We start from the raw sequence: 1,153,433 nt of genomic DNA on the forward strand, positions 1-1,153,433 counted from the left end.
CTGCTTAATGCTGCTTCTGAATCATGTTCTAATGTTAGACTGATAGGTCCCCAATTGTCATTTTTTCTTCTGCAGAGCTCTTTTCCACATTTTAATTAAATGCATGCTGTAGAAAAATAATCTTTTAAATGAAAATTTCAGATTCTGTTTGAGAAGCTTCTGTAGATATTTCAGTCTATATGAAATAATCCATCTTTACTAAGTTTATACAAGAGGAAGGAAAGTTAAGAATTTTTGAGCATTACTAAAAATACAGTATTTTATTTCACTTCAAGTGAATGTGAATTAATAAAGATGAAATCTCATAGTGCTCTTGTTTCCTAAGAATTACCAATGATCGTCAGCCTTATAATCGTCAGTGTCCAGTTTTACAATAATTCAGAGCCCTGTGGCTTTTCCAAACTATGAATTAATATTCTGAGTATAAGTGTACATGAAAAGTGAAAAAAAAAAAACCAAAACAAATCCTCTTGTGATTAAGCTTATGAAGGAAATAAACAACAAAGCCTCCACTGGGTTCAACATTTTGATGCCTTCTGTAAAATTCCCCCTCACAATCTTTCAAGGAGCCATTTCGTTTATGGAACATAAGCGTAAAAAATATAAGAAGAGTTTGTAGTTAATGAAGTCTGTGTTTATAAATGCCAAGGAAAAATACAGAAACTTTACATGCCAAATGCATTGCCTTTGTGTATTTTATAATACAGATACTACATGTAACCATTCCCATTGTTTTATGACTTAGACTAGCTGTACATGCCAGTCAGTCCCAAAAGCAGCCTCCTAGTGTTTTAATATATTAATAATTGTTCTGTTTAATATGATCATAGTGAATTAAAACCTTCACATGATCACCTGTTTGAATAAGCACTCATATCCAATGAAATTCTGTATTTCTGAGTATTTTTATAGGCATTTTGTTCTTGTGTGAATTTTAATGCTATCCCTATGTTAATCTTAATATTTTGAAATCATATAAAATATAAGAAAAATGTAGTGTTATATATTTCCTCCTAATTTCAGATTCCTGGTCAAAATTACTGAATATCTTGAATGTAATTTATTGCAAAGTTTAAGTAATGTGTAAATGTGACTAGGATATTGTGTTTTTCACAACTAAGAAATGTTATGTGGAAATAAATATTTATCCTAACTAATTTCCTTGCAAATTTTAAATTGTGATGCAAAGTGTTTTGTCTTTTTTTCCTTATCAATGTAGAACGTTTTGATTGAACGTAATATTTAAATTTAGACACACCCCGATGTTAAGCAAACTTGGTGATGTAGACATTTCAAGAGTATTCAAACAATTTGAACTTTATGAACAAACTATGATGAGAGCTATATTAGGACGTACCTCTTCAGTTTCCCGGAGAGCAGTGACTTAGATACAGATGACATTGTACCCATGACTAGTAAAAGCTTCTAAGATCGTTAGTAGGATTTCCCATTATTAGAACTCCTTAGGCTTCGGTTTTTACCCCTCATGGGAAAAGCATTTTCTAAAATTTGTCTCCTCCCTGTTTGTTACAGTAGATCAGACGGGACCAGTATTCTTTTGTAGCCATCTAGCAATATGTTATGGAGGTAACTGCATTCAGAACTGTAATGTACTGGTTAGTATTCTCCTCTTGACTCATGAGTTTACTTTGTAATTGCTATCACTTAACAGCCTTCAATATTGGGAAGTTTCTCCTAAATACAATTTGAGTATCTCCTTGGTGTAGTTTAGCCTTATAGAAACTCTCCACTGATGATTCACTAGCAACTTGTATTTCAATACAACCCCTAAATCTTTTAGGATTTTTCTTGGCTTTTAAAAGCGTGGCTCATTATTTTTGTAACCTACACTGATCTACCTCTGTTTCTACTGAAATTTAGCCTCTTTGCTTCTAGGTGTGGGACTATTTTACTATAATTGCAATTATTGCTCTCCAAATTTTCCAATATATCTCTCTTGTATATTCATACAATGAAATGAGATTACAACCAGTTGAACATTTTATGAGAGTAATTTGGGTAATATGATGATTCTCTAACTATCTACTTTGAAAGTCTGCTTGTAATCAGTCCCTTTGGAGAAGCCCAATATTCAAGGCTTACTCGTAATACTTTTAGAGAGCTCTTTCGGTGTTTTCCTTAGAAAACTGTAGCTCACGGACACAGCTGTCACTTCATTACAGTTTCTATTGGTGTAATGGCCACTACTTTTTGTGCTGGAACTTTGAAAATAGGACTGTGAGCCTCGCTTCTAAGGGCAGGGTAGACACATACCTGTAACATAATGTGATGTGTACTGAGTTGGTTGTATGATGAAAGTGAGTAACTCAAGGATGGAATTTTGAGCAGGGCTAAGTTTGAAGAAAATGTTATATAAGAGGTAGCGTATGAATTAGGATGGATATGGGGAAGGAAACCTACTCCAAGAACTGCAAATATCTCAAACATGTCAGTATTGAAAAAATAAAATAGAAAGTAAATATATGTGGTATAACAGGAGCCTGACGTATGTGATGTATGACATATTTGAAATCCAGCAGACAGCCCAATATGGTGGAGTGTTAGGAGTGTGGTCGGGACCTGTATGAAAAGGTAGGAATACAAGTTGGAGACATTATAAATGATGTTAAATTTTATGTTAGCGTATTTCAACTTTATCCATTAAGAGTTTTGAGTAATGGAGAGGCATGCATTTTGGGAAACATTAGTCTGGCAGCATGGTAGAAAACATAGTGGGGGAAAAGTGAAATTATTTCCTTAGGGATCCTGTACTCGGGATGACTCTCAGAGGCTCAAACCAAGCTCTCATTGAGTGGTCTATAAACTTTTATTATGATTGAAACAAAACAGGCTCAAGCATATTCTGTAGGTACTTAATAAGTAACTACAGGCACAAGAACTTTATGATAAATCCTTTCACATAGAGCATTCCTTTATATAATGTTTTGGGTTGTATTTTTCAAAAATGTTCAGAAAAACATGGTATCAGCAGTAATCCTGAGATGATTAAAGAAATCTAAGTGTAATACAAAATTCAGCCAATGGCTGGCTCATATGAGTCCAGAAACCACCCTCCCCTTGCTCACCTTTTCATCCCACTTATCTCATCCGTCCAATAGACTTAGCTTTAGAGCTAGGTACTTTTACCTTCAAGCATGTGTAGAGTCATAGATTTCTTCCATTTGTTTATAAGCTCCTTAAAGGTAAGGATAGTGTTTTATCCCTTCTTTGTAACTCTCCGGAGCCTAGTTCTTCCTGTGCTTTGCTGTTTATTCAGCCAGCAAAGGCTGTAGACAGAATCGTAAGAAAAATATATCGAAGATGTGGCCTCTCAGTTTATTAAGAATCATTAAGGATCCAGAAAGGATTCTCACTGACATGGCAACATCGGAACAAAAGCAAAAGCTTACTGAGCACCTTCATATGCCCAAAACCCGTGGACGCAAGACGCCTAAGGGGAGAACTGGTGTAACCCATGGAATCAGCAAACCAGGCATGGTGTATAAACCTCCACAGCAATGCAACAGGTATGGGAGGTAGGTATTTTGGTATCTCTTTCAAATTAAGTAACTGGGGTTCAAAGAGGCTAAGCAATGTTCTTTAAAATGTTCCTCACTGTGAGTGTCAATGCTGAGATTCTAACCCATGTCCGCCTAGCCTCGGCTGGAGTGCACTGACTGTCCAGCAGGAGGCAAGATGTGGCCGCCTTCCTCCTTGACCAGGCAGTCATTCTGGCTCATGCAACCAGAATTGGGTTGAGTAATATTTCTTCTCAGTATGTTACATTTTCTTTGTCACTCATCCTTCTGTGATTAACACTAGAAACCAAACCTACTCAATGAAATAGTATTTTTGTTCACAAGTCACAAATATCATGACTTTGGATAGGAGAAACTAATTGGAACAATGAGAGTTTTCGTTGTTTGATGGGTCACACTTTTCACCATACATGTGTTTTAAATACACTGACAAACTTGGGATGACTGCTCAGATGAAAGATTATTTAGAATAAGAATTTTGACTGAGTTTGCTGGAGTTCAATTCCAGAAAAGACACCCTTCTCAATTTGGCAGTAAGAAAATTATCTTTCTTTTTATTAATTCAAAGCCTTGAGTTTAAATGTTAATATTGTCACAGAAAGGTGACATTCAGAGAGATGATACATTTCTACTGAGCATGACATTGGTCTTATTAATCCCATGCTCTGAGCTTTTCTTAACGGTAGTGACATTATGCTTTATTACCCACATTCATCTCTCATTCTCAACCATCCGTGTCCCTCAGACATCCTGAATACACACTCCAGATCTTTCCGGATGTATGTAATACTGTTCTCGGACACTGCTGTCACAAAGTTGGAAGAGCAAAATTCTCTTACTTTACTCTGAAAAAACCTTCTTCTGTTTTGGTGTTGTTTTTCATTTAGAGCTTATTGAATCTTAAATATTGTACAAATCTAATACTTTTATAAATTGGAATTCTCACATCAACTTAGAGCAAAAGCAACAAATGCCAAGTGGTGAAACTACTAGCCTCAGTGACCACCTGTGAATAGAAAACACTCAGAATGACATACAGCCTGATGTGATCATTGATCTTCATGGTGGTGGCCTTGAGTCATCACGATGCATTGAATTATGGTCTATGCCGGTTATTTAAGAAAGCATGGAGATATGTAATCATTTCTGGCAAGATTTCCAATTTTAAAGAGTTCAAAAATAATTTATAAAGTGATTTTCTAAAAATCTTGATCAAAACTTTAAAAAGAAACACTGTATCCATAGAAGGGATGTGACAATTTCTCCTTTCCTTTGGCGCCTGTGTTCCTGGGCACCGGTGCACTCTAACAGGTTGTTTACGAAAGGATCTTAGCATCCAGGTGCCTGGTGAAGCTGAGACAGTCAAAGGCAGGCAAGTCTGCACATCTTACTGGTATGACTAGTTCCTGTGTGTTTCAAACCTACCCTCAGACTAAGTCTATCTCGAATTTGTCAATTTAACTTCCTTCCTCAATAAACTAATTTAAAACTCTTACTGGAGAGTAAAACTTGTCCTATGAGGGTCAGATGAAATTTACTTTAACTTCAGTCACATCATCACCATTTGCAACCCTCATTATGTGAAAAATACGTGCTGGGATTTTTTAATTACCTCTGGGCTCCAGAGACAACATTTTGAAACTAAAGAAACAATAAATTCATACAGTTTTGACATTGTACAATAGTTGTACAGTATCAGATATTATATAATCCTCTTAATATCTGTATAGTATCTGATATTGTACATCTCCTGTTGTAAAATTGTCTTATTAATATCTGAACAATACCTGATATTGCACAGTGTCTGGTTTCAATTAAGATAAAAGGAGAATTTTTACTTAATTTGCTTTATGATTACTAATTCAATCCAGGATGTGAACATATGACCTATGATTACTCTTTCTGGATATAGAACTCCGCAAAGATTGGTCCAGGTACTCACAATGATTGCACTCTATTATTAGAATTATGACAAGAGCCCTATAGGGTTTGAAGGTTGGCTTATGGTTCCAATGAATGAATGCTATTTGAGACTTAATTAAGACTTATGGTTCCAATGAATGAATGATATTTTGAGACTCAATTACTCAATGCCATGCGCTGAAAATACAGTTGAAACAATTTCACAATCTTCTGTTCATTCCTGTGCATGACTCACCAGTCTCATGTTGAATTGATAGATTTTTTTCCAATTCTTCCATTTTTAGATTTTTATGCTGTAACGCATTGTGTCTGGGACAACTTTTTCCAGCTATGTTTGAAACTATGTTTGAGTTCCTAAAATCAATTTTTAAAAATAAGGCCATTTTGCAAATAATTGAACAAAAATATTATGTGTCCTCAGTTATCTCAGCATCTTAAATGCATGGTTTCATTAATATAGTTATGTCAACCAAAAATAATTAAACACTTAAGTTGTTGACTTTTTTTTTTTAACTTCTACTGAGCCATCTGGGCTACCAAGATGATACTGTCGAGATTATCTGATATTATGAGCCTCATCGTAGTTCCCCGGAATAAAATGATATAGTATGTATTATATAAATAACCCAAACTATTTTGAGTTGATTTTTCAAAAGCTTATATATATGTATGATAACAGTAATTGTATATGTATTAGATAAAATCGCTATGAATTGCTTAATTTAACACATTTCTATGTATCTATTTCTTACAAAAACTGAACCCTCTCCATGTTTACGAGGCAGTTTGGGATAACAAGCAAAATAAACAAGAGCCTTTCTGAGTAAGCGTGTCCATATGCCAATGCAGTTTAGGTCTGATTCAAGACACAGAACTCATTACCTCTGAAAAAATGAAGGCACATTTATTACTGACCAGGAGAAATTCCACCGTATGTAGAATGGGAATCATATCACACACATTTGTAGCTAATTTTCAATTTTTAAAAACAAGTCCAAGGAAGTTAAAATATTCTTTTAATTAGATGCTCAAAGAAATGAAATAAGAAAAACTGATGCAAAGACTCCTTCAAGTTAGGATTTGCAATACAAATATTTTCATCTCTTAACAGGGCAAGCTGATGTGTTCACATCTCCGTTCCAAGCTGCCTCTCTCACTAGGAAACATCAGTATTTTTAAAGCACATTTACAATGCTTTCCCATCACCCTTGCTGTGTTTTTGTAGCACCTATAGCCATAACTGGCACCTGGGGGCCCTGCATTGTTGGCAGTTTCTCTCTCATTTCTTTGGAGTCTATTCAACTGCTGTGGTTTTATTCAGAAGTCAGTGCTTTTGCATATATGATTTCCTGAGACTGTTTGAATAGTCTTTCTCAGAAAACTGTGCCAGTCTGGCTGTGAACAGCTCTTCGAGGAGCTGATAGCAGCCTGGTTGGGTCAGCAGGCTTGGACTGGGGTTCACAGCCTCGCCCTGCCAGCTTCTCTCCCTACCCCTTCTTTTCTTACCCCTGCCTCAGTGATATCACGGCCCACATCCTGCCATTCCTTCCAAGAAGAGAACAAGTCTAGTCCAGTTAGAAAAAAAGGCTGCCCAGGGAACCTCTGCAAAGCTCCCATAAAAACAATTCTTATTTGTTGTTTCACTAACTGAGATGGAAGTGATTTTAAATAATAAACAAAACCAGACTGAATAATTCAAACTTCCGTAAGGTTGCAAAGACAGAAGTCCCTACCTCGGGTTATAGATATGAAATTTGGGAACAAAGGTAACCTTACATTTCTTGATTTGAGGGTACTTTTTTAACATCGTCATCTTGATGGTGCAGTTTTGAGATAATGAGAGCAAAAGTGGCTTTTCAGAAGCTTTAGATGGCATGCTGTTCCAAGGTGCTAAGGTAGCGAGAAGCATTGCTTTAGGAAGTGGCTCATGTGGGTGTAGATGTGTTGGTGTGCCGTGCTGCTGGCGATCCCATGGTCTTCATCTGTATACCACTGGAGACAGAAGAAGAAAGGTCAGAATTAGGAAGTCAGTTGTCTTTTTTTTTTTTTTTAAACCCAAGTGAGTTCTCATTAGCATACATGGAACAACAGGATGTTTTAATTCTTCAATCAGTTTATAAACTGAAATGTGATCAAAGAGGGTTTCTCATTTCCTCCCAGAGCTTTTCCAGGGCATGTAGGTCTGTCCTGCAGGAGTCTCTGATCGTCCTTTGCAGGTGCTGAGACAACTCACTGTGAATTTGGCTTCACTGCACAGTGCTTTAAGGATATGTACAGTTAAAATATCCAAGTCCGTTTTCCAATTTGACTCAAAGGACACTTAGAAACACATCATGCATAGGAGGGAATGTTTATCCTGTAAAGCCCACTTTAATTAAGTGTTATCAACTGTTAAATTTCTCCTACACTGCAGTAAGATAAACTATTAAAATAAATGAGTTTTTAGAAAGCAATTTTTCCTAATATATATCAATAAGGCACTAGAAAAAATCTATTTCAGTATTCCATATATATTTTTAGCATAACATATGAAGTCAAAAGTCAAATGTATTATTTGCAAACACTTTTTCACTGGAATTTCACTGGAATCTCTTATCTGCATGTCTGACATTTATGTAGGATGAGTTGATGACCTGAGGCAAAAATTTATCAACTCATCCCACCACGTGAAACAAGTGGGAAGTCACTGCCAGGCAAACATATATTATGGAGACATAAATTAACTTTCAAAAAGGGCTTAATGTATCACGTCTTTTCTTTGAACAGTGGAAGGATACACCCCAACCTCATAAGAATCTAACCCCCAAAATATATGCCAGGTTTTGTGGTATCAAATGACTGTCCCAGTTTTACACAGTAGGCGCTGTTTGAACTGAGCACGGAGCAAAATGTGTACGTTAAAAGAGAGTGAGGGAGAGCAGGCTTTTTAAGCTAATACAGACAAGAAAGGACTTAACACAAAAATATCTAGTGCAACACACACACATATATAATCTTTGTTTCTTCTTACTCTGAAAAGGTCTAGTGCATAAAATGAATTTGACTTAATACCTAGAAACATCCTCTGAATAGGCAACAACAGCTCTAGCCATTCCCGACTTTATAAAACCAGCCTAATTGTTTATAACCTGTGGTGTTCAACAGAAGATAACACGGAAGTTGCAAAAACTGAAGCGCACTGATTACTGACACCCCACTGTTGTTAGAAGGGCTAGTAACACATACTATAGATGGATTTGCATATTTGACCTGAGCTATTATCGTGCTGGTTTCACTTTAGAATTACTCTGCCACACGTTCACTGGCTAAGTGATTACTTTTTAATCAAAATAGGGAGAGACGGGACAATCACAGGACTAGGGTTTTGCCCCTCTCAGGATATGCAATATTGTGCTTCTCAACCCCCAACTGTATGATATTGAACATGACTCTCTTTATGACTCAAGGATATCACTTCTTCAACTTCTCATTGGAAAAATGACTCCTTTTGCTTCCGTCCCCCGTCTCCTGGAACCTCTGTGAGGAGAAGTAGTTCCAAGAGGGGAACCAGACCCCACCAGGAAGTTCCCTCCCCTTGCAGGAAGTTTTGCTATACCATTGACTGGAAATCCACTCCAGCATCCACCAGGGCTTTGGAGATCTGAGCTGACTGCTGAAAGTGAACGTTATCTGCAGGGAGAGAAAGGAAACATAAAGTAACTAAAAGCCCGCTCCACTTTTCTGGTAGGAAGGGTGGGAAAGGCACAAGAAGAAAGGGACTGTTTGAAGTTCTAGGATTCAGCATCCCATTTAGGCCAAGACAAGTGAGTTGTGGAAAAGCAACACTGTTTTATTGAAGTAAATGTAACAGTCTTGCCCCTCATGCTTTTGTTTTGTCAGTAGTGAAATTGCAAACCTGTCTGTGATACTAAAAAGTCTAATTAACTGAAACTCACCATCTGCTGTTCCATGAATAAGGAGGTACTCAACTTGTTTAAAATTTTCAGCTCTGCTCATGACTGTTGAATTCTGGAATTGGGAAAAAGAATGTCATTATTCAAAAAAAGATCTGCCATAAACTGATTTTTCACTTCAGTTTACAAAATAAAATGTTTTCAGCTGGGGCCCCCTTTGATACAAAATATAGCAAACCGATATTCAAGCAAATGCTGTCTCCATGCATGGCAGAATGTACAGCATGCCCTGTCCCTGTGAGACAGGACCGGAAAGGGAGGATGCCACATCTTCCCTGTACATGCAGAAGAGGGCATCTGCGCCCCCCCACCAGGCTGCATGCGAAACCCCTTGAGTCCCAGATCCCAGATTGGCTGTGTCCTATGCATTAGCACAGGGCAGAGTCTCATATTAGCAATGTATGTTCCATGGGCTTATGCTGTAGTTCAGCCAAAAAGTGTATTGCCATGGCAACCATGTGTCACATGGTGCCGTACATGCTACATTTCAAAGAGCCTGTACATAGCATTTGCAACTAAACATACTCTGCAATATGTCATATGAACTTTGGTCTACATTGCTAGGCTCTGAATGAGAAGCAAGTATTACCTTGTTTGGAACAGATGTTTAAAACCTAGGCAAATGTAACATACGGGAGGGGAAAGGGGTGAAAAAGATCAAGTATGGCCTTAGAAAATCAGTGGGTGGTTGTCTGCCTCATTCTGCATTGGGGAAAGTGCTGCTTTTGGATTAAGCCAGGGAATTAGAAAAAACTGGGAGGTCAGCTTTTTGAAGGCTGTTTCATGACCTTGGACAGGTAGGACTTCTAGAATGAAGGTGGAGTCCTTGGTGGAAAAGCTTTGAAAGTATAGAACTAGTCATCTGGTCTTAATTTGGAGATGTTTGCAGAGTTGGGATGAAGGTAAGAATGTCATAGACATTGTAGCAACTTTGGGAAGGGGTGAGCGGGACTCTGCTTCTGTTGTTGGGCAGAGGAAGGGCCGGTAGCCTCCCTATGGGTTTAAAATCAGCCGGCTTATCCTGCAGCATCTTGGTGAATCAAAGTCAACTTTATGAGAGGCAAGGTTTGTGTTTTACAGATATCTTTGTAGCTAACATCAGCTTAATATTTTGATGGGAACCCTGAAGGTCTGGCTGGAAGGGGATGGGGCTAAGGTCTGAACGTTTGTACTCTAGCCCCAGCTTCAACATCAGAGAGCTGTGCACCTAGAGACATGCTGCTGAGTGTTGTTTTCTTGGAAATGGGAGGAAGATTAACTCTTGCTCTCACTGAAATAGAAATCAAGAGACATGGCTTTTTTTAAGGTTAAATTATGGTGATGTGAGGATGGTGTGACACAGTGTTTCTGGAAAAAAGACATTCTGTCTACAACTTTAGGACAAAGTCACCCAACATATTTGTGTTGACTGAGGCGATCAAGGTGATCTTCTCCTGGAAAGCTTAGAGCAAAGGCCCTCCCACCCTTGTGCAGGCTGGGTCCCACTTGTCCTGACCATATGGCATTTCTGACCCAAATTGAGAATTTACCCACGAACTTTCAGAATAAACGCCCAGGACTCATTAAAAGTCGCACTTCTGTTTTACTTTAAGAAACGTGTTATCCGGTGAGATGTCCCAGATGAATCCATCCCTCCATCCCAACATTATACTCCGTTCATTCTTCCATCCATTCATTCATTCTTTCAAGTCGATCAATATTTATTTGTCATATACCCAACTAAACAATAAGATCCATGAGAAGAGGAATTTATATTGTTCATTACTCTATCCTGAGCATTTAACAGAGAGCTAAATATCAATTAAAGGAATAAACCAAAGAAATGTAGGCAATTATATTGTACTCTTCACTACATTCGGTCCTAGTTTTGCAGAGGCAAGTGGGAACAGCTAGGGGAGGTGGAATAAAATATTCTCATTCTGAAATTTACCAAGATATGTTTTGCCCACTTTCAATCCACACACCATGCCATCAGTAATGAGAGCCGATACTTATTGTGTACTCCGTGCCGGTCACTCTGCTAAGCATCTTAAAGGACTTATAAAAGCACTGTTCTATTTAATCCTCATGACATTCCTGCAAGATAGGTCTATAGCAACCCCACTTCTACACAGAGACAATAAAGTACACCAGGTTACATCAGGAAGAAGTCGGAGCTCTGATGGCAGAAACTCTTTTACCTCCTATGCTGTACCGAGTCTCCACTAAACTTCCAAGCTGCTCACGATGTGATCTTCCAGGAAAGATACAGGGAGAAAGAAATTGTTACTGAACTGTTCTGGGATTTGCAGTACACAAACACACTGGGTGTTCTTTGCCCCCTGCGTTCTCATGCCTTCTTAGAGTGAATTCATTGGAAGAGAGCTGGCTCGCACAGACCTTCGAGACTTGTGAGGCGTTTTGGACTGTGTGGTTGATGTAGAGCCTAATGAAGCAACAGAACCCTGAGCGATGTCCTGCCCTGGAGAGAGGAAAGGGTCAAAATCAATCTCCCAAAAGGCCAGTGCAGGATTCAAAGCTGGCGACAGCAGAGGCTGGGGCTGAGCCACCAACGGTGAACGTTGCCAGTCTGAGCCCCAGACCCGGCGCCCTCATCCGGGTCCTCCTGCACCATCCTTTCTGCGGCTACACGGCTGTCTCCTCCACCTTGTTTCTCCCCACAAGAAACCCAGCTCTTCGCGTGCCAAAGATAGTCAACTTTAGCACCTAGACGTGGCCCAAATATCCAGCTGTGTCACCTCCCCTCCCCTCCAGAAGCCTCTCGGGCCTTCCTTGCGTGGCAGAGTGCACAGCCAAAGCTGCTCCACGACCTCCCTGAGCCATGAGACTGAGAAATGTCGCTGAAACATAGAGTAATAGTTAGGAGACATATAAATACGCAGGACAGTTAGCAAGGAATGTGATAACTACTGGAGTTTGGACCAAAACAGTTTCTGGCTGCCTTTTTTTTCTTAAATGGAGTGAATACAGGCTGAAAGAAGACAATTTTTATAAACAAGTAAAACCCTGAGCCTAAGATAAATGTTGTGATGTACACACTGTAGCTGTGATGAACTAGACATGGTGAGAAATGCAACATACTGAGAAAAAGACGAAAACTGTGATAAAAGTGTCATGATGCAAATTGTTTTACATTAACAATATTACACTACAAAGAAAGAAAGACAAATACTTTAATGCAGCAAGGGAAAAATAAAACAAAAGCTTCCCCTGCAACCACAAGATAAGTGTGTCATTTCCAATGCACACGTCCCCCTGCTCGCTGGGAGTTGCGTCAAGAGGGACCTCGCAGTGCACGGGAGCCAGGCAGCCTCAGGCACGCACCCATTTCAGGGCTCGCAGGCTCCTGAGAACATTCTGCCCTCCTAGAAAGATGCAGCTGTGTCACCTTGCCTCTGGAACCACCGATCATTCCCTACTAGACTGAACATCCTGGCTTCTCAATCGAGAGAGACTCTTGACAGTCCGGCACACTTTAACCCATGAAAGACAGCCAAAGTCAGTGAAAGAAACGCATGCACTACGTTAAGGGAGAATTAATGACCAGAAATAATTCAATTGTGCTATTTCAACCCACCAAAACAGGATAATCCCCATTTGCCTATCGATGGAAACAGAAATAAAAAAGGAAATGGATGACTAAGTTAGAAGCCGAATAGTCTGTCACCAGCTCCTAAAAAGGAAGTTTAGAGTGATAAATGGGCAAGGATGCAATGGTGGTGCAGTTGGCACTCTCCCGAGGCTAGAAACTTCCGGAGAGCCCCGCTGCCAGCAACAGCCTGGCAAAGTGAAGTGGGAAGGATGGGTCCAGTGGCAGCGCTGATCCACGGCATCTCTGCGAGGAGCTTTTCCTTCAAGCCCCAAGAAGAACCATCTGTAGCTGCTCATTGGATCGTGCTGGTTCCTCAGTTACCTTCCAGCAAATAAATCTTTGTATTTTTGAAATAAAAGAGAGAGCTGATAAGAGTGGGGAAGGGCTGTGAGAAACAGAAGGTCTGACAATTTCTAAGCTACCCCTTGCGCCATCCAGGAACCATACGGACAATTTGCTTCCTGAGAATAATGGTGGCAGCCTCCATGTTTTTGTAAGCTTATTTCATGGCAGGCATAGGTGTCTCGTTTAATCCTTTCAATAATCCCATGAGGTAGCTCTGATTCTCCCCATTACTCAGATGAGGAAACAGAGGTTCAGAGAGGTTTAGTAGCCTCTCCTAGCTAATAGGTGGTGGAAACAGAATTTTAGCACAGGTCAAACTCAAAAGTCCGTGCCTCTTAACGTCATATTCTAGTGTCCCTTCACCTCGCAGCCAAACAACGCATTGTCATTTCCAAGCTCTGGTAGAGAAAGCAAACAGCCACAGGTGTAATGGACACCCTATTACTTCAGTGAGACAGTGCCCCGAGTGTACGGACTCACTCTGTGCATTCTTCCACTTGTGACCGAAGCCTCGTAAGTAATATTAAGTGAGGCTGTTTGGGGAAGCACCATTAATGCCACAACAGAGGCCACAGAAAATGTTTAAGGAAAAATTAATTCAACCCACCACATCAGATGTTTTACTTGTCCGTATCCATCAAACAACTGTACAGGTGAGATGCCAAGGAAAGAGCTCCCATCCGCCTACAGGGGGCCCTACCTCAGGCCTCACCCAGCAACACTGGCTTCTTTAAAGATCACACAGCAGTCAACATTTTATCAGCACTCAACAAACAAGTTAAGGTTTGGCTTAAATCTGAAGGTCTCTCTCCCTTTGGCATATTCTAGGATAATAGAACAAATGTCAAATCAGTACAAGATGGCATATTTACAAAATTGCACCCTGTTTTGCATAACCTAACGATGCAGCAGTTCTTAAGGATTGAACATTTCAAATCTGCTAGCAGAAGACTGCCAAATCTATGACTGTTTCATACACTTGCCAAAAGCCTATCAAATTCTGAGCAAAATGCAAAATAAATCTCCTCTACAAGTTAAATCAGTCCCTTCTGTGTGTTCCAGGCTGCCCTCTTCTCCTGGCAACGAGGCTCAGGACTTGGGCCCTGTTTCTCTTGCCCTTGATCTGACGCTGCTCTCTGGAAGTCCATTCCCTCCCTGGTCTCCCATCCTGCCTTATTAGCCACCATGTGGCCTGCTCCTCCCACATCCCTGCTCTGTGTCATCGCTCGGTTCACCCAACCTGCTTCACAGACCCCCAGAAAACCAGCTCTGCTTGCTGCCACTCGTGTGTCTACTGTGCTCCCCTGCCTTGTCGGTCCCTCTGGCAGCCTGTGGAGAGCACCTACGCTATTCCGCTGCATCTCCCAGAAGTCTTCCTTAACTGGCTCCAGATAAGTGCCCTCTCCCTTTCCTACCCCTCAGTAGCTACATCTTATATAACTTTTTGTGCCTCCGTTGCTGGGTCAATAAAATGGAGATAATTAGAGCACTTATCTCAGAGAATCTGAGGGAGAACTGAACCTAATAACCCATGGAAAGAGCTTAGAACAGTGTCTGGCCCTAGAAGCAACCACTTACTAAGTGAATTAAAAAAATGAATGAAATAAATGAAACCAGATCCCCGCCCTGGTTGAGAGGAGTGGGGGGAGGTGAAACCCTAACTTCTCAGCCACTTCCCTTCCCTCCCTACATGCTCAGAAGGCACAGAATTCCTGGGGCTCCAGAGTCACAATTTGGAACTACTAGTCTTTTCCATACATACTGGGCACTTTGTCATGTTCAAGTTCATGTTTTATTACTACTCTTTTTTGTTTTTTTTAAAAATTTATTTATTATTATTAATGTTTTGGCTGTGTTCGGTCTTCGTTTCTGTGCGAGGGCTTTCTCTAGTTGCGGCAAGTGGGGGCCACTCTTCATCGCGGTGCGCGGGCCTCTCACTGTTGTGGCCTCTCTTGCGGAGCACAGGCTCCGGACGCGCAGGGTCAGTAGTTGTGGCTCACGGGCCCAGTTGCTCCGCGGCATGTGGGATCTTCCCAGAGCAGGGCTTGAACCCATGTCCCCTGCATTGGCAGGCAGATTCTCAACCACTGCGCCACCAGGGAAACCCTATTACTACTCTTTTATTTCTCTTCAAAAATTTTGCCTGTATGTTTTGTCTCACCAACAAGGTAATCAACTTCTGAACAACTAAAACACCAGGCACCTTGAATGGGTGAATGAAAGTCTACCAGGTGTTAATATTTTTTTTTACAGGTTTGACTAAAAGACCTGTGATTGACCATAGAGAGACCATTCATCAATGTTAGTCAGGAACCCACTCCTCAAGGTGGGACCACGGTTGCTATCTGCTTATCGCTATTGGGGGTGAGGGTTGTCTCATTGTCTATCTGATTCTTTTGCTCAAATCTGTCGCCATTTCTGTCGGCTGTGGACTGAGACTCGGACTGAGACTCATGGCAGTGAGTCTGCTTATACTGCTTATTAGCTACACTGTCATCCCTCCACTCTGCCTGCCTACTTAGAGCTTCTGGGACCAGCTTCTCGGAGTTTCAGGGTGATGAACAGCTTCCTTCCTCTTTGAGTCCCTGGTATCCTTTAAACGTGCTCCTGCCCTGCCACTCGGCAGTGGGTAGGTGACTATCTACAAAAAGGGTCGTATGGAGTCACTGTTTGTGTCATTGCATTGTGTCCAAGCCTTAGTCCCAGGGTCTCCTAACTTATATGGCAGCTTTGTGAGAATAAGAAAAGGCACTCCCTCCGGATGGATGCGGCCCCAGAGGTGCACGCCTTAGAGAACGAAGCATAGACTAGCTTCCAGCAGTGCACAAGCTGAACAACTATACAGGACATCCCTGCCTGTTCCATTTGCATATATAAATGGTTCCTTCAACTTCCTTTCCTAAATAGTAAGTAGGACCTTTATTTCACAAAATGTGCTTCTCTTGGTGTGCTTGTCTAAATTCTTTCAAATCTGGGTCATCAATGACTTAAAAATGAATCCTCTCCTCATTTGAATTTTATTAAAAATTACGTTCTCTTCCAAAGGCTGTAATTCTGGCTACTGATAATGATTCTATAGCCGAAAAGGTGTACAACGATCACAGGACCTTGCTTATTACACACTTCGATCATTCCTATTCTGGATGTGCTGAAGAAAGTCAATAGTCTAGACTACCTGGGACTCATTTTCAAACTATTTCCTCCTGACCTACGGAAATGCACAGAGCAGCGAAAGCCAGTAAGGAATTGTCTCCTTTGTCTTTTCCAAGAGGGCAGAAGGAGGGAGGGAGAGAAGGAGAGAGAAAGGGAGGAAATAAAAACAACCTGGGAAAGAGATGTAAAAGAAGACAGGGGTCCAGAGGGGCAGCTGGGGCCTTGGAGGAAAATAGAATCTTTGAATGTGTTCCTGCCAGAGACAAAAGCACAGGCTCATTTAAAAAACAAAGGAAGGCAGCTTTCTTCTAAAGCCTGCTGTGCACCAAATATAGGTACTTAGATTCAGTTCTCCACTTTCTGAGGATGCAACTTACAGGGCAGAAACGATACAGTGAACGCATTTGCCTTACTTTCTCCTACCCACCTTAACTGTCGCCCACCCAAATAATTCCTCTGAGTAACACATTGGGAACCTTTAGCTCTCTGGTACTGGCAGTTTTAATGTGTCCATTGCCAGCAATGAATTTTGTGCCAAGAAAAACCGACTTCTGGCGTGGAAGGATTAAACAGTCCTCGGGTGCCATCTGTGCAGTGAAGTGAGACAGTGACTTTGTGCTCCCAGCGTTCGTGTATTGCCATCGGTAGGAGGAAGAGACTTCTATTTACATGACTACCTCAGGCAGAGACCATCTAAGGGGAGAGATGAAAATGGCCACCGCAGTGGTGGGTAGAGCTGGAGAAGAGGGGGATGGGTGTGGGAAGGAAAAGCCTATGGGAAAATCTGGAGAGAGATACAGGTTGACATGGCAGAGTAAAACGAATTATCCTCTAGGGGGAGGGCTGGTTGCAGAGGAAACACCCTGTTGGCTGATGTCCTTGAAGTGCAGTAGGGTAGGTGCTACGGACTTCCTTGGATGTCAAGATTTAGACTTGACCCTGTACTTCTAGGTTCAAAGGCTTTCAAAATGGGATTTTTAAAATGAACTTTTGACTCCTCATCCACCAGGTTCTAGAGTCAGGATGAGGGTCCTGGGCAGTACACCTCTGATGTTTTGGGGAGTTTTTAGTACTTTAGGATATTTGAGAACACCCTTTAGCCATGCCCCAAATATGGCTCACCACAGGAGGGATCCTGGTCGGGTCACTAGCAAGAAAATTCCAGCCGTAAAATGAGAGAAATGATGGAGACATATAATTTTTATAACAATGTTTCCCTTCAAAAAGTTTTAAAATTAACTCAAAAAAGGTTTTAACGTTTCTATTTCATACTGGGTAATCCAAAGAATACAATGTTGAGCAAAGCCTTGAATGACTAATAATACTGCAGAGGAGAAAAAGGAGTACAAACTAACAATGGGTCCAAGATGGATAAATTGAGGATTAAAGATATACAAGGAGGGGCTTCCCTGGTGGCGCAGTTGTTGAGGGTCTGCCTGCCGATGCAGGGGACACGGGTTCGTGCCCCGGTCCAGGAAGATCCCACATGCCGCGGAGCGGCTGGGGCCGTGAGCCATGGCCACTGAGCCTGTGCGTCCGGAGCCTGTGCTCCGCAATGGGAGAGGCCACAACAGTGAGAGGCCCGCGTACCACAAAAAAAAAAAAAAAGATATACAAGGAAAATGTCATGGGAGTCAAGAGAAAATGCTAGTCCTCTGGGCGAGCAGGACAAATTTCCTAGTGGATGAAGACAGAGGGGGAATGACATTCCAGGTCGAGGAACAGAGGACAAAGGCACAAAAGGGAAGGCCCAGAAATATTCAGTGAACATTCCAGGTAGACTGGGCCATTCTAAGAAAGGTGTTAACACCTGGTTAAAGAATGAGGGCTGGACTAGTTGAGTGCACAGGAAAAGTCCATGAAAGTGTTACGGGTGAGGCTTAACCTCACACCTCTGTGTGGTACAGGCTGGAGCGTAGAAAGATAAGCTAAGGGGGGACCCATGGGGTTACTGTTGTAGAAGGAGGTAGTCATGTGACAGCAGCAATGTGGTTATGGAGCAGGGAAAGGATGTCTAAAGCAGCTTATTGGATGTGGAGGAGAAAGAATGGGAAAAACTGAGTCCAAAGTATCATGTGGGACACTCAGCAGAAATAAGGACAACCTGATTACGGGACTGCTTTGTAGTGGAAGATGATTGGTACGTCACACTTTACAGGTTGTTACTTTTCTATCTTGACTGAAAAACAGAGATGAAAACACACACACACCCAGGCACAAACACACGCATACACCTCCCCGCCCCTGCCCCACAAGCCTTGCTAAATAAAACTGAAAGGAAGAGGTAAAACTAAACTGTCTGTACATATCTTGCAAAATTAGACATTTTATTTGCATTTTCTTGTGCTTTGATCAAATGGCTTCAGAACCAATCATAATGATGACATCTTACAAAAATGTACAAATATGGCTCAGAGCAATGTATGAATAGGAGGCCAAGGCATTGAGAGCTGTGGCGCAGATGAGGAGAAATTGTGGTCTTAAATTGTATGGGTTATTGTTTTTTTTTATCCTGGGAGGAGTTTTGAATATCCTCCAGAGAATGTAAACATCAGATGATTGACCTTGTCATCTGTAAGTTTCAGGGTTTTCAATTTACATGACAGAATCAGGAAAGTTGTGTTTTTTTCTGGTTGGGGGGCAATGTGTTGGAAGGATCCCTAGTACTTTGGCTGACACTTCCAGCTGCAGCAGGCTGCCACCAAAGAGAGGACCCTGGCTTTGCGGTGGCACCCACACTAGCAAACGGGGGCCGCCAATGATGGCTACACACAGACCATATTTCAGATGCTGTAGCCCATCTGCACAGCAACCTGCCCACTGACTCTTCCATCAGGCAACCAGCCCGTGGATGCTATTCAGTAATTTGGGTTCAAGGGCTTTTCAGAGTATTACCCTCCTGTACCTACACCTCACCTGCTTTACTCAAATCTTGTGTGAAAAAAACTGTACATATTTGGCTATGAATAAGAAAATTATAGGCTTGTCCATACAACTTAATTATGATAATACCATGAGAAATTTTAATATGTAGTTAAAGGTTTAGAGAGTCTTCTGGGCTCTAAAGGAATACGTTGAATTTGACATGTTTTCTGAACTGAAATTTTTATAATTAAAGTAATTATCTGGTGTTGCTTTGTATTTCCAAATGAACGCATATTGTGACCTATATAGCGTACGATAAAGGCTGTAATTATGCAGAATATAGTACGGGAAGCTATTGGAGTATCTCTAAACCACCTGTGTTATTTCTTTTTAACAAGAATTTCATTGGAAATAAAAAATATATATTTTCTGGAATAGATCCACTTAAAAATGTTCTTATACCACTTATAAATAGGTTATAAAATGGATCTAGTTCACCATCTCTTACCCTGTAATGGTCAAGGTTGTCTTCTGGAATTGGAAGACCCATGTAACGTTCTGTGTACACTGAGTCTGTGATGGAGAAAAGAAAAAAACTTAATTCATACAATAAAAACTTTTTTCCCTTTTTGGGGGGTTACTTTATATGCTTTCATATTCTTTACTTGTGCAAAGGTCTATAGTGTTACCCTCAGAATATCTCCTCCAGATCATCTCTACTTGGCTTTTTAAAGCAGCCAGACTCCTGCCTTTCCATACTCAGCCTATAGTCCATTCCCTTTAGCCCTTCCTGTGAGGGCAGAGGGAGACCAAACCAGGTGATCTAAAACCCAATCAACAACCCGCCTGTAGAAAAGTCAAATGGGAAGTGCTAAGTGATGAGGACTCTACATTATCTTCTAACCCTCTCAAAGATCTTGATTAGCAAGTCAGGTAATGTCTCAATTGTCTTGAATTTCTTGGTCCTGACATCAGTCAGTATATGCTCTACTTTAGGATACTCTCTTTCCTACTGGAAACTCCTCATAATTTTCAATTACTAGTTGCTTACTTAAATCATATATTGTTTTTGGTGGGGGGGGGGACACAGATCAAAAGGAAAGAAATCAGTTATCATTTATTTGCTGGAAAACCCTATAACGTCTCAGCTACTCCATCATAATGCAAGTTAAACATCTGTTTTCTCTCATTTTGTGGAGAGGCCTCAATTCTGATGTTATAACTATTGAGTATTGAGAAACAGACTACATTAGTATCTGTGCTGAAGCGACATAAGCTGTTTTATCTATAGATATGGCAGAAAAACATATGCATTGTTGGTTTGGTTATTTAAACATATTTTTGACCTAATTTTAAAAAATTAAATCATGTATCAAATGTACGTGTGTGTGTGTGTATATGTGTGTGTGTGTGTGTGTGTGTGTGTGTGTATGTATTTCCTAAAATATCAGTGAGAAAATTTACTGTGGCTGAATTCCAATATAACTTTAAAAATCTGAAATAACTGTTTTTGAAACATGACCAGGTTACAGTAAATAAATAAGTATAATATGTTTCCATTGTGCTACATAGGTTAATGGCTTGAATTTCACTATAATTGTACCGGTATTTCAATATTGATTTAATTAATTATTTAGAAAAATATATCATCAAAATAACAAGCTTAAACAACATCCTAACCCTTTGTGAATGACTGGAATTGGAGATTAAAAACTACATTGATAACTAATGTTAGTTGTTCCATGTGTATTGCTCATGCTTTTCCTATGGAAATCAAAATATTTTCCTCCAAAATGAGTAACAGCAATATTTTATCATTTTGATTAAAGTGAATACAGACTACAAGCAACTTTACATATCTAAAGGACACTAATATATAAAATATAGTATCTTAAAGTACACTTTTAAAGTATAAGATTTTCCTAAAATGCTCATCTTTTAACATTTAAATATAAATAACTTAGGTTATACATTTAATGGAGGGGGGTGGGGGAATAGCTTTTCAGGGCAAAATAAAAATTTCCCCAAACAGCTACAGTTCTTCTTGTCCTAGAACATAATACCCCTTTCTTATTATGCTAACCAGGTTTACATGTGTAAGAAGGTCTCAAATTTTAAAAATACTATTTAAAAAATGCTTAGTGTTGTGGTTGTAAACTTTTAGAAGTACCTCTTGCAATACCACTTATGTACTCCTTCAATTTGATTTTTGAGTAATATTGTTCAAATTTGCACACATATAAGAATTCTAGAAAGTTCCCAAGTGTTAGGTTGGTCCATATATGTTTAATAACGTTCTCTTCTTACCATTATGTAGTTCCAGACTCACAAAGGTTGTTTCTATTTTATTGACCACCAGAGGTCTCCAAAAACAAGGCTTCCAATAGAACAATTAATATTAAGCAGGAAAGAATTACCTGAAAGCAAATCTATTGTGTGAGGATCAATCCTAACTATGTTCTCCAGTTTTTTTTGGAACTAAAAGACGGTGTTGTCTCTTTTATACACTGGCTTCTCTTGACTTGGAGAGGCTTTAAAGAAGAGTTTTCCACAGGACTGGTACTGCGATATATTAGGACATTAAATATTTAATGAGCATATTCATTATGAATGATTCTATCCTTATACTGAATAAAGGACTTGGGATGGGGTAGGAAAAGATACAGGAAAATAATTCACCTTCTCACCACCTCTGGCTCTTCCCCCCTACCTAGTGTTTCACTGCTTACCTGCTCTCACTTGGGAATTATACCTTACATGTGTATGATAGAACAATACTTTCTCAGCAGTGAACAGGATATTCTAGAGTGGCTTTCACCTACTCAGAGACAGTGCAAACAAAACCCCCAGGAATTCCCCTGCCCTAGTCTCTTCTTTCCACCCAAAGTCCTACTTATATTTGACTTTTACCTGAAGGGAAAGAGATACATACTTCTCTTATTGTTCTAATATGCGAAGCTTCAAACTCAAGTTAGAATAAAAAGAAGGAAGGGTTTATCTCAAGAACTGTAGCATTGGGGATGTTTTAAAATGTGGAAAACTGAATTTGTTGATAAGACATTTAGAAAACAAAACTGGTTGGTAACTAAACGTGTAGATAGCATTTACTACCGTCTAACATTTCACAATGGCAGAATAAGTGAGACTGTTTCATTACAGGTATCCATAAAGTACTTCTAAGATGAATCCGTTTATTTACTGTAGAAACACTGAAACTCAAAAAGGAATGGTTTTGTCATTGGAATGTGAAGGTTCACACTCAGTAACTCTGTACCTGTGAGTGATCACTTACCATAGTACTCCCACTTTGACACGGGCGCCACGGCTATTCCACACTTGAACACGCCACTTCCTGCTCCCAGGACCATTGAGGTTACATACCCTCCATATGACTAAGAAATGGAAACAGTTATTTTTATGGAGGTAAAGGAATTAAGGACATATGGTAAGCAAGTCGCAGTTTCCACATTTCTCACATCTTTATATACTGTGCCTCTTTTGAGATAGAAAGCATGGTAGAGAAGGTTTAAATTGGCCTTAGTTGGGTAGTAGCTAAAGACTACACTTGCAGAGCCCTGGTCCCTCTTCTTGGCAGGTGTAAGGGGGAAAGTATTGAAAATTTGCTGGGTAGTACTAATTGAAGACAAAAAACGAACCAAAACCAAAACCAAAATAAAACCTCCCAAAACCAAAAAAGCAATAAACACTAAATCTTTACTGACTTGGACCCATGAGAAAAAGTCTCCCTCCTTCTATCCTTCTTTTCCTTTATCCCTCTTTCTCTCCTTTATTCTTTTTCTCCCTTCCTCACCTCCCTATCCCATTGTAATAAACAAAAGTGTAAGCCTGGGGGGACTCATCACCCAGAAATCTAAGACATTGGACCTTCTTAGATTGAAATGATTGACATGATTTTCACCTCCAAATATGTACAAACAACAGTAAATGATCCTGCTCTGGGTTATATTCACTAAGGAAGGTGTACAGATTCATCAGCCAAACTACTCACCCAGCCCCAAATTGCAATCCGTTTGTCATCCACAAATCCCATTTTTGAAAATTGTCTAAAATACATGGAACAAGTCCACGAATTAGTATCACACTGTGTATAGAAAACTAAGATAACTGCACAAATGTGAGAAACCCTGCCATTTGTTCTCTATTTCATTCTATTAGAAACAAAGATTCATTGCTGCCAGCAATCAAATAAACACCTGAGATCGATGTCTATCATTTTTAACTTGAGCCAGATGAACAAGGTTTACTTGTGTTGGAGTCCATAAAAAATGTGTGTGTGTGTGTGTGTGTGTGTGTGTGTGTGTGTGTTTCACAGAAAACAAATCCTGGCTGTTTTTTTCACAGCTTTATATAAAAATTTGCAGCCCAGATGCACTTTTCTTTACATAATTGAATTTCAATCTCTCCAGATGTTTTACAGTTTGAGAGAGGCCATCCCTGCAATGGAGAAGTATAGAGGTGTGTGGGACATCTGGGTAGGGCTTAGAAATGTCTCTGGGCCCCCTACCTGAGAACTTAAACATCATTCTCTAAATACATCCCTTCTTATGATGGGTGTTGATTAGTTAGCTCAGCACTATTAAATAAGAAGCAATTTTTCCTTGATGGATGAAGAAGTCTTTTTGTCATTAAATTGTGTTCAGGATTGGAATCCAGGTAAAGAAAGGAGAAAAAGGTTCTTTGCGTCTATTTCTTAATCTTACCCTTATATCAAAAGGTAATTTGTTTACATTAAAAAACAATCTAGCAAATGGGGCCCTTAACTTTGCAGTGTCAAGGGAGGAAGGGCACCCTTGCATTGACTTACATGTGACTTTAAAAAGCTTTGTTTTCAATTGATGATATATGTTTAGACTGCCCTGAGTTAAGCAATATTAGAAAAAATTCAATGTAAATAGTTTTCAACTCATTATCCTCTCCACGCAAACCTTTTAAACTTAGAACACATATGTACAGAAACGTGCACCACATCATGCCTGTACAAGCTGGTAAACTTTACAGAGTGAGCACACCTTGAACCAAAATACAGGGCATTACTATCACCCAGAAGCCTCTGTGTCATTTCTCTCTTTGAAAAAAGAAAAAAAGAAATGTCTTCCTTTTATTGGATTCCATAAAAATTTCACCTGAATTTGTACCAATATAAACTGGGTCGTGCAGGATATACACTTTTGTTCCTGGCTTCTTTCACTCAACAGTCTGCGAGATGCATCTGTGTTGTTGTGTATAGTTCCTTTTAGTTGCTGAAAAGCAGCTACTCATTACTTTTTAAATGGAGTTGTAGATTGTGGATAACACAATTCTATCATTTTAGACTTGAGAAGACCTGGAAATCATGCCCTCTCTCACAGAGGACCAATCTGAATAAATAAAAATGTGTTTGTAAAATATCAAAGCCTCACTCCTGAACCAATTTGTCCTCTCTCTTATCTAACCTTTTTTTTTTTTTTTACTTTCAAGGATAATAGCTAATCATTAACTTTGATGTAACAAACTTAGGGATACTTAATACATTGTCATCTTCTCTCCTCTTTCGTTGTTCCTCTTTTTAAAGGCCTTTTCCTCCGTCCATTTAATCATTCACAATTTTTCTCCATTTCCTAGCTTATGCTTTCACAACATTATTTAAAATCACTAACTTACTTTGCTTTCCAGACATCTATGCAGTTGGTTATAGAAACTCAAAGACTACATTTCCCATTTACCAGTCGAATGCAATTGAATGTAAGTTGGAGGGAGACCTAGTTTCAAATCCTGACCAGTCTTGGCAAATTACCTAACCTAAGAGCCTCCATTTCTTTACCTGAAGTGTAAGGTATGAACAACCACCTCTCAGGGTTGCTGTGCAGCTTCAATGAGAATGCAGGTAAAACACTGCATGTTACATGTGCATTCCAGGGTAACCATCATTCATGACTAAAACCTTTCTTAAGCCATATCACATCTATTTATAGTCTCATAACTGATGTCATTCATCCTTAACAAAGCCCTTATAATTGTGAGTGACAATGGTCGTGTTCCACAATTTTCCCAAATTGAGGGAGTAACCCTCGCTCAGTAGAATGTAGGAGTCACTCCTAGGACTTCATAGCTGTCACCCTCCTCCAAGGTAAATGTACACCAAACTCCTCTACTTATCCTTGACTACAGGTTGGCTTGCTTGTTTAGTTAGATGTTTACTCAGGGGTACATTTATTCCTCGGTTTGTCCATGTGTTTGATGAATTCTGAGTCCCAATTCCTAAAAGGTGGTAGCACATAGGTCAACTCTCTTTCTAAGTCTAAACATAATATCTTCACTAAAAATCCAGCTCAAGAATGAAAGATTCATCCCAGGACACTTTAAATTCTTTACACTTCACAACTTTAAAATATAAATGGAGGGAGAAAGAAATCAAATGACGTTTGAATTCATCTCCTAGTCACTCACCTGGTTGCTTCAATTTGATCTTCAACTTCAAATGTTCCCAGTCTTCTGTTGACTGCGTGCATGATCTTATCTCCTTGGTAACCACTTCCTCTGCCATCAAAGCTAGCTACTATAATGTTTTCTGTGCTTGCAAGGTAAGTAGCCCAGTTGAGTCTGAAGACAGCATCTGCTTTTTGACTACAGGGGCCTGCATATCTGTGAAAAATCCCAAACTGTTAGCCTTTGTGGTTTTCCTGAATCAAATGAGGAGTGCTTGCATTTCTATCCCCTGTGGACAGGAAGTGTACGTCTTCCTGTTCATGAGCCTGAAATCGTGCCAGCCACCGGGGGTGTCCACAATGGGTCCTCTAAAACTTGGCAATATGACTATAATGGCTGTGTGTTTCCTCCAAAGAGGCCCATCAGTTTTATCTTTGAAAACTGTTATCAAACACAGACTTCACAGGCCAACGGTTTCTAAGTCATATATATCTTGGAGATCAAAGAAGTAAATATTCTAACAATTGGGATAGGGGAGTTGTGTTATGAGAAAACAATGAGGATGACAATAAATACAGCTTTGAATATATCTTTCTGACTGAGCTTACAAACATTCCTAGACTACAAGTTTCCTTGGTTGGAACTTCCTTAAGGACTTTGACTGCTGTGGGATATGCGCCGCATGTGCCTCAGTGCCCAGGACGGTGCTGCTCACTAAGGCTCCACAAGGCACTGCGAATGGGCCAAAGTATGAATGAACACCATTCCTTAAAACTTCAGAGGAGAAACAAAGAGACTATATTGGAAGATGGGTATACTGTTTGGCATTCTATTCATTAACAAGTTTAACGCCCTCGTAGCTGCATTCTTCATATAGGCTATAACTTATCCATACACAGCTGTGTGTACAATCTCCATCAAGCCGTCTCATTTTCATTTGTTAATCAAGAGACACTCCCTACAGCTCATTGGATCTCATGTAAATACGTCTTCTTTGCACCATCTACAGGACTCCTGGACCCAGATCTTCTCCAATAAGTCTTCCCTCCCCAGACTGTCTCTCCTATTCATCTGCTCGCTCTTCCCTCCACAGGACTGGACAAGTCCTGCTTGGACCACTTTGCTAACATTTTCCTCCCTTTCCTTAGGGATGGCAGTCAAAAGAACTTTAGTTTTAAACAAAATATTATATGACTTTAATTTTACACTAGATTTTGCAACATTCTATCTTTAAAAAGAAGAAGGCATTCATGAATTTCTTGGGCAAGTAAATATTTTTTAACATGTGAAATGCCTTGGTCCTTTCAATGGTCTTATATTCGGTAGAGTAATAGCTTCCCTTAATATTAACTATGTATCAAGTTACCTAACCCTGTAAGATTAAACGTCATTTTTAAAAATAGAAAACAAAGATTTAGACATATATGAAAATGAAGAGGAAAGTCACTGAAAAGAATGGGCACCAAAGTTACCATATTTTTTTAACTTTCCTAATGAAGGGGAGATCTAGTCATTACTTACTGGGGAGTCCAAGAATATAAAAATATCACTTTTTTGTTTTCTAACAAACGCTTGTGTCAAAATATCACTCTTTTTTTAAAGGTAAAGGATCCTTGTTGTTTAGTATTGGGGCTAAGGCCCAAAGCAAGTGAGTGCTACTATAGTCAATATTTGACTAAATTAGGTGTAATGAGAATCAAATAGCATATCTGGAAGTTTAAAATACCTCTTTCTCTTTCTTTGAGCTTCTATGGAACAAGGCCGTGTCTGATGCTAGTATCTGTATCCCTTCTTTTTTTTTTTTTTTTTTTTTTTGCTAGTAGCAACAGGAAGGTATCTCTGAGTTTTCAGTTTTCCTTTCTGTATAATGGGCCCAACAGAACTTACCACATCGGCTTGCTGTGTGGACAAAATAAGGCAAATTACCTGGCATGCAGCAGGCACCCAGAACTTTTATTGGTTTGTTTCATTTTGAATAAAGGAAATGAGGCAAGTTGGGACAGGAAGAGTGGCATTGTGGCATTCTGTGTGAGGTCAGGGCAATTTTGGAAATATTGAAGTAAAATATGTTCCTAGTAATTATCAAAAATATTTTACAAATATTTATCCTTTATTTATTTATTTTACAAAAATATTTACAAAAATATTTTACAAAAATATTTTACAAAGATGCCATATTTAGACCTCACATGAGCTCTTATTTACTGCTCAAAGACTTGTAATTTCAGAACTTTCTCTAGGACTTGGAGAAGTTTGAATTATAATGAATACTTTCCTGTATCACATCTTCTCTTCACCAAAAAAGGGAATGGAAAATACCAGGCATATTTCAGGGACTAAAGAAAGAGAAACCTGACATTGGAATGAATTAAAGGCTACCAATGGGAGATGTTTGGGCAAATTTGGAGATAAGGACACTGTGAAGACTGTTAATACCCATCTATTGTTTGTTAAAATGTCCATGAGGTAAGGACAAACAAGGGGACTTGAGAATCTCTTTGGAATTCCCTTGGAGTTCAGGGGGGAAAAAAAAATCAAAACAAACTCCATATGCCATTATGATAGAAGAAAAGTATCTACCTTCTCCATTAGAAAGATGGTAGAAAACACAGGTTTGGATTTGCAATTGCAGAATGGAAGAAGAAATATTAAAACTGCTCTACAATGATTCAGGAAGAGAGAAAGGATGCATTTGGCTCTATTTTTCAGTAAGCTGCACCGGGCAAAAGATGGACAATGGTTAACTTCTAAATTATTCCCTTATCTTGAATACTTACACATCTATTAGCAGAGGATATTTCTTGGATTTATCAAAATGAGGAGGCAAGATCATCTGATACCAGAATTCTAAACAAACAGAAAGGTTAATTAGTGAATTAAGAACACTTATTAGCACGTGATTTCGGTTCCTTATCTTTGTCAGTGATAAATAACATGTAGAGTTTAGCAGTTTGTTAAATTAGAATAGAAAAAGAAAATGAACCGATTTGATCCAGCATGTTTTTCAGATATAAACATATTCTCTTTCAGGTTAAAATACTAGTTTAAGGTTAAAACAATAAAGTTGTTTCCAATGGATCTATTAAATACATTGGTGCCTTGTAAAATAAAAGGGCATCTTAGAATTGCTGATGTTTCGTTTTTATGATTCTGTTCTTTGGCATCTGATCTACTCATCTAGTTTGTTTATGGCTTATGTTTTAAGTTTTCCTCCAAAATGTTTTCCTCTTCTTGAATTTCTTTGAAGATGTTTAGGATTTTTAGTTGGCCTTAACTCTATCTTAAAATTCTGATTTAATAACATTTTTGTAATTCTTATTGCCATCCCAGACCGTAAAGCTGAGTTCCCATTTTCAGCTCTGTGTTTCACAGAATGAAATCGGGTTTATGTGGGGCAAACTGTTCTGTACGATCTTGTGCAGGTCTGTTTAATTCTCTGTGCTTGATTTAACTTTAACATCAGTTTAATAAAATTTGTTCCTAAATAATAAATCGGTTACCTTTGCTCCCAAATTCAGGCTAATTAGTTAGACTAATCTTTTTTTTTTTAAAGAGAGAGAGGGAGAGAGAAAGAGAAAGAGTTGTTTCATATTTTAATAAGATTATTTCCACCTTCAGTAGATTTAATCTGTATGGAAAAAAATCCTTATCTCTAGAGCTGTTCTTCCTTATGTTTATCTTTCTTTTGTTTTTTGTTTATTATAATTATTTTAGTTGAGGAAAAATTAAAAGTTTAAGAGTAAAATCTTTATATAGATAGATTTTTCTTCAATTTGTATTTTGCTGTTATTTTATGCCTTCTGACTAAATGTGCTTATGAGAACAAAAGTTTTAATCTTTATTATATTTGAGTAGAATGTCAAACTATCAGTTGATAATGATGTTTTTAATAAATATGCCAAAGTCAACACTTGATCTCCCCTTTGTTTGAATCAGCACTGGTTGATTGGAAATGTTTTACTTCCTGTCTTTTGGAAGATGCACCGTCTCTCCTTTGGCGGGGGGTGTCACATCCTAATATTTAATAGGTCATATCTTAAGATTCAACACCTTCTGTACCAGGCGGTCCAGATAGCTCTCCAGGACTGTCTCCAGAACTCTAAGCCCTTGCCACCTAAGCCAGATTCAAGGTCCAGCAGCACTGGCATCACATAGGAGCTTATTACAAACTTAGAATCCTGGGCCTACCCTGACTTGCTGGCTCCAAATATGCATGTTAATAAGGTCCCAGGTGATCCACAAGCACCTGCAGTTTCAGTAGCACTGCTCTAAGCTCTTCTTCAAAAGTACCCTCTACTCTCCGTGCTTTTCCTGCCATTTAAAATTGGACGACCTGAGTTTCTTCCATTATGATCCTATATTTTAAAAAGAATCTAAAATAAATCAATCTTGATGGATTCCCCCTCCCCTATGAGTTGTGAGCCCTTAATAGAAAAGACAAGCAAACAAATAAAAACAACAACAACAAAATTACAAGATTTCCTACTCAAAGAAACCCCTTGTTCTTAGTCGTCCCTGAACATAATCCATGATCAGGCCACCAGGCCAGGGCCTATCACGGGGAGGAGGTTAGCGAAAATTCAAGACTTCTGTCCTGAGATTGAAGTTTCAACATTTTATAGCCAACCCTATTTTTTTTTATACAAGTTATTTTAAATCTGTTTGGGTTAAAGGTAAAATATATTAGGATATCATTAAGTTAAAAACACAATTAATACTTAATAGTAGAATAGAGTTACTAATGGGATGAGACTGAACTAGCAATAATGCATTTTCTCCAAATATTTTCCTCTTAGAATAATATGTTACATAGAATGGTACTGTATTTTTTAATTAAAAGAAAAGTAAGACTAGTGGTTCTTGTGACAGAGCATTTCATGGAAAAATAACCTTACATTAGATTTACGTATAAAATAAAATACATATTGTCAGATAAACTTATATTTAGTTATATTTTTACTGGTGTTTCCATGAACAGTTATGTTCCAACAGAAATTTAACTTACTTGTTTTGTGCAAATAAATGAAGTCCAGTTTTTTTGAGGGCATCTGGACATCCTGCAGCATTTTATCCAAAGCTGAATTGTCTTCCAGGACTCTCAGTTCTAAACAAATAATTGAGACAGCAGTCATTTGCTACAACATGAAGAATATGGATTGTGCAAAGCAATAACAAACAAGTGGGCGATTCACTGATGGGACTACACGTACTTCAGGTTATAAGCCTTGTTTTCAAGTCATTGTTAAGACCCTCTAAAGCCAAAGAAAATCCCATTGTGCTAAGTACATGTTGCTTCTATTCACACACGCTTTCCTGAAAAGCAAACGAGGGTGAAATAAGAGAAAGTACCTTTATCATTGCTGCTGCTATGCAGAGTATAGAGGGGCAGACCAGGGCCTGTTAACATAATCGGGGAAAAGTATATTTTAGAGTTTTGTTTTTTTTTAAAGAAGATAACATACTTTTCAAAAATAGCGTTTGTTACCATTTAACTTTGATATAATTTTGACACCATTTAGCTTTGATAGAATGAATATCACAGTGGATAAGAAGCTTACTAAGTGTTAGCTGATTTTCCTTTTCCTTAAAATGAACGCAATTTGAGTGTAAGAAGTATTACCGGAGAGGCACAGGGCTCTGGAGAATGAAACAGAAAATGCACCTCTGACCCTGCTGGGCGCGTTGCGCACATTACTATGCCTGAGTCCAATTTCCTCATCTGTGGACTAAGCCATCCAGACCCAACGACAGCCGCTATCCTTCCCAACTCTTAACACCGAGGTCCAGCGAGTACCACAACCTCTCTCAGGCCCAGCCCCCTTAGGGTGGAGCTCCAGAGCCAGGTTCCCCGGCCCCCAAAGGGCAGATTTCCCCCCTGCTGCTGCCCCCACTGCGGAGTCCTGGACCAGGCGGCACATCTGCACTGTGCCTGACTTGGATAAGCAATTCCTTCCTGGCATGAGAAAAGTGTTTTTTCGCACACACTCAGATCGTCACTATTTATCCCAACTGTGGTAGTTGCAGAGTGGAAGGTAATGTATAGAAAAAGCTATCTCGTGAGCTATTTAATTTTGATACATTTGGATCATGATATTAATTTTTACATTTGATCAGAACCACAGTGGAGGCATTATAGGGACCTGGGTTTGAATCCCTGGCTTTCCTGCTTTGTGACCTAAGACAGCATATTTATGCTTCAATCTCCTCACATGTAAAATGAGGATAATAATATTTGCATTATAGAGTTTTCTTTCTAAAGGATCAACAAGATCATGAGTACAAAACTTGAGCACAGTGCCTAGTATATATAAAACAGGTGCCCAAGAAATGGTGACTGGAAACAGCCATAGTAAAGAACTACAAAGAAAATATATTAAAGAAAATGTGCCAGTGAAAAAAAGGTTCAGATAAATGGGTTGAAGACCTCTTTTCGGCGATTCACAGTTCTTTTTCAGAATATCCAGACTTTTTCTCTCATTTTGAGAAGTAATCTATCTTAGTGTTAATAGCAGAGGCCTGTGTTTGAATCCCATTGGGCCTCTTATTAGCTGCATGACCTGTGAAATCACATTGTCTCTCCTTGTCCAGATTTCTTCACTTATATTAAAGAAAACAATAATAACAATAGCAACAGAAGATGAAGCTGTGAGCAGGTTGAGTCACAGGCACCACCTACATACATTTTTCTCATTTCAAGGGGCAAGTGCATAAAATTATAATTTGGGTTAAAAAATGCACAACATGTATGTGTATAAGGATGAAGTGCCTCTGTCATACATAAGCTCTGGGATGTGCTTTCAGTCTAAAGCAAGGCTCTTGGTTAGAAGAGGAAGGAGAGATGGTTAGCTCACCACTTATACGTGAGTGAAGGGAATAGGACTTATATGATATCAAGAACTCAGATTCAATAGGAGAGAACTGAGCAGGGCAGAAACTGGGCACTGAAGGGAAGCCTTCAGGGATGGAGACACTGAGCCAGGAGGGTGGTAAGAAGGTTGTCCAGAGAGGGTAGGGCATGCAGGGAGCTACTCAAGAGGAATTTTGGGGGTACCCCCTGCTCTCCCTCCCTGTCCTTCATTCATACTTACCAGAGCATCTCAGCTGATAGTACTTCGCCTCTTTACTAAATGATACAGAGTAGTACTGACACCTTTCTGGATTCAGCTCACAACTAAGGCATGTCACTTTCGTGGGATAATTAAGTTGGATTCTGTAAAACCAATGGTGGAAGTTAAGTACTTGATGAAAGGGAAAATGAAAGAAGGAATTGAATAATGCTGTATTCTAGTTTCAAAGATATCAGAATGCCAAAGCAATACTCAGAAACTTTTAAAATGTGAAAAAAATGCATGGATTAATTCATATTAACCTCAAACCTCCCGTTGTCTGGAAATATCACAAAGCATCTAATAAAGTCATGCTCTTTTGTTGACATGTGGGTTGGTTTATCGAGGAATAAAAGCATTCGATAGTAGTTCCAATTTAATATATTAGGACTAGGCAAAAAATAAAATAAAAAATAAAAACACAAGAGCCAGAAATTGTTCATTAGCTAAAAGGTCAAGTCAACAACTCGATAAAACTCTTACTTATAAAGATTTCTTCCACCTGGCATTCCTTTATGTTCATTACTAATGTAGTATCTGGGAAGAAAACAAATGAAATATATTAATTCTGTTTTTAAGCAAAAGTCAAGTACACTCCATTTAACTCAACACCAAGCACTAGCGTTCACACAAGTGCATGTGCCTTTGTGCTTGCCCTTCCTTTATCATTCTTCCCTGCCCCTCATCCTCAGAAACCATTTGTCCCCCATCATCTCTAAATAGGGGATTCTTTTTTTAACAGACTAAAATATCTGAATATGGGGATTATTCCCTTAATTAGAGTGACAAGGAAAAACTCAAAGAAAGTCTTCTTTCAGAATAATATGACTGGACAACTAGTCTAAAGTTGACACCCCATTTATTTACACTGTTTTCCATATTTTCTGTTTCACAACACAAACCACTCAGTGGCAGGAGCCCCATCCTCCTAAGAGTGGCAGAGCCACTTCGAAACAGGACCTTCAAAAACTGCTTTGAGCAGTGGCAAAACTCCTCCGTGGTGAAACCAATAAAGAATTATAAAAAGTGCCTAAGATTCTAATGAAAAACAACACTCCCTATCCCATCAATTCATGCGTGGTAGCTGACAGCCTCTGAAAAGCTTTCCATTCGCCAAAGAGTAAGGCCGAGACATGGACAAATACAATAGCCTCTCCAAGCCTTCCAAAAATCCAGTATCAGTTGAAATTTAACAAAATGCCCCTGAACGCTAGTTCCGTGTTCCAAGACGTTTAAGAAAAAGAGGCTCCAGCTCTTCTAATGCAAAGCAGGTAAGAGCAAGAGGTAGAGCTGCTTGGTGGCATGGTATCAAGTCTGCTGAGCATATGTGAAAATCATTAAGGCTTCCGTATGTTAAAAAGAAAAAAGTCCTGAACACATTCCAAATAGACTACTCTTTATTTGTAGAAGATTTTTCCTTATTTCTGGGCAACGAATGGCATGATTATGACAAATATATTGATATACTACTGATTATTAGAATACTTACAGGTAATCACTGGTAAGAGCTTCTATCCCAATGACCTCCCAGGCTCCTTTTGTAATAAATGTGCAATTCTGATGGGATTTTTAAAAAAAGAGGTTTATTAGACTCTCTCTCTGATCAAAGTTAAGGAGAGGATTAAATCATTTACATCAGGAATTGGGATAATCTCGGTTCTTTTCCCCATCCTACCTTACTGCAGAGACCACTGGGGTATGTGAATTAGTCTGATTATTGGTACAGTGATCGACTTTACCAAATGATTTCCACTTCAAGTTAGTTTCAAAAAAAGGAGATCAACCCGAAATAAATTATTTAAAAATACTCACTCTCTTATCTGTTTGGAAGTGACAAATGTGTTTGTAGCCCTCTTCGTTGCTGATGATTTTGTAGAAGCTATTCCCGTCAGAGGTAAAATGAGGTTCTGCAGGCCTAAACTAGAGAATAATAGGAAACACGAAACATGTTAAAGCACATTAGCCTCATCTCAGTACAACTTTAGCTTCAGAAAGTCCTCCCAACACCTATGCTCAAAACCCGTATTTCAGTTACTTGCCGATTGCAATCAGAGGGTCTCAATAGAAAATTCTCCTCCTAGAAAATGTAGACAAAAGATCTAACTCCTAGGGAATTTTTGATGGGGAGTAAATGGAAGAATAAACATGAAGAGGCTTACACAGGACACTCAACACATAGCAGTGGTTATTGTTACCCTTAGGCATCTTCTGTCTATGGAGGATAACGCTATGGTGTCTTGATATGTGTGAGAAAATTAGCATTAGCCTTTCAGTTCTAAGAAGTCAATTTCCTCGATGTCACAATGTGCTTTCTTGAAACAGACTAATATTATTTTTGACTGTTTCTAGTTGGAGGTGGTTTGTAATTTGAGGGATTTCCCCCTCCCCCCTGTTTCTTATACATAATTTTTTTGAAAGTCAGACTTAGAAACTCTTTAATCATTTCTGGACTAGATACCATAAGGAATGTCTGTCGTATATTTCATACGGAAACATTCATATAGTTATCATCTCTATTATAAGCCTTTCCATTTTGCTAAATAGGATCAACAATTTACCCAAAAAAAATAGTTGTATGGAAATATAGAACAAAATTTCCATTTTTTACAGTTCGATAAAAGATAGTTCTCAGAACATAATGTCGTTTAAGCAGAAGAGGATCTATCCCAGCCTGAAAGGAATATATCTCTTTACGACTTCGATTTCCTTACTACATTCGAGAGCAGGTAGGAGATGGTCTTTTAAAACTGTTGGTTCACTTCACTCTCGCTGTTTCCTCGCTCATCAGCTCCCATTTTGGGAAGAAAAATGCTTCCCTCTTCTATTTAGTGATTCAAAACGAATGCATTTATGGAGCAAGCCGAGGCGTGCAGTACACTTGGTGTTCTCATTACAGAGCTCGGAAACACATTCCCCTCTCTAGACCTGTGTTCACAGCCTTATCTTTTTAATACATTTCCCTGTTTCCCCTGGATGGAGTTGTGCCTAGTAGAAATGTGTGAAAAGTGGCATCTGTCTGGTTAAATACAGAGAGGAAAAAACATATTTTTTTCAAAGAGTCGTGAGGAAGTGTAGCATGTCTCTTGCCATGGAGGAAACCACTTTTCATGTTGGCAAACCTCTCCCCTCTGCCCAATCAATGCCTGAACAAAAAGGACGTGTGAATGCTAGGGGGCTCCGAGCCCAGCTGGAAGGGGTCGCATTTCTGGACCAGGGGGCTGCACCTCTGTGTTCTGGGAGACGAGAAATCCTTACGTTTTTTTATGTCACTTTGTTTCCCTCTTAAAGGGGCTTAATAGAAGTGGTCATACAAATTAGGGGCGATTCATTCTTCCTCTTTCACACGAGGTGCCATGATGGCTGCAGTGCCTTCGTCGGTTTGCTTCACTCCACGGGCTTGTAGCAACGTGGCTGGTATAAGTCTGCACAAGGTGTAGCGTGAGGCATGGGAAGTCACGGAGGGTCACGTGCTTCCTTGGAGAAAGTTCTGCATCCAGGGTATAGTAAAGTGTGAACCCACGTGTGTATGATTCCTCCAGAGAGAGGTGCATAGCGGGTGTGGTGTGAGTGCCACTGCGTCCCTGCCGGGGGAAGTCCTGTCCCCTGCGTTTGTGCAGAGGCTGAGGGCGGAAACCATGTTTTCTGCCGCCGAAGCGCCTAACATCGAACGTGAGGTCAACGAAGACAACTGGTATCTTGGCTGCCTTTCAGCAACGGTTGCTTTTCAACTTTCCAGGAGCTAGAATTTGCCTAGAATATGTCTTTTGTTTTATCTGCTCTTCTCTTGAATTTTCACTTGTCCTTTTACTTTTTCCAACCAAGCATGTTGTATATTCTCTATAAAAAGACATCTCTACCGGGGACATTAAAATATTACGTTATAAAAGGTCAACTGCTGTCTCTATTAATAGCAAATAACATAGAGGCCTCGTTTGGTATATCTGCATATTAAATAGCTCTGAGTGTCTGATCCATACGACAGAGAACCCCATAACTCTTACAACTTACTCTTCCAACCCAGCCAGTGGTACTTATTTCAGTGTGCTGCTGTTCCTAGGGAGGGAAAAATACAGAGAGAAATGAGATATGAATTCTACGCTTTAGCTGCAATTTGTGGCAATATAAGCAAGATTGTACTTGTAATAAAATAAAGGAAAGCTATCTCCATTCACATATTTGTATGTATGATAGTACCTTTTACATAGCTACATTAGAACATTTACCTCTCTTGCCTAGAGCTCTGTCCTGGATGTGTACCTCGTAAGCCGTCCTGCAGGCTCCTCCACATTTTCAATTCAGCAAGTACAGAAGTATCTTTCCCTTATCCCCACCAGCTTGTTCTTACTCCTTCGTTCTTCTCTGGGTTAGTGGCACCATTCACCCAAGCCAGAGACCTGGGAATCACTCCAGACCCCTGCTCTTCTCACACGAACCCCCTCAGCCCCTGTCTTCTAGTCCTTTGACTTCTCTTGTTCTTCTCTACCATTATTGCCTTAGTTTGTGTCCTGTCGGGTTTCCCAGGTCCATGGCCCTGACCTCCTGGTTGGAGATGCTGCTGCTCTGCTCTCCTTCCAGTCTGCCCTCCACCCTGCTCAACCCACAGCTGACCTCATCAGGCAACAGATAGTTCTATCTCATTGTATTTCTTTCCTACTTAAAACCTTGAAATAGCTCTGAGTGTCTTACAAGGTAAGGTCAAGCTCCACAGAATGGTGCCTGGGCCTTAGCATATACCTCAAACCTCAGCTCTCATCATCGTGCCTCCGCCTCAACCCCTAGTCCTGTGTACCCCCAGACCCTGCAGGCTCCAAGCTCTTCACCCCAGATGCCTTTGCACAGCCTCTGCTCATAGGGTCCACTTGCCTTCATGCTGCCCCGAATATGACAACTTACCCCAGGCTGCTCTAGTCTCCTCCATGTCATCTCCCATCCCCTTCTGCCTCCCCCCAGGCAGGTTGATTATCTTCTTTTGTCCTACATTTCCTTTGTACCTTGCTTATACACTTTTAGAGCACATTATGGTGCTATTGAGATGATCTAATTGGCAGGAAGCAAAGAGCCTGGTGTTTTACTTTGGATTCTGGCTGTCGCTGTGAGCTAAGCAAGCTCCTTGACCCTACTGAGCCTACCTCCACAGTGTCTGGCTATTGTGAGTGTTCAAGAAATGGTAACTATTATTATTGATTTTCATAACAGTCTTCCCTACTAGAAAATAAACATTTTAGGGACAGGCATGCTGCCTAATTTTTTTTTTTTCCCTCCAGAGCTATGCACAGAACTTGGAACAAAATAGGTATTCGATGATTGCTATATAAGTAATGAATGAGTGCATCAAGATACAGGGGCAGGCGGCGGAGGGAAGGATTTCTGAGGCAAGAATCTGCCGTGTGCCCAACCAGGGTGGAGCAGGGAGAAGAGGCGTGTGGCCACAGAGCTCATTACCAGAAAAGGGCTTGTAGAGCTGTCCTTGACATATGCCAGCAAGCCTCCCCCAGGCTCGACCCCTCCTGAGGCTGTTGGTCCCAATGGGGCTTTAATTTTGATCCACGACCTATACCTTGAGGTCTCTGGGCTGGAAACGCCCCCAGCACTTCAAGGTTGGATTAACACTTGCTTTTGCCTTAATGTTGCCACCCTCTCAGCCTGGAAGTTATCTATTTACTTTCTAAAGCTGTTTACTGCTGAAAGATAGTCACAGTGTGGTAATAGATTTGTGGCCTCTAGATATTTATTTTGCTACTCAGCGAGTCGCTCCCCATTTCCTGAAACACGCTTCCTTGACCTTGCAGCCCCTGGCTTTCTCGGACTTTGTGAATTTTGACATCAAATTCTATTTTCTGGCTTTCCAATCACCACCACCCTTTTCCCAAGTGATAGTCTCCATAACTAAAACAGTATGACTAGTGAGAGCAGATGAACTAGACGTACCACCAATATCAAGTTATCTAAAAGTCACTCAAGATTTACTCACTGCCTCAGGGTCAGACACAGAGAAAGAATAGAAATTCAAGCTGTATTTCCTGATAACACTCTCCCTGTTTTCCTACAGCCCTCAGATCACATGTAGCTTTGGAAACAGAACATCCTGATTCAACTTTACCGCTGAGGAAATCCATCTTCCGGTGGTCTCATTGTAGTCACAGATATCCATCACTGAATAGTTCTGAATCCTCCGGATCCACTGCAAAGAAATCCTTTCTTCGGTCACCCATGTCACATCACACAAGTAGTAATCCCTGAAAGAAGGGAGGGAAGGAAGGATGGAGGGATGGAGGGAGGGGAGGCAAGGAGGAAAGGGAGGGAGGGGAGAAGGAGAATAACTATTTCCAGACCTTGGTACAAATAGACATTCTGCTCAATGCAATCAATCTTAATAGGAATACAATTGTAAATAGTTGTTGAAGCCATTTAACACCATAGTATTTTACCCTTTCTTAAAGCTTAAAGTGTAATTTAATTTTGAATGGAAATGCAAATATATCTGACAGGAAGAACAACAGCTAACATCCCACAGAGGTGTAACATACATGCCTCACGCCTCACACCATGCCTCACCATGGCTTTGCAAGTCCACAACTGGCCTTTGGTGGTGCCAGGGTGTCAGGGGTGATATTTTCCCATCTCTTTTCTGCTGTCTAGAGGGACCATGACAGGGAATCCAGGGACACTGGTTGAGATTTTATTCTTTTCTGGTAATTTGATACGTTTCTCTAAAACATCCTTCCTACTAGGGAGAAACTACAGTTGACCCTTTTCTCAACTTCATTTTCAAAGGGGAAAAAATGGACTCACATCTCTGCAAAGTTTGAAAACCAAATAATTATATCCTACAAATCTTTTCTCAAGTGTCAAAATATAAATCGTGTGAAGAAATTAAGGAAACTTTTGGTATTTTAACATAAATTTATATAAATAGAGATATCTCGAGCAGTACAGCCTCCTCCAACAAAAACCTTTAACAGTGTTTGGAACTGCATTTTGAGAGATGAGTGAGATGCATGGAATTCCTAATTTACCTTTCTGCTAGCCTCCCTAAATATTTGCTCTGGATAATTTATTTTATTTTATTTGCTCCCCACACCCTAGTGCGATTTTTGTATGACTCTTCTTAAATCATTCCTGTCCAGTGTGTGATCAAAACCTTGCTCCCTTTGGTCAGAAGAATTCCAAAGGAAATTTTTCGTTCCACCCCTTCCCATCTGACCCTATCCGTTCACCCTAACATGCTCCTTCGCTCTTTCATTCACGGGCCGTGCCCACCCCTCCTCTTGTCAATGCTCTCCTTCTTGACTGCAAACTCTCTGAGGCTGGGCCACAGCTGTCTGGTTCACAGGGTATCTCCAGGGCCTAGCAGACTACCTGGCACAAAGCAGGTGCTCACGAAAATTCTGTGGAATGTAGCACTGAACAGAAGGGGAAGTCCTGTCCCATCCTCGGGACCTAAGTAGCTCTGTCCTTCCTCAGAATTCACAGATCCCTTCCTGTCCCCACTCCCTTCACAGACACTAAATGAAACAACAAATATTTCTTGAGCGCTTAGGATGGATCAGGTGCTGGATAAAGCACTTTAAGCCCCTCACCACTTCACTATCTCCCTTTGCGGGGCAGGACAGTTACTGTGTTAATACGCCCAGGGGTACCCGGGCCTCCAGGCTGTCTCCGCTACAGGCACTGAAAGAAGACCAAAACCCCTCACCGAGCAGCAAAGCACCACCTTCACACAAACAGGGACTCCTCTCCATTTCAGTCCTTTCTCTTGCTTATTAAGAACTGTACACTGTCCAGTCTGCACGACTGGTGTCCCCTGAACACCCTATGAGGTTTTCCACATGCCTCCCTTTGTCAACCTGCCCTTCCGTCTGAAATGACTGTCATGCTTTAACTTCTTCAGGATTTACTCAAATATCCCCCGCCCGTGAGGCTTTCTTGAAGACCCCCTCCTTCTACACCGCTATCACGGGTCCCATGGTGCTTTTCACGAACCGCCAGGCTGCGGAGTCTGAGAGGGTGAATGCTGCTTCACCGGCCCAGGAGCAAGGGCGCCTCATCTAGTCTAACTGCCCGATACTGAGCCCAAGGCAGAGGCGTTAAGTGAGAAAATGGAAAGGCAAACCAGTCATCCCGGGGGGTAGGGGATAAATACTTGCAAAGGGAATGGAAGAATGAAACGCAAGATAGAAAACAAAAGGTTTTGAAATGAACTCTCTAGACCTGGGGTCAGAACAATTTTTCAGAAGAGGGCCAGTCAGTAAATAGTTCCAGCTTTGCGGGCTACATGCTCTCTGTCGCAGCTACTCGACTGCCTTGGCAGCACCAAAGCAGCCAGAGACAGTGCGTAACGTATGAGTGTGACTGCGTGCCAACGAGATGCTGAGATTTGAAGTTCATGTAAATTTCACCTGTCATGCAGTATTATTCTTCTGATGATTCTTCTTCCCAACCATGCACAAAGGTCAAAACCGTTCTTACCTGGGGGACCATCTAAAAATAGGTGGGGGCAGGATTTGGCCGGCAGGCCCAGGGGTGCTAAGCCCTGTTCTATACCAGTAGTTCTTATTGTTTTATGTACCTGTCTCTAGGGGGAAAAAGGGTAGCATGGAGTCTGCGGCCAGCGTCGGCAGGATGCCCTCTTCCCTGGGTGGTTCATTGAATTAATCACTCCACCGTATGCAGTTGCTCTTAGTAGTGGTTTTCTTTCCAGGTAGTAATAGGTACCTTATTTTAAGTACCTTTAATATACCCAAAGAAACATTTACACAAATTAGGGGAATTAATATCACACAACAGGCCTTTATTACATGCCTACTCTTTGCAAGGCAGCAGCCAGTTTACAAAGGGATACCCTGTGTCATATGACTCTCAAGCACAAGTCTCTCCCAGCGCATTCAAATATGATTTGCTTTATAAAATTCAGTTATTCCGTCTATATGCACTCTCGAGGAATAAATAGATTTCACAGAGTGAGGAGCTTTATCCTGAAAAGAATTAAGAGGGTGAAGCTAACCAGGAATGTTTACCGGAGGGATGGGTGGAGGTTCTACAGAGGGAACGACTGGGAGGAGGAAATCTGAAGCCAACTGCTTATTTTGAATCCTGATTCCAACCCTGTCCAGTGTGTGACCTTGAACGAGTCACCTAACCTCTCTACACTTCTGTTTACTTGTCTGCAAAACACGAACTCTAACATTCTTCCCGCATAAGGTGATCATGAAATTTATGTCAGCACTTAGATGAGTTCCTGGCCCAGAGCAGACTCCACATGGTGTGAACTCTCCTTATGTAGAGAAATTACTTCATTGCTTTAGTATTAAAATCAATCGTATTCCTCTTGGACTAATCCTGTTCCAGAAGTTAGAAGAGCTTGTTGAATCACTGTGCCTAACCTGGGAAAGGCAGTCAGTGGCTCAAGGGAAGGCCAGGCTGCCTCGTATGGTCCCTGGTTCCTCTTCCACCCCTCCCCCAACCACTCTAACCAGTCTATTCAGTATGTGCCTCTCTGTTTTTACAGAATAAAATTGGCATGTTGTGGAAAGTATACTTGACGATCCTGCTTGTTGGATTTTTCTGGTCTTAAGTGGGGACTTAAAACTTCCAGTAAAAACTACAATTAAGCTCTTGGTTTCCTTATATCTTTTTCATGACTCACTGACATCCTGGCCTGGTGTGATCGCAGCTCCAGGCTGGGTTATGCCCTCTCATTCTGTCTCCCCTCAATTCCAAATCGTAAAGAGAAACTGATTGAAGAGGAGCGTGTTTATATAAGAATTCAAAATTTAGAGCCCGCTCCACTGGTGAACCGCCTTTATGGAGCCCTCACAGGGTGCAGAGTACACCTCGGGCTGTGGAGAGTGACAAAGGTAGTGGAGGATACAGGTTCATGAACCTTTGATCTAGAAATGGGCAGGGAAGATGCCAGATGCATGTGAGTTTCCTGGCAGGCTTCCCAAATTCCATCGCTCAATGTTTTCAAATGGGGAAAAGTTACTTTTATATGGCTGATTGCTGAACCTAAAGCATAATTCTTGGCTCTTAGTAGATAAAGTTATTTAGTACCAGGAGACCCACTAATCATGTTAAAGGGTTTTCTTCCCACCTCACCTGCCCCTTTCCACTAGGTCCCTTTGAAAAGAAGAAGGCTATTTGGAGTCCACTTTCCTAAAACAACCCTTGGAAAACGTGTGCATGTGTGGGGAGAGCCTCATCTTCCTGTAGGATTTCAGCTGCTGGATGCTCTGTGATGAAAGGATGAGGCCTAAGGAGAAAATTAGTGATGGGTGCGCGGGCAGAGGAGGGCCTGGCTCCAGGAGCGAGTGAATTACTACGGGACAGAGCAGAAGGTGCTGGGCAGCCGAAGAGGCATAACTTGCCCGCATTAACTTGGCCCTGCTGATCTCTGCATGAGGCTAGAAAACGAAGCACCGCCGTGTACGAGAACATTTTTCTCCAGAGGGGCCCTCAGGCCTGGTTTTAGCAAAGCTGCAGCTGTACTGGTGCTAACAGAGACCAGAGCTGGGTTTGCAGTTTCATACACAGCACATTCCTGTAGCATTTCCAGAAATGCTTCTTTGGTGAAATACGTTCCCCAGAAAATACCCACAGTGAGTAAGGCAACCCTCACCATGAGTGTGGCGTAAAGAACTGCAAAGAACAAAGACTTAAGGATTCATTCATATAGGGGGAAAAATAAGTCCTTAAACTGCTTAAGTTTCCTGAGCTCCGAAATTCACAACTGTGCCTTGGAAAGTGATTTCTAAGTGGGAAAGATGCCATCTCTTCATCTGTGAAATGGCCGTGAAAATGACACCATAGGCAGCATGTGGGTAATAAATGAGACAACGTGAGCAGAGCACCAGGCACAGTCCCCAACATAGGAAGCACCCAATACACTTTAATTCGACTATTCTATTACTCTGGCCCAGCAAGTGTGGGCCTCTGTCCTACTCCCAAGCTCCCATGCTAAGTTGCTGTGTGATCTTAAGCAAATGGGTCTACTTCTCTGAGCCTCAGATCTCTCATCTGTGTCTCACAGAGGTGTTCTCAGTGTGCTCCGGAACCCCGGTAGGTTCTGTCGATTGTGAGACGCCTGGGAGAAGGAGAAGGCACAGGGGCTGGGCCTAGAACCTGAGCAGCCATCTGCCATTGGCTTACTGGCACCCCACCTCTGTTGTATCTCACTTGCACAAAGGTTTCTTGCTCCTTAAAAACATTTGTAAGGTCCAAAGCCCCTTCCAGATCTAAAATCTTTCAGCGTGGGAGCTCACGGCTCATCCTCCCTTCGGACAGATGTTGGGCGTATACCAAGAGGGCACGCAGGGCTTGCTTCTCTTCCCTGGGCAGCCCCGAGCTTGTGCACACTCGGTGATCCTTCCACTGCAGTCCTCCCCCCACCCCCCGCCCCACCGTGCCCTGTCCAATTCACTCATCCTCTGGGATGCTTTCTTTGATCCCTGGGGTCACAGAAAACCCATCTCCCCCTCCTCAGAATGCCTCCAGCCTTTTGTTTATGCCTCTGTCATAGGCGCTTTGGGAGTCATTTATTGACACGTTTTATATCCCCCACCCCATCATAAGTGCCAGAAGGGAGACTCAGCCCTACAGGACATCTATGAGTGTAAATAGCGGGTGCTTAATCAATGTTGATGGAAGAGATGGCTGGACGGGACCAAAGAGCAGATTTTAGAACCAAAAGAAATACTTTTTAGTTGACTGATAATTAATTTTCCCTAAGAATAAACAGGTTAATATAGATACTTCTGAGAAAGTAAATGAATTAATAACCACAGAGCAAAGCCTCCAGCATGCCTGACGTAGTAAATGCAACCCTGAGAAGGAAAATGCTTCCATATGGCTCTGATGATAACTTCAGGCATCTGAGGGCACCAGCTGAATTCACACAGAGGGAGAGAGAGGCAGCTCGAAGAAGAGTGCTTACGAGCTCCTTCTTTCAAGTCAGAAAGATTTGAATACAGCCCCCTACCGGGTCATTTTCTTAACCTCTAGGCCTCATTTTCTTATCTGTAAAAGAGCCATATAATAATAGTTGCTGGAAAGAGTTACTTAAAGGCTAATAAGATAAAGCACGTGATGCCGTGTGTCTGGCACACAGAGAGTGCTCAATAGAGGCTAGTCATCATTTAGAAGCAATGATAAAACCAACACAAGTAATGGAAAAGAAGAGAGAGCAACCTGATGGCCAAAAGTTTCATGTAGTTTGGTGTTTACAGGAAGATAAAGGAGGGGCTGAGAGTTTCAAACCACCAAGGATCATGCAAGCAAAGGACGTCTGGAGGTACATCGGTGTCGCGGGGGTGCCTAAAATTAGTCCACGGTTTCCCTGAATTACTCTAGGTCTTACCAGGCCCCGCAAAGCCCCGTGTGATCTGACCTTCCTCCCATCACTCCCCTCTCCACTCAGACGCTCCAGACTCTGTGGCCTCCTCGCAGGGCCTCCACTGCACCAAGCACGCTCCCTCTGCAGGGGCTTTGCACCCGCTCTTCCTCTGCCCGGATACTGCTCCCCCAGCTCTCCATGTGGCTAGATCTTCCCCTCTTCCTTCACATCACTGCTCACAGGCCTCTTATTAGAGAGACCTTCCCTGGCCTCCCCCCAACCATCAGCATCACGGCTGCCCTCCTTTGATCGTCTTCACAACATCTCACGTAACTTTATTTGTTTACCTGGTGGCTGTCTGCCTCCCCTACTTGAGTGGAGGCTCCAGGACACCAGAGGCTCTGGCTGCTCTATTCATTCTGCAACCTCACCCCTGGAACCATGCCCGGCATGAAGGCATGAAGTTGGAACTCAGCAGAGTGTGTATGGTCAGGCCCCCCAAGATGGCTGTTCTCTTGCTCTCTGTACATCCCCTGCTCCCCTGAGTAACCTTCCTACATACTTGCCCCAGGCTCCAGCCAGTGACTATTCTTAACAAAGGGAGGTGAGGGGCGTGCCTCTCCGCTGGTTTCCTTGGTAAATAATGAGCCAACCTGATGTAATCCTCCCTGTAACTGGCAATCTCCTCTTCCCCCTGGGAGCGAAGCCTGCTGCCTTGTCCTGCCCACTGTCCACAGCAGCACACTGTGTGGTGTCACTCCAGGACCTTGCTTCAGATGTGTAAGCTCCCGCATCCATTAAACCACTGATGTCTTTGTTGCTGACTCTGGGTTCTTTCTTTGGTCTTAAAGCTGGGCAAGTGCAGCCCAACAGAGTGGTTGAATGGAAGAATGAATGACGGGCAGGGCCAGGTGACACCATGAGATACTGCCATTGATTCTGCCATTCATTTTGAAAGTGTTCTCCCTGGGAGCTGTGGAACTGTTTACAACACAAGCATTTGGGTCAAGAGTCTTACCCTATTAACACAGAAGCAGGAGGAATGATTTGTTGGGAAGTTGCATTGATGTCTGGGCTGAGAGTGTTGGTATTTACAACAAAGAAATTTACAGTTGGGTTCACAGCTCCTGCCTAGGAAAAAAACAATCACAGAATTGGTATTGACAAAAGATATATACATAACAACATCACACAAGTTTAGAGCTGTACAAAAATGTCTGCATTATGGCCATAAACTTATAAACAATCAGACACTTTCAAACAATTTAATACAGATAAAATGAACATAAGGGAGAGTCATGAAATGCAACCTTCTCATGTTCAGGCAGAAATATATATATGACTCCCGTTTAAGTAATGAATGCTCATAATTTATGCACTTTGAGCAAAAAAGGATAAACTTGTTAAAATCAATTCTTTTAATTTGTAAATATACCCTGACTCCCGAAGACAAGAAGACCGATGGCTGACCACTAGGAAGAATACCCTGGGTTCAGGCAAAGACACAATCCCCCAGGAAAATTAGTTTACCTGAGCCGAGAGCCAAAATGCTAATTAGGAAGCCTTCACTTCCACTCCAAATTCAGGTTCAGTACTTTGGAGTTTTACAATCAATATTATGACAGAAATCTATAAAATCGTTTTATATATACACATAGATTTTCAATTGACAAATTAGTTAGAAATAATATGATATTTTTAGTGAGAACACTCTATGGTATTTCTTTGCCAGTTGCACTCTTCAAAAAATAACATTCCACTGAAAATACATCTCCATATTTAGTCTCTGATTTTTTTTCTTTTAACTTCCTCTGTCTCCCTAAAATGGCAGCTCTTCATAAAGCAAATTGAGGGAGTCAGTAAAAATAAAAATCCCTTCTCCCAAATTGCTTACAGCAAAAACACTTTGCTATTAGATTTTCCTATAGATGATACTGTGGCCATTGTTATTATGACACTAGTGAAGTGAAGAATCCTGGTTCCCTCCTAAACCTCCCTCTTCCTTGGCTTATACTGCTTAATAAGGCTCTTCAGTGTTCATAAACATGCATCCCAGAGGGGGAAACAGTCTTGAAAACCAAGACATGACACTATTATTCCAAATGTAGGACGGGTGAAATTTACATTAGTGCCAAATCTATAATAGAACTACTAAAACTCGTCCTGTATCAGTTAGTAATACAACCTGGTATATAACCCCGCTCTTCAACTTTATCTAGGGCACGAGCCAACGTCTACAAATGAGATGAGCTTGTCATTCAGTCACAGCCTCTCTTTTCCTCCTTTCAAACATTTTCATTCCCCCTACTTCTTTCAAAAGCATTTTCCCCATCTTTTTCGGCTTGTCATTCTTCAAAGTTTTTGGAGAAATTACAAAACCTTAAATCACACTCTTTCCTGGGATAATAAAAATACTTTAAAATTGCCACATGCTGTTGACTTCAGCAAGAGTAATCACACAAGCTGTTGAAGAGAGACTGACAATATTTTCATTAGCAGGAAAGGATTAAATGAAACCATTCTCTTCCCATCAAATCACGGAACCACTATGTAAACGGAGCACAGACCTTTGGATAAGGAATCTGCATGGTCTTTGGGTACTGCAGTGACTCATCAGAGTAGAAGGAGTATTCAATCAGTGGGACTTCTGTATCGTTAAATTGGGCATATGCTAAAAAAGTACCGTTTGGAGACCACCACAGAGCGGAGTAAGCACTGAAGACTTCCTCTGAAAAAAGACAGAAATTGTTCTGTTACAAGAAGTAGCTGATAAATTGGCTTTGGCATTCAAAATATTGTTCTCATTAGCTTTAGTAATTACAGTAGAGTTCAACTAATGAACCACTTTGCATTTGCTGGGCTTCCAAAATCAGAGTAATACAAACGAATAAAAATAAAATCCTCAAGGATAGAGCTGGATTGTAAAAATAAGTAACCCGTTGGACCATTTTTGAATATCTTAGCACACAATATTTAATATAAACTCTACATTTTTTCCCTTATCTTACAATCCTCTAAATTTATGCCACAAAACATACTAAAAGTAAATTTCACACAAGGGGCTGATTCTCCTTTCTAATTTTTCAAACAGTCACCATGCCAGCATACGCTCCCCAAGTGGGCTCAGTTTGTACTGAGCCCGCAGGGTACTGGTGGGTGGTGGGTGGCTCCAGGCTATCGAACCAATATGGTGCCCCAGAGTTTACTACTCTTGGCACAAAAGCCTTGAGAATGATGGATTTTGAATGGAAGGGAGCTCCATGAGACCCCTACCAAGAAACATCTCCTTTGCCTAGTCTAGAAACTGAAGACTCCCTTGGATTAACACCCTCCTCTGGTCTATCAGCTGATGGGTGAGGGAAGACGGTAAGATGGAAGCAAAAGGAAAGGAAAGGGTTTTCTTTCTTGAACAATGTTGCACTTGTTCCCAATTTCTGGCAAAGGTAGCTCCTTCCTATGTTTATTATGGAGTCCATTCATGGGACTTCCCATCTCTGCCTCTTAAAATGCCAAAACCTCTTTCACCAACTGGGAATAGAGGATTCAAGTAGACTTGATGGAGCCTCCTAATCCTTTGAGTTAATCCACACATTTCATGTTGTGCTGCGAGAGGAAAGGTAAAAGCAAAAGCATAAAAACGTGAATATTAGAGTAAGGAAATCATTTATCCCAATCACTTTTCTGATTCTTATGCCTTCTTGACAAGTTTCTTCCAAATGCTTGCTTTCAGTTATGACAATGGTAATGGTAGTAGGAGTAACAGTAATAAAAATAACAACAATAATAAAATATAATAATTATAATGATGAGCAGCTGCGATTTAATGCCTGCTGACCACACACTGATAAGTAACTGACATCTATTATCTCGGTTAATGCTCACAGTAACTCCTTGTGCAGATGAGCAAAGGGGCAGGCAGGCTTAAAGAGAGTAAGCAATTTACTCAGGAGCACATGACCAATAGTTGCTAAAATCAAGAATGAATCCAGATTTGTCTGGCTGGAGTCCATCTTCTACTGTTCCTTCCTGCCTATTTCAGCACTTCTAGTAACAGAAAACCTTCTACTTGATCAGGCAGCCTGCTCCCCCTTTGACTGCTTTATACATATGTCACTGAGTTACATTTATGCAGCAATTTAGAATTTACAAAACACTTATCTAATTGAACCCTGGGTAAGTCTATTCACAGGCTATTTTACAGAGAGGACAACTAAGGTTTAGAGAGATAGAGTGAATTGACAGAGACAAGAAGGCAGGCCTTGTGATTCTAAGCCAAGGAGGTTTCTCACTAAGAACTTCTTCATATACTGAGTTCATGTCTCATTCCTTATAGCTCCTACCCATTGGTTCTAATCTAAGATCAAGATGCAATTACATAAAATGAATACAATGACAGCAAGGTAATGCTTTGTAAAATCACTTTTAAGTACAGGTGGCAGGTAGGAGTCTATGTTTTGGATTAGTAGTTATTTAGAATACTGAACACTTTATCTATCTATCTATTTACTTATTTATTTTTCTTTTCCATTATGGCTTATCACAGGAGATTGAATATAATTCCCTGTGCTATACAGTAAGACCTTGTTGTTTACCCATTCTATTTATAATAGTTTGTATCTGCTAACCCCAAACTCCCAATCCATCCCTCCCCCACCCCCCAACCTTGGTGACCACAAGTCTGTTCTCTATGTCTGTGAGTCTGTTTATGTTTCATAGCTAAGTTCATTTGTGTCATATTTTAGATTTCACATATAAGTGATAGCATATGGTATCTGTCTTTCTCTTTCTGCCTTACTAGAATACCGACCACATTTTTCCATATCAATGATGTGTCAAAACCATTATTATAAAACTACACTGGTCAAACTCGAAGTCCTAAGAATGAAGGGATCATGGGTGAGGAGAAAGAAGAACAAAGAAAGAAGGAAAAGATATCCAGCCCTTCCTGAAGTTGGCTATGAACACGATGGGGGTCTATGGCACTCCCACCACCATCCTGTGATAACTCCCATCCTGCCACTTACTCTGAATTTCCTTAGGTACCCCTGGGACCTAGTTTCCTCCCTCTAATAGGATACTTAATTCACTCCATGACAGTTTTTGTTGGCTTCTTTGTCTCTCTCTGGGCTGAATTCCCTGAGAGCAACAGTTGGGTAGCATTTGTCTCTGTGTCCCCAGCACCTGGCACAGCACCTTGTAGGTGGTTGGCACTCAATGTGAATTGCACTGAATTAATCACAACCCCCGCCCCCACCCCTGCCACTGTCAACACTACTGCCTCAGGGGGGTAAGGAATGCTCCATCTCCCTAAATTATTTCCTTCTCTATCCCCTCATCTCACCAAAATCCGCATTTTCAGCTCTGGGTTAGGTAAACTACATTCATACTCAAAAGTGACTGTAACGTAATTAACTTCATCCTAGGAGATAAAGTATTATCCTTTTTTTTTGGAAAAAGAAAACACTTATTAACTAAAGTAAAATAATAATCAATTAGAAAATCATCAAATAAAGTGAAAAGAGAAAACTTGAGAGAGAAAGCTATTTGGGGACCCAGGGTGGGGTGGCAGCCCAAGTCCCAGAATATAGGCTCCTCTGTGAGTGTCCCTCCTCAGTGTGGCATGTGGCCCTGTTTAGACCTTGCAGCTTTGTTTGTCCATTTACTTATGAACCTACAGATTCTCAAAATGGACTCTCTTTTGATCCCAACAGGTCTTCATGGCTACAGCAGAGAGGGTGGCTCCAATAGGAAGGTGACCCCATATATGGAGAAGCAGGTGTGCCCTTTTCTAAGTATGGAGCACTTGTAAATGTACAAAACCAATTGTAGGAATTTCCCTGTAGGGACTAAAGTCCCGTTTTTAGAGACAGGCCCACATTGGAACTGTGAAGCCATTCTTCTGCTTGTGAATGGCTTAGTCATGAACAGGCAAAATGAGATCCCTCCAGCTATTATCTACCTTAGAAAGAACCTTAGTGTCGGAGTGTTTTTATCTTAGAGCTGCCCAGCTGTTCCAAGGAAGGGTCAGTCACAGCTTTGGGAAGAGGCTTTATCTAGCTCACGTTGGGGATCCTGGAGGTTGTGCTGTGCTGTCCAACAAGCGTTAAAGATGTTTTTCAATATCTAAGTGACAAGTGATAGTAAATTTCATTGTAAGTTTTCATCAAACACTTGTTTCTGGGCCATGGGAATTTATCTTTCTTTTAAAGTGTTTCCTGTTCTTATAATGTTATCCACTTAACTGAACTCGATTTGAACTAGTAAGAACCGAAATTGTCATGAAGAAAAACCTTTTTTTAATAAGTATGAAGAAGAAATAACAGGATAAAATAAGGATGAGTCTTTAATAAGCATGAGACAATCTTATGAAGGGTTTGGAATAGCCTCAAAATGCTTTTTACCTTGGCAACTACAGACATGAATAATGTTTTCCTAATATTTTCTAAAACTCTTTATCCTTAAAGAGAGAATCATTCTTTTTAACTTTTTCAGTTCTGTTTTTTGAACCCAGTTTTTCCTAAGTCTTTCTAATTATTTTTTTCTTCTTTAGAAACAGGAAATGCTAATTTGTTCAAGTTCCAATGAACACAAATCCTCTATAAAAAAAAAAGGCATTTTCTTACCCTTGACTCCCCAATCTCCAGACAATAGTTTGTCATCTTTTGGAATGTTCTGGGAGTATTTCGTTTTCTTTAGTAACTTCTGGGTTAGGTAGGCCCGGTTCAAGAAACATCTGATATCAATCTGGAGGCTTTTATGCCCCAGTAAAGCAGAAAAGCTACCTACACAGAAAGGCCCTTTTGTAGCAGTAGAGCAAAGACAATAGGGGCATTGACGAGACAGTGAGGATGTAGCAGCAGTAGCCACTGTGAAGAGATTCTTGGTCTATGAGATACCTAGTGTTATGAGTGCTAAAGGAGATTTGATGACATTTTTAAAATGCAACTTATTTTGAATGCCATTGAATTTCCCCCCATTTTAACTGTTTTTGAAAACGTACAGATTTTCTGATTTGAAAAAGCTTTAACGTCTCTACCTTCATAAACCCAGTCAGTTATTCCATTATAGATTACATCTTCTTTCCCAGTCCATGTGACCCTCTGACTTGGCAAATTTGGTTCATTTTTGACATAAATATCATTTTTCCAAACGTACGCCTAGAAAGATTGGAAAAAAAATATTGATACATAATATATTTTATTCTGGATTTTAAAAAACTTACCAATTATTTTATCCTCAAAAAATATTGGTATGCAATTGTAATGATTACCTAAGCGTATTCCATTGATCAGGAGGAAGAGTCATTTACTCCCTCCTCTCACATTCTTAAACTGTAAGTATAGATACAGAAGCCCGAGAAGCAGCTCACAACCACGCTATTTGGATACCAAAGTGTATGCGAAGCCTGGGAAGACTGACCACTTCTATAGCATGATGTGTGCTATGCATTTCTCTCCAGGGAAGGTGAGTAGATGTTGGGCAGCTGCACGCCCAGAGGGTGAGGTCAACTACAGATAAACAGTCTGTCTTCCTGTTTAGATTCTTCTGGACTTCTGACATTCTCCTAAGACTATAGCACATGAAGGTATATCTATAGTGACAACATAGAGAAAGTCACAGAACTATCAGAAAGCAGGAATGCCTCAACAAAACAAAACAAAACCCAAAGTGCAACAGAATTAGAATTCAAGATTTTAATGAACATTTTCCCAGTAAATAAACAATTCCCTAACAGTAGTTCAGAAACTTTCAGGAATTGTATTTACTCTGTTAGACTAATAAAATATTATTTTAGGCAATAAAACTGTTTGATAGTGATGTACTGGCTTCCTAAGTATCTGCTCTGTATCATGGTTAGCAGCTTCTGCATATGAGAGATTTGAGCCATTATTTTTCTGACAAGGGGAGAGACTCACTAACCAATTTATGACCCACTGGTGACCATGTGACCCACTGTGTGTTGTTTGGGATTCTCTCTTCTGTAATTAGCTGCCTGGAAAAAGATAAAGAGAAACATTTCCAAGTGAATAAATCACAGTGGAATTTCTTTTCTTTTTAAATTATTATTATACTAGAAAAGCATAACAGATTTTGGGAGGAAGTCGCTGACCTTTTATTTAAGTCATAAATGTCATACGAAGCTGTGTAGGAATGCCTCCATTGCTGCAAAAGAAAACAAACATTTCAGGCTTCTGTGATTCTTGGTAGTTTGACCACTTGCTATAGGAGCCCAGCTGAGAGATAAAGCCGTATAACATTGTATAATTCTCAAATTTTATATCTTATAATTCCCTATCTAGATTCTTAAAATTTTGGAATTAGAAAATATCTCAGAAATCATCTAGTACAAACTCCTCTGGATTTTACCTATAACTTTTCTCTGGCCTCATCTCTGCAAAGGAGACTTCCCAGGACCACAGTGGGCTGAGGTGCCGTTTCCTGTGGCAAACATTATTCTCAGCACTTACCACAGTAATGTTAAGTTCAGCTGTTTAAGAAAATGCAAATTTTCCCTTTTCAACCACCTTATTGGCAAAATATCTTAAAGAACTCTAATTCTATTGCTGGTAGTGATGGGGAGAGATGTTTACTTTCCTACACTGATCATGAAAATATAAAGTGTTACAGATTTTTTGAAAGCCACCTGGCAATATGTTTTAAAATTGAAATACATATACCATCAATATTTTAAATAACCATCTCAAGAATCTAAAACATGAAAAGCAACCAAATCCAAAGAAATTAGAAGAAAAGAAGTAATAAAGGTCAAAGCAGTAATCAAATAGAAAAAAATACAATAGAGAAAAATCCAACAAAGCTAAAAACTGGTTCTTTGAAAAGACTAATAAAATTACTAACACAGAGTAAGAAAAAGAGTATGAATGAATAATATCAGAAATGAAAAATGGGATACCACAATGGGCTCTACAGACATTAAAAGATTATAAGACCTTATTTTAAATGTTTTTTACCTATAAATTTTAAAAGTTAGAAAAAAGGACAAATTCCTTTAAAAGCAAGTTATCAAAAGTGAGACGAAAGAGTGAATTCTGAATAGTTTTACATCTAATATAAAACTGAATCCATAAAAAACCTCTGTACAAAGAAAACTCCCAGCTCAAATAATTTTACCAGCAAACTCCTTGTCATTTATCCAAATGAGCTGAAAACTTATACCCACACGAAAAACCTACACACAAATGTTTACAGCAGCTTTATTCATGTTTGCCAAAACTTGGACATAACCAAGATGTCCTTCAACAGGTGAATGTATAAACAAACCATGGTCCAGGCAGACTATGGAATATTATTCAGTGATGAAAAGAAATGACCTACCAAGCCATGAAAAGAAATAGAGGAAACTTAAATGCATATTGCCAAGTGAGAGAAGCCAATCTGAAAAGGCAACATACTGTATGATTCCAACCACATGACATTCCAGAAAAGACGAAATTACAGACACAGTAAAGATCAGTGGTTGCTAGGGGTTCGGGTGAAAGGAGGGACGAACAGGTGGAGCACAGGGGATTTTTAGGAAAAGTGAAAATATTCTGCATGACACTATAATGACAGATAAAAGTCATTATACACTCTACATTTGTCAAAACCCATAAAATGTACAACACAGAGAGTGAACCCTAATGTAAACTATGAACTTTAGTTAATAATAATGCGTCAATGTTGGCTCATCAATTGTAACAAATGTACTACTACATTTAATGCAAAATGTTAATAATAGGGAAAATAACAGGGGTGGAGGTGAGGCAGGGGGTGGTGGTGAGGAAGTATATGGGAACCCCCTGTACTTTCCACTCATTTTCTGTAAACCTAAAGCTGCTCTAAAAAATAAAGTCTATTAATTCAAAAATAAATGAGCTAGAGCCATAGCAGATGACTTGGAAGAAGTTCCACATGGTACCACTGAGTGAGAAATGCAATTTACAGAAAAGTATGGAAAATAGGATTCTATTTTTATAAAATAAACAATAACTAAAAAGAATCTCTATCTTCCTAGAATTATATGAATAAAGAAACAACTATAAAATATGGAGGGGTATACAATAGATTCTCAACATGGGATACCTGGGGAAAAGGCAGAGGGGTGAGGAGTAGGGAGTCAAGAAAAAATGGTAAAAAAATAAGACTGAAGATTTTTTAAATATATGATCACAGATTTGCATTTATGAAATATTATGTTTATATGTGGATACATATATAAATTAAAGATTTTTTTTTTCAAAATTACTTGTCTGTATGTCTGTTTTCCCTACCATACTCCTAGAGATAAGAAATTGTGTCTTATTCATCTTTAAATACCCGGAGTGTCTGGTCTAGTACAAGCCACATAGTAGGTATTCAAGAAACAGACCAAACTAAAATAATCAAAGTTTACCTATGAGGCTGAAATAGATGAAATAGGTAGCCCGAGACCCCCAGCTGTATTAGCAGAGCTAAGACCTGTCAGGTCCCTCATCTTGAAAAATATTTCCCACTTATCATTCATCACCCTCCTGTCCTCTCATGTCAACAAATATTTATTGTCTCCTCTTCTTTGCAAGTCATACATTCTTTTTTGAATCCTGAATTATTCTGACACACTCCATGCTTGTTTCTGGAAAACCTCTGAGTATAATACTCGCTAGAGCCAAAAGTTGTGGTACAGGCTAAAAATATTAAGAGATTTAAGAAGTTTTGAGATCATTTCAGGGTGACAGATCTATCATGGGTTGTAAAGGGAAATCCAAGATGTTTGTATATTCACTTAATCTTCCGAAACAGACTCATCAGTCTATTTAGGCTATAAACATTGGCACCTATCCTCTTGATTAGGCATTACTGGATAAGACAGGCTCCCTCTTTTTGAGGAGCTCATAGTTGAATGGGGGATATGGAGACATAAACTGCAAGAAAAGAATCACAGAGCATGCAATGGAGGTGGCTGGGGAAAGGCAGGAATCATAAATTAGGAATTGGGGAGGGAGAGAAGCTTATGGAAAAGGTGACTCTTAGACTGAGTCTCAGTGGCAGAGGACTGCCACACAGAGAAGGAAAAAAAGCATCATAGCAGAAAGAGGTTCAAGCACGAACATAGGAAAGATCATGTTTAAGAGCACAAACTTTGGAGTCTTCTAACCTGGATTCAAGTCTTGCTCTAGACTGAATATTTGTATTCCCCCCTTACCCTCAATTCATATGTTGAAATCCTAGCCCCCAACGTGATGGTATTCTGGAGATGGGATCCCTGGGGAGTGACTAAGTCACGAGGGGGAAAGCTCTCATGAATGGGATTAGTTTCCTTATAAAAGAGACTCCAGAGAAATCCCTTGACCCTTCTACCATGTGAGGACACACGGAGAAGATGGTCAACTATGATCCAGGAAGTGAGACCTTGACAGATACTGAATCTGCTGCCACCTTGATCTTGGACTTCTCAGCCTCCAGAACTCTGAGAAATAAATTTCTGTTGTTAAGCCACCCAGTCTATGATGTTTATAGCAACCCAAATGGATGAAGGCAAGTCTCCAATATGTAATATCAGGCAAGTTTCTTTCTAGACTTCAATTTTCTCTTTAGGAAGATGAGGATAGTGACAGAAACAATCTCAGGGGCACGAGAATGAACGTGAAGTATTTAGCAGGACTCCTGGACATTGTCAACAAGTCACAGACGATGCAACTATTATCATCGGTACAGCATTAAGCGATGAGGCGAGATGCTGAGAACATCCATACTAGGCTGTATGGTCCTTACTTATTTATGTTTTCTTTTTTTTTAATTAATTAATTTTTAAAAAATTATTTGGTTTTGTTCACTGACTCACTTACCTTTTTTTGTAGCTACACCTTAAAATTAAGAATTGATCTTTCTGAATGGACTAGCTCAGTCATGGAGAAACCATGCAGTAGGATCTAAAGAGCACTGGCAGTAGACCTCCAGGGAAATTGAATAAAAGTAGACTTTTCTTTGTTCTTGATGTGTGTCTTGAGAGTTGATTAGTCAACACATTTACGCTGTATAGAAAATTCTGCTGGATACTCCGGGAAGTAAAATAGAATATAGAGTTCTCTATTTCAGTAATCTTTTGATTTAATGCTCGGCAATAAAACGTATGAAGAAAGTAAGCTAATGTGATAGAGAGTGAATGTTGGGGGGGACAGAGTAGCATCAACAAAGCCTGGACCTGAATTACTAAAAAGGGAGAGCATATGATGAGCAGGGGAAGAAGGTGCCAGGGTGAAGCAATAGCAAGTGCTTTGGCCCTTAGATGGGAATGAAAGTGATGCTTGAGAAATATGAAGAGCTTTGCACTTAAAGGTTCTTAACTTTGGATCACTGAATCACTTGGGAGTCCTTAAAACTACCCACGCCTGGACCCCATCCATAGCTATGCTGAGTTAGTTGGTGTGCAGTAGGCTGTAGGCATCTGTATTTTATTATTTATTTATATTTGTTTGCGGTACGCGGGCCTGTCACTGTTGCGGCCTCTCCCGTTGCGGAACACAGGCTCCGGACGCGCAGGCTCAGCGGCCATGGCTCACGGGCCCAGCCGCTCCGCGGCATGTAGAATCTTCCCGGACCGGGGCACGAACCCGTGTCCCCTGCATCGGCAGGAGGACTCTCAACGGCTGCGCCACCAGGGAAGCCCCTAGGCATCTGTATTTAAAAAAAAACTTCCCCAGGTGATTGATCCTAAGGAGCAGGCAGGGGTGGGAAGCACTGGCCAAGCTTGGTGAGTGCAGAGAGGGAGGTGCGAGGTGGGTTCAGAAAGGCAGAGTGGCAGGATGAAGGGGACAGAATGAAAACAGCAGAAGCAGTTAAACGCACATGAAAACTCCCGTGATACAACAGATACAAATTACCAATGATGATTGTCCGGCTAAGGTCTACCAGTGAAATACATCCGTTAGTACACACCATATGGCACTTGTTGAACTTGGCTAAATAGCAAATTGAGCTGGTATTTACCTTGCTGTTTCTACCTTAACCTCATAGTCTTTATATGTTTGTCTTTAACTTGGGAAATTGTTAATCTGTGGTTCTCAACCCTGGCTGCTCATTAAAATACTCTACGTATTAAAAAAAAAAAACAAAAAAAGAAAACTGATGACAGCTTCACCCCAGAGACTTCAATTTATTGATCTGGGGATTGGACCTGGACACTAGGAATTTTTAAAAGCTCCTTAAATGATTTTAATCCGTAGACAGCAATAAGAACCACTGAATTAAACAAACACTAATTCATTAACTGGGAACAGATGTGTTAAAGTTGGTTTAGGCTTCTGATTCCTTCCTGGTGGATTGGTTTAGCAGAATATAGTCAGCAAGGCTTCATGTCCAGGAAATGGAGCCCAGCACAATGAATCAGGGCAAATATTACGAGCGGGAGTTACCATCCCAAAATGGGAAACGGAGTACGGGCTGGTCGGCATGGCCTGAATACAGGAGCGCTGGTGTGTGGGATAAGGTCACTCAGTATTTACTATTTATTCTAGAGAAAAAAGGCAGAGGTAGGGATCCCCAGCTTTGTATTTTGTTTTCAAGCAGAATCTCTCTACAGGTTTTTAATCTTTCCGGTATGTCTCAAAACTGCCTATACACAACAACCGTTGTCAAATCCATGAATAATCAGAAAGCTGCAGTGAAAGTCACTGGCGATCGGCAGCCACCCTAAACATGAGAAGGATGTGTGATTAGGCTGTAACCTTTCCCCAATGTGTGAGAATTTGATGTTGGGCTGGGCAACTGGAGGAAGCTGAGCGCTCCCTGCAGGGCACTGGTGACCGGTTCTGAGGCTGCCCCTTTGGAACGGTTTGTATATGGTGGGACCTGGGGGCTGGGAGGTGGACCGTGCAGAGTCTCTTCTAGAGGATGAGAAGTTTAACTGTTTTTAAAGCAAATGCTTGAGAGTTTTAATATATGTCGAACTGAGACAAAGGAAATAAAGGGTTCTATTACTGGATGTACAAGTCAGACATGTACACATACTTTTAAATTATAAGTTCTATTTTATTAACTTATGTTTTTAGTATCTATGTATAATATTACTTTAGCTTTTTAGTATTTGAAAACCCTGAAAATGAATTTCTTTTAAAACATTCGTTAGACTTATCTTTTATGAATGAGAATGACCATTTCTCCTTCTGATACCGAATTAATGAGTTTTTAGCGCCTACTCTTTTACTTAGGTATCAAGCCTAAATAGTCACAGACTTGAAATCAGTTATAAAATAACATACTCATAGGATTCTTTAAATGTCACAGTAAAAAAGCATTTCTTTTACCTTCACATAGTTGTGTTCGAAGAGAACATATTGTCTATCAGGAGATACTGAATAATCATTCATAGAAAATCCAAATTCATCCTGTCAATCAAGTAGAAAAAAGAACAATTGAACGATTCCATTTAACTGCCGTTATTGAGTACTTACTGTGTAGAGGGTACGGTTCTAGACTTGTGGCTGGTAGCTTGAGAGGTTCCGGTCTAGAAGAGGGGCACACTCCCTCACACAAATGACCATGAGGCAAGGTGGGTGGTGATCAGGGTTAGAGAATCAGGGAGGGAAGGATTTATTTTAATGAAGGAGAGATGGCTATGTGGGTGGGGATCAGGAACAGAGAGAGAACTTCCTCAGGAGGGGAAACAGCAGGAGTAAAAACCCAGATGCAGAAAGGGCATGCATATTTAGAGACTGCCTAAAGGTTAGTTGTAACCTGAATACAGTATAGGGTGTGTCAGACAAAGAGAAGACATAAAATTAGAAAAATAGCCAAGGCCTAGATATAAGAAATAGACCTATGAACTACTTTTTTTTTTTTTTGGCGGTACGCGGGCCTCTCACTATTGTGGCGTCTCCCGTTGCAAAGCACAGGCTCCGGACGTGCAGGCTCAGCGGCCATGGCTCACGGGCCCAGCCGCTCCGCGGCATGTGGGATCCTCCCGGACCGGGGCACGAACCCGCGTCCCCTGCATCGGCAGGCAGACTCTCAACCACTGCGCCACCAGGGAAACCCTGAACTACTTTTTGCACATGGATGTGATGGAATCTTATCTGGCTTTTACAAAGATGCTCTGGTGACCCAGTGGCTGAGATGAGATGAGAGGGGAGGGGTTACAGTAGCCCTGGACTTGGGCAATGCCGTGGTCAGATTTACAGAATGGAGAGAGGGACACTCGTTAGAATACTGTCACAAGATTAATCAAGGCTTCGAACCAGGACTATACCGTGGAAATGGAAATCCGAGAGACACTTGACGTTGCAAGGGAGGACTAATAGGTTTTGTTGAGTAGCTAAATAAGGGGAATGCCCGAGGAATCAAGGATTCTGAGGTTTCTAGCTTAAGTGACTTTGAAGAGGGCGCTATTTACTAAGATTGGGAACTCAGGAAGTGGACTATTATGCCTTCCGTTTGCTAGGAGAGGGAAGGGGAAATAACTAGTTTAGCTTGGGACACTGAGTTTAAAATGACTGCAGGCCATCCATGTGCCAGAACCGGCAAGCTGTTGGAAACAGAGGTCTAGATCTTGGGAGGAGGTTAGTATTACAGGCATGTATTTGAGAAGCACCTGTGCTGTGGAAGTGCATGGAATTCGCTGAAGGAGAGCATGCAAAGTGAGGAGGGAGAGTAGCAGTGAAGACACGGCCCTGCGGAGCACTTACACGTAAGAGTATGAGCAGAGGAGGAGGAATCGTCAAAGGAGACTAAAAAGTAGCCAAGGCAGGGAGCATTCCAAGAAGAAGAGAAAGATCCACTGTGCCATATGCTGCAGAGAGAGTCCAACAGGATGAGAAACGATAGTACTCATGATTTGAAAGGTTATGAAAAAGAAAATCCCCAGAATTCCCTTAAAGCATGAATTAATTATGTGATTAAACATACAAGTGTACTGTTCTCCAAGAACATGGAGCTGTTTCCATATTCAGCATTGAATAGCAAGATATTATTTTCTTGTTTGTAGAGATATTCATGATCTAAAGAGAGAAAACGGCCAGATCAGTATTTCAAGTTGCTTTTAAACATCTTCATAAGCTAAAAAACCATGCAATAAAAATTTAAGACAAATTCACACAAGTACTAAAAAGGCATTTCTAAGTTGGAAAAACATGAACTGATGAATATTACACTAGTATGCCTTCATTTTTCCATCATTATTGTAAAGGGTTCAATTTACATTTAACTTTTTATAGTACATATCAAAGAAATACTCAAGTTTCTTTCTGTCTATCCCCCTTTCCACACTTAAGTAGAAAAAAAATACTTCCCATACGGTTAAAAAAAAATAAGAATATTTTCTCAGTGCCATAAAAGTGCCCCACAACCTAACCAGAATGAAAATAACCATAAAAATCAGCCCCCTCTCCGCCAAAAATCCTTACCTGAAATCCATCGCAAGGTGTAGAACTTCACTCTAAAAGTATTTTTTAAATAATCGGTTAGAGTGTAGGTTCTGCGACTATCAGCTGTAGCATCACCTGCTGGTTGGAAAAAACAGCCAAATGTTCAGTAAGAGGGGATAACCTGTTTCGCATATAAAAAAAAAAAAAGGATATCTACAATATACACTAGTCACAAAATACAGAAATACACTGACAAAATGCAAAACACATTTTGAAAGAGTTCGGACTGAGAAAAAGGGTAAAAATGCATTTAGCTGTTAAAGTGTTTGCGAGAGTGTGTTTTTCACGGTGCTACATTAGTGAGCTTCATTTCGAAGGTCTAGATCAACAATGTCCAAGGGAAATATAGTGTGAGTACACTTTCTAGTAGCCATATTTAAAAATTTTTAAGGTGAAATTAATTCTAATTGCATATTTTATTTAGCCAGTATATCAAATATTTTATCATTTCAGTGTGTAATTGGTCTTTATATGCTATTAATAGATCTTTCACATTATTTCTTTTCATACTGTCTTTAAAACCTGATATGTAATTGATGATTACAGTGTATCTCAATTTGAATGGGCACCTTCCCAGTCAATGCAATCATGCAGTGGATGGCACGAGGCTAGATTATCCTTTCGTGAGGGCCTGAGGTCCACTTCTAAGCCCTCTTGCTCTGCAAAGACCTTTAAGATATACTGATCACCCAGTTCAGAGATCTTCGTTTCTATCATCATTTTTCCTTGAATTTGATTAAAGTTTACGTGAAGCCTTTCCCTTGGATTCTGTGACAGCCTCAGTCCTTCTCCTAACTCTCTGACCATTATTTTTCCATCTCCTACTTTGACTCTATTTTTCTCCACTGGCCTGTAAGGCAGAAATGCTTTGATATTAGTCTTCAGCTTTCTCCTCCTCTCTCTCTACAGTTTTCCTTCCAGGGAACTCCAGAGAATGTGAGTTCCAGGGCTTCAGGTATACTTACCATTTAGATGAATGACAATATCTGCTCTCACCACCTTAGCCTACCGCACCCACGCTTACATTTCCAGTGCTTCTTAGTTGACTTGCCCCACTCTAACCCTATACACACCCTGTCTAAAATAATTGTCTTCCTTCCAAAACTAGATTTCCACAGGAAATTTGTGTGGTTTTATACTCTGTTACTGAAGACGGCAATTCAAAGGCTGAAGATCATTTTGATGTCTCCCTCTTTTTTACCATCCCCTACAACCAATCAACCCTATTGACTCTTCCTACGAAATCTCTTCTCCAGATATCCCTGCCATCAGGTTCTCCCAATCCAATTCCTGCCCTGCACCGTCACCGGAATGATCTTTCTAAAATGCCACTATCATTCTGGTGATCTCTTCCTCAAAAGCTTCCAATGAGTCCCCACTGTCTACAGGGAGATTCAGACTGCTTAGCCTGGCAGTTGCAGCCCCACAGTCTGATGTGAGACCTTTCCAGGCTTATTTTCACTCTATCCCTGCAAGAACCTTCTAACCTAGTCACACTGATCTGCCTACTGAACCCAGCAGATCTTCTTAGGCTTGTCTGACTCTACTCCTTGTCCTAAGCCACTTCCTGGCATGTCCTCAACGGCTTCCCCATCTGTCACAAGCCTCCCTCCTCCATTTCCCACCTCTGTCATGAAGACCTCAATTCGGCCTCTGACTTTTGCCCCCATGCTACTCATTGGGCTCCTGTCACTTACTAACTGTGTTGATAACTATTTTTCCATGCCTGCCTGTGTAATCTGCTCAGCTGGGCCATGTATTCTTTTGAAGACAGGGCTTTGGGTTTTTGTTCATTGGTTTGGGGTTTTTGTTTTTGTTTTTCATCAACCTTAGCATCCAGCACAGTTGTATGGCATAAAAGACACACACAAAAAAAGTTTTTGTTGATTGGAGTAGGGCATCATCCTATAAGCACAGTCAAGCCAGTGTGATTCCTCTTCCTCAATCCCAGAGCCTCCACTGATGACAAATACCTTAAAGTCTTTTTCCAAACTCTCTACATTTTCCACGTACGTGTAAACATACACTCACAAAATCAGCCACTACCATAACATTCCTATAACTGCAGCTCTTTTCAGGGATTTCAAAGCCAGCAGTATCTTCTCGTGTTAATTTTTTACAGCCTGTGGAGAAGTAGATCTCGTACAGGAAATGCTCTTTCAAAAAGTGTTCTTGGGTTTCCCTGGTGGCGCGGTGGTTGAGAGTCCGTCTGCTGATGCAGGGGACGTGGGTTCATGCCCTGGTCCGGGAGGATCCCATGTGCCGTGGAGCGGCTGGGCCCATGAGCCATGGCCGCTGAGCCTGCGCGTCCAGAGCCTGTGCTCCACAACGGGAGAGGCCGCAACAGTGAGAGGCCCGCGCACCGCAAAAAGAAAAAAAGTGTTCTTAAGGTTTTATTTCTTTGGATTTGATCTGATAACATAGTTTTGTTTCTGCCTATAAAACCTTCAGCTTCGATAGATAAAGTTGCTACCCTTTATTTTATTATTTTATTGATTTTGTATAAGCCTAGTTTGTTAAGTAAAATATTCTTTTAAAAACTTTTGTTTTTCAATTCAATCCTGCATTTCTCCCCTGAAAGTTAATAAGATATTTGTGTTTATTAGCAAAAATATAGCAAGTGAGTAAAGCCAGTCCTTGAGTTTAACCTTTAAATAAGAAGTAAAGCCTTGTGCTACAGAAAATAATATTTGAAACTCATGTTGGACTACAAAATTACAAATCTGGATTTGTTCATTAAACACCCTCAGTTGTTTGTATTCATCCAATCATCCTATTATATAAAAATAGTTATAAAGTGAGTATCATTGTTGAGGATAAATACCCTGCTATCAAGAGCTATTAGTCTAAAATGAACATAAAACACATCCCCAAATTAGTACAAATCAAGGTATCAGTGGTAAGAAACATTCACAATCCTAATATTATCTGCTGATGTAGATGTTTAGATAGATCTGTAAATAGAAATAGATCAATTTATACACACACGCATATATTACAACCAACTGAATGTCTGTGTCCCCTCAAAATTCACATGTTGAAATCGTAACCGCCATATGATGGTATTAGGAGGGGGAGCCCTTGGTAGGTAATTCGATCATGAGTACTAATCCTCATGAGTGGGTTTAGTTCCCTTTAGAAAGTGACTCCAGAAAGCTCTCTCCCCACTTCTGCTATGTGAGGACACAGGAAACGGGTCCTCACCAGACACTAAACACCGAATCTGCTGGCATCTTGATCTTGGACTTCTAGCTTCCAGAACCGTGAGAAATAAATGTTTGTTGTTTAAGTCACCCAATCTCTGCTATCTTTATAACAGCAGTCCACACATACTAAGACATACATATCTATAACAAGACAGACATATCAACATAAAGTGTCTATCACTGACTCTTGATTTTGTGAGAATGAACTGCATACCTCCAATATAGATCAGATACAGTGCTATCTCACATGAGGGTATTTGCCCAGGTTTTAAAAGACAACACACTTCAATCTGGAATAATAAAATAACGGAGACAAAAATCCCCTGTGAGGTCACCTGCTGCCCTGCATGCCGCTCTTCCTTGCTGGGCACTTACCTCTCCTGCCTCTTCACCTCAAATGTCACTGGGCTTATCCTCTCATCAGGCCTCAGCCTTTCTAAACCCATCATCTCTGCCAGATTCAGACTCCCTTCTGCTCATAATGGGCTCAGCGTGATTTCGATCCATCTGCTGATGTTCAGATATCCATACTGATGCCAGGCCGTGTTCTTGCTATGGCCCAGGACATGGGTGCAAGGCCCGGGCCACCCTTGGCTTGTGTTACCCTCTCTCAGCTCCTTTACAACGACCTTCAAGCCGGGTTCCCTATCCTGGCTCCCCAGACCCCAAACACCACTGCAAAACTGGAACAAGCAGAGCAATAAATGTTCCTTGTTTTTTGCCTTGTCATTTGAAAAGCAGCGCAAACTGGAAGATGCTTTCGAAACATCTAGATAAGCGAGTTCTGCGAGACGTGAGTGCCAAGTCCAGGTTTTGACCTTTAGCAAGTTCATAGTTTACTGCCAAGTTACAACCTATTCTGTCAAACACCAGAGGACACGCCCACATTTCCCTTTCCTTGTCTGATTGCTCCCTGACTGGGCACCCGTGCAACAACAGATGAAGGTCTTGGGCTGCTAGTGTGGTCTTCCTGGTGGGCCTGGGACATATCGTTTATTTGACTTACCAGTTTAAAGCATTATGCTAGCCAAGCAGAGCAGCTAATCATGTTACCCATCAGTTTCCACAGAAACTCCTAGATTCATGTCTCCTTGAATTTAAAAATCAAAAAACGGTTAACAGCTTTATACTTTACTGTTTTGCTGAGACCAACTATTAGGTTGAACCATATGAAAATGCCATTTTTATCAATCAAAAATGGCAGAATAACAGCTTTTAAAATGGTTCAACTTAACAATAATTTCTCATCAAAGTGTATGGTATCTTAATGAGCCCTGGTTGTAGGATCAAACGCTTTTCTGAATAAAAGGAATTCCAGAATTCTAAGTAAGAGAGTGGTGTCGTTCCACAGAATAGTCTTGCTTTAACCGATGGTTATTTTATGATTACAGGATATTTTGAATTTTTTTATATTCATTAATAATAACCTTTTTTGGTCTGTATGAAACTGTGATATAAAATATTTCTACCTCAGAGAGAGAAACTGTTTGGGGAAATAAATGGCTAATGAAATGCAACTAAAAGGAGAAGTGCTGTTTATAGCTCATAAACTCATAAAGTTGTTAAACATGGGGAATAGATATCTGGTTATAGAGTTCTTGTGTTCCATATGCTAATCAGTTAATATTTTATATTGATGCTAAGGAAATAAAATGAGTGTTACTTTACAATTTGCTCTAGCAAAATAGCAGCCTTGACATTGGGACAGAGGAAGAGAAATCAAGAAGGCAGAAGAAGAAATTGACTGGAAAGCTGCTCACATCCTTTATTCTCCAGCAGCACACGCGGGCTGCTACCCATCACCAATGATTCAACAAATACCAATAAGGGGTTGGGTCCCTGGTGGCTTTGAAATCAGAGAGCCTGAATTTGAACCCAGGCCTAATTCTTGCACGGGAGTCTTAGGAAAGTTACTGAATCTTTCAAAACCTCAACTTTGTAATCTATAAAATGATAATAATAGCACTATCTAGCCCCTAGGGATCTGCCATGATGAAATGAGATAATGTATGCAAAGTTCTTAGCTCAGGATTTAAAATTTAGGAAGCCCTCCAGATAGGTCAAACTATTTATTATTATTTTGTTCCAAGCACGTGGTAGGCAATCAGGATAGAAAGATGAAAGAGTCTCTCCCTTGGAGTACCTAGCAGTGCTGCTGAGATGAGGAATTTCACTGCAATAAAATAATAGCTAATTAACTTTCACTGTGTTCAAATCCCAAACGATCCTAACAGGAAAGCATAAGAGCATCACGTTGAGAAAGCATCTAGGATAAGTACAATTGAATCATTTGCTAAGTACTGACGAGCATCACTTCCTCCTTCGACAAGTTTAATACCATCCACAGCGTTCACATGGAGGGAACATGTTGGACTTGAGAGGAATTAGAGGAGTTGTGAAAAGTGATACTTCTCTGATTACTATACACAGGAGACATTAAAATATAATCACTATCACCAGATTTCCCTTCTCAATAAGAGAAACATCCCAGGGACATCAAGTGCATCTGATAAATGCATTGCCATTGAGCTGGAGCCCTTGAACCTGGGGCTGTGTGCTCTAAGCATTTACTCAAAGATCAGAGTGTCAGATGACCAAACTTTTGTTGGGGATGTAATCGCTATATTTTCAAAGGTCTACTCTGAAAGGCCAACCAACTGGTACCATGCACATTTTCCGGAATAGCAAACATTTGGAAAAAAGGAAACAACGAGGGGTTGTCCGTGTCGTGACTCCGCCCTCCTTCTCCTCTTTTCCCTCCACTCCATCTGCTCTGGCCTCCCCACTCTTCCTCAGACACACTGGGCCCACTTCTGCCTCAGAGACTTTGAATTTGCTACACCCTCTGCCTGGAATATTCTTCCCCTCCAATGTGCCCAAAGCTTGTTCCCTACCTCCTTTAGGTCTTTATTTAAATGTCACCTTCCTTTCCTGGACTAACATTTACAACCCCATGGTTAAGAAATTCTCTTTGTATCGCCCTTCCTGGCTTGACATTTTTTTTCCTCAGCAGTGATGCCATCTAACGTACTCTAGTTTTTACCTGTTTATCATCTGCCTCTCTTGACTGTCTGTGAGCTCCAGGAGGATTGTGTTTTGTTACACACAATTGTGTTTGTTTGCTAGTTATCTCAGCACGGCCTAGATGGTGCCTGGCTGTAGAAGGCATAAATATTTGTCAAATGAAAAGATAAAAGCCAGACAACATAAACAGGAGAGCACAAACATGGGAACACAGCTCTAGATGTGAGCGTCGTGAACTCCAAGAGACTGGTAAGTAGGAAAGCAGTGCACTGGGCCAGCTGGGTCTAAATAGAGTGAGGACAGGAGCCTCAGGCTCCAGACTTCCACTCGCTGTCACCAGGCATGCTCACTTCTCTACGCCTGTGACCGTAATTTACCTGTTGTCTATCAGCTCAAACACACACATCTATCCTTTGCTCAGTAGTGCTGGGAAGGGGGTCTACAGCTGTGTTTCCCAGACCCCTTCCTCTGTAGGCTTCCTGTTAGGTCCTGCCGATAGGGAAACACAGAGGAGTGTAGTCAGTAGGACAGGAGGAGGGACTCCCTTTATCTTGCTGGTCCTGTCAGCAGGTGCCCCGAGGGAGCACCTGTCCCAGCCTCCTGCTTTTCTTTTTATACCTGAACCTGTTGCATCCTGCCTCTCAGTTGCATGCCTCACACACCTTGGAGCTTAGAGCCCAGAACTTCTATGTCCCTCTTCTCCTTTTTCCCAAGCCCTAGAGATAGCTTATTCCTACAGCTCCTGTCTCTCACTTACCTCATAATTTTTTCTTTTGCTCTTTAATTTGTGTAACCAATTTTTATATCAAATTTCTCTGCTGAAACATCTAGTGTGATTTCAGTGTTCATCACGTCTCTGTGAGGATTTACACAACTTACCTGTAAAATAAGAAGGTCTCTTTCGGCCGTAAGATAACAATGTCTAGACCTGGGGTTGGCAAACTTTTTCTTATAGGGCCAGATGGTAAATATTTTAGCTTTGCAACTCCTAAAGTCGGCCATTGTAGCCTGAAAACAGCCACAGACAACATCTAAATGAATAGAAAAGGCTGTATTCCGAATAAAACTTAATTTACAAAATTAAGCAGCCAGCCCTGACTGTAGCTTGACAACCCCATCTAGACATTCCTCAGAATGGTCAGCAACACGAAAACAAAAAGCTCCCAAGACCAGTTTGAAAGACAGATGCTGAGACTGAAATTCTAACTGCCTTGAAACAGTATGAATATCAACATAAGATTCCAATATATACGGCAGAGAAGTGAAAGTGGGCAGAATATTCATGTCTCAAACTTCAGGTCAAGATGAAGATGTCTACGGCCACTGGTGAAGAAATGCAAGGCCAAAGGGACTGCCTGAACTAAATCCAGTTCACCCTGCCCTCACCCCAGTGAAGAGCCAGGAGGTTCAGCGCATATAGGAAGCCAGCACTAAACAGGGCATCAGGATGGCTTTATTCCTTTTTGAAATGGAAATTGCCCAATTTTTTTTTTTTTTTCCGGTACACGGGCCTCTCACTGTTGTGGCCTCTCCCGTTGCGGAGCACAGGCTCCGGACGCGCAGGCTCAGCGGCCATGGCTCACGGGCCCAGCCGCTCCACGGCATGTGGGATCTTCCCAGACCGGAGCACAAACCCGTGTCCCCTACATCGGCAGGCGGACTCTCAACCACTGCGCCACCAGGGAAGCCCTGCTCTGTTTTTTTATTCTGATTATAGTTACTCCCTCACCCCTTGTTAGGACTCTTCTGGGAATAATCAGGACTGGATAATAGTGGCCATAATTACTATTGACAAGGCTTTTACACCCCACTATGTCCACTGACATTAAGCCAGTGTAATCCAAGGGGATGAGAAACAGCTGAAAGGTGGAAACGTCTTAACTGTATAAATAAATGACCCACAGGCCCGTGAAACAAGCAACTATTTTAGCAAAGGGCTAGTTTTTAGCAGTAGTAGTTGTAGTGAGACATCACTGGGAGGTCACAGTGCAAGCTAGAAATGATTAGTTTGGAGAGAAAACTGATTAGAGAACATCAGCATTTGGGGAAGCTGAAAGCTCTAATACCAAGTCACTGAAGAACTTTCCAGAAAGATTTACAGGCATTATCAACAAGGCTACTCTCTGTGACAACTGTTTGTCTGCCAGGAGGTGAGGAAAATGATCACTGGAAAACAAAACTGCCATAGAAATTGCCCTTTCCAGCATTCACCCAGCAGAACTTTCAGGAGTGTGAAACAAGTATTATTATAATGCCTGTCTCTGGGACTGTTAACAAAATGTTTTTTAATTAAAAATATATAAAAAGTAGTCATGACAGATACTTATAGAGACCTTCCAATGTGCTGGGCTATTCTAGGCATTGTACACTTATTAACTTATTTTCATCCCAATTTTACAGGTAAGGAAACTGAGATGCAGATAGTAACCAGACTCAAGTCTCATGACTAGTAAGCCCTAGGCCATAGGGTTCTGAAGCCTGCGGTTATAACCACTGCTCTGAACAACCTAAGTATGCAGCAGAGTGAGGTACATGGTAAATGCTTGTTGGCAGTTTTTGTGAGTTAGCATAGATGGATTAGACTTTCTGGAAGTGTCTGGATTCAATCTTGGCAAATAATCTAAACAGGCAGCTTGGTAGTATCATTTGGACCTGGGACAGTTGGTAGGTTACATAATTTGTTCTAGTGTTCCGAAATCAGAGGGGCATCAATTCTTTCTGAAAACCCTAGAATTTTCTCTCTGGAGTGTTATTAAGGATGGCAACTCTGTGACACTTTCTGAGAAAGAAGGTTGTACTCCCCTCCTCCTCTCTTCCATGGTACAACTGGTAACTCTCATCATCTTTTCCCTACACTCATAAAAAGTAGCCATGCAAGCTTTATAATAGGTTTCTTTTCTCCCCCCACACCTTTTTTTTTTCATGTTTCCTAGATCTTAAACATAAAATCTTGAATAACTCAGGCCCTGCAGTACACATTTTCAAAAGAGTGGGAACTTGTCCGATGAAAAGATTCAGCGATTCCTCCTTTAGAGCCACCACAGGGGCTTGTTTGTTACTCTGCTTTCCACTCCTGTCTGTCCCTTCCTCCACTCTCTAACCCTTCCCTCAGCACTCGGTGGCAGAAGCGGACCTGCCCCGGGCCTCAGATCCTGGCCCTCTTGATTTCTTAGGGGCTCTGTTTCATCTCTTCTCCCTCCATCTCCATCTCTTCTCAGTATCTTCATTTCGTCCATAAGCATGCACAGGGTGTACCCATATCAAATAAATACTTACTGACCCTGTGGGCTCCGGCAGCCATCTTCCCATTTCTCTTCTTGTATTTATCAGCCTACTTCTCAAATAAACAATCCGCATCTGTGGCCTTCAGTTTTTCATGGTCCCTCCTCATGCCTCTGGAACTACCCCTCACTCTGTACACTACACTTTGCTACAACAACATCTTCTTCAATGCTTATTTTCTATACCATATAGTTTGCCAATTAATCAAGTAATCTTCTATCATTAGGTAAATATTTAATCTGAACAGTCATGTCTCCACTGGTCTGTAAGTAAGCTGAAAGGATGAATTTATTTTATCAAACAGCTGCTGGCACTATACTCTACAAATAGGTATGCGTGATCTAGTAGTGGATGACTTGACCCCATAGTTAGGAATATAAGAATTTTAATCAGAATTAAAGTAACATTAAAAAATGTTCATCAAAAATATGTTTTTACATGAGCTCTAAGATAATTTCTTTAATTCACCAAATGTTTGTCAAGCTGTACTGGGTTGAATAGTTTCCCCACCCCCCAAAATTCATGTCCACTGGGAACCTCAGAAAGTGACCTTATTTGGAAATAGGGGTTTTGTAGATGTAATTAGTTAAGATGAGGTCGTACGGGATTAGGGAGTGTCCTTATAAGAAGGTCATGCAAAGATATGCTTTTGCTGACTTGGAAAATGAAGAGGACCATGTGGAGACAGAAGGGGAAGAAGGCTATGTGACAATGAAAGGAGAAATTGGAGTCATAAAGCTACAAGTCAAGGTGGTTGCCAGTAACCACCAGAAGCTGGAGGAAGCAAAGAAGCATTCTTCCCTGGAGCCTTCAGAGGGAGCGTGGCCCTGACGACACCTTGATTTTGGACTTCTGGGCTTCATAACTGTGGAAGAATAAATTTTTGTTGTTTTAAGCCACTCAGTGTATGGTATTTGTTACGACAGCTCTAGGAAAGCACCCACTCTGTTCTTCAATGTTCTGAGCACTAGAGATATGAGTGAACAAAACAAAAAATTCTTGCCCTCATGAAGCTTACATTCTAATGGGGGGGAGACATAGGAGCAAACAGTAAATAAACAATGCCTTTGTTAGGATGTTAAGTGTCACGGTTAAGTGCTAGAGAAACTCTGCTTTTTAAGGGCTCATGTGATTAGATCAGGCTCAGCCAGGTCATCTTCCTTTCTTAAAGCTGATTATGCCATCATATAATGTCACCTAACCACCAGGATAAAATCCATTATATCCACAATCTCAGAGATTAGGTAGAGATTAGCACACGGGGCAGGGAGGAAATCTGGGGAATCAGTTTAGAATTCTGTCTATCACAGTTTATCTTGCCAGCTGTATTGAGAATACACTGCAGGGAGTAAGAAGAGAAATAGGGAGATTTTTGCAATAATGCAGGTGAAAGGTGATGGCGTCTTGGACTAGGGTGGTAGTAGTGGAGGTGCTGAGATACGGCCAAATTCTGAAAGAACATGAAGGTAGAAGTGATAGGATTTGCTGACCGATTGGATGTTGAGTGTGAACAAGGGAGAGGAGTTGAGAACTGCATGCATTTTGGCCTCAGTAACTGAAAAACAAATGAATTGCTATTTGCTGAGACCAGATGTATTAAGGGAGGAATAAGTTTGAGGGGATTAAAAAGTTTTGGGAGATGTTACTTTGAGATGCTAATAGCATCAAAATGGAGATGTCCACTTAATAGTTGCACGTATGCATATAGAGTTCAGGAAAGAGGTCTGGTCTGGAGATATAAATTTGGGTGTTGTTGTCAGGTTATAGATGGTGTTTAAGGCCATGGGAGTAGATGAGATCACCTGGGGGAAAGAAAGAAGAGGTTCTAGGATGAAGCCTTGGAGTCCAAGGTCAGAAGTCAGACATGACACGGGAAGGGGGAAGGGTAAGCTGGGACGAAGTAAGAGAGTGGCATGGACATATATACACTACCAAATGTAAAATAGATAGCTAGTGGGAAGCAACTGCATAGCACAGGGAGATCAGGTCAGTGCTTTGTGACCCCCTAGAGGGGTGGGAGGGAGATGCAAGAGGGAGGAGATATGGGGATATATGTATATGTATAGCTGATTCACTTTGTTATAAAGCAGAAACTAACACACCATTGTAAAGCAACTATACTCCAATAAAGATGTTAAAAATAGAAGTCAGACAGGAGGAGGAGCCCCTACAGAGAATGGGAGGGAGCATGTGGAGGTGCAGAAGGAAAAATCTAGGAGAGAGTGGAAACACAGAGGAGGGGAGAAGAAGCATGATCAACTGACAGGGAATGGGAGACTCAGAGGGAGAACTGAGCCCTGGACTCAGCAACACAGAGGTTAGGGACTTTGACGCGAGCAGAGCCAAACATTTTAGTGACGGGTGAGGATAAACCTCATGCCAGTGAGTTTAAGAGGGAGCGGGAGAGGAACAGCAGACAAAGAAAATAGAAAACTCTTCCAGGAGTTTTTTGGTAAAGGGAGCAGGGCAAGGGACTGGGAGGTGGGCAGGGATGTGGGGTACAGAAAGGATCTTCCTCTCTCCCTCCTTCCCTCCCTCCCTCCTTCCCTCCCTCCCTTTCTTTCAGGATGTGAGAGATTTACAGCTTATTTATATAGAGAGGGGGAAATGACAGTGCAGTGGGCAGAGGAAATAGCTGCAGCCACATCTCTTAGTAAGTGAAAGAGGATGAGGTCAGTGTACAAAGAAGGGTTTGGCCTTGGGCAGGTGCTGAGAGGGGGCTGGTGGGAATTGAGGACCTTCTCTCCTAATAGCCTTAGTTTTCTCCTTAAAATAGAAAGCAAGGTTGGCTGTAAGCTGAGAATGACCGTGGGGAGGTGCTGGAGGTCTGGGGAGAGGAGACACATGAGTACGCGAGGGAGCAGCGGGGGAGCACGGGGTAGGGGTCGGGGCGTGGGGATCACCAGCTAGTACGAAGGGGCTGCTTGATTTTTGTGGAGTTCAGGATTTTCTTTTCAGTCCAGTCAAACCATTTTAATCTTAATGAAATGATTACCATGTAGATTATTTCAAATGCTACTTTCCTGGGTCAATTTTTACAGGTCTAACTTTTACCATGTATTTTTAAACTTCTTTACGTTGACTGTTTTCTTTTATGTTAACTGTTTCTGCCACATTTTCCCATTATGAATTGGATAAAATACAACAGTTTATATGAGAAAATTGAGAGCAGTTTCCCTCAGATGTTTCTGACCCCCTCCATTTTCTCAGATTTGTATCTTAAATGTTGCAAACTCAATTCTTCCCTATTCTCAATCATTTTGGATAACAACAGAAAGCAAGTGCTGGGCTCAAAATGCCTTCAGGACCAAAAAGGCAGCGTCAAAACACCCTGCTTTACAATAAACTCGTTTGGGTAGGAAGGAAAGTGAGAAGAGAGAGAGAGAGTTATATGATTGGATTCTTTGGAGATCAGAGCTGGCTTGACATCTATTTTCTTTTGTTAGTAAATTAAATTTTTCCAATGTAATGAAAAATGAGCAATCATAAACTATCTGATACACTTGCATAGACCTCCCATCTCTTCCTTTTAGAATCTCCAGTTCAACTTAGGTAATTCCCTTTCCCCTTCCAAGGGCTGAGGAAGGAGCTCCCTCCTGGTCCCAGAAAGGTGAGTCTTGGTTAATCTAGTCCAAGCTTGGTAATCCTTTCCCCTTGCCAGAGATGGGTTTAGAATAGACAAATGACCCAGATCTGGCCAAGGAGACACGAGGGAAAGTCTGCCTTGGGCCAGGGAACTTGTGGAAGTAGTTTTCCTCCCTGATAGAACAGACTATGAATGAGGAACAGCATCCTCCCTGCCTTGTGAAATGGCTGTGTGACAAATGAGGCATTGCAGCAGCAGTCATGCTCGACCTGAGAGGACAAGCTTGAGAACGAAAGTAACAGTGTGAGACCAGCAGAGCTGAAAGACGCAGACTCTGGGCGCTGGAGGAAGCTGTGGGACCACTGCGTTAACAAACTCTAGAACTGCCCTACCTCTGCACTTCCAATTACGGATGTTAACAATAAGAGTCTATAGTTTAAACAACTTTGGGCCAGGTATTCTGTTACGTGCAGCCAAAAGTATTCTCTCTGACGTAAACTGCATACAGAATCGGGGGTCGGGGCTGTAAACTGTTGAGGGCTAAACATGTAGGTGAACTGCATGCCTGGGAGCCAGTCTGATGGCTCCGAGATCGGAAAGGTTGTATTCAGGCCCATTAATTATTAACCCTTTAAGCTTGGTTGGTTTCCATATATGAACTTCCCTGGGCAGCATTTATCATGTTCTCTTTAGAGCTTCCACAGCACTTTGATCATTTACTAGAAGGACACTTAGCTCTTTTTATTATAGTTCATGTTTATGTTTCCTTTAAGATTAAGAATTATTTGAGGGCAAGGGCCATGCGTATTATTTTTATATTTCCAGGGACCAACAAAGTGCCTAACGTAGAAAATGTTCAATAAATATTTGCTGAATTAGAGAATTACCTTCTGCTGACATGCTGGGTGCATGATGTAGAAGGCCCTCCCCGAGACCTGCCTTGGAAAGAGGAAGTGTATCCAGTAGGGTGAGGGAACTGGAGGGACCACTGCAGATTAGCTCTTCTGGGAAGGATAGAGCCATGAGGGCAAGAAAAAGGTCTCCACTTGGGCTAGCCAGCCAACTGTTCAAGGAGTCATCCTTATCTCTGCTCCTTCCCGTGCTAACACCCTGTCCAAGCTGGCATCATCTCTCACCTGGATAATCCACTTCCCACCCTCCACCATTATCTATACCAGAGTCAGAGGCATTTTAAAAGAGAAACAAGATCATGCCACACTCATGCTTGAAACAGAGAGACTCCTTCTTGTGTCCCTCCATCCTCTTGACCACACTTTATTTTTGTCCTAGCCTGTATCACTGTCTGAAAGTACTCAGACAGTACTCAGCTTGCCTACTATCTGCCCGCCCCAGGACTGTAAAGGCCCATGGGAGCAGGCTCTTTGCCTCTACTGTTCAGAGCCTCATCCCTTGTACCTGCAACAACAGCTGCCATGCAGTAAGCATTCAGTACACACAGGAAAGTTCACAAATATCGCCTCTGGCCTTAGCCCTTCAAAGGCTTTAAATCTCATACAACAAGAGTTTCCTGCCTGGAATAAAAGAATAAAGGAAAATAATAGGGAAATGGGAGCCATCCATGATATTCATGGACCTGAGCAGGTCTGGCTTTAAAACAACTGAGGAAAATAAGAAGATGGGGTCCCAGCCCCACAGAGACGGTGTTAAGGATGCAGGGGCCACCCAGCCAGTTTGGCGGGACCCACAGTTAAGTCAGGGAAGGGGTGGGTGGTGTTACCCACTTAATATTCACCCCCCTTGCCCTTCTTTCTCTGTTGCACATCCTAAGCCACCTTGGCCCTCAGGTTGCTGGGAACAAAGTCCCTGCTGGCTTTGGCTCTGCCTTAAATTACCTTGGCTTCCTGGGCCTTAGATGCTGAAACACGTGACCTAAGCTCATGGGTCTACTTGCTTCCCCAGTGGACCAAATAATGAAGAAATGTGCTCATTAATGTGGACAGTTAACGAAAGCAAATGGTTTATCATTAAGTTTGAAGAAATCTCCTAGGAAGTTATAATTTTGAAGTACCATACAAAACTGCAAAACTAAAACAGCTAACACAGAAGTGCTAATTTTGTGGTTTCAGTTTGCTCTCTGAGAGACACGCCCTTTTGGGGAAGTCATAATGGACCTGTGAAGACTAAAGGTGAAAATATTTACAAGATAATTGATTTACAATAATGCAAGGGTTAGCATCAAGCCATAAAGCAGTGATTAATCTTTTTTTTAATAGGTTCCTTTTTTTTTTTATAAGATGTTGGGGGTAGGAGTTTATTAATTAATTTATTTATTTTTGCTGTGTTGGGTCTTCGTTTCTGCGAGAGGGCTTTCTCTAGTTGTGGCAAGCGGGGGCCACTCTTCATCGCGGTGCGCGGGCCTCTCACTATCGCGGCCTCTCTTGTTGAGGAGCACAGGCTCCAGACACGCAGGCTCAGTAGTTGTGGCTCACAGGCCTAGTGGCTCCGCGGCATGTGGGATCCTTCCAGACCAGGGCTCAAACCCGTGTTCCCTGCATTAGCAGGCAGATTCTCAACCACTGCGCCACCAGGGAAGCCTGATTAATCTTTAAGTTACAAAAGTTTCCACCAAAACATTTCTCTAAAACAGTTATTCATGGAAACCAGCAGACTCAGGGAAGGCTAGAAGTTACAAGATTTGAATTCCCAAGTTCTAGTACTTCCTCACGAAGCACTAAACTTTTATACCTCAGTTTCTTAAGGGTAACAAGTCAGGAAATTAATACCTCCTCTGACGTGGATTGTTTTGTGAGGATCAGATGAAATAACACAGTATACACTGGAAACAAAACAAGTGGAATCCAGTGCAAGTACTCAATCTGCATCTGCTACTGCCAGTGAAAACACTTAATAAGACCAGTCAAAAGAGTGGGATGTCAGTCCTGGGCTGGAAGCTGTTGCTCCTCTACAGCTCTGTGTAGGAATAGAGGCAACAGCAGGCACTTTTTCCCAGAACACTGGCACCCAGGGATTAGCGGTCATGAAATTAAATATAGGCATATAAATAGGAAGTTGTAACATTTATGCTAATATGGCCACATTCACTTTATACCTGATCACAAAGTACCAGCTCTAGAGGCACGGTGCCTTAGCGTGAAACGCCAACTCTGTGAAACTTTGAGCAAGTTCCTTAACTTTGGTAGCCAGCCTCCAAGATGGCCCCAATGATCTCCACCCCGATATTCATGCCCTTGTGTAACGCCCTCTCACTTTGTATCAGGGTTGCTTTGTGTGACCAATAGAATACGGCAGAAGTGATAGCACATCACCTCTGAGGCTAGGTCAAAAAAGCTCTGAGGCTCCCTACTCAGTTGCTGTCTTATATCCTTCATTCTAAGGGAAGACAGCTGCCCTGGCACCCTTTGGAAAAACCCATCCTTTACGGGGGACTGAGGCCTCTGGCTAACAGCCACATGAGAGAGCTTGGAAGGAGATCCCCCAGCCCTAGTCAAGCCTTCAGATGATATCTTGACTGAAGCAGCATGAGGGACCTTCAGCCAGAAACAGCCAGCTAAGCCTCTGACAGATTCCTGACCCATAGAGACTGTGAGATAACACATATTTGTTGTTTTAAGTCTGAGAACAATTCATTATGCAGTAATAAATAACTAAAGCACCCTCTCAAGGTTTCTGTAAATCTTCTGTAAAAGTGGAGACAATAACCTCTCTCAAAGCGTTGCTATAAGGATCAAAGGAGAAGTGTATTGAAAGCCCTCAGCCCAACACCTGGCACAGAGTGAATCCGTGTTGGTTATTATTACATCTTTGTGCCTTCTCTTCCTCAAGGAAGGGGGTCCTGCAGGTACTTACAGTTACATTCCTTAGGCTCAGCACTTTGTTAAGTCTTAAAATTTCAAGTACACTGATCCAGCTCTAGCCAGTCTCTTGATGTCATTTTTCTCTAAGCATCAGTTGGGCAAAGAGTCTTCCCTTTTTCTCTCTGATCGCTTTTAAGATGAGAGGCAAGATGCCTAAGATAGAGAAATTAAGGATATGCTATAGCTGGGGCACCAAAAGCCAAAATAGCTGGCCTGAAAAAGACCAACCCACTGACCTCAGGAGCACTCGGCAAAGCTTGATAACTGAGCGAGCTGGAGTCAACTCGAGCTTTTACAGGGCTCTCTGTTTAGAACCTGGCCTCTGAAATATACAAAGCTTTCATTCAGGCTCATTTCTGTGCTTTTAAACCTGGAATAGATCCTGGACTTCCTCAGGCAAACTTCATAGATGTTATCTTTTCTTTCTCTGATTATTCCTGTCTCCTTCACATTTGGGTTTTCTTTTATTACTGGTGGATGGCTAAGCAGTCAAATTTCCTATGTGCTGAAAGAAGGTATTGAGGAAATTTACTGCTACAGCAGTGGAAAGAACACAAGAAGAACAGATATGTCTCTGTCCCATAACAAAACCCAATAAGAAAACTCTCTTGACAAATGACAAAACTCAATAATGAAACTATTTGACAGTTATTTTAAAAACTCAGCCTAGGGCTTCCCTGGTGGCGCAGTGGTTGAGAGTCTGCCTGCCGGTACAGGGGACACGGGTTCGTGCCCCGGCCTGGGAAGATCCCACATGCCGCGGAGCGGCTGGGCCCGTGAGCCATGGCCGCTGAGCCTGCGCGTCCGGAGCCTGTGCTCTGCAACGGGAGAGGCCACAGCGGTGAGAGGCCCGCGAACCACAAAAAACAAACAAACAAACAAAAAACTCAGCCTATAATATGATGTAAAGAGGGAATTAAAGGGATCACAAATGCTGACTGAGAAGATTTTATTGCCTCTAGGCCAAGAAGATTTCTACAATTCCAATGTGAGTAAATTATTTTTATACATTTTATTGCTGATTCTCTGAGAAACTGAATGTCCAAATACGCAATATCCTTCTCTACTAGGTTACTTGAGGGATTTAAAACAAAATACGATCCTTTATCATATATACAGAAGGAGATGAACTTTTAATTTTGCTTTGTGAAATGCATAATTCCTGACCTCGAGGAGTTTTTATTCTAAAACAATTCATTAACAGTATTAAGCTTACACCTCCATCTCTCTCTGTCTCGGTCTCTCTCTCTCTACTCTGGGTGTGTCCAGAGTCCTGCTAAAGTCAGCTTTTCATACGGAAACACTTAACCTTTAAACCAACCTCTCAGGGGATGAGCCTGGGTTTGCTCATTTCTTCCTCTTTTTTTCTTAGCTCTTTATGTCTTTGCTTTCCACACAATCTAAGACGTTGTTTTGTTGTTCTATCAAAATCTTTCTTCCTTTCCTCCTTCTTTCTTTCTCTTCTTCCCCCCCCCCCCTTTCCTTTCCTTTCCATTTATATTTCCTCTCTCCCACCTCCCTTCCTCTCTTCCTTTCTGGTTTTGTTTGACTTGAAAACCTAGGTCGACAATATGAAGGACACTTCTTGGGTGATGACTCTGGATCCTTTGTAAAAAGATTGTCCCTCATGGTGGCACAGCCCAGGAATGGTATTGCTGATTTAGCAAAAATACTGCATTCCTGAGCTTTTATCTTTGTTCCTTATGATAAGGCTGGAGTTGAAGCAAGATAATTTCCCTTTTCTCCTCAAATATACATACATTCCTATTAAGAAATGCGAGAAGAGAAATAACTTATTGTGTAAGTGTAAATAAAACACACAGTGAAACCACATCTCCACCCAGTATTCCAAGAGTGGTTCTTAGCCACCCTACCCCCTTACTCCCTATGTTTCCAATTACGGAAGTCTAATCATTCACATTTCTGAGTAGCTCTATAGCTTCCAAATGCTGCTCTGTGCCATCAGTCTCCTGGGATACTTCCCTTCCTTCCTCTCCAGCCTTGCCCCATGTCAGCCCACCTTCCCACTGTCATGCCCCACAGTTCAGGCATGCTAGAGTTATCCATCCTCCTGCTGCTCACACTTCTCTCTTGCTAGGAGTCTCTAATGTTCCCAGATAGAGGATGTGATCTTGTGTCTCTATGATGACTCACAATTCATTCACGTTTTCTGGAAAAACTTATCTCCAGGAACTGATACTAACTTTTCAGGCCTCCCCACACACACAAAAAATCTCTTGTGAGAAGTCTTCCCACACTTTCCCAGAAGTGATCCTTTTAACCCCTGAGAAAGTTTGCTTAAGCCTCCCTAAATTTTCTCACTGAATCATAATAATAGTTAGACCTAGACATGTGAACCTCTCTGGAAGTCCCTGTCAAGAGAATGTCCTTGGAATCTTTGTTCAAATTTCCTTTGGAGAAGAGGCTAAGTATGGTTTAAGGGAAATGGGAAGATAACCCCTCCCAAGTCTGTATGCCCCACCCAGCCAAACTAAATCCCTGTCGTTAACTTAACCAAACCCCATGGAAGGCAGATAGATGACCCAGGCCCCTAACCAATTACATTGCCATCTTCAGTGGCTTATTTATCCAAGTTTAGTGTTCCTTTCAACTTTCCAGAGGGAAGTTCTGATAATTACACTTTTACCCTTTCTTCCAAGGATGCCTCAGCAATATATTAGAGACGAATGGATTATCCAGGTTACTCTGATTTGTTTGCGTATCTGTTTCCCACTAGATTATAAACTTCCTGAGGTCGGGGCTCTCTTTATTTATAAAATTTAATCTTTGGATTTGCAGCAACTAGCTCAGTTCCTGGAACATAATGTAGGTCATGTGAATATTTACTGATTGTATGGGTGACCCGTCCTTTTTCCACAGGAAGGCTTTGTGTGTGTGGTTGTTTAAATATACAAAGTACCACTTTATGAAAGCAGTTATATTTTAACAATTCACAACAAAGAGTCAAAAGAGTGGACAGATGCCTGCCATTTAATAGTCTAAACTGGCGGTAACCATGGCTGTCTTAAGTAACTGAAAATCATTATCAATAGGTCAACACACTCAGTTATTTAACCTCTGGCACCTTTGCCCTGGCCCTGAAATTGCCGGCCAAACATGATTTTTGATGGTTCTACAAACTAATTCTGAATGGTCACCTGAAATCTAGATAAGACCCCTCAGTATATAAGCACTGTCTACACATTTCCTGGTTGACTAGACCATCAGAGAACACACCTCAGTTGGTTGACTAGAACGTGAATACTTACATGAAAGTTACTATTTAAAAGGAAAGTAGGGCCAGTGGAGACCCAAACTAGTTATTCTCACTTGTTTGCATCCACTGGTGTGTATTTCATTATATGAATGTTTTATATTAAGAGCTAGGACTAAACTGGAACAGTGAGGCAAGCTAAAAGGAACCAAGGTGGATTTAAATGAAAGAATCCACCAAACATCATTGATCCCACCTCCTCTGAATATTACCATGGATACCAGCTTTATGATTTAACTCTGAAATACTTACTTCTATAAGTGGTCAAATAGTTATTTTCCGGCATCCCAACTCTCCAACTGATGGATTTCCATCATCCCTGAAGGAAAACCCCCTGGGCTCCCCAAGCACTATCTTTTCTCAAAACTATTTGGGGACTTGCTTTCTTATTTTTTTCCCTCCCCTTATGACATCCTTACTGCTGTTTGGGATTTTTGAACACTGCCTTTTTTCCTTTGAAAATCACAACCACGAAAGTTGTTTTTGGTTTTTTTTTTAATTTACATTCAAAAGGTACTAAATTCAAATTTAACATAAAGAAATCTTAAAACTTCTCTTTATTTTCAGGAAGTATGTATTTGCCATACACAAGACGTGGCAGGTGCAAGGCTCTCGTAGCCTAAACACTGGAGACCAACGAAGCGAATCTAGCGGCGACCACGCCAGCAAAGCCTCAGCGACGACCTGGCACACCGATCCCACCCAGTCCCCAGCAAAATCCCTAGGTCTCCTTGGTGTGGTAAAATAGAACCTGATCCCGGTCTCCAACTGTCTTATCTTTTTCAAATGTTTTAAACTTACTGCCTTTGTTCAGCAGAACCACAGGCACGGTGATGACGGTGACGAGCGCAGCGATCCCCAGCAGTCCCAGGAGCACCTTCCACGGTGTCTGCAAGCCGGGCAGATCACGTCCAGTTAGAGCCAGCCGCTTGGCCCCGGTCTGGGTAAGAGGGTCGGGGCCTGGGCTGCACCCGAGGCAGCGGGGTTTGCCGACGGGCGCGCACTGGGAGAGAGGCACCGCGGGATGGGAGGGTTTGGAGCGCGCGAGTCGGAGCTTGCAAGAGCTGTCTCCCTTGAACTTTTGGCCTCTGGACACTTTAATTGTTTGCTTCTCTAGGCCTACAACTCAGAAGCCAAGTGAGGGTTCAGGCGTGCGATTTGCGGGTGGCCCTCCAGGTTCTCCAAGGCTCGGTGCCTGGGTTGTAGCAGAAAGCCCGCGGGCCCGAGAGCCAGGCGAGAGCCCTGGGGCGTCCCTTCACCTGTCAGAGCGTGGCCCTGAAGCTTCCGCCTAATGAGAGCCCCTGGTTTCGACCCGGAAGCTTTGGGGGCAATCTGGGGAGAGTTTGGTGAAAAGGCACCTACAACTCGCCCCTGGGGCTGTTGGGACGGGTGGGTGGGGGGAGGCCAGCTACTCACTCACCTTCATGGTCGGCGTCTCCTCAGAGCTAAGCTTTCGGAGCGGGAGCGCAGGCAGAAGTCAGGCGAGCCTCCCGGACGCGCGTGCGGCTCCGCAGCTCCGGGCGCGCAGTCACTCGGCGCTCCCAAGTTTGAACCCCGAGTTAAACATTAGTGAGCGCCGGTCCGGCTGGGTATAAAGGGCCGCGGGCAGGCTGCGAGCGAAGGCGCGCCGGGCCCCGGCAGTGGCGTCCCGGCCGGGGGACGCCCGAGAGGCACCTCCCTACGGGCGCGCCGGGCACGGGATGTCTGCTGGGCGCGCAGGAGGGGTGTGACCGCCCGAGCAGCGTCTAGCCAGCGCCTGGCATCCGATGCCGAGCCCTGAGGCTGCAGACCTGCTGCCGCCCGGCGGGAGACCATGGTCGGCCTTAACTGAAAGGGACCTCTGCTCTCAGTTCCCGCAACCTCGCGTGAGCAGGCAAGGGGACCTAGCCCAGAGAGGGCACGGGGTTCTGCAAACACACAGCTCACTGCTGGCAGCTGAAGCTAAAACCCAGGCCTCAGTCCTTTGCCAGTGAATGATATGCTGGGGAGTTCTGGGGTGTTTAAAGCTTCTGGAAGGCCAAGAGAGAGAAAAAGTGATTGATCACTTGTGGGTGGCACTTAGAGGCTGTGTCTGGATTCATTCTCCGCAGGGGATTTCTGGCTTGTCTTGCAGGCTTACCTTCCCATCAAGATGCCAAAAATAATAACACTAACACTTATGTGGAACTTAACTTTTTCCCAGGAGCTGCTCTAAGCATTTATGTGTTTATTTTACAGGGAGGAAGCCTAGGCACAGGAGGTTAAGTCACTTGGCCAAGTCCAGGCTGCTAGGAAGTCGTGGAGCCTGAATTCAGAGTCCATGTTCTTAACCACTACTCCACAGGGCCTTTCATCTTTCAGTCCTGCAAAGAGGATTTTTGGGAAAAGGGAAAAGGTCAGGTGTGGCTTCTTCCTCCCTTCCTCCAGGATGCCCTGTAGGTTCCTTCACTCCTTCCTTTTTTTCTTCATTCACTCATCCCCACACCCTCCTATTTATTTCAGCCATTCCACAAATATCTGAGTGGATACAAAGTGTCAGAGTCTCATCTAGATGCTGGTGATAGAGAAGGGGGACCAAGATAGATGATATTTGTGCACTTGGCACTTTCAGTCTGAAAACCACAGGTGAACCTTTGCAGTTAGGTTCTTCCTCTATGCTTACTTCCTCTCTTGTGGATTAAGTACTCCCTAAAAGGCCTCTTCTGCTTGCTCACTCAGCTGCAAAACCTCTCTGTCCAAAGTTAGAGGTAAAAGGTTAAAAGTGCAAAGTCCTATGGAACATTAACACATGATTATGAATAAATTCCAGTTTCCATCCTTTATATCCAACCCAGACATTGCTTCTGAGCTCAGGGATCTTTTCCCCTCTGGCTACTAGTTGCTTATGACACACACCCTCATTCACACCGAGCTCCAGAGGCTGGAACTGAGCTCTTTCTCCTTTCCATCAGCCTCACCCCTTCTCTGATCCTCTCTGTCTTCATTATATGGGGATATATGTATCTGTATAGCTGATTCACTTTGTTATAAAGCAGAAACTAGCACACCATTGTAAAGCAATTATACTCCAATAAAGATGTTAAAAAAATAATAGAATAAAAATAAAAACACAGCTCAAAAAAAAAAAAAAAGTGACCCCATTCACCAGTTACAAAAACTAAAGGCTTGAGTCATCTCAGTTTCTCTTCTCCACTCTCCTGCTACATTCACGTGACCATCAATTCCTCTCTTCTGCCTTCACAAGTATTTCTCAAATCCATTTCCTCCTCCCTCTTACAGTTGCTGGGGAGGTGAGTCAATAGTGTTATTGTAGCATGTGAGCTGGGAAGAGAGGCTGTCCGACAAGGACAACAGGGAATGGTGCCACTGGGGGCTCAGTGTTGGTCTCTGCTTTCACCAGTTTCTATACTCAGCAAAATGCAGGAGGCAAGTCAGTACAGTTGAGTGCATGCTTGACCTCCATACTTACACCGTTGACACTATACTTTCCGCAAGCCCCCAGGAAGCTGGGGGAAGATGGCTGGCATCCATGGGGGCAGATCATCTTGTTCTCTGGAAAGTATTCCACAAAACACAACTGCCAACTTCAAGAGATTCTTTCCTAAATCCAACCCCCACCGCCCCCGACCTCTTTGTCACTAGTCTTTCAATCTTGTTTTCTTCAAGTCCCTAAGGTACCAGCTGGCCAACACATTAGCCGCCACCTATGAGTCAGTGTAAATCCTATATTAGGCCATCTCTTGTTTCATGAAAAATGGAAAACAGATGTACTACTCCAAGTTCTGTCTGTCAGGATGATTTCTCTTTCTACTAGATTTCGGAGCATGCCTGAGAGGGGCCGTAAGGTAGCAGCCATCACTTTTGACAGGTGCCAGCTTACTTTGCATAAGGCTGCCTCTTCCCTCCTCTGTTGCCTGGCTGTGGCGAACTCTTATGTAGCTATATGTGTGTGTTGAGGTAGAGACACCGAACAATGGGAGAAGCACCATGGAGTCTAAGTTCACTACTCATGGGATTTTTTTTTTAACTTTTTATTTTATATTGAAGTGTAGTTGGCTAACAACATGTATCTATTCTTTTTCAAATTCCTTTCCCATTTAGGTTGTCACAGAATATTGAGCAGAGTTCCCTGCGCTATACAGTAAGGCCTTGTTGGTTATCCAATTTTTTTTTTTTTTTGGTATGCGGGCCTCTCACTGTTGTGGCCTCTCCCGTTGCAGAGCACAGGCTCCGGACGCGCAGGCTCAGCGGCCATGGCTCACGGGCCCAGCCGCTCCGCGGCATGTGGGATCTTCCCAGACCGGGGCACGAACCCGTGTCCCCTGTATCGGCAGGCGGACTCTCAACCACTGCGCCACCAGGGAAGCCCCCATTTATTCTTTTATCTTTCTCTTCCATCCTTCTCTCTCTAGTGCCTAGTAAAATGCCTGGAACACATCAGTAGTCAATAAGTGTTGGTGGAATAAATGCAAAAATTAAATCAAATGAAGAAAAAGTAACATAAGATCTTTTCCTTCTTGCCTGCTGGAACTGGAGGCGAGGGGAAAACGGGATCTTGCTGCGTGTGGAAAGAAGGGAGAGAGGGAGGATGGTAGGGCTGGGGGGTTGGGACGAAGCTGAACAGATCTTACTCTTTGCCCTCAGCTCTGCAGGATAAGTAAAGGAAGTACAAAGGTATTTATTCTTTTGCTCAGCGCCCTCCTTGCTCTCCACCTAATCAGGGAAATCTGCCCACCTGTGTGGAAATGACTTTTTTAGCACGTCCTTTGGAGTCCAGATCAAAAGTCACTTCTTTCAGATTACCTTCAAAAATAGCCCCGTCTGTTTCCATTCCATTTTCTGCTTTCCCTACCAACCAGTGTTTGCAAGATTATTCTGCTTGTGTTATTTACAACAAAATTAATTTCTACCACATGATACAGAGATGATAGACAGATAATTCTATGGATTTAGACGTATGGAAAGAAGAGATTTCAGACCCAAGAAATAGCTACACGAAGTCTGACAAAGCTGGAGATCTTTAGGGAAAATCTATTAGTTTAGTTTCACCAGGAAATAGGGTTGGTCTTGGACATATCCTTCAGTCTTAAATTCAGTATTCAGTATGTACTAGGGAGCCACTTAAAATTTTTTCCAGAGGAAGGAACACAATCAGACTGAACTTTAGATATGAGAAGCAGGCAATAGCATAGGCTGGATAGCTGAGAAATGAAAGAACTAGAAATAGGATGAGAATCATAAACTTTATGTTGCAAAATTAATTGGGCAGGTGCTTCTCTGTGTGGAGCTTGTCATAAAAGAATTTAAATCATGTTGATTTGTATGTGTTTACATACAGATCTCTAAAAACTGTTTTCCAGCTGTAGTTTGGGGTGTTTTCCTTGCCCCAGTGATCAGTAATACCAAGTAAGGGGTTCTTCTTACACTCAATACCCAATAAAGTTCTCTTGCTACCTGTTAGAACAGACATTAGCCAAAGAGAGAGGAGACTTTTGTGCTCTTCTTTGATTAGCGTCCTTTGGCTAGTCTGTGGGTTTTTAAAAATGTCAATGATTTACTTGATTTACATATATTAGCTCCTGACTTAAGAAATAATTGTACGACTCTATGAGAAAATGTGTTTAAGATCCTTGGAGCTAGATTCTCACAAAATGGCTGTGGCTATGATGACATCTCCTTTTAGTGTTTTCCAAGCTGTAAATGTGAGGTGATGTGATGGTGGTGGTGTATGTGTATGAGGTTGGAGTAGTGGAGTAGTGGAGAGGCTGTACAGTGGTTACTCTAATTTAAGGAAAGAAGGAGCAAGGACCAGTAGAACAAGGCTAGGGACCTCTAACTAAACTGAGAGATCTAATTTGCCATGGGGGGGGACAACCTATTCTCTTTTGAATGGTAGATCACAGAATCAGAAAGTTATATGTGGAAGGGCCTTCAGATTCGTTGGATGCTGTTTTATTAAGAACAATAATAAGGGGGAAAAAAGGTTCATGCTTGGCATTGGACTAGAGTGAAAAATAAGGCTGTCATTTTTTAAAATTGTGGTAAAATATACATACTATAAAATTTACCACCTTGGGACTGCCCTGGTGGCGCAGTGGTTAAGAATACGCCTGCCAATGCAGGGGACACGGGTTCGAGCCCTGGTCCGGGAAGATCTCACATGTCTCGGAGCAACTAAGCCCGTGCACAACAACTACTGAGCCTGCGCTCTGGAACCTGCAAACCACAACTGCTGAGCCCGTGTGCCACAACTACTGAAGCCCGCGCGCCTAGAGCCTGCACTCGGCAACAAGAGAGGCCACCAAAATGAGAAGCGCGTGCACCGCAATAGCCCCCGCTCGCCACAACTAGAGAAAGCCTGCATGCAGCAAAGAAGATCCAACGCAGCCAAAAGTAAATAAATAAATTTATTTTAAAAAATTAACATCTTAACCATTTTAAAGTATACAGTCATTTCTTTTTTATCTAGAATAGTCCAAAGTTTGTAATGTAATTTTAGCAGATTAAACATACAGCTTAAAATTATTTATGTAGGATTCTCCTTTTTCTTGACGAGATGGTGGAATAAAACTTGACTACTCTCATAGTATATTTTTTAGATTAGCATCTGTTTACTGGGGCTTGATTTTCTCTTCTTAAAGGCGATATAGGATGGAAAAGAAGGACTACATGGGAATTGGATCTTTTTAGTGATACTACATGGGAGTCTTTGCTATGGGTGTACACAGAGACCTTTATTCTGGTGATATTCCTCGTGCTTTAAGAGAAGGGACAGTAGTTGTAGTATTTCAAACAGAAACTAAAACAACTAGGGAGAACTTTGAAAAGCCAGAAATTACAAGCTAAATGCAGTCCAAGAGGGATGGTCCAATGCTATTTAACTCCCTGGCTGAAAAGCACAGTTTTAGGTAGAAGTAGTTCCCTAGGCTCTACAGCTTGTTTCTCAAATGCTTTATTTCCTTATTCTCTACGTTCCCCCACCCTCACTTCTATTTAGATATTTTTTTCCTAACCAACACCCACATTCAACTCGAATACCACAGATATACTGTACATCTGTTTATGTATTATATGTTCTATATAAATCTGTGCTTTATACATCAGAGAAATATTTTTTTTTGCCCCCAAGAACCACTCCCTAGGGGAAGATATTGCCCTCATTGAGAGTGCAGGCTCTATAGTTGCACTGGTTCCAACATGAAGGTGGCAATTACTCAGCAGAATATAACTACTCTTTTCTTTTACTTTATTTTTTTGAATTTTATTTTTTTTTATATAGAAGGTTCTTTTTAGTTATAGATTTTATACACCTCAGTGTATACATGTCAATCCCAATCTCCCAATTCATCCCACCACCACCACCACCACCACCACCACCACCCGCCACTTTCCCCCCTTGGTGTCCGTACGTTTGTTCTCTGCATCTGTGTCTCAATTTCTGCCCTGCAAACCAGTTCATCTGTACCATTTTTCTAGGTTCCACATATATGCATTAATATATGATATTTATTTTTCTCTTTCTGACTTACTTCACTCTGTATGACAGTCTCTAGATCCAATCACGTCTCTACAAATGACCCAATTTCATTCCTTTTTATGGCTGAGTAATATTCCACTGTATATATGTACCACATCTTCATTATCCATTCATCTCTCGATGGGCATTTAGGTTGCTTCCATGAACTGGCTATTGTGAATAGTGCTGCAATGAACATTGGCGTATGTGTCTTTTTGAATTATGGTTTTCTCTGGGTATATGACCAGTAGTGGGATTGCTGGGTCATATGGTAATTCTATTTTTAGTTTTTAAAGGAACCTCCATACTGTTCTCCAGAATGGCTGTAGCAATTTACATTCCCACCAACAGTGCAAGAGGGTTCCCTTTTCTCCACACCCTCTCCAGCATTTGTTGTTTGTAGATTTTCTGATGATGCCCATTCTAACTGGTGTGAGGTGATACCTCATTGTAGTTTTGATTTGCATTTCTCTAATAATTAGTGATGTTGAGCAGCTTTCATGTGCTTCTTGGCCATCTGTATATATTCTTTGGAGAAATGTTTATTTAGATCTTCTGCCCAGTTTTTGATTAGGTTGTTGTTTTCTTAACATTGAACTGCATGAGCTGTTTATATATTTTGGAGATTAATCCTTTGTCCATTGATTCATTTGTAAATATTTTCTCCATTCTGAGGGTTGTCTTTTGGTCTTGTTTATGGTTTCCTTTGCTGTGCAAAATCTTTTAAGTTTCATTAGGTCCCATTTGTTTATCTTTGGGTTTTTTCCCATTATTCTAGGAGGTGGATCAAAAAAGATCTTGCTGTGATTTATGTCAAAGAGTGTTCTTCCTATCTTTTCCTCTAAGTTTTATAGTATCTGGTCTTAAATTTAGGTCTCTAATCCATTTTCAGTTTATTTTTGTATATGGTGTTAAGGAGCATTCTACTTTCATTCATTTACATGTAGCTGTCCAGTTCTCTCAGCACCACTTATTGAAGAGACTGTCCTTTCTCCATTGTATACCTTTGCCTCCTTGGTCACAGATTAGTTGACCATAGTTGCGTGAGTTTATCTCTGGGCTTTCTATCCTGTTCCATTGATGTATATTTCTGTTTCTGTGTCAGTACCATATTGTCTTGATTACTGTTGCTTTGCAGTATAGTCTGAAGTCAGGGAGTCTGATTCCTCCAGCTCCATTTTTTTCCCTCAAGACTGCTTTGGCTATTTGGATCTTTTGTGTCTCCATACAAATTTTAATATTGTTTGTTCTAGTTCTGTAAAAAATGCCATTGGTAATTTGATACGGATTGCATTGTATCTGTAGATTGCTTTCAGTAGTATAGTCATTTTCACAATATTGATTCTTCCAATCCAAGAACATGGTATATCTCTCCATCTGTTTTATCTTTAATTTCTTTCATCAGTGTCTTATAGTTTTCTGCATACAGGTCTTTTGTCTCCCTAGGTAGGTTTATTCCTAGGTATTTTATTCTTTTTGTTGCAATGGTAAATGAGAGTTTCCTTAATTTCTCTTTCAGATTTTTCATCATTAGTGTATAGGAATGCAAGAGATTTCTGTGCATTAATTTTGTATCCTGCAACTTTGCTAAATTCATTGATTATCTCTAGTAGTTTTCTGGTGGCATCTTTAGGACTCTCTATGTATAGTATCATGTCATCTGCAAACAGTGCCAGTTTTACTGCTTCCTTTCCAATTTGTATTCCTTTTATTTCTTTTTCTTCTCTGGTTGCCTTGTCTAGGACATCCAAAGTTATGTTGAATAATAGTGGTGAGAGTGGACATCCTTGTCTTGTTCCTGATCTTAGAGGAAATGCTTTCCATTTTTCACCATTGAGAATGATGTTTGCTGTAGGTTTGTCGTATACGCCCTTTATGATGTTAAGTTAGGTTCCCTCTATACCCACTTTCTGGAGAGTTTTTATCATAAATGGGTGTTGAATTTTGTCAAAAACTTTTTCTGCATCTCCTGAGATGATCATATGGTTTTTCTTCTTCAATTTGTTAATATGGTGTATCGCATTGATTGATTTGCCTATATTGAAGAATGGTTGCTTCCCTGGGATAAATCCCACTGGATGATGGTGTATGATACTTTTAATGTGTTGTTGGATTCGGTTTCCTGTTGAGGATTTTTGCATCTATATTCATGAGTAATATTGGTCTGTAATTTTCTTTTTCTGTAGTATCTCTGTCTGGTTTTGGTATCAGGATGATGGTGGTCTCATAGCATGAGTTTGGGAGTGTTCCTTCCTCTACAATTTTTTGGAAGAGTTTGAGAAGGATGGGTGTTAGCTCATCTCTAAATGTTTGATAGAATTCACCTGTGAAGCCATCTGGTCCTGGACTTTTGCTTGTTGGAAGAAATTTAATCACAGTTTCAATTTCATTACTTGTGATTGGTCTGTGCATATTTTCTATTTCTTCCTGGTTCAGTCTTGGAAGGGTATAGCTTTCTAAGAATTTGTCCATTTCTTCCAGGTTGTCCATTTTGTTGGCATAGATTTGCTTGTAGTAGTCTCTTAGGATACTTTGTATTTCTGCGGTGTCTGTTGTAACTTCTCCTTTTTCATTTCTAATTTTATTGATTTGAGTCCTCTCCCTCTTTTTCTTGATGAGTCTGGCTAATGGTTTAGCAATTTGTTTATCTTCTCAAAGAAACAGCTTTTAGTTTTATTGATCTTTGCTATTGTTTTCTTTGTTTCTATGTCATTTATTTCTGCTCTGATCTTTATGATTTCTTTCCTTCTACTAACTTTGGGTTTTGTTTGTTCTTCTTTCTCTGGTTCTTTTAGGTATAAGGTTATATTGTTTATTTGAGATGTTTGTTGTTTCTTAAGGTAGGATTTTATTGCTATAAACTTCCCTCTTAGAACTGCTTTTGCTTCATCCCATAGGTTTTGGATCATCGTGTTCTCATTGTCATTTGTCTCTAGGTATTTTTTGATTTCCTCTATGATTTCTTCAGTGATCTCTTGGTTATTTAGTAACGTATTTTTTAGCTTCCATGTGTTTGTGTTTTTACATTTTTTTCTCTGCAATTGACTTCTAATCTCATAATGCTGTGGTCAGAAAAGATGCTTGATATGATTTCAATTTTCTTAAAGTTACTGAGGCTTGATTTGTGACCCAGGATGTGATCTATCCTGGAGAATGTTCTGTGCTAACTTGAGAATAAAGTGTAATCTGCTGTTTTGGATAGAATGTCCTATAAATATCAATTGAATCTCTCTGGTCTATTGTGTCATTGAAAGCTTGTGTTTCCTTATTAATGTTCTGTTTGGATGATCTGTCCATTGGTGTAAGTGAGGTGTTAAAGTCCCCCAGTATTACTGTGTTACTGTTGATACCTCTTTTATAGCTGTTAGCAGTTGGCTTATGTATTGAGGTGCTCCTGTGTTGGGTGCATACATATTTATAGTTGTTATACCCACTTCTTGGATTGATCCCTCGATCATTATGTAGTGTCCTTCCTTGTCTTTTGCAACATTTTTAATTTTAAAGTCTATTTTATCTGATATGAGTATTGCCACTCCAGCTTTCTTTTGATTTCCATTTGCATGGAATATCCTTTTCCAACCCCTCACTTTCAGTATATATGTGTCCCTAGATCTGAAGTGGGTCTGTTGTTGACAGCATATATGTGGGTCTTGTTTTTGTATCCATTCAGTGAGGCTGTGTCTTTCGGTTGGCGCATTTAATCCATTCACGTTTAAGGTAATTATCGATATGTATGTTCCCATTACCATTTTCTTAATTGTTTTGGGTTTGTTTTTGTAGGTCCTTTTCTTCTCTTGTGTTTCCCATTTAGAGAAGTTCCTTCAGCATGTGTTGTAGAGCTGGTTTGTTGGTGTTGAATTCTCTTAGCTTTTGCTTGTCTGTAAAGCTTTTGATTTCTCCATCAAATCTGAATGAGATCCTTGCTGGGTAGAGTAATCTTGGTTGTAGGTTCTTCCCTTTCATCACTTTAAGTATATCATTCCACTCCCTTCTGACTTGTAGAGTTTCTGCTGAGAAATCAAAATCAGCTGTTAACCTTATGGAATTTCCGTTATATGTTATTTGTCATTTTTCCCTTGCTGCTTTCAATAATTTTTCTTTGTCTTTAATTTTTGCCAATTTGATTACTGTGTGTCTTGGCATGTTTCTCCTTGTATTTATCCTGTATGGGACTCTCTGTGCTTCCTGGACTGCGGTGGCTATTTCCTTTCCCATGTTAGGGGAGTTTTCAACTATAATCTCTTCAAATATTTTCTGGGTTGTTTTCTCTCCCTCTTCTCCTTCTGGGACCCATAAAATGTGTATATTGTTGCATTTAATGTTGTCCCGTAAGTCTCTTAGGCTGTCTTCATTTCTTTTCATTCTTTTTTCTTTATTCTGTTCCACAGCAGCGAATTCCAGTCTGTCTTCCAGGCCACTTATCCATTCTTCTGCCTCAGTTATTCTGCTACTGATTCCTTCTAGTGTATTTTTCATTTCAGTTATTGTATTGTTCATCTCTGTTTGTTTGTTCTTTAATTCTTTTAAGTCTTTGTTAAATATTTCTTGCATGTTCTCGATCTTTGCCTCCTTCTTTTTCCAAGGTCCTGGATCATCTTCACTATCATTATTCTGAATTCTTTTTCTGGAAGGTTGCCTATCTCCACTCATTTAGTTGTTTTTCTGGGGTTTTATCTTGTTTCTTCATCTGGTACATAGCCCTTTGCCTTTTCATCTTGTCTATCTTTCTGTGAATGTGGTTTTTTTGCCACAGGCTGCAGGATTGTAGTTTTTCTTGCTTCTGAAAGAAGGTATTTTCAATTCAATGCATATGGAACTTGTGCTAGTGATGGAGGGTCACCTGCAGAGGCGGGGGACAGCTGTGGCTCACTGCAGGGACAAGGGCACTGGCAGCAGAAGTTCTGGGAAGTACTTCCTTGGTGTGAACCCTCCCAGAGTCTGCCATTAGCCCCACCAAAGGGCCTGTAGTCCATAACTACTCTTTTAGAGCACTGGTTCCAGCATAGGATAGAAATACTGAGTTCACTCTGGGAAAGCTAACCTCTGTAATCTTAATGCTGAGAGACTGAACATGCAAAGAGACAATGGCCAGACAGTTGGATTCTCACTCACAACCTCTACAACAATCTGCCCAAAGTGGTCAGGACTTGGTCAATGATTGCCAGCTTTGCTATTTTTGCCCTTTCTTCCAACACAGAACCACTCAGAAAAAGATGAATATGCTCCATAATTCAATCTTATAAGATGCTCCACTTCTAGTTAGCCTGCCTCCTGTTTTCCCATACCAATAATCTCCAATTTGAGCATACTGGAAGCCCCACTTCTTTTCACTGTAAAGCATTTCCACTCCCCTGCCAGCCTTTGTGTCCAAATGTCAAGCTATGGTGGCTGACTCCCTTGCTATATTAAGCTCTGAAAAAATAGCCTTTGCTTGTTCGCATTTGGATAATCTTTGTTTATTTCCATTATATGGAATGAAGATTGCAGCCATGGAAGACCTTACATGCTTAAAAAGACACCATAGATAATAACCACTTCTCCATTCCAGTGTTTGAGTAGCATGAATGGCTCATCCATTGGTCTCTGTTTTCTTCAACCACCCCAAAGGCTGTTATAACATTCTTTATCTTTTCCTTTATCAGCACACTATTTAAATAATTCAAGGTTTTTTTGGGGCCATTTGGCTACAGCAGTGATAACATTCAAAGATGTCTGGAACTGTAGGCAGGTGCCAAAAGAATTAGGTAAATCACTCAATAGGAGTCTTATACATACAAAGACTCTATTACTTAGTTTCTTGAATAGTTATGTGTTAACTTGGATTTTGAAAAAATCCAAGACTCAGTGTTCAAGTGACTATTTCCTGAAGATTTTATTACAAATGTTTTCTCTTTAGAGTTAAGACTTTCTGTCACATCCACCAGTATATTAGCATTAATATGTTGCCAGATAAACTAAAAAAGATTTCAGCAGTAACAGAAAGATGAATTGTGAATGTTTAGAAGATTGATTTGAAATCAGGTCATGTGGTTCTGAATAACAATGCAAAGACCACCCAAAGTCTTTTAGATAGAAACTAGGTGATGGCCATGAATATTGAGAAGAAAACTTTATCAAAGTCTCCTCAATGGGTAACTTATGAGTCTGGCTTCTACTAATGGAAGACCAAAAAATTTCAATAGGCCAATTCTATTATGTAAAATACAATATATATTTTAGATTTTTATTTCATTACTTATTTACTTAGTTTTTTCATATCATTGTTGACTTCTACTTTAATTTTGTTATGATCAGAAAACAGTTTTTAAGACTTATTCTATGGCCAAGCATGTGGTCTATTTTAGTGAATATATAATAGGAACTTCAAGGAAATTGGGTATTTTCTAGTTAGCCAATATATTGTTCTAAAAATGTCACCTAAATCAAAGATTTGCTAAACTTGTTCAGATCTTTTAGACTTATTTTTTGTAATTTTATTTCATTAATTGGATGCTAAACTATTCTATTACAGATTTTTAAAAAATTATTTTGAGTGTAACTAATTATTTACATTTAGCTTTAATTCAATCAAGGTTCATACTTCTTGAGATGCTACTTTGCCAGGCAGTGTACTGAGAACATCACAGTCAGGTCCAATGGGGGATCACAGTGTTTACAAACAAGTTGATCATTGCGAATCCATCCAAGCTTGCTACCAAAACTAAGACCAAATGTCAGAGATGATTAAGCTTTACTGGCCCTCAAAAAGCATTCTGGTGGGGAGGCGGGGGAGATTAGACCTCCCAGGGGCCACGTGAATGCGCTGGGCTATGGATCTGATGTTTGGAGTTTGGTAGTCAGTCCTCTTGGCTCCTTCCTGTAAGTACCCTTCTTTCTGTTTCCCTCCCAGGTCTTGCTGTCTCTTCTTTTCCACTGTCTGTCTCTTCTGTGTCACGGTATCCCCTTCAGGAATATCTCTTTCAAACCAGTCCCCAGAGGTGAAGTCCCCGCCTCCCCACCTCTTTCTCCTCTCTCAAATTCCACCTATTCTGTAAACAGCTTTGACCTGAGGTTGACAGGATAGCTATATGCATTTTATCAGGACTTCTGAGGTCAGAAGCCTTTACTTGATTCTTAAAAGTTTTGCCAGATACACCTGGTGCATACCTTTGTCATTCCTCTTACCGTGGATGAAATAAAAATTCACATTCTAAGGCAAGTTAAGGAAAATTTAAGCATAATAGTTTTCTCGGTCCTTTGGTCACTTCTCTCCCGTCTACTGTGCACTGTACACCTGCATATGCATCAACCACAGTTCCCCATCCCCAGAAAATACCTGCTCAACCATAAAGAGCAACAATTTTCTAACATCAGTAAGATAACTCCCTAGGAGATAACCTCTTAATCTTGTAAGGGACCATGATGACCCATGACCCACTACTCACTTTGTACTTGCATATCTGGATTGTGCAAACTATCGACATTTAATGTATAGCCCTCTATCTCAAAAAGCAATACAACTGTGCTTTGACCTCTAATGGGAGGAACAGTTCTCGGAGCTTTCTGAGAGGCTGTTCCTGGTTTATAACCCTCAATTTAGCTCGAGTAAAATTCTCTATTTCTTTCTTAGATCAACTAACTAATGTTTTTTCATCGACACCATATTACATTGAAATGATCTCTTGACTTTCTGTCTCTCTTACGCTGCTTTGACTGTGGCAGACATGTGTTATTAATATTTGTATTTCCAGAAACTACAACAGTGTTGGACTTGGGTGAACTCAGCAAAGTACCAAAGCTATAAACACAGAAACACCAGCTTCTTCCAGCCAATCAACATACGACCTGGAAGGCAGCGTGGAGAAGAGAAATGAGCAAATATTTTAAAGTCTGACAAGCCTGGGTCTGTCATCCAATTACTATATGCCCTGGGTCTTTTTTTCTTTAAAGCTACTTCAGAGAGTTGTGGAGATTTAATGAGATAATAACTGAGTAATCTTGGCTACTCCCCGAAGCTTTCAGATTTATCTACATGCTGGTGTATCTCTTCAGTTGGGATCTCTATGCTGGATTCTGAGTCACCTGGAAGTCATCGCCTGGATGACTCAGAGGCCTATCAAATGTAATTTAGCCAAGAGTAAGTTAATTATTAATTATTGCTGGCGCTACCCCAGCTCATCCCTGACCCCCTCCACAAAGTTCCATCCTTTCCCTCATGCCCCATTTCAGTGAGAGGTATCGACACCATATTGCCCAAGTCAGAAACCTAGGGGTCCTCCTTGATGTCTACTCACTCCTTACCCCACACAGTGACCTCTTTAGCATCTGTTTTATTTGTCCACATCCCTCTAAGCTCACTCCACCTTTTTTTAGGCTTTCCTCTCTTCTGGTTCAGACCACCCTACCAGCATCCTCTGAACGGCCTCTTGTAATTTCACTCCAGTGCAGCCTCTATTACTTTCTTGTTTCAAATTAGTGGCTTCTCCTGCTGCAGGATAAAGTACAAATTCCTTATTGTGAGCTGGTCTCTGCTTCACCTTCCTTCTTACCTCACCTTCCCAAACTCCCAGCTTCACCAAGAGACTTGCATTTCTAAGCATTGCCCTTCTCTCCTTTGCTTCCAGATCTTCAAACACAATACTCCCTCTGCCTAGTATTCCATTCCCCATGTTTTTCATCTGGCTAAATTCCAATCAACCTTCCAGTCTCCAGTGTCATTTCTTCTAAGAAGCCTTGTCTACCACCTGTCCAAGTGAGTTGCTTTGCCTCTGTGCTCCTAGAGAGGCTTGTGTCTCACTTCTTTTTAACAAAACACTTGTCACTCTATAATGTAATTATCTAATGTAATAATAGCTAAGATTTATGGACACTATGTTATGTGCTGGATGTTCTTTTAAGTACTTTACTTGTATTAGCTCATTTAATCTCATGATAATCCTATGCAGTACGTGCTGTTATCATCCTCACTTTGCAGATGAGGACATGGAAGCACAGAGAAGTAAATATTTCTCTCAGTATCACACAGCCAGCATTTGAACCCAAGAGGTCTGACTCCAGAGTCCCTATGATTATCCACTCTGGATCTTTGTATCCAATAATCTCTGAGGATTTTGTCTATGTTGTTTACTGAGGTAATTCCAGGGCTAAGAATAAAGTCTAGCATGTAATAGCTGCTCACAAAGTGTTTACAGGCTCACTGAATAAGTAAATACTAATTCATTTGTGTCTCTTCCTTCTGAAGGGCCGGGGACTAGGTTTCATTCTGTGTATTCCCAACAGCTAGCCTGGTACCTCGTACATAAGAAAATCAGTAAGCTTGTCTCTGTGCATAGGTTCACTGCCACTCAGAGTTCCAAGATTCCACTTCTTTGTGCTTTTTTGAGACCTTGCATCCACCCTGCCACGCCATAGCACACTTTGCTGCATGTCAATTTTCAGTGTGTAGAAAAAAATCTGGTCAGCTGCTGCTTGACAGCTGGAAAAACAGAGCTACACTGGAGCCAAACAAGTTTGTATCTAAGGGAAGCGGCGGGGAGAACCTCCTACCTTGTGTGGGTATGTGGGTGGAGGGCTGAATCACTGAGTTCTTTGAATTCCTTGGAAAAAGATAACTCAAAGGAATATTACACGACATGGAGAAATAGGAAAGAATAAGCAGAAACATAAAAAGGATTTAAATGTTGAAAAATATGATCTGCAAGCTAAAAATAGTTGCAATCAAATTTGGAGAGAAGAAAGCTGGCGTCAGCATTCCAGTGCCCTGAGGGGCCATGCATGACTGAGAGCTCCAATTTGAAAGCTGCTGAGCAGATGTTCCCAGACCTTGCGGAGGAGAGGACTGTGCAACAGGCCTAGACTGACCTTGAGAGGCTGAGACAGGGGGAAAGGAACAACTTTGCCAGGGGAACGACAGCCTGAGCTTCTGCAAAACATTATAAAAGAATATCCTCGAGTTCTTTGTGACCCTACCCAGAAGGAAGGGAGGTGACAAGTAATGATCGTATTTCCTGGGTAGTAGGTATATTTTGCACTTTTCCCCCTAAATGAGCACTTTAAGATTCCAATTGATTTTTTACATGCATTGCAGAATTTCTCTAGAAACTTTGAAAACTTTGGGTGGAATAGGGGTGGGGAGCAGGTCAGACTTTCATGGTCATGCCACCAAAAACCCCCAACAATTTTCATGTCTTATCTCCGGCTCATTTGGTAGTTATTATATGAAAGACAAGTTGGGATAGTGAGAGAATGGTCAAGGGCTTACTCAGGATATGCCTCTTTGTCTTTTTTTTTTTAATTTCTTTTGTTTTGGCCTTACCACGTGGCATGTGGGATCTTAGTTTCCGGACCAGGGATGGAACCCGCACCCCCTACATTGGGCGCGCAGAGTCTTAACCACAGGACCACCAGGGAAGCCCCTCTTTGTCTTCTTTTGAGCAGCACTTTGCAAGCTGTATTGCAAAGATGATTAAAGAGGTATCGAAAATGAGTAACACACTTACGAAAGGGCAAGTGGTAGGCTCCACAAATGGGAGTGTGTTTATCATTAGTATTGTTTTTGACTAGCATTATTTTCTTAATTTTTCCAGCTAAGGTTTCTGAGGTATTGCCTCACCATGAGGAAAATTGAGTAAGGTAGATCAGAGGAGCTTATGATTAGAATGAAGACACTGAATTGGTTTCCCAGGTGGGCTCACTGGCTAAAAGGGGATTGTGAGAAGTGTGTTTTTCAAGTTTGTTCCACAGCCAGTGTTCGGGCTCTTGAGAAGGGAGGTACCATAAGTGTATTGTAATAATTAATGCCCTAAGGGAGGAAGGGAATTGTATGAGAAGATGTATTCTCTAATTCTTTTGAGTACAGTTCATCTTTTCTGCCCAAGAAGAATGGACACACTTTATGGGCAGGGACAATGTCTTCTAATTTGTATTTATAACCTTTCTTTTTCTTTCTCAGAGATTTGAGGAACTAAGAAGGGACTTACTGATAAGCCAAATCCAGAAATTCAAGTTACTTGTGTTGCTAAACATGTGTAGAATTTCATATAAATGTAATTCATAAAATTATATTTGACAAGAATTTGATATAATTGTCAAGAGTTTCTTTCTGTCCAATAATTTTGTGCAACACCTGGTATACCACGCATGGTGGCAAAATATAACACCCCTCAGCCCTGCAGAGACCTCTACCCTGCAGATGGAATCTCCTTCCTGGATCTCAGAGTTTCAAGGATGCAGTGTGCCTGCCGCTCTACCCCTGAGGTCCTGCGATCCTCTTCAGGCCTTACAGCTGCTTTGAGAGAGGTGTGGCCAAGGCATTCTCACTTTTGAAGGGAGTGAAATAAATCAACCTGGAAAAAACAGGTTCTCTGATTAAAGTCCATGTTTTCCCAAGAAGAGCCTCTGTTTCTCCCTGCACTACTCTGTTGAAGGCATTGCTGGTGGACAACTTTCAGTACCTTTCTCCTCTCTTTTGTTTTGAAAGGCGCTGTAAGAGATCACTAGTAAGAGATCGTTTATGTTTAGCAATTGCCCTTTGAAGTTTCAGTCAAACACAGAATTTACTATAAAACAAATTAGTCTTTATTATTTTAGTGAAAATCATAAACTTAACTCAAACATACACAGAATCGGATTTCTGGATCTCTCATCCACCCAGTTTTCCCTGTGGGAACTCTTATGGATGAGTGAACTACTTTTAGCAAGTGGTTAATGAGCTACGTGCTGTATAGATATGACTTTCTTTGAGCATTCACTTAATGATTGGGTGACTATTGCTAATTCCTCCGATAATGAAAAGGGGTTAGAAAACAAGTATGGAAAGATTAGATTTGAACCATATGATATTGCTGATCCTTGACCATTTTTGACCCACGTTATTCTGATTTTACATAATATAACTTAATATGTCCAGGGCTTATTCACAAAACAATACATTCTATACTATGTCCAATGTAAAACTAACATTCTAATAGTAATAGAGTACACTTCAAAAAAATTCAAAAGTTCAAAAATTGTTCTAAATACAGCTGCAAAATAGGAACATGATACCATATTCCATATGATAATAAACCAGTAGCGGATGAAAGAAGATACAATTATGTCATTTTATACCCAGTAATTAAAAATGAGCCTTATAATTATGAAAAATATATTAGTTTACTATAAACCCTTAAGTCAATAACATTTCGTGAAAAAACTCTTTATTGTGTTCTTTGAGTCAGAGGTTAATTGCGTTGAGGACGTTTGGGAAATCTTCCTTTATCTCACTAAAGACTATGTGTTTTTTTCAAAATGCTTCAGTTTTTTTAACTACTCTGTACTGAATACAATGTGCTACCACGTAACATTAATCAAATATGATTGATAATTTTGATGAATTATAATAATGGGAATTTCAAGAAATAGATGAAACATTTTGGGGTTGAAAAGTTCTGACTAATGTTCAAAAGTAAATCCCCTCCTTTATATTTTGGTCCCAGTACAATGAGAATTCGCAACTCTGAATTATGCAAAAGAGCTAATGCTCTTCTTCTGTTTGTGTGCATCGAATAGACAGTCTTAACCAAGGAGATAATGAGTATCTGAGGGCATGGTGCAGTGTAAACAGAAGGAGGAAAAACTAACAGGCTCACTAATCGTGGAGTACATCTTTTTATATGGAAAGCAAGAAAATGTTTCAAAATCATAGAAAGACTGCATCTTGACTAGAGAGGGAAGAATTGCTCCTTTCCTAATATAAGAAGTTAGATTAAGGCCTCTAGGCCCTTCAAAGATAAACACCTTAAAATTCTTGAGTCTTTCATTATTAGAGATATTCCCTCTGGATGCTGCAGTTTAAGGTTTTTAAAGGAAGAGTTATACTTTAGAGCTCCTGAGAAGTCTCCACTTTCATCCATGGGGAGTGTTCTTTTATAATTGTGTCCTATGGAGTTCCATGTGAGGGGAGTTGACCAGATTAATTGTCTTAGTTCTTTCCTCTCAATATTCTTGAGAAATTTAACAAACCTTCATGGACAGCCCACGAGGTCCTCTCCCTACCTCCCCACGAGTCCTCAGACTCCAGCCTTCTCACTTTCCAGTACCCAGAACCACTTCAGAGTGCAGGCCACCACCACTTCTCCTGGCAGCCCCCCATCCCCCTCCTCTCCACCAGCTGGCTAAACTCAGCTCAGGGAGATTGTCCTCAAATGCAAGACTGGTCCTTTCGCTTCCAATCCTTTGAACATTGCCTATAAATTCCTTTGTAACACCACTTCCCTTCCCCTTCATTCCTGCCACCTTCTCAGTGTGACCCTGTTATTCATTCCAGGCCTTTGGTCTTTCAGTACCCATTTCCGGGCACTCTCTCCGCAGCAGCATCTTCCATTTCCTGCACCTGGGTAATCCCTTCTTGTTTGTGAAGTCTCTGCTTAGATGCTGCTTCCTCTAAGTTGCCTTCCCAGAGCCCCCAAATGTGAATCCCCCTCGCATGTCTGCTCCCCTCTCCCTGTAGCAGTGACCACACTATATCACCATTGCCTTTCTGCTTTTCTGAACCCTCTATAGTCTGCAAGCTCCTTAAGGGCAGGACCCCTTGTCTGTCTTGTTCACCATTGTATTCCCAGGGCCAAGCACAGTACCTGGCTTAGAGTAGACACTGAATGTATGCTTATTGAATAAATGAAGGAAGCAGACAGACTGACAGATCCACAGTGGTGCTTTGTGCAGAGCTCCTGTCTTTGAAGAGCTTGTAGTCTGTAGTATTTCTGTACATTGAAAGACTATGTGGAATAACAAAAAGAACACACTTTTAATGAGATCTGGATTTATATCCCAGCATTACAATTTACCAGCTCTGTGAATTTGGATAACTTACCCAACCTTCTTGAGACTTAACACATGAATCAGTATAGTGATAAAAGAGGTCTACTTCATGGGGTTCTTGTAAGTAATAAAATAAGAGACATTAAACATGTACCATAATTGGTACTGGATAATGTTGGCTTCCCTTTTCTCCCAACACACAGCTGTGCTTCCATTTAACATAAATCTCTGCTCACCTTTCCAGTGGACTCAAGATGCTCCTCCCTCATGTGTATGAGCACAAGCTCACACGATTAAAACAATCATATTGAGAAGAGGGTAAGAAAGTTTATATTTATTACAAAACATTCATAAGTATAACACATTAAGAGAATATGTATATATCGAGGATTTATAAACGTTTTAAAGCGCTGTGTGTCAGATATCCTATCCTACTGTATAGGATAAGTAAATTTAAAATTAGATTTTAATGGGCAGAGCTCAGTTTTGGTGTGAGGCTCAAATTTTAGCCTGCTATTCAATCTTACAGTGCATTATTTTAAATATTGTTTGTAACTGAATAAACTCCTAAAATTTAAAATTTTGAATGTAAATTTTAAAAGACAATAGAATTGTATTTTTATACTTGGTAATAGTGACATAAATTTTAGATCAAAATTCTTCTCTAAATAATAGTATTTATTCATTTTACTTGACTGTGTAATGATTTAAGAGCTATGCAGAGATTTTTGAACTCCTTCACTGTTATTATTTTTTCAGTGAAAGCATATAACCTAAACTAGTTCACAACAGAATATGCTGAGATAACCTTATTTCCACAAAATTTACAACCCAAGGGCTAGTTTTATATGTTTTCTTTGCCGGCTGGATTGTGGCTAATCGTGGCCAAGTGTTTTGATGCTGTTGGTTTGGCTCTTAAATGAAACTGGATCCTGACAGCAAAGTTCAAGAATTATTGTCAGCTTCTCTGCATAACTTAGAAGCATCTTCAAAGGCATATGTACTATTGCCCTGGCAGACATATATACACGAGTACGGTATAACACCTCCATCCTCCATGCTTGGCAAGTTAACGTGGATGTTCATTTTTATAGCCGCTAACTTATTAGCTGTGGATTACGTTGTCACTCTGTGTGTTACATTTCCAAGCATAAGAAGTGTGAGTGAGTTCTAAGACATGTGAAATGAAGGATCAACTCGCAAAAGCTGGTCTTGAAGGCATCAGAGAGTAGGGATAAAGACTTCATCATGCGGTTCATAGAGCTTGCCAATTCCTTGATTGACAGCTCTCTGTATGGCAAGTCTTGAGGGATTGGGTATTTAAATCTTAATTACAAAAAAGTGTTACAGAATACTAAAAACCAGTCAAGGGAACTGGAAGGCTTGTAATGTAGCATTCTTCTATTAATCTCTTATACAGAATAAATTTGATTGACAAGATCATACAAATAGTGTAAAGGAACTTAGGAAATCAGTACAAAACTGAAGGGAAATTTTTAAACCATGTGCCATAAATGCGTCCTGTTTTATAAATTAAAATTGCTCCACAATCATATACACAAAAATAAAGCAGATTAAAATGGGCTTTATTATAAGATACAATCCTAACTGGCTTAAAGCACTAAAATCTCACTAACAAGATTCAAACAAACAAAAATACAATACACATAGCTGCTTTACTTAGGAAAAAAAAAATCACAAGAGCTTATTTTAGGAAAAAAAAAATGGATTCCAAAAGATGGAAATAAAACAACAACTGTAGAGAAAAAAATTTTAAATAAAAATTGAGGTATATTCAAGAACACCAGTGATGCTCTTAGCGTTCTCATCTATGTCATTCCCTTATTAATTCATCAATTCAATAAATACTTATTAAGAGATTACTGCGGTCCAAATCGTTTGGCAAGCGAAAAGAATATGGAGATATTAATGGCAGGGTCAGAGTCCAGTGGGAAAGCGCTCATGAAAACAGGTCATAGCAATGGAATGTCATTCAAGTATAAATAAAAAACCTGGATATCTTCTGTTCCCTCACCCCCATATTCCTTCTCTGCTTTGCATTTTTCCCTGGAGAGGCTGATCTGAATGGACTATATCAATGGGTTTCTTTGCCCTTTGGCTTCTGGTTAAGCTCAGCCAGTGGGGACCCCAGCAGCAGATCAGAGGAAGGGATAAGCATGAGGTGAGGTTTTGAATCCCGCTGCTCCTTCCACATGGGGTTTCCTGCATCTGTGGGCCGGTCACAGCTCCTTTCAGGAAATGTCCTCAAATTATTCTTTTTACTGTGCCATCTGTTTCCCGCCAGGCCCTACTGATACACTGTGGGAACACAGAGGAGAGAATTCTTTGGGGAATCCAGATAGACTTCACAGAAGAAATGGCATTTAAGATGGGTGTTTGAGGAAGAGGAGGAGTTCCTGAAGAGATGGGGGAGAACTTCAAGGTGGCTAGAACATGGGGCAAATGGATAAAGGGAAGAAAGAAATCAAGATACTTTTGGGATGGATTGTGAAGGACCTCGCGTTTCCTATAGAGGCGTTTGGACTTAACCCAAAGGCAACAGGTGACAGGTTATCTTGGTGGGTTGCTAAGTAGAAGGCAGTGTTTCTCAAATCTGATTATTACAGGCATGCTTTTAATAGAAATAGTTTGTGAGGACTTTTTCAGGATTGACTTACCTATTTTTATTATGATATGTACCCTATTATCAGCTTTAACTATATATAAATTCCTTTTGCTTATAATTTTTATACAACTAAAGAACAAAAATTGATTTATATAAGAAATAAAAACAAAACCATATGAATTCTAAAATTCAAATTATCATTAATTTAATGTGAAGGATTATGGTTTGCTAAAATTAATTCAGGAAAAAATGAATTTCTTTCATCATAAGAGAGTTCAACATGCCTATAATAACTCACGTTTTAAGATAATTCGATTCTTCCACTTCTTTCTGTTGCTCAAACTATTGTGCATATTTCATCTGTACCAAATGCTGTGAAGTCATTTGACTTTCATTTGATATAAGTTTCCCTCAAAACTTAGCTGTGTAAACAGCCATTTTATTATGCTGATAGATTCTGTGAGTCAGGAATTCAGACTGGGCTGGGAATGGCTTCTCTTTTTTCCAGGATATCTGGAGCTCAGCTGAGAAGACCCAAGGGCTGGAGAAAACTCGACATCTTCACTTGGCTATGCTAACTCATAGCGGGACCTCAGCTGAGTGGTTGACTGGAGTTTCAACACATGACTTTCCAGGCAGCCTTGGCTTCCGCATAGCATGGAACCCTCAGGGCAGTCAGCTTTCTTACATGGCAGCTCAGAGCTCCCAAGTGTCCCACATCACAAAGTAGAGATTGTCTCACATTTTCTGACCTAGCTTCAGAAGTCATACAAGGTCATTTCCACTGTATTCTATTGTACAGTGAGGTCACAAGTCTACCCAGAATCAGGGGGAGGAAGCATAGACTTCGTGTCTTAATGGGAGGAATGTCAAAGAAGTTTCAGCCACATTTGAAAACTACCACAGGCTATGAGAATAACACAAAAACAAACATGGGACACTAAAAAAGTATCTTTTGTTATATATACGGTGATCATCTGGATAATCCAGGATATGCTTATTCCTAGAATAATAACCAAGTTTTTTTCCTTAGGCTCTAAAACTAGCAGTTAAGTTCCAAATCTGAGGACAAATGGGTGGTAAGTGTCTCTCATTTTGGAGGGCTTACTGTTAGGCATTAGATACACCACTTAAGACTAAGGAAATGGCCAAAAGCCGTTGTTTTCTCCTTTCTCATGGAAAACAGAGTGCCATGAGGTCCCCATGGAGAAACATATAGCACTTGTTACTCTGCCACCAAATTGCACACTGAGCACGGCCAAGGTGGCACTCTGTTGTCTGGACATCTACCTGTCTACTTCACCAGCCAGTTGCAAACTATCCGTCCTGGACAAAGTGCCAATATTGAGCGCCAGTCACATTTTCATAGCAAATATTAATATCAGATTTGTTAAGGGAAAAATTGCCTTTTAGATGATTTGTAATTTCAGCTGTTGGAAATATTTGATTAGTTGCAAATAAATGATTTTAAATTTCTTATATCCTTAGGAGAATTAAGCTTCTGTTGATGTCAAATCCCAAGAATGTGAAGAGATAATCATTTCAAAATCTTATTCAGGGCTGGGGAGGAATGAGGAAGAATAGGGCGTGACTGCTGATGAGTATGGGGTTTCTTTGCGGGCTGATGAATGTCTTAAAATTAGATTATGGTTGCACAATTCGTCAGTATTTTAAAAGCCATGGAGTTGCACAATTTAAGTGGTTAAATTATAAGGCATGTGAATTATATCTCAATAAAGATGTTATCCAGGCATGACTAATCTATGAGGTTAGACGTCAGGATGACAGGAGGCGGTACAGCGCAGGCTCCGATGTTGGATTTCTATCTGGCTGCTGGCAGCATGGATGTTACACTTTATGAAAATCTATCAGGCACTTACAATTTGTGTGCTCTTCCGTATGTATGTTATACTTCAATAAATTTTACTTTCAAAAAATCACACAAAAGAGCCAAAATGGTATTATGTGGCAAGAGGCTGTGGGGTAGACCATTGAGAAGAGGAGATGAAAGCTGTGGACATTCTAGTAAATACTAATAAATGTATAACAAATGGCTCTCCAAAAGAAAAGAAGAATAAAGAAAACAGAACTGGTTTGTAGTTTTTGCCAATTTCTATATCGTGAATTCTCCCACCATGGCTGATCTCAAGCTACCATTTGGTTCTGGGAATAAGACATCTGATCCAACTCAACTTATTCCAATCCCTTTATCCAGTTGTCTGCTGGAGACAGCTCATACTGGCCAATTGTTAAATTTTCAGAAATTTTGTGAGCTGGTTGTTAATCCATTGCTCGACCCATGGCCTGAAACCTGTAGGACACAAGAGGACCTTTGGTCCTCACCTTTCCCTGATTATCTCTTGTTCTCTGGGAAGCACAGGTGAGTGGAGGAATAGGAGTTATGGAAAGGGATGACTGGGTCCTATTTGAGGATGCTGTTGTGGTTCTCTCTTGACTACACTGGTTACTTATCCACTCCCTCAATATGGCAGGAATCCAGTTGATGCGTCTTTAGGGGGACAAAGTGAAGTTCACTTCAGGTCACATGGGTCAAGCAGTATGAGCTAGGAGTGTGAGGAAGGGAGCTCTATGAGAATAGGGTTTTAGCTGGATTAAAATGGACTGAACTGGAAATTATCTGAAAGTAACTGGAAAGGAGGGTTTATCCTAGTACAAATGAACGTGGCAATTGGAGAAATAAACTGTTTCTGGTATAAACTCCTATCAAGTGCAAACTATTTGATAAATCAATTATGCTCATTATGAAATAATTTGAAGTTTATCATTGAAATAAAAACCAAAAAATTAATCTTCTATAGATCTCACAGAAAGATACTCTATGAATAGACTGAAATGGGGAGATGAGTTAGGAAATTATTAAATGTCAGAATTCAAAGTTGAAGATCTGATCTAAGGTTGCAGTAGATTGATGGAAGATGGTAGATGGATGGATGGAACTTGGATGCCAGATTCAAGAGGCAAAGTTACATGATTGGGTGACCAGTTTTTTATGGTGGGTAAGAGACAAAAGGTGTCAAGATTGATTCTTATTTTCCATCTTGGAAGGCTAAATATAGTTTCATGGTTTTTTTGTTTTTGTTTTTGTGTTTTACGGTACGCGGGCCTCTCACTGTTGTGGCTTCTCCCGTTGCGGAGCACAGGTTCCGGACGCTCAGGCTCAGCGGCCATGACTCACGGGCCCAGCCACGCCGCGGCATGTGGGATCTTCCCAGACCGGGACACGAACCCGTTTCCCTTGCATCGGCAGGCGGACTCTCAACCACTGCGCCACCAGGGAGGCCCCAGTTTCATGGTTTTGAAACTAAGAGTTTTAAAAATTGGCATGAATTTAGAAGACATTATTTTACATGTATGCTGAAGTTGGAAGAGTCCTCTCTGAATAATAAACTAAGATAAAGATGATGAATATGTCTCATAGTGTTACCATTTATTAAGATTCATGCTAATAACCTTGTTTTGCTTGTTTTAGAGCTTTATATAAATGGTATCATATTCAGTTTGGTGCTCTGGGACTTAATTATTCTACTCATTATGTTTCTAAGATTTCTCCACGTTCAGTTGTGTGCTGCTGTAGTTCATTCAATCCCACAGACGAGTATTCTATGGAGTGAATATTTCATAATTCAGTTATCTACTCTTTGTTTGATGGGTATTTGTGTTATTTTCAGTTCTGTGTTGTAATTATGTGTGCCACGATACGCATTCTCCTGGCACACATATCAGGGATACAACGAGAAAGAGGACAGGATATTCAAAATGTTTCAATTCTTAAGTTGTGGTGAAATTTTATTAACATAATTTATCATTTACATATATATGTATATTGTTTTGCATCAAATATTACATTTTAAAAGAATAAAATAGGACTATGGAGAAAATAAGTGGAAAGAAGGAATAGGGAATATTGTTTTAGAGAGGAAAGGGCTGCAATTTTAAGTGGGGAGGCCAGAGAAGGCTCATTGGAAGGGGCCATCTGGACAAGACTGGAGGGAGGTGAGAAAGAGGCGATCTGGGGAAAGAGTGTTAAAATACAGACATTATGTCAAAAAGTGAAAAAGAAGACTAACAGCTAGTAAAAGGAATCTTTGGGGAGGAGTGAGGGGCATAGTATCAGTTATAATGGCTGTTTCCATCTTTCCTTTTGAGTTTCTCCCCAGTTGTCCAGTTGGAGCAGCTGCTGCCAACAGGATTTTACAGCATCTAGAAACAGATCTGTTCCCTCGCTTCACCACAGTGAGAAAAATCCCCTTTCCTCTTAGTGTTTGAGAAACACACACACACACACACACACACACACACACACACACACACACACACACGGCTTTACTGGACCCTTAAACATAAAAACGGATCCAGTTACAAAGCACAGTTAATTTGTCCTGGCCTCGGTATCACTTCTGTACTGCACGTCAAACCTGTTTGGCAAACTGTACAAGTTCCTCTTTTGAATCGTCTCCTGTTCTAATTTCTATTCCTCCTCCTTTTCCTTCAGGCTTCACCCTCTTCAGGGCTAGGGCAAATAACTAAATTGTGGGCCCACTGCTTAGATAAACAGGTGCTTAGTGAGTTTACAGAGACCTTTCTGAAGACGGTATCTTTGACCACAAAAACATCAGAAATGTATCTTGGCTTTTCCTCCACATCTCCCCACATCACCTGCCTTGGTAAAGATATTTTTTCCAACCAGTTAACTCTTAAAAGATTGATACTTTAGGGTTTTCAATAAGCCTTACAGGAGATGAGATTTTAAAATAAACTTTAAAGGGGTTACTAAAATCATAATGGCTCCAAGAAAAAAAAGAAAGAAAAGCCAAAGGGTAAGTAATTTTCCATAAAACTGTAAGTGATACAGTTTTGTTTCCTTATAGATGTTAAAAATATCCTCATTATTCTCTTATAGCAACAGTGCTTCTGTTGATAATAAGATAAGGTAAAACGCATGCAGCTCAAAGTCATAATAAGGAGCTCATGCATTTGTTGTTGGTGGAAAACTACTTTTGGCAAGAAACCACCTGCTATGGCAAATATAATCAGTGTATTAAGTGAATAAAATGTAAACTGTATGTAATGTTTCTCAGGCCACACCAGCCTTGGAGAGGATGACCAAGTTGTATCCCACCCAGTGGGATTTCTGAGACCCTCAAGCTCCTGTCTCCCAGCTCCCAAGCTGACTCTTATCTTTGCCGTGAAATCTGGGGAACTCAGGATTTCCTCAGCAGCCATGGCAGCCACAGTTGATGTCCTGGTACAGTTCATGACAACAAAGGACTTTGAATATTACTTAAACTCAGCTGATAAGGCAGCAGTAGAGTTTAAGAGGATTGACTCCTATTTTGAAAGAAGTTCTACTGCGGGTAAAATGCTATCAGACAGGATTGCATGCGACTGAGAAATCGTTCGTAAAAGGAAGAGCCAATCAATGTGGCAATTTTCATTGTTGTTTTACCTTTAGAAATGGCCACAGTCACCCCACCCCTCATCAACTACCAGCCTGATCAGTCAGCGGCCATCAACATCGAGGCAAGACCCTCCACCAGCAAAAAGATGACTACTTGCTGAAGGCTCAGATGATGGTTAGCATTTTTTAGCAATAATGTATTTTTTAAATTAAGGCATTACATTGTTTGTTTATACATAATGCTATTGCACACTTAATAGACTACAGTATAGGGTAAGCATAACTTATATGCGCTGGGAATCCAAAAAATGCACGTGTCTCACTTTATTGTGATATTCGCTTGACCGCAATGGTCTGGAACAAAACAAGCAGTATCTCCAAGGTCTGCCTGTAGACTGGGGAACTTCCAACTGTGGGAGAGGGAGGTTGAGATTGGGAGTGGAGACCTGCCTACAACTCCTTCGCTTTTGGGGGCCTGCTGGAATGCCCAGAGGTGCTAAACAAATGCTGCCTTAAATGGGATGGGTGATCTTTCAGCCCCGGGATTTTCACTCACTTACTTTGTGCATCAGTCACCTTAGTCTAAATTATGTGACAGCAAGAAATGGCCCACAAATAAACATGGTGTTATTTCTTGCTCAGGTTACATGTTCATTGTGCTTTGGCTGTGGCTCAACTCCACACATTTGATCAATGATTCAGCAGCTACCTGGGACATGCAGGTCTATGGCAGTGAAAAGAGGGTAGAAGAATTGCTTTAAAGTTTGCATTAAGAATTGGCACCTCGGGGGTTTCCCTGGTGGTGCAGTTGTTGAGAATCTGTCTGCTAATGCAGGGGACACGAATTCAAGCCCTGGTCTGGGAGGATCCCACATGCCGCGGAGCAACTAGGCCCGTGAACCACAACTACTGAGCCTGCGTGTCTGGAGCCTGTGCTCCGCAACAAGAGAGGCCGCGATAGTGAGAGGCCCGCGCACCGCGATGAAGAGTGGCCCCCGCTCGCCACAACTAGCGAAAGCCCTCGCACAGAAACGAAGACCCAACACAGCCAAAAATAAATTAATTAATAAACTCCTACCCCCAACATCTTAAAAAAAAAAAAAAGAATTGGCACCTGGCCCTCTACTCACATTTCATTGGCCCAAGCAGGTCACAGCATCAAGGCTGATGTCCAAGATGTGACAAGATCTAATTGTACCATGGTGTGGGGCAGCCAATACTGGAGAACAATGATACAGCTTGATATATTACATGAACTTGAGCAAGGCATTTTACCTCTCTGAGCCTCAGCTTTGTCTCATGTATAGGGGATGACAATAGCATTTACCCCTCAGGGATTTTTTAGAAGGTAAAATGAAGTAATGCATTCAAATGCCATGTAAGTGTGAGAGCAAAAAGAATTTAATTGCTACCCCAAGATTGCTCTTTCTCAGATAGTATCATCTCAAAAAACTGTGCAATTTTTCCCTCTTTAATTTTTTATTCACTACAGAAAATAATCGTAAAAATATACATTTTTCAAAAAAGTTATCTGCACATGTAAAAAGGTGTCTTGTCAATATTGACATTTTTCCTTGTTTTACTTTCAAAACAGTTGTGTGATTTAGCTATTAATGTATGAGTCTTCCTACATCTTTTTCCCCCATTCCCTTCCTCCTATAGAAGAGGTTCAGCTGGGATTGCTTGTTGTCTTCTCTTCCTGTTGCCCACCAGGCATGTGGAATGTGGGTTGCAGAATTTGAGACAATTTCTCAAATGAGGACAGGCAGGTAGAGCCTCAGGGTCAGGAGGAAAGGAGAGGGTGGAATGATGAGAACCTTCCCTGTCATCAGAAAGGTAAGATGTTTTTCTCTTGGGAAAGGAAAGAAAAGCCTCTGGGGGCTGGGATTCTGGAGTCTACATGTAGGGAGGAGTTTTTCCTGGGGATTTTAGGAAAGGAAAATACAGAGATGTGGAACGTAAGGGATCGGAATTACTTAAGATTATGTTTGGCTGCAAGCAAAGAAAAAACTCTGAATAACAGTAGCTTACATAAAATAGAAGATTGTTCCTCGATCACTTTAAAAAGTCCAAATGTAGGTAGTTCTTCGCCTTCATGGAAGTTCAAGGACTTGGGATCCTTTTCCTGTGCCATCAGCCTTAGTGTGCTCTTCCATGGTCTAAAATAGGTGTTTCATTTCCAGCCAAATCATCTGTATGATTGCCCGCATAAAGGAGGAGGGAACACAAAAGGCCTGCCGACATTGTTCAAGGAAATTTCCCAGGAGTTATACCCAACATTTGTACTTAGTCACATGGCCACACCTGGGAAACATTTGATTTTATTCTAGGTGTCCAGCCCAATCAGGAGTTCCACTTCTAATGAAGAAGAGGAAAATGCATAGTGGGAGGGAAGAGTAGCAGCCATCCCGTAGAGAAAGGAAAGAGAATTTTAAGGTGGTGTTGTGGATTGTGTATTTCAATATTTTTAACAGTCCTTGAGATATGAAGTGAAGAATATGAGTTATTTTGAAATAAAGTCTTAGTTTCTGTATTGTATGTCATTGTCTGCGACCTAGATTTGAGGTTGAACCACATGAGCTATGGCTCAGTGCTCACTTGGCCACGATAGTCACCACTAAGTTTGTGATTCCGGTTACCATGAATGGGCTCCTCCCACTGAAATGCCTTCTTGTTCCCATCTATATAACCATCTGAGACAGGAAAGGACTTTTACACCATCATTATTCCAATTTATTGGAATCCCCAATGGACGGTCTTGCTCTCTTGTTCTTACACACTGTGGAGTCATATGTGTATATCATATTTACTCTTTCACTTTCTTTTATTCTTACACTCCTTTTTGCAAACATGGGACAAACTCTCTTGGAACTAGTTCAAACGGTATCACACAAGTATCATGGTCAAAGCATTTCTCTCCTAAGGACTTCAGAGTTCCAGGACAAAGCCAGGGACCTTTGGACTCTTTCCTTTGTCAAGATGTGGTTTCAGCCTCTAAGAGAATTTGGGAAATATCCTGTGGCTTTACTGCTCTTACATAAGACTGTGAACACTGAAGTCCTGGGAACTACACCCCTGGCCACCTTGTAGTCTTCATTTTCATTTTTTGCCAAGTACTACATTAGGATTTTTATGCTAATTTGCCATCCTCTATGATGGTTTTGGAAAGCCCAAGTCCCAGAAATAAGTATACAGATTAACTGTTCACTTTCCTTTTCTCTCAGCATGTCAGTTATAAACGTATTATAATTTTTATTATTAAAACAACACAGGCTCATTGTAGAAAATTTGTAAAAGTATAAAGAAGGGAAAAAAAACCCACTCATAATCTAACCACCTTAACCATGTTCACTGGACTCTTCCTGTTTCTATGAGTTTATATGTGTACACGTGTGTGTGTGTTTTAAGCAAAATTGAAAATATTCTACAAACTTACGTTGCTTATGTGTTCTGTTTTCCAGTGAACTCGAGCACTTTCCATCCATAAATATTCTTTGAAGGTATGGTTTTTAATCGCTGCATAGAACTTAGTTGTATATACCATGAAAAATTCACTTCAGTAGGGATTTCAGTGAAGTTTTTTGTTGTTTACTTTTTAAAGGTGAAATGGCTTTGACACTAACATGGCAAAGCCAAAATTAGTAGTCAGAACTACAACTCTTATTTCAGAGTGTATTTATTTATTTTTAATATTTTTTGAAGTTTATTTATTTATTTATTTTTAATTTATTTTTGGCTGTGTTAGGTCTTCGTTGCTGTACGCAGGCTTTCTCTAGTTGCAGAGAGCAGGGGCTACTCTTCATTGTGGTGCACGGGCCTCTCATTGCAGTGGCTTCTCTTGTTGTGGAGCACAGGCTCTAGGCACATAGGCTTCAGTAGTTGTGGCTTGTGGGCTCTAGAGCACAGACTCAGTAGTTGTGGCGCACGGGCTTAGTTGTTCTGAGGCATGTGGGATCTTCCTGGACCAGGGCTCGAACTTGTGTCCCCTGCATTGGCAGGTGGATTCTTAACCACTGCGCCACCAGAGAAGTCCTCGGAGTGTATTTAATGACTATAAGCTTCTGGAGGTTAGGGACCATGCTTGTTTACCTTAGCTGGTCTCTAAAGAGCACCCCCAACAAACCATACCTTCCTGCCTTCAGCATCTTGGTAGTGAATCCAAGCTTGTCCTGTGTAGCCAATAAAATTCAGTGAAAGTGACTCTGTATAACTTCTGAGGCTAGGTCACAAGAAGCCTTGCAGTGTCTACCTTGGTCTTTTTGTGCTCTGGAGGAAATTTATGTCTGACTACATGGGGCTGCCTGGCTGTAAGGAAGCCCAACTTGGCTACATGCATAGGCCACATGGTGAGAAAGACAGAGATTTTGAGAGAGAAACAGACAGACAGACATACAGGTAGACAGACAGACTTGGCCAGTTCCAGCTGTTCCAGACATCCAAAGTGTGAGCGAACAAATACCTTGTACTGGTCTGGTATGTCCAGACCAGTAAAGCCTTCATGTGACTTCAGCTCCAACCACCATCTGATTGAAACTATGTGAAAGACCTGCCTGACAACTGCCCAGCTGAGCCCAGTCAACCCACTGAACTATGAGACATCGTAATGAATTATAGTATTAAGGTGTTAAGTTTGGGGGTGGTTTGTTATACAGTAATAGATAATCAAAACGCTGTTATGTTAGCTACTATATCTTCAGCCCCTAGCAGGAGCTGGCATACTTGGTATACTCTAGATAATTGGAAAATACTTGCTAAGTAAGTAAATAAACTTACAAGATTACTTGCACACAAATTCACACACACACGTTTGTGTGTGCATAATTGCGAGATTTCCTTATAATTAGAATGCTAAAAAAATGAGTCCCTTTTTATTTTATTTTTTCAGCCCCATTTCTCACTGGACTGGCTCAGTGAAGATTGATTTGCTATTTGTAAAACAGAGTAAAGGCAAATGTCATAAATGGCTGATTGAAAATTTCCTTTCAGAATCACTTGTTTATGTGGTTTGGGAAACTTGTTTTTTAATAAGTACAATTTGGTTTTGCTTTGAAACTCCAAAATTAAAAAGAATTGAACATCCACATGGTGTGGAGACGGTGTCGTGTCTTTGCTCGTGTTTCTGTCACAGCTCAGGGAGGACGGGTGAGGTGGGACAGCAGAGGTCTCATGAAGCCTGTGCAACTATGGCAGGTGCTTAGACAGGGACATTGAACACGGGAAAAGGTGTGGTTTTTGGTGGTTTCTGGAACTTGAAGGAAGAAGGACAGAACTAGAATTGTTTTTAAATATTCTTTGCCCAACCCTACTCTTTACCCTCCTGTGGCCAAAGATGGGTTTTAGAAAAAGAGCCAAGAAAAGAAGGGTGGAGGAGGAGAGATGTAGAGAGATGAGAACAGGACGCTCTCTTGCAGCTTGTAGTTGCTCCAAGGAAGAAACCATTGCAGGCATCACACGACAAGCCAAGCACTGGTTCCTCTTTTCTCGCACTCCTCCCCTCCCCCATCACCAAAGTACAGGATCCACTCCTCGTGAGGATTGGCAGAATAAGGCAGGACATTAGCCTTCCCACGAGTTGTAGGAAAGAACCAGGACTCTGGATGAGGGACAGGAGTGTGTTTCTGCTGTGTCCTGAGCCAGGTGTCATAGGGACAAATTTGCAGGTGTGGCAATCAGGGTTTTGGTATTTCTGAAATGTGAAGAGGCAAACACAGAGCAAATACTCAACAGATCTTTTTTCCCTCTTGTTAGCGTTCAGAGTGTGGCACCCAAGAGCCTTGGCATGCAAGTAGTCAAACCCCACAATGTCCAAGGAGGTGATCTGCAAGTATGAAGTATTGAAAATAAGGAGCATCCTGTGCTATCGGATATCAAAGGCCCTCTGGATGTTTGAATGGGCCCTGTCATGTTGTAGAGGGCATCCCTTCCACCTTGAACTTGTGCTATCTCGCTCCAAACACTTAAAAACGTGCCAAGAATAAACCAACCTTAGAACTCCTACAACGTATTCCCAGGACTGCAAATTTTATCTGAAGGAAAATCTTAGTGGAAATTACCAGCACCCCCTTGAGACTTCTGTATGTGTTTCGACATGAAACACACTGAAAAAGTGAACCTACTGAGGTTGCTGCCAAGTTTCTAATTCACAAAGGGACGTGCTTTTCTCAAGATTCTCGTGGAGGCCTGGCTGCTTGCTGTGTACAATTGGAGATACCTCGAGAGGTTTCTTCTCACTTTAAATGTTTTCTAACCAACCTCATTCTGACGTTTGCTTTGATCAGATTATCTACTCTGCTCAGATTATCTACTTTAAACAGACAACTCTCTTCTCTCTTCTCCAGGGAAATGTGGGTGCTGAGTGGCTTTCTGTGGTATGTGCTACTTGGTCTCACCTGGGAGCAGAGACGATTTTGCCTTCTGCACCTCCAAAAAGCTTCTTTGATAAGGTGATTTCAGTTTCTTACTTAAATAGTGAACCATCCAGCTTATTATCACTTCTAGTTTGTTTTTAAATAAATATATTTTTTTATCACACCCACTAAATTCATCCAAAGAATGTCCAATTTCTCCTTAAGCAAATTAGAAAAGCTACCCAGAGTATTAGCTCCAGGAAGGCTGAGAATTGTGGTCAGATGCAATGATACCACACCCGTTCAGGGGTCTTGTACCTTAGTCCCACAAGGTCAGAATAGTCAGCTATGAGGCAACCTGTGGAGTCTTATTGCATAAATGAGCCAGATCATGTCCGGCTAATTCTGAAAGATCAAACTCAGCAGGCTCATGGGTGAAACAGTGAACCAACTTAAACAAATTATTTACAATGAATGAAGTGCTAGGTCAAACCACAGGGCAGCTGCTACTAATTGGGATATTCCATCATCCACAGGATATTTATTGATATTAAGCCAAATATTAGTGTTCCTTCAAGCATAGCTTGAGAAGTGCTGAATTAGACAATGTGGATTGAAACGGTTTCACTGGATTATCTCTACTTCAGGATTCAGACATGTATCACCTCCTCCAGGGAGCCCTGCCTGACTCCACAACCGTTTGCCTCTATTGTACCACTCACTCTGGAATGCATTATTCAAGTTCCCTGTCTGCTCCCCGCGGGACTATGTGCTCTTCAAATGTATTAACCACAAGTCTGGCTTTGAGGAGTTAATGAATGAGTAAATGGATGGATGAGTGCAGTGTCCAATGGCTGTCATGTTAGAATAGTGTTGTACACAACGAGTAGCTGTAGAACACAGGACTTTCCTCCAGTAACAGTGATAGTATCATCCATCTCGCATGGTTGTAGAGGACACAAAAAATGAGATAAGCAATATGATTTTATTTAACAAGCTTATAACTGAGTTCCACTTGGAGCTAAACACTGGAAAAACATTCCAAGTCCTTAAGAAAATGATATTGTTTCCATTTATATCATAACAGAATTTGGTTGGCCACTGGCTCTAACTGTACATACACCACTAGGCAGGGCATGTTTTCACTGTTCTCAAAAATCCTGTTTTTGGATTTTCCAGCAAGGACTTCACATTTCCTCATAGTTTACTGCTACTTCTACTTTGTAGTGCTATAACGATATGGATGGTCCCTTAGGGAATCTGAACTGTAAGCGTTTTGATACACAACTTTATGATCCTGCTTGGTTTAATTTGGACATGGTCCAGGAAAAAGAAAACAGAAAAAAAAAAAAACTTCACAGATTTGTTTTTTAATAGTGAAATATAATCCCTTAAGGATACAATGCCATTTAATTTTAATTCTTATTTTTATTATGCTTGGTGTGTTCCAAATAATCAGAGTGTACTTTGGGTGTGGAAAACAAATTTGATAAAAATCTGAATTTATGTTTGCTTGGCAACTGGATACCAAAGAGAAATGTAAGAAATCTTTTCAAGATTGGAGACTATTTAGATTTTTTTAAAGTATGTGTTATGTAAGTTGATGTTTACATGGCTTTGAAATGGTACATGCACTAATATATGACTGACAGGAAAAGTCAGGGGATAAAAGGCATCTTCACTAAGGAATGGCTAAATTTGGGAATTATCAAGAGTAGAGCAGACGGATAATTCACTAAGTTGTTGCATGGAATAAACTTACTATAGTAAAAACCCCATCTACTTTGAGAACATTCTTATATTTTTCAAAATAAGTCATGACATCATTTTGTACAATGGATGAGTTTTTTTTCTGTGGTCATGGTTCCATAATTTGTAAAATCTAAAAAATATTTAACCTTCCAGTTGGAATCTTTGTTTTTGTAGTTCTTTTCTAGAGTGCAATAACATTAAATTGCTTTGGGTTGAGTGTTTTAAATTCCAAGAGATATGGCTCCCAAAGGCACTCAGATAAACAGGCAGAATGACAGAGACATAGTCCTCCGACAGCTATTTAAGTCAAATAATGGATTGTATGTGATTACAGACTGGATTGTGGTTTTTAACTAACGAAAAAGTTAGGTTTCAAAAACTTTGAGGTTGGGACTTCCCTGGTGGCACAGTGGTTAAGAATCTGCCTGCCAATGCAAGGGACACAGATTTGAACCCTGGTCCGGGAAGATCCCACATGCCGCAGAGCAACCAAGCCCATGCACAACAACTACTGAGCCTGAGTTCTAGAGCCCACATGCCACAACTACTGAGCCTCTGTGCTGCAACTACTGAAGCCTGCACGCCTAGAGCCCATGCTCCGCAACAAGAGAAGCCCCCGCTTCCCGCAACTAGAGAAAGCCCGCGAGCAGCAATGAAGACCCAACGCAGCCAAAAAATTAAAAACAAAAAACTTTGAGGTTTAGGTCTCAGACCCTCATTTTCATAGAAACTCTGATATAAATATAAATAAAAGCCCCTGGTATAAGTTCTGAAGCCACTCCATTGGGCCAGTTTAATATACATGGTTGTTGGAAGGGTAACCCCATATCTGCAGTTGGGGAGTTTGTCTCATTGGTGAGTGTACCTGAAGGGCTGCCTGTGGAATCAGTGCTGGGTGGTGTCAGTGGTCCCCCTGTCCTGAGGCTGAAGCCCTGCGAAGGGAGCTACAGACCTTAATGTGGAGGATAATTAAGCTTTGATGCTGGCAAAGGTCCCAAAGACAGGGACGGTTTCAGGAAAAAGGGGAGGCTTGGGGTGTATCGCCACACTGTGGTGGTGGTTGAAGCTTTTTCAGCAACACATGGGAGGACTCTGGTGTCTGAAGAGACAGCTCATGGGCAGATGCTTCAAGAGCATAGAGAGGGCAGGTGTGACTGGGCTGCGTGTCTTTTATAAATCGTGTCTATAAATCATGATGTTGTAGTTACCATGGCTGTGTAACAACCTCCAAGCATAGTGGTAGTGGCATTAAAAAGAACTTTAGTAATGTTAATGGATTCTTTGGACAAGGCACAGTGAGGGCAGCTTGTTTCTGTGAGGTCTGGGGTCTCATCCAGAAGACTGGAAGGCTGGGGGCCAGAATCATCCGAATGCTGCTTCACTCACATGTCTGGTGGTTGACTTGGTTATTGGCTGAGGCTCTTTCTAGGCTGTCAGCTGGAAGAGCTACAAGTGACTCCTCCGTGTAGCCTGGGCCACCAGGTGGAGAGAAAGCCCAGGCTATTATTTTGCTTAAAATAAGTTTTATTTTATTATTTTACTAAAATTACTATTATTTTTTTTGTTTTGAATTTTATTTATTTTTTCATACAGCAGGCTCTTATTAGTTATCTATTTTATACATATTAATGTATACATGTCAATCCCAATCTCCCAATTCATCACACCATCACCCCCCCCACCACTTTCCCCCCTTGGTGTCCATACATTTCTTGTCTGCATCTGTGTCTCAATTTCTACCCTGCAAACTGGTTCACCTCTACCATTTTTCTAGATTCCACATATATGTGTTAATATACGATATTTACTTTTCTCTTTCTGACTTACTTCACACTGTATGAAGGTCTCTAGATCCATCCACGTCTCTACAAATGACCCAATTTCGCTCCTTTTTATGGTTGAGTAATATTCCATTGTATATATGTACCACATCTTCATTATCCATTCATCTCTCGATGGGCATTTAGGTTGCTTCCATGAACTGGCTATTGTGAATAGTGCTTCAATGAACATAAGTGCATGTGTCTTTTTGAATTATGGTTTTCTCTGGATATATGCCCAGTAGTGGGATTACTGGGTCATATGGTAATTCTATTTTTAGTTTTTAAAGGAACCTCCATACTGTTCTCCAGAGTGGCTGTAGCAATTTACATTCCCACCAACAGTGCAAGAGGGTTCCCTTTTCTCCACACCCTCTCCAGCATTTGTTGTTTGTAGATTTTCTGATGATGCCCATTCTAACTGGTGTGAGGTGATACCTCATTGTAGTTTTGATTTGCATTTCTCTAATAATTAGTGATGTTGAGCAGCTTTCATGTGCTTCTTGGCCATCTGTATATAATCTTTGGAGAAATGTCTATTTAGATCTTCTGCCCAGATTTTGATTAGGTTGTTGTTTTCTTAATATTGAACTGCATGAGCTGTTCATATATTTTGGAGATTAATCCTTTGTCCATTGATTCATTTGTAAATATTTTCTCCCATTCTGAGGGTTGTCTTTTGGTCTTGTTTATGGTTTCCTTTGCTGTGCAAAATGTTTTAAGTTTCATTAGGTTCCATTTGTTTATTTTTGGTTTTATTTCCATTACTCTAGGAGGTGGATCAAAAAAGATCTTGCTGTGATTTTTGTCAAGGAGTGTTCTTCCTATGTTTTCCTCTAAGAATTTTATAGAGTCCGGTCTTACATTTAGGTCTCTAATCCATTTTGAGTTTATTCTTGTGTATGGTGTTAGGGAGTGCTCTAATTTCATTCTTTTACATGTAGCTGTCCAGTTTTCCCAGCACCACTTATTGAAGAGACTGTCTTCTCTCCATTATATATCCTTGCCTCCTTTGTCATAGATTAGTTGACCATAGGTGCATGGGTTTGTCTCTGGCCTTTCTATCCTGTTGCATTGATCTATATTTCTGTTTTTGTGCCAGTACCATATTGTCTTGATTACTGTTGCTTTGTAGTATAGTCTGAAGTCAGGGAGTCTGATTCCTCCAGCTCCGTTTTTTTTCCCTCAAGACTGCTTTGGCTATTTGGGTCTTTTGTGTCTCCATACAAATTTTAATATTTTTTGTTCTGCATACAGGTCTTTTGTCTCCCTAGCTAGGTTTATTCCTAGGTATTTTATTCTTTTTGTTGCAATGGTAGATGGGGTGTTTCCTTAATTTCTCTTTCAGATTTTTCATTATTAGTGTATAGAGATGCAAGAGATTTCTGTGCATTAATTTTGTATCCTGCAACTTTGCTAAATTCATTGATTATCTCTAGTAGTTTTCTAGTGGCATCTTTAGGATTCTCTATGTATAGTATCATGTCATCTGCAAATAGTGACAGTTTTACTGCTTCTTTTCCAATTTGTATTCCTTTAATTTCTTTTTCTTCTCTGATTGCCGTGGCTTGGACTTCCAAAACTATGTTGAATAATAGTGGTAAGAGTGGACATCCTTGTCTTTTTCCTGATCTTAGAGGAAATGCTTTCTGTTTTCCACCATTGAGAATGATGTTTTCTGTGGGTTTGTTGTATATGCCCTTTATGGTGTTGAGGCATGTTCCTTCAATGCCCACTTTCTGGAGAGTTTTTATCATAAATGGGTGTTGAATTTTGTCAAAAACTTTTTCTGCATCTCCTGAGATGATCATATGGTTTTTCTTCTTCAATTTGTTGATATGGTGTATCGCATTGATTGATTTGCATATATTGAAGAATGGATGCATCCTTGGGATAAATCCCACTTGGTCATGGTGTATGATACCTTTAATGTGTTGTTGGATTATGTTTCCTAGTATTTTTTTGAGGATTTTTGTATCTATATTCATGAGTGATATTGGTCTGTAATTTTCTTTTTTTGTAGTATCTCTGTCTGTTTTTGGTATCAGGGTGATGGTGGCCTCATAGCATGAGTTAGGGAGTGTTCCTTCCTCTACAATTTTTTGGAAGAGTTTGAGAAGGATGGGTGTTAGCTCATCTCTAAATGTTTGATAGAATTCACCTGTGAAACCATCTGGTCCTGGACTTTTGCTTGTTGGAAGATTTTTTTTTTTTTTTGCGGTACGCGGGCCTCTCACTGTTGTGGCCTCTCCCGTTGCAGAGCACAGGCTCTGGATGTGCAGACTCAGTGGCCATGGCTCACAGGCCCAGCCGCTTCGCAGCATGTGGGATCTCCCCAGACCGGGGCACGAACCCGTGTCCCTTGCATCAGCAGGCGGACTCTCAACCACTGCACCACCAGGGAAGCCCTGTTGGAAGATTTTTAATCACAGTTTCAATTTCATCAATTTCATTACTTATGATTGGTCTGTGCATATTTTCTATTTCTTCCTGTTTCAGTCTTAGATGGTTATACCTTTCTAAGAATTTGTCCATTTCTTCTAGGTTGTCCATTTTGTTGGCATAGAGTTGCTTGTAGTAGTCTCTTAGGATGCTTTGTATTTCTGCGGTGTCTGTTGTAACTTCTCTTTTTCATTCTAATTTTATTGACTTGATGAGTCTGGCTAAAGGTTTATCAATTTTCTTTATTTTCTCAAAGAACCAACTTTTAGTTTTATTGATCTTTGCTATTGTTTTCTTTGTTTCTATGTCATTTATTTCTGCTCTGATCTTTATGATTTCTTTCCTTCTACTAACTTTGGGTTTTGTTTGTCCTTCTTTCTCTGGTTCTTTTAGGTATAAGATTAGATTGTTTATTTGAGATGTTTGTTGTTTCTTGAGGTAGGATTTTATTGCTATAAACTTCCCTCTTAGAACTGCTTTTGCTGCATCCCATAGGTTTTGGATCATCATATTTTCATTGTTATTTGTCTTTAGGTTTTTTTGAGTTCCTCTTTGATTTCTTCAGTGGTGTCTAGATTAGTTAGTAACGTATTGTTTAGCCTCCATGTGTTTGTGTTTTTTATGTTTTTTTCTCTGTAATTGATTCTAATTTCATAATGTTGTGGTCAGAAAAGATGCTTGATATGGTTTCGATTTTCTTAAATTTACTGAGGCTTGATTTATGACCCAAGATGTGATTTATCCTGGAGAATGTTCCATGCACACTTGAGAAGAAAGTGTAATCTGATGTTTTTGGATGGAATGTCCTATAAATATTGTTTAAATCTATCTGGTCTATTGTGTCATGGAAAGCTTGTGTTTCCTTATTCATGTTCCGTTTGGATGATCTGTCCATTGGTGTAAGTGAGGTGTTAAAGTCCCCCACTATTATTGTGTTACTGTCGATTTCCTCTGTTATAGCTGTTAGCAGTTGCCTTATGTATTGAGGTGCTCCTATGTTGGGTGCATACATATTTATAATTTTTGTATCTTCTTCTTGGATTGATCCCTTGATCATTATGTAGTGTCCTTCCTTGTCTCTTGCAACATTCTTTATTTTAAAGTCTATTTTATCTGATATGAGTATTGCCATGCCAGTTTTCTTTTGATTTCCATTTGCATGGAATATCTTTTTCCATCCCCTCACTTTCAGTCTGTATGTGTCCCTCGATCTGAAGTGGGTCTCTTGTAGACAGCATATATATGGGTCTTGTTTTTGTATCCATTCAGCAAGCCTGTGTCTTTTGGTTGGAGTATTTAATCCATTGACATTTAAGGTAATTATCAATATGTATGTTCCTATGACCATTTTCTTAATTGTTCTGGGTTTGTTTTTGTAGGTCCTTTTCTTCTCTTGTGTTTCCCACTTAGAGAAGTTCCTTTAGCATGTGTTGTAGAGCTGGTTTGTTGGTGTTGAATTCTCTTAGCTTTTGCTTGTCTGTAAAGCTTTTGTTTTCTCCATCAAATCTGATTGAGATCCTTGCTGGGTAGAGTAATCTTGGTTGTAGGTTCTTCCCTTTCATCACTTTAAATATGTCATGCCACTCCCTTCTGGCTTGTAGAGTTTCTGCTGAGAAATCAGCTGTGAACCTTTTGGGACTTCCCTTGTATGTTATTTGTAGTTTTTCCCTTGCTGCTTTCAATACTTTTTCTTTGTCTTTAATTTTTGCCAATTTGATTATTATGTGTCTCGGCATGTTTCTCCCTGGGTTTATCCTGTATGAGACTCTCTGCACTTCCTGGACTTAGGTGGCTATTTCCTTTCCCATGTTAAGGGAGTTTTCGACTATAATCTCTTCAATATTTTCTGGGTTGTTTTCTCTCCCTCTTCTCCTTCTGGGACCCATATAATGCAAAATTGTTGTGTTTAATGTTGTCCCAGAGGTCTCTTAGGCTGTCTTCATTTCTTTTCATTCTTTTTTCTTTATTCTGTTCTGTAGCAGAGAATTCCACCATTCTGACTTCCAGGTCATTTATCCATTCTTCTGCCTCAGTTATTCTGCTACTGATTCTTTCTAGTGTATTTTTCATTTCAGTTATTGTATTGTTTACCTCTGTTTGTTCTTTAATTCTTCTTGGTCTTTGTCAAACATTTCTTGCATCTTCTCTATCAGGTTTTCTTTTTTTTTTATTCCACCACGGAGTAAACAAGTAGGTGTCCCTCAGGCAGGATTATTTATGGGCTCACCCTACACTTCATAAAGTTTACGTGCAGACTCAACCACATGTGTGAGGAACATGTATCTTCTCAAGAAGTGCAAACTGGACACCACTTGAAGCCCCTTGGCCATCACCAAACCCTCTCAGAGGCCTTGGGAAGGAATTTGTTCCAACGGGACCAGGACACACTTGATTCCTTCCAGGGAAAGGGAGGGGAGGTGAAGAGAGCTACTTTTGGAGATGACCACTGCAAATATTTGGATTCAGGCAGGATGGAGGGCTTATGTCTCAACATTTCAAAGGAGCCAAAGAATATTTTCTGTGGACCAGAGAAGTGAGTCACTTGGGTGGGTGAGTCAATGTGAGTTTATCACTGGCTCTGTCTAATAAGGTCCTAAAGGAGTGAAGGACCAGAAGCCAGGTGTTGGAGTTGATACCAGAATAATGAAGGGCTACAGAGCACCCATGACTAGGGTGATCCACCATCCTTGTTTTTTTCCAGAACTGAGGGGTTTCCCAGGACATGGGCTTTTCAGTGCTGAAACAAGGACACTACCTAACAAACTGGAATGGTTGGTCACCCTACCCTTGACAACCCATAATAAGATGTATCTGCTCAACTGAGACAAAGGAATCCCAGGGGAGGCATCCAAGGAGAGAACCTACAGGAGACCTATGAAGGTGTCCCTGAAAGAAAGACTCACATAAACATTTTAAATATTTAAACAAAGCCAGTTCATGAGGGACATTTCCTAGTCCTTTTTCATTTCTCTCTCTTCTGGCTGTTGCTGTAAACCAGAAACTGGCTGGCAAGCTGTGGGGAGAGCACCAGGAGGGAGGAAAGAAAGCACAAGGTGGAGACATGGAGAATAAGCCACCCACAGAGAAGCAGCCCAAGCAAGGGAGCAGGAAAAGGTTTAGTGCTAAATCAGTTCTAGTTTCTGATTATGTAAGATATTCACATTACTGAATTTAACTCTGTTTGTTACTGAAGTGACTGCAGGATGTTCTTGTCCTGATATAGATGCCTGAGAATGTCTAGGAAAGTCGTGGGGTGTGCCTGAGTATGACAGGCACTTCCCTTTCAGGGACAAGGGAAGGTCAACTCCACTGAACACATGTGTAGTGGGAGTGGATCATAAAAACAGAGGTGCTGTGATTTCATCATGGATCATATTTGTTCAATATCTGTTACACTTGAAATTACATGACAAATTGAATGTCAAAGAAATAATTTGTCAATTCTCTGTTTGACTGTTCTCCCTAACCCAATCTCCTAATGACTACAGATACCAATGCAATTCCATTTCAACCAAAACTCTTCTCCCTTCTGCACTTACAGCAGTTCTACAGAGGAAAAACCAGGAGAACAAAGTATTCTAGAAGCCAGGTGAAAAAAATCTGTAGGAAGGAAAGAGTGAACAATCCTATCAAATGCAGATAATCAAGGAAGATGAAGACTGAGAATGAATCATTGGATTTAGTAACATGTAAGTTACTGGTGAGCTTGATAAGAACAAATTTGGGGGAGTAATGTTTACAAAATCTCAATTAGAGTAGGTTCAACAGATAACAGAAGGAGCTCAATTGGAGGCAGCAAGTATAGACAGCTCTTTCAAGTTTTGTTGTTGTTGTTGTTAAGGGAAGGAGAAGAATGGGAAATAGCTAGAGAGAGAAATAGGATGAAGAGAGTTTTTAATCAGTGAATATAGAAATAAAAGTTTGTAGGATGATTCCAGTAGAGAGGAAGAAATGGATGAGACAGGAGAGAGAGGAAGAATTGCTGGAGCAATGGCTTGAGTAAGTAGGTTAGAGGGGATGGGTTCTAGCACATCATTGGAGGGGTTGGTCTTTAGGAACATGGAAGGCTCAACTGTACTGCAAGAAACAAAGTGAAGCACAAGCACCCATTCAGTTGTGTGGGTAGATGTGAAGGGGCTCTTCTGCTTGCTATAGTTTTCTTAGTTACATAGGAGGCAAAGTCACCATCTGAGAATGAGGGTGGAGGAGGTATTGGAGTTTGAGGAGAGAGAAGGTAAACATAGTCACTTAGGAGAGTAGAAGAGTAAGTGATCCAGGGAAATGCAATATAATTGCTGGATAGTTTAATCACCCACATAATATTGGTGATCATGAATCTAGATTGATGTCATCAGTGGATTTTTCTCTAGGCCTGTTCATCTGTGTGTGTGTGTGTAGGCACAGAGGAGTCAGAATGTTGAATTTAACCAGGACGGGGCTTTATCCTAGAGAGTGTGATGAAGCAAGAGCAAGGCAAAGATGTTGGGGACAGATTTACAGGGTGATTATAATAAATGACGATGGAAGGGAAAGTGAGTGAGGATACAAGGAGAACCAGTAAAAGTTGTAGGATCAATGGATTGGAGGCGTTTGTGGAGTTGAGAGATTGTTGGAATTGGGGTATAGGAAGTGAACTGGAGGAAAAAAGGGTAGTTATTGGCCAGAAAGTAAGCTGTTTAGAACTGAGATTGTGGAGGGTTTGTAGTTATTGATATAAATTCAAGGCTACATCCCTGGGAATGAGTGGCCAGGGTGAAGGGGAGGACAAGATCATTGAAAGAAGGGAGGGCAAGGAATTGAGAGGACAGACATGGAAAGGCATCACCTATTGGATATTGAACTCATTGAGAAGTATGAGAGGAGTAAAATTAGAAAGAGTGAATCTTAAACTATCTTCAAAGAATAACAAGGGGTAACCAAGTAATGGTGTGGGGCAGTGGTGGGGTAGGGCTTCGGTAGATGACTTCAAAGAACCCAGTCAACTCTAGAATGACACACAGGTCTAGCTTAAAATGTTCTCCTAGTTGTTCCATGTAGTCAAGTGGACAATGAGGGAACATGTTTTATGCTAGTATTCTTACTCTCATCATCATTTTTCTGTTTCAGCTGAGTACATGAGTATTATAACAGAGAGAGGAAAGAATTTGGAGTAATGATAATTCCGTTGCTTTAATACAGCTAATTAATGAATTTCAAAGTGTGGGCTGGAATTCCTCAAGAACTTTTTCAGGTCATAACTTTTCGCTTAATGATACTAAGATGTCACTTGCCGTTTTCCCTTTTTGTCTCATGAATGTACAGTGGGGTTTTCCAGAGACTATGTGATGTATGAGAGCACAATAGATTGAGTTCAGAAGCAGACATGAGAATCCAATTGTCTTCTATTAAACTAGAAATTAAAGAAATTTCAAAAAATGTAAGACAACACCATTTTGGGGACTATTTTTTTTTTGTTTTGGAAAATTTAGGATTTTTTCTCCATAAAAATTGTTATTTATGTTAACCTGTAACGGGCTTTTTTTTTTTTTTCATTTTATTTATTTAAAAATTCACCAATTTATTAAACAGATTTACTGATTATCTACTGTATAATACATGTTGAACATCCTGAGATAATTTGTACAGCTCATTGGCTGATAGAGAAAACAGACACAGAAACAAATAAAGCTCAAAGTTATAATACTATGATAACTCTATGTGTATAACTACATTTCCCACTTTCTGTTTCTGCTTGCCAGAATGCTCCTCACCTCCATCTTCTCATAGCTGATTCTTTATCATTTGAGGTCTCAGAGAAAATATCCCCTCCTCAGGAAGAATTTTCCCCATTTTATCAGATAAATTATTTGAAGTATCCTACAGCCAGCCCCCTCCATAAACATATCTGAAGACACTAACCAATAGAATATGCCAAACGTGTGGGATATAGATGATTGTGTGATTCTCTTACATAAGACTGCAGTGCTCATTTTTCTGGAGGTGCTTGCTGTCTCCTTTGCTGGCTTTGAGGAAGCAAGTGGCCATGCTGGAGAACCCCATGTGGTGAGAAACTACAGGTGCCTCAAGGAGCTGAGGGTGGCCCTCAACCCACAGCCAGCAAGAAACTGTGTTCTGCCAACAACCTGAGTGAGTTCGGAAGCATATCCTTCCCCAGCAGAACCTCAGATGAGGCTGAAGTCTCAGACAGAATCTTTTGTTTTTTTGTTTTTCAGCTTTCTTGAGGTATAATTGACAAATAAAATTGTAAGTCTACAATGTGAATATTTGATATATGTAAACATTGTAAAAGGATTCCCTCATCAAATTAATTAGCACATCCATAACCTCACATATTTATCTTTTTTTGCTGAGAATATTTAAGTTCTACTCTCTTAGCAAATTTCAATTATACAATTACAGTGTCAACAACTAGAGTCACCAAGTTATACATTAGATTCTCAGATCGTATTCATCTTATAACTGAAACTTTGTACCATTTTACCAACTTCTCCTTATTCTGCTCACACTCCAGCCCATGGCAACGATTTCTCTACTCTCTGTTTCTATGACTTTGTCCTTTTTTTTTTTAATTCCACATATAAGTGATAACATGCAGTATTTGTCTTTCTGTGTCTTCGTTTATTTCATATAACATCTTCCAAGTTCATACATGTCACAAATGACAGGAATTCCTTCTGTATTAAGGCTGAATAATATACATATACGTATACACACACACACACATATATATATATATATATTTTTTTTTTTTTTTTTTTTTGCAGTACACGGGCCTCTCACTGTTGTGGCCTCTCCCGTTGCGGAGCACAGGCTCCGGACGCGCAGGCTCAGCGGCCATGGCTCACGGGCCCAGCCGCTCTGCGGCATGTGGGATCTTCCCGGACCGGGGCACAAACCGTGTCCCCTGCATCGGCAGGCGGACTCTCAACCACTGCGCCACCAGGGAAGCCCTATATTTTTTTTTTATAAATTTATTTATTTATTTATTTATGGCTGCCTTGGGTCTTTGTTGCTGTGTGTGGGCTTTCTCTAGTTGCAGAGACCAGGGGCTACTCTCTGCTGCGGTGTGGGAGCTTCTCACCGCAGTGGCTTCTCCTGTTGCGGAGCTCAGGCTCTAAGCACATGGGCTCAGTAGCTGTGGCTCACGGGCTCTAGAGCGCAGGCTCGGTTGTTGTGGTGCATGGGCTAGTTGCCCCATGGCATGTGGGAACTTCCTGGACCAGGGCTTGAACCCATGTCCCCTGCATTGGCAGGCGGATTCTTAACCACTGTGCCACCAGGGAAGTCCTATTTTTTTTTTCTTTATTGATTCATCCCTTGACAGACACTTAGGTTGTGTCCATATCTTGGCTATTGTGACTAATGCTTCAGTGAACTTGGGAGTACACATATCTCTTTGAGATATGATTTTGTTTACTTTGGATGTATAACCAGAAGTTCAATTTTCATATCATATGGTAGTTCTATTTTTAATTTTTTGAGGAAACTTCATAGTGTTTTCCATAGTAGTTTGTATTCCCACCAACAGTGTAAAAGTGTTCTCTTTTCTTTGTATCCTTGACAACATTTGTGATTTCTTTTCTTTTTAATAAAAGCCATCCTAACATATTTAAGGTGATAGATCACTGTGATCTTCATTTGCATTTCCCTGATGATTAGGGATGTTGAGCATCTCTTCATGTACCCTGTTGGCCATTTGTGTGTCTTCTTTGGAAAACTGTCTGTCCAGGTCTATTGCCCCTTTTTAAATTGGGTTATTTGATTTGTTGCTATTAAGTTGTATGAGTTCCAATATATTTTGGATATTAACCTCTTATTGGATATGTAGTTTTAAAATATTTTTATTTTGCTGATGGTTCCCCTTGCTGAGCAGAAGCTTTTAAGTTTGATGTAGCTCCACTTGTTTATTTTGGTTTTTAGTGTCAAACCCCCCAAATCATGGTCAAGACCAAAGTCAAGAAGCTTACCATCTATATTTTTTTCCAAGTGTTTTACTGTTTCAGGTCTTACATTCAAGTCTTCAATCTATTTTGAGTTGATTTTTTTGTATGGTGCAAGACAGGGGTCCAGTTTCACTCTTTTGCATGTGACAATGCAGTTTCTTCAACACCATTTATTTCAGAGACTGCCCTTTCTCCATTGTATGTATTTGGTTCCTTTGTCAAAAATTAATTGACCATATATGCATGGGTTTATTTCTGTGCTCTCTAGTCTGTTCCATTGATCTATGTGTCTGTTTTTATGCCAATACCATACTGTTTTGATTACTATAGCTTTGTAATATAGTTTAAAATCAGGTCGTGTGATGCCTCCAGTTTTATTCCTCTTTCTCAAGATTGCATTAACTAATTGAGGTCTTTTGTGGCTCCAAACAAATTGTAGGATTGCTTTTTCTATTTCTGTGAAACATGCTATTGTCATTTTTATAGGGATTGCATTGCATCTGTAGATCACTTTGAGAAGCATAGAAATTTTAACAGTATTAATTCTTCTAATCTATGAGCACAGAATATCTTTCAGTTTATCTGTGTTTTCTTCAATTTCTTTCATCAATAACTTAAAGTTTCAGTGCATAGATCTTTAACCTCATTTGTTAAATTTATTCTTAAGTATTTTATTCTTTTTCATGCTATAGTAAATGGGATTGTTTTCTTAATTCCTTTTTCTATGGCTTGTTGTTAGTGTATAGAAATGCAATTGACTTTGTATATTTATTTTCATATACTGCAATTTTACTAAATTTGTTTATTAGTTCTAAGAGTTTTTTGGTTGAGTCTTTAGGATTTTCTAAATATAATATTATGTCTTCTGCAAATAGAGACAATTTTACTTCTTTCTTTCCAATTTGAATGACTTTTATTTCTTTTTCTTGCATAATTGCTCTGGCTAGGACTTCCAATATGATGTTGAATAAAAGTAGTGAGAGTGTGCATCCTCCAGGGATGATCACAAACATTTCTTAGATGTATATTAAATTAGAAGGCTGACTCTCAGGCAGCTGCTTTCAAAGTCTGCAGGTGGAGCCCTTTTACAGAAAGACTTGGAAATGGGCATTTTTCCTTGCTCCCTCTCTGCTGAGCCCTGGGGAGATAGCTGCAGTGAGTGCTGGCCTGTCCCTTAAGAACTGTTTCTTTGTTTGCTGTAGTCTTGAGGGTCTCAAGGATGCAAGCCTCATTGGCTTTCAGAGCTAGGTGTTTGGGGACCCATCTCTTGGGTGGGAGTCTTAAAAACTGGAGCACTAGATGTGGGGTTTAAATCATTCACTCCTTAGGGAGAATCTGGGAGTTGGGAGTGCCCTCAGGATTGTATACGCTGTACCTGGGGTGAGGTTTATGGCGAGAGTGTGCCTCAGCCTTTCCTACCCAATTCAATGTTGGTACATGTCATTCACTTGATGTGTAGGGTTTCTGGAGTTCTTTCAGAGGTAATTTCTCTGCGTGTAGCTATACTTTCTGCATGTCCATGGGAGGAGGGCAGTTCAGGAGCCTCCTATGTCATCATCTTGGTCGACCTCTTCCTTATTCTTTTATTTTAAACGAATTAAAATAAATATGTAGAAATTTCTGTTTTAATTTTGAATATGTTGAATATTAATAGATATAACCTAAATAAACAAAATCTCTTTGGCATAGTCAATCATTTTTAAAAGAGTAAAGGGGCCTTGACACTGGAAAGTTTGAGACCCACTAATTTTTAACACTTACTAGAAGATGAAGACCTGCTCCCAGGGAAAGGTTGAAAGGTTGGACCTGTGCAAAAGAAGTCGAGGTGGAGAAGCTTTCTGGAGACTGTGACCTACAACTTGAGACAATGTCTCCACAGGAATAGCAGGGAACATATGGAGAAAAAGTATCACAAAGTAACTTTTTGAGCTGTAGGAGGCTTCTTTGAATACTGCAAGAATATTTCTATGAAAAATTGGTTAATAAATAAATCTGTATGTATAGATATAAAGAAAATGATATATCTTTGCAATCTCCATGAAATCTATTTGTTTTAAAGATTTAGAAGTTTTTTTTTCTGATTATGAAAGCAATACACATTCACTGTAGAAAATACAGAAAATTCTGAAAAGTGTTAATAAAATAGGAATTAGTTGCAATTCTACCTCTTAGAATGAGTTAGCATATATTCTATTTACTTCTGTCTCTATTTTTAAATTGTTATATGTATAATTTCATATCTACTATATTTACTTAACCTTCTATTATGAGCATTTTCTCATTTGACAATCATTTGAAATCACTATATGTAGTGGAGCAAAATATTCCATTGAGATAATACAATAATTTATTTAGCCCATCTGCTACAGTTGTACATGAGGAGTTATTTTTCTCCTTTTATAAATTATATTTGAATGTGTCCCTCTCTATGTAATCATTTATTCTGTACACACACACACACACACACACACACTTGCATAGGCCAAGAACTCTGCATATGTTCTTATCTACATCACTGGTTCAAAAGCATTCGTTATACTTAATGGAATAAATATTGCAAAGATGTAATCTCCTCCAAAATTAACTTCTAAATTTACTGTCAAAATTATTGTTAACTCCAATAAAAGTGCCAGTAATTTTTTAAAGACAATGAAATGATTCCAAATTTCATGTGGATAAATTAATGGATTAAAAAGATTTGGAGGGCTTCCCTGGTGGCGCAGTGCTTGAGAGTCCACCTGCCGATGCAGGAGACATGGGTTTGTGCCCTGGTCTGGGAGGCTCCCACATGCCGCGGAGCAGCTGGGCCCGTGAGCCATGGCTGCTGAGCCTGTGCATCCGGAGCCTGTGTTCCGCAACGGGAGAAGCCACAACAGTGAGAGGCCTGCGTACCGCAAAAAAAAAAAAAAAAAAAAAAAAAAAAAGATTTTGAAATTGAAGACACAGTTGAGGAGTAATGATGGTGATAAAAGATATTAAAATGTATTGTAAAACTAAAGTAGTTAAAACAGCATGGTGTTGTAATAAGAATTGACAGGTAAAATAATAAAATTGCCTGGAAACGTGTAGCACATATAGAAATTTAGTATATGATTAAAAATAGTATTACAAATAAGTAATGACACAATGAACATTCAATAAATGGTACCAAAAAACTATTAACTCTTTGAAAAACAATAGACAAAAACAAAAAGGAAATCCCATTTCTAAAAAGCTACTTTGAGATCAAATTAGAAGGAAAGATGTAGAATGCCATCTAGTGGTGAAATAGGTAACTGCATACATATTGCTTAACATAGCATCTATTGGCAGAAATTTAAAACAAATGCAGACTTGAGGGAGGTAAATTATTCATTAATAAAAAGGCTTATACCTTATACTTCACAAATTTAAAGAAAGTTTTCCCAAAACTGATAAGATGATTTTACTGTTTGGGAGAATATTATAAATGATAACCTATATAGTGATCCTAAGTTAACATGTAAGAAATTACAGTGGCAGACATTCACATAAACAAGCATGCCAACCTGTCATACTTTTTTTTAGTAACACGATGAAACAAAAGAACAATTTGAGTAAAAGTGTGCTGTTCGGAAATTCACATATGAGAGTTGAACCTGCCAGTAATTATAGTTTTGAATAAGAACACATTCCCAGAACCTGTTCTCCGGATTGTGGTGCTTGATGGAGGTCCAGAGCTTGCTCTGAGCTTGTGCCTCATGTGGCTGCATAGTTCCTGGAATTAACGGAGGCTTCATTTCCTCTCATTGACCCCAGATACAAGCTCCACATATGTCACAATGTCCATACTGGCTCTGCCTCCAGGTTTGCAATCAGTACATCTAAGTTGTAGTAAGGAAACTCAGGGAAAATCTGCAAAGCAGCCCCTGCGGTTCTGGGAACAAGCCCTCCTTCCCCATCCAAGCGGCTGCAGCACAGCTGCCCTGTTGTGATGTACCTCTGCTCCCTGGCACGGCTCTTTGGTCAAGAGATGAGCTCCTAGATTAAAGATGAGCCTGGAAGTCCCCTCCATTGGCATTTAGGATTTAGACATGGAAGCACTGGACCAGTCTGAAAGCTTAAAATTCAGGAGCTTTTGGAGACCATTAATGAAACTGGAGGAACAGAAAAAGCAAGTGGAAGGGATGAAGCTCAAAGAAGCAACAACAGGAGATAAATGAAGCGCCACTTTGCTCCCACTCCTGGCTCCGTAGCTCCCAACAAACATCTCTGCCCTTCGCTCAGCTTGGACGTTCAGTTCCTACTTGGATTCCTTATATTCCTAATATCCTTCAGAGAAACACTTCCTTTTGCTAAAACAAATGTCAGTATGTTTTTCTGTCCCTTGGATTTAAAACTGTACCATATGGGACATCCCTGGTGGTTCCTGTGGGTAAGACCCCGTGCTCCCAATGCAGGGGGCCCGGGTTCGCTCCCTGCTCGGGGAACTAGATGCCACAGGTGTGCCGCAACTAAGACCCAGCACAACCAAAAAAAAAAAAAAAAACACAGCAAGAACAAAAACTGTACCATAATAATGCTTTCGAAAGGACACACCTGATCTATATCTTTCAAGGGTGGCTCATTACCATTGCATAAAAGTCCAAATCCTTTAGCATGGTTATGAGGCCTCTCATGATCCCTCAAGCCTCATCACTGACTTTCTCTTGTTCTCTCCTTCTTCCCATCCACCGTTCACCCTCCTCTGCTGCCCTCCAAGCTCCAGCCATACGCTAAGACTCTCGTCTCCCATACCACGGCATTCTATCCGCCTCTTGGCCAGGCTCTTCCCTCTCCATGAAATACTCTCCACCACCCTCTCCCCCAGCAGCTCCCATTTATCCTTCAGATCCCAGCTTAGGCTGGGATTCCCTCCTGAAACCCTCGTAGGTCCCTTCAAACTGGGTTGGTTACTCCTCTTAAGTTTGCATCATGTCCCTAACCCCATTATAGCTTTTATCCCTTTACAGCAAAATGTCCTATTTATTTGTCTCCCCCAGGTGACTCTAAGTTCCATGAGGGAAGGACAGAGTCGGCCTCACCGTTGCATCCTAATGCCTTGGACATAACCTGGAATACAGTCAGCACTCAAATATTTGTTCGATGAACAAATGAACATACATAGAGAACTGTATCTGTTACTTAAGTGCGAAACACTGAGGCCCAAGTGAGCCATGAATCTTTTCAGAGCACAGTGTCCAATTGGTCTAATTTCTGCTCTGATGAGGTTCTGTACATTTTTCATAACATTTTAAAGAGCTACCACTTCAGATTTCAAAACCAGACAAATACTTCTAACATATGCAACTTCTTCTTATGTTAAATGAAAGCTGAATGCACGTGAATCAATGTAAGGATTATCTGTAATTTTGTGGACATGGGTGGTCCAGACACCCACGAGGAGATAAATAAATGTTTGAGGTGGGTCCTTCAATGATTTTTACACACAATGCCAATTTGGCAAGCTTGACCGGGCCCTACCAGTATGAGGAACCATGATTTTGGTATGATGTTGGGGAATTTGTGGCTTCCATCTGCTGGTTATCTCACAAAATGTGGAGCTGAGAAAAATCACATACTGATTAAATCATAGAATCCCACACTTGGAAGGGACTTCATGAGATGATCTGGGCCCGCCTCCTGAAGGTCAATGCATAAATCATCTTGTGCAGATGGCTGTTTATACTATTTTTAAAGCTCTTTAAGGATGGAGATTACACAGCTTCCCTTGGTAGTCTGATCTTCATGGTCAAGAACTTCCTTTTTTAAAAGCCCAGCTTCTCACTGCGGTTTGGCCCATTTCCTCTTTTTCTCAGCTCTCTGTGAATATGGAGAGTACAAGATCAACCTTTCCTGCTAAGTATCTCGGGCTCACACTCCATACACCCACAATTAATTATTAAGATTTATGCTACCCCCCCAAGCCACACAGTTGCAATTCGTTTAGTTTTCAGAAGACTTACTTTTTTCCCTCTACAATGATTTTTGTGATTAAGATTTTTCTCCTTAGAGCCTAGTCTATACCTCACTATATAAAACTGGTAATGGCATTTCTTCTCAAATCCAAGTCAGCTGTAGATAAACAGCAAAGTTTTCTTCTTATCTTACCCCAGCATCGTATTTGCTGTTTAAATTACAGCATTTCCTTTTTGTTTCTGGCATAGATAAATCTCAAGCCTTTTACTGTCAAACTGCTGTTTTTTATATGTCATATCTGTATAATTTGTCTTGGGTTTTGTGGTAGGCTAACGAATGTCCCCGCGAAGATGTCCGAATACTGATCCCCAGAACCTGTGATTATGCTACCTTACATGGAAAAGGGGACTTTGCAGATGCTATTACATTAAAGATCTTGAAAGGCAGAAGTTATCCTGGATTATCCAGATGGACCCAATATAATCACAAGCGTGCTTATAAAAGGGAGATAGGAGGATAAGGCGACTAAAAAGATATGACGGGAGCACAGATTGGAGAGAGACACTTTGAAGACAGAGGAAGAGTCAGGAATGCAGAGGAATGCAGGCAGCCTTTAAGAAGTTGGAAGAAGCGAGGGAACAGAGTTTTCCCTAGAGCCCCTGGAAGGAGTGTGGCCTTGCCAATACCTTGATTTCAGCCTATTGAAACCCATTTTGGGCTTCTGAACTGCAGAAGGGTAAGATAATAAATTCATGTTGCAATGAGCAACTAAGCTTGAGGTAGTTTGTTACAGCAGCAATAAGAAACTAATACAGCTTTATTCATGAAAATATCTGTGCTTGTCTTGAACTTCATGGTTTTACTTAACAGACCACTTTTGGATTCAAAATGGTTATTTAGTATTATGTTCCCATCACCCAAAGCCACAACAAAACTAGTGGGTATTTACTAGACTATTGATAACCTTAACTTCTTATCAACTGTTTTAAAATAATTTATGTAATAGAAGATTCCATTTATTGAAAGGGTTCTATTTGCCAGGGACTACAGCGTGAGCTTGGAACGTGCTGTCTCACTTAATGAGGTAGGGATTATTATCCTCATTTCATTCACCGATAGAACTGACATTCAAGCCTCAGTATGCCTCATTTTAAAGCCCATCTTCTCTCAACTCCACCACGTTGACCTGCCACTGCCTTCTGCTCCATTTCTCTAGCTGGGGTATAAAATTGTTAAGAATGTGAAGCACCATGAAGTTTCAAGGAAGATGTGTTACTCTAAATGTAACTTTCTTGAAAAAAAAAAAGAGAGAAAGCTAGTTCCCTAGAAATGCCATGCGTTTGTTCCAGACGTCAGATAGAAACGATTTCAAACATCAAATGAAATGATAATTATTGGAAAAGTGGGAGGGATCCCTCAAAAACATTAGGGGGGAAGGCAAGAACTCTCTCTGTCTTGGCAGGGACATGTGATTTCCCTGGGGAAATAGCATTTGTAAAGAGAAAAACTTCAGAACTAGTTTCAAGCAAAGTTATTGTTTAAACTCATATTCTGCCCTATGAAAGTCTCTGAACTCGTGTTGTCCTTCAGTCGTTGTTTTTGGTTACCTACATAATTTGACATGTTAGGCTATGAAGGGTGGTATTTTATCTCTGTGCACTGTTCCTTCTCTTACTTCTCTCTGTTTGAAAGAGAAGAGAGTGCAATTTCATTTGAATAGCAACCTTCCCCAATTCTGCTTTCCATGTGGTCTGCCCAGGCTGGGAGGGAGGAGATACAAATTTCTTCTCAAGTCATCTCATCTTAACAAACCAACCAACAAATATTCAATCAACAAACAACCACTCCTTAGTTCTACTAACCATCCCTCTCTCTCCTCCTTTTTCCATCTGAACAACTGGTAAGTTTTCTCCATTCTATATAAAACATTATGCAAAGATAGCATCAAATCCCACCCGTCTTCCAACCATACTGTTCCTATGTCCTTCTTATGTATAAACATTACAGCTGTTCCTATCCTTTTCCTTTTGGACAAAACTCGAAAGACCACAGTGGTTTATACTTGGCTGCAGCCCTCGTTTTCTTGTCTCTTCTTAATCCACTATAATTCTGTTGCTCCATTACTCTTTGGTGGGACAAGTTTCAGTGGGTTCTCACGGGGTAGGAGTGGGTGTAGAATTCAGCTGGATATCTTTTATATGTTCCAACTAAACCCACTGTTTTCTCTCCAGTTTCTAAAACCTGCCCCTCAGCCAGTATGTACTCTTTAGTGAAGGACACTACCTAGATGCCAAACCAGAAATCTAGAATGCGACTCTATTCTGTCTTCTTATATTCATGCCACCTCCTTAAGATTTTGCCTACATCTTCCTTTCTATTCACTATCAGTTCTTCAATTCAAGTCTTCAGCATTTTTCAACTGAATTACTGAAATTCTCTTCAACCTGCTGCTTCCCTCTAATCTTTAAAGTTGTTTTATGAGATTCCAGTTCATTCCTGATAAAAGAAGAAAACAGAGGGCATTGCTAATGTGTAGGAAACATAGATATCTGTGTCAAAAGCCAAAGACATCCAGAGCAATAAGATGGCCAAAGGAAGAAAATAAGGAAAGAAACTGAAATTAGACAGAAGATGTGGGCTAAAATGTGAGGGTCACAGTGACTGCTCTAAAATACATGTGAGCTAGTGTGCTCTTAAACACGCCTGTGTCCCGGAATATTATGTCTAATTGGGCATGAGTAGATGAAATATAGTCTATGTATGCATATATTATGCAGTGAGAGTTGTTAAGGTGATGAGAGGAGCTCAGTTTATAGAAGTGTAATCAGAATCACCAGCCATGGCTACAAAATTATTGTTATTTATTTTTATCATTATTTTGTCTTTATGGGTATTTTATTGAGAAGTTAGAACACAATAGCCTTTCCTTCTCATTCTCTTTCCTTATCATCATTTCCTCTATAATTTATTGTGACACTTTTAAGACATTTAAGAAAATATGAAGGCTAATGAACACCAATATACTCACCACCAACCCTAAAATATAAACTTCCAAATTCCACAAAAATTGAAGTACTATGCTCAATCTCTGCTTCTTTCCCTTGACTCTTAACCAGAGGTAACCCACTCTTCTAAAATTAGTATTCTTTCATTCCCACATGTATTCACTTTTAATGCCCAAATTACAATGGCTCTCACTCACCTGATGTAGCATCTCGGCCACACCACCCAATCGCTGAAGATAAAAATTGAAGAGTAATCCTTCATTCATCACTTTTTCTCATCTTGTGGAATGATGCTCTGGGCTCGTACACTGGGGAGTAACAATAGTGCACATTTCTTCCCAAATCCATGTTCAGTGTGAGATTGGCCATAGTGGGGGTACTCACACCATGAACACTGGCAATAACTACAAATCAAGTGTTTCCTCCTCATTCTCCTCCCACCCCCTAAGAATGGGCCATTAAACATTTACCAACATGTTACTGTTCATCTCAGAGGTGGCAATTTTGGGTGTGAAGGAGATGCCAGTGAGGGTGGAAGGAATAACAGGGGAACAGGGTCTCTCATGGATGCATCAGGAGGGAAGAAAGGCTGTAATCTAGGACACTGAGCAGGGAACACAGCAGCCAGAAGTCCCTGACCTTGGGATCTAAGCAGGCCAAGCTAGGGGTGTTTTGAGGAAGCACCTTATTATGGCTAGTACGGTTTCGAATACATTGTTTGGCTTGACATTGAGGTGAATGATGTTTAGTGCTGCCAGGCAGTTGGCAGGAGACTTACGGTTTTGCAAGTGTTTTGACAGACACATGGTTCTCAGGGTAAACAGTTAGTTATTTCAGAAAAATAGTATTCTACAGGGTCCTCTAAGCTGACCAACTGGAATCCTAATGTCTAGTGAGGTTGAGGTGTGTTGACTGAGGTGCTCTCATCTCCAATGGTGACCTCGTGGGCTGGGGTGACATCCTCTGAAGCGCTGGTGTCTTGGGGGTGGTGAAGGCCAACTTGGGGGAAGGTGACTTTTCTGGGTGGGACACATGAAGGAGTGGCTGACTGCTGTCAAGTTCTAAGTATAAATGCTAGAGGCCTATCTCAGGATGAAATTACAAGTACAGGATCGACTGCTAGTTGAGCAGATCTCAGTGAGCTCTGTAGGATCCTCAGGGGCTCCTTGCAAAGGAGTGTGTGATGTCTATGATGGAGGTTTGTGCGGACTCCAGCTATGACGCACGTAGCTTCTGGGCATATTGATGGGCTAATTGTAGGAACGTTTTGTGGATGGCAGCTTTAAAATCCAGAGATCGCCCTGTTAAGACTATATAGTGGAACCATTAGGGCACAAACCTGCCAGCCAGATGGGTCTGATTTGATTACACTGGGAGGCTATTCTGCCTGGGATATAATTTGAAGCATGGTATAAGGTGGGAGCAGCTCATTTAAGTATGGCTTCCATTGGAGACATTTAATATAGAAGGAAGTGAGCTCTGAGTCAGAATCCACTCCTGGTGGCACGCTGGCCGAAGCCCTTCCAACAGGGCCTGTCACTCAGTCATCCTCCTGTGCAGTTGTTCACCTGGCTGGTATTCCCACACATCTCCTGGGACAGGATTAGGCCTGCGGGGTCCACTAGCAATTCTATCATCCAGGCTGTACACAATTAAGAGCAATAACCATAATAAAGGAGAGTATTTGCATTGGACTAGCTTGCTGGGGCCTCCTTCAGAGCAAGTAATCTGGATACTGATCAAAGGTAGAGTTGCTTTGGATCAGTAGGTTGTTTCCTCCTCCCCCAAGGTGCTGTGGTGACCTGGATTCCAGGGTTCCTTTATGGATTTCACTTCCTAATGTGACTGGCATCCATTAGGCAGAGGGCCTGTGTTCTTCTCTCTGAGACCCACACAGTTATTCACTAGTGGCTTCTGGAGCTATAATTTCCATCTCTTGTAAACTTTTTGATGAATTTGGTTTAATTAACCAACTTTTATTACCTGAATAGTGAGGCAGAACCAGTGGCCTGAACTTCATGTCTGGTACTGGGCCATCATCTGGGCCAATGATATCTGTATAATCATGATTTCTAAACAATTTTGTTCCCTTGGTTTCTCTGTTATAAGAGGGTCATATTGCACAATCCACCCTCAGTTGGGTTGCCAGTATGTGGAAGATGGCGAGATTATTGAAAAGTCAAAATGGCAAGGGAAGCATTTATCTGTAAGCAGTCTTGAATGACCTCCTCTCTGCTATGGAGGGAGTGAGAGTTCCCTGTAAGTACCAGCAGGGAAGTCTTTGGAGAAGACTGTCGGTGATGTGAGGGGTTTGGAGACTTGGAGTCCAGGAGTTAAGGAGTATGAGAGCTTGGGGTAAAAATTTTGTCTATTTGGGTGGTCATTTATTGTTTAAAAGCTTGAGGAACATGTCTTTGAGTAGGCCATTGTCCTTCTCTATAAGTCTGGTCACTTGGGGTCAGTAAGCTAGGTGGAAATTCCATAAGATTCCATGTTCTGGATGGATCTTAGCTAGATGTAGGGCATGATTGAACAGCTTGGGAAAGTGAAATGGTACCTTGATCTGACTCTACAATGTCTGGTGGGCCAAAGTGAATGAGTACCTGCTTAAGAAGGAGATTACACAATGTGAAGCAGCATTTCAGGAGGAAACAGCCATTAGGAGTCTGTCCCCTAATATGTCCCCTAATACTATGTTGCTTGTCCAACATATGGACCAGGGAGTTACAGCGACTTTCGAGAAATATTATTTATGTCACACTTTCCTCAGGCAGTAAAGGTGAGTGATGAATCAAGAACAACCTTGTGACAATTTTGGAAGGACTATAACATCTACAAGGCCATAAAAAACCTTGACTTTGCTTGGAGTGAGGTTATGGCAGTCACCATGGGGTGAATGGGGTTTGGAAGAACCTTTGCCCGCAGCTTGTTCATGATTTTCTTGGATATAGGAAGGTGGATGACGAGTCCAAAGAGGTCTTCAGCAACTTAGTGACCCTCAGCAAGAAGCTGGAGCTAGATCTGCAAGAGGACGACTTCACTGAAATCCTTACTGTGCAAGACGAGGAGCTTACTAATGAAGACCTGATGGAATTGGAGGCCCAGAGAAAGGACGAAGAGAGAAAAGAGGAAGAAGAAGTAATTGAAGAACTGAAGAGATTCATGATGCAGGAAATGGCGAAGGGATTTTGTTTATTTGATGAGGCACTGTTAGTTCTTGAGGCACAGGACCCAAATGTAGAACAGTACATGAAGGTTGCAGTAGTCGTTCAGAATGCAATCCAGTGCTACCGTGTCATCTATGATGAGAAAAAAAGAGCTACAACCCAGACATCACTGGATCATATTTTCAGGAAGGCAGATAGGATTGAATCCAGCAAGGAACCAGAACCTGTGCCATCAACGTTCAGGCCTGAGTGAAACTGCAGCTTGCCCTCCGTCTCCTATTGCTGACGATCCTTCAGCTCTACCATCTCCCACCTCCTCTCCCTCCTCCAGTCAGTAACTCTTCTTGCCTGTTCACTCGATGCCAGCCCCTCTATGCCAGCTGCTGTACTGTACTGTAAGATTTAATATGTTTTCTTTATTTTTTGTTTGTTTATTTTTTATGTATTATTTGGGTGAAAAGCATTATAAACCTATTACAGAACAGTACTATATAGCCGATTGTGTTAGTTGGGTACCTAGGCTAGTTTTGTTAGACTACGAACAAATTGGAGTTACGAACACACTCTCGGAACAGAACTCGTTCGTATGTAGGGGACTTACTGTATCCACAATGGTGGTTTCATACCTACTAGCTCCAGGAGAGGGCGGTGGCCGTCAAATAAAAATCATTTGCCGGGCTTCCCTGGTGGCGCAGTGGTTGAGAGTCCGCCTGCCGATGCAGGGGACACGGGTTCGTGCCCCGGTCCGGGAAGATCCCACATACCACGGAGTGGCTGGGCCCGTGAGCCATGGCCGCTGAGCCTGTGCGTCCGGAGCCTGTGCTCGGTAACGGGAGAGGCCACAACAGTGAGAGGCCCGCGTACCGCAAAAAAAAAAAAAAAAAAAATCATTTGCCATAGCAGTAGGGTCTATTGCCCCAGGGAACACACCCCCACCTGGGAGCCTCCCAGAGTTTTGTTTGGGAGCAAAGGGGGCAATTATCTGCCACCATTTTGTCTAGAGCCTGGGTGAAGAAGATGCTGTGCCTCTTTTCCCAGTCAGTCACTACCTGATGTCTTGATGTGATGTGGTCCCATTCTGCTAGTGGGTATGGCATCTCTGGAGGAATAGTTGTTTCCGGGGCTATGTCTGGTACTCTGGGGTGCGGCTCATGTGGGGCCTTGGAACAGGTGTGTAACTTGGATAAAGAGTCTGCAATGCTATTATAATGTGCTTTTGGTGTTTGTTTATGTGTGTGTGTGTGTGTGTGTGCGTGCGTGCGTGTGCAGAGATACATAAGTGACCACAATCGACATGTGTGAGCTGCCTATCTCCAGATGGAGGCATCCCCGAGAGGCTTTCCTTGAATCATAAAATTACCCTTTTGCCAGTGTCCAGGCCAGGCTGTGACAGGCCTCCCCAAGATGTGCTACTTTGGCATGTGGATTATTTTGAGCTAAAGGCAGTGGAGACCCTATAGGCTCAAGAAAAACTACTGTCCCTCCCTTAACTACCTAGAAGAATTTAGATTGGAGATTTTCCCCAGTAAAACAGTTATTACCAAGAATCTCTCATGTATGTGGGGTTCCTGCATGTATGAAATGAAATTTGATTTTCTCCTGTTAATCTAATGTTAACTTAATTTTAGACCAGCCAGAAGAAACTAGAAGAGCAAAGGAAAATTTTTTTCTTCCCCAACAATTACGCTAATACTACTGGAAACAAACCTATCTTTATGAACTGAAACTCATTCTTCTTCTTTTTTAATGGGTATACAGTTCCCTATTTCATGGATGTATCTTGATTCATTCAACTAGTATCATATGGGTATTCAGGTTATTTCTAATTTTTTACAATGAATAATCAATATCCACAAACAATAACTTTGTACGTAAGTAGATTTTTATTTTTTTAAATTTTATTTATTTATTTATTTATTTTTGGCTGTGTTGGGTCTTTGTTGCTGTGCATGGGCTTTCTCTAGCTGCCATGAGCGGGGGCTACTCTTCGTTGCGATGCGCGGGCTTCTCATTGTTGTGGATTCTCTTATTGCGGAGCACGAGCTCTAGCCACACAGGTTTCAGTAGTTGTGGCAAGTGGGCTAGGTAGTTGTGGCTTGTGGGCTCTAGAGTGCAGGCTCAGTAGTTGTGGTACATGGGCTTAGTTGCTCCATGGCATGTGGGATCTTCCCCAGCCAGGGCATGAACCTATGTCCCTTGCATTGGCAGGCAGATTCTTAACCACTGTGCCACCAGGGAAGCCCTAGATTTTTATTTTTTAGTGTGTAACTTTAGGGTAAATTTCTAGAACTGGGGCTGTTGAGGAAAAGGGCAAACGTCTAAGTAGTTCTGGTATATTGTCAAATACTCCTCCAGAAGGGGTAATGACATTTTGTATGCTCATCTGCAGCGTTTGAAAGGTTCTGTGTACCCACATCCTTGTCAACAGAGTGTATTGCCAAGCTTTTGAGTTAGAACTAATATCTTAATATAGTTTTATTCATATAGATTTTGCATATTTAAGTTTATTTATTAAGGCACAATTTATACACAGTGAACTGCATAGATCTCAAGCGCACATTTTGCCAAGGTCTGATAAATATGCATTTCCATGTAACCCACATCTTAATCAAGAAATAGAACATTTCCGTCATTTTCATTTTCTAGGAAGCTCTCTGGTGTCCATTCTACTCAGAACTCCACACCTCCCTCCCCAGAGGCAGCCATTAAGCTATTCTACCACCATTGCTTAGTCTGTGCTGCTCTTAAGCTTCTTATAATAGAATCAAGTAGTATGTTCTATTTTGTCTTTGGTTACTTTTGTGTAACATATTATTTGTGAGATTGTCTTGTTGCGTGTATCATCATAATAATTTGTCCTTTTTATTGCTGTGTAATATTTCATTGTATGAATATACCAGTTTTTCTGTCCATTCTTCTGTTGATGGACATTTGGGTTTCCAATATTTCGGCTATTAGGAAAGTTACTAGAACATCTTTGTTCAAATCATATACATACAAATACACATTTTTTTAATGGCTATGCAGTTTGTCCATTTTGTCGAAGTAACTTGATTCCTTCAACCAGTATCCTATGGGTAGATGTATGGGTATTTAAGTTGTTTATAATAATGTTTCTTTTGGTAATATATATAGGGTACATATGTGTTTAACTTTATAACAAATTGCCAAACAGCTTTCCTGTGTACTCATCTCATTTTATACTATCATCCAGAATATATGAGACTTCCAGTGCCATATCTTTGCCACCATTTTGGCTGTTGCCTTTTACAAATTTGATATAAATGTGTAATGCATTAATTCCATTTTATATGCAGCATGTGTGGAGATAATGATAATTTTTTTCTTTTTAGATCTCTTAATATGGTACATTATATTGACAGATTTTCTAATATGGAACCCCCTTGATAATTTTGGAATAAATTACATTTAATCATAGTGTATTAATATTTTTAATATGCTATTGAATTCTATTTGCTGGGATTTTTAGGATTTGTGTGTGTGTGTGTGTGTGTGGTATGCAGGCCTCTCACTGCCGTGGCCTCTCCCCGTTGCAGAGCACAGACTCCGGACGCGCAGGATCGGCGGCCCTGGCTCACGGGCCCAGCCGCTCCGTGACATGTGGGATCTTCCCAGACCAGGACACGAACCCGTGTCCCCTGCATCGGCAGGCGGACTCTCAATCACCAGGGAAGCCCGATTTTTAGGATTTTAAAATCAACTTCATAAATGAAATTAGCTCACAATTTTCTGGGTTTTTTTCTTCTATCTTTATCAAACTTAAGTATCAATGTTACACTCACTTTATAAAAAGAATTAGAACATTGGTCTTCTCCTTTTCTCCCCTTAGCCTCTGAAATAAGTTAGGAAGTATCGTAATTACCAACTTCTTTGAAAGTTTGATAGAAGATCCATGCAAAACCATCTGGACCCGGTGACTTTTTAAAAAAATAAATTTATTTATTTTATTTATTTATTATTTTTGGCTGTGTTGGGTCTGTTGCTGCGTGTGGGCCTTCTCTAGTTGCAGCAATTGGGGGCTACTTTTCATTGCAGCGTGCAGGCTTCTCACTGCGGTGGCTTCTCTTGTTGAGAAGCATGGGCTCTAGTAGTTGCAGCTTCAGTAGTTGCAGCACGTGGCTTCAGTAGTTGTAGCTCATGGGCTCTAGAGTGCAGGCTCAGTAGTTGTGGTGTGTGAGCTTAGTTGCTCCGTGTCACGTGGGATCTTCCCAGACCAGGGATTGAACCCGTGTCCCCTGAACTGGCAGGTGGGTTCTTAACCATTGCACCACCAGGGAAGCCCCTAGACCTGGTGACTTTTTATGAGATGATTCTTTGATATTTTTGTCCATTTCTTCTATGGAAATTGGTTTATTTAAGCTTTTTTAATCTCTACTAATGTCAACTTTTATAACTACATTTTCTTTCAAATTCATCTCTCTCTTCTAGGTTTTCAAATACATTTTATTCTAATAAATCATAGACATTTTCAATAGTCTCATATTTGTTTTAATTTCATTCGCTTCAGTGGTTGTTTTCAAATTCATTTTATTTTATATATTGTTGTTTCTTCTTATTCTTTGTTTGTTCTGTAATATTTCTTTTATATATTGCTAGATTTGATTCATCAATGTCTTATATAGGATTTTTTTACCTATGTTCAGTCAGATTGTGTTCCTTTTCTGTAAAATCTTTGTCAGATTTTTGTATCAAGGTTATCCTGGTCTCATAAAATGAGGTGGGAAATGTTTTATATTTGCTCCTTATTTTGAAGAATTTATGTAATATTGGTGGTTTTTTTTCCTTAGATGTTTAGAAGAATTCACCTGTTAAGCCATCTGGGCCTGGAGCTCTTTTCTGGAAAAGTTTTTAAAATAACAAATCCAATTTCCATAATAGACAGAGGACTATTAAGATTTTCCTATTATTTGTGTCTATTTAAGTAACATTTTAAAAAAGAATTTGTCCACTTTAACTAATTGTCAAATTTACCAGGCATAGAATTTTATGTACTATATACTTATTATCATGATATTGTCTGTAAGATCTTTAGAGATGTCCCCTTTTATTATAGGTATTGGTCATTTTTCCTCTTTTTGTCCTTGCCTAGTCTTGCTAGGGATTTATTAATTTTATTAATCTACCCAAAGCACTAACTTCTGTCTTTGTTAATTTTTAGTACCAATTTTTAACTATTTCATTATTTTCTTCTAGTTTTTTAAAATTTCCTTTCTTTTACTTTCTGAAATTTGCTGTCCTTTTCCCCCCAGCTTTTAGAGGTAAAAGCTTAGGCTATTGATTTCCAAACTTTCTTCTTTCCTAACAAATACATTTAAAGCTATGTTTTATTCTTAAATACAGCTTTAGTTGTATCTTTCATTGTATTTATCTTATTTTCATTATAGTACAGTTCAAAAGTATTTTTTGATTTCCTTTATGATGTCTTTGACTGATGGGTTATTTAGAAGTGATTGCCTAGTTTCAAGCAGTTGTGAATTTTTAAGCTATCTTTTGTTTTTGATTTTTAACTTGATTCCACTATGGTCTGAATGATTCCAGTCTTCAAAATTTGTACAATTATTTGTATAATTAAGGTTTTCTTTGTGGCCAACAATGTGGTCAATTTTTGTGACTTTTCCATTCCATTTTGAAGAACATGTATCCTCTTTCATCAGAATTCATAGTTCAGTTTAGATCTATAAGATCTACCTTATTGATTATGCTGTTTAGGTATCTGTATCCTAATATTTTTCTTCCCTGACTCTATCTTGAGTTAAGAGAGGAGAGTTTAGATTTCTTTTTACCAGTGTATTTCTGACTATTGCTTCTTGAATCTCATGTAGTTTCTGCTTTATGAAAGTGGTTGATGTGTTATTGGGTGCATAAATGTTAACAGCTGTTATAGATCTTCATTAAGATTCAGAACACTCAGCATTGTAAAGTGTCCTTCTTTTCCTTAATATTTTTTTGCTGGAGTTTTAACTTTTGGTGCCAATAGTTCAACCCCTGCTTTCTTTTATATTTATATCTGCCTGGTTCATTCAACATGACTGCTTTATAGTCTTATCCTCATTATTTAATCTTAGTTCTATAATTAAAGATATAAAATGCTTGTATGAGTCTTATCTAAATGTTCTACAGTAATCTTTGTTGGATGTTTTACTTTTATCACATTGAATTCAGAGGGAGTCCAGGGTTTGGCAAACCTGCTTGGACTTAGGCCAATGAAACTTCAAACTACAAAGGTGGCACTCAGTAAAATGTGGCTTGGGCATCTCAACCCCGACTGTGGCAAAGCACCACTTGATTCTAATTTCATACATATATTCATTCTCTTACCTTTCCTTACTAATATAATCCCGTTTTGTATGGGCTGCAACATATTCATCTGAAAGACAAAATTCCCTAGCCTCCCTTGTAGCCAGGATGAGGTCATGCGACACATTTCTGGCCAAAAAAAAAAAAAAAAATCAAAATTCTTCTGGAGATTCCTGGGAATGTTTTGCTTTTTCAAAATCTGTGCATTCCGGGCTTCCCTGGTGGCGCAGTGGCTGAGAGTCCGCCTGCCAATGCAGGGGACGCGGGTTCGTGCCCCAGTCTCTGGGAAGATCCCACATGCGCAGAGCGGCTGGGCCCGTGAGCCGTGGCCACTGAGCCTGCGCATCCGGAGCCTGTGCTCCGCGACGGGAGAGGCCACAGCAGTGAGAGGCCCGCGTACCGCCAAAAAAGAAAAAAATAATAATTTGTGCATTCCCTTCCTGATTGTCAGTTCTCCTTTTAGACTTATTCTCATTTTCCTCCTCTTCTTCTTCCTCTTTATCCTCCTACCCATCCTTTTTTCCTCTGTATCTTCCCTAAAAAATGGACAGGAAACTGGGAGATGGCTCAGTCCTTTTTCAAATTTGAGGTGCCTGTGAGAGGAAAGCCATTTGCTAATGATGGCAAAGCAGAAGAATAAAGAGCAGGTGTTATTGCTGATATGCTTACTTTTGGACTTCCTGCTTCTGGACTTCTTGTTTTGTAAAAAATATATATCCTCCTATTTAGTTCAGTCTCTGTGACTGGTTTGTATTACACACAGGTAAACATAATATGTAACTAATATATTCAACTTCATTTCTAGGCTTGCAGTCCCCATCCTTAGCTTTATTTCCCACTGTCGTCCCTTAGTTTGCTTTTTAAACCTAAGGGAAGATTAATCTCTGATTTTGACCTTTGGCATTATTTTGGACTTGACTCACATTTGCTGTTTTATGCTTCCCTTTTCCATTCACTCCAGCTAGGTGTCAGTTTCCTTAGCTGCCTACCTCCTCTCCTTTGTATCCCTGGTTCTGAAGGCTGCTGCTTAACTGGAGTGGGCATGGAGGTGCTCTCAAGCTTTTGACTTGGTGTCACAAGAACACATATCTGTTTAGTCTCTAAACCAAACGTCAGTTCCAAATGGAGCCTGTTATGTCACCTGTGATACATTGGTATCAGAATAAAGGCAACAATTTGCATAAAAGAAACCATGGTGGACATCGTAGAACAACCTTTTTTTTTTTTTTTAAATAAATTTATTTACTTATTTATTTTTGGCTGCATTGTGTATTTGTTGCAGCATGCAGGCTTTCTCTAGTTGTGGTAAGCGGGTGCTACTCTTCGTTGCGGTGAGTGGGCTTCTCATTGCGGTGGCTTCTCTTGTTGTGGAGCACGGGCTCTAGGCCTGCGAGCTTCAGTAGTTGCAGCATGTGGGCTCAGTAGTTGTGGCTCGTGGGCTCTAGAGCACAGGCTCAGTAGTTGTGGTGCACGGGTTTAGTTGCTCCGCGGCATGTGGGATCTTCCTGGATCAGGGATCCAATCCGTGTCCCCTGCACTGGCAGGCAGATTCTTAACCACTGCGTCAGCAGGGAAGTCCCATAGAATAGCCTTGAGCTTGTTAGCTCAGAACTGTGAAAAATACAGTACATTGAACTTATCAGTTGAATGCCTTAACAATCCATAAAGCCATCCCCTACCTAAAACATCAAGCAAATATACGAACAACAACCCTACTCGGAAAGAACTTGTGCAACCTCTGAGCCTTCCCCTTTCAGATGCTTTGGAGGAAAACATGTTAGTTTTGGTTCTGGAGAAGCTGAGTGACATAATCTTGATACATACAAAGGTAACTTCTGCCCTGAGTAGCTCCATAATAATGATCTTAAGATGTATACTTCAGGATCCTATTATTACTGAGAACTCATTGTAAGACAAATACAGAGTTATAAACAAAGACTTCTGAAAGATATGGTGGTGATTAGGCACTTTTAATCTAATTTTTTCTCACAAGGAATTTAGGCCCAGGCAGCTTAAATTACCTGCTCAGGCTCCCACAGCTGGCACTAAACCTACTTAGATAATGCTAATCTTAAATTTTCTATCCAGATCAGGAAAAGCTTGTCATTATGTAAATGGGTGAGAGGATTATTACAGATATTACTCCTTTTGGTCAAAGTATATAAGTAATTTATAAACTTTGGAAACTTATTGGTGGGTAATTGGGAAATTCTGGCTTACAGGCACTTTAGAGATAGAGAAAGAGGATCCAACTCAAATTGATGTCGGCATCATTTTGGCATAATACGTTCCTCCTTTCTGTCCCCTTTTTAACAACCAAAAACCAGCATCCATTTATGAACAAAAGCATGTCTATAGAGTTGTGGGATCAAGCACCATATGTCAAGGGACCTGGAAGGAGTCTCTCCCAACTGTGCGTCTGGCAAAAGGAAGACAGACCTTTGTGCAGTCTGCGAACCAGCAGGAGCTGGTGAACCTGCCCCAACACCCCTTGGCGGCAGTTGAGGAAAACCTGGAGAGTGCTGACTTGGGCAGCCATCCAAGATAAGAGAGACTTCGTAGAGGTCTAGCCTTCCTAAGGGGCTATTCCAACACTCCATCAGAGCAAAAACAAAAACAAAAAACAAAACCAAATTTGGATGCTTTGGAGAGGGTGAGAGGAACCACCCAGCTCTGTCCCTCCCCCAAGGTGACACAGCGCAGGGCTGAACTAACTGGTGGCAACCTCTCTTGGGGGAGAAAAGGTGAGTGGTGAACGAGTGCCAGGTTACCCCAGCTGTATGGGAAGCTACTGGAGAAACCCATTTCTCTCCAGCTATACCCACAATACTGAAGCGAGGACATCCATGACTGGATGATGAGAGGAGATGAGGAGAGAGGCAGATAAGAATATCAAAGGGCATTAGAGAGTCCTGCTGACTGCTTTCAGGACTCCACAGGAAGCCCACCTGAGAGAATCCCCCCCATCAGAACTGCAGGCATCCTCAATGCCCCAATTAGTAAATGCACACCTCACCCCACTCTTCTGCTGGCTCCTTGTGTGGGCTCCCAAGTGTGGCAAATGGAGTGTGCTCAGAAAATCAGACCGAAGTCTGTGGGCAAGGAAGAAATCACAAACTTGAGCTGTGGCACTACTTTTTGGAAAAAAGAGATAGGTTTCCAGCAGTTCGCCTGGTGAGTAGTAAGAACCAGAGAAGGCATAAAAGCTTAAGAATTCTGCCACAAAGGGGGGCAAGAAGTGTGGAGTTGGTGTATCCATAGAAGGTCAGAGAAACCCCAGATATAATAGGACAAAGGATCAATGTATCTAACCTGACGGGAACTAGTAAAGATTTGTGGGTGATTCTGCTGCTTCAAATGTGAAATCATCAATGCAGAACTCCAAAAACATGAAGAATCAAGGAAATTTGTCATCATCAAAATAAAACAATAATCTCCAATTACCAAACTCAAAGACATGGAATTTTGCAATTTACTCGATAAAGAATTCAAAATAGCTCAATGAGCTACAAGAAAACACAGTAAGACAATTTAACAAAATCAGGAAAACAATACATGAACAAAATGAGAAATTTAACAGAGATAGAAATCATAAAAAAGAACCAAACAGAAATTCTGGAGCTGAAGAATCTAATGAATGAAATGGAAAATGCAATAGAAAGCATCTATAGCAGAGTAGCTACCATAATTTGTTAACAAACACATAATATAAAAAGACATAGCTTGTGATATAAAAAATATAAAAGTCGGGGAGTAGAAGTGTAGAGTTTTCATATGTGATTGAAGTTAAGTGGCTATCATATTAAAATGAACTTTTTCCATAAGACGTTTTATGTAAGCTTCCTGGCAACCAGAAAACTAAAACCTAGAGTAGATTTACAAAAGATAAAGAAAAGGGAATCAGAGTGGGAAATCAAGAAAAGCAGTCAGAACAGAAAAAGAGACTGAGTCTTGCTTAATCCAGAATGACTACTCTGATCTTTGCTATTAAGGAAAATGGAGAACCAGGCAGCCGTGTGGCTTCTAAGGAGAGACTGAAGCTGGGGTCTAGGACTTCAGTCAAAGTCTTAGATGGGAGATCTTGGGTTTCAACATCACATGTTTGCAAAATGTTTGATTTTCCAACAGCCTTACCTAAAGCCACCAGAAAGTCTTTAGGAACTGTCAACAGAGCTACAAAAAAAGTCAGTAAAGACTAATAGATGCCTCAGAGACAAACTTCTCTGCCAAAAAGATGACCAAAAGCACTGTTAACGAAAAAGCTCTGTTCCTGCCTCAAATGATACCTATCCAGAAATAGAGACACATTTTCCCTTCAATCCTCTAGATTTTGAGGGTTTTGACCTGCCTTAAAAGCACCAAATTGGACACCTCCCCTTGGATGGAGTGTCTCTCATGATTCTTAGTGAGGAGAGGAAACTTGAAAAGTTGTTATACCTTGGCCCCTCTTCACCTTTGAAGATTCCCTCTTCATCAGGGGGAATTTAATCTGTTGCAGTTTCTTTCAAGCAATTTGTCAACTCTGGATGTTGAATTGCCACCTGTTTGCTCTGACTTAGATATTTAAATTTCTTATCGCTTTATACTTTGTGTGTGCTTTTGTATTAATAAGCAATTTTTTTGTTTAACAAGAAGAAAATGGAAAATCACTAATTTAAAATGGTAAGCAGATACAGAGGAAAAAAGAAACAACGGAACTACAAAACACCCAAAAAGCAACTAATAAATGACATTAATAAGGCCTAACATATCAATAATTACTCTAAATGTAAATGGAATAAATTCACCAACCAAAAGTCACAGAGTGTATAAAGGGATAAAAAAACAAGACCTAACCATATGCTGCCTATAGGAGGCTCACTTCAGCTTTAAGGATATACATAGGCTCAAAAAGAAAGGATGGAAAAAGATAATCCTTGCAATTGGAAACCAAAATAAAGTGGGGGTGGCTATACTTATAATAGACTTTAAGCCAATACAGTAACAAGAGAAAAAGAAGGTCATTATATAATAATTAAGGGGTCAATTTATCAAAAAGATATAACAATCATAAAAATATAGATACTTAACAATGGAGCAGCTGACTATATTAAGCAAATACTAACATATCTGAAGGGAGAAATAGACAACAATATCATGATAGCAGGGGACTTCAATATCCTACTTTCAGCAATGGATAGATCATCTAGACAGAAAATCTAGAAGGAAATGTTAGACTTGAACTATATATTAGACTAAAAGGATCTAACAGATATTTATAGAACATTCCATCCAACAGCAGCAAAATACACATTCTTCTCAAGTGCACATAGAACCTTCTCAAGGATAGGTCATATGACAGGTAACAGAATAAGTCTTAGTAGATTTAAGAAGATTGAAATCATACCAACTATCTTTTCTGATAACAATGATATGAAACTAGAAATCAACAACAAGAGGAAAGCTGGAATGTTTATGAGCATGTGGAAACTAAACAACACACTCTTGAAGAAACAATGGTTATCAGGACCTAGAGGGTGGGGAAGTTGTTATTAAAGGTTACACCTTTGCAACTAGAAGATGAGTGAGTTCTGGAGATCTAATGGGCAGTATAGTGATTATAGTCAATAATACAGTATTACATACTTCAAAATTGCTAGGAGACTAGATCTTAAATGTTCTCACTACAGAAAAGAAATAATTGTGTGACCTGACAGAGGAGTTAGCTAAAGCTCTGGTGGTAATCATATGGCAATATACAAATTGACATGTTCACCATAGACAAACACAAAGTTATGTCTTTATCATATCTCAATAATAAAAGAGAGAAAGAGAGTTGGCAATGCTGTCTGTATACAGCAAAGAAATGTCTCTGGCACGGCAATGAGCATCAGACTGGCCCAAGATACTGGACACTGCAGGACAGGGAGATGAGAGTACAGGGTATGATAGACAAATTTAAATGTCTGCAGGTGCCAGACAAGTAAGATGTATAAATAAAGTGGACTGGGGAAAGCGGCTACCTGTGTACATTATCTGGTTGTGAATGTATAACATGCACAGGTGTGTGTGTGTGTGTGTGTGTGTGTGTGTGTGTGTGTGTGTAGGGGGCACAATAGTGAGCTGAAAAGCATGTGACCATTCAGAAGAAGGCAGCTGGCTCTCAGCTTCAGAAAGATTTGTTTTGTGGGTCTAATATTTCCTGAGGACCTAATTTTTCAAGAAATCAACATTTTAATGTAAAATACCTTGATTTTTCAATGTTGGCCAAAAACGTTAAAGCACTGTGTGACAACTTAAAACGTGAAACCACGGCTGGGCATCGAATTGGCTTATGGGCTACCAGCTTAGGAAGCAGGGGTATTTGGAAGGAGTAGGAGCACAAAGAAGAGAGAAAACAGACCATGGTGAAGAAGCTTGAAATTTTTATTCAGTCTATCTTTTATATATTGAAAGCTGAGCATTTTTATGACAAAAGTTTTAAGAAGAAAGTTCACTTTCAGTTTCACAACTGTGGCTACCAGTCCTTCCCTTATCCTATTATTATAACGCAGATATGTTGTGATTGGAGTAATTTACATATACAAACTATATCATAGAACAACAATTTCATTGCTCAGTGTAAGCAGGTTAGGGTACTTCATCCAAAATAAGAAAAAAATAAGAGAATTCTGCAGTTTTTTAATTTTAAAGCTGACATTTTAGCACTATTTTGACAATGGTTCATTTACTCATGATCTTTTGGTTACACAATATTAAAAGGAAATTTATTTATTGGCATGCAAAGCAATATGGCTTTAGAATACACCTCTTAAATTTACAGAACTTAAAATTTCAAACATCCCACATGGCTGGCAGGTGATATTGTGAAGATGAACTTGAGTAATGACACACTTACTTCCTGGAGATTTAAAAAAAAGAGAAAATGACTTAACATAGTATAATACACAGATGATATAGTTAACTTATCCAGGAAATATTTCAATGATTTATTTTGATCAAAGTTATTTATGTCTTTTCATCTTATATATCCCTTTGTCTTCTGGAGTTTTCAAATATTTACATTTGAAGATGGCTTACCCTAAAGTGTCCCTATCAAGATATATAAAACGTATGAATAATTATAAAAAAGGCAATTACAACCTACCAAGATAAGTGGTTACTTTTGGCATTTAAATTTTTACTGCTATGCTTATTACATTAAGTATTTAATACCATATATACTGGCATTTTACTTTGTGCTAAAATTTCAACATACACAGCAATTTGCAATGTGTTCCGAATGCCTTGTCCCTTATTGACACTCAGGAAATGTGTTTGGAATAAATGAGTGAATGGATAAAATTGTAATGACAGAAAACAAACATAATAATGTACTCTTGAATGATTATAATTTTGATTATATATCAAGAGAGTAAAGACTCTCTCCCCACATAGAAACAACCTGTAGCAGTATGATAATATTTATGAAAGTGTTGATGGTTTTCAGAATAAACTAAAATAAATCACCTGTCAGTAATTTTTGTCTGAAGCAACCAGTTTATAAAGTCTCGAGTGGCAAGATTATCGAGAACTGTGTTCATCTCATCAGAGAAAGAGCCATCGGCGTGTCTGCGGCGGAGTTCTTCAACAATGGTGACTTCTTCTGGGAAACTGAGAAAAAGAGAGGTAAAATCAGTACTTGGTTAAACGTTTCAAATAAATGCTTATTGGTTGCCTATCACTGGTAACATGTGTAAGCATCGCTGAGAAAACCATATGTTTCTATTTACAGAGGGCCTATGACGAAAAGCCTCATAGAAACTTGCATATCAGAAAGGGATTAGGTAGAATAGCGCAGAGCTGGGACCTGAAACTAAGGCCTTTTCCATATTCCAGCTGCTTCAAAGATTTTAGTGTATTGCCAACACAGAAGTTATTATTGAGACTATTAATTTGTTTATAATTCATAAAAATATATTCTAGCCTATAAAACTAGTGATTATCAAAACAGCCTTGCCAAGTGCAGTATTAAGGGATTAAACCTTAGTCTATATCAGATTTTCTCTTCGATTGATTTATTTAGCAGAATTTTTGGTATGCCTTTAAAACACTATAAAATAGCGTCAAGTGTAAGTGACTATTTTCCCACTGATTTTGTAAATTTGATTGTTAATGTTTTAAAAATCAGCAACAATACTAGTTCCCTTTTGCCTCGAGAGCTCTTTAAAGTCTCACTAAAAATAAAAATAGAGTGGAACATGAATTTCCTGCTTCTCATAATTCAAATGTCAATCAAAATGGTCACAAGAAAACAGGATGGTTCAGGGGTCTGACTGGTTGTGGTAAGATCCAAGAAAGTACCTAAAGTTCTTGGGCGTATTTTCAGCTGTGATAATTTAATGGTTATCTTTATGACAGTCCCTAAAAAATGGGCACGTTGTTAAATATATGGGTGTTGCCACATATCTGTATTTTGAATGTCATTTCATTAAGCGTCTTAAGTTTAATTCCTTTCAGTCTTTATCACATTTTTACCTCAATACTTACTAACACATTACTTACTAACACATAAATTATGTAAATATTTAAAGTGAAACTAAGTTTTCTGCATTATTTCTTCTTTTCCTTTATCCCTAGTTTTCCTGGACAGTCCTAGTTTAAGCTTATTTTCCTGGTGTAGTTATCAAAAGCACTCTGTTTATTCTCAAAAGTGTCCTGGATTGGCAAATTAATACCCTAATTATAATACAACTATAATGGGGGATAAAAAGTCACCTGTTTGACTCTATTAATACTTGCTAACAGAGATAAAACAGATGAGACTTTTGTAAATTGTCTCCCACCAACAAGAGTTATTTCTTTCCTCTGTCAGACTATACTAATGGCTTCTGTAAGGCAGATCCATATATAGATAACCGTATTCTGAGTTTTTCACATCAAGCAAAAAAAAAAAAGAAAAGTTGAATAAGAATGTACAGACTTACTCTCGCCTTCCTCGGCCTTTCACCAGCCAAGCAATGAATTCCTTGGCGGCTTGGCCTTCCAGATAAGAACTTACATCACTGGTAAAGGTCCCTTCAGCATGTCTCTCAAATTCATCGTGACGTTTGGCAATGTTATTCCTGAAAGAAATGTGAAAGTTAAATTGAAGATCTGTCTCTTTAGAAATATGATTCTCACCTATAAGCAAGCAGTGGCAGCTTTGGGTTCGGGATTCTGTGTGGTTTTGAGAGATGAGGGTGGGTAGAGGACTTGTCTGGAAGCTACATTAATTATCTGAAGTGAAGGTTGATGGAGGGCTAATAAAAATTATGGGGAGCTAAGCTCCCTCACTCCACCTAGTGACCCATTTTCACCTGCTTATCTGTGCCATTGACTATTAAAGCAGCATTTTCTTCCATCTCAATGTATGGGGGCTACCCACTGTGCTATGCTACCTGCAAACAAAGCAGCAGCTTGTCATTAGTACATATGGGGTCAGAGTTAGTTAACTGAATCAAGGGAAAGCAAAGGTGCATCTCAAAATGTCATCAAAAGACCACATGATATTGGATTAAAGGAAATGTGTGATGGGCTAGCAGTGAGGAAAGCTAAGAAGATGACCCCGTATCACCCTCAAATGTGTACTGTGCTCTGTGGAGGTGGTTGACCAGATAGACGGTCAGTTGCTCCATCATATATTAGCCCTGGAAGGTTTCATCTTAAATACAACAGAAACTGCCTGGGAGCTAGGATTGTTTTACATTAGTTTACCAAGTCATGGCATTCTCTTTCTAGAAATGAACATAGTTGTTTGCATTTTTTCAAATATGTGATTTCTCCCATTTCACCAGTGGCTTCATTTGTAATCCTTAACGAGGACTTCTCGCAGTGTCTTCTCTGACCATGACTACCATCTTTCCTGTACTCTCCAGTTTAAGGATTTTTGGTCAACAGCTCTTTTTTATTCTTCTTGCTGGCTCGTCTCACTCTGTCCCCCTTCTGCATTCTATCTGGACAAATTTATTCCCTTTTCCTGATTTTTAGATTCCTTCAGCTACTTTGTGTGTATAACTCCCTTCCCCTTGTGGGTCACCCTCCAAAGTAATTGTGAAATTCCACCATCCCTGTGAAACTCTTGCAGCTGATTTCGTCCAGTACCCTGGATGCAGCAAAAAATAAACAAAAAAAACCCCCGAAACTGTCAAAGGAAATCCAGCATTAAAATGTATGCCTTGCGATAGGCTTGTGTTCTTATATACCTTCTTCTCTCTTTATGCTGTGCAGCTAGACTGTAATTTTAAATGTTTATCTTGGATTGTATTCTACAAGAAAAAGACTGCATCTGTTTCCATTCCTTACCATGACTAACTTGGCTAGAGGATACTTTGTGATCATAGTCATGAGTTTGAATCCTACAAGGGAATGTTGAATTTGCTCTTATCTTTTGGTCAGGATTAGATTTCTAATCTTGCAGGTCCACAAAAGTCAGCTTTCAATTTTAAAGGAAAATGGGCATGAAGTGAACATTGCTAAGACCACAGTTGGGAAAATTTAAATTCTATGTCCCATTGGAGGGCGGGTAAGAGTTTTGGAGGGATGAGGGGTGGGACATTCAGAGGCACATTATGAAGGATAGCATCACCAACCTTGAAAATCATCAAAATTGAAAGAGCTTATGGGCACTATTTGATAGGCACAATAACTTAAGAAAGTCAGGAGGAATTTTAGACATATTTAAGTAATACATTTGTGTGCAAATTTCTGATCAGGTTCAGACTCTTACTTATTCCTCTTGGTGTTCATCAACCACTGCACAAAATCCTGGGCGCGCCTGGAGTCCAGATACTTGCTGTAGTCACTGGTGAACGTGCCCTGCGAGTGGCGCTTGTCTTCACTCATCTGATCTGGGTCATTGAGCGGGTCGGTCTGGGGAGCTGGGAATGATCTGTGAAGAAGAGTGACTGGTGCGATTAAATCTCTCCTCAAGAGTAGCTTCACTTGAGAAGTAGCTTCTCTCCAAAATACAGAACCACATGAAGTTGGAAGGCAGGTTCCTTGAGTATTTCAGTTGGCAGTTCAGAAAAACCTTAATTTGCCATGGGAATCCCATGGTCTTACCAGAGTTGAATACACTCCGATTTGGAATTCTAGCAATTGATTTTACAACTGGCTTCTTTTTTCTGAAATAGGATTAAATAAATCTTTTTTTAACAATTTCATCTACTCGTAATTATGTTAATAATGCCAGAAGAGAGCAACGCCTTGAATATTTTAAAAGAGTGAAGAATACCAAACCGTTTTTCGGGGGGCAGCAGATTTATGTTCCGAATTCTGTTTCGCATATATTAATATAAAAAAGTAGCTCCATTACCTGGCTATGTGGTAGCTAATGGTGAAGGAAAGACAATTAAAAATTCGAAGAAAGGCAAGAAAAAGCCCACTTGCTAATTTGAAACTGTGTAGTGGATAATCCACATGCCAGTAATCAACAGTTGGTTGGCACGGCTATGTGGGGAAATATTCAATATGATTAAAACTCAAAAATAGAAATGAGATACTATTTTTACCTATCAAATTAGCAAGGATTAAATACCGAGGAGGATATTATGAGAGGAGTATTTCTATAATGCTGATGGGAGTGTGCATGTGTATGACTTTTCTGGAAAGCAAGTTGGCAAGATAAAACATTTAAACTCATTCAGATCCTTTGACATGATTATTTTACTAGAAATAAATACTAGAAATAAATCCTCAGAAAAACAGTAAGAAATGTAGGGAGAAATGTTATTTGCAGCATTCTTTGTGGGAAAATTTGAAGAACCCTTACGTATTCAATAGAGCAGGAGTAGCTAAATAAATATTGTATATTTATGAGGTGGAATAGTATGTAGCCATTAAATACCATACACTTAATAGATATTTGTAATGATATAATAAAAATAAGCTAACAATACAATGCTAAGAGACAGAACATAATACAAAGCTGTAACTGATCGGGATATATTTATATACAGTACATGCATATTTTTATAATGAGCACGTATGACTTTTACAATTAGTAAGAAACAGTGTTATTTTTTAGAAAAGAGTAAAAGAGGAAAAGTTGGTGTGAATAATTAAAATGACCTACTCTGCAGTGTGAGTAATGAATGAACGGGGAGTATTAGCTGAAGATTTCAAAGAGCTATAATTTCCCATGTAACATATTTTTCAACATTGCCCACCTCTTCGGTTATGTAACGACATACTCTGATCTGTACTCTAGAAAAGCCTTTATCACAATGATACTTTACACATTTGAAAATTGTGCAGAGTATTTACTCCAAATTACGGAGACCTATTTACTAATCACAGTTATCTCAGGCTGTATTCTAACCATAGTGCTATATTAGTTCAAGTCTAACGATTTAATACCTGGATTTCTCCTCTGTGTCCTGAAGGGAACGTTGCCAGCTGCCTTGGACCAGCATTACAAGCAATCCAGCCACAAAGTAAATGCTTTTCATTTTTGCTGCCTGTTGGAACACAGAGTCAAGGGAAAGATAGAGACCCTCAACCATATTTAAACCGGTCAGACTAAATTAGTTCAATTTTGACTAAGTAAATATTATAAATAGAACGAAAAGCTAGTCATCAATTTTATTCTGATTATATTTTGAGTAATTTCAAATATTAGATTATATTTTTCCTGCAGTTCTTTTTTATTTTTTTTGGGTGGCTAAAAAGAATACAAAAGATGTGTAGCACTCTGAAGCTTTTTCATTAGTGTAGGACACTTCTGTTAATGATTAGAAGGCTCATTTCCAGAATTGAAATTAAAAATGTCCACGATAAACATTGAAAATACCCACTGTAGATGATATGCTACATATGGTTAGCCTGAATGGCGCCTTATCCGTAATGCCACCCTCTTCACTATCAGTCTGGCTTTCAATTAATAGTCCTTCACTTCCAAGCATTTACATTATACTGCATTTCAACCATCTTAAAGCAGCCTCAGGCTACAACTTGGCATACCAGCTGTCGGTTCAGATGTATTATTCATTTATATTTTAAATAGTGTAACTTGGTCTAGACTTTGTAATTATAAAGCGGCCAACAGATTTGAGGTATTTTAGGGTGCTTTGACCTGTTCTAAATTAAAGGAAAAAAAAATCATTTTAAAGACAAGCAATTTGCAACAAGAACTAATGCTTCTGGCAACTTGAACAATCACAACTAAGAAACTAAGAGATCACTGTCAAAAGAAAATTAATGCTTGCTTCTGAAGTCTTGGAAGTCCCCTGGTTGTTTTATAATTGGACTGAGTCCAGGACGTGTCATTCACTGCTAGTGACACCCTAGACCAGGTTGTAGAATACCTCGCATCACAAGCAGATGCCTCATGAAGCCATGGGATGCCAAGGACATCATGATGCAGTGTGGATGGGCGGGGTGGGACCAACATGAATGTGGCCGGAATGTTCCCACAGGACAAGCACCCCTATTTTCTGAATGAAAACCTCAAGTCCAGTGTTTGTCATGAACTTCCCTCTGCTACTTTCAACTGATCGTGTTTACTTTGAGAAGTGGGGATTTCAATCCAAGTTTGATCATGCTTATCCATAAAATATTTGAATGAGTATTTTGAGCAAATGGCATTTGGTTTGAAATAAGTATTTTATAAATATTATCATTTTAAACTATCAGTCTTTTCTTTAACATCTTAGCCACACTTACTATCGGTCTTTGGCACTAAAACATGGAGACTGTAATACCTGCGTGATATTTTCTTTCCTTTGAAATATTAACTCTTTTTAGATTAAGAGGTCAGTTAGACAAAGCCACACAATAGGCATTACATATTCATCCTTCTTCATTCATCAACATTCAATTACTAATATGGCATTTTGCTGTGCTTCAGTTTATCTGGTTGGCAAACTTTGGAAACCTTGCCAAATATATAGGCAGGGTCTTCTGATTATAATTTTTAATGATAAATTTATGCTTTCAGAAACTTAAAAATTAAAGCAAGCATCTCTCTTTAGGATTACTAAAGAGTCATTGTTGGAAAGTCAATTGAGAACTGTAATTCCTTCCACACAATGTCCCTAACGGTTTTACAGTATCTTCTATGACGTCCTCTGGAGGCAGATACGGAGCAGGTGGTTTTCTGCCCCTGAGAGAGCTGGTAGAAGAAACAACCATACAGAAGAGAATGTTCGAAGTCCTCTCCAGGCAGCAGAATGAGCTCTACTGAAAGAAGTAACTGATTTTTAAAATTGTATTTATTCATTGTGTAAAAGTCAACAGAACTGTGAAAAATGTAAGAATAAGGTTGTTTGAATACCACGACTTGAGAAAGCAAATATTTGCGTTATTTTGGTATCAAAATCTTATTCAATAAGAGAAGACTTTCCAATTACTTCCCACCCCTGCTTTAGTCAGCCTACAGAAAGAATCTGCAGTTTTACAAGAACCTTACATTTCCACTCAAATTTAAAAGGAGATATGGTACCAATAGTATTTCCTGAATAGAAAGTCTTTTAGAAAGATTAATCTTTGACCTAGACAAGGTGACATACAGTATATCCCTAAATATATTGGTGCTTTAGGCCAAATGCTTTTAAAACTGGCTAGATCATTTCCTCTCACAGGTGTTAATTAGTATGTGTGGAAAAGAAACCATACCACGTAATCATTTACCCATTGAGGATCTTCATAAAAGTGTTCTTTATCCTTAAGAGCTTAAGTAGGTACTTTAGGACATCTGATTTTTTTTTCTAATGGTATTTACTATAATTTCATTTTGACATGTAAACATTTTAGATATTTTATTTATTACTATTGGTCCTCAATACATAGTAAGTAATTATTAATCTATGCGTTCACTCAGCTCCATCCACAGAATTCCCAGTAATCGATGATATTTGTTCTCTGCACAAAATATGCTATGTCTTATTTACAAAGAGCTGATTTCATGGACTTTGAGTTTTTGATAGCCTTATCAGCCTTATTTGAATATTTGAATGATGATGTTGATTCTGCGCTTTTGGAAAACCATACGTTTTCATTGGTAAGGAGCCATTGCTGTTATAACCTCTCTAATGGACACATTTCTGCTGAATTTAAAAGGCTCCTTCTGTTCACAATAGTATACACATTTATCAAATCCAAAGAAAAATATTTGTTTTTCAAAATGTTACCCCTCATTTTTAAAATGCAGTTCTCATAACAGTTAAATCTTGTAGTAAGTGCATTGATTTGAATCTTTGCTTTTCTTTCTATTTTGTATCTTTGCACTTTGTTTCTCTTTCATTTTGTATCTTTGCATTGAATTATTTCTTCAACTCACTTTGCGGCTACAGTATGTTGAAGTTTATGTAAATGCATTTTATATCATTTTTTCATCTCAACTCTGCCCTGTGTATTATAGTAATAAAGTATAAGATGAAAAAACAGCACTATAATTCATAATACTTTGCCCCCTTATGAAAACTGTACCCCAAACAGGATTTTCAGTCTTACAATCTGTCAGTATTAATCTTACCTTCTGACACCAGGAGGTGGAACAGAGCAGGTAGAGAGAAAGAGAGCCCTCTTTTTGGGACTCTGGTGTGCAGTGTCCTGAGCTCTGTAGTTCTGCACCAAAGCGCACTGCTTTTATATCCTCTCCAGTGTTGTTTAGCCTCACAGATATTACGCTGACAATATAAATTTTTCATCTGTGAATAATGGGTTTTTGTTACAAACAATTTCACTCGCTCACTCACTTTGCTCGCCTGCATTCTACGTTTATATTGGGTGGGAAGTCAGAGACCAGGAAACTTTTTATTTACTCTTGTCTTTTTTTTTTTTGCTGAGAATGATGGAAAGGGCAGCTTGGAGATTCACCTTTCACTCTTGGTCAGGCATGAAAATCACTTAAGTACTCTAAAGTGAATTTTTATGCTGCAGACAAAAGAACGTGAAATTACATAGTCCGTGGCCAACCCACTTTGAGCATAGCCTTATTCGAGGGTCTGATAAGCCCCTCTTTGCTATTTAGTTACGATTAATTTATCTTAGTATAATAATCTATTCATCCTTTCATCTACCCAAATAATAAATCACTCACTCAAAACATACTTATTAAGAATCTTCTCATCTGCACTATACAAAATTAATTTGTATTAATTACTGTATTTCTTACTGTATTATTTGGGTGGGGAAGTTTAAAGAATATCAATTAAGACCTAATGTGTCCTGTTGTTAAAAATGGGATTCAGGAAGAAAGGGTAGAGCAAAGTGAGGATTAAACACCCAAGATAGGTGATGCTAATAAGACAGGGTCTAGTATTTCTTTTTCCTTCTAATGGATATTTAAAGGCTAACTCTGCTGATAAGAGAGTTGGACACTAATTTACAAAAGAATGAGTTACTATGTATACTGTCATATTTACTGAGCTTTGTGACCTGCCACTTAGGACTTCAGTGACCTATGGGATTTAGCAGATATGAGTCTGGTCACCTTAGAGAAAGAGAAAAAAGGGAAATGATCTGGACAGACAGCATGAGGACAGTGTTGGTGTAATTAGATTTTATAGTTTGGCTGCTATAAACAAGCTGTGTGGCCTCCGTCAAGTCACATACTCTCTTTACGCCTCAGCTTCCTGTTTGGAAATGAGAGTGTTGGTTAAATGACTCTTCTAAAATAAAAATTTGTTTTCATTTGACCAAATCATTGCAACATGTGTTAACTAGATTCCAATATTCTAATATAATCGACTGCATGGTGAAACTGGTACAGAAGTAAATCATTGAGATAACTGTAGAAACAGTCCCAATGAATTTAAATTGTTCACTTTGTGGATTGGACCCACTGTTGGATGTAGAGCTATTTAAAGGCCATAGAGATCAGTTCTCTGTGAAGCTGGGGGACCTCAGGAAGAAGTGTTTGTGCTGGTGATTACTGACGGTATATCATTAATGTTAGCCTTGCTAATCAAAGTGTGGTCCAAGGACCAACACCACTTGGGAGTTTGCCAGAAATGCAGACTCTCAGGCCCAAGCCCAGACTTAGTAAGTAATTTGCATTTTACCAAGATTCCCAGGCAATTCATATGCATATTAAAGTTTGAGAAGCACAACTGTGTAAAATACATATCTCATTTTCCTCACCTTCTCCCGGTGCTTGCTCGTGTTTCGACCTGAGGATGGCTTTCACCAGCAGAGGGGGTGAAAGAGCAGAGAACTGTGGCACACCTCAGGGCTGTCTGGATTAACACTTAACACATGCTGTAATGATTTGAGAGTGTGGGTAAGTTTACTATATGATCAAATTGTTCTTCTCTCTGGCCTCAATCCTCATGAGTATATTGGATATATTTTTATTAAATTGTTCGGCATTCAGTTCTATTTTTTTCCCTCTGCCTATTTGAGTAGATGTTTCTTCCTCTCTTTCTCTGGCTCTGTCAGTCTCTCTTTCCTTTGCAGATGCTACTTGTTTGTGGGAGCAGCCTGAAGAAGAGGGCTCTGCAATGACGTATATAAGGGCATTAACATGGCACCTGGCATCTCAGTAAATGCCCTCTCCCAATATATCACGAAAAAACTTCTTTTTTTCCCTCCACTCCACTTGCTTTCTATTATTTCAGAAGTGACTATCTCGAGATTTTTCAGGAAATTTCCTCTAGCGTCATCTCCAGCCCAACAACACTGATTCTTGGGGTTCCCCAATACCATTAATGATAAGCGTTCTGAGAGTGCAGAAACACTAAGAGTGCCACTGAATAAGGCACTGCTCTCCTCCCTTGGAAGGGGAAATCAGGCTCCCTAACAGACATTGTATCATCAGAAATCAAGACAAACAACAAGTACAACTTGGACTAGTGGATCTTCTTGCAATGACTGTCCCAACGTCAACATCCACTTGGCCTTCAGTTCCCATCATCACAGTTATTCAGTTATTTAGACGTGAGGCAGCGAAAGTGGTGGCCCTGCATTTATATAACTAGGGAAGAGATATGGGAACATATGTATATGTATAACTGATTCACTTTGTTATAAAGCAGAAGATGACACACCATTGTAAAGCAATTATACTCCAATAAAGATGTAAAAAAAAAAAAAAAAAGCTTGTCTGGGAGCAGGGAAGTTCTGGGAGAAGTCATCTAGAGTTCTCCCATCAGGCTGTGTAGTGGCACCTGAGGTATGGCCACGTGATAGCTATGATATGCCTTCCTGAAAGGTCAGTTTGACTTGATAAGGGTAATTTAAAACATGACTATTATATGGAGTGGAGTGCAACAACGTACATCACATTTTAAGGTAAAATAAGTTCCTCCTCAAAGCTCTCTTACTTTCTTTACAGGGCCGCATGCTTGCCTTAATGTTCTACTCTCACCATCTTGAAATTCTTAATAAGTTTTGAACAGGGACTCCACATTTTTGTTTTTTACTTGGCCGCACAAATTAAGTAGCAGATTCTGCTAAGGACCTCACCACACAAAATCATAGGGTGCCGGGGTTTTGCACGTTTATTTTCCTCAGCTGTTCAGGAAACTTGAGTTGAAATGCTTGAGAATGGCAAAGATCCAGGTTCACAGTGCACTCTGGTAGCAAGACTATGGTTGAGGGGAACGCTCATGCATTGCTGACGGGATTACAGCATGTCACAGCACGTTTGGGGCACAATTTGGCAACATTAACAAAATTACAAATACCTATCACCCTTGGCCTAGTAAGGCTAAAGCACCATTCTGGACATTTATCCCATCTATATTCCTACATATATATGTAATGATGTAGGTAAAAGTTTCTTCATTGCAGCCTATGTATAGTAGTAACAGGTTGGAACCAATCCGAGGGGCCATGGATAGAGCAGTTTTTATAAAAAGAATGAGGAACCTATTTATTCACCAATATGGAAAGTCTCTAAAATATGTTGTTAGGTGAAAATAAGAAGGTGTATTATGGCTATATAGTAGGTTACCTTTTGTGTTAGAAGAGGGAAGGGGACAAATGTATGTTTATTTACTCATCACTGTGTTTAAAAAAATTGGAAGAATGCACAAGAGATTAATAAAAGTGCTTACGTAGGAGGCAGTGTGGAGCAGTGGGCTAGACAGGAACAGAGTACAAAGAATACTTCTTAATATATATTTGTTATGCCGTCTGGAATTTTTTACCATTTTATTTAATTATTTATTCAAAATGCTTAAAAATGCAATTTAAAAAGGGATGAAAGTTTAAGCTTTAAAGCTAACTGTACAGCTACACTTTGACCTAGTAATTCCACTTCTAGGTGTTTTACCCAAAAGAAATGAAAACGTATATCCATGAAAAGACATGTATAAAAATATTCACAACAGTTAAAAACTGGGAAGAATCAAGCTATCCATCAACAAAAGAAAAAATAGACAAATTGTGGTATGGAATTCATATAATGGAATCCTACTGAACAATAACAGATACTGGCAGCAATATGGATGAATTTCACAGATATGATGCTGAGTGAAAGAAGGTGGACACAAAAAACTGCATACAGGGGCTTCCCTGGTGGCGCAGTGGTTGAGAGTTCGCCTGCCGATGCAGGGGACACAGGTTCCTGCCCCAGTCCGGGAGGATCCCACATGCCGCGGAGCGGCTGGGCCCGTGAGCCATGGCCGCTGAGCCTGCGCGTCCGGAGCCTGTGCTCCGCAACGGGAGAGGCCACAGCGGTGAGAGGCCCGCGTACCGCAAAACAAACAAACAAAAAACTGCATACAGTATGAATCCATTCATAGAAGTTGCAGAAGCAAAACTAAGGTTAAATAAAACGCAGAACTGTGGCTGTCTCTTGGAATAGGAGTATAGTCTGGGGGTAACTTTCTGGGGAGATGGAAATATTCCATATCGTGAAAGGGGTGTGTTTTACCAAGGCGTGTCCAGTTGTCAAAATAGTGCAGCTAAGATTTGTGATTTCAATTTATGTAAATTTTAACTAAAAGAAAAAAATAGTAAAATTAAAAGTGGTATGGAGAAGCATGGCAGAATATTGATAATCGTTGAAATTGACTGATGAGTTATTACCATGAGGTTTTATTATGTGATTCTACTTACTTTAGACACGTTTGAAATTTTCCAAACTAAAAAGTTAAATTAAAGCTATAATAAAATTAATGTGTGGGTGGGCCATTAGCACCAATTAATCAGTTACTCTGGAAGCTAAAGAGTTTGACCCTTCAGTTACCAAGGATGAGCTAGATAAGGTAAATGAAGTTCAGAGACACATGGGGGCACAAAGCTTGGAGGTAAATTGGTAGCACAGGGTCAGGCCTGGGTAATGGAAAAACAACTTCAAGAAGGCAGGGTGTGAGAACCACCATTCAGAGGTATTGGAATAGTGATCACAGCTCCTTCTCCATCATTTTCAAGGCCTGTCCCTAGGGTACGCCTCCGCCCTCACGTAAGACTTAATAGTGACCACTAACACTTTCCCGATGAGTTTGAGGTCCATTTTGGTTTCTTGGAGGTAATCCTCTCAATATGTATGCTATTCCTCTTCTCCATAACAAGGGTCTTCTGAAAATAACCCACGAGCCTGCAAAAGATCACCCCTCCCCACCCCAAAAAAATTGTCTATAGCATGCGAGAGAAAAGTTTACATTAACTCAGGTTTGTTTTTTTTTTTTAACTTGGAAGAAAAAAAGTAGCAAGTGATTTATCGAAACCCTTTGAAACTGTAAAACTCAAGTACATAAAACGTAATGATCAGATGCCTTTCACATCTCCTGAGTGTCTTGATGAACGCAGGGGTCCAGAAGCAATAAAAGAAGAACTTCCAAGGCGAGTTCTGAGTTTGCCAGAGGATGTGAGATAGATTTTTACTGAGAGATATTTAAGAAACAGGTCATGACCCTTTCATCTGGAATGATTCCAAAGAAGCCTGCTGGGTGAGGGGAAATTCCGTAATAAGATCAGCGGACAGTTTTCCCACCCTGAGGCTCTGAGACCCTGTAGACAGCGCAGCTCACAAGTCTGAGGAGGGGACCGTGCGGCATCATGGCTTTGCATATGTTGATTTTATCTCTTGCTAGATCCCTGGTATAATGAGATGTTTAAAATTGTTCTAAGTTTCAGTTGTTATTTTTATTCATAAAGGGAACAAGAAAGAGAAAGAAAACAAAATCACATTGATACAAAATAATCGTATCTCATAATTTATAATCAGAATATATATTTATATGTATAAATACATATATATCATTGAATACGTGTGTTATGCTTCTATTTTTTGCATATTGTGACTATAAAAAACAAACCATATGTCATTACATTTATCCAACCTCTTGCTCATCTGGAAAGACTTTTTTTCCCTCAAGCTTCTAAGAGTCTTTAATGTGAACAATTAAAACATTGCAATTTCTCAAAGGCTTCTGTAAAAAGAAGTAACCTCAGCCATTAGAATATTTAAAATTTGAAATCTGTATCCTAAAAAATGTTGAAAATGCAAAATGGAGTTATGAACACTTTTTTTTATTCATGATGTCTTATAATCAGGCTTGCCCTCTGCCTGAAGCTTGCTCAGGGCTGGTGCTACCACATCATATTTTATCAGAGGTATTGCAAAGATATGCCCAGTTTTTTGGTGATATTGAAATGATATAATCATAGACCGAAGTCTAATTTATAAAGCCCTCTAGGCTATTATCGTATTTTTAAGTAGAATTTTATCTAATTTAAAACAATCCATTGGTTGACTATTTTATTCTTCAAACATAGAGAATTAATCTCTACAATTTCATTTTGTAATAAATTACCCAAATAATTTATTTCTGAACTCAGAAACAGTTCTATGGCCTCAGTAGTGAGTTCTAATCCTGACTCCTTCTGACCGAAAAGTAAATTGTTTCTTTGTTGGAACGCTGTCAGAGGAAGTAAAGACTGATTTTTCACTTCCATTTTAATAAAAATCTTTTTATCCTCATAGAGCACACCAGAGTATTAACTGTGAGCCCTGTCTAATGCTGAAGAAAGGTAGATTCTCCCTTTCTTTCTCATAAATCTAGTGCATGGTCAGCCCCATAATCCTCCATAAACACTGATCAGCGAACTCTAGAAGTCAAAGTCTGGATATTAGACCTTTTTCTCCACTGCTTCCTCTCAACACTAGGCATAATGCATAGCAAAAAAGGCAACTCACTGAATATCTTAAATTTGGCTTTGATTTATTAAGCAGCAATTTGCATCTAATGTTTTTCTGGACAGTTGTCCTACATAAATGTATCATTTAGGACAGTTGACATTAATGAAAACAATCGAGTATAAATTATAATTTCAGGGCAACGTTTGACTTAGCACATGGATGAAAGCGTAAAGCCATTCATTTCAGTGGGTAGCACGTTATACCAACCACCTGATTAGGTGATTGCTTTTTTACATTTTCATCTGTGATTCATATATTGGCTTAGTTATAGGCAACCAATGTAGAAAATATTTGAGGAGCAAGTGCTCTAAGATAATTGAGATAGTTACCATTTATCATTGCCTACTAAAAGCAAAACTCTCTGAATATATGATTGTTTCATCCTCATAATATACAGTGAGTTAAATATTTTTTCCTCCATTTTACAAATAACGAAGCAAGGGCTTAGAGCAGGTAACCAAGTTGCTTAAAGCCGCATCTGGATCTGAATCCAGATCCTACTGCCTTTCTAGAGGAAGGCTCTACAAAGCAGTGGTGGGAATCCCGGCAGAATCTCCTAACCTCCTCAGAATCTGCCTTGACTTCTGCCTGAATCCATGCACAGCCACCAGATGGCTAAGATAGCAAGAGGACTAAAAAATAAACAATTGGCAATTCCAGGTATTTTATAGTTTAGCTTTTAAAAGTGTATGATTTTTGGTTTATTAACAATGTTGTATAACCATCACCTGTCTACTTCCAGAACCTTTTCATTACTCTCAAAAGAAACCCTGTACCATTAGCAGTTATTCCCCACTGCCCCTTTCACAGCTCTTGACAACCACTGAAGTACTTTCTCTGTATATTTGCCTATTCTGCGCACATATCATATAAATGGAATTGCTCAATACATGTGTGTAACTTCTTTTACTTAGCATAATATTTTCAAAGTTCATCAATGTTGTAGCATGAATCAGTACATCACTGCGTTTTATGATTGCATAATATTCCATTATATGTATACATAACATTTTTGTTTAACTATTCATCAATTGATGAACACTTGGTTTGTTTCCACTTTTGAGCTACTGTGAATAATGCTGCTCTAAATAATTGTCTGGACTATGCTTTAAATTCCCTTAGGTAAAGTAGAATTCTAGAAGAATTCTAAAGAAGAATTCTAGAAGTAGAATTGATGGGTTATGTTTAACTTATCAAGAGACTACCAGAGTGCTTTCTAAAGTGACTGTGGAGATTCCATTTTTGAAGAATCAGATCCATGAGTTTGGGAGATGTCATCCAATTGACTTTTCACCCTTTCCAACAGCTACAGATTTCACTTTCTGATGAAGAAGCTGGAACATTGAAAGAACATAGGATTGAGAGCAGAGTAAGGGAATAAGACAGGTCTTGGCAGAGAGTTTGTTCTTATAGTTTTCTCTAGATTGATGTGAAAACAGAATGCAAGGAGCAAAAAAGGAGGCAGCCTGAGGTTGGGTATTGGAAAGAGTCATTTTGGAAGAACTGCTATACTGAGTGCGGTTGAGCAGGAAGTTGGAAGAACAGAATTTAAGAGGCAGACAAGCGAATATCTGGTATTTGAAAAGTCTGTTATGAATGCTCATGAGGTGTCAGGTATGACTCAGGGGGTGAATTCTATGGGTTTTTCTGTCCACATCCAGAGGTGTGATGGTGTGAATGACAACTGGTTAAATAAGTATAACAAATTTTAATTTTTTCTTTAATTGAGAATAAAAATATTCCTTTTATTGGCAATGAGGATGGATCAAAATAAATATTTATAAAGCACCCAAGAGCCTAATTTCCTCAAATATACCTTTCTTTTAGATTAAAAACTTGAGTCTACTGATTCTAGAAGGGTGCCGTAATTATCATAGATTACTTATGCTAAAAATATTTACAAATAGAGTTTTTAAAACTAGATTTTTAAAAAAATTATTACGATTAAATTCACATAACAAAACCAAACTGTTTAAAGTGAACAATTCAGTGGTATTTAGTACATTCACAATGTTGTGTAACCACCAACTCCATCTAGTACCAAAACATTTCAATCACTGCAAAAGAAAATATGCCTTCTCCATTAAGCAGTTTCTTCTCATCCTCAGGAAGCTACCAATCTGTATTCTGTTTTGTGGACTTATTCTGGATATTTCAAATAAATGGAATCATACAGTAGCCTTTTGTGTCTGGGCTTCTTTCACTTAGCTTGTTTTCGAGCATCTGTCACATTGTAGCATCTATCAGTACTTCTTTTTATGGCTGAATAATATTCTTTATGTGTATATACCACAATTTGTTCATCCATTCACCCACTGATGGACGTTTGTGCTGTTTCCACCCTTTTGACTATTGTGAATCAGTGCTGCTATGAACATACATGCCTATACATGTATTTGTTTGAGAACCTGTTTTCAGTTCTTTCAGGTTACAACTAGAAGTGAATTGCTGGGTTGTATAGTAATTCTATGTTTAACTTTTAGAAGAGCTACTAAACTGTTTTCCACAGCAGCTGAACCATTTTACATTCCTGCCAGCAGTATATGAGGCCTCCAATTTATCCATATCTTTGGCAATACTTTTCTTTTCTTTCCTTTTCTTTTCCTTTCTTTTCTTTTCTTTTCTTTTCTTTTCAATAACCATCTTTGTAGGTGTAAAGTGGTACTTCATTGTGGTTTTGATCTACACTTTTTCTGATGACTAAGGATGTTGAACATCTTTTCATGTGCTTGTTGGTCATTTGTATAACTTCTTTGGGAAAATGTTTATTCATGTTCTTTACCCATTTTTTAATTGTGTTGTTGAATTGTAAGATACACAAGGCCACACTCAGCTGTATCAGTTGGATCCTGGAAAGTTCAATTCACCCATTTTGAATGGTCACCTAGAAAAATATGATCTTAACTGTACAACTTTTGGAAGATATATTTCACTGGCTTATTTTTGATAACTCCAAGTTTACAATCTGAATTTAAAAAAACCAACCAATCAAACGTTCAGGGTTTGAACTTATGATCTATCTGATCAGGAGATAGAAATAGTGTAAAGCATGAGTATCCTTGTTTTACAATGTGAAAGAAACCTCTAGTACTTGAAATATATTAATTAAGTGAAATATATTTTTAAAAATACTTAAAAAAAATGAAAGATACTAAAATAATCAATAGCATTCCAGAGACTTATCTGACTTTTTTCAGTCTCAACATTTTGTGCTGAACTTACCCAGTCCGCGAAATCATCTAGGGGCAGTGAGAATCAGGGGTATGTCCGTGCAGTAGGCTGGTTTCTATTTCCTAACCCAAATTATTTTTTGTTCCAAAGACCAACTTCTTTTTTTTTTTTTTAAGGTACATTCTCAGAGATTACTTTTTTTTTTACTACTTTTTTTAAAAAATAAATTTATTTATTTATTTTTGGCTGCGTTGAGTCTTCATTGCTGTGCGTGAGCTTTCTCTAGTTGCAGGCAGCGGGGGCTACTCTTTGTTGTGGTGCGTGGGCTTCTCATTGCGGTGGCTTCTGTTGTTGCAGAGCACGGGCTCTAGGCACATGGGCTTCAGCAGTTGTGGTTCGCAGGCTCTAGAGTGCAGGCTCAGTAGTTGTGGCGCACAGGCTTAGTTGCTCCACGGCATGTGGGATCTTCTCAGACCAGGGCTTGAACCCGTATCCCCTACATTGGCAGGTGGATTCTTAACCACTGCGCCACCAGAGAAGTCCCAAAGACCAACTTCTTAGACCTCTGGCTAAGATTCATGTCCTCCCTAACCCCATTCTCTTGACTGTGGATCACCTGCTGCTCAGAGATTTCCTTCTTTCTCTTCGCTTTGAAGGGGAAAAGGCAAGTTTCTATTACATACTCATTTCCAGAAAGGGTGAGATCTGTTTCCACTGTGAAATCACACATAAGGATTCTAGTTTCATAGGCCTTCCTATTGGCAAAATGTGGGAATACATTCAGCAAATGTTTATCAGCTTCTTCTACCTTATTCCAAAGTCTATCAAGGCCCTGGGTGCAGAGAGGTGAAATGACAGATAGGGTCACTCCTTATAGAGAGCTTATATTTGAGTGGGAGAACTAAGTACCAAGCACATATCTAAATAAACATGCTTTATAGTGCTATCAAGTTATAAGTTGGTTATAAGTGCTGTTAAGCAAACAAAATTAGATATTGTGGTTGGAAGTCTCTGCCTGTGGAAGAAGCAACAGTAAATCCAGTGACCATTAAAGCTAGAGAAGTTCTCTCTAAAGTGCTGACACCTGGGCTGAGACCTCGATGGGCAAGGACACAGCCAAATGAAAACGTGAGAAATCCACATTTGAGGTCCTGAAGCAGAAATAAGCTTGGTCTGCACAAAACACCAGGAAGGAGACCAGTGGGGCTGGAGTTTGGAAGGCAGTGGGTGGAGACAGAGACAGAGCAGAAGGACCCGTGTGGTGCTTTGTAGGTTGTTTTGTGAAGCTGGGTGAGGGAACTGTCCGTATCCTTCAAGCACACATTTCCTTGGTGGTCTGTCTTCCCCCAGGGTGTTTCTACTACTACTGTCAAATATTGACAATATTACTATTGTCAAATGATTCATTCAGGGTCGATGAGTTTCCTCATCGTACTGGTTCTTCTTAAAAGGCCACATTGTTTCAGAAAAAGACAGAGATTCTTTTTTTTTTTTTTTGAAGATGTTGGGGATAGGAGTTTATTAATTAATTAATTAATTTTTGTTGTGTTGGGTCTTCGTTTCTGTGCGAGGGCTTTCTCTAGTTGTGGCAAGTGGGGGCCTCTCTTCATTGCTGTGTGTGGGCCTCTCGCTGTCACGGCCTCTCTTGTTGCGGAGCACAGGCTCCAGACACGCAGGCTCAGTAGTTGTGGCTCTCGAGCCTAGTTGCTCAGCGGCATGTGGGATCTTCCCAGACCAGGGCTCGAACCCGTGTCCCCCGCATTAGCAGGCAGATTCTCAACCACTGCGCCACCAGGGAAGCCCTCAGAGATTCAATTTTAAGTGATGGATGATTCTCATACTTCTACTAAACTCACTGATATGGGAAAGAAATGATTGGCTTCAGATTAAACTATTAATTTCTTGAGAATTAATTTACTGAAAATGCCAATTAAAAAGTTGGTTTAGTTTATGTATCTAGGCAGACCCCTGCAAAATACTTACTATATGCCAGACACTATGAACTCTATGAATAACAACTAATTTCAACCTCCAAATCATGCTATGGGATAGGAACTATTATTATTCCCCATTTCACATATAAGAAAACCGAAGCAGAAAGAATGTATGAACACTCACCAAAGTTACACAGCTAGTACGTTGCTGAGCTGGGGTTGAAACCACGTAGTCTAACTTTAGCATCTGTGCCCTTACCTGTTACAGTCCACTGCCTTTAAAATAAGTTATAATGAACATATTATATTTAAAAGAATTGGCACGTGAGCTATCTTGTATTTCATTTGAAAGGGAGGCATTTGCAATATTGCAAAGTATTGCTTTAATCTTCTAAAGAAAATGAGAGAGCAGCGTTGTCTCCTGTCGGTATATAAAAGTACTTGCATATAGTAAAGCATCATCTCTTACAGCTGGAAATTTAGCCAAGTGTCAGTGTGTTACAAACAAATTTTACCTAAAATTTTCTATTATGTCCATGAATATCTGAAAGGATGTTTCAATAACAAACGGAATCATGAGTGAATGAATAGTAGCTTTTTAGCAAATAAATAACATTTATATCCTTTTAAATGATTTGTTAAGACATTTATTTCAAAAATTCACTTTCTGTAACAATGAGAAAAATTCCTACCCCCAATAAACCATGGCTAGCAAAGATGCTCCTGCCTTTGCTTGTCAATGACCAGTAATTATGAAAGTAGGAACATGAGTTGTCAAACCATGGCAGCATGACCTCAGCTTGATTACCCCTCCCTCTTATGAATGTGATATGGACTCTGTATAACCACAGAGCAAAGGCTGTACCACTGCACCAACGAATATGTGTTAAATCATGTATTGTCAAAGCCACTTTTAAAGTGAGTACAGTAAGTAATGGGGTATTAACTAGAGGCCAATAGAATGAAATCGTACTGCTCTAGCTTGCCAACGACATACCTGTGTGTCAAAAAGAAGTGTCTGTGACCAGCACGCTAGTATTGCATGCCAATAATCTGAGCAGGTGGTCAGTAGAGACTTTTGCCAGGAGCCAGACCTTTTTCCCCATGAATAGCTCGGTAAGGTCCAGGCACTCATTTCTCCCTGAATTAGAAATTATTTCACTTCAGATTGCTAGGGTACCTGTTCATAAAGCCAAGGAAGTGTTTTTAGCAGTTCTTTCACAAGCAGAGAATGACTTACTGTGTTCAGAATTTTTAAATCTGTTTTATTAGATAAACGCAAAATATCTACTTTACTGGATACATCTAAAATATCTGTTAGGTGCCTTCTTTCTTCTTTACAAACAGGATAATTGAAAATGTTGTTTTGGTGGAATCTTCTCAGAAGACCACAAAATCACCGTTTAAATTAGCCCTACTTCATTTCACATTTGCTTATTTTACTGTTGTTTCCCAGAACTGTATTTTTTTTTACAATTAGAACATCTGAATTTTAATTACATTACCATCAAGAAGCTCATTAAAGTCACTTAATTGGCAACATTTCAAAAAAAAACCTTAGCTGGGTTTAATATATTTTAAAGAGTTACTGTCAAAGTATAATTTCACCATTACAAACAGCTTGGCAACAACATTTGCATAAAGATCTGTCAGTTTCTGAAAAATGCTTAAATGTTGGGAAAATCAGATTCGTTAAGTTGCCTTTACTGAAACAGTCTAGAAATGGAGAACCTGTCACATACATTCATCTTTGTAACCCCTGCAGTACCCAGAATACTTCCATGCACAGTATAGGTTCTCAAAAAATGTTTCTTGAAGGAAATAAATCATACATTTTATACTTTGGAGAAGATTTTTTAAAAATTTAAACCTCAATCAAAATTCCCTCATTTGTATTAAATTTAACAAGATACCCATTTTTTTGCTGCTTTTCTCTCATTCACTCTGACAAATATTTGATGATCATTTAGAATTTTGAAACCTTTAAAAATAGCTCTAAGGCCAGCATTGCAGGGTTGACATTTGAGGTTATTTTGAAATGGCATCATTTCTTATGGTTTTCCTCTTACACCTACTAGAATCTCACCCCCAGAGTACTGATGTCATTTGAACTTGCATTGTAGTTACTCACATTCATATCTCATCTTCACAAGCCTTAAGCTCTGCCCACAGATATGCATACTGTTTAACATACATGTCATCTGCGGGGGAGGGTCACCTATAGTACCTGAGTCAGTGACTTGCAATTGCATTTGTTGAATGAATGCGTGAAAATCCCTAGTTTGCGATATGTGAAGGATGATTCTACCCTGCAGCATGAATTAGGATGTTGGGACAACCTCCTCCCCAAATTACATATGAAAGAATAAAATGTGGTAAACAATAGTTATTATTATAATTCACTTCCTACAAATGGAAAAGGTAAGACGTTTAATCATCTCTTTTAATTTCGTATTTTCTACTAAAATCTTTGTACTTTATGTACCTCTTATTTTCCAAGCCAAAAGAAAAATCTAGTAAAGCTGTACAAAATGTGAATGTTAAAAAAAAAATTAAAAAACAACCTTGCCACTCTAGTTGCTGCCTTACTCTGCACTATGTCCTCAAAGCCTTGTCAGGTATACAGACAGTCTCAATAAATGGTTGTTGAATGGATGAATAAGTACATAAACACACACTGATAGTCCTGAGGCGCGCCTGAGGGGTCAGGGGAGGCTGCCTCAACGGTGATGTAGAAAACCCGAGTCTTCCATGTAGACAGAGTCGTTCAATCATTCACTGGTTGGCGAGCTTCTACCATATGCTATGTTCCAAGATATGGTCTGTGAAGATTCCTCTAGGATAGCACCATCGAATAGCACTTTCTGTGATGATGAAAATGTTCTACATAGAATATCTACAATGTTATTTTACAGACCATGGAGAATCCCTGGAGGTTTCTACTTGAGAAAATGACGCAGTTAGATCTGTCTTGTAGAAGTTGCCTCTGTGGCAGTGGGAGCCAAGGCCTGAGGCTGGAAACCACTTCTTGCACATTGATATTAAACACCAGGTTTGCATATTCCACAAAGGCGGAAGATAAGCTGGGGTAACAAGACTTCCTTATTATACAAATAATAATTACAAAATTGCCCTGCTGTCTCCCTTAACAGAGTGTTAGAAAAGGGCTGTTGGCTCGTCTCCCCTTCCTAGCTGGGGAGAGCGAATGGGAAGAAAACCATGCAGAAATCTCTTGGGCTTGCTTCACAGGCTGCTCCTTGTGGAACAGAAAAGGAGAGTAGTAGCTTCCCTCTGACCCTGAGGGCATCAGCAGTTGTATGGATGTGCAGAGGAGGGGCTGTGGCCAGTCCTGCATCTGTGAGGGTATTGCCCGGGCTCCCTGACCTCCACCAAGTACCCTTCCTGACAGGTGAGGTGGGTGGGACTCTGTGGCCCGAATGGGAGCATGATTTCAGAAAGTCATAGGAGAAAGAGTGCTGGACTGAGAAAGGTCTGAAAACTCTAGAAGAGTCTGTGGTGTATGACCTTTGAGGTCCCTGCCTGGACTGGCTCTTCTAGTTATACAGCATGACGGAAGGTGTGAGGGTCTTCTACCTGACACTGGGAAGAATCAAACCAAGGATGGGGAAAAATCATCCAGGGCAATTGAATGCTGGGAACTGCGTCAATGGAAAGTCCTCTCGGCAGCGGCTTCATAATACTTTCAGCATTCATTTAAGACATCTTCTGGTGATCTGTTGTGGATCTTTTTAATTCCGTGGCCATCACAGAGATGGCGTACTGCCTGTGTTTCTAATTGATGGGGACAGTTGTTGACAGAGCATTGCCTTTGGGATTGCTGGCATTATGGCTCTTTTTTTTTGTTTCTTTTCCAAAATAAACCCTGTAACATAGAACTAAAACCCCAGAATAAGCTCCAGATGTAACATTTTCCTTCTCCAGCTGTTGAAGTCCATTTTATCTGATTTTTTGTTTTATTTAGTTTGGTGTGGCTTAGCAATCAGAAAACAGTTAACCATTACTCATTCTAAAAAGGGATCCAAAATAGGAACATTTCCAAATTTGAAGCATTTCTTAAAAGGAGCCTGGATCCAAAATTCTGACTTTATCTTTATCAGATGCTTTTGGCAATGTTGAAGAAATCTTCTGGGAGAAATTTAATAAACATTTCTTGGAGGGACAGCACAGAGTGCAAACGTCAGGGTGCCTCTACAAAATGTATTGCCAACCTGATTTCTGAACAATGCTTTCGCACACTCTGAGCTGTGTGTTCCAGCATTTGGAGTTCTAATTACAAAAATCCAAAACTGCTTCTAGATTCTTCTCCTTCGTGACCACCCTAATATTATTCAAGCACTTGCCTAACATAAGCATTTCTTTCTATGATAGAAACGGGAACCTGAAATTAATGCACACTGAGAAAATCATAGCATTTTAACTTCTGACTTTATTCTTTTTCCCCTCAAACGAACAGGTGATAAAACACTGTCTGTGTCCAAAGCAAAAGGTATGGCCTCCTCTTCTCTTCTTTCACAGAGTGCCAGAAAATGTAAACAATATTTAGGTTGAACTTCTGAGTCCTCTGAATTTTCTGTCAGCCTTCAGAACAACATTCGTTTGTTTGTTTACACCAACATTTAACAGCATAAAGAGTAAAACAAGCAAACAGTCTGAGGCATTTATAGGAAGTGTTCAGATTGTGATACAGTCTTGTATCTGCATCGTTTTTACTCTGACAAAGAAAAACATTGCTTTAGGAAGTGGGTCATGTGGGTGTATAAGTGCTTCGTGGACAGGCCGGATATGCCATGGTTCTGGTCTGAGTACCACTGAAACACAAAGGGAAGAAACCTGTTTTATTCCTGCAGACACACAATGCATCCAGCTTTGGCTTTTTGTCCTCTCAGGACCTGATAATTTTTCTAATATTATGGCTGGAAGTCTACCTCAGAACACTTGCATAAATAAAATAGGTTACAGGTAAACATTTAGAACAGGAAGATTTAAAGCCTTTTTATTAACCTTCACTACTGTTTCATATTTTTCAAACTTCTATTTTGAGATCTCGGTGGCTGAACTTCCACGGCGGCCAGCATCCTGGGTTCCAGAGCTGGGGCGTTAGGTCCGTTACTTTGCTTCTCTGGAGCTTGGTTTCCTCATTTGAAAAATGAGGGGGTTGGATTTGATTTTCTCTAAGGCTCTTTCTAGCTCAAAAATTCCATGAATCTAATTCCTATCTGTTGCAGAAAATTCACAATACATGTAACTGTAAACACCCTCCATAGGAGATGGTATTACAAATTGAAACTTTATTGCTGGAGAGTTGCCGGTAAGATTATTGCTTTCACTGAATAAGGTGGCTAGTGGTTATTGATGTAATGCTATGTACTTATGAGTTGAATTTACTTTAGGAGTCACAACTTCAAAAACGGGTGAATGGGGTAAAAAAAAGATCAGAAAAATCCCACCTCACCCTCTTTAAATTATTTTAAGAAACCAAATTTCCAAAAGATGGGGGTTTCCTTTTGTAGGTGCTTGGGCAACATAAGCAAGTGAGGGAGAATTTATGTTCCCTGAAGAGGGGGAACAATAGCCACCAGGGATTGTGTCCCTTGCTTTGGCTTTTGCCTTATTTTCCTCTCTGTTTCCATTTCCCATTCTTCATGCAACCGGATTTCACAGCTAGCTCATTTATTCATTTACTCAGTAAAAGTATGACCTTCTGTGATGGGCCGACCACACGCCAGGCACTGAGAACACAGAGCTGGAAGGATTCTCTAACTCTGTGGAACCACCTGATTTCAGGGAGCCTCTGAGGTCTCATAACATTCTGCGATTGCTTCTTACTGAATAAACAGAATCTTCTAGCTTCTTTGAGGCTCTCAGATTTTACAGGGACTCTAAGCACATAGCTACACTTAATACGTAGGACCACAGAACTATTGGATGTTTGAGCTAGAAGATCCTCTAAGCTTGTGGATGCCTTTATTTTATATATGACTCAGCTGGGATCAACAGAGGTGACGTGGTTTGACTAGTGTCCTTCAGGGAGTTCATGAAAAATCCAAGAGTCATTTGCTAATGTTCTGTCTATTCTACCTTAACAGCCTCCTTGTCAGGTTTTAGTGTTTAAAAAAAAAAAAAAAGAAGCGTCCTCCTTTTAGCTTAGGGGTCTAAGGCCATGAACATGAGTGAAACAAAATTATGTACCATTGCCTGGAAATCCACTTGTGCATTAACCAGAGCTTTAGCAATCTGTGCTGAGTTTTGAAAGTGCACATTATCTGCAACAAAGAGAGAGAGTTAAAGTGCTGTTAAATACCAGAAAGCACAGAGTGACAATGTACCGCCTGGAAATGAACACCAACAATTATCTAGTCATGCAGTTGACATTGTCAGCAGTGAGTAATCACACTCGCTTATGGAAATGTCCCTGACTCTTAGGTATTGACCCTGAGCACAGGCATAGGAGGATGCTTAATGTTTCTTAAACAAAGTGATGCTGGCTCAGTATTTTTATGTGTAAGAGTCTTGCTTAAACCTCACCATCTGCTGTTCCGTGGATGAGAAGATAGTCTACATTTCTGAAATATTCTGCTCTTGCCATCACAGTTGAATTCTGGAAAAGGGGAAAAATTAACATTTTAGTTGCTGCAAGTTCTAATAGAAAACTAGCTAAATCATTGTGCAATGGACTTAGCACCAATACTGAAATTATGTATTGCTTTGGTTGATAAATATTTAAGAGTCAGAGCAACACATTTTCATCATCATTTGCATTACTTCCATCTGATTCTTAGTTTGAAAAACTGAAAGTTTATGTGTCATATGTTACATATGAGTGAGACCTTAGGCATAAATGATGCCCGCTCAAGCTGTGTAGGAGTAGGGGCTGGGGAGGGGGATGAAGAAAAGGGAAGTTAGGGAAGGAGGATGGGGAAAGAAAAAATAGAATCCAAAAGGAGTCAATTCCTTTTTAATGAGGTGTTTTGCAGCTGACAAAAGATCATCATACTTGCTTTGGGGACCCAGCAAAACTGTAAACTCTGAATGACTGCTTTCCAATTATTTAGCACATTTGAAATAAATTAATGACCTAAATCAAACAGAAAATGCTTACTTTATAATGCTCGAGATTATCATCCTTTGTTGGGAGGCCCATGAATCGCTCTGTGTAGATAGATGCTGTAAAACATATGAGTATATGAGTGTGTTGTTTGCATGTGATATGTGTCATTTCATTAACCAACCAGAACCCCCCACCCCCGAGTTTGATAACTGCTCATCAATCTCCCAGGTGGAGCTGCCGAGGAAGGTTCTTGCTGCCCTTTACTGTAACGCTCCACCCAAGTCATTGGCTCTGCAAGTTGCCTCAGTAGGGCTGGAGAAGCAATGCAGGAGAAGACTGTGGAAACAGGAGCAGCTAACGATAGAAAGGGCTGCTCTTAAACTTTTTCACTTCTACCCAAAGTTCTTCAGTGGGGGGAATGTTGAGCTAGGAATGACCTCATTATATTTTAAAAGAAATCACAAATGCAGCCACCTCTTGTACCTTTATTGGTGTCTTAATTAATTTGGGATAGAACTTTGTCCCCCAAGTCCTCCCCCAAAACACACACACACACACACACACACACACACACACACACACGTTTTTCTCTGAATGGAGATTTCCTACAAGTCACAATTGTCTCATTTCCACCACAACACAGGGAAGAGGATCTGATGAAAGCTAATTTTCGTGCATTTATTAGAGTTATTTCCAAATAATCATCCTGCATTGATGTTGATCATAAAAATAGGCACACACGGAAGGTGTACTTCTTGAACAAATTTTTGTTTCTTTGATTTCTAGAGCAATGTAACAGGCAGCTGCAAACGGTGGCATGGCGGTGATTTGCTTGGTCACGTCCTGACTTTCCCTAAGATGTGCTTAAAAACTAGTTCAGCTGCACCTGTGTGTGTCTGTGAAAACAGGGTTAAGTCTGATTTTAAAGATTTGGTTCATCAGGGGGCACATGGTTTCTGGAAGAGAATAACTTACGTTGGGTTTTGGAAGAGTCCTTCCTCGTCTTAAAATTGCTGCGATTATTGCAACATGATTATAATGAATCATATAAACAATCTCATTTATAGATTATATTTTTCCCAGTGATGCTGGGGTGAATTTTACTGCATAATTTGTTTTCCTAGCAACCTTAAATATAGAGTAATTATGTGTTAAATGTTTTCGTAGCAACATTTATGCAATGTTTCCATACCGTAATATTCCCAGCTGGAGACTGGAGCCACTGCGATTCCACATTTGAAAAGACCACTTCCTGAAGCAAGGGCCAGCGATGAAACATACCCTCCGTAGGACTATAGAGACATTGTTACAAGTCAGTCCCAGATTGACTCTTATAAACTCTCTAAGGTATTTGTATAGCAATTCTACTCACAATAAGTGCTGGTGGGAGCTGGGGAATACGGATAGGGTAGATAAATGTCTATCTTGAACTCTTGGTAGAAAACTCCACCAGACATGACAACAATTTCAGCTTAGTCAATTACAAATACTTGGTGTGCTGATCCAAACATGGTGTGGGCAGTTTAAGAGATACTATAATTGCAATTTTTCTGCAAAATTCTTTTTTTCCCCCCTTTATGTTTTTCCAACCAGGACCTTGCTATGGCAAAAACAGGATTTTTACTTTAAAAAAATACACAAAAAAGAAGATCATTCCCCAAAAGTAAAAGCAAGATACTTCCCACAACGTGCAAAAAACTCCTGTGAGGCAGCACTTATATCTGTATATTTACTCATTTATTTTCATAACAGAACAGCAAGGAGAGGACTCAAGAACCTTTTGAGTAGTCTAAGACACGGCCAGAGTCTGTGTATAAGGTAGTGTTACGTATTCTGTTTTGAGGATTTCTGGCATAGCAGCGCAAAGGAGGAAAAGCCACTGGTGTCTTAAAAAATCTTACATGCCCCCCTCCCCAACTTAATGGAAAAATGAAGTAATACAAAAGGGGATACAAATTGCAGAGTCTGGAGTAGGTTTAGCACTCATCAATTTTCTTCCCCAGGGAATTGGTAGGTGATTCAGAAATGTGACCCTCATAACAGAAGGAGATGCGTGCCTGTGTCACTTGAAAATTTGAACCTTTTCCTAAAAATGAAGAAATGAACAGAGTGTCACAGTAAAGCTCATCTCTCCCTGGAAGGCAAATTTTGTCTGTATTAACCTGCTGGGAGAGAGATGCTTCCTCTAGGAGCATGGTCTATGTTCTGGGACATAGACCCTCCTCCCCCCTCCCCTCTCCCCGCCACCCCAAATGTGTGCGCTAGATTAGGAAGTGACTCTCAGGGCTTATTCTTGCCCCAACACAGGAACATCCTTACAAATCAAAAGAGGACAGTGTGACTCTCTAACTAAGGGTGTGCCTTGCTTTGAGGACTTTATTGCCACAAACTTCTGGGAATCATTTGCCCTCCGGTCTGGAGAGATCCTATCATCCTTTGCTACAGAAAAGTCAGTCTTGAGAGAGGGTGAAAGAGAGAGTGGGAGTGAGAGCCCTACAGAGCAAGGGAGAGACAGGAGACAGATGTGGTGAAATCAGGCAGCAGGTCAGTGGCCTGGGTCTGGTCTTAATCCGTGAAATACATGGCCTGAGGGAATAAACTAAACCATCTTGCTGAATTCAATTGTTAGAGAAAGAATGCTAACTAACTAGTTTACAGTCTTATGTTTCCAACTCTGGGGAATCTTATTGAGGACCCTTGGCTACAAAACACAGACTAAAAGTGGCAGCTCCAATTATACCGTGGCCTCCTTTCATTATACTTGGAGGAGAACTAAAATGTGTTTTAATAGAGGAAAAATATATTTTAAAATAGAAGGAACATGTGGGTTTAAAAATCATTTTGATAAGTGAAAATTCTCTATCAGGATCAAACTTTCACTTAAAACATAAGAATAATCTGTTTTGATCAGCAGGTTAGTAACAACTATTACTGAAACAAAAGATTTCTTCTTCCTTCTTAATTTTTGGTTTAAATGAAAGTAGAGTAAGCCTGAGTCCTTTAGAAATATGATTACTGTTTATGGTTTTATTGGAAAAGTGTGATCACTGCAAATTATAATACTGGGTTCTGCTTCTCCCCTCCTATGCCCCAGAACAGAAAATAGCATGGAGTGACATTTGAAATTAAAGCATTTGCATATAGTAAAAACGGTTTTGAACATTTCTGTCCAAAATCTTAGGAATTATAAAAATATTAACTTGTATCTATTCAGTGATTAGATAATAGGGCAGTATGTAAATAAAATTGTCATGCTTTCAACATGAATACAAATTGCCTCTAGGAATTTGTAAAAGCAAACGAGTGTAGCAGCAGCACAATAAAAGAAGGTGTACTTGAAATTCTCAGGCAGCTTAGAAAAGCTGTTTCTATTGTAGAAAAAAAGAGGAAAAAAACCACCCGAGCTGACTTTTTTCTGCTCTCCCATGGGTGGGGCTCCAAGGCAGAGTGGGTGGCTGCAGAAAGAAAAGAACCCACGGAGCAGATTGGCCATGAGAATTCTAGAATTTTGTCCTTTGCACTTAGATGCCTTGCCATTTTGTTTAAATGAAGGATATCTTTAAAAACATTCTTAGAAGGGCACAGAATTTTGAGGGATTTATGGAATAGTACTCTGATGGGAGCTATAATGCAGATTGGAACATTTCACCTACAGACAATAATAATAACTAGCTAATGTTTGTATGGACAAGGTCATTGCAACAGTCTTTGTGGTCCCACAGGCTCTGTGTCCTTTCTCTCCCCCCTCCCACCTCCTCTGGCTCACTGGCTCTCTTGATGTTCTTTTTTTTTTTTTTTGCGGTACGCGGGCCTCTCACTGTTGTGGCCTCTCCCGTTGCGGAGCACAGGCTCCGGACGCGCAGGCTCAGCGGCCATGGCTCACGGGCCCAGCCGCTCCGCGGCACGTGGGATCTTCCCGGACTGGGGCACGAACCCGTGTCTCCTGCATCGGCAGGCGGACTCTCAACCACTGCGCCACCAGGGAAGCCCTCTTGTTCTTTGAACTCTCCAAGCGTGATCTAGCCCCAGGACTTCTGCAAGTGCTGCCACCCTCTGCCTGGAATCCTCTATCCCCAGAAATTGGCATGGTTCACTCCCTCCCATTTGAAGTCTTAACTCAAAAAAAAAAAAAAAAGTCTCACCTGTCCTTCTAATCTAAAATTGCACCAATCCTGTATGATGCTCCTTGCTCCTTTCTTGCTTGGTTTTGCTTTTCTCCATCGCACTGATCATTGTTTAACATCCTGTATATGTTACTTATTTATCTTGCTTATTGCCTTTCTCCCCAACCATTCCCAACTCGATAAAGGTAGAGATTTTTGTCTGTCTGGTTAATGAATGTCTCCCTAGCACTGACAATACAATCTGAAACACAGTGGGAATAGAATAAATATTTGTTTAATATATGACTTTCCTATTAACTCATCTAACTCTCACACTGACTTGATGAGGAAATTATTGTTGCATTTCGTGATGAGGAAACTGAGGCTCAGAATAAATTTAGAGTAAGCGGTGGAGTTGAGACTCAACTGCAGGATGCCTGACGACAAGCCACTTCCTCTATAGCCCTACATTAGGGCAACCTCTTTGGGAAGTTTTAAGTTCAGAGTCTAACATAGTTTCATTAGAGGTGCATTTGTCCTACTTTTACATCGTTGATCACACATAGCAATTCAAATTGCTTATAATTAGTCACTGGAAGAGAAGGGAGCTAAGATTAAATCACGAACTAATGCTTATTCAACACCACCTGGCTAGGTCTATATTAACAAAGCAAAGCCCATAAATGAGGTTTTTATTCTAATAATTTAGGCAAAACCCCTGCTGCTCTTCAATTGTCAGAATAATTGCTTCAATTTTTCTTCATATAAATTAGGGTTGTTCAACCTCAGCACTATTGACTTTTTGGGTTGGAGAATTCTTTTTTGTTGGGTGCTGTCCTTTGCATTGTGGGATATTTAACAGCATCTCTGACCTCTACCCACTAGACGCTAGTAGCACTCCCCTAGTTCTGACAACCAACGACGTCTCCAGACATTGCCAAATGTCCCCTAAGGGACAAAATTGCCCAGGTCAGAACGGCTGTCATAACAGACACTTCCTAGGCATAATGCTGTGTGCACAGTGGATGTCTAAGAGGAAGCTAAAAAACAGGCTACTGGACTTTAATTTGGTGCCAGAAAAATGAAAGTGTAAGATAAAAAGATAAAAATGCCTTCTCTCCCCTTCTTAATCTGGATAATGGAGGGAAATGTAAGATTTGCAGCTTATTGACCAATTGACCAAAGAAAAAAATTGCGTGGCTAGTTTTAGAGTATTTCTCAGACCACTAAGGTAGCTAATACTTCGTAGAAACAGGTACTTATGGAACACAGTGATAGCTAAACAAACCCACATGGTCATTCTCAACGTCCTTCTCTTTCCCTTCTCCAATTTCCCATAGGTCTCTGCTTATTATACTATAAAAGAGCACTCAGAGCTATGACCTATTCCTGTCCCCTTCTTGACTGCCTAAATTCAGGCCCTTGGTATTTGTTGCCCGTATTACTGCTCTCTTAGCCCTTTGGACCACTCTCTCCCCCAACATCAGGCTGCTCTTCATTCTGCAGCCAAGAGTATCTTTCTAAGACTCCAATTCCACTTCCTACTGACTTCAAGACCACTTTAAAAGAGGCACCCATGGAATCAAATACTTTTTGGTAATACTGTATTAAACAAAATTTAACAGGATTCTTTACTATAGGGGCTATATACACTATTATATAGACTTCATAGTTTACCAAACTATTAGACCAGAGAACATTTCCCCCAAATTTCCTGATACTAACATGACACCTTTGGGGGAACATTGACTTACAGGATTAAACTCATTTTAAACAGCATCATAGATATGTGAGATGGACAATATTGCGCTAAATATTTGAGAAACAAAGTTGAAGAAAGACAAAGTCCATTCCTTGATTCTTGTGAGAGCAAGCAATGCACAAACAAGATAAAGCATGGCAGTTCCTATAAAAGTAGTATAAAGAGCTACTGGAGCACAAAAATTCATATCTGAGTTGGGTCTTAAAGAACAAGTAGGAATTTTGTGTTTTGGAGAGAGGAAGACATGGGGAATGGGAGAAGAGGATGGGCATTGCCGGTGTAGGGAACAGGACTGATCAACACATGGGAAAAAGGAAGCACAGACATAAAACAAATTATTCATAAAGAGTGGGGAGGGCTTCCCTGGTGGCACAGTGGTTGAGAGTCCGCCTGCCGATGCAGGGGACATGGGTTCGTGCCCCAGTCCGGGAAGATCCCACGTGTCGTGGAGCGGCTGGGCCCGTGAGCCATGGCCGCTGAGCCTGTGAGTCCGGAGTCTGTGCTCCGCAACGGGAGAGGCCACAACAGTGAGGGGCCCACGTACCGCAAAAAAAAAAAAAAAAAAAAAAGAGTGGGGAGAAGTGGAGGGAGAGAGACTAGAAAAGTACGATGCAACCAGATTGCCAAGGGCCTTGCATGCAAGGAAATGTGTTTGGGCACTAGGCTGAGGTCAACATGTAGCCCTAGAAAATATGTAAGCAAAAAGGCAACATGGCAAGAATTGTGTTTTGGAACAATAACTTCATTAGCAACATTGGAGTTTGTGAGACCAAAGCAAGGAGGCTAGTTAAGAAGTACTGGAATAGTTAAACCTGTACCACCCAATCTATGGTCAATGTAAGTGGACCCTCAGACTCCACACTGGAGTACTGGTCAGGGGGGTTGCCTGGAAACTGTTTTAACACGTTCTCCAGGTGATGCTTATGCAAGCTAAATTTTGAGGAGCTCTGATTCAGATTACATATAAAGAAACTTGAACTAAAGCAATGTCAGTGGGGATGATGAGAATAGACTCAAATGTTTGAAGGCAGAATTGATCGAATTTACTAATCAACAGAGTATTGGAGTCAGGGAGCAGGGGAAGCTGAAAATAGCTCTGAACTTACTAATTTGGATGACTAGGTGTGTGGTGAGGTCCTTATTAAAGATGAAGACTTGTTTTAAAGTAGACTGTAATACGTGTAACTTGGGCAAGTTAAGCTTGAGGCCTCTGTAAGACATTTGGGAAATATGATCAGTAGCCATTTGAAATGTGGAGCTCAGAAGAGAGAGGAGGGGGCTGGTGGCAGGCATCTGGCAGTCATCATCATCTTTGAAACCACATGGGTTTCCCCAAGGAAGTGAAGAACAAGAATGAAGACCAGACCCAGAAAAACACTGACATTTAAGGAATGGAGTGTAATGATCACAGAAACATAGAAAAATAAGAAGAGAAACATGTTACAGAGCCATGGATAAAGCTCACTCTCCTTCATGTGATGAGTGGGTTTTTTAAATCATCCCACACACATGGTTCTCTACCAAACCACTTATACCTAGAATGTTCTAGAAGTGAAGTTAAAAGGTGGCTTTCAGTTATTTCAAAGACTGAAGTAAAAGCAAAGTGAAACTCTAAGAGAAATGTTAATATTATACGTAAGTGTTCAGCTTGAAATGTGAATCTTTCAAGGATTTACTTTAGGAAATTTCATAAAAATGGATGGTAAGAAAGGTCTTATCTGAAATATTTCACTATAAAAATATTTCATTTATTTCCACCCATTTGAATTCCATTCTGTTTAGATACTTAACATTTGATAGTTTTAAGAAGGACCAAATGGCTTGAAGTAACAACTTTCCACAAATTCATAACAGCTCTTCATCTGGTCACTGAGCTGAGAGATGAGTGGAATCCTGCAGATTCCCTTCAATATTGGGTTTCATTCCCTCCATCTTGTGCAGGCCGCGCTCCGAGAAAACAGCCAAGAAAAACAACCCAAGCACAAATGGCTGCAAATTGACTTGCAAATGTACAAACTCAGACCAAAAAGTGAAACAGGAAATCTTCTTTGAAGGGTAATTATCATAATTTATAATGGGCAAATCTAAACTCTTTCCCATATTTCTCTAAACTTTCCAGTGACTTCATTGCCCATGACTGATAAATGTTGCCACTTCCTTTTAATGTGTTTAAAAAAACCTGTGTAGCTCTTCAAACGTGGGAAATTATCTCCAAGATCTATAACTAGTAATAAATAATTATTTCTCTCCAGTTAGCACAGATTAACGTTAGGTCTGGTAAAAGAATTTGATTGCAAGAAAAAAAAAAAGAATCAAAACAGCCAAGATATATAATTTCAAACTTTATCTTAGCTTTTCATGAAAACGAAATGATGACATATAAAAGAAAAGGAATATATTAACCCTAAAATAACAAAGGAAATTAAAGTTCTGATGAATATGGTTCAGTTCAGTATACTCTAATACCAGAAATTAAGTGAAAATGTGTCAATTACGAGTTAATTTGCTATACAGGGAAGAAACTAAATGATTGAAAAAAAGGAACAAACACTTAAAGCCACCACTTTGAAGCCCAGATTATCCAAATCGACTGTTTCCATTGACAGATTAAATTATGTTGCAACATTAACATTTCATGAGAAACCTTATAAGCGAACACTTTAGAAAATGATGAACCAAATAACAGGCATAAAACATACAAAACAACTCACCCAGCCCCATATGGCTATTCTTTTTTCATCAATGAAACCCATTTCTATGAATTTTCTAAAGGAAAAGAAACAAATTTTTAGAATTTTAAGTGTGTACACATGACATTTACTTCATTACACAAGCATATTTAATCCAAAGATTTAATAGAAACGCTACATTTTCTTTGTTTAAACACTTGCATAATCAGACTGCATTTACAAATAGTTAAAAGAACATTATCATGCTTACTGCAAGGGGTAAAAGGATCCTTTAGACTCTATGGTACATCTATTGAGTAATATTTTCAGGGCTGTAAGGCCTTCTACCCTAACTGTGCTGGTGAGCTACTTGGGACTCAGGTTAAGAGACAGGCTCATACTCAGCAAATGAGAATAGACTGAAAGGGGAAAATGTTTTTTAATGCAGTGAACAAACAAATGGTTAACTCAGATTCTAACACTATAGCCACATGTTTTTGAATTTACTATTAAATGCACTTAAGATATTTTAAAGAAAAAAAAAGAGAGACTGGCTCATAGTAACACCAGAAGTAATAGAACCATGACTAGGACCAAATTTCCAAATCTCCAGCTTTTGGAAAAAAGGGTTTCATTACTGCTGTTTTAAAATTTATTAATTCTTATGATTTTGTTTGCTTAGATGTTAATGTAAAAGAATTTCAACCTAAAATGGGACTGAAGAATATAAATGAAAAATTGCACACATGTGCCCTCAGGAGTGAGAGACTGATTTCCATATATGCCTGATTTCCATAAAACTGGTCATATTGAAATTTTCTTAAATGATAGAGAGTTAGTCAAGGGTTGCCTCATATCAACCTTGGGAAGTTTTGCTTATGGTTTCCAGAGGTGTGAACAAGAAATGACCCAAGTTGGGTTGGTTTCTCAAAATATGCTGAATTGAGCTTTGTTTGTAGGATGGGATTGGTTTTGTCTGCCCAGGGAGTAGTCAAAGCTGGTCTCTGTTTGTTTCGATTTTAATAGACTCTCACTGAACTCTCCCCTCTTTCATTCCCTCCCTATAAATACAGCCTTCCCCAAACCCTCAATGGATGGGCCCATAGCTTGCTACAGTTTGTGAGTCCAGAATTTCAATTCCTCTGCTATTCCTGAATAAACTCATTTTTTTGACAATTTTGAGCTTGCCTTGTTTTAACCCTTTATTTAGGTTGACATGCATTATAATCACTGTCTCATTTTTGGTCACATCCATCCATGGAAACACATCCATCCCTCTCCCATTTCACACTTAGGTACCCTCAGTTCATCATGGTTTGGACAATTGTATGCATCTTTCAGGATATGAACATTATTCATTCAATTTCCCTCACAGAAATTGAGGGAAATCCATTTAAAAATGAGTTTGAAAATAAATCTATCCTTAGGAGCAAGGGACCATGCTGAAAGACAACCTTCAAAAAAGTCCTGGGAAGCCCTCAGAAATCTAACTACGTCATTGGTACAAAAAGAGAGTGTTTTAGGCTAATTTATTCCATGCTTCCTTGATGGCTGGTGTTCTAGAGCAATTGTGATTTATTTGGGGAGCGTTTTAATAAAAACTCAAGAAACTCTTAGAGAAGCAGAAGCAGTGGAAGAAAAAAGCAAAGTGGATGAGCCATTATAGAGGCCTGGATGGGACAGTGAAGGAAAAGAGGGGAAGAGCCAAAAGTGACACTCATGACCCCAGAAAAATACTACTTTTTTGGTTGCCTTAAGTGACGTTAATGCCCTTTCTCATTATTCTCTGGAACTAGGACCGAGCGATTTGCATTAGTTAAATAATGGAATTTCTTAAAGGAATTTCACAGCAACCATTTTGCTCGTTGCATGGATTGAAAATGCATGTTTCTGATGCATAGAGGAGTTGGGCAGATGCCCGGCACAAACAGATGGGAAGAAGCCCCGTCAGTCACAGCTTACTCGACACTGATTCTGAGGGACACTGAGGGGTCTACAGGGGAGAAACGCAGTAGCAAACGGAAAGTTGCTACCTGTGTTGACGCTTGGTCACGGTAAAGTAGAGACAACGGGCAGCAAATTGCGGCATTTCGGCAATTCTCCCACAAACTTCAAAAGCCAAGTGAAAGAAAAGAAGGTTCACTTTCTTTGTCAAAAAAATGATCTTGCTGCTAGTGCTTGAAGCCAGTTCTGAGCCATAAAATCAATCGTGATTTTATGATCTCCCAGAAGCTAGCAATCATATTGCCTTGCATTTGGGGTAAAAGCAAATAACAGGTGATACACGGGAACAGGAAATTCTTAACAACTCCCTTCCTAGGTTTATTCCGAAAGGATGACATTTACAGGAAATGATAGTGCAATAGTTAACATGGAAATGAAACATTAACACTTACTGTGGAAGGACTAGGTTAAAGGTTAGCTAGATAATCTGAGACCAACAAGCCTCTATAAAATTTACCTCCAAATTCTGAAGAGCTTCCAGGAGGGTTATCAGAGATACTGTTGACAATGTGGTTAAATCAACAAAATGTTAATAGCAAGTGAAAAAGCATTTTTTCTAATTTTGGAGGCTGGACTGGACTTTACAACTTTTTTTTCATAAAAATACCCTAAATCTAAGGTCAGTTCAAAACCTTAGTAATCAATTACTATTATTCTATTTTGGAAATGTTCTTATTGATACCATGTATAACAGTATGATATATATTTTTTCTCATATAATCCTTCTTTACTGCTAACCCTGAAGTTATATAAAATTTCAAAATTGTGGGAATGTCAAAAATGCCAAACCTACCCCAAATGAGCATATTTGATCCTATAACTACTGAAATTTTAAGGGTCTCACATATGAACCACTTGCAGAGGAGCCTGAAGAAAGCAGGTCTCAGTTTTCCTTAAGCTTTGACCTCACAAGCGTATCTTTTGGGGCTTTCTCTTATGTATAGTCAAAATTTGTGCGGTTGTAGGGCCTCTCTTTTTTTCCTGCTTTGCTTTGCTTGACTCTGTTTCTTGACCCTGACTAGTATTTACTGTTGTTTCCAAATATGTACTTATGATATTTTTTGGTATATAAAAAATTTAGCCAGATTGCATTTCATAAGAGATTCCAGGGAAAAATTTCACTCTTTGAGGGGAGGTAATTTGAGGACTACCATAGAGGAATTGCAATCCCAATTCCTCAAGTCAGACGTTCAGTGTCTGATTACTAAAACACTTCTCAGGAAGTTATGTGATTGAATTATTTCTAGAATTATCACTATAAGTCTATTCTTTTAGCTTTTGTTTTCTCAAAGCATAGGGTTTCAAGGCTTCCCTTTCCCTTTTGCAGGATAATGGTTTCAAGCAAAGCCAAGGCCAGTCCCAACTGGCATCTCCACTGCTGTATACGTGCTTTGCCATACAGCTGCCCCTGTTCACTAAGGTGAATACAAAAAGTTCCATCTAATAACCATGTTCCCTTGAGTGCATGTGGTTTATTCACTCTTCAAAAACTGTAAGTGCACTGAATGTTGAGATTGTAAATTGCACAATTTTATACAGAGTATTGTAATAGCATATACTAATATTTCATCTGTTCTTGAATGGCTGAGTCAATTAGCGAACATATGCCTGATCTATAGTAGGAAGACATTCTTCAGGTTCCATCCTAAAAATGGCTCAGAGAAGGTAAACGTAGCCAATTACCGCCTCTGGTCCATCTTCCTTTCAATTCTAAATGCCAAACACATTTATATTATTGTGAAAATCAATAGAATTTGCGGCTTCGTGTCCTATATGTTGGACACCAGAAATAACAATTTTTGTTACGGTCTATACATGGGTTTCATGTTTAAATTTTCATTTCATCCAAGGAAAAACATTAAGAAGCTATCAGTTCTATCTGTTCTGTTTCTTAAGGTATCCCTCTTAAATTTGAATGCTGCATTTTTGGTGGTAAATAAATGCACAAAAATATAATGATGTATGATGTTAATGATGATTGTTTTTTAACCAGTGCCAAAACAAACCATTTTTAGCTCTACCAACTTTGGAAAGTTGAATTACAAACCATAATTTACATCTCTGTCTTTTGATGTTGTCCCAGGATTACATGTCCTTGGTGTTTATTGCATGGTTTAAATACAAATAAATGTGACCCGACCCACAATGCCAAAAACAATACCGTAAAGGATTAAGTCTATAATGCTGACAATTGTGTTAATGTTCTTAAGGCGTACCACAGTCTTTACATGAACGATTGAATCTCAGAGTTTTTCTTTGAACTATCTTTTCTATGACTCTCTATCAGGCCGAAGACTCCCTCAAGAATGTTAAAATAGTGGAAAGGCCAAAAATCTGGATCAGTAAGAAAGACGGAGCCTCCTAGAAGTTAGGTGTGAATGATGCCTACAGATTGTATAGTGTTATTTAATAACTTATTTATCAATTTTTCAGATTTAACTCAAATCGACTTTGTTTTTCATTGAATGTTTTAGGTGTAAGTGTGTGTATATTACTGTTCACAGAATGAAAGAAAAATTTGAAAGCATATGGGTTATGATTACTTTTCTATTTAAAAAAAATAATTACTTGTGAGTCAAAATTCTTCTGCTTTGATTAGAGACAAAAAAATACAGAAAAGTGTTGTCTGGGCCTGGCTCCTAGTTGTTAAATATAATCTGTGTTGTGTGTGCTGCATTGAAATCAATAACTGCTGATGATATTAAGATGATAAAAGAAACATACTAATTAATTTTCTAAATTGCTCTTTGCTGTGAAACAGTGTTTGACCTTTAGACATCACTCATGCACATATATCCATGACTAAGAGTACAGTCAGCCTGTGTTAGCTTTTACATTTACAAACTAGTATTCCCCAACTTCACCTACTCACATCATAATAACAGAAACCCAACAACTATACAGAAATATCCAGAAGAATCCTGCACAGTGTTTCCAAATTAGGAACAATTTTGGTGACTCTATTCTTTTTGTTTCAGGAAGAGATGATTGAGCCATAAGTTGTGGTTGAGAATGTAGTTGGGAAGAAGAACTCAGATTATAAATCTGTCTTTCCCCTACATGTTTTGGTAGATTTCTGTTATGTAAAAGAAATTTTTTGTCGAATGAAAATAGGAAAACACATTCTTGCTAAAATAGCTAGTTTAATTACAAAAGAATGCTAATATCTATAAGTATATAGTGCTGATGAAATCTTGAGCCATTTCTAAATTTATGAGGTAGAATCCACAAGGCTTGAGCAAATTCAGATGTCTGGTTTCCTACAGACCATCCCTAGAGTTATACAAAGTTTTCTGCTAATTGTGAGCCATGGTAATGAAAGTCTGTTAGAATGACTGAAACGTGGAAAGAGAGTATTTATCATCTTTCACCATAAATCCTTTTTCTTCTCTCTTCTGTGAATAATTTTTTCTTATATTGGGTAAAAATATCACTTTAAGGTTAATGATAGCTTTAGATGAAGTTAGGAAAATGGACAAAAAATATTTAAGACATTAAGGATGGGGAAACCCGAGAATGACTGCATGACTTTTGCTGACATCAGTTTCTGTTTGAATGAGAAGGCGCTCACCTGACAGCTGTGATCTGGTCCTCAACTTCATAAACACCCAGCTTTCGATACACTGCATACAGAAGTTTGTCACCTTGGAAAGCTGTTCCTCGACCATCCACCAAGGCAATGACTATCCCTTCCTTACTTGCAAGATAAGATATCCAACTAATAGAGAATACAGACCTTACACTCTGACTGCAGGGACCACCATACCTACAGAAAAAAAGAAAAAGATAGAATCTCTGATTCCTTTGTGAAACTCAACTTCCCATCATGGCCAAGAATTGCCTTTAGTATTTCCCAGTACATTTGTATGATAAAATTTCAATAACAGTGGCATTAGAACTGGCTCAAAATCAAGAGAGGACCAGGCTTTTCCCAGAGGTTTGCTACAAGGAAGTTGTTTTGGGACACAGCCTCTCCTATTCCCCAAAACGGATACATCTAGGGTTGGCATTTCAAGGAATATGTGTGGGTTTTTCGTCATTTCTGCCACCTGCCACTTGCTAAAAGCAGGCATAAGATATACTAAAAAAAATGCATGGTGTTTTAAGCAAATTGTGTGTAGGTCAGCACTGATTTTGGGTGTGATTCCACAAAATGTATTCCATTCCCTTATTTCATTTCTAACTCAATTACATAAGATGTTAAGATGATTTACAATATTTTTTGGCTGCAATTTCTCTATCTCAAAGGTATTCTGACACATTAGGCAATTTGCCATACAAAGGAAATTCAAAACAGTAAATGCAAGCAAGTCCATCTAAAAATCTCAAAATTTTCTCAGGCTATTTTAAATAGCCATATTTTATTTACTCTGATTAGTTGGGGGAATATATAAAAACAGCATCAATAGGAACTGTTACAGAGGAGAATGGTTCATTCTATCTCACAAATGTGTATTTAATCCAACATATTTTCAGTAAATAGTTTTTAAACCAAAGAAAATATTACATACACTTGAATTAGCAAGGGATACTTCTTTGATCTGTCAAACCGAGGAGGAAGAATCATCTTGTACCATAAAGCTTGAAAAACAAAAATAGAGAAAAATCTTCATTCCACTATACTCATAGCATTATTTATTTTCTTTAATAACAACATATAACATAAAATCAATTTATAACTAGTAAATTGTTAAGAACAAAAACTATGTTTTACTTGATTTTTATTACATATTTTTGTCCAGTTTACAAATTGCTAGAAATGTTGAACTGTTATTTTTCTAGAAGCACACATTTTAAAATGAGATAAACTCTTTTTAAAAGTATCAGTGTTGAAATGGAGCTATAGAAAAGTATAAGATCAACCTATTCACAAACATATGAAAGATATTTCATAAAAATTTAATGTGACAGTAAGATTTTTAAAATTAAGATCCTGTAATATTGTAGAGGTTGGATTATAATATTTACCCTACAATTTTGTTTTAAAAAAGCAAAAGCTGATAAGTGTTCAGCTTCATATCTATTCATGAGAAATTTTTAAAAGGTCTTACTAATATCATCCACTTCAAGTTTCTTAATTTCCTCTTTAGGCAGCTGGATATTTTTCAAAGCATTTTCCAATTCCTTGTTTTCTTCCAGGATTTTAATTTCTTTAAAAAAAATAAAATGTTCATTTTTAATTAATAGAAATTCCATAGGAAAATTCTTTCTTAAAATGTCTTTGGCTTTACTATGGATGAAACTGAAACTGTATAAGGATTGCTTAAGGAGTTTCATATTGACAAGGATATTTTTAATCCAGCCTTTAAAGCAGGGATGAACTTATGAAGGACATCAGTCATTGTCTCTTAAACAGACCCTGATGGCATCAAAATACATTCTGAGCAGAATCACAGAAGTAACAATGTTTATTCAGCCACATTTTCCTGTTTCTAACTTTTCTTTTACAACATGAAGCCATGACCTGCGTAGGTGACATTTAAAAAAATATATTTTTACTGAAAAAGTGGTAGAAGCAAAATCTATATTGCTGAAACCTCAAATTTAAAATAATTAAGTATGTATTATAGTTACAAAGTTTGTTTTAAAATCTTCAATGTGTAAGGTCAAATATTAATTCTGTGATTTTTTTATATCTATTTCTTTCTTAAACTTTTCCTGCTGTACTTGCTTAATATAGGATCTTCTTCCTCTTTTTTTTTCTTTTTGTGATATTCTTCCTTTTTTTTCTTTTTGTAATTGAATTACTGTGCATCCTATTCCTTCAAATCCTTTCTTTCAAGGTAGTTATATATCTTAAAAGAACAACAGTATATACACACTATAATTTCTGTCTTTCACCTTAAAAGATCTCCTAAAAAAACTGTTGTTTATCTTTGAGTTTAGTTATGTTTCACACTTTAATTTTTGTAACTGAACAAATATATTGATCTCCTGATGCTGAAGATCAGTGATACATTCGAATGGGTTTCTAGCAGTAGAGGACTTTTTGTAAGCTTTGTTTTGACCTGGATAGATATTAGGTATCGTCTAGAGAGAAGTTAGATTTTTGTATAATAAGTGGAGTTTGTGGCTTTATTTTTTTATTTTTTGCGATACGCAGGTCTCTCACTGCTGTGGCCTCTCCCGTTGCGGAGCACAGGCTCCAGAAGCGCAGGCTCAGCAGCCATGGCTCACGGCCCCAGCCGCTCCGCGGCATGTGGGATCTTCCCGCACCGGGGCACGAACCCGTGTCCCCTGCATCGGCAGGCGGACTCTCAACCACTGCGCCACCAGGGAAGCCCATGTGGCTTTATATTTTAAAAGAGGGTCTGGATGACTTCTGAGATATGCCAGTTCCGTGGTCTCCTTGTTTTTGTGCCTTTTTAAAAAAGTGGTCCTTGAAGATGGGGAGCTGGGGGGAGTACTTGTAACTACACTAAGTTTGCCAAACCACTTCCCTTGTAACTCTCAGCTTTCATATACTCATGGCATTTTGCTCCAAAGTGTTATATTTAATCTTAGAACAAGTATAGATGTTTTAGTATGAGTTGTATAAGATACATAATACATTTCATTTTAACTTTGGACAATCTATCAGGAAAGAGATACTTGTGGCAACTTAAAAGTTACAACTAGAAAAAGGGATAGCAGGGGGCGGGGAGAAGGATAAATTAGGAGTTTGGGATTAACATATACACACAACTATACATAAAATAGATAAACAACAAGGACCCTACTGTATAGCCCAGAGAACTATATTCAATATATTATAATAACCTATGATGGAAAAGAATCTGAAAAAGAACATGTATATATGTATAACTGAGTCACTTTGCTGTACACCTGAAACTAACACAACATTGTAAATTAACTATAATTCAATTTAAAAAGTTAAAACTAAAAAAGAAAATAAAATGTATGCTCAATTATAACCACAATGCAGCCAGCTCTTCCTTCTTGTGTGGGTTCTCAGTGTGGAACTGTCAAGGATAAAGGGAATCTATGTGGAGTAAGCACAAAGAATGGCTGCAATATTTATTTATGTAGACCATGTTTATCATTCTGTAGACAGATACTGGAAGTCAGAGACAACACGCAGATGTTGCCTGGTTGGGTTGACCTTGATTCCTTTTCTATTCTGTTCCTAGCTACTGAAATTTTCTGATTCATGACTTACTGAAATGACGAGTTGAATGGAAAATCTTATTAAAGCTTCTACAGTCCGGGGTTGCATTTTTATAGATAGTAAATGTGCAATTTTCCCACCCCTTGGAGGCAACATGGAACTTCGTAGGTCTGTGAGCAGAGGGAGGGGTGGCAACTGGACTTCTCTATGTGGCTGTGCATTAGCAATGCATAATGTGGCGAGGAGTGCGACAGCCCAGACTGTACCTTTCACCTTCTTTCACTCATCATTGTATACTCAGCACTCAGCATGCTCAGTACCAAGTGCATGATATGTAGTATGTGCTCTCCAAATGTTTGAAGACTCTTCATTACAATGAAATCAAGTGGTAAGAATGATGAATCATATGTGAGATTTTTGTTTAAATCATATTAACTATGACATATTGTTCATTGATTAAATTATGTGAAGAATCTGCAGAAAATCTGATAAATAAAGTTATTCAATCAGTTAGGTAATTTTAATGAAGATCTGCTCTGCCCGAAGCAACTAAGCCTCAACTGGGCCCTCCATGTCAAGTGTCAACTCTTCTGGGTTTTTATAGCATCTGGTTCAAGTACTATCTGTTATTTTCCAATGACTTTACCCCACTTCGCAGAGAAAATGAAGCCACTGCACTGTTTTCTACAAACTTTCATATAATTACATCGGTAATTTCCTCATTCTCTCTCATCACAGTGCTGGAGATTAATGTCCCCACCTGTCTCTGGACTCCACTTTGCCCACCTTCTCGGCGACCTCCCTCCTTTATGCCTTCAACCCCTTTTGGTCTCCAAATTTCTTCCATCAGCATTCAACCATGTTCAAATGTTTATCAGCTTTCAAAAACTAACTTAAACCTCTATCAGTCTCTTCCAGTCATTATCCCACCTCTTTGCTCATCAGTCAGACCTACTGAAAATAGTCTCTTTTTATTTATTTACCTCCTATGCAGACCTAAATTTGCTTCAGTCTGGCCTCTACCTCCACTGCTCCAATGAAACTGCTCTGACCAAGCTAATGCTCATCCTTATTTCGCTAAGCTCATTGATTTAGAGCAGGTCTTGCTTCACTCTCTGAAGCACTTGACACAGATAAGCACTCTCTTTTTCTTGAGACCCTCTCTTCCCCTGCCTTTCATGACTCCATATACTCTCAAGGTTGTCCTCCTTCTTGTTCCCCCTTGGTCTCCTTTACAGGTTCATTTTTCGCTTTGCATTTCTTGTGTTGGTTTTCTGCACAGTTTTACTCTAGGCTCACTTTCCACTACCCCTGCCCACCCTCATTTTCCCCACTCTGCTGCATCATCCATTTCCATGGACTTAGTAACCATGTATTCCATAAATGAATGACTTCATGATCATTCTCTTCAGTTCAAACAATCCTCCAACATCCAGTTCCAAAACTATGTCACTCCAGGACAGCTCTTCTTAGTTATATGCCATCAGTACCTCAAACTCAACATTGAAAACAAAATTCATCCTCTCTCCAAAATGTTCTCTGCACTGTGAATCCCATCTTTCAGTAAAGAGTATCCATACCAATCCACTTGAGCAAGCTAGACATCCAAACAGCATCAATCCCTCCTTTATATTTATGAGTCTTAAAGTCGATGTAGCTATCATTAGGAAACATTTCCTAAGCCCCCTACCCCAGATGAGGTGCCCTGCTTATATGTTTTTATGCTATCTCTATTTCCCCTATCTTAATACCTTACCCCACTGTGTTGTAACTGCCCCCCCCCATTCACACGTTTGCATTCGCCACTGATCTATAATCTCCTTGAGGACAGGGACCATATCTAACCCAGTATCTGTTCATTTTAAGGATCTAGTATCTAGTACAGTGTCTGTTTTAATGTAATAGTGCTTAATAAATATCTATTGAATGAAAATTTGGGGCATCAAATGCAATGGAAAATGGCTGAGAAAACTAGAAATAAATAGAAGAAATATCATCGGCTCTAAAAAGCAACTCCAAAACTTATTTGGGGATTTATTAAAAATATAGATTCCCTAGGCCAATATAAGACCTACTGAACTGGAATTTCTGGGGACAGCCTGAGAATCTGTATTTATAATAAACCTCTCCAGAGAATTTCATCATGAGGCAAGTTTGCAGAACTGTGCTGTAAAAGACTTTGCATTATGTTTTGAGAGTTAGAAAACAGATAAATACATATGACATATATGAGACTGACATGAACACTGTCCCTGTTTTGTAAGTATTGGGTGAAGTAACAAGGCTTTGCAAGCAGTACAGAAATTTGTATCTGGCAAGAATATGAGAAGGATAGTAAGAAAGTAGAAACTCATTGAAAAAAGGAAGCTGACCTTTATTTTGCGGTCATGATAAAATGAGAATTATACATTACAAATTCCAAAGTATTCTTGCTTTAAAATTTCTCTCACTGCAGGTTGCAATGAGAAATACAATCTATTATTCTTAAAAGTATTTCATTATTAGACACAAGGTTAAAAAAAAATGCAAAACTTCAAACTGAAACTAAATTCACAGTGTCATTATTACAATGCCTGTCCTGTCCTGAGCTCCTGAATCTACTCTGTTTTTCCTCATTTTCTTATCTTCACCTATACTTAGGCCATTGGGCTGGCAGCCAAACCAATTCCAAAGCAGAGTACTGAAGTCCCTCACTGTCCCTAGACTCCATCAACTTCAACCCTATAATGTTTAATAGTAAATCAAAAGATAACAGAGAACCGCAGGAAGAGTCTCAGGGCAGTTATACACTTCGGTATCTCCGTTGAGAGCAAAAACGGTCATCTTTGAGCTGTGAACTATTTTGAACCAATATCTCAAATCGGGATGGAGGAGTTCTGTCTTGATAGAAATTGAAAATGGAAAGAGCCTCCAAATTTCAGGGCTCTCATACGTGGCAACAGTGTGATATAGCTGTTAAAACAAAAAAGCTAGCGTGATAGTCACCCTCTGCTTCGAACTGGAGTTATATCTGGAACTCTTCTCCAGTTTGGGATGTTACCAAAAAAACAGGTCTTCTTATTTGGGAGGGAGATTGTACTAAAAATCTTAAGTTTCCTTCCAATTCTAAGCCTCTGTGTTTTTGATAAGGGTGATTGGGGAAGACAGGATTAATCCCTCTTAGATATTTGCATTATGCCAGGTTCTTACTGCAAATAATTATTAAATTTCATATGATCAGGTTTGACTCAAAGAATAGGCTGATCTATATAATCATAAGCTATACAATAAGTGAATCCAGCACTGTTCCCCTTGTTGATGTGGGGAAACTGTCTTGCTTCCTCTAGTGTCATAAGAGTCCAGGATTTCTTAAGACAAGATAACAGCATGAGAGAGAGAGTACCTTGATCAGTGTGGCCGTCATGAAGGGTGGAAATTGGGAGGCCTGGGCCTGTGCATAGGATGAAAACAAAAACATGGGTTAGTTTTAAAATAACATTTAGTTTTCAACAAGAACTTCTGGTAGTATTTGTGATTACTGTCAAGCTCAATTACCTCTTTTAATTCTGCAACTATTTTTTTTCTCCCCATAGAGAAGTAAACATCACCTTTTAAGTTACATTGAAAGAACACATGAGACCAGAGCCCAATCAAAGGACAGACATAAGAGAAGAGTTGCCTGTGCACTTTTCCAAGAGTGATCCTAAATAGTTAAGATCTAATTACACAAATGGGTCCCAGAAGCTGCAGCGATAAACGGTCTTCTGGGAAGATATGCTGTATGGGCCAGTTTTAGCTGTGTTTTTATTATCAAATAACCTTCTCAGTACCTAGAATGTATTTTCAATCTGGCTTCTTGGTTTGATGTTCAGTTTATTTTGGTAGGTAGAACCCAGCATCTTTTTTTCTTTCATTTAATTACTATATGCAGAAATAAATTTATATAGAAAATATTTCCTGTTCAAATACGCTGTGATGGGTCACATTCTCCACGAAACAGACCCAGAAGGAATTTTGTGCACCAAAAGTTCATCTGGGGTGTGGTGTTGACCTCAGCCAACCCCATTGGGAGCTCTGGAGATGTATGACCTGCAGAGTTGTCTTGAATGGGGCCAACTGAGCTGGCTTTTATACCCCAGAATGAAGTGGTAATTAGCTGTGGCCTGGGATGAGAGCAATCTCTGGGGTGGGAGTGGGGGTCCCAGCTGGGAGGTGTCTGCCACCAGCCCTCTCAGCAGCTAGAGAAATGAGTGATTCAGACCTGAAGATGGGACGTCTGGGTGGCAAACCACTGTCCACCATATATTCCAACATGAAATTCAGGTTCTCTGTGCAGAAATTGGCCCTTTTAACAAAATCTACAAATATTAAACACTATCACTTACTGGAGCTATAGAATAAATAATACTTGGAAATACATTTTTAAAGGGTAAATTTGCTCAGGCAGCCAAGGAGTTAAAAGCAACAAACACGGAGGTTGGGAGATGTTCATTTGCACTCCTGATGCTTCCTCCTCTGTGGCAGGAGTGCCATTAGAGCATCCTTGGTCCCAAGCAAGGAGGGGAGAATGACCTATGTGGTAAGTTCTGAGAAAACCGGAGTATGAGAAGCTCCTTCTTCTACCTTGCTCCTGGCATCTTTCAGCCTGCAGAGACAGGACTGTTTTGATCTGTTCCGGTGCTGTAAGTGTGACAGTGGCCAGCCCCATGGGCGAAGCCAGTGGCTGTCTAGTTGTACCCATATTTGTGTGAGTAATTGTAATTCTGGGGTGCAGTATTAGGAAGCTTCACACCTTAGCCACATTTTCCAATTAACCTTTACAGGTAATAAAGCTAATATTGGTTTCCTTCCTGACTCTTCAGTCTAACCTGAGAGCAAGGAGAAGCAATATCGTTTATAAGACTCCCTCAAAAACCAGCAGTCCTTTACTGTGTGGAGTCTCATAATTTTACAGAATTTAATTTCAGAGATTTTCATTTTGGTTAGCTTTCCTTCAACGTTATTAAAAGGGACAAATACACATTATATTTTTTGTTAGAATGTAAGGCAGTGAGACATGAATCTGAATTTCTAGACTTTAGTCAATCCACATTGACCTTATGGAATTTTCATGGGTGTGCAGTTCCAATAGAGACAACTGGCATATATATCTCTTTTGCCCAAACTATGAGACAAACTAATGACTGACCGCCCTTGACACAAGTGGTCTGAGGGTGTGGTCCTAGTGGCATAAGCACCCTTTGCATTGCTTTTGTTCCATCAGCATCATCAGTATGACTTTACCTATTTCAAAATCCTATTATCTGGGATTTACTCACCATCCCTTTTGGAGAGTTTGAAGTTACATAATGAAGCTTTACTCTTAGTCCTAAAGGGAAAGATTTCAAGGTTTTTCCTATGATGGTGCAGTGACTCATTTTACTGGAGCTTCAAAAACACCAGACGATGTGATGCTTCCCACACAGTATATTTTTTGCTAAATGGGAAATTACCATACTGCCGAGGAAGAGTGAGTGTGGAAAAGTCAGGCGATTCAAGTTCTAGAAAGGAGTCTTTCACCAACTTTTGATGAGAGCTTAGTCCTTGATTCCTTACTCTTCAGGGGGCACTTAGGCTCAAGTAGATCTCAGGAAAACAAAGTGATATAAAAAGTGGTATAGCGCTTTCAAAAAGCATTAAAGCACTGTACAAATGCAGAATGCATATAAATATAAATGCATGTTTCTATGTGTAGGGTCACTGATGTCGTTATCAGTAAATATATCAGCATAAAAATGAGGTTTTGGGTACACTCTGCAAAAGGCAGCAATGTTTTGATCTTCCCTAGAACCTATGTTCATTCCGCAAACCTTCAATGTCTATTATGCACTCATCATTCTTTTTGGCCTTATGAATATAAAGATGAAAGGAAAGCAGATTCTGCCTTCAGAAGAGAAAATAGACCAGATGACTCAGGACAGTTAGTTCAATGATACTATGTGCCTGGCATGTAAGCTTTCAATATATGCTGCATAAACACATAGCTTGGGATGAAAAATGTTGCACAAAACTTGAGAGGGACATTTAATGTATACCTTGAAATGCCATAACCACAATCAGCACATATGGTCATGAAAAACAATCTTTTGACTTTTCAGAGATGCCACTGACCAAACCTTTTGTGAAAATGTTGTATTAAACTGACATCTTGTGCCATCTTGAAGGGAGCGTTTGGATTAAAATGCTTACTCATTTCCATGGCTGGGGCTGAGGTTCTGGGCCCAGGTGATTGGACTGAGGAAGTGGCATATCAGGGTGGTCTTCCATCTGGGAAGTAAAGAAGACCTCAGGGTCCTCTACAACTGAGCAGGGATCTCAATCAGTCAAAGATTCTATTTATTCTCTGAGCTGCCCACCTGAATATGGGGAGTTAATACCAGAAACAGGAGAGTGGCATATGTTTGGTAATAACCCCCTTTGTTTTCTGTCCCCCCTCAACTCCCATGGAAACTCAGGGATTAATGGGGGTAGGGAGGTGGTGTCAGGACAGAGAATGGAGGGGTAGATATTTTACAGGTCAGTTTTCCTAATCCCCATGATGACTACCAAGGTCCTAATGTATCTCATTGATCTACTGATGGCCTAACCCAACTTTACTACGTGTCCAAGATATAGATGAAAGGTTACACATAAAATGAACTTATCTGGATAGAAAGTATTTGCTAAATGGACATATAGCCTAAACATCCAGGAAATGTCTAGTATATTTTATTACTTGTTTATTTTATACTTGAATGAATTACTTATCATGTTTCCCAAATTTAGAAAGAACGTACTAGGTGACAAAAGCTCATTTTCCATCTGCATTGAAGCTATAGTTCAAAGAATTGCTGGCCTCCAAGGCAAAGAGCTCAGGTTTCTTTCCCTGGCTATAGGAGATTGACATTTCTGCAGGTAAATGGGGCTGAAGTCCAGCAACCATTTTATCAGAGGACACTTCTTTTTATGATATTGTTTTGGCAATACAACATCATGGTGCTGTGGCACTTGGTGGTAAGAGGTTGGGATTTACAGCCAAAGGACTCTTGCTCCCATCTGGCTCTCACGCTTACCAGCAGTGTGGACCTTTAACAGAAGGTCTGTTTCCTCAACTGCAAAAAATGGAGATAATAATCCCTTCCTATCCTCCTTATATTTTTCCCCATAAGCATTAGATAAGATAACCCAGATCAGTTCCTCACATATAACAGGTGCTCAGTAACCTGTAGCTAAGGATTGATCAGATAGTGATGACGAGGACAAAGAAAGTGGCAGAGGAGGGTAGAGAATGCGTTAGGTCCGTTACCTACCGTAGCAGACGAGTGCATAGTACTTGGCATAGTCGCTGAAACTTGCTGTGTAATATTGGCACCTTTTTCTCCTTAGATGGCAAGTAATGCACTTCTTGCTTGGAGGATAGCTTCCAATGCTAATTCTAGAGGAAAATGAAAATAAAACTAAGCTGAAATTTTGAGATTGTATTTATCAAAATGTACTACTCCATGTAAAATGACTAATTTACATATTGACATCAAACTCACTCTATTTTTCTGTTGCCAATATCGTTTAAAGTAAAGGGGGAATCACAGGATCTTGATTTGTCTGATTTTCAGTCCATCTTTGCCTGAATAGGCACAGACTTTGAGAGAGAAGCCCTCTGTGGTTTTCCTGCGGTGTGAGAAATATCTAACACCTCGAATGGGAGCCAAGTAGTCACTTCTCCTAACCATCACTTTCTTACACTTTACAAAGTGGTTGAGAATGCATAGTTCTTCCACGTCCCATCTTTCTTCCTGTGTTCCCACAGCAAATGATACAATGAAGATCTGACAGTATCACCAAAAACAGGGGTCCCTGTCCTTATCATATATCTAGAAGGGGAAATTAGTAATAAGCCAATTGCAAATAAGAAACACGGTTCTAAGTAGCTCCTGTGGCTTTCATTTTATTTGGCAGGAAATTTGGGCTCATGGAAGCTCTTCCTGGAAATGTTCCCTCCACACATTCCTACACAAGCCAACCTGTACCTACCAAGCTTGGGCCCACTCTCTGGGTGACTGGCTTTAACAAACAGCCTCCCAGACTTTACCCCAAACGCTCAGAGTCTCATTTGGGGATGACCAGGTGGAATTATGCCAGGATGGAAGCACAGTTGGAGTCCTGCTGTGGCTAGTAAGGTTACCTGTGGCCACTGCAGTGTTCCTTCTGCTGCTGCCCCTGACCTTGCCTTGGGCATGTTAGAAGGTGGCCAGAGCTATTGCTATCATCAGAGAGGGAGTCTTCTCAACAGATGAGAAGCCATGATCCAGGAGGGAACAGAGGAATGCAGCAGAGGGAAAAATTTCTTATTTTCTCAGCTACAGTTAGTAGTATTCATGTTCATATTTTGGTGTGACCTTGGAAAACATTAGGTAGGCAGTTAACGTAAGGAGTTAAGGTCAGCATGCCCAAGTATAAATTTTGGCTCCAACAATACCACCAACCTCATAGAGTTGTTGTGGGTATTAAATGAAATTACACATGTAAAGCAGATAAAAATGTGCCTATAGCAGACCACCAGCCCATGGTAGCTATTGTTTTTGTTTCCACATCCAGAAGGGGCTTTAAAGGGCACCATTCCAGCCACCATGGGGGCCAGTGGACTAACTTAAACACTAATTTAGGAACAGAGGTGAATTCTTTCCAATCATAATAGGTTTATGACAAAGCAAGTCACATTAAAAGAAAGCACACATTATAGGAATAAATACAATGCCTGGTACACAGTAGGAAAATGAATTTCCTCAATTACCTCTAAATTTAGTTGAAATGTTTAGACCATGTTTATATCAGCATTAAAATTTCTTGATTTTTCTTTTTGAAAACAAACATTTTGAGTCAGCTAATATGTTGGGGGGGTGTATATTTTTATACTGATGTGGTGTACAACAGTCTTAATATTTTATTTTAATTCACAAATTAATTTTATTACATTTCAGCCTTTTAAAAATATTCTATACATTCTGAGGACTCTGACAGATTTTTATTTAAATTTCAATATATAAAAATACTAGAATAAATTGATATAAATTACCTATAGATATTTCGTCTTCCAGGGTAGCCTTCAAATTCATTGCTAGAATAAAACCTGAAAATATATTCAGAAGTTAGTAAATAAGTATTGATGACTAAATGGTGATAGAATTGTTAATACTAGTACTAATACAGTAAACAATATAGTCCAATGTTCATTTATGAAACAATTAATTGGCACTTATGTACACAAATCCCTGCTGTTCATACCTCTGAATTTTGTGTTCTTACTCTGACTTTATAAATTATAATTCATATATAAATATATTTATAGCTACATAAAATATTCTTATAAATATGTTTATAAATTATAGGAGAAAAATTATGTTGAGTACTCTTTTTTCTTATATCTATATTATACTCTGAGGCATTAGTTATGAGTCACACAAAATAAACTAGGATGTTTGATCAATATCACCCCTTTCATTTCCATAATTAACAGCCTACTGATTTTTTATGCTACACTATTTAATTTTGTCTATGATTCCAAACATCTTTAGAACTTAGTTTACAGAAGCACTGACAGTAGATAACTTTTCTATAAATCAGGAAACTCGTCCACCCAGGGATACCACACAAAGGGCCAAGTGAATTTAGCCAGGAGCAGAACAAGTCACAAGAGAACACACTTGTTACTTAAGTATCTGGGTCCCGGTTTTAACCTGTTTTACTGTAGCCACGAAGTGGGAAATCCAATTTAGTGGCATAATTTTTCCTCCTCTGTGAGTTCATCTGAATATCACAAAGTAACTGACTTTTAATTTTTAATTTTTATTTTTAGAACGAGCTCTATTATTAGAGTGTTAAAAGTTTGGAATAACTTAGGTTTGGTTACTAATTTTTAATTCTCAGAACTTTTTATTAACCCAGGTACTTGTATATCCTCACTGAAATAAAAACCTTGTTATCCCCAGTAAAAGGAAAAAGCAACAGAATACACCCTACTCCTAGTATTAATTTTACCTTTTAAACCAGCATCCTTCTAAATGCCTTTACTGACTTCACAGGACTCCAAACATCACTTATACTTGCCTTTCCCACATCACCTCAAACTACCTGTGAATAAACTATTCAGTAGCTTTTCCAAACAGCCTCCTGCAGTTTTCTTGCCATGTCAAAGTTTTCACAGTTGTCTTTATCTCTAACACTTAGAACAGAGTCTACTTTCTCTTTTTCCTTTTACTTTTCCCTCACAGCCATTGACCCACCAGTGCTGTTCAGCCTCTCTCTTCACTATCTGTCTACTCTTCCTTTCATTCATTTGACAGTAGTGTGCCAGGCATTATATGCCAAGTTCCAAAGATGCAAAAAAGAGGAGGCATAGTTTTCTCTTGGAGTCCAGGTTTCATGGCTACTTTTCTAGTTCAGTCCTCTGTCACCTCAGGCCTAGATTATGACCATACCTGGGTCTTCCTGCGCTCAGTTTTCCCTTATCTCCTAAACATATTATTTCTGAACTGTCCCATTTGTTTCTATCTTGTCACTCCTCTTACACGCGCGGTTTTAATGGCTGCCCCATGTAATGTCCAAACTCCTTTGCCGACAGTTCAAAGAATTCCATGGATTAGCAATAAGTTTCTAAAGAGTTTTTATCCAGTGAGGTTGGACTAATGATCCTTCTCTTTTGCTCTTAGAACTCCAGCTAATGGCAGGCAGGTTACAAGAGAGTGCCCTGGATTTGGACTTTATTAAAAATAAGGGGAAGGAACTGCACATTCTTGATTAGAGATGTTTGCTCGTAAATGCTTATTTTAAGAAGATTTATTTACAGTACGCAGGATGGACTGAAAAGGAAAGACCTGGAAGGAAGAAGCCCCATGTTGAGGTTAATAATAAGAACCTTAGATTTAATGTGTTTTAGGTTTAAATCCTAGTTCTGCCACTATGTAGCCTTGGCCAAGTTAATTAAATTTCCAAGTATCAGTTTTCTCGTCTGTAAAACTGGGATCATCATTTCTACTTTACAGTACATTGTACACAACAATCGCTCAATAAATAATAGCTGTTATAGATAATAATCTTAAACTTATATAACAGTGAATCACTACAGTAACATTTCTATATCAAGGGGCTGTCATCATGGACTTCTGAATCTTGCTTATTGCTTCAAGTGCTAGGGGGGAAATCTATCTTTAGAACCAGTTACTATTTTAAAATTTTTATACTTTTAATGTAATTATATACCAAGTGCCAGAAGAGAAATAACCACCTACTAAATCTTCTTTCCAAAAGGAAATCATGTTGACTAGTTATTAAAGAATATGCAATCTTAAAGAAACCACAGCTGTCTGAACTAAACTATAGAATAAGTAACAAAAATGCTCTTAACTGAAAGAAGTGGTGCTGTATCCTTTGTATGTCCATCAGTGCCAATTAAAACCTGAATGGTGCATCAAGCTTCATGCAATACTTACAGTGAATCCTGTGTTACTCTGAATATATTTATGGCCTCCCACTTGCCACTTGTAATTTGAATAGCATTTTCCTATAAAAAGACAAACATTATGTTGTGTGAAGCTGAGCGTTATTTGAGCAACCTCAAGTGAATGATCTTTGAGGAGATAAATCTTGGAAGGAACATACCACAGTGTCTTTGATATAGTGAATATGTTTGTAGCCATTCTTGTCGCTAAATATTTTGTAGTATGAAATGGCATCATAGCTGAAAACTGGTGTTGAAACAAAGAACTGAAAGAAATGAACAGAGGTTATGTTCAGAAGACAAACCAAGCTATAGATTCTTTTAAAGCCATGTGTAGTTATAATTATCGGGACCAGAATGCCTTTCTTCCCCTCCTTCCGTCACTCACACCTGAAATTCCATTCTTTCAGATGGACAGATTTTCTGGTGCTTCTAACAAGCACTTACATATTCCAACTACTACTTAATTGCTACTACGTACCCGTGGGTTTATATTGTTTAGTTTGATTGAATTTCTATGTTCTGAGATTATGTGATTTGAAATTGAGTTAAACGAATCACAAATGAATGTTGATGTTTAACCAAGTCAATCCTCAAAATGTGGCTTTTGGCCAAAGTGACTCTTCTGAAGCTCTTTTAACTCTTGATTTGTCTGATGCCAAGCACTTAATGCTAATGCTACAATAAAGACATTTTAAAGATTAAAATATCATGACCTGCTAGCCACAGTTTTTAATGGCAAGAAGAGACTTCTGGACTTGAGAGAAAAATGTAACGCACGACAAGCCAACAGGAGGATTACTCCTTGAACTCAGGGAGCAGAGCAGACCTCATTGCTCATCTCTGACCTCTTCCCAGGGCCCATGCTCTCCACCTGCTGGGAATTTCGGATGACCTAAGGAGTCCCTGCCACAAGTCTAGTGTGACCTGAACAGAGCAAGCCACGCCTCAGCATCCTGAAAGGTACAGATAACCAAAGTCCTGCAAATGTCCTCACACCAAATTTTAGCTAGTAATTTCTCCCTTAAAAAAAGAGACTCATTTTACATCTGCTGGTTTCCTTTTTTTTCCCGGTCATTGGGTTGGGGAAGGATGGTAATGTGATGAAAGTGTCCCATGAGGAAAGAGCTATTCCACATCACGCAGAGCAGAGAAGAGTAGATATTCCTACAAGTTATCCCAAACCAGCTCTCTTAGCTGGAGTGCTTCCACATGACAGCAAACCAAGACTTTCAGATTCTTTAAAACTGCCCAAGCAACAACAGCCAAAAAAGACTACTGGTATCTTTTAGCTACAAATACCTATTTTGCTGATACCATCTTGCTGGGACCCACTTCTGAGCAAAAAGAAAGCAAAGGAAGTAGCTGTAGGCCTCTTTAATGATGGTCCTACCTGTGATTTGATACTTGATGCTTTTTGATAAAAGTCATAATTAGAATTTCATGATATTAAAATGCAACTTATTTGACGTGGTGTTGGTGGGGTCTAAATAGTGTTCCCCTAAATTCTTTTCAACCCAATCTCAGAAGATAACTGTTGTGGACTGAATGTGTGCCCCCAAAATTCATGTGTTGAAACCCAACCCCCCAAAAGGATGGTATTTGGTATTAGGAGGTGGGGCCCTTGGGAGGTAATTAGGATTAGATGAAGTCATAAGGTAGAGCTCTCACGAATGGGATTAGTACGCTTACAAGAGTCACCAGAGAGAGGGTTCTCTCCGCTCTGCTCTCCGCCATTGAGGATACAACAAGAAGTTGATGGTTTGCAACCCAGAAGAGAGCTCTCACCAGAACCTGACCATGCTGGCATACTCATCTCAGACTTCCAGGCTCCAGAAATGTGAGAAATAATTTTCTGTTGTTTATAAGCCACTCAGTCTATGGTATGTTGTTATAGCTGCTCAAATGGCCTAAGACAATGCCCCTATCTGAAAATAGGGTCTTTGCAGATGTAATCAAGGTAAGAACTGAGATGCAATCATAGTGGATTAGACTGGGCCCTATATCCAATGGCTGGTGACCTCATAAGAAGAGATGTGGACTCAAAGAGACCCAGGGAAGAAGGCCATATGAAGATGGAAGCAGGGATTGGAGCTGGTGGAGTTCTAGCCAAGGAAGTCCAAGGATTGCCAGGGGCCACCAGAAGCTGAAAGAGGTGAGGAAGGATTCTTCCCTGGAGACTTCAAAGTATGGCCCTGCTAACCCCTTGACTTTGGACTTCTAGCCTCCAGAATGATGAATTTTTGTTGTTTTAAGCCAAATTGGTGGTAATTTGTTACAGCAACTCTAGAGAACTAATATAGTGTCCTAAGTCTTATCTATTTGGCATAGAATTGATGTTTTTAACAAAATGTAAAATGGAATAATGAGAAACTGCTGTCTCCTTACGTGATTCCTTTATTAGTTTCATTAATAATAAGACCAGCCCTGGTAGGATTTTGTGAATTGAGACTCAGTGAGATTGAGAGCCAAGAGGCCCTGGAATAGGAAATTCTGATTTGCAGTTTTGCCGATGGAATTTCATTAGCATAGGTCTGACAAATCACTCTTTCATCTTAGAATGAGGCTTTACCCTCTTAGCCAAATGAGTACTTACTAGTAACCACTTTACAGTGTCTCCCTCTCCCCCCCCCACCCAAGATGAAAGACAAAAACTGGCTCCCCATTGTCTTAACCACTACAATGGAACTGGGGTCACAAAATATTATAAGGTGTCCTAGTAAGAAAAAATACTCTCTTTACATCTGCAGTTAGTTAGGGAACTCTAAAAAAAAGATTTAGTTCTAGATTAAAACTGAAAACTTAATTTTCATTGAAAATAAAAAATAAGAGGGCAGAGTGTTATGTTTTAAGATATTAGAATTGGGCAAACAGGAAGAATATTTTGCTAGGCAAAGACTGTTATCTTCTCCCCTTTTATTGCAGACATCCAAGACAGCTGCTTTAGATGAGCAGGTAACTTGGGTGAGGTAAAGAGAGTGTGAAATATTTCCGCCTTCACTTTGCCAGAGTGAGGTCCATAATGCATCCTGAGTTAAGTCCCTCTCGAGGCAGGTCACGCCTGAGCCCTAGATAAGCTCATGTCACTAGGTGGGCCTCAGTTTTAACAAGTCCTCTTCACAGGTCCCTTTATCATGCTTAGATGTGCTGGTAAATTCCTCACCTTTATGTGCAAAGCCACTTAAAATATTTTTCTTGGAAGGTAAGGTTATTTACCACCAGTTAATTTCTTGCCACAGTTGGTAAATAGCCTGAGGAACTACTTATCTAAGGCTTGTGCCTAAACTGAGTCCACATGCAGTTAAAAGCACAGACTTTCAAGCATCAAGTAGAACATCCGTTTTTCTGAGCCAAAGGATTTTGCCAACCGCCTAAAGGAAGTGTGGTGTGTTGCTTAATTACTTTAAAATAATTTAAATGTGGCTTTGCAATCTAAGCATTATGTTTTCAGTGTTTCTTCTTCACATTTTAGTAATTAAATATTAGATTCTTTGATTAAATCTTCCTTTTTGCCTGTTCTCCACAGGGTAAAAAATATATACGTATTCAAAGTGAATTTGTTGCTGTTATTTTTCTAATCAAATACCAAAGAAGAAGTTATGGTACTTCCCCCAAATTAAGACACAATATCTCATGCAGGAGGAAAGGAAAGTGACAAGTAAAGTTCTTAAGAAACTACTTGCTAGTTCTGTGCCTGAAACTAACATGTTAACTACTTTTAGCAAGTCATTTAATCTCACATTTCTAATTCATAGGTGATCTCCAAAGGTCTTTTTCAATTTAAATCTCTTTGATAAATACTAAAGGAACAACTCCTCTAAAATTGCTCTTTAAATTTATATTAATATGACTAGCCTGTACACTTTATCCAAAACCCTCATAAATATTATTTGAACAAATGTCTGAAAGACAAACATTTCTAGGTTATTTCTGGGCACTTTTATTAAGCCACTGGTTTGATTATAGGTCAAAGGAAGCTATGCAGCATATTACCACACATGAGTTATAACTAAATAAAGTCATGAATTCAAAAGATGTGTCAGAACTTATAAAATCTAATGACTGACCTCTTGAAAGCAGTTGCCTTGGGGAAGTGTGAACTTACTCTTGAAAGCTATCATTTCAAAAAAAATTTGACAATTCCTCTTCTGATATTCAGAAAGTTTACTGACTATTGGATACATTTGAAGAGATTGAGATTAGTACACAAGAAAAATAATTTTCCCAATAGAATTCTAAAGCTACAGATATTAAAATGATCTAGTGCAAAATCATATGTTGCAGATACACGTTTCACTTATTCACTAGATTTATGTTGGCATGGCTTTTGATTTAATGTAGAGACATCATCTTCCCTCAAAGGACACATATGTGCTTCCGCTGAGGGTATTTAAAACAATATTCTAAAGCTTTAGAAGGCAATTCATTCATTCATTCATCCATTCGTCCAGCTACTGTTTGCTGAGATTGCAAGGCTGGTGCTATACAAACTATAAAAATTGATAAGATACGATTGTTTTCCTCAAGATGCTTATACATAGGAGATTTCCAAAGATGCATTCTAAAATAGTTCAGTGTGTTTTGAATGGTGGCACTATTTTCAGAATAAATGTGTATGGATTCTTAGATCATGTCTTTGATAAGGTTGTTGGTATCGTTATCTATTTGTAAAATCACATCATTCATGTTACTTTATAGAAACTCTAGTTATACTATCTTCGTGGAGAACACAGCTAAAGGGCATATTCAAGTGTTCTTTCTTCCCTCATTCTTTACAGGAAATCTCTATAATGGCAGTAAACTCATAAATTAATTTTTTCCCTTTCCTCAAGTTTTCAAATGCTGATCTAGTAATTATCTTTCTGGAAGGTGAGCTTCTGATTGACCAAGAATCCAAAAAAATTATAAAATCCTGTTCTTTCACTGACTACTTCTCATTTTTCCTGTGTTATTTAGTACAGCGTTGAAGAGTGAATTAAAATAGGATTTTCAGGACTTCCATGGTGGTCCAGTGGTTAAGACTCTGTGCTCTCAATGCAGGGGGCCCAGGTTGCATGCTGCAACTAAGAGCCCACCTACTGCAGTGAAAAAGATCCCGTGTGCCACAGTTAAGTCCCAGTGCAGCCAAATAAATAAATAAATATTAAAAATAAAATAAAATAGGATTTTCCTTTTTTTCTGAATTACACACTTATCCTCGTTACCTTGTTATTTTAGAATGCAATGTACATTTACTTATACAATTAATAAAGTAATAACTATTCTCTAGTTAATGAATAAAACGGAAGTATCTTTAACTGAAGACAGAAAGTAAATATATGTAAGCTAAAATTGCTGAATCCAAGAAAGTATACAGAAAAGAATTTTGAATATCTGAAGATTTTTACTTCACTTCACATCCCATCTTAATTTAAAGTTTTACAAGACATCATCTTAGAATTGATTTCTGAATTCTTTATCGTCCCTTGTCTTGGGTTAATGTGTTAAACTAGTTCTTAAGAATTTCTTTTTTCTTTGCATGTGTCCAAATTTCAGAAGAAGCAGCCTTTTTTTCCCACCCAAATGCTAGCTGAAATCAACCACATGTGTGTGGTAAATGGACCATCCACACAGCATTCACGTATTATCTGTCCTATTTTGTATTCTCCATATAGGATATAAGATACAATTGATATTTTCCTAAAACATGATTTATTTTTACACAAAAAATCCTTATAAATCACTGAATAAAACTATTCCAAAAAGACCCAGATATATGTGATCACAAACCATAACAAAACACACACTTCCCTATTTGATACCACTTTACTTAAAAACTAGAATGAATATGCATATATATGAAATACATCTAATCATTTTAATTTATATAAAATTTAATAAGCAGTAGGTTGTCTCTAAACCAAGGATACCCAATGTAATTATTTTCCTTGGATTCAAATGGCTAATAATTATTCAGATTATTTTAAGCAATTCGGGGATTGTATTCTCTTTTGAAAACTGATCTTTATTGTATTTTTAAAGAGGTAATATTAATTATGGATATCAGAGAGTTGATTGAAAAAGTTAAGTTTGGAACATGAGGTATATGATTTATTCTTAATAGAATTCTAAATATATACACATTAAAAATTGTCTGGGGCTTCCCTGGTGGCGCAGTGGTTGAGAGTCCGCCTGCCGATGCAAGGGACACGGGTTCGTGCCCCGGTCCGGGAAGATCCCACATGCCGCGGAGCGGCTGGACCCGTGAGCCATGGCCGCTGAGCCTGCACGTCCAGAGCCTGTGCTCCGCAATGGGAGAGGCCATAGCAGTGAGAGGCCCGCGTACCGCAAAAAAAAAAAAAAAAAAAAAAAAAATTGTCTGGCACAAAATTACTGAAGGGATCACTACCTTTGTGTTTTTTACCTTGATATTTTTCTATAAAAGCAAGTAGTGCCAGTTTGGATACATTTCAAATAGTCCTTTGATAGCTGAGAATTTCATTAAAAGATAAGGAAAAGATAGCAATCATACTCCACCAGCCCATCCAGTTCTGCTTTCTTCTATATGTTCCTGGGTCTAAAAGAAAAAAAAGATCAAATAAAGCATAGTATTAGGAGGACAGTTTTCCCTAAATATAATCTGGACATTTGAACAAGTTAAGCTGCCTGGTCGGAGTATATTATTGCTAGTCAACTAACTTCACACTTGAGTTTAAGATGACTATATTCAAAATCTAATACAACACCACCACTGCGTACACAAGGATGATCTAAGGGCTGTATCTTATTGCAAACCATTCATAATTCTGGTTAAATTTTCCATAAGGCAGTGACTGGAATTATGACAATATCTATGGAGGCCTAGCACAAGCCAAACCCTTGGTGTCATGTAGGTAAAAAGGCATTTCACAGAGGAGTTTAGGTTAAATTTTTTCTTTTCTCAATCTTATGAAGCAGCTAGAAATCTTAAAATTTGCACTGAATCTTATTTTGGTATATATTTTAGCATAGTACAATCAATCATTTATTGAACAAATATTTAATAAGCCTAAAAAAATGAATAGACTTTTCTAGACAATTAGAGGATAAACATTCTAGATAGAATGAAAAGCATAGAGACAAGGCCAGCTTAGAAAACCACAGGTGGCTCAGTATGGCTGAATGGAGGGTGACTGTGGGAAAGAGAAGATGAGAAAATGTATAGGGATCAGCAAGATTGTAGAGAAAATTTTATTCCACCCTAGGAAATTTGGATTTCTCCTGTAGGTAAGTCCTTTGAAAGACTTCAGAATCACAATTTAAAAAATATAATTGGGAACATGATACAGAGAATGGATTAAGTGGGTAGGATAGAGGGAAGCACAAAGAGCCATTAGAAGGCTACTGCAATGTTGGAAAAAGGATGCTGAAGACCCAAATCTACGTGCGGTAGTGAGGGTGGAGCAGAGAAGATGTAGCCAGAGATACATAAAAGTTCAAATCCTCAGAATGAACTTGTAGGGCAAGTGGTAATTGAAAACCTCTAGTATTAGATAAAAATCACCTAGGAGAATAATAGAGTTGTGACAGAGACTGTAGGATAATTAGTAACCATTTCCTGTTTTTGCTAGGACTTCAGGTAGGCTACATTTTCCAGGCCCCCTTCCAGTTGGATGTGGTCATGTGATAAGTTCTAACCCGGGATATGTGAGCGGAAGTGACCCGTGCTGTTTCTGCACTTAATCTGTAAGACCCTCTCACATGATCCTCCATTCTTTTTCCACCCGCCCTCCCCCCCGCCCCGTGAATGTTGATGACCAGGTTTGAATAACCTTGACCATCCTTAGAAGCCACTAGATGAAGATAGCAGAAATGTTATCAACCTGTGTTCCTGAATGCCTCTGTTAAGCAGGGGACCCCATCCCATACCCTCACCATTCCCCACTTACCTGGACTCACTATTAGATGGTTACATGAATGTGCAAAAACTTCCTATTGTATTAACCCACTGAAATTTTGGAGGGGTTTTGTTGTTGTAATTGTTATAGCAGTTAGCCTATCTTGCAAATACATTAACTTGGAAAATAATAAGATTTCTAGAGAAGTCAGAAGAGGAAGAGCTGGAAAGGAAAAGAACAGTCAGTAAAGTAGAAAGAGAACCACGAGAGAGTACTGTCAAAAAAAGCAAGGGAATAATAAATTTTAAAAACACAGTTTGGATTTTCTCTTACAAGGATTAGGCCAGTGTCTCAGAGAGAACAAGTTAAGACAAGACTTAATAAAGCAAAACTTTTTTGATTCATTATTTCTAGTTATTAAGATAAAATTAATTTTAATTCCCTTTTCAGAGAAGAAAGAATACTATGATGTCTCTCCCCCAAACTACAAATTTCTTAATAAATCTTATTAATATAGTTATATTAAGCAATTATTGTCAGTTTCCTTTGCCTCTTTGTTTTGGGTATGACTCCCAACATGAATAAAGTGTAGCCGTCACTTAACCTTAAATGTTATTTGTTTTCAAAACAAAACACACACACACACACACACACACACACACACACACACACACCAGTCATGAGTATGGTTACTGGAAAATTCAACCCTGTTTTTCTTAAATCTGAAAATATGTTCCATGAACTTACCAGACTATTTTGAAACAGAGGTTGTTTTGAAATTCTAAGGTTATTCAAACCTGGTATTCTAAACTTAATCATTGATTTTGGCCATAAAACTGAAGCTTATATTCCAGGGAATTCCACATCTCATTGAATGAGCATCTTATATGTTCTGTCAGTTTGGATTAAGTTGTCTCAGATTTGATAAATTAGAATTTCAAATTCCAAAGCAATCACAGTTTTAAATGCCTAGTTTTAAGAGCTAAAAATTGTATCTAAATGACCAATCTTATAGTTTTAAACTAGTAAAATTAAAGCAATAATTCCTAGTATCTAGCTTCAATGAAAACATTAAAGTTATATTCACCCAAAGCTGACTAATCAGACTGATGGCTTTTAATTAACTAGAACAATCAAGTTTATTCTTTTTTTTTTTTGCCTATGATACTGCATTAAAGCCAAAAAAATCTTTCTGCTTTGTATATCAAACTATAAATAAGATAAAAATCAGCTCTAACATATTCCATCAAAATTAGTCAAGCTTCTTATAGACACAGTAGTGATTTAAAAATATTTTTAGCCTGAGTAATGTTGACTATTATAGTCCTGATATACTTCCAAACAGATTCATATGACTTTTTTCTTGCAAAACATAATGTCCTAATTTCTAGATGGAATTTAGTGTTTTACTTTGATTGCTTTGTGCTTTTTTTCTTACTTTATAAAATAGGTTTATTCTATATTTGGTTTAATGAAACATTTCTTCATAATTAGATGTCTCATGAAATGTACCCATAAAATTTCCTATTTAAAGAAAACATTTTGTGTTTCTTAGTCTCTAATATGAGTACTTATGAACAGGCTTATTTTGAAGATTTTTCTATTGGTGAAGTAGTTTTCTGACTCATTAATTCAACAGATTATGTTTGGATTTGAGCAATAAAAACAATTAAAACTCAACAATAAATCCGTGCCTAGTTTTTAAGTTTTTTCTCCCTAAAATTAGCACAGTATTGAGCACTCTTCTAAGATAACAGGATAGCAAGATAATTTGATCTGTTTCATGTCATTCTTAGTTATCTACGTTTGATTTTCAAATGGGAGTATTTGGCTTTCCTTTGATAATATTTGTTTACTCTGGAGTTTTTATTTTTCAGTTTTGACATTGAATAGAACATGTTACCATTTGCTAATTCTTTTGAATAGAACACATCTATTTCCTTAATGGACCCATCTTATCTTTTCATCTTCATTATTTTGCTTTTTTTGACTGCCAATCTTATAATCTTAAAAGGATGGATTTCCATCCTAATGGAAATTTCCATCCTACTGATTTTCCCAGTATTACATTGTTTCATTTAGCCTTTTTCTCTATTCAGTTTCAATGCTAAAGTCTTTCAAGAAAGCAAAAGGTATCTTATTTATTTAATAAAAATAATGAAACTTTGAATAGAGAGGTATTTTTGCAATTGGGAGTTGAGTGCAGTAATTCTGCTTTATAATATAAAATGTTAGCTATAAATAAGTCACCACTCTTGTACTTTCATCTTCAGAAACACACCTCTATGGTTTTAATACAACTTACCTTTGGACAGCTCCATGTCTTCCAGTCTTCCCTGAAATCACATATAGATAAGACTGAAACATTCTGGATTCTTTTCAGCCACTGCAAACATATTCGCTCATCAGTAACCCATGTAAGCCAACTGAAATAATAATCACTGCAAACAAATCAAAACAGACAGTCACAACCATAAACCAAGATCACATTCAAATAATTTCTTAATTTGTGCTTTCTAAAGGATGTATTTTATTATCTGAAATATTTATTCCATAGATAAGGAAGGCAAAACATTCCTTTCTCTGCAGAGAAAGTTTAAATATACCTGCTGACTTTTAAAGAATATCTATAAGAGAGTTCATTCATCTAATAGAATGAGTTTACACTTGAGTTTTCTCCCAGTTGGGATTTTTATATCTCAGGAAAAAATTTAAGACGGAAGGCCAAAGCTACTGGTCAATCTAGAGGAGAAAAAGCATTAAACTGGCTATTTTCCCATAGCTAAACTCAAATTTTCGCTTCTTAACTAGTTGAAAGAGAGCTAAGTGGGTAAAAGATAGGCAGGCTTGTGTTGGAAGCCGAGTTTTAGCTGTGACCATGGTCAGGGGCTGAAATTCAGGTTAATAAAATGGAGATGATGTATGCAAAGTAACTCAAACAATGCTTGGCACAAAGTGGATGTCAATGAAAGGCAGCAATGGTTACTTGGCTCTGAGGGTGAACTTGTAGTTAAGAGAACAGCAATATAAATGAACCACAGAATGTTGGACATTAATATAAAAGGAATCACAGAGCTAGAAGGGGTCTCTGGCTCAGATTCTGGCTTTATCTCCTACTAGTTATACTACCTTAGGCTAATTACTTAACATACCCAAGGCTCTGTTCCTATATAAAATGGGAATAATAATAGTACCAGTTTTAAAGCTTTCTGTAAAGATCTACTGAGAACGCTTAAAGTGCTTACAGACTATGCTCACTACATAGTGAGTGCTCAAAAAATGTTAGCTATTACTATTGTATTGTTAGTATTTTACAGATGCTTAAACAAGCCTCATGACTCCATACATGATGCTCTTCCTATCATTCTGCTTGCCTCCTAAGGAGAATGACACATAAAAAACCAGATGTATTCAGTCAAGTTTTCATCAACTAGATTAGGGTGGGGAATAATGGATAATTTTAAAAAGCCATTTTTGATTATCAGAGAGGGGATTCATCTTGGCAAAGCCCAGCAGAGGTCTCTGATGAGGTTTTTTTTCCTATTAGTGATCAATCAACTGGCCCCGGTGGGATAGGGTGTGGGAAGGGGTAAGGAGGGCCACCAGGCAGGGCTTGCGGACCCCTCCCCTTTACCCACTTCAACCTGAATGACCAGGACTAATCAGACAAGATGTACATAGGGCACCATGCTGGGGAAGTGAATGCTTCTGTCCCTGTCTGCCTGCAGTTAATTCCAAAACAGATAATTCTACAACCAGACCGTTTCAAATAGACTGCATCCTAGTGAAAAACGCTAATATTTGGAGAGAGTTGGCGTATCTTCTCCTGTTTGTCATACACATGTGATAAGCATGATCTACAAACCCTGGGGAAAAGTAGGTCAGACTTGGAAGAAGCCAGGATGAGGATATATATGAATTTTACTATCTCTCTGTTTGTCTCTAGCTTACACTCACACATCCAGAAGTAGCACTTAGACTGAGCACCATGGTCATCTTTATATGTGTGAAAAGGGCTAATATTTTCAAATCAATTTAAGAAAATTATTTGTGAATTTCGATTTTGCTATATATTTAGCTGGGCATGCTAATTTTATTTATTTATTTATTTTTGCTGTAGCATATACATCATAAACTCATTAGAAAAGAAATGTAAACCTTGATGAAGAAATTTCAGTGTTAAAATTCAGTTTGAAAAATGGGAAGCAACAGAGATGACTATACCTTGAGGCTATCATTGCTGGAACTGGCGCTTCTCTGGGACCTACATGCTCAGGGTAAGTGGCATCAACAATAAAGATCCGAACAATGGGATTCTTAGCTCCAGCCTGTGAAGAAAATGGAGATATATAAGCTCATAAAATTCTAATTATCACCAACTTTTTAAAGACAGTTTAGGAATTTAGGCATATTTTTATAAGCTAACTATGTTAGGTATATTATTGTTGAAAACATTCTAATTATAACATGACCACGAATTTCACAGCAGTGCAATTACAAATCTTGTGCAACCAGAGTGAAAACACATATTCTAAGTGATTAATGAGGGAGCCTTGATTCATAGGGAAAAATATTTGGGCTATAAAAATGCAGTTCCGTAAGTGATATTCTCTTTTCTGACTTTTAAGACAGATATTTCCCATTATAATTGTTATTAGGATAATTAATCATAATAATATTTCTTCACGTGCCAAGGGGAGTGCCGAGGGGGATTGATTTGGGGAAGAGAGGGTAAAGAATAGATAGTGAAAGATACCTTTTTCTTTTACCCTGTAATTTGGTCTAGGACAATTATCAGACAGTCTACTAGCTGGTTACATTATTACTGCTATCAATACTCCCAAATTAGGAAAATTCCACCTCAAAATAAAGTGTCATGGGATTTACGCTGTTCTTGCTTTGTGCTTTACGTGTTAGTATATGCCCTAGATTTACATGACAGTATAGTTCATGCCCAGACATCTTCTTAGAGTTCTGTTACTTTACCACAGAAAAGAGAATCTTATAATTGTCAAACAATTTAAATCCACAAAATTTAGATATATAGCCATAAATGGCTCCATGCTATTTGGCTTTATCTAAGAAATTGTCCAGGCTCTCCTCACACCTTCCTGTTTCACTCTGAGGTTTAGGTGGGACTTTCTGCTTCTTTCAAGTTGTCTCACTTCTCAGTTCAATGTCAGATGTTTCAGCAACTTCAGCCTTCAAAGAAACATGAGAATTTGGGTCCTGACTTCTCTGTCCATGTGAGTTTCTCCTCAGTTCTAGATTTCTTCATCTCTTTCTGCACCCTACCACCTTCTAAAGATCCAAGTCCTTTTACATCTTTTGGGTTCCAAGTATCATACCTCTCACTTCCAAACATCTTAGCTTTCAGACTTTATATACAACCCTGAGGGGTCTCTTACCTAAAAACTCATCTCCTACCCATTGCCTTTTCTCAAAAGACTTTTAACATAAATTTTAGACTATCTGGAATTTCTATTTCTCTCGCTATGGTCACTTTGAATTGCTTTGGAATCCACTTGTGTGTATGCATATCCATCCCGTCTTTGTCACATATAGGGACCCATTGGCTCCATCTATGACAGTGTTCCCCTTGGCAAGGGAAAACAATCACGACTTAAGAACAAAGAGCTAAATCCTAAAATCACTTCCACTCCTTGTGCAAGAGGAGAATTTATGATTTGATTCCCTTTCAGATTTCTTGTCTAAATTAAATTAGGATACGACGTTTCTCCACCGTGACCTGGCCATTCTTCTTTTGCATACAGGTTGACTGTCTTGAGACATGGGACTGCATGTGAAGTATGTAAGCTAAGGATTCTAGAATGTTTATACGAGAAACTGAGGGCTTACACCATGTCTAATTCCCTCAAAGAAGAGCCTAGGCTTATAAACTTAACCTACCATGTATGTCCAGAAAAGACCATAACTCAGGCTTACTTCGACCTGACAGGAGCACCACATTCAACATTTTAATTTCCCATTCTACTTTGAATTTACATGAGAATTCAAGAGGGAATTGCAAAACAGAACTTTACCCGAATTTGGAGCATGAAATATGAAAAAAATTAAAATTAAGTTAAGCTTGTTTTTCCTCCATGATCTAGACCATATGTTTTTCAAAGACTCTGCAATGGTTTTTGCAAAGACTACTTCATCCAGCCCAACCAGATGTCCAAAGCAACAGATGTCCACATAAATAATAGAGCACAGTACAATGTTTGCCTTACAATGCACCAGGATAAGAAGCTCTCCAAACTTGTTGATCCCACCTCTATTCATGGTATTGGTTGCTCATTTTGACACCAGGGAAATGGAAGCATCTGCTAAAAGTATTCCACATACCTTTGGGTATGGAATATTTATTGTTCTAGGATATTGTTCATCGCCATAATAGGAATAGGCAATAACTGGTATCTCTGTATCATTAAATTCTGCATATGCCAAAAATTTTCCATTAGGAGACCACCAGAGAGCATATTTTGTAGCAAGCATTTCCTCTGAAAAATAAATACTACCATATTAATTACTATGACAGTGTACTGTTAAAATCATCATAAATACTTCAAAGTACATTGTATATAGCCATTTATTAACTGAAATAATATATTTAATGTGGATATGACATATGCCATGCTTTGGTTATCAAAAGATAAATGATCTAGGTTTAGAGGAATAGTTTAACTTAATACCCCATATCAAACATCAATTAGTCTTCTGGGGAATTGACATTAATCAGAAATGTAATTTTTAAAATAAATAGTAAACATTTCAACAATAATTAATTTTCCCTTTGGGGGCCACTTCTGATTTTTACAGTCATCTAAATTAGCCAAAACAAGGAGAACTGTACTTATACTACAGAGTGACATTAACTTGAAAGTTGACTTTCTCTCCTGGGAATATTTTTTAAAAACCAGTTAATTCAGTTATATACATTTTTAATAAAGGCAAGGACTAGAAGACCTTTTAAAGTCCAGTTAATTCCTAGATACTACATGACCCAGAAAGAGGACAAAATTCATGAGAGCACCAAGAGCCGAGAATATTTTCCTGCAAAATAATACAGCCAGTTGTCTAGTTTTGGAAAAAAGGTTTATTTTGCAAGAAAAAAACAAACCCGAGAAAATGTACTAATACAGCATCTAAGGACCATATACTTCTTGGAATATAAACTATTGCTACCACTTTATAATGCTCATGAAAATAAATTCTGCAAGTCAGATAACAAGATTTTGTTCTTTCAGAATTTGCACGTCCTGTTCATAACCTGATAACAGCTTTCAGAAATGCCACCATTCATCTCAGTAACATACCACTCATCTAAACGTTACTAAACGTGTGCGATTATTTTCAATTAAAAGCCTAACGGCGGCAGTAAAAAAGGAATACACGTACCTTCATAAACCCAGTCTGGGATTCCATTAAATATTTTATTTTCTTTTCCATTATATGTTATTTGAAAAGGTGGGTCTTCTGGTCTTTGTTTCAGATAGATATTGTTTTGATAGACATATGCCTAGAAGTGGTGGTAAGTTAGTTAACAAGGAGAAATTTCATAAGAAATACAATAAAGCCTGCATGTTTGTGTTAATCGTTCACCTAATACTTTTAAAAAGAGCGATAATCCAGATGCAAAAAGGCTCACAACTAAGATATCATTTCAATAGGTCAAGAAACCCCAACCAACTTATACTAACATTATGATTTTTAACATAACATAAAAATTATGATTTTAAAGTCTATATATTAAATAGAGAATAAAGTCTGCTATTATATTCATTGCCTTTATTACCTAAATAAATAATTGTGTATATTGACAGAAAGTCAAATAAATCTCTGAATATTAATAGCTAGCCAGATCTAATCTTTATTTAGAGTCCTTAAATAAGAGCTTGGACAAAATTTCATGTTGTCTGAAGCTAGTCTGGGAAACTTGTGAAAACCATATTTTTCCTGAGCTTTCTGGCACAACGCATTCTGGCTGAGTATAAGGATAAAGTTTTTGACTGCGATATTTAAAGAAGTCTATCCATGAGCTTGAGATTTTACGGAATTCTCAGATGGGTTTCAATTTATCAAAACTCTTCCCGTTTTTAACCACTTAAAATAGTCATAAATGTATTTTTTTTTTCTTTCAGGCATGGAAATTTAACAAAGGCCAAAATCAAATGGCTCCTCTTTTATTTGAATGATTAAACACTTCTATAATTTAAACATTTACTAATTTACTCCCAACAGGCGACCAGCATAAATATTGAATTGGACGAGGAAGCTCATTTCTTCTTATAAACTCTCTAGAAGAAAAGAAAGAAAATAAATAAATAAACTTTGCTGTTCAATGCAAATAACAGGTATAAAAAGAAAAAAATAAACAAACAATAAACATAAAGCATCATCGTTTCTGCTTCTTCAAACCTAATGGAAAAAATGTGACAACATGGGACAGAGGACATGGGGTAGTAGTTGGAATTCTTCACTAGTTACTTACAGGTCGTTTAACTTCTGACCTTTTATATTGAGATGAGTGGATTAAAGGGTTATAGACTGAGAAAGTGGGAATACCTCCAGAAATTACCTAATGGAACCCCCCTCATCTTATAGAAAATAAACTTGAGGTTAGAGAAATGATATGACTTTTTAAACATCATATCACTAGCTCTTGGAAGACCCCTCATTAAACTCAAGCCTTTTAACCCTCAGGACTGTAAAATGTGTACACACCAGGCTGAGATGGTTGCTGAAGCCTTCCAGCTCTGAAATTCTATAATTGTGCTGAAGTTTAATATGTACTCTTCCACATTTTCATTCACAACCGCCATCTCTGTGAATGCATATGCATTTCAAATTTTTGAAAATAAGATGCCATTTGACAATCTCCCCAGGGATCTGACTTGAAATCAGAAAAGGAAAGGAACATCTGATCTCAAGCTAAACTGAAAAAACAGATCATATACTGGGCAGTATGCCTTAAGCTTGAAAGTCCTCCACTCCACCCATGGGAAAATTTCAAATATATTATTGACCAAAAATCTCACTTTGATGCTTAGAGTCGCCCTGCAAATATTCAATTGACTGACTTGCACTGTGGAGTTTCTACAGTTCTTCAGCAAGAATGTGTTCAGAGTTTTATAAGTGTTAAAGAGTTGTAGGATGCTTAAGTTTTGACTATTATCTTCTTGAAGACTGTATGAATAGTTTCATCAAGAATGCTTTTGTGGAGATGCAAAACAAGACCTGCCTCCAAAGTATAATGTGAAGAGCTTGAAGGAAGACTCCTTGTCTGCCCCCTCCAAAAAAAATCTCTCCAACCTGGACCTAAACATATGCTTGATATTTCTACTTTTCCCATTCTTTTAAATTTTGGACACCTGTGAAGATGTGCAGCACACGTCACCTTGATTTAACTTATTAGGTCATGAAGTACGAGGCCTAGCGACCAATGAGGGAACATGGCACTAGACAGATCAGCTTTGACTGGAGAAAGAGTGATGTCCCCGGAGGAAGGAGACTATTGGTGCTGCAGTGGGAATCCTGATTGCTGGAGGGCAGTTTATGAGCACCAGGCCCCTGGGAAGTCTGGAACAGATCAACATACGAGGGCACAGGCAAAAGAACGTCCCAGAAGAGAAGACATTCATCCCTCGTTTACAATTCTCTCTCAAACCAGTGTCCATGTTACCTTTGACATTGTAACACTGCCTTAGGTTTCCATATACCATGGAATCATCTATGCAAGCATGCAGACAGCACCAAGCTGAAAATCTCAGTGCATAGTTTCTTCATGGCAAGCGGGTCACCACAGCTGCCATTGTCTGTGTTTTACAGTATGAGAGAAAGTGGAGGAGCGTGCTTTACAAAGGCTGTCATCTCCTCCGTAATCCTTCCCTTGCTTGAAATCAGAACTATCTTCATTTTCTCTATGGTAGATTTTTTTATAAACCTTTTGGAGGCACATAGAAGACTTGGAATGAGTGATATTCCGTCTTGCCTTGAATCTCAACAAATTTGTCATTCTTCACTCCTTAAATTATGGTATATTTACCTGACAAAAAACCAATCTGGCAAATTAGATGGTTGTGCAAGAAAAAAACAAACAAAATAGTGGTTTGATTAAATTCACTGCACAAAAGCTAAATATTTAAAATGATTCTAGGCCATAAAGCTTATACAAACCATGATTGAAATATTAGTATTGTCATCTTCTTTTGGAGTGCTGTTTAATTTGGTGAACCTCAACATAGGTAGGACGTGGAGAATTTCAAAATGATTAAAAGAAAAACAAGGAAATTCTACTGAAAAAGTAAGGTTTCCACTTCACTAGTCTAAAGGTTTCTTGAGAATAGGGTTGGTGCCTCAAGCTCATTTGTGTCTCCCCACATATGCTTTTCACATAGTAAGTGCTCAATAAACACTTCTTGAATTTGGTAACAATGTGGTACAGAGAAAAAGACTCAGAGTGCATTAGATGGATTTAGAGTCTACGTTACATTGCAGTTCCTATTTCTTGATTTGACAGTTTAAGAAGATCAGAGTTATTCTTTTCTGGACATTTAAAAGAAGTAGAAACATAAAGTTCAAAAAAATTTTTGTGTTCTTACTAGACAAAAGGGGAAATAGACCATAAGATTTTTCAGTGCCTCTTCAAGCCATACAATTATTTTCACTTTTATATAACAGCAAATAGGATATCACATTAAGATGAGTAATTTAACCAATTCATTGTCCATACTTAGAAAGATTTTTCTAAAGTGCAAATCTGATCATGTCATTTCCCATCTAAAACTGTTCAGTGATTCCCTATTGTCATCAGAATGAGATCTAAACTATTCTTAATGGTTTCCTCATTATTATTTGGTCCATGATTTCTGGCCTCAACTCCTTCCTAAACTTACACCACCTCCTACTAGTAAGCATGCCCTCCTCCAATTTCAACTCAACTGACCTACTTTTGAGTTTCCCCAACACTCCGTGCTTTCATTTCCTTTTGGGCCTTTACATGTTGTTCTTTCTGCCAGGAATTCTCTCCCTCAGTCCTTTGCCTACCTACTCATTCATTTAATTTTTTTTCTTTTAAGCTGTAAATATTTCAAATAATTAAACATAAAGATAAAAAAATAATATAATAGATGACAATTTAACATCTAAATTTAAAAGATATTAACATTTTACATTTTAAAAAGCAATTCGTTTAAAATCAATTAAATTTAAATTTAATGCTGCATCTCCCTCCCTTCTGCTTCCTTCCAGTGAAGGAGCCCCCTCTCCCCAACATTTTGTATCATTCCCATGCATTTTTGGTACTTTTATAAATATGTGTACTTTTATAAATTATATATTTATAATTTGGTGTTCAAAAGTAGGAAAAGTAAAACTATAGAGTATATAAAAATGTAAGATATTAGTCAAATAAAAAGAGGTGAATATTCCAAAGGAGTATTTCTTTGAATTTCTTAAGTTGTATAGGTATACATATATTGTAAAGAAGTAAGAAATTAAGACCAGAAACAAGGGAACGCAGTCTTAATCTCAAATCAGAGTCTGGAGTGAAAAAGTCTCTATATGAGACTTAAGTAGTGTTAATAAAAAGACATGAAGTTTTACCCATTTGTAAGGTGGTAGATGTGATACGTTGCTGTGTAAGAGTATCTCCAAAGCTGTCAGGAAGAAGAGGCAAAGACAAATCATGATTCTTAAAAAGCTCAGGGCAATAACGTATAATCATAGGTCACTCAATTCAAGGTTCAGAATTATAAAAGGACTATCTTCACAAAGCACTAGGAAAGACATGTTTCAATTCTAAATGAGTCTCATTTAAAGAGTTTTACTGTGGACTTTTGTGCTGTTCATCCAAATTCCAGAACTAATCTCAGCAGTGATTCAACCCTCACTCCATAAAAAGCATATCCAAAGACATTTCTTAACATAAAAAGCATTTCTCTGACACACTCTACCCTACAAAATGTTCCCCTTATGCTTTACCTTGATTGAAGTAAAACCACTATAATTTCCAAGTCCCATAAAGATTACCCTGCACCTGGGTAATTATTATGATAATAACCCTTTAAAATTGGGTGAAGAGAAGTTATTCAACATATAGTTTTGTTGCAAAATGCTTGCTTTTCTTTGAGCATAGTTTTTTAAAATAGTAGAGACTGAAAAAATAAATAAGAGATATATAGCATATAATTCCTCCAGAAAAAAAAACTGCTCGGTTCTCATTAAGTTTATTTGTGCTGTGGTTAGTGAATAAAGCAAGTATTATTCTGGATTTTGTTTCCTAAAGGGCTTTCAAACTTTTGGCAAGGAAGCTCCAGTGGATTGAAACATATCTTTCTGAAGATTGCAGGTGACCAAGACCTGGTCCACTGGAAAATAATCAGCTGTCTGAACAATGCGGGAGGGGCAAGCTTGACTTTTCATTCTGTGTATTAAGGGAGTTTTGCATCTCAAGTAGAATATGAAAAATGGCAGTTAAAACAAAAGGTTCTTGATCTAAGAGTAACTATTAGAAGTTGAATTTGATAGTAAATTCTTCTTTCCTTTTACCAGCATAAGTAGAAAAAATAAGGTGATTATCTTCCATCCACAACTTCATTCAGGAGGGGGAACTTAAGTAAGGCCTAATAGTCCAGCTATGTGGGATTCTCCTACACTAGGCTTTCGAAGACACAGATTTAAACCCCTGGTCTACCAGGGTTAATTTATATATATATACTGACTGTGGAGAAAAGGGAACCATTTTGCACTGTTGGTGGGCATGTAAATTGAAACAGCCACTATGGAGAACAGTATGGGGGTTCCTTAAAAAGCAAGTGAATTAAATAAGGTATATCTTGATTTTTCCATTTTCAATAATAATAAATATCAACAAGGTTAAAATATGTGAGAATTGACTAATGATTCATGATACCAAATAACTTTTTTCTGATGAATATCAGTGCCCCCAAAATAAGTTTTTCCCTTAAGATGAAAGTAGTTTCTACTACTTGATGATAACCAGACAAGAATGCCAAATTCTGAATGATTTGTATATGTTTCTGTTATGCTTTGGGGTCTCAGCTAGAACTGCATCAATTTCTTGAATATTTAGAGATAAAGATAGACTCTTGCTTCCTCTTACTTTTATAAACCAATCTGTGAGCTAGTAGGAGATACAATCAGATAAACCCAAATTAAATAGTCAATACCTTTGAATAATCACTTTCTAGATATGCAAATTGCCGATCAGGTGATAAACCATAATTTGAAGCATTCACACTTTTCTGAAATTATGAAGAAGTTGATTAGAATACAGAAAAAGTAACAGAGCCATATAAATTTGTAGTTCTAAAAGAATATTATATCATCCATATACTCCAAAATATACATTCAAAGCAATTTTTTTAAAGTTTAAGTAGTACCTACTGTATACAAAGAAATTTACTACACATTAGGGGATGAGGATGTGATAAATAGGATATACTTTGTGATTTCAAGAAGCTTATAATAGTAAACTTCTAAATAAATAACATTACAATTTAGAAAATTTTATAAAAGAGATATAACATTGCAAAAGTGTTAAACAGGAAGTGATTGAATGCAAATGATAAGATGGTTTGTTGCACAGAGGAGAAATAGCTGAGCTTGACTCTAAAAGATTACTAGGCTCTTGAAGGTAGAGAAAGTAGGAAGTCTGAGAGTCCAGGAGGACAGAATAACATGTTCCTATGTATCATAGGACCAGTCACTGAGCCTTTATTAGGTACTATCCTAAGCACTTTCAAATGATACTTCATTTAATTCTTATACTAACCCAAAGAGGTATTATTATTCCTACTTTACAGAGGAAGAACCTGAGGCATGATGAGGATGGAATAATGTGGAATCTTACCCAAGGCTCCATAACTAGTAAATGACAGAGCCAGGATTTGAACCTCAGTTTGCCTGACTACAAGAAATGAGTTTGTACATTTTATCTCGTAGGATACCTGTTCCACAGAGGAAGGAAAATGCTAGGTGATTTGAGCGGGCAAGGGCAATAATCTAGTGTGACTAGAAGAGAGAATGGGAGGATAACTGTGGTGGGGGATGGAGCTGAGAAGGCAGGTTGGGTCCAGATCAGGTGCTCAGTTGTTTGGACTCTGTTCTTTGGTCAGTGAAGAGCTGACAGAGGTTTTTGAGGAGGAAGATAATGGAGGATACATACCATGGTGGTATTACTCAAAATAGTATATGATTCTCCTGTTTCAATATTATAAAATACTATATTATTATCTGTAGATTGATGAAGATATTCTTGTCCTTTAAACAAGAAGGAAAACAAAACTTGAAATGATCTCCCTTAACAGGAAATACATTTATAACAAAGAGAAACCTCTCTTATTTCACATACTGACTTTCTTTTTCCTCTCTGTCTGGTACATATTGCCTTGTCAAATTTAAAATATGATAGTAAGTTGATGGTGGAAGGGAGGAAAGGGTTGTTTTTCCACATTACACAAAAATGCCATATTTACTAGTAGGAGCCTTATTCTAACCAGTTCAGGGTGCTTAGGAGTAAATTTGGACTTTTTCTGTGTTACAAAGAGAATAAACCAGTTTAAAATTGTATGTTTCTTCTGCAATAAAAAAATATATATTCCATTTAGGCTGTGTTTGACTTAGTTAAAAACCTATTTTATATGGTTATTATTTTCTAAAGAGAAAATGAAAATATTCTATTGTGTTTAGTGGCACTTTAGATATAAATTATATATAATATAAACAATTCAGTTGCTCTTACCGCTTGTTTGATTAGACTCTTTTGACAACATACTATTTTGAAAAACTATATGTAAATATCAATTTTATGGACCTTAAAGGATTTGTCTTCAAGTTAGGATTTGTTCATTTCTCAGATTATCTAGGTTAACAATGGAATTTTTCTTTTGGTAAAATTCTCATGACCTCTTCTAAATAGGTGCTTATTTCCCATTCTGAAAAGCTCTATCATATGATCAGTTTTTTCTAACAGTGCACTCTCAGATTTTACTGTTCTGCTAAAGCTACTACTGTATTGGCCTCATTACTATTGGACAAACCCTGTCTAAATAGTTCTGTGAAAAAATGTTTTGTTGGCCACTTGACTTATCTAAATAATTGCTGTTTTTATCCATTTCAACTAAGATGGCTTATGTTACCATAGAGAATTGTTGGCAATAAAAATAAAAACCAAAAATCATACATTTAAAGAAAAACAAAAGGTAAAGAAATAATTCACTTACCTGAAATCCAGTTTGGAAAAAATGTTTTATAAGAAAATGTCCCATTTAAAATATCCTTCAGTGTGAGTGCTCTTGTTGTCCTTCCTTCAGAGTTATGAACTTTGGGGGAGGAGGAAACATATTATTACTTAAAAGAAGATGAATAACTCAAACGTCTTTCATCTGTTATTCCTCATATAATGAAAAGATCTGCCATTGCTAAATCCTTGTTTAACTCTTGTCTTAATAGCTCTGAGTAGTATTTCCTTTTTGATAGACAAGCTAATGAGGCTTAGAGAAGTAGTCTGACTGCCTGGAAAGGGACACTGGTGGGAAAATTTGAGGAGTGTGATGGGGACCACACTGAGAAGCAGGGACATTATTCTTCAGACAGTGAAGAATTTTCAGAGATTTTTAAGAAGAAAGATGAGATGAGGTTCCGATAACTCTAGGTCTTGCAAAGCTGGGATTGCAGACCATGCAGGTTTCACTAAAAACTTTGCCTTTTAAGCAGTTCATTGTAGTTCCTCACATATGCTTGGCTTGGATTTCTACTGATTTATCAGTGATATATTTTAGCATCCCAGTTGATCAGATGACATCATCCAGAATCCTTACCTTCAGACATCTCAAGAGAGGCATTAATGAAGGTAGATAATTTCTTATCCTGGCTAGGGGTTTTTATAAAGAGAAAATGGACCAGAAGAAAAGAAAACCACATCATCTATACAAATGATCTTGGAAATTCCAAGAGTAGAGGTTTTCCATATAAAAACTAACCTAAAGTAGCTCACAAACCACAAGCAAATTTCTCCTGTGTTTGAGCCCTCCAAAACAATTTTATGTTTCAAACGTTGATTTCCATTATCAGAACAAATTCATTATAGAGCCCTGAAACAGTCAGATATACCAGAAACTGCGGCAACCAACTTCCAAACCTTCTTCAATCCATATTCCTGTTCTCCATCCCTCCCACCTTACCCCTTCTCCAGGCCATCACTTACAGAATCAAAACTTAGAAAAGTGTCCTATACCTTGAATAGCATATATGAATCTGGTATTTGTTCATGTAAAAATAAAACTGTCAAAGATGAGCTATACATTTATATCTTCCTGCTAAACTCTTCCACAGCTTTCTATGACTCTTAAGATAAAGACCAAAAATGTTAGTCTGGACTATAGGCCCTAGCTGGTCTGGAATGGTCTACCTCTCCAGCCCCTTCTTGCCCCACTCTCACTACTTTGTAGACTCCAAACATGCTGGGCTTTCTGTTTCTCAAATACTGATTTCTTTCTCCAGGGCTACTGAACCTCTTCCCACCCTCTCCCTTCTCCTTATAACTTCTCTTCAGCCTTTAGTGCTTAATATAAGTGCCACTTTCTCTGGAAAGCCCTTCCTGATCCCCTGGTTTAGGTCTGGTTCCCTTCTTATATATTACCATAGACCAGGTTCCCTTTTTTAAGAACATTTGTCTTGGTTTGTAATCTTGTATGTATTTGAGTGATTATTTTATTCATATTTCTTCACCTCCCACTGTGTTCTCAAAACAGTCACCATAGGCCAGAGACCATGTCTAAGTTTTCCTCACCGCCACATCCCTAGTGTCTAGCACATAATAGGCATTTAATAAATACTTGTTGAATGAATGAATTCATGAAATGAAGGATTGATGGGTGGATGGATGAGATTTGTGCCCTCTTCTTTACAGAATGGTTCTACTACTAATTTCCTATATGACTTAAGTAAGTTAATCTCTGGCATCACAGCTTGCTCATCTATAATACAAAGGACTAGACTAGAAAATGCTGATAATACCTTCCAATTTTACCACATTAGGTTTTGAAATTTGAGACACAACATGCTCTATTAACCTTATAGTCACATAAATGCACTGCCATGTGATAAGGTCGAACTGACCAACTGGATAATAGCATCTTCTGCAGTTTTAACTGAGTCACACTGATGTATGTATGCTCCATACTTTTGATTAGGACCATGAGTTATTTTCTCAATTTACTAAAACTTATCCTGTAGCTATAAGAACATAAGTGACTGATGAACCCCTAAGCAACCAGGCACTAAATACTTAATAACATTAGATTATTCTAATAATCATCTTTGTACAGGTTCTTTGCATCCTAAGTAAGGTTGTACATGCCATACAATTATTCATAATGAAAGTGTTTCTATTTAGTTAAATGGTCTTGTGCAAAATTCATACCACTGATTTTATAATTCCCATTCTATGAATAAAATACTACCATTTTACTGCAACAGCATTAGTACAATTGCTAAGTATTTTAATTCAATTTTATTTAACTCTCTTAAGAGCAAATTGTAATCTGTTTCTAATATAGTCAAGGGGAAATTCTAACACTATTTACAATGGAAATTATTTTCCTTTTGAGATATATTTAATTTGTGTCCTCACAACCTTGAACATATAGATGAAAAAAATTTTAATTTAGAGAATTCCTGTATTGTGAATACCAAAAAACTAGGTAATTTTTTTTCTTTAAACTTTTTTCAATATTAATTCAATAAATGAATATAGTCTTGGTGATATCTTTTTTTGTCTAGCATAAATAATGGTTTGATTATGGATAATGACTTATATAATAGATTTTCCTATTTAAGTATCCTTGCATATAATTTTCCTTACTTGCAATTATGTTTAATTGAGAAATTCTTAGCTATAATTAATCTTCATTTTTATAGAAGGTTAAATTAAGTGAGCTAATTCAAATGAAACGTTTAGCTCTATGCTTGGCAGTCAATAAATGTTAGCTTTTGTTATTGTCATAGCTTATCAGTAGTCTTCAAATAAATATATATTTTTTTGAACAAATATTTTTGATCATTGTTTCTCAAACTAATTTGACCACTGGGATTTTTTTTTTTTTAATATCTACTAAAATCACAGTATGGGAAATGCAGTTTCAGATTAAGCTATTAGTATATGTAATTAAGATTAACTTTTATTCTAATATAATGGAATTCATCAGTTATACTTAGAACATCTTGGTCATCCTAGGGTTCCATAAGTGAAATAGTCCAATTATGATCATAAATAGGGTTAGTACTAATATCCCACATATGAATAAATAAAATTTATAAAAAAACAAGAGTTTCAAATTATTTAAAAAATTCCTACTCATTTTCCTTTTTCAACATTAATGATCATGCTGATCCTTATCAGATTTCCCAAAAAGATTTCAAGGGTTAGTTATTTGCTCTTTTTAACCTCTAATTTAGATTATCCTCAAAAGTTACATGAGATTATATTTCATATTACTTCCCAGTTAGTCATTTATTTCAAATGGGTGCATAGTAGCTATAAATACCAATGATCTATATAGAGAACTTAACATATGTCATATTATAACTCAATATCTATAAAGCAGTTTAAATATATATTAATTGTACTACTAATTACTGTCATGATAATAAGCCCCACCAGCGCCAATGAAGTGATAAGGGAATATACAGAACACATCCAGAGGAGCCAGCTGTGTTTATGCGGAAATAGGCTTGTGGCACAGATTTGGGGTAGGTGATTACTCCTAACCTCACATGGGCTCAGAAGGTGTGATTATCCTGGCACCAGGCTGGGCTCAGAGTGATACCAAATCAAATGGGGAGAATTTAAATTAGGCATTCTTTTCTTCCTGCTGAAAATGACCACATGTTCATAAATGCAATAGAGTAATGTATCTGCTCTAAGACAATGCTTTAGGTCACATATTAAGAGTTATAAGACATGTACTTAGAATTTCCAATCCAAGTTCTGGTTCTTTGTACCAGCTAGGACAGTGCTCGGCATACAGTGGAAGCATGATAAATATTTGTTGAATGAAAAAATAAATCAACTGGACAGAGTTTATTTTAGTTTGTTTTCAGTAATTCTCCCCCGAAGATACACCTGCCCTTACTCTTTATCCTCCTGTCCATGTTGTAAATTTCATGTATAATTCTACCTGGACATGCCATCCTTTAAATATGTATCAAAATTTTGTCCTTCGAGTTAGCTGGAGTGCTTGTTTGAAAAGCAAGTTTCCCAGTCCTTATCTCAAATCTACTGATTCAGAATCTCTGGGGATACGGCCCAGATTTTCAGTTTTTACCAAGCCCCACAGGTGATTCTTCTGCAAAGAATCCAAATTTAGTGATTTCACTGAATCTATTGTACTTGGTTCAATGTTCTCCTGTGCCTGTTGGTGGAATTGCTCCTTGCTTATAAACCCCTGGTAGGTGGATGGGTCTGGCCTGCGTAGCAATTCACACTTCATGGACAGGCCACAGCTAATGTTAATCATGGCTTTCAAGGAATGTTAACGGTCGCCTGTAATGTTTATGTCCCTATTCAGTCCTCTTGCTCATTGTCCAGATGGACTCTTCCTTAGGTACATTCCCTCCTCTGATCCTTGAGCAGTGGAGAAAGGACAAAGGGAGTGATTCTGCCCCAGATTAGATTTAAACAAGATAACAGGGAAAGCACTGGTAGGGGAATGGGTCATTGTTTTCTAGTGTTTTGAATGTGTGTATGTGTGTGTGTGTTTCTGTGTAAGTCAGTATAAAATGCATCTCTATGGCATCAATCACACTAAACAAGTTCTAGTCACCTGAAAAATATTCCACTAATAATTACTGAATGAATACGTGGATTTTCATGCCTTTTTCCAAATAATGTTTTAATGTTGAATTATGATCTTTTGATTATTTTGGAAGTTTAGTTTTGGCATCTATAATTTTTAAACTCTAAGTAGCTGAGCAGAAGTAGAAAAGAATTCTGAGAGCATATCTCTCTTCTATACGTAACTGACACCACTTAACACTTAATTCTTGATAGAGCCCCTAGAGTCAATTTAGCTCATCTTTAGCACAGTTATTTATACACTGCAAAACACTCCAATTTACTATAGTTTAATTATTTGCATTTTCAACTTTTTAAAGCACAGCTGGAAATTATTTCAATTATGAATCCAAGAAATGACAATTCACAGAAATGATTCCCAAGTAAATAATGATTCACTATTCTCCTAATTCTTTCTTAAAACTTTGTATTTATTCTTTATTAGGGTTCTATTTCTATTTCTGCCATTTAATTTTCTAGTCCTAAAAAATTACAAATAAGTATCAGAACAGAGACATCTGATGTCAGCTCTAATATTCAGCATAAATTAAATGAGAAAATATGGTTTATTAAGTTAGCACACGAATGGCTGGTAGGTCTTTTTGTTCTCACTTTCATACTTGTTTTGGAACTGATGCTTATGAGGCCACTCCAATGAAAGTGACGTGGGCTCCCAGGCACACTGCACCTGTCTCTCTGCTGGCTCTGCAAAGATGTTGTCCTCAGATAGGCAATGTCTCCAGCCATTGCATCAACTCATGTTTGTTTTTGGAGCGAGCACCACAGGGGCAAATGTTGGAGATATTTGGTTGGGAAATAAACTATTTAAAACTAATATTATATTTGGGCAAAGACTGACAACTTTGAAAAACATGGAAGTGAGGTAGCTTTAGACCAGTAATAAGTGTTATAATTTACTAAGTTCTAATAAGTACCAAGCACTCTGCATGCGTGGTCCTGTGAAACACTCACAGCAACTCTCTAAGTATTATTATTAACACCATTTTACAGATTAGGAAATGGATATTAGAGAGTTAAAGTAACTTGCCTAATACATAACAGAGCTGGGGTTTAAATCCAGCTCCATCTAATTTTAGAGACTGGACACTTTACCACTACCTTTTGATTTAAAGTGAAAGCATACGTGTGATATAACAAGACAAAACAAACACAAAAATAAGGTCAAGAACCAAGCAACACACAAGGGGGGTTGAATAATTATACCTCAAAATGAACGTTAAGAGAAAATGAGACCATTTGAGTTTTGTCAAAACAAAGAGTTCGCTATAAGCTTTCAATGTCTCACTGAAGAATGTAGTAGCTCTCAGTTCTGAAAGAATTTCCCATGGTTCTCTCTACAGGTAGCACTGATCAACATATGTTATTCAAAGTTATTGTCAGGTTTAAGTTCATTTTGTGTATTATGTTATTGTTGTGCTATGTTAATTAGGGCTATTTTTTTCGTGATCTCTGAAGCGGTAAAGGTCATAGGGTACGGTCAACATAATGCACAAGAACATGGTGGTAAATGCCAAATATTTTGGTGACCCTGAAGATGAAAATAAACCTCGTCTATATCTGAAGGCCCACTCAGTCTGCTTTGCCAGCTCATCTTCCTATAATCTCTGCTTTAAGTTGTGGTGTGGCTTATATTCGTTTTACTTGGGACCTCAGAAAGAGTCACCTTCCTCAACCATTTAATTCTCCCAGGGTTTCTATCACATCTTCTTAGCTGGCTCACACCCACCCCCACTGCCACCCCTCACCCCTCACTGGATTCCTTCTCTGAGATCCAGACGATATATTAAACTTCCTCTTTAACACCTCCACCTGCATATCTCACAGGCACTTCAAAATCAGTATGTCTAATAGGTAACTAATGAGAACCTACTGTATAGCACAGGGAATTCTACTCAGTGCTCTGTGGTGACCTAAATGGAAGGAAATCTGAAAAAGAGTGGATAGATGTATATGTATAACTGATTCACTTTGCTGAACAGCAAAACTAACACAACATTGTAAAGCAACTGTACTCCGATAAAAATTAATTTTAAAAAATCAGTATGTCTAAAGCTAAGAAAAAAGGAATTCCATGCTGTCCCTCCAGATTTCTGCAAGTCAATGCAACTGTCGTCCATGTAGTTCCTCAATTCAAATACTTGGGAGTTATTCTTAAGCTCACTCTTCTTTTACTGCTTTTGTCCAGCACCCAGGTTTGACAATTCTATCTCCAAAATCTCTCTCAACTCCCTGCACTTCTACTGAACCTCCAAGGCCAAGCCATTTCTCACTAGGCAGGCTGTAATGGATACCTATTTGCTACACCTGTAATTTCATTCCTAGTATTTCATTGTGGTTTTGATTTACATTTTCCTAATGACTAATAATGTTGAGTCTCTTTTCATGAGCTTATTGGTCACTTTTATATCTTTTGGGAGGTAAATGTCTATCCTTTGTCTATTTTTTGAATTTGGTTATTTGCCTTTTATTATTGATTTGTAAGAGTTTTTAAAAAATATATTCTGGATGCAAGTTGCATATCAGATGTATGTATGTGCAAACATTTCCCCCCCATTTTGTGGGTAGTCTTTTCACTTCCTTGATGATAGCTTTTGCAACCAAAGTGTTAAATTTCAAAGAAGTCCAATTTATGTACTTTTTCCTTTGTTGCTTGTGCATTGGGTCGTATCTAAGAAACCACTGCCTAATCCAAGGACAAGAAGATTTATCCCTAGGTTTTGTTTTTAAGTGTTTTATAGTTTTAGCTCTTACATATACGTCTTTGATCCATTTTGAGTTAACTTTTATGTATGGTGTGAGGAAGTGGGTCCAACATTTTTTACATGTTGATATCCAGTTGTCCAATTGTTGAAAAGACTTTCTCCATTAAATTGCTATGGCATCCTTATTGAAAATCAATTAACCATAAATGTAAGGCTTTTACACTTATTTCTGGGCTCTCAGTTCTATTTGATTGATTTATGTGTCTATCTTTTTTTTTTAATTTATTTATTTTTGGCTGCGTTGGGTTTTTGTTGCTATGCTCAGACTTTCTCTAGTTGCGGTGAGTGGGGGCTTCTCTTGTTGCAGAGCACAGGCTCTAGGCGCATGCGTTTCAGTAGTTGTGATACGCGAGCTCAGTAGTTGTGGCTCGCGGGCTCTGGAGCTCAGGCTCAGTAGTTGTGGCGCACGGGCTTAGCTGCTCCATGGCATGTGGGATCTTCCCAGACCAGGGCTCAAACCTGTGTTCCCTTCACTGGCAGGTGGATTCTTAACCACTGCGCCACCAGGGAAGTCCCTATATTTCTATCCTTATGCCAGTATCACATGGTCTTGATTATGTAAGCTTTGTAGTAAGTTTTGAAATAAGGAAGTGTGATTCCTCCAACTTTGTTCTTCATTTTCAATATAGCTATTATGGATCGCTTGCATTTCCATATGAATTTTGGAATCAGCTTGTCAATTTCTGCAAAAGAAAAAGTCATCTGGGATTTGGATAGGGATTGCATTTAATGTGCAGATAAATTTGGGGAGTATTGCCATCTTAAACATATTGTTTTCTGATCTATAAATATAGGATCTCTTTCCATTTATTTATATATTTTTTGTATTGTTTATTGGTAATGTATAGAAATCCAAATGATTTTTTATATATTGGTCTTGTGTTTTGCAAATTTTCTCAACTTGTTTGTTAGTCCCAATATTTTTTGGTGAATTCCTTAGGATTTTCTATAAACAATGTCATCTGCAAATAGAGATAGTTTTACTTTTTCCTTTCCAGTCTGGATACTTTTTATTTCTTTTCCTTATCTAATTGCCCTGGTTACAACCACCAATAAAATATTAAACACAAGTAAGAGCAGACATGCTGTCTTGCTCTTGATCTTAGGGGAAGAGCACTGAATCTTTCACCCGTGTGGTGTTAGCTGTGAGGTTTTTGTGGATGCCCTTTATCAGATAGAGGAAATTCCTCCTATTTCTAGTCTGCTGAGTGTTTTTACAATGAGAGGCTGCTGTGTTTTGTTAAATACTTTTGCTGTGTCTATTGAAATGACCATGTCATTTTTGTCCTTTTTTCTATTAATATAGCTTATTATAGTAATTGATTTTTGGATATTAAACCTTGCATTCTTGGGATAAATCTCACTTGGTCTTGGTGAATAGTCCTTTTTATACATTGCTGGATTTGACTTGCTAGTATTATGTTCAGTGTTTTTCCATTTATATTCATAATAAATACTGGTCTGTAACTACTATTGGTCTGTAACTTCTTTTCTTGTAATGTTTTTGACTATTTTTTGTATCACAGCAATACTGGCCTTACAGCGTGAGTTGAGACGTGTTCTCCTTTATTTTTTGGAAGAGTTTGTGAAGGATTGGTAATAATTCTTAAAAAGTTTGGTAGAGTTTACCAGTGAAGCCAGCTGGGCTTGGGGTTTTCTTTGCAGGAAGTTAAAAATCACTAAATCAACTTCTTCAGTTGTTATAGTTCTATTCAGGTTTTCTATTTATTCTTGAGTGAATTGTGGTAGTTTGTATCTTTCTAGAAATTTGTTCTTTTCTTCTAAGTTATCTGATTTTTTGACAGTCTTTCTATCCTGTTCCTTTAAGGAGTCCTATCATATCAGTTTTTCTACCGAGTATAAAAACCATAATCAGTTTGAAAAAATTTTAATTTAGATACTAAGCAACCCTATTTTTTTTATTGTTAACAGGAATAAAGGTTAATAAAGATTGTAAATGATTCTGTTTTTACTACATAATTTTGGTTAATTCACAAGGATAATAAAATGAAAAATAAATTCTTTGCTCTATATATAATAACCAATAAGTAAGTAAAAGACTGATTAGTATTGATTATCCCATTGAAATATTATTTTAATTTATGCCTAACATGTTGCTAGATTTTAAGGCTCAGTTTGACTGTCTCTGGTTCTTAAGAACCTTTAGCCTTGATTCCACCTCCCCTATTTGAACTTTAGAACATGTTTTTCTCAAGGACTATATGTGACTAGATATTCTTGTGTAAGTTGTAACAATTTGCTTTGGAAATCAGAGACAGGTAAACTCCTCTGCATAATAGGAGTCATCCAAAGACTTGGATTATTTTCTAAATTATTTAGAATTTGACAAAACTCAAAGAATTTTCCAAGATTCGCCTTCTGTGATTTTAAAATCCAAGTGCAAAGTAGAGAAATATAATCTGCAAGGTTGATGTGTTTACACTCAACTCAAAAGATCTGTTATGTCCATGAACTTTCTGAAACTTTTCCTCAGCACTTTAGACTTCCCCATATTTCCTCCAAAAGAACAGTGAATAAATAAGCTTAAAACTCTTAAGATATTTGAGGGAATCTGTTTCACAGTTCTGAATGTTGATACTGGGAAAATTTTAAGCCTTAAAAACATATTCACATCTCCTTTGATGCTAATTTGGTCTCACAAATATCTTATTTTATAAAAAGTGGTTGTTGAGGTTATAATAGTAGTAATAGTAACAATAATGATAATAGTAACAATGGTTTTCTGCCCAAAATATAGACATTCTAAATGATATTTATTCTTATAAAATATTGATTTATATTCTGTCTAAATCATCTGTGACTTCAGATATATTCTGAAATAAATTATATAAGGTATTACTTACCTAAGTAAGCAATCACTATAAATTTTACATATGTGTGTACAGTCATAAGTACATATGTATATATGTATTTTCCTGTGTTCATTTGTTTACATAATTTTGGCCTCACAGCTATCACTTTCCTTTTGATTCCTTGAACTTCCCAAATATACTTTCCTGCTTCAGAGCCTTTGTATCTGCTTTTCCCTCTGCATTGAGGGTCTAGACCCCAGCTTGCGTCCTTCCGTCCTTAAGGTCTTGGCTCAAATATAATCTCAGAGAAGCCTTCTTTGACCACTTCTGTTATGAACTGAATTGTGTCCCCCCAAAATACATAAATTGAAACTCTAACCCTCAATGGAACTGTATTTGTAGATAAATCCTTTAACAAGGTAATTAAGATTATGTAAGACCATAATGGTGGAGCCCTAATCTGATAGAACTGGTGGTGCCCTTATTGGAAGAGGAAGAGACACCAGGAGTGCACATGCACAGAGGAAAAGCCATATGAGGACAAAACAAGAAGGCAGCCATCTACAAGCCAAGGAGAGAAGCCTCCAGAAAAACTAAACCTGACTATACCTTGATCATGGACTTCCAGCCTCCAGAACTGTGAGAATATAAATTTCTGTTGTTTAAGCCACCCAGTCTGTGATATTTTGTCATGGCAGTCCTAGATGTCTAACACAGCCTCCACTCCAGTTGCTTTCTGTAGCACTTTTACGAATTTGAAATACTCTATTAATTCACTTATTTACTTGTTTATTATCAGATTGTCCTTTCCTAAGGCCAGAGACCTTGTCATTCATGCCTTATACCTGTGCTTAGTAGTTAGAAGGTGCTCAATAAATAATTCGTTGAACAAATAACCAAAGTATCCAGGAGCACAGTGGACTGGGTATTGTGGATAATGGATAACTATGGATGCTAATCTCTGTTTTTTCATATTCAGTAGATTGCTATTTTCAATCTCAGGAAGAATACTACAGCTTCTTCAGTCCAAAGGTTAAAAATCCAAGTGTTTATAGGAGTCAAGCAGATGTTGTAAGTGAATATGGTACCTTGTGTAAATAAAATAGAAAATATTTTCTATTTTCTATTGGGGTACGTAGCAAACTGGAGAATTCACTGTCAATCTAAAGACAACTGCTTCTCAGTCAACTATTACCTTGGGCCCAATGTTGCCAGATCTAATATTTAAAAAGAAGCCAAAAATGTACATTTCTATGTGAAATCTTCTGATTTTAAAAAGTTGGCAACTAATACAAACTTGTATAAAACACTGCAGGCCAAAACCACCACCACCAACAACAACAACAATAAAAGAAAAAGTGTGCAAAGGTAGACAGGAGGACTTCAGGGAGATCTGAGGCTAGGCTAATGATGGTTCTCCTTTCACAGCAGATACTAGAGGTCCTCCCTGCCCAGGAGAACCTGGATTTCTCCACACTACATAATCTCCCTCTTCTTTCTCTCTCACTCAGTCTTATTCTGCATCCTCACCCACCTCAGCTTCCTTTATCATATCTCTTCCTTTTTTCAATCTTGCTTTTGCCTCAGAGCTGCCAATGTCCTTTATGAGGGCCTTGCACACAAAATTTCTGAAAAAATATTTGTTTTTGATCCAAGGAGGTGGGGGATAGGAACAGGGATGCTGCCCAGGGATAAGTACTCCCTACTCTCAGACTTAAGAAGAGCATTATTGAAATCAAAATACATCACACAGAAGGTCTAGTTGCCATCTTTGTGTGCTATGATGGAGAGCACAATAAAATGGTAGCTACCATTTATTAAGCTGCTACAAAATGTTAGAAATCTTAGAAAAAATAGTTAGTGTTTATTGAGTGTTTGCTTATCACCATGTAGGGAACTCTATGCTTGACAGAAATCAAGAAAAGTGCAGATAGCTCCCACAATTCCTTTCGCAAAGGTCCAGGAATTCAGAAACTATTAATCATGAAGCAAGGCCATATAGAATTTACTTGCAAAATTCTGTAGCTTCTGTTACTTTCCAATTCTAGCTTTTTGTGTGTTTGGTTTTTGTCTTGTCCCCTCTGTATATCTCTTGAAACAAAAAGTTCTGTATTTATCCTTGGGGTTGGCGAAAACGAGGAAAAGGCGAGGAGCTTAGTTTCCACTCTTGGTTTGGTTGCATCTTTACACAGGAAGAGGAGTGATGCTTGGGAAGAAGAATCTCAAGAGAAAAAATAGAGACAGGAGAAAAGAAAGGGAATCGGTTGAAGGAGTAGGCTGAGGCCAAGGAGGACGGCCTGGGTCTAAGGGGTGGAAACTCATATGTGTTTCCCATTCAGTGAAAATAAAAAAAGGAAAACTTGGCAGTCCCAAAAAAAAGTTGTCTGTTATTTTTATGATTATGTGAGTGAGCTAAACGAATCTTTCTCATTTCACCATTCCGTTGCCCTATTTGTTCCTAAAATCCTGCCTGATTCCTCCAAAGCTCTTTTAATCCTGAGATTGGTGTTCCTGGGACTTGCTCCCTCCTTGGAAAAGCCCCTCTCTCTTCTTCTTTCACTTACACTCAGTGGTTTAAGTGAGCCAGTGGTCTAAGTGAACTCCTGATCTCATATTCGTGGTGACAACTGAGCATCCAGACTGGGTGCTTACCGTGCTTTCAGAGGAAAGTCTAAATCGCAGTATCTTTGTTTCCCCAACTAGCACAATGATGGGCAGGTGGAACTCAATTCACTGAGCGGGACTAACTAGTGGGACTTCATTTGTTATTATATAAATAAATGAATGAGTGTTTCATAATGGGGTCCTTAAGTTTCTCAAAGGAAGACTGTTCTTAATGCTGGTGCATAAATCCTGGGTTAGGAATACGAGGGCGCTTAAGGCAAATGGGAGGTAATCGGATTTCTGATGAAGTGTGAAAAGAAGGCTAAAGAGAAGCTTGTTTGGCTCTGAATTTTCCATTCTTCCTTCCCCTTTCTCCTTCCCTTCTCCTGCCTTGCCACCTCAGATCCTCCCTCACCAGCCGCTGGGCAGATGTGAGACTGAGAACTGGACCTGAAGTTCCACACTGGGGATGGCTGAGGAGCAGGGTGTGAGGAGAAAAGAGGGAAGTCATCAGGGCACACTTCACATCAGGGCTGCCTGGACCACTGACTCAAGGCAAGAAGAGTCTCAACCCCGGTCCTGCTCAGGAAAGTAGATAAATGAACTGTCCCCTGTACAATTTACTTAACATTCTGACAAGTTCTGACATTCTGATAAGTTCTTCAGCAAACTTAGAATAGAAAAAGAATGGTATTATGGAAAAAAATAGTTCTCAGCTTTTTTATGATTTTCTGTTGCTGAAAGAGTACTAAAATTTCATCTGGGACTTCCCTGGCGGTGCAGTGGTTAAGAATCCGCCTGCCAATTCAGGGGACACGGGTTCGAGCCGTGGTCCGGAAAGATCCCACATACCGTGGAGCAACTAAGCCCATGCACCACAACTACTGAGCCCGCATGCCACAACTACCGAGCCCACATGCCACAACTACTGAAGCCTGTGCGCCTAGAGCCCGTGCCCTGCAACAAGAGAAACCACCGCAATGAGAAGCCTGTGTACCGCAACGAAGAGTAGCCCCCACTCACCAAAACTAGAGAAAGCCCACGCGCAGTGAAGAAAATAAATAATGCAGCCCAAAATAAATAAATAAATAAAATATTAAATTACTTCCAAAAAACTTATAATAAATAAATAAATAAAATTTCATCTGAAGCTTAAACTGATTATTTCACTCTATCTGAAAATTACTTTGCTCTGAGAATCTCCTGTTGGTTGAAACAGAAAATTAGCTTATAAAGAACATAGGACTTTTATAATATATGTAGATTATAACATATATCTATGTTAAACTTGGGGAGAGGGTAAGGATTGGGATTATATATAATTAGACAAATATCTATGAATGTGTATAGTTATATACTATAACTGTAGTGTATTTCTTATTAGAAATTATGACTCTATAATTCCAAAGTGCAAATGCAACCCATCCTTGCCTGTAGACAAGGTGCAGGCTCACCATAAAATCCACACACTTTTGTTCTCAGAACATTTGTTTCTGATGGAGCAAAGTGTCCATTTCAAGGATTGGGGAGTTTTCTTTAAAATTCAGGAACTAATTTTGAATGTATTAACATCCAAAGGGCCAATAGGAACTAATTTACTACCTGACAATTGCTGGTGTGAGGAAAATATGGCCCCCAAACGAGGAAAGACACCAGTCTGAAAATAATTTTAACTTGAAAAAATATAAAAAATGTGAACTCAGGCTATCTCAACAGCCTCAGAATAATCTTGTGCTAGCAGAGAGGAATGAGGACTGAAAATCAACACTGAAAATACAGGAACATTGCCTTCGTTTTATTGGTTAACCTCTTCATTTTGTAATTCTGTGAAAATCCCATGAGCATTTTGAATTTTTCAAAATATTTTTCTATATTTCATTTTTTAAAGCAACAAATCATTCAGGACTCATACTTTCTTTAGCTAAAGGCTTGTCATTGATCTTCCTTTACTGTCAGTTAGCTTTTAACCAAAGATATTTTCCACTTTAGCTATCATAAGATTTTAATATTTGCTGATACAAACTTTTTTCCTTTCCCTGGACCCCAAGGCAGAAGACCTGTTATTATTGTACATTTTTCCTGTTTAGAACTTGAGCTTCTTTTCAGAGTTTCATAAAAATCTATTTCTCTAATATCACTGAAATATTTATAGACAGGGTCTTAATTTAAATCCAAACTAGCCCCCAACATCAGTCTCCCAAGTTTTAGCAAAGTGAGATCAATCTTAATCTAAGCTTTTCTAAAAAGGATAAATTTATAACTAAACATAACGCTTGCTTAATAATATTTAGTCTTCTAACTTGATTTTCTTGGCTACTGCATCTAGAACAACAATTTCACTTTTTCTATGCAGCTATTCTCGAGATCTCTATTCTTGACTGCCTCCCTAAATTTTTGGAAAGACTCATAATAAAAATTTCCATAGGTTCTGTTTTAACTTTTCCATTCTTACTCATCTTTACTTTCCATGAGGCAATCCAATAACGAAAGCAATGTTAGTTAAAAATATTGTCTCTAAAGGCCTGTCAAAGCTTGGAATTTAGCACATACTTTGCAGAGATGTAGGGGTGATATAGAAGAGCACTCAGGTTTTTCTATTGCTGAAATAATGCTGGAAACCTCTTCCTACCCATGCCTTAAATTCCTCAGTATTTCTGGTTGCTCAACAACATATCTGGGAGCTTATAAGTCTTCTTAGAAATAACAGATTTACTTTGGAAAATAAGCACTTAGGAAATGTTCGATCACTTGTGACCAAGCACTAGTGCATTTTCCGAAGTATTCTAGGCAGACAGAGCAAATTAGAGAAAATTCTTACCTCTTGAAGGACGTAAGACAATGCACATCACCAATAAGGCAAGCACAGCAGAAGTGGCAACTCCAAGTACAATTTTTAACCATGTCTGCATAAAATAAAGAAAATTAGACATATAAATGGTTTCTGCTAAATAGTAGAATTGGCAAGCTTTTGTTTACACCTAAATCCTCTTTCTCCCTCCCCATAAAGCTTTTGATTGTCTTCCACTGATCTGGCTATAATTGCTGGAATTCTTCCAGCTCTGCAAGGAGAAATGTTTCTACAGTATATTTAGAACAAATTTCCCAATCCCAACCCACTCCAGGAAGTACATACTTATGTACAAATCCTCACCTTCTAAACGATAGAAAACTCTGATTGCGCTCAATTCAGCCAGCCCCCATGCTTTAGCAAGTATCTGAGGCTGCATATACTAACCTTCATTTTTTCCAGATGTTTTTGAAAGTTAGCTAATTCTGACTTCAGAGCGTGGGTCACCGGATCTGTGAAAACCGTTGAAAGAAGTAAGTCTGTCTTCGTAGTTGGAAGCCGAAGCTAGGGCAAGGGTTTTTTTTTCTTTCCACAGACTTTTGAATACCGTGCCAAATTTCAAAAGATTTCTGTAAAATCAGAAACAGATTTTGGGGGCGTTCTTGGCCTTGAAATGAACTGTGAGTGGCTCAAGGGAGGTTTTATAGCATTCTCATCCTTGTAAATTCTACACCAACATCTGCTTACGTTGCCACACAGAAGTTTTTTTTTTAATTATTTTTTACAAGTTTAGGTTTCTGTTTCATTTTCTTCTAGAAATCACTTACAGATCACATTGGCAAGTCATTGGGTTTTGGATAACCTTTCTATCTGCAACCAAAAGAAGAATTTAAAATAATATAAATTCCAGGTGTGTACAGTACACATATATCTCATTTTTAGCAGAGGGAGAAAATTAAAGTCACATAAGATTTTGTGAGAAAGACACCACATTACTGCAATTTCTTTTCTTCCTCTGGGAGATTATGAGGTACTGCAGACAGAAATGTTTTTCTTTCAGCACAATTTCTTTGTCCATATAGCACCATATGCACTTTCAGTAAATACAGAAGTTTAAAAATTCAACTGTCTAAACCCACGACTGCTTTACTTTAAAGAAATAAAATGCCATCTGGTGAAATTTAGGATGGGTTAGGTGTGTATGCACAGGCCAGAAAGATGGAAAGATCAGTAAGAATAATTTACCAGCAGACCTTTGAAAGAATGAAAATGGCTTTGCAAAAGTGATATTTTTGCTTCCCTCTCAGAATAGCTTCTGAGAGAGGAGAACAGTTAGTAATTATAAAGCCTTTAAAATAAATAAAAAAGCATTTGAGAAGAGAAGTAAGTTGTATGTACAATTTCATTTTGGATAAATTTACATAAATCCAAGGCAATTGGTCAACTTGACATCAGTAAAATGGTAGTCTGAATTAAAACACACACATACACACGCACACACACACACACACACACACACACACACACATACACACCAGTTTCTTGGAGTATATCGGCTGGTTCAATGCAATTCATTTGGATAGATTCTGTTGTTCCACATAAATACGGTTGTTAACCTACTGTCTTTTAGTTCTTCCACTAATGGTTTTCTTCTTCGGACATTTGTACTGGTCTCAACCTGACTAAAACAAACTTCATGGTGAGCTTTCATGGATTTTTCATGAAAAGTAACGAGGAAATGTTCCTGAAATCTTTTGCTGTTTGCTTTATTCAACTGGTCTGATTACCATGGGAGGCTTTCTCCAGCAAAGAGCAGGACGGTGGCTTATGAACTTCCTCTTAGACATTCTCCAGACATCCCTCTCTGAATTCCAGCCTTATGAAAATTCTGTTGAGGAAAATGAGTCATTAAGCACTTACTGGCAGAGAGATGTAACCACCCTGAGTTAGAGAGGAGCCCCTCCTTCCTTTCCAGTTGATGGGGTCAGCTCTTTACAAACTGAAGCTAGCATTAAGATAAACATCCAAGTCATGCTATATGCTTGTGGGCATCTCCGTGTGATTGTGAGATCCTCAAATGCAAGATAAAAGCCACCAGCCAGGTCCCAAATGGACTGCTCCCATGTGGGTCCTCTGGGACTGATTGCCTTCTTTGGAAAATTCACACAACGTGTTCTCAGAAGTTCTGTCCCAGCCTGCCAAAGCCTCAAAGTCCGCAAGTACTTTTTAGTGAGTTATTCCCATGACTTTACATCCTGAAGAGAAACTGACTATAATAAATGATTAGGGCATGATTAAAATGGTTACTCTTGGCTTTAGCAATTAAAAATGCACTGATGTGTGTGACTGGTCTGAGTACCACTTAGGACTGCAGTCAAGTGTGGGTGTCTGCAAGAAAATCATTTTGACAGGATCTAAGGAGAAATCAGGGTGCTTTAAGAGGGAGAAATTTAAATTGAAACTGTTAGGGAGAAGGAAAATTATAGGCTAAAACACATTTCTTTTGTTTGCTTTTTCCTTGGATGGTTGGGTGATTCAAACTGCAACTTCTGGAAAATTCTGACTGGTTTGAATGGTTTCAAGAAAAATGAGACTGACTGCAGAAATAAAGATGTCAAGATTTTTTCCATCTGATTCCATGAGTTAGGGATACATTGCTTATAACAGAACTGTAAATGTCCATCTCTTTGAGATAATGTGTAAATGCTCTAATTTTCATCCAAACAAGTACTCCCACAAAAAAATTTAGATTCTTTTAATTTTATAACATCTTCACTGACTTTTTCTTCTTCTAGAGTCAAAATGAAAATGCTTATACTAACATTTTTTTAAACATTGAGGAAACTGACTAGTATTCTTATTTTAGACAGTTAGTTAATATCTAATCAACATTTTTGTTGGGAAAACAAATATGAATAAGCCACAGTGTGCATCTTCAGGAAGCTTGCATTCTTCTACAAGCTTGGCAAGTAAGTCCTTACATATTTGTTTCTTTTCCCTCTCTGGAGCTCTTGCTGAGAATGAGCCTGAATCTAAGTTTGTGCTTAGTAGAAAAGAACCTACTTTTCTGGGTTTGTTGACTGCTGCACGGACTCAGAAGGAGAGACAGAAAGTAAACATGGCTCATGTTTGTGATTCTTAATTCAAGTCCTATTTTTGCCAAGACTGGGACTTTTCTCAGAAAGCAACTCTGGATCTATTCATTGCTCCGGAAATAGAAAGTATGACTTTGGCCTGTAAACAATTAAGAGCAAGAATTAGGACAGTAGTGGGCTTTCCTGGTGGCACAGTGGTTGAGAGTCCGCCTGCCGATGCAGGGGACACGGGTTCGTGCCCTGGTCCGGAAGATCCCACGTGCCCTGGAGCGGCTGGGCCCGTAAGCCATGGCCGCTGAGCCTGCGCGTCTGGAGCCTGTGCTCCGCAACGAGAGAGGCCACAACAGTGAGAGGCTCGCGTACCGCAAAAAAAAAAAAAAAAAAGAATTAGGATAGTAGAGGCTCAAGTGAGCTTTTTCCAGAGATGGACCGTATAAGGCTTAATTTAGAATATGACTGCATTTTAGTAAGCCCACTGGATAAGTTAACTATAACATAAATCCTTAGCTTGCTAAGAGAGCTTTCTAGAACTATTTAGTAATAGCCACTGTGTGTCTGCCAAAAATGATTTTGATTTAGATGTTTTCCGAGAAAACACATTCAGCTATATATTCCTACAGTGTGAAGGTTAAGATGACGCTGAAAGCATAAATAAGGATGTTGTGTTTTTAGTTGGGGGTAGGGAGATAAAGAGACATGCATTCATTAACCAAAAGCTAAAATAGATTAATTAAGTTTGAGTGATACTCTAAAATAAAAATTTGCTCCAAAGAAGGCCATGCCTGCCCATTTGATTCCTCAGGTTTGGTAAAAATTTCCTGTCAACTGTTTTATACAAAGTGTTTTAATACATTTCATTTAACTCATACCAAAACTCATTTTAATGATTAGGAAACGGAGCCCTGAAAAATGAGGTAACTTGCCCAAGATTCCAACAGGAACCAATGTTACTATGTTATATTGCTTCTTTGTGATAATTCCTGAAGCTGATTCCAAAGTAATAAATATGTTTTTAAAAATAAATAAATAAAATTTTTAATTAACATCTCATTGATTTTCTTTTGAAACACATCTTAAGGGGGTGATGGTAAAATAATTACAGCTAAAATATGCGTAATCCTCACATCTTCAGAGGACATTGTTACACATGACTCAAAAGACCACAGTCTTACTGTGCAGGGACTGTGTCCAAAATGTTAACTTGGTTAGAGTTTTGTTAGAATTGAGGTCTGATAATCAGAGCAGTAGTTATATAGTACCTGGGGTGAGAAGGTCTTCCTCCAGGGACTTGTTTAAATTAAGGGATTCATCAGAATACCCAACATCAAGGATATTTGAGACCTAAGTCAAGAAAAGCTAAGATTGGGACTTCCCTGGTGGCACAGTGGTTAAGAATCTGCCTCCCAATGCAGGGGATGCTGGTTCAATCCCTGGTCAGGGAACTAGATCCCACATGCCTGCTGCAACTAAGAGTTCGCATGCCACAACTGAGGACCGCACAACCCACAACTAAGACCTGGCACAACCTAAATAAATAAATAACTAATAATAATAATAATAAAAAGAAGAGCTAAGATTGTCAAAGCTCATAGTAACTATCCCATAGTTATTGATCTGGAAGACGTGACATAACAGCATCAATGAAAAATGATACAGCTTAAACTACTTTCGAATCTGATTTATTTCCTAAAACCCCAGTTGTTACAAGAGGGAGAATATGAAGCAACATGCCTCCTAGTTTGTAATTGATACCTACTTTCTTAATAGATGTTATAATTAGATGCCAGTGGTTTATTATCCTCTAATAATTAGGGCAAGGTCTCCTTAGTGGCCCAGAGAGTTAACAGTCAAGTTGGATTAGAAAAGAAACAGTACGGAAACAACCTGTTTCTTTGGGTGTTTTGATGTAGTTTAAAAATGCAAATATTGGACTTCCCTGGTGGCTCACTTGTTAAGAATCTGCCTGCCAATGCAGGGGACATGGGTTCGAGACCAGGTCCAGGAAGATCCCACAAGCCGTGGAACAACTAAGCCCGTGTGCCACAACTACTGAGCCTGCGCTCTAGAGCCCACAAGCCGCAACTACTGAGTCCGTGTGCTGCAACTACTGAAGCCTGCGTGCCTAGAGCCTGTGCTCCACAACAAGAGAAGCAACCACAATAAGAAGCCAGTGCACCACAACGAAGAGTAGCCCCCCTTTGTCGCAACGAGAGAAAGCCTGCATGCAGCAATGAAGACCCAACACAGCCAAAAATAAATAAAATAAAATAAATAAATTTAAAAAAATAAAAATGCAAATATTACATTTCCTTAGAAGTAGTTAATCGATAGACTTGATCATATTAAATAGTTTAAATTGAATGTGTAAGCGTTTTATATACTTTGATAAAACTTATTAAAGACACTGCTACTTCACTAGTATTTTAGAGTAGAGAATATTACTACTAATAGCTAATGCTTACTGAACACTTTTATTAATCCTGACATTTTTCTAAGCACAGTACCTGTACTCTCTCATTTCATCTTCAGAACATTAGTACCATTATGATCTTCATAATGAAACATAAGGACATGGATGCACAGAAAATTTAAGTAACTCCCTCACAGTCATATAGCTTATGACTATGTGTTCATGAGCAATGTGGGCAGTAGCAATGGCACATGAACCCAAACAGTCTTATTCTATAACACGATTTGATTGGTCCATGTTTAAGTTACTGCCAAGAGGGTATATAGTGATGGGATGTGTAATCGAGACTGGATCTAGGAGGAGGTAAAGCAGAAGGAAGATATTAGATGGGCTAATAAGCTGGATATCTTGATGAGGCCAGTGATAAAATAGGAAGTAAAGAAGTTGTTACCAGAAAGGAGCAGGTTTCAGTTTAAGATTTCAGTTCAAAGTGCTGACAAGGTCTAGGTGTGGATCCAGAAGTAGTGACTGAGGAAGAGGAAAGAAGGGAAGGTACCTAGAGATATAAATAGTTGTCAAAACAGTGAGAGGCAAGGGATCATTTGAGATGTATATCTGGGAACTTAATTTACCTCAAATTATGGCAATACTTGTGGAGGGGGAAGAAATACACTGACTCACATTCTAAGCTCTTTATAAAAGATTTGGAGAGATTCCCAGATCAAACTGGTAGAATGAACATGTACATCAATTTCTTTGCCTTCTGAAACACCATTAAACTGATTGCAAAAGGAAGAAAAGGATAAGGCATGTAACAATGGAGAGATGGAGAGAGTATCACCAGTGGATAAAGCAGAGCAGAAATAGCAACTGCCTGGGACACATCTAGAAAGAAACTTGCATGGAACAGTTCCAGAATTGAAATGGCATTTACCACTGAGGGCAAGAGAGAGAAATGGTGCCGGAAAAAAGGAGGCTAGTTAGACATCCGTATACAGACTCTTCATCTCTGGATGCAAAACAGTCTGCAGCTGAGCATTTACCCCAGGCAAAAAACAAAAGATTAAATTTTAAGAGATATTAAACTACTGTTGTGGAGTACCAGAGGAGCCAGCTGGGAGTCAGTGCAACAAAGTAAATTCAGTCCTCCAGCTCAAGGGCTTCCTGACCTCTTATCCTTAAATAAAACCCACCAGCTTACAAGCCCCACCTGCATAACAGGGTCTCTCCATTCTTCACTCATTCTTATGTCTGCTACAAAAACCAAACATCAGTAGACAAGGATAATATTTTTTTAAAAAAAAGAAGAATCCAAACCTTAAAACATGAAAGAAAAGTAAAGACACTAAGAAGGACAAGTAGGAAAAAAAAAAAAGACACTCAAGAAAAATGGAAAAAAATGACCAGGAAGATAATTATGAGAACAGAAGACAACCTTTAAAAAAGCTTGAATTTAGCAATCCCACTTCTGGCTCATATCCAAAGGAAATGAAGACGGGATATCAAAGAGATATCTGCACTCCCATGTTCATTGCAGCATTATTCACAATAGCCAAAATATGGAAACAACCTAAGTGTCCATCAACAGGTGAGTGGATAAGGAATTCTGGTATACATATACAATGGAATATTATTCAACCATGAGAAAGAAGGGATCCTGTCATTTGTAACAAGATGGATGGATCTGGGAGGCATTATGCAAGGTGAAATAAACTAGACAAAGAAAGACAAATATGTCATGTTAACATTTACACATAAAATCTTTAAAAAAATGTCAAACTCATAAACACAGAGTAGAAAAGTGGCTGCTGGGGAAATAGGGAGAGCTTGGTAAAGGGTACAAACTTTCAGCTATAAGCTGAATAAGGTCTGCGGATCTAATGTAAAGCATGGTGATTACAGGTGATAACACTGTATTGTACAAACAAAAGCTGCTAAGAGAGAAGAACTTAAATATTCTTACAAAAAATGTGAGGTGATGCATGTATTAATTAACTCAAGGGGGGTTCCTTTCATAATGTATATGTATATCAAATCACCACGATTTACACCTTAAATATCTTGCAATTTTACTTGTCAGTTATACCCCAATAAAGCTAAAATTTAAAAAAAATTTAAAAGCTTGAATTAGCATCCTCACTGTGATTCAATAAGATATTGCCACAATTTAGACAACAGGTTATGAAAAAGTAATATTAAAAAAGCTCTTACATATTGAAAATAACGATTGCCAAATTTTTAAAAATCGATATAGGTTTTGGGAAATGAAATTGAAGAAATCTCTCAGAACAGAAAGATGAAGATGGATAATATGATGAAAAAGGTAAGACCCATAGAATATGAACTCAGAAAGTCCAACATCCAATTAGTTGGAGTTTGAGAAAGAAATGTCAAAGAAAGCAGAGGGAAAGTATTATTATAGAATGAAGGCAAGAGAATTTCCCAAAGATGAAGAAGAAAATACATCTTCTGGGCCTACAAAATGCCCAGGGCAAAATATGAGAAAAAACTCATACAAAGACATATAACTGTGAACTTCTAAAATATTAATTACAAAGAGGAAATTCTAAATTCTTCCAGAGAGAAAAAATTGCCTACAAAAGGAGCAAGAATTAGACTGACAACAAATTTACCATCTGCCAACTAGATGCTGCAGAACAAAGGTGGAATGTTTTTAAAGTTCTGAGAGAAAATGCTTGTCACGCTAGAATCTACTTAGTCAAGATAGGAGTCAAATATGAGGACAAAATGAAGATAGTTTCAGATGTATGAAAACTCAGAAAGCTTACACCCCAGATATCCTTTCTTAGGAAGGAACTTGAGGGTGTATTTCAGCAAAATGAGGCATGAAAGTACTGAAGTCATCATTCAGGGGAGAGAAAAGCTGAGCCAAGAAAGAAAGAATCTGGTCTTTGAAAACCCGATGCTAGCATTTTGGGAACCCCCGTCTCCAGTCTTTTCTAAAGACAGATCTATTCCTTTGCATAACTAATTTTTTCTAAGTTTGAATTGTTTTTCATGCCACTTGTAAAGAAGAGTCCCAGTAGTCACACAACTGATGGAAGTAATTGATGGTATTGATGTAAAGTAGGTAAGTAATTGATGGTATGTAAAAGTAGGATCTTACAAACATTCTCTACTAAGCAGCATGAGAAGTTCTGTTAGACCCACAGAGAAAGAAATGTAATCCTGCTAAACCATTTAGCTCAAAAGCAATACTTACCTAGTCACAATAGTTTGAGTGTTTATTGGTTTTACATTTTTACAATTCATGTAGACAAATCACAAAAGACTATTTTGTAGTCAGAAATTATTGATCAAAATGATTTATTTATTATTTATATGTTAATAAAATTAAATGTATAGCTAACAAAGTTGGAAAGTGGAAGGGGGGTGAAGAAACACAGATAGATGGACAAGAAAACACATGCCCTCATCTCCCAAAGCAGGCAGTCAAGAGATCTCATCCATGATGAACAGAGTAAGAATTGGAAGTACACATAACTGTCCCTGCCATGTCATCTCCAAATGGTGTTGAGGGCACAGTGTAGGAAGGGAATATTTACCTTAGTAGAAATATAGAACCATGTGATTTTTCATATTGTTTCAGAAAGTTTAAAAGATAAATCTGAAAATTCATATGATGAATTAGCAGGTCTTCTTCACTAAGTAGTCTCATACAGTAGGTGACATTTGTGGATTTGCCTGGGTAAACTGCCTGTTTCTACCATTTACCTATTTTTTTCTATTGTGCTATGGAGCAAATGTGTCTGGCAGACGGTGTAGGGAAAGATGATGATAGCAAAGTAAGATTTATGGATGAGAAAATAGGAAAGACATTACCAACATGGGCTCAAGTTTTTGCTTGTGTCACCTTCTCAATGGGGCTCAATCACTCCCTTAAAATTGACCCCCCTCCACCTCCAGTTTTTCTTAGCTTACTCTTCTTTTTTTCCATAGATTTTGCCACTTCCCAATATCCTGGAATATATATGTATGTATTATTTTTATTGCTTATTCCTCTTTACCTCACATACTATCTCCATTTTTGGCTTGTTTCACTCATATAGCCCAAGGACATAGGAACAATTCTTGGTGTAAAGTAAGTGCTTAATAAATATTGTTATCTGAATGAATGCACGAAGAAGAATATAGAGGATTTGGTGCTCGCTGGCTGCTCACTGTGGGCCCAAGCTAGATATGGCTCAAAGAGAGCACCTCCAGGTGTGACCAGTAAAGGGCCAAGCTCACGATTATTAAACAATCAGATATTAACAATTGTTGTCTTAACAATTATCACTTAATCCTTGTGTTACTGTTTCAGGGTGCCTTTCAACATGAATTGCAGTTTAGTTCATTATAACATGGAGAATTAGGAATAGGAGATTTTACTGCAGATATTCAGTTATTTTTTCCTGAGAACTGAGGAAAGATTACCAACTATGTATGAGAAGTATCTGTTTTATGGATTAGTCCAGTGAGAATTAGTTGAACTTCATGTCTCCTTCCCTTGACATTCTAATTAGTGAAATTTCAATTAATACATAATCTAATCAATTCTGTGCTCCACTCTGATAATTTTTCTAATGTTGACCTGAAATAAATAGACTGCCAGATATTTCTCCAGCAAAGAGGGGTTTATTCAGGATCAGCAGAGAATTGCTATTTGGGGTCCGTGACCATGATGAGCCAAGTGCAAGTTCCCCTGCACAGCAAGCAAAGGAGAATGCTTTATAGGGAGGAAAAGGAAGTTGAGAGGGCTGTAGTAAACAAAGAGCCCATAGCTTTTCATTGGCTGTGTCCTCGCCAGGAAAGAAGAGTACTTTTTCTTCTTCCTGTTGGGCGCTGCTATCCTTGAAGGGCGTGAGAGCTCCCTCTTCTGGTCTCCCAATTGTATTGATGCTTCTGTCTATTAATATTTTACATCTCCCCCTTTTGATCAAGATCTTTCTCTGAGGGACTCCCCTAGCAGTCCAGTGGTTAGGACTCCGAGCTTCCACTGCAGGGAGCACAGGTTCTATCCCTGGTCAGGGATATGTCACATGGCACAGCCAAAAAAAAAGTCTCTGAATGCATTGCTTATCAACATTAAGTTTTCTGGTTTCAGTGACCTTTTATCTTTTACTGTCAGGAAGGACCTTTCCTAGGTATAATATCTTATATATCATACCTAGTGTCCAGATTAGAAAACTATTAAGGTCACATTAGAGGAACAAGGAGGAGTAGGAAGGAGAACTCCCAGGCATTTTTTATCTCAAGTCCATATGCTATCAAGATCATAGACACTGGAGATCATCTGAAGCATAATGTCATCATCAAAGTTTTGGCAACAAACTTCCAACATGCCTAGTCTGGATATTTTAGGAAAGCTGTCTTATTGATGTCATCTACTTCAATTCTCTGAAATCTTTACTTTTAGGTCACCAGATGATGATCTAGTCAATGTTTGGTGCTTTCTTTAAGTGTGTCTTGTGAATCCAAGAGTCTATTCCTTGGAGTTTGACAGCACAGGGGTTGGTTAGTAGTACCTGATAGGGGCCTTTTGAGAAAGGTTGAAGAGAGGTATTCTGGAAGTGCCTTTTCCAGTAGATGAACCTCCAGGTTGCAAGGTATGATGCTTAAGGTCTTCATCTCCCAAGGGCACACTGTGAAATTATTGCTCTACCAAAGCATGATTATTTTTATTAGAAGCAATTAGGCCTTTGCAATATTGGAATATGTCTCCTTTTCACAGTCGTGTGTCAAAAGAAGCAGGAGCCAAGTTCACTGGGCATCCCATGACTGTCTCAAAGGGTGAGAATTTGTGAGTTCCAAAAGGGGTGGATCTGAGATTTAGAAGGACCAATGGCAATGCTTTTGGCCAAGGTATTTGGGGGGCCTTGACCAATTCTGCCAATTGAGATTTTTTAATAATGTCGTTAATGCATTCAGCTAAACCAGAGGATTGGGGCTAGTAAGCGCAGGGAAAGTTTTCCAGATCAGACTTCAGGATTTGTGAGGAATTAGGACTCTCAGTAAAAGCCCAAGGCATTACTGTGCAGGTGAATTATTTTTCTTCTCAAGTGAAGGCAAAAATGTATTGGTTAGCTTCACCAACTGCAATACTAGAGAATGCACTGCATAAATCAGTTACAGTAAAGAATTTACTTCTGGTGGGAATGGATGTTAGTAATGTATGAGAGTTAGAAAAACAGGGTGTCAAGGGATAGCACTGTTGTTTATTGCTTGGAGGTCCTGGACAAACCTCCACCTTTGGCCCTTAGTTTTTCTCACAGGTGAGAAAATGGGGCTAGTATGAGGGTTAATGGGGCCTTGAGCCTTGTAATCATTTGTTATGGGCTTTCTGCGTTATAGGGTTTCTTTACTTATAGGGTATTGATAATTTTGGGAAGAGGTCTTGAGGATTCTATTTGAAACTTGTTGGGAGGTGCACTGTGAATTTTGCCAACTTCATTTGGAGATTTTGCTCATAAGGAAAGTGGTAGCTTATTCAATAGGGACAAAAGATCAGTGTTTTCAGAAACAGCTCTAGTATCTTCAGGGACTGGACAAATAAATAATGTCAAAGGGTTATTTAATTCACCTGGTTGATTATTTTGAGGACTACTGTCAAATCTCAGAATTATTTTCCACTTTTGGGAGAAAGAAATACCAGCATGATACTTCTCTAAGAAGTCTCAGCCTAATAAATGAATAAGGGTGGAGGAACAAAGGAGGAAAGGGGGTGTATCTCTCAAAGGGTCTAAACACAAGGGAATAAGTTCAGAGACAGGAACTTCTTAAGGTTCATTAGAGATCCCCACTATTTTGACTGTTTTAGTACTCCAAGACAGGGGCTGCTTTGTTGTAGTGGGGCTGAGCACCAAGAGTGTGGTTCTGATGTTATTTAGGACTGGAAGAGAGTCATCCTCAGTCTAGAGAAATGTTTCTCCAAGCCAGTGAAGAAGACTGAGAAGAGCCCCTGTAGGTCCTTGGAGCCATGTCATTGAGAATCAGGAGGATATTGGAAAAGCTGGTTAGAAGACTGAAGGCGCCTAAAGTGCTTAAATTTGCAATAATCTCTTTTTCAATGTTCTGGCTCTTTGTAACAGTAAAAGAAACTAGGAAGGTTTTGTTTTGTTTAGGACACTTCATTTGCTGGAGTTGAAGAATTTTGGCCGTATTTTTTTGAGGTGACTCATCTGGAGTTTGAGAGAGCTGGTGTGCCAGATTAGCTAAATCTGGAATAAGCATAGTTTCCCATCCCATTCTGGTCCTTTTTACTAGAAGGGAAAGGTCACAGTTCAGCTCATTAATAAGCATAAAGTTAAAAGCTACTTAGGTAGAATCAGCATCTGAAAAAAAAAGCCAGAATTTTCTTTAAAAATAATCTGAAGTCGATTGTAAGAATCATAACAGATTCATCAGATTCTATGTGCAAACTTGAATTTTGTTCCAACTAACAGGCTTTGGAAAAGCCCTAAGAATGACTCCATGAAGGTGCCTGGTGATTGCTTGAGCCTGATCAAATGATAAGTTAGGGGGCTGGTCTCCCATTTGTAATTTTAGAGATCTTTCAGGATTTTCCCAGTTAGTGGTTTTCATCCAATGCTGGGCTTGACCTTCACTGACAAATATATGAACTAGATGATATAAGTCAGAGAAACCAGGTCAACAAGTTTGAATGACTATATTAAATTCCTCAGCAAATCTGTGAGGACCTTCAGTTACTTTGGAAAAATCTTTGGCTGTGGCTCGCAGTTCAGCTTTGCTTCAGGGGATATAAGAAATTAAAGGTTTAGCCTCTGAATCCACAGAAGGCTTAATTTAAAAAGGACAATTTCTGACAAGTTCAGAGGAAAAGGGAGTGGGTAGAGTTTCAGAAAAGGGGAAGTCTGGCAAGAGAATGAGTATAAGGGAACTGAGGGTATAGAGGAGACGTGGGTGGTGTAGAAGGAAAGGAGGAAGATGGTGCTGGTGACTGGTGCCTCAGTTAATCTTAAAAATCTTATTTTGCAGAGAAGCAATTTTAGACTCCTGATAATGTTGAGAAGCCTTAAAATACCAATTGAAATAAGCATTCCACTAAGCTCTGGAAATTTTTGAGCTATTGCAGTCCAATTCAGTTTTAAGGAAATTAAATTTAGAGATTCCGAAAGTTCTCCATAATGGCCATTGATATTCTAAATTGCCTTTGGTCAGGTGGGTCCATTTTTTTGGAAATGAACATGAGGAAAAAGCACAGCTTTTAAACATAAAATTGACCAGAGACCTTGTAGGGGGACACCCTCAAAATATTTAGATAACTGGGATCCTATTCTCAGAGGTTTTTCTCTCGAGTAGAGAACAATTTTCAAACAGCTTAAACAGCTTATAGCACAAACAGCTCAATTCAAACAGCTTGCAAGCAGTACCAGCCAATTCTAAGGAAACAGCTTGGTCCCAGAAGAGTGAGGCCAAAGGCTTTTTCAGCCAGTTTCCAGAGAATAGCCCCTTCCAAAGGAATAGGCCAAAGGCTGAAAACCAGCAGTTTCAGAGAAGCAGACCCTGTTCCCAAAGGAATTAGCCGAAGGCTTTTTTAGCCAGCTTCAGTTGAAACAGACTGATCTCAAAATCAAACCAAAATGCCAAAAAGGTACTCATATACAGAACAAGGCTTTAACCGGAAAGACAAAACCTTAAAATAGATTTCAAATAAATCCTGGAGAGCTTCAAATGCAAAGAGGATGTGAGTTCTGATCCAGGAGAAAGAAGTGCTTTCAAACTCCAGGGTTGGCAAGAAAGGAGTGAGTGACAATGGGCTCTATTGTGGATACTGCACCTGTTTGCTAACCAACCCCAGAGCTATTGGAGGTCTTCTCTGGTCCCAGTACAGGTCAACATTTTGGTAGCTGGAAATATTTATTTGGAAATAAATAGATTGCCAGATATTTCTATAGCAAAGATAGGTTCATTCAGGATCAGTAGACAACTGTAATTCAGGATCTGCAACAATGTGAGCCACATGCAAGTCCCCGCACAGCAAAAGAAGAACTCTTTTACAGAGGGGAAAAGGAAGTTGGGAGGGCTATAGTAAACAAAGAGTCCATGGCTTTTCATTGGCCGAATCCTTGCCAGGAAAGAAGAGGAGGCTTTCTTCTTCCAGTTGGGCTCTGCTATCCTCCAGGGCATGAGAGCTCCCCCTTGTGGCTCCCCAACTGTACTTAATTGAGGTTTCTGTTTATTAATTTTTTACACCAGCAACTTGTAGTTTAAAATATATACATATAATAGTATCAGAATATTATAATTAATTATAAGAGCAATCATTTGATCAAATTCTAGAGAGAGAGAAAAAAGTCTGTGGAGTTCATGTGCCACATTTGTGGGACTTTAAAAACTTTTTATTGAGGTATAGTTGATGTACAATATTATATAAGTTTCAGGTGTATGACATAGTGATTCACAATTTTTAAAGGTTATACTCCATTTATAGTTATCATAAAATATTGGCTACATTCCCTGTGCTGTTCCATGTTCATGGTGGATGACTTGGTGTAACAATCAGTTTGAATGGCAAGGCTTAGCTAATGTGGTCAAGGAGTCGTATGGGAGCCTGTGGGATCCAAAAAGACTGTGGGCTGTCTGGACCATCTGGTGGCTAAGGGATTGTGCTTTTCCTCTAATTAGCACCGACTCTGATGCAGCAAGTTCTCCCTTTCATGCTGCCTCCTCAGAGCTCATACTGATGAACTGTCACAGGGGAGGAAGTTGTGAAGAAGGATAAAGGAAACAGCAGGCAGGAGAGAGGAAAAGCAGATGGTGGACTCTGTGGAAACACGCAGTCTGGTCAGGCATGAATTTGTTGTCCTATAATGTGATGCCACAACTGGTTACACTGAGGCATGAGTGCAAACCCACAATTTCTCTCTTGGCGAACACTGAAGGTCAGAGAAATTACTTTTGTTGTGATACAGAGGCATGGCCTTTTATTCTGTTGTTACCCTGTTCCTACTGTAACAGGAAAAAGGAACAACAACATTGCCTTCTCCCATATAAACTCCCATTTCCTGATGGAAGGTAAAAGAAGAAAATCCCCTTTGTTGAAAACAGGAGGGACCATGCTTGACTGCATGAGGACTTGCTCTAGTTTTGCTTTTATTCAAATAAAATATCCAATGTGCATTACTCGATATTTTCAAACGTAATCTTACAGCCTGAAGTACTATTTATGCCAGGATCTCCTTATCTGTATGATGCACACAATTTGTCCTTCGCTAAATGTAGGGTCCCTCCTTTGAAAAATCCATAGTCACTGACCTCTGGGTGCCATTACAGTATCAGCCTAGTGGTAAGCCTAATATTTCATAGAAGCACAGAGACTTCTATGGTTTCAGTATTTCTAACATGGTCATATCTTAGTTATAGACGAGATAAAAATACCCAGAAAAAAATATTTTTTTCATAATACTTCAGGAAAACATCCACTTGCTCTAAAATTCTTTTCTACCACCCCTCTGAATGTTTCCAGGACCAAAGAGGCAGCAAGGTTTTTGAGGAAAAGACACACTGTCGACCTTGTGTAAGATTTTATCCAATCTTGAATTTGTGGGCTAGAAAAGATTTGCAGGACACAAAACACTTTTAATCATTATTTTGCTACACTCTATTTAACAATTAGGTAATAGAATACTCCAGACATTAAACCAGTCACAAAAGCTTTGGTAAGAGAAAAAAATCAGATGGAGAACCAAGAACTAAGTACCTCATCTTATTTAGAGGACTTGAGGTATAGGGGCGGGGAGGGGAAAATGATGGGAATGATGCCTTCCTTCTTCCACTTCCCTAGATCATAATGGTCTTCTCTGTAACAATAATCAATTGATTATGACTTGGTGAGATCTGGAAGAAAGCCATCCGAAGTGCTGTGCAGAACAAACTGTCATTAACCTGGACGAGTGTGTGTGTATGTGTGTGTAAGACAGAGATATGAAGTCATCCAAGAGGGCTAAAGGTGGAATAGTAACAGCCAACAATCTCCAGGAGAATAAAATCAGATGTTTGCGAGTCACAGATCTGTGTGGCAGACAAGCCCACGTTTTAAGACAAGGGAGATCTTGATTTCCCCCTTCAACAGGATTGATTTCCCCTTTCTCATGCTTTGACCCAGTGCTGATTCATCCCAGTTTTGACCATACCCTTTACTCAGTTGTCACTTTGGCCTTTGGGAGACAAAAGATACAGGAAAAAAGATAATAGGAGTGAACAGACATATAGAGAGGAAGGGTAAGAGAGGGCTCTAGCCTTGTTCACCTAAAGGTTAAGTCTAGTTTAGTACCCGGATATCAATCAAAGCGTGCCTCCTGCTTTTTCCTCACTTCACTTCAAACAGTGCCTATAATCTTGCTTTTGTAGAATAAAGATGACTTTATCTTCTCTCTTTACCTGGGTTCCCTGGAAACAGATTCTGAGATGGAGAGATGCAAGCAAGGTTTGTTTTGGGGGTGAGATCGAGAGCAGAAAGATCTCTCAGCAGATCCACCAGTAGGCAAGTGAAGAGGGCAGGATGGGGCAGTGAAAGATGCTGACCAGCAGTACGATTGCAAAGGAAGCCTCAGGAACTTGGATGGCCCTTCAGAGTGTTCCCAAATGAAGTAAGGGAGGAGAGGCTTGTGTTCCCTCATTCATCAGTCATTGGGTTCAGGCCACCCCAAAAGGGCATAACCTTAGGGGAGAATGTTCCCAGGGCCTAGGGTAGTACCAAGTGAGGGAGTCAGCTGTGGGCTCTTGGGAGCCATATTCCCAGGGCTGGGCCTGGGGGTATCCCCGTCCTGAAGATGGGATCTGAGCAGAGAACTATGGTGTCCATTATGTTCTCTCACAAGTAATTGTTTTACCAGATTAAAAAAATATGCAAAACCAGGAAGATAAGACTTTGGAGAAAATAAGAGAATTCAAAGTTGGATAGTAACTTGCAAGGAGCAGATTGGAACTTCACATTTAAGCTGAGTTTTATCTATGTCCTTCTTAAAAAATAAAATGTCTAAAATGACACTATCCACTATAATGACAACTAGCCACATGTGTCGATTGAGCCCTTGAAATACGGCCAGTCCAAATTGAGATGTATTAGACGTGTAAAATGCACGCATTTTGGAGACTTAGTGGGAAAAAAATAATGTGAAATATCTTATTAATAATTTTTACATTAACATCAATATAATATTTCTGTTGTAGTGAGTTAAATAAAATGTTATTAAAATTAATCTCACCTGTGTAACTTTTTCAATGCAGCTATTGGCAAATTTTAAATTAATTATGTGTATCATATGTGTATTGGACAGAGCTGGTCCAGAATAATCTTAAATCTTGACAAAGTGTCATGATCTCAAGCCACAGCCTAAGACAGAGCAGCACCAAAAGGGCCACAGAATGGGGAGTGCAGAAACCATCTCCCCCGCTTACCAGAAATTCACTTCCCGCAGCCGCATAGCACAGGGAGATGAGCTCGGTGCTTCCTGACCACGTAGAGGGGTGGGATAGGGAGGATGGGAGGGAGACGCAAGAGGGAGGGGATATGGGGATATATGTATATGTATAGCTGATTCACTATGTTATAAAGCAGAAACTAACACAACATTGTAAAGCAATTATACTCCAATAAATATGTTAAAATAATAGATAAATAAATAAAACAAATTCATTTCCCTGGCCTTACTAACACGGGAACTCCAAAGCGCCTTATTTAGCTCTTGAGAGACCAAGATAGCACCTGGGTCATACAACCAGTTGGGCCTCATTTGTAGAGTGGGAGTGGATGGAGGAAGTAAGCAAGATTCATTGTGCCATCCTCTTTGGGAACCAGAGCCTCTGGCAAGTAAAAGGTTTTGCTTTATTCACAAATCAACAGATTCTGACTCATTTCAAACCTTTTCCTCAGGACAAAGGAATTGTATCTGCCACAGCTCAGTGATCAGTTTGGGTGGACCAGGGAACAGCTGGAGCCCAGTGAGCAAGCTCTTGGACGTAGTGAAACAATTACTCCATATGCCAGGAACATGACCACATGCGGCACTAGATGACGACCAAACAGAACTGAGTCACACTGAGAGCAAAAATAAGGTAATGTAAAGAAGTGACTTGTATTTGTTTCTATCACCAACTGTGCAGCAGTCCTTTTGTACTGATTTTGTTGATTGCCATCAATTCTATGCCAGCCGTGTTTTCCCCAGCTCGTGATTTTATTTCAACATCATCCAGAACCACTCATTTCTCTCGCTCTCACTGCCAAAGACCGAGTCCAGATTTTCATCACCTCAGCCCGAATGACTGCAACCAGCTCCTTCCTTAATCTTTTTCCTTCCAAGTTTTCTCTCTTCAGTATGATTTAGCTTGTTAACTCCTTGTAGACCATCTTTTCTAAAACGCGTCACTCCACTGCGCAAAAAACTAGAATGACTTCATTTGTATTGGTCACCCAGTCAAACCCAAGCTCGGTCTGGCATTCCAATAGATGTGCAAAGCACATTCATTTCTCTTCTTCCTTCTTCCTCATTACCTCCGTTTGTAATGTATTTCCTACTCTTTCCCTTTTAAGATTATTTTAAAGAACTATGAACATCTATTATACACAAGGTATTATTCAAATTCCTTATTTACTCTAATTCAGAAGCTTTTCTCAATCCCTGGCTTTTCAGAACTCTACAATACCTATACCACAAAATTATTGTACACTCATATTTTTCCTGATAATTTTGTGCCTATAATCTTTGAACTCTCAACCTATTTAACTCCCCAAGGTCAGAGATTACTCCTTATCCTTCAATTCAGGAAAGGAAATTAATATTTATTGAATGCCTTCTTTGTGTCAGTCACTGTAAAATGTGTCCAACATTTGTTATCTGCAATTTCTCTGTATCCACTTTTCCTTGTATGTGTGCTTTCCCTTCATTGTTTCCGTATTTCCCTGCCAGACTGCCCCAGTGCCTGATGCCAAATAACACCGACTCAAGTAAGAAGCAGATTTACTTGTGTTTTGGGACAAACGATGGTAGAATTTCCACCGGTAATTTCTACTTGGGCTGCAGCCTCCTGCCTTGCTTCCGGGATTCCCTCTCTCTTCGACATTTTCTCCCTTCCTCTTTAGCCCCTTCTAAATAATTCTGTTTTATGCAAAACATTTAAGCTATTTCTTTGCCTCATTACCAATGCCGTAAAAAGGTCTCATCTTCAAAAATAAGCACACACATTAGTGGGGGCATTCTAAAACCAAGGTATTTCTCTCTCTCAGAGTTATTCTGCGAGTTTTAGTTATTTAAAAATATGTATATATCATACACACATTTTCTTGTTTCATCCTCTCAACAACTCATTTCATGGTCTTTCATGTAAGATAGGAATTTGGGGTTCAGTTACTGGTATTATAAACCTGATTTTTTGGATTCAGAAAATGAAATTATTTAGTGATAAAATACATTCTGTCCTTTTTCTAAATTTTTTGGTTAGAGAATTGGTCAGATGCATTTGAATCATTTCCTATGTGAAATTCAATGCTTATACACAAGAGAACATAGTTGGATATTTGAAAATTATAACTTCTTATGACTAATTCTCATATTCCTTTAGATATTACTGTATGAGTCTGAGTTCAATCTAGTTGGAGAAACCACAGAGTAATTTGAACAAGTAAATTTTAATATAAATAATTATTAACTACGATGGGATTGGAGTAACAGAGCATTAGCTAAGAAGAAGTAAAAAGAACCCTAAAGAATATCGAAATAGCAGACATAGGAAGCAGCCACTTCCCTTGTGGCTGAGATAGGGCACCCAAGGCCGATTCAGACCTTATTGGATAGGGCAACTGCAGGTTACTGGAAGCAAGGAAGTTGCCATGGTGCCACCAGAACTTGCCGGAAGTCTGTCTACCTTTTGGAGCATGCTAGAAATGTGTTCTCTAGGGACCAGGGAAAGCTGTTCCAGGGGAGGTGTCTTACTGGAGGTGCTCTACACAAAACTGCCTGGGAATATGCGGTTGCTGGTCACTGAGTGCTGTGGGCTGCCATTCAAGACCCTGGTGCTGGAGAAAGCCATGTGTACTGCAGGAGCTGGGTGCTAGAGAAGCCACTCAGGCTGCCGCTGCCGAAGCCTGAACCAGGAAACAAAACCGTTTCTTTCTGCACTGCCTCTCCAGCACCCTCTACAGGCAAACTTTAATGTCATGCCCACAGGCAAAGCAAAAATGTTTAAAGGGCCCAGATGCATCTTTAGGGAGCAGATAAAAAGGTTGAATTTGGAGATCAAAAGCAATAAATTGATAATTGTCACTGTTATTTTCTGATATTCCAGGGACTAAAAATGTTAGTATGGATATTCACAAAAATACCCCACCTCCCAGTGCACACTTCCAAGGTGGAAAAACCCTTTGTGGTTCAGGCATCCATCAAGCCTAGGATAATGAAGGGAGAAAAAGAAATGAACACAGTAAAACAATACTAATTTACATTAAAAGGAAGAGACTGGGAGAAGGAGTAGGGAAGATAAAAAGCAATACAGGATGATATAGGGAGGTAATTTTGAGGAGTTTTGAAAAGAGAAAAAGAGGTGGTGAAGTAGTTCTCATGCATAATGTTTTTGTTCTCATGTATAATGTATAATGTTCTCATGTATAATGTGTTTCTTTGGGAAACAGAGTTTAAAAGATTTGAAGATATTTTTATAATATGCAATTTCCATTTGGATTTTTTTTTGCATGCCAGAAAAAATATTTAAATTAATTTTTAATTAGTCTGGCTGTTGATGTTAGGTTTCTTGTAATACAACTTCATGCTGAGAGAAGCTATAAACAGAGCCAGCTATATTTGGGTTACACTGACCATAACATTTTAAAGCCTTGTGAGTCCATCAGATTTTTAAACATTCAGATTTTTTTCCTTTTACACACCAAGAATAAACATAACAGAACTTAGTCTAATATCCTGCACATAAATATTTATTAAAGTATTATTTCTACATTTATTATTTCCAGTTAGGTTAGTCCTGATACTGTGTGGCAATCTTTTTCTCTGTTTCTAATTAGTCAGTTTGCCTTCATCAAAGCATGTTTAAAAATCTTTACTACTTTCTTTATGTCCCCAATGTCCATCCTCAAATCCCAAACCCAACTCAGCAGATAGCCTAGTGATTGATGCCAGTAGAATAATTCCATCAGCCTCCTACTTCTGTACCTTTAAGCTGTATCTTTTATTCATATTTATGTTTCTCCTGCTTTAGAAGCAGCAGCAACTATCCTTCCACCAAACTTAGTCTTTCCTGTGCTCTTGGTTTCATCCTCTTTCTTCTCCCCCACATTTTGTTTCAACAATTATGTCCTCATCTCTCCCTCTTGAATCTTGACTCTCTCCTTGTTTCTTGACTCTAACTCCTTGGCCTGTACACAGGCTTGAAACTTTGGATTCCCTTTCAAAATTTTTCCCCCATCTCTTTCCTTCTTTTGATTTATTTTTTTACAATTCCCATTTAAAGATCATGTATGCTTATTACATCCATTTCTTCACCTCCCCAAATTCACTCTCTGTTGAAGAATATCTACCAAGCTCACTTGGTATAGGTCAGTTTTCCTTAGCCCAAACACATAGTGCAGTCAAATTGAGCACTCATTTCAAAGCTTTCTAAAGAACATTTTTTAAGTATCCTAATCATTGGATATTGTGATTAAAGATGTACATGGCATCAACTATCCATCCCTCCATCCACCACCTTGGTTCCAGAGCAAACTATGATTGTCTAGGCATTCTTTTCTTCACACTGTTTATGAGGTAATGACCTTACCTGGGCCAGAAGATGACTCTGCTGGGCCAGTTGCTAAGGCCTTTGTCTTGCAGAATGTTGGAAAAATAGGATTGTGTCTCAAGTTATCTTTTGAACAGGATGGATATGATCAGAGCACAGGCATCTTACAATTTTCCTGCTGTGTCTAGCTTCATTCAGAGAAGTCCTGACCTCTCCCCATGACTGTTACATCAAAAGTTGACATCTTCTTTCATCAGTCTAGTCCTTTTTCAAACCGTTACAGAGGAGTTGAATCTTTTTAATACTATTTTATAATTACTTAGGTAGATAAAATGATGTTTTTAAATTAAATGTTATGTTATCTACAAAACTCTCATCATTTGTTCTGGTCATTTTAGCGTGATAAAAATCCTTACATCTTAGTGAATTAAGATCATTTCCATGCCTGTTAAGAGATTCAGAATGAAAGAACTAACAATCCAACAATCCATTCATCCTATGTGTGTACAATAAAATACAAGCACTCATTAAAACAAGCAGATGGCAGAGTTTGAAGGAAATATTTAAGCTGAAAAAATGCTCATCTTTGGTTCATTATTATTTTATATATATATATATAACTGAATTAAACATTTAAATTTCTTTCATAAATGTCAAAATAATGTCCAGTTTTTAAATTAGTATGTAAAAATTAATATATTTCATCAAATATATTCAACTTAAATAGTGGTTCAAATGTATTCTAACAACTGCATGGTTAAATATTACTTCCTATAAACAGTCTGTTCCTCTTCTCACCTAGAATGTGGCCTTTAATTTGGATTTTAACTTATAAACTAATAGGGCTCAGCACTATCTAATGTCATCCTCAAATGAGATGCTTATGAGATGATTAATTTCCTGTAAAGAGGGACTTGGTAATACTCTGTGTAGAAAATATCTAAAAATTTTAAAGAATATCTGCAATGCTTTGCTTTCCATATATATTTCATATTTTATAACCTATGATCTGAAAAAAAAAGTTTAGAGATTTAGAAACAAATAAAAAACCACCACCATTTGTGCTGGACATAAATTACTGTTTATATGCTACAGTGGAATCTGTCTCTCTCTCTCTCTCTCTTATCATGCAATTGCTGGCCTGCTCAGTATAACATTACTATATTATTATTTTTTAAATTTGTATACAATTTTAAAGGTTACTTTCTATTTACAGTTATTACAAAATATTGGCTATATTCCCCGTGTTGTACAATATATCCTTAAGCCTCTCTTACACCCAATAGTTTGTACCTCCCACTCCCCCACCCCTATATTCCACCCCCATCTGCTGCTGGTAACCAGTAGTTTGTTCTCTATAGCTGTAAGTCTGCTTCTTTTTTGTTATATGCACTAGTTTGTTGTATTTTTTGTATTCCACATACAAGTGATATCATAGTGTATTTGTCATTCTCTGTCTGACTTATTTCATTTAGCATAATGCCCTCCAAGTCCATCCATATTGCTGCAAATGGCAAAATTTCATTCTTTTTTATAGCTGAGTAGTATTCCATAGTATATATATACACCACATCTTCTTTATCCATTCCTCTGTTGATGGACACTTAGGTTGCTTCCATTATTATATTCTTCTTGAAGATGAAGACAGACTCTAATTAAAATTGTATCTACATGACAGACCTACTTAAGTCCTACAGCCACTTAATAAAAAAGTGTTGATCTTTCTATTTATATTGATACCTATCTTTGTATTGCACCTATAGAAGATCTGAACATTAAATCCTTCCTCTAGCTACACCGCATAGCATATTCATAGCAATCATGTTTCACCACAGCTACTACTTACTTCTTGAGATAAGCCCTCTAGGCTAAACATTGAGTGTTTATAATACTCATAATCAAACATAGGTCTAAAATTTACTATTATTAAGCTATACCCACAGCTGTGCTTCTAATACTGCTTCTGCTTTTCTGGAAACTCTTACTAATATATTCTATACATATATTATATTGGGAAATTACGCAAGAAACCAAATGCATTTGACAACTACTGGGTGTGTTTCATGCAGTATCCAAAGTCTCATGACAGTTCCTCAAGGCTGTTATTAACTTCCTATAGTCTCAGAGAGATTAAATAACTCAAGTCACAAAGCTGGTGGGGATCCAAACCCAAGTTTGTCTCACTTCATGCTCTCCCCATAAAAACAAAGATATAAAATTGTATATCTAGTACGACTAATTAAGGAGAAATTCACAAACTGAAAAAAGACAAGCATTCACTTCAAATTAACTTCATAACTCTTAGAAGAAAATAAAATAATTTTCTTGTTTTTTCTTTATTGCTATGATTCATGTAGTTGTTTACCAGATTTTGGAAATGAGCACTTTGTTATGCTCAGGGTGCGTGAACATTACTTTCCAGGGATGTGCTCTCCGTTCTAGTTCTGAAAACATGAACTATGCTAGATGCTGGGAAGTGACACATGGATTTTGTCTTTGAAAAACAAAGGATGTCTGCTGAAGAGGTGGCAAAGAAGGACTTATACCTCTGTGGAAAAGCATCAGGGTGAGAAAGGATCAGGGTGACCAGAAAATTCTGTAGCAAGAATATTTGGTAGGAAATATCAGTAACACCCAATAAGCAATTTACTTTGGGGCTGAACATTGCTAATTTTCTCACTTCCTGTAGTTCTTTCCCATTAGCACCTAAAAGTGTTCAAGTCTCTCACAGCTTAAAAGCAACGACAACAAGAAACACCAAATCAATCCTCTTTGGCTTTGGGTTCAACCAATTGAAAACAATGCCAGAAGCCTTCCTTTCCCTAAGCCTTCCTTTTCTGCTCTGATATAGGGACTATTAAATTGCAGGGAGGAAAATATTCACCTCTCTTATAGCGTTTTTCACTTTCAACAATTGCTTGTGACTTGCACTGATCATCCTGTGGAAAACCATTTCTTACCCATTTTTGTGTTGCCTCAATGCCTTATATTCAAAATATCGGTATAAACTATAAGTTACTGTATCTTAATTTCATATGGTCTGAAATGATTTCAGATTTTTGGTAGTAAGCCTTTACATTTCTTATGCCCAAGGTTGGCCAATGATCTATTGGCTTGGAAATGCTTGTTGTTGTAAAATTTCCTGACCCCTTTGGGCCTTTCAAACCTGCCTTAAGGCGCATGACTCCAGCCAGTGTACCTGTTCTGTGAGACCCCTGCAATGCCCTTCAGCAAATAGGAGCTACCTTCAAATGTGTAATGTATTCAGTAGATATTTAGCCCACAGCTGATACTACCACAAATCACTAAACAGGGTCTCCATATGAAAGGAGCCAGGGAGCCAGAAGCATGAACTATGAGAATGCTAGCGTTGTAAGGAAACGTTGATACCATTTAATACAATCTCTGATTTTCCAGGAAAGCAAACACAAGCCCTGTGAAGTGAGGTTGCTCAGTCACCCAACTAATAGAAGGTTTTTGTGGGTACTGAAACTCAGGCATCTAACAGGGTGTCTACCTGTCATGAGCATATTCTGTTAAATGACCTTAAAATGTCATGAGTATTAAACTGTTCATTAACAATCGAAACGTTAGAATGATTACAATTGTTTTTGAATGCATCGTAGTTTGAGTTCTCAAGTACAATTGCATATTAAGTTTTATGCTACTTGAAACATGTATTTCAAACCTTTTCAGTAGAAATAATACCTCTTTATTGAAAAAAATTACTAGAAAACATAGATGAAAAAACCCTGATATTTGCTGACACCTTAAAAACAGTCTACATATGTTACGGTAGTATATTTAGCTATTTTATGCATTTGGTTTCTTGCATAATTTCCAAAATGTTCTAGAAGACAGCAATACTTTAAATGGAGTCAGCTGGAGTTTTAAAAAGTATTTTAAGAAAACCACAATCATCTGTCCTCTTGACAGAATGTTCTAGAAGACAGCAATACTTTAAATGGAGTCAGCTGGATTTTTAAAAAGTATTTTAAGGAAACCACAATCATCTTCTGTCCTGTTGCATTCTGAAGAGCTCTGACTGGTTAATATTCATCTTTGCTTAGGTCTTAATCAAAAGATTCAAATCTACTGTTAGATTGAATTTAATTAATCCAAAAACCACAGAAGAATTTACTTTTCACTCCCTCCAACATTTTGTTTCTCCTTAGTCATAGGAGGTAACTTTCTCTGGAGCAGACCATCTGTGAGACGGGGTAAGTGTGGGTTAAAATGGTCAGCTGTGGTTCTGTCTTTATCATGTGGTTCTTCCATGACAAAAGAGGCTGTTTATTTGCTGGGAGAATGTTCTGTTGTACTGGGCCCTGTGTCTATCTCCAAATGATCACACTTAGTTCAGGAATGCTGACAACGTCCCAGACACAGAGAGGTTACTCTTCTGCTTAGGACTAGGGAGTGGTAGAGGTAGGCATTTTCTATTTATTCTCCAATGATCCAGCATCTGCTGCCTGCTCAACCCTGTATGAACCCTGGACATCTCCACTGACACAGGAAATCTTCTGTGTATTCATAACTAGTCTAGGATTTAGCCTCCATTCTTGTTAGGTAATTTTTGAGCACAGTGTTATGTTCATGGAGGGAAAGCTGTGGAAGTAAGCCTTGACCTGCCTGATGGCTGCTTCTCAATAATACCTTGCCTTTCATGGTGCTTCATATTTTTCAAAGTGCTTTCATATATACACACATATGACTTAATCACAAAAACTGGGAAGCAGAATTCTAAGAAGGCCTCCAAGATCTCCGCCTGCAGTGTATATTCCCTGAAAATTCCCCCGACCTTGAGTGTGGGCGGGACCTGTGAGTATGATGGGATTACAGTTAAGACTGCCTTAGCGGAGTTGAGAGAGTCTCCTGCTGGCCGTGAAGAAGCAAAGAGCTGTGAGAGTCCCCGTGAGCAGGCCACGTGGTGAGGGTGCCCGTGGAGCTTAGAATGATCCCCAGTAGACAGCTAGCAAGAAAACAGGAATCCTAGTCTTCAGCTGCAAGGAGGTGACAGCCAGCAAACTGAAAGAGCTTGGAAGTGATTCTTCCCCCAGTGTATCTGGATGAGAACATCATCTGGCTGACGCCCTGATTTCGGCCTTCTGAGACACTGAGCAGAGGACCCCGCCTTGACCTCTGGCCTACAGAACATATGCAATAATAAATGGGTGTTGTTTTAAGCCACTAAATTTGTGGTAATTTGTTATGAAGCAATAGAAAGCTAATAAAAGCAAAGGCAGATAATACCATAACCATTTCACCAACAAGGAGACTAATTCAGAAAGATGAACGGATTTGCTTAATTTTATTCTTAAAATTAGTGACAGGACTGAGATTAGTACCTCAGATCCACATTTATACCCGAGCATTCTTTCCACTGTACTATAATGCTCCACACTAATGAGTTTTACTGGTAGCTTTTCTTTACCTCTGCCCACTAACAAGGTAGAAATTGAAAGTATAAGATATTGTCTTCTTGCATACAGCTCAACACAGAGTAAAGCAATGATTTTTATTAATTCTCACATCAGTTCTGTAGTATAATGAAAACAATCATCAAAATCATGTTAAATGTTAAGTTGATAATATTTTAAAAGAATCTTGAATCAAATGTCAATCTTCATCACTAAACAAACAATATTCTGAATAGTTAAGATCGGGAAATGTTATTGGTAATTCTACCCACTTTTTGTATTGTTTCCTAGGTAAATTATTTTTGAAAACGACTACAAAATTCTTTATTTTGAGACAAGGCAAATCTAGGCCTTTGTGCACCATCATCGTTCCCCAAGCCTGGAAAACAAAAGAGAGAACAAGAGGAAAAATTAAATGCACATTCATGGACTCCCCTGGTGGCACAGTGGTTAAGAATCCACCTACCAATGCAGGACACACAGGTTCGATCCCTGGTCTCAGAAGATCCCACATGCCCTGTGAGCCAACTACTGAGCCCGCGAGCCACAACTACTGAAGCCCGCGCACCTAGAGCCTGTGCTCCGCAACAAGAGAAGCCACCGCAATGAGAAGCCCGCACACTGCAACGAAGAGTAGCCCTCCCCCGTGCACAGCAACGAAGACCCAATGCAGCCAAAGATAAATATATAATTTTTTTTTAAGAAAAGCACATTCAGTTAAGAATTCCTTTCGGCCAAAGTAAAATTAAGCCCACAGCAATTTACTTACTTGGCCACATTCTTTGCAGATTATCTCTCCATTTGTTTGATAGTCAGCAAACTTTGTTTGCAGTGCTTTGTTTCCTCTCACAATGTACAGTTTCCTAAAATTATCAAGGAATCAGAATCACCCCTGAGAATTCACACAGGACCAGTATGCAGCACATGGTACGCATTGCTGGGCTTGCCACTTGTCCACATGCGTGCACCAGCCAGCACCTCATCCCTTCTTCCAGATCAGCAGGCACCTCTCAAGGGGTATGTGGCCTTTTGTAGCTTCTTTCAAGTCTGCTGATTACTTTAACTAGACTTAAGTTGTTCAAGAAGTTGAGAACAAATATGAGCATTCACAAACTGATGTGCCTTGGATGAAAGTGGCTTTCACTTCTCCTTTCCTGCCCCAGTGCATATATTTGAAAACTGTACACGAAATAGGGTTTATAATTTGGGGGCTGAGAAAGGAAAGTTCTGAAAAATAATGAATCTCATTTGTACTATTTTGGAAGAACATTTACAGTACAACCTGCTTCATCCCTTATAAAGAAATTTAAAATTAAGTCTTCCTGGACTTACTTGAACTCTGGTGTCATACTGACATGGTGCATCTTTTCAATTACGTGGATATCTTCTCCAGAGCAGGCTAGCACATTACAGTTTTTACAGAGAAAACTTATTAATGATGGGTTGTCCTTGAATTGCTTTGCAATACTTCTCTTGATTTTCATTTTCTTTTCCAATATACTTTGCATCTGTAATTCCAAAATCTGCATCAAGAAAAGAATATTCAATGTGGTCTTTTTCATCGTTTCACTGAAGTAAGTCTCCTGGAATTCAGAGATCTTAGACAGTTATGAAAATGTACACTTGACTCATGAAATTCTATACTTGGTCTAGAAATAGAAGTAATGAGGTGATGGCCCCCAAAGAACTTAGTATAGAATCTTCTCCTGTAATCACAGAAATATGGAATCCTCAGGTGTTCAGAACACAGCCCATTCCATTTTAGAAAAGTTCTGTTGTGAGAAAGTCTTTGGCAATATTAAAAAAAAAAAAAAAATCTCTCTAAGCCCCACCTCCGTTAGTTTTAATTCTGTCTCATAAAATAAGTCTAATTTTTCTTCCACATGGAGTCTCTTTAAAGAACTAAACACTGTTACTTCATCACCCTTAGTCGTTTCTTATCCATGATAAGCCCCCGGTTTCTTTCATTTTTCTTCATATGTTGTAATTTCCAGACTCTTAGCTATCTTTATCTCCTCCATACATTTGTGACAGAAAATACTAGTTTCCCACTCAGCAGCCATTCTTCATAGGAACAGAACTACAATTTTATTCTGAGTGGAAATATGCCAGCTAAATGAGGACATTTCCAAGCCAGTGGCCTTTGAGACATAAGAAGATGTTGAGTGAAATTTCCAGGAAAGTTCCTTAAGTATCAGATAGTTGGCATGGGCACTGTTGCCTTTTCCATCTTGCTCTTCCTTCCTTCTTAGAGTGAACATGCAGCAGCTGAAATTCTAAAAGCTTTGACCTTGAGAATGGAAGCCAAATAATAAAAGGGCAGAGAAGAGAGACAGAGGAGTTTTGGCTTCCTCATGACGTCATGGAGCGATTGTATGGGTCTAGATTGCCCACTGCCCACATTCTTTATATGAGAGAATAAGTCCTTAAATTTTTCTATCCCCCATTCTGTGGCTAGTAGAGAAACGTATCAATATTTCATAACAGAGAAAATATAGGTTGTGAGAGATATAAAACTTAGGTAGGGACTGGCCATTTCTCATACCTATACAATTTCACAATAGAAAACCTAGTTCTCAAATAATTTACCTCCAAACTAAACCTCTCAGAGATGACAAATTTATATTAAGTTGTGGAGGAAGCCATTGTTTTCCTTAAGATCGAAGGAAAGTTTTCAGTAAAAGTAAACTACCAGTGCTGAGGAGCAAAGCTGAATGGCCCATCTCTTTGGCTCTCGCCTCTGTGTTTTAGACCTTGATTTGAGGCAGCCATATTTAGCACAGAAAAGAGAACAAAACCTTGCAAGTGAGCCTGCAGGCTATGACATAGTTTAATCAGACAAGTATGAAGACTAATTTCCCATGTAAATTATAACAATGTAATGAATTGAAGTATTCTGTTCTTTAAAAGTTTAATTAGGTTGTTCTTGCAAGCTATTTACAGGTCAGGGAGCTGGTGCAAAGATGATTTGGCATACAGGAACAGATACATGTGGGCAATTAAGAAACAACTATGAGCTTGACAGAAAAAAAGGCAGCAAAACTGAGGTCAGTGTTTGGAAATGTAATCAGGACACCGGAAACCAAAAGAGTAGCTCTAAACTAGTAAAGAATATGAAACAATTAGAGGGGCAAAAAGAGAAAATAAATCATAACAAATATATGGGAGGCACAGCTATGATCAAAGCCCAAATAAAATGTAAAAATGTGGCAAATGTTGTTGGGTGAAGGCCAGGGAACATGTTTAACACCTTCAACTTGCTCCCAGAAGTCTGATTTGATTGAAGAAGCTTTTGGTTATGTATAAACTCAGTATAGGACATGGAAAATAAACCTCCCCTTATGTGTCAACTCTCACCATTGATTAGTGGTTGCCTGAAAGTTGTGTTGAGGAAGTTCTTAAATCAGAAGAAAGGAGTGCTTTGACCTGGTGGCAATGGGTGCTGGGGGCTTTGTACAGAGTAGTGGTGGCATATACCCCACGCCATTGTCATCCCTTCTCTGGGGTTGTCTACCTGGAGTAGTTTCAGGAGAGTAGGTCTCTTAGCCAAAGGAGACCTAAAAATATAGTCCATTCCAGGGCCCCCAAAGGGACTGGGTCTCTTTCTAGAGATTATCTGGAAAAATGTGACTCATAAACTCCAGAGATGGTTCTAGAGTTTATACAGAACAACAGGTCTTGAAATATCAACCTTTGAAAACATCCCACTTGACTGATCTATTTAGGACTTTAAATGTAAAACAATAACTTTCCAGGGGTATTATATGGCCACAAATGTTTGATCTGACGCCACAAAATGTTTGGTTTGCCTTATATTTAAAGGGGTTTTAAAATATAAATTCATGTAGAAACCTGGCCAGGAAACCTTGGAGTTGGTTATAGCAATGCACACCAATTTGAAAGCATCCCTTTTGTGAAACTCTATTTAGGGTAGAGCCAATTCCAATGTTAAGAAACTAACATTCACACCCATATGCAAGGGTGTGAATTTTCTTCTAAATGGATTGTTTGCTATTATAGTAGTTACAGTCTTTAATTCAGTGGTATGGGGGATTTCCTGAAATACTGTAGAACTACATTCTTCCTTCACTGCATTCCTCTCACAACTCAAATGACTCCATGTTAGTAAACTGAGATGCAGCTAGATGATATATGATGTATTTTCTTACCATTCAGGGTTAGCCTCAATGTCTCTCCCTCTAAGAAGCCTTTCCCAAACACCAAACCTAAAGTGCTCATCTAGAAGCTTGTTTCACATTGTCCTGTTCTAATTCTCCAGCTCTTCTTTCCATTCGATGTATAAGTTGCCTTATTTCTGTTTATTGTTTCCCCTCCTCAAATCTCACCATGTACGTACTCGAATATAAGTTTCATGCAGCAGGGGTCTATCTGCGTTGCTTGCCGCTATGTTCTGTTTCTACAATGTTGCCTGACACACAGTAGGCAGTTCACAGATATTTCTGGAATGAAAAAATTGTGCCTGTACCGATTAGACCCGACCAAAATGACCAGGTGTGGTTGAACGAGTGAGTTGCACTAGTCTTTCTGGATTAGGGACAACCTAAATTTATATTATCAAAGTTTATAGAACGGCTCCCTGACAATTTCTGCCCACCATGGATCTTGATTCTTTGTATGTGAATCTGGACTCAGCACAGCTCATCAAACTGGAATTTATAATTCAGCACAGTTTCTGTCTGGAGACTTAGCCACAGAGATAATCAATGGTAACCACAGGCAGCCATTTTCAAGGGAAAACCAAAATTCAGAGCTGGCCCAAAACAATACCTTACGAGCATACTCCTCTGGTTTCATATTTTGAACACGATCTATAGCTTTATACATCATTTTCTCTCGGAAATCATTAACTGTCTCACGTTCAATAACTCCTGAGCCTCTTTGGGCAACCAGGACGTAGGTGCTCTCGTCAGCTCTGGCTCGACCACGACTCTGAGAACAGAAAGAAATCAAGTCAATGAAGGACTATGCCTTGCTGTGAATGCTCCCATTTTTGTCCTGGAATGATATTCACTGCTCAGTCTCCCAGTCCTCCAATGATCCCTCTATTCTCTGTAAAGTTAATTATTTTTCATTCTTTATTAGTCTGCTATTTCAAACTCAAAATGCACCTTAATGCAGAAAAAATGTTCTAGAATGAGGGTGGTTAAGTCCCCACACCAGCCCTCAAAAGCCTCAATAACACAAGACTGTCCTGTCCCGCCTTTCTGTTCCCCGGGGCACCCCTCTCAAACCCTGTGAACCATCATCAGTGGTTTGGGCTGGGGAAGTCCCACTGCCCCCCACCTCGCAGGAGGGATGAATGGGGACAAGGGCATCTCTGACCTTGCCACCAGACCTGTGGAGAATGCTGCCCTATTCCTGGCATCCTACCTTCAACGTTGAGCACGTATTTCCATGAAAACATGCTCAACATGGTGATACATTTCTATAGTCTTCTGTATAAAGTGATAATATTTAGGTACATTTTCAGTAAAAGAAAATGTTATGGCCTTGCCCAGGAACCTCACTATCAACTCTAATATCATCCTCATGAAAAATGCATTCTGAGTAGTGAGGCACTGAATAACACATGGACCCCTGAAATCCAAGTATTTCTTAATTTGGTGGCTGTCTGGTTATCTGGTTGATTTCTATTTTCGTAGGAAAACATATATTTTTAAAACTATGTGTGCTGTTTTACTAAAAGAAAACAAAACAAGAACACAAAATCAAAAATTAACATAATTGAGGTATTTGAATGTACCTGGACCATGGCTATTTCGTTAGTGACGAGACCATAACGGATAACGATATTACATTCTTTAATATCCAGACCTTCTTCTGCCACTGTGGTAGCGATAAGCAGATTTATTTTTCCCGTGCGAAATTTACTAATGACTTCTTTTTGTTCATTCTGAAGAAACATTTTAGTAAATTAAATGTTGTAACACTAAACACATTAAAATCTTCTAATTAGGAAAAGAAATATTAAATTGCAACTGGTCAGTGTAAATTAAAGAATTAAATCATACACGGATTTGCTGCCATCTGTTTTTGGCATTGAACAAAGACGTGATGGTGAGACAACATTTGAATTCCAATCTGGGATTACTATACAATGACAAAAATATTTCCATCCTCCAGTCTGGAGGTGGGAAGGCCATCATTTATGCCAAGGAAATAAATTGATGGGTGACTTGGGAGGAAGAAAGGAGATGCTTTCAGTTGAGAAGAGGATACAGCAATGAGAAACTAAAATAGGCTTTGCTTTTTACTATTGATACATTAATTTCAGACTCTTTAACAGAGGATAAGATGCAGTGACAGTTTTAAAGATATAGCTGGATTTTGAGTCACAGAGAAAATACACACGGTATACTGCATTTGGTCATTTTAAGAGACATTCAAGCAAAAAAAAAAAAAAAAAAGAAACATTCCTGGAAGAAACTGAAAACATTGGCTGCCTCCATTGAGGGGAGCTGGGAGACTGGAGGACAGTGGTACATCCTGTACCTTATTAATTTTGAAAGAGGTAAATATATTATCTGTTCAAAAGGATATAAATAAAAATGAAAGATGTTATTAAAAACATAATTAAAACAGCTATATTTGTGGAAAAATCTGAATTTTGAAAGTTAATGTAGGTAAAGAAATCAAATATGCACTCTGGCCCTTGCATAGGAGGAATGATTGAGCATAATTCTAGCTCGACGTGGCCAGTAGAGTTTTATTTTCATAACCATTCTTATCAAAGCTGTTGGTCCAGTGGCCTTTGGTGCACATTCACCCTATCTTTTGCCCCCAAACATTAAACAAAAATACACCTGTCAGACAAACGTATGTTCTCCTATTCCCATCCCTTTCTTTTCAGAGGCAGCATGTCAGGTGTCTTTATTTGACTCCTAACTGCTGGAGAATCCTGCAGAAAGATCGCTCTCCAGTCTTCTCTGATAATTTCTCCGTCTTGCACTCATATCCACTGATAAAAACTTACATGTTTTTGGATTTTAGCAGATGTTTTTGCCTTCATTCACAGGAGTAACTTTAAAAAGGAAAATTTCAGACACAGTGTCAGACCCTCAAATCATATCACATAGATGCTTAACTCCTCTTCCAATGAGTCCAGCTCAGTTTACAGGTGAGGATGTGGGGAGTGAGGAAGGGGGCATGTTCTAAATTTTGGCATGCAGCCACCAAGTCTGAAATGGATAAGGAGCAAAAACTAGCTTTGAATGCATACCTTCCATTTGTACCCCATCTCTTTTCAAAGAGGAGCTGAGGCCACATAAAATCAAAGTCTTAACACTAAAGCTAATAGAATAAAAACTTAAAAACAGGACCAAAAATGAAAGCGTATAGGTATATTACTTGCAAGGATTAACACATAGGCTGAGAAAATGAACTTCAATTTTACCTGTGAGTTTCCTGGAAGCTAGGGCAAAAAGGGAAACATATTAAGTAAACCAGCTCTCATCATAAAAAAGGATGTAAACTCCTTACCCAACAAGGAGTTTGTTTTTTGAAAGAAAACAGTGCATTCTCTGGCATAAACTTTAGAGGCAACTTTAACATGAGTACATGTAGAGAGTATACTGAGAGTTATGGTAAACAATTTCAAGAATGACTATTTTTCAGCAAACATTAAAACAGATTTAATTTGCTCCAGTGGACCAAATGATGATGAGCATAACAGAACTGAAGTGTCCCCTTGTCCAGCAAGACTGAGGACCAATATGACTTCAGAACATTTTACTCTAACAAGCTATCCTGGTTTCACCCATGCTTATAATCTCTATGACTGTCTTTTTTTCTCTCCCAAGTGTTTTTTTAATACTGTGCACAAAAGTAGTATAATGAATTGAAAACAAAACAAAACAAATCTTAAAAAGGAAAAGAAAATCTCTCATAGTCCCAAATCTCTAACACATCAAATGTCTTAATTTTTCCAAATTCCCTTAAAGATCTCATTCTATGCAAACATATTTTACATAATTCTAATTATAATGCACACATTTTTGTGGGAATTTGATTTTTCCACTTGATATTATATTGCAATTGTTTTCCCATTTTGTTACTAAGTTTAAATGTCAATCATTTTTTGCAAAGGAAACTCAATCTAGAAAGTTCCTCCAAGACTGTGGAAAAAATGATTCCTAGAACAACGGTTAGCCTATCAAATACCACAGATTGATTGCTATTAAACAATCTTCTTTCAAGAACAAGTGTTTCATTCCATTAAAGTATTGGTGGGTTGGTGGGAAGATTGATGAACAAAAGACTACAACTAAACTGGGAAGGGAAATAACGGCATAAGGAAAAAAAATCCAAAAGGATGTTTTCACCTGTGTCATGGGCTTGAACTCACTGCTGTGTCCAGCTCCAATCAGATGGTGGGCTTTGACTCCTACTTCTGCAAATTTTTCATTTTCAGTAATCCACTGGGAAAGGGCGTATGCACTTTGTCGTGTTTTTGTGAAAATTATTCCTCGTGCTGATTCCTCGGCCCTTGTATATTGTTCCATTATGGTGTTTCTCAATTTGGTCAGCTTTTCATTTTCATGTTCTGGGTTTACAGCCAGCTTTTTCAACATTTTCTTATTTTCTTTAAGAAATAATTAGTTTATTTATTTTCTTTTTTATTGAAGTATATACTTGATTTACAATGTTGTGTTAGTTTCGGGTGTACGGTAAAGTGATTCAGTTATATATACATAAGTATTATATATATTCTTTTTCAGATTCTTTTCCATTATGGTTTATTACAAGATATTGAATATGATATTACAAGATATTGAATATAGTTCCCTGTGATACACTGTAGGACCTTGTCACTCATCTATTTTATAAATAGTGGTTTGTATATGCTCATCCCAAACTCCCAATTTATCCCTCTCCCACTACCTTTCCCCTTTGGTAACCATAAGTTTGTTTTCTATGTCTGTGAGTCTGTTTCTGTTTTATAAATAAGTTCCTTTGTAGCATATTTGAGATTCCACATATAAGTGGTATCATATAATTATTTGTCTTTCTGTCTGACTTACTTCACTTAGTATGATAATCTCTAGGTCCATCCATGTTGCTGCAAATGGCATTTTTTTCATTCTTTTTTATGGCTGAGTAGTATTCCATTATCTATATATATCTATATCTATCTATCTATCTATCTATACCACATCTTTTGTATCCATTCATCTATTGATGGACTTTTAGGTTTCTTCCATGTCTTGGCTATTATAAATAGTCCTGCTATGATTGCAGTGTTTGCATCTTTCAGAATTAGAGTTTTCTCTGGATATATGCCCAGGAGTGGGATTGCTGGATCATATAGTAACTCTATTTTTAGATTTTTGAGGAGCTTCCATATTGTTCTCCATAGTGGCTGCACCAATTTACATTTCCACCAGCAGTGTAGGAGGACTCTCTTTTCTCCACACCCTCTCCAGCATTTACTATTTGTAGACTTTTTAATGATGGCCATTCTGACTGCGTGAGGTGATACCTCATTACAGTTTTGATTTGCAAGAAATAATTAGTTTAAATTAGTAAAATATGTGAATAACTGGAAGATTTTATATAATGAAGTACTAAGATGTTCAACTACAGTTAGTCTTGTGCCATATCTAATAATTAGGCTAGTCTTTAATATAAATTTATTGCAGTCATCTTGACAATAAAACCAGATGACCAAATGATTAATTATGATCATACAGCTCATGGCTACTTAATCCCATCAATCAGAAATAGCCCCAATATGAAGGGGATTTCTTCTTTCACAATGAAAGATTATTTTAAGAGGGACTTTTGGAGAGCTCTTGAGAAGCAGTGGGTTCATGCTAAAGAGGTAAATGCATAAGACCATGCAAAAATGTTACACTGATTCTTACCCCAAAATAAAGTCATGAGAAATTCATCTGTCTCATCCAGCGTCAAAGGTTTCTTTTCATCACCTGCATCTCCATCATCATCACCATCATCATCACTCTCATCACTGTCATCTCCTAGGACTGCAAACTTCTTTTCTTTCTCATCATTGTAGAAAGTTTCAAGGTGATTATATGCATCAATCATTCGGATTGTATCATTAATTTGTAGGGCCTCATTGTACTTCCTCAGATGTTCTGCACAAACACGATCTTTGCGATTTCCTTCTCTTGCAGCTATGAAAAATACGTTATGTGGAGTGAAATAATGATAGAACACCCCCTCAACTGTGCTGTGGACTTGAATATGTTTATGATACTGACTCGAAAATAGGCTTCACCATGTTTTTGAAATGAGCAAATTAAGGCTCAAAACGTGCCATGAGCACTAAAAGGGGGCAAGTTTTTTGACTCCTAGACTTGCTACTTGTATTCTGCATCAGCAAGAAAACATACTTGACTCATGCTGACTCAGAGGAATGGCATGAAAAACATATTGTTTGCGTTTGCATTTGGAAACAGAGATACTAATATTTATCTTAATATTTTAAATATACAATAAGTGAAAGACTCTGGAGATAAAGAGAAAATGAATTGGTGCCTCTTTCCTTAGATAAGGAATTAGAACGTGTTTATCCCTGTCCTACTCAGAACACAGAAATTCCATTGCCTATTACACTTACTTTCGGTTTGCTTGGGAATATGTGATCTGGAATCATGGCATAAGCATGGGATAAATTGTGTTATGTCAAAACCCAAATTACCTTGTTTTTCCATTTGAATGAGCCATTGTTCATAGGGTTGAGTTCCAAAATCTGACATTGGACTAATTTGGCAAAAACTTTGAATCTTTGTCATTATTTCTAGAAGTTTATCTTTAAATGGATCCTAAAAACAAATTATACACTTATTCTTACATGTTTATATTGCTGAATGAATAACATTATCTTTGTTAAAATAATCTCCATGTTATAACAAATTTGATTCAGAATCTTTGTCTAGACAAAGTAACAAGTCACTCTGATCACCTCTTTGTACACTGATTTTTTTATCAGCTTCTCTTCTACTTCCAGCCTCGAGCCACACCACACCAATACCAGGTATCCCTGCTGGAATTTCCAATTTAAAAGTTTACAAAAATAAAATTAATGAATGATATACACTTTGAATGCTAATAGTAATTTTAAAAATATATATTAAAGTAATGCACCAATTATTTAGAAAGCTTGTAATTTAATTTAGAAAGCATTCCTTTTTGAAGAACTGGTTTCAGTATTATTTCTACCAAAATAAAAAGTTAAAAGGTAGAGTTTTGAAAAAAGCCAGACACAGAAGAGTACATACTATAGGATTTCATTTATATAAAGTGCAAAAGCAGTCAAAAGCCATCTTTGGTGTTAGAAGTCAGGATAGTAGTTATCCCACGGCGGGTGGGTGACTGGAGGGGAGAATGCGATGTTTTGAGGGTTGTGGCAGTGTTCTGTCTCTTGATCTGGATTTTTCTTTTTTTGGCCGCACTGCGCAGCATGTGGGATCTTAGTTCTCCAGGAATCGAACCGGAGCCCCCCTGTATTGGAAGGGCAGAGTCTTAACTACTGGACCACCAGGGAAGTCCCTTGATCTGGATTTTGGTTATACAGGTGTGTTCAGCTTATGAAAATACAGCAATCTGTACACTTACGAGTTTGAACTTTTCTGTACGTGTGTTATGCTTCAATAAAAAGTATAACCAAAGTTAATTAAGTTAAAAGGTAAGATGGCAAATTCTTTTAAAATATACCCTGAGGGGACTTCCCTGGTGGTTCAGTAGGTAAGACTCTGCACTCCCAATGCAGGGGCCCCGGGTCTGATCCCTGTTCGGGGAACTAGATCCCACATGCATCCCTCATGCATGCCGCAACTAAGAGTCCGCATGCTGCAACTAGGAAGTCCGCATGCCGCAAACAAGAAGTCTGCGTGCCGCCACTGGGAGCTGGCACAGCCAAAATAAATAAATTAATTAATTAATTAAAAAATAAATAAATAAAATAAAATATACTCGGAGGATGTTGTGGATTTTTTTTTTAGACTGAAGGTCAAATATATTCATTATCACATACATATAAATGAGATAAACATACCAATTAAAAGGTAAAATGCTGTGAGATTTAAAACTCAGGTATGTCCTACATACAAGAATCAAACATTTATAACATTCTCAAAATGAAAAAATAATATACAAGAGATAAATTATATAGGAGAACAGATTAATAACTATTACTTTGCTCTTTTATTGAGATATAATTGACATATGATGCTATATTAGTTTTTTTTTACATCACTTTTTTTTTTCACACACGCACACTGTATTTTATTTTTACAAGAGATAAATAAACTGACACCAAGCATTGTAAATGGATGACCACAGATGTTGTGGATTTTTTTTAATGATTACGATTAGAAACATGCATTTAAACTTATCACATAAAACTGAATAAGTAACAAAAAGTGAAGAAAAATAAAGTACATTCAAATGTGCTACTTCAGCTGGAATAGATAGTGCTGTTTTTCAGAATTTCCAAAAAAGAATGACCTATGGCAATTGGTTGCTAACGTTAGTTCAGTTCCTACATTTCAAACACAATGTTATCTGTTATGCATAATTCAACATCCTTATGAGGTAGATTTGCAAAGATTACACTTATTATCAAGTACACACAGCTAAAATTTATGATGCTTTTTATATTTTACAAAAGAAAGTACTGACATAATGTACTGGTTATAATGTTCAAACTGACTCTCAGTTGGTTTTTATAATCAGTGAAGGTGTTCATCACAAAAATACCATTAAATTAAATATTTCACTGCTTTACTGTAAGTATTTTCATAAGAAAGTAAATGTGTCAGGTAGGTAGGATTCCCATTATCATTGCCAACTGTAATCTGTTACCTCTCTTCAATGTCAGGAAATCAATTCTGGAATTCATCAAGAAAGTAAAAAGAATAAAAGAAACTATGGTGATCTCTCTAGTTTAGCCTTACAACCCTCCTCATCCCCTCCGCCACCCCTACCCCATCGTGGCTCATATGCAGTCAACCAACCACTGAGCTACTCTTCATATAAACTAGAAAGCTGAACGAAGAATTGAAGAGAGACTTCACAGCAGTGCTTTGTTGCCCAATATCAATAAAAAAGGAATAACACTGTAACTTTTTTGCTAAAAATTTAAAATAACATTCTTCACAGGGTCAGTATAAATAATCTTTGCATCGTTCAGTTGTGAACCATCAAATGAATATAAAAATTTAAGCACATACTTCTTTGGTGTCATCTGCGATTACGAACTTTTTACATGGCTCCTTTATTTGGTCTTTAAGTTGATCCGTATTTTCTTTCACGGTTTTAATGGTAAATGCATCAAGATTGGCACATATCTGAAAAAGAGACATTTTTCAATATTCAAATACTTTTCCCTTTCAATTGATTCAATGTAGAATTCTTTCTCATGTAAGAAGTAAGTAGCATGATTTGCTAAACATAGCATTTTAGTATTGCTTTACTGTGGATCTGACTAACCAAAAACATTTATTCTGATAGATTAAAAAAAGAACTTCTAAATCAAGTTGGTGAAAAATTCCAGAAAAAAAAAGTATTTATTTTCATTCCTTACATTCCATTTTCCAGCTGGAAAAATTGACAAGGAGAGAGTACAGAAAATTGCAGAGATGGGAAGAGAATGGTTATGAGCTAACCATATTACATGAGGCATTTTAAAGGTCATCTTGACATCCATGGATCATATTACCACTTTCTTCTACATATAAAAGCGGGCAGTGCAAAGACAGGAGCAGCCAGAGCCCATGTGCCTGGATGTGGATTGGAGTTAGTCCTTAATGCTAGTAATAAATTATATGTTGGAACCAATAATTGTGCTCTTGTCTACTCTACGATTTTTACTGACCTCAACTTAAAGGGACTTAACATACAAATGCAATGCCTTGGTGCCAACATACTTTGTGAGTTACTCTGAATTCATTCAATGCTTGAGATCAACAATAGTACTTTATGTGTTGTTACCATTTGGGGGCAGTTGACAAGAAATACACCTTTAATTAAAGGTTCTCATATCTCCATTTTCCTATTTAATTTGAACTGCCCAGAATCCGAGTATCACACAGAACAAAAAAAGGCACAGAAGAAAATATACAATTTAGAAACTCAGGGAATGTGTATAAAAATTAGAAACTTTCATAGTTTATGCATATTTCTATATCAAGTAGATCATTAAGTTTAACAATAGGGGTAGATATTTAAAAGAAGGTATTTCATTTGTCCCAATTTTTCACTAATTACGTTTGCTTTCCACAATTTTTTTGATATTGTTCTGTGTCATAGTTGTTTATTAAGGTACTTACTGTTTTGTAGAAGATTGAGTGTATTTACTTTGAAGTGTATAGATTTCACTTAAGTGATGATCATGGAATACCATCTTTCATGCGCGCCATGGCACTTGGACTTGATCTTACCCAAGAAGCACTGGCATTTCCTTTAACTTTGGTTTTCTTGGTTATGCATAAAGTTAATGATTTACTTACTTTTAAAATGTGTTCTTCAGCTTTGGCTTGCTTTCTGGCCCCTCCAACACCTGGTGATGCTGTCAGTCCCAGTATCTGAGGTAAGGGAATCACTGGTTTGTCTTCTTTCTCAAGTCTGTTGTTTTTCAACTTCTGGTTCAAATAACGCCTCATGATGTTATTATAGACTTCTTCTTTGTTGGTGTGATGGCATTCATCAATAATGATGAGAGAAAAGTCTTAAAAGAAAATTCAAATGGTTCATTTGTCCATCTTGGCAAGGTACAGTGTAAAAGTACCTTTAAGCTAGGAAACTGAGCAGCCAAGCACCTTTCACCTTTTAAGGGGAAATGTAACTATCCTAGCCACCTGTATATACAGATGTTTGTGTATATTAATCATGAAACTATCCCTGTTAGACACTATCCCCACTTAATAGATGAGTTTTAGAAAATTTATAGATCTAAAAAGTGTTACGGGATGGACTTCAAACCCTGGCTTATTCCTCAAAACTCTCAGGATTACATTTTTGTTCTTTAAAAAATATTTAATTTTAAGTTGGTGAATTTTATTTTCATTCTATCAAATGAAAAACATGATTTAAAAAGGAATAATTTTACCTTGTTTTAACATTGCATTTAATTATTATGATTATATATACTTCTTTCCTTACCTCTCTCCTACCTTTTCTTCCCATCCCCCACAAAATAGAAAGGATTGTATTTATTCTATGGAGAAGAAGGCATATCTTACAGGATCCACTAATATGTAAAAAGAACTTGTCGGTAATTAAAAATACGGAGTGAATGAAAAGTCCAGTAAGTGTTTGATTTAATAATTATATTCTTATGCAGAATAAAGTGATCTAATTAAAAACGTACCCAACTTTTTGTTTGCTTCCCTAAGGAAGAAGGGTTTGAATGAAAACTTAAGCAATGGAAGACAATCTAAATCAAAATTATCAAGTGGGAGGTTAGGGTTAGCAGATGTAAGCTTTTATACCTAGAATGGATAAACAACAAGATCCTACTGTACAGCACAGAGAACTATATTCAATAACCTACGATAAACGATAATGGAAAAGAATATAAAAATGAATGTATTATATGTAGAAATGAATCATTTTGCTGTACAGCAGAAATTAATACATTGTAAATCAAGTATACATCAATTAAAATTGACAAAAAATAATAAATCAAAATTAATCAACATTTTAAAAATTATGTAACTAATACAGCCTCTGTTACTACCTTTAGTATTACTAATTCTTTTTACAAAAATAAACATTTCAACCAACCTGACAACTGTACACCATCATCTTCGCCTTCTTCTGAGTTTAAAAGGGAGTTTTCAAGGATTTGAGCTGTACTGATAATAACATCATGAGACTTGACAACTTTTGGAAATGTTATTTTCAATTGGGTATCACCACTTAATCTAGTAACATGATACCATTTCTTCAAAAATGGTTCGAACTCTTTGCGGAAGAGCTGTTCAACTAATGGTACCTTTAAAAATGCCAAAGTTAAAAAGAGAGAAAGAGCATTGTCAAACAAAAGGAGTACTGCTCAAAGGCCTACTATGTGTCGAGCATTAACAGAGGTGTTTGCGTTATCAGTTAATTAGGTGTAACAACCTATCCATCATTCCATTCATTCACGTGTCAATAAGTATTTATTGAATGTCTATTAGGTGTAGACATTGTGTCTGGGACACAAAGATGTTTAAATTATGGTTCACAACTGTCAGGAACTCATTCTAGCTGAGCACATGGACCAAGAATCAACAAAACAAAACAAATTATCACAACACAATGTGATCATTCTTCCATGGAAACACACAGAAAGTGACAGCAAAATGGAAGAAGCAACTGACCCCTCAAAAGAGGGGTTTAGGAGGAATTTTAATCTTGTAAACCATGGGTCAGTGAAGAGATAAACTGAAACTAAGGCTGAATAAGAAATAAATTTTGAGATTGTAAAACAGGGTCAAGCTATAAAGGGCTATGAACACCAAGCAGAGTACTTTAAATTTTGTATAACAGTTCATAGGACCCTTATGAATTGTTCTGTAGAGTTATTTTTTGGGAATCAGGCCAGAGGCAACCTGCCTAAGGAATTGGAGGAAGCAGAAAACCAAAGGTGAAGAGGCAAGACATTGCCTAAGGGAAAGGATGGCGGTGAAAGGATGGACTGCTGGACTAGCTTTGGTGGCTGAGAAAGAACAAAATAGCAGGTTCCTTAAAAAATAAAAATTCAGTAACCATATGATTCAGCAATCCCACTCCTGGGTGTATATCTGGAAAAGATGAAAACCCTAATTTGAAAAGACACATGCACTCCAGTGTTCATAGCAGCATTATTTACAATAGCCAAGACATGGAAGCAACCTAAATGTCCATTGACAGATGAATGGATAAAGAAGATTCGGTATATATACACAATGGAATATTACTCAGCCATAAAAGAGAATTAAATAACGCCACTTGCAGCAACATGGATGGACCTGGAGATTATCCTACTAAGTGAAGTAAGTCAGACAGAGAAAGACAACTATTATATGGTATCACTTATATGAGGAATCTTTAAAAATGATACAAATGAACTTATTTACAAAATAGAAATAGACTCACAGACATAGAAAACAAACTTATGGGAGTTCCCTAGTGACCTAGTGGTTAGGATTCCGGCCTTTCACTGCCATGGCCGAGGTTCAATCCCTGGTCGGGGAACTGAGATCCCACAAGCTGCATGGTGCAGTCAAAAAGAAAAAAAAAAAGAAAAAGAAACAAACTTATGATTACCAAAGGGGAAAGGCGGGGGAGGCATAAATTGGGAATTTGGGATTAACAGATACACACTACTATATATAAAATAGATAAATAATAAGGACCTACTGTATAGAACAGGGAACTATGTTCAATATCTTGTAATAACCTATAGTGGAAAAGAATCTGAAAAAGAGTATATATAATATATATATATATATATATATAAAAATTGAAGCACTGTGTTGTACACCTGAAACACTGTAAATCAATTATACTTCAATTAAAAAACAAAACAAAAACAAAAACACCAAATCAGTGAAAACTCTTTCAGAGAGGCTGTCCAGTGAGTGCGTTGGCACTGAGGTGACTCCACCTGATTTTTGACTCACAGTATTTTCACGTTTGCTAACAGGTCAAAGTGCAAATCTCCATGAAGACCCTGACCTGCAGGACCATCACCCTGGAGGAGGAACCCAGTGATTTCATGGAGGATATAAGTGAAAGCTAAAATCCAGAATAAAGAAGGCATCCCCACTGGCCAGCAGAGCTCCTCTCTACAGGCAAGCAGATGGAAGATAGCCCCACTCTATCTGACTACAACTTCCAGAAAACATTGCCCTTGCACCTGCTCCTCTGTTGGAGGGGTGGCTGTCAATTCTTCAGTCTTTCATTCACAATGCCCAAATGATGGCATTACTCTTTGTTCTACCCCAATTTACACTTAGAAATTACCAGCTTCGGTAATAGCTGAACCTGTTCAAAGTGTTAATAAAGGTTTTGTTGCATGTAGGGAAAGAAAGAGCTGACTCTCTGTATGTTGTAGTGCCTGCTGAAGGTGGCTGAGTTGACACCTCAAGGCTACACATCACTAGTCATTCAGAATAGCTCCTATACTGGGGAAAGGAATAACCAGGCCATCTTGAAGGTAATATCCTAGGAGAATTTGTACAATGGAAGCCCAGGAGCGTACAGTGTGGCAAATAGAGTTGGCAGGAAGAGTTTCAAGGCCAAACATCAAAGAATGTGCATATACTCCTCATAATTTAATTACCTGATAATGTGATCAGTGGTTATCTTTCTGCAAGGTATGCATTATTCTTTTTTTTTTTTTTTTTTTTTTACCTGAGATGAACTCCACTTATGTGAAAAATAAGGGCTGGCTGATCCTCCTGGCTGGAGAGAACCGTGTAGGAAGAACACATCTTTGTATTATTATTTAGTAGAAATGTTGAGGGCTTCTAAGAGTGAATGTGGAGGGGAGGAAGGGTTAAATGGAATCCATGAATTCCAAGGAAACAAAGTGAATCAATAACCAAGTTTGGTAAGTGAAAGAGCATAACACAGGGTAGAAAGAGAAATTTTCAGTTAGTGGTTCCCGCCTACCCACCCACCTCCAACCCCAAAGTGAAGTCTCTTGTCTACTTGCCACAAAATCAATTCAGAGATTTGGAAAATACAGACTCCTGAGCCCCACCCAAGAACTACTTAATCTAGGGACCGACCATCTCTGGGGACTGAGTCTTAAAGCTTGTGCTTCTTTTTTTTTTTTTTAATTAATTTATTTATTTATTTATTTTTGGCTGCATTAGGTCTTTGTTGCTGCGCGTGGGCTTTCTCTAGTTGCCGCGAGCAGGGGCTGCTCTTCGTTGCGGTGCGCAGGCTTCTCATTGCGGTGGCTTCTCTTTTTGCAGAGCACGGTCTCTAGGCGCGCGGGCTTCAGCAGTTGTGGCTTGCGGGCTCTACAGCACAGGCTCAGTAGTTGTGGAGCATGGCTTAGTTGCTCCGTGGCATGTGGGCTTTTCCCGGACCAGGACTCGAACCCGTGTCCCCTGCATTGGCAGATGGATTCTTAACCACTGAGCCACCAGGGAAGCGGAAGTTTGCCCTTTTATGAAGCTTCCAATATGACATTTAGTTCTTTTTAAAATTTGAGAACCACAGCTCTTATCTTTCTTCCACAAAGTCATTTCCAATTCACTTTTCTAGAACTATTCTTTTCCTTCTACTTATACAAGAAAGAGGAAATAATCTAAGAAGGAAGTCAGCAAAAAAGATTCTGGGGAAGAGAAGGAAAATTAAATTTAGTGGAGATAGCATGCTCCAGAGGAGAGAAAGTGAGCTCTGAAAACAACTGCTCCAGCTACTTGCTTATTGTGTGACCTTGGACAAGGCTCTTAATCATCTCGATTTCCACATGAATAAAGTCAGGAAAATATTAACCTGTGGTGGAATTGTTATGAAAATTAAATTAAGTAGAGGCTGACATATTGCCAGTACTCAGAAAACTTCCCTGGTATTTCACCATCCTTTTATTCTAGCAGTGGAGAATGACAGAAGGGAGGACCAGTTCACTTCAGAAGAAAAGCATTCAAGTCTCAGCTCTGCTGCTAATTGGCTGGATGACCCCTGACAGGCCAATCAAAGCCTCAAAGCCTCTGTTTCCTGATTGGTAAAATGGAGATAATTATGGTTACTTCAAAGAATAGCTGTGTGGTTTTAATGAGATAATATAAAGTGTAATACAGTATTTATTATTATATTAATACATATCTCTCATTTCCTAGACTGTAGACTCCTTGAGGGCAGGATCTGCATTTGATTTGTCTTTAAATACTCTCATGTTGTTGAATGATTGAAGAATCTCTATACTATGGAGTGGCATAAAAACCTGAGGTTCTGCCCACGAAGGGTGGGCCGAGATCTTCCAAAGAAGCCGCATCTTCTGGTCTACAGAACAAAAAGACAGTGTCACAGGTGGTAGCAGGTGTTGGAAATCCTGAGACTCACTTTGGGTGGTGTTGACTCCCTACTGAAGGACACAGAGAGAGCCAGATGCAAGCCTGACATGGCTAACTGGGAGGCATGTGGGCCTCTGGGAGCCTTTTCCTGAGGTGTGACAGAGTGCCTGCCAAGACTAATCAAACCCAACTGCTACCCACTTCTGCTGAATCATATGGGGCTGCATTATAGCATCTGAAGGAACCTGGGACTTCTCTCTCATGATGTTGAAGCCCTAGATAGGAAATAGAAAGTCTGGGAACACAGGTGGTGTTTTCATCTTTCCCTGCCTGTAAAGGTGATAGCTTTGGAAAGGATGGAGGGTGATAAAAGTAAATGGTGTTAGGAACAGGATTTCTCCTTCCTAGATCAAGGGTTATAATACCTTGCCATTGGGCCAAATACAGAATGCAGGTTATATTGACTTATTGGGTCTGAGATTACCTGACTCAATCAAAAAGAATTAAAGCTGAAATTAGTTTAAAATTCAAAGAAATGGGATAATAGAGTAAACGATTATGACATAGATGGAAGATCTAGTGGAGGGATTTCTAATAATTCTTAGGGAAAAACAACAGGGAAACAGATCAGGAATTAGACCCATGTCCTTAAATGTCTACACAACAATGCAATGAATATGAGTAACTAATGAGGAGAATTTAACATTTAAACATGGCTGCAAATGTGCATTTGTAAGTATCACCTTGATCCAATGGGACGAAAGATTCGCAACCAGACTACAGCACTGAGAGGATAAGGAGTTATACAAAAAGGAAGGTGCGTGAGATGCATACAAAAACATGAGACCTGAAAAGATCAATCAAGATGAATAATATGAAAAAAATAAATGTAAGTATTTGCATTTAGGCTCAAAATTAACGGCAAAAAAATAACAAGAGAGGCCTAGTTTCACAGATTTTCAAATGAAAAGGAGCTGAGGATTCTTAGGTTATAGAAAACTCCAGATGAATCTGTGGTGCCAAAACTGGTGACAAAGACAAACCCAGTCACGGATCAAATGTCACATCTCATCTCTCCTATACTCTGCACTGAGACTATATCTATAGTATTTTGTCCAGCCCTAGACACTGTGTTTTAACAGGGTTTTAGATAATGTCTGGAAAAGTATGAGCTCTCAGGATGATGAAAAGTCTGGAAACCATGTTATATGAAGAACATATAAAGTAACTGGAAGTATTTATCCCAGGAAACTAAGAGAAAAATCACTTTAGGGTCACATGATGCAAGCCTTCCTTCTCTATGTGAAGGGCTGTCATAAGGCAGAAGAATTAAGGCTCAGCTTACTCTGTATAATCACAGAGGAACGAACGCTAACAAATCAGTGTGTATTCCAGAGAAACATATTTTGATGAATGCAGGTAGGGCTTTCCAGCAGTGACAGTTGTTCAAAGAATGGATTGAGCTGTCTTGTTAGAAGGAGGACCTCCTTGATATGAGAAGTTACTCAGCAGAGGTGAGAGAACCACTCAGCAATGGATAAAAACTGGATCTCGAAGGAGTCTTTCAACTCTAATAGTCTATGATGCGGTGACCCGATGAGGGAAGAAAAGGAAGGTGATGAATCAAAAATAATTCATAGGTTTTGAGGCTATGTGCTTCGGAGGAGGTAATATAACGAACAGAGAGACAGGCAAGTAGGGAACGAGAGCTCTTTGGGAGAGTAGATGAAGGGAATGAGTTTGAGGAAATGGCAGAATGTTCAAATCGTATCAAGAGCATCAGCTTAAGTGGTTTCAAATCCAATTAACTTTGTTCTCTTCTCTGGACCTGGCACTTAAGGCCCTGCTCACTGGTTAAGGAATTCCACTTTATTAGTTATAAAGGAAGAAGGGATGGAAGAAAGAACTAATATTTACTGAGTCACTCTTAGGCTTTAGATAGATTATCTAATTTAAACTTCCAACCCTGTATAGGGTAGTATTCTTTTATTCACTTTACAGATGAGGAAACTAAAGTAAGAGAAGTTAGTGATTTGCCCGAGATCAAATTACTGGTAGGTAGAAATTGTATTAACACCTGGATTTCTTTTATTCCAAAAGATAATATCCTTAATAAAGGAAATACATGAAAAGCTATGGAAAAAAATTCTAACGTATCACCATTACCACACACACACACACACACACACATACACAAAAACTGTTCTAATAGTGGGCATGTAAGAATAAAGGAGCAATCTTTAGGCTTAGCATGTACATACAAAGTACATTTGGAGCTACATGACATAAATCATTAAGATAGTGGATTCTGAGTATGTTTCTTTAGTACTGAAAAGCAGGTTGCAACTAAAAGTTTCAGCATAATAGAAATCCAAAAAATAGAGGAAAGTTACATACATAGTCTATTACTATAATTTCTATAAAGGAGTAAATGAGAATCTAGTTACCATAAGTAATGGGAAAAAAGACTGTTTCTGGTCATGGAAAAGTGTACTCAATTTTACTCCATAAAATGGCAAAGATTAATATCCCCAATTTGCAAATTTATAAATTAATAAACTCTGATGTATCTGAATAAAGCTCAGGTAACTAGATTTTGTTTAAAATGAAGGAGACCTATACCTGTTTATGAAGATAGGCTTCAAAAATCCTAAGATATAAACACTAAAGAAAATCTCAGTTGCATTGAATGATACATGTATATATTTACATATACAAAATATCTGAAAATTATTTATCGATTTAATTTGATATAAATCAGCCAAATATTCACTTAATTTTCTCTTCATCTTCAAACCAAATTGCATATATTCTGAATAAAGAGACTTGCCACTTTTGACTAAGGGTCAGTGGTTAAAGAGACTCTAGAACACAATGTTTAACCCTAGATTCCAGGGATATTTTGAGGTCATTTATGTTCATATGCAGTGATAAATTAGTCCCAGTTCACCTTAAAGAAAATCTGGGTAAAATACTCTTTATACCTCAGTTACAGCCATTTAACTTAATGTTCTGGCTTAAGAGAAAAAAAATCGACTTTAACAGCTAATAACTGAGATATTACATATAGCTGGAAAAGCAAAGATTTAAAATAAATTACTTATTTTGACATTTTTCCTAATTAAACTAAATGTGTGATCCATTGTTACAAATGTCACTATACAAAAGCTTCAGAAAAATAAAATGAAAATAAACCATGTTCTATTTTTGTGCTGTTTGAATACCTTATTGACAAGGACTATAACTTTTCCAAGTTCAGATGCTTTTTTCTTCTTGTCCAAGTGATCCTTGGCAATGTAAACGGCCACTCTGGTTTTCCCACTCCCTGTAGGGAGGCATATAATGATATTCTTCCCCTCCAGGGCTGGCTGGGCCACTTCCAGTTGGTAAGGCCTGAGATGCATTTCTGGCTCAGGGGACGCTCTTGGTACCGCATTCTCTTCATCTGAAGGAGGTGAAAAGGAAGAAAAATAAGGAAATAGGCAACAAAATAACTAAGGCTAGGAGGCCTGAAACTGAACACAAATATTGTGGCTTAAATTCCCTTTCACGTGTGGTCCAAACCAAATTTCTATTTCCTGTACCAAATGCGTGTCAGCTCTCTGCAACTGCAGGATACAACCCAAGCGCTATGGAAGTGGCCTGGGGAGATGGGGGAACAGAGGGAATGAATTAACAGGATGGAGGCCTAGGAAGGGGCAACACAGAAGAGTCTTTTCACAGAGTGGGCAAAGCCAAGTGGAAATGACTGTGGTGCAGACTTGGCAGTTTATGGTTCTTAATGCATCAGACTTGCCATTTCTCTGTGGAACCATTCTGCCCCACTTTTTTCTCTTATCCTTTCCACCAACAGATCAAGAGGAACTGGGAAAGTAGGACTCATTAGTCCTCCTTGTTCTGTATTTCCCTTCACTTTTTATTGCAGAGAAGTATTAGAGCTGATGCTACTTTCCTTCATTTGAAAAACTTTACCTGACAAACCAAATACCAAAGAGCACTTCTATCTATCTATCTATCTATCTATCATCTATCTCAAATATCTAAAAATGGTCTCCCCCAAATCCCATTTTTGCCATTTAAGACAAACAGATTAAACAGAAGCAATATTTAGGGAAAAGGAAAACCTCCCGTGCTAGCCTTTAATTTTTATGTTTTCACTGAAAGATGAAAAACGATTTTGTTGGTTTTAACTGAGTTGTAACTAATTTTGCCATTTGGTTTTGAATGTGATTTTTATCACTTCTTTATAAGTATGTCTCCACGTATTCATATTTTCCTGAAACTCAAAGCACAATATATTAAAAATATTTCCAATTAACATAGATTTCTAAATTTAAAATACTGACAAAATAAGTACTAACATACATTAATTTTATAAACATTAGAATCAAATCATTATAATATATCTTGGTTTAAATATATTTTGTTTAGAAGTGACCCTATTTATCTAATCAGTCAGGGGAAAAGATCTAAAAATGTATAACTTACCATGTGGAATGCAGTAAAATAAATATTACATCAATTTAAAAGCCCATCTTATGCTTTACGTAATTACAGAAAAAATGAAAGGACAGCACTTATCAGTATTTCATTACACGTGAAGTAAGCGTTCTTTCTCTTATCAATGATTGCAATAAAACTAAACTAACATAATCCCATTAACTTCAAAAAAGTTGCTGATTGTTCCGTTTCAGGAACTGGATGATTCTATTTAACTGGGTTTTAACTTGTTGTTATAGCACTATCTGAACAGGTAGGAAAATTCACACCAAACACCACTTAGTAAGGGTCATCTACTAACCTGGCAGGAAATTTGTCTTCTGTATGGATGAGTAAACACATGCAATACATTTACGTTATCATTGGCTCATCTGCTGATTCATTTCCTATGACTGTCAGGAAAAACTCATTCAAGATCACCAGCTTTTAAAAACATACATTGACAAGTTTTCTTTCCATGCTTGTTTTGAACTCTATAGCAATTATAATTCATCTTTATTATATTTATGTAAGATTCAAGTTGATTTAAGAATATCATTATTTCTCTAAGTGGCTTTTATAGATTATCAAAATTCTAATATTCCACCTATATTTTGAGCATTTGCCACCTAACTTTTACCAAAGAGCCAGTATGTTTGCAAAGGAAGATGTACTTTAAATTGTGTTTTAACACCAAGATCCAGGAATTTACTTTTGCTAAATTGCCATTTGAGGCAGGAAATTTATTAAAAGATATTAGCAAATTCTCCCTATTTAATTTCACTCTAGGTACATCTTTTCATAGATTTAAGAAAATAATAAAATTCAGCTACCCTCAAAATAGTTCCATGTACTTTTTTAATAATCATTTTCCCCTTTTCTTTTTCATGCTTACTACTATATCCTTGGGTAACAAAAATTAAAAAGAGAAACTGAGACCAATTTTCTAAGTCTCTTTTCCAGGAATCTAAAATGATGTCAAATGAGTAAGTCATCAATATCCCTCATGTATATTAGATATTTGTTGTACTAATACGCTTAAGAAGAGTTAAGAGCTATCGTGCTCAAAATTTAATTCTTGAACCAAATGCATGACGTTTACTGTTACTTATCTAGTCATGTACCACTAATTCATTCCGAAGTAAACATTTACTGGGTGCCTACTAAATGCCAGGCACTCCCAAGAACACAGTCCTTGTTTTCAAGGACTTCAGAGGCTAGGGCACTCCACTACTGCCATTGAAAATATCTGGCTAGTGGACAGCTCAATATCTTTCATATTTTTTTGAGTCAAGTCCAGGAAACTTGATGGGTGCCCCCAAGTTTAAAAGAGAGGCACAGAGTGAATATGGAAAAATTAGAGCTGGATTCATTGTGAGGATAGCATCCAAAGAAAAAGAGCTGGGTGAGTGCTAAATATTCAGCCTGATTCTTGCCTTATCACATCCTCTGACATAGGGATGGAAGAATGTATCCACATAAGCAACGAAAAGAGAATTTTCTCCTCTCTGCCACCAGAAGGAGAGAATTGGGCTGGTATCAAGAAGCCAGGAGCCAATTTCCTTTATAAAAAAAAAAAAAAATGTTTGGGTTTTGTTTGTTTGTTGTTTTTGGCTCTCTTTGAAAAGCAAAATCAATTAAATGCAACAACGAAAATGGTATTTAAAATATGCACAGTCTTTGAATAACATTGTGCCCATCCTCTACGACAAATATTAATCAAAGATCTTAAAGTTATACTATACCATACAAATGGTCAAAAAATGAAATCAAATAGGGCTTAAATAATAACATTCTATTGGAACTACACCATGTGGCAAATTTCATTCTCACATTGATTTTGACAGCTGAGTTATTCTTGGAGAGAAAAGGTCTGTCACTGCATGTGTTTGAAATCGACAAAGTATTCCTTTACCTATAGTATGTAACCCCAGAAAAATACACCATTCCAGCTGGAGAAATATTAACAGATATTACCTCGAAATAGTAAGGAAACACTTTTTATATATCAGGCCAATGTGCACTGCCAAAAATATTGCCACTTTGAGAGAAGCAGTACATCTCTCTGAGAATGAGAAACAGAAAAACAAAAAAGCCTCCCATAGTATAATTAGAATATTTAAACTTTAAAAGTGCCACTAATTATGCTTTACTAGGGCATAATAATATTTCTAAGAAGGAACTTAATGTCACGTCCATGATCCTTATGGCCCATCATGTAACCTCTGAAGGTGGACAAAGGGCATGTGGAATAGGGTCCGTTTGATGTCAACCTCAGAAGTTAAAACATAATCCCAAACACAGCAATGCTTTCAGTGATTCAATATGTGTTTAATAGTTCACAGTTTACATAAACCTGTTTTTGAATTGATTTCCACTTCAGCCTATATCATGCACCTGAGGGAAAGGAATTTCAGAATTTTATAATTTCAGAATTTTGCTACCCACTATGCAATTTTATACCCACTAGTCTTTGTTCCTAAACACTGACCATCCAGAGCTTCAATGAGTGCCCTTTAAAAATGTGTTTGTCTTCAAATGTATTTGCCTTTGAAAATGTATTTGCTTTTTAAAAGTAGGCTGCATTCAGATTTATCATGTCTTTCATGCCACATTGAAGACTGAAAATCAGTAAATAGTTACATTTGCTAACAGCTCTAAACTGACAAAATTCCCAGCACATAGAGAATATCCATTAAATATTTATTAAATGAATGAATATTGTTGAAAAGCCCTTACTTAGACAAACAAAAATTAGGATGAGGTTCAGAAGCTTAAAGCAACCATAAAGATGTTAAATATTAGCTAGAGTATATTTTGAGTTCTAGCATCAATAGCATTTAATAAAAATGTTAAATATTAAATTTAACAGTTGTATAACAAGCATAGAAAAAACAAATACAATCTACAGAAATATGCACATGGCAAGAACTTAATAAACACTGACTAAATTGAACAGAAAATTAATTAACCCTTTTTAATTAACATTAAACTTATGACTGACATTTGGTGAATTGTGTTTCCTCAAACCAACTTGTTCTAAGAGATTCAGTGGTGTTACTAAGAGAAAAGGGCATTTAAATAAAAGAGGTGATACATTCCAATTGGGAAAGCTTTTAGGGCAGATGGCCATCTTTATGTAAACTGTTTTGCCCCTTTAGGCCTATTGTAGATGTAAATTTCTAGAATCCTTCTGACAATGCAGGATAATCTAAAGTACACAATATTTTCTCCGTGTTTTCTACAACTCAATCACAGAACGAATGAAGAATGAAGTAATTTGTTCTTAATTTGCCATTTTGCTGCTGCCTCTTAGCTGGCCACATTGCAAAACATTGTTTTTTGTTTGTGCTAATTTGTTAAGTTTAATTATAAAATATTTCAAACATATAGCCAAATATTAGAAAGTTGTGTAACAGACATCCAAGGACCCATCATCCATTCTTAAAAGATGTTAACATTTTACCTCAGTAATAATAATGGAAGTGCACATTCAAAGAACAGAAAGAAGAGATTTGAAATCGATCAGACGGACAAAAGTTGGGGAGTCTGATAACAGGAAGTCTTGCTAAAGTGTGGGGATTGGGAAGAGGCACTCTTATTTATTGCTGGCGGGATATTCAACTGATATGAGGAACAATTTGGGAAATACCTAGTAAATTTCTCATTTAGTGATGAAAATATTTTGCAAACTCAATTAAAGAGGTGTTCATACAAATTGAAATTCTTTTAACTATATGTGTAAATTCTAGCTCTTATTTTAAGAAGGACTCATTATATGCCATTAACTACAGTCATACTCATCTTATTGATAGTATTTTTTATTTATAATGTATTTTAATTTTTAAAAATTAGGGGTTGGAAATAAATGTACAAAATTGAGTACATAATTTGAAAGCAGTCAGATTAATTGAAACAGATCACATAAATAACATAGATTACATGATTCTATGGAACGTGGCATATGCCAGACCAATAAGCTATGTGCTGGATCAAAATTAGAGAGCTTGATTCTAAGACTTTTGTAAGTTGTACTTTTAAAGAAAGTGAATGGCAAAGTTCCAAAACTACTTCAACTGTAGAAAAGAATTGCTTTAATTGCATAAATACATTAGGGAGGGTATGAACAGCCCCCATGCTTTCCACTATATGGTGTCTTATTTCACACTTTTTAAGGTTTACACAACAGTTAGGCAGTACCTGAATCATTTCCCATGGTGCCTGAATCACTGCCCATGTTGCTGTTATGTCCAAGACTTTCATCTAAGCAGCTGACACTTCCTTCTGCCAAACTTGTGTCTGATTCTGCAAAGGAAAACATTTTAAAATATTTTAAAAATATTTCTGAGAATAAACGTATTTTAACTGCACACCTCTACAGCACACACTACATACAGTTCAATGCAAGTGGAGAAGGCACACCCAGACGACTACGAATAAAAGGTAAGAGTTTCTGGCAAGCGACGTTTAAAAACTCCACCATGGATGAGCAGCTGTCGGGGACTGAATCAAATACATATATCTACCTACTTAAAGCACCATTCATCCAATATGAGAGGTCATGCAAATTTGTAAGGGTTTATGACTTTTGTCGTCCCCCTATGTGTACATTTTGTCCAAAAAAAGAAGATCTAGGCCTGATAATGTCATTTAAACAAAAGTACTATATAGAAACCATTGAGTCATTTTCATGTAAAATGGTAGAGAATTAATAAATTATAGAAAAAAATTAATGAATTAATGAAGTACATGGTTCTACTGATAGGTTATGAAAACAGCAGTTCAGTGATACACATAAAATCTCACAAAGAATTTACTCAGGAAGAATATCATGAAAGCCTGGCATTGCAGTGGCACTAGGAGCTTACGTGAAGTTGGAAATAATTTTTTTTCTTTACTGTACGTAAACTAAGCTTCCATCAAAGAATTACAATTAATATGAGGGTCAAGGGTACGTCTTTCACTTATTAATCCTGATTTTTTCTTTTCAGTACTCAGTATCAATTCCTTTTGAAAACCTTCCTTCCGTCAAGGGAAAACTTCCCTCCTTACAGTTTATTTCCAAGGATTTATGCAATCCCACCCGCAAGGATCAGAACTATTGCTAAACTGGTAAAAATAAATGAAGGATGGTTACAGATGTTGGTTTTGGAATTAGAAAGACTTGTGAAATTTTCTGTTGGCAATGCTGTGAGCCTAACTTCCTTCCCCTTATTTAAAATGGGGCCAGTAGAGGCACAGGCTATTATAAAATAGCTTATTACAAAATAAGCTACAGGATGTATTGTACAACACAGGGAATACAGCCAATAGTTTACAATAACTATAAACAGTATAACCTTTAAAAATTGTGTACTCCTGTAACTTATATAAATATTGTGCATCAACTATACTTCAATAAAATAACTATAAATGAATAAAAGAAAAAATAAAATGGAGCTGGCACAATTTATCTCACAGGATTTGACAGCCATGGAGTAATATTCGGTACAACAAGCTCTTTGCACTTTAATTACTGGTGATTGGAAAATGAAATTAAATTCAAGTAGTTGGTGGATTACTAGGGCAAGATGTCATTTAAAAATCTCTTGGGAATTCCCTGGCTGTCCAGTGGTTAGGACTCCGTGCTTTCACTGCTGGGGCCTGGGTTCAATCCCTGGTTGGGGAACTAAGATCCTGCAAGCCATGCGGTGCAGCTTAAATATATATATATAAAATATCTTTACAGTTAATAATATTTCATAATATTTATATGTGTTAGATAATTCTTATTTTATGCTAAAGCTTCAAAATGCACTAAATAAATTATATTAAAGAAGGCTTAAGCTCTGTAAAACTAGTCTGAGTGTCACATATTTAAACTGGAAATAGAAACGGGTGAAAAACAGACAGATAGTATGTTATCAATAAAATGTCTCTGGAAAGGGACAACATACAACTCCTTAAAACTACAAGTATCTTCTTTTTCTTTAACTGGTTATTTCATTTTTTAAGTCAGGTATGTTGAGGTATAATTTCCATACTGTAAAATAATCACTCTTTTTAGGTGGATAGTTTGATGAGTTGACAAATGTATAGTTTTGTAACCACCATCACCATCAATATTTTTCCGTCACCTCAAAATCCCCTCAAGCCCCTTTGTTGTCACTGCCCTCCTGCGGTCCCCTGGCAATCACTGACTTGGTTTCTGTTCCTAGAGTTTTGCCTTTTCCAGAATATCATATTAATGAATTCAGGCAATATGTAGCCTTTCTGTTTGGCTTTGTTAACTTAGCATAAGACATTCAAGATGCATCCACATTGCTGTTTATATCAGTAATTTGTTCCTTTTTATTGCCGACTACTATTCCATTGAGCATCTGTGACGTGTGTCTGTGACATCTCCCTTCCAACTTGGATAAGCCCATTTAGCTTGGGAAATATAATGGAATTACAGCCAATGCCAATTAAATATGTAAGATAGCTTTCTTAAAAGTTAAAAGAAAGCTTATAAGAAATTTGTAAAAAAAAAATTGTCAATGGACTTACATACTGTTTAAATATATTAGCACAACACAAATATACTCATGTGAAAATACTGTGCTTACCAGTTGTCGTAGATTAGCTTTGAAACTCAGATTTGAGGAATCCCTTATGATCACACGGGAAAGCCTGTATATCTCACTGAGAGATTTTAAATATGGCACGTTGCAATTCCCAGAGGTATGCCTTGTTAGGAACTCAGAGGCGAGTGTGGGATAGAACTGTCAAGTAGGAGAGCGTTTTGGGCAGATGTACTGATGAAAAGAGAATATGAGTTGTAAGGAAAAGGCAAGGTGTAAAATGAGATGGGGAAAATGTCACTGCAAGGATAATTCTAGATCTAGAAAGAGAGACCAAGATTTTTAAGGCAAAAAAAAGTGAATTTTGACATGCTTTTCACTTGTTTTAAATGTGGTATTGAGAACTGAAGACAATGCCAAAAACACTGAAAAACACTAACAAATATTACCTAAAACTGAACACTGTATCTTTAAGTTTTCCACTAAGTATAATCCACATGGAAATTGATTTTCATTTCATTTTCTAATCACTAGCAGTTAAACCACTATCTTAGAACTCCTCTGTGTATATGTAAAGTCAGGATTTTCCCCAAGCTTTGTTCCAACATACATAAGGTTTGGGAGAGCTGCTTAATGCAATGTGCGTGAATAATTTACGAATATTAAAGAAAGTTACTACCAAAATAGGGTATTATTAATTAAGTTTATTATCTGGATTATTCTGATTTAGCAGACAAATCTGCAATGTGTCAGAGGACACTGAGCTCAGTGCTTCCACAGATGTAATGCAAGTGATATTTTAAGCTCTCAACATCCTATGTGGTAGATACCTATTATCACCTCAGTTTCATAGGTGAGAAACCAAGTCTCAGAGAGGTTAAATGATTTATCCAGATCACACAGCTAGAATGGAGCAGAGCTGGGAGTCTCATTCTGAATCCAAGTCTACCATTCCACTGTTTTTTTTTTTTTCTAAGCAACTTAATAAAGTTTATTTTCAAAGTAACAAATGAAAACTTTTCATGGTTAAGATGAGCAACTCCAGTTTTTCTCTTCCTGTGACTTCTGAGGTTTGTTTTTTTAAATAGATGTTTATTGGAGTATAATTCCTTCACAATACTGTGTTAGTTTATGTTGCACAATAAAGCGAATCAGCCATATGCATACACGTGTCCCCATATCCCCTCCCTCTTGAGCCTCCCTCCCACCCTCCCCATTCCACCCCTCTAGGTCATCACAAAAGCACCAAACCAATCTCCCTGTGCTGTGCTGCTGCTTCCCACCAGCCAACTATTTTACATTCGGTACTGTATATATGTCGATGCTACTCTCACTTTGCCCCAGCTTCACCCTCCCACCCCACGTCATCAAGTCCATTCTCTATGCCTACCTCTTTATTCCTGCCCTGCGACTAGAGGCCAAGAGGCACATGAAACGATGCTCAACATCACTAATCATTAGAGAAATGCAAATCAAAACTACAATGAGGTATCACCTCATGCCAGTTAGAATGACCATTATCAAAAAATCTGGAAACAATAAATGCTGGAAAGGATGTGGTGAAAAGGGAACCCTCCTGCACTGTTGGTGGGAATGTAAGTTGATACAACCACTATGGAAAACAGTATGGAGTTTCCTTAAAAAACTAAAAATAGAACTACCATACGACCCAGCAATCCCACTACTGGGCGTATACCCTGAGAAAACCATAATTCAAAAAGAGTCACGTACCACAATGTTCATTGCAGCACTATTTACAATAGCCAGGACATGGAAGCAACCTAAGTGTCCATCAACAGATGAATGGATAAAGAAGATGTGGCACATATATATGATGGAATATTACTCGGCCATAAAAAGAAATGAAATTCCAGTGCTTTTTGCCCAATGCATAGCATGGCTGATGATCATTGTAAAGCTTTGTAAACAAGAAAACAGTACTGTATCCATAGTGTTAAGTGAAATGAAAGGGTTTTTTTTTAAGTTTTCACTGTAATGTCAAGTTTTCTATCAATCTTGAAGTAGCTTATCTTTCCAGGAAAAAAGTTAGAGATTATTTTATTTTGCTAACTAACATCTCTGATTTCACCCACAAACTTTCATTTACTTTACTTTTAAACATCCACACTGTTTTTTTATAATTTTTATTTTATATTGGAGTATAGTTGATTAAACATCTGCACTAAGTTTTAAACATTTTCTGCACACAAATAAAAGAAGAGCATTTCTATCCTTCTTAAAAATTAAAATTAATTGCAATAATTCGGCTAGAGATCATTATGAAAATGAAAGTGAACATATAGAGGTCTATTTCTTTGTCATTTTAAGGGTATATAAATCTCCAGTTTCTCAACACAAAAATAATTTTGTTTCCTTGGCAGCAAATTCTTATTCATTTGATATTTTTTTGATTTCATAGAAATAGAAGTACTAAAGGAAATAACTCTAATAATTAAAGAAAATATATTCTCTCCCATAACATTGAGAATACCTTTCCCAGAGATTTTCTTCCTGCATTCACCTAAAGAAATCATGTTACACACACACACACACACACACACACACACACGCACACACACCAAAAAGCCAGATCAAAAATGTGTTATGTGGGGCTTCCCTGGTGGCGCAGTGGTTGAGAGTCCGCCTGCCGATGCAGGGGACACGGGTTCGTGCCCCAGTCCGGGAAGATCCCACATGCCGCGGAGCGGCTGGGCCCGTGAGCCATGGCCGCTGAGCCTGCGCGTCCGGAGCCTGTGCTCCGCAGCGGGAGAGGCCGCAACAGTGAGAGGCCCGCGTACCGCAAAAAAAAAAAAAAAAAAAAATGTGTTATGTGATGACAAAATTAAACCAACCTATTGAGTTTATAAGCCAAGAATTCCTACAATTGATTATATAGGATTATCATGTTTCATTCTTTGTATCAATATTTTTCACAGTATCAATCTGGACTTATGTCCTAATGAATAGTCATGTGTCTATGATTTTAAAATAGATCAGATAAATAGTCAATTGGAGACTGGGTGTTCCCATGAAAAGAACATGTGCTGTGGAGTCAAACAGATCAGTCTCCAGATCTGAGCTCAGCCACTGCTGACACGTGACTTAATCTTTAAAATTTTTAAAAATATCGATAGCAGTTTCTACTTTCTCCTTTATCTTGAGAATGATTCTGTTAGATCAAGGAAATAAATCTTTAAGAGAAACAAATCTTAAATTCTCATGAAGTTGCTATTTAAATGAGCTTTGAATATTAGAGTTAGATTATATAATAAGTTTAGTTAACTTTTAGATAGGTGTCATTTCCTCTAGGAAAAATATCAAAGCTAGCTATGAAACAGATTAGAAAACACTGGTGATTCCTGTTAAAGAAAAGCTGTTATTCCTATCAAAATCTATTGGAATGAAGAAAAACAATTCTCATCCAGTTAAAAGATAGGATTTCTAGAATAATTTTGTAAACAACACAATACAGAACAGCTTTGCTTACAATAATAGTGTCTAAGACCAGTCCATAAGCCATGGAAAAAAACTGCCTCATTTTATAATCACATCTTGAATAGCTTACTAATATGGAAGAAATATTAACTTGAATCTGAGAAATTTTATATTTAACATCTTCTGGAACTTTAAATACTTTAAAATATTTTTAAACCATTTAGAAGCCAAAGAAAATTGAAATTAAAAAATTTCAATTGAAAAAAACCTCTTCCTTGAAAGCCTTTTTAGATCTATTCCAATGTAAAGTATGCCCTCTGCTGGAGAAATGCTATTATAACAATTAGTTGATAAGTATACTGTTTATTCAGCCCAAGAACTGAGTGAGTTTCACTAGATAAGACATAGATTGGTTCTTCTACCCCTACCAGGTAGTGTCCTTCCTATTTTCAGCCTAAGATGCATGTCTAACTCCACAAAAGATTTCTCCTCTTACCCCTCGCCTCAGGCTCTCAGTCTCTTTGCTGGAAAATCGTTTTGCATTACATTAGGAAGGGGGCCAAGCCTCTGTGCTACTGAGAAAGAGGAAGGGCACCAACAGATCCATTCTTCTGAGAGGTAGTGCTTACAGGGTCTGCAAATAGTCTACTTTCACTTGCTAGATAATGGTATATTTATTCTAGTTCTGACCTCGTGACGCACATCAGCTTCACTCCTTCAATTATCCCCACCTTCCCTCCAGTTGCATAATCTCCACAGTCTGGAACAGCAAAGACCACCTCTAAAGCTTCAAACACATGTGCACGTATGGGCACAGACTCATGAGCTTCTTAAGTGTGCTTACTGTCATACTAATAATACCTAATTCCTTTCCTTTTGAAATAATCTTTTTTGAGAGGAGATAGAGGACTTTTATTTTCAGCTCTATGTATGTGGATTTGTGTGTGTGCACGCACACACACACACACACACACACGCTAACATTTTGGTCTGTCAGACTCTGCTCTCTGTGCTGGGGAACATGTGTTCCCACAGAATGGAGAGAAGCCACCTCCACCCACCTTGCATATTCTCTCCTGGATCCAAGCTTCTAGGAAATGAGTTCCCCAAAGAGAGAAAAAAAAAAAAATCTCCTAGAGCCAGAGGCCCACGTCGCTATCCATGGAGCTCCTGTGCGCCTGTTTATAGAATTCACACTGCTGAAATGTTTCAGCCAGAATTAAATTGGAATTGTGTATATTGATGTTGGCTGAAATGTATCATCCATGCCCTTTAGCCTTTGGACTTGGGTCTCAAAGGGAAAGATGATGATTCAAGTACAGGGTTGTGGGGATAACCATACCCACTAGAGTGACCCATTCATTCATTGCTAGTCAGCAGCAGAGGCAAAAAGTCCAAGAGCAGAGTCAGTTAAGAGTGATAAGCCTGATGACCACATGGGAAGTAAGTCTTGGCAATCCAAGGTGGCAAGATAGAAGATCATGAACTGGAAACCTCTTTGGCTGGTAGGCACCCTTAAGGAAGAGCTATTCAAGTTAAGTAGACCTGAGGAAAGTATGGGGAGAGATTTGTTTAAAGGTATCCTGGTAAATATTCAATAGCAGCTCTTGGGGAGAAAAAAGCAACAATTTTAAAGTGTTTGCCAATATTGCTGGTATTCATATTCCCACCATGGCTGATTTCAAGCTACCAGCATGACGTCACCAAGTGGAACTGGGAAGACACTTGCACACTGGGCTCCTGCAAGCTGGAAGGAGCCCATTCCAGCACCCTGATGGATACATCCCTCTAACTAAGGACATTCCCACAAACGCCATCTGAAATAATCACACATGCTTTGGGCTAATATTCCATAATTGTCCAAACAACGAATGATAAACATTTAAGTATTGTTTTGCCTTAGGACAAGGCTTTGTAAAAATCATAGTAAGAGAAACCCACTAATTCTCATTGATCCTAGAAGCCTTCTCTCCAGCCACCCTCCTCCATAAATGTTCCCCTCTGATCCAACTGTTTCCCTACCCACACTTTTTATAAAACTTTGCTATGTTTATTACAGCTGGATTTTGATGTGTTTATTATAGCTGGATGAATTTTTTATAGATTTTCTTTCCTAGAATTTTAGTTTTGCAGCAAAATTGAGTGGAAGGTAGAGAGATTACCCATATCCCCCCACTCCCACATAGGGATAGCCTCCTCCATTATCAATATCCCCTCAACACACACACACACACACACACACACACACACACACAAAACACATTTTGAACTTCCCTATACCTGCACTTTTGCTCATGGTGTCCGTGTAACGGGAAGTGTTGGCTACCACTTCTGTTTACAGGTCCAACACAGGACCTTCAAGGTGCAGATGAACTGCCTCACATTCCTCCTCTCTGGTGAGCTTTCTCTAAGTCTTCCTTCTTTCACCAGGCTTCTCCCCTCATCCTTTAATACTTTCTCTTTTGCTAGAGATAGATTACTGTCTCTCTTTGAGGACATGAAACTTGTTTTCTTGAACGGGATTATAAACTCTCTGAGGGTGAGGACAATACCCCAGTGCTTGGTTTTCTCAATAATATGACCTGACCAACTCATTCTTAGCTTCTAGCTCTCAGTCATATGCCAAAATAGAGAAGGTAAGGTCTAATGATCAAATTAAAACCACTGCTTTTGTTAAAACTCTGCTAAAAAAGCTTTAGGCTTGTAGTCATAAAAAGATGTCATGAAAATAAATCCAACATGTATTAGCTGCGCAGTAAAGAGGTTTCTCTCCATCAAAATACTTACATTCTCACTCCTGAGATATGAACAGTCACCCTCCTAGAACTATTATGCAATTTGGAGGTCATATAACTACCCTAGACGGCTCTTGGTGGGTTTCATATAAAATACAAACCTATATTATCCTTTAACAAACACCAATAACAGCATCTGTAACAGCATCTCTTCCCCCCCCCCCTCTTTCTCAGCTCATAATAATATTTGCCTTTTGGATTGCCATAGTAGTATTTCTACTTCCCAATAATTAATGTAACTAAATTTAGAAAAAATATAGATGTAAAGGAGAGCTATCTTAATTCAGAGCAATCCTGTAACAGTATGGGCGATCTCCCACAGTATTATTGCAGACCGCTACATCAATTATCTTTCCCACTAAGCTCTCAAGGTCTATGTGGTATGTATTTCTAGAGATTCTAAAAATCTCTAAATTTCTAGAGGTTAGTATTATAGAACATTATTCTGGTCCTCAAGTGCAAGGATAAATTTTGTGGCATTTTTACAGAGATTACTATAGACCAAATCTAAGATTGGACTTCGGTCTATAAAAAGGGAAAACAAAACAACAACAAAAAAAGTGCACTAACAGATTGGGCCAGAAAGAAGGAGGCTGTTTTATAAAGGTCAATTTTTAAACCCCTCCTACAGAAGATGATCTATGCAAAATATATCCACAATATATTCCAAAGCATAATGTCACCGGATAAACCTAAGGAGTGGAACATATGGGGGAATATGAAAAAGAAGGTACTAAAGTCTGAAAACAAGCAGGTTGGTAAGCTCATTAGCTTGGGTGGAATTTTAAAATCTTCACGTGAACGAATATATAAATCAAAATATACACATGCACTCACAGTCATGCGCACTGTGTATTCACACATGGCACACTCACCCTGTACGTTATAATCGTCCACCCTGGAACAGTGACATTCCATTCTCTTTATAAATGTCAAAGCGCCCTCTTCTGGCCAACCTGCGGTACTTGCATTTTCTAGTTTCATAACAGGGAGATCAACAAAGGATGATAAAAGAAATTTGGGGGATTTTCTGTGGAACTCTGCATAAAAGTAAGTTCATTCCAAATACAGTAAATTTTATTATTTCGTTTTGCTTTATTTTTTATTTTATATATGTCATTAATTCCTAAAATAGTATATTAAAAAAGTCAATGTAAAATAACCACTCACTTATTTTAACAAAGCAACAGTAGCAGACAATTAAAAATGATTGCATAACCAATTTTACTGTAAGCCTATAGGATTAACATAAACCAGATAACTGTGTATTTTCTATAATTAAAATATTTTTAATAGAAGAAAATGAATGTGGGCATTGTGCCCCTCTGATGTTTTCTAGGGAAGTGTGGTCTAGAGAAACACCAAAGTTTTCCAATAATTTCTTGTTAGAAAATGACCAGTGACCTCAGAAAGCAGAATTATTACATCCAGCAGTAAAATTCTATGAATAGTCTGAGAACTATTCAAATATCCTTTATAAATGGTTGTATTCGTGTGGAAAAAACAAATTTAAAAAAATGGGGTATATCTTAATTATTAACCACTTTTTAATGGGAAGAAGTTGAAAGGAGAAAGGAAGAAGAAATGCCAGCCTCCGATGTGGAGGCATGACAAAATCCCTGTCCAGAACTGTCCACTAGGGAATTCTCATCTATCAACCCAGGCTGAAGGAGAGATTAAATTTGGTGATTAAATCAATGATTTAATCACTGAAGGAGTGATTAAAATTGGTTTCAGGGTGGGTCACTATTACTAATACTAGTGTGTCTTACCTGTCAGGCGTGTTAAGGAGTAAAAAAGGCTAAAAACAATATATAAAGAATCTTTGCATTAAAACTATAAATAATTAACATTTGTATCCACAAAGACTATTATGCACTGAAAAACAATATTTTAGAAACTGATGTGGAAATAAAAATTAGAGAAGTCTTAATTTAAAATCAGAAATAATTCAAGTCACATTTTTTTGCCTATGAAAATTCATATTTATAGAATGTGTGTAGCTTAAGTAATAAGTTTCTTTCAATGCTACCTTGGTAACTGTATTTGAAATCTAAACCCAATGTACTGAAATTCAAAATAAAGATTATATATTGTAAATATCATTAAGATACACACAAAAAATTATGCAAATAAATATTACAGATTATTGAATATTATCTTATTTATTTTGATGGTTAATCCTGTAAAAGAATGCCAACGTAGGCAAAATCCTTCTACAGTTAATTTTGCAACAAAAACTTCAGTCCAAAGAACTACAATAACTTCTTTGGGTTAATGATACTTTACAAGTCATTTACATCAGTAATTCTTAGTTCCGAAGAGCAGCAAGAAAAGAAATGAATACCTGGAATGATCCACAACATCTAGCAGAAGAAGAGGCAAAGGCCTAAAGCAGAAGCACTCCATTTTCATAAATCAGATACCCTTTCTTACTGCTCTGGAAAGGACTAGAATGCATTGGACGAACCTGTTCCCAAATCCACATGAGAAGTCCAGACACCACAAGAACCTTACAGACTAGAAGACTGTTAAAGTCTGTGAATCGGATGGAGTCCTCAGATTACTGTACAGTTTGTTGTACTCTCACATGTTCTCAGACTAGCACACATTTTAATAGTCTGTACTTTTCTTTCACAGCACTTACTGTGCAGCTATATAGTGACTACCGTTTGACATGCCCATCATTTGAAAGCTCCGTGGGAGCAGAAGCCACATCTGGTTTGCTCCACCACAATATTTACAGTGCTGAACACTGAACAGTGCATGCCTGGCACATGATAGGAGTTTAATAAGATTCGTTAAATGAAAGAAGTGAAAGGAAGGGAGGGAGGGGACCTGAAGAGGGAAAAACAAACCCCTTTCTGTCCCTTAAGGCCATTATTGAGATCCAGATTTTTTTCACTTGATGCAGCTTTAAGTTCTATATTAAATAGTAAGAAAACAGATTTTTTTTAAAAAAGGTTTTGTCTTTAATTTTGTCCTTGTTGAGACTCAGAATGCTCCACAGATAAATAAACTACAGGCTGACAAGATGCATTAGGTTGGCAACCTTGGATGAAAAACCTTCATTTGAGATGCAGGATCAATTCCCAGCCTCAGTTCTGGCTTCAATTCTTTCCAGTGCGAATTTAGAAAATAGCCAGGAACCCACAGAGATGTCAGGTAGCCTACCAAGGAAGTTTATTAAAACGTGAAAAACCCACATTCAGGTAGTGGTTTTGGCATTCCTACTCAATCATGATTTCTGAAAGAAAGCGCAGCTGCTCAAATGAAGAAAAAGAAAAAAAGGTCCTCTAGAATTCAGGGTTAAAAGCTTTGCTATTCTGCACAGTAAACCTTGCTACTTAAAGTGTAGTCCAAGACCAGCAGTAGCAGCATCACCTGGGAGCAAGTGAGAAAGGCAGAATCTCAGGCTCCATACAGAACCTACCGAATCAAAATCTGCGTATCAGTAAGACCTCCACTTCCAGGGGACACATAAGCACACTAACGCTTCAGAAGTATTCCACTAGAAGAACACCTTAAACAAGGCTAAATAGCAGGCAAACTATAAAAGATCTTGATACTATTTTATGACAAAAGATTGCTATCCTGTATATTTAGCTAATTCACATAAACCAGCAAGAAGAATATAAAATACCCTAATAGAAAAATAGGCAGTTAGCAACAACAAAAAGAATGAACATGTAAAAACATTTTTCGTTAGAAAATAATTCAAATTCAAGTAGTAAAATACCAAATTGGCAAAGTTTAAAAATAATATTACCCACTCTTATAGAATAGACTTCAGGGCAGTAAGTACTCTCCTGTACTGTTAGAGCACATGTAATTTGGTACAAGTTCCTGGAGTGAAATATAACATTAAGTATCAAATGTCTTAAAACTGTAGAAATCATTGATCCAGAAATTTCAATTATGTAATATGTTTTTAAGAATTAAACTGGGTGGGGTAGGAATGGATTGGGAGTTTGGGGTTAGCAGATGCAAACTGTTATATAGAGGATGGATAAACAACAAGGTCCTACTGTGTAGCACAGAGAACTATAGTCAATATCCTGTTATAAACCATAATGTGAAAAAGCATGTATATATATAACTGAATTACTTTGCTGTAGAGCAGAAATTAACACAACATTGTAAATCAACTATACTTCAATAAAATAAATTTTAAAAATTAAAAATAAATTTAAAAAGAATTAAACTGAGACATAAATATGAAGACAGTTATGCAGCATTATTCATGATGTAGAAATTTGGAAACATCCTACATGTTCAACAGTTGGTTAATTAATCACAAAGCATCCAATGGATAGAATTATTATTCAATTGTTAAAAACCATGCTGTAGAAGAACATCTAATGAATTCAGGAGAAATGCCATTATATATAAACATCCAGGTATGTAAACAAAACGGGATACCCAAATGTGAAGAGTAATATATCTTACTGTAAAAGTGTGCGCGACTTTTTCTTTGTAGGTTTCTATGTTTTCCAAATCTCCTGCAATGCAGCTATATTACTTTTCTGAGTCGAAAATAGTATACTTTGTAATAGTGTGATGGAGTCAGCTCATATAGCACAAGAACAATTGTTAAATTTTCTAGAATTTCATGAGCCAGTTGTTAATGTTAAGTGCAGGCAATTTTAAAAATTAAATTATATGGACTTACTAAAAAAATTATATTAAAACAAAGGTAAGGAATACTTAAAACTCATCAATTTCTAATCATTTTACTAGATTTTACAATCATCAATGATGTTGAGGCTATTTAAGCCTATTGTTTCCGTATAATGGAAATGGCAAATAGTGGTGCGCTACTGCACATCTCTTCCTGACTTAGTGTTCGGTGACATTATGTGGGCACTTGAAAGTAGCCTTAGTGGGAGTATTTACACCATGAAGATTGGCATATGCTACAAATCAGGGCTTTCTTCTTTTCCTCCGAGAGCCACTTGGTAAACATTTACCAGCACACCAGACTTCAACCTGACTATTTCTAGTGAAAAATGAATGTGGCCATTTGGGGGACAGAGGGAAGGAGAGAAGGATTCTCCTATTATGAGCAAATTAGGGAGGGGAAATAATTAAATTAGTTTGATTCTTCCAGGGCTGTTTCATATCTAAAAGGCGGACATGGTGGATCTAGTACCCACACCAATTAGTTACTGAAATTCAAACCAACTCCTGTTTAGCACTCATTCATCTTCTTTTCTAAAGCCTTGGTTTTGATCTCTATAACCCAGTTGAACCTCTCTGTGACACGCCAGTCTGTAAAAAGGGGAAAACGTAATGGCCTCATTTAATTCTCAGAAATTTGAATGAGTCAAACTAATTCATGGGGACTACCCTGGTGGTCCAGTGAGTAAGACTCCATGCTCTCAATGCAGGGGCCTGGGTTCGATCTCTGGTCGGGGAACTAGATCCCGCATGCTGCAACTAAGAGTTCACATGTTGCAACTAAGAAGCCCACATGCCACAACTAAGAAGTCGCATGCCACAACTAAAAGATCCCACGTGCTGTAACGAAGATCCCGCGTGCCACAGCTAAGACCCGGTACAGCCAAAATAGATAAATAAATAAATAAATCTTTTTTAAAAAAAACCCACTAATTCATGTATTTGAAAGTACTTTGAAAATCATGAAATGCAGGACTTGCTTATGATATTTACCACATGACAAGAACCGTGGATATCTTATAAAATAAAATTAGAACCCAGTGTGCTCATGTTCGTAACATATTAATATTGCATTAGTTTTAAAACATTTTTAGACACAAAGAGCAATTATTTTCATTTAATCTCCTCCAGAAATATTATTTTAACATAAATACTCACAAAACCCTAAAGCCCCAAATTTCTCCCTCTGTTTAATAAATCCTAATGTCATCAATGCAGCAACTGATTTTTCCAGAAGTAGTTAATTAGTGAATGTAAAAGTATGTGTGTGTCCCAAGTACCTGAAGCTACAGAAGAATCTGCAAAAGACAGTTCCAATGAATTATTCTCTATGTCCCAGGCCTCCAGACTGGGCTGATCTGTGGCTAAAAGGAGGGGCTCCTTGACCTCAGAACCATCTTCTGGTGATAGATTCTCAGACTCTGTGAATAAAAGTATTAGAATATAAACAATAGTGCCATGCAAGTTTTTATACAATATACATAACTGTCATTGTTATTTTGAAAACAGAATAGGGGTTCCTAATAGAGATTAACCTGAATATACTTAAATACTTTGAAATTCTAAACAGAATGTAAATTGTATTGCAATGCAAGTTTTTATACAATATAAAGAGCTGTTATTTTTATTTTGAAAACCAAGTGGGGTCCCTAGTAGAGATCTGCCTAAATATACTACAATACTTTGACATTTTGTAAGGCTTGGAACATGTTTTTATGTTGTGACAAAGTATTTTTATTTTTTTATATGAACACAGTGAGTAAGTCTTTTGTGATGACTAAATTTTATCTAAAAAGCCAATATAATAAGTATTATGCTAATCATAAGTGTGACGATTTCCTATCTGACCATCAACTTTAGGAAGTAAGCCCCTTGTTCAGTGATACAAAGTCACATGTAAGGCTGCATTAATGAAAATGCAAACTTGGTGGTAGTTTTTCTTCAGCTTGTGCTCTAGCCTTTTTGTTCTCTCACTGCGTGTTCTACACGAGATGTACATATGCTTTAATGTCAGCCTACATTCATGTATTCTGAATTTCTGGAGATTTTTTTTAGAAATTTAATGAAATATTCTGAATCCTTCCTTTCTCCTTCCCACCATTTCTTCCACCTAACATTTTTTTTTCTTCAGCCAACATGTATTGAGTGTTTTCTTAAGACTTTTGAAAGAAAGTTACAAAGAAAGGCAAGAGTTTCTGCCCTTCTGAAGTACAATGTGTCAGAGACTGATGCCATAAAGAAAATTTCTTAAAGTATCATTTTCGATTAACCCATCTTAAAGAATAAAGAGAAAATGTGTGCTGTGTATGGAGAATTTCCTGAAGAAAACTGTTCTGACTTTGGAGTTTGTCTTTAGACAAGATGATTTTATAATATTTGTAGGTACATATTAAGTATGTTTGGGGTTTATAATAATAATAGACAATTTATTTTGTGCTTTACAAATGTTAAATCTTTTAACCCTCAAAATAATCCTGGGTAATCAGTAATATTATTTCACAGAGGAGTAAACTGAGGCACAGAGAGGGCAAGTACCCAGTGAAAGTCACACATCCAGGGACATGAAGGAGCCAGGACTCATTAAGTGTCAGGATCCAGAGCCCAGGCCCCTGTGTTAGTCAGCATGGGCCAACATGATAAAGTACCATAGATTGAGTGACTTAAGTCACAGAAAAGTATTTTCTCACAGTTCTAGAAATAGGAAGTCCACGATCAATGTGCCAGCAGGTTGGTGTCTGGTGAGAGCATGTTCCTGAGGTTGCAGAATGTCACCTTCTCACTGTGAACTCACATGGTGGGGAGAGAGAAAGAGACAGAGATCTCTCTTCCTCTTCGTATAAGGCCTCAGTCCTATCAGATTGGGACCCAACCTCTGGATCTCATTTAACCTTAATTACCTCCTAAAGACCTAGCTCCAGATACAGTCACATTGGGGGTTAAGGCTTCAATATATGAATTTGGTGGCAGGGGGGCTCGATTCCATCCACAGCAGCTCCTACCACAGCTAACTTTGAATAATGACAGCTAACTTTGTTCTGGGCATCAAGACCTGCTAGAAAAATGGTTAGATTCCCTTAATAATATGTACAGGTTAGCAAACAATATTTAAATTCCTGACTCCCTTGATTGGATTTTCAGTGGAGGACATGAGAAGTAAGCCCTACTTATTTGGAATGAGTTGGTCAGAAGCACCCTGACTGCTGGTAGGGGTAGTGAGAGTGTAAGGATGCTGAGTTCCAGAAGGGGATTGCATCTTCCATCCAACCTTCAAAAGAAGCTTAGAAATCCCTTTCTACTGGGCTCCCTGTCTTTGTAAGAGCCCACATATCTGGGGTAACAGCCATCATCACCCACTTTGGTTGAAAGAAGGAAAAGCCCCAAATGTAAGAGGATCCTGTCAGGGGACCAGGGAGGGCGAAAAGGATGATGGATAATTGGTGCCACTTTTTTCTTTTCAGGAGGGCTTTATCCCTTTTATAAAGTGTTTGGCCTTGGCCAGCCGACATTATGTGCACAGGCTAGGAGAGTTTGGATAAACTAGTCCCCAAGCCATTCTGAAACAGACATGTAAAGACTTAATCATAATACGAAGTTATGGCATATTATAAGGAAAGTAAAGAGGAAGGCATGTGAACATTAGATGAGGTATATGATGAGGTGTGTTATTATACAGGTATTACGTGTATATATACTTTACCTAGGATTGCTATCGTTCAAAGCATTAGAATTTGAAAAATCGCATTAGCGTCCAACAAGGCACCTTGTAAAGTGGAACTTAAAAATATCTTAGAAAGAAATATGTTGTATGTAACTTGTTGCTCCGCTCCCCCCCAACAAAAAAAAGACAGAAATATGGCGAGACGTTGTCTATGTCAGGAGAAGCTAGAAGACACTTAGAGTTGATCTTTTAGACTTTTTCCTAAACTAGTACACAACTGTAAAATGGGTAAGTACCCTCTACTTTGGGGGATGGATATAACAAGGTCTTTTGTGATCTGCAAGGCTGCTCTTTCTAATATCCCTCAATACACTGAGGCCAAAATTTCCCAGGGAACAAAAAAATTGAGACTGCAGTCATTTCCCTTTGAAGTTCAAGTCCTAGGGTGTTTGTCATGGATGGAAATGGTCGCACAAGGTCTTGAAAGGGAACTCATCATGAGAAGGTGTGATCTGCACTGGGGTCCAGCTCATCCTTGAGGTATGTAGGAGAAATCTGGCCCCATTATTGTATGTAAGTTTGGCCTGAAGTCCCTTTAGAATTAGCAAACTGGCATTAGAGTTACATTGTGGAAATAATAGCTGGGCCATAATATATAAATGCAAAAGAACCCATAATCTTGATGTTGCAAGCAAGTGGCACCACTGAGCCCATTCCAGAGAACTGAAGCAAAATCAAGGTGCTTCTACTGAGAGGGATTTTTTTTTAAATACAGTTACACTTTGCTGTGGAAATAGAAACAATGACAGTAGAAACTGGGGGACCTGCTAGTGGACAGATCATGGAATTACTGCTTGGCTTTTGAAAGCTGGATTAACCACATTTGGCTGAATAAATCCCCCTCAAATCCCTAGATAATCTCAAAAGGGGGAGCCTCTTGAGCTTTTCACTTTGTGGCCATCCCAAACATATGACGCCATACAGCATTTGCTTTGGGCTGAAGCAAGAAGACCTTCCCTAAACATGGATTACACTTCACTCCCCATGATTATTTACACACAGGTCCATTAATACTATTTTGTAATTCTTCTGGGCTTTTCAATATTTCATAGTAAAAATATTTGTGTGTGTTTATGTTTGTCTCTCTCGCTATATATACATATACACACACATACGTACACACTGTTGTGTGTATGTGTATATATACACTAGATATATATACACACAGGTATATATGTGTATATATATCTGTGTGTATTTCTAACCACTGAGCAAAATTAAGCTATTTCATAAATAATACAGCATAAAATCACAATATGCTGTTTACTCTAATAATTTAGTAACTATCTGTTTTTCTTTTGCATAAGTAACTTAGAAAATTGTTCACTGTGTTTTTTATTCCATTAGGAAGTGTGGTTTATGGGAATGGGGACTTTGTATGTCTCATTTAAATCCATATCCCCAGCACCCAGAACAGTGTCTGGTACTCATTACATGTTGATTGAATGACTGACTGAATAAAAGAAGTGAAGTAAGCTTGAAATGATTATAATCATTTAAATTATATATAATTGTGAAAAAATTATACCAATTATAAGTTGGTAATCATTCATTACCAATTAAACTTCAATTTGTCTTACATATGATATTTTTAAAAGCACAGGAAACATACTCTGTAAAGAAAAATAAGATGGCAGATTATATTAGATTTACAAATGATATATGTGAAAGAGCTCTAGAATGTTATTTTTATTATTATAATTGAATACTTTTAAAAACTCACAGAAAGGAACACTGTGATATGTTAGCAATTACAGACCTTTTATCAAATGTTTAATAAATTCCTTAAAAATTTATATAAATGTCCAGAAGACTATGCAGCAGTTGTAATAATCACTAAAATATTTTCTTCCAATTTATTTGTCTAGGCAATGTTAAAATTATCTTGATAAAAATCTCAGACAATCACTTTGTTTCCAAAATAAGATGGGAAATGGAAAACATGTCGGACAAGGAGTCAGCTGCCAATATTCCAGCCCAGCTTGCTGAGTGCTGTGGTCTTTGGAAGGTTCATCTTTTCCCAAGCAGCAGTTTCCTCATTTGTAAAAGGAAGAAAACATACCTCTCAAAATCGCTTGAAATTTTGATTCTAAATACCCTAGTATTTGGCACTGTGTCTACAGGTTTCATTAAACTCTCAGTCACTAGGCGAAACGCAAAAACCCTTCCTTTGTGGAATTAGCAATACCTGCATTGCTTTCATAGCAATCGGTGCCTGTTAACTCCTGGGCAAGCGCATCGTTTCCTGTTTCCCTCAGCACAGTCACAAACGTAGAAAACCAGTTTTCTTTCTGCACGATCCTTTTCAGTAGCTCTCTTACCCCTGCTTCATTTCCATTATTTTCTGCAGCAGAAACCTGTTTTAAGAGAAAAGTAGAATTAAAGAAGTCCAACTATCTTATGAATAAACTTAAACAGGAACTAGCCTTTAGAAAAATTGCACAATTAAGCATATGTATAAAGGCTCATATTCAAATACTAAAGAAAACAGCAATACCGCTTATAGAAATTTTGGATTCTAGGGGGAAAAAAATCCCTGGGCCAATCCCCCTTTTAAATATACACTATTTTTTTAAGCTATTGAGATATTCAAAGCTGACACTTAGGAAACATGTTTTACCTCCGCCATTCTGAATAAGGGGTGCAAAAGAAGGCGTCTTTAATTTCTAGCCATGTTACGTCTATTTGCATCAATTTCTTTCTGTATATCTGGGGCTTGCTGTATCTTTTCAACCCATGGAGTCTATAAACAGGAAATCAAACATTTCTTATCCGACCTCTCTTTCTTCACTATTACCACTATGGAATAAGTAATTACTATCAGACATTTATATTCTTTAATATTTGTATTATTTATTACTGCTATAATATATTTTTTTAAAAATTTGTATTTACTTAACATTATAAGACATTTATTTCTATATTCCTTTTTTTAAGTATTGGGCAGAAGCATTTCTATATCCATTCATTACTATTTTTAACTTTCATTTAATTTCTCCTTTAGATTAATCTAGTAAATCTTTTTAAATGTGAATCATTTGTGTAATCCTTATTACAGTGCATCTCCCCAGTTCTTAATACAGCACCAAACATTTGGAGAAAAGATCACATTTAGACCAGAAAGAAATTAGGCAGGACACCATCAACTTGCTGGGCCATTAGTCAAGCCACTTCCTCTCCAGACCTCAGTTTCTACATGTGTAAAATGAAGCACCTGAAATAAAATTACAGCATTTGTCCATCCTAGCTGCATGTTAGAATCACCTGAGGAGCTTTAGAAAATACTGATGTCTGAAATCTACCCCCAGAGATTCTGATTTGTCCATGGGGGGAAACCAGAAACTTTTTTCAAAAGCACCTCTTGATTCTAATCAGCAGCTTAGGTAAGAAGTACTAACTTACATACTCTCAGAGGTCTTTCTCAACATTTGCCCATCTTCTACATGTATAATATGGACTATTCAGCTAGATTAATTGTTTCCTACAAATTTGTGTATTTTCTAGTCCTATAAATATATCCAATAACCATTTAATTTCAGGAATTCACATTTTTGGAACAATGTCTGGTACAAATTCAGTGTTTATTATTATGATGACTGGGAAAACATCTATCTTTACAAACATTTCACCAGCAGACACTACTTAGTACAAGATTATACCACATGATTTCTACCCAAAGAATATGTTCGTTTCATCAACTAATAGATAATTATGTTATTATACATGTTTTGCATATATCAACCCAACAACTCTGAAGAAGATACCGATATTAACCCATTTTACAGATCAGAAATCCAAGGCTCAGAGAAGTCCAGTTACCCCTCTAAGGCCACAAAGCTAGTAAATGGCAGAGGTAGAATTAGATCCCAGGCATTGGCTTCAGAGGCTGAATACTGCCTTACTGAGCTGTAATTATAGCTGGTAATTGTCTCCAATTTTAAGTTCATTTTCTGACAAGAAGTGGTTAAAATGACTACTTGACTTAATAAAATTTAGGCGATTTCAGTCCATCTCCCCCACAGCATTTCTAAGCAGATTCTTGCTCATTTCCTACTTTTCTTTAATTTTGTTAATTTTCTAGTGGAAATCCTTTGTCTTCTCTGATGTTTGTAACATCTCTATTACCTGCTAATTTAAGCAGTAGTCTCTAAAGATGCTAAATGAGACTGGTTTGAGCACCTTATTTTAACTCAACCATTTCCATTTTTAATTATCTCAGCCTTTTATCAGCTTTAAACTCATTCCACAGAAGTAGTAATCAGAAAGCATTTCTCTAAAATGAACAAGTGAAGCACTGTAATAAAGACTTATACTTAAAAACCTAAGCATATTATATCCACTAAATTTTCTTTGACAATTAACCAGTTAGTCGATCTTTACTGTAGAATTGTATTTGTCAAGCTTGCTTTGTCCTTACTGAGTTCAGGCATTTGAGAATCATTATGCCATTATTTCCTGCAAGTATTTTTATTGTTTGAATGTGGAACTACATATATAATACCCGTGCAATTTTAGCAGGGTCATCAAGATTCTGAATTTTTAAGAAATCTTCCTAGTTCCTTCCTGCTAGAAAGTACATCAATTCCCTTTAAAGCAATCACACAATGTTTTTTACTTAAATTTGTTCTCCTATATATAAGATCCCAATAGGGCTTCCCTGGTGGCGCAGTGGTTGAGAGTCTGCCTGCCCATGCAGGGGACGCGGGTTCGTGCCCCGGTCCGGGAAGATCCCACATGCCGCGGAGCGGCTGGGCCCGTGAGCCATGGCCGCTGAGCCTGCGCGTCCGGAGCCTGTGCTCCGCAACGGGAGAGGCCACAACAGTGAGAGGCCCGCGTACCTCAAAAAAAAAAAAAAAAATCCCAATATATACACTTGATTACTGAAATTCTTGGGAAATGAATATTTAGACTTGAGCCTGAAACAGGACATATAATGATTCCCACTCATGTTCCTTCCCCACTGAATGTATTCTCTGAATATGAAGTTAAAAATGTCTATGGATACATTGTTAACTAATTTATAGAGTGTAAAATAAATATGAGTTTGTGGGTAATACAGTTCAATACTTTCATATCCTGAATTCTTTTTTTTTTTTTTTTTTTTTGCGGTACGCGGGCCTCTCACTGCTGTGGCCTCTCCCGTTGCGGAGCACAGGTTCCGGACGCGCAGGCTCAGCGGCCATGGCTCACGGGCTCAGCCGCTTCGCGGCATGTAGGATCTTCATGGACTGGGGCACGAACCCATGTCCCCTGCATCGGCAGGCGGACTCTCAACCACTGCGCCACCAGGGAAGCTCCCTGAATTCTTTGATCTATGTTTTTTCTAACAGAAATCAGTAGAGAAACCAAAGATATTTCGTTTAAGCACTGGCTTGCCAACACAATTGTAAAGTTAGATAAAAATGCTTTCTTCCCCCTCAGAACAACCGTAGATAGCTATTTAAATATAATGGTGACCTTTTAATATAGCAGAGCTCAACCCTCAGTACCAGTAAATCAGGAAGCAAAACTCTTACGTTAAAAACAAAGAATTTTTAAAGAACAAGTTCCCTCCAAAAGTTAATGTCTTTCTGAATGACTATGTATTGTCACAATGACATAACTAATTTCTTATTTGTACTTTTTGTTGCTAATAAAATTCTTACCCATCCTAATTTACCTGACATTACAATGAGCTAGAAGAAGATTAACTCTAATACTCAACTTCATGTAGATGGAACTGGAGGGTTTCTAGTTGGACTGGTGATATTATCTGCTGTTCTACTGTGTAAATGAAAGGTACAGAGTGTCTTCTAGGACTATAGATGTTTGATGCTTTGAACTGGGCAGGGCTGAAACATGCAGCTTACTTAATCTGTTCAAATTGATATTAAGACAGTGTGGAGGGGCTTCCCTGGTGGTGCAGTGGTTAAGAATCCGCCTGCCAATGCAAGGGACACGGGTTCGAGCCCTGGTCCAGGAAGATCCCACGTGCCGCAGAGCAACTAACACCATGTGCCACAACTACTGAGCCTGGGCTCTAGAGCCCGTGAGCCACAACTACTGAGCTTGTGTGCCACAACTACTGAAGCCGGCGTACCTAGAGCCCTTGCTCTGCAACAAAAAGAGAAGCCACTGCAGTGAGATGCCCGCGCACCACAATGAAGAGTAGGTCCCGCCTGAGGCAACTAGAGAATGCCTGCACAGCAACGAAGACCCAACACAGCCAAAAATAAATAAATGAATAAACAAATTAATTAATTTTTTAAAAAAACACTATAGAAATGTTTACATGATCCACAGTTCATGGCTGTCTAAGTCATGGATGTGCTACGATGTCACTTAGCATCCTAAATAGAAGCAGGCCAGTACAGGGACACCCCCTTGCTGTTAGGGAGCATCTATTATAATGATCTATAAAGTGATTCTTGTATTTATTGCTGAGTCCTCAGTGTTTGCAATAGTGCCTCACATATACTAGACATTCTTTAATTATTTGTTAGAAGAATGAACACTGATCAACACCGCATAGTAAACTCCGTGAAAGCACAGACGGCATTTGTGTTATTCTCCAATCATTTCAGCACTAGCATGGTGTCTGATGCAAGGTGCCGCTCCATAAATTTAAACCGAATGAATGAATAATCAGAGGATTAAATAAATTTCTTTGGGTACCTGCTGGTCACAAAACTAAATCTAGGATCATGTTTTTAGAAGTGCTTACGTAAGAGGGGCAGGGATTGGGAGGTGGAGGTGAGAATCCAAGACCAAGTAGAAAGTGTCAACCGGAAAACAGGAAAAGCATTAAAATAAAATGTTTTTTAGAAGTTCTGATTTCTTAGTTAAATGCTATTTTAAGGTGTCAAAAAAGCAGATTTGGAGATCTTATATTCGTCATCCACCCATCCATTCCCCAATGCCTGGCAAGGCAATTCATTACTCCAAGTGTTTTCATTTCTTATTCCAGACAATTCCTTGGAAATAAATCCAATCAATCAACACTTATTAAGCACCAATATTATACTTAGTCCTAACTGGGTTCTGGTTTCATCCTTAGATGAAAAACATTGTTTCTCCCTCAAATCACAGTTTAATCCAGGGACTTTAGGAGGCAGATCTCAATTTCAACATGGGGTATTTACCTAAATCCCTGAAACTTTAAATTCACAAGGAAATGTGACCAAATAAATAATAGAAGTCACATCATAACCAAACAGCTCTTTCTTATTTATAAAGCCTTTTCATAAACACTATTTCTCACTCATGTTCAATAAAATACTGTGAATGAGACAGGAAATTATTATTATGTCCATTTTCATGGGTACACTTAGGATCAGGAAACAAATAATGTAGTCCAAAGTAACGCAGATGGTAAGAAACAGAGATAGATCTCAAATCCAGGTCTTGCCATTCCAAATTCCCATGCTTTCCCCACTACACTTTGCTGTTATACGATAAACATTCCTCAAGGACCCCATATCAACATGCTGGGGATTCTTCTAAACCTAGTGGTGCCTTTCCATCATCCGCCATTGATTCCTTTTGAGACTGATGGTACCTGTAAAATGACGTGTACAAAAACTATTCCAAAGTTTCACGCAGACACTATTGCTCCTTTGAAAGCCTCAGATACATAGCTCCTCTAGCTTTCAGGGCCTCCTTTGAAATACGACTCTGAGGGAGAATTTGGGTTGCTTTGGCCTTAACTGCTACCACTACACAAATGTCCCTTTACTCTATATCTTCTTTGTGTCAAATCCCTTGCATTCCTGCTAGCTGCCTCCAAGCTTGCCAGAATCAAGAACTTGGATAAAAACTAGCTGGCAGAAATTCAATCCAGGCAAGACAAAAGTGATGCTGATAGGCAGACATATTTAGAGTAAATAAGGAGAAGTGCTGTTTCGCTGGCAATCGGGACATCGTACCCACTAAACATAAACAGCTTTGTGGTGTTACTGGACTCTGTTGCTTCTGGACTTCCTAACAGCTACTGTGGCTGGAAATGCCATCTTCCATCTCCAGCTGGCTTGAAGGCTGCATACTGTCTTCCAAATTAAGTTTCTGCCACAGTGATGTACACATTTGTCATATCCAGCTGGACTACTATAATGCGTTCTAGCTGGTTCTCAATACACAAAACTACATAAACGTTACCGACAACAGTGTAATGTAATTTACTAGTTGGGAAAACCAGTCCTCAGAATTAGATGCATGCTTGGGTCTTTGGACAGGCCCTATGGCTGTCAAGAGGACGAAGGAGTATTAACTTTAGTCACTAAAGACCAAGTCACATCATAGGCTGATACGAGTCCCGTGCCCAGAACTTTGTAACAAGGATACAAACAGTTGATGAATTAAAAAGAAAGAGAGAAAGAAAGTGTCAAAAATCATAGCATGTTAGACTTTGACCCTCAAAATGGGTTTATTTGCCTACATGCCTTTCAAAATAAGACTTTTTACGCACACCCTGAGTAAGTCAGATTTAAATAGGTAAGCATTTCTATACTCCACAGGACATCCTCACTCATTGAAAAACAATGAACAATAAAACATTAAGTGTAAAGTCACCTGTAAAATCCATCCTGTCAAAATGCCACGTAAAAAGTCCACTATTCTTTTATTAATATGAAAAACTGCAACTAGCAACATATTTTTTCAGTTAATTATCTCCAATTTTTGATTCCCAGAGAGTTGAAACTTTGAGTAAAGAAAAAAAAAAGTGTGTGTGTACTATGTAGTTTCCCCATTTGGACCAAAATTAAATGGTATAGTGCATAATATAGGCCAGAGATTGGCAAATGTTTTGTTTAAAGCCCAGATAATAAATATTTTAGGCTTTGTGGGCTATACGTCTCCGTACAAATGCTCTTAAAGCGCAAGCGCAATCATAGCATGTAAATGAATGAGCGCTGGCTGTGTTCCAAGAAAACTTTCTTTATGAACTGAAAATTTAAACACCATTCTTAGCTTTCGGGCTGGATTTAGCCCATGGATCATGGTTTGCTGATCCCTGTTCTATGGAACTTTATAAAATAAGACATAAAATTTCACACCATCAGGAACTAAATCCCTAGCTCTGCTAATGTCTTCCTGGGAGAACTTCGGCAAGTTATTTAAACTGCCTCAGTCTTCTCACCTGTAAAACGGCACAGTTAATAACATAAAAAAACCTCAATAGATTATTGCGAGCATGAACTCTGATAATACATTTTGCAAATGATACTAATTGCACACAGTAAGTGTTTAATAAATGTTGTCTATTAGCATACATTATTATTCTAAAGTTAACTCCTCTTTAGTTTATTTCAGTGAAAGAATTAGAAAAGTAGCCGTTTTCAAAATTATGTTTTCAAAAGCCTAGATATTCTCTTCTCAAGGAGGGATCCAAATTTACCAAAAGATATCAAAGAACATTTGGAATGGGGCAAATGGAGGAACAACCCCGAGTTGCAATACCTGTACCTGCCTACAAGTCCAGCTCCATTTGAACTGACACCTACCCGATTTCTGTCTTCAACTGTCAACAGCTCTTCCATCACACATCTATCCAAGACATCTGTAACCAGAAGCTTGTCCACCAGTGTGGGCTGAAGGAGGTTCAGCAATTGGAGACACTCATCGTGAGCATTCTCAAAGGATGGAGAGGGCAAGTCTGTGAGCTCAGGGTTCACGTAGCGGGCGGCTAAGGGGTTGCCTGCTAGCCGGAGGGCGTCCACAAACATCCTAGTCCAGCCGAGGGGCCAGGCCCCCTTCTCCAAGGTGTTCAGAAGCAGATCAGCTGCCTGCATGTTCCCGGTGGTGGCGGCCGTCCTCTGAATCTGCTCTTTCACGTCTGCAGGTAGAAAGGTCAGGTAGTCCAGTACTGGCTCCACCTGGATGTACATTTTCACTCGGGCCCTGAAACACGAAATGAGATAGCAGAAATTCTTGTCTGCGGAATACCCATCCGACGACATCTTTCCTTCTCAGAGGTCGGAGAAGATTCTCCCCAATAGACGGACAAGTTGCTGTTCTCAGCTCAGCGGATGAGATGTGTGGCCCGCTGCTTTGGAGCGGCAGGGTCTGCAGCGATGCTCCTGGCAACGACGGGGTTGCCTGCACGACGCCCAGGTGGGCGCGCGAGGGCGCGGTCGCACCTGGGCAGGTAGGCAGGACGCGGCGGCGGCGGCGGCGGCGGCGGCGGGCGCTCGCAGGGGCTGGGGACCGGTGCGCCTCGTCTGCGCACTGGGGTGGAAGCTTCTGGGCCAGCTTTCCGCCAGGCAGTTTTATAGTTTGCCTGATTACGGTTTCTGTTTCGATTCTCTTCTTCAGGACTTTCCACACGTAATCCGCCGGGCGGGGAGTGTCTGGTCTGGGAGGAGCCACCCTTTGGTCGGTTCCGGTATGCACAGTCCTTCGGTCAAGGGCCCTGTGGGAAAAAGAAAAAGAAAGGGAATTCTCTCTTCCAGCGAGTAAGACCTCAGCGCTCCAGCAATGCCAGCGGGTATTCCGTCTACCTTGCAGGGTTCGGCCTTACAATTCAGACTTCTTTCCCAGGGCCGTCTCACATCACCCCTCGTCAGCTAAGATGTGGAGGGGGTGCAAGCGCGTGACTGGGGGCTTCCCAGCCCAGAGGGGAAGAGAAACTGCCACAGACCCTGATGTCAGCAGCAAGGTGTTAGCCTTGGCTGGTGAATGCAGGCAGCCCCTGGCCGCGCCTGAGTGGTAAGATTACAGGGGACAGGCAGAGAGATGAAGCTAAGAAGACATCTTTTCAGAGATGTGTTAAGCCCAGAACCCCAGGATGAAGTGACCGCTGTACCCTTTCCAGAACAAACCTGCCCTTCTGTGTGTCCCCAAGAAGTAACTCTTTGGGAATTTGTGGGTGGGTATGCAAAAGAGCAAGTAATGATAAGCAATTAACTGTATCGCCTCATGCATAGATAGTAGTATTTATTTGGCTTTGACCAAGGCCTGGTGACAGATGCTGAAGGACTTGAACCGACAGCTCAGCTTAGGAGGAAGCCAAGACTGAGGGTTTCCCATCACCCAGTATGTAAGTTCCCCATATTCTTTAATATACAACTTTCCTTTAATAAAACAAAACAAAATCCCCAACAACTTATTTTTGATGTAGCTGCCATTCTTTTCTTGGATTCAATACAGCAAGTTTTGGCTGAAGCAGCTAGGAACTTAATTAGCAACTAATGTACCAACTTGTAGTAAACATCAACATTTGTCTATGTCATGAGGGAAGAGACACCCACACTGAGAAGTGGCAGCTTTGGTTCGGTACAGAAGCCACATAAATGTGAGTCCTTCACGTGGCTACTCATTCAGGTGTTCTGCAACCCTGGATGACTGTGGGTGGTAGCTTATCTGCTTCATAATGAGAACCTCATGGTCCAGAATTATATGGAGGAGGAAGGGGTCATTTAGGCTGTCAAAAAGATATATTTAGGAAAAGGAATCTGCTAGCAATGCACATTCAATGAAGTTTGGATAGGCCAGGGAAGCTTGGTGGAGTTTTGGACTGGATAAGTGAAACACAGAATCTTTGTATTTACCGGAGGCATAGAAAATACCCAATTGAGTACTTTATAGCTGTCGTCTTATATTATTTGCTAATTATATTATGTAGCTAAGCCTTTTTTCTTCCCCAAGGATTGTAAGCTGCTTGAAGAAAGGACATATTTACACAGGACCAGTACAATACTCTACAAATAGTAGGCCCTTGCTGATTTTCCCCCTGAATGGGAATTTTATTTGCCTTGACCCGGCAGCTGGCTTAATGTCAAACACACAGTGAAAGTTGTTGAAGTGAAATAGAACCTTGGCCTTGCAGGTGAGCCTGATTTATGCTATTTTTTGCTGTTTCTTCATAAAATATTACCATATCTTTATTTACTTTGGAGACTTTATCTTGTAGGTAGAAGATAACCACATTAGACATTTCTACAGAAGTATTCAAATTATCAATTTTAGTTATGTGTCTACAAAGATATCTGTTAGGGCTATTAAAGTCCCCCTCACCCCCTCAGGTGCTGGCAGGTTTTATTCAGTATGTTAAAGCAAGAACAAACAAACAAACAAACCAAAAAACGTTCTGTCCCCTGTTACTCATCTGTCCGTCCTTTAGTTTCAAACATTGGGGAATAAAAAGGGGTTGCTTATTAAATATGGGGAAATAATGACATCTTCTTAACACCACAGAATTGCTGTCCTGGTGAAAGAGGGTCAAAAGTGGAAGTATAAATGTTTGGTATTTAGATTATATCATTCATTCAATCACTTAAAAAATTGTTATTAAGAACCTACTATGTGGGGCTTCCCTGGTGGCACTTAAGAATCTGCCTGCCAATGCAGGAGACATGGGTTCGAGCCCTGGTCCGGGAAGATCCCACATGCCGCGGAGCAACTAAGCCTAAGCCCATGTGCCACAACTACTGAAGCCTGCGCACCTAGAGCCCGTGCTCCACAGCAAGAGAAGCCACCGCAATGAGAAGCCCTTGCACTGCCAACGAAGAGTAGTCCCCACTCACTGCAACTAGAGAAAGCCCGCGCACAGCAATGAAGACCCAAAGCAGCCAAAAAATAAATTAACTAAGTAAATCTATTTTTTTTAAAAAGAACCTACTGTGTGACCAGTGTTGCTCTAGGAGCAGTTTATAAAACTAAACAAAGTTCCTACTTTTATGGGTCTGACATTCTAATGGGAGTGGGAAGACAGAAAATAAATAATAACTAGAAAATATACAGTGTGCCAGGTGAGGATAAGTGCTATGAGGACTCTGGTAAGATCTAGCTAATAATGCACATTGCAATTTCACTGGTTGATTTTTCATATAGATGCCCTCTCCTGACCCTCACCGTTAGCATCACATAATACCCATCAATAAAAATTATCAATACATATTTACTTTCAGGTAAGAGTCACTTTGCTGCATGAAGATTGAGTGATGAGGACTGATCCTGAGGGAAAATATAAACCTCTTTATTTTTAGGAATCTACCATAGTCTTTTTTTTTTTTTTTTTTTTTTTGCAGTACGCGGGCCTCTCACTGTTGTGGCCTCTCCTGTTGAGGAGCACAGGCACTGGACGCGTAGGCTCAGCGGCCATGGCTCACGGGCCCAGCCACTCCGCGGCATGTGGGATCCTCCCGGACCGGGGCACGAACCCGTGTCCCCTGCATCGGCAGGTGGACTCTCAACCACTGCGCCACCAGGGAAGCCCTACCATAGTCTTGATAGAGCCACTGCTGGAGGAAAGAAGTTGAGGAAAAAGAAAGCCAATCTCTCAAAATGTATCCTTTTTCTTCATCTATATTTTTGCACCATGGTTTAGTTTATTTTCTTTTTTGTTTTAATAGGGGTTTCCTCTGTCACATTTCTTCATATAACTTTTATTATCATCCTCCTTATTGTTTCTAAACATAAGTTTCTGTTTCCTTTCTCCTTTGAGGTAGGAAGTCATACTGAGCTATATTTTTCCTTTTTTCTAGAGCTGCCTTTTCTTTTTAAACCCAAAAGCAATATTTCAGTCTCCATCAGTTTTAAAAGTCACCTTTTAGCATTTTGTTTTTTAAATTGTAGTTCAGGAAGATGCTAGATAACAGATTCTTGCCGTTATGCGACTTACCGTTTGAGTTTTCTACAGCTAAGAAGTAGTAAAAATCATAACTGCCACTTCTTTGACAAACTAGAACTACAATTTAATGGCCACACATGGCAGTAATGCCTTTTCCAAAGAAAATGACAATAAATTTAATTTGATGAGGAAATGCTTCTAGAATTGATGCTCTGTTTTTTTCACTTGTTTACTAAATTGTATCAATAAAGAGCCTATTCTGTGTAATTTACAGTTAGATGCCCTTTGACTAGCAGAATAGAGCTGTGATTAAGCTTAGAGACTGTGAACTCAGGATACCAGGATTCACATCTCAGCACTGCCTCTTAATTGCTGTGTGATCTTAGGAAAATAACCTCAAATTTCTCAGTTGTAAAACGAGAATGATAATGATACCAGTACTATGTCATGAGGTTGTTGGAAGCACTTAGCACTAGTCCTGGCATGTTATACATGCCCTATACATGACTGCCAGCATTTTTATACAAACGATGAGTAAGAGATGTTGCTAGCCCTCAACGAATGTACGGTTGATAGAGGAAATAACTTAGTTATACACATAAACATTATATAATAATAGCCATCTAACTGATACTTACACAGGATCCCTTTTTGCAAGAAACAAAAGCTGATAGGCTGATTTAGCAGAAAAGTTTATTGAAAGGATACCGTTTATATGTCAATGCTACTCTCTCACTTCGTCCCAGCTTACCCTTCCCCCTCCCCGTGTCCTCAGGTCCATTCTCAAATAGGTAGCTAGTGGGAAGCAGCCGCGTAGTGCACGGAGGTCAGCTGGGTGCTTTGTGACCACCTAGAGGGATGGGATAGGGAGGGTGGCAGGGAGGCACAAGAGGGAGGGGATATGGGGATATATGTATATGTATAACTGATTCACTTTGCTGCACAGCAGAAACTAACACAACTCTGTAAAGCAAGTATATGCCAATAAAGATGTTAAAAAAAGGATATTGTTTATATTTCAAAAACATAAATAGGTCCAAAATAGAAAAAAATTCTAAGTTTACTAGATCATGATACCCATTTCTTAATTACTTCCAAAAATTCAGTTATAAACTTTTGGTTTTAAGTGTGCACGTGTGAAAGCTTTTCAACATAATGAAAAGTTTTGGCAAAAAAATCAGGTGTCAGTGAAACATTTTCCAAACATCCATTTTTCTAAATACTTCCTCCATAGCTTAATTCCTTTTAAAAGCAGTTACTTGCATATTTTCACACCTTTAAAACAACACCTTTGCCTCAAAGGCATAAATTGGCTGAGCTTTTCTTTTTCTTTTACTTTATTTTACAATAAATGCTCAAGAACAAACTACAGTCAACTGTAGGTAGAGTGCCATTGTCTTTTCCTTGAAATCCTGGTTGACATTTAGCTGGTGAGCACTGTGTGGTTAGATGTCTCGGTCTGTGTCCATTCTGAGTGAGGAGTGGCTGTTCTAGTTGCTTAATACCCACCCCATATACTTAGTTAAATATTTTCATTTCACCTCTGCTCCTATATAGCTGACAAAGTCTTGAAGTAGGATTAGGAGACAGAAGTTATTGCTGTAGAATGAGTTATTGAAATCAAATATTGAGATAAATTGAACCAAACTTTTGAGCTGCTAAATCACATGGTTACACTAAGATTTCAAAAAAAAAAAATAAAGCATTGTCAGTTACAAATTATTTTTATTATTAATACAGTAGATTATATCAGTTGCATTTTAAAATCTTATTTCACTTTTGTCTGATCACTTACTTTTTTTTTCTTTGAGGTACGCGGGCCTCTCAGGGAAGGAAGCCCTGATCCCTTACTTTTAAGTTTGTATTGTTGTTTGTATTTTAGGATATGTCATTATATTTGTACATGTAAAGATTTTCTATATATATATATATATATATATATATATATATATTTATTTATTGGGGTCCGTGTTCAAATATTTTAACTGATAGGGATCAAGAACAAAGTACTTGCGGCTTCCCTGGTGGTGCAGTGGTTGAGAATCTGCCTGCCAGTGCAGGGGATACGGGTTCGAGCCCTGGTCTGGGAAGATCCCACATGCCGCGGAGCAACTGGGCCCGTGAGCCACAACTACTGAGCCTGCACATCTGGAGCCTGTGCTCTGCAACAAGAGAAGCCACGATAGTGAGAGGCCTGCGCACCGCGATGAAGAGTGGCCCCCACTTGCCACAACTAGAGAAAGCCCTCGCACAGAAACAAAGACCCAACGCAGCAAAAAAAATAAATACATTTATAAAAAATAAAAGAACAAAGTACTTGGAGACTGCAGCTCTAGAGAGCTTCCCAAGGGCTAGAGATGGTGTTAAATTTGAAGAGCAGTATTAATAAGAATGAAGGGGGAAGGTGTGGAGGTGAAAGGAGAGAAAGCTCCGGGAGGAAAAGAAATTCAACGTTTAGATCGTAGAAGTAGAATATTCCAAGTTGCTAGCGTTATTATTGCTTTGTGACAAATGTTGGTATATTAAGTTAATACACGGAACTTGAATATATTTCATAGCCTATTGCCAGACATGCTGCCCAGCAGATTTGTTGCAGAATTGGACCCTTTTTAAAAAATTAATTTTTATTTAAAAAATAGTTTATATTCACTGTAGAAATTTCAGCGGGAAAATCACATCATATTGAAGAAGATTATATGAATTACTTATAATCCTATCACCCAGAGATAGGCATTATTAATATTTCAAATGCATTTCCTACCAATATTTAATTGCACAAATATATGTGTAAATGCATGTGTGTGCACATACCTATACACACTCAACATCTGTTCATCAGAGAGTGAGCTGAGGTGACCTCAACTGTGAGGAAGAGATCTCCATAGGTAGATTGTATTGACATTCCAAGGGGAGAAAGAATCTGTGAGAGATTCCCTGCGGCAGGGGTGGCCAGGATATAAGAAGTTCATTCCTGAGTTGCCTTTGCTGTACTGACTCTTCTTAGTCCCAGGTCTTCCATGAAAGGCTGCCACATGTAATGGGTTTGTGTTGTGGTGCTTTGGTTAATAAAGGAGAGGCAGTGGCCCCATGTGGTGGAGCAGAGCTACACAGAGAGAAAAGTGTATCTGTAGAAAGTGAGACAGGGAGCATAGATTGAGAATTCCATCCAAGAGAGACAATGAGAGCATAAGCCCTCTAGGGATTGTCAGACATCTTAGGAACTGTGCCAGACTTACCATGCTCTACAGGATACGAAGGGCCATCTCAGTAGGCATACTTTCAGCTGCCAGGTAAAGACGATGCCTGAGTAGGTGTGGCCCAGCAACAGGAATTGATTTTTCTCACATAACAAGAAGAGTCAATGACTCATTGAGGTCAGAACTCTGGGATGTGTCCTGTAATTTTCTTGGCTTTTCTCTCATGGTTGCAAAATGGCTACTACAGCTCTGAACATCATTTCTTCCTACAACTCCAGTTAAAAGTAGGTTATAGCAGCATGGAACATAGAGTTTCTCCCACTTGCCTTCTCCACAGTGAAGGAAAACAAAAGTGTCACAGCAGAATTTTTTTATATGTCTCATTGGCTAGAACTGGGCTGTGACACCGCCCCTAGAATAAAGTGATACCTGCTCAAAATACTAAAAAATTCTGATTTCTAATAGTAAGACACTGTTTGTCACAGGAGCTCAAGCCATTTTATTTGACCATTAAAATACAAAAATAACCCAGAGAAAGCTAGAAAAATTTGTTTTTTAGATGCTTTCCTTACCTGAGCACACACATTGCCCTTGAAGAGCATCCCCAATAGGAAGTACCAAAGCAGCCATTCAATTCTTTGTTGTGGTAGCAAAGTGAGCTAGAAAGTTGTTCTCAAGCCTAGTTGTATATTTGACTCACAGGGAGACATATATACAATTATTTATTGCATCAGAATCTCCACAATTGGAACTTTATTGTCAATTATTTCTCCTTTCAATTCCACCTGTGATTCCACTCTCCAGCCAGAGTCGAGAACTAGAGATGAGGGCCTCTGCTAGCCTAGGGTCAACAGAGAGTACAGTGGAGTCTCGTTACTCGCTATAAACTCACCCTGAATTAGCAAATATGGAACGACTTCTCCTGGGGAAGTATTAGGTTCCTGAGAGCCTAATTCACAACATTTTTAAAACCAATCAATGCATAACCTTGCTTTGTGTGTGTTTCTATTTAAAGACCCCTTATTTAATATATATTGTTAATTCACTGACATTGTACTCAGGGTCAACAACACTGTAACTCACACCTGAATAAGCTTATCTAACACATATTTCTCTTTGAGGCACATCACAGCCTTCCAGTGCTTGGATACACTAGATAACACTTCAGGACTATGCTTGGGGCCATTTAAAACAGTGAAATCACCAACAAAAAGCACAAAAATATAAAAAATTAGCACTAAACATATGATGAAAAGGACACTGGTTTGCAAGGTGAAAACTGAAACAAGTAGTAGAGCATCCCCTTGTTCAACCTCAGCTAGGAAAATTAAATTTTATAATATTTAAAAATATTTAAAATAAAATATTTCCTGATATACACCTAAGAGAATTTAATTTTTCTCCTCCGAATTCCTAATTAGAACGTGTGTATCCGTGTGTTGCATTTGTGTGTCTATATGCATATTTGTGTTGAGGGTATAAAGATTCAACAGCTCTAGGGGAGCTTGCATGGTCCTTCCCACCCCTCAGAAGTGGTACACAATTTTAGAACTTAATTAGCACAGAGGGTTTCATTTCATTGACTCTTTCTCCCTCAAATGCAATTAAAAACCTCAAGAGGGACGTATCGTACTATGTGGGAGATTTTTAAAATTTTAATGATAGCGTGGTCCAAATTATTTTGTTACTACAAATGATCTCTTTTAAAATACTTTAAGATGAAGGAGTTATGATTTTAACAGATGGATGACTGTAAATAAGACTGCAAGCTTGGACTGTAAGTGATGTTTTACATGTCAGAAATATTTTGTTTTTCAGGAATAGACTGCTTATGTGCACATAAATGTGCTGTGTGTTGTTAATTAGGGATTAAGAATAATAGTAACATACAGTATTAGTAGAACATCACAATGAACTGTAGAGAAAACCTGAACTTCCTCACAAAATGAATTCTAAAAGCTGGCCCAGAATCTCAGGTGAGGCCAAGCACTGCCTGTGGCTTAGTAAGTTCCCTGGACCCTAGATGACCCAGCAGACCCAGAGCAGCACAGGCCAAGTCCTAGACATTCAGGTGTATGCACGCCCTTCCCAGAAAGGCACTTGCCTTGATTCCTTCCTTCCTTAGGCTCCTCTGTAGAGCTGCTGGCTGCTGATGGTGTTGCCTCTGCCGCCACCTTGTGGGGTTTTAACTAACAAATCTTAATTGTGTCAGCACTGGTTTGGCTGGTCTCAAGTAAATGAAACAGTAACTAGGTACAATTATAGATTTTTTTTTTTTGCCAGATAACAGAAAAGGGATACAATCTACATTTCCCAATGGGAAGATAATTTAGTATACAGTATTATATCTTATAAAAACAGAGAACAGAAAGAGGACTAATTTATCTGCTAGTAGGGAATTTCCCCATTTTGCAAAGGTGCACTGAGATTCATAGAAGTTGTATTATTCTGCCCAACGTCACACAGCCAATAGATGAACTTGGAGTCAATTATCAATCTCTAAAATATTTATTGCACAGTTCCTTCAAGAGTTAAAATAGACAATAATGACTAGAACCAATTGTTTTAAAATGAAGGTTTTATTGTTATTCCAGTATGATGAGGACAACAGATCAGGAGGCGATTGCCATTGAAAAAACAGTTAGGGGCGTCCCTGGTGGCGCAGTGGTTGAGAGTCCGCCTGCCGATGCAGGGGACACGGGTTCGTGCCCCGGTCCGGGAAGATCCCACATGCCGCGGAGCGACTGGGCCCGTGAGCCATGACCGCTGAGCCTGCGCGTCCGGAGCCTGTGCTCCGCAACGCGAGAGGCCACAACAGTGAGAGGCCCGCATACCGAAAAAAAAAACAAAACAGTTTGTTACAGTTTCCAAGAGGAGGGGGCACACCAGACCATGCAGGACCACATAGGGAAGCACCAGTGTCAGGAGGTAGAAGGAGTAAGGGGAAAGCCTGGGGTGGGAGCCTTTATTTTGGTTTCCATGGGAATGACCAGGCAAGGCAGGGTAAGCAGGGTTAGAATTGGCTGGTTTGAATAATTTTAGCAGGCTCTGGGGCAGAGAAGCTGTTTCTTCTAGGTGCCTGGTATCTGGCCCCAGGAAGATTAGTGCAGAGGATACTGCCTCTTGACAAGTAAGAGCCAGAGAGAGGAGATAGTTCAGAGTTTGGGCTCTGGACTGGCTAGTTTGCGATGAAAGGCACACTCCCTGTTCAGTCTTTTGCTACCTCTAAGAAGTGGTTATTCCTGGGAGGGACAGTCAGTGAGGACCCAGATCCCAGAACATTAAAAATACAGAAAATAAGAAAATGTAGTTAGTGTACCAATTAACATATTCTCTTGAAGTCAGAGAGTGTGTCTGAATGAATGAAATCAGTAAATAAAGGGAAATTGTTCTGTTATAGGTATTATTATCTGCATGATATAGTTAGCTGATAGTTTTCTACATGAATGTTTCTCAGATATCAATCAGGAGGAAATATCAAAATTGATTTAAATATCAACTATTTTTTTCATTCTTGAATAACTATCATAGGGTCATAAGCTTGAAGATACATGTTTGCTTAGTTAATACTTTAAGGTGGAGACTATAACCATTTAATTTTTCCAATTTATACTGAAAAACCTCTATTTTAGGCATGTGCATTTTCCAATAGAAATCAGTTCTGTTTCCTTCCAAACAGTTTTTTACTTTATGTGTACATGTATTTAAAACACTATACAGAAAGACATTTTGCACAGGAATTTTAATTTTTAAAAATATTTGATCTTTCTTACTCATATACCTAGATATTTGCTATGTCCTCACTCACACCTTTTTGGTACTTTCTCTTGATTTAATTACGTTTTCTGATATCACTAACTTCCATTTTGAAAATTTATGAGCAAACTGTGGCCTAAAGATTCTGTTGCTAGGTTACATCCTCCTTTCTCCTCCCTGCACCACCCCACCTCCTCTTCTGGGCTGGTTGCCACAGTGCTTCTTGTAATGGGTGTCTCGAGTCTGTACTGGAATCATGGTGGCTGAATAAAAACCTGGATTCTCTTTCATTCTCCCTCTCTCATCTCCATAGCCTAGTTGCTCAATCAAGCATTTGGATTTAATTAAAGAGAGATTCACCATTTGATATAATTATTCTATAAATACTAACTTTAGGCAACTTATCTGGATTTTTGCCTTACAGAAAAATTATGTAAGTTGAGTCTCTAACTGAAGAGTCATTAAACTTTGGCAGGATTATAAATGTAAGTTACAGGATTTATTTTTGTTCACTGTGTTTGATCTTTTCCACTTGCCTCTAACGATCCATGCTCCACCCTCCTCTACATTGAACTGTCCCCTGGGAGGCTGACCTTTATGAATTGTGTCCTTGAATTCTCTTTTTTCTGATTGGGATCAGCCAGTGGAAGCATTGAAAGGAAATCGGAGGCAGGGAAGAGAGTGAGGCTGTGGTATTTGTTCCTCAGTTCCCTTCCATCCAGTTCATTGTGCATCCCTCTACTGAAGGTCATGTCAGGTGGCCCACTCCACACAGCTACTACCTCCAGGTTTCAGTGGCTGCTTCCTTGCCTTGCCCCCTCAGTCTAAGGATGGTAACAGATTCTCACTGTTGCTTGCACTGAGATGCTATATCATCCCTCTTTTTTTTTTTTTTTTTTTGCGGTACGCGGGCCTCTCACTGTTGTGGCGTCTCCCGTTGCGGAGCACAGGCTCTGGACGCGCAGGCTCAGCGGCCATGGCTCACGGGCCCAGCCGCTCTGCGGCATGTGGAATCCTCCCAGACCGGGGCACGAACCCGTGTCCCTGCATCGGCAGACGGACTCTCAACCACTGCACCACCAGGGAAGCCCTTTTCATGTGTTTTTGGCAATCTGTATATCTTCTTTGGAGAAACGTCTGTTTAGGTCTTCTGCCCATTTTTGCATTGGGATGTTTGTTTTTTTGATACTGAGCTGCAAAGAGCTGCTTGTATAGTTTGGAGATTAACCCTTTGTCAACTGCTTCATTTGCAAATATTTTCTCCCATTCTGAGGGTTGTCTTTTCATCTTGTTTATAGTTTCCTTTGTTGTGTAAAAGCTTTTAAGTTTCATTAGGTCCCATTTGTTTATTTTTATTTCCATTTCTCTAGGAGGTGGGTCAAAAAGGATCTTGCTGTGATTTATGTCATAGAGTGCTCTGCCTATGTTATCTTCTAAGAGTTTTATAGTGTATGGCCTTACATTTAGGTCTTTAATCCTTTTTTTTTTTTTTGCGGTACGCGGGCCTCTCACTGTTGTGGCCTCTCCCGTTGCAGAGCACAGGTTCTGGAGGCGCAGGCTCAGCAACCATGGCTCATGGGCCCAGCTGCTCCACGGCATGTGGGATCTTCCCGGACCGGGGCATGAACCCGTGTCCCCCGCATTGGCAGGCGGACTCTCAACCACTGCGCCACCAGGGAAGCCCTTTTAATCCATTTTGAGTTTATTTTTGTGTATGGTGTTAGGGATTGCTCTAATCTCATACTTTTACATGTACCTGTCCAGTTTTCCCAGCACCACTTATTGAAGAGGCTGTCTTTTCTCCATTGTATACTCTTGCCTCCTGTATCAAAGATAAGGTGACCACATGTGCGTGGGTTTATCTCTGGGCTTTCTATCCTGATCCATTGGTCTATACTTCTGATTTTGTGCCAGTACCATACTGTCTTGATTACTGTAGCTTTGTAGTATAGTCTGAAGTCCGGGAGCCTGATTCCTCCAGCTCCATTTTTCTTTCTCAAGGTTGTTTTGGCTATTCAGCATCTTTTGTGTTTCCATACACATTGTAAAATTTTTTGTTCTAATTCTGTGAAAAATGCCATTTGTGGTTTGATAAGTATTGCATTGAATCTGTAGGTGCTTTGGGGTAGTATAATCATTTTCACAATGTTGATTCTTCCAATCCAAGAACATAGTATATCTCTCCATCTGTTTGTATCATCTTTAATTTCTTTCAACAGTGTCTTAAAGTTTCCTGCATACAGGTCTTTTGTATCCTTAGGTAGCTTTATTCCTAGGTATTTTATTCTTTTTGTTGCAATGGTAAATAGGAGTGTTTCCTTAATTTCTCTTTCAGGTTTTCCATCATTAGTGTATAGGAATGCAAGAGATTTCTCTGCATTAATTTTGTATCCTGCTACTTTACCAAATTCATTGATTAGCTCTAGTAGTTTTCTGGTAGCATCTTTAGGATTCTCTATGTATAGTATCATGTCATCTGCAAACAGTGACAGTTTTACTTCTTTTCCAATTTGGATTCCTTTTATTTCTTTTTCATCTCTGATTGCTGTGGCTAAAACTTCCAAAACTATGTTGAATAATAGTGGTGAGAGTGGGCAACCTTGTCTATTTCCTGATCTTAGAGGAAATGCTTTCAGTTTTTCACCATTGAGAATGATGCTGGCTGTGGGTTTGTCATATATGGACTTTATTATGTTGGGGTAAGTTCCCTCTATGCCTACTTTCTGGAGAGTTTTTAATCATAAATGGGTGTTGAATTTTCTCAAAAGCTTTTTCTGCATCTATTGAGATTATCATATGGTTTTTATCCTTCAATTTGTTAATATGGTGTATCACATTGATTGATTTGCATATATTGAAGAATTCTTGCATTCCTGGGGTAAACCCCATTTGATCATGGTGTATAATCCTTTTAATGTGCTATTGGATTCTGTTTGCTAGTATTTTGTTGAGGATTTTTGCATCTATGTTCATCAGAGATATTGGCCTATAGTTTTCTTTTTTTGTGACATCTTTGTCTGGTTTTGGTATCAGGGTGATGGTGGCCTCGTAGAATGAGTTTGGGAGTGTTTCTCCCTCTGCTATACTTTGGAAGACTTTGAGAAGGATAGGTGTCAGCTCTTCTCAAAATGTTTGATAGAGTTCACCTGTGAAGCCATCTGGCACTGGGCTTTTGTTTGTTGGAAGATTTTTAATCACAGTTTCAATTTCAGCTCTTGTGATTGGTCTGTTCATATTTTCTATTTCTTCCTGGTTCAGTCTCAGAAGGTTGTGATTTTCTAAGAATTTGTCCATTTCTTCCAGGTTGTCCATTTTATTGGCATATAGTTGCTTGTAGTAATCTCTTATGATCCTTTGTATTTCTGCAGTGTCAGTTGTTACTTCTCCTTTTTCATTTCTAATTCTTTTGATTTGAGTCATCTCCCTTTTTTTCTTGATGAGTCTGGCTAATGGTTTATCAATTTTGTTTATCTTCTCAAAGAACCAGCTCTTAGGTTTATTGATCTTTGCTATTGTTTCCTCACTTCTTTTTCATTTATTTCTGATCTTATCTTTATGATTTCTTTCCTTCTGCTAACTTTGCAGGGTTTTTTTGTTCTTCTTTCTCTAATTGCTTTAGGTGTAAGGTTAGGTTGTTTATTTGAGATGTTTCTTGAGGCAGGATTGTATTGCTATAAACTTTCCTCTTAGAACAGCTTTTGCTGCATCCCATAGGTTTTGAGTCATCGTGTTTTCATTGTCATTTGTTTCTAGGTATTTTTTTATTTCCTCTTTGATTTCTTCAGTGATCTCTTTGTTATTTAGTAGCATATTGTTTAGCCTTCATATGTTTGTATTTTTTAGTTTTTTTTCCTGTAATTGATGTCTAGTCTCATAGCGTTGTGGTCAGAAAAGATACTTGATATGATTTCAATTTTCTTAAATTTACCAAAGCTTGATTTGTGACCCAAGATATAGCCTATCCTGAAGAATGTTCCATGAGCACTTGAGAAGAAAGTGTATTCTGTTGTTTTTGGGTGAAAATGTCCTATAAATATCAATTCAGTCCATCTTGTTTAATGTGTCATTTAAAGCTTGTGTTTCCTTATTTATTTTCATTTTGGATGATCTGTCCCTTGGTGAAAGTGGGGTGTTAAAGTCCCCTACTATGATTGAGTTACTGTTGATTTCTCCTTTTATGGCTGTTAGCATTTGCCTTATGTATTGAGGTGTTCCTATGTTGGGTGCATAAATATTTACAATTGTTATATCTTCTTCTTGGATTGATCCCTTGATCATTATGTAGTGTCCTTCTTTGTCTCTTATAACAGTCTTTATCTTAAAGTCTATTTTGTCTGATATGAGAATTGCTACTCCAGCTTTCTTCTGATTTCCATTTGCATGGAATATCCTTTTCCAACCCCTCATTTTCAGTCTGTATTTGTCCCTAGGTCTGACGTGGGTCTCTTGTAGACAGCATATGTACCAGTCTTGTTTTTGTATCCATTCAGCCAGTCCATATCTTTTGGTTGGAGCATTTAATCCATTTACATTTAAGGTAATTATCGATATGTATGTTCCTATTACCATGTTCTTAATTGGTTTGTGTTTGTGTTTGTAGGTGTTTTCCTTGTCTTGTGTTTCCTGCCTAGAGAAGATCCCTTAGCATTTGTTGTAAAGCTGGTTTGGTGGTGCTGAATTCTCTTAACTTTTGCTTATCTGTAAACGTTTTATTTTCTCCATTGAATCTGAATGAGATCCTTGCTAGGTAGAGTAATCTTGGGTGTAGGTTTTTCCATTTCATCACTTTAAATATGTCCTTCCATGTCCTTCTGGCTTGCAGAGTTTCTGCTGAAAAATCAGTTATTAACCTTATGGGGATTCCCTTGTATGTTATTTGTTGCTTTTTCCTTGCTGCTTTTAATATTTTTTCTTTGTATTCAATTTTTGATAGTTTGATTAATACGTGTCTAAGCGTGTTTGACTTTGGGTTTATTCTGTATGGTACTCTCCGTGCTTCGTGGACTTGTTCACTATTTCACTTCCCATAATAGGGAAGTTTTTGACTATAATGTCTTCAAATATTTTCTCAGACCCTTTCCTTTTTTCTTCTCCTTCTGGGACCCCTATAATTTGATTGTTGCTGCATTTAATGTTTTCCCAGAGGTCTCTGAGACTGTCCTCAGTGCTTTTCATTCTTTTTTCTTTATTCTGCTCTGCAGTAGTTATTTCCACTATTTTATCTTCCAGGTCACTTATCCGTTCTTCTACCTCAGTTATTCTGCTATTGATTCCTTCTCGAGTATTTTTAATTTCAGCAACTGTGTTGTTTATAACTGCTTGTGTGCTCTTTAGTTCTTCTAGATCCTTGTTAAATGTTTCTTGTATTTTCTCCATTCTGTTTCCAATATTTTGGATTTGATAGTAAAATGATTTACTATCATTTCTCTGAATTCTTTTTCAGGTAGGTTGCCTATCTCATCTACATTTATTTGATCTTGTAAGCTTTTACCTTGCTCCATCATTTGTAACTTTTTCTTTGTCTTTTTTTTTTTTTTTTATGGGTGGTGCTGTACTCCTGTCTTATTGGTTGTTTGACCTGAGATGTCCAGCACTGGAATTTGCAGGCAGTTGGATAGAGCTGGGTCTTGGTGCTGAGATGAGGACTTCTGGGAGGCCTCACTCTGATTGATATTCCCTGGGGTCTGAGGTTCTCTGTTAGTCCAGCGGTTTGGACTTGGAGCTCCCAGCACAGTAGCTTGGGCCTGACCTCCGGCCTGGGAACCAAAATCCCACAAGCTTCATGGCACAGTAAAAAAAAAAAAAAAAAAGGAAGAAAGAAAGAAAAAAAGGAGGAGTACAATATCAAAGAATAAAAAACAAAATAAAATTAGAAAGATAAAAAATATATTAGGGGGCTTCCCTGGTGGCGCAGTGGTTAAGAATCTGCCTGCCAATGCAGGAGACACAGGTTCGAGCCCTGGTCTGGGAAGATCCCACATGCCGTGGAGCAACTAAGCCCATGAGCCACAATTACTGAAGCCCATCCACCCTAGAGCCCGTGCTCCGCAACGGGAGAGGCCGCCGCGATGAGAGGCCTGCGCACCACAGCGAAGAGTAGCCCCCGCTTGCCGCAACTAGAGAGAGCCCACACGCAGCAACGAAGACCCAACGCAACCAAAAATAAATAAACAAAATAAATTAAAAAAAAAAAACTACAAAGAATTAACTTATAAAAATATATATATATTAGGAAAAATAAAAGTATAATTGAAACGACTGCCACAAGGAAAAAGGTTGGGGGTGGGGACGGGGCAACAAGCCAAAAGGAGAGATCACTAACAAAGTATAAAGAATAAAATAAAATTAGAAAAATAAAAGATTTATTAGGAAAAATAAAAATATAAAAGAATCAACAACGATGAATCAACAAGGTAAAACAGAGCCCCAATCTAAAAGAGGAAAAAGTAAAGGAAAAAAAAATAAAGAAAAAGCCTTGGCAATGGGTGCGGAGTTTAGCCGGGGGTGGGGGGGTGGGGGGGTGGGGGGGTGGGGTGGGGTGGGGTGGATCTCAGGCAGGGGTGGGGTTTAGGCTGGGGTGGGACCTTTGCGGGTGGTGAGTTGACGTTTGAGCGTGGGGCGGGGCCTCTGCTAGGACCTGCCGAAGAAGGTAGAGGCAGCACATTGAAATGAGGGCCTCCAGAGGGTGGAGTTCTGGAGTTTGGAGGTAGGGCCCTGAGTGAGGCTGTGTGGGTGGAGTGTAGGCCCAGCTCATTGGAGGGGGTCTCCGAGTGTAGAGGTGGGGCCCTGGGTGGGGGTGTAGGGGCGGGGCTTGGGTTCTGCACAGCAGGAGGGAGGCTCCGAGGGCAGAGGATTAGGCCCAGGAGCCCAACAGGCTTCCCCGTGCCTGAGTGGACAGGGAAAGCACTGGCTCCGTTCCCTTCTGTTCCTTTACGCCCTGCCGTACCGTCTCCCCCAGTGTCTCCCCCCGTCGCTGCTGGACCCCTAACCGTGGGTGGGTCCCGCTGGGTGTAGGAACTCCTCCCCTCTCCCAGCTGCCCCTCAGGGGTCCCGGAGGTCCGGCCTTTACTTTTGCTCCCCCTTCCCTGCCTCAGGACCTGCACAGCTGGAGGGAGCCTAGGTGGGCAGAGGATCAGGCCCCGGATCTCAACAGGTTCCTGGGGGTCCGAGTGGGCAGGGGAAACCTGGCCACGCTCCCTTTTGATCCTCTGCCCTCCCAGTTGTTCCCTAATTTCCCCCTTCGGGCGTGGGATCCCTTCCCCTCCCCCAGCTGCCCCTCAGGGGCGCCTGTCCCGTCCCGCCTCCACTTCTCCTCCCCCTTCACTCCCTCCATGCCCCACGTCCTATCCGGTCGCTGGGGGTTCCTCCCATCCCCTTAGGTGTCCGTGGTCCCCCACCGATGCCTGGTAGGTGCCCTAGTTGTGAGGAGACGTGAATTCCACATGCTCCTAATATGCCATCTTGATTCCGCCCCTAAAATTGTTTTTTATACATTACATTTTCATAAGATGATATTGTTCATACAATGCTCACTGAATCATGGAGCAAATTTTCATTACTATTACTGCTGGGCTGCACTAAGCAGCCCTGCAAGCCCTGTACTTAACCAGTTCCAAGACGGAAGAAAGAGCCCGGAGTCAGCAACAGAGACATCAGTGGTTTATTGGATGGGGGAGCTTAGACATCTGAAGCAAGGTCCTGGAGCGACACCCCTCCATGTGTGGGGGACAGTGGGAGGACAGGGGGCAGTCTTTTCTCCGGGGACAGTGGGTTACCAATTAGAGGGGGAATTGACATCAGGTTGGCTCATTGGTTACCAGGAAAACCAGCAGCGGAGCACGCCTCTCACTGCCCCTTTGATAAGCTATCGCTGTGGCTAAAGTAACAGCGATTAGCTAAGGCCTGGGGCAAGTATGTGGGGAGGTTAGTCAGGTGAGTAGGGTGTAGGTGAAGCAGGCCGGGTCAAGCAGGGGATGTACAGAGACCAAGAGAACAGCCATCTTGGGTGGCCTGAACATACAGTTACTTTAAAAAAATACTCTTTATTGACTTATTGTAAGTTCCTATACTAGAAAATTTATAATATGAAATACTAGGTTTAGAGACAGAGATAAAGCAGACTATAGTGTAGAAAATCCTTTCTGTATCTCACATGAGAGTGTATGGGAGGTAAAGTCAATTTCCCTTTACCCTTCTGAGTTCTTGGCTGAGATCTCTATGACAAAAAACAGATGAACAAGAGAAAAAAAAGCCCAGAGGTTTATTAACACGAATCCTCATGTATGCATAGGAGATACCCAGAGAAAAATGAATAATTCTCAGAGGTGTCTTAGAACTTCAGCTTAAATACCATCTTCAGCTAAAGAGAAAAGAAAGGTGTGGGGAAACTAGCTACGGGGAGGTTACCAGGAAAAGAAAGATAAACAAACATAAGATTTGTTATGCAGATTTAAGTCCCTGCCTTCTTTATTGATAAGGGACTAAACTTGTCTCAGAGTATTCATTTCTGTCCTTGGTAGAGAGGGGAAGAGGGACCCTTTGGTCCTGTTGTTAGGCAACTGGCGAGTAGAGAGCTTTTCTTGTATCTGTTTCTTCTCAGTTGCCTTCAGTTTAAAATAATCCTTATGCCAAAGTGGCATATTTTGGGGTGGCATATTCTGCTACCCTTCAGTAGGAACTTCCCTGCGTAGTTCTTTCTCTAAGGAAGAGACACATTGCCTAGAACTTCAAAGGATCAGATATATTATCCTACTTGCAAGCTAACAAGTAGCCTGCCACAATTTCATAGAAGTTGACAGAAGGCATGAGATTCCTCTGTCAGAGACAAAGAACTTTGTTACTTACAGCACAGGCAGCATGAACTTCAGGTTCTCATGCATTCCTTTTGCTCCCAAGTTCCACTGAGTGAAATGGAGCTCCTAGGTTGGTGATGCAGAAGCAGTGGGTTTGAATCAGCATGAAGGAACTCTAAGCTTAGGAAAGTCCTGCTAGCAAACCTAAGCAAACTTTGCCCTGGAAGGAGAAATTAGCTTTGCTATCTTGCAGCAAATCTTCTCTCTGCCCTTGAGGAAAATACAATCCCTATCTTGAAACCACATGTGTAGAAATGTAAGGAACCCATGGAGTTTTGAAAAAAATGTAATGCATTGGTAAGGCTAGTATGATGAAAAGAAGATGCACAAAAATTCTGACCAGAGATTTAGACTAAGCTTGTAAATGTAAAACACTTGATCCTCTCTGAGTATTTCTTTGAATACGCAGTTAATCAATTAGAATAAAACTTCGCAATGATTTGTTTTGCTTTGTAATGCTTTATCACTTGATGCTTTAATGAGTCAAATGTTCTTTCCTCTGATCAAATAGGTTTTACCATCCCCCTTTATTTATTTATGCCAATAATTTAACCTCACTGGCTAAAGTATTTCTTATTGTGTTAGGGGAACCAATGCACATTTTGTCAAGAGTGGCTTGTACCTTAGCAATCTTCCTTTCTATCTCTTCCTGAGAAAATTAGGTTTCACAAAGTTCAACAGGTTCCTCCTCTGTAATGTAACTGACCAACAGTTACTCAGCTTTGCAAGGTTGATTTCCTCTGCTAATAGATGACACTTTCTTCCACATCCTTAGTTTTAAGAAACATTTTAGTGGTTGTCTTATTCTTCAGAGATAACTCAAAATAATATCATTATGGTCTTTTTGTTTGTTTTTAAACTAAGTCTACAGCTGTCTGGTCACTGTGTGTGTCCTCTCCGTTTCAAGCTGGAGCTACAAAATTCATCAGAGCTCCAGAGAAAAGCAGAACTGTCAATGACTATTACTTAATAAATCAAAGTAACTGAGCATTTAACTTTGCACCGAGTGATTAAAAACCAAGCTGTTCCTCGGTGGATATTGTAAGGCCAACTGGCCCGAGGCAGTGGAACACCATCAGATTCACAGATTGCATCAGACCGAAATTCTCCGGACCACCCAGTTCCAGAAACTGCCCTGGAGACATTCCGGACCACCCACTTCCAGGAACTGACTTGGGGACTTTGAAACCAGCCCAGCCTTCCCGCCTTTCGAGGGGCGGGACTAACGGTCCCCCAGGATACCCGAAAAGACCACCAAATAAGGAATACCCTGCGCCCTCCCAGATTCACCACACCCCTTTCCCTTCTTCCCCTATAAAATCTTGCCCAAGCCTCGCCCGGGCGCGATTTCTCTGGCCCCTTTCTCTCGGGCCAGTGAACCTCGCCTGCGAGCGCTCCCTAATAAAGCTCACTTGAAGCTTTCCTCTGTTTCGTGGTGCCGTTTGTTAAGATCCGACCTTACAGATATAATTAGGAGGCACAACTTAAAGAGTTTGCCCAAATGTTGAGTCATTTGTCGGGTTGCCAGATAATATATAGGATGCCTTGTATATTATCAGCGTGTAAACAGCGAATAATTTTTTTGGTATAAGTATGATCCATGCAATGTTTGGGACATACTCATATTTTAAAAATTTCATTTTTTTTTTAGAATAAAATTTAACTAGGGCTTCCTGGTGGCGCAGTGGTTGAGAGTCCGCCTGCCGATGCAGGGGACACGAGTTCGTGACCTGATCCGGGAGGATCCCACATGCCGCGGAGTTTCTGGGTGCGTGAGCCATGGCCGCTGGGCCTGCGCATCCGGAGCCTGTGCTCCGTGGCGGGAGAGGCCACAGCAGTGAGAGGCCCGCGTACCGCAAAAAAAAAAAAAAATTTAACTGGACATCCTGTATTTTTATTTGCTAAATCTGGCAACTTCCGGTCACCATTTATCTAACAAACTATAATAACCTTTTGGTAAAACTTGGTGTCAAGAGAGTTTTAGCTCAGAAGCACTACCTTTGGAGTAGAGGTCAAGGTTTCATAGTTTTGATGATGTGACATCAACGCTACGGAAAAATAGATGTAAGTAACTCTTCAAGTTTTGAAATTCATAGATAAGTATTCGGTAGCCCAGCTTCAAAAGAGTGGAGGTTAAAAGAGGCCATGCACTTGCTGGTCTGGGTTTCTAAGGAGAAAAGAAACCGACCTACAGAGCCTTTCCAAAGAGGGTGGAAGTTACTGTTGCAAAGGATTCTCGGTTTAGCGAGGAGAGAGCGCAAGACCCGAGCGAGTCAATAAAAGAGGAGTAGGAAAAGGTTGGCCGCGTGAAGCCAATCAGAGACGAGATGGATGGGACTAGCCTCGGGGAAGGGGCGGGCTTAGGTACTATAGGCTCCGAAGGGCCGGTCTCAGCCAATCCGAGCTGAGTAGGGCAGAGCTGGACTCCGGGGGGGTTGGTCTCGAGGAAGTGAACGGCGCGGCCGGCGAGTCCGTCAATCTCACTTTCACCTGCAGCTGTACCTCCGCTTTTCTTCCAGCCTGGCGGACGCTGACTCGGAGGGTGACGGTTGACGTTCGCAAGATTGTCATGGCCTACCCGCGATACGGAGGAAGGGTGAGTCCTGGCCGCTTCGGCGCGGCCTCTGCCTCCGCGGGGTGTGGCGCTCCGGCGGGCGGCGCCTGCTAACTTCGCCCGCCTCTGGTACTCGGCGGCGCCGGGACTTCGCGCCGTGTAGGAAGCCGGGGCTGGGGCCGAGCGGGGAGCCGCAGGTGTTCTGGTCCCTGAGGAACCCTTAGACGAGTCCTTGTGGAGCCAAGGGTGTGGAGTGTTTTTAGAAATTTCTTCCCTGGAATGGAGGAACAAAGCATCCTTTTTCTTGTTCCAGTAATCTTTTGTGGTGCGCCCTCCGTCCAATCCTCCTAACCCCCTCCTCCCCGGTTTTGCTAGACATCCTTTTCCTGAATTTTTTGACCACTTCTTTTCTGTTCTCTATGTTGCTTATGAATAAATTAAGGTATGCTAAATGTCTCCTAATGTTTACTATTCTACCAAGGACAGTGTTCTTCTAGAATTTGGGGGCGGGGATGGGGGAGTGGGGAGGTGGAGAAGATTATACTTCCTTACGTAACCGTTTATCCTGCATCACTTTTGGGAGTTGGGAGTTGTGACTGTAGTATCCATTATGGTAACAGGAAATAAAACAAAATTTAAAATTTCAGTTTACATACATATTTTTATTTTAGGTAAGTGTTATAGTGTGATCAGTATTTTCAAGCATAATGATACATTTTAAGCATAGAAAGCTTATACAGATGAGGAAGAAATAGAATAAAAAATAAGTTCCAAGAATAAAAGGAAAAAGGTAAAATTTCTGAGTGTTCCAGAAGAGCCTTTTCATTTCTCTTAAAAAAAAAAAATGGATAGGAGCAAGTATCAGGTCATTATAGTATGTAGATAGCAACGGATACTTTCCAAAGAGTGATGTAAGACATCATTTGTGAATGTCAAGATTTACAGTGTATTAGGCATTGCTTAATGCCTAATACATTTGACTTAAGAACGTCAAATGTCAACATAAACTGTGGGGAAAAGTATATAACTTTTCAACATTGTTTTAGGGATAGGGAAGCAAATGTTTGAAGAACACTGACATAAGGTACAGCTGGTATCCTGAGGTATGAAGTGGAGTTCTATGCAGCCTGTTGTGACTTATTACACAGTTTATATGTGCAGAATTCTCCAGGGTTACAGATTATATGATCTAGTTTATCCAAAGTAACCCTCACAAAATGGACAAGTAGTTGAAAATTTCTGGGACGAAACTAGGGATCAAAGAGAATACTAAAGATTCAAAAGTGTGCAAAACTACATGAAAATGACATTGCTGACACAAGTCCAAGGTTTTCTTCAGTCGCATTACCAGGTCATGACAATGATGACCTAATGGTGAGTTTTGATTCATTTGAAACTATTGGGAAGACAACTTGAAATATGAATTTATTATAAACTACTCTTCAGGGTTTACTTTGTAGGCTAAGGGTCTGAGTTTCCCTCCATGTGGGCCCTTCCACATGGGTCTTGAGCTTCTTCATGCTGGCCATGTTCTAAGAGAGAAACTAAAGCTGTGTGTCCTCTTAAAGTCTTAAGCCTGGAATGCATGTGGTGCAGTTTCTACCAGATAAAGCTGAAACAGGCCCAGCCCAGATTCAAGGGAGTAGAGAAAGTCTTTGCCTTTGCAGGGGAAAGGTTGCAAAGAATTTGCAACCATCTTTAATCTGGCCTCCACCAGGCTCTGACATTTTTGGATTTTGGAGAAGTTAATATTGCGAGACAGGAAGGAAAGGTAGATAGAAGGTTATTCCTAAGGCCAGGTTCTTCATATAATACTGCTTGCCTGACTTTGATTAAAAAACAAGTATGCTGAACCCTCCAGGCACACATGGAGATGCCACAGTAGAGGGTCTATAGCCAGTCTCCTGGCACCACCTCAACATGAGCTTTTCGCTAATAGGCTTATATTTAGTTTGGCCTCTCTTCTTAGAAAAAAGTTTTTTCAGTTTTCCTTCTGTGAAGCTTAAGGTGTGAGGGTCTCCAGTAAGCCTTAATTTCTTGGATATGCCCCAGGCCTTGATTGCCCTCCACGTCCTTGGAGGCAGGCCTTGGAACCAAAGTCTAGGTGTTTGTTTTTTGCCTCAGAGCAAAAGCTGCTTTGGGAATTTCGCTAATCCTTTTACCTCTGGGTCTAGACTTGTCCCCCAGTATTGGCCTGGAAGTTTCCCCGTATGAGTGAGGAAATTTTACCTTTTTCCTTTAATATTAAAAAATAATATTTTATGAAAATTTTTTTTGTGTGTGTGAAGATTGATCTTATCCTAGTTACCCTTATTAGAAATAGGAAGTTTTTTTTCCTTGAATCAGTATTTGTAATTTATAGAATTTAGATACTTTTAGAAGGCCCATTTCATTTACATTTTTTTTTTAATTTTTAAACTTTATTTTATTTATTTATTTTATTTTTGGCTATGTTGGGTCTTCATTGCTGCGCGCGGGCTTTTTCTAGTTGGGGAGAGCTGGGGCTACTCTTCATTGCGTGCGTGGGCTTCTCACTGCGGTGGCTTCTCTTGTTGTGGAGCATGGGCTCTAGGCACGCGGGCTTCAGTAGTTGTGGCTCGTGGCTCGCAGACTCTAGAGTGCAGGCTCAGTAGTTGTGACACACGGGCTTAGTTGCTCTGCGGCATGTGGGATCTTCCCGGACCAGGGCTCGAACCCATGGCCCTTGCATTGGCAGGCGGATTCTTAACCACTGTGCCACGAGGGAAGCCCCTACATTTTCAAATGTATTGGTAAAGAGGTGTTCATAAGCATTTGTTAATATGTATTTTTTAATTTGAATTCTCTTTGTGGTTATATACACTTCTCTTTTTTATTCCAGAAATTGGCCTCTCCTTTGACAGTCTGTCGCTTTGCAAAGAATAACTTTTAAAGTTACTTTTTTTTCAAATTCATTATATTGTTTTAATGTTTATTGTTCCCTTTCTTATACTTCATTGCTTCATAATCTAGTTTTTGATCCTTGAACACATTTCCTGGAGCTCCCATACTTTCTGCATACCTTTTGCCTTTACCATATCCCATGCTGCAGCTTTTCAAACTGCCACTAAAGGCTCCTACCTTTTGCCTTTTTCCCCCTCTTAGAATTCTTTTCTCTTTTTGCCCATCAATTTCTGCTTATTCTTCAAAGATGCAGATCAAGATTTTTGTTCCAAATGGAATAATGAACAATCTTGATACTTATTCCTCCTCCAGACTCATTAAAAACAGTGAGCAAAATATCTCTCTAAGATATAAAAAAAAGTATACCAAGTTCCAAAGTGAAAAGAAGACAGTAACCAGAGCCATAGCAGGAAACAAACAGTATGTAGTCTCTGGGGTCAGCTTTATATTTGAATCATGATCTATTTCTTACTAGCCATTTGACCTTAACTAATTCAGGAAACCTCTTGAAGTTTCACGTTCTCAACTGAAAAAAGGATAGTACTTTCATATCTCACTGAGTTGTTGGGAAATCAAATCACATGGTAGATGGAAAGTCGTTAGAACAGTACCTGCAATATAAAAAGCTCTCAATAAACATTAGCTGAGTATTATTATTATTGGTATTCTCGTTGTTGTTATTCTTATCAGTTTTGAAGAGGACTATTGTTGGAATTATCACTTTATTGTTCTGTTCATTGATATCTTGCTTTTTAAAAAATAAGTATTTTCTAGTGGAGGGGATGTTAGCCCTATGCATCTTCCCATGATTCATTCACAGTTTTGTTGTATTGTATTTCCCATGTATTCTATGTATGTGTCTTTAGGTATACTACTTCTTAGTTTTACTCTAGGTGAAAGTTTCTTGTATTTTAGGTATACTACTTCTTAGTTTTACTCTAGGTGAAATTTTCTTGTATTTTTTACTTTTTGCTTCTTGTATTTTTTACTTTTTTAAAGTGTGCCTCATTCTTAGAGGCTAGAGACTTCTTTTTTCTTCAACACTTTAAAACATGTTGGATAACATTTGTTGATGAGCTGAATTAAGTAATGCAGGGCATCTCGCAGTTTGTAGCTAACAGCTTTTGTGATAATTTGGGAGCTTTCAGTAACTCGAGTTTTGCTTTTCAATGGACTTCTCATAAGTATTTTCTTTTAAACCAACTTCAGTGGATAATGGGTAATATTTGTATTAATAACCTTCTCCTTTTTCACTCTTAATAGCTTGGAAATTTTAGCAATCAGATGCAAATGGGACAGCCAATGCCAGGAACAGGGCCAGCTGTGCTCCCTGGTGGATACCCTGCATACCCAGCTTATCCGGACAGTTATTCTTCAGCGGGAGACCCCATGTGGACATACTTCACTGCTGTTGCTGACCAGGTAAAATCCTAAATATATAGCACAAATATCAGTTTTAAAAACTGATTGCAACTTAAAACAAATGTCAGCTCTTTTATTTAGTGTGTCATTTTAAATGTATATGAAACTTGCATTTTAAACTTATCTAGACTCATTTTCTTCTTGAGCTCAGAGATGAGGGTAGTCATAATTATCTCATTAAAAAGTCTGTTAGTTTGATGTCTGACACGTTAGGAGTAACCAGGGTGGTGCGTGGAGATTGAGCCAGATAGGATCTGCGAAAAAGAGATCTGTATGTAAATCTCCTTGAGGAAGCTGGGGCAGAGTATCACAAAGGAGACTTGTAAATTGTGGATGTTTCCGGGAGAGGCTTGAGGATGGTAAAGCAAATCAGGAAAAGATAAAGGAAACAAGGCAGAACGAAGGGACAAATACCAGACTAATGAGCAGAGACAGAGATTCATACTTGGGTCTCAGTCACAGTCCATGTCTCTTTTCTTTTATAGTGGTCAAGAATGATTTATTGAGTGCATAGAATTTCATAGAAGTTTGGTAACATTTTCCATTCATTATTCAATCACTTAAATGTTCACTAGGTCCCATGTGCCCTTCTATAAATAGAGGATATGCACAGAATTATTACGTATGGCAGACACTTTGTTTTGGCTACCCGAATTCCATTCAAAACCTCCTTTTCCCTTTTCACGTGTGGTAGTGGTTGGAAAGCCCTAATACCATCTCAGACACCTTTCTATAAAGGTAACCATGTGCCATAAGACTGGCCATTGAGATGTAGGTGTAATTTCTTTGGGATGCTTTCCTTTTCCAAATGAGGAAAGCTTTCCTGGAACTAGTGTTGGCCCTTTCTCTGCCTTCATCCTACTGCCTGGAAAGGGGACTTGCAGTATGGAGGTGCTGCAGCCACATTGTGATCTTGAGGCAACAAGCTTGAGATAAAGGCCTATGGATGGGGAATGTGGAAACATGGAAAGAGATTGATGGCCTCATTAAGTTGCCACAGAGTCTTGTTCTGCATAGCCCCAGACTTCTTGTATAAAAACAATAAATATTGATTTGTTTAAGCCCCTTTTATAACATTTTCTAATTGTTTTGTAGTTAAATGCAATCCTAACTGTTGCATTATGCCACTCTTATCTGCAAGGAACTCTTAAGTATAATACTGGGAATAAGTATGTTATCTATAGCTGACTATATAATAAATCCATTTTATAAAATTACAACTTAAAACGTAAGAACCAGACATATATATTTAGAGACTTTTTTTGACTTAAGAACTATTTCATTGTCACAGTTGTCAACAATAATTTGCTATGATTGTACTATTTGATACTTTCCTTAAATTTTTCAGTCTTGTGCTTTTGAATAATTAAATTCCATAAGGACGTGGCCCTTGTCATATTGTCTCTTACCCAGGAGGCACTAGGATTATATTAGTCATTGAATGGATGCATAAACTATCTCATTTTCAATTTTTCATCCAAATATTTAGACAGTTCTCTTATATGATGAATTTTGTCTGGCTTTAAGGGTTCAAGTGTAGTATCAGATTTATACATTATGATCCTAGAACCTAGTTACCAAACTCACCTCTGCAGCTATATTCTTTTTTGATAGGCCTCATAATTAAAGATACTCTGAGAAATGTCCAATTAAAAGTTTCTGCAGTGTCCCTTTTTATAGGAGGATGTTTTCCTAACAGTAATGATTCAATCATCAATTGATTCAGGGAAATTCTGGTTAGTACGTTCATAAATACACACAGGCACACACACGTATACACACAGAAGTATCTTGATAATACCAACAACTTCAACTTTAATGTGCACACTGCTTGCATTTTTCCACACAGCAGCTCTGTGAGGTAGGTCAGATGGATGTGCTCTTTTATTATAGATGAGTAAGTAGAGATTAAGATTGATTAGCCTAACAAATAGGACTTGAACTTGAATATCATTTCAAAATCTTGCTGCCTATCAGTTAACCTAACCAAGGGCAATTGATTTTTTGTTAATTATCTATCTAAAGCTCTTAATATTTAATTAGAAAATGCAGTTTTCTACCCCTAATGATAGGTAATTTAGTTGAGGGTTTAGATAGTTGATCACAATCCTCAGCTCAAACTGCCTGTAAAGAGATCCAAAACGATCACTTGGATTTTCTCCTTATAATTTAGGAAGACACTGCTTGTTAGTTAATTAAGATAACATGTTTTTATAAAATGTATGAAATACGAGTATGAAGTAGTGTACCAGGATAATGCTTTCTGATAGTGATAAATAACTTTCAGCAAAGCTATTCAGGTTATTAGAAAAACTCCAAAATTCTATAAAAACACATGCAAAATAGAATTTCATTCGTTAATTGGGTTTTAGACTTTTAAATTTAATCCATACTTGAATGAGAAATTGTAATAGTTTCAACCTTTTGAAATAGTAAATGAATATGGCTACAAACTGTCAGAAATGACTACAGTTTAGTGAAGAACCAAAGGAATTATCTACATTCTACCAAACAGCTAACTTGCTTTGTACTAGATACTGGGCTAGGGTCTGGGGATGAAAGGTAAATGAAACTCAGATACTGACCTAGACGATCTCTGTCTAGTCAGGGAGATAGACCTGTGGGAAATGATAACGGTACAGGGAGAGGCGTGCTCAAGGTGAGTGAGTGAAGAACATCCTCCGACCCTTACAAGAACATCCTCCGACCCTTACACTTGTTCTCTTTGCCTAGAACTGCACTGTCCAAATTAAATAGAGTGTGAGCGACAAACGCAAGCCACATGTGTAGTTCTCAAGCCTCCAAGTAGTGCATTTTAAGGAGTAAAAAGAAATAGGTGAAATTAATTTTAATACAATATTTTATCTAACCCAGTGTATCAAAAAAGATTAACATTTCAACATGTAATCATGTAAAACTTATTAATAAGATATTTTACTCTATGTCGTGGTTACTAAGTCTTGGAAATCTGGTGTGTATTTTACACTAACAGAACATCTCTGTTCAGACTAGGCACATTTAAGTGCTCGGTGGAATGTGGGGCTAGTGGCTTCTGTTTTGGACAACTCGGGCCTAGAGCACTCTCCCTCAGATGTCTGCATAGCTCGCTCCTTCACTTTCTTCAAATCTCTCAAAATTCGCCTGCTTTACCAAAAGGCTCTGCTTTACCATCTATGTAAAATACCATTGGCCTCCTCGCCGTACTCCACAACACTCCTTCTTAGCACCTTTACTCTGCTGTATTTTTTCCCTCAGCACTTACTACCATCAGATGTAATTTCTGCTTTACCGCCTGTCTCCCACCACTAAAATGTAACCTCTATGAAGGCGAGGAATTTGTTTTGGACACGGCTTGGTACTTAGTCCATTTAATGGTGCTTGAACGTGTTAGGTTGTTCAATAGATATATGTTAAATGGATGAATTTTTTATTCTTTCTAAATGGAACATATCTGTTCATTTATTTCTCTGCATTTTCTTAGCATACTTGTTTTAATGATTGCTCTATAAAATTCTTTCATCCTGTATGAATTTGTTCTGAAATGGTTCATTCTTGTGGACTGTCTTTCTGAACATTAGATTTTTCCACATACTTTGGAATATTGGTTCCTTAAACTTACAGTGAGTGAAGTTTTTGTTTATTCTCCTCACCCCTCCCCTAACCTTTTGTCCCCTTCCACGCTTCCCTTCCTCTCTCCGTGTCACCCTTCCGTACCTAGTGGTTTTGTGATTTTCCCCACCTAGATTGTGTCCAGAATCAGACTTCACTGAAATATAAAATCCTTTCCCTTGAGTTAAGTTGTTCTAATAAATACTTGGGTTTATTTTCCAGAAACAAGCAGACTAAAATACAATAAATAAACCAGTACATACTTTAATATCTTAAAAATGTAAAACCGTCAGGTAAATCTAACAGGCTTGATAGACCTAAACAGGGTCAAAATCAAGAGACAAATGAAGTGAATGATGCAAGCACAGGGTCAGATCCTTTGTTTAAAAACTGGATATTTATTCACAGAATTTTTGCGTTAATTTTTTTAATATCGCATTAAAACATAACTGTGACTACTGAGTTTTCTTAAACTTCCTTATATTTAAAGGTTAGTCTCTCACTTGCCTGATAATGTTTATAATACTCCTTAGAAGTGTCTATAATACTTCTTAGAAGTAGTTTGTAAAAGTTTTGTTTTTTTCTTGGGTTCTTACAAATTACGTGTTTTAAATTTGCCTCCTTAATCCTTTCTCAGAGCTGTTGTTTTGAATTTGTGACAGTGTATGTGATGCTTCCAAGTAAATTACTCTTTATTTTTGTAGAAAATAGGATGAGGTACTGAAACATAATGAGAGTATTCAACCTGTTTCACTTCCATTGTGGTTACTTGTGATAAAAAAAAATTTTTTCCCATAGGAAGGTCAAACAAGAATATTTGGACAAAAAATCAGAGGGGACTCTAAAACTTTGCTGAGGTTAATGCTGTGGAGGAAAAAGATATTTTCTCTTCCCAGTTAAAGATTCAGTATCCTTTAGAAATAATCTCCTCTCAAAATGGGCATGAAAGGAAAGTGTTTGAGACTTCTCTGAACGCATTTTAGCATTTTAGGCATTTTTCTAACTATTTTAAGTAGAGGTATAATGATTCTCACAAGGTATTACTTTGCACTATTATAGGACAGAGTGATTATGCTATTTTTCAGAAGTAGAGAATACAACTTATATTTGAAATACCTGAATAATTTAATAGAATAAAATTCGATTGTGAAAAAAGTATTCATGTTGTGTGATGTTCTCTAATGTGCCTTTGCCGTCAATAATTATCTCTATAATTTTGTAGTTGATAATAGAGTAGTATTTTGAAGATTGCATATTTATTGATCGGCCTAGAACAGTTAGTTAGCATTTTAGTATGCTTTTATACAGCTGATTTTATTAATCAGGTTATAATTATTTTGTAACAGGATGGTGAAGTGGATGCTGAAGAACTTCAGAAATGTTTAACACAGTCTGGAATTAGTGGAACTTTTTCTCGTGAGATCTTTTTTTTTCTCTGTTAAAATTGGACTAGGAAATTCATTTTCTAACTTTTTTGTTTCTATACTTAAAATATTAAAAAAAATTTTTATCACATATACATGCACATAGTTCAAAGAACCAAATAATTCTGCAAAGCTTGTTATGAAAATACTGTTCAGCATGCATTCCTCCCTCCCCAATGTTAACCACTCGCAGAGAAAAATCTCTTTAAAGTTCTTCAGCTAATTCTTTTGAAATTTGCCTCCATATCTCAAAATAGCATGCCTTTATCACTATGGATTTTCACTTTTAATGATCATCAATTATTATGTCCTGCCGTGGGTGATGAGGATGTAACCCTCTCACCTGTGTCCCTGTACTCTACACAGGAGCTCCCTCATCCATCTGCTGTTAAGTAATTTTCATTAGCTCACTAATCAATATTTGCCTTATTGTTACTATCTAAATGCTCTTCCTGAGTCTTGTAATAACATATGATTACTTTTTCTTTTAATGTAACTTTTTGCTTTTTCTGAAATTAATCTTCATCCAGGAGCTTTCTGTTGTGCTTCGTTTTCTGTGCATAGCTGTCATGCTTGCACTCCTGGAGCCCTTTCTTCTCTCTCTTGAGTTGGATCTCCCCTTCATTCCATCCCTTGTTGTCATTTTAAATTTGATAAAATATATTGAATTAGCTTCTTAATAAAAGTGCATAGGAGGTAAATTTTTTGAGACTTTCTCTGAAAATGCTTTCATTCTATCCTCAGAATTAAGTGATTGGCCAGGTATAGAACTCCAGATTACAAATCATTTTGACTTAGAATTTTAAAGGTATTGCTCCATTGTTTCCAGCTTCCATTGTTGCTTTATCTTTTGTTTCCTGCCTGTATGTCGTTTATTATTACTGTGTGGAGGCTTGTGAGATCTTCTTTGTCCCTAGTCTGAAATGTCACAGTGCTGTGCCTGGTTGTGTGGGGAATGCAGTGGGCACTCCTAATCTGAAGACTCATTTGGATTAGTTCAGCGCTGTTTTCTCCATTTTTTCTTTCTGGAATGTGTCTTTGGACTGGGTCGCTTTTCTTACCTTTTCTCTCCTACCTCTTATTTTCCTCTACTTTTGGGGAAATTTCCTCAACTTTATTTTCTTTTTCTTTTTTAACTATGGGACGCTTCACAGAACAAACTTGCGTGTCATCCTTGTGCAAGGGCCATGCTACTTTCTGTATTGTTCCAATTTTAGTATATGTGCTGCTGAAGCGAGCACTCAGCTTTATTTTCGAAACCTTCCATTGAGTCTTTCATTTCTCCTATCATGTTTTTAAAATCCAAGAGCCTTTGTTCTTTTTTCATGAATGCGATGTCTTCCCTTATCTCTGAGATTGTTAATGTATTTTTTTTTAAGCTTTTTTCTTCCTACATAACCTACTTCCTCCAGTTTTTTTCCCCACGTTGTTTGTTTGGCTGTCTTTTATGTTAGGTGCTTTTCTCAGGTGTCTGATGATCCTAGCTTGCTCATATTTAACTAAAATGCCAGTTAGAAGCCCTGAGAGCCAGGCTGGGTGTTGACTGTAGACTTCAGAGTCTGGTGGTTTGGCTGGGCAGTGTGTCCTCCAGCACTGGGTATCAGGATCTTTCGGGATTTCCTTTGGGGCTGGTTGTCCAGTTGATCTTCTGTCTGGAGCGGAGGAGGGAGGACTCATCAGGGTTCTCAGTCTTTTGTAAATTGTCATTGAATTTCCTTGTCTTAGTAGATAGTCCTGTCCTCATCTATGCCTGGTTTCCTGTAGTGCACAGCCCTCTCCAGAGAATAAAACCCCAGATGTCTACCGGCGTGGGAGTAGCCATCCATGTAGCTGAAGCAAGGAGGGGAATTTGGGGCTCTAAAGGCTCCTTAGATAGACATTCAGTCAGTCCTTTGGTTTTTGTCTCTACATTCACACCCATTTTCAGACGTACTGCCAGTCCTTAAACGTTTGGAGTCTCCTCCAGGATAACCAGGCTGCTTCTCAGGTTGTCTTATTGCAAGTTCAGGAAGCCACTTTCTCAGATCTAGGTTGTCAACTTAGGTCCACCTACTTTTCCAACTTGCAAAATTTTATTCCTTTGTTTTCTCTCTCATTCTCTTCTTCTCTAAAGGATTACAACTTTTAGAAATTCAGTTTAATTCTGCCCATTCTAATGGGGTGTGGGAAGAAAGGGAAAATCTGTCAACTTTCCTAAAAATTCTCTCCCTCCATTCTTCGTCAGAGATATTTAATCTTACATATACTTGGTCCTATTTTGAGATTGATTGAAGGTCTGCTTATTTGATGACTCAATTTTTGTCATTTATTATCATCAATTCAGATTCTCCCACTTAATGAATGTGTGCCATGTTAACTTTAAGGCAAAACAGATGTCATTTACTTGACAAAATGATGGAATGCCATTCCAGAGATTTCTCCCCCTCCTTGCCTGAGTAGTTTTTGTATGAAGGAGCACTGGGCTCCAATCCTGACTCTTCCACCTATTAGCTAGTGAACGTGGGAAACTTTATCTTTCTGGGCCACAGTTGCTTTATTTGTAAAATTGGGGCTAGGATAGGTTTGGCATGTTTATGTGAAATCACAAAACACACACTACCTGGCTCATAGTAAATGCTATTCACTGTCAGTTGAATTGTCAGTCTGAAAATACTGTAACCACCTATTCTAACATTGACACCATATGAAACATTCAAAGAAAGCTCTTTTAACTTTTGGATTGTTTTATAATTTTCTTCAATGGGTCTAAAATTTAGCTGAAATAGTTTTTTTCTTTATAAAAATTTCAAAATATTTTATCAAATAGCATAAAGTAAAATAATTTTAAGCATTTTTATTTATTCGTTCATTTATTTTAATGAGCTACTAGTAAGAACTTTGTAAACTTGACTGTACTGACATATCTCCTTTATCAGGACTATGTGTAATTAGTCTTGAGATAAATCAGCATGCTAGTTGAATGTAATTGTGATAAGGTTTAGAAAAATTAAATTCTGCCTAGTGAGTCCTCAGTTATAGTTCTTTAAATATGAAAGTGTTAATATTTCTAATAATCCCTGATTTTAAGATAGCAAACTATCTTGTTATCTTTATTTCTTCTTCCTTTCTTTTCCCCTCCCCCGAGAAAAAACAGTTGCTTTCAGTTCTGAAGCTCATCTTTTTCTTACTTGGTTGATGGCAGTAAACTACCAGATGGTTTACCTACATCCAGATCCATCTTACTTTACTCTCTAGTATGTTCTTCGTCAATTACTGTTTCTGAAATGGAAATTTTAGAATTGCCCCTCTGTTCCTTAAAATCCTTTAGTAACTTCCATTGGTCTAAAACTTTAGGGTGGCATTCAAGACTTTCGTGACCTGGTCCTCATCTGGCTTTCTGAAGTCATTATATGCATATGCCTCTCCTTCCCATATACCCCAAGCTTTAACCAAATCTCTAACACTTTCAAGTTATGTGATCTCAGTGTATGACAACTTCTACTTAAACCTGACTTGGCATTTGTGTTAGGAAGACTGAAGCCCTCCTTTTCACTTGTTTAATTTTCAGTATTTTATAATTGCTTATTTAATTACCCAAATCCCCTTACTAGATGTGAGTAGTATGAAGGTAGTAACTTTTATTTTAGTCTCTTTTTTTTTTTTTTTTTTTTTTACTATGCATGCCTAACATTCAAAGTTTGTTCATTGGGTGATTGTGTATGTTTGGCAATGTGGAAATGTTTTGTTTTGAAAACAGAAATTGTTGTAATTTTATATAAATAAAATCAGGCAGAATTTAATTCAAATAATAAATATGTTTTATAGCCTTCAGTTTGGAAACCTGCAGAATTATGATTGCCATGTTGGATGTATCCTTGACTAAAAATAGAAAATATTGGAATAGAGAATATTAAGGCAATTGTTAGATATAAATGATCATAGTAAACTAGAGAGTTTAACAATACTTTGTAACATCCTGTTTGAATTCCATTCTTTTCCATTTTTACACAGAAATCTATTTATATGCTAAATTTGGCTAACTCTTGCAGAAGTGAACTTAACAATATTTTAGTCAATTATTTGGAGTTTGGGGTCCGGGTAGATTCTTTGGTATCAAAATTTATTTTTGTTAATAAAACTATCAGAGAGATTACACAGGAAAAATGGGATTTAATGAATTCAAAGAACTTTGGGCAGCTCTTAATGCCTGGAAGCAAAATTTCATAACTGTTGATAAAGACGGAAGTGGCACAGTAGAGCGTCATGAATTGAATCAAGCCATTGCTGCTATGGGTAAGAATATTAAATTCTTTAGAGTCGATCCAGGTCATCTTTGTTCAGATGAATATTAATTGTTTAAATTTGCTAAGTAATAAAAGGGTATATTATTTCACCAGCTGTTGTCCAATTTGATTTCAAGGTTATAGATACATTCTGATTTAAGACCTTTAACAAAACCATTTTATTTCTGAGTTTTCCAAAGATGATCTTTCATACACTCTGGTTGATAAAACAATTTCTGAATTTCCTTTGTTGAGTATACTTAAATTTATTCTAATTGTTTGTACTCACTTACCATTTATATTGTATTCTTTTGTAACTTGGTAAGATCTCTAATTTGACAGCAAAGCCTTATCTCAATTACAGGTCTCCATACATAGTCTAGCTTTCTAGCAGTAAAACCTGTTTTTTTGGTTTTTCTTCTTTTTTTTATGTAGTGTAGAACACACAGCAGACACCGGAAGACCTCAAAATGGGAAGTCTACATTTTAGAATATCTTAAAAGACTGTAAATTTATTTTTAGCATATCTCTGATAAGCTGAGGTTCTCAGTCTATTTTCTTTCAAAAAGTGATAATATAAATGGTGTTTAACTTGTTTACAGTTAATGCAATTTTAAGTAGTTTTTCTTAATTGTATTTACTTTCGTGATTTTATTTACACTCATTTTTAAACAAATTCTTTTGTAACAGAACTCACGTTTTGAAAGATTTTATTTAACTTTCAGAAATCTGAACCAAGTGCAAATTACCTCAAATTCCAATTTAAAGTCAAAGCCATGATTAGTTTCGTTGTATCAATAGATGTTTTAATAGATGGTCATTTTAGGGACAGTCCTGGCCATATAAACATGTATAGTTCAACTATAGAGTCTTAATTCCTAATGAATTAAACTTGGTTCTTAATTCAGCACAGTGTTGGAAAATTAATATAACCAATTGCAAAAAAGAAAACCACCGAAGAGTTCACATAGGCAGTTGAGTGTAACAAAGAGGTATTCTGTATTTTTCAAATTTAAGGTCTTCAGAGATATTTTAAGATATTCAAATTATTTTTACTGAGAATGCTATGGAAAATCTTATGAATTTTATCAGTCCCACATCCAGATCATAATTCTCTAATAGAAAGCTCAGGGCTTATTTGCATATAATTACATTAGTTTGCATATATGACTTCTATTAATTTATACCTTTCATTTACTTTTAGCAAGTTTCCTGGATTGTATTTCATTATAGCTATGCATAGAATTATCTTCTGTTGCATTTGTTTTTATTATTTTTCCCTTTGACTGGATTAATGTCTTTTGTCTAAATCTACTAATCCATTAATATATAAAGACAATAATTCTAGGCAGCATTCTTCACAGTAAAGTGTACACATTCATTAAATACATAAGACAATCTCTAGGGGTGCAACAAGTGGAATATATTAATTTATATTTTTAATTACTTTTATTCCATTCTTTTTAAATTTTAGTTTTATATATACTTTAAAATGTAAATAATCAAATAGTAATTCATGTATAGAATTTAAAACTAAATGAATACACATATAATGGGAGTGAGTGATCCAAAACTTTTTACTCATAGAAGTACACATTCAAAAACTTTTGGAGTCCACTGGGCTAGACAATGAAGAACCAAGGAAATAGTAAGAAGACTGTGGTTAAGATGAAAATCTGTGAAGAAACAGAATAAGGGTTATAGGACAAAATGGAATAACATTTTCCTATTTCTCCCCCCTCTGAGTAACCATGTTGATTCTCAAATGTTCTTTGACTATAAAAGACACTTGTAAGCAATATAGTCAATGGGAAATATAGGTTTGAATGATAGCAAAGATCACTAATAACCTGTGCTTTGATTTTCTTTTTTTTATTTATTTATGGCTGTGTTGGGTCTTTGTTGCTGTGCACGGGCTTTCTCTAGTTGCAGCGAGCGGGGGTGCTCTTCATTGCAGTGTGCAAGCTTCTCATTGTGGTGGCTTCCCTTGTTGTGGAGCACGGGCTCTAGGCATGTGGGCTTCAGTAGTTGTGGCTCGCGGGCTCTAGAGCGCAGGCTCAGTAGTTGTGGCGCACAGGCTTAGTTGCTCTGTGACATGTGAGATCTTCCTGGACCAGGGCTCGAACCTGTGTCCCCTGCACTGGCAGGCAGATTCTTAACCACTGCACCATCAGGGAAGCCCTCAATTTCATTCCCTTTTATGGCTGAGTAATATTCCATTGTATATATATATATATATATACCACATTTTCTGTATCCATGCATCTGTTGATGGACAATTAGGCTGCTTACATGACATGGCTATCGTAAATAGTGCTGCAGTGAACACTGGGGTATCATTCCTTTTTCTGGCTGAGTAATATTCCATTGTATATATGTACCACATTTTCTGTATCCAGTCATCTATCGTTGGACGTGTAGGTTGTTTACACGTCCTGACTATTGTAAATAGTGCTGCAATGCATATTGGGGTACATGTGTCCTTTGAGTTATGGTTTTCTCAGGATATAGTAGTGGGACTGCTGGGTCATGTAGTAGTTCTATTTTTAGTTTTTTAGTGAATCTCCATACTGTTCTCCATAGTGGCTGTATCAATTTACATTACCACCAACAGTGCAAGAGGGTTCCCTTTTCACCACACCCTCTCCAGCATTTATTGTTTGTAGATTTTTTGATGATTGCCATTCCAAAGCAATCTACAGATTCAGTGCAGTCCCTATCAAATTACCAATGGCATTCTTCACAGAATTAGAACAAAAATTTTTACAATTTGTATGGAAACACAAAAGGCCCCGAATAGCCAAAGCAATCTTGACAAAGAAAAATGGAGCTGGAGGAATCAGGCTCCCTGACTTTATACTACAAAGCTACAGTAATCAAGACAGTATGGTACTGGCACAAAAACAGAAATATAGTTCAATGGTACAGGATAGAAAGCCCAGAGATAAACCCACACACATATGGTCACCTAATTTATGACAAAGGAGGCAAGAACATACAATGGAGAAAAGAGAGCCTCTTTAATAAGTGGTGCTGGGAAAACTGGACAGCTACCTCCAGTCCTCCCAGAAACACCCAGAGCTCTGATATTCTTTAAAGAACTATAAAATTACAGGGTTGAAATATTGATGCATTAAAAAAACCTGTGACATACACTAGACCTTATTTCAAAATCAAAATATATTTTAAAAACACAAAAAGATATTTTCTTTTTCCTAGCTATCACTTTTTTACAAAGCTAGAATTGTGAGAATTATGTACCACTTCACTATTAGTAATGAAACCTTTGATCAATTTCAATTGGAATGTGTTTTGTTTCTAATGTATATTTTTATGTAATGAATGTTAATTTGTTTTATGACTTTATTAACAAGAATGCATTGTTTGTTGTGTTCTTTTGATGTTTAGTTTTGGAAGTTTTAATCTAGCAATCCCTTTTTCTAGGTTATAGGTTGAGTCCTCAGACATTAACTACTATTGTTAAACGTTATAGCAAGAATGGCAGAATTTTCTTTGATGATTATGTTGCTTGCTGTGTGAAGCTTCGAGCATTGACAGGTATGGACCATTTATGGGTACAGTATCATGTAGCTTTTTTCTTGAATGGTGTCCCTCACTTTGTTCAGCAAGTTGATGGTATTATGTATTTTCCCCCTTTATTCACTATTAAATCTAATCAGAGCTTTAAGGCTTTAAAAATTGAGGATTATAAATAGTGAAAAATTGTTATAGCTCAGTTTTGGAAAGTTTTCTTCATATCTCAGTTGCCTGGGACATAAAATCACTTAAGATTTACTTGATTATAAAATTATTCATTTTTTAGTACCTGGGGACACCAAGTATTTAAAACTATAGATTTTAAATTATAACAGAAAAAGTAATTTTTTTGTTTAAAGATTTCTTTAGGAGAAGAGACCACTTGCGACAAGGGGTTGTGAGTTTCATATATGATGATGTAAGTATCCTGTATTACACTTTTGATATTTATACTGTGTTTTGTATATGTTTACAGTTGTCAAAAAATTTAAGTGATCTCTGGTTTCAGTACTGGAAATAATATATTTTAGAGACCATATTCTTTATGTTTTTCAGCTTAACGCAAATGTAAGATTCAATCGTGGTAGAAATACCAATTTGACTTTATAGTAAACATAAAAATACTTTTAAATTTTATGACAGACTTTTGGCAGTTTATGTTCCAAATCATTTTTAAGGGCAAAACTACCATTGCTTTTATAAAGAGTGATTTACTTGTGATGGTCTTTCTTCTAAGAGAGATAGGAAATTTTCATCTATGATAGGTAATGGAACTGTTCATTTCTCATTTCAGATGGTTGCTGTTAACCTGATTCCAAGTTTGTTTTGTTTTTAACTGAAGGAGAGGTTATATTTCACATGTTCTTTAGTGTTTCAAGGTTTTGTTTTATTTTCGTTATGTAGGAATTATAGGGTCAACTTTACCCTACTAGTATAATACTGGTTTGAGTTACAAGCCTTAGAAACTCAAAATTTCTCCTTTTGTGAAAATGCTTCTGTAGAATATAATTAATCAAAACCAAAACCATTTTGTTGTTACCAGCTGGTGATTTTGCTTATGTATTAGTTTTTGCAGGGCACTATGACAATTTGATAGTCTAGAATTTGAAGGCTGAAGAAATACTGTGAATTTCTCTGCTTGGAAGAAATGAACTGAACTACTTTGAATTAAAGCTTTTGGGGCTTTTCCATGTTCCTGTCTGTTAAATCTCTTCTCTTTCTATGTGTTTTTACTTTAGCTCACCATGCAAAGCAGTAAAAGAGATGTTTTTGTATTTGTAATATTTATATAAATTTATAACTTTAGGGATATCTGCATAATAAATATTGGTATATGATTAAGTGATATAAATACCTCTTAGTTTTAATTTTCTTTCTTACTTACAAGATAGATTATATAAGAAACCAAATGATGAAAGCCTAGATAAAACTAACTTATACTTACCTGAAGGTTATAAATTATACTTGGAAATTTTGTTTGTAGTTGTTGGTATTTGAGGGTGAGCCAGAAGGGGAAGCCTAGATTTTGCGCCATCTTTGTAATAGGGTTTGTTCTTTGATCACATAATCAGAGAACAGAAACTCATGAGTCTTTGCCTGTGAAGAAGAAAATTGTACTTCCTAAAATTTTATCTTAAATCACCTTAGGTGAACCATAAATTAAACTATGGTGAAATAAAACTACAGGAGGCATTGTTTTTCCTTTTTAAATTTTTTGCAGTATATATTTTTCTTCAATATGTTTTATTGTCTCCTGTGGAAAAAAATTCTTAATAAACATAACTTTTTTCTCTGCGCTTTATAGGTAACCTAAAATGGCATCTTTTTCTAAATCTAGATTTTCTGGAAATGACGTATTTTTAATGAAATGTCAATATTTAAATTTGTCCTTTTAAACTAAATTGTTTATACATAATGCTGTTAACTGTATAGAAAGTTTAAAAAACTCCAGTAATCTACCACTTTGTTTAAATGTTCAGAAATTATAAGTTTGACTTTCTTGACAACATTAGCCAGTGATTTTGGCATTAGTAAACCAGTAAGTCTTTACCACTAGGTGTAATGTGGGTCCTAAGCATGGTAGGCATCATGGAAGCATTTTTGAGTGGTGTTTTTAACAAAAATTGCAAAGTGGAGTCACCAGGTCCTTAGCATTTAAGATTCCTGGTATAAGCTGCTGCAGTTAATCCAGTCCCTTTCTGGGCAAACCCCAAAGTCTTTCTTAATGAAGTTTTAATAAACCACATATTTTTTCTTACACTTTAACTGACTATCTTCCAGCTTAACGGTGCAAATGGCATAATCTTAATATGGCTCGTGACCAAATTAATAGTTTTTCATTTAAAAATTTTTCATTAAAAATGGAGGATGAATGGTAGTATCTTGAACAAAAACCTTTTATAAACTTTCACTTTAAAAAAATCCTAGAAAGGAAGTAATGTATATTCATGTTGATATTGATAATTTTATATAATTACCTGTCGAATTCATTTGGTCAGCTTTATAAAAATGTGTGAATAAATAATCCATGTAATTTTGTCCTCTGGCTGTTAATTTTTTTTCATGAACATATATTTGATAATGTGAGAGCATGTTAACTGAGTCATAAAAGATATCGAATTCTAATTAGAAGTGTTGTAGGAAAAAGCTAATGTAAACACACTATATCATTCATGTTGAATAAGGGTGATACTATGACTCAGTAGCATGGAATTTTAACATCTGATTTATACAGGTGGTTGTTACTGTCCTATTCTGAGGTCATTTATAATTTTCCTTATTTGGATGCTCATAGTTGAGGTAAAACTTTTAAAATGGCTTGACATGACTCATATAAGTTTTGCCAAATGACACTTTGTGTTAGAACTTCTTCACACAATTCTCTAAGTCATCCTTTTCCAAAGGTGTTCCTATGACTTTTGGTCATAGGAGGTCTGTGAAGAAGGAGTTTCCATGACCAAACGTATTTGGGAAAGTCTCACCTTCCTCAGGGAGCTTAAAAAAGCCTAAGGTACAGAAAATCTCATTTAATTTTATTTGACCCAGTTTTTTCCAAACTTTTTTTTTTTTTAACCACAGAACCCTTCCTCTTAGCAAAACTAATGTTCCATGCCAATCCACCCCAGTTGTCAGACAGTTCTTTTGCACTTTACATTAGATAGATAATTACATAAACATTAGCCTTAAAGAATATATTACTAGGATTTTTTTGCTGAAATGCAATTCACATTTTTGATGCTTTAAAATAATTAATGTAAACAGACATCCTTTACTAAGGTAAAAATTAAATAGTTTTACAGGGAGTATGACTGGAATATGAATATAGTTTGGTAGTTTGTACTGGTTAACTCATGCCCCAGTTTTCTTATGATGATGTAAATTATTGAATAATGTACACTCTTAATGTCTAAGTGCTTTTATTTATCCAATAAACATGTTTCCATGTCATTTTGAGAATTTTTTTAATAAACATTCAAATAGCTTGCTGTAAAGTTTTGCATCATACAAAATCTGTTACATATATATTATGAGATGCTTCAGTTCAAATAACAGTGCAGTAATTCACCTATGCCTAAAAGACTGCCAAATGATTAAAGGTCAGGAATTACACTTCTATTTCGAGTGGCAGTTTACACATTTTAAATTACATCAAGGGGAGATTAACACTATTGGAATCTTAATTTGGTCCACTTTAAATGTTATTTCAAGGACTGCGCTCACTTGATCTATCAAGCATGAATTCAGAAACAAAAAGTAATAAAAAAAAGTCAAGTGATATGTTTATTTCCAGAAAAGGCATTTACCCTGGAAGAAAGTAAAATTTATCAATGTAGTTAAAATCTGTGTAATTAACATAAAAAAATTAATTTGTGATGATTTCTTTAAATATACAAATCACGTTCACCTGTTATGGCATTACTAAATGACAAACAAAAGAAATACTATTTGTCAGAAGTGTGTTTTTCTTTGTCCTTTTATGTTCGACAGACTCATAAATGATATGTTTTCTTTGTAGCAGTTTTCTGAGAAATTAATAGGAATAGATTTGTCAAAATCTGGTAAATTAAATCTAGTGAGTAAAATTCAATACATTTTTCAGGTTAGCATATTTTTCTTTTAAACTTTAAAATGCAACCATGGGTGTTTGATTACTTTGAAACTTGTATTAAAAGATCACATTTTTGTTGGTCTTAATCAAATCATTTTCATAGCAAATTAAGCATTTTGAAATAAATGTACAGTGCTAAGTTATCATCTAAGAGTATATCTTGACTTCATAATAATATTAGATGATACAAAGAAAAAATAAATATTTAGAACTTCTGTTATTATAGTGATGAATGCAGGCAGGATTTTAAATGACTACTGTTCAGATAATTTGTAGTCTAGAATAAGATCATAACATCACATATGTCCATATTGAATTCAAATTGTCCTGTAACTTAGGATTCTGAGCACAAAACTACTTGCCAGAAAACTGGGAAAGTTATGAAAAATTTCTCTGTCTCACTATCAGCTCAGTATTTGAATGCTGGGAAACCTGCGTTTTTGTTTCTTGCCATGTCTTTTTCTACTTATTTTAAAAAACATATAGTAAAGAAAAGAGCCTTATATTACTTAACATTCGTTTTACCCATGTAGCTTGGTAATATGCAGCTTTGTGTATTACATTTTGAGCATTCAAAGCTCAGATGTGCTTCTATATCTGAATATATAGTAAGTAGACCTTGGTGGCACTTCTGTGCTGCTATGATGTACCACAGAGGGAATGAGTAGGCTCCTTGCCTATGTGCTACTTACGTTTTTAGGTGTGCCCCTTCTGCAACATCAGAGATGGTGGCAATTTGGAAATCTTACAGGGAGTGAGAAGAATTGGTCTAGGTCATTTAATACCTATATTCAGAGACAAGCATGCCAGGAATTAGTACCCCTTCTGATACTGTGTGTGTGTGTGGGTGTGGGTGCAACCTTTTCCCATAAGCGTAAAAATATGAATATGTACTTTACAGATATACACATATAGTCATTTGCATTTTAGTTGACTGTATTTAATCACGTTTTATCTTGTTATGATTACTGAAATTGCAAAGGATAACCTGAACATTGCTAGTATGGATGTTCTAGAAACATACTAATTAAAGATCCATATTCTTTTGAAAATTATAGGCCATTTAAAAATGATTTTCTGATTAATTGAACTTGTGGATACATATTTAATTGCCCAAAGCTATCTAAATGCATTACCCCCAATTTATCTTAAGGCAAGAGACTAAGTTTTTAAATATTTTGCTTTTTCATACTTTGATACTTATTTTCTAATCAGCTTCACTTGTAGATATCAATGCAGTGCTTTCTGCTACTCTGATTTCATTTTTTATTTATCAAGTAGGGAATGTTCTCTTGGTTTTTTAAACGTTAAAAATGAATGGTAGGTATTCTCAACCTTAAACAGACTAAACAGCCCTTAGCTTAAAACATGCCATATTATGATTAACCAATTTTATTTAAAAGTTTTCTTTGAAGATAGTTTGATGTTTTAAAAAGTAATAGATAAATGATTCCAGGGGAAGAATTAAGAATGTATGAAACTTAGGCAAATGAAAATAATATCCCAGTGTTTTCATTCTAGATGAAAAATATGTATCAAGCATACATTATGAAAAACTTTGTCTCACATGTAAATTAAAGCCTGATTAGCCATCAAAAATTTTAAATAATCAAACAATAAATGTTTTAGTAAGTTACTGTTGTGTTCTCAAGAGGCAAAAAGTGCAGTGTTTTTATGTTTCTTTAATTTGAGATCTAATGCTTTTTACCACTCAGTCCAGCTTACTAGCGCCTCAGTGGAACTCAGTAAAACTGTAGCACTGTTACAATTATGTGATTTTGTGAAATACATCAGCACCACCATGCCTGTATCTATCACTGTACCTAGCAAAATGTTGGAAAGAGTTGGCTTCTCTAATAAAAGTATCCTAAGTAGCTAATGAGATTTACTTTCTTTTTCCCCAAAATAATTTCTTTTACAAATTCTTGAATTTTCATGTATAAATAGATCAGAAATTATATGCTTCATTCTTAAATTATGTATATATACTATATTTTCAATACAACTTGTACACTTTTAGCTACCAAAAATTTGCAACCATTTTTACATGAAATTTACAGTTTTCTTATTTACAGTTATTTGTGGAAGGTTATTGCAAAACTAGTTGTGCAAGTAGATTACACTGTCAATATCACATACCAATCTTTGAAGAAAATATTTGCTAAAAAATAAATATTTCTGCACAGAGTATTTCAAAAGCATCATGATTTCATGCTACGCTATGTGCATAAAGACTAGGAAATATACGTGTTTTGGTAGATTGTTTCATTATGTTTAAAGCATTCCAAAGTACTACTACTTAACCAATGTGAGCGAGCTTCTTTATATCAGATGACTGACGTTTTCAAGTAATTACACACATTACTGTTTGAAATGTATTATTTTTTAACTGGCAAACATTCTGGTATACATATTCCTAACAAAAGTATAGAACACAAATTTCAGCTAAAAATAGGTAATATGCCTTTAATTAAAATTGGCAGGTGCCTAGGAGATTAAAAACTAGGGATCCCCCAATATTTTTATCCTATTTCCTTAATATTTGGAAAAAGAGTACCATATTATTTCAGTGCTATTGTAATTACAGGGCCATTTTGATGAGGCTCTTTGGAGGAGTTAATTATAAGATTACTGATCTTTGAATTTTACACCTAAATAACATAAGAATGATGGAATTGTGTGGAATTTTCTCAAATACTCAAACAATATATTGTCAGTATTAAAAAATACAGTTTAAATGTTAACAGTTGTGATTATTGGATTATTTTCAACTTAAAAACACCATTAATATACAGACAGTGGAAGTACAAAGAACATAGGTAAGACATATAGTACTTTAAAACCACAGCTGTGCTAAATTATTTTGTGTCTCTCAAAATATAAATGAATTAATGTAAGTCACAGATGTCATGACTGCAATTCAGTAATTCATCTGGGTTTTGATACTAGCTTTTCAAGAATAACCATGTTAATATTGCCACTTCTCAAAATAAAAATATTTTATTGGGAGCATTTCTGTATTAATTCTTGGTATTCTCACTTAAAAGTTGGATTATGATTGGAAGAACAATGCAATTGGTCAGTTTTATGGTTCTGTGTTCTTAACATTGCATTCCTCGAGATGTGTTATTCTATTCATAGTAATAATGTGTCAGTTTTAAATAAATTTTAGACATCTCTCTCAACCCCCATTTAATAGTTTACATAAGCCTTGTAATAATTTCTTTTATGCTGTCAATTATTAATAGTTATTAATAATTCATGTCTTTTGTGTATTGCATATTCTTAAAGTGTATTTGTACCACAAGAGCATGTAATGAATTATTGTAAGCTTGGGCACTGATCACTCACAATACCTAATGCTTTATAAAGCATTTAAAAACACAATCCATTTAGTTTTTAAAAGGTTGACATCACTGCATAGTAAGTTAACGAGAACCACAAGAAAAACACCTTTAAATGAAAACAGGTGAGGGAGAAGGGGACGCTATTGCATACCTAGAAAACAATTGCAATGTAAATGTAATTTTATGGATCTTGGACAAATGTAATATTTGACAAATATTGGGGTGCTATGGCAGAGGAAGCTTCCCTAATGCTGGCGTTCTCCTCTGACCAGATGCATCTTTGAGAGTTGTGTGAGAAACACCTTATAGATTTTTGTCATAAAGGTTAAATGCAGGCAGTGTCAGGCAGGGGAAAGAGCACTGAAAGGTTTTTAGAAGACAAGTAGTGCTACTGCACTGGTACCACAAGACCACCACCTTTGTGATGATGCATAAGTCACACGATGATCTTATAGTTTTACGGTGCCTTGTGGTTTACAAAGCACTTCTGCAAATATATTTCAGAGACCCCTCAACACCCCTTCAAGATATTTAAGATGTTGTCTCATTTTTATAGTTTTGGATACTGGGGCTCACTGAGGGTCTGTCTTGACAGTGAGTAGAGGAGGTAGGATCTGAATTCAGGCTTACCACACTGAGTCTCTTGCCGTTGCTACCACTGCACGCTAGAGCTTAGGCAGGCTACGTCTGTGTAATGTAATGTCTGTGCCATGAGGGTGGGCCTAGATGCCTGAAAAGAGCCATTACAACTGTGAAATTCTATTTTCTGAAAAAACACTATTTTCTTCCAAAATTGTACTTTGAAAATTATTTTTAAATATCCATTTGGGAACTATCATGGATGTAAAGAGGCTTCCTTAGTGAGCCAGTCTTCACGGAATACATTCTAGTTATACTGAATTCAGCAGATCATCTTTGCCCACTTGGCATTTAACATCACTCAGAGTAGAGATGTTTGTAAAGATGAGATTCATAGTCTCACAATTATTATTGTGAATAGTATTACTTTAAAGCTATAAACCTAATAGTGCAAAATACAATTAGGAGAGAGACACCAATAGCTACACTTGAGTTTTTCTGAATCGAAAACTTTAGTCTCGGTAACAGCTATTTAGTTGGAGACATTGCACGTTGTGCAAAAGCTAAATTGTGGAAAATTGTTTGTTTTCCTGATTGAACATAATGTTATGTTCCTGGATGAGAGCCAAAGAATCTAGCATTTTTGAGCACCTACCATGTGCCAGGCACTTTCCTATATGTTATCTCATTTCCTCCTCAGGTGTCTTCAGGGCAGGTACCATTATCTCTGGAAAAAGACTCAGGGAGGTTAATTAACTTGCTCAGGGTCACACAGCTATTAATGGAAGAACTCATGCTGAGACCCAAGTTGGTCTGACCACAGAACCCTGCATGGGTGATTCTCAAAGTGTTCACGTGCATCAGAATCAGAATCGTATGGAGAAGGGCTTGTTATAATGTGATTACTGGCCCCACCCCCAAAGCTTCTGATTTAATAGGTATGGGTGATGCCCCAAAATATGTTTCTAACAAGTTCCCAGGTAGTTGGAGCTAGTGCAGCTAATTCGAGGGCCGCCCTTAAGGATATCATCATCCTGTCTTTCAGGTGCCTCTTTGAACTCACATGATAGACACATTTGTTTTACTGCAAAAAATGTGATTAGAAATCGAATAACATTTAAATTTTTTTTGTAATTTATAAACATTTTAATTTACAGTTAGAAATCCACTTAAATAATTGATCTACTTTTGGTTTTAACCATGGATAACCCATTTGAAAAACTCCAATTCACTTTTAGTAACTAGTTCTACCAGATTCCTTTTTTTAACCATGAAAGGCATTCAGAGGAAAGATACTATTGTTAATAATTCTTATTTTAGATAGGCAGATCAGGTGATCAATTTTTTCCTTAGATAATATATGATGGGATTTTAAAATAACATTTGTATTAGGACTTTGTTCTTTTAAGTATTTGAGAACCACTGCTAAAGATCAACCTCCAAAAGGACCTTGTGAGTAACATACATTAAACCCTCATACACACATTAAACCTGACACCAAATTCTACTATGGCCTGATTCGGTTTCCTTACGTTCTGACTAGAAGAGTCAGAAAGTTCAACTCTGATGACCAACCCATTATAATAGACTTAAGAAACTGTACTGTCCCAGATGTGCCCCTACCTTCCCACGTTTGCTGAATGAGTGATTATTTAAAAACCCTACAAGGACATTGCTTCAGCGTTTTTCATTCCTGGTTTTCTCAACTAATTAAGAGTATGGGACTCCTCTATAGGAGGATAAGATCTGATAATTCTTTCAGATCTCTGCCTAGCAAATAATACCATCAGAAAACATCTAACCCAAATAAACTTTAGATATTAGATGTCATTTTATTTAGGCCTGGAGACCTAAATATTAATATTATATATTATTTTAAATATCAATATTTATATTAATATAAATATTAATATTATTTTTAGGTGGAAGGCAAAAAGCATTATGTTAGTGCTTTTAATTACCTAGAAGGAGAGCGGTTGCTATACTGCTGTTAAACCTACAGCAGTGAGACCTGGCTCTCAGCAGGGTCCCAAGATGGAGGGCTCAGACTGTTTTTGCTACCGCCCATGGGGAAAGTGACAGTGACTTCAGGCATTAGATAGATATTCAGCTAGGACAAGAGGATGAATCTTGTAAATTAAGATAATTCCTTTGGTTTAAGTCATTGTAGCTACTAAGTCTTCTGACTTTTATGCCTGACTCACCACATCTTTATACTGCTTGGGCTCTTTTAAAGCTAATATCCTGTAGGAATGGGCCTTCCTAATCCTGTCCAACTCTCTGAGATTTTATCAAGCAATTCTTTTATGTTGAGGAATTAAGAACAAAAAAGGTTTAGGTTATACTAGAATTTAAACAATCTGGATGCTTGCACACCCGTCCCCATCTTCCTATTTCTTCGTGCTTAGTTTTTATAAAGAAGTATAGAGACTATGTGTGGAAGGCTGAATTTTATGCATGTCATACCAAATGTTGCAGCTGAAGCGTTCACTAATCAAACAATCAGATCTAAATTCCTCACCTGCCAAATCCTCTCCTTCTACAAATGAACATCCTCTGGTGAATTCATTCTGAATTTCTCTGGAGCGTGGACTGACAATCCTTACAAAACTTGTTGCAGCTGCAAAGATCTGCCTAAATATGGAAGTAAAATCCCTAAGTTGTCCTCTGAATCAGAGGCAGCCATTTCTCTCTTCCCTGCTAGGTACCCATAAAAGTTTGTTGAATGAGGAAAAGAAAGCATTGGTTAGTCCCTAAATTTCTATCTGCATAACACCAAATGGTTTGGAAAGCTGGTTAGAATTATTATACTTCTATTGAATTGACTGGTCATTCTGTCATGTGTACTTGATCGTTAATGTTTTTGTCTGCACAAATTTAGCAGGGATAAGAACATGCCTGTGCCTACAGATCGCATCCCCCTACAGATTAGCAATTTATGGAACCATTAAAAAACATATATGGAGTAATTTAAGGTCGCTTTAATCATATTTTAAGTAGTGCAAAGTTTTTTGTAAATTTAAATAAATTGCTTGTATCTGAAACTAATATTCTAGTGTCAAAGGTAAAAGTAAGTCAATAGATTATATTTCTATCCTGGAGGGATAGATATTAATCCATTTAATAATGTATACAGATATAATGTCTCTTTAAAAATATATGTGAGTATAAAAATTAGTAAAGGATAAAGAAACTTTGAAGGATTTTCACAATTTTGTTCAGAAGGAGAGGATACAATGGGCCAGTCTATAATAAGTTAAAAATTGTATTCAAATGAATTGAAAAATAAAATTTCTCAACTAGAATTTGACTAATCAGAATCTTAAATTAGCTTGCAATTTTTCTGTACCCTGATTTTATGAGAGGCATATACCACCACTCCCCCAAAATAATCTAACAGTCGAATATATTAAAATATATTCCATGGTATATTCTGATATTCTGGAGTCCAATCCATACAGGATAGATTTTCATTTAATCTTTGATTAGCAAATGTATTTGAGTAACCAAATAAAATTAAATTTTTCTGCTGGTTTGTGCATTTTCTTTATACGTAGGTAAATGCACGTTGTTCTTTTACAGCCAGGATTAGAAAGCCATAGCACGGCATATACTTCATGGAAGCTAGTTTCGCCACACAAATCCACTAAAATTGTACGTTTTGGGGGGAAGAAAACAATGTGCGTCAATAAACTCTTTTGATCAAATTCAGGATTGCCCTAAAATATAAGTCAGAAGAAAGCTGTGGATATCAGTTTGCGTCTGTAGCACTTTAGCAGTTCTGAAGAAGAATCCCTCCCACCCCACCCCCGCCACCAAAGAAAAAGAAAAATTAGAGAAACTTGTTTCTGAGCATTCAAGGAAACATGCCAGTGGAAAATATTTTAGGGAGTTTGTGAATTCAGTTAGAGACAGAATTTTAAATAGAAAGGCCTTTTTGTCCTCATTAAAGCTGGCCTATATTCATGTATTTGGAGACGGTTTCCTCTACTGTCAGAGATTTATAACTCTAAAACTATATATTTTTTAGCGTGCAGGAATGAATGTAATTTACTATGAACATCTCAATCCAGAAGGGTATCTGTCCTCAAAAGTGACAAGGTTCCCTATCTCCCCCTTGAACTTCCATGAGTTGAGGATCATCTGAGTTGCATCCATGAACAATTTTATCCTTTGCTTTCTTATTTGCTTGGAAGGCATTTTCGTAACAAAGTATGGGTTTAGTAAAAGCAGTAACTAGGAGTCTCCATGCAAGAGAAATTGGAGTTTCCTAACATGCACATGATTTAAAAAATAAAAATAAAAAATGAGGTGCCTTGAGATGCTGGCAGTTTTAACATTTGGAACAAAAGAGTTCATAGATATATTTACATCCTAACTGCTCAATTTTACCTTACAAGCTTCAATTTAGGAAAATATACAGTACTTTTGCATATAATGGTAACTTGTGAGCCCCTGAGTCAAGTAGAGAGGATTTAAATACAAAAAAGGAAATCAGCCATTAAAAGCACTTACATTGTATGTGGAATAAATAGTACAAAATGATTATTTCCCCGGAAGACCAGGATCAGAAACATGCCTATGAAGACCCAAGATTCCTACAGTGCTTAGGGATGAATCTGTCAAAGAAGGATGCCTAATTGGATGAAGGCAAGTTTTTCTTTGCCTCGGGGGGTGAAGCTCTAAAGAGAGATCACTGTCTTGTTTTAAAAGTGAAGTCAAGTTGTCTTCCGAAGCTGTGTTCAGATGCACCCCACTTGAGAGGGGTTCTTTGGATTTAAGTTTAGATTTTTCAAGGTCTAGAAATTCAGGACACTGATAGAAAGAAAAGAGAAGAAAACATGCTTTTATAATTCATTTGGATGTATTTCTAAAATGACACTCATGAAATCTAAACATGTTTTCTTTTTCCGTAAATCTGTATTTGATTAGTGGTATTAACCAATCTTTCCCTCTCAAAGGTGGGTCAAGATACTGAAGGTCAGGTATCAGTGTAGATAATCCTATATAACCATTCCAAGATCTTTAATTTTACTTCGAAGCCATATCAGATTATTATTATTATTTTAAACACAATATTTCACATTGAGTTTTCCAGATGAGTTTTAATTCAAAATTCCCAACAAAACTGGGATCAAAAAGGTGGGTCATTGGGTGAGTACATTTGGAGAACAAGGAGAAAGAAAAAAGAAAGGAAGGAAAATCACCCATCCCTTGGCAGAAAATATTATCTAAATCCACTGAAAGCAAAAAACAAAGTACATGGTTTTGCATGTTTCCCAGCCATTCAAAACGCGAGATAAATTATGCTTTCATATTTTAGAAAAATTGCATTATTTTCCTTCAGTCACATTACCTCGTGCTATTAATATAGTTTCATTCCCCAGAGCATTCTGCACTCAATTCCCAAACTTCTAAAAAAGTTTTTACAAGATAGTTCTGTAAATTCTTATTTAAATCATTGTTCTTAGGTCCAGTTTGGCCACAGTGTTTAAGTAATTAAGAATGATTCCCAAAATAGAATTCCAAAGGAGTTGGACTTTTCCTATTAACATAATTCAAAGGGTTCCTCACAGGACTTCAGAGGAAAGATAAGGACACTAACATTCCTCTTACCATCGCCAAGGTGAGAAAAGTTTAGAGCTCACTGGTGATGGGCGGGGCACAGATGTGGTTACTAGTCTGATTACACTTGGATCTCAGGTCTTGCTATTGCTTGTTATTGCTGCTATTTCTCTGCCCCTTCCTTCCTGAGACCCTGCTCAAGGGTGCCTCTTGTCACTAGAGCAAATTACAAACCTTTTTTTGAAGCATTTTTTGGACCCAGGGCTAATCCTTAGCTTTCAAAGCTCTACCATGTATAAACTTAAGTAGATTGATATTTGAAAAAAAGCTTTTTCTTTAAAAAAAAAAAAATACTAGTGTTTTAAGATCATTCTTCTAGGTCCATTGTTCCCAAAGTTTAAATGAGCAAAAGAATCGGGGGTGAAGGTCGGGGTTGGGGAGCTTGTTTAAGATGGAGATTACAGGGCTCATTCCCAGATGTTCTAGTTGAGGAAAAACAGAGATGGGGATGAGAATCTGTATTTTCCACTGCAGCCCAGGTGATTCTGATTCAGGTGGTCCCTGGAAACACACTTGGAGAGACACTCTTGGTTATATGCTATCTATACTCACTTGTGAGGAAGGACTGAAACTTCGATCCGTCTTGATGGATGCTACCGGATGACTGGTTCTCATCAGGTGGATGACGGGTCTCTGATACTCTGTTCCTGTAGTTACCATACTGTAGGCTGGGGGGACCACAGTGGTTTGTTTCTGCAGCAGCTGTAAGATGGTCTGGACGTCTGCAGTCATTTGGGATTCAAGTCTGCAGGACAGACAGAAATGGGGGAAGACAGTCCTAAAACTGTCCAGGATTGCAAAGCATTTGAGAAAATTGCAGCAACACCAAAGAACAGAATTACGGCCCTGCTTTAAACAAGAAGGACAGGAGAGGGAGCACGGAGATGCTCACTTTCTATATCCCACTAATGGCTCTGATAAAGATCGTTGCTTTCCTGTTCGTTGATCTTAACAAAGAAACAGCTGACTGAAGAGGCTACATTTTCACAGTGTACATTGTATTGCATTTTTACAATTAAGCTTTATAGATTTCAAAATGTAAAACGCATTCAGAATCCATTTTTAATCAGTCATTCTCTGTGCTTTTTATCAGGTTTTGGTCAGTTTCTTGTGAATATTTTATTTATTGTTTAAAAAGATTTCATAGCACATTTCTCTTATAGCTGCAACAAGTGGATAATTTCTTATGTGTTCCAAATTTATATTATCTATATTTTACTTTACCTCTCTCCTATAAACATCAAATATTGTATATCATTCATTGTATTCTTTCCTTAATGTTAAGTACTGTCAAATGCTAAATTCCTTTCCCATCTACAGTTTGGAACCTTTGGTAATTAAGAAACAGACCAAACATAAAAGTTCACTTGCTTCTGTAACCCATCTGGTTTGCAAAATACCAGTCTGATCATTTTTTATCCCTAAAGCTCACAAGTAGCCTACTGGCCTGTTAATTTCATTCTCACTTTAAATTAAAATTCAAGGGAAAGATAGCAAAATACAATGGATCTGATTCCCCTCCTTTGCATGTGTTAACAGTATTAAAAAAGGATTTTGTGGGTATAAGAACAGAAAATTTGGACCATATGCCTCTTTAGAAAACTTTTCTTTTAACTCTTTACTTATTTGTGCTTACTATTTTGTTTCAATGAAAAATACAAGGAAAAGGTAAATCTTACCAAAAATTTAAAATCATAGACTTATTTTGCTCAGTTACATACATGCTGCATTTGTGAAATTCAAAGTGGAGAGAACTTAGCCTTTGATTTGAGAGAGAAGAGAATAAACCTGGACAACATGAGAAAAAATCATTTTTTTCCTTTTAGTTTTTAACATTGACACTACAAACCTTCCTTCTGAGAATCATGATAACACATGATTTGTGCAGGTTTTCTATATTTGGTATATATAGCCATATAGCTTAGCGTCTTCTAAACAAATAGCTATAAATTATACATGATTGTGCCTTGCAAATGTCAAAACCACACACTGAAAAAGAAAATTTGAATTATCAACTAGTTTATGTATCTATTTGTTACCCATTGTTCTGATCTAATATTTTTATGGTGCCAGCTAAACAGAGGAGACTCGTTATTTTATTATGCATCAATTTTTTCTTTCACACTTCAAGGTACAGCACAAATTTTTATCTGCACCCCCAAATCTTCCCTTATTCAGAATTAATTTCTCTCTCCTCTGAGCCCCCAAGGAAAATTCTACATCCATTGTAAATATTTCTGTATGAATTTATCCCATCATTAACAGCATTGAATATTTAGGGAGTGGCTTACACATTACATGTAAAAGGCTTTGGGCGTGGGGAGTGGAATAATGAAAGCTTCATCAACAAATGGGATTCAAGACACAATAGAGAGTCAAAAATTATGATAACGATTTTGAGTCCTCACAAAACCTTTGTCAAACAGCAGGGGTCTCCAAGAAACAGGATCTCTGTCTCAGATTCTATCTATTTGAATAGTGTCGATGAGGGAAAAACCTATTGGAAGTGTGTAATAGCAACAGGCTACCATGAGTGGGATTCCCGAACACAAGACCATCACATGCTGGTGCAGGGTGAGAACAAGACTGTGTCAACATGACTTAGCTAAGACAGCAGACAACCTCTGTCAACATGACTTAGTTGTTCCAGGAAAACTCTGCCTGGGAAAAATAAGTCTAAGGGAATAAATAACTTTACTCCTTCAGGAAATTTCTATAGATTAACTCACTGGAGACTGCAATCCGCTCTTTTGAACAAATAAACTTGCTTAATCAAACAAATTTTATTTATCCATACTTGCTTCAAGGTCCTCATTTCACTGTGTCCATCAATTCTGAACCATTATATTATGAACTTTGCCCAGATCCACTCAGTTTCCCACCTTGAAAGGCCCAGGCTCCAAAATCCTATAAATATCCTACTTCTTACTTCCCCTTCTGAGATAACACTTCAGACTCTGTCCAGGTGGTGGTCTCTCTTCCTGCAGTGACTTTGAACCAAACCTTAGTTTGGTTTTATTAACCAGTAATCTGATATTTTGGGTAGTTCAATGCAATGGATTCAATGTTTATGTTGAAATGCTAATGGTGAAATCCTAACCCCCCATGTGATGGTATTAAGAGGTGTGGCCTGTGGGATTTAATTAGGTCATGAGGGTAGAGCCCTCATGAATGGCATTAGTGCCTCATAAACCAGAGCCCCAAAGAGCTCCCTTCCTTCTTCTACCATGTGAGGACAGAGTGAGAAGTCAGCCGTCTATGAACCAGGAAGCTGGCTCTCAGTAGATACTAAATCTCCCAGCAGTTTGATCTTGAATTTTCCAGTCTGCAGAACTGAGAAATAAATATCTGTTGTTTATAAACCACCCAGTCTATTGTATTTTTGTTATAGCAGCCCAAACAGACCAAAACATTCAACAAAGAAGAGCTTTCGTGAGGAATTTCTTTACCATGCATAGGTTGTATTTTCATGTTTCATGGCTAGGGTCTATCAGCTTAATTGGAATGGACTCGTCTAATGACACAAGTAATCTGCTCTACTCTGGAAGAATTACAGAGAATTTAGAAAAAGTCCAGCTTTGTCTTTAAAACAGAAAAGAATAACTCAATTTTATAACTTTTTTTTTTGTCAGTGAAGGCATATGCCACTCCAAAACAAGCCACTTTGGCATATTGATTCTTTTGAGCTGTAGCCACTTGGAGAACAGCAAGTGTGGGGAAAAGCTTTCTCTGAACTTCCCTTATCTGCCTAAAGGCAGATCTTCCAGAAGGAACTCAGTTGTCATAAATCCCCTCCCTGGGAGTTTCAACAACCAGGGAAGATCGACTTTTGTCACAGAAGAGGCATCACACTGAGACAAACTTTGTCACAAACTGTCATACCTCCCATCTATTCTTCTAAGGACCCATTCACCTTCCTAATGATCATTCATTCTCCTCTAAGAGACCTACATCCCCCAGCCCCTTTCCCTATTAAGATGGTATTTAATCTTCAGTTCTAAGACACCTCAGGGAGTTACTAATTTTCCCTTGAGTATCTCCCATGTGTACGTGAGGTACACAAGTTAATAAATTTATGTTTGTTTTTTTCTTATTAATCTGTCTTTTATTATAGGGGTTTCAGCCAAGAACGCAGAAAGGTAGAGGAAAATTTATTTTTCTTCCCCTACATCAGCATAGCTATACAGCTGCATAAAATGAATGTGTTCATTCACTTATGCAAAGACCCACAGGGTACCAGGCACAGAGTTCTGCAAGGGATGGAATCCTCACTGAAAGCTTTTACATCCTCTAGGGCCTCGCTATGCAAAGCATGGTCAAATCTGGGAGCTTGTTAGAATGTGGAATCTCTGCCGATTCCAGACCTAGACTTAGAATCTACCTTTTAACAAGATCCCCAGGTGATTCGAAAGCACATTAAAGTTTGAGAAGCACTGCTTTAGGATCAACAATTAGTGATTTCCCGATATAGGTATATCTGTAGGCATAATACATAAATACGTAAGAACATTTCTCAGGTAAACTTTTAACCCTGCATATAGTTTAATTGGCCATTAAAGCAGAAAAGCAGCAGCGGCCAGGACGATTCAAGATGGACCATTTATATTTGTTTTTATTGCACTGTGTACTTAATGTGTGTATTTGGGTGAAACAAATGGGATAGAATTCACAGTTCTACTACATTTGAACAGAATACTGAGGCTAAACAGAGCAGACCCAACTCTAGAAAGAGTCCCAGGATTCTTACCCTGCAAAGTTGAAGTCTAAATTGAGCTCCCCTTTTCAAACGTGTTTTCTATACTTTTGCCTTCTAGAGTAAACTGGAGGTAAGAGGTTCTTGGAGATGGCAGTGCAGTAAAAATGCAATGTTTTGGATTTTAAACCCAAAAGAGGCTAAGGTGAGTCAGGCAATAAAATGTTTGTGACAATTTCAGAGCTAAATAGGAAGAAGTTAGTCAAAGAAAATAATTATGTTAAAAAACATACAGATGCTAGGACATGTCAAAAAAGATTTAGTTGCGGTTTGGCTGTGAAAAAAAGTATCATAAAAAATTCATTCTAAAACTAATGTAATAAAGTAATAAGAATTATTAGTATTAAAGTATGGTTACTAGCCAAATGGGTCCTGGATGTATATGCCCTTAAAAGTTTACACTTTCAGCCCCAGGACACATTAAAGGCAAGTATTTTCAGTAATCTTTGATTTACACTAGCAGCAATGATTGGTATCCATGATGAGGCAACAAGGGAACCTTAAAAATCTCAATTTTCATCCAGAAGAAAGGTCCAAATCAGGAAACACAGAAACATATGAAAAGCAAGAGAACATACTCAGACAAACATCAATAATAGAAGTTAAGTTCATTGTTAATCATATTTTACTGGGGCTTCCCTGGTGGTCCAGTGGTAAAGAATCCGCCTTCCAATGCAGGGGACATGGGTTCGATCCCTGGTCGGGCGATTAAGATCCCACATGCTGCGGGGCAAGTAAGCCCATGCGCCACAACTACTGAGCCCACACGCCCTGGAGCCCTCATGCCACAACTAGAGAGAGAAAACCCGCATGCCACAACTAGAGAGAAGCCCGTGCACTGAATCGAAGACCAGATGCAGCCAGAAAAAATAATCATATTTTACCTAATCACAGCACTTTCTATTTTGTAGCATATACACTCTCCACATGTATTACCTTAGTCTTTACAACAGTAATGCAGGTCAGTATAGGTCAAAGAAAGAAACTGAGGCTGGAGAAATTTAAATGACCTGACCTAGTCATCCTATTAGTAGTTAAGTAGAAGAGTTACGACTTTATCTAGGCTAACCAATTGCAAGTGCTGTGCGAGTATCATGCTGAAGAAATCACTGCTGTCCCTGTCATTAATGCATTCATTCAGTAATTTTCCCATTTACTCCAGGAATTGAATGCATACCATATGTTTCACAATAAAGGAATGGGCAGGAATCAAGGAAGTTAAAGTTCAGAGATCACCCTTTTATCAATTCTTTTGTGTGTACAGTGTATATTTTGACATATGTTATGGCTAAAAGATCAATGTAGCTTGGTATAAATAGCAGGGAGAGATAGTAAATGTACTAATTAACTAAATATGCTTCTCTGAGCAATAAGTATGATCGTGTCAAGTTCTTAAACCTTAATTAGGAATTACTGACTCTAAGTAAATGATAGTTTGTTTTAATTTTCTCAGATAAGTTTCAATTTTACAAGACTTTCATTTGGCACTTGAGAATGGGATATAGACCTCAGTTTTTTAACTTTTAAACTTTGATTAAATTGCATGAAAACAAAAAATACAAAATTAAATCTTTAATTCATATAGTATTGTCATACTTCTGTTTGAATTAAGGCATACAAATTTATTTCAATTTACAAATTTGTAGGTTTTCTGATTCCTTTTGTCTGCTTTAATTGCTAATTCATCTTTCATGGTAATGTATGTGTGTGTGCATACATGTTTATGTTTACTGTATTGTCTGACACTGTTCAATTCGGGCATAAAGATTTAAAAAAGCGATAAAACTACAAGCAGCATTGATGAAACACAGAAGAAAAATTAAGCATAGATAGCTAGCTTATGTAGTATAAACAAAACTCATAGAATGTGGTAAGTATAGAGAACAAGAAAGCAAGTAGCTTGTTACACATTGGCAGAATTCATAAGATGCATTAAATACACACAGCATGGTAGCAACCTGCAAGACATCCCAAAGATAGAATCGAAATATGATGTAACAAACCAGAGCATGGCTTATACATGGAAGGAGATGGAAAGAACAAATTATTCTCCTGTCACCTCTGGGTAGATGACCGCCACCCCCAAGTTTGGTCACCCACTGGTGACACACACACAGTATAATCTCCTTCTGACGCCTCACGTTTTTTACCTATAAAGACCAATAAAACACATGGCTGTTCGGCAGGCTAACTGAAATGCCACAGCTGTGGCCAGGTGTACTTGGCCTTACATGTCTGTGATAGAGCAAGTGTGTCATTGGCACTGGGGAATTATTTTTATCTGTGGACCCCTTTTGTGCAAACCTAAACTCTGGTCCTCATAACCACACCTTCAGCCTGGAAGGCTGATGAGGTATATATATATATATATAATTGCATAAATCAGGATACAGGTTGTATGGTTCTTTTACCAGGATTGCACTTATTAGAAATGTGTTAATTACCCCATCTGGAGCCCCTCATCACTCACTGCGTGTTTTAAATGGATTTAGTAAATCCTGTGATTTGACCATTTTAGTTTAATCCATGCAGTTTTCGGTCTGTGACTACTGGAATACCTTGCCCAGTGATGTCCTGGAAACTACCTTGAATCGAGGTCACTTTCCACATGTAACACAACTAAAGCAATATCATGCTTATACATCTATTTTTTTTTCCCTGAATGTCATTGATCAGTTTAATTTTAAGGAATCCATGTAGATTTGGGTTAAGGGGTTCCATCCTTCCTAAAACCAAAATTTCTTCTTTATCTTAAAAGGTTAGAGATCAAAGATGGAGGGAAAATGGAGAGGATCTGGGTTCTTAACTCAATCACATTTTTGACAAGTTGGCTGAAAAACTAAATGTTTAAATCATTTTGTCAATATTCTTAAAAAAATACCATACCACATAACTAAGTTACCATGAACAGCCAAAAAGTGCAAAAGGAGGATTGAAAGAGGAAGGGTGTTAGTCAACAAACTAAATATGAATTATTTTGAGGGGATAAAAAAGGTTTCTTAGGCAGCCAATGCTGATGATATATACTAATTTTATGACAAGTAAAGAAAAAATAGGATTCATGCTGCCAAAAGTGTGAAGCGTTCTAAGTAAATGCTCTTTGAAAAACAGATTAATAATTCTGTCAACTTGTAGTCTTCTTTTAAATAAGTAAGTGTATAAAGAAGTGTACATGCCATCTATGGTAGGACGAATTTGCTATTTACAAAGAGTAAGGCTAGACCCAGCTAAGGGCTTGGATTATGTTTTCCCTTTGCCTAGCTATTGCTTATACCTGTTAAGCTGTTCTTGGAGCAGATCTAATCTTTGCTCCACTTCTCCGTAGGCGAGGTCACTTTCGGTTTCAGAGATGCCCCAGGCAGCTCGCGGAAGCGCTGAGGGACTAGACTCATCAGCCTGAGTTCCGGCAGTCTCTCTTTCCCAGCTTCTGGTGTCAGCGATATCTGTGGGAAACGGCAAGATGGATGTCAACTTCTTTGGGTGCCCATTGGTAGCTCCAGAGACATCCGCAATACAAGCAGGAAGGGATCTTGGAGTTTAACGGGAAGACAGAGAACCAGAGTGACTCAGGGACCTGTCCAGGGGCCACAACCAGTTGGTAGCTGAGTCTCATCCACCCCGATCCTGTCTGCCACTTCCCACACCCATTTCCATACAAATAAAAACATACAGCCAGTTATGAGTCTTGAATACAATTTTGTCTTCTTTCTATTTTGTGCTAAGAGGAAAACATGGATGGTCAACCCCGAGCTCCGGTTAGAGAGCAATGACGTTGTGCTTTTACATTTGGGAAGAAACAGCACCATTTGTATGTACTGCCGCACCTCAGGTTGAAGATGTTAGGGCTCTTTCACCCAGAATAATGTGCATACTTCATGATTCAGAGGGGGCTCAAGAAGAGACAGCCATGGGGAAGTGAGGATGTTCAGAGGGATTCCCTTAGGCCAACCCAACTCAAAGTAGAGCCAAGGAACCATGAGCCATTAAAGATGGGAAGAGTCCTAAAGTCTCTAGTCCTATGACATTATTTCATGTTTTTATGTTTCCTTGTATCTCCTTCTGCACTGTCCTTTAACGTATTCTGTTCATTAATTTCCAATATTTTTTCTGGGGACTCTTCTATTTAGAATATTTTTATGCTGCTATACTTTAAAACATATTGTTTATCTGTTCAAGTCCACTTTTCAGATGGTCCTCATGTCTGTTATGTTCCAGACACTCTGCTAAACGTGGGGGAGTTAGAGATGAAGAAAACATAGGCCCTGCCCTTGAAGAATTCAGTCTAGCAAGGTTTTAATCATTTTCCTCACGGAGATTCATTTTCTGAGCCTCATTTAATTTACCGTTTCTCCTACAATCTGTATTTGCAAGTTGTCAATATTTGAGGGCAAATATAATATCTTACTTTCCCTCTCAGTCCTGCCATAAACGTTTGATGGCTTTTGCTACGCTTTCTTCCCCTCTACATTTCACGCATATAGAGAAGTACTTAGAATGATTAAAAGGCTGGGAAATAAAACCCAGGAAAAAATACCAGTGGAGTTGGGAGTTTATTTCAGAGATAAAGAAGGAGCATCTTTTCCTCACTGGGAGGGCTGGTGGGAGGAAAATACTGTCTAGAACTGGTCTTCATTTTTACGTGGAAATAGACTTGAATAACAAAAAGTGATTTTGCTTTGATAGAAAGCCTTTTTTTTCCCCCTTTGGACAAGTAGTTATGATTCAACACTGACAAAAGTATGTAAAATTAAGGAATTTATATCCTTGGCTATTTTAAAAATTGGATAGAAAGTAACTGATTTGGGGAGGGTTAGCTATGATTCTAGAAACAAGGAACAGGATTTGTAGGACTTCCTTCCTACGGTTTCTCCAAAAGTACAGTCAGATAGCTCAAAAGCACCTCCTATCCTCCAGCAGCAGACACAATTTCTATATCTTTTCTTCATGGTTTTTCTGTCACTATACTTTTATCACTGAATACACAGACATATCCACTGAGGTGCCTACAATTTCGGCTTCAGATGGGTGAAGCTCTAACAAAGGGATTAGCATATCCAAAGACAGTATTAGAAAAATATAAGGTCAGGGTTCCCTGTACTATTGAAATGGCTAACAGACCTCAGAGAGCTTGCTATGAATTCCAGAACAGTTCTTTGTGATTAAGGCTTCCTTAGACTATGGAAGGCTGGTGTTTTGTTCTTTTTAAAGTGACAATATATAATTACCCTTGATACTTAATCAAACACAACAAATGAAAATGAACATCAAAAAATGATAATGCTGAACTTTTAAGTGCAGTAATACATCAGCAGATTTTCACTGAAAAGTATGATTTATTATTCACAGACATGTGACTATTTAAAAGGCAAAACAATAATATGATGTCTTAGTACACTAGGTTTTCAATTTTGGAGAATTAATGCCAAACAAATATTCAGAACACACATACTAATGGTCAGATGATGCCAGTGTTTCTCCCTGTCTAGCCTCTTGCTAGACAATAAAACAAGAACAGTTAAAAACTGATAGGATGGAAGTTACATATTATGCTCAGAAGTTTTGTGCTGAGAAAGCTTAGAGAATTTCCACTTATGCCTAATAGCTCTCATTCTCAAATCATATATAATAAACTGATTTTTAAATAACAGTGGTGAATCACATGCAATAAATTATGTAGGATTCTATTTTTTCTTCAGTGCTCAAGAACAAAACCTGATAATCTTCTCTTAACAAAAAAGAATAACTGTAAACTATTGGGTAAAGTCTTCCTTGATGATAATTTACTCTTTTATTAAAATCAGTAATGTGTGATTAGCTTATTTTAACAGCAATATGAAAGAAAAAAGGAGTTCAAAGGGGAAATCCTGCTTAGTAGTCTTAATCAAAATGAACATCCTTGTAGATACTTTCTAAATATAGCTCAGAAAAAATCTGCACTTGGTTGCCTTGGAAAATGTTGCTATAGTTGCAAGACACATTTCTAGAAATGGATGAACAGAAAGTAAACTTTCACTTTGCTCTGGGTACACAATTTTCCTACAGTCAACTTTTGACCTCAATCTAAGTAGGATCAGAGTCCATTTAGTTTAATTTTTTCTTTTCAGTTTTGTCTAAAGGTGCTCCTCTGTTGGATTCAGCATGACAAATGCTAGAAATGTAAGTGGCATTTCCATTGATGATAAAACTAAAATTTGTGGGGATTTAGGAGCTCAAGCTGCAGCAGTTCCAGCTACACCCTACATCTTATTCAAACCCTTTAACATTGCACAGTATCTCACCTTAGAAAATCACTAGGGAATGAAATTTGCAGTGAATAAAGTTTTAGAATTCTCCATCGGTTGATCGTATTGATTATCCAGGTTAACCATGTGTCACACTGATAGACTCTATAACAACATCAATCATGCTTATTCAATTGACATGACTATTTAACTATGAATTGTAAAGGTAATTATTTATTTGAATAGGGATCGCATTGTAAACTTTTGAAAATTAAAATTTTAGATAGGTAGATATTAAAATGATCTGTTAGAATACTATCTTTTATTGTGCATGTAGAATAGCTAATTAAAAATAATTGGAAGAAGTGGCAAAGCAAAATATAAGATGAAGGGCATGAGAATTCACCATCAGCGAGAGTCATTATAAAGTCAAATCAAATCCCCAAAATGTATCATTAACGACTTGTCACTTGAGACTTTAAAACGCAAGAGGAAAACAACAAAAAGTATTTTGAAAAATGTCAGGCCCACGTTATGCTGACTCTTGGAAATAGTAGGATGGTTCAGCAAGTTCTTCAGAACTTCTGCCTTCCATGATACAACCTGTTTCAATTTTTAGTACTTCCCAGAATCCGTTTTCATAAATAACTAAAACGGGACGTTTGGTAATCACATCTAATATTCCATTCTTCCACTGATAAATGAGGTACTATTTTCATCCACTTCATCAAGATTTTAGATTGTCCAGAGAAAATCTGCATATATTCTTAGCTTACTTCAACTTGGGGTCATGGCAAAAGCTGATTTGATAATATAGGGAAAGTAACTCAGGAAAAATGTAAAGCCTAAACATCCTAGATTCAATAAAACTTTTGTTGTCAGATATAGTCACTTCGAATAATGGTGACAATGACAGGTAATATTTACTTACTCTGTGTCATAATTTTGTATCATGCCAGGTCAAGAACATCCTATTTTTCCTTCATTTCTGTTATATTCTTTTGATTTTTTTGCTACACCTTCTTCATCTCTACATTTTTATATATCTAGGAATATGTTCAATGATTAAAGGGTTAGAAAAGAAAAGCTGTGAGAAAATACTAAGCAGAGTTGGGGATTTTATCTCAGAGAAAGTAATTTATGCATGTTCTCTTGTTTAGTAATCACAACAGACCAGTTGGTTAGAAGATATTATTCCTATTCTGAAGATGTGCAAACTGAGTCTTAGTGGGGTCTGTCAAATCACTTACTGAAAGACGTAAAGGGAGTAAGTCACAGAGTTGAACTTGGAACCCAAGCAGCCTGCCTGTACCTGTTCTTGCACCCACTTAGCAAGATTTAACAAGATCCGTATATCTAGCTCCTGATGAGAAGTTAATTGTTCTTTCATGTGACTGTCCTCAAGTTTTCCTGAGTTTTCCACCCTTTAGCATCTAATCTGGATATACTGATTAAGCACAATTACCCAGTTCATGCATATTTTCTACAACAAAACCCATATATTTGGGTATCCCTTTTAAACAAATGTGTTCAACTGAGTTGGATCTAAAAGCATACTTTATTTAGGAGCATTTCTCCCCATTTTCTCATAATTCTCAGTAAACTGAAATTCTTTTTGGTATTTGTTGCATTTTTATTGCATTGGTCTTTCATGCTATAAAAAAAAACAGGTTTGGGGGTGAGGAATGGATACAGAAGATACATACAAGATTCAATGGGCTTGCTCTCTTCAAATACTCATCGATCCCCTCTCCCCACGGAGTCACTACAACAGACATTCCTACAATGTTCTATGTGGCATTATGTTAAGTCTGCCTGGCCACACAGACCCTCCTATGCTATAATTGGGAATAATGACCACTATTCCAGAACCCTGAAAACACTTTGTAGATGATCTAAGGTTTGATCTTTGCAAATATATCACAAAATTGCAGATTAGATTAATGTGCGGTATGGTTCTTCATTTGTGCGAAGTCACCATTTTGTGATTAGTCCTGAGGAAAGACAAGGAGATTCTGGAGAAACTTGATTACCTTTGCAAGAGTGACTTCTTTTATCTATGGGAATTCTTCCTGAGGTGGGTACTGTTTCTTCAAGATCAAGTCCAGTTACTTTCCCTATTCCTGGAGGAGAATCTACAATTCCTGAGAAGAGAGGCTTTTGTTCATCGTCAATAGAGGAGATGAAAGATGAAGATCTGCTTTTTTTCTCTTCAAAGTGTTTCTTGGACCTCTGATAATGTCTTATGGTATCTACAGAGTCTTCGGGATCATTTGTAGTGCTTCCTTTGCCAAAATCTATCAAAGAAAAGTTATTTTATAGAAGAGAATCAAATGTGAGACTCTATGCCTACTGCACTATCTAGTGCTACATAAACTATCTTTGTCATAGTGATTTTTTTTGGAATAACTTTAACATAGATTTTTTTTAAACTGCCAGAAAAGTTGCTCTTTCTCTTTTTCCTACTGAGAATGGAACTACTTAAGAAGACTTTTTTTTTCATAATTCACAGGACATTAGATTATCTTAATGAGATACGCTATTCGTTCCAAAATTAAAAGAATATCTGTGGTAGTAATAGCATTTATATCTCTGAAAAAAAAACTTTAGGATAACTTAGACCTTATTTATACATGCTCAACAGTCATTTGTATTCTTAAAATATGGTGTACTATTTCTTGAAGGAAATGAAAAAGTGAAGAAAAATGTGTCCCAATTCTAAAATGTCACCGCTATGCAGCTTACTGTTTGTTTGTTTTTAACCTTCATGCCCTCTCATCTGTGGTGGTCATTCCACATTGTGAAGGTCAAAACCGGAAGCCTCCTTCTGGTACAGGCTGGCAGGCTGAACTTCAACCCTAGTTCAATGCATGTAATGGCCTTGACATTCCAGGCAGTTTGGTTGTGCAGGATATTGCAAAGAATATAAAGCTTAAACACAGTAATTAAGGTAGGTTTACCTAATTACATTAAAGCCAGTAGTGCATATTAGCTGCTTTATACTGAAATGTCAGGATAATTTCAGCCTTGCAGGTTGTGTTAGAACATATTTCAGCAGGAAAAACTCCAAGAGACAAAACCCAGAACTTGTTCCCATTAGTGTCCTGGGGAGACAGTATAATTCTCCACCTGGTTACTGCTAATAACTAACCCACATACTCCAGAAGGTATATCATTTTCTAGAGAAATGTTTAAGACGGTGTCTCCATCTATTCTCCGCCTGGTTGTGCTTACTTTGTTATTTATAGAAGGCCAAATGAACTGATTTAAGGCCACTCCAGAGAAACTTCCAACTGTTTTTTAAAATTCCCATATGGCACAGAAATTAAACAGAGATCTTTTTCTTTTATTTAAAAAAATCATAATTTAAAATATGAGAAGCTAGAAAGCAGCCCAAGGTAAAAATGGATAGAGTTTAAAAACCAGTTCATGGGGCTTCCCTGGTGGCGCAGTGGTTGAGAGTCTGCCTGCCGATGCAGGGGACACGGGTTCGTGCCCTGGTCTGGGAAGATCCCACATGCCGCGGAGCGGCTGGGCCCGTGAGCCATGGCCACTGAGCCTGCGCATCCGGAGCCTGTGCTCCGCAACGTGAGAGGCCACAACAGTGAGAGGCCCGCATACCACAAAAACAACAACAACAACAACAACAAAAAACAGTTCATGTGAAATGGTTATTAAGGAGTTAGTTTACACCTTGCCAATTAAAGTTCAATGTAGTGCAAGCAGATTGCTTAATTTATTTTCTTTAAGATTCCCCACTTGCTCAGTGATTTCATCATTACTGAGACCACAGACCTTTCCAGTCTCAAGCATTGTTGACATCATTGATTACTCAGTATCACTTATATTTCTCTGCTCAACCACTAGTCTAGTTGCCTGTAAATCTCCAGATCAACTCTTCTTACACAAGCCCTTTCTCTCCAGTGTCACGGACACAGCCTTCCTTCATTCTTGTCATCTCTTCCTCTGTTTCCTTTGATTTTAACTTCTCCCCTCCTGAAAATCTGATCAACATTTCCCCACTTTATAAACATATCATTTCATTCCTCAAAAACTAAGTTTCCAATTTTATGCTAGTAAATGTGAAAAAAATTAGACACTTCACTTCTCTAAATTATACTCATACCTGCTTTGTGAATTGCATCAGTTTTGTTGCTCCTAAGTAAATTTTTGTGCAGTTTGGGCACCAATGGAATTTGAACCAACAAAGGCTTCTCATCTTCCCCAAAATGCTTTTCTTTTAAACACTTTCGTGGAATCTTTTCCAGCAGAATCAAATGTAAACTGAATTAACATCGAATTCATATGTCTCTGATATAAGTAAGGATAATGCTAACATGGATATTTGTAATGAATGGACATCACACATCATTAAATCACTTCGCCTGTTTGGCTTGAAAGACCTTGGGAGTTCTCTGTGGATTTGTAAATCCTCATACACAGTAAAATGTTCTGTCCCGCCTACCACATGGGCCTTGGTCTTAGTTTACTAAATTATGGCTTGATTTTGGATGCTTAGGCACAAATTCATCAGTCAACATATATTGTTAAACTGAATTATAACCTGCTGATTTCAACTCGGGACATGTGTTCACAAAATGTGGTGAATGAGGGACTATTCTTTAGTTCTCTAGTGAACCGGAGCAAATTATTTCATACACATGGCATCTAAATCCTTTAGCAAGAATTTCAGGTAAAAGTAGGATCATGAAAGAAGAAGACGTTTGATATCCTTGAATTTTTTCTAATACATAAGGGAAATGACTCCACATTTACTTCTGTGTTCATTGCCACTGGATCGTCAGCCAGCTGCGTTTTGGAACTCAGGCCATGTGAACAGTTTCTCTGATGCAGCCCAACTGCAACAACATTTTTCTATTCCATACTAGGTAAATCAAAGCTTCAAATCTGATCATTTAACATGACAGTTGAAATGACAATCTATTTGTGGATTAAAAATGGAAACTGCTCAGGCTTAGGCTGGAGGTTGGTTAATGGAATACATGATATTGGGCTGAAATGCATTATAATTGGCCTCCAGGTACCTCTAGATTTTGATGGCTTGTTCCATTTCTGGTTAAACTGGATTATTTAATAGACATTAAGTAGCATTAGGTACTATTTTCCTTAATGTTATTCTTAATGCTATTTTATTTATTTATTTGCGGTATGCGGGCCTCTCACTGCTGTGGCCTCTCCCATTGCGGAGCACAGGCTCCGGACGCGCAGGCTCAGCGGCCATGGCTCACGGGCCCAGCCGCTCTGCGGCATGTGGGATCTTCCTGGACCGGGGCACGAACCCGTGTCCCCTGCATCGGCAGGCGGACTCTCAACCACTGCGCCACAAGGGAAGCCCTGCTATTTTATTGTTATTATTTCTTAATGTTGTTTTCTTAAATGCTATGTAGAAATAGTATTCCGAATAGTAATCTGAGTAGTTTTTACATTTTCCCTTTTGCTAGAAATGAGACTGTATAATCATTCCTGTTACCATCGTTTTACAAAGAAAAAAAACCCTGCCTATTTAATTAAGCCTCGAATTTTTCTGATTTAGATGACTGAAAACTTTTTAAAAAATCCCTTGTTTCTGTAGGCTGACAGTTCACCTCCTCCCCTTTCCTCACAGGATCCAATTCTAAAGCAGTTGTGAATTGTCTTGTAGGTGTCTCTCTGTGTTCAGGATGGATTGAAGATCACGGAACGAATGTCCTGACGGAGTGGTTGACCCATTCATCTTAAGAATGATTATATAAAATTCTTACATTTCAAACAATCTGGGAACAAATGCTTGTGCTCTCTCCATTATTTATGGAGTCTTTCTCTCAGGTGATTTATCATTTTTATTTGTCAGACCCAACAGGTGGACCCAACTTTTGGTAAAAGAGAGGCATTTAATGTACTCTCTCAGCATTCGCGTTTAAGATTTCCTACTGGTAACGATTTTGAGATGAGTTGAGCATTTTCCAGCCGAATGCATTAAAAAACATTTATTTCATTGGAAAATTGGAGTCCAAAATAAATTTCTTCATTTGATCTCAAGTACTTTAGTTCTTCTCTAGCATCAAAGAAAGTTGAAAGTGGATTAGAGTCATTTTTCTATATAAATAAAGTTAAAGAATTTATCTTAAAAATTAAAATAAAGATACATTTATGTATTACTGAAATGGATAACAAAAGCTAATCATTATTTATTATTGGAGAAGATATTCCAAAGAGATGCCAAAGTATAATAGCAATATATTTAAAAACTTAATAAAATTAGAATTTGACCCACCTATATTCTGTAAAAACAAGTTTAACAGTGTATATATTTACTCCTAACTTCAATAACTTTCACAGAAGTTATTTATTTTGGAGAAACACTTTCTTTTGTTTTTTATTTTTTTTTTGGAGAAACACTTTCAAAACTTTACTGACTTTTGGATGGCAATGTGAAATCACTAAACCAACATTACAAGGAGATAAGCTTTATTGCTATTCTTTGAAACACAGGTATGATGAGTTCAAGACCTCTTTCCACTCATTTTCTGGAACACTAGATTTTACCAGTTGATATATATAGAAGTGCCCATTTCAATAAAAATTACATGGGTAGGGAAATGAGAAAATTGCTCTTAGGATGTGTGTATCTCTTAAAATGGGTTCCTGTTTTTTAATGAAACGTGTGGCACTATCTAAATCCAAAGTAAAGAAGATGCTGAACATTTTTTCACCTTAATTTCCATCCCTTTGGTTGGTACAGTCATATCTTTAGCACATTTTAATTTTTTTTCTGTTTTCTGTGGAGGCCTGTTAATTGCTGTTCTCATTGCATTATTCTCTCTCAAAAGGTCACCGTCTCCCTAAGTCCGCCATTAGTAGCTACTTTGATATTGCATTTTCCATTCATAGAAAAAATTGAGCAGAATATTCCAAATATTTGGTCACAAAAGTGCTATCAGTAAAAAATATATATATGCTTGTGTGTGTATCTCATGTGCCATTTTACATGCTATTGTACTAAAATTTATGTATATTATAAAATATACACAACATAAAATTTTATTTTATTTTATTTTGGCTGTGCCGCACAGCTTGTGGGATCTTAGCTCCACATCACAAAATTTTAAAAGAAGTATTCCCATAACCCAATAAACCACACTGACACACTCTGAAGTAAGTACAATCCAACTCTGAAGACCAGTTAGAGACTATTTTTCAACATGTTCCAAACGGTTATACCACATTTATTTCTATTCTGTCCAGCTATTTTGCCAATGCTTGTGATCACTAAGGAAGTCATTGAAGATACATTTTTATTCTTCACTTTCTGTAAAAATAACATTTTACTTCCCTCTCAGGAACTATAACATCTCCCCCTACAATGACCATAGTCAGTTCGGGGAGGTCCTGGGTACCTCCATGCCAGAATTTTAGGAAGGAAAGAGAACTTCTTGAATATATCTGCAAAAAAATACAAGGTGTCCTCAAATTTGGACCTGAACTGACAACTCTTACTTGTCAGGAACTGAGTTTATATTCTTAAAAGAAATGTGCAGCCTATGAGGACAAACCACTTTCATCTACAAATGCATTTTAGGAGAGAAGTGATCCGATACGTTAAGCTTCTATTTAGTTCAAGTCAGCGTGCAGAGGTTCTATATATATCTTTTCATTTTTAATATCTCTTTTTGAATGTAAGCTCCTTAGCACCACGTGGTAGACATGATGGGGGGCGCTGTGCAGGTGAGAGTTGAAGCCTGAAGAGTTCCAGTGTTGTATTGAGTAGGTCGTGAGTGGTAATTGTAAGACTCAACCTCTGTCTGTCTCCAATGGCTAACCACGTGTTCTTCCCTCTGGTTCTTGATGCCTCTGCTGATTAATTCACAGTCATCAGCACTCTTGGATATCTGCCCTCAAGGTATTGTTTCAAATGAGCAGTAAACCAACTCTAAAGTAATCAATACATTTCATGGGCAGCTTTTAGTTTATGTACCCTCCATATCATTTAGTATCAATTATCTTCTGAAAGTTCTCTGCTCTTTATACTTACTTATATGCATTTTCCTCCCAGATATTGATTCTATATCAAGAAATATAGAATGAGCGGCCCTTTCAGATCTTTAGATTGGGGTGATTGGGATTAAATTGCTTTCAGCAAATTTTAAACTTGCCTATTGCACCATGGAGTCCTGAAGACTGGAATAGGCTCTCAGGCTCTGGATAACTGGAGTTAATTGTGTTTTCATGTTGACCAAAAAGTGCTTACTCACTGACACACCAGGAAACTTCAAAGAGCTACAGGCAGGCAAATCCCTTACCATCAACACTTTATATAAAATGGGTCTTATAGACTAAGCCTGTGATTAAAGGAAAAGTTTTCAGAGTCAATAGAAATGTCTACGTGCATGAGCACAATATAAATTGTGACACACTCAGGGCCTTGTCAGGAGATAAAAACGTTAAGTTATTTAGCTTGAGAATGAAGAAACTAAACAAGATTGAAAGGAGATTTAATAAATCTTCAATTGTATGGGGGACATTATTATATAGACAATATCGTCAAGCTGTTCTTCATTTCTAGTGAGATCAAAATATGAGATTAACTTCAGGATAAGGGATTTAGATTAAGTTGACAGAAGAACAGCTTGACTGTTATGGTTCTGATTTTAGAAAAAGTCACTAGGAGAATAATGAAGGACATTGCAGTAATAAATTATCACCTATCTGTGAATGGTTTATTGTTCTGCAATCAGCCAGAGGAGTCAACAGTTAGCCCAATTCAACAGATATTTATCAACCATGATTTGCTAAAAGAATCTGCAGCTTGATAGAGAAAAAGGACAAATGTACCAATAACCACTGTACAGGGCAGATATTGAAAATAAAGATCTTCCTTGATTTACAATGGGGTTACAGCCCAATAAACCCATTGTAAGTTGAAAACATCATAAGTTGAAAATGCATTTAATATATCTAACATACTGAACATCATAGCTTAACCTAATCTACCTTAAACATGCTCAGAACACTTACATTCGTCTATGGTTGGGCAAAATCATCTAACAAAAGCTTATTTTACAATAAACTGTTGAATATCTCATGTAATTTATTGGATACTGCACTGAAAGTGAAAAACAAAATGGTTGTAAGTGTATTGGCTGTTTCCCTCTTGACCATGTGGCTGACTGGGAGTGGCGCTGCCCAGCATCACAAGAGAGCGTCACAGCGTATTGCTAGCTGGGAAAAGATCAAAATTCAAAATTTGAAGTATGGTTTCTTCTAAATGTGTATTGTTTCCACACTATTGTAAAGTGAAAAAAATCACAAATTGTTTCATTGTAAGTCAAGGACCATCCGTATAACAACGGGGAAGTGGCTTAGGAATTCAGGAAAGAAAGAAAACCTATATTTTTGAGGAAATCAAGAAAGAGTTCACACTGAATATCACTGAAGATTAACCTTGACAAAAAAATGTAATTTAACGGATGAAAAAGTGGTGTGGTATAGTTGTGTGTGAGTGTGTGTGTGTGTTTGAGGATAGGGAAGTAAATTCCAATTAAGGAAAGGATATAAGCAAAAACACAAAAATGATGTACGTGAAAGAGAGGGTAGCTGAGTTCATTTGAAATATAGGGCAAGTTAAAGCTAGTAGATGCTCTCCCCTTGGGAGAGAATCCAGAGGGAAGAGGGCCAAGAAAGAACTTGGATTAAGAAGGCAAAAGGAGGAAGAGAGTCATATGGAAAATGCTCAAATGCTAGTTCATTAACTCAGTCATTCTTTCAACAAATATTTGTTGAAGACCTGCTGTGAGGCAAGCACTGAAGCTTCAGGTGACTAAATATTTCCCATGGGGCTTGTGATCTACAGGCAGATATCACTGATTAAATGATGATGCAAATCATATGGAAGTACAGCTGGAATAAATGCTGCAAAAGAGAGGAGCTGATGGGGAAGGCCAGGTTAGGGTAGTGAAGGAAAGGATGGTATGAGATAAGACTGAAGAGGTAGGCATAAACCTACCCTATGGAGAATTTAGGGAATGGGAAGTCTTTAGAGGGCGTTAAATATGTGGGTGACATAAACATACCTGCATTTAGAAAAAAAAAAAAATCACCAGTGGTCCAGTGTGGAGAATAGATGACAGAGGGCAAGTTGGGAAGGTGAGTTGAAATGTGTTTCAGTATTATGGTAGCTTGGTCCAGAGTTGCGGCTCTGAAGACGGAGAAAAGTGAAACAATAGAGACCTAGTTTGAAGAGTAAATGGATGTGTTGCAGGTGCCACTAACAAGACTTGTTACCAGGGTGGATGAAGAGGTTGAGAGATGGCTGGTTCCTAGATAGATCTGTTTTGTGCAGTTTATAGAATGGTGATGCCATTTAGAGACACGGCAATTGATGGAGAGATAGGTTTCCAGTGGGACATCATGATTTCAATTTAAGAAATGTTGAGTTTGAGCTGCCCTTGCGATTTCAAGTAGATGGCTTAATAGGCATTTGGATATATGAGACTGAAGCTCAGATGATCTGGGATTAAGATATAAATATGTACGTCTCCTACGTGAAAATATAATTAAACTATGGGTATAAATGAGATTACTCGGGGAAAGAGTATGACATAGAATAAGAAAAGAAGAGGGCCTAGGATCAGGTCTTGAGAAACACTGTTGAGAGCTATCAATCAGAAACCATATCATTAGCTACTGAAAAAAGCAAAGGATTTGCCTTCTTAAAATCTGAATAAAGTTCATCCTTGAAATCAGAAGTATAATGAGCATTTAAGTAAGGAGAACTGATAACCACATGTTCTGCATTTAAATTTTAGAAAAGAATGAATTACCTTTCTCTCCTTCACTATCAAATGACAATCTCCTTCTGCGTAGTTTACAGTTGTCTCCTTCAGAATCATTCATGGACTGGGATTGTAATAAGAGATCAGCCTTTGTTAATGGAACGTGAAGATAAAATGGAAGATTATTCAATTTGAACACAATGTATCATCAGTAAACTCTTTACTATTTCATATTATTTCAACCACTTTGAGACTTAATTATTAGATTGCAGGCAGATAGCTACAATACTTTGCTTAATGGTTTTCTCTAAATTATAAAATAGTCTGCTAGAATAATCCTAGTAGTTTCTCCACCTAATGGGGAAATCAGAGTTGTAGAAGTTATTTATCAGAAATGTTTGGGGATGATGTTGTCAACATTTAGAGACAACATATTCCTTCATGTGGAATATATTTCATGTAACTTGGTAAAGTTAAAATAAAAATAATAATAATTTAAAAAATTGCAGAATCTGCATTACTGCGGAGAAAAAAGTGTAAACTAATTATAATTAGCTATGATGTTTAAATTACATGGTAATGATGGCAAGGTTAAATTTCACAAGAATAAATATAAGGTTGAATTCAATAAACACTATGCTCTGAACCCTTGATTATTTTGTTCCCCATTCCTCCTTCCTCCCTCTCTTGTAAACAAAACTGGAAGTTTCCAAATATTTTTTTGGTTGCTGCCTAAACTTTTTATGTAAATAAGTTATCTGAGGTAGATGCCTGTTGTTTTTAAAAGCAAAGTAAGAATGAGGTTGGTGATCTCAAACTGCAATTTGATAGAATTCTGAATTAAAATCATTATAAAAAGAATATACTCTTGGTAACGAACCTCTTACCACCTAATTATTTTTCAACTTTTCAGCTTTTTGAAAAGAAGTAACTATCTGAGCTGGTGCTTCAGGTTATCGAATGGTACTCTTGTGACCTTAAAATCTTTGTCTCTCACAGCACCCTGGGAATGACTGTAACTCCAGGGAGAATGAAATACACCACGTTTTACCTAACTCTTGACTTGAGGATCTTTTCTTTGTTAGCATTAAAATACACTGGCAAGTGTCAAAACATTTGGTTTCTGACAAAAAAGTATTTAGAATTGGAGTTGGGGTTATGAGGTTTGGGGGGAAGGGGATGGAGGAATAACCTAGTAATAAATTGTGGGCTGCAAGATAAAGTCTATATTCTTAGAATACTCGTAGGTCATAAGGAAACATTTTCATAGTGGAAGAGGGTGAGGGATATAAGGGTTACACTCTCAAAATTCATCCTAGGTGAAATCATATGTAGAATTATTTAAAATATTATTTCTAGTAGAGTAAATGTTCTTCATTCTGTAGCATTAATTTTGACTCAGGTATAAGCCTGATTAATTTATACTTCTGCAATTTAGAAATTGTGTTAAATATGGGCCTAAATTTTAAGAGTTTAACTTCTTCATAATTATTGAAAAGATATCGGTAAACAGTTTATGGTGTAAATAATAGCTGAGAGAATATTTTAACCTCTTTATAAGATAAACTCTTCTAGGCAATTTTCAATAGACTAGAATCACCCATTTATTACAAATAATTGTCACACTTAATATAAACCAAGGCTATTATAAATCAAATATGTCACCCAAGAGTTCCTAAAAGGTCAAATTTAATTGAACTACCTAAAATTATTCAATATACTTGAAAGAAATTAGACTGAATTCCTTCTTTATAATTGAGAAATTCCAATATTAAGTTAGCTTTTCCTTTCAAATATTCACAATTGCTTAAGTTTTTCTACACTATTCCACTTGATCTTTCAGAGGTATTTGGGCAATCCAAGAATAAAATAAAATGTCAGAGTACAAAAGTAAGCAGGCAACATATACCTTTGCACTTTCATGCCTTAGGTTGAAAGTCAACTCTAGGTTTGTGAGAAAGTGATCAGAAAACTCAGGATACATGTCCAAAACCTCTAGCAAGTCTTCTCTCTGGATCTTATGCAAGTCACAGTATGTGAGAGCTCTTACATCTGCATTAGACTTTCCAGGTTTGGCATAAAGATGAACCATTTCTCCAAATATATCATTTTTTCCTAAAAAAGATAAAAGGAGAAAAGGAAAGAAAGGAAATAAAAGGAATCTGAACTTAATGTTTTCCTTCCGAAAGTAGAAGGGGACCACTGACCAATCCCTGAACCAAAAATTTCATAGGTAAGACCCTACAGCCAACAGACACTTGGGCAGCAAAATTCCAGTACCTCGTACTGGCTGCCCCAGTCATGCTTGTTCACTGACCGGAATTTTGTCTCTTAGAGCACTGGTCCTGGTATAATCCCCATTACTTCCTTGCTTTGATTCTTTGGCTAAGCATCTGGAATGCAGCAAACACGGCTCTAGTCTGCTATGCCACACATTGCTAGAAAAGAGTCTTGCCAATAGTAGGTGTGGTCTAATTTGGTCAACCTAGGAATATGGGAAAGGCTGTGGAGAGTCAAATTTTAAAACTTTCTATCTCAGGATGGTCTCGGGAGGTGATGCCAAACATGGGGTTTTGGTGGAACTCTTTTAACACTTAGAGGACTAAGGGTACAATTTGAACATACCCTGTTTCCTTTAGTAAACCACTTTTGGATTTGCCCTTAATAAAGTTGCCCAATTGTTTAATAAATCTAGTTACATTTTCTCAAAAAAAAATACAGTCATGCTTTTTTACTATATGGCCTTATGGCCTTTCTTCTAAAAGTGTGCCCTTCCTGCTTTTTTGCCAAACCTGGGGTTATTTCACTGTCTGTCTTCTGATGGGCACCCTCCGCATCCCCTCTGCCTAGCCACGTGTCACCTCTTTCCTAGGTGCCCTTCAGTGACGAGGATGATAATGACAGCAACAACAAACGCTGAGGACTAAGTAGGTATCAGGCACTGTGTCAAATGCTTAGGTGTATTATCTCACTTGATCCCCAAAATAACCTCATGAAAAAATTACTAATTATTATCCAAATTTTATGAATATGGAAAGAAGATTAAAGAGAGTAAACGGATTAGGTCAAGGTCACCTTCTTAGTTGCGTGAAGTAAAGGGAGGGAGAGAGTGGCCATGACTAAATCCCATGCATTCTGACTCCAGTCATAATCTTTGCACCCTTGATATATTTCATCTTCTCCCCATATTTTCCCTGAAAGTCACGGCCACTTAGATTTTTCTGTCTCTGAATGTCAAGGCACTTAAAAATCATACCTATGGAATACATGCGTAATAACTACTGATGGATTATTGATTACATAACTTTTAAAGGTAGTCAATGGCAGCGTAAAATGTACCTTCTTACATATATCCTGAAGCTTCTTTTCAGATTTAGAGAAAACTCCCTGGATCTGTTACTGTAGTTTTTGGTAGACAAGTTCATATATACCCGACTATGGAAACTACCAAGACTTTTAAACAATAATGTTCATGTAAAAGAAAAATGCTGTAATGTTCTTATTCTAAATGTCAATATAATAGGGAGAAATCAGATACCATATCTTTATAAGAAGAATTAACATTGGAGAGAATACATTAACTGTAGTTTAAATAAATACTTAGCTTTTCAAAAATAGAATAAATAATCACTATTTCTGAGGATTTTAAGTGCAGATTTACATGGAAATGGAGACAGAAAAGGAGAATCTCTTGAAATTCTTTATAGTTTTGATACTTCAGTATAGATATTATCAGAGAAAAGCTCTGAACTAAATTCAGCATGAGCTTCGTATTTTTTTTTTTTTTTTTTTTTGCGGTACGTGGGCCTCTCACTGTTGTGGCCTCTCCCGTTGCGGAGCACAGGCTCCAGACGCGCAGGCTCAGCGGCCATGGCTCACGGGCCCAGCCGCTCCGCAGCATGTGGGATCCTCCCGGACCGGGGCACGAACCTGCGTCCCCTGCATCGGCAGGCGGACTCCCAACCACTGCGCCACCAGGGAAGCCCAATAGGATTTTTTTTTTTTTTTTTTTATGAGCTTCGTATTTTAATTAGCTACGTGACTGTAAATGAGCAAAGGGTAAAAAATTATTATTTTATAAAGCAACAAGGCTTGTTACCTTCCTGTAGAAGTTAGGGATGGCTGATTTGAAGATCAGGAATGCAATGATGTGTGCTCCTTCCCTGGCAACATACTAGAGCAAACTGTCAAAGCCAAATCTGGTGAAAATCCCACTTTATTGTTTAGCTGCTAAGTGACTTAGAATATGTTTTTAGCCTGCTTATTGGATCGTAAACCAAATTGTGCATCTGGTCAATTTTGAAAAAATTTTCAAAAGGCTCTCATAATAAAATTATCAAAATAAATAGGAATCTCTCAAACATCTTCATTCATGTATTGGGTCCTGTGCTATGCCCATTTTGGTTCTGCGTAGCAGTGAAGAAAACAGACAATATCCCTGTCCTTTCAGATGTTAACATCAAGAGTCAAGGGAAAGGAAATCACTGACTTATGTGCTTGTTATTTAAATAGAACCAGATTTAATCTGCAGGAAAAAAGAAGTGCACATGTTCACAATCATTGGGGGTGGGTATTCTCATGGGGAGACGGAGGCTTAAACATACTGGCTAGGGGATATGAGAGGACAACAACTGATCTAGTTTCTCTCTGCTCCCTTGTTCTTCCCCATTGTTCTAATATTCTAAAGAAATCTTACAAGTTCGCAACGACTAAATTTATTTTTGAAGAGGCAGATTGGACAGATGGACTTTCTTTTGCACCCAAGCCAGTTTAACTTATTACTAATTTTCATCTCCTCACCACTTTTATCCCTAGGTGTTAAGTTTATAGCCCTATATTATCCAGGTAAGGACTCATATAATTCTGTTTGATGGGACACAGCAGGTAAAGTGCACAGCAAGTAGATGAAATTCATCAACATATAAACCCACTTCATGACAGGGCATTGGCACATGCTAGCAAGTATGCTTACTACGTATATATTTTATTTAAGGTGGTAAGATCTCAGCATGAATCCAAGATCCTCTAACATGAAAAGGAAAATGCTGACTATTTTCATATATCTGGCCTCAAAAGCTTAAGTAGGTGCCAAGATGGAAGCATTTACACACCAGAGAAAAAGTGAGACAGTCAAGAAAACATATTTTCTGCAAGGTTAATTTGATTTGAATTGAATTTTAAATAAAGCTTTAATATTACTCATCAGTCTTAGTACTCATAAATAAATAGGAAAGCCCTCTTTTCTATCATTTTAAACTATGCATTGCACTAGCTAATAACTGAATTTGTGACTATCCAATTCTAAAACACTCACCCAGAATAGCTACCACAATGTCATCTTTGAGGATTTCAATGGAGCCTCTGGATAAGAAATAAAGTGCAGTGAGGACGTCCCCACAGTGAACCAGGGTATCTCCTGGAGGTGCATGGGTGGTCTTGAACTTCATTGCCAAAGCTCTAAGGCAACCTTTACTTGCCCCTCGAAAGGCTTTGCAGTTTTGCAGCAAAGTCTGGTTGAGATGTAGACAAATGTCAGCTTGTAAACATTCTGGGAAACCCTTTAGGACCTGAAGAAAAAAAAAGAAAGAGTTTCATACTACCGGCGCACAGGGTTACCTCCACCTGAAATAAAGTATATTTCGCGTTCACAGAACCGCAGGTGTAGTAAATGTCACAAAGGAGGTCTTACAATGCTGCTACCTCGCCTGCCTTAATGAATACTTGCTTTGCTGAACATGTCAGAATTTTAACTCAAATACTTGTTCTCTGAATTAACTGCAGGCATTCAGACGCAACACAAATGCTGTCTCATTAAAATGTAATGCCTACAACGTTTCACACTGCTTCTCATTTCCTGCATTGTTACGTAGCACCATACCGTGCACAGATACAATGCAATGTGACGATTAATAAGACATAACTAATGAAAGGTGGTACAACTAGGAAGACAACCTTTAGAAGGAATCTCAAGTCAATTTGGACTACTATCTCTGGTACACATCTTCGTTATAATTAGGAAAAATAATGATCCTGAAATAGCCACGGTATTTGTGTCATATACCAGAAAGTGTCATATACCATACTGTTAGACCTTAGCTAACAATACTTGGAATATTTATGTTTCATATGCACATTATTAGTACTAAATATTTTGATAAGCACTGAAAATAGAGAAAGGGAAGGAGAACAGCAGACGTACTTTAAAACTGTAGTTCAGTTTTCAGAAATGGAAATTGTGCCAGAAGTTACGATGCATACATAAACCTCCTAACAGCTCTACTGTTTTGACAACCTATTCAGTGACTAAATTAAAACTTGTAAAAAAAGATTAAACAATAGCTTGTGACGAGTGCTACTCAATTTAAATTGAATAAAATTTTATGTTATTAAAAAAAATGTCCAGTATACAGTGGGTCAAGGATACTCAACTCTTCTGTATGTGTCTTAGCTATTTTGGGTGGCATATAGAAATTTTAATTCTCAGGTTGACTCTCTTCTGTCAGTAAAAATGAATCCATTTAAATATTCTTTGGAGTAGAGGGAGAAGGCCTTATATAGTGCCTAAAAATGTAATTTTAGGATTTCCTACCTTTTTGGGTCAACCTTCTTATTGCTGTCCACTATAGCTAAAAGTAATAATAAATTATTTGTGCAGATAATTCAAATGCATGTGGCCCGTAGAGAAACTTCAAATTAGATCATATTTGAGTTAACTCACAATTTTTACTATGTTAAATATTGAAGTAACTACAGGGGTCCTGTGTCTGCAGGACCACTGTGTGATGCAATTGGTCAGACTGATTGTGATGAGATACAAAAGGATCAATGAGAGACCTGAAACATGACAGCCACTGTTTCCAGTCATATTTCCTTCATTGTAGGGTCACCCACAGAAATGGGTCAAGGGTGTTTTAGAAGAAAAGCCACAGAATATAAATTCTGGTCATGAATTTGCCACGGGCTGATGCTTGTGCAAGTCACTTGATCCATCTGTGTTTCTTTGCCAGAGAATAAGAGCCTTTGCAACATTGGAATTTGTCGTAAGTTACCAATAGATAGTGTGTTGATTGTAGGACCCTGCTCATCCACCTCCAAACAGCCATAGAAACTCAGACTTTTACCTTAAAGTTCCTGTATTACCTGGCTCCGACTCCCAAAAAAGGAGCTCTCCTCTGTCTGAGTTCCTAGGCACTCCTCTGAAACCTCTCCCCTTAACTGTAACCTTCAGGCTTCACCTCCATGACTGGACACCAGTCCGATTGCCTGCTTAGACTGGAGACCTCTCCAGAATGATAACTTGTCTTTGCCCATTTCTGCCTTTGGAGTTGGAGACTCTTTTCCCACGCTTTGCTGGGATCACAAACAACCCAGCTCCTCTCATGGAAGAAACCCTCTAGTTTGCTGGTCCTTCTACCTGTCTAATCACATTCAATTCTTTGGCACGTGATGCTAGACTAGAGTTAAGCTAGGTTTGGACGCTGTCTTCTGAAATGGGGCCACTTTATTTGGAGGTGCTATGTTAGGAACAAACCCCAGTTCACTGGCTTCTCTGCATATGATTTACTTTTCCTGCCTGAAGCCCACTATTGTGGTCTCAGTGTAACTCTCAGATGTCCCCATACAGATAAAAACATAAAGAACATTAGCCCAAGTAACAGATATGCCTATTTTTCTCTTAGGGTTTATCTATAAAGGCATTTTATATTTCACATAAATGGAGATATTGCTACCGTTATAGTAGTTGGAATGAGAATACTGAGCTTACAGCTGTTCTTTCTGTCATTTTCCTGAAGTTTCTCAATTATACTTTCTGAATATAGCCTGGTATAGAAGGAAAAATTGTGCACATGTGCGTGTGTGTGTGTGTGTGTGTGTGTGCATGCTTTGAATTGGAAGATGCAGATGAGATGATGAGATAGAGGTAGGGGTTATTCACTTCTCTGGGTGCGATATGAGCTATGGAATCAGATAGACATGAGCTCAAGTCCTAGTTCCATCCCTTACTAGCTGTGACTTTTGTCAAGTCAATTAAATTTTCTTGAGATTCAGTTTCCTTTATTGTAAAAATAATATCTACCTCACAGGGTTGTGCCCACAATTAAATGTCATAATGAACGTAAATCATCCTGTGCATTGTAGATGTTCAGTGAAAAGTGTACTTCTAGCTTTTTCTGCTTTTTTTTTTCTCACACATATTTATTGTTCCTAAAGAACTGTTGCATTCTCTTTGCTAGAAATTGAGAGATACATGCCCAATGTGTTCTTTTCGTTGGTCTCTTTGGTGAGTAGGAAATTCACCACTAAATTTTGTGTTCCATTGCCTCAAGAGAGTTTAAGAATTCTTTTTCCTTTCATCTCTCTAACTTTTGTTTCCTGTTTCTGACTTGTGTTAAATATTCTGGTTTACTTTCACTTAGGTTTTCACTGTGAATTGTCCTAAATCCTTTTTGAGAGTGGTCAGTTACTAAATCAATGTACAAATATGTTCTTGGAATTCCAATATTCTTAGAATCATCCACAAAACCTTAAGAGCACTTGAGAAAGTTTTTCAACATCATTCTCAAGTGTCTTTACTATATATTGTCAGCCCCTAACACTCAACCTATTAGGAGTGGCAATCACTGGAGAGAATGACCTCTAATAGGAGGTACCATAGAGTTCCATGGAGAGGACTTTGTTTGCATGGGGGGAAGATACACAGATCTTAGCATGAAGGACTTGTCTAGATTAAGTAATTCTCCTGTGTTAGCCCTTAACTGACTTTCTTAATTTTCTTAAGTGAGTTACATAGATCATTCAGGTAACACTCAATAGAAGTTAAGATTTAATCATTGAATCTCTTCCTAGCCCAGAGGTCTGGATGTCTAAAATAAGTTAGCAGCATCGGAATCTGGCTATGCCTAAGTAAAGGGATTTTAAAGTGGGAGTTATAAGAGAGGGAGCTGTATTGGAACAGAGGTAGAAGAAGATTGAAAAGAGTGGGAAGAAAGGGTAAGTTTAAGTGGATATTTATCCAAGGCACCCCTTTCCATTGGGCCCAGCCATTTTACCTTTCTTGCTTCCAATGGATAATCCCTTTTTTGTCAGGTTTGGTTCCTCTGCTAAATTACCTAACTTGGAACTTCCTCATTCAGCACTCAGATAGTGGTATTTTACCAGGCCTAGCAGATCTGGCTAAAAGACTATCTATGCCAAGTACACAAGTACAAACCAGGACACAAGCTGGTTTAATGATTATTATAGTCATGTTGCTACCCTCTATACAACCTTCTAGTTTGTCAAGCTCTGGAGCTGCTGTGAGGGTACTTAGCACCTTTCACTGTGCATCTGGAGCCATTGTTTTATGGAGTTAGCCTGTTTTCAAAGACTAAGGAGCATCACCCAGAATTAGTTTCATGGCCTGCAGCTTGGAAAAGCAGTCCTCATTCTTTTATCAAATATTTATTAAGTATCTACTGTATACCGAGCAGTATGCTAAGCATGAGAGCATAGCAATGAATAAAACATGTTCTGAAAATATTCCTGGTCCTCAAGCCTCTAAATGCTCAGATTAAAAAAATTATAGGGTTAATCAGAATTTCCCACATTTTCAGGCCAAATCTGGACATCTATAATGCACATTTACAATACTAATTGTTGTTCAAAGGAACCCTCAAGGGAACAGTTAATTTAAGGTGAGTAAAAAGCTGTAATTTCACTTTTCTAAAGTTCCTGAAAGTTCCAGAACATTTTTTTCAAGGCTGATAAAAATTCTATATCTTAATTATGATATAAAGTCACTTGAATATTTTATAAATGTAAGATTAACTTCCCTTTACTTGAATTTAGGTAGACAAAACTCTGTGGAACTCTCAAATTATGTAAGACAAATGAGACATTTGTTCTTTTAAGTGAGTATGGAGTGCTTTTTGTGATTATTAAAAGAAATCAATCCCATAACTTAGCATTAGAGAGTCCAAAGTTTAGGGACATTCAAACAAGAACCACCCAACAACCACAAACCAAGACAGAAGTATTAAATCAAAGTAAAACTGAAGAAATTATACAAAGAGAGAGCAAAAATAGAAATAACTATGCCATAGAAAACATCTATCAAACCCTATTATTCCTTCCTCAAATTTAAGATACCAGATTCAGTGTTTGCTGTTTCTTAGCCTGGATCGCAAAACACTCTCTTTTGGTGGTATGTACACTTTCTAGGTTATGTTGGAAGAGCATCAACAATTGAGTTTTTACCAAAAAAACACCCTCTTCCATAGTGTTTTGAAGTTTTGTATTTGCTTTTGAAAAAAATCAAAATATATTCTTTAATAGATGCCCCTTATCTAGATAGTATTGGAAAGTTGACCATGGTGAAATGAATGGTTTCTGGTTTGTTTCACTTAGCACAGCTGCGGAGAAGGACATTCCTAAAGAGACGCTAAAAAGGGCACATTGAGAAAGACAATCTGAGTGTGGCAAATGGTTCCCCTAAATAGCAAATTAATCATAGAAGCAGCTTTGGTAACTGTGATAACTGACATTAGGAAATTTTCTGGGGAAATTCATTGGGTCATTAAATACATGTAAATCTTGACAAATTAAAATTAATCAAAACACAAATTAACGTTCCTTATGAAACACTAAACCTCAAGCATGATTATTAAGTAGATTATGCAAGAAATATCTCAAATCTTAAATTTCTGCCCTAGAGTACAACCTTAATATTTTATAGCATTTTTGATTCTAATAGAATTATTGCTTGCTATGTGAGCACTCTAGGCTTGATAAATCTTTAGCACTTAAAATACACTGAACCTTGCTTTTTGTTGTTTCTAGAAGTTAATATTCTTCTTTAATGGATTTCATAATTTTGAGGTCATCCCAGATTATATTATTTCTATGATTATGGTCTATCATTAAGTGATAAGAAGCAGATATTTTTCATATTTCCTCGGCAATTACACATTTAAACACTAATCAAGGTAGGTAGATTCTTTTAGTAGTTTTAAACATATAAATATATATAGCTCTAGTCTGAAGCTCAAATTGCTTTTTCATCTACTTTCTTATTTTACTTTCATGCAGCTTATTATTTTATTGCATAGGGCCATCGTACCTGGCCAGATTGCTGGCAAAGCAGGGCACTGTAGAATCCATGACTAAGGGCTTTTATAAGCCTTGGGAAAATTAATTAATTTTCTACATGCAACTTTTCAACATATATCATATGGTTACATCATTTAGGAAAAAAACATATGAGCAGAACAAAATCTTACTGCACACAGACACGGAAAACAATGTCATAAATCCTGAACAAGTTCTGGTGCAAGTAAAGGTTCCTTGAAAAATGAAACAGAGTCCTCCCTCCTGCATCTTCCCCTCCCCTCTCCTGCAGTTCCCATCCCCAGTTAACAGCATAACTATGAGATGTTCCTTTGCTTTCAGAAGGACACAGTCGGGGCCTAGGATGAGTTGGAGTGTGGGTGATGATGTGTAGGCAGAGGGGATTTATTACTTTTGCATACATATTCTTGCTACTCCAACTCTGGAGCCTTCGGCTAAATCAGCAAAAACCTGACTTAAAAGGATGCGTTAGGATTTCTGAAATACGGCCTCAGGGGAAAACCTTGGAACCCACTAGGGTTTCTAAAGGTAACAGGAGGGATCAGCATCCTGAGAAGCAATTTGAGGACCTTCCCCTCAACTGCCCAATTACTTGAGAGAGGGAATGAAGGAGGGGATGGACAGAATTTAACCACAGTGGATGAATGGACATTTTTGCAAATACTTTTTTACAAGTGGATTGATTGTAGATGATCTGAGCTTGCTTACAAAGTAAGGAAAAGGGAGGTGCAATCTGCCAGGTGACGAAAAGAGTGATTTAAGTACCACTTCACACTTGATATACCATTTTGAACTTGGATCTAGTTTTATATTTCAGAAAAAATTTCCTGTGTATAATATTTTAAAATCAAATCTTCTTTTGATTTATCAACTTTATATAAGGAATACAGAATGGTGATTTCCCCATTTTTCATGTGAAAGCTGAAGTATAAGTGCATTAAGGGATTTTATTTGTGGAAGAATTAAGACTCCAAACTTACTCCAGGATTCTTCCAACTATTGTGACTTGCCATAGCTGTTCATCAGATTGGATTTCAAAAGCTGCTACTAGTATGGTGAAATACAAAATGTTTCCCACTCATTTTATTTATTGGTTTATCAGTAAGTAAGAAAGAATAAAAATGTAGCATAAATGCCATTTTCTTTTTGTACCAGTTAGGGAATTTGTTCCTCAGAAAGGTTAAGGCTAGACAGCAATTCAATTGCTTTCTAAGGAAACTGATGGTTGTATCAGCAATTATATAACTTTTGCAAAATAGCAGAAGCTCTCAAAATAGTAGAAGTTCTCTTCCTCCACCTATTAGATTCCACTTCTGTAAACTATGTTGATTCTCGTTACCTAATGCTCTGAATGTTACATATTGTTGTGTCCCTACACATTCCTACTTCTACCAGTTGAGTTACAAACCAGCAGTGTATGTTCTGAAACCTATTTATGTCAGCTGTACTTGTTCAAGAAATTATGTAATTCAATCGTACTACACATAAAAGAATGAAATAAGTACGTGTAAAGAAAGAGAGCAGGGTTGCCCCATCCCCATGAAAATAAAGCTAAATGTTTTGGAAAACCTTTATAAAGGTGAGTCATTTTAAACAAATGCAACCATAGATAATTTTTGCACTACATGTGAGTGCTTAAATATTTATAATAGTAGAAAAGTTTATATAGTCCCTTAACTCTGACTGTAATCCAAAAAACAAGAAAAAAAATTATTAAAATGTGACTAAAAAAATCAGAAGTACGTGAAAATTAAGAACCACACTCTATGATAACCTTTGGATCCAAAAAGAAATAATTTACAAAGCAACAGAAGGAGAACATTTCATGTCAAAACCCATGGAACCACAGAAAAACTTGCATTGAAAGGAAAATATATAGTCTTAATGTCTTAGATATTATAGAAGGAAAGACTCAAACAATAAAAAACCTTAAAACAACTGTTAAGAATAATAGGACAATACAAAGAAATAAAAAAGAGGGTAATGAAGGCAAATTCTGAAAATGAAAAGAATAGTAGCAAGAATAAATTAATCCAAAGGCTAATTCCTTGAAAAAGATCCAGTGAAATCAATGAATCTTTCAAAGGCCTGCTACAGGAAAGAACAAAAATATACAAATTTAGCAATGATAAGGCAGATGTACCTACTTATACAGAAAAGACTGAATAAATGAATTAAAAGAGAATCCTGCAAGCAATATTGTAACAACTTTGAAAACCTAGATGAAATGGATGAATTTTTCACAAAATATGAATCACCAATATTGACTAAGAAAGAAATGTAATAAATAATTACTGTAGTAGAGTTAGTGATTAAAGAACTACCATTAAAACCACCAGGACCACATGGCTTAACAGATGATTTCTTTCTAACATTTAAAGAGCGTATAGGGAGACCTTCAAGATGGCAGAAGAGTAAGACGTGGAGATCACCTTCCTCCCCACAAATACATCAGAAGTACATCTAATACGACCCAGCAATCCTACTACTGGGCATATACCCTGAGAAAACCATAATTCAAAAAGAGTCATGTACCACAATGTTCATTGTAGCACTATTTACAATAGCCAGGACATGGAAGCAACCTAAGTGTCCATCGACAGATGAATGGATAAAGAAGATGTGGCACATATATACAATGGAATATTACTAGCCATAAAAAGAAACGAAATTGAGCTATTTGTAGTGAGGTGGATGGACTTAGAGTCTGTCATACAGAGTGAAGTAAGTCAGAAAGAGAAAAACAAATACCATATGCTAACACATATATATGGAATTAAAAAAAGAAAAAGGTTCTGAAGAACCTAGGGGCAGGCCAGGAATAAGGACACAGATGTAGAGAATGGACTTGAGGACACAAGGATGGGGAAGGGTAAGCTCGGACAAAGTGAGAGAGTGGCATGGACATATACACACTACCAAATGTAAAATAGATAGCTAGTGGGAAGCAGCCGCATAGCACAGGGTGATCAGCTCGGTGCTTTGTGACCACCTAGAGGGGTGGGATAGGGAGGGTGGGAGGCAGACACAAGAAGGAGGGGATATGGGGATATATGTATACGTATAGCTGATTCACTTTGTTATAAAGCAGAAACTAACACACCACTGTAAAGAAATTATACTCCAATAAAGATGTTAAAAAAAAAGGGAAAAGTAAATAACAATAAAGTGGATTTAAATAATAAAAAAGAGCTTATAACTATAGATCAATATCACTATAAAATAGTTGCAAAATTCTAAATAATTTACTAGCTGATAAACTCAACAAAGTATCAAAAAAATCTATGACCAAGTAGGATTTATTTGAGGAATGCAAGGAGATTTTTAAAGTATTAGTGTTAATGGTGAAGCTATTTTCATAAAGTCAGCTATTACTATTCAAAATTATTTTGGAGAATCTAATGAACTAATAAAGAAAATAAATAGTATTTTTTAAAAAAGAGAATGAATTTATCTCTTTTTGTTGCCGATATAATTGCATACCTAGAACATCCAAGAGTTAATCGAACAAACAAAAAAAGAATGAGGCAAATAATTTGTTAAGGTGGCTATAAGGAAGATAAATAGTTTATATATTATTTATAAGCAGGTAAAAATGGAAATGTGTAATATATTTCATTTGTTTGACTAAGCTATATAAATTTAAGAATAAATTTAATAACAAAGGTAAGAATTTCTAAGAACATTATAAAATCTTGTTGAAGGAGATGTAATTTTTTAGGATCTAAATCAGTGGCTCTCAATCCTGGCTACATGTTAGAATAGAAATATAAAAATACTGATGCTCTGACTTAGCTATAAGCAATTCTGGTTTAATTGTTGTAGGGTGGGTCTGAAGCACTAAAATTTGTTTAACATATTTCAGATGATTTTAACGTGGGGCAAAGATGAGAATTTAATATTGAAATTTCAAAATTATGTAAAAATTAATATAAAATTCATAGAAAGGAAAGTGTTAGCAACAGGAATACAGTCCATTCTCTATCCTTGCTGAGGAATACCGGGAAAGAAAAGTGACCAGCTAATGACAAAGATTAGTGACCTGCTCCTGGCAAGCACACTAAGGGTGTGGGGCAGCTCCTATCTATGGAGTGTTTTTGGCAGGACGTGTCTAGTTTAAATTGCTTATGATAAACAAAATTTTCATCAGTAGATTTTGGTGTTTTTTTTACCTTCACCTTAGATCATTTTATTTCACATTATTTAAATCCTGTGTTTGATTAGGATAGTGAACAAGCTGTGACAAAATTCAGTGTACGTTAGATTAACTAAAAGTAATGTTGCATAGAAGTTTTGCAAAAGAAATGTTGTCTGGTTTTAACATATACTATCGACAGGGAAATGCAGCATGACCTGGCTGTGAATGGTGTTAATAACCTGTTCAGGTAGAAGTAGGTGTGATAAAGATCCTGCTGCCCAACTTTAAAGAATGAGCTGCCTTTTATCTATCTTCTACCCAGAACTAGACTTTTCTCTACTGTTTCTTCACAGATGATGCAGAAGTTGGGAAGTATTCAGTCACATCCATCCACTCATCCACCAACAATTTCCCATTAAAGTGAATCCCTGTGTTCATTCCTCACTCATAAGAAATAAATTTCAAAGGCAGCTTGTACTGGAATAAACTGATCTGAAGGCTTGCAAAGCACTTGGTATCTTCTTCTTAAGATCTTGGAGTCTTTAAATTATAGCTCATATTAATTTTACTATTATTGTTATTTTACTTTATTAATAACTGTTAGGCTACTGTTCTTTCAAAAGCAGATTTGTTTTAATGTCATCAATAGACCTATAGGACATGACTTTCTGGAAAATGTCATGTAAGCTATGTAACTTCCAGACTATAAAATGTGAATGTTTAATGACCAAAAATGTTACATTCTGCTTAAGTGTTATGTCATTGCATACACAGTTTAGGGACCTCCCATGTTAAATCTGAGACAGAACACATACTAATATGCAAAGAAGGATCTCTATGCTTTGCTTATGCCTTATGATTACATATATTCTTGAAATTATTAGTAAACTTTAATATTGGTTACAAGTTCTGATTTTTGTGTGCCAGATTTGACAACCTGATCTTTGGGTTGTCTCAAAAGCCCAACATGGAGTTTGTTGTAAATGAGTTAAAATAGTCATATATTTTATATGGAAGAATAAATACTCTCAAATGCCCCCCAAAATAAGAAAAACAAGATTAGTAAGAGTTGACCTATCTTGTCAGAAATTGAAGTATGGTATAAAGCCACTAAGTATAAATCTTTATTATATTGCCATAGGAATGGACAAATAGAGCCAATTTGGGAGTAAAGATATGTATTCCAATTATACCTAATAATTTAATGTGTAAATCAGGTGGTATTTAAAATCAACAGAAAAAGTACTATCTTCTATTCATGTGAAGAAAATTTACAGAACTACATTTCAAACATATTCAGAATTTTCTTCCAAATCATATAACAAAACTTAAAACCTAGGAAACTACTCGTACAATCCATAGGTTTAGTGAGACCTTTGAAAAACAGGACAGGATCTCTGAACTGTACAAGAAAAGTTGACTAATTGGATGATATTAAAAAACAAAAAAACTTTACAATTCAAAAGATACCCTAAACAAAACCAGCATATTGAAAAGAGATTAGGAACAAATTGCAATATAGATGACAGATAAAGTGTCAATGAACTCTTTGTCTATAAATTATAAAGAGTTCTTAAAAAATGAGAAGAAGGGCTTCCCTGGTGGCTCAGTGGTTGAGAACCCGCCTGCCAATGCAGGGGACACGGGTTCGATCCCTGGTCCGGGAAGATCCCACATGCCGAGGAGCAACTAAGCCCGTGCGCCACAACTACTGAGCTTGCGTGCCACAACTACTGAAGCCCGTGCGCGTAGAGCCTGTGCTCCGCAACAAGAGAAGCCTCCACAATGAGAAGCCCGCGCTCGCCACAACTAGAGAAAGCCCACGCGCAGCAACGAAGACCCAATGCAGCCAAAAATAAACAAGTAAATTAATTAATTAATTATTTTAAAAAATGAGAAGAAAAAAGTAACCAAAAACTATGCAAAAATGTTGTAAGTAATTCATAGAAAAGAACATCTTGATTAACTACTCTTTATTATAATGCTCTGACCTCATTGCTGGTGTTACCTACTGTTAAATATTAAGCACAGCTCATAGATAATGCAGGTAAAATCAGAGTTAGAATCTGGGCCAAAGCGCCCATCTTAGAAAACACTACTAAGGCCCGATTTTCCCAGCGTCCACATATTGTGACTCACAGTCAAAACTAGATAATGGCTCGACATGGACCTCTATGATTCAAGTACAATAATTACACCTGTGTGGACTGAGTCTTTGGTTTTCCCTCCCACTATGGTAGGTGTTTCTAACTACTGATTTGTTTCAGTTTCGTGTGTATTGTAGAGCACTCTGATCTAAGGAGATGACCAGTAGAGTGGGAAAAATTATCTACAGCACATAGGTAAATGATTTAGCATCGCTCCAGAGCATTAAAATGCACTATATGAGGTGCTGGACCCCAAGTGAGGAAGATTCTTATCAGATAGTCCCTAAGATGAGTGTAGAGTTCTGCTGGGGGTAGCCCACTTGACTAATAGGAGCCCAAGATGCAAACTAAAATAGGTTCTTTAGGAATATCTGGCACGAAAGAGGCATGATTATATATTTTTTTCCATCCACATTCAACTCCATGGATAGCAATATGTCTAAACCAAGAAAAACAATTAAAATATATGTACTTTTCCTGAGTCTGATGCCTTAAGCCTATATAATCAATTGGATTAGATGAACTACTTGTGCTTATTTTCACCTTTAAAAAATGATTTAAAATATCTGGTATATTGGGTGGAACTTTACATATCCATTTTCAATATAAATCCTCAGGCTATTGGTAATGTCTCAGAAAATTCTTTAACTAAAGTAAATATTGGACTTTTATTTTGGGAGAAATTGTGAATGGTTTGATTTTATTAGGTTTGATAAGTGCTGAGTTCCTCTATTATTTTAATTTAATGGACCTAAATTCATATTTCCAAAGAATATTTTTAAAGTGAACTTTGATGTCTCTATTTTTTATTATGGGCTAAACCTGTGTTGAGTATTAACTGATCCTAAACTGAATTGAGCTTGAATTACTCCTGTGCTTCTACTACTCCAAAGAAAGTATTTGGCAACACATCACACTCTTCAGCATAAGAAATTGCACTCGAGTCCTGTTTGAATAGTACCATAATTTTTAAAAGTTGAAAAACAACTTGAGATATCATTTCCACCATCCTACTACTGTGAGAGGAACATTATTAACAAATGGAGACACTGAAGCATAGAAGTGTGTTCATCACCTCAGCATGGTATTTCTGCAATGACTCTTTTTCATGTGTAAAGCCCCAGACCATGCTGTCATTATTTTTCTTGACTCAGAAATGGCTGAAGATCAGATCCCACTGTTGATGAACTTGCTTTGCATTAAAACAGCACGGTGTCAGATGTAAATAAGTCTTTCTTGTTGATGGTTGGAGACCAGGCTGAAGTGACCATCATCATTTGTGAAACATGATTGAGCATATACAATTTGTAACCTGAAAATACCAGTGCTTGTCTTAAGCTTGATATTGTTCATGTCAGGGGGCTCCAGATGGTATTTGTTGTGTTCTGTGGCATTTTTGAGACTTTAGGATAAATAGTCTTGGGGAAAAATAGGAAGGACATGTGACTTGCCCTTTCTTAAGCACCTGTGGTTCAGGTACTGGCTACAGTTGGTAAGTATGTGTGTTAATAGTAGATTTCTTGTGAGTGCAAAATTTTGCTACCTATCCAGTTTTTACAGAGCCAGGCAATTCCTATCAACTAATCAGCATGGAGATGAAAACATCTTTTAAGGTGCATTGTAAACAGCATTACTTTAATTCCACTCCTAAGTAGTAACTAAGTATTTCGTTACAGAAAACTAAAAGATGTCACCAATCCTCGGGGTCATTATCTTTTAAATGCAGGTTTTTGCCAATCTCCATGCTCCCTTTTTAAATGGGTGGATTTACTTGTTAGGCCATTTGGACCTAAGTGTAGAGAAGAAGCGTACGTCTTTCAAATTAGGCAATATTTGTAAAGCTTTCTGTACCTTGACTGCTAATTTTGAACCGATGCTTTTTTGTTAAACTATTACTGGTCAAATAAAAAATATCAATCTAAATTGTAGGCTCACCTATGCAAAAATTGTATTCTGCTCTTTATATCTTTAAACATGAGTGATTTTATTTTCTGAAGACTTCTTGAAAACAGGGTCCCCATTGGAGGGGTGGTCAGACGTGAAGGGCATCATATTTGTAGTCATTTTATTTTAGCTCTATGATGAATTAGTCAAAGGTTTTTTATTGTATTTATCAACTTCAGTATATAAGGGTCATTAGAAAAAGGTAAAGGGGGATAAAAACATTATGGTAGAGACAAGCCATGCTATTTTATAAATTTTGCTTTCCTATGGGGTTTAATGTCACAAGGATTATTTTATTTGAGTTGCTTAATTGGACATACTGAAAGAGCTTGAAATTACATTTCACTATGGTGTATCAAAACAGGACATGAGTGGAGTGTATTTGAATGTGAAGGTCTGGCACAGATGAAGTTATTTAAATCAGTATAGAGAATGGATGCAACAAAATTTTTGATGGAGTAGAGTTAGATTGTAGATGCAGGTTAATATTAGTAGTTACTAGTTAAATAGATAGTAGTTAGTAGTAGTAGTAGTAGTAGTAAGCAGTTAGTAGTAGTAGTTATGGTCAGTAGTCAGAGTTAGCAGATAACAGAGGAGCAGGAAAAGAGTCATGGAAGGAAATGAAATCAGACTGTTATTAAAATGCTCCTTAGAAATAACATCAGCCTTATGAAGTAGGAATTTCTATTAAACAATATGTCATTCTTCATTACTTTCCTTTCCATTTTGATTGGCTTTGCTTGTTGGGTCCATGATAAGTGTATGTTTTGTCACTCAGAGTCCTACTGGGATTCTAAGCAATTTTAGCCGACTAGGTTGACTCTTGATTGAAATCTCTAAAAATTCTCCCTTGTTCAACTCTTCTCCTATCCTACACCTTCTCCTTTCTGAGGAATTCATTTAGTCTCTGCTTGATCAAGGAGACTGGACCATGTAGTACAAGTACCATTGGGTCTTCCCCTTTATTCCTCAAAACCAATGCCGTCACCATTTTTCTTTTCTCCCCTGCTTATCTTTAAGGAAACCTCACCAATCTGCCTTGCTGAAGAATTTATTTCTCTTTCTAGGTTCTTATTCCAACTCCTTTCTACAACTGTTTCCCAAATTTTTCTCCATTAATGTCCCAGACTAAAAAAATACTCAATTGTTCCCCTTTCTTCCTAAAATAAATTAAACAAAATTGTTTCTGGATTACCCGCCTTAATTCTGCCCTGGATGTCACAAATATGTGCCTCTATTCCTGTCCTTGTCTTTACCTGAAATGATCCCCTTGGGTTCTCTGCCTTCCACAGTTCTACCACTCACTTAGTTCTGTGGTTTTTGAATAATATTCGAAGCAGAATAAAATGTTCCATGAAGGAGACTCAGAGGGAACAGACTCAGACTCTACATCCTCAAGCAGAAAAACTCCCATGATAATTGTTTTACACATTTAGCAAATGCAGTTTTGGCGCTTTAAAACTATTTGAAAATGACGTGTTGAATGAAATTGCTGAGAGGTTAAGTGACTTGTCCAAGAAAAGTGGCATATTGAGAACTAGTACTTGGGTCTTCTGAATTTTTATTCTGTATTTTTTTCTATTATTCAGGCATTACTAGGGAGGCATTTTTAGGTAAGGAATAACATTTTTCATTGAATGTTCATAAAGGCTTTTCTTCCATGCAAATATAACTTAAAATTATGGAGTGGTTTCTGTCATAAGTGATTTATTTCTCTCCATCCAGAATGATGGATAGACCACGGTTATTGGTGCCTTTATTCATTCAAGCCATGCTCCTCTGTGTGCATGGCTCAATTCTACAATGACATGGAAGGTGATTTTCTGTGTTTGGCAATGTTGTAACTAAAATCACTGTTGGATAATGTCTGAAAGTTTCAGTTTGGGTTATAAGAAAGCTTTAACTTGGAGAAATTCGTTGAGATGCTTTCGGTCCTAATCTGAGAAAGTATTGCAGAAGGGAAAGGATTTTCCGGACTTGACCTAGGGACATTTTTGAGCTAATTTTTACTACTCCTAAGCCTGACATAATATGCAAAAGAACACCTTCCTTTCACTAGCTTCATTATTCTGACCCCTTTCCTTTTGCAACCTGAACCATTTGGTTCACCTGAAAGGAAGCCCATAAGTGTTCCCAGAATGCGTTTGGTTCTGGAACATTCTGGTAATAGCTGTTTCACAAAAAGCAAAAGATGCAGGGAATAAGAAATATGGGTACATATTCTTTCTTATGGAGTAAGGAATATGGCTACAATTCTTTCTTATGTTTTGTGATCTATCAAGGAATCAAATATTTTGGGTTATGAAAAATAATTTTAGGTCAATTAATAGAGTGTTACTGAACATCTTATACTTCATTTGGACATGGTTAAACAGCAAAAATGACCTGAAATGTTTCATGAGAAATTATGCTTAAGGTTATACTTAAATGAAAAACATGGAATGCTGATGTAAAATACAACAGTTTGATGTACTTTTATGTATCACAATACATAAAGTTAAATCACTTTAAATTGTTATTAAATTACAATTTAGTTAACAATAAACTAACAAGACAGGGATTTAACGATGTGCTGTTAGAGGTAAAAAATCCACTTAGATTTTTTTTTTAACCTCTCAATAGTCTAAGAGTACAGTTGCTTTATTCTAATCAACTTTCTTTTGCACATTGTTCTTAATTAGCAAGCATCTTCCATCTGCTGAGTTTTCAGAGTTATGTTGCACTTTGCTTTTTTACTCACATTGCAGTCACAAGATGAGAAATGTAGACACTGTGAACAAACAAGAAGTTCGTGCAAAGTCAAGCTCTCAAAACCACATGCAAGACTTAGTGGCACATGGTTTAGGGCTCACACACTCCAGGATCATGTGAGACAGGCATGCAGATGAGAGGAAAGAAAAGCACCTACATCATGAAAATAGAGGATGATGAAAGAGAATGACATTTTCTTTATGACAGTTATCTAATGCAAACCGTATACCCATAACCTTTACCAGAGTGAAGGAAGGGGCAGATAAGTGACTTTTTGTGGGGAGGGGGAAACTTTATATAAACGTTATTAGAGGTCAAGTTGTTGTTAAAGTTAAGGATTTCTATTCTGTACTTGGCCTCTTCCAAGTTATCTTTCCCAGTTTCTTGCTTTGTATTTCCTCTGCTACATCATGCAAAAAAAATCAGAACTAACATTGGAAATCATTTAACAAGCTCTAAACCTGACAGATAACAAGGGTGATCTCCACAATTTACACGAGAATTAAATTGGATATAAATACCTCCTGTTCTTACCGGTGGGTGTTGTGATTCCATGTATTAAGGTGTGAAGCAGACAGGAAAGAGATAAATCTTTCATAAGTACATTGTAAATAGGCAAGTGGTATATAGACCATATTCATAGGTAATAGAGTCAAACAATGAAAGGTAAATAGTTTTCACAAAATAGACTTTATCACACAAAAAAATGGCCACGAAACTAGAGTTATATGGAGAGGGGAAGTAAAATAAATAATTGTTTTACTCCGGTTATTGAAATAATCTGGCAGTATGGAACAACAAAATTGAGCGACATGTGTTTTGATTAAAAATTCTTGACACTGCTTCAGCCAACCCAGCATTAGAGAATCCCCAATAGTTTCTGAATGCTGATATCTTCATTAAACAATAATAGGGATGGAAGTACATAAAAGTGACCAATTTGTAGGTAATTTCTTATGAGATTAAAGTGTTACCTTGGTGAGATCAATTTATCAAATGAATTTTCACAAGTAACTTTGGGATAATCAGAAATAACTCATGGGATTCAGTTATGGCTTTGTATGAAATGTGCTGATTGATTAGCTCTTCAAATTAAAAATTTTATGATGGCATGCCCTTACTTCTCCATCAAATAAATCATGCACAGCTATGATAAACATCATATAAAAAGATATCTTTCAAACTGGGCAATATTTGCAATGCGTTCTGTACCTTAACTGCTAATTTTGAACCTTTTCTTTTTTTGTTAGGATATTGCTGATCAAATTTTAAAAAGTCAATCTAAATTGCATAGGCTCACTTATGCAAAAATTGTATCATGCTGTTGATGTCGTTAAATTTTAAAGATTCCATTTTCTGAAGAATTTTTAGAAACAGGATCCTTGCCCAATGGAGAAGTAGCTAGATGGGAAGGTACTATAATTCTAATTTTTTTTAATAGGTCTATGATATGCTATATAGCTTGTATTTATCATATATCTTTAGTAATCAATCTCTATAGCCAAATAGCTAGGTCAAAAAGATGTATGCAATTCTCCTAATAATAAAAGAAGCTCTTTGGATCAATTAATCTTATTAGTTGTATTGATTTTTGAGCACCGATAAAGGAGGGAAGGGTTATGAAAAGTGATTGTTGATGTTGAATTTGCTTGAGTTATGAAGGAATCCATATTTCCCCCTTGAAAGGAAAGATGCATTAAACCAGGTACAGTAAAAGGGCACATAGTTAATTGATTAAAATATAGAAAAATTGTCCTTAACAGAAACATGAAACTTCCTATTATAAAATGTTTATGGTATACTTAAGCTCCTTAACCTCTCCCACAAATCCTCAAAATGTCCTATTTTTAAAAAATATTTCTGTTTGGGGGCATTATAGTTATTATTGTTTACTTGTAATGTCTTAATGCACATGGGTCCACCTATTTTTTGGGGTGCTTGGCAGCTAAGCCAAGTGGTGAAAGCCCAAGTCCCAACTTAGCAATGCTCTCCCTAACCAGAAGTGGGAGCTCTAATACACAGTTATATCAGTTTGCATCATGTTATAATGCCTTTGCCACACAGTGTAACTAGATATAGCACCATGCAATGCCATGAATTGAGAATGAAAGACTATCTCCAGGGGAGAAAATAAACATCCGAGAGAGGGAAACAAAAGCAAGGGGTTCAAAGCTGGTGAGACTGGCTTATCCATTTTGGCTGTAGCTATAACGCCTGAGGGGCTCCAGTTTTGGAAAACAGAAATACGTACCATGTTCATGTCAATGCCATTGGTGTAAGTCCATGCATGCTGGAAATATTCTTCAAGCCGTTGCCTCAGAGGGTTGGGGATTTGGTGAAAGCGAATGAACTCTTTTACTCGCAGCATCTGCATGTGGTACCTGGCAGTTCCGGAGTATAGTCTTTGGATAATTGCTGATACGTTCCCAAAAATGCTTGCATACATTAGTGCTGGATTGGATAAAAAACAAAGTTATGGGGGAGCGACTGCACTTGGGGATATTATATCTTGTCAGAATCTCAAATATGTAGATTTTTATTATTTCAATCCGTTTGTGAGGGTTTACCACTGGCCCTAGGGGAACAAAGAAGTCAAGTCAAAACTATTGTAAAATTTATAATTTTGATGGTAAATTTGGAGAGGAAAAATATACAAATTCCCCATGGATTCTCTATATATTCAAGTAGAAACTCAGACTGTTTACAATATCAACCTGTAACTAACCTAGACTATTGACTAGAGATAAAATGTGTTTAAAATAAACATTTCATTTGTAATGTAATAGAAGGTATGTCATGGGGTTACCACACAGATCTGTTTTCTGGAAGTGGAGTAAAAATGATAATTTTTAAATTGTGACAACTCCACCTTAGCCTCAAAGCTAACCTTGCAATATTATAAACCTACTATAAATTTTAAGATTATTCAGAAGATTTTGGATTTCCTAAGGAATAATAAATTGTTTTAAGGAACTCATAGTTTCCTTAGAATGTTTATTTATATGTAATTTTTAATCTATTAAAATTCATTTTTACAGTATTTCTATATGAGAAACAGATATCTTTGGCTTAGACTGTGAGAATATAGTTTTATTTTTTTTTAAGAGAAAAATAGAATACCTCTTTGTTCTTTCATCTATGGGAAGAAAAAAACTAACATTCAATACTTAGAATGCCCTTTTTAAAGCTTCCAGGGCTAAATATTTATGATTTAACATAAGCTTTTTAAGCATCTTGTCTTTCTTTTTAAATTTGTATTTAGTTTCTAATAATCGTAAGAAAAATACTATATACTGTACAGAAAGTCACATGATGATACAAGCCCTATGTCTTGACCTTTGGACATGTGTCAGACACTTACAGAGGAGGTAACACACATTTAAGGCACTGGAACTGCAAGGTACCAAGTAGGTGGGGAAAAAAACCCAACAACTCCTTGAAGTGTTTATTTCAACAATATCCAACCAACGTATTTTTTTCCCCAACACGTCTTATATACACGTCTTACCTATATAAAACACTTCATCATTTTTAAAGTAGATGTTGGCCAGATTCAGTCTGTGTTTTAAAATGACTTATCTTCTTGGTCATTTGTTTTCTTTTCCATCTTATTTTTGTCTCTTGGTTAGTATGGTCCTTGTTTACCATAGAAGTCCCAGGTAAGAGAATGTCCCAGACAAAGAGGCAGCCCTTTATTTTTAATCTATTTAAAGGGATAAAAGTTGGGGAGATCTATAGGGAGGCTGAACTGGGATTTGTGAAAGACAGTAATTCTCATTAAGGTAGAAAAGCTGTTTAGGTAGTCTCTTCCACAGGGGGGCGGAAAAACAAAACCTGGGCCTAATTTGAGTAAATGCATAGTTGATTAAGAAGGGAGTTAGCAATACTTGTCTGAAATGGATTTCTGCGATTCAAGGAGATTCATGTGAGAAATACATCCTACTCTGCCTAATTTTAGTGTTGGAAATATTTATGCCTGTTGTTAGGTGTCCAAAGTACCTATCATGTTCTCAGGAAATAGTTTAGTTAGTACAGATTTTCACTTGATTTAATTAGAAGGCACATAATCAGTGCTAGTTATTTTACTTAAACCACATAATTATGCAAAGAAGAGTCAGGGAAAACATTCTTATTTTGTTTTTAATAAATACTGTGGTTTTAACTCCATACTGCCATAAAAATGAACCAAACATTAGTCTGGATCATAAACACGTATTTCCACTCATCGACAGGATGGCAAAAATCTAGATTATAAGTACATAGTTGAATACATGAATAGTGTATATTTTTCTAAGGAAATTCTATGCTAATGGATTTTTAAATTATAATAAAGGCATACTTTTTTTTTTCTATTTTTTAGGAAGCAAACGGAGCTAAAGTCTGTAAGCCAGAGAGAAGCACAAAATGATTATATTCTGTATACGTTATTAGTTAATGCCCATCGACTGGCATAAAATATGACTCAAAAGCAAGTTGGCAGACTATATAGGCATTTCTTTCAACTCAATATTTTGTTTAGCTTTCCTTAATAGAAAATTCTTCCTTCACCAGAATGGTTTGTTTTACGTTGCAGTATTATAAAAATAAAACAGGTATAATTTAAAACGTCAGCACACCACACTCAAAATCTGAGATGCTCACCAAACTAATGAATTTAGGGTCACTGGGTAATAGCTGAAACATGCTGATAGAACAAATACACTTGCTTTTCTATCTAGTACACAAACTTAAAAAAAATTTTAACTTAAAGAAATAAATTTTAGTGATGTGTAATTTAGATATAACAAAATGAATCTGTTCTAAATGTATAGCTCAGTTAGTTGACAAACGTATACACCTCTGTTAGCACAATCAAGATATGGAACATTTTCAACATCCCCAAAAGATTCCTCTGTCTCCCTTGGCTGTCTGCCCACTGGTTTCTAGGTTGACCCTAGACAACCACTGAGTTCCTTTATGTCATCACAGATTAGTTAGCATTTCTTAGAAGTTCATGTAAATAGAATCATAATGTACATATTCATTTGTGTCTGACTTCTTTTTGCTCAGCATATTGTTTTTGAAATTCATTGTTTTGTATTTATCAGTGGTTTGTTCTTTTTTTAATTGATGAGTAGATTTGCATTATATGGCTCTACCACAGTCCATTTATCTCTTCTGTTGATGAAATCTCACTGCTTCTAGTTTTTGGCTATTATGAATAAAACTGCTATGAACATTTGTGTACAAGTCTTTGTGTGGGCATATATTTTCGTTTCCCTTTGAAATATCTAGGAATAGGACTGCTGATCTGTGTGGTATGTTTAACTTTATAAGGAACTGCCAAACTATTTCCCAAAGATGGTGTGATTTTTACATTCCCACCAGCGATATTTGAGAATATCAGTTGTTCCTCAACCTTTCCAACATTTGGTACTATCTTATTTTAACCATCACAGAGTTTTAATTGCATTTCCCTGATGACTAATAACATCTTTTCATGTATTTATTGGCCATTAATATATCTTGTTTTGTGAAATGTCTGTTTAAAATCTTGCTCATTTTTAAATTGTCTTATTACGGAGTTGTAAGAATTCTTGATATATGCTGAATAAAGGTCCTTTTTTAGATCTAACTATTGAGAATATTTTCTTCCAGTCTATCATTTTCCTGTTCCCTTTCAAAGTGTCCTTTGAAAAGTTGAAGTTACTAATTTTGATGAAATCCAAATGCCTGTATATTTTGTTCAGTTTTCTGTTATTTAAAAAAAAAATTATAGGGGTATGGTAAGGTTTCAGTTACTCCATCATGGTTAAAAGCAGATATGCAATAACTTTTTTTTACATGTTATAAAAAGATGTTTGTCAAGCAGGTCAGAGATGAAATACATTTGCCTTTGGATACTGATTTATGTGTTTTTAAATTTAAATGTATATATTATATTTATAATATTTGAATAAAGATATAAATATATATTAGAACACATAGATATAAATATGTGAGCATAGCTTGTATTCCTATTTATTTAATGGCCGCTTACATTTTTCTTTATTTTTCGTCTTGAATTGTGTATATGTGTATATTTTTAAAAAGAATTCTCTGGTTACTGTTCTCTGTACACATTCAGCAGCACAACTGGTGACTGTCTTTGCAAATAGATGCTTTTAAAAATGTATCTATAGGTATTTGTGTTATTTGAATTTAATTAGATGATAGCTTTAATGTTTAATTTTTAGTTTCCTTGAATTATATTGTTGTAAGAGGGATTGTACATTGCATTGCTTTCTACAACTTTGCTTCACACTTTTATTTTAGAATGAAGATTAGTTTTAAAGAAGCTTAGGGATAATGAGAGTTCAACTTGATAACTAGACTATATCAACTTTAACGTGCAGTAGTATATATACAAAAGTTTACATTATATTTTGGATATTTTATTTTTAGGTTTAAATCAAGTCACTCATGTAACTGAGGCGTATGTACTTAGTATAAAAATATAACCAAATGCAGAAAACCAAATCATTTTCTAATACAGTTGGATCTAAATGGAAATATCATGTGTAGATATACACATATACATCAAATGGCTAAGAAAATTTCAAGGCATGCTATTATTGCTAAGTTTCTAGTCTTATTTTACCTTTTATGGCATAATAGCTCATGATAGAATTCTCTAGGAATATCTATAAACTTTTTCCTATGTGACACTAAGCTTTACATAATCCCATTTTGATTAAGTTTTGTACAAGCAAGTCTATTCATATAAAAGATATTATGTGGAATATGGATGTATCTTAGTCTACTCAATTAACAAGAGTGTTTTCTCTTTTCTTAAAAGATAGAATTCATCTGCAGGAAACAAATATTCTTCCTAAAGAATCAATAGAAATAGGCTAGTGCCACTTTTAAAAAAAGAAGGCAGAAACACAGAAAGGAAGGAAAGAAGGAAGGAAGGAAGGGAGGGAGGGAGGGAGGGAGGGAGGAAGGAAGGAAGGAAGGAAGGAAAGAAGGAAGGAAAAAGACAGGAATAAAGGAAGAATAAAAACTGCCAATAATTTCCTGATTTAAGGATTAGAGATTGGGTATAGAGCAAGTAAAGAACTGAGTTCTCTTTAGTTTAAAATAATTCACATGATAAACAGTACTATGTATTTCACTTAATCCTCACAAGCGGTAAGGATTCCTAAGTGGTGAACACATTAAACTTCAATGCACTTAAAAAATTCTTCCTTGCAAATTCTAAGTTTCAAGATGCAAGTTCTGTTTTCTTTAAAAAGAGTATACATACATATATATATATTTTTTTCTATACGGGTGTATAAATAATTAAAAACAGACATTTTTCTTTTCTTTTTTTGTTACCAATGCCACTGAAATTGATAACCACTATAAAGTATTAACTAGCAGTTTCAATCACAGAGTGAGACTGTGTTTGTTCTGAAAGATTCAGTCTCTCTGGAATGAATTTTTCTATTGTTTCAAGTGGGCCTCACTTCCATTTCCTTCTGAGTGCAATTCTACTTTTGTGTTTGTGGCAAGACTTGGTCTGAATTTGCAGAATATCTTGAGTTATTTAAATAGAATGTTATCTGCCTATACAATCTTACTAAAATAAAAACACCATGACACATATATGAAAAGTAAATTTTAAATACAGTGAACAGTAAACTGGGTGAATCTACTTAAGTTTCATAAATAAAGCTTATCTAAGCACATTTTATTAGACAACATGTTAACATTTAAAAATTAACTCTCTGGATCTACTTTCTAATTTGTATGCAATGTAAGGATGATGCTCTTTTTCAAGCTTTAAAAATCCATCATGCTTTTGTCAACTGCTGTCTGCTATCAGCAAGGTTATCTTTAGTGGTTCCACAGTGTGATTTTTTTAAAAATATATTAATATTAAAGTATCTTTAGTTTTACACAGAATTTTTTTCTTATTCCAAAGACTATACCTTATAAATGATGCTCATGTCATTACCCATTGTAGGGTAAAGGGCAGTCACTTAGGTCCCTGACATAATGTCACAGGGAAAGGAATTTTTAGTCAATGACAGGGGGAAAAAATATATATATATTTGTATGTATGTGCATATGTATGAAAGGTTAGCTTACATTATAATTAGTAGGGTGATATTTATATATCTATATCTATAGATACGTAAATGTAAGCTAGTCTTTCCCATTCTAATCTGGCCTCAGCTTGAAACAGAAAATAACCATTAGTAGTAAATTACAGACATGTTTTTACATCAGTAAACGTAAACTGCAAGTCTCAGTTCCTGAATCCCAAGATCCATGTCATTCCAGTTTTATGCTCCTGAGGTCATGAAAGACCTTTGGTGTCTCCCCTTCACAGAGAGAATCAGATCTGATAGAATATAATACCCGTATATTTAATCCTATTATTTCTACAACTTTCTATAATTTTTTTCTTTGCCTTATTCTGAATGTTCTAGAGATATCAATTTTCTGATATTATTTTATCCTAATAGATAACAAAAGAGAAATCTACTTACAGCCAATCAACATGACACAAATTGAAAAGATTTTCTCCGAATTGGTGTTAGGCGACACATTCCCAAATCCTACACTCGTTAAACTGCTGAAGGTAAAATAAAGTGCTGTGACATATTTGTCTTTAATGGATGGCCCAGAACTTGAGTCACTGTCATTGTAACGTTTCCCAATTTGTTGTCCTAAGGAATCCAACCATCCGATTTTGTCAGTCAGGTAGGGCCTTTCTACGTTCCCAATCGCATACCAAATGCAAGCCAGCCAGTGAGCAATCAGGGCAAATATGCACATTAAGAGCATTAGAACAGCAGCCCCATATTCTGAATATCGATCAAGTTTTCGGGCCACTCTCACAAGACGAAGGAGTCGAGCTGTCTTCAAAAGACCAATTAATGTTGTTGTCTGTGGAAATAAATGTGCATGGTCAGAAACAGTTGGTAAACAATTCAGTGTATGTTCCTGTGAAGCAAAGTAAGTAGAAACAGGTTACAACAATATGGTAGCACTGAAGATGACTATGTATTTGAATTAAGTATTAAGGTTAGTTGTTTCTTTTTTTTTTTAAATTTTACACCTGCTTTGGAAAGTACCTTGAAAGTTTGTAGTACATTAATTCAGTATCTTGGCATGTAAGACTTATGGGACAGAGGCTCTATCTGCTTGGTTTCATGCTCTAACCACATGCCTGGCACATAATGAATACTCAGTAAATCATTCATTCACCAACAAACATTCCAGAGTGCTACTGGTGGGCCTACCAAGGGCCACACACTGGGATTATAGTATTGAACAAACAGTCATGGTTACTTTTATAATAGAAAAAGACATTTATTTACTAGACAAAGTGTCTTATGAAGTGAAACAAGGGCTACTGTCTGTTGGGGAGAGATACATATTTTTAAAATAAACATGTAATAAGATCATTTCAGAGAGTGGAAAGTGTGATGATAGTAAAACAGAGTGATATGATAGAGGATGTTCAGGGGCTTGGGTTGGGATGGGGACCACTTTAGAAAGGAAGACCAAAGAGAATCTTGCTGGGGGGCTGACGTTAGAGTTTAGAAGGGTTTGAATAATGCGAAGGAGCTAGTCAAGAAGGCAACTGGGAAACATATTGGATGACTGCATGCATGCGTGAAGTACTATATTTAAATTCATTTTTTCTTCCTAAATGTGTTGAATTGATAAATTGCTTCTTGATATCCCAATGATATTATGTGTTTTGCTTTGGGGTATGATATGTGTAACTAACTGCACGATTATTACTGACCAGGTATCTAATGATAGGACACTTCTATATAATAACAGGATACTTAACTGGTTGTTTGGATTTGAAATCTGATAAGTACAAATTACAAGTTCATTTCTTGGGTTTCCTAAATAATGTCAACTATAAGTACTATATAATTCACAGGGCATATAATTATTCCATAGTTACATGGTGTTTACTGATCAATTATTGAGTCATTTTATGTGTTTATTGCTGTTGTTTATTTCTCAAAGTACATCCGTCTATGTTAAGAACACATATTTTAATTAAAGAAATAACATGTGGTATAACTATCACCCTATATCTTCATATTGACTTGGTGGAAAAAGAGCTCTAAATATCAAGAAAATATTTTCATTAACATTCTATAATAAGTGTTATAGTTTTTTTTTCTTGAGCCAGAGTGGACACAAGGGAAGGGAAGATTTCTCAGCCTCCCCTGACTTCTTTTCAGTTAGTATTCAAATCCTCTAGAGATGAGAGGAGCTTGTGTAGTTGAGATGTTCTTATCACAATTGGATTCTGGTCTTTGCTCATTTAGGGATGGGTGGAGAGGTGAGTCTTCTCTGTTTCCAAAGCTGAGTTATTATTTTTCAGGGTGCAATAAGGGAAACAGTGTTTTCTTCATCACAAATTTAAAATCATATCTCTTCAAAGAATGAATGGTGAGTTTAAGTGAGTATGAGGTGTTTTCCTGGGAGAGATGTCAACTTTCCACTACTTGTATTGTCAGTGTTTCAGCTTAGCAGTTATAAGTTAGAACTTCAGAACAAACTTAGGTCTGAAATTCTGCTTCCATACCAGTGTGTCACCTTGGACAAGTTATTTACTTAATCTCTAAGTGTCAATTTTTTCATCTGTAAATGGTCATAATAATAACTCCTTCTAGGGTTGTAGGTAATACCCAGTAAATTTTAACTGTGTTTTTATTTGAATATCCCACACACTTTCGCTTCCATCACTAAGCAGGAACTTTATATTGTAAAATGGGTTGACAGAGCTACATATTTTCCAAACGTGTTACTTTGATAGCTGGAATTTCAAATGGACGCTTTTGGACACTGGTCATTCAGCTCCCTATGGAAATTGCAGGGATTTTTAAAGACAAGAACGTCATCTATATTCATTGACTACTCAGACTCTGGTAACAGAAATCACCCTGGTTCAGCGTAACTCCATTTCTACATTTCACAGCTTAAGTTTGCATGTTTATTTTTCCTCCTAGCTTGGTTATCTATTTACTTGTGTTGAGAAATCAGAAATATTTGAGGGTTATTATTATTTGATTTATTATCAAAACTGCCTTTCGCTGGAACAATATTTCTGAACCTCAAAATAAATCACATATAATGACATTTCTATAGGTATTTGGTTAACGAAGAGAAATGCTTCAAAACAAATAAGCTGTTTTAATAACATATTGTGATAAAAAGTACTAATGACTCTTCTGGCTGTAAAGATGGTAGAGTAAAATGACATTATGAAAAGAAAAGGAATCAAATCTGCTGTATATGCCACTTCCCTTCTTTTTGCCTTCCCCCCAAAGAAACCTCTGGTGTTTCTTCTAGAGTTATGTCAGAATGAGGTGAAACCTAGATGACAGTAAGTTAAGATAAATAAATATAATATATAATAATACACAAATGACCTCTTTTCTGGACCAAAAAAGTTTAAGAAATAAGGTACATGTTGAAGTCTCAAGCCAGCTGACACAAAATAACTGCAGAAGGAGGGGGAGATGGAAAAGAAAAGGGAGAAGGAGAGGTAAGGGTCGGGGAGAGAGATTACTTTCAGCTGCATCATAAGGATGAATGAATATTGACCTCGACAGTCAAAGCCATTCTCTTGTGATTCTGTAACGTGTATTGTACCCAAGCATAACTACATATGCTAGTTTGACAATGTAACAAATGACTTGGGCTTTTTTCTGTTGTTATCAAGATGCTGCTAACATGCCTGGGCATTCTTCCTTAGCTACAGTTGTGTACAGCACATCTTGTAGATGACACTTAGGCTTGCAATAACTCTTTCTTCTTCTTCTTTAAATGTCTCTTTAAAGATTTAAGGCATTTTGCCCCAGATTACACAACAGAGAGAAGTGATTGCACCAAAATCTCAGAAAATGTAGACTAAAAAATGATCCATCTCCTCTTTCAGATTTGTTGGAGACTGTTAGTCTCCATAGTTTAGTTCAACGAGCTACTATCTTTGTGTATTATCTGCAAGTCAAAAATGGGACCAACAACTACCTTATAATTGTAGTTGTTGGCTGATTAGAATATCTTCAGAATGCATGGTTATCTCACAGTATATCTAATTTCATGTAATACCCAGACATATGAAAATCTACCTTCGTTTTTTTTTTCATTTTTTGAAAATAGAAATAAAACTATCCTTAAACTAATGACAACAACTTTTAAATTGTAGAGATAAAGAAGTTTCTCTTAGGTGGTATTTATTGAACTTTTCACTGGTAGACAAATATTGTCTTTATTGTTACTTTTGGTAGAGATTGAAAAGGCATAAAAGCTCACTGGAGGTAAGTGTAATCATTATTATAAAATATAAAGACATCATGATAATAAATAAGATCTAGAAAACGGTTAACTATTTTGCAGTAGATTGAAACAAGGTCAACTGTTTTCCAGTCCTGCCCATGAATATATAGCAAAGGAGATAATAATAAACTCTAATAGGTCAACTCTCCACCTCATCAGTGCCCATGTCATCTCAAAATTCAACTCCTTCACTGTGATTGAATGACATTTCAAACTCTTTTTTCCTGAATGCCACAGTAAAGAAGGCCTACTTGACTTTCATTTTGTCAGAATTTTCAAAAAATGTAAAATGATTCTTCCTCTGAAAATTTAATTATTCAAATTTCTGAGTAGCTGATGAATATCATCGAATTTCAATTTTTAAAAAATGTACCCACATCCATAGTTCATTAAAGCCCTAGGTACTTTATTTTTATATTGAGGTAAAAGTTAGTTTCCTTTATTAAGTATGACTTTCTTAACTGAACCTTAATTAAAAATATATACTCTAAACAACTACAATTTTGTCACTATGTTAGATACTAGACCCAGACTCAAGAAAACTGTGTGATTTTTTTTTTTTTACTAGACAATTCATAATAGTTCAGGCATTCTCTCTTAATGTAAGCGGAATTCTTTTTGAAGAGCTAAAATTAGAATAGGTGACTTCTTATCAGTATTAAACAACTCTCTACTTAAGAATAAGTTTGGTTACAGTTAAACTGAGAAAGCATCATCAATGAGAGAAAATCTCATGCTCAAGAATTTTTCAAAATAATTTTGAAAAATAATTCTTTCTTTTTAGTAAGCATTTTCAAATACCTTACATTTAAAATGCTTTATTTCAGAGGTTTACTCCCTAAAATCTTTGCCTATAGTAAGTGGATAGAATTATTCTTTTATAAATGAGGAAATATAAGTATGTGATCTTTGGTTTTGCCTACAGGTTGTTAGGATGAATTGTCATTGAAACTTTCTACTTAATCCATCATTCTGTCCTCTTTGTCAAGTAATATTTGGGTACAAATGGGGAAAAGGGAACACTTAGTGAGTAATACATTTCATAACTCCACACTCATGTTTTATTTTAGATTTCATTTCTATTCCCTCTAAGTTCTGGTACTTGTATTCATCATTCAATAAATTGCCCAATAAAACTCAATAGTATTGAAACTAGTTTCTATTTGTTTTGTTCAGCTTGAGTCACACTATTTCAATATTTCTAAAACACATTCACTACTACAATCAAAGAGCTATATTTTGAGTGTGTAAAAAACCTTGCGGGGGGGACACGTAGCTTAGCCTTTCTTAGTCAGTACCAAACCTCACAAATTCCTCCAAAAATGGGCTTTTAAAAAGAAGATTTTAGGGACTTCCTTGGTGGTCCAGTGGTTAAGAATCCACCTTCCAATGCAGGGATGTGGGTTCGATCCCTGGCAGGGGAACTAAGATCCCACATGCCACAGGGCAGCTAAGCCCACACAACAGCTAAGCCTCCACAACTGCTGAGCCCACAAGCTCTAGAGCCCGCGCGCCACAACAAAAAGATCCTGCATGCCGCTACAAAGACCTAAGACCTGATGCAGCCAAATAAATAAATATTTTAAAAATAATAAATAAAAAGATTTTACAACCTCCATTATTTAATAGCTTTTACTGTCAAGACACTTTTATTTTTATTTTGTTTTGTAATTAACATTCTATTTTGCTGCAATTTGACCTCTTTCTCTTTAGTTATAGTAACATGGAAAACTGGTTATCAAATGATTCTAAATAGTATTAGGCAAATGTTACAGTAAATAAACAATTATGAATGTTATGTTATATTTTTAAAATTGGAATTTGACTTGTTCTGGAAACATTTAACCAAAAATTGTATCTTATGCCATCTTTAGCAAAATTTATCAGTGGATCACATGTAAATAATGGATAAGTGATGAACTTAATGCAAAATTTTTTGATGGAATACACTTATATTTCCTTAGTTCAAAAATTATTCCATTGTGGATCCTGTGTGTCTTTACTTGTCATGGCACAGATTTTTGGAGACATGACCAGTAGCCTCAAGTACAAGCCAATGGAAACTTCTGCCTTAATTCCCAAGAACTATCTAATAAGAGACTTTATGTGTAGACACATATATGCATGCAGGTCTTCAAAATGTTTTTTGTCACTTAACTTTGAACATGAGTATGTCTAATGTTTTAGAAATTCATTTCCAACAAACTAATGACAACTATTGTAGAGATCAGGTTCGGAAAGAATCCTGACAAGATGATCAGAGTTTCTATACAGAGGCCTGCTACGTTTTTCCTTGTATCCATTCCATGATTCATCTATCAGACTAATGAAGCAAACATATCAATGTGAGCTGAAACTCCTCTTTTCTATGAACTTTCTGTCAAAGGCCTTGCCTGCATTCAGAATTCATAAAAAATAGCAGTGAAGTGTGGAAGGAGAGAGGTCAACAAAGCAAGTAATTAATCAAAAGAATACTACTAATTTTCAGGGGAGGAAGAGTTTAATGAAGCATGTAACTAAACAGGGAGCTCTAGATTCTAACTACTAATATCTCTGAAAGTAAAATTTGCCACAGAGGAGCAAACTATGGAAAAATTTGAGGCAGATAATGAAAAGTTGACTTTCTGGAGACTGAACCAATAATATTGTTCCTTCGCATCAATGATATTGAGGTAATTTGCTATGGATGGCACGATGCTTGATGATGCAAAAATTAAGAAATAGAGAATCTTTTCCTTGGTCTGTCCAGATGGCATTAGCATCAGGAAGATATTAGTATTAATGACATAGGCAAGCCCAGTTACTGCCACTATTCATTTTCAATGACAACAGGTCTTGTGGTATTTGTATACTATATGGTATATAGCACAGCTATATCAGTAAACATTTGTAGTTATCACAGTCACAGTATTTCTAGCTATCTAAATATTAATATATGCATATAAACATATCTATCTGTACAAATGCATGTACACACATATATATCAATATTTATAAGTGCACACATTCTATGCAACCCTTTATTAAAATGCAAATATAAAGAAAACTAACACTATCCCATTTAATATTGAATTTATTGTTTAAATATGGACTTTCTCATTATCAGTAGGTACAAGCATCTGATAACTTCATTATATCTTTTTATGCAGACATGCCTGAAGCATTTACATATTCTACTAGGTATTTTATTATGAACATTTCTTTTGTTTTTCCTTTATATTAAGGTGAGCATTATATATTATATTTGTGAAATTATGTATGTAAGAAAGCTATATTATCTATGACTTTTATTTAACAATAGTAGAAAGGGGCATTATAAAATATTTGTTATGTTAGCTCTGATAGGGCTGGAAACCAACACTCTATAGCTCCATGCCTCTAATGGGCATGACCTTTCTACCCTTTCTACCTGGAAAACTTCCACTGGTAATCAGAAACTTCCCCTTCCATGCTCACATGTCCCCTTGAATATAGTACTATTAAAGCTGTTATCAGATAGTACTCTACCTGCTCATCCGCTGCTCTCCCAGTCTAGGATGCAAGCTCTCAGGCAGTGGGGTCCTTGTCTCACTCTTTTCTATAAACTCAGAGTCTAGTGCATTGGCACTTAGGGCTTTTCCAATAAATGCTAATTGAATGAATGAACCTACTTGAGAAGGGAGTTACCATAACCTTTTCTAGAAATGGCAAAATGAATTAGGTCAATTCTTGTTAAAACTATTGAAAATTTACTTGAAACTCTAATCAGTAAAGCAGATAAAATCAAGCTACTCTTTGTATAGTGGAGATGGATGGTTCTGAGTCTTATCAGCCTGTCTTCTGTCAACCTTTGAGGGCTTCTGAGACTCTCGGGCACCTCCATGAAACCCCAGTTTGAAAAACCCTGGACTAGATTACCCCTCATCAGAGTGACCTCTAGCTTAATGATTTTAGAATTTGTCACTTAATTTGGGGGCCAAAATCCAAAGAGGTTTTTTTTTTTCATATTCATATGATGAAACTTTCCAAATTAGTCCATTTGAATGTAAGATCTCTTTTCTCTGGAAGCATTTCTTTTCTCTTTTTCTCAGAAACAAAAATGAATGCTGAATAGTTTTTATACTCTTGTAATATGGTATATTATACACTTTTGGGGAAATTTTATTCTGAAATATCATTACATCCTGAAAATCCTGATTATAGTTATGGTTTGTATGTAAAAGGGGTATCTTCATTGTCACTCTTGAAGAATGTATGAAGTAATCCAATCCGTCACTGGTCTTGTTACCCTTCATAGCTGATTCTTTTTCGTTGTTGTTGTTATCCATGGGTACTTTTTTTATTAGAGAAGAAATTAACCATTCACACTAGAGGCTACAGAAGGAAATTAGCTTAATTTTGCAGTTCTAGAACAACCTTCACAATAAGGGATTCTGAAGTTTTCAGAGTGAAGAGGGGAAAAGGAGAGAGAGAAAATCATTTAGAACAGTGTTTCCCAAATTTGGCTACTTTCACAGACATATTCTTGGAGGAGGGGGATACAAGTTTTCTATGATAACATTTAAAATTTTATGTTTTACTTTTGTTTATAATCTAAACAAATTAATACACACTTGCTAAGGATCCCTGGACAGCCATCTTACATAACAGAGTGTTGCTATGTGATCGCAGCATCTGCTCTTGTACCTCTGATCCTTGTGGCACCAACTGAGGACCTCACTTGTCATGTGACATCTCTCAAATTGGGTGCTCAGACCCTTTGCAGAATTGAACATTTCCTGTGAGATCTGTGAGTTGTCAAGTTTCAGAACACCGTTAAAGTAGGATAGGGTGGGGTGGGGATGGTGGCTAGGGAGACACTCTTTGACAATACACATTCAAAATACCTACTGATTTCATAATGCAAATTCTATAAAGTTAAGCTCAACAAAACGTTTCAGACAGTAGCGGAAAACCAACTATAGATTCATCCTAGGGTACCTGTGATACACTTGGTTGAGAAACACTGACGTAGAGGTAGAAAAGTCCCAGCACATGGAGAACAGCTGGTAAGAAATGTGTGCCAAAGAGAAGGAACATCTTTTGGGTCAGTGAGTGAATCCTAAACCATAACTTGTCATGGTCTTTTGGAGCCCTAAGAGCCAATCCACAAGAAACCCAAGACATCCATCAAACTTCTCAGACCTGTCATTTTGGGCAGGTTGGTCCACTTTTAATACTGAGTCAAAGGAAGAAAAAGCTCTTTTGGCCCCCCAACCTGCTCCCCTCCCCCTTTATTTGGGTTAACATATTTCAGAATTTTAAGTAAACAGTTGCTGTAGTTTGGTAAAAGTAGCCCCAGGTCCATCCACCAGGAAGTTTCATCTCTGATTCTTTATGCTCCTTCCAGACCCACCCCTCCACTTCCTATCCTTGATGCAGACCTACTTCTCCCTACCACATACCCCAAATTCCTGTGCTTTGCAAGATAATAACTGTCCTCAAAACATTTCCTTTCTGTCTCTTTCTTCAGGATTCCTAGCTGCAACTAGCTAATCTAATAACTACTATACGATAGTCTATCAATAAATCTCAATAAATCTACTCAGTAAATCTTGTTGAATAATTTAGATATTTATGGATTAATGTGGTAACATGTACGTTTTTAAAGGGAGACTTCATTAAGAAACAGGGACTTTAATCCAAAGGAATGGGAAGGAGAAAAGAAGTAACCTTTGGTAAGCAAGTACTACCTACCTGCTACTGGTCTAGTCTCTTCATATATGCTGCTTTATTTTTAGAAATCACAAGAACCTACCTCTCACCATTTTACAGAAAAGAAATAAAGTCCTAAATGAATTAAATATCTTGCTTAAATACAGCAAGTAAGAGGCACAAAGGCGAATCAAACCCAGGTGTGTCTGACTCCAAAGCCAGGATCCTTCCCATATCATATCACATTTCAAAAGAGAGAGGAGCAGCTTTGGAAACAGGGAGGAATCCGGGAAATTATACAAATCAGAGTGAAGAATTGGAATTGCTTTACTTGAGGCAAACTTCATCTTTTCCTTTATGCTACATGAGAAAGATGATCCAGACACCAGTTTTTCCCAAGACTATTTCATCCTATATTAATGTGAATCACATAAATTTTCTCTTGTTTCAGCTCACTTGAAGTTCTGTCTGAAACAGTGATTACTTGAATTACATACTTTAATAAACTTTTATTTTCAAGTGATGATATAGTAATTGAAATTAAACTGATCAAGTGCTGCATCTTAGAATAATTAGCATATTCTAATACTCACTTGTTTGATTGCTATTGATTAAATATCATTGGTAAATCAACTTCCCCTAACAGTCTTGTCTGCCTATTTACTGTTTACCCATTCTTTCATTTCACTAAGCTGAAATTTAATTTGCTGCTGGTGTATATATCTTAAAATGTGAAAGTGAGGTTTTACTCTATTTATCAATAAGAACTTATTTGGTGTAATTACATGGATTCACCCATTGTAAGAAAATCATAAAGACGAATATTGTTTAAAGAAGTATTTCACTTTCTTGCCTTTTAATTAAAAACCAAAGTTAGGAATATCTAACATTAAGAGTTCAACTAGTTTAGCAGGAGCTGATTTTTTTTGAGTATTTTGCTAGAGTTTTACATATATTATCTCATTAGAGTCTCAAATTAAGAAAAAAAACTTAAGCAGGGAAAGTAATATTATCATCCTTATAGATGCAGAAAGTCAAGTTTGAGACTTTGTCTAAGGTTTGTAGAATCCAGGAAGAATATATTGTTTCATTACCCTGCTCTTAATTCATCCACAGTTAGATGGGCATGCTCTGTGGGAGAGAATTTACTTCTAAACCTATTGTTTCCTTTGGCTGAGGAGAATTCTCTTGTCCTCAAGTGCTAATTGGTTAGGGAGCAACCATCTGCAGAGGGCATTTATGATATTTGATCTCCTCTTGGAAAAAAACCAAAACGATGGTGAGGCACTGACTGATTCTTAGGTAGAAAAGGACGCTGAATTTTAGTTCTTCCTTTTTTTTTTGGCCACGCTGCGTGGTTTGTGGGATCTCAGTTCCTGACCAAGGATTGAACCCAGGACCAGGGCAGTGAAAGCACAGAGTCCTAACCACTGGACCACCAGGGAATTCCTGACCCTGAATTTAAAAAATTCAACACACCCAGGTTATCTTTCTCAATCTAATCCCTTAGATCTACTTTCACACCTTCTGTAAAACTTTGTTATAGAATCCAGGAAATTTATTTACAAAAAATTAGTGCAATAAATTGGATGAGATTTTAGGAGAACATAACTTGTTTTAGATCAAAGAACACTTTGAGAAGAATCTGATTAAAAATATGGACTTTCTATCCAGAATATGCACATTCACTTGTCAGATTTCCTTAAAATTTCCAACTTTAGGGGACTTTCCTGGTGGTCCAGTGGCTAAGACTCTGCGCTCCCAATGCAGGGGGCCCAGGTTCAATCCCTGGTTAGGGAACTAGATCCCACACCCCGCGACTTAGAGTTCACATGCCACAACTAAGATCCCGTGTGTGGCAACGAAGATCCCTCATGCTGCAACTAAGACCCGGCACAGACAAATAAATAAGTAAATATTTAAAATAAAAAATAATAGGGTGAAATAATATTTTTAAGAAATTTCCAACTTTATAAGATAGTGGGGACACAAGAAATAGTTTCCAACCTAGGTATTATTATGATTATGATTATTTATTATTATTATTTTTTTGCGGTACGCGGGCCTCTCACTGTTGTGGCCTCTCCCGTTGCGGAGCACAGGCTGCGGATGCGCAGGCTCAGAGGCCATGGCTCACGGGCCCAGCCGCTCCGCAGCATGTGGGATCCTCCCGGACCGGGGCACGAACCCGTGTCCCCTGCATCGGCAGGCGGACTCTCAACCACTGCGCCACCAGGGAAGTCCCCAACCTAGGTATTATTTAAGAGAGAGTTTTGAATAAAACATTTCAGAAGATGCCTCTTACACATAATTTGAACATAAAACAAGTCCCTGCTCTTGCAAACCACAATTATGAGTTAAGAAAGAAAGAGGCATCTTCATCTTTGACAGTTTTATATCCATAAAGTTAATATGTAGAAATTACACATTCTGGGAATGTGCTATGTGCTATGAAACACTTGTCTCAAAGTTTAATTTGTTGTTTAAAAGATAAATAGTCTTTACTATTTCTTAGCAAAAATAGAAAGAACTGTGAACTATTTGCAATGGCAAAAATGTTCCATTTCATTTTATAGCATTTCCAATTGAAAATGAATTTTATCTGTGTGACATAGAAAGTTTGTAAAGCAACCGCTGTTTTTGCAGTTAAAATAGCTTCATTTTTATAACTTCAATCTTTCAGAAAATAAGATTCTTAAGCAGCTCTTACCTCATCAGAACCAGATCCAAAAATCAGCAAGTCAAAAGGAATTGCTGCAACCATGTCAATCAGGAACCAGCCTTTGAAGTAGTGTATTGCTATTTTGGCTGGATCACTTACCACTTCTTCATTTTGATTTACATATGTTGTTCTGAAGTTTATTAGAATATCTATGATAAACATAATATCCACAATCAAGTCTACCACATTCAAAGGGCTACAGGAATAGCCACATTCTCGTCTTTTCTGTTCTTCTCTGTCATTGAGGAGAAAGGCTGCAGAGTAGGGAGTGAATATAGCAGTGTATATGACCAACAGCAGAATAAGCCAATCCCAGACGGCCTTGAAAGGACTGTAGTGCAATATTGTAAACTTGTTGATGCGTGGTGTCTGCAGTTTATATTCTGGTAGGACGTCTGCTCCTAAAGAGAGAACCTGAATACAGAAAAGAGAATCATACACTACATAAAAATGTGATTATTTAATCTCCAAATCTATAAAAATATTAAGGCAATTATACAGCAAAATCTTCTAGAAAAAAATCATGGAATTGTGAAGTATGTACATTTAAAGGAACCCATATAAGCCCCTACCATCCAGTATATTTGACCCCAGAAAACCTCATTGGTGTTTCTTGATAAATATAATTTTCACTAAAAAATAGTGAATATTGTCACTGAGATACTAAGGAATGGGTTACTGGTTCCTTTGGAACATACTACTACTCAGAAATAAAAATACATAGCAGTTTTTAGAAAATCATAAAATCAGTTTAATACATGAATAATTGTTTTCAAACTTAAGAAAGGATTGGCTGTAATGATTAGAAAATAGTCTACTTGGATTCATGGTCATATTTAATTTACATATATTTAATTTATAATTAAACTTTGATAAATTAAACTCAACTCATTCACATCTTTAATTAAAATTTCCCACCTGCAAATCTGTTTTTAACATTAGAAAAAAAGGGACATGGGATTAAAATAAACACAAAGGAGACTTTTTCCTAAAAGGTTGGATTATTTTATATTCTGGGACAAATATACTTTCACCTGAACTCCTTCATCACATTTAAAGAATCATGTGGAAAGAATGGTGCAAGGAGATATTCAGAATATTGACCTGGAGAGGCTGCAAGATTCTTAGCCATCAAGGGGTACTTAAACTCTAAGATTCATTCTACTTAATAAAGCATTGGGTAGACTAAACGAATTCACCTTTTAGAGTCTTAGTTTATCTGAAAAAATAAGAGCTAAACTTGAAGTGTGACACTACCCAGTAGAAAATTTCCATGTAGATTTTAACTTGTTTCTAATAATAAATTATCACGGCAAATTTCAATTTTAAGTCTCATTTTCATTGTCATATACCATACGTTTTTTCACATACGAGTTACTGTTCTTATCTTAAAAAGAACTTGAGAAGTTAAATAACCCCAAATGAAGTGAAACATGACTTTTAAATATAACCTCAGTTCAGTTAAAATAGACAAAGCTGTTTTTAGGTAACAGCTAAACTGATTTAATTAGCTTTGAAAAACATAATAAAGAATTGAGAGTAAAGCCCAGAGTAAATTTGAACTACAATTATATGGTGGAAAAGGAATATTATTTTAAGTTGTGAGAAATGACAGGAATTATTAGTCAAAGAGAACTCTGGAAAATAAGTGACTTCACTGTTTATGAAATACTAAAAATCCTTAGAATCCAAGATCTATATCTATATCTGTATCTATATCTATATCTAACTTCCAATATCCAAATAAGAATAATGTTTGGATAATCTATCAATTGATAAGTGCAGACTGATAGAACTCTATCCTGTTATGCTTAATATAGAAACCAATGTATGATATTTTGGTTTGGAAGGAATGGATCATCTTATAAGACGTCATTGTGTAACGTTCCTTTCTCAAAAACCGGGGACTACTCAGTATGTAGAAAGTAAAATCCGAAACCTTATTTTGGCTCATCTAAAATATGGACACATTCTATCTTTCAGTTCCTTCTCCTATTCTCTGTGCACTCAGTTTACTCTGGCAACATGACTACATTTTTGAGATCTTCCCAAATCCCTGAAGTCACAAATTTCTCTCATTAAAAAAAAAAGAGTATATAATCATCCAAAGAGAACAAAAAAAATTATTTCTAAATATGGGGATATTGTCTGAGCTTGCTTCCTGATTAAGTTTCATACTTCTGATACCTATCTCCCAGACGGGACTATTTGAATACTTGTTTTAGCAGAAGTATAAGTTAGAATACATCCAGCACCTTGGAGTTACCCTTGAGAACTAAAAACTGTGGGTGGAACTCTTTCCATCCCACATATGCAAACATTCATTTCACAGTTAGAAGACTGTTGTGCTAAGAGTGGAGACTGAAAAACTGGGAAGACACTGTCCCTGAAATCACAGTTTATTGTCGATTGGTAGAGAGACGAAGAAGAAAATGAGAGCCTTGCTGAGGTTCACTCAGCTCCTGGGGTTGGTGGTGGCGCTGTGGGGCGTCATCATAGGGGACTTTTAGGCGAAGATGGCACTTGAACTGAGACTTCGAGTAGGAAGTGGTAGGGGTGATGAAGTTGGAATGGGAAGGCCATTACAGGCAGAGGAAACAGAATGAACAAAGGTGGGGACGCATAAAACAATGCATTGTGTGTTCAGGAATTATAAGCTGCCTTATGTTGCTGATGGATTAAATGCAAGGGAGTGGTGGTGAAGGATGGCAGCAAAAGACCTAATGTGACATGATAGAGATCTCAGGCTTTCTCCTTAGGTTAGCGTTGCTCACGTTTGAATAAAATACAGACTCCTTTTGAAGGGAAAGATACGTAGGGCAGAACTCCAATGATGATTATATTATTCTTATTTATAGTGGTAGGTAAATATGTACAAAAATAAAACTAGGTTGAAACTTTTCAAGCTTACACATCTTACTATGACTCTTGTGGGCTGAATTGTGGACCCCAAAGATACGTTGAGGTCCTAATCCCTGTGAATGTGACTTTATGTGGAAATAGCACCTTTGTAGATGTCATCAAATAAAAATGAGGTTCTAGTGGCTTGGGGTGGGCCCTGATGCAATAACTGAAGTCCTTATAAAAAAAGGGAAATTTGGATACAGAGACAGGAAGACGCACAGGTAGAATGCTACAAAGACAAACAGAGAGAATGAAGGCAGATAGAGATGCAAGCCAAGGAACACCAAGGATTGCTGGCAGGCCCCAGAACCTAGAAGAGAAGCATGAAACAAATTCTCCCCCGGTAACTCCAGAAGGAACCAGCCTTGCCAATACCGTGACTTTGGACTCCTGGGCTCCAGAATTGTGAGAGAATAAGCTTCCATTGTTTTAAGCCACCCATTTTGTGGTATTTTGTTACGGTAGCCCTAGTGAACTAATACAAGGACAAATAATGAAAACAAATGATTTACAAAAATATTTACAAAACCAGTGAATTCATACTACCATCACTAAGTCAATATTTGACGTATCTGTAGGTCAAAAATGGTTGAACTTTGGCTATTATGTGTGGTTTGATCTAATAGGTAAAATAATTTTCTCTCTTCTAACCTCAATGCTTTTTTTGCAAAAAGTATGTAGTCAGAATAGAATTACAAACTTCAAAGATTTTATTGCTGTATTAGGATAATCTAATCTAACCTTTAATTCAAATTATGCTCCTACTAGGCTTTGAAAGCCCATTTAAGTGGTGCTACTTAATACTCTAAAAGTTTTTTATTTACTTGGAGTTGACTTTAACTTTGAGGCATTATTGAATTCTATATTAAGTAATAAATCAAATTATCTCTGGAACTGGGATCAGAAATGTAGTTCATTTGTTAACTTCCAACATACCTATCAATACTGAACCACTGAAATTTGGTACATACAACAATGGAGTGTGTTTTGACAATGCATTTTTAGTAACTGGTATGGTAACAAACCTTATGATATAGGTTCTTCAGCTTCTTCATGGCTATAACTGTGTTATATGATCACTCAATTCTGTCACAAATTTTATTAGCCAAATGACTTCAAAAACTTATTTATACAGCATGCTTTGGTATCATGAACTCTCGTAAATCCACATGCCATCATAGGCACTGAAATCAGGTAGATGGCAGTACTCTGTTATGAAGTGATTATCTTATTGATTCAGAAGATTATTGTACTGTTTTAGGTTTTACCAAGAGAGACAAATTTTTAAGATTTTCCAGGAGCACTCATGGACATTTGAGAATATTCCTTTCTGTGGTTGTTGGTTTGAGAATTGTTAGTTTACTAGGCAAGGAGGTTGAGGTGGCCAAGTTTAGTTGCAAATACATGCATCTGGCAGTGGAATGGAGGAGAAAGCAAAGAGGAGTAGAGAGGCTTAGAGATCCCTTAAGACTTCGGTACTAAGAAACATAGGTAAATGAGGAGAGATCAGGAAATCCTGTACTAGGAACCAGGTGGCAGAGACAGAGAGGAAGGACACATTTCAGAAATAAATTCATGTCCGGGTGTAAGAATGAGGAGTGGAGAAGCATTTGCTTCTTTATGGTTCCAATAATGAGTCTTATTAGAGCCAATCATGGTAATTACAATCTTTGAAGGCTCAACCAGGTTTGGAATAAGGGAAAGAGCCCTAAATTTTAAATTTGAAAAGCTGGGTTTAAATTCTGGATACAATTTTTCTGGTAAATCATTTAATCTCTTCGGATCTTTTTCTTATCATCTGTGTGATGGGGACAGTAATCTTTGCTCAAATAACCTATCCATACAGAGCTACCATATCACATCAGATACTTTCTATAGAAGTAGCTGATAAAATGGGAAATATTTACATAAAGTAATTTCATTATTTTTTACTGTTCTTGAGTTACTTGTTTAAATCTTGAATCTAACGAACCAAATATAACCAAAACATATATGAACCAATTGGAGAAAGTTGAACACTGCCTGGATGTTGATAATATTAAGGTATTGTTTCAGTTATCTTCTCCTTAGAATAAATTAGCTAACACATGGTGGCTTAAAACAATAGTTATTTTATTATTCATGATTATATGGATGAAAAGTTTAGGCAGGGCTTGGCTGGGCCATTCTTCTGTTCCACACAGTGTCAACTGGGGTTTCTCAGTCATAATCAGTTGGTGGCTGAGCTTGTGTGGAGTATCCAGGAAGGATTCTCTCACATGTCCAGTACCTTGGTGTGAACAGTTCGAAGGCATGGTTCACTTAAGATGCTGGAACAAATGGGTCTCTCTCTCTATATAATGTAATATAATATAATATAATATAATATAATATAATGTAATATAATATAAATAATATAATAATCATATTTACATATATATGGTTTCTCCATATGGTCTTTCCTTTCCTTGGAGCTTCTCCATACGGTTTTTTTTTTTAGCTAACAGGGTAGTAAGATGTCTTATGTGGATGTTTAGTACTCCCAAGAGAGAAGCAGAAATATCTAATCCTCTTAAAGTCAAGGAGTAGAAGTAGTATAGCATTACTCCTGTCATATACTACTGGCCAAAACAGTCATAGCCTAGCATAGATTCAAAAAAGTAGAGAATTAGTCTTTACATTTTGATAGGGGAATGGCATGCGTGTGGAAAGAAGGAATTAACTGTGGCCATCTTGGAGACAAGCTATTGCAGAAATTGTTGACGAGTATTGTTTTTAGATGTGACAATGATGTTGTGCTTATGTTTTAAAAATTGTCTTAAGCTTTTAGAGATACATAAATATTTGTGGATGAAACGCTATAATATTTGAGGTGGGCTCCAATAAAATCCAGAGTGAGGGAAGGGAAAGGTGAGAGAAAGTCTGGTTATATGCAGTGTTAGATGTATGTTGATTTTTATTGAAACTGGGTGATGGGTATATACTATTCTCTCCATTTTTACAATATGTCTAAATTGTTCAAAATAAAAACTTTTAAAAAAAGAATTATAGAATCTCAGTCAGAAAGGTCTAAGATATTGAGGATGGGTCTACACATAGCACCACGGGGGCTTACTCCTATCAGAATTGAGTTGGTTCCTTGTTAGGCAAGTTAGGATTCCTTTTTCTACAACAGAATGTTTACTTTACTCTCTGCATATCTAATTCATATTATGTTTATCTCCATTCAGTCCACGCAGACTGCACACAATCCCAACTTTGCCCAGACTTGAACTGTTTCTCCTTAAATTTGTGTCACATTGGTGGCTGGGACAAATCACATTATAAGAAGATAATTGGATGTGCTAAGTCTGTAGATGTCCATTCCTCTGAGTATCTTTAGCCATATTGCTCATCAAGTTAGATTAAAATAAGCCACTTTTCAAGATCCATCAGGTTAGGCCTCTTATTAAAATATTTTTACTTCATTAGCATTTCAGATTCAAGCGTTAAGCTTTCATTCTGGATTGATATAAGAAGCATGTTTTTGCATTCTTTCCTCATAAAACTAAATGCAATGTTTATGTTGTTTGGTGTCATTTTTTTGCAAATATTTGCATTATATATACATATTTATAATTCATTTCTAGAAAAAAATGGATCTCTCTTGAGAAATCAAAAGGTTTCATATCTTTTTTGTTTCAAAAGTGACAGTTATTTCATTACTTATAGTTACTTTTTTTAATCTTACAAAAAGCTGTACGAGTTTAGAATTTCAGTACCATCATTTCTCTTTCCCTTTATATTATTTTAATCATCTTATTTCCATTTTAATGTTCTAAATGCATATATCTTTTATAATGCCACCTCATACTTACTTTGGAATTGGATAAATGAATGAATCGTTAAGTCCCCCAAAAGTTAAAATTAATTATGACAGTGCCTGGTAGTCATTCTGTTGGAAACAAAATATTAGATAGGTAACTAATTGTTCCAAAAGATGTAAATAGGATTCTAAGGGGCCAATGATTGAAAAGAAAAAGTGTGCTATACAGTCTGTTACATTTTGCTGAGAGCCAGCTTCTCCCACGCATTTGAGTAATAACACACTTTAGAAAGATAAAACATGATTAATTGAACTATTATAAGGATTTTCTTTTAAGAGAGAAAGAAAAGCGGGGAAGAAACCTCACTGTATAAAAAAGGGGAACTTCATGGTCTCCAGAAAGACACTTCTATTTTCTTTCCTCAAAACCACCACTTAAATGTACAGTTTAATACAGCCTAAAATGTGGTTTTCTTTACCAAATACAGTTTTTCTCTTTGCTAGCACATTACTATTTGTTTAACCTCAAACAGTTAAGTGTTACATAAAAACAAAATCTTTATAGGAAACAGCATTATTTATTCAATGAAGATCTACTGTGAAAATTTTGTGTGAACACCAGGATTAATAACTACTCTTCTCTTTTGAAAAGTGCAATAGGGAACGATTAAGCCTTCCAAAAGATTATACAGTACTTTGGGCAGCTGTTAAACGCCATGCTGAGGTGTTGGTAGAGACTGCTCATGTGTTATTTATCCTTTTCTTGGGACTTGCAGTTAACTAATAGGCTAGCTGTATTTTTATCTATCAAAAGAGTAGTCAGTAACAAAATGAATCAGATAGATTATATAGCATCAGAAAAGACTGAAACTCCCCTGGCTTTTAAGCATCTGATTTGAGAAATAAAGTAAAACCTGAGTAATTTTCATTGAAACAGGCAGCTCCGCTGATGGTTACCCAGATATTTAAATTAAAAGATGAAAAATATTCACACAAATAAATCAGATCTGTACCATAGGAAAATTTTTTAAATAAATAAAATACTAAAATTAGGTAGTAGAATCACTGCAGCATTCTGTATTCAAATAACTTTCTAAGGCTTAAAGTAGACATTTAGTCATTTGTGTGTACGTGGGTATGTGTGCACACACGTGTGTGTATTTGTGTGTGTGTTGGATTGAGCCGTGAAGATTGTATGAATTTGTGAAAATAAGAGTCATCTAGCTAAATGTCAGGTTTAGTGTTTTGTTTTTGTATGTTCTGTGTATGTTAATATGAAAAATATCTGCTTCTTGGGCTTCCCTGGTGGCGCAGTGGTTAAGAATCCGCTTGCCAATGCAGGGGACACAGGTTTGATCCCTGGTCCGGGAAGATCCCACATGCCGTGGAGCAACTAAACCTGTGTGCCACACTACTGAGCCTGTGCTCTAGAGCCCGCAAGCCACAACTACTGAGCCTGCGTGCTGCAACTACTAAAACCCGTGCGCCTAGAGCCTGTGCTCCTCAACAAGAGAAGCCACCACTGTAAGACGCTGCTCACCGCAACTAAGAGTAGCCCCCGCTCGGTGCAACTAGAGAAAGCCCGAGTGCAGCAATGAAGACCCAACACAGCCAAAAATAAATAAATACAATAAATAAAGTTTAAAAAAATAAAAGAAAAATATCTGCTTCTCAAAATACGTGTGACTCTCAGAATATGAAAGAAATAGGTTAAATAATATCTTAAACATTTATAATACTCTTGTATTACTTCAAATATATGCATATTAAAAATGACAGTTCCTTCCAGAACCATAAACTCCTCTTAACTTCCACACCGATGGCCAGCTGGACAGTGGCCCTCGGTTCCGGCTCTGTATTCAAATAATTTTGAATCAGCCCCACCCCTATGCCAGGCTGATCTGAGAAGCTTGGAGTATCACCTTGTTGCTGATACCAGACACTTTCTGGCCTAATGTTTGCTTTCTTGCCTGCCTCTTCTCTCCTCTTTCCTTCCTCATGGAAACTATACACATGCACTCTTCTCTCCATTTTCTTTATATTTGTTTTTAAATGGACATAATTTAAGGAAAAATGGAAATCAGGAAAAGGAGCACTTGGCACAGCAGTTCAAATGCACGGAGGAATGAGGAACAGCCTTAAAGATCAGAGAGAAGTACAGGGTTTAGATAGGACAGTTTGAGATCGATGTGCCAGATACCAATTCAAGGAGTTGCCTGATAGATGGAAGGTCTGGGATTGGGCTCCTGAGGGGGTAGGAGCCTGATATTTCATCCTGCAGAGGCAGTGGCTCAAGTTCTGGAAACTAGACTCATTTGCCAGGAGGCTGTAAAGAAAGAGGGAATCCACTGGAAATAACTACAATGTGGGATGGAGAAAAAAGCAAGGGAATATTCCCAGGACTTAGCACCTTACCTGAATATACATAGCAAGTGCTCAAAATAGTTGAACGGGCATATTTGTAGCTTAAGAAAAAGAGACAATGAAAGTGGCAAGAAAGAAGATTCACGAGAGAAAGGATTGATAGAAATAGCTGCTGTCACCAAAATTTGTTGTTCTCCCTTCCATGGAGTAGAGTTGTTGCTAGAATGTGTCTGTCTGTCCAGCCAAGAACACATTACTCAGCCTCATCTGCATCTAGCTATGGTCATGTGTCATGAATAGTTCTTCTTGGCCAAAGCCTTCAAGAAGCAGGTGTGTGATTCCCTATTCTCTCTTTTTCCTCCCATGGCATAAGTCAGATGCTTCCAAGGCTTCAGGTCTGTAAGTCCTATGGGATAGGGGAGCCCCCAGAGGTAGGAAACCTTGGTCACTGAATTACCAAGAGGAGGAAATTATTCACTGCATAGAAATACAGTTTCTGGTATTGCTTGAGCATGAAATATAATATTGGGATAAGCCTCAATGTTATGGGGGTTTATTAGTTCCAGTGCTAGCATTACCCTAACTAATACTTGGATATTTAATAAGACCAAGTCCTCAAACAGGCAGGAGAGAAACATCAAGTCCATGGCGTATCCCATCTCTTCCCTCTGCTCCCCCTTGAGGTTTAGTTTAATAGAGTCACATCACTGGTGTTAACAACTTGTAAAAGACCAAGAGAGCCACATCGAAATCCAGCTAAGTCACATGAACCAGCACACTCATTATTCTGGTGACTTTTTCAAGGGTGGGGTGAACAAGGGGTAAAAAACCACAAAGGAATAGTTATGTTCATGCTCACTTCACTCAGTCAGACTCTTTCTGCCCAGGTGTCCCCAGAATCACTATCATGGAAAGGAGGACAATGGGGAATGATTGATACTAAGTGCTTTCTCCAACACCTTCTTCCTTAGGCAGGGGAAGACCGAACTCATGGCCGCAGCTGCCACCACCGCGACCTGGGAAAGGAGCGGAGCTGCCCTGCTCAATGTCTTCTGTCAACCTATTTTGACCCTTGCTCTTTTTTCCTTGAAATATGGTGTATTTGATGACACTGGACTCCTGAGAGAGTTCCTGCTCACCTCATCAATGCTATCTCTTGGAGAAAGAGGAGAGTTAACCCTGAGTTACCAGGGTCAGTATTGAATTATGACATTCAATTCTCTCAACAGCTCTTTGAAATAAACATTATTATCTCCACTTTTTATAGAAAAGGAAACTGACTCAAGAGAGGCTGAATAATTTATCTGAGGTCTTAGAGCCAACTATAGTATTATCAGTCATAATATCCCTTAACTTTATTGAGTGCCTATTATTTACTGAAGGCTTGACAGGCACTCTCACATTTAAATATTACAATTTTACATCAGAGGTGCTTGCTATGAGTTCAATTGTGTCCCCCCGCAAAGATGTGCTCTACTTCTAACCCCCAGTACCTGTGAATGAGACCTTATTTGGAAGTAGGGTCTTTGCAGATGTCATCAAGGTAAGATGAGGTCATACTGGATTGAGGGGGGCTCTAATCCAATGTGACTGGTGTCCTTAGTAGAAGAGGAGAAGAGATGCAGAGACAGACACACAGGAAGAATGCCATGTGATGACGGAGACAGAGATTGGAGAGATGCATCTACAAGCCATGGAACACCAAGATTTCCAGCAACAAAGGAGATGAGAGAAAGGCATGGAATAGATTTTCCCCTGAACCTTCAAAGAGAGAAGTGGCTCTGCTAACACCTGGATTTGAGACTTTCAGCTTCCAGAACTGTAAGAGAATAAACATAGGTTGTTTTAAGCCACCTAGTTTGTGGTAAGATAAGATAAGATATCTTATCTGTGTAAGATAACCCAGGAAATTAAGACAATGCTATTGTTTATTCCACTCTACAGATTCAAAAACTGAAGCTAGAGGCTAACTTCCCAAAGTTGTCTGGTTCCATAGGCCTGTGTTCTTATTTACAGCAGCATATCAGTATTCAATTCATTTTGTCTTGGAGAGAAAGTCTGTGGTTCTGTTTTTTTTTTTAACTATACATATGTTTTCAGAAGAAGAAATTATTTTGCAAGGGTATGTATATTTTCATAGTTGTCAAAATGCCTTTAATAAAATCCTAATCACCTTTGCCAAAATAGTGAATAAAGAGAATTATGTACAACCCCTTCTTGCCAAGAGCCTAAATGCCACTCGTTTGGACAAACACACGTGTATAGGATACAGGAAGAACAAAATAGAAATGTTAGATGGCCATGATGGGCACCAAAAATAATAATAAAGACAATTTTAATTAGCAACCCATAATCTGTCAAATATTGCAGAATAAGCCAGACTCCTGACTGAGACAGCCCTGTTACATATTCCAGCTTGGCCATTTCAAAAAATGTCCCTGAGTATCAGATTTCTTAAGAGCAAAATGAGGACAGCAATCGCTACCTCATAGGCATCTGTAAACTAAGTAAGACAACAAACATAAAGTTCCACATATAACTCCTGTTTGGTTCACTATAAACATCCAATAAGTGGGTATTACTATTATGATTTTAGGCATATTTAACTTGAACAGCTCAAAATTAAATGATAAATAACATTCAATGTCAATTATAATTACTGACTGAAGCCAGTTCTCTGATGTGACCTTTGGAGCAAGTCAATTATGCAAAGATAGAGACAGTAGAAGACAGATGGTTAGGCCTCTTGGTTGTGTGTGCTTGCTGGTAAGATAAAATTTTTTCTTTGTTTTTGAACATCTGTTACGCTATATTGGCCTGTGGGCCATGCATAGAGTGGTAATTTAGAGAATCAACTATTTTTTGAAAGCCCTCAGACACTTTGAAAGGACCCAGTTTAAGCAAGCAATAGATTTCCTCATAAAGCATATGTCGTGGAACTAGGGAACATTCAGTGGCCTGCTTGGAGTGCCTATCGTAAAGGAAACTGAACATCTGATGGGTGGTTGGAGAAAATGACTCTTGGGTATCTTCAGAGAGTATATGAATTTCTCTATTTTGCTGTCAGTAAGGGTACTTCTTTTAAATGAATGCAGTAAGTATTTGTGGAGTCCCTGTCAGTTTTAAATCTTGAGTGTACTTTCTAAGGATCCTGTAGAAATTATACATGCAACAAAATCAGTATAGCTGATCTCTGAGATTCTGCAGTTCTCCTATCTCTCTTATCTCACACTGGTTGTTTACTCAGTTACACTATATCAGTGTGGTTTCACTGTGTTTGCTGTATTATCTATGGGTTAAGGCTTAATGTATTTTAAGGAAAAAATTCAGAAACAGTCTCCATAAAAATTCCAGGATAAAGTTCTCATCACAGGAGATTTTTTTTTCTTTTTATTGTATCTATATGAGATGATGGATGTTGACTGAACCTTTTGTGATACTCATTTCACAGTATGTGTAAATTAAACCATCATGCTGTACATCTTAAACTTACATAGTCATGTATGTCAATTATTTTTCAATAAAATGAAAAATATTCCAGGATGATGGGGAAATGTAAATGTATATATATGTATATGAACAATCACATGATTATCTAACACAGTGTATTATTCCGGGATATATGGGTGGGTTTTTGTGAACTTCCTGAAATTATTTTTTAAAAAATTTAAGTATGGTGGTATTTTTTTTAGGGAAAATGTGTTCATGTTCTTTTTTTGGATTCTCAAAGTCATCCAAGACCTACAACAGTTAAAAATCCTAACTTATGACGTGAACTTCTATGGGTCTCTGAATTCCATAGAACCACAACACATGTATAATCATCAAGTGAGAGGAAATGATAGAGAAGGAGAGGCAAAAGAGTAAGAATAGGAAATGTTTAGAGAGAAAATGAAGCATAAATTAATGGAGGTGGGCACTAGCAGGAAATGTGCTCAAAATTAGAGTGAACTCAAAGATGGCATCTTGACTGAAGCACAGGTGAGCTCTTTCTCCATTACTGACAGATATTTTCTGAGTACAGTTGGCCCTTGAACAACGCAGGGGTTAGGGGCACCAACCCTGCTCCCAGTTGAAAAGCCATGTATAACTTATAGTTGACGCTCTGTATCCATGGTTCCTCTGTATCCAAGGTCCCAACCAATGGCAGATCATGTAGTACTGCAGTATTTACTATTGAAAAAAATCTGTGAATAAATGAACCCACACAGGTCAAACCCGTGTTGTCCAAGGGTCCAACTGTATCTACAAGACGAACAGTCTACTAATTCTAAGGCCTATGTTTTGCTTTTAAATAACTTGGGTTCAGAGATGGTTTCTCATTCCTGTTAACTTCCCAAATGAGAAATGCCCTCCTGTCAAGTTTGAGAATATCCAGAATAATGCTACTAAGTAGCCTTAGCAACTGTGACCTTCCTACCAAATTTGCAGTTGACAAGTCTTACTCGGTTGGGCCATGTCTGATGATAGTTAGTAAAACTTGACTCTAATTGCGGGAATCCACTCAAGTGGTTTACTTTTAGTAACAAGTTCTTGGAAGGCCACCATTTGCCTCCTGGATTTGTTCTTTTTGGAGGTCTGACAAGTTTCATTAGGGACCCAGAAGAGCAATAAATAGAAAATGCCAGAATATCTATAAATCAACTCAATACAACTATAAGAAGTAAAACAAGATGCCTTCTACAGAATCAGGTGTTAAATCATCAATTTTTCTTTGTTTTTCCTTTCTCCCATCCCCCTATCTTCTTTCTCCCTTCTTCCCTCCCCTCCCTCCCTCCCTCCCTCCCTTCCTTCCTCCCTTCCAAAATGAAAAGGTTTAACAGAAGTCAAACTTCTGCAAAGAGGAATTATGAATTAGTTCATAAAATTGTTTACTAGATTCTAAACTCCCTGATGGACTTAACCACGTTTGCTATTTTTTTGCACTTCAAACCACCCCATATCCATTGCTGCTGACACAGTTATTCAATACATATTTTTCACTGGATGACTAACCTGCAACACAAGTGGTCAAAAATACATAAGAATAAAGTTGGTTATGTGACAAATTATTTTCCTGTTGTTTTAAATTCAAAAGGCTTATGAAAAATGTCTTACTAGGACTCAGAAATAGCCCCTAAATATGGTATGGTCAGCCCAATTACTAAAACTCTGAATGTTTTCTCCATGTTCAAACAATGGCAAAAACAAACAAAAAAATACCAAAAAACAAAACAAAAAAAACCCCTACAAACAGCAACAACAAAAAAGGTTAAAAAAAAAAGCATTCTATATTCTAAAAATTACTGAATATACCTGCACAACAAGAGAAAATTTGAAAACGATATTAGATTTTAATCATGATGTATTATCTGCCCTTCTAAGAGAGAAAATAAGCCAAATGTTTTACTGAAAGCCGTCACAAATCTTGGAATTAAATCTGAGACTGATTCTACCATAGCTAAGAAAGAGTTATACCTAAATGCTGGCTAGAAGTGGCAATGAGATAACTGTTTTTGAGAGCCAACTATCAATCAAAGTTGCTCTTTCAAAGTCATACAGAGGAATCTTTGGTAGTTCATTCAAGAAAATCACATTTGATCTTTTAAGTACATAACTTTAAAGCAATGGGTATATGAATTATCTGAAATAAGTAAAAAAATAAATATGGCATTCTTGATTATTTAGAAGACTTGATGTGGAAGCATAATTTTGTAGCAGAGATCCATTAGCTTCCTGCTTTTGTGCATCACCTCATAGGAGTAACTTCCTAGGAGGTAATTTATCTTGATTCTAAATGATCCTGAATTCCATTTTGCCTGATATTATTCTTAATATCTCATTAGACATTTTTTGTACCTTGACATTCTTTGAAAAAAACCTACTAAGATATTTGACTCCTATCCATGTCTCCTGGGGCGAGGTATGAATCTGCAAATGCCTGTCTGAAACAAAAAGGATTATGCAAGTGACACAGAAAAAATGAAAAGCCAGTTTGTGCCTTCTGATGACAAGTATCGCTTTCTCCATAACCTTTATCCTAATAACTGTGTAATAATATGATTATGTTCATGCTTCAATCTCCTTGATTTCTTTGTTCTTGCAGTTTTTAAGTCTTACTGATAGATAAAATATGCCAGTTTTTTCAAATACAGCTAAAAACTGTTACAGTTTCTCTTTTGTCAGAGACACATATGAAGAGCCAAAGGCATATTATTGCATTTGAGACCTTTTGCCACATTTTACATGGTAAACAGGAGCAACGTCCTTTAACATAGCTCATTGCATAAATAACCCTTCTTACTAATTTTGCTTTATGATAAATTTGTGTGTCTCATATATTAAAGAGTCAATGGAAGAAATTTTATATTGGCATCTAAATCAGTGGTTCCCCAAGTCTTGGATTTCACAGTTTGGTTAAATTAAAAAGAAATGGGGTATATCACAGGGTTGTCAGGGTTTTATTTAATCAATTACAAATGTCAGGGAAAGCAAATATCTTTTTCTATCATTATCATTTAATAAGATATGTTAATATAAAAAATATAAGGAAGGACAAACTCTTAGAATAAAAGGCAATAATTTTAAATAAGTATATTTAGTTTTATGAAAACCCTACTATACCGCTTTATTTTTCTCATTTTGTTATGGACAGTACAAAAGGTGTTATCAGAAAGTACTGCTCTGCAGACCAGGGTTTGGAAAAATTGTCATATTAATTATGTTAATTATAAAATACTTGGGTTCAGTTAAGTGACCTCTAAAATCTCTTCCAGCCCTAACATACTCTAAGTTTCTGACTGTTAACTGCAGTTTTTGTACTGTAATTTACTCTGCTAGTCAAGAGTGGCATTGCCGATATTGAATTCAAGCTCTATTAGGAGAGGGAAGATTTCCAAAATATAAATGTAGCTTTTTTAATGCATAAGGATGTATCCTATATACTTATTGGATAGGCATTTGCCTTGGTAGAGCAGGACTTAATACCAGCAGGCCACTGAGTACAAAGATTTCTGCCCAAATATATTTCGTGTTTAATCCCACTGTCCTAGAGTGAAAGCTGCCTCAGATCAATAACTTTGGTCACAAAGATATTATTCTGTGTAGGGACAATTCAGTGAGGTATGCTGAGTAATGGTGTGCACCGTATTCTTGTTGAGGGTATAAGCAGGACCTGACAATAGTTAACTGTATATTAATGTTATACATTTACCCCAAATCCATTTAGTATCACGTAAATGTGCATACTGCCATATAGTCATGCATCTCTTTATCCCATTTTTATCTTTTCCTCTATGCACTTTTAAGTAGCAATGGATCCAGAAAAGGCATCTATTTCCTAGATAATAGACTGTTTACCGTTCAATTATTTTTCAAATCCACCTTTAATATTTCTTTTTATAGAGTGTTCCTTTGAGCTAAACTCAACCTCTGAAGTAATCAGAATTTACTCAGCATCGCAGTCAAACTTACATATTGTTAGTGTGCTGTCTTATTTCCCTTTGTTTAATTGAATGCATCTACTTTGCCACTATAAGCTGGGTGGTTAGGGGCTAAACTTATAACTGTGTTGAGAATGAGTGTATACATATAATGTGTGTGTGTGTGTGTGTGCTTAATCGATGTTGGTATGTTGCCTAGAGTCTGAAAATAGCAAGAGAGACACTACATTTTTAATGTGCTAGGGAACTCTTGCTTGGCAATGTTGTGTCATGAAAGAAACTTAGATGTCAAAAACACATTTCTGTAATTCACTGTACATGTTGTAGATTAGGAATGATTAATTCTCTTATAAAGCAAGTGGCAGCTCAGGCTGCCATCTTGACTAGTATTACTTCCCTAGTAACTAGTTTTGGTTCCTCATTCAATTTGAGGACTGGTAATGGGTTTTATGTAATTGCCACTCAGCAAAAATACTCAAAATTATCTAATTGCTGGTAAATTTTGGAACAATTTAACTGGGCACTAACATTATAAATAAGTTGTGGAATGAGGACAGGTAATTCTAATATATTAAATATCAAATAGAGTAATAATGAATACTAATAGAGTAAAGGGAAAAATCTCTCACAAATGAAGAAATGCATTGTTTTATCAATCTTTGCTTATATCTGCTCTTGAGGGAAAGAGGTAGATTACCCCATAACCAGCATGTCATTTCCAAATAATTCTGTTTGACTTCAGGATGGATTTTAGTTCTTTCCTATGACAGTGGAAGGCTTTGTTTGGGGAATTCACAAGATATTAAAAGAGAAACCATGCAGCCTAAAGGATCCCACACTGACTGTGGGCTTGGAAGGCTATGTAAATTGTCTGCCTTTCAGGGAGAGTTTAGTCAGCAGAAGTTATCATGTCACAGAGTAGCTGGAAGTGACTCTTTCACCAAAGTTTGTGAAATCAATGTCAACTGAAGTCTAAGTGTAATCCAACATGTCCGATCAGCTGGTGACCTTGCACATTTACTTGCCAGCAGCAGACGTTGTCAGCTGCTCAGGTGTTTTGATGCTACATCTCTTGGTCCTCTCCAACTTGAGAGTAGCCACCTTGGCAGTGGTGGACTCAGCAGTGACCCCATTTAAAATGCACTTGGTTATGAACCTTGGCAATTGTTTTTCTTAAGTTGGAGGAATCTGATTACTGGCTACTTAATACACTCCAAGTTCCAGTTAGAGAAGAAAACTTCAGTAGCAATCTTAAAGCATTAAAATAATTGGGCCACCAAAATATAAATAAAAATACAAACACATTCTGACCTTATGCCTTTGTACTAAGGAATATAAAACTCTTAAGTCAACACAACTGAAATTTGTACATTACCTAGCTTGCAGTTAGCTATTCCAAATTATGCAAATTATTGACAAAATATCTTGGCAGAAGAATTTAATATCCTACTTCTATATCTTGGACAAGCTATTTATTCTTTTTTATAATGTATTTGAAAAGTTAAAGTGGTATGTAGTAGCTAAACACTGTTACGATATTCTTATTTTGTATAGAAAAAGTTGTCTTATAGACTCATACAAGATAACACATTTGAGAACAAAAATAGACTTCAATGTAATGGCTAAAATTGCAGGAAATACGAACTGAGCAATGACGATTTTTGACCTTGTGCCAGAAGTGCTGTCAGAGGTGGTCCCTGCACTCAAGTTGCTCTTGAACTAACCCGAGGAATGAATGCGCAAACTAATAATTTTCATAAAACGTGCCAAGGGCCAGCCAAGCAAGGTCCATCAATTGCTGTGAGGCCATCTAGGGATGCTTGACAAGGGTGCTGAGTAAATCCTGAAATCTTTTGTTTTCTTTTTCAGTTGGAAATGACATACTTTTCATGAAGAAGCCACGACAGTAGTAAAGTTTGGAGACATGCTCACCAAGATCATTTAATGGGACAAGGGCTGTGGTCTTTAAGGCTTTCTATGAATAATAACTACCTAGAAAGCTTGCCAAAGGCTGATTTCCTCCCCTTTGCCCTCTGAGTCTAGGTGAGACTCAGAAATCTGAATTTTAACAAGCATCTAGAGTAAATCCAAAGCAGTGAGTCTCCTGGTATATAGCTGTGTGTTGGTAGATGTGTGTATGTATGCTGTGTGTGTGTTTAGTACATGTGTGTATGTCTGTGTGTGTATGTATTTGAGAATGGGCAAAGGAAGATTGGGGGTGTGGAGATGGTGTGGATAAAGAGATCTGTGGGGAGCAGACTGTGTGAAGTTTTAAATGCCCATCTAAGGAGTTTGGCTTGTGAAGCAACGCAGTTATTATGAAGTTGTAGACTTCAAAATCCTAAATAACCGGAAGTCAGTGGAAGAAATACACTTGTGCCAAGAGTTGCACAAGGATTATTTTATTTAATTCTCACAATAATTCTATAAAATAAGTATCATTACTGTTTCAAGTTTCAATGAGGAAATTGAAATGATGTTAATAAACCTGCCCAAGGGTATAAAACTGATAAGTTGTGGAGCCAGGATTAGAACCCAGGCAGCCTAGCTTTAAATGAACTTAGAGACCATTTAATATTGTCTTTATGCTCTGTGTATAAAGGGTCTTATATGTCCCATTAAGAAGCTTAGACACGTTCCTAAGGACGATTAGCAGATTTTAGCTGACATATCAAGATTTGCAGTTTTTTTCTTTTTTTGCGGTACGCAGACCTCTCACTGCTGTGGCCTCTCCCGCTGCGAAGCACAGGCTCCAGACGCGCAGGCCCAGCGGCCATGGCTCACGGGCCCAGCCGCTCTGCGGCACGTGGCACCCTCCCGGACCGAGGCACGAACCCGTGTCCCCTGCATCGGCAGGCGGACTCTCAACCACTGCTCCACCAGGGAAGCCCAAGATTTGCAGTATTTTTTTTTTTTTAAGATTTGCAGTTTTTAAAGACCACTTTGCCATAGCAAGGATAGTTTGATTAGAAGAGATCAAAATCAGGCCCTAAGACTAATTAGAGGTAGTAGCTATAATTCCAGAGAGAAATGCTGAGGCCCTGAATTAATTCCCTCAGTGTGGTAGGCAGCCTCTATGATGACCCCCATTGATTTCTGTCTCCTGAGAATTAAGGTCTTTATATAATCCCTTTCCCTCGAGTGTAGGGTGGACATATTTGCTTGTTTCTAATGGATAGAATACAGCAGATGTGATGGGCTGCCGCTCTCAATATTAGGTCATAAAAAGACTGTGGCTTCAGTCTCGTGTGTGCTCTCCCACCCTCTCTTGGGCCGCTTTTCTGGAGGAAGCCAGCTACCACCGTGTGAAGTAGCCCTGTGGGGAGGCCACATGGTGCCCTCAGAAGAGAATATTCCAAGGCCAGTTATCAGCCTTGTGAGTGAGCTTGGAAGCAGAGTCCTCTCTAGTCTAGCTTTGAGATGACTGCAGCCATGACTGTCACCTGACTGCAGCCTTGTGAAAGACCCTAAGCAGAACTACCTACCTAAGCGTCTCCTTGATTCCTGACCCACAGAAACGGTGAGATAATAAATTCTTGTTATTTTCAGTCACTAAGATTTTGTAATCTGTTTCTCGGCAAAAGATCACTAATACATTGAGAACTCTCATCCTAATCATCATATATTCCACACAGCCCTGGAGACACTTGGTATATACGTGGCAGGCTGACACTGTTTAATGATGTCATTTGTGTACAGAATACTATGTAGGAGGATTTTTTCAAGACGATATTCCTGCCTCTAATTGACAGTAAAGGTCTGACGAGTTCAAATTGCCTTATAATAAACTGGTTTTGTCTACTTTTCTAACAAAATATATTTTTGGTATTTCCAGTATAATTTTGGAAGACCTGATAGCGAACACTTCTGCCGGCTAGCATGGCATGAGGCCAGAGAATGGAGCTTGCATTCCCAGCCTCCGCCCCAGACTGCCCCTCACCCTGGATATTAAGCCAGCTCTTTATGCCATATTTATGTAACAGGTGTTCCAGTATAGCTGTTATTGTAACACATACAGTACAGCCAAGTGACTGTTGAGATATACAGCACATGTTTTTGATAAAGGTGAGATTATTATATACTCCTATAGCTGAATTTCACAAGTATATAGGATATTTATAACCCTTAAATAACTGCCTTTCATTATGTATTCTCCCTCAAACAGCTGACAAAGAGGGCAAAGTGGAGTCCTTGAAGGTCCCCGCCCACCTGCAGCGTGTACTTTCTCAGTCCCATGAGTCATGGGCTATGTGCATACAGTTGGCTTAGATGAGCTGGCACCCTTGAAACTGCAGCAGTTGCACTAAACAATTACCAGGCTCTGACTGAGAAAATTTCCCATGGGGGACAAAGAGCCAGCTGGGCATTGCTGGTGCTTGTCTGGTGGACGTTTGTTAGTTTGTATGAACACTGAAATTCCTAAGGCAGCAATCAGTGGGTGAGATAATTCAGCCCAGAATACATTAACGCAGAAAACTGCAACTGGAGAAGATCCTTTTGTGGGGGGAACTCTTTGCCTTCAGCAAAGCAAATTGGCAAGCCTTGTCCTGAACATTTAGAACCTGGATGAAGCCTCCGAAGCTTGGCATCTCATTAAAGGAGCCTGGCGCCCATTAATGAAATTCAATCTATCAATCCTCAGCTTTCTCATTGTAACCTGTTAAAATAATGTCCTTAAACTTTCTGGTCAAAATTACACTGGAATTTTATACACAGAGCGAACTTCTAGTGCTAATCTTCCAAGACATATTCATTACATCAAAGGCTGTATCAAAATATTAATATTCACCTGGATTACTGTCAGATAATACCTCAGAGCACCTTTAATACATTCAGTAATTCAGAAAAACTCATTATCTTGAAACTATCATTTACTTTGTTATGAAGACAGGTGTTAAATGAGGTGATTTTTATAACAGATTTTATATCTTTAATGTAATATATATTTAAAATAAAAGTTATAAATCTTAAATTAATGAAGGATTTCTTACCAGTTCATTTTAAATTATTTCCATTTTGCCAAGCTATATATCACTGCTCTGCATCTTTAAAATTATAGCTTCATCAGTGCATTTTATCAATACATTTAAAAACATCTTTAAACACAACTAATCTTGAGATAATCAATGGAACAGAGGTTAATGCCTATGCTCTCTGTAGTAAATAATAATGGCAGAAAACATTATGCGTCATTTCCTTATGAGTTGAAGAAAGAATACCTTTCCAGAGAATATCTGCCAATTTGAAGCTTCAAAAAATAAGATCCAGGGGCTTCCCTGGTGGCGCAGTGGTTGGGGGTCCGCCTGCCGATGCAGGGGACGCGGGTTCGTGCCCCGGTCCCGGAGGGTCCCACATGACGCGGAGCGGCTGGGCCCGTGAGCCATGGCCTCTGAGCCTGCGCGTCCGGAGCCTGTGCTCCGCAACGGGAGAGGCCACAACAGTGAGAGGCCCACGTAATGCAGAAAAAATAAATAAATAAAATAAGATCCAGTTGTTACCTCTAGTAGAAACATAGCCTCTCAGATTTTAAAAGTGGTTATGCATATGATTAAGTCTCACATACAAGCTTTTATTACAGCAATAAAAATGTGCATTGGTCAGAAGCAGGAGATGCACGGCTGAATCTCATTTACGTTTCATTTACCTCGGGTGTTAGGGAATAGGACATGTAAGGCTCAGGCCAGCCACATGAACCTTGTCGCTCACTAGCATCTATTAAAACTGAGATTTAAAGAAAAATTTTCTAACTGCAAGGAGAAGAAAAAGAAGAGTGAAAGAGGGGCATAAAACGCCTGCCTGGGACTTGGTAACAATTAAGGGCAGTATCTTGAAAGTTCAGGGGTTTATGCTCGTTCCTGACATTCTGCAGATTTTCCTGCCATGATACTTCTTCAGGGTTGGGAGTGCTCACCTCCTAGCGTGGACTCACTCAGCAGGAGACTAAAGCCCTGCGAGCATCACAAGCGTTCAGAGCTTAAGGAGCCTTTGGAGAGTAAAGGAGCAGGGGGTGCAAGAGGCAAAGCCAAGACCCAGGGTTTGTGGAGTACAAAGGTGCCTGGCAGCCTCACCAGCCACGTTCTTTTCTTTTGACTCTTTCTCCAGTTCCAGTTCTATCTTCCCCGACAAGCAGACTTGAGAAAAAAAGTCAACAGGGTCTTCCCTGTAGGCTTCAGTGATAGGGTAGGGAAGGAAAGATTTTAAATGGAAGAAGCTTTACTTATTTTATTTTTGTGCAGTTAGCAAGCCCTAAAAAAATCAGCCTGCGGGCTTCCCTGGTGGTGCAGGTTGAGAGTCCGCCTGCTGATGCAGGGTACGCGGGTTCGTGCCCCGGTCCGGGAGGGTCCCACATGCCGCGGAGCAGCTGGGCCCGTGAGCCATGGCCGCTGAGCCTGCGCGTCTGGAGCCTGTGCTCCGCAACGGGAGAGGCCACAACAGTGAGAGGCCCGCATACCGCAAAAAAAAAAAAAAAAAAAAAAATCAGCCTGCCATTTCTGTCTTCACAAGGAATAATACTGACACATACATATATGAAGCAAAAGTACTATAAACTCTACAAGATATATTGTTCTAATGCTTCCTTATTTTCAGTCTCTTTATATTACTGAATGAAATGTTCAGCTCTTAAAAGCCAAATACCGTAATAGATTTAAGAGGGAACTTGGTAGAAATCTGGCTCCACCTTGCCCCCTCAAATATATGCCTACTCTTCCTATATAGCCATCTATCCATCCATCCATCCATCCATCCATCCATCCACCCAACATTTACTGAGCACCTACAATGTATCAGATACTGGGAAAGCCATGGAAAACACAAAAGATGCAGTTCTGTCTTCATTGAGCTTACATACTAGTGGGGGAAGGCAGGCATAACACAAATAACTACACAAAGATTTGACTACAATTGTGCTATGTATGATAAGTGATAAGAAGAAGGTGCCATGAGGGTGTAAAACTGGATGAATTTAACTTAGTCTGGTGGGGTGGTGGTTTAGGAGAGCAGCCTGAGGAAATGGTATTTCAGCTGAAATGGGTTAGATATATGGTGGCACATAGTGTGAGACTACAGACAGGTCAGGATCACACACCTGGAATAACTGCCTTGAGGCTCCCAATCACTTCCTGGACCAAGGAATCTAGGCTTCTCCTGTAAGAAGCTCTCTCCATCTCCCATTAATACCTCACCTCTTCCCACTTAGTTGTTCTTTACAGCTTTGGGAGCTTCACTGGTTTTCCCATGTGGATTATAGAATTACAGATTTTTAGAGATGCAAGTGGGCTAATAGTTTGTCCTGCATGCAACCGTGACCTGCTTAAGGGCACAGAACATCATGTGTTACCTTGGTGGGGAACATCTTGTAGATTTCATCTACTTGTTTGGCATAAAAATTTTAAGTTTAATAAGAATTATTTGTAATTAGCACATTCATTCTGTGACTCTTCTGAAGTAATCCTTGAATGTATATTTTGGTCTCTACTCTCATAGGCTAAACATTTCCTTAACCCATTGTGCAAATTCTCCTCTCCACCTCACCTCGACCCACGTTAGAGAATGCACAAAACTATTTCGAACCAGGTCGTCTTCTGAATTAATTCAAATTCAAAACTGCATAAGTCTGAATGAATTCAGTTTTTAAGCCTTCAGTATTGAACATTATAGCTCTTCATCTTCCAGACCAACGTGAAGCCACCGAATCATAAGCCATTGCAATTTATGGTGCTAATTTAATTTCAAACCTGCTTACCTTTGGTCTAAGTTAGGCCCATGGGCAGGTTAAGCTCCTGACCTACTTCAGAGTTTCTTTTATGCTCTGGAATTCAGCACATTTTATAGAGCAGGTAAACTCTAGAACAGGTCATTAATCATTGTAGCTCCCTGGGCTAGCTTGGTGCTTTTAAGAAGGAAGCAGAACTGATACAAATAAAACATGGGGAATCTTTATTTTGAAAGCTTCAGATTTGTTCACAGAAATCACCAGGGAGGGGAGAGAGGTAGTATACCCTAAATTTAGGTAAGTGGAGATGACTCAATTACTGGAAAGCGTTAACTTCCTCTAACAGGAATGGGGAAGATGAGGATTTAAAAGTCTTCTTTTAAATTACATGAAAGGTCATTCAATATCTTGAACTTATATCTAATATTTACTGGTAAATTGAATATACATTATTTATCTTTTAAAACAAGTTCCAAGGAAGCATATTTATTATTAATGAGAGCAAATGATCTGTACCCTAAGCACAACTCAAAATTCGGTTGAACGAGCAATCAGCTTTCACAGTCTAAGCGTAAATTAAGTAATAATACATATTTTGATCCTTGTTCAATTTTTATAGATTAGATAACATTTATATGTACAGTCGTAGGACAAATAAGCACTCCAGGGGCACTACCTGAGGAAACTGAAGGACCTAAGATAATTTGGTATGGAAATTAAAAAGTAGGAGGTCATAATGACAACTATAATGAGAACAGAGCATTGTTCTGGATGCTGTCTTCTCAGTTCCACCGCTGGTCCTTGGCCCAGCTCATCCTCATATCTATAGCACCCTCTCCACTATTCCAAATGCTGCTCATCATTCACGGGCCAGAACAAGTCCTCTGTTTTCCATGCAGTTTCTCCCAACCATGTTGATAAAACCTTCATCTGAATGCTAACTTCAAATATAGTCTGGCCCATACATGTTACTCTTTAATTATAGACAGCTCTGTAATGTATTTTCTGATTATGTCATGTATTGTAGTCTCCCTACCTAGACTTATCAGAGGAAGTCTCTGTGGAACGCTGCTTGTGAATAGCAAGTAGACAGTGTCTTGTGTCACAGGTACACAATAAATGATGTCTCCCAAGGTCAGAGGCAGCAGAATTAAACTCAAAATAAGGAATCGTGTGTGTGTATGTGTGTGCTGTGAAAATTGTTCCTACTTGTATGATGACTGAAGTATAGACTGGAACCAGAACTCCAGAGCTGTATAAAATATTTTTACTACTTGGGGATGCTTTTGGAGAGGTCTTGATATAATCCCTACTAATGCCTTTTTAAAGTTCTATTAGTTCCTGACTTTTCATCATTCTTAGAATGGAAATACGTGCAGGCTGATCCTCAAGATAGAGGGATGGAATTTCTTTTAATTTCTACCTCATGACAATGTCATTTTAGATTTTATTTGAAGATATTGCAAATGTAACCTGATATTCTGTGAAGAATGATTTTGCCAAGGAGACCATGATTTCTTGAGGGTTTAATGAAGCTATTTCAAGACTTAAGGAGAGGAAGGAAAATCTCTAGTTGAAGGCAGCCTTTAGATTAAGCTATGAAAAATGGAGTTCTGATTCATTCATGTAAGAATTTTGTTTTTTTTTTTTAAAATCTAGGTTATGGAAATGCTACTATTTTAAATAGCCACCTGTGGTGTATGCATTTTTCTTGCTTTTCCTGACCAGTTACTATATTGCAAATGGTCCAGTCTATGGTAAACACAGGAAGCCCACCACATTTATAATTTATTTTGAATCACTGATGCCCATATTTCAGGAGAAGCCTGTTTTACTTGAACCCCTAACTCCTTCTGAGGGTAAAGAAAGGGGGATAATTATGGCAAAGGGGATTGGGTATTACCTGAGGAAGGTGGAGTGGTAGGGAATTTGGGAGGATACAGATAGAACCAGAACACCTGCTTTTTAAAAGTATCTTTTCTTTCACCTGTCATCTCTACAGCTCCTTCGCCCATGTTTCCATCAATAAAAGATTCATTTGAGTTAATGAGTTTCTCCTTCAAGATACAAATATATCCCAGAGAGAATAAAATTCCATTTTTCATGCAGCTATTTATTTATTTATTTATTTGGCTGTGCTGTGCGACTTGCGGGATCTAGTTCCCTGACCAGGGATTGAACCTGCACCCTCGGCAGTGAAAGCGCTGTGTTCTAACCACTGGGCAGCCAGGGAATTCCCTCATGCCGTTTTTTATATGAAATACTCTAATCAAATTAGCAACATCCAGAAAACATGGATTTTTTTATTACAAGAGAAGAACTGAGGGAATTTATTTTTAAACAAACTCTGTTTATAATTTTGTACATTACTTTAGAGCGTGTGGGTAGTCTATCAGATAGTCATCCATGATACGGAAGGAGCATTATGGAGTGGAATATAGACCAGGTAGAAGCGCCTACCTTATAGAGCCAGAAGTTATGAGGTTTAAAAATCTCTGCACTGGAATAAAGATGCAGATGTAGAGAATGGACTTGAGGACGCGGGTGTGGGGTGGGAGGGTAAGCTGGGACGAAGTGAGAGAGTGGCATGGACATATATACACTACCAAATGTAAAATAGCTAGTGGGAAGCAGCCACATAGCACAGGGAGATCTGCTCGGTGCTTTGTGACCACCTAGAGGTGTGGGATAGGGAGGGTGGGAGGGAGACGCAAGAGGGAGGAGATATGGGGTTATATGTATACATATAGTTAATTCACTTTGTTATACAGCAGAAACTAACACAACATTGTAAAGCATTATATTCCAATAAAGATGTTAAAAAAAAATCTCTGCACGAATGTTTGTGTGTGTCTTATGCCCTCACTGCCCACGTCTCTAGCTGGCTACCATCCTTTAACTTCTCGCCTCTTTCATGTTGCAATGTAGGCATTACCTCCCCTGCCTCCTCCAGGCTAGGTATGATGTCCCTTCTCTGCTCACAGATAACCCCTTTCTCCACAGTAGAACCTTTATCACACTTTGTTATGGGTTCTGTTAATCTTTCTATTTTTGCCCACTTGATGGGATGGCAGGGACATGTCACCATTGTAACCAGACTTTCTAACACAGCGTCCTATCAGAGTAAGCACTCCACATGTATCTGGAGAATGCCTTGGACCTGACACTAAACATTAATGAGTGCCTACAACAAGAAAGATATTATCCCTACTTAGATGCTAATTAAGGATCCAAGACAAAGAAGGATCAAACAATGTAGCCTAGAACATTGGCACTGTTAGGTGATGGGGGCTGGTATTTGAATTCAGGTAACATTCTCTTATCTCCACTCAGAAACTAAAGGTATCAGAGTCTCAACCTCTTACAGTTAAGCCCAGACTGGTCCACCTCAAGGTGTGCTGTCCAGCACACCGACTCCCTATCATTTCCTGCCTCTTTCCTCATTGGTAAAAAAGACAGAGTATATAAAAGGAGGAATACAGTTAACTTTCATGTGTCTTATTTGACCTGCCTGGAACTTATAAGGAACTCAATAATGTTAAATGAATGGACATATGAGGTCCTTATTCCTTCTTACCAAAAAAGCATTATCAGAAGTTAGAATCTTCTCTTGTGCATATGAAGAATGTACCATATAAATGACATTTTATCTAGTCTAGTCTGATTACCAAATGATCAGTGTGCTAGGTTCTTTGGGGTATATTTTTAAAAGATGTGATAAATTCTATTTCTCAAGGTATAGTTAAGAAGATGAAAGAAACTCATAAACTCATGCATATACACAAATATCTATATATCTATCAATCTATCATTTATCCATTTACCAAGAAATACAAAGCATCGTGGAAATAAATCATTTGGTTGTGTGAAAATAAACCAAGTATTCTTAGATTAAAGATGGGAGAGGTCAATGCAAGCTGGGAAGCCTGACAAATTTACCTGGAGATGATATGGATCTCAGAAATGGGTAGGATTTGATATACAGAGAAAAGGATGGTAATATTGTAAGTCTAAGGATCACTGCAAACAAACCTCCAGGTCTTGTCATAAGCAGGGCGAGTGGAACTTAAAGGAGACTGTTTGCCCAGAGCAGACAGTATGTGCTTGCAGGAAAGTGGGAAAGCACACATAGTGTTAGAGGGCTTTCGGGAGAGGGAATATTCAAATGTCTTCTACAGAGTGTGTGTGTGTGTGTGTGTGTGTGTGTGTGTGTGTTTGCTTTCCAGGAAGATGAGAAAAGTTGATTCCAAAGTATATATGAAAGTTAGTTCATGTGGGTTCTAGTACAAAAAAGGAATTTACCCATTAAAGTTTTCTAAGACAGTGTTGGGAATAACTGTTTCAAACAATTCCAGTACTTGTAAATAAATACATTAAGCTCACAGGTTGAACCAGAATCAAGGTGTGCAGCAGGTCACTAAGGTTAAGCATTAACAAAGCAAGAGAAGAGAATGATGTTATTGGTCTGTTACTTTGTGCAGCTACAGAACCTTGGGAAATTAAAAATGCTGCAGAAGCAGGTTCTCCTGGGCTTTATACAGATTAATCAGGAATCTTTCCTTCCTCTACTGGATAACTACACTAAAATAAATACTTCCCTGCAAACTTCAAAGTCTGTTCTTAATGTTTTCTGGAACACAAACTGAATACCAAGTGCCAGTTGAATATAATTATATCGCAACTACTAGCAGGTTAATTTTCACATGTTGTAACTTAAAATTCCTAAAACTGTCATGTGCTAATAATTGTGCTCTGAGTTTATTCTCAAGAGTTGGGGATGAGGATTAATTCCTATTAATAAGGAATTAACTCTCCATCAGCTGTGGAAATAAAAATAGAATTCAGAACAAATAACAAAGTATATTTCTGATCTTAGTATGTTTTCAAATTTCATTCTTGAATTTTATAGATTTTAAAATAGATAATTTAATATTCCATATGGGTGGGAACGAGAGATGTGTGTGTGTTAACTACATCAAAAATATTTTAACAAAAGTCTTCCATTACAACCAATAATTTCAAAACTTTACACTGTAACCTCTTCAAATACTGTGGACAATGGGCCATGCTGCCTAAATCAAGTTTCAGGTTATTTCCTCCATCCATGAGGCATATATTTCTGTGTTTTGCTATGGTCTTTTGATATGAGCTTCAATTTTACATACAATGAAAGAGGTTCTGCAATATGAATTACTGTTCTTGATAACATTTAGGAATTCTTTCTTTCAATGATAAAATCAATTTCTTAAGAAACAGAAGTTCACCACTTTCTTTGTTGCTTTTTTATGTTCTTGTATATTGTGTCTCTTCTCAACAATTAATATAAATTTTACATTTGAACCTGCTGGCACAAAAATAGCATTAGATTCTTTTTTTCTGAGAATATTCTCAGAACGAAAGAGTAATATCAGTTTAAATTTCAGTGACTGTGTTAAAAAAGTTGTTCGCTTCCCCACAAAGTTAATTTTCTGTCCTATACCCGAGGCAGATAATAGACTATTGGAACAATCTCATTGACAATTTTTATTTTATAAAGGAGGTTTCCTTCAAGACAGCACTACAGTATTTCTCTCTATTACATTCTATGTTTTCTTTATTGCCGAGTCAGAAACATGGCAAAGAAACCAGAAGACCACACTGTTAGGATGAACCCTAATTTATCCAACGTGCGATAATTCTTTTCTTGGCAGTTTGATACGCCAGAGAAGATTACTGCATGGAAATGAAATAGGAACTAAGGAACCCGTGTCTCTGTTTTTTTCCCTGAACTTAAAAAAAAGGGAGTTTCACGATTCAGGATGGAACAAAACTGCCTTCAAAGCGAGACTCCTTCAACCTCCCTGCACACTGATCGTTTTCCCCTCTCTACCTGAGTAATTCTAAGGGAGTAGTTTGTATTCAAAACGCAGACAAATTTGGGGTAATCTGTGTAAGAAACATATTCAAAATCTTTTTTTTTTTTTTATTTTTTATTTATTTTTTATTTTTTTTAACATCTTTATTGGAGTATAATTCCTTTACAATAGTGTGTTAGTTTCTGCTTCATAACAAAGTGAATCAGCTATACATAGACATATATCCCCATATCTCTTCCCTCTTGAGTCTCTCTCCCTCCCACCCTCCCTATCCCACCCCTCTAGGTGGTCACAAAGCACTGAGCTGACCTCCCTGTGCTATGTGGCTGCTTCCCACTAGCTATCTATTTTACATTTGGTAGTGTATATAAGTCCATGCCACTCTCTCACTTCGTCCCAGCTTACCCTTCCCCCTCCCTGTGTCCTCATGTCCATTCTCTAGTAGGTCTGTGTCTTTATTCCCATTTGTATCAAAATCTTAAAATGGCTAATCAGAAGACTAAGCTGAGGGATTATTCTAATTTATTATAAAAACAATATAAAACAATTCTAAAATGCAAAAATACGGTAATGAACTCTCTCTTTTTAAATATCCAGCAGTTCATACCTTAGTTTTTACTCACTTTAAGTAATAGATTGTGTAGAGTGGACAGTAATACTTATTCTTTGGAAAATACTTTTGTTTTAAAGTTAACCTTATACTGAAATCTCATGCTTGCAGTTGTTCATTTACTAGCATTAAAGTTCTCTGTTCATCAGAATTTTTTCATTCATTCCTAAGGCAGAAAGCCTAGGAAAAGGAAAGAAGTCTTTCTTCACTGGAAACAAAAAGTAGGCTGGTAGGATCAGACAGTGGTAGAAAAAGAATGAAAGGGCCTGACAGGTAATAGAGTAGTCAATTTTGGAAGTAATTCAGGTGCCTGCAGGTAGAAACACTTGGGCGCCTGAAATCATTCTTTGCCAATACCAACCCATGAATAATGAATACAGCTATGGGCATAATTTACAAATGACAGCTTATCACCTGAAACAGGATTGTACAGCTCAACTGACAGCTGCCATTCAACCAAGAAACAGCATCAGAATATTCCTCTCTACTATCAATACATTCTTTTTCCCTTTTGGCTTGCGTTGCTCAGTCTCACCTAATGTTGTTGCCGTGACCTGAAAATTAAGCCTGTGTTCCTCACAATGGTATAGGGATTTCTCAGCTTGACTCTTCACTTCAAATGAAAGAAGGATCAACAGGCACCAGAAACTAGATCTGCCTGCAGATCCTTTTTTAATATGTTCTGCCACATCTGAAAAGGAGAACTGAGACACCAATAGGAAATAAAGGAGCCAAGGAAGTACGGAAAGTAGCATGATTATGTGCCCTGGTTCTCACACCACAGACCACCTTGTCTCTGTTCCCACCATTACAGTAACATCCTTAGTGCCACCAACCTCAGGACACTGGAACAAGGGGCAGAAAGAGAGGTTTTTCCATTCTCAGCCTATGGCCAGCTTTAGCTATGCTACTCTCAGAAGAATTAATTAGACACTTTTTATGTATGACCCTGCATCCCACATTTTTCCATTTCTACCTAATTGAATCTAAAAGAGTAGGCTTCAAAATACAGGTATACTTATAACGAATATTTAAAACAGAAAAGGAAATAAACATGGTATTTAGAACAGAGAAGGAAATATATACGGTATTTTTTCCAGCTCTTCTGTACTGAGTTCTATATTTGGTACATTGTTAGGAAAAAAACCTGAGTGGACTTCACTAAAACAAGGAAGAAAAATGTACTTCCTATTATGTACTACCTCCTTCCCACCAGTATTACCTCATGCTTGTCCTAACCCTCTTTCTTTTAAAAATTAAAAAAATTTCTAACACATCCATGTTTGAGTTGAACATATAGTGCTCACAGTTATCTGTGAAAAAACATTTTGTCTAGGCTAGTATTTCCTAAAAAATCTTTCCTCGGGCTTCCCTGGTGGTGCAGTGGTTGAGAGTCCGCCTGCCGATGCAGGGGATGCGGGTTCGTGCCCCGGTCTGGGAAGATCCCACATGCCGCGGAGCGGCTGGGTCCGTGAGCCATGGCCTCTGAGCCTGCGCGTCCGGAGCCTGTGCTCCGCAACGGGAGAGGCCACAACAGTGAGAGGCCCGCGTACCGCAAAAAAAAAAAAAAAAAAAAAAATCTTTCCTCAAATATGAATTCACGATATCAATAGATGTTATATAAAGAAAAAGGCAAATTAAAAATGAATTCTGTCATCAAAAATGTTTGAGAAGTGTTGGGTAAAATTTTTTTTCAGATTTCTTTAATTTAGGACTTCACAGAACTTTTGTGTTAATTTGCCATGTTAATTTCTTGGGGGAGCAGGTATTACTTGACTAAGAAAAGTTTCTTCTAGGAAACAATTGTGAGACCCATGTTTTGAGGAAGACACTTGAAGCACTCTGGCCTAGGCAAACCCTTAAATGGACATTGTTTCTTAGAGGGTTTACACGAGAAATCAATATGGCAGTAAGCCTGTTTCTCCAATATGAGTTGTGTAAGTAAGCTTGAACATGTTTTTATTTCAAAAACAAATACACTGTAATTAAAACATCATAAGAATATATAACTGAACCAGTTACCTCATTGAGAAATCTACAGAAAGAGTGATAATGTACAATAACAATGAGGAAATACAAACGCTAGGTCTCTACTGGGTTCTTTTTTCAGCTTTAACTTTACAGGCAGAATGGAAAGATTGGGCTACACCCATGTTTCCCAAATTTGCCTGATCTTAATAATGTGGGAGTAGAGGCTGCAAATAGAATGAGAATTGTTAAAAAGTCACAATCCTCAGGTTCCATTGAAAATTACTGAATTTCCAGGGGGTGGGAGGACACAGAGAGAGAGAGAGAGAGAGAGAGAGAGAGATTTAATTCCAGATGATTCCATTGATCAAAGAGTTTAAAAAAATAAACCAAAAACCTGGGCAAGATGATATTTAAGTGTCCTTTAAATTTTAAAATTCTGTGAAGATTAACTGCTTTTTAATGAACTCTTTCGGAGCAATTGAGTTTCAGTGGGTTTATATCTAACTACATATTTTCCATTATAAATGAGATTAGCACAATACAGAGAAGTAGAGCTAAAGAGAAAAATATATTACTCACAATTTCACCACCAAGATAACCAATGAGACCTTTTATTTTATTTTACTTTCTTATTTGGGATTTCCTTCAAATTAGATTCCATGGTTGAATTCACTTCCTAACTCAAGGAACAGTCCACAGCTACTTAACATTACAAGACCTTGGGTTGCTTGGGTATGTGAAAATGCCATGTCTGCTCTGAATTTCCATACCTGATAAAAATAATTAATTCTCATCCTATGAAACATGAAAAATTACTGCTTCTGCCCACTCTCAGTAGGCAACCCACCTTGAATTTTGTTTGTCCCAACCCCTAGGCCATGAGGGCAAAAGAACAAAGGAACTCTCTGTCCAGTGCTTCCTTTCTGCTCCAGAGTTTGACTTTAACCCAAGGCTTACACTGACTGGGGGGATACAAACTGAACCACCTTGGCAACAGATAGCTGCAATCTTTGTCTTGGTTGCCATAGCAACCAGGCGATTGCTATGTATGCTAAGCAAAATTATTTTTACCTGTCTATTCTGACCACTGGTATTTTACTTCTTTATTTCAAGCATCTATTTTCAATCTGGTTTCTTTGGCTGACAGAACTTTTAAAGGAAAGGGGTATTTTTCCTCCTTTCATTTAAAAATGTCTGATGAATGTACAAAACCAAACAGGTGCTTTTTAAAAGCAATTTGTACATAAATGATTGCTTTACAAGCTATGGCTCTTAGTCAGCGGCTACCAGGGATGTTATTCCTTCATCATTTAGAATATAGAGAAGTATAACTTTTGAGCTAATTAAGATTTTTAAAACTGGAAAGAAACTTTATTTATTTATTTTATTTTTATTATTATTATTTTTTTTGGCAGGCCTCTCACTGTTGTGGCCTCTCCCATTGTGGAGCACAGGCTCGTGACGCGCAGGCTCAGCGGCCATGGCTCACGGGCCCAGCTGCTCCGCGACATGTGGGATCCTCCCGGACCGGGGCACGAACCCGTGTCCCCTGCATCAGCAGGCAGACTCTCGACCACTGCGCCACCAGGGAAGCCCAAGAAACTTTATTTTAATTTCAAATATGTCAGCAAGTGATGAATTTTGATGTGCATATAGTAATTAGTGAAAATAGAAAATTAATCTTTTACTTTTTAAAATTACACACGTGTTTTCAAAATAGCATCCTTATTTTACGTTTAATATCTATATAGCACACAACATGTTTGCAGTAGTCAATCGCTACTTACATGTCTATAGTTTTTATCTTTTCCTCATCATTCCCTAGATTATATATTTATTTGCCCAGAGAGAACTAGAAGACATAATCCAGGATCTCAAAGATCAAAGATTTGCATTCAATCAAAGGCCACCAAAGGCAAGGACGTTGACTTATACATTTTTGTATCACCATTGTACATAAGACTTTGACTTACATTTAGTAAGCACTCACAAAGATTGAATCAATAATTATCCTGATGAATGTGCTTTACTCCTACTTGCAGTACCCACATATATTGTTTTTCATTTCAATTTGCATGTATAGACACAGACCAAATCCAGAATAGGAGGAAAATATTGGATGGTGATTTCTGTTTTGCTGAACCAAGTCTGATGGTATTCTATAAATAACAGTAAGATAATAGATGCAAAATTAATGTCACATTAAATTGGAAGCGTTCAGAGGCAATTTGGAACTCCTGCACTGCATTTCAAATTTAATTTGGAATTTTGTGTTTGTTACTATTTCTGGCAGTTCAAGATGATCTGTACAGTTTTATTGAGGTTTGCAGGATACTTAGTTTAGGCAAACAATGAGGTTTAGGAAAACATTTAAATCATACTGTAGAAGTATTGTGAATGTTGTTTTTTGTAATTTCAAGAGTGAAGAATCAATGAGGCTTTATAAAAATAACTGTTGAAAAAATAGACTTTTCAATTAAGTGTTATTTTTATTTTTTTTGTGGTACGCGGGCCTCTCACTGTTGTGGCCTCTCCCATTGAGGAGCACAGGCTCCGGACGCGCAGGCTCAGCGGCATGGCTCATGGGCCCAGCGGCTCCGCGGCATGTGGGATCCTCCCGGACTGGGGCATGAACCCGTGTCCCCTGCATCGGCAGGCAGACTCTCAACCACTGTGCCACCAGGGAAGTCCTAAGTGTTATTTTTAATTCATGACTGTGATATTGCGATTTATAATGAGAAATATATATTTGGTCTTAGTCCTCATTCCTGGCACAGAACTCTTAAATCTTTGGAATTTCCTACATGCTGAGAGAGATAAGTTGTCATTTGTTATGTCAGTGAGATGACTTTTGGAAAGCTTCTAAGTCAGCTAAGGATGGGGGTTGGTCAACAGTGGAATCAACCTCTTGATTAAACGGTTGGAACTGTCAGTCCCACTCCTGATCTCCAGGGTGGGGAGAAGGGCTGGAGGTTGAATACATAGACAATAGCCAATGAATTAATTAATCATGCCCATGTAATGAAGCCTCAATAAAAACCCTAAAAGGAGGGGGTTCTGAGAGCTTCCAGGCTGGTGAAACAGAAGTCTTCCTTGTGCCATCATGCTGGGCCCAAGCACCACAGGGACATAAGCTCCTTCATTCAGGATCTCACCCTATGTATCTCTTCATCTGGCTGTTGATTTGTATCCTTTAATATCTTTTGTAATACATTGGTAATCTAGTGAGTAAACAGGTTTCCTGAATTCTGTGAGTCTCTAGCAAGTTAATCTAACTGACGGAGGGGGTCATGGGAGCCTTCAGTTTAAAGCCAGTTGGTCAGAAGCACAGGTGATACTTGTATTGCAATTGACATCTGAAGTGGGGGACAGTCTTGAGGGACTGAGCCTTTAATCTGTGGCCTCTGATGCTATCTCTGGGTAGATAGTGTCAGAATTGAGTTGAATTGTGTAGAACACCCAGCTGGTGTCAGAGTCTGAATTGGAGTCATAATTAAAATGACATTATTATTGAAAAGTATTTTTAATTTGTAGTTGCATCTAGAAGATATTTTTTAATACTGTCAAAGAAGAAAATTTAGGAATAAGTTTATCTAGTTTGAGGGAAACTACAGAAAGCATTAAGAAAGTTTGTACTATTTACCTGAGATGATATATATTTTCTTTAGCTTTACTGAAGTATAATTGATATACACAAATTACACACATTTATAATTTTAAACATTAGCAAATAATATGAAATCAATGCTATCTCTCCATTACAAATCAATCTCCATTTCTAAAGAAGTACTGAATTACAAATATTGTTTTGGATTTCTGTCAAAAGTAAGTATAAATTGAGAACACTGAATCATGAAGAGATAATGAGCATATTTACAATGGACAAAATTCAGTGAAAAGTGAAAAGCTAATACTTAGAGCTCTTTATGTCAGCAATATCAGTGTAATTTTGCTTTTCCTGCATCCAAGTGGCATGCCACCAATAAAAAAAAAATTTCATCATAATCAAAAATTAGTTTAAGAAAAATGGGATATGGGGAGACCTTCAAGATGGTGGAGAAATAAGACAAAGAGATCACCTTCCTCCCCACAAATACATCAGAAATACATCTACATGTGGAACAACTCCTACAGAACACCTACTGAATGCTGCAGAAGACCTCAGACTTCCCAAAAGGCAAAAAACTGCCCACGTACCTGGCCATGTGGCTGACAGGGTATTTGTGCTCTGGCTGGGTGTCAGGCCTGTGCCTCTGATGTGGGAGAGCCAATTTCAGGACATTGGTCCACCAGAGACCTCCCAGCTCCACGTAATATCAAATGGTGAAAGCTCTGCCTGACATTTCCATCTCAACGCTAAGACCCACCTCTACTCAACGAACGCAAGCTACAGTGCTGGCCACCTACTGCCAAACCGCTAGCAAGACAGGAACACAACCCCACACATTAGCAGAGAGGCTGCCTAAAATCATAATAAGGTCACAGACACCCCAAAACACACCACGGGGTATGGTCCTGCCCATCAGAAAGACAAGATCCAGCCTCATCCACCAGAACACACGCACCAGTCCCCTCCACCAGGAAGCCTATACAACCAACTGAAACAACCTTAGACACTCGGGGGAGACACCAGAAACAACGGGAACTGTGAACCTGGAGCCTGCAAAAAGGAGACCCCAAACACAGTAAGCTAAGCAAAATGAGAAGACAGAGAAACACACAGCAGATGAAGGATCAAGGTAAAAACCCACCAGACCAAACAAATGAAGAAGAAATAGGCAGTCTACCTGAAAAAGAATTCAGAGTAATGATAGTAAAGAGCATCCAAAATCTTGGAAATAGAATGGAGAAAATGCAAGAAACGTTTAACAAGGACCTAGAAGAACTAAAGAGCAAACATACAATGATGAACAACACAATCAATGAAATAAAAAATTCTCTAGAAGGAAACAATAACAGAATAACTGAGGCAGAAGAATGGATAAGTGACTTGGAAGATAAAATAGTGGAAATAACTCCCGCAGAGCAGAATAAAGAAAAAAGAAGGAAAAGAACTGAGGACCGCCTCAGAGACCTGGGACAACATTAAATGCACCAACATTTGAATTATAGGGGTCCCAGAAGAAGAAGAGAAGAAAAGGGACTGAGAAAATATTTGAAGAGATTATAGTTGAAAACTTCCCTAATATGGGAAAGGAAATTGTCAATCAAGTCCAGGAAGCGCAGAGAGTCCCATACAGGATAAATCCAAGGAGAAACAGGCAAAGACACATATTAATCAAACTATCAAAAATTAAATACAAAGAAAAAATATTAAAAGCAGCAAGGGAAAAACAACAAATAATATACAAGGGAATCCACATAAGGTTAACAGCTAATCTTTCAGCAGAAACTCTGCAAGCCAAAGGGGCGTGGCAGGACATATTTAAAGTGATGAAAGGGAAAAACCTACAATCAAGATTACTCTACCCAGCAAGGATCTCATTCATATTCGACGGAGAAATTAAAACCTTTACAGAAAAGCAAAAGCTAAGAGAATTCAGCACCACCAAACCAGCTTTACAACAAATGCTAAATAAACTTCTCTAGGCAAGAAACACAAAAGAAGGAAAAGGCCTACAATAACAAACCAAAATCAGTTAAGAAAATGGTAATAGGAACATACATATCAATAACTACCTTAAATGTAAATGGATTAAACGCTCCATCAAAAGATATAGACTGGCTGAATGGATACAAAAACAAGACCTGTATATATGCTGTCTACAAGAGACCCGCTTCAGACCTAGGGACACATACAGACTGAAAGTGAGGGGGTGGAATAAGATATTCCATGCAAATGGAAATCAAAAGAAAGCTGGAGTAGCAACTCTCATATCATACATAATGGACTTTAAAATAAAGACTATCAGAAGAGACAAAGAAGGACACTACATAATGATCAAGGGATTGATCGAAGAAGAAGATATAACAATTGTAAATATTTATGCACCCAACATAGGAGCACCTCAATACATAAGACAGATGCTAACAGCCATAAAAGGGGAAATTGACAGTAACACAATCAAAGTAGGGGACTTTAACACCTCACTTTCACCAATGGACAGAACATCCAAAATGAAAATAAATAAGGAAACACAAGCTTTAAATGATACATTAAACAAGATCGACTTAATTGATATTTATAGGACATTCCATTCCAAAACAACAGAATACACTTTCTTCTCAAGTGCTCATGGAACATTTTCCAGGATATATCATATCTTGGGTCACAAATCAAGCCTTTAAGAAATTTAAGAAATTTAAGAAAATTTAAGAAAATTGAAATTTAAGAAAATTGAAATCATATCCACTATCTTTTCTGACCACAATGCTGTAAGACTAGATAACAATTAAAGGAAAAAAAAAAACTGTAAAAAATACAAACACATGGAGGCTAAACAATACACTACTAAATAACCAAGAGATCACTGAAGAAATCAAAGAGGAAATCAAAAAATACCTAGAAACAAATGACAATGAAAACACGATGACCCAAAACTTATGGGATGCAGCAAAAGCAGTTCTGGGAGGGAAGTTTATAGCAATACAATCCTACCTCAAGAAACAAGAAACACCTCAAATAAACAACCTAACTTTACACCTAAAGCAATCAGAGAAAGAAGAACAAAAAAATCACAAAGTTAGCAGAAGGAAAGAAATCATAAAAATCAGAGCAGAAATAAATGAAAAAGAAATGAAGGAAACAACAGCAAAGATCAATAAAACTAAAACCTGGTTCTTTGAGAAGATAAACAAAGTTGTAAACCATTACTAGACTAATCAAGAAGAAAAGGGAGAAGACTCAAATCAATAGAATTAGAAATGAAAAAGGAGAAGTAACAACTGACACTGCAGAAATACAAAGGATCATAAGAGATTACTACAAGCAACTATATGCCAATAAAATGGACAACCTGGAAGAAATGGACAAATTCTTAGAAAACCACAACTTTCCAAGACTGAACCAGGAAGAAATAGAAAATATGAACAGACAATCAAGAGCACTGAAATTGAGACTGTGATTAAAAATCTTCCAACAAACAAAAGCCCAGGACCAGATGGCTTCACAGGTGAATTCTATCAAACATTTAGAGAAGAGCTAACACCTATCATTCTCAAACTCTTTCAAAATAAAGCAGAGGGAGAAACACTCCCAAACTCATTCTACGAGGTCACCATCACCCTGATACCAAAACCAGACAAAGATGTCACCATGAAAGAAAACTAGAGGCCAATATCACTGACGAACATAGATGCAAAAATCCTCAACAAAATATTAGCAAACAGAATCCAACAGCACATTGAAAGGAGCATATACCATGATCAAGTGGAGTTTACCCCAGGAATGAAAGGATTCTTCAATATATTCAAATCAATCAATGTGATAGACCATACAACAAACTGAAGGATAAAAACCATATGATCATCTTAATAGATGCAGAAAAAGCTTTCGACAAAATTGAACACCCATTTATGATAAAAATCCTCCAGAAAGTAGGCATAGAGGGTATTTACCTCAACATAATAAAGGCCATATATGACAAACCCACAGTCAACATTGTTCCCAATGGTGAAAAACTGAAACCATTTCCTCCAAGATCAGGAACAAGACAAGGTTGTCCACTCTCACCACTATTGTTCAATATAGTTTTGGAAGTTTTAGCCACAGCAATCAGAGATGAAAAAGAAATAAAAGCAATCCAAATTGGAAAAGAAGAAGTAAAGCTGTCAGTGCAGATGAGATGATACTATACATAGAGTATCCTAAAGATGCTACCAGAAAACTACTAGAGCTAATCAATGAATGTGGTAAAGTAGCAGGATACAAAATTAATGCACAGAAATCTCTTTCATTCCTGTACACTAATGATGAAAAATCTGAAAGAGAAATTAAGGAAACGCTCCCATTTATCATTGCAGCAAAAAGAATAAATACCTAGGAATACACCTACCTAAGGAGACAAAAGACCTGTATGCAGAAAACTATAAGCCATGATGAAAGAAATTAAAGATGGCACAAAGAGATGGAGAGATATACCATGGTGTTGGATAGGACGAATCCACATTGTGAAAATGAATATTGTACCCAAAGCAATCTACAGATTCATTGCAATCCCTATCAAACTACCAATGGCATTTTTCACAGAACTAGAACAGAAAATTTCACTTTGTATGGTAACACAAAAGACCCTGAATAGCCAAAGCAATCTGGTGAAAGAAAAACAGAGCTGGAGGAATCAGGCTCCAGGACTTCTGACTATACTACAAAGCTACAGTAATCAAGACAGTATGGTACTGGCACAAAAACAGAAATACAAATCAATGGAACAGTATAGAAAGCCCAGAGATAAACCCACACACCTATGGTCACCTTATTTTTGAAAAAGGAAGGAAGAATATACAATGGAGAAAAGACAGCCTCTTCAATAAGTGGTGCTGGGAAATCTGGACAGCTACATGTAAAAGAATGAAATCAGAACACTCCCTAACACCATACACAAAAATAAACCAAAATGGATTAAAGACCTAAATGTAAGGCCAGACCTTATAAAACTCTGAGAGCAAAACATAGGCAGAACACTCTATGACATTAATCACAGCAGCAAGATCCTTTTTGACCCACCTCATAGAGAAATGGAAATAAAAACAAAAATAAAGAAATGGGACCTAATGAAACTCAAAAGCTTTTGCACAGCAAAGGAAACCATAAACAAGATGAAAAGACAACCCTCAGAATGGGAGTAAATATTTGCAAACGAAGCAACGGACAAAGGATTAATCTCCAAAATTTATAAGCAGCACATGCAGCTCAATATCAAAAAAACAAACAACCCAATCCAAAAATGGGCAGAAGACCTAAATAAACATTTCTCCAAAAATATACAGATTGCCAACAAACACATGAAAGGATGCTCAACATCACTAATCATTAGAGAAATGCAAATCAGAACTACAGTGAGGTATCACCTCACGCCAGTCAGAATGGTCATCATAAAAATTCTACAAACAATAAATGCTGGAGAGGGTGTGGAGAAAAGAGAACCCTCTTGCACTGTTGGTGGGAATGTAAATTGATATAGCCACTATGGAGAACAGTACGGAGGTTCCTTAAAAAACTAAAAATAAAACTACCATATGACCCAGCAATCTCACTACTGGGCATATACCCTGAGAAAATCACAATTCAAAAAGAGTCATGTACCACAATGTTCACTGATCTCTATTTACAGTAGCCAGGACATGGAAGCAACCTAAGTGTCCATCAACAGATAAATGCGTAAAGAAGACGTAGCACATATATACAATGGAATATTAGCCATAAAAAGAAACGATATTGAGTTATTTGGAGTGAGGTGGATGGACCTAGAGTCTGTCATACAGAGTGAAGTAAGTCAGAAAAAGAAAAACACATACCGTATGCTAACACACATATATGGAATCTAAAAAAAAAAAAGTTTCTGAAGAACCTAGGGGCAGGACAGGAATAAAGATGCAGACGTAGAGAATGGACATGGGGAGGGGGAAAGGTAAGCTGGGACGAAGTGAGAGAGTGGCATGGATTTATATACACTACCAAATGTCAAATAGATAGCTAGTGTAAAGCACAGCTGCATAGTACAGGGAGATCAGCTCGGTGCTTTGTGACCACCTAGTGATGTGTTATAAGGAGGGTGGGAGGGAGACACAAGAGGGAGGAGATATGAGGATATATGTATATGTATAGCTGATTCACTTTGTCATAAAGCAGAAACTAACACACCATTGTAAAGAAATTATACTCCAATAAAGATGTTAAACAAAAAAAAAAGAAAAATGGGATATGAACTTAAACAAGAGATAATGCATCCTGAATGATGGTTTTATTCAGCTGCTTTTTGCAGAGTTTGAGGAGTTTTAGAGAAAAGATACCACATTCTCTTCCTTATTTCTGTAGACTCACTTCTCTAATCAGTTACTAGTAAACATTTAGATTAGGATATTTTGCCATACAGCCAAATGTTACAGGTATTTCCCAATGCCATGCTAACTTCTGAGTAGATTTAGGGGACAGGTAAGAAAACAAAACAGAATTAAAGAGGATGTACTTTAGAGACTAAGATCTTCACTCTTCGAGTCAGATGATCTCGGTCTGAAGCCCACTTTCACCATCTATTGTGTGACCTAGGTAAGTTGCTTCCTTCTTCCTAAGCTTGATTCCTCTTCTATGAACTAGAGATGATAATAATAGTACCAACTCACAGGAGTGTTATGTGGATTAAAACTGATAATCTGTTAAACCACTTAGCATAGAGCCTGGCATAGAGTAAATGCTCAATCAGTGTCACCTATTATTAAATCTATCATAATTCTATTTTCACGCCAATAATATACTTAAATAAAACCCAGATAATGGGAATTTATTTTAGGTTTAAGGTTCTATGTAGATTTCAAAATTATATGGCCTTTTAAACATTCAGAAATTTCTCTCTTGTGACCTAAGTCTCTTAGTGATTACTCTTGAAACTAATTATTTTGAGTATTCTCCTTAGTAAAGCTATAAGAAAACTATAGTTGTGGACTAGTAGTAATTCTTTTCTTCATCATATGTCTTTCTGATGACCACAATATGGGTTTCTATTAAGTTCACTAGACATTTCTTTTAAGTAGTAAAATAATAAGTTGCGGAACTATTTGCTCATAATTTGGCCAGTACTGTATATAAAGGACACTCAAACTACCTTTAGTTTCATAATATGATCTTGTAGTACTTATTATATTAGCATTTGCAAATGCTATTATTATATGTTGCTGTAATATTTTTCTCCAAGTAGTTTATAACCCCTTGAGTACTGGTACTAGGTTTTATACTTCTGTGTCTCTAGAGCCTACCCAGCATATAATGTGCATTTATTTTGTGTGTGTGTGTGTGTGTGTGTGTGTGTGTGTGAGATGCTGTTAGTCTGAATTCTTATCTTCATCTACACAATGGGCCACTGTTGTTTTGTTTTCTTTCCTTAGAGCCCTTCCTTCCCCGCTGCTTTTTTCTGGTGTGGTCCGCAGTCAAGGGCTATACTTCTTCCACCACAAGGCTGAGCACAGGACTCAGGTTGGCCAATCAGAGTCCACTATCTCGGGAATTGATATGGACACTGGTGGAGAGAAAGTCTTTCCCATCAGATCACCAACTGTGGTATTAGCTAAGACAGAAGAGTCTAAGGACCTTGCTTCCATCAGATGTAGCATGAAGTCAATACAGAAGAAAGCAAGGCTGAGAGGAGAGAATGTCATCAGCTGTTCAAACAATGAATGTAGCTGTGGCCCAAAGCAGATCTGCCCCTGCACTTTTCGGTTATGTGACCCTATAAGCTGACCCTCCTCCTTTCATTTTTTGCTTAAAGTGGTTTCACTCAGGCTTCTATTACTTGCATTCTGTTACAGCACTGACTGATAGAGCCTTATGTGACTGGCCAATAAAGATTTGAAACCCACAATGCCATCTTCTTAAACCTTCTGACATTCTTATGCCTGTCTAGAGAGAGTGATCTAGTACAAAATTTGTAAGAGCTGAATGTGACAACAAAATGATACATTTTATCCTAAAGCTCAGCATAACATCTGAACTAGAACTAGCCTCAAAAATAATGAAATGATATGAGAGTGTAAAAGTTTGGTTTACTTTTATTTAAAAGGGGGCAGATACAGCCAAGAATTTGATCCTTTACTGAGAAATGCAATTGCACGGTGAAAGCAGATCTTTGCTCTTCACCCACACATTTCTTCCAATTCATTGTTTTCTCTCCATCACTCCACTGGAATTTGGTAGTAATTATCCAACCAAGGCCCCACTTCCCCAAAGTGGACCCTACTACACATTTGCCTGTACCAGGTGGATTGTAGTTAAGGAAGAAAAAACCCACATCCTCTGAGAGTTATTTTCTACTTCCTTCAATGAATAGAGAAGGTCAGGTGGAATATGACATAAAGAACTGATGCATGCAGAAGTTTGGCCTCTCAGACCAGCCACTAAAAGGAATCTTTGGACCTAAAACAACAGCAAGAATGAGAATCTTGCTTGAGGGAAGAGTTTGGAAGGCAAGCATTTGCCTTGGGAATTTTTTACCCACAGATTTACTCTTGCTTAATTCTCTCCAACACCTTTGGTGGTGCATTTCTGAATTTTTTAAGATTCTTAGGTGCTGTGTCTTACGTTAGGCTCTAGTAATACAAACACCTCATGCTTCATTCATCCATTGGTATTCACAGTTTCCCAAATGTGCCCCACTCCAGATTCTAACACACAATCTCAGAAAATTCTCAAGTTTCAAAATTCATCTAAGAATTCATCTAAATTCATCACCACCCCAACCTCCCAATATAGGCAATGTTTCCTCTCCCAGCACTCTCTGCTCTCTGAGTTTACCTATAGTGTAATACTTCACATTGCATTACAATGCCTATGTACCGAACTTGTCTGTCTCCATCACTTCTTGAAGGCAGAGAATTTGCCTTTTAATATGAATTCCCGGAACCTAACACTGTACATACTAGCTCTCAATAAATGCTTGTTGAGTGAATAAAAAAATACACAGATGCATGAATGAATGAATAGATGAATGGATAGCAACATGGTCCCTGCTCAATAAACTCAATCTAGCTGGGGAGGCAAACAACTAACTGGCTAATTAATAATTAGCCAAAGTACAACAGAGATAAGATCCAAATGGTGAGAGAGTATAACAATGAACAGAGATGAATTGTTTCTTTCATTTATGCCTTTTTTTTTTCTTGATGTCTGCTCTATTGTTTGTGCTCAGAGGAGTGTTTAAAAATCCTTATTGAATGACTGATGAACAAAGCCCTGATATCGTTTGAAAAAAGGATTACCATACAAGTCCATCAAGGGAATAAAACATATTAGAACATTAGATAACGGAAATACTGCTGGCTGCCTACAGCAAATATGTTGAGAATATCTTGACAAGGAGGATTTCCATGTAGTCCTAACAAAGGTAATAGTAAAGTTTCTGAGTCACTACAAAATTATTTCTAGAGACTAGGAGGCAAGTGATACTATATGTTGTGAATATGGGGGTTCCAGAGATAGCTACAATCAGGAAACTTCACAAACACTAAATGAGAAAATAGTTATAGGCTCGCTCTGCTTTCAAGTGCTTAAAAAAATTTCCAGAGGCTACGTTTGCAGGAGGAATGTCTCAGTATTTGATCTCCACCTTGTTTGGTTTGACATGTTGACAACTGGAAGCTTTGCTACTAAGAGCTAAAGGGGGCCTAAAAAGAAGATAGAGCGAGCCTACATATCCCCTTCTTTCTAATTTTCAGTCTCAATTTTTTTCCAGTCCCTCATCATTTCTGGCCAGAACCATAGCTACTTAAGTGTTCTGTCTCCAGAATCTCCTTCCTATCACTGTATCTTGTACATTGTTAAAAAAAAAAAGTGGAAAAAAAAAAAAAGTGTTGTGGCCTCTCCCGTTGCGGAGCACAGGCTCCGGACGCGCAGGCTCAGCGGCCATGGCTGACGGACCCAGCCGCTCCACGGCATGTGGGATCGTCCCGGACCGGGGCACGAACCCGCGTCCCCTGCATCGGCATGCGGACTCTCAACCACTGCGCCACCAGGGAAGCCCACCTTCGAAAGGTTTTTTGCCTGCTCCTCAGCCTGGGGTAGTTGGGAGGCTGTGGGGAGGGGCACTCCATGATGACTTGGGTGAAGTATAAGAAACTGTAGGAAAACTATGGGGCTTTGTTGTGGACCTCAGTGTCCCTCAGTGGTAAGTAACAGTTTTAAACATTTTTTTCAATGTTAAAACAAGTATTGTAATGTTATGGAGCTAAATATGAAAGTCACAGGATTTTAAAGAGAAAGCATGAGACCTTAAAAGAATGCTCACCTTTTGATGGCAGCTGTTGCATTTTACTCAAACCCCCAAGGCACTTGAGGAGAAAGGTATTGAAGAACCATCTAGAGGGGAAAGTTCCAGCAGCTCCCCAATCTGTAACAAGCCCCTGCCCAGCCTAGCAACTCCCTGGCTCAAGAACCTACTTGTTAGGAGAAGGCACGTGGACTTTTGTGCCTCTACAACTTTGTTCTTGCTGATTCCTCTACCTGGGATTCTCACCCCTTCCCTTGTCTGCTTGGTCAACTTCTCTTGCCTTCCTTCCTTCAGTAAACGTTCATGAACTCTACTCTGCCAGGTGTTTTACTAGGTCGTGGCAGGGTGTAGATAAAAGGATCCTGCAGCGATAGTGCAGAGGGCCAGGAGAAGTCATACAAGAACATTAATAAACAGAATAATGGTTGATGTTGCTTGCCATGTACATAGCACCTTGATGAACACTTTCCACACATCATTCTATTTAATTCTTATATCAACACTGAGAAATAAGTTTTGTCATCACTAAAACTTGCCTCCATGTCACAATAAATGACTTAGCCAGAATTAAAGCACAAGAGCATGCGACTCTGAGTTATGCTTTTAAACATCACTCACTACCCAGTTTGATAAGTAACCTTCTGGATCCATCTTAAATGTCCCATCTCATCTGTTTTTCTTCTCTGAAATTTCCTCCCTTAAAGTATAATTACTTTCCCTCGACCTGTGTTCCTGTATTCTTTAACACCACGATTTCATTAGCGCTATTGGTATAAATGTTTCCTCTCACCAGGCTCAGAAAGTCCCAGTAGAGGTGCCACCTCCGATCCATGTGTACATTCATCTCCTCCTGGCACAGTGGACCTGCTGAAGGTGGCAGGATAAGGTAGGCCCTGTAGTGAACCAAGCTCATGAAAACTTTGCAAAGATCAAACTTGGCTGCCCACAGGCCTTAGGTATGTTTTGTTTGGCCTATAGAAGCATTTTGAATTAGTTTGCCAACTTTTAGAAATAAAGAGTTTATCTTAAATTCTGGATTTCTAGATTCTTTTTAAAATTGGAAGATTTGAAAACATTGGTCATGCATTCTTGCATGACCACAGTTAGCTGGAGATGAGTGGCAGCCATCTGCTCAGGAGGGACTCTGGGCTCTGTAAGTCCCTGTAGCCCCTACCATGCCTGCTGTGCTACCATGACTACTTTACTCACTTACGCTACTGGCAGGACCCTGACCCTAATATCTGCAACCAGCCTACTGTTCAATTTCTAAAATCTCTTTCTATATATCCATATGATGATTATGGTCTACAAATAATATATTTTTTGAGTTAATTGCAAGTAAAATTCAAAGCTATCAAAACGGTGTCAGTACAACACAAATAACAGTAGACTATTCATTTATCACTGTCGGGCCCAGTTTACTAAGTATAAGTTGAGAAAAACAAAATGCCAAGGGTAGAAAGCCTAATTACTACATAAATATCAAAATATATATTTGAGTATGGCATGTATAATCTCTCATCTCAAATAAATAGAGACTACTCAGGTCTATTTACAACTGACTCATGGTCTTTACATAGCTATTTTAGCTCACATTTAAGACATTATTTACAAACTACTATAGTGTTGTTTGTAGTGATTACAATTACAAAAAACTATATTAATGTAAAATCTTAAATGCTTGGGATAGAGATTGGGGTCAAGTTTATCTTTATATTGTGACTGTTTATAAAAAGATTTGCTAAGCAAATATACTAGGTTAAATTGTTTGTAAAAAAACAAAAACTGTTTACTTGGCACAAATTTTAGACTCATGAATTCCCAACAATGTAAGTGCATTGTAAGCAAAAGCTGGGTACTGCTTAGGTTGGTATTTTGATATAATAAATACAAATCATTTTTCTTTATTCTTTAGAACAGGACTCTTGCTAGACAGTACCTTTTTACCTTAGTTCAACTTGCAATATTTTTTTTAAAAAACAATAAAATATTGTTCCTGTGAAATATATTGTTTCACTCTGACTTTTCATCAACTCAGACAGTTCTTTTCCCCAATTCCACTGACTTATACCTGACTCTACTTAGTAGTGTAAGTGCAAAAAGAGGGCCACAGTTAAGAGTAAATCCCAATTAGTTGCCTAAACCTTCGATAGACACATCCATTATATTAAAAAAAAACACATGCTTTAATAATGCAAGAGTTGGCAGCAAAACAATAAATGCCCAAACATGATGAATAGCTGGTTAACCACTTCTGCAACAAAAGGAACAAGAAAACCAAGCCAGCCCATTTTTGCTTAGTCTTGCAATAGATAAAATCAGAGTCTGTAGTTTTATTTATCTATTACATTAGAGGGTCACCCAACTTCTGAGAAATTGGAGTGCAAATAAATGGCTTACCTCTCTTAATATTCATTCATAGGAAAAGGAATGAGTTTTATGGTGCAGAAAATAACTTTAAAAACAGTTAAAATTGATAGTAAAATCGTGTCCTACCTGGGTAACTTTCTCTGTCACATTGTGTGTTCGATCTTTAACTTTGGGTGCAATAATGGTTTTATCTGAAGAAGGAGGGGATGTGTTCTTTTTTTCAGTTTTGACATCTGAAAAATTCAGAGTGAGCTGTGGAATCTTGTTAATGGTGCTGTATTTGTTGAGGTTTGAATCCGACGTGGATCCCAGGAGGCTTGACTTGATATGATTAAAAGGCCCTAAAAAATTGGAAAGTATTTGTAAAAGCAATATCAGGAAAAATTAAGAAAGAGATGGTCTTGAATGACCTGTTAGTAATCCATGACCATTGTGACCCTGATTCAGATGTGACTAAATGCAGCTGGCTGATACCTGTTCACCATCTGACATATGGAGAGGCATGTGAGTATCCAAGGACAAGATGGTGCCCTAGGTGTGCACCCAGAGAGCAGATGACAGCTTTAGCTGTTAACTGGCTTCTTTCATTAAAGGCTGGAATAAAAGAACGAACTCTACTCCCTATTATTGGCTAAATTCTACTTTCAAAGTTTCTCAAGAATTTTTTTTTATAATTTAAGAATTATTCACGGAAGGACTTTTATAATTTAGGAATTATTCAAGGAAGGTTAAAATCATGTTGGCCATGAAACTTCTGAATGGCTGTCTAGCCTGCTCCAATTCGTATTACTCCCTTCTCTGTGCCATAACAAGTGACAAGCCAGTTGTGTTCTTCATATGCTTCTATTACATGTATGAGATGCTTCCCAGAGATTCTGAGAGTTAAGTCCAGACAGGAATTTCAGGTAACAATGAGAAGGACAAATGTCATTTATGTGTATGTGGTGTGTGTGTGTGTGTGTGTGTGTGTGTGTGTGTGTGTTATGTGGACTATATTGAAAAATTTGGCTCCTATGGGAGAGTTTTAAATCTTTCCTTTCTTTTCTTTTTTTCTCTTTTATTTAGATTTAAGGCTGACCACTTTTTGAGGGGGAAAAAAAACATAGCAGAAGAATGCTTTGGCAAACATAACTTAAAATTGAAGTGACCATAGCTGGGTAAATAAGACTTGTCTGGGGTTGGCAGCACCTGGTTACATCTTTTTTTTTTTTTAACCATGCTGTACATTAGATACCCAGATCTTATTCCTGGAAATTTGGATTCTTTGACCAACGCTAGTCACTTCTCACATTCCTTTCTTACGAAGACAATCTGGCACTGTGCCAAGACCCTGGGCCCCTTAGTTGAGGATAAGTACACTGACCAGCTACATATTCTTTTGAGATGAACCTATTGTCTGTTGCTTATAGAGAGTCAAGAAATGCTCCAAAGAGTTTCTCCTTTCTTGTATCATTCTATGGCTACATTCCCAGCCTATATCTTAATATTTAAATTTGTAAAATATTCTAGGACTTCAGATTTCTTAGATATTGTCTTTTTCCCAACTCTAATGTCATATTTTCACTGCTTAGGTGACTTTACTGCACACAGGGATACTGACATGAAATTATGTAACACTGAGCTCAGGTATATACTTAAATTGTATTTCAAACCCTTAAGCATACTTTTCACACTGTAACAGTACTTCACCCTAGAGGCATCTGTGGGGGAATTTTTGTTTGTTACAGTGATGGGAGGTGTCTATTCTCTCACCATGAAAAATTGACCCAGATGTCTCAACGGGCATTCATGTAGGTGAAAAGCCTATTTATAATGATCTGAGCCTTGAACTTGTTTCACATACTTTAATATACACTGAAACTTTCAGAGCTACAACTGCCACATAGAATGAAGATTTTTACTTTTTTTTGTTCATAACTTTACCAAAAGTTGTTCACCATTTTGGAAAACCAAATCACTTGGAGATACACTACTTGTGTTATTTGAGTTGCCAGTACAAAATTTCAGACTTCAGGTTACAGTCTGTGTTTGTAGCTGTCACATGCAAACATATAAATGAAGATATTTGAATCTTTTTAAAACAATGTTGGAACAAAATATTATTAAATTTGCAGACAATTATAGGAATCACACCTCAAATCGTTAATAAAATTTCTGCTAAAATATTTTATATTATTGATCTCCTATATATGTAAAATGATGTATGATACAACAAAAAGAAGCCTATGTTAATTTTTAGGTAAAAAATAAACACCTGGAATGATTTAAGAACTCCCTAGAGATCTGCCACAATGTCTCCATAATGTCTTTTTTATTGAAGTATAGTCAGTTTACAATACTAGATTAGTTTCAGGTATGCAACATAGTGATTCAATATTTTTATAAATTATACTCCATACTACAAAATAATGGCTCTATTTCCCTTTGCTGCACAATATATCCTTGTTGCTTATTTATTTTATACAAAGTAGTTTGTATCGCTTAATCCCATACCCCTATCGTGCCCCTTCCCCCTTTCCTTTTGCCCACTGGTAACCACTAGTTTGTTCTTTATGTCTGTGTTCTCTATAATGTCTTGATTGCCATTTCTTCTTCTAATCCATCTTCTAGTTCCCATTGCTTCTGAAGGCGTATGGTCTGCAAGGTCTTTTTTAAGTATTGGAGGATAAATACACATCCTGATGTTTAGTGGGATTTCTTTCTCCTGTGCAATGCATTACTATTGCATTGCATGTTATCCCATAGGGAATCATTTTGACATTAAACTTAAAACCAAGGGCCAGTTCATTTTTGTGGATATCATACTTTCTCACTTTCTCCCCAGTTGATTCTGGCTTTATTCCTAATTTAATTTTGATTATTTACTATTTTAAAAATTTATATATAAATAAGTCCGATCTGTCATTATTTATTCCAATAGTGGTTTTTACTTGGTTATCCCTCAGTACTCCTGCTCTATCATTTTAGCCAGTACTTATGTGGATTGTTTTATATGTCTTTAATGTTCTTAAAACCAAATTTTTTTCTTATTTCTGATAATCACATTATGTCTTCTAGTATAGTTATATTTGAACATTAACATATTGAGAGAAATATTTTATTATAAACTACTTTCCTTTTAACTCCTCCTTTAAATTAAAGTTAAGGAATAATGTTGAACTTTTAGAAATAGGTTAAATCATCTCTGAACGTCATTTCAGGATAGTAAAATGAGTATAACAAAAAGTTGAAACGAGGGGACATTAGTCTGATAGGGCTGAGAAACCAGTGGCCAATACACATCACACTAAGATTTGGCCTCAGAATATTACTTTATTGCAATCTGTGTTTTAGCTTCTCTTACTTACTAGTGGAAAACCTTTCTAAACTGTTACTCTATTCTGTTTTTTTTTAATGTTAAATCTAGGCATTTAAAGAATTCAGCAGAACTTAAAATACTGCTTAAAATAATTCATGCATGCTTAGATAAGGCATTCAAAATCTATTTCATCTTGTATAATAAAAATCATTATGCTATTTTCCACTGATTTTGAAGCAGATGTTTACATGCTGGGGTCTGTTAGTGTCTGCAAGATAATCAGTGTCAGCTTAGGTTTCTCTGAAATCTGTCTAAACTCTAATCAAAATAATTTCCTACACTTTAATTAAGAAACGTATTAGTAATATCCTCATTTTACCAGTTGTAAGCCCAAGCAGACACAATAGGAGGCCAAAATGGAATAAGAATCAAGGACCAGAAATTAGAATGCAGAGTTTCCTATCTCCTAGGTCTATATTCAGAAAGGCCTTGGTTGAGGACTTAAAGGTGAAAGGCAGCCTCCCTGAGTGTGATCATAAACAGATGGCATTTAAAATTCTAAAGAAAGAAAGGAAGATAACCTGAAAAACAAAGTAAATGAATTTAAAGAAAATAAATGGGCAGAAATAAAGGGAAATAGTAGATTCAATAGAAAAGAATGTAAAGCTCAAAAGTATTCAGGAGGACTTGATATTCTTCAGAGAAACATTTGCAGAATGGATGACCAGATTAAATTTTCTAATATACTAGTAGGAGATGGAAAACAGGTGACCAAGAAGACTAAACCAACAGCTGGATAAAGCTCTAATATATTACAAGTGTCTGAGTAAATATAAAATAAGCCAGGTTCTAGCTACAAAGAAATATGCTGCATTTAAAGATCAAGCTAGAGGCTAAAGCAACATCTAGGAAGAATTTTAGATTAAACGTATTTAAAATTTTTATGATAAGGTTATTTCAATTTATCATGAGTTACAAGATGCTAAAGGAGAATATATTCTCCTTAAGATGGTGCTGGAAATATAGCTAAGGACATCTGATAAATTTTAAAAAATAATAATGTTAAAAAAAATAAATAAATAAAGATTATTGCTCTTGAGAGCCAAATGGGACGGGAGGGAAAGAAACCAAAAAGATTAAGGTTGTTTTCAAATCATCAGGTCTTTATACAATATACCTTACAGCATGAGTTTATCTGGCTAAAGTTTAGTAAAACCTAAATTGCTGAAGTGGCTTAACATCAAAGAAAATGCGAATGCAGTGTTCATTAATTGGATTTTATAAAAGATCACTGTCAATAAGCATAAGGTAACCAGTTTAACATTAAAAAATATATAAGAATTAGTCACCAAATTATTTATACTCAATATCCATATTGTTTGTTTCAGTGCATAACATATACTTTATAGAAGAAAACTGTCATGACTGAAGATCAATGTGCAAATTCTTATAAGATCACAAATACTTGGTATGGCCAATGCAGCATATGAGATACAAGTTGTATCAGATCTGTTGATTTCCTTTGTGTGTCTGATAGGTTTTGTAGCTAGAGAAATCTTGGGGGTAGTTTTGTTTCTGACTCATATGCCAGATTCACAGACAAGTTGGAAACTGAACATATCATTGTCAGTGGGATACAGAGTTACTTGGGATAATGAAGAGGTGGATGCAATAGAAGGGTAAAATTATTTTAATGACTGACTTACTAATAAGGGTAAGTGGGGTTAATTTTTATGATGACTTGGAAGGCAGAATAAACAGAAAAACCACTAGGATTAAGTTTGCCTCCCACATGTTAGAGAAATTGTTTAAAAAGTGATGCACACACTCACACACACATATAAATAGCATATGCAATTTATCTGAATTAACTTTTTCACTCTTTGATAATGGGCTACAATTTTGGAACTCTGAAGTCTTATTTTAAAGAGTCAGAGTGCTAAGGGAATTATTAAAGGAAAACAAAATTGATCTTAAGAAAGGAGGTAAAATGGAAATTGTTCCATTTTAGCAGAAAAGCTTGAGTACCAATTTGCTGTTTTTCTACTGTGATGTTACATCAAGAATAGAAGTAACCGGCTAGTATCTCTGTCCACTCAGGATAGAGGAAGGGGAAAACAATTACATTTCAGCAAGAAGGATTTGAGTTAGCTCTTTGTATAATAGGCAGTAAAATAGATTTTCCAAGAAAGTTAAAGAATGGAATCCTCTAGAGATAAAGATGCTTCTACCACCTGTGCAAGAGATTTAGCCAATACGCTTGCCTGAGGGGAATAAACTGCAGTAGATGATATTAAAGACCTTCCAAGCGCATTTCTAAATCATTTATTTTATTTTGTTAAAGAAATTATTTTTGGTTGAGTTAGATATTGAAAAAACTGTAATTATGTATTTGCATACAAAGAAGTGTAGAAATTTGTTTATTATTATTATTATTGTGTTACGCAGGCCTCTCACTGTTGTGAGAGGACGCGCAGGCTCAGCGGCCATGGCCCACGGGCCCAGCCGCTCCGCGGCATGTGGGATCCTCCCGGACTGGGGCACGAACCCGTGTCCCCTGCATCGGCAGGCGGACTCTCAACCACTGCGCCACCAGGGAAGCCCCCGTTTTTTATTTTTTAAAATTTTTATTTAAATGTGGTTTAGTAACAAGGTCACAAAAATTTAAAAAGCACACTAATTCATTGTTCTATATCTAATTAGCATATTAACTGCTCTGTGAAAATCTCAAAGAGCCAGACACTTAAATATTTTTTAAAGTTTTCAAAATCAGAGCCTGAACACATAATAAGGACATTGGAGGGCGCATTTACATTAAATTTTTATTAAATTGCACATGTTTTATCTAATTTAGGAGTTTAACTTTATAAATATTAATATGTGAAAACTTTCTGCAATGGGTTAGAATTTCCTAATTCCAAATTCTGACTTTTATGATTCATTTTTATTCAAGGACTATTGCTATTAAAAAATGGAGGATTATGCCCATCGACAGACGAATGGATAGAGAAGATGTAGTATATATGTACAATGGAATATATTACTCAGCCATAAAAAGGAACAAAATTGGGTCATTTGTAGAGACGTGGATGGACCTAGAGACTGTCAAACAGAGTGAAGTAAGTTAGAAAGAGAAAAACAAATATCGTATATTAACGCATATATGTGGAATCTAGAAAAATGGTACAGATGAACCGGTGTGCAAGGCAGAAATAGAGACACAGATGTAGAGAACAAACGTATGGACGACAAGGGGGGAAAGTGGCAGGGGGCGGGTGGTGGTGGTGGGATGAGTTGGGAGATTGGGATTGACATGTATACACTAATATGTATAAAACAGATAACTAATAAGAACCTGCTGTTTAAAAATAAATAAAATCCAAAAAAAAAAAAGAAAAAATGGAGGATTGAGGAAAAAAGGGTTGGAGATTAAATGGATTAGTTTGCAAGAAAAAAATGAAATTAATGTAGTTTGAAAGACAACTATGTGAACTACTAGTTTGGAAGATTAGCAAGCTCAATTTTCTATTTATTGAGAAAAATTAGATTTATTTCTCACTGCATTTAAAGATCACTGGAAAATTAATGTCTAATAATTTATTGCTAATTGTTAAATGCTAAAGCCAGTCATATTTCACACAGACCAGTTGTCAAGAGCTGTCTGTATTCTGTTTCTTGAGGTTATGTTCTGAATTATATCAATTCAAATCACTACCCACAGCTGACACTAATTTGCTCCCTTTTAGAAATCTGAGTGGACAGGCCAAGGATAGAATAATCATGTGTATGAAATTCCATCCTGCAATTGGAGGTCCTCTGCATAGACCCTTTTTGAAGGGCTTACAAAATAAAGTTAGGCTGGGGAGAAGCTGCCACGATTTCTCTTATTTTCAAATTACCCTGCGCTGCTGACCAGAAAAGATCTTTAGCTTCTAGTGGTCTTAATTCATAATCATCACCAGCTCTGAGTTAGTTAGGGAAGCACTTGAGAAATCAATATACAAAACTTCACAGTGATCGGAGCAGCAGTGACATACAGAAGAGGCCAAAACAGTGAATTCTAAGTAATGATGGTTACTGGTGGAGACGTGTCCATGCAACACACATGCACAAATGAGTCATTGTCATCATATGCACACCGACAGCAGCATGCGTAGCCTATGTTAAAGGACTAAGCTCCAAAAGTTTTCAACTGGATGAAAATATAATATGTTATATTTTGTGATTATTTGCATCTACTATAATAGAGTAGAAAAACTGAAGTGAATTTCCAATTTTTAGTCAAATCCAGATTTATCCAGAGGTATTGCCCAGTTAAACATTACCCTACAGTAGCTGTAGGTCATGCTAGTGATTTCAGACTTATATAGGACACAATTAAAATGACTGAAATGTAATATAGAAAAATAGAAAATGACTATCATGCATATACAGTTTACTACTACAGTAAGCTTAAAACCATACCCCCTGCCATCCAGGAACGTGAAACTAGTTTTAAGGAAACAAAAGAGGAACAAGTGAAGTGATGCTGTCATGTAGCACTTTGCTTATTTTATTTATTCTTGTACTCAAAAAGGCTTTTTTCTTTTTGGCTGAAATAGGCTTATATGCCTCTTTTATACCGGAATATATTTAGCTTAATATTTGCTTCTTTCCAAATTATTCAAATATTTAGGAAGTCTTCAATGTCAACCTAGGCTTATACTTCTTGCAGGAAAAAGGAGTTCATAGTCATATTGGTGGCACAGCTGAGAAAGTAACAATGTCTCCAGCAAAATCAAGCCATGATGTCTCCACCAGGCACCTGGGCTCACTAAGGGCAGCATGATGTTGCATTGAACACGGCATACAGCAGGCAAGTTAACATGCCGAGTAAAGGGGCAATCTAAGCATCAAATGATGAAATTTGAGTTCATACATTACCTTTAACATTGCGACCATTGTCTGTTTTGAGCACATAAGGAAAAAAAGAGAGAAATATAAAAAGAAGACTAAAATTATGTTATATGCACTGAATAACTTCTGTAACAACAGTCAGAGAAAACAGGATGTAAAGATTGAAAATTTATCTTTGAAATTAACATTTTGTACTATTCAACCAACTAAGATGCATATGCTAAAAATATCTGCCATCATAAGCATCTGTGTTCAAATATGTGAAACATTTATCTCACTTAATTTAAATGGATTCCAAGATCCAGATTTGGAGAAAGCCATACCCACATGCCTGCAATTGTGACAAAAACTTTCAAACTTGTCAGAAGTCAATTTTAGTGTTACTTCAGCCATCACTTACAAAGAAAAACTACACAGCATTTTGCATGTTAAGTAACGTTTTTCATATTTAACCTAGTGTGTTAATAGAAAAATGCTTCTAAGACAATGGTTTACTTTAACAAACCAACTTGCATTATTAATCACAATTTTATGAACCGTTCTTCCCACAAGTGTTCTTCAATGTACATTTTGAAAATACCAAATAGCACTCAAAGAGCCATTCTTAGGCAAAAGTAATTATAAGAAATCAGTGAAAGATTTGACTATTTAAAGGTAATGTGAGCTTTAAAAATTTATGTTGTCCACAATGCACTCAGTGTAATACCTAGAAAATTTAGGAAATTTGTTTATATTATAATGGATTTGTTGTCAAATCTCAGAATGGAGTGTTTGCAGATTCATTCTGAGATTAGCATTCTGACTCTTTGTTGCATATATGCTACTAAAAAAATATTCATTACTAGTTTTGAAACAAACAAGCTTAATGTAAATGAAGTCATGTTAAAATCATTTAAATATATCCAAAATTTGAAAAATCTGTTCCACATTTGTTGACATTTATGCTAATGCTGTTCATATTTAAAATCTTGGGATATATAATAATTGTTTCAAATCTTACAACTGAAGCAATTTCAATAATGCAGTATATTGAATTGCTAGCATAGACACGACCTCACATAGAGATGCACAAATAAAGTTGTGACCTTACATGTCAATGCTCTGCTCTCTTTGAGGGACCATAACAAACAAATAGCGTTAATGGAAGAGACCTCGATTACATAGAATTAATTATCTCCATCAGAAGCTAGGCCAACAATCATTAGTAAAGTAATAACTGCTTGCAAGCAAGTAGTTAAATATTATAATTCTATTCATCAACCTGGAAATTACATATAAAGAGTTGCAGTTTCCAAAAAACCAAATGCCCCAAAGTTACATTATATAGTTAATGCTGCTTTGACATTCTGAGGCAGGGCATGTGGTCTGTGTGCTGGTGCTAGCTGAGATCTGCTTGTTGACACTGTAAGTGCAGAAATTGACACTGTATGTGCAGAAATTAGAGTAAGCACTAAGAGTGCTTGACACTGTAAGTGCAGAAATTACACTGTAAGTGCTGACATTAGAGTAAGCAGTAAGAGTCTTGTAGCAGTTTGACAGAGTAATTTTACGTCTGTTCAATTTAATAATACAACAATTGGTGTTTATATTTTGTATGTCTATTTTTTAAAATTTCATTTTCTTGTAGTGCAATTTTACTGTATTTACAAATATGTTGGTATGTGATGGATAAGAAAAAAATACTCTGGTCCTTCACCACAAATGATTTGAGAACTATGGTTCTAAGGTATTTGATAATATAGATTAAATGAAAAGATAATGTAAAATATTATGCACTGATATATTTGCAAATTACTTAAAGTTCCATAAAGACAGCCTATAGAGGAGGGAATTTTTCTTCTTGAGTGAAGAGACAACAATCTGAATTCAAAATCTGGTGCATGTGGGATTTAACCTATTAAAGAGCTACATGAATTCATAAAATTAAAATCAGGTTTAAAAGTTTTCCATCTTGCCTTATCAGTGGCTCAGTTTCTAAAGTCTATTAATTTATAAAGCTTTAGGACTTATAGGTTCGCCTATGCTAATCAATGACTTTGTAGCTAAAACTGAAGTACAAAATACCCTCTGAATTTATCTGTTGGTAGTCAGACATTGACATCAGCGTCTGCAAGCAAGTGATACAGTTTTTTGAAAATAACATAGCTTGGGTGGGAGAAGAAAATTGAGGATGATCTCAACACTGAGTGTCCCTGAATAGGACCTGTACCGAGAAGCCCAAAACATTAACACATCCTCTTCCATAATTGTATCAGTAACTGTGTGCTAAATGGAGACCATATAAAATTGAAAACAATAAAGTTAAATCATGAAATCTGATCTAACCTACTCAGCACCACTGTCAAAACACAGGCTAAAAGTCTGTACCATGCACTGAATACGTATCATTTAATATTGTTTCTGAACGTTATTACACTGTAACTCAGGTTCTAGGCAATAAGGCCAATCTCTGAAAAGTCAGTATGCTTCCTAAAGATGACTACACAAATTGGACTAACAAACAAAAATATATGCTGGTCATTTGAATTATCATATTGGATTTACTGTTGTTCAGCCATAGGATCCATTGCTCAAAGATCAAATTTCAGAGATTTCATTTAGTCAGGAGAGAGTGAGCATGCTGTGACTAGATGCTGTAGAGCCTGACACAATGATCCAGTGTGGAAATTGTCCTTGATTTTATTTTCCTTTTCCCTTTGACTTTCTTTGGACTAGAGATTAAAGTGGATTTGCTAATTGCTCTTGTACCACATCAAATCTATCTCACAGAAAACTGTTCTTTTTGTTTCTTTGACATTGATTTGTCTCTCTTTGAAGTTTTTCCTGCCAACTCATTTTCTTTCACCTCTTCTGCCTTCTCTACTTCACTGCACCCTTTAAATAAAGATCCCCACATGATTCAATCCTAAAACTGGTTTAAATTTCAGAGTACTACGGAACAGATAACTCATTATTTCCTGATGGTGTAGTTCTGGAACATAATTCATGAGCACGATCCTCTCAATGTCACACCAAGGCTTATTGAGTTCCTTCCATGAAACAGGCAACTGTGCTGGAGACCAAGGCCATGGAGCCAACTATGCCAGAACTCCTGTGCTAGAGAAGCTCTCAGCGACATCATTATTTGTTTGTATATCTAATAGGAACGCAAGACATATAATGTGGAATAAATGTAGAATGTAAGAAATGCTATAATATATGTAAACACTGCCTTGCACACTCAGGTGTGAAACCATTTAATTCTTCGGGTTTGGAAAGGAGAAACGGGTCCTTATGGCTATGAGTAGTAGTGTGAGGAGGGACAAAGTGAGGAAGAGTATTCCCAGCAGAACAAAGAAATGAAGCACAAAAATGCATGATATATTTTTGGGAAAGGCAATTATTTTTGTGCAGGTTTAGAATTGAGTATATAGTAGGGGAGGAAATCTTGCAGGGGCTAGAAATGAGGCTTGAAAACTAACTGTGGAGAGTTGGAAAATTGTCTAGTACCCTACACTAAGGAGCCCCGTGATCAGATATATGTTTTAAAAAGAAAACTAGTGGCAGCATGGATGACGATGGGATCTCGAAGGAATAAATACCACAGAAAGGACAATGGGCCTCTCAAGAACCCAAATCTGTAGAAAAGTGAGACTAATGTATGCATGCAATGGGTACCCTGAATCTGGACCTCCCCAGAGAAGATTCAATGACTCAACAGACCCTTGCAGCAAAGTTTCATACAGCAGGAGCGAAGGAAGAAAAGCTTTGCATGGATAGATTGTGGATTCTGGAGACCAGTCCTGGGTTTGAGGGCCAGCTCTGACATTCTATAACCTTGGACCAATTTTTTATTTAACATATCTAAGCCTTAGTTTCCTCATCTATAAAATGGGCTTAATAATAGATCCTAACTCATAGGGTTGTTGTTATGAGAATTATAAGAGAATCAATGTGTGTCAAGCACTTACATTGCCTCACGCATGTAAATATCCAACAAATGTTATCCATCATCATGTTAATGATGGATTGCTTTTAGCATTGCCTTTTAAGCATCCCTACTTTCACTACTGGCTAGTACATGAATGTGACCTTGAAGCAGGCAGAGAGAAATAAATGAATTTTGACTTTGCACGTCAAGTTGTTTTTGGTTGAGCCCCTTCCCCCTACCTATCCTTTCCCTGCTCCCAATTAGTGTATAGATTTCTGATCACTCAGTATATCACATTTCATACACCTCTTCCTTTAGAGAGAGTTGGTCGATAAAATAGTCCTGTGACAGCACACTACTCTTTTTTGCCCAGGTCTTGACTATTTACTAAATGTAGCACAATTAATTATGCTTGAAATGATAGTGTCATCACCTAAACAGGTCTTATGTTAAGCATTAGTTAATTAACACTCCATAAAGTAAGCAGATAATAGTCATCATTCTATCTCAGAAAAGGATGAAGAAGCCGGGAGAAACCAAATTATTCACTAGGGCTCAAAGAGGAAATCAGTAACAACTCTGAATGTAGAACTCATATTTTTAATAGACTCTACTCACATTTCTTCTCCAAAGGTATAAAGATTAATGTCAAAATTAAACACAATAAGAAATACCTTTCTTTACCCCGTAACATATGTTTCCATATTTTAAAAATACAAACATACCTTCACTGGCATGTCGGTCTCTAAATATGTTCTTGGGGTGGACACTGAATCCTTCTATATCCTGAACCGATGAAGCCCTCCGTATACTACAAATGCTTTCCTTTGATCTGGAATGAGTCAGCTGGGAGCTTGACTGCAGCATGTCGGGATAGAGTCGGTCCCATTGCCTTTTGGGAGAGGAATGGTCAAGAGGTCCGGATATATTCACCAAGGGGGAACATTTGCTGGGCTGTATCAAGGCTTTTGTATCATCTGCTTCCGAGGGGCTGCAGCTTTCTTTAGTAGGAGACTTAAAGTGCTTCATGGCTACGGAATCATCGCTGTGCTTAGATGAATCGATCACTACCACATCGGGATCTTCTTGTGGTAAAGACTGCTTTCTGTAAGTGAGAACTCTCAGACCAGGGAACTTGAACCCAAAAAGTTTCCCTACAAATACAAACAGGAAAGAACACTGTTACAAGACAAAGGATATAGCGCCTAAAACAAACAAATGAACCTTGTTGACTCATATTTAAATACTGTGTAAAAAATTATTAATACTTAAGTCATTTTACAGTCAGAATGAGGTATATTGTAGAAAACTTCTCTGGGACCAATGTGAATTATTATATAAGTTGTAAGAAAATAGTGAAATAATTTTACCATGTTTCTGATGGTTAGATATACTCCAGCTAAATAAAATCATTATTTGGATGACGCAAGGTTTTTTTTTAATAAACTGAAAAAAAAAATCACTATCCATCCATTTTTTTAAAGGGAAACTGAAGGTTGGAGCACAGTTTAGAAAGGAATGGATACTTTGTATAACAGGGCCAGCTACAGGAAAGATTATATTATATTATATTGTATTATATTATGTTGGAGTGGAGGTAGAGGGGGATGTAATTGCATTGGAAGTGGAGGAAAGGGAATGGGGGGGGGTAAGGCGTTGGCCTGACATACCTAGAAGGTTTGTATTGGATAATATTGCTAGTCAAGTGTGGATGGGAAAAGTGGGGTCAATTACATATGTCCTCATTCTGTTTGGGATTCTTTTTTTTTTTTTTTTTTTTTTTTTGGGATTCTTGAAAAGCTTTTGGTTTCAGAGAGAGATGTACACATAAGAATTTCTTTCTCCTGATTATTTTTTGTTCCAGTGTCAAAGAATATGGCATGGAATGTTAAACATATCTCAGGTTGATGCTTAGAAGTGCAACTAAATATAAACATTAAAAGGTAGATATTAAAAATGAAAATATTAGCTAATAAATTTACTGGTAGTAAAAAATGCAAATTAAGACAAGATAATATCATTTTCCACTCTTCAATTTAGCAGTAAATGAAGAAAAGAAACATAACATCTGGTGCTGGCAAAGAAAGCTGACGAGCATTCTGACGCTTTGCTGGTAGAAATACAAATCGTTACAAATTCTTTGGAAAGTCATCCTACGATATCTATTAAAGTGAAAAATACACTTTTCACTTGACTCAGCAATCTCATCTATAGGATATTACTGTACAAAGGCACAAAAACTAGATACAATCTTTTTTTTTTTTGCAGTATGCGGGCCTCTCACTGTTGTGGCCTCCCCCGTTACGGAGCACAGGCTCCAGACGCACAGGCTCAGCGGCCATGGCTCACGGACTTAGTTGCTCCGCGGCATGTGGGATCTTCCCCGACCGGGGCACGAACTCGTATCCCCTGCATCGGCAGGTGGACTCTCAACCACTGCGCCACCAGGGAAGCCCTAGATACAATCTTAATATCCACTAGAAGGAGAATAGTTGAATAAATGTGGCATTTTTATACTTTGGAATCTTATGATGTTCTTTAAAAAACAATAATATGTTTTGATTAGGTTATTCAAATACAGTTTTATGTGAAAAGGCAAGTTTCAGCTTAATGTGCTTATAGTGATATTATTTCATTAAAAATAATAAAACCTTATATTTGCCCATATAAGTTGCATGGCAGTAGAGAAAGATGTGGAAGAACATATTCCACAGTTTTAATGTCGACTGGCTCAGTATAATGTATGCATTCCTCTTTATATATCTTTATTGTTTGTTTCATTGAGCATGCATTCTTTTATAAATTAAAAAAAATAAAAAGGTAAAACTTCTACCCCTAGAAGAAATGAAAAGATAAGAGAAAGCATTCAAAAACTACTGCATAATTCAAAGCTTTTCTAAGTATTGTCTACAAGAAAATGCCAATTCTAATTTTTGTTTCTGTTCTACAGTAGCCTAGGTCCACATCGCCCCATGGCTTTACAATCCCATGTTGCCCTTCGAGTCAGTCAGCCGGTGTATCTGGGCTACAATATTATCTACCTCCTTATATTCTTTAAATGTCATAGGCACCATTATCTTTAATATATTTACTATGAACTTTTTCTCAATGCATTGAGGATTGTTTTAAAACATGGAAGAACACTCTCAAAACTTATGAAATTTTCTGCAGTATATTTGAGTATACTCTTCCAGCAGATGGTCTTATCTACACACATATTTTCAATTCCATCTTTAGCCCAAAGACTCATAAATCTATAACTCAAGCCTAGACTTATTCTCTTAGCTCCAAACCTGCATTTTTTTAAATGCCAAACATTATTCTTTTTTTTAAGACAACAAGAGTTTATTTATTTTTTTAACATCTTCATTGGAGTATAATTGCCCCACAATGGCGTGTTAGCCCCTGCCCCACAACAAAATGAATCAGCCACATATATACACATGTTCCCACATATCCTCCTTCCTGCACCTCCCTCCTTCCCACCCTCCCCATCCCACCCCTCCAGGCCGTCACAAAGCACGGAGCTGACCTCCCCGTGCTATGTGGCTGCCTCCCACCAGCCATCTACCTTACGTTTGCCAGTGTATATATGTCCATGGCTCTCTCTCGCTTTGTCACAGCTTACCCTCCCCCCTCCCCATATCCTCAAGTCCATTCTCTAGTAGGTCTGTGTCTTTATTCCTGTCTTACCCCTAGGTTCTTCATGATATTTTTTTTTCTTAAATTCCATATATATGTGTTAGCATACGGTATTTGTCTTTTTCTTTCTGACTCTGTATGACAGACTCTAGGTCTATCCACCTCATTACAAATAGCTCAATTTCGTTTCTTTTTATGGCTGAGTAATATTCCATTGTATATATGTGCCACATATTCTTTATCCATTAATCCAATGATGGACACTTAGGTTGTTTCCATCTCCGGGCTATTATAAATAGAGCTGCAATGAACATTTTGGTGGCTTCATCAACATCTTCTCTTAGAAGTCTTAAAGACACCTCAAAATCCTGTAGCAAATCCGATCTCATAATCTACCCCTCAAAGCCCAGCCCTTTTTTTCAGTGAATGGCATCACAGTCCCTCTAGTTGTATAAGCCTGAGACTTGCTGGCTATTCTAGTAGTTACTCTTCTCTCTCACCTTCATCCCCTGAATCCAATTAACCCACTAATTGTGTTCATTTCACCTCCTGAATATCTTTTTAGTGTTTTCACTTCTCTTATCTCCACTGCTCTCACTTTCTGGAGATAAGAAATCACAGTTCACCTGATTTCTTGCGATAAGATGCTAATCATTTTCCACATTTGAATCATATTGTCTGTCCTTTAAAAAATACTAACTTCTGATCACGTTAGCTATTATTTAACCTTTTATTACTCCCAGTAACTTCCTGCTTTGGGCATGAAGATATCACTAGCCCCACTATCTGCAGCTTAACTTTTCCTCGTGGCTCTCTAGAATCCAGCCATATGAACTTTTTTTTTGCGGTACGTGGGCCTCTCACTGTTGTGGCCTCTCCCATTGCAGAGCACAGGCTCCAGACGCGCAGGCTCAGCGGCCATGGCTCACGGGCCCAGCCGCTCCACGGCATGTGGGATCTTCCCTGACTGGGGCACGAACCCGTATCCCCTGCATCGGCAGGCGGACTCTCAACCACTGCGCCACCAGGGACGCCCCCATATGAACTTTTTAATTCCTCCAGAGGCCTGTGCTTCTTACAGATTCAGGGCTTCCTTGTGTTTGATAATTTTTACTCTTCCTACTTAGTACATCCTTTAGGGTTTTTTTGTTTTGTTTTGTTTTACGGAAATCTGTTGCATTTCTTTTTTAAAAAATTTTTACTTTATATTGGAGTATAGTAGATTAATAACGTTGTGTTCGTTTCAGGTGTACAGCAGAGTGATTCAGTTATACATACTCTATAAGAACATCCTTTAGGTTTTAGCTCCAAAGTCATTTCCCATGGGAAGCTTTTCCTTCCCTCTGAACTAGATTAGCATTCCCTTCATAATTTTCAGAACAGCTCATAGTTATACACTTGTTGACTTTCTGATTAACATTTCTCTCCCCTAGTGGACTGTAGGAAGAGCCCCTATTTTGCTCACCAAATCCCAGTTCTAACAGAATGTCTGAGCACTGTAAATGAATTTCCACTAGCAGATTCTAAACTGATAATATCCTTCAATTTTGACTGTGGAAAAACTAATATTTAATTGCTCTGACCAACTTAACCAGAGAATCTTAGTCTCCTGGGATTGTGTTTACTCATATTTACCAAAAATGATTAATTGAGTAGAACCCAGTAGCTGGTGGAAATGGTAAACTTTATACCATGCCCTATATACTTGATACAACACAGTTAATTTTCACCTTTTTCCCGAGGTTATTAATTGTTACCATTCTGATTCTAGAGCATACACAAAAGTGTTTTCAAACTCCTCAACATCTAGTGAATTTTATGTAAAATACCTATTACAGAAAATTTTAGAATTAAGCAGGCTAAGTTCTTACTCTAAGCTTTCATTTGTGTGCTAGTAGTTAACAGTGGTAAATATAATTGAAATAGAATTTATTGTTCTGATAAAAGACATGACACAGTGCACAAACTCCAAGTACGTTCAGCATTAAACTCTGGATTAATTAGTAGATGAGAGTAACCACTGTGTGCACATACAATTAAATAATGGTGCATCACAGTATCTATTTTGCAAGCATTCTTACATAATTCTACTAACAACTTTTATATGCTCAAGTAAATTGCCAAGTTAAAAATCAGTGAACCGCATCAAAGTCATTTGATTAGTTTTTAATGCACTAGGAATTGAGTTATAAAGCAGTTTACAAATAATTCTGCAAGCTTATTACAATTCACTGAGGTCAATGCCTACTCTTATTCATTTTTCATCAGTTATTACCCTCCTCCTTTAAAAATAATTCACTGCCTTTCTTAAATTAATGACTGCACAAGGCATTTAGTTTGCTCCTACAGTTTAGTCATATCCAAGGTGGTACAGATGGTCTTTTCTGCATCACTAGGTTAATACGACCATGTTATACTGCATTACAGATTTAGTTGTCGAACCGCAGTTCATCCGGAAAGAATACACATTGAGAATTTTGCTCAACGTTAGCACTTTCAGGCATGAAGTATAAAACTTAGATGAGTATAATCCTGTTATGATTCTTAACATTAAAAAAGACCCTTGTAAGTTGTCTCCATATTTTAGTATATTTGCTTTCTAACTTGAATAACTAAAAGAGATTCTACTTAGCCTATTAGCTACTAAAATGTTCAATAAATCTGAAATAATAACAACAGAATCAGGGGTGCTTTGCACATTTTTTAACACATTCCCCAAAATAATTATGTGTTGATAAACTACTTACATAAAAGCATAGTTTTGTTTAAATGCACCATTTTTCACTTGAGAGAAGTGAAACTTATAATGAACTTATAATTAACTACCACTACAATGTCTTTCTCAGGACATGTCACTTCTGTGAAGCTGCTGAAAATAAATTTGGAAGCTGCATCTTCATACACGCTGTGTTACATTTAACTAAGAGCTTTTTACATCTCAACCAAGAAGGCACAAAGATATTCGCAGTGTCTTTCTCTTTAGAAAGCCTGTAATTATGACTTCAATCTATATATGAATAAATGTTAAATACTTGGCCCAAGGTCAAATAGGAAATCAAGGCAAAATCAAAATAAAACAGCAATTTCCTTGATTTAATTTCAGTTTTACCCCAAACTTGGTGTTTTCTTGGTCCTTAAATATCCACAAGAGAATCTAATGAGAATCCTAACTCTCTCCTCTAAATAATGCAGATAAATGCATACACACTTTTTTTTTATGATCTCAGAGGTCGAATAACAAAATCTTTCTCCTCCAACCAAAAACCCCTCCATTAACCTCCCCTAGGATTCCCTAGGATTAGTTGACTCTTAATATTCCTTCCAGTTTTGAGTTTCTTTGCATGTATATTTATACTAATCACAGTTCACAAAAAATTATAATGATCACAACTACATTTCTACCCTTATGTCCTGTGGGAATGGGACTTTAGAAAATGGTTTTACCAACTTTTCTAAATTAAGAAAACCTCATCAATCTGAATTATTTCTCTGTCTTTCTCTGTCTCTGTCTCTGTCTCTCTCCCTCTCTCTTTCTCTCCTCTGGGAGCTGATTCTTATCTCCTAGAGTTTGGAAGAAAACTATTATGCTAATCTTGACATGAAACAATTTTCTAACTTAAGAATATACCTAGGGATAGTAGAAACAGTAATATTTTTTGCAGAAAACCAACTATATCTGAAAAGTTCTCCATATATTCCCAATCACTTAATTTCCTCACAATTACAAATTCCCAATCATTCCCTTGGTTTAATTTCTCATCATTTCTACAAACTCTTAGAACTTTGACTACTTAATAATTTTACTACTAAAATCCAGTTAAAGATAAATTAGAAGCATCTTACTCTTGCTTGGTTCTGCTTAGCTGAATTATAAACTGAAAAGCAGAGAAAAATTTTAGTTCCAGCAGTCATTCAAATCAGAGAATAGAGTGGGGTAAGGAGAGGACATATGTGCGTGTATTTGGGTGGGGGGAAGTTGTGAAGGCTATGAGCAGAGATATTTCCCCTCACAAAGGATTAGGGGTGCTGGAAGGTATCTTGATTGGATCCCTGAAAACAGACTGTGCAAAAGGGTTTTGGGGAAGTGTTTTCAGGAGATATGCCTATAAGGAAAAGAGGAAGGAAGGATTGATAAGAGCAAGTAAAACTGATATGAAAATGTAGCTAAAGCTTCAGTCAGTTCTCCTGGGAGCTGTGGAGCTGGGGTAGCCCTTCAGAGTTATGCCAAAATGAAGTTAGTGTATCTGGTTTTTATCTCCCTGTTGCAGCCAGTCACTGGCTACAGCTACCCCATGGGAAGGGCCATGACCTTGGGTAAGGCAGTTCCTCGCCTTTGACTACAGCTTCCAATGAGGGGTGGAGCTGTGTCCTGAAGTGGCCAATTTCCAGCAGCTGTCCCCCCCGCCCCTCCCACAGGAAGGTGCCTGAGGCACAGTGCCTATGGTACAGATGGGGAAGGATAGCCAGTTTGGGGGCTGAAAAAAAATTATGATCTGAATAAGTCTACTATCAGCTACTATCAGGCAAAATAAGAATTCATGAATTAACATCAATGTACCTTTCTATAATCAGGGTATTCACAAGTCTGACATTTAAATTGGAAGCCTTAAAATCACTGTGGGACTTTTCTCCAACCAAATAGCTCTGGATGTGCAGAGAAATAAAACTTTAATCTCTGAGTCAGAGAGAGCAGCAGATCAAATTTCATTGGAGAAACAGGGAAGATAATTGACATATCTGACTTTTCTCTTTAGGAAGAAATTTCCACAGAGGCACCCAGCAAGGAGATGTCTTTCTTACTAATGTGTTAGGAGTATATGATGATGCCCATGGGCTGCTACAGCAACCCGTAATATTGTCAAAGAAGGCAGTACTTAGCTGTTAGACTGGGGAAAAAATATAATTCAGTGTGAACTCAGTACTGACCTGGCTAACCTGATTAGTGGGTGACACATGGGGCAGTGCAGACAGTGCAGTCCTGGTGTTAGTGACAACAAAAGGACACCAGGGAGTCCATCGACCTGGTAAACCTGCAGCTAAATTTGGGACCCTTTAAAGGAGCAGATGTGGTCAGTAAGGCCTTGAAAGACTAAGACTCCTTGGACATTTCCTAGGGCGAGAGATACCAAAGAAAAAGCAACATCTTACAATAAAGCAGTAAGTATAAGACCAAATAGGAATCTTGAAGCCATGTGAGTCCTGATCCAGTAGTGCAGGACACATGTGTGGAGATCAGGAGAAGTCACTGCTGTAGCAGGAGTGAGAGTAATCATAGGAGCTGTAGCAGCAGCAGAGATCTTCTGGAACAGGTTCACAAATGTTGATGATATCTGAGAGACACCAACCTAGCTGGGTCATCATGAGAGCAAAGAAGCAGAAAACACAGGTTTAGAATAAGGGAGATAGGGCAGAAAATAGGACAGGCTGGTGGACTGCTTTTGCCACCCAAGGTTAAAATCTGTCCACGAGGAGGCACTGGAAATTAAAGCAAACACATCGGTATTATATATACCTAATTAGTTTCCATTTCTATGTGATAACAGCTTAATAAATCAATGTATGATTTACCATACTGCTATTTTGCTTCTGTTTTATAGAATTCTTTCTTTTCCAAATGCCAAGTTAAAGAGTCCACTCATGTTGTGTGAAAGTAGTAACATCTTTTACCTAGATTGACCCAAGATGGCCATGTAGTCATTACGTTGACAGGGACTCTTTTGATGGAGTGTTCCAAACACAAATGGTACAGAAGCCAGTTACCCACATGCTGTAAGAATAGGGACTGTCCCTGATTTGGGTGTTGCTAGGTAACAAATTCTTCCAAATGGTATGCACACCGGGTCTCTGATGTGGACATGCTGATTGAGGCCATCATTAACATTCATTGCTAACGAAAGGATAAAGTATATTTTTTCAACTGTGAGTAATTTTCTTGATCTTAGAAATACGTATTTTGCTCACATCCTAGGGAGGAAACGGTATAAAGTTGACTGCAACTTATGACTGAACTTTTCTCGGATTTCTTTTAGCAACCATGTCACGGTTCCTTTTTCTACAGCAAATTTAATCTTTAAAAAGAGGAAACTTCCAAACACATGATAATAGTAAACATTAGTTATGTTGTAAAACCTTTAATTAAATTCATCTGAATAATAGATTGTTTCTATAGTAATGCTTGCTGAGTGGGAAACTCTGTATTACTACCGTAGCTCTTCATCTTTAAAGAATGACTTTCAGCTCCAATGGAGAATAGCAAAAACATTGTGAATGCCCTTTTATAAACCAGCTACACAGAAAATTTCTTTGTTCCTTAGCTTGAGGTCTGAACACTGAAATACAAATTTGAAGGAGCAAGGTAGCTATACAGGCAAATATATTTTTTATGTGTCAATTATTCAAAATATTGAGTCCAAAGCATATGAATGCATTTTTAATGGCTTAAATTAGCTAGATAGTTGCCTAAATGACCAACTGTATTTTTGTGTATAGACTTTGCTTCAGTTGAAGCTTTTAGAGTAATTCAAACTTTTATTTTAGTAAGCATAAAGATAAAAATTCTCTTTTGATTTGGAGAGTATAATTTTAATCATTTCAAAGATAATGGAATCTCCTTTATAATACCTTAATGAAATGAAATGAAAAAGTACACTTTTGAAAATAACTGTGAGAATAAGATGCTATAGAAATTTAACTTTATTTTACTATATTTTTACTTTTAGCTTCACTTAAAATTTATCTTTATGATTTTATCTAACCATTAAGTAACTTAGACTAGTAGTTCTCAAACTTCAATGTGGATCAGAATGACCTGAAGGGCTTGTCAAAACACAGGTTGCTGAATTTCTGTGGTTTTTTTTTTTTTGCGGTACGCGAGCCTCTCACTGTTGTGGCCTCTCCCGTTGCGGAGCACAGGCTCCGGACGCGCAGGCTCAGCGGCCATGGCTCACGGGCCCAGCCGCTCCGCGGCATGTGGGATCTTCCCGGACCGGGGCACGAATCCGTGTCCCCCGCGTCGGCAGGTGGACTCTTAACCACTGCACCACCAGGGAAGCCCTGAATTCCTGTGTTTCTGAATCAGTTGTTCTGGTGTAAGGCCCAAGGACTTGCACTTCAGACACGCTACAAGATGATGCTGACGGTCTTACTCTTGGAGAATCACTGACTAATATGCATTCAGTAGGGAAAAAACCCTTAATTACTCAATATAACAATAACATTCATAAATTTATACATTCTACAAGTATGTATTGGGTACTCACTATTTGCCAGATATTGGGGATACGGAAGAAAACACAACAGCCCTCCTATGAACTGGAGCTTAAGTGTTCCTGGCTACTTTAAACAAGGTAGGCTTCCTTAGTTTTCCACAGCTCTCACCTCTCTTGCTCTCTATTTTTATTCCTGGCCTTATTTAGTCATTTATGTTTCTTGTCTACTAGGCAAACGGATGTGCCAGTGCGGTAGTAGAGACACGTATGAGGTATCATCATGTCACAGGGTTAAGAACAGGAAAATCTATCTGGGTGAATTAGGAACTCCCCACAGGTAAAGGGTCCTTTGGAGAAGGTATGCTGGAGAAAGGAAGGCAGTCTAGTAGAGAGGGCACTATGCTATAAAAACAAGGTGGTATAAAATGTATGTGGTTTCAAAAAACCACCACTGAAATATGGGGTATGACGGCGATGGCTTGGGGGGCGCTGTGATGGGAGATGAGGCTACGGAGGTATCTGAGGCCACAACGTGTGTCTTTTGCTTAATGCACAGGGTTTCGGAGTTTTCTAATCTTAGGCAATAGAGAACCATTATAAAGAATATAAACAGTGGAGTATTATGATCTGATGCACAGTAGTGGGACATGTGATCCTGAGGAAAAGAAGCTGAAAGCAGAGATACCAATTTTGAGATCACCGCAGCAGATGTGTTGAGGGCCTGAGTAGGTAATTACAGTGGGCTGTATGAGAGAGATATTCAGGAGGTGTGCTTAAGAGAATTTGATCACTCTTCAGTCGGGAAAAGAGAGGATTAGAGAGAAAGAGAAGTTTAGCATGATGCCCAGGTTTCTGGCTTGGGTGGCTGGGATGATGACACCATTCACAACGTATGAAGAGCAAGAGTTTTTGACGGAATAGAGTAGATGGTAATTGGGACGGAAAGGCAAGTCTTAGCTTGAAAATGCTAAATTTCCAGAAGTGCTAAAATCTTCCAGAAAAAGATGTCCAGTGGGCAGTTGGATATATGAAGTTATAAGTAATTGGAAAAGTCTAGAGACAGGTGTGGTCTGGAGATACTGATTTGAAAGGGAGCCTTTATCCTGTAGGTCACAGATAAGTTTGCCCAGCAGGGTGTACAGAGAAGATGACTAAGAAGAGAAGAATACTAAGAGCAGCTTCTGGGGGATAAACAGTGTTTAAGAGTTTCTTGTTTAAGAGGAACAAGAAAATGGTACTAAAATAGCTGTCACAGAGATCAAAAGAAGCAAAGGAGCGTGGTGTCATGAAACATAAAAGAACCGAGAGAAGGGAATCGAATTCAGCACAGTACCTTCAACCTAGAGGATAACATTGAGAGCACAACGTAGAAAGCTCATTACAGTGGGCAGAGGAAGAAAGGAAATAAGGGAGACGATGAGTAGGTGTGGAAAATCCAAATGCCTGTAAGAAGAGTCAGGGGACAAAAGTAAAGAAAGCCAAGTATGAACAGCAACAAGGAGAGTTGAGGACTGTGGCAAACTGGGGAGTACATACCGTCTAAAGGTGCGGTCAGTATTCTCTTCCAGCTTATTGCAAATGTGTGGCCACATACTCATCTTTTTCCAAAATAAGCTAGATATGTTGTTTTGGCTGTGCCGTGCGACTGCAGGATCTTAGTTTCCCAACCCGGGATCGAACCCGGGCTCACGGCAGTGAAAGTCCAGAGTCCTAACCACTGGATGGCCAGGGAATTCCCCAGACATCGTAATTTTAGGTGTAATCTTCCAATTTTTAAATGTTGGCAACACATTTAACTAATTGAAACTCTGAGAAAATATTATTTGATGTAAACAGAATGTATCTATTGAAGTATAGGCTATTCTCAGCAGCATGAGCAAAAGGGAAAGCGCCGGTAGAAAACATAGCTGACAGAGGGGCATTGGAAAGGACAGATTTGGAAGGAATGGCAGAGGGAATGGGTTTCAAGTGGAGATGTGGACCCCAGTTAAGATTTGCCTCCAGGGGTTGAGATATATTTGTTGAGGGTGGGCTGATTAAGGGACTTCTTGCCCAAGCCCTCCCCTTGCTCGGAGGTGTGGAAGGGGAGGTGATTTGTCTGACATAGGAGGTGGATTTGACATGAGAGTCATGACGAGCCTGGTGAAGTTCTGAAATACTTGCTAAGGGAAAGAGATGAAAAGTACCTAAAAAATTAGGATCTCATGTATAATTTTGACTTGTAGTGTAATCATTTATAAATTAATAAATGATAAAATTCAGTATTTTTCTGTGACTAAAAAGACTTAACTTGGGCCTGCTTTCTTGTTGGGATATGTTTCAAGTTTAGTAAAATGAGAAAATTTCATGGATTTTTTTGACCGTGATGGAAACAGTAAATTAAGTAGACTTAAACAAAAACCTATTTTAAAATGATAAGAGGAGTGAATGTTATTAGTTAAAATTTATTTGGGGATATGAGCTTAAGGTCAACATTTATAGTGGCTCAACTGACTCTTTGGTTTTCAGACAGGATAAGAATATAGAATGCATTAATTTTCTGTTGGTTGTATATTGTTAAATCAGGATTTTTTTGTTTAATTCAGGTTCCCCCCAATCTCCTTAAAGAAATTTTTAACAAATGAAAACGTGTATGTGTGTCTGTGTTAACCAGACTGGCAATCCTAGATTTCTGCTATAAAATAGAAGAAATATAAGACTTAAATATATTTGTAAGTAATGTAAAATAAAACTTTAAAATATTTTATTTAAAATAATGAAAACAAAAGCCTCACACTTGACAATTAACTTTGAAATTAATAGTGTAAGCAAGGACACATAATTTGGTTATCTTTCATGTTGTGCAAATATTTCATAGAAACAGATATTAGAGCAGAAAAAAAGAGAACACATCTTCCCATTGCTCTTAGTTCCTTTAGATGTGGCCCCCTTTTAGTTGGTAGTAAAAGTAGAATTTTCTCTTCTACTCAGTATCATTTCCACTTTTCAGATTGCAGAGTTTAAACCATCAGTGAGAAAATGTTTAATTATATCTTTTATTTGGTATTTATATTTATTATGTAGTAATTAATCAACTCCGTTGTGCAGTATATATCAATTTGATAGACCTATCAGAATAATACTCTCTCCTGTACTTGCTTCATTCCAGGGGACTTAAGACATTTATTTGTGGCTGGTCCTGTATCTTCGACAGAGATTAAGTTTGTGAAAAATGAGTTCTTCCCAGAGAAAGTTGCTCACTTTTGCTGTGCTGTGTTCCTGACCCAGAAACTAGATATTTGTACTGAGAATTGATCCACCTTTTTATTCAATACAAGTCTCTAGGTTTCCAGAATTTACTCAGCCAATTGATCATAGTGCCTTTTCATGATGCATCTTTTCTATTATGTACTTAGCTCCTTTTCTATTACTTAATATTCTCAATTTAATACTTCATTTCTTTTTTGTCTAAGTTTCTTATAGCTCCTTCACATTTTTTCCCTTATTTTGTTTACATTTCAGGAGAGGCAGTTGAATATATAGAAACCCACATCATTTCAAACAAACAGTAGCCTCTCCCCATTACTTTCACTTAAATTCCAACACAAGGGCATGCCTACCCCCACAGACACACACACACTTACACACTCCTTATTTAGATAAGAAATTAAACTTTTTGAAAGTTGAGATGTTTCTGCAAAAAAGGGTGTATCAAAATTTGATTTGCTTTTATTTCCTTATTGAGTTATTTGTTTTAGAGGCTACCGATGGAGCAACAATGTTTGAAATAGCCAACATGTTATTTCACACAGGTAATAAAATTATACTTTAAGAAAAAAAAGGAGTTTTCCAAAGATCAGAAATGATACAAAGTAGAAACTGGATAGTATCAGAAGCTACCAAATATAATTTGTCTCTCTTTAACTTTTCTGCTTGATTTAACAATCAACTCCTCAAAAACTGACACCAAGAGAAATTTAAAGCATATAATGACAGGAGGTATAATCGAAACCAATATAATGGTTGTAAATAATAGGTCTTTGTAATGCTCTGGAAACAATTTTATCTGCATATTTGTACTCTCTCCAAGATTCCCTATATGAGTGACAGCTGCAGTGTAGGGAAACCATTCATGTTCACATAATAAGAAACAAACTACTGAATTTGCTATATGACTTGCACAAGAGATGCCATTTTAATCCTAGTATAAAGTTGCATAGATTATGTATGATACCTGGGAGGCTACTGTATAGATAGTCTTCCATTCAAGATATCAAAGTTTCAAGTCTCCATTTGTATTTCAGTTTGAAATGAATACGTTTTTTTTAAATCCCCTTTTTTGTCATAGGGCTGATACACTACTCCTTTTTTTACTCCCATCCAACTTGATGGACCATGAAAAACAGCTATTTTGGGAGGAAAATGAAGACTTTTTGAAGACAATAAAGAAACAAAACTAGGCTTCCCCCAGAAAAATTATCTCATTGACATTCACTACCAAAATACAGGCTGACATTACCTAAGGTATACTCTCAGGAACCATTCAGTAATGACTAAGTTGGTTAGTAGAAAATATAAAGATATCAAAAACAGTCATCAACTTAAAGGAACAAGTCTTTAGTATTACAATAGTTTTTTATAGTAATTCAGTTTTGTTCTAAACATGTCACCTGGGAGACTGACAGATTGGTGGTTTTAATAGAGAGTTTTTCCCAAGTGTGATATTGCTCAGAATAAAATATTCAAAATATTGGAATTGTATTACACTAATATATTTGTCCCAATATTGCCTTAACAGGATACTGTACTGTCATTTAGACGTACCTAAGGCAGTAACTGACTATGAGAAATTTTCAGCTGCAGTACATTTGATTTAGTATTAATTCAGTTTACAACATAGGCTTTTGGGACTGTGTTTTATATTTTACATATATTTTGCTATCTGATTTACATATAATACAACAATTTCTTTATGCAAATACTACAGTTATGTGACAAGGCTTCCAGCTTCCCACAGACAATGACAGTAACTTAAATTTTCATTTGCTCATAGATCCTCCTAAAAACCACAGAGATCAATAAGGGAGGCAAATAAAAATACCCATAAACTATGCCTAAAGAGTAATTAGAGAAGGAGACATTACAAACTTTAATTTACATGTAGTCAGGGAAATAAATGCCGAAGACCAGCAGAATTGGCTAAGAAGAGTACACGGCAATAGTCAGGCAGAAGCTAAGTGGAAAAAGTGGTGGGGCGGGAGTTCAGAAGTCTCCTTAGAGTAATGGAACACATATCAAATAGGGTTTAACCTTGGGAGAAGAGGTTTAACACTGAGTGAGAAATACTGAGAGAAGTTCTGTGACCTTAATGGACAAAGCATTGCTTACTAGAGAGACAATAGAAAGTGGCTAGAAAAGTGCACAAGACTCCAGATATCAGCCTTGGAAAAGCACTACATCTTGGAGAGGGGGAGGGATATTCAAAGGTGGAATTGTCCCTTGGAGCCTGGGAAATAAGGAAGCAGATAAACATAAGGTCCCCTTATTAATATAAGAGGGGACAGAATATTCAGAAGACAAAAACAAGCAAACAACAAAAACAGGCAGTGCCATATATTTTAAAGAACAAGTAACCCCCCTACCCACAAACCCTCCAAATTTACAAACTCCTTGCTATATATGAATGAGACTTGGAACTGAAAAATTTTTAAAGGCATGCAAACAAGACCTATTCCCTTTGCCCCCCCTCAGATTTCTTGCTAGTGATGGTCCAGGAAAGACCTTCATGAATAGCTATAAACAAGAATACTCTAATATTCATACAAAAATATCATAAAAGAAAAAAGGAAATGGGAATAAAAACATACTTTGCAGAGGAAAGTGTGCTAAATATCTGGTTATGAAACAGGATAGATATATAACATCCCAAAATAAATTTAAAAAATTCAAACCAGTAATTAGAGATATGAACTAAGATTATAAATTAGGAACTCAAAAACATAGAATAAAAACTGGACAAATAAGAAAATGCAAAGCAAGAACTGAAAGAATACAGGTACTACATTCAGGAAAGAAAAAGACAAAGTCATCTAAAAAATTAAGACACATTACAAGCAAATCACAAGAATAGAGGCTAGAAATGAGAGAAGCTAAGAAAATAAAATAGAATAAAGAGAGAAAAAAGGACCAGAGGAAAGTGATGGATATGAAAGACAGGCAAAGAAGGTGCAACATCCATATTATTTGAGTTCCTGAGGAAGACAAACCAAAAGAAATAAAATATTAAAAATTATAATTCAATAAAATTTCCTGAACTATAACATGAATTGAATGTACGTATTGAAAGGGCCCACCACGTATCCAGGAATATTGACTTAGAACGTCAAATCCAGACATACGCAAGCAATAGTTTTGGACTTTAAAAGTCTGTCTTGGTTTGAAATAGGAGTATTAAAATCTACCATTATTAATTTATTTCTGAAATTTTCTGGGACTTGGAAAATTAACAAAATCCCTTACAAAGGGCAGACAAGTGGATTGGCATCAGATTCCTCATTAGCAACATTTGATGCAAGAAGAGTGGAACACTATCTACCAGGTTCACAGGGCAAAAAGTGTGGGCCAAATATCTTATATGTACCCAGGCTGTCCTCCAAGTGTGAAGGCTATAGAAAAATAGTGTTGATTTACTCATGAACATTTACTGAAGAGGTGAACTTTATCCAAGAAGTTATGTTTGCGGAAACTTTGACAAAAAGACAAGTAGTGAGCATTGAATACATTTCACTAGAAGTTTAAGGCCAAAACAAAAGTGAGAAGTATGTAAATTACATCCTCTGAGAAGCTAGAAGTATCACAACCAAACAAAATGGAAGGAGAAGGAAATATAAAATAAGTTCATTGAGTGCCTTGTTGGTAAAAACTGGGAGTGAAATGATATGATTTGACAAACTGAACGGTAGAAGACTAAGCATACTTAGGAGTGCAAAGACACTGATACTAGTTGAGCTGGATAATCTGAATAGTCCAGTCTCTGGAGAAAATAATTGTTAAAAAGCTACTCCACAAATAAGTACCAGGTTTAGATGATTTTACAGGGGAATTGTACTTAACTTTTAAAGTCCAGATCATCCCCAAACTCTTTAAATGGTTATGTAGAGCATAAAATAGAGAAGAAACTCCAAATTATTTTCCTAAGTAATTCTAACATTGATAATAATACCTAACGAAATTGCATATACATATTCAAAAATTAGAGAGCAATTTCCCTGATGAGGATCGATGCAAAATCCTAAATTAATTTTAGATGAAAAGAATTCAGTATTACAAGATGAAATACATCATGTCCAAATGTGGTTCCTTTCAGGAATGTAAGAATAGTTCCATGTTAGTAACTCTATTAATAAAATTTACCATAAAAATAAGGAAACAGAATAGCACACTCATTTCCACAGATGATGAAAAGGCAATTTACAAATTTTAACACCCATTCTTAATAAATACAAGTCAATGGAAACTTCTATAAAATTATAAAACACATTCCACTCAACCACATGCCATCATTTGAATTAATGGGAATCACTGGTGGCGTTCACACAAAATTCAGGAACAATTGATGTTCACTATCAGTTTCTTTTTAATGATATGTTGGAGGTAATACCCAGCACAATTAGACAAGAGAAAACTATTAGATGTATAAGAATTGGAAAGGAAAATGTAAAGTAATCTTTATTTGATATTATAGAACATCTGAAAACCTCAGAACAATGTATAAGCCACTGCAAACTAAGAAAACTCACTAAGATAGACCATAAAATTAACATACTCAGAAAAAATCAGTAGCCTTAAAAATTATTAGAAGACAATAATTAAAGAGAAGATCCTATTTATAATAGCAGCAAAAACAAAACATGTTAAATGTCAAGTAGCAAAGTAAACAATAAGGAAAAATTTTAAACACTCTTGAAAGACACAAAAATTAGATTTAAAAATGAAAATACATATACATATTCCTGTATAGAATGACTCAACATCATAAAAATGTTACTTTTCCTCCAATTAATTTATAAAATTAATCTGAATCCAATAAAAATACCATAGGGAATTTTTTTTTTATCCAGACAAGTTGTTTCTAATGTTCATGTGGAATATGCAACAAGAAATAACCTTAAACCCTGAAAATTAATATTAAAGAGAGTATGTCATATAAGAGGTTAACCGTATATTGAAAACAGTGTGATTCTCAATGACACAGATCAAGAGAACAGAATAGAAAGACCAGAATATACTCATGCACGTAAGAAAGTTTAGTATGTGATAAAAGTGATATCTCAAATTACTGGTGAAAGACAGACTTTCTAATAAATGATGTTAGAACAACTGGAAAACCATTGATAAAATGACAAATTAAATTTATAACTTGCACTATAAACCAAGCTAAACTTAAAATGGATTAGAGATCCTAAAACATAAGTCTAGAAAAAAATATGAGTTTATTTACAACCTTGGAATGGAGAAAGCTTTTCTAATTATGACTCAAAAATTCAGAATTGACAAAAGAAAAGGTTGATAAATTTAGCCACATTACAAAAAAATAAAGGCTTCGTGTGACAAAAATTAGGAAAAAGATAAAAGACAATTTGCTGGGGAAGCGATTTGCCATTTATTCCACAATTTGAAAGAAAAAGACAAAAAAGCTGAACATGTATACAAGTAATGGACAATTGACAGAAAAAGAAATGTCCACAGTGCTCAAATATGTGAACCTCACTCATAATAAGAGAAATGTAAACTAAACTAATTGAGGTATTGCTTCTCACTTATCATGACAAAAATCGAGCAGACTGACACACTCTGTTAGCAAGGCTTTGGAGGAAAGATATAATACATTGTATTTTATACATTGTATATACAATATTATATACAATGTATATACAATACATTGTATTGTATTATATAATACATTGGTATTAGTGTAAAATGGTTCAAACATAAGGAGAGGAGTTTGGCAGTATCTAAAAAGATTACATATTCATTTACCCTTTGACCCAGGAACACCGCTTATAGAACCTTACTCTGAAGATAATTTTGTCCAAGAATGTACATATACACATGAAAATACATATGCACAATTTATTCTGCCATTATTACAATAGTCAAAATTTGGAAACAACCTAAATGCCCATCAGTAGGGGACTGGCTAAATAAGTTTGGTATAACCAAGTCAAATGGCTTTGAAAGCAGCTGATCACTTCTGTTAGGCACTGATGGGTAATGTCAGCTATGGCTTTTTTATATACAAATTATTTTACATAAAATGCAAACATATTTTGAGAACTGAATCAAAATGAAGCATGTATTAAAATTACTACAGTAGCAGAGTATCAAGAGCATTACGTTGTCTTTTACTTACGGTTTACAGTTTTGACTGGTAATATTGTATTTAGCCTCTCTGGGGAAGCAGAATTTTCTTCATCTGTCACATATTCAAAATTAATGATGAACATCATAGCCACGCCCTCTTGGTTTTTCACTGGAATGATGTGAGTGTTACAAATGAAAGTAGAACCTAAGGAGATTAAAAGAAAATGAGTGTAAGGTCAAAAATATGCCTTCATTTTGGAGTGTCAGTAACATTAAAATTCTAACAAAGCCCTCAATGACCACTGAAATTCAATTAAAATTTGATTTTTTTATTTCATATTTTATTGCACATATATTTACGTAAAAATGCACAAATTTCCCAGAAAGATTTTACAGGCAAATTCAAGTACTACATTATGGAAAAATGGAATCAAATCTTATTTGTTTTTATACTCACCACTTTAATAATAATAAAAAAAGACATATTCTTTAACTTTATAGAAATAACTGTCAGCCTTTTCTTATATATTTTAATTCTGAATCTATATAAAATATAGCTCTATAAATAATTAAGATAACTCATTTTTTCGCATCCTGAAATAATCTCAAATTATTTCCTTTTTCTTCTTTAATTTCTTAGACATCAAATAAAAAATGACTGACTCTGTCTTAAACATGTCCTAATAATTCTTTCCTTTTCTGTGTAAAATTCACAATGCCCAAATCACAATGATTTTGTTCGGTTTGTATTCTGTTAGAAAATAAGAACAAAACTTTTGTCTATATTATTGTGTTAATTTGATCTTTTTAACCGGGAAGGTGATATTCTTTTAAAAGCACAATTATAGGGCTAATAAGATACATTTTATTAGAATCTCCTGGAAATGAAATGAACAAAGGGATGACTCAGTTTACAACTAACCACTGACATCCATCCTTGAACAGAAAACCCAAGACCCAAGATTTAGAGAAGACAGTCAAGAAGCTGACTTCTTTTAAATCAACTGACTTCTGGGGTCTGACTTCTAAAGCTGAGTATTCCCTCAGAGCAGTTTCCTCACACATGGACCCTCTGAATATTTTCTTTAGTCGTGGTGATGGAAATCTCACAGGTTAGGGATTTATTTGGGTTCAAAAAATATTGTATTTTTTAAAATGCAAAAACTTCAGGAAGAGTTCAATCATTTAGGCAATAGAGAGTATTTTGATTGCTTTCTCTCTCTCTCTCTCTTTTTTTTTTCTAAACAATTAGCTGGGACCCTTTTGCATCTTGAGGAGAAGGACGGTTCAATGTAGAGGCAGGATCAGGGTGGGAGCAAGATCTGTCTGGCGTGAAACTCCGAAGGGAGATGTGCAGAAGTGAGAGTGTCACTGGCAAAGCCCATTGGGTCCCCAGGAAGAATAAGATGGAATCTAGGTGATAAGATAAGGTCTAACTTCTTCTTTTGTGCTTAGTCTAGCTTCACTTGCTCATAGGGTGCCTCGGGCAGCACCCTTGCACCCAGCACTTCAGACCAGAGTTCCTAGTGCAAAATGGCTGCGCCCGAAACCCCAACTCAGTGGGCCGCGTGCAGAGTTGCTGCGCCCTTGGCACTGCAATCTGGAGCCTAGAGGAGCCTTAGTTCCACCCCACTCACCAGAACTCCACCCCGCTTCCCCACAGTTGGAGCACTATAAAGCAGCCCCGCCCACAGCCTTTGGGGGCCGGGTAGGCGGGCGTGGGTGGAGGGAGAGCGTGGACTCTAGAGCAGGAGCTCACACCTCCTCTCCATGCTTTGATCAAAGAATAAACTTTCCTTTGCTTCTGAACCGCACTCAGTCTTCTTCTATTGGCTCGAATGACATTGGGCAGGAGGACCCTCGTTGAGGACCAACTCAGGAGGGTCGGTAATAAGGGGACCTCAAGAGGCTAGAGACAGGGTCATTGAGAGCTCCAACATCTACTGTGGATGCTCGTATTCCGAAATGGTGTTCCATGTATGCTCTCGCTATTAAAAACAAAGTAGGAGAAAACTCTTTCCTTTCTTCTCATCCCTGTGAATTGGCTCCTGCTGCCAGAGCTGAGAACAAAGGCTACTGCTAATATTGCTATAGATTGAGACATCACAGGTCGCAGGGCTTTTGAGGGTGGCCCTGGAGACCTAATTATTATTTATGAAATTGTTTCTATGGGTTAATGTGTTCCAATTTCCAAGGAACTGATTTACAAATACACTTTTAGAACATAGACTCTCTGTAAGTTGGGGATGCCTACGTGCTAGTTTTGATTCAGATTTTCAAATGTGGGTAAGCCTCGCCAGTTTGAAATGTAGACGAGCTTATTCATAATTAATTTCATTTTTTTCTATAGATATGGCCATAGTTTTGCAGCTATTGGAAAGGACGTTTTAAGAATGATGTGCTGCACCTTCACAGTCTTCAGCTACATCTTCAATTCATTTAATAAAATAGTTAGCTAGAGCAGTTGTCAGTTTCCATGGTAACAAACAGGATGACTTTAGTAAACAGAAAATAAGCAATTTAGGGCTATTCCATTAGCACTAAAAATAGAATTGCTTCAGGCCAGGCATCACAATACAAAATGATTAAACAGAGAGTCTGAGGAGATGCTAGAAATAGCCATTATGTATTTTGCTAATGAACCAAAATACATATTGATTTTACCACTTAAAATGACATTTCCTGGATCATTTAGAATACCATTGTGAATTCACAGATTTGTTACTTCACAGTTTCAAATCTTTCAACGTTTGAGGTTTACTGCTGATTGTACAATAAAACATAAAGCACAGATTTTTGAGAGATCAATAAATAGAAGATGTAGGGATAGAGATCTAATAGGTTTGTAATAGGGCAGAGTAATTTTGCTTTCAGTAATAAGGGACAAAAATCCTGTCTTTCAATACTAAGGCTGGTACATTTACTGTCCAGTGCAAAAAATCATACAATTATAGTGCTTTATAAAAAAGTTTGGCCATATGCATTGGTTCCATAAACATACTGAGTAAGTGTAATTAATCTAGGATTACTGCCCACTATCATTGTTCCCTGCATGTTTCTATTGAGCAATATATCTCCTTTAAAGTCAACTGAAGACTCACATTTACATTTTTTTCTCTTTTAGTTTTTGGATTTAATGTCTCCATCAATCTTGCATAGACTCCTGGAAAGCAGATACTGAAAGGAGATATATGGAATTTATAAGAGGAGAAGAATCTAATACATTTTACAGTGCAAAAACAGTTTAGCTTGCATAATGCTACGAACTCCAAGTTCTATTAAGATACTACTTTTGTAAAGTAACAGTACTCTAAAAAGTCATTATTGTGTGTTCCTAAATACTTTTCTTATTGCAACAGTGGGAGCAAGAGAAATGGAAGCATAACCCAGCAAATACTAATCTAGCAATGAAGACAAAAATAGACACTTTCAATAATGTATAAATAAGAGAACTAAAAAAAAAAAAATCTGGAAATAAAAAGTTCAGGCCTTGGTGAAATAAACCTTGTATTCAAATGAAATTAATAATGTTTTTTTAAGAAGCAGCTTATTTACAATAACATTATCCAATGATTATAAAATTATACATGCAATTATACTAATATTAGTTAGGTTCATTTCCATGTTTTGTCTCCTGAGTGAAAACACTGTCAAAGTGGGAAAGGCTGCTTAGAAGGAACAGTGCTAATTTTAATAAAATGTTTAGAATGTTAATTTTTAACTGTAGCCACAGAGCAAGCAAACTCGTGGTAATCTGAATAGTTACTCCTTTATTAATTAACTCCTAGGGGCATTTTTAAATAAAATACCAAGACTCTTCCTTCTGAGCTGCTTGAAAGATGTTTTATTCGACTTTTGTACTCATAGGGTATCCTTACCCTGAAATCAAAAAATGTCTACTGAGCGCCTAATATTGGGTCAGGCACTGGTCTGAGTTCTCAGATGGTAATGAGAAGAACAGCAGTGAGAAAACAAATCAAGGTCTTGAACTTGTAAAACTTATATCCTACTGGGGGGACATAATTAATAAACACATATATCAAGTAAAAATAAGTACAATGATGAAGAAGAATGCAGAACAAGGTGGTAGATGACGACAGTGGTAAGGAAATGCTTCTCCTGCAGAATGGCATGTAAGCAAAGACATTTAGGAAATGGGGAGGGGGGCTATGTAGCTCTGTCAGTGCAAAATCCTTTAGGTGGAAGCATGGCTGTGAGCTCAAGGAACAGTACGGAAGCCAGCGTGGCGGTTGTGGTGTAGGACGGGCTTGGACAGTAGGTAAAGTTAAAGGGGAAGTAGGGAGCCATACCTTGTAGATTGTGGGGAAAGGATAAAGGGTAGGAGGTTGAAGCTGGCTTCCCATTGCCTCTGACCTGAAGCTGGTTGGGAACTGTAATTTTAGAAGTGAGACCGTTTGCGTAACAGAAAGTAACCAGAAGGCTTTATTATCTGGGAATGACCTAATAAGGGAAGGATCTGCCAAACATCATCCAAAGTAAGTGGGGAGTTACTCTGGGGAATAAAGTTTAATGGGACGATGAAAAATAGAAGTTAGCTGCATTTTGTTCATAGTCTGAGCTTTGCACTCTTCAGTAGAACTCATACGGGTGTAAAGCTCTTAGAACAGTACCTGACATGGAGCAAAACTTAACAGTGTGAGCTATGCCTCTTGTTGGAGGGTCTCCAGAGGGGCAAGTTAACTCTCAAGTCTATGTAATTTCCTCCAAGCTTTTACCATTCTTGGAACCACAAGCTACACTGTTTGCTTGTATTTCTGGGCACCAAGTGGAGATTATTCTTCTCTGAGCTGATAGGTTTAGTGAATGCCTCAGAGTTTTAAATTCCTTTCTTTCTAGTAGATTGGGGGGGGGGGGGGAGGTGCTCTTTGAAGATTAAAAAAATATCATTGGAGACCTGTCCTAGAAGAAAAACTAAACATAGCAACCTTGGGATACAAAGGCCTTATCAAAGAGGCAGCATTGTTTTTTAAATTGAAGAGCCTATTAGAAAAGCAAAAAAGGACTGTTATACCTCTTAGAAGGAGAAAGCTACCCAGTCACAAATGACTTAAGATATAGCCAAGTGGAGACACAAGAGAGAAACAAGACAAATTTGTACTTGACTTTTCAGTATGTAATGTTTCCTTTTATTTCATTTTTTTAGAACCTCTTCCATCTTCTTCTCTCCAAGCCTCCAAGATGAAATATTATGCCTGTCAATGAGGTGCATCATTAGATATATTAATTTCTCATAGAGTATTGATGACATAATGGATTACCACTTTCTGGATACTTTTTTTAAGGGGAGTAGTGAAAAACAACAATCATCACAAGGTGAGCTCTAATGTGGCCTCTATATAGAGGAAATATTTTGGTTGTGTGGATAAGACCTTTCAGCTATCCCTCAGTTCACACCATGTAAGTCATTGCTTGCTGATATCAATATCACTTTTGGACAATTTACGACCTAAAGAACGGGAGAGGACCATCATGGAATCCTGGAACAAGATTCACCCGCGATGTGACTATACTCGGAGGTAAGGCCTACAAGGAGGTAATTAAGGCTAAATGAGGACATAAGGGTGGGGCCCTAATCTAATAGGACTAGCATTCTTATAAGAAGAAGAAAAGATATCAGGAGTCTGCACACACAGAAGAAAGGCCATGTGAGGACCCAGTGAGAAGGCAGCCATCTGCAAGCCAAGAAGAGAGTTCCTACCAGAAACTAATGCTGCTAGCACCTTGACCTTGGACTTTGTGCCTCCAGACTATGAGAAAATAATTTTCTGTTATTTAAGCCACTCAGTCTGTGGTGCTTTGTTATGGCAGCCTGATCTGACTAAGATGCCCTGAGGTGGAGCTTGTCAGGGCAGGCAGCCAGTGTTGCTAAAACAGATTAAGCTGAGAGGAAAGTGGTAAGAGATCCAGGTCAGAGAGATAACAGAGCAGGGGAGTGGGGTGGGAGTGGAGGGTGGCTGAGGAAGCAGCGCTTTGTGGGCATTGCAATGACTTGGGCTAACCATGTGAAGCCGTTGGGTGGATTGAGAAAGGGAAGTGGTAGGCTCTGGCTGCTGGAAAGACATGGACCCATGAAACATTTTTTGTTAGTTTGTCAAGTAATTTGGTTTACATAGACGAATTGTATACTAGAGCACAGAGTGTGAACTGGGAAGTGATGGACAAGGCTTGAGCCATAGAAGGTCATGTCCTGATGGCCTTCTATGTTCTTGAAATTCACCTTTTGGTCTTGGGGATGCAGTGATTGTTTCAAGTATGAGAGTATCTTCAGAGGAAGTATTTTAGTGTACAGACTGAGGACATGGCTCTTTCAGGTCCTAGTGATGTGTTAGAGAAGTAATTTCAAAAGGTAGAGGAGCTATTTGAAGAGACAGAAGGCACATTTAGAAAGACTATTAATAACTCATACAATATCATATCAACAAGAATAAATGGAATGGGTAATTCCAATGAGCCCACATAGTCTGTTTGGACTTCTGGACTGGGTCAAACTTGACTGCTTGTGGGAGGCAAGTCTTCTAAGATTCGCCCATTCTCTTACTTTACCAGTCACCTGCTTAAACCTAAAGGAGTCTAGTGAGAGCACAAGAGGAGGAACTATGTGAGCTAACAAAAACACTTTATACAAAAAACATTATTAACAAAAGAACTGAGCTGCGCCTCTGACGATGCATTAGGTCTAAAGAAACAAGCTTAACGTAATAGTCACCAACATACACAGATTTAACGTAACAATCACCAACATGATTAAGTTGAACAACTGTGAACGTATTTAGATAGTTTAGGTATCTGATGGAGTAACATGGGACTAGAAGTACCCTTTCCAAATTTCCAGGAGAGATTATATATATGCCTTTTATTTGCAAAATGAAGAACTAGCCTAATTTACACAAGCCTGGTTGTCACGCTCATACCCTGTGCGGTAGTGTTAGCACTGAAATGTCAACAGCATGAATTATTTATTTTTAATTATGTCTTATTTAAAACAATTTTAAACATTCAGAAAGTGCTGAGGCAGTGCCAGTGAGTAGTAAATTCCTTGGATATGTAGCTCTGTGTAGTCCCTGGAATTGGACAGACAGGGCTCTGCTATTATTTGCTGAGTGACCTTGGGCAGGTTACTTAATCTCTCCAAGACTTAGATTCCTCATCTGAAAAGTGAGGAAAGGAAGAGAGAGTACCCCACTTCACAGTACTGTTGGGAAGGTGAAATTAGGCAATACGTTGAAAGTACTTAGCATGGAGTCTGGTATGTAGAAAGTAAGCAATAAACAAGTTTTATTGTTATTAAATGGAGTAGGAAAACCACTTTCTCAACCATTGAAATGGTGGTTCAATTTCCTTCAAAGGTTTGATGATGAAATTGAGTCATTCAGCTCTTAAGGAACTTCAGAGATAAATCCATCAGCTTAATCCCCTTGTCTTCAGAGGAGAAAGTACATCAAACAGCAATTTGAACAGAATGAGAGCTTAGTAGATGGAAGATTCTTTTATCTTCTAGTGTCTTAAAATGTGTCTCCTTAACTTTGTAGTGACGAGGCCCTTAGTTTGATTCCCATATTTTTCCTGTCCCTGTGGACTGTCCTATTGTCTGTAAAAAGTATACTATATACCAGGTAACTTTTGTGATAACAGAACTCTGTCTCTTTTGGCAAGCTCCATAGTGCAAAGAATTTGGTATATAGTAGAAATGTATGAAGCAATCTTTATTTCTGGATTTGCTCGAGAAGTACCATGATCAGTAATGAAAGCACATTTTAGAAAGAAAGGTAATAATAATAGCTAACGTCTATTGGGTGCCAGCCACTGTTCTAATGGCTTTATGTGCCTCAATACATTTGCACCTTCACAAAAGCTTGATGATGGTACCATTATCATTCCTATTTGCAGATGAAAAGTAAGCCATGCACAGTCTCTCCTTGCCCTTGATTTTGGGGCATTTCTTCCCCTTTCCATGACTGGGTAGAATACTTGGTTCCAATTCCTTCTTTATGCCAAGACCCTGAGTTCCATGATTTTTAAATCAGGTAAGTTCTAAGAGGTTTTTATCTTTTATAAGCAATGGCCTGAGAACTAAAATTCTTTCCACTTCTTTCTCTCAGTCTTGCACTGTCCTCCTGGCTTAGGCAGAATTCCCTTCTGCTACTTGGGAGGCAGGAAGGCATCATCTATCTGTCCAGGCTTGCCCAGCCCCACATTCCATTTGAATCCATCCAGTCATACATTGCCCCATGACCACTTTCCATCTCTCCTTCTTTTTATCAGCTCTGGGCTTTCTGAGAATAAAGGTGCTCCACTCTGCTCCCTCAGTCCCTGTATACTATCTTTACTACTACTATTAACAACTATATAATTAAATCATGGCTACTATTTTCTGAATGTCTTCTATGTGCCACATGTTTCTCATGAGAAAACTTTATCTCAAAGAAGTTTCTCAAGTAAGTAGTAGAACCAGGCTTTGAACTCAGACTTTTACAGTTTTCGCTCTTTCTCTTACATCAGTGTTTCCCAAACAGTGAGATGTTAATCGATGCTACCGGAAAGGGCTTTCTGTTAATGATCCAGTTTGGGAAATGTTCTCCTCTAGAAGATGCTCAACGCACATCATTGTATTAGAGGTTTTGAGAAGTTCTGTAAAAACAAGTATATATTTACTTTGTTTAATGCAGCACTTCCGAAATCAACTTGACTCTGAAATACTATTTTAGAGAAATTTGCAATAACATCCAGCTCCTTGGAATGTCATTGGAAAACAGTGAATTGGGTTAGCTCCCTCCCTGCTTTAAAGACATCCTTCTGAGAGGGAGGAAAATAAATATCATAGGTCACCTAGATGCTTAAGTGACAGGGAACAAGGGGCTGAAGCAGGAGGGGAAAGAGAATGGCAAAGGCCAGTGTTACCTATGCAATACATTTTGCTTGGTGTTGGTCCTGATCTAAGCTCTCAGAAATCCAACTAAAACAGCATTGGCATATTTGATCACATATTTTGCAGCAATGGTTTTCCCATAAGCTAGAAGGTTACCACTAAATGAAATATGATAGAGCACTTCACAGACTAGGTCTAGTTCATACCATTTGACAGAGATCAGGTTTTAAAGCACAGAAGCCCTCATTCAATATCCATTACTATTCTGCATCAGATATTGCATGAGAAAACTCTGACATCTGCAAGGAAATATTTTCACTCTGTTTTCTCAGGAAGTCTTTCCTCTTCATTTTCAAAATGTGAACATATGTGAACTTACAATTATTTGTTGACTCTCACTCCTTTCCACTGACGCTTCCTCTGTTAACATTAATGTTCAGGTGTTAGGTTCTCATCATACTTGTAAACTTGATGTTTGAAAAAAGCAAGTTTAATTGTCTTTCTAAACTTGATAAACCACTAAGAAATTATTTGGGAGTTGAAATAAGGAAGAAAAACTTTTACACCTTGTCTGATTCATAAATTAGACTGTCTCTGTAGATGTACTACTATATTACCCACTTCCTAGCCCTGGTTCCCATTTAATTTTTGAGATTTTTGGATTGAATTAGTGTATTGGGACATATAAGTGTTAGAACAAGCTGAGGCTGATTTACAGGCAAACCAAGTCTACGTTTGTAATCAGGAACTTTTGGGGCATGTTTATGACAATTTTTTAATGCTTTGTGGTTTTTACACCAAGTAAATGTTTGTTATTTGGTTCAAAATTTTTTTCATAAGACATACTCATGTTACCAAGCCTCTGATATACCTCAAGCAAGTCCATCCCACCCAACTGCCATTTACCCAGTAAAACTGCATTAACACTGAACCAACTGGACTGACTCAACATGAGAGCAAATCTGCACTTCACCCTGGTATGTACACACTACTGTCAAGGTCAAACACAAGTAGAATTCTGAGGCCAGGCACCGCCACGCGGATGTCGTTGCTGATGAAGGCTGTGCACGGCCATATGCCTGGTGTGCTGTGTGCACGGTGTATTCTTGGTTGTTGGTTTGCTCTCACTGTGTTTGCACAGAACTTGATGGGGTTAAAATTAGGCTCTGTAGGCCTGTCTGGGACAAAAGTGATAGAAGCAGAAAAAGGTGAAATTGAAGATATTTCTCTAGGTAACTTAACTCTCCTCTCTTTTCACAAAATTTCCTATTCCATTTGACCATTATAACTTAGGATTTTCATTTTTATTTTTTAAATGCCTAGGCTATTTTCACAAAATAGCAGAAGGAGCAGAAAGGATGTCCTGTCCTGGAAACTAGTGAAAGCAGGGCTTTTTCTCCCATTGGCAGCGTTAGTGGGGAACTGCTGGGCTTTGACACCAGGCTTTGGGGCATGTGGCTACTACAGATGTTCTCTATTCCCGAAGGCTGCCAGAGGCATGGACCTGCCGCAGACGCCTTATGGAGGGATTGCTTTGCAGTGGTTCATCTTGCCCTGCATATATTTTTCCAGAAACGGTTGCACAGCTACACAGAGAGATGTTCTATTTAAAATTCACCCAGACCACACTTCTTGTTGCTTTTGCGTTTTACCCATACCAGGATTCACGACCAAGCCTAGTGCCTTTTCAAGGTAGCAGAGTAGTGACTGCCGTGGTCCAGCTACACACTGAGACCATAGAGAAAGATGTGGGGTGGGATGATCTGATTGATGCACACAGCAACATGTTAATCTGAGGGGCAAGATGTACTTTCTGTATCCACGAGAGAATGTACAGTGTAATGGTTAAGCATAAAGCCTCTGCATCAGAATGTCAGGGGCTAATTCCTGGATCTGCCACTTGGCAGTGTTTGATATTAGAATAAGTGACTTAAATGCTCTGAGACTCAGTTTTTTCCTATCTGTAATATCAGGAGGATGATGTTACCCATTTCACGGAGTTATTGTGAGGATGAAATGAGCCAATATCTGTTAAAGTTTAAAACCTTGCCTTGTATATTGAAAGAAGTGTCTCATCATAAAGAGATGATCAAAGCATAATTTTGAGTTCTGTAGCCAATCATATCTTTAAGTTGGGGAGAGGGGACAAAATGTGCTTGTAATATACTCATTTCCCTTGTGAGCATCTAACTGCCTACGCACACTCTGTATTTCCAGTCCTATTGGCCTCTAACTTTATAATTCCCTCCCCAGACCTTGCCTCTGATGTGCCCTTAGCCCTAAACTTCTCCTGTCCTATCTTTTATGAAAATTTACCAGTCCATATATTTAACCAAAGGTCTTCCCTAAGCACTTGCTGACAGAGATACCTGGGGCTTAATTTTCAGATAAATCTCAGCTCTAGTATTTGAGATTTTTTGCAGATAAACCCTCTGCTCTTTGATTTTACCCATGACTAGAAATAGGCTGGACATGTGCATTGGGAGGAGGCTGAGGTCTGTGAAAGCCAACCACATGCTCCTGCCTTGTACCTCCAATGGGTTTTATTATTTTTTTTAATTAATGAAAATATGTAATATTAATAGTTATTATTTACTGGTGCAGTTGGCTGACATTTTCCCCTAGTCTCCTCACTTTATGGAAGAGTTAGAAAAGAACATTTTTAAAACCAGAGGACAAAAAGGGTTAATGTTACTTTAAAATTACATTCTCTCTATATATAAATATATATTAAAATACCAAGTTTTTTCTCTGGATGCAAAGATGTTCATTCTTTTAAAAATGTCTAAAAAAAAAGGAAAAACATCCCCTTTCCTCCCCTCAACTTTTGTGCTCCAGAAAATCTTCTATTCCATAAGTCTGATCGTAAAAACTTCAAGTATTAAAGTAATTTGTACATGTAGAGAGAAAAATGACTTTTTCAAAATATACAGGGGCAGCTGTCAAATTGATGTATTATATATTGTGGTTCTGTTTCTTGAAAGAATTTTTTCGTTATTTTTACATCTAACAAAGGAAAAAATTAAAAAGAGGGTAAGAAACGATTCCAGTGGGATGATTTTAACATGCAAAATGCCCCTGGGGTTTCTTCTTTCCTTGCTTTCTTCTTCCTTACCTGCCCACCCACCCCCTCCAACACACACACACACACACACACACACACACACACACACACACACTTTCTGTAAAACTTGAAAATAGAAAGCAAAACCCTCAACTTGTAAATCATGGGATTAAAGTTGTACTTACAAATATGAACTTTGGATCACTGTATAGACTGTTAAGTTTGATTTCTTACTACCTATTGTTAAATAAACTGAGACAGGAAAAAAAAAAAAAAAAGCCAGGGTTAATTCCATCAGCTGAAGGTTAAGCCTTTAGCTTCTCTAAATGCGAACCTCCATCTGAATGTCAATGACTCTTTCTTTTTGCCTGATGACTTTGAAGCTGATTAGTGATTCTGTATGTCAACATGTTACCTCTCTTAGTTAATCTAAACCCACTTGATAGGAACTTCCTGGAGATAAAGTCCTATATCAGAGAAGTTTCTCTAAAGATGGGAATTTCAGGCAGTATGGTGAGCCAATGGTAGAGATGTTTTGATGGCAATGGAGACTTTTATCACCCCTCAAATGGTAAAGAAGAACTGAAAAAAATATTAGATAGAACACACTGGTGAGATTTCAGTAGACATTATAAAACCACTAGCAAGGTTGATCTATCATGTATTACATTTGAGAAGAAAGAGATTCAGAGTTTTAAGATGAAAAGACTATTTCTTAGGTTCCTTTCCTTTACTGTCATTGTAAATTTCTAGGGACAAAGAAAACAGACAATATTATTACAATTAATGCTAACAAGAACAGGAAACGAATCAACATTGAGTCATCTAGTAACATCACTGGAAAGCACAGTAAGAAGGCCCTATTCCAAAATTTTGATTGACCAGAAGAGATTGGATTGATGCCATTAATGTTCTTTAAAATGCTGCTCCTTCTAAGAACTGCACCTGAGAAGCAATCATGTATTTCAAAGTGTCTTCGTGTGGACTTTATGGAAAGCTTCCCAGAGAAGTGACAAGTTGCATCTTAATTAAGAATGCGTTAAGTATTTCCAAGCTCATCTCAGAAGCCATGGTGATAGGGAATGCTTGACAAAATGTATGAATGGTATTTGAGAGCCCAGTTGGAGGGAGAAAAATTGAACAATGGCATATGCTGCTCCAAAGCCACATCCTCTCTAACAAGGCATTGAGATTGGGGTATAAGCATTGTTCGTGTTTCTGCTGGATTTCTTCAGTTTCCCTTCCAGGCTCACTCTGCATCCTTCTTTTCCTGCTCAGAATGAAGAGAAGATGCTGAAAGGACTCTGTTATCCTCTGAATTCCAGTTGGGTTTTAGCCAGTGGGGATTTCCGGTAGGAAATCGCAGGAAGGGAGGAAAGTGATGGAGTATTTTTTCCTTACACTCTAGTCCTACTGGGTTGCAGAGAGTTGGATGCATCCATCACTAAATTTCAGTTTCTGGCAGCCCTCATATAGCCTCAGGGTTCCGGTAATTATCACTCCCTCTGCCTGCCTTTTCGAATGGCTCTTCACTGTTACTCAGCCTGGAACACTGCACCATTCCTTATTGTGCTTTTATATGTTATTCTTTTATTAACTCTCTTCAAATTACTCGATTTGAGCATTCAAAAAATATTTGAATATTGATTCATCCAAGATAAAAATACTACAAAACAAGGGAAGTAAGTGGAAACTTGGTAAGCAGACATTCCATATTTAAGGAATAAAGATGTAGCAAAATACTGGGACAATGAGAATAAATCGTACATGTTAAACAAGACAAAGAGAACCCCAAAAATTAAGCCAGATAGTAGTAATAAGGCAGCACATTTGTCCCCATATAGATTGGCAGAAATCGTAACCATGAGAAAATGTGGGTGTCAGGTATTTGGATATGATAAATGACTTTGAGATAAAATTCCTTTAGAATTTCAAGGAAGCTGAAATGTAATAGGTTTAGCTCTGAGCAGTGGTCAGAAGAGTGGTAATTATTAAGTGGTAATAGCATGATCAAATTCAACATTTTAATAAAATGAGGGGAACCAAAAATAGCCATTGGAAGGAGGGTGCCTAATGATAGAAAACAAAGAAACAGCCAAACTGACAGAATATTTAAAACATTTTTAAAAAACTACTCATTAATATCCCAGGGGAAACCTTTAAGTCATTTAAAAGCACCACAATGTATTTCGAAGAAAGTAACTTGACCAGAAGTCCTGCATGATTAAGTGATAAAACTACACACCTGAATGAAGAAAAAAAAAAAAATTAAGACTTTTTTCCCGAAGTGAAGAAATTATGAAAAAAGAATCAGGGAACCCAGTAAGAGTCAAATGTCAAGTGTAAAAAATTAAGCAAAAACTAATTTGAGGGACACTTGCAAATAATTTCTAAGTGATTAATTAAGTTATTGGATGATTAAAAAAAACAAAGGCAATGAACTGGGGAACAAATTTGATCCCTGTAGAAAAGGAAACTCAGCTAAGAATTCTATTAGACGTGGAGTAGTTCTAGAACCGCATTATATAAGCGGAACGCGTTAAATGTGTTGTACAAAACCAATATAAATAAATCACCTCCCATGATCAATACTTAAAGTACTCAAGGTGTGGTGCTGGCGCCCAAAGTATGTAATTTATTATTTTGATGATCAATATGCTGGTCAGCGTGATTCCCATGATAAGCAGTTTAAGAGGGATCAACAAATTAGAGCTCTTCCATACCAGGCAAGGTGTTGGCAATGGTAATAAATTGTAGAATACTGTAACCCTGTTGAGAATAATGTGTTGGTGGAACAGTAACATTTTTCTGTAAGGCAAAATCTGGTCTATTTGATCTATTGCAGATTTCTGAGTTTAAATAAAAACCAAGCAGAACCAAAATGAAAAGATAAATAAAACGAAGGAAAAGGAGAGAAACTGTTAGCTGGCTACTCTGAACCTAGCATTGTGGTAAGAATTTTAACACACCCATTAAATACTGACAGCGCTCCAGAGGTGGGAATTACTGTCTCCATCTTATAGAGGGAAACAGACTGAAAGGGTTCCATAACTACATCACTAAACTGGCTGAGGTCGAGTCACCATGAAAAAGGAGAATCCAGACCCTTGCCCAGGTTTGGCGGGTTCTAAGTACCCTGTTTATTTAAGTAATTCATTTAGACTTAAAAATTTTTAACAGATATTTACCAGAGATTTTAAAAATTGAATGACAGTCTCATTTGGACAGTGTTTTGCAAAGATAAGGAGCTGATTCAAAAATAAGAAAGAAAAAAGGAGAGAAATAATCAGGCATTTCTATGCCTAGGACTTGTTAACAGTGTTTGGTAGGTAGAATTCTAAGATGGTCCCCAAGATTTTCTGTCTCTGGTATACGCATCCTGCATAATCCTAGCCACAGTGAATATGATGGGTTTAACTCTCACAATTCATTTACATCATATGGCACAGTTGACTTTAAGAAAGGGAGATTATCCAGGGGAACCTAACGTAATCATCTGGGACATTTGAAGGCAGAAATTTTTCTCTGGCTGGTCACAGGAGGGGAAGTCTTTGCTGGTCCGGAAGAAAGCAAACACCCTATTTTGAACAGCTGAGATCAGGAGCCCCTAGAAGCTGAATGTGGCACCAAACTAAGAGTTAACAGGAAAGCAGGGACACAGACCTACAACCACAGAAAATGAATTCTGCCATCAACCAGTACACCTGAAGAAGACCTGAGCTCAGGTGAGAACCACAGCCTGGGATGATAGCTTGATTTCAACCTGGTAAGACCCTCAGCAGAGAACCCAGCCACACCGTGTCCAGACTTCTGACCTCCAGAACCATGAGCTAATATATGGGCATGGTTTTTAGCTGCTAATTTGTAGTATTTTATCAGGCATCTGTAAGAAACTACTACACAGCAAAAATTACTTCTGGAACTTGTCTTATCTGACATTTTTACAAAAGTTCAGTAAAATCACAGGGAGCTTGTGCATGTCGTATAATTCTGACCTATGGGGAATACACTGAATAGAGATTTAGTTATGTTGACTGTGTGGAATGGCAGAAAAAGTTTCAGTGTGGGTTTGAAGGCAAGGCATTTTAGGAATAATTAATCCAGATGATATTTGCAAGATGCTGGATTGGTCTCAACCAGCAATTATGAGTCATTAGAAAGCTACAGTGAGCATTTTCATTGCTGCCCATAGACATAGGCTCAGCATGCTCCTGTTGAGTAGACCAACAACATTTCTGAGCACATCCTTAGGAAAGGTATTGGAAACTCACTAGAAACAAAAGGTCTGTAAAAAGTATAGGGTTAATCCATTCCCAAGATAATATAAAGAGTTACCCTTCTTAACTAGACATCAGGAAGTGCATGAGTGATAGACAAGTTCCCCAGATATGCAATTAAAATGAGCAACAGGCCAAACTTTCTTAGGAAGTATACATCTTACAGATATACCCCTTATCTGGAAAATTAAAGATTAACGGACTATTCTCAAGGTTTATAAAAATAGATAAACAGAAGGACTGCATATTAGGTGTATTGGAAAGAATCTGTGAGTCCAGTTAGTGGGGAAATGCTGCTTCTTTTCTTTCCAGATGTTTCATGTCCAGAAAGCTAGATTCGCATAATACTCCCGACCCCTCTCCATCCCTTTAGTCACCTTGCCCTTGGGAAGGTAGTGTGATTTATCTGGTTGGCAGAATTGGGACAGTATGTTGGGAATGTTTGACTCAGCTCTTCTTTTTACCTCTTAAGAATAAGCCTGACCAAAGGGAGCACACTTTCTTCTCTCATGTCTCTAACTGAGTAGATAAGGCTGTTGTATTCTGGGGTTTAATATTAGGAAGTCTAAACCTCCCAAAAATATAACCAGAAAATGCTATTCGAGACATTTTTTTGAGTAGTAAAGGTGAAGTTTTGTTCCAGGAATTGCACGCTTTTATCATATTTTTCCACTAGTTTAATGTTTGGTGTGTGGTAGGGAAGGAGGTGCTATTTATTGGGTCTCCTCAAAGGTCTTAATTAGAACAAGAGAGTTCCTCCTAATGTTACAAAAAGGAATTCTTAAAATTGAAACTAAAACAAAGCATAGTTTTATTCATAATTATTAGTATATTTAAGAAATTTGTTACTTCAAGATGTACAGGATGAAATTACAAAGGACATCAAGAAGGGTTTAATGAATCTAATTATGATACGTTTAAAAGGATTGATCCCCTTATTTCTGAGATGACATAACTGGGTTGTTATATCATTTTGTATAGTATCCTTGGTATGTTTTAATTTCTTTGCTCATTATTCATGCAATAATCTAAACCCTTGTGGCATTTTTAACATTTGAAAAAATTTCCAGCATTGGAAAGATTCCTTATGTCAACATATAAAGACTAAAAATCACCTTTAAGCCTCAACATGGAAGATTGGCAATCCTCGTTCTCCTGAGTATTTTTCTTTATTCACTACCACTTTACAGCTTGGGTTTTTAATTACTAAATTCTTGGTACAGATTGTGAATTTTACATTTCATAATTATTCTAAGAGTTGTTATGAGCACTATGGAACCAATGGAAAAGTATGACAAAGAGTAATTAACCTTTTAAATACAAATCTTCCTAACAAGACAAAAGAAGTGACAAAAGAAAGTCTAAAATGAAGACACTAACTGGCCATGTTAGATACCTCATTCTCATAGTTCCTTGGACCCAGCAGTGAGAAAGATACATGTTGCCTTCATCTAAAAAACACAATTTAAGAATCGTAACTTTTCTCTTCTCTTTGCAGGAATCTAGGGAGTCAAGGGCAATGTAACAGACAATCCCAAAGGGCTCCAGTTACCTTTTAATCTGAATCTCCTCAGCACTTTTAAAAGGATTCTGTACTTTATTATTCCAGTGTACACTGATAGTCTATTTCACAGGATTCTCTTGTGTTATTCCTGTATAAGTTAACTTCCCAATTTGAGTATAAAATGAAATTATGCCACTCTTGGCTTGTTTATGTTTATTAAAACCACATAACCCTTCTGCACAAAGGTTTTGATTCAAGTTTAATGAATAAATAAACTTCCAATAGTAGGTTCTACCAGAAACTGCATGGCTATAACTCATAGTAGAGTTGGATCTGAAGTAACTATGTTAGTTGCATTTGCTTACACACCCCCGGTGTACTTCTTTATAAGATTTAGGGAATATTGGGTTATCAGTGACTTAGGGATCCTAACTTCAAGAAACAAGCCGCTTCATCCTTGGCATAGCTACAGAGATAGTTCAAAATCATTGTGACAAAAAGCAGTAAAAGTAAGATGTAGTTTACTCCATACCCTTTTGTGTCATTTTGGAAGGATACAACTAGAATGAACTTACGCGTGAACACTGAGGGAAATGAGTGAGGATTACAAAGAGAGGTATAAAATATAACCACGCTTGTGTTCTTATCAGAATTCAGCACGTGAATATTTCTATGACAAGTGTCGCTAGCTAGTCATACTCTTCTTAAACTTTACATATTTGGCTACTTTACTGTGAAGAAATGAGCTATGCAATTCTTTGTCGTGACATACCTCACTGGGAGTGTATTAGTTTCCTATTGCTGCTACAACAAATTATTACAAACCTAGTAAGTTAAAACAATATGAATTAATTATTTTACAGTTCTGGAGTTCAGAAATCCAAAATGGGCTGGCAGGGCTGCATTCTGGAGGCTCTAGGGATGAATACTTTTTTTGTTTTTTACAGCTTCTAGAGGTCATCTGCATTCCTTGGTTCATAACCCCTTCCTCCATTTTCAAGCAATTAATGTCACATCGTCTTCATACTCTCTTCCTTCCCTCTGCTTCTGGGGTCACATCACCTTCACTGACTGTGACATTCCTGCCCCAATTTTATAAAGACCCTTGTGATGACATTGGGCCCACATGGAAAATCCAGAAGAATCTACCCATCTCAAGATCCTTAACCTAATCATACCTGCAGAGTCCCTTTTGCAGTGTAAAGTAATACATTCACAGGTTCTGGGGTTTAGGGCATAGACCTCTTTCCAGGGCCATCATTCAGTGTACCATAGGGGATATACTTTATTTATGCATGTATTTGTCTACAACCCTTCTAGAAAAAGAAGACTTCATATGAATCTAAGAAGCCAAAAGCTTCTGGTAAAACATTTCATACATGCGTCCACATGACTCCATGTAAAAGATTTATTATGTGAAAGTTGCCCAAACATCTAGCAGTCAGTGGGGAATCCAGAATTGTCAAATGAGAGGAACTTGGTTAGAAGGCGAGGAATAGGAAACTGGTCAGAGCTGTGTTTTCATAGCAAGCTTGATGTTTCTACAGGGATCTTACATGTATTTGTAGGAGGATTGAGATCAGGGGCTAATGAAACTATTGGAGTCAAATTCTTCCCTTCCTCTCCTCCATCAAGCCAAACCTCTCGGCTCTATCACTGTTAGTGTTTGAATATCCTGCTTAAAGGAGCAGAGAAGAAGAGATAAGACAGGCAGGTTGGTCCCGCTGTGTGAAATTTACTTGGGGTTAATACCAATTAAATAACTCACTCTCTGACATTTTGTATTAATCTTTATGTCAGTTCAATGTTAGCATGCTAATACCTCAGTTTCATTCAATTTGTCAGTATCTATGGTTGATATTCTTTACCCAAATTCTGTCTTCAGATATTCACATATGTTTGGAACTTACTTAGTCTTTGATTAGAATTTTACATGACATAATGAAATAAAGGTTCTCTTCATGACATGCTGAACATAATACAGGCACCCAAAGTCCTTAACTAAACTTGATTATTTATGGAGCCTGATAATATTATGGGGAGTTTAGGTTTTTGATTTTTCGAGTTTTTGTGGTCCTACATATTGGTTTTATTAGAATTTTATCTGCATGTAGATGAGCAGACTCATGGTTTCTATAAGGGTTTAGAGTTAATAAAGCATATGCCATATGATCATAAAATATTCTGATCTATTTGAGTAAAAAGTTCCATATATTTTAAGATACTATTTTTTCTGGTTTTCTTGTTTATAGAATCCTATGTGTGAGATACTTTTTAAAATAAGAATGTTCATTGCAGTGTTTTATATAATAGCTCAAATTGTAAAAAAAGAAAAAAATAATTAAAATAGAACTCTGGGTATATTTTACATATGTTTTTGTAAATTAGAATACAATGTGGTTATAAGGAGAAATGAGGCATATTTCTATGTATTGTTGTAAAACTATATCCCTATGATATAGTGAAGAGTTAAAAAAATTAGCTTGAAAACTAAGCATTTATGATTCCACAAAGTTTTGCTAAAAATGTATACATGTAATTATGCACGCTTAGAATAGAAATCTGGAAGGAAACACACTTATACATCAAACTGTTACTAATTAAAACTAACACTGAATACTTATTTTATTCCAGACTCTGTTATATGTATTCTGCATGTATCATTTTATGTAGTTCCACAGAAAGCCTAAGAATTATTATTATTTTGATTTTGTAGATGAAATTGAATCACAGAGAGATGAAATAACTTGCCAAAGACACTTGATTATCTAACACTATCTTTGGGATGTGAATATTAAAATGACTCTTACCTCTACTTTTTTTTACAGTCTATGCTGGAATTCTCAATAATGAGTGTGTATTACTTTTATAATTATAAAAAAGAAGAAAGGTATTTTTCATTTGGGGAAAAAAAAAGATCCCCCACAAAAGAGGAAATCAGTGGGTAACACCTGGTTGCAATTTACCAGCTATGATATATTATTTAAAATGCAAGAAAACTGATACTTGAAAACCTGTCTTACTGAGTCTTCAAAATCCATTATTTTTAAAATAAATTCAGTTTAGATCCCCAAATCCCCACGCAAATAACTGAATAAAAATTCAATATGTTTTGTCTTCGCATGCTAGTTCCATCTCTTCCTAAAAATTTTTACAGTAAGCTTCAAAACGTGAAATAATGTCTTCATTTTAAAGTTAGTTTATAGAATTTTAAAAACACATAGCATCAATACAATGAAATCACTAAATGATTTTAAAAATCATGTTGGTTTTAGTTAAATTGTATTAATGGATTTATAGAATGAAACAAAGGACAATCACGTCTGGAAAATCATGCAGTAGATAGTGTTCTGGTAGCTATTGCTATGTAGCGAACCACCCCAACAAATAAATAATTTTTTATTATTTTGCATCGTTCTGTAGGTTAAGTTCTGAGCTGACTTGTTCAAGCTTAGTTTCCTTCATGTTTCAGTGAGATTTCGGTTGTCGTTGCAGTCATCTGAAGGCTGGACTGGACTGGCTATCCAAGATGGTGCACTTTACATGGCTGGCAGTTGAAGCTGGCTGATGATTGAGAGCTTAAGTAGAGCTACTGACTGGAATGCTTACATGGACCTTCAAGTAGCTTGGGCTTCTCAGAGAATCGTGCCTTAGTTTCTAGAGGAAGCATCCCAAGAATGAATGTTCAGTTGTGAGCTTTACAGGAGGCAGAAAGGGGAAGCTGCCAGGCCAATGAAAGCCTAAGCCTGGAACTAGGATAGCATTATTTCTTTCATGTTCTATTGGTCAAAGAGGCCACAGGGTCCACCTATATTTAAAGGAGTAAAGAAATAGGCTCTCTCTTTTGATAGGACAGTGGCAAGAGATGAGAGATAGGGGAGATATTGGTACAGCTGTCTTTGGAAAATGCAACCTGCTGCAGTCGCTTAAAAAGCAACCTTTGCCTAATCTTTGCAAAATATATCTGATATAAAAAAGTTATTATGTCATTGACAAGGAAAGGTTAAATTCCTGGATATATGAGCTTGGTTACCACAGGCTCTCTCTTCCTAACTGATAGTGACTATTATAAATAAAGCTGCCTAGGCCTCTTTACATTTCTGACTGTCTATTTTTCTGTCTCAGTTTGTTTTTTTCTTTTGATCACTGGTGACTGGGAAATGGAGTATGCAGAGTGGGAAAAAAAGGTTGGCAGTAAAGAGTGAATCCACAGAGGGGATATTTCTGGTCAAACCATGAGAAGTCTGTGGATAACTGCTGTTGACCTACAAAGTTAATGATCAAAAGAGGGAAGATCATTCTTTCTATATAACTGTGACATATCATACATCTTTGTACCTCATAATTTATAAAGACCTTTCATGTATATTTCTTGTTTTGAGCCTGCATCAAACTCATCTTATGGATCAGTAACCTGAGTGATAAGTAAGTTAAGTGATGCCCTTAAACTCACATAGCTAGTAATGGAGAGTGAAACAGGTCTTCTGTCTTCAGAACCCTTTCCTTTGTATCACAGTACCTTTATAGACTTTTACTGCCAAAACTGTTTGAAAAGCAGGTAAGAAACAAGAATGAGAAGTGGGTAAGAGTGAAGACAGACGTGATTTGGGGCAAATAAAAATGCCTTCCATGTATAAGTGTTGGGAAGATGAAGTATGAAAGTGTAATAAAGTCAAAGAGTGTGTCTGATAGATGTCATCTCATAGTCCTATTACAGCAATTATCATTAGTATTACATTAAAGGGAATTTGGTACAGTAGATAAATCATGGAGTCAGACAGATCTAGTTTTTATTTTTCAATGTAATCAGTAGAAATTTCTACATTTTTTAAGGCAGAAAGCCACTTTGTGAGAATAATTTTCTGACATTAAAATTACCTGGGAAGCTATTGTTGAACTTTGTCCATGTATATTAGTCACATTTCGAAGACTACACTGTGGATAAAGCAAGTTTCCAAATCTCAGTAACCTACTCAAAAAATGCCTTAGTTTTTGCTCCTACTAATATAGACTAAGGTAGCTGTGGGTTGTCATTGGCTCTGTTCCTAGATCCTTCTTTATTCCAGGATCCAGGATAAAGGGGCTGTCACTATTTGGGGCACATTGTTCTCATGGCAGAGGAAAATTCAATGACTGAACCACGCAATGCCTTTTAAAACTTTTGTTCAAATGCAACATATATCACTTACACTCATATTTCATTAGCCTAAAACATATGGTTAAACTCAACATCAATGTGACAAGCATACTTAATTCTTCTACAGGAAGATGATTAAATAATTAGAAACAATAAAAGTCTATTTTAATCCAAGATAGGAATCATGTGACTGCTAAACTTAAAGTTCCTGGAGGCAAAAAGAAACATTTGAAATATTTTTAAGTACTCGTTTCTCAGTGCCTAGCACACAACTTCGTACACTGTAGGTGCTCATTAAATATTAATAGGTGAATGCATGATATAGGCAAAGGTTAACATGTAGCAAACCCTTACACTGTGACCCTTCATCTCTCCAGGCTCCAAACTGAAGAAGCAATGATTAAAATTTAAATTTCTATTGTTAGCCTAGATGCGTATTCAAATATACTCAGAAAATGAATAAAACACCCTTTATATAACTGCAATCATAATGAAGGAGAGCAAGCTATTACATGCAATTAGGTGAAGTTAGAGTAGTTAGTTCATTCATTCAGCAAACAGGTTATTAGACCTTTCTATTTGCCAGGCACTGTCACAAAGATGTATTTAAAGATGAGTAAGGACTTCCCTGGTGGCGCAGTGGTTAAGAATCCACCTGCCAATGCAGGGGACACAGGTTTGAGCCCTGGTCCGGGAAGATCCCACATGCCGCCGAGCAATTAAGCCCGTGTACAACAACTACTGAGCTTGCACCCTACAGCCCACACGCTGTAACTACTGAGCCCACACGCCGCAATTACTGAGCCCACATGCTGCAACTACTGAAGCCCGCATGCTCTAGGGCCTGTGTGCCACAACTACTGAGCCCGCGTGCCTAGGGCCCGTGCTCGGCAACAAGAGAAGCCACTGCAATGAAAAGCCCGCCCACAGCAATGAGGAGCAGCCCGGCTTGCTGCAGCTAGAGAAAGCGTGCGCGCAGCAACAAAGACCAAACGGAGCCCCCCCAAAAAAATTTAATAAAAAAAAAAAATGAGTAAGACTCAGGTACAGCCCTTGCCCTTAATGAGCTGGTTCACCTGCCCTTAGCAGGTTCATAGTAAGTTTGATGGTGAAAAGTTTTGCAGATTAATTTGTTGTTTTGATTTTAAATTCCCAAACAAGAGTGGGGGAAGTATGTCTGTGTGGAGATATATAATTATTTTAATAAATCCATTTTCTTTGAATAATAGTCCACCTAATCTAAAGAATATGGTAATTTATTTTGAATATCCTTAAAAGTAGGAGGAAACATTGCATAGACAGATGTCTCAAAGATGCCTCAAATCATGAGCAAAATTATCTTTATATTATGGGAAGCAACTATTTAAAAGTGTATGCATTGTACAAAGTATTAGATTTCAACCTTCAAACTCTGTATCATCTTGTGAAAAGAATTTTAAATTATTTTGATAAGACATATATATGTGCAGAAAAAATAATACGGAGTGCTTTGACACTTTCTTCTGCAAAGACACCATATTCAAGAATTTTGCACTTCCTTTTTTTTTTAACATAACAAGACATATCTCAGCTACATACCCAAGAGATATCTAGAGACTGATTAGGGTGTAGAGTGAATACTGGTGGAAACAAAAGGAACATTTCCTAACGTAACTTAAGCATTAAGAGTCAGAGAATTTAAGGAACTAGATTCCAGAGTAATAGACAATTTCTAAAGAACTCAGTTATAAGACTACAATTAAAGAGCTCTATATTAAAGAATCCTAATGAATCATTTGAAGGAAAATCAATGTAAAGTCAGCTGTGAATTGAATATAAGTTGATAAATAAAATTACATCTTCTAAGATCTCTTCCTAATTATCAATCTGTTACAGAAAACAGGTGGGTTTTTTGATATTCAAATAGCTTCATAAGTTATTAAAAATTACAAAGGACATATTAATTCCCTAGCGAAACAGTTTTACATTAAAAAGCATTCTGAAAATTGGCTTATTGCCTTAACTGTGGGATCTGTTTCTGTGGTTAATTAACATGACATTTGATTCTTTTTTTTTTTTCGTCAAAAAATTTATTGCTAGAGCTCTAGAAATTACAAAACCTGTGACAACACGCATGTTTGGAAAAACTCTACATTACCATTCTAGCTGACTGGAAAAAAACACTCTGCTTTTCCAGACTAAAAAGCAGGGGCACCAGGACCAACGATCACCAGCTGCCCAGATACCAAAAAATTATGCTTCTGAGATCTCTCGATGTTGATTCCAGACGAACAGCAAACGAGCTACCTTACGTGTGCTACTCTCGACAGAAGCCCTTTTTGACATTTGATTTTTACTAATAAAAAATAACTCACACAATGCTTTTTAAGATTATTATAATTTGAGGTTATTTACTTAGGTTCATATAGACGTCATTTTAGGGACATTTATAAGAAGTGTCTTTAAAATAAATTTTTTCCCCTCATATACTACAAAATAATTTTGGAAATAAATATAAAGAAGAGTCAAAATTAAGTTATTCATCCTCCTGCATGCCCACAACCAAGTGAGGTCTGTGATGGGGGCAGTGATCAAGGGACACTTCTAGTGTATGTGCCACCCAGGTACTCTGCTCCACAGCAGCTGCGCTGTGACTGTTTTTTCCCCTCGCAGTACTTGAGCTGGGTTATACTCTTTCCAGTTGGTTCTCCCATCTCTCTACCAATACGGCAGTGCTCTTGATCTGAATCACTTGCCTACATTCTGTGAATTTCTGCAAAGGCTTTAACTCTCTCCTTTCTTCTGCCTCTCTGTCCACCTCCTCCAGAACTACAGTGAAACCCAGTTCAGGTGACAATCAGAAGAATCCCACTTTCTCCCTCAAGTTGCAATTACCCCTTGCAGCATAATGCACTAGGTATTCCACCTACTATGGGCTATGGTACAAATGTATGCTTTGAGTCCAAAATCAAAAATCTGAAAAAAACAAAAAAACATGTCAAACTATATTAATTAGAGAGTAAACTGATCACAAATTGCAATGTGGAAGGTATGGTTAAAAATAAAATATGCCTTTTTAAAAATTTTACTCAAACTTGAGTACCATTTTATGTGCCCCACTTTTATGTGTCCTACTCAAATCTGGTGTTTTTAAAAAAATAAAGTTCACTTTGAAATTCTTATATCCAAAGCTCTGTTAAAGGAACCATTTTTATAGATGTTGTGAGGTCTTGTGAGTTATTTTAGATAAATTTTAGTCTGTACACAGCCTAAAATAAATAAGTGAAAGAAGTAAATAGTGTTGGGGTAGGAAATTTACAAATAAGAATAAAAATAGTTATGCAGAGATGCATTTTGGGGGAATTCATACCCAGCCCTAAACTTTTTCTTTTTGCTTTGATCCACTTAAGGGAGGTGCAAGGGAATAAGAATAAAGTGCATCAAGTTCTGATATAAACCTAAAATACAAAATAGAGCCTTTTCTTAAAAGAGTTGTACCAGTGTAAAAGAATAAATAGATGGTCTACCGGTGGGAAAGGCGTAAAAACCTTTTGATGTCAAATGGTTTAGAAGTCATGGAACGATAGCATTTTAGAACTCATCAGATTCAGGCTCTTCAGTTAACAGATGAGGGATCTGAGCCAGAACATTGAAGGAACGAGACTCCAGAGTAATGAACAATTTGTAAAGAACTCAATTATAAGACCACACTTAAAGAGTTCCATATTAAAGAAGAGTAATGAATCGTTTGGAGAAAAATCAATGAGTCAGCTGTGATTAGTAATGGCAGAATTAGTAATAAAAGTGATGAATTACGCCAGAAGCTGCATAAAATGTTCTTAATATTTACCATTAATCCCAGTACCAATATTGTTATTTGCAAAGATATTATATTTTAGAATGTTTAAAAGCAAGGATATAAAAAACAAAAGCTCATCTCTCTCTTAGTTTACCATTTCTATGACTTCACACTTCACTACGAAGAAACCCATAATCATTATTTCCAAGTTGTCCAACTGTTTCTTTTGTGTCATTGCCACTGTCAGTCTTTGGTGTAACTGTTTTAAAATCGAAGCTTCATTGAATGCACCATGCATGAAACAAATGGGACCAATGAAATGATGATGATATTTATACTGATGGGGTAAGGTAGCCCTCCAAAATGTGACTGCATAAACTGTATAGCTGAGTTATGGCTGTTTCTATGTGGACAATGGCAGGCAAAGGGTGTGGGTGGGTGTGTAACTGAAGTACATTTGTCTCAGTGATATTTAATAGATGGAGTTCTGAATTATGTGAACACAATTTATAATGTAGAGCTGTAGCACAGAAATGTATTGGTTAACGAAACAGGATAGACTTGTTCTCATCTTTAACAATGGACACCCACTGTGGGCATTAGTTACAGCTTTCTAAAATATTGACTTTCTGACATATAAACTTGACCTATATGTTTGTCTGTGATGAAGTTGATTCTCTTTGGGGGTAACTTCCAAAAAATGGTGAGGATGCCAAGTATAAGAATAATCCTTGTGTGGCAAGTAGCCAGAACATTGTGTTCCCCACGTTCAGTAAAGTCAATGCCAAATTTCATTGCCACAAAATTTATGAATCGGGGAAACAAGTTTTTCTCTGTGTTTGGAAGTTTACATTTCTGAAGCATTTCTCTGCCATTTCAACATTTCCTATGAATGTATCTGGTCTTAGAGGTATCTGTGCTGGAAAGTTTTTTTCACCTCCCTGCAAGTAACTACCTTGTAACTACCACATCAGAAGAGGAACAAAAGTAGCATGCCATTCTGGCCTCCAGGAGAATTCAGGGCAGAGCAGAAGCCCTAGGTCCGAAGGGAAGGCTGTTCCCACTTAGCCAGGCTGGGAACACCTGGGAATCATCATATAGCTGGGTGACCACCAACCAGGATTAAAAAGGGGACAGAGGGACAGAAGAGAATATGTCCCCCATAAACAGTCACGCCCAAGCTCTGACTGTTTAACCTTTGTGTATAAAAGGATACCTGCAATATTCGAGGTTAGAAGTGTTATGCCTTTGAAGTAGTCAAGTATGAAAAACTTGTGTTTTTCATATGAACACACAGTTTTAATGTCTATATCATACTTCCAATACTGAAACTGAAGGATAAAACAGATAAAGCTATCTTGATTTCATGAGCTGTTTGTTCTAAATACAAATTTTATTTTACAAGTAGTTGTGATTTAAACATATTGCAAAGTTACAGAAAATTAAAGCGGCTGTAATCAGACTTCTTAAAAGGTGACTCTTCAGGCAATGGCTCATTCTCTGATTCACCTTCTTGAAATAACTAAGTATGAGGCCATTTTTCCAAAATGTGAGTTTCTGCAAAGATGTCTGCTGTTAAAACGGAATGATTCTTATATAAAACCAAGGCAATCGGCCAGCTTCATACTTAAAATATAGAATTGGAATAACATTTCTCTTTTCTTTCTACAATTTGGAAGTATCGCTTCCACTGACTATTGAATTTTATAGGCTCAAATATTTTTGCTCAGTAGGAGATTTCTCTCAGATCAGTAATTTTTATTTACATTCAACCCAGGCCATCCTTATGCATCTAATTTATATTAAAAACCCATGACGTATAATAGGTATGCTTTCCTCTTCTTTTCCCTTTAAGCACTTTCCTTTCCTTTTATTTATTTACATTTTTGTTGTAGCTGTTGTTTTTGTTGTGAAGTAGTAGCTGTCGTTGTTAAAAAAAACAGCATCTCATTTTCTTTAAAACAATTTTAAGTGAAAATGAAAACTTTGCCTTTGCATTGTGATTACAAAATTTTAATTAAAATGTATTATTGATTCACAGTGTGGGTAATTTTATTAAAATATTGCTCAGATATGTAATTAAAGAGTTAGGTAATTGAGACAGGCTTTAGTTGTAAGGGTGTGGGTTTCATAGGGTAACAGACAGCTCCTTCAGTATGTAACATGCTGTTGCATGAACGCTGAGCCTATCTCTTACTGGAGCGTGGGTGTCCCGGGTAGTGTTCTGAACTGGCTCAGCCGTGGCGCTGGGGTGATTCTCTGCTGCTGTGTGAAGGCAAAGTATAAAGTAATGGATATTTCTGGTGTTAGCTACTCAGAGAAGAGAGGCCTGCCCTTAGCTCAGATGTCAGAATATGGGAGGCAGACTTGTCTCTTTGTGGGCCCTTCTCACTTGGGGCCGGGCTTTGAGAAAGCCGAGAGTATCGCCAGGTGGTCAGGGAAGGGTGACCTCTGCCGGGGAGAAGCAACTTGCTGGAGAATGGCAAATGGAACGGGATCTTCCAAACTGGCTCTCCAGTGTCTATGTTACTTTCTTTGTCTTGCCCATGTTGCTATTCCTGGGCCCTCAGTAAAGTCTGATTTAAATATTTTAGCATAAACTCAGCCCTTCTGGAATCCATCTTCCGGTTGGGTGTCCACACTGGTGCCACCACAGCCCAGTGGGACCGTGGTAATAGAAAAGAATGCTTGTCCTTGTGGAGATCCTACTGCTATTGCTAACATTTGAGATAAGGGTAGAGCTTTGGTCTTTCTTCCAGCTATCACTTATCTGACTCAGAAACACAAGGTCACTTTCCATAGCATAACTATTTTAGACGCTTGTAATTTAAATGACTGCCACTAAATGAAAGGTGGCATATTCACTGAGTTTAAATGTGCAAGTTATAAGCACCTCCCAGGCAAGGACAACTGACAAGGGTTTGAGCTGGGTCTCTGCCATGTATTATCTGAGGAAACTTGCTTACTTTATCTGAGAACTCAGTTAATACTCCCTTGTGGCTGGTTTTCAGCATGAAATCATATAATGACTTACGTGAAAGTGCTAGACACATAAACAGTACCATTTAGTAAGCAGCAACTGATAACAGCTCTAAGGTATGTAGGCATTTACGTTTTAATTATACCACCTCATACTGTACTTTTTGGTATGGAAATTTACACACACCCTTCTCAGTGATGGTTTTATTTGCATGGCTTAGAACACAAGGTGGTTATGCTTTTTCTAACTAATGGTAAAGCTAGGATGAAATGGCTTAAGTCTATCAGATAAAAAAATGCCTTTGCAAAGAGTCAACAGCTTCCTGTGTTGTGCCCTTGAATTTCCAGATATGACTGCTTACCTACTATTCTTGAAAAAAAAGAAGTAAAAACTGAGTTCAAAGTTTATAAAGTGCAAACTAGAAAAACTAACCCAGCATGTTGACTGTTGGATGAAAGCATATAATTAGAGTTCTGCAAATGAGATCCTTTTGGATATTAAGAGGTGACTTCATGGCATTGTCTCTTTATGGTTATAGACAGTGTCTGAATCTAACAATCTGTCAAGTTAAAAAAAAAAAATTAGGGCTTCCCTGGTGGTGCAGTGGTTGAGAGTCCACCTGCCGATGCAGGGGACGCAGGTTCGTGCCCCAGTCCGGGAAGATCCCACATGCCGCGGAGCGGCTGGGCCTGTGAGCCATGGCTGCTGGGCCTGCGCGTCCGGAGCCTGTGCTCCGCAATGGGAGAGGCCACAACAGTGAGAGGCCCGCGTACCGCAAAAAAAAAAAAAAATCCTAGTTCTCTCCTTTTCCCTTATCATTCTCTTGTGCCTGGTGTTTACAACAATGATTTATTGTGTGATTATTTAAGGAATATATTTTCCCAATAAAACTAACAGTTATTCTTATCAGAGGCTTAAAAATTTAAAGTTTTCATTTGTTAATAGCAATAAACTATTAAAGTTCAAAATTACTTTCTTTCAAAACTTAAAACTGATGTATTACATTTTCTTCTTCTATAGCCTCCTCTCCACATAAAATTCATTTTAAAACAATTATCACGCCATATATGTTGCTTCTTTGCTACTGTTTTTCCACCTTCATTTTTACTTTTTTTTTTTTTTTAACCTCTTTTCCAGAATCTCTGTGTAACATGGTTAGGACTTGTATTTTTCCTACCTGGTTTACAGATATGACCCAGCGAGTTTAAATGACATGACCAAAGTTAAGGAACAAGGCAGAAATTTCACAGATGCCGAGTCCAGTTAAAAGCATTAGCGCAGACCTTGAAACAGAATGTTATATTTGCAGAATTCTTAATGAATTTTTTTAGCTCTGCCAACATGAAGCAGGACATGCACACCTGAGGAAATTGAGGTCCAGAAAGGTAAAAGGTAATTCATTAACCCCTAAAATTGCTTATACAATTAATCTGTTCTGCTTTCTTTCTTGGAAAACCTTGGGAAGACCCTTTGTGGTAAATCTAAAGAGAAATTTATCCAGGTTATTTTTCTTTATTATATATTGCAGAATATTTTATAAGTGACCTTGACCACTAATTCTTTGTAACATTAAGGATGAGAAGGATTAGTGGTTTAGGATTAAGGAAGTACAACATAGTATTTTTGCATCCATAAAATTACTTCATGATTCTACTTCTGAGGGTCATTAAGGGCTAGATCTCCACTCTCTTTATTTTTAGCATCCCCAGATCAATATATCATCTTCTGTATCAAACTTCTTATTCCATATTTGATGAGTTCAGAAAATTTATAATAGCTTTCTACAGTCTCTCCAAAACCCCACCTGGTTAAAATAAGTTTAGCATTAGGTTAAACATGTTATTGGGAGCGATTTTTATTTTTGAAGGCTAATTCAGCTCAGCGATGGATTAGTGATAACATATCCCCTTAACCTCCAAAGTAATTTGTTTTTATGTTCTCAGCTTGGAATCATGTCCTCATATTAATATTTCATACCAACAAGTAGGGGCCTCAATGTGTCCATCTGTTATACTGGCATAATGCCTGCCACCCATATCTGAATATTGCCCTTAGGAATGAGTAATAATTTTCAGCCTTCTTCAGTTATGTTTTTGGTTTTTGGGTGGTTTTTTTTGCATTTGGTCTTTTCTAAATGATGCTTAGACTAGAGTAACATACGATATATTTCTTTCCTGATCATCACTCATTAAAATAACATGTGCAAATAAATTACTTTGTTCAGAAAAAAATAACTAGCCCTAAGAAACATCTCCATTACATGAGTTAGACAACATAGGCAATCTAAATAGATTTTAATTATTTAGTATATTCCTCCACTGGGATATGTTTTACATATAAATGTCGGGAAAATTAGCAGCATACAAAATATCTTGATAAGAATACCAAAGGGTGACAATTTTTACTGAATGGTAAAATAAGATGGAAAGGAAAAAAAGGCAGCATTATGTTTCTGTATGAAAGATCTCAACATGTCCTGTTAAACAGTCACCAGTCGAATGGTGGTTCAGTTACCCTGATGCTGTAGAGCAGAGACTCATTCCCGTGATTCTAAACACATACAAGAACACTGCAAATCTAAAGTCAGTCCTTGGTCCTCCAAGATCACTGCAAGGGATGTGAAACTGTATTTTAAAAATTTCATCATCTGAAGAGTTTTCTTGCTATATTTTAAGTTTGGGAGCAGAATAGTGGGTAGGAATGTACTGACACCTTGGATTCAACTATTAGCTTTTTTATTCTGAGGTATCTGACCTTGGACAAATTACCAGACTTTTTGTGCCTCTGTTTCCTCATCTATAAAATACAAGGATAATAAAGAGTTTTGTGGGGATAAATATAATAATGGCTATAAAGTGCCTAGTATACTAAATAATAAATATTAGCTTATTATTTATTGCTTTAAGATACTATAAGTCACTTTCATCTATCTGGGAACCATGCCCTGCCCAGTTAATGCTCACAGTGGAGAACAGAATGTCTTTGAAAGACGTTAACCTAAAAGGCCACTGCCTTCTGCGGAGTCTACCCACCAACCCTTTCCTTCTCAAAAGAGGTATCTGTTGTTTGTTACTCTGCATTTTCCTTTTCCATCATATTTCAAGGAGTTCACCAACCTCATAGTCAGAACAGTTACCTGGATTTATTATGTTTTCTAAATCTATTTTTATGTAAAGCATGGTCACTTTGTCCTAGTCCAATTTTATTTAGGGATAGCATAAAATTTTGAAACTTTCAGGTGCTCAATAAAATCTTCATAGGTATTTTCAGCTCATTTATTTATAATTAGATGAGAATGAGGTTTCCTCAGACTTAGTCCCCTATGGCCTAGCCTGTGGGCAAAAACGACCTGCCTAAATTGAACTAGTTGTCTTGAAATATATAATCATTAAGTACAGGAAGGGAAAATAAGAGATTGTCAATTTACCACCTTATGTAAACGACATTTATTCATTAACTCATTATTCATTTAATCAGGAAACATTTATTAAGTACCTAGTAAAGACCAGGTACTTTTTACTAGAAGCTGCAAAGACAAGACAGTTAATTGCCATTGAAGGGTTTTCAGTCTGGTGAGCAAAGGTGAGGGTTAGGAAGAGATCAAATCTGTAAACACCAAAGTATAACATTTTCATTTCAGCAGCTGTGAGTGAATTAGAGTGGCACCCAAAGGAAAAGTGGAACAATTCTACCTGGGTGGCTAAGTGTTGGGAAGTGCGTTTATTGTCCAAAAACCTTTGGGGAGCCTAGTCTTAAAAGATGAGCAGGATTTGATCAGCTGAAGGGGGATGGGGGAATTCAGGTATTCAAAGGATATGGTCTAATGATGACATGTGAGTAGTGTGAGTTTTCACTGAACAAAGACAGAACTATTCCTATTGATATAGCTGTTTATGACATGAACTCAATACATACTACAAGAAAACAAGATAACTGAAAAATATGACCATTCCTTAGGAGGAAGATGATAATTACAAAATTATCAGTTCAGCTATATATCACACTCCAAAATAAATCTCCACACTCTGAAGTCAAATCTTTTTCTAATAAAAATTGGAATTTACAAAGGGTTCAGCACAAATAAGACACCTCCTTTTAACTCTCCTTCCTTCCTTCCTTTCTGAATAATTCAGTCCAAAGGCCATTAGGTGAGGTTAAATAAGGTGGGCATCTATGTAAAACTGGGAGCTGGAATTGAGTAAAAGTGAGAACATGTATCACTATCATACATGTTAATTGTCTGAACCCTCCATGAGGGCAAGTTTTTTTCAGGCTTCTTCCTTCTCATCCACCTCCCTACCCCCAAGCTAAAAGCAAGTATGGTTCATGGGAAGCATCTGAATGATTACGGTAGGAAATGCTGTAAGTCACACCTACTGTAAGTTTTACTTATTTATTTTTATTGTTGACCCCTTTTCTCTAGAATGTAAGCTTTATAGGGTAAGTATTTTTACTATTCTTCTCACTGGCTACCATAGAGCCTGGCACACAGCAAGATCTCAATAAATAATTTTCAAATTTAAAAAGTGAAAAGAATGATTTGCACAATACAAATGCACATGAAACATTGTCATTTATTTTAACACCTTTAAGGCATTAAATTAAATACTTTGTATAATCTCTATTTCTAGTTGATTAAATAATTGAAGCATTATAATGAAGCAAAGGTTAATGACATTTTAATAAGCATTTTTTTCTGTGTTTGGAATTTATTGCTGAGTTGCATGGTGAGCAGACTCTGTTTTAGGTATATATGTGTTGAAGAATGAAGTTAAAGCTATTAGACAGTATAAAAAAAAAGAAAATCTAAAGGTATATAAGAAATATGTAAAGGAAAGAAGTCTAGCCAGAGATAGTGAGAAGAATGTAAAATTTGGGGGGACTTTATGAAAGTTATTTTAAATAAAATCAAATGTAAATAGAGCTCAAATAGCCTAAGAGAGATTTATCTTATCTTTTTTTAAAATACATTTTTGGCTTCTTATAGTATCTTTACAGTTTTTCTCAGATATTGCACATATGACATAAATACAACTGTAATTTTAAAAGAAGTCATAAATTTTGGTTCTGAAAATAATTTTCATGAAAAAACAAATATAGCCTAATCATTTTCAGACGGTGTCTGAAACTAATCCCTTCAAAAAATATTGTGAAATGGTGGGGGAAAAAACCTATACAAATTAAATATCTTAAATTGTATAGTACCTAGCAAAGTCAAAAGGGAAATTGTATTAGGAGATGGAAGAATTCTGAAATCAAGCCATGATTGAGTGAGAGACCCTTAAGGATGAGAGTAATAGCTCATTCCTGTTTATTGTGGCCTTATCTAGCCCCCAATGCCTGAAAAAGAGGAGGTAAATAAATATTTCTGGAAGAAATAAATAAAAAATGAATGAAAGTTTCCATTTAACAAAGGCACTATTAATAACAATTAAATTATAATTAAAAATAGATGTAGAGATTCAAGCTGAAAAACCATAGAAAACACCAAGCTAATATAATTACTTTGCTTGGGAATTTAGAAAAATTTTATTTATTAATTACATGTTCACAGAATTGTTATAAAATGTTTATTATTTTAATATGTCTCCAGAGAAGATTATTTCCTTCAGTCCACTAGATAGGTACAAATATATCTGCTACCTTTTATTCTGTGTTTACATTGTATAAATCTAAGTTAGAATTAGACAAATTATTCTAGGTCCTAGTTTGGAAGAATTATTCAACGTGTTACGTTCAATAAGGTTACTCAACTATTTTACAGATATATTGCTATATATTTAATTAGCAGGAAATTTTTGTTCTAACTTTTAAGGAAAATGTAAAGAGATATTTGTATCATAGTTTAATACATATGCAAGTACTTTGTTGCATATATTTACCAGGAAAAAATGCCTGTGAGAATGGGTTGCTATATAAAGTATGAATGTTATAAAAAGGGCAGAATAAGCATATTTGTGAATCACAATTTGTCATTTGTTCAAATTATCAAACCTCTTACTCTCAAGTGGGTAACTTTTTATGAATTTGAAATTTGTCTTAAGTTTTGGTATTTAATCACCTTCAGTTACATAATTCACCGACTATCCATTGAACAAGTCTATAAAACACAGGTGTATTTGCATCTCTATGGCATAGATATTTATATTTCTCATTGGACATCACAAACTATATACACTAAAGATCAATAAACATGAATGTTTAATACGGTGCAAATGTTACTGCTTGAGAGAGCTTGGGCTGTACGTACTAACTTTTCATTAGTCATTCTTCAATTTGACAGAAGAGCCTGTCTCAGCTCATTATTTCTGGGTTTTAATGGTCTCTTTTTAACTTTAGCACAGGTTTTTTTTTTTTTAGTCTTAATATCTTCTCTTTGTTAAAAAAAAAAGAAGGAATAAAGACTCAATCATATACCTGTTAAAAAGTTGGCTCAATAGAAATGTAATATTCCTTTATTATGGTCTCTTAATACAGTTATATAAATGTACTTGAAGTGTAGGCTATTTACCTAATAGATAATAGGTAATAGATTGTAATGACTTTCTGAAGCAACTGAGGGCAAAGCCCTTTTTTTTGGCTTTTCATTTAAAAAAATTTTTTTTCATTTGTTTTTCATTTGAGCATTCAATGTTATGAATGCCACGTGAACTGTCTAGAAGAGAAATCCCCAAATACTTTAGTAGTGTTTATCCCTTTGACTTCCGGAACGAAAATATAGAAAGCTGGGGCTGAAAGGAAACTGAGCTCATCCTGCAAGTATGAACATGACAAGAACAAAACTGGGTGGTGGCTGTGATCCCACAGCCAGCCCTTGCAGGTCCAGAAAGCCTACTCCTTGCAGACTCAGTTCCATATTTTTTCTCTATTATAGTATTACCAAGATAGGTTTACAAAAGTAGACCATTAACTGTTGTTTCTTGTCATGATCAAATAGTTTTCAGGTAGAATACTAAACGCTTGGGTAGATGACAAGAGTAAATATCGCATGAGTTAACCTTGGCATAGAACATTAAATGCCAGTAGAAGTGTTGGGCACGGGAGACTTCCACTCTCCCGATTTTCCAGTTACTGTGGTAAAACTGTAGTGCTCATTCCAGGCATGGCCTCAGGACAGCCCCAGGCCCCTCCTCTCTAGCTAAGTCAGTTGGCTGGCAGGCTTAGCCCACCATCCAGAGCTGGGAATCTAAATCTGGGAGGTTTAGAGCTGTAAAGCCTTCTATTCGGGGACACAGGATCAAATCACATCTGCTGCTGGTTTGCTCCTGACCTTGAAGATCAAGTAGACTAATTGGCCTTCTGCCTTATTCTTCAACCCTGTGTCCCTTTCCACACTTACCCTACTCCTGCCTTCGTGTCTGAATCCCAGCCTTTGTAACCTGCTTTGCTCTCTACTCCTCTAGGCTAGTCTCCCATGGGAGATTTCTGCCTCTATCTATTGTCTGGGGCTCTGCTACATGCAGAGAAACTGCTCACCTGCCTGCCTGGAGTTCCTGACACTGTGCTTTACTGCCTGTCCAGTCACCATCTTAACTTCAGCTGGATCTCCTCATGCCAAATGACGTCCAGGATGACCACCTTTGCTTCCAACCAACCATGTTTCCTGCATGTTTTGTTCTATTATGGTGCTTCTTCCAGCACCAGAAGCTGCATCTCACACCCTAGAGACTGACATTCCCAGGGAATAGATACAATTTCAGGTCTGGCCACTATTGTCTGCCCCTTTCTTCTGCATGTAACTACATTGCCTGGCTACATCCCAATGGCATTTTCAAATACTTTCTTACGTCTTTAAAAAAAAAATAGCATTTATTTGTGAATTCACTAGGAGTATAATATTTTACTTTGAAACTAAGAAGATTATGCTTAAGTGATTTGAAATGGGAGAAATAACTAAAAAAAAAATTGCTTAACCAAATCACTACTTTAGTTAAAAAAAAATCCAAAACTAGCTCACAGAGATATTTCAATTTCCCAGTTAGCCATAGAACTGTAAAATTAATTTAAGCCAAACAATTATTTTTGCAGTGCTTGAAGCATTATGAATGATGTTACAGATAGTTGACTCACTTACAGGAAATGGGGTTTTGCCATGCATAAACAGTTTTGAGAACCACATAATTTGGGCTGGATTTAAAATAGAACCCATCAGTTTTGAAGGAGGTATGAATTTGGCAAAGTGCGTTTTTCGAATAGCAACATTCATTCTTCGCATAAAGAGAAATCATGGCTGCACACCAAGTAACTGGTTTTTTTTTTCTTCTTCTTAATTGATGTAAAGAATTCAAATTCTCTCATGGAATTTTCCCTGTGACTTTACTAACTGTTGGTTTGTTAAACTTTTTTCTCTAACACTATTTGAGGGTAAGAATGAGGAGTTCTCGAGGCAAAAGACAAGAAAAATTGCTGCTCCTTTAAGTTCTCTGCAACTTTGCTTGAGTTACATACCCGCTCTGGCTTTCCTTTTCTTTTTCTGTAAAATCAGGGGCTTGAGGATAGTGAGAAGGAAGGAGAGGAAATATCTGCCAAGTCTAACATCAAGATTTAGGAGTCAGGGAACTTGAAATGGAACCGATTCCTTAATGAGCTCTGTTCCTTAAAGGCAGAAAACAAAACAACCTGGAACTGTTATTAAAATCAGCCACCCCTTCTTTTTATCTAGTCTTAATGTTTCCCTATCTTTCTCTTAAATCTGTTTTTCCTCAACAATGTACCTCATTCCACCTCCCCTCAGAATTCCATCACAGCCACAAAAATATGTATCGTTTTCTTCCCTTTTGGCAAGAGAAGTATCAAGGAAAAAAGTGGTGAATCATAGATTTTTAGAGCTAGCAGGGACTGTGAGGACGACCAAAAAAGTACTGTAAACAAGAGATAAGACATGAAAAAGAGAAAGGAAAGTTTGAACTGGATCTGGTAGGACTGGGAAGAACAGAGGCTCTTTCCACCAGAATAATGTATTGTAAGCTCTTCCTGCAATTTTTGTTCTCCCTCTACCTCACTTAATGCCACATCAAATTATATTAATATCTTTAATTTCATAGACAGGGAAGAAAGCAGGAGCAGTCACATAATGAGAAACCAAAAGAGGTTTCAAAGTTTGCTGCTCTGGAAACTTCTCTGGAAGCTGGCCTAATATGGGGGAAAAAATTGGTGAGTCTTAGGTCAAAAGCCTTGAACTTTGGACTTTGGACTCTGGACCCAGCTTGGCCATTTGTATGAGTTTTCCTGAAACTTTAGCCAAGGCACTTAACCTAATTTCAGTTATTTCTATAAAATAGAGGGAATATAACCTGTTCTTTTCCTCACAGAGTTCTATTAACTTAGATGAGAAAGATTTCTAGGGAGAGTATTTTATAAACTACAAAACACTCTTGCATAAAGTACTTCAATAATTTATTTATCCTGGGGTGGACTTGCCCAGTCCTCACTCAGGTAGCATGATTTTATTTAAAAGACAGTCTTTTCTAGAATTTTCTGCAAGTTCCTAATTAAATGAATGAAAAAAATAACTTCATATATTTATATTACCAGTGTCAGGTTCTTACCACGTAGGAGTTGCTATTTTCATTTCACAATTGAAGCAATAGCACCTAACAAGGTTAAGTCACCTGTCCAAGGTCATAGAGCTCCTAAGTGGCTAAGATATGATTCCAATCTGCCTAATTCCAAAGTCTATGATTCTTCCACTAGAATGCTGTGTGCTATGGTTCCAAGGAATACTGAGACAAATCCCTATGCTGCAATACATACACAGGTCAAATGTGCTTTAGTGATTTGCGACATTTCCCACAGAAAGTTTTTCCATAGCATCTCTAGAGCATGACACTCATTGGATATTCTCTTCTCCCGTCATTTTTACTGATTTATTTGGTGCTGACTCAGATCCTCTATAAGCACTGAGTGGAATCAAATTTGGGAACTGACCAGAACAAAAGGCAGAGACATTTTTTAAAAGATGGGGTAGATTTGAGCAAAATTGTCAAGAAGGTGAGCATGTGTTTACTCTTGCCCAGGGCTCAGTCTGCATCTTTTCTTTCTTTTAGTCCTTTTTCCCTTTTGATCTTTCTGTCAGAACTAATTCTCAGGAGGCATCTGTTTTTAATTGTTTATATCTTAGTGGGAAGAAATGTGGTTGTTAAGCAGCCCTGCCCAGGGAATATTCATTATAATTCATTATCTATCATCTAGTGAAATAATTTGTTTCTGGATAGAAGAATATCATGAATCAAAGAAGTGGGAGAGGGCTTTGGAGTGGGGTGTGTGTGTGTCTGTGTTTATTTATTGATTGATTTGCTCATTCAATGAGTGCCTTCAAAATGCCAGGTCCTGACAAGACAAAGATGAACAAAATAAACATACTCCTGGTCTTCATAGAGCTTAAAGTCAAGTAAGGAAGGCAATAAATAATCAATTACAAATAAAATGTAATGAATGCTATGACGGAATGTCATGAGAAAATACTGACCTTGCAAATCTACTGTGTGTCTGTGTGTCTATGTGTGATTTTTGGAAAAGAGTGAGCCCTTCAATAGTAGCTTAGGCAATAGCAAAGGGGGAGAGATGAAAGTAACATTTACTGAACAGTAACTTTATTTGCCAAACAAATATCTATTTATTCAGGCATTCAATATAAGTTATTTCAAGGTGTTTAAATAGTTGTATTTATTTTGTGCTTTAAGCTCTCAAGTGTGTTCCACATACATATTGTCAGTCTTCATTATAGCCCTGTAAAGTAGGTATTATCATTCCCAGTTCACAGATGTTAATGACGTGTCTAATAAATGACAAACCAGTTAGTGATACAACCAAGGCTTCTGATCCCCAGGTTTGGGCTCTTGCCAGTGTCTGAAGGTCAATTCAATGCCCAAGTATGGCAGACAAGGTAGGGCACTGCACCTAGGACCTCAGGGAGACGGGGCTGAAGCTTAGATGACAGTGAAAGAAGAAATTGGAGTACTTTGCTTACATCAGGGTTTTTCCTTGGGCTGACTCTGAAGGTGGCACCCAGAGAGATCATGCTGTCTCATTCATGGCATAGGAACTGAGGGTTGGAATATATCTATTTACATATGGAAAAAAGAATAATTGCTGGTTGTGGAAGTGAGACCTACTTCTTTTAATAAGCATCCTTTGCTATCAACTGGGAAAATAAATAGAGTTCCTATGAGGACAGTCCTACCAAATTACTATTATTTTCAGTTCTACTAAAAACAAAAATTAAGTTTTCATTCAGGTTTATGAGATTTTTACCTAGCAAGGTAATCAATTTTACATTATATCTGCCTGTCTACTGAGATACCTACATTTGGACTGACTGGGTAATAAAATAATTCTATTTATTATTGAAATCCAGCCATAGCATTGAGAAAAACATATGTCAGGTTTATTTATTTTTCTCTAGGGTCATTTATGAGGCTTATGGGGGCTGTGTGAATCCTTAAAAGAGCGATATAAATTATTTGAGCAGAGAGCAAAGGCATTTCTCATTTGTGCTGACTGAGGGGGAATGAGGCTGAAGGGAGATTTCACTGCTTCTGACTATGAAACTTATCAGTCCCCAAGAAACAGTATCACAAACAACTGGTCACATGGCTCCTTTGTGGACTTGAGTCACTCTTTACCCCTTCCTGGGCAAAAGAAGGAGAATACGAGCCTAAGTGTGGGTTTATTCAACTTACTTCCTGTAGAGGGAGATGCAGTATTTCTTGGCTGATGGAAGTTTTTGGAAAGAACAAGTGCAATCACATTTCCAAGGAGGGAATGTTCACCCTGTTCCTCTGCTATGTCAGCGTGAAAATTTGGTTTTCCCCAGTTTCAGTGAGCAACTTGGAGACCCTTTAATCTCCCTCGTGTCTGACTTATCAATTGCAGCAGAGAAACCTGTAAGGTTTCTCATCCTTGGTGGAGTGAAACAGTTGAAGGGTAAGTTCAGGGATGTTGACAGATAAACTGCCCCTGCTTATTAGCTCACCCCTCACATGATGTGCACATCTGAAACACGCACAGGCTTCCTGAAAGTCTATATAATGACCATAGAGGTGGTCATTTAATGAGGAGCCCTACCCACAGTAGATACATAGTGGATAGAATATTTAATCATAGATAGAAAACACTTTTTTTCCAGAAAGGTTAGCAACTGTATCTGTGAAAAAGAAAAAAGGTACAAAGAGACAATGATTTCTTATTTGTGAAATATCCTGGTAATGATTTTTAAATGAGTCTTTATGGAAAAGTAAAATTTGCTTTCTGTAGATGAAAACAAAAAGATAACACCCTCATGAGTAGCTGCTGCCACTTCATGTAGTAGTTCTCCTTCATTCAAAGTGGACTTGACTACAGGTCAGGACACATGAACTCTAGGCTATTTTCTTCAAAGTGTTCAGATAATGCAACACTGTGACCTTCCTGGCTTGTGCTATAGGCACTATAGCTCAAAGCCAGGAAAGTCTTTCTAAGTTGTAAATGAACTCTTGTTCTCTGACAGGGCTGACATGTTTACATTATTTATGGTTCGCTGTCCACACCCATCACTTAGAAATGGTATAAGTTGGGTTTTCAAACAAACAAACAAAAAGTTGCCAAATGCCTACAAGGAATGAATAAGACCTAGTTCCCCTCCTTCAGGAAGATATAATATTTCATAATAGTGATTTTTTTTTAAATTAAAATGGGTGTAAATAAGGAGCTATCAGCCCAAAAAGTGAACCCTGGGATCGCTACAAGAGTACAAACAGGGGAGGCTTCAAAGAGGAGGGGGTCTAGCACCAAGGTATCCCATTCCAGTCTCTCCCATCATAGTCCGATCCATTCCATTGCATTCAAGTCAATTTAATTCACTTCATTTTTATTTGATGCAACTCAACCCAACAATCTTTAATTCTAAGAGCTTTCATGTATTTCTATAGAAAGGAGGTTCCCTCTGTGAATATATCTTGGAAGACCAATGAATGACTTGGGTGAGAAAAAGAGGACCTGCGAGAAGCGATCCAACCATTCCACCAACAGCGATGACATCGGAGAACCTCTTTTAGCAGAATAGCACCAGGGAGAATAAGAGGGCTTGGTTTGGGGTAGAAAGCAGAGAGCACAGCCTCAAGCAAAGTATCCTATGGGCATTGAGGAGGATGTAGGAGAAGACTTTAAGATTCCTATATAGACATGATCCCAGAATGCCAAGAGGCCTGCCTGATATTCTTACAGAGAAAGGAGAGAGCGAGACTAACAGAGCTTTTTTTAAAGGGTGTAATTTTCTATACTGGCTGTGCACATTGAGAGTCCTGGAGTGTTCATTGATACTGTTTTACTATAATTTAAAGCTCAGGGAGAAAAAGCATATACAGCAACATGATTTTCCCAAGTTTTGAAGAATGTGGAGTGATTATGATGGGTAATGATGGGAAACTTCATGTAAGTGAAATTGGGTAAATCCCTGAATTTTTACAAGCAGAAGAACTTCCATTTTGATTTCAAATAATAAAGTTGTGTCCTTATTTATGACACATTCAAGTCAATAGGCAAAATAAACTCAAACTTTAAAACCTGTTTTGTTTTTTAAATTCCAATCCAAGTATGGCATACTGCACAACTTACTTTGCTAATTGCACTTTTGTATTCTTAAGTGACGGAAGAGACTGCGATATATCAAACAACAATGGATAGCTAACTTCAGAACTGCATGGAATATATGAATGACTGAACAATACAACAATCTTCTATAACAGCTTAGCAAAAACAGAATCATTGTTTTATTATATCCTTTAACAAGGTATTTGGTTCACATTCTTTTGGAGGTGAGAGTTTATTCTCTACTTTGTTATAAGAAGTGGCATTGTAGGTCATAGACCTTGCTTGTGTCCTTTCTGGACATGGAAAATTACCATTTGTTTTATTACAATTCTTTTACGTTTTTTTAAAAAGTATATTTAAATTCAGATTTTTTTCTCAAGACACAAACTTTGTTCTACACAATGGTATCTTATTAGATCACTAGACTGATCGAAAATTAATATTTATTTGTTGAATAATATTTACAATTATTGGGAAAAAATATAATATCAAATGCCAGGAGCAAAACCACAATGTAATGTCATATATCTCAACTGATTGGAATTTGGTTTGATTTATAATTAAGAAAACTCCAATAATCCAGAAAGATGCTCAAACCTTTTTTACTGCAAAGGGACCCACCTGACCTGAGAAATACAAAGCAGTGATGAGATGAGATACTCATTGTTAAAGAATAAACTGCTGTGTTGGAATCTTATTCGTTCCCCTCAGGCTTCTCATTTGAAGACGATAAGCACACAGCATCTGATGAAAGGACTGGGGAGATCTCCATGTACAAGCCAGCTTGCAAAGCAAAATGGGCTGGATAAACTGAAGGGCCGTTTAGACAGGGCTGGATAAGCATGGCTGCACAATACTGTCGTTCACAATTTGAGATTTATGGGAAAGGTGATTCTAAAAGGTCAAGATGATCTCTGCTGGGATAGGACATAAGACCCCATCTGGCCTTGCACGTAGTTAGCTACCTAAGTGGTTGGTTTGGTGGATGTTAGGCTGAGATGTGCTGCCCTAAACAACCTGTCATTCTTTTTTTAGGACTGAAGAAGGTCTTCTGGAATCCCTTATTAAAATTTAACATAATAAACCTGGGAAGCATTACACTGAACTCTCTTGTATGATGTGATACATTAGCATCTCACCCTTTAGTAAGGATTAGCAGGGATAAAATATTAGGACTGGTGGGAAGCCTCCTTAGAGAAACTCCTCTATTTCATGATTTGGTTGGGGCTTTCTGTCCTTTCACATGTGGGTTAAGGCCAGGAATGCACAGTGCCTTTACTCTGCAATCTAATTTTCAGTGACTCAGCTTCGAAGCCAGCCCTGCTGAAGGGGGTCTGGCTGAGTCACGCTCTTTGTTCCTGGACTCAACTACTGCTTTGTCACTTGGGGACAATTTATCTTCAAGCTTTGGGACAGATAAGGTCACTTCCTTCTTAGATTTAAAGCATGGCATTTCAAATGATAACAAAACTTCAACCATTTGGACTCAAATTGAGGGGACTTGACTCTGACACTAATTAGCTGCATGACCACACACAATCTATGAAGCCTCTCAAAACCTCATTTTCTTCCTCAGATCAAAGGGACCAAAGAGATTGCTCTAGGATCATTGCCTTGGATATTAGGTGACACCTGTATCTAGAAAGTAAAACCAGCAACAACTCAATGTGCGTTTGCTATAATTGCTTGCTTATAAATCTTCCCACACTGAGTAGCGTTTTAAATGTTACATTTTAGTTGCTTAGTAAGAGTGAGATATTTATTATCTATTTTTGGCAGAGACAATGGAGACAACTTCTGCAGTAAATGCTAAATTTTAAAATTGCATCCCTGTTTGTAATTTTGAAGTTTTAAAGCATCCCAACCATTGAAACAAGACTGATTGACTAATAGCTATAAATTGTTTGTAGTTAGTTACTATATATTTAGAGAAATTTTCATTTCCCAGAATCTAAAGATGCTTCAGGTAGGTGACCAGATGGTTAGTAGCAAAGATAGGCTGGATATTAGTTTGTTGCAAAGAGAAGATACAGATTTCCTACAGCAAAGGGACTGGGATTTTCCTATAATAAAGAGACTACAGGTAAAGTATAGATATATTTTCATGATCATGTTACAAGTAGTAAAAAGTGTTTTCCCTGATACATAGAAAAATATCACAGTCATATTTTAGGCTATAGCTACATTTTCCCTAGAGTAATTTTGTCAGTACACAAGGCTTTAAAAGGTTGAAAATCACTCCAAACTACTACCTTGTTATCCTTGTTCTAGTTGCTAAGTATAATGTTAATAGGATTAATATGCCTGTGTTTAAACAAGCAAAGAAAAATACCTAGTGAACCTTTCAGTGCTGACCTAAAATACTTTTATTATAATAATATAGAAAACATCTAAAGACATAAAATTCAGGATTAATTTCAAATGTCCACAATTCTTAACACACTTGCAACCAAAATGCATTTATAAGTTTAATATAAACAAAACAAAACAAAAAACCCACACAATCAAAATCAATATCAGTAATTAATTATGATGGTTGGTGTTGCCTTGCTGAAAAACACCAGCAATGAAAATAGGGCACTAATGTCTCAATAAAGCTGTCATTAAAAGTAAAGACTAGCACACTGTCCACCTGATGCAGATTCCTTTGCGGTATCACACACATACAGGTGCACAACCTGTCCTTTGAAACCACTGGGTCAAGATCTATTTTAGAATTCAAAGTATTTCAGATTTTAGAAAGAGACAGTACCCAATAATCAAGCATATTACCATCTCTGCATAATAATATATGAATACATACATATTCACAGTAAAAGATATAAATAAAAATTATAAGTGACCTCATGTCTATACAGGTCAAGTTTGCTAACAAATGAGTCAAAAGCACTTATTTAATTTTTTTTTTTTTTTTTGGCTTTCAGAACTTACTGTATTTAGAATTGTGGAAACATGTCTATAGGCCTCTACTATGCTGTGTGATGATTTACTTTACATTCTGTAAAACCTTCCTTCACAAAGCACAATGTGAAATTTCTTGGTTTTCATGGGATGAAAACATCATACATGTATTAAGTCAATTTCCATTGTTTTTATATTAGCACGTTCAATAAGGTCAAAATAATTCTTGCAGAGTATCTGCTTATCCTCAAGAATATGTCCTTGAACTTCCAAGAGACTTAGACCCTAGTTTGAGAAATGAACGAAGATCTAATACACTTTGGAGCCAAGAATTTGTACCTCAGATACCACCCAAAGTGGTTTAGCTCTTGAAATAACCAAAAAGGGCTTGTTATAAAACGGTGAGAGTTGGTCTTGTGACCTAAATCCTAGAGCTATGGTAAGAATGGAGGTATTTAGAAACTACCACATGCTAGAACCCATCCTTTGGTTTTTACATACATTACCTCATGAGGAAACTATGATAGCTGAGGAATCTAGATCTTATGGTCACATAGTATGATACCTCAGAGCCACTACATTTTGTAGTGTTTGTGAACTAACACATGCTATTGAAAAATTAAGCTTTTACCCACCAATACTGCTTCCAATTTGCTCGATATAGAAAGAAAAAAGCAATGGAATGAGCACAGGGCCTAGGTTTTGCCCTAATTTATGTCATTTTAATTTTTTTTTTTTTTTTTTTTTTTTGCGGTACGTGGGCCTCTCACTGTTGTGGCCTCTCCTGTTGCGGAGCACAGTCTCCGGACGCACAGGCTCAGAGGCCATGGAACACGGGCCCAGCCACTCCGCGGCATGTGGGATCTTCCTGGACTGGGGCACGAACCTGTGTCCCCTGCATCGGCAGGCAGACTCTCAACCACTGTTCCACCAGGGAAGCCCCATTTTAATTTTTTGTTTAGCTCTGGGCAAGTTACTTTCCCTAATTCATCTCCAGCTGCTTAATCTGTTAAACAAGGGTTCTAACTGTCTCACTGAGTGTTGTAGAATTTACTGAGAATACGGATGTCAATGAAAGTGTTTGTAGAAAAAAAGACGTGAGAATCTGAGAGAATACTTATCAACCACCACACTTCTGGGCACCAGCAAAGACTAGGCTGGCCTGTGCTGTAGTGCTCCAGACGGTGACTTTTAGGTGTTGGGAGCGGGCTTTTTCCTTGTTCTTTCCCTTCTCAATTTACTCCTCTCAACCAGCAGATTTAAAAGTGACCAATTGGAAACATAAATGTGATAACTTTGAAGGTTGTATGTTTCTTGATTTCTATTTTCTGAACATGTTTGCATTGTTTTTGTGCTTATATCTTACCATTGGTAGATTGTAAACTCTTTCAGTCAGGATCACTTTACTCTGTTGTTTTTTTTTTTTTAATTTAACATCTTTATTGGAGCATAATTGCTTTACAATGGTGTGTTAATTTCTGCTGTATAACAAAGTGAATCAGCTATACGTACACATATATCCCTATATCTCCTCCCTCTCGCGTCTCCCTCCCACCCTCCCTATCCCACCCCTCTAGGTGGTCACAAAGCATGAGCTGATCTCCCTGTGCTATGTGGCTGCTTCCCACTAGCTATCTATTTTACATTTGGTAGTGCGTATATGTCAATGCCACTCTCTCACTTCATCCCAGTTTACCCTTCCCCCTCCCTGTGTCCTCAAGCCCATTCTCTATGTCTGCATCTTTATTCCTGTCCTGCCCCTAGGTTCATCAGAACCGTTTTGTTTTTTGTTTTTTTTTTAGATTCCATATAGGATCTGTTTATTCTTAACTATATCTCTCACAGTCTCACTCCTGACCCATGAGTAGCAAATTTCTTTTCATAAAGCAACAGTTGAGGAATTGTCTCTGTTTAATAAAATATAAGAAAATGTAGCATATAAAACATTTAAAAGTGTAGTATATCTAAAAACCCACTTTTTCCAAACTTGGATACATCTAATCACGTTTAGATTTTTATTCTAATAATTCAGATTTGGGGAGAAAACGAAATTTGAATTCAGTTTTTGATAATGATTAGTAATTTCTAAAATATCCTCTAATATATGACTGAATAATAGTCTTTAGTGTAAATGGGCACAACTGGATAAATGACTACATAAAAAAGAAGTGGGTGGGCTTCCCTGGTGGCGCAGTGGTTGAGGGTCTGCCTGCCAATGCAGGGGACATGGGTTTGTGCCCCAGTCCGGGAAGATCCCACATGTCGTGGAGCGGCTGGGCCTGTGAGCCATGGCCGCGGAGCCTGCGCGTCCGGAGCCTGTGCTCCGCAACGGGAGAGGCCACAGCAGTGAGAGGCCTGCGTACCACAAAAAAAAAAAAAAAAAAAAAAAAAAAAAAGAACTGGGTAAAAGATTAAATATTGCACAGTTTGCTGTGACATATCTTGTTGATCCAAACTTAGAGCAAGAATTTTCAGGAACACTGTTAGATTAGTATTAAACAGGTTAGAAATGTGTTGGAATTGATCATGTTGGCAAGTCTTATGTATACTTTTTTTTTTTAAAGGAAGGAATTGTATGTATTATAGAGAAATGCAACAAGTGTGTGACTTCATAAAGCCATAGAAAGATTTTTCCAGAATCTCAGAATATTTAAAACAGTTTATCAGATGTAAAATAGACTTTTACACAATAAAAGGCTTTTATTTAAATAAAAATTTAAACTCACAGGATTTTCTTCCTATGTATTCATGTTTGGGTTACTATTAATATACCAAAGTATTGTTCCTTTTTTAAATTTGATGATTGTGATAGATTGCAAAATATGACCCTAAATTCCTCCTGTCCTTATTACAAGGTGATGCTCCGCTCACCAAAGGGTAGAGTCCCTTTCCTACCTCACCCCCTTGAATCAACTTGCTTTGATAAATAGAATGTGGAGGAGTTGACACTGTGCAAATTTTGAGATGAGACCTCAAAAGGCCTCATAGCTTCTCTTCTGTCCTTCTGGAACTCTGAGAGCACCAGGCTCTGAAGAAGCTTGGAAGAGGAGCCACATGGAAAGAAAGAGCCAGCGCCCCCAGCCATTCTACCATCTCACCACAGGCCTCAAATCTAAAGCCATGCTAGACGTCCCACCCCCAGTCAACTGATCTGATCGTGAGTAATGCCAGGCAAGTCCAGCCAAAAAACTGCCCAGCTAAGCTGATTTCAAGTTGCAGAATTATGAGCAAACAAATGATTTTTCCTTTAAGCCACTAAATTTGAGATGGTTTGAAATGCCTAAATAACTGATGAAGTGAATAGCTAATGTATTGATAATGGTATCTTCTCTGTTTTCATTTTCCTCCTAAAAATAGAAAGTTGGGTTTTGAAATCAATATGAGTTGTAAGTTAATTTGAAATTAGAAATAGAATGATGTATATGGATTTCTTAATACAAATAATTTTCACCATGTCATAAAATCCTATTAAAATTTAAAAATGAAAATAATAAACAGTTGTATCAACTTAATTTATCGCCATCTATATTATACCTAGATGACTTTATAGATGAAGTTGATACACATGTATTTGTATTTGCACATACTCCCATCATTATGATGAGCAAAATTTAGTCCAATTTAAAACCTGATTAATACATTATATATACACTTTTTTTCTTTCCCATGGAAAGAATAGCTTCATGTCCTTTCATCTCAAATTCTACTGCTTAAATGTTACTTGTAAGCAAAGCTTTTGGTTGGTGTTAAATGAATCCATGTACATGAATCCTGTCATGGTGTGGCTGAAATTTTTTTGCCTGTAATCTATGCATTTAATTTTATGCTTGTTTATTATGCTATTTACTTCATATTTATGAGTGATCTGCCAGTCCCATTAGGGAAACTTGCATAAGCTTCATCAAACACTTGGACTACATTTGGTTTCCAGTTGGAAAATATTTTAAGGTCCAGATTTTTTTCTGGGAAACTGTCGTTGAGATGTTAGACCCAAACAAAACTTTTAGAATACAGTGTAATAAGTTTTTCTTTAAAATAAGGGTTTACCTCCTGCATTCTGTATGACATGCACTTACAATAACTTCTCCCATCTATCACAAGCTTGTGGTGAAAGAACAAATACAGAATCAATTTTATTGTGGAGCCTTTGTCTTTATAGCATTTAGACATTTTTGTTTTAATGTAAGATAGCAGAAGCAGCAGCAATACACTTTTATTTTTAGTTAAACACACATATGCTGTGTCATCCATACACTCTGTGTGTTCTTGTGACTCTATTTTGGTTTATATAGTTTCTTTTCCCAGCTTTGTTCAGAGGAGACATTATCATGTCTTTGCTGATAAACAGCAAATAAAAAAGTATATCCCTTTTTGCACTGTAGTGATTGGCAATAACTTTGGAGTGTTCAAACATTTGCTTCTTACAACAATATATGTTACCTTTCATTTGCCTTGCCTTTGTTATCCATAAGATGCCAAATTCATTTAGCTATGTCTTTGTTTTTTCATACCCTAAGAACACATGATGAGTCAGTACACATAACTATATAGGCTAGTACAGCAGAGATATACAGAAGTTCTGCTGAATCTACCAAAAAGAACATTTTCCAGGAAGCAGCTTTACATCTGTAATTGCTGCCAAGACAAGGAAACCAGTCCTACTACTGAATAGCAACAAAGGTGCCACTGGCAAACCATCCCTTCTCCCTCCCACTGCTACTGCTCTGAACGAGCTATTAAAAGACCATGGAATATAGACAAGGGAAGCACTGTCACATAAGTAACACATGAAAAGAAGCATCGGTAATGACGACCCAATTCCTCACATTCTCACTTCTGAATATTACCCAAATTATGACACCTGGAGGAAAAGTTAGGAAAAAATTAAGAAACAGCACAAATCTAAATTTAGCCATTTTCCTGAAATCAAAGACAATATATTTTTATGGTATCTTTACCCAGTAAGAAACCTCTGTTTGTTATAGATCCTGGTAGCTTCCTTGTCATATTTAATGTGAAGCAGATCTAAATATTTATGAATTTGTTACTATTCACTGACTGAATAATTAATATGTTATTAGTAGTAGTGTGTTACTATTACTATGGTCTTTTCCATACATCCCCCCCACCAAAAGCAAAAGTTGGGTATTTGTCAGATTGAGATATATGTAATAAAATTATGAACCTCTTGTTGAAGTCAAAGTTGGCTTTCTTAATTATTTATTTGAAACATTCTAGATTCATTTATCCAAGAATGATGATGCATCGTCGGTTAACCTGTTTATCCTCTTGCCTCTCCTTTCATGGGATCAATGGCAAGTATAATCCCAAACCTGCACTGCTATAGTCAGGAACTAAAACTTGCCTAACCAGGACCCACGGAATAGGCCTTGCGATTTTTCTGAAACCCTCTCTCACCCCAACCACATTTTCATGAGTAGATGATATGGAGTTAATTTGCCTCCGTAAATGTGGTCTGAGTTCTTCACATTTGAACCTGTACTAAAGATTTCATTCCTGTTTACCTCACAAGGCTGATGTAGAAATAACTGAAACAAGACTTCTGGGTGGAGAGTAGCAACGTAGCCATCGTGCCCTCGAACCTTCTGGGCTAAACAACCCCCAATGGAGGCCATAAACTACATGAATCAGGAGAGCGGTGGGGAGGGTCCAAAAAGCTGGCCTCGTTATTTATAGAACAAAACTCCACTTCTGAAGAAGGTGGTCTTTTCGATGTTTATCAAGAGAATAGAATATTCTTCTTAGTAGCATGATCTTAGGATTCAGAGAGGTGAGTGTGTGTGTATATGTGTGTGTGTGCACGCACATGCTTGTGACATGCGTCATCAGGATTGGTGAATTTCAGTCATACAAGTAGAACAAGTAGGAAAGTTCCAAATCTGACATTTTAAAGAAGCAGATTCAGAATAATGTTTTTAGCACTGCGGTTTCAAATTGCATTTTGTTGAGCATGAAATTTCCTATGGATATATGTCTCAAGCATAATCACAGGGTATGTAGAGGAGACCTAAAGCATGGCTCATCTTCATTTTCCAGCAGAGCAGCTCTCCTCTTATGTATTTTACATACTGGGAGCTGGGGTCCCACATAGGATTCTGTGTGAGGAATGATTCCAGTGATAAAGTAAGTTTTAAAACCATGGATTTAACATAAGAGGAAACTATTTTCAGATTTCATATGTGGGTGGCTTTCGATACAAAAGATAACTATAAAGATGATTTATGAAGTACCATTACTGTTATTACCTCTAGTATTTACTGTGGTATATCCATGGGCACACATAATCCATTAAACATGCAGTATGTTATTAAAGTATTTGTACGTGTAGGTAAGAACTGATACATTGAGGAACGAATGAAGGGAAAAAATGCAAAATGAAGAAAACCACGCATGTGATGTGGAAAGCTAGATTAACTTATTCAATGCAGAAGACATTAGTTAAGTGACAAAATCTGAATATGTAGCTTTGGATGGAACTTGAGAGTAGAGGAGGGAAAGGAGACATTCAATTATGAAACACCAATGCAACTGGAGAAAATGGACTTTAGAGTCTTTTATGTAGAAATACACTTGAAGATAGTTTTGTCCCACTAAAATGAAAGCAACTTTGGAAGTTCCCAACCACAGCATGTCAGGAAAGAAGATGTCTTGTACTAGGCATTTATCCTACTGCATTTCAGTGGGTGGAGAGCTGCACCTCCTGAAGTTCTGGCAAATGCAACAGCTGGGGAGAGGAAAGAGTGTGTGCAAATATTTTTAAAGCTGCAATGGGAGACAAAAACAGAAAAAGCCTTTGAGATTCACATTTTAGCTCCAACATAGGGAAGAGACTAGAGTTATTGGAATCTTAATGAATCAATGCCTAATCTGAAGTGGACTGGAAGATTGACAAGGAAGGGGACTTAGGTCCAGGAAAATAGCAAAGGAAGACAAGTGAAAGGCTATGTTCTCTAGTCTTCCTCATGCTCAAGGCAAACACTAAGAGTCTATTCTTTTCCTATCACCCAAATTACCAGCACAAAGGTCTCTGTCCAGTCTATCAGCAGCAAGTCTTTAGGTTATATTTCCAAAATATGTACTAAATCCATCCATCAATCCCCATTTCAACCATCATTACTCTAGTGACTACCTCTGTAGCCTGGATGACTATGTAGCCCCACTTCTACTCTTCCTTCCGTTAGCCTACTTTCCTTGCACATCTGCCAGAATAATTTTTAAAGTATGTACTTCAGAGCATGTCTTTAAAGTCCTCCAATGGCTTCCCAATAAACCAAGAATCAAATTCAAATTCCTGACCCCAGCCCATAAGGACCACGATCTGGCCCTTGCCTACTATCTGACCTCATCTTAACCACTCTCATCGCCACTCACTATTTTGGCCACAATCAACTTTCTGTTCCTGGAACATGTCCAACCTCAATTTCCACCAAGGGACATTTACTGGTCCCTCTCCTTTGAATGCATTTCCTCAGCTCTTCAATAGCTGGCTCCACCTCCACCTTCAATGCTCGGTTAGATTTACACCTTCTCAGGAAGATCTTTTTGAACAACCAAACCCACCTTCCTCAACAAGGTTATTTTCTTTGTACATTATCCAATTTATTATCCACATCACATTATCTGAAATTATGCATTTCTTTTATTATTATTTATGGTCTGTATCTCACACCAGAATGTAATTTCCCCACAGCAAGGATTCTCTTTCACATGTGTCTCTGCAGACCATATATCTGTGTCCAGCATATTACAAGCATATAACAAGAGCTCAATAATTATTTATTTTAAAAAATAATCTCTAGTCACTTCTGTTTCTATTTCAGAAGTCCACCTTTACAAAAGTGATTCTTCTCCAGAATTAAACAGCTACATATATATTGTGGAAGACATAGAAAGCAAAATAAAAACCACATATGGCATGAAAAGAAATGGCCAGTCTTCATAGTGGCTGCAATTAACGTGCAGGTTAGCTTTCATAAGTGGCTGAATAACTAAATCTCAGTATGTCATCAACTGACTTAGGTCGCATAGTTTTGTCATGCCACTGTGTCAAAAATGGGTAACTGTAGGTATTTGACTGTTATATAAAGTCTACAGAATATTTTTCTATCGTTAAAATTTTAATTGTGGTTGGAACATTTTTTCATATTACAGAAGTGGTGAAGAATTTTTCTTTTCTTTTTTTTTTTTTTTTTGGGCTGGGGCCACCCTCAGTGAGCCCCTACAGGGGAGAGACCTCTCTTCTGAGTGGATGCCGCACCTCTCCTGCTGCTGCCTGAATGGGGAAGGCACGCATGCGGCACAGAAGATGAGCATCAGAATTTCTCTCTGGTAAATACGAGCGTCAAGTCCTCCCAATTTGAAGGCTCAAGTATGAAGTGTGAGGTAGCAGACTGGCAGTGGAGAGACAGGACCTGGGATTATGTGGACCTGGATTGGAGTCCTGGCTCCATGCCCTGTGACCTGCGCGTGACCCTAACAAATCACTTCCTCTCTCATTCTGCATTTCCGATTTGTAAAATGGGAAGGAGTGGGGAGGCTCATGTTATATCTCTAAGTACGGTGCAACAAAGGAACACAGTTTTGGATATAGAAGACATCGTTCTTTTTTTTTCTTATTAGTCATCAGTTTAATACATATCAGTGTACACATGTCAATGCCAATCGCCCAATTCATCACCCCCCACCCCCACCCCCCCGGCCGCTTTCCCCCCTTGGTGTCCATACGTTTGTTCTCTACATCTGTGTCTCAATTTCTGCCCTGCAAACCGGTTCACCTGTACCATTTTTCTAGGTTCCACATACATGCATTAATATACGATATTTGTTTTTCTCTTTCTGACTTACTTCACTCTGTATGACAGTCTCTAGATCCATCCATGTCTCAATAAATGACCCAATTTCGTGCCTTTAAATGGCTGAGTAATATTCCATTGTATATCTATGTACCACATCTTCTTTATCCATTTATCTGTCGATGGGTATTTAGGTTGCTTCCATGACATGGCTATTGTAAAGAGTGCTGCAATGAACATTGGGGTGCATGTGTCTTTCTGAATTATGGTTTTCTCTGGGTATATGACCAGTAGTGGGATTGCTGGATCATGTGGTAATTCTATTTTTAGATTTTTAAGGAACCTCCATACTGTTCTCCATAGTGGCTGTATCAATTTACATTGCCACCAACAGTGCAAGAGGGTTCTCTTTTCTCCACACCCTCTCCGGCATTTATTGTTTGTAGATTTTCTGATGATGCCCATTGTAACTGGTGTGAGGCGATACCTCATTGTAGTTTTGATTTGCATTTCTGTAATAATTAGTGATGTTGAGCAGCTTTTCATGTGCTTCTTGGCCATCTGTACTTCTTCTTTGGAGAAATGTCTGTTTAGGTCTTCTGCCTATTTTTGGATTGGGTTGTTTGTTCTTTTAATATCGAGCTGCATGAACTGTTTATATATTTTGGAGATTAATCCTTTGTCCATTGATTCGTTTGCAAATATTTTCTCCCATTCTGAGGGTTGTCTTTTCATCTTGTTTATGGTTTCCTTTGCTGTGCAAAAGCTTTGAAGTTTCATTAGGTCCCATTTGTTTATTTTTGTTTTTCTTTCCATTACTTTAGGAGGTGGATCAAAAAAGATCTTGCTGTGATTTATGTCAAAGAGTGTTCTTCCTATGCTTTCCTTTAAGAGCTTTATAGTGTCCGGTCTTACATTTAGGTCTCTACTCCATTTTGAGTTTATTTTTGTGTATGGTGTTAGGGAGTGTTCTAATTTCATTCTTTTACATGTAGCTGTCCAATTTTCCCAGCACCACTTATGGAAGGGCTGTCTTTTCTCCATTGTATATCCTTGCCTCCTTTGTCATAGATTAGTTGACCATAGGTGCGTAGGTTTATCTCTGGGCTTTCTATCTGTTCCATTGATCGATGTTTCTGTTTTTGTGCCAGTACCATATTGTCTTGATTACTGTAGCTTTGTAGTGTAGTCTGAAGTCAGGGAGTCTGATTCCTCCAGCTCCGTTTTTTTCCCTCAAGACTGCTTTGGCTATTTGGGGACTTTTGTGTCTCCATACAAATTTTAAGATTTTTTGTTCTAGTTCTGTAAAAAATGCCATTGGTAATTTGATAGGGATTGCATTGAATCTGTAGATTGCTTTGGGTAGTATAATCATTTTCACAATATTGATACTTCCAATCCAAGAACGTGGTATATCTCTCCATCTGTTGGTATCATCTTTAATTTCTTTCATCAGTGTCTTATAGTTTTCTGCATACAGGTCTTTTGTCTCCCTAGGTAGGTTTATTACTAGGTATTTTATACTTTTTGTTGCAATGGTAAATGGGAGTGTTTTCATAATTTTTCTTACAGATTTTCCATCATTAGTGTATAGGAATGCAAGAGATTTCTGTGCATTAATTTTGTATCCTGCAACTTTACCAAATTCATAATTAGCTCTAGTAGTTTTCTGGTGGCATCTTTAGGATTCTTTATGTATAGTATCATGTCATCTGCAAATAGTGACAGTTTTACTTCTTCTTTTCCAATCTGTATTTCTTTTTCTTCTCTGATTGCCGAGGACAGGACTTCCAAAACTATGTTGAATAATAGTGGTGAGAGTGGACATCCTTGTGTTGTTCCTGATCTTAGAGGAAATGCTTTCAGTTTTTCACCAGTTAGAATGATGTTTGCTGTGGGTTTGTCATATATGGCCTTTATTATGTTTAGGTAGGTTCCCTCTGTGCCCACTTTCTAGAGAGTTTTTTATCATAAACGGGTGTTGAATTTTGTCAAAAGCTTTTTCTGCATCTATTGAGACGATCATATGGTTTTTATTCTTCAATTTGTTAATATGGTGTATCACATTGATTGATTTGCGTATATTGAAGAATCCTTGCATCCCTGGGATAAATCCCACTTGATCATGGTGTATGATCATTTTAATGTGTTGTGGGATTCTGTCTGCTAGCATTTTGTTGAGGATTTCTGCATCTGTGTTCATCAGTGATATTGGTCTGCAATTTTCTTTTTTTGTAGTATCTTTGTCTGGTTTTGGTATCAGGGTGATGGTGGCCTCATAGAATGAGTTTGGGAGTGTTCCTTCTCTGCAAATTTTTGGAAGAGCTTGAGAAGGATGAGTGTTAGCTCTTCTCTAAATGTTTGATAGAATTCACCTGTGAAGCCATCTGGTCCTGGAGTTTTGTTTGTTGGAAGATTTTTAATCACAGGTTCAATTTCATTACTTGTGATTGGTCTGTTCATATTTTCTCTTTCTTCCTGGTTCAGTCTTGGAAGGTTATACCTTTCTAAGAATTTGTCCATTTCTTCCAGGTTGTCCATTTTATTGGCATAGAGTTGCCTGTAGTAGTGTCTTAGGATGCTTTGTATTTTTGCGGTGTCTGTTGTAACTTCTCCTTTTTCATTTCTAATTTTATTGATTTGAGTCTTCTCCCTCTTTTTCTTGATGAGTCTGGCTAATGGTTTGTCAATTTTGTTCATCTTCTCAAAGAACCAGCTTTTAGTTTTATTGATCTTTGCTATCGTTTTTCTTGTTTCTATTTCATTTATTTCTGCTCTGATTTTTACGATTTCTTTCCTTCTGCTAACTTTGGGTTTGTTCTTCTTTCTCTAGTTCCCTTAGGTGTAAGGTTAGATTGTTTATTTGAGATTTTTCTTGTTTCTTGAGGCAGGCTTGTATAGCTATAAACTTCCATCTTAGAACTGCTTTTGCTGCATCCCATAGGTTTTGGATCATCATGTTTTCATTGTTATTTGTCTCTAGGTATTTTTTGATTTGATTTCTTCAGTGATCTCTTGGTTATTTAGTAACATATTGTTTAGCCTCCATGTATTTGTTTTTTTTATGTTTTTCCCCCTGTAATTCACTTCTAATCTCATAGCGTTGTGGTCAGAAAAGATGCTTGATATGATTTCAGTTTTTCTTAAATTTACTGAGGCTTGATTTGTGACCCAAGATGTGATCTATCCTGGAGAATGTTCCACGCACACTTGAGAAGAAAATGTGATCTGCTGTTTTTGGATGGAATGTCCTATAAATATCAATTAAATCTATCTGGTCTATTGTGTCATTTAAAGCTTCTGTTTCCTTATTTATTTACATTTTGGATGATCTGTCCATTGGTGTAAGTGAGGTGTTAAAGTCCCCCACTATGACTGTGTTACTGTCGATTTCCTCTTTTATAGCTGTTAGCAGTTGCCTTATGGATTGATGTGCTCCTATGTTGGGTACATATATATTTATAATTGTTATATCTTCTTCTTGGATTGATCCCTTGATCATTATGTAGTGTCCTTCCTTGTCTCTTGTAACATTCTTTCTTTTAGAGTCTATTTTATCTGATATGAGTATTGCTACTCCAGCTTTCTTTTGATTTCCATTTGCATGGAATATCTTTTTCCATTCCCTCACTTTCAGTGTGTATGTGTCCATAGGTCTGAAGTGGGTCTCTTGTAGACAGCATATATATGGGTCTTGTTTTTGTATCCATTCAGCAAGCCTGTGTCTTTTGGTTGGAGTATTTAATCCATTCACATTTAAGGTAATTATCAATATGTATGTTCCTATGACCATTTTCTTAATTGTTTTGGGTTTGTTTTTGTAGGTCCTTTTCTTCTCTTTCCTTCTCTTCACTTAGAGAAGTTCCTTTAGCATTTGTTGTAGAGCTGGTTTGGTGGTGCTGAATTCTCTTAGCTTTTGCTTGTCTGTAAAGCTTTTGATTTTTCCATCGAATCTGAATGAGATCCTTGCCGGGTAGATTAATCTTGGTTGTAGGTTCTTCGCTTTCATCACTTTAAGTATATCATGCCACTCCCTTCTGACTTGTAGAGTTTCTGCTGAGAAATCATCTTTTAACCTTATGGGAGTTCCCTTGTATGTTATTTGTCGTTTCTTCCTTGCTGCTTTCAATGATTTTTCTTTGTCTTTAATTTTTGCCAATTTGATTACTATGTGTCTCGGCGTGTTTCTCCTTGGGTTTATCCTGTATGGGACCCACTGTGATTCTTGGACTTGGGTGGCTATTTCCTTTCCCATGTTAGGGAAGTTTTCGACTATAATCTCTTCAAATATTTTCTCACGTCCTTTCTCTCTCTCTTCTCCTTCGGGATGCCTATAATGCGAATGTTGTTGCATTTAATGTTGTCCCAGAGGTCTCTCAGGCTGTCTTCATTTCTTTTCACTCTTTTTTCTTTATTCTGTTCCACAGCAGTTAATTCCACCATTCTGTCTCCCAGGGTACTTATCCGTTCTTCTGCCTCAGTTATTCTGCTATTGATTCCTTCTAGTGTTGTTTCCATTTCAGTTATTGTATTAACTGTATTTCATTCAGTTATTGTATTCATCTGTTTGTTTGTTCTTTAATTCTTCTAGGTCTTTGTTAAACATTTCTTGTGTCTTCTCGATCTTTGCCTCCATTCTTTTTCCAAGGTCCTGGATCATTCAGAATTCTGAATTCTTTTTCTGGAAGGTTGCCTATCTCCACTTCATTTAGTTGTTTTTCTGGGGTTTTATCTTGTTCCTTCATCTGGTACATAGTCCTCTGCCTTTTCATCTTGTCTATCTTTCTGTGAATGTGGTTTCTGTCCCACAGCCTGCAGGCTTGTAGTTCTTGCTTCTGCTGTCTGCTCTCTGGTGGACGAGGCTATCTAAGAGGCTTGTGCAAGTTTCCTGATGCGAGGGACTGGTGGTGGGTAGAGCTGACTGTTATTTTCATTTTTGAAATCTAAACCCTCAGTTTTAATAGTTTCTTTTTTCCTCAGTTGTGAGTCAACACACCTGTTATGACTGTTAGTGCCCCTTTCTCTTCCTTTCACAGATTACATTCCTAGTTTCAGTGTTCTAAGGGAGCTGTTTACATACAACAGTTAATACACTTTTTGAGAAACCTATTGAAGATTTGTGAATGTTGAGGTAATGGGGAAAGTCCCATGCAGAATCAATGGATTTTAGTCCATTTTCAGTTTTTCCTTATAGTAGACTGATGGAAAGAGAGAGAAAAAGAGAGAGAGAGAGAGAGAGAGAGAGAGAGAGAGAGAGAGAAGGCATCTTATCCTTTTCCCTTTAACAAAAACACTGACAAAGAAACGGTTAAGAAGAGTGTGTGAGGTTGGTGGGGTGATTCAAGTCTCCCACAGCTGAAAGGTTACTTAATTCAGAGTTGTGCTGAGCTTCCTGATCTATTCCTAGTCTCCTGATAGACAAAGGTTTCACCCACAATCTGCAGTCAGCACTAGAGTTATATTAAGGTGACGAGGTTAATGCGTTCATAAGTACATCAGCAAGGAAAGCAGTAGAAACCATCAGAGGCAGAGAGGACATCATTAAGTATTGGAGAGTCCAGCCTAATAAATATAGTCCCCAGGCATGTGTGTGGGGAGAATGGAAAAAACAGTGAGCATCCTCATTTTATCAGGTTTTCTCTGTGACCCTTCTTTCCACAAAAATCTAGTGTGCTTTGGGAAAATGGCCTCTTGGCTAAAGACAATGGGCTGGCTTAGAAATTTAACAGCCAGAACAGATATCAAGACTTAGATGATCTGGCTCAACAGAACCAGACGAAAGTTGCAAAAGTTGGCTGCAGCTAATGCTTACAATCTCTCCCTGCAGTGACCCTCAGAGCCTTTATTTACTTACGGGAGAATTTAACACGACTTTATTTGTGTATCTCTGTTACTATAATGATGTTTATATATGTGTATATATATATATATATATATATAAAATTTTTATTTTGTGACTCCTATTAATTGACCTTACTGGCAAAGATTTTTTGTCAATTTTTTTATCTTCTGTTGAGCCAGTCAAGTTTACAAATGGAAAAACTTCTTTCTTCTTGATTTCAAAATATCGCTGTGTTTTTGACATCACGTCAACTAATTCTACATCAGAAGCATATCACAGCATTTTGGAAATTAAATGAGTATCTGTATTCCATTTCTATTTTCTAGGTTTAAATATATTCCATTTTATCCAAATCATTTAATTTACTAATAATCAACCACTTCAGTTACTTTTAAAGGAACTATACTATTAATAGCCCTGTAAAAGGCCAAACAGTAAATATTCTAAGTTTTGTGGGCCACCTAAGATCTCTGTCACTGCATAATCTTTTTATAAAATAATCCTTTAAAAACGTAAAAATCATTCTTAGTTCTAGGGTCATATAGAAAAGAGGCTGCAGACTGAATTTGGCCCATGGACCTTAATTTGCTGACCCTTGACATAATTAATGGAAATTATATTTTAAAATTTGCTTTGCTATAACCAAATAGCTTTGCTTTTCCTCCACAGTATAATGGGGATAATAATGTAGGCAGACAGAATTGCTAGGTATTCTGTAATATGGGAGAGATGGCTCACTTTGAGAGTAGGGTTGTTAAACATTTCTAAATGCTCACAGTAATGTAGTCAATCTTAGTCTAGCCTAGTAAAATCTTAGAAAAAATGTGACCCAATTTAGCACTGGTAGCAAAATTTTTTTTGTTTCCAGAAAAGGCACCTATGTAATTCTGAAATGTCATCTTCAATACTGTTCTTCGTTGAAGTTGGAGTAGGTTGGGCAGGTATAAGACTTGTCGCTTCTCACCTGTGATAATATGATTTTCCACTCTTTTTTCCTGATTTCTAGCCAAATCTTCATTCTTGATAACTAACAACAACAGTAATAGGGCTGTGTGCCTATTTGACGTTTTTCAGCTTGCAGAGTTCTCATTTCTAAATGAAAATAAAGCTGATTTCTCTGTGTTTTTTCATTTCTAATAATACTTGTCAAAGATTCAATCTCATAACCAAGGAGAGATAGCTGAATCAAATTATCTTTAATACATGCCAATGTATGTGTTTATTGACTCAAAATATCCAAGGACAAGCACTCGGATATTGCGCATTTTCATTCAAATATTGCGTACGCTCATTCTAGTGTTATCTTTCCCGTCTTGCACTTTCACTGGCTAATCTTACCTATGAAGGATGAGGAAAGGACTATGGCCTTAGCAGAATCATGTTGAGCAGGAGTCTTGTCTTCCATGACCTTTTGGAATCTGGTCTTCTCTCATTTGGTGGCAGTTTTCTCTGGTTGTATAGCATTCATCTACTTTATCATATTCCAAATTAGACTTGTAATTTGCAAAAGCCTTGAGAATTCAGGGTGGGAGGGAGCACATCCCTATCATTGTCTTTCAGAAGGTTCTAGCTTAACTCACAGATATGCTAGTTAATAACCAGTCAATAGTCCTCTCGGAACCACAGGCTTCATGCAGTTGCTTCAGCCACATTTAATCTTTGTCAATCTCTCTCTCTCATACCCCATTCCTTCTCAACCCAAGCAAGGTTTCTCACTGAGGGTGGACACTGAAATGGGGACAAGGGAAAGGGAATGTAGCCCAACCAAATCAACATTTTAGAAAATCCATTTTTTCCTATTATTGGAAATGGAAATATTTTCAGATATTCCTTGAATCAGATATGTAAATTGTGATGAAATCTAAGTTAGAATTCTGTTTGGGCACTATTTCCCAGAGAAAATTTCAACTCCTGAGTCCCAGTATTTCCAACCAATCTCCAACCTCTTTGTCACCCTGTACCAGTATTCATGCTTCTCTTACTCTCTCTTCTTACTCAGATGGCATGGCCACAGCCAGTGCTACAGATGCCAACATTTCTCCCATGGTAAGGAAGCTGCTGAAACATTGTACACACAAGTTAAACTGTTCAGAATCTAGCTGTGTGCTAAAGAGGAATTTGGGTAGTTCCTTTAGAACACCTATGAGGTTAATGTGGAAGTTACCATATAGTTTTTCTTTGTTTATAAGCTGAGGTTGCAACAACAGAGGTGGAATCTTGCAAAAAGTAACATTTTGCAGCAAATTAAGAACACAGTGAGAAAAATCCCTTTAATTATACAAAGACTCATCTGAAGGATGTTAAATGCAAATATAAGCTCTTCATATCCAAATGCATAAATAGTCTTTTAAACTGCTAAAATTCAGTGCCACATGTCACAAAAAATCCCTCTAGGTATGTAAGAAATGCAGTATTTAAAAAATATATAGCTATATATTTTATGTGCATTTAAACAAATTTAAAGTTTCCTTTACTGAGTGATTTGGTCAATTAAAAAATGTTACTGCACACTGAAGAGGACTGTGTGGTTCTCATTTCAGGTATTTATAATTATTAAAGGTGTTGTTACATTAACTTTGCCAAATGAGAGGATTGATGGGATTAGGTCAAAAGTCTTTTCTAGCATTTAAGTTTCACGGATAATATAGAAGATTTCACACCGGTTTTTCTTGCTTTACATAACAGAGATATGATACGGTATCAGCATTGCTAAGGAATGTCACATATTCTTTGTGATGTTCTATATCAAATAGTATTAAAGATTTTATAAAAGTTTTAAAAGAATTTTGTAATTTCTCAATAGCTGAAATAATAATTTTGTAATCACTTATTATGAAAGGTTATGCAACTCAATCTATTCTTATAAATTAGCATTTCTTCAGAGAGATAAATTAAAAATCCACATAAACACTACTCCCTTAAGAGATCACAGAATCCTAGTTCCTTTGCACTGGTGAATTCAGGCAAAGCTGTAAATTAACAGCCTAGATTGACATCATCTCTAGGAAATAACATTCCAAAATCAAGTCAGAGTTTATAACATTCAAGATCTCTTATTTATAGCCTAAATCCTTTATGATCTTATTTAACATATTTTCTCTTCATTTCTCTTTGGACAGTGAGCAGCTTTGCACTATCATCATTTCCAAATTCTTTTGTTAATATTTCCTAACTTTTCTATTTTGCTTGTAATTATTTTCATCCTAGGCCTCTGATTCTTTTTCAGGGTTTCCAAGCCTATCTTAATTTAGATACCTCATAAATTAATTTAGAAATGTCACAATGGTTAATCTACATTAGTTCATGAACAAAATTATACACTATATTTAATCAAATATTTGATAGTACATCTCACTAACTTTCTAGTCAGCAGAACAAAGTTGACCAAAGTATAGCTTACAACTCACTAGGTAACAACCAGCAATTTCTCAGCTCACCCACTTCAAGCTTGATTTGTGCAGCCTGGGGTGTGTTAAGTATGTTGCTGCACAGTTGATTTTAGGGAACTCAATTTCATTTGCTTGTAATCATTTTTCGAACTGTGAAGGTCATTTTTAATTCTAATCCTGTCTTTCAAGGTGCTCACTCATCCTGACGATGTGATGTACTTGGCAAATTTAATGACCACTCTCTCCAGCTCGTAATCAATCACATACAGAGATGTTAAATGTACGCAGGACTGCTCTCTGCAAAACATCACCTGTTAAGGGCTTAGGGGCAATGGTTCTACACTGTGTTATTTTTAAATTCTCATGATTGCCTTATTCTCCACACTGAACCTCAGAGAAAGAAAACTACAAGTATCGCTGAATTAAATGAGACCAAATAGATACAGGAATGAGATCACCCTTGGGTGGCATCTTCCTTCAGGGCACTTTGTAATCATGGCACCCTACCTTGACATTATTTCATGGACAAACCAGATAATTTGAGGGTGGGATATTTTTGCCTCTGCCAAACTTACTGTTCTTCTGATTTGCAAGACAAGCAACATGTTGCCCAGTATTTAGGAAAACTTTATTTTGTCCACATGAAAAGAATTAGTTTCAGTGACAACGCCTTAAATGCTCTATTATTTTTGCGTAGAGTAAAAATGATAAAGTGAGCCTTTCAAGTTGTCAGCTCTGTACCAAACAGATCTACCTTCTATATGTTTTGCTTCAGGAACTGGAGCAAAGAAGATTAAAGTTTTATTTCCTGTGTAGACCAATTTGCTTTCAAGATTATAGACTGAATCTCCAACACAGTTGCAAATGAGTTCTGGGTCTCTGTTTCCTTAACTGTAAAATGGAAATTTGGACTAGATCAGGTGCAGCAGGTGGTTTTTACCTGCAGTACCAATTGACTTGAAGTGGCTACCCTTAAGCTCTCTACTGCAAATTGTGAACTGGATTCTGTTTCACGGGAAAGAATGCTCTATGGAGTAGTGATGTCTCCCATGAGGAGATAAAAAGAGGAAAAAGATACTATGTATGTTATTTATTATCCCTGAACTAAATGATTTTTAAAGCCCTCTTTTGCTCTAAGATTGAATGAGAACTTATCCAAAAGGAAAAAAAAGAAGAAAGAAAAAGTAACTCATATTATTCACATGAATACTCCCGAGAGAATATTACCTAGTTGGAGTTCTGTTCCACCAGCTGGTTGGAGAAGAGAACCTGTGTTCTATATGATCAAGTAAAGGTTTGTGACCCACTGGTGGCCAGTGGTTTGCAGATAAAGGGGCAAATGATGTTAGTTGACCAGAGAAGCTTTTATTTAAGATGAGCGTGTGAGTCCACCCTTCTGTGTTCTGGGCATTTGACTCTAACTTCTTATACTCAATCATTTGTGTACACTGCATCTTTCTGACTTCCCAATTAAAAAATACTTCTTATTTTTTTTTGGTGTTTTTAACATTTCTCAGGCTAAATATCTAAATCAGGGCACAAGTGACCTTTCATGATCTTGCCATTCATTATTCAATTTATACGTCAATGTCACATTCCCTAACAAACCATACTATTAATCTCTTTAACTTTTGTTTGGCCTATGAGTGGTAAAATTTATTCTAACTTGTCTTCTTTGAAGGTTAATAATTCATATAATTATCTGTGTAATGAAGGATGCACTCAGTCACAGCTGATCAACTTTAAGTGTTGGACTTTATCTTATCAAGATATATGAACTACTGTAAACACTCAGGTGTGTGCAGGCTCCCTTTCATGTGTTAAATATGGATTGCACTCTTTTCCCTAATAACCTTTTCATGACATGACCACTTTAACTTTTATCAGGAATGAACGGTTTGTAGCATTTTATGAATTCATGTTCACTGACAAGTAGATTAATGCAGAATTTAGGAAGCAAAGTGAGAATAGTTTTGTTGTGAGTTTAAAAAAAACACATTCTATTCCAAAATATTATAAACCAGCCATGAAAAAATTAAATGCTCCTAGATCTGACTGGGAAAGGAACTAGAACTGGAAATGTCCACCAGGATGTGAGGGTTGTTGCAGAGGAGGGGACTGAGGTGACAGTGGCGCAGGGCACACATGGGAGGATCCATTATGATATTTTGGAATAAATTGCAATTTCATTTTCTTTTACTCCCTATTTCCAAGTGGGTGAGGAACAAGGTCCAGTAATCTGAACAGAGATAATAAGTATGAGGGCCAGAAAGAAGTTTGCAACAGGAGCCTCCGAGTAAGAGCTAAAACCCTGCAGGTGGAGGGTTTAGACAGATTGCAAAAAGATAATATATGACAATAAAATAGAACACGGTCATTTTACTCTTTATTGCTTTAAAAAAATCTATACTCTCTGGAAGCATTGACAATGCTCCCAAATTCTCATTTTGTTCTTAGATTTGTTGTATTTCTGGAAGATTGAGTTTTGTTTCTATGTAGATACCATACTTTTGTTATTTATATGGCCAAGTATTTCTTTCTATTGTATATTTTCAAATATTTAATGAAAGATGCAAAGTGGCGGTGAAATATTATTTTCACTATGTTCAAGAAAAATAACAATTATAGAGTTTTGACATCTAGAGAGAGATTTTTCCACGTACTTCCATTTAAGAAATAAACTATGAGCCTTCAGAAAACGTCTGTCTACTCTGAATCACTTCTTTTTTCCTATTCTCTATGTGTTTTATGTTTAAACCATGTCTTTAGTTTGGTCTTCTCCTAGAATTTAAAGATTTAGTCCCAAAATTGATTAACTTATTATCCCTTAATATTTTAGTACTGTGTTTAAAAATATATATATAAAACAAACATGCAGTGCTGCTTGTACTTCTCATAGGTAGCAGTAAAATATTAACAGTTAAAATATACACCTTAAAATAAAATCTCAATCCATAAAATAATTTAAATTATCTAAGAAGCTTGATTTTTTGATTCTTCTTTCATTGACATGAAAATATGGGAGTGGCAAATACATTTATAAGGGAGAATTTACCTCCTTAGCTAGAGGAAGTTGTGTTTTATACTAGGCATTCTCTTTCAAATTTGATTCAGGAAGAAGGCTCATATTTTCCCAAATTATGGCTATTGGCCTCCTTATCTCTTTTAAGAATTTAATAAATTTATGTTGTTCATGATTGATGAACAAAAAATATAGTAAGGAGAAGATATGAACATTCCAGAAAACCTACCCTTTGGTTCAAAAATGGATTATTCATTGGCCCTAAAATTTTAAAAAATGTAATATTTTCCATTGAGATAATAGGCATCGATTTATAAACTACTGACATTCTACTGCGCTGCTCCAACTCAGTCCTATGGATTCATGACCTTTCAGGTGTTGAGGATTCCTAGATCTATTATTGTTTGTAAGCCCGGACCTCTCTCAAGCACCCACCTGCATAACAGACTGCCTATTCCACACATACTTTGTAAACAATATGCCCAAAGTTGAACTCTTTGTTTTCTCTTCTAATTTCTTCCTCATTCTGTATTTCCTATCTTTACAAAAGATGCCTTCAGCTGCCCAGTGTCTAAAGCCAGAAGTAGGGGAGTTATTCTGGAAGTATTCCTCTTCTTCACCTTTGCCTCACCTCAAATATTTTCGACCTTTTGATTTTACTTTCTCCAAATCCTTCACATCCATCCTCTCTTTTTTCAAGCTAAGGTATTACTTGAGATATTTTTACCTTAGGAGAAAGGAAAATAACAATCAACTTGACCTGTAAAGCAGGAAAGGACCCCCTCTCCCTAATTTTTGATATTAAGAGCTGGGTTTTAGGATTAGTATATCAGAATTCAGTTCTGATGAACAGCTAAAAATATTGTTTTTATCTATCTGTACTCAAAAATAGTAGTACATAGGGGAAAACAACCTCAAATATTTATTAGTTAATAAATTAGTCCTAAAGTATCATCAACTTATTATCAATGTTTTTACAAGCTACCATAGAGGTTCCCAATTAATTCTCTTTTTCCTACCAGAAAACAGAAAAGTATCTGATTTCACATGAAAGAATTGTAAAGAGGAAATGCCTATCAGAAGCTTCATTTTCTTGGGAGAAATCAAAAGTGTGTAAACATGCCAATCTCTCTTCATCCTGTGTGGTTGAAATGAAACTCAACAGGTTTTCCACATACCTAAATTATTACTGTTTCTTGGGCTGAGCACAGAAAGAAGGCTCAAGCAGCATTAATTACCGTCACAGACTACATGATAGGCTACAGTTCACCTTTACAGAGGCAGATTAATTTTGCTTTTCAATTTAGTCTGCTCTATAGCTATGACAAGATAAATCATTTCAGAGAAGGTTTGTTAAATCTGATTAGGATTCCTGTTTTAGCAGCTATCAAACTTATATGGCCCAGTGGTCAGCAGTAAACAGACACCCAGAGGGTAACAACTAGAAATGTTTGGGAAAGAAATACAGAATGCATTTTTATTTTTCAAATCTCCGAGAAAATGTAAAACCTCCACTCTTTTGAAAGAATTTCCTTGCTGTGATTTCCAGATGCCTAGTAGGTAATAGATGTGAGCGCTAAAATTCCACTTTCATGTGAATTCCACAACAATCATTTCTCTAATGGAAAATATTCTAAATGGAAAAAGACATTCTGGTTGTTTAAAGTGTCAGTTTTCAGCTTTGACCCTTTTCCCTTGAAAGCTTGCACCATCCATACTACTGAGCTTGATAATTTGCTTTCTTCATTATTAAAACAGACCCTTGACAAAGTCAGTGAGAAAAATTCCTCAAAAATCTGGGGTTCCACTTATAGCATATACACAACTAGGGTTCTGAATAATTATTTAAAATTTACTCCAATTTATCAAGACTTTTTGGACTTCTCTATTAGTATATAAGGTGGTCATAGTACATGCCTTCTTGGTAAATTCCACGCATAGTATTTTCTTTATTTTGGTTGTGCTAGAAAGATTAATATTCTGTTCAGGAAAGATTTTATAAGCGACGGCTGACTACACAGTAGAAGATCCCTTTGGGTATAAATAAATCTCTCTCACTACCTTTAAATTCTATTGTTAAAGATTTATTTCTCTGATCCATGAATTTTTTTTCAGATCCGTTTTGGCTGCTACTCAGTAGTAAGTTTGAGTGTGTGGGATGGGATATGTGGCCTGGAAGAAAAGGCATGAAGTAAGTGAAAGAAAACTGTAACAATGTACAAATCTTCAGTGAGAAATTTGATTTAGGATTTCAGAAGTAAAAGTCAAGCCTTAAAAAAACCCTAAAACCAAATTGAGTAAAAAACTGTTGTGTTAATTAAAATCCTCATTGAGTTAACTGAGAGTAAATTAAAAGTTGATTAATTTTTAAGTATTCATTTAATTACAAGGTGACATTTACTGTTACCATTTTTTTAAATTATTTTTTAACTCAGTGTTTTAAATCCTAAATTCTATTCAATTTATCAGAAAGAGACAGAAGTATAATAGATGATATGAACAGTTAATAGAAGCAGTACAAATGGCTTATAAATATGAAAAATGTTCCACCTCACTGTTACCACATCAATATAAATTTGAGCAGGCGACCATTATCTGCCTATCATCGTAACCAAGATAAATACACAGTGCTGTTGAGGATTTCAGGTTCATACACCAGAGAATAAATTGGTTTTAAAAAAATAAACCTTCCCAAGAAGGCGGTAAGATAACCTTTAAAGTTCACATATTTTGATTAATTCACCTAGAAATCTATCTTATTAAAAATAATCAGAATCTTAAATAAGATATGTAAACAAAGATATCCATTAAAAATATTACTTTTGGGCTTCCCTGGTGGCGCAGTGGTTGACAGTCCGCCTGCCGATGCAGGGAACACGGGTTCGCGCCCCGGTCCGGGAAGATCCCACATGCCGCGGAGCGGCTGAGCCCGTGAGCCATGGCCGCTGAGCCTGTGCGTCCGGAGCCTGTGCTCCGCAACGGGAGAGGCCACAACAGTGAGAGGCCCGCGTACCGCCAAAAAAAAAAAAAAAAAAAAAAAAAAAAATATATATATATATATATATATATATTACTTTTAATAAGAAAAAAGCTGAAAACAGCCCGATACTATTAAAATTTGTAGTTTTTAAGAGCACATACTGACTTGGAATAATGTTCAAAAAAGATAATACAGAAAAGGTTGATACAACATGCATATATAATGACCTCAATTTTTTAAAATACATATATAGATTAGAAATAAGACTAGAAATGAATATATCAAACTATAAGTAGTAATTATTTGTAGGTGATGAGATTACAAATTATGTTTTCTTCATGTCTTTATTTGCCTAAGAACACATTAATTTTACAATTAGGAAAATAAAAGTTTCTGAAAATTAATAGAAAAGTGGCTTGTATATTATCAGAAAGGAAGTTGACTGAAGTTGCTAAATTTTGAGAGTGAAAACATGTTTGGAAGAAGAGAAAAAGCCTTGAATTATTACCTAGTTTTTAATTTGCATCAAATAGACATTAATAAATAATAATACAAGGTGTGTGACATTATCTTCATTAACAATATTTCAATGCCCTTAACTATATAATTAAGTTGAATGAAAATTCTAAATACATTATAGTTTACACAAATTATTTCCCGAACGTATAATAGTTAATATTTTACATTTCACATATCTTTGAATGAAAACAGAAAAGTTTAAAGTACTAGATTTTACCCCCCAAAAAACATTTTGCTCTCCTCCCAGTCTAACAAATTCAGCCAGCTTGATGATATGAATATATTACAGTGGTCTGAAAATATAGACTCTGCTGCCTTACAAGATTTCTTAATTTATAAAATCTGACTTACTCCTTGTAAACCTAATAAATATTCCATACTTATATTTCTTAGGTTCATTCTGCTATGTTAGGTCCCAAATCTAGTTAGTATTTGGGGTTGTACTTGGCTGTGGTGTTTACAAAAGGAGCCATATTTTAAAGACAGAATGTGACTTCCGTTCATTGACCATATCTACACACAGGAAACAAAAACAAATAGCTCAGCTTGTGGGACGCTGCTTCGGCACTGAGCAGATACAGATTCTGCGTGAGAGGTTGACGGTATGATTAGCTGATGAGAAACAAGCAGCTGGCAGAATTAGGTACTCTCAAATGAAATCTGTTTCAATAGTGTTGACGTTTATACTACAGGCTATAACCAGGGCGCTTCTAGTATGGACTGTAGCTGGGCATAAAGTGGCCACAGTTCTGTGCTGAGTAGAAGTCAGTTCACTCTGATTTTCTAAATTAGTGCAATTTCCCCTCCCTCCCAGTGCACAAGGGGGATTCTTTGGAGCTATCGAAATTCTGCTTTTTATTCAGCAATAGGAGGAAGGCATATTTCGAGGTGGCAACTTTTGCCTAGAGAATTCCTATTCATACCCTGACTTTTGTCAGATGGGCCTGCCTACACTTCACTGAAAATTTCATGCATTCTTCTGACTGCCTTTGTTCATACTGTTAACTCTACTAGAAATTACTTATCATCGTATCTTCCCCACATTAACTGTAGCTAATTTCAAGTAACACCCATTAATCAACTTCTGAAGTTATAGCATTTTATTTACCTCACACAACTGGCAATTCACTTGTTATTTTCTATGATAGTGTCTGCCTTGTACATGAGTGTAAGGTTTTATACTGCTATTTAAATGTTTTCCAGTCAGACTAAACTACTATTAGTTTCCTGAAGAAGAGTTGTCCTTACTCTAATTTCTGGACCTCTACAAGTGCGATTCCCTTTGCTCATATCATTGTCCTGCTCTGATTCAATTTAATCATGGCTCCACTACACACGTGCGTGCACACACACACTTATGCACAGAGTCTTCAATTCTTAGCTGAGACAACACTTTTTTCCAAGAAGACAATTCTACCTTCCCATCTGGGAGGTGGCTGGGTACTCTTCCTACATGAACCCAAATATCCTCTACTTTCCCTATTGTGGTTCCTTGTAATTGCAATTGCATACTTTATCATCTTCAATAAAGACCCAGAAGACTGTGAGTTCTTTCCTCATTCATGAATAAATGAATGAATAAATGAATGGACTTCTCAAACAGTATTTAACTTTTCTTGCATGTAGGTCTTCTATGCTTAATAATGAGGTTATAATAACTAGGGAATGTACCCCTTTTTTTTTTGAGTCTTCTATCACTCAGCATTTCACAAATAATGGATTTTCAAAACTTAACAGAATTTTTTTTGAGGACTGAATTGGATTTCTGAATTGGATTTTTCCTGTGTATTTTTGTCCTCATATGAAGTCATAGAACTCTTCTCTAGAAGGGCCCTTAGAGATCACTTAGTCCAACCTTTTCATTGATATTTCTTTTGGATTTTACTGTGAGGGTATTTTAGGTAATTTGGCCCAGAGGCAAGATGAGTTAGTTAAGGGAGAAAGTGCTAAGAGTGCATAAATGAAGTTAAGGCAAACTTTTTACTGCTTTTTCCTCCTTTTGAAGGGAGATTTGGCAGAAAGGAAAGGAAAGGGAGGGGAGAATTGTGGAGTGGAGTAACAACAACTGAAAGAGATGCAGACTCTAATGGTGACTCTGGAAGAATCAAGGGTTCAAATGAGTGGAGGGTCAGAGGGAGATGACACAGCACCATAAGACAATGGGGGCTGGCTTGGGCTGGGGGCAAACCGGCCAGAAAGTTATAGTCTGGAAGAGTCTGAATCTATATCTAATTCAGTCTAGTTCAGGCTCAAAGCAGACCATCCCTAGGAGCACTGAGATTCTAAACTCTCCTTAGGAGAATGGGGAGCTTGGGGATGATTACGCTCACTGTGTGTCTCTTTCTCTCACCAGCATTTTTATAGAAGAAGGACACATTAAACTGAACAACAGAATGAACTTGGAAACGAAAATAGGAACATATCACCCAAAAGTTGGAAATAAGGTCAAGAGTGCGACATATCCTTCCAATATCATATTGGAGCACTGTTCTTAACTGTTGGAAAAGTACCTTGTAGCAATATAACTTGAGAGGTTAGAAAGCCCAGGCAAGGAAGCCTCCACTGATTGCCTAGGAAGACATTTATGTTTTTATTTTATGTATCACAGCTCCTTTAGGAACAGCTAAATGAGTTCTTCTTCCCACTTAGATCTGGCTACCCACAACATTTTTAAGAAGCACTGCCTCTGTGGAGTTCCGTTCTCCCAAAGCCTAGATGCTGGGAGATCAACTCAAGTCACTACATGCTATGGCTATTTGGTCATCGAGCCAGAAAATAAAAGTAGGTAGAGAATTGTTTATATATTTGTATTTCTGGAGACAACAGAGTCCTAATTTTATTAACTTACATGTGACCCACAATTTATTAAAATATCTTTCAATTTCCTAGTCCCAGGTTTTTGATAATATCATGCAAACGAAGCAAAGATTACTGATTTAGCAATTTTTATCTTCATTCATCTTGTCTCTGACAAGGTATTCATATAATATTTGGGTTAACATTCTGAAAATTATTAACATCTTTTCTCTTTTGCCTTTCTCAGTACTAGGCCCTTACCTTGCTTGCCTCAAGGTAAAGAGTGAGAAATGTGGTAAAAATTAGGATTTGTTATAGAAGGTATTAAATGGCATGCAAAAAAGAGACTGTTCTGCGAGACTATGGGTGTGAAAGCCAGGTTCAGTAAAAACATAATATTGGCCCAAACGGGAAGGTGTGTTAGATAACTGAGGCAAAGGAGGACTCCAGGTCCTACTCCCTTTAGGGACCATGAAAAGAAGCCACACTATTTTTCATCAGTCAAGGGTACAGAATAAGAAAGTAAACTTGATAGCCCTGAAGTTTAGCTTTTCCAGCCATCTTCAGTCCCACTTGGCATGGGTGCAAATCAGAGAGCCAAGGGGCCCACCATGGGGCTCACTGTGGTGGCACTGGGGTGAACCATCAGGCAGAGGGGCAAATAAAGTTTGTAGCAGAGTCAAAAGTGGTTCCAGACCAGAGTCAAAAGAGATAAGATCTTGAGTTACCTAGGCCTTATTCATTATCTAAGAGTTCTAGCAGGGCGAGCTCTAACCAAGTGAACAAGAGATCTAGCCCCACGACATGAGTAGCTAGATAGCATCACACCTCTAGACTTTGACTTTTGCTCTCTGATACAAGGTTCTATAAGATACACTCTGCTCTCTAATACTCTGATGACATTCTAGGGTAGAACTGAGAAAGGGATAATGAGCTAAGAGATATGAGATATTAAGAGATCTTTTTCTAGAGAGAGTAAACATTATTTAAAGGAACTAACTAAAACAGCAGAGTTGAAAAAGAATGGAACGGATTAGGCATTAAGTTAATGTTCTAAGGCTATGATGTACTTGAGGTTAGGGGAAAAGACAGCCCTAGTAATGGGATTAAAAAAAAAGAGTTGTATTTTCTTTGCACATTTAAGTATAGTAATTTTACCTCACAGCAATGTACCAGATATATCCTGAGGAAGAGTAGCACCCATTTCCTCTCCCAAGACACTTAAAATTGAGTAGAAATCTAGATAATGTTATTGCTTCACTGGTGTCTGACTCCTATCCCATGTTGTGAGGTTCACTTAAAGGTGGGATCATCAAGGAACACTTCAGAATGGAGGCAGAAGTTGAGTTGAGTCTTAATTTATGCCTAGGGCTTAGGAAAATGGAGAAAGTCACTGTAGGAAGAGTGGATGTTTGGAACAAAGCTGTGGAGTCAGGAACATATATAGTGTGGCTAATAGAAAGGATAGAATTTCACTTCCATTTTTGGCGTTATGGCATATTTGATAATTTGAAAAACTCTGTGGATACAAAATATCTAGAAATGTTGGATAAAATGTAGCAAACATTCATTTTAGACTCAGAACTGAGCTTCCAAGAGATGAAGGGAAATAACAAGAATCAAGAGTGAAAAGTATGCTAAAATCCAGAATGGAAGATGATATAGACAGCATGGTTGCTTTGGAAGGGTTTCCCAGTCTTAGTAACTAAGTATTAATTGTTATGCAAGCTTAGAGCAGAGAGCACCACCCAAAGCCAGGATCCATGAAAGACTAGACCCTTGGTGAAAGGTGGACTTGAAAAAAACAACAAGTAAACTCATCTATCTTGACCTGAGCTTGAGTGGGAAAAAAGTCTCCTCTTGAAAATCTGTCATCACTAGCCTACATTCACATGGGTTTAAAGCTCAAATCTGCACTCTGTAGGTGGTCTCAGAGACCCTAAATTAAAAATTACCACCAGTAATTGGTATTTATTGATTGGTATTGTACCAGGACATCTGGCAGAAGGAAAAGGAACATCTCAGGGTTCCCAGAGATAAAGCTCAGCCAAACATAAACCCAAAGTCCACAACTACGAAACACATGAGGAAGAATCAGCAAAGTGCTCAATTAAAATCAGACTTACAAGTACAACAAATAATTTAGTTATTAAATATATAATGTAAATACATATATTTAAAATGCTTAGAGAAAAATAGGTTGAAACATGGGAAAGAAAAATGTCTTTTTCAAAGATAGTCATAATATAAAAAGAACTTATAAGATATATACATAGTAGGGATGTAATGTACAACATGGTTAATATAACTGACACTGCCCTATGTTATATACGAAAGTTGTTAAGAGAGGAAATTCTAAGAGTTCTTATCACAAGGAAAAATTTTTTTTCCTTTTTCTTTTATTTTGTATCTGTATATGATATGATGAATGTTCACTAAACTCATGGAAATCATTTCATGATGTATGTAAGTGAAATTATTATGCTGTACACCTTAAACCTATACAGTGCTGTCTTTCAATTATAGCTCAATAAAAATGGAAGAAATAAGAACTTAAAGAAGTAAAGAATATTAATAAATTAAAATTTAAAACTCAATGGAAGGCTTAAATAACAGGTTACTCCAGACAACAGCTGAAGGGATAACTAATAAATAAATAATATGTATTAAAAGAAGTATCCATATATGTATAGCTGATTCACTTTTTTATACAGCAGAAACTAACACACCTAATTAAAAAAAGATAAAAATAAAAGAAGTACCCAGAAATTATCACAGAGACACAAGATGAAAACTATGACAGTGTTTAAGGGACTTGGAGGACTGAATGAGAGTCTAACTGGGCTTCTGGTAAAAGGATTCTATATAATGAGAAAAGGTAAGAGAGGAAAAACCACAGATGTTTTGTAGAATTTAAAAACATGCATCTTCAGACCGAGGGAAGCTAATAAATCTCAAGTAAATAAAAAAGAATCCATAGCTAGACATATAATGTCACAGTGAAACTACAGAACACTAAATACAACAAGTATTTCAAAAACAGCCTGAATTTCCTCCGAAGGACTATAATTAGAGTGACTGCAAACATCTCAGTAGCATCGTTAAAAATCAGGAGACATTAGTCCAATTCTATATGCTAAGAGAAAATGCTGTCATGCAGAATTTTATTCAAGGGAAGAATATGTTTTAGTCAAAACAGCACTAAGAATTTGCCATCAAGAGACTTTCAGTGAATGAAAAAATTCTAAAGCACTAAAACTTCTCAGTTACTAAGAATAAAATTATTCTAGAAAAAATGATAAGACGCTCAAAACATATTGAGGCAAAAAATGGTTAAAATTTAGGTGATCCAAACAATCACTGATGGTATAAAACAATAATAACTATTAATTTGAATGGTAAAAAAATGAGATGGAAAAATATACTAGATAAAAATAACAAGGAAGAGGGGAGAGAATGATTGTAGATAAGTACACACATGAAATATTTGACAGTTCATCACTAAAAGAACAGAAATAGAGTGTTTAAATTCTACAGTAGAGGGGAAATGAAATAGAAACTGAATAATCTCTATGCCAAAAGAAAGTTTTAAAAATAAGCATAGAAAAAGCAGAGTATCTACAGCACAGAGGAAAAAAGATTCTTCCACACTTCTAGTGCGAATCTAAATCAGCACAACCTTTCTGAAGAACAACTGGCACTATTTTAAAGATTAAGTAATGCACACTCCATGACAACACAATTCTATCCCAAGGTATATAGACTACAGCAATACTTCTTAAGCTATCTATGGTTTAAAACAACTTTTTAAATGCATAATCCACTGCAGAACAATAATTTTGCAAAATACAAAATCACATGCACAGATGTTGTAGCAATGTCAAATTTCTATAACAGTTTTCATTCACTTGCTTACTCTCAGTGGTTGTACCTACCTCATCATAGATAACTAGTAATTCATTGATATTGATCCATACTATATTTTGAGTAGCACTGCTCTATACAAAGTCTTAAACACATCCATAGGGAGAAACATACCAGAGTAATCTACTACTTCTGGATGGTGGGAAAGAAAGAAAAACCTATTGGAGAGGGTTCATGAACTCTGTATTGTTATACTTTAGTTGAGTAGCAGTTTCAAGTGTGTTCATTATACTACTCATTATATCTTTTTGTATGTCTGAAGCATTTCATAGTTAAAAAAAGGAAGAAGATACATTGATAAAAATATTTCTTAAATTGAGAGTAAAAATCATAGTCATAGGGTTTAAATGTCAGCAATCATTCAGATTTGCCATTCTATAAAATACTTGAAGAGTTGTTTTTCACAGTTTACAGAACTCCAAATTGTGTTCAGTTAATATCTCAAGCTAGCATAACACCTGTGGCTTCTGGTCACTAATACTCCATGGTCGAGTCCTACTTCTACACAGAGCAAGCGTTTGTAGGCAACAGTGTACAGGCAGCCTGGAGCCCATCAGAGGAGATTTTTCCAGGAAGATTCTAATAAGCAAAGAAAAGTGCTATGCCTTCCACATTGGGATTCAAGCTTAACTACTATACTCTTTTCATTTTCTTATTCAGCACTTTAAACATTGTCTACAAACATTTAATTGTAAATAAATAGGCAATTGCTTTACTCTGCTGACTGTTTACATAAAAGACATTAAAAATATATCACTCAAGGGACTCAATTAACAACTGAACACTAGCTAGGATTTGCCTCAGTGGTCAGGGTGACTTGTGCATTCTTTGTTAGATTCTCCTGAGGCTTAAAAAATGTATTAAGGTTCTCAAATGTCAGGTGACAAGGCAAAGTCATAATCTTACCTTTAAGAATCATATTACCACTCTGCACACACAGAAAGTATTATCTATCAATTGTTCCTCTTAATTACAATTATTACTTATTATTTATGCAGCAGTCTCAATACAGAGTAATTGAGCCATTTTATTTATTGTTAAGGTAGCAAAACAATGAGGTTATTAAACTCTCCCATTGCTTTACTCTATTTTTGTTCTTTTTAAAACATTGTGATCAGCAAAAAGTCCTAGCTCTGGGAGACTGTTTATGAATGTAATTATAATTATGAATGCACATGCAAAAATGTACAAATGAGCCATACTTGAAATACACCAGCAAAAAAAGTACAACTTTTTTCCTGGATTGCTTATAAGTTAGTTTTCAAGTAATTAACAAAATGATTTCCTATTTCACACTAAATTAGAAGTTACCAAATTAGAGGTAGGAAAATTGCTGAGATGAGTTTCTAATACTATGGTTTTCTAAACTGCCTCCAAATCCAAAGTATCCCTAGAGTGGAACTCAGGCATATTTCAAAAAAAAAAAAAGAAGCCAAAGATTCTGCTTGTGTGCTGGCTATGGCACAAATTCACTTTGAAGTTTTCCACGTTAGTCTGATCTAAAGTTCGGTTTCTGACGCACGGGACAAAAGAGTGAAATTCAACTCCACCTAACTCATATAGATTACATAAACCCTGTGTTCTTCACATGCTAACCTATGTGGAGGCTGAAAATGCAGTGGATGACATTGTCTTCCTCATCAGGATTCCTGAAGGCTTTGCAGGAGACAAGACTTGGCAATGTTAAATCTTTTGAGTGAAAAAATAATCACACAATGATGGGTCATATCTGGTGGAGAAGAGAAGGAACATGACTTTAAGGAAACTTGTATTATTGTCCTCCTGGGTCACTAACTAGTTGTATAACTTTGGTCAAATACCACTTTTAGCCTCCCTGGGTCTTCGTTTCCTCATCTGTAAAATAAGCAGATCAGATTACATGCTATTTCAATTCCCTCCCAGTCTTCCTATGCCATCAATTGTCCTGGCCTCTTTGTCCTTACATAGGGTTTGCCATTGGCCTCAGCTTCACCTTCTTCACCGGGTTGGTGTGGGTGGAAGAATGAAAAAAACAGCAGCAAAGAAATGCAAATTCTGTCAAAGTCATTAAAGATGACTCTTGTCCTTAGGGTTTCTCTTTAACACAGGGAAAACATAAAATGATAGAAAGCACTTGTACAATTTATATTACAAAGAAAATGTATTTCTACTTAGAAAAGTATTCTATTTTTTTTTTTTTCCCCAAAATGCCACTTACTTTTTGGCTTAAAAGTATGTACTCGGGCTTCCCTGTTGGCGCAGTGGTTGAGAGTCCGCCTGTTGATGCAGGGGACGCAGGTTCGTGCCCCGGTCCGGGAAGATCCCACATGCTGCAGAGCGGCTGGGCCCGTGAGCCATGGCCGCTGAGCCTGCACGTCCGGAGCCTGTGCTCCACAACGGGAGAGGCCACAGCAGTGAGAGGCCCGCGTACCACAAAAAAAAAAAAAAAAAAAAAAAAAGTATGTACTCATTCTAGGATTTTCATTCTAAAGAGGAAAATTCGGTAATCCTATCTATGCCTGCTGTGTGGCTTTCAGTTTCTGTATGGTTGTGTTCTTCTTATTTTTGTAAACATGTTTCTCAGGCTCCACACATATTGTCACAGTCCTGAAAAGGTGAAGTTTAAGGTCGGGGAACACTGGGATTGAGAACAGGGAGTCCGTTACCAGTGGCATTGGAGAAACTGGGGGAGAGAGAAGCAAAGCAGAGACCCATGTTTCGGCTTTAGAAGTTAGACAAACCAAAGCCACAAGCCTCCAACAGAGGTTTCACTGGGGCAGATGATAAAGGAATGAAAGGCAAGACAGAAAAACACAAAAACAAAGTCATAAATATAAAGCTGAGCTGAGTGAGGATTTTCAGAGCATTAACTCTAGTCTCAACTCATGTACAGACTGTGTTTGGAGAACACTTGTCCCACAACCAATATGAGTGTAACCTTTCTAATGGATTAAGTGGGTTATTCACGTACAAAACAATAAAAACTGTTTGAAACTCAATGTGGATTAGTTCTAAATAAAATAACTGTAAAAATAACTAGGCAATTCAATTTATAAATAAGGTGAAAAACCTTTTACGTTCATTGAAATGATACATCATTTAAAATATTTTTTCTAATTTCTTTTTTCTCTTTAATGGTCTTATATAAATCACAGAAGTAAGCATTTATAATTTGAGCTTTCTTAATTCTGATAATCACCAGCCTAAAATTTAGGGAAAATTTTAATACTTTGTTTATTTTTATACTAAAAAATGAAATAAGAAATTAATGTTAGTATTTCCAGGTAAACCTAGCTTTAGTAAAGAAATATCTATTGTTAATTTATCCTATCAAGCAGGATAATGAAGGAAAAAAGATTGATTTTATTTTTCTAAGTAAATGCTGCATAATAACAGTCAAATAATTGTAAGGTCATCTAATCATAGATTACTGCAGCCGCAAGAGCTTTATCTACCTCTTTCCCCCATCATTTAGTCTCAGGCTACTTTATTTTGTACATGAGAAATGCCCTGTTAGTAGCTCTTGGAGGTAGCATGGCCAGGAAGGATAAAACCAGAGCATATTCCTGACCCATGATGCGGTTCAGGACAGGCTACCCCCAAATATGGTATTTTGGCATACTATTTCAAGTTGAAGGAATGTGGAAAGTGGCAGGTGCAGGGAGGACTTTCTGACTTTCACCTGAAGCAGGTCATAAGGGTCTCATGCGAGAGGTGCCTTCCCTACACCCAGAGGAAAGGAGCATCCTTGCCTCTGAAGACACAGTGATGCACAGGGGAGTCTGAATGACAGGCCTTAGTAAGTTCCCTCCAGTTTACTACACTTAACCCTTTGTCCTATCACATCTCTTGACTGTTCATCAAATCTAGCATAAAAACACACTGATTTAACCATTTCTTCTGGTCTTCATTTCCTTATGAAGCCTCCTGTGTCATGTAAAACGTCTATTTTATACATTTGTATGTACGTTTTTCTCCTGTTAACCTGTCTTCGTCAGTCAAATTTTCAGATTCAGCCAGGGGCTAAGAGGGTCAAGGAAACCTTTTTCCTCCCCTACATTTCTAGTACTGACTGTTACAACATAGATGCTACAACATCATTAAATGAGATTATTATAAAATCTGCACCTTAAAGATCATTTTAGAGGGCCCACACATGTACACACACACACTTACACAGAATTTTAGCTTAAATGTATACAAAGAAATCATTAGTTAAAAAAATTCAAATGCTAATTTGGAAATAAAACTATATCCAATTTTATTTTTCAAACTCCAATCTTTTATAAACTGCCACATTTGGTTTAAACATTCTTTTGTATTTTATTACTTGTGATCTGTAAAAATCTATGAATATATGGTCTTAGGTGTAAATGGGTTCATGGATCAATAGAATTTTCTCTCAAATGAACTGATTTAGCTTAATAAATGTCTCTGATTCTCTTCTACGTGCACTAGAGGAGGTGTGGAAAACTGTTTGCTGTCCAATCAGCAAACTGATTTTAAGTTACATTATTATATAGACTAATTAAGTGGGAATGCAAAAGAGTAGAGTAGCTAGCTTAGGAAACACTAGGTCAGGCAGTGCTGCTATAGCTCATTAGCATATTCAGATCTTCTAGGCACTGTTAGGGCTAGGGAGATGAAAAGGAAAATGTTCCCGTCCTTTAGGATACTATAATCTTGTCCAGCTTTTGTTGAATATTCAGCTTATCTCTCTATCCATTCACTCATTTATTCATTCATTCAATTACGCTTCATCAGTTATTGTGTGTCAAGAACTATGCTAGGCTACTCACTCACTAAGCATGGAAAGTACAAATTTACTAATCTAAAAAATTATCCACCTTAATAAATATGATATACTCTATTAAGCTATATCTAAAATAACAAAGCCTAAAAAGATACTGCTAAAAGAATGAGGACAAAATAAGAAAATACCAAATTTCATTAACTAGGTATATCCTATGGGCAGTCAGGACAAAAGACCAAGGGTGATATTGAAAAGCTCCTTGAGGAAAATTAATTAAATCTTTTATAATTCTCCCTAAAATGGAACAACAAGCAGAATTAACCTTTGGTCCAGGATACTCAATTCTTTCTGTAAAACCAACCCCTTTCCCTAATCTCCCTCTAGAAAACCTTCCAAAAATCAATATTAGATGACAGTCAATCTATTAATGTTTTCCTCTGTGACAATACAAACTGAAAACAAACTAGAAGGCATTTATGTCCTTCCCCCAAAGGGATTCTCTTAATAGATAAGCCAATGTATATCCCTATCACTGATGAAATAATTCTTTTAGCTCAAGTATTTGCTGACAACTAAAGACTTTGTTGACAATTGCAAATTAATCTCCAGATCCTGGAAGATGCGTCACAGAAATTAAACTCATGTCCCAGAGATCTGGTCCCAAACTATATAGATTGGCAGTCTCATTTGTTATTATTTGTTATTCAACTTTTATCTTTACACCTTACTTTTAAAAGGACAGGAGGAATTTGCATAAATTAATATGTAAATTAAATATAATACTCCTCAACCGTTAAGCTTTTGGAATTTCACCACGACTTGTTCTGTGGAAGCAGATAAATTATAATGGATCACTGGGTTCAAAATACTGGGAGATCTGTGGTCAGTCCTCAGATCCACTGCTTTGTAGTCAGCTGATCCTACATGGAATTATTACATATTCCTTCGATTGATCAATTGATCCACAGATAGACAGAGATGTCTATGTAGAGATATATAGACATAGATATTGGACTCCAAGTTGGACACTGTCCATGAAGATGTTGGATTCCAAGATCTCTACATTCCCTTTTAGGGATTTAAATGTCAACTTGGTGCAGAAATTTTAAGATCTTTGTTAAATCACTTATGTGCTAATGGTTTCAAAGGTGTATTTCCTGTTTCTTTAGACTCCTACTTGTTGATTATTATAGGATGATATTTTAGATAGTGAGCTCCTTATTTTCTCTTTAGAATATTTTTTTCCAACATTTCATCCCTGTTATTGACAATGTCATTTACCAAGTACCCTAGATTCACAACTTATATCTACTTTTGAGATCCTTTACCCATCATAATTATTTTAAATCATTTAAAAATTCTGTATGTTACCCCTTTATGAGGTCTTATGGATCCTCCTCGTTATTTGTGTCTTAATCACTAAGTAAGAGTCAACTCATGTATAGACAAATGGAAAAACCTCTCAGTTTTTCCTGCCTCCCTTTGTTCCAGGTGCCAAGAAATCACAGAATAATCTTACTGTCACAGACCCTCTGTCTCATAATTCCTTTGCTCAGTAATATACAGAACACCTCTAATACCTAGCATTAGCATGATGTATTATTCAAAATGGATATTATGCTGGAACAAAAGGCATGGAGTGGGAATGCTCCAGTCAGCTGGGGACATATGGTCACTTTAAATGGAAGTGACCCAAAACATCTTTTTCTGACTGCCAAATATCTTCACCAGTTAACTTATCCCATACTATCTTCCATTTCACACATATTATGTGTGTGTGTGTGTGTGTGTGTGTGCGTGTGCGTGTGCATGTGCGTGTGTACGTGAGTTGTTCTGGTTAAACAATTTTTTTTAGTTACCCCCATTAGAACATTGCTAACTTTTAATTTTATAGCTTCTATAGAGGCAATTCTATAATTTTATTTTGTGATTTCTGGTTTTTCCTCTGCTTCAAATTCTGGGTAAAATCATTGCTAAAGTCAGAGAATAAGGATCACATAAGGGTGATCCATGGCATGGGGGACATTAAATGTGTGTCCCTGCTGGCAATAATCTTCTAACTAATAAAGAGCCAGAGCATATAGACACCCCTCTCAACTGAGGACGCTCCTCTGCTCTGCCACACTTAGGAACTTAACGAATTTATCTCACTTTGTGTTCTAAAGTAGGAAAGAAGGCTGGAACCTTTTTCCAGGTGCTGTACCCCTATATATGTTTCTCTGGGATTTTGAAAATAATTTGTGCTTAATACATTTGTCTTGACAACTGATTATACACTCTTAACCATGCGGCTGGATAAAATCACACAGAATATTATATATATGTATGTAATACATGATATATATATATAAAATATGTGAAATATATCACAGATTTCAAATAAATTCCATAAGTACACATTCAATACCTACTGTGTGCTGGGGGTATATGTGTAGAAAAAGCAAAAGGATTAAATATTATTTGCTTGTTAAATTTCACCAGAGGCTGAAATTTTACATAAAATCTTGTTTTACAGAAGAGGTTCAATACACAAAGTATGCTGTTTTCACAAAATAGAAGTAGCTTATTTAGTTATATACGTTAAACAATTAGTTTGCATTATTCTCTGATCATCATTCGTTATATGCACAGCACAAATATTTCTTTTATGAGAAATGCCACCAAAACACCACAAGATAAAATTGCTATTAAAGGGTATTTTCCTCTTGCCACTTCTCTTGTGAGTCTTTTTAAAGAATATTCAGTCTAATTTCTTTCTTGATATATAGTTTGCTATTCTATTTCTGCAAAATGAGAACATTCTGTTCTTTTCATTCTCCCACTACTTTTAGAAACTGCAGAAAGGCTTAAATTAAACTCCTAAAGAAATTAACTGCCATTCTTATGCACAGTTATCAAATATACAACACTCCTGTGTCGGCTGTTCATAGTTGTGCCATGCTGTGAGAGTGAGCAGCTCTGCATTCATATAAAACATCACGTGAAGGAGTACCAAAAGTGGGTCAGTACCATCTCATCATGTACTGATATTCAGGCTACACTTGTGGGAGACAGTGAGGGAAAAGGGAAAGGGTATTGACCACCCGGTCACAATGGGAAAGACAGAATGGTTTCTTTGGCTTTAACATAACTACATTGCTCCTTATTTCACTGCAAATCGATAACAAGTGTTATCAAACTGGTCTTTCAAGGCTGGTAGAGGCAAAGTGAAGTTAAATTAGTTTTAATACAGATGGTTATAGTTAAATACCTATGTGCCAAAGGAAGCTTTAGTGCCTCCCTTGGTTTCAATTTCATACTTTATTGGAGATGGGGTGAAAGATGGGATTGATCTTTCAGTTTTCTTCTAGGTCTAAAATTTTGTTTTTTTAATGCCTAGACTTCTGGAATGCAATAGTAAATTCTCCAATTTGTATTTATGTATGTGCCACTAAGAACCCAGTTGTAACTGGTCATAAAACATGATCACAGGGGCTTCCCTGGTGGCGCAGTGGTGGAGAGTCCACCTGCCGATGCAGGGGACACGGGTTTGTGCCCCGGTCCGGGAAGATCCCACATGCCGCGGAGCGGCTGGACCCGTGAGCCATGGCCGCTGAGCCTGCGCGTCCGGAGCCTGTGCTCCGCAACGGGAGAGGCCACAACAGTCAGAGGCCTGCGTACCGCAAAAAGAAACAAAAACAAAACAAAACAAAAAAACATGATCATAGATTTCCTAAGAATAAAAAGTCCTGATTATAGATGATCAGAGAAGCAAAAGCTATCAGGGGATGTGATTAGGAAACAAATACAGAAGACTGGTATGGGATTTGTCCTTTGAGTCTTGGCTTTCTTTGCCTCTCATACGTTTTGTCTCACAGATTTTTTGTTGTTGTTAATGATCCATAGATTTCTATTCTGTAAAACAAAGGGGCACTGGGAGAGTATTGTACATTTTTATCCTATGATCTTCATCATTAGTGAGAAGCATTATTAGCCCAAAGATGGAAAAGGGCAAGCAATTTCTACTTCAGAGAAATTCCTGCATTATTTATGGCTGAGATGGGTGGGCCGCATAACAGAGTTAGAGTTCTGGGGCTTGAAAACTACCTTCACATTGTAAATTGTAAGGCTATTTGTAAAAACCTCATGGATTATCTAGCTTTGTATTCTGTATTTCATAAGGGATGATTTGTACTAGGGAATGGTGATTTTCCACAACGTTAACCTATACAAGTTGAAGATGTCTTCCCGGATCTCTCGTTTCTATTAGAAGCAAGTATTTGTCAATCACTTACAGCTCACTACGTTAGAGTTTTCTAAAATGCTTGTATGTCACTAAACCATTTGCTCAGAGATACTGTATATCATAACCTCTCTCTTGTTGCCAGTTTTGTAAGTATAAAATCGTTGACTATTAGCGATTTCATATAATTTAACCTATGATGATAATTTAAATGTAAGACTTAGATGATACATATTCTTATTAAAGGATCCGATATGTTGACAAAAATAAACTGGTTTGACTACAGAACTGTTTTTTTATGCGTGGCCTATTAATACTGTAGATACACACTAAAAAACACTGATCTAATTAAAATTTCTCTTACCATGGTTTAGTATGGCGGTTAAGCATGCGGATGGAAAAGCTAGACTACTTGGGTTCAAAACCCAGCTCTGTGAATCAGTCATATCACCTTGAGCAAATTATATAGCCTCCCTGTACCTCAGTTTCCTGTAAAATGGAGATAATAATACCTAATGGGGCTGTGGTAAATATTAAATGAGCTAATATTTATACAATGTTTTGAATAGTCAATGTACCTAGTTCATACGATGTATGTATTAGCTAATATCATTATCTTTTGACCCAATAATTTGAGGAGTCTTTGAGAGGCAGAAGAACACATAGATTAGGAGGAAGGGCTGAAAGATCAGAGAAATGAACATTTGAATCCTTAATCCTTTCAATTTGTTTCCCCATTTGAAAAATGGGAAGCAATAATGCTTATAAATGCAGTGTAAAACTGGATCTGATATCATTTGCTGTGTTCCAGATGATTAGAGGCAAATAAGGTTTATAAAGTACATACATAGTTTGGGGTGTTAAAAGTCCAGAGCTTAACTCACAAAAAGTGAATTCTCTACCTTTTAGGTGAGTGGGGGAAATCAACCTGCTCATTTTTTAGAAGAAACACAAACCAGTGTCATGACTCCCCTTGACAGATTCCACCCTCCTCCCCTTTTAATCTGCAAATGTCCCCTCTAAGATGCAGATAAGTCCTTATTTATTTTAATAATATCGTTTGTGATTTTATGGACTGCCATCACACACATGTTCCCAGAATAAGGAATTTTTAGTAACTCCTTATGTGTTAACTTTGCCTATTTCTAAAACTTTTCTCCTAATCTTCTCTAATTCCAATGTTGGTTACATAATGATTAATTTCATTGTACCAAAGCAAGTTTCAGATAGTATTAAGTAGCATCCTGGTTAAATGTTTAACTCCCTGGGTTCCATTCCTGGCTCTATCACTTACTAGTCCAATGCCATGGACAATTTACTTAACCCCTTGGGGCCTTCATTTTCTCACCTATAAAAGAAGGGAAAAAAGAGCACCTGCCTCCTAGCAGTGTTGTGAAGATTAAATGAGTAAATGCAGGTAGAGCACTTAGAACTTTACCTGGCCCATGGTAAGTATTCAACAAATGTTGCCTAAGTCTTCTCACTTTATGTAAATAGGAGCTAGAGGCGGGTGAGGGGAATGGTGAGGAATAAAGAGTTTTAGAGACAAAGCTGCTTTAGGCAGAATCAGAGCCCAGGCAGCAAGATCCTCTTTAAAAAAAAAAAAATGCTCTATAGTTATTACATAATTAAAAACTATAATTGCATAACCAGAAAAAAAAATTAATGAACCTTCACAACACAACGCTTCCCCACAGGGTTTTGTTATTCAGCTTTCTAGTACTCTGTGGAAGAGCTGCAGAATTAAGGATTACACTGGATAGTTTACACCGGAAAGAGGAAAAGCTATAACAACAAAAAAACAGAGTTTAACAAGAAAGGCAGGGATAGGGGCTGGAATAAAAAGGCATCGACTAAGTTGTGGGTGAGGAGAGCAAGGAGGAGAGTCTTGGTCACCTGGGGGAAAAAGGCTTCTAAAAAGTCTTACTGTGGGAATCTTAGTACACATCTGAAATCAAAAAAAAAAAAAAAACCAATTCTTGATCAAGTGAAGTTCATTTGAATGTGATCCTGCCACAGAGCTGGGACTCTAGGGCAGTCTAGTTATAGTCTGGTTAAACTTTTTGTATAGTGGCATGCTACGGATATGGAGAGATTTTATTTCTATTAACATGTGATTGTTTAGCTCAATTTTCAATAAAAATATACTATCCATATGGTATGCAATTTCAGTTACATTTCCAAATACAAAATTTTAATTGTGGGAAAAATGAGCAAAAATGTAAGCAAACACAGCCATCTGTTAAGATAATAAATATTTAGAGACACAGAGTACCCACAGAAAGCTTTGACATACTTGCATTAAGGCCTTATATAAACATTTAGTTTTATACCCTTTGTAGTACATTCCCAATGTCTCATAAAACAATTATATACTATTAATATTCATAAAGCAAATTTAAAAAATGGAAGACACTGCTATTTGGAAGAACAGAGGAGTAGTTAATGAGAGAAAACTGGAATTTTGAATGTCATTAAGTAGACCGATATATTTTCTGTGATTAAAAATCCAAAGTTTCTTTTACCTACAAAAATAAGTGATGGAATCTTGCCACTTGTGACAACATGGATGGCCCTAGAGGGTATTATGCTGACTGAAATAAGTCAGAGAAAGACAAATACTTTATGATTTCACGTATATGTGGAATCTATGAAACAAAAAAATTGAACAGACACAACAAAACAGAAGAAGTCATATATACAGAGAACAAACAGGTGGTTGCCAGATAAGAAGGGGTTGGTGGAAGAGAGAAATAGGTGAGGAAGACTGAGGCATAAACTTCCAGTTACAAAATAAATGAGCCACAGATATGAAGTGTACAGTGTGGGGAACACAGTCAATAATTACATAACACCTTTGTACAGTGGACAGATGGTAACTAGACTTATGGTGATCATGTTGAAATGTATAGAAATATCAAATCACTATGTTGTGCACCAGGAACTAACACAGTGTTGTAAGTCAGTTATACTTCAAAAATAAACAAACATAGAAAAAGAGATCAGATCTGTGGTTCTCAGGTGTGGGAGGAGGGGGAATTGGATGAAGGTAGTCAAAAGGTACAAAATTCCAGTTATAAGGTAAATAAGTACTGTGGATATATTGTACAACATGATGAATATAATTAACACCGCTGTACATTATATATGAAAGTTGTTAAGAGAATAAATCCTAAGGGAGTAAATCATCACAAGAAAAAATTTCTTTTTCCTATTTCTTTTATTTTGTATCTATATGAGATGATGGACACTCACTAAACTTACTGTGGTAATCATTTTGTGATGTATCAATACGTAAGTCAAATCATTGTTCTGTACAAAAAAAGTGACTGGCATATGTGTAGAGGGTAACCTAAATTCAGTATGAGGAGTAATGGACCCTGTGACATAACAAATTCAGTCATAATACCTGAGCTGAGATTAATTTACTGATTTTTCTGAATTGTAGGCTAGCAGCGCCATCATTAGGGGATTAGATACAACCTATCGCTGCATAGACAAATCAATCTATACTGATTATAGATCGCTATTAAAGACTTATGTAGCTACAGAATTAGCAACTTAATTCTCAGTAATACCGGTTGTAGGCATAAAGGCAATTAGTTGAAAAGTCAATTATCAATATAGGAAATACAGGGGAAATAAACTGACGGAACTTCAGTATGTTATGCTTCATTATTTCTCTAAAACCTTAAGAGTGACTGTGTTTTTCACTTCATGCTCTAACAATCAGAGAAGAATTTTTAAAATATATTGCCTTTGACTTCCTGCATTGCGGCAACTTAAATGATCATGCTCATAGAATGTACTCAAATAAAAATATTTGTTGAATTAGTGAGTGAATTCCTTCATAGTCCTGAGAGAGGCTTCTCAACCATATGCATTCTTTTACATCTATGTGGAAATTAAAGTCTATCCTCTCACGTCTGCCAGAGACATTCAGCCTGGGGATTTGATTTCTCCTGCATCTGAGACTTTTGAGAGTGCACTACAATCTAGATTCACTCAGGGCTCTCAGATTCAGGCAACTGCAGTTACTGTAGAGGTCCATGATTGGTGGCCAATTTCCCCATCTGTCTGTATTGTAACTGGTGTCACAGACAAGGTGAGACAGTGAATAAAATAACATTACCTTATGTCATAGTTAAATATATGAAAAATATAAAATCCAAGTACAGGAAGCTAAATTAGTATGCGTTTCCTTGTATAAACTGTCTTCCTAAATACAGTTTTGAAACAAAACCGTATTTAAAAAATACAGTTTTGAAACAAAACCGTATTTAAAAAATACAGTTTTGAAACAAAACCGTATTTCAAAAATAGTTTTTTGAAACAAAAAATTTGAGATACCTGAAAACTTTAACTTGTTTCTGAGTAATAAGTACTTACATAATACATAGTCTATAGAAATGATTTTAAATTCATGGCTAAATACATTTTACTGAAGTAAAAACTGAAGGGTATGAGACTACCAGTGATTTTCTTTTTTTTTTTTAATCATCTTTATTGGAGTATAATTGCTTTACAATGGTGTGCTAGATTCTACTGTATCACAGAGTGAATCAGCTATACGTATACATATATCCCCATAGCCCCTCCCTCTTGCATCTCCCTCCCACCCTCCCTATCCCACCCCTCTAGGTGGTCACAAAGCACCGAGCTGATCTCCCTGGGCTATGCGGCCGCTTCCAACTAGCTTTGTAGTTTACATTTGGTAGTGTATACATGTCCATGCCATTCTCTCACTTCGTCCTAGCTTACCCTTCCCCCTCCCCGTGTCCCATGTCCTCAAGTCCATTCTCTACGTCTGCATCTTTATTCCTGTCCTGCCCCTACGTTCTTCAGAATCATGTTTTTCAGATTCCATATATATGTGTTAGCAAACGGTATTTTTCTCTTTCTCACTTACTTCACTCTGTATGATAGACAATGGGTCCATCCACCTCACTACACGTAACTCAATTTTGTTTCTTTTTATGGCTGAGTAATATTCCATTGTATATATGTGCCACATCTTCTTTATCCATTCATCTGTCAATGGACACTTAGGTTGCTTCCATGTCTGGCTATTGTAAATAGTGCTGCAATGAACATTGTGGTACATGACTCTTTTTGAATTATTGTTTTCTCATGGTATGTGCCCAGTAGTGGGATTGCTGGGTCATATGGTAGTCCTGTTTTTACTTTTTAGGAACCTTCATACTGTTCTCGATAGTGCCTGTATCAATTGACATTCCCACCAACAGTGCAAGAGGTTTCCCTTTTCTCCACACCCTCCCTAGCATTTATTGTTTCTAGACTTTTTGATGATGGCCACCGTGACCAGTATGAGGTGATACCTCATTGTTGTTTTGATTTGCATTTCTCTAATGATTGTGATGTTGAGCATCTTTTCATGTGTTTTTAGCAATCTGTATACCTTCTTTGGAGAAATGTCTGTTTAGGTCTTCAGCCCATTTTTGGATTGGGTTGTTTGGGTTTTTTTTGATATTGAGCTGCATGAGCTGCTTGTATATTTTGGAGATTAACTCTTTGTCATTTGCTTCATTTCCAAATATTTTCTCCCATTCTGAGGGTTGCCTTTTCATCTTGTTTATGGTTTCCTTTGCTGTGAAAAAGCTTTGAAGTTTCATTAGGTCCCATTTGTTTATTTTTATTTCCATTTCTCTAGGAGGTGGGTCAAAAAGGATCTGGCGGTGATTTATGTCATACAGTGTTCTGCCCATGTTTTCCTCTAAGAGTTTCATAATGTCTGGCCTTACACTTAGGTCTCTAATCCATTTTGAGTTTATTTTTGTGTATGGTGTTAGGAAGTGTTCTAATTTCATTCTTTTACATGTAGCTGCCCAGTTTTCCCAGCACTACTTATTGAAGAGGCTGTCTTTTCTCCATTGTATATTCTTGCCTCCTTTATCAAAGATAAGGTGACCATAGGTGTGTGGGTTTATCTCTGGGCTTTCTATCCTGTTCCATTGATCAATATTTCTGTTTTTGTGCCAGTACCATACTGTCTTGATTACTGTAGCTTTGTAGTATAGTCTGAAGTCCAGGAGCCTGATTCCTCCAGTTCTGTTTTTTTCCCTCAAGATTGCTTTGGAAATTTGGGGTCTTTTGTGTTTCCATACAAATTGTGAAATTTTTTGATCTAGTTCTGTGAAAAAAGCCATGGGTAGTTTGATAGGGATTGCATTGAATCTGTAGATTGCTTTGGGTAGTATAGTCATTTTCACAATGTTGATTCTTCCAATCCAAGAACATGGTATATCTCTCCATCTGTTTGTATCATCTTTAACTTCCTTCATCAGTGTCTTATAGTTTTCTGCATACAGGTCTTTTGTCTCCTTAGGTAGGATTATTCCTAGGCACTTTATTCTTTATGTTGCAGTGGTAAATGGGAGTGTTTCTTCAATTTCTCTTCCAGATTTTTAATCATTAGTGTATAGGAATGCCAGAGATTTCTATGCATTAATTTTGTATCCTGCTACTTTACCAAATTCATTGATTAGCTCTAGCAGTTTTCTGGTAGCATCTTTAGGATTGTCTATGTATAGTACCATGCCATCTGCAAACAGTGACAGTTTTACTTCTTTTTCTGATTTGGATTCCTTTTATTTCTTTTTCTTCTCTGATTGCTGTGGCTAAAACTCCCAAAACTATCTTGAATAATAGTGGTGAGGGTGGGCAACCTTGTCTTGTTCCTGATCCTAGTGGAAATGGCTTCAGTTTTTCACCACTGAGAATGATGTTGGCTGTGGGGTTGTCATAATTGGCCTTTATTATGTTAAGTTCCCTCTTTGCCTACTTTCTGGAGGTTTTTTTTTATCATAAATGGGTGCAGAATTTTGTTGAAAGCTTTTCCTGCATCTATTGAGATGATCATATGGTTTTTTATCCTTCAATTTGTTAATATGGTGTTTCACATTGATTGATTTGCGTATATTGACAAATCCTTGCATTCCTGGGATAAAACCCATTTGATCATGGTGTATTATCCTTTTAATGTGCTGTTAGAGTCTGATTGATAGTATTTTGTTCAAGATTTCTGCATCTCCGTTCATCAGTGATATTGGCCTGTAGTTTTCTTTCTTTGTGACATCTTTGTCTGGTTTTGGTATCAGGGTGACCGTGGCCTCATAGAATGAGTTTCGGAGTGTTCCTCCCTTTGCTATATTTTGGAAGAGTTTGAAAGGATAGGTGTTAGCTCTTCTCTAAATGTTTGATAGAATTCACCTGTGAAGCCATCTGGTCCTGGGCTTTTGTTTGTGGGAAGATTTTTAACCACATTTGCATTTCAGTGCTTGTGATTGGTCTATTTATATTTTCTATTTTGTCCTGGTTCAGTCTCAGATGTTTGTGCTTTTCTAAGAATTTGTCCATTTCTTCCAGGTGGTCCATTTTATTGGCATATAGTTGCTTGTAGTAATCTCTCATGATCCTTTGTATTTCTGCAGTGTCAGTTGTTACTTCTCCTTTTTCATTTCTAATTCTGTTGATTTGAGTCTTTCCCTTTTTTTCTTGATGAGTCTGGCTAATGGTTTATCAATTTTATCTTCTCAAAGAATCAGCTTTTAGTTTTACTGATCTTTGCTATCGTTTCCATCATTTCTTTTTCATTTATTTCTGATCTGATCTTTATGATATCTTTCCTTCTACTAACTTTGGGGGTTTTTTTGTTCTTCTTTCTGTAATTGCTTTAGGTGTAAGGTTAGGTTGTTAATTTGAGATTTTTCTTGTTTCTTGAGGTAGGATTTTATTGCTATAAACTTCCCTCTTAGACTTCTTTTGCTGCATCCCATAGGTTTTGGGTAGTTGTATTTTCATTGTCATTTTTTCTAGGCATTTTTTGATTTCCTCTTTGATTTCTTCAGTGATCTCTTGGTTATTTAGTAGTGTATTGTTTAGCCTCCATTTGTTTGTACTTTTTACAATATTTTTCCTGTGATTCATATGTAGTCTTACAGCGTTGTGGTCAGAAAAGATACTGATACGATTTCAATTTTCTTAAATTTACCAAGGCTTCATTTTTGACCCAGGATATGATCTATCCCGGAGAATGGTCCATGAGCACTTGAGAAGAAAGCATATTCTTTTGTTTTTGGATGCAATGTCCTGTAAATATCAATTAAGTTCATCTTGTTTAATGTATCATTTAAAGCTTCTGTTTCCTTATTTATTTTCATTTGGGATGATCTGTCCATTGGTGAAAGTGGGGTGTTAACGTCCCCTACTATGATTGTGTTACTGTTGATCTCCCCTTTTATGGCTCTCAGCATTTGCCTTATGTACTGAGGTGTTCCTATGTTGGGTGTATAAGTATTTACAATTGTTATATCTTCTTGGTTGATCCCTTAATCATTATTTAGTGTCCTTCCTTGTCTCTTGTAATAGTCTTTATTTTAAAGTCTATTTTGTCTGATATGAGAATTGCTACTCCAGCTTTCTTTTGATTTCCATTTGCATGGAATAAATTTTTCCATCCCCTCACTTTCAGTCCATAGGTGTCCCTAGGTCTGAAGTGGGCCTCTTATAGAGAGCATATATACAGTCTTGTTTTTGTATCCATTCAGCCAGTCCATGTCTTTTGGTTGAAGCAATTAATCCACTTACATTTAAGGTAGTTATCGATATGTATGTTCCTCTTACCATTTTCTTAATTTTGGGGGGTTTGTTATAGTAGGTCTTTTCCTTCTCTTGTGTTTCCTGCCTAGAGAAGTTCCCTTAGCATTTGTTGTATAGCTGGTTTGGTGGTGCTGAATTCTCTTAGCTTTTGCTTGTCTGTAAAGGTTTTAATTTCTCCATCAAATCTGAATGAGATCCTTGCTGGGTAGAGTAATCTTGGTTGTAGTTTTTTCCCTTACATCACTTTAAATATGTCCTGCCACTCCCTTCTGGCTTGCAGAGTTTCGGCTGAAAGAGCAGCTGTTAACCTTATGGGGTTAACCTTGTATGTTATTTGTTGCTTTTCCCTTGCTGTTTTTAATACTTTTTCCTTGTATTTAATTTTTGATAGTTTGATTAATATGTTTCTTGTTGTGTTTCTCCTTGGAGTTATCCTATATGGGACTTTTTGTACTTCCTGGACTTGATTGACTATTTCCTTTTCTATATTAGGGTAGTTTTCAACTATAATCTCTTCAAATATTTTCTCAGTCCCTTTCTTTTTCTCTTCTTCTTCTGGTACCCCTATAATTCGAATATTGGTCTATTTAATGTTGTCCCAGAGGTCTCTGAGGCTGTCCTCACTTCTTTTCATTCTTTTTTCTTTATCCTGTTCTGTGGTAGTTATTTCCACTATTTTATCTTCCAGGTCACTTATCCATTCTTCCACCTCAGTTATTCTGTTATTGATTCCTTCTAGAGAATTTAATTTCATTTATTGTGTTGTTTATCATTGTTTGTTTGCTCTTTAGTTCTTCCAGGTCCTTGTTAAACGTTTGTGTTTTCTCCATTCTATTTCCAAGATTTTGCAACATCTTTACTATCATTGCTCTGAATTCTTTTTCAGGTAGGCTGCCTGTTTCCTCTTCATTTGTTTGGTCTGGTGATTTTTTACCTTGCTCCTTAATCTGCTGCGTTTTTCTCTGTCTTCTTGTTTTGCTTAAGTTACTGTGTTTGGGGTCTCCTTTTCGCAGGCTGCACGTTCACAGTTCCTGTTGTTTTTGGTGTCTGCCCACGGTGGGTAAGTTTGGTTCAGTGGGTTGTGTAGGCTTCCTGGTGGAGGGGACCGGTGCCTGTGTTCTGTTGGGTGAGGCTGGATGTTGTCTTTCTGGTGGGCAGGACCGCATCCGGTGGTGTCTTCTGAGGTGTCTGTGACCTCATTATGATTTTAGGCAGCCTCTCTGCTAATGTGTGGTGTTGTGTTCCTGTCTTGCCAGTTGTTTGGCATGGGGTGTCCAGCACTGGAGCTTGCTGGTTGTTGAGTGGAGTTGGGTCTTAGCGTTGAGATGGAGATCTCTGGGAGAACTCTCACCGATATTACAAGGGGCCAGGAGGTCTCTGGTGAACCAATGTCCTGAACTCAGCTCTCCCACCTCAGGGGCTCAGGCCTGACACCCGGCCTGAGCACCAAGACCCTGTCAGCCACACAGCTGTCCTCAGTGAGGTGTCTGCAGATGGCTGGCCTGCCACTATGCCAATCTGTGGTTGTGGATCAAGATCTTGGGTTACAACAGCAGCTGCACTGGCCTTCTTCCCTGGAAGAAGTTGTTTAACCCCAAATCTGCTGCTGCCCCTGACCAACTCCAGTGCCTACCAGTGATTTTCATATCTCATTGTTTGTATAATGAAATTTTAATGTGTGACATAGAACTACTAAGAAACTTGAGGTGGCTTAGTGGCTGGCCTGGACTGTGGAGTAATCTGACCATAACATCTGTCTCTTCACTGACTGCCAGGATAGGTCTGGATAATTGAACGATTAACATGGGCAATGTTTAAATTTTCCTAGTGAATAAAATCCTTGAAAGCAGAAATTGTATCTTTTTTTTCCTCTTTAGTTTCAGAGTACAGTAGTGACTTGTGCTTATGGATACTTAGAAATTGTTAATCAAAAGAATGATTGATTTATTGACTATATGATTTAAGGAAGTCACATATGTATACTACCTTTGCAGTTTCTATTGAAAACATCAAATTGCATAAAAATAAAAAATGATGAATTAGAATTATTAAAAAATCAAGACACACATCTGTGTATACACATATTCCTCTATGATTCCAAATTTTAGATGATAGATGGATAATCTTTTTATGAGTGTATTGGCATTACGAGGAAAATGCATTTCTTTCTTTCTTGTGGTACTAGAGAAAACAAACTTCCCTCCCTTTTTGAAGCATACCCTACCAGGATCATATGGAACAAAAACACTAGATTACTGATGTCACAGAAAAGCAGGTTTTTCATCCTTCCCTTGCTCCAGGCAGAGATGTAATATTAACCAGAAACAGGGAAAGGGTCTTAGGCCAAAGAATTTTTATGATTCTTTAGTTTCTGATGCTTTACCCATTCTTTCCACACAGTCTCCTTCCTCTGTGTAGAGTGGGGAACACTCATTCGCTTTCCTTATAAGGAATCTTTATTCCTGGAGAGACTCTTCACAGCAGTTTGTAGGTATTTCTGAACATGGGGCCCAGTATGCACTGCAGGTGCCACTATGTTACTAGCTCTGTGCATTTACATTAAGTTTTTGTTTCTGTACATTGGAAAACTTGTACTTTTTTTCATGTGTCTCTGGGTATCTATCAAACCACATCTCTCCATGATAACTGTGTATTACAGAGTAGTTAAGATATGGTGTGTTCATTTCAGAAGCTGGTGTAACAGAAGTGCAAAAAAATAAGGAAACAAAAATAGCCTTTCAAAATATTCTGGAGAAAAATCTCATCAGAATGTTTCTCACGAATGGATATGTTTGATATCTAACTCCTAAGTAAGAGTGAAGTTGAAGTAAGTTTATAATATATTACTTTAAAATTTTAATTTATAATATTTTGTTTAAAATATTAAATTCTCTATAGGAAAACGTGCAAAGGAAAAAAAAGTTTATTTTTAAGTCATGGAATAACATGACTTCACTTCAGCTTCATATAAATTGGTAAATGTAGCTATAGTACTCGCAAAGTATGTGAAACATCAGAAAAAAAGGAACTGTAAAAAAAACAAAACGCTAGATGGCAAAGAATTAAAGAAAGAACAAAATTAACAGCCCATTGAGAGGGAAGAAGTTGAAGTCAGAAAGAGTGGAAAAACTAACAGAGTATTAAGAAAAATGTAAATGTAGTTTGAAAAGAGAAATATAAAATTAAAGCATTGCAAGGAATTTTGCTTCCAAATGTCATTAATTAATTAAAATAATTAAAACAATAAAGTGTTCCTTTAAATTTTTTCCTTTTTCTTGTAAAAACATTGAATAGAGTTTTTCTCTCTATTTTACACTATCTTGCTCCACCCATTTTTCAGGCATCTATCTCCCAGGAAAAAACTCTAATATCTCTTTCACCAATTGAATGGCCCCCAGGATGGGGAGTAGTTTGAAAAGGGGAGGAAAAAACCCTTCCTAACCCCAATGAGGATTATCTACTGGAAATAAAAAATATTATACTTGTGGTTAAATATTGGAAACATTCCTATTAATAAATATTAGGGACAATAATACTATTTAACATCATACATAGGCCCTCTTCATTTAAAGAAAAAGAAAGATAAGTAAAGGAAGGTATAAATGTTGTAAAGGAAGATACAAAGCTTTTAATATGTGATGATGCTAAGATTATCTAACAGAAAATCCATGTGAATCAACTGAAAATTTCTCTAAAGCAGGAATACCCAATCAGAAAATTTAGTGGGGAAAAGAATATCATTTGTAATAGCGACAACAATAAACAAAAAACATAAAATACTTGAGAATAAATTGAAAAAAGGAATCTATGTGGCTATATGAAGAAAATTGCAAGTTTATTGAAAATGTGATGTTAAAAATAACTCAATAATAAGAGAAATATATCAAAGCCCAGAATTTAAAAACTTAGTTTTTTAGAATGTCAATTTTTAACTAATTAATCTATAAATTTATAGCAATTCCAATCAAAACCTCAACATTATATTTATAGAACCTGTTATTCCAAAATTCATATAAAAATCCAATAATAGAAACTTTTAATAAAGAACACTGTCTTAAAAGAGATCAAAACATAAAGGCATAGTAATTAAAATAAGGAGTTTGTTTGAGGAGTAGATGAATAAATCAGTGGAAAAAAATAGAGTTCAGAAAAAATACCTATAAATAAATAGTAACATAGCTTGAATAAATGGCATTTAAAACTTTTGGAAAGGATAGACTATTCAAGAAATAGTGTTGTGAGAATCTGTTAATCGTTTAAAATTAAAGTAGACCATCTACAGTGCCTTACCCTAACAAATAAATTTTATATAGATTTAAAATCAAAACACTAGATAAAAATAGAGGAGAATATTTTTGCAATCATGTCAAGGAAGTTGAAAAGGTGAAGACTTTCTAAATAAAATGGAAAACCCAGAGACATGAAGGAAAAATCTGATAGATTTGACTAAATAAAAATTTAAAAATTCTCTCTTACAAAAGACAGGAAAAATAAAAGTGAAACCAAATAACTATCTTGGAAAAATTAAAGACCCATATGAGAAAAAGAGTAATATATATTAATATTCATAATCTATAAAACCACATAGCAAGGATAGTAACCCTTTGTTATTTTTAGGTCACCATTTATTGAGTATTTTAACTATGTTTTAGGTAATTCACTGATGGGTTGTTTTTTTTTTCCAGTTTTATTTATTTATTTATTTTTAAACTTTTATATTGGAGTATAGTTGATTTACAATGTTGTGTTAGTTTCAGGTGTATAGCAAAGTGATTCAGTTATACTTATGCACATATCTATTATTTTTCAAATTCTTTTCCCATTTACGTTATTACAGAGTATTGAGTAGAGGTTCCCTGTGCTATACAGTAGGTCCTTGTTGATTATCTATAATTCACTGATGCTTTAAACATTTTAAAATTTGTCATGTTAACCCAATGAAGTATTTCAAAGTTTCATTTTAAGGAAATGAAAGAAGAAGAAAACAAACATTTGGGTGAAATAATTTGCCTAAGGTTGCATCATTATGGGACCCTGCCAGCATTTGAACCAAGGGCTTTAGTTGAAGAATTCCTAACTGCAGTACTCTATGAACTTCCCTTTCACTGTGAATATAAAACTTTTTTTTCAGTTTCTGGTTCATAATTAATTTTGTTCATATGTTTATGATGATAAAAAGTTGAAAGATTCTATAGACATACAACCATTAATTGTTAACTGCATGATTTACTTTCTTTGATGTTTAGTATGCCTTCCCCACAACAGACAGGTTTTCTTCTTGTTTCTCGTAATTTCATATAACCCCTTAATCTATCTAGAATTTATTAGAATACTATTCACCATACCACTACATAGCATGAAGTGATATGCTGAATGGATCTTTTTTCCCGTGTAGGTGACCCTTTTCCTATGTTAAACTCTTATTTTCTCTAGAGGTCATTTTGAATTCATCTGTTTAATTCCACTTATTATATGTCTATTCTTGTACCTATATTATCCTGGCTTACTTACTGAAGCCCTGTAATTTGTTTTAATACTTGATAAGGTAAGCTTATTTTTCAAAACTTTCTGGAAATCCACAAACCATTGATTTTGAAAGGTATTATGTTTCTCTACAACATTTAATCTTCCTATCCAAGAACAAGGTACATCTTTGCATTAACTAGAGTCTTTATATATATTTGATAATTTATATAAATATATATAAATTTACTAATTTTATTCCCATGGATCTTTCACATTAATTGTTAACTATTTGCCTAGATTACTTATTTACCATGTGCGTGTGATGGAGTTGTGTGTAACATGAATATTACTATAGTTAATGGGATGTTTTCTGTTCTATTGCATTTTCTATTTGTAGCTATCGCTGGTTGCTGTGATTAGAATGACATTGTTTGTTTGTTTTCCTTTAGTAGCAGCAGTGAAGACTGTATTTTTATATTGTTCAAATTCAATAATCATTTTTAAGCACTGACTAAGTACCAGGTTCTATGCTAGGAGTATGAAGATATAGATAAGACAGGAATCTCTTCCTCAAAAGCATGCAGGGCCTGATAGAAATGCCTGTAATCTTTGTATCAGGGGCTAGGATTAATGACATATTGATAAGGGACAGAAAAAAACTATTGGTATTTACATAGAATAAATGAATGTTTTAGGAAATCATTCTAAAAAGTCAAGGGCTATACTGTATCCTTCAACATCCTCATGGCACTTAGCACATCATTTTACCCTTGAGGCCAACTGCAGTAGTAACAGCTACCATTTACTATCTCTTAGGTTTCAAGCACTGTAGAAACTAAGAATAATTTCATTAATCCTCCCAACAGTTTACCATGTGGGTGTTCTAATCCCCATTAAACTGATGAGAGAACTGAGACTCAGAGAACTTAAGGAACATACCCACAGACTCTCTGCAAGTACTTGGCAGACTTAGGATTCAAACAGGTCTGTGTGCCTGGTATTCCTCCATGATGCTCTGCTGTAGACAGAGTTCATGATTATGAGATGGACAAGTGATGCAAATATTTATTTCATTGCAAATAAACAATGAAAACACTAGTCACTTTTTTTACTGGATTTTTTAAGGCTGTTGAAATTTGTCCTTTATTTTTTAATAGAGTTTTTAAAGGTTACTTTCCATTTACAATTATTACAAAATATTGTCTATATTCCCCATGTTGACAATACATGCTTGAGTCTGTTTTACACCTAATAGTTTATGCCTTCCACTCCTCCACCCCTAAGACTAGTCACTTTTTAAAAATATTTTAATTTTATTGGAGTATAGTTGATTTACAATGTTGTGTTAGTTTCAGATGTACAGCAAAGTGATTCAGTTTACATATGTATATATGTATTCTTTTTCAGATTCTCTTCCCATTTAGGTTATCACAGAGTATTGAGCAGAGTTCCCTGTGCTATACAGTAGGTCCTCGTTGCTTACATATAGTAGTGTGTGTGTGTGTGTTCACCCCAAGCTCCTGATTTATCCCTCCCCTGCCACATTTCCCCCTAGATAACCATAAGTTTGTTTTCGATATCTGTAAGTCTGCTTCTGTTTTGGAAATAAGTTCATTTGTATCTTTTTAAAAATTAGATTCCACACATGAGTGATATCATGGGATATTTGTCTTTCTCTGTCTGATTTACTTCACTTAGTATGATAATCTTTAGGTCCATCCATGTTGCTGCAAATGGCATTAGTTCATTCTTTTGTTTTGTTTTGTTTTTGTTTTTTTTTGGCGGTACGCAGGCCTCTCACTGTTGTGGCCTCTCCCGTCGCGGAGCACAGGCTCCGGACGCGCAGGCTCAGCGGCCATGGCTTGTGGGCCCAGCCACTCCGCGGCATGTGGGATCTTCCCAGACTGGGGCACGAACCCGTGTCCCCTGCATCAGCAGGCTCACTCTCAACCACTGCACCACCAGGGAAGCCCTAGTTCATTCTTTTTTATGGCTGAATAATATTCCATTGTATATATGTACCACATCTTCTTCATCCATTCCTCTGTTGATGGACATTTAGGTTGCTTCCATGTCTTGGCTATTGTAAATAGTGCTGCAATGAACATTGGGGTGCATGTATCCTTTTGGATTATGGTTTTCTCCAGATATGCCCAGGAGTGGGACTGCTGGATCATAAGGTAGTTCTATTTTAAGTTTCTTAAAGAACTTCCATACTGTTCTCCATAGTGGTTGTACCAATTTACATTCCCCCCAACAGTGTAGGAGGGTTCCCTTTTTCCCACACCCTCTCCAGCATTTATTGTTTGTAGATTTTAAAAAAAATTTTTGTTTATTGGAGTACAGTTGATATACAATGTTATATCAGTTTCAGGTGTACAGCAAAGTGAATCAGTTATACATATATCCACTCTTCTAGATTCTTTTCCCATATAAGCCATTACAGAGTACTGAGTAGAGTTTCCTGTGCCATACAGTAGGTCCTTATTAGTTATATATTTTATATATAGTACTGTGTATATGTCAATCCCAATCTTCCAATTTATCCCTCCTTCCCTTACACCTTAGTAACCATAAGTTTGTTTTCTACATCTGTAACTATATTTCTGTTTTGTTGATAAATTTATTTGCACCCTTTTTTTAGATTCCACATATAAGTGATATCACATGTAGACTTTCTGATGGTGGCCATTCTGACAAGTGTGAGGTGATACCTCATTGTAGTTTTGATTTGCATTTCTCTGATAATTAGTGATGTTGAGCATCTTTTCATGTACTTTTTGGCCATTTTTTATGTCTAGCTATATGTCAATAAAAAGGACAACCTAGAAGAAATGGACAAATTCTGAGAAAGATACAAACTTCCAAGACACAGCCAGGAAGAAATAGAAAATATGAACAGACCAATCACAAGTACTGAAATTGACATAGTGATTAAAAAAAACTTCCAAGGAACAAAAATCCAGGACCAGATGGCTTCACAGGTGAATTCTATCAAGCATTTAGAGAAGAGCTAACTTCTATCCTTCTCAAACTCTTCCAAAAAATTGCAGAGGAAGGAATGCTCCAAAGCTCATTCTATGAGGCCATCATCACCCTGATACCCAAACCAGACAAAGATACCACAAAAAAAGAAAATTACAGGCTAATATCACTGATGAACATAGACACAAAAATACTCAACAAAATACTAGCAAACTGGATCCAACAACACATTAAAAGGATCGTACACCATGATCAAGTGGGATTTATCCCAGGAATGCAAGGATTCTTCAATATCTGTAAATCAATTGTGATATACCACATTAAGAAACTAAAGAATAAAAACCATATGATCATCTCAATAGATGCAGAAAAAGCTTCTGACAAATTCAACACCGATATATGAGAAAAGCCCTCCAGAAAGTGGAAATAGAGGGAGCTTACCTCAACATAATAAAGGCCATATATGACAAACCCACAGCCAACATCATTCTCAACAGTGAAAACCTGAAAGCATTCCCTCTAAGACCAGGAACAAGGCACGGATGTCCATAGTCACTTTTAACTAACCTGAAATATGGGACTATATTTTCTCTTGGGATTTCTTACTTGATGAAAGATGATAAATTGGGAGGAGGGGAGATGGATGATAGTCGAATAGTATTAAAATAGCAGGAGATGAAACCAATAATTTCTGTTCCCTTTGCTCTTTTGCAAAATTAGCACTACACTGTCCAACATGTGGCTACTAAATTTTATGTTTAAATTATTTAAAATTAAATAAAATTAATAATGCAGTTCCTCAGTTGCATTAGCCACATTTCAAGTTCCTAATAGCTACACTTGGCTGCAGCTATCAAATTTGGGCAGTGCCAAAAATTTCCATCATCACAGAAATCTCTATTGAACAGTGTTGATTTAGCCCATCTGACCCAGACTTCATATTCTGGAGTTGGTTTGTAATTTCATTTCCTCCATTAATATTTTACATGCACTATGTGCCAGGACATGAGCTAGGCACTGGGATACAAAAACACGTAAGACACAGTCTCCTTCTGGGGGTTTCTCAGTATCCAGTGGGAAACAAATGCAATGAAATTGCTCTTCTTGGGAATAATAATAATAATAATCATAATAGTTTCCTAAAAGATTACTGTACTTTTTCTGGTCTCTTTCCCTGCACCAGTGTATAATTTTGACTATTTCAGACTGATCTGCGGTACTCTGAATTATCTATTGCCCTAAAATTTTATGAGTTTAGTTCTGATTTTTGGCCTTAGAGTTTTGCAAATCTTAGTGTTGATTTTTACACCCACCCACACAGTCCCAGAACTGCTGCCTTTGCAGCATACATCTGAATCACAATTTCTGCTAATTCTTTTTAGATAATAACTGTGTCGGGAGTGATCTATTCACAGGTTCTTTGTTTAGGTTACCTAATGAAAAATAGAAAATCTTGACCTAGAATTCCCCCATTTCATCTTGCACAAAATAACTAATGATGAAATTATCAGCAAAACAGTTTGATTCTTTACTGTGAAGCATTTGAAATTGCTCACTTGTCTGCTGGAAAACCCTGTTCTCTCCCTGTGTGAGAGAAAGCTTGTCTTCCCTATGAGTTTTCATCTACAAGCCAGACTGGCTTCTGAAAACATCTTGCTGCCAGTTAAAAGCTATCAAATATGACCCCAATGGGGGCTCTCTCTTCACCCACAGTTAGTAAGAGTAATTCTGTTTCTCACTTTAAAAAATACAATAAAAACTCACTTCACCTTTGCTGGAAAAGCCATCTCCATTTCATCAGGGCCTCATTTTTGCACCTACTTTGATTTGGGGTATTTTAGATCCTATGCACAAAATGTCTCCTTTCCAAATTGATGTTTACTAGTATTTATTTAGCACATTTTTAAAAATTTGGCACAAGAACATTTTATGGGGCATTATTTCATGAAAACAGCCTAAAATTAACCCTATCAAATAAGGGGTAAATCAGAATCTCAGCCAGTGTCAGAAATGGAGAAGAAATGATTAAATGTGTCTAAACATTCATCTTCCTCTGAGGAAAGATTTGCCACTGAATGTTGCTCAGCTTTTACCTGAATCATTCTGCCTGTCTGTAGGACATCCATTACAGCTGTTGCCAGGTGCTGCAAACCAGAGGGCCAACGTCATGTTGACTGCTGCTTTCTGCTACTGTTGGACCCTCATTGTGTTTCATGCAAAATCAGTCTTGGAAGCTTTCTCACACTTTATTTTTCTCACTGTCTAGATAAAATTTTCCCTTTTGTTTCCAGCCCTGCAAGATTCAGGGCTCCAGTGTTTTAATTCCAAACAAATGACTGAATAAATGAAAGCTCAATGACATGACATAATCATCACCTACTACATATGTCGCATCACAGAGTGCATGTTTTAAATAAACTGACCATGATCAGTTGCTTTTAAGGTATTCATTTTCTTTCATATAAATGGAAGCAATATATCTCACTGACATTAATGGAAGCAAATAATCCCACTGGGTTAACCTATAAATTCGTCGAGGGCAAGAAACAAAGACTTCCCCAGGTGGGAAGGGGGAGCAGGACGAATTGGGAGATTGGGATTGACATATATAGAGTATTGATACTATGTATGAAATAGATAACTAATGAGAACCTACTGTATAGCACAGGAAACTCTACTCAGTGCTATGTGCTGACCTAAATGGGAAGGAAATCCAGAAAAGAGGGGATATATGTATATGTAAACTGATTCACTTTGCTGTACAACAGAAACTAACACATTGTAAAGCAACTATACTCCAATAAAAATTTTTAAAAAAGAATGAACAACAACAAAAAAGAAACAAAGCTACTCATTCTATTTTTCTCCAATGCCCAAGTCTTGCACTGTGATTTGCAAGGCCAGCCTGATACATACCACTGAGTAACAGGGCTTGTCTTTGTCATTTGCAGTTTAACTCTCATTTAACCTTCCTCCAATCTATTCCTCACCTGATCCAGGGCCACCAGGCTGTCCTTCTCTTCCTCCTCTTACCTCCATTCTTCTCAATGATAGAATCTTACATGAGGGGCCCACTTTTAGGGAATTCATTAGGGCCTCAATCAAGAGGACTCAACATTGGGACTGTCTTCTTTATTCTTTACAACCCCCCATCATTTTACCTCCACGAAAATGCATCTCCTTTGTGCCTTCTGTTTTCTCGTCTCTGACAGTTGATCATGCTATTTTCCATGTTATGGGCCAGGGGAACCCTCATCCTTATGTTTCCCGCATTTATGGCTTCTATCTACATCATTTAAGCCCTCATGGTCTTCTTGTCTCCTTGGGCAGGACCTATATGTTGAGGCAGGGATTTCCCCTTGCAGCTTGCCAGGTAAGTATCTGCTTTTGTAGACTATCCCTTGGATCATTTTGCATTAGCGGAAGAAACATATCAGATACACCTAAGACTCCAAATATCTAAAACTTACCCTCTAATCCATATGACTAGCTAGAACGCTGATGGGTTAATCCCCATCTGATTTTGAATTGGAAAAAAATTGTAATTTCTTTGTCCCTTTAGATTCAAACATTAATATGTTAGCTTGTATGCAAGCTGATGAAAAACTTTAGTACATTTCCTCTCTTGGTGCTTATACCGGTATTATCTTTTGACAGTCCCTTGTGAGAAACACAATGTTTTAACTCAGAAGGTTTACTGTGATGACAGGAATTTAGGCTCAGCGGCACCTGTAGGAGAGCATTTTTGGAATACGATGCACCCCTCAAAGCTTATCCTTTAAAGAAAAGCACACTCTAGCTATAGGTATAATGATTGAGAATAAAGTTCTTGACTAGTTTATTTTTGATACTGAGGTGATATTTTCAACATGACCTAGAGGTAATCCTGAACATTTCTATTTCCACCTTCAGAGACCAGGGGTTATGCTGTAAAAGTGCTTGTGATCAGTAGAAAATCTCACAGCAGGCAAAAACAGTCACCAAAGGTATTTGAATTCAGATTCTGCTTCAGATTGGTTCCCTTGGAAAAGAATTTGTACTCAATCATCAGTTGAATTTTTCTACTGATTTTGAGTCAGTTTTTCAAATGTTGATTTTAATATCAATATGAATTCATATTATATACATTGCTGTTTAGGGTGTTTCTAACAGAAAATATTAATGACGAGCATACACTGAAAGCATTTTGAAAGGAAAAGAGCAATTTTCTAGCACGGCTACTGAATTTTATTGGTAGACAAGGTGTCACATCATTAATTCTTAGGAGTTGCTAAAATAGGCATAAAGAAAAGCATAAATTTTAAAAGTAACCAGAGTTAAAGACCAAAGAAGCAAAGTCAAAGGAAGAGTTATTAAACATATTTAATGACTATCAGCCATGTGTACTAGCAAAGTGGAATTGCTCCCAAAGAATACACAGTCCCTGCATGCAAACATTCACTCTCTGGCTAGTGAACCAATGCAGATCCAGGAGTATAAATTAATATATTATTGAAAGGGTGACAGACCAAGGGCAGTTCTGAATTTGAGGTGGCCAATCAAAGAAGGGATCCTGGAGAATGGGTTTAGGCCAAGGGTTAAAGGGGAGCATGGGGATTCACTGGTAAACTATAAGTGATTTTTAACATATTCACACACAGAAATCTATCATCCATCTAAATCAGGTTTTCTTAACCTTGGTACCATGGATATTTTGGGCTGGATAATCCTTCATTAGGAAGGGCTGTCTTATGCATTGTAGGATGCTTAGCAACATCCTTGATACCTACTAGATACCAATTAACACATCCTTCCCCTGGTTGTGGCAGCCAAAAATGTCTCCAGACATTTCCTAATGTCCCTTGCGTTGGGGATAAGATCATTCCTCTTGCCCCGAGAACCACTGATTAACTGCATTGTTATAGGTAAATCTTTCATTTGATAGTCATGGTCAAATAATAACAGTGATACTAAAGTTTAAATTCTTACCTTAGGCTATGTATTTTGCCAGCATTATGTCATTCAATTCTCACAACTCTGTGAGATAAGCAGGCACTTTTATTATCAAGTTTTTTAAACACTGAATTTAAATTTATTGAATGAATAAGTGCATTGTATCATTTAGCAGTTGAAGAAGCTGAGGCTTAGACGGGTTATGAAACTTGCCCTAGGTAACATTGCTAGGAGGAGATAGAGCATGGAATCACACCTACTTCTGACTAAACCCAAAGCAGAGGCATGTAAGCAGTACATTACAAGGTCTTTCAGTACAGTCTTTCCTTGACCTATTATGAAAGCAAACAAAAAAATGTTAAAAACTGACATACAGGGGCTTCCCTGGTGGTGCAGTGGTTGAGAGTCCGCCTGCCGATGCAGGGGACATGGGCTCGTGCCCCGGTCCGGGAAGATCCCACATGCCGCGGAGCGGCTGGGCCTGTGAGCCATAGCCGCTGAGCCTGCGCGTCCGGAGCTTGTGCTCCGCAACGGGAGAGGCCAAAACAGTGAGAGGCCCAAGTACAGCAAAAAAGCTGACATACAATCTAATCATAATGCTAAGATTTTGGAAAGGAAGCAATAAAACTGCCCCTGTTTGTAGATAACATGATTAGTTATATAGGAAACTTCAAGGAATCTGTCAAAAAAAACCTGAGCTGATAAGTGAGTTCAAAAGGTCACAGGATATGAGATAAGCATACAAAAATCAATTTTATCTCTCTATATTAGCAATGAACCAAATTTTTAAAATGTCCAATTGTCCACAAATTGAAATACTTAAGGGTAAATCTAACAAACGTGTACAGAACATGTGTGCCGGAAACTATACAATGCTGATGAAAGAAATCAAAGAAGATTTATAAATATATAATACATATTTATAAATATTTATAAAAATTATAAAAATATAAATATTTATAAATAAAAGGAGTAACCTATTTGTTCATGGATTTGAAGACTCAATAGTAAATATTTAAATTTCCCCCAAATTAGTATAAAGGTTTAACAATATCCCTATCAAAATACCAGCAAGGTTTTTTAAAGTGGATATAGGCATGATTATTCAAAAATTTATATGGAAAAGACAAAGGAAGTAGAATAGTAAAAACAATTTTGAAAAAGGAAAACGAAGTAGAAAGGATTTCAAAACTTATTACATAGCTACAATTATGAAGACTATGATATTAGTGGAGGCATAAATGCAAAGATCGTTGGAACAGAACAGGGAACCCAGAAATAGATCCACACGAATATGCCCTACTAATTTTTTATAAAGATGCAAAAGCAATTCAAGGAAGAAAGATAACATTTTTGACAAATGGAGATGGAGTAATTGGACCTTCCATCCACAGGCAAAAAGGAAAATGAACCTCAACCTAAGTCTCACACCTTGTACAAAAATTAACTTATACTCAAATTTAAATCTACAAAAAATTTAGAAAAAACGTAGAAGAATATCCTCAGCATCTAGATTAGGCAAAGATAATTTGGACTTCATCAAAACTAAAAAAAAAAAAAAAAAAAAAAAAAAATAGATAAAACAGACAAGGTACAGAGCAATAGAAAATATTTGCAAACCACATATTCAACAAAAGACTAGTATCTACTACACATAAAGAACTCTCAAGGCTCAACAGTAAAAGGAACAAACAACCTAATTAGAAAGTGAACAAAACGCATGAAAAGATGATTCACTAAGATATACAGGTGGCAAATAATCACATGAAAAGATATTCAGTCCTACTGGTCATTAGGAAAATGAAAATTAAAACCACAATGAGATATCACTACACATCTGTCAAAATGACTAAAAAAAGAAAAAGAAAAAGTACTAACACCACCAAAAGCTAGTGAAGATTTAGAGATACTGGATCATTTACACACTGCTGGTGAGAATGTAAAATGGTACAGCCACTCTGCAAAATAGTTTGGCAATTTCTTAAAAACTAAACATGTAACTACCACGTGATCAAGCAATTGCTTTCCTGGAGACTCCCCCCTGAGAAGTGTAGAGTATGTTCACACAAAACCTGTACATGAATGTTTATAGCAGCTTAATTCATAATAGCCAAAACCCAGATATAACACAGATACACTTTAACAAATGAATGACTAAACAAACTATGGTACATCCATACCTCGGAATACTATTCAGCAATAAAATGAACTACTGATACATGCAAAACCCTGAATGAATATTCAAGGAATTATGCTGTGAAAAAGCTAATACCAAAAGGTTTCATACTGTATGATTCTACTTACATAACATTCTTGAAATGACAAAATTACAGGCATGACTCAGAGATACTGCAGGTTCAGTTCCAGACTACCACAATAAAGCAAATACTGCAATAAAGTGAGTCATATGAATTTTTGGTTTCCAACTGCATATAAAACTTATGTTTACACTATACTGTTTTCTATCACTAGTACAATAGCATTATGTCTAAAAAACAATGTTAAAACCTTAATTAAAAAATAACGTATTACTAAGAAATGCTAACCGTCCTCTGAGCCTTCAGCAAGTCGTAATCTTTTCGCAATAATAACATCAAAGATCTCTGATCACAGATCACCCTAACAAATATAATAATAGGGAAAGTTTGAAATATTGTGAGAATTACCAAAATGTGACACAGAGACATGAAGTGAGCACATGCTTTTGGAAAAATGGCACCATCAAATTGCTCGAAGCAAGGTTATCACAAACATTCAATTTGTAAAAAACACAGTATCTGCAAAGTACAATAAAATGAGGTTATGTCTGTATAAAAATGGAGAATGGACTGGGGGTTATCAGGAATTAACAAAGGGGTGGGAGACAGGTAGCAGCAAACATACGGGCGACCTAAGGGATTCTAGTTGTGATGAAAATGTTTTTGACCTTGACTGCATCAATGGTAATATCCTGGTTGTTATCTTGTAGTATAGTTTTGCAAGATGCTACTATTGGGGGAAACTAGGTAAAGTGTATGTGGAATCTCTCTGTATTATTTCTTATATATGCATTTCTTACAATTATCTCAGAATAAAAAGTATAATTAAAAAATATGCCATAGAAAAAAATCAGAGAGTCTGGGACATCTAGATAAGTTTAACAATTGGAATACCTTAAACATATTTTTTAATCATTCCAGTTTCAGTGAAGCCCAACTGGTCATTTTCTTTTATTTGCTCATAAAGAAGAAGGACAATGATGTAGCCATGCAGAGTACCTCTTTCAAGTGGAACTAAAGACTCCTGAACCCAATAAGTTCCAGTAGGTAGGTATAAAGTATGGGGAGTTTTGCCTTGATTAAATTCACTGTCTCAGGACTTCCCTGGCAGTCCAGTGGTTAGGACTTCGCCCTCCAATACAGGGGGTGCACATCTGATCCCTGGTCAGGGAGCTAAGATCCCACATGTCTTGTGGCCAAAAAACCAAAACATAAAAAAAATAGAAGCAATATTGTAACAAATTCAAGAAAGACTTTAAAAATGGTCCATATCAAATAAATAAATAATAAATAAATAAATTCACTGTCTCAAGCCCTACCCATCCTTAACACAACAATCCAGTTCAAATTTCCTGAAGTTTCCACAGAGATGGCTCCTGTCTGGACTCATAAAGCACTCAGGGGTATATTAATCGTGACAACTAATATGTATTGACTATCCCCCATATGTAAGACACTGAGCTAGAACACAGTACCTTTTGCATCGTTAGCTTGTCATTTGATTTTTATGCTATTTAATTTTCATTTGCACATCATTTTTTTTTAACAAATAGACTGTAAGATCCTTAAAGTTAATTATTGTTTCTTAATCTTGTCTGTGTATCCGTCATGATTCTGTTGCAATGTCTTATGTGCAGTAGGCATACAGCATGTATTTTTGAATTATGTGATTAACTGAAAGATTTCCAATTTAGCTCTGTACAGTACTTTCCCAAGAAAAGGCATAGCATACATTTCAGGCTCTTAAAAAGGGTGTATTGTTGTCAATATTTGAATGATTCAGGCAGGGTCATTTCTGCTGCTAGACCGCTTTTTTTGTTTGCATCACTTTGGTGATTCCTGGGAGCAAGAGAGCCCCTGGCAACAGAAATACCTGCACATTTCTGATGGAAGTCACAGATGTGCTTTAGGGTTGCAGTGACATTTGCTTAACTTAAAATCCACGTCAGCATGCAGCTGTTTTCTTGCTATTCTTATAGAAGGGAGAGTAGATAAACAGGAAGCCGGAGCAGCACTAAGTAACCAGAAAATTAGCGTGTAAAGTGCCAGAGATTTTAATATGTTTGCTGTTATGCTAAAACAATTTAACAAGGCAAAGCACAGTGGTCAAATTATGGGCATTTGTGGAAGTGTAAGATGAAAGAATGCTTATGGTTTGAGAATTTAAAACATACTTGTGGAGTGCAATGAAGAGAAAATAGAAATATTTATGCAATTAAAATTTGAAACTGTTCACAGCTCAAGCTGTTACTGAGAGAAAACCTCTGAGTTAATGGAATTTCTTCCTTTGAAATATTATTTTAATGACTCTAAGAACTACCCTCCCAGTGATTTTATGGTGATTTTTATCAAATAATACTAAGCCAGCTTACCTTCCAAATTTATTGTTTCAAATCAGCAGCCGGCTGGCTCAGAGCATCCCTAATTGATGATCATTCAGACTATTGATTTTGTTTTAGACACCACACTGAACAATTTGTCAGAACCTATTTGCAAAAATTGTCCCAGAATATATTCTTTCACCCTAATTGCACAGTAAATGTAGGTGTAAATTTTAGGGAAAGTATATGCGAACTTTTATAGTCGAAATAAATTTGCATTTACATTATGGAAAACAATGAAATGGATTTAATTATTTAAAGAAGAATGCTTAACAAAGAAGATTGATACACTATTTGATAATATTTGTCTGGACCTTTAAAAATAGTGGCTCTGACTCTCAGAGGATTAGGGAGACATAATAATGGATGGTTGTAACTAGCGGGCAGGTAGTATGGTTCCTCAGTGTATGACCTTGAAGCCATCACCGTACTGCTCTCTTTCTACGTACTACTTTTTTTACTGTATGTTTTTTTTCTTTTCTGCATCTCCCTGCCCCACGTCATCTGTCCCGTATTTAAGAAAGTCCTTGTGTGTAACTTCAGGAAAAATATGCTTGAGAAAATGTACAGCATCTGTGCTATTTACAATGACTCATTCAGTATCAACAGTCTTTTGCCCCAAAAGGAAACCTTAGCAAGTAAGAAGTCATTTATATGAGAGGAAATTGGTGGTGGTATATCCCTTTAGTGTGTTAAAGCATTATTTTTTTAAGTAAAGTTGTAAAAGATTAACAGTGACTGATGATTCCAGAACAATATCCAATAGCTTTATATATTGGATCTACTTGTTTTTATCAGCCACAAAATGATAATTTCCTTGATTTCTATGACAATATATCAGAATTCTTTCTTGCCAAAACAGTGAGCTAAGCCAGGCTGTCCTACTATGCACAAAAAGGCAGCTCAATGGTTTGAAATCTGAACTACATTAACACTGTTAATGAGCAACAACATCTGAACAACAACATAAACTCTAAAACATTTAGAGTTTTTCCAAAGCAGAAATATAGGATTTTATCTATCAATATCTCTATAAAAGAAAGATAATAGGTATTCATTTTTATTATTAGTTATAGTTAAGCGAAGTCACAATTCAGAATAAGTTGTGGGGTTTTTTTGGTACTAATGTGTCATATATCTAGGAAGAAGGAACCGCCTTGCTTTTGCTATTCTAAATAAACTGACACCAAATGCTTTCTTTAACAGTTCTATTTCTTCTTTAATTATTTTATTTTTCTTCTCTGAAAACCCTTAAACACGCTTACAGCAAATACAGACTACACTCAATGCATTGCTTTATTAAAGCTCAGATACTGCTAAATATAATGTCTGTTTGATGGGGATTTCTTGACTATAGAAGTTAATAATCTTATAAATTCAATTTAGTTGAGATATATATATATATTTAATTTCTAAAAATTACCACTTTGTTTATTCATATATAACTTTTGACCTGTACAATTAGTAAAACGTTTCTGCTCTGCTTTAGCAAGACCAATCTCTTTCAGAAGATTTAAAAAAAATAAAAAAGAATCCCTATGGCGTTACTCTGTATTGCCTCGGCTTGATTGAGCTTATATTTACTGAAGCATTTTTATAATCTGTATTTGTTTCATTTCACCATGTAAGAGGGAGACAAGTCTCTGTAGCCAAGGTTGTTTGCAATTTTCATGAGCATATGCTGCACTCTACCACCTCTATGACCATGAAACTTAAAGAGGATATTGCTCTTTTCAGGCATGTGAAATCTTAGAAAAACTGTATCTCGATTTTCTGAGACTATAGCCACACACATTTCATATCTGCTTTCCTGGGGAGTGACTTCCCTTGCAAAAGAGGCTAAGTCAATTTGTAAATTTTCATTATGCATTGAGTATGGGTGGAATGTGCAGCAGTATTTCATTGCTTCAAGCTCTCTGTTCTCTCTTCCAAATGAGGTCACGCTGAGAATTTCTGGTGACACCTAGAGAATGTATATTTTCCTGAGAAAGTTTTTTACATTGATACACTGAGAGAATTTGAATTTCTTATATGACACATCTTTCAACGCACATGAATCATCTCTTTTTCCCAGGTTGATAAGCCAATGACAATTATTTGCCCATCTAATTCTAGAAAGACACAAATGACTGGTTTCTAAACACCAGCAAAATTCAAGAGGTTTAATAAAAAGATATGCAATCTGTGTGGTCAAAGTATACAAGGTTTTGTCAACTCAATGCATATAGCAAAACATGCCACAGTTTGATGTTCAAGCCATTAAAAGAAGAGTCCCATAAGCTCTCTGTATTTGCAAATCTACATATTTGTTTTATCCTCATAGTAGATGAATGAGAATTTCTGTGTAGGAGAGAGTAAAAGGTTTTACTAAAATTCAACATGATCACATCTGCTTCTCGTATATCTGTATCATCCGTGACACTATCACAAAGAAGGATGAATTTAGCTGATGTAGTATGCACTTCATGGAGCCCCAACATGTAACCCATGGTACTCACTCTTCTTCCTTTTTGATTATTCTCTTACCACTTTGTTTTTCCTAGTCTCCATTTGTCCCCACCCCACTCTATAGCATGGTAGATAGAATTTCTAGAATGGTGCCTCACCACAAAGAAGTCATGTTCTCATCCTCAAAACCTGGAGTACGATGACATATCACTCCGGTGATCATGTTATGTTAAACAGCACAGTTGCCCTTAAAGAGTTTATCCAAGTGGCTGGTTGGTCTAATCACAGGAGTCCTTAAAAGCAGAGTGCTTCCTCTAACTGGTGGCAGAAGGGGAAAGCAGAAAGATGCAAAGCGTAAGAAGGACTTGATGGTTTGGAGATGCAGGAGGCTGTGAAAGAAGGAATAAGAGTGAACTCTAGGAGCAGAGGGCAGCCCCCAGCTGACAGCCTCCAGGGAAAGAGGAACCTCAGACTTTCAACCACTAGGGACTGGATTTTGCCAACAACCTGACGAGACTGTAAGAGGATTTTCCCTCAAAACCTCCAGATAAAAGCCCACCTGGGGTGACATCTTGATTTCAGTTTTTGAGACCTTAAGCAGAGAACCCAACAGAGTCCATCCAGATTTCTAACCGACAGAACTGTGAGATAATAAATGAATTTTTGTAACCTGCTAAGTTAGTGGTAATTTGTTATTAGCAACGAAATATGGCCTTCGTCTAAAGTCTGTCAGTAGCATTAATAAATACAGAAGGGCTTCAATAGTGTCTTCTCAGAGTCAAGAGGCTGGTTGTTCTAAGCGAAAAAGAGATGGAGAGCCTCAACTATGTGTCTATATGATAGCACCGGGGGCCATATGTGGATAAGTTAAGTTGTTCCTGGTCCAAGCTGCTGAAAGAATTTCAGTTCCCTGACTTTGCTCCAGTCTCCTAAACTCCCTTCTCAACCAGGACTCTGAAAAGTGTGTGTTTGTGTGTTTGCACATGTGTGTATTTGAGTGTGTTTTGGAGGTACAGTTATAAGTAATGCATATAGTAGCTACTCTTATTACATAGGCTTTTGCAGAATATTTGATGATTTTTGGAAGCCGATAAGGGGTCATTCTTAAATTTGTGTGGCCACAATTTACAAATTCCTCATATTGCTATCCTTTATTATGGTTTATGACACATAAGACTGTAAATACCTAAGGAATAAGAACTATGCTATATGTATTGTCATACTCTTAATTAGCCTATAGTAAGCATAAAACAAAGATTGCTGAATCAATGTTGGTCACAAGAAGCAAGAAATCATAGAGGTTAGAATATAAGATTTGGAGTCAAACTTCAGAGAGCATATTATTGGCCCACACTAAGTGTTCAATCAATGCCACTAATAAATGACCTATTATAAACCTGCAGTGGTTCCCATTAACTAAACTTTAACACATCACATTACGCCCTCCATGATCTGGCTTCTAATATATTTCCAGATATACCTCCTCCTATGCCTTTTCACATTCAAAGAACACACAACTCTGTGCTTTTGCTTATGCTTTTTCTCAGCCCAGAAAATCTTAGTCATTCTTTAAGTCAGGGGTCAACAAACTATGCCCTGCAGCCAAATGCAGCCCTTCACCTGTTTTTTGTCCTGACCACAAGCTAAGAATGGCTTTTACATTTTTAAATAGTTGCATTTTTGATGGTCACATAAGTACCTACCTAATATCCTCAGTTTTGCCTCTTGGCCCACAGAACCTTAACTATTTACTATCTGGCCCTTCATAGGAAAAGTTTGCTCACCTCTGCTTTAAGTCCAATTCAAATGCCACCTTCTTCATGAAACCCACCTAAATTCTTCCAAGTGGGAAAAAAGTCTTCTTTTAAATCTCTTCAGTAGATTGTTTTCAACTTTATTAAGCAGTTATTTCACATTGCTTTACTTTTTACTACATATAAAATACTTAGGCATGTTTCTCCAGGTTTTATCTGGTACATGCCATTCCTGTCAATGAATGAACCATTAAACATACAGAAACCACTTGAATAGCATAACTTCTAATTTACAAATGTTATTGGTAGGTGACAGGTAATGAGTGAGTGTTTATAAAATCTCTCTTCATAGCTGACATTTATTGGGTTGGCCAAAAAGTTCGTTTGGTTTTACGTAAAAATAAAAGACACATTTTTCATTTTCACCGAGACAACATATTCATTAACCGAATGAACTTTTTGGCCAGTCCAATATTTATTCAGTATAGCTAAAACTCGGCCTGAAATTTCATACACGCTATTAATAGGTTTTGCATATTTTGCACGAAATATTTGTATTTGTGAGTGTTTATTGAATGACTTTATATATTGTTGAGGATATATACATTTTTAATTTAAAAGCTTTTTAAAAGAGAAAAATAGCTGAACCATGTAAAACAACTTTGAGAAAGCACATAAGAAATGCTAACAGTATGTTAAAAGGAATCCAAATCCAAATTGCAATGACCTTGAGATGCCACGATAGGATGATGAAGATGGATAAGAACACCGAAAAAAAATGTAAGCAAGTTGAATCCGAGTAATAACAGTGAAACTCCTTAATATTGATCAAATCAAAGTACTGGATATCAATAATCAACAAGTTGTGGTCAGCATGGAAGGCTGTAGTATGGAAAATAATGCTACAGCTAAGAGATGGTGGGTCCTAGTGTTGAACACATCAAATAAATATATGAAATGCTATAATGATAGAAAGGTTTGGATTGGCCTGCTGTCTCAGACATCTACTCTCCTATATAAAGATGCTTATAGGAGATACACTCACAGCAAAACCTCAAAGAGAACCTAAATTAGAGAGCAACTGAGAAGTGGCATTTACATTCATGGCATCAATACGCATTCACTGCCTGGAAATGGCCCGTGTGAGTTTCAAATACAAGGCTAGATAAAGAGATTGTTAATACTTTATTAATAACTATTAAGGCTTATTACAACAGCATTTATTACGAGAGGGTTGGTAAGTATTAGAATTATTTGCTAGGCTGTCTCCCTGCTATGATTTTGAGCTTTTCTTGGACAGACAGTATGTATTATCTATGTCCATATCCTATCTGTATCATTTTTGCATAAAATAAGTATTAAATAAGTACTTTTTAAATGAACGAAAGTGTGAAAATTGAATTAATGAATTTTCAATGAACCTCTTACCACCCTTACTCTCAAACTAAGGGATGCATGTTGTATGGGTACATGAAGGTAACTAGGGCATAAAAGGTTCCTTGGCACTTCTCAAAGCTTCAATTTTGTTAAAAAATTTTGGATAAAAAACACATATAAATAGAATAATTATGTATTACTCAGTAAAGTATAAAATTTGCATTAATTTTTAAGTTGAGAAACAAAACTTCCAAGAAGAGCATGTTCATTGTTATGCATGAGTGTATTCTGAAATCAAAAGAAACGTATAGCCTATGCAAGGGACTGTTTTTCAATTACATTGCAAAGATACATTTTCACTAATCTCTGCCATTAGGAATATTTTGATGAGAAAGTTTAAGGTGCTTTAACCTAAGTGATGGGGGAGAAGAGAAATAGAGACCAAACTCTCTCTGAATTCCAAAATATGAAGTCCAAATAGAGCTAAGAGTGATACGCAGATTAGGACTCTGGTGTCTCATCTTTGCCATAGCAGTGTCAAAAGAGATGTTGGTCTTGAGATCAGCAGTTCAGAGTCCTTGCATGTTAGTTAAGATCCAGCACTTACTAGTTCTATTAACATCTCTGAGCCTTGTCAACACTAGGGGCAAGTTTATTTTAATTAATTAAGTAGTGGGTGGATGACGCAAAGTAGTTAACACCTTGGGTGTCAGACACACCTGGTCAAGTCCTGTTTTTGTTACCAACTAGAATTATGATCTTTGGCAAATTAGTTTCTAGAAACCTTATTTTTACTCATCTGTAAAATGGGCTTAATAATAATATATTGTTCAAAATATTATAATATATAGAAGAAATAATACATGTAGAAGATTTAGCATGGTGCCTGGCATAAATTAATCACTCAATTAATTTTATATACTAGCATTAAAGAAAATTCCCTGAGGAGGAAAGAGTAGTCATTCCTAAATAATCTCCTAGGAAATACTGGCATCTTCTTCAGAAATGTATAGCTTCCTTACAGCACCAGTAATGCTAATGAATGCTTAACAGCCTTCAAGGTGCTTCCAGCTAATGTCTGACCTACTTATTAGGAAGGAAGCTCCAAAAATCTGGCCCTTACAAAGGTTCTGTTTTCCTGGATGGAGGAGATTGCATAATTGCTACTTCATATATACATTGCTATAGAATGATTTCAATTATATTAAAGTACTGCAATCCTCAAAGTAATGAATTGGTTACAGTTCCTCAATTTATCCTTTTTAGCTCATTATAAATGTCTCACATCCCCAGAAAACAATACAATAAATGAAAATTTTATAAAATGTGCTCGTAATGTGGATATTATCATTAAAAATCATACTCTAGAGTAGTTAAGATGAGCTTTAAAGAAATGTTACAAACACGATACTAAAATAATATAATTTTACATTAATTACATACTTATGATATGTATATAATAATTAATTATATATAATATAAATTTTAGTAGCCACACTAAGAATAGCCTCTCTGAACTCTATAGTGTCCAGTGAGATGAAAATCAGATTATTATAGTCTTCTATCCTTCATATCACATTTTGAAAGGGGAATTGATAGAATAAAATCCTAAAGGAAAGAGGCAACAAAAGATTTAAATTTGGAAGGGAAGTCCATATGAGGAATGCGTGAAAGGATTAAGAAGGGGGAGGAGAGAAGTTCCCCAAAGGGCCATGAGAGCTGCAATCAGAGATGAAAGACAATTATGGAAGAGAAAGAAGAATTACTGTGATTACAGATGGAAGGACGGGGACCAATAAATAAAAGTTACAAATAGCATTGTTCAAAAGTGAAATGGACAATTTAGGAGCAGTTTGGGGCTCCCAGTCCTTGGGCATTCCAGCAGATAGCAGATATTGTTACTTCCTCAGGATGATGAGGTGCTAAGGACACTCTTCATTTATAGTCTCTGATTTGGTGATTCTAGAACATTAGTCAATTGAAGTTCATTTCTTTCTGGACTTGAGGAGCTTCAGATTTATAAAATAAAAAGTGTCAGAGTGGGAGTGGCCCTAATCTTGATATTTGATGATTCTTTCCAAATGTTATGATGCAACGAATGATTATTTTGCGAACTTTATTTAATGTAAGTGAAAATGAATCCACTTTCAAAGTGACGGTTTTGAATTTAGGTGACTCCCCAGAACACCTGCAAAAATAATCTGTTTTAATGAAATATTACCATTAATAATATCCAGTCTCTGAAAAACAAATACTCATTTAAATTAAAATGTGTTGAGCAAGAACACACACTTCTATCATGAGAATTGTCTCTTCACCACTGCTTGATTGGTATTATTTGAGATTAACGGAGAGAGATTAGTGCTTGAAAAAAGTTTCCACTGCATGTACTTTATATTGCTAATAAGGGTTGCAGCTCACCTATGTCAGGTAACTACACACATCAGTATTAGGTGACAATAAAAAGTAATAAATACAGGGTTCATGTTTCAGGAAGATGGAAATTTCATTAAGACTCTATTTCCACTATCAATTATTAAATAAATTCACCTGAGTGTTTTCTTCTCCTAACCAATTCAAGACAAAACCTTCTCAGAGGAAGATCATGTTCATTGTTATGCATGAGTGTATTTTTAAATAAAAGGTACCAAAGCCGTTTTTGAATGCTAAAGATTTCTTAGAGGTTAATAATTATGCCACAAGGCTTTTTGTTTCTAGAAAAGGTCAAATCTATACAAATGGTAAGTTGTTAGAGAATAAAAGTATGCCAGAAAAATCTGAAAATGATTTTTACCTTTAGCTTTATAATAACAACCACAACCATCTGGTACTATTTTGCATTCAATGAATTTTTAAATATTCTCTTATTATTATTTTGAAGTCGTTTGAATATTCACTCTCTCTTGAGAAGTCACATTGCCTATGCCTAGTAGTACAGCGTGTGTTTTCTTGTTCTGGGCACTGGCACAGAGGAGATGCCTCATGAGAACTCAGTGAGACAACAGCAGAACCTGAGAACAAATCCTGGGTCTTAATTTCCCATTTCTGCATGAATGACTTCTTTGTTGATATATTGCCACTGAACACTCATATCAAAAAAAATAAAAGGTGGAATTTTCAGAGGTTATTCACAACCCAGAATATTTAATTCAAGTTAAAAGGGATTCTGCTATCTATCATTGTTGGGTCAGTAACAGAGCATAATTAAACATCACTGCATTTACATTCAACTATACAATTATACAGAAATGATAATATATCCTTATGTTAACTACAGAGTTGGTTGATAGCATGTTTACTCATATAATTAATTCATTCCTAATATATTGAGGCTTTAGGTAAAGCCAAACAATGCAGTGAAGAGTCAAGGAAAAAAGTAATTGCTCCCACCTTTATGTTTTTATAGCACTTTAAGTTAAAGAGTTTGACCCTTGGCATAATTAGATGATATTTCACTCATTGCTCATCTTTGGTTGGATTATGGTCTCTCAGAGCACAGGGGCCTTATCTTACATTTCTTTGAATCTCTAACATCTAGCACAACTCCTGGCAAATTGTGGTAATTTGTGAGGTCTTTAATGAACTCACTCAGCTAAAGCTTGTGCACATTTCTCCACAATCATAGGGCACAGAGTATAGTTACCTCACATGTCAACGGAAATGCTCCATAAGTACTTCTATGATAGGATGGTAAACAATCCTTTTGTGTATGTAAAGATATGTATGAAACAAAGACTTTTGTATGATTTAAACAATTAATTTATAATTCTTTAGTGGGTCTTTTTCATAATTCAGAACCCACATGTTCAGTTATACTCTTGAGGGCTATGTTTTAATATTTGATATCAATGAAAGAAGAACACAAGTATGAAAGAAGCTAACAAGAAGCCTTGGCATATGCTGCTACTATAAGGGGAACTTTTTTTCTTCTCTCTTCACTTGGTCAATGCTTATGCATTCCTCAGACCCAGGTTTAAATGTCACCTCTTCAGCAAGGTCTTCTCCAACCCTCCTGACAAGGTTAAATTTTCTTGTCAAGTACCTTCACACACAGTACCATTTATCTCTTCCTTGTGGAACTTATCTCTGCTGCCAATTTTCATCTTTTCAGTGTGATTATTGATGTGATATATGTGTCCCCTACTAGGCTTTCAGCCACACCAGACTAGGGGCCATTTATGCTTTTGTATTCACTCTCTTAGCAAAATACCCGGCATGTAGGAGGCCTTCCATCAAAATTCAATGAATGAGGGAATAAATAAACAGAGGAACCTGTGATGATTCAACTAAGACTCTCACTTAGCAGGTAGGTATATGTAACTAAAGCCATACCCTCCCCCAAAACATTCTGAAAAGAATCACACCATGAATAGTATTCAAAGACAGCATACTAAAAAATATAAATAATTGCTTCTTATTTTGAAAAAATGCATACTTTCATACTGAAGAAGGACTGCTAAGTTTTGGAAACTTTTGGAGGAATAACACTGCCCAAATGTATATTGACCATTTTTTATTCATTAAAAAGTAAACTATGGCCTTTTTTCCCCTGTATGCTCAAGATCAATTCTGCAATATGAATACGCACAATGTGCGAGAGAAATAGCTTAGAGCATGATTTTGTTTATAGTGTCTTAAGCAAAAGAAAATGTTTGTTTCCTAACACTTCATAGTTATCTCCAGTTTAATTAGGAAAACTCAAAAGCAGTACACTTTAAGCTTTTGATGCGGTGGAAAGAGCAGAGACTACGATCTATCTGGATGGGTTGAAAACCACATACTCGTTGCATATTCATGGAAAAATCTAAATTTCTAAGCCTTTAACTTCTCATTCTCAAAATGGAAATAATAATACCATTTAGCAGGAGTGTTATGAGATTAAATAAGATTTTTTGAATAAAATATCATATTCTGTAGGTATTTTATAAAGACTAGTTCCAATTTCAATACTTTTATAACAATAAGCATTATTCAGCAGTTGCTTTTCTCTATACAACAAACACTTTAAGTCCCTGAAAATACATAGACTATTTGAAGAGAGGCAGACATCAAGGAATCTGGATCCAGGTAGCACCTTTCAATTTGTCTTTGGAATTAACATGGCTGCAGATACCACTGAGTGATTCCTGTGTGCCAGGGCTTTACTTCATCTCATTTAATCCCCCAAAACCCCAGAATTATAATTCCATTTCATTTGGAAGAAACTGAGGCATAAGGGACAAGTCTGACTCCAATGTCACAGACCTTAACCTTGTTTTAGTAGATTTTAGACAAGTAAAATGCCTAAAGCTCTGGGTTTAGAATGCAGCACGTTGGCACTAGAAAAGCTATGCAACCTAAGTATGTGCTTGCTTTTTGTACATTGACACAGGTACTCTGTTGAACCTAACAGAAGTTATTGATGGAATTTTAATATTTTTAAAGCACTAGGATTCAAAGTCTTAGGTACTCTAGAGTATGATTATTAATGATAATATATACATTATGAGCATATTTTATAAAGTTTTCATTTACTATATTTTTTCCGGGGATTTGAGACCTTTATAATGAGATAAAAAGGATAAATTTATACATATACATATATGTATATGTATACATGTACATATACTCATATATATTTGAAATACTCAGCATATGAGGAGTGAACATTCAGGTGGGGGTCTCTTGAATCCAGCTCTCTTCTTTCTGCTTGGTTGCCCTTTGCCTTCCTATCCATCATTTTTATGAGAAAAGAAATCATAGACTGAAAGTATACAGGGCATACATAGAAGACTGAAAAGGCATTACTTTAGTGATAATTATTTGGAAAGAAAGACAAGCATAAGGGCCACAAATCATCTCTTCTCCTTTCTATTCCTCTGACAGTATGTATACCCAGGACACTGCATTTTGACTGGCACATTTGGTAGTATGGCAGAAAACCAATAAGTGAGCAGATTGCATCAATGGTGAAGCGTGTGAGATGTTCCTTATGGAGAATCAAAAAAGAGGGAAGAAAAATAAACGGGAAAAATGCAATGATTTGTTCAGCTACATTCAGGTTAAAAGAAATACTGAATATTAGAGATGATTAATCATCAAGCTCAAGGGTTGCAAGTTTAAATAATTACAGATGAGAAAAAGGAGAAACAAGCTAGGAAGGACTACGGCAATTTGGACAGCATGTCCTCTCTAAAGGTGTTAGGTAGCTAAACAGGTTGCTGCTAGAAAAAGGGATACTTACTTGTGTGAAACTTCCAATTTTTTTAAATAAACTTTTTTAAAGCAGTTTTAGGTTCACAGAAAAATTGAGCAGAAAGTTCTCATATACCCCCTGCCCCCACTGTTTTGTTCCATGTATTGTCTTTGCTCCCTTGTCAAAGATCAACTGACTGTATCTATGTAGGTCTAATTCCAGGCTCTCTATTCTGTTTCATTGATGCATTTGTCTATTCTCTTACCAGTATTACGTTTTCTTGATTACAGTAGCTTTATAGTAAGTCTTAATGTTGTCAGTCCTGGAACTTTGTTCTTTTCTATTGTTTTGGCTACCCTGGGTCTTTTGCCTGTCCATATAAACTTTAGAATCAGCTTGTTGATATCCACAAAATAACCTGGTGAATTCTATTGGGATTTTGTTGAATCTATAGATTGAGTTGGAAAGCCTTCCTATCTATAACATTGGAATAACTCTCCATTTAGTTAGTTGTTCTTTGATTTCTTTCATCAGATTTCTAACACTATAAAGTTTTCCTCATATAGATCTTATACATATTTTGTTATACCTAAGTATTTCATTTTGAGGGGTGCCAATATAAATGACACTGTGTTTTTAATTTCAAATTCCTATTGTTCATTGCTGGTATACAGGAAAATAATTGACTTTTTTATGCTAATATTGTATCTCATAACCTTACTATTATCACTAATTAGTTACAGGAGGTTTTTTGCCAACTCTTCTGAATTTTTTACATGGACAGTCATGTTATCTGCAAACAAAGACAGTTTTATTTTTCCTTTCCAATCTGCATCTTTTGTTTATTATTTTTGTCTTGTTGCATTAGCTAGGACTTCCCATATGATGTTAAAAAGAAGTATTGACAGGGAACATCTTTGCCAATTCTGATCTTAGCAGGAAAGCCTCAAGTTTCTCACCACTAAGTATGATGTTAGCTGTAGATTTCTGTGTACATACTTTATCAAGTTGAAGAAGCTATTATCTAATTCCTAGCAAGATGAGAGTTTTTATCACAAATGGTGTTGGATTTTGTCAAATACTTTCCCTATATCTATTGATATGGACATGTGACTTTTTCCTCTTCAGCCTGTTAATGTGATGGATTCTATTAATTGATTTTTGATTTTTGAACTACACTTGCATACCTGAAAAAATTCCAGCTGGTTGTTGTATAATTCTCTCTACATATTGTCAGATTCAGTTTTACAGTATTTTGTTGAAGATTTTTGAATCTGTGTTCATGAGAGATATTGGTCTCTAGTTTGCTTTTCCTGCAATGTCTTTGTCTTGTTTGATATTAGGGTAATGTTAACATCAAAAAATGTTTGGAAGCATTCCCTCTGCTTCTGTCTTCTGGAAGAGATTATACAGAATTGGTATAAGTTCTTCATTAAATATTTGGTAGAATTCAATAGTTAAACCCATCTGGGTCTAGTGCTTCCTGTTTTGGAAGGTTATTAATTATTGATTCAATTTCTTTAATAGCTACAGGCCTATTTTCCATTTCTCCTTGTGTGAATTTTGGTAGATTGCGTCTTTTAAGGATTAGCTACATTTCATCTAGGTTATCACATTTGTAAGCATAGAGTTGTTCATAATATCCCTTTACTATCCTTTTAACGTGCATAGTATTTGCAGTGATGTCTCCTCTTTCATTTCTGCTGTTAGTAATTTGTATATTCTCTCTCTTTTTTTCCTCAGTTAACTTGACTAAAGTCTTATCAATTTTATTGCTCTTTTCAAAGAACCAGCTTTTGGTTTTGTTAATATTCTCTATTGATTTCCTTTTTTAAAAATTTCATTGATATCTGCTCTAATTTTTATTACTTTTTTCTTCTTCTTACTTTGAATTTGATTTCTTTTCCTTTTCTAGTTTCCCAAAGTTGAAGCTTAGATTGATTTTGGATTGTTCTTCTTATTTAATAAAAGCATTCAAGGCTATAAATTTCCTACCACACAGTTTTCCTAAATCCCCCAAATTTTGAGAAGTTATATTTTCATTTAGTTCAAACTATTTTTCATTTCTTTTGAGATATCTTCTTTGACCTATGAGTTATTTAGTTTTGAAGTAGTTGGGGATTTTCTAGCTCTCTTTCTGCTGCTGATTTCTAGTTTAATTCCATGGTGGTTTAAGAGCAGACACTGTATAATTCCTATTCTTTAAAATTTTTAAATGTGTGTTCTATGGCCTAGAATGTGGCTTGGTGAATGTTCCATGCAAGCTTGAGAAGAATGTGTGTTCTGCTATTGTTGGATGAAATATTCTGTAAATATCAATTATATCTGACTGATTGATAGTGCGGTTGAGTTGAACTATGTCCTTCCTGATTTTCTGTCTTCTAGATCCATCCAAAAACACCCAATTTTTAACCTCATAAATTAATTTGATTATTTTGTATGCGATGGCAAGCCAAAAACACACATGTTGTGAAACACTGCAGTTTGAATTTCAATCCAGTACAACTTTTCAAATTGGGTATGTAGATATTAAGACCAAGAAAAGGTAAAAATATGTATGTCCTGTAGCTATTTAATGGTGAGACTGAGACAAGGACTTGGTTCATTAGATACCAGCAGACTCAAATTTTATGTTCACTGTGATCGACTGCCTGATAATTCTCAACAAAAAGTTATGTTTAATAATAAAGTACTTTTCTTTGGCAAAGGGATTTATCTTAGAGAATGTTTAAGAAAATTTTATTTATTAATATTTTGAAGAACTATGACAAATTAAAATAATTCTCAACATGCTCTGAAGAAAGGCATTTTCCACAGGCAAGATTGAGTGTGACAATACTATGATCCCAATGTCCCAAGAATACAGTGTTCCAGTACAGTCACTACCTCCTGCCTGCACCAGTTCAAATGGAGAAATGCTCTCTCAATATAAACACTGTGGATCTACACTTGTGCAAAAGCAAAATCAATTCTTACCCCCACAGTTGCAGAAGGTTACCAAAATGCTAAAAGTTGCTCTTTGAGATATGAAGTTGGAGAGGTAGAGAATTTAGAGTTGGAGGAAAGACAGTAAAAAAAAAAAGGAAGTTTATAAAAGATCAACCAAATGTTAAACAGAAACTGGAATATGGCATCTTTAACAAAATTCAATGCAGAAATGAATATAGTTGGGAATATTTAATTTTTTCAGGTAATATTATTTTTATTCAAGAATATAAAAGGTCATTGTATATAACAGAATATTGTTTCTTTGAGAATCTAAACATCTCCACTCATCCAAATCATGAATTTCCAAAGTAAGCTATGTGTGTCAATTGTTGATATTACAGAGGTCCATTCTCTGCGATAAGGAAAAGGAACTGTGAACTGTAATAGACAGATCAAAATGACTCTGTAAGAAGATATTTCAGATAATGAAAATTTCATAAATTTTATAGGATAAAGGTTATGTACTACTGAGGAGACAGTCCAGATTTAGAAAGGATATGAGAGGCAAAAGTTATCTAATGACACCGAAAGATATTTCCAATGAGCTTTTTCATCGTATCTCCTTTGGTGTCTGCATACATTGTTACAAAAGGTCTGAATGCTAATTGGTTGGTTCTAGGTAAGTAACAATTTAAAAAATTTTATATTATAGTTGCATGCTTGTTTTTTACAACATTATAGAAAACTTAATGTGCATTAAAATTCTCATTTTTCATGTAAAAATTTATTGCTGAGTAAAATGTATTCATTGTATACCCTCACACCTACACACTATGGAATATATATATATATATATATAGTGTGTTTTATACATATTTGTGTGTGTGTGTATATATATATATATTCTTCAGCAGACTTATTTTCAGGTAAATTGATGGTTGATACTGGATATACTAATCAATTTATGTCAGCTCTTTATTTGATAGGCACATTTCATCCTCTGTGCAAAAAAAAAAGTCTTTGCTTGACCACTGTGTTTATTCGGAGTTAATAAATCTAGTCTCTTTCTTATCTCAGAGCCTTTGCACATGCTCTTCCATCCGGCTAGAACATACTTTCTCTTTTCATAGCTGATTCCTATAGAGGTCCTCTCTCATCACCTTCTTTCTTTACTCTCAATAAGTTACTTTTTCTCTATAGTTCTTGTTTGTTTGCTTGTGTAAAATCTGTTTCCCATAATAGTTTATAAACTCTATTGGAATAAGGGCCATGACTGTTATGTTCACCATGATTTTAGATATAGCATTTAACAAAATGTCTGGCAAATATAAGGTACACAATAAATACTTGTTCTGAGAATAAATAAATGAATAAATATGACACAGTAGAAAGAGCATTGAATCTGAGGTCAAGAGATGTGGGTTCTTCTTACTTCTATGACACCTTTCTATCTATATACATAGGCAAGTTATTTAACTTGTCTTGGCCTTAGTTGTCATTTATAAACATGAATAATAGCAGTAAGACTCCTCTTACATTGTGGTGAGGATTTGAGGCAATAGATAAAAATTACTAACACCTGTTAGGCACTTGGTAAATAGAAATCACGATTGTGTAGCCTTGGGTAAGTCATAACTTTCAAAGCTGCCATTTATTCATCTATAAAATCAGGAAATGAGTTATTGTGAAATTAAAATATGATTCCTGTAAGCTTTGTGCTTGGCACAGAGTAGACATGCAGTAGATGTTTGCTGAATATGCATTTTCAGAAAGTACATTCTCTAATACTGATCCTAGGATTTCTCATATAGCTTCATTTTATATTTTTAAGAAAAAATTAACATTTGAAGAAATTTTGCTTATTATGATTTCATCATTTCTGTTTTCTTTCCATTTTCAGTCTTATCCTAAGATATGTTTTGATGACAATTTTGATAATTTATTAATAACAATGAACTCAAGTAGAATTTCTCTTATTTACTTTCCTCTCAGAGTAACACATACTTTTGATTATCACTAAATTTTCCTTTTTAATAGAGAGCTGATTAGTTTGCTCTTCCAGAAAACCATCGTTAACTTTTTTTGTCCACTCTTAAAATGTTCAAGAGAATCAAATTATCAACTGTCAGAGAGAACAGAAACTGAAATGCAAATCTAAACATTTAATCTGTGTATGAAAGAGCTCTCTGAATAAGCTACATCAAACTCTAATATCAGTTTTTGAGGATAAGTAACATCAGACAAATGATAGTATAACGGTGATGAAATAGCTTAGATGTCTCAAAATGGGGTAGAATTACCAATATACAACACATAATACAATACGCTGAACTATGTAAATGGTTCTGAGTAACAAGGAAAGATAAAACAGAAGCAATGTGAAATATAATAGCTTCCCAGGAATCTGTGAAGAGTCGCTGCCCTTACTGCAGCCCCCATTACAAAGCTGCAATGTTTTCTACCTGGCTGTGTTAATTCTGTGTGACTTCATCTACTCATTTCTGCCAACTCTACCTTCTCTTCAAGACCATAGCAACGCTATAGTCTCCTTTCACTGTGAATTCTCCACATTAGTTTCCCTGTTTCAAGTCATGAGTCTCTGTTTAGTTGCTGTCCTTATTCCCTGGTTCTTCATTTGTTTCTCTTTCCATGCCATTCCTTCTCCTCTTTTTGCCAACTTTTCTTCAATCACTTCTTCTTCTTAAGTATTTTCAATTCAAAACATCCTTTAAGAATCTTACAGATGCTGTGGACCCTCTCCCCAGAGGAGTGTGTATGCAGATACAACCTGTTTTACTTGCAATTTTAGGGAATTATTGGATTGGACATTCTAAGGAGTAACATGGATAACGTGTTCTCCAGGTGAAGAACACGTGCTTTAGCAATCTTCTTCCAATTCTCAGAACAGTAGCAGTAGTTACCATTTACTGAGTAATTGTCATGCACCCAATGCTGTCTTCTATTCTTTGTCTCTAAACCTCGTGAGCCCCATTTCACAGAAGATGAAGTTGAATGGAAAAGAAGTTTAACAATTTATCCAAAATTACAATCAGTTTATAGTGGAATTGGGTTGTGAATCCAAGTCTAATTCTAAATACATACTTTTCCCACTGTACCTCACCAAGTGGTGAGAAGGAAAATGAGACAGAGAAGAAAGACAATTGAAATACCACAGACTTACAGGTAATAAATTGGAGCTTGTGTAGTTATCCTATATACAGTATATAGCATCTGTATAATTATCCATATATGATATCCACATAACTATGGAATATGGATAGTTACTCCATATACAGAGGATAGCACCTACCTGAATAAAGATGTTAGGTGGTGATGGACAATACTGTTTTGTAGCTAGTATGCAGTAGAATATACATACTGGTTGTTAAATTATGAAAACACTATTTACCAGTAAGAAAATATTCAGCTTTAAGTTCCCTAAACACTCTTCTGGATGATCCAGTTTCCCAGCCTCTCTCAAAGGACACTCAGCAATTGAGGAATTAAGACTTGTCACAGCAGGGCCCCAGCTATGACCAGTTCAGATTTGTAGATGTCAAATATTTTGAATATCCCTCTTGGTTACAGAAGAACATAAAAAGTTGCCCAATTCTTCCTCCTGAAGTTTCTCCACTTCTTTTTTTCAGGTCACACTCAACTCATATTTTTTATCACCTATGATAACATTTGAAGGTGTACTTTTATTTCTAGAAAAGCATTATTAAAAAAATGGAAAAAAGCCTTTGGATTTTGCTCACAATTTTGATATTTATTCCAATTTCCTAAATTTCTCATTTCTTAAATTCTGTAAGAACTTAATTGATTTGAAATAGTCTTGAAAAAATCTTGCCAAAGTCATGCCAAATTATAATTGTGTTCTTTGATTTTCTTATCTCTGTTGAATGTAAAAATCAAACAAACAAAATCCTCATTTTCACTATAGGTATACTGAAAAAAATCCAAAGTTACATTTAAGTGTTTGGTTTATGTACAATTAGAAAAAGAGTTTATCTACAACCAAGAATTTTAAAACTCACTTAGACTTTAAATAAGAACAAAATTTTAAATACAGCTCACTGATTTTTTTATTATTCATGTATTTTGATAAAAGATATGTCTAACTGGCTCTAAATAAAGTGAAATTATGGCAAAAACTAAACTTGCTCTTTTAAAAAAGAACCCTTTTTCTAATATCTGTCTTTAAAAAATAATGAAAGAAAAATATTCAAAATGCTCACGGAAACTGTTGCAAGCTAAAAAGATGGAGCTGTTTCTAACCTGCTGTTTTATCTAGAATCAACTCATTTATGAGCTGTTATTAAAAAAAAAGTTTAATCCGTTTTCCCCTCTACTTCCTATCTTCCAAAGATTCAAGTGTTTTGCTATTTGGATTCCATATCCTGATTAATTTCCTTTATTCTGATTCAATTCAAATGTATCTTTCAGGCAGATTTCTTTACTTGTTTACATACATTTCTCTGATTTTAACTGGCCTCCTTATTCTTCCTTAATCTTATGGAATTTGCTGCCTGAAAACTTTCATGAACATGAAAAGGTAAGTGGAAATCAGTATGTCTCAAAATATGGTATATATATAACATGGTATGTATATAAATGTTATGTACATAGGTGGAAAGAACATTTTTCATTTTCATAATTTTGTCTTTATTTTAGTGTAGATTAGATAGAACAAAACAAACAAACACAAAACCCCTGAAGAACTATCACATCAGGCATTTCCCTTTCATGGAAACCATTGTTTAGAATCAACTTATGATGACCACCCTCCCTAAGATCTTCCAGTGCCTTGTGCTCCAGGGGACAGCTAGACTGAAGCCAAGTAGGAGGTGAGCTACCCTGGGTTTTCAATCACTGGAGCGTGCTCCAACTTCCAGCACTAATGCCATCATGCCTCACACTTCCGTTTATCTCTAACAGCATCAGGAACCCAATCTTCCCATATTCTCACACATCTTACTGATGATCATCTTCCAAATCTTCTGAGTGATCCGTACGATCCTAATAAGTCCTGTCCTTCACCTCTCCTCACCACTACTTTCATAAATCATTCCACCATGTCTTTCAGAATTCTCATTGTGTCTTTCCTCCTGCTTCAAAATTTTCTATGATGTCCTTCATCTCTACTTTCAGTGAAACCTCACTCTATCCTCAGCCAGGTTTTTCCCCCCCTTTCCTCCCATACCTTATGTGCCTTAGGTTCCAAAGCTACAGTGAGGGTCCTCCTTGCTCTCTACAGCTGCATTCTGTCTCCACTCCCTCCTCCTTCAAAAATCTCAACTCCTTTAAGCCACATCATCAAACTTTACCATCCTTTATCTCTCTTCTTTATTGTCCTCTACTAATCGTCTGGTCATTTTATATCATTCACTGATAACGTCAGCAGCCAGCTTTTGACTTCTCCAATGTTCTTGGAGATTTCTACTACCTTAAACATTCATCCCAAACGAGGCCTCTCAGTTCCTCTAGTTCTTGAAAACAATCATCTTTTCTTTGGTCATTAGTCATTGCCATATCCTCTGACTTTCAGGTTGAATCCCAGCATGTCTCAATTCCCCATTCACCTCCAACACATCAGCACCTCAGCCACCCCACTCTTTTGGTAGAACCATACCCTAGATCTTGTCATCACTCCAATACATGCACCTCCTGCAATATATTGGCTTTGATATCCACCTCACTGGCAAGCATCTGTTCTCCTTCCAGTCCTTCTTCTCTAGCACATCCAATCCAATTCTCTGAGTGCAATAAATCTGTGATCCTGCTTCCTACAAGTGCTTCCTTATCTAGGCTACATTTCATGATCCAGTACTATAATTACTTTTTTTGCAAACATCATAACTGCCTAATCCCTTTCTACTGCTATCAAAATTGCCTAATAAAATGCCAACCCTGATTAATCCAAGTACCTGCAGCTGAAAGTTGCTAGTGAAATTATGCAACTGGATTGACTGGACTCATTTTAATTTCATGGACACTTATCTGAAAAGTACACCCCCCACCCGGTTTTCTTCTTCATTTTCATTTGCTGGTATGTTCCTCTCTACCACGCCAATAATTGCTGAATTACTCCTATTCTTTGTCCTTAGTTCTTTCCTTCCCTAGGAAAGATTCTGTCTTTTAAGGTTTTGGAAACAACAGTGGATCCTATCAAGTAATCAGTAATCACTCTTCCTCTATGTAAGAAACCTCAGCTAATTCAAGGGCTTAAAATAATACAAAACTTTGATGATGCTCAATTTTTTTCTCTATCTTAGACTTTTAACTAGTTACAGACTATGCAACTACCTTCTTAATATATCTAATTGGATATCTAATAGACATCTCAAACTTAAAATGTTAACAAAATAACTGTTGTGTTTCAAAAACTGTTTTCCTATCAACTTTCCCTATTTCAGTAAATACCATTCTTGGAGGCAGCCTTTATTCCTCTCTTCCTCATACCTTTAATTTATTAGTTATACTTACACATGTATCCCAAGACAACCTTTCTTACTATCACCTCTTCTCCAACCCTAATGCAAGCTTTTCTATGACCTTGTGTGGATGACAAAAACATTCTTACCAGTCTACTTTTGTCCTTGCATCCTCCAGTACATTCTTTATACAGCAGCCCGGGCTACCTTTCAGAAGTGTAAATTAGAACGTCACTCGCACGCAAAAAGCTTTACAATGGTTCCACATTCCACTTACTAAAATATCCAAATCCCTCACCATGGCCTACATGTTTTATTATTTGCCATGTGCCTTTATCTCTCTCTCTACTCATCTCCTCATCTTCTGTACTTAGTTAGAACAGCCATCTTTCCTCAAACTCTCAAGCTATGCATCTCAGGATCTCTGCAATTTCTTCTGTTTGGAACACCCTTCGCCTTTGAATGAGTATCTAGTTCTCATCATTCAGACCTCAACTAATATTTCACTTCCTCAGAGTTACTGGTTCCAACTCCTAGATAAATCAGGCTCCTTATCCCAGATAACTCTATCATATCATCCTATCTTATTTTCTTTATAGCACTCACTGGTGTCCAAAGTGATTCTCTTTATGTATTTGTTTTGTGTTAATTATCTTTTACCCCCACTAGAATGTAATAATTTATTATCTTCTAATAATTATTCATTTACAGAAAGAAGGCATGTATTCTGCCTTTTAAGGTTTTGAAAACAACAGTGGAACCTATCATGTAACAGTAAGAAATCTCATTGAAGGCACCTCCAAATCTGTTAGACTTAAATAGAAAGCAATCTTACAAGTAAAATGGATTTATTTCACATTCTTATTCAGTTATGAAATAATTATAAATTTCTGAGTCACTAGGATATAGGACTTAGGAAACCATCCAAGAGAAGAGCCAAATGTTCCATTTCCTCTGTTCCTATTGACAAAGTTGCATAAGACAATATCCAACAAAAAAGAGATGAAACAGAAGAAAAAAATTAAACTTTCACTAGCAAGCAAGTCAGTTCCAATTTCTATTTCTATGTCTAGGAGATGTTCAACTGCCACAGAGGACATTCCCTGGAGCTTTTGAAGTAATTTTAAAAGAAATCCAGAACTAAATGGTACAAACAGAAGTACCCTTGGAGAGCTCCAATAGTTACTACTATCATGGGTTTTAAATCTGAAATAATAATGAAGTCTTCCAAAGTAACTTCACAGAAAACTCTTCCTGTTCTGTACTACCACATAAGCCTTCCTTTGTGATAGAATACTCACTCTCTCATTTCATTTGTCTGATGTTTCCCTGAGAAAAATCACCCATGCTTAGAGAATTTGCAAGGTTATCATTTATGAAAAAACAAAAACAAACAAATAAGAAATCCTTTGGCACCATTGCTTAAAGATAGGAAACATTTTTTAATCAAAATGTAGAAAATTTTCTAAAATATTACTCTATAGCACAAACTCATTATTTTAATCCAGTAATTTGTTTAATTGTGCCAAACAAGTTGGTTAACTGAATGTAAAAATATTTACATATTTATATGAAATGAATTGGTTCTTGTGAATTTTGGCAGATTATGTAGCATAAAGTATAGAGGTCTGGAAATACGTACTCTGAAAATGTTTACTTATTTGGTCATTAACTAATTAATATTTATTTTGGAAATGTCATCATGTTATTTTTAACATTATATTGAAATATATAACACAGAAGAGTGAGAAAAGTATAAGTACACAACCTAATGAATTTTTACAAACTGAACATACCCATTTTACCAACACTCAGATTAAGAAACTGACTCCCTGACCTCAGATTACAAAGCTATGGTAATCAAAACAGTATAGTACAGGCACAAAAACAGACATACAGATCAATGGAATAGGAGAAAAAACCCAGAAATAAATCCATGCATTTATGGTCAATTAATCTATGACAAAGGAGGCAAGAATATACAACAGAGAAAAGAGAGTTTCTACAATAAGTGGTGCTGGGAAAACTGGACAGCTACATGTAAAAGACTGAAATTAGGACATTCTCAAACACCATATACAAAAATAAACTCAAAATGGATTAAGACCTAAATGTAAGAACACATACTATAAAACTCCTAGAGGAAAACACAGGCAGAACAATCTTTGACATAAATTGCAGTGATATTTTTTTTGGATCAGTCTCCTAGACTAATGGAAATAAAAACAAAAATAAATAAATGGGACCTAGTTAAACTTAAAAGCTTTTGCACAGCAAAGGAAATCATAAAACGAAAAGGCAACCTCTGGACTAGGAGAAAAGGGATTAATTTCCGAAATATACAAACAGCTTATACAACTCAACAACAAAAAACAAACAACCCAACTGAAAAATGGGCAGAAGACCTAAATAGACATTTCTCCAAAGAAGACATACAGATGGCCATCAGGCACATGCAAAGATGCTCAACATCACTAATTATTAGAGAAATGCAAATCAAAACTATAATGAGGTACTGCCTCACACCAGTCAGAATGGCCATCATTAAAATGTCTACCAATAACAAATGCTACAGAGGGTGTGGAGAAAAGGGAATCCTCCTACACTGCTGGTGGGAATGTAAGTTGGTGCAGTCACTATGGAAAAAGTATGGATGTTCCTCAAAAAACTAAAAATAGAGTTGCACAAATGGACTTATCTACAAAACAGAAACGGATTCACAGACATAGAGAACAGGCCTGTGGTTGCCAAGCGTGGAGGTGGGAGAGGGATGACGTGGGAGTTTGGGGTTAACGGATGCAAACTCTTATATATAGAATGAATAAAAACAAGGTCCTACAGTATAGCACTACATAGGGAACTATATTCAATATGCTGTGATAAACCATAATGGAAAAGGATACGTATAAAAAAAGAATGTTTACATATGTATAACTGAATCACTTTGCTGTACAGCAGAAATTAACACAACATTGTAATTTGTAATGTCAATAAAATTGTAATTTATATGTCAATAAAAAATAAATTTCATAAATGCTCCCATTAAGCATTGAGAACATTGTTAAGGAATGATGGTACCCCTGAATGAGACTGACCTCAATATCCAAACAAACCAAGGAAAAACTCGTAGTTGATTAAACGTTTTCATCAACAATGAAGACCTGTTTCTAATAAGAATCTCTTCATGTAACTGCACACACTGGGGAGAAAGAACAGTGTGTGATGTTTGCCAATAACTTTAGAATGCTCTGGGAAGGATGGCAGCCTGAGGACTATAGCTTCATCAGCCTTGTTACACAACATGTCAAACTCAAATAAGTATATTCTGGAGGCTTTGTCTGTGTGGATTTTACTTTAGACCCTTGGAGAGTAAGAAACTTCTTTAACTCTTAATGCTAACAGACTTTGGAGACCCATGTTTAGGCTGGGTAACCTAACAACCTATTGATCACAGTCAAGGAACTCTTTCAAAGTTCTTGGGGTAGGGCATATTTTCCTAGCATACTGGACATATTTAAGGGAGGGGGGTAATATCAGACTTATGTAGGATATTTATCCAAATACAGAGTGAGACAAATCTGGAACACTGAGATTGATTGAAAAGATGATGATTACACATACACTCAAAAATTAACCTAAGAGTATGAAGCAAATAAGATAGCAGATGCTTTTGAGGAGTCTCAGAGTTTTATATTCCAAAGTGGACTTTAGGAAGTATAAATATATGCTGGGGTTAAATATGAAATAACAGGTCACGGGTGTGAAATTGGAAACAACAGCAGCATATAGATTATTCTGGAGCGCAAGTTTTCAGAAACAGAGTGGCTCTTTTTAGACAAATTGATAATAAGCTCTTGAGATACAAAGGGAAGGGAAGAGCCCCATACAATAGGGTTGGCAAACAGCAGTTTCCCAGGATATCAGTCTTGCTAGTGCAGTTCTCAAAACAAAGAATTGCTATCATGTAGCCATACTTTTAAGTCATCTCAGAGTAACGTTCAACAAGTAATATTGCAACATTTTCAGGATTACATGTGTAAACTAATGTGTGAGTATTTATTATATTAAAGTGGATTGGTAGATGATTGAGATATATTGTTTTAATTTAAATTATTTGCATGTTATGCTTTGGGGAAGGAAGATTACTAAAGCTTAAAAAACTCCTAGACTGGGCTACCCTGGTGGCACAGTGGTTGAGAGTCCGCCTGCTGATGCAGGGGACACAGGTTCGTGCCCCAGTCCGGGAAGATCCCACATGCCGCGGAGCGGCTAGGCCCATGAGCCATGGCCGCTGAGACTGCGCGTCCGGAGCCTGTGCTCCACAGCGGCAGAGGCCATGGCAGTGAGAGGCCCACGTACTACCAAAAAAAAAGAAAAAAACTCCCAGACTTAAGACCATCATTCTATATTAATGCATCCCTGATGTGCTAATTACTGAAACACTCTGAGCAGTTGTTTACAATGTAAGAGCAATTTAGAGAGTTAAATACAGAACAACAACATCAAACTATGCATTTTCTTGCTATTATGTTATGAGTTTCACATTCAACTTTGCCTTTATGTCATTATCTTCACTTCTCATCCATTCACTAACCCAGGAGTCATATGAAAAATACTTCACAGTGTTGTTTTTAATTATCTTTCTTTGAAAACCAAGGCATGGTTCAGCTTTGTGTTAATTAATGTATTGTGCCTTATTTACGTCTGCACCCCTAATTTCTCAATTTTAATGACGTTCTGAAATATCTCTCTGAATTTAATTCAATTTGCTTTTAAAATTTCATTTAAAAAACTTCTTTGAGAACATTTAAAGTCTGTGGTATCCTTAGAATTTACATAATTTAAGAACACTGAAAATTAAAATTTTCTTTACAGAAGTAGAAAATATGCCATATTTAAACCTACTGCAGAAACAAAATAAATAAAGAATAGAGCATTAGGACTTCCCTGGTGGCGCAGTGGTTAAGAATCTGCCTGCCACCTGGGGTAGCTATGCCACCTGCTGGGGCTGAGCTGTGGAGCACCAATCCCAAGTCAGCCACCATTGAAGGGCCAGAAACCAGATTACTTTCTGACTTGCCCATCCTCCACCTGTGTGGCTGACCGGGTCTTGGTGCTCCAGCCAGGTATCAGGCCTGAGCCTCTGAGATGGGAGAGCTGATTCAGGACATTGGACCAACAGTGACCTACCAGCCCCATGGAATATCAATCGGCAAAAGCTCTCCCACAGCTCCCCATCTCAACGCTAAGACCCAGCTCCACACAACAACCAGCAAGCTACAGTGCTGGACGCCCCATGCCAAATAACTAACAAGACAGGAACACAACCCCACTCATTAGCAGAGAGGCTGCCTAAAATCATTATAAGGTCACAGACACCTCAGAACACACCACCAGACACTGTCCTACCCACCAGAAAGACAACATCCAGCCTCATCCACCAGAACACTGGCACAAGTCCTCTCCACCAGGAAGCCAACACAATGCACTGAGCCAACCTTACCCACTGGGGGCAGACAACAAAAACAACGGGAACTATGAACCAACAGCCTGTGAAAAGGAGACCCCAAACACAGTAAGTTAAGCAAAGTGAGAAGACAGGGAAATAGGCAGCAGACTAAAGAGCAAGGTAAAAACCCACCAGACCAAACAACTGAAGAGGAAATAGGCAGTCTACCAGAAAAAGAATTCAGAGTAAGGATAGTAAAGATGATCCAAAATCTTGGAAATAGAATGGAGAAAATGCAAGAAACGTTTAACAAGGACCTAGAAGAACTAAAGAGTAAACATACAATGATGAACAACACAATAAATGAAATTAAAAATTCTCTAGAAGGAATCAATAGCAGAATAACTAAGGCAGAAGAATGGATAAGTGACCTGGAAGATAAAATAGTGGAAATAACTCCTGCAGAGGACAATAAAGAAAAAAGAAAGAAAATAATTGAGGACAGCCTCAGAGACCTCTGGGACAACATTAAACACACCAACATTCAAATTATAGGGGTCCCAGAAGAAGAAGAGAAAAAGAAAGGGACTGAGAAAACATTTGAAGAGATTATAGTTGAAAACTTCCCTAATATGGAAAAGGAAATAGTCAATCAAGTCCAGGAAGTACAGAGAGTCCCATACAGGATAAATCCAAGGAGAAACATGTCAAGACACATATTAATCAAACTTTCAAAAATTAAATACTAAGAAAAAATATTAAAAGCAGCAAGGGAAAAACAACAGATAACATACAAGGGAATACCCATAAGGTTAACAGTTGCTCTTTCGGCAGAAACTCTGCAAGCCAGAAGGGAGTGGCAGGACATATTTAAAGTGATGAAAGGGAAAAACCTACAACCAAGATTACTCTACCCAGCAAGGACCTCATTCAGATTCGGCAGAGAAATTAAAGCCTTTACAGACAAGCAAAAACTAAGAGAATTCAGCACCACCAAACCAGCTTTACAACAAATGCTAAATAAACTTCTCTAGGCAAGAAACACAAAAGAAGGAAAAGGCCTACAATAGCACACACGAAACAATTAAGAAAATGGTAATAGGAACATACATATCGATAATTACCTTAAATGTAAATGGATTAAATGCTCCAAACAAAAGACATAGACTGGCTGAATGGATACAAAAATAAGACCCATACATATGCTGTCTGCAAGAGACCCACTTCAGACCTAGGGAGACCTATGGACTGAAAGTGAGGGGATGGAAAAGGACAATCCATGCAAATGGAAACTGAAAGAAAGCTGGAGTAGCAATTCTCATATCAGACAAAAAAAACTTTAAAATAAAGACTATTACAACAGAAAAAGAGGTACACTACATAATGACCAAGGGATCAATCCAAGAAGATATAACAATTGTAAATATTTATGCATCCAACAATGAAACACCACAATACATATGGCAAATGCTAACAGCCATAAAAGGGGGAATCAACAGTAACACAATCATAGTAGGGGACTTTAAAACCCCACTTTCACCAATGGGCAGATGATACAAAATGAAATTAAATAAGCAAACACAAGCTTTAAATGACACATTAAACAACATGGACTTAACTGATATTGATAGAACATTGCATCCAAAAATAACAGAATACACTTTCTTCTCAAGTGCTCATGGAACATTCTCCAGGATAGATCATATCTTGGGCCAAAAATCAAGCCTTCATAAATTTAAGAAAATTGAAATCATATCAACTATCTTTTCCGACCACAATGCTGTAAGACTAGATATCAATTAAAGGAAAAAAAAAACTGTAAAAAATACAAACACATGGAGGCTAAACAATACACTACTAAATAACCAAGAGATCACTGAAGAAATCAAAGAGGAAATCAAAAAATACCTAGAAACAAATGACAATGAAAACACGACGACCCAAAGCCTATGAGAAACAGCAAAATTAGTTCTAAGAGGGAAGTTTATAGCAACACAATCCTACCTCAAGAAACAAGAAAAATTTCAAATGAACAACCTAACCTTATACCCAACGCAATTAGAGAAAGAAGAACAAAAAACCCCACAAAGTTAGCAGAAGGAAAGAAATCATAAAGATCAGATCAGAAATAAATGAAAAAGAAATGAGCTAAATGATAACAAAGATCAGTAAAACTAAAAGCTGGTTCTATGAGAAGATAAAATTGATAAACCATTAGCCAGACTCATCAAGAAAAAAAGGGAAAAGACTCAAATCAACAGAATTAGAAATGAAAAAGGAGAAGTAACAACTGACACTGCAGAAATACAAAGGATCATAAGAGATTACTGCAAGCAACTAAATGCCAATAAAATGGACAACCTGGAAGAAATGGACAAATTCTTAGAATAGCAAGACCTTCCAAGACTGAACCAGGAAGAAATAGAAAATATAAACAAACAAATCACAAGCACTGAAATTGATACTGTGAAACAAACAAAAGCCCAGGACCAGATGGCTTCACAAATTCTATCAAAAATTTAGAGAAGAGCTAACACCTATCCGTCTCAAACTCTTCCAAACTATAGAAGAGGGAGGAACACTCTCAAACTCATTTTACAAGGCCACCATCACTCTGATACCAAAAGCAGACAAAGATGTCACAAAGAAAGAAAACTACAGGCCAATATCACTAATGAACATAGATGCAAAAATCCTCAACAAAATACTAGCAAACAGAATCCAACAGCACATTAAAAGGATCATACACCTAGATCAAGTGGGGTTTATCCCAGGAATTCAAGGATTCTTCAATATATGCAAATCAATCCATGTGATACACGGTATTAACAAACTGAAGGATAAAAACTATAGGATCATCTCAATAGATGCAGGAAAAGCTTTCAACAAAATTCAGCACACATTTATGACAAAAACCCTCCAGAAAGTAGTCATAGAGGGAACTTATCTCAACATAATAAACACCATATATGACAACCCCCTAGCCAATATCATTCTCAACGGTGAAAAACTGAAACTATTTCCACTAAGACCAGGAACAAGACAAGGTTGTCCACTCTCACCAATATTATTCAACATAGTTTTGGAAGTTTTAGCCACAGCAATCAGAGAAGAAAAAGAAATAAAAGGAATTCAAATCAGAAAAAGAAGAAGTAAAATTCTCACTGTTTGCAGATGACATGATACTATACATAGAGAATCCTAAGGACACTACCAGAAAACTACTAGAGCTAATCTATGAATTTGGTAAAGTAGCAGGATACAAAAGTAATGCACACAAATCTCTTTCATTCCTATACACTAATGAAGAAAAATATGAAAGAGAAATTAAGGAAACACACCCATTTACCATTGCAACAAAAAGAATAAAATGCCTAGGAACAAACCTACCCAAGGAGAAAAAAGAACTGTATGCAGAAGACTATAAGACACTGATGAAAGAAATTAAAGATGATACAAACAGATGGAGAGATATACCATGTTCTTGGGTTGGAAGAATCAACGTTGTGAAAATGACTATATTACCCAAAGCAATCTACAGATTCAATGCAATCCTTCTCAAACTACCAATGGCATTTTTCACAGAACTAGAACAGAAAATTTCACAGTTTGTATGGAAACACAAAATACCCTGAATAGCCAAAGCAATCCTGAGAAAGAGAAACAGAGCTGGAGGAATCAGGCTCCCTGACTTCAGACTATACTACAAAGCTACAGTAATCAAGACAGTATGGTACTGGCACAAAAACAGAAATATATGTCAATGGAACAGGATAGAAATCCCAGAGATAAACCCACACACCTATGGTCACCTTATCTTTGATAAAGGAGGCAAGAATATACAATGGAAAAAAGACATCCTCGTCAATAAGTGGTGCTGGGAAAACTGGACAGCTACATGTAAAAGAATAAAATTAGAACACTCCCTAACACCATACACAAAAATAAACTCAAAATGGATTAAAGACCTAAATGTAAGGTCAGACACTATAAAACTCTTAGAGGAAACACAGGCAGAACACTCTATGACATAATCACAGCAAGATCCTTTTTGACCCACCTCCTAGAGAAATGGAAATAAAAACAGAAATAAACATATGGGATCTAATGAAACTTCAAAGCTTTTGCACAGCAAAGGAAACCATAAACAAGACGAAAAGACAACCCTCAGAATGGGACAAAATATTTCAAATGAAGCAACTGACAAAGGATTAATCTCCAAAATATACAAGCAGCTCATGCAGTTCAATATCAAAAAAACAAATAACCCAATCCAAAAATGGGCAGAAGACCTAAATAGACATTTCTCCAAAGAAGATATACAGATTGCCAACAAATACATGAAAAGATGCTCAACATCACTAATCATTAGAGAAATGCAAATCCAAACTACAATGAGGTATCACCCCTCCGGTCAGAATGGCCATCATCAAAAAAATCAAACAATAAATGCTGGAGAGGGTGTGGAGAAAAGTGATCCCTCTTGCACTGTTGGTGGGAATGTAAATTGATACAGCCACTATGGAGAACAGTATGGAGTTTCTTAAAAAACTAAAAATAGGGGCTTCCCTGGTGGTTCAGTGGTTGGGAGTCCGCCTGCCGATGTTGGGACGTGGGTTCGTGCCCCGGTCTGGGAGGACCCCACATGACGCGGAGCGGCTGGGCCCGTGAGCCATGGCCACTAAGCCTGCGCGTCCGGAGCCTGTGCTCCGCAACGGGAGAGGCCACAATGGTGAGAGGCCCGCGTACCGCAAAAACAAAACAAAACAAAACAAAAAACTAAAAATAGAACTAACATGCAACCCAGCAATCCCACTACTGGGCATATACCCTGAGAAAACAATAATTCAAAAAAAGTCCTGTACCACAATGTTCACTGCAGCTCTATTTACAATAGCTAGGTCATGGAAGCAACCCAAATGTCCATGGACAGATGAATGGATAAAGAAGATGTGGCACATATATACAATGGAATATTACTCAGCCATAAAAAGAAATGAAATTGAGTTATTTGGAGTGAGGTGGATGGACGTAGAGTCTGTCATACAGAGTGAAGTAAATCAGAAAGAGAAAACAAATACCATATGCTAACACATATATATATGGAATCTAAAAAAAAAAAAAGTGATTCTGAAGAATATAGGGGCAGGAGAGGAATAAAGACACAGACGTAGAGAATGGACTTGAAGACACGGGGTGGGGGAAGGATAAGCTGGGATGAAGTGAAAGAGTGGCATTGACATATATGCAGTGCCAAATGTAAAATAGCTAGCGGGAAGCAGCTGCATCCCACAGGGAGTTCAGCTCGGTGATTTTGACCGAGAAGGGGTGGAATAGGGACTGTGAGAGGGATATGCAAGAGGGAGGAGATATGGGGATATATGTATACATATAGCTGATTCACTTTGTTATACAGCAGAAACTAACACAACATTGTAAAGCAATTATACTCCAATAAAGATGTTAAAAAAAAAAGAATTTGCCTGCCATCCTGGGGACACGGGTTTGATCCCTGGTCTGGGAAGATCCCACATGCCACGGAGCAACTAAGCCCGTGAGTCACAACTACTGAAGCCTGCATACCTAGAGCCTGTCGTCCGCAACAAGAGAAGCCACCACAATGAGAAGCCCGCACACCGCAGTGAAGAGTAGCCTGCTCGCCATGACGCCCACGCTCAGCAATGAAGGCCCAACACAGCCAAAAATAAATAAATTTTTAAAAATATAATAAATAAATAAAAAGAATATAGCATCTTTCTAGATAAATAATGGCAATATATAGCAAACTGACATTCTGCAATTTTAATGGCTTATTGGTATTCGACATTACAGTCTCAGTATTTTGTGCTGATTCACTTTTAAGGATCAAAACTGAAAAGGAAGCAATTTTTCCTAGAACTGTACCAAAATTATTCCCAGAGAAGAGGGGAAGGCAGGGTGGTGATCACATAGTGGGCCACCTCCCTCTAACAATATTTTCATTCAAGTAAAAGCAGTCTAGCAGTTTTGAGGAGGAAGAGAAGGCAGAGAGGACATGATGAAAGAAGCAACTTACAATCAAAGAAATGTGAGAAAACGGAAACAGAAGACACAGTTGCTGTACAGGCTGCTCATTGGTGGAATGAGTAGAACTTGGGAAGGAATGCAAGGAGTTAGATTTACACAGGGTCTATGTATACAATGTGGGAGAAACAAGTCTTTTCTATTTTTTCCATACACCAGCTGGATGTCTATGAAATTGGTAAACATATAAATAAATATTCAGCCTCCACTCCATCCACCCATCCATTCAGTAGATATATAGCGGCATACCTTGGAGACATGGAGGGTTTAGTTCCATACCACTACAATAAAGTGGATATCACAATAAAGTGAGTCATACAATTTTCTTGATTTCCCAGTGCAAATATTGAATAAGTTATGTTTACACTATACTGTAGTTTATTAAGTGTGCAATAACATTATGTCTAAAAAATGTACACCCCTTAATTAAAAAATACCTTATTGTTAAAAAATGCTACCCATCATCTGAGCCTTCAACAAGTCATAATGTTTTTTGCTGGTGGAGCATCTTGCCTCCATGTTGATGGCTGCTAACTGATCAGGGGGATGGTTGCTGAAGGTTAGGGTGACTGGGGCAATTTCATAAAATAAGACAGTGAATTTAGCTTATTTTATTAATTTTATTAATGGACTCTTCCTTTCACAGAGGATTTTTCTGTAGCATGGAATGCTGTTTGATAGCATTTTACCCACAGTGGAACTTTTAAAATTGTAGTCAGTCCTCTCAAAACCTGCCACTGCCTTATCAACTAAGTTTGTGTAATATTCTAAATGTTTTGTTGCCATTTCAACAATTTTCACAGCATCATCACCCGGAGTAGTTTCCATTTCAAGAAACCACTTTCTTTGCTCATCCATAAGAAGCAACTCCTCATTCATTAAAGTTTCATTATGAGATTGTAGCAATACAGTCACATCTTCAGGCTCCACTTCCAGTTCTACTTCTCTTGCTATTTCCACCACAACTGCAGTCACTTCCTCCACTGAAGCCTTGAACCCCTCCAAGTCATCCATGACATTTGGAGTCAACTTCTTCCCAACATGTTCTTAATGGCATCTAGAATGATAAATCCTTTCCAGAAGGTTTTCAATTTACTTTGCCCAGATCCATCAGAGGAATCATCATCTATGATAGCCAGAGTCTTATGAAATGTATTTCCTAAATAATAAGACATGAAAGTCAAAACCATTCCTTGATCCATGGGCTGCAAAATGGATGCTGTGTTAGCAGGCATGAAAACAACATGAATCTCATACATCTCCACAGTGGTCTTGGGTGACCAGGTGCTTTGTCAATGAACAGTAAGATTTTGAAAGAATCTTTTTTTCAGAGCAGTAGGGTCTCAACTATAGGCTTAAAATAATCAGTAACCCACATTATAAACAGATGTGCTATCATTCAGGCTTTGTTGTTCCATTCATAGATCACAGGCAGAGTAGGTTTAGCATAATTCTTAAAGGCCCTAGGATTTTCAGGATGGTAAATGTGCATTGGCTTCAATTTCAAGTTATCAGCTGCATTAGCCCCTAACAAGAGAGTCAGCCTGTCTTTTGAAGCTTTGAAGCCAGGCATTGACTTCTCTTCTCTAGCTATGAAAGTCCTAGATGGCATCTTCTTCCAATAGAAGGCTGTTTCGTCTAAGGCTGTTTCTTCTGAAAATCTGTTGTTTAGCATAGCCACCTTCATTCATTATTTTATCTAGATCTTCTAGATAATTTCTGCAACTTCTACATCAGCACTTGCTGATTCACCTTGCACTTTTTGTTATGGAGACGGCTTCTTTCCTTCAACCTCATGAACCAACTTTTGCTAGCTTCAGACTTTACTTTTGTAGCATCCTCATCTCGTTCAGCCTTCACAGAATTGAAGAGAGCTAGCCTTGTTCTGGATAAGGCTTTGGCTTAAGGAAATGTTGTGGCTGGTTTGATCATCTGTCCAGACCACTAAAATGTTCTCCATATCAGCAATAAGGGGCTTTTGCTTTCTTATCATTCATGTGTTCACTGAAGTAGCACTTTTAATTTCCTTCAAGAACTTTTCCTTTGCATTCACAACTTGGCTAACCATTGGGTGCAAGAGGCCTAGCTTTCAGCCTGTCTCAGTTTTCAACATGCCTTCCTCACTAAGCTTGATCATTTTTATCTTTTGATTTAAAGTGAGAGATGTGCAACTCTTCCTTTCACTTGAGCACTTAGGGGCCATTGTAGGGTTATTAACTGAGCTAATTTCAATATTGTGGTATCACAAGGAAGAAGGAGGCCCAAAGAGAGGGAGAGAGATGGGGAATGTGGTTGGCGGAGCAGTCAGAACACACAATATCCATTAAGTTCTCTGACTTATAAGGGCATGGTTCATGGCACCCCAAAACAATTACAGGAGTGACATCAAAGTTCACTGATTGCAGATCACAATAATAAATATAATAATAATGAAAAAGTTTGAAATATTGGGAGAATTACCAAAATGTGACACAGAGACATGAATTGAGCAAATGTTGTTGGAAAAATGGTACCTATAGACTTGCTCCACACAGGGTTGCTACAGACTTTCAATTTGTAAAAAAAAATGCAATATCTGCAAAGTGCAAAGAGCTAAGCACAATTAAATGAGGTGTGCCTGTATTAAGCTTCAGTAATTACTGAATTACTGGGGATTACAATGATGTATAAGATACATATGTGTTCTACCTTCACGGAGCTTACAAGACAGCGGGAGAATGCCAATATGTGAATAGGCTACAAATAATTATGTAATTATAGTCATGATCCTTCCATAAAGGTGAAGTTCTAGGTGCCATGACAGCATTTATCAGATCTCAAATCTGGTATGGGAGTCCAGGAAAAACAGTGTGGAATAGTGGCTAAGAACTTGAACTCTGGAATCAAGAGTCCTCGGTTTGGTTCACTTACTGGCTATGTGGAGCTTGGTTTTTAAACGTTCTAACCCTTCATGTACTCACTTTTAAATGACTATAGTACTAGTAGCTACTTTACAAAATTTCTGTAAAAAGTAAAGAGGCAACACTCTGAAGAAGGGGAGATGGGAGATGCGATTGGCCCATGGAAATTTCGGTTGGTAATGCTATGTTTCCTAGGTTGCTAGTAGATCACACCTCATGGCTATCATGCTGATATATCACATATATTCTTTTGTGTTTATCAAATTCTTTACATATGATCTTTAAAAACAATTTCTAGAAAAGCTAAAGAAAGTAAGATATCTGAAGTCTTTTACATGTTATCGCTGTAGTGTAGGATTCTGGGGACTTTTACCTTATTATTCATTTCTGGATAGTTTTAATTTCTAAAAATAAAACTAAAATATCCGTTTAAAACATGACACAGAGATGAAAGAAAAATAAATAAGAGGATACTAAGTGTAAAATGCTCATCTCCAGGTAGTCAAATGAAGAGCCTAAGCAAGGGGGCAGGGACCATGTAGGAAATTCGAAAGGTTAGGGTGTAGCTGAAGATTAGGAACACAAGAAAAGTGGCCAACCCTGGGGCTACAAAGTGGAGAAGGAAGGTCATGATGGCTTTGGCCAAGTCAAGTTCAGATGAGGTAGTGTCTCAAGAAGAGAACAGATAGATGTGAATAAGTGCTAAATTGATTAGAATTAACTGGCTGATAAGTACTGTCCAGAGAAGAGGTTCAGATCTATTAAAATTTGTATAAACTCAATGGTTCTTTAAGTTTTTTTGATGAAAGAACCCACTGGACATCACTTTTTTTTTTTTTTTGAATATTCTTCACCTGATGAAGGGTATTTACAAATACCTACAGCAAGTTTTTTTTAATTTTATTTATTTATGGCTGTGTTGGGTCTTCGTTTCTGTGCGAGGGCTTTCTCTAGTTGTGGCAAGTGGGGACCACTCTTCATCGCGGTGCGTGGGCCTCTCACTATCGCGGCCTTTCTTGTTGCGGAGCACAGGCTCCAGACGCGCAGGCTCAGTAGTTGTGGCTCACGGGCCTAGTTGCTCCGCAGCATGTGGGATCTTCCCAGACCAGGGCTTGAACCCGTGTCCCCTGCATTGGCAGGCAGACTCTCAACCACTGCGCCACCAGGGAAGCCCTGGACATCACTTTTTAAAACTTTTAAACACCATGCTTTTTGAGTAAACTATGACATCTTCATGTACTTAAAATGAACAAACTCTAGGAATAATTTTGCCAAAGGGAGGAAGAAAAACAAACTTACTTTAAATCAATATAAAGGTAACAACAAAGAGGAAATCTGAGTGCTACTTTATGGGGTGACCCTAGCACCATCACATCATGTGATGCTCTGGGGAGCATCTTAGGGTTCTCTCCCCACACATCCATCATTTCACCTCTAAAAGCATACATGAGAACCACAGCGGTTAGCCAAAGGACAGAGCTCAAATTGATCCAGGGAGAGGGGGCTGTGAGAACCCAGCTGAAGATACCAATAGGGACAGAGGCAGAGACTGGATGAGTTAGTAATTTTCATTAAAAAGAGGAGCAGATTGTGCTTCTCAAAATACCCTATTCGGGTCTACTTTGCATTTCTCAGTGACTTTCTAAGGTCACTCATTGAAACTTTGCTCATTCGTAATACATTATAGAAGCAATCTTTGTAAAGCATAGATCATGTTTGACAAAAGAAATAGCCAATAATACTTGAAATTCACTTTATGTCCAGTAGGTACAGCATGTCTAATATCATTCAACAATTATAAAATAATATTGAGTGATAACAGGCAGTATCTGTCTTTAGTTGCTCATTTCTTTTACTGATAGTTGGTGAGTCTCTCTGTAGTGGGCAAGGTATAGAGATGATTATTCTATGCGATTATGCTCTGGTCAATTGCCATTTATAAGAAAAGATTTGTTTCTCATTCCTTATACTCAGTTTTTCTTGGACAGGAGTCACACACATTTGTTTAGATACAGGGGAGGAAGAGCTTCCAAAATTTCTGTATGAGAAATCCTAAAACTGACTTTAAATTTCCGTGATAATCTAAAAAATTAAAACAGTTCTACATTTGATCATGTGGATTACTCCCTTATAACTGGTACTGCCGGGTGATGCCCATGCCTCTGTGTATTTCTGAGTTTTTCGTGAAGTTGGTGCCCCATGATACTTTTGAAAATGTTTAAATTTAAAAATTTTAAGAGGGCATAGCAGGGTAGGTAATTAAAGGCATAGACACGAGCTGAACCATTTGGGCTTGAATCTTGGACCACTAATATATATGCTGTATGACCTTGGGCAGGTTATTTACCCTCTCTGTGCCTCAGTTTCCTCATCTGTAAAATGAGAATAATAGTAATATCTGCTTTGTAGTCTTATTTGAAGATTAAACAAGTTCATTCCATGTTAAGCATTTAGTGTCCAGCACATAGTAAGCACATGATAAATGCTAGCTATCATTCCTAGTGGGAAAAATGTGGACCTAACACATAAATAATGAATTTGTGTCAAAATAAAAAGGCAAATGGTATCCGTGAGTGCTACAAAAACAAAGGTTTCATAATAGTTTAGGAAGAGAAGAGAGTAGAACTGGAGTAGTTCGAAGAATGCAGTAGTGGAAACATGTCACACACACAAACTAGTGCTGGGTGGTCTTTAGGAAGGAGAGTGGACGTAGAGACTGGATGGGACCACAAGGGAGGTGTGTGAGTTGATGGTAATATTCTACTTCTTGATCTGGGCTATTATGTGGGTATGTTCATTTTGTGATCATTCAGAAACTCTATGTTTATGATTTGTGCACTTTTATTTATGTCTATTTTAATAAATAATTTAAGTGAAAATAAAGAAGAAGGTGTGGACTTCTCCCTCTTGTCCTCCCCCAAAATGGATGCCTTGGTGGTCAGCCCCATATTAATGCTCTTCATGCTATGAAAATGGTTTAGTTTGTACAAAAAAAAAATCACTCCATTAGTGTTGCTGATCGAAATGTTACTAGTTTTGTAATTTTCTTTGGAGTTAATATAAATTTAGATTTCGTAATTATAGGTGTGCTAAAAGCATAACAGGAGTTTGCAACTAGTTTTAAGTGTATACACCTTTAAGTGTAACATAAAGATAGTTCAGTTCAAGACTGTGATTTTTTTCCCTTTAAAAGGAGTCCCGATTTATTTAATTTGCTTTGGTGCATTTGGGAGAATAAAGGTTTAAAAACAAAATGCACAAGAGGTAAAGAAAGTTCTGGAAGTCTTAACTCTTTAGCACTTGTCACTTGCTTCCTGTTACTGAAAATTGTTTTCCTTCTCCTCCTTTTTTCTTTTTTTTCAAAACTAACTTTATTCTTTTTTTTTTTTTTTTTTTCCGGTACATGGTCCTCTCACTGTTGCCTCTCCCATTGAGGAGCGCAGGCTCGGCGGCCATGGCTCACGGGCCCAGCCGCTCCGCGGCATGTGGGATCCTCCCGGACCGGGGCACGAACCCATGTCCCCTGCATCGGCAGGCGGACCCTCAACCACTGCGCCACCAGGGAAGCCCCTAACTGTATTCTTATAGGTGCCAGGTACTAGTCCAAGCAATGGAGACTCAGGAATGGTAATACATGTATGTAGTATACATAGCAATAGAAAGAAATCTGTTACTCAGGAACCATTTTTAGAAACATAAAGCCTGCTGTTGCTATTACCCACTTCCTGCCAATTCTAAGAACTGATTTATTAACAAGTCAAGTTGTTCTGAGAGGGAGAAAAGGGCTATAAGAATTTGGAAATTTATAACAAAATACTTAGATCTAATATACCATGGTCACAGTTCAGTCAATCTGTATTTCAGGGTTTGTAGAAACATCTATAGGTTGATAAAGTGACATCTATTTATTTTTCAAAAGACACAGATATTATAAAAAAATACTGGAAGAATATTCAACAAAATGTTATCCATGGTTAATTCTGTGTGGTGGGGTTATATATGATTTTACTTTCTTCTTTGTTCTTTCTGTAATTTACAATTTTAAATAAAGAGACATTGTTTTTGTAATCAGAGAGAAGTAGTAAATTTTAAATTGTAGACCTTGAAACTAAGTTTAAAAATGTACTAATAGACCTGCTTGTGTCTATAGTGATCAATATCACAACATTTAGACAGAACCACAGAGAACCATCATTTCCTGATGGTTCATTCTGGAAAAACCCAGACAATAAGTAATTTGTCAATCAATGCATTTCAGTTGAAGAAAACCTTTCTTACGTAGTGCCTTGCACAAATTTGCCTTGCTTAATATATGAAAGTATAGATTTTTTTCACATTCCTCTTCTCAAGGACATGGATCAAAAAATAGGCACAGAAGAAAGATGATATTGAAATAGGAAGTGTTGAAGCACACAGTTAAAACTTGAAGCATTGTGGGTAGGAGAACGTGTGATACAGAAATGGTTTTCCTGCTGAATGAACCAGGACTCTCTATTGAAGGGCATGACAAGGTGATGGTGTCTTTATTTACAGAGAGACACATTATTTTAGTATTTAGACATTTACATCCCTCTAGGAAGTAAATCAGAATGTCAGGTTTCTTAAATGTACATCTATCACTCGATATTCAAACAAAGCATATAATTCCTTATTCAGATCATGCAGATATTGAAAGAATTAATTTAATATCTTTAGATCTCCAAGTCAAAAGTTCCTCATTTATAAAAATTTCTCACTTAGAAATTAGGGTATATTAGAGCTGAAAATAGTCTTTGGATTCATCAACTATAATTTCCTCATTTTTGAGATGAAGGCATTGATGATAGAGAAATTAGATGGTTCATTCAAAGTCATCTAAATGGTAAAAAGCAGAACCCACTTTTGAACCTTGTTCTTCTATTTCTTACCTGGTATCTTTCTGTTAATCTTGTCTAAAATGATTCTTACTTATTCAACCAACCTCTTCTAATATACCATTTCGACAGCTTACTCTTTGCAAGTATTTTTCCCCTTTCCCCTTTGATTTTCTGTTTATTTATTTATACATCTAAAGTCATCCTTAACACGACCTCATTTGATTCACTAAAAGCAACTCAAGATAAGATTTCAAGTAAACTACCCCAGTAAGTATGTCAGAATTCACAAATGTGAGACACAGTGAAGACATTTCTAATCTGAGACATGAGGTCACATTAGGAAACTGCCTAATTCCCTAGTATAAAAGGATCTTTCCTGCTCATCTAAATTTATTTAGATATAATATTTCTCTAACTAAATCAGAATACTTTCTGGTATCAACAAGCAATTTTTTAGTACCAGTTGGGTACCTCAAAAATGATTAGTCAGTAAGAGCAATATAAAAATATTTTTGGATCATACCTTCAGGGAAGCTAGCATGTTATTAAGAGATAAAATGTGCAATTAGAAAATAAGTATAGTACAAGATAATATAAAACAAAAGGCCACATGAATGTGTTCTAGTGACAGAATGTACAGTAAGAAGACGCCTTGTTATGGATGGTCAGAAGGAAATGCTGGAATTATTGAGAATGCCTCTATGATTAAGCTGGAACTGAGATGGCGCAGAGAGACTGGAAGATATTCAAGGTGGAAATATATTAGCAAGAAAACAGAAGCAACGTCTGGGGGGCAGTGACAGAAATGCCTGGTGACAGGGGCTATTTCAGATGTATTAGGACCAGTAAAATGAGGCCAGAGTGGGAAGTTAGAGATGTGTATGAGAGGCTCATTGAAGTCATGTGGGGAGGACTGTGCCAGGGCCTGGCCCACAGAACTGAAAAGAAAGGGACAACACTAAAAATCAGGAGAAAGGGAAATTAAGAGAGGAAATAAAAACAGATGGATTTACTCAAACCTTAATAATGATTTATTGTCACTCATCCAGTCAGGGAAAATAAAACAAAGCAGAACAAAGCAATAAAACAGATGTCTCATGCTAAAACAAGAATCAGCTCACTGAATCTTAGCCCTTTCTTTTCCTAATCAGGTGACTGATAATCTAACTACAGAGGAACAAAAAACAGTTTAGCCGTTGTTCTCTGACATTACTGCCCACATTAGAAACTAGTTGTTTTTTGTTACATCTTTATTGGAGTATAATTGCTTTACAATGGTGTGTTAGTTTCTGCTTTACAACAAAGTGAATCAGTTATACATATACATATGTACCCATATCTCTTCCCTCTTGCGTCTCCCTCCCTCCCACCCTCTAGGTGGTCACAAATCACCAAGCTGATCTCCCTGTGCTATGCGGCTGCCAACCAGGTCAAGGAGACTGAGACAGAAAACAGGAAAGTGCATTCATCTGGATAGCAGGAAAAGTTTAGTGTATGATGGGGCAATGACTTTGCCTTCCAATGGGCGTAAAAATGATCTTAAAGGATTTTCTGTCATTCTATATACTCCTCTTTTATAGCAGAGGAGTTAAGCACTAAAATGATAAAAGCAATCTCCAAATGTCAAAACCTAAACTTAAACACATGTTGGCTTTCTTCTTTAGCTTGGGGTTAAAAAGCTAAACAATCCAAGGAGGTTAACTTCTCTGCCAATCAGAGGAGCGAATATACCAGTCAATTTTGAATCCTGAGTTTTTGCTAATATCACCAAAATAATAAATTTTATTAGCCAGGATTAGCGAGTACAAACTATCCTCTATTTCAGTGCCAGAGATAATATTATCAACCTTGGCTAGTCATGTTATAAATGTGTGTCATGGTTTGGTCATAAAAGACCAAATCATGTACTCAGAGAGACATTGTGGATCACATTTTTCAAATCTCACTCTACAAGAGATGCACATCAGTTTAGGCCTTAGGAGAGGTCTGGAAGGGGTTCATCTAAAAATCTGAACAGTTTCACGTCTTAAAAGAATGATCTCTACTTTTCTCCCTTGAAATATCTCCTGAAGTCCCTTCCGCAATTCTATATTTTCTTCCGTATTCCAACCTTTCTTAAATGTGCCGGTCCCTTATAGGTCCAAATCAGTTTCACAGACTGCCTAGGCCAGTACAAATTCTCGAAGGTCATCAGCCTGCCTGGCATACAAACTATCTCAGATGAAGTTTCAACCCCTGCTTCATTAGAGATGAACAAGTTTCTATTCATCAGAATCTCCAGATGTCCAGTAAAGCCCATTTTCAGTATGGGAAAGTTTGTTTTTTCAGAAGAAAGTATTTTTATCAGAGTAGTTTGGCTATTAGCTGTCTCCAGAATTCCTTGACTAGATTTATCAAGGTCATCATGAGCAGGGAGAAACCAAAAAATGTAGCGTCCAGCTATCTTTCCCCCGAAATCAAAATGCCCATTAGGAAGAATATGGATGATAACAACCTCAGCCTTGAAATTCACCCTGATTGCTTAACTTTGGACCATTTTCCAGTCAGTACTGTCTTCATGCCCTACTCCCTCATTTTCAAAACCTTGATGCTTTGCACTGCTATGTAGTTACGGAGGAAAAAGATGTGCTTAGTACCAGCTGGGGCTGCTCATACTGCCCATTCTAGTTCACAATGACTCCCAAGAAGGGATTGGTACATTTTCAGGATGATTGTGAGACAGCAGCTAAACATAGCTATTACTAAAATTAAATTACATAAATTTACAATTGAATAAACTATATTAAAAGCAAAGGTAACAATTATGCAGAACACTCACTTCCTAATTATTTTATAACATTTTATTATTATCTACTCTTGAGGTTAGTTATGTTACTGTATCTATATAGTAGAAATATTCCATAAGGTGTATTACTGTGCATTTCTTCACAACTCTGAGTTCAGTGATGTCACATTGGTAGATTGAGATCAGCCACGTTGAAAGTATTTACCACAAAAACTGGCAAACACTACAAATCAGAGCTCCCTTCCTCGCCAGAAAACCAGTTGTTAAACATTTACTATCATACTAATAGTAAGAATCCACTATTTTGAGGGCTGAGCAATGGGGCAGAATAAAGACTATGTTATTTAAAATTCACCTTTCTCATGCATAATAATCACCACACTGATTTTCTCTTAGAAGTGTACATTTAAAAGATGGGTTTCTGAGTAAAATGGCCCAAGGGCCTTTCAAGTAAATAAAAACTACATGTGTGCAATCTGAGTTACTTTTATCAAGCGTTTCATCAAGAAATTTTCTTTGCTTTTTTGATTATCTGTGAAAACTGGAATAAACAAGCAACTTAATAATATAAATAAAAGTTTAGGGAAATCATTAATAAACAGTAAAAGACAAGATTGTTTCCAAATATTTTGGCATATATTAATGTATCATTAATTTATGGGATTAGAAATCAGTTTCAATTTATTGTTAAAACACATCCTTCATCAAGAAATTTTTAATTAAAACATATTTCATTGCACAGGGGAATAATTAAATAGCAAATTTACTAGTGATGGTTTATAATACATAGGACTAATATTTAAATCTTGAAAATGAAATAAAAACTCATTAAGCAATTAGGAGTTTCACAGCTCCTACTAAGCTATTTCATTGCATTAGGTAGGAGTATAGGGCTAACTCTCTTTAGGACACTCAATTTAAAGTGAACGCACATTTTTTCAATGGAGCTATGACTTATCAAGCAATCCAGTGAGACACATCCTTTTGCTGTTATGAATTTTGAACATGGTACAAGAATTCTTCAGGTAATTCTCTGCTTCTATATCTTTATCTCTCTAAGTACTAACCTCTCCTGCTCCAACTCTTTTCCTTTTTGGTCTCTGCTTTCTACATTGCAATTTAATAACATGTTGTGTTTCATTGTTATTCAACAGGTATGTGTAGGTGCCTTATTTCCCAGAGTTTTATAAACTGCTATAGTGCAAAGAGCCCAGAGGTAGAGTAAGAAAGATCTGGAATGAATTCATTCTCTGCCACTTAATAGCTGTGTAACTTTTGAGCCTCAATTTTCGTGTCTATAAAATGGGCATATCACCCGCTATCTTGCCAGAGGTGTTGTAAACCTGAGTAATAATGCAATAATGGTCACCAATTTCCCAAGTCAATAGCTGGCACATAGTTCATTTTACATAAAGAGTATCTATTACTATAGTCCTGTGATACTAAATACTGAAGACAATACTTAATTATTGTATTAGCTTTAATAATTATGGTTATTTAGGCTTTTCTCTTATTCAGTAGCACAGAAATCTTAAAAAAAATTGCTCTGAAAAGACAAACCTGATGCCTAGTATAAGTAAATTCAATTCAAGAACTACAATATTTAGGGCTTCCCTGGTGGTGCAGTGGTTGAGAGTCCGCCTGCCGATGCAGGGGACACGGGTTCGTGTCCTGGTCTGGGAAGATCCCACATGCCGCAGAGCGGCTGGGCCCGTGAGCCATGGCCGCTGAGCCTGCGCGTCCGGAGCCTGTGCTCCGCAACGGGAGAGGCCACAACAGTGAGAGGCCCGCGTACCGCAAAAACAAAAACAAAACAAAAAAAAACCTACAATATTCAAGGTTCAGTTAAATCTGCTTGTACTGTTTCCAATTAAAATGTATTTAGTGCCTTTTAGAACCTTATTGACTCAAGGAAACAGTGGCGCTTATCTATCATGTGCTTCTCTAGGATTGTGGCATGAACTATTTAATCTAAAACTAAGTAGTTTCTAGAGCTTCTATATTATAGAGGAAATGTATGAACATTTCAATATGCCTTTCAGATAAAAATATCTGAGGAGGATGAGAATGGCTACCTTATTTTATTTTTTTTGCAGTACGCGGGCCTCCCACTGCTGCGGCCTCTCCCGTTGGCACAGGCTCCGGATGCGCAGGCTCAGTGGCCATGGCTCACAGGCCCAGCCGCTCCGCGGCATGTGGGATCCTCCCGGACCGGGGCACGAACCCGCGCCCCCTGCATCGGCAGGCGGACTCTCAACCACTGTGCCACCAGGGAAGCCCTGGCTACCTTATTTATAGGCAGTGGCTCTAAGAACAATCTGCCGTCTATGGGCATGCTAGGACTCATTTTTACACAATCCAGTAGGGTAAGTGCAGGAAAGAGAAATGTCTGTCTTTAAACAGTAGAATTTGGTCTATTGGGTTGCCCAAAACGTTCGTTCGAGCTTTTCCATAAGATGTTATGGAAAAACCCAAATGAACTTTTTGGCCAACCCCATATATTACTGTCTCGAATAATTGACATTTTAATCACGCTTTTATTTAGGGAGAGGAAACTTTCACAGGAAAAGTTCACTTTTTATTTCTGCAGAGGAAGTCGACTGCCTATCCCATTTTCAGCACTACTCATTCGCTGGAATTTCGTGGTTGGTTGTCTGCGCTCCTTACTTAGGCAGATATCAGGTCAATTTCAATTATTACTTCTCCTGATTCTCATTGTTAATGGAGATATAGAGGGATCTGCCGGCTTCCTGGCCCCAGATTTCACTCAGTAGTGTTATTTCCATCCATGAATGATAGAGATGGACTACTAAATCAAAACAACAACAGATTCTAAATCTCTCTAAATATCAAACTTGAGATTAAATGAAAATACATCTTACCTATGACAGAAATCGTGCTGATATGTCAAAATCCATAGAGAAAGTGAAGTGGAGGTTTCCTCTGGATTATTTTGAATTATTTTCTTTTCCTAGGACCATTGTTAGCAATTGCTTTTCTACACCATTGTTGTTTATTTTTTAAGTTTTATATGCTGTCTGTTGTCACTCTAGGCCAGTAGTTAATTTTTTTCTAACCTATGAAGACCTTAGTTTGAATGAATTTTTACCTCTAATCTTATTTTGGAAACAGGCCCCATCTCTGTTGAGATTTGATATGCATGGCTCTCAATAACTCAGTTATTCTCCCATGAAAATTTTTCAGTAGCAAACTATTAAAAATTATGTTATGCAGAAAATAATAAATATTTTATACGTAACTCTTTATAACTCAAGTAAGTCCACTATAGCAAGTTTGGGAATAACCTGATTGGTTAGATCATAGTTACATGTGGAAACAACAGACTAGGAGGTTATATTTTCCACATATGTACGAGGTCCATTCTAAAATTCCACTGTAATAAGGCTGAAAACCATACCTTGGTCCTACGTTTTCTTCACCCACCTTCAGTTAAATAGCAAACCAAGACTACTGGTAAAATTTGACAATTGCCTCCAAAAAATACCTTTTATTTTAACAGATAACCTCACATTATTTTTTCAAGTCAAATATTACTATTCTATGACTTTTAAAAAACCAATTAATTAAAAATTGATACCAGTTATTTGAAAGCATGTGAAACAATTCTATCCTTTGAGGAAGACATCAAACACCAATGTTCCTGAGATTGTTAGGATTGGATAATAATCTCTTGACAGCTTCAAAGCAAAACCTTACCTTTTCCCCCCTGTGATTTCTACTTCTGATCTATTAGAATCATGGCAATTGTGTTTAGTTTTGAAAATATGATAGCTTGCATCTACTTATTATTAACACCATGACATTGGTATTATCTAAGGGAAGTTAATCTTGATGTGAATAACATTAGATTTCATAATCAAAGTTACATCATGACCACAATGAATCGTGGATCTCCGAATCCATGTAAGACTTCTCTAAACAAAATCCCCTAGTGAACACATACACACTCACGTGTACACCCAACACACACACACATTTTTGTATCTGAAACATCAGTTAAAGTGTTTGAGCACTTTAATAAAAATATAGTATACCAAATTTTGAAAAAGACTATGTGACAGCAGGGAACAAGACCGTTTACTATTTCATTGTTTTACTGAAAAATCCAATAGGTACAAGGGAATCTCCAGATAATTTGATGTTTTCCTCTATTGATGTTTTAGAGTATATGCTGGCACAACACTGTTAAGGATAAAAGCAGTACTTGAAGTGAGCTGGTAAATGTTGAGAGAAGTTCATATTTGTGCTTTATTTTCAATCATGGGAAAAGAAAACAAATATTGGTGTTCAAGAATTAGGGGCCACATGGGAGAATTTGGAAGCCACTTCAAAAATAAATGTAATCCAGTAAAAGTGAATATTGTAAAGCCCTCAGCATGCTGCAAGTAATCCAGCAAAAGAAAGTGTGAAAGAGAAAGAGAGATATTGATAAGGAAGAGAGTGCTAAAGTTCCACAGAAAACTTTTAAATAATCCAGAGAGAAGAACAAAAGAAGTAAATGAAAGAAAAACTGCATGGTCTTTTATTTTGTTTAATTTGTAAAAAGGTAAATGGTCAGATTTAAATTACGGCTACATGGGTAAGAATGTCAAATAGTTCGCATACAAGTATGCTGAGTAAGTGAGGAAAAGATGTTTTTGGAGGAAGGGACTCTAAATAGTTTATCTACGTGGACTATTTGATAAGGACTTTTTACTCATTAAAAATTGTCCGTTGAAAACCACATCCCAGAGCCCCTTAGCTTAACTTGATTCTTCATTTCAAAGGAGCTCTTGAGCACACTGAACACCAAAAAATGACCACATTCAGCACATATGCATCTGTAACACCGAGAAATAACTTAAAGATAAAAAGTTATAAAGGAAAGAAGTGACTACATTTTCAAGGGGGATATGGTGAGTAAGGTTAAATCGGTAATTTTCAACTCTAGCATGAGATTTTTGTTTTCTCCAGATCAGTTCTAACCAGACTTCAGCAGAATGCTATATATTCAGGAAGTATTAAAAATGAGTAAGGTAACACTGAAGAATTATTCCATGTCTAAACAGCATCAGGTCAGTGGAAGGTCATTTTCAATGTTCAATGTGTTATGACATGAGAACATACAACCAACTGCAAATTAGAACAGTTAAGGAAGAGAAAAAAAACCACTGATGGCAAGAGACAGAAGGCTGCACGATGCTGGGGACGTACTGGCGATATGATGCCTCTTAGGAAAAAAGCTGGCTGAGGGACGAGACACTGCTGATCAGGTGGGTGAGAAAATGACACAAAGACCTTATAAAAAAAAGATGACATTTCTGATTTAATGAGTGAAAAGAATAAGGACAATTTCCAAATCTATGAAACATATGTGGCAATAAAAGCTGAACACGAACATTAAACCTTTCTCATGTTAACAAATATAGAAAGAAGAAAAGACTAGCTGTTATCTTACAGGAGATTACAGATAATAAGGAGTCAATTAAGATATTATGGGTAGAAACTGTACCCTATAGAAACTGTATTCTATTGTTGCCAATTTTGAATGGTGCAGTGATTTCATAATTTAATAAATAAAGCTTGTGAGGATTAATGAGCTACTGTTTTCAAAGTCCCTTAGAGAAAGGTGTTATACAAGCATAAAGTCTAGCTATTAAAAGTATCTACATATTTTAATAATACCTACTCTCATTGAAAACATTTGAGGAACTATAGTTAATCACCTCCACTTTAACGCACAGATCTTTCAGGATACATAGTGTATTATTCAGAATTCTCATCAACACATCTGAACTCGAGAAATAGTGAACAGACTTCTACTATAGTTTGGAGGCTGGGCTTTTACAACAAATATAAAAAAAGGCATCTGATATCATTAAGGAAGATAACTACAATAGGTCATTGTTATATTAACTCAGAACTCAGATTTCTTACTCCACCCTAGCAATTCAACTTTTAATAGGATCATTTCACTTTGGCAGAGAGGCAGTGAGCATTCACAGATCTTTAGCATATTGAGCACTCAGACAATCATATGGGGTGTGTGTGTGTGTGTGTGTGTGTGTGTGTGTACATGATACTCACATGAGGAGTCTGAACTCTTATGATTCTTGAAGCCTCTCACTCAGGAATCTGGTGTTATAGTCTCTGGGAATGAGTACGCATCATCAGAGGCTATACTGTGGGTTCTTGTTCTTTCAAGGCATTTGCTTCCCAGGAATGGAGGACAGGTTATGAGAAAATAACTAAGAAGAGGTAGGGAAGTAGGAGCACACTTCTCAGAGTCAAGAGATTGCCTGGAACACAATCGTCTAGCTTAGAATTAAAAAACAAAACAAAACTGAAGTCCTTCAAGTTATTTTCTCAATTAGTGGAGATTTTTACTAAATCTAGATATCCTTACTTTGCAGTGTTTTTGGATATTAATGATATTAAGGGAATAAAATTCCATGTTTTTCCTAAGGGAGAAACTTGTCATCCCATTGTTTGTGTTATTTATGTGGAGTATTTTTATGTCTCTATTCAATAATAACCAGTTATTGGATTTTGGAAGGATGGCGATGTCATCAGTACAGAATAGTTTTCAGTACAAAAATAGATTAATCACATAGCAAAACCAAAAACTTATGGACAACAATTATAAGAAAACTGGGTGACAAGATATTCCCATGAACCCCAAAGTACAAGTTTCTGAGGACAAACCACGGCCAGACACAGGCTACTTGAGCCTTTGTGGAATAAGCAGAGGGAAGTAATGGGGCATCTGGTGGTCCTGAGAATCCAGAAACAGTCAAGAGGTTTTCACTGGATAGCACAATGGGCCAACTGGAGAATAGTAGTTGAAACCGGGAGTGGTTTCACCTAGTACAATAGCCAGAGAGTGCAAGAGACCTCAGCTAGGTGGGTCTTCAGAGCACAGAAGGCTATAGCAGTTTAGTCACTGTATCTCCTAAAACTGACATCACAGGGCCCCACTCCAGAAGAAAACTACTGGATGAGAATCAAAACTGGACTGCTTGGTAACAAAAGGAATTAAGGAGAGAGAAGGTCCATGTAAAAGCAGGTGAGGGAAACAGCTCCAGGAAATCTTGGAAAGCAAGCCACCATAGTTTTTGGATTACTACAAGAAAACAACCAAAAGAGAATCTGTGTAATTAGAAAAGATACTTGGTCCCTACCTCTTCCTAAAAATTCAGAAACACAAATTGCATATAAAGGCATATTGTTCGCATAAGCTCTTCTTGATGAATCTACCAAATAATGATCTTCAAACAAGTCCAATGACTAAAGGAGGAAAAGAAATGAGGATGGAGGTGATCATTAAGTATATGGTTACTTGTAGAACTAAGACTAAGTGACAGGTACAAAGGAGAGAAAAGGCTACATATTTAGGCAATGAAGATATAATATTGCTTAAAAAAGAAGGGTAAAAATAATGTTAAAACATTTTATAAATGTTTTTAGGAATTATAATTATAGTAACAATGTATTTAGAAAGTATATATACATGTAGTACTATTATCTATCATCCAGCTATCATCTCCTGAGTCCTTCACTACTAGAATTTTTAATGTGGAAGATACAGAAGAAGTTAAATAATACATCATAATAATAAATCCTAGCGTTCTGATGTGAATGAGAAGTGTCCATAGAAATTCATGAAACATTTTAGTTTTACAGATATATTTTCTAGTACTGTCTATTGAAGAGGTCTGGAAACAATGATCAATGCACCAGCAATAAACATCTCTTGCACCCAACTTGTGGCCTTGAAATACCCTTTCCAACAAAAAGGAACCAGGACTTCTTGAAGAAGTGGCTGATTCCAGGTCTGAGGCAGGAACTGTATAAATGATCCTGAGAAATCTTGGCATATCAGATATCAAAGAAGTTAGCAACATTTCAAAAAGACAAGGCTCATTTCAAAAGGACTCAGGAGTCAAAGTAAAGATGCTTCCTTTACCAAAAGTGGGACTATTTGAGCTTCCAAAAAATAATAATTGCAATTGACTGTAATCCTTCAAATATGTTTAAATTCATAGCTGATCACAATATTTGAAAAATCAAATTGGCTTTTGTAAAGTGATAGGAAGCCAATTCATTTTATCTTGACAACTGGTAAATAAATGGAAAGGATCAAGCATCTAGTCTTGGTTCTTTCCACTTAGCTAGTCTTTTCTTAATGAACCCCTGCTAACTAAATAAAAGATGGGGCAAGTACCTCTTTATAAAACTATTTCAAGTAATAAATGAAAAAGAAATGCCAAAAGTTTGTAATAGCCAATAAATAAATGGATCTAGGCATTGAACGCCGATGACTGTTATCATTCCAAAAAGAGAGGCAACCAGATATCATGTGCCACCTGAGAAAAGAATATACCGCTACCCACAGTCTTGCCAAAGTGATGGAAGTGAGTCAGATCCAGTCTCTGAATCCATCTGCTAACTTGTAGGAAATACAGAGGACAGAGAATCATGTTGCACTATACCATGAGTATGCAATCAGCAAAATGCAGATTATGGGAATGCTACAGGTCAAATGACATGGGTGCTAGTAAAAATAAACTAAAAGAAAAATCAAGGGCTGGAGGGAGAAACTGTAGCTTGAAACACACTAAGTTGAAAAAGAGTGGGCAACACTAACTAAACTATGTTTTCTATGGCTACACATGGGTGATAAATCTAAAAAGAAATTCTAGGAATTAATGAATATTAAGGGCAGAGTAATGGTTATTTGGGGGGAGGAAAAGGAGAGGTTGATACTGGTAAGGAGTAGGAAAGAGCTTCTGGGGTAGGTGATTATAGTTATATTTCTTGACCTAGGTGGGGGTAGAGGAATATCTATCTTATAATAACTCATAACGCTATGCATTTGTTTTGTGTGGTTTTCTGTATCTTCACTTTATTTTATAATAAAGTGTTAAAAATAAAAATAATAATAACCAGTTGTCAATCTATTGCTGAGAAGACTTAATGAGTGGACAACTAGCTTTGGTTTACCTCAGCTGCCTCGCCTTATATTCCTGTTGTTTCTACTTTTAATCTCTTACCTCTGATTTTCTATCTAAGAAAAATAACTTCATATTATTTGAGTCTCAATTTCTGGCCATGAAAACTAAGAATATTAATTTTCCTACAGTAGATTGTTAACAGTTTGAGTGTAAGATTTTAGGCTTCCTAAAATTAACGCCACCCTATTACCCTCCTAGTGTTCAATAGCACTTACAAATTAGATTCAAAGCTCAGATACTTGGGATAGGTAAACTGAAAATCAGAGCCTTTAGCTCATTTTGTCTCTAATTCCCTCCCCTCACTGTTAAGCCTGTTACTCTTCTGTTTTTATTTCAGATCCATAAAACATTTAATTCCTACAAGAAGATGATATTTCACATATATGAATGGAATACTACAGATATCAATGAGAGAAAGAGTATTTTATCCTGTTAAATTAATGCCTCTGTCTGGAAATGATATGTACTCTAGCACTTAAGATTATGGATAGAAAGCCATGACAACTTGTAAGCAATAAATCTTACTTTTAATTATTCCTCCTGACTGTGATTCTTTTCTCTGGGTCAGTGAAGATAAGTTTTCATTTCATAGGATAACTGCAATCTACCTCTTTTTTTATTTTCATTGCATAAATTAATCTTTCCAAGTCTTATTAATATGCTATATTTTCTCAGAAAAGCTTTTCTACTTCATATGACTCTCATTCCTTTTTATAACTGTTCAAAATTAGAGGCTCCTAAGAACCAATTGTATGTGAGCAAAACTCAAATAACTGGATGTTAGAAAGAGCACCAGCTTTGAGTTAAACAGACCTGTATTTTATTCTTAGGCTCTGCACTACTTAGAGGGGAAATTATTCCATGAGCTTCAGTTTCTTCATCTACAAAATGGAGACCATAAGATCAACATCACAAGGTTGCTGTTAAGTGAGAAAATGCATCTAAAATATTTGGATTCATAGAACTAATATTGTTAAAGTGACCACACTACCCAAATCAATCTACACATTCAATGCAATCCCTATCAAAATACCAATGGCATTTTTTCACAGAACTTGAAAAAGTAATTTTAAAATTTGTATGGAAACACAAAAGACCCTGAATAGCCAAAACAGTCTTGAGAAAGAAGAACAGAGCTGGACGAGTCATGCTCCCTGACTTCAGACTATACTACAAAGCTATAGTAATCAACACAGTATGGTACTAGCACAAAAACAGACACATAGATCAATGGAACAGAATAGACAGCCCAGAAATAAACCTATATACTTATGGTCAATTAATCTATAATGAAGGAGGCAAGACTATACAATGGAGAAAGAAAAACAGTCTCTTCAATAACAACTGGAAAAACTGGACAGCTGAGAAAACTGGATAGCTAACATGAAAAGAATGAGCTAGAACATTCTCTAACATATAAAAATAAACTCAAAATAGATTAAAGACCTAAATGTAAGACCAGAAATCATAAAACTCCTAGAGGAAAGCATAGTCAGAACACTCTTTGACATAAATCATAGCATTTTTTAAAATCTGTCTCCTAAAGCAAAGGAAATAAAAGTGAAAATAAACAAATGGGACCTAATTAAACTTAAAAGCTTTTGCACAGCAAAGGAAACCATTGACAAAACAAAAAGACAACCTACTGAATGGGAGAAAATATTTGCGAATGATATGACCTATAAGTGGTTAATATCTAACATATATAAATAGCTCATACAACTCAACATCAGAAAAAAATAAAATAAAATAAAAAACGGGCAGAACTATATAAATATTTTTCCAAAGAAAAAATGCATATGGCCAACAGCACATGAAAAGATGCTCAACATAGCTAACCATCAGTGAAATGCAAATCAAAACCACTATGAGATATCACCTCATACCTGTCAGAATGGCTATCATCAAAAAGAACATTAACAAGTGTTGGTAAGGATGTGGAGAAAAGAGAATCCGCTACACTGTTGGTGGGAATGTAGGTTGGTGTAGCCACTGTGGAAAACAGTATGGAGGCTTCTCAAAAAACTGAAAATAGAACTACCATATGACTCAGCAATTCCACTCCCGGGTATATATCTGAAAAAAACAAAGACACTAATTTGGAAAGATACACGCATCCCGATGTTCATAGCAGCATTATTCACAATTGCCAAGATATGGAAGCAACCTAAGTGTTCATCAATAGAAGAATAAATAAAGAAGATGTGGTATACATGTACAATGGAATACTATTCAGCCATAAAATAAATGAAACTTTTCCATTTGCAGCAACATGAACAGACTTGGAGGGCATTATGCTAAGTGAAATAAGTCAGAAGAGAAAGACGAATACTGTGTGATATCACTTATATGTGGAATCTAAAAAATACAACAAACTAGTGAATATAACAGAAAAGAAGCAGACTCACAGATATAGAGAGCAAACTAGTGGTTATCAGTGGTGAGAAGGGCAAAATAGGAGTAGGGGAGTAAGAGGTAGAGACTATTACGTACAAACTAAGCTGCAAGGATATATTGTACAACATGGGGAATGTAGCCAATATTTTATAATAACTATAAATATAGTATAACCTTTAATAACTGTGAATCACTATATTGTACACCTGTAACATATAATATTGTACATCAACGATACTTCAATTAAAATAAATAAATTAAATATTTGGTGCATTTCAGATATCCTCTAAATGATGATTATGTTCTGTTACCTGTTAAGTATTATATTCTCAAGTTTGTTTTATGCTAGAGTAGAGTTAATTCTGAAATAGTTACTGATCAGAAAGATATTTTCTTTGGCCAGGCATATTTGTAGTTTTAAACCTCTTCCTACCCTCATTCTCAAATTTTTTGATTAAAAAGATATAGTAGAACTGTATCAGGTGTGCATTCAGTAGTCTACAACTGACTTCTCTAAGTGATGGAATCTTTTCTTAGTTCAGATTATATCTTTCTTCAAACATTCATATTTTTAAACTTACGACATTTGTGATCTGCTTGAAATTTGATAGCCTCTTTTTTACTTGCTTTTACCTTAGTAAGGGCTCACAAACAGCCAATAATCACTTCTAACAACTTAAAAAAATGGTCTTTCCTGTTTCTGGTGAGCACAGTTTTCTCTCTCATAAATGCTCAAAATAAAAGATTTTCCTTTGAACAGCAGAGAAAGAAACATTCAATTCTACAGCTCTAAGCCTGTGTCCCTCTTTCCACTGCCCATTTTCTGAAGGAGTATGTAAGTGAAAGGGTAAGGAAAGAAACAAACAACATGACCTAGGAAACCAAGAAAAGATAAATATATACACATACTTCCATTAAAAGCAGCAGTGATACCTTATAGCTTTGACCAGTCTTTCAAGTTGGCATCTGCCTCTGTAGTATGATACTAGGGGTGGTGGAAAAAACCCCAAACTTGATAAATCTTCATGTATTTCCTTTCTTTTTCAAAAAAAATTTTTGAGAGTTCCCAATGAATATGTAAATATATCAAAGGTTGAGACTGACTATCCCCTGGCTGCAGCGAGTGCTATGATGGTGGAGTGGGAAGTGCTGAGTTTTGGGAACAGAGGCATGGTGGGGTACACCATCTCCCAGGGCCTCAGCCAAGAGGAAGAGAAGAGAAAAGACATTTTAAATATCACTCTAGGAAAAGACCAAAAACAAACAGTTTCATCCATTTACAGTTTTGCTGTGGAGCCATGAGATGTTATTCCAAATCCCTGCTTGTGCTGCAAACTGACCACCCTTGTAAGTAGAAAGTCAGAGAGAGAGCTCCATGGGTCAGCTTCTCTGCTTTCCTTTCAGGGGGAAAGTTTCTACTCTGTAAGGCTCATAATGTGAAATACACACTTTTGGTGTGCATGGGAAAGGAAAAAGGGCTGAATTAAATGTGTCGGAACTGCCAGCCCTTACTCTACTAGACAGCCACTCCAGAAATCTACATGTAAAAATGTAAATGTTTGCAAGAAGACATTGCAAGAATGTTCTCTTCTTTTAAAAAATCCATTACTTTCTGACTGTCAGCATATTTGAAAAATAAAGGTCCTTTCCAACTTCTTTGAAGCTAACATAATCTGTTTCTTAGTGATTGTGTCAGAGGTTTCAAAACTGTTGCTCTCAGTTTTTTCCTTAACATTTAAGAATCTGTTTCTTTTTTGAGTCTGTCAAAGACTTTTTAAGAAATTGGAAGATTGTTGCTCTTTCAGTTAGATTTTTTTTTTTCCTGGATGAACATGATACAACAAATCTGTTTTGGTGTCTTTAAAATCAGAGTTTTGTCTTATTAAAATAGTTAAATATTGGTTGCTCTCTTTAAGGTTTTGGGGTTGTTCTTTTGAAACTGAATTATCTTGTGTTTGCCCTCTGTGCCAGGGCATTGGTTTTATAACTAACTGGACCAACAGTTTTTTCCGTAATCAGATGCTCAATTAGTAAGAAATGACAAGCATATTGTACTTCCGGCTCTTTCAGAACTATCACAATACAGTCAATGTATTGTTACTAAGGACACTGTCAAAATATAATGGTTTTAAGGACTCATCAGGGAACAACAAAAAAAAGAAAGACATTTTGAATATTATCAGGTATAAATAATTAGGACACATTCATTCTTGTGGTTTAGATTTTATTGATAGTTAATCTAGTGTAAACAACTGAAAAATTTTTTTCTATGGAACATGAATAATAAAAATTTTGCTAGTGAGGTTATCATTGATGAGTTACCTGGAGAATTATTATATTTAGCAAATATATCAATATATCTATTTTTCATAATAATCTATTTTATATCCTAGAAATGCTTAATAAATGCTTACAGACCATTTCTAAAAACTTACCCTGATTAAAATCTATTTACATAGTATTTTAGTCTCTTCAAAGTAATTTTACTTACTATTTTCAGCACCAAAGTGTCCAGAAAAAGATGACATTGACAGAAGAAGCCAGATATGCTAGTTTCAGATAGGCATAACTATTTTTTGGGCACACATAACATTGTCTTCAAAATTATCATCTCAAAACCCCTCAAAATACCTCTAAAAGCCAGTACCTAGACAATTTAAAATGAAACTTAAGGGTTAGAGTTTAATCTCATAAACATGTAAGATCAAATTAAAGCTTCTATCTAGGTGCTCATCAGCATTGTATAATTCAACCAATTTCAATTTCTAAAGGGCATTACAAGGAGATAAAATATGATTGTTAAAATGTTAAGTTCTTTTAGAAATAAAAGGAATCCAAATCAGAGAAGAAGAAGTAAAACTGTCACTGCTCACAGATGACATGATACTATACATAGAGAATCCTAAGGATGCTACCAGAAAAATACTAGAGCTAATCTATGAATTTGGTAAAGTAGCAGGATATAGAATTAATGCACAGAAATCTCTTGCATTCCTATACACTAATGATGAAAAATCTGAAAGAGAAATTAAGGAAACACTCCCATTTACCATTGCAACAAAGAGAATAAAATACCTAGGAATAAACCTACCTATGGAGAAAAAAGACCTGTATGCAGAAAACTATAAGATACTGATGAAAGAAATTAAAGCTGATACAAACAGATGGAGAGATATACCATGTTCATGGATTGGAAGAATCAACAATGTGAAAATGACTATACTACCCAAAGCAATCTACAGATTCAATGCAATCCCTATCAAACTACCAATGGCATTTTTCACAGAACTAGAACAAAATATTTCACAATTTGTATGGAAACACAAAAGACCCCGAATAGCCAAAGCAATCCTGAGAAAGAAAAACAGAGCTGGAGGAATCAGGCTCCCTGACTTCAGACTATACTACAAAGCTACAGTAATCAAGACAGTATGGCACTGGCACAAAAACAGAAATATTGATCAATGGAACAGAATAGAAATCCCAGAGATAAACCCACGCACCTATGGTCACCTTATCTTTGATAAAGGAGGCAAGAATATACAATGGAGAAAAGACAGCCTCTTCAATAAGTGGTGCTGGGAAAACTGGACAGCTACATGTAAAAGAATGAAATTAGAACACTTCCTAACACCATACACAAAAATAAACTCAAAATGGATTAGAGACCTAAGTGTAAGGCCAGACATTATGAAACTCTTAGAGGAAAACATAGGCAGAACACTGTACGACATAAATCACAGCAAGATCCTTTTTGACCCACCTCCTAGAGAAATGGAAATAAAAACAAAAATAAACAAATGGGACCTAATGAAACTTAAACGCTTTTGCACAGCAAAGGAAACCATAAACCAGACGAAAAAACAACCCTCAGAATGGGAGGAAATATTTGCAAATGAAGCAACAGACAACGGATTAATCTCCAAAATTTACAAGCAGCTCATGCAGCTCAATATCAAAAAAACAAACAACCCAATCCAAAAATGGGCAGAAGACCTTCATTTCTCCAAAGAAGATATACAGATTGCCAACAAACACATGAAAGAATGTTCAACATCACTAATCATTAGAGAAATGCCAATCAAAACTACAATGAGGTATCACCTCACACCAGTCAGAATGGCCATCATCAAAAAATCTACAAACAATGAATGCTGGAGAGGGTGTGGAGAAAAGGAAACCCTCTTGCATTGTTGGTGGGAACGTAAATTGATACAGCCACCACGGAGAACAGTATGGAGGTTCCTCAAATAACTAAAAATAGAACTACCATACAACCCAGCAATCCCACTACTGGGAAAACCATAATTTCCCACCCTGAGAAAACCATAATTCAAAAAGAGTCATGTACCACAATGTTCATTGCAGCTCTATTTACAGTAGCCAGAACATGGAAGCAACCTAAGTGTCCATCAACAGATGAATGGATAAAGAAGATGTGGCACATATATACAATGAAATATTACTCAACCATAAAAAGAAATGAAACTGAGTTATTTGCAGTGAGGTGGATGGACCTAGAGTCTGTTATACAGAGTGAAGTAAGTCAGAAAGAGAAAAACAAATACCATATGCTAACACATATATATGGAATCTTAAAAAAAAAAAAAAAAGTGGTTCTGAAGAGCCTAGTGGCAGGACAGGAATAAAGATGCAGACATAGAAAATGGACTTGAGGACATGGGGAGGGGGAAGGGTATACTGGGACAAAGTGGGAGAGTGGCATGGATTTATATATGCTACCAAATGTAAAACAGATAGCTAGTGGGAAGCAGCTGCATAGCACAGGTGACCGGCTCGGTGCTTTATGACCACCTAGAGGGGTGGAATAGGGAGGGTGGGAGGGAGACACAGAGGGAGGAGATATGGGGATATATGTACATGTATAGCTGATTCACTTTGTTATAAAGCTGAAACTAACACATCATTGTAAAGCAATTATACTCTAATAAAGATGTTAAAAAAAAAAAAAGACGTAATAGCTGAAAACTTCCCAAATTTAGCAAAAGACATAAAGCTACAGAATCAGGAAGCTGTGTGAAATCCAGATAGAATAAGCTCAAAGAAGTCCACAACAAGACACATGATTAAACTTTTGAAAACTAAAGGCAAAGAAAAAAATCTTGAAAGTAGCAAAATAACACTTTGCCTATAGGGGAATAATAATTTCAGTGAGGATGAACTTCTTCTTAGAAAACATGAAAGTCACAGGAGGTAGCACAAGATTTTCCCAGAATTCTATATCCAGCAAATGTATAATGCAGGGTTTTAGATATATTTAAGAAACATTCAATTATATTGAGGTGAGTCCACTTAATCCTACAATTTAAAGGATTATTCCCAAGATAGACTTTTAAATTGTCAAGCTATATAACACATTTAGTTTAATTCTCAAACTTCTTTGTCTCAGGGTTTGTTTTATGATCTTAAGAAGTATTCAGAATCCCCAAAGTCCTGTGTTTATGTGAGCTATTTCTACCCATATTTCCTGTATTAGAAATTAGAGCTGAGGTATTTTAAAAATATTTATTTATCTTGTTTTAAAGTAACAGTAATAAACTCATTACATGTTAACATAAATATCATATTTATAAATATAATTTTTCAAAACAAAAATTACTCATGAGAAGGTTGGCATTGTTATACATTTTGCAAATCACTTCAATGCCTGGCTTAATCTCAAAAAAAAATGTTTAGTCCTCGTAAAGACAAACAAGAAGAGTGAGAAATATCAGCCAGTATGAATCATAAACAGCATTGAATATATTATCATCATCATTGTTATTACTGATTGTGATAAGCACAATATTCACTTTGGAAATCTGACAGAGCAACATCTCTATCCAGTATCTCCCTCCTTCCTGCCAGAGTATTGAATTCTGAGGCCATTACACTATATTATGCATAGATTAGCCACAGTAGTAAAATAAGTTGTATGATATCAATTTGTTCTGTCAAATAAATGACTCACCAGCAGGGAGAGACATCTGGTTCCAACCTTGAATATAATGTGTTACTACTTTAGTGAAATCAATGAAATGCTGTGCCTCAAATGATATTACTCATCATTTACTGGAATTGCTTAAAAATAGTCTAAAATTAATTGCAACAATTACCCCATGATAATCTGTCAAATAGTTAATACTCTGTAGACGTGACAGGAAAGAATGCAAGACGTGTTCTAATATTTGAACAAAAAGAAGTCAAATTCTAAGTTAAATTGTTATTCATACAGCGAAAGCACTGCATTTCTAATTCTTCTTTCTCTTAGCACTCTGTCCCTTAGAACAAGCTGATGTCTTTGTCTGGAGTACCCTCTCTTAACTGTTACTTTTACCAGGTTAGTTTTTTTTTTTTTTTTAATCCTCTTTAGTCATATTAATTGTAAATCTCTGTCAATTTTTTTTCTTCCTAATCAGCCTGCATACTTCTTGAGGAAGCATGTTTGATTCATTTTTGGAAATCCAGAGTTCCTAAAATACTAGATCTTTGTAGGACCTCAATAAATGTTTGTGTAAAGATGTATATATAGAGAGATAGATATATAGATATATATCTGTATATATTGCAGTAGTTCAGGAGGGCATCAAGGACCTAGACTATCATCAGGGTGGTATGAATGATTTAAAAAATGCTGGATTTGATAAATATTACAAAGGATCAGTTTTGATATCTAATTATGTATAGTAGTTGGAGGTAAATAACAATAATAGATAAAAATAGTTGGTAGTAGATATGACTATACACCATGCATTATGCAATATCTCATTTGATCCTCACAACAACCCATGAAGTGGCTAGCATTATCTTTACTTTATATATGAGATACCTCAATTACAGAGAGCTTAAGCATCTATACTTGATAGAATGCGAGTGGCAGAAATATGAAATATCAGAGAATGAAATAGTTTGGATGAATATCTAATATCTCATCATATATGGCAAAATTTCAAAAGACACATCTGTATTTAAACACACATAATGTTAAACTTATATATAACATCTACATGATAGCAATCTCTTTTTAAGGAGCAAGTATTTTTTTAAATGATGAAACAAATAAAGAAACATACAACTTAAATTTAACTACTTCACAATTTAGCCAAAGACTAACATTGACTTTTTCCAGACAGGCACTACCTGTCACCACAGTCACAATGGCACTAGAAGGGTAACAGAAGTCACTTGAAATGGTGATTCAATTATCTCATAGCTAGAACTTCTAGCACTTCTGAGGTGTCATATATGATCTTAAGAAAGTGACAGAAACAGAAGGTACCCTAATCAAGTAATCAATCTGCCAACTGCTCAAAAATCGTATGTGAATTTCTCAGAAAAGGGCAGAGAAAAGAATAGTAGAATGCTTTTCATTCACATGGAAAATATATAAAGGTGCAAAACACCAGTTTATAGTAATACTATGACTTCTGCTACTCAAATATATTAAAGGGTTACCGTCAAAACTATATTAGCAAATAACTATGTATGTGACCTTTTTGATAATATTTTCCAGAGTAGAAATATCATTTTAGATGTCCTATCTCCCTAGCCACTGAAATTATGTTTGACCTTGACTAAATCACATAATATTTCCTGTACTTTAGTTTCCCCAGAGAAATGTGCCTGTTTGCAGGGTAGGTGGGTGTTGATAGATTTGAAAATTAAAAGGTGCAAAATAATGGCAAAGCATTATTCTTACTTTACTGTGTCCAATGAAAAAAATAAAGTCAATTAGGGAAGCAATCAAATTATTGAAATCTCAGAGAAAGACATTACGGACATTATCTTTTCTCCCATGAGTTTAAACTGATTTGAAATGCAACACTTGGTTGTACAGAAATTATAGCCTATATTTTATGAATTGGTTTGTCTTGGTTTAGGGTGAAAGTAAGGGTCAAATTTTCAGAGCAGCTTTTGTCTTTGGAAGAGTTATTATTTTTATTTTTTTAACATCTTTATTGGGGTATAATTGCTTTACAATGGTGTGTTAGTTTCTGCTTTGTAACACAGTGAATCAGTTATACATATACATATGTTCCCATATCTCTTCCCTCTTGCGTCTCCCTCTCTCCCACCCTCCCTATCCCACCCCTCTAGGTAGTCACAAAGCACTGAGCTGATCTCCCTGTGCTATGCGGCTGCTTCCCACTAGCTATCTACCTTACGTTTGGTAGTGTATATATGTCCATGCCTCTCTCTCGCTTTGAAGAGTTATTATTTTTAAATACATGATTCAAAGAAAAATCCACAGCCTCATCCAGCTAGAGTTTCCTCTTTCCAGCTCCATAAGACAGGAAAAGAACCCTACTGGGCAATGCGAGAGACAATTTCTTTCCATCCCCCTCCCTGTTTCCCTGCTGTTTTGAGCCTGAGTATTAGCCAGCTGTCTCTGAAATCCCAAACCCCATTTGGCATCTCTAGGTGATTAAAGTCAAAATGACTTTATGGCCAGGCAGAGTATACAAAGATACCAGAAACCTAAATGAGTATTTGTTTTTATCTGCTCTCTTAATTAAAGTCTGATTTGAAGTAGAGTTGAAGGAAAGGAAGAAGAAATTCAAAGAAAAAAACCTTACAGCGAGAAAGATTCTCATATTTTTGAAAATCTGTGTTTTGGCAAAATTAAAATGGGTAAAACTTAAAATAAATGAGTTAATTTCTTAACACTTCTAAATAGTTTGTCATTATGGATTTTTTCTTTTGTAAATCACAATTCATTTCTATTACCATGCATTCTATTCACAAACTCAAAGCTATATGGAACTCATTAAATCATACTAGAATCAAGAGAAAAGCTGATAAAAACTTTTCATAATTGTTAGGAAATTTATTCCAAAATAATCTAATAACTAACAATGGATGAATATCCTATAGAATTTACATGCAAATCACACAGCATATTCAGTAACAGGGTTGTATTGGAACCATAGGCACATGCTCTATGCCTGTTTCTTGACATAGAACTAGAGATAATAGCTATTTAAAGTGAAACAAGGTATTGGGTGGCATATTTTTTAAGTATTTAAAGAACAGAAATTTTGAGTAGCCGAAGGGTGTAGTGGCAATTTTATTATCACTAGGGTCCTGCTCAAACAGATAAGATTTATAAATCTTGAACTACCATCCTCACTTATGGGAAGACTGTAACATTACATAACATTTGCCTTTTCAGAGCATTGAAACAATAAGGTGGATTCAAGTTGTTTGCCACATGCCTCAAAGGGAAAAATTATGTCTGGACATAACTCTTTTGTGTCTTGCCTGGTATATTAGTAAAAACAGCGTAAACTGTAAAAATGTTCTACATTGGTGTTTAGAGATTTGTCCAATTAACGATACCCATTGTTATCCTTGGGCTGCTAAAATGGACTATGTTGTATTATAAGTGACCAGGAAGACCCAAGTCAAGTAATTTCAGACTTTAAATTAGCCTTTGCCCATTTAAACCTTGATGTGAGCATCCAGCAAAAAGTTGGTATTTAATAATAAAGCCAGCAAATCTTTTCCTTATCAATGAATTTTGGGGAATGAATTGGAAAAATCCTTAAAATGCATTTAAAATTAAGTTAAAACACTCTAAACCAACTGTCAGCCAGTGCTTCCAGCTGGAGCATTCATAATGCAATAAAATTAGAACGTTGGGAAGAAAACACAGTCTACACAAACATACTTGATTTAAAAGTCAGATTTCACATTTCAAAGTTCCTGATATTTCTGCTGAGCTTCTGCTGTGCATGCCCACAGAGGTACACTTTGAGTCACGGAAGAGTGCCCTGCTAAATGTAAAATCTTTTGTGCTCCATTACCCAAAGACAGAAGTGCTTAGGGAGCTTTGCTGGAGACCATGGTGCTTTGTTGCAGTTAAGATGACTTAGCCAACATGGTAAACCCTGGAAATATTTAAAGTTCACCTTTTAATCTACAAAAACATTAAGAAACCAAGAACCTTTCCAAAAATAAAAAACTGGTGGAAGGGTAACTATAATCTCCTAAAAAATGGCTTTAGTAATTTTGTAGATGACCTTGATAATAATATGAATGATGGTGATAATAGGAACATTTCTCATATACTGAATGTTCGCTACACACTTCATGTCCACTATTCGATCCTTATAAAAGCTCTAGGGAAGGCACCCCTGGTATCTCCATTTTACAGAGGCAAATACTGAAGTACAGAGATGACAGGTAACCTGACAAGGTCACAGAAAGCATATGGCTGATCCCAGTCAGGAGCTCAGACAGGCCCTCCTACAAAATTTTTTACCTTTGATCATCCTACCATTTCACATAATCAAGGGTGTTCAGACTCCTTCTAAAAAATATACTATCTGGGGCTTCCCTGGTGGCGCAGTGGTTGAGAGTCCGCCTGCCGATGCAGGGGACACGAATTCGTGCCCCGGTCCGGGAAGATCCCACATGCCGCGGAGCAACTAGGCCCGTGAGCCGTGGCCGCTGAGCCTGCGTGTCCGGAGCCTGTGCTCCGCAACGGGAGAGGCCACAACAGTGAGAGGCCCGCGTACTGCAAAAACAAAACAAAACAAAAACAAAACAAAACAAATATACTATCTGGTACCTCTGCAACATATTTTTATTTCAGAAGCTTGTAGAGCTCTTGATAAACTATTTTCCTCTAATTGCCTCCATACACAGGGAAGTGACTCTGAAATGCAGCTGACTGGAGGAGGGAAGAGGCTTGGAATCATGCTTGTCCACACAGGAAATAACAACTGCTTTAAACTGTATCTCACACTTAAAAAGGTAATAACCACAGTTAGAGGTTGGTCGGTCGTTTAAACCAACACTTTATTCTTTACAATGTTTGTTACGGAGAACTTTAACGAGCACAGTTGGAGTGGGGAAGTTTTACATTTCTGAAAGCCACAGAACATCTCCAGTTTCTTGGTGTTCCCTCACAGCACATTAGAACATGCATCCACTTAAGCCCAAGGACACAACTTATTAACACACCTTTTGACAGTCCGTAATTTTTCCCCTAAGAGGTTTCACATTTAGAGAATGTTATTTCTTCTCCTTGCCTTTGGAAATCAAAGGAAGAGAATCCAAATCATGGGACTATAAAACATCTAATGGATTCCATTTCTGTTTAGTTCTTTTTAATCTTGGCTAGAAATTTGAGGTTACATTTGGAAACTCATTCAATACTCCTTTAGATTTAAAAAATCAAGTGCAGAATTCATGAATTCAAAAAAGGTAAAAAGCACTAGGCTCATAAACCTTTAAGGAGAAGGTTTTAACATCAGTAGATAATGGCCAAATTTAGATATCATTCTGCTTAAGGCTGCAGTACATGAATTATACAGTTTTTATTATATACTATGTAGTTAGCACCCAATGTCATCCGAAAAAATTTAAAGAAATAATTTTAAATATGTTTAAAAAGAAATGCTTCATTTTTAAAGTCATAATTTATTTCATTTATTTCCAAGCACATCTATCGTATCGTAAAAACAAAAGTAGGGGCTGTGAGGGATGCAACAACGAACAAGATCACACCCTACTGTAAAGAAAATGATGTTCAATGGAGATGGGGCATGTGTGTAAATAGCTTTGACATAAAGATATAACAAGTACCCGAAACAGGTAAAAGATGGGGTGGGATAGAGCAGAAGCAAAGTGACATCATCTGACATCATCTCTTCCTGCCACTCTCCCTCTCAGTTGGCTCTGGGCAGACTAACCTCCTTCTAGTTTTGTTGAATAACCAGGAACTCTTCAACCTTGAGGCCTTAGCACTTGCTGTCTTCTCTGCCCAGATATCACTTTCATTTAAATGCTCCTCCAATGTTGTTTCTCAGTGACCCCTTCCCTTACTGCCCCATTTTAAATGATAGCCCACCATCACCCTTGCCTACTTATTTAACTTCTTGGTTCTTATTAATGTTAAAACATAGTATAATATTGTCTTATAAAGTATACTGTTGTTTCCTTCCTACCATATAATAGCCACAGGGACAGAGACTTTTATTCCAAGCTCATGCACTAGAGTTTGGAATAGTTTTTAGCATATAGCAGGCACTCAACAGTTATTTGTTGATTAAATAAGTAACGTATTGACTAGCTTTAGGGGGATCCTTAGGAAAAAACAATTAAACAACTACAACTAGGATAGTAGCTAGAGTATTATCAGGGTCCAGAAAGAGTCTGGGTTTACTAAAAGTAAGGTAGGTTTAAACATATTTGTATGCCAAGGAATAGGAGGTAGGGACTAGAGAAAGAAAAACAAATTAAGAAAAATGAAACTATTGAGAATCAAAATCCTGAAAAAAAAATCAAAGGACACAGGCTTAGAGGCATAAGTAGAGCAATTAGCTTCCTCTCTAGGGGAAGACCTCATCGTTTAAGACAGGATAAAAGTAGGGGAGAGAGATAGGTGAGGATAAAGAGGAACTTGTAAACCTTAAAACAGCGAAGCTAAGGAAGCTCATTTTCTCCATGGCCATTTACTAAGAATGACGAGTGTAGGACAGAAACTGGGAACTTCTGGGAGGGTAAAAGACTGGAATAGCTGTCCAACAAAGTGCAAAAGAGAAATACTAGGAATAAGTAGAATGGCTTTTAAGGGTAGTAAGTATTTGAGTGAAAGTATATGATATGCACCTAAAAGGCGTCAATCAGCCACCTTCTATATACTCCCTATCATCCTGGATAAAGACCAAAGAAAGAATATTGTGGGTGTCATCCAGGCCTAGAGACAGGGAAGATCAGAGTGACAGAATGCCAGATGGGACAGCTATGAAATAGAAAAAGTGAGTATATTTTTAGAATCACCTAATATTAGTTTCAACATATAGTGTGGAAACACATGGTAGGCACCTAATAAATGATCTTATGTTGTTGTTGCTACATTTAAAGAATCACACAGATGAAAGAATCAAGGTTAGATTCAGTGTTATTAGTGGGGCAGTAAAGCTTGTCAGTGTAGTCTTAATCATCCACAAATTTCCAAATATGCCTCAACTTTATCATCTATAAAATTGATAATGTAAAACCTATTAAACCTATGAGAGGTTTTAGGTTTATTGTGGTGATTAAATGGAATTCATTCTAATCCTTGAGAAAAAAATGATTAAAAACTAATATAAGTTTAAGATAAAGTATCTAAAACAGTGTCTGGCTTTAAGTAAGCACTATATAAGTGTTGGCTTTTAAAAAAAAGAAATAACACATGATGGTGAAGTGTTGAGAATCCCTGGACCCAGGTGTTTGTTCCTTGTTGGTGGTGATTGTCTGAGCAAAATCCTGAAAACCAAACCTCTCAATCCAGTGCTATTGGCATTTTCTCCATTCCTTAAAACAACTGAGTGATAAGATGGGCAACCATCTGTAACATTGGTTCCTTAGAGCAGAGGTTCTTAACTGCTCATGTAGAAGGTGCAGTGGGGATGTCAGAACACTTCAGTATGGCTGAAGACAAGACAGCATGGATGGTGGGTGGGTGGGTGTGTGTGTGTGTGTGTGTGTGTGTGTGTGTGTGTGTGTGTGTGTGTGTGTGTGTGTGTGTGTGTGTGTGTGTGTGTGTGTGTGTGTCTGCATATATGTATGTGTTTGATGTAGAGCTATAAGTAGCAGCTTTGTATTTTTAATAACACCCTAAATAGTCTTCCTGTGTTTTGCTTGTTTCTTCTATGATTAATTCTACATTTTGATCTCTTCATTCATGCTTGTATTTTTAGCACTTAGAACAGTGTGCGTGGTATATAACACGTACTTAGTACATATTTATTGAATGAAGAAACTCTTTTTCCCCATTAGCTGCATGAAAGCTATGTCATCACCCCCTGGTCTGAGTCTTCTGTGACTATTTCTTATCTATAGAGAATACACTTTGAGCTCCTAAGCTTGGAACTGAAGGCCCCCAGTTTCTCTTGCAAACCTTTACTCCACCGACAGATCTGTTCATACTTCTTCTGACATCTCAAGCTCCCTATCTCTAAGCCTTTGTTTTTCTCACTGTATGTGTTTAGAATACCTTTGCCGGGCTTATTAGTCATCATTCCCTCTGCTAATGCTCTACTCAAGCTGTTCCTAAGCACTTCTGTGTTTGCCCCAACCGTTAGAAATACCTTTCCCTGCTGAATGTTTGTTGAACTCAAAATCTGTACCCTTGCAGGCTGCCCAATATATACTCAAAAAATGTGCATTGCCACTAAAATTATGAAGGCTTACAGCTTGGTCATTAAAAAGTGGACGTTGAAGGAATGAAACTTGTTCATTTAAGAGTGAATTTTGAAGGGAACTCATTCTTCTGTACATGCATGATTATCCAACAAGAAAGATAATGAGAAAAGAATGAGTAGGAATACACTAGTTTCAAAGAGTGACAGCCAAGGAGTCACCAATCATAGAGCAGAGATGGTCAAATGTTAAATAGCTTAGCTTCATAGTTACATGAAATGAATCTGACATCCAAAATTACCTCCAAGATTCAAAAGGAGCTTCGAAATCCAGTTGCTCAGAATTAGCCCAGTAAATCCTTTATAGACTCTAAAGCACTAAAATGACTATGGGAACCACCATAGTAATTTGAAACAACAATGTTAACCCAGAAAATACAAAAAACATGCATGTATGATAAAGTTAGATTAGTTTATTTCTAGATATTTTGGATCAAGATTCTGGGTTAGTTTAAAACTTTCTGTTTTTGTTTCTTTCTGATTTTCTGATGACCCAGGCCTACTGTCAGTTTTTTGGTACTGATGCTATGGAAAGCTGAGTGCACCAGGCGATAGAATTGCACAAACTCTCATCATAAACCAGTGTTCACGTACACACACTCAGAAAGTGCCAACATGTTAGCTCTATTATCCATTAATATTTGGAAGAAGACACACTCCAGTTTTAATATTTTAGTGGAACAAGGATCACACAGTCAGAGTCTGAAGAGCAGGTGACATGCATGAATGCAGTGAGAGGAGTGTAGGTACATAATACATGCACTGTCTAAGGACACGGACTGGTGTCAGGGATTCTGGCAAACACTGGCCAGAGCTGCCATTTAGGAGCTGCTGTTACTTAGCTCAAGGTCAATTTTGTCATTTGAGAATACAGGCCTAGTGTCTTCTAAGAAGTCTTCCAAGTTTTCAGGAGAAGCTGGAAATCTCTACTTTTTAAAGTGAAATTTAAAGAATTTAAAAGTTGGCTCAAATTTTTCTAAAATATTATAGATCAAACTGAACTCATCTGTGGTCCAGATATGGCCTGCAAACCCCCATTTTGCAATTTTGCTTTGGATTCCTACGGTGACCCTCTTCAGTGTCACTTCAATAACCACATAAAAAACTTACCTATCAGATGTTTAAAATAACCATTACACTTTCTGTAATACGTTTCCACACAGCTGAAAAAAAATCCTTATCTAAAAATAACAGGAAAGGCTTTGAAATGATATGTGGAAACCAAGTGGCAAGGGGCAGACATTTTTAAGGGGAAATGTAGATTGCACGATATTCCTGCCCCTGTTTCATTCAGTGTATGCCCTCTGGGATGAATATTTTCCTAAAGCAATATCCAGATATCATTTCTGAGCCTTCTGTATCAGCAGAGATTGTGAAAGGTACCATATTTTTAGAACTCTTTCACTGAGGCTGCTATTGCTACCATTTATCTATTAGTCTCTGCCTTTGCCAGGAACGTACCAAGAAAATAGTCTCTGAAGAGCAATACCTTGATAAAGTTTAAATGGGTAAAACAGGGAAACAGGTTATATGCGTAAAAGGCTTTTGCAAACTGTGTTGCACAGTGAAAGTCACAAAACATTGCCACTCCTCCACCTACATCCTGCATTTTCAGTGAGAAATTTCAGCAGGAATTTAGTTTATATTCTTTTCATTAAAAGAACAACTCTGGAGCTATTGCGTGCCCATACAACCGGGCAGAACCTTTTCCTAGTGACCAAAAGTCCTGTTTCTCTTCAGCAGTTAACATAACTCAAAAATTGGGAAGGGTAAAATATGCTCTCAACTTGGAAGTCGGACCTCCAGAGTAAGTTCTGAATGCTTCACACAGTAAGGGTGCTTTTGTTCCCATAAAAGAAGGAACACTCGGCAGAAGCCTCAGTTCCTGCAGTGAAGCAGCTTTACAGTAGTTATTACCTTCAAAAGGAGAGGGGAAAAAAAGGACCAAAACAAACACCCAAACAAACGCTTGCTATAGGCAATAAATCTGAAAGGGTAAAGAGTGAGAAGAAGACAAAAGGAGAGCAGTTTCCTCACCCTCTCTTCCCATCTGGCTTTGTCCCTTTTTCATTGTTATGTGTTTAGGATGTTGCATTTTCTCTTCAAAGCTTCACAACAGGACCTGAATACTTTGATCCAAGGGCGCTTTGCCCTCTTGTACAAGACTTTTCACTCGGCACTTTAATTGGTTATATTTTTTACTCAAGGCTTTTCCCCTCATATTTTTAGCCAGTGAATTTTTGGCATCTTTCGAATTTAAAAAACAAAGTGAACAATTTTAATGTCAGCTGAACAAAAGTAGATTTTTGAGGATCACAGAAAAATGCTTCAATGCTGCACACCCTCCGCAGTTCTCAGCACACGTCGGTGTTCTTTGTGAGAATGTTTCCCGTTTTACTTGATTATCATCTCCAAGTCCCACCTCCACCCCACTCAGTAAAGCAGCTCTCCGGCACTGGCAGAGGGCTCTGCAAGAGTCCTTCTCCACAGCCCCTCCGCTATTCTCTCCTCTCGCTTTCCATGAACAAGCAACTGTCTCTTTGCTGCATAAGGGAAAAGTGGTTGAGATAAAATTACTCATCTACACTCCGAGTGGTCTAAAATAACAAGAATTTGAAATAGACAACTATCAGAGTGATTTTCAAACCAAGGAGAATGAAAGATTAAGTGAACAAACCGTTCTCCAAACGTTCTTGAAACAGGTTAATTCATCCTTTTTAAAACATCTATGTTGGTATTTTATGGTACATGAAAGCCTCAATACGACTCTTTTACCTACTTGTTTGCTATGAGTTTTTTGCCAAGCGTCACGTGGGATCTTTAGTTCCCTGACCAGGGAGCGAACCTGGGCCCCGGCAGTGAAAGTGCTGAGTCCTAACCACCGGACCTCCAGGGAATTCCCTCAACACGTCTGGTAACTTTAGATACCTTTTTAATAACTTTTAGATAACTTTTTAAAAAGTATTCGAAGCTAATTTAAACTTTTACATTTTAAACATCACTTATTAGAGCAATTCCCTGAACTTTACTAGGAAGAAGATATTTGCTACATTATTTAAACAAGTAAAGGGGCACCTATTCATTCACATTTGATTGTGAAATGCCAGTTGAATGATGTTGTTGCAAGATGTAGCTACCTGGCTCTAATCTCCCTCTTCTTCAGTATGTGGAAGGAAAGAGGTGTATGGAGTTCAAATAACTGATTCAGGATGTTGGAACAATTCCTTATAATTGGAGAAACTAGTCATAGATAAGTCATTCACTGTCAAGAGAAGGAATCAGATGGAAAATTCTTGCTTTACCAGTTGAGACAGAGTGACTGGGAAGACAAAGAAATGATAAGAAAACTGCCGTCTGAGCCAGAAAATCTGATAGGCAGAGGACCTGCCTTGTGGCTAGTAGCTATGGGCAAAATTGATGGTATTTTGATCCCCAAATACACTGAACACCTCGAACCTGATGTTAGCATTGAGGGCAGGCTAATTCCAAAGTAAGAAATGGAGGTGAGTTACGAAGGAACTTTATACAAGGTCGAGGATAAAAACAGAACTATATAAAATTATTCATGCTAGTTTAGTGACTATTCATAACATCAAATATATAGATAAATGAAAGCACTCCAAATTGAAAGTCAGTAAATATAAGCATAATGTTATGCTCGAATGTAGGGTTTTAATTCTGATGTGTAATTATCTAACAAAACGTTATATATTCGATTTCTTGAATAAGGAGGAAGTGGAAAGTGTAAGTGTGAGCTAAACATCTAATGAACTATGCCTATACGATGATACAGCACTATTCTCATAAATACAGTCAGAATATCTGAGTTCTGCACCAGGCTATTTCTTTTACTAACTATCCACTTATTTCTGAGTAGTTCTCTACTTGGAGCCTAAGTGTTAGGGCAGAGCCAGCAGGCTACAGCTGGGGGATTATAGTTCTTGCTGCCTCTGATAGATGAGGAGTATTGGTGGGGTGCTTCCAGAACTGGACTTCTCCTTGAGATGAACTTCACAGGGAACAACTGGTCACTGAGACTCACATCAGTCAATTGTCCAAACCTGAGCTGGAAGGACACTGCAGAGGGATAGCCAGCTAGTGTGAAGTTGAAAGACTAAATAAAGCAAAAGAGCACTGAGGGGAAAGAATAAGGTAGCAGTTTAGCTGACAAAGCAGGTACATTATCAGTACTGCTAGTTAAAAGTCATATAACTCCTGACCCTTCCAAATATATTCACTGAAGGATTTTAGAGGAATGACCCATATAACTGTGCTAGACTTATTTAGAAATGTCTGCTTAAAACTCTAAGATCCATATAAGTATTCTACAACAGAGGGTCAGCAAACGTTTTCTGTAAAGAGCCAGATAGTAAATATTTTAGCTGCTGTGGTCCACGTGATTTCTGTGGCTATTATTCAACTCTGCCACTCACCGTAGCATAGAAGTAGCTATACTCAATATGTAAACTATTGAGCATGGCTGTGTCCCAATAAAACCTTCTTTATAGACACTGATATTTGAATCTCATATAATTTTAACATGATACAAAATATTATCATTAAAATTTAATTTTTTCAACCACTGAAAAATGTAAACCCATTATTAGCTTGAAGGCTGTGTAAACAGAAGCAATAGGACAAATGGGGCCCAGGAACCAAAGTTTGATGACCCCTGTTCTAAATTTATGTCAGTCAAGGCAGATTTATTTTAAATGTCATGTTAATAATGAGAATGTCTATAGAAACACAATGGGCAAAATATAATTTACAAAGGGCTTTAAAGTATATTATTTCATCTTCACAATAACCCTATGTAATAAGTTAGTGTGGTTGATTGATCACATAATGGCCCCCGTTCTTCAGCTTTCTCTGTACCCATGCCCATTGCCAGGACTTTGTTACTTTTTACAGCAAAAATTTGTAGTATATTCCACTGCCCCTTATTCTGAGTTCAGCCATGCTATTTGCTTTGGCCAATAGTATGTTATCAATTGTGACACAAGCAGAAATTTGAAAAGTGCTTGAATGTTTCCACTTAGTGCTTACCCCTCGGTGTTAGAGAACATGCTGGAGGTAGCCTGCTGAAGGGTAAAAAAAACACATAGAGTTGATGAAAAAAATCAAAGAATAACTATATAAATGGAGAGATATTTTATGTTCATGGATAGAAAGACTCAGTGTTGTCAAGATGTCAGCTCTTTCAAACTTAATCTATAGGTTAAATGCAATTCCCATCAAAATCCCAGTAAGTTATTTTGTGGACAATGACACACTGATTCTAAAGTTTATATGAAGAAACAAAAGACCCAGAATGGCCAACATAATATTGAAGGAGAAGAACAAAGCTGGAGGACTAACACTACTTGACGTTAAGGCTTACTATAAAGCTACAGTAATTCAAGACAGTGCGGTATCAGTGAAAGAATACACAAATAGATCAGTAGAACAGAATAGAGAGCCCAGAAATAAACCCACATACATATAGTCAACTAATCTTTGACAAAAGAGCAAAGACAATACATGGAACAAAACCAGTCTTTTCAATAAATGGTGATAAAACAGCTGGACATCCACATGCAAAAAAAAGAATCTAGACACAGACCTTACACCCTTCACAAAAATTAACACAAAATTGATAGCAGACCTATAAGCAAAATGCAAAACTATAATACTCCTAGAAGATGACATAGGAGAAAATCTAGATGACTTTGGATATGGTGATGACTTTTTAGATATGAGTACTACCCAAGAAGTATTGATAAGCTAGACTTCACTAATATGAAAAATTTCTGCTTTGTGAAAGGCAATGTTAAGAGAATAAAAAGACAAGCCACAAACTGGGAGAAAATATTTGCAAAAGACATATCAAATAAAGAACTCTTATCCAAAACATATATAGAGCTCTTAGAAGTCAACAATAAGCTCATTAAAACAACAAACAAGCTCATTAAAAATGGGCTGAAGACCTTAACAGACACCTCACCAAAGAAGATATACGATGGCAAATGGGTTTATGAAAAGATGCTCCACATCATATGTCATCAGGGAAATGCAAATTAAAACAACAATGAGATACTACTACACATCTATTAGAATGGCCAAAATCTGGAATACTGACAACACCAAATGCAGGTGATGATATGGAGCAACAGGAACTCTCATTCATCACTGGTAGGAATGCAAAATGGTTTAGTCACTTTGGAAGACAATTTAGTAGTTTCTTATAAAACTAAACATACTCATATATGATCCAGTGATTGTGCTCCTTGGTATTTACCCTGAGGAGCTGAAAACTTATGTCCCTCAAAATGCTGCAGATAGATGCTTATAGTCAAAGCATGAATTAATTGCCAAAACTTATTATCAACCAAAGTGTCCTTCCATATGTGAATGGATAAATAGTGGTACACCTAGACAATGAAATATTATTCAGTGCTAAAAATAAATGAGCTACCAAGCCATGAAAAAATGTGGAGGAATCTTAAATGCATATTACTAAGTGAAAAAACCCAATCTCAGAGGCTACATACTATATGATTCCAACTGTATGACATTCTAGAAAAGGCAAAACTACCGAGACAGTAAAAATATCAGAGGTTCCCGGCGTGGGGGTGAGGAGAAAGATGAATAAGCAGAGTACAGAGAATTTTTAGGGCAGTGCAAACACTCTGTATAATATAAAGATAGATATATGTCATTACACATTTGTCCAAATTCAGAGAATGTACAACACCAAGAGTGAAACTTTAGGTAAACCATTGTCTTTAGGTGATTATGATGTGTCAATGTGGGTTCATCTTTGGTAAAATCTGAGTGAGGTTGATAATAGGGGAGGCTCAGCATGTGGGGGGCAGTAGCCAGTATATGGGAAATCTCTGTACCTTCCTCTTAATTTTGCTGTGAACCTAGAACTGCTCTAAAAATATAAAGTCTCAAAACATGTACACAAAATCAGAACTTTAAAGAGAAGATTTATTTTTGACACTAGATAAGATAATATAGAAAAAAGACTTAACATGTAGAAATCCAGCTTTTTTAGACCTATTTTATCTAGGTCAATATTCTACTTGGAAACTTCTAGAGCAAGAAGCACAGAAGTGGAGGAAAAATGTTAAGGAATAATAAAATCTCTTTAAATCTGTTTTAAAAATTGCTAAGATTTGTTAAAGGAACATACACACACACACACACACTGAGAAAGACACACCCCTAGATGAAAAGATTTATACTGTAAAAATGTCAGATCACTACAAATTAATTTAACAGAATTTCAATCAAAATTAATTCCAAGAATACATTTTAAAATTTCTTCTCATGTATTTACTTTTATTCTTAAATATTTTTTTTTATTTTGAGATAACTGTAGTTTCAAAGCAGTTGTAAAAAATAATACAGAGAGATCCTATATAGGCTTTACCTAATTTCCCCTAAAGGTAACAACTTGTAAAACTATAGTACATTATCACAGCCAGAATATTGACAGTGACACAGTCAAGACACACACTTCCATCATCACAGGATCACTCATCCTGTCCCTTTTAGCCACATTTACTTACTTCTACCCACACCCCATCCTTAATCCCTAGCAAACACTAATCTGATCTATATTTCTATAATTTTGTCATTTCAAGAATATTATATAAATGGAATCATGTGGTATGTAACCGTTTGGGATAGACTTTTTTCACTCAACATAATTCTCTGGAGCTTCATCCAAGTTGTTGCATGTATCAATAAATAGTTCATTCTTTTCATTGCAGAGTAATGTTCCATGTTATAGGTAAACCTCAATCTGTTTAATCACTCATCTGTTGATGAACAACTGAGGTGTTTCCAGTTTTTAGCTATAATGAATAAAGCTGGTATGAAATTCCTGTACAGGTTTTTGTGTGAACATAAGTTTTCATTTCTCTGGGAAAAAAGCCCAGGAATGCAATTACCAGGTCATATGGTAGTTTCATGTTAGTTTTTAAAAGAAACTAGCAAACTGTTTTCCAGAGTGGCTGTACCATTTTGCATTCGCACCAGCAGTTTATGAGTGATCCAGTTTCTCAGCATCCTTGCCAACATTTCAGAGTGTTACTTTTTGTTTTTTTAATTAGCCTTTCTGATATCAGTATAGTAACAAATCCCTGGGGTTTTAATTTGCATTTTCCTATAATAGCTAATGATACTGAAGTGGAGGAAGAAAGGTGAGGAATAAAAAACTTCTTTTAAATTTGAGATTCAGTAAAACACACACACACACACACTCACAGAGAAAGACATGAATATTCCCAGATGAAAAGATTTATCATGTAAAAATGTCAGATCTTCCAAATTCACATATAAATTTAACACAATTCCAATAAAAACCCTCAAAATGCTTTTTTTAGTTTGATAAAATAATGTAAACTTTATCTGGAAATGTAATAGATGATAAGTAGACAAAGTTATGTTGATAAGCGATAATGCATAATAAAATTTCCTACAATATATTTAAAGTTTATAATATTACTATATATTGCATATATTTACTTCTAATGTCAAATCATTAAACTAATGTCATACAGGCTCAGGAAAAGACAGCTGAAGGAAACGAAAGACCAAAACATACACAACCAATTTTTATACATTTAGTGTTTGAGAGAGACTGTTCTTCAATTTAGGAATGAACTATATTTTGCCTTTAAAAAAAAAATTAGTTAGGGCCCCTGTGTACCATACAGTAAAATAAAATTGATATGTAAAAATAAAGTCATGAAATATGATCAAATATTTACTACAATATTGAATCACTGGAAATGGTTCAATTTACTAATATTTACATGATTTACGGTTATGTGGAAAGATATTCTCTGATTACAACAATGATGGATACTATATTCTTATATTTATATTTCTGTGCTTTGAAAAACTTTTCCTTTAACAAACATGTAATACTTCTGTGTTTATGAAAAAAGGCATAAAAGAGTTATTAAAGTTGTGTTTTTATAAAGATCTTGCATTAAAGGAGCTAAACCGAAAAGCAAATAATGGCAGCTGATGCAGGAGGTGTTGAAAGAAATAACTGCATGGAAACTGCGAATCATTAGCTTGATCTAGAAAGTTAATTTTTTTAAGGTTTTCCCTTTCAATAGGTGAACAGATATTTAACTCTTTTTTGGAAAGACACAACCTCATGTCTCTACTCTCTCTTCCTTCATCGGATACTTCATCACTGATGGTGCTATGTGTCCAGTGCTGTGTTCTCTTCTTTAATTGCCACGTCTATGAGATGGTGCTGCTGTTATTTGTATTTGGAGCAGCTGGGGATTTGAGACCTGGAAAGGTAAACTGCACACAGATAATGATTGATGGAGCTAATACGTAGGCCCAGGGCATTAACTGCTTTCCTATATACCACTCTGAGATTGGGGCTCTTACTACCAACCCCTCCTCACTCCTCTTCAGCCTCACTGGCACCTGATTGTTCTTCAAGGTCCTCAGGACCTTTGCACTTGTTCTCTCTGGTAGGAAAACATTCCAACTGTGAGTATTCAGATAGGTGATCATTTGTCAACCACTCAAAGAGGACTTTCTGATCACACTGCCTGAAATCGTGTCCCCAGTACACCCTTACCTTTCTTAATTTTTCCTCATAGCTATTCTCACCACCTGACCTTGTATTATACATTTGGGTGTTTATTGCCAGCTTCTTCCACTAGAAGGTAAGCACCTGTTTTCTTTCAGCTATATTCCTAGCATCTAAATGAATAGATGAATGAGATAGTAGCTGTTTGTGGAAAATGAATTCAGCAGTACCTGAAAAGGACAACAATTTTAAAGATGATCCCTAAAGAATGAAATGCCTTAACTTACATCTAAAAGAAGCTCTAGAAACTCCAGACGCCGCTATTTGATTTTAAAACCCTATGTCACATTTAATTTAACAAAATCTACCGTGTTCCTGAGAAGCAATGTGACTTGTTAAATGAAACATACCAGGTCATACACTTCTAAGTAATGCTTTCACCTCAAAATCATCCCCTTGGTAGGCAGTGCCCTGACCCCAGTGATTCTAGCATTGTTCAGACATGTTTCTTAACAACTCTTAGCCAGTACCTTCAGAACTTGTGAAAATTTAGCTTTAATATACTCAATAATGGATATTCGTATCCACTGAGAGTAGGTATGGTCTCAGAAATAGCCAGAAGTCATTTAAAGCCCACTGTGGGAAACATGATATGGACAAAGCAGGTCTTATGAATTTTTCATCAAAAAAGTGATGTGACTAGAACATAACGAGACTCCGTTTTTCACTGATTGCTCATAAGGTGGCTCTGGAAGAACTTGCAAAATTGGATTGTGAGACTCCTTTTGAATGTTGTAGTATAACAGGAACCATGGTACTCGCTCGCCGAATTGCTACTTTCGTTGGAACAATGCTCATTTTGATGTTTGAATTATAATATGTTTGATTTATGTTAAAAAATGGCAGTCTATTTTATAGTTAATATATACAGAGTTTAGAATAAATATTTTTTCCTCCAGTCTATATGTCTCCTTTAATTTCAAATGTCTCTGATTCTGCATATAGATACAGTTTTAGCTACTCTCTATAAAGTCATATTAACTAGGTAGGTGGATAACTTCATTTTGCCCAGTGGATATGTTTCTGGCATGCTGCATAGCAACCCAATTTTAACAGTCAGAATGGCATAAAACTCTAAATACAGAAAAGAAATTGCTTTTGGAAAAGGAAAAACTATGGCGACAAAAAAAAGATTAGTAGTTGCCAGAAGTTGGGGTGGGACTGGGGAAAGGATGAACAGGCGGAGCATGGAGGATTTTTAGGGCAGTGAACTACTCTTCATGATACTATAACGTTGGATACAAGGCATTACACATTTGTACAAACTCATAGAATATACAACACCAAGAGTGAACCCTAATGTAAACTATGGACTTTGGGTGATTATGACATGTCAGTGTAGATTCTACAGTTGTAACAAATGTACCACTCTACTAGGGGATGTTGATAACGTGGGTGGCTATACATGTATGGGGGCAGGGGGTACAGGAAAAATCTCTGTACTGTCCCCACAATTGTTCTGTGAACCTAAAACTGCTCTAAAAATATAGTATTAATTTTAAAAATTAACCTAAAGGACACCTAAGAAAATATAGTTATTCTAAAGAGTAGGGCTGGGAGCTGAGATTGTTTAAAGGTCGAATTTCATATTTTAGTGTATTCCTTTCCATACTGTTCAAATTGTACGTTCATGGTTTTCTCTTATATAAGACCTGTAGGGAATGTCACACACTTGCTAATGTTTAATTTTCTACCAGTTTTATACAGGACAAATTTTAATATTTAAAAATTATATTTATAATGATGTTTTAGAAGGACTGAAATTACTTAAGTGCTTTCTAAATCATTTAAAAAGATTAAATTAAGTTCAGTATAATTTTATGCCAAGAATATTTTATGTTCTAATTCTTTGTAAATGTATTATATATAATAAATATATAATACATATAATAGCTGGTAACTCTCAATTAACCTGAACACTCCCTTCTCCAAATATTTAGAATAAATATAAATATTCAAAATTTTTAAAGAATGAAGAGAATTTGGTCTATCACCTCCCACCTGTCTTCTAACTCAGTGATAATATCACTTTCTCTGAAAAGAAGGGATATCAGGAGACACAAGTTCTTGTGCCAAATTGGAAACAGAGTAGCTGTAGATCTCATAGAAGATACCTAACTGTTCTGGGCCTCAGTTTCTACTGTGTTGATGTGAATGCAGGACTAATCATCACAGTTCCTTCCAGTCCTAGATATTCTTTTATCCAGTGCATTAGTGGGAGCTTGCTATTTCAAAAAACCTTACTGTAAAATATCTTGCAATGTTAATATCTATTCTTACTTTATCCTCTTTAAGAAAATGTAGTAAGTCTGCATGAAACATGGTAAAATAACATAGTTTATTTTCAGTACATACAATTAAATGTGTAAGCTATGGAGATTTTTGTTTTTTCTTGATGAATGAGATATTAAAAATCCAAACATGCATTCTAAAAGGTTGACATGTCAAAATGCTAAATAACCAAGGATACTTATGAGAGGATTTTTTTTTAAGTGAACTGAGTTGTAGACTATTCTTTTCTAATATACAGAAAATATCTCTAATTTCTTAGGAATAAAGGTTTCATCATGTTTTAGCAAGAAGCATTTTATGATATTAAAAAAGAACACCCTGACTATGCAAATACCAGTTTTAAACAGATGGAGTGAAAACCCTAATTTTTGCAACCTTGTTTTTAAATAGGAATATGTGGGCTAGATACTAAATACAGATCCATGCCTTCAACCTACTCACTATCCCAAATTGCTTTCTATTTTCAATCAACATCCTCAAGTCCAAGAGTAAACAAACAAAAAGCTCCCAAGACAGAAAAAGTCTACCTGAATTTGTCATTCAACTTACCATACCCTTTCTCTTGTATTAACAATCTTTGTTTAAATGGTTCAGGTGTACAGCATTATACATCTGCATACACTATAAAGTGATCACTACCACAAGTCTAGTCGCCATCCATCACCATACAATTGATCCCCTTCACCCCTTCCCTCCCAACCACCTTCCCTTCTGGTAACCACTAATCTGTTCTCTGTATCTATGAGTTTGTTTTTCTTTTGTTTTGTTTTGTTAGTTGGTTTTTTTGTTTGTTTATTTGTTTTTTAGATTTCACGTATGAGTGAAATCATATGGTATTTGTCTTTTTATGTAATTGTAAGGAGGAAACAAACAAAATTCTCTTTACTACATATGCAGGAAGAGACTCTGTACAGATTTAAAAACCCAAACATAAGAGGTAAAAGGTATAATTATGAAGAGATAATGTCCTGTGACCCAGGACTTCTTAAAAGAAGTATAGAGCACATAAGAGAACATTAATATCTTAGTTCTGATGCTAGAAGGCTACAATCATAAGTAAGGACCAATTCACACAGTTCAAATACAAGTCCTTATCAAGTTTTACTGGAAAGATGTTGTATTTGATAAAGATTCGGTTATAAAAAGTTAGAATTAAAAGTTTTCTAGTAACTCTAGTTTAAGTTTGAATTTGGAAAATGAGATAAAACAAATCAACAACTTTGGAGTAATAGGTAATGTTGAAGCATAATAAATTCTGCCTGTCTAATATCTTTCTCGCTGAGAAAAACAGTTAATTTGCTAGATCTATTATTAACATACTTAAATCTACGCCGTGTGTGTGTTTGTGTGAGTGTGTACCACATAGCATTAAAAATCAATATATCGAAATACATATAATGGCAACTGATTGCATCAAAGGAAAGGGTTACTTCTTTCAAATCTCATGCAACATCCCTGGAAAATACTTTTTTTTTTTCATGACTCAGTGAAAGTGTGTTTTATTTTTAGAATGTCTTCTGAAAAGCTAAGGTCACATTAGCCAACAGCTTGCTGATGAACATTTCTGTAATGTGGAAAAGAAAGCTTATAACCCTAATTCTAGCCATATCTGTGGTTTTCTCAATTTAATTACATTTTGATTAAAAGGACATTTCAAATGTTTTTGATAACATGATAAGATTTAGATATGACTTTAATAATGCAAACGCAGATTTGTTATTTGTAATATTAATTTCTATATGTTACATCACACTGATTATTTCTTCCTACTGCAATAGTTTAATATATAGTAAAAGTGAGATCACATTGATATAAAAGTCTACCTTAACATTCTTCCAAATTATCTTTAAATTTAGGAAAAAACACATTTATTACCATATTGGCTTACATTTTTATAATGAATATTCTTTAGGGCAGGATTTCTCTTTAAAAAATTATTATAAACAAAGATCCTTAATCTTAGGGTAACCACAAGCACTCTGGAAGATACGTTCAGAATGTGTTCATACTGTTCATGCAGTCTTTTTACAAAAGGTACTCAATATTATCTGAGGCTTAATTGCCTTGTCCTACTTCATCTCATGTCACTATACTAAAATAATTGGAGCATTCAGAGGTTATTCGGGAACAAGACCATCAAAAGGAAGAAGGCAAGATTTTCCTTCTTTTCTTTTTCTTTAATCACATTTAGACCTTGTCTCTTTTTTTTTTTTTTTCCCCACATTGAGTATATAGGGCACAAGTGATTTTATTCCCAGGTGGACATTTTAAAACTTTTTAAAATTTTTTAAATTTCTAATAACATTCACAATTAGAGATAGTGGGGTAAAACCATCTGATGCAATCAATATTCAGCTTACATAATTATCAATTCATGGGTAATGTTTCATTTATATCCATATCCCTGAAGCATCAGATTATTTTGTAGCAAATTTCAGACATCATATCATATCATCTTCACATATTTCCATACCTATTTCTAAAAGAATATTTTCTTTAAAAAATATATAACTACAATGCTATTATGATGCTTTTAAAAACTAGCAATATCCTCTTAATTTTATTAGATATCCCATCAATATACAAATTTTCCTGATTTTTAAAAGTTTGAATTGAGGTACAATAAGGTCTACTCATTACACTTAGTAGGTACAATATATATCTTATCTCTTTTGATCTATAGGCTTTAAACTATAAATTTTAATTAATAGATTTAGAACCCTCTATTTTTATCCCTTTTTATATGTTTTAAATCTGTATCATTTGTTCTTAGAATTTTCCACAGATTGGGCATGGTCATGTTTTTCGTGCTTCTTTGTCATATATATTTTCTGTTAATTGATGATTAGACCATGAGATTCAGAGATTGATTGGTTTCAGGTTCTAGTTTTTTGTACTTCTACTTCTTAGGTACTGTTGGGTACTTTAATCAGGAGATATGGGATATCTGCTCATCTCCTTTTCTTATGATGTAAGCAACAGTTGATAATCATTGATGGCATCCATCATTTCAACAGAGGTTGCAAAAAGGTGTGATTCTATTTCTATCATTCATTTTTTAATTTATTATCTGAAATGTTTCTTTTAAAAAAATTCCCTCATCAATTACTGGGTCACTGAAGGTAACCAAAGGTATAATTTGTACAGAAAAGCAGGATAAGTGTTCAAGTATTTCCTTTGTCTTCCAGTTTTCAAAACAATGAGTTGGTTTTCTCAAATGGTGATGAGTGAGGGTTTTTTTTTTTAAGTATTATTTTAAACTCATATTTCAACATGTTTCAATCTATGGAGGTTATTATTCTTTTTCTTGTTCAGGTTATACCATCTTTGGCTAGTGGAAGCCTCTTCAACCGGTTCCATTGTCTTTTTGATATGTCCTTAGTGGCTTTAATAGTTTCCTTAACCTCTGACATGACTTTCTGAGCTCATACATACATTTCCCACTCTAGACCTGAGAGAAGTCAACCATTCCCCAAGGAATGCTGGTTCGTTTTACTAGGAAATTATACTTAGGGGTTATAAGTATCAGGGAAGAGGCTTATCACTGCTGGGCCAGTCCTTATTTTTAGGGTTTGCTTTTTAGTGGACAAAGCCTGATATATTTTTTTAAAAGATAAAAACACAATGAGTTTATGCAGATACTTCAATTCAAATTTAGTACTACCGAGTTTTACTTAAATGTATCTATCTTGTTTGTTTCTCCCAAGAATCCTGGCTTCCAAAGATAACATAATTACTTCTATATTGTATGCTAGAGTTCACCTATATAACTCTTAGAATAATAATACTAACACTACAAACAAAAATATGATGAAAGAGTTTAAGATCTTTTTTGTTAAGGTTTTGTTTTGGTTTGAATTTTTTTGTCTGAGGGCATAGCCTAACAGAGATATATAACAAAATTATTTGGGTTTTTAAGATCTTCTTTTTTAAGTATAATTGGCATGCAATAATATTAACAATTTTAAATGTATAGTTTTGACAAAGGTATGGACTCCACCATAATCAATAAAGGACCACTTCCACCATCACAAAATTTTCCTGTGTTCCTTTATAGTCAATCTCCCCCTTGTCCACCCATGGCCCCAGACATTGATGTAGTTTCTATTATTATAATTTAACCTTTTTAAGAATTTGACATATTGTTTTTGAGATTCATCCATTTGTTAGTATCTCCTTGTAGTAGCTGAATATTATTCCATTTTATGGATATATTACTGTTTGTTTATCCATCCTCTTATTGATAGACATCTGGGCAGTTTCCAAGTTTGAGGCTATTATTAATAAATCCATAACATTCATGTACAAATTTCTGTGAGTACATATGCTTTCATTTCTCTTGTGAAAATACCCAGGAGAGGTATTTCTGGGTTATACAGTAAGTGAATGCTTACTATTATTTAAAAAAAAAAAAACTGCTCAAGCTGTTTTCCGTTCACATCAGCAGTAAATGAGAGGTCTAGTTGATAAACTTTCTAATACTAAGACTTATCATTTTTTTTAATTTAGACATTTAAAAAAATATGCAGTGGTGGGCTTCCCTGGTGGCACAGTGGTTAAGAATCCGCCTGCCAATGCAGGGGACACGGGTTCGAGCCCTGGTCCGCAAAGATCCCACATGCCGTGGAGCAACTAAGCCCATGCGCCACAACTACTGAGCCTGTGCTCTAGAGCCTGCAAGCCACAACTACTGAGCCCACGTGCCACAACTGCTTCAGTCCGCATGCCTAGAGCCCGTGCTCTAGAGCCCGTGCTCCGCAACTAGAGAAGCCACCACAATGAGAAGCCCGCACACCGCAACAACGACCCAACGCAGACAAAAATAAATAAATAAAAAGTATGCAGTGGTATCTCATTGTGGTTTTAAGTTGCATTTGCTTAATGACTAATGATCTTGCTAAATTTTTTATGTGCTGTTTTACCATTTATATATTATTTGTGGTGAAATGCCTGTACAAAGATTTTGCCTCTTTTGAAATAAATTTGTTTGAGTTGCAAGTATTCTTTATATTTTCTGGGTCAAAATATTTTATCAGAAATACATTTTCTATAGCAGGTGGCTTGCCTCTTTATTTTCCTCACAGTGTCTTTCAAAGAACAAAAGTTTAACGTTTGGTGGAGCTCAATTTATCACATTTCTATTTTATGGTTCATTTTTTTTGTTCCCATCTTAAAATTTTTTGCTCAATCCAAAGTTATGAAGATTTTATCCTAAGATTTCTTTTAAGAGTTTTTTTGGTTTATCTCTTATATGTAGGTCAGTGATCTATTTTGAGTTAATTTTTTAATATGGTGTGAAGTAAGGTTTAAGGTTTTGCTTTGTTTTTTTCTTTGTTCTCATATGACTATCTAACCATTACAACACTGTTTGTTTAAAAGACTATTCTTCCCCATTGAATTACTTTGGCATATTTGTCCAAAATCAATTGACCATATATACTAAGTGAAGTAAGTCAGAAAGAGAAAGACAAATACCATATGATATCACCTATATGGGGAATCTAAAATATGACACAAATGAACTTAGTTACAAAACAGAAACAGACTCACAGATACACAAAACAAACTTAAGGTTACCAAAGGGGAAAGGGGGTGGGGGAGGGATAAATCAGGAGTTTGGGATTAGCATATACACACTACTATATATAAAATAGATAAACAACAAGGTCTTACTGTATAGCACCGGGAACTATATTTAATATCCTGTAACAAACCATAATAAAAAAGAATATGAAAAAGAATATATATTTCTGAATCATTTTGCTGTACACCAGAAACACAACATTTTAAATTAACTATACTTCAATAAAATAAGTTTTTTAAGATGCCCTAAAGTTTGAGAAAATACTATTTTATTGGTAGATTTGTATCCTGGGTGGGTGTTGAATTATTTTGTGAAATGTTTTTCTGCATTTAGTGAGATGATCATATGGTTTTATTTTGAGCAATAAAATCAAGTCTATAAAATAAGTAGATTTAAATGTATTACATATAGAAAAAGGAATTGAAAATATAGAAAAAAGCAAGACAATCTGAACATGAAAAGGCTGATTTAAAAAAAAAAATGAAATACAATTTGTGGAAATTGTATTACACTTCCTAAAATAAGAAACTTAAAGTGTGATATAAACATCTTACTAGACACAGATGAATTAGGAAACTGGAAGATTTTAAATGAAAGGAGATAGAAAATATAAAAAAGAAATTAAGAATCATGGATCCAATGATTCTAATATTTCTAGAAAGAATAGCGAATGGAGAATGAATCAAGATTGATAATTATTACAGTTGACTTTTCCAGATATTATTCTACAAAATTTTATTCACTAAATAGGGATTAAAGAATGATACATGCACATTAGGAAGTGAGAAAGTGGATAAAAAGAAACAACAATAAAAAACTCAAGATAGTTGAAATTAATCCAAATATGTGAGAAATCATAATACATGTATATAAGATAAGCTTACCTTTATAAACAACACCACAACAAAGCTTATCTTATATCCACACAACTGTATAATTGCTATGTGCTATTTACAAAAGGCACTAAAAATCTCAAGAATATGTAAAAATCAAAAGTAAATGAATGGAAAAATATAGATTGGGCATATACTAATAAAAAGTAACTAGTGGTTTTAGCAACAGTAACATCAGACAAAATTTGTTTTAAAGCAAAAGATAATAGGGTGAAAGAGGGTCAATAATAATGTCAAGAAAATAATTGCCAAAATCATAAGTCTAAATTTAGATACAACTAATATATATTAGAGCCTCAAAATGTATAAAGCTAACATTGCAGAAAAAAATAGAAATCGGCAACCATTGTTTCTAAAAAGTTATTAATGTGTTAAAAATTATTTATTTGCAAAAAATTGACTAAAACAGCTTATTTGCAAAAAAATTACTACAGAAAAATCTCATAGCTAAAGAATTGATATCAAACAAGTTGCATTCATTAACTACATGTAATTAAACTGAAAATAATAGTAGAAAAATTAACTAGAAAAAATACATTTGGAAATTTTACAAAATAAAACTGCTTCTAAATAGCTCATAGATGAAAACAGAAGTCATATCCGAAGTTAGAAAATTAAAATATATACAAATCTTTAAAAAATTAAATATTATAAAATAAATTGGTGGAATTAAATCTTGTAGAATATACCTGAGGTCGAGAAGAAAATGTGTAGCTATAAATTCTTGCATTAGAAAATCATAAACTGTAAATTAACTATGCTTGCAACTTAAAAACTGGGAAAAACAGAGAAAACCTGATGAAATTTCTAAAAATGAACTAGGCAATTACAGTAAAGAGAATAAAGAACTAGAATGTCAACAAACAATTAATAAAACCAATGGCTGATTCTTTAAAAAAAAAAGTAATAAAATAGACAACTCTGACCATATGTTAAGGAAACCAAAGAAGGCACAAGTAAACAATATTAGAAATGAAACGCTCAAAACTAAAGACATAGTGGTTTAATAAATCATAAGAGAACACTCAATAAATTTCTACATTTACCTCTGAATATGACTGACATGAGAATAAACTAAAAACCTGACTTACTAATGACAATTCAAACAACTGAAGCAATAGTTGAAAACTGTTCATTTCTCCCCAAATAGCCTTCCCTCAAAAGTTGCCAACAATGCTACGTGGTTTTACAGGTAATCTCTACCAATCTTACATAAATTATGGCAAAAACTAGAAATAAAGAGAGAAACTCTGTAATTCATTTAACCAGCTAGTAAAAACCTGATATCAAAACCTGACAAAGACAGTAGGAGAAAGGAAAATACATTCCAATATTGTTTGTGAACACAGATACAAAAATTCTAAACAAAATTAAAGGTGTTGGAACAACTGGTTATCAAAATAAGAAAGGAAGGGAAGCTAAACAAAAAAATGTGTTTATTCTTATACTATACACAAAATTAAATTGCAGTAAGTTATTGACCTAATGTGAAAATTAAAGTGCATAATAAAGAATAAGAGAAAAATCTTTATTTATTCAGAATGAAAGGATTTCTTAAATAAGAAGCAAAATATAAAACAAACAAATGCTAGAAATTCATAGCATTAGAATTAGAAACTTCTCTCTCAGAAAAAGAAAAAAAATTAAAGCCTGACTATTGGTAACTCATATAAACTCTTAAAGAATTTATGTCCTGCATATATAAAGAGCCCCTTGAAATCAATAAAAGAGATTATCTTCCCCAAATTGCACAAAGGTATGAATAAACAATTCACTACAGAGGAAGCCTAAATGGGAAATAAACATAAGATGTTCAAACTCACTAATGGGATATAATTGTGCATCCAACACAGTGAACAAACTAAGAAGTCTGATAATTACTGAGATTGTGAAACACTGTGCTATTTCACACACTGTTGAGAGAAAGTTACAGCATCCATTTGGAGAGTAATTTGGCAATATTTAGTAAAGTTGAAGGTATGTGTATTTTTAATACAGCAATTCTAATTCACGTACATTAGAAAATTCTTGCATATGTGCACAAGAAGCTGCTCCTGTAACTTTTTTTGAAATATGAGCTAAAAGAAGAAAAGGAAAAAAAGAAAAAAAAAAAGGAAAGGGGAAAAAAAGAAAAGAAAAAAAACCCCTAAATGTCCATAATCAGAATACTGACAAATAGTCTCCTGTATATTCATTCTACTGAATCCTATGCAATGATTTAAAATAAACGTGTGCTATGTGTATCAATATGGATAAACAGTACTGAACAAAAGGTATGCATGTAGAAAATAAACATTTTATAATATTTTATAAAACATGCAGAGCAATGCCTTACTATTTTTATTAATATAAGCTATGAATAAAAGTACATAAATATCTATGGAAATGATCTATACAAAATTCAGGATAGAAGATTACCTCTGGGAAAGTTATGGAGGGGAGTGAAATACAATTTGGGAGAGTTTTTGTTTAGGGGTTCTTTTTTAACTGAAATAATTGTGGCAAAAGTTAAATTTGGTAAAGCTTGATTGTGGGTATAGGAATGTCAAATACATTATTTTTATTTTGTCTATATCTGAAATATTTCTTAATTATAAAAATATAAATATGAAAAGAAGTCTGTTGGTTTAGAAACCTGAATGGCTGACAGCTGGCAAATAAAGTTGGTAGAAGTAAGGCACTTGCATTTCCTGCTAAATGACAGAGTAAGCTAAAGCTAATAGCTACAGACACTACACAGATGCTGAGCGGGGTGGCCCCTGCTCTCCTCTGCAGCCATGGAAACATCACTGCCACCATGGTGGTGGAGGCAAGATGCCCCGAGAGTGGGCAGATTCTACAGGCATTGAGAGGGACTGTGTGTGAGGAAGACGTAGACTTTCTTTTTCTGTTTCAGTAGGAAGCTGTTCTCCTGAGTTCATGTTGGAAGTTAAAGGGACATTTGACTGACTATGTGACAGTCTCTGAAGCAAGCTATAGCTGGGAATGACAAAAGTGATCCAAGATCTTTGAAACCAATAGGATCTATATAGAAAAAAGGAAACCTGATATATACAGATACTCTATTCGCTTATATCTTTCTTGAAAGGATATACTCCCTTGGAGTTTATATGTTCATGTGGATAAGCAATGCTTCATATTTATTTGGTTACTGGTTAAAGAGTGTATGCTTATAAAATCAAGTATCAGGGATCCAGTAGGTAGAACTAAACTGAATGCAAGCTATAATGGAAGGAAAATAGAAGTAGGGATCTGTTGACCTGCATTTTCAATAAAAAGATATATTTACCTCAGCCAGTGACTTTGTTTCTTTGAACTTTAATATCCCCATTTATAACTGTAAAATTAAAATTGTTAATATCCACCTCAAAGAATTACTATGAGATATGGAAAAGATGATGGGATATGGGAAAAAACTGTATAGGCATCTGTTACGTTTATTATGCCTATTACACATAAGGATACAGACAGACAGGTAGACAGGCAGATAAATAAAATAATAGATAGATAGATGATAGATAGATAGATAGGTAGACCTAAAATCCTTCTCTAAAGGATGTGGCTAAAATCCTTCTCTCTAAGTAATCCAGTCATTCATTCAGGCCAAGTGATTCAAATATAATAATAATAAAGTAAAATAAACTTGCATTCCTGTTCTCCAGGATCTATGTTGCTAAATAATTAGCATATTAAATAGGGGGGGCAATTGTTTTGATAGAAATATCTATATTATCCTGAATATTAATTCATTTAATAGGATACTGAGCACCTGTTTTTGTGTCACATAGTCTGCTAGGTGATGAAGATACAAAGATAGATAGAATGCCGTATCTTCCCTTTACCTAAATGTTCATACGCCTTTAATGTGGCCTTTGGGGTCCTAATTCTAGATGACAGCAAGTACTAGGATATCTAATGGAAAGATATGGAGGAGGGGAGGTCTTGACCTCCATGTGCTTAAGACACAAAATGCAAATTCTTTTTAGATATAAAAGGAAAAATGAAGTTCAATTAGCTGATTTTAATTTACTGTGAGTGATTTCTTATTATGGCTATGAGTCTCTGTTTAATGTCAATTGTCTGATAGCATGAGTTTTACATCCAGTTAATATATCTTTCTGCCATGATTTTTATGGTACATTAAATATAAAATTGCAGTAATAATGATGCCAGCCATCTTTTTAATTTCAAAATTGTAAAGATTTCCGTTGTATTATGGCTTTATGAACATTTACAAATTCAAATTTAGAAATAACTTAAAATACCAGTTGATCATTGTTCATTTTTATTAATTCTATCACTTCAAATGTTTTGTGTGGTGAAACAAATCCTTCACTTTCTACCTAAACACTCTAGACATGTCAGTCACACAAAAATGAGGTCCCTAGAAGCTGGCATTCCCAGACAATGGAAAAAGAGAACGGCCTACTCATTTATCATGTAGCAATCTGACACCTTGTTTGATTACCCCCTCTCAGAAGCTGCCGATTCAGGACAGTGGAGGGATCCCAAGCTACAGCACCATCATTATTCAGAAACTGTGGTCAGTGAGCCAGACTTTGCAAAAACCATGTTTTGTGAGTCTGGCATTGTGTTTTTAAAATACTTGAATCTACTGATGATAGATGGGATATAAAGCTTTTACATAAAACTCCAGATCCCCAGCCTGTCTTGAAAATTTGGTGTGTTTAGCAACAGTGAGTATCTATTCCTTCCAGCCCTGGCATATACTTATTACACCTGGTATTAGAGCTCTAGGGGGCCTGGACTCGTCCAGAAGCTGGATTTGGCTCAGAGAACTATGAATAGACAAAAGTCCCCAGTCCTCAGCTTTTTTTGGAAAACTATACCTGACAACACTGGGTCCACAATCCTGCATGGCAGCAAATAAACTGGAGCTGAGTAGATAGCTATCAGTACTGCCCACCGTTCTCTATTGTTTATATCTTGTCTTCTTTACATGCATTTACTTGTGCCCACTTTGGTAGACTGTGTTACTGATCACCATATTTGTTACCTCCCCCTACTGCAGGATTTTTTTCTTCCCAACCCAATGACATCAGGCTTGGCTACGTAACTTACTGTGGCCAATGAATTGGGGCATATGCCACTTCCAAGCAGAAGTTTTAAGAGCCATCATGTAGCTCTGCCTTCTGCATTTTTCCCCCAGCCAAGAGATCAGGATTCCCCAGATGGTGGCTGCTTCTTTGGTCCCAGAAAAAAGATGATAAGAACTGAAGCAAACTCATGATGTGCATGTAGCATGAGCAAAAATAAGAGACTGGGGTGTCATATTCTATCACAGAAGAGCTTAGCCTAAGCTAAACCATACATCCCTCTAGTTCCTCTAGCCATGCTATTCTCTCCAACATCAGCAACTATCTCTTGCTTGCCTAAAAAAGAAGATGTATTTGATCCAGTGATCTAAACCTGAATGTTTTGAGAAAGGGGAGTATATAGAGCACGGTAAAAATGTCCAGTTGTTATATAAAATGACATATATATTTCCTCCATTGGTTTATAATTTAGAGTGAAATGGATGTAAATTAATATTAACCGAAGTTTTACCGTGTGCTGGGTGTTTTTCATGCTTTACCTCATTTTAAAAGATCAATATTACTTAACTGTAGAGTTAGTATTCTTCCGAGTTTTCAAACAAGTAAATTGAGGCTCAGAAACCTGGACGAACGCCTGTATTCAAATATGTGTTTATTTTTTAGTCCAAAGCTTATGTTCTTTTTTTCTAAGCCCACTCAATTCTTAAAAGTGCAGATTCTAGGAAGTCTTCTTCAAAAAACTCTACTCAATAATATGGCAGCATTTAAGTTTTACCTGACTTTTGAATAGAGACAGCGATTCCTTCATGGGTCTGTGACATCCCATGATAAAGTTGCATTCCACCCCTCTGGATGTGGATAAATGATATAAATAGGAAAATATGGCACTTTTTTTCTCCCAAAATGTTCCATATCACCCATAAAGAAAGAACTGTCATTTATTTTTAGTTATGACCTTTCTGTGTTTTTATAACAAAATATGTTTTTCTGTGAGAAATGATAATGGCCATAGATGTTGATTTTATGGAATGTCTTTATCTGGAAACATGAAGTCACCATGATGTAGTCCTCACTTTCTGCAATTGTCCTGCCCTTGTGTGCTGGGATGTGTTTTGAAACATGAAAAAACTGTGCTGTTTTTCTCCCCCTGTAATCCTTTTTAACGTGAAAACCCTCCTCACCATGAAAACTAGACATCAGGCACTTTTTGCCTCAGGCGAAGATCATTTAAACAGAAATGAAGTGTTTTGAGTTTTGAAATGGACTTTTAAAACTCACAGTATGGATAATTTAAAAGAAATCTTTTTTAACTTCAAAATCTTGGCTTTAAATATTAAACGCTACTGCTCAGTAGAATGCAAGACGTAAAGCTTATATCATAAGCCATGGTCATAGAAAAATCTATGATTGGTTTGAATCAATTTTTCTTACAATCTTCTTAAATTAACAAATATGAATAGGGACAGGAGACAGGTATTAAAGAAAAGGAGTCACTGTGGTTGCCAAGGGGGCAGGAGGGTGGGAGAGGGATGGATTGGGAGTTTGGGGTCAGCAGATGCAAACCATTATATATAGAATGGATAAACAACAAGGTCCTCCTGTATAGCACAGGGAAATATATTCAATATGCTGTGAGAAACCATAAAGGAATAGAATTTTTAAAAGAATATATATATATATGTATAAGTGAATCACTTTGCTGTACAGCAGAAATTAATGCGACGTTGTATATTAACTATAGATTAATTTAAAAATTAAATAAACAAAAAAATATAAAGAAAAGGAGTCACAAGCAAAAGTAGGAGATTTAGATGTTGATGTGAGCCTTTGAAAAGGAGCTTTGGATCCTGTTCCTTGTACTACTTTGCCTCCAAGCCTGGTATTTGGGGATCTTAAAGCCAACAGAATCAGTGCCTCCATCTCTGGGAGATGCCAAGCCTTACAGTCAGTCTCACGTGGTATGAAACAGCAGGAAACGGCTGTGACGTGTCTAGACAAGCAAGGCTTGACAAAGCGCCCACCAATCATTTCACAGCCTACAGAACTTTCCTTGACCAAAGATTGGAGTTAGTGAGAAAAAGTCAGTAGATCTGAAGGGCCTGTGATCAGGGTAAGGACGCTAAGTGACTTGTATGGGCCAATGACTTAAGCATGGAAAGAATGGACCTTTTGGATGGATGTCTGTTGGGATTGATGCTGATGACAAAACAAACAAACAGAAAGAAAGTGCAAACTCTGTTAACTGATACCAGCCTGGGCTGAGGATGAAGACTCTTGACCGGGTTTCCTGACATGGCCTCGGGAGAAAGGAGGTAACCTCGCACTGACTAAAAATCCTAACTGGACCAAGGAAACCCTGCTAATTGAGTAAAATGCAGGTCCATAATCAAAATTAATTTCAGTTATTAAAAAAAAGCAAAGTTACTTTTTGCATGTATCATTGTAAGAAATCCAAACTTTTTGCCCGTTACACATAAACCCCCAACATCTGCAGTCTTACAGCTGTTGATGCCTGTTTCATTGTGGTCCCTATTAGATATGACTTACACCAAAATAGAGGCTTTTATGGGATAGTGTTCTGTATAATAAATGACACAAGGTGACTGCCCTTATAAAGCAAATGTGAGAGGTTATAGAATGAAAAGGGAGTTGCCAACTGGAAGTTACTCAGAAGGTAAATGACCCATTTATGGTTAAGGGATATTTAAACAGCTCATCCATCATAGATGATGTGCTGTTCTCCAATAACAGGAAATCACAGAAGGAGCAATGGGTGTGTTGGACAGTGGTGGATAATAAGAGGAAGGTAGGAAGCAACAAGAAGTACCTTCAGAATTTAAAGAATGACAGCAAGAGGCACTGGGGCTTCCTAAAGAAAAGGGGCACAGGATAAGGGCTATTGCTAAAAGACTTTGTAGGAGTTCTGTTATTTTCTCACATATCACTATTTTTATTGTGTTTTCTCACACTGAATGGCAATTAGACACTTTCTTTAAAAGATTCATATTCTCATTCTGAGGATTCAGCAACTAAAGCCCCTTTGCTGGGAAAGTATAGCCTTTTTATGACCCAATTATATTCATAGGTTCAGACAACTAAAACAAACAAACAAAAAAACAGTGTTATAGTTCTGGAAAGAAGATGCCCCAAACTCTGTAGTTTGGAGAGAAAGAAAGAATCTCACCAAAAACCAGTTGTGGACCTAGAATTTGATCTCTAGTTAACAGTAAGATGACAATGTATACAAATTCCTAGTGAAGCATAAAGCCCATTTCCACCTTCCTATGGATTTATACCTTGACACAGAATGTGCAAAGAGATGAAACTTTGAAATCCTTTCAGAGGAAAACTGTCCTTACAGTTTCTAGTGAGAAAAATACAGTGTTTTGGAGAAAATGGGTTTTGTTTGGGGCCACCAAAATTTGAACAGCAAATACCTTCACATTATTTGTGGCATGACTGGTATTTGGTGAAGTGAGCTAAAGACACATACTTCAATCTGGACTCATGTCTTTTTTGAATCCATCAAAGGCATCTGGGAAGGAAAAGGTAATCAATCCCAAGCGTGGTTGGGCTAGAGATTGTCTTTCTGTTCTGCAGGAGGTGGCTTTCTCTGTCTGAGCGACATGGGAACCCAGAGCAGTAGGTAAGGGCTTGTGAGCCCCAAGAGAAGCAGCTGCTAACAGATTTGAAGAGGACCCTATTCACGGTCCAGGATCAGAACAGTAGAGGAGCACTGCCTGTGATCAGCACAAGGCAAAGTGCCACCATCGGAGCAGGAAGGAGGCAATGAGACGTGGCCACAAGGGCACTGTGGAAGTCTGAGTACCCAGGGATTCTCTGAAATATCTGACAGAGGTGTCAAGGTTCTGCTGTCACGCAGGTGAGAGAGAAAATATAGACCTTTGGGCTATGTATATTATTTAAGATCCCTCATGGGGAAAATATGTACAGAGACTAAATAGAGTAACACTTGAAAATAATGCTTTGAAAATCACATACAGTATTTAAAGAAAGTGATACTAATGACGGATAGAAACTACAACATCAGAGACAAGAAAAATAATACTCAAAGTCAATCACAAACACACTCTGCAATTTTACTGCCTGAGTCTAAAACATTTTGCTGACTTCACCATTACTGCACTTTCCTGCTGTAAAGTCAAGGGGGTTGAACACAGGATTATATTGCTCAGCTTTTGAAAAGAGTTGTAAAAAGTGAATAGCTCTACTTGGTCCCTGCTACTATGTGGTAGACTATTTCTACAATAAGTTCCTTTTTAAAATTATTTTCATTTTATTCATCAGAAGTTTAATATTCTCTTTCTTTTTTTGGATATATATTTTTTTTACATCTTTATTGGAGTATAATTGCTTTACAATGGTGTGTTAGTTTCTGCTTTATTACAAAGTGAATCAGTTACACATATACATATGTTCCCATATCTCCTCCCTCTTGCATCTCCCTCCCACCCTCCCTATCCCACCCCTCCAGGCGGTCACAAAGCACCGAGCTGATCTCCCTGTGCTATGCGGCTGCTTCCCACTAGCTATCTATTTTACATTTGGTAGTGTATATATGTCCATGCCACTCTCTTCATCCCAGCTTACCCTTCCCACTCCCCATGTCCTCAAGTCCATTCTCTGCGTCTGCATCTTTATTCCTGTCCTGCCCCCTAGGTTCTTCAGAACCATTTTTTATTTTGTTATATTCCATATAGCTGTCAGCATATAGTATTTATTTTTCTCTTTCTGACTTACTTCACTCTGTATGACAGACTCTCGGTCCACCTTAAAAGCTAGTAGCCAAGCCATTGGTCAGATCTGTTCATATGTGTTTGTATGTGTGCGTGTGTGTGTATCTATACACATATACACATAAAAATGTGCTGTTGGTCCTCATTTGCAAAGGCCCTCCTCCCTCTGTGTGTGACCACTTGCTGAGTGAGGTCTTAGTGACCCTCCCTTATTGACAACCAAGCGGTCTGTCCCCACAGTGTTCTTCAGCACAGAGAAGCACCCCTTTTATATGTTAAGATGATCAGTGCCCTAATTTGACATTTTTCAAAGGATGACCTCGCCCTGGTAGCTTTCATTTAATCAGGGTTCCGCAGAACTTGCGACAAAGGCTTTCTGACTCAGTCAGGAGGCCTCTGAACTCCATAGCTTCATGCAGAATGCTACCTAATTTGACCCAGTTCTTCCTGGCGAACAAGAATCCTTTTAAAGGAAACACTGGAATGGAGTCAGTGCCAACACAGCACACTGGACAGATGTTCAAAAATAAAGCTCGGAGCCCCATTTGCCCTGTTTTCTGATATTTGTCTGGCTGTTAAGGAATTTAGTCTTCCTGAGACTCATCCAGAAAATGAGGGAAACATTTACCTCATGCAGGCTCCAAGGAGGATGAGAGAAATAATAAATATAAAGCAACATCTAATGCATCTTAATGGTCGTCCCTCTCTTGTTGAGATCCGGATAATCAAGTTGTCTACCTGCCTTCACCCCATCTCTGCTGAACTCCATCACAACATAAATTTGGTAAAAGCAGAACACGGCTTTCATCAGGTCTAAGACAGGCCCACCCTAATTCCTGGTCCAAAATCACTTCTCACCAGATTCCCACCCTGAGAGACCTAGTTCTGCCTCTGCTTCTGGATATGAACTCACACCTGCACATGAGCTCAACTTCCCCTGAGCTCCCCATGCCTGCTGGCATCAGGCCCTTCTGAAATACAGATGCCCATTGTCTTTGGGAGCCTGAGACTTTCTCTGCCCTGTGTGCTCCAGTTCTTAGAAATGCACTTCTGCCCTGATGCCTTTTTTCAATTCCTCTTTCCAAACCTCCTCCGCACGCCTGCCCTCTCTTGGCTCTAACTTTCCTTCTCACTACTCTCACCCCACTTCCTGACTCAAAGGCTGTGAACCATGCTTCAAATTCCTGCTAACTGGCTAAGACCCACCTTCCAGCTGATTCATCCCCAAACCAACTGTCTACTGCCTTTTCTGAGTACTCTCACCATAGATCCTCATATGCCTCATCACCATCACACTTTTACTTTGTCTCAAACATCTGGATTGCCAGCCACATGCACCTAGATGCTCTCTATTTTTGCCTTACTACCTGAGGAACCATGTTTATTTTTTTCTAGTTGCTAGTTTAAAATTTTTTTTTAACCATTTATGCCACTGCATCATTGAGGACCATCCTGTGCTACTACGGGTGACTGAGATATTGTATGCTAGATCCTGCATAAGATTTCTCTAAGTAAGTCTTTTCTTTGGAGGCACTGAGGGCACTACAGGCCTAGCTGTCCTATGTAAGGCCTGGGCATTGGGAGCACCTCCTCAATATTTTTCTGTGTAACTTGGTCTGGCTCCAGGGAGTGGCCAGAATTCCAGATTCCAGACTACTTCTTCCTGCCCCATGTTACTACAAGTAATCTGAAGTCAGTATGATCATACATATATCATATATCACATATGATCACTCAAACACAATAAGAATAGACACCGCTGTGAGGTATGGAATATTAGGGTGGCAGTGCATGGGTGAGGAAGGCTGGGGGTTGAGTTGAGTCCTAGAAGTGCCTATTCACTAAAGCACTACACATGCAGAGAACTAACTGGATATCAAAAACTAATCTAGACATTACCTGGGGTGAAAAGTGGGTGATTCCAGTTCAGTAGATGGTGCATAAAAGCAGTGACAACTCAGTGACAGACAATAATATCAAGTCATCATTGCTCATAGAGATCTACCCTTTGTGTCAGGCCCCCAGTCAAAAGCTGGACAGCAGATGTTTGTGACTCAAAGAGAAAGTAAGAGCTAAATACTCAGAGGAGGCAAAGACTTACTACAAAAATCAATTTGGAGCAACATAGCAGTCTTACGTGTGACATTAGGCACCTAACAAAGTAGATGTACAGGAGTTAGAAAGCGTTGGGAGTGAAAGGCCAAGGTGATCCCAGGGCTCTTTCCAGCATATCAGGCACTGACAAGGTTAGTAGCACAGCCAGCATCAGATGGAGAGAGTAGGGACACTGACCTTCCTTTCTGACTGGAGGGAAATAAGTTTGGGTCTGCAAGTGAAATTCATGACTATATCCAATTAAAGAGAAAAGCACGGGATACAGGAAAAATTATTATAGTTACACCATTGCTCAATGACTTTGATGATGCCTCAAAAAGGCTCGAATTTGAATCCTCAAACTGTTACCTACAGCCTGTCAATCATATGGCAGGTTCCAGTCCTTTCACTTCCTGGCCAGATCTTTAGTAGTGAGCTTCTAGTTCTACATCATGGCATCGGGTACAGCTCCTCAAACTTTCTCCTGTTTCTGCCTCTGTGACTTTGCTCTAGTGCCTCATCTGCAATTTGCTTTTCTCTTTCTGTTACCTTCCCAAGGCCTGAAAAGTCATCAGAAATGCTCTAGCTCTTGTGGTCACTGTGTATCCATAAAGCACTTTTCTGAGCTTTGAACTGTTAGTTTGCTGTATGTGAGGGTTTGAAATCATCTCAGGGACATGAATTCTTTGGAATTCTTTCTGAATCTTAATTCAAAACCTTGCATATGATAGAGACTTCAGAAATATTTGATGATTGATGAATTAGGCATGCATACCCAGACACAAGTTAACTGAGTATTCTCAAGGTAAAAGTCAAGCAATGTTTCAAAGGAAGGGTGTTGGTATTACCCAATGGCATACTGGTATGCTTGCACTATACATACTATCTATGTTCATGTTAAGTTAAAAAATAAAAATTAAAAGCAAAATCATTTTGCAATTGTTATGTATTTTATATTATATATTAAGTAGGGTTATTATATATAGTTATATAATGTTATATACCATATGTTCTATGTTATATATTATTTATTAGATGTTATATATTATATATTTTATCCATATATCACTACTGTTTTACCAATATGCCCGTGACTAATTGTAATTGCATGGTAGTCAACGGTCTTAATGGATTTCAGGTTTTAAGTATGAAAATCTCAACTTTCATCATCTCTATTGTGACCTTCTGGAGAAATATGGATAGCCATCAGTACATACCATAAAAATACTGGTGTTTACCTTTATATAAGCTTTACAAAACACTTTACATTTCTCAAGGCTCTTTCATACCTTAGCTCCATTTATAAAATATCCTCCCATTTTTTTGAAGCAATGTGGGATATGTATAAAATTCTAAAACTCAGTCTACAGGTTAAAAAGTCTTGTTTTCTTGCAGTTAAGATAATTTATTTTCTTTGAAGCAATCATATTGCCTGTGAATAGATTTATGGATGCAGAGAATCGTTGGATTTAACTTTAGGCTTTGTTTTGAAAATATATTTATCACTTGTGATGGGATAATCAAGGTTCAAAGTGATTCTATGGAGAATTCCAAATGTTGTCTTTAAGACCAGGAGGGAACTTCAAAGGTCCAAATTATGACAGAAGCTCTGGGCCTAAAAGCCACATCTCCAGATATTTGTGTTGCCGAGACACAATGTCAAAGAATGAAAGAACCCAGAATGAGGAGTGGTATGAATAATTACGATCAAGGTGACCTGAAAATGGTCCAGAGCAATGTGTGTGGTAAGAGTGACAGAGGGAATTGGTTTTTCTTTGAACTTTAATCCTGTATTTGTTAATAGAATAGTAGTAAAATGGGCTTCCTCTCACTTCATTTCTATATTTTTACAGATTATATGTTTTTCCTCTTGTTTCTTTATTGACTATAAAATTTCTTTAAAATCTTTTTCTTGTTTCTAGAAGTTAAATGTTAACTTGAATCTGTCTATTGATTACATCAATATATTTTGCATATTTTATCCTTCTTGTTATCTATACTACTTTGCACACTGTACCTTTCATATTTCATTCCTTGGTAAGAATGAAATGCTTTTACTTTTTTCTTCTTTCCTTTTTCCTCTTGAGAACTAAATTTTTTAAAAATATTTCTTCTGAGAGAACAAAATAACATTTTAAACAAATTATCTGCAATTCAACTAAGTGTATGATTAACACAGTACAGATGTTTTCATTTTAGGCCTCCTTCTTTGCATTACACTTTCCTCTGGCATTAACTTGCTACTACAGAAGAGAAGAACAGAGACTGATAGAACTCCCTGTGGTTGATGGTACACTTGAAACTTCGCAAAGACACATCTCTTGTTTGTGACATATCTTAACAGCTTATGCAACAAAAATTAGAGCTATGTCCAGTTACCTCAGGTAGCCGAAGTTTATTGTCAGGACACAAAACACAGGAGTGAGAAATATCTCAGAAGTAACACATTCAGGTTTTCGGTGAATTGGCATGCTATCCTTCACTTGTGGTAATCTGCCACAGATTCTGTTCTGATGGCCCGGCAGAAATTCTAGTTGTCTGCATGTTGGGGTCTAACTTTTCCTTCTGTGATTTTCTCACTAGTTGCTGCTTCCTCCTGTTTCATTGATTTCTCCTGTCAACTTCTGTGATTTACGTTTCTCCCTCCCCCCTGCCCCCTTTGTTCCTTAGGACATCACTCTATTTGATAGAGTCTATCATCTGCGTGTCTCTCTCTTACTGGTCACAGGTGACAACTTCCGGCAACTGGAAGTCAACGGTTAGAGACCAGAGGTGAGAGCATTTTTTATAGTTTTTAGCATGCCTTGTGTATTTATTTTTACCGATCTCCTTTTTGACATTCAAGGAGCCAAAGTGTTCGAAGATATTTTATCACTGGAAGACATTAAAACATCGAAATTTGAGATTATCCCTTGTACAACTCCTTGACTTCGTGTGACCTTGACTAGTAGAGCTTTTAGCCATTTTATAGACAGAGGTGACATATAGGGGTCTTGTCAACGATCATGAAATATGAAGCAATTTGACTTAGTCATTTGTCAGTTCAATCTCAACTCTGTTTTTAAGCTTCTTTTACCTTAATGAGGTTCACCCGCCTCTATTCAACCACTGTATTTGACCTACCTTTTATAACTGGAGCTTGACAAAATGAAAGTGTTACTATCTAAAACCTTTTTTTAAACTAAAGAGCCCATTATGAATGGCCAAGAATATTAGACAAGATATCTAGGAAGTGCTATAGGTTAAACTCCCTAATCGAGCTTTTCCTTTAGTTTGAAAAATAAGAGTCTTACCAGGTTATTTCAATAAAAATTCTCCTTAAACAAGAAATAGTAAGTATATTATTTCTTAAAAGAATATTCCCTGAAAAAGTAACATTTCCCACAGAAGATATTTCCTAAAGGAACTAACTGAATATTAAACATAGTAGAATAAAATCATACATAACAGTATGTCATTTCCTACTTCTAAACTGTGTTTGTTTAATCACAGTTCAAAAAGACCAAAACAAATAGAAAATGGTAATAAATATTTTTATTCTAAGCATGCACTAGATAAAACTTCTTTCCAATTGCCTTTTTCTTAGTTTATTTTCTCTTAAAAAAAAGCTTTCTGCTTTTATGTCAGTGTCTTTATTTATAAAAAAGGTATTAAAGAACACTTAAGTGTATTATAGTTGTTTCCTCGTAAATCACACTGCTGCCTCCCAGTTAACACATTGATACTTGAAGCTGATGTAACTTTATAAAGACTATTGTTTTTATGTGTGTATAATTTGCAAAACAAAACTCATGAGCTTGCTGTATTCTAAGTTAAAGGGCTGTTGTTCTAATTCCTACAACTGCGCATCTTTTAAAACAAGTACATAACTATTATTTCCTTTCAATCTCCCTTTCCTATGATATTTCGGTTTTCAGATTTTCGAGCTAGAAGTGCAATATAAATATAGGAATTAATATTGCCAGAAAAATGGGTTTAATAATTGCATAACTCTCGCTGACTGTGCATTTCAGCCAAATCATTCTCAATAATGCTACAGCAAAATTTATGGTTTTCAAGTAGTAATTTGTCATCTTAGCCTGTAAAAAGATGACTGATTTGGACAGTAATGTTATGAGTGTTAATATCTAAAAAGGAATTTGAGTTAGAGGTCAGAAAGTATTTTTATCTTGAAAATATTTATAGTGAATGTGGCTTCAGTTCCTGTGGGTTCCTATCCCTTGAGGATTTCTTTGAGATCCAGGTTTAAATGAACCAGAAAACTTAAACTCAAAACTCATCTCACACTGCCAAACTACATGGTTTCTGCCTGAAATAATAAATCAAACTTGAAATTCAGCCCAGATTTGTTCAAAACTCCAATTTCATGAAATCACCAAGGTCCTTCAACTTTAATAAAACTTGCTGTAAACCTAAAGCAAGTATGTAAAACAGAAATCAGGTAAAATACTAATAAATCCACACACTCAATATGGATCAATTTATTAGTAAATAATCTTTTTTTGCTCATCATGATTTCTGCAGATTATATATGGGGACCCTATAGATAATTAACATAGGAAATTTAAAAGGCAACATATTAAACATTAAAAAATTGAAGTTATCGATGAAGCTTCTCAAAATAGCACAGAAAAAGAAATGAAAACAAGGGAAGACTCTCTTCTTCATCTTTCCTGGATTACCATGAAGTTCCAAATCATCCTGTCCTCAACCATTAATAATAATTCTGCCCACATGGAAGTGATAATGAAGGCAAAGTAGCAAAAAAAGGAAAAGAAATATGAAAATTCTGAATCATTTTATTGGATAAAGATATAAAACTGCCTATAAAGTATTCTTAATGCCTTCATTTTCAGAGTTTTAAACTTTAACTTCACAGTGTCACTGACTTGAGTATTCCATTGCATGGAGGAGGAGAGAGATGAAGTGATAAGAAAAAAGTTTTAAACATAAGGTAGCAAAAAAGCCATCTGGTGGGAACAGCAATTGAATGAGTAAGAAAACTGTGAATCTTCGAAAGAAGTTTTATCTAAATGTGAGTTAGATTCTGAGGGTTTAACAGTGATGAAAGTTAAAAAAAATTTTTAATTAAAATAAAAACATTAAGAACTTTGATCTGTTAGCATTGATAAACACAAGAAGCCAGTATCTTAGCTCCTGGGAATTATTCCCAAGAGTTTTCAAAAGCAAGTACATATTCTCTACTTTTCATGGCTGAGAACAAAATGCTTGTGTTTTCATTGCTTTTTGTTGACGTATTTTAAAAGTATTGTTTGTACATTCTAGTTGGGTGTGGGTTGAGCAGCTGGGATTTTGTGGAGTGACAGCAAATATGTGGGCAGAACTGAACTCAATATCCCAACCAATTGGCTACTTCAAGATGGTAGCGTGGCTTGCTAACTGAAGTCACCCTACCAGTTGAACTGAATTTAAAGACTTCTCAGAAAATGGAGCCCACTGAGATGATGGAAAGCTACCAAAACTAACCAGGTTTAATGTTTATAACTGCCAGTGTAGAACTGGATTCTTGATATTCAAATGCACTCACTATTCATATAATCATTTTTTGAAAGGGGCAATGCGTTATATCATAACCTAGTGACTCTTAAGAACTACTTAGAGTACTTCCTACATTGGCTCAATAAAAGGATGGAGTGATTATATTATGAGTCTATCTCCCCTATGAACAAACACTCATTCTGATTTTTCATTCTTACCTTTCTTGAGAGCTTTTCTGTAGTTTAGAGAGTGTGGTTGGTGTGGCTGCCTGGGAGTCAAAGCATATAGTAAACCTTGAATTGATAATCTCTGGATATTTATGGCATCATTTTATTGTGAAAAGTCTTCAAAAGACACCAAACACGGAATGTATAGACTTGCACAAAGGAAATGCAAATGGCCGCGTGGTCTTAGTATTTCATGGCCCTCAGGGAAATCCTCTGGGACAACAATGCTCAGAACACATTATAAGGTTCCTCATACCACAGAGTTTTGATATGGCTCCTGTGAAATGTGTCTTAAGTGCCATCAGTGTAGTTTTTAAATTCCATGTGCTAGTGATAGTGCTATTCCATAGTGCTATTCCTAGTGATATCCATATTGGATTTTTCAGCTAGAACAATAATCCTTTAGCTGAGATGAGATATACTACATTTTTATGCCTTTCCCCAGATTCAACTCCTCATTTTTCAGCCTAGTCAAGCTGTTTAATGAACCATTATATTATGTGTATGTGAAATACTGAATACCTATGCCAATGCATTGATGATAAAAGGAAAATTGTAGATTCTTTATGCATGAGGGTTGTCTAAATGTAATACATAGTCCCAGTGACTTAGCTGATACGGCTGTTAGACAGGCATCCCCTTTCTCTCCCTCTCATAATTCTGTTTTCCTTCCAAAATTTGATCTTGACAGACAAAATAGAATCGCTCTCTGATAGTAGTATACAAGTGGCTATTTGCTTTTTGCAATAACTTTCAAAAAAACTATTAAAAATTATGAAGATGTGACTGTGAACCAAAGAGATAAGACACTAACAAAGCAAGACTTAAAGTCAAAAGGCATCACTTTTCTTTTCTTTTCCTTTCTTTCTCCCCGTTCCTATCACCTGCCCCCCTCCTCTTCTCCTCCTACTTCTTCTGTGACTGTATATCTATCCAATTTAAATTTTGACCACCTTTTTGGAAACACACTGCACTAAGTACTAAGGAGCATGACAACAGGACACAATGCAGAAGACTGATATTATTCATTCATTCAACAACTATTTCTGGAGCACATACTATATATTCAGTACTATTCTAGGTTCATAGAATATACTGGTGAACAAAATAACAAAAAGCTCTATCCTTGTGGGAGTTATCTTTTAGTGATAAAGTCAGACCATAGACAACAACATAATAAATATATAAGCAAACTTTACAATATGTGTTGTGGGATGTGACAAGTCAAGTGTAAAACATTCAGCAGGCCAAGGGGTTCAGGAATGTGGAGGTGACAAGCATGAGAAGAGGGGTGGGTAGCAAATAACATTTGAAATAGTAAGCCTTTTGAAACAGCTGACATTTGAGCAACGATTTGAAGGAGTTAGCCAACCCTCAAGTTAGACAACCTCCAAGACACTCAAAGTTATGGGCAAGAAGTACATAGCTAGACTAAACGTGACAGAAAACACCAAAAAGCAACATATCTACCAAAGAACAAATTGGTAGAATATAGTGGGTCTCTGTGGGTGCTGAAGAAATGCATAGCACAGAAATGATTAGAATTTACGATGATAATAAGTACTGAATGAAGGAAAGAGAACATTCCTGCTGAGAGCTGAGTAGGGTTTAAAGGTGGAAAGAAAGAAATGCTGTGATATGAATGAGTAAATCTTTTTAATGAGTCAACTTAATTTTATCCTACTGATGACCTGGAAAGACCTCCAAACTGGAGTTTCTCTACTTTCAATCATGAAACTTACACTGGGGATTTATGTGAGCCTAGGAAGGTTAATCAGATTAATTAAAAGGAATGACAAATCTGGATTCAACCTATTAACATAGAGGAGATAAGGATGAAAACTTTAAAATTATTAACGATGGTAAATCAAGCTTTGCAAAGCCAGGGAGTCAACAGAATACCCTGCAGCATGAACTTCGAGGTAATGGTGCCACAGGAAGAAGGTGACAGTGGGATGGGATACAGAGAGAACCACAAGCCTTGCTGTGTTCTAAATGGAAATACAAAGATGGCACAGAGAATGTCTTGGAACTGAACTTTTAATCTCACAAAGGAAAAAAAAAATCATGTGGACTTCCCTGGTGGTGCAGTAGTTAAGAATCCGCCTGCCAAAGCAGGGGACATGGGTTCAAGCCCTGCTCCGGGAAGATCCCACATGCTGCGGAGCAACTAAGCCTGTGTGTCACGGCTGAGACTGCGCTCTAGAGCCCATGAGCCACAACTACTGAGCCCACGTGCCACAACTACTGAAGCCCATGCGCCTGGAGTCCATGCTCCGCAACAAGAGAAGCCACCGCAGTGAGAAGCCCGCACACCGCAACGAAGAATGGCCCCCCACAACTAGAGAAAGCCTGCACAGCAACAAAGACCCAACGCAGCCAAAAATAAATAAATAAAAATAAATTTATTTAAAAAAAAATCATGTGAACAAACAAATACTGGAAAAAGTTTAGTTTATGTAGTAAACTAGTAAACTAGTTTAGTTTATGTAGTAAAAGAAATTATAAGACAGCAATTTTAGATAAGCTGAAAATTGAATAAAATGTTACTAGTATTGGATAAACTTTATGCTAAAATGGTTAAAGAATTCAGAGAAGTAATATAACTCAAAGTGTATGCAAGATAATTAATATAGTTTATAAAATATTTTCCAAGTTAAGGTTATATTTAATGAATGAATTTGTATGAATATCTGTAACAGAGATAATTTAAAGGTACAAGAAGTACATTAAGCCATTTATAAAAGTTAAAAGGCAAGTTAATAGATATATTTAACATTGTAGAACAGTTTGCTTTATATAATTTTCATCAGCATTTACATTTTGTTTGACTTAGGTTTTGTGGGTGTATGGAAGAATGTGTCACCTTGGAATTATTTTTGCTCAAGTTCTCACGCATGGGATCAAGAAGGAAAGAAAGTTATGCCTCCCAATATTTTTATGGAAAACGTGCCAAATCTGAAAGAATCTCATGAAAATCTGTACCCCTTTCTATTATACTAGATTAATATTAATAAATATTTTTTAATTTTAATAAATAAATATAAAAATATTAATAAATATATATATTTTTTTTGCGGTACGCGGGCCTCTCACTGTTGTGGCCTCTCCCGCTGCAGAGCACAGGCTCCGGACGCGCAGGCTCAGCAGCCATGGCTCACAGGCCCAGCCGCTCCGCGGCATGTGGGATCCTCCCGGACCGGGGCACGAACCCGTGTCCCCTGCATCGGCAGGCGGACTCTCAACCACTGCACCACCAGGGAAGCCCAATAAATACATATTTTTAAATATCCTTTAAAAAAATGTAACTGGCTTAGTTTTTTTTTTTTTCTTTTTTTTTCCTTTGAATTTGCCAAGACTTAGTTCACTTATATTCAACTTCTAGGACAAATTAAAACAAATTAAAATCAAGACCACAACATCATCAACAACCAGTTATTTCCTGAGCACATGATTTTACCCCCAAGTTTCTTTTAATACCAGCATAATACGGTCTCAGAACAGGAGTCCATTGGTGTGATACTCTGGCCCTTCTGATCTCTGAATGTCTTGGATTTCTTATCCTATGTAACATTATATTTAACCTTTCTCGTAAGAGGAAAGCATTCATGCTTTCCAAAGAATGAATTAAAATGGAAATGGAAATTCATGATACTCATTATACAGCTAAGCTACTTTTCCCCAAAGTATTATATTTTCATTTAATGTTCTACAAGAAGAATGATGTGTAAAAGAGATAAGCAAAATAAATTAGAGAAGCAATTTAGGTTTTCCTGTTTATATTAAATTCCATGTGAGCATTTCTTCTGTTGTTTCTTTCTTGCCATAATTTATATTTTCTACAGTATAAGTCAATAAAACTTATTGATATAATCATCAGGTAACTGATGATTATATTTACCTAAGATGGAGACCAGTCATGAAATAATCCATTACATAAAGTATTTCCTCAAAAGTATTAAAAAGAAAATACTTTTATAACCAGCTGCATTTTTAGCAGAAACTAATAACGTATTTTAATGCTGAAACAAAACCAAAAAATCTCTCTAAGGACACCAACCAATGTCTAACTACCCAAGATCACGGAGAATACAGAGAAAGATTTTCAAGATGAAAATAAGACACGTTTGTTTTTTCAAGTATGTTTGCTTTCTATGATATAATTTCCACCTTTTAAAAAACAAAATCATCTAAAGTCCTCCTTATGTTTGTCTAATTATTTCCTCTTGTCAACTTTTTAACAAGTTACTTTTCAGCTGAAAACATCAGGTTAGAATAACTAAGCAGAAATCACCTAAGTAACTTCTCTGTGCTCAAGCAGGATCATACTTTGAAGTTATTCGAGGCCAGGGATTTTTACCTGTGATTCAGGAAGTCCATGAAGTTGGAGGGGAAAATTTCACCACAATGCCATTAAAAAGTTTTTCAACTTTGTTACCAATAGAAGGTAAAGATAGTTTCATATCAACTATAATGTTGTAAATATCCCAAGCTATGATTTATACTCATCACCTTTGGTCTTCTTACTTAATGGGTTATTGAAGAAACATATATTTACATATTGTAAATTTCGTATTTTTAAAGCGATTTAAATGGTTTTATAAGAAGGGATAGGGAGGGTATGAAAAGTAAAAAGAAATTAAGATTGCTAGCAAAAGTGAAATTAATGCATGGACAAGAAAAATGTTGGGGAGAAAATGATGAAAACAATTAGTGTATTTTAAACATCAAGAGAGGTTGAGGTGTGGGTAAGCTTTCCATGTGGAGACATCCAAGAGATCAGGCCTGGGTCTGTAAATTTATAAATTACATAACAGATGTAATTATTGAAATAATAAGACCAGAAGAGTTAGTCCAGGGACAGAATCTTGGGGAATTTATAATTACTTTTAAGAGATTAGGAGATTTAAGAGATAGGTAGAGGAAGAGCAGCTGGAAAAGAAGAAGATACTCAGAAGAGTCAAACCCAGAGAATATAATTCTTTCCTACACAAATAAATAAAATGCAAAGAAAAAAATGAAGCTATGAAGAAACCATTGGATTCAACACACAGCAAACTTTTGGACACTTAAGAAAGCAGCTTTGGTAGAGTACAAAGAACAGGAGTCACTCTGCAAGGACCTCATTTTGGCCCAAATTATACATATGAATTACCTGGCCACTAAGGTCCACATTGGGTGGGAAATCTACTCCACTCTCCATCCAATGACTGCCACATAGCTGTCTGCACAGAAAGGAGACGTTTCATACTTTACAGCATTCTTCCTGTTTATCTATGTTTAGCGTTCTCAGTCATTATTTTCTCTAGAAAAATAGCAACAAAAATTAAACTCTTTCCAAAAGAATCAATTTTCTTTTGAACAAAGGATATTTTCTATACAGTTGATGTTTAAATACTACATATTTATTACGTAATAAAGACCCCCAATTTTATCAATCTGCTTCACTTAATGTAATTTAATATAGTTTTCCTCAGGAGTGTTTAGTTAGAATCCGCACATGATACTGTGTGACTGGAGATTTGAATGTTAAGATGATCAGAGTGAACAGTTCCCAGCAAGACACATGTTGGAAGAGGTACAGTATATCTACCTTAAGATGTAATGACAAAAATTTCAATCCACTTGCAGACATATCCAAACAAATATTATCACTTCATTACTGACTTATGAAAATCTTTACCACACTATTTATGTTATGACATGAAATACTAATTATGAGGCATAAACTTGGTAAATCTAAACGGCAATTTTAAAGAAATCGGAAAGTAGTGTGTACTACAACCAGAACAGTCCTATTTATAACCGCTTTATTGTTGTTAAGTAGATTGAGATCTTAATCTCAACAAAATACTATGTTAAGAGAAGTAGTCAAGAGAAGCAAGTGACATTTTTAAATTCATTGTTTCATATTTTATTTTAAGGCCTATGTTCTATTCTAATTATGTTAACTAAAAGAATTCTATTTTGAGTTTTCATAAATTAATCATCATAAATGAGTTCTAAAATACACACAAAAATTATTAGTTTGATTATTCAATAGACTTCAAAAGACTGACAGAATTTTATATATCTTCCTTTCAAAATAAATAAAAATTTCAAGAGTATAAACTTAACGGGACACCAGTCTTATTTAACAAAATAGCCACAAGAGGTAGAATGATGTACCAAGTTTCCAATTTTAGTAAAAGTCATAGGTTTGAATATAAACTATGTGAGAGCAAAGACCTAGCCCATTTGTTTGCTGCTGTACCCAGAATCTAGGACAAATCCCGGCATATATTAGACTCTCAATAAATACTTGTTGTTGAAGCACTTCTTCCACTTCAGGCTCCTTTCTATTACACCTAAGGAAAAAATCTCATCTCTGTTGCTTTCAGTTGAAACTGTTAACTAAACTAAATAAAAACCTTTAGAGGACTTGTTTTAAAGAACAATTTAATTTGTATATAGGGTGTTTCTAAAGTGGGATTTGATCTTAGATAATGCAAATTCAAAAAAAAAAAACCAGCTTATCCTTTAGCTAAATAATCCTAAAATTTAAATTAATAGGGCCTGAATCTATATCATTTTTTAAAAGAAAGTCCAAGTTAGTCAGCAAAACATACCAGTGGTTAAATTAGGTCCTGTTTACATTTCACTGTGGAATTTATTTTCCACCATTTGGGAGAGTATGAGGGGAAAAAAATCTCTTAGTTTAAGAATATTTTCTATGTTTAATTTTAGTTCTGTATTTTTCATTTTTAGGTTATTATTTTTTATTTGAATCTGTAAAGCTGTTAGAAAATGTGGAATAAATTACTGAGGTAATCATCTGCTGTTTTACCATTTCCTTCTGGTGCCAGTTAAAATTAAAACAGGAATATCAGTGTTTAGAGATTTAAATGTTAGGCAGGATTGAAATAGTATCATTTGAAAGAAAGGCTCCCAGACAAATCTCTCAACATGTATTGAAAAGGCAGCTGATTTTAATGACTACCCTTCAGGTTCCTCAATTCGTCTACTTAATGCATTTTTGCCTTTCTAAAAGTGTGGTCTTGATCAGACTACTGATGAAATTGTATAGCTTTATTTCTAGAATTTAAATCTGGTAAGGAGTAAAAAATAAAATCTCTCCAAAATGAGAGTTAGCCACCCTTTTCCTCCCAAAATGTATATTTCTAGAAGCTTTTGACCACAAAGGTATCTAAGTTACCAGGTTTCTAAATAAAGGAACTGCAGTGCAGAGATTATTATTTCTTCTGAGCTAACAAACATGCTACAAAGACTGAGGTAAAAGGATTATCCTCCCCCCACCCTGCCCCTGTGTTCTGGAATCAGACCCTAGATTTCTCACAAGATGGTAACCAGGGAATCTATTTCTAGTACAAGTAAATAGCAGCTGAAGACCCTGTTTCTTGGGACAAGTGTCAAGTTATACAATTTCTCCAATAATTTTGCACTTATCAGACACACTGCCATTGAGTGCTATATTTTCATGGACTCAACCATGTGAATTTGTACCATGCACTATTGAGATGTCCTTATTCTCAATGAGCTAACTGTACCTGGGCAGGACCAAAGCCTGAGTCACTACAATGAGAAAGACTACAATGAGAAAGGATATATGCAAATCTTGCCTGTTAACACCAGGAGAAAAGGGACAATAATCTATCCTTTGTCTGTTATTTCCCTGAGACCCATCGTGCCTGAAACATAGTAAGACCTGAGTAAATATTTGTTGAATAAACAAATGGAGCTTTAATGGTTTATTCTAGGAAACATGGGACACACACCTTGAGATAAGGGAAAGTCAGGAAAATCAGGCAAATTCTTGCCAGATTTGAATTCTAACAATAAAGCCATATCACTTCATCAGTAATCTGATCAAGACTACATTTTTATCCCTGGAGGGTGTGACAGCCTGAGCTCATGGACAGACATTAAAGATTGAGCAGGGGGCTTCCCTGGTGGCGCAGTGGTTGAGAGTCTGCCTGTTGATGCAGGGGACACGGGTTCGTGCCCCGGTCCGGGAAGATCCCACATGCCGTGGAGCGGCTGGGCCCGTGAGCCATGGCCGCTGAGCCTGCGCGTCCGGAGCCTGTGCTCCACAACGGGAGAGGCCACAACAGTGAGAGGCCCGCGTACAGCAAAAAAAAAAAAAAAGATTGAGCAGGATCTAGTGTAAGCAGCCAGGCTATATTGGCATTGGAGGATATATTGTTTAATCAAACTGAAACAAACAAACAAAAAATTTATTTTTGATGTAACCAGCAAGCCAAAAAATGTTGAAAAACTTCTTAGCTTTAGGTAGTAACTTAATTTTAGTTGCTTTTAAAATAATGTTTCTATAATTGTGTCAATCATTTAGACAGCAAAATATATGCAAGTGACTTTGATAAAGCATTCAATTCAGAAGGAATTTTTCCTATACTAAAGGCTTTAACATTGAATCCCCTTTTAGACTCATCCTGTATACTTAAATGTGAATCAATTTACAGAACTTTCAACAAAAGCTGAACACAAACAAGCAATAACTCTATTGCCTTTTAGCTAAACTTTGAACTCTCATGATTTGCTATGCACAGGAGGAAACTCAAGGGTACCATATGAATTCATTTTGAGGCCAAAGAAATATAAAGGAAAAATGTAATTATTTAAGGAAGCAAAGGATGACACAAAGCATATTCAAATACTGATCCAATAAAAAGTCCCTGTTGAATGACCTAAGAAATTTTGGTCTCTTCAAGAAAGAAGGACAGGTATTTTGCCACCCTTTCCCAGATCTGTAGGTAAGGATTGGGTCTGAGCTTCTTCTACCTCCAGAAGCAGTAGTCCTTTATGTTTGAAAAGGTAGCTCTTTGAAGAGATTATTCAACTGTTTTTGCCTGTGTAAGGAAGTGACTGACTAGAGCCTTGGGGCTCCTGGATAGAAAGGGAAGTTGCCCAAGACAGAGAAGTGAAATAGAGTATCTTTTCTGTTAATGGTGAAGACCTGCAACCCAGTCTCACACACAGGTCCTAGGAAGTGGGACATCCCCTGAGGAGGGGTAGCTGATGAATGTTGTTAGAATCTGGGGAGAACTGCCCAGCATGGCACTGAGAGAGTGAACATGACAGCAGAAATGCCATCTTTTAAGTAGATCCCCCAGATAAGTCAAGGTGCGTCTTCAGTGGTGACCATAATAGATCAACCAATCAAGTCTTCTCAATCCACTTTCTTGGACTATGTAAACCCTAGGGTCTCTACAACCCAAGAAGAGTGAGGGTGAATTAAAATGATTGCTCTTTCACCTATCTCGGCATGGGCTAGGAAAAAGTTGCAAGCCAGGTTTGATTGGATTAAGGACCAAACATAAGGAAGAAGGAAGAAAGGAAGAAAGGGAGAGAGGGAGAAGGGTCAAAGGAAGGAGGAAAGAGGGAACAAGGGGAGATGAGAAAAGAAAAAAGAAAAAAAGTGGAGAAAAGAAAACTTTTAGAATTCTTAAAACCAGAGACTCAAAATAATTTAAACCTGTTACAGATATATCAGTAATTACTTTCCAGGTGATAATGGGTATTTGTTTCCATTAATTGTTCTCAACATTGCTACTAACATTGCTACTAACATTGCCAAATTAGGCTTCAGAGGAGGAGTGCCCACTCCGAAACCATTCAAAAGAGGCAAAGCCCTCAAAAGTCAATATGTGGTAACTTTGTGTACAGTGTGTTTACTGAAAACAGGAGATAATCAAGTAGCTTAAGTGGAAAGTGTTTTAGTATTTTCATAGTATTAACTGTGTGGCACACAGCAGATAATTTCTTAATGCTATAAATTAATATAGCTTATGATGCTAGACAGAATATTTATCTTCAACACAGTTTAGAAATAGAAAATGACCCCAAATCATTGTTCAGTAATTAATTTACATTTTATCAGTCTCAACATCTTCTCCTTATATTAGAAAAAATTCATATGTATGCAAAACATTTTTTTTTCAATCTTCAGATAATGCTCATTTCTCATGGAATTTATGATAATTCTACATCCCCTTAAGGTCTGTGATACACAGGTTGGCAAAGTATAATCACTTTGTTACTTTTAAAAGTGCAAAAGATTGTAAATTTGGCTTTGGGACTAAGTGATATTAATTTAAGATTCCTCCTTTGGTTCCCTAAATGGTATCTTCTGGTCATATACTAATATTATTAATGTGATCAAAAGTAGTGAATCACTTGTCTTTAAAAACTAATTACAACAGAAATGTTGTTTCTGGTATGCATACAAATAAGCTCAGCTTCAATATTTTATTTCATTGCAGCATCTGTTTACCCATGATTTCCTTTTTAAGTATATACTTTATTGAATGCGTAAACATGGTTTTTTTGAACAGCATACTTAAAATGTCTTCGGATATTTGAGCAATAAAACTTCCTGAGAAAGATCAACAGAGTATTATTCCTTCAATTATGAACAATACATTATTTACATGTAGAACAGCAGCTAATTATTATTTAGATATCATTCTAGTTGCCTGGCAGTGACTTCTAAGTTTATGAATGCATTCTAAAAGTTCTCTATATAAGAATCAGATTGATACATTACATTAAAAATACACTTATTTTTTATTCTATAAAAACAGACAAAATGCCTATCTTCTGACCATGCAATATTTATCTAATCTATGTCTCTGGTTCTCTTCATTTATTTTTATACCTATATTTACATCAATATCTGTATCAGGCATTCATTTAGAGACCTACTCAAGCAAGCTTAATTGAAGGGAGATTTTGTGTAGACTTAGGATAAATATTGTGGATATTTATCTGTGGTGAGCATCCATTTCTTGATCAGCTCCACGTCCCCCCCATCTCTTTTTCTGGAAATATCCCTCCTCTTCTGACTTCAAACTTGTAGTTCCAAAGTCCCTGTATCCTTACAGCCTGAACATGTGACCATACCTAGGATAGCTGGTGACTTTCTCAAGTTGTTTTCAACCTAGAACCTAGGAAAGAGAGACTGTCTCTCTCAGGCAACAGCACTGTGAGAAGTGAGTTCCCAAATCCAAAATATCTGTTTCAATAACAACAACAGTTGATATCAAACACTCTGTTAAACACTTAAAATGTTTTGCGACAACCCTATCATTAGTCACCACATTATACAGGTATGGAAACTATAGGTTAAGAGTTGTTACTCGAGTCTCAGCGCAAATGAGTGGTGGTCTCATGTTTGAAGTCAGGCAGTCTGATCTTAATCTGGCCACTTTTCATAGTACACCCCTCTCCTACCAGCGGGATGAAACCCAGTGAGAATGTGATGCACATGACACAGGAATTAGACAAGACTGCCTGGTTGTATTTGAGTCTGTGATTCCAGTTGCTTCTGAGTTATGGCTATAGCAGCTGTCCAGCCTCTGCCCTTCCTACTGTTTGCTTAAAAACTCCTTTAATTCTGACAGAATCTCAAATTCTTCCAATAAATCTCACTTTTTTTTCCCTTAAGCTAGTTTGAGTTGGGTTGCTCATATTCCAAGGAAAGGAAGCATAGTAAAGGTGAGTCCCTTAGAGATGGATAGAGGATTTGGGAGGCCAGATCCAGTGGTTCTCTGTCCCCTCCAAGGGCAGCAAGGCCTCTTTCTTTCTGCATCCTTCTGTCTTCTTTAGATCTTTCTCTCTCTCTCTCTCCCCCACTGGTTTCCCCCATCTAGACATTCTACTTTCCAGGGCTAAGACCTTCCTCACTTCCTAGGGTCTTTGTTTTTGTTTTCCCCTATATAGTATACAATTTCTTTTAAACAGATCATGAATCAATATATACATGAATGAGTCCTTGTTATAATACCTGGGCAGTAAATTACTTGAGTTAATAAAGATCTTGTTGGAGGAGAAGGAAGCCTAGGATAGGGGGTAGGGCTGGGAGGTGTATGGGGGGACGGGTTATACCTTTTGGAGGAGTGAGGTGAAAGGGAGTGGTTTTTAAGATTCACTCTGGTCTAATCAGCAAAGCCCATCCCATGGTACAAATTGAAAGATATCCTCTCAATACTAGATGTACTGTACATATAGTTCATTTAGAACTTATTCTGATGTCACAGGTGTTTGTGTTTTTACATCCTTTTGAAAGTTTGGGCTCCTTTCAGGGAGTCGGAAGAAAGCTTGCCAGGGCCATGAGAATTGGATTTTAGTCGTATTATCTCTGTGCCTCACACTCATTGTTTCCACAATAAGTATACTAACTCCTGGACTGTCCACTTTATAAAATTGTGAGATGTAAAATTACATAATTAATATGAATATACTAAGGAAACTGTAAAGAGTTAAGATGGGAGGTATGATTCTTTTTGTTTGTTTGTTTGGTTGTTTTGTTTTTTTTTTGTTTTGTTTTTTGTTTTTGCGGTAAGCAGGCCTCTCACTGTTGTGGCCTCTCCCACCGCGGAGCACAGGCTCCGGACGCGCAGGCTCAGCAGCCATGGCTCACGGGCCCAGCCGCTCCACTGCATGTGGGATCTTCCCGGACCAGGGCACGAACCTGCGTCCCCTGCATCGGCAGGCGGACTCTCAACCACTGCGCCACCAGGGAAGCCCGGGAGGTATGATTCTTAACCTGTGTTTTATCCAGAATAAGTACTCAATATATTCTATGCATTTTAGAAACTATTATTTCAGCAGTTTTTTCGACTTGACTGAGAGGAAAGAAGGACATTCAGCTACTAAAATAACAGATTTATAATGACACCTTGAAAGCATTTTATTATATGTTGGATAGAATAGAGATGACAAGATCCATCACTGCTACTGTAATTCTTTCTTCTGTCCCATTTTTTATCCACCCTTCTAAGTGTGGTTCAGGAACCATGTCCCAAGATCCCCTTTAATTGACACATTTCTTTAAACTTCTATAACTTTGTCTGAATTATACAAGTTGACTTTTATAAGACAATGCATACGCCTTTAAGACAGCAACCAGAGTTCACTGAGCACCAATCTGAGTACTCAATAGACACTAATATTTTTATTTCTGAGTCATTTTTAAACACTCAATTGGTCACTATTTTTTTAAAAAAAGTCTTGCATCTAAATTTATTCTTATATCAATTATCACTCTGCCAATTTTCCTTCCCATGTATAAGCCAAGTAGATATAATTTGTTCACTGCAAATAGCATCTATACACTACTGAATTTTATTATTTAAAACTGCAAGTTACTCACTGCAATTTACACAGTATGCTTCTTTCTAGTTTCTATCACCATGCTCATATTTTAAATAATCAGAAAAAAATCCAAAATTGGTAGGAAATAGGGTGGTCAGTGCTTGATGACTCAGCAGATAGTAAATGTTCAACTTAATTAGACAGGAGAAAGAAAGGAGGTATTAGGAACTGGTTAAAAGAGATGAATGACCAGGGATATCAGAGGGCTGGTAATTTTGCCTGTGTTAGGTTGATCATCTGGTGGAAAATGAACCTGAAGGAAAGCATTTGCAGCAGGAGTACTGTACACTACTTGTGCTTGCTGGTTCCTTCATTCATTGAATATTTATTCAGTACCTACTGTGTGTCAACTACTATAGTAGTCTCTGGAGATAAAATTTAGCTTTGTTGTCTTTAATCAGACTGATGTGCGGAAAATGTGACAAATACTCTAGTGGATCAAGGAGAGGATAATAAAGATGCCTTAGGGTTTAGGTGTGTATGTGTTATGGGGTAAGGGAGTGTCTCTACCTTAAGGAAAGATTTTATACCAGCAGACAGTCTTTGTAAACTTCTTTCTTTCTAGTGTTTTCCTTCCAGATACTTGTCTTTTCCTATGCTATAGTTTCCATATCAGAAGTGGGTAAATATTATTCAATAATATATTACATGACTATAAAATTCCCGAAAGTTTCATGTAAATCTCAAGTCGGACAACTGTAAGTCAGGTACTGGAAGATCTACAGTCAGTACGGTGTCTCAGAAAGTTTCATTTTATAAAAGAAAAACATCAACATCTACAAGAACCAGTGATCCTTTGATTTTATGGCTGGTGTGACTATAAAAATTTAAGCTACAAGACTAATATTTGATATCAGTATTAAGAAGAAAATCCTTTCCAAGGGAATATTTTTCTCCACTTAGCTTCCTTTATACTCTTACAATTAGACAGCACATTGTATGTTCTTCCCCAAATATCTAAACGTTGATAAAGTTGATTAAATCTAGTACAAACCAGCAAGATTATTCTAAGTTATTATTAGGAACTGCTAAAAATGCAAACTGATACATAAACACTTCTTAAAAAAATGGTCAAAGAGACTGATTGTTCCACTTGAATGATGCCCAGGCATAAATAATCACTCCCTCTACAAATTACTATGAGTACAACAGCTAGAACAAAACTGACAGGGGATAAACAATGTAGGCTTGGATACAGATATTTTAAAAATCAATTTATGAATTACTTTTCAAAAACTAAATGCATTTATCCAATGTAAACATAAGTATCTCTAAGTAGATGCAGTTTCAACTTTAAATATATTTTCCCAAATTCATGATATTTTACCATGTTATGAAGCATCATATGTTTACTCCAGTCAAAATAAATTTAGGCAACATATTTTGGCTAGTTAACATAATTTTTTAAAGCTGTTTTATTTTTTAATGGTTACACATATATAACCATATAAGCATCAAACAGAACCGTAAAAAGAAATTCAAAAAATATTAAAATGTCATGATGCTGACATGAATATTTACACTGACTTTATTTTGTTTGAAGTTACTAGGAAAAGGATATAGAAGGAGGAAAATACAGGCGAGCAAAAATTAGAAGACCAGTCTGCTACTAACACCAACATTCAATGATAAACTTACTCTTCAGAAGGCAAGGGGGAAGAAGAGAAAAAAAGCCTAAACAGACCTGAATTCAAGATGCAGGAAGAGAAAAATTAATAGAAGATATGTCAAAATGCCTTTAATATGTGACACTTGAATCCTGGTATGTGTACCAGTCCAAAAACTACATACACATGTAACTTCTTGTCTATCTAAATATTTAAATACCCATCAGCTTACTCCTGACATTATGTTGAAGAATGAGTCCTAAGATTGTAAAGGCTGAGCGTGCATACCTTATACCTCACTCTGTTACAATTTTTCTTAATGGGTTTCAATTTTTTCAATTCTGCAGGGCTTCTAATACATGATAGGTCCTTTGCTATGTACTCAAGTGTCCTCTTCACAGAGCTTGGAGGTGATAGGTCCTACTTTGCTGACACCACACTGTTTTCCTAACAGTTGGTGTTTGTAAGGATAAGGAAAAATGTTTATTGACTATAATGGAAGGTATGCTTAGTACAATTGGGGAGTGGTCACATTACTGTCTTTCATAGAGCTGGTCCAATTGATAATGAAAGTGAATATATAATACAAATGTAATAAATGAATAAATTTCACATAAGTGAAATTCACCTGATGACAAAGTTCTCCGTTTTTTCTTTTACAACAGATGTTCTGCTTTTCACATGATTTTCCTCCTTTCCTCCAGTTTAACTACTTAAAAAATCTTAATATTTCATTTACTTTCCTTTATCCTTCTTTTTCTTTTTAAAGAATGTGTGTGTGTGTGTGTGTGTGTGTGTGTGTGTGTGAGAGAGAGACACAAAAAGCCATCTTAACATGAAACAAAAGTTTATGTAAAATTAAACAAAACAAAAATCCAAATAGAAAAAAGGGACCGTAAATTTGTGAAAGTCCTGATTATTAGTAAAAAGGAAGGTCTTGAACAGGGAAACGAAATCCCTTTTGCTAAATTTCCAAATCTGTCTAGCACCTCTTTGTTGTCAAAATATTTTCTCATAAGTCCACATTCCACAATTGATTAAAAAATCAATGAGTTCTTCAACAATGAAACAAAAAAGCTTGGTCAGTAGAGACCTGATTTTCAGCTTGGCTCCTATCTATATATTTTAGTCAGTTTTGTTATTCTTCACATCTATGATATTATAGTTATTTTTGTTTTTAAAAAAATATTACCTGGCTAACTGTGCATATTAATCTCATCTAAGGGAAATAGTTTCCAAAAGTAGGGTTACTTCTAGAAAGCACCAAAAAAATTTCATGACACTTAATGATATACTATGGTTGATCCTGTATCTCGTAACTCTATTTTTTTAAAGCAGTATTTCCTCATTTATTTAATTTACTTTAAATATTAATTCAGGAATACATTAAACTCATTATGCAGTGCTATAAAAAAGAAACCCTTCTGTCTCCATAGAAACTTGTTTATCAGTCAGAATATTATGTAAGAATGTGAAATAATGAATCAAAACTCATATACTATGCTTTCAAATAACTACAATTCTTTTTCGGTCCATATAAGCTGGAATCTAAACATTTAAAAAAAAATAAGAAATACTACTAAGTAACTGATAATGCAATTAGAATAAATATTGGCAAAACAGATTGAGGTACACCATTTCTGAAAATGCTAAATAATTCTGAAAGTGCCATTTCGTTAAATCAAGACAACTTATGCTTAACTCTACAAAATATTCAATTACTTTTTAAATTTAATGGGTTTGAAGTGTGTATAAATCATGTAGGAAGCTATCACTCCAATTTTTTAAAAAGTCAGATGATTGAGATACATTTATGGAAACTAGAAATTATTTAGTCCAAACATGTTCTAGCAACTCTTGTCAAAGAGATTTTAGAACAGGCATTTTGTACAGCTTCCCATCAAGAAGGTTAATGTTTGAACTTATAAAACAAATGACCAGAGAATCCTACTATGCGATTTCAATTCTACTCTACTTAAAAATAATGTTCATGGCTGTCAAACTTTCTTTTTATTTATTCAGTTTTTCCCATTTTATTGAGATATAATTGACATGCATCACTGTATAAGTTTAAGGTGTACAGCATAATGGTTTGACTTACATATATTGCTAATCTGTTCTGCTTTTTAAAAATACTTTTATTGGAGTATAGTTGATTTACAATGTTGTGTTAGTTCCAGGTGTACAGCAAAGTAAATCAGTTATACATATACATACATCCACTCTTTTTTAGATTCTTTTCCCATATAAAGATTTTAACTTTCACATAAACAAATTTTAACAGAGTTAGCCCCAGTGAGAAGGCCTACTTCAAGGTGTTACTGGGTATTAAGGTCTTTTTATAAAAGGCCATGCTATACATTTAAAAGAAGACTAGTACCCTACAACATTTCCTTGCCAAGACAGAATATTTAAGTGACATGAAGGATAAATAGATCTGTCTTAGCATTACAGCCATGATCTGTGTTAGCAGGATAGTTAACAGATAGTATCCACATCAAAATATGTTCCAAGTTTTAAATTACTGATTTAAAAAACAATTTTAAGTAGCTAAATTATTGATTTCAAAACTAATTTGGGAATACAAGCACTCAGTGAAATGAAGGCTGACCAGCAAAAGAGATACAAAATTAAAGGTATTTTTGATAGGCTAATCAAAACCAAACTTTGTGGGACATTAAAACTGAGATGAAATGACTTGAATTTCAATTATTTGAGACAGGTTTTCTGAAGCTGAGTTCATCTTGATAAACTATGCCTGCATTTTCTACCATTTGGAGAAACACAACGATGACGTTGAGTGTGTGGCACCACCCATTTACCTCTGAAGTCAAAACTGTCCTAACTTTAGCACAATTCAGTAGCAACCGTGGAATCAGCAGTCACAGATTGCTTGCAGCCATGTTGTGTTTGGCTCGTAGGCATGGACATGGGCTAGGGAAGAAAACTGAAACAAAAAGCAGAGGTGCAAGAGACATCATTGCTTCATCAAGTGGGAATGAGAGATGCCAGCAGTATTTTTAAGGAGGATAAAGAAAAGTTAGGGAATCAAGCAAGCGGGTGGCCAAGTATGAATTTCTGCAGCCTTTTCATAAGCTTTGGCCAGGAGCAAGTCTTCCAGCTCCTGCAAAGTATAAATGCAAACTGAAGTGTTCACGATGCCCCACCCCCTCAGGTGCAGTCAAATCACCATCATCGTTTCTGTCCAAGGGCAGTCTACACTGGTGCACAAAAGGAAAAGAGGGAGGGGTGAAACGGAGGAATTGGCTAGTGTTAAAGGAGAGCTTTTTCCACAGAGTTCTCTGGTTGCTATAGTAACAGCTTCTTTTGTTTTTCCATATTCAGAACAGCTGCTTCTTTTGGGCTTCTGGTGGCCGGGATATTATGGAGGTAACTGAGAGGGAAAGAAGCACCACTCTGACCATGGAAAACAGTTTTCCATAGTCAGATCATTCTTGTTTAAATGGGTTTAATTTCATACTAGGGTTAAACGTGGGTTTTGAATGTTGGGAACAAGAACTTTTAAGAGATGAATTCCACCAAGGAGAGACCTAGGTGTGCTGTGATCTCAAGATGTCTTTAGCTCACTTGAACAACAGACCTCCACTCCCCTGTGCCCTTAGGACTTGAAACCCTCCATTCTCTTTCTAACCGTTGTATAGGCAAACTGTAGTTCAATCTCCCCAGTGAGGTATTTTTCTCAACAGGAAATAGCAGTCTTTCCAAATGCTCACAAATCCCTGTTCACCTTTCCAAGTCCTAATTAATTCCTTTAATTAGAGCTTTTTCTGGCTGCAACCATTTACAAAGTTGAATGGCTGCTCAAAACAAATTAATGAATATTCATAAACTAATAACGTTCGCTGAATTAACAGTCCTGTTGCCCACCTACTGTCCTTACAACAAGCCTATTAACACCTTCCATAGACCTTAGTAAAGACGGGGCATCCCCAAGGGAAAGGTAGAGACAAATGTGGTTTCATTCTAAGGAACAAAGGCCCTATCCGTCTATCTATCTATGTAAAAGTATGGTTTTAGTTTTTAAGAAACAAGTGCCTCACCAACATATCTCTCTCTCTATATATATAGATAGATATACACATATATACATACATACCCATATATACATATATATACACCCATACATATATACATATATCTGTAAGTACATGGCATAATGTAGAAACCCAAGGGGTTAAAAATAATGAAGCAAAACATTAAAAATGGCACCTGCTGGTTGAGTAGTCAAATTCTGTAAATATACAAACTTAAGATGTAAATAAGCAAAGCAGAAGACACAGATGTCCTTATAAACAAATTGATATTGAACAGGGTGTACTATCGTATTTCTAACCCTTTGGGATTTTGGAAAAGTGCAATATGAAAGCAAAGTGATGCTCTTGTTTTTTCATTAAAATTTATTCACAAACTGCCCAGTGAAGGGTTTTAAACTTTGAATTTTAGTAAAATCCATGAAATATTTGGTTGGTTTAATTTGCCAACTGCAGGTATTCCCAGGTGCAACATCCTAAGCCTCAGTTCATGGCAACTTGATTACATATTTGCCTGAGAATTCTCACAACAACCCACTCATTTTATCCTGATATCACATTGAATCTGAATGAACTAACTTTGATTGATTCAAATTTGAAGCAAACAGTAAAGATGTTTAGATTATTTCATTAAATACAGAAGTTCTGCATTAGTATTGGATCTCATATGTATATATGTTTATTTCACTTATTTAATAATAATATTTTTGAACCCCAAGGTTCTGTATTAACTTCGGTTAATTATAAATTAGTAAAGGTGAAATGCTGAGTCCTAAAATAAGCACAAGTATTCCAATTTCTGTGCCTTCTGACTGCCTGACTTGGGGCAAACTGTCTAAGCTCTTTGGGCATCAGTCTCACAAACTGTAAAACAATGATACTAACACCTTTGGGATACGTTTCTGAGAGAATCAGTTAAGACAAGACATATAAATTCATGCAGAAACTGTAAATGTCATACGATGCGATTACAATAATATATATTATTAAGAGAAAGTAACCAGTTTTTATTGTTTTTTCATCTCATGAAGTGTTTTGATTTCACTTTTATCCTCTGCTTATATTCTTATTATTATCAATATGGTGATGACATCAAAATCTCTAAACTTAGTCCAATTTTCTCCCAAATTCCAGACCTGGATTTTCCAAATGTTTGCCACTGCAGTCCCTTTTGATAGCTCAAATGCCTTGGCCCCAAATCTGAACAACTCATTTCATCTTCCAAATCGCTCCTCCTTCTACCATATTTCTGTTAAAGGCATTACCTTTCTTCCAGTTCCCAAGGCTTAAAAATCTCAGTTATCTTTTCCTTATGCCCAGACTATTAAGTGTTATACCTTCACAACTTGGAGCTGTCTCATCGATTTGAGCTCTCACTTTCATTCCTATTCAACTCTGGATGAAATAACATGAATTTGCTGGAACTATTGCAGACAGTCTCCAGAGTTCCATGTTCCCCAACGTACTGCAGACCAACTCTTTTTGCCAAACATGTTTGTCTTCCTCAAGTATTCGATGGTTTCTGGCTTCCAACTATACAGCTGAAACTTCTCAGCCTGACCCAGGGAATTCCAGGATCAAAATCCAGCGTAAACGTTATTGCTATTTTCATTGTAAAATAAAATTTCTCATGATCTCTTAACATTATTCATGCCTTTACAACTCTGCACTTTGCAAGTCTTCCCTTTCTCTGTTTCCCTTGCATGTGTAGCCTTCCTCTAGCCCAACTTTTTGAAATCAAGTGCCACTTTATGAAGTTTTTCTTAATTCCCACTCTCGTATTAAGGTAGACCTTGTCGGTCCTTCCTCTGGCACTTATATTTGACTTTGTGTCACTCTTATTTTTGTATATTTCTGATTGCCTTGAGAGATTTTTAGATATATTATTTATTCAATTTAGAGTTCATTAGAGCAACTATTATAATACACTTTAATATGAAAGGTATTTTAAATGAATAAATTTCTACATACCTAAACAGTTTACACATGACTCCATAGAAATTACTATCTATCAATAAAGTAAGTCTCAGAGTGAAACTCAGATTTTTTTCCAACCTTTTATCTGATTTCATACTGTTTAATCTTCAGAATATTTCTTTTGGAATACTTCATGAATAGCTTCAAAACTATTAGTATAATGCTATATAGTTTACAAATAAAATTATTGCTGAGATATACCTAATGAGTGGCCACTGCTTTTACAGAAAAATGAGCAAGAAAGACAACTCTTTTTCCTCCTGTAGACAGCTGATGCCTAAGACTGAGGTATCTACCCGGGGACCCTCAAAGTGGCCAGCTTAAGAGGATACGCCTAGAGGCTGAGGTAGAGATACATAAAAATAAGAACAACCTGGGTCCATGACTACATAGCTGAGCTACTGAGTTACCAACTCCGGATATGTTCTACCTCCAAACTTTTTGTTAAATAAATTAACAAATCCTTTGTTGTATAGCCCCCTTGTAAGAAGATTTTGTTATTCCAGGCCCAAAACAAAAAGAATGGTACAGGAATTCAGAGAAATGAGTTGATGATAGACACAAGATCTCAGGGAGAGAAAGGGGCAGATAAAGAGAATAGAGTCATAGTGACTTTCAAATTTTATGAGCTAGGCTATACTTCTTTTGATTAATGGATTAGCCACTAATTTCCTTATCTCTCTTTAAAATATATTTCTATTTTATTTGAGTTAGGAAATGGATTTCAGGTTCTTGAATCCAAATGTGTCCTAAAAAGGAAAACATATATTATCACATTCAATTAATCATGACAATAACTACGTAAGTAAAATATTAGTATTCCCTCCATTTTAGAGATGAGAAAACTGAGGGTTGCAAAGGTCATAGTCAGTAACCCAAGGAAATTTTGAACTTGAACCCAGATTTTCTGACTAAAAAGCTGTTCTTTTTCACCATACTATGTCCTTCCATTGCATTCATTTCATTGCCTCATCATAGCCTTTTTTTTTTTTTTTTTTTTTTTTTTGCGGTACGTGTGCCTCTCACTGCTGTGGCCTCTCCCGTTGCGGAGCACAGGCTCCAGACACGCAGGCTCAGCGGCCATGGCCCACGGGCCCAGCTGCTCTGCGGCATGTGGGATCCTCCCGGACCGGGACACGAACCCGTGTCCCCTGCATCGGCAGGCGGACTCTCAACCACTGAGTCACCAGGGAAGCCCCATCACAGTCTTTTATTTCCAACTTCTCCAGTAATGTCAATTATATCACCTCTTTGGCTTCACAGCAATGAAATTGTTTTCTAGCCCATTATATATTTTGTGTCCCAATTCATTCAGTATAGTATAGTTTTTCATCTTGGAGTATTTATTAAAGCTGCCTTCCTTTTCCCCACTGTTCATCAGCCACACGTATTGTTAAAGTCAAGCAAGTACAGAGCAGCCAGCTCAGATACAGCTGGAAACACATCACTCTGTTTCAAACTTAAGATCCTCAAAGCCCATAGAATCAATAGTGGAGGCCAATTAGGAGTATGATTAAACTAAATATGATCTTTTTAAAAAATTTTATTTACTTAATTAATTTATTTATTTTTAGCTGGTCTTCATTGTGGTGCACGGGCTTCTCATTGCGGCGGCTTCTCTTGTTGTGGAGCACGGGCTCTAGGCACGCGGGCTTCAGTAGTTGTGGCTCACAGGCTTAGGTGCTCCACGGCATATGGGTTCTTCCCAGACCAGGGCTCAAACCCATGCTCCCTGCATTGGCAGATGGATTCTTAACCACTGCACCACCAGGGAAGCCCAAACTAAATATGATCTTAACTTTGACATCTCCACACATTTTGCCTCTCCCTACTTTCTCCTACTTCAATAAATTCAATGCATTAACCATTTATTTAGTGTGTGCCAAAGTGAAGGTTACCATCCTTGTCTTTGAGAAGCTTATACAGTGGAGGAAAGAGACACATAGACAACTCAGAGAAGAAAAGCAAAGAGCACCACTTTCCACGATTTCCACAAACAGGAAAAATTGATCCCTACACGTGGCTAGCCTAATCACTCTCCTTGAAGCTTTGAACTATCTTTTTCCAAGTGACTGTTACCAAGTGTCACCTCAGATTGGATCAGTTCACCTCAATCATTAGAGTGACCTTTTATATACATTTATATACAACTGTACCTGGTTAATTTTCCTCCCATGTCAGAATTTTTCCAAAAGCAAAACATGACTATGTTTTCTTAAATTAAATGATAATTTGTAACAGTCAAATGGTAGAAACTGTCTGTCCTCCAGTATCAAAGTCAAAGGAAGAGAGTCATTGAAAGAAGATAAACAACAGGTCTTGTTAAAAATAAAAATGTATCTCAAATCAATATTTTCCATGTCTTAAACTGGGAATTTCTGAGATTATAATACTCACAAATTTGACAAAAACCCATCAACATGTCTCCCTGGAATTTCATTAATTTATTCAATATACATTTATTAAATAGGCATTGTGGATATAAAGACAAATAAGAAATGAGTATTAGGCTTCTAGGAATTTATGAACTTGCAGAACGAATAATTCCTTTCATATTAAGTGAAGATTTCTTATTTTTTTTGTGTGTGGTAGGCGGGCCTCTCACTGCTGTGGCCTCTCCCGTTGCGGAGCACAGGCTCCGGACACACAGGCTCAGCGGCCATGGCTCACGGGCCCAGCCACTCCGCAGCATGTGGGATCTTCCCAGACCAGGGCACGAACCCATGTCCCCTGCATCGGCAGGTGGACTCTCAACCACTGCGCCACCAGGGAAGCCCCTCAAATGAAGATTTCTAAATAAACTCTTTGGTGGACACTTTAGCTACTATTTTCTCTGGGTCTCATTATTAGTAACTGACAAGGGCAAGTTTAATTTGACATAACAGTTTTCAATGGTCAAAAAAGTACATATAATAAAGAAGATTACAGGCTATACTTCAGTTGATATCAAACTAAAAGCCCTTTGAATATTGCAGTCACAAAAAAGTATCACTCTAAATAATTCCATTATGTCTTTATAAGGAGCAACAACATTTTTAAGAACCTGTATCTTGTCAACTTGAACTGAAGGTGTTGGCAATGACAATTCAAAGAAAAAGGAGTAAGAATTGTGTTAATTTATGACTCACAAGTAAAATGAAACAGAAAGCACACTGAGGAACAAAAATAAATAAAAACCTCTTAAAGCAAAAACAAAAAAAAGAGTAGAAGTCAATCTTTTTATACCTATGAAATAACACTTCATTTTGTAGCTAGAATCAAACTTTAGTTTATCAAAATCAGTGTCATCACAAAACAATACTTAAACCAGTTCTGAAGAGTATCCGTATTTTATAAATGTTTAAAATCTGATTATCATCCATTATGTTTTTAGTAATAATTAAATGATGTGATAAGCAGTGGACTTTTTTAAAAAAAAAATACAAATGCAAAAAATGTTTATCACTGCTTTCACAAACGCTAATAATTTATTTTCGAAACAAACAAATATTTCTAAGCATTTTTTTATGTTTATAAATCATTTTCATTAAAGAAATAATTAGAGGCACTATTTTGATTGAACTTCATAGTTCCTATGTCATGGTTTTAGTGATTTCATTTTTTGAGAGTAAATTCAGGGAACTTATCATGAAACACAAATCTAAGAAAAAAATAATATGTACAGCCTTTCAGATAAAGAGGAGAAACTCCTAACCCTTCTTTTAATTTCCTCATTTTAAATCATTATTTAAAATATTTTCTTATTTCAGATTCATTTTGCACTTTACGCTTAAACTTGTATAAATTTTTGTTCTCTCTTTATTCTCTTATATTGCACTAATTTTATCACTTGCTTTTATAATCATCAGCAAAACAAGGATCAGAAGTGGAGAGATCTCTTGTCCTCAACAGGGAATGGGCAGAGGGAAAGAGTTGGATGAAAACACTTATCTCTATGCTGCTGTGAGATAATAGAAATATATATTGGTCTCTGTCCCTGGTCCCTGACACAGGGCTCCTAAACCCTTATAAATTCCTAAATAAGAGTACTAGGAGCATCTTTTGCTCTAATGAGGCACTACTGGGTAGGCTCCTGGATAACTCCTGGATGGGGCTGGTCCCCAGAAAGACCAAGCCATGATTAAATGATTGGAATTTTCAGCCCAACCTCTCATTCTCCAGAGATAGGGGAGGGGCTAGAAACTGAGTTAATAATTGATCACACTGACATGAGGAAGGCTGCATAAAATCCCAATTGTAAGGGGTTCAAAGAGCTTCCAGTTGGGTGAACACTTCCTGTGGTAAGTGCTAGGAAGACAGCTGATACCTTCTTAATTAGCCTGCTCATATAGCCTCTGGAGGTGGGGCTTAACTTAGATATCACATGAGCACACTCTCAAGTATGCTCAAGCTCATACCTAGGAAGGCCAACCCATTGGCTAGTACAAATGATCTGTGCCAAACCTGCTCCTCTTTGGGAAGTGTAGTTACAGTAGTGAAATACTGAGCCAATTATTCTTGGGTGATGAGATAAAAGGATATATTGATTTAAAGACTGCGTGTTGAACCAACTACAAGTGGAAAATACTGGGGTGGGGGGGAGAGAGAGAGGAGGAGGAAAGAGAGAGGGAGGGAGAGAGAGAGAAAAGGCAGAGGTGAGACAAAGGAGAGAAAGGGCTTGAGAGAAAAGCAAGAGAAGGGGAGAGAGAGGTTTCAGAGGGTGGTTTGGGAGAGAGAAGAGAAAGGATAAGAAAGGACAGAAGATGGAAACCATGTAGCCTCGGAAAGAGAGAGAGTAGCTCAGTGTAGGACTTATCAATTCCCGATTTCCTTTTCCTTGGGGTATGACTGTACTTCGTAATCTTGCATGACAGTGGCATTTACTCTCATATCCTTATAGCATCTGCTACTATTCCATTCTCATTTTTACTTGAGATGTCAAGGTGTGGTTTTGTTTCTCATTCCTCAGAGAGTTTTAACTAAGGCCATACACAGCAGATGAATATGAAGTAACTTCCTGGCTTGGGTAGAGTATAGGCATGGGGCCAGCTCTTCGACAAGAAGTTTCCTATATAAATCCTCCAGTAACTATTTTCTCTCTCTCTATCCCTGTTCTCAGTCCTCTGTTGTTGGAGTTGGTACTTGGAGCCCAGGGTCCACTCACCATTTCAGGATCCATACATATAGGCTGAGTGATTTATCTTACAATGGGGTCCTGCAATCTTTATTATCATTCGCTGTTCACTAAACAAGGATCACATCTTTTATTGGCATTAAAAATAGGAGAGTAAATATTGAAGTTGAGGAGACTAGTACATGTTGAGCATGTCTTATATAAGTTAAACACTATACTAAGTACTTTATATACACTAATTATATTACCTCATTTTACTTTCCAGCAACCTTGTGAGCTCTGTACCATCCTCATAAAGAAGAAAACTGACAGTCTCAGTAAAATGAAGCAACTTACCAATGGCCTTAAGGACAGTTGCAGAGCCAAGATTTTAACCAGAATTAAAATACATGGCTCTGAGTAAATTCACAACAGCATGCCATAGAGAAGACCTACCAGGTACTTTATTTGGCCCCTTGTGTGAAACAAGGTAAACTCATGACATAAATTAACACTGATGCATTATCACACTGAATATAATACTAAGTTGAAACAGATTTTAAAGCACAGGTATCATTTTTCTAAGATTAGTTATTGTTATTTGTTAAAATTTTTTAAAAATGATTGTAACTTTGGCCTATGTAATGATAAAGAATCATTAAATACAAACCCAATGTGTGCACTAAGAAAGATTTAAAATTAACAGAGTTCAGCAGTAAGCTTAAACTCACTGCCAATTGCTTAAAAAGATGAGCCATCGGAGTACCACCCATCAAGGTGAAATCACACAAAAAGTGAAACCATGATTGCATGAGGGATAAAAGATTAGCAATAAAATAAATACCAATGTCAGTGGTGTGATAAAACATCAGAATCAGGACAACTGAAAATACTTGACGCATAAGAGGATACATGTCAGAGGAGACAGATAAAGGAAGGTTAAAAAAATAAGATTTTTGAGGGAAACTTTACAAAATGGTTTGAGATAAACAATGCAGTTCTGTTGCCTCAGAATAACCTGGGGGCATTTAGCTTTCTACTCCTGTGCTCACATATGTCTAAAGGTAAGAAAGAGTTCTAAGAATAAACTGATATCCTGGGTAAACACTTACTCCCTTACTCTTAATGTTCCACGCAGAGAAACTTTTGTTAGACTAACACTCTCGGCCTTTCACCTCTCTCTTAAGTGGAAATGCTTAAGGTTCAATTTAACAAGAAGTGTTATAAGGTCTATTTACTTGCATCTAAGCCAAAGCTAGTTTTCATCAGTAATAAAATTGACCCAGCTGTTTGACCACTGCAACTAATTCTCAATTTGTTTCTAAATCAGGTAGGAAAGAAAAGGTATTCTTTTTTTACTTCTTAAAAGTTTAATAGCTAAGACTGATTATATGGGGGAGGGGTGTGTGTGTATAATACCTTACAAGCCTTTACACTGTATATATGACCATTTATGTATGTATAAGACCTCTTTATTGACATTTACGTTAGAAAGGAGTTGTTTTGCTATACTTAATTTTGATTTCACTACTTGATTCATGGGTAATATTGTAACAAACATAGAATGATCAGTGAGGAGTAGAACGGCAAAGAGAAGAAAAAAATTCATCTGGAGGAATTCTTGGGTGACTAGGCAGGTAGCTAGCTATACCAGACTAATTATGCCCCGGGATAGCTGTAGAAAGAAAAATGGTGAGGTTGAAGCATTTATTAAAAATAAAAATAAATGTGAAGTGGGAATACTAAAGTTTCAGAAGAGAATAATCTGATCACATCCTATAATTCCATTAAAATTATACCAATTACAACAAATAATTCTGTAATGCTAATGAATCATTTTAATTTATTCTTCAATGCCAAAGAAATTGACATTACGCTAGAAAGTTTCCTACTTGGGCATGTACATGACAAATTATCTAGCTGTCTATTAAGAAAGAAAGTATAAAGAGAGATGATTGAATAAGAAGAAGAAATAGGCCACAGTCAAGCTAGAGGTTCACTTTTGACACAAATGAAAATGAAATCTCCTTTACTGTAATGTAATACTTGTAATGATGGCCTAATTTGAATAGCATTTTGAAATATAACAACTTGCTTATTATCGCTACAATTAACTAATATGTCCCAAGCACAATGCTAATAAGTACATGGCATCTCATTTTGACCTCCCCAAAACCTTCCAGAGCAGGCACCGTTATCCTCATGTTACAGATAAGGAAACAGCCTGAAAAGGTTATTTTCCCCATGTCACATGTGTACAAGTGGAAAAGCTGGGACTCGAATGCAGGTCTCAGACCTGAAGTCTATGCTCTTCCCACTCTGCCACATTTAATGCATTACACGTTTCTAAAATAAATGTCTCCGCCTTCCTCTATACTGTTTCCTTTTTTGACTTTCTTATTTCTGCACTCATTCACCCAGGTCCTTTGGATGAGCCTTTGATGTTCCCCCTCAACTCCTGCATTCCATCAGTTCCCAAGGTCACTCCTATCCTTTCCTCCTTAGTCCCACCTAGGCGAGGTTCCCATCACTTCGTTCCTGCAACAGTGGCATAATTCCCTACAAATTCATCCTGCGTGAACAACCTGCGTGTTAACTTGCCTATATATACGTGTGTGTGTATATATATATATATACACACACACATATATATAATTTGCCATTTTATATGTTCCACATAATCCTTTTCATTTGCTAACAACTTTCAACAGCTCTATTTTTTCCCTGTAAGATAGGAGTAGGCAAAGTTTTTTCTGGAAAGGACCTGATAGAAACTATTTTAGGCTGTGTGGGGCTCCACGGTCTCTCCATCAATATGGTGCAAAAGTCGCCGTAGATAATATGTAAATGTGAGCCACAGACTCACATGAGGGAATGCGTCATATTCCAATAAAACTTTACTTAAAGAAAACAGAGGGCAGGCTGGATTTGGCCCACAGACCGCAGTTTATCAACGTCTGGTATAGGATAAAATAAAACTAAGAACTTCTACTTGTTCTTCAACACTCTTTATAAATGAATAAATAAAATACAAATATTATTAATGAAACATTTAGTTCAGCAAGTCAGGTAACTCATTGCCCCTACTCCCTAGCTTTTCTTTCAGGGTCAAGTTTCAAGAAAGAATTGTGTACGCAAAGCATGCATCTTCTCTCTACCCAAATCCCCACTCCTCCACGCCACATTCTGCAATCTTGCTTCCTTCGCTGCCAATCGTGTTGGAGACACTGAGAGTTTCATAGTGAGGCAGATCTGGGTTCTTATACCAGCTTATTTGCTATCTGACCTTGGGTAATATATTTAACATCTCTGCTTCTAGGTCTTTTCATCTGTAAAATGAGTATAGTAATATTATTGCTATTGTGAAGATTAAACAGTTACATAAACTGTAAAATAACATAGCTACAAATACATTGCGAGTGATAATAAATACTAGCTCACCCTCTTCTCTCTTCTTCCTAAATCCACCAATCAATAAATCTAACTGATAGCCTATGGGCTTTTTCAGACTTGATTTATCTGATTCGAGAATTCTGACCACTCTTTCTTTGGACTCTTTCCTTCCTCCTCTTAGACAGCAAAACTGAACTCCTTTCCCTTCTATAACTCTGACTACTCCTTCTCAGTCCTTTTGACCAGCTCTCTTTTCTGCTCGCCCCTATATATCCTTCTGCCCAAAGCAGGTTTTCTCTTGATTTTCTCAGGTCCGGCTTCTTGTTGCCACATAGACATCAGCCATCATCTCCCAGAGATCACCTAATCCAAGTGATCCCTAAGTTACTCTCTCTCATATCAACCTGTTTCAACCCTCTGCATAATCAGTAACTGATATTTTCTTCTGGTTCTTATGTGCTTCTTTGTTTATTATCTCCCTCCACCAGGACACAAACTTCAAGCATCCATTCACCACTATTTCTCCAGCACTTGGAACAGTACCTGGCACACAGCAGGTAAATGCTCAATAAGCATTTATATAATTAAATTGTATCGGCATCTTGATAGTCCCTTGGCTTCTTCCCTTAGCCCACATCTTCTCTTATTATACAAGATGTCCCTGAGCAAAATTATCTACTCCCAGAACGTTGTCAACAAAAACTATTCTAAGTGTGAGCTGCCAGTCTTTGCCCCCTCCAGAAGCCTAACTTCTTTCCTGCCTCCCTTCTTTTCTCCCTAGACTTTAACTGGTGACATAGTTATTTTTCTAAGCCTTAAATCTGAACTCCTAACATCTTAGATTAAACCCCTTCAGTGGTTCCTCACTGCTCATAGAACAGAGTTTAGACTCCTTAGTTTATCTGACAAGTTCTGTCCCTTGTCTAACTTTCCAGTGTTATTTCTTACCACATCTTCAGATAAAAATAATAACAGTTTGATAAACTTTCATTGAGTTCCTATGGTGAACACAAAGACAGGAAAGACAGAGACGCTCCCTTCCCACAGAAGGAGGCTTTGTAGAAAAAAATATCTAAAGGCCCATAAACCAAAGGAGAAGAGAACTGCTCTTTATTGGGAGCCAATTTGTTTCTAGAACTGATCCCAGTACTCTATATTTTTTCATTCAATCTTTATTGCAATGAGATTGTTATTATTATGTTTTTTATCTGATGGAGAAGCTGATATGTAAGCTCCTTAAGGACAAGGATTTTTTATCTGTTTTATTCACTCACTCCCATTTGCCCATCACCTTAAACTGTAGTGGGCACATGGGAGATCCTTCATAAATATTTTTTGAATACATGGAGAATTATTTAGAGAAGCTAATTGCTTTGTCAGCATTACAAGGTTAACAAACAACATGTTGGGATATCAGTCAGGTCTAACTCCCAATACTTTACTTTTTCATAATCATACACCATGAGCATTGGGACTGTGTACATTTTTTCATCATCTTTTTTTCAGTGTATGCACAGAGCTTGGCACAGAGTAGGTAACCAGGAATATTCTCGAATAAATAATTTCACAAGATTCCTTTCTACATAAAACAGATATCAAAAATATATTTTAGGACATGGTCTTTTAAAATTATTAAATCACGTAAATGGAGTTGACAGAAAATAAATGGTTACAATTCATATTTATTTACTTCATGTAAAACTGGTATTTTAGATATTCATATTTCAAACTAATATATTTGCTATCAGACATCACTGCCTAAGATGGTATTCTGAAATAGGCATGACCCATGTGTCTACTATACAAAATTTATCCACTGGGTTATGTGCATTTACTACTCAGTCAGTTATTGATCGAATGAGTCTGACACCTTTTTGGAGAGAAGCCCAATATTTTTTTCTTTTTCTGAAGGGTTCAACTTCCTAGGTTAGTCAACTCAAATATTAGTGCAACTCAAAACCTCTGTTGCCATCTTCTTTACTTATATCAACTGCTTTAATATATAAAACAGTTCACTTTGTTTTTCTGACAAAATTTATGGAGAAAAATATTTTTCAAAGCCATAATATGAACTCTAACATTAAGGAAAATGATAGCTTTTAAGCAAACCTTAAACAACAATTTTATACACACACACATAATATGATTTTTTTCATAAGAAGCACTATCCGTGTGAGAACTGAGTTGTTACGTATGTGTTTCTTCTGAATAATTGTTACATATGTATTTCTTCTGAAACATGTGTTTCTTCTCATACACTGCTTTCCACTTCCTAATCTGAAAGCCATTTCATTTTTACCCTCCCTCTAACCTGTAGTAAGTAACCCATAGCATCCAAACTGTCTTGGGTTGATGATGCCACCTGGTGGCAGAAAACAGTCTGAACCAATTATGTTCCCCCAGGGTTTCTTCTCCCTTCTCAAAGAAATTCTGCACAATCTAGTGTCACTTTTCTTCCTTTCTACATCTGAATTAATGGCACCGTAAATAATTTCTCCTTGTACTCATACATCCTGTTAAGCCCTCTTCCTCTCAACAGCCTTCATTTCCTCTAGGTGTACACCTGTTTTCTTCTTCCTTCTCTTGCAATTGTGAATTTAAATAAAAACCTTCTTTCTGGTGTATGGCTGATTAGTATAGCAAGAGTGCTACCCATATAAATGTATCCAAGGAGATGGAAAAAAAATTTAAACGGTGTCTTATGAATTCATTTTGATAAGGAGCAGCAAAAATAAGTCTCCCTCTCCACCTTCCTTGTTTCTAGAAAAGCAATTCCCTCCCTTAGAGATAATAACAGTTAGTAATACTCCACAGACATAACCATAGCAATATTTTCTTCAACAAAAGTCATAGCTTATAAGTCAGACCTTTCTGCGCCTTGTTTCATTTCCACAATAACATATTTTAGTGATGTTTTCATTTAAGTACACAAAGAGCTGCCTTATCCTTTTTAAGGGCTGCATAGTATTTCACTGTACAGTTGTGCCTTGTTTATGTAACAAATTCTCCACTGAAGGATTTTCAGGGGTTTTTTTCCCCTAATCTTTTGCTACTATAAAAAAATGACGCATTGTGCTACTGCTAGGGTAGTTGTACGTTGAACACCTAGAAAGAGTCACTGAGTCTTAAGGGTAAGGGCGGAAAATAGTAACATGTTGAGATGAAATAAAAATAAAACACTAGTACCCTAAGTTTTGTGACAATATCCAAACACAACTTTCAGACTCTGTAAAACCCCTATCCTAATTTTTATCTACACCCTTATCCTAATTGAACGCACTTTTTCCCAAGCATGGAAAACACGGCTTCTTTTCCAAACTTATGCCCTTATAAAAGGTTTTAGAGTTCCAAACTTACAAATCTGAGGACAGAATGTGTTTCTAAGAATGGTATTTCCTGCAGAAGACATTATTTCAACTAGTTATTAAACATAAATACACAATTTGAAAAGTGCACTGCCTTGAATTAATATGATTTGATTCCTTCTCAAGAGAAATAGCTGTTAGAACAGCTAATTGTCATATATAATGACTGTAATAAACTGATGTGATGATTTATATGTTCCATTACCGTCACTGTCTAATTGATTTAAGAGAAATTCAATAGAGATTATGTCATATGTTTATATATCCAAACATGCCCATTTATACACATAATCTATAATTTTGAAATATTGATAATTCAATATTGATAATTTGAACATTGATGGTAACATGGATTTAATGTGTGCTATGCCTTCAGCATTGTGCTAAATGTCTTATGTGTATTCACTCATCTAATCCTCATAAAGATAGAATCTATTATTATCTATTGTTATTTAAACAGATGAGACTCAGAGAAATAAAAAGTTTTCAGAATGTTAAGCTGCAGTAAATGGTAAAGCAAGAAAGTGAATTTGGGTTGTTAATTCTTATTCACATATTATTAAGTCCTTATGTTTATTAACTAAACCCATATGTTAATTGATTAACTCTTAACGTTATTTATGCATATGCTCATGACTAGGAAAATGGAAGCAACTAAATGTGGCAGAAGAGAATGAGGAAGATAAAAATTGGATTGAAAGTAGAAAAAATGAAAGAAGTAGTGGAAGTGATGAGAGCAGTGGCATAATAAGTAAAGGCGTTTCTGGCTTTAGTTATATAATATTTTCAAAAGCTCTCTTTGATCATGGTTTCCCTAACGATTAGTCAAATGTGGGAAATCTAGACAGTTGGTTTTGAATTGTCCTTCCCTTAAGTCTCTAAGCTCAAGTCTTTTAGATTTCAGGGGGATCACTTAGAAAAGTGACTAATTCAGGGCTCTGAGAGGAGAGCAAACTTCTTACCAGGGCTGAGAAAATCCTTTTGTGATTTGCTGTCACAAAGGTAGAAATTTAGATAGGTAGGTAAATTCAACAAATATTCCTTCATGTTGCAAGTCTCATCATCAGTGGAATAAAAAGTTAGAATGAAAAACTAACTGGAATTTAGATATTTCCAGTGTAAGTAATTTTGAAATATGGCATTTAAAATTACCCCTTGCATTCAAAACACAAAGCCCCTCACAATCCTTATGAACAGACCAAACAATTTTGTGACTCTACTTATTTCACTGAATATATTCAACAAATACTTGTGGGGTTCCTACTGACTTATCTGCTCATCAAGTGCCAAGCACAGCAGTAAAGAAAACAAACACCAATTTCTGCCCTCATGGAGCTTACATTCTTGTGCAGGTGAAAAGATAGCGCACGAAATACATACGGAATATAAATAGTCTGTTAAATAATGAAAAGGACAGAGGAAAAAAATAGACCAGGAAAGATAAATAGGGAGTTAGGGGTACAGTTTTAAATAAAATAGTCATGAAAAGCTTTTCTGAGAAGTTGATATTTGAAGAAAGACCAGAAAGAGGTGATGGAATGAGTCATGTGGCTATTTTGTAGAAAAGCATTTCAGGAACAGCAAGTGCACAGGCACTAAAGCAGGAGAAGGTCTGACATTTTCAAGGAAACATGAGGGGGCCAGGGTGGCTGGAATGAGGGAGGGGACAGAGAAGCCTGGGGGATAAGGTCAGAGAGGACATGGGGAGTCCAAGCTTCAAAAGCTTTTAGGTCATTTTAAGGTCTTTAGATTAACCACTGAGGAAGAAACAGAAAGCCACTGGAGAGGTTAAATGAAGAAAATATCCAAGCAGAAAATCAATGGTTCCAAGGGTTTCTGCTGCATTATTCTGAGAACAGAATGAAGTCAAACAGCTTCAAAAGGAGACTAAACGTCCCTCACCAAAGCCAGCAATGGAATGGGCATCCATAGCGTGGATTCCGAAGCATGTCATGGTTTGTACTGTGTATATCGTTAAGCTAGAAACCGTGTTTCCCAAAGCCCCTCTCTGTATGTGAGACCTGGAAGGCAGAAGTGGAGCAGTCCAGCAGTCATTACTCTGTGAGGGTCGTCATCGTCAGATGCCATGATAGACAGGTGCAGAGATACCAGGCAGGTTTCAGTCTGCCCTAACTCTCCTCCACTCCCCATCTAGCATCTTCTTGGTCGCTGATCCTGTTATCCAGCAGTGGTCAGGGCCACCACCGAGCACTTCACTGTGAAGCCACAGAGGTGGTAACTTACCAGAGGTAAGAAGTGCCTACAAACTCCCTCCGCAGCTTGCCCTTGGCAGTCCAACGTGGTAACTGGAAGTACATGTTTTCTCAGACTGATTGTTTCTCTGATGATCCAACTATCCTTTCTGACCTTCACTTCCACAGTTCCTTCTACAATTGTGGACGGCCTAATTTTTACGATAAATTCTTTATCCCATAACAGTCATTAGTGACTCTGCTCCCTTGCCTGGACTTGCCCCAATCCGGTCCATCTACAGAAAACTGTCCATTTGTTCGACATCTCATTAATTTAGCTAATATCAGCAAGTTTGGGAAAATCTGTAAAGTAAACTTAAGTACTTTGCAGGACATGTTTGGCTCAGGCCAACAATGTTTTGAGATGTTTTCAGAAAGGCTTTTCTGCAGCAGACGGAATGCGGTTTTATAGCCTGATCCAAGGTTTAAGAATAACATCTAATCCCGAATTCTGCTTCCGAATGCTGTCAGTTTGGATAATGAAAGCAGATGTTGACAGAGATGTATTTGCCAATGTGATGCCTCAGCAAACACTCTGAAGGGAAGACAATGTGAGACTAGATTGGATAAATATCCTCTTTTAAATTTATTTTACAAACCCTCTTAGCTGTATCCCCTAAAGGTGACATCTCTAAGATGATGAATACAAAAGGGTGTTGTCATTAAAACCCAGCGAAGTTTTTATACTTTAATACCACAGCTCCGAACATCAGATACCCACATTAACGAGAATCTTTCTGCCTGTTTCAGTTTGCAGTGTAAACGAATGTCTGATGTATTCATCAGTGAATCCAGACTTCAGAGTTTCTCCTTTCTAAACGTATTGAGTGCATTCAAGTTGCAGCTCAAAGAGCTAATAACTGGTAAGTCTGAGTAAACGATGTGTAGGTACACTTTGAAAAAAAAATACAAGCTGTGAGGAATTCCCTTGATTTTTTTTTTTCAAGCAAAATTCCCATTTAATCTGAATTTACATTGTTTCTACAATCCAGTGTTTGGATTTTGAGAAATGCAGAATGTCTGTATAAGAATGGAAGTCTTCAACAAATTAAAGATTAAAAAAAAAAAGACATGTTACTTGATACTATTGATCCAAAGCCAACAATGATTTACTGAGTTAATATATGTCACAGATTCTCTATTACGCTGTTTTCTTAATCCTCCTAATCATCCTGTGGTCTAGCTTTACAGAATATGGACGTTCCGAGAGTAAGTAATTTGCACATATTCTTAGCGCCAGTGAGTGGCAGAACTACTACGTGGGCCCTGGCATATTGACTACAAATTAGCGTTCCTTTCTTCAATCTCTGTAATGTTAGGTGTGGAAATAACACTACTGACCCCAATAGTTATTTATTTCTCACTTAACCCTTACCAGAGATGTGTTAATTCTCCTCTCATCAATTATATAGACACTGACTGGAGCAGTAAAGAATTGACTTCTAGTTGAGTGGTTTTGTGCTAAATTGTATTTAAGTTTCCTTTCTAATTCCATTAAGGAGTGGAAAGAACTTAAGCCAGAGGACTCCACATCCACCCCTTGGAAACTTGGCAACACTGGGCAAACGACTCTCTGAGCTTCTCTGTCCTCATCCACAAAAACAGCAGCCAGATCACCTTACCCCCAAGACTGCAGTGAGGATTGAACGCAGTCAGACAGTCAATAAGCATTAGTTCACTTCCTTTCCTAAAGATTTCAGAAAGTAGTACTAGTTGGGATACATTATTGTTTTGGAAATTTTCCACAAATACTTAAAGGAAAAAAAAAATCTTTGATAAAGTTGCTCCATGTAACCCACAGTAATATTTCAGAAGTTTTTCATTTAGAATAAAGTCTGGACCAGTGGGGTATAATGCTTTTTAACTTGTGGTTAATCTCCACAGTGTTAACCAGCTCTCAAGGGGAGGAATGGGGCAGGGAGAAAGCTGGTGAGTTTGTTTAAAAGAGAGTCATTGTCTCCTACATCTCTTCCAACTGGTGCTCACGATTTGTCAGCAAGAGTTGACATGGGCCCAATAAGGACAGCCCTGCTATGCAAAGAGTCTGTACTATTTCCTGATTTTTTAAATGAGCCTCAAATATTGTCATTTATACATATATTTCACTTTTGAAAGAAAATATTAGCTTGTCATGAAACAGCATAAACCAAGAAAGTCAGTCTTTTTAACAGCCATGAATCACATTTAGCTGGAGATAAATATACCAGTTGGCAATGTCCCTTCTTAAGATTAATGGTCTTAAATGTAATACTTTAATAAAACCCTTTCTCTTCTATTAACTTCTTATTCTATCTTTATTGCTCTTGCTTAATATAGTTATTTTTAGTATATCACCACGACTTAGTAATTTATATCAAAAGTTTTTCAACATTTCACTGACTTATTGACTTATGATCATAATATGCTTTAGTTAGATATCCTGACATTCTTCTTTGGAGTTTTTTGCAGTCACTTAAATTTAATTTGCTTTAAAAGGAAACCATCAACAAAACAAAAAGGCTATGGAATGGGAGAAAATGTTTGAGAACGATGTAACTGACAAGGAGTTAATTTCCAAAATGTACAAACAGCTCTTACAACTCAATATCAAAAAAACAAACAACTCAATCAAAAAATGGGCAGAAGACCTAAATAGACATTTCTCCAAAGAAGACATACAGATGGCCAACAGGCACATGGGAAGATGCACAACATCACTAACTATTAGAGAAACACAAATCAAAACCACAATGAGGTATCACCTCACACCAGTCAGAATGGCTATCATCAAAAGTCTACAAATAATAAATGCTGGAGAGGGTGCAGAGAAAAGGGAACCCTCCTACACTGTTGGTGGGAACGTAAATTGGTGAAACCACTATGGAAAACAGTATGAAGGTTCCTTAAAAAACTAAAAACAGAGCTACCATACGATCCAGAAATCCCATTCCAGGATTTATCCAGAAAAGGGCATATAACTGGAAAAGATGAAAACTCTAATTCAAAAAGATACATGTACCCCCGTGTTCACTGCAGCACTATTTACAATAGCCAGGACATGGAAACAACTCGAGTGCCCATCAACAGATGATTGGTTTAAAAAGATGTGGTATAGATACAATGGAATATTACTCAGCCATAAAAAAATAGTGAAATATTGCCATTTGCAGCAACATGGATGGACCTAGAGAATACCATACTGAGTGAAGTGAGTCAGACAAAGACAAATATTATACAATATCATTTATATATGGAATGTAAAAAACAGTACAAATGAATCTATATACAAAATAGAAACAGACTCACAGACATAGAAAATGAACTTATGGTTACCAAAGAGGAAAGGGAAGGGGGAGCAATAAATTAGGAGTATAGGAGTCACAGGTACAAACTACATAAAAGAGATAAGCAACAAGGATTTGCTGTATAGCACAGGGAATAATATTCAATATCTTGTAATAACCTATAATGGAAAAGAATCTGAAAAAAACATATATATAACTGAATCACTTTGCTGTACACCTGAAACTAACACAATATTGTAAATCAACTAACTACACTTCAACTAAAAAAAGTAAAACCGATCTAACTTGCTTTAGACATTCAAGCGAGTGGGGTAAAAAGGAAACCTTTTCTGCATTTTGGATTTTCATTTCTTCTGATTTTTATTACTACTCTCTACTGAGGGTGTATGGGGAGTTTTCTGTTTTTGTTTTGGTTTTGTGGGAGTTGGGGAGTAGGTAGGACTTCTGTTTTCATTGTTGCTTTTGCTTGTTCATTGTTTGGGTTGTTCCGGTATTTTGGGACAACTTTTTCAGGAAAGAATCTGAAACCCGTGCTGCTTAGAACCCCCTGAGAGTGGGCACTGAATTGTGACTGCACCACACTTATTGGGCTATTAATTTTCCAATTATTTAATGAACTTCCATTTTTAATGGTTCTGAAAACCTCTATTGAGACAAGTAATATGAGCCAACACTCACAGAGTATATTATTTGCCAGGCACTGTGTTTTGACCTTGACACATATCAACTCTTCCTTACTATACGACGCCAGCAGGTAGGTACTATTACCCCATTCTATACACAAGGAAATAGGCACAGAGCTAAGTAACCTGCCCAGGGGCACATGAGGAAGAAGCCACAGAGTCAGGATTTGAACCCTAGGAGTGTGGCTTCAGAGCTCTCATGCGTCTATTAAAAACAAAACAAGTTCAAAAACCTACATGGTTTTATAGATTATTTGAATAAATAAATATTATATGACGTCTTTGAAAATACGTTCAAAAATTTAAGTATATTTAAAATAAAGTATTTTTGAACAATGTTTTCATTTTAAGCAAACATTCTGAATATAAGCTACTGTCCAACATAAGTGCACTTGAATTTACCAAGCATGAACTGTAACTTTGAGTATTATCTAGATGTTCAACTTTTTAAGCTGAATTATTAAAACAAAATTTACTTGCTTCTCATCTCAGAATTTTGCAGGCATACTTTTGGAAATTTAAAAATTTTTAGTTTTCATATCGGATGGAAATTCTATGGTAAAATAAAGAAGTAAAGATAGATGGATGGATAGCTAGCTAGCTAGCTAGTAGAAAGAAGGAAAGGAAGAAAGAGAGAGAGAAAGGAAGGAAAGAAGGAAGAATTTGACCACCTATGCACCAGCGACTAACTCAGATGAATCATGTACCTGGTGTCTGTGCGTGTAAAATCATTCCCTGTTCTTGTCCATAAAGAACAGGTACACTGCAGATAGTATCACATTTTCCCCTCCTCAAACACAACTCCACTCAGTGCCGGGCTGGAAAAAGATCTGAGAGACACTGGAGAAAAGATTAGAGCTGTGGTTCTATACACTCACTGTGGTACTCATATCTTAACTGCCAGAATAATCTCCACAAGTATTTAACAACCACCGTCCTGTTATGTTTACTGTCTTTTTCTCTCATACATATGTTCTTTAGTACACATGTACTCTTAAGCCTACTTCTATTGCCCATATGGGAAAACAGAGTCTCAGAGAGATTTCACTGGAGTGAACTGCCCAAAGTCACCCTACTAATTAGGCTTAGCAAACCAATTTTTATTGTACCATTTATATGTTCCTATTATTAATACATAATAATGCCTTCCAAAAAGGAAGCCTAACTTCAAACTATAATATGGTTTAGGTCCTAGAAGAATTTGACATTGAAAAAATGACCTTATTAATATGTATAAAACACATTAATTTTATTTCTTGATATCCTGCAGTTCTAATAGTTTTAAAAGTTCTGATTCATGACCTTGAGTAAAAAACATATCAGAGTTAGTGAAATTACACTGTTTTTTTTTTCTTTTTAAGCTATTCATCATACTCAACTATTTTGCCCAGTTAGTTAAGAACGTGCTTTAGTTTGTTTTGGTTTTTTTACCTTTAGTTTTTGTTTTTGTTTTTTTTTTTAAACGCACACCGTGAGTGCTGTGAGTTTCGGGGTTTTTTTGTTTGTTTGTTTTGTTCTTTTAATTTACTCATTTATTTATTTTTGGCTGTGTTGGCTCTTCGTTTCTGTGCGAGGGCTTTCTCCAGTTGCAGCGAGCGGGGGCCACTCTTCATCGCGGTGCGCGGGCCTCTCACTGTCACAGCCTCTCTTGTTGCGGAGCACAGGCTCCAGACGTGCAGGCTCAGTAATTGCGGCTCACAGGCCCAGTTGCTCCACGGCATGTGGGATCCTCCCAGACCAGGGCTCGAACCCATGTCCCCTGCATTGGCAGGCAGATTCTCAACCACTGTGCCACCAGGGAAGCCCTAGTTTTTGTTTTTAATTATTTATTTATTTTTGGCTGCCTTGCCTCTTCATTGATGCGTGCGGGCTTTCTCTAGTTGCGGTGAGCGGCGGCTACTCTTAGTTGTGGTGCATGGGCTTCTCATTGCAGTGGCTTCTCTTGTTGCAGAGCAGAGGGCTCTAGGTGGGCGGGCTTCAGTAGTTGTGGCACGTGGGCTCAGTAGTTGTGGCACGTGGGCTCAGTAGTTGTGGCACACGGGCTTAGTTGCTCCACAGCATGTGGGATCTTCCCGGACCAGGGCTTGAACCCATGTCCCCTGCATTGGCAGGTGGATTCCTAACCACTGAGCCACCAGGGAAGCCCCGTGCTTTAGTTTTTAATATCATTAAAGTGAATAAGTAACCACAAAATCTATATTCTCAGTTAACTCATTTCATAGATATAAAGGGACTCATTAATTAGTTGTAGATTTAGGTTTGCCTTGCATATTGTCAATGATTTAATGTTATATGATTCAGTAATTCAATAACATAATCACATTCTATTAAAATCTTTTTCATCATTACAGAATTTAGTGGGTAAATTGGAAGGAAAGTGGTTAAAACTTTATACTGTGGGAGAGTCTGGTGGTGAAGGGGGAGAGAGAAGATAGAGAAAGAGGAGGCAGCAACAATTATGAGGAATCTAGACTACACCAGTGCGGTTCAGATTTCTTTTTTTTGTTCCAGGGACACTCTTGTTTTCAAAAGACATCGCCCTCAGATGGAGCTCCTCTGGTTAAAGCAGGGTGAAGTCTGTCCTGAGGACAAGCCCTCACTACTGGCTCCTTACAGCCCTTGAGTTCTGTCTTCAGGACCCACACTTTGATATCCACTGACTATTAGCTCTGAAAATTTACGAGTGCAAATCTAGTACATGAGAAGAACAGCAAGGAAGCAGTGAAGGAGGTCCTTGTCTCCATTAAGATTCTGACACTGAGGGCTCTTCTAGTCATACTGAGAAACATCACGAAACCTCCTCTGTAGAACAGGGACCATTTCTCTTTATCTTATCTTGAGACATGCCCAGAATAGGAGTGTACGTCTGTGGGATTCATAAACAATTTATGACAATAATTGTGGGCACCTTGCTCTGACCGCTTCCATTTTTACAGTGAGAGAGGAAAGCATCCTGGGTCCCTCCTATGAGCAAGTCTAAGAGCACAGGGTCATGCACGTGCTGTGTGCACAGAATCACAGGCAGATATTGGCTGTTTTCCTTCTGTGAAGTGAAAGGACGACTGAGTAAAAAGAAGAAACAACGAAGAGCACAGAGTAAGAATGCTGCCTCAGAAAATAAATCTGAAGACAAGCAGTCAGGCCCGAGGAACAAACAAACAGGAAATTTGAAATTCTACAATAAGTTTGTTCATACCAATAGCATCTATGTGTTGCTTAAATGAAAAGTTGTTTATGTACACCACGAATGACAACAAAGAGCGAGCATGGGCACTGGAATCAGAGAAGCCTGAGTCTGAATCTCATAACTCCACTGATCAGCTTCATGACACTGGGAAAATTAATCTTTCGAAACCTTAGTTTTCTCATCTGTAATATGGGTATAACAATATGAATCTGAAAGCGTTCTTGAGAGGACTGAATGTGATAACGTACATAGGGTGCCAGGAAGGAGCGCAGCACATAACAGGCTGCAAGCCAACGCTGACAAGAATTGCCCACTGATACGGAGTGAACCAGAGCCCATTGGAATGCCAACAGTTTGTCCAATGAGATGCTCAAACATCTACCCCAGTGAGCTAAGTGGGCTCAAGACTTCCTAATGATAGCAAATTTAGAGGTCTTCTCCTCATGTAATCCAGGTAATACAACTGATCTATGGTCATACACTACCCAGCTTGTCTTAGATAATGTAAAATACGTGATAGTATTTCACATCTCTTATTATCAGAAAAATGTTTCCGAGGACAGGTACTACTTGTGGTTCCTAGGCAGTGGCAGCTACATATACCGTATTCTGTATTGTGCTTAGTATAATGCATATGTGAACATTGAACAAGCCATAGTTCCTATGCACTAGCAACTGCAGGGCATCTGGAAGAGAGCTGTAGCTTCAATAAAATAAGCTGTGTTCATGTTTGATAGTCAATACTCAGAATTTTTTTAAGAATGTTTTTTGCTTCATACTGTTTTATTTTTAAATTTGGAATCCCTTTGTAGGTAAAGTTGCAGCAGGAGATAGAGGGTCAAGAAACATCTCCTCCTCTGACCTAGCTTAATTTCATTCCAATTATATAGGTAGCTTTCCATGCGTAAAGCTCTAAGATGGGTGCCACAAGGATACTTAGATAATCTGGTTGCATACACACCTAGTGGGTTACAATCTCGTTGAAGAATGGTGGGGCAATATGGTAAGTACATAATTATAAAGCATAATAAGGTAAATTCTCCTCTACTGGAACTATAAAAGTTGATAAACCCTAATCTCCAACAGTCTGTGGCCACCAATAACTATAGTCTCTCACTACACTTGGATTTGGTCTCAGAAATCTTGCCACCACGATGCCCTGTCGAGCCAACAACCTTGATCAGGGTAAATAATCTATTTAGTATCCCTAGATTATGACATTGGTGATTCCTGCAGGAAACACACAAACTACCTAAGAGAACTGATCCATTCATTAGTAGTTACTGGAATATTTACATTTCTTATTTGGACAGAGAAGTCTAACTTTACTCAGGAGAAAACAAGAGCTTTCATAGGGATGAAGAGCTAACATATCTTCAGGGTCCAAGTGATTATTATCAATGTGTGTAATGGATTTGAACTGAAAACAGAAACTGGTTGGACTGAGGTTATAGCAAAATAGACACAAAGGCATTCAAACGAAACAGCATCAAGAACAGAAGGAAAGCAAACTGAGGGATTCTTACACACGGGCCGTTGTTTGCAAACCCCTGATCTGTGACCTAAATGTTAAAGGTATAGGAACGAAATTGTCAATGCAGATCTTTAAATGTGATAGCACAGTTGGCAGCTCTGACCCACAGGAAGTCCTTAGCAGAGTCCTGAGCACAAGGAGTAAGTTCACCATTTTGCCTGAGGCAGGGCCTAACTACACTAAGGCTAGTAACTAGATGTACAGGCCAAGTTATAGCTCTGGAAATCCAGCAAAGGTTAGAGGGAGCTAATATGAACATATGCAAATTAATCAAGTGTATAACATTATGGAACTGGAAGTTTCAATTGTCTCAGTAGCTGTCTATAGCAAGCCATTTCTAAATTAATTGGGAGACTAATTTTGATCTTTTTTCCTACTTGATAGAATAAAGAATAGTGTGAATAGTGACAAGAATAATAATACTATTTATAATGTGCCTTCAAGCAAACTTTAAAAATATATAAATTCACCTTCCTTCAGTAAATGAAAAAGGTAAAAAGCTTTGTTCCCTTGTGCCCCTACATACACTATATATAGATATAGGTATAGTTTATAGCACTTTTCCATTTTCCTTACTAGAAACTTCCTTGCTAGAAACAGTATTTTAACCAGAAAATGAAAGTGGTTGGCCCTATGGCTTTTTAAATTTTACTTTTTATTCCCCTGCAGATTTGCTATCCCAGAGAATTGCTGGAGTATTGTAGAGCTAACACCTTCGAAAAAAAATATTCGAACAAGCTAATTTTTGCCAAAGCTTTCATTTGCATTGTAATTGGTATTAGTACGGTAAGATTCTCAAAGAGACACATAAATTTTAGAAAATTATACATGGATATTTCCAAGGCTTCATTGCACATTCTACATGTTGTGTGATAAAATCTTGAATAAACTTCTAGGATTTATTTTCTAAGAATTTTTTGTTTCTCTGGTATAGGAATATAATGACAGATCTACTCCAAATGCATAATAGTTGAAATCTGGGCTCAAATCAAAATAATCAACAATATACATTGAACCCCTCATGTCCATATTTAATTCTGTCACGTCCTTAAAAAATAGGCAATATGAATAAATCCTTTTTTTTAAATGTTGTCTTAATATAATTTTTAAGATTCAAAAATAGAAAAATGTCCCATAGAATGTGCTGATGGAAGAGCTATAACAATCTTCGTATTCTTTTTTTTTCTTATCAAGTGCTTAATATGTGCTAGGCACTGCACTGTGAATGAAAAGTGGTTCCCACCCATAAGGAGCTCGAGATTCAACAACGGAGATAGAAATGTAAACAGTAATTACAGAGTTGCTGTGGGAGAACAGACATCATGTTTCATCTAACAGGCCATGTGTCTTGGATCTGCTACTCAATGGTGCAACACTTGTAGACAAACTCTGAATGGTTATTTAGGATTAATACTGATACACTCTTTACTTTTTTAATTGTAGTAAAAACATTTAATATGAAATCCTCAAAAATGTTAAGTGCAGTACAGCAGAAACTAACACAACACTGTAAAGTAACTATACTCCAATTTAAAAAAGAAGAAGAAAAATCCGTGAGATAAAAAAAAAAAGTTAAGTGCACAACACAGTACTGCTAGCTATAGGCGCAATGCTGTACAGTGGATCTCTAGAACTTATTCATCTTGCATAACTGAAACTTTACACCCCTCGAATAGCAACTCCCCATTTCCCTCTCCCTGCCCAGCCCTTGGTAACCACCATTCTACTCTCTGTTTCTATGAGTTTGACTATTTAAGACATCTAGGTGGAATCACACAGTATTTGTCTTTCTCTGACTGGCTTATTTCACTTAGCATTATTTCCTCAAGCTCAGTTCATGTTGTTACATAATGCAGGATTTCCTTCTTTTTAAAGGCTGAATAATAGCCCATTGTATGTATATACTACATTTTTCTTTATCCATTCGTCTGTTGATGGACATTTAGGGTTTTCCATATCTTGGCTATAGTGAATGATGCTGCAATGAACATGGGAATGTGAATGTCTTTTCGAGTTCTTGATTTCAATGATTTTAGATGAATACCTAGAAGTGGGATTACTGGATCACATGTAGTTATATTTTTAGTTTTTTGAGGAACCTCCATACTGTTTTCCATAGGGGCTGCAACATTTTATATTCCCACCAACAGTGCACAAGGGTTCCAATTTCTCCACGTCATTGAAAACACTTGTAATCTTTTAGTTTTTCAATAATAGTCGATATTCTTCATTTGCTTTTCTTATCTAAAAAAAAAATCTGATTCCTACACGACAGAGGATTCGGTATCTCAAATTACGGCAGATAAAAGAATTTTAGGGCTTCCCTGGTGGCACAGTGGTTGAGAGTCCGCCTGCCGATGCAGGGGACAAGGGTTCGTGCCCCGGTCCGGGAAGATCCCACATGCCGCGGAGCGGCTGGGCCCGTGAGCCATGGCCGCTGAGCCTGCGTGTCCGGAGCCTGTGCTCCGCAACGGGAGAGGCCATAACAGTGAGAGGCAATTGACTCTAATTCAGCAAAAATAAAACGGAAAGAAATGGGAATAACAGAAGATTCTGAAAGATATTCTTGCTACAAATTCTCAGTTTTGTCCTCGAAATAAAACAAGTTGACTGTTAATGCACTGTTGATGATTTTCATCCATGGACCCTAAAAGAAATGAGCTCTTTCACCAGGTTTGCTGTTGGGTGGTATCTGAGCAAAGTTAGTTATATATCTATTACCAAAGACCCTCTGGATGAAAACCCACTGAGGAAATATCTTTTATTTTTTAAGTAATAGAGAGAGTTTTGCTTCCCTGAGAAACAGATGTTTTCTCCTTTTTAACTGGCCCTTTCTACATTTTCCTTAAGCCGTCAAGAAATTCAGTGCCAAAATCTGTGCTCAAATATAGCAGTTGAGGGGTCTGAATGGTCTATATATTATTTTTTTCTCCATAAATTTTCCATTTAAATTTTGGAAAAAAGTGAGTTCCTGTTTTCATTTTTGGAAAAAAATATTTTATTATTGAACTACATACATTTTTGCTAAAGTGGTTATATATTCCTTGTGGAATGACATGCAGCATGTCATAATCAATGAATTAGTATTTTTTTAAAGATTAGGTAAACACCAATATCATCAATCATTATAACCCAGATCTTAAATATTTAGAAGACTGGTTTTTTTTTTTTTTTTTTTTGGCGGTACGCGGGCCTCTCACTGTTGTGGCCTCTCCCGTTGCGGAGCACAGGCTCCGGACGCGCAGGCTCAGCGGCCATGGCTCACGGGCCCAGCCACTCCGCGGCATGTAGGATCTTCCTGGACCGGGGCACGAGCCTGTGTCGCCTGCATCAGCAGGCGTACTCTCAACCACTGCGCCACCAGGGAAGCCCTAGAAGACTGTTTTGTGTGTCATTGTAAATAGTTTTAAGTAATCTTTCTTATTTTATCAAATAGTCCTATTCAAAAAAAATTATCTTATATTCATAAAATTAAAATTCATCTCAAATCAGATGTAAGAGTACATAAATGGGCAAGTCCCTTATTTTCCCTAGAATACTTATACATTTTGAGGCTAAAAGTATGCCAAGAGCCAAATTTCAACCAATTTGTGAATCACAGCAAAGCACAGATGCAGCTGGAACAAACTGCCGCCATACAAGAGGATATTTTCATTTTTGGTAAAACAATTTTGCGTGTCTGGTTTTCATTTCAAAGCCTTAGAAAGTCTAGGGCATCATCAATTATACATTTGCCTTTTCTGTATTTCTGTACTACCAGTGTTTATCTACGTGTTAAGAGAAGGGGCTTTGTATTATAAACATAAAATACTTTGTTTCACACGTGTGTATATACACACACACATATCTATATGCATGTGTACAAATACACTATAAATAACTACTCAGAATGGAGGGAACCAACTCAAAGCCTTCAAATGCAAGAAAACATAAATCTACATATTTTATCTTTTATGAGAGAAACAGATCTCTTACCCACCCATCACCATAACATACAATGGCAAGAGCCTGGGGCCATACACTGAACCCTCTGAATAGATGAAAGAAGGACTGTTGGTGGAAGAACTTAAACAAGTTTAGAAAAATGACCAGGTGCAGCACTGTAGAAAATGAAAGTAAACAGCTTGCCTAGGGCTTTGCCAGATCATTTTACTGAAAGTCACGTATAGCATTAGTGTTTTTTAAATTTTTACTGGACATGCTATTATCACCTATGTTAATTAGTTTGTTTGTTTTTACCCATCATCTTCAAAACTCTGATTAAAACAGTTTGACACCAGGATACCTCAAGCCCTGATTCCAAACACTCCATTAAGTGCCCTTTGAAGCATTTAAGCCCACCTGCCATGGTAAAGAACAGTATTTCTCTTTTACCCACTCAAAATGGACTAGAGCATGGACTAGAGCATTGGACTTCTCAAAAATGGACTACATTTTTGAGAAGGCATTAGTCATGCACATGAACAAGAATAGCTCTTGTTAACACTAATGAAGACAAAAGCTCCAACGGCTTTTATTACTGCTATGCTTTAGATTATAAAATACAACAGTCAACAATGTTGACATGGATGTTGCTTGCCAAAATGCTAGGCCTTTGATACCTTCACGATGGTTAAAACTCTTTGAAGAATGCCTAGCTTTAGAGTGGTGAAAGTAATCCTGTGTCCTTGTATGCTTGTCCTGTTTATTTAAAAATTTTGTCTTATGTGTTTAGGGTAGTGTTTCGAAAAGGAGGCTTTAGGGTTGACAATAGTTAACAGAGCTTTCTTGCTGGATTTTCTCTCTTTGTAACAAAGGGAAAATGTACTCAAGTAGTACATGCATATACTGACTTTTTATTTTACAATTTAATGTAAAATTCATGTTTTATTTCTTTAAGTCCATATTTAGGTTTATGTGGGGATTGAGAAGAAGGTTGTCCATTTTTAAAAGAAGGAAAAATTCATTTTGATATATTTGGAACTAACTTGAAAGGGGTAGATATGTTTAGAAAACAGGTGCACAATATTCTACAGACTTGAATAAAACCATCCAAAAAAGTAAACGAACAATAAAGTAGAAAGTGCATTATTGGGAATTTAGAATACAAAATAGATAAGCTTTCCCTTCTTAAGTATTTAAATGTAAAAATCGAAAGTGCTAAAATTAACAGCAGGGATGGCAAAAAAAGTAATTCTTTTTAATTTTAATTTACACAAGCAAAACTGGAATAAAAAATTAGTCAGATTCTGAAGTAATTTCTTGAAGCACCCTTTTTTCCTTACCAAGAATGTCACATCCAAAATAATTTAGCACCATAAAAGTTACATAATCATTCTGACATTTTCAAAAAGCAACACAATCGCTTTTCATCAAAATGGAAGCATACTGGAGTTCCTTAGTGCCTTCAAACTAGCCTATTATCCCATTCAGCAATTCTTCTGTGTACACTATAAAAGCAAAAGCATTGTGGTCGATTAGACTCACTTACATCACAATAAACCAGGAGTTGTTTGAGAAATGCTAAGCAGTAAAATCCATTAAGGCAACTGATAATTAAATAGTAAACCAGGAAAATCCCTATCCAGAGGTCTTCCTGAAGACTAATGATTTAATACAAGAAGCTGTTGGAAGAGGGAGACATGATTGTACTTTCATGAGTTCTTTACAGCCTCAGTGCTTAATTATGGCCTTTTAGTTAGTTATTCACTAAATACCTGTTGACTTACTGATATCTCAGCCTACTTTAGTGAATTTTATTCATCAGTTAGCAAGAATATTATATTCCAATACAAGAATATTATATTCCAGGGGTTCACAATCTTAGTGCACCAGAATCATCTGAGGGGCTTACTTCAGAGATTTCTGATCCCCATTCCCAGAGTTTCTGATTCAGTAGATCTGGAGTGGGCCTTGAGAATTTGTATTTGTAGTAAGATTGCCAGCTGACGCTGATGATGTTCATTCTAGCACTGTGAGAATTACTCTTCTGGTTTAATAAATTTCCAGTTTCTTTTCCAAAGAATGAGAGATACAGTATCATCAAAAGTTTCCCAATACTCAAGTGAATTGGGAAAACCTAAGCTATTACAGGTTAGGTAAAGCTGTCAGTAGCACTCTAGCTAAAAGACAGTTTTATACACTAGCTGCTAAGACAACTCTACAGTGAAGTAGAATCTGTAAGAGCAGACAACTTTTGTTCCCTTCTGCCACAAGCTACCCTTGCTCTCCCAGGTCACATTCTAAGCTGATTTAACTTATCTGAGGCTTGCATTTACTTCTCAGTGTTGGATTTTTTATTCAGCCATCTCTCTATACCAGCATTGTCTAACAGAAATGGAATGAATGCCATAAGTTTCATTTTAAATTTTCTAGTGGCTACAGAAATCAAAGAAAGAAAAAAGGTGAAATAAATTTTAACAGTATATTTTACTTAACCCAATATATCAAAAATATTATCATTGCAAAATGTAATAATATATAAAAATTGTTAATGTGATATTTTACTGTTTGGCATTAAATCTTTGAAAATTTGGTATCCATTTTATACTTAGAGTACATTTCAATTCAGATGCTAAACTTTCAGTGGTTTAAATTAAAATGTAGTTTCACAAAGGTAACAGTTTTGCTTAACAGAAAAGTATTTAGCTTCAAGTTTACTTAAATCTAATTTTTTTTTTTTTTTTTTCGGTATACGGGCCTCTCACTGTTGTGGCCTCTCCCATTGCGGAGCACAGGCTCCCGATGCGCAGGCTCAGCAGCCATGGCTCACGGGCCCAGCCGCTCCGCGGCATGTGGGATCTTCCCGGACTGAGGCACGAACCCATGTCCCCTGCATCGGCAGGCGGACTCTCAACCACTGAGCCACCAGGGAAGCCCTTAAATCTAATTTAATAAAAAAACAGAAAATAAAAAATTCAGTTTCTCAGTCATACTAATCTGATATTCATTTCAAGTTCCTGCTCACTACATATGGCTAAGTGGCTACCATAAAGGACAACACAATTTTATATGTTTAACAACCACATACCCCATAAATTCTACTGAATGTAGCAGAGGAAGAACTGAGCAACTTGAAGAGAAGCAAATATCTGTGATGTGATGTCACCAAGCCAGAAGAAGAAGGACTCTATCCTCATTGAAAATGCCTTTTGTTTAAATAATAACGCACAGCTGAGAGTATAAAATTCAATGATCCCATACAATTTACTACTCTATTGTATTTATTACTCTTAATTTCTCCCAAATTTTTATTTTGAAAACTAAATACTATTCTAACTTGAATATGAATAATTTTACAATTCAAACATTACTAGTGAGATAGCCAATTTATTTACAACGAAAATTCTAAACTTCTCTACAGACTTCTTCAGAAGGAATAGTTCAACAATTTAAAATATTTCAATTTTAGACCAATTTCCCTTAGAAATTTACTTCAATTAATATAATTTTAGAAGTAGACAAAAGGGAAGAGTAGGAATTTAAAAATACTTCTGAAATAGCTGCCATTGACAATATGTTTCTAATAAACATAAGGCGTTTTTATTGACATACTTTAATTATAACATTGGACTTAACTTTCCACTCATAGAGGGTTACCATCCCTGTTCTAAGTGATACTTAGAGTATGTGATTTTCAAAAGGACACACAGCTAGTAAATAAAACTTTTCTGCCTATGGAGAAGCTTAAATTCTTTCTACTGTTAAGACTCTGGTACCACGAGATAATATACAATTTCACTTTGTGAAGACATTATTCACAGGCCAATAATCTGAGAACTAAAATTATTGACATATATTTCATTCTAATCAGAGAACTACCTCTGGAATCCTAGTGCCTGAAGAGAACAGTTTTTACTTTGGTATATAATTCACAGAGTAATATTTAGAGCAATAAGAGAACAAAAGAATTTATTGGAATGTGGACCTAAGCTGAAGCTGCACTTCAAATCACGGGTGTTATTTCCTTGTGTTCCCTTGTCTTCATTCCTTAGTTACAGGACCTGTGAGCAATGGCACATTTGGTAGACATATTAAGGTATCTCCAATTATCTCCGAAAAAACAAGGACTGTTCCTCCAAAAATATTTTAGAATCAAAGTAACTTCATTTCATTTTCATCTCCCTTGGCATCAATTATAGTATTTCTGGGAATACCTAAGTTCACAGATATGAAATCTTCTAATATCACTGCCTAAAAAAATTATGCAAATTTATAAAACCACTCTAAACTAACTCTAAGCTTAGGTAACTCAATCCTAGGAATAACAGCTTGTTTCTCCATACTCCATCTTGAATAGAAAGGCTTTTGGATGAAGATAATAAAATGCTATTTATAACTCACAACTTATTGAGTTCTTACTATGTGCTCTGGTCTGTGATACCAGAAAATAGCAAAGTGCCTTTCAGTTGTAACTAACACAAATTGTTACTGTACTTTACAGATTTCCTTATCTCAGTAATTCATGGGTAGAGAGCAGGCAGTTACCAATAGCTGTCATTACTGTCAATAAAAAGTTCATTATTTGGCTTTCTAGTCCTCAAATGTAGCTCTTCAGTATTACAATTTACACTGTGCTTAGGGCATTCTCTTAAAGTTATCAATGGAAGAAATATTAGTAATCTGAGATAATATAAGTTGTCCTGATAAATACCTTGTATTCCATTAGGCATTCACACCACTGGCAATACTAGATGTTTGAATGGAATTTGTGGTTTCAGTAAAATTGAAGTTGTTTGTGGGAACAAGGAGTATTATTTTTTAATGAGGTCAAAACAGGGAATGAATAAATAATTATTAGTAACAAGATTAACTCTTAAAACAAACTGGAAGTACTCCTTAAACTACCTGATATTGACCATAACATAGATCACTATATCACCTATGTGTTTAAAGATATTATATAGAAAATCACTAAAATAAGAAACTATTATAGCATTAGAAACAGAAATTATAGCATAGAAATAGTATAATAATAGAATTAGAATTGTATAGAAATACATTTATATTACTGTAGTAATATAAATGCAATAGGTGAATAATAAACGCTCTCATGGAAGAAAAGTAAAAAACAACAACAAAACAAGAAACCTGTAAAATATTCATCTCTAAGTGTTAATTTTAATAGTAAGTAGAGATTCGAAAAACGATCTTGGTGTTCATTTGCATGTGTAAAACCTAAAGTCTAACATCCCTCTGCATCCCTCTGCAAGTTGAAAATAAAGAGGACATGAAGTAGAAAAGTTATTTTCAATAGTTTATATACTATAGACCTTGAAATCATTTATATTCTTTGCATTCATTCATTCTTTATCCTCATTTATTTAAGTAAACTTTGTTTTTTTAGAGCAACTTTAGGTTCACAGCAAAACTGAGGGAAAGATCCAGAGATTTCTCATTATTTCCCCTGCTCCCACACATGCATCCCCTACCCCATCATCAATATCACCAACTGACAGACCTACACTGATACATCATTATCACTCAGAGTCCATAGTTTACATTAAGGTTTGCTCTTGGTATTGTACCTTCTATGGCTTTGGACAAATGTATGATAAGTATCCACCATTATAGTATCATAAAGAGTATTTTCACCGTCCTAAAATTCCTCTATCCCCTGCCTATTTATCCTTCCTTCCCCCTTAACCTCTGGCAACCGCTAATCTTTTTACTGTCTCCATAATTTTGTCTTTTCCAGAATGTCATATAGTTAGAATCACAGAGTATAGTAGCCTTCATAGATTGGAGTCTTTCACTTAGTAATAAGCAGTTATGGTCCTTCCATGTCTTTTCGTGGTTTGATAACTCATTTCTTTTTAACACTGAATAAATATTCCATTGTATGGATGTACCACAGTATATTTATCATTCATCCAGTGAAAGACATCTTGATTGCTTCTAATTTTTGGTAATTATGAGTAAAGCTGCTATAAACATCCATGTGCAGGTTTTTCTGTGGACATATGTTTTCAACTCCTTTGGGCAAATACCAAAGAGCATGATTTCTGGATTACGTATAAGAGTACATTTAGATTTGTAAGAAATTGCCAAACTGTCTTCCAAAGTGGCTGTACGATTTTGATTTCCCATCAGCAACAAATGAGAATTCTTGTTGCTCCACATCCTCACCAGCATTTAGTATTGTCTGTGTTCCAGATTTTGGCCATTCTAATAGGTGTGTAGTGGTATTTCAATGTTGTTTTAATTTGCATTTCCCTTATTTGCCATCTGTATATCTTCTTTGGTAAGGTGTTTTTTAAGGTCTTTGGCCATTTTTTTTTATATTGTTTTGTTCATGATCTTATTGTCGAGTTTTAAGAGTTCTTTACATATTTTGGAAAAGAGTCTCTTATCAGATGTGCTTTTTGAAAATGTTTTCTCCCAGTCTGTGGTTTGTTTTTTCATTCTCTTTACTGTGTCTTTCACAGAACAGAAATTTTTTATTTTAATGAAGTCCAGCTCATCAATTCTTTTTTTTCTTGGATCATATGTTTGGTGTTACATAAAAAGTCAATGCCTAATCTAAGGTCATCTAGCTTTTCTCTTATAGTATCTTCTAGAAGTTTTATAGTTTTTTGTTTTACATTTAGGTCTGTGATTCAATTTGCAATAGTTTTTGTGAGGGGTGTAAGGTCTGTGTCTAGATGCTTCTTTTTTTTTTTTTTCCCACATGTGGATGTCCAGTTGTTTCAGCACCACTTGTTGAAAAGACTTTGTTCCATTGAATCATCTTTGCTCTTTTGTCAAAGATCCAATAACTATATTTATGTGAGTCTATTTCTGGGCTTTCTATTCTGTCCCATTTATCTATTTGTTTATTCTTTTGCCAATACCACATTGCCTTGATTATGGTAGCTTTATAATAAGTCATGAGGTCACATAGTGTCAATCCTCCAGCTTTGTTCTTCTCCTTCAAAATTGCATTAGCTATTCTGGGTCTTTTAACTCTCCATATAAACTTTAGAAAAGTTTTTTTGGTATCTACAGAATAACTTGCTGGAATTTTTATTGGGATTACATTAAATCTATAGATCAGGTATGAAAGAATTGACATCTTGACAATATTGAGTTTTCTTATCCATGAACATGAAATATCTCTCCATTTATTTTAGTTCTTCTTTGACATCCATTCTATTTTTTTTCAATAAATATTCAGTGAATGCCTAGTATTTGCCAGATGCTGTGTGAGGCTCTGGATCCATGGTGATAGTCATTTCAAAGGAAGATAAGTAAGACTCTCACTTTTTACTTTTTACTGTATAGTCAGCTTGAACTTCTTTTTTAACTAAATTTTTATTATTAAAAATATTTTTTTGTTTGTTTGTTTGCGGTACGCGGGCCTCTCACTGTTGTGGCCTCTCCCGTTGAGGAGCACAGGCTCCGGACGCGCAGGCTCAGCGGCCATGGCTCACGGGCCCAGCCGCTCCGCGGCATGTGGGATCTTCCCGGACCGGGGCACGAACCCGTGTCCCCTGCATCGGCAGGCGGACTCTCAACCACTGCGCCACCAGGGAAGCCCTATTAAAAATATTTTTATTTTTTAACTTAGAAACTGTCAATCCCCATGTGAAGATCAGGTCAAGAAGAAATATAACAATGGAGTACAAATGTTAACAGATTTTGAAAATGTGAGCCACTATCTTATAACCTCTTTCTCCAATTTACTTCCATTTTGAAGTGCGCCATATATACGCACACACACACATACGTACATGCATAATGTGCATATTTATATGTGTGTATGTATATACATACATAAATAAAATAATCCTAATTATATTTTTCATATAGTAATTTTGGAATTAGTTTCCAGTCCCTAAATACAAGCAGCTGCACAACAGAAAACAACAGGAAGAAGGGTTCTGGGTAGTGAGAGAACAGCAGCTGGTAGTTGAATGTTGCTCAAGATAAGCCATCATGCTAGTCCTAATGTACAGTCTAGTGTTTGCTCTGCAAGGCTCGGTGCTTGGAGAGTGAGGGCTGTCTGTGCACATTAGTGATCAGCCAGAATCTCCAAATAGATTTTTCTAATCCACTAATAATTGAATTCTGCAGACAAATCTGAGTCATGATTTAGATGGAGTCACTTTTGAGATCCATCAGCCAAGACCTAGTTTAACTTAAGGATGATTATCATTATTGACTATATAGTGATATGAAACTAAATTATTTTATGAAGCCATTGTTACAAAAGAAAATTCAAAGAAAAAATTTACCTGGCTACTGTTTCCACCCTTTTCTTGAGGCAATCTGAATAAGAAATTTTAAAATTTGTATTTTGTACTTATAACATTTATGTCATATGTCTTTTGACATTCTTTACCTTCTTGTTTCTTATGATATGAATTTATTAAGGACCAGATTTTTTCAGAAGATGCTATTCCTTTAACTTACAATACTAAAAATTATTGGAATGACATTTTAGAAATTCTTTTTCTGCCTCTTCCTAGAATAAGGTCAATGCTTTATTGATATGTAACTCAACCTCATTGAAGGTAAAGCTTTATTCAGTAATTATGACTCCTATAATAACTATCATTGCTCATTTTACTAAGAAACAAATGTCAGACTTGTATATCAGAAGCGAATTTTGCTGAAAATATTTTAGGGAGCATAACAAGACCATTGGATCTTATAAGAATTAAAGCCTTATAAAAGTATCTTTCTTTTAGGATACTCAAGATAACCCAGGTCTAACTAGTCCATGTCACAAAAACATTTCTAGACATCCTTAGATTAGTAAATATATAAGCAAAAGATAATTTTCAAATTGTCCATACTAATTGACAGGAGCAGAGATAATCTGGAACTAGAATAACATTAACTGGTATATTTGAGTCGATAAAAGTTTTTATAATTTTTTGATTGATATACATTCAAATATTTCAGAATTCTTTTGTAGATCATCCATTCTTATTATAATATACATCAACAATCTAATAATAATGTTTATAATAAACCTATATTATAATATTCATATTATAGTTGAATAAACTGAGACCAACAGAGGTTATGCTTTCAACAGGTTGATACAAAATAAGTTTAAAATGTTAAGAACACACCTCTCAAGTGGGGAGAAAAGTAAGTAAGGAAATCAAGATAGGAAGTGGGTGTCAGCAGAAAGTCCGTCAGAAATATGTCATCACACCAAAAGTTACATGTTTAACACATATAATAAAAATCAAATGAAACAGAAAAGAAAAAGTATTTTATACTGAATTTAATTTGAGGGTAGAGGTCAACTAATAATAGGAAAGTCATGTTTATATTCATGTTTGCTTATCTCACCCCCATCTTTAGCCTTTATGTCTGCTTTCAGTCTCTACTGCTTATGCCATCTAACTGATTCTAGATAATTTATGCCAGCAAGTTCCATTCTTGGGAGACTTGGTGAGTAAAAAAACTATTTTTTAAATTTAAAATGCTTAACAGACATGATTTTATGTGTGTCACTTTCCTTTTAATCTGCATATATCATTGCACAGAAAGTTGAAAATGAATTTAAATTTAGTTCTAAAATCTGATGCAATATGTGCCTCTAAAACTTAGTGTCCTAGTTTATCTTAAAATACAAAAACCTTCCTTTCACAAATTTAAAATAAAATAGCATCTCATAACTGGTCAAATAACTAGTTATCCTAAAGGCCAAACCACCACCTTTCCAAAAATAATGGGGAATTAGCTCAAAACATTTGCTTTTTTATTTCAGAAACTTTTAAAATTTTTAAGTAAAACATTTAATTTGGAATAATGAACCTTCAGATTTGGAGGTAGCAAATCTTATGATGAAAGACTCTCCTCCAAAGGACACATGATTTAGAAGTTGGTTGTACCTCTTTAGAGAGTCAGGTATTGCGTACTACATAGGGAGACAAGGACCTGAAGACATCCATAATTTTCCCATTTATTGTTTGTTAGACTTTGTCTCGAGCATAAAATTTAGAAAAATATGTCTAGTAGGTAATTGGCATAATCAGAAAAGAGTAACAGGAAAACTAGAGAAAGGACTATATTTGAAAATATTATAAACAAATAGGAAGAAAACCAAGAAAGAAATGTGATAAAATGGTTATGTGCCAGGACAGAATATTTAACAACAAATATTCACTGTGCATCTAGTATACACCAGGGGTTTTCACAAACCTTCTCATTTTATCTTTTTGGCAATTTTCTGAGATGTTAAGAATTTTGCCCAAGATCATGTCTTGCAAATAGTAGAGCTAAGATTTGTATTTAGACTCCTGAAAGTAAGTTCTTTTCACATCATCATATAGATCCAGCAGTTTGAAAAATGAATTAATTACTAGCTTATTGTCCTATCAACTTAAAAAGTACTTAATATCTTTGTTTTGACCACTTAGAGTGCTATGGGGAACACGGTGCTATTCAAGGATGGAGAGGGTAGTGTTGAAATGCAGAGAGAAGGTAGGAAGAAGAAATCTAAGAATTCTTAGGTGGAAAGAAAGGGACAAAAATCAGAGAGTAACCAACAGGAAGATAACAGATCTCCTCTACCCGCCTTCTAAAATTTAGGCAATGTCTTTGAATGTTCAGAGTCAGACAAGACAAAACTACAGAAACAGGGGATTGGAAATGTTGAAGTTGAGAAGGTAAATCAGAAAATGTGGCCTGTGTAGCTAACACTAGATACCTTTTCTCCCCAGAACCCAAGCAGGCCCAGGCATTATTGACACATGCTCAACTTCAATTCAAAGAAAGGTAAAATAACCATGGATGAAAATTAAAGCCAAATTTGCACTCTTCTCCTCTGCCAGAACAGTCTCCTCATCAGGGGCACTTTTTGTATACACAATAGTGTCACGAACAGTAGCAAAATATTAGGTTGATTGGTGAGGCTTGCTAAAACCTGGTGAAACTCCTAACACCTTTAAATCAGCACTTCATGTCTATCATTCACTCTTTCTCAATTTTTAGTGGGAAAAGCTATTCAGGCACTGAGAGACTGAATTATTTACAAATATAACAAATATTTGTAATTATTTACAAATACAACAATTCACCTGAATTTCTCTTAAGTCTGCCATTAGGAAAATTTGATTTTAATATTTGCATTCTTTTTCACAGTTTTACACACCAAACATGACAGAAACACTTAATAAGCCATGCCTTAGCATTATCTAGATCTCTGGAAGAAATCAGACTTACGTGAATGGTCTTATCAGTGATATCATCTATCTCTTTCAAGACAGTTCTTATAACTTCCAAATTTCATTTACTAAGAAACCTCTAAGCAGACATGATAAAGTAATTTACAAAAATTCCTCAGCTTTTTTCTTTGAATAGCTGTTATTGAGACAAATTCAGGTGTGTTATAACAATTCAGCTACAGTAAAAGAAATTGTGAATCATTTCATCAATACATTCTTGATAAAAAAGAATTTTAAATATAAAAACCTATTATTACATACATGAATGGTACAATCTTCCACATTCCCCCCCAATAAGTAACTCCCCTCCTCAATATGACTCTAGTGAATTTTCTATGGTAGAGAAAGAAATTTACCGCACCAAGCTTTCCTAATGGATACTTGCATTCAAGAATGAAAATCACTTAACACTATGTAGCCACTAGTAGTCCACATTTCAAGGAATTTTGAAACCCTGGTATAATTAGAATTCTAATGAATATTAAGAGATAATGTTGGACTTAGCTGATAAATAATAGTTTCCTCTCATTCTAGACTTAAACCAAGCAAGCAACCTAGTTACACTGTTTATACTGAGGAAAAAATCCATATGTGTAATAAATAGAATATAATAATAAGGCATAATAAGAAAGGGGGAAGGGCAAGATAGGGGTAGGGGATTAACTATTCAGTATAATAGTTTGTACTATTATGTGTGAAATAAATAAGCTATGAGAATATATTGTACAATACAGGGACTACAGCCAATATTTTATAATAACTATAAATGGAGTATAACCTTTAAAAATTGTGAATTACTATGTTGTATACCTGTAACTTATATAATATTAGACATCAACTATATCTCAATAAAAAATATTAAGGCATAAATAATATATGTATATGATCAATACATATATGATAATTTGGTAATTACACTCAGTATAGCCATTCCTGTTAATAAAATTCTGAAGTACTTCTGCATATTTTGGCAAACAGCCACTAATCACGGCCCTTTGAATGTTGCCCACACTACTTTGGCTGCACCAGACCCCATAAATTACCACATGATCCAGTAACTACAGGTTTATTCCTGGCACATCAGAGGCCTCCAGGGACCTGCTCCAGCCTACTCTGGCTGGCTCTCTACCTTTCTGGGAAGTAGTCTTCTGACTGGCGGTCTAAGCCCATGTCTTACAGATTGATTAATATTTCATCTGTCTTCTCACGTAAGTAAAAAAGCCAGCCATATCATTATTATGATTCCCAACTTTAGAATCCTTTATCTTCTTAAACACTATACTGCATTTTAGCGGCAGTTATACTGTTATAATTAGTTTCTAATGAAAGTTAGTAATAAGATTTGTATCAAAAGCTGCTTCAATAATGATCCCCTCCTATGTTTAGACTTCTCAGATACCTTGTACTACAACATAATAGTAAATGAGAAAAAGATATATTATTGCAATATTATATTATAAAAGTTTCTTTCCCTAATTACCATTTAGGAATTAAATTAAAAAATGATTTGTAAAAATAACCAAGCCACAGACACATACATCTTTGAATAAAATAGATAATATGACTCTCACTCAACACTATTATTTTTTTTAAAGATTTGAGGCATAAATACCTTAACAACACACATACACAATAAAATGTCAAGGCAACAAAGACATTATCTACCAAATGAAGGTAGCGGCAAATGGAACTGTATATTTTCAAAACTCTAACCAAACACCCTCTCAAGAGACGGACTTTAAAAAAATTGAATGTTTCGTTATTTTCCACAATTGGGCAAATTAAAAGTACAGTCAGCAGGACAGATCATACAGAAGGAAAATATCACTAACTGGGGTTTCTGTAATTGTCCTACCACCAGTGTCCTCTTAGATACAACTGGGAGCCAAAAGGGCACTGGATAAAAATAGTTTGCAGGATGGAGGTACTTCAGATAGGGAGTAATCTTTAAGAATTGTATTCAATTTCTGAAACCGTACTCAGAAAAACACAAAAACTCCAAAAATCTAGCTATAACTAGAATGTACTGTCCTCCTTTGATTATTTTCCTCCACAGTGAACATGAACTGTCTTCATGACAAAGATAAGCTTGGATGATATTAACATTTCTTATGGACACAAATACTAACATTCTCTAAAACTATCTGCAACAGCTCATTACCCAAAACTACCTGCAGGAGCTCATAAAACAGAATAAATCAGATTCACCAACTCAAACAGATCAGAATTCTGTTTCATTTCTAATGCCCCTGTAGATACTCCGTGACATATAAGCTCCCCTCTTAGGATATTGCAGTATCATTTTTACGGCAAATAGTGATGCCTTACTATTTTAATATACAGTACAAATAGCACCATCCCTTCTCCAGTGGCTTAAATCAATTTATAGATTTGTACACTTCATGTATTATAATTGGGAGAAAAAAAGTGTCATGAAAGGTTGTTTAAAAACACCAAAAGAGCAAATGAAATGCTCACTGAGGAAATAAAAAGCTATACGATTACTCAAACTCAGCAAGAAATGCTGCTTTGAAATTCAGGCAGAGTGTTCCTCATCATCAAGAAAAGGAAACTAAATCTTTATTTATACTTATAAGAATACTTCTTGTTTGCGAGCATGAGCAAGAAGACAAGGCTTTCACCATATAATGGGAAATCCAGCCCTGTTTTAGAAACTGTAACATGTGGGCCCTGGTCCTGCTGCCAAGTGAGCTTGGACTAGTCGCTTGGCCTTGGTTTCTTCATTTGTAAAATAAAGGTCGTTGAAGGAAAGAAGAAAGGGAAGGAGGTCGGGAGGGAGGAAAAAAAAGAAAGGGAGGAAAAGAGGCAGGGAGGCAGGCAAGCAGGGAGCTGGTTAGTTAGCATTTGGCGGGCAGCTATTCTGCGTCACTTCCCAAGAAAGCATTACAGATGATCCAGTTTTTCACCATCCTACAATTCTGTGATTCTGCAGCATTTCATCTCTAGATAGCATTGTTCTAAATTGACTCAAGGGCGAAAATGCCACTATCATTACTATCTTGTTTTCCATGAAGCTCAATTTAGTTACTTCACCAATGAGGTGTGGCAGGCAAAATATGCCCCCAAGTATCAGCTACTACTTCTAGAAAAGTAAATCTCTTGTTTGGAACAAAGACCTGTTATCTATAGAGGGGAAGTTCTTTCATCTGTGTAACTGTCAATGTAGAGTTCTCACACAATAAGATATAATGAAGTCCAGCCTTTGTTACACAGACAATTAGGGTATCCTGTTATCCATTATTCATCACTCTTGCCTCAGCTCCAAATAGAACAGTAAACAGATCTAAGGAATAAATAATCTTCACACTGAAGAATTCATCCTTCTAGGATCATGGTGTCTAGTCTCAGATAACCCTCTTGAACTTGTGCTTGTCTGAGACTTCACTGGCATGTTTTCTTTTGAGGGAAGGAAGCAGCAGTCTATTTTTTTTAATTCTTTCTATTATTCCCTCATTGCCTTGAAGCAGTTTTCCTATCTTATTCACTCTCTACTACAGGCTTATATATTTGTTTTCTTTCCACTTAACAGATTTGTTTTCCTGCATTTGAATCTTCCCTCCTTTTCTTTCTTTCTTTCTTTTTTAATTTTTTTTTTTTTTGCTTTTCCACTTCTGTTTTAGCCCCTTCTAATTTCTAAGTAGCAAATACAAACTTTTATATACTCTGAAAGTAATATTTTATCACAGAAAGTAATCTCCCCAAATATTTCAAGTTTAAAGAACATACATCTCAATTTAATGTTTACTACAATTAAAGAAGAAGTTATATCTCATCCTCCTACTTATTCTAAACATGCTAGTTCAGTTTATAATTAGAGGAATGGTATCAAAATAAAGCCTCTGTTTAAACAGGTGAAGTTTTAAATATTCCAAACTGATAGAAGTAATCAGAATAAAGTAAAATGAGACACATGATTTTTCCCTACTACATATAAATATGAATACATATAAATATGTATTCAATTATCTTTAGTGGCCTATCACATGACAAAAAATTAGAATATAGTTCAACTTTCATTATGATAAATGTGAGAAAATATTCTGCCATTAGAAAACTCTTATGAAGTAATGCAATTGCATATGCACCGGGTTACGGTGTGGTTTTGAGTTGATTTTAAGCCATTGAACATAAAGAAGAATAAAAGAAAATGAGAAATACAAAACTTGGGTCAGAATGCCCTGATGCATTATGTATATTGCAAAGCAAAGTGGGCACCGAGGGATGGCCACTGAGGAAAACTGGTTGCCCTTCATGTTAATGTCAAAGTCAATAAAATGTTAAGTTTGCATCTCTAACTGGTCTATCTCAACTCTGGCAACACAAATAAACTTTCCATTTAAGACATATTTATAAATTCAACCAATATCATCTCTTGGGGGCACTCATATTAATCCCAATATAACTATACATTTAAACATGATTTCTTTCAGTCTTCAAAGAAAGCTCCGTCGTTCTAGATTTCAGTATTCTGGTGAAGAAGTTATGCATCTGGCCACATGAGTAGCATGCATGTATCTTTTGAATTACACAATTAATTTTCTCATAACTTTTATCCTTCCTACCAGTCTTGCTTCCTTTCTTCACTGACCCATGTTTTGTTTTAGTAGCACTCTTTGGATCGGCATCTAAGAAAAAATGACTCTCATTAAAATGGTCATTTCTGCCCTTTCTCATAATATAATCTTGAAAACTACAAGCAGAAATCAATGGAGAGCACCCTACCCTGAAGGGTTCACAGATTACTGAAGATCCACTTTCCACTTAAAAATAAAAATACTGCCCTTAAATAAAACTAAGATACCATTGACTAATGGAGGAAAGAATTGAACGCCATTGGTTTAGACATAGTTTTAAGAGGATGAAATATTGAATTTAAAATTATAAATTACCACTTTTACAAGGAGGAAAAGTGAATAGAAATAGGTCAACATATAATAAACAACAGATTTAGTTCCTTTGAGGCATTGCTAAAATCTGAGAGGCCACTGGGGAAAACAAACAAAACTAGTTGCTAATCAAATATGTAAACCTTTTTTCCTAAATCATGAAAATAAATCCTGGTTGGTAATCAGGACATTACGAATGTCTTTCAACTTTGAAAAAAAAGAAAATGAGTTATGGACTGTGATTTTTATTGTTATGGTGAAAATCCAATCAGTGGAATATTCAATATAATATTAATTCCCCTATATGTTGAAGTAAATGCCCAGAATTTAAAGAATTTAAAGAATACATGCCTTGATGCATTTATTTAAGTCTTACTGAAGTCTGTGTAAAGATTGTTTGGTTATAGAAAAAATAGTCTGACTCTGAAAGTAAACAGTGACATTATTAAATTAAGGGAAAATTTATGTACAGTGAAATGCAAATTGAGGTATACAATTTGTTGAATTTGGACCAATATAGAGACTCAATACCCCAGTCAAGATAGAGAATATGTCCACCACTCCCAAAAGTTCCCATGAGCCCCCTTCCAGTCAATTCCTACTCCCCCCCACTCCACAGGCAACCTGTTTTGACTTCTATCACCATAGATTAGGTTTTTTCCTAAACTTGAAGTTTATGTAAATGGAATTGTGCAGTGTTTATTCTTTCATCTGTGGCTTTTTCCCCCCCAACATGTTTCTGAGAGCCACTCATGGCATTTTTTTGTATCAATAGTTTCTTATTGTTTATTACTAACTGGTGTACTGTCGATGGCTATACCACAATTTATTTAGCTGTCTGCCTGCTGATGAACATTTGGGTTGTTTCCCAATTTGGGCTATTATAAATAAAGCTGTTGTAAACAATTTAAACAAATCATTTTATAGACATGTATTTTAATTTCTCTTGGAGAAAGACCTAGAAGAGGAATTGCTAGACCATAAAGTAGGTGTGTGTTTAATTTTATAATGAAACACTAAACAGTTCTTCAGTGTTTACACTATTTTGCAATCCTACTGGCAGTGGATGAGAGGTTCAGTCACTCCACATCCTCACCAACATTTGATGTTGTCAGTCTTTAATTTTATCTATTCTGGTGGGTATGAAATGGTACCTTCCTTTGGTTTTAAATTACATTTCCCTTTTTTTTTTTTTTGCGGTACGCGGGCCTCTCACTGTTGTGGCCTCTCCCGTTGCGGAGCACAGGCTCCGGACGCGCAGGCCCAGGAGCCATGGCTCACAGGCCTAGCCGCTCTGCGGCATGTGGGATCTTCCCGGACCGGGGCACAAACCTGTGTCCCCTGCATCGGCAGGCAGACTCTCAACCACTGTGCCACCAGGGAAGCCCTTACATTTCCCTTTTCATGTGCTTAATGGTCACTGTGTATCTTTTTTTATGAAATATCTATACAAGTCTTTTGCCCATCATTTTTATTTGGATCATTTATCTTTTTATTACTGATTTATAGACACATACATATATTTGTTATACGTTATATCTACACACATATATAGAAAATAATTCCTTAGTCAAATAAATGCATTGATAATATTTTCTCCCAGTCTGTCAATTTTCATGTCCTTTATGGAATTTTTGAAGTACTACATAAGTTTTTAATTTTGATGATTGTCCAATTCGTCATTTTCATTCTTATGGGTAGTGCCTTTTGTATACTTTCTTAGAAATCTTTGCCCAGTGAAAGTTACAAAGATTTGGGGGGAGGGTATTTCTAGAAAATTTATAATTTTAACTTTTATGTTTAGGTCTACAAACCATATCAAATTAATTTTTGTGCAAAGTATAATGTAAGAGTCAAGGTCCACTTATTCCCATATATTTTTGCAGTTAATTTGGCTCATTTGTTGAAATGACTCATCTTTCCTCAACTGAATTGCCTGTGCCTTTATCAAAAATCAGTTAACTATATATGTGAGGATCTATTTATGAACTATTCTGTTCCATCGATCTATTTATCTATATGTATGCCAATTCCCCTTGTCATGATTACTGTAGCTTTAAAGTAATTCCTAAAATCAGGTGGTTAGAGTTCTCCAACTTTGTTCTTTACTGTGATTTTTTTTTTTTTTGGCTGTCTATATCTTTTGCATTTTCATATAAATTTCTGAATCAGCCTGTTACTTTACATTAGAAAATCTGCTATAATTTTGGTTAGGATTGCAGGTCAACTTGGGAAGCCTGGACATCTTTACAATACTGAGACTTTCAATTCATGAACATGGAACATCTCTCCATTTACTTATTTGCTCCATAACTTCTCTTAATAATATGTGTGATTATTTTCCTATAGATGTCTTGAACATTTTTGTTAAATTTATTCTATCGATGCTGATCTTAAGGGTATTTTTAAATTTCATTTTCCAATTTTTGATCAAACCATGTGAAAAAATGGCATGACAACTGATCAAAGTTAACATCACCAAAAATAGGACAAACTGACATTAGGTGATTCTGGCAATTTTGAAGAGGATACAGCATAACCTATGTGTTATATATGACAAAAATCTACAACTTGAATCAAGTTATGAGGATTCAACAAACAAACCCAAACTAAACATTCTGCAAAACAGTGAGCTTGTACCTTTAAAGAATATAAATATCATAAAGACAAGAAAGGCTGAGGAAGTGATTCAAATTAAAGGAGACTAAAGATGGAGTGGGAGGGCTTCCCTGGTGGCTCAGTGGTTGAGAGTCCGCCTGCCGATGCAGGGGACACGGGTTCGTGCCCCGGTCCGGGAAGATCCCACATGCCGCGGAGCGGCTGGGCCCGTGAGCCATGGCCGCTGGGCCTGCGCATCCGGAGACTGTGCTCCGCAACGGGAGAGGCCGCAGTAGTGAGAGGCCCGTGTAGCGAAAAAAAAAAAAAAAAAGATGGAGTGGGAGGTTAGGGTTAGCAGATGTAAGCTATTATATATAGAATGCATAAACAACAACGTCCTACTGTACAGCACAGAGAACTATACTCAAATATCCTATGATGAACCATAATGGAAAAGGATATTAAAAATGTTTATATATATATATGTATATGTGTGACTGAATCACTTTGCTGTACAGCAGAAATTAACACACCATTGTAAATCAACTACACTTCAAAAAAGTAATTTTAAAAAAAGGAGACTAAAGAGACCTGACAACAAACTGCAATGTATGATACTGGTTTAAATCCTGAAATGTTAAAAACTAATTAGCTAAAGGACAATATTGGGACAACTGGCAAAATATGAAGATAGGGTGTTTAGATAATAGTACTGGATCAATGTAAAATTTCCTGAATTTGATAATTAAGCTGTAGCTATAATACATAAATGAGTTTCCTTATTATTAATAAAACATTGAAGTACTTAAGGATGAAGGGTCGTGAACTGTGCAAATAATTTTCAAATGGCTTAGCAAAATAAGTAAATAGACGTAAAATAACAATGTGTATATATATTATGCAGAAAATATATACAGAGATAAAGCAAATGTGGCAACTTGTAAAATAGGTTAGTCTATATCAAGGTAGTGTGAGAGTTCATTATAACATTTCTGCAGGCTTCCCTGGTGGCACAGTGGTTAAGAATCTGCCTGCCAATGCAAGAACACGGGTTCGAGCCCTGGTCTGGGAAGATCCCACATGCTGCAGAGCAACTAAGCCCATGCGCCACAACTACTGAGCCTGCGCTCTAGAGCCCGTGAGCCACAACTACTGAGCCCGCGTGCCTAGAGCCCATGCTCCGCAACAAGAGAAGCCACCACAATGAGAAGCCTGTGCACCGCAATGAAGAGTAGCCCCCTCTCGCCACAACTAGAGAAAGCCCGCACGCAGCAACGAAGGCCCAATGCAGCCAAAAATAAATAAATTTATAAAAAAAAGAATGAATATTTTTGCAATTCTTCTGTAGGTCTGAATATTTTTCAAAATAAAACTTTTAATTAAAGTGATAATAGTAGACTTAGACATATGGATCAATCTTTCCTGTAAATTTGCAAGAATAATGCTAATTTTGTTGTACTTGAAAGACAGTAGTTAATTTTGAGCTTTTGAACTGCCAAAGATTTCTACCCTGTCTAGTTCATTATTCTTTGTTTGGAGGCAGGGCAATGTTTCTCTAGAATAAGGAGTTGAGGAATAATGCAGGGTAAGGGACTAGAAGAAATCGTTCCTTAACTAAGAGTATCATATGCTGCTCTTTTCTATAACTAACTTTTCATTAAGGTCAAATTGACAATAATACTGATTGACAGCCTGTGTTTTTTTTTTCCATACTAGTTCATTAAAAGGGGAGGGACACATTTTCAGTGAAAAAACATAACCACCCACAATAATACAACTTCTATTTCCACATATCATATAAGTTCTTCAATATGTTTATTCAGGTACTTCTTTATTCTATGAACTTTCATTTAGCAGTTATAAAGTGAATGGGACACCATAAGTCAAAAGGAAAAGAGACAGCTGAGTGTGGAGGGTATAATTTCTCATGCCTCCATATTTTTCCCACACCCTTCTGGTGATGTTTTATCATGGGCAATGATCTCAACAACCAGTGGTAATTTAAAAGAATAATTAGTTGGATCTAGAAGGGAAGAAGTATTTTTATGATTACTGTTATTCATAGGCTTTTTATTCTTTTCTAATTGTAGCACTGCAAAAGCTAAATTTGTTTACAAACTCAATTTTAACAGACAAAGATGATTTCCTTTATGTTTGTACTGGATCTGGAAAAAATACAAACAATATAAGAATACCAGCTGTACCACTTTCATCTAACTTTCCTCTGAAAAAAAATTTCTCACTCCTTAATTTTGATTTTCGGATACTTGCACTTTCTCCTCAAATTCGGAGAGATCAATTTTCATTTAAATTCATGAGAATGAATAAGTTCACTTCGTATTGAAAATCTGAATTAACTAATTACCTTTTAAATTGTTTTTATTAGAATGTTGATAACTCTAAGCTTAATGCTGTCTGTCCCAACTTTTCTGGAGTTGTCCTTCCTACTTAATCCTCTAGACAATTAATTTTACCCCCAAAGCAAGGCTAATTTTATCACGGGATTACAAATAGACAAACACATGTGACTAAAGCCTAACAGAGAAGCTGGAAAAAAAGATGGCTGTGCACACGCCCTGTGCACACACATGCTTTAACAGATTCAAAGATAAAGATTCTTTATAAGATCTTTGAGAGTCAAAGATATCCTATAAAGAACTGTTGGCATTCAACGAGGAACTCAGTCTCTTTACCTTCAGTCCATTCTGCTCTCATGACTCACTGTGGCTCACAAAGTGGTTAAGGTTAATTCCTTTGCTAAGAAACTTCAACATGGTATTTATAGAGAGAGTCATTTGTAGTCTTAGTTCAAAGAGGTCAGCAGGTGCAATATATTCTTTAGAAGAATCCTGACTCATTTCTCCAGATTGCAAGATACTGCCTTTGTCTACACAGTAAGCATTTTAGGCATCACAGGAATGAGTGGCTACATTTTTAAACTCACTAGTTTCAGGAACCTAAAAATTGTTAAAGATAAATCTGTACTATAGAATGGATTACGTTTTGAAGACTCTGATACACAGGGCCAAATATAGGTTGTATTTAGAGTATTCATACATTCAATTTGTCTGGACAGTCCTGGATTTTTCTGTTCTCCTGTTATAATTATTAATAACTTTCCCTTTTATGTTAAAAAGAATCCTTCTTTGGATTACAAATGATATGGTCACTTTAGCTATGGTGCCTATATTTGAATATTTATATCTACATATTTTCTCCAAGTCAATAGGTTTCAATTAATTCCACATCTTTGTTTTAAACAAGATTTATCTTGATTCCCAGTAAATCCTGGGAGGAAGAGGGGTAAACTGAGCTTACACCTCCCTGTGACTTGAGGAACTATTGCTTTCAAAATACACTGGTTTCTGGAATACCATTCTGGAACTGGTGCAGTGTAGCTGAAAGATAGCTGTGCAGAGAAAAACTGTAAAAGCCCAAGTTGCTCAGACTGCTGACATTTTCAGGGCAACCACACCTAAAACAAAACGAGTTTCAGCATTTCAAAATAGGTCTAAAAATAAATTAAATTACACAGAATTTGATTGAGGCCATAATCACCCCCGGAATTTCACATTTTAAATTTTCAAGAAATACTGCTGATACATTCTTTTACCTACTGACGTCAAAATTTGGTCCACATTTTTTACTCAGTCACACATGCAGCTCCAAATTTCCTTTTGAGCACAACACTCAGTAAGAATATCAACTTAATATGTATTTTTAACCCAATTCCTTTTCACATTTTTTAAATGTTCATATCATTTTATTTGTTAACACTTACATTGCACTTACGAGGTACCAAGAGCTTTTGTAAGTGCTTTTACAAATATAGACACTTTTAGTCCTCATAAATCCCTGTAAGATAGGTCCTATTATTATCATAGTCCCCATTTCACTGATGATGAAGTTGAGGACAGGGCAATTAGGTAACTTGCAGATCACACGATGAATATTTCAGGATTTAGACCCAAGCACCTGACTACAGAGTCCATGGCCTTAGCCACTACGCTATGCTCCTTCTTTACCACCTGTTTCAAATAGGCAAGAGACAACTTCCACATTATTGAAGAAGTAACCGACAGATCAAATGTTCAGAGAGTTTGCCCCAAGTTTAATTTATTCGTTTATTTATTTAAAGAAATTATTTGTTGAGTAGCTACTTTAGGCAATGGGGAAAGAGAGGTGAATTTAAAGTATTTCTGAAACACCAGAAGTGTTTGTCTAAATGCATTTGAGAGAAGATTAGGAGCCTCCAAATTTAAAACATTTAAATGTTTAAAATCCGGGAACAATTTACATTTTTCTATCAAGATGGAAGGTGACTCTATGTCAAATATGGGTGCACTATGTTTTAGAGACCCTACATGGACAGGAGGGGTTTGAGGTGGTACAGTAGAGTTCCGAGGGCTCAGGCTCTGAAAGAAGACAACCTACACTTAAATCACAGCTTTGTTATATGCTACCTGTGTAGCCTTGAGAAAGCTTATTGACTTCAGCTTTTCAATCTGGAAAATGGGAATAATCAAATACCTACTTCATAAGATGTCGTGAGGATTAGGAAAAACTGAGATTTCAGAAGAGTACTGGCACACTGTAAGTGTTCAGTGAATGATAGTTACTATTAATATCAGCTGAAGTGTTCATACCACACTCTACTACTTCATTCATCCCAGTTATAGAATAACATATAAGTTACCATAATTTTGCAAGCCCAGTCTTTGAACTCATTAGCAAGATATCAGTGTACACAGATATAAATAAACTAAAATCAAGAAAAAGAAAAAATTCCAGGATCTGATTTTTCACTCGAGTTAGATAAACTGGGTGTAGGGATAGGGAGGGAGTGATTATTCCAATTCTGGAACAATGCAATTGGGAGCAAGAAGGTCCTGCCTGGTTATATTATAATCTCATTACTTCAGAAAAAGTTTTCTGCTTTTTTTAGTGCATATTTCTTGGAATCTTTAACAGAAGTTAGCACGTATTACTTCTGCTGGAATGAAAAGAAAATGCCTGGAATTTCTTGTTTGTTTTTTCTGGGTATTTCAACATTCAGCTAAAATAATTAGAAGGTCGGCTTCACCTTCATTTTTTATATTTTAACATTTTAATTCTATAACCTCAGATATTCTAGCTAAAATTTGTAAGCCCTCTCTTCTGAAAAAAAAAATTTTATTGTTACTAGTGATTTTTCAAATGCCACATAGGAAGTACTTATGAAATTACTCTTGCCTATTTGTTTACACTCGAGAGTAATTTTCATTTCTATAGCTGAACTGTAGTTCAACCAGACATTTAGCTCTAGTTTCTATTACTGAAGAAAAAGCAAGAATATTATAAAATTCTTACTTGGTAAAGATTTAGAGAACACAATCACTATCCCTCACATTTTCAAAAAACTTAGATTAATAATAAAAAGTACTAACAGAACTCTTTTAAATTAATTATGCTCCAGAGGGGAATTCATCATTGAAGTTATTGGCATCCTCAAAGGAGCCAATAATTAAAACAAATGTTGTGTAACTTGCACTATACTCACATTGTTCTGAATATATTTAAAATAATGAATGTTAGGGGGTGTGAAATTTCAGTAGGACACCTTCTGCTCAACTCTAGAAACATGAACTGTGCAAAGATACAAGTCCTGCAATTACAGAATGAGAACTGAATAGAAACCAACGCACAGGACAGTTGGGGCTGTGCATGATTAGTGGCATTTTTGTGTAGTGCTTCATTCGGGGAGCAAATTCTGAGAATAGCAGTTTAGGAATCTATATATCCTACTGAGTCTTGGTTAAGTGATATTCATTACGAAGAACACCTGGAGGGAAGACCCGAGAACTGAGTCACAGCTAGAAAGATGAGATTACCTGAGCTCTGCATGTCTTGATTAAGTTCCTCTGCAACCTAGGAAGAGAGCGATCTTTCTCTGCAGTCACTTCGGTAGTATTATACTGGGATAGAGTTAGCAGCTTATCTAATACTATGCTGAGTTTCTGTTGCTTGTATATTTCCTCACACATTATTGTGTAATTCTGAGTAACTGATACCACTTATGATTATAAGTATATTTCATTTCTGTTACATGGTATCTTAGCTGAAAGTTTATTTATTATGGATTTATTACCTTTCATGCCTATCACTTGAATCTAAACAAAACTACAAAAATGTGAATATATTTATGTATATGTAGATATATTCATATGCGAGTTATTGAATAAAAACTTTTCACTAATCAAGCTTTTCATCGTAATTTTCACAGATAATAAGCAATACCGAAAACAACTTAAAATCCAACTCATTCTAAATAGAAAGGAGAAAAAATTCAAGGAACACTGTTAAATAGTCAAAAATTGGTATTAGTTTCTGAATCCAAGACTTGGAAAACTGCCAGCAAATTACTGAACTGAAAATATGAATGTGAAAAGCAGTTTTTGGAAGACGGACCCTGGTGTGGGGAGGGGCATCTAGACAGGACAGTCCCATAGCTCCATAGGTTCAGCAATATTGAGCACTGTTAGCTCTAAGTATTTTCTACACATTTTTCAATAACGATTTGGGGTTAAATTCAGTGATCAGACAATAAGATACTATTTTTACTGGTCAACAAAAATTAAAAAGAATACCAATTTTATTATACACAGAAAATGTGCAATTAAGTGGAATATAATTTGACAGGAGGTACCAAAGGTTTTTAGGTACACATACTGTTTTACCCAGCAATTATACTTCTAGTAGTATATACTAAGGAAAAATTAGTATGTTTTTACAATTGTGAAGAGTTGGAAATGGTAGTGTTCAATAATAGGGTATTGTTGGTAGTATGTTCTTTCCTTCAATGCAATACTTTGTGAATATTAAAATAATTTATGGACTGGACATGTTATAAAGATTATACAATCATTAAAATATATACACATTCAGGATAAAGTTTTCAGTGAGGAAAACAGGCTAGAGTTTGGTATATATAATGCTCTCCTGATCATATAAAACAAAAGTGGGTGTGTGTGCATGTGTGAGTGTATGTGTCTTTGGTAGAAAAATTATAGACAATACATGCCATCATTTTAACAGTGGCTATCTCTTAGGTTCAAGATTATAGGTTTTTTTTTTTTCTATCTCTTCTCTTATTTTCTAATTTTTTGACAGTCAAGTTACACCACATTGACAGAGAGTAGACGTGAAGTCCTTGCTGAGGTGGTGAAATCCTGTATCAGGATGTGACTGATGAAGTGTCTGCTGATACCATACAGGCCTTACGATCTCAATCCATGACTCAGAGTTGGGGCAAAAGAATTAAATGTGTTTGGAGACACATGGAAGTTCGAGACTGTATTCAGTGTGTGGAGAAACACAGCAGAAAAAGACATCAGAATAATTGCAAAGTTTTATGAGTATTTGATCACGTGTATTCAACTAAGAAGATCCAGGGACAGCTAGGATGGCTTGCAAATTTGCATACATTATTATAAGAACATGTAGACATATTCTCCCTTTTATTGACCTGTGTTTGCCCCACCAGAATCAGCTGACTGTGTAGACATTAAGGATCTATCTGGACTGTCCTAACCATTCACGTCTCTCCTTCTAGGTGAACTGAAGAAGGCTGATTAGTTGTTATGTCTTTTTAGAAAAAGCTACAGGTTATTGAGTACTAGAACAAACTGCTTCATAAGATACAAGCCACATGGCAGCAAGTTAAATTACTCAACTAATAAACAACATAAGTTGTTAATTTTTACAACTCCCATATCTAGGCACAGGATGTTGAATGAGTGAGACTTCTCTAGAACGTGCTACCTGACATTTTCATCAGTTAACAGGTGTATTCCTGGGTTCTTTTAAATTAATTTTTTGCTCTCCTTCCATTTCCTCCCTTTTCAAAATAAGTGTGTTGATAAGTCCCTTCAGAGAGTTTAACTTTGAGTGGAAGAGACAGACATAGAACAAATTATTACAAGAAAATTTCATAGGTGTTCTTGTAGAGACAAGGGGAAAAAATGTTAGGAACTGTGGACAAGGTTGCCTGAGAAATTTAGATATCATGTAAAGGAGAGAATAGCAGGCTCTGGGAGGAGCTGGAAGGCACAAGATCGTAGGATGTGTAGCAGGAACTGAGTCTGACATTTGGCCCAAGATGAAAAAAGCTGGAGATGTTTTAAATAAACCAAACCCTCTTCATACCAGTAAATTAGATTTCCCTTTTAAATACTTTGGTGACTTTTGTTAAATCACATAATTTTGCCAGGAAATAAAACCTTGTTGTAGGAAGGAGAGAGGATAAGACTACATTAGGGCTTCTGCTCCTGAATCACACTACCCCATGCATTTTCTTCTGGATTTCCTGGATAAGGAAACAGACACATAGTAGCTGAGGGGGCCTTAAATAAAAATGTCCCCCAAACCTAAGCTGACAGTCCAAAACAGAGACACATTTAAGAATAAAAAAGAGTGCCATTAATAATAATGCAAACATTACAGGCACACACCAGCTATAATCAACCTACTGAAATCGAACATCCTGCCAAACAGAGATTCATTTTGAATGATCGTCCTGTTTAAAATACAAAATACCTAGGATAAAGCTTGCTTCATTCATTCACCCTTTGGTGCAAATTAAATTAATCAGATTCACACCTCAAACAATCAATAAGAATCTATGATTAATAACTAGAATTGGGACATATAGGATGGGGTAGAGTAAGGTTTAAAAAGTGTATCATTTGGAGGCAACAAAGTTTGTAAGCATAGACAAATCTAGATTTTAAACCGCATCTCCACTTTGCCCTGTGATCATCAGCACTTTACTCTGAGCTTCATGTTAATCTGTAAAGTGGGATAATGTCTACTCCCAAAGCTGTCATGAAAATCAGATAAAGTAATTTATATAAAGAGCCTGTACAGAATTGAAACTCAATTAACATTAATCCTTTGGGAAAAGATCTATATTGGGTGGAGGACTATGGTCCATGAACTACAACCAGAAGAATTAAAACCCAGAGTGCACAACCATGTATATAAAAGACCTAAATAAATGTGTAGCTAAACATTAACTGATTAACACGATTAAAGAAAATGGATGGTGTACATGGAAATTTTTAGCAAAACCGGAAGAAAATTTAACTAATTTAGCTAAGAGAAGTAAATGGGAACGTGTTTAAAAATTAGTCACACAACATATAATGTTGCATGTTGCATTTACTGAATTTTTTTTTTTTTTTTTTTGCGGTACGCAGGCCTCTCACTGTTGTGGCCTCTCCCGTTGCGAGGCACAGGCTCCGGATGCGCAGGCTCAGCGGCCATGGCTCACGGGCCCAGCCGCTCCGCGGCATGTGGGATCTTCCCGGACCGGGGCACGAACTTGTGTCCCCTGCCTCGGCAGGCGGACCCTCAACCACTGCGCCACCAGGGAAGCCCGCATTTACTGAATTAATGCAGTCTTAATTAGTATATTCAAAGCCCTTAGGGCTGTGACTTCAATAGGTGATCTTTTCTAACACAAATAGTTTTTTTTTTACATATAAATACCTTATTTAGTTTTTCCTAGATTTTGTTCTTTACTTGATCTTTGAGAAATTGATTATGAAACCACCACCAATTTTGTACTTTAATTTTTGTCATCACATCCATCATCTTGAGTAATTAATACAGATTTCACTGAATAGAATTAAGAAGGGTGTTTGGAACACAGAGGTCAGTATAAGAAGAGACAGTCATTTTAAGTTGTCTTGAACCCATGCAGTTATTACATGTTTCTCAAAACCGATATTTCAAACAACATGCAAAAATTAATGTCCTATCAAAACAGTGAAGGACAATAGAAACACTCCTAATGATTCTCAGGAAAGAAGGAAAAAAGGAGACAACAAAACCAGTAATGGTGAGATTCCACCTGCTGTAACAACATCTTCTGACTGGTTGTCCTGGAGGAAAAAGCCAGGTGAACCAAAGCAGCATGGCTCCGACAGCCCTGCCCACCAGTGCAGTCCAGTTTGAGGTTATTTTAGAAACTGAGTGGGACTAAGGTCCAAAATACACCCCAGTCCTCTCTCACTCCTTCTCCCCAATTCTTATCCACCAAGCACCAGCTAAGGCTATTTTACCCTTTTTAGAAGTAAAAAGTAGTGCGAGACACTCCACAAAACAGTGGAAACCACAAAAAGGAGCGCTTGTACACACACAGATCCACTTAACTGAGCAAAGGGCGTGGGACTGCCTCAACAACAATTTAACTGTCTACAGAAAGAGTACTTTGATTTTCTTAATTAGATATTTCATACAAATTAAAGAAGCAAGAGGAAGATATGAAATGTTCAGTCATGGTGATAGAAGCCTGGTGCTCGGTTTTCTTGTAACGCATCTGTGACAAGTGGTAATTTGACCTTCCTAATCGTTCAGTTAACAGGACAAATTTCCTCACTATGGTGATTAATGCCTTACTACTGCCTGATTCCATTGCTTCTTGGTAGTTCTATAATTTTGCTAAATGTAGACAGCACAGTAAAGAGAGAGAAAACATTCATTTGACAATAATAATTATTATTATTTGTATTGTTTTTAATAAGCTAACTTTATTATTGTAGATTTAACACTCATTATTGAGTGACCCTAAGATCAAGCTTCACTACCAATTAAGAATTCTCAAGGGAAACAGAGAGGGATGAGATGTTCTACAAGATATAAAATGCCAATACTGCGTAACTTGTATAGTCGGTGGGGTAACTGTGTCAAACATAGCAATGAATTCAAGTCACAAGAGAACTTTGTGTCTGGCTATTACACAGAGATTATTGGAGACACTAGTGAGAGACATTTTGATTTGGTGGCAAATGAATACGGGTAACGGCTTAATAGTTCCTAGTTACCAATTCTTCTCTTTATTAAATATTTTTCTAGTTATCTACATAGTTATAGGCTATGAAGATTATTTAAAACCTTAGTTTATTAAGCAAAGAAATAGGTCCGTTAATAAAATTAAGTTGAAAATTGTTTCTAAGAACAGGCCAATATCATTGATGAACACTGATGCAAAAATTCTCAACAAAATACTAGCAAACAGAATCCAACAGCACATTAAAAGGATCATACACCATGATCAAATGGGGTTTATCCCAGGAATGCAAGGATTCTTCAATATACGTAAATCAATCAATGTGATACACCATATTAACAAAGAGGGATAAAAACCATATGATAATCTCAATAGATGCAGAAAAAGCTTTCAACAAAATTCAACACCCATTCATGATAAAAACTCTCCAGAAAATAGGCATAGAGGGAACATACCTCAACATAATAAAGGCCATATATGACAAACCCACAGCCAAAATCATTCTCAATGGTGAAAAACTGAAACCATTTCCTCTAAGATCAGGAACAAGGCAAGGTGTCCCACTCTCACCACTATTATTCAACATAGTTTTGGAAATTTTAGCCACAGCAAACAGAGAAGAAAAAGAAATAAAAGGAATCCAAATTGGAAAAGAAGTAAAACTGTCACTGTTTGCAGATGACATGATACTATACATAGAGAATCCTCAAGATGCTACCAGAAAACTACTAGAGGTAATCAATGAATGTGGTAGAGTAGCAGGATACAAAATTAATGCACAGAAATCTCTTGCATTCCTATACACTAATGATGAAAAATCTGAAAGAGAAATGAAGGAAGCACTCCCATTTACGGTTGCAACAAAAAGAATAAAATACCTAGGAATAAACCTACCTAAGGAGACAAAAGACCTGTATGCAGAAAACTATAAGACACTGATGAAAGAAATTAAACACGATACAAATAGATGGAGAGATATACCATGTTCTTGGATTGGAAGAATTAACATTGTGAAAATGCTATACTACCAAAGCAATATACAGATTCAATGCAATCCCTATCAAACTACCAATGGCATTTTTCACAGAACTAGAACAAAAGATTGCACAATTTGTATGGAAACACAAAAGATCCCGAATAGCCAAAGCAATCTTGAGAAAGAAAAACGGAGCTGGAGGAATCAGGCTCCCTGACTTCAGACTATACTACAAAGCTACAGTAATCAAAACAGTATGGTATTGGCACAAAAACAGAAAGACAGATCAATGGAACAGAATAGAAAGCCCAGAGATAAACCCATGCACCTATGATCACCTTATCTTTGATAAAGGAGGCAAGAATATACAATGGAGAAAAGACAGTCTCTTCAATAAGTGGTGCTGGGAAAACTGGACAGCTACATGTAAAAGAATGAAATTAGAACACTCCCTCACACCATACACAAAAATAAACTCCAAATGGATTAAAGACCTAAATGTAAGGCCAGATGCTATAAAAGTCTTAGAGGAAAACATAGGCAGAACACTGTACGACATAAGTCACAGCAAGATCCTTTTTGAACCACCTCCTAGAGAACTGGAAATAAAAACAAAAATAAACAAATGGGACCTAATGAAACTTAAAAGCTTTTGTACAGCAAAGGAAACCATAAACAAGACAAAAAGACAACCCTCAGAATGGGAGAAAATATTGCAAATGAAGCAACTGACAAAGGATTAATCTCCAAAATATATAAGCAGCTCATGCAGCTCAATATCAAAAAAACAAACAACCTAATCCAAAAATGGGCAGAAGACCTCAATAGACATTTCTCCAAAGAAGATATACAGATTGCCAGCAATCATATGAAAGGATGCTCAACATCACTAATCATTAGAGAAATGCAAATCAAAACTACAATGAGGTATCTCGTCACACCAGTCAGAATGGCCATCATCAAAAAATCTACAAATAATAAATGCTGGAGAGGGTGTGGAGAAAATGGAACCCTCTTGCACTGTTGGTGGGAATGTAAATTGATACAGCCACCCTGGAGAACAGTATGGAGGTTCCTTAAAAACTAAAAATAGAACTAACATACAACCCAGCAATCCCACTCCTGGGCATATACCCTGAAAAAACCATAATTCAAAAAGAGTCATGTACCACAATGTTCCCTGCAGCATTACTTACAATAGCCAGGACATGGAAGCAACCTAAGTGTCCATCGACAGATGAATGGGTAAAGAAGATGTGGCACATATATACAATGGAATATTACTCAGCCATAGAAAGAAACGAAATTGAGTTTTTTGTAGTGAGGCAGATGGACCTAGAGTCTGTCATACAGAGTGAAGTAAGTCAGAAAGAGAAAAACAAATACCGTATGCTAACACATATATATGGAATCTAAAAAAAAAAAAAAGTGGTTCTGAAGAACCTAGGGGCAAGACAGGAATAAAGACACAGACTTAGAGAATGGACTTGAGGACACGGTGAGGAGTAAGGGTAAGCTGGGACGAAGTGAGAGAGTGGCGTGGACATATATACGCTACCAAATGTAAAACAGATAGCTCTTGGGAAGCAGCTGCCTAGCACAGGGAGATCAGCTCAGTGCTTTGTGACCACCTAGAGGGGTGGGATAGGGAGGGTGGGAGGCAGACACAAGAAGGCGGGGATATGGGGATATATGTATACGTATAGCTGATTCACTTTGTCATACAGTAGAAACTAACACACTGTTGTAAAGCAATTATACTCCAATAAAGATGTTAAAAAAAAAAAAGAAGAAAAATCAAAACATCACACTTTCCCTATAACACACTTTGCACATCTCCTGATGTTAATCTGTTTTTTGTTTCCCCAGCTCTATGGTTCCATTTCTTATCTTCTCTGTGTTCTTTGTGTGAATGCTAATTGAGCACGTAGTTCATACCAGGCTGTCTTCCATACATTCTGGACACAGAAATTAATAAGACTTGGTATTTCCTTTGGATGAGCTCAAAATTAACTACAATAACATATAATGACACGTAGCACATCCCAGGGGTGCTACCCTGGAGTCGAGAACCAAGGGTTGTAGAGATACAGAGGAATGTTAATGTTCAGGAACAGGCAGTGGGGGCATCAGGAAGAACATCACAGAGATTTGTTTTGATCTGTCTTTGGAAGGATGATAATGCTTTCTTTAGGGTGAGAAGCTGAGGGAAATGCAATCCCGTCACAGAGACTTTGCGGTGTTTATCATAGGTAAAGGAAGACTTCTGAAGGGTAAACAAAGCCTTGGTGAAATAAAAGCGCATGGCTTCTTTGAGAAACTCTGAGCAGTCCAGTATTATGGGAACATAAGATTTGTAGGAGATGTGGAGTTGCAAGATATTCAACTAATTGATATTTATCAAACACTTATTATAGGCAAGAAACCATACTATAAATAATGCTATGTACTTTGTTCTATATAAAACATTCAATCAGCCTAACAAAGTAGATGTTATTCTCCAAATATATATCAGAAAAGGAAACTGAGGCACCAAGAAGGTAAACTTGATCAAGTTCACCTAGTTACTGTCAGAGCTGGGGGTCCAGCTAGTTCCTCTAAATACATCCTACTTAAAAACCCAAGTGAATTCAACTCTGAAGGCACCAAGTATCATACTAAAGAGTCCAGAACTTTATCAGTGAGAGTTTTAAGGAGTTAAGATAGCTTTTTAAGCCAAGGCATGACCTAAGTACTTTGAGCAGAAAATATGGAAAAGTTTTTAAGGGCTTGGGCATCACCACTTAAGTGTGATTTGGCGAGTTCATCTCTCTCAGGTGCAGGGTTCTCCTCATAAAATAAGGATAAGAAGAGCATGTATCTTATGGGATTGCTGTACTCATTATTTAGTACATGAAATTCATTTACAATGACTTTTGGCTCTGATAAGTCATCAGTGGTATGCGATTTTTATTTCAGAAATAGCTCTCTGATGGTATTATAGAGAATGAATTGTAAAGGGAGGGAAGCTTCAGTCCTCAATCCTCCAGAAGAAGGATGAAGAGGGCTTCAACAGAGCACTTGGCAATGATGGAAACGTGGGGTTGGCATTAGGAGATATTTCAGATGTAAATATTGAAAGGAATTGGTGACCAACTGGGTTTAGGGAGAACAGAGAGCAAACAACAGAAAATGACCCTGAGGTTTCTAGACTAGATGGCCAGATGAATGTTGATGTCTTAACATTTTATACTCCAACTGCTACTTCCCTGCGAATGAATTATCCTAGGACTCTCTCTGCCGCCACCAGTAATTGATTTAGTGACTATTTATAGCCAAAAAATAAAAATAAAAACAACACTGGAAGCCAGTAGAAGCCAGAGAAGTCGGTTCCTCCCACTAAGTCTAGCCTATGCCTATAGCCCTAAGCTGACCGTGTTCTCAAGCCCCTTGGGTGAGAAAGTAACTGAGTAGTTATTCCACAAGCTGGCAGACAAGACAGCTTCTTTTCAGCACCAACCCTGTTTAGAGGTATGGTGCTGGTGGTGGGGAAAAGGGCTGATGAACAGAGCCCACCCACAGTTTTAGGACATTTTGTTTTCACTTGGGACAATACTGAAATAAAATTTTCAAACTGTGAGGAGGAGTGTTTCTTGAGAATTCTTATTTTATCAACAAATACAATTGATCAAATCTAAATTCTATACAATAACTAGAGTCCATGAAATGTTATGAAGTTTAGTTATGTAAAAGAAAATGTAGATTATGTTACTGTTGTTACTATATACTACTGGACGGAGCATGAAAATGTATAAACTGAAAGTTTAAATGAACACCGAAACACATTCTAGGCAAGCTCCTCCCTGGAAAACTTTCTTGTTGCTTGAATTACACGCACACAAAATATATTTCTAGTTTTCTCTAAAGACTACCATCTTTATCTCTACTTATACAATTCAGGAATTGAGAGGGCTGAATATTTGCATGCCATATAACATATAAAGCTATTATAAAATTTATTTTGGAGCTATTAAAATTTTAACTAAACTACACTGCCTCTTTAATAAGTTTGTATTATGTATAGTGACAAAAGGTGAGAGGAAATAGACAAGTTTATTTTAGATCTGGGGAACAAAGGAAGAGTGGTAATTAACCCGAAATTCTGGTCTCCATTTATATAAAAGCTTCTTCAATTCATAGTCTATATAGTGTTTTTCTTTAAAAATAATTTCAAGAAAACATCTTGGGGTTTAGAAGATGGAAATGCACATTAGTCACTCTATGATTCAAACATCCTGAAAGCAGAGATAAGGTTGGATACTCCTTTGCATCTCCTCCTACTGTTTCTCTAGTGCCTAAGACCTTACCTGAGAGAGAGGTGGCACTCGGTATGCATCTTCACCTATACTCCTAACAACACAGCATTTTCTATAAGGCCTTTTCTCATAATTCTTAGAGATGGTAGATTCAATCTTACCAAACCAAAACCTCTTTTGAGTTGAGTTGAATCAAACAATACCTCTGGAACTTTGTACTGGTCCCAGCATGACTGGTGCCCTGTCTGGATCTGGTCTCTGACTGGATCAGAAAAGGACTTCCCTCAGTCCCTTCTCATCCTTTAGTTCTTTAAAAGCAACACAAAGATAGGGATATTTCTGATTTGCTAAAAAAAAAAAAAAAAAAAAAGTTGCCATTGCACTATGTCTGAAAGCATAGTGGCAAAAATACAGAAACACTCTGACCTCTAAAAATAATGCATTTTAAGTCCTGTTTTCCTACTGAGTTAAGACCTTTATTTCTCTTGGAGAAATTTACTTTGATTTTTCCAAATGTTTAGAGTGGCTTGATAATTTAAGGTAAAAATCACATATCTAGATGTGACGGAAGCAGTTTAGCCCTTCAACTAGCTACCTCTGTTGCACGACACACCCCAAACCAGAGATGAGCAATAAATTAAAGGATGACCAACTAAATGGTTCTTCTGTTACCTTACTATTAACATCATCTCCAAACTATGAGCTAGTTAATAGCTGAAGTGTTTGCTATTTCTCAATCACTATTGCTTAAAAAAGGTGTTTTTAAAGTACATGTATTATGCTATTAAAATACATGCCCATCCTTATATAAGCTTCAGCGTAATTATAGTTTTGTATAATTAGAGTTTTATGTCAAAAGATTTACAGCTTTATCACCTCAAGCAATATTTCACAGCTGCCAAGAATGATTTATGCAATAATGACTTAAGCCGTAAAATAGAATCCTCAAAGGAAAGGCTGTCAAATATTCCTACTGCAAATAACTAGGTTTTAAAAAATTGATTTTCTGGTAAACAGCAAGCCCAACTGGACCTGGTAAAATCACATAAAGGAATATTGTAGGAAGCATCGCTTCACAGTGGTGATCATGCAGCTCACCATACACCACGTCAATGTGAACTCCTTGCATAGATCAAAAGTTTAAACTGCTTATAAAGCCTCTGGGTCACTTTGGAAAACAAGCTTTCAGAAATAATGCCATGGGCATGTTTTTGTTACTCCAGTGGGAGAGAATGGAAAAAGTGGAAACAGTATATCTCAACTTTTTGTTAATTTGCTCATTGTGCTTATTGCATCACGATTCATATTACAATGAAATGCTAAATAAAGCATAAATAAAGGAAGCATTTACTGCATATACTTACGAAACCAAGAACCTCTCAAAAGTAAATGACCTCAATTTTAAAGGATTAAGGAAACTTTGGGAAACAAACCAATGAAAATGCTGGCGATCTTGTCCTTTCCTGCTTTTATAAATGTAGAGTGGCTGGCAGGGAAGACTTTCAAAGCATTTGAACTTCACAAGCTCTGACTGATTTTGCAGTTGCCATGTGAATAAAACTAATACACTCAGAAGATTCTATTCAAGGTATCTGAACTAGTAGCAAAAACACAAGTTTATTACATTCAGAGCAAATAAGTCTAACTGTGTCTTCTGAATCTACAAAGGTCATTCAAATTAATATTTTTCTTTGGAAAAAAAGAAAAAGCTGGCCCATCACCTCATTTTCTCCATTATCAGTAAAAGCAAAATAGGCAGCATTTGAGTATCTGAGGATACTCAAGCCCTTGTAGATTGAGTCACAGCTGAAAATGAAGGCAACAGAATCAAAATTATCACCAAAGGTTGATATTTATATACCTAAACAAGCTTCCAAATAAAGATTCCTTGTCTAAAACAAGGAGGTTTTAATTCATATAACCAAGCAAATCACTGATGGTATGATTTGCATTAGTCAATGTACCAGCACTTTTACTGTAGAAATTTTTATATCCATGTTTGTGACTCCACATTAAATTGGTTTTTAAAGGTGTTTTGAGATCATTTTACACAGTCACATTGTACAAATTAAACTAGGCTTCCAAACATCACCATTTTACTTGCAGTTTAATAAATAACACTCTTTTCTATCTGAAAATATGGTCTGAAAATATAGTTAGTATCTAAGTGATCCATACAGTCCAGATTCATTTTATACTTAAATTCTACAAGTTGAAAAAATTCTTAAATGTACCAGAAAACATTAGGACCAACACACCCTACAGTAACCACAATACAGACTATGGGACATCGTGATAGATACTCATATGGGAAAAAATGTCAGACATTCAACTGTTGGCATCAGATACACACACAAAAAAGATGAACTGCATTTGAGTAGTGAGAGCCTCTGTCCAAGAAATGCTTTCAAGACAACAGAGCAATTAAGCTATTTCTAGTATGCCAACCCTACTGATTGAAAAGTAGGGGGAAAATGAGAACTTTAAACCCTATCTCTATTTTGACTGGTAATGATATAACTGATTTCATTCCAGATTAATCCAAAGTTATACAAACCTGTTCCAGTCACACTTTGTTATTCATACCCACTTAAGATGATGTTAAGGAAAATCCAGTAATTAAGAGTTGTACATTTTCTATTATGAAATATTTAATTATAAGAAAATAAGAGGAAGAGCTAAAGCTTTTCCCTGTTAGAATGTATTTTACCAAATGATGAGTCATTATATGATATAAGCTATAACATATCACTCATTTACTCGTTTATAAATCTTAAGAGTTACCTAAAAATCTGACCAGATACCCCTCTGCCTCACTGATTTCTATCAATGGAATTTAAAAAATGATAAGCAATATCAACAAAACAAACTATAACATGCATTTTTAATTGATTTATCTTTAAGTTCTAAATTGTCAGATATCATTAAGTGTTCACATTTGAGAATGTATATACTTTAAAATGGGTATATCTGAATATTCGTACATGTGAGTTAATATACATACATTATGTATATAATGAATGCATGCCCATTTCTTTGAGAACTATTACAGGTCTAACATGCTTACGCTCCCATAGCAAGACTAAAAAAGGAGGAGGAGTGCCCTTGAAGTTGAGGTATGACCTTAAGTTTCAGATGCCAGTTTTGCTGCAGCTATAAAAATGAATACTAATAATTCTACATATCATAGTTCCTTTTCTCCATTTCTTACTTTAGGAAAAATCTTGAATACATGAACAGGCTTTATTATTTGAATAGACATAGGTTTACTAGACCAATTTTATAAGTTCCTATATATCATCCTTAATCTTATATAAAAAGGATCAAAAGAAACAAGAGGCATTGCCTACCAAATAAAGCCGAAGAGCCAAGAGACATCTATAACAGTAACAGTCTTAGTTCCAGATATACATTTTTCTACAAGACTGTGAAATCTTTTCAAGTTCAAGCAAATAAAACCTTATTTCTCTCCTACTAAATGCATATCAACGCAACCAGGAAATTATTGGCTTTTAAGTTATTCCTTAGGGAAGACAGTGAGATTGATTTGTGGCATTTTGTCCTCAGTGACATTAAGTTACTGGACTTTTGAAGAGTACAGAGTACCCTTATTCAAAAGAGAAATTGTCCCTACTAGTCCACTAATGAGAGTCTCCACATTTCTTGAATCCTGCAACACTACAAGCAAATCATATATCTCCAATTGAATATTAGGGGCTTCTCTCACTATGAACTTTCAGTAATCAATTGTCAAAATTTCATTTTAATGGAATAAAACATAAGGAATCCTAAATGGATAAACTTTACCATTTTTGTGATAGTAGGTGACCTCCACTTTCCTCTCCTCTGACCCCAGCAACGCCTGGGCAATTTGGGCAATATCATGCCTCTTGGTCTCGGGCCCATGGAGGAAGTCGCAGGTGCATGGCTTTTGCATGACATCTGGCCTGGAGAAACCAGTCATCTCGCAGAACCCATCGTTGCAGTAGATGATGGCACAGTTCTGCACTCTGGCATTTGCAATGATAAATTTTTTATCTGTAATAAAAAGATAGTAAGGCACCTTTTAAAAAGCTTCCTCAAGATTCTCATAAACACTGGAACAATTTGTTGCATAATAGGAGATCTGAAATGCAGGTGCTTCCCATATTGCTAACTGCCCAGATTTTAAAAAGAAAAAAGAACTCTAAATAAGAAATTAATGGTCCTAAGTAGTTTTAACAAAAAGTATTAAGAAGCTTTTCTTCAAATTTTGAGAATCATTTCCCAAATAGTCTAGTTCTCAAGCCCTGTAACTCTCAAGGGTCCTAATGCACACTCAGATAAGCAGCTGGCCCACTGATAGTTCCAGAATGCCATTTAATTGTAAGGTATTTTCGATGCCAAAACAGTGAAGCATCCTGTAGCTGTCAGGTTCCTCATTTCAACCTTGGCCCTTAGAGTACAACTTTCTTAAAGTAGTTATTATTCCTGGATTTGGCTTTTCTCTATCTCTCTAAGGCATACTACACACATCATGTTAAAAAAAAAAAAAACCTGAAACTATTAGCAATGAAATTATTTCACGTTAATTAGTAGTTTAATAACGCAAAGGTTCACCTTTTCATAATATATATTATCCAGAAGACAAAAATATTTACACACACACACACAGTAAATATCATGTTATCACCTTTTCACATTTACTTTGGGGGACCCTGCATTTTTGTATGGTAGTAGGGATTTTAGTACAAAGGGCTTATTAATTCTGATCACAAATTATATTTACTATTCCCAAATAAAATATGAAACAGGATACACAAGTTTATTCTGAACACAAAGTACTATATCCTCCCATCACTAAATGCAGTGTCAAAATAACTGCATAATGCACAAAATAAATGTGTGTTAATGTAGTTTTAAGGAAATGTCAAATATAAATGAACAAGTATAGGATCTAAAATTAATGTATTTATATAACAATTATTTATTCCTCATAATTAGTGCATATGAGAATATTACATTTCTCTGCATTCAGTCTTTGTGCGATTTACTTATTACACTTCAATTTTTAAATTTCTAGTGGAAATTTAAGGGGATAATGAAGGGACAAAAATATTCTTTAAATAATGAACTGTTTGCCTTGGGAATCAACACGGATCAGATATTACTTTTCCCAAATTATCCAGCTTGGGATTTGCATTGATTCAATGCAAAGTTTAGCTTCTATAAACTAGCAAAAGCAAGCATCTCTGTCATACCACACAGCCTTGCAGTTTAACCAAGGTAATAAAATACAGTTTGCATAGCCATTTACATCGCTGCTACCATTAACATTCTCTTGTTCCAATAATATGCTCTGCCCTGCTCCCGACTTTCTGGAAGTCTACAATAAAACGGCCACAAAATATAAACCCATGTTACACTAGTTCGTTCCCTGTAAGATAGTACAAGAGTAGGGCATTAAGTAGCAAGGCAGATAATGGAGCAGTGGGAGAGGAGGATCAAATTGCCTCCTATAATGGAGACCATAATCTAAAATGTAAATCAAAATTAATATCACAGGCAGAACACTCGAGCTGCCATTCGAACCTCCTGACTCGGTTTCACAGCCTCTGAACTTGACAGAGCCCCGGAGTTGCCGTCTCCTCAGCTTGGAAGCGGCGGACGCCAAGTGCACTATCAAAGCAGAAAGCGAGGGAGAGAGAAGAGAACAAATGAACTTACTTTGCCCTTCAAATTTCCGTATGATTGTCCCCAAAAATGTGTTTTGTGGTGCCACATGCCCCCTGCGAACAGGCATGTTGACCCCGGTCTTCCGAGGAGCGCTCCCCGCGAGCTCCGGAGTTCTCCCGGGATCTCTCCTCGGCTAGAGCCCAGGCCAGCGCGCGAGCCGCTCTTTGTGGCAGAGCATCCTCTTTTGAAACCAGAAATCTCTTCCCATTAGCACCACTTCTAGACACCCGCTTTCCCCACCGGAGTCCAATCCATTCCCCTCACCTTCCGGAGGGGGCCTCGCACCGGACTGCCGCGGCGGAGAGGCTTTGGGGGTGGGGAGCGGGAAGGAGGCGGGGTGAGGGGAGCTGGCGGGGGACGGAAGGAGGGAGGGAGCGGTGGGGGGCGGGGTGCGGTGGGGAGGGGGCGGGGAGTCACAAGGGCAATCGATCTGTTTCTCTTCTCCCAAACAGCGTCGATTTCCCAGCGCAAATGGGCTTAACCTGGCGGTGGCCCAGACCTGTGAGGATGGCTAAGGGGGGGGGGGGGGGGGGGTGCGGCGGCGGGACGGAAGACTTGGGCGGCTTTTGCAGGAAAGGGAGAAAGAATAGGAGGCTGGGGGGTGGGGGGTGGTTGACGTTTCTATCCCCGCCCTCTCCCTCTACACACACACACACACACACACACACACACACACACACACGCACGCACGCGCTGCCTTTATCCCGGGAGCTTGGGCGCCGCCACAGCTCGGATTACTCAAGCGTGCTTTAGCGGAAGCCAGCCAAGAAATCTCCAAAACTCAGTGACAAACAGCTACTCTGGGAAGGTGATCTCCATGGCCACCAGCTCCAGGGCCCCATTCCTGAGCTCCTCACGCCGCGGTAGCTAAAACACCCTTAGCTGCAAAGAAAAGACAGGTGGGAAAACGGTCCCTCAGTGAAGACTATTTCTAAGCCCTGGTGGCTCAGGAGGTTGAAGATTGAGGATGAACCACTGAAGGCTGCAGGTTGCGCCTCGGGGCGCAGCTCGGAAGCCTGGGCTCAGCGGAGGTGGGTGCTGAAGCCTGGCCTCAATTGGCACTATGTCCCAGCCCGGCGCTGAGCCGCGCCTCCCAAAGACCGGAGGCTGCTGGCGCCGCGCTGAGCATGCCCGGTTTCACTGCTTGAACCCCTGAGGAGTTGCAAGGTTGGGGGTGATAAGGTCTGCGAGAAAGATAAGAAGGCCAAAGACTGTGTAAGCAACTGGTACAAAACAAGGAAGGAGTTTGAAATGGGCGAGGCTGGGCAAGAGGGGGCAGGAACAAAAGGTGGGTGGGGCTAAGAGTTACCAGCCTTGGTGTGACCTCCCATGCCACTCATCTCCTGAACACACTAGGGACACCATTCTGCTTTCTTCTACCATTTCTAAGAAATCACCTCGTATATGATAGGAAAGGGTTCAAGGGAGAGAATAGTCCTCTCTGCTCTTGCTTCTCAGAGCCTGCCAACACGGCAATCTCATGGTATACATACACTTCTGCCCAAATAGTCCTCCTGGAGACTTACGAAATCATATGTGACAAGCCATGCCAGGGGAGGGTGTTTTCTAAGTTGTTTCTCTAGTTTTTCATGCTTCTTTCCCTTCATTTATGTCATCTCCTCCCTTAACCAAGTAGTCAGCCCTTTCCACGCCCCTTTCTCTAAATGGAATTTGCCACCACTACAACCTACAGAACAAGAAGACAGACAAATCTCTTATTTCTGCTGGCGATAAGGGTCCTATCAAAACATCTACTTACATGATGGAGTTTTGGGTGTTCTCGCAGCCCATTAACCTGCTTTGCCTGTGCCTTGAGTAACTCGGGTTCATAATTTTTCAGTTACAACCTCGAAGTCTGAAGTGAAAAAAATGAGAATGGAACTGCAAAGGGCTAAGAAGAAGTGAGTCATGTGGATTGTAATAAATAACGAGGAAATAAACATAACTTTTATTTATGCTCCAGAAAACTCAAGCCAAGGGGAAAAAAGGAAAAAGAAAAAAACAAGAACCTAAGCAATTCTCAATCTTTCCTATCAGAAAAACGAAAATAAATCAGGAACATTGCCTGGGAATGTTGAATTTTCCGGTTAGATTTACTTAAAAAGAAGAAATCTATGACAACCCTTAGGCTCTTATGGTAGCTTCAGCTTTCCTGAATCCATGAAGTTCCCTCTCTCGGAATATAAAAAGGCACGCTCCTCCAATGTACGGCTTTATTTTCTCCCCGTTTTCAGTAAAAGTAGATCTTTCTGTTTGCTGACTGCAGCTGGGCTTGTGAAACAAGAGTTCGTCCCCCAGGTACTAAACGTGTGGAGCTATCCATGGTGCTGACTCTGACTATGCCGTTAGCAACTGCTCTCTGTCTACATCCAGCCACAGACAATAGAACTGCAAACTCAGGCAAGTGTCCCTGATATGTTCACATAGACTACTTGTCTTCACTGGATGTCCGAAGAAACACAGAACTCTACTTGCATCCCATTTCTAAAATACCTTCTTTTTCTACTTAGCTTCTCAGCTGAACCCAAGCTCAAATGTATTCCTCCCAAAATGCATCAAGGACTCCAGAAAAAAATGAACAAACCACACATTGTGTGCATTGTAATTAAGGTTTCATGTACACTATAAAGGCATAATAACACAACACTAAGCTATGGAAAGGTTGTATGGCAAAATTTTGTGTTCAACTCACATGTAAATTCAGTGAATGAATATTGCTTTAAAGAGAAACGGGCATTTCCAAATGCACACATTGGAAACACAGTTATCTGTCCTATGACAAGATGCATTGGCATGCAGAAGGTAACAGTGCATAATGTCTCTAGTTATGAGTCTGATACAAACTTTCACAGATTATTGAGTCTGGAAACCCTTGAAATTCCACCTTAAGGGAGGGAAAGTGGCTTCTTCAAGAGGAAAAGCGACTTTTTGTTCCCCAAAGTATTCTTTCTTTCCCTACCACCTTCAGTGTGGTCTCTGTTCATTGGTTCTGGGTAATTACACAATATAATGGTTAAAGATCCATTGTCTGTGTTCATATGAGCAATCACTGTGGGCTTCACATTTTTTCCAAGTTCATTTAGCTCTAAGATTAGTTCTATTAAGGATTCAGTGTAAGATCATAGGACATTCTATAACCTATATATCGTAATTGATTGATCTGAGCAGAAGATTAAAGGCATCCTGTTTCTAAATTACCCCAGTAATCGTGTTCATGCATTATACAGTGGTACAGTGGAGACAAGTACATCAATCCATATTCAGCCAATAATAGAATCAAACGAGAAGATGGCAATCATGGCTGCTTGCTGGCTGGAAAATCACCCCTCCCTTCAGTCCCCTTCTATAAAAATGAACTTTAGATTTTGTGTTGAAGCCAGGTTTCATAAGTTTTTAGCAATTTGGGACTTTTTTTTGGAAGTCCCAATACTGAACAAAGCACATAAGTTCCACTGCTGAAATCCTATCAAGTGTACAGATTAACACTGAACAGAGGACACTTATGGGTGAGGATAGAGAATAGATTCAGATGTATTCTTAAAATTACTTGTCTCTGTTACTTTAAAATTAAGTAGTTTAGGATTTACAGTATGTTAAAACTTTTTAACAATGCCTACCACATAGTAAGTACTCCATAAATTTCATACACACAAAATTATGTTTTGCAAGTATGCAAGCCCACAGAATTAATGGAGCCCTGCTTAAGAATCCTACGTTAGAAATTATTTAAGTATCGTACATTAATGCTTGAATCTTTAAGGAAATAGTATCAACCATTATGGGATATTTAAGTGACATTCTTATACTGACAGAGAATGAAAACTTTTTGGATCAAATAAACAATATAATTTGTTTCATATTTTTCAATAGCATAGAATAGAAATCAATGAAATTAATGTGAAGTTTCATCAATTTGGCAAAAATAGTCTAATGATCTAATGACCACAATGCAGCATTACAAATGCTGTTTTAATGTGGCCTTCTATGGTAATCCTGGGTATTATCGTAGTAACTGGGTCACATTAAACCTAAGAAACATCTGACTTCACAATTACAAGTTAGGCAAATTTTGGCCTGTATTATCATATGTAGCTCTACAATATCTTAAGAGGCAGAAATGTTGAGGGCATCCATTAAAATAACAATATTTCTCTGCAGCATGGATTAGTGAAAAAGGCAGGAAAAAAACTGGGCTCTAACCTTAAATTGCCATTTACAGCAGAAACCAATAAAAATAGTTAAGCCCTCTTGTTCAGAGCTTCATTTCTAAAATCAGTATAATCCCAATTTTCAGTTTTGTGTAAAGAATAACCAGGAAACAGATATAAAATGCTTAGTATAAACTCTGACAGGTAGTGAACATTTAAATAACAGCTGTTCTACAATCTAAAATTAGTAAACTAACAATATTAACATTAACATATAGGACTTAACTAATTTATATTAAGGCCATGCTAGTTGTGCGTGGTGGGGTGAGGGGCATGAAAAGTAAGAATGGGTAGGTGAACTGTACTCATACTCATTAGTCTAAGTGATTGGGACTGATATCAATGACTGTTCCTAACATATTAAAGTAACATATTTCGTTACAAACTTGAATATTCCTTCAGAAAATTTAGATGCTTTTCTGATAATGTGTTTTATATATTAGTTTTAATCCAAATGGCTATTGTTCATTTCACCTGAGATACTTTTGTGATAACATACTCCACATTATAGTTTTTATCCAAATGGCTAATATTTGGCTTATCTCATTGATTACATGTAAGTCTTACTGTATGTTTAGACGCCTCCTCTGTGAGGAATAAGGTGTTGGTAGACACTTCCCTAAAACATGACACCTATTTCTGCAAAAGAGAATATTTTCATATGTGTAGTGTTAATACATTCGTCAATAACTGACATTTAAAATAGCTAGTGACCAAACTGAGCTCTTACAATTTATGAAAAAATAAACCTAGAAATTTAAGTTTGTTGAAAAAAAAATATATATATACATATATATGTACATATAGAGATTTGACTGGGTACCTGGGTAAGGTGGTTTTAGAGAATAATTTCTTGACACAATTTAATAAATAATTTAGCACATTGGTGTAAAAATGAGCCAGCTGTTACACATTACAGTTTTTTGAAGACTAAGATAGTGTATGAAATTTCTTTTATATCAGTAGATCTTTAAATTGTTTCTTAGTTGACAAATGCACTTGTATCATTACCCAGATTATTTCTTATATTCATTAAGCCTAATTTTAATTGATTCTTGAACTTTGTGGAAATATTTTTTTCCTAGAATTACACTAGGTTGGATTGCTTCTTTTCTGGAAGAAGTTTGCTTTAGTTATTTTTAAAAAGTGTCTCTATATCTGTGGACATATTTATTCTACTACAGAAATTCTATAATATTTTAGCAAATCTGTATACTATGAACCAGCTTTTTCCTAAACTTAAATAGTGTGAAAGCTATCACTTGGGCTTTCACATCTATTCATGATAGAGTAATGGGGTAAGGATTAACTTCTCACTTTTAACAACTATATAATTGCACAAAATATAGAAAACAACAGTGTTCAGACATTGGACAACAAGGAGTGCAGGAGACTGTTCTCCAAAAGAAGAGCCAAAACAAGGTTGAGTTCTGTTATCGCCCTGGCTTACCAGCTAAGAATTTCCAGATCACAATGCATGAAGTGGGAACCCCATCAGAGCCCAATGGATTAAACTGAAGAAACAAAGTTTGGAGTCCAGGGAAATCAAGGCAGCTTGAATTTACAGAGCAGAATCATGGAGAGGAGGAAGTTGCACAGAAAGAGAAGTCCACATATCTGCATAGGTGTCAACTCAAGTTTTTGTCTGCCTACTGATTTTCACAAGTGTGTAAGGAAACTACCCAAGACCAAAGGGAGAAACTAAGGAAAGTACTGCACAGAACAATTACCAAAGCTTATATGGGAATGGGAATAGTTGCTATGCTACCATCTAAAGTGAAAAACCTACCATTGCATGGAACACTGGTCAGTCTTCATAAATTTATTGTGTTTATAAAGGGGTGAAATTAAACCTTAAGGAGAGACTGATCTACTAAGCTCAGAAGCAAGTCTCAAAGGGATTATATTGATATACTAATTATTTCCCAGAATAAAACCGAGATATATTTAAATGACTACAACAAAATCCAATACCACAAGACACAAAATTAACAATGTCCAGCATCCAAGCAAATACTATCAGGCATGTAAAAAAGCAGGAGAGAAATCAATCACTAGACGCAACGCAGAAAGGAAATGGATGATTGAACTGGCATACAGAGACATTGCACAGTTATTGTAAATATACCACCTATGTCCAAAAAGGTAGAGGAAAACAGGAACTTGATGGAAATGGAAGATATAAAAAAGATCCAAATCAAACTGTAGATATGTAAATATAACATCTAAAATTTTTTTAAAAATACACTAGATGAGATTAAAAGCAATTCAACGTTACCAAAAAAAAAAAAAAATCAGTGAAATTGAGGACACAGCAATGGAAACACTCCAAAAATCAAGTGATCTAATGTACATATAACTACATATAATTAGAGTCAGCAGGGGAGAGGAGTCAGGATAAGACAATTATTTCAAAAGTAATGGCTAAATATTACTTAAAATTTTTGAATCCAGAGATACACAAACTTCAATAAAGTCCAACAGAAGAAAAATAAAGAAAACCACACCAAGACACACATTGTAATCAAATTAATAATAACATTTGATACAGATTTTTTTTTACTCTTAGAAACAGTGGTAAGAAAAAATGTATTCCATACAAGGGAGAATTTTCATCAGAATCTATGCTAGTAGATATATAATATAGCAATATTCATCAACTACTTAAAAAAATAACAACAAAATAAACCCCCCAAAAAAGCTGTCAATTTAAGATTCACTATACAGTAAAAGTTTAATAAGTTAAGGCAAAATAGAGACTTTTCAGGCATAGCCAAGAGAATTCATTACCAGCAGACTTGTAGTAAGATTAGTGTTAAAAGAATATCCTCCAGAAGGAGAAATCCTATCAGAAGAAAAATTGCATTGGTACAAAATAATGAACATCACAAGAAATGGTAAAACTGCGGGCAAAATAACTTTCCCCACAATTTTTAAAAACTTTTTTTAAAAAGATAACTGAATGTTTATTTGGGGTGTTTTGTGTTTCCATACAAATTTTAAACTTTTTTGTTCTAGTTCTTTGAAAAATACCATTGGTAATTTGATAGGAATTGCACTGAATCTGTAGATTGTAAATAAGAAATGCTGGAGAAGGAGTGGAGAAAAAGGAACCCTCCTACACTGTTGGTAGGAATGTAGATTGGTCTAGCCACTATGAAGAACAGTATGGAGGTTCCTTAAAAAACTAAAAAGAGAGTTACCATATGATCTTTCAATCCCACTCCTGGGCATGTATCCAGAGAAAACTATAATTCGAAAAGATACATGCACCCCAATGTTCATTGCAGCACTATTTACAATAGCCAACACATGGAAGCAACCTAAATGTGCACTGACAGATGAAAGGATAAAGAAGATACACCATATATATATATGTGTATATATATACACACACACACACAAACACACACACACACACACACACACACACACACACAATGGAATATCACTCAGCCATAAAAAAGAATGGAACAATGCCATTTGCAGCAACTTGGATAGACCTAGAGATTATCATATTAACTGAAGTAAACCAGACAGAGAAAGGCAAATATCATATGATATCGCTTATATGTGGAATCTAAACAAGAAAAAAAAGATACAAATGAACTTATTTACAAAACAGAAATAGACTCACAGACATAGAAAACAAACTTACAGTTACCAAAGGGGGAAGGATGTATTAGGAGTTTGGGATTTACATATACACACTACTATATATAAAATAGATAACCAACAAGGACCTACTGTATAGCACAGGGAACTATACTCAATATTTTATAAAAACCTATAAGGGAAAAGAATCTGAAAAAGAATAGATATATGTATGCATGACTGAATCACTATGCTGTACACCTGAAACTAACACAACACTGCAAATCAACTATACTTCAATAAAAAAAGAAATAAATAAAATAACCCCCCCATCAACCAGGTAATCTTTAAAATAAAGATAATCATAGGATTAACATGAAAAAAAAGATAACTGAATATTTAAAATAAGACCAATAACAATCAATTTTAAGGTTTATAACAATATAGAATTAAATAATATTACAAATAACAAAACAAAGGACAAGGGGGGAAATGAAAACATATTTTTAAAGTTTCTTATAATACTTGTGAGACAGTATATTATTTTAACTTAGATTGTAATAAACTAAAAGTATATATTGCAAACCCTAGAGCAACCAGTATAAAAACAATAAAGATGTATAGCTAATCATTCAAACAAAGATAAAGTAGAATCATAAAAAAAATTCCAAACAAATACAAAAGAAGAGGAGAAAAGGAATCAAGAACAAATAGGACCAAAAAAATAGATATGTAATAGACTTAACCCAGTCATGCCAATAATTATTTAAATGTAACTCATCTAAACATTCCATTTAAAAGGCAGAGTTTGTCAACCTGCCTTTGACAAACTAACTATTGTTGGCTACAACAAATCCACTTTAAATATAAAGATGCAAATAGATGCAAAATCAAAGAATAGCAAAATATAGAGCATACAAACTAGTTTCAAAAGGTGGAATTACTATACAGTAAGTCCCCTACATAGGAACCTTCAAGTTGCCAACTTTCAAAGATGCAAACGTGTGTTCCATCAACGTCAGGTGTGAGTGAAATTTCAGGTTGCCCTCCATCCCCTATTGCTGACAATCATTCAGATCTATCATCTCCCACCTCCTCTCCCTCTTCCGGTCAGTAACTCTTCTTGCCTGTTCACTCGATTGCCAGACCCTGTATGCCACTGTACCTTTCAAGGTACTGTAGTGTAAGATTAAAAATGTTTTCTTTTTTGTGTGTTTGTTTGCTTTTATGTATTATTTGTGTGAAAAGCATTATAAACCTATTACTGTACAGTACTACATAGTTGATTGTGTTAGTTGGGTACCTAGGCTAGCTTCGTTAGACTTAACGAACAAATTGGATGTACAAACACGCTCTCAGAATGGAACTCGTTTGTATGTAGGGGACTTGTTGTATTATCAGACAAAGTGAATTTCAGAACAAGAACTATTACCACAGATAATGAAGGACACTTCATAATGACAGACATTAATTCATTGAGAGAATATAACAATCTTATTCACTTATAACAAGTTTTAACACATATGAATCAATAATGAATAGAAGTGATATATTCATACAATGGATACTAGTAGGCCATAAAAAGAATGAAATACTGATATATATACTACAATGTGAATGAACATTGAAACTATTATGGTGAGTGCAAGAAGCCAGGCACATAAAGCTACTTAGTGTATGATTCCATTTAGGTGACATGTCCAGAATAGACAAGTCGCTAGAGTTATGAATTAGACTTGTGGTTGCCAGGGACTAGTGGAGCGAGGAATGGAGAGTAATCTCCAATGAGTATATGGTTTATTTTTGGAGTGATAAAAATGTTCTAAAATTAGATTTTGATGATTGTTGCACAACTCTGTGAATATAATAAAAAACACTGAATTGTACACCTTAAAAGGATAAATCTTATGGTGTATGAATTATATCTCATTAAAACTGTTATTACAAAATTTTTAATCAAATAAATTGATAGAAGGAAAAGAAGAAATAGACTAGTCTGTTTTTATAGTTAGAAATGTCAACACTCTTCTTATAATAAAAGATAGAAAAAGTATACAAAAATTCAGTAAGGATATAGAAGACTTGAACAAACTTATCAACAAATTTAGCTATTTGACATTTGTTGAACACTCCACCGGAGAGTAAGAGAAATCACACTTGTTTCAAGCACTCAAGGAAAAATCACCGAGATAAATAATCACCAAGATAAGCTCTATAAAGGTAAAAATATTTAAACCATACAAAGTATGTTCTCTGACTAAATGGAGTTAAACTACAGTGCAAAAAGAAAGCTATATAAACAGTCCCCAAATATTTAGAAATTTATAAGTTTACTTCCATACAATTATTGGGTCAATGTGATGGTCAGCTTATGTGTCAACCTGGCTACACTACAGTTCCCAATTATTCAATAAAACACTAATTGAGGGTTGCTGTGGAGGCATTTTATAGACGTAATTAAAGTTTATAATCAGTACTTACTTTAAGTAAGGAAGATTACACTATACAACAAGAGTGAGCCTGATTCAATCAGTTAAAAGGCTCTAAAAGCAGAACTTAGGTTTCCCTAAAGATGACTGAATTCTGCCTGTGGACTGCTGCTTTAGGGCATGCCCAAGAGTTCCAGCTTGCCCTTCCTTGATGGCCTGCCCTACAAATGTAGGAACTGCCTAGCCAGTCACACAATCACTAAGCCAATTATTTTCCCTTGCACTAAATCTGTTTTATATCCATCTATCTATCTATCTATCTATCCATATGTTTATCTGGTGGAACCCACACTGATACAGTCAAGAAGAAATCACAAGTAAATTAGAATAGAATTCAAACTGATTGAAAAAAGAAAAATGACATATCAATCTTTGTGAGATTCAACTAACGCAGAGCTGAAAGGGAAATTTATAGAATTAAATGCTCATTAACCATTATCAAATCAAAAATCTAAGCTTCTCACCTAAGAAATGAAAAAATCAAAACAACAGCTAAAAACTGTACCAAACAAAACCCCTACGAAATGTGCATAAAGGAGGAAAATAAAAAATAAAAGCAGAAATAATAAAACAGAAAATGGAAAACCATAGAGAAAATCAATGAAAATAATAACTGACTCATTGAAAACAGCAATAAAATTGGTAAACTTTTAGCCAGATAGGTTAGGAATAAAGAAAAAGAAACACAAACTACCAATATCATGAATTAAAGAGGAATCAATGCTTCAGATCCTATAGACATTTAATTTTTTAAATTATTAAAAAAACTTTATGCCAACAAATATACCAAATGAGCTGAAATACACACAACCTTGAATGACATAAATTAAGAAAACTCGCTCAAAAAGAAATAGAAAACCTGAATAGCTCCTTAAAACTTTCCTAAAAAAAGTTTATTTCAGTTGGCTTCATTGGTGAATTCTACCAAACATTTAAGGAAGGGATAATAGCAATTCTAAAGAAACTTTTACAGAAAGAAGAGGGAACGTCCCCAGATCATGAAAACAGCAATCAGGTACTGCAACCAGATAAAGAAATTACAAGAAATCTTAGAGAAATATCTCTCATGAACACAGATGGAAACCTTCCCTCACCCAAATTTTAGAGAACTGATTAGAGTTTCTCTTAAGAATTTAAAGTTAAAAAAAAAAAGAATTTAAAGTTGGTTTGATATTTAAAAATCAATCAGTATAATTTACTATATTGACATTAAAAAGAGAAAATGGTGTTCTTAATAGATGTAGAAAATTGACAAGATCAAATATCAACTTGTCATTAAAAAAAAAAAAAAACTCTCATTAAGTTAGAAATACCAGGGAATTTCCTCAACATGACAAAAGGCATCTGTGAAAAGCCTCTTTCAAATATTATACTTAATGGTGACAAACTAAATTATTTTCCCCACTAAGATCAGGAACCAGGGAAAAGTGTTCACTCAGAACTTTTACTCAACATTCCATTGAAGGTTGTGGTCACTGAAGAAAAGGCAGAAAAAATAAATAAAAATCATACAGCCTGCAAAGGAAAAAGTAAAACTATATTCATTCACAGACTAAATGATTGTTTTGTCAGGAAATCCTAAGTAATTTACCAAAAAAGCTTTGTAACTAATCATTGAGTATATCAAGCTTGCAATTTACAGGCAGAGTTTTAAAAATCAGTTGCATTTTTATATGATAGCAATGAATATTTAGAAATTCAAATTAAAATATAACACAACTTAAAATAGCTTAAAGATTACAGAATACATAGGGACATATTTAAAAATTATAAATAAAGCTTATCCACCAAAAACTACTGAACATTACTGAGAGAAATTAAAGAAGACATAAATAAATGCTAAGATATACAATGTTTATAGCCCGAAAGACTTAGAATTGTTAAAATGTTAATTCTCCTTAATCTCTAGATTCAATAAAATCAAAATAAAACTCCCAAAAGAATTTTATGGAAATTAACAAGTCAATTCTAAAATTTATATGAAACTCCCAATGCCTAAAATAGTCAAAACAATTTTAAAAGTGAAGAACTCAGTGGGAGGATTTACATTATCTGATTTCACTATTCACATTATCTGATTTCAGTCATACATTAATGAAGACAGAGTGGCATTGTGTAAAAATAGACACAGATAAATGGAACCAAAGGGAGAATTCAGAAATTGACTCAAACGTATATGACTAATTGGTTTTCACCAAATGGGTCTAGATAATTCAAGGGAGTAAGGATAGTCTTTTCAATAATTGGAAGCCATATGGAAAAAACAAAAAAAATACTTGAACCCTTCCATCACACCTTACACATAAATTAGCTCAAAATAGATCATAGGTCTAACTATAAAAGCTAAATCCATAAAATTTATAGAAGAAAACAGTAAAAAAATCCTAGTGATTTTGGCTTAGGCAAAGATTTCTTAAACAGGACACACACAAAAAAGGCTACATTATAAAAGAAAAAATGATAAATTGGAATTCAACAAAATTATAAACTTTTGTTCTTCTAAAAAATGAAAAGGAAATTCAAAGATTGGGGAAAACTGTAAGGCACATATCCAATAAAGTACCAGTATCCAGAATATATAAAGTCTTCTTAAAAGTCAGTAATGAAAGGACAAAAATCAATTAAAAAATGGGCAATTGTTAGTGAGTAATGAGCAAACACTATAATAAAGAAGATACAAAGATAGCAATAAATACTTGAAAATATGGTCAACAATTTTTTTCTGTGTGTGTGTGGTACGCGGGCCTCTCACTGCCGTGGCCTCTCCCGTTGCGGAGCACAGGCTCCGGACGTGCAGGCTCAGTGGCCATGGCTCAGGGGCCCAGCCGCTCCGCGGCACGTGGGATCCTCCCAGACTGGGGCAAGAAGCCCCGTCCCCTGCATCGGCAGGCAGACTCTCAACCACTGCGCCACCAGGGAAGCCCATGGTCAACATTTTTAATCATTAACAAAACATAGATCAAAACCCAAAACTACTACTACTTCACCCCCAATAAAATGGCTAAAATTTAAAAAGAAATGTTTGACAATACCAAGTATTGATGAGGATGTTGAACAGCTGAAATTCTCTTTGATGGTAGCAATAAAACATGGTATAACCACTACTGAAATGTTTCTTACAAGTTATAAAGTTTCTTATAAAGACTTTCCTATAAAATTAAGCATATATACATTTTATCATGTGACCGAACGTAAGTCCAAACAAGGTCTTGCATGTAAATATTTACAAGCAGCTTTATTCATAACAGACCCAAATTGGAAATTACCCAAATGTCCAATAACTAGTGAATGGATAAAAGAATTGTGGTTGTGGTTTCTTCACACAACTGAACTCAGGAAAAAATGTAATACTCTATACTGATACACTAAACAATATGTATGCATTTCTAAAGCATTATGCTAAATGAAAGAAGCCAGTCACAAAAGCATACAAACTGTGTGATTCCATTTAAATAAAATTCCTCTAAAAAGGCAAGACTATACTAATAGAAATAGGTGAGTGGTTGTCAAAAGCTAGAAGTGAAGAGGAGGATTGAATGCAGAGGGACCAGAGGAAAATTTGGGGGATGATGGAAGTGTTTTATGTCAGGAATGTGGTGGTTATAATTATTCAGTTGCGGAAATTAAAATGAAAATAGGAGACTCAAACTTTACAACCCTCAAAATATTATCTTATAAATAAAAGAGTATATCTTAACCATACCTCATACAGAATGTAGTGGATAGACCCAATTATTTGTTGAATGAACGAGTAGTCTGAAGATCATTGTGCAATAAATTTGGTAAAAAATTAAGTGTGTATTTGATGCATTGTTACTGATGAGTCATTCATTCATCTACTGAGAAGAAAACCCTAAATTCCCATTGAAAGGAAATTATGATATGTGTAATAGTTATAGACTATTTTTCAATTTATTTATTTATTTATTTATATTTTTGGCTGCATTGGGTCTTCTTTGCTGTGCACGGGCTTTCTCTAGTTGCAGTGAGCGGGGGCTACTCTTCGTTGTGGCGCACGGGCTTCTCATTGTGGTGGCTTCTCTTGTTACAGAGCATGGGCTTCAGTAGTTGTGGCTCACGGGCTCTAGAGCACAGGCTCAGTAGTTGTGGCGCACGGGCTTAGCTGCTCTGCCACATGTGGGATCTTCCCAGAGCAGGGCTCGAACCCGTGTCCCCTGCATTGGCAGGTGGATTCTTAACCACTGTGCCACCAGGGAAGTCCCAGTTATAGACTATTAATTAACCATTAAGCCAACATATATTCTCTTTATTAAAGCCAACATATATCCTTACACAGATCACATTGTTACCATTCATTAATGCATTAGATTAAATTATCATAATATAATAAAATGGTATATTTAGTTTATTTTCCTTCATTCTATTTCTTGGCTCCAAATTTTAAGATTTCAGACTTTTATCACTTTATTTCTAGATCATAAAGTAATCTCCTAAATTGTTTCCTTGCTCTCAGACTATTATAATTTCAAACCATTCTACTAATTAATATCACATTCATATTCTTTGAAACATCGAATTTTTATTGTGCCCATACTACAGGTTTTAATAGCCTTATATTACTTCTTGGATAAAAAAATCTAAGTTCTATTTACTATGTAAAGTTCTCTACAATTGTACACTTTTATCTATCTATCCTCATCTTCTACCATAGCCCTATAGATTCACTATCATTTCTAGTCCAATGACAAACATCCTCCCTTGCATCTAGTGTTTAATGTTTCCTTCACTATCTCCACCTAATTTCTCTACAGGTTACTCAACTCCCACCATAGTTATAATTCCCTGACCACTTGAATCATTGTTTTACTCTTCTTTTCTGATGCCCAAGATGTATTTACCCCTTGCTACCCATTGGGGCACTTTCTTTGCATTGTTATATAATATTTTGAAACTCAATTCTTATAACTTATGAGGTAAATACTCTTACTTTCACCATTTTACAGTTGAGAAAACTAAATTTCAAAGACATTAAGAAACATACCAAGATCACATAGGTAGCAAGTAGCAGAGCTATGATAATGCCCATGAAGATATGGATCTTTTTAATGTGTTAGCTTCAGCAACTCCTGACACAACATTAGCCTCAAATAAGAATTCAATAAATATATTTGAATTGATTGAGTAGGGTTATTAAATTTGTCTTTATTCTGAAGGAGGGATTTCAGTTTGCATCTAACTGGTTTTATAGCATGTTCGAGTACCTCTGGAAGAAAGATGGAGCTGTCCTACAAAAGCTTATTTGTGAGAGGGATTGAGGAGCCTCTTGGGAAAACATTCAACCTAAGTGAAAAAGCATGAATAGTTGATCTAGTAATAGCAACCAACGTCAAGAGAATGCATCAGCATTTCTGGCTACTATAATATAGGAAGGACAAGAAATAGAACTTTGTAATAAAGCAATTTAGAACTTTTTTTTTCTATCTGAAACCCTTACTGATAGAAGTAGCCTGTGTTTCCAGTTCTTAGAATATTTGTGTCAGTATCCAGAAATTTTAAAATCTACTTTTTTGAGATATAATTCATGGAAAATAAAATGCACCATTCTGAACTCTGCATGGAATTCTGAGGGGTTTTTTTTAAGTTTCATTTTGAGATCATTGTATATGCAGACTCACATATGGTTATAAGAAACAAAACAGAGTGATCCCATATACCTTCACCCAGTTGCTCCCAATGGTATCATATTACCTAACTATAGCACAATGTGTGGTCTGTAGAGAGTGCAGAATGGAGCAGGTACCTCTTGCCACGTTAGGGATCCCCAAGACCACCTTCAGGCTTAATGATTGACTAGAAGGACTCAGGATTCAAAGAAGTTGTTATACTCATTGTTATAGTTTATTACAGTGAAAGGATACAGATGAAAATTAGCAAAGGGAAAAGGTACATGGGGTGAAATCCAGAAGAACCAGGTGCAAGATCCCAGGTGTCCCCTCCCAGTGGAAAACCCATGTGAGGACATGTGAAGTGCTGCCAACCAGACAAGTTCACCCAAGACTTGGTATCCAAGGTTTTTATTGAAGATTTGTCACACAGGCATGCAGTGCTCATGCAGCTGACCTCAGCTACTCAGTCTCCAGTCCACCACCACCACAGATGTCAAACCACAGCATGGCCCAAGCCCTCAAGCATACAAGCACAATTCTTATCAGGCAGGATATTTCAAGAACTCAGAGGTCAACTTCCAAGGAGTCTAACCAAGGGCAAGTCCTGAAGACAGGCCATTCTTAGGAATGTGCAGGATTGGAGAAGCCCAGGTGGGCTGTCTTTGGTGCTTGACTAACCCAAGGTCTCTTCAGAATGAACTTATGATAATATAACGGGCTACTGAAAGAAAGAACTGAGATCTGAAGAGAGGGCAATTCCTAACTGTGATAACGACTAACACAGTGTATCATAGCAGGGATGGGATGCTTACTGGCTACACCAGATATCTTCAAGTGGTCTCTGAAAGTAGAGATGGATGACAGAAATGGAGCATCGTGCACAAGCCTCATTGTTCCAACCCATACCACTTTTTCCATAGTTTTTTATATTATTTTACTAATAAGCTTTAAATTTTTCGTTCCTCCTTGTGGACACACATTCATCACCTTGAAGACCATGTGCTATTTATTTCAGGATTCCTAATATTTGGCATATCATCTGGCACATAGTAAGTACCCAATGTATGTTTGTCATAAGAGAGAAAAAAGGAAAGCATATAGTATAAATGGATGAATGGATGGATGGATGGAAGGGAGGCAGGACGCATGAAAGGAAGGAAAAGAAGTAAGCAGGATCAATGGTTGGAACTGAGTCAGGACAGATAGGAAAGACAGGAGGAAATGAGGATAGGAAGGAGAGAATATTAAAAGGTTAACAGGAAGACAGAAAGAGAAGGAAGGGATAGGGGAAGCAAGGAAAGGATAAAGAAACAGATGAAGGAAGAGAAGTAGGTTATATACAAGGAAAGAGAAAGAAAAATTGAAGGAAGGGTAAAAGGAAGGAAGCAGGGGTGGAAGGAAATTTAAAAAAAAGAAAGAAAAGAAGAATGAAGGAATTAAGGTAATCATGAGCCCACCATATCCTTCTGGAAGATGGCCATCCCTGTTACTACACAATCCAACAACCATTTAAAACAGCACCTCCAAAACCCCACACCAACTGTTTCACCCCAATAACATGAAAGAACAGTCTTATTTCCTAAGTATCAATAAGATTCTATTTCTAAACAAATATAGACGTGTTTCATTCAGGTTGACATACAATTGTACCATATGCTTGGTATTATAAAGGTACCTAGAAATAATTTACTGCAAACCTGACATCCGTTTTAATGACATTATAAGGAAGAATAAGCATGTGCATACAATAAAGTAAACTAATTATTGGCAATATAAAATCCATCCCACCTTGAAACTGCTAAATGGAAATATATATTTGCAATTAATAGCTGTGCTTGAGTATAAATCAAAGATAATCATAGTTGCAAGTGGCTGTTACTATAGTAGTAAAATCTAGGGTTTATACAAACAACTTCATGTACATTCATGTTTGGTCTGAGTCCCCTTTTCCTCTTCAACCTTCTCTACACTGACTCTGAAGGGAACTTCCTGCCCATGGAATGAGGCAGGTGAGGGAACAAGGACTGTCATCCCTCTCAGCTCACTTTTACCCCTAAGAAAACTGAGATGGAGAGATCTGCTTTAGGTCACAAAATGAGTTCAGCTCAGTTCATTTCCCAGCTTTGTAACTAATATGTGAATCTCATGCCCTTACTAACTGCTAAAACAGCCTCCCTCTTCCAAATCTGTTAAATTTCTAAATTTGATAACTAATTTGAATGTTTCTTTTTAACCAACACCGCATATCCAAGCCATACTGCACATTCATGCACAGTTTAGTAAGGTTTTACAGAACTTTGGATCTGGAAATTCTCTGAGATGCTTTTACCCAATGTGAACATATTTAATCTTTTCAAAGACAAATTTTCATTTCTCTTTCTCTAAGTTGTCCTAAATGAATATTCTGTCTCTTTTTGAGCAAAATATAATTATGAAACTTATGACACTAATATTTTATTTCAAGCCTTCTACATTAAGTTCTTTTGCTGAATACTGTTAATGCATTATATACAGGGAGTTAATCTAAACAGCAAAACTGGCGTTCCATTGAATTAGTCATGACCATTGTTAGCCCTGGATAAAATTAAGCATTGGAAATAATTCTCATCCACTACTTACATTCTTCCTAGTGTATTTTTAAAGATTTACTTTCTTACCATTTTTTAATCTGAATTATTATTTCATAGCATAATACAACATAGTAGCAAATAATACTGGATCATTTTCTCTGGCAGATCACTTTTCACTGTCGTTTCTCATTATGCTATCAACCATAATCTAAAGAATACATTCAGGTCAGGAAATCCCTGCTTCAATTCTTCTTACTTTTGTTTCATGATATTTTGTCATGTACCATTGTGGAGCAAAACAGAGTTTCTTATACCTTATTCTGGCAGGCACTACATTACAAAACATGCTAAACATAAAACTAGGGGAAAAAAGACATCAAAATGGGAATTTTTCGCTCTAAATGATTGCTTAAATAGTCCATGAAAGAAACCACATTGGGTATTATTTTGTTCATGTGTAGTATTTTCTGTGTTGAATATGTTTTCATAATAACACTTCAGGATAGTCCTAGAATCGTTCACCTTTACAAAGACTTTCTAACATTTGTGTCGATATTAAGCGATGTGACATTGGCATTCTCCTGGGGGATTTCAGGATATCTCATCAACTTTGGCATTGCAACAAGACTAGCATAGCAAGTGATGGAGGGGGCAGTTCTCTGCATTGTGTGATTGAGAGTGTATCTGTTAGAACTGCAGTTGGCTGCAAGCAACAGAAAACTCTAAACTAATGTGCTTGACTCAGAAGTCTGTCAGTGTTAGCCCATAAAAAGCCCTTTTTAGGAAGTCCTGGGCAGGACAGCTCAAGTCTATGCCATTAAAGGTACAGCGTTATCACATCTTATACTTTTCTATTTTTCTCATGTTTGTTTCTTTATGGTTGCAAAATAGCCTCTAATTAGTATTCCAGGCACGATGAGTTAGGGAAAAAAGAAGAAAAGAGGCAAAAAGGGCATAAAAGGGCACACCCACGTGAATTTGCCCTCTCTTTAAAAAAACGAAAGCCTTAGAGATTCCACCTAGCAAACTATCCATTATCAGAGTTATGCATCATGGCCACCCTCAACTGGAAGGTGACTAGAAAGATTGTTAAACAAGTTGTGCTTGATGTCTGAAATTTTTACCACAGTTTCATTCCTCTCCATCAAATGCAAAGGCCCCAGGAAAAAATACACATGCTCAGGCTATGCAACACCTATACTCTTCTTTACCTAATTCCCAAAAGAAGATGTTCTGGCAAACACATTTTTCTAAGATGCTTAGTGACCCAATACATTTCAGAAGCCCTTAGAATTTCAATATTTAAATCAAAAACTCAATTGCTAGTAGCAAAGTCTAAAAAATATACTGCGAAATCATTTGGAGAAAATCCTATTTTTCAAATGTCCCACAAATCTTGTTACCTTAAGGCTCATCAAATCACATTAATAAGACATAAACACACACACAAAACTACTCTTACCTAGATTATGATTTCCAAACAGTTTCACTTTCTTTCATTCTGTCTGTTATACCAGGGTAGCATAATGATTTCTTACTATTCTCACCAAAACTCAATATCAAAAATTAATCAGCCACAAGGATCAACCACATGGTAACTCAACTGATATGACCAGTATTTTTCCTGCTTTGTCAACCTTGCTACGAACTGAACATGGTTGTATATAGCCCATTATGTGCTAACCAGGAAACAATAACTATAACTTAGGAAATGCAGAATACAATATATCTGCTGATGCAAATGTTTTGATTATCTGTAATTGTTCATAAACCTCTTTGGTTGTTAAGCTGTATCACTTTAAGAGCCATTACTTTTGCAGTGAATGAAAATTCAATTAAGGTCATAAAACATGTTTGTAAGTCCCTACAGAAAGTTTCTGGGAGAGAATAAATGGGTTAATTTAAGTTATAATTTTTGCAAATCTGTATGTTCTAACAAATAGTTTCCACTACTTCTGCCTCTTTGTTTTTATAATTAATTTAGTAGAGTCATTAACTGTCAACTTCCTCTTAACTCTGTTACTTGAAAGAGTAGTTCATAAATGTGCAACACTTATTCATGGGAGACATTCTTGCACTTAGGACATTTGACATGAACCAGTAGATTTCAAAATATAAATAAAATTTTAACTAATTTATCATTTATATTTTCTCAAGTGTTTGAGAAAGGCTACATTAAAAATAGAGTAATGGTGTTAAAGTATGTGGTACATACAAGTACATATCTTAACATCAGCTTACAAATATACACTTAAATAAAAAGAAAAACAAATACACCCAATTATTTACTTAATGTAATTCCTATGATTGAAGAACAAAGTTAGCTTTTTGCTTTTAGTCATTAAAGGGGAAAAGGCAAATGCGACCTGTTATGCAATTTTTATTGATTGATAAATAATTCAATATTTCAAGGTAAACCAATATTAATTGGGTATAAATTCTAAAATTAATATATGTTGCAGAAAGTCATTGAGACAACATGACTGCCGTTGACCATTGAGCTGGATCGGGCAATCAGAGACTCCTTACTCCCTTCCCTGTCCCTGGAATGTTGGTTCTGCCTATTGTCGCCATACTAGGAGCTGCTTCAAGGATGCAGTTTCTTGAGAGTAACGTTGTTGAGATCATCTGCACTGTGTATGTGTCTAGACCCCATTAAGGCCTCTATATAAACTCTTAAAATTCTGGAGGGCAGATGTAGAGACCTACTCATCTTGTGGCCCCCCAAGAGGAGCCTCATATGTAAGTTCCTTTGCTTGTTAAAACCTCTTACCTACCCATCTGGAGCGGCCTGCCTCTTTCTTTGGTCTTTCCTTGCCCTCCTGGTAGGGAGGTCAATTTCAAGTTTCACCTCAGGAACTCTCGAGGTTGCTAACCAACAATATATCATATGGTTATTTGTCTCAGAAACTCATACAAATGGATATAGAAACACAAAATGAGAGAGAAATTCTGGTCTGAGGATAGAGAAATAAGTCCTTAAAGGAATTACAGAATTTTTGATGAATAGAAGGGGGGGGGAGGTTTTTACAATTGATTAAATAGCTAACTGACATTTCATATATCAGCAGATTCTTTAGCAATTATATTTACTTGTTTCAAATCACTGATCTTGTAATGTATGATCTCCTTTTAAGAAGAAGCAACAGAATGCAATTATTCTGACTGCAAATAATATAAACACCTCCAGTTGCAGTGAGAATAAAGTGGTCTTGGAAATGGTCTTCTTCATAGTTGGACAAAACCAAACAGATTTATTTGTCCAACCAAAACATTTGGGTGAGCAAAAGCTCCCATACTTCCTAATATCTGCTCTTCTGTTATGTCATTTTCTCTTCCTGAAATGTTATCTTCTCCCATCTTAGACAACACAAACAAAGTAAACAACCAAACAAAACTTCATTCTGCAGGAATTAGATCAAATGTTCGTTTTTCCCCTGAAGCTTTACTTGCTTATGTACAGTTGGTATCTTCTTAAATTCCAATGTGTAGGGACTTGGAGTTATAGTTCTGTTTTCCCCCATATTTCCTCTAGAACTAGGTCAGAAACTTCTTAAGGATGTTGTCTAGTCCCTACATACCTTTTTCCCCCAGAGTATTTAACATAGTGTTTTTCCGTACTTGGTATACAATAATATAATAATTAGGTTGACTGTCTGAAAATAATTGATGATGAATGTGTCTAAGACCCTGTCCATGAAGATTCATTCTAAGTTCTTCAGTCTTTTTGTTCTGAATGTTGGATATTTTGATTAATAAATATCTACTGACCTTGAATATCTTAATAAAGAGGCTTTTGGGAAACTTACAGGGAAATGGTGAGCTAACTGGGCTTGATAAAAGGGGCCAACAGACATTCATAAGCGCACCAAAAATCAATGCTTTGAAATGGTAACTAAATTAGTGCAATTCTCATATTAACATTTGAATAAATTTTACAACTCCTCTTGGATTCATTGGTTTTTCATGGAACAACATAAGGAGACTACGTTGAGCATTAAAATTAAGGGACTTAATACCTAATTTTCCCAGCAAAAGTATCTTCATCAAAGAGGTAATGTATGGAGCTAAACTAAGCTGGAGTTTGGCTGGAGTTTAGCTGAAAGCTGAAGCACTCTGCATCAGTAGAATTTATTTGTATCAAAGTACACTCATGTGCACTTGAGTTTTAAGGTTGAGGCTCTAATCTACAGATACAAATCTGTACATGCTCATCTAGTATTAAGCAAACACTACGGGGATTTATATAAAATTAGTGACATTTTTAAAACAAACAATATTCTATTATTTTTATCATTAAATTTAAAAATTTTCCACATATACATTTTTAATAAATCTATCTACTATGTTGTACTTTGTCGCATAGGTGACCTTTTGTAAATCAATAAACTATTTAGATGAAGGTTTTGGTTATGAAATTTGAAATCTATTTGAGTGCATCTCTGGCATATACCAAAGTGTTTTATAGCTCTATCATACACACTCTGTATATGACACGTGTAATCTCCAGTAAGCAAGGGTTTTTTTGGCTTTCTGTTATGGTTACCACTATATCCTCACGACTTGAGGAAGTGTGCCTATCACATCAATCACATAATACATACTATATTAAACACATAATTGTTTTAAACTAATTACAATTAACAAGTACTTATAAAGTATATATGTATGTAATATTCCTATAGTTCTGCCAGGACCTATGAATGCTTTGCATGATACTGAAGTCCTTATTCTACTTGCCTCCACTAATCTACTCTCCAATATTTTCCACCCTGTTCTTTGCCCCTTGGGGTAGAACTACATGGACTACGTTAACAGGACTCCTGTCAATAAGAGCACCAACCAGAGTGAGACCAAGGTATTTATTCCCTCGCAAGGTCTCTTGCAAGGCTGACTGTCTCTCTCAAACAACAATCACCGCTCCTCTCAAGACAGCTGACTACAAAATATTGTCTTTCCTTCTGAGCTCTCGTATCTACTCTTTCCCTTTTATGTCTTCTTGCCTAGGGATGGTATTAACTTGCTAACAGTATCCCCAGGTTGCTTATGCTTCATCCTCACACACACATCTTATGCTTCATCTTCACACACACATCTTTGTAAATTACACTTTTTGTAAACAAACTCACTCAACTTATCCTACTATGTGTGTGCCATCTGTTTCTGGTTGAGACTGAGTGTATAGCTTAAAATCTACTTGAGAAAACAAGCTTATTAGCATATAGTAATCAACAGTATATAATGTAAAAACTATATGAATGTATCAGAATATTGATATAGACTAGTAATATTACATTTCATTTGAGAAGGGGACATTTGATCAGGACTAACGTGACCAGGAAAGGCTTTTTTGAAAGAGGATGGATTTGAACTACGTTTGAAGAAAGGGTAAAATTTGGATAGGGAAACTATCCAAGCTCCAGGCAAAAAGACCAACAGGAGCAAAGGTATAGGAGGGATTTAAGTATACAATTATTTTTACATGGGGCAATGAAAAAAAATCACTGGGCTAAAATCACTAGGTGTTGGCAGGGCTGGTTTCCTCCTCACAGCTCTGAAGGAGAGTCCTTTTCTCTGCCTTTTCCAGCTTCTAGAGGCCACCTGCATTTTTTGACTCATAGTTCCATTCCTTCATCTCCAAAGCCATCACAGTAAGGCAGATTCCTTCTCATGCTACCATTTTCTGGTTCTCTTTCTTCTGCCACCCTCTTCCAAATTTAAGGATCCCTGTGATGATACTGGGCTCTACTGGATAACCCAGAATGATCTCCCTATCTCAAGATCAGCTAAGTAGCAACCTTGATTCCATCTACAATTTTAATTCTTCTTGGCTATGTATATTAATTTTCTATGGCTGCCATAACAAATTACCATAAACTGGGTAGCTTAAACCACAGAAATATGTCTTCTTATAGTTTAGGAGGCCAAAGGCCTGAAATCAAGGTGTTTGCAGGGTTAAGTCCTTCTGAAGGCTCTGGGAGAGAAATCATTCCAGGTTTCCCTCCTAGCTTCTGGTGGTTGTTGGCAATCCTTGGTGTTCTTTGGCTTGAGAGGTATCACCCCAATCTCTGTCTCCATCTTGATATCACCTTCTTCTCTGCGTGACTTCTATCTCCTTATAAGGACACTTTCATTGGACTTAGGGCCCACCCTAAGCCAATATTATCTCATCTCAATCCTTAAGTACCTAAGCAAGGATTTTATTTCCATATAAGGTCACAGTTTGAGGTTCCTGGTAGACATGAATTTTTTTAGGGGATACTATGCAACCCACTCTATCACATAACATAATATATTCAACCTAATATATTTCTGAGGATTAAAATGAGAATATCTTTGGGGGTCCATTACTCCATCTACCACACTCATCATCTCTCCTTTTGGAGACCATGGATGTGAGCTAAGAGGCAGATTCTGGTGCAACAGTGATGTATGGCATGACAGTCTAGATTACCTGGCCATGAAACATGTGTGCTCTGCCCTGCTTCTTTCTGACTCAAAGTGAACCACTTTCATCTTATGATGGATTGCTAATGGGTCCACCTGATTTTATGGCTTGATGGGTCTGATGGAACTCAGCTCAAGATGAGTTGCATGGTTGTCTGATGGCCCCTAATCAGGCACTCCGTCCCTACCAAGGCCCAGAATCACTCCAGAGACTAGTTTTCAATTGGTATTTACTTTTCTGCTTTGTCCAGAACCCCAGGAGCATGTGTTGTAATTCTTTTACCGGGGCTTGCCATAAACTCTACACAGCATCTTTTCTCATCACAGGTAACTCCCATATCGGAGAGTCTGCTGGGTCATATGTCCACAGTGGCAGAAGTTCATATGTTGCACCATAGTCTCCAATGTATTTGTCACTTCTTATTCATTTGATCTGATTAATTGATGTCATTAATATGGTGGATCAAATATCATGTGGAATGTCCAATTGTTTCAGGGCCCTTTGGACTATATTATGACAGAGATTGAGGGAATTAACATAGCACTTGTGCAAGATAATAAATATATACTTTATCCATCCAGAGAAATGTGAACTATTTTTGGTTCCCCTTCCCCATGGACTTGAAAAAGCATGCATTTGCCAGATCATTGGCTGTATTCCTGAGATTATTTTAATCTACTCCAGCTAAGCTGTTACATATGGCACCTCAGGTATAAATAAGCTTTTAATTGGTCAAGTTTGAGGTAATCTATTGTATCACCCTGGATCAGTCGGGCTCCTGTAGGAGTAAGACAGGTACATTAAATGGGTATGTGATGGGGATATTAAGCTTGCATACTTTAGATATTTAAAGATGACACTAATCTCTATCATCCTCTCTGGGATGGAAAATGTTTTTATTCATTATTTTGGCAGAGGAGGGAGTTGGCAGTTTTAGCAGCTTCCATTTTGAATTCCCCACTGATGATAGGTCTTACCTCATAGGCCAAGGAACCAATGTTATGGTTTTGCCAACTAACATGTGATGTGCTTTACAATTATACACCAAGAAACACAGAAATGATCACCAGTTCAGTCTATGGACCCAGATGAACCACTGTGAATGCAGTCTGGGTCAGGACACAATTTATTATCTGCTCCCACATAAACCTCTACATAATCAGCAGGCCATGGTGATGCTTCAGGTCCCTGGGTAAAAATGTCAACTTCTACGTGTGTCCCTAAGTCCTCAAAATGTTTGAGCATGCCTCTTTTTTGCCTGAGTAAATTTATATGTCACTTTGAAAAAGGACTCAGAGAATTATTACTGTATACACTTGCCATGGTATTATTGTGTCCTATCTCACGAGGACACAGATGTTTGCCAGTCAATGATTTGGGGTCTGAGGTGCAGAAACTGGGCAAGAAATTGTAACTTCTTATTGGTAGGTGATAGAGTTTTTCTCAGTCTTGTGGACATTCATCCTTCTATATATTAAGCAATACTCTTGTTAGCTGCCTATCGGTTAATCATCTACAGAGCTCCCTGCAGGTCAAGCTTCTCAACTGTGACACTAATTCCTGTTGGATGCTCTAAAAGACACATACAAGAATGTTCATAGGAGTCTTACTTATCATATCCTCAAAGTGAATACAATCTAATGTATATTAAAGGTAAAATGGATAAATAAATTGTGGCATATTAACGCAATGGGGTAACACATGGCATTAATATTAACTGAACTACAACATAGGAAATCATATGAATGAATCTCACAAACATAATGCAGATGGAAAGAGGATGCACCCAAAAGAAACCCATATTTTATAGTTTTACTTACATAAAATTTACATACATTTATATAAATTATAAATGCATATATGCATTTTATAAGTCAGACAGACCTAATTCTAGTGTTTATGGATACATATTTAATTAGTAAATCTATAAAGAAAAGTAAAGAAAGATTTGCCATAAAATTCAGAACAGTGGTTACCTTTTGCAGGTGGGAAGGGTAAGGATTGAGAAGTGACAGGAGGGGGCTCTGAATGCTGACAATGTTCTATTTTCTCGACCTGTGAAGGTGTTAACATGGATGCTTCTCTGTTATAAATAACCTCTTTTAATGCACTTTCTATGACTATTCCCCCAAAAAAGGTAAAAATGTATTTACAACCGAGTCAAAGGAATACCACCTTAGACCTCTTCAAATGAAAATGTTTGTGTTCAATTTCCAAATTCCATTTTCTATTATCAAAGCTGAACCATTCCAAAACTTGTTTGACATCAGCAATTGAGTATGCACAATGCTTTCTTTTAAACCCTAGATCATAATATCCACTTAGTGCAAGAGATAATATGCTTTCTGTGTATTTTAAAACCAACCTCCAGGCATAAGAATTGGATTTTTACTTGTTACAAGCTGTAATTTTTTAGCAGGTTCAATTTTGAAGGAGATGGAGCAGTGGTTTGATACATGATTTTCTCATAGAAAATGGATATTAAGAAATATAAAGTGGTTTTAAAAAGCAGAATATCATCCCTTCATTTTGTATGGTTTTATTTCATCTTGTAACTTGTTAAAAGGCAGTTTCCAGTGTGCAAAGAAAAAAGTAATTTCTTTTTTTCTTTGTTCCCCTATCTGCCCTTCAGTTTAGGGTGAAAAAAACATAGAGAGCTTAATTCTAGAGGTAAGAAAAGCAGTAGTCTGGGAGTCAAGGCAATCTGGGCTAAAAAATGCCAAAGAAATCCATTCTGACACCAAGCCATTCGACGATCTCCTCTTTTCAACTGTTACTGATGGTTCATATCCAGTTTTTTTTAATTAAGTAACAAATCCCTCTTTTATTTTAGAATGACCAATGATTGACAGAGAGAGAAGACTCTCAGAAGAGAAGAATATGATGCAAAAATAAAGAAATCTTGTGATGACTTTGATTAACATCTGGACAACCCAGAGAGCTACATTTGCTCACTCCCTCCACTGGGAGCCAGGCTCCCAGTTTCTGACAACTAGCAAATCGTAGGGAAAGTGCCTGTCCTGACTACTGGTTAAAGCAGTGGTTCTCAAACCTTGCTGTGAAATGTAATCAACTATAATGTTTAGGCTGCCCCTCACAATAATTAAATCAGAATCTCTCGAAATGATACCCAAGCATCTATAGGTTTTAAAATACCATCAGTGATGCCAGATTTCACATCTAGTGGTTGAAAGAAAGTAACTGTATTTGGATTTAAAAGACTAAATTTTGGACTTCCCTGGTGGCGCAGTGGTTGAGGGTCCGCCTGCCGATGCAGGGGACGTGGGTTCGTGCCCCGGTCCGGGAAGATCCCACATGCCGCGGAGCGGCTGGGCCTGTGAGCCATGGCCGCTGAGCCTGCGCGTCCGGAGCCTGTGCTCCGCAACGGGAGAGGCCACAACAGTGAGAGGCCCATGTACCGCAAAAAAAAAAAAAAAAAAAAGACTAAATTTTATAACATTTTGGTGCCAGAGGAAACCATTTTTTAAATATTAATTTGTGTGTTTAATATTGTATTTAATACAACACACACAAAAAATAATCAAATATATATTTCACTTAGCCAGGTATCCTAGCCTCTCAAAGAGGAGAGTTTAAAGATCATTAGAATAATTTCCTTGCATAATAGGAGTGCTAATTGAAGACACCCTCAGATCTAATAATAACAATAATCACAAAGATTATAACTGTCCTCATGATTACAGCAACGTATCCATCATACAGGCAGTGTGTATGGTGATTTACATGCATTACCTCTGATTCAAAACACAATCTCACAAGGTGTATATTATTGTTACCATATTACAAAAAAACGCCTTGACAATTTTTGAACTTTAAAAAGAGCTAAGTATGAGTGAATACTGAAACAGCGCAAATTATTATCAAATAAACTTTGGGAGAGCATCTCGGAATTAAAATGGGCCATGTATTAACTAGAAATGTGGCAGAAAACCTGAGATAAGAGTGGAGTCGACAAGATAAAATTTTATTTTTCTCTCCTGAATTGAAGTTCTACTGAAGGCAGTCTGAAATTATGTGACAGCTCCTCTGTTTCAGGGACCGAGACTTCCACAGGAAGGTCCCCAACTCACGACGGTTCCACTTAGGAGTTTTCAACTTTATGTTGGTGTGCAAGCAATATGCATTCAGTAGAAACTATACTTTAAATTGTGAATTTTGATCTTTTCTCGAGCTGGCGATATGCAGCACATCACCCTCTCCTGATGCTGGGCAGCGGCAGTGAGCGGAAGCTCCCAGTCAGGATAGCTACCAATTCACTTACAGCTATTCTGTTTTTTACTTTCAGTACAGTATTCAATAAATTACATGAGATGCTCAACACTTTAGTATAAAATAGGCTTTGTGTTAGATTATTTTGTCCAACTGTAGACTAATGTAAGTATCCTGAGTACATTTAAGGTAGGCCAGGCTAAGCTATGATGCTCGTTAAGTTAGGGGTATTAAATGCATTTTTCACTTATATTTTCAACTTAGGATGGGTTTAGTGGGATGTGATTCCATAGTAAGTTGAGGAAGATCTGTGGTTTGTTTCTTCCTCTATTTTTAGTGAATTGCCTCAGGTTGGCTGCCAGACCTCCAACCATTACGGCCAAACTTCAGGCAGCAGGAAGCAAAAAAAGTACTGAATAAGAGTAAGGCCTTTCTTTAATGGCACTTTTTGAAAATTTTACATAGCACTCCCACTCATATCTTACTGGGCAACATCTATTCACATATTCTCACTGGCCACACTCAGAATTTTTCTATCTGTATAGCAACGTGCCCAAATAAATATCAGTAGTTAATATTAATATATAAATAACATCAGTGTTCTTATTAAGGTGGCATAGCCAAAGGGATACTGGGAAGCAATTAACACTCTTTGTCACAGACTAAGAAAAGAGAATTCTTACAGCAAGACATACAGAAGGTGACAAGACAGAAGTGTGCTGGCATCATCGAGCCATGTGAATTATTTTCAGAGACATTTTAAGTTGAAACATTTGTTATAGTGTGCTACTATGTTTATTTTTATGAGACTAGATAAGAAAAATAGCCTAGGAAAGTGGTTCCCAGTGAGGGAGATTTCCTCATTCCTCCTCCTTCTGCCCCCCTCCCCAGATCCCTAAAATAGTTGATAATGTCTAGAGTCATTTTTGGTTGTCACAACTACAGGGGTTGCTCCTGGTATCTAGTGAGTAGAGGCCTGAGAGGCCAATATGTATCTTTTAAAGCACAGGACTACCAGCCAAATAAAGAATTATCCAGCACAAAATATCAATATGTAGGTGAAGGCCTAGATATTTTTTTCTTTTTCTTCTTTTGTCAAGAAGAAGGCAATATCCAAAATGTCATCAATTACACCAAGAACAGCAGTAGCAGCAGCAACAAAACAATACTGTTGAGAGTTGTATTAAAGAAAATATACAATTTGAAATAAAGTAAGGTGTCACAAACTCAAAGCCTTACAGGGACCAAAGATGTAATATGAATAAGAGAAACAGGCTGAGTGTAAGATGATAAATGGCAATTGACACTTAGCTTTGGTGACCCATAAACTATAGGGGGTGACAGGGACTATCCTTAACTCCTTCAACTGAAGATAACAAGCCCCATCTAAAGGGGGCAACCTTTGTTCATTCCTAGCCCACTGCTGCTGTATTAGTATGCTAGGGCTGCATAAGGAAGTACCACAAGCTGGGTGGCTTAAAACAATAGAAATTTGTTGTATCACCATCTGGAGGTTACAAGTCTGAATAAAGGTATCGGAAAGGCCATGTTTTCTCTGAAGGCTCTATGGGAAGAAGATCTTTGTTGTCCCCTCCTAGCCAGCAATCTTTGGCATTCCTTGGTTGTAGATGCATCAGTCCAACTCTGCCACAGTGATGTTCTCCCTGTGTCTGTGTATGTTCATATGGTATTCTCCTCTTCGTGTTTCTGTGTCTGTGTCCAAATTTGTCTTTTTTAAAAAGGACACCAGTCATTGGATTAAGGCCCACTTTGATCCAGTATTACCTGATCTTAATTTGCTTACATCTGCGAAGTTTGTTTCCAAGTAAGATACATTCATAAGTACCAGGAATTAGGACTTCAATCCATCTTTTGGGGAGATGCAATTCAAACTGCAACAGTTACCATGCAAGAACTTGGGCTCTAGGTTTGTCGGAAATTATTTTTCAAGAGAAGTTCGAAACTTAGCTTTTACGTTAAATCCTCAAATTGTCATAATTTGGCTTTTGAAAAATACGTCTGTGGGCGGGATACAGTTTTTGGCTTTGTTAACTTGCCACCTCTGTGTTGGTGGGTAAAGAGAGTATGGAGTATAACTTGCTTTTCTCCAGGAGCTGGTACCACAGAAAACTAAGAAAGGTAATGGTGGGAATAACCACTGTGGAGATGGAAATATGGAATTCCCAGGATATCTCAGAGGAAGAATTTTATGACTGATTAAAAGAAAAAAAGAGTCAAAAATAGTTGTCATGAACAACAAAAGAATATCAACATATAAGTTAAACATAAAGATGTTCTAGGCAAAAGTTCAGTAAGTTTTACAAACTGTATAAACTTGCATCCAAGGACTCCTTTACATGGATAATTGACTTTATACATCATTGAAAGTAATGAGCTCATTCATAGATTAGACTTTTGGGAATAACACCTGCTGGATATTTAGCAGACATCTTAGCTTTGTTGATATGTATGCTAAAGGTATATACAATTTCACTTTCAGTCTGACATGTTTTTGGAAAACATACACCATATCTTTTCTATTTCTGAAATATTTGAGATTTCAAAGCTTCTACATTCAGAATTGGCAGACAAAGTTAATACTTAACATTTTCAAAATCCATATGTCCACCCTTGAAGCCAAGTAAGGAATTAACTCCCCCGAATCACCTGGATGAGGAATAGAAGAGGGTGATTTCTAAGGAAACTACTACCAGAAAGATGGCTGAATGGATGAATGAATGCTCAGCTGGCATAATAACACATCTCTCCCTCCTTTCCTCCCTCTCTTTTTCTCTTCCTTCCTGCCTGCCTGCCTGTCTTTCTGCCTTCCTTCCTTTCTCCTTCCTTTCTCCTTCTTCCCTTCCTTTCCTCCTCTCTTATGTCTTTGCATTCTTATAACTATCAAGTGACTAGTATCTGGCTCTATTCTAAATACTAGGAATACATCAATTTAAAAAACAGTAAAACAAACAAACAAAAAAAACAGTCCATTACTAGAAGGAGACGAGTCTACTAGCAGGAGACAGCCCATTACAAAACAGGATAATAAGTAACTACAGAGGCATGTACCAGTTGCAAAGGAAGCAATGAAGAAGGATATTGGGCTGTTTGCATATGATATCTGGGTTGATTTCCCAGGAAAATATGATTTGCAATATGTCATGAAATATGGGTAGGAGTTAGCCAGGTGAAAAAGTGGAATAAGGACTTTACTAAAAGAATGAATAGAATGTTTAAGCTATGATGAGGAGAATGAAGCAGTCAGGTCACTTGCAAACAATTTGATGTGGTTTCCTGTTTATACATGAGTGTCCAGTGAAGCTGGGAAGCAGTTACCAGAACATATGCAGGACATGATAAGAAGTTTGGGTTTGAACCTAATAACCAGTGCAGGATTTTAATAAGGCAAGGGATAAGAAATGAGTGCTGTTACAAGACTATAGGAGAGGCAGCAAGAAGAAAGAAGGACTGAAAATTCAGCAAACCAGTGGAAGGATACTAACTGGGAGAGTTTTGAAGTCATATTGATAAAAAAAAGATAAGGTGCTACACTGAGGTCACAACAGTAGGGATGAAAAAAGAGAATGGATTTGATGCAGTAAGAGGAGATCACAGAGGCTGAAGAATATTAATGAGGCAGCAAATATGGCTAGAATTTAAATAAGAAAGGAGTATAAAATGTTAGTGGTTCAGAGAGTTAGAGTAATGACAAATATGTGCATCGAAGGAGAGATGTTTCCATTTAACGGAATGCTGGGGATAAATGAGAAAAGCTGCAGTGAACTGAGAGGCACGGATGGGAAGTGAGCGAGTGATTTTCAAAGCCACAGTAATAAACGTAAGAAGAGACATAACACAATAGCAGAACGGGGGCTTGAGGTGACCTAACAACTTTTTTTTTTTAAGAGAGAAGGAATTATAGCACGTAAATGTACCTAGGGAAAAGAGGCGATATACTGAGAGGTTAAAAAACAATAAGCCCGATGAATAGGAACAAGGAAGAAAGGAGTCTTGATTTTAAGCTCTTTCACGGTTTACACGCTCCGCCCCCTTCCCCCCATCCCCCACCCCCACCCCGCACTCCTCTCATTGCACTTGAAACCACAGCCTTGTAGCTAAAAAAGAAATTCTCTGGATATTTTCAGGGACGTGCTATTAAGAAAAGCAATTTCTTCCCAGTTTTATTCTTCATCCACTGCATGAACTTTTGCCTCAGAAGGGAAACACTTGTCACAGGACTCCCAACTCGCAATTAGTTTCCTTTCTTTTCTTTCTTCCCGTTTTAAGAAAAACTCTTCTGTACTCCAGAATGAGGAGAAATGGCTCACTGAAACTACGGCCCCCTGTTCCTAAGGTAACTGATAAGACATTAACATAATATGTGGAGGTGGCATTATGGGCATAACGTTTTATTTTGGTAGTGGAGTCATCCAGGTATAACTTAGTCGTAGAGCCGGTCACAAATACCCTTTCTCGTCTAACAGTCACCATGGCAAAGGCAAATGTAAGTAACACCGGGAGATGGAACTACATATTTTGTGTGATTCGATTTTTCTTTAATTTCTTTACGGGAAATGTAATTTGATAGCAACTGGTGCTATGAAGGTGCAGATGGTGAACGTCAGGCAGATCTTATTACCTGCAACGACGGAGTCCAGCTTGCCTTCGACAGCTGTAATTGGCCTCCTCCACTTCTTTGGAGTTGGGGTAAAAACATTACCTGAGTCTCTGGGGTTTTTAGCAAGAAGAATGGAATGGTCTATTTTTCATTTATTACTTGTGACAGGAAACTAAAAGAGGAAGAGCTGGCCTGAATTCAGGGGAGACAGTAATTCTGGATGAAAGCCTTAACTCGCAGGAGAACAAACAGCCATAAAGGTGTGCATAATTCAGAGATCATTTTGTAGTTATGTCAAACATTTGGCAGCAGTCAAATGACAGGATTCTTTTAATTGGTCAGTTAAATATCCACACTGCAATTATTTCAAATGGTTCCGTGAATATAGAGCAACTCCCTGAACACATGGCACCCCCAAAGCCTGCTTGCCCCCAAAGCCTTCTTTCCTGGCATGGGGACTTAATTAAAATTGAATGCACGGCCGGTTCATTGCCTATTAAGGCTTGTGGGCAGTCCTTGCTATCTGATCTGAAAGTTCCTTCTGACAGCTTTCCACTGATGATGCTAGATGCTCAAATAAGATGTGCACAAGTAAGAATGTCTCAGATTAATTTTTTTCCCTTCACTCACACATTGCTAAATGAAACCCTGAAACAGTCATTTTTATGCAAATATAAAAGGTTAAGTTTCATTTTCAGGTTCCTCCCCCCCCCCCTGGATTCTACGGAAGAATACATGAAAAGTACTGTTTCATGAAGGAGATATTATTCTTTTTCAGTTTTTGTCTGGTTGGAGAGAATCCCTTACTGACAGCCCTTGACAGAACTCAAAATTCAGCACTTAAATCCCAAGAGTTAGTGCACATTTCTGTGGGGAAACATTTGTGTTCTTACATCAGAGAATTTACTACAGCTTTTTCTCTTTCAAAGTTAAAAGCTTTAATTGCCCAAAGTCTTTCCTGTAATTGTATGTATAAGCTTTAAAGTATAAAACCTCAGCCACCAAATGACGACTTTGATCATTTTAATTTTCTGGAATCAGTTTAATGTTTAATTCCTTTAATATCTGCTTAATATTTAATGAAGGACTCAGTAGGGTACATGGCACTTTTATAAACCTCCCACCCCAGTGAATATACAAATATGGATCAAATCACGAGAATAAATAGATCTCAGCAGAAGACACAAAACAGATTCATTATTTATTTAAACAAGGCCTCTCCCATGCCCTCACCTACCCATCTAGCACCATTAGTAGAAATCTGGAGTGGAAGGTTTAAGCCTGTGAAAAGAAAAAGAAACCTAAAACTATGAATCCTTCAATAACTCAGGCATCTTGAGGTGTTATTCCAATTTAATTTGGTTTACTTAGATTAAATAAAGTTATTCAATATCTATCATATATTAGGTAGGAACTGTGCTACGGTGCTGTAGATCTAAACGCTAGCAAGTATATCCAACTGAGATGGGTACCAAATACACCTCTCTGGAGGGGCAGTTTAACTCATTAAAACCCAACTATGTATTACTTACTAGTCAGCCAACAACCTACCAAAGCTTTAGATTTACGAAGTCCAAGCAGAGAATGCTGCACAAGTACCAGCTTAAAATGCCTTTCTATGGCGCTGAAAAAATTCCTACCTGAAGAGCTGCTAAAGACAGATAGGAAAAATACACCTAAGCGGCACAGGGACACCAGTAGTCACAGCTACTCTCTAGGCATAAAAGCTAGGAAGATCCTAGGAATGAATGCCCCAAGGGTATGGGTCATGTCCTGTTTATCCGTATTTCCAAATTCTAATACGTAATATGCATTTCAAACATGATTGCTGAATAAATGAATGAGTGAAAAAATAATTGCATGAGTGTACAGATTTGGTAATAGTAGATTGTAACCTGCTGAAATCAATTAATAATTTTTTTTCTCCTTTCCAATCCCTATACTTGAGCAAGTTATTTAACCTCTTTCAAGCATCAGTTTGCTCATGTAAGTGGGAATAAAAACCATACCAAACCCATAGCATTTTTGTGAGGATTAATAAGAGAATATTAATCAGTTATATGACACAGTACCTGACGCATATAGACTGAATTAGTGTTAATTATTGTGGATGTTGGTAATTGTTAGCCAGGACTACACCATATTGTCAACTGGAGAACTTTTTTAAAATGCCCAGGTTCCACCTCCAGAGATTCAATTTAATTATTTTAGAGTGAGGCACAAGCATGTGTCTTTTTTAAAAGCTCTACAGTTTATCCAGACTATATGTGAAGCCAGCGTAGAAAATTGCAGTTGGAGGAGAAACATACACCTACCCACAACCCCTCAGCACACACACATATTTTCTTCTTAAAAAATAAGCCATTCATTAAAGCCAGACATACATTTTATGAGTTAATTTTCACTTGTACATCCATCATTCTCCACATATTTCTGGGTTGAGTTACAATTTGGTGCCCTTTTCTCTAACAGATTTGTTCACTTCTTGTTCGAGTTTTTTGTTCACTATAACTAGACAATAGAGATCTCCATTCAATCTTCTGGTGGTTTATTTTTCTCTAAAGATCAATTTTGAGTAAGAACTGAGTACTCCTGTCTCTGTATTACGGAATTAGAGAAGAATCATGGTTCAACAATTCAACATTTGATGACTCAGGTTCCTAAAGACTGAATCTTTTAACTTTTTTCATTCTTCTATCAGCCTAGAGATATATGATAGTCTCTTTTTAGTAAGGCAGTTTCCTTGTCTAACTTGTAGACCATCTATTAAAACGGTTGAATTTCTATGATACCACGATCTGAGTATGCAGTTTTATTTTATTATACTTCTCATGCCTGAGACTATGGCAGACTTTTCAACCACAGTTGTTTATAAATCACTGTCTTTTGAAAATTAAACTTGAATTCCCAAGTGGAACTTACTTTGTAAAGAAAATGCTCAATGTTTGTTTTATTAAAAAATCAATTATCTTCAAATTTATTTTTTGTAATTTCTATATTATATAATATAGTCAATTAAAGACAGTTACACCTGTTTATGAGTAGAGTTATAAATAAATATACTGAATAAAATATGCACCACTTCAGTATTTGCACAGAAGTATGAAGTTTGTTTTCATTACATTAACCATTTCCTGGACTTTCAAAATTGATTTTATCCATTTTATCAGATTCTCTCACATCTATTACATAAATGCTCCCTTTTTACTCTGAATTTCTTCTTCTAAAACATTAGCTCCTAGCATAGATTTTTTTTCCCACAGGTCCCTTTTCTATATTTTTTGCATGTCCCTGCTATTTTGAGAATGTTTTAGCCTCTGCAGGCTACTGTAAAGTGGTTACTAGGTGACACTTTCTGTTTTTCTCCCCAGGCCATTTATTGCCCTCTCTAACTTTCTTTTCTTAGATACTGAGTTGGTTAGACTCTCTTGGCACCTGGCAATGTCTTCTCAGTTCTGAGTCCTGGCCAAAACCCACTCACTTTTCTTGCCTACAAGCAATATGTGTTACATAGCTTGATTTTGCTTATGTGATCAGGCATGAATACTGTTTCATGAAAACACATACACAGGCATGCATACACACACACACACACACACACACACATGCAACATATACAGGAAAGATCATATATTTATAAGACTGAGCTTTTATTTGTTGTTTTCTGCAATTCCTTCTCTCCTATAATAGCTGGATATATTCAGTTTGGTATTGTTCTGAGTTTTGTTTGCTTTTATTTTATTAAAACTCTCATGCAGAGTGCTAGGAATAAGATAGGCCCTCATGTACTGGTTGGATGGAACGAAACTAACTGTAACTATATGTAGCTTTAAATTAGGGAATTAGATTTACAAACATTAGTAACACATATTCTTCCCAATCAGTGTTAATATTGCAGCAATAAAGTCATTGCTAGGCACCAAATAGGAAATGGGGTAGCTTTGAAATTCAGAAGTAATATCTGGCAGTACATGTTAGGTAATCCACTGTCAATTCAGTTTATCTTAGAGGACCTACCTTCTGTACAAGTCTGATGACCTGCAAGAATCTTGTGAGCTTCATGTTTTTTTCTTAATAATAGCTGTTTGTAATAACTACTATCTGACAGCATTGTGCTAGGAGCTTTGCATAAATTAACACTAATCCTCTTATGAAACAAGAGGAATGTGTTTTATTTCTAATTTTTCATCTGAGGCCATGCCATACACCTAGCAAAACTCAATGCAATGTTCTTTCCCTCTTTCACACTTCCTCTGGGTGTCTACAGGAGCATGCCAAATTCCCTGAGGCATGTTAGATTTCAGTGGACATTCAAAAAGCAAGGAAGAATTGTCCCATCATTTGTTGTGATGTATTGAAACAAGTTCTGGAGTTGGAACTAGAATTCCTAGGTTCAATAATTTCCCAATCGGCCAATTATGTTTCTATTTTCTTATTTATGAAATAGGGTTAATTAGTCCTATTTCCCCCCTTCTTTCCCTCCCATGAGTTTTTTGAGAACCAGATGCAGCAGAACATATACAGAAAATTGGTAAAAGTAGGAAAGTTGCTGTGAGAGTACAGTTTTAATGTTCTTACCGTAACAACCATAACAAAATGGTAATTATGTGACGTGAAGAATGTGTTAACTAGTCTTATTGTGGGAAACATTTTGCAATGATTTGTAGCAAATCATTACTTTGTACACCTTAAACTTACACAATGTTATATGTCAATTATATCTCAATAAAGCTATAAAAATATAAAGCACTAATTTGATGTTGAATGTACACACACGTGGACTCAATTAACTCCAATACAGAAATACGTTATTGTACATATGATAACTTAAATAGGATATCTATGTTACGTAGACACATAAAAAATAATTACGACAAATGTTGAAGCCTGAACCGAAAAATTCCTCAAACAGAAAGAGTAGGCCATAGAAGTCAATCCTCATAATCTGTAAGATTTCATTAAAAGCATAATGAATTAGAAAAATTTGAACAGCAAGAGTCAAAATGACATTCAGCATGATTATTTTCTTAAATACATATTATTTCAAAGGATATAATGAAATTCCTAGACACTGAGAAATACCATCAACACTTGGCTCCATCATGATGTAAAGAATAAAATTAGAGTAGCTAGCAATGAAGACTAGACACTAAAGCTAAAAGCAGTGATTTAAGTCATGAGGATTTCAGTTTGAAAATGACTTAAGCCACAAAGGGAAGTCAGGAACTATATCTACTTGATTGCAAAAATTTATTTATTACTGTATATTTTCAAATATTAGGATACTTGATTTCCTTTATTTACAAAGAGTGAAGGCATGCAAAATTAAAAACTTTCAACAAAGTTAATCCTTGAAATTTAAACATTACTTAAAGAAAGCATTCCGAAGTTGTATGTTAATAATTAAAGTAGATTTTTAACATCTTAGCATTTTCAATTTTTTTTTCAATAAAGATAATCATAGACAATTTCATTCCTTGTGACTTCTTAGGGCTATGTGTACAGTTCATTAAAAGAACCAAGTATTGGATATGGAAAATGCTTCTACAAGGAGTCTTTGAAAAAAGTTGGAGAACATGTGATTTTTATGCTATGGGAAATGACTTTCCATCTGGTCAGTCATCCATCTTTCTTTTGCTGTCTTTTCTATACTTTTGCCACCAGGTGGCAGTGAGAAAACACATAAGGCTACCATGCAATTTCTCACATTTTAGTATGAAATGGTGGGGAAAAAAAAATAGGATGGAGGATAACACTGAGTTACTTAATCACCAAGGACCAGGTTGTTCATATAAGGATACTCAGAAGATACAGGTAATGCCAATTAATAGGTTATCCATACAATGACACATGCAGAAACATACAGAATAATTTACTTCTATTTAGACAGTAGAACCATTGTCAATGAATATAAATGCAATGATTACAGATACAGTATACAAGAGAATAAACTAATCTTGAAATTACAAGGAAACAGATATAGCCAGAAATCCATGGCTATCAAAACTATTGCAACAGTACTCATAGCTAAAAAGAGCCTCAAAGATCAAATATCCAGACTCGTAAAGGTCCCCAGATACTCAGAAGAAGAGATGCAGATGCCCATTCCATTCATTGTCTAAACATGGACACTTCTGAGAATGAAAGGGACACTATTAATTACATATTACAACTATAACCAAGACTACTCTGAGCAAATGAGAACATTGCCAACCTACAGACACAGTATTAACCCAAGGTTTATTAATTGCTTCTTGACACTTATATATATGTAGAAAGGAATAAGAATACTACGTGAAAGATTTCAATTTCAAAATCCTTCCAACCATGGAACATTCATATAAGAATTTGCTTCTGGTGAAATATGTTCCCTCTCTCCTTTACCTGTGTAACTCCCCCTGCTCCCTGCCCTGCTCTTTTTTTTTTTTTTCTATATCTCAGCCTGATTACTACTTTCTTTTTAAAAGAAAGACTTCCCTACCTTCTTAGATTAGGTCAAATCTTGTTATAAGCTCTCCTCAAAGCACCACTGAATAACTCCTTAAATCCAGTTATTATTTTAATGAGCCTTTGATTAATATCTATCTCTATCATTACATTTCAAACTCCATGTGACAGAAAGTATTTCTGGTTTTGATCAGCATTTATTCCCCAGCATATCTAGTTTGGCTTCAGCATCGGCATGTATACACACACAGACACACAAAAACACAGGCACACACACTCGTATGTATCTATTTAATAAATGAATGAACATTCCAACCTGCAAATACAAATAAGTGTTTTTTTGTTTGTTTGTTTGCAATAAATGTATCTGACTAAAGTAACTGGTTTTCCCAGTTACAGGATTGCAGTGAAAAACTGCAATTTCCTCTTCATTTCTATTTGCTGGAATTTTACAGAATTTCTTTGTAAAGGTAAAAATATCATTGTAACAGAAAACCAAATCTGTCTTTAAACGTAAACTATTCTATATAATTTCTACAGGAAAGCATTTGGCTTCAGTTATGACCTTGTATGCAGAGAAATTCACACCCTACACAGCAGCAGTTTCATTTCTATGTGGTCTTAATTTCAAGGTAGATTCTTAACCCAGAGTCCAAGGGTGATTTCAGTGCTTTGCTGCTCACTCTGAAATTATAAGAGAGTTCCACGTATGTTTATGTGTACATGTGTAGATGTGTGCTTTTTTACTAAAGTGTAATTTTCACTAATTATTAAATAACTTGGCTATAGAAGCATACATTAGGATCATAATTAAAGGAGAAAATGTTACCATATGTCCCTATTTAATTAAATCACCCTAAAGTAAAACCGATGTTTCTGTGAGCAGTATATATGGCTGTACAGCTCATTCTGTTGTGAATGTTATTTTTTAAAGTATCTATCTGGTGAAAGACTGGAGATAACACAGGAAAAGTAATACATTTTTCAAATATCAAGGTAATCTGAAATATTTTATGGCCATAATAAAGCTCTTACACTCTGGCAAACTTCATCTATGAAGGGAAGAAAATTTACCTTAGTTTTAGAACCAAATGCAAAAACACATTTACAGAGACTTTAATAACTTTGAAACTCTGATAAGTTTTTAAAAGACTCAGATGATATTCAGTGGACTTTTTTTCCAAATGTAGTTATTTCATAATTTATTTTGATTTATCTATGGTATTATATTTAAAACACATCTCTTATAGATTATACATAGTTTTAATCTTCCTTTTTTTCTCCCTAGTCTGATAATCTCTACCTTTTACTTAGAGTGCATGGTTCATTTACATTTAATGTAATTATTGATATTATTATGTTTGTCTACCATATTGCTGAGGTTGAAGATGCCCCTTCTATTCCTAGTTGACTGTGGGTTTCTTTGTATATGTGTGTGTGTGTGTGTGTGTGTGTGTGTGTGTATGTTTTTAATATCATGAGTAGCTTTTGAACTTTGTCAAATGCTTTTCCTGTATCTGTTGATAAAATCATATGGTTTTTGTCCTTTATTCTATTGATACAGTGTATTGCATTAATTGATTTTCACATATTTAACCAGCTTGCACTATTGGGATGCCACTTAGCCACAGTGTAAAATTATTTTTTTGTATATTGCTAGATTCAATTTACTAGTATATTTTTTTTGAGGATTTTTACATTTCTATGCATAAAAGATATTGGCCTGTAGGGTTTTTTTGTTTGTTTTCGTTTTGTTGTGATGTCTTCATCCAGTTTTGAAATCAGGATAATACTGGCCTCAAAATGATACTGGCCCAACTAGAATGTGTTTTTATATCAGGGAAATTCTCTCTTCATAGAAAGTAAATGTTTTCTCCTCTTCTATATTTTGGATGAGTGTGCGAAGAATTTGCTTTTATTCCTCTTTAAAAGTCTGCTTGAATTCACCAGTGGAGCCCTCTAGATTTAGGCTTTTCTTTGTGCATAGTTTGCTTGTTTGTTTTTAATTACTCGTTCATCCTCTGTGTTTGATATGGAGCTATTCAAATTTTCTACTTCTTCTAAGTCAGTTGTGACAGTTTGTGTCTTTCTAGGAATTTGTCCATTTAATCCAAGTTATCTAATTCATCGGCATGCAAATATTTATAGTATTCCTTTATAATCCTTTTAATTTCTGTAATATCAGTAGTAATTCTCCCTCTATCATTCCCAATTTTAGTATTTTGAATCTCCTTTCTTTTATCTTAGTCAGTCTAGCTAAAGTTTGGTCAATTTGATGATCTTTCCAAAGAACCAATTTTTGATTTTATTGATTTTTCTCTACTATTTATCTATTCTACTTTTCATTAATTTACACTCTAATCTTTATTATTTTCTTTTTTTCTGCTTGTTTCCAGTTAGTTTGCTTTTTTTTTAGTCTTAAGGTGAGATATTAAGTGGTTATTTGAGATTTTCTTTTCTTTAAATATAGGCTTTTACAGCTATAAATTTCCCTCTACAAAGTACATTAGCTACATCCTATACATTTGTTATTTTGTATTTTAATTTTCATTCATTTCAAAGTGTTTCATAATCTCCACTGTGATTTCTTCTTAGACCCTCTGTTTATTTAGCTGTGTGTTGTTTAATGTCCACATATTTCTGAAATTTCCAAATTTCTCTTATTGATTTCTAATTTTATTCCATTGTCCGCAAATACATACTTTGTATGATTTCAATCTTTCAAAAATTTTGAGGCTTCTTTTATGGTCTAGTATATGATCTATCCCGAAGAATTATCCATGTGTACTTAATAAGACTGTATATGCCGCTATTGTTAGGTGGAGTGTTCTATAGATACCTGTTAGGTCTTATTGGTTTATAATCCCTTTAAAATCTTCTGTTTCCTTGTTCATCATATGTTTAGTTGTTCTATCCATTTTTGAAAGTGGAGTACTGAAGTTTCCAACTATCATTGTTGAATTGTCTATTTTCTCCTTTAACTCTGTTGGTTTTTGTTTTATGTATTTGGGGGCTCAGTTGTAAGGTGCAAATTGTAATTGTTATATATTCCTAATGGGTTGACCATTTATATTTATTTTCTTTATTTCCAGTAACATTTTTTTGTGTGTTTTAAAATCTATTTTGTCTTGATGTTCATATAGCCACTCCAGCTATCTTATGGTTATTGTTTGATGTAACTTTTTGCATCCTTTTACTTTCCACCTTTTGTATCTTTGAATCTAAGATGTGTTTCTGGAAGATATCATTTTATTTTTTATCATTCAAAATATGACGTTATTTTTTAATATAGGCTGTCAGTGTCTACATTTTGGTTGTATTATTTAATCCTCTTATATTTAATATTATTTTTCTTATATTTGGATCTGTGTTTGTAATTTCACTTGTGTTTTATATGTGTCTCATGTCTGTTTGTTCCCATTCTTCCTTTACTGCTATCTTTATATTAAGTGAATATTTTCTGGTGTAACATTTTAATTCCTTTCATTATTTTTTGCTATATTTAAAAATTAGCTTCTTAGAGCTTACCATATACATCTTAACTGATTAGAATCTACCTCAGATTTATAATAATTTATATCCAGAAAGATATAGAAATGTTACTCCTATATTTCTCTATTTCCTTCATCCATATTACCTCATACATATTACATCTATATATGATATAACCCTTACAATGCATTGTTATGATCATTACTTTATATAATTATATATCTCTTAAAGAAATTGAGATAGAAAAAGAAACCTGTATATATTTTAAAGTTTGTTACAGTTTACATTCTTATTTAACATTTCTGATTTTCCTACTTTGTTTCTGTTGATTCAAGTTACCATCTGATGTCATTTCTTCACTCTAATACAGCTTTGCCCCCTACCTCCTCCTTCATGCATGTATTATCAAATGTATTTCATTTCTATATTTTATAGGTCCAACAATTCAATTATATGTATATAGTTTTATACAATTGCTTTTAAAATTAGTTAAGAGAATACAGGAAAAGAAATCTATATTTTTATTGTGCAGTCATCATGGGATGACAGTGGTTTTAGTTGGCTATCTCTGAGTATCTTTTTTTCTGATTTCTCTGTTAAACTGTCTGCTTCTGTTGGTATCACACTAGTCATTAGGCTCCACTAATTTCCAGCTGATTGTCCTATTGTTTTCAGTAATGCCCTAGAACACAAATTGCTCCACAGTTTGATCGAATTAAACCCAGGCTGCTTTGCAGAAGTAGGTTCTAGGCTAGCCGATGAGGCTTTTTTCTTACCCTAGTAGGGCTCTTCTTAACTGGCTTTTTTCCTACCCTAGTAGGGCTCTTCTTAACTGTCTTTTTTCCAGATTCTCTCTGGTAAACTAGCTAGCCTACAGTTTAGCTCTTATGGAGCTACTAGCCTCTTCTTAATTGCTTACCACCAAAATCTTCATTATTTTTAGGAGTGCCCTTAGGTTTGAACTTTCCCACACTCTGTTTCAAATGCAGTAGGTTTCTTTGGGGAGTACTTTGGATCACTCTGTTCTTATGGCCTGCCTCTCCCCCTAGGAAAAATCTCTGCAGTGGGTGTGGACACAGTGGTCTGCTTCTCTAGGAGCGACACCCTTAGGTTATAAGCAGTATATTGTGTTAGGGTAACTGGTTTTATTGGCTTGCCTTTCCCAACAGGGAACCTCTACCCTATGAGAAAGCTTGGGTAAGGGTAATTAGGGCACCAGTATCCCCAGCCTGGCATCCATCCTATGAGTGGAGACAGGTTGGAAAAAAAGGAATCACCAGCCTTTTGGCTACATTTACCAGGAAGTTAGCCTTTGCAACTCAAGGCTGGCAGTGGGGTATGAGAAATGCTGGAGACATATTTCTCTTCCTGATGAGATGCAATATCCCTTGACTAGGAGCTGCGAGAAGAAAGGGATCCCTTGCTCCCATCTTCTTGGCCACATTCAAACATAGGAGAGCTTCAGTCACACTGACATGGGATCAGGTAGGGAGCAAGTTGTGGTTCAAGTTCCAAAGACTCTGACTGTTATTCCCAAGATTTAGTAGATTTTCTTGAAAATAAAAAAAAAAGTATCTTCATTTTCTGTGTACCCTTGGGAGAATTTCCAGAGATTTTAAATGGTTTGTTTTCTTAAAAATATATTTTTCACTTGTTGTTTAGCTAGGGAGTGAGTCCATGGAGTTCCACAGAAGCCATTCCAGAGGTAAAATTATCTTTCTCTGTGTTTTTCATTTTAAACAATTTCCATGATTTGTTTTCAAGTTCACTGATCATTGTTTTTTGTTTGTAGTACCTAATTTTTTCATGAGTCCATCCACTGGATTTTTCTTTTCCAAAATTGTGGTTTTTAACTATAAAATTTTCTTTTTAAAAAAATAATTTCCACTTCTCTTCTAAGAGTACTTATCTTTTCACTGGATCTGGCTTTTTTCCTCTACATCCTTGAACATGTATAAATAACTATTATGAATTTCTTGTCTGGATTCTAACATATGGGTCATCCCTCAGTCTCAATTGCCTTTTTTTAAAAAAAATTGAAGTGTAGTTAATTTACAATGTTTCAGGTATACAGCAAAGAGATCATTTTATATATATATGTATATATGCATATATATGTATATATGCACACACAAGATATTGAATATAGTTCCCTGTCCTATACAGGAGGTCCTTGTTGTTTCTCTATTTTATATATAGTAGTGTGTATCTGTTAATACCAAACCCCTACTACTTTATCCCCCCCTTCCCCTTTGGTAACCATAAGTTTGTTTTCTATGTCTGCGAGTCTATTTCTTTTTTATAAATAAGTTTCTTTGTATCATTTTTTAGATTCCACGTATAACTGATATCATATGATATTTGTATTTCTCTGCCTGACTTACTTCACTTAGTATGATAATCTCTACGTCCATCCAGGTTGCTGAAAATGGCATTATTTCATTTTTTTTATGGCTGAGTAATATTACATTGTATCTATGTACCACATCTTTATCCATTCATCTGTCAATGGACATTTAGCTGTTTCTATGTCTTGGCTATTGTAAACAGTGCTGCTATAAACACTGGGGTGCATTTATCTTTTTGAATTGGAGTTTTCATCTCTTCTGGATATATGCCCAGGATATATGTCTATTGCCTTCTTAAAATTATTTGTTACATTATCTTGCTTCTTCACACATTTAGTAATTTTTTTAATTTATTGCTGGAGATTGTAGGTGATGCATTAATGGGCAGTCCGAGTACTGTATTCTTCCTAGAAAAGGCATTGTGTTTTGTTCTAACATGTAGATAAATTATGTGAGATGCTCTTGAAACTGCCAGTTTTCCTTTTGTTTGGGGGCCATTTCAGTTTTGTCCTCAGTCCTAAGGTATCACTTTTACTCTAGGATGGGGTCTTTAATCCTAAAGTCTAATCTTTCTAGGGTCTCACTTGAATGCCCAATGTACTTAGTGAGGTTTCTCCACTTTGGATGAGCCAGCATTTCAGCAGCTTCAGCAATGTGTGATCTCTGATATTTACATTCAAGTTTCAGTTGTACAGCATCTACTCTCTGTTAAGCCTCAATGAGTTTTGTCCTGCTCTTGCACAACCCAACACTCATCTAGGACCATGCGAAAACCAGAGTGTTTCTACACTCATCCCTGCACTGCTTCCTTCTCTCCATTGTCCTGTTGCACAAAGTCTAGACACTTCAGTGAGTCCAAACTCAGATCTCTGACTACTCAACTTACTAGTACTTCTGTTCTCTCCTTGGACACATCTTCCCTGTCTAGAAAATTCTCCCAGGCAGAACATTGGAAACAGTTGTAGCTCATTTTGTATTTCTCCTCTCTGAAGGGTCACAGAACCAACTGCTCGATATTCAATGGCTCAAACAGTATTGTAGGTTCTTACATGTAGGTTCTTACATTTTGTCCAATTTTGTATTATTTATGGCAGGAAGGTAAGTCTGGTACCTATTACTCCATCACGATACGAAGCAGAAGTCTCAGCAATTAGATATTTTAAAAGATTATGTTTGAATTCTTAGAAGATACCTGCATATAGTTAATACTAAGTCATAGTTTTTAAATAAATGTCCTCTCTTTTTACTACTTTTTATATTGGAGAAATAAGCCTAGGAAACAAAGTGGGATTGAGATTTAGAATTATAACAAAACCCAGAAGCTCCAAATTGTAGCTCTGTGAGCTTAGAAAAATGTATTGGGTGCTCTAAGCTTCACTTTCTTTATCAGGAAAAAAAAAAAAAGGAATTACAATACCTTCCTTCAAGAGTAGCTATGATTCTTAATTAAGGTTGCGTTGTGTGTGTGTGTGTGCATGCACCTGTGTGTCTGTGTGGGTGTGCTTCTGTGTAAATACACAAATATATGTTATATAAAATGGTAGACTTTTAGGTATTTATTAGGAAAGTATCAACAAGGAAAAACTATTTCATGTGGGGGTTAAGAATGTAAAATATGAAGAATGACAAGCCTGTGTTTGATTGCAGATCCACTCTTCCTCATTCTGTGACCTTGAGTTACTTAACCTCCCTGAATAGTGGTGTTGCATATAGCAAATGAGCTAAAGGTACTATATACCTTAGATAAAAAGCAGGTATAAACCACTTAGTTCAGTGGTTGGCATAGAATAAGATCTCGATAAATTGTAACTATTATTCTAATAGTTAATTCCTCTCAGAGAGCATATTTGACTACTACTTTTAAAATCTGTCTTGTCAGTCCACTTTTTATCCAAATAATAGCATTTCTAAAGCCAAGTCCCAGGGAAAAGGAAACCTGTTAGTATATCATATCCCTCAGTAGGAGAAATGCCATAGCTACTGGAGGTAAAGAGTAACCACGGCATAGGGGCTGCATATGGGCTCTGGCTGTCATATTGTCAGGGATGCCTAAAGGGATTAAGCTGAGTTGTGTGGAACCCACACTTGATAAAATGTTCTAAAGTTTCACCAAGATGCTGAAGAAAGCGATGAGAGACTCCCACATTCCCTGAGTAATAAATATGAAATCCAAATATTCCCAGACTAGTTTTGGTCAATCTTTGTTTGAGAGTCCATCTTCCTGATTGATTATCAAGAGTCAATAGGGACTATATCTTCCTCTCCAATTTTCCCCATTAAAAAAAAAAAAAAAGTCTCTGCTATTCAGCCAATGGCTTAAAGCAAAACCATGAGTCATTCTTGATTTTTTTCCTTTACTGACTTCCTGCTCCAAACCACCAGTTCATGCTGCTAACTCCACCTCCAAATGTATCCTAAATCCATCTATGCTTTCTGTATCTATTGTTATTTCCCAATACACCATCATCTTACATGGATGACTACATGATTTCCTAGTGGCCCTTGGCACTTCCGCTCTTGTTTCCTACAATCCACTTACCACACGGCAGTCAGACTAATGCTTTTAAAAATATAAATCGTATCATGTCATACTCTGATTTAAAGGCTTCCGGTGTCTTTGAATTTCATTTAGAACAAACCCAAGCTCTCTACCAAGATCAATAAAGCCCTTGAGTCCTGTCCCGTCTACCTCCCTGATTTTGTCTCCTGTTACTCTCCCCCTCATTCATTACTCTTCAGTTATACTGAACTTTTGATTGTTTGGGTTTTTTCTCTAATTATAGTTCCTACTCTGGGACCTCTACATTTGCTGTTCGCTCTAACTAGAATGCTCTTCTCTCAAATTTAACTTTATTTTTTTACAAAGCAAGTTGCTATGGTCTGAACGTTTGCATCCCCCCGAATTCATATGTTGAAAACAGATCCTCAGTGTGATGGTATTAGGAGGTGGGGCTTTAGGGGTGCTTAGGTAATGAGGGTGGAGCCATCTTGAATGAGATTAGTGCTTTTACCAAACAGACCTGACCAAGCTCCCTAACCCTGTCCACCTGTGAAGATAGAGGAAGAAGTCAGTAGTTTGTGACGCAGAAATAGGACCCTCGCTCAAACACACTGACAGCCTGATCTGACTTCCAGCCTCTAGACTGTGAAAACTAAATTTCTGTTGTCTATAACTACCTAGTCTGTAGTATTCTGTTATAGCAACCTGAATGGACAAAGGCACTAGATGTGTGTTTTCTATCATTGCCATAACAAATTAACACAGACTAAGTACTTTAAAACAACACAAACTTATTAGCTTACAGCTCCATAGGTCAGAAGTCTGGTATAGGTTTCACTGGAATAAAATCAAAGATATCAGCAGGCTGCATTTCTTTCTGGAGGTTCCAAGGGAGAATCTGTTTCCTGGTCATTTGGGTTGTTGACAAAATTCAGTTCTCTACATCTGTATAACTGAGGTCCCCATTTTCTTGCAGCCTGTGAGCTGAGGGCTGTTCTCAGCTTCTAGGGGCTGCTGCATTGCTCGGCTCCCACCCTCTTTCTCCATCTTCGTCAGCAAGAGCAGATCAACTCCTTGTCTGGTCTCATCTCTCTGACCCACACTCCTGCCTTCCTCTTCTGTTTTTAGGACTCACATGATTAGATTGGGTCCTTCCAGGATAATCTCCCTATCTCAGAGTCCTTCAATTTAATCACATCTGCAAATTCTATTTTACCACATACAGTAACATATTCACAGGTTTTGAGGATTGAGCCATGGACACCACCTACCACACTGGTTTATTCCCATTAGTTGGATCTCAGCAAAATGTGACCTCCATAATGAAATCATCTCACCCACATCAACATTCTCTACTACATCCCCGTAGTATATTTCTTTCAAATCATGTCTTTCTCTGAAAGATCTTGCATCATTTATCTGCTCACTTATTGTTATCTCACCCCACTGGGATGTAATTTTTATGAGGACAGATATGTTTTCTACTTGTTCACTTTCTTATCCCCAGCAACCAAAAGAGTACTAGGCATACAGAAGATCTCAGCAACTCATTCTGAGTTGACTGAGTGAATGAATGAATGAATGAATGGTTTTAATTGTTATTGTTCAAAACTCCATGGTTACTTTGGTGGAAACAGTTCTGTTAACTCTTGATGGGGTATATTATTAAACTCACTACCCAGTTATTTCCTGATCTATTCAAAGCCATTTTTAATTCCTTCTAACTGAATTTCTGCATTTCTCCTATTTGACTCCTACTACCCAAAACAGAACTGGAAAATGTTACATTTTCAATTTGCTTACTGAAACAGTAAGATATAATGCCTTTCTTATCAAACCATTTAAAATCTGCTTTCCTGGTCATAACTTTCCATTAAGTTTCTAAAATGATTTCAAGTTCTTGGACGTAAAACTCACTGAGTCAATGCAAAATATTATTTTTAACTTCTTTGCCTAAAAGTAACCTCAAAACTGCTGTAACAGCTCATGTAACTGTAAAGGTATATGAAATCTCTCTGGGAATTATCAGTCCATGTTTAGCATAAAGGTTGACATTATTTCCCTTAATACCTTAAATATCTATTCTGTCTCAGCATATGAATAATTCTGTATCCTTAACTTTTTTATTTGAAAGCATGTTCTTTTTGCAAATGAGAAAAACTAGGCCTCATGGAGGTTAAGTTACCAGCTTGTATTTATGTAGCAAGTTACTGGCAGAACAAGCATCATAATCCAGGAATGCCAGCTTCCAGTCCAGTGTTCATCCCACTACACTCCACCGCCTCAATGCAAATGGGAAGCCACGCAATGAATTGCAAAGACTCATTTATAAATAATTTAAGATGAAAAGCAATAAAAAAGTCCAGATTTAATTTGTAAAGTGGCAAGGTGGTAGGAAGATTACTGAATGGCCTTTGTCCTTAACGTGTAATAACGCTGGCCTTCTAAATGTCACTCAGTAAAAGAACAAAGCCCAGATACTTCTAGGTTGTAACTGCAATCTTAAGACTAGTTAGCAACTTCAATTATAATTGCAGGACCAACTCATTTCATGTATAATCATTCTCGGCTCTGTTTTTCTGACATGATCTGCAAGCATTCATTGCTGCAGGTGAGCCCACAGAACAGGTGGAGGCAACAGCCAGTTTGCCCACGTCCAGGCTCGGCCAGGTTGTTGCTGAGATATCACACAGCAGCCCACACATTCACAAATACACACAAACACAGGTGGCCTCATTATTTGCATTCTGATCACCTTATATTGAACAATCAAGGGAACAAGTCTGGTGATGGTAAGATTAGAAATTTACTCAATACAATGTTGAATTAATGTCTGCATACGGCTTCAAGCTATGTGAAATGTCATTTCATTCTTAGTTTTCTTTAATTAAATACATATCTATTTATGACCTATTATATGTTTGGAACAAAACTGTTTTGAGTGTTAAGATCTCCTTTCCAGGTCGAACCATCAACTCAGCACAACTGATAACTCTCCTTTTTGAAATTCCATTTTCCTTTAATTCATTACACCTGTTCCTAATTTTCTCCAAAGATTCTGTCCACTCTTGGTCACCTTTTTTTTTTCCTATCTCTTCTTACTCATTGAAATGCTGTTGACCCACAGGGTACTGAGAGCCTACGTGGCTTCCTCAGGCAAGCACAAATGATAGCACTGAAAATACCACCCATAAACTGTTTAGTTCCCAGCTTTCTCTCATCCGCAGCCCACCTTCTTTTTATAGGGTCAGTTTCATTGGTGGCCTTACTAGCATGCCGATAGTCCCAGATGGATATCTTAAAGCTACCTTGAGCTCTTTGTTATGGGTTGAAATGCATCCCCCCCCAAAAGATATGTTGAAATCCCAATTCCCGGTACCTCAGAATATGGCCTAATTTGGAAAGAGTCTTTGAAGATGTATCAAGTTAAGATGAGGTCATTATGGTGTGCTCTAATTCAATATGTTTGGTGTCCTTATAAGAAGGCAGGGAATATGGATAGAGACACATGGTGGCGGGGGTGGGGGGATGCCATGTGATGACAGAGGCAGAGACAGGAGTGATGCAGCCAGCCGAGGAGGGCCAAAGATCAACGGCAACCACCAGAAGCTAGGAAGAAGCAAGAAAGGATTCTAGCCAGAGTCTTAGAGGGAGCATGGCCCTACTGACAGCCTAATTTCAGATCTGTAGATTCCAGAACTGTGAGAGGATAAAGTTCTGTTGTTCCTAAGCCACCAGGTTTGTGGTTCTTTGTTACGGCAGCCCAGGAAACTAATACATTCTTCTCTCCTATCCGGCAGCTTCTCTTTCCTATGTTTAATTGCTCCCCAAATCTCACGAAGCTTACACCTATCTCACTGTGAAAAAAATCAGGAAACACTTTTCTGATGCTTCTATTAATTTCAAACTAATTTTTTAATCCATTAGATCAAGTAAGTGTTTCACACATAATCAAAGTGGAAGGGGAAGAATTGGAGAGATTTTACATGTAGGATTAATAGTAAAATTATGGTTTATAAACATCCCTCCTCCATTTTTACCAAAGTTTAACAATATACAGGGGGAGAAGTTGAACCATAGTAATGTTTTAAAATCACATCCCAGGGCTTCCCTGGTGGCGCAGTGGTTGAGAGTCCACCTGCTGATGCAGGGGACACAGGTTCGTGCCCCAGTCCGGGAAGATCCCACATGCCGCGGAGCGGCTGGGCCCGTGAGCCATGGCCGCTGAGCCTGCGCGTCCGGAGCTTGTGCTCTGCAACGGGAGAGGCCACAACAGTGAGAGGCCCGTGTACCGCAAAAAAAAAAAAAAAAAAAATCACATCCCAAATTAATCATGCTGTTTGGAAGCAAGAATTGCTAAATTCTTAAAGACTTTTCAGACCCAAATTCTGGGCTTTTACTTGTGAGTGAAATATCTTAAGTGTTCAAGGAAGTGTAAATAGTTTATATGTCTTAATACTGCTATTTGAAAAGCTTAATAATATAGTAAGACTGCCAGGCTACCCGCAGAAATACAAAAATTGATAGTTCTGGAAAAGTAAGAAAGATGAAAACACACACCCTGGTTCTAGTTTGTTGATAGTAAATGCCATGAAAATGCGAAACTGTTTGGCAAAAAGGTAAGCAAACCTGGAAATGCTACATTAATTCCTCTGTAGAATTCAGGCAATGCCTTAGCTGACTCTCATCCAGAGATGATTTTGACATAGATTCTCTCCTTGGCCAAACTCTACTCAGGCTCCTTTGAGGTCTTTTTCAATAAGGCCTTAACTTTTGGACTTCTGTGTTCACCTCTGCCTTGTCCAATTTTAGCAAGAATCCTGCTAAGTCACTTTATCCAGAATCTCCCATCCTCCATATCTGACCACCTTCAATATCTAATCAGGTTCCTCATCTTCTTCCATCCCCCATGTGACGTCTGATCACCTGACCTGCCTCCAGCAAGAATCCTGTTAGGTCAGTTTAGCCAGAATCCCCCCTTATCCTTCATGCTTCGTCTTAGTAATTTTTCATCCACTGACCTCTACCCTGCTCTTTGGCTATAAATTTCCACTTTTCTTTGTTGTATTCAGAGTTGAGCCCAATCTCTCTCCCCTACTGCAAAACCCCATTACAGTGGTCTTTACAACTATTGTCATAGTTCTTTCTTGAATAAAGTCTTCCTTACTCTCTTTAACAAGTGTCATGAATCAATTTCTTTAACATCTTAAGGAAATGAAGTTGCCTTTATGGTCAAGTTGCAGATGTTGCTGAAAATGAGATAAATCAGCAGTGTTTATTCTAATGACTAGCTCAAATCAGTTGCAATGGATGAATCATTATTGATGTATTATAAAAATGTATTGATCTACTAATAGATACCAGACTGAAGATAAAATTGTAAGCAAGACAAATTCCCTGCTTTCCTGGAAACTACATTCTGATGGGGATCTAAATTAAAAGGCATTGGTCCATTAGAAAGGGGTTGGGTGGGGAGAGAAAAGAGGATGTTATGAGGGGTTAAACTTAGATTGATGGGATCTTTAGGGATTCAGCAACTAGAATTTGGGGAGTGTGTAACAGATGATCTAGGAAATATGCTGATAAGGAGGGGAAAATCCTGCAGGTAAATTTGACTTCTGCAAAATTCTACCTAAGGTCTGCTTTATAGCTTCCTTCTTCTAGTAAGATACTTATGAGACTAATGTAAGCAATGAATTAAATGTAAGACATGATCCCTAGTCAAAAGGGCTTTACTAAAAAACAAAACAAACCAAATCCCTCAAAACTGAATGTGAATTTTTCTTAAAAGTCAGATTTGAAGAGTTATACATTTTGATTAGTTGGCCTCCTGTCTTTTCTTTGTTGTATCCTCAGTTCCATTCAAATGAGTTTAATATTTGAATACAGAATTCAAAAAGACCAAGAAATCAGAGCAGTAATAGATAAGAATGTAACACTACCTATGAAAAGACATCACTGCCAGACTACCATCAGCCGGTACTGTTTTGACTTACTTTCCCAGCAGTGATCATGTATTACACAGATGCACCCTTTCCCTGCTTTATAGATTTTTGGAAATTCGCTGGGGTCAGAGGAGTTAGGGGCTGGCCAGGAACAACCAGCTAAGTTAATCCTCAACTTGGTTAAGGAGTGGCAATTTGTTGACTACAGATCTTACGTGCAACATAGCCTGTTTTCTGTTTCTTTTTTAATTAGAAAAAAGGAGCTGAAACAAATGGATCTTGTATCTACACATAAAATATATTTTGTCATGCATGCCTCAGCCATTAGAACATGGATCCGTAGTTCCACTCTCTAGGTTTGAAAATAATCCGCTGGTCATGCCTCTAAGGTCTATAGAGGTTGTGCATATTTACACAGTATTTGTTCCCTAAACTGGGAGAACTTTTGAATTAAGTATGGGTAAAATTCAACAAAATAAATTCATGAAATGTGCAATTCAGTGTACAGTGACTACCCTGGAAAGTAAGGAAAGAAAACAAAAGTCACCAAAGCTTTGTTAATTAGTGGCTGTGAATATTTGTTTTTCTATTCATCTCACCTGTCAATGGGATTATTTCTCTAATTAAGTCAGCATAATAAAATAAAACTCTCAATTTATAGCACAGTATAAAAGTAGGCTCTCACATTGAGTCAAATTAAGGCTTCAGCAAAAGCAGGTTGATAATTCAGCAAGCTTTCTCCATCGTCTGTTCAGAATGCCATAATTCAAACATGTCCAGCTATTTATCATCATGCATTTATGTCTGACCCAGATTTACTGCTCTTTACTGTCACTTTTCCATGGTTTCTTGGCTTGAATTGATAAAGAAAAATACCGAATGAAGACAGCCTTCAGCTCCCCTTCCCCTACCTTGTCAAATATTCATTTGGGAATGAACATTGCTGGAAAAATAAGCAAGCAAGGTCTGAAAATGTGAAATCGTTCTACAAATCCTCTGACATCTTGCACTGTTCTTTTAGGAACTGCTTTTAATAGTTATAGGGTTAATGGGACTATTTGGTTCTGACACATGCCTTCCAAATTCAAAACCTGCTTGACTTGCTACTAAAATCCCACTCGGACCATTTTTTCCTTTCTTTTTTTTTTTTCCAAAAGATTGTTTGGGGGGACTGATTCTTCTTAAGTGGGTCTGGAGGGAAGAGAGTATTCAAGTGTTTTTCAAGGTCTGAAAAATCTAAGTCTCCCAGCCACAGGGTCCTTATGATACCTTTAAGATACCCCAGGGACAACTAAAGACTCCTTGCCTAAATCTATTTTAGCCTCCTTATTTCTGGATGCTTCTTCTGAGTCCCCCTGGAATGGCTCTGTGATCTGTTTGTAGTTCTCTACACTAATGGTACCTCCTAGTCAAGGCCCAGCAGTGACGACATAACAGACCGCTCACTTCCCTCAGCTCCATCTCTGCTGACTAGTTCTGTCAGAGTGAGTTCAAAAGACAGAGCTGGTGATGAAATTACATATCATTCTCAAAAGAAACTCTGAGAATGAAACATAAAAAGAAAGAACATATATTCTAAGACTCTTAAAACTGATTTGAAAACAAGATAAATGCCACTGTATTATGAAAATAATACATAAATTTTAAAAGCTTTATGCACATGTTTTATTCTGGCTGGGGCTTATATCATATGCTGGTGCATAACATCAGGGCTAATCAACTTCTTTGTTAAATTCCAGGCAGCTAATTCAAATATTCAAGATTCAACAGATAGGACTCAATATATAGGTACATATAAACTCACTAAATGTAAACCTTAAAAACAAATATAAAATACATTTTGGGTAATTAAATCTCTTTTTAATCTACTTGAGAAATTTGCTATTCAAATTATTCCCAGGATGAATATTTCCATAAAAATAATAAACATTAGAAAATCTGTCACAATTTTAATCTATTAATTATGCATCAGGAAGAGTACTTTTTAGTCAAAAACAAATCTATTTTAAAATATTGCCTTGTTGACAGCAAAACTTTTCATAGTTATCACGGGTGACATTAAATAAAGCTGATTTATTTTAAAGTTGCTTTTTCATTACAGATTGTGTACTAATATTGGTAAAGAAAAATATGCTTACCTAGAAATGCTTACCTAATGCTAAGTTTCAAGGCACATATCCCCCATCCCTTTTTTTTTAGAGAGAGATTGTATCGTGGAAAGCAAGTTGTTTTTATTTTCAACCAAATATTTAAAACTGAAGAAAGTAATTTTCTTCCAAATTTAAAAATACTTGTATTTGTCTTTGCAGCATAAGATTTTCAATAGGGCAAGTCTGGCCCAAATCAGTTTATCATATTTCTTCATGGGTAATGTAAAAGACATTTCACAATCATATTTCTTGGTTATTAAACTCAACATGCAGAGATGGGTGTTTGACAGTTTCTCAGCCTTGGAAGTTCATCTGTAAATTCCTTCATGCTTCTTTGTCTTTTTTCTTAGAAACAGGATTTTTAAAATGATTTCCACAAGTATTTCTACAAGTGTAGGTAAATGAGAGAAGCCTAGTTCTAATCTTTGTTATACCACGCTGTTTATTTTCTTTCATGGAACACTAAAACTTGGTTCTTGTTTAAAGTTTAAGTAAGATTCTTTCCTTCAAACTCAAATGCCATATTGTATACTGAAAATAGCACAAATAAAGGAATTATAAAAAAAAAAAACCTTTGTATGAGAAGGGAATTATCTCTTTCTAGAAGAGACTCAAGAAATTACTACTATTTTCTTTTTCTTTTTTTTTTTTTTTTGCGGTACGCGGGCCTCTCCCTGTTGTGGCCTCTCCCGTTGTGGAGCACAGGCTCCGGACGCGCAGGCTCAGCGGCCATGGCTCACGGGCCCAGCCGCTCTGCGGCACGTGGGATCTTCCCGGACCGGGGCACGAACCCGTGTCCCCTGCATCGGCAGGCAGACTCTCAACCACTGCGCCACCAGGGAAGCCCGCTACTATTTTCATAGCGTATGATACATATTCATATGTAGGATATCTATTATAATATCTATTATCATTTCTTAAAATCATAGAAGTTCAGAACTTTAAAGGACCTTAGAGCCATCTTGTATAACTAACTCCCTGCATACCCTAGATGGAACAGCAAAAGGCTAGACCTTGCCAGCATTTGAACTCAGAACTTCTGACTCTAATCAATTATCCTTTCCTGACAGTACAAATTTGTGCTACATAGGAATAATCAGTATTAGAGCTGACATTCAATGAGCATCAGTCCCATGTCAGTGACTAGACCAGACCCACATTATCATTTATCAAATGAGATATTTATCTTATTTAAGTTTCTCTGAATCCTTCAGGATAATAACTGTCAGCTTTCATGAAAGTAAAAGTGAATGAAAACATATGAAGTATTATTTCTGTAATCTCTCCTACGTCCATCTACCTCTTCTACTTTCACTTGCTTATCTAGGCTGTTGACATCATACCTTGATTATCTCAGTGATCTCTTAACTGAGATCCTGTTGAGAGTATCTCTTCAGTTCATGCTATCCTATGCACCACACCAGGCTGATGTCCTCAAAACTTTGCCTGTACCAATACTCTCTTTTGGCATAAATCAATATTCCCTGTAGCTTTCAGAATAAAGTTAAAATTCTTAAGTCTGGCATTCAGAGCTCTCCACCACCTGATGCAAACTCTATTTCCAACTTCATTTCTTACTGTTTTCCAATTGGTACATCATAATTGTCTGATCTATTCAATGCATCTTAAACATCTCTTGCTCATTTATTCATCTCAAGGATTCAGTTCCCCCTACTGAAATACATTCTCTCCTCTTCATTGATCTAAATTCCATCCATTTTCATGGTTTGCCTCATGACTCATAGCTCCTGGGTTCTTTATTGCATTCTGACAGTTATTTTAACCTCTTATAAGCTGCCACTTTCACAAGTTCCTCTCAAACATAACTGTACATCAGTATGACTTGCAATGCTAGTAAAATGCACATTCCCAGGCTCCATTCTAGAAATTGATTCAGTAAATCTGAGATAGGTTCCCAGAATCTGCATTTTTCACAAAAACTGCAGCTGATTTAGACTCTGGTGAACCTGTAACCAGGTTACAGGTTTTTTTTTTTAATAAATTTATTTATTTTTGGCTGTGTTGGGTCTTCATTGCTGTGCGCGGGCTTTCTCTAGTTGTGGAGCGCAGGGGCTACTCTTCGTTGCAGTGTGCGGGCTTCTCATTGCTGTGGCTTCTCTTGTTGCAGAGCATGGGCTCTAGTCACACGGGCTTCAGTAGTTGCAGCACACGGGCTCAGTAGTTGTGGCTCCTGGGCTCTAGAACACAGGCTCAGTAGTTGTGGCACTCGGGCTTAGTTGCTCCATGGCATGTGGGATCTTCCCGGACCAGGGCTCGAACCCGGGTCCCCTGCATTGGCAGGCGGATTCTCAACTACTGCACCACCAGAGAAGCACAGAAACATCACACTTCTAGAAACATCACACAGTAGTTGTCTTGTTCATTTACTTCAATCTTAATCACACTCCTTTGCAGTCTGCAGATTTTCCATAGACATACCTCGTTTTATTGCACTTCACTTTATTGTGCTTCACAGATAAACTGAGTTTTTTATAAACTGAAGGTCTGCAGCAACCCTGCATTGAGCAAGTCTATCAGTGCCACTTTTCCCAGCAGCATTTGCTCACTTTGCGTTTCTGTGTCATATTTTGGTAATTCTTGCAAATTTCAAACTTTTTCATTATTTTTATATTTGTTATGGTGATCTGTGATCAGTCATCTTTGATGTTACTATTTGTAATTGTTTTGAGGCACCATGAATCTGGCCCATATAAGACAGCAAACTTAATAGATAAATGTTGTGTGTGTTCTGACTGCTACCCCATCTCTCTCCTTCTCTCCTCGGGGCTCCCTATTCCCTAAGACACAGTATTGAAGTTAGGCCAACTAATGTTTGCATCAACATGGATAGATTCAGAAGGTATTATGGTTAGTGAAATAAGTCAGACAGAGAGAGACAAATAATGTGTGTTTTCACTCATATGTGGACTCTAAAAAATAAAACAAACAAATAAATACAACAAAACAGCAACAGACTCAACAGACACAGAGAACACACTAGTGGTTACTAAAGGGGAGAGGGTGTGGGGAGGAGCAAAAGAGGGGAAGGGGATTAAAAGGTACAAACTACTAGGTGTAAAATAAATAAATTACAAGGATGTAATGTAGAGAATGTGGAATACAGTCAATATTTTATAACTTTATATGGAGTATAATCTATATAAATATCAAATTACCACTCAATATACCTGAAAGTAATATAGTAAGTCAACTATATTTCAATTAAAAATTAATAATAATCCTACAATGGCTTTCAAGCATTCAGATGAAAGGAAGAGTAAATGATGCAGCAAACTTCATGGTTGTCTTATTTTAAGAAATTGCCACAGCTACCCTAACTTTCAGGAACCAGACCCTGATCAGTCAGCAGCCATCAGCATTGAGGCAAGACCCTCCATTAGCAAAAAGAGTCCAACTCCCTGAGGGCTCAGATGATGGTTAGTATATTTTAGCAATAAAGTATTTGTGTGCGTGTATGCTCAAAAACATTTTTACAGTCATCCCTCAATTTTCCCTGAAAGATTAATCTCATTACAGTACATTTTTGTATTTAAATTCATAGGCCCTTGGATGTGGACTGTCTTTTTTTAATTGAAGAAATAAAGAGAACAGTAAAATACTTTATTTGTTCAATTAAAAAAAAAAGACAGTCCATATCCAAGGGTCTATGAATTTACAAAAATGTACTGTAATGGGATTAATCTTCCAGGGAAAATTGAGGGATGACTGTAAAAATATGTATAGCTGATTCACTTTGTTATAAAGCAGAAACTAACACACCATTGTAAAGCAATTATACTCCAAGAAAGATGTTTAAAAAATATTTTAAAATAAGGTATGCACATTTTTTAGACATACTGATAATGCACATTTAATAGAATACTATGTGTAAACATAACTTTTACAAACACTGGGAAACCAAAATATTCATGTATTTAGTATCTGTACCCTCTCATAAAATATAATCTTCTTGAAAGTAGGACTTTATCTTATTCATATTTGAATTCCAAAAGTGTCTAAAATATAAGAATTTTTTACTCAATAAGTGATGTTTTTAAGCAAATTGGTGAATAACAGATGAGTATCTTTCTTGTTTAAATGATTTTCTCCTAGTCACATTTTGAAAACAAGAATAGGAACTATTAATATTATTTTGTCACAAATTTTTTGTTTCCATCCTCAGTTTGAAAAATGTTCCTTCAGCTATAATGGATTATATCACGTAATAGACGCTATGATGCATCATGTCAATCATATTTTTTTTTTTTTTTGTCAATCATATTTTTGAGTGAAGGATATTTTCCCTAGCTGCTGGAAGATGCCTTCAAATTCAGTCCTCTTTTACAATAGCCTTGGTTGATGAAAATTGCTCCATTTAACTTCATAGTTTCTTCCAGGGAAAGACTTATCTACAAAGGGGTAAAAAGCCCCCCTTGTCCCAAGCTGATAGAACTCTGATGGACCATTACACTTCCAGAACTTCCCATCGTGTCAGCTTAGGCTTTTGTTGGAACTTCCTCCCAGCTTCACTTTTCCCTATGTCTAATCACACTTTATTTCCTGAATTTCTCTCTACATATGTCGATCCCAAGTGCACTCCGTATAAACCTGCTTCTGCACATGAATCTTGATCTCAGAGTCAGCTTCCCAAGGCAACCAACCTGCTATACTGGTAGTGGTCAGAGAAACCAGGCACTGACTGGGATTTTGAAGCTGGATCACCTATCCCTATCTGGTGATGGAAATGAGGAGTCTATCATTGGCAGTAGGTGAGCACAGACAGTCCCTGAGCACAGATTAGCAATGCAATTATTAAAACTTTCATCAGCAGAAAACTGGAATGTCACACTGTGAAGAGACTGCATTAGCTTTGGGCAATGCGTTAGACGTTTGAGAATATGGGTGAAATGGTAACCGCAGGACACTGGAATTGGGTTGCTCTTGATAAGCTCTATCAACCTTCTGGAAAAAAAAAAAAACAAGCTAAGAGTGATTAATAAGCAAATTAAAAGCTAAGTATCGGGGCTTCCCTGGTGACGCAGTGGTTGAGAGTCCGCCTGCCGATGCAGGGGACACGGGTTCGTGTCCTGGTCTGGGAAGATCCCACATGCCGCGGAGCGGCTGGGCCCGTGAGCCATGGCCGCTGAGCCTGCGCGTCCGGAGCCTGTGCTCCGCAACGGGAGAGGCCACGGCAGTGAGAGGCCCGCGTACCGCAAAAGAAAAAAAAAAAAAAATGAGGACCAGGCCCAGAACCGAACTGTAAGAGTACCAAGCTCCAAAATAAGATTAAATTCCCAGTCAAGGTAGATGTGCTATGCCAAGGTTAGGGTCTTTGTCAGGAAAGAATAAGGCAATGATACCTGGAATGGGGATACCTGGGGTGATAGGAAGATCTAAAAATCTTGAATCTCCAGATTTCCCTGAACCCTCTGAACTTGAAGAAATGGCCCATTAATCTTATTAGGATTAAAAATCCCCTTTTTCTACACAAAATCCATGTGTATCTTTCCTAAAAAGCAACATGTCTTCAGGATCTACCTTCTCCCCACCTTCTGGCCACCAAGAAAATAATTTAGGCAAAAAGTTACAACAACCCAGGCAGGGAAATGCTAGGTCTACTAAGGGAGAAAAGATATTAAACTTCAAAGAAACACTTGGACCTGACCAACATGTACCAGTATGAGGTGGAAGAGTATGCTTGAGACTGGATTCTGAGGGTACTGAACCAAGAGGGAGGGTAGAAAATAAATTTCGTTGGTACTCTTCAATAATATAGAATGTATCACCCTGGTGAGGACCCTGGGAAATGATGTGAACACATGGGTAAGATGACACTTACTAGCATGCCCCTTAGATGGCCATTCTAAGTGAGGTGGCGATGTTAGAAACGTCATGGCAGATACGGGACTAAGAGATGAAAGTCTTAGAGATATGGGTATGTTAGAGGGGACATATTATAGAAGGTTAGAAATCCCATTAGACTATTTTGTTCCATGGAAGGGCCAGTGGACTCACCATTTACCAAAACATTTAATGAATATGCTGGTCAGACTGCTCCCAACATCACTGAGAAGTTCATCTATTGCTTTCCTCCTAGGCCAGGTGAGTGGAAAATACCATTCCAGAACTGAGATCACCAACAGCACTGGGGATGATAGGATCAAACCCAGTAGAGACCAGGTGGCAGCACATAAGCATCAGAAGGCAGATGAGTACATTTGCCGTAAAGAGCATTAAGACTGCAGTCAAAAAAAAAAGACTGCAGTCAAGTCCTCAAAGACATAGAAAACAAACTTATGGTTACCAAAGGGAAAGGGGGCGGATAAATTAGGAGTTTGGGATTAGCAGATACAAACTACTATATATAAAATTAATGAACAGGGAAATATATTCAATATCCTATAATAAACCATAATGGAAAAGAATATTTAAAAGATTATATATATATATAACTGAATCACTTTGCTGTGCACCAGAAACTAACATAACATCGTAAATCAACTACCCCTCAATTAAAAAAGAAAATAGATTGGAGTCAAGTCAAAGGTCCAAGGAAGACAAGTCACAGAGAATTATGGAGATGATTAATAGAATACAGCATCCCAAGGGGAATAACAGACAGGTAGCCAAAAAGTACTGTATTACTCAATCTATAAAATCAATGATAAAAAATCAGGAAGCTGAGAGTAAGGGTAAATATACTGATAAAAGTTCACAATGTCTTAGCCAGTTTCCACCTCAGAGCCAGGTTTTGAACCTCAAACCTAATGACTGAAAAAGAGACTAGATCACCAGGAGAAAGAGCCCTGCCAAGTCCCAGCAATTGTACATGACTGTAATTCCCAAGTTTTATCTCAAACTTGGGTATCTCAAAAAGGTATCTCAAAAAGGTATTTTTATCTCAAAAAGGTATTTACTAAGGTAACTGTACACTAAGCAAAGAGGGATACCTAACATTTCAAGAACTGTTGGATACAGGTCTGAGATGATATGATACCCTGAGACCTGAAGTATATTATGGCCCATCTGTTATAGTGGGGTATATGAGGGTAGATAATAAACGGGGTTCTGGCCCAGCCATAGTTCACAGTGGGTCCACTGTATTTGCAGACTCACCCAATGGTAGTTTCTGGAGTCCCCAAATGTATGATGGTTACATTTCCTGCTTGGCACCATCCCATTATACTAGGTTCTTGGCCTGTGATGTAGGAGCTATAAAGGCCAAGTAGATATCTCTGAAACTGCTCCACCTATACTCCTTGCTAGGATAGTAAATAAATCACAATATCCCATGGCAGGAGAATAGCAGAAATTAGCATCACTCTTAAATACTAAAAGATGCAAGAGTGACAGCTGTCATCTTTTTTCTGTTTAATACATGTATTGTCCCCACACACACACACAAAAAAAGCAAAACCAAAGGCAACAAATATTGAAGAATAAAGTGAATTACTGTAAACTCAAGAAAATAGTAGTCCCAATTATTGCTGTGGAGCCAGATGCAGTAGTATTTGCTGGAACAAATTTGCATGACCTTAGGAACTTGGTAAATGGCCATTGATTTGATCTGGTGAATGTTTTCTTTTGTATCTTTGTCAGAAGAAAGGAACAGATAACAGAATATATTTGCAGTTTTGCTCTAGGGCTATGAAAGCTATTCTTTCCTCTGTCATGACATAGTTTGAAGAAATCCAGGGTGTCTGAATATCACACGGCTCCAGTATTATACAAATGATATTATTCTCATTGGACTGGATGAGCAAGAAATGGCCAGCATGATTAAAGTCTTGGTAAGCCATATGTACTCCAGAAAGTACAAAATAAATCCTAGGGAGATTCTGAGGCCCACCAGGTTAATAGAAATTTTTGTGGTTTCTGTGTGCTAGGACATTCGCTCCAAAGTAAAGGACAAACTATTGCATCTTGTGCCTCCCACCATGAAGAATGAAACAGTGGCAGGTAGGCTCAGAGGTCGCGTATTAAACACCTGGGGGTATAGATAGTGCCTGAAAGGCTAGCAGTTATGAATGGATCCCTGAGCAGGAAAGGGCTCTGCCGCAATTCCAGGCTGCAGTACAAGCAACTGTGCTGCCTGGGCTGTGGTCATATGATGTAGAAAACCCTGTGGTGTTAGAGATATTAGTGGTGGGAAAGGTCATATTGACTTTATGACAAGCCCTAGTGGGAGAATATCATGCAGACCTCTAGGGTTCTGGAGCAAGGCCATTGCATCTGTAGTTGAGATTTATGGCCTTTGAGAAACATCTCCTGGTGTGCTCTTGGGACCTGGGGCTAGTAGCTGGGGCTAGTTTATCCCGCTAATCTTTCTCTTTTAAGTTTCCCTTTCACCAAGAGAAGGAAGATGCTCCTAGAACCTGTAAGAAGTGAATCCAAGTGGTAGAAAGGGTGGATTACGGTTAATGTGTGATGTACTGCCTAGATCTCCTTTCAGAAAAAAAGGACTTATTATTTCCCTGGCTGTTGGGTGTGATGTCAGAGGATAGTAGTCAACTATCAGCCTTTTGGGGGGCTATTCTCAGTAGAAGAAAGCTATCTTAGCCAAGTTGCACCTCTTTCCAGGTGTGCCTATATCCAATAGCTGAACAGTCTTAGGATATAAAGCCTCAGCTCCTTCATCCAAATTTGAGACATCTCTGAAAAACCAGATGAGTTCCAGAGCTATATCTGGGGTGGGCTGAGGTCTGGGGCTTACAAACTAGTTCAGTTACATTCTCCGGCTTCCTTTCCATATGTTTTGATCCTAAGAGCACTCTCTGATAAATATCCTGCCGGTTTCCATTGCAGAGTCAGCTTCTCAGGGAACCCAACCTGTGAGACTGTGAGACACAGTCTTCTTTGGCTGACAGATATTAAGCCAAGGACACGAGTGACTCTGTTCCATTGGTTTCAATAGGAAAGAAAGAGATAGTCAATACTCAGGCTGTTATTCCTTCTTTTCTATCTCTTTTTTCTTCTTTCTTCAACTATAAGTTTCTAATCCTTTTGCCCTTGAATCAAATTTACTTATCTTACCTGAAATTTGTAAGTAGAGGAACTTCTCAGACATAAATATTATCATTTATTTTTTAAAATAATTTTCATCCTCATGACTCTGTCACTTATATACATACACCTTTATTTAATGTATTTCTATGTTTAAAGTATCAGAGGCTGATAAAGACAGTTCCCCCCAAATTTCTCAGTTAATTCTGAGTTAACCTGAGGAAGTCATAGTTTTTCATAAATAAAACTGAAATTTTTATACATAAATGTTGTGAGAAACATGATTATTTTCCCCCTTCTGTGAGATTTAGAGTGATAATATTTAGGGTATTCATCTAATTATAGACAATATCTAGGAAAAATAATAAAACTAAATATAATGCATGGTTTTTGATTCAAGTCATTGGTCTAAGAATACTTGTTTTTTTCCATCCTTCCAAAGTCACATTAAAATACTTAATATAATATTTTCAAGAGAAAAAAGAATATCATTGGGAATCCATGAAGATAATTCAGAGACATTTCAGGAGCTAGGTAGAGACGGGCAGAGAAATTGGTGCAGATGAAATACCAAAGCACAGTTTTCAGGTTGTGCACTACGCAATTCTAGGGGTCTCCATTCACAAAGACCTGTGCCCTGTTCATCCTGCACGACATCCAGAGAGGCCCTGGAGACAAAAACCCAAGATACCTGTGAGTACTAGTTTTCCCCAGTGATTCCTAAAGGAGTGCTAAACTAAAGCCAACAAAACCTAAGAACAGAAGTGGGCCTTGGGGTCATCAGAAAAATTCATTAAATAATTGATAACAAAATAGCTGAGTGAGTAACTCCTTCCTTTCTCGCACAGGAAAAAGGAAGTGACTGACACTAAGTATTTTGCCCTCTGGGTAAAATCCTGATGCAAACTAAAGAAAGTCTAATCTGTCTGGGGAGGGTTTAAGGTCCTAGGAGAGAGGCACACTGGAGCTTTGGGCAAGTCCTGACTGTCACAGCAGATAAGGTGTGGGAAACTAAAAAATCCAATCTGCCCTTGATGGAAATAACTTATCCTGCTCCACCTCCAGAGTCAAGCCCTCGTTTTGGCAAGTGCATAAGTCTTCAGGCTCCCTGCCTGTATTAATCAATTTAGTCATGCTATTAATTATAAATGAGCAATCAAGACTAAGCAGACAGTTTAAGACAATCAACATCCTGAGTGACAACAAAAATAAAACTGCCTAGGAAACAAATTATTAAAAGAAAAAAGGTAATTAAAATATATAATTAATAATTTCATAGATTTTCAAATGGTACTGCATTTTTTCAAATTAACCAGGATGACATGATAAAGGAAAGAAAATCAAAGGAAAACGTAAAGTTCTTGAAAGTTTTTGCTTTCAAAAACAAAGAGAGCGAATTTTCTGATTAATAAAATAACTGAAGACCAAATAAGTGATCTGTATTAAAGAAGTTTCTTAGGATATACGATAAAAAGATAAAGTTCAGAAATATACAAGGAAAGTTATAATATGTGGAGGATAGACTCAAAAGATATAGGAAATAGAGTGTAGAAAATAGGGTTAACAGAGGAGAGAAAACATTTAAGAACAGAAATTTTTCTAAACTGAAGAATAGTATAAATACTTAAGTTGAAAGGACCCATGGAATTAGTGGAAAACTTACAAAGAAATCCACACCAAGATAAATCCTGAAAGATTCAAGAGAGAGAAAGTGGGAGAGTAAAAAAGGCATATATCAAGAAATAAAAATCACATTTACCTCAGACTTTTCACCAGCAATACTGAATAAAGATAAATGAGTAATAGTTTCAAATTCTAAGCCTACAGTTCTATACCTAGCCAAATTATTAATCAAGTGTGAGAAGAAAATAAAACTTGGGGGACATTCAGGAACTCAGAAAACTTCTAATAGTTCATTTTAACACCTCTTACTGAGGTGGTCTATAATTCCCATTGGTATGTGTCTTCCCTACGACAAGTAATAAAACCAACTTGTTAAGCAGCATGTGTGTTCTTGGTGATCCAAGAAGTATTACATAGGATAGAAAAAAAGACATTTGAAATTACCCAGAAGAAACGAAGGACACTGAAAAGGAAATAAAAGAGAAGCCGTGAGGCTTGCCTTTTGGAATCTCCAGTTACACACCATTTTATTGTTCCTTTTACGGTCTAAATATTTTATTTAGTTGTACAGTAAATACATGTATTTAGACGTAGGTATAACAAATGTTATTTATTGGTTTTCACCCTTGAGAAGAAACCTAGAAATAAAGGAGAGTGTATTTAACTATAGTGATGTAACTCAGCATACTAGGCAATATTATTAATCTGGATGTTGGAAAAATCATGATTTAGCCAACAGAAATTGAGATATGGAATGGAAAAAAATAAGACCTAGGAAAAGATCAGTGGGTTAATTAATTTCCTTACCTTTCAAAAAGTAGAATCCATAGATATTGTTAAAAGTTGATAAAAGAAATAAAATCCTAAGAATACAGTTAAAAGTTAAAATTACTACATGAAAAACTAAAAATAAATCAGTAAAACAATGTCTAATTTGTGGCAGGGGAATGGAAGATGGTATAAATGCAGTGAATTCTCATCCTTTATTTAAGGGAGTAAATAGATACTCTTTAATGTTGACAAACCAAAAAGTAGAGGTATAGCACAGGATTTAAGGTTGTAATATTAAACTCAGTATGACTAACGCAATAAAATTTTTAGCTGTGATTGCAATAGCAGAATGGAAATGAGGCCATGGGAAAAGGCAAATTTTATTCTATATTTCATAGCTTTCTGTATGCATTCTGACTATGTGTGTCTATTACTTGTATAATTTAAATAAATAATGGTACACATAACACATTTTGCACTAGATAAAAAGTGGTTTATAAAATATTAGGTAAAAAAGCAAGTTTCAGAAAAGTATGTGTAACATGATCTCATATATGTAAATATATATAAAGTACATATTGCCAATAAATATAATAAATAATGTATATGTAGCAAATGCATACATTGCATTATATCTTACCATATACACACATTAACAATGGCCATTTCTTGGAGAATGGGTGGCTTGAGCTGAAATAGTGGTTGTGGAGAGAAATGAACGGATTTGATAGATGTTTTGAAAATTTATGGCTGGGTGATTGGATGTGAAGAATAAGAGAACACCAAGGAATAAAAGAAAACTGCTACCATTCTGGCTTGAGCACTTGATTGATAGTTGTTCCAATAGTTAAAGAGAAAAACATTGAGAGAATATTAGGGGTGTTTGCTTATCTATTAGTTCATTTGTTTTTTCAGAGTATGGGATGAGCAATAATCAATTTGATACTGAACAAATTAAATTCTAGTTTGTATATAGTACATCTAATTGGGCTTTCTCAGTAGGCAACTCGATATACAAGTTTGAAGTATAGAAGAGAAATTTGACCTCGTAATACAGAGGGATACTTGTTAGCCCATAGGGGCTTAGAAGGGGTACTTGAAAACATGTAGTGACTAATAAACAACAGAAATTTACTTCTCATACTTCTGCAGGCTGGGAAGTTTAAGATCAGGATGTTGGCAGATTTGGTGTCAGGTGAGAGCCTGCTTCCTGACTCATATACATGCAATTCCTGAGGCACCCAAACATTTGAGGTTCCAAGAGTATTAGATGCAGGTAGGTCATGCAATCTAGAAGTGAGGAGGGAAAATATTTAGATCCCTCCTTTCCTACTGCATTGGTCAGAGTTGAATCAGAGAAGCAGAGTTTGATAGAGGAATCTGATCTCACACAATGTGGAAGCTGGCTAAGCAGTCTCAGTAAGATTACTGCCTTTGTTTCTGATGCTGAAGCTTGAAACACACAGGTCACAGATGGTCTGCAAGAGGAGACGGTTGTAAGCGGGGAGCCCAAGGACCAGCTGGCACCTCTCAGCACCCGCTAGCTGTAACTCTATGAGGACAGAAGCTGGTAACCTTTGTCACGGAGCTAAACACATAAACACGGTCAGAAACACTGAAGGAGGATTGGGGAAGATGAGGCAGTTGTAGGCCTGGCTACTCACTCTTCCCAAGGTGAGCCATCAGCTAAGTGACAACACGCGTGAGCAACAAAAGCACCTCCCTTGACCTGAGCACAAAGACAAAAATGGTTGCTGCTTCACTCTTGCCTCCCAAATCTCTCATGAAAAGATTTCTTTTCCGCCCCAACCAGAAATACGCAGAGAATTTTGGAAAATGTAGTTCAATTGGTGCATTTAGAAGCCATGAAATCTAGTGATATTTTAAAAGATGTAGAACTAGTCATTAGTACCTTCTCACTTTCTGTTACCTAGTTCTTTTCCAACTCTCAGCCCACAAGATCCCTAGGAGTCCTCACCAGGCAGCACCTATCAATGCTTGAGCTAAACGATCAGCCTGCAACCATCTGACCCAGTCCCACGTCAAACTCAATTTGCCAGTGCACCTAATCTCAGCAGGCTTCAGAAGTAACACAGTACGCCACACAGCGCTCCACGAATGCCTGCTGAGTGCTGGATGAACGAATGGATCTATGTTGAGTCAAATCTCATAAAAACATGAAACACGGCTAACAATGCAGAAGGCAAGGTGGAATGGCAAAAGCAGCAGCAGAGATACTCTCTGGGGCTTGACATCTGTCTTTGAATTTTGGCTCCATCACCCCGGTTTTGGTAAATTACTTAACCTTTTTCTGAGCTTTTGCTTGCCCATATCCTAAATTTGATTAATAGTATCATAGCTCACAAGGGTTTGTAAGAATAAAATATCTATCAAAATGCTTGTTACTTAGCACTCACTCAACAGGTATTAGACACTTCTGCTAATTTTTGAAACCCAACAAAAGGCTTTTGACCTTTGACCGAATATTATGCTAAGTGGTAAATTCCACTAGCTCAGGAAGAATTTTTGGCAGTGGGTCACCAAGTAGGCATATCAGCACAGTCTACGAGTATGAAACTCTACTTCCCCTAAAACATCTTTTTTCCCTTTTTTTTTTTTTTTTTTGCTTTCTCACCTTTTCGTATATCCCTCTGCTTCTGCATCCACAGGCTTCCTAATTGGGTAGCAAATTTTTAGCTTTTCTTTAAGAGCTACCACAGTATGGGGGGAGTGGGGAAAGGGCAGGTGACAGTGAGAGAAAATCAGTGGTGTTGAGAGGCAGCAGGGAAAATTACAGTTTTATCTATGGGTCAGTATTAAGTCGTGAACTGCTAGTAAAAATTTAGTATTAGCGCCATAAGGATTATCAGTAGGCTCCAAACTGCAAACATACTGTGACATGACCCTGTCAAAATTGCTGCCTGGTACAGTCTCTTTACTAGTAACACTGTAGGAATAAAGAAGAAAAGGGACTGAGTACAACTATGCACTTGGAAACCAGCTGAAAGATTCTTATTCAGATAAAGACCCCTTTGTCAGCATATTACCTGTAGTATCGACATGCCATTCTGCTTTTCAGCCATATTTCACAAGAAGTTTGTTATATCATTTGGTGGCCATTTGTTCTAACTTCCCTGACATCATAAAACAGTCACAGTCTGTGATTTACCCCCACTAGTTACTTATTCACTTATTGCTCTAGTTTGCTACTGTTTTGCTTTCTGTTCCATTTCCTACTAGCATAGAAGCTTCCTATATGTTAAAGTAGCAGATATTGGAGGTATGGGAAAATGTTAAGATTCTCAAATTTTGACCTGATTTATCCAAGTTTTTTGGTAATAATTACCTGTTTGTTCTTTATCATGAAAGCTTTCAGACACTTTATGAATCTCTACCTATACCACCACCATCAGGCACCCAGAGTTACAAAGATGAATCATGAAAATAGAGTAAGCAATTATTAGGCTAGCTCATTCACTATTACTGTGGTCTAGCTTGCTACATGGAATTTATGATTAAAAACATCATTCAGATTTCACTAATTATGAGATATTTCATTCAAATTATGATTCTACAATGTCAAGGATATAATTTCCATCTGGTAGATCATTTAGGTTAAGTAATCAGAATTTAGACCCAAAGGAATTTGCTCCTCAGGCAAATGTACACAAGTCCATTGTTAAGTACCAACAAAACGTCCTTAATGCAAGGCTCCACTCCGGCAGGTTAAAAAGTAAGAGTCCTAGGGTAAGCTGGGATGAAGTGAGAGAGTGGCATGGACTTATATATACTAACAAATGTAAAATAGATAGCTAGTGGGAAGCAGCCACATAGCACAGGGAGATCAGCTCGGTGCTTTGTGACCACCTAGAGGGGTAGGATAGGGAGGGTGGGAGGCAGACACAAGAAGGAGGGGATATGGGGATATATGTATACGTATAGCTGATTCACTTTGTCATAAAGCAGAAACTAACACACCATTGTAAAGAAATTATACTCCAATAAATATGTTAAAAAAAAAGAGTCCTATTTTAATATCCTTTTAGCAAAGTCTTTGTCACACCTGAGTTTTTCTTAAAATGCAGCTATGGAATTGCTGCCTTTCACATCAGAAGCCAACACTAATGATGGCCAATGCTCCGCACACATGCAGCCAGGCCTGAAAAGATCCAAGTGTGACTCACGTTCCTTCCCACATGCTCACACGTAAACCTTGGCTCTCTTAGGACTCTTTCCAATAGACTCTGTGCCCATAATGCCAGAGCATCCATATTTCTTTCAGACAGAGAGAGATGGAGAGACATTGAAAGAGAGACAGAGAGAAAGAAAGAGAGAACATCAGATGTTTGGTATCTTGTAGCTTTGACTCACTGTGTGTCATGTTGACTCAGTGCTGTGAGACTGGCTGCGTTCCAGGCACTGGGCTGTGGGACTCCTGTCTTGCCCTGGAATTTTGAAAATGATCCCAGGTAAGGCTGATGAAACATCTGTGCAAGCGTGCTGTGTTATCTGTAGCAAGTCCAAATCTGGCATGTGTTTTTAAAACAACAAGGTCTGCAAGTTGCTTTGTGAAAAGGTAATATTTGAAAGTCAGTGACATTTGAAAACACTTTAAAAATGGGAAATGTGTTATAAACATAAGCATCTATTAAAAGTGGGGGAGAGGATGTTTATAAAAACTCTTTCTGTAAACAAAAATGTTCTGAAATACTTAGAGACTCCCAATTGAACAGAAGAAAACAGATTTGTTACCTGATAACATCTAACAAATGTTCCAGACTTGAAGGTAAAAATTTGACTTTGAGATAAGTTGCTGCAGAGCTAAGGGCCTCATTGAATTCCCTGGCTTTGGAGTTGACTACAAATGATTGTTATGTTTCCCTGACTCAAAAGCAGGTCAGATCCCAGTATGCTTTGCTCCATTTAAATTCTAGCCATGTGGATATGAGAAAAACATAGAATTGGCATCTTCTTTTTCTGAAGGTTCATTTATCTGCACACTGTGTTGTCTACTCATATTACAAAGCAAAATTTAGTTTATGCAAATTACAAACTATATTTCAGCCATCTCCAGCAGCCAATGTATATTACTAATCACCTGCCATGAACACGCAAAGTGCATTTAGCACTATCACAATCTTTCTGACGTCTTATCATTCTAATGGATTTCAAAGGACTTTGTAGAAATACTAAAAAGCTAATATATTCACATGCATGTTTATATATATAGTTTTATACATTTATACATATATAAACACATATACATACATACACACAATTACCATTTACACTCCATTTTTTCCCAAATATGTAACACACATGGATACATATATCCATGATATGGACCATCCATATGAGTTCATAGTCTTTTCCATTGCTGTGTATCATTCCATAGTCTCCATGTGACATGAGTATTGCATTAGATACCTTCTGCTTGACCACCCAGATCCTCTCTCCACCCATCTCTACTCTGCACTCTGGGAAGCAGACTCTCATGGCTTCCCTTGCTCCTGGTTGGTTCTGATGGGCTTAACAAATAGGAAGCCCTGGCAAGAAGTTAAAGAAAAAGGCTGAGGGCAGGGTACTTATTTCCTGGCCCCCTCCATGCAAGTTTGCCTCAGCCTGGCTCTGTCCCTCAACTGAAGGCCACTTCTCCTCCCAAGGAGTTTTCCTCTGCTCTACTTTCCTTCTGAGTTTGGTCACAGATTCCTCTCCTTGGGCCCAGGGAGGGTAACAGCTCTATTCCTATTCAAACTGGGTTATTGAAATAGCTCCTATGTATTCCCTACATACTGATTATACTTTTAAAATATCCATTTTGTGAATAAACTCAAATTCTCACGACTTATTTGTTTCCTTGGGACTCTGATAAAATTATTTAATTGTTCCCTGGCTGATGAACATTTATTTTATTTTCAGTATTTTTGCTGAAATAAAAATCCTTCTTAAATAGTGATGCTCTTATTTCTGTAAGATATTTGCCAAAAGCAACAATGCTCACTCAAAAGTTAAGTGAATTTTTAATGTTTATAGATATTTCCAGATAACTTTCTAAAAGATTTGAAGCAATTCACACTTGCATTAGCAGGTTAATTATTTAATTTATTGACTGATTTTTAACAAGCATTTTAAATGCTTGCTATAAGCCAGACACTGCATAAAGGGCTTAACAAATATTAACTCATATAATCTAGTATGAGGCTTCTCATTACTATAATCTAGTATATGAGGTGTCTCATTATTAAATTTGCATTTACTTGGCTATTACTGAGGCTATCTACCTACCTATCTATCTATCCAGTCTAACTATATTTCCTCTTTAATGAATTGTCCATTTATATTCTTTGCCTTTCTATTGCATGTATATATTAATGAGACAAATTAAATAGAGAGAATTTGGGTGAGTGGTTGAGATCAACAGAATTTAATAGCCTTTAAAATAGATCATAATTTTCAAATTAAATAGTTCTGTAAACACAATGAGAAATCAGATGCTATTCGACTATACTAAGATATACTCTGCCCTTATCCATAGCCAGTACATATGCACTAGAGTATGATCAGAAGAAATACCTGATATTTTAGTGACAGAATATGCGACTATTTTATAGGTTGAGAAATCAGGAAAATTTTCCTAAGAAATCATTTATGAAGTAAAAGATTATGTTTTACAGGTATCTAAAATGTAAAAATGTGACTAGATCAAACTTGAAAAGATCTGGAAAAAAACTGGAAGTGAAAATCTTTACATTTACAGATCAAGAAACTGAGTCTTCTAGTAATACATCTGACTAGTGACATTCAAGTGGAAAGAATCTTGGATTAACAGAGAGTAGAAGATCTTAACTGCTTTGAGCCTTTGTTTCTCATCCCTAGAACTGGGAAAATATTATAGTATGAGGTCTTCTTGGCTGACAGCAGGGTTGGGAAGATCAAATGAGACAATGGGGGTTTAAGTGTTAGAAAATTCTAACCCGGCATTGTTTTATGGTAAAACGAAGTCTAGAACCCAGGTGTTCTAGCTCATTCTCTTTGTTCAGCACTGTGCTACCTGATCCAGGAAGTTCTGCTCATAGGCATTTTGTAGATCCTGGACAACTTAGGCCCAGGCATGTTAAATACTTCTTCAGGTAGTCTGCAGTTCCCATGAACCTAAAAATCCTCCAATTTACAGATACCTACATTTTTTCTTTACTCAGGGCTCAGCAACAGAGGTAATAGTCAAAACAAGCATCTAATATTTTTAGCTAAAAAGTGCCAGATGGGAAATAACTCCTTTCAAGAGGAAAATTCAAGTCTGAGTGTTCGCTCACACTCCAAACATATTGCTTCTTTCCACCATCACCCTGCTACCTCACAAAAAGCACTTAGATGATGACAATGCAAAAGTTCCAACTCTGCTAAGAATAAGTTAGGCTACGCCAAAATGGATAATAGTAATGCAAGGCCACATAATGAACTGCATCTGATGACAGGCTCATAAGCTGTGCCCAATAATAAATGGTTTTTATTAATGAGAATTCAGGGAAATGCAATTATTTTCAAACTCCTAAACTACAAAGATGTCAGATTTTTGTTATATATGTAGTCTGATCTATGACTCTGATCCATTATTTTAAAATCTACGATATGCATTTTTTCTGCTGTAATTTCTGAGGACAGAAGTTTGCAAATAAAAAATCTGTATCGTTTAACTATACAGAGGAATGACCCTCTTAACTTCTGAAGATCAAAATGCATTTTAAGGTAAAATATTAACAGTAAATATATTCTTCTCAGAGGTATGAAAGGTATTTCATTTACTATGTTTACCTAAAAAAACCTGTGTCAGTCCTTGTTCAGGGTAAAATGGAGTAAGAAATTTTCACTCTGTCTCTCCTACTGAAATGCAGCTAGAATCTCAATACAATGCATGCAGAAGCCCTCTGAGGACTCTGAAAAAAAATAAGAGCAGGTGGATTGGAGAAGGAAACCATAATTTGAAGTACCACTGAACTGGAGGGGAGTCTCCCATTTCATTTTCTTCTGGTGGTTCCCAGGCTGGACTCAAAGGAAATTTGAACCCTGTAACTGCTCACCATGTGTAGACAGAACGTGTGCCAAGGGAAGGCCTCTGTCTCTAATTTGAGGAGTGACAAAGGAAGCTCTGAGGGGTCAGAAAGAGCGAAGGAAAGCCCCTATATTTTTTCATCCATCCTCCCGTTACCTAGCCCCAGGCATTCCCATGGAAGTGGGAACAGCAATGAAATCAATATTTGAGCAGGCTCCAAAATCTCTAAAGGATGTGAAACTTTCTCTCTGTCCAGAGGAACTGTGGTCCCCAAAGTGTGAAGAGAATCTTTACCACTTTTTATTCTCTCTCCATCCTCTCAACACTTGGTCTCAAACACAGTCACAATTATTAATAGTGTGCAACAGAGTGGGAGAAATAAAACCCTGGTTTTCTAGCTAGAGAGTAGGGAAGTGGGGATCCTGTGAGGTGAAAACTCACTGAGGTAGTAGAGAGGAAGACTAATATCCCACATCAAGTGGAGTTATTCTAGGAATGTATGTTCAAACATTAATTAAAGATTAGAGAATAAAAAGCAGATTTAAAAAAAAAAAGCTTTCCACGTTTCAACATTGAGTATGATGTTGGCTGTAGGTTTATCATATCTGGCCTTTATTATATTTAGGTATGTGCCCTCTATGCCCACTTTGTTGAGAGTTTTTATCATAAATGGATGTGGAATTTTGTCAAAAGCTTTTTCTGCATCTATTGAGATGTTAATATGATTTTTAATCTTCAATTTGTTAATGTGATGTATCACCTTCATTGATTTGCAGATATTGAAACATTCTTGCATCCCTGGAATAAATCCCACTTGATCATGGTGAATGACCCTTTTACTGTATTACTGAATTCAGTTTGCTAATATTTTGTTGAGGATTTTTGCATCTATGCTCATCAGTGATATTGGCCTGCAGTTTTCTATTTTGGGATCTCTTTGGTTTTAATATCAGGGTGATATTGATCTCCAGAATGAGTTCAGAAGTGTTCCTTCCTCTGAAATTTTTGGAATAGTTTTAGAGGATAGGTGTTAACTCTTCTTTAAATGTATCGTAGAATTTACCTGTGAAGCTATCTGGTCTTGAATTTATGTTTGTTGGGAGTTTTTTTTGTTTGTTTTTTTTTTGTTTTTTACTGGTTCAGTTTCATTATTGAAAATCAGTCTCTTCATATTTTCTATCTTTTCCTGGTTTACTTTTGGGAGATTGTATATTTCTAGGAATTTATCCATTTCTTCTAGATTGTCCATTTTATTGGTATACAACTGTTTGTAGTGATGTCTTACGATCCTTTGTATTTCTGTGGTGTCAGTTTTAACTCTTCTTTCATTTCTGATTTTATTGGGGCCCTCTCTCTTTTTTCTTGTTGAGTCTGGCAAAACGTTTATTAATTTGTTTTATCTTTTCAAAAACCAGCTCTTAGTTTCATTGAGCTTTTCTGTAGCTTTTTAAGTCTCTACTTCATTTATTTCCACTCTGAATTTATTAGTTATTTTCTTCTACTAACTTTGGATTTTGTTTCTTCTACTTTTTCTAGTTCCTTATTTAAGTGTATGGTTAGATTATCTGAGATTTTTCTTGTTTCCTGAGGTTGGCCTGTATCACCATAAACATTCCTCTTAGAATTGCTTTTGCTGTGTCCTATAGGTTTTGGATCACTGTGTTTCCATTTTGATTTGCCTCCAGGTATATTTTGATATCTTCAAGTGACCCATTGATTGTTTAGTAGCATATTGTTTAGCCTCCATGTGTTTGTGTTTTTTGCAGTTTTTTTTTCCTTGTGGTTGATTTCTAGTTTCATACCTTTGTGGTTGAAGAAGATGCTTGATAGAGTTTCAATCTTCTTAGATTCATTGAGACTGGCCTAGTATGTGAACCATACTGGAGAATGTCCCACGCACACTTGAAAAGAACGTGTATTCTGCTGCTTTTAGATGAAATGTCCTATATACACCTACTAAGTTCATCTCCTAATGTGTCATTTAAGGCCAGTATTTCTTTGTTGATTTTCTGTCTGGATAATCTGTCCATTGATGTAAATGGGATGTTAAAAGTCCCCTACTATTATTGTATTACTGTCAATTTTCCCTGTTGCGTTTGTTACTATTTGCTTCATGTTTTTACGTGCTCCTATGTTGGGTGCATATATATTTACAATTATATCCTCTCATTGGATTAATCCTTTATCATGTAATGTTCTTCTTTGTTTCCTATTACAGTCTTTGTTTTAAAGTCTATTTTGTCAAATATAAGTATTGCTACCTCAGATTTATTTTTGTTTCTATTTGCATGGAATATATTTTTCCATCCCCTCACTTTTAGTCTCTGTGTGTCTTTAGATCTGAAGTGAGTCTCTTATAGACAGCATATATATGGGTCTTGCTTTTTATCTATTCAGCTACTCTATGTCTTTTAACTGAAGCATTTAGTCTATTTACACTTAAAGTAATCATTGATAGAAATATACTGATTGTCCTTTAATTATTTGTTTTCTGGTCGGTTTTGTAGTTCTTTTTGTTCCTTTCTTCTTCTTTTACTGTATTCTCATGTGATTTGATGATTGTCTTTAGTGTTATGTTTGGATTTCTTTCTCTTTTTTTCTGTTTCAGTATAATTTTTTGGTTTGTGGTTACCATGAGGTTCATATATAACAAAATATTTATTTTAAAAAATATGGAATGTTTCATGAATTTATGTCATCCTTACACAGGGTCCATGCTAATCTTCTCTGTATCATTCCAATTCTAGTATTAGATATGTACTGGCAAAGTGAGCGCAGCATTGCATAATTTTAAACAATCAAAATCACAAAGCCAAAAGAAAAGAATGGAAGTTGCATCACTCATTCTAAAATGTTGTAGACACCTCATGGTGTATCTTCTTCAATAACTGAAATCTCATATATCTTTCTATGGACTCAGATTTCTACAATACTGATTAAGGATTATGAAAACGAATTCTCTAATTCTCTGTTAACATATCAATATATAAATGTTAATGCTATCCATTATTGACAATTGTATTTAGGATGCCAACAAAATTATCCCTTCTAATTTTTTTTTTTAAAGAGAAATAGCGAAAAGGCATATTCTATGGCTTTGTGCTATAGGAAACTCTTTATCCAGAAATACCTCCTTTGCACATTATATTTATAAAAATTGAGACAAAAAATTACAGTAAGAAAGATTTGAGCTTTCTTTAACTTTTCAAATGAAAAGCAGATAAGAAGGAAAGATCAGAGATATAATATATACATATGTTTAATTGTTTCTTAAAGAGAGCAGGGTTTGAATTTCAAATGAGCAATCTTCAATGCTCTTTGAGATTTGGAGAAATCAACCAATACTTAAACTTCTATATATTATTGTGGTAGTCTTTTTGATGAGTCAGTTTGGCTAGTCTCCAGTTATTCTTTCAAACACTATTCTAGGTGTTGCTGTGAAGTTTTTTGTAGATGGGATTAAAATCCATAATCAGTTGACTTTAGAAATGGAGATTATTTTAGATAGTTTGGGCAGGCCTGATTCAATCAGCTGAAAGAGGTTAAAAGCAGAGCGGAGGCTTTCATAAGAAGAAATTGTGTGGACAACAGCTTTACCCTGTGCCTGAGAGTTCCAGCCTGACCCTCCTGACAGCCTGCCCTACAAGTTCTAGACATGCTTAGCCAGCTCCCCAAATGGTATAAGCCAGTTCCCTGCAATAAATCTCTTAATTTATATTTCCTACTGATTCTGTTTCTCTGGCTTAATCCTGATTTATACAGTTACCTGGATTATGATTTCAAACAACATTAACCAAGGAAATTATAGTTAATATTACCAAACTGTGTTTCCTAACCTTCACAAAAATATCGTTATATATTACAAATTAATTAAACTCAGAGTACATGTTTCACTGCTAGAAGGTATCCTGTCAGTTTTGTGAATATTTATTATAGCTACAGTCTGATTTTTCCTGGGTCAACTTCCATCATTTTGTTTGTTAGAGTATGGAACCTTACGTGTTTTCATGTATAGTACTTTTGATGCTTATATAAATGTGTGTATACTGTTAATACAGGAGTGTAAAAATATAAACAAGAGGACTGACTTTATTGGCAACCACAGTTCTTAAATACATATGATGGAAATTTCTGTTTGAATAAAGCAGTATAGAAACTACGTATTTTGCTATCTTTCAAAAGCAAAATGTGGCAACCCACCACCATCTCGAACGCCACCATATAGACAGAGGTCTTTTGCTTATAAGATGTCCTCCAAGAAGAGTGACCAGAAATACTTCAGTGGTCTCCTTGGAATTTTTTTCATTTTTGTTTATGAAACAATCACTTTCATGCCTCGGAGCCTATGGTGTTAGAAGTGGTAATATTACCCATCCAAAACATAGTTAACTCTTTTCTAAGCTTTAACAATGGATAATGGAGCAATTTAGTGAGGCTTTCACTTCTATTGTTTACAGATTGTTCCCATTTTTAGATTAACCTCATTTTATTTTATTATTTAATTTATTTATTATTAACATCTTTATTGGAGTATAATTGCTTTACAATCGTGTGTTAGTTTCTGCTTTATAACAAAGTGAATCAGTTATACATATACATATATCCCCATATCTCCTCCCTCTTGCATCTCCCTCCCACCCTCCCTATCCCACCCCTCTAGGTGGTCACAAAGCACCAAGCTGATCTCCCTGTGCTATGCGGCTGCTTCCCACTAGCTATCTATTTTACACTTGGTAGTGCATATATGTCCATGCCACTCTCTCACTTTGTCCCAGCTTCCCCTTCCCCCTCCCCGTGTCCTCAAGTCCATTCTCTACGGTCTGCGTCTTTATTCCTGTCCTGCCCCTAGGTTCTTCAGAACCAGTTTTGGGGTTTTTTTTAGATTACATATATGTGTGTTAGCATATGGTATTTGTTCTTCTCTTTCTGACTTACTTCACGCTGTATGACAGACTCTAGGTCCATCCACCTCACTACAAATAACTCAATTCCGTTTCTTTTTATGGCTGAGTAATATTCCATTGTATATATGTGCCACATCTTCTTTATCCATTCATCTGTTGATGGACACTTTAACCTCATTTTAAACAGTGGATTTTTTTAGTTCTTTAGTTAAGTTTGTTTGTTTTTTGTTTTTACTTTCCATCATAAGCACATTTCCAAAGTTACATCCTGGTTGAACACCCTCTCAACAGCATTTTTTTTTTCTTTTTTTGGAGCACATGGTTCAGAACGATAAACCCAGTCTACACTGATGAGGGGAGGATGACAGTAAGTCTTCTGACTCACTGAGTTGTTTTCCCCCTTTTCTCAGTATTAGCTCTGGGCAAGATTTTATAATGCAGGCCAAAAAGAATTTATACTACCTTAACTCCTATGGGCCATATTTCTGACTTGGTGTAGTGATGACATTTGATCAGGATTTTAAGCTCTAGAGTTTTCATTACTGAGCTAAAAAACAGCCTTGAGATCAATGCTGGAGGACACTGAGACTGGTATGAATAAATCATGTGGTGGTATATTGATAATGTATACTACTGAATATACAGAATTTAATATTAAGGTATTACGGCTGGATTTTCAAATTCTGCTGCTAAAATATTATCAATACTGCTATAAGCTATTTTTCAAAATAAGAGCCATCGTTTTATTAACATTAGTAACTGTATTGTGTGCTTCAGGGCACTAGCTGATTGCCTTTGGGGCCTTGTTACCTAAACTGGGAAGATAAAATTAATTAATAGGATAGTGGGCTTTTTCATCCAACTCTGAAGCTTGCCGGATTTTAAGTATAGCCAGAAGCAGAATATTCAAGTGAACAACTTAACAGATTCAGTGGGATGAATTTGATGTTGCTATTAGGGACAACTGACTTCTGTGTACACTTTTTTTTTTATTGTGTCTTCAGTTTGCAGAAACAGGATAGCACTGGGGAGACCTATAAGATACATTTTCCAAGGTATTCTAAGAACTGCTTCTTTCAAAAATTATTAGCTTATCTTCCATGTACTCTATAGCTATTAGAGTCTTTTTTTTTTTTTTTTTTTTTTAACGGTACACGGGCCTCTGACTGCTGTGGCCTCTCCCGTTGCGGAGCACAGGCTCTGGACGCGCAGGCTCAGTGGCCATGGCTCGCAGGCCCAGCCGCTCCACAGCATGTGGGATCTTCCCGGACCGGGGCACGAACCCGTGTCCCCTGCATCGGCAGGCGGACTCTCAACCACAGTGCCACCAGGGAAGCCTGCTATTAGAGTCTTTTAAAACAACTTTTCAATTATAAGGGTGAGATGAAACTGGCAAGAGTCAAACCCCATTCTTCCCTGGTCCTCTACTCATATCTAAACTACTTCAGGCAATAGATGTGTTCTTTTATTTTGGAACACATGAGCTCTTTGAAAATATTTATTTTTGAGTAGAATGGCAGAGAACAGTAGTGTCAAGGAATTTATCAAAAGTTAGACATCTCTTGCCAGAAAGACAAGGTGTCCCAGAGGAGTTTGGCTTGAATTGAACCCCCCCCAAATGATAAGAACTGGGCAGCACAGGCGATAAAAAATTATAGTTTCTTTTAGCATTGTGGTCACAAACTTACTCTACAATGTATCAGGCTGTGTATTTTAGACAACAGAGGCTCATCAAATATTTGAAAAACTAGAGAATAATTGCTCTCCTTATTAGTATTCAAATCAAATTGAAGAACTATCTATGGAGTCTTTCACTTCCAATTAAGATTAAGTAATTATCACACAGGGAGATCCGCTTGGTGCTTTGTGACCACCTAGAGGGGTGGGATAGGGAGGGTGGGAGGGAGACGCAAGAGGGAGGAGATATGGGGATACATGTATATGTATAGCTGATTCACCTTGATATAAAGCAGACATTAACACACCATTGTAAAGCAATTATACTCCAATAAAGATGTTAGAAAAAAAGATTAAGTAATTTTCAGAAGGCTAACATTCTTAATGTGAACACCCAAGAAACCCAGGTAAATTATAAAAATCATATTTTAAAGGCATTAGAGAGCTGTGAATGCAAGGAAGATTATAGGGACTAAACATTCAGAGAAAATATTTAGGAAAATGTTCAGAGATGAGCTCAGAATTTTCAGCTGTCTTTTCCTGGAAGCATGTGATAATTTTGAGTGTGATCTAGAGCTTGAGAATCTGGACTTCCTTCAGATAGAAAACCAATGAGAAGGGACAAATAAACCAACAGAGTTTTTAGCAGTCATCCAGGGCTGGAGACTTAAATTGCCTCAAACACATGGCCAGTTTCTTAGAGCATAACTCAATTTATAGATGGGCAGAGTAAGTATTTAAAGAACCAAGTTGGAAATTTTATTGAATTTTTTTACTGAATACTGAAATTTTACTGAATACTGCAGTCTCTCTGCTGGAGGAAAGGTCTATGAAACTATTTTTAGAGGTACTGGAGATAGTGGTGAACTGACACTACATTCTTCCATTAGCTTTTCTTTCTGGGAATATTTGCTTATTCTGAATACAGCTGGAGAGGACTTCCCTACTGGTCCAGTGGTTAAGACTCCATGCTTCTGCTGCAAAGGGTACAGGTTCCATCCCTGGTCAGGGATCTAAGATCCTGCATGCTGCATGGTATGGCCAAAAAAGAAAAAAGAGAGAGAGAGAATACAGCTAGAGATACAGAATCCAGGGTTGGTCCCTGGCAGAGAGTTCTTGGGAAACCAAGAAACAAGCAAGAGTTTTGTCAATCAAACACAGAGCCAGATTTCCTCATAATTGCTATTCAAAAGCTGCACAGGACAAGACTAAGCTGAAAATCTCTGAAAAGCAGAGCAAAAATTCCAACAGCCTTCCAGAGGTGAGAAGAAAAATGCTCCCTAGGTTCTCAATTAAAAGGTCTTGGTGGGTGTACCCTAAGAATAAAGACAAAGTAGAAATAGATTGAATCTTGACAATCAAGTGCAGTTTTGACCTGGCCCCATTTCTGATTGGATTAAAGTGATCATCTATTTCATTTCTTAGAACCCTGCTGGTGATAAAATGGCATCTATAATATGAACTTTTACAGCTTTTTTAATGTACAGTGTTCATAATTATATAAAAAATCTTTAAGCATGAAAAATGTCATATGATCAGTAACCAAGAGGAAAAACAGAATCAGACTTTCAGGTGATCCTGATACTGAGATCAGAAGTCAATGACTGTGACTAAAATACTCAAGAAATTATAGGCAATATGGAAAATTGGTAACATATGGAGTTCAATATACTATAAGAATAAGATGAATATTGTGGAAACGAAAACACAGTATCTGAAAATTAAGAAAACAATTAATAGTTTTCACAGAAATTTAGACAAAGTAGAAGACAGGTCAATAGGAAATATCCAATCTGAAGTACAGAATAACCAAAAAAGAGCATAACAGACATAAGGGACTCTGTAAAAAGCCTAACATACATGTAAATGGAAAAAAAGAGAGATACTTTCCAAGAAATGTTAGCTAAGAATTTTAAAAAAAACAGCTGAACATCATCAACACAGATAAAAGCTCAGCAAACCACAAGCAAGATTTAAAAATATATTACTATGAACTTTACAGTCAAGTTGCAGATCACTAAAGACCAGGAGAAAGTCTCACAAGTGGCAATCAATAAAAAAGACATTATTTCCAAAAGAACAAAAATAAGACTAACAGATGACTTCTCATTAGAAACAAAGGAAGCTGGAAAGTAATTAGTTAATATTTTTGAAGTGTTAAAATAATTGTTAGTTTAGAATCCTATACCTAGTACAAATATTCTTCAAAAACAAACAGGAAATTAAGGTGTTCTCAGCAAACAGAAACTAAGAGTACATCATCAAAAGGCATTAGAAGACATATAAAAGGACTTCTGAAGTGAAATAATTCCAGACAAATAAATGGAACACATAAAGGAATTAAGAGCACTGGAAATGGTAAATATGTATATAAATATACACTGGTTGTATAAAAGAATAATTATAATGTCATAAACTTTGTAACATAAATACAACCTTAAAGTGCATTACAACAATGATCCAAACATGGGAGGTGAATTCTTGAAAGTGAAATGTTCTAAGATGCTAGCATTATAGGGAAGTGAAATTATTAATAACTTGTATTAAATGGTAATAAGTCAAGGATAAATCTTTAATAGTAAGCACTAAAAGAGTAATTTAAAAATGTATAACTTAAAAAAAATGTATAACTTACAAGGTAATTGAGAGAAAAACATAATCATAAAAATATTGTGCAAATCCAAAAAACTTAAAATGAGAAAGAATAAAGGAGACGTAACAGAGAGAAAACAGTAAAATTGTAGATTTAAATCGAACTATATCAATAATTACATTAAAGGTAAAAGGATTTGATATTTTAATTAAAATACTATGCTTATTAGATTGAAATAAAGAATAACTCTATTCTGCTAAGAAGAAAAATGTTTTGAATAGAAGCACACAGACATGGTAAAAATAAAAAGATAGCAATTGATGAATTATACAAATAAAAAGAACACTGGTATATTTATACTAAAAGAGAATGTAAGCTTTAAGGCAAGAAACACTACTCATAACAGATATTTTAAAATCATGAAGAAATCAATCAAACAGGAAACTATCACAATCCCAAATATGTACATTATAAATAACACAGATTTAATACATATCAAGCAGAAAATAAGAAATCTAAACAGACAACAGACAATTCCACAATTATAGAGGAGGAATTAACAGACTTGTTTCTATAACTGATAGAAAAATCAGTCAGAGCACAGAAGATCTAAACAACACAAATAACAAAACGTGACCAAATTCATATATACAGAACACTGCACCCAACAATTATATCATTTACATCTTTTGAACTGTAAATAAACATTCACCAAATTTATCATGTGTTAAGCTACTAAAAAATTCTTACAAATATCAAAGGACTGAAATCATTTAGAGTATATTATCTCACTGCAGTCAAATTTAGCTAAAAGTGAATGATAAGAAAATACTATATTAATTCCATACGCTTGGAAATTCCAGTTAATCCATAGGTCAAAGAAGAAATTACAATGGAAATTAAAATGTTATGAACTAAATAATAATGAAGACATGACATACCAAATCTTGCTAGGTAGAGCTAAAGCAGTGCTTAAAAGAAAATGTAGAGTCATATGTGCATATATTAGAAAAAAAGAAATACTAAAAATCAACTAAGAATCCATCTCAAGAAACTACAAAAATTTATAGCAAATCAATCCTCAAGAATGAAGGAAACAAATAATATGGAAAAAATCAATGAAATATAAAATAAGCACACAATGGAGAGAATCAGCAAAAGGTTGTTTTTTTAACTTTCAGTAAAACTGAAAAGCCCCCAGCAAGCCTGATTAAAACAAAGAGAGAAAACACAAATTACCTATATCAGGAGTATAAGGGGAGGCATCAGTATAAATAATCCAAATATTAAAACTATAATGATTAAGTATGAAAAAAATTATGAAAAATCTTTAAGCGAATAAATTTGACAATTTGAATGATATGGAAAACCCAACTTATCAAACAGACTTAGGAAGAAATTTAAAATCTGAATAGTCTAAACCTCTTACAGAAATTAATCCAATTTTTTAAATCTTCTCACAAAGGAACTTCTAGGTCATAGTAAATTAACCTATGAATCCTTCCAAATACCAATATTACACAAAATCTACCAGAGACCAGATAAACAAGGGAATACTTCTACTTCTTCATGTGGAGCTTGCATAACCTTGAAATCAAACCCTACAAATAAATGAAAAGAGAAAAACTTATTGGCCAATATCTCTCATCAATCTAGCTCAAATATCCTAAAAAACTACTAGAAAGTGGAACTCAGTTGTATTTAAAATTAAAAAAAAAAAGTAATACTTCATAACTAAACAGAGTTTAGTCCAGCAAATTAAGGGTATTTTTACATTTGGAAATCCATCAGTGTAATCCACTACATTAACGAAAACAGAAGAGAAAAATTAAATGGTCATCTCAATAGAAGCAGAAAAGTAATTCGGTAAAATTTAACACCTATTCACCTTAAAAACACAGTAAACTAAATCTTGAAAATGAGGAAATACAAATTAAAATAGCAATGTAATATCAGCACACACAGGAATGGATAAAATTAAAAAGACTAAAAATACTAAATGTTGGAGAAGATGTATTGCACTGGGACTTCTTATATTGCTGGTAGAAATGCAACTAGGTATAAAACTTTAAAAAACTTATAGCAACACTAATGTACACACACCCCATGACTCAGCAATTACATTCCTAGGTATAGACATAGAAATATGGTTATGTGTTCATCAAAGACATGTACAAGAATGCTTACGACAGCACTCTGTAATAGTCTCAAACTAAAAATTACCCAAATGCCCAAAGTATGAATGGTTAAGTAAATTGCAGTACATTTATACAATGGAATTTTATGAAGCAATGAGAAGGAACAAACGAATTTACATGAATCTAAGAACATAATGTTGATTAAAAGATAGATAAAAAAATAATATATAGTATATGACTCCATACATTTCAAGTTCAAACATTTCAAGTTCAGAACTAATCTATACTGTCAGAAGTAAGAATAGTGGTTACCATGGGGAACAGGGTAGTGCCTGGAATGGCGCATGAAGGGAGCTTCTGCAGTACTTGTAATACTTGTTTCTTGATCTGGTTGGTGGTTACACATGTGATCAGTTTGTGATAAATCACTGACCAGTATACTTATAATTTGTGTACTTTTTCTTATATATTATACATCATTAAAAGTTTATATATCTATAGTATTAGTTATCTATTGCTGATGTGACAGATTAAAGCAACACAAATTTATTGTCTTGCAGTTCTATAGGTCAGAAGTTTGACTTGGGTCTTCACTGAGCTAAAATCAAGGTTTCAACAGAGCTGTACTTCCTTCTGGAACCTCTAGGGAACACTCCAATTCCTTGCTTTTCCCAGCTTGTCTTTTCATTGGTTCATGGCTCTCTCCCTTCATCTTAAAAGCCAGCAACTCTCTGATCCTTTTTCTCTCTGACTGACTGTAGCCAGGAAACATTCTCCACTTTTAAGGATTCACATGACTAGATTGCATCCACCTGAATAATCCATGATTATTATCCATGACATCCCCACCTCAAGGTCCTTATCCTTAATCACAGCTGCAAATCCCTTTTGCCAAGTAAGGTAACATATTCACAGGTTACAAGTTCTAGAGATTAGGATATGGACATCTTTAGGGGATTATTATTTTGCCTCGCATTTGTGTGTGTGTATTTATATTTTTAGTAAAATTTTACTTAGGGCTCTTAAGTCCTGATCTAGCCTCCTGGCCACCTTTTACAGTAAAAGAATAATCTGTGGATTCCATTCTTGATTCTGGGCATATGATTGTGCAACTTATTTCATTAGTTTCCTCAAATGTCATATTAGGAAGCTAGACTATCTGATCTCTAAATTAACTACCCATATCTAGAACTGATATAATCATATTAGTGATTGCAATACAAGGGACTTAGATTTTACCTTTCATTTGAATAATTTCAAACCCTCTTGGCTATTGGAAGTCCAACATATAAGATTAATCTGCTGGAGATGCCTGTATAATCCTAGAATATTCTACACAGAACAAATTACAGAGTGTCACTGACAAATAAGAGAGTTACACCTTATGTACCTGGGGCTTTTCAAGGAAGGTAAGGCAAACAGAACAAAAGTAAAGATTTTACCTACATCATCTAACAATAGATCTTTGGGAGATATTTAGTATATTTAGGGGATGTACTCTTCTCAAGTTCATGTATTTTAGGTAATAAAATATTTCAATTATTCAACTACTCCCTATGAACAGAATTTACCTGAAAAATATTCAATTATTTGAAAAATCCAGATGTTAAATAGTTTTTATCATATTTTAAGCACTTTTCAAGTTTTTTTTTTCTCATTATTGTTATTGCTTTTGCCACCTACAAAACTGACCTCTCTGGACACCATCGCCTAAAGCACTGTACAAGCTAAGTGGAGCTTTTAAATTCATAACCTCTGTGTTTTCAAAATCCTTTTAAATGATCATGAATCCGTATTGCCTTAGAATTTAATGCTATTTTCTATCTTCAGTACAGACAGTGGGTTCTCTCCCTGTCAGCTAGGATTTGGAAAGGACATCAGAGGCCAAGGAATATTGTTGACTTGGATGAGTTCCATGGGTGAAAAGACCAAACTGAGAGGACTGGCTACATTTTGGTAGGCAGCATCTAAGTGAAATGCTGCTTCCAAATGGTGTTTGAATAATTATATCCAGATAAGAAAGCTTTTCAGATTTGACTTGTGTGACCTTTTAAGTGGTAAATTGTCACACATTTCAACTGAGCTAATGTTTCACCAAATCAATTCATTTGAGCTTTCTGATTACAGTTAAATGATAGAAGTACTAAAGTTAATAAGAAGTGGTTGCAACATCTTCTCAATTCACTCGTTAGAATAACTGCTGCATCGGACTTTTCCTTCTAGTCCACTGCCATGAGCCAAATTCAGACCCTTAGGTTTACTCTCTTGTGATAATTTCCCAACTGATTTTCAGCCCCCTGATTTCTCTCCCCTACCATCCATTCTATATAAACCAGCAACGTCAATTTTCTCTAATACTATTTTGAGAATAACTTCCCTCTGTAAAAGGAGGGTCTGTGAGTCCCCACTGTTTATAAAATAAAGCCCAAACTATTCAGCATGTGTTCAACTACCTAAACCTAGCCATCCATCCAAATAAATAAATTATTTAATATGACTGTTTTAGGATCCTGCCTCTAAGTGTTTAATGACAGAATACTTCTCCCTTGGAATGTTACCTTATAGTAAGTTCTCTTCCTTTTTCTAATTGAAGGGATCTGTACCTCTTTGGGACTCAGAGCCATTAGTATCTGAACAACTCATCCTTGTGCAATTAATATTCTATAATCTCATAACAACTCTTCTATTATTATAGTTGAACTTTATCTTACTGTTTCTTATTATTGCCTTATGAACTTGTCTGTTGGAAGAGAATACCTTAATCCCCTTGATATCTTTGATTATATATAGCATGGTGTCTGTGATGATCTTCTTGGCCTCTGTCCAGGTGAACTTCAAATAACTACAGCCAAAATTCACATCTCTTCCACTTGCAATATAATCCTTCCTATCCTTTCTTTAAACTCCAATTTGGGGATCATAATAGGACTCCTAGTCGAGGAAAAGACAGAAGCCCAAATTCTTAGTTCAATATTTTCAAGTCAGTCAGAAGGTCGTATTCCTAAGTGGGTAATTATTTTCTAATGACCTTTATTCTTCTCCGATGACAGGAGGCCAAGCTCACATCTCACTTGGAATCATTGTTCACTGCTCTCACCATTCCCCTGAGACACTGATAGTTTTTGTGCTTCTGTCTCCAGCTACAGGCTACCTCTAGTCTCTCAAACCGGACTGGTCCACCTCAACAAGCCTGTTTACTTTTGTCAGACCCTCCATATACTGGCTGGTCCTGCTGTCTTTCTTTAAGTCCTTTTTCTAACAGTGCCTTTCATATAACAGATATTCAATAAATATTAGTTGATTTCACTTAAGAGTGCGTTTTGATATTCTCCTAGCAAGCCTGTCAGTGTTCTTGAACGGATCAGATTTCTAGTATTGTTCTCCTGTGACTTGAAGCTGGCAGCTGAAAATGAAGCAAAGGTTATGGCCAAACATCCAGAATAATGTACTAGGTAATGGTTCTTTTTCCAGTTTAATCTCTTGTTCTCCTTAGTCTCTTGTTGCTTTCTTTTTGTGAATCTTTCCCTGTCCTCTCCTTAGTCATTTTCCACTTGATTTCCCCATTTTTCTCACCAAGAACAAGACATGGGTTTAAAGTCATATGGTCTGGTACGTGTTTTTAAATTTTGAAGTAAATTTTTTAAATACGCTAATTTTGAGATCTAAGAGCCTTGTGTGTTCTAATTGGAAGTGAGTTGCTCTTCTCTGGTTGTAAATAATACATTTTGCAAGCGACTTCAAGTCTTTTAGTTCATGAGAGTGATTATGTACACTGATACTGCTCTGGCATTTGAAGGTGTTAAAAAAATAGGTTGCTTGATCTTGGGAGGGCATGTTATGGAAGAGACCCTAGGACCAATCTGCGGTTAAACTAAATCACTGGCTGACTCTAAATACATAGCAGAATCACCCGAAAATGTCTTTTCAAATGCCTTGGCCCCTCAAGTCCCATCTCTCAGGTTTGACTTGTGTGACCTTTTAAGTGGTAAATTGTCACACATTTCAACTGAGCTAATGTTTCACCAAATCAACTCATTTGAGACTTCTGATCCCGGTTAAATGATAGAAGTACTAAAGTTAATAAGAATCAGTTGCAACATCTTCTCAAGTCACTCATTAGAATTGACTGAAATATGCAAAGTTGAGAACCAGTTAAGATCAATTAAGCACTTAAACCTAAATGTTCAATTCCAGTCGGAAAATTTCTTACTTTGTTATGTTATAATTAAAACAGTATTTTTCGGAACTAATCTTTGCATCCTAATATGTCTGTAAATTCTATTACAAGCCTATCATAAGCACTTTGATTTAAGGTGGCCATCAAATCCAAAGTAGCAGCAAGTTTAGTAAGTCTCCTCAGAACAGTAGGAACCACTGGATTGAAAGGATTTTTTTCAATTTTAGTGGACTAGAAAAAGTCACTTTTTTTCAAAGCAAACTTCTATTGCTTCTGAGAAGCTTATTCAGAATTTATATTTGTCAGGTATTATTGTTGCCTAACATTAGGGGTTCAGTCTCCTCTTTGGTCTTTGAAACCATTCGCTAAGAAAAGCACTTCAATTGGGTAACCATTCACTGATCGTCTTCTACTTGTCCAAGGCTCTGCAAAGTCTGATATAAATACAAAGGAAGTGTATGACCCATTTACATTCTCAAGAAATTTATTGGGAAGAGTAGAGAGGCAAAATTTACATATATAAAACAATTATGGAACTATGTGAAACCATCCTGTGATTAAATAGAACCTAACATCTCCATCTGTGTGTGTTTCTGTGTGTGTGTAAAATGGCTGATCAGGAAGAGACCAAAGTTCAAATGCACCATGGACAGTCTAAGGTATAAGTGAATCAGATGAAAAAAAAATGGGGTCATGGAAAGTAAGATGGCTAGAAAGAAACTAGGGAAATGGGAAGAAGGGAAAAAGAAGCCAAGGAAAAGGGATGGTTGAATGTTATTTTAAATGTTCCCTTTTTCTGAATAACCACACATATGCAAAACATCTGGAAGAATATCATTCTCTGACATAACTCAATATGTCAGTTATATTTGACATATCTGAACCTACCTAAGATAACTGGACTTAACAATGTCAACTCTCAGTTCATCAAAAATAGAGGTATAAAACTGTAGACCTCATATTGTTTTCATCCACCCACTTTTATCATGTGGCCCACTATATTTGTTACTGTTCTGGTGGAATAGAAATGGTAAATCAGGAGTCTCACATTCCAATCTCTGATGCATCCATTGAGTGAGCTGGATAAACTACTTCTCTGGGTCTCAGTTTCCTCATTTGCAAAACAGGCATAGTAATAACTTGACAGGAAATGGTACATCCAGTTGTGTTTAGGTGATATATGGGTTATAGGATTCATTGAGCTGTATGTCGTGTGATTAGCACAACTGCCTAGCATGTTGTAAGCACTGACTAGGTGATAGCTCTTACTAATGTTCTTTTCTTATTATTTGGTTAATAGATATATTGTTTCTGAATAAACAGAAGCAGTCCTGTAAAGTGGGCTTATGAAACAATAGAAAGGGAGTTCAAAATAAGCATGTATCTAAAAACAAAGGCCTCATAGCCATCTTTATGACACTGCTCAAAATTTTAATATTATGTGAAATAGGCCCACCATACAAAATGTTCTAAATAGAAAGCCACCTTTATCTGTGAGGCTAAGAGAACTACATTGTGCACTCCAGGTTTTTTCCATTCATTTGCTCGAAGATAAGCAGCAAGCTGTTACTCTCTTTCGGGGCTGTCTTCAGAGACTATTTCTAGCCACCACTTGTGGGAATGCTTTATGAGATGTCAGCCTGTGTGAGTAGAGATAGCATGGTTTGTCATGGGCAGATAGGCCGTATTCTGCTATGAACTGATGGCTTTGTCTTTTATCACTGTCACAGGCTTATTTAACAAGCTGTGACTCTGTGGTTCATCACAAAGAGAACTGTCATCCCCAGACACGTGGCCTGAACATCCTTTCATCTTCCATGCTGGTAGGATCTGTCATTTGACATCAAGCAGACCAGCAACTCCAGATGGACCACGCAGGCTGCAACCCTGTAACAGGGAAGGTTTGCACTGGCGTAGATCCAGGCTTTGCACCTTTGATTAGATTACACAAATGAGAAAAACATATGTAAGCTCTTAAGTTGTGTACGCTGATAATATGTCATAAATATCACTTGAAAAGAAATGGTACAACCAGTCGTGTTTAGGTGATAATTATTTATCATGGTGTTATTCTGAGTAACTGATAAATGAATTAAGATTGATTTACTCCGCTATCCCTCCATTTTAAAAACTCTTCTCTTTGCTAGCTATTAATAACATTTAAATTTTGAAGCAACTTTAGAACTTTAATTGTAGATGGTCCTTCAAAATTGTTGACAATTGGTTAATACCTTGTTTGTGTGTATGTAGCAATTGTGTAACAAATCTGCAAATATTGACTCTCCCACTCATAATATCAGTTAAGGAATAATAAATCCAGAGACCTAAACAGAAAATTCTTTAATATTTCTAAAGGAGCTCTGTGGCTGAGAGTTGAGGGGGTTGCTTAGTTACAGCCTTTTCACCAAAGCCTGTAGGACATATACTCTTGTCTGTGGAAACTGAGCCCAACCTGCTGAGTTCAGCACATTGCCTGACCCTGGGACATAGTATTCTGCTGTAGCTGTGACTTAGCAGACCAGATTAAACTACTCTGGGGACATTAAAGTGTCAATATTTCATGTCTGCCTTCATGGGATTGAATTTAAGCTAAAATATTCAAAAGCCTTAGTTGTTTAGTCTCACTGGTGATTTCTGCTTTTTCATTCTCTTTAAATTTCCACATTTTGCAAAGTTATCTCTTAAGGAGTTTAGCTTTGTCTTTTTGCTGCTGTCATTTTCTTGATAAATACAAGGATGTTTAAAGCTAGAATCTTGGCTGCAGAGACTTAAAACTAAAGGGTAAGGAATCCATTGGTTATCCGGTGTTTCTTATGAAAGAACAGGACTATTAAACTCAAGCAAAGAATTTTTTTAAGTGAGAATGTAGATAATGATCATATAGCAGAGGGTGAACTCAGGACCTCCATGTATATTGGACACTGTACAAAGGAGCCAGCTAGGGTTGTGACTGGGGACTCAAATCTAGGCAGTGCTCAGCTCACCAAGCACCGTGCACATGCAGGAGCTTCTACCAAAAGGGAAAGCCTCTTTCTAATCAATTACCCAGAATGAGTACTTTTTCTACCTGCACAAATACTAGATACGCTAGCAGTGGCCTTGGATAAATTAAAGGCAGGCATTTAACAAATGAAACATCTGCTTACCTAAAAGAATTACTCTTAAAGACTCCAGGATTTTGGAAGAAAGAGCATTCAGAATTTGACTGAAAGTCAAATGTAAATATTGCTTTAAGTATTTAAATAATATAATTAGACTTTATAAATTTGATTTATTTTTAGAATTTTAAGTTTTCTTGGTAAATCTATACAGTGTCCAAGACTAGGTTTGATCCTTTTTATTATTCCACTACTTTGAATGCATGGGAAGCACCCCATGTAACCAGATACAAATATTTATTCTAATTAATAAACTTATCTAGTAAACTATAATTTATCTTTATAAAAGAGATGTAATTAGCTTTGGTCATGATTATGTTTCAGGTTTGGCATTCCCTACCTTTGTCAAGTTTGACTTTCAGTATTTAGATAAACTAAAGTTTATCAAATATGCTAGTGAGCATATTCATACTACTTAACACAGGGTATATATAGAAAAGAATACATTGTGAGAATTTTCAGTTATAAACTAAACTAGGTTGATGGCCTCTTTGCTATCTTGGGCAAATTAACTCTTCGGTTCCAGATTAGGTAACAACAGATGAGGGAGGTGCTGGGACATTTCCTCCAGAGGGTGGCGCTGGGACATTTCCTCCAGAGGGTGGAGTGCACTCACCAGCTATGTGTATAGTACACTTACTCTCTTTTTCTCTTTAAATAATGTGTATGTTTGTAAGTAAAGATCAAATATACAACAATCAGATTTAAAAATCAGGTCCAGATTAAAAGCTTCTATTTGTTAAACACAATATACCATCTAAAATATAAAAAATATGAACAAGAAGAGCTTAATTATAATATGATATCTTGATCGATCCACCATGGTCTTAAAGAAGGAATCATATAGAATCAAAGGGAAAGCTGAGGAGTCCATATATCTTTATCCACATAACTCCTATATTTAGCATTCACATGTAATTAATCACATGGTCAATTGGAGTCAGTTTCAATGAAAAAAAAAACTATTTGACTGATTCTTTCATTTAATTGACCAAAATAAAATCTTTGGATGTAAATTGAACAGCAAATGTCAAAGCTTAAATTTTTCACGTTTAGAATCCACGTTCTTGCATATTCAGGAGCAGCTAGCAAAAATGTGAGCCAAAGTGAACCACAAAGATCTATTTCATTCAGAAAACCTGTTAAAATGAGGATTCACACTGGCTGCAAATTGTTTTCACTTTGGTTTACTAGCAGACTATAAACAAATAGTGAAAATGAGATAAAGATGCAAATGACCAAGCAGCTGTAGCCCCGCAGTGGGAACTAGAGTTTCCTAGTTTTTCACAAAATGCCTCCCAAGTTTTGTGGTCAGCATAGCTTATGCAGAACGAGGATCCTAGGAGCTTAGAATTGGTGACGGCTCACAGCCTTTTGTGATATTAGGCTGGGTGAGGGCCGTGTCAATACTCAAAAGTCTAACTGCTACACATAAAGCAATTCCTATGCTTATTTTAGTGTCATAAAGCTAACAGCAGCTCTGGGCATGAGCTCCCATACAGGGCCTGGCATAAAATAGATGTCCTCCCAATTTCTGTTGAATTGACTCATCACAATATAGGCTATTTACAAGGAGTACCTCTGTGGGATCATGCTAATCTACTGGACTCCCGTGGTTAGAGCAATCCTTGATGCTACTACGACTACTCGATAGGAAAAAACTTGAAAATAACTAATGAGCTGCTTTAATGCAGTGCAATAACTATTGCACTGCATTCTAATTTCCTTACTTCTCTTTTGCTTCACACAGTCTATCTCAAAACTGTAGCTAAGAGATCATTGTTCATACTTGTCAGGCTTAAAAGTACTCAGGTTCAGAAATAGAAGTACTTCTTTATATTCCTTGAAATTAGATGATATATTGGTTTTATTTCCAGAGAGTAAGTTGTGACACCTCTGGAGGCCAGTTTTTCATTTTCCTCCTTGATTCAAGTTATTAAAATGTGAATCAGATAAGAGCAAAGAAAAACTGTTAGAAAACGATCTTGGAAAGCTTTTATAAGTACCAGATATTCCCAGCTGGGGTGTCAAGCAGTATTATTCACAGGGTGTTTATATGTGTTTTGCTGAGAGATTAGGCAAGATTTAGCAGATCACCAGTGTAAATCTATCATACTGGTGATATTAATAACAAAAGATTTAATATATTTTGTTTTATATAGCCAAAAGTTCTTGACACATTTTACAGGACACTATTTATATTAAAATGTCAGCGTATTACTAAAACTATATCTTACTTATGATTACTGATTTAAACTAAAACCCCTGGTATGTTAATATCATAGTGAACACACAGTTCTATGAAACAATATGACAAAGAAATTTGGATGCCAGCCACACTTCTCTGAACTCCAATGCATGGCTTCTATGACCAAAGTCCAACTGGGGACAGCCACCACTGTAGTTCAAGATAAGCCCAGTCACACAAACGGTGCAGCTTTGTTTTCAAATGTTACTCAACAAGTTAGAGAGGCTAGGTGATATTTTCCATTGAATTTAGAGTTGTTCAGTAAGTGATAAAAATTGTACAATTTGTTCTCACCAAGGAAAATAAAAAGAAAAACATTTTTATTTTAGTTTTAGGTTTTTTTTTCCCTCTTTTTCCATTTTCAAGACCAAGTGAAACATTCTGGTTCTCGTTTCAAATTACCCAAGCTTCCATCTCATATAAAGGAATAATAGCAGACTTGTACATGAATCAGCTTCTTGAAAGTTTTTATGCAGGACCATGCTAGTTTTGCTTTCCCAGCCCAATAGCTTTTTGAATACTTCACAGCTATTCTTGAATTGACTTGATTCACTGACATCTGTCTCAGAATAGCAACATTTTGTATTCACCTTGTCTGTGTTTTCTAAACTCACATCTCTTATTTTTCCTTGAGGAAGATTAGAAATGCAAAGATGAATAATTAGCCTCCCTGTCTACCTGTTTTGTGGCAGGTAGGATGCTTGAATACTGCATTCTATTTGTAAAGAGCTTTAATGAGAACATTAACAACAACAATTTATAAAGCACTTCACTCAAAAACAGAATCTGGAATGCAGTACACCACAATAAACAAAAAGAAACACATGCACACACAGTCAATCATGAGTGCACACACGTACATATACACACACATCCTAAACTGGGAACACTGCCCAGAAAAAGGCAAGCAATGCTGGCGAGAAGGGCATGCAAGCATGGGGAGGTGAATGGAATAGAGAGGCAAAACATTTACAATCCAAAAATGGGTATTCAGACAATAAAAGGAAATTTGCCTGCCCGTGTTGCTTGGAAAGATATGCACAAAATGTGATTTAAGTTAATAGTGTTCTGTATCAAGGTTACACTAACAATTATACATTTATTATTTCCAGTGTATCTAACTGGGCTCAAACAAGTCAATTTCAAGAGTTCTGCCTTCATGAGAGTTATAACATCCCCACCCAGCAAAAACATGTAGTGGAAACGTTATGAGGCTAGGAAGCAGAAGCTTCAAACTCTAGCCTCAGTTTAAGCATGCCTGCTTATGTGATCTTAAACAAACTATTTAACCAAGTTGTATTTTGTTTCCTTCTTTATCAAGCAGAGAGAAAAAATTTTGTGATTTAAATCATATGAAAAATACTTTAAAATATATAAAATGTTGTAAAAAGTACAATTTGCAAATTTATGTGCAAACATATAATAAAAAATATGTAATCATATACTTATGCATAATTATATATAACTGAAAAAATATATAATTACAAGTATAAAATTGTAAATATATAATAGATAATGGTAAATAGATAATATAAAATTGTATATATATACACAGAATGTTTATATATATATATATATATATATACACACACACACACATTTAGTCAGGATGTATTCAACTATAAATTCTTAAGTCAGAATTTTCATCATGCCTTTGTGTGTGTGTTTGTGTGTGTGTCTGTGCATGTGAGAGAGAGATATTTGAAATAAAAATATTTATAATTCTAATTAAATGACAGTAAATTAAATATATTTTCAGAATAAAGCAGTCATGGGAAAGGCCAAGGTCATTCCTACTTATTTTCTTATTAAGTGATACACAATCTGAGCCAAGTTTTCTTATTAATTTCAGAAAAATACAGCTAAAATAGGAAAGTCAAGCAAAATAATTCATCTTTTGTTTCTCATACAAAAGGTCAAAGAAATTCTAGTCCCAGAGCAACATCAGAGAAGTAATTATAAGTTGACTATTAAATAAAACTGAGTAGTTGGAATGAGAGAGAATATTAATTACAAATAATTAACTAAACCCCAGGATAAAAACTCTTTGCATCACAGATAAACCTGTGCTTTCTCCATTAGGTAAAGTTTTCCATTGGAGCAATAAGCTATTCTAAAAAATCCTTATATAAAACCAGTATATGGATGAAGTGGAGAATTATGTGTATTTATTTGTGTGTTTCAGTGTATATATGTGTATATGTGCGAGGGCAGGGTGACAGTGGCGATTTACCTGCCATTTATGAGCAATCATGAGATTATTTCCTTTCTCCTTTCAATCCTTTTGAAATCAAGAAAGGCAGATGTAGGCCTTTCAAATTATAGTGTGAAACAAAATAAAATACCGTCAAATTATTTTGTGTGGCAGTTTATGATTGAGTTCTATTCTAAAATAATGATAATAATAGCTAGATATCAAGTAACTGTAAAATACATACTTAGTGTCTCTAACAATGTGTCTATAGCACACTTAGTGTCAAAGATACTATATTTTAGTGTTGAGATAACTTATTATTTATCAGTAGTGATTAAACTGACCATCTGAAACAGGTTAGCATAATCAATAAGTATTTGTTGAATCTAGAAAGGACTGAAAAATGGGAGAAAGGAAAGAAGAAGGAAAGGTAAGAAAGGGAGAGAGGGAAGGAGATAGGAAAGGAAAAGTTAAAGAACAGTATATTGTGCATTGTAACAAGAATCCATCGGAAATTTTAGGCTAATTGTATTAAGTAGACAAATATTTTAATATCAGCTCAGCAAATTATGATCTCAGAAAGAATTCTAGTGATCTTAAATTATACCCTCTGATAAAAAAATCAACCTTACTACAATAAACTCTAAATTATCTAGGTATTTTTGTACTTGGCTTCTATCAAACAGAAATGAATATAAGAAAATCAGTGGGTCTCTGGAACTTAACCTTAAAAATAGTTTTCTGGATATTTCAATGAAATGCTTTCTACCTCTTCATTACTCAGTCTTCATGAGACTGAAAACCCCTGAAGCATTTCAAGACTATGTATTGGCAAGGAAAGTCTCAATTTGTTTTCTTTCTTAAGTCAGGAAAATGTACAAAGAGATTTTTACAACAATTTGGAAATTTTTGAAAACTCTATGCAAAGAAAATTATTCAAGTTAAACAGTATAGCTCAATTCTGCAGCAACTTTTTTGGTCTATCAGGTTTTTCATTACATCTCAGAGCTACAACATCCTTTGGGAAAGAACCCCATATCTGCATCCTTTGACATATTTCATTCTGGTTTTATATTTCTAAGGCATTCATAATTATTTCAGTAATCGTAATATTTTATTTATAGTTTCAATACCATAGGAAGATAGAACTGGTTTGCTGAATCAAACAATTTCTTAAGAATAATTTCACTCTACATGGTTAGCAGTTTCATTAAACTACCAAGCTCTGAAGGGAATATTTAATATTCTACTTTCTGTAATGATTAAATTTCCCATTTAAGGAATTTATTTTTTTTCAAATATCAAGAATAGTACCCCTCAAGTTTGGTCTAGATACTTGAAACTTATGAAGCCACCCAGGAACTGTGTTGTATTCCCTAAAGACGAATACTTTACCCTAACTACAGAATTCCACTACTCCTGGCTGCTGGTGTGTTTTGGTTGTTGTTTTGTTTTTCCCCTTCCACTTCTAACCTGTCTCTCCTTAAGTTTAGGTTGCCAGAAGAAACAGGTGGTGCATGAAGGCTACTTAACAACAGTGCCAATTTTAGCTCCGCAGAAAAGAGGGGTAAAATTTCGTGGAAAGTGATGCCAAGGTGGGACAGAAGTAGGAGAGTTAGAAATGGGCATGATCTTCTTCCACCCTTCAGGTGCCTTTTGCATTTTCTCTTGTTCTGCCTAAATAAACAGTAGAGACTTCTAAAATTGAGACTAACAAATTGTATTATTGATACACTTTTGTGTAAGCCACTGCAATACAGCCTCTCATTTAGTCTTTATAACACTCTTGTGTGGTAGCTATTATCATGCACAATTGATTTAATTAATTAATTAATTTTTATTTTTGGCTGCACTGGGTCTTCATCGCTGTGTGCGGGCTTTCTCTAGTTGCCGCAAGCGGGGGCTACTCTTCGTTGCGGTGTGCAGGCTCCTCATTGCAGTGGCTTCTCTTGTTGCAGAGCACAAGCTCTAGGCACGCAGGCTTCAGTAGTTGTGGAACATGGACTCAGTAGTTGTGGCTCGTGGGCTCTAGAGTGCAGGCTCAGTAGTTGTGGCACATGGGCTTAGTTGCTCTGCGGCATGTGGGATCTTCCTGAACCAGTGCTCGAACCTGTGTCCCCTGCACTGGCAGGCAGATTCTTAACCACTGTGTCACCAGAGAAGTCCCTTTTATGCACATTTTATAAATGAGGTATCTGAGGCTTAGAGTAATGGAGTGACCTAACCAAGGTTGCATAGAGCTAAACAATGACAAAGCTCAAATATAAATAGAGCAAAAAATGGGAGACCAGTTGTTCTCAACTAGGGCAATTTTGCCCTTTAGGGGCATTTGGTAATGTCTAGACACATTTATTATTAACACAACTAAAATAGGGGCACTTCCCACCAAAGAGCCCAGGTAGGCTCCAGTGCTGGGTTGCCTCACGCCAAACAACCAACATGGAGGGAACCCAGCCCCACCCATCAGCAGTCAAGTGCATTGAAGTTTTACTAAGCTCTGCCCACCAGAGCAACAGTCAGCTCTACCAACCACCAGTCCCTCCCATCAGGAAACTTACACACCTCTTAGACAGCCTGATCCACCAGAGGGCAGAGAGCAGAAGCAAGAAGAACTACAATCCTGCAGCCTGTGGGACAAAAACCACATTCACAGAAAGACAGACAAGATGAAAAGGCAGAGGGCTATGTAGCAGATGAAGGAACAAGATAAAACCCCAGAAAAACAACTAAATGAAGTGGAGATAGGCAACCTTCCAGAAAAAGAATTCAGAATAATAATAGTGAAGATGATCCAGGACCTTGGAAAAAGAATGGAGGCAAAGATCGAGAAGATGCAAGAAATGTTTAACAAACACCTAGAAAATTAATGAGCAAACAAACAGAGATGAACAATACAATAACTGAAACAAAAATTACACTAGAAGGAATCAATAGCACAATAACTGAGACAGAAGAACAGATAAGTGACCTAGAAGACAGAATGGTGGAATTCACTGCTGTGGAACAGAATAAAGAAAAAAGAATGAAAGGAAATGAACACAGCCTAAGAGACCTCTGGGACAACATTAAATGCAACAACATTCACATTATATGGGCCCCAGAAGGAGAAGAGAGAAAGGACCAGAGAAAATATTTGAAGAGATTATAGTCAAAAACTTCCCTAACATGGGAAAGGAAATAGCCACCCAAGTCCAGGAAGTGCAGAGAGTCCCATACAGGATAAACCCAAGGAGAAACATGCCAAGACACAAAGTAATCAAATTGGTAAAAATTAAAGACAAAGAAAAATTATTGAAAGCAGTAAGGGAAAAATGACAAAAAACATACAAGGGAACTCCCATAAGGTTAACAGCTGATTTCTCAGCAGAAACTCTACAAGCCAGAAGGGAATGGCATGATACACTTAAAGTGATGAAAGGGAAGAGCCTACAACCAAGATTACTCTACCCGGCAAGGATCTCATTCAGATTTGATGGAGAAATCAAAAGCTTTACAGACAAGAAAAAGCTAAGAGGACTCAGCACCACCAAACCAGCTCTACAACAAATGCTAAAGGAACTTCTCTAAGTGGGAAACACAAGAGAAGAAAAGGACCTACAAAAGCAAACCCAAAACAATTAAGAAAATGGTCATAGGAACATACATATCAATAGTTACCTTAAACATGAATGGATTAAATGCTCCAACCAAAAGACACAGGCTTGCTGAATGGATACAAAAACAAGACCCATATATATGCTGTCTACAAGAGACCAACTTCAGACCTAGGGACACATTCAGACTGAAAGTGAGAGGATGGAAAAGGATATTCCATGCAAATGGAAATCAAGGAAAGCTAGAGTAGCAATACTCATATCAGATAAAATATACTTTAAAATAAAGAATGTTACAAGAGACAAGGAAGGACATTACATAATGATCAAGGGATCAATCCAAGAAGAAGATATAACAATTATAAATATATATGCACCCAACATGGGAGCACCTCAATACACAAGGCAACTGCTAACCACTATAAAAGAGGAAATCGACAGTGACACAGTCATAGTGGGGGACTTTAACACCTCACTTACACCAATGGACAGATCATCCAAAATGAAAATAAATAAGGAAACAGAAGCTTTAAATGACACAATAGACCAGATAGATTTAATTGATATTCATAGGACATTCCATCCAAAAACAGCAGACTACACTTTCTTATCAAGTGTGCACAGAACATTCTCCAGGATAGATCACATCTTGGGTGACAAATCAAGCCTCAGTAAATTTCATAAAATTGAAATCGTATCAAGCATCTTTTCTGACCACAATGCTATGAGATTAGAAATGAATTACAGGGGAAAAAACGTAAAAAACACAAACACATGGAGGCTAAACAATACGTTACTAAATAACCAAGAGATCACTGACAAAATCAAAGAGGAAATCAAAAAATACCTAGAGATAAATGACAATGAAAACAGGACGATCCAAAACATATGGGATACAGCAAAAGCAGTTCTAAGAGGGAGTGCATAGCTATATAAGCCTACCTCAAGAAACAAGAAAAATCTCAAATAAACAATCTAATGTTACACCTAAAGGAACTAGAGAAAGAAGAGCAAACAAAACCCAAAGTTAGCAGAAGAAAGAAATCATAAAGATCAGAGCAGAAATAAATGAAATAGAAACAAAGAAAACAACAGCAAATATCAATAAAACTAAAAGCTGGTTCTTTGAGAAGATAAACAAAATTGATAAAACATTAGCCAGACTCACCAAGAAAAAAAGCACTCAAATCAATAAAATTAGAAATGAAAAAGGAGAAGTTACAACAGACACCAGAGAAATGCAAAGCATCCTAAGAGACTACAACAAGCAACTCTATGCCAATAAAATGGACAACCTGGAAGAAATGGACAAATTCTTAGAAAAGTATAACCTTCCAAGACTGAACCAGGAAGATATAGAAAATATGAACAGACAAATCACAAGTAATGAAATTGAAACTGTGATTAAAAATCTTCCAAAAAACAGAAGTCCAGGACCAGATGGCTTCACAGGTGAATTCTATCAAACATTTAGAGAAGAGCTAACACCCATCCTTCTCAAACTCTTCCAAAAAATTGAAGAGGAAGGAACACTCCCAAACTCATTCTATGAGACCACCATCACCCTAATACCAAAACCAGACAAGGATACTACAAAAAAAGAAAATTACAGACCAATATCACTGATGAATATAGATGCAAAAATCCTCAGCAAAATACTAACAAACAGAATCCAACAATACATTAAAAGGATCATACACCATGATCAAGTGGGATTTATCCCAGGGAGGCAAGCATTTTTCAATATACACAAATCAATCAATGTGACACACCATATTAACAAATTGAAGAATAAAAACCATATGATCCTCTCAATAGATGCAAAAAAAGCTTTTGACAAAGTTCAACACCCATTTATGATTAAAAACTCTCCAGAAAGTGGGCACAGGGGGAACCTACCTCAACATAATAAAGGTCATATATGACAAACCCACAGCAAACATCATTCTCAATGGTGAAAAACTGAAAGCATTTCCTCTAAGATCAGGAACAAGACAAGGATGTCCACTCTCACAACTATTATTCAACATAGTTTTGGAAGTCCTAGCAATGGCTGTCAAAGAAGAAAAAGAAAAGGAATATAAATTGGAAAAGAAGAAGTAAAACTGTCACTGTTTGCAGATGATGATACTATACTTAGATAACCCTAAGGGTGCCACCAGAAAACTACTAGAGTTAATCAATGAATTTGGTAAAGTTGCAGGATACAAAATTAATGCAAAGAAATCTCTTGCATTCCTATACACTAACAATGAAAGATCAGAAAGAGAAATTAAGGGAACACTCCCATTTACCATTGCAACAAAAAGAATAAAATGCCTAGGAATAAACCTACCTAGGGAGACAAAAGACCTGTATGCAGAAAACTATAAGACACTGATGAAAGAAATCAAAGATGACACACAAAGATGGAGAGATATACCATGTTCTTGGATTGGAAGAATCAATATTGTGAAAATGACTTTACTACCCAAAGCAATCTACAGATTCAATGCAATCCTATCAAATTACCAATGGTATTTTTTAAGGAACTAGAACAAAAAATCTTGAAATTTGTATGGAGACACAAAAGACCCCAAATAGCCAAAGCAGTCCTGAGGGAAAAAATCAGAGCTGGAGGAATCAGACTCCCTGACTTCAGACTATACTACAAAGCTCCAGTAATCAAGACAATATGATACTGGCACAAAATCAGAAACATAGATCAATGGAACAAGATAGAAAGCCCAGAGATAAACCCATGCACCTATGGTCAACTAATCTATGACAAAGGAGGCAAGGATATACGATGGAGAAAAGGGAGTCTCTTCAATAAGTGGTGCTGGGGAAACTGGACAGCTACATGTAAAAGAATGAAATTAGCACACTTCCTAACACCATACACAAAAATAAACTCAAAATGGATTAGAGACCTAAATGTAAGACCAGACACTATCAAACTCTTAGAGGAAAACATAGGAAGAACACTCTTTGACATAAATCACAGCAAGATCTGTTTTGACCCACCTCCTAGAGTAATGGAAAGAAAAACAAAAATAAACAAATGGGACCTAATGAAACTTCAAAACTTTTGTACAGCAAAGGAAACCATAAACAAGACAAAAAAACAATCCTCAGAATGGGAGAAAATACTTGCAAACGAGTCAACGGACAAAGGATTAATCTCCAAAATATATAAACAGCTCATGCAGCTCAATATTAAAGAAACAAACAACCCAATCCAAAAATGGGCATAAGACCTAAATAGACATTTCTCCAAAGACGACATACAGATGGCCAGGAAGTACATGAAAAGCTGCTCAACATCACTAATTATTAGAGAAATGCAAATCAAAACTACAATGAGGTATCACCTCACACCAGTTAGGATGGGCATCATCAGAAAATCTACAAACAACAAATGCTGGAGAGGGTGTGGAGAAAAGGGAACCCTCTTGCATTGTTGGTGGGAATGTAAATTGATACAGCCACTATGGAGAACAGTCTGGAGGTTCCTTAAAAAACTAGAAATAAAATTACCATATGATCCTACTACTGAGCATATACCCAGAGAAAAACATAATTCAAAAAGACATGTACCCCAATGTTCATTGCAGCACTATTTACAGTAGCCAGGTCATGGATTCAACCTAAATGCCCATCGACAGACAAATGGATAAAGAAGATGTGGTTCATATATACAATGGAATATTACTCAGCCATTTAAAGGCACGAAATTGGGTCATTTGTTGAGACGTGGATGGATCTAGAGACTGTCATACATTGTGAAGTAAGTCAGAAAGAGAAAAACAAATATCGTATATTAACGCATGTATGTGGAACTTAGAAAAACGGTACAGATGAACTGATTTGCAGGGCAGAAGCTGAGACATAGATGTAGAGAACAAACGTATGGACACTAACGGAGGGAAAGCCGTGGGGGCGTGGGGATGAATTGGGCGATTGGGATGGACATGTATACACTGATGTGTATACAGTTGATGACTAATAAGAACCTGTTGTATAAAAAAATAAATAAAATAAAATTCAAAAATTGAAAAAAAAAGGGGGCACTAGTGGCATCCGGTATGTAGAAGCTAGGGATACTGACAAACATTCTTCAATACAAAGGACAAATAATTATCCTCTGTATAACTACACAGTGCCAATACAACTGGTGCCTTAAAGCACCAATAGTGCTGAGATTGAAAAACCCTGAAATAGATGTGTTCAAATTCAAGGCTCAGTGTTCTTATCATATCACTGTTTCCTCCTCTGAGGCTAATAATGAACCCATCAAAGCAATAATATGAAATATAGTTTTGAGATACTGTGTAGGATATGTTAAGAGGGATGATCTGGACCAGAACTCAAAACAGAAAGCATAAAATGGAGAACTATTATATCATCATTTATTCAATGCATTTATTAACTCCTCAGACAGCTGTTTGGAGATAGATGGAGTTGTGCAACTAAGATTCAGCCCTGACTTTCAAGTAAAAAGAGAACCTGTATGTGCATGTGTGTGACATATATGTGTGTATACATATATAATGTATGATGTATGCATGTTTGTATAGAGATATATATATAGAAAATAACTATGTAGATAGCATATGCTGACAGCAAGCATGGAATAGGTAATAAACAATAAATGCTAACATTTAAAGATTGCTTACTATGTGCCAAGTGTACCTGTGAGGTAGATACTATTATCATCTCCAATTTACAATGAAGAAACTGAAGTTCAGTCAACTTAGAACTTTCCCCCAAATCACATGTTAAGTTGTAGAGGAGATATAAACCCATTCACCTGGCTTCAGAGTCTGTACTGTAGTAAACCTATATTCTACAGGCTGCAACAGGAATTCCTAAGAAAGGCATTTCTATGAGAAGGCTACACTGACTCAAAGTGGGGAGGGGACACCTCAATAAATTTAGAGGAACAGGAAGGCACTTCAGATAAATGGGAAAGACTAGGAGATAGAAAGGGTGCTAGTTGTGTTTAGGAAACATTGGCTAGAGTGCAGATTATGTAGGGACATAGTGGGAGATATAACTGCAGAGGGACCAAAAGCAGGGAGTATATGCTCAGCAGGTGACCTCACTCCTACTTCAATAAAAAGTCAACATCTGGTGTAATCTACCGTGTCTCATTTCACCATACCTCAGGACTTCACTATCTTTTCCCATTCGTTTCTTTCTTCCTAACAAGGCTGATCCATCTACATGCGCTCTAGATCAGTGATTCTCACACTTGAGTGTGCATAGGAATTAGGTAAAGAGTGTGTTAGTACACAGATTCCAAGGCCTCACTGGCAGAGACTCTGATGCAGTGGGCCTGAGAGCCTGGGAATTCGCATTTCTGCAAGGCTCCCAGGTGGTGCTGATGCTGCCATCACTGGACCACACTTTGCATCACACTGCTTAATCCCACCTCCTCCTGCCTCCTCTGAAATCTTGTTCTATCCTCTATGGAATATGGACTCCATGAGGCCAGAGACTATGCTGAGTTCATCACTGAATACTCAGAACTCAGCATAGTGTCAAGCAGAAAAAATATAGTTAAGTATATATGTGTCGAAATAATGTATTTTCTTTTTCTTCCATGAGTACCTTCCCTTCCACCTGCAAACATGTTTGGGTGTCCTTATGCTGAAAAAAGTTTTGTCTTGATATTACTGCTGTCTTAGGCACCTGGACTGTCATGTTAAGGTTAAGTTTCTCTTGCCAGAAAATGAATTTTAAAATGTATGGTTTTTAGAATTTTTGGATTTTGGAGTTGCAACAAGAGTCTATGGACCTGTAGAGCATAATAATTTCACCATTTAGTAACTGTGTTTCTTGGACAAGTTTCTCAACCTCTCTGTACTTTAGTTTCCTCATCGACAAAATGAGGATAATACTAATTACATACCTCATAGGGTTATTATAAGAAAAAAAAGGGTGTTATATACGACAGTGCTTGACACAGAATAACTGTCCATCATGAAATACATGCTGTGTGAGAGTAAGCTACTGAACCATTTTGTTTAGTGTTTAAAATTAATAGGCCCCCAAGAGATAAGTAACAAATGACATAAATAAATACCTGCCCAGAGAGATTGGGGTGTAAGGGAAGGAAATGCAGTCTGGGGAATCACCTACATTGCAACTATTATGTAAGGATACTGGAGGCACCCAGGGAGAAAAGTTCAGGTAATCAGAAAGTCAAAGGCAGGACAAAGAACATAAAGTATTTCCAAACCTTGATGGAATGGATACTAATGAAGAGAGAAAAGGTGAAGAGAAATGAAAATACTATCACAGAAGAGTAAAACAAAGTATAGAACCAAAGTGAAAGACAAGAAATTAATTTTTAAAATATCTTAAAAGGCCCTCAGTTTGACAAAGTGTACTTTGTTTCTAAAGTATTTGTAATTTACCCTTTTAAAATCAAATTTTTATGAAGCATGTCCTCTATGACAGCCATATTCTCATGAATCATGTCTTTGATACTTATGGATGACAGTAGATTTGGTATTATTATCCCCATTTTTACATATGAGGAACTGAGGCTTAGCGCTTAAATAAAATAACTGGTAATTGGTGGGGCTAAGAGTCAAACCCAGGGCTAACTAGTCCATATCTAGATATTTGACTACTTCATGTGACAAGGGAGAAGAAAAAGATCCCAGGAGTGATGTAAGACTTACGTGGAGGAATGATAATTTTACATTCATACCTCTTCCCCTTCCTGGAGAAACTTCTCAGAGAGAAATCTACACCTGCTTACTTTATTTCTGGCCCTTATTTTATATGCCGTCTACTGCATTCTAGCTTCCACCCACAGGACACCTCTGATCTGCTCTTGATAGCATAAAACAGGCCTTCTACATGTCCATATCCAATGGATACTCTTCTTCTCATATTGTATTTAACCTTTCAACAGCAGTCAACCTAGTTTACTATTTTCTCTTTCAGAAAACATTGTCTTCCATTGTGATCTGTGATGGCATAGTGTTCCTCCTACCTTTTTAATTGTGTATTCTCATTTTCATTTTTTGTTTCATCTTCTCCAACTAAACTTTAAATGTTGGAGCTTTTTAGGAAAAAGTTCATCTTTCATTCTCTCTCTTTACTTATTCTCTAGAGACAATATTACCCACTGCCATGGCTACAATTACTATCTATTAACATTTAACAAATTTATTTCTCCGGCCTATATTTCTTGAGACCTACTAGATATCTTTCTTGGGCCTACCTTCCCAATGGCCTACTAGATGTTTCATAAACCCCTTCAACTCTACATGTTCATGGTAGAACTATCTTCCTCCCAAATCTCCTATTTGTTTTGCCAATCTACTCCAAGTCATTATCTCATCTTGACAATTCCAATAATGTTCTAACTGGTCTCTTTGCTTTTGTGATGTTATTTCACTGTAGGTTAGAAAATGAAATTTTTCTAACAGTAACAAAATATCTGAAACAAAAAGGAGAAGAAAAGAAAACGAAAATAAGACTTCATTATCCTTAATAACTGTCTTACTGGCCTCGTCCTTTCAACCACAACAAAGAAATATTTAGGGCATAAAAAGCTAGGTATAATGTTTTTGATTCTACCTTTTTTCCTGTAACGTTGCAATAAAAAAATAACAAATAGCCCAGTCATATTTTTAATTTTATTTCTCAACAAATATTTATTGACTAAATACCATATGCAAGAACTTGCATTAGGTGCTGAGGGACAGTGATAAACATGACAAACCTCCTCTTTGCTCTCATGAAGCTTGAATTGTGGAGGAAGAAACAACCAAAAACACAAATAAAATAATACATAGAATACTACACATTGCTATAAGGAAACAATAGGGTACTGTGAATAAGTGAGAGGAGATTGCTGATTATTCCATAAGGGTCAGAAAAGATAGTTCTGAAAAGATGAGTCTTGCATAAAACACAGTTAGGCAAATATTAAAAGGAAGAATATTCCAGAAAGTGGGAACATTATGTGCAAAGATCCTGCTATGGGGCAAAAGTAAGTAAGTTTAGTATGGTAGGTTGAGTTATGGTTCCAATTCTTTATCCTTACAACCACATCCTTTGTCACATAATAATTCACTTTCTTGCACGAAAGGCAGAGTGTATCTTGATGTTTCTTGACTTCGTACTCTTGATGTTCTTTGATCAGTGGAATAAGGATGGAATTGGTAGTGTGCCAGTTCTGAATCTAATCTTTACAAACAATGTATGCTTTGGCTTTCCCCGTTACACCTCTGCCATCTTCACAAGAAGAACATGCTCTGTCTAGCCCAGCAATCTAGAAGAATGGGAGACACCTAAAGCACAGCCACCTGCCTTATTGGCAGACCTTCAGTTTGAATCAAAGCTGCCCAGCTAATTCCATCTATCTATCCAACCCCCAGTCTACGGATGCATGACCAAGCCCAGCCAAGGTCAGCAGAGCCTCTCCAGCCAACCCACACACACGTAGGAAGAAGCAAATTTTTAATATCATATGCCACTGAAATTTTGTACTTGTTTGTTCTACAGCAATAGCTGGCCAATATAATTGGCCAGGTGTGTAAGACCAAGTTCGGCTTCATAGAACACTGCACCACATTTTGATGAGCCAGAAATGGAGATCAAATTATAGGGGCCAGGGAGGTAAGAAAGGAGAAAAACAAAACAAACATTTGAACATGGCATCATGAAAGCCAAGATAGAAATGTGATTTACAAAGGAGGATTGTTCAACTATGAAAACCTAAGTCCACTGAGTGAGATAAGAACTAATAAGTGTTCACTGGATTTGGGAAACATTTGTGACCTTGGCAAAGTTAATTAAATTGAATGATAGAGGAAAATTCAGAATGTATTGAGATAAAGAATAAATGGGATAGGAAGTAGAGATTTTATTTATAAACAACTCTTTCCTCAAGAGATACATTTTTCTCAGTTTTAAATAAGAAACATACTTCCTTTTAACACATAACATAGTAATTAGCTTGTAGCCATGTTACTTGAATTTAAATTCAGCAGTACTTCTAGATTTCCTAAGGAGTGGTTTCTTAAGAGAGTGTAGCTTTCACTACCAAACAAAACATTTAAAATTATTAAACAGATTTTCAGAGCATGGTATAGTAAATATATTATATTATATAGGTACATATATTTGTAAATAATAAATCAAATATATATGTTAGTATTACTAGTTCAATTTGTATAACAATGAAGAAAGTTTGATATACATTACTACTCATATTCTAAATGAAATACCTATTTTGATGAATTTTACTCTAAAGGAAGGAGAAAATTTATCTCAGGGAAAAAAGCAGCAGAAGAAAAACTGGGATTTTCACAGATGGATGAAACTATATACGGAGGAAACAGTAAACAGTGAAGAACCCTGTAGACAGATGCTGAGATTAGTTTAAAGCCAATAGATGTGAGAGGTAGTTTGAACACAGAGTGAAAAAGAATCCTTAATCAAAAAAAAAAAAACTGTACTGACTCTGTTTTATCAAGGCAAACAATGGCAAATTCAAGAAGTATTTGTATCCTATACCTATTAAGCCATAAGAATAAAATGTATTCACACTGAGAAACTAACAGAAAAAAATATGTCTTGTTTTCCACTAGGTAATATTTTTCATAAAAACTTCCGAGAATAAGATTGGATATGCTTACACATACTTTTGATGTGGGAAAACATATATATCAAGGTGCCAAAGCACACCCAGTCAGTTGGTGACATTTCTTGCTTTGAAGCACAAAACCTTTATATTTCTGCCAAATCTATGAATCTCTTTAGCATGGCACCTCTCCGCTTTGATAGTTATTTTGTCAGCCTGCATGGTAAAAGGGTAGATTTAAAAAAAAAAAGAACATTGGAAATATGATACATGATGGTTGAAAGTTATGCTAATAACCGAAAAAAGAAACTGATCAAATCCCTGCATGCAGGTACCTAAAATATCATTTACTCTAGCAGTGCACTTGCCAAGGTCAGTCTAGTTACTGCTGCCCCTGAATGTCCAACATGTCAGCAACAAAGACCAACACTGAGCCACTAATATGGCACAATTCCTCAAGGAGATCAAGTGGTCACTGGATGCAAAGTTAACTACACTAGACATTCTGTCCTGGAAGTGCCAGTTGTTTATCCTCACACAGATGGATACCTCTCCCAGGTATGGATTTGCCTTTCCTGCCTGCAAAACTTCAGCCAGAACCACTAGCCATGGGTTTAGGGAATGCATGATCCTCAGGCATTAAATTCCACATAATGCAGCATCCAACCCAAGGACCCATTTTACAGCAAAGAATATGCAAGAATGGGCCTATAAGGTTGCGATCCACTGGTTACATCTCATACTGCAACATCCAGAAGCAGCTAGTCTCCTCTAATATAGGGATGGCCTGTTGAAGACAGTGTTAAAGTGTCAGCTTGGAAGCAGTACTCTGCAAGAAGTTGGTGTCATCATTCAGGACTCATTATATATGTACTAAATCAGAAAGCTATACATGGCACTGTGATCCCAATAAGAATGCATTGATCTGAGAACTGAGGGGTGCTAGAAGGATTGGCCACTCTTACCATCACTCCCAAACACCTACTTAAAAAATTATGCTCTCTATCCTGGCAACTCTGGTTTCTATAGGGTAGGAGGATATAGTCTCCAAAACAGGGTGCACTCTTGGGACACCGCAAGGGACTCACTGAACTACGAGCTACAGCTGCCATCGTGGCTCTTTGGATTCCTTGTGACCAAGGGCCAGCAGGCAAGAAGAGTCATCATCATATCACCAGAGGCAATAGACACTGATTAGAAAGAGGTAGGGATGCTTTTACAAAACGGTGTTGTCTTAGCTCAGGCTACCGTAACAAGATACTGTAGATTGGGAGGCTTAAACAAGAGGAATCAATTTCTCACACTTCTAGATGCTGATAGCCTGAGAGCAGAGTGCCTGCATGGTTGAGCTTTGACGAGGGATTTTTCCTGGCTCGCAGATGGCTGCCTTCTCAGTGTGTGTTCACATGGCTTTTCCCTGAGGCATGCACATGGACAGAGATCTCTCTCTCTCTCTCCCTCTTCTTGTAAGGTCACTAATCCTATCGGATTAGGACTCAACCCTTATGGCCTCATTTAAGCTTAATTACCCCTAAAAGCCCCATCTCCAAAGACAGTCACATTGAGGGGTTAGGGCTTCAACAAATGAATTTTGGCAGGAGACACAATTAAGTCCATAGGAGGTGATGAAGAGGAATACCTGTGAACCCCAACTGATCCACCTGGATGCACCTTGGCACCTAATTATAACTGAAAAGAACACATGCAGCAACCCTGGCTTGAGAAGCTAGGGATGCCTAACTTTTCAAACAAACAATTGACTCTAAACTATAGAAAATACACTAATGTTTAAAGAAATATGATTTGGGGGGTAACGTCTAATGAGATTATAGTTGTACTCCTTTATCTAGTTTTAACAAATTTACATTAACATTTTGAGTTGTTTGCAGGAAATGTCTCATTTATTTATTTTCTTTTAATTCAACTGAATTCAGTAGAGGTCAATGGAGGGCCCTCATCTGGTCTGTTGCTGGGGAATTAGAACTCAGTTATTTCTGATGTTCCTTCTTTTTTCCAGGGTTAGGTAAAACACTATACTTCTCTATTACCATGGTCTGGTAAATGAAAATGAATAAATAAATCATCAGTTTACAAAACACCTTTAACGTTTTCTTCTTATAGTCACTTCCTCATATCTTTAAGCAGATGACCCAAGATGTCCCTCACACACTAAACATATACAGTGAAAATGTGGCTCTGATCCTGAATGCATAGGTTTCTCGCAACGAGTGACAATGGTAATATAACACGTATCATAATCAAGATGTATCACAAAGCCAAAAACAGAATCAACCCAATTATGCGTCTCCCCACAGAACTTCAGCACTTACCTGAAGCACAAGGACATGTTCTACTCACTGGAGTTTGGGCAGTATTGATTTTTTTCTTCTAAAATGTGTATTGATTTAGATATTTTGCACAGCGTAAAGAATTAATGTGTAAGTTAAGTATGTCTTGTCTCTAAAATCCTCAAATTCTTAAAAGCCACAACTGTTAAAAATATAGATACAGCAACTATGACATACTTATCATACTATATGATGATGGGCAAACTCAAGGATATTCTAGCATAATAAATTGCAAATGTTCGATTTCCTTCAGAGAAATAAATAACTATGAAAGCCTGTGCAAAGCATGCAAATGTAAATCAGTTAAAATTGCACTTTGAGGAAGAAGAAATCTATTTTAAGTTAAAAATATCAATTTATGTCATTAGTCCTTGTGAATATTAAGCAAAACATCAGAAATTTTAAACTTATAGTGGAGAGGAACAACATTTCATAGCAGATGTGAGTTGTCCACAAATTAAGCTTTGCAAGAGATGTCTTATGTCTTTATTTTTTTAATCTAATTAAATTCAGTGCAGGTCAAAAAAAAGCCCTCATCCAGCTGGCCTTCTGGGGAACTAGAGCTCAATTGCTTTTGGTGTTTACTCCAGCGAATCATGTTAAATACCGAGAGTCTCATACAGTGCATTTGAGAGTAGTCCATCTGGTTTTCTCTCATGCTGCTTACCATGGAGATGCCTGTTTGTCCTAGCCAGCAGAGTCTCTTCAAGTCCTTAGGATCCACTGTCCCAGTGGAAAATGGGACATGGAAGTGGATGTTGGGTGGTTTCTGCCTTAAATAGGATGGTAAAAATAAAGAAATTTCACCCATTATGGCCCCAGTGTATTGTAACCAAGAGCAGACAGACATGTGGAGAGGGTAGAAAGATCAGACACATGTGTCCTTGCTTTCCATCTTCCAAAGTGGGAAATGGAGGATGTGAAAGTAGAATGGGAGAAATGCTGAAATGGATGGGGGACTGGAGAGCACTGGCAACGGATATTTTTCTGGGAAAGACACAAACCTCTATGTGTAGCTCAACACAGTCACATCCATCATGATGTGGGAACATTGTATAGCACAAAGGAAGTGTCTAGAAAATCTCTGAAATGCTTCTGGTTCCCAAGCCCTGTATAAAGCATAGGGAGTTCAGGTGTTCTGTGTGCTCCGGTTGAAGAGCCCAGAGAAATTGATAAGTTGGTAAATCTGCAAAGGCCTGGGATCTGGACAAAGCAGCCACCATGTGTGAAGACTTCCTGACCAAGGACAAGTGCCTGAGACAAGATGGCTTCAATAGCTGAACAGGACCAGCAATTACTGGTTCGGAGGGTAGCCCAAATTAGCCACACCACAGCATTTGCCAAGGAGCATAAAAGTTACCATGTGGATCAAAGGTCCAGTCTTCATTCCCCACTCCCCTCAGATACAATTTCATATAAGCCTTATTTGTCACTTAGTCTTCACAACACTCCCGTGCAGTAGTTATTATTATACACATTTTATAGATGAGGTATCTAAGGGTTACAGTAGTGGCGTGAGCTAACCAAGGTTACATAGAGCTGAAAAATGACAAAGCTCAAATATAAATAGATCAATGGTAGACCAGTTGTTCTCAACTAGGGGCAATTTTGCCCTCTGGGGCTATCTATCTGGGAAAGGAATAGGGAGGAAGAGGAAGGGATCTTAAAGATTTGTTTTGACATGAAAGAGACAGAGATTAAGTTATCAGATTGGAATGAGTTCAACAGATTGAACTACATCTAGTTAGTTTTTTTTCTGGAATAGATACAAAAGGAAAAAGATATATCTGTATATATTAAATATATATAGATTTTTTTTTATCAGTAGAATGGATATATATGTAATGTGGTGGTGGGATGTTTTTAAGTAAAGTTAGATATCAATACATTATAGAAAGTAAGCAAAGTATGTTTTCTGTGCACATCTGAGTATAAAATATAAATTTGTTATTCTGTTAATAATAACATGAAACTCTAACATGTAGCCATGACCTTGAGCAACCAGTAGAAGGCCATATTATAAACAGATTGTTTGTGGCACCTTCTCCTTTCTTGGCCACCCACTACTACAGAGAATGCTTTGGCTCCTCTGTTGTTGTAATTCATACTAATCTAGAACTTTTCCAATAATAGGTTCAGATGTCACCCATTCCAAGAGGATTTGCATTTACTAGTGAGTATCTCAGATACAGAAGGCCTTCCAAGCCAAAGAAAGTATAATTTACTAGAAGAATTGTGAGTACTTGGTTAACAATAATAGCAAAAAGTACTATTAATAGAACATTCACTACATGTTAGTCGCTGAACTGAAACCTTTGCATGTCTTTTTGCTAGGTCTGTGAGTGTGTACCAGTGAGGTAGGAATAAGATACTCTGGAGTAGAAGGTCATCCTATGATACTCAACTCATATCACTTGGTGGTGATGAACTTCAACACAGTGTCCTCTGCTTTAGGAGCCATATTGGTGCCAAGAATTTGTGAACAGAACCAGCTAGTTGCTACATGCCATGTTCTTCACTCAAAGAAGAATGGGTGAGGTAAAAGCCTTTGCCAAGTGTAAATTCAAGTGTCTCTTCCAAGTTATTCAACTCTCTTTGAAAGACAAAAGGCACTGGACAATTAAGGATATGATTCTATTAAGGCTTTTGCAATAGTGAGAATGTTCATTAATGAAGAACAGTTTTATAGAGGCAGGTAAACAGGAAAATTATCAGTGAGTCTTACAGGAGTCACGAAGAAGAACAGAGATGGGTCTAATCTGAATCACTGAGGAGAGGTGGAGGTGAGTCATTTTTTGGAGTATGAGAGAGGGTAGGTCCTTTGTTCTTAGGTTAGCCAGTTTGTTGAAACATAAAATGATGAGGAGACTTCAGAAAACAAAATGGTGAGAGGATATCTTAACTGTCTGATGTTTCCTGGAAAGACATGGCTCAGATAAAGATTAGCACAGTTACTTCCTTCTTCACCTTCTTCATATTAGTAAAACAGTTATGAAAAAATAATACAGTGCAGTGTATGTTTGTAGCAATTTCCCCAAACTTCCTGATATCTTGATTAACCTATTTGACCAACAGGACATTCTGTCAGTAATAGGGTTTTGTCTTTCAAGTAGAACATAAAAAATTTCCAACAGCATTTATGCACAGAGAATCCCTATTGTCACAGAAAATATGCCAACTTGAAGACTAAACACAAAGTACAGTAGTGCAGTATAATGCAAATAAGAAAAGGATTTTTAAAAAGAATGAAAATAAATTTTTTTTAATTTAAAATTTATGAATAAATTTATGGAGTTAAATATGAAATATATGGAGATAAATTTAAGAAGAGTTTAAAGGAAGAAAAAGAGATGAAGAGCGGGGGAGGAAAGCTTGGAAATGTTAAATACTAGAGGCAAATCACTTGATGGAAAAGGACCAGTGTGGTACATAATGAAGTTATATCAATACTTGAGGATGTGTTGGGCACTGCAGTGCTTGTCATTTCCCTTACTGGTATGACAACAACCAGTACAAGTACACTATGTCTTGATAAAGCCATGTTATACTCACTGTATGGAAGGGACCACAGCCTGCAAGACCGAAGTTCACACTTGGCATTTGTGAGTCAGCATAGGTGGGTAGAAACGCTAGCAACTCACTGCCTCATTTGTTCTCCCTGCCCTTTATTTTCATAGCAGTAAAGGGCAGGGAAAACAAAATGGTGCTGCTTTGATGGGTTTTACTTTAGCTGCATACTTTTCCATATTAAGTAATCCTATTAGCTCATTAACCGCCTCATTCCTAAATGTGCAAAAAAAAAGACTAGATAGACAAATCTAGATGTATATCAGTGCACTGTCATGAAGATGGTAGAAAAAGAGCTAGAGAAATTGCATCTTAATATAATCTTATAACATAAAAAAATTTCAGGGCTTCCCTGGTGGCGCAGTGGTTGAGAGTCCGCCTGCCGATGCAGGGGACACACGTTCATGTCCCGTGCCGGGAAGATCCCACATGCCGCGGAGCGGCTGGGCCCGTGAGCCATGGCCGCTGAGCCTGCGCGTCCGGAGCCTGTGCTCCGCAACGGGAGAGGCCGCGACAGTGAGAGGCCCACATATCACCAAAAAAAAAAAAAAAAAAAAAAAAATTTCAAACCACCTGCTTTATGAGACAGAATTTAGTCAACTGATACAGTTCTCACTTAAATTTTAGTGTAGGATTTCTTACAAATGATATTCTGGCCCTCTTCCTAACTACACAAATGCAAACACCTGCCATTATACTGAGGCTGCTTAACAATTAGCAGAACAATTATATCAGTTTGACTTCCCTACTATGTCCATAAAATTCTTCAAAATCAGCACAAATGTTTAATTACTGACAGTAAGCCCAACACCGTGTATCTTAGCAGAGGTGATGATCCACTGCTAAACACCATACAATACATTTGAGACAACCTCAGGTCCCACTGCAGCATTTCTTGTCTTCTCTCCTTTCCAACCCTTTCCAAACGAAGCCTTAAAGCTGGCACTCATTTTTTTGCCATGTTTGTTCTTTTCTTTAAAATTACTCATATCCACTCAGTCTATATTAGTAACTGATTTTTTTCTCTGTTAGCATGAAGCCAGATACACTTTGGTTTGAAGGAGCTCTGTGAACTTGGGCAAATTGTGGAACCTCTCCAAGATTCAGTTTCCTTGTATATAAAAGTCGGGTAGACTATCACATATGGTTACTGTGAAGATGAGTAGGATAACATGTAAAATGTGCCGAAGAGTGATGACGTGTGGACACTCACAGTGTCATTTCTCTTGACCCATCCTTTCTTCCCTCTGTTCCTTTCTTTTTGATAAGTTACCTTAAGTTTTAGGAGCCAGTCCTGTAACAAATGTTCAAATTGTGTGTTTCTTCCAAACTGGCAAGAAGTCTAATAGTTGAGAGTATTTTTCTTTTTTTTTTTCCTGCACTGAGGGTTGATGATCAATCAGCATCGTGATTGTGACCACTCTCCATGACAACTGTCAATGCAATGTCAAAGCCATCACTGTTCCTTGAGACCCTCTACTGGGGACTTGAGGATCCCCAGGGTCATTTTAGATGCTTTATCTGTACCACACATTGTAGTTTTATACCACACTTGTTGGTTCTTACCTTTCTCTGAAAATTCTATTTTCATAGCAGTAAAGGGCAGGGAAAACAAATGAGGCAGTGAGTTGCTAGCGTTTCTACCCACCTATGCTGACTCACAAATGCTTGCAGCCTGTGGACCCTTCCATACAGTGAGTACAATGTGGCTTTATCAAGAGATAGTGTACTTGTACTGGTTGTTGTCATACCAGTAAGAGAAATGACAAGCACTGCAGTGCCCAACACATCCTCAAGTATTGACATAACTACATTATGTACCACACCGGTCCTTTTCCATTGAGTGGTTTGCCTCTAGTATTTCTCATTATAACACCATCACCATTTTACCCTGGTTGGCTCATTTTCATCCTTCGTGGCTCAAGTCAAATGTCTCCTCCTCAGAGAGCCCTTCCCTGAATCCTTTTTAAAGTGACCCCCCATTTTTTTTTCTCTCATCACCCTGGCTATTTTCTACATAAAACACCCCAATCTGTATTTATCTTGTTTGCTTGTTGTTTGCTCATTTATTTGCTTGATCTTAGTTTCTCTACCAAATTAGGATGTATGCTCCCTGAGGGCAGGAACCTGTTGTCTTAATTTGTTCCCCCAGAATTAGAGCCTGAGACAAGGACTTGGGAGAAAGTGGCTTACATGAAAAGTGATCCAAGGAAGCACAAAGAAGGAGTGGGAGAAGTGAGCCAGGGAAGAGAGAAAAGCCATTTAATCCGTCTGTTAATAAGCAAGTCACTGATTGGCCAATTGGGATGCACTCTTCTGGAGAACTTCCTAGAAATAGAGTGTAGAAAGTACAGCCAGTTCTGATAGAATGTGGCATATGTGTTCCTAAAAAAAAATCACTGTGCTAAAGAAAACCATGCAATAAAAATCACAGGGCTTATGGAGAAAAATGAAGTTAGGAGCACAATACTCAAAAGCTTCATCAGTCACACATAAAAAAGATAGAATCCTTAAAAATGGTAACACAGGGACTTCCCTGGTGGCGCAGTGGTTAAGAATCCACCTGCCAATGCAGGGGACATGGGTTCGATCCCTAGTCCGGGAAGATCCCACATGCCGCGGAGCAAATAAGCCCGTGTGCCACAACTACTGAGCCTGCGCTCTAGAGCCTGTGAGCCACAACTACTGAGCCCACGTGCCACAATTACTGAAGCCTGTGTACCTAGAGCCCGCGCTCTGCAACAAGAGAAGCCACCACAATGAAAAGCCCACGCACCACAACGAAGAGTAACCCCCGCTCACCGCCACTAGAGAAAGCCCGCTCGCAGCAACAGACCCAACACAGCCAAATTTAAATAAATAAATTTATTTTTTAAAAAATGGTAGTACAGTGTGTCACACATGCTAAAAGTTTAAGAAATACATAAAATCTACAATAAATATGGCATTATACTTCAAAGGCCTGATGTTGGCTTGTGAAAGGGCATGCTGGAAGGGTTGCAGTTTGTGAGTTACTGCAAAGTGGTAGAAGAAGAATTATGTGAACTCTGATAGAAAGTTGGAAGGCTAGGAGTGACTGGGTGTGGTTCATAACATATGCAGGTCACTGGGAGATGTTCGAGGTGTGTGTGTGCACTTTTTTTTTTATTTGGCTTTCGTCAGCTGCATGTTGTTTCCTGCATTCACCTAATCGGGGATTATCATCTTTTTTTTAATTAATTGTTATTGGAATGTAGTTACTTTACAATGTTGTATTAGTTTCTACTGTACAGCAAAGTGAATCAGCCATACATATACATATACCCCCTCTTTTTTGTATTTCCTCCCCATTTAGGTCACCACAGAGCATTGAGTAGAATTCCCTGAGCTATATAGTAGGTTCTCATTAGTTATCTATTTTGTTTTTAGTTATCTATTTTATACATAGCATCAATAGTGTGTATATGTCAACCCCAATCTCCTAATTCATCCCCCCCTTTAGCATCCATATGTTTGTTCTCTATATCTGTGTCTCTATTTCTGCTTTGCAAATAAGATCATCTATACCATTTTTATAGATTCCACATATATGCATTAATAAACAATATCTGTTTTTCTCTTTCTGACTTACTTTACTCTGTATGACAGTCTCTAGGTCCATCCACGTCTCCACAAATGACCCAATTTCATTTCTTTTTATGGTTGAGTAATATTCCATTGTGTATATGCACCATACTTCTTTATCCATTCCTCTGTGGATGGACATTTAGGTTGCTTCCGTGTCCTGGCTATTGTAAATAGTGCTGCAATGAACATTGGGGTGCATGTATCTTTTTGAATTATGGTTTTCTCTGGGTACATGCCCAGTAGTGGGATTGCTGGGTCATATGGTAATTCTATTTTTAGTTTTTTAAGGAACCTCCATACTGTTCTCTATAGTAGCTATATCAATTTACATTCCCACCAACAGTGCAAGAAGGTTCCCTTTTCGCCACACCCTCTCTAGCATTTGTTATTGGTAGACTTTTTAATGATGGCCATTCTGACTGGTGTGAGGTGATACCTCATTATAGTTTTGATTTGCATTTCTCTAATGATTAGTGATGCTGAGCAACTTTTCATGTGTTTGTTGGCCACCTGTATGTATCATCTTTTTTCTTAAAGGATCAGAGAGTAAATATTTTCAGTATTGAGGGCCATATAGACACTGCCACAGTCATAAAAAGGGTTTTTAAAAACCAAACCTGCCTCTGCTGCTCCAATGAAAACTTATTTACAAAAACAGGCAATGGGTCGGAGTTTGCCAATCCCTAATTTAATGTTTCTCATGGAAGAAGTCGTGCTAATAAACAAACAAAAGATTTGGGAATCTGCTCAAATCATTCCTTAATATATTGTGTTGGAACAAATTCACATTTTCAAAACAAGCATTATAGCACAATTGACTGTACGTCAGAATTCTCTCATTGAGGGGATTTCTCCTGATAATGCTCCATTCCCAGTTCTCCTGGGCTGTCAGGAGACAGCCCCTCACAGCCCCTCCCACCCTCCCTATCCCACCCCTCTAGGTGGTCACAAAGCACCGAGCTGATCTCCTTGTGCTATGCGGTTGCTTCCTACTAGCTATCTATTTTACATTTGGTAGTGTATATATGTCAATGCCAGTCTCTCACTTCATCCCAGCTTCCCCTTCCCTGTGTCCTCAAGTCCATTCTCTACGGTCTGAGTCTTTATTCCCGTCCTGCCCCTAGGTTCTTCAGAACCAGTTTTTTTGTTTTTTTTTTAGATTCCATATATATGTGTTAGCATACAGTATTTGTTTTTCTCTTTCTGACTTACTTCACTCTGTATGACAGACTCTAGGTCCATCCACCTCACTACAAATAACTCAATTTCATTTCTTTTTATGGCTAATATTCCATTGTATATATGTGGCACAGTCCATTCTTAATTGAAGCCTTTACCCTACTTGGTCAGACTTAATATTTCCCATAATGCATCATTTTCACAGTTACAAGAATGCAGAATCCTCACAGTTTCTTCCTACTTTCTCTTGTATCTTCCTCTATCTTACTAAGACCTCCTTTACCCTTTCTATTAATTTGGCATATTGCAAACTCAACACACATATTAACAACTCAACATACATTTTCAACCACAATAATCATGTGATTGTACCTTTCTAACCCTCTGACTAAATACATTCTATATTAATTATTCTTAATCTGCTTCAGTGTGAAAGATTTCCCATTTCATCAATACTACTGAGCAATTCCTCTGTCCTATAAGTGGTACTGTGTCATTTGCAGTGAGAGCAACAGATACTCCAAGAGAAACTTACTTATTACTAAAATTTTACTTAAAAAGGGGGTTGTTACAGATGGAATTGTACCTCTCCAAAATTCATATGTTGAAGACCCAGTCCTCAATGTGACTGTATTTGGAGATAGGTCCCTTAAGGAGATAATTAAGATTAAATGAAGTTTTAAGGGTGGGCCTTAATCCAATGACTGGGTCTCTCTCCCCACTGATGCACATAGAAAAGGCAGCCATCTGTAAGGCAGGCAGAGAGGTCTCACCAGAAACCAACTCTGCTGGCACCTTGATCTTGAACTTCTAGCCTTCAGAGCTGTGAGAAGATAAATTTATGTGTTTTTAAGCCACTCAACCTGTGGTATTTCAAATGGCAGGCTGATCATACTAATTAATGCAAGCATCAGGGGAGAAAGAGTTTAAGAAAAGATTTTTCAAATAACAAAACATTCTTAATGTTAAGAGCTGTCAGAAGCAACTATGAACCCAAGTAAAATAATTCAATAAACATTTATTAAGCCCTGAGTCAGGCAGACTTTGCTGATTGTTTTAATCAATAGTCATTATCTACCTTCACACCCCACCCCCCACCATTTTTGCTTTATTTCTAGCAAAACAGGCCTCCTACTAGAGAGATATAGAAATAGGAAAAAATAACATGAAAAATTCAAAATGTTTGATGAGTTGGTTTCACACTGTGGCTTTCAGCAAAGGACTATACAACAGAGAGAAATTCAGCCTAAGGAAGATTGAGCTGAAAGGAGAAACAAAAGAAAATGCAACCTTGAGAAGGAACATGCTTTCTGTCTATAACAGGCCTTCTAAGCAGACTGAATCCCTTCATTTGGTGCTTTTCCAGGCTTATAAAACCAATTTCTCTATCCTTGAGCTGAAGCTCATACCTTCAGAGAATCAGGAAGTAAGCAATTTTGCAGCAAATATGATTATTGAGAGTGAGACTCATGCCTATTCTAGGGCTCCTTCATTGGGCATTCTTCACCAGGCAGAATGCACAAACTTGGTTAAGAAGAAAATCTGATTCGTGGTCATTATTTCCTGGACTCAAGGCAGAGGCCATTAAACTAAAGGTTAGATGTGGGGAGAAAAAGGAGTGTAGTCAAGATCTTGGTTGTAGTTATTAGCCTAACAAATAAGTATTACAGAAGATCGTTAAGTTTTTGAGAAGACTCTATCGATGAAATACACTTAAAGACCTGACAACAACATGTAAATGTTCAATCCTAGGGCCACCGACTCACCACAACAGGAAATGGACTACCAAAGCAGTGTAGACGGAGAAAGAGCCCTCTCTGTTGTGGTCATGGAAGACAATGGAGAAGGAGCCTCTCCCTTGAGAGCAGAGACAATGCAGAAGCCTATTCCCCTGGCAGGCAGGGACTCAACTATTTCTATTCAGCAGGAAATACATGCTGTGGAGAAGACACTGCTACATTTCCTATTCTGCTGTTTTCCAACCAGGTGCCTTTCTTATAGGTATTGTGTTTCTCTTCCACTATTTTATATCATGTGTTGTGGAGCTGGATAAGGAAGTTGTCACAGAGAGGTTAAAGAACTTGCCTAAGTCACGAATTTGGGAGGTACTGAAGCAAAAATTTAACCTTAATCTCCTCATTCCACAGTACAATGCTGGCTTATAAATTTCACAGAAAAGTTGTAAGGAAACCATTCATTTAACTAAAAGGCATATGACAAACTTTGAAATAATTCCAGAAGTTAATAAGCAAATAAGAATAAGACTACTGGGAATGTCCTGGTCATCCAGTGGTTAGGACTCCAAGCTCTCACTGCCAAGGGCCCGGGTTCAATCCCTAGTCAGGGAACTGAGATCTCACAAAGCCATGTGGCACGGCCAAAAAAACCAAAAAACAAAAAGACTACTTATATATATAGAAAAAAAGAACAGCTCAGAAGCACAAAGTAATAGAAATAGATGCCAAAATTAAATATTATAGCTTTAAAAAGCATATATATGTATCTTCAATTCATTCAGTCAACAAGTATTTGTACATACTTATTATACACTAAGCAATATTCTAGGTCCCATGTATAGAGTGATTAACAGACAGAAATCTCTTCCCTCATAGCATTGCATTTTACTAAGAGAACCAGGTGATCCACAAGATAAATTAAGTAAAACATGAAGTATACTTGATAATGGTACATATTAAAGAGAAAATGTGTCAGGAGTATTTAAAGATTAGCAAGAAGACCAGGGTAGCTACAGCAATGAGATTGTTCATATCTGCCCATGAAGTCAGAAGTTACTGAAGAACCAGGGCACGTAAGGCCTAGCACATTAGGGTAGGAATTCAGATTGCTTAAAAAGAAAAAGAAAAATCTAAAAAAAGAAAAATTAAAACAAAAAAGAAAAAACTAATAATAATCAATTCACATGAAATAATTCAAAAAGAACAAAAGAAAAAAAGAAAGAAAGAAATTATAAAAACAAGAGAATGGGTAATGACCTAAAAGTAAAAAAAAAAAAAAGCAAAAGCAAAGCTGGCCTCTCCTACTAGCAACAGGAACTCAGACCAAAATAAGCAAAATAAGCAAACCAGTCAAAGCAGGTCATTTTATATCGAAAATGGTATAAACTGTAATGAAGAGATATACATTGAAATGTTGACAGAAATACAACTGCAGTGAGAGATTTAAAAATACTGGTATCATTCAAAGGCTGAATAAGTAGAAAAAGTGAAAATGATTAAAACAATATAATTAATAAAGAAGAATTAATTCATATAACCTCTTTCTATTATGACCTTAATAGACCGAAAACCCAACTCAAAATAGATGTGTCCCATCAGGATAGATCTGGCTTCAGAGTTCCCTGAGAGAAGGACTTAGATGATGTCTACAGAATCCATTCCCTGACTCTTGGCTGGCTCTCTGCATCATAACTAGGTATCTACACGTGATGAAATGCCTGGTTCTCATGCTGCAGAAGACAGTATGTCTCACCTTTAGGAATCACTCCTCCTCTGATTTGGTCACAAGTATATGACAGAGGAATACGAAAGCTTCTTAGCCAGGCCCAAGTCACGTATCTACCTCTGGGAAAGTTGGGTGGAGAGATCCAAGCTGAGATTCTGCACAGGACTGAGACAATTGTGTTTCCTTACCAGGAAAATTAGAAATGGACACTAGATGCCAAACCACAGCAGAGTCCACTCTCTGGTTGTACATGATTTGTTCCTGGTCTACTTCTCTAACCACTCTCTACCTTGTTCCAGCCAACCTGGTCTCCTTTCTGAACAGGTCATATTTATTCTTATCTCGCAGATGCACTTACTAATGCTTCTGCTCAGAATGTGCACTCACTATTCTAGCTGGTTGGGTCCCTCACAATCTTCGAGTCTTGGTTTGAGGCATCTCTTTAAACAGGGCTTCTTTAACCATTCTCCATGCCTTACCCTTTTTACTTTGTAATATACAACTCTATATTTCCTCCATAGGATGTAACACAATCTGAAAATCTATTTATATGTTTATTATGTGTTTTCCTCTGTTACTTATATTAAGTTTCATAAGTACAGGCCTTATGTGACTTGTTCACTACAGTTTCCCCAGCACTTATAGCAATGCTTGGTACCATATAAGCTGGATATTTATTGAATAAAGAAGTTGATATATATCACATTTTATATTCTGAAAGAACTAAACTTCAAGTGACTTTGGGATATTTCTAACAATAATGATATTTAGTGTTCATCTAAACAGGAAAGTTCAAAATATTTCACAACTGCTTTTTTGCAATGGAAAAATCCTTTTACAGTATATAAGGTCTTATACAGTATAAGGAAAATTGTAATTATGTTAGTTTCCTAGGGCTGCCCTAACAAAGTACTACAAAGTGGTTTACAAAGTGGTTTAAATAACAAAAATGTATTGTCTTACAGCTCTGGAGGCTAGAAATCTGAAATCAAGGTGTCAGCAGGACTGGTTCTCTCTAAGGGCTGTGAGGGAGAATCAATTCCATACCTCCCTCCTAGTTTCTGGTGGTTTGCTTGCAGTCTCTGGTGCTCCCTGACTGGACTTGCATCGCCCTGATCTCTGTCTTCATGTTCCCGTGGTGTTCTCCCTGTATGCATGTCTATCCCTCCACATGAGGTTCTTTTTATAAAAGACCCCAGTCATATTGGATTAGTGACCCACCTTACTCCAACATGACCTCATCTTAACTACATCCACAACATTCTTATTTCCAAATGATGAACATTCCGAGGCACTGAGGGTTAGAATTTCACATAAAAATTTGAGGAGAACGCAACTCAACCCAAAACAAAACCATCATTACATTTCCAGATAATTCAGAAAAAAGCATACTTCCTGACAAAAACATGAAAGGTACCCAAAGCTGTATGTGTCAATTCTTAACTTTAAATTATTTTATTGTGAAAATTAATAATTAAAATCAATGAGATAAAAATGCAACTCACTAAATTAACAAATGATGAAGAAAATTACAAGGGAAGATATTAAACATAAAATGTGTAAAAAGCCGTAAAATTGATATGCAAATGAGAATTTTTTCACCAAAAATTATATAGCCATCTGGCAAATCTAATCAAACAGAGAAACAGATAATACAATCAACAGGAGATGTAATTACAAGCGTAGGCAAGAGACAGTGGAGTAGAAGGACGTGCGCTCACTCCCTCTTGAGAGAGCACCGGAATCACAACTAACTGCTGAACAATCATCAACAGGAAGACACTGGAACTCATGAAAAAAGATACCCCCCATCCAAAGACAAAGGAGAAGCCGCAATGAGACAGTACGAGGGGCACAATCACAATAAAATCAAATCCCATAACCACTGGGTGGGTGACTCACAAACTGGAGAACAATTATACCACAGAAGTCCATCCACTGGAGTGAAGGTTCTGAGCCCCATGTCAGGCTTCCCAACCTGGTGGTGTGGCAACAGGAGGGGGAATTCTCAGAGAACCAGACTTCGAAGCCTAGAGGGATTTGATTGTAGGACTTTGACAGGGCTGGGGAAACAGAGACTTCACTCTTGGAGGTCACACACGAAGTAGTGTGTGCATCGGGAAGGGGGAAGGAGCAGTGACCCCACAGGAGACTGAATCAGACCTACCTGCTAGTGTTGAAGGGTCTCCTGCAGAAGCACGGGGTGGCTGTGGCTCACTGTGGGGACAAGGACACTGGCAGCAGAAGTTCTGGGAAGTACTCCTTGGCATGAGCCCTCCTGGAGTCCGCCATTAGCCCCACCAAAGAGCCTGTAGCCTCCAGTGCTGGGTCGCCTCAGGCCAAACAACCAACAGGGAGGGAACTCAGCCCCACCCATCAGCAGACAATCGGATTAAACTTTTACTGAGCTCTGCCCATCAGAGAAACAGCCATCTCTACCCACCACCAGTCCCTCCCATCAGGAAGCTTGCATAAGCCTCTTAGGTAGCTTCATCCACCATAGGGCAGACAGCAGAAGCAAGAAGAACTACAATCCTGAAGCCTGTGGAATGAAAACCACATTCACAGAAAGACAGACAAAATAAAAAGGCAGAGGGCTACATACCAGATGAAGGAACAAGATAAATCCCCAGAAAAATAATTAAATGAAGTGGAGATAGACAACCTTCCAGAAAAAGAATTCAGAATAATGATAGTGAAGATGATCCAGGACTTCGGTAAAAGAATGGAGGCAAAGATCGATAAGGTACAAGAAATGTTTAACAATGACCAAGAAGAATTAAGAAACACCTAGAAGAATTAAAGAACAAACAAACAGAGATGAACAATACAATAACTGAAATGAAAAATACACTAGAAGGAATCAATAGCAGACTAATTGAGGCAGAAGAACTGATAAGTGACCTGGAAGACAGAATGGTGGAATTCACTGCTGCTGAACAGAATACAGAAAAAAGACTGAAAAGAAATGAAGACAGCCTAAGAGACCTCTGGGACAACATTAAACACAACAACATTTGCATTATAGGGGCCCCACAAGGAGAAGAGAGAGAGAAAGGACCCAAGAAAATATTTGAAGAGATTATAGTCGAAAACTTCCCTAACACGGGAAAGGAGATAGCCACCCAAGTCCAGGAAGCGCAGAGAGTCCCAGGCAAGATAAACTCAAGGAGAAACACACCAAGACACGTAGTAATCAAACTGACAAAAATTAAAGAGAAAGTATTAAAAGCAACACAGGAAAAATCACAAATAACAGATAAGGGAACTCCCATAAGGTTAACAGCTGATTTCTCGGTAGAAGCTCTACAAGCCAGAAGGGAGTGGCACAATATATTTAAACTGATGAAAGGGAAGAATCTACAACCAATATTACTCTATCTGGCAAGGATCTCATGCAGATTCGATGGAGAAATCAAAAGCTTTACAGAGTGGAAAACGCTAAGAGAATTCAGCACCACCAAACCAGCTCTACAACAAATGCTAAAGGAACTTCTCTAAGTGGAAAACACTGGAGAAGAAAAGGACCTACAAAAACAAACCCAAAACAATTAAGAAAATGGTCATAGGAACATACATATCGATAACTACCTTAAATGTGAATGGATTAAATGCTCCAAGCAAAAGACAGAGGCTCGCTGAATGCATACCAAAACAAGACCCATATATATGCTGTCTACAACAGGCCCACTTCACACCTAGGGACACATACAGACTGAAAGTGAGGGGATGGAAAAAGATATTCCATGCAAATGGAAATCAAAAGAAAGCTGGAGTAGCAATACTCATAACAGATAAAATAGACTTTAAAATAAAGAATGTTACAAGAGATAAGGAAGGACACTACATAAGGATCAAGGAATCAATCTGAGAAGAAGATATAACAATTATAAATACATATGCACCCAACAGAGGAGCACTTCAATACATAAGGCAAATGCTAACAGCTATAAAAGAGGAAATTGACAGTAACACAGTAATAGTCAGGGACTTTAACACCTCACTTACACCAATGGACAGATCATCCAGACAGAAACTTAATAAGGAAACACAAACTTTAAATGACACAATAGACCAGATAGATTTCAGTGATATTTATAGGACATTCCATCCAAAAACAGCAGATTACACTTTCTCCTCAAGTGCACATGGAAAATTCTCCAGGATATATCACAACTTGGTCATAAATCAAGTCTTGGTAAATTTAAGAATATTGAAATCATATCAAGCATCTTTTCTGACCACAATGCTATGAGATTAGAAATCAATTACGGGGGAAAAAAACATAAAAATCACAAACACATGGGGCTAAACAACACATTACTAAATAACCAACAGATCATTGAAGAAATCAAAGAGGAAATCAAAAATTACCTAGAAACAAACGACAACAAAAACACAACCATCCAAAACCTATGGGATGCAGCAAATGCAGTTCTAAAAGGGAAATATATAGCAATACAATCCTACCTCAAGAAACAAGAAAAATCGCAAATAAACAATCTAACCTTACACCTAAAAGAACTAGAGAAAGAAGAACAAACAAAACCCAAAGTTAGCAGAAAGAAAGAAATCGACAGATGAATGATAAAGAATATGTACAAAGGAATATTACTCAACCATAAAAAGGAACAAAATTGGGTCATTTGTAGAGACATTGATGGACCTAGAGTTTGTCATACAGAGTGAAGTAAGTCAGAAAGAAAAAAACAAATATTGTATACTAACACATTTATGTGGAATCTAGAAAAACGGTACAGATGAACCAGTTTGCAAGGCAGAAACAGAGACATGGATATAGAGAACAAACGTATGGACATCAAGGGGGAAAAGCAGGGACAGGGGTGGTAGGATGAATTGGGAGATTGGGATTGACATATACACACTGATATTTATAAAATAGATAACTAATAAGAACCTGCTGTATTAAAAAAATTAAAATAAAATTCAAAAAGTAAAAAAGTGTAGGCAAAATACTATAAAAAGTATAATTTATATTTTATATAATTATATGCAGAATATTAAGTTTGAGTAAAATGAAAAATTTTCTATAATTATATATGAAATATATCAAATACATTTATATATCATATAAATATATTTGTATTACTTATACAGAGAGAGAGAAAAAGAGATAACTAATAAAACAGCAAAATTTTTAAAAGTCAGGTATCAATTCAAGAATGCTCTCCAGAGGTAGACAATTTTATAAACAATATATTCAAAGTTTAAAGGCACAACTAATTCCAATGTTGTGTAATTTGTTTAAGTACAAATAAAGGTGTGGAAGGTGTTTATTTCATAACTCAGCTGATTGTCTATATCTCATTGAATATCAGATAAAAAAGTGCATTTCAAAAGTAAAGCATCATTAACAAAGGATTTATTACCTATCTGGAAGACTAAGCAGTTTGAAATTACTAAGAGAATTCTCTAATTGTCTGGGCACATAAATATCAGAAAATTATTAACTTTTGTTTTACTAATAATGCTTTCTTAGAATATACAATAGGTATAAAACAACAAATTCTTTAAATACCTAGAGGCAAAATATGGGGAACATATGAAAAAATAATTTATGTTGAAGAATATATGAGTTTAATTTATTGGCTTAAATTAATCAAAACCAAAATCTTCACCAAGTATCGTTTCTGGTTAAAGTAGACAGATTGAACCCACCTCCTTCCTTCTGCTCCCTACTAAAATCTCACTAAATTACAAGTAAGGAACGTCAAATTAAAAAGCCAAAGAACAGTAGAGTAGAAAACAGCAACCAAATTTTGGAAGCTGGAAAGCAGTTGAAATAGTAGTAATTGATTGGCTACCCTAAGAAAGCTAAACTCACCAAAACCTAATGTATAGGAAGCTGAGAGCAATGTGATTTGCGCTAATGAATCCTAGAAAGTCTCCAAATAGGCTACATTAATGAAATGAAGAATTAGTTGAACACCAGTTTGATAAAATTTATATACTGCAGCTCTTTCTTATGTTACAAATCCAACCAACTATCCTTTTCTAACACCAGCATAATTCCTTTGAACCTCAGTTCTTTATCTAGAAAGTTAGGACAATAATATTACATACCTCCAGAGTTGTAAGTATCAATTGAGATATACATTTATAAAATAAATATATTCAAAAGTATATATATTCTAGTCACTTAACATATTTTAAAATCAGGACGCGGTTGTTTTCTTTTAAAAAGTGGTTATTTACCTTAATTTTGAGACCTTATGTAAGTCTGTGTCTCTTGACTTCAGTTTCTTTATGTTTAAAATGTGAGTATAGGGTGATGTTTACTAAGAACCTCTCTTGTTCTAAGGAAGTCATGATATAAATACTTCATTATAAATAAAGATTTTTAAAATGTGATCTTAATAGAAAACAATAAAGTAAGTAACCATTAATAAATGGCTACAAAAGCATAAGTGTTGGAACACAGTGGCAATGCCAGGTACTTGCTAAGGAGTTTTGGGTGCTTGTGACTGCCCCCAGAAGAAAAAAATGTATAAGCTAGAAGAAAAACTAGTCAAAACAGTGTAAAAAATAGTGTCGACTAGTATGTTTTAACCTCACCTGATATCCCTTTGGAACAGGGGACTTCTGGAAGAAAACGGTGCTGTGAAGCTTCTGTGACCAGCAGAGAAAGACCCCGCCCCACCATACCTTCTCACTGAGTACGTTAATTGGGAACATTTCCCCCACTACCACTCTTATCTAACTTGAGGAAGAATTTTTTTCTCAACAAACTGGTCACCTCTCTTTGTCATTAGGAAGGTGAGATGATCTGTTTGATGTGTAAATTTGAGGCAATTAACCAGGCACTTGACTCACCTCTGCCTTCCTTCCTCTTGGGAGGAAGCTGTCAGCTGCAGAAACACTCTTTGGGATGGTGGCCTCTTCCAATTATCCAGGGTTGCCAGCAACCTGCAGGGCAGGGGTGATAGGAACATTCGTTTTCCAAATGAACAGATCTACTACCAAAATCTGTTCATTATCAGTAACAAAGGCAATATTTTGGCTCCCATGCTATCATTCTTTCTTTATTTCTCAAATTATTCAGAACTGGGTAAGAAAGAATGATGCTGTTTAAGAGGACTTTTTGGAAATCCCAACAAGAATACCCCTGGAATGTTCTAAGGAATAACAGATATTTATTTAGAGACTAATGGATGGAAGCAGGTGATGAGGAAAGAGGGGAAGGACAGTGTAATCCACCCCTGCACACCACCTGAGCCACCATCAAAAAGTCACTTTATTATCAGTCATGAAAAGTAAAAAAAAGGCTTAGAAGAGTCAGCAAAGCATGTTTAATAACTGAGCTAAGTTAAATTAGCTGTACACACATCCCAAAAAATAAGGCCTCAAGGTACATTTCAAGATTGATAACAGAATTGTTAGGGAACCGTTGACCAAAACTGCCCGCCTTGGCCAGGCAGGATGATAACTGCTTTCCTGAGTTGTCTCACAACAGGAGGTCCTGATAAAGAACACGGTGCTGCCACCGAGAGAATTCGGGAGGGGCCGAAAGGAGGAGGGAGGTGATGATATGACCTGCCAACCTCCCAGAAACCCTCACGCTGGAATCCATCTTGGCTGAGAGATGCATGTGCCACCTGGAAGGACCCTGAGTCAGACCAAATATGGGCCAAGTAAGATGACTGGCCAGAGACAACCTGGAAACTAACCCCATTAGCATAAAACCTGAGACCTCAAGCCACATAGCTGAACAGTTCTCCTGGGTTCCCTTACCCTGCTGCTCTCTACTCTGGCGCCTCTTTCCAATAAAGTCTTTTGCTTTGTCAGTACCTGTGTCTCCTTGGACAATTCATTTCCGAGTGTTAGACAAGAGCTCGCTCTTGGGCCCTGGAAGGGGTCCCCTTTCCTGCAACAGACTTATGAGCTATATCTTAAAACTAGCAAGAAGGGGGCTTCCCTGGTGGCGCAGTGGTTGAGAGTCTGCCTGCCGATGCAGGGGACATGGGTTCGTGCCCCGGTCCGGGAAGATCCCACATGCCGCGGAGAGGCTGGGCCCATAAGCCATGGCCACTGAGCCTGCGCATCTGGAGCCTGTGCTCCAACGGGAGAGGCCACAACAGTGAGAGGCCCCCGTACCGCAAAAAAAAAAAAAAAAAAAAAAACTAGCAAGGAGATTGACATTTAGTATCTTTACACTTATTTAGCAAAGGGATGAAAAATTATGGAATTCTTTATCAGTAAGATAGGTCACAATAAAGAAACGTGTATAACTTCAACTCAGACTTAAACCAAACCCAACCTGGATGAAATTGGAAAGTCACAGTCTTAGATTACTTATTTCCTTTCCTGTTTATTTTCATGTCAGTGTCCTCATGCAGTTAAAAATAAAGCAGAATTTTACTTTTCAAAAAAAATCAAATAATAAAGTATATATTATGGTAAGGAATGATAGTTTTAGCTTGACATTTGCTTTTAATTCTCCTAAGTTTATCAGTACATGGAAATTCTATAGAAATAAATGTTGGCTAACAGTTTTTAAAATGACAGTTAAATTTGTCTAATGAGGGTATAGGCTTGCTCATGAGATCATGAGTTTCTCATCATTCCCAGAGTCCAAACAGAAGCTCAGTGTCTGATAATTTGGTAGGGATGCTGATGATTTCCAACTCAATGTTCAACACTAATCTCTTTACATTTTCCTATTTTTAAAATTTGAATTTATAGATATTTCATCATTTCTTCCTTAATCATTGTTTAGGAATACTAAATAACAATCATTTTTCACATCTGTCAAGAAAAGTTTTTTTAGAACTTTTTTCTTTTGATAACTTCCAACTACAGAAAACCCTTTCTTACTGTATATGCTAGTCTCCCTTCAGCCTTACACACTAAGAACTTTTACTTTATTTAAGACTATTTAATATCTTTAACCTTGTTGTTTTAGACTCTCCTTAGTAAAATGTTTACACCATCTGTGAATAATTAATTTTAAGGTGTAACTACAGTCATGGGTTCATAGTCTCACACTGCTAAGAAAGTGAACAAATTGTGTAAATCAGCAGTGGTTTGGTATACACTAATGTTGGAAAGTGAATAGCATAAGGGCTGCCACTCCTAGTCTCTTGACTATTAATCCATTACTCTTTCTTCTTAAGAACAGGCCTTTGACATCCTACTCAACATAAGACAGTAGAGATGGAGTTGATTTGGCCCATAAACAAGCGATAAAACCTAATTGCAACCTAGATTGTACACCATGCCAAACATCTCTTGGTGTGATTTTTTAAACTGAATCGTTGTTGACATTGCCTCTTAAATGTTTCAACATATTTAGAGGATTTGAACAAGAAGATGAATGTGACTTTAGCTCTGGCAGGCAGCCCTTTGGCAAATAAATTACAATAAATGGCATGCACCTGTGGGTGAATTGAATACACTTTACCCCCTTAAACCTGAGGAAGCTACAACTAACAAAATGCCATACAGTATGCAGCATTTGTGTGAAAAATATTCAATCACACTATAAATGCAACTCAAAATTGAGCGAATATTATCGGACAGACAGGTGACAGGAATAGGTAATATGACCAAAACATATTCAATCAAATTCTGCTGTTACTTAATTTTATTAGTGTAACTGTTATTATATAAATAGCACAATTATTTTAGGTATCTTAGATAAAATATGTGTTAAACTATTCCAAAATATAAAACAGAACAGTCACTAACATGCATAGTAGGAGACAGTAGGAGTTAAGATCCAAAACATAACGATAATCCTTTGTGTCCCATATAATGCAATGAGTTCAAGATACAAATTACTGAAAACTGTAGATACATTTTAGCAGAAGCAGCGACAAGCACAATAAATATTAAGAAAGATGAAGACCTGACACTACAATTCCCCAAAAGAGCCCACAGTTAGATATGTACACTTTTCTTCACCCAATGCATTCCTTCTGTTTCTTGAACCAGTAGGTGTAAAAGAAATACCAGGAAGTTCAATATTACTCTACCTGCTTGACAAGTAGGGGCAAAATATTTGACAGTAAACAGGATTTGAAAATAAGACTTGTACTTAGCGGAGGGAGGCAAATGATGAACATCTACCCAGAAAGTGTGATGAATTAGAAAGAAGGCCAGTAGCAAAATAAACACTTATGAAATTGAAATGATAGACTAAGGTGGGAGGGGGAGTCGGGGAGAGAGGGAGAGCAAGAGGCATATGATTAAGATAAAAGACAGACACACACATGTATACACACTATATGTAAGATAAATACTAATAAACACTCATTCCCATCTTCACAGAGAGAAATGCTATAATGGAGCCACATAGAGAGACAGTATCCAAATATCTGATCTAATTGACTGATACTGAAAAGTTCTCAGCCAGCACCATTTTGAGTTAGTGTTACTATTTGAACTCTATTTTGCATAGAAATTCCCCCAAAAAAGACAACTGTTAGGAATAAAAATATGTATACAAATAAAAAAGAAAAAATATAAACAAAATTTTATGAATAACCGATTTAATAACATTGATTTTTTTCTTATAGATAACATGTATTTCAAACTTGAATTGCATAATATTTCTGGTCTATTTTGTAAACAATATTGGGTTGAAAAAATAAAGTGTGAATACAGATTTATCCAATGGGGTATAGTAGCTTAGCTTAAAGGACTATAACTGTGCCCATAGTTCTTAATACTTATCTGTAAAAGAAGAGCCTAATTGTGTAAAAGTATTTTCCCAGAAAATTATTTTTAATCCTCCTAGAGGCAGCCTTTCCATGTATTTGCAAGCTCAATAAGAAAAAGAGGGTTTAAGAAAAAAGGACCAAGCTTAAATAATAGAAAAGATAGGCTACAATGCTGGCATAGTTAGAAAATTCAATGTTTAGGCTGAGATAATTATTATTTCATTCTTTGAACATAGCTGTATTTCTATTTAATTATATTTACTAGGACAAATTTTATAGGGATAGCTATAAGGAAGAATTAATTTTGATCCCTGAAATTTTATATGGAAGCAAAAGAAAATTGCCCAGAAATCACAAGAGTACAAATTTGGTTTTATGAAACTGAGTCTCCCTTCCCATTCAAGGTGAACTAGCTGATTACTCTACTCTCTGGAAGTTAAAGCCGTTTGCAAGTATTCTGAAGAATTTAAGAAGGATTTTGAAAAAGAACATAAAATTACATCCGTCGACACCAATCGTTCCTCATGAATATCCCCTAAACACGCACTTGTTATATGTTTAGCAAATGCTGTTGCACACCATCATCACTGCCTGAAATTTTATTACTGATAGTGTAATTTTGCTAGTCATAAGAAAAGAAATCTTGTGCTTTTTACAGAATCTGATAAAAAACGTTAAAATTCTTCATTATTTATTTCTCCTTTGAAGTCTTAGACATAGTAACTGAAATTGTTCCATGTAGCCTTAGAATTAGCAAACTTGGTGTGAGACTCAGCCTAAAAATCCAATTTTACCACGGAGCTATAAAGTCAAATTCCATATTTCTTTGACTTTTTCCTGTTTTTGTCGACATTTTTCATAGTTCGATTGAACTACTTGAAATTCTTACTATTTATCCAAATACAAACAAAACCAAATGGCTAAAACTCAAAAACCCACTAGAAGGCCCTTTACGTATACCATTCTAATAAGCCAGTAAATTGCTATCATTTATATTTCCTTCTGTCTTCTTTTCATTTTTTAATTGGGTTATTTTCTTCTACTTACAAATATAAATTAAGAAAAGTTTTGGTTTTGGTATGTTGGAGTAGTTTTTACTGATATAACTTCACGATCTCCCAGATAACAATTATAAACTCTAAGCAAAATACTTTTTAAGTAACTATTTGAAGGCATGGGCAATCAAATAAAAACATAAAATTAAGAGAAATTATATTTTAAAAGTGAATTCCACCTTTCACTATACCATATTCCAGTCCACATGGCATGAAGTGACTAAACTCAAGCCGAAAACTGCTGCCTCAGTGGTTTAAGGTTTCAGAAGCTAGAGTTGATGGAAACTGAGAGTAAAACTCCTGGGAAAAAAGAGGACACTGAAAGAATAGGTCCCAAACCTGCATATAACCATCCTCATATCGTTGACTGTGCCCTAAACTGTGCACGTCTGAAGAAGGCTCCAATGATAAAAGTGGAAGTCATCAAGTGTAAGGCTGAATTAACTGGACAGATGCCTCAGTTTCTTCCCACAGAAGAAAGATAAAAATTTTGAGTTTGGGTTCTTCTCAGTGAAACATCATAAGATCATGCCTTAAAGCTATAGATGATGTAGCAGGACTGAAATATCTATCTTGAACAAAGATAAAACAAAAAGAGATCTCTTCTAATAAAGCATAAAACCAAGCCTCCATAATTCAAGATTAACAGCCAATAATTTACTGTCTGAAAAACAAAAATCAACATTCTTCAGAGGAAGTTAATGGAATCCAGAATTTTATTATTATTTAAAATATCCAGATATATTTTTAAAAGTAGGGAAATGTGGCCCATATTTTGTTTTTGTAAAAGTCAATAAAAACAGATTTCCAGATAACCCAGAAGTTGGAATTTCTAGAAAAACTTTAGAGCAGGTATTTAAAACATATTCAAAAATCAAACGGGAACTATTATCAAAATGAGTGAAGATCTGGAGGATCTCAGTAGAGAAATGGGAAATATAAAAAATAACCCAATAGAAATTTTAGAGTTTAGAAGCACAGTATCTGATATAAAAGGTTCACTGAAACTGATCAACAGATGGTTGGAAATGGCCAAAGAAAGGATCAATGTATGTAGAAAACATTCAATGGAAATTATCTAATCTGAAAAACAGAGAAAGGAAAATAACAAGAAAACAAAAGTGCACCAATGATCTGTGACACAAAATCAAGTAATCTGTTATGCGTAATTGGAGTTCCAAAAGGACTCGAGAGAGAAAATAGGACAGAAAAAAATGCATGAGGATTTAAGAGCTAATTTTCTTCAAAATTTGGTGAAGAACATAACCAATAAAGAGCTCAGCAAATACAAAGTAGTATAACACAAATTAGACCATATCTAGACATACAATCAAACTATTGAAAACCAGAAGAAAAAATATATATATTACAAAGAGAGATACAACTCTACAAATGTTGGCTGACATTTCACTAAATACAGTGGAGACCAGAATGTAATGACATCTTTAAAGTGATGACATTAAGACAAATAACAATAAAGACTTCCATTTCTGGGAAGACAGAGTACAGATACTTTTCCTTATTCCCTCCTCTAACTACAGCTAAATTCCTAGATTGTGTGTGTGTGTGTGTGTGTGTGTGTGTGTGTGTGTGTGTATCACATACGTTCATACCTAGAGAGACAGAGAGACACTAAGAGAGTTTTATGGTATGAATTGTGTTTCCTCAAATTCATATTTTGAAGCCCTAAACCCCTGTACCTCAGAATATGATTGTATTTGGAGATACAGCCTTTAAAGAGATGATTAAGTTAAAATGAGGGCATTATGGTTGGCTTTAATCTAATGTGACTAGTGCCCTCATGAAAAGGAAATCTAGACACACAAACACCAGATATATGCAAGACAATGTGAGAACACAGCAAGAAGGCAGCCATCTACCAGCCAAGGAGAGAAGCCTCAGAAGAAACCAAACTTGCTGACACCCTGATCGTGGACTTCTAGCCTCCAGAACTGTGAGAAAATAAATTTCTGTTGTTTAAGCCAGTGAGTATATGGTACTTAGTTAAGACAGTTCTAGAAAACTAAGATAGTTAGATTGATAGACAGGTAGATAAATAAATAGATGATAGATTGTGTGCGTGAGAGAGAGAGAGAAAGAGAAAGAGAAACTCTAAGAAGACTCTGAAAGGCAGCAAGAAGAAGGTAGAGCAGCAGGGACTTCAGGACCTGAGGGACAGCAGGATGGTGAGTTCTCTGGGATTTCTTTTTGCTCATATCTCAGACTTGGAGTTGAAGAAGCTGGTAGCCTACAAAAGCCAAAGAGTGCAGACAAAAAAGTACCCATAAGAGCCTATTCTCTCTAGCCAAGGTACCAGGAAAGGGCAATCTAGAAGAAGAAAATGCCTAGATAATAAGTAATCTACTCCAAACAAAACCGAAAAACAAAACTATGGCCTACCCCATCCACAGCAGCAAAGTCTGAGTGGGAAACCTAGATTTCCACTCTTGTGAGGCTGTAATGAAGGGCTCTAACAACCCCTCTGAGGTAGTGTCAGAGAAGGTCAAGTAAGGAGTTAAGATTTTCATCACCATCATCTAGCAACAAGCTCCCCAGAGTTAATGGATACCACAGCTTAGACTTTCACAGCCACCCAGCAGTAACAAGGGGCCCCTCCCACAGGTGTCATAGCAGGCCCAGTGGAGACTCAGGACAGTCACACAGTGGTAATGAGGCCATCCCACCACAATGTCAGTGGACTCCATAGGGGGAGCTCAAACTCGCATGCCCACCAAAGAGTAACAAGGAGCCTCCACTCCCTTGGTTGTCAATAAAGACCAAGTGGGGAACCTGTACTTCTACCTCCAACTGTTAGTAATGAGGCAACATTCCCCTCCTTTCTCTGATGAAACAGAAAAAGCAAAGTAACCCAGAAGTTTAAATAAGATCCAAAGTCTGAGACCATAATATGAAAACGTCCAGATTTCAATTGAAAAATCACTCCTCATACCAAGAACAAGGAAGATGCCAGACTGAATTTTAAAAGAAAATACAATCATTAGATGCCAAGACCAAACTGACAGAAATGTTAGAATTACCTGACATAAGGGAACCTGAATGAAACCCCAGAGGCTTATGCTGAGTGAAAAAAATATCAAAAAGTACAAAATGTATGATCTCATTTATGCAACATTCTTGAAAAGACAAAGTTATAGAAATGGAGAACAGATTTGTGGTTGACAGTGGTTAAGGAGAGGCTAGAGATGGGAGAAAAGTGGATATGGCTACATAATGGCAACATGAGGGATTCTTGCAATTGTAAATATGTTCTGCATCAGTGGAAGGCCTCAATTAGCCTCGGGGCTGACATTTAATTGGGGAACATTATTTAGATGGTCTGCTACCAAGGGCTCCTGTGATCCATCTGTTTACCAGTGCCTTTATTTGTCTGGAACTATGTGGACACATATATTTGATACTATCTATGCCCATCGGAACACGAGATGCTGTTCTGATTATCTTAAGTCCACGGCACTGTGGCTCAGTGTCATGATGCTGGGAGCCCTGAGCCTGGTGGGAGTGAAGAGTGACCAGACCACTCCCTGCTGCACTGCTCTGACCACTGGAGACCATCTGGCTTGCCAGACTGACACTCTAGACAGCCACAGACCTTACGATTACGGCGGCAATTTACCTCCATCCAAACAACAGAACGAATAGTTTTTTGAAGGGTTGTCCTTGGGAATTGGTGGAAATAAAAAAAGACATACAAAGCAAAGAAAAATATAGATGGTGGAATAAAGAATTGACAAATGAAGTTTATGTAGGAATTTTTAAAACAAGTCATTACAAAACACTCTCGGGTCTTTTGACCACATAATTAGATATGACTAGGCAATCTGTTACTATATTTTAAAGAATTAAGTATCAGAAGATAAAGATTTAGAGCATATTGCTTGGATTTCAGTCCAAGTATCTGCTATCAAAATAATTCCCTATCACAGAACCCAGGGACTCTTCAGGATTTGAGATGACCTTGAGTATTTAAGTTGATGTATTCTTCTGCTTATTATAATTCTCCTCTGAAATAATGAAAATTATTTGAGTTTTGGCACTTTAGAAAAAACTTTTATGTGCAGTAGAATACATATCTAAATGAACGTCTCTGTAGGAAAATGAACTTTCTTTTTAGAGAAAAATAAAAGCTGCTATGGAAACTAGGGGTTTAATGTTCTTTAATGTAACCTTTACTTACTGCCAAAAGCTGTATTTCAGGAAACCATTCTGTTTTTTATATTTTAGGAGAATTTAAATAAGCAAAATGTTTTGCCAACTAGAGAGAAAAAACACATGACAAAACATAAAACAAAGAGGAAGATTATAGATGTAAATGCGACTATACTGACAGTTACATCAAATGAGTATGGTCCAAGTGCTCCAATAGTAAAATGGAGAAGAATAAGACTCGACTATATGTTGTCTACAAGAAATCTACTTTAAGTTAAAGACAAAGATATGTTAAAAAAAAAAAAAGTAAATGGACACGAAGTGATATACCACATAAGCACAAGTTAAAACAAAGTTGGAATGGCTATAAAAATAATTAGATAAAAGTTTTAGAGCAAGGAATATTATGAAGGATAAATAGTGATGTTTCATAATGTTATAGGGTCAATTCATAATTGAATTGGATGAAGGTGGTCAAAAGACACAAACTTCCAGTTATAAGATAAATAAGTACTCATACTAGGGATGTAATGTACAACATGATGACTAGAGTTGACTGCTGTATTGTATATTTGAAAGTTGCTAAGAGAGTAGATCCTAAAAGTTCCCATCACAAAAAAAAATAATAAATTTTTTTTGTATCTATATGAAATGATACATGTTAACTAAACGTATCGTGGTAATCATTTCACAACATATGCAAGTCAAGTCATTATGCCGACCTTAAACTCATACAATGCTGTATGCCAATTATCTCAATAAAATTGGGGGAAAATGGGTCAATTTACCAAAAGACATAAAATCCTAAATATATATGCAACTAATCTTCAAAATTATATAAAGCCCAAACTGTCTTCAACAAGAACAAGTGACCTACTACCTGGTAGATAGTCCATAAGCTTACATTTTTCTAATCCTCCTTCAAATAAACGGCAATGGGTGGAGAGGGAGGCACTAGCAAGGCACATATTTCCTCCCATCGTGTAGGTCAGCACAGAGGCCAAACCTGAGTGCTTACATGGGGAGAAAAAGTTTGGGTTAAAATAAATGGAAAGAATGTAGAATAATCACTGAGGGTAAAGGAATTAACAAAGGAATTATTCATAAGGGAACATCAAACATTATTTTGGTAACTTGAGAAAGACTTAAAGCCAAAAAATAATTTTCTTTCTTAGTTTTGACTCAGATGCTGGTAAGGATGATACATTTTTTTCCATCTATGCTCCATCCTTACTAGAATAAAATGCCATGACCTGGGAGACAGCATAAAGCAACATCGTTATTGGAATGGCTTATGTCATATGCTCCAATGAAATCACAGAAATCCTCCTGATGTCTAAATGGAACAACACTAACATGGTATGTCTTTGGCTCTCATTTTACAGGTTATATTTACTATTAGGACCCCAAATGAGAAGACACCTATGAGAATTTCTTTCCCCAGGTCAAACATCATGCACTCCGTTTTGTGTTAGAACTGAAAATAATTGTGTACCTATAAATTTTAATGAAATGTTAAGAAAATATTATAATGGCAGGCATTAATTGCCTAGTGTCATAGTATTATACACCAATACCTTTAAGGAAAAACGAAAAGAATATTGGTGTTATTGAGGTTGATCAATCAATCCATACAGCTAACCTAGTGGTTTCATACACTAGAGATACAATATCTGCAATTTAGAGAGACTACCTATAGAGGACATTCTGGTATCCACAAAAGTATATATAGGAGTACTCATTTCCCATATGACTTTGTCCTGGGAAACAGGGCGTGTTTGGTTACAAGATATGTTTCCCAATTACACATAGGCAATTAGCGCATAGTAGGAACAACATACATGATGGATAAAAGAACATTTACTACCAGACCAAAGAGTGCTTTATGGGGAATAAGAGAAAGCCTAGGAATGTTTAGATGAACAGAATTTGCTTTAACTAAGAGAGTTCTCAAAAAAAAAAAAAAAAGACCCTGCAAAAAAAGGTGGCTTGGGGAGTATTCAAATTTTATGAGGTAGACATCAAGCTGTTTAGTTTGATGATGCAGTTTTAACTAAATAGTTTTTACAAATGGAACAGTTAAGACAACAAGCCCGAACAGAACAGTGAAGAAAAAGCTTTGTACTATAGCACAAGCAGGAGTTTTAGATATAGTACTTCAAATGAAGGCCAAAAAAAAAAAACAGCCAATCCCATTGGCCTGGTATACAACTGCCAAAACACAGGTAGTCCATTCATGGAACTATATGGATCTCCTTGTTAACACAAGTTTCCAAATGGGGAGTATATTTTACGTAGTCTTTTTTTTTTTTTTTTTTTTTTTTTTTTTTGCAGTACACAGGCCTCACGGGCCCAGCCACTCCACGGCATGTGGGATCTTCCCAGACCCGGGCACGAACCCGTGTCCCCTGCATTGGCAGGCAGACTCTCAACCACTGCGCCACCAGGAAAGCCCCTTACATAGTCTTCTTAACAGCTCTGGCAACATCAATGGACCAGAATAAGATAGCTCAATTGTACAACTTGTGAGTATAGAAAAATCTTTAACTTTTACATGAATACTACCAAAAGACAGTTAGGGGATTCTTAAAAGGCTCTTCCATTTGAATTCCATTTTGATTTGATCCTGTGTGATGAAGGAAGGTACCTTCACTCAGAACACCTAGAACTCCATATTTCACTAACACATCATTTTTGGTTAATAACTGTGTACATAATAATATATGGCACACAGGAAATAGTTATTTCTATTGGGAAGTAACAATAATACAGTCATAATTTCTGATTTGTTTTGTAATGATATTTTTAATATTCATAGAAATGGTGCAATTTGGTACAATTCTGAGATCATTGGTAAAGTCAATTTGATAGGTGAAAATAAGACATGATAATACAGACATAGTTGATCAAATGTACTAGGAAACAGTGAAAATCTGCCTAGGATGCAATCTCAATGGAAGATAGTGGCCTGAAGAGGACTTCTATCTCATTAATAATGTATTAATTATTTATTATAAGCTATAAGCATAAGCTTATAATAAAGTTCAAACTACAGTAGGCAAAGACTGTAAGAAAGGAGTTAAGTTGGTGCAAAAATATGGTAAAATTTGCACAGTAATTGTGTTAGTTTAATTGTCTCCTTAAATTGATACCTATACCTCACTGGTACAGGGTGGATTTATTTCAGCTGGCCTGGATTGATCTCATGCTTATCTCCAGAGCTAGTGACCCTTGGGCAATGCTATGGAACCTATTGTAAAGATAAATAATATTCTGCAACCATGTGTCTGTGAGTTGTTCCAGAACAGGATTTAATAGCTTGACAATACTGTTGAGAAATACTAATTGGATTTATGATTTGCACCTGGTTTCAGTAAATGGTAGTGATAATCAGGGGCTCCACTAGGGCTGGTCACATAACTACAATATGCCTACAAAATCAGCATACTCTAAAAAATCTTCATCATGAGAGACCTTGGGCTTCCTGGTACTAAGGTGCTTCGCTTACAGGCAGGTTGGTAATGGTTAGGGACCTTCAATAATAAAGTTGTTTTGTTGAGTAGAAACTGTTTGAGACCTGTGAGTCCTTGTAACAACCTCACAATTAAGTTGATTAATGTGAAATTAACTCAACTGTATAGTCCAATACCATTTTCTCAAAAACTGATAGAACATAAAGATATAGATGAATTGAACAACACCATCAACTCTGCCAAACTGGCATGTATAGAACATTCTAGTCCATGTTAGGTGACTAAGCATTCTTCTAAAGTGTACACAGAACATTCATCCAATCAGACCATATTCTGGTCCATAATCAAAAGAAATTGAAGAGGATTGAATTCATACAAAGCATGTCCTCTGAACAAAACAAAATTAAACTTATAGAAAGATATCTGGACACTGCCCAAATATTTGAAAACTAAACAACACACTTGGAAAAAACTCATAGTCAAAGAGAAATCACAGGCAAATTATAAAATATTTTCAATTGAATGAAAATGAAAATACCACATACGAAAATATGAGGCACATACTAAAGCCTTGCAGGGAATTTTATAGCATTAAATTAAATGATCATTTTAGGAAAGAGGAAAAGTTTCAAAGCAGTGATTTAAGTTTCAACTTAAGAAACTAGGAAAAAATATCAAACTAAATCTAAAGGAAGTAGAAATAAGGAAATAATAACAGAAATCAGTGAAATATAAAGTGAAACAGAAAATCAAAAAAAGGAGAGAAAATCAATGAATTCAAAAGCTGGTTCTTTGAAAAGCACAATAAATGGATAAAATAAACTGATTTTAAAAAAGAAAAAAATACAATTTACCCGTGTAAGGAATGAAATTAGGGGCATTACCATAGACAACTGATAATAAGGGAATTTTATGAAAAAATTCATGCCAATACATTGGAGTACTTACATGAAATGAACAAATATTTTGAAAGATACAAATTACCAAAACTAAATCAAGAATAGAAAACATAAATAGCCTGTTGCCTACAAAAGAAACTGAATTCATAATTTAAAACCTTCCAAGAAAGAAAACTCTAGGCCTAATGGATTCTCTGGTGAATTTTATCAATCATGTAAGGCATAAATAATGCTAGTTTTGGGCTTCCCTGGTGGCGCAGTGGTTGAGAGTCCACCTGCCGATGCAGGGGACATGGGTTCGTGCCCCGGTCCGGGAAGATCCCACATGCCGCAGAGCGGCTAGGCCTGTGAGCCATGGCCGCCGGGCCTGCGCGTCCGGAGCCTGTGCTCCGCAACGGGAGAGGCCACAACAGTGAGAGGCCCGCGTACCGCAAAAAAAAAATAATAATAATAATGCTAGTTTTACACTAGCTGTTTTTCAGTTCATTTTATAAGGCCACCATTACCCTGGTTTCAAAATTAGACAAAGATACTACAAGAAAACTACAATTCAACATCTCTCACAAAAAACCTTTACAAAATGTTAGAAAATTGCCTCAGGGAGAAGCAGGAGAGGAAGATAGAGAGGAGGCTGAGGGAAGAATCAGCTCCTCGAGCCCCGTTCCGGACACCTGAGGAGTGCGTGCTCTGCAAGGCTTCAAGGACCCCTCAGAGGACACCATCTGTCCCCAGCTGCCCTGCCTCCTCATCTGTTATCACATTTTACAGTCAAAGAGCCACTGGGAAGGGAAAGCTCTCGGGATGGACCTTTGTGTCATGCAGCCAAGCAAGCCCCAATGTCTCTGGACCTGCTGCCCAAGCTGAGCATCACAGCCCCTCACCACCCATGACACCCCACACTTACGACCCAGGCTCTTCCGGACCCCTTCTTAGGTACCTGAAAAGACGGTCCAAATACATGAAGATGGGACGTGGACCACCAAGGTCAGCCTTCCTGAGGGAGGAAACAGCTCTCCCTGACCTGGAGCATGCTCCTGAGTTCCCCTCACAACACCTCACTGACTGTAACTAATCAGTTCAGGCTGCTGCCTGAGCAGGTTCAATCACTCACAATCAGCTGAGTCATTCCACCCCAGGACATTAAGACTGCCTTGCTGCGATCAGTCTCCTGAGATTTTCAAAGCCTTTCAGCTGCTTACAAAGCTCCTTGGCCAACCAGTGACTGCTGGGCGCCCCTGCGCGTAGAAAGGGAGCATGTTGGCTTGTGTCAGTTGGGAATCATCTCATTCAAGGCTCAACACTTTCCAGCTGGAACCCACAAGGCGCAGCCCCCTCCATTCATCCCTATGCACAGTGTGACGGCACAACATAGGTCCCACTCCAGGGCTTCAGACCCCTAGAGCCCTTCAGGTGGGGTTTATCATTGGAGGGGGCTGTTGTCTGAAGGCTGCATATTTAGGCCATGGTGGGGCAAACTCCTGAGTATGCATGAGGTAGGTCTCTGTCTCTCCTCTCTGCCTTCTGAATACTAGGAATGTATTTATTACACTGAAATTCTGACCACTAAGGAGCAGCTGATGGGGAGAAACTGACACCAGAGAAACACCCTTCTCCACAACCACTTCCTCTCTAGCTTTAACATTTACTGGGGCTTCTTGCTCAACTAGGTCCATACCATGATGATTATAAGCTTCCCAACTCCTCTATTCCTCCTAGTGTATTACTTCTTATATCTTCGTTGGAGGGGGGAAAGGTACTTATGATGACAAAACAGTGTGGGAAACTCCAAGTGCAACACAGGACAAGCAGGAAGATATCAGATCTCTTCTAAGACACAGGCTTATAAATTTCGTAATTAAAAAAATTTTAAATGAGGCAAACTCATCACATGGTTTACACTAAATATGTGCAAGCTTTCTGTATCAGTCATAGCTCAAAGTAGGTTTTTTAAATTGAGACAGAATTGACATATAACAGTTTCAGGGGTGCAACATAATTTGATACTGTGATCATTTCTCAATATAAAAATAAGTCTAGTTAACATCACCATGCAGAGTTACAATGTTTTCTCTTGTGATGAGAACTTTTCAGATTTACTCTTAGCAATTTTTAAGTATAAACACAGTATTAATTACAGTCACCATGCTGTACATTACACCTCCAGGACTTATTTTATAGCTGCAAGTTTGTACTTTTTAAACCCCCTTCACCCATTTTGCACCCCTCCAACCTCCACCTCTGGCAACAACCAATCTGTTCTCTGTATCCATGAGATTTTGTTTTTTAGATTCCGCATATAAGATCATACAGTAAAAAAATTAGTTAATATATAAACGGGATAATACATCATGACTCAGTGAGTTCAACCTAGGAATGCAAGATGAATTTTAAAATTTGGGGGTTTTAAGATGAAAACCAATCAATGTATTTCACCTCAACAGACAAAAAAAAAGTAATATATCAGTAGATGTAAAAAAGGCATATAAAAAATTTAACATGAATTCATGATTAAAAACTCTCAGTAAACCAATAATACAAAGGAACTTGAACCAGTAAAGGAATTTGCATAAGACTTCATTTGTATCATACTTTATAATGAAATCCCCTAAGACTGGGAACAAGACAAGGATGTCCACTGTCACAATTTTTATTCAGCATAATGCTGGAAATTCTAGCCAGAGCAATAATTCAAGGAAAATAGTAAAAAGCATTCAGATTGAAAAGAAAGAAGTTAAATCATCTTTATTCAAGATAATCTGAACATCTATATAGAAAAATCTAAAGAATATACAAAGACTACCAGACTTAGTAAATGGATTTATCAAAATTATAAGATATAACGTAAATGTAAAAATTCAACTGTATTTCTATATACTTGCCACAAACAATTGAAAATTAAAATGTAAAAACAAATACCATTTTAATATCATAAAACATATGAATTACATAGAAATAAACTTAACAAAATATGTGTGAGATCTATATACTGAAGTCTATAAAAAACTGCTTAGGGAACTATAGAAGACTTAAGTAAAGGATATATGTATATATACATACATATACATATATATCATGTTCGTTGATCAGAAATCTAATATTACTAAGCTGTTAATGCTCCTCAACTTGATATATAGGTTTTGATGTAGACTTTAAAAACCGGCTTTTAAAATTTATACATAAATGTAGAGGATCTGGAATAGTCAAATGTGTGAAAAAGTAGAATAGAGTTGCAGGACTCTTACTACATGAATTCAGTAATCATTCTAAGGCTACAGTAATTCAGACTGTGTGGCACTGGTGTAAGGGTAGAAATATAGATCAGTGGATCAGAATAGAGAGTCTAGTAACAGACCCATACCTATATGGTCAATTGATTTTCAATAGAAGTAACTCAATGGATGGAATGATAGGTGTGGTAGACTGAATAATGCCTCCTCCCAAAGATGTCCATGTCTTAATCCTCTAAACCTATGAAATATTACCTTGTATGGAAAAAAGAACGTTGCTCATGTTAAGGATCGTTTTTTCTGAGTGGGCACAATGTAATTATTCAGGTGGGCATAATATAATTACCAGGGTACTTACCAGAGGGAGGAAGAAGATTCAGAGTGAAAGAAGGCAATGTGATGACAGGAGCAGACTCAGTAAACTAGATTTGACAGTGTTATACTGCTGGTTTTGAAGATGGAGGAAGTGGCCAGGAGCCTTGGCAACCTCTACAATCTGAAAAAGGTAAGGAAAGGATTCTCCCCTAGAAGCTCTAGAAGAAACCAGCACTGCCAACATCTTGACTTTAGCCCAATAACACTGATTTTGGACTTCTGACTTCCAAAACTATAAGATAATCAATTTGTCTTATTATAAGCTACTAAATTTCTGATAATTTGTCATAGTACTAATAGGAAACAAATACAATAGCCTTTTGAACAAATGGTACTGGAACAACTGGATAACCATATGCAAAAATGAAACTCCTACCTTACCTACACCACTATGAATTTTGAATGAGTAATAATCCTAAATGTGAGAGCTAACGATATACTTCTAGAAAAAGCACCATAGGAGAAAATTGGATTAAGAAACTATTTCTTAGATAGGATACAAAACCATGAATGAACAAACTAAATAAATGGGACTTCATCAAAATTAAAATATTTTGCTCTTTAAAATATACTATTTAGGGCTTCCCTGGTGGCGCAGTGGTTGAGAGTCCGCCTGCCGATGCAGGGGACACGGGTTCGTGCCCCGGTCCGGGAAGATCCCACATGCCACGGAGCGGCTAGGCCCGTGAGCCATGGCCGCTGAGCCTGCGCGTCCGGAGCCTGTGCTCCGGAACGGGAGAGGCCGCAACAGTGAGAGGCCCGCGTACCGAAAACAAACAAACAAACAAAAAAAACATCAGATAGCTACCTCACAGTTCCTAGAATTCCTAAAACAAACCAAAAAATCACACACACACACACACACACACACAAACTGACAGTACAAGTATTATTAGTGACAAGGTAGATAAACTGGAACTCTTATATATGGCTGGTGAGAACTGTTGGCCTGCAAACTGGCCACCACAGTACACGGAGGGCAAGGATCTGAGGCCAAAGAAAGCCAGGCCACTCCAGATTGGTAGGTGGCACGTTTAATAAGCAAGAGAACTTACACACGAGGCTTGTCTTCAGCAGCCGAAAGACGAGATCTCCGCACCGACCGCCAGTCTAAAAGTTTATGTAGAGGCCTTAACTGGGTTCAGTCAGCATATTCGGTCCAGATGGTCTCAACAACACCTTACTCTCTCAAGGTTGCGCTCTTCAAACAGCTTCCAGTGGCGGAAATGGTGGGCGGAATGTACATTCCAAGGACGGGGGAGGGGTGGAGGAGCCTCGAATGGCCCGAGTCCAGCATGCAGGTCAATCAGCTGTCGTGTCCTCTCGGTGACCTCCTCCAGTAGCAATACAAAGAGGTACAGCTAAATTGGAAAATCGCTTGTTAATTTCTTATAAAGTTAAATATAAATTTACCATACAAATTATCCAACTAGCCAGTTGTGTAAGCAGAAAAATGAAACTAATTATCCTTAAAACATTTGCACTTGAATGTTCATAGCAACTTTATTCTTAATAGTTTCAAACTAGAAGAAACTTAAAATATCCATCAACTGGCCCTTAGACAAACAAATCATGGTATATTCATATAAGAAGATACAATGAATAATATTCAGCAGTGGAAAGGAACAAAGTACCACATTTCAAAATGAGCTGTTGTATGAAAATTTTATGCCAAAAAAGAAAGAACGATTTTCCCTATTTGAACCTAAACTAAAAGTGCACAATTTGGCACCTTCTTATGGTTTCTTACCATTTATTTTAGGAGTTATCAAAACACTCAGTTGTTTCATGGTTTGCACTTTCCAAATGTCACAAACAGAAAGTCACTTAGATGAACACGCTAGACCAAAAATCTACAAATTTCAAATTCCCCATTTAACATGTTTAAGGTAAAATTAAATGCCCGAGGCATTTAATTAATAAAATTTCCTGACCCTGGAGTAGCCTCCTCTGACAAATAGGCACATTTTATTTAAAAACAACATAAATATGCACAGATGTGGTTTCTGCTTTAGTCTTTCTATCAAGGGGATGAAACTCAGACCCCTTGTGATAAAGGAGGGGTATGGTTTCTACTGGGAAACTTTGCAATTAAATTGGGTCTACCCTTTAGAAAATTTCAGTCGCTTATACAAACTGTTTCTATTTAGTTTAACACAATGTCCACTATAACTAGCTATATTCTCTTTATATTACACATATTTTTTCAATTCTCTCTTCGTTTAAAAATAAGGGTTTACATTTATAAACCTGTTAGCATTGGCAATTATGTTAATCTATAATTTAATTGTGTAAGAAACACAAATCAAACTGGTTTAAACAAGAAAGAGAGTGTATAGGCTTTCCTAACTGAAAAGTATATGGTATCATTTCAGACACTTACAGTTATAGCCACTCAGATGTTATCATCAGGACTAGATCTTCATCTGCATCTCTCAACTCTTCTCTCTTCCATGTTGTTTTTATTTCCCAGGCAGTTCCCTTCCCAGTCGTGGCCCCCAGAAGCTTGATGCCTGTATCTCAGTGGTTCATGTAAAGAGTAATAACAGTTTCTCTTTCTTAATAGCTTCAGCAAAATGTCCTGAAATAACTGCTGTTGATCTGGTGAGGATAAATCTCTGAACCAGTTACTGTGGAGAGGAAAACAAAAATTCTACTCTTGGCCAGGCGGGTGGTCACGGCTCATTGCTAGAACTGAGGTATGGTTAGTATGTTGCAACCACTTGAACTGAGAGTTACAAAGTTGTGATTTTCAAAAAACAAATCACTATCCTCCTAAGGAAAGTTTGGGATTAGAGGCTACTCAATCCATAAATTAAACAAACATAAAAGAAAACCAACAAACACAGTGGATCCTCTGCAGTAATTGAACAGGATGCTTAAATAAATCCTTTGCACAGAGTTGTTGCTTAAGAAATATTTGTTCACTGAATGAAACACTTTAATGCTTACTTTTTCTGTGTAAACTCCTGTTGCTCTTAAAAATGGAATGGTTTCTCTCAAGATAAACTGATCTTCCTAAACTTTAGAGAGTTTTTCTTTTGGCATAGGAGAATTCTAAGAAAGATCCATGAAAATTACTCTCCTAATTTGTCTTTTGCTTCCATATTTTTCTTCCACTGATACATTCTTTTTGTATATCTAGTAATTAGTGCCAATGCTGTTTCAAAGAAGCTAACTTTCTTCATCCTAGTAAGGCTCTGGAGAGCAGGGCAGGAATAAAGCCACAGAAATGGCCCACCATGTATTCAAAAGATCAGTGATTTAAGACTTACTGTTATAAAACATACCCTATGTATTTCATTACTGTATATTAATTATTATATATTTTATATATTAATATTATTTTATATATTAATAAAAAAAAGAGATTATTGTGAATCAGGTACACTCTCCATCCTGGTTCCTTTTGTTATCAAAAGGAAAACTTTGTCAGAGTTGCTGGCCAGAATTAGGAAAATAATGGGATTTTTCCTCTATAAAACTAGTCTAATTCGTTTTTTCCTCAGTATTTTGACTTCACTATCACAAACCTCCAGCTGACCAGGCAGATATTTTTAAAATCAATAGTAAAGGATATTGGGACTTTGAAATCAGAATTCTGATAAACAAAATTATTTTGACCTCCGAATTCTGATAAACAACATTATTTTGACCTCCGTGAACATCCTTTTCCCTTAACAATGGGTTTTTGAGAACCATAACTTCAAGTGTGAACTCTGCTTGACTTAAACCATCGTACCATCTATTCTGCCCTTAGAACTGGACAGAAGATCCAAATCAGGCTAATGAGATTTTAATCCTGCTATGGGCCGGAGGAAGAGCAAAAAGCTTTCTCTTTCCTGCTGGATAAGAAGAAAAACTTTGATTTGGGTGCTGCTGGCCATTGTTTTATGGCCGCAAAGAAAGATGGTGCTGCAGAACAGAGTCAACAATGGTAAGCCGAGTGAAGAAACAGAGGATAATAGCAAGTCCTTATTTGAGTTCCAGGATCAAGCCTCTCTGAAGGAATATTAGTTATACTAGCATTTGCTTTGAAGAGTCGATAAATCACCTTTATTGTTTAGGCCAGATTGAGACTTTCTGTGACTTGCGACTTAAAATATTCTAATAGATTCCAATTCATATTAGTAAGTATCAACAATTATTTCTTAATTTTTTTAAAAGAAAAAAGAAATCAAAGCACAATCAAAGATATAACACTGGGGACTTCCTTGGTGGCACAGTGGTTAAGAATCTTCCTGCCAATGCAGGGGACACAGGTACGAGCCCTGGTCCAGGAAGATCCCACATACCTTGAAGCAACTAAGCCCAGGTGCCACAACTACTGAGCCTGTGCTCTAGAGCCCATGAGCCACAACGACGCAGCCCGCGAGCCGCAACTACTGAAGCCCATGCGCCTAGAGCCCGTCTCCACAACAAGAGAAGCCACCGCAATGAGAAGCCTGCGCAAGGCAACGAAGAGTAGCCCCCGCTCACAACAACTAGAGAAAGCCCGCTTGCAGCAACAAAGAAACAATGCAGCCAAAAATAAATAAATAAATTTATTTATTTAAAAAAAAAAAAAGATATAACACTGAATATGTCAGGGAACCTGAGTTTTAGTCCCTGATTTCCAAATAGCCAAGCTGTTAGATTTTCCCGGATTTTTAGTCTTTTAAGCATTAACATGGAACCAAAATCCTGTACTAAGCATTTTTAAGGCTCAAATGACACAACCTACATGAAAAGTCTTCATAATATCTAAGGGGTTATCAAAATTCAACTTAATACGGCGTTGATGCTAATGAAAGACTAAGACAAATGTTTCAAGAGCACCCTGGACCACTGGATTTGTCTGACTACTTATCATACTTGGTATGTGTGTGCAGTGAGGGCAAATTTAGGCCAAGTCTCCATCGACAAGAAAAAAAAAAAATCAGGCCGGTTCCCCAGATGATTCAAATAGCAAATTTACCTGCTCAGGGAATGACCTAATTCCCTTCACTTCCCTGGTCACTTGCCTCTAATGGGCACTTTGCTTTATAAGTAGGAAAAGCTTTATCACCATGTCCTGTCCAAAGAGGAGGGGCAGTCACCTCTTTCTCTTCTCTTGACCTTCACTCTCTCTCGGTTGCCAGACTCATGATGGTCTATTGATAATCCCACAATACCTTCTTATATGAATAGAGACTGAAAGAAAATATAAGAACTAAGATAAAAAATCTGGTATTGAATCCAAGAAAGTTTTAAAGTTTTGCCTGGATACAGTGTGTGTCTAGGCCACTGACATAAAATTCACCAAGGGTGGTTATTAGATTATCGGGTCCAGCCTCCATACCCATAGATTCCTGTCTAGTAGGCATGAGACAGAGCCCATGAAACTACAAATTTAATAAGCCTCCCAAGTGACTCTTAGGCACATGAAAGTTTGAGAAACATTAACACAAGTCAAGTCTCAATGCTTTTCCTCCCTTTTATAGCTAATTATTTGGTCCTTATAGTTGATTCTAAAACTGATTATATTATAGACTTTTGAGGTGGTCAAAAATAGTCTTAGGAGATAGTCTAAGTAGTTTCCCATCACAAAGGAACAATGGGGGCTCTACTGTCATGACTATAGAGAAAAATAAATAAGTACCTATATGTTAAATTGACATTTTCTAAGGGAGACCTAGCATAACACATATTTCCAGAGAGGATGTTAAGAAGTTGAGCATATTTAGTGATAAGATACTTTTTGCTATTTGAAAACAACAAACACAATTGCGTTAGTTCTGTTTTTAAAGTAGCAGATCCCAGTTACTTTGCCTGCGAGATTACTCATCCAAATTTTTGTGGGAATTTTTAGCATAGACATATTGTATATGCATGGCACCAGGTTATTTTGGCACAATCACATCAGATTAAAGGTCTGCTGAGACATCCTGTAAATCTAGATAAAACAGCTCCCAATATCTGCAACTGTCAATGACAAAGCTCCAAATGCTCAGTCTTCAGAGCAGCAGCAGTAACTTATGTAACAGTCTACCTATAATTAGTATTTTGGCAAATCACTACAGATACCAAAGAATGTATCCAAACACTGTAAACTAGCTGTGTAAATGCAAGAGAGAAACATGAAGCAAAATAGGAATATAATCACCTAGATGGAAACATCCACCTTATACATATATGCCTTCTAGGAGAAAGATGGAAGGAAGGAAGGAAGGAAGGAAAGAAGAAGGAAGGAAGGAAGGAAGGAAGGGAGGGAGGGAGGGAGAGAGGGAGGGAGGGAGGGAGAGAGGGAGGGAGGGAAGAAGGAAGGAAAGGGAACAAAAACAAATTCCAGGTTTAAAATAATACTATTTTTCAATATACAGGTGAACACATGAAAGTAATTTAATTGTATCCACTAGAACAAACTTTTGAGCCAACAAATCTATAAGATATGTATTTTGCCAATATCAAATGGTTTTAGTATCTGATTCAAACCCTTTGAATCTTATAAAAATTTCAAGTGCTGTATAACACATCTTATCTCTTGATGAGTGAGAATTAATTTCATAATGGAGAGCAATGGTTTCATCCAATTTCCTCAGAGTTCCCTGCAGCATAATTAAACCCCTTCTACAGATAGTGCTAACACCCTTTCTGACCATTTCCAATCATTTTTCCTTCAAGTGTGGGCCCAGCTCCTGAGATCTCTGTTTCAGCTGCCAAGCTGACAGAGGGGAGCGGGGGGATAGAGGGGATGGACTGGACTAATAAATACAAACTAAAACAGGCTTCATCTTGGAGTAGAGTTAGTTTAGGTGTAGTTGATTCAGCAAGAGCACCCAATCTGAGTACCTGCTTCGTGTCAGAACCTGTAGTAAGACCATAGAGTGAGATACTGTCTTTGTTATCAAGAAATTACAATCTGGTGGTGGGATTCTCCTTTCTGTGCTCCACTTCAGGATGACTTGATTCCAATCCTTTGTATTCTGACATTTCAGGACTTTCTTCTTTTGATAATCTTCTGTCCCGCAAGCTTTATTTTTATTACTTTAAGAGCTGTCTTCCTCTTACCTTTCCTTTGTATACAACAATTTTGAAAAGAAGTCATCCCTCAGTGTTTGTATTATTTAACCTTTCCTTAGAGTTTGCTGCTCCCACCATCTCATTGAAATCACTTTTGTCAACGTCCTCAATTACCTCATCAATGGTGATTTTTTTAGTGTTTATTTGAATAAACCTCTCTAGTGCACATTATGCTGCTGTTTGATTCATTCGTTTAACACTTATTGAGTGTCCTTTAAGGGTCAGACATTGCTCCTTGTGCTGGGGATTTAGCAGTGAACAAGTCGGGCAAGTGCCTTGCTCCAAGGAAGCTGACATTTTAAGTGAACACTCAGTTTGGTTATTCATCAAATTCCTTTGCTTCATTGAAACCATGTTGTTGGTTCTTCTACCTTTCTTATCTTTCCACTCCATTCCTTTATAGTATCATTTATTCTATCTATGCCTTAAACATCAACACTCTTTACAAGGTTTTGCCATCAAACTGTTTTTATTCTTCCTCTCCATTCTCTCCAGAAGTGATTTCATCTACTCTACTACCATTTACTGATCCTGACTAAATGTCTATATCCATCCCTGAGATTTCCTTGAGCTTCAGACTTTCACATCCCAGCTGGAAAGCTCTACCTGCATGCCTTGAAGAACCTCCAAATTAATATACCCTAAAGCTTAACTCATCATATTCCTCTGCCTCCAAGCAATATCTTCTCCTGTGTTCTCTGTTGCATCTGGTGATATCATTAACCATCCCAACCTATGCTAAAAATCTTAGAAACACCCTCAACTCTTTTCATTCCCTCAGTTGTCTCTATTCTCTATATACAATTAATCATCAGAATGAGCCCGTTTACATCTTTAGGATTCCTTGAATTCTTCTCTAATTCTTTCTTCATCATCTTTCTCACGGCCTAAGTTTGGACATTTCTAGCCTGGACCATGGCATCACCTTCCTGATGAGGTGATTGCCTCAAATCCATCTCTCACACAACATCCAGACTAATGCCTTTGCTTAATACTCTTGAATACTACCTATCACCCAAAATTCAAGTAAACATTTCTTGACTCACAGTAGGTATGTAGCAAATTTTTGTTAAACTAGATTGCTCTAGGCCATGGTAAATTATTTCCCCCTGTATTCTATATATTTTTGATAAATAGGGCACATACCCATACAGAATAAAACAATAAAATGCCAAAAGGTGGTACATGATTACTAAATAACCATTTTAGTTCTGCCTACAAGCTCTGAGGATTGGGTTTTAGGAGGAATGAAAAGCCAAAACATGATTTTGTTTAGCCAGAGTCCCAAAGCAAGCTAATTTGCCTCAGGACATAATTTATTTATTGGGAAAACTAGCCAAATTCATGATGTCCTGCTATCAGACCAGAAGTAGACATTGCTTAAAAAAAAAATAAAGGTGAGATTTTCCTAAGCTTATTTTAAAAGACACATGTTTCTACAGGCAGTGTATTTTATCAATTCAGATAAGAAAATTTGGAATCACTTCTGTACATAAAGTGTTCTCAGATAAAATATTCACTCGTTAATATTTTAGAATATAAATGGTGATTCTAAAAAATATTACTAAGATGTGGGCTGCCAGCTACTTAATACCACAAGGCCTGTTCTCGATATAAAAACATTAGCAATAACAAAATCACAGAATTCATTAAATAATTTAAATTAAAGCTTTCTGACCTACCCAGCTGCCCCCCTCATTCTTTTATATTAAAGATTAAGTCGGATGTTTACAGAAATTACTCCTCTATTTGTCCCTAGATTCATGTTACTATTATTCTTCATACTCAAACTAATGCGTGCTTCTTCTAGTGATAATTTTTGAATAAGCAGGTTGGGTACCTTTTTTATGTAGCACCTCTAATGGTGAGGTTGTATTGGTATATCGTCATTCTGATGTTGTTGTCAATAATTGATGTATACATTTTGGAAGTATAAAAGATGTGTCATCACAAAAGCTAATAATGCTACCAAGTATATTAGTCAGCAAAAGTGTCAGAGCTAGAGGTTGCCATACTGAATTCTGGAGGTTATTCAACAAAACATGTCCCTTACATTTGACATGTTAATATTACCTTCAGGGACAATAACGTGGCCTATACTTTACATGAGGTCAGCTCATTCCTATCATAAAGTAGAAATCATCTAGGGTTGTCTATTCAATGAGGCATCATGGATAACTTCCTTTTCAGTATATGAACAGCATGCACAATTCTGGATTCTTAATGGAGTCACGTTTTCTAACCATATCACATTAACATATATGAACGAAAATCCTCTCAGGGGAATCCTACAAATTTTTTCTTATTGTTTTAAACACATATGCATATATGTGTATATATGTTTTGAACATATATGTTTTTAACGTATATACACACGTATACATACATATATTTCAAGCATATGAATTCTTAATGTAGAGATAAACATAGCCAATAGTTTCTGTGATAAATTTATAACATCTGAACTCAGCTCCATCATTTTTTTGTTACATAATTTTCCTGAAGGAAAAAAAATAACAAATACATTATATTATCAGAAAATCTTTATTGTGGGTATGACTATCTTCCAGTAACTTGATATTCAAAAGATGATTGAATGGCTAACACATGGATTTCATATATCATTGCTTCTTTGCAAAGTTCAACAAACTCATTTTCAATTGCTACAGTATTGATGGAATTAAGAGAGCATGTAACATATTTTTTACTTTAAGTCCAAAAAACACAGTACTCTTTTCATATTCCTTTGTAATAGCATCAACCTTGCTGGACTGATGCAAGGTCTTGAGATATTTTTACTATAATGATTTCCCTTTCAATTTAGTTAGGATTCACAGCCCTGGAAGGAGAGTGGCCTTAGTGCTTTAGAATCTACCCAAACCACAGGGGGTGTCAATGCTAGAGCCAAGACTGGACTCAGGCAGCCTTACTTACATTATGGCACTCATTACCAAAGGCTGTGATGTTAATTCTCTTTGGTTATAAATACTGTCATTTTTTAAATGTTCCCTTTAGAAAAAAGCTGGAGACCATGGTGTGAAAAGGCTGCATCTGTTCAATACTGTCTGCACCTCCCCTCTTGTTAGGTTCATGTGACAGGCTCAGTTGAATATTTATCTGTGACTAATAAGGACCTCTTTTCTAGACTCCAACTGACTCATTTTGAAAAGTCCGTGATATTGATATTCCAGTTACTACCTCTGGGACTCCTTCTCAAGCTGGAAATAAAAGTATCTGCTGCTCTGTTCATGTTAGACACACGTGTGTGGAAAAAGCCATCAAATAAGCAAAGGCTTTCATTTCTACTTTTTTCAGTCTCATGTAACATTTCTATCTTATTTCTCACTACTACCCTGATAAATAAAATAGATGCACTCTCTTGCCCATACATACCTTTTGTGCTTAAATATTTCCAAACCTTGTTCAAGGTTTCCTCTGCCAGGGATGCTCTTGTCCATATGTTCATAGGTTACTGATCCTTCACGGCCCAAATCAAAGTTCACTCCATCCTCAGTGCCTCCTCTGTTCCCCGTTCCATGGCAGGACACACTATTTCCGTCTTCTGGACCTCCACAGAACTGTATATTTACTTGTGTTGTGGAATTGACTGTTTTATACCTTGTGCAACCTATTGCTCTTGTCCTAATATAGATACTTAGAAATTTTTTACTTTTTCCCAGTCCCCTTTGTATTATAGTTAGTATTGTCCAAATGTTTTCTACTCTTCAAAACTGTACGTTATAACATCATCAAACTGATAACCTTTATTCAACTTTTCCTGGGAGAAGCACATAGTACTAAGCACTTCATATTAACTGATTTTATCCTTACAGCAGCTCTGAAGGTGCTTTTATTATTGCCTTTCTTTAAGAAGGAAGAAATAAAGATGCAAAATACTTAAGCACCTTTCCCCAAAATGCCCAGTAATCCAAGGGCACAAGAAGAATCCAGAGAATAGTCTCTGAACTACTATATACCATATACCTCTATCTTGCAAAGAATAGGAATTAAAGTTCCTACATTATTTGATTAATTCCATAGAAGCTAAATTTTTTTTTTTTTTTTTTTTTTTGCGGTACGCGGGCCTCTCACTGCTGCGGCCTCTCCCGTTGCGGAGCACAGGCTCCGGACTCGCAGGCCCAGCGGCCATGGCTCACGGACCCAGCCACTCCGCGGCATGTGGGATTCTCCCAGACCAGGGCACGAACCCGCGTCCCCTGAATCTGCAGGCGGACCCTCAACCACTGCGCCACCAGGGAAGCCCGAAGCTAAATTTTTAAATCATTTTTATTTATTTGGGTAAATTTTTAGAATTTTGCCATATAATTAGCAGAAAAATTTCCCCTGGAGTCAATATAAAGTGGTGATTTTCAAAGAGCCAACTGCGTTAGAATCACCAGGCACTGGTGTTAAGCTGCAGATTCCTGGGCAGCTTCCTACACCTACAGAATCAATAACTTATGGGAATGTGGGCTTACAAGCTCCCTGCATGAACCTTACACACTTTAAATTTGGGGAAGCTCTAGTTAAAGCAAAGTGCTGTGTGTTTTCTTCCCTGTCTATTGTGATGCGAGTTGACCTTTACCTGGTTATAGGCCATCCCTTATGTTTTCAGGCTTTCTGGTTGCAGGCTATGAAGTTGCTGCTCTGATACACGAGGTTGCAACTTATAGCTCATGCCATTCAGTTACGCAGGGACTGCAACTTAAAGTATCACTGCAAACAGTCTGCCTCCAGATTCTGTGCTCAGACTTGGAAAGTGATAGATCTAACTGAAGCAGAAGCTTCTCAGAGGCCCCCACAGCTGCCATGCTCGTTGCCTCCCCTTTATACTTAGGAGTGAGAATAGGTTTGAAGAAATTATCACAGGCTTCACATATTTACCTTCTAACTAATTCTGGTGAGAGAAGGCAGTTTTATTTTTTTCCCCAGTGACTAATTTTGGGAATTTTTTTTTTTCCATTTAACTTTTCATTCATTCAGCAAACATCAAGTACCAGTATACGCAAGGCATTGCAATAAGAATGATGAATTAAAGATGAATTGAATATGATCTCTGCCAGGGAGGAGATGTAGCAGCCAATCACATGAACAATTAAATTACACCTTGTGAGAACCCAAGAGAAGGAAAACTGCATGGTAGGTGAAGTAAAGAAAGTCAAGAGAGAGAGAAGAGCATTCCATGTAGAAAAAATAGCATGTGCAAAGAGGCTGAGGCAGGCCAGTGTGCTTAGTTTAGTGAACCTGCAAGTAGAAGTTAGGGCCAACCTTTTCTAAAGCAATTTAAAACACATTCTTCATTTTTTCCACAATTGAAATACAAAACACATTTCTCATCTCCTGCATGATAGTTCTTCTTGTTTTTTTTTTTAACATCTTTATTGGAGTATAATTGCTTTACATTGTTGTGTTAGTTTCTGCTGTATAACAAATCATGTTCAGTAAAACCTTGTTATAATGTTCCCATAAGAAATTATTAGCTGAATATCAAATTCTATTTTTGTTTTTAACATCTTTATTGGAGTATAATTGCTTTACAGTGTTGTGTTACTTTCTGCTGTAAAACAAAGCGACTCAGCTACATGCATACGTATATCTCCATATCCCCTCCCTCTTGCGTCTCCCTCCTGTCCTCCTTATCCCACCCCTCTAGGTGGTCACAAATCACCTAGCTGATCTCCCTGTGCTATTCAGCCGCCTCCCACATTGTTAGTGTATATAGGTCAGTGCTACTCTCTCACTTCGTCCCAGCTTCCCCTTCCCCATCCCTGTGTCTTCAAGTTCACTCTCCACATCTGCGTCTTTATTCCTTTCCTGCCCCTAGGTTCATCAGAACCATTTTTTTTTGATTCCATATATATGTGTTATATATGATACTTGTTTTTCTCTTTCTGACTTACTTCACTCAGTATGACAGACTCTAGGTCGATCCAACTCACTACAAATAGTTCAATTTTATTTCTTTTAATGGCTGAGTAATATTCCATTGTATATATGTGCCACATCTTCTGTATCCATTCATCTGTTGATGGACCCTTAGGTTGTTTCCATATCCTGGCTATTGTAAATAATGCTTCAATGAACACTGTGATTCACGTCCCTTTTTGAATTATGGTTTTCTCAGCGTACATGCCCAGTAGAGGGATTGCTGGGTCATGTGGTAGGTCTACTTTTAGTTTTTTAATGAACTACCATATTGTTCTCCATAGTGGCTGTATCAAGTTACATGCCGACCAACAGTGCACATGCTCTCCAGCACTGATTGTAGATTTCTTGATATGGCCATTCTGACCAGGGTGAGGTGATACCTCATTGTAGTTTTGATTTGCATTTCTCTAATGATTAGTGATATTGAGTATCTTTTCATGTGTTTCTTGGCAATCTGTATATCTTCTTTGGAGAAATGTCTATATAGGTCTTCTGCCCATTTTTGGATTAGGTTGTTTGTTTGTTCTTTTGTTATTGAGCTGCATGAACTGCTTGTATATTTTGGAGATTAATCCTTTGTCAGTTGCTTTGTCTGCAAATATTTTCTTCCATTCTGAGGGTTGTCTCTTCATCTTGTTTATAGTTTCCTTTGCTATGCAAAAGCTTTTAAGTTTCATTAGGTCCCATTTGTTTATTTTTGTTTTTATTTCCATTTTTCTAGGAGGTGGGTCAAAAAGGATCTTGCTGTGATTTATGTCATAGAGTGTTCTGCCTACGTTTTCCTCTGAGAGTTTTATAGTGTCTGTCCTTAGCTTTATGTCTTTATACCTTTACGTCTTTAATCCATTTTGAGTTTACTTCTGTGTATGGTTAGGGAATGTCCTAATTTCATTCTTTTACATGTAGCTGTCCAGTTTCCTCAGCACCACTTATTGAAGAGGCTGTCTTTTCTCCATCATATATTCTTGTCTGCTTTATCAAAGATAAGGTGACCATATGTGCATGGGATTATCTCTGGGCTTTCTATCCTGTTCCATTCATCTATATTTCTGTTTTTGTGCCAGTACCATACTGTCTTGATTACTGTAGTTTTGTAGTATAGTCTTAAGTCCAGGAGCCTGATTCCTCCAGCTCCATTTTTCTTTCTCAAGATTGTTTTAGCTATTCGGGGTCTTTTGTGTTTCCATACAAATTGTGAAATTTTTTGTTCTAGTTCTGTGAAAATTGCCATTGGTAGCTTGAAAGGGATTGCATTGAATCTGTAGTATGCTTTGAGTAGTATAGTCATTTTCAAAATGTTGATTCTTCCAATCTTAGAACATGGTATATCTCTCCATCTGTTTGCATTGTCTTTAATACCTTTCATCAGTGTCTTATAGTTTTCTGCATATAGGTCTTTTGTCTACTTAGGTAGGTTTATTCCTAGTTTGTTTTTTTAAATTAATTAATTTATTTTGGGCTGTGTTGGGTCTTCATTTCTGTGCGAGGGCTTTCTCTAGTTGTGGCAAGCAGGGGCCACTCTTCATCACAGTGCACAGGCCTCTCACTATCGCAGCCTCTCTTGTAGCAGAGTACAGGCTCCAGACGCACAGGCTCAGTAGTTGTGGCTCATGGGCTTAGTCACTCCGCAGTATGTGGGATCCTCCCAGACCAGGGCTCAAACCCGTGTCCCCTGCATTAGCAGGCAGATTCTCAACCACTGTGCCACCAGGGAAGCCCTATTCCTAGGTATTTTATTCTTTTTGTTGCAATGGTAAATGGGAGTGTTTCCTTAATTTCTCTTTCAGATTTTTCATCATTAGTGTATAGGAATGCAAGAGATTTCTGTGCATTAATTTTGTATCCTGCTACTTTACCAAATTCATTGATTAGCTCTAGCAGTGTTCTGGTAGCATTTTTAGGATTCTCTATGTATAGTATCATGTCATCTGCAAACAGTGACAGTTTTACTTCTTCTTTTCCAATTTGGATTCCTTTTATTTATTTTTCTTTGATTGCTAAACAGAAGTGTCTAAAACTTCCAAAACTATGTTGAAAAATAGCAGCAAGAGTGGGCAACCTTCTCCTCTTCCCAATCTTAGAGGAAATGGTTTCAGTTTTTCACCATTGAGAATGATGTTCACTGTGGGTTTGTCATATATGGCCTTCATTATGTTGAGGTAGTTTCCCCATTGCCTACTTTCTGGAGAGTTTTTATCATAAATCGATGCTGAATTTTGTCAAAAGCTTTTTCTGCATCTATTGAGATTATCATATGGATTTTATCCTTCAATTTGTTAATATGGTGTATCACATTGATTGATTTACATATATTGAAGAATCCTTGCATTCCTGGGATAAACCCCACTTGATCATGGTGTATGATCCTTTCAGTGTGCTGTTGGATTCTGTTTGCTAGTATCATGTTGAGGATTTTTGCATCTATGTTCATCAGTGATAATGGCCTGTAGTTTTCTTTCTTTGTGACATCTTTCTCTGGTTTTGGTATCCGGTTGATGGTGGCCTCATAGAATGAGTTTGGGAGTGTTCCTCCCTCTGCTATATATCAGAAGAGTTTGAGAAGGATTGGTCTTAGCTCGTCTCTAAATGTTTGATAGAATTCATCTATGAAGCCATCTAGCCCTGGCTTTTGTTTGTTGGAAGATTTTTAATCACAGTTTCACTTTCTGTGCTTGTGATTGGTCTGTTTATATTTTCTATTTCTTCCTCATTGTCTTGGAAGGTTGTGCTTTTCTATGAATTTGTCCATTTCCTCCAGGTTGTCCATTTTATTGGCATACAGTTGCTTGTAGTAATCTCTCATGATCCTTTGTATTTCTGCAGTTTCAGGTATTACTTCCCCTTTTTCATTTCTAATTCTGTTGATTTCAGTCTTCTCCCTTTTTTTCTTGATTAGTCTGGCTAATGGTTTATCAATTTTGTTTATCTTTTCAAAGAACCAGCTTTTAGTATTATTGGTCTTTGCTGTTGTTTCCTTCATTTCTTTTTCATTTATTTCTGGTCTGATCTTTATGATTACTTTCCTTCTGCTAACTTTGGGGTTTTTTTGTTCTTTTTTCCCTAATTGCTTTAGGTGTAAGGTTAGTTTGTTTATTTGAGGTGTTTCTTATTTCCTGAGGTAGGATTGTATTGCTATAAACTTCCCTCTTACAACTGCTTTTGCTGCATCCCATAGGTTTTGGGTCGTTTTCATTGTCATTTGTTTCTAGGTAATTTTTGATTTCCTCTTTGATTTCTTCAGCAGTCTCTTGGTTATTTAGTAGCATATTATTTAGGCTCCACGTATTTGTATTTTTTACAGTTTTTTTTTCCTGTATTTGATATGTAGTCTCATAGCATTGTGGGTGGAACACATACTTGATATGATTTCAATTTTCTTAAATTTACCAGGGCTTCATTTGTGATGAAGATATGATCTATCCTGGAGAATGTTCCATGAGCAATTGAGAAGAAAGTGTATTCTGTTGTTTTTGGAGGGACTGTCCTATAAATATCAATTAAGTCCATCTTGATTAATGTGTCATTTAAAGCTTGTGTTTCATTATTTCCTTTCATTTTGGTTGATGCATCCATTGGTGAAATTGGGGCATTAAAGTCCCCTACCATTATTGTGTTACTGTCCAAATTCCCTTTTATGGCTGTTAGCATTTGCCTTATGTATTGAGGATCTCTTATATTGGGTGCACAAATATTTACAATTGTTTTATCTTCTTGGATCAATCCCTTGATCATTATGTAGTGTCCTTCTTTGTCTCATGTAATAGTCTCTATTTTAAACTCTATTTTGTCTGTATGAGAATTGCTACTCCAGATTTCTTCTGATTTCCATTTGCATGGAATATCTTTTTCTATCCCCTCACTTTCAGTCTGTATGTGTCCCTAGGTCTGAAGTGGGTGTCTTGTAGACAGCATATATATGGACTTGTTTTTGTATCCATTCAGCCAGTCTATGTCTTTTCATTGGAGCATTTAATCCATTTACATTTAACGTAATTATCGATATGTGTGTTCCTATTACCATTTTCTTTATTGTTTTGGGTGTGTTTTTGTAGGTCTTTTCCTTCTCTTGTGTTTCCTGCTTAGAGAAGTTCCTTTAGCATTTGTTGTAAAGCTGGTTTGGTGGTGCTGAATTCTCTTAACTTTTGCTTGTCTGTAAGGGTTTTAATTTCTCTGTCGAATCTGAATGAGACCCCTGCTGGGTAGAGTAATCTTGGTTGTAGGTTTTTCCCTTTCATCACTTTAAATATGTCCTGTCACTCTCTTCTGGCTTGCAGAGTTTTGCTGAATGATCAGCTGTTAACCTTATGGGGATACCCTTGGATATTATTTGTTGCTTTTCCCTTGCTGCTTTTAATATTATTTTCTTTGTATTTAATTTTTGATAGTTTGATTAATATGTCTCCTTGGATTTATCCTGTATGGGACTCTCTGCGCTTCCTGGGCTTGATTGACTATTTCCTTTCCCATGTTAGGGAAGTTTTCAACTATAATCTCTTCAAATATTTTCTCAGACCCTTTGTTTTCCTGTTCTTCTGGGAACCCTATAATTCAAATGTTGGTGCATTTAATGTTGTCCCAGTGGTCTCTGAGACTGTCCTCAATTCTTTTCATTCTTTTGTCTTTATTCTGCTCTGTGGTCATTATTTCCACTATTTTATCTTCCCCGTCACTTATCCGTTCTTCTGCCTCAGTTATTCTGCTATTGATTCCTTCTAGAGAATTTTTCATTTCATTTAGTGTGTTGTTCATCATTGTTTGTTTGCTCTTTAGTTCTTCTAGGTCCTAGTTAAGCGCTCTTGTATTTTCTCTATTTCCAAGATTTTGGATCATCTTTACTATCATTACCCTGAATTCCTTTTCAGGTAGACTGCCTTCTTCCTCTTTATTTGTTTGGTCTGGTGGTTTTTTACCTTGCTCCTTCATCTGCTTCCATATTTCTCTGTCTTCTCATTTTGTTTAACTTACTGTGTTTGGGGTCTCCTTTTCTCAGGCTGCAGGTTTGTAGTTCCCATTGTTTTTGGTGTTTTCCCCAGTAGGTAAGGTTGGTTCAGTGGCTTGTGTAGGTTTCCTGGTGGAGATGATTGGTTCCTGTGTTCTGGTGGATAAGGCTGGATCTTGTCTTTCTGGTGGGCAGGGCTGCATCCAGTGGTGTGTTTTGGGGGTGTCTGTGAACTTAGTATGATTTTAGGCACCTTCTCTGCAACTGGGTGGGGTTGTGTTCCTGTTCTGCTAGTTGTTTGTCCTGGGGCATCCAGCACTGGAGCTTGTTGGCCGTTGGGTGGAGCTGGGTCTTAGCGATAAGATGGAGTTCTCTGGGAGAGCTCTTGCCAATTGATATTACATAGGACTGGGAGGTCCCTAGTGGTCCAGCATCCTGTACTCGGCTCTGCCACCTCAGAAGCTCAGGCCTGACACCAGGCCAGAGCACCAAGACCCCGTCAACCACACGGCTCAGAAGAAAAGGGAGAAAAAAGAAAGAAAAAAATAATTAAATAAAAAAATAAATTATTAAAATAAAAAAAATTTTTAAATAATAAAAAAAAGAAGAGAGCAACCAAACCAATAACAAATCCACCAATGATTACAAGTGCTAAAAACTAAACTAAGATAAACATAAAAATCAGAAACAAATCAGTCACAGACAGCAAACCCTAAGTCTACAGTTGCTCCCAAAGTCCACTGCCTCATTTTTGGGACGATTCGTTGTATGTTAAGGTATTCCACAGATGCAAGGTTCGTCAAGTTGATTGTGGGGATTTAATCCACTCTTCCTGAGGCTGCATGGAAAAATTTCCCTTTCTCTTCTTTGTTCACACAGCTCCTGGGTTTCAGCTTTGGTTGTGTCCCCACCTCTGTGTGTAGGTTGCCGTCAGGCATCTGTTCCCCGCCCAGACAGGAGGGGGTGAAAGCAGCGGCTGAAGGGGGCTCTTGCTCATTCAGACCAGGGGGAGGGTGGGATACGGTAGTTATAATTGGAATGTGAGGCAAGCCGGTGGTGGCAAAGGCCACCATGACTTTGCAACAGCCTGAGAGGCGCCATTTGTTCTCATGGGGAAGTTGTCTCTGGATGACAGGATCCTGGTAGTGGTGGGCTGCACAGGCTCCCAGGGTGGCTGTGTGGATAGTGACCTGTGCTTGCAGATAGGATTCGTGGTGGCTGCAGCAGTAGCGTTAGCATTTCATGCTTGTCTCTGGGGTCCGAGCTGATAGCCGCAGCTCGCGCCCATCTTTGGAGCTTGTTTAGGCAATGCTCTGCCTTCTGTGGGCAGATGGGGAAGGAATCCCCTCTCCTTGCGCACCCCGAAACAATGGTCTCTGCCTCTTAGGCAAGTCCAGATCTTTTTCTGGACTCTCTCCCAGCTAGCTGTGGCGCACTAGCCCCCTTCAGGCTGTGTTTACGCAGCCAACCCCAGTCCTCTCCCTGGGGTCTGGCCTCCTAAGCCAGAGCATCAGCTTCCAACCATCACGCGCCCCAGCAGGTGAGCAGACAAGCCTCTCAGGCTGGTGAGTGCTGGTCGGCCCCGATTCTCTGTGTGGGAATGTCTCCGCTTTGCCTTCTGCAACCCTATTGCTGTGCTCTCCTCCATGGCTCCAAAGGTTCCTCCCCACCCACCCCCATCTCCACCAGTGAAGGGGCTTCCTAGTGTGTGGAAACTTTTCTTCCTTCACAGCTCCCTCCCAGAGGTGCAGGTCCCATCCCTATTCTTTTGTCTCTGTTTTTTCTTTTTTCTTTTGCCCTACCCAGGTACATGGGTATTTGCTTGCCTTTTGGGAAGTCTGAGGTCTTCTGCCAGCATTCAGTAGGTGTTCTGTAGGAGTTGTTTCACATGTAGCTGTATTTTTGATGTATTTTGGGGGAGGCAGGTGATCTCCATGTCTTACTCCTCCGCCATCTTGAAGGTCCCCCCTTATAAGTTCTTTAGGTTCTTCACACATCCTTCTTTGTAAATTGTTCTTCACATTTTTCCTTTCTTTCAAACTGGTTGGCTCAAGAACAGCTACATCTTATAATCTGTTTTATAAGCGTGAGTAGATGTACATATGACTTCATGATCACATTATGCTCATTTGTTAAAAGTTAACAACCCTACATGCTATTGCTGACTTGTATTCGTTTGAAGCAGCCATCATGCAAAGTGAAACCCTGTATAAATATTTTTTAAAAATCATTCAGGTTCCATATCAAAAAGCTGAGGTAATTTAGACAATTTCTGAGACTGTTGCTACTTCTCCAGTGCTATGACTCTTGAACCTGTTTTAGGGCCTATTTAGGATCAAAGGTAATAAAATCACCTCTATTAATCTGTGGTAACCAAAAACATGGAGAGTATAGATAACAAAATCCCCAGACAATTCTTAAAATTGATTTTAATCTATTTCTTACTCAATCTTTTACCAAAACCTTTGAGAAGAAAATTTGACAAATTTTTGTTTCATCTCTCTTTCCCTTCTCTTACTACTACAGGATAGATATATTAATGTCAAGTGAAATTCCCAAAAAAATGATGGCAAAGAAGTGTAGCTGCACCAAAAGAAATAGGTCCTCTACATACTGGATACAGATAATGAGTAATCAATAAGAAATTACTTTCCTGCACCATGTTAGAGGGCTGACCATGTGCTAAGACAGTGATTCATGATATTGGTGTGCATCAAAATTACCTAAGGAGCTAGTTAAAACCAGAAAAGATCAATCTGCAGGAGATTTCATATAGTAAATTTGTGGGGGCAGGGGCTTAGCTATCTATTAGTTTCACAAGTTCTCCAGGTGGTTATGATACAAATCAAAACTTAGCTGCTCTAAGTATAATGATCAGTAATAGCAGATTTCATAAATTTTAGCTATTCAACTCATGTGCAGGATTAAGTAAGGACAGAATTTCGATCTGATTTTACAGACTCTATTACCAGACTGAACTACTGAGTTTTTTGAGTTTTGTTTTTGTTTAATAAATTTTCACCTAATTTTTTAGTTCCATAATGCTATTTAACTTTAACTCTGTTCCATAGAGATCTATAATGAGTTTGGAAAATTTTTAAATAGAGGAAACCTACTTCTTTCTTTTCTTTCTTTCTCTCTGGGTTTGTAGTTCTTATTTTCTAAATAGGCCACCCTCAGTCAAGAAGCCAAAGGGAGTAGTTGCAGGCTTTTCAGAAGTTTCCTGTGCTATAAAAAGAACACAGCGCTATGCCTTCCTTGGGGATCATAATGGGTTTTCACACAGCACCCAGTCATTGATCAGCTGTCTCAAAGATTGCACCAGGAACAGAAGCCTGAGTGAAAAGAATCATCAGTATTGATAAGTCCCTTAGGTTCAGTAAAAAGCAAATTGTGATTTTCAGTTGGTATATTCCGATGATGTGTATTGAACATCTAAGCAATGAAGTGAATCAAATTGTACACACTCAGCATACTTGCCACCAGGCATGTATAATGCTTTAGAGTATACAATGATGAAAAGTTTAAAATGGAATTCCAGAGCAACAAAATCAACAACTAACCGCCAATTTCCTTAAGAATGGCAAAAGTGCATCCCATGATGATACACTTGAGTTTGGTTTCCAAGGTAATTTTCCAATAACCAGTTTACCTTTTCAGATATTTTAATGATATGTTTTTACTAAAATGAAAGTCTAGAATTAAGAATAAAAATAATCTATTTTTAAAAGGAAATATGGTAACTGATGCAGAAAAAATATTACATTAAATAGGATTGCAAGTCTTTTGCCTTTCCATGTAAACTTTTGAATCAGTTTATCAATAGTGACAAAATAGCTCCCTGGAATTTAGATTCGGATTGCATTAAACCTATAGATCAAGATGGAAAGAACTGACAGTCTGACTATATTGAGTCTTCCAATCCATGAACACAAATATCTATCCATTCATTTACTTCAGCTTTAATTTCTTTCAGCAGTATTTTGCAGTTTTCTACACATAGATTCTGTATATATGTTGTTAAATTTATGCCTAAGTGTTTGACTTTCTGATAGTATTGTAAATGGTATTTTTTTAAATTCTTGTTTTTCATTACTGATACATAGGAAAGCAATTGATGTTTATATATTGACCTTATATCCTGCTACTCACCAAAACTGCTTATTAGCTCTAGTAGGTTATTTTAAAGATTCTTTGCATTTTCTACATAGACAATTATTGCATCTGCAAATAAAAACAGTTTTATTTTCTCCTACTCATTCTGTATATCTTTTGTTTCTTTTTCTTGTCTTGTTGCACTAGTTAGGATTTCCAGTATGTCAAATAAAAGTGTTGAGTGAAGACATTCTTGCCCTTGTACTTTTTTTTTTTTTTGATGTGGACAATTTTTTTAAAGTCTTTATTGAATTTGTTACAATATTGCTTCTGCTTTATGTTTTGGTTTTTTGGCCATGGGGCATGTGGGATCTTAGCTCCCCAACCAGGGATCGAACTCACACCCCCTACATTGGAAATCGAAGCCTTAACCACTGGACCACCAGGGAAGTCCCTGCCCTTGTACTCTTAATGTTATAAGTACATTTTGTTTCAATTCTGACATATTATTTTATGCTATAATTGATATGTTTTATTTACAATAAATATAACAAAATTTTCTTTTAGTATTTAATTTGGTTTTTTGGAAAGATTCTGTTTTGTTCTAGTAATCTTTATACGTGTACCTGTTACAGTGCCCTTAATTTTCTTTTTTCTTAAAAAACCTTTTCACTATCTCGTCTGTCAGTTTTAAATGGTACTCACTGACACTCATATATACAACAGTCAGTTACCTTTTCCAAATTTCACCCTTCTCCCTTTCCTCTCCTCATATTTTTAATGGAATTCTTTCCACATAGTCAGAACATATAACATTTACACACTATTCTCTCACCCATTACCCTACTCTTGTGTTAGTGTTTGATTTATAATTAAATGTATTAAATAACCACCAGCAATCCATTTACAAGGTTTACTCAGTATGTGCTGTTTACATGTACACATTCTATAGCAGATTCCTCATGTATGACTCACAATAAAATAGTCTCTGGGTTATTGCACAGCTGAAACTGTTTACCTATAGACTTGATACATTAAAGACAGTTTGGCTGAATATGAAAACCTTTGTTAACTTTTATCCTATGGAATATTTTGAAAATGCAGCTCCACTGGGTTTTTTTGGTTTTTTAAATAAATTTTTAAATTATTTATTTATTTATTTATGGCTGCATTGGGTCTTTATTGCTGTGTGCAGGCTTTCTCTAGTTGTGACAAGTTGGGGCTACACTTGGTTGCAGTGCACAGGCTTCTCACTGTGGTGGCTTCTCTTGTTGCGGAGCACAGGCTCATGGGCTTCTAGTTGTGGCACGTGGGCTCAGTAGTTGTGGATCGCGGGTTCCAGAGCACAGGCTCAGTAGTTGTTGTGCACGGGCTTAGTTGCTCCGTAGCATGTAGGATCTTCCCGAACCAAGGCTCAAACCCGTGTCCTCTGCATTGGCAGGCAGATTCTTAACCATTGCGCCACCAGGGATGTCCCAGCAGCTCTACTGTTGCTTTGCGTTGTATGTTACTCTAGGGAGGCTGGTGCTAGACTAATATTCTTCTCATTATAGATAATTTGATTATTCTGTTTAGAGGTCCTGATGATTTTTTTCCTTTAAATAGAATCGTTTTACTAGCATATTTCCCAAAGTCATTTGGTTTTTACTTATTTTCCAAGGTACGAGATAGGTCCTCTCAACATGTAAATTTACTTTTTATTTCCATAGTTCTCTTGCCTTACAGATTTAAATATTTATTTCTGTCGTGTTTATTTTTCTTTTCCAATAACTCTAATTATATAAGGAGCAGATTTTTTTCCCTTGCCTGCCTGGCATTTCATCCACTTTCTCCTTAAACATTTTTACTCTTTTTTAAAAATCTCAAATGTACTCTCTTGGTTGTTTTCCTGCCTTTCTTCAAAGTCCCTTATTAAAATTTTATTCCACCTTATACTCTCTTGGGCACCCTCTAATTTGTTCTTCATTTCCTGGTTGACTTTGTCTTTTTCTTCAATTCCTCTTCTGAGCTTGAGTGGCTTTCATTGCATTTTTTTTTCTTGTGTTCTGTCCTTTTTTGTCATTAGTTTTTAAAATTTCTGATTCAATGCATTTTTAAATGGTTTTAAAACTATGGCTTGTTTAAGAATATTTAATTCAATTTAGAAATTTGTTACAGTGTTCTTCTGCTCCCTTATTGATTTTTGGAAAGAATATCTATCACAGGAAATATTTTAATTTTAATTTTCTGTTTACTTTTTTATAGTACTTTATGTTGAATTGGGTTAATGTTTTTTAATCCTAGGCCTTTGGTTGATAATTTTTCTGGCTCAAGAGTGCCCTCTTCTACCAGTATTTTAAAATGCATTTTAAAAATCTGATTATGTTTGTCATGATAGGGGTGGAGGCACGAAGAGCAGAGAGGTGGTTTGTCATGTTTGTCTTTAGTTTCTGTGGGATTCTTAACATTTTCTTCTTCCTTTTTTGTTTTCTTTCTTACTTTTCACTGCCACCCCTTCTCTATTTGGCAGATTCTTCCCCCAGAAGTAATGCTTCCCAAAGGCTAATACCTACAGTTTTGCTTACTTTCCAGCCCAATTCTTGTAACTGATGCTGGGAACTGCCAATTCTTCAACTTGTGTTTAGCATTTTGGTACTTACTGTTGTAATTTCACTTCCTGGAAGTGATTTTGTCTGTCTTTATCTGCATCTTCTGTTCTACTTTTCTTTTTCACAGACTCTCTTAAGTTTGCCTTCCCTCACTCTTCATACCTATAGACTTTTACCAGCCATGAGAGCTTGTTGGGATTTGTTTTTCATGTCTCCACTTGTAAGTAATTAAAAATTCATGGTATTCTCTGTCCCTTAGCATATCTAAAGTATGGCCAATAGTAATTTCGTGTTCTTTGTGTTGTTTTACTTGTCATTGTTGATCTTGTGGTTTTTGGAAGGTTGTATCAAGAGATTCAGATTCAGGTGGTCACCATTAAACTCTAGCTGGACACTTTCCCAGGCAAGGTTTTAAACAAGAAAATGGCCATTTTAGAAGCTGAGTGGAGGCACTACTGCAGGATTGAAAGAATGGAATTGGGAATCAACAGTAATTGTTCTGGCTGGTGAAGTGACTCACAGTAAGAAGTGGCAGTTGAGTTTAGAAGTGAGGATGGATTCAAATTGCACTCAAAACCCTAAGGACTAATTGTCAATTTCTTAAATAAATTGTCTCTTTTAAAACAATTGTTATGTATGGACTAAATTTTCTCTTCATCAATTGCAAAGTAATTTGTTCATGGATTAAGATAGCCTCCTACCAATGTACAGTAAAGATATCTACTGGTCATTGACCTTCAGGAAAATTCCAAAGGAAGCACTATTAAAAATGATTGTAATACCATAATATCATCATCTCTTGAATCATCATGCCAAATTTTCACTTGATATTCTCATTTTTAACAGATATTTTTTGGTTTTGATTCAACGAATTTAGTTTAATATAGTTGATTGAATTGTTTTATTTTTTGTTTATAATTTAATTATTATAGCACTTAAAGACATAAGGCATGATGGAGTTTTTCTACTGAAAAAGTAAGATGATTTGGCTTGAACCATAATTAATGTAAACTGCCACCAATATGAATATTTGGAGAATTAAAATAACCTCCCTGAGTTATTGTGAGGATTACAAAATTAATAAGCGTAAAATGCTTGGAATAGTGTCTGGCACATTTTAACTACTTGATAAATATTACCTACTGTTGGGACATAAGCTGTCCTAACTTTGATTTTGTTTAACAAAGTATTTTTGCAGGTCATTTCCATTTGATTGTGATCAATAACATCAAAAATATCTCCAGAAATCTCTCCATTTTTAGAATCTAACATCCAAAGCTGAGACAAGTTTCCCAAAGCATTCATGGGGTTTTTTTTAGAAAACGGGAGCCATTTTTGAACAATGGACTGTGACCAAAAAAGAATATAACGATTTCATACAAAAGATAAACATGCAAATGCTTCTAAATTTTGTCATTTCAAAATAATTATTTACTCAAATGTATGTTTCTTAGCCCACTGAATTAATTATTGATATCTTTGTTCTACTGTGATATAACTATGAAGACAGAAAGGTTTTCTCAGGTAGACATTGGGCTTAATATTTACACTTTCATGTTTACTTAAATGGTCCTATCCTGGATCTTTGCTGTCATACCCTGTCAGGTTTTAGTGCTTTGTTAAAATCTTCTGTGTAGTACACATGCACGTACACACACACACACACACACACACACACACACACACACACAATATACACACACTCTCTTTCACTCTTTCAGGGTGCTGGGTGCAATAAATAATCTGAGTATTGGGCTACAATGTATTTAATAGGACTGACTTAATGACTGTGATACCATCACCAGAAGATGTAAAAAAGAGTAGGACAGAAGCTTGAACATTAGATTCTCTTTCTCCTCCCTCTCACTTCCTGCTAGTTAGCCAAAAGGAATAAATGAGCTTAAATGCATGTTAACAGCTATTGAGTAGAATAAAAACTGATACAATCAAAGAAGATAAAATCAGTGGACAAATTTAGAAACTCTGAGTTCTGAGAGACCCCAAAATCTATGTCCAACATGAAGCCTGTTGGTCCAAGTTCAATTTCAATATGCTCCAATTAGAGAAATACCTATCATATTAGCTCTTACTTGAAAGATCTGTTACCTTTTAAAAGTTTTGGGAGAAGAAAATGGAAAGACAGGTAGAAGAAAGGAATAAGTAAGAGAAAGAAAGATATAAAAGGAAGATGCGTCTATGAGCCATAATCTGGATTTGAACCTGCCTATATTTCTGGGTAGGAGAAACAAGATGCTGGCCACTGGGAAAAAATACCCTATTCTTTAGTTTACACAGTGTATTTGTAAATCCTCCAGGGAGCACCAAGGACTAGGAATGTTATCTTTGGTATTGAATCATAGACCTTGTTGTCTTGGTAAGTTTGTGCTTACTAATTGAGAAATAAGAAGGATATCACCTTCCACTTTCTGCCTCCACAGAATCCCAAGAAACTCATCCATAAATATCCAAACCTGCTTCCCTTTCTTGCAGGAGAAAGGAGAGAGTTATACTGGGGAGACATAAGCACAGCAGGCTGTACATGGAGGCACATTTTCATTAGTTGCTGCCCTGCCAATGGTGCACATATTTCTAGGTGCTTCCTAACATCTATGGGAGTTCTACAGACCTTAATGACTGGTAATAAACGGTAATACATATTAAGAAGAAGTTGGGAATCATGTGTGGTATTAAAGCTAAAGGCTTTGGTAATTCTGCTCTGTAGGTGATGGAGTGCTAAATATGGATGTCTTCAGATCATCATCCTGGGAAAAGGCAAATAAAAGAAAACCCTGGAATGGAAAACAAAAATGAGCAGATCATATATTTGGCAAACAAACCATATTTGTGACTAAAATAAAAATATACAAATCATGTTCAGTAAAACCTTGTTATAATGTTCCCATAAAAATTTATTAGCTGAATATCAAATTCTATTTTTTAACATCTTTATTGAAGTATAATTGCTTTACAGTGTTGTGTTACTTTCGGCTGTATAAAAAGTGAATCAACTATGTGCATACATATATCACCATATCCTCTCCCTCTTGCGTCTCCCTCCTGCCCTCCTTATCTCACTCCTCTAGGTGGTCACAAAGCACCGAGCTGATCTCCCTGTGCTATGCAGCTGCTTCCCACTAGCTATCTATTTTACATTTGGTAGTGTATGTATGTCGATGCTACTCTCTCACTTCGTCCCAGCTTACCCTTCCCCCTCCCCGTGACCTCAAGTCCATTCTGTACGACTGTGTCTTTATTCCTGTCCTGCCCTTAGGTTCATCAGAATGCTTTTTTTTTTTTTGATTCCATATATATGTGTTAGCATAGGGTATTTGTTTTCTCTTTCTGACTTACTTCACTATGTATGACAGACTCTAGGTCCATCCAACTCACTACAAATAGTTGAATTTTATTTCTTTTAATGGCTGAGTAATATTCCATTGTATATATGTGCCACATCTTCTTTATCCATTCATCTGTCGATGGACACTTAGGTTGTTTCCATGTCCTGGCTATTGTAAATAGTGCTTCAATGAACGTTGCGGTACATGACTCTTTTTGAATTATGGTTTTCTCTGGGTATATGTCCAGTAGTGGGATTGCTGGGTCATATGGTAGTTCTATTTTTAGTTTTTTAAGGAACCCCCCATACTGTTCTCCATAGTAGCTGTATCAAATTACATTCCCACCAACATTGCAAGAGGGTTCCCTTTTCTCCACACCCTCTCCAGCATTTATTGTTTGTAGATGTTTTGAAGATGGCCATTTTGACCTGTGTGAGGTGATACCTCAGTGTAGTTTTGATTTGCATTTCTCTAATATTGAGCATCCTTTCATATGTTTCTTGGCAATCTGTATATCTTCTTTGGAGAAAAGGCTATATAGGTCTTCTGCCCATTTTTGGACTAGGTTGTTTGTTTTTTTGTTATTGAGCTGCATGAGCTGCTTGTATATTTTGGAGATTAGTCCTTTGTCAGTTGCTTTGTCTGCAAATATTTTCTCCCATTCTGAGGGTTGTCTCTTCGTCTTGTTTATGGTTTCCTTTGCTATGCAAAAGCTTTGAAGTTTCATTAGGTCCCATTTGTTTATTTTTGTTTTTATTTCCATTTCTCTAGGAGGTGGGTCAAAAAGGATCTTGCTGTGATTTATGTCATGGAGTGTTCTGCCTATGTTTTCCTCTAAGAGTTTCATAATGTCTGGCCTTACACTTAGGTCTTTAATCCATTTTGAGCTTATTTTTGTATATGGTGTTAGGGAATGTTCTAATCTCATACTTTTACATGTACCAGTCCAGTTTTATCAGCACTTATTGAAGAGGCTGTCCTTTCTCCACTGTACATTCCTGCCTCCTTTATCAAAGATAAGGTGACCATATGTGCGTGGATTTATCTCTGGGCTTTCTATCCTGTTCCATTGATCTATATTTCTGTTTTTGTGCCAATACCATACTGTCTTGATTACTGTAGCTTTGCAGTATAGCCTGAAGTCAGGGAGCCTGATTCCTCCAGCTCTATTGCTCTTTCTCAAGATTGCTTTGGCTCTTCAGGGTCTTTTGTGTTTCCATATAATTTGTGCAATTTTTTGTTCTAGTTCAGTAAAAAATTCCATTGATAGCTTGAAAGGGATTGCATTGAATCTGTGGATTGCTTTGGGTAGTATAGTCATTTTCACAAGGTTGATTCTTCCAATCCAAGAACATAGTATATCTCTCCATCTGTTTGTATCATCTTTAATTTATTCAACAGTGTCTTACAGTTTTCTGCATACAGGTCTTTTGTCTCCTTAGATAGGTTTATTCCTAGGTATTTTATTCTTTTTGTTTCAATGGTAAATGGGAGTGTATAATTAATTTTACTTTCAGATTTTTCATCATTAGTGTATAAGAATGCAAGAGATTTCTGTGCATTAATTTTGTATCTTGCTACTCTACCAAATTCATTGATTAGCTCTACTAGTTTTCTGGTAGCATCTATAGGATTCTCTATGTATAGTATCGTGTCATCTGCAAACAGTGACAGTTTTACTTCTTTTCCAATTTGGATTCCATTTATTTATTTTTCTTCTCTGATTGCTGTGGCTAAAACTTCCTAAACTATGTTGAATAATAGTGGTGAGGTGGGCAAACTTGTCTTCAGTTTTTCACCATTGAGAACAATGATGGCTGAGGGTTTGTCATCTACGGCCTTTACTATTTTGAGGTATGCCTACTTTCTGGAGAGTTTTTTTGTTTTTTTGCGGTATGCGGGCCTCTCACTGCTGTGGCCTCTCCCGTTGCGGAGCACAGGCTCTGCACGCGCAGGCTTAGCGGCCACGGCCCACGGGCCCAGCCACTATGTGGCATGTGAGAACTTCCCGGACCGGGGCACGCACGCATGTCCCCTGCATTGGCAGGCGGACTCTCAACCACTGTGCCACCAGGGAAGCTCTGGAGAGTTTTTATCATAAATGGGTGTTGAATTTTGTCAAAAGCGTCTATTGTGATTATCATGTGGTTTTATCCTTCAATTTGTTAATATGGTGTATCACATTTATTGATTTCCATATATTGAATAATCCTTGCAATCCTTGGATAAAGCACCCTTGATCATGGTGTATGATCCTTTCAATGTGCTGTTGGATTCTGTTCGCTAGTATGTTGTTGAGGATTTTTGCATCTATGTTCATCAGAGATATTGGCCTATAGTTTTGTTTTTTGGTGACATCTTTGTTTGGTTTTGCTATCAGGGTGACGGTGGCCTCATAGAAAGAGTTTGGAAGTGTTCCTCCCTCTGCTATATTTTGGAAGAGTTTGAGAAGTATAGGTGTTAGCTCTTCTCTAAATATTTGATAGAACTTGCCCTTGAAGCTATCTAGTCCTGGGTTTTTATTTGTTGGTAGATTTTTAATCACAGTTTCAAGTTCTGTGTTTGTGATTGGTCTATTCATATTTTCTATTTCTTCCTGGTTTAGTCTCAGAAGTTTGTGCTTTTCTAAGAATTTGTCCATTTCTTCCAGGTTGTCCATTTTATTGGCATATAGTTGCTTGTAGTAATCTCTCATGATCCTTTGTATTTCTGCAGTGTCAGTTGTTACTTCTCGTTTTTCATTTCTAATTCTGTTGATTTGAGTCTTCTCCCTTTTCTTCTTGATGAGTCTGGCTAATGGTTTATCAATTCTGTTTATCCTGTTAAACCAGCTTTTAGTTTTATTGATCTTTGCTATTGTTTCCTTCATTTGTTTTTCATTTATTTCTGATCTGATCTTTATGATTTCTTTCCTGCTGCTATCTTTGGGGTTTTTTTGTTCTTCTTCTAATTGCTTTGGGTGTAAGGTTCAGTTGTTTATTTGAGATTTTTCTTGTTTCTTGAGCTAGGATTGTATTGCTGTAAACTTTCCTTTTCGAACTGCTTTTGATGCATCCCATAGGTTTTGGGTTGTCGTGTTTTCATTGTCATTTGTTTCTAGGTATTTTTTGATTTCCTCTTTGATTTCTTCAGTGATCTCTTCTTTATTTAGTAGCATATTGTTTAGCCTCCATGTGTTTGTATTTCTTTTATTTTTTTTCCCCTGTAATTGTTACCTAGTCTCATAGTGTTGTTGTCAGAAAAGATACTTGATAGAGTTTTAATATTCTTAAATTTACCAAGGGTTGATTTGTGACCCAAGATATGATCTATCCTGGAGAATATTCCATGAGCACTTGAGAAGAAATTGTATTTTGTTGTTTTTAGATGGAATGTCCTATAAATATCAATTAAGTCCATCTTGTTTAATGTGTCATTTAAAGCTTGTGTTTCCTTATTTATTTTCATTTTGGATGATCTGTCTATTGGTGAAAGTGGGGTGTTAAAGTCCTCTACTATTATTGAGTTACTGTCGATTTCCCCTTTTATGGATGTCAGCATTTGCTTTATCTATTGATGTACTCCTATGCTGTGTGCACAAATATTTACAATTGTTACATCTTCTTCTGGATTGATCCCTTTATCATTATGTAGTGTCTTTCTTTGTCTCTTGTAATAGTCTTTATTTTAAAGTCTATATTGTCTGATATGAGAATTGCTACCCCAGCTTTCTTTTGATTTCCATTTGCATGTAATATCTTTTTCCATCCCCTCACTTTCAGTATGTGTGTCGCTAGGTCTGAAGGTGGTCTCTTTTAGGCAGCATATGTATGGGTTTTGTTTTTGTATCCATTCAACCAATCTATGTGTTTTGGTTGGATCATTTAGTTCATTTACATTTAAGGTAATTATCGGTATGTACGTTCCTATTACTATTGTCTTAATTGTTTTGGGTTTGTTTTTGTATGTTTTTTTCTTCTCTTGTGTTTCCTGCTTAGAGAAGTTCCTTTAGCATTTGTTGTAAAGCTGGTTTGGTGGTGCTGAATTCTCTTAACTTTTGCTTATCTGTAAAGATTTTAATTTCTTCGTCGAATCTGAATGAGATCCCTGCTGGGTAGAGTAATCTTGGTTGTAGGTTTTTCCCTTTCATCACTTTAAATATGTCCTACCACTCCCTTCTGGCTTGCAGAGTTTTTGCTGAAAAATCAGCTGTTAACCTTATGGGGATTCCCTTGTATGTTATTTGTTGCTTTTTCCTTGCTGCTTTTAATATTTTTCCTTTGTATTTAATTTTTGATAGTTTGATTAATATGTGTCTTGGTGTGTTTCTCCTTGGATTTATCCTGTATGGGGCTCTCTGTGCTTCGTGGGCTTGATTGACTATTTCCTTTCCCATGTAAGGGTAGTTTTCGACTACAATCTCTTTTTTCTTTTTCTCTTCTTCTTCTGGGACCCGTATAATTTGAATGTTGGTGCATTCATTGTCCCAGAGGTCTCTTAGACTGTCCTCAATTCTTTTCATTCTTTTTTCTTTATTCTGCTCCCTGGCAGTTATTTCCACCATGTTATCTTCCAGCTCACTTATCCGTTCTTCTGCCTCAGTTATTCTGTTATTGATTCCTTCTAGGGTAATTTTTTTTTTTTTTTTTTTTGCAGTACGCGGGCCTCTCACTGTTGTGGCCTCTCCTGTTGCGGAGGACAGGCTCTGGATGCACAGGCTTAGTGGCCATGGTTCACAGGCCCAGCCGCTCTGCAGCATGTGGGATCTTCCTGGACCAAGGCATGAACCCATGTCCCCTGCATCAGCAGGCAGACTCTCAACCACTGCGACACCAGGGAAGCCCTAGGGTATTTTTAATTTCATATATTGTGTTGTTCATCATTGTTTGTTTGCTCTTTAGTTCTTCTAGATCTTTGCTAAATGTTTCTTGTATTTTCTCCATTCCGTTTCCAAGATTTTGGATCATCTTTACCATGATTACTCTGAATGCTTTTTCTGGTAAGTTGCCTATTTCATCTTCATTTATTTTGTCTTGTAGGTTTTTACCTTGCTCCTTCGTCTGTAACATATATTTCTGTCGTTTCATTTTTTTTTTTTTTTTTTGGATGGGTGGTGCTGTACTCCTGTCTTACTGCTTGTTTGGCCTTGGACGCACAGTACTGGAGTTTGTAGGCAGTTGGATAGAGCTGGGTCTTGGTGCTGAGATGAGGACCTCCAGGAGACCTCAGTCCAGTTGATTTTGCCCCGGGCCTAAGGCTCTCTGTTATGCCAGTGGTTTGGACTTGGAGTCCCACCAAAGGAGCTTGGGCCTGACCTCACTGGGAGACCCTCAACCAGGGTTTCCCTCATCGCCACTGGACCCCTAACTGTAGGTGGATCCCCGTAAGTGTAGAAACTCCTCCCCTCTCCCAGCCACCCCTCAGGGGTGCCAGTCCCATAGGTCCAGCCTTTACTTTTGCTCCCCCTTCCCTCCCTCCCATTCTCTCAGGACCCGTGCAGCTTGAGGGGGCCTAGGTGGGCAGAGGATCAGGCCGGGGATATTAGAAGGTTCCCAGGGGCCCAAGTGGGCAGGGGAAACCTGGCCATGCTCCCTTTTGATCCTCTGCCCTCCCAATGGTTCCCCAATTTCCCCCTTTTCCCCTCTCCAGCCACCTCTCAGGGGCACAAGTCCAGTCCTGCCTCCACTTCTCCTCCCCCTTCTCTCCCCTCACACCCCACATCCTTCCCAGTCACTGGGGGTTCCTCCTGTCCCCTTAGGTGTCCGTGGTCCCCCTCCAGTGTCTGGTAGGTGCCTTAGTTGTGAGATGTGAATTCCACGTCCTCCTAATATGCCACCTTGACTCTGCCCTCAAATTCTATTTTTAAAAACTTAGCATGAAATCTATTTGGATTTAAAGAATTTTTAACTATCGAATATATAGTTGGTTCCTTATAGGACAATGTAGCTCACATTACAAGTTCAATTTAAACCTTGAATTTGGAGGTAAAGCACATAAGAACATTGCAGAATGTCATCAATCACCACTTCCTTGCACTTTGGGGAAAGAAAATCAGAAGAGGTGGTGTGTGGGAACAGATGCTATGTAAGTAGAATTCTACATGATCTATTTTAAGATGTAAATCCTCTTTGATCTGAAGTTTTGATTAATTTTCTATTCGTATGCTGTGATATTGCTGTAGTTGAGAAACAGAAGTTTGGCCAACAAATGTTCAGAGTAAACTGTATATTCTTTTTGAATATGCCATTAGCTAAACAGCTTTTGATAAATTGCCCAACTTTGCTAAGTTTCATTTTCCTTCATTTGAGATGGAGATAATTCTTGCCTTACTTCCTTAACATATTGTCATCGAATTCAAAATGTATCTACTATACATTTGAACTTTCATTGAAACATTTTGTTTAAAGGCCTAGTAATATCATATGATATCCCTCATATGTGGAATCTAATTTTTTAAAAATGATCTAAATGAACTTATTTACAACACAGCAACAGATTTCGAGAACAAACTTATGTTTACCAAAGGGGAAGGGGGGGGGAAATCAGGAGTTTGGGATTAACATATACACAGTACAACATATAAAATAGGTAATCAAAAAGGACCTACTATATAGCACAGGGAATTCTACTCAATATTCTGTAATAACCTATATGGCAAAAGAATCTGAAAAAGAATGAATATATGTATATGTATAGCTGAATCACTTTGCTGTATACCCGAAACTAACACAATGTCGTAAATCAACTACACTCCAATAAAATTTTTTTAAAGTTCTCTTTTACACATTTATCCTTGAGTTTGTGGATTTCCCAGCACACATCTTTTCTGCTGCCTATTACATTTGAATAACTATATCTTTTGAACACAGCCTTCCAAACTACAGTGACAGATGTAATCACTTTTAATAGCAAATTTTTGTTGTTTATATTTTTAAATAAAAATCTCAAGATATAGGATACAAAAAAAATAAAGTCCTAGTAATAAAAACTGAAATGTAAAGGTCAATGTTATCCCAATTACCACGAAGACAATTACTGAGTTAATTTATTAGGACACATAATCATAATCATGGCTATTGAGAAAAGCCATTTGCTTTTATTAGGAGTGTTATGAGGTCATAGAACTAACTAGGTTTGAGTAACAAATACAAAAATAATAATTTACAGAAAGGTCAGTGAAGCTCAAATATAGAAGCAGAAATCCCAACATGTTTTCAAAAAGGCAAAGAAGTAGTGTTCAATTCTATATAAGTATGTAGAAAATATGGGAAAGGACCAATTTAAGGGCTACGTGATAGAAAATTTTGAAAAACTAAAATTATACAGTACAGAGTACAAGATATTGAAGACTCTATAATATTAAATTTATTAAATCTTGAAGAGATTTAAGTTACTGACGAGATTCTTGAGAAATATAGGCCCAGGATCTTAGAAAGTTCCTGGGGGCCCAAGTGGGCAGGGGAAACCTGGCCACACTCCCTTTTGAGCAGAAATACTGTAGATGCACCAGATAGGAAAGAGCCCAAGAACGTGAAAATCAGCTGAGTGGAATCATACGTATCTGAATATGAGCTAATGAAGGGTCTGCCCTTGGTAGATGGCTATGGAAATAGAGACACACTTGGATTAAGAGGTTGCAGACATATCTCAACCTGGGTAGTCGTATGGTATCCTATAATTGAAGAAATGCAGAGAGAAGGAGTGAAAAATTAAAATCAATTTGGTTTAGGTGATGTAAATGAAAACCATTTCATTTGGACTTTAGATTTTAAGTTAGGGGTAGGAAACAAAAGTGAGAATGTATGAAAAGCATTTGGAAAGTCAAGAAGTAGGTCTCTTAAGTGTTTTTGAATACCCTGGACTTAGTGATATAGGCTCTTTATAGAGAAAGCAAAATGTTTCATCAGCTATTTGTGTCAGTGGTAAATTTGGCACATTCAATAAATATTTATTTTGCAGCTATTTTGTATTGGGGCCATGCAGTCTCTGGGCACAATATGAAGTATTCAGTTTTACATTTTCGCCTTTCCATAGGCTATTATTCTTGCCTGGAATGTCCTTTCTTTGGCATTTCCCTTCTCAAAACAACAACAAATTGTATGATTACATGGGGTATAAATTTCAGTCTACAAGTTCATATCTGTAAAAACTATATTTTATTTCTATAATTTTTATTTCAAGCTAGTATTCCAACAAACTGTGTGGAAATTTAACTTTAGTAGATTTTTTGTGCCCCATGTTCGTAACATGAAGTTCTGTGTCAATTTGTAGCATTAATACACAGTGCAAAGGTGTAAGAAAGGGGGTGAGGTTGGGAATCTAGTTATTGCCTAAAATAAATCAATTTATACTTGAATCATATGGTAAAACTGAACTTTAAAATATGAATATTAAATAGGTTACAGTGAAAAGCATATTTTTATTCCAAGAGTGCTGTTTTACAGCTGATAACAGAGAAGAGAGAAGTACTGAACTTAGCTACATTGGTATATAAATAAAAATGCAGTCTATAGACCAAAATAGATCCAACCAGGGAGGCTTGTGTATATTTTTCTGATGCTGGAACTAAGTGCTGTTTCATATCAAGTTACATATTCCAATATATATTTCAGAAATTCCAGTTGCCCCTGTTTCCACTACTCTTTGTATTTTCATGGGTTCTGTTCCCTCACTTTAGCTGAATGCATTTAATTGTTTGTCACATTAGTTAATGTGTGTGTTGTGCATATATACATATATATATATATATATATATATATATATATATATATAGGCATCTTTTCCCAAGATGAATGAAAGCTGTACATTCTGCAAAGACAGATGAGACTCAGTAAACTCAAAGAAACTTGAACTCTATATTTAGTCAAGATTCATTTAATTTTCTCAAGATGACATATACACTAAAATACTCCAAATTTTTTGATGAATGACAAATATACACATTTTCTTTATAAATTACAACTGACAATATTTGCTTCTTTAAACTCTTAAATGCAAATACTGCATATGTTCATATAGAGTGAAAAATATATTATTGTTGCTTTATACATATTTGTCAATTTTTTCCCTTGAATTTGGAGAGAAAAACTTATTTTATCTAGGACCTCAAAACATAAGATACCTCCCCCAATTTTATAGCACCATACAAAGATAAACGATTTAATGAAGGTTCTTAATATTGTTCTAATAATTCTAAAGTACTTTCAGAAGTAAAAATTAATAATTTATTTATATTATTTATTTAATATGTGCTTATTTTTTATTGTAATCATCAACATAAGGAAATAAATTTATCCAGCTTCTTCCTGATTAAGGTACAGTATTTACAAGTGAATGAGTATTGGAGAAGCATTTTGAAAAGGGAAGAAAATGTGGCAATGAAAAGATTTCGGAAGATTAATGTTGGTAGAAAAAATGTTTTAGAAAGCAGTGATACTGGTGGCATACTTATTAGTAAAATGATATAGAATAAAATTAGTATAGTAACTAATACAGAGTTCAAGTGCAAGGTGACAATGTATTAGGCTCAGTTAGTTTTAATAGAATGCAAAACAAAGGAGAGCCATGGGAATTTGGTGGCTGAAACCCCCCCCACCAAAAAAAAGATTAATACTCTATAAATATATATATGATTTATATGTTTTATATATATATATATATATATATATATATATAAAATTTGGTTAATCTAAGTACCTTGTAAGACACTGTTCATTAGTCATTCAGCAGTGACACATAATATTCTTATATAGAGGATATTGATAGTGCTGGACAACACTAAAATAAAAATATAAAATTAATAAAAGAGAGAGAAACGTAGAACAATCTTATTTATGGGAACAGATGTAAAGATCCTAGATAAAATATTGTAAATTGAGTCAACAGTGTACTAACAGATTTGGTATTGACCAAGTAGGATTTATCCTAAGAATGCAAGAATAACTCAACATTAGGGAACCTATAAGGAAATTAATAGTTCCAAGGAGAAAAATCAGCATGAGGAATTTGGCAGATTTTTTTTAAATGGTAAATCAGAAATAGAAGGAAACTTTCTTAACTTGATAAAGTTGCATCTTCTTGAAAAAGAGGTCCATGTACTGAACAGTAAAAGCAATACTGCACACTAGCACCACTGTATTTAACAATTATGAGAGGTCCTAGCTATTCCCATTTTTTAAAGAAAGACAGAAAGAGATAATTATTAGAACTGAGAAGAGACAACTGTAGGTAGCCTTTCCCACTCTGCAAATGATAAAATTTACTCCAATAGAGAAAGTTGCAAGAATGTTAGACACTGGCAAGATATGCTGAGAAATGACCCTATGCCTGCCCTTGTGCTGATCAGAGGTAATCAACAGAACTGCTAGATAAGTTCAGAGACCAGATAACAGGAAAGGCCTTTATTCTATCTCCTGCCCAGGGACCTGAGGGATGGCATGTGTCCTTAAAGTTCTCCATGCTACCATGGCAAAAGAGGGTAAAGTAGAAATGGCTACCTGGGGATGTTTAGGCAAATGGACCTTTTTCAATATGAGTCCCCAAGGACCACAGTGGAAGAAGTAGATGAAAACAAGCAGGTTTCCATGCGAGTGAGAGTAGATTGATTGCAAACAGCAAAGAAGCCATCAGTTCTGAGTATGACCTAATACTTGAGAAGATACCAGAAGATACCAGAAGGACCAGAGTCTTCTTACTGACATCATGACTTTATGTAAGCCCTTGAAACTTAAAGATATTTCTGAATCAATTGAGAAATGTCTAAATTGAGTTTACCATGAATTGGAAAAATGTTTTCCTTTATGGGAAAATATGCAGATACATATAGAGTTCAGGTATAAAAAAGTAAAGCAAGTATTTTTTCTCCACAACAAAGTTTTGGAGACATTTTAAAAACTCATATATTAGTTACTATCTCTATATCAAAATTTGTGTATAAAACATTCATCTATCTACATCTATAACTAATTAAAAAGCACATATGAATAGAAAAATATCTGTAAGGGCATGTAACTAATTATTAACTCTAAGAAGAGATAAGGAATTTTTAAGGTAGGAAGTATGCAAATGACCTATAGCATTCTGCTGTATTTATTTTTATCATTGTGATATTTTATAAGAAAGAATATTTGACTTGTTTGAAAGGAAATTAAAAACAGCTACTATCTCAAATTTATAATTCTCCAATACATTGTTCTCTGAGTTTAAGAATAGGTAGATTTTTATAGTGTCTGGCCTTACATTTAGATCTTTAATCCATTTTGAGTTTATTTTTGTGCACGGTGTTAGGGAGTGTTCTAATTTCATTCTTTTACATGTAGCTCTCCAGTTTTCCCAGCACTATTTATTGAAGAGGCTGTCTTTTCTCCACTGTATATTCTTGCCTCCTTTATCAAAAATAAGGTGACCATATGTGCATTGGTTTATCTCTGGGCTTTCTATCCTGTTCCATTGATCTATATTTCTGTTTTTGTGCCAGCACCATACTGCCTTGATTACTGTAGCTTTGTAGTATAGTCTGAAGTCAGGGTGCCTGACTCCTCCAGCTCCATTTTTCTTTCTCAAGATTGCTTTGGCTATACGGGGTCTTGTGTTTCCATACAAATTGTGAAACTTTTTGTTCTAGTTCTGTGGAAAATGCCTTTGGTAGTTTGATAGGGATTGCATTGAATCTGTAGATTGCTTTAGGTGGTATAGTCATTTTCATAATGTATATTCTTCCAATCCAAGAACATGATATATCTCTCCATCTATTTGTATCATCTTTAATTTCTTTCATCAGTGTCTTATAGTTTTCTGCATAGAGGTCTTTTGTCTCCTTAGGTACGTTTATTCCTAGGTATTTTATTCTTTTTGTTGCAATGGTAAATAGGAGTGTTTCCTTAATTTCTCTTTCAGATTTTTCATCATTAGTGTATAGGAATGCAAGAGATTTCTGTGCATTAATTTTGTATCCTGCAACTTTACCAAATTCATTGATTAGCTCTAGCAGTGTTCTGGTAGCATCTTTAGGATTCTCTATGTATAGTATCATGTCATCCGCAAACACAGCTTTACTTCTTCTTTTCCGATTTGAATTCCTTTTATTTATTTTTCTTCTCTGATTGCTGTGGCTAAAACTTCCAAAACTATGCTGAATAATAGTGGTGAGAGTGGACAACCTTGTCTTGTTCCTCATCTTAGTGGAAATGGTTTCAGTTTTTCACCACTGAGAATGATGTCGGCTGTGGGTTTTTCATATATGGCCTTTATTTTGTTGAGGTAAGTTCCCTCTATGCCTACTTTCTGGAGGGTTTTTATCATAAATGGGTGTTGAATTTTGTTGAAAGCTTATTCTGCATCTATTGAGATGATCATATGGTTTTTATCCTTCAACTTTTTAATATGGTGTATCACATTGATTGATTTACGTATATTGAAGAATCCTTGCATTCCTGGGATAAACCTCACTTGATCATGGTGTATGATCCTTTTAATGTGCTGTTGGATTCTGTTTGCTAGTATTTTGCTGAAGTTTTTTCCATCTATGTTCATCAGTGATATTGGCCTGTAGTTTTCTTTCTTTGTGACATCCTTGTCTGGTTTTGGTATCAGGGTGATGGTGGCCTTGTAGAATGAGTTTGGGAGTGTTCCTCCCTCTGCTATATTTTGGAAGAGTTTGAGAAGGCTAGGTGTTAGCTCTTCTCTAAATGTTTGATAGAATTTGCCTGTGAAGCAATCTAATCCTAGGTATTTTTTTGTTGGAAGATTTTTAATCACAGTTTCAATTTCTGTGTTTGTGATTGTTCTTTTTATATTTTCTATTTCTTCCTGGTTCAGTCTCAGAAGGTGGTGTTTTTCTAAGAATTTGTCCATTTCTTCCAGTTTGTCCAATTTATTGGTATATAGTTACTTGTAGTAATCTTTCATGATCCTGTGTATTTCTGCAGTGTCAGTTGTTACTTCTCCTTTTTCATTTCTAATTCTATTGATTGGAGTCTTCTCCCTTTTTTGCTTGATGAGTCTGGCTAATGGTTTATCAATTCTGTTTATCTTCTCAAATAACCAGCTTTTTAATTTTATTGATCTTTGCTATTGTTTCCTTCATTTCTTTTTCATTCATTTCTGTTCTGACCTTTAAGATTTCTTTCCTTAACTAAATTCGGGTTTTTTTTTTGTTCTTCTTTCTCTAATTGCTTTAGGTGTAAGGTTAGGTTGTTTATTTGAGATTTTTCTTGTTTCTTGAGGTAGGATTGTGTTGCTATAAACTTTGCTCTTAGAACTGCTTTTGCTGCATCCCATAGGTTTTGGGTTGTTGTGTTTTCATTGTCATTTGTTTCTAGGTAATTTTTGATTTCCTCTTTGATTTCTTCAGTAATTGCTTTGTTATTTAGTGGCATATTGTTTAGCCTCCATGTGTTTGTATTTTTTACCGGTTTTTTTTTTCCTGTAATTGATATCTAGTCGCATAGCACTGTGGTCGGAAAGGATACTTGATACGATTTCAGGTTTCTTAAATTTACCAAAGTTTGATTTGTGACCCAGGATATGATCTATCCTGGAGAATTTTCCATGAGCACTTGAGAAGAAAGTATATTCTGTTGTTTTTGGATGGAATGTCCTTTAAATATCAATTAAGTCCATCTTGTTTAATGTGTCATTTAAAGCTTGTGTTTCCTTTTTTTTTTTCATTTTGGTCGATGCATCCATTGGTGAAATTGGGGTGTTAAAGTCCTCTACTATTATTCTTTTACTGTCGATTTCTCTTTTTATGGCTGTTAGCATTTGCCTTATGTATTGAGGTGCTCTTACATTGAGTGCACAAATATTTACAATTGTTTTATCTTCTTGGATCAATCCCTTGATCATTATGTAGTGTCCTTCTTTGTCTCATGTAATAGTCTCTATTTTAAACTCTATTTTGTCTGTATGAGAATTGCTACTCCAGATTTCTTCTGATTTCCATTTGCATGGAATATCTTTTTCTATCCCCTCACTTTCAGTCTGTATGTGTCCCTAGGTCTGAAGTGGGTGTCTTGTAGACAGCATATATATGGACTTGTTTTTGTATCCATTCAGCCAGTCTATGTCTTTTCGTTGGAGCATTTAATCCATTTACATTTAAGGTAATTATCGATATGTGTGTTCCTATTACCATTTTCTTTATTGTTTTGGGTGTGTTTTTGTAGGTCTTTTCCTTCTCTTGTGTTTCCTGCTTAGAGAAGTTCCTTTAGCATTTGTTGTAAAGCTGGTTTGGTGGTGCTGAATTCTCTTAACTTTTGCTTGTCTGTAAGGGTTTTAATTTCTCTGTCGAATCTGAATGAGACCCCTGCTGGGTAGAGTAATCTTGGTTGTAGGTTTTTCCCTTTCATCACTTTAAATATGTCCTGTCACTCTCTTCTGGCTTGCAGAGTTTTGCTGAATGATCAGCTGTTAACCTTATGGGGATACCCTTGGATATTATTTGTTGCTTTTCCCTTGCTGCTTTTAATATTATTTTCTTTGTATTTAATTTTTGATAGTTTGATTAATATGTGTCTTTGATTAATATGTCTCCTTGGATTTATCCTGTATGGGACTCTCTGCGCTTCCTGGGCTTGATTGACTCTTTCCTTTCCCATGTTAGGGAAGTTTTCAACTATAATCTCTTCAAATATTTTCTCAGACCCTTTGTTTTCCTGTTCTTCTTCTGGGAACCCTATAATTCAAATGTTGGTGCATTTAATGTTGTCCCAGTGGTCTCTGAGACTGTCCTCAATTCTTTTCATTCTTTTGTCTTTATTCTGCTCTGTGGTCATTATTTCCACTATTTTATCTTCCCCGTCACTTATCCGTTCTTCTGCCTCAGTTATTCTGCTATTGATTCCTTCTAGAGAATTTTTCATTTCATTTAGTGTGTTGTTCATCATTGTTTGTTTGCTCTTTAGTTCTTCTAGGTCCTAGTTAAGTGCTCTTGTATTTTCTCTATTCTATTTCCAAGATTTTGGATCATCTTTACTATCATTACCCTGAATTCTTTTTCAGGTAGACTGCCCACTTCCTCTTTATTTGTTTGGTCTGGTGGTTTTTTACCTTGCTCCTTCATCTGCTTCCATATTTCTCTGTCTTCTCATTTTGTTTAACTTACTGTGTTTGGGGTCTCCTTTTCTCAGGCTGCAGGTTCGTAGTTCCCATTGTTTTTGGTGTCTGCCACCAATGGGTAAGGTTATTTCAGTGGGTTGTGTAGGCTTCCTGGTGGAAGGGACTGGTGCCTCTGTTCTGGTGGATGAGGCTGGATCTTGTCTTTCTGATGGGCAGGGCTGCATCCAATGGTGTGTTTGGGGTGTCTGTGAACTTAGTATGATTTTAGGCAGCCTCTGTGCTAATGGGAGGGGTTGTGTTCCTGTCTTGCTAGTTGTTTGTCATCGGCATCCAGCACTGGAGCTTGTTGGCCATTGGGTTGAGCTGGGTCTTAGCATTGACATGGAGCTCTTTGGGAGAGCCCTCACTGATTGATATTATGTGGGGCCTGGAGTTCTCTGGTGGTCCAAAGTCCTGAACTCAGCTCTGCCACATCAGAGGCTCCGGCCTGACACTGGGCCAGAACACCAAGACCCTGTCAACCACACGGCTCAGATGAAAAGGGAGAAATAAAGAAAGAAAAAAAAATAATAAATTATTAAAATAAAAAATAAAAAAAAAGGAGAGAGCCACCAAACCAATAAACAAATCCACTAATGATAACAAGTGCTAAAAAGACACCTAAGATAAATATGAAAATCAGAAACAAATCAGTGACAGACAGCAAACCCCATGTCTACAGTTGCTCCCAACATCCACTGTCTCAATTTTGGGACGATTCATTGTCTGCTAAGGTATTCCACGGATTCAGTGTTCATCAAGTTGACTGTGTGGATTTCATGTGCTGCTCTTGAGGCTGCACAGAGAGCTTCCCCTTTCTCTCCTTTGTTTGCACAGCTCCTGGGGTTCAGCTTTGGATTTGGCCCCACCTCTGCACGTAGGTCGCCTGAGGGCAACTGGTCCCACCCAGACAGGAGGGGGTTAAAGCAGCGGCTGATTACAGGGCTCTGGCTCACTCGGGCCGGGGGGAGGGAGGGGTACAGTAGTTCTGATTGGAATGTGGGGTGAGCCTGCAGCGGCAGAGGCCGGTGTGACGTTGCAACAGCCTAAGGAGTGCAGTGTGTTCTCCTTGGGAAGTTGTCCCTGGATCACGGGACCCTGGCAGTGGCGGGCTGCACAGGCTTCCGGGGAGGGGGTGTAGATAGTGACCTGTGCTTGCACACAGGATTCCTGGTGGCTGCTGCAGTGGTGTTAGCGTTTCATGCCTGTTTCTGTGGTCTGAGCTGATAGCCACCATCTCTGGAGCTCATTTAGGTGGTGCTCTGCTTTCTGTGGGCAGATGGGGAAGGAATCCCCTCTCCTTTCACACTCCGAAATAATGGTCTCTTGCCTCTTAGGCAAGTCCAGACGTTTTCCCAGACTCCCTCCCGGCTAGCTGTGGTGCACTATCCCCCTTCAGGCTGTGTTCCCACAGCCAACTCCAGTCCTCTCCCTGGGATCTGACCTCCGAAGCCCAAGCCTCAGCTCCTAGCCCCCGCCCGCCCTGGCAGGTGAGCTGGCAAGCCTCTCAGGCTAGTGAGTGCTGGTCACAGCGATCCGCTGTGCAGGAATCTCTCCACTTTGCCATCTGCAGTCCTGTTGCTGCGCTCTCCTCCATGGCTCCGAAGCTTGCTCCCCGCCCACCCTCCATCTCCACCAGTGCCGGGGCTTCCTAGTGTGTGGAAACTTTTCCTCCTTCACAGCTCCCTCCCACTGGTGCAGGTCCCATCCCTATTCTTTTGTCTTTGCTTTTTCTTTTTTCTGTTGCCCTACCCAGGTACATGAGGATGTTCTTGCCTTTTGGGAAGTCTGAGGTCTTCTGCTTGCATTCAGTAAGTGTTCTGTAGCAGTTGTTCCACAGGTAGATGTATTTTTTATGTATTTGTGGGGAGGAAGGTGATCTCCACGTCTTACTTCTCCGCCATCTTGATGGTCCCCCCGCACTGTATTTTTATCTGTCCTTTTCCATTAGATAGAAAGCTCAGATGAGTGGTTTATTACTGAGGATATTAAAGCACAGGAACCAACAGCCAGATGAAGAGATTCATCGGCAGGTGGACTCTCAACCACTGCACCACCAGGGAAGCCCATTCTTAAACTTTTTAAAAGACCACTTTTAAAGGGAAAGAACACATTGGTTTCACGTTTAGAAATAATTCTTAAAACTACCAAGTTTTGAGAGGCATTACATTTTGTTTTTGCAAAAATGTACACAAATAAACTATAAGCAAACTAACAAATGGAAACCTCAAAAACCAATGGGTTTATTTAAACTTTCAGTGCTTTAGTTAAGCTGAGACCCAAAAGAATTATCAATTTGATATAGATGTTCTGAATAATTGAATATAAAACAGTGAATCCTGTGTGAAAATCTAGAATATTAAAGGTAGTAAACAAGACATGATATTTGATGAGCACTATGAAAGCGATTTAGAGGTGCCTGCATTGTTCCCTTGGAACTTAGGAAGTATGTGAGCAGTGCAATATAAAGAATATGCAGTTTAGTTGTGTTTGGTAAGGATGTAGTTCACAGATTAAGTCAATAGTACTGCAATTTTGTTATCCGGATCCACTTCTAATCAACAAAAATCATGCAACAAATTAAGCATTGATACTTATTTGATTGTGAGAGCCCTGCATCTGTCACACGGTACACAGAGAAATATGAGCCTCAGTTGCTTTTCATCTTAATGAATTTTGACTCACGTACACCTGTTTCTCATAACCCAGTAAGAGAATTATAGCAACTCTGACAGACAGAAAGAAAAACAAAAAACAGTCAACTTTGCTTCAAGCTAAGAAGTAGGTTGCAACTCTCCAAAAGCTTTACAAAAAGTTCACATTTGTAATAGAGAAAGCATTGGTTTAGAGTATTTCCATTTGCCAATGCAAATGTGAAATGAACGGTTGAAAGCATTGTCCTTGAGAGCATTTCAAGTATTAAAAATATCCTGTCAATAAATAAACAAAATGATTTTCAAAAACTTTTGTAGCACAAAAAAGAATAACAGAATCCAGCAGTAATTTTTTTCCCAAGTACCATTCAGACATGTTTATAGGCGTCTTTGTACATATATATTCAATAATCTAAGTTAAATTCCACATTGACCTTTTCTTTCCTTATATGCTATTAAATTCGTTAAAGAAAGTTACATTAAAATAACCTAAATCACTTTTTCAGCCAGGTAGGTAAATTCAAATTCTCTACTTTCTTATGAATCTTAATATAATTCTTTTAAGCATTATTTATTGAATTCCTATTGTGTGCCAGCCACTGTTACAAATACTTAACAGGCATTATCTCGTTCATTTTCACAATAATTCTGTAAGGTAACTACAATTATGTACATTTTACGGATGAGAAAAATGAAACTTAAATTATTAACTTGTCCAACATCTTAGAGGTGTTAAGCATCATACCCAGAGTAGTAACCCAGATCTATTAATTCCAGAACTTTCCTTCTTAACAACTGTACCTCTCTATAACATTTACTCAATTGCTGATAATTTAGGTATTTAAAGAATACACTCCAAAATTTTATTATTGGTAGATAATAGACCAGAGTTCTGCTCATGGCTTTTCAAATTTTTTTGTGTGCTTGGACAAAAGTCATTTTTACTGTCAGACACTATGAGAAGCAGCAAATATCTGCTTTGCCTATTTTCCAGAGTTGTTTTAAGAAAAGGAGTTAATACGTGTAAGAGCACATTAAATGTTGTAAAATGTTATGAAAATTTATTGTATGTAATTGTCACATATTAAGTGTTTCTATGTCATTGAAAGTAGTTATTGGCTTAAATTTCTTATGACTTAAGACCTCAGCAAAGAGAATTTCCTGTTTGTTTCAGGAGACAAACCATAATACAGACAGGTCATTATATTGTACACTAAACCCAAGAGTCTTCCCAAAGTCCTGGGGCTTTTCCTAAAGTCAGAGCAGATGAATGTATGTGGCAATCTTAAGTGTTCACGGTGAGGAGTGTGGCTTCACAGGGCCTCAGTCGTTCCTGAGTATGGGCTTGGTAACGCTTATATACTCACATTAGATTAGTTGTTTTATGGTACCTATTTCTGAGCTCATTATATGCAGAAGCAGCGATAAACTACAATGATCTACAAACTAACATCTCTTGATGCCATCTCCTAGAAATCTCTCTATATACATTTTGGAGCCTCCAGGTGACATCCAGGGGCGTTTTTTATATCTCAAACTTTCAGAGCGGGATTTGCAAACTCAGATGCCAAGTGACATGCAAAACGAACCAAGTATAGGGAGTAGGGTGATGTAAGCTTCAGTTCATTGTTGACATTAAGGAATAGGGGTTCACTATTGCCAGGTCCTCCAATTTAAAAAAATACATATATTTTTCCAGCTTTATTGAGATATAATTGACATATAGCTTTGTATAAATTTAAGGTGTACAACATGATATTTGATACATGTATATATTGCAAAATGTTTACCACAATAAAGTTAGTTACATTCTTTACCTCACTTAATTACCATTTTATTGTTATACTGTTATGATGAGAATATGAAAGCTCTACTTGTATCAAAAGAACTTTCAAGTATACAAAACAGTACAGTGTGGTTAACTAGTTAACTATCATCACCATGCTGTACTTATTCATCTTATAACTAGAAGTTTGTATCCTTTGACCAACATTTTCCCATTTCTCCACCCCTCAGCCCCTGGCAACCACCATTCTACTCTCTGTTTCTATAAGTTCTATGTTTTTAGATTTCACATATAAGTGAGATCACACAGTATTTGTCTTTCTCTGTTTGGTTTATTTCACTTAGCACAGTGCCCTTACGATCCATCCATTTTGTCACAAATGGCAAGAATTTCTTCTTTTTTATGAATGAATAATATTCCTGTGTGTGTGTGTATATGTGTGTGTGTGTGTGTGTGTGTATCACAAATTCTTTATCCATTCATCCACTGATGAACACTTAGGTTGTTCAGATCTTCCCACTTTTTGGAGATGGCAGAGATTGAGTGAAACCCTCCTAATTCTTAAATGTTAGAAACTAACTTAAATTAAAACAAGGCAAGCAGGAAGGACAAAACAATTTTGTTTGTGGGATTCATTTTGCAGTCTCCTGATTCATAATGTCTATATCCATTTTTTATGGTACAGTTCTTATGTTATTCTCCATAAAATATTTTCTCATTATCATTTGAAGCTTATTAACATCATGTATTTCTTCCCATTGAAGGCAACCTTGAAACATTTTCAAGAGGACACAGTTCAGCAGCTATTCCCAATTATTACTGTCAAAGGAATACTTTATTTCTGGTTCTGGCAGAAGTACCAGCTTCTAGGTTCTGTACAGAACTCATGCTGCCTTAGGGACTCTCTCCACTCTTTCCCTCCTCTGCAACCTGATCATTATGTGTAGATGTGGCTGGAATTTTGCATGCTTAAGGAGTAAGTGCTTTGTTGGGAAAAGCTTCAGTTAAACAGGGTCTAGAGATGCTCAAGGATACTTGGCCTTTGCTGTGGTAGAGAGTTACACTTGTTTTCATAAGCTTCTGTAACAAAGCCTGAGACTCTCTGGCAATTACGTAGACCAAATGCTTGTGCAGAGTGGGATCTTCTTACTAAATTTAGAATGACACAGGACCGGCTTCTCTATAAACTGCCTGGTGCAATGTGACCTCTCTTACAATAGAAATGATACTTTATGTCCCTGTTGAAATGATTCTGTGAAGAAGGGGGAAAGGGAGATAAAGCTTTTGAAATATATTGGGTTCCATAAGATATAAAACTGTGATGTGAATCCAGAGTATTAGTATCAAATGATAGAATAATGTTAAGGAAATTTTCTACCCCTTTCCCAGCTCTGAGATAGCCATTCTTAATTTAACTTACTTTTCAAACTCGATTCCACACACTAGGCTTTTCACTGACGGGTCATCATGAAAAGACTGAGGCAATTTCCATTGGAATTTTGATTAACATCTCTGTGTGGGGATTTCCCAGTAGGAGCTAGGAGAGGAGCAAATAAAGAAAACAGAAATATAGTCTCTTGAACCCATGGTCACTGCTATTAATTTTCCAATTTCCACCTTGGAAGGTCTTTGCAGGTTTTACCAACATGCCCCTTTGAAGCTCTTTGAAGGAAACTTGATGTTATATTAACTGCAAATATGTCACTGGTGGTGTTGAAGTTTCAAAAATTAGGTCAGCATTCCAACATATACTAAGCTTAATGTTTCTTTCTGAAGGTTAAAATACCTTAATCAGTTTTGGCAAAGGTCAGTTTTAATGTAGATTGACAATTCAAAGTGGAAAACTATAAGCAGACCTCCACTTTCAAGGGGAAGCTTAAATTGATTTGAAAGATGACAAATTTTGAATACAGCACATTTATTAAAAATCTGTTTAACCCTCAGCAAATACACAACCCAAGTCTACAATTGGATAAACATAATTTCCTTACAAGAATGAGAAAATCTAAATAACCACTCACAACAGAGTGCCTAAAAGAACTATCTTATCATTAGTGACTCATGGATTAGAAAGATATTATTTTCAACATAATTTTTGTGGCTTTCCAGTTTAAATTACCACCTTCAAAAAATTTAATTTTCAAAAATATTTAATTTTTACTTTATGCAGACATAGCAGAAGGCAGTAAAGCAATCTCTTTATAATTCTTGTGTATTCCTGTGTATATCTATGTTTATACTGAGAACACATGGTCGTCAGATTTTAATTCCATTTTGGGAAAAAGACATCATGTGCCATAAAGATAACTACCGAACGTTGGAGTCAGATGTACCAATTATTAATAGATCAATGTTACTCTTTTTACCTCTAAATTAAATCTCAAAATCTTTACCAAGTGATATTTCCTTTCAAGGTATCTTGGAAAAATAAGTATGGACCATTTTAAGTTCTATTTTTGTTAGTGTGTCAGCCCTGTCTATAACTGAAATCTATGTTTTAACTCTTAACATAAGAACCAAGGGAGCAAGAAACCTAGAATATATTCTCTAAGATACTTCTAGGTAACACTAGAATATCAATACTGCTCTTCTTATTTTAGATTCAATATTTTTTTTCTGATAGAGCTTTAATGGAATCTTTTTTCTTTATTATGCAGTCAAAGAAAACAAATACTGTTTATAGAGATATTTGTTTTGATTATATAAATATACACAAATATGGAAATACAATGATATTTGCCACAGTATGTTTGTGGTGCACTAGTGCTATCATGAAAAAGAAAATAAAGAAGTAAAGAGTTTTGCACAGTGAAGGAAACTATCAACAAAATGAAAAACCCTACTGAATGGGAGAAAATATTTGCAAACGGTATATCTGATAAGGAATTAATATCCAAAATATACCAAGAACTCACACAAATCAACATCAGAAAAACAAACCCGGTTTTTAAAATGTCTATTTGAATAGATATTTTTCCAAAGAAGACATAAAGATGGCCAACAGGCATATGAAATGATGCCCAACATCACTAATCACCAGGGAAATGCAAATCAAAACCACAATAAGATATCACCTCCCACCTGTCAGAATGGCTGTTATCAAAAAGACAACAAATACCAAGTATTAGTAGAATGTGGAGAAAAGGGAATCCTCTGCACTGTTGGTGGGAATGTAAATTGGTGCAGCCACTATGGAAAAGAGTATGGAGTCTTCAAATAATTGAAAAAGGAACTACCATATGATCCAGCAATTCTACTCCTGGGTATGTATCCAAAGAAAAAAAAATGCTAATTAGAAAAGCTATATGCACCCCTATGTTCATTGCAGCATTATTTACAACAGCCAAGATATGGAATCAAGCTAAATGCCCATTAATAGATAAATGGATAAAGAAGACGTGGTGTGTACAATCGAATATTAATCAGCTATAAAAAGAATGAAATCTTGCTCTTTTCAACAATATGGATGGAGCTAGAGGATACTATGCTAAGTGAAAAAAGTCAGACAGAGAAAGACAAATACTGTATGATTTCACTCATATATTTCCATATATGAGTGAAAACAAAACAAATGAATAAACGTAATAAAACAGTAGCAGAGTTATAGATACAGAGAACAAACAGGTGGTTGCCAGAGGGGACGAGAGTAAGGAGAGGAAAGAAATAGGTGAAGGAGATTAAGGAACACGAACTTCCAGGTGCAAAATAAGTGTCACAGGTATGAAATGTACAGTGTGAAGAGTATAGTCAATAATTACATAATATCGTTGTATGGTGGCATATCGTAACCAGACTTATCCTGGTGATCATTTTGAAATGTATAGAAATATCAAATTATTATACTGTGTAACAGAAACTAACATAGTGTTGTAGGTCAATTATAATTCAAAAAAGAACAAACAAATAAACTCAAAGGAAAAGAAATCAGATTGGAGGTTACCAGAGGTGTGGGCTAGGGAGAGAGTGAATTGGATGAAGGCAGTCAAAATGTACAAACTTCCAAGTTATAAGATAAATAAATACTAGGGATGAAATGTACAACAGGATAAATATAAGTAGCACTGCTCTATGTTACATATGAAAGCCGTTAAGAAAGTAAATCCTAAGAGTGCTCATCACAAGAAAAACCTTTTTTTTCTATTTTTTAAATTTTGTATCTATACGAGATGATGGATGTTCACTAAACTTACTGTGGTAATCATTTCATGAAGTATGTCACTCAATTCATTACGCTGTACAGCTTAAGCTTACACAGTGCTGTATGTCAATTATGTCTCAATAAAGCTGGAAGAAAAAATTTAACTTAATTTTTAAAAAAGAATTAAAGAGAATTCACAATGCACATTACTACATTAAAGGCTCTGAGAAGTCTTGCAGCGAATCAATCTGTTGCTTTCATCACTGATTATTTCACAACTGTAGGATTGCTTTGTGAGTATGTGTGTAGTGTAACATGGAATGAATGACTTGTGTTAGGGAAAAACAACTGAAGGCCAAATAATTATTTAGATGATAGAACAAATATAGATAAAATAGTGTTTTCTAAACTTTTGAACAGGAGTAGAACTTAAGAATACATTTTTAAGGGATTTTACAGGTGAAAGAGGGACTACTCCTTTGCACCCAGGCAATTAATCTAAAAAGTTCCAAATACTTCTCGTAAAGAAGGGAGAGAGGAAAGTAAGATTTTTTTTTCTTTGTAGCGAATATAAAATACTGAAAAAAGGGTGTTGAAGATTATTAAAAAACAAGACAACAAACCCCAAATGGAGTCATTTATGCTAAGCCCCCATGTCACCAAGCTGAGACTTAATTATACTTTTGGCTCTCCCAGAAATGGCATCTGAAACCAGTCAATCAGGAATGCCTGGCAGCACTAGTTAGGTAATCTGCCTGACAGACTTCTGCCATCCCCTAAAGGAAAGTAACCTTTAATAACCAACCTGCTTTTTGGTCTAATATAAATTCCTTGTTCCTGCTCCCTTCTGCCTGTAAGTCTTTCATTTGGTACAGCCCCTAGGAGCTCCTTTCTATCTGCTACATTGGATGCTGCCTGATTCGAATTGATTTTTGTTCAAATAAGCTCAAAATTTTTAATATGCCTCAGTGTATCTATCTCCTAACAGGATGGAGTTTTTGGTATTTCTCAGGCAGTGGACAGAGAATTCTGAAATCGAGTTAAAGGTAAGAATCTTATTTTGAGAAAATTCGAGAATGAAAAATAAATTGGAAAGGAGATAATATTGAAAAGTGGATGTAAAGGAAACCAGAATGAAGTCTGAGAAATAGGAGTGAGTTGGCGGAATGGGTTTTTAGAAGAGGCCCAACACTTTCTATTCATATTAATGCCTCTCACTGCTCCTCTGGCCAAACCTTGGGATCCTCATTGGCAAAGCCCTGTTGACAGTTTGAAATTCATGTAGTGCCATTTATTAGATGTGTGATCTTGACAAATTTACTAAATTTTTATGCTTTCATTTTCTCAACTTTTAGAGAGGAATACCAATATTTACCAGTAAGGCTGATCTTATTCTGTTTGTAAATTTTGTTTAGTCATCTCCATTCCCCTGACTATAAGTCCTTTTCCTACCTACTCTTGAATTAACATTTTATCTACGCCATCACAATAGAGCTCACATTTCACCTTTTCCAAACCACAAAAATCATTTTCTTTTTCTTACACCTAGTGTGTGTGTGTGTACAGCATGAGCTAGAACTGATGCATATATCTTTTAATGTTCTTGACTTAGCTCGCTGTTGTAAATCTCCCTTCTTTAAACAGTCTGAAAATGCCTTAAAGTTAGCTTGACTACTTTCTCTTTCTGAAAAAGTGCAGTCGGTACAGTAAGGAGTGAAAATAACTGGAGAGGTTTCTTAAACCCTAGTTTAATATCAAGGGTGATTAAAGGTAGAATATAAGGACTTTCTGCCTCGTTTCACTCACTGGTAGTCAATTAACTTCAAAAAGTGTTAAAATTGAAAAAACTTAGTAGAGTTGAACTAAAAGCCAATGGTTGAATTTATTTTATTTCTTTTTAACAAATATAAAGTATGAATACAAGAGCTTGCATCCTCCTGCAACTAACTGAAAAGAAATAAAGATATTTTCTGAAAACACTACTAAGGGATCTATTTTCAGAGTGTGTGCCTGCAGGTAGGGCTTTAAAGATACAGTTATTGCTGCACTCAAACAATATTAGAGAATTTTTAGTTTCTATCACTTCTGCAGTCTCACGGCAGAACAAGTGACCACTACCTTTTGGGATTTGCATTCCAGCATCTAAGAACAAAAAATAAATGAACAAACAATAAACAAAAAATCTATAGTAGCAAGGTTCACTTTCATGTTATTTATCTAAGATCTATTTCTTCATTGCTTCTTCTTATAAAGGAGGAGGTAAAAAACATCTAGAAATGTTGTATGGCTGACTTGTGGTAGGATGACTCTATTACACTCTATTTTATAATCATACGATTCCTGAAAGTATATGCAATTCTGGAACATATGCATAGTCGTGACTTCATGAGGTCTAAATGTGTAAAAGGTTAATTATAAAGTTTAATTTCTCCTTTCCATATATTTTTTTCTCTTAAGAGAAATGAGTTAGAGGAAGTCATTAAATCCAGTGCAAGGCTTCTACTCATGAGATTAAACATTATGTAATACCAAGTTCTCCCTCTTTTAGTATAGATGTAGACAGGACTAGTAATGAAGTCACAATTTCCCTTCTATACTCAACCAATCTAATAACTGAGCAAATCCTCTATTCCATTCTCTTTTAAAATTATTTTGATTCTAACAACCTCCTCTTTTTTTGTGTGTGTTTAAGCTGTATTTAAAATATTTTATATATGTTCATATACGTGTACGTATTTTAAGATTAGAGAGCAAGAGTTTTGCATGGCATTTTGGACCAAATTTTGGCCAGGTGGACAGGGATTCCATGACTTACATTCTTATATATCTGACAATGAATTAAACTTTTTATACACATCATTAGCAAAAAGATGGCCTACTCTTCCTAATGGCAACCTGTTTTCATTCCAGTCATTCAATCATTCAGGAAAGTATTTTCAGTAAATCATTTAAATAGTGATAATGACTAGAAATATTCAATATGACTGAACTTTTGTAAAGGAAACGATAGAAATTACTGTCTTGTTCAGAATTTATAAATGTTGCTCTTTAGTCAATATATAGAGTAACATAACAATGATGGCAAAACCAAATAGTTCTACTCCCTATCCATATGTTTTAATAATACTAACCAAGAAAAGAAACATAAATATCTTATGACTTAGATTAGATATGGACTTATAGTCAGGGGAATGGAGATGACTAAACAAAATTTACAAACAGAATAAGATCAGCCTTACTGGTAAATATTGGTATTCCTCTCTAAAAGTTGAGAAAATGAAAGCATAAAAATTTAGTAAATTTGTCAAGATCACACATCTAATAAATGGCACTACATGAATTTCAAACTGTCAACAGGGCTTTGCCAATGAGGATCCCAAGGTTTGGCCAGAGGAGCAGTGAGAGGCATTAATATGAATAGAAAGTGTTGGGCCTCTAACATAAATATCTTATGACTTAGATTTTAGATATGTGTTATATCTAAAATTCATTTCTTGATCATCTAATTCTTATGTTCTTTTCCTTTCTTTTAATCTAAAACATTCCTTTTTCCTCTGAAATAAATTATAGACTGCATCAATCCCAATATATTTCAGGAATATATTGTCAAGATCATTTGTCTGTAGTAATTTGCTTCAAACTCATTTTTAGAGGATCTACCACTAAAAATTCTATTCATCATTCAGACTGGGCAATAGGCATGAAAAGTCAAAGAAGTTTCCCAGGTGATTCTAATGTGATGATTTAGCAATAGCTTCTCTAGATAATTTAATTTTCCTAATTTGTTCCTTGGCTGATTTTCAGTTGATTTTTACAGTTTTGGAGGTGGTTTGGTTTCTTTAAATTATGTGGGTTACAAGCTAATCATAATCAGATTACTTACCTTGTCCAGCTAGATCATTACACTACTAAGGCATAGGTTATAATTAGAGCCCTATTCTGTAACCATATTTTGTCCACCAATTTTTCACCAAGAGCCTTGTAAGTAAGCTGTTTATAACCAAAGAAAGCACACTAAAAAGTATGGTTAATATTGGGGTAAATTCATGGTTACTGATGGACTAGTAGCTCGGAGCACATGTTTAACCTAGGTTTATAATCCTGTTTCCCGAATATTACCTTTAAAGTCTCACCATGTCCACAACTCACATACATTATTATCTACTCACTATATTCTTTAAAATGACTCACTTTCTAAACTCAAATAATACATAAAGAAAACTTATATCACTACTATAAAAAGAAAATAGTAACATTGCAAAAAGTAGAAGATAATTTTTAAATAAATGCAATAACACAAAAATTATGCTTTTAAAACCTAACTAGGTACCATACTGCTGTTTGATCCATTTGGCTTTAAGCTTGGCACTCTCTTTCTCTTTATTAAAAACAAAGAATTGCAAGTAATGAAAAGTGTTAACTGTACACCAATATAAAATAAACTATCTAATATAAAATGAGCTATCGAAAGTGCCCCTCACATAATTCATAGTGGTGATCAAACTTGAATTTTTGAGGCATATTAAAGTGCCTCAGAATCTGGAGCTGAGAAGCCAGTAAGATTACACTATAGAAAAAAAAAACTTTTTTCAGGGAAAGAGATATATTGCTCATTGTTCATAAACATGAACATTCACAGAGTATCTGTGATGGATTTAGGATGATAATCCATATTTCTAATGTTTATTTCCATTAATTCTTTGGATCACATTGAAAAAAAATAATGTGATCTTCAACTGTTGGCTATGTGGGTAAGTTAGAAAGCCTGAAAAACTTTCTTTTAAAAAAACAGAAATTCTTGATAAACTAGTACAAACATTTTTTAAAATGCCTAGGTGAACTTTTGAGGAATAAAAACAAAATCCTAAGTGGTAAAAAATAAAAAGGAAAATAATCTGAAAGAGTAATAGAAAGCTAAAGCTGATACAGCAAGTTGTCTCATGATAGAAATGAAATAAGACCTTGGACCAAGCAATATGGTGAGTTAAAACTGAGACACGTGCATGAAACCAAGAATCTCTAGGAGACACTCCCTCGTTGGAAGACACACTAGAAAAAAATATTCCCTCCGGCAATTAAAAATAAGATAATTTGCCTGTCTTCACCTCAATTATATCTGGAAGAAAAATGTCCCTCCTGGGAATTCGTGGCCAGAGGTGTTTTCACACAGTTGTAGGCCTGAATTCACACTACCTGTAAGTCCTAGGAAACCCCAGGGTGAGAACTCAGTGTGGTCCCAAGTATCTGGGAGTATCAGCACAATTCATTTTTAGAAGGGTACACCTCAACCCAGTCTTATAGAAGTTCAATAAAGACTAACTGAATATGAGCTCACAATCCAAAATTATCAAACACACTAAGAAATAAAACACCATGGGTAAAGTCAGCAGAAACAACCATCAGCAGAATTAACCCACAAATATTTCTGATTTTAGAAAGATCAGAAGGAGCATATGAGGAAAGTATGTTTAAAATTGAATGGGAACTGAAGGCATGAGCCAGGAACAAGAGACTTCTAAAAGCAGTCAGATTTTAAAACCAAAACCAAAACAAAACATACAAATAGAATGTGTGCAATAAACAGACACTCATTGAAATTAGTGGATAACATAAACCCAACTGAAGATAATTAGTAAACTGAGGTATTAATCTGAAGTCTAGGGAAGCAAAGGAACAGAAAACATGAGATATTGAAATTTAAAAAAGAATATCGAATGCTTTTCTTTTCAGAATTCTAGAGGGAGAAATTAGATGTGAGAGAAACATTCGAAGAGATAATGGTTAAACCTTTTCAACACCTGAAGACATGAATTCTCAGATTCCGTAATCTCAACAAAATCCAAACAGGGAAAAAAAGCAGACAAACAAACAAACATTGGACACATCATGGTGAAGCTGTAGAACTCCAGAGACAAAGATAGTATCTTAAAAGTCATGAAAAAGAAAAGACAGATTATCTGCAAACAATCAGCATTTAGACTGCCAGGCAACTTCTTGACAACAATAGAAACTGATGTTAACAGAACAATATCCTCAACTTGCTAAAAGAAAATAACTGTAACTTAAAACTTTAAACCTACCTTAAATTATATTTAAGAGCAGGATAAAATACATATTTAGATGAAAATTTACCTTCAGTAGAGCCTCATTAAATACACTTCTAGTAGAGGTACTTCAAGAAAAAAAAGTATTTAAGAAAAGTTTAGGATGCAAAACAGAAGAATGTGCAAAAATATTGGTAAATATGTGGATAAATCTATATTAACATTGATTCTATAAAAATAATATTTATTTGTGGTGTTAAAAATAGAGAAAAATAAACTTAAATACCAGACAAAAATACCATATAAGACAGAAGAAATGTTTGTGTTAAATAATTCTAGCTCCCTTGTGTTGTTGGATGAGTAGGGTAGAAATAATGATTAACTTTAAACTTTTTTGGAGAAAAAGCACGAGTAAAAGGAGCTCACCAAACACACACCAGTAGGAGATTTACTATTGCTAAAAGTTCTAATGAAGTTTCCTTCTCATCCCTTTTTTGCTGGGTTGGTGACATTTAGCATTTTGACTCTGTGTGCTGATAGAAATCATCCGTTCCTGCTTTCATTGGCTGCAGCCAATAAGCCCTAGAACTTTTCCTGTTGGCCACATCAACAGCCACTGAAGAACAAAGCCTTAGTACTTACAGGCTTTCAGATTTCACAGCATAAAATTTTAGAGGAATATGTTGCTACTTTTAGACAACAAGGGTAGAAAGTGTTTAGCTACTTTTGATTTTCTTGGTGTAAAAACCAGTTCAATCCATGAAGAAAAGATTATTTTTAGACTTAAACATTTGGTTCCCTGTTGTGATTTGTGGTAGGCTGAAGTTGTGAAACCAATGAGCATATCCATTCATTTCCTCTTAATTATTTTCACCAAAGAACACTGCCAGTGAATATCTCAAATCTTCTCATCTCAGAGTTACTAATCAGAGACTTTGGGGTTTGTCCTTCAGCCTAAGGACGGCACACAGAGTGGAGTGTGAGAACCTGGTTTATTCCTTAAACTAAAAAACTAGGCTCAATTATAATCAATTTCCAAAAGTAGTAACAACACTATTTTTTGCACTGACCCTGGTAAATTATTTTCCTCATCACCCCCTCCCCCCAAGAAACCCTACAAGTAATTTATATTTCCTGGGTGTGTAGATCAGTTTGACAAACTATTTTCAAAAAGTAAGAGTGACAGAGTGTGACTCAAGAGAGCCTGCCAATTTCATGGACTGCTTTATGATTAGGTCTAGCAGACCTTTTATTCAGAATATCAGAACTACATTGTTTCTGGATCATTTTGGATGATGAAGGGACGGAAACCAAAACCTGGGCTTCATGACTGTAAACATATATACAGACAGAATCTATAAAAGTCAGTGTTGACCTTTGGTGCCAATGGAAAGAACCCCAACTGAACGATGCTCATTTATAGGCTGCTATATAAATATTTGGCACAGCAAGAGAAATAGTGATCCCAAGGATTCACAAGGCTCTTCTTTCTGAATAGATCTTTCTTTTTAGCCTTTCCTCATCACCTAGCTACAGAGGGAGGAAAGCCATAAGTGCTGACAGGGCACAAAAAGGGACAAGCTAAGAATAAAGTTTCTTGAAATACATAGGAGCATGTGATGGCCAGAATTTCAGGCTAGATATAATATTGAATGAATTAGGTTCTCATGAAAAAGGCTTCTTATAAAAATATATGTGACAATTTCACAGGCAGCTAATGAGAGAAGAAGAGAAAGGCTGAGGAGAAGGAAGATTGCCCTTTGGCCAGCAGCCAGCCATCACTGCAGTGAGCCTCTTGTAGCAGCTGAAAGTGATGCAGCAATAATTAATGCCACCAGCGTTATTGGGCAGAACTGGTTTTCCTTATGCTGGAGGGGTGTGGGGAATACGTGGGGAAAATAAAAGGAAAATAGCGTTACTTTTTGCTTCTCTCACAGTTAATTAAATTAAAATGAAAATAAAAATTTAAACCATATTAATGCTTGAATTCTGTCTTGCTGGCTGTTTGAACACAAAAAGCCCTGCTCTGATTTTCCTATAATATGCAAAGCGTGTATTGTTTTCACATACATACAGAAAGAAATGGGTTTTAATGTCCAAATATTTTCAAAGTAAATACGTTGTGTAGAGGTGAGTTCTTACTTTAATGTGTCTATGGAATATTCTAAAGAGAGTGAGGGTTTTTTGTGTATTACAGATCTGGAGTTAGATTGATCAGTGTATAAGTTCGCACATATGATTTCAAAAAAATTGTGCTTACCTAGTCACTGGGGAAACAAACACTCCAAAAAAAGAGGCGGCTCAGCTCAGCATGAAGTGTGGGAGTGCATGAGCACCGTGTGGATGAGGTGTGAGGAGATGGAACCTCATTTCAGAAGCTAGGAGACAAGCTGTGATGGAAAGACACCAGAGGTGTGAGAGAGGGACTGTCAGAGCACCTGCCTGAGGCAGGGAGCGGGGAGATCTTTTGTGCCTAAACCCAGTGCAACACAGCCGGAGAGACTGTCTCTGCCAGTTACCCTGATCTAGTGCAGTCCCTAAGCTATGCCTCCAACAATTTAGATTAAGAACTTTCCCTATTTATTGTAAGCACAAATACTATCAAAGAAAATTCCAACACTAACATTCTTGTCATTTCAAGCAGCATTTCCATTTGATGCTGTATGTCTTTAGCTAACAAGCACCAGACTCAATATTTTACAAAGAAGCAAAACGTGAGGTTGTTAGTGCGATATGGCTGGGGACATTCTTTACTTCATAAGAAGACCATTTCTGGGTTTTAAATTATTTTGTCCAACTAGAGCTCCCTTTTATTTACAAACATACACACCAGAACCTAGGAAGAATCATATCTCCTGAAAAAGTGAACTTAAGCATAGAATAGTCTTGCTAAACCAATCTAGAAAATAAAACCAGAAAGATGTAGATCCACATCATAGGATACTATGATAGTATCAGAGGATACTTCAGACTATACCACAAAACTATAGTCATCAAAACAGTATGGTACTGGCACAAAAATAGAAATATAGATCAATGGACCAGGATAGAAAGCCCAGAAGTAAACCCACACACCTATGGTCAACTAATCTACAACAAAGGAGGCAAAACTACACAATGGAAGACAGACAGTCTCTTCAGTAAATGGTGCTGGGAAAACTGGACAGCTATATGTAAAAAAAAAATGAAATTAGAACATTCTTTAACACCATACACAAAAATAAACTCAAAATGGATTAAAGACCTAAATGTAAGGCCAGACACTATAAAACTCTTAGAGGAAAACATAGGCAGAACACTCTCTGACATAAATCACAGCAAGATCTTTTTCGATCTGTCTCCCAGAGTAATGGAAATAAAAACAAAAATAAACAAATGGGACCTATTTAAACTCAAAAGCTTTTGTACAGCAAAGGAAACCGTAAACAAAATGAAAAGGCAACCCATAGAATGGGAGAAAATATTTGCAAACTGTGTGACTGACAAGGGATTAATCTCCAAAATTTACAAAGAGCTCATGTGGCTTAATATCATCAAAACAAAGAACCCAATCAAAAAATGGGCAGAAGACCTAAATAAACATTTCTCCAAAGAAGACATACAGATGGCCAAGAGGCATATGAAAAGATGTTCAACATCACCAGTTATTAGAGAAATGCAAATCAGAACTACAATGAGCTATTACCTCACATCAGTCAGAACGGCTATCATCAAAAAATCCGCAAACAATAAATGCTGGAGAGGGTGTGGAGAGAAGGGAACCCTCCTACACTGTTGGTGGGAATGTAAATTGGTACAGCCACTGTGGAGAACAGTATGGAGCTTCCTTAAAAAACTAAAAATAGAGCTACCATATGATCCTGCAATCTCGCTCCTGGGCATATATCCAGAGAAAACCATGGTCTGAAAGGATACATGCACCCCAATGTTCATTGCAGCACTGTTTACAATAGCCAAGACATGGAAGCAACCTAAGTGTCCATCAACAGAGGAATGGATAAAGAAGGTGTGGTACATATATACAATGGAATGTTACTCAGCCATTAAAAATAATCAAATAATGCCATTTGCAGCAACATGGATGGACCTAGAGATTGTCATACTGAATGAAGTAAATCAGACAAAGACAAATATGTGATGTTGCTTATATGCGGAATCAAAAAAATGATGCAAATGAACTTATTTACAAAACAGAAACAGACTCACAGACTTAGAGAACAAACTTATGGTTACTGGGGGTGAAGGGAGTTTGGGGTTGACATGTACACATTGCTATATTTAAAATGGATGACCAACAAGGACCTACTGTATAGCACAGGGAGCTCTGCTCAATATTGTTTAACAACCTAAATGGGAAAAGAATTTGAAAAAGAATAGATACATGTATATGTATAACTGAATCACTTTGCTGTACACCTGAAACTAACACAACATTGTTAATCACCTATATTCCATTATAAAATAAAAAGTTTAAAAAAAGGTGTTCTGTTGTCAGTAATGCCAAATTAGGCCATCCTTCCTGAGTGATTTTAATTCTTACATAACTCATTTAAATTAATTTCAGTATATACAAGCTTCATTCTCCTGAAGTTGAAAACAAGTCCATATTCAAATTTTCCCTATTGTCCCAATTATGCCTATTTTCCTTTTCTTTTTTTTTTTCTTTTCAATCTATGATCCAATCAAGGACCACACATTTCATTTAGTTATTAATATCATCATGTTTCATTCCTTTGTTGCTATTTGTTTTTTATGTAGGTGTTTGCTTCTTTTGTACCCTTTTTGACTTAATTTATTTTAAAATATGTAAATAATTTACACAGTTTAAAATAAATTATTTATATAGTTCCAATGTGAAAACATATCATTAGAAGAGTCTCATTCCCAACCCATTTCCTTCTACCCAATTCCTACCACTCCTTCTGTATAATTATTTTCTTTACTGTCTTATTGTTCCTTTCTGTATTTCTTTATTATTAAAATAGGAATTTAAAAAATATGTATAAATACTTTACCCCCCCTTCATTCTTTTTTTTTTTTGCGGTACGTGGGCCTCTCACTGTTGTGGCCTCTCCCGTTGTGGAGCCCAGGCTCCGGACGCGCAGGCTCAGCAGCCATGGCTCACGGGCCCAGCCGCTCCATGGCACGTGGGATCTTCCTGGACCGGGGTACGAACCCGTGTCCCCTCCATCGGCAGGCGGACTCTCAACCACTGCGCCACCAGGGAAGCCCCCCCCCACTTCATTCTTAAACAAAGATCTTACAGCAAATATATTTTTCCAAACTTGTTTTTTTCCACTTCACAATATACCCTGAATATAACACAATATTGATTCATAGAGATCATCCTCACTTTTATTACATCTGCAAAACTGTCCATTTGTGTGGATTTAATATATTTTATTCAACCAATTTTTTATAAATGAGAATTTTGTTTCAAACATATTGCTATTAGAAATATTGCTGCAATAAATATCTCTGTGAATATTTGCTTTGTTTTGTTTTCAAGATGTATTTTAAAGGTGAATCCCTAGAAGTGAGATTACTGAGTGAAAGCGTAATTTCATTGGTAATTATTTTTCAGCTATTGGTAAATTCTTCTTCACAATGGTTTTAGGTTTTTGTATTCCACCAGTCTTAACACGCTTCCTTCAAATATATTTGAGCTAGTTACCATTGTGCTCTCTGAGATAGCTCCTATTAGTGGAGCTATCCTCCTGTCCCAAGAAACTCAGTGGTCATTCTGGCCACTGGGTCAAAATGATTCTTTTTTTTTTTTGGGGGGGGGGGTACGCAGGCCTCTCACTGTTGTGGCCTCTCCCGTTGCAGAGCACAGGCTCCGGACGCGCAGGCTCAACGGCCATGGCTCACGGGCCCAGCCGCTCCGCGGCACGTAGGATCTTCGCAGACCGGGGCCCGAACCCGTGTCCCCTGCATCAGCAGGCGGACTCTCAACCACTGCGCCACCAGGGAAGCCCTGACTCTCTTTTTAATATTACTCTATGTCAGGCTTAATTTTAGGAAAAGTCCTTGACAACAGGAAGTTTTCTGAACAATAGTACTTGGGTGGATGCACCTAACCATTATTATCAATTTGCAAAAGGAAGCTTTCTGTAATTTTACAAAAAATGTATTAATAGAAGAAAATTTTGTCTGAATTGTCTAGAACACTTTTTAAGTTTCTGGGAACTGATTACATTGATATACATATGTCTTTCTTACTCTCTTAAGAGAAAGTAAGTTTTTTTTTTTTTTTTTTTTTTTTTTTTTTTTTTTAAGTTTCTGGGAACTGATTACATTGATATACATATGTTTTTTTTTTTTTTCTGGGAACTGATTACATTGATATACATATGTCTTTCTTACTCTCTTAAGAGAAAGTAAATTTGTAAATCCTGTAATATATTTAAATTCAGCTCTGACAATTTAACTGAATGCCTCTCTTACTACCCTCCACACATATTTTCAATACAGAAGAAACAGAAACTGGAAAGATTTCAAATTTAGGTTGCTTTATTCTTTTAATTTCCATTCTGTATATTTCTAAGGTCAAGAATATAAGATGTAAAATTAATCATGTGATTGTTTGACATCTGAAAAAGTGACCTGCTTTTCAGTCCAACTAGATTTGTAGAAATCATATCTCTGTAAAGCTATATTTTATTTTAACTTGATTTTTATATATGTCCAAAGTTTTGGATATGCATATGTATGTATAACATATCTATAGATGTCTATATTGAGCAATGGCTGTATGAGAGAGAGATTTAATCTAGGAATATGGTTTCCTGGTAACAAGAATCACATGTTAGTTTTTAAAGGAGCTCCCTCTCTACAATCACAAGCTTTCAGTGTATTAGCAAGGTAAGAGGTTTTCAGAAGCAGCTCCATTTTCTACACAGGACATCTAACAATCAAAGTAAGGGTGCAATTATAGCATAAATGAGGGAAAAGCCAAATAGATACTCAGGCAGCAAAATTCAAAAAAGTCACCTAGAAGGAGATGCCCACAATAGTCAATAATATAATCAAAATGCTGCACATTGTATAGGGCTTGAGAGGCTGAAGTTTTATTTTCAGAGCTAGAAGTTAAAAAATAGTTTAATTTCAAAGCATGGTTAAATTAATGAGACTTGTAAATAAGAAACTGAATCTTGTTCATCTTCCTTTTCTTTTCCCCAGAGGACAAATGCCACTAGTTCTAGATTTCAGAGATAAAAGGCTATTAGCAAGTAATTTTTAAAACTTGTTTTCAGGCTTGATATAAGACACTGGATGCTAAGAGAGACAGATTTTTGTCTAACATTTACTTCCAAAATTGCAGTTATTGATTTCTTTCCTACAAAACTTTTCCTGCTCAAATGCAAATAAATTGTATTCAGCTGATCAATATTTTAAAATATAAACATGGGTAATAGAAAACAATGAGCCAGAATGCATCTCTTTAACTTTGCCAAGCATGAAGCAATGGAACATTTAGTAGTTAGGATTCCTAAATTCTAATCTGAGCTATGTCAATCAGTGTATCTTTACATGCTATTTAATCCTTGCTGAATTTTATTTTCTCATCAAGGTAACTAGTCTCAAATTTGAAGTTACCATCAAATATCCTATGTTACGCTGTATTATAAAAGGATTACACAAAGTATTTGACTTATACAAAGAAGGGCATTGAGATCTAAAGCAGAATTAGAGGGGATCCAATTAAGGAGATTGCTACGGATTAGTGGAAACAAAGTTCTATTGGGAGGCAGAATATCTAAGTCCAAGTCCGGGACTTGGCTCCGTCACCTGCTATCTGTGGGTTTCTTTTCTTTCTTTTTCTTTTGAAAGTCACCATAATCCCTTTAAGATTCTAATTTTATAATCTATTCAATATAAAATAGAGATACTGACACGCTACCTCAGAGGATAGTCAAGAAAATTAAACCAGGTAAACATATGTGAATTTTGTTTGCAAACTATATTGTATGAATGTGAGATATCCTTAGGGATAATCATTTTTGTGCAATAAATCTATAGATCCTTCCCCAAGACATTTACTGCTGCCTTAAATAGGCAAAGTAATCTGAACAATCACAGAGCCAAAATGCAAGAGTGGTAGCAATAGATATTAGAAAACATGTTGGCAACTTCATTAAATACTTGAATAAAGATGACTTGAGATTCTTGATTACTATCTTCCAAGGATCTGTCTGTGTAAATTTTAGTGTGCTCATTGCATAATGACTAATATTCTTTAAAATAATGACATATTTAATTCTGAGGCTCTTACTCATTTGTTGTACCAACAGTCACATAATTAAGAGGTAATTTGCATGCATAGGAATTTAATTTTAGTAAAATATTTTAAAGATCTCCTAGTTCACTAATAATTTGCAAATTAAGAAAATAAAAGTGATGAAAGTGTCTAGCTTCTGGCAATGATAGAAAAACTTATAATGGACTAACTCATCTGCTGCTAGTAATCATAAGCTATGGACAAAATATAAAACATAAATACTTAAAGTAACTAGAGAGTAACAGAAACAAGTACAAACTGGAGGAGGTTTAACCCTGAAAGAGTAGAAACGTTCTGGGTAAGATCCCCATTTATGTGGATTTCCCCTGAGGAAACTCTCAAGTCCACACAACATGCCTTTGACAAAACTCAAGAAAAAAAACCACTGTCTTATTGGTTTAAGGGGTCAGACAATAGGATTCATGGACCTAGGAGTGGATAGAATGTGAGGGGAGAATCCCAGAAAGGAAAGAACCACAGAAACTCTGCATATAAACCCCTCTCAAATCACTGACCCCTAAACTATACATCCACAGAATAAGATATCAATAGACCCATTTAGGGAAAAGAATATCCGGAAGGCTGAAAGAGATGTACTTACATATTAGTAGCTGCCTCTGCTGGGGAGACAGGATTAGCATGTGAATTTCAACATTTTGAGGGAATTGGTAAATATCTCAGGGTCTCCACTGAAACAACATAAGGGTCACACCTTCTGAATAAAGACTGCACCCAAAGACTAAGGAGTTTGCCAGAAGACTCAAAGAAAAAATGAAAATTGATCACTCTAAGAAAGCCTACAAATAATTGTCTCAAAGATCAAATAAACTGCATTGTAGTTTAACTGCATGCTTTTACACAATACAGCACTTTTCAGAAGACAATAACAGATTCCAGATGCTCTACAATGCATAATGTCAACTACCGAAAAAAAATCCCAGATATGTGAAGAAACAGGAAATATAATTCACTAAAAATAAAACCACATATGACCCAGATTTGGAATTAGCAGTCAGGACTTTAATATAATTATGATAAATATGTTAAAGGAATTATAGAAAAATGTTGGTAAAATTGGTAAGGTAATAGAAAATTTCAGAAAAGCTATAGGACTGTAAAGAAGAAACAAAGAAAAAATGTAAAACTGAAAAAAATTTTGAAATCAAAAAGTCACTGCATGTGATTAACAACAGATTGCACAAAAGAGGAGAAATGATCAGTAAACATGAAAAGAAGTCAACAGAAATTATCCAAACTAAACTACAGCGAGAAAGCTGACTGAAAAATATAAACAGAGCCTCAATGGTCAATATGACAGCATCAACTAGTATAACATTCATGAAATTAGAGTCCCAGGAGAAGAAGAAAGAAAGGTGTAGGAAAAAAATATTTAAAGAAATACTGGCTGAAATTTTTTCAGATTTGATCAAAAAGAGCAACCAAAAATGCAGGACACTCAGTGAACTCAAAACAGCATAAATAAAAAGAAAAATGCACCTAGGCACATCATAGTCAAACTGTTGATAATGAGAGAAAAATTATGTACAGTGGAATAAAAATAAAAATATTGCTTACATCTTTTTAGAAATAGTATAAATCAGAAGATAATGGAATAATGGTAAAAATTCTGAAAGAAAAAAAAAACCTATATCCAGGAAAAATATGTTTAAAATTTCAAGGCAAAAAAAAGACATTTTCAGGTAAACAAAAATTGATAGAACTTATTACAGTAAATATACACTAAAATATGGCTAAATAAAGTTCTCAGGCTTAGGGTAAATGACTCCTGATGGAAAGCCTTATATATAGGAAGGAATGATGAATATTATCTCTTTTCTTAAAAATTTTTTAAAGTAAATTGATTATTTTTCACAAATAGTAATAATGTATGTGGTGCTTGGAACATATATAGAAGTAAAACTTATGACAAAATAGCTCAGAAAAATAGGAGAGACATAAATGGAGTTACATTGTAATAAGGCTCTTAAAATTATATATGCAGTGATTTAATATTAATTCATGGTATACTATGATTAGCAAAGAATGCATATTGTATCCTTAGAGCCATTTGGAGAAAGACTGTCGAGAGAGACATTTTCTTGCCCAAACTGTTTGAGTAATTTATCATTCTTCCCTATCTTCTTCTTATTAGGAAGAACAACAATTTACTTAAGGGGCAATAAATATTTATATATGATGGAAAAGGGCTTTTTACTCAGTTGCTCCTTGATAGAAGTCAAACAAACTTTCCTTCCTGTCAATAGACATTTCTAAAGAAGGCCCTGCATGTTGGTCCAAAGAATAAAAGGTGAAGTAAAAAAAAAAAAAAAAATCTATCACTGTCTTCTAGAACACAATATTTTGTACAAATTTTACAAAACGATCAATTACCAATATTAAAAGAGTAAATTCCAAATCTTCAAAAAGAAGGAAGCCTATTTGTTGGAGTACTATAAATAAAGAATACGAGTATAGTGTCACCCCACCACCTCCCTTCATTTACAACCCTTAGCTGTAAGACAAGGTATTCTCTTACACCATCTTTAGCCCTAAGACAAGGTGTACTGAGTATGGATAGAAGATGAGACACCACCGCACCTCTTGGTCCTCAGCATTGCTGCTAATTCAAAACACAGGATTAAAGAGTATAACCAGGTCTCAAAGCATCAAGAAAATAACCATGATGGATTTAAAAATTTTCACTTGCTATTGTCATCTGAAGCTGGGACATGTCCTTCACTAGATCATATTCCCTAAGGTTCCCCATCTGAAGTAGGAAATTACCTCCAAGTGATTTATTTGTAGAAGCGGCCTTTTCATAAGAAAGTGAGCACAATTAGTTACTGATAGTCTAAATAGCATGTTTTCTGGATTTTCTTTCTCAAGGAACACTTGTTTCAAATATTTGTTTGACAAGAACTGGAAGAGTCAATAAAGAAGGATGAAGCTCTCTGGTCAATATCTAAAGGGCAGAAATTATTTAAATGGTTGAACAGACTCCCCTTGCTTTAGATAACATTTCATTAAGTAATTGTGTCAACATACATTATTGAAGGTATGGTGCCATTGTACTCTTGAGAGGAGATACACTGTAGGAATAAGTTCCAAATATTTTCTCAAAATGATCTCTAAAGTTGCCCTAAAACCTGGAGAAGTAGGAATTGAAACCTATAAAATTTTAAGTATAAGTATAAGCAATAAGAAAATCTCTAGATGGCTCTAATAGAATATCTGATCTTGAAGTTCACAGATTTTGTTGAGCCTACTAGAATATGTTAGCTGCAAGCTGTAGTCTCAAGTTTCAGCTTCATAAATTGTTGAGTAGACTTTGGATGAAGTGATTTTGTATTGTCTGTCTGAAAACTGGGAAATTCTTGTCTTGAAAACACTCAGTTTTTGGTATAGTTTATGTGAAGTTATTGTTTTTAAATAATTTCTTAAGTACATTCCAACTTTTAAGAATAAAGAAATGTGGGGCTTCCCTGGTGGCGCAGTGGTTGAGAGTCTGCCTGCTGATGCAGGGGACACGGGTTCGTGCCCCGGTCCGGGAGGATCCCACGTGCTGCGGAGCGGCTGGGCCCGTGAGCCATGGCCGCTGAGCCTGCGCGTCCGGAGCCTGTGCTCTGCCACGGGAGAGGCCGCAACAGTGAGAGGCCTGCGTACCGCAAAAAAAAAAAAAAAAAAAAAAAGAATTAAAAAATGTGATTAGTGATTACATTCTTAAGCTCTGTTGGGACATCTTGATCCAATATATTTTAAAACTAAACTAATTTGTTTAGGTATATACTGAGAAGAAGAGATAGGAGTCAAGACACAATTACAACTTATTCCATTTAAAATGATTCATTTACCTTTCAATGAGCCATTCCCACCTCCTCTGATTCTGGTAAAATATTCAGACATAATAGCTACAGGAAAAAAAATCTGAATCCATAAAGCTTAAAATAGGAGGCTTCTGTATGGATATGGAAATAGAGGAACGATTATAAATATAATAAAAAGTCTAGTATATCTCTTCAAAGTGAAGATGTGTGTAGAGAAAAGAGGTAGTTACTGATAAGTGAAATAATGTGTGATCATCATAAAATGAATTTTGTAACCCTGCAAATATTTTTTTCAAAGTAAGACATAATCTTTGTCAACGTTTTGGTGAGGAATCTGCCTAGGGTCTCTTATATGTACACATACACAGCATATCTATAATTTTAAATAATCATAATTGTAGTCAGTCTGCTTTTTAATAATATGTTAATTTCCCAATAATAAATTATAGACATATGTCTACCATTCATTTTCCTAACTGAGTTTTCGAGAAGATGAAACAAGACCAGTGCTCACTAACTGCATATTGCCTGATATTTAATAACCATGTGGTAAATGGTGGCTAATAGCATTATAACCTATTGCTACAGAAAATAAGCTGAAAACAGTTCAGATAGGAAAAAAATTATTTAATTATTTTAAAGTTTTATTTATCACTCAAATGTTTTTATATCTAATGGTTTTTCCAGGCTTCAACTGGGGAAATGCTGAAGGTTTAACAAATAATGAGAAGTCACTATACAGTTATAAATTTACAAGAAATAATTTAGTTATCATTAGATATTTGTGCTTTCTTGTGTTACCTGAGAGGTGCCATGAACTACATCCCAAATTTCCTACTGAAAAATTTTATTTTAATTAGAAACTGACAATGGTTTATAAAAGGATATTAACTATGTTGCTTCCTTTGAGTTTCCTTTGGGAGACTGACTTATAAACTTTATTTTCATTTTAAACTACCTAGCAGCTATTGTCACAGGATAACCTACATCCTATTTATACAGAAACAGACCATAATATATTTAATATACAGAAATTATTAGTAGAAATTGTCATGACCATTTTGCCCTACATCAGGCAGTGGTTTTTGTCAACAACTGACACAAATGTTGGCAAACTTAAGCATCCATGAGACTTCTATGTGTGAAACTTTTTACTACAGTTTTGTAGATGATATCCAACTATTCTTTAAATGGCTATTTTATAGTTTCTTTTTTAAAAAGCCCAAGAATATAATGTTCACCCATTCTTTATTTTACTCATTCAATTATTCAATGGCTTAATAACAATCATATATTTACTGAGACCCTACTATGGACAAGGGATTGTTGTAGATGTTGTGGATGGTAGTGTGAATGGCACAGATGTGATCCTTCAGATCACATGTTTAGAGTCTAGAAAGAAATATGGACAAATAAGTAATTAAGTACAGTATGAGAAGAATAGGATATTATGGTAGCACTTATGCCCTGAACAGAATACATAGTTGGGGACAGCTTCCTAGAATAAAAGGTTAATTCAGTTGAAACCAGATGATCTAGTAGGATTAGTCAAGTAAGAGGAAAATAAAATTGCTCCATATCAAATAAAAGCATGGGGGAAGAACTAGAATCAAGAAAAGGGGTTGAAATTAAATAAAAACATTTCTAATGTCTGGGACCAAACATTCTAGTGGGTAAATAGTGAAAGATGAGACTGAAGTGGTTTGTGGGGGCCCAGGTCAAATGGTCCCATGAAGATACAGAAAGGGATTTGAGAATTGTCAAGATTTATTGACAGCCATTGGAGGATTGTAAGTAATAATGTAATGTGATCTGATCTGTTTTGCATTTAAAAAAATCCGTTCAGCTAAGTTGAGGACAATGATCTTAATTAGGAGATATTTCAGTAAACCGTATGAGAGAAAATAATATCCTGAATACATGAGGCAGCAGTGCAGATGAAGAGAACAGGATGATTTCCACAAGTTGTTGATTGGATGTGGCAATGACCAGCATTAAGACTGGAGACAGCATGATAGTCAAGTATTATGTGAGGATGAAGACTTTTTTAAAAACTGAGGTACAATTCTCACACAAAATTAAAGAAGCAATTTTAGGAGTAGAGTTTAAAGAATTATGTCAAATGTACACACCCATACAACTATCACTCCAATTGAGATATAGCCCAGTAATTTTTGTCATGCCATTTCTAGTATAACCCCATCCCCAAATGTAACTGCTCTTCTGATCTCACCAGTTTAGTTTTGCTTGCTCTTGAACTTCATAGAAATGGAATTACATACTATATTATGTAGTTGTTTGCCTCTGGCTCCTTTCACTTAGCAAAATGCTTTTGAGATTACCCATATTGTTGAGTTTATCACTAGCTTGTGCTTTTTCATGCTTGGTGGTATTTATCACATTATCACAGTTTTTTCATTCTGTTGTTGCTGGGCATTCAGATTGCTTTCAATATTTGTGCATTATGGGAGGGGGTAGAATTGATATAAGTAAATATCTAGGAGAATAATTAGCAGGTCAAAGGCTAGGTGTACATTTAAGTTTATAAGCTAGTACCAGACACTACTCTAACTACCTAACATGCACTATTTCATTTAATCTTCACAACAATTCAACGAAGAAAATTATTATCATTATCATGTTGTTGAAGATAAAACTCATTCATAAAGGTTAAGTTACCTTTCCAAGGTCATATACTAAATAATGGAGCTGAGATTTGAACATAAGAAAACGTCAGGAAGTACATCCGTAAAAATATTAACAGTGGTTATTTTTAAATGGTGATATGGGTAATTAAAATATTTTTCACTTATGAATATTTTCTAACTTCTCTGAAAAGAACATGTGGGAACAAAATGGGGGAAAATAGAAGCCCCAGATTAGTGCTCCTGTATAATTTTTTTTATACATTGTTGGATTAGATTTGCTAACATTTTGTTGAGGATCTTTGCATCTATGTTCATGTAAGATGTTGGTTTGTAGTTTCTTGTCATATCTTCGTCTAGTTTTGACATTAGGATAATGCTAGACTCATAGAATGAGTTAGGTAGTGTACCCTCTGTTTCAATTCTCTGGATAATGTAGATAATACATATCATTTCTTCCTTAAATGTTTAGTAGACCAAACAAGTTCTCAAGGTCCCTTTGTAGGAGAACATAGGGTAGTCAAGCTTATAAGACTCCACACACACCCAAATGAGGTGTTTCATGCGGCAGCCTGCCTTTCTTAAAAAAAAAACCATTTGGTAGAATTCACCAGTGACATCACCTAGGCCTTATACTTTCTTTTTTGTAAGATTCTTGGTTGTTGATTCAATTCCTTTCATAGATATGGGACTGTTCATATCGTCTATCTCTTTGTTTGAGTTTTGGTAGATGTTGTCTTTCAAATAATTGGTTCACTTCATCTGAGTTATCAAATTTGTAGGTACAGAGTTGTTCATTATATTTCTTTATTATACTTTAATATCATGGAATCAGTAGTGATAGACCTTCCTACATTTCTGATATCAGCAATTTGTCTTCTCTTTTTCTTAATTAGCCTGGGTAGAGGTTTATCAGTTCTATTGTTCCTTTTAAAGAACTAGCTTTTGGTTTTATTTACAATATTCCCGTTTCAATTCCATTAATTTCTGCTCTAATTTTTATCATTTCTTTTCGTGTTTTAGGTTTACACTGGTCTTCTTTCTCTAGTTTCTTAAGGTAGTAATTTAGATGATTGATTTTATATCTTGTTTCAATTCTAGTATGTGCATTCAACATTTTAAACTTTCCTCTAAGCAATGCTTTTGCTGCATCTCACGAACTTTGATGTTATTCTTTCACGTTCATTTTTTTTGTGACTGCCTTAGGTTTTGTAGTATACTTTCGTAACTAATCTAAGTCCACTTTCAAGTAACTCTATACCATTCATGGGTAATGAAGAGTACAACAGAGTATTCTCAATTTCTCCTTCCCATCCTTTACAACATTGCTGTCATTCATTTTGCTGATTCATAAGATATAATCACCCCATACATTGTTACTATAATTATTTTGAAGTTATCTTTTAAATTAGTTAAAAAATTGAAAAAGGTTTTATTTTACCTTCATTTATTCCTTCTCTAATGCTTTTCTTTTCTTTATGTAAATCCGAGTCTCTGATCTGTATCACTAAAAGAACTTCTTTTAACATTTCTTGCAGGGCAAGTCTACTGACAACAAATTCCTACAGCTTTTGTTTGTCTAAGGAAGTCTTTATTTCTCCTTCAGTTTTGAAGGATAATTTCACTGGGTACAGAATTTAAGATAGGTGAGTTTTTTTTTTTTTCTTTTAAGACTTTAAATACTTCACTTCACTCTCTTCTTGCTTGCATGATTTCTGAATAAAAGTTCAACGTAATTTGTCTCCTTGTTCCTCTGTAGGTAAGGCTCCCCACTACCCCATCTTCTTTCAAGATTTTCTCATTGTATTTGACTTTCTGTACTTTGAGTATTATATACCTCGGTGTACTTTTTGGTATTTATCCTGCTGAAGTTCTCTGAGTACCTGGATCTTTGTTTTGATGTCTGTCATTAATTTTGCATAATTCTCAGCCAATATTACTTCAAATATTTCTTGTGCTCCTTTCTCTCTTTCTTCTCCTCCTGGTACTCCCATTCCTATTCTCTTTTTGTAATTGCCCCAGTTTTCTTGGATATTTTATTACTTTTTATTTTCATTCTTTTTTCTGTTTGAATTTCAGCTTTAGAAGTGTTTATTGACATATTTACAATATTACTGATTCTTTCCTTGTCTATTTCCAGTCTACTGTATTGATTAGCCCATCAAAGGCATTCTTCATTTCTGTTTCAGTGTGCTTTATTTCTAGCATTTCCTTTTGATTCTTTCTTAGAGTTTCCATCTCTCTGTTTAGGTTACCCATCTGTTCTTGCGTGTTGTCCATCTTTTTTCTATCACAGCCCTTAGCATATTAATCATAATTACTTTAAATTCCTGTTCTGATAATTCTAAAATCTCTGTTATATCTGGAGTCTGGTCTGATGTTTGCTTTGTTTCTTCAAACTGCATTTTTCCTTGCCTGTTAGAATGCCTTGTAATTTTCTGTTGACTGTTGGACATGACATATTGTGTAATAGGAACTGAAGTAAACATGCCTTTAGTTAGTGGTTTTATATTTATCTGTCTAGGAGTTAGGCTGTGTTTAATGTTTGCTATAGCTAGCTGTAGGTGTCAGGGATTTCAGTTTCTCTGGTGTCCTCATATTTGTTTACTCTGTTGTGTTTGAATTTCCCTAGTAACTTCTTAAAGGAAGTCTATGAATAAGTCTAAGAATAATAATCTGCATGTGGCCAGCTATAGCCATAGGGGTGGGGCCCCTGTTTCCCAACTTTGAAATTCTTTTATGAGAAGCTTAAACTTTTAAGAAAACCTAATATTACTTTTTGATGGCCTGATATAATACAGAGAAAACTGAAGAATTTAGAGAGCTCAGAGGAATGGATACTTAATGAATCCCTGTACCACCTCCAAAACATTAGCTAGCTCAGGTGAACATTTGGCAAGTATTAAATCACAGTCAATTCATGATTCAATTCTGTGACAAGTGTCTAAAATGATAATATTCACGTAATTCATCAGAGAGAGCCATATGCTTTAGATAACAGATGTGCAGGTGCAGATTTGGCACTCTGTTGAAAAAATGTTAAAGTATTTCTTGTATTCTTGCCCAGAAGGGACTTTCTATATGGACACATGGCAGTATGCATTAACAGGAAAAGGATGTATGAACCAGTCACCTTGCAAGTTCTTATTTATTATGGCAGGTGAGCATGCAGCCAACTCATATAATATCCATAAAATCATATATATACATATACATAGATATATAGATATATATCTACTTTCAAAACAAGGGCAAACACACAAAAACTTTGATTCTAAACAAATATTTCATGAAATGTTTAGTTTCCCAGAGGGTCTAAACCAGCCAATGTATCAGAGTATTAGAGTACCGATTGGAATTTCTTAAATTACTCATATCTGCCTTACATTCCAGGGGCAATGCAGAACTTTTTAGAGTACCACACTTAAGAACTAATTTGTGGCACTATTTATCCAAAAGTTGAAGCTCCTCTTTCAAGTTACAACTAAATCATGATGCTAAGCATTCATTCAAAGCATAGAGAAATGTAAAAATAATGCTCACATTCGTAGAACACACTTGAGTAATTTCTTATACATAACTTTCATGATGCCTTATCTCATTTACTCCTTATGACAAACTTTGAGGGTAGATATTATTTTCCTCATTTTAAAATGGAAATAATTAGTATCAGGATGAAAAGATCACCATTTTAAGCTTGGTATCCATAATTTCTTTCCATGGAATGGAATGTTGAAAGATGGTACATTATGTGAAAGTTCTCATATTTTTCTTGACCAATTTTCTGGTGAGAAGAAAGTTAAATATATCCATGTTCAAAAGAGAACAATAGAAACTAAAAGCTTGCGTGACCTTCACACTTGAAATATAAACATACCCATGAAGGCAATATGCATACCAGTTAAAACTGCAGACTTTAAACCCAGACTGATCTATTTTTGAATTCTGATTCTGCTTATACTTGCTTCATGACCTTGGCCAGATTACTTAACCTCTGGAAGTCTCTATTTTCTCATTTGTCAAGTAAAGATAATACAACTCTATTTTCTTACTTGTCACAGCTAATAGAGTTAAGGTGAAAATTAATGTATGTTAGTTGCCATTTATATACTGGCAAGATTGATAAATAGAGGTTATTAATATTATTGATATAGAATCTGGTAAATAATACTTCTTTTATCCTCCAGGCTGGGTGAATATACTAGTTATATACTTTTTATTTCTTTTTATTCATTATTTGATAGGTATTGAAATTACAGGTAAGTTAAGACAAAGAATAGTGTTATGTCATTTCCTTAGTTGTTCTTTATAGCACTGTGTCTTTAAATACCACAAAACAAAGAAAAAACCAGAATTGCTCTATTTGTTATTCAATGGTTTTTATCTCAAGAATTCAATACTACTCTGAATTTAAAAACAAGCTACAAAATATTATGGATTAGGATGTCATAAAGCTAATACCTTTTTCTAATTTTTTAGCCAAATGAGGTGGTTGCTTTTATTTGTATATTCAGAGAATTCAGGTTCTAGTGCAAGCATTTGATTTTCTAATTGAAGAATATGTACTTAATTTCTGACGCACTTATTGTCTCAATATGTTCACTAAGGTTACCTAAGAAAAAGCTTAAAAAATCTTTGTCTCAGCTAAAAAATTAAATCACTATACAAAGATCACTAAACTACTAAGAAATCAATTGAGGAAATTACACAAAATATTAAATTGACTCTGATTCATCCATTTTATTTTGTATTGAATGAATATTCCTTTTGCTTATTTCATGCCATACTATAGACAAATCATAATATGCTTTCATGAGCACAAACTCTATGCTAAATATAATAAATAAGAAAAACTAAAACAATATTTCTTGTTAGTCTCCAAATCAAAACTCCTAATTTGACAAACACATTTCAATGTAAAGGATGAAGTTCCAAAGTGATTTAATGAAAATAAATCATGCATTAAACTTTAACACCTTAATTATTTCTTAGACCCAATTGGAAAATAACTTTAGTTTAACATAATAGTTACCTTGTATTTCTCTGTATAATCAATGACATGATTTTTCAATACAATTTTAATGTAACTGATGAGATTTTAAACTATTTAATTAAATTGCATCATGTATGCAGTCTTAACTTGCTTCTTTAGCCACCATTAGATAAGAGCTACTTTAAAATTTAGTGTTGCCTTATGCTAAAACACCACAACAAAATCAATAAATATGTCTTCCAACATATTTGGTTATTAGAAAATAAACTTTATAATGAGAACAATTGTTTATAAGCATTGAATGTAGATTGTCTTTTAAATTAAATTATTACATTTCTTGTTTGTTATTTGTGTAGCTAAATCAAGTTAAAAAGAGATGTGATGAAAATAATTTGCTGGTACCACAGAGAGAAGTAAAAAAATGAAAACCTAGAGGAAAATGTGGTATCTATAGCAACAGACTTTGTATAAATTAGAAGAGTCCTTTCTCCTCCAATTCATCAAACAAAATTGTGCATACAGTAATCAAACACCAATGGCAACAACAAACATGTATCAGTATCTACTGTATGTGAGAAACAGTACTAAACACTACCTGACAATCTAGCTGGGGAAAGAAGACACACATGTGGCTTGAATGAAGAGGGCATAATGAAGAGCAATGAGATAAAAGGTAAGAAGTGTTGTATGAAGACCTATTGTGGACGAATTTGAAAGAAGAAATTAACACTTACTGAGTGCTTACAATGATTCAGGCACAGTGCTGAGCCCTTGAATTCACAAGGCACATCTTCAATTGATTGCTAAGGAAGCTGAACTGATGGCTTAAGTGATGTTGTACCAGGGCGTAACATCTGGAGGCAGATGATGTTCATCATTCTCTCCTTTTGTGATATTAATGTTATCACTCAGCTAAGATGATGCTTACTTTCTCCTGTAATTCCTTTTGCAACAATTAACCAATATTTGGAAAGGCAACTTAAGATAATACAAATATCTTACACCTCATCAAAATTTCCTTCTAGATTTAGCATCCATTGATTTCTTTTTTTTTTTTTTTTGGCTGTGTTGGGTTTTCGTTGCTGTGCATGGGCCTTCTCTAGTTGCAATGAGCAGGGGCCACTCCTCGCTGCAGTGCACAGGCTTTTTATTGCAGTGGCCTCTCTTGTTGCGGAGCAGGGGCTCTAGGTGCGTGGGCTTCAGTAGTTGTGGCTCATGGGCTGTAGAGTGCAGGCTCAGTAGTTGCGACGCATGGGCCTAGCTGCTCCGCGGCATGTGGGATCTTCCGGGACCAGGGCTGGAACCCGTGTCCCCTGCATTGGCAGGCAGATTCTCAACAACTGCTCCACCAGGGAAGTCCCCCACTGATGATTCTTGCCTGAACTAATCTTTACTATGATTACATGGTTTATATACTTAAGTTTTTGTGGTTACAAAATGATGATTTCCTAATGCCAGCATTTTTTCTATGTTTGCCAATTAGCGCTTCTGTAATGATCTTTTCCTTGTAGAGCCATACTACAAGAAACTGTAACAGATTTAGTAGTGGTATGGGTAGACTGGTATGATAGCTGTAAAAAAGGAATGGTGAATAAAAAAGTAAACAGGTGGAAAATAAATAGAAGAGTAAAGGATTAGGATGCAATTACTCCTGAGAAATGTTTATAATTAAGAAGAAAATTGAAGTGCTGGAGACCTCAAATAATGGATATGCTATCTAAAAGATGGGAGAAGAATCAAGGTAGTGATCACAGATTTCACAGCACAAGGGAGGTTCACAAAGGAGTTTGGTCAATAAAATATAGTCCACAGGTCTAGGCAGATAAGAAATGTCATTAGAAGTAGCAGTAAATGGAATATTGGAAAGTGAGCATTTTTCAGAAGAGTGGGGTCAGATGTAAAATTGCAGAGGTTACAGTTGATATAGAGAAGAATAAAAATGTTGGAATATTGACACATTTTCAGTGAAATAAAAGATAAAATTTGGTAACTGGGTATAAGTGTGGAGGGGCAAAGGAAGGATTCATTAGTTTTTGTTTATTTGTTCTCTTAAGAGAAGAAAGAAATACTATGTATTAAAGAAGGAGAAGTTGCTCAAGATAAACAACAGTGCAGAATCAGGTAAAGGAGCAGTTTTCCTGTGTCAGCAAATAATGAGATCAAAGGCAAATGATTATGGATTACAAAGACTGCTACACCTTCTGCAAATATTTTTCAGAAAATGTGAAATTAGGTCAAGGAGAATGGATCTAAGAGTCTCCATTCCTTCAGTGAAGCCAGAGGTGAGTTCATCCATAAATAGTGCAAGTGTGAAATAAGTGAGTCTAGAACTTAAGCAAAGGGTATAATTATTTTGGGGTCTTTGGCAGTAAATTAGCAAGCATAAGGGCTGCTGCTGAGCTGGTCTCTGTACTGCATGAAATCTGCATGGTTATCTATCTTCCTCTGGGATTACTTTGTGATTCAGAACAAAAACAGAGAAAGCAAGTATGAGATCCAAAGGACAAAGATTTAGAAAAAATGTAGCGATAAGAGGAATGAAAGAGAGGAACATGAAGTTCAGGCTGATGATGAAGTCTCAATTATCTGAAAATGAGTAATCAGCAAAATTCAGATAATTTGAGATATAAGGCAGTCCCTTAAGATTTATGTGGTTCTGTGTGTGGATGGCTTTTTACATTTATAGTGTGTATGGTTGTGTAGGTATACATGGCTATATTAACAGCTAAATAATGTAACGAGTTCAGATGCTCTTTATCTGAAATTGCACTACTGCAAAGTACTGTGCTACATACTCTGAGAAAATGTTAAATTTTAAGCATTGACGGCTGAGTCAGTGATTCTTATAGCCATCTCACCTCATCTTCACTTTCCTCCCTATTCTTTGCTGGTCTTTCATTAACCCCCCCGTCCAGAAGAATGGCAGGAAGACCACTGCTGCCAGATTGGAAGCCATTAATTGGGAAATCTTGTAGGTGACTTTTGCAGAGAAGGTATCATGTATTACAGCAGGAATAATGAAGTTGGAATGGTGGACATACTATCAAATACTAGAAGCTAGAGTTGATTGGTACTTCAAATAATAATTGTTTTGGAAAGACCTGGACTCACCATAGATTTGTTACACAATGATGAATGTCATTACCTCATTTGGAATAGCAGCCCACTAATTTTATTTATGAGTTAGAAGAAAACAGATCAGAATCTCAGTTGGACAGAGGGACATTCAGCATATTCACATATATTGAAAGACATAGGTATTTAGATAGGCTAAATTACAAATTAATTTTAGCTATGAAAAGTATTAGATAATTTATATGAAAAACACTTTTTTTCTTTTTTCCCTGCCATGAGGTGATATCTATATTTGGTAACTAAGTAGTTTTTTAAAACTCTAAGTAATTTTTTAAAATCACAAATGTAAAATATCTTTAGTTCTTCAAGTACAAAGAACTTCTAGATATAAAGTATACTTGCAGAAAATCCTTAAATATTATTATTTAATAGTTGCTTCTTGGTTATACTGGAGAAATGGTATGAGAAAATTTAAAGTTAAAATAAGTCATAATATCCCCATTATCATGCAGGGGAATAAAACTGGTCCTGTGGAGTTGATGAGTTAATGAAAAATTCCTGATTCAAGCAGCATCCCTTCTGCCTACCCGCCCCCCCCCCCCCCCATCTCAAAGGCAAGAATAAGATTAAATCAGATCATCACATACAGGTCCATCTCATATTCTAACAATCTAAAACCAGTAGAACTGGCATTGAAGAAAGAGTATTTGCATACCATCTAGTGGTGGCTTTAAAAAACAGCAAAAGTTTTTCCCACAATTTTTTTAAAAGATAGGAATAGTAATATATAATTTTACTTGCCTTGAATATAAATCACAAAACATGTCATTTCACATGTTCAAAACATAAGGTGAAGAGTGCTTTTGTTCATTCCTGACACACCCACAAATACACTGCCATCATCTAAAAATAATTATTTCATACTTGTCTAATATTATTAAAGTTATCAAATCTTGTGACTTTGCAATTGCTGCATCCCTTTTGTCTGATACTTATGTTTGTTCTTGAGCTCCACCATACCATGAAAAGGGAATGTCCTTACACTGAGTTAAAAGTTTAAACAAAACCTCATTTTTTAAATAAGAGCAGACAACAAAACACAATAGCCAAAGCTTTTATGCTCTTTCTGCAAATCGGGATCATGTTGAAAGTAAAAATCTTCACATAAAGACGTCCTCTGAAGCACATGAATGGAGACAGAGGCTAAATGATCTCCAACTTCTTGCGAAGTTGGTGTCATTATGCAGGTCAGCCACGTGGCTTATCCCTATATTTTTGAAAAATAGGTAACTGCTAATCATTTAAATACAGAATGAGGGGTTTGGGAATTCATTTTTTTCTTAGGGTAACTTAAATCAGAAGTGTCATAATAATCCGGCAAAGAAGGCAGGAGGCATTGCTTCCTGAAGCGTGTGTGCAGAGTGTGTGGTGAGGGGAAGGCGTCTGTGGCAGTGTGGCTGTCAGGGACAAGGCCACGTGTGTTCTGCTGCCCACAAAAGTCAAAGGGGACAGGAAATTCCTAGCACGTTCACATGGAATGGATCCTGCTAAGAAAGGGGAAGAAAGGCGAGCTGAATTACATGATGAAAATAGAATGGCACACATGAGCAAAGTCCTCAGTTGGGGGCCTACATAATTGAAAGGGGAATCTGCCTTAAGGCTAAGTCTGTGCTGGTAAAACGTGAAGGCAGAGGTGTTCTTCTTTTTTTTTTTTTTTTCCTGCACAGAGCTCTAATTAGGAGAGATGGGAAGAACATAATACTAGGCAGTTCTTACAGCTTGGTGGTGTAGGTTGTAAGCAATTGAAACTTGGGCTCTACTCATTCTGGTTTCCTTCAAAGCTGGAGGTATATGGCATTCACTTCCTTCCCTAAGGTGTTTTGGTTCAACTATTAATATTTGGAATTGACAGTACATAGTAACAGAATTCTTTTTTAACATAGAGCCAACTGAGGAACTCAGGTTACACAAAATCAAAGGCTTATAGTTCCCCTGTGTTCACCTAGGCTGTCCCCAGAAGGCAGAGCTTTAAATGAGGGCTTGTATGCAAGTGGCTTATTTTGGAAGTGATGCCAGAGAACAAGAGTAAGAGGTGGGAAAGAAGGAAAAACAAAAAGGACAGTCATTACCAGCGTGTGTTCTTGAAATGGTCACCACTGTAGGCAACTGGCCCTCAATCCTACTGGGGGCCTCTGAATAGTCTTAACAGAATCTGTCTCAGAATTTTCCCCCTTAGGGACAGAGGAAGAGAGCATTTTCACCATCAGTGGACTCTGACTCTCTACAGTTTAGAGTAAAGGAAGAGAAGAGAAATTTAGGGTAGGGAAGACCAGAGAACTCATCTGTGCTGAAAAGAGTGTGAGATGGATACATCTCTATGCACTAAAAGCACCCACTGGAACAATTTTCCCAACCTTCCATGTTCTTTCTGAGGCTACCCTTAATCTCCATTCATACTTGACTATTTCTATTTCTCAGATGACTCCTCTCCATATTAGTTTATTTTGGAGAGAGTAGAGGAAATTAGATGAGTATAGGGTGCTGTATTATTTTGCTTCCCTCTCTGTTTCCCTGACAAACGGTAGCTACTGAATAGTTTCGTGAATGAAGAGATTAAGACCTAATTCCACCATAACATACCTTCAGAACATTGGCTACTTAACCTGAGTCTGGTTCCCTATCAAATTGTGGAAAAATAAAATCTATCCTGTAGATACAAGGTATAGCAAGGATAAAATCAGATAAAAATATATGAAAGCACTCTTCAACTGATAAGTACTTTTCAAATATAAGTAAGTATGCTCTTAGACCATTTCAGCCTTTTGGTATCTCATGTCCTTCATGCACAAGTACTTTCTGCAAATTGCAAGAAAGGGACCCTTTAAAACGTTCTTCTAACAGATATCATTTAGCCAGGAACCTCAGGGCTTCCCAGACTTCAATCACAATCCACTTTTTCTTCCACTATGCTCAATAGTAATTCATTATACAATAAACATTAAAAAGCAAACTGTGGCTTGTCCTGATAAGGGTTACTATTTTCTTCCAGAACAAAGCATTCAGGGGCCATTTGGGGGGTTTCCTTGGCACCCAGGCTGGATGTGTGACAGACTGAAAAAACTGCTCAACGCCCACAGTGCTGAACACTCCACGTTCTAAATATATAGCTGGAAAACTTCCCAGATTGTACATCTGCCTCTCTAATTTACACCTCCAAAGATGAGGGTGAGCAAGAAAGCGGTGAGAAGCCTTAATGAACTACTTGGAGCCTTTGCATGTGCTGTGGGAAACTTCCCAGCACACACCAAAACCTGGCAGCAGGGGCTAGGTGGTAAACAAATATTTGAACATTGAGTTTCAGTGATGTCCATTACATTTCAATGGTGACCTTGCCTTCAAAGAGTAAACAAGAATCACTTTCCTTCTTTTTTCTTATTTTCCATCCGTCCTTCCAATATGCATCCTGGGTCACAAATTGGACATTCGCTAAATTCTTTCATTCAGTCGGTTGCCAAAACGCTAGTCCCAGCATGACTGGGGACTCTTTCTATTATCACATTTTGGGTCTTTTTTTTTTTTTCCAGACTATAGATGCTGCTCAGGTAGAAACCATGCCTTTATTGGGATCAAATGTTCACTTTGTAATAAAGCTATTGAGACACTGAAATCTGCAGGACAGTGCTGGCAAGAGCCTGGAAATTCTAAGTTGGCTGTAGTGAAAGAGGAACAAACTTTGTAGAGAGCAAACTGCTTACTGTTCGGTCTTAATTAATGGTGCTTCTCAGCAGGCCATCTTGCAGTCCATGGTGTGAAAATAATAATCTGCTGCTTATACTTTTGGGAAGGAGTTTTTATTGTGATTAAACTCAACATAACTCTCAATAAGATATTCCCCAAATCATAGTATAGCAGGTTATGCCGCCTCGTCCACAGCATAAATGCTTCTTCATTTTTTCAGGGCTTCTTAACTTGGGGTCCATGGACTCCAGATAGACCATGGATAGAATTCAATGTACTTATGAATGTGGATGGAAAAAAATTATACCTTTACTTTTGCTAACCCATAACTGAAATTTAGCATATCCTTCAAAAGTAAATGTAGTATACAAACTTTAGTATTATTAGCGGAACCTGTGACTTTATCATCAACAGAAATCACAAATATTTTCATAGCAGGTTAGAGTTTTTGCAGGTGTCTCAAATAACATTTAGACTCCAACTCTTTGAATTAGGGTAACTATTAGAACGAGCAATAGATCTTGTTATTTTATGCATTAATAAAGAAGTGCACGTATTACTACATGAAAAAATGTATTTTAAATACCTTTATTTCCATACAGTTAGTTTCAGTTACACCTCTATGTATTTTCTTTTAGGCATTTAAAAATACTATTCTGTGACAAATTCATCAGACTGCCAAAGCGGTCTGAATGAAAAACATGCTAACTCCTGTTAGACCTACATCATACTTTTCTGCTCTATGAAACCTCCACAACTCCGCAGGGAGGGTTCAGCATGTCCGTTTGTGCATTACTGATTTGCACTTAATTTGCAAATCATAACTGGCACTTCTCATGTCCATTCATGTATCCTGCTCATCCCTCAGACCATTAGTTTATGGAAGCAGAGCCCCTCTCTCTAGCATAATGGCTCTGGGGCTGCACTGCTTGGGGTCCAGACCCCAGATGCGTCACCTAACTCCAGATGCTTCAACTATTAGTACTGTGACACTGGACAAGTTGTTCTAGTTTTCTCAACTATAAAATGAAGATAATTGTAGCCACATCCTACATTTGTTCTAAACAGTAAATGAGTAAAACATTTAGAGCAATGCCTCGGAAATAGTAAGCACTCAACAAATGTTAGCAATCATTATCTTCATCTTTATTATCAGCAGCATCACCAATTGCTGTGTCATCTTCATTAGCAGTGGCAATGGAGGATGTGGTAGAGGAAGTAACAGCACAGTACCTGCCTGGCACATAGGAAGCATTCAATTAATTTTTTTTTTAATAAATGAAACAATTAATGGATTTTTTGCCTTCAAACAATAAATAACTGGATAAACCTGTAACTCCAAACCTGAGCGTATAATATATATACATAAAATTATCAGTCAACGGTAATTGATAAAGTCTCTGCTATGTGTTCAGTACTGTGCAATGTGATCCCAAGTCCTTTTACAACTCTAGGGAACTCATGATTTTGCAAGCTGAAAAAAGACAACGTTCTCTCTCTCCCCCTCCCCTTTTTCTCCCCCCCCCACCACACACAATGTATAAGATGCTAAAGCACAAAGTCTTTTGAGATGCCTCCTTGAGGGGAGGAAATGACTGCTGACTTTTTATGAAAAAACTTGAGTTCAGCAGCATCAAATTCCATTCCCTGGACTGTCCTCCTACGCCCACTCCCCAGATGCACCATCTCCTCCCTCACCCATTCCATAAGCATTACTGCTTCCCACCTGACCACTCCTTGCTCAGAAAATTATCTCTTCTACCTTGAGGGACTCAGACTTGAAGAAGAAAAAGGAGATAACTCACAGAGCAGGTGTTATGCAGAGGGAAACAGAAGGAAAAGGAACTATAGAGGAAAGGCTCTGGGGGAAGAATATATTTGGAATCTGCAGTCACCTGAGAGGAAAATGTTACTGACACTTACTCTGTCATCTTAACTAAACATGCCTTGGGATATTTCGTAGAAAAGTCCTTTGGTAGAAAAGTTCTAGTCCTGACTTTGTCACTAACTATCTTTATGATGTTTATAATCCATGATCACTGTCTTTTGGAAAATTCATTTACTTTGAATTCGAAATTTCTCTACTGTAAAACAGAGTTCTAGATGATCTCTACAGTTCTTTCTGTTACTAAGCTTTAAGTTTATGTCTCCTTGTTCATTTTATTGTATCTTCTATGCAATGATTCTTCAGTTTCCCTTGCTTTTTTAATATAGAAACAAACTTATACTATTTACTTATCTACATATAAATAAATGAGTGTAAATCAGTTGCATTACATGTACATGTAAGATTACATGTTACTTAGACTGTAAATTGTTTTGATATCATTTTTATTTCCTAAGACAAATTCCTTTGGATAATTTAAACTAAGGTAAAGAGATGAAATTACTTAATATTTATAACTATTTATAAAGAACCTCTCCATTGAACAGTCCTGGCAACAGTAGAACCTACACACCACTATCTCTGTTCTATAAAGACATAAAGAAAAAAATAGAGAGAGTATAAAAATTTACCAGTTCCTGATATTTTAAGAATGAATTACATCAGCTTACATCACTATTTTCCTGTTTTTTTATTACAATATTTCCTTGATTCCATATACATGAATATATATTTTCTATTATGTTTACACCAATCTTTAGGCAGAAGAGAAAGATATACTGCTGTCTTTGCATACATCTATATCAAATGTGCATGAAAAGAATCTGAACAGATTGTCATCTAGATTATTAGTACTGATAAAATCACATACAGTTTATATTTGTTTGTACACTTAAAAGTCATTTAAAATGTCCTTTAAAAGTTTTCACTATAATGAAGTTTTAAAACAAAAAGGACATAAAAATATAGTTATGAAATTTAAACACCTATTACTAGAGAAAAACTACATTTCTATGTTTTCTTGTGAAGAAACTTTCAGAATTTCAAGATGCAAGATATTCACAAACAAAGTTGTGTTTTATTTGTCATTAAGCCCTATTGTTTAGGCCAAAACTTATTGTTTTGTCATTGATACCTATTATCAAAATAATTGTTTGCCACATTCTAGGCAATGCAATTAAAGACCATACATACTGCCTGATCTCTATCTCAAGACCATAGACTTCACAAAGCAAAAAAGAACTTATCATCCATCTTGCATCATGAAGAAATATCAATCAGGTGACATATATCCATTCCTTCAAGGTCTGACTTTCAGAAGATGCTACATGACTTTCAGTGATTCAATGAAGAAATTCATGAAGAAAAAAAATTAACCTCAAATTTAACTAAAAAAGAAATAGATAAATATTGTGTCAAATATACCTCAAAATCTTACTGCCAATCTTAAAGCTGTTAAAAATATTAATTTCAAAAAGTGCCAGTTTTGAAATGAAGTGCTTCACTCTGATGCTATTTATTGCTGCTCCTACCATCTTGTATGATTACAAAAGTCAAGTTACACAAGAATGTGTATATTTATTTCTCAAATATATGATTATACTTGCATGAACAGTGAATATAAGATTTTTGTGCTGATACAAGACTGATAAATCCTACTTGAATATTTATACAAAAGATGTTTAGTTAACACAACCAGTCCATAAATTTTTAATGAGTTCTGCAAACCATCAGTTCATCCAATCAGCTGAAAATAAGTTTAGCAGAATGTGCTATGACATAGTTTTTATTCCTGAGAGTAAAACTAACCACCTTCAAGCCCTTGAGGTAAAGCATTTTAGAGAAGGCCTAGGGCAGTGGTTCTACAAGTGTGGCTCCTGGGCCACAGCATCAGCATTACCTGGGGACTTGTTAGATATAAATTCTTGAGCCCAGACATTCTGAATGAGAAACTCGGGGAGTATGCCCTAGCAACCTCTGTTTTAACAGCCCTCCAAGTGTATCTGATGAATGCTAAAATTTAGAACCAGCTTTCTGAGGAAAGAGTATGAAATCTATACTAGGTTTTTTCTTCTGCTGCCTTATGGTAAGATTAAAAGGACATCTGCACCAAAGCTTGCAGAATGAGAGCGTGGTAGAAATAAAATACCCCCAAATAACTGAAAAACATCAATCTTTGAAATGGTGCATCAGAACTGAACATGATAAAAGGACATTACTTTGTAGGAAAAACTTTACAACTCTGACCCCAGAGTAATTCAGAAAAACTTTAATTCAGAATGTGAAGAAGCTCTAGACGGAAACTTAGAGGTTTCTATTGAAAAAGAAAGTAGCATTTAAGTCTAGGAATAATTAAATATTATAACTGGTTAATAATTGTATGTGAACATTTAATCTGTTTTTTCTAGAAAATCTATTTATAAATTATAAGTATGACATAATAGACATCATATTAGAACTGACTGTGATAGGAATTAAAAGGCATCAAATCTATATTAAACATATATAGATAAGAGTGCTTTACTGCAAGAATTTTCAGAAACTTTGACACTATAAAACTCATTGTGAAGTTCCAAGAGGTTCATAGACTAGTTTGATTTTTAACGCTTGACCACTGAGAATTATTTACATAAAATTTGGTGGAACCCTGGTTTCATTGAATTTATTTGGTAAATTTGCTTAGATAAATAAATAACAGATTTATTATGGGTTATTACTAAGAGAGATAGGGAGATCAGAGATAGGGGTAAGGCACCTTCTTAATAACCTAAGTTTTTTAGTTTGACTTCAAATAAAACAAGGATAACCTCAACCAAACTTTTTTTTTTCCATTGTTTTTTCTGTCAGGGATAGAATTTTGAACTGGGTGGAAAAGAGACTAATTCAATTTGACTTGTTAAATTTGTGCTAAAACTGTGAAAAGCTATCAGGAGCTTCTCTGGGCAACTGGTACCCTGAACAGGATGTCCCAAGTAGTCTAGGGGGTCCTAAGTGTCTAGGGACAGATACAGTATTCTGATGCCTGGTCTCCCGGCATGTCTACAGTCCTTGTGAATCATTTATTTCCAGTAGCCCCAAGAGAGTCTAAAGCATGCCATGGGGTTGGGTCTCAAATCTTTATCATTTCTCTCGTTCTACTGAACCATAATAATGTCTTAGTTAATAAAATGTTTGTTCATTAGTTAACAATACAAACCAATTTGACTGAAATATCCGAAGTATGGTAACAGGAAAATCATAAAATATTTTCAGTCTACTTATCAGTTGACAAATAAAACAGAAAAAATAATGAAAAAATAAACAATACATTTAAATCCTTTAATAAATAGCTCATCACTATCACCATCAAATAAAACAAATCTGGAAAGCATATCTTTGATGATGTTTTAGGTGATGTAGACTGAACTATGCTTAATGCTATCAAATTTCTGGAGTAAAAGTTTACTTATGAAACTTTTATTTTCATGGCATTACAATGACATCCAGTGGCTGCCTCTTTAAATAATATATATTTAGATATTAGACTTTTTGAGTAGAGGGTAATTTAATCTTGTTCTGAAACTTGTTCTCTGTGCATTTCTAGGCTTGTATATAAGAAATCTACACTTTCAAGGGTCACCCCAGAGGAAAGATAAAGTTTGAATAGGAAGATTGTATAGTGAGCAAATTGTTCCCAGCTTCTTTCTGTCTTAATAGTGAATTCACCCTGAGGGATGAATATGACAAAGTAGTTTAATTTCTTCATTTTTAGTTCTCCTTGAGGCTACTCTTCCTTGTGGGTACCTAAAGGGAACTTCAGAAGGGCTTTATCCTATGCTGTTTTAATTTCATTTATACAGGCCAATTTATTATTCACCTATGACTAGGTCTCAGTTTAGGTCCTAGTTATTCTCCTTACTGTCATTTATTGCTGCTACGAAAATAGTCTTAGGAAGACTTGGGACAGCCTTAACTTATCTGCCCTCAAAGAATGTATTTTTAATTTTTTTCTATTTAGAGACTAAAGGTGTTACCTTAGCAACTGCTGCAATGTACATATTCTACTGGGATTTTGTTAGTCTGACTTTTTATAGCAATGTAATGTTAACAGAGCACAAGAATGTGGGCACATTTCTTTATAAAGCAAACTTTCAATCTAGGTCATAGATATGTTTCTCAGAGAAATGTTCCTTTATGACTTCACAGTTTTTCATAATCATTATTCACTTAAAAATAATTCCACATAAATCTTACCTCTTTTATAAATAAAGAAGTTGGGATGCAGGAAACAAATGAGTTGATGGAAGGGATAAAAACTGTAGCTTTTGTTAAAATGTAAAAAGTAGAATAATAAATTAGAGGAAAATTTCTAAAATGATGTCTAAGATTCATGATTATGTGTTATGTGACTCTTTGGGAATAGAAAAAGAATGTTTAAATAAATAAATAAATATTCTCAAGTTTTTAAAAAATCATGCAATTTTAAAGTACAAATCTGGTGACTGTATTTCAATAGTTTGTTATCTGAACAGCTGATAATATATACAGTAAGACCTTATTTATCTATCATAGCTGGAAAATGTAGTATTCTCTATAAATAAGTTTTATAATTAAAGTTTGGTTTGCTAAGTGCCAAAATGATGTGTGTGTGTGTGTGTGTGTGTGTGTGTGTGTGTAGTGGGAACTTCACAAATATATTACACATACTCTTGCTTTGGTCTAAAGTCATTAGTGCTTGCTGTCCTTGTTAGAACTTAGTCAGATAAAAATGGGCTTCTCCGTAACCCTCCCTTTCCGTGGCCTGAGTGAGCAAGAGAGCCCTAATCAGCCACTGCTTTAATACCCTCCTGTCTGGGTGGGGAACAGACACCTGAGGGCAGCTTACACACAGAGGTGGGGCCAAAACCGAAGCTGAACCCCAGGAGCTGTGTGAACAAAGAAGAGGAAGGGAAATATCTCCGTGCAGCCACAGGAGCAATGGCTTAAATCCCCGCAAGCTGCTTGGTAAACCATGCATCTGTGGAATACCTACCTGAATAGACAATGAGTGTTCCCAAAAGTGAGGTGGTGGACTTTGGGGGCAACTGTGGATTTGAGGTTTGCTTTCTGTGTTTGATTTGGTTTTGGTTTTATGTTTATCTTAGTTTAGTTTTTACTGTTTGTTTTCATTTGTGGGTTTGTTTATTGGCTTGGTTGCTCTCTTCCTTTTTTTTTTTTGTGAGTGTGTGTGTATACATTTCTCTGTGCGATTTTGTGTTTAGTTTTGTTTTTACTATTTGTTTTCGGGTTCCGTCTGTTCAGTTTTTTCTTTTTCTTCCTTTTCTTCTGTGTGGAGTGGCTGGCAGGGTCTTGGTGCTCTGGCTGGGTGTCGAGCCTGAGCCTCTGAGGTGGGAGAGCCAAGTCCAGGACATTGGACAACCAGAGACCTCCCGGTCCCATGCAATATTAATTGGCAAGAGCTCTCCCAGAAATCTCTGTCTCAACACTAAGACCCAGATCCACCCAACAGCCAGCAATCTCCAGTGATGGACACCCCATGCCAAACAACTAGCAAGACAGGAACACAACCCCACCCATTAGCAGACTAAGTTCACAGACACCCCAAAACACAGCACTGGATGCAGCCCTGCCCATGAGAGGCACAAGATCCAGCCCCACCCAGCAGAACACAGGCACGAGAACCCCCCAGAAGGAAGCCTACACAAGGCACCAAACCAACCTCCTCAACTGGGGGCTGACACCAGAGGTAAGAGGAACTATGAACATGAAGCCTGTGAAAAAGAGACCCCAAACACAGTAAGTTAAACAAAGTGGGAAGACAGAGAAGTATGCAGCAGATGAAGTAGCAAGGTAAAAACCCACCAGAACAAACAAAAGAAGAGGAAGTAGGCAGTCTACCTGAAAAAGAATTCAGAGTAATGATAATAAACATGATCCAAAATCTTGGAAATAGATGGAGAAAATACAAGAAATGGTTAACAAGAACCTAGAAGAATTAAAGAGCAAACAAACAATGATGAACAACACAATAAATGAAATTAAAAGTTCTCTAGAAGGAATCAATAGCAGAATAATTGAGGGAGAAGAATGGATAAGTGACCTGGAAGATAGAATAGTGGAAATAACTACCACAGAGCAGAATAAAGAAAAAAAGAATGAAAAGAATTGACGACAGTCTCAGAGACCTCTGGGACAACATTAGACGCACCAACATTCGGATTACAGGCTTCCCAGAAGAAGACCAGAAAAAGAAAGGGACTGAGAAAACATTTGAAGAGATTATAGTTGAAAACTTCCCTAACATGGCAAAGGAAATAGTCAATCAAGCCCAGGAAGCGAACAGAGTCCCATACAGGGTAAATCCAAGGAGAAACACGCCAAGACACATATTAATCAAACTATCAAAAATTAAATTCAAAGAAAAAATATTAAAATCAGCAAGGGAAAAGCAACAAATAACTTATAAGCGAATCCCCATAAGGTTAACAGCTGATCTTTCAACAGAAACCCTGCAAGCCAGAAGGGAATGGCAGGACATATTTAAAGTGATGAAAGGGAAAAACCTACAACTAGGATTACCCAGCAGGATCTCATTCAGATTCGACAGAGAAATTAACACCTTTGCAGACAAGGAAAAGTTAAGAAAATTCAGCACCACCAAACCAGTTTTACAACAAATGCTAAAGGAACTTCTCTAGGCAGGAAACACAAGTGAAGGAAAAGATCCACAAAAACAAACCCAAATCAATTAAGAAAATGGTAATATAAACATACATATCAATAATTACCTTAACTTTAAATGGACTAAATTCTCCAAACAAAAGACACAGACTGGCTGAATGGATACCAAAAAAGACCCGTATATATGCTGTCTACAAGAGATCCACTTTGGACCTAGGGACACACACAGACTGAAAGTGAGGGGATGGAAAAAGATATTCAATGCAAATGGAAGTCAAAAGAAAGCTGGGGTAGCAATTTTCATATCAGAAAAAATAGACTTTAAAATAAAGACTATTACAAGAGACAAAGAAGGACACTACATAATGATCCACGGATCAATCCAAGAAAAAGATAAAACAGTTGTAAATGTTTATGCACTCAACATAGAAGCACCTCAATACACAAGGCAAATGCTAACAGCCATAAAGTGGGAAATCAACCGTAACACAATAATACTAGGGGACTTTAACACCCCACTTACACCAATGGACAGATCATCCAAAATGTAAATAAATAAGGAAACACAAGCTTTAAATGATACATTAGACCAGGTGGATTTAATTGATATTTATAGGACAGTCCAGCCAAAAACAACAGAATACGCTTTCTTCTTAAGTGCACATGGAACACTCTCCAGGATAGATCATATCTTGGGTCACAAATCAAGCCTCGGTAAATTTAAGGAAATTGAAATTGTATCAAGTATGTGTTCCAACCACAATGCTTTGATCCTAGATATCAATTACAGGAAAAATACTGTAAAAAATAAAAACACATGGAGGCTAAACAATATGCTACTAAATAACCAAGAGATCGCTGAAGAAATCAAAGAGGAAATCAAAAAATACCTAGAAACAAATGACAATGAAAACATGATGACCCAATACCTATGGGATGCAGCAAAAGCATTTCTAAGAGGGAAGTTTATAGCAATGCAATCCTACCTCAAGAAACAAGAAAAATCTCAAATAAACAACCTAAACTATACCCAAAGCAATTACAGAAAGAAGAACAAAAAACCCCCAAAATTAGCAGAAGGAAAGGTATCATAAAGATCAGATCAGAAATAAATGAAAAAGAAATGATAGAAAAGATCAGTAAAACTAAAAGCTGGTTCTTTGAGAAGATAAACAAAATTGATAAACCATTAGCCTGACTCATCAGGAGAAAAAGGGAGAAGACTCAAATCAACAGAATTAGAAATGAAAAAGAAGTAACAACTGACACTGCAGAAAATACAAAGGATCATGAGAGACTACTACAAACAACTATATTCCAATAAAATTGACAACCTGGAAGAAATGGACAAACTCTTAGAAAAGTACAACCTTCCAAGACTGAACCAGGAAGAAATAGAAAATATGAACAGACCAATCACAAGCACTGAAATTAAAACTGTGATTAAAAATCTTCCAACAAATAAAAGCCCAGGGCCAGATGGCTTCACAGGTGAATTCTATCAAACATTTAGAGAAGTGCTAACACCTATCCTTTTCAAACTCTTGCAAAATATAGCAGAGGGAGGACCACTCCCAAACTCATTCTATGAGGCCACCATCACCCTGATACCAAAACCAGAAAGATGTCACAAAAAAAGAAAACTAGAGGCCAATATCAGTGATGAATATAGATGCAGAAATCCTCAACAAAATATTAGCAAAGAGAATCCAACAGCACATTAAAAGGATTATACACCATGATCAAGTGGGATTTATCCCAGGGATGCAAACATTCTTCAATATATGCAAACCAAACAATGTGATATGCTATATTAACAAACTGAAGAATAAAAACCATATGATCATCTCAATAGATGCAGAAAAAGCTTTTGACAAAATTCAACACCCATTTATGATGAAAACTCTCCAGAAAGTGGGCATAGGGGAACCTACCTCAACATAATAAAGGCTATATGTGACAAACCCACAGCCAACATCATTCTCAATGGTGAAAAACTGAAAGCATTTCCTCTAAGATCAGGAACAAGACCAGGGTGCACACCCTCACCACTATTATTCAACATAGTATTGGAAGTTTTAGCCACGGTAATCAGAGAAGAAAAATAAATAAAAGGAATCCAAATTGGAAAAGAAGAAGTAAAACTGTCACTGTTTGCAGATGACATCATACTATACATAAAGTGTAAAGGTATACTATACCTAAAGATGCCACCAGAAAACTACTAGAGCTAATCAATGAATTTGAAAAGTAGCAGGATATGGAATTAATGCACAGAAATCTCTTGCATTCCTATACACTAACAATGAAAAATATGAAAGAGAAATTAAGGAAACACTCCCATTTACCATTTCAACAAAAGGAATAAAATACCTAGGAATAAAACTACCTAAGGAGACAAAAGAACTGTATGCAGAAAACTGTAAGACACTGATGAAAGAAATCAAAGATGACACAAACAAATGGAGAGACGTACCAGGTTCTTGGATTGGAAGAAGCAACATTGTGAAAATGACTATACTGCCCAAAGCAACCTACAGATTCAATACAATCCCTATCAAACTACCAATGGCATTTTCCACAAAAGTAGAGTAAAAAATTTTACAATTTGTATGGAAATAGAAAAGACCCCAAATAGCCAAAACAATCTTGAAAAAGAAAAATGGAGCTGGAGGAATCAGGCTCCCTGACTTCAGACTATACTACAAAGCTACAGTTATCAAGACAGTATGGTACCAGCACAAAAACAGAAATATGGAAAAGGATAGAAAGCCCAGAGATAAACCCACGCACACATGATCACCTTATTTTTGATAAAGGAGGCAAGAATATATATAATGGAGAAAAGAAAGCCTCTTCAATAAGTGGTGCTGGGAAAACTGGACAGCTACATGTAAAAGAATGAAATTAGAACACTCCCTAACACCATACACAAAAATAAACTCAAAATGGATTCAAGACCTAAATGTAAGGCCAGACACTGTAAAACTCTTAGAGGAAAACACTGGAAGAACACTCTGGCATACATCACAAAAAGATCCTCTTTGACCCAACTCCTAGAGTAATGGAAATAAAAATAAACAAGTGGGACCTAATGAAACTTCAAAGCTTTTGCACAGCAAAAGAAACAATAAACAAGACGAAAAGACAACCCTCAGAATGGCGGAAAGTATTTGCAAATGAAGCAACAGACAAAGGATTAATCTCCAAATTATACAAGCAGCTCATGCAGCTCAATATCAAAAAAACCAAACAACCCAATCAAAAAATGGGCAGAAGACCTAAATAGACATTTCTCCAAAGAAGATTTACAGATTGCCAACAAACTCATGAAAGGATGCTCAACATCACTAATCATTAGAGAAATTCAAATCAAAACCACAATGAGGTATCACCTCACACTGGTCAGAATGGCCATCATCAAAAAATCTACAAACGATAAATGCTGGAGAGGGTGTGGAGAAAAGGGAACCCTCTCACACTGTTGGTGGGAATGTAAATTGATACAGCCACTATGGAGAACAGTATGGAGGTTCCTTAAAAAACTAAAAATAGAGCTACCCTATGACCCAGCAATCCCACTACTGGGTGTATACCCTGAGAAAACCATAATTCAAAAAGAGACATGTACCACAGTGTTCACTGCAGCACTATTTACAATAGCCAGGACATGGAACCAACCTAAATGTCCATCGACAGATGAATGGATAAAGAAGATGTGGCACATATATACAGTGGAATATTATTCAGCCATAAAAAAGGAAACTGAGTTATTTGTAGTGAGGTGGATGGACCCAGAGTCTGTCATACGGCATGAAATAAGTCAGAAAGAGAAAAACAAATTCCGTATGCTAACACATATATATGGAATCTAAAAAAAGTGGTTCTGATGAACCTAGGGGCAGGACAGGAATAAAGACACAGACATAGAGAATGGACTTGAGAACACAGGGAGGGGGAGGGGAAGTTGGGACAAAGTGAGAGAATAGCATTGACATATATACACTACCAAATGTTAAATAGATAGCTAGTGGGAAGCTGCCACATAGCACAGAGAGATTAGCTTGGTGCTTTGTGACCACCTAGAGTGGTGGGATACGGAGGTTGGGAGAGAGACACAAGAGCAGGGGGATATGGGGATATATGTATACATATAGCTAATTCACTTTGTTATACAGCAAAAACTAACACAACATTGTTAAACAATTATACTCCAATAAAGATGTTAAAAAAAAAAAAAGCCTCCTGAAGAATAATTATTCCCATAGCCAAACCCTGGTTGTTTGCTGATTTATTTGTTTATTGAAGTATAGTTGACTTTCAGCTGGTTCTTTTTATAAGAATGAAAAAGTTTTCATAAAAGAAGTTTTTAGAAATAGGCATTATAACTAATGAACATATATTATACATAATATATATTAATGTATTATATATGTATATATAAATTCTGATCAGTCTTATATTTTTCAATCCTCATCCCACTCTACTCCCACTGCAATCTGAATAAACACTGAAAAATTTATTGAACATATTTGTAATGTATTCTCTTATGATGTCATTTCACAAAAATACAAATCAAAGGCAAGGCCTTTAGGTTTTGTTGATTTCTTAATGATTCTTGGTCACAGCTTTCACTATCAACAATGTCCATACTGGAATACAGTGATCCCTTTATGAGCTATTATGTTGTTGGGATGACCATTTGTTCCCTATACTTGATTATATAATTGCTTGGTTTTTAAAGTATTTATTGCTGTCTATCATAGTTATTCTATCTTGTTACTTTTGCTATTGATTATCACTTTTCTCAGTCTGCCACTAGCAATGTCTCCCCCCCTTAGTTCTCTAATTGATTATGTTATCCTGCTATAGACTGAAAAATCATAATAAATCTGATTTTTGCATAGATTTAATAAATATTTGTTAAGCAGAATTTTTGTGTAGAGCACTGTAGTAAGGCATTAACAGAATACCAAGATGTCTAAAATGCAGATGCCTGATATATAGCCTCTTTCTTTAGATATTTTTAAGATTATATTTGTAGGAGTTTCAGATTCATAGCAAGATTGAGAGGAAAGTACAGAGGTTTCCCAGGTACCCTCTGCCCCCACACATGCATCGCCTCCCCCATTATCAACATCCCCCACCAGAGAGAGAAATTTGTTACAATTGATGAACCTATATTAAAACATCATAATCATCAAAAGTCCACAGTTTATATTACTATTCACTCTTGGTGTCGTATATTCTATGGGTTTAGACATTTATCTATGTATAATGACATGTATCCATCATCATCATATCATACAGTGTATTTTCACTGCCCTAAAATCCTCTGTGCTGCACCTATCCATCCCTCCTCCACTCCTCCAACCCCTGTCAACCACTGATTTATTTTACTGTCTCCACAATTCAGCCTTTTCCAGAATGTCATATAGTTGGAATCAAGTCTATGTAACCTCTTCAGATTGGCCTCTTTCACCTAGTAATATGCATTTAAAGTTCCTCCATGTCTTTTCATGGCCTGAGAGCTCACTTCTTTTTAGCACTGAATAATATTCCATTGTCTGGATGTACCACAGTTTATTTATCTATTCACCTACTGAAGGATATCTTGATTGCTTCCAGAATTTGGCAATTATGAATAAAGCTGCTATAAACATTTGTGTGTAGGCTTTTGTACAGACATAAATCTTCAACTTCTTTGGGTAAATACCAAGGAGGATGATTGCTGTATCATGTGGTAAAAATCTGTTTAGTTTTGTAAGAAACCACCAAACTGTCTTCCAAAGTTTTTGTATTCTCTTTCATTCCCAGCAGCAATGAATGAGAGTTCCTGATGTTTCACATCCTCACAATCATTTAGTGTTGTCAGTGTACCAGATTTTGGTCACCGTGGTATCACATTTTAATTCGTATTTCACTGACATCACATGATGTGATCTTTAGAATTTTATGTCTATATTTCTCAATATGTTGATTTCAATATTTCTCTCTCGCTCTCTCATCTCTCACTATCTCTACATTTCCTTCCTCAGAATCACATTTAACTCCATTGTTTCAGCCATCTCTTTCATATGTAAGAACACAAATTTTTTTTTTTTTTTTTTTTTTTTTTTTTGCAGTACGTGGGCCTCTCACTGTTGTGGCCTCTCCCGTTGTGGAGCACAGGCTCCGGACGCGCAGGCTCAGCAGCCATGGCTAACGGGCCTAGCTGCTCCGTGACATGTGGGAGCTTCCCGGACCGTGGCACAAACCCGTGTCCCCTGCATCAGCAGGCGGACTCTCAACCACTGCGCCACCAGGGAAGCCCTGTAATTTTCTTTTTTTGTAGTATCTTTGTCTGGTTTTGGTATCAGGGTGATGGTGGCCTCATAGAATGAGTTTGGGAGTGTTCCTTCTGCTGCAGTTTTGGAAGAGTTTGAGAAGGATGGGTGTTAGCTCTTCTCTAAATGTTTGATAGAATTCAACTGTGAAGCCATCTGGTCCTGGACTTCTGTTTGTTGGAAGATTTTTAATCACAGTTCGATTTCATTACTTGTGATTGGTCTGTTCATATTTTCTATTTCTTCCTGGTTCAGTCTTGGAAGGTTATACCTTTCTAAGCATTTGTCCATTTCTTCCAGATTGTCTATTTAATTGGTATAGAGTTACTTGTAGTAGTCTCTTAGGATGCTTTGTATTTCTGCAGTGTCCATTGTAACTTCTCCTTTTTCATTTCTAATTTTATTGATTTGAGTCCTCTCCCTCTTTTTTTTGATGAGTCTGGCTAAAGGCTTATCAATTTTGTTTATCTTCTCGAAGAACCAACTTTTAGTTTTATTGAACTTTGCTATTGTTTTCTTTGTTTCTATTTCATTTGTTTCTGCTCTGATCTTTATGATTTCTTTCCTTCTACTAACTTTGGGTTTTGTTTGTTCTTTCTTTAGTTCCTTTAGGTGTAAGGTTAAATTGTTTATTTGAGATTTTTCTTGTTTCCTGAGGTAGGCTTGTATTTCTATAAACTTCCCTCTTAGAACTGCTTTTGCTGCATCCCATAGGTTTTGGATAGTCGTGTTTTCATTGTCATTTGTCTCTAGGTAGTTTTTGATTTCCTCTTTGATTTCTTCAGTGATCTCTTGGTTAGTTAATAACATATTGTTTAGCCTCCACGTGTTTGTGTTTTTTACATTTTTTCCCCTGTAATTGATCTCTGTTCTCATAGCATTGTGGTTGGTAAAGATGTTTGATATGATTTCAATTTTCTTAAATTTACTGAGGCTTGATTTGTGACCCAAGATGTGATCTCTCCTGGAGAATTTTCTGTGTGCACTTGAGAAGAAAGTGTAATGTGCTGTTTTTGGATGGAATGTCCTATAAATATCAATTAAATCTATCTGGTCTATTGTGTCATTTAAAGCTTGTGTTTCCTTATTAATTTTCTATCTGGATGACCTGTCCATTGGTGTAAGTGCAATGGTAAAGTCCCCCACTGTTATTGTGTTACTGTTGATTTCCTCTTTTATAGCTGTTAGCAGTTGCCTTATGTATTGAGGTGCTCCTATGTTGGGTGCATAAACATTTATAACCTTCTTCTTGGATTGATCCCTTGATCATTATGTAGTGTCCTTCCCTGTCTCTTGTAACATTCTTTATTTTAAAGTCTACTTTATCTGACATGAGTATTGCTACTCCAGCTTTCTTTCGATTTCCATTTGCATGGAATATCTTTTTCCATCCCCTCACTTTCAGTGTGTATGTGTCCCTAGGTCTGAAGTGGGTCTTTTGTAGACAGCATATATATGGGTCTTGTTTTTGTATCCCTTCAGCGAGCCTGTGTCCTTTTGTTGGAGCATTTAATCCGTTCACATTTAAGGTAATTATTGATATGTATGTTCCTGTTATCATTTTCTTAATTGTTATGGGTTTGTTTTTGTAGGTCCTTTTCTTCTCTTGTGTTTCCCACTTAGAGAAGTTCCTTTAGCATTTGTTGTAGAGCTGGCTTGGTGGTGCTGAATTCTCTTAGCTTTTGCTTGTCTGTAAAGCTTTTGATTTCTCCGTCAAATCTGAATGAGATCCTTGCCAGGTAGAGTAATCTTTGTTGTGAGTTCTTCCCTTTCATCACTTTAAATATATTGTGCCACTCTCCTCTAGTTTGTAGAGTTTCTGCTGAGAAATCATCTGTTAACCTTATGGAAGTTCCCTGGTATGTTATTTGTCATTTTTCCCTTGTTGCTTTCAATAATTTTTTTTTTTGTCTTTAATTTTTGTCAATTTGATTACTATGTGTTTAGCGTGTTTCTCCTGGGTTTATCCTGCCTGGGACTCTGCACTTCCTGGACTTGAGTGGCTATTTCCTTTCCCATGTTAGGGAAGTTTTCGACAATAATCACTTCAAACATTTTCTCGGGTCCTTTCTCTCTCCTTTCTCCTCTGGGACCCCTATGATGGGAATGTTGTTGTTTTTAATGTTGTCCCAGAGGTCTCCTAGGCTGTCTTCATTTCTTTTCACTCTTTTTTCTTTATTCTGTTCCACAGCAGTGAATTCCATCATTGTGTCTTCGAGGTCACTTATCCGTTCTTCTGCCTCAGTTATTCTGCTATTGATTCCTTCTAGTGTATTTTTCATTTGTTATTGTATTGTTCATCTCTGTTTCTTTGTTCTTTAATTCTTCTAGGTGTTTGTTCTTTAATTCTTCTAGGTCGTTGTTTCACATTTCTTGCATCTTTCGATCTCTGCCTCCATTCTTTTTCTGAGATCCTGGATCATTTTTACCATCATATTCTAAATTCTTTTTCTGGAAGGTTGCCTATCTCCACTTCATTTAGTTGTTTTTCTGGGGTTTTATCTTGTTCCTTCATTTGGTACAAAGTCCTCTGCCTTTTCATTTTGTCTATCTTTCTGTGAATGTGGTTGTCCTCCCACAGGCTGCAGAATTTAGTTCTTTTTGCTTCTGTTGTCTGCCCTCCGGTGGATGAGGCTATCTAAGAGGCTTGTGCAAGCTTCCTAATGGGTGGGACTGGTGGTGGGTAGAGCTGGGTGTTGCTCTGCTGGGCAGAGCTCAGTAAAACTTTAATCCACTTGTCTGCTGATGGGTGGGGCTGAGTTCCCTCCCTGTTGGTTGTTTGGCCCTAGGCAACCCAGCACTGGAGCCTACCAGGCTCTTTGGTGGGGCTAATGGCAGACTCTGGGAGGGCTCACGCCAAGGAGCACTTACCAGAACTTCTGCTGCCAGTGTCCTTGTCCCCACAGTGAGCCACAGCCACCCCCTGCCTCTGCAGGAGACCCTCCAACACTAGCAGGTAAGTCGGGTTCAGTCTCCTGTGGGGTCACTGCTGTTTCCCTTGGGTCCTGATGTGCACACTACTTTGTGTGTGCCCTCAAAGATTGGAGTCTCTCTTTCCCCCAGTTCTTTCCCTATCGAAGTCCTGCTATCAAATCCCACTAGGCTTCAAAGTCTGATTATCTAGGAATTCCTCCTCCCATTGCCGGACCCCCAGGTTGGGAAGCCTGACATGGGGCTCAGACCCTTCACTCCAGTAGGTGGACTTCTGTGGTATAAGTGTTCTCCAGTTTGTGAGTCACCCACCCAGCAGTTATGGGATTTAATTTTACTGTGATTGCACCCCTCCCACCATCCCATTGCAGCTCCTCCTTTGTCTTTAGATGTGGGGTATCTTTTTTGGTGACTTCCAGTGTCTCCCTGTCAATGATTGTTCAGCAGTTAGTTGTGATTCCAGTGCTCTCACAAGAGGGAGTGAGCACACGTCCTTCTACGCCACCACCTTGAACCAATCCCTATAATATCTTTTACACCTATATCTCATATGAATTCCTTTATTTTTATTCCCAATTGGAGAACAGGCAGAGATGATGAGATTGGACAAGGTATCACAGCTGATGGGGTTCAAAGCTCCAGCCATTTGTCCACATGGCCTGACTTTAAAAATTTCCAGCACCTCAGAGCTCCTTTTCATTTTCCTTTGTTCACATCTGTTGATAATTTCCAGAAAGTCGGACTTTGGCACATTGTGACTCCTGGATAAACTCCTGATTGTTAGAGTTTCATAAGGAAACTGAGGCTCACCATTCATATACATGTAAATTTACAGGTATTATATAAAATTAATAGGCCAGTTAAGGAAATATTGTATAGAATTAGTGAGAAGTGAGTTGTCTATACAGGCTTCTCCTACTATCCAAAAGTACAGCATTCCTAATGATGTAAAGCAAAGAAGTTATCACCTTAGGATACTTCTTGCTAACATATGCACAAAATAAATGGAGAAAAAGCACAGATGATGATAGATACAGTTCAAAGCTATGAAGGCTTGATGCTGAGATGCTGAATGCAGTTTCAGAGGAAGGAGCTTGGCAGTGCCACTGTCACTGCTCCAGTGCATGCTGCCTCTATAATGGTTTGCTACAAAACACAGGCTGAATGCTATTTTCTCTTTTTGTCTTTTTCATAAAAATGAAAATACTCTTCATATATCTTTCAGTTAGCAAAAATAAGTACTAATGTAGGTAAAACGTATTTCCATTTTAAGTTCTTCCCTGAGATTTGTGTCCTGAACTGATAAAAGGAAAGACTGCTATTCATATAATAGTGTATCTACCCTCCTCAAGCTAACCTCCACCTGTTTCTCCATTCTCATCTTTCCTGAAACCCCTATGCACCACCTATAACTAAAGTGAACATATGACTGAAAAGTTGCTAGTCCACAGTCCCTGTCTTTTCTTACCTCCATGGTTTTGCTCATGCTGTTCCTTTGCTTGAAATTAATACTTGATCAATCTACAAACCATCAAATTCATTTTTCTAATTTCAGCCTTTTCTGATGTCCCCAGCCCTATTTTCTGCTAAGTGCCATCATCCACATATGTCTTATCTTTACTCCAAGGATGAATTACTTTTTCCTGAATAAATATTTGTATTGAACAATATTGCCATAGGTTTTCATAGGCATTCTTTATTAAAGTAATAACTTCCTAGCCCTAGTTTTCTATGAGTTGCGTTTTTTTTCCCCAAAACCATGAGTGGGCATTGAATTATATCACATATTTTTCTGCATATTTCAGAAGATTACATAATTTTTCTCCGTTATTATGTTAATGAGGTATATTATTTTTCAAACTGTTAAATCATCTTTTATACTTGAAAAAATAATTGGTCAGGATTTATTATAATTCTTACATTTTGCTTGACTTGGCTTGCTAGTATTTGTTTAAAAATTTTTCATCTATGTTTAGGGAAATTAGCCTAGAGTTTTCCATTCCAATTATCCCTATCTTAGATGTTTATATCAAGTTTTATACCCTCATAAAATAAGTTGGGAGGAGTTCACTCTTTTTCAATTTTGTGAAATAGTTTGCTTAACACTAGTATTTTCTCCTCCTTAAATATTAGGTATAATTCTCTATCAAAGTTTTTTGTACTTGGGAATTTTCTTAGTTGACAGATGTTAATTACAGATTGCACTTCTTTAATAGATAAAGGAATATTCAGGTGTTCTCTTTCCCCTTATGTTAGTTCTGGTCATTTGTGTTTTATAAAGAATTTGTCCATTTCATCTATATTTCAAAATATATTTTGAGGGAGTGTCATAAAGCTGTTCATAAAACTGTGCTATAATGTGTGTAATGTCTGTATGATCTAGACTGCTGTCTCCTTCTTTATTTCTGATATTGGTATTTCATACCTTCTTTTTTCTTAAATAATCTTTTTAGGGGCTTAATATTACCTAGATGCTGTTATTTGTGAATGCTGGTCTACTTTTCTTCACCTGTACTCCTAGGTTGTATCCCTTTGAGGTCTTCAACTAAAAGCCTGAAGTGTTTGCCAAACATCCTCCTCCTTGGTTGCTTTGAAACATAACTTTTTTTCCCATCAGCCTCATGAAATGACTGGAAGTTCTGCCTAATTTTTTTAGGCTCTAAGCTACCATTTGCTTTCCACCTTTTCAGCCCATCAGATAGTACATGTTATTGGTAAATATGTCAAGGGAAAAAATTTACACTAAATATTGGATTCACCTTTCTGTGTTTCCCTTTAGTCCTGATACTTATAACTATCCAAAGCCTGAATATATCCTGATGATTGGTCTGCAAAAACAGAAGAAGAAGATGATTGATAGTTTCTTGAGGACAGATTTCAAGTGTACCCTAAATTCTCCACTTTAGCACAATATCTTGAATATAGCAGGTGCTCAACAAAAGATTTTGAATGCTTTTCTACAGTAATAAGTAACCATTAGTTAATTAATACTTTCCTATTGAAATGTTAATTAAATAAATATTGTGTGATAGCTGTAATGAGTGAAATAATGTAAGGCAGTATAAACAATTAATGATCTCTCTAATTACTTAGCTGCTTAATCTATTCGTAATTAAACCAATGAATGTTAGTAGCCTTTATATTCCCTCTTATCCTGTGTCCATCCAAAATTATGTACACATATATGCACATATACAGACTTTTGGTTTTTTTGCTTTTACAAAAATGGATCCTTTTTACTCTCACTTTCTTTTCATACATAAAATATATCCTGTCTTCCCTTCACATGAACAAAGAGAGATTTGATCCCTTTTTTTTAAGTCACTCTTAACATTATATAATATGAATGATATAAATTTCAACACACACACAAACCAATCCTGCTATGTTTTCCTAAGACAATTTCATATTTCTATTTCAGGCTTCTAATAATATTTTTCCTTATAATATTTCTCAAATGTTTAAACAGTTCTTAAATCTCTTATTTCAAAGGCATAGTCATTTTAGATAGGTAGATAGGTGGATAAAGAGAAAGAGGAAGAAAGAGAGAAAGAGATTCAATGCCAACAAAATTGTCTTCTCCTATTGGTCACCACTTACTTTGAAATCTCTGTTTTAATTGTCATTTAATTTTAATAATCCCCTGAGTATTTTTTTAGATACGGTAGATTGGCAGTAAAATCACTGAATCATTTTCCATACCCATCGTTTTACCTTTTCTAGAATATCATTATCCTAGAAAAAACTTAGAAGGGTATGGAAATCAGAGGCCTGTGACCAAGCCATCCTTTTGCAAAAACTCAAATTGGTGCTTTCCCTTAATTTATGGAACATCATCTCCATCACTTCTCCCACTACAAGGATGGTTTCCAATGTGTTCTGTTTAATTATACAGATGGTCCCCAACTTTAGATGGTTTGACTTAAAGATTTTTCTACTTTATGATGAAGCAAAAACAATACGCATCCAGTAGAAACTGTACTTTTTTGAATTTTGACCTTTTCCTGGACTAGATCACACTATATGCAGTGCAATTCTCTTTCGTGATGCTGGGCAGCAGCAGTGAGCCACAGCTCCCAATCAGACATACAATCACACAGGTGAACAACTGATACACATACAACCATTCCTTACCCATTCAACCATTGCGTTTTTCACTTTCAGTACAGTATTCAATGTTGCATGAAATAGTCAACACTTTATTATAAAACAGGCTTTGTGTTAGATGATTTTGCCCAACTGTAAGCTAATGTTAAGTGTTGGGAGTATGCTTTAAGGTAGATTAAACCATGATGTTCAGTAGTTTAGGTGTATTAAATGCATTTTCAACTTCTGACATTTTCAACTTAATATGGGTTTATCAGGACATAACCCATAGTCAAAAAAACTCTATCTCAGTCAGTTAGGGGTATTTTCCCTCTGTGATTCCACTCCTAAACAAGTCTCCTGTCTAATTAGAGATGCTTATAAACAGGGCCACTTCTAGGCCTAACGTCTAGGGTGAGCAAAGCATCAGGCACATATTTTATGAAGGGCCCTTTCTATATCAACAACATGATTTTTAAAAGGCATAACAGGGCTTCCCTGGTGGTGCAGTGGTTAAGAATCTGCCTGCCAATGCAGGGGGCATGGGTTCGAGCCCTGATCCGGGAAGATCCCACATGCCGCGGAGCAACTAAGCCCGTGCACCACAACTACTGAGACTGCGCGTCTGAAGCCTGTGCTCTGCAACAAGAGAGGCCGCCATACTGAGAGGCCCGCGCACCGCGATGAAGAGTGGTCCCCGCTTGCCACAAGTAGAGGAAGCCCTCGCACAGAAACAAAGATGCAACACAGCAAAAATTAATTAATTAATTAATAAACTCCTACCCCCAACATCTTCTTTAAAAAAAAAAAAAAAAGCTGCTCCTGGCTAGCTTCGTATTTCCAATATTTAGCAAAAGGAAGTACCATTGTTATTAATTACAATGCTATGGCTCTTTGGAACTTGTTTATATGTAAACAATATAACCTTGCCTCTGCAGTGTCTTAATACCATTTATTTAATACTGGTTACATTGTTACTTATGATGCTGCAGCATCCATTATGCTGCCCATGAACACTAGGTTTTAATAGCTCTCTAAAAGTTGTAACTGAGCATCATTGATAATTTTCCCGTGTATGCAAGAAAATGTGAAAAACAATTTATTTTTTGTTCATGTTAAATTTCCTATTGGGGATTTCGTAGCATAAAATACACATCTTCCATCTATGTCTTCTCTGCATAGGCTATAATCACTGCATTCCTAAAATGTGATTTCATTCAGTGCTTTCCCCACAAGGCCATAAACAGAGGATATGCCAGGGCCCATAGGCAGAACAAAAAGAACATTCTATTTGCACAAGGGATATCCATGCTTTTCTTGAACAGCTTATGGCCAAACCAGGATAGCATGATATCACCCATTGTTGAAGGCAAGAGATAAAGGAATTGTTTGGAAAGCCCTCAGAGAGGATAGGTGTGGTGACCTCCAGAGGACTACCCAACAGATAAACCAGAGCCAGTGGAACAGATGGAGTGATTGTCAGAAACTTTAAATATAAGGACACAGATCAGTTGAAAGTGACAGGATAGAAAGACTTGCCTGCAAATAATCAAAAGTAAGTGGTGTAGCTATAATTAACATCAATGAAGAACATAAGGCAAGGCGAGTTATTTCATAATGATAAAAAAGTTAATTCGGTGAGGAAATATAGCAATAATAAATGTGTATTCATCTAACAAAATATCCTCCAAGAATATTTGAGCTTTGGGATTATGAGTAAAATATGCAAATATAGATTTAGCACAGAATATATCCATGATGTTTTAAAAAATAATGTGTTAACTTTGACCTTTTAAGTATTTTGAGAAACACATTATCTGCTACTCACCTTCCTCCTAATCTGATTTTCCAACCCCTTAAGTGAGAACTACTGGCTTAAAAGAACACATCCACTTTGAGTCACTTTGAGGCTATGGGCTGTAATTCATAAAACCGCCACGAGATGGTAGTGGTTATCTGTTTTAAAGTGTACACTGAACAATTAAAATCTCTCCACAAATGGCAATATCAAAACAAAGGTATGGAGAATGTCAGTTACTTCCTCTTTGAAACCATAACCTAGTTATAGTGGTGTAGAATATTTTATCTAGCAAACATTTTAAGACAATAAATGCTGATTTTGAGGAATCAAGAAGTGATATAATTCTTGCCTTCAAGGAGATTATGGACTGGTGGGACATACTGGTGAGTCCACAGGGAATGACAGTACTGTGTGATGCACCATATAAAACAGAAGTACAGGGCTTCCCTGGTGGCACAGTGGTTGAGAGTCTGCCTGCCGATGCAGGGGACACAGATTCGTGCCCCGGTCCGGGAAGATCCCACATGCCACGGAGCGGCTAGGCCCGTGAGCCATGGCCGCTAAGCCTGCGCATCCGGAGCCTGTGCTCCGCAGCGGGAGAGGCCACAACAGTGAGAGGCCCGCGTACCGCAAAAAAAAAAAAAAAAAAACAGAAGTACAGGATTCTGTGTGCTCACATAATATTAACATGTAACCCGACTTAGATCAAGGAAGGCTTTCTAGAAGACATGGTTCTCTATAACATATAATCACCACCATCTGATAAGATAAAAAAAACTAAAGAATGATCAAAGTTAGCTGGCAAAATACATGAAAAGAACAGTACTCCCCAAAAAGAAATAGCATGTGCAAAACCCAAATTTTTTTTGAAGTACCAAAAACTTTGGGTTTTTTTTAGTACTAAGGCTAAATTCAAAGAACTAAAAAACCAAATAATTTAATTGAATTATATAGAAATATAATCTGAAGACATATTTAAAAGAATCATTACACCCCCCCTCCCAGGCCCACACTGTTTTGCAGGTGAGTTTTACCAAACATTTAAGGAGTGAATAATTCTTCCTTCAAATGGAAGGGGAGAAAAGATGCTGGAATAGCTAACTAATTTTATGAGACTAGAAAAATCCTATTACTAAATTAAATATACGAAAAGAAAAAAGTTTATAGATTTAGGACTCCTGGTTTCCAGTCAGGCATGTAAAGAGCTTATTATAAGTCGCCACTTCATCCTAACAAGTAAAAACTGAACAAATTTAAAAATCAACAGTTCTTAGATTCAGCAGAGAAGTGAGGCCACAGGACAAACCACTGCCCCCCAAATTAGAGACAGACAGGCAGATACAGAGAATCACAATTTCCCCCACGAAGAGAAACCCACCAGCAGAAACCTCCCTGGGAAGGCTGAACTGCAATTAACAAATTGCTGGAGGTTCAGTGTGGACAAACCTTGGAGATAAAAATTCCAGGGAGGCCCAGTCAGAGGGACTCAGCCACATTTTTATGAGTTTGAACTCCTGGAGCTCTAACTGGTTCACTGTGAGAACCTGTGTGCTCAGAGAAAAATCACTTTGGGTTTCCAGCAGGAGAGGAGAAGTAACCACTTGCGAAATACAGGAGAGGACTCTATCCTTAACAAGACCTACCCTTAGGAGAAACCTTTACCTATTTGGGTTTTCTCAGAGCCTAAACCACCTGAAGGAAGGAATACAGAACTCCAGCACCCTCTGGCCATTCTGTACTAAGGGGATGAAACAAATGTACTGAGAAGCACTTGAGAAGTTCACAGCTTAGGAGCACAGGCTCACCAAAAGACTGAGACTTAATCACAGGACTATAGAATGCTTCCCCTCCCTCTACAGCTTATCACTACACTGTTAAAAGCCTACTTACCGTAGTTCTATTTACCTAATTCAATATGTCTGCTTTTCAACAAAACGTATGAAGACATACTGAAAGGCAAAACACAGTCTGAAAAGGAAGAACAAGCATCAGAGCCAGACACAGCAGGGCTGTTGGAATTTTCAGAATTTAAAAGAAGTATGATTAATACACTAAGATCTCTAACGGAATAAGCAGTCAACAAGCAAAAACAGATGAGTAATGGAAGCAGAGAGATGGAAATTTTAAGAAAGGAAAATAAATGCTAAGGATCAAAAACACTGTAACACTGTAACAGAAATGAAGAATGCCTTTGACGGACTCATTAGTAGACGGGACACGGCTGAGGAAAGAAGCTCTGAGCTTGAGGATATGTCAATAGAATCCCCAAAATGAAAAGCAAAGAGAAAAAAAAAAAGTTGGAACAGAATATCCAAAAACTGTGGGACAACTACAGAAGATGTAACATACATGAAATGGGAATACCTGAAGGAGAAGAAAGAGATCAAGGAATAGAAGAAATTTTTGAAGCAACTATGTTTCTCTCCCAACTCCTCACTCGGGGACTCAAATCCTAGTCTTTATTCTCCGCTGCTCTAATCAACAGCATATTTTTAATTGATAAATTCTGCAACTATTTTGAAATGTTTCACCAAAGTATTTCAAAGGCAGAGTCACCTTCATGTTTCATTTATTCAAAAATATCTCAAGTGGTTTGAAAAAACCCTTTCTAATATGTGAATTGAAGTATGAGAACATTTTCTCCAGGAAATAAATGTTAAATGACTATTGATTACTCATTTCATTAATTACCTTTAAAAAAAAGAATAAAACTGCTTAACTTGAGCTTCTCTTACACATTTGCCAGAACATATGATCTTTATACTTTCTGTATTTGAAAAAATGTTAGACATAACATGGCATAACAAATAGCATTGAGAAGGGGATTGGAGAGGAAAAAGAAAGTTACTTAATTAATTTGAACAGAAAATAAAGTTTTTCAGAGCAGTAAAAACTTGACAGGAAACAAATAAGGAGATTCTGACCATAGCACTCATGGACACATTCCTCCTACACCCACATCACCTTTGCAAAAATCCTCCCTTATATTCAATCCTACAGAGGCCACTTTAAATACCAACACCCAATTACCACACCATAGCTGATTGGTGGAAGGTATATTTGGAAGTACTAGTATATTTCATCCATGTTTCTTTGCCTGGAATATATAATCACCTACCCACGATTACAAGATTCCAAACATGTGTCTACCTAAAGTATAATCCAACTCCAACTATAGACACATCTTCAGAAGCGTTCACCTTAAAGACACAACCCAAGGATTTGAGAAATGAAGGAGCAACATTTCTCAGAGTCTACAAAGTCCAGGTTACATCCATTCTTCTTCAATTTTTTTGGTTGTTTTTTGGTTTGGGGGTGTTTTTTGACTGGATTCATGAAAAGGTTTCACTATCAAACTCTTAATTAGAATTTAATTACCCCAATACAGGGAAATTACAATAAGAATTAGCATTTACAGAAAGTGAATAAAAAAAGAGACTTCTTACAAAGAAATGAACATTGATAATGGGACTAGAACAGATAGCACATATTAGACCACAGAAAATTTAAGGCACACGATAGGATCAACAGATTTTCAGGTGAATGCATTTATTCAACCACTGCCTCGAATGAGAGTGAATTCCTTGGTCTGCGAATCTGGCTGCTCCAGGTTCTGCCTGGCGGGAGGGCTCATCTCTACTTTTCTTTGGGAGTATATCGTGTGAGGAACAGGACACTTTGAACTACCTGCATTCTTATATTTTCTGTACACCAAGCACTGTAAATCCTTGATTTGAAGGGGGAAAACCCCCACATCTATGATGATAAAGCTTGAAATTTTTCTCTGTAAAATTGAGCAGGTGCTTGATTCCATTTAGGGGATTCTCTTGGCTATAAATCTGGGTCAGAGATGTTGTATTGAATAACTTGTCCCGGGATGTCTTCACCATTAAGAACTGTTAGAGCTAACAGACCCCTTCTAAATTTCTGTTGCTTTGCAGCAACCAGACCTGGTTTGATTTTTCTCTTTTAATAGAATTTGCCTCAGTGTACTGACTGAAAAATGTTTCTAGGATGCTCTTATTCCCTAATATGTCTTAAAATTTTATTTGTCTGAGGATGCATTATAAATTCCAAACCCAGCCTCACAATGGTAAGATACATCATGTTTGTAAGGGGTAATTCACGGAACACTATCATTCGGGTCTGTGCCAGGCCCTTGCCATGTTTTTTCTAATTTGATTAATTGTTCTATTTATCCCCCTCCAAGCCCAAACTCCAACATGTTTAACATATGATCTTACAGATCTTTGTATCCCTACCAGAATACAAGCACTATGAGGATAGCAATTGTATCCTGACACATAGTATATATCTACTATATGTTAGTTTGTTTGCTTGTTGGACAAAGAGAGAGACTGTCAAAATCTTATGTATAATGGCCACATCAGTTTACACACCTATCAGCAGTTTCTCTTCTCAACACTTGGAAAATAACTTATAATTTTTTTGCCAATCTGAAAGTATTATCTCTGATTGTTTTCTCTGATTACTAATGAGCCTGAGCATCACTTCAAACTCCTGCTAACTACCAGGTTTAATTTCTGCAGTTACTATTTCTATTTCTTGCCCCTTTTGTTTCTGAGTTTCCTATAATTTTCTAGTTGACCTGAGAATTCGTTTATGCCAACTATTAATACTCTTCTGATTTGGAACATTGCAAGTATCTTCTCTCAATCTACATGTGTTTATAGTGAAAAGAAACATTGTTTTTAATGTAGTCAAACCCATAACTTTTCCCATTAACTTTTCTGTTTTCAGGTATTATATAAGACATCTTAATCCACCACAGCATTAGAAAGCTATTCCAATTATGATTTTAACAGTTTTATAATTTACCTTTAAATTTAGGTCTTTAATCCATTTTGAAAATTTTAAATGATGTAAATTAGACATCCCAAACTAATTTTCTCCGTGTAGTTAGAAAGTTTTCCTTCATTACCCGTGAGAAAGTCTAGAGTTACCTTCACTTTCTTTTTTGCTACGTCTCTCGTATGCCAATTTTCAGTATCTATAAAGGTCTGCTCATGGAATTTCTTTCCACTTGTCTGTTCATCAGGTCTTTCCCAAGTACAACACTGCATTTACGTATGTAAGTTTTAGATTCATTCAGTATGAAGTACAATTCCTTTCAGTTTGCTTTTCAAAAGTGTTTTAGCTATTCTTAGTCATTTATATTTCTATATTTATTTTAGAATCAGTTTATTGAGTTCTTTCAATATCCATCAGAATTTGTATTGAGATTGCCTTGTATTTACACACATTAATTTACTAAAAATATTAAATAGTTCTATTAAAAAACATAGTGTATTTCTCTGTTTATTCAAGGTTACTTTTATATTCCTTTGGTAGGCAGAAAAATGTTCCCCCTCTCAACCATATCCATATCTTAACCTCTGGAATTTATAAATATGTTGCTTTATATGGCAAAAGGGAATTTGCAGATGAGGTTAAAGTTACAGACCTCAGTTGAGATTATTTGAATTATCTGGGTGGGCACGAACTAATCACATTAGTTCTCTTTTTCACCTTTTTTTTTTCCCTTGTCATGTCCTTCCTTCTAAAAATTATTAACTGAAGTTCATAGTTTATGGATTGTTTTTATCTAATATCCTATTGCTACTCTAGGATACCACATTATATTTATTTGTCATGTCTTCTTAGGTTCCTCTTTACTGTGACAGTTTCTCTGAATTTCCTTGTTTTTATGACCCTGACAGTTTTGAGGAGTATTGGGCAGGTATATGTAGGGATCTGTCTGATGTTTTTCTCATGATTAGCTTGGGTTATGGTTTTGGGGGGAAAAGATCACAGAGGTTAAGTTCCACTTTTACCACATCATATCCAGGGCATATAATATCAATAAGATTTATGACTGTTGATATTGACCTTGATCACCTGGCTAAAGTACTATGTATCAGGTTTCTCCACAGTAGAGTTACTCTTTTCACATGTTTCCATACTGCACTTTTTGGAAGGAAGTCACAATGTACAGTCCACATTTAAGGAGTAGGGAGTTAAGCTCTCCACTTTAATGTGGAATAACTACAAAATTTATTTGGAATCAATCTTCACAGATCTGTCTTGTGTGCCTCATTTATTCACACATTTATTTATATCTGTGTGGACACATGAATATTTATTTTATGCTTTGGGCTATAATCTATTTTTTTACTCAGATTACTTCAGCTCTCCCATTGGGTGCTCCTTCTGTTGTCTCCTGTGTCTCTTTGACACACTTCCCATCAATGTGAGCGGGTTTGTTTGTTTAAGCACTTTTTTACTTTCTGGCACAGTGAGATGCTCCAAGTTCATCTCGTATATTTCCTACCCCTGTCCTATTTTCAGCTACTTCCCTCGAGGAGCATCGTTCCATTTATTGGAGAATGGTATTAGAAACGAAGATCTGGGTATTTGGTGTGCTTGTTGCCACTGGTGTGATCATTTCTTTTAGGACTGCCCAGCTGACAGAGCAAATAATTATGTTTGTATGCTAACTTGTACATATACACATATCTATAAACATATAGATATAATTTATAGATATGAATGGAACCGATAAGAGTAAAGGCAAAATAAACTACACATCAGTACCGTACCCTAGTTGATAACATTGGCTTCCACAGGGGTACAGGTTAATAATTCTTCTACTGGTACACAAGGACACTAGGATTGAACAAGTCAGTAAATAGCTCATGAATGGCAGCAACTAGGTTTATTATAGATCAGCAAGGGATTGATCCATGTGGTAATAGAATAGTGTTTGAGACATCAGTAAGAATTAATGTTTAACTTAATGTGAATATTGATGGTTATATCTAAAAATATTTCCTCCCTTTTTTATTACTTTGAATTTATATTCTTGCTCCTTTTCAATTTTTCTGATTTCTCGTGTCTTTATTTTTTCTTGTTTTCTGATATATATTTAGAGCTATAACTTTAATTTTTTAAAATATTACTTTAACTATGACCTAGGAATTTGGCATTGAGCTGTAAGTAATTATTTCCTTTATGACTTCTTTCCCATCCCAAGAATATTCTTTATTTTTTAAAATTTCTGAATACATCGTATTTTGTATTGCTTTTTACTGTTTTTTAAATTTTTATTATTTATTTTTTGACTTTATTTTAGAGCAGTTGTAGAGTTACAACAAAATTGAGAGGACAGTTCAAAGATTTTCCATACACTCCTGCCCTGCATATGTACAGCATCCTCCATTATCAGCATCATTAACCAGAATCGTACATTTTGGATGAGCCTACACTGACACATCATAATCACACAAAGTTCATAGTCTACTTTAGGGTTCACTCTTGGTGTTGTACAGTCTATGATTTTGGACAAATGTATGATGACATATATTCATCATTATAATATTATACAGAGTATTTTCACTGCCTTAAAAATTCTCCACGCTCTATTCTTCTCTCCTCTCCCTCACTACCCCTGACAAGACTGATCTTTTTATTGTCTTTATAATTTTGCTTTTTCCCAAATGTCATATAGTTGGAATTATACAGTATGTAACCCTTTCAGATTGGTTTCTTTCACCTAGTAATATACACTTAACATTCCTACATGTCTTTTCATGGCTTCAAAGCTCATTTCTTTTTAGCACTGATTAATATTCCATTGTCTGGATATACCACAATCTATTCACCTGCTAAAGGATATCTAGGCTGCTTCTAGAATTTGGCAATTATGAATAAAGCTGCTATAAACATCTGTATGCAGATTTTTGTGTGGATATAAGTTTTCAATTCCTTTGGATAAATACCAAGGAACATGACTGCTGGATATGAGTTTGTTTAGCTTTGTAAAAAAAAAAACAAAACTACCAAACTGTCTTCTAAAGTGACTGTACCATTTTGTATTCCCAGTTGCAATAAAGAGAGCTCCTGTTGCTTCACATCCTTGCTAGCATTTAGTGTTTTAACAGTGTTCTGAATTTTAGCAATTTAATAGATACGTAGTGGTATCTCATTGTGTTTTAATTTGCATTTCCCTGATGACATATGATGTAAGACATTTTTTCATATGCTTATTTGCTGTCTGTATATTTTCTTTGCTTACTATATTTCTTAACAAAGGAGAATGGCTCAACCATGCCACCTTGGTGACCTTGCATGTATACATATAAGCAAAGGCTTGAGCTGCAGCTTATTTGAATCTTGGGAGTACACCCTATGATCTTCTGGGGACAAGAGAGTCTGGGAGGCCTTTAAGGAGTTTCTATGAGGTCACCGCCCATTCATCTCTTTATCTCCTCTTTATCTCCTCTGGAAGGCTGTTATGAATCAGTTTCTCGTCGCCTCTTGAGTCAGATGAGTTATGGGGCTTTCTCCCCCACCCCCCTAAGTACACAGCTACAGAATATAAAACTACATAGCTACAATCTAGATTTGGTTCTGCGGCAACATGATATTCTACAACTTGCATTGCAGTCATTCGTCTCCTTTTGTTTCAGTGTTGAACTTTTCATTGCGCTGGGCAGGGACTCAGGGAGCTGGCACCTCCGGCTTATTCTTCTTTCTTGCTGTCCATGTAATTAATAAACTCTCTAAATCTAAAAGTGGCTCATTGTATCTTTACCAGTTGAAATTGCCAGGCTTTGCCTTGTCTTGTGTTTGTGAATCTCCATGATGTTATCTCAAATTTAATATTTTGTATAAATCCATTTCTGTCAATATTTGTGTTACTCCAAATGAATACCAGATGTAAATTCTATAGATATTAGTTTGTGTTTTTGATTGGAAATGCCTGTCATCCAGAATTGATATCTTTGTAATATTGAGAGTTCTAATCCATGGACATTTTTCATCTCTCCATTTATATAGGACTTCTTTAATTTCTCTCAATTGTTATTTGTAGATTTGGATGTAGAGGTCTTGCATACTTTAATTGAATTTTTCCTCAGTATTTCATGTTTTTGATGTTATTTTTAAAAATTTCATTTTCCATCTGCTTTTTGCTGTTATTTAGAAATGCAGTTGATTGTTGATACAATTTACTTTGTATTATGGTACTATGTACCGTGCTACATCTAGCTACCTTGCTAAGAATCTTTATTTTCAATGTATACCATCATGCCATTTGCAAAACTGATAGCTTAATTTCTTGCTTTGCAAACTAATATCTTTTGTCCTTGGTTTCTTGTATTGCTAGGATTCTGATCCTATGTTTTCTACAAGCAGTGATAGCATGCATCCATGTCCTGTTCTTGATATCTAGAAAAAACCTTTCAATAATTCAGCATTAATTATGATATAGGATATCTTTTAAAAATATACTTTATCAGATTAAGAAAGTTTCTTTCTATATCTTGTTTGCTAAGAAAATATTTTCCAAATTCAACTGCATTTCAAAAAAATGACTAAATATTTGATAATAAGAAATTACTGTAATGGGGGTGTATGTGATAAATGTATTATTACATTTTATAAAATTCCTTACACTTTAGTGACACATTCTGGAACATATACAGATGAAATGATGTGATGCTAAGGATTTGCTTTGAAATAATATGGGAGAGGGAAGTGGACAGATTGTGGCTGAGGCAGGATTGCCCATAGGTTCATGTTAGTTGGGGTTCATTTTACTGTTCTACTTTAATATATTGAAAATCTTCTATAATAAAAAAGGTCAAACTGAAAATAATTTGAAATTAAATTTTCAACACGTATTACTCAAAACAAATGTATTAACTTTAATTCAATGTGCCTGAATTTCTCCATTTACTTCTATCAGTCGTAGCTGATATTTCTTCACCTTATCTAAGATACTCTGCCAACAGTTTTATTTCTCATGGCAAATGAACAACACCAGAAATGGAAAATACAACCAGTTGTTAGCCCTAAATTTAATTTAACGCTTCTTATATAGAAACTGAACATACCACTGACTACTAGCTCATAATATAAATTTAAAAAGACTAAACCTGTAATAATGATGGTAGGGACCAATTAAAGCAAACCTGTATGTGTGCACGTTTGTGTGTGCCACACACACAAACATATATGTGTGGAAGAGAAGCAGAATGAGTGTGAGTTTATACTTTAATTCAATTTTAAGCTTAATGCGTTAAACTTTTAAAGCCTTATTGTTTTCATTTATAAATAGGTTATAAAACCTTCATTGAATTATAAAGATTAAATGAGACACTGTGCCTGAAGTTTTAACATCATTTTTGGCACATGATATGTGATCAATAAAATTGGTCTTTAATTTACTACTGAGAGTATTTTAAGCTTGGCTTTATTTTTTTTAACACAAAATTCATCACTAAGCTTGGCTTTAAATCAAAATGTCAGTAAAAAGTTTTTCTTTTGTTGAATATGAAGAATCCTAGTAACCCGTAGCTTTCTCTAGAATGAACAATGTTTGAATATAGATAGTATGATTAGCTACAGTAAAGTGTCTCTTTTCAGGTATAGGAAATACCCACTTAGTTGTGTTTCAAAATCTCAGGCAATCCCTCAATGAATCTCAGCTTAAGCTATCAAGGCTTTGGGAGGTTCCAGGGAATTGAACTCAGAAATTTAGCCCTCTTTTTCTCTTTAGTGCCACTGATCCAAACTTGAAGCCTAGTTGGGAGTAGAGTTGGGGAGGAGACAAGACCTTCAGAGGCACACTACCTTTTCTGTTACTGTCCCCAGTTACTGACCAAAACACAGAAGTGGTGTGGGTGTGCAGATTTTTCAAAAAATCAAAATATCTGCGTCAAGTTCATTTAAATATATTTGGAGATATATTCATGTTTAATATAAGTAGTCCTTTTTTCTATATGCTTCAGTTTTCACTGATTCTCTTAACTCTACCTCAAGGTAAAATTTTAATTCACTCAGGCTCAAATAGGCTTGGGAATATGGTAAAGTGTTTGAGAATAATAACATTTTAGAGATGTCAATTTAGAGATCATCTAGTCCCAACACCTGCAATTATAAGTGAGGAAATCATAGCACAGAGAGGTTAAGAGCTTTGTGCAAGGTTGCACATCAAGTTAACAACTAATCATAGAATTATTAAAAAAGAAAAGTTGCCACTATTTTAAAAGTCATACTTAGAAACTTCAGAGCTGGATTTGGCCTTGGAAATTGCTTTGTTATCCCTTCTCATTTTATGGGTAAAATAACTAAGGTCTAGGAAGGTTTCAGCAGACCTGGGATCTGGAATCACACTCCTGACCACCAGTTCCCTCGTCCGTCCATGCTGTGTTGCCACTACTTTCTCAGACATGTCTGTGACACAATACTTTTAGCTGGGAAATATAATGTATATGGTGTAGTACATGACATAACTAATTATATCCATAGCTATTTTATTAGTATTATTGTTTTAGAGGAATAAATAATATTTTATAAAGATATTTTAACTAAAGAACTACTTCTGCCCTATTTATTTGTTTGGCAAGCTTATTCTCATTTTTGTCCAACCTCTTTTTATTTCTGTTCTTCACCTTACTCTTCCTTTGAGAAATTCCCCTTTATATGGTTACCATGGAAATTGCTCTCTTCCCCTTCAATTTTCCCAGTCATTTGAAACTATTTATTTTATGGGGTATATACAGAGCATCTTCAATACTTCAGGGAGACACCCACCTTAAGTGTTAAGAGTGAATTTATATTTTGCTGTTTCTTGTTATATTTGATACATTTTCCTCACACTAAAAGCTTACCACACCCATAGAATCTTGATTTTAGCTGTATGTCATTCATTACACACAATCTCCGATAGATGTCACTATACACCATGTATTAAAACAAGAAACCTTAAATGCCTTTTATTCAATAGATTTTTTGATAAAAGTATGTTGCTTTATGGCTCATCAGATTATGACACTCTATGGTTCCACATATAATGAGGCCTGGGCTGATGTTGTAGAAAATTTACAATGCCATTAACAAAACAAATGACTAACACTGAGATTCTCACTAATTAATGTATACACTGCTTTTCATCCTCATATTGTACTAGGCAGCCACATTAGAGAGTAAAGAAATATAGGAAGTTAAAAACTGCATTTAAAACAGAGATACTCAGTATTTGACTTTCAATGGCATGTGCCTCTTTTATAAGAAATCTCATTGGATTATTTCAAATTAGACTCTGAAAGCAAAGCAGTGGTGAATGGTGAGTGTCCTACAGCTTTCACTCACATAACAGATTCAAGAAAATTATTTCTGTGTGAAATTGTGGAAGGTACATTCAAGATTTCATTTAGACACTTCATTCTAGGATTGAGAAAGTGATGTTAAAGATGATAAAATACCTGGCCAAAGCCACAAAGCACGGTATAGGCAGAGCTAAGATTTCCATGTCATTAGTATTTTTCTGTTTTTCTTAGCATTGAAGAGCTAAGCTGACCAGCCTAACTAAGAAGCTAGAGCAGATAGGAAGGAAGATGTGCATAGAAAGCCTTGTACAACAATGATGTTGGCAAACAAAACCATAAATATCTACCATTTAGGAAGCATTTTATATGACTGTTGTACATGGATAATCCTCACAAGTATATTACATGCTCCTATTTTTCTACTTGAAGAATGAAGTTATGTGGTGGTAGCTATAAATCATTGTTGCTATGGTAGTGAGAGAAATTGTGAATGTTCAGAGACATAGAATAATAATAACGATAATAATAATAACACTAGCAATATTTGTTGAACACCTACTATAGGCCAGGGAAAAATAATAATGAGTAATATTTATTGTTCACAAACTATATGCCAGACATTGTGCTAGACTCTTTACACAATCACATATATTTGTTATCCTTAAAACAACTTTGAAAAAAAATACTACTATTAGTATTATTATACAGGGAGTATTAAACAGGGAGAAACAAGAGAGTCAAGAAGGCAAGTAAATTGCATAAAGTTAGGTACCCACTAAGAGTTGGAACTAGCATTTTAATACAAAATCTAGGATGGCACTAGGCCTGCAAGAAATGTGGGGTGGAGAGAAGGGGAAGATGGCGGAAGAATAAGACGTGGAGATCACCTTCTTCCCAACAGATACGTCAGAAATACATCTACACGTGGAAAAACTCCTACAGAACACCCACTGAACACTGGCAGAAGACCTCAGACCTCCCAAAAGGCAAGAAACTCCCCACGTACCTGGGTAGGGCAAAAGAAAAAGGAAAAAATGGAGACAAAAGAATAGGGATGGGACCTGCACCAGTGGGAGGGAGCTGTGAAGGAGGAAAGGTTTCCACACACTAGAAGCCCCTTCGTGGGCGGAGACTGCGGGTGGCGGAGCGGGGAAGCTTCGGAGCCGCGGAGAGTACAGCAACAGGGGTGCGGAAGGCAAAGCGCAGAGATTCCCGCACAGAAGTTCGGTGCAGACCGGCACTCACCAGCCCGAGAGGCTTGTCTGCTCACCCGCTGGGCGGGTGGCAGCTGGGAGCTGAGGCTCGGGCTTCGGTCGGAGCGCAGGGAGAGGACTGGGGTTGGCGGCGTGAACACAGCCTGCAGGGGGTTAGTGCACCAAAGCTAGCCGGGAGGGAGTCTGGGAAAAAGTCTGGGGCTGCCGAAGAGGCAAGAGACTTTTTCTTCCCTCTTTGTTTCCTGGTGCGCAAGGAGAGGGGATTAAGAGCGCTGCTTGAAGGAGCTCCAGAGACGGGCGCGAGCCGCGGCTAAAAGCGCGGACCACAGAGACGGGCATGAGACGCTAAGGCTGCTGCTGCAGCCGCCACCAAGAAGCCTGTGTGCGAGCACAGGTCACTCTCCACACCTCCCCTCCCGGGAGCCTGTGCAGCCCGCCACTGCCAGGGTCCCGGGAGCCAGCGACAACTTACCTGGGAGAACGCACAGCGGGCCTCACGCTGGTGCAACGTCCCGCCGGCCTCTGCCACTGCAGGCTCACCCCACACTCCGTGCCCCTCCCTCCCCCTGGCCTGAGTGAGCCAGAGCCCCCGAATCAGCGGCTCCTTTAACCCCGTCCTGTCTGAGCGAAGAACAGACGCCCTCAGGCGACCTACATGCAGAGGAGGGGCCAAATCCAAAGCTGAGCCTGGGGAGCTGTGAGAACAAAGAGGAGAAAGGGAAATCTCTCCCAGCAGCCTCAGGAGCAGCAGATTAAATCTCCACCATCAACTTGATGTACTCTGCATCTGTGGAATACCTGAATAGACAAGGAATCATCCCAAATTGAGGACGGGGACTTTGAGAACAAGATATATTATTTTTTCCCCTTTTCCTCTTTTTGTGAGTGCGTATGTGTATGCTTCTGTGTGAGATTTTGTCTGTATAGCTTTGCTTTCACCATTTGTCCTAGGGTTCTGTTCGTCCGGTTTTTTTTTTTGTTTGTTTGTTTTTACTTTTTAAAAAAATGTCTTTCTTAATTATTTTTTCTTTTAATAACTTTATTTTATCTTTATTTTTTCCTCTTACTTTCTTTCTACTTTTTCTCCCTTTTATTCTGAGCCGTGTGGATGAAAGGCTCTTGGTGCTGCAGCCAGGAGTCAGTGCTGTGCCTCTGAGGTGGGAGAGCCAACTTCAGGACACTGGTCCACAAGAGACCTCCCAGCTCCACGTAATATCAAACAGCGAAAATCTCCCAGAGATCACCATCTCAACACCAACACCCAGCTTCTCTCAACGACCAGCAAGCTACAGTGCTGGACACCCTATGCCAAACAACTAGCAAGACAGGAACACAACCCCACCCATTAGCAGAGACGCTGCCTAAAATCATAATTAGGTCACAGACACCCCAAAACACATGATCAGATGTGGACCTGCCCACCAGAAAGACAAGATGCAGCCTCATCCACCAGAATATAGGCACTAGTCCCCTCCAGCAGGAAGCCTACACAACCCACTGAACCAACTTTAGCCACTGGGGACAGACACCAAAAACAACGGGAACTACGAACCTGCAGCCTGCAAAAAGGAGACCCCAAACACAGTAAGGTAAGCAAAATAAGAAGACAGAAAAACACACAGCAGATGAAGAAGCAAGATAAAAACCCACCAGACCTAACAAATGAAGAGGATATAGGCAGTCTACCTGAAAAAGAATTCAGAATAATGATAGTAAAGATGATCCAAAATCTTGGAAATAGAATAGAGATAATGCAAGAAACATTTAACAAGGACCTAGAAGAACAAAAGAGGAAACAAGCAATGATGAACAACACAATAAATAAAATTAAAAATACTCTAGAAGGGAATAGCAGAATAACTGAGGCAGAAGAACGGATAAGTGACCTGGAAGATAAAATAGTGGAAATAACTACTGCAGAGCAGAATAAAGAAAAAAAGATGAAAAGAACTGAGGACAGTCTCCGAGACCTCTGGGGCAACATTAAATGCACCAACATTCGAATTATAGGGGTCCCAGAAGAAGAAGAGAAAAAGAAAGGGACTGAGAAAATATTTGAAGAGATTATAGTTGAAAACTTCCCTAATATGGGAAAGTAAATAGTTAATCAGTCCAGGAAGCACAGAGAGTCCCATACAGGATAAATACAAGGAGAAACACGCCAAGACACATATTAATCAAACTGTCAAAAATTAAATACAAAGAAAACAAATTAAAAGCAGCAAGGGAAAAAGTACAAATAACACACAAGGGAATCCCCATAAGGTTAACAGCTGATCTTTCAGCAGAAACTCTGCAAGCCAGAAGGGACTGGCAAGACATATTTAAAGTGATGAAGGAGAAAAACCTACAACCAAGATTACTCTACCCAGCAAGGATCTCATTCGTATTTGATGGAGAAATTAAAACCTTTACAGAAAAGCAAAAGCTGAAGAGTTCAGCATGACCAAACCAGCTTTACAACAAATGCTAAAGGAACTTCTCTAGGTAAGAAACACAAGAGAAGGAAAAGACCTACAATAACACACCCAAAACAATTAAGAAAATGGGAATAGGAACATACATATTGATAATTACCTTAAATGTAAATGGATTAAATGCTCCCACAAAAGACACAGACTGGCTGAATGGATACAGAAACAAGCCACATATATATGCTGTATACAAGAGACCCACTTCACACCTAGAGACACATACAGACTGAAAGTAGGGGGATGGAAAAAGATATTCCATGTAAATGGAAATCAAAAGAAAGCTGGAATAGCAATTTTCATATCAGACAAAACAGACTTTAAAGACTATTACAAGAGATAAAGAAGGACACTACATACTGATCAAAGGATAGATCCAAGAAGATATAACAGTGGTAAATATTTATGCACCCAACTTAGGAGCACCTCAATACATAAGGCAAATACTAACAGCCATAAAAGGGGAAATCAACAGTAACACATTCATAGTAGGGGAATTTAACACCCCACTTTCACCAATGGGCAGATCATCCAAAATGAAAATAAATAAGGAAACACAAGCTTTAAATGATACATTAAACAAGATGGACTTAATTGATATTTATAGGACATTCCATCCAAAAACAACAGAATACACATTTTTCTCAAGTGCTCATGAAACATTCTCCAGGATAGATCATATCTTGGGTCACAAATCAGGCCTTGGTAAATTTAAGGAAATTGAAATTGTATCAAGTATCTTTTCTGACTACAACGTTATGAGGCTAGATATCAATTACAGGAAAAGATCTGTAAAAAATACAAACACATGGAGGCTAACCAATACACTACTCAATAACGAAGTGATCACTGAAGAAATCAAGGAGGAAATCAAAAAATACCTAGAAACAAATGGCAATGGAGACACGATGACCGAAAACCTATGGGATGCAGCAAAAGCAGTTCTAGAGGGAAGTTTATAGTAATAAAATCCTACCTTAAGAAACAGGAAACATCTTGAATAAACAACCTTACCTTGCACCTAAAGCAATTAGAGAACGAAAAACAAAACAAAACAAAAACCCAAAATTAGCAGAAGGAAAGAAATCATAAAGACCAGATCAGAAATAAATGAAAAAGAAATGACGGAAACGATAGCAAAGATCAATAAAACTAAAAGCTGGTTCTTTGAGAAGATAAACAAATTTGATAACCCATTAGCCAGACTCATCAGAAAAAAAGGGAGAAGACTCAAATCAATAGAATTAGAAATGAAAAAGGAGAAGTAACAACTGACACTGCAGAAATACAAAGGATCATGAGAGATTACTACAAGCAACTCTATGCCAACAAAATGGACAACCTGGAAGAAATGGACAAATTCTTAGAAATACACAACCTGCTAAGACTGAATCAGGAAGAAACAGAAAATATGAACAGACCAATCACAAGCACTGAAATTGAAACTGTGATTAAAAATCTTCCAACAAACAAAAGCCTAGGACCAGATGGCTTCACAGGCGAATTCTATCAAGCATTTAGAGAAGAGCTAACACCTATCCTTCTCAAAGTCTTCCAAAATATAGCAGAGGGAGGAACACTCCCAAACTCATTCTACAAGGCCACCATCACCCTGATACCAAAACCAGACAAGGGTGTCACAATGAAAGAAAACTACAGGCCAATATCACTGATGAACATAGATGCAAAAATCCTCAACCAAACACTAGCAAACAGAATCCAACAGCACATTAAAAGGATCATACACCATGATCAAGTGAAGTTGATTCCAGGAATGCAAGGATTCTTCAATATACACAAATCAATCAAAGTGATATATCATATTAACAAATTGAAGGAGAAAAACCATATGATCATCTCAATAGATGCAGAGAAAGTTTTCGACAAAATTCAACACCCATTTATGATAAAAACCCTGCAGAAAGTAGGCACAGAGGGAACTTTCCTCCACATAATAAAGGCCATATATGACAAGCCCACAGCAAACATTGTCCTCAGTGGTGAAAAACTGAAACCATTTCCACTAGGATGAGGAAAAAGACAAGGTTGCCCACTCTCACCACTCTTATTCAACAGAGTTTTGGAAGTTTTAGCCACAGCAATCAGAGAAGAAAAGGAATCCAAATTGGAAAAGAAGAAGTATAGCTGTCACTGTTTGCAGATGACATGATACTATACATAGAGAATCCTAAAGATGCTACCAGAAAACTACTAGAGCTAATCAATGAATATGGTAAAGTAGCACAATACAAAATTAATGCACAGAAATCGCTTGCATTCCTATACACTAGTGATGAAAAATCTGAAAGTGAAATTAAGAAAACACTCCCATTTACCATTGCAACAAAAAATCTAGGAATAAACCTACCTAAGGAGACAAAAGACCTGTATGCAGAAAATTATAAGACACTGATGAAAGAAATTAAAGATGATACAAATAGATGGAGAGATATACCATGTTCTTGGATTGGAAGAATCAACATTGTGAAAATGACTCTACTACCCAAAGCAATCTACAGATTCACTGCAACCCCTATCAAACTACCACTGGCATTTTTCACAGAACTAGAACAAAAAATTTCACAATTTGTATGGAAACACAAAAGACCCCGAATAGCCAAAGCAATCTTGGGAACGAAAAATGGAGCTGGAGGAATCAGTCTCCCTGACTTCAGACTATACTACAAAGCTACAGTAATCAAGGCAGTATGGTACTGGCACAAAAACAGAAATATAGATCAATGGAACAGGATAGAAAGCCCAGAGATAAATCCACGCACATATGGTCACCTTATCTTTGATAAAGGAGGCAGGAATGTACAGTGGAGAAAGGACAGCCTCTTCAATAAGTGGTGCTGGGGGCTTCCCTAGTGGCGCAGTGGTTGGGAGTCCGCCTGCCGATGCAGGGGACACGGGTTCGTGCCCCGGTCCAGGAAGATCCCACATGCCGTGGAATGGCTGGGCCCGTGAGCCATGGCCGCTGAGCCTGCGCGTCCAGAGCCTGTGCTCCGCAACGGGAGAGGCCACAACAGTGAGAGGCCCGCGTACCGCAAAAAAAAAAAAAAAAAAAAAAAAAAAAAAAAAAAAAGTGGTGCTGGGAAAACTGGACAGCTACATGTAAAAGTATGAGATTAGAACACTCCCTAACACCATATACAAAAATAAGCTCAAAATGGATTAAAGACCTAAGTGTAAGGCCAGACATTATGAAACTTAGAGGAAAACATAGGCAGAATACTCTATGACATAAATCACAGCAAGGTCCTTTTTGACCCACCTCCTAGAGAAATGGAAATAAAAACAAAAGGGACCTAATGAAACTTCAAAGCTTTTGCACAGCAAAGGAAACCATAAACAAGACCAAAAGACAACTCTCAGAATGGGAGAAAATATTTGCAAATGAAGCAACTGACAAAGGACTAATCTCCAAAATTTACAAGCAGCTCATGCAGCTCAATAACAAAAAAACAAACAACCCAATCCAAAAATGGGCAGAAGACCTAAATAGACATTTCTCCAAAGAAGATATACAGATTCCCAACAAACATATGAACAATGCTCAACATCATTAATCATTAGAGAAATGCAAATCAAAACTACAATGAGATATCATCTCACACCAGTCAGAATGGCCATCATCAAAAAATCTAGAAACAATAAATGCTGGAGAGGGTGTGGAGAGAAGGGAACACTCTTGCACTGCTGGTGGGAATGTGAATTGGTACAACCACTATGGAGAACAGTATGGAGGTTCCTTAAAAAACTACAAATAGAACTACCATATGACCCAGCAATCCCACTACTGGGCATATACCCTGAGAAAACCATAATTCAAAAAGAGTCATGTACCAAAATGTTCTTTGCAGCTCTATTTACAATAGCCAGGACAAGGAAGCAACCTAAGTGTCCATCATAAGATGAATGGATAAAGAAGATGTGGCACATATATACAATGGAATATTTCTCAGCCATCAAAAGAAACGAAACTGAGTTATTTGTAGTGAGGTGGATGGACCTACCGTCTGTCATACAGAGTGAAGTAAGTCAGAAAGAGAAAAACAAATACCATATGCTAACACATATATATGGAATCTAAGAAAAAAAAATGTCATGAAGAACCTAGGGGTAAGACGGGAATAAAGACACAGACCTACTAGAGAATGGACTTGAGGATATGTGGAGGGGGAAGGGTAAGCTGTGACAAAGTGAGAGAGTGGCATGGACATATATACACTACCAAACGTAAAATAGATAGCTAGTGGGAAGCAGCCGCATAGCAGAGGGAGATCAGCTCGGTGCTTTGTGACCACCTAGAGGGGTGGGATAGGGAGGATGGGAGAGAGGGAGACGCAAGAGGGAAGAGATATGGGAACATATGTATATGTATAACTGATTCACTTTGTTGTAAAGCGGAAACTAACACACTATTGTAAAGCAATTATACTCCAATAAAGATGTAAAAAAAAATGTGGGGTGGTAGGCATATATATACACATATACATGCATATAAAATGCATATGTATACATACATATTTACTTGTATATACACAAACACACACATAATTCTTACAAAATTTAATATGTAACTTAAGTAAATAATTCTAGAACCAGGTAGTTGATTGTAGGAAGAGAAGTAAAAAAAAAATTATTAACTAAGCATCATAATACATAATTTCTTTGTTGGTCCTAGAAATGAACCACTCTGAAGGAAAGAAAGAAAAGAATGATTCCTCCTTAAAAAATAAACTTGTCAAAGGCTTTCATTCTTCAGTGAAGGATAACAATGAATGTGGGAGGGGAAATAGGAAAGGAGGAACGGCTATCTAAAAGTCCAGCATTTACTCTCCTGTAACAAAAGTGATGATTCTGGAGCCTCTGGGCAAAAGCCAAACTTGATTAAAAGGATGAAGGTTAACAAAAAGTGGCAAAATGCTTATTTTATATCAGCCATCTCAGTAACCTAGATTAAGTCAGCTATATCACAAGTCACTACACAGCACAATGGTTAATGCTACTCAAAGCTGCTTTTTGGAAAATCAGTCCTTTTCAGTGTTGTGTACCTTGACCAAATTAGTTAATGCCTTTTGGGGACGCAGTTTCCTAATCCATAAAGTCGGGGTGAGGGATAAGATTTTCTCTAGTGTCTCTTCCAAACTTCAAAACCAAGAATTTAAAATAGTATTGTTGCAGTTGTTATTTAATGTAAGAAAATTATGGCCATTGAGAGATTGACTTAAGCAATTGTCCTCCAATCGTTTAAATCCCAAAGCAACTGGTTTCTACTCCCTTTGAAGTATTGATTTTCAGGATTTGTAAATATTGTGAAGATGTGTCATTGTTTGGGCTCTCTCATCAGAACTACCACAGCACAGAAACAAAGGAGCGGATTAGGACGATTCAAAAGCACAGCAAAAGTTTAGGACAAAGTTGCATTGAAATGCTAATATGTAGCCTCAGAATACACTAAAGGAAAACCTTAGAACTATGTACTTTGCTTACTTCTGGGCTCTGCCACTTGTTGATTTTAACTGCATCAACTTTCTGTGCCTCCTTTTCTTCCTGATTAAAATGTTAATAGTATCTATTTCATAGAACTGTTGTGACGATCTAGCTGTGTCAGGACTTAGAACAATGCCACGTGATCATCCTAACCATTACCATCATTTTAAATATTATTATCAATATTACTGCTAGCTTACCACACTGTTTTTGCTTATCTGGATATGAGGTGGCTATTTTTAAACCTCATCTTTGATGTCCAATTACAGTGATCTCATTTTGCCCTAGTCTGTTTGGTTTTTGGGGTTTTTTTTGAGTCATAATCTCTAGCTGTTGAAACTTTAAAAAATCTTATGGAAGCACATTTAAGAGAAGGACGTTATAGTCGATTAGATTTATTCTGTATTTTTAGACAGTACTTTATTTGTATTTTATGCTGCTAATATATATTCATTTTAACTTGGTTCACTTGCCAAAGTCCATGATTACAGTACTATGCCAAACTAAATATTTTTCAGAAACACATTTCCTCACAAGAGTGGGCATTATGGAATTCTCTGTCTTCTTTCTATCATTGTAAAGTGGTTGTGCATCTCTAGTTTTTCTTCTCCCCTCTCTCCTATTTTTCCTTCTCTCCTCTTTCGCGTCTCTGTATTCTCTATCAAAGCTTATCACTATACTTGAGTCAAAGGCACTGGCATAACCTGGGCCACCTCATCAGAGGACAAAATCAGGTGGCTGCTTCTATTTAATTTCTGGAGTTATTCCCCCAAAAAAAGATCTTTATCCCCACCTGAGTACATCTTTTTCCCTTCTCCTAACGAAATTCCAGGATTAGAAATCCATTTCTCTGTGTAAATCAATAACCTCTCCAGACAATCTCTTTCAAAATGAAGACACTCAAGGGAGTGTTCATCATTAAGCTCTTAACACCTCTGTGTGAAGGATTTTCATCAGCTTTTTCCCACTGTGAAAGGACAGCTTGACTCTGCAAGCCAGGCTTGGGTTCTGTGGGGCTGTACAGATACTTAGGCTGAAAAAAAAGGGGGAGAGATCAGCTTCAGAAATGGAGAGGGGTGACAAATTTGCATACAGTTCAAATGTTTCTAGGGCAACCTCCAGAGGAGCACTCTTAGGCACGTGTAGCATACTTTTTCTAACCAAAGTGCCCTTAAGGTGCAAAGTAAAGTTTTAGAGAGTACAGCTTGTCCCCATCAGCTACTCCAACAGTTCCCTCAGGGCAAATAAATCCATGGCAGCAAAAATCGGTGGTGACTGAGATATTGGGGCCAGATATGAAGACAGTAGGTGAGTGATGAGGCCTGGATGTGGGTAACATATTGGGCAGGGGACTGGGTGAACAAACAGGAATCCAGGTTCCTGGAGCTAAATCTTCCAGTACAGACAGGAGACACTCAAGAGAGGGAAGTTTTAGCCACGTATGTGTAGACATAGTTTTTAGAAACCAACAGCACAGCAGGTGCAACACAAAGAACATAAGCTGCTCCGAATGCAGACTGCCCAAGCTGCAAGGGGACACTTAAAGCAAGAGCAACAACTGTCTATTTCTATCTCTACTGCATTCTAACACGACTGTATTCCTTTCCTGCATGCTATAAAACTTGCCCTGTTCTCAAGTTTTCACAAAAACAAGGTAGAAATTCTAGCTTTATAGTTTCTAGGAGACAACTTATCTATTTATTGTCTCCTTGCTTCTGCTCCAAGGAACCAGAAGTGTTTACTCGGGCACAAGCAACAGGGCAACGGGGCACTCGGCCTTCCCTTTGATCTGCATCAACCATGCAAATCAGCATTCTCTCAATTTCCCAGGACTGAAGCCAAGCCAAGTCAACGGGAGGCTGGAGGACTGTACATCTGCCCTCTTTTCCATTGTGTTCTTGGTTGCTTTTCCTGAGAACTTTCAGAGAAGGCTGTGTTGGCTGCAGTCAGATGTCTCTGTTCTCTTAGCTGACACAGCACAGAGAAATAAAACTGAGCAAAATTAGAAAGCACCAAGGCACATTTGATTTTCATCTGCTGAAAATTTTCTCAAACCGACACATTAAAAATTTTATTTTTCACATTTGTTCTAAGTTCAAGTATTTTAATCCCTTCTTTAGGATGTTACAATCGAAAACAAAGTTAAAATCTTACCTCCAAGAGCAACTATTTAGTTCTAATGACATTTGTGCACAAACTCTGCAAAATTACTTGTAAGGGCTTATCCAGGAGTTGCAGAGGTTGTTTCCAGATCTACTATCCATTTCTGATTATTCCTAAGAGGCTTTTCAGAAAAAAGTAAGCTCATCGTTTATTATTTCAGCGCCACCTGTGAGCTCAGCTTTTTCTCTCTCTTGTGTGTGGATAAGTACTTCATATTATGGACATAATCTTGCCCCATTTACCTTGAGTGAGTAATGTCCAAGAGGTTCGGCCTCTGGGCAAATGAAAAACCCCGTTGAAGCAGTGAGAGTTACAATCCAACCAACCTGTCTTGTCAAAGAATAAAAGCACTGGAGAAAGATTATGTGATCTTATCCCATAAGATTTTTAAAAATGCTACTTAAGCATAAATAATACAATAGTTCCAAGCCATGTTCAAACATATATTCCTTAATTCTGACTCTGAAAGGGTATAAAAATATTCACAATTAAAGTTAGTTTCATTTTCCTGCTAGACTGGGCAAAATTTGAGCAAGAGAATCATTGACCAGAGATGTCTTTAGATTGTGTCCTCCTTTTGGGCCTCTTTTAAAAAAGTTTAGGAGCAATAAATGCTTAAAAAAAAAAAAAAGTCTATTCGCTAAGTCTAACTCATATGGTTTAAAAATAAGAATAAATTTTTTTTCACTGGAAATTTCACAGAAAGACTCTCATTCAAGCAGAAAGAAAATGGATAGTATGTTTGTACATCACCAGACAGTTTGCCAATGACTTACATGCTGTGTTTCTCAACTCTCTGAAGTTCGCAGGGCAGGGTAGGTACAGTACTGTTTTCTCCAGTTTATAGCTAGACATAAAACGGGGGTTCAAGGAGATGACATGAGAGGCACAAGAACATACAGCTTGTAACTGGTGTAGTCAGACTTGAACGCTGGTGTCTTGAATGTCTCCCAAGTTTCTAGTGAGTATGTAAATGCTGTTTCATTTCCAGAATAAAGCATTCTTCTGAAGAAAGCTGTCCCACACTGAGCTGCTCTCTAACGCTAAGCTGCTATCTTTCAAATGTTAAAGCAGTGTCACGATTTTATCCTCTGGCTGGGAGACCAAAAGTATCTATTTTATTCCACATAATGTAAAAGAGAGAGGACCTGGGAATTATGATATTCCAGAGTACTGGCATAGGGCCTGCCATGACCTTTCAGTGAACTTGAGCCTGTGCAGCAGGTTGGGGAGCCCCAGAGTGGTCAGGTGACCACATTGCCATCTGCAGTTCTGGACTGGTCATCTGGCCAGTGCTGACCTTTTGGAACATGATCCAGTGAAATCTAAACCCTGAGAGTGGCTAGCAGGCAAAATCCGCTCTTCAATGTCAGTTTCACTGCTGAGTCATTTAACTGTCCACTACAACTTGTAGAGGGCCCATTAGGCTCAGGTCATGAACCTCCAATTTAGTATTAATGGATAATCAAATCTTATTTGATTGGAAATGTTTCTGCCGTAATTGTATTTTCTTCATAATTATAAATACCTAACACTTTAGTAACATAAACATTACTAGAACATAAACTTTATCAGACTCACTTGAAGAGACTAATACCTATTTTTGAAACTGCTCCATCAAAAAAATGTAAGTTTATTAAAACTATATCCCCAAAACCAAATAATAATGACATGTATTGCAATGGTGTTCCAGTATATTAATATAGTAGATTTTAATAATTTATTCTCTGGCAACATTTTAAAAAACAAAGTGTGAATTTTCTTTTTGCATGAAATAGATCTCTTTCCATCTCAAATAACCTGAAAGTTTACCAGACCTTTACACAATGATCATGTGTTCATGCATTCTTTCACCAAAAATCTATTGAGCATCTGCCAGGTGCTATACAGTGCTATGTACCAGGACAACAAAGATGAATAAGACCCTACTCACAAGGAGCTTACAACTTGGCTGGGATAAAAGACCTATAAAGATATAATTATAAAACAACATGGAAAAGAAACAGGCTTCTGGGGGCATATGGGATAACAGAATTATGAGGCTTCAAGAGAAAAATGTTAAAGAAAGCTTAGAACGTGTTGAGTTTGAGCTACTAACGAAAACCCAGGAGAAAATGACTAGAAGGCAAACAAATCTCAGGAGTAAGGTTAAGCTCTTGTTATACATGTTGGAATGAGCTTCATATACTCAATAACTGAAGCCATAGATGTTTATGACAGAAAGAAAGGAAGAAGTTCAAGAGGAGACCATTGAGGAAAACCTTCATTTAAAGTATAGAAGAAATTAGAAATAGAGAAATAAAATGAAAACCCTGACAGCACACTATCATTGCCACTAAGGGAGGGAAGACTTTGAAATGTAGGAAAATATAACAAAGTTATCATGATACTTGAATAACTAACAGTAATAACATTAACCAACACCCATACAAGTTGGAAAACCCATTGGTCTTGATTTGAAGTTGAATAGCTTGGGTCCAAAGTACTGACTAACATGAATTTCCTTTGGGTCCAGAAGCAGTAGTTTATTTAGACCAGACCTAACTTACCCCAAATGTAAAATAAAGATAGGATGTGAAAGTTCTGACTAGCTCCCTTTTCATGAGGTATCTCGGTAAGAGAAAACTGAATCTTTCTGAAAAAAAGCTACTCTGTTAATTTTAGATATATCGTTGTTCTAAGTGGCCCATATCTATTTATAAGACTAAGACTGTTGGAAGTGAAAACACTGATCTAAACAGCCAGCAATTATTTTATTACATGACAGTCCATAAGTTATATATATCTGCACATAACATGTTCTTTAAAAAAATGTACCACATAACTCTAAGGTAATTCTCCAAAGAGGCTATTAGTCTATTGTGTCATGGAATATTATGTTATTAATAATACACAGATGAAAGAAAATTGTCCAGTTAATGTGGTTAGCTGGAGACACAAATTGAGAGTCAAGATTCATTGGTTCTATTTAGAGCTCTACCACTGACTCTGAGTTTTCAGAAGTCACATATTCTTCAAAATAATATTGATCCCTCACATGTGTACAAGATTTTAAAACCAGATAATTTTAAAGTTCTTTGAGAGCTTCTGAAGCAACAGCAGTAATTTTTTTTCAATTAGCAAAGGGTTTTAAAAGTTTCCAAAAGTGTATGTCAAGTGTGCTCTATTATGTACCCACATTGCAGAGAAGGGCTTTGAAATATTTTACATTTAGATAGAGGCGTTTTTAAAAGATAAATTTGCTAAATGAGGCATGAATTAAAATATCATGAGCATGATCTAATTTGCACAAGGGCTAGGATTTGAAGAAGATATTTAAGCAACAGTTCTAATAAAAGGTAACAAATATATTACATGTATGTTTTAAAATACACACATTGAATGAAAATGTAAAATATTAAACTAATGTTATTTTAATTTTGAGACAACTTACAGTATCAGACTGATGTCTCTGTTTTCAAATTTAATCAGGACTCTAGTATATAGAACTTGAATGACTGACAAATTCTGTACGAAGTTGCCAATTAGAGTCTCGTATGGGTGGGCGAAGGCTCTACGAGTTTTCATTTTACTTCTGTTTCTCTGTTGGAGCTCCTTTCAAGCTGTCGGAGCTTGGGAAGAACCTGAACTTTAGTTTTTTTTTTAATACATCTCATTTTCCTACATGTAGTCAAGTTTTGAAAATTTAAACATGATAAAACTCCACGGGACATGACATGATTCAGTTAACATGTTGACTGGGTAATGATCCACAACTTAATACTAATAAGAAATTAAGATAGAAAAGATGATTATCACTAGCAAAAATATTGTAGTGTGAGGTACGGATAGCCAAAGAATGGCATCTCTCTCTTAAGATTAGTTGCATTAGGGTTTCTTAAAACTGCTTCAAAGGAAATGGACGATAATCCATTCTGTGGTTTATGTCAGGAGGTGTTACCAACAGTAATAGTATACATAAAGCTTAAAATTATATATTATATGTAACAGATATATACAATTATATATAGATGTTTTATATAATCATAATCTTATATATGATTATATAAAATTATAGGGGGATAGATCCCAACCCTCTTTTCTCTTGAACCAAAAAGAATTTACATATTATTAGTTTTAGAGTCTATTGAGAAAGTTTGGTGAGAAAAGACAAGGAATATGAACACAGTATCATCTATAAGATTATTATGGCAGCTATGCTAGTACTGTTGATATTAGCAATACATCGGATATAAACTGTATCCATCTATATGAGATGGGTTAAACAACGGCACAGAGTAGAATATTATTCAGTTTTATAGGGAACTTTCATAATACTGAAAGTAAGGTAAAGACCAGTGTATGTAAATATGTGACGTTTTGTATACTAAACGGATTAAACTCCTAAATCACATTAACATTTTCTTGCATTTGCATAAATAAATGATAAGGATAAGAAATAAATTAATAAAATCGATCACTTATGGGAGTAGATAGGGATGGGGCAGTAGTGAGACTTCTACATCTTATTTTTGAGCCATGTGAATGTATTACCTTTTAATAAAAATGCAGAGAAGCACTTAACAAATGTTTGTTGAGTGAACAAATGATTGAATGAATTAAATTAAAAGATTTCAAAGTTAGCTAGCTAGGCTGACAAATTAAAAATAGCTTATTTAATTTCCCTAGCTATTGCCACTGTACTCTGAATCATTACTTCCTTAAAACTCAGTGGACCAAGCTCTCACTAAAATACACAATTCATTCAGAGTTTTACCTTGTTCTGAAGCATCTTTAATGCCTGTACTATATTTGTATTCTTTAGATAGAATTTAAGCTACTGTAGAGTGGAAACAATCTTTTGTGTTTATTTTTATTCTTTCTCCATCATCTCATCTGAGGCCATGATAATAATTAATGTTCAATAAATCATCACCCTCTATAAATTCTACTAATGTGTCATATAAGTGATGCTTATTATAAGACATAAAATTTAGATATCTTTTATCTTCATTCAAATTAATCGAGTCATATCATTTTACAATGATATGAGTCCTGGTGATATGTCATATATTCAGAAATAGTGGCTTTTGGATGTGTTCCAGGTTACAATAAATCCCTAAGTTCCTTTAGATGACCAATTCGAGTATGTGAAGATAATTGATAGTACTTTGGTGTGCCTCAGTCCTCATACAACTATTATGGATCTTCTCTCAGAGTAATATGCTTTCATTTTCCTTCCTTTCTCTTCATGAGACTTCACTAGAAGCATCACTCCGTCACTCATCAAAAACACACAAGCGGGGATTCCCTGGTGGCGCAGTGGTTGAGAGTCCGCCTGCCGATGCAGGGGATGCGGCTTCATGCCCCGGTCCAGGAGGATCCCACGTGCCGCGGAACGGCTGGGCCCGTGGGCCGTGGCCGCTGGGCCTGCGCGTCCGGAGCCTGTGCTATGCGGCGGGAGAAGCTACAGCAGTGAGAGGCCCGCGTACCGCAAAAAAGAGAAACAAAAACAAACAAAAAAATCACACAAGCAAAAAACAAAAAAAAAATTGACTAACTACCTTCGGCCAATTATTAAAACTCCTTTCTAGCATAAGATGTAGTGTTTATTTTATGAAAAGTTTCTGGGTTTCTCTTTAAAGTCCTTTGCTTTGCTACCTGCCCCAGGAGCTTTCTCTCATGCTGTCTTAGGATCCAGACTCATGAGAACACCTCATTGTAAGGCCTTTTTTTGATTTTATCTTTGGGAAAGGTCCTTTTTATTTACTTATTTTAAAAATTCTGACTTCGGCTTTAGAATTAAGAGAGATACCCACAGTATTTTCTTTTAATTAGGGTAATGTTAAGCAAGTAATAGGCACTCAATAATGAATCAATAATAAGGTTCCAATATTTTAATATGTTATGCACACTAAGTGTGCATATAACACACTTAGTGATTAACAAAAATTATTATTGAAAGTATTATCTTCACATATTTAAGCTAAAGCCTTAATAGATATTTCTATGTGAAGATGAATAATCCCTTTAGTAATACGTGTTAAGTATACGGAGGTGGAAAAGATGTTTGGGAGAAGTACCTGAAAAGAGTACATTTTCAGACGTTTGGAGAATAAAGTTCTCAAATGCTTTATGGGAGAGACAGATTTCTACAAATTTTATAAGAATTTGGCAAACTTTATAAAGATATGACAACAGAAAAGATAGAATGGCCGTTTTATATAGGGGTTTCTGTAGCTTCACCTGGATGGTTAAATGAATCAAACTGAAAACCACAGTGGAGCTGACAGAGAGAAGTGTGATTTAGAGGGCACGACTGAGAATCAGATCTAAAAGAGACAATACAAACCTGAAGCCACAAGTGTTTCATTAAGCTCACCCTGAATTAGTTCCAAGTCCTACAAACTGGAGATTTCACGTAAGAATCCTATTTTCATCTTCTTTGTACAAAGCACAGGGCAGCGCTGGGAAGCCTGCCCTCCTGACAACCACTACAGCTAATTAAAAACTATCCATTTTACATGGGGTTTGTTTGCTAGAGTTCCCCTTAATTCCTGTTTGGCCAGTTTCTTTTTTTTTAAATTTAAGTTACTTGTGTGGGCCCTATAGACACTTGAGTCCTGATGTAAAGGACTTTATCTTCCACCAGCTAGATGGTATCAGTATCCCTTTCTCTTTAAATCTATGTGGTTTCTGAGGCAGGACAGTAAGCAGTATCCAAACCAGGATAAATATCATTATCATCAGGAGAGCTTGTTAAAATTGTGGATTCCAGTCATCTCCCTTCAGTAGGTTTAGTGGGGAGCATGACAGACGTATATTTAACAAGTGTCCAGATGATTCTAATGAAACTATTCCCTGACAGACTTTGGAAATTACTGAATGGGGATAGAGCAGGAGGTACATTTAGTCAATTCTTGAGTGTGAGAAACTGAGCCTAAGCTGTTTCTAATTTATTCACAAATGTGACTGTAATAGCTTTGGCTCCTTGCCAGTGGTCCCGGGACTCTTGAGTTATCCCATTGGGTACTCTGATAATGGATGTTATATGAATACTAAATATAAATTTTAAAAACCCTTATATTATCATTTAAAAATACCTATCCTCTATGCACCAAAAGACAAATATCAGAGGAGAGCTATATCATTGTAATTAAGCACCACTGTCTATTAAGTCCCTGTCATTAAGAATTTTCATGACGGAGATCTAGTCTCAGTCTTTTAAATGAGGAAATTGAGGCCCAAGGAAGTCAAGGACTGATTCAGGGTCACACAATTCAGTAGTGGTAGGGTTGGTCTGGAACTCCAGTCTTCTGGTCTTTCGATCTTTGTTCCACCCTAGTGATTCACACGGGGTACAAAGGATAAAATGATGACTTGTACATTCTAGGAGAGCAGGGTTGTTTAGGGAGGAGGGTTGAGTTCAGAGTTACAGTGATGTGCATTACAGGTGTTCTTAACACCTTCTTCCACCTTCCACCCCTTTCAGGCATAAGAAGATCCCAGGTCTGCAACTTAGCCAACTTTACTAACTGAAAATATGAACTTAAAACTTGTACATATTAAAGAATAAAATACACAACATATTAGTTTTCTCCATAAGGGATGAAGCAAATATTTTAAATAATTAGGACTAATTTACTAGTACAAAGGCAACTGTGTTACTAAAATAGAAATATATTTGGAGGTTAAAATCGGTAGATTAAAGTAACATGCCCTATGAGCCACAAGATGTCACTATTATAGGCATTATGCATCACCTTATATTAAGATTATTAGAGATTTATTTCAAATAATATTAAAAATTTTGAGTTCATGACCATTGTCTATATTTTGCAAAACATTTTCATAATTTTATAAAGCATATTCCATTATTGCTTTATAACTCTTGATATATAGAAAGAAACTGAAATCAAGAAATAAGATTGTGCTCAGCCTACATATATGAACCTGTGTAAAATCATTGCAGAAAGATAAAACACTTGTGAAAGTCCAGTTCATCCCCCAAAACTGACAATTTAAAAAATTATGTCTTTGTTCAGAATTAGAACTCTAATGCAGTAAGTTATTTTACAATAATTACTTCAATTAAAATTTAAAACCAGTTATTACAACTTGCAGAAGTTTAAGTAATTGCTAAAAGGAATAAATATGAACAGGACATGAAAGTTTCTACTGAACTTAAAATCCATTAGAGATGTAAAATTTTAAATATATGGAAACGAAATGGAAGGAGGGTGCATCATTTAAGTTAGATACTGAAAAATTAGACGTTTTTTTAAAAATAAATTTATTTATTTTTGGCTGTGTTGGGTCTTCGTTGCTGTGCAGGGGGCTTTCTCTAGTTGCAGCGGGTGGGGGCTACTTTTCGTTGCAGTGCGTGGGCTTCTCATTGTGGTGGCTTCTCTTGTTGCGGAGCACGGGCTCTAGGCACATGGGCTTCAGTAGCTGTGGCTTGCGGGCTAAGAGCGCAGGCTCAGTAGTTGTGGTGCATGGACTTAGTTGCTCTGCGGCATGTGGGATCTTCCCGGACCAGGGCTCGAACCTGTGTCCCCTGCATTGGCAGGCAGATTCTTAACCACTGCTCCACCAGGGAAGCCTTGAAAAATTAGAGTTTTTTAAGAAAAATGAGGGAAGGAAGAAAAAACATAAAAAAGACAGCTGCACAACTTCATAGTATATTCAGGCAGGCAATTGCGTGACTGAAGAGTAGGAAGTATGGTGAGTAATAGTAGGTCCTGAGTCTGGGAAAGTGAGTTAGGTCTAACTGATGAGCGATTTTGAATGGGCATACTGTTCTTTAATTTTCAAATCATAGGGATCCACCTTATTAATAATTTTTGATATTGGAAGTCATATGATCTAATTATTATCTTGCAGTCTGTGGCCATATGACTGTAGTTCCACTGATTTGGAGGAGCGAGAAATCAGGATTAGGGAAGTCACTGAGGCTCATGAAATGATGAAGGCCCTGGGTCAGAGGAAAATGGGGACATAATAGAGAGTAAGTGGATCCCATCGAGAGTTATAGAGACTATGGAACCGTTGTGCAAATTTTGGCCTTTATAAAAGTTTTTCCACCAGCCTCTTTAGGAGGGCTGTTTTAGTAAGTTTGCTAAATTCTGTCAGAGATGGAACTGGGGACTTTTTTTTTTAATTAAAGAAAGTCTACGTATTTAAAGGGCTTAAATGCTCTAAAGATGTGTGTGATTATTATTGCTATTGTTATTATTAATAAAATATCTGCAGTTTTAGAACATCTAAAACCATCCTATAGAGATAGTATTAGAGCACTGTAATTCTCATAAACTGACTCCAAAGGCTACAAATCAACTAGAATCAGCATTCAAATGTAAACAACAAACTTGATTGACATGAATTCTTAGGACAAAACTGAAATACCTTTCTTCCTCAAAACCTATCTCCAGCTGTCCCCTCATAACGCCTGAAATACCCACTTCCCACCCCATTAAAGATTTGATCTCCTTAATTAAGGTATTACATTTCTAGTACTGCATTCATCCGTGCAACAAACATTGATTGCTGACCGTGTGTCAGGACTCTGCAGGTGATACAAAGACACACGAAATGAGATCCCTGTGTTCAAGGACCTCATAGCTTTATGAGACAGACATGTAAATAGTTTTCATAAAACGTGAAGTAGACGCCTGTTTCTTGGGAACACAAAGGAAGAACGTACTAACTCTGGAGGAAGCAGGTACTTAGGAAAAGGTGCCTAGGAAAAGTGATGCTTGAGGTGTCTTGAAAAATGAGAAAAATCCTCAAAATTATGATAAGCCTAGTGAGCTGGCACCATATGGAATAAGGGGACCATAGAAAGCTATTAGAGCAGCTCAGCAATTTATTGCTGAGGTAGATAAAGTGACTATCCATTTGCTTCCCTGAGACAGTCCTAGTTTTGACTTCCTGCCCCCCCTTTTACGTTTAAAAAAGGGCTAGTTTGTATAATAATTCTGCTTATATGACAAAACATACAAATAAAGCTGTAGTAAAGGCAGCTGTGATTGTCACCAATTGTCATCAGGGGTGGTAGGGCAAGTAGATGCAAGGGGCAAGATACAGTTATAATGACAGAATTGGCAAGGAGCCAGTGGCTAGGAAAGCCAAAAGAAATGGAGTAAGGATCAAGGTACGGAAAATAACTACTCACCTGAAACATGAAGAAAGTATTGGCATATTTTTCTAATTATATGTGGGGAAAAAAAGAAAGATTTGTAAGTAATAAAGTGCAGTGTTTAACTTTGGAGAAAGCATGAAAGGCCTATGTATCTTACTAGAACTGTAAAATAACAGCTAATATTTATTCAGTGTCTAGTGTGCTCTAGGTATTGTACAATCACTTGATAAGAAGTAACTTCAGTAATCCGTACAACAACCACATGAGGCATATGGTAATCATTAGGATGCTTCACTGAATATTCCAGGTTCTCCAACTTCTGGGCACAGAGTAAGATTTTCCTTTATGACCTCCAGGGGTCAGGTAGGGTCATATGACCAGTTATGGCCAAGAACTTTTGAGCAGAAGTATAGTTGTTACCAGTGGGCTGAGTATTTAATTCCCTGTGTAAGACTCCAGAGCTCTCTTTTCCCTCCATCTCAGCAGCCAGAAATTTATATGGTGGTCAGTCCATCAACCTAGGCCATGCAGCGAGGATGAAAGCAACATGGAGTAGAATCCCCAGCTGATCCTAAGAGACATTAACGTGAGCAAGAGATTTCTTCCGTGGTTTTAATCCCTTGAGATCTGGGGTTGGTTTGTCACAGCAGTTTAGTATAGCCTATCTGGATTAGTACAAGAAAGGTATTACGTTTATATCCATGTTACAGATGAGGTAACCCACGCTCAAAGGATGAAGTAACTTTCCTAAGGTTAGAGATGGTGAGTAGATGAGCCAAGATTAGCATTCAGCAAGTCCAGACAGATGTTAAGACTGCAGACCCTACTACTACACGATATTGAATCTAACAGACTTTAGCCTTAATCTTTATTCTAAATGACTCATATTCTGATCCCACCCTCTCTCCTTTAGTTTTCATTCTTAAATTTGGGCATTATATCCCCTTTACCCAGCCCAGACACAGAAAAAGAACTCCAAGAGCAAGCAAAAAAAGAGGAAACAAACTTTAGGGTATTTGTGTGTTTTTCTTTACTCAGAAGTGAAGCTCAGACCTCTAATGGACAGGCAAAATGTGGTAGGTACACATTGTGAACACTATGGAGCTGTTAAAAACAATGAACCAGTGTTATATCTAAAAACAAGGATGGGTACTAGAAACATAGAAGATACAAGTAGAAAACAGTGTTATGTAACAGTATCATGTATGTTAAAATACATACACATAATACAATACATATTTTGCAAGAACACAATGTAACAAAAAGCTGCACATCCAAATGGCTGCCCATTCAGGGAGCGACAGGTGTGGTTAAGGGATGAATAGAAATTAAAAAAAATTAACAAATCAACAACCAACCAATTCACCAAGGTAGGGGATTTGCATACACCCAGGATGATAATGTTCTGTGAACTGGTAATAGGAATGGCTCAACACTGTTTACCTCAAGTTTAAAAACAGAACCAAAACCAAAACTTTACAAGAGCTAGAGTACTAGCCCTTCCCCCTCACGAGTTTCTTTTTCAGACAACAATAATTTTGGAATAATTTCAGATAAGCACACTATTTTTAAAATGCAAAATTTCTATGAAGAACAAGAAGCACAGATATACAGAATGAAGAGTAGAAAACCTTGGCAAATACAAACTACCTCTCCGACTTTTCAAACTGGCTTGGACCCTAGTTGTCAACTGACAGATCAGAGCCTCTGAACAGCATAAAAATCTCCACAGAAACCTTATTTATCCCATGTACAAATACATCCATTCCTCCTGCCTTAGCGCTTCATTTATGTCCATAATTTGTCTTTCTTTAGATGTTATTTGCAGGCTATGTAGAAGCTTTGTAGGAGTCTGGCAAACTTAAACATCAGGGAATTGAAGTTACAGTCAGATGCATCTCGATGGCATTGGGTAGTTTTTGCTCCAAGGTGATATAAAATTGAGACAGGAGCTGTGACTCAAGCTGTTTGTCTGGCCAGACCTGGAGATTTGGGAGGCTGGTACCTGCTTTTATTTATTCATATGGAGGGTTATGGAATACAGATGCCAATGCTGACTGTGAGTTAAAGAGAAGAGAGGATAAGAGCTTAGGCTTAACCTACAGGGGACCTGAGGAATAAAGAGTTCCAGAGTCCAGTGTGGAGAAGAGAGAAGAAAGGGGAGGAAGAAAAAAGACAGAGAGATCAGGCTTAATGAACCTTTTCCTGAAGTCAGTGAAAATGGGGAAGTGGAGCCTCAGAGAGCAAGACCATCCCCCCAAACAAAGCAGGGATAAAGTGGATCAGCCACAGTGTCACCAAATTTGTCAAGAGTTCAAAACCCAGAAAAATCAAAATCTGCAGTGAGAAACACTCATGCAGAGCCATACACTATCGTTAGCATCAAGGTGAGGATATGACAGGAAATAGACGGCACGTACACAAACACACATGCACACACATGCACATACACTTATAGCTGATGCTCACTCTGAGAAATCTACGTATAGATTTTATTATATTGTGGGGTGACAGTCTAACTTTATGTAAAAAGGAAATGTGGTTAGATATTTTCTTTTAATTTCTATGACTGAAAATGATGAAAAGGCTTTATCCTATTATGAAGGAGTTAACAATAAAACTAGAGGCCCATTGATAGCCTTCTTTTCTGGAAAGTGCTGAGGAATAAAGTTACAGAAAACGCCAGGCTTGGAAGTTACCTCAGGAGAGCAGAAACTGAAGGGAACCTGGGCAGTGCAAGTGAAAAATCTCAGTATTTACTGTAAGTGTGAAGTAAATGTACACATTCACCAAGGGCCAGCGAAAACAACCTTACTTCCTGTGCAATTTTGATTATTGGGAATTGCCAGCATACCACAAGCAATTTTAATTAGGGGAAACATATCTTCTTGTCATATTTGATTTGTAAGCAAATGTTGGGGGGGGTTATGAATATAGTGTTATGACCAAATAAATTATCTTCCAGCTACACTTGTATTGTAAAAAAAAAAAAATTGACCATTTGACTCTCCAGACTCACTCTTACTTTACAAAGCATGACTCATTGTGGAAATAAAATGCCTTTTTCTTTTTTACAATCTCTTTCCTAAATTGTTTCTCTAAGTCTTTGTATCTGACTAAACATTGCACTGGCCAAGAATAACACATTTTTTTGGTATAAACTAGGATTAAAATGTTCCATCTTAGAAACTTTCTAATACCAAAGAGGCACACTCCAAGTCCTGACACACAATGTTGCATCAGTAATGTTGCATGTGAATCTCCTTAGAGACAGGATAGAAGTAGCAGGCCCAGTAATGTAGAGGCCGAGAGAGACTTCAGAGATGGCCACATCTGAGCTGGACTTCCCTTGAGTTATTTGCTAGCTGTCTCAAGTCACAATAATCTTGGGGGATGATGAGCCTTATGCTTCACAGGTATGTGCTTAAATATAGTCCAGTAGAAGACACCTAGCACAGTAAGCAGGAAGACCTGAGTTCCAATCCTCAGCATTCTCATTAAGCAAATCAGCTGAAGGAAATCACCCAATCCCTTGAGAATTGTTTTCTCAACTATGAAATGATTTCTAGTAATGGTCATTTTTAGATTTAATATTCAATGGTTTTAGTTGTCTCTATTCCTTTGTATGTCTATGATAATTTTTAAAGTTTATGTTAAACTTATATTAAAGGCTTCCCTGGTGGCGCAGTGGTTAAGAATCCACCTGCCAATGCAGGAGACACGGGTTCGAGTCCTGGTCCGGGAAGATCCCACATGCCGTGGAACAACTAAGCCGGTGCGCCACAGCTACTGAGCCTGCGCTCTAGAGCCCGCAAGCCACAACTACTGAGCCCGCGTGCCACAACTACTGAAGCCCACGTGCCTAGAGCCCGTGCTCCCAACAAGAGAAGCCACCACAATGGGAAGCCTGCGCACCACAACGAAGAGTAGCCCCCGCTCGCCACAACCAGAGAAAAGCCCACGTGCAGCAACAAAGACCCAAAGCAGCCAAAAAAAAAAAAACTTATATTAAGAAATTTTCAAAAAATCACATCAGGGTAATAACATGTCCCCTGTGACTCTGTGTTAGAGAATGGAAGTCTGGGATTGCATTAGTGCCCTGGACATCACACATTTTGAATTAAATACTTGGAGTTTGATATTTGGTAGAAATCACCTTTATGCTGCGTTCCATTCCTTCTCCCCACCCCATAATAACATTTTCCTAGTTTAAGAGGAGCCTGTCATAGATTTCAATGGGATAGAGAATAAAGGAGAGGGGATATTTCCCATTACAGGCAGAGACATCTGGAAAAATGCCTGGTGGAGTCTTTAGCCACTGCTCTTCCATCCACATGAAAACACTTAAGTGTATGGAGACCAGGAACACCAGTGGTGTCCCAGGAAGTCCGTGCATCCATCATAAGAGGCTTTATACTTTGAAGGCTAAAAGAATCCCTGTACCTTAGGGAAATGGACATCTTTTTGTAGCTGCTATTGTTTAAATATATAAATAATATTTGAAATAACTGAATTAGAAACTGGAAAGGGGGATTGATAAACTGGCTTTGAGAATTTGCTAATAAAAATTATGATGAGAATAGCTGCCATGAATTTAGTAGCTTCCATATGCAGGGTCCAGACTCTTTACAAATGTTATTTAGAAATGTTTAGAAATGTTATTTCAAAAACATTTAGTAACATTTAGAAATGTTACTTCTAATTCTCATTAAAACCCAATAAAATAGAAATCTTGCCCCTATTTTATAGAAGGCGAACCTGAAGCTCAGAGAAGTTCAAAAACTTGCCCAAGTTTACAGAGCTGATAGAAATTAAACCTGTATTTAAACCTGCTTTTTCTGACCCTGGAGTCCGTCCATGGTTTTTCCATTGGTCCACATTGTCTTCTTCCCACAAAATTACAGCTATATTTTATTAAAAATATCTTTGTGGCAGGACCCTAATAATCTAATGTTAATATGATAGATCATCACTTCAACGTTTCTTTACTAGTAAAGATGAGTTTTCCTCAAAATAATAGCAAGTGCGTTTCATTTATTTCTTCACTTATTCAACTAATAGTGACTACACGCTCTGTGCAATGTGCTACTATAGCCATGGTGGGAGTATCAAATAGGAAGTGAGCAGAGCCTAGAGTATTGTAAGAAAATCTAAACATTATTACACCAGTTATAAAGAATAGGTAGGTGACTATATGGAACTTCATAAAAATGAGCAAACAAAAAATCAAAATAGGAATTTAGGGTAAAATGCTCCAATACAGAAGGTGAACACCAGGCTTCTGAGGATGGGTAAATTACTAACATGGGCTGACTAAAATAAACCAAATTACTCACTTTTGGTTAAATATTAAAAACTATGCTGTGGAAAAAAAAAAAAAAACTATGCTGTGAGATAAGAAAAGAGTACTTTGAGAAGAAAATGTTAAGAAGAGACTATCAGAAACACAATAGACAAATTAAAACCACAATGGGAGCAATAATTAGATGACTGGTATATACCTAGGTGTAATGTTAGCTATCCTCTTTCATCAAAAATATTTTTATAGTTATTGCTAATTACTTTCCATGAAAGCTGATGAAGGAGAAATAGAAAAACTAAAAATTATAATTTTCTAGCTTTTTCTATTTGTGTAGATTGAGATGCCAACACCTTTCCTTCTTTGGAGTATTCTAATGGTATGTAGAAATTTTTTATTTTCTGTGCATAAAACACAAATATCAAATCTAAATATTGTATTCGAGAGGTATGAAAAAATATTTTCTAACAAGAGCCAAATGTTCCTGTGTTATTGGATAGACAAGGGAAATTTTTATAACCAACCACTTCTCTTGACTATCTCTGCACTTTTATTGTGTGAATGCCATTTTTGTAAGTATTAATTGTTATGAATTATAGCAAATGAAATGATTATTTGCAAACTGATAAATGAGTACTTGGGACTTGGTTTAGAGGCCCCAGGCATTCCTCTTGCTGCACACAGCTATAGGTAGAAAGGATATTTCAAAATTTGGAAGATGAAATAGTACCAAAACCTAGAAATTGATTTTAGAAAGCTGTCAGAACCCTGGGGTGCGGGTAGATAAAGGCATCACCTGCATTTTAGGTTACAATGTTCTGACATCTACAAGCATCTGACTTAGCAGACTTTTTTTAAAGTGGTGCTTAAAAGTGTTGGTATGGAACATAAGTAGATAATGCAAATATGTTACTGACCCCTACCAACAGTTGCAATTATGCAAATTTTAAAACCTTCATCTTTTGTAATTAGGTATAGTGGGCTTATGTAGTTAAGTTCTCCACTGGCTAGTTCAAATTCCCTAACCTGCTGAGAGCTTTCCTCCTAAAAATAATGTACTTCAAAGAGACAAAAATATGCATTCTGCAAAGGAATGACAGAGATGTTTATGATGAAAAGGAAAGACATGACATCCTGAATAACTGCTAGTGACAAATTCCTTGTTTGTCATTTAAGAAATGTGCTTTTATGAAGAGCTGAGATTCTTTGACAATAATTTAGCATATTGTTGAATTGGTCATAAGAGTAATGATTTTTTAATTAATATACTCCAACTTGCTAGAAATAAAAAAATTTTGACTTGAGTGCTAGAAGGGAAGAACATAGCCTATAGTAAATTTTACATAGAATTAAAAATTATCCTTATTAGATAGATAATATGCCTTAGTCATTTCCTAATGGAAACTATAAGAATGTCATTATCCATACTACTGAAGACATAGAATGTATAATACCATTACCCGCACATCCCACAACCATGAAAACACAAAGTTTTCAGAATTATACATATATGTTCTATATATGTATATATACATACACACACATTATACATACACTTAAACATATTTTAAAGTTTACATGTAATTAAACATTGTAATATATATTGTGTATGTATATATATATATATATATATATAAAACACTAATACTTGTTTCTTTATAAAAAATAAAGACTTCAGAGTCATGTTGGTATGTCTAAGTTTTTAACTAAGCAGTTAAGAATTGAGTAACTTAGAATAGGAGCATTCTACATTTTTTTCAGGGATAGGTCTAGTATCTTGGTAGGTTACACTCTAAATAAATTATGTATGCAATCTTTATTTTCTAATTTAATACCAGGCTATGTTTAAGGACATAAAGTTCATACCACAAGAGGAAGAGGAACGTACAAAAAGTCAATTCAAGCTTATTTTCCCTTAAATGAATCAGGCATTGAGACAAGGGAAGACAGGAAAGAAACAGCTGCTATGATTTTATAGGAAGAAAAAGTATTCAATGGAAAGCATCCACAGACTTGTAGGCCATGAGACAATTTTGGATGGTAGCTTTAGAAATAGGGCTTGCAGCTTATTGTCTACATGATCTTCCCCAAGCATTTTATCTACTAGCTCCCCAGGGATTAATAGAAGATGATTTAATTTGGCTGGTGATTAAAAACAGTAATCAGTGTTGGTTCAAATAATGAAGGCTAAGATAAAATGAAAGACTTGCTGAAGATAGATTTGATCTGTCCCTATTTCAATTATTTCCAAAACAGTGAATTCACAAAATTTTTCCATTAAAATATCAGTAATTTATACCCATTTAAAAAATAGATGTAAAAAAAATAGAAACTACCCAATGCAAATTAATTGTAGTGTTTTATTAGAATGTGCGTACCCTGGTCATGTACCTTCTTCGGTTACAAATTCTTTAAAACAACATGCTTTGTTTAGTTCTACCCTTAAATTCAGTACAGAATCCATCTGTTCCGAATACTCCTTTCCATGACCCGAATGGATTGACCACATTTTGGTTACAAAATAATACAATAATTTGAGACAGTGCCGGCAGAAAAATTGACTAGTGGACAAGCATTATTTTAAAATATTTGTTTGCTACATATTTCAATACTTCACTAATTGGAAATTAGAGCAAAATCACCTATATTTACTTCTATATGTGGTTTAGCACCAGGAAAATTAGTCTTTGAAAACAAAACAAAACAAACACAAAACAGAAAACCCAGATCATCAACACAAGGTGGCACTATGGACCAGTCTCTTAAGAGTAAGAGTTTGTGTTTAAGCAATTTCTCTCTTATCTCTCCAAGATTGATTTATATAATTCAACCTTTTAATTTTGTATCTAATTTTTCTCTTACAAATCTGGCAATTAAATGGGGAATGGGGCTTTCTTAATTTAAAGAAAAATGCAAATTTGGAGCCTGCGAATGGGTATTTTTATATAGTTATTACAAATTAAACCTCTAGGTATCCCTACTGTCCTGACAACACACACACACACACACACACACACACACACGTATATATTCCCCACTTTTCTCCAAAATGTACACCATTCACGTATTCCTCTTACCATCTCGTGAATGGACTCCTTATCTGTACTGATATGACCATCTCCCTATTCTGTTTCACCTAGCATCCGATTTCTTCCTATTTTAGTCCATCATATACACCGTCATAATAATCATTTTACTTAAGGCCATTTTCATGTCACCACTATTTCTATAAAGTATTTTCTATCAATCAACATCTTCCGTGGACATCCCATTATGTATTAGTTTAAATATAAATTCTTAATTTGATATTCAATTCTATCCCCATCTTAATTCAAAGACACTGGTGTATGTATCCACACACACACGCTGCTACACACACATGCTGCTACTTTTTCTCACCTCTCCAGCCAGACAAGTTCCATTATCTATTATTTAAAAATATTATGGGAATTCCTGTCATTTGTAAGGCCCTTTTCTTAATACTTGTGATATCTGTCCCCCTAGAACGATTGTTCATTGATGTTAATCAATTTCTTTAAATTCCTTCCCAGCGCTCATCATCTTGAATGAGTCTAAATCTGTGTTCCTCCAGCACATAAGCCGACATTTTGTGGCACATTCATAAACATTATTCTTATGTGAAATATTCAGAAAATATTTAATGATAGATTATTATTTACAATGGTCTACAGTTGCTCGGGGGCCTGTTTTTCTTTTTGTAAGAATATTATAGCTTTATTATTTTGTGCTTTCCAATCTTTTCAAGCATATGGTGTAATATATTTAGTTAGTATTTGACACAAGTTCAGAGAATAAATGTGTGAGCCCAATTTTTCTAATAACTTAAAACTGGTAATACTGAAGAATACAGACACACACATGTACGAACATATAATATATATATATATATATGAAAAAAATTAATTATGAAATAAGTATATATTAATAAAAGTACACTTACTTAATGTAAGCTTCAAAAGTATATTTAAAGATAGAGTACAAGAGTCAATATTGTTACTTAGTATTTATTGAGGTTCTTAAACATGAGCTGTACTCAACAGAATACAGAATTAGATAAAAATCTAGTGGAGCAAGTTTCCTAATTTCACTTCTGCTGTTCAAACAATGAGAACAGCAGCTAAAGATAATAACAACTTCTAAGTGTTAAATATTTAAGATTATACTCACTCAAATCTTATATATCATAAACTGCATAATTAGCACATATAACCACAAAAAGTTTTAGATATAAACTTTTAAGATTATAAATAGAAAGTCAGATGTCTTTTTGCAGTGTTTCTTTTAAATATTTAATTACAGATATAAGTTAATGCCATGTGCTGAAAACGATATTTTAACTTAGGAACATTTTCTCTCACATTCCATGAAACAATTTTATTTAAATGCTTGTTATGCATCTTCAACATCAATTGCTTTGTTGTCAATTGAGTTGGATCTTTGCCATCTGGAAAAATTTCCTAGAAAGCTTTATCTGTTTGTCCAGGTAGTTTATTTGATACGGAGAGTTTTAGAATCAATATATGATGCTGTTATTGGAGCTTTTATCCCAAGTTATAACCTCCCATTTGTATAACATTAGGAAAGTTTCAGATTTCTGTTCTTGCTGTCATTAGTTTTCTTTATTTTTTTAGTAATGGAGTTTTATAGTATGGGATCTCTGTAACATAATCAGTCACTATCTTGTTTTTTAAAGTGATCTGTAAAAGATTTAAAATGGCATCTAACACAATTGGGAGGTTTTAATCCCAAAGATAATAAGTAAACCTATGTATAACCCCTTAAAAAATAGTCTAGAGATTATAGGTAAGCTCTTTAATCATCCAAAACTAACACTAATAATGAAATAACTCAATTATAAGGTATGTTCTCTCTTTTAAAGGAAAAATTGGGGGAAAAACTTTTTGTTTTTGGACACATATGATCTTATTCAACCAGTTTCTCAATTGTATACAGATAATACATTCCAAAACAAATAGCATGCAACTTATGTTGGCTGAGAATGGAGTTCAGCTTAATATAATATTATATATACATACACTATTATTATAGTGTATATGTATTATGTATATAACATATAATATATATAATACATAGTGCATGTATAGTATACTATATATATACACTTATGTATATAGTGTGTATACACTATTCATTTTCAACAACTTGGAAATATGAAAATAGGAGGGGCGATATATGTAAACTGAGAAGTAGCTGCTTCTTGAGCAGAGTCAGTGCAGCATAGCGGTTCTGTGCACTTACTCTGGAATCATCCTGCCTGGATTTGAATATCACCTATACCATTTACTGCTGTGTGGTCTTGGGCAAATTGTTATCTGCTCTGTGCATCAGTAGTAATACCAATGCCTACCTGATAGAGTTACTTAGAAGATTACATAAATTAATGTCATAAAGTACCTAGCTAGTGGCCGGTGCCTGTTTATAGTGAGGGCTACAAAACTGTGTGTTAAAAACAAAAACAAAAGAAGACTAATTAAAGGAGCAATGCAATTATCTTTTGTGTCTGCACATGCTTTTTTTTTTTCTTTTTAAATTCTGTATAGTAGAAAAGATGTCTATTTTTGGAGACTTTTGGAGAGTGGCCCTCTTTAATCTCATATGCACTGTATCTCATCACTTTGTGTATTGTAGGTCTTGCCTTCTTTTCATGTCTTAATTTCTAAGACTTTTGCCCTTTTTATGTGGCCACCTTTCTAATGTGACTTTATGCTGACTTTGCTGTTGGGGGCATTTTATGTTTTCCTGTTTCTACATTTAATTCTAAGTTGCAAATTTTTCAATTTAAATCTTAATATGCAATTTTATTGAAATAGTGGATCACGGGGGCATGTTTTATACTCTTTTAAGAAGTTAGTAAATATTAATTTAAATATTTTAAAATCAATTTAAAGCATAATTCTGACTCTGTTCTACTTAATCATTGACAAAATATTTTCAAATTCTACTTAAACTAAATTCATTTTAAGGAAATTTTTAAATATGAAAAAATCAAATTCACCTTTCTCAGGCTCAAGGTAATTTTAAACATTTTCTAAAAATATAATCTATTTTGGCATGAAATTCCCACTGAGAATCCCTCATGCTCTAGTACATCCTAAAACTCATCCAAATTATTTTCCAAATAGTTAAAATGGTAGAACAGGTTTGAGCTGAAGAGAAAAAAATATCTTAGAGCTATAAAAGTGGTTCAACACATCCTTGTTAAAATAAATTCAGCATATAGCATATAAAGAATAAATTCAGCATTCTTTTCTTGATGTAACAAAAACATGAAGGGTTTTTTTGTCTGTATTATAATTACTAATGTCCTGTTTAAACAAACATCTAATCAGGACAATATGTACTTTAGACACTCAGATAAAATAGATCACCTTTGCTTAGTTTCATTATGATCTAGCATACTTTCTAACTAGCTGCTGAAAGCACTCCACAATAACTCTATCTTGGCTATTTCCTAGTTGTTCCTTTGTTCATAGTGTTGTCTGGATTCCACAGATTTTAAAAAACAATGGCACTTTTGGTTTATTATCTGCCAACAAACATGCCTGTCAAACAACTAGGGAAACCAGTGACATTCTTCTCTGACATGCTTAGATTCAAATTGTTTGATATGGCTTATAACAAAGTCACTAAATATTCAATGTTGGATTACATTTGTAAATGGGCTATTAAAGTGACAGGAACATTCAATAAACAAAACCAGTGAGTTAGGGATATCCAGTCTTCCAGTTCTTTTTCAAGAAACTCAAAGTGTTTACTTTGTCTCTTATTACTTAGATGCTAAGAACTTTCTTTTATTTTACCCTTTGGTGCAGGGTAAGTAGCCAGAATCCTGGAGCAAGAGAATCGCATCAGACAATAGACTGTTTTTCACCTGAGGTCAATTGGCCCTTTCAAGGCGCTAAGGCCACTAAAGTGGCCTATACCATATAAAGCTGCTGAAAGGGAACTAGAGTGACAGCAATGTGTCCTGAGTCCACAGTAATGCAACTGATTGGCTGCCTTTACTGCTTTGGCCTATCCTTCTAGGCCCTGTCCTCACATGGGCCAATTTACCCAGAGGGATGGATCGATGTCTAGCTAACAACTGTTCTTGTATCTGAGTTATCATAATTAAACCCTTAATGGCAATCATGAAAATCTCCTTTCACTGCTTAGGTAATTGCAGACACAAAGAATAAAAGCTTAACTATAATTGTAGGCCTTGTTGCCAGCTGAATATTGAAATGTGTTAGTATTGTGATTAATTAATGTCCCAATGTGGCTTGTAGCCAATGCTTAATGTACACTTTAGAAAACCATAACAAAAAGCATAAACAAAGCTTAATTCTCTAATAGGATTTTAATTCTGCTTGCATTGAGAATATATAAGCTTTGCCATTTGGAACTTAAGCCAGGACATAGAGTAGATTCCTATAGAAACTAAGTTTGAACTGAAGATAATGTGATAAAGCTTACCCACCAGGAAATAAAATCATCTGTTTCTATATCCCGGCTCTTGCCTTTGGCAAGTAACTTTTATCAGAGTCCATTTTGTTACCTGTTAGGTATGTATCAATCAACTATTCCTGCTTAAGAAAACATCTCATAACTCAGTGGCCTAAAACAGCCATCATTTATTCTTGTCCCTGCATCTGCCAAGTAATAGTGCCACCTCCCTCTGCCAACAATTCACTTTGAGAGTGGAGTAGAGGTCATGACACAGGGGTCATGGCAAGCAAAGGAGAGCTAGAGGTTTCCAGATTCTAGGACTGTGATACTTGAACAATTAAATGTGGAATGAAGTCATAGGAAAGTGGAGAGATGGAACTGTATCATTGCCGTACTCTTTTCTGTTCTAATATTATATTAGAAGTGAATTGAGCTGAGGAAGAGGTGATAGTAACAGACAATTTTAACAAACACTACATTTTTATCCTTTTTGTTAAGTAATTTGTAGGCTTGTGGCAGAGCTACAGGGTTCTTCTTCCTGGGAATACATCTAGAATACATTCCCCAGCATCTATTGCAGTTGTTGCAGTGGTATAATGGATTTCTGGCCAATGGATTGTGAGCAGAGGAGATATATATAATTTCTGGGACCAAGGCAATTAAAAATGTGTTTACTTTCTACTCACTCTCTTTCCCATCTAGCCATTTAATACAGAAAAGAACAAAGTCCTAGAAAATGGTTGAGCCACATAAGCCTTCTATTTCTGTGAAGCAGACCTCTACTGCCAACCATATTGGATTATGATGTTTGAAAACTAAACCTTTAGTGTTTAAGCTACTAAGAATTTGAAATTGTTATTGCCATTAACATATGCTGACCAAAAGAGAAGATAATGCCGAGAGTGGGATGTTAATATAAAATATCCAAAAATATTCAGCAATAGGCTTAGTGAGTGGGCCATGTGTAATGAAGAACCAATCAATATTGGAGGCCAATACTGGAGAGACTTGATATTCCCTGGCAAAATATTTGGTAAAACTGCCGGCATGATACTTTGGAAGGCAGACCTTGTGCCATTGAGTAGACAGCTCTAGGAAAATTGGAAGGAAGCACTATATTAGCGTGTATTAGATGACTATTGGTGACTTTGGCAAGGTATTAAGTGAAATGGATTAGCTATAGAGAATAATTGGTGAACAGTAACAAAACTGAGCTAAGAAGATCAGAACTTTTGGACCTTGATTCTAGGCAGCCAATAATAAGATATAGTATGGAAAAAGATTGAATAATGAAGATTTAGAGGTATTAACAGTTGAAGACAGCAATTCAGCCATGTGGTAAAGATAACAGTTTGATTCTAGATGGCCTCAAGTTAGCACTGCTGAGGCAGAGAAGCAGGAGGGGAAAAAAGCAAGAAATAAATCAGGCTTAAGAACTGTCTAGGAAGGAATATAGTTACTGGCACATGGATTTAATTAGAAGTCAATGAGTCTTAGTCCTACCATGGTTTTGTGAAAACTCTCTCAAACAACAACAATAACAAAACCATGAGCCCAGGCTAAACAGAGCCTTGGATTGTTCAAGCTGTGAAACAAATTGTGGGCACCCAAGCTCACCTCATTAGAAACAGTCTGCAAAAACTGCACAGTCTCCAAGGAGGACACACTCCCCAGTGTCCACTTCATATGTAATATGGAGAATAACTGATGAAGAACAAACTTCCAGAGGTAAGGGAGAAGGGACACCAATAACATCTCATTCAGAGATGAGCCAAACTACAGCACTAACTTCTCAGTTGCTAGGGTAGGTAACATTAAGCATGTCTGCCCATTGGGTATGGAAGCAGGAAACTTATCTGTTAAGTACATGTGTCCACAGACCAATGAGGAGCCACAAGTAGACTGATGGAGAGTGCTATCCATCATGTGGATAGCTTAGGCTTAGCATTGGATGCGAAGACTGGATTCAGTGTTCAATCCTGGAAGAGGGATGAATTTGCTCTGTATGTTGAGAAAAAGAGATAATTAACTGACTCTGGCAGAGGTTACTAGTTCTCATCACTAAATGTGTTTGTTCTCTCCTTCTTGGCACCTCACTGGACTCAATTTTCCAGATTCCTCTGCAGTTATGTAGAACCATACAACTGAAAAGAAAGAGGAGAAGTGATATGTCATCCCTGGGTTTAGGTGGTAGAGTGAATATGTCTTCTCCTACATCTTTTTCTCATCCATACTATTAAATGCAGAGAAAAATGAGGACCTAGGAGATGTTGGATCCACAGAGGTAAGGATCCTGAGCCTCTCAATGATGGCAAGGAACAAATCCACATTGAACGATGACATGGAGAGCAAAAAATTTTAACTGTATTAAGACACCGAGAATCTGGTTTCTTTTGTTACAGTGGCTTGAACACCTTGCTTTCGTATTTATAAAGCATTATTTTTATATTTTAGGTTGATATCTTTAAAATTATAAATGTGCTTTAAATATTGGATGTCATTTTATTACATTAAATACATTTTGTAGCATCTTACTAGTTACGTTTATTTTGCAACATTTTTTTTTTTTTTGGTTATTTACAACTTCCTTCCCATCAGATTAATTTCTGTATACTGGAATTCTATGTAAGATATCATAGGAACAGTGGGGTTATGTTATTAAATACCAAGCTAATCAAAGCCAGGATGCTAGTTTGATATGTATACTGCACTGTGCCATTCCACTTAAAATTAGGTAATCTATTTGTATGGTAAGCATAATTTTCTAATGCATAGTAATTTCTATCCATTTCTGTGGAATACATCTTTACCTAGAAAGGGAGTGTTAAAATTGGAGGAAGAGTGGTTGTTGAACTAAGATGGTATTGCTAAGTAGCCAGTGGGCACAAAAGAATTATTTTTAATAACATCAGATGTTCATTGCATTCACAATTTCGAATGGAACTCACTGACCATTCTAATGCCATATCTAGTACAACCTCTTCATTATTCAAATAAAGAAACTGAGCCATAGAGCTGTGAATTAATTTTCCCAGTTTCACAAAGGTAGAAAATCGAGGGACAGGCCCAGGAACCAGATCTCCTAATGCCTAACCCACTATTCTTTCCACTGTAACAAACTTCAATCTACTATACATTATACATCACAGGAACACAGATTTTGGCTTTTGTGAGTTATGCTTCCTATTGAAAGATATTATTATAATATTCTTCTAAAAGTAATGTATATATTTAATAAGAATCCAATAAAAATTCCAAAGGGATGATTTTAGAACCTGATATATTTTATTAGAAAGATTAAATAAACATTAATAGTTAAGAAAATGGTAAAAAAGAAAATTAATGATAGGGTATTTGCCATACAAGATTTTAAACTTTACTATAAAATTACACAATTAAAACAGTGTGATAATAATATTAGAATAAATATCAGATTAATAAGATAGAATAAAATAGTCTAGAAACAGACTCTGCAAAGGAGTTGATATATTACAAGAGATGGTATTATAAATCAGATGAAATAAACAGTCTGTGACTATCATCCACTTTTCATAAGCAAGTCTGACCAAGATCTAGATGCTGCTTTTCTAACGAACAGACTGCATTGGGGGAGGAGAAAACCTCTATAAAAGCTAATGTTCAAAGCTCTTTGTTTAAAGGTATTGCAGGTTACTCTCTTTGATTCTGTGAAAGGCTAGAGAAAACTTTGGTTTCACTCAAAAGTTCAGAATTTTCATGAAATGTTACCACAGACCCCTAAGTTCAGAAAACCTCCTCCCCACTTCCAAAAAATCGCTAAGAAATAAAAAAACAATAAGACCTATTTATTAATCCCTCTATAAGCATTCAGAAACTTCTCTCTCACAGCAAGGACAATAGCTCAGAGAAAGGATTCCTCCCTAATTTGCATAAATCCTAGGACAATTAGATATACTAAGCTTATAAGGAAAAGAACAAAAACCAGAGCAGAAATATCAATAGCTTTTAGAACATAATTATCAATCTTCTATTTATTAAAATAACATAAAAGCAAACAATCTGGAAAAATATTTACCGATATTTTTATTTAATATGCAAAATAAAGGGTTATATGAAAAAACTTCATATAAAACCAACAAGAAAAACGCAAAGCCAATAGGTGAGTAGAGAAAGGATGTGAACAAGAAATTCACAAATGAGTAAATGTAAAGGTTCTGATATGTTATAGAATAGAATGTAAATATTTACAAGATTAATAACATAATATTTAAAATATGTATTGCAAGTTTTTAAAACATTGAAACATTTGACCCATTAATCTCCTTTTGGACTCTAACTCAAAGTGAAATTTTTTTAAAGAAAAAAAGATTTACACACCTCACAGCATTATTGGTAAAACTGACATTTTAAATTACTCAGATAGAAATCAACCTGAATTAACCAATGTTGGAGAAATGTTAAATAAATTGCAATGGAATATTATGTAACTCTTAAAATGAGAATTGGAAAGAGTTTTTGATAATTTTTATTCGGTTAAGTAGTATGGAAAATATGGAAATATTCATAAAATAATAGCACAGGCAAGAATGGAAAAATTATGTATCAATATCTCAATTCTGTAAAAGGATATATTCATAAAAAAGACTTAGAAGAAAATATCTGCCAAATAGAAAAGAGTCAATCATGCTAAATACTAATTATGAGTGAGTGGCAATTTCTTTTTTATACTGCTCCAGATTTTCAAAATGTACATTTATTATTTCAACAATCAGAAAAATTTAATATTCTTGCTTTCCCCCACACAACTCTACACGTAAATATTATCAGAGTTAAAAGCTACTGGATTAAATAAAGATTGCTTGTAACTATATTCTACTGACCATCCTATTTTCAGAGTTATTAAGGAGGTATCACAAAATTTTACAAATGAGTTTCTACTTTCACATTACTAAAAAATCTCCTTTAGATGTAACCAATAGTTGCTTTTAAATTAAAATCCTTTCCTCTTTTTTTTTTGTAGTTGTACTCTGATTAAAAGTGTTAATTACCATCCTCCTTACTGAAATACAATGTTTGAATATTTTACTTTTTGTGTCAAACTGTATATCTCAGAATACTCAGTATTTCAATATCCTGTGACAAGCAGTATTTAAATCCACTTATAGCCATACAAGGGGTATGAAACATGTGTTTATCCAATGCCTATTGCTTCCTTCAGTCTTTGTCACATTGTTTCAAAGAGGTTAAAACAACTATATTCACATCTTATTCTTACTGCTCTTCCAATATTCTCTGTTCAGAAAATTTATGTACAAAACCTCTAAACTGCACTGACAATCCACAAAGGAAATCTCCTTCTACTACAGACAACCAGAGGCTGGGTTGGAAGAGACAGAAAGAAATTTTTCCCACTGGTATTTACAGAAATTTTAATAACCAATATACCTTTAGTACTATTTCTAAGACCTCTTGCATGACACTGGAAGCAATAAAAATTCTGAAATTTAGAATAATTCACAGCTAAGTACAATCTCAAGGACGACAGCTATCTTTTATAAGACAATGTGCTTATTAAGATCATTTATATAAACTGAAGTTTTAAAAACTGCATACCACAGAAAAAATAATTTAGTGAGATATTATCTGTTGATCTAATGGAATGAAAAGGTGTTAGTTACCTCTTGCTAGGTTAAATAGAGGTAATATTTGTTCTTAACTGCAAGACTTCACACAGCTTTTAATAAGCTAATGTACATCCTAAATCTTTTCCAGACTTAACACATTACCCTCATTCTAAACCCTCATTATTAAGAATCGCCTCAATATGTGTCCCTCAGGAAACAGCTGGGAAATACCTATCCTGAAGATTCTTTTACTACTACTTTTAATGTAAAAGTTTTTTTGCCAAATCTATAACTTTTCTCAGTAATATGACTGCGAGTAATCTAAGCTAGAGATCATCTACACCCCTTCCCCTGCACCAAAAGTGACTATGAATATTGTGCCAGTTTTTCCTGTCTCCTAAGAATAGCCATACACTCTGGCCATGGTTTATTGAGAAGATAAATGGGGAAATGTGGAAGAGCAAAACAGATGACTAACTTGGTTCATGGTGATGGAAACAACTTTCAGAATATACCAACAACCACATAGCCAGGTCCCATGGAGAACTGAATGATCACTTAGAGTAAAAACAACTCTAGAGAAACAAGCTGTTCTCTCAGCAGAAGTCACCCTCTCCTCCCTGCTTTAGTGTTGCACATGATGCCAACTCACTCATTCTCTCTCTCTGCACATCTACAGCTCCTGCTGTCACTTGCAAGCTGACCCTCATTATTCTCTTCTCTATTGAGGCTTTTTCTTAACCCTGAGTCCTACATCCCCATAGTTTCTGCTTACTGCTTCTTTTCTGTGTATCTCTCAGCAACTTTACCCCCCTATTGTCTTCAGCCTTTCTTTGAATGTCCCATTCAAACTTCACAAAAGAGATGAAAATCTGATTGGGTCTGTCAGTCTCATCCATTTTAAGGCAACCCAGTTGGTAAAAGTGCTCTCGCCAGGACAATGTACACTCTGCTGACCAGACTCTGTGTGGGTGCCTTTGTGTCCAGCACACACTCCGGGACCAATTGTATATGGTAAAAGTGGTGATGTCACCTGCATAAGGAACCCTTCTGAGGGAACGAAGGAGTAGCAGGGACCTTGGAATCTCCAAGGAAAACCATGAAACTGACAGACGGCTTAGGGTGCCCCCTTTGAGTATTGTTTACATCTTCTTTTGTATTGCATTTAGTATATCCTTATACTAATGAAAAACTTTGTATTTTTCATTTGTACATCCTTATGAGGAATTAGAAAATGTTCCTGCTTAAATTTTTACAGAGTATTGATAATGCCTAAGGGAAGAATAACCATAGTAGATGGAATATTCTTTGAAACTTCAGTAAAAAATGTAAAACTAATTTGAGACATCTGCTGTAAAAGAAATTAAATGTGTCTCCAAGGTAGATCCAGTTTAGTGAAAAAATGTGAGCCATGAAATTGGATGATCAACCAGTTGCTTTAAATAATGCATTGATTTGGTATTCTTATTAATAAGGCAGGAGGTGTTATACCTCTAGTAGTGTTTTTACCGTTGTGAATTCGAGATGTAGAAAGCCAGGTCTGGGACACAAGAAGATCGTTTCTTTCCTTAATCCTTACAGAAGAGTAGACCAGAGATGTTGAGGCTGAGAAGATGCATTACCCTCCTACGCAGGACATCAAAAAGGCATACGCACTGAAATGGGTTGGAAGCCATCTAAGGCCAAGAAAATGACAAGCAGGGAATGTAAAGAGCCTTGTGCTCTGTCATCAATAGTTTGAATGCTCAAGAGAGGTCAAGATCCATAAAATTAGCCCCTTCTTCTGTCACACAAAAATTGAAAGTCTGGTTTAAATTGTGCTTTTATAATAGCACTATAAAGTAAGGTCATTCTTCCATGTATGCCAATAAGTACATTCTCATCTGCAGCAATTTGTGCTATGGTAAGCCATAAAAGCAAAAGAAAGAGCACTTGGTCATATATATTCTTAGGGAACCCGAGTGCCCAGAATCAATGAAACGGGAAAGTCACTGAGTGAGCAAGAACATGTCCTGAAAAAGTGGTCGTGGCATTGGAATCCTGTTAACTGAGTTACCTCTCTGGCTCAACTTGCACCATTGGCAGTTACATTTCCTCTCAGGGTGCTGGTGATCGATAATGTGACTGACAGTGGTCAGCAAAGGGAGTGTTTCTCTCCTAGTGACATTAGAGTTGCCTCTGGGGTATTAGTGCTTACATGCTCTGTTTCTCTGAAGCCTGGCAATTCTACACGGTCTCTGCCCTGAACTTAGTCTGTGCACTGTACAGACCCTGATGTGAATTTTAAAAGGTAAGGAGTCATATCAGTCTACCATTGTCACCAAATTAGATCAAATCGATACTCATGGAAAATGAAAAAATGATAATGCAACTCTAAGTAATTAAAATTCCAAATGCAACTACCCTAGTTATCTAAATTTGGTAATTTATTTATATATCAACCAATGAAGGAATGTACTTGGATATATTCCAAAACACATAATGCTTCTGGATATCAGGCTTATATGGAATTATTCTATATTTATGACAAATCTGACAGACTTTCAGTGCCTAAACTAACTAGCATGTTTTCAGATGCCAAGATTTCTTACACATAAACCTAGAAAGAAATATACAAAATATTCTTTCAAGGGCTTAGAAGGAGCTTTCCACAAATTTATTTAAGACATAGTCTTTGATTATTTCTTTAACTCAAGACAACTTATCTGAAATAGCTTCCACATGAGGCATATCTAAGAGACATTTTAGAAGCATAACAAGTTATTACTCTCATTACATTTCGTCATATTGGAGTCATATTGGAGTGAAGTTCGTAAAGGAAGCAAAAAGGTGACATTTTCAAATTGTTTTCCAGATGACTCTTTATAAAATGAGTTGGCAGCTTTAGCATAATTCAAGCTCAACAGGTATGAAGAACACAAAATAATCCAAAACAAGCAGCATTGTTCCCTGGGATAACAGTCTTTAAAGAAAGTCAAAGCAGTTCTGAGTGAATTGTAAAGAAAAAAAATTCCTTCCAGTGATCAGAACACAGAAGGTTGTGGTTCACTGGCTCTGTCTCAAAGGACTCAGGAAACTGGGACGGGCAACCACTTTCCACACTCCACAGGCCACATGGAAGCTTGGTGAATGAAGAAAAATCCCCAGGGCTAGTGACTGGTCAATTACGAATTGCAATTCAACTGTCTCTACAGTTGCCAGAGAAACCAACTTGGGAATTGTAGTACCTTTTGAGACATGACTAAAGAATGGCCATGGCTGGTTAGAATACAGTGCTAAGAACAGTGTTTGATCCATGTGCTGAACAGTACAATACAGGCAATTCCTTGCACTTACCAACTGCTTTATTAGTAAAACGGGGAGCAAAAAAAATGTGGGTATATCAACATACCACTGCTTCCTAGTCCAGAACTGACTGCATCTGGTGTTAAACTGAAAAACTGATACTTCAGACACATGAATCTGCCACATTTCAAGCATATGACATCTACTGAGAACAAAAATGCAAAAACAAAACAATTCCATATAGCTGGTAAACACCTTGACAAATATGAAGACTTTCAATCAT

General features: G+C 37.0%; 6 protein-coding genes, 1 long non-coding RNA gene and 1 pseudogene across 13 annotated transcripts; 2 read left to right on the forward strand and 6 right to left on the reverse strand.

Annotated features, from left to right (window-relative positions):
• Positions 1–6,365: 6,365 nt before the first annotated feature.
• DPP4 (dipeptidyl peptidase 4) lies at positions 6,366–83,264 on the reverse strand (the record flags this gene model as incomplete). The annotated part of the gene is made up of 27 exons (XM_079924341.1): positions 6,366–7,454; positions 9,058–9,131; positions 9,398–9,470; positions 19,879–19,943; positions 22,663–22,762; positions 23,380–23,434; positions 25,818–26,012; positions 28,574–28,643; positions 30,802–30,900; positions 31,146–31,193; positions 32,885–33,006; positions 33,386–33,439; positions 34,392–34,459; positions 34,715–34,822; positions 36,911–36,955; positions 39,003–39,138; positions 46,252–46,364; positions 47,801–47,961; positions 52,270–52,390; positions 53,154–53,226; positions 53,344–53,396; positions 59,516–59,596; positions 61,113–61,204; positions 61,610–61,708; positions 82,640–82,957; positions 83,098–83,170; positions 83,259–83,264. The coding sequence occupies 27 exons, from the start codon at positions 83,262–83,264 to the stop codon at positions 7,353–7,355; spliced, it is 2,604 nt and encodes an 867-aa protein (XP_079780467.1). The 3' UTR covers positions 6,366–7,352.
• A 70,568-nt stretch (positions 83,265–153,832) lies between these two features.
• On the forward strand, positions 153,833–154,548 carry LOC307187889 (securin-like; annotated as a pseudogene). The gene has a single exon. The product of its transcript is annotated as a securin-like (transcript).
• A 2,803-nt stretch (positions 154,549–157,351) lies between these two features.
• Positions 157,352–162,316, reverse strand: GCG (glucagon; the record flags this gene model as incomplete). Its single annotated transcript, XM_079924674.1, has 4 exons — positions 157,352–157,499; positions 158,813–158,950; positions 160,594–160,755; positions 162,225–162,316. The coding sequence occupies 4 exons, from the start codon at positions 162,314–162,316 to the stop codon at positions 157,352–157,354; spliced, it is 540 nt and encodes a 179-aa protein (XP_079780800.1).
• Positions 162,317–181,152: 18,836 nt separating this feature from the next.
• On the reverse strand, positions 181,153–252,782 carry FAP (fibroblast activation protein alpha). 2 transcript variants are annotated; one of them, XM_079924397.1, is made up of 26 exons: positions 252,424–252,782; positions 252,007–252,091; positions 236,376–236,474; positions 235,319–235,413; positions 234,321–234,395; positions 232,735–232,787; positions 229,355–229,427; positions 228,529–228,649; positions 227,476–227,630; positions 225,349–225,452; positions 223,430–223,565; positions 219,780–219,824; positions 213,430–213,534; positions 213,261–213,331; positions 210,848–210,901; positions 209,085–209,209; positions 205,160–205,207; positions 199,721–199,819; positions 199,181–199,250; positions 198,241–198,435; positions 192,708–192,762; positions 185,324–185,423; positions 184,183–184,247; positions 183,609–183,681; positions 183,273–183,346; positions 181,153–181,891 (listed from the first exon to the last, which is right to left on the reverse strand). In XM_079924397.1, the coding sequence occupies exons 1-26, from the start codon at positions 252,427–252,429 to the stop codon at positions 181,790–181,792; spliced, it is 2,283 nt and encodes a 760-aa protein (XP_079780523.1). In that variant the 5' UTR covers positions 252,430–252,782; the 3' UTR covers positions 181,153–181,789. The 2 variants fall into 2 exon arrangements, with proteins under 2 accessions (XP_079780523.1, XP_079780522.1); XM_079924396.1 differs by lacking the exon at positions 252,424–252,782 and having other exon boundaries at positions 252,007–252,170.
• A 26,870-nt stretch (positions 252,783–279,652) lies between these two features.
• Positions 279,653–335,515, reverse strand: IFIH1 (interferon induced with helicase C domain 1). Its single transcript, XM_079924109.1, has 16 exons — positions 334,761–335,515; positions 327,470–327,638; positions 322,844–322,984; positions 308,312–308,416; positions 302,857–303,077; positions 295,422–295,632; positions 294,146–294,363; positions 292,868–292,984; positions 290,335–290,458; positions 289,535–289,807; positions 287,993–288,252; positions 285,415–285,564; positions 284,439–284,600; positions 280,983–281,173; positions 280,420–280,513; positions 279,653–280,029 (listed from the first exon to the last, which is right to left on the reverse strand). Exons 1-16 carry the CDS (start codon positions 335,214–335,216, stop codon positions 279,850–279,852), a joined length of 3,072 nt encoding a protein of 1,023 aa, XP_079780235.1. The 5' UTR covers positions 335,217–335,515; the 3' UTR covers positions 279,653–279,849.
• Positions 335,516–356,621: 21,106 nt separating this feature from the next.
• GCA (grancalcin) lies at positions 356,622–378,243 on the forward strand. 5 transcript variants are annotated; one of them, XM_079924466.1, is made up of 8 exons: positions 357,079–357,228; positions 361,372–361,530; positions 366,486–366,555; positions 370,368–370,411; positions 370,688–370,835; positions 374,270–374,383; positions 374,722–374,780; positions 375,156–378,243. In XM_079924466.1, the coding sequence occupies exons 1-8, from the start codon at positions 357,202–357,204 to the stop codon at positions 375,195–375,197; spliced, it is 663 nt and encodes a 220-aa protein (XP_079780592.1). In that variant the 5' UTR covers positions 357,079–357,201; the 3' UTR covers positions 375,198–378,243. The 5 variants fall into 5 exon arrangements, with proteins under 5 accessions (XP_079780591.1, XP_079780592.1, XP_079780593.1 ...); XM_079924467.1 differs by having other exon boundaries at positions 375,429–378,243; XM_079924465.1 differs by lacking the exons at positions 374,722–374,780; positions 375,156–378,243 and adding an exon at positions 356,622–356,696 and having other exon boundaries at positions 357,152–357,228; positions 374,270–374,686.
• Positions 378,244–386,573: 8,330 nt separating this feature from the next.
• KCNH7 (potassium voltage-gated channel subfamily H member 7) lies at positions 386,574–839,876 on the reverse strand. The gene is made up of 15 exons (XM_079924588.1): positions 839,604–839,876; positions 837,705–837,935; positions 533,827–533,982; positions 514,311–514,739; positions 501,608–501,822; positions 452,564–452,989; positions 440,355–440,754; positions 434,105–434,304; positions 415,082–415,334; positions 411,677–411,882; positions 409,816–409,915; positions 401,029–401,292; positions 396,049–396,217; positions 388,574–388,766; positions 386,574–387,211 (listed from the first exon to the last, which is right to left on the reverse strand). Exons 1-15 carry the CDS (start codon positions 839,677–839,679, stop codon positions 386,942–386,944), a joined length of 3,588 nt encoding a protein of 1,195 aa, XP_079780714.1. The 5' UTR covers positions 839,680–839,876; the 3' UTR covers positions 386,574–386,941.
• Positions 839,877–989,599: 149,723 nt separating this feature from the next.
• On the reverse strand, positions 989,600–992,584 carry LOC307187974. Its single transcript, XR_013828771.1, has 3 exons — positions 992,423–992,584; positions 991,095–991,400; positions 989,600–990,160 (listed from the first exon to the last, which is right to left on the reverse strand). It is a non-coding gene; the product is annotated as an uncharacterized lncRNA (long non-coding RNA).
• Positions 992,585–1,153,433: the final 160,849 nt, after the last annotated feature.

This window comes from Stenella coeruleoalba, assembly GCF_951394435.1.
Source record: "Stenella coeruleoalba genome assembly, chromosome: 6".
Classification (NCBI taxonomy): domain Eukaryota; kingdom Metazoa; phylum Chordata; class Mammalia; order Artiodactyla; family Delphinidae; genus Stenella; species Stenella coeruleoalba.

Bases quoted from the DNA above. Each gene is read 5' to 3' on its own strand.
- IFIH1 (XM_079924109.1), bottom strand. From the start codon at position 335,216: ATGTCGTCGGATGGGTATTCCGCAGACAAGAATTTCTGCTATCTCATT. The intron at 308,417-322,843 runs GTACTTGGGACA...TTTCCTTTGCAG, and splicing joins AGATTCTTCTGTAGCTTCAG to AATCAGACACAAGTTTGGCA. The intron at 284,601-285,414 runs GTACATTCAAAT...TTCTGTTCTCAG, and splicing joins ACGAAATAGCCATGGTCCAG to AGTCGTGGTCGAGCCAGAGC.
- FAP (XM_079924396.1), bottom strand. From the start codon at position 252,118: ATGTCTAATTTTCTTTATTTTATGCAGACATGGTTAAAAATTGTACTT. The intron at 219,825-223,429 runs GTAAGTTGTATT...TTTTTCTTTTAG, and splicing joins AGACATGGAGCTGTCCAAAG to ACCCAGGAACATATAGAAGA. The intron at 185,424-192,707 runs GTGAGTTGTTTT...ATGTCTCTATAG, and splicing joins GAATAGCCATATGGGGCTGG to TCCTACGGAGGGTATGTTTC.
- GCA (XM_079924465.1), top strand. From the start codon at position 357,202: ATGGCCTACCCGCGATACGGAGGAAGG. The intron at 357,229-361,371 runs GTGAGTCCTGGC...CACTCTTAATAG, and splicing joins ACCCGCGATACGGAGGAAGG to CTTGGAAATTTTAGCAATCA. The intron at 370,412-370,687 runs GTATCCTTGACT...TAAAACTATCAG, and splicing joins TTATGATTGCCATGTTGGAT to AGAGATTACACAGGAAAAAT.
- KCNH7 (XM_079924588.1), bottom strand. From the start codon at position 839,679: ATGCCTGTTCGCAGGGGGCATGTGGCACCACAAAACACATTTTTGGGG. The intron at 396,218-401,028 runs GTAATCAAGTTT...CGTTTCCCACAG, and splicing joins AAGAAGTCACTCTTGCAAAG to ATATCGCTGACACCAGAAGC. The intron at 388,767-396,048 runs GTATAAGCAATA...TCTGTCCTGCAG, and splicing joins CTCCAAGAACAGCTTAACAG to ACTTGAATCCCAAATGACTG.